The sequence below is a fragment of the Rhinopithecus roxellana genome, chromosome 2, assembly GCF_007565055.1.
Source record: "Rhinopithecus roxellana isolate Shanxi Qingling chromosome 2, ASM756505v1, whole genome shotgun sequence".
Classification (NCBI taxonomy): domain Eukaryota; kingdom Metazoa; phylum Chordata; class Mammalia; order Primates; family Cercopithecidae; genus Rhinopithecus; species Rhinopithecus roxellana.
This window is the reverse complement of record NC_044550.1, coordinates 70,468,748-71,622,180: the sequence shown is the minus strand read 5'-3', so window position 1 is coordinate 71,622,180 and position 1,153,433 is coordinate 70,468,748. Positions and strand designations below refer to the sequence as shown.

The window sequence follows — 1,153,433 nt, the reverse complement described above, 5'->3', positions numbered from 1 at the left end:
ACAGTCTAAAAGGTAGAGTAGAAAGATGCCTTTTGAACACTGCTCACAAATAATGTGATAAAACTATAACATAAAAAGCATGTAATTAAGAATAGCATACAAAGAAGCTTAAATTTAGAGAATTCTAAATATATTTACTGGAAATTAGCAGATTATCTTTACAATAAGGCTTCTTGATTATAAAATAATTTGAGAATGTAAGTAGAGATGTTTATTTTGTATTCATATAATGTTCTCAATATCAATTTCCCCTATGTTGAAAATTTGACACACTGTAATTCAGAAGGTCTTAATTTTTTAAAACAAATTTTATTAAAAAGTCATTTACAGCACTGCTAAGAAGAAAGTTTTAAAGTACTTGAGATTAAATTGTTTTGTTTGCTCACAGTCTACAAAGGTACAGTTTGTAGCACTAATAATAGGCTTTTATTAAACAAATATATGTCAACTTTCAGTTCGAAGGGCTCCATATAAAGCTATAATTACTACTCATATTTCTTAAGTATTGCAAAAGTTAAAGAATGGTTTAAATAAGTGAAGGTATAGTTACCAAACATGTCCTATTCAATATCTGAATATTTTAGCTGCTATTTCCCTCAGTGGAATTTAAATCAAAGTAAGAATAGCTTGACCAAATGCAAAGAAAATTACTTAATTCAGTATAACATTTTAGATCCTGCTATTAAGCAAAAAATATATATATATATATAGTTTCATATCATATAATTTTCTAGGAAAATAAAAATAAAGGACTACAAATATATTATTTATATTAACGTAACATTCTCAGAGTGATTTTTGAGACACAAGCATGTGTTTGTTTCTTGCAAACATGAAAGTATACCCTGTATGTTAATCACCATAAATGGAGAAGATCTCTAAAAAAATTAGATTACCCATGAATTCACCTAAAAGAGATCAACACTGTTCAACTAATCAAAGTATTTCTTGCCAAGGTCCTATGTTATTAAATATTTTTGTACTGTATGTTCATGACTGCTTGCTTTAAATCATGGGGATGACTCAGGATTTGTATCTATTATTGGTTTTTAATTGTTGCCAGTGGTTTACTGCAACAAATATTTCTGTTATGAACTTATGTATAGGTAAATCTTCAGGCACACTGTGATTAGCTTTTAGAAGAAGGATTAAGAGTCAAAGAGCATACAATTATTACTATGTTGTCTTCTAGAAAGAAGCTCCCAATTTACACTGAAGAGTGTCCTATTAAAAGTAAAGTAACGCAATATAGATATTGGCCTGAAGTTTTCTTTTTTTGTTGTGTCTCTGCCAGGTTTTGGTATTAGGATGATGCTGGCTTCACAGATTGAATTAGGGAGAAGTCCCTCCTTTGAAATATTTTTTGAATAGTTTGTAGGAATGGTACCAGCTCTTCTTGGTACATTTGGTAGAATTCAGCTGTGATTCCATCTGGTTCTGGGTTTTTATTTTAAGTTGGTAGGCTATTTATTACTTCTTCAATTTCAGAACTCATTATTGGTCTTGTGGGGATTCAGTTTCTTCCTGGTTCAGTCTTGAAAGGGGTTATATGTTCAGAAATTTATCCATTTCTTCTAGATTTTCTAGTTTATGTGCCTAGAGGTGTTTATAATATTATCTGGTGGTTGTTTGGTATTTCTGTGGAGTCAGTGATAATATTTCCCTTATCATTTCTGATTGTGTTTATTTGAATCTCATCTTTTCTTTTTTGTTAGTCTAGCTGGTGAGCTATTTTATTAATTTTTTTTAAAAACCAACCTCCTGGATTCATTGATCTTAGGATACTTTTATTGTGTCTCTGTCTCCTTCAGTTCAGCTCTGATATGGGTTATTTCTTGTCTTCTGCTAGCTTTGAGATCCATTTGACATTTGTTCTTTAGCTTTTCGGTTTTGATACTAGTGTTACAGCCCAATCACTCCTCAGTTCAACTAGGTCTAAGTTCTTGTCCCATGACCAAGAAGAATAAAGCACACAGACACCAGAGAAGGAGTAATGTAGAACAAAGTTTTATTAAGCAACAGAAAAGCTCTCAGCAAAGAGAGGGGACCCAAAGAGGGCTGCCAGAAATGGGGCTGTGTTCTGGGGTTTTTATGTGGCAAAGATGAGGAACTCGTCAGTGGTTCTGCCGAAATGGGAGGGGCAAAGTTCCCCTAGGGGTGCTGCATCTAATCACCAAGACAAAGGGAAAAATGCCTCTGGGTTATGTCCTAGGCCACTGGGCCTGTGAGGGGAAGGTATGCCACTAAGGGAAAAATAGTTTCCTGGGCTAGGTCCAGGTCCCCCCTGCTGTGTATAGCCTGAGACTTGGTGCCCTGCATCTCAGCTGCTTTAGCTGTAGCTAAAAAGGTCCAAGGTGCATCTCAGGCCATTGCTTCAGAGTGTGTAAACCCCAAGCCTTGACAGCTTCCATGTGTTGTTGGTCCTGCAACTGCACAGAAGTCAAGAACTGAGGTTAGGCAACCTCCGTCTAGATTTCAGAGCATGTGTGGAAATGTCTGGATGTCTAGGAAGTAGCTTGCTGCAGGGGAAGAGTCTTCATGGAGAACCTCTTCTAGGGAAATGTGGAAGGGAAATGTGGGTTCAGAGTCTCTACACTGAGTCTGCATTAGGGCACTACCTAGTGGAGCTGTGAGAAGAGGGTCACAATTCTCCAGGCCCCGGAATGGTAGATCTATCAACAGCTTGCACTGCGTTCCTGGAAAAGCTGCAGACACTCAATGCCAATCATGAAAGCAGCGGGAGGGAGGCTGTACCCTGCAGAACCACAGGGTCAGAGCTGACCAAGGCCATGGGAGTCCACCTCTTGAAGATATCAGCATGTCCTGGATGTGATACATGGATTCAAAGGAAATCATTTTGAAACTTCAAGGTTTAATGACTGCCCTATTAGATTAAGACTTACATGGGGCCTGTAGAGCCTTTGTTTTGGCCAGTTTTTCCCATTTGGAACAAATGTATTTACCCAGTGTCTGTTCCTCCATTGTATCTAGGAAGTAACTAACTTGCTTTGATTTTACAGGCTCATAGGCAGAAGGGACTTGCCTTGTTTCAGATAACACTTTGAACCTGGACTTTTGAGTTAATGCTGGAATGAGTTAAGACTTTGGGGTAAAGTTGGAAAGGCATAATATTGTTTTGAAATGTGAGGATGTGAGATTTTTGAGGGGCCAGGGTAGAATGATATGGTTTGTCTGTGTTCCCCCTCAAATCTCATTTTGAATTGTAGTTCCTATAATCCACATACGTTGTAGGAAGGACCCAGTGGGAGGTAATTGAATCATGGAGGTGGTTATGCTCATTCTGTTTTCATGACAGTGAGTTAGTTTTCATGAGATCTGATGGTTTTATAAGGGACTTTTCCACCACTTTGATGGTTCTTCTCCTTCCTGCCACCGTATGAAGAAGGATGTATTTGCTTCCCCTACCACCATGATTGTAAGTTTCTGGAGGCCTACCCAGCCATGCTGAACTGTGAGTTTCTTTCCTTTATAAATTACCCAGTCTCAGGTATGTCTTTATTAGCAGTGTGAGAACAGACTAATACAAGCTATTATTAAAAATCAAAAAATAACATGCAGATAAAGTTGCAGAGAAAACGGAACACTTGGCCGGGCGCGGTGGCTCAAGCCTGTAATCCCAGCACTTTGGGAGGCCGAGAAGGGCGGATCACGAGGTCAGGAAATCGAGACCATCCTGGCTAACACGGTGAAACCCCGTCTCTACTAAAAATACAAAAACTAGCCGGGCGAGGTGGCGGGCACCTGTAGTCCCAGCTACTCGGGAGGCTGAGGCAGGAGAATGGCGTAAACCCGGGAGGCGGAGCTTACAGTGAGCTGAGATCTGGCCACTGCACTCCAGTCCGGGCGACAGAGCGAGACTCTGCCTCAAAAAAAAAAAAAAAAAAAAAAGAAAAGAAAAGAAAACGGAACACTTATACATTGTTAGTGGAAGTGAAAATTAGTTCAACCATTGTGGAAGACAGTATGGAGATTCCTCAGAGGTCTAAAAATAGAAATATCATTTGATCCATCAAACCCATTATTGGATATTTACCCAAAGGAATAATACATCATTCTATTATAAAGACACAGGTATGCAAATGTTCATTACAGCACTATTCACAATAGCAAAAGCATAGAATCAACCTAATACCCACCAATGATAGACTGGATTAAGAAAATGTGGTATGTGTACACAATGGAATACTATGCAGCCATAAAAATTAACAAAATAATGTCTTTCAGAGGGGCATCAATGGAGATGGAGGCCATTATTCTTATCAAACCAACACAGAAACAGAAAACAAAATACCACAAATTCTCACTTATAAGTGGAATCTAAATGATAAGAACACATGGATACACAGAGGGGAATAACATACACTGGGGCGTATCAGAGGCTGGAGGATGGGAAGAGGAAGAGAATAAAGAAAAATAACTAATGGGTGCTAGGCTTAATACATGGGTGGTGAAATAATCTGTACAGCAAACCCCCATGACACACGTTTATCTGTGTAACAAACCTGCACATGTATCCCTGAACATAAAATAAAGTTAAAAAAAGTTACACCTTAGAAAAATATCTTAGGATTTAATAATCATTGACTTTTGAAATGTAGCTGTGGTTTGACTGATATGTCTAAGTTTATTTTTCCATAGATATAATTTTGTACATAGTTAAAATATAGTTTACAAAGAATTTGAATTCTACCTTTTTACTTTTCAGTAGCAAGTCAATTTGCTGCTGAAAAATTCTCACATTTATTATGAGTATATTATAGCTCGTAAATTAGACATGTCCTTTTTCTAAAGAAGGAACTCAGGTCATTTCTAATTTTCCATAATTTTTTTTACCTTTTAGACATGTAAATTTTAAAATAGTCATTTACTAAAAACAAATTCCACTGAAAGAAATACTACTTTATAAAATAGAGTCAATTTAAATAAAATTTTATGTTAGTAATGGTGGGGCTGTTGTCAAAGTATCATACCAATTTCAATAACAGTAGGAAAAAATCCTTATACCAAATTTTTTTTTTTTTTTTTTTTTTTTTTTTGAGGCGGAGTCTCGCTCTGTCGCCCAGGCTGGAGTGCAGTGGCCGGATCTCAGCTCACTGCAAGCTCCGCCTCCCGGGTTTACGCCATTCTCCTGCCTCAGCCTCCCGAGTAGCTGGGACTACAGGCGCCCGCCACCTCGCCCGGCTAGTTTTTTTTTTTTGTATTTTTAATAGAGACGGGGTTTCACCGTGTTAGCCAGGATGGTCTTGATCTCCTGACCTCGTGATCCGCCCGTCTCGGCCTCCCAAAAGTGCTGGGATTACAGGCTGGAGCCACCGCGCCCGGCCCCTTATACCAACTTTTAAACATTATCTCACTAGTGTTGAAATCTATGTAGCATAGTAGTCAATATCCAAGACACTGGAGTCATTCTCCGTGGCTAAAATACGAGCTTCTACCACTTTCCAATTGATTAATACTAGCAAAATTTTCTTAGGTTTTTTTGTGTCTCAGTCATCTGTAAAATGTGTAATGCTATCCATTTTACTTTGCTGTTTGGTGCAATAAAAGAATATATTCATCTAAAGTGTTTAGGATAGAATTTTGCATATAGTGATAAAAATTCACTGTAAAATGTTGTTATTAATATAGTTTAATAATGCATGATTAAACTTTAACGTATAAACTGTGACTAACTGATTTTAATAAATACATATTCAATATTTGAAATTTGTAACATATTATAGAATATCCATCATTTATTTAAAAATAAATCACTTATTTGCCAATCTTGTTACAGCACTAACAGCTCCCTACTCCTTCAAATTAGCTACTTTTCTTGGTAACTTCTTGCTTGTGAGCCTGCATTATCAAGATTCAAAACTGGTAACATTCACTGAAACAGTGTTAAATGCTTTTGTTTTATTGTAAAATTATGTTATCCTTTATCATAAAAAGGTAACTCTATCATAAAAATAATATAAACATGCTTAAAAAATTGTATAACACATAAGCACAGTATGTGATATTTAATAAAAAGATCAAAATAAAACATTAATTTAAGTATTTGTCTTTGCATCAGATCAAATCATTATCAGTTTTGTTTAAATTTTAAGAAGTAAAATAATAGCAGCTTGAATTCCAAATCTAATATATGCTAGAACTCAATGTTTTAGATTTCCAAAGCTAATCTATTGCATTGCTGTCCTAATGATTTCTCACCCTTGATCACTTGTGTATTATTCATTGGAATTTTCATTCATTTACACTGTCAGTAGTTTATCTAGTTTGTTTCTAGATTAAGGAAAACAGTCAAATCAGTCTTAACTCTGTATTGTTTTACAAATGAAATACATTTTAGTTTCACACAATTTTTAAAGCATATGAAAATGCCTCAATGTTGATTTTTTTTTTTTTTTTTTAACGGAGTCCGGCTTTGTCGATCAGACTGGAGTGCAGTGGCACTATCTCTGCTCACTTCAAGCTCCACCTCCTAGGTTCACACCATTCTCCTGTCTCAGCCTCCCGAGTAGCTGGTACTACAGCCGCCAGTCATCACGCCAGGCTAATTTTTATATTTTTAGTAGAGACGGGGTTTCACCATGTTAGCCTGGATGTTTTCGATCTCCTGACCTCGTGATCCACCCACCTTGGCCTTTGAAAGTGCTGGGATTACAGGCGTGAGCCACTGCGCCAGGCCACAATGTTGATTTTTGACTGAGATAGATAGATAGATAGATAGATAGATAGATAGATAGATAGATAGATAGTGTGATGAGCTGGCTCAATTGCAAATTTTAGGACTTCTACACTGAGGAAATTAGTTCTAGCATTACCTTTTTCAAATCTCCATCAGTTTTTTCTATTCGTGAGAGAACTTACACACATATGGATCTCTAACCTTAAAGTAGGTCCTCTTGAAGTATTTTTATCTTGTGTAATTTTCTGTACCATGGAATGTCTTAATGATTTACTGTCTATTTAAGTGTTATTTGGTTATTTTATATTAATATTTTGCAGTACAAGTTTAATTGTATGAATTAATTATTTATTATTGTTTTCACTGTTCATTGGGAATTGTTTAATTCAAACTCAATCTTTGTCTATTACAACCTACACCCTTTTCTATTTTAAAATCAACAATACATTTCAACTATTATTGAATACTTTTTGTATTGTTAGACATAATCCATTTTAGAAGTTAATATATTTTTATTCTTTCCCTAACTGCTTTCCTATGTTTTCTGTTCAAAGCATTATTATGATGTTCTTTGATTGTTCTGAGGATTTATCATTCTTCTTTCCATTTAAATTATTGTCTATCAATTCTTATAAACAATACTCTATTTGTTTAAAAGTTATTTGATAATATTTTTGATGAAATAAGAGGAGAGAATTCCCTATGGACTCATATTCAGCCTTCCATTTTTAATATTCCTATACCTACTAATCTTTTTAAAAAGCCTAATTTACCATAAATGCATACTCACAATAAAAATAAAAATAATGCAGAAAAATCAAATGTTAAAAGCAAAAGTTTTCTTTCTTCAATTGAGTCATATCTTCTTTCCAGAATATTTACATATATCTACAGTTCAAATATTAAATTCATCATGACTTAGCTTTAACGAATTTTGATTATTTTACTTACTAGCTTACAGAAACATTGTTCTCCAACCATGTGTTCATTTTAGAAATATAGTGGCATTTACTTGACCCCGATATAGTTTAGTATATCAGGTTGGCATTAAACATAAAATCTTGCTTTAAAATTCTTGCTGAAATGCAAATAATAATAATGGAATTATCTTTTAAAAGTGATTCCTCACTATACTCAATGTTATACTAATTTTATGTTGGACATTAGATGATAAAAACTTTTGAATGCTTGCCATTCGAAAGTGGATGACTAAAAAATATCAAAATAAATTTAGACCATAAGAATGGCTCAGAACCAAACAAGAACCACATGATTATCTCAATAGATGCAGAAAAGGCTTTTGACAAAATTCAACAGCCCTTCATGCTAAAAACGCTCAATAAATTCGGTATTGATGGAACGTACCTCAAAAATAATAAGAGCTATTTATGACAAACCCACAGCCAATATCATACTGAATGGGCAAAAACTGGAAGAATTCCCTTTGAAAACTGGCACAAGACAGGGATGCCCTCTCTCACCACTCCTATTCAACATAGTGTTGGAAGTTCTGGCTAGGGCAATCAGGCAAGAGAAAGAAATCAAGGGTATCCAGTTAGGAAAAGAAGAAGTCAAATTGTCCCTGTTTGCAGATGACATGATTGTATATTTAGAAAACCCCATTGTCTCAGCCCAAAATCTCCTTAAGCTGATAAGCAACTTCAGCAAAGTCTCAGGATACAAAATTAATGTGCAAAAATCACAAGCATTCTTATACACCAGTAACAGACAGAGAGCCAAATCATGAATGAACTTCCATTCACAATTGCTTCAAAGAGAATAAAATACCTAGAAATCCAACTTACAAGGGATGTAAAGGACCTCTTCAAGGAGAACTACAAACCACTGCTCAGTGAAATAAAAGAGGACACAAACAAATGGAAGAACATACCATGCTCATGGATAGGAAGAATCAATATCGTGAAAATGGCCATACTGCCCAAGGTAATTTATAGATTCAATGCCATCCCCATCAAGCTACCAATGAGTTTCTTCACAGAATTGGAAAAAACTGCTTTAAAGTTCATATGGAACCAAAAAAGAGCCCGCATTGCCAAGACAATCCTAAGTCATAAGAACAAAGCTGGAGGCATCACGCTACCTGACTTCAAACTATACTACAAGGCTACAGTAACCAAAACAGCATGGTACTGGTACCAAAACAGAGCTATAGACCAATGGAAAAGAACAGAGTCCTCAGAAATAATACCACACATCTACAGCCATCTGATCTTGGACAAACTTGAGAGAAACAAGAAATGGGGAAAGGATTCCCTATTTAATAAATGGTGCTGGGAAAATTGGCTAGCCATAAGTAGAAAGCTGAAACTGGATCCTTTCCTTACTCCTTATACGAAGATTAATTCAAGATGGATTAGAGGCTTAAATGTTAGACCTAATACCATAAAAACCCTAGAAGAAAACCTAGGTAGTACCATTCAGGACATAGGTATGGGCAAGGACTTCATGTCTAAAACACCAAAAGCAATGGCAGCAAAAGCCAAAATTGACAAATGGGATATGATTAAACTAAAGAGCTTCTGCACAGCAAAAGAAACTACCATCAGAGTGAACAGGCAACCTACAGAATGGGAGAACATTTTTGCAATCTACTCATCTGACAAAGGGCTAATATCCAGAATCTACAAAGAACTCAAACAAATGTACAAGAAAAAAAACAACCCCATCAAAAAGTGTGCAAAGGATATGAAGAGACATTTTTCAAAAGAAGACATTCGTACAGCCAACAGACACACGAAAAAATGCTCATCATCACTCGCCATCAGAGAAATGCAAATCAAAACCACAATGAGATACCATCTCACACCAGTTAGAATGGTAGAATGGCAATCATTAAAAAGTCAGGGAACAACAGGTGCTGGAGAGGATGTGGAGAAATAGGAACACTTTTACACTGTTGGTGGGATTGTAAACTAGTTCAACCATTATGGAAAACAGTATGGCAATTCCTCAAGGATCTAGAACTAGATGTACCATATGACCCAGCCATCCCACTACTGGATATATACCCAAAGGATAATAAATCATGCTGCTATAAAGACACATGCACACGTATGTTTATTGCAGCACTATTCACAATAGCAAAGACTTGGAATCAACCCAAATGTCCATCTGTGACAGACTGGATTAAGAAAATGTGGCACATATACACCATGGAATATTATGCAGCCATAAAAAAGGATGAGTTTGCGTCCTTTGTAGGGACATGGATGCAGCTGGAAACCATCATTCTTAGCAAACTATCACAAGAACAGAAAACCAAACACTGCATGTTCTCACTCATAGGTGGGAACTGAACAATGACATCACTTGGACCTGGGAAGGGGAACATCACACATCGGGGCCTATCATGGTGGGGGGGGAGGGATTGCATTGGGAGTTATACCTGATATAAATGACGAATTGATGGGTGCTGACGAGTTGAAGGGTGCAGCACACCAACATGGCACAAATATACATATGTAACAAACCTGCACGTTATATACATGTACACTAGAAGTTAAAGTATAATAATAATAAAAAAAGAATGGCATAGATAGATGGATTGATATTGATAGGTATATAGATAGATACATAGATACATACATGCACACATATGTACATACATACATACATACATACATGAATGTAAGGCAGAGAAATGAAGATAACAATGTTAATACTTTAGTGACAATCACCTTGTGTCCATCTTTAAATGATTTTATTTTGGAGAAAAAGACTTTGTTAAACAAATAGTATCTATCAGTTCATTCTATATTAATTATTTAATATTTTCAGTCATTATAATTGAGAGGCAAATTGCTTTTCCAAACCTCTTATTTTGGTCTTTTTATTTAGACTATTCAGAAATGTATGATAAGTAACTCTTAGCCGACTGCATTAAAAACAAGCATGCTAAATACAGTACATAATACACCAAGCACGCTAAATACAGTACATAATAAGGTGATAACAAGTATTAGTTACCACAGTACTCAGATGAACTCGCTCTAGAAATTCAAGGCAAAACTATGTATAATCAATTAGTGATAGAGTAATGACACTCCACAAGAAAGGCATCACTTCATGTGGTTTACTTTTTAGACATACATAAAGTGTAGCAGAGATAAAATATATTGAGACAAATTTGTATTAGCTTTACCCTGCCAATATGTTACATGCTGGCATTATCATATCATAAGCATTAGAAAGCATACAATTTACAAGAAAATCTCTTCCAATTTTTAAAAGCAGCCACAAAACTTGGTATAATTTATTTAAAGTTGTAAAGGTACTTGTAGTAAGAAATTGTCAGCTGATGGTTTCTATAATAGAATTAATATATATTAGTATATATCCTACAGTAGAATATATGTATGTGTGTATATATATAAACAGAAAGTAGGATTTATATATAGTATGTGAAACATGTATTTTATGTAATAATGTGTTGAGTAGTTTATTCTTGCAAATCAGAAATTTGAAGGATATGAATAGGAGTGATTCGTGTATCTTATTCAAGATGTATGAATTTAACAATTTTTTATTTGCTATTTACACAGGCAGATAATGCTTTATTTTTAAAATAATTAATTCCAGGAACAAGGTCTCACTTACACAAATATATGTAACACTTAGCAAATTTTTTTAATTTTTAATTTTTGTAGGTATACAGTCAGTGTACAGATTTATGGGGTACATGAGATGTTTTGGCAAAGGCATGCAATGCATAATTATCACATCATGGAGAGTGGGGTATCCATCCCCTCAAGCATTTTTGTGTGTGTGTTACAAACAATCCAATTATGCTCTTTTAGTTATTTTTAAATGTAAAATTATGTTGTTATTGACTTTAGTCCCCTGTTGTGCTATCAATTTCTAAGTTTCATTCATTTTTTCTACTAGCAATTCTTAGAGAATATCCTCGTGAGGGGAATGTAGAACTTGATTGATTATAACATTATAAAAAATAGAAATAAATAGAAAAGTATATATTATAAGACATGCAGTGATTTTATTTTATTTTATTTATTTATTTATTTATTTATTTATTTATTTATTTTGTGACAGAGTCTAACTCTGTCACCCAAGCTGGAGTGCAGTGGCTCAATCTCAGCTCACTGCAAGCTCTGCCTCCTGGGTTCATACCATTCTCCTGCCTCAGTCTCCCAAGCAGCTGGGAATGCAGGCTCCCACCACCATGCCCGGTTAATTTTTTTTTTTTTTTTTTTTTGTAGTTTTAGTACCGATGAGGTTTCACCATGTTAGCTGGGATGGTCTCTATCTCCTGACCTGGTGATCTGCCCACGTCAGCCTCCCAAAGTGCTGGGATTACAGGCATGAGCCACCGCACCTGGCCGTGACTTTATTTTACAATAAGATCTGAGATAATTATTACTTTATTGCATTCATCACTTTTAAAAGTGTCTTTAAAAGTATAAATGAGGCTGGGCATGGTGGCTCACACCTGTAATCCCAGCATTTGGTGAGACTGAAGCACGAGGGTCACTTGAATCCAGGAGTTTGAGACAAACTTGGGCAATATAGTGAGACCCTATCTCTACAAAAATTTAAAAAAAATTAGCCAGATGGGGTAGCACATGCCTTTAGTCACAGTTATTTGGGAGGGTGAGATGGGAGGATCCCTTGAGCCTAGCAGGTCTAGGCTGAGGCTGCAGGACGTAATTGTGCCACTGGACTCTAAATCTGGGCCACAGAGCAAGACACTGTCTGAAAACAAACAAACAAACAAACATATATATATATATACACACACACACACACACACTTCCCTGTGAGTGTGTGTGCCTGTGTGTAAAACTAGCTCTATTTCTGCTTATATGTTAGTAAAATGTCAGGTGAGTCCATGTGCTCTAATTCTTATTTGCTAAATTTCCAAAAGCATAAAATATTTTTATATGTAAAATTATTCAAAAGTTATTTATGAGATACAAAACAACAAAAAATTGTATTTTACCAGTAACATGTTGGGCATATAATATAAAGGCCCTGGGCTTGTCGTTGAGAGAATTAAAGATTAGTAAAATACAATCTCTTCACACATATACAAATGTTAATCAAATAATAAATACATATTTGAACACTCAGACTATAATAAACATAATTTCCTCAGAGGGGAAATATTTCTGGCTGAGAGATATCTGGAAAGTCTCCAAATAAGTTATATTTGAGCTACATCATGTATCGATATTGCTACTGCCTTGCTTTCATCCAGTGATACCCTGGTTCAAATGACCATTATTTATATTTTTAATTCTTATTTAATGAGATTAGATTTGATGATATCATAGGTAGAGATCACACATCAACACACATATATATAGCCCATTGGATGTATTATTATGTTGAGGGTTATAATCAATCTAAAGGACAAATGTAACCTTGAATCAGTGACTCTTATTTGAAACTGCAAAATGTCATTTTCTGTATTCCTCCTCCTACCATTTTCATGAACTTAGTAGTAGACTAATCTCACCTAATCTTTCCTTAGATCCTTTTATTGTTGATTAAACATCTTCATATTAGAGGCTCACTTTCTATCTTTTAGAAACAACTCATCATATGATCTCATTGATGACTTTAGCAGGATAGCTTCTCTGCTGTCAACAAATAAAATAAAACAAAATATCAGATTCTCCACATTTTGTGTTTTCCCAATCCCAGCATCTTTTTCATTTCTCTCAGAATATTTTTTCCTAATTGTTAATATCAGCAAGGTCTCTTGGCACCTTGTTAGTCCTCTACCCTGCTTCAGTTTGGAGTTCATTCTTACACCCTACCCACAGATTAATTTAGAAATTATATTTTTGTCGTGTTTTAAAGAATTAATTAAACATATGTAAATAAAATGCAGCTTACGTTGATAATTCAAATTGGTAAGTTATGTCATAATTCAACCATTCCTTATTACTATTTTTTTTTTTTTTTTTTTTTTTTTTTTGAGACAGAGTCTTGCTCTGTCTCTCAGGCTAAAGTGCAGTGGCAGCATCTTGGTTCACTGCAACCTCCGCCTCCCGGGTTCAGATGATTCTCCTGCCTCAGTCTCCTGAGTAGCTGAGAGTACAGGCACCTGCGACCGTGCCTGGCTACTTTTTGTATTTTTATTAAACACAGGGTTTCACCATGTTGGCCAACCTGGTCTTGAACTCCTGACCTCAGATGATCTGCCCACCCTGAGTAATTTTTTAACCTTTGAAAAATTTATCTTACCTCATACAATTGCAGCAGATTTAAAACTGTCAAGGAATTCCAATAACATACGAAGAATTTGTAAAGGCCCTTAAAAGTGAGATCATTTAAACGTGCATTACATTACTTTCAGATATCACTCAACCCAGACATAAAAATGAAGATTGAAAAGAGAAATAAGCATTCTGTATGCCAATATTTCAAATTTATATTTAAGAGATGATATTTCATGCATGTGTATGTGTCTGTGTCTGACATTTTATTAGATTAAGTGATTTACTGATATATAGTATAAAAAAAGATAAGGAAAACTAGAGAAGAATCATTGTTTTCCCATACTAATCATGCTATTACCTTTGTCATGCTTAAAATATGACTAATATTTTGAATTCTAATATGTTTCAATTTAAAATAAAGCATTTGGAAACATGTAAACTTTGTATTTGAGCATATTAATCAGAATGAAACATTTTAAAAGTACATTTCATTGCATACTTTCTTAACTCCAATATTTTCATTCATTTCCATAGACGTGTTTTCTCACTTCAGCTGAAATGCAAAAATAGTTAAAAATTATGTTGCAAAAGACAAAGAAATTATATATAGAAAAAGTTTAGTGTTGACACCTACGGTATTTCTGTGGCTATTTCAATGGCACGAATCAGAGAAGTTTTTACATTAGAAATGAAAAAAAAAATCCAGCTCTAAGAAGGAAGGACAAAGTTACTTTCAATACTGCTTATATTTTTATACATTTTAGTATTATATTAAATTGGACAATCAGAATGAAAGTAGTCCTTAGTAACTAGTAGCACAAAGATACAGTATTATTTAACAATTCTGAGAAAATGAAATATTACAGAAATATGTGGTTTTCTCCCTTCACTATTCCTTCCATTTCACATTAAGCCAAACAAGTTCAAATTATGTAGCTCTCACATAATGACTTAATTTTGTTAATTGGTTAAGTCATATATTGGATTGTATAAAATAGTGTTGTAAGTAATGTTAGGTGCATAGACATCCTTGATTCTTTCCAAAATGTGTCTTTCTTGCCTAAAAGTGAATATTTTATTTTTGCATATGGTTTAACAGCAGTATTTATAAACCGAGAATTGTTTTTGCCTGTGAAATTAGTTAGGGAGGCTGTACACAGTTAAATACTGTCTAGTGCATGATTAAAAGAACATTTGAGGTTAACTTGGATATCATTGTTTGGTTTTACATGTTTACCTTTTACTGTGCTTTGTACTTGAAATATCTCTGTTTTTCTGAGCAATAGTCAGTGGTAGACGCAAACTGCATGGTACAAACAAATGAAATTTAAAATACATGACCTTTTATGAAATACTCATCTACTTTGGTGCTGCTACTTCAGCCAAATTTTATGCTTTACGATCCACTGAACATTTCTTGTGACTGCCCTGCTTTGGGTCAGACCATTTTCAGCCTCAGAGCAACTTGTCTGTTTATCTAAGTGTTCCTTCTACAGAATAGGTCATGTCAAATGTCACTGTTCACAAGGACTTCCTTTATAAAAATTGTTTTCTTGCATCTGAGATTCTATAAGCTTTTGTCCTACATACTAACCACTCACTATCATGTAGAAATTTTCCAGTGTTAAAGCAGGCCTACTAAATATTAACTTTCATTTGCGTCCATTTTCTACCAACCTACTGTTATCTATTTAATAACAAGATAATTTCAAATTAGCCATTAATGCTTCAAAATCTCTCTATATTGCTTAAATACCCACTTTCCACCTTATCTCCTACTTCATGGAAAAAAAATGAAAATGATCAAAATGTAACTCCTTGTAGATCTACAAATCTACCTGCATCCACACTCATTCTCCATCCATCCTTCCTCTTAAAGTTCCTCAAATGCTTTTAATACTCTAAAACTGTTTATCAGTTTCATACATATCATGTTACCTTATTATGCTACTATATTTTCCAAAACTTTATTTGTTTGCAAGTGATGTTTGATTATTTATTTGTACCTTTGTTACATCGCAGACAAAATTACAATATATAAATGAAGCACAAATAAGAAAAGCAAAATGAACTACAGACAGCTAAGTATTCTGAACACGTTACCTATCTTTCTAGCCCATTTTCTACAGAGACAGACAGACCTTTTTATATTAAACTGTTAATATATCATGCAAACTTTCTACATGTGCATATATGTTTTTATGGCACTAATTGTTGTATTTCACAATCTGTTTTTCACCATCTAATTGCTCCTTCTCTTTTTTGAGAATCTTTCTTGGTTATTTCATTTTATTTTGGGTTCTTGAACTCCTTTACTTTATTGATTTCTCTCCCAATATCCCAAGTGTTTTTCAACCTAAAACTAAGAAAATGCATATTCCCCCCCATTTATTTTTCTCTTATATCTCTGTCCTTGCTCTCATTATTAAATTTATTCTGAGAACTCTCCATATGTCTTGAATTCTCTTCTTCAGATCTTGCTAGTTTCTCAGTAGACTTAAATATAGTTTCTATTACCAAAATTCCTGTGAAAGTGTTCTTTTAAATGTCAACAATGACTCTTCATGTGAAACTATAATCTATTTTCATCCATTTATATGTTTTATCCTCATCTAGAAGAGTCCATGCACTAGCCATTATTTTCTCATTGAAACTACATTGTTGACAACTGTTTTAGGATATTCAACAGAAACACAATTAATAGGTATATAGATACAGATAATGACATACAAACATAGTAGAAGGACAGGTCCTTAGGTAGCATTGGCTGACCCAGCTCTCTCATTATAGTTCTCAGAACAACTGTGGAATATACCAAGACTGTAATGTCCTGAGATATGGAGGAACTGTCCAAAAACAATCCACACTATGCCATTATCCCTTATAGAAAAGGATATTCGGCCAGGCGCGGTGGCTCAAGCCTGTAATCCCAGCACTTTGGGAGGCTGAGACGGGAGGATCACGAGGTCAGGAGTTCGAGACCATCCTGGCTAACACGGTGAAACCCCGTCTCTACTAAAAAAATACAAAAAGCTAGCCGGGCGAGATGGCTGGCGCCTGTAGTCTCAGCTACTCGGGAGGCTGAGGCAGGAGAATGGCATAAATCTGGGAGGCAGAGCTTGCAGTGAGCTGAGATCCGGCCACTGCACTCCAGCCCGGGCGACAGAGCGAGACTCCGTCTCAAAAAAAAAAAAAAAAAAAAAAAAAAAAATAAGGAAAGGCTATTCTGCTTGAGCTCAGCAATTCAAGTTGTGCTCTGGTTATAAAAACTCAGGGCAGAGTACACTTAGGGTTCATCCACTGTGGTATGATGAAGGATCTGCACAGACCGGATTCCAGGTACCCTGGGCAGCTTTCCTGATCCTCAAGGGACTGCCTCACCATGAACCCAAGTCTTCTCTTTATTCTTGCTGCCTATCTGTAAGTAATAAATCTATTTTGCCTGACTTTTGCAAATATTCTGTCTCACCAAACTCATACGAATGATAGAGGTCCTTGGGTTTGTTTTGCCCCCTCACAGCTCTCCTCACAGTGTTGGGACTGTTGCGGCAGCTGGGTTTACTCTAAGTCCCTGCCAGACCTACATTAAAATTATAGAAACTAGTGTCAATATGGAGAATTCTTTTAAAATCTTCTTGTGTTTTCTCACCCTTTTACATAATGAATAAAATGTTGGTATGTTCTACCAGACAGAAAAATTAATTTTTAAAAAAGTTCCCTTTAGACTTGGTACAGAAAAGCCAAAGATACTTTCCTTTAGTAATTCTGTAACAAAATATTGTCTTTTAACAGCGTGTTATATCCTGAGAAACATCTCTTATCCTTGTCTGATCTTCTAAGAACCTCTCAGGGCAAACACAAGGTGTGATTCTTCTTTATATTCCACTCTGGGCCTAGAAACACCTTTTATGCTTCTTCAGTATCTGTTCGCCTTTTATGCCTTTCTGCCTCCTTCAAATAAATCATTTCATCAGCCATCCTGCCTATCACCCATCACCTCTAATTCCTAACTTTTTATCTGTAGTGTCTAATTTTCTACCACTTTTACTTTTGCCCTAAAATATTTTGTCTTTATTCCTGACACTATTTTTTGTCCATGTGCACCTCAAGTTATATTTTTATTCAAATGTATTTTCTCTCATTGATAAAATTCTTTAATGATGGTCACCCACATTATTTTTACATTTTCTCGCATCCATTTTAATCATACCGAAATTCTTTGCCATTTGCTTTTGAACTCACTATATTGGTACAACTGTACTTTTTTAGGTCACATACATCTCATACATTTATCATTTTCTTTTATTTTTACATTGTGTTTAAAAGTGCAAAAAAATCAATTACATCTCTAATTTATTTCAATGTTGACATCCATAAAAAAATAGTCATTCTAGGTTACCCTCAGTCATTACCTGTTTTCATTCGTCCCTCTCTATTTTCCCTCATGTTTTCCTTTCATTCCTTCTCTTCTCCTTTTAACTCTGTAGTCTCTTCTAAAATTCCATTCTTTTTATAATTTATCACTTTATAAGGATAACTCTCACATCTACATCTTTAGAAATTACTTATTTTATCATCTCTATTCCCATTCTTCCTATTTATTTTCCTCTATTCTCAGTTCTTTCTGTTCATCTGCTTATGGCATCATGATTATTTCTTATTGTCCAAATTCAAATTATTGGGGTTATTGTTACTTTTGCAAATCAACAGTCATTGAATATTAACGTTAGCATTTAATTCCAATGAAGCAGATATTTGTCACTCCGTACTGTAGAACATAAAAATTAGAAACTCTGAGGGTATTTGCTCATAATTTTTTCAAAGTCATAATTTTTTTTCATGTAATTTCGTGGCTGAAAAAAATATTCATTTCTTTCTCTATGATTATAAAACGAAGTCCAGTCTTATTCCGCTATTAAATGCTTTTCATTATTAGGCCCATAATAATTATCTCTTTCATTTTCCTTGGGATTATCATCACTAAAACTTAGCATCTGCCTATAGCATCCAAAGGAACTTTCATTTTTATTCAAGTCATTGTCAACAAATGGAAAACAGCAACGTCATCATCAAGAACAACAAAACAACAAAGAAACTATCTTTCCTATCTTCCCACCTTTACTCAAATTGTTTCTTTTCTCTCTGTCTCTCTTTTTTTTGTTGTTCTTATTGAGATAGAATCTTACGTTGCCATCTAGTCTTGAGTATAGTGGCGTGAACACAACTCACTGCAGCCTACACCTCCTAGGTTCTAGTGATCCTTCTGCTTCAGCCTCCTGAATAGCTAGGACTACAGGTGCACAGCACCACATCTGGCTAATTTTTGTATTTTTTGTAGAGATGACGTTTCACCATGTTGCCCATGCTGGTCTCAAACTCCTAAGCTCAAGCAATCCACCCACCTTGGCCTCCCAAAGTGCTGGAATTACATGTGTGAGCCATTGTGCCAAGCGTGTTCTACCTTTCTATAATGAATTATCCTTTTCACTTAATGAAATCAGATGCTTTTGGTAAGACTCAGGCCATAACCTCTCTTTTTCCAGCAAGTCTGCCTCAACAACCAGTCAGTCACACAGAAATATTTAGAAAACTGCCAGAGAAAGTGTTATTTATATTTTGTATGTGTTAGAAGTTGGAAGGATGTAATATTCTTTTGTATATGAGTTGCAAGCTGTTAGTTATGCTGCTCTTGGATACTTAACAATATTTGGATCCATTAACTATCTTCTTTTTATCCCCCTATGTCCACTACCTTTCCTAGCCTCTAGTAAACACCATTCATTCTCTATCATGAGTTAAATACATATTTTATCTCCAACATATTAGGGGTAACATGCAATATTTGTCAGCAAGTTAGAATGAATAATATCTAGTGTTTGGTAGCATGATTAGTCTTGATTGCTCTTTTTTTTTTTAGCAATTATGGAATATTTTATGGAATATTCCATTGTTGGGATATGCTACAGTTTGTTTATCTATTTGTCTAAACATAAGTTTTCAACTCATTTGAGAAAATACCAAGGAATACAATCATTAGATTGTATGGTAAGGGTGTATTTAGTTTTGTAGGAAATTGCCATCTTATCTTCTAAAGTGGCTACACTATTTTGCATTCTCACCAGCAGTGAGTGGTATTTCCTTTTGCTCCATTTCCTTTTCAGCTTATGGTGTTGCAGTGTTTTGAATTTTAGCCATTCTAGTAGGGGGATAATGGTGTCTCACTGTTTAAATTTGCAATTCCCTAATGACATATGATAAGTATCTTTTCACATGCTTATTTGCCATCTTTATATTTTTGTGATGTGTCTATTCAGAACTTTTTCCCATTTATAATTGTGTTGTTCATTTTCTTATGAAACAACCGTTTCTTGTATATTTTGAATAGTAGTCCTTTATCGTATATGTATCTTGCAAATATTTTCTCCAAGTCTGGAGTTTGTCTTATAATTCTCCTGACAGTGTTTCCTAGGTCAGAAGAGTTTAATATCAATGAAATCCAGCTTATCAATAATTTCTTTCATAGATTGTGTGTTTAGTGTTGTCTCTAAAATGCCATTGCCAAACCCAAGGTTTTATGGATTTTCTCCTATGCTAACTTCTAGGAACTTTAGAGTTTGACACTTTACGTCTGGGATGTGATCTATTTTGGGGAGCAGTATAAGATTTCTTTCTAAATTTTTTCTTTTTTTTTTTTTTTTTTGCAAGTGGATGTCAAGTTGTTTTAGCACCATGTGTTGAAGACTTTTTCTGTTATTATCTTTTCTCCTATGTCAAAGATCACTTGAATGTACTTGCGTGGGTCTATTTCTGGGCTCTCTACTCTGTTTCACAGGCCTGTTTGTCTCTTCTTTCACCAATACAACACTATCTTGATTACTACTGCTTTATTTTTAAATTTTGACATGGGATAGTGTTAGTACTCTGACTTTGTTTCTCCTCAATATTGTATTGATTATGCTGTACCTTTTACCTCTCCATGTACACTTTAGTATTATTTTATCAATATCTACAAATTTTTTTTTTTGATATTTGGATTGAGACTGCTTTAAATCTACAGATCAAGTTGGAAAGAAGTGACATCTTGACAAAATTAATTGAGTCTTCCTATCCATTGACATGAAATAAGTCTCAGACAACTAGAATTTGTTTTTAAATTTCTTTCATTAGTTTTATAGTTTTCCCTATATAAATCTTATAAGTATGTTTGTTATAATTATACCTAAGTATTTTTGGGGTGTGGAATTCTGCATTTCTTACTTTTAGAATTTCCATATGACTTCTTTATTTTATAGTTAACAGTGGTATGAGAATTTTAAAGGTATCTGAAAACTTCTTTATATAAAGCTCTTTCAATAGTTTTTACAGCATATTGAGTCCTGAGGTTGTTTAGTCAAATGATCTTGATTTCTCTCATCCTTGGTTACTTTTTAGAATTGTACATTTGTATTTTAAGAATTTGAAATTTTAAGGCAAAGAATAATAGTAACATTTTACAGATAGTTCAATTGTCTCTCCCAGGTTCTTAGAGGTGGTAGCAATCTAAGAACATCTCATATCAGTTTTGATAATGATGATAATTTTAAGATGTGCTTCAGTTTCTGTTAGTTAGACTACCCTTGCTTTATCCTTATTTCAAAAGAGTCATTTGATCATGTCCAAATATAAACTCTAATTTTGATTTAGTTGTCAATTTTTCTAGAGTCGTCTGATCATGCCCAAATATAAACTATAATTTTGATTTAGTCGTTAATTTTTCTCCTTAGTTTGTCAGCCTCTCAGCAACTTCATGAAAAATCATGTGAAACTCCAAGAAGAAAATGTTCTTAAATGCTTTAGAATTCTTCCTGGATTTTTTTTTATGTCTTGAATTTGTTTATATAGATTCATGTTTTAAAAGATTTTGTTTATTTTTTATGGCTGCCTTTGATGAGAAAATGAGTATAAATTTCCTAAAATGCCATTACTGCCAGTAGGAATATTTAATTATTTCTTAATATTTTAGTCCTTTAGCTTGTGATGTGTCAAGACTGTATCCACTATATGATAATCTTTTTTTTTTTTTTTTTTTTTTTTTTGACATGGTCTTGCTATGTCACCTTGGCTAGAGTGCAGTGCTACAATCTTGGTTCACTGAAACATCTGCCTCCCGAGTTCAAGTGATTCCTCTGCCTCAGCTTCCCAAGTAGCTGGGACTAGAGGTGTGCACCACCAAGCCCAGTTAATTTTCATACTTTTTGTAGAGACAGGGTTTGGCCATGGTGGCCAGGTTGATTTTGAACTACTGACCTCAAGTGATCTGCCTACCTCGCTCTCACAAAGTGCAGGGATTAAAGGCATGAGTGACTGTGCCTGGGCGATAATCATCTTTATATATCTTTATCGTGTAATATTCATATCACTCTCTTAGTATAACAAATAATGAGTTTTTAGCAAATACTGATTGAAAGAATAAAAGGTTTCAAATACATGCACATATATAAATATATCATTTCAGCTGGGCACATTGACTCATGCCTGTAATCCCAGTATTTTGTGTGATATTCCCCTCCCTGTGTCCCTATGTTCTCTTTGTTCAACTCCCACTTATGAGTGAGAACATGCAGAGTTTGGTTTTCTGTCCTTGTGTTATTTTGTGAGAATGATGGTTTCCAGCTTTATCCATGTCTCTTCAAAGGATACGAAGCCATCCTTTTTTATGGCTGTGTAGTATTCCATGGTGTATATGTGCCACATTTTCTTTATCCAGTCTGTAATTGATGGACATTTGGGTTGGTTCCAAGTCTTTGCTATTGTGAATAGTGCTGCAATAAGCATACATGTGCATGTTTCTTTATAGCAGAATGATTTACAATCCTTTGGGTATATACCCAATAATGGGATTGCTGGGTAAAATGGTATTTCTGGTTCTAGATCCTTGAGGAATTGCCACACTGTCTTCCACAATGGTTGAACTAATTTACACTCCCACCAACAGTGTAAAAGCATTCCTATTTCTCCACATCCTCTCCAGCATCTGTTGTTTTCTGACTTTTTAATGATTGCCATTGTAACTGGCATGAGATGGTATCTCATTGTGGTTTTGATTTGTATTTCTCTGATGATCAGTGATGATAAGCATTTTTTCATATGTCTGTTGGCTGAATAAATGTCTCCTTTCGAGAAGTGTCTGTTCACATATTTTGCTTACTTTTTGATGGGGCTGTTTCTTTTTTTCTTCTAAATTTGTTTAAGTTCTTTGTAGATTCCGGACATTAGCCCTTTGTCAGATGGATATATAGCAAAAATGTTCTCCCATTCTGTAAGTTGCCTGTTCACTCTGATGATAGGTTCTTTTGCTGTGCAAAAGCTCTTTCGTTTATTACATCTCATTTGTCTATTTTGGCTTTTGTTGTCATTGCTTTTGGTGTTTTAGTCATGAAGTCTTTGCTCAAGTCTGTCCTAAATGGTATTGCCAGGTTTCCTTCTAGGGTTTTATGGTTTTAGGTCTTACATTTAGGTCTTTAATCCATCTTGAGTTAACTTTTATATATGGTGTAAGGAAGGGATCCAGTTTCAGCTTTTTACATATGGTTAGCAAGTTTTCACAGCACCCCTTATTAAATAGGGAATCCTTTCCCCGTTGCTTGTTTTTGTCAGGTTTGTCAAAGATCAGATGGTTGTAGATGTGTGGTGTTATTTCTGAGGGCTCTGTTCTGTTCCATTGGCCTATATATCTGTTTTGGTATTCATACTATGCTGTTTTGGTTACTGTAGCCTTGTAGCATAATTTGAAGTCAGGTAGCATGATGCCTCCAGCTTTGTTCTTTGTGCTTAGGATTGTCTTAGTTATATGGACTCTTTTTTGATTCCATATGAAATTTAAAGTAGTTTTTTCCAATTCTGTGAAGAAAGTCAGTGGTAGCTTGGTGGGGATAGCATTGAATCTATAAATTACCTTGGGCAGCATGGATATTTTCACCATATTGATTCTTCCTATCCATGAGCATAGAATGTTCTTCCATTTGTTTGTGTCCTCTCTTATTTCATTGAGCAGTGGTTAGTAGTTCTTCTTGAAAAGATCCTTCACATCCCTTGTAAGTTGGATTCCTAGGTATTTTATTATCTTTGTAGTAATTGTGAATGGGAGTTCACGCATGATTTGACTCTCTGTTTGTCTGTTCTTGATGTATAGGAATGCTTGTGCTTTTTGCACATTGATTTTATATCCTGAGACTTTGCTGAATTGGCTTAATAGCTTAGGGAGATTTTGGACTGAAAGCTTGAGGTTTTCTAAATATGCAATCATGTCATCCGCAAACAGAGACAATTTGATTTCCTATTTTCCTAAATGAATATCTTTATTTATTTCTCCTTTCTGATTGCCCTGGCCAGAACTTCCAATACTATGTTGAATAAGAGTGGTGAGAGAAGGCATCCTTGTCTTGTGCCAGTTTTCAAAGAGAATGCTTCCATTTTTTGCCCATTCAGTATGATATTGGTTTGTCATAAATAGCTTTTATTATTTTGAGATAAGTTCAATCAATATTATTTTGAGATAAGCTCAATCAATTTATTGAGGGTTTTTATCATAAAGATTGTTGAACTTTGTCCAAGGCCTTTTCTGTATCTATTGAGATAACCATGTGGTTTTTGTCATTGGTTCTGTTTATGTGATAGATTACATTTATTGATTTGCATATGTTGAGTCAACCTTACATCCCAGGGATGAAGCCGATTTGATCATGGTGGATAAGCTTTTTGATGTGCTGCTGGTTTTGATTTGCCAGTATTTCTTAGAAGATTTTCACATAGATGTCCATCAGGGATATTGATAAAGTTCTCTTTTTTCTTGTGTCTCTGCCAGGCTTTGGTATCAGGATAATGTTGGCCTCATAAAATGAGCTTGGGAGATGGAGTCTCTCCATGTTAGTCAGGTTGGTCTTGAACTCCCGACCTCAGGTGATCTGTCCACCTTGGCCTCCCAATGTGCTGGGATTACAGGCATGAGCCATCATGCCCAGCCAGTTGTGCAGTTTTGAGTGAGCTTCTTAATCGTGAGTTCTAATTTGATTGCACTGTAGTCTGAGAGACTTTTTGTTGTGATTTCTGTTCTTTTACATTTGCTGAGGAGTGTTTTACTTCCAATTATGTGGTCAATTTTAGAATAAGTGAGATGTGGTGATGTGGATAATATATATTCCATTCATTTGGGGTAGAGAGCTCTGTAGATGTGTATTAGGTCCACTTGGTCCAGAGCTGAGTTCAAGTCCTGGATATCTTTGTTAATTTTCTGTCTCACTGATCTGTCTAATATTGACAGTGCAGTATTAAAGTCTCCCATCATTATTGTGTGGGAGTCTAAGTCTCTTTGTAGGTATCTAAGAACTTGCTTTATGAATCTGGGTGCTCTTGTATTGGGTGCATATATATTTAGGATAGTTAGCTCTTCTTGTTGAATTGATCCCGTTACTGTTATTTAATGGCCTTCTTTTTCTCTTTTGATCTTTGTTGGTTTAAAGTCTGTTTTATCAGAGACCAGGATTACAATATTACAATGCGTATTTTTTTTTTGTATGTTTGTCTGTTTGTTTGTTTTTGCTTTCCATTTGCTGGGTAGATCTTCCTCCATCCCTTTATTTTGAGCCTATGTGTGTCTTTGCACATGAGATGGGTCTCCTGAATACAGCATACTGATGGTTCTTGACTCTTTATCCAATTTGCCAGTCTGTGTCTTTTAATTGGGGCATTTAGTCCATTTACATTTAAGATTAATATTGTTATGTTTGAATTTGATCCTGTCGTTATGATGCTAGCTGGCTATTTCACCCATTAATTGATTCAGGTTCTTCACAGTGTCGATGGTCTTTACAATTTGGCATGTTTGTGCAGTGACTGGTACAGGTTGTTCCTTTCCATGTTAATGCTTCCTTCAGGAGCTCTTGTAAAGCAGACCTGGTGGTGACAAAATCTCTCAACATTTGCTTGTCTGTAAAGGATTTTATTTCTCCTTCACTTATGAAGCTTAGTTTGGCTGGATATGAAAATCTGGATTGAAAATTTTTTTCTTTAAGAATGTTGATTATTGGTCCCCACTCTCTTCTGACTTATAGGGTTACTGCAGAGAGATCTACTATTAGTCTGATAGGCTTCCCTTTGTGGGTAACCTGTACTTTCTCTCTGGCTGCCCTTAACATTTTTTCCTTCATTTCAAATTTGGTGAATCTGACGATTATGTGTCTTGGGGTTTCCCTTCTTCCCTTTGTGGTGTTCTCTGTATTTCCTGAATTTGAATATTGGTCTGTCTTGATAGGGTGGGGAAGTTCTCCTGGATAATATCCTGAAGAATGTTTTCCAACTTGGTTCCATTCTCCCTGTCACTTTCTGGCTCATCAATAAAATGTACGATTGGTCTCTTCACATAGTCCCATTTCTCTTGGAGGCTTTTTTTCATTTCTTTTGACTGTTTTTCCCTAACCTTGTCTTCTCTCTTTATTGCATTAATTTGATCTTCAATCATTGATCTCTTTCTTCCTTGTATTGGGTGCATATATATTTAGGAGATCATATATAATTAGAAGATCAAATTAATGCAATAAAGAGAGAAGACAAGGTTAGAGAAAAACAGTCAAAAGAAATGAAAAAAAGCCTCCAAGCTGTCTGAGGCCTTTTGTTCAGATATGCCCTGCTTCTTCCATTTGAGTCAGCTATTGAAGTTTTGTATGCTTCCCCAGGTTCCCCTACTGTGTTTGTCAGCTCCATCAGATCATGTAAGCTCTTCTCTACACTGGTTTTTCTAGTTAGCCATTTGTCTAACCTTTTTTCAAGGTTTTTAGTTTTCTTGTGATGGGTTAGAACATGTTCCTTTAGCTCGGAGACATTTGTTGTTACTGACCTTCTGAAGCCTACTTCTTTCAACTCGTCAAACTCATTCTCCATCCAGTTTTGTTCCCCTGCTGTTGAGGAGCTGTGTTCCTTTGGTGGAGAATAAGTGTTCTGGTTTTTGGAGTTTTCAGCTTTTCTGCTCTGGTTTCTCCCCATCTTTGTGGTTTTATCTCCCTTTGGTCTTTGATATGGTGACCTACAGATGGGGTTTTGGTGTGGATGTCCTTTTTGTTGATGTTGATGCTATTCCTTTCTGTTTGTTAGTTTTCCTTCTGCCAGATAGGCCTCTCAGCTGCAGGTCTGTTGGAGTTTGCTGGAGGTCCACTTGAGACCCTGTTTGCCTGGGTGTCAGCAGTGGAGGCTGCAGAACAGCAAATATTGCTGCCCAATCCTTCCTCTGGAAGCTTCATTCCAGAGAGGCACCCACCTGTATGAGGTTTCTGTCAGCCCCTACTGGGAGGTGTCTCCCAGTCAGGCTACAAGGGGGTCAGGGACCTACTTGAAGAGGCAGTCTGTCCATTATCAGAGCTCGAACGCTGTGCTGGGAGAACCATTGCTCTCTTCAGAGCTGTCAGGCAGGGACGTTTAAGTCTGCAGAAGCTGTCTGAGGCCTTTTGTTCAGATATGCCCTGCCCACAGAAGTGGAATTTAGAGAGGCAGTAGGCCTTGCTGAGCTGTGGTGGGCTCTGCCCAGTTTGAGCTTCCCCGCCACTTTGTTTGCACTGTAAGCATAGACCCACCTACTTAAGCCTCAGCAATGGTAGATGCCCCTCCCCCCACCAAGCTCCAGCATCCCAGGTCAATCTCAGACTGCTGTACTAGCAGTGAGCAAGGCTCCATGGATGTGGGACCCACTGAGCAAGGCATGGGAGGGAAACCTCCTGGTCTGCTATTTGTGAAGACCATGGTAAAAACACACTATTTGGGCAGGAGTGTACTGTTCTTCCAGGTACAGTCACTCATGGCTTCCCTTGACAAGGAAAGGGAAATCCCCCAATCCCTTGTGCTTCTCGGGTGAGGCAACACGCCTCCTTGCTTTGGCTTGCTCTCCCTGGGCTGTACCAACTGTCCAACCAGTCCCAATGAGATGAACCAGTCACCTCAGTTGGAAATGCAGAAGTCTCCCATCTTCTGCATCAGTCTCACTGGGAGCTATAGGTTGGAGTTGTTCCTATTCGGCCATCTTGGAAGAGACCTATATAGAAGTTTTAAGTTAAATAAAATACAAAGTATATCAGGTTAAGGTGGTATATTAGATTTCACATTTTTAATAACTCGTCTTTTTGAAGGAGATGCTGAGTTTGATCCAAATTTTAAAAAGATTATCCACAGCACACCCCCTTCCCCCATGACACTGCCATGGTCCTCAGAGTGCTGGCAATAAGAAGCCTGAAGGCCTCACCCCCACCAAGACCCTGCCCCTGTACCAAGACTGCTGCCAGAGTGAAATTAGGCATGGAAAACAACTTATCTGCTCCATCCCTGAGCAGCCTCTGCTGCCTGTATGAATGTGCACAGAGGGTGCACAGAGTCCTGCACCTACCAGATCCTGCCACATGCTAACACCACCATTGGTGGGAACAGGAGCAGTCCCAATATGGTGGAGGGGCACCCCCAGCCCTACTGCCACCACTGCTGCTGTGAATGCTTTCATAGAGTCTGCTAGCACCCTGCCACAGCTAATGAGTGTGTTCTCCACTGTACCCCCACTGTAACTAATGATGGCATGTGTGAATGAGGACAGATCATGTTGTCATTATCCTGTGAAGTGCTTTGGCTGGCAACATCCTTTTGAATGCTGTGACCAGCAGTCTTGGAATACTTTGGCTCCTCCAGTGCAGCAGGGTCCTAACCTTGAGGCTCAAGAGAAAAAAGCCAAGCCAATAAAGTCCCCCAGAATTAGAGCATGCAGTTCAGAAGTCCTAAACCAAACCTTAGCCCCCTAAAATCTTTCATTAATAAAGCCAGTCAACTGAACCCACCTTATACCACAATCAAATCCTCAAGGTCATCAAATAGGATAAGGTAAAATTTTAAAAACCCATCCAAAGGGGAACAACTTCAAAGATTGAAGGGACATCAGCCCAGAAAGATGTAAAAGAACCAATGCAAGCACTCTGACAGGCGACCAAACTAGTTTTCCAGCAAGGGTTCTTAACCAGGTTGAGATGGGTGAAATGACATAAATAGAATTCAGAATTCAGTTAAGTACAAAGATCATTCAGATTCAGGAGAATTGAAAACCAGTCTAAGAAAGCTAAGAATAGGCTGGGTGCGGTGGCTCAAGCCTGTAATCCTAGCATTTTGGGAGGCTGAGACGGGCGGATCACGAGGTCAGGAGATCGAGACCATCCTGGCTAACACAAGGAAACCCCATCTCTACTAAAAAATACAAAAAACTAGCTGAGCGAGGTGGCGGGCGCCTGTAGTCCCAGCTACTCGAGAGGCTGAGGCAGGAGAATGGTGTAAACCCGGGAGGCAGAGCTTGCAGTGAGCTGAGATCCGGCCACTGCACTCCAGCCTGGGTGACAGAGCGAGACTCCATCTCAAAAAAAAAAAATAAATAAATAAATAAAAGGAAAGCTAAGAATAACCATAAAATAATATAGGAACTGACAGACAAAACAGCCAGTATAGAAAAGTGCCTAATCAACCTGATAAAACTGAAAGACACTCTATAAAAATTTCATAATGAAACCACAAGTATTAACAGTAGACTAGACCAACATGAGGAAAGAATCTCGACCTTGAAGACTGGCTTTCAGATATAAGGCAGTGAGACAACAATAAAGAAAAAAAAGAATGAGGATGGAGGCAATGGCTCACGTCTGTGATCCCAACACTTTGGGAGGCCAAATCAGGTGAATCACTTGATGTCAGTAGTTCAAGACCAGCCTGGCCAACATGGAGAAAACCGTGTCTACTAAAAATGCAAAAAGTAGCTGGGTGTGGTGCACACCTGTAGTCCCAGCTATTTGGGAGGCTGAGGTGGTAGAATCACTTGAACCCAAGAAGTTTAGGTTGCAGTGAGCCAAGATTGTGCCACTGCACCTCTAGCCTAGGTGACAATGTGAGAAACTCTTTCTCAAAAAAAAAAGAAAAAAAGAAAAGAAAAGGAAAAGAAAAAGAAAAAGAAAAAAAAGGAAAGAACAAAACAAAACTCCAAGAAATATGGCATTATGCAAAAGGACTGAATCTGTGACTCATTGGGTCTCTGAAATAGATGAAAAGAATGGAAACAACTCGGGAAACATATTTCAGGGTATCATCCATGAGAACTTCCTCAGCCTAGCTAGAGAGGCCAACATTTGAATTCAGAAAGTATAGAGAACCCTGCAAAATACTTCACAAGAAGATCATATCCAAGACACATAATTATCAGATGCTCCAAGGTCAAAATGAAAGAGAATATATTAAAGGCAGCTAGAAAGGACAAGTCACCTACAATGGGAAGTCCATCAGACTAACTGCAGACCTTTCTGCAGAAACCCTGCAAGCTCGAAGAGATTGAGGGCTTATATTCAACATTCTTAAAAGAAATTTCATACAAGAATTTTATATCTAACTAAACTAAGCCTCATAAGTGAAGGAGAATAAAATCTTTTTCAGGGAACCAAATGCTAAGGAAATTCATTACCACCAGACCTGTTTTACAAGAGACTCTTAAAGAAGTAATAAGTATGAGTAGTTGGCTGCCAAGATGGCCGAATAAGAACAGTGCCAGTGTGCAGCTCCCAGTGAGATAAACGCAGAAGGCAGGAGATATCTGCATTTCCAACTGAGGTACCCAGTATCTCATTGGGACTCGTTAGAGAGTGGATGCAGCCCAGAGAGAGCGAGCTGAAGTAGGGTGGGGCTTTGTCTCACCCAGGAAGTGCAAAGGGTTAGGGAACTCCCTCCCCTAGCCAAGAGAAGCCATGAGGGACTGTGCCATGAGGGACCATGCATTCCAGCTCAGATGCTATGCTTTTCCCATGGTCTTCACAAACCACAGACCAGGAGATTCCCTCAGGTGTCAACACCACCAGGGCCCTGGGTTTCAAGCACAAAACTGGGCAGCCATTTGGGCTGACACTGAGCTAGCCACAAGAGTCTTTTTTTTTTTTTTTTTTTCCATAACCCAGTGGCTCCTGGAATGCCAATGAGACAAAACTGTTCACTTCCCTGGATAGGGGGCAGAAGCCAGGGAGCCAAGTGATTTACCTCATTGATTCCTACCCTCATGGAGCCAAGCAAGCTAAGATCCACTGGCTTGAAATTCTTGCTGCCAGCACAGCAGTCTGAAGTAGACCTAGAATGCTCGAGCTTGGTGAGGGGAGAGGTGTCTGCCATTTCTGAGGCTTAAGTAGGAGGTTTTCCCCTCACAGTATAAACAAAGGCACCAGGAAGTTCAAACTGGGTGGAGCCCACCACACCACACCAAAGCCACTGCAGTCAGACTGCCTCTCTAGATTCCTCCTCTCTGGGCAGGGCATCGCTGAAAGAAAGGCAGCAGCCCCAGTCAGGGTCTTATAGATAAAACTCCCATCTCCCTGGGCAAAGGGGTGGCTGTAAGCGCAGCTTCGGCAAACTTAAATGACCCTGCCTGACAGCTCTGAAATCAGCAGCAGATCTCCCAGCACAGAGTTCGAGCTCTACCAAGGGACAGAGTGCCTCTTCAAGTGGGTTGCTGACCCCCATTCCTCTTGATTGGGAGACACCTCTCAGCAGGGGTCAAGAGACACCTCATACAGGAGAGCTCTGGCTGGCATCTGGTGGGTTCCCCTCTGGGATGAAGCTTCCAGAGGAAGGAACAAGCAGCAATCTATGCTGTACTGCAGACTCAGCTAGTGATACCCAGACAAACAGGGTCTGGAGTGGAACTCTAGCAAACTCCAGCAGACCTGCAGCAGAGAGTTCTGGCTGTTAGAAGGAAAACTAACAAACAGAAAGGAATAGCATCAACATCAACAAAGAGGACATCTGCCCAGACACCCCATCTGAAGGTCACCAACATCAAAGACCAAAGGTAGGTAAATCCATGAAGATGTGAAAAAAACAGCCCAAAAAGTCTGCAAATTCCAAAACTAGAACATCTTTTCTCCTCCAAAGGATCACAATTCCTCACCAGAAAAGGAACAAAACTGGATGGAGAATGAGTTTGATGAATTGACAGAAGTAGGCTTCAGAAGGTGAGTAATAACAAACTCTCCAGTGCTAAAGGAGCATGTCCTAACCCAATGCAAGGAAGTTAAGAATTTTGAAAAAAAGGTTAGAGGAATTGCTAACTAGAATAACCAGTTTAGAGAAGAACATAAATGACCTGATGGAGCTGAAACCATAGCACGAGAACTTCATGAAACATACACATTTATCAATAGCTGAATCAATCAAGCAGAAGAAAGGGTATCAGAGATTGAAGTTCAACTTAATGAAATAAAGCGTGAAGACAAGATTAGAGAAAAAAGAATAAAAGGAACAAACAAAGCCTCCAAGAAATATGGAACCATGTGAAAAGACCAAATCTACATTTGATTGGTGTACCTGAAAGTGATTGGGGGAATGGAACCAAGTTGGAAAGCACTCTTCAAGATATTATCCAGGAGAACTTCCCCAACTTATCAAGACAGGCCAACATTCAAATTCAGGAAATACAGAGAACACCGCAAAGATACTCCTCGAGAAGGGAAACTCCGGGACACATAATTGCTAGATTCACCATGGTTGAAATGAAGGAAAAAATGTTAAGGGCAGCCAGATAAAAAGGTTGGGTTACCCAAAAAGTGAAGCCCATCAGACTAATGGCAAATCTCTTGGCAGAAGCCCTATAGGCCAGTAGAGAGTGGTGGTCAATATTCAACATTCTTAAAGAAAAGAATTTTCAACCCAGATTTCATATCATCCAAACTAAGCTCCATAAGTGAAGGAGAAATAAATTCCTTTACAGATAAGCAAATGCTGAGAGATTTTGTCACCACCAGGCCTGCCATACAAGAGCTCCTGAAGGAAGCACTAAATATGGGAAGGAAAAACCAGTTTCAGCCACTGCAAAAATATACCAAATTCTAAAGTCCATCAATACTAAGAGGAAACTGCATTGGCTAACAGGCAATAAAACAGCTAGCATCATAATGACAGGTTCAAATTCACATATAACAATGAGGATTGTTTTGTGTCCGATTATGTGGTCTATTTTAGTGTATGTGCCATGTGGTGATGAGAAGAATATATATATTCTGTTGTTCTGAGGTGAAAAGTTCTGTAGCTGTCTATCAGGTCCATTTGGTCCAGTGTTGACTTCATGTCCTGAATGTCTTTGTTAATTTTCTGCCTCAATGATCTCTCTGATACTGTCAATGGGGGTTGAAGTCTCCCACTATTGTGGTGTGAGAGTTAAAGTCTCTTTGGGGGTCTCTAAAAACTTGCTTTATGAATATGGTGCTTCTGTGTTAGATGCATATATATTTAGAATGCATATATATTTAGAACTGAATCCTTTAACATTATGTAATGCCATTCTTTGTCTCTATGACCTTCGTTGGTTTAAAGTCTGTTTTGCCAGAAACTAGGATGGCATCCCCTGCTCATTTCTGTTTTCCATGTACTTGGTAGATGTGTCTCCATACCTTTATTTTGAGCCTATGGGTGTCCTTGCATGTGAGATGGGTCTCATGAAGAAAGCATACCATTGGGTCTTCTTTCTACAGGTGACTCTGTGACTTTTAATTGGGACATTTAGCTTGACTACATTCAAGAAGAGCTAGCTATCCTAAAAATATATGCACCCAGTATGCTAGGGAAGGGATAGCATTTGGAGAAATGCCTAATGTAGATGATGGGTTGATGGGTGCAGCAAACAACCATGGCACACCTATGTTACAAACCTGCAAGTTTTGCACATGTATCCCACAAACTAAAGTGTAAGAAGAAAAAAAAAAAAAAAAAGAAATACTAAATATGGAAAGAAAAGACAGTTACCAGTCACTAGACAAACAAACTTTACACAGAGTAGTGACACTATATATAAAGCAATCATACAAACAAGTTGGCATAATAAACAACTAAAATCATGGTGATAGGATTAAACTCACACATAGCAATACTGACTTTGAATGTAATACCTAAAAAATGTCAGGCCACATATGGGTATGTGTGCATGTGTGTTTATACACACACAGTACATAGATAGATAGATAAGATAGATATAGATATAGATATAGGCATACCTCAGATAATAAAGTATTCCTCTCTACAAAGTTAACTATTATAGGCATCATTTACATTTTTATGCATATATCTGATATTGTAATCGTTATTGCTAGATATCATGAGAAAGAAAATATAAATGAAAACTTAGAGAAAATTTGACAGTAGAAGCAGATCACAAGTGATCCATACATTAAACTTATAATACAAGTAATTGAGAGTAAATATAGTGAATATATTCAGTAAAATAGAAGAAAAGATGGACATAATAGCTAAAGAGATGGATAACATCAATTAGATTTAAAACATCAAATATATTCTAGAAATAAAAATATGATATCTAAACTTAATTTGATGAAAGAGCTTAACAGTAGATTCCATACAGCACAAGATAACAGGGAAGACAAACTAAAGCTAAGGAGAAAAAGTCATTTTTTTAAAATGCAGAACAGAACATAAGAGGCCTACGGAATGCTAAGCAGTAAAGCAATTCCTAAGAAGCAGTGAGTGTGAAGCTGCTATGTTAATTTGTCACTCTTCCAAAGATTCAGTTTCTAAACAAATAATGAGCACATATAGATTTAGATAATTTATTAGTGACACAGATAGCATAAGCAAGATCAATATATTGTCAGCTTCTCATGTCCCTTGTTCCACAGAATAACTTTGAAGTGAAAGGGGAAGATGAAAAATAACACAAACAATGGGTTGCTCTGCAAGACAGAGCAAATTTAAGTTGCAGGTGAGTGATTTTATAGTCTCCACCTATATCTAAATGGATGCGAAGTGTAAAATACCATGGTTCACTGGACCCATGATGGTAGATGGTTAACTATTGTGTGAAAATTAGTAAGGCACTTGAAAAATGACCTCCTGATAGCTCCTCACAGGACTGCTTATCTTTCCATGTTCTGGGAAGGCTCACATGATATTTTGCCAAGAGTTGGGTCAGACTGTGGTCCTCTCTCTGTCTCCTGTGGGTCATGTAAAGTTCCCAGGGAAAGAGGATGTAACTGTTCTCCTTCGAAGAACTCAAGGAAAATTTCTTACTTACTAGCAACTGGAGTTCCAGAGACAGAGGACAGGGATAATGAGGAAAAAGTGATACTGTGTGTGTAATTAGCTGCGAATTTCCCAAAGTGTTGTAAGTCATCAATCATCAGACTGAAGAAGGCCTGTAAATCCCAAACAGGAAAATATGCATAGGAAAGCACCAAAGCTTATTATAGTCAAAATGATGCAGACTGAATATGAAATATGGAAATTTCTCTTCAGATATAAAGAGAAAATATTAAAAGAAAACAGAAAAACTTGTTTTTTTCAGAAAGCACCCAAAAAACCTGACAGTCGACTTCACACAAACGGAAGTCAGAAGACCACTGAATGCCATAGTGCTGGAAGAAAATAACTGCTAATGTAAAATTACATTCCAGAGAAAATACAATATACAAAATTCATAAAATAAATATTCAGAGAAGCTATTATGGCATGCTTGCACTGAACATTCTTATAGAAAAATCTAGGTGACATTCTTCAGACAGAAATAAAATGATAACACAAAGAAATATAGAAATCCAGGAAGGAACAAAAATCAAAAAGGTAAACTAATAGCCCATTATATTGGCTGTAAAAAATTAAGAGTAATTTCTTAAGGACATTAAATATATGAGGAATTAAAATGCATAAGAACAACAATAATATGTCTTTTAAGATTCTAGTGTTTTCTGGGATAAGCAAAGTAAATATTTATATTAATATTGTATACCAAAAATGCATACAATCTTTAGTGTAGACACCAAAATAACAATATAAATGTAAAATTAAGATATAATTAATTAAAGAAGAAATGATCAAAATGAGTGTAATTATGTATCAGGAACTGCGGAAGAGAAAAGATCTGGAACAACTTAATTATAGGAAAATATATTCAATTATAAATGCTTTAAATAACTTTAACATCTATTGGAATAAAAATAAAATCCAGTTAAGAGCACAAATCCTGTGAAGAATATAGTAAAAGAAAGAATTTTTGAAATGGAACATACATCGAAAAACACTTCACTTTGAAATAATTATTCAATAAGTAAAAGAGATGCTAAAAATTACTTGATTAAGCATGTAGAAGCTGCAAAATACTAAAATAAAGGAATTGGAAAACAATAATACTTGATAATTAATATTTAACACTTAATAATATTTTCAATATTATTTGAATTATTCAAAAGTGAAAAAGTATATGACCTTAGATTTAGTAATATATACCATATGTGTGTTTATAGATGTGTGTGTATATATATGTGTGTATATAAATGTATATATGTTTGTGAGTGTGTGTGCAGATACACACACCTATCATATGTGTGTATATATATGTGTGTACATAAAATGAAACTTCAGCATATGAATTATAAAGCAAAATAAAATGTAACATCTTCCAGAAAAAAAAGACAAATTACCTAAAATGAATGTCATAAACTGAGAGGAAGTTTCTTATAAGGATCAATAAAACCAATAAAAATAAAATAATAAAGTCTATTCAACACGATGAATAAACGTCATACGATATTTGAATATACTTTACAAAATAACATATTCATATTACTTATTACAATAAAATAAAACATAATGTTGCCACTTGCTATTTTAAGATGCCTTTGAATCTAATTTTACAAATATTAAACATAGAACATAGAAGAGTATATTAGAGTGAATTCAATGCAATATTCAAAGTGTATATACTCTGCATATAGTTAACAATTGTACTTTTACAGAAGTAAAATAATTGTATAAGAGCATGCACAAGAATGAGGCTGGAGGCTTGGTGACTTTTAATAGATGTAAGAAAGAATCTTGAAATGTGTCAGAGAGACACATTAGACAGAAGTATTCAACTCTGTCTTTGGTTTTTGTTGCTGTTTATGTTAGATGCAATTAAAAGAAAATATTTTATTTGATGTTATGTTATTTTCTGGCCTTATCTGTATCCTATAAACAGTTCATAATACAAAAAGTTAATGCAAATATTTAATGAATATTTCCATAGAAGCTATATTTTTTATGTATTGTAAAGTATATCATTGTTGTAATACTAAATTGAACATCTAATGAAATATGCACAATATATGTTGTGCTGCTATAATTTCAAAAAGACTAAAATATGAATATTTAATATAAAAAGTAAATGCTTTATAATCTAAGAAATGTAGTTTATTTACTTGACTGCATTTACAACACTCTCAGTGGATAAAGGATTCTTTGCTTAATAATAATTAAGGAATAATAGGTCCCATTTCATATGAAGGTGTTTTCAGTTGTCTTCACCCTGTGAACTATTTGTATCACTGTTATGGCAGCTGTCTCTATTGAAAAATTTCTATCCTATCTCCCAATAATAGCTGTTATTTGTAAAGGGTTATCAACATCCTACTTTCTCATTTTGCTGTATGAATCAAAAAGCTTAGCATTCTTAATTTAACTCCAGAATCTGTTTATCTTAGCAAAGAAAAAATATCAATTACTATGCAATATCCTTGGAGTCACCTGTGGTTTTAGACATAAACATTATTAACTTAGAAGTGATTCCACAAATGAACCAACAGGCAGGGGGAGTCCTTGACCTATTAAACATAGCTATAGGGTTCCTCAGATAATATATTCCACCGGTAGCAGCCCCAGGTAAATTCAAGAGACTAATTTTGTTCCTCTTCAAATTGCATTCAATCAATGGCTCAGTCCATTTGGAAAATCAATATCCACAACTATCATCTTTGAAGAACCACATTATTCAGCAAAACCTAATTATCATAAATACTTGCTCTATTACAACAGCTCTCCACTATTGTGTTAAAATTATGAAATAAGATTGTCCTGACATTTTTAGTGAGTGAATCTGTAACAGCAACAGGAAATTAGCTTTCTGTACTATAATATGCTATTACATTTTTGTATTGTGATTCTTTTTCTAGTTTGGAGATTTGACTGTTCAAAATTAATATGGAGCTGTACTAATCATCACCTCTTCCAACTTTCTGAATTCGTAAAAATAATGATGCAAAGGACTGAAAATCTTATGCATCTCCAAAAATACTGAGAAACATCTACAAATTTAAAAGCTAATTTAAAGCAAAACTACATAAACAGCTATTTATAAAATAAATACTTGCAACTTCAAATGGAGTAAGTCTGCATCAAAGAACTGAATATACTAGAAAACAAAACGTGCATAAAATAAAAATAATAAATTACTATAGTTATTGTAAATAACCTCTAAATATACTTTCCAGCTGTGAATACTTCAACAGACTCCATTAACCATGATATTGCTGACTCCATTAATCATGCCCAGGGTGGATCAAAGAAGCTCTAGGTGCTATGAAGCACATAGGAGTTATTTTCTAACAATGACTTGGCTTCAAAACAATCAGTGTGAGAGAGAGATTGATTCAGAATTGAGGAAACATTCTATCAGTACCCTAGAGATTGCTAATGATATAGTTCTCCCTGACTGGACACTTAATACAGAAATTGCTTGACTAAATAGTGAGATAAATTGAGGTGCTGAATTGCAAGCTTAATTTAAAATTGCTGAGGACAAGTTAAATCCATGTCAAACAATGAATGTTAAAATATTATAATGACCCTTACCAATAAATTCAGTAGTTACAATAAGGTAAAAAAAAAAAAAAAAAAAAAAAAAAAAAAAAAAAAAAAAAAGCAGTGAAACTGTCATAGGTTTAATTTACATTAAATCAATTTATGCTTTATTGTTTAATGTACTGTCTCTTTAGCTACCATTGCCAGAAACCTTCAGTTAAATATTGAAATATAGAATCCACAATAGTGCGACAGTTTTTGTGATGGTGAGATTGGCGGAGAACTCTATAAAGAAAATCAACCCAGAAACAAATTCCGTCCATAACTAACAAAATACAGATGTGATATCAGAGATGTGTAAGTAATAACTTACTTATTGAGAAGCCTTTTGAATATTTAAAACAATAGATTTCTCTTCAACACTTAGAAACTTAACATTTCTCTTTAACATTTAGAAACTCATCTTAAAGAATAAGCAATCACTGCCAAACTTGAAGTTGTGAAAATCCAACAATAAAATTCTGAGCTGATATAAACAATAGTAAAGTAAATATATTCTCAAAGTGCACACACACACACACACACACACACACACATCCCTTTTCTTGAAGAACCCAGGCTAATATAGATTTAGGTACTGAGATGAACAGAAATTTAAGGATGAGTCTTAATTGTAAGATTTCTGGAATTCTCCCTCCAAACTGATTGGATTTGAAGACACTAGTGACTCTATTTTCAGTGTTAAAGAGAGCACTGATAGTCTATATGGTGATCTGGCAATAAAGATTTGCAAATATTTTATTTGAGTATTCCTAATTAGCCACTTATAAGAAGAAAGGAGCTGGATTACTGTGCATATGATACTTGGCTGATTACTTGTAATGTCACTGGAAAAAGTGATAAAAATGCAATAAACTCAGAAATTTAAATTCCTAGGTCAAGTGCCCCATAAAGGACTGATCACTCCTATTTCTGCCCCCATGGAGATTCTTATCTCCTATAGCCACAGGCTGGGACTACTAAAGAACAAATGCAAAATCTTACTGAAACTGGTTGATTTACAAGTTGACCTTTCAGCTTAGAAGGGTACCTGTTGTTACAGTGAGGGCAATTGAATGGGAAAGAGTCATATCTTGTAAGTTGAAATGGTGAAACTGGAGACATTGATTTTCTAAATTATGATGAGTCATCTTTGCCAGTAGAAGATGTCTCCCCACCCTAGTGGTGGTGGCCTCTCCACTTCCCTCTGAGATTAGCTCTGCATTGCCTCTGTAGACTGTAATGACCCCCACTAAGTAAGCTGCTATGCAAGACAGTGCTGATTTCCCTTGGGAGCAATCCTATCACCCCTCTTTGCTTCTAAACCTATAAGTAGACTCAAGTCCCAGCAAGCCCCTAAAGGTACAGCACAAACTATGACGCATGAGGATGTGCACTACACTCTAAAAGAACTACTTAAGCTTTCTAACTTGAACTGATGGAAAGCTGAATAACACGTGTGGAAAAGGTTGTTATTAGTGTGTAGGGTAATGGTGGAAGAAATATTAAATTGAATCAGGCTGAAGTTATAGGTAAGTGATCAATAAACTGAGATGCTGCTCATTAAATCTCAATAAACAGAGATTCTGCAATTAATGTTGTAGCACAGGGAGTTAGAAAGAGCCTCATTGTCATGGGATCTTTGGGGTGTCACTTTGCCAGCTGGAAACCTCTGTGGCCAGTGGTGTCTCCTGAATGCGTATTTCTCATGCCTGCTGAGCTCGTTCAGCCCACTCAGCCAGGGAGGCTGTACTCTGCTCGCATTACCGACCTGGATCCCACACCTGGATCCCACAAGGGTGAGCCAGGTGCAGAGTGGCAAGGGATGTGTGGACAAGTGAGAGCAGGGTCCAGTCACTGCCCACAGCTGGGCATGCCAGTTGCTGCAGTGGGGCAGGCAGCTACAGGCACTGGCACAGGTGCTGGCTCCATGTGAGGCTGCAGCTAGACCAGATTTACCACGTGTGGCTTCTGCTTCAGGCATTTGTGCCTGGATGACTACAATGCTATGGTGCCCAGAAGCTTGGAAACACCAGGAACCATAGATCCCAAAGAAGGTGTCACAGCCCTGGCTTGGGAAGCCCCTAGGTCTGAGCTCCCCAAAGGCCCACAGCTCTTCTCTCCTTCTCATCACCCTCAGTGTAGCAAGTGGGAGGGGTATGTTTTCAGCCCTGTCTTTGTTACAGCTCTTTCAGTCCTACCATTCCAATGGTCCTGAATTCTTGTCCCACGTCTAGGAAGAATGAGGTACTCTGTCAACTGGAAGTTGAGCAAGATGGAGAGGGACTTCACTGAGTGACAGAACAGCTCTCAGGAGAACTGAACCGGGTAGCTCCTTTCTGCAGGCAGGTTATCCTGACAAGTATCCAGCTGTAAGTGTAGAGGAGACCTACCGTGAGTAGCTCCTTTCCACAGGGAGGTCATCCCGAGAGTGTTGGAGTCTGGTTGAGTCTAGGGTTTTTATGGGCTCAGAAGGGAAGAAATGTGTGCTGATTGGTCAATGTATGGCCATGGTTGAGGCTGGAAAAATCACCATAAGTTCTTACTCCAGTCCACAGATTCCACCTGAAACTGACAGCCCAGTCCCTATGTGTCAGGCCATCCCTGGTGTGAAAGTGGGGCTTAACCAGGGACCTGTTCATTTCTGCCTGTATTAGTCCATTTTCAGGCTGCTGATAAAGACATACCTGAGACTGGGTAATCTATAAAGAAAAATAAGTTTAATGGACTCACAGTTCCAGATAGCTCGGGAAGCCTCACAATCATGGCAGAAGACAAAGGAAGAGCAAAGGGACTTCTTACATGGCAGTGGGCAAGAGAGAGGACTTGTGCAGGGGAATTCTTTCTTATAAAACCATCAGATCTCATGAGACTCATTCACTATCATGAGAACAACACAGGAAAGATGCACCCCCGTGATCCAATTACCTCCCATCAGGTCCCCTCCCATGACACTTGGGAATTGTGGGAGCTACAATTCAACATGAGATTTTGGTGGGGACATAACCAAACCATATCACTGTCCTGGAGCCTGTCTGCCTCCTACCACCATCAATCATGTCATCCACAGAGCCCAAGGTGCTCATGCAAAGTGGTGCCTACAGGCCTGCACCAAGCTACCCTGAGCTCCACCTTGGACTCTCTCCCTGAGCTTGTCAGTGCCAAAACCCTGGAGGGGCAGGGCGAGCCTGTAGGGGGCTGGCAGTGCTGCCCTGAGTGTGTGCACAACTGGCTGGATCATGACAGCCCCCGTTCATGGCCACCATTTTCCTCCACCCCAGAGTGGGCACCAGGAGCAGGGAGAGTTCAGGAAGTGGGAGCAGCAACCCCCTGTGGGGGATGGTGGGCTTCCCGGCCCCCGAATGCTCAGGGATGCCTAGGTCCATAACCACAGCTAGTTGACTGCAGCTGTACCTGGGAGTATAGGGCCCTGCAAACTTGGAAGGGGGCAGGGCTCCCACCTGTGTCTGCCTCCTGCCAGCTCCATGGAGTGCACAGCACTGGCCATGCCTTCCCCTCTTGCAGCCAGCGTCTTCACAGCAGCCAGTCCAGACAGGCCACAGCTGCCATTACCATCAGTTTATTTGGGTGGATGAAACATAGACCAAAAGGTGGCCCACCATTTGTAAATTAGACATGCTGAACCTATCATATTCAATGTAGAGGAAGGGATTAAAAGGTTTAGAAATATTGGAATGTTAGAGTAGTTTGTTGTTTAAGACATATTCATCCACATTGTAGTGATGATAGGGTAGGCTATCCAAAAGACAAATCTCTCACCACTACTGCAAGAAATAAATTTTTGCGGGAAGAAAACCTAGCATCATTCAGGAACTTTGTGGTTCGAATGTATATTTTTCGAACAGGATTTGTATCTTACTCAGGAGCTAGAGAATAAGTACATAAGCAAAGAAATAACTTAAGAATGATGATAAGTGCTATGATGAATGAGAATTGGTATGTAGTGACCAATTTTGGGGGTTGCTCTTTTATGTAGCATACACGTGATTTTCTTTTTCACTAAAAAATAACACTTGAACAGATAATTGAGGAAAATGTGAGACACAGTCATGTGGGAACCTGAAGAATGTTTTAAACAGAATACCGCAAGTGCAAGTTGCCAAGATGTGATCAAGAAAAGGAAGTAGACCAGTGTGCTTTGAGTGATATGTATAAGACATAAGAATCCTGGATGAAGTCAGATGTAGCAAATAATCTTATATAGATTATATGTGAATCTGGGCTATTGCTCAAGTGTGATGGGTGGTTATTGAAGGGACTTTTTGAGAAAAAGAGAAATGTAATTTTGGCCCAATACCTCTGCTTATGTTTTGAGAATATTCTAAAAGGAAAATAAAACTATCATAGAAAGGGTGTCAGTTAAGAAGAAATTGCTATTATCCAGGTCATAGCATTTGAACAAAGACTAAAGATATGAACATGGTATGAAGGGATCACATTTTTAATATAGAATAAACTTCTTATATGTTTTCTAATAGATTGAATGTGAGATTTAAAAGAAAGTAAAAATGAAGTGAGTCTTAAAATTTTGTGGACGGAGCAATGTAGAAGATAGAATTTCCATTCACTATAATGAAGAGAAGAAAATTTGGGGGAAAAAAATCAAAGCTCAATTTCAAATACATGAGTTAACCAATTTGGATTTTGAGTCCAAAGCTAAGGGCCAAGCTAGAAATATAAATCGGAAAGTAATCAATATATGAAGTGTATTTTAACTCCATAGCCTGGGTGTGTTACTCTTCTAATGACAATATGTAGAAAAGAGAAAATCTTTCAGACTGGGCCTTGGAATATTGCAATATTTAGAATGTAGAAAGTCAAGAAAGAGTCAGTCAATAGTTCTTAGAAGGTATTAACAAAAAGTAAAGAACGTATCCAAGAAAGAATGTCATTATAAAATTCTTATAACATTATTTTAAGGAAGAGAGACTGAATAAGTATGCAAACATTGAAGTAGGGAAAATAAATAAAGCGGAATTGTTGATGATTTTACTTATTAATGTGAAAGTCATTAGTGGCTGTGTCATAATATATAATATTAGAATGGTGAGAACTGGCATGATTGAAATTGACTCAGGAGAGAATACAAAGAGAAGAATTGGAAGCAAAAGGCAAAAAGAACACATTGAAAAAAAAAAAATTCTGTATCCAGGAGCAGTGGCATAGGTATTAGCAGTAGGGAGATATAAAGGTGAAGAGAAATTTGATTTTGTTTGGCTTTATTTTGTTTTAAAGATGGGAGTTAATCCAATATGCTTGTATGCAGATAGAAATAATCCAGTAGGGAGAAGGTATTCACAATGCAGGAGAGAATGAGAAAAACTACTTATAATTCTTCAATAGGTGGCCCTATATAATAGTTTGCAATATTCATCTGAAATATCTGAATACAATTTAGATAATATAGACACGGTGCAGGCACACTGACAAATGTGACAAGTAGTTGTGATTGTGGGGGAGGTTTGTGGAAGTTCTCTTCTGATTGTTTTTATTTTCTCAGTGAATAGGGAAGTGTGTTCATTAGCTTAGGTTGAGAAAGAAGAAAGAAGTCTTTGAGGTTAAATGAAATAATCAAAGGTACCAAAAGTATCTTTTAGAATAGTGGTAAAATAACATTGTAGAATTATGGAGCAATATTAAGAACTGATTTCAAATGAGAAGTCATAAATTTAAAGTGAGATTCATCAGAACAGTAATGTTATATAATTTTCTCTACCAGCTACATTCAACTGCTCAGATGAGGTCATGAAGTGGACAAAGAATGGACTTAATTAGATTTTTACCATTTAATTATGATAAAGGGAGACGTGAGCCAGAATGTTAAGGATAAAAAATTATTACAATGATGAGTAAGGAAACTGTAACACGAGATAAAGTATACAAGTGTTAGGGTCAATGAGATTTATGGTTTAGGGAATTAATAAGAGACATGGAGAGAAGAGAGTGGGGCTTGATGTCGAAAATGTAGAAATGCATCATGTTTTGTAATAACGAAATCTAGAATGTGCCTATGGGTGTAAATAGCAGAGGTTTTATGAAAACATGACCGTAAAGGGAAGGGGGAGGCATGATTATTACAAGGAGTCCTTATAGAAACATGGAAATTATTAAGACTTATTAGAGGTATGGTCTTGAAGAGAGAGTGAGTGCCTAATGTAAGAGGAAGTAATCCAGGAATCTCAAAATAATTATGAGGAGCAGTTGCAGTGGGTGGTGTTATCTGATGATAGCTTCAATGACAGGTGATAATGGGTAGTACTTAGGAAGACACAATGCTCTGGAAGTGACCAAGGTGGGTAAAATAAAATACATAACTGAAAATAAATAGAGAATATGGAAGGCATTATTAATCTCAAGGAGAAAATAGAGCAGAGGCTCTTTGAAATGATGAATTATAGTTGAAGAAAGTTTATTCATAACACAGTTTAAACAACATAATACTTATTCAAAAAATATAATTCATAAAAATATGAGAATTATGAAACTAAAATTTCAGTTGGATTTACAGTATGTGTTTTATTTTGTATTAATTCCAGTGTAAATCCTGTAAACAAGAATTCTGTTACAGTGAGGTATATACAGTTCAAAAGTTTTCTGAATAGTGTTGGATAATCCAAAGATTAGCTCAATGGTCAAAATACATGAGAATAACATTATTGAGATAATCTCCTTTACTTAGAGCCAACTGATTGCAAATATTAACTGCATATATATAATATAATCACAAAACCTGGATTAGTAGTTGATTAAATAACTGGGTACTGCAGCCTAGCCATGTTGACAGGTAAAATGAGCCATTGTCACAAAATACTAGTGAGATCGAGGGAAAATACAACTAGAAGTTATTTTCAAAAATAAAAATTACCAAATAGTGTTTACAACTTTAGTATAATAAGAACAGAATTTGCCATTGCTTTTTACAGTTTTGGTCAACAATATATTAGCTAGGAGATCAGATCAGTTATTTTAACAATCACCTTAAAATATTAGTAACTGAAAGCAAGATAGAAGCATATTGCCCATTGTCATGGTTAATTTAGTGTGTCAGCTTCACTGGGTTAGGGGAAACCCAAATAGGTGGTGAGACATTATTTCTGGGTGTGTCTGTGAGGGTGTTTCCAGAAGAGGTTAGCATTGATCCAGTAGACTGTAAAGAAGATCCACTCTCACCAATCTAGGTGGGTATTATCCAATCCATTGAAGGCCAAGAAAGAGCAAAAAGTGGGAGGAAGGGTGACTTCACTTTTGCTTCTTGAGCTGGGGCATCCATCTTTTCCATCCTGTTGACACTGGAGTTCTTGGATGCTGGACCTTCAGACTTACACCAGTAGCTTCCTGCCTTTCCCCACTGTTCTCAGACCTTCTGCCTTGCACTGTGAGTTATGCCATTGACTGATCTCAGAGTTTCCTGTGTCAGATCCACGATCCAGCTAGTAAAAATTAGAGCAAGAATTGGAAAAAGTGTAAACATGCTACTTTTATGGAAGTTGTGTGGGAATTATTCTCATCAAATTTTTAAATATCTAATTACCTAGAATAGTTACATGACTACATTTACTTGTGAGGATAAATAATATAATCTCCAACTGAACAGAGATAGGCGTAGGTAAAATTTGAGTGCTTTGTTTGCATGGTAGAAGAAGAGAATAGAATTTGAGAGACAGCTAGAATTACTGCTATCATTGGTTGATTAAAACTAGAATACAATTGAAATGGTTAGAGAAGACAAGGAGAGAAGGGGGAATTGAGATAGAGAGTTTGGATATTTTCCATAGGAGAGAAGGGGGAATTGAGATCGAGAGTTTGGATATTTTCCATAAAAGGCATTGCAAAGAAATCCAATGGTAGCTGAAGAAAGACACTGGGTCAAAAGATAATGTTCATTGTTATTGTTTTCACTGTTATTTTTTTTTTTTTTTTTTTTTGAGACGGAGTCTTGCTGTGTTGCCCAGGCTGGAGTGCAGTGGCCAGATCTCGGCTCACTGCAAGCTCCGCCTCCCGGGTTCACGCCATTCTCCAGCCTCAGCCTCCCAAGTAGCTGGGACTACAGGCGTCTGCCACCACACTCGGCTAATTTTTTGTATTTTTATTAGAGATGGGGTTTCACCGAGTTAGCCAGGATGGTCTCGATCTCCTGACCTTGTGATCCGCCCGTCTCGGCCTCCCAAAGTACTGGGATTACAGGCGTGAGCCACTGCACCTGGCCTTTGCTGCTTTTTAATTTGATATTTGTATATATTATTCGACATATTAGTATGCTGATGGGAATGATTCCAAGGCACAGAAGAAATTAATGCTCCAGGAGACAAAGGTAGTATGCAATAAAGAATTAACTTTGACCAAACAAATTTTGGTCCCTTCTTCCCAGTTTCTGGAAGGTAACCTCGTAGTCCTTGGGATGTCTTGCCTGAGACGATTGTCTTTGATTATCTGAGAACCTTGGGGTATGCCAGATAGTTTATGCTAACAATGTGATTTATGATAGGAGATTAGGTTGCATGATATTAATGTGGCCTCTGGAGAGGCTGGAGAGTAAGGTCAGCCTTCTGGGTAGTCATCTATGCCAATGTGACCAACTCCCAATAGGAACTCTGAGTGCCAGACTTAGGTATGATCTGCTGGTTGACAATACTCCATGTGTTACTATCATGCATAAAAAAGAAATAAGCATTGTCCATACAAACCCACTGAGATATAGCTGGAAATATCACACCAGTGTCTCTTTCTCCTGCCTCTTCCCTTAGCTGACTTTCATTTGTATCTTTTCACTGCAATAAACCATAACTATGCAGATAATAGTTTTGTGAGTTCTGTGAATTCTTCTGGCAAATTATTGAGCTTGGAAGTGGTCTTGAGGACCTCCCAAGTGTACAGTTCAGCTCCTGGCCAAATACTTTTCCATGAAGTTTTTAGTTTGGACCAGGGGCAAAACTAAGGCTTTATGTGGCAGACTTCATGGGGAAAAACTGCCCTGTCTCACTAGACCTGATGTATAGCCAGTGTATTGCAGTCTCTGAGGGGAGTTGTCAAGGATTTAGGGTTCTGTGGGGAGCCCTGGTCTTATTTATACCCGCACTCCTGGCTTAGCTGCCTGAACCCTGAAGACAATTCTCAGCACTCTGACTCATTACCTAGTGTTTTCACGCTCTTAGTCCTTCCAATTTTTCTTCTCCTAGACCCCAGGTTTATAAAACTGCAAGAGCCTTCTCCTAAGTTAACCAATTCCAATCTCTTTATTCTTCAAAGAAAGGAAAACATTGTGTAAGAAAAACGTATAGACCTGTGACACAGAAGCATGGAAGACATAGTTTTTATGTATTTGTTTGTTCCTTTTTAATGTTTTTGAGATAGAGTCTCAGTATTTCACCTAGTTTCGGGTTCAGGGCGCCATCTTGGCTCACTGCAGTCTCCGCCTCCTAGGCTCAAGCAATCTGCCCATCTCAGTCCTCACGCGGGGCTTATTCTTTGTATTTTTGGTAAAGCCGGGGTTTCGTTATGTTGCCCAAACTGGTCTCGAGCTGCTGAACTCAAGTCATCCAACCCGCCTCGACCTTCCAAAGTGCTGGGATTACAAGTGAGCCACCACGCCAGCCTTTTTTTTTTTTTTTTTTTTTTTTTTTTTTAAATCCTGTCTTCTTCTGTAAAACTGTGTCTTAGAATGAGTCATGCAATATTGCAATATTTCAGTGTGTAGCTTACCTACTTTGGAAATTTAGACCACTAACAAATCACAATGTAAGAAGGATCAAGAACCCAGTAAGGCAACACCAACCTATTATTCATTCCATAAATGCTTTGAGTGCCTACTGTATGTTCTTTATCTTCACAGTAAATGGTGCATATTCTCTGATACTACAGACCATACATTGTACTCGGAAGATGTATTAAATAAGTGTTATTTTAGAAGGTATCTAAAGCTACACTATGTGTCTTTAAAAGGCTCCATTAATGATTGAATTAAAAGTAATTTATTATTTTAATGGCCACCCAATATTCTTACAAGTTGATATTCCTGAATTCATTTTAACAATTTTCCTATAATTAAAAACTACTTTAATTTTTAGTATGATAAGTGGTTCTCTGATAAACTTTATCTACATAAAGGTTTCAAAGTATTCATTATTTATTTAGGAAAAAGGCACAAGTGTGGACTTGCCAACACAGAAATGTGAATGTTTGATTTTTCATAATGCGAGGTTGCTTTCCAATTTCTATTCGGACCAGCATTACATCGCAGTGTCAGTTTATTTACACATTCTTTATGATTATAAAAAAGATAATTTGCTTGTTGAAAACCTAATTTGTCAATCATGTTGGAGCATTTTGTATTTTATGATGGAGAATTTAAATATACTAGTGAATTACTAATGCATATTCTTTAATATTTACTTGTTAGGTGTTATTTTCTTATTTGTAGAAATTATTTAAATTAATAGAATTTAATGTACTTGTCATATTGATTTGCAATTTGTCTTTTATCTTTCCTTTGGTATTTTTAATTCGTACTATTTTTTAATAGCAATAACCTAGATATTAAAATATTGAAACAAAGTCCATGGAAGGTACTGCTATTGATGTAATGTCAATTTTCTGACAGAAGCTAGCTGTAGACATGAATAGTGAAGGATGCAAGAAACATTCCTTGAGTGAATTAAACAGAAGAAAACTAATAGAACATTTAAACAGAGCCTTTAGAAATATGTAGATTCTGAACAAGTGGAAGAAGTAAAGGAATAAAGGAATAAATGTCAGTCAGAATAACAACACATAAAAAGCCATAGATGAATATTACATGCAAAGAAGATAAAAGTATGAATAGAGCCAACTCCAGGGACTAAATTGAAGCAGGGAAAGGGCCGTATTATAGAGGCCTTATGAGAAAATTCAAAAGAGGTAATAATTATTAGGTTCTAATGAAATTTAAAAATTCATGTAAATTTTTGCAGATAAATTATTTGAAAAATAAGTTGCTATTGAGAAGAATTGAAGTCTTGAGAACTAGAGGCAGATAAAAAGATCAATAGTCAGGCATAGCTGATATTTGCATAGCTATAATTTGCTATTATATACTCCAATGTTGAGTAGCAGTTACATAGTTGTCCTTGCTGAACTATCTAAGATTTCCAATATGCCTTTAAGTGTGAAATAGTCATTTGTGAAATGTTCTTTTCATACATATTTTTATTCATATTTTAAGACATGTGGAGAAGAAGATATTTCAACCAATTAGTAAACCTACCTCTTAGTTTTTACTCTTACATACAGATGGGAGGACAGGAACACAATGTTGCTCTGAAGTTGTTGGATGAGTTTATCTAAATACATAATTCAGAAAGAAAGACATTCTGCTAGGCACAACTAACAGACCATTTTAATGTCAACCAAGAATACACAGAATGCAATTATGCTTTCACAATATGATTCAAGAGCTAGCAGGATGGGTTGCCCGCTTTTGGAAAAGTGCACAATTAATGCCTTGACATAATAGCATTCACAGAAAACCCACAGAAAGAATTTTAAGGTTAAAGATACTTTCAATGCATTATTAATATCAAAAGAAATACAGAAAATATTGATATGGTACTCTGCTCCCTTGTATCAGAAATAAAGGCATTTAAATTTACAGCAAGTAGTTAAAGGTATAAGAAAACACATTTACCTTTTGGGGAAAAAAAGGAAGGAGGTCTTTTCCTTTTTAATTATCCTTTAATTTATACCAGTAACATGTTTGCTTGAAGTTTCTCAATTATATTCAGTTAATACAGTGTTGCACATATAGTTTCTACATGTATCTAGAATTATAAATATCTGTTTATACAACATTTTTCCTTGAAATTCTCATTATTAATATTAAACTATTATGTAGGTGCAAACATAGTGTCTATATATGCATGCAATTAAAAATATGATGAATTAAGAACAACATGATGAAACCACAATGAATCTAGAGAAATAGACAGAGATATTTTATGATCATGAACACTAAAAAAAATCTTGTAGCTTTTGATGACTTCTCAATTTGTTTGCTAATCCAGCAGTAAGATGGTTGACCACTTAAGTCACTGAACAGACTGGTAATTACTTTTCCTATATCTATTAGAAAATTTCAGTTAAGGCTTTCAAAATGTTTGGAATCAGACTATTATATAATCTTTATTAAATAAGGTGGCTTCTCTCATTTCTAATCTCTTCCATCCTCTCCTGCACACAACCACCCTATTTTCTTCTAAATATTGTCTCTGGCGAAATACATACCATTTGTACTTTCTTAATAAAACATGTCTTTATTTTACTGTTATTTTTACATATAATTTTTATATGCAATTTTTAGAATTATTAAAAACTCCTTAACACATACCTGTAATTCCAAAAACATAAACATTTTGAACATAAATGAACATTTTGAACATAAACATAAAATGACAATTTTGTTGTTATTTTCTCCTAGAGTTAGCAGTCGGCAATTATGAAAAAGCAATTTCTTCCCTACTGACAGATTTAAACTTGTTGCTCAAGAGCAATGCTTCAAGAACAGTGGCCATTTTTTTCATATGCACATTATGGATTGTCTCTCTTTAAACTAGATGCCCAAAGTAGTAAGTTACTTTTCATGCGTAGTGCTGCCATGTTGTCAAATAGGATCTGACCTGGTAAAAACTAAATTGAAAAAATTTCTTTGCGACTTGTCATGCAGAGTCAAGATCAGAAAATGTTACTCAGGCTTCTGATGCTCTATGTTGAAGAGCATCCCCTTGAGTTTGCCACGTCACATTCAAGATACTGCTCCTTTAAGGCATTTTGACTTGAAGAAATTAAGCAGTGCGTTTTTTTCACCTAAAAGCATAATGTTTATTTATTTATTTATTTATTATTTATTTATTTATTTATTTATTTATTTATTTTGAGACGGAGTCTCGCTCTGTCGCCCAGGCTGGAGTGCAGTGGCCGGATCTCAGCTCACTGCAAGCTCCGCCTCCCGGGTTCACGCCATTCTCCTGCCTCAGCCTCCCGAGTAGCTGGGACTACAGGCGCCCGCCAGGTCGCCCGGCTAGTTTTTTGTATTTTTAGTAGAGACGGGGTTTCACCATGTTAGCCAGGATGGTCTCGATCCCCTGACCTCGTGATCCGCCCGTCTCGGCCTCCCAAAGTGCTGGGATTACAGGCTTGAGCCACCGCGCCCGGCCGCATAATATTTATATTAGCATGAAATGTTTTTTTTCTTCCAATGTCAGAAACAATGTGTATTTCAGATTACTGCATGTGTCTTTTCCTTATATTTATTTTTGAATTATTATTTGTGATTTTTGCTTTCAAGGTGTTTTGTTGGTGTTACCTTTTCTATTTTTTTTTACATATCAACTGGACAGGGACAAGTTACCTTTAGTTATCCCTTGATTTGTAAAACAGTGCTTCTGATGCTCACATACTATAACCACAGAGGTGGTAAACCATTTGATATCTATATTTAGATCTATATATGTATAAGAAATATCTGTATCTACCTATATTTGTATAAGGAATATATATGTGTATATTATATATACTTATATATATACACGCTATAAAAATAATAATTTCCTTGTCAATAATGTAAATAAATAGGAATTGGAAATATGTATGTGGGTGTGTGTATATATAAATATATAAGTATATGTATAAAATACACACACATAAGTAATATATGTGTGTATATATGTATAAGTAATATATGTGCGTGTGTATATATGTATACGGAATATATGTGTGTGTATATATACTTATATACTTTTATATATATACACACACATATATTCCGTGTGTGTCTTATATATATACTTATATACTTATATATATATATATATATACACACACACAGGCACACACATATTTCTGATCCCTATTTATATACATTATTGACAAGGAAATTATTATTTTTATAGCAGTCAATTCACATCACATTTGGAACCTTCCTTAAAAAAGTAGTTTGTTGACAGAGATTCAAATACAGGAACTAGAAATAACTGAACATAATATGACTATATTGCCATTAAGCAGATTGTTCCAGAGCACATAATAATGCTTCATTTGTACCATGCTGTAATTGGCACTTACGCATTCCTTTCTCTGAGAGCCCATTAGAAACACAATTATGCCAAAACATGATGATATATTTCAGCACCATGGAATTGAACCTCTGCCTTTTGCAACTGTCCCATGAGGTAAACACAAGCTCTGTGAGCATAATATTTAACAAAGAAAATGTAAAAGCTCACTCTACTATTGTAGTGTACAGCATCTGCTTCTAACCTTTGGATCGGTTTCTGTTTTTAACGGCACAAGTGCTGATACTTCTCCCTAGAAAGTGATCAATCTGTTACTGATAAGATCATATTAGCAGCAGGGGCAGGCTTGTGATATTAACTAGCTTGTGATCTTATCTGCTCCAGATAATTATTTTGCAATGGAAAGCTAGCAGTAAGCAATAACATCAGCTACTGTTTATGCTAGGAAGAGGCTGTGTATTCTGTTCTCATTATGATGAGCCATTCTCCTTGTGTTGTTTTAGTGTCAGAGATGATCCTGACGTCAGGCATTTTGAAACTCTCCATAATACTAGCTGATTCACTTGACTATTAAGGATTATCTAAGTACAACCAAAATGATTACAAATATGAAAAATAGGTATCTAAGGAAAGATTTGGCAACTCTAGCTTCTATAATCAGATGCTGATAAAAGTCAATCATATATTTGTGAGAATATTCTAGAATTGCTAATGCCTGTCTAATAGGATTTTCACTGTAATAATTCATTAAACTTAAAATACACAGAAAAAATATAAATTGGTTTACTTTACATATTTAGAAAAAAACATAGGTTATGTTTTTTTAAATGTGAGAAGATTCTTAGCAGTGATATAAATGAAGACTTGTTTTATGGTAAATAGATAGCAGTTTTTCATCATTTCCTATTGAGAATAGAACCTGAAAATTTGGCAGTAATGATTTAAGTGAGAGATGTAAAGAAGGCTTTTCTGACTACAGCTTATATCTCCATGTAGTAGATATTCAGAGGAGGTAAGTAAGGCTTCAAAGAATCTTTTAATGCACTTATCTCTGGTTAGTGTGGATTACATTATGTAAAGCACTAAATCAAAAACATAACAGTATAAATAGATTTCAAATCCTCCCGTTGGCCATGTGGTAAACAGGTTAAAAGCAAAACTTATGTTGATAGAAAAATAAAATAAAATTTATAAATTTGGAGTGGTCTTTTTATAGCTGATTTGTAATAAATCAATATAAAAGAAAATTGATATTTCAAAACAATGAATTCCTTTTTATTAAGAAAATACATAATTTTAAGTGTAGTTTATAAAAAATTCTGTTACACTAAGTGTAATTCTCCCTCAAGATTACTCCTCTTTTCTTTCTTAAATGGAAACAGACGATTTGCATTAATTTTAATGGTTCAACTGCTTGATTTATCCCTGCATGAAATTGCATGCTTCAGTACCTAATACCTGCTGAAATAATAATTCATATAATCTCAAGATCTGTCAAGAAGTGACTTAAAGTAGAGGTAAAAGAAATATGAACTGAAATTAATGATGATCTCCTACCACTTCCTGATGATTAGGAGAACAAGGTCATGCATTTCAACACAGAGAGTCTGACTTTTCTCTCAGTGGTCTCAGGTGCCACTAGCTATGGTGGTATTATTACAAGTTCCTTTGGCACTACTGGGTAACACTGAATAGAACAACACTAAATCTGTCCGTTAAGAAATAACAAGGACATACTATAGAATAAAATAACTTATTGCATTGCAGTAAACAATGGTGCCCAAATATACTAAAGTAATCCATGCTGCATTTAAAAATGTATAGTTTATAGGAAAAAAAATACATGGATTTGAGCATATTAGAAAAATGCCTATAAATATTCAAAAAGACATATCCATTCACATAGAGCTAAAATTTTAGCATATTTTAAATATTCAGGGATTTAATGAAGTTTACATTGTTTCGGTTTTCTCCTCAGTGCACTCTTCACATCAAAATTACCAACCTAACAATGTGTATAGATGTGTAGAGTGAGCTTTTCTTATTATTTTAAAACCAACAGTATCTTTAACTGTCACAAGAAGGGATCTGCCAGAGTGTTTTAGATGCTTCGTATCCTCTATGGAGATACGTTGAAAGAATGCCAAGTAACATATCCCAAATTGGTTGTTGCATTCAATTTCCCAGGAGAAAGTGCATAGGAACAAGATCCATCATCACATTGCCATTACTGCTCCATTTTAGGGTAATCTCAACCAAAAGGAGACTGTAGACTATCAACTATTAAATTGCATCCACTGGCAATTTAAGAACCACAATTCTTTTGTGATATTTAAAAGTAAAAAGCATGTACTATGTTTCTTGTACTTATTTTCAGAGTATTTGAATTTCTGACATGGTTTGTTGTCAAATTTGTGAGCATTAAAATCACTTTAAAAGTTAAAAGCAAGAAAAGTCATTATTCAAGCCCCAGAGAAATACCTCAACTGACTAAGGATTGGGCATTTTGCCGTCATGACAGATGGGTAAGAGTGTCAGCCACCAAGAGACATGTACATGTCAAGTGTGAATATTGATGTCAGGATCTAAGAAGACTACTTCACTAGTGCCCTGTTATGAGATGATACCCATACGGAACCTCCACGTGCCAAAAACTATTATCAACCTATCAAATTGACTTCAAAAAATTAAGCAGTCTTTGAGATGATGTAAATGAAAGGATAATCGTATCACTTTGATTAGTTGATATACAAATAACATGAAATTGTATATTAAAAGTCTGTACCTCTCCTTTCATTTTAAAGGAAACTCCCATTTTGACAGATTCTTCATCCTCAGTTATTTTTTAAGTTAAGCAGTCATTAGATATTGCAAATGTCACACTGGTCAAGTCTTTAGGACTTTACACACAAAAAAAGTCTACTTGTCAACTTTCTCATTAAATGGACTCAATGTGCTTTTAAGGTTATTATTTTTCACTTTTGATATGAGCACAATTCAATTGGTTATATCATTGCAATTCACATTATTCTTTTCCTTATCACATGTAAATGTATTCAGAATGCATTTGGTGGTGTGAAAAAGGAAAAAAGAAGGATAGATAGAATGACATATAATTGTCAGTATAATAAAATGGATCTCCTTAACCAATTAATATTTTCCTTTGTTTCACATTTCAAATATAATTTTAGTTGGCATCTTATGTCTAAGCATATATATCTCACTACTAAATCATGAATAGGTCCACAATTAAACTCACTCTAAAACCTATCATAGGTCCTTATCAAGTCGATTTCTATGTGTTCATTTTTCATGGTTGCAATTTCTTAGACTCTCATTGGCCTAGAAAATTTTCAAAGCCAGTAGACAGCAACTAAGTTTTGTATCATGTTCAAGTGTAGGGATAGTTTGACATTACTAAGACAGCATTTATTTTCACCCAGGAATCTATTCATATGAGCTCCAAAGTTCAACATGCCCATCAACCAAGTAAAGTTTGATTGTACCAGCTTTCCCCACATTTATGTCCTACCCAATGTTGGTGCAACTGTCTGATCACATCCATTTATGGAAAACAGAAGCACCAACATTAATGTATGCATTAAGAAAACCAGGCAATTGTTAATACCTCTAGAATCCAAGCATTTCTTTATTTCTATTTTTTTATTTTCTTTTGGTCATTAATATCATCTTTCAAAACACCAACATTTTTCTTAATATTTATTTTGATTTGATAATTATCTTTCATATTAAAATTAATTGATATAAATTATATTAATCTGATTGATTTCTCTCCTTATTTCCCCATATTTATGCATTCCTTAATTCAACATAAAGTTATTTAATTCATAGAAGGTTAGGCACACTCACGGATACTGGAAATGCATCTGCAAACAAAAGAAGGATCTTTGTCCTTATAAAGCTTATATTCCAACAGCAAGAGAAGGTAATAAAGTCACATGTTAAATTTTTAAATGTGGAATTAGATGGAGTATACCCATCAATGAGAAGAGTATTTTAGCAAATAATTATTTCTTCTTATTTTTCATCTCTTTATGCCCCTCTGATACATTTTTGGATCATTCAGCAACTAATTATTTGCCTACATAAATCATGCCATCTCTTTCTCTCTCTCTCTTTCTCTCTCCATCATTAACCATTAAATTTTCATTCTTTTTCACAATGTCTTACTCCCATTGCATGCAAACTATATATGCAAATGCTTATTTCCTTCTATTTAACAGTCTTGTGCACTTCATTTCTTATGAAATATGTTTTGCCCATCTTTTTATTTAGTTGTTGGTCTTTTATTTGTTACTACCACATTATTAATCATAATATTAGCCCCCTGTTGTATACCTTGCAAACTTTTTCCAGTTTGTTTTTAAAATTTATTTTCTTTCAAGTAGTCATTGCTATGCATATAATTTTACTTTATATGTTGTCAAGTATATCAATCTGTGTCATTTGAAAGTTTGTAAATGTATCTCTTACTAAACATAGCCCTCCAAAGAGTGATAGATTGTTCTAATAATTTAGCAATTTCATTTCTATGTTTGTCTGATGCAGCTGAAATTTTTTTTACCACACAGAGGAAGGTAAGGACCTCGTTATTGACCTGGTGAATATACTCACCAGGTTGTCAAGCATTTTTTCAACAAAAATATTTTTCAATTTTCTCCTAACTGTTTTGAAATTCGGAGGGGCGGAGCAAGATGGCTGAATAGGAACAGTTCCAGTCTCCAACTCCCAGCGCGAGCGACACAGAAGACCGGTGATTTCTGCATTTTCAACTGAGGTACTGGGGTCATCTCACTAGGGAGTGCCGGACAATCGGTGCTGGTCAGCTGCTGCAGCCTGACCAGCGAGAGCTGAAGCAGGGCGAGGCATCGCCTCACCTGGGAAGCGCAAGGGGGAAGGGAATCCCTTTTCCTAGCCAGGGGAACTGAGACACACAAAACCTGGAAAATCGGGTAACTCCCACCCCAATACCACGCTTTAAGCAAATGGGCACACCAGAAGAATATATCCCTCACCTGGCTGGGAGGGTCCCACACCCACGGAGCCTCCCTCATTGCTAACACAGCAGTCTGCGGCGATCTAACCGCAAGGCAGCAGCGAGGCTGGGGGAGGGGCACCCGCCATTGCTGAGGCTTAAGTAGGTAAACAAAGCCGCTGGGAAGCTCGAACTGGGTGGAGCTCACAGCAGCTCAAGGAAACCTGCCTGTCTCTATAGACTCCACCTCTGGGGGCAGGGCACAGCTAAAAAAAACAACAGGGGAAGCAGCAGAGGCCTGAGCAGACAGGAACGACTCTGTCTGACAGCTCTGAGGAGAGCAGTGGATCTCCCAACACGGAGGTTGAGATCTGAGAAGGGACAGACTGCCTGCTCAAGTGGGTCCCTGACCCCTGAACAGCCTAATTGGGAGACATCCCCCACTAGGGGCAGTCTGACACCCCACACCTCACAGGGTGGAGTACACCCCTGAGAGGAAGCTTCCAAAGTAAGAATCAGACAGGTACACTCGCTGTTCAGCAATATTCTATCTTCTGCAACCTCTGCTGCTGATACCCAGGCAAACAGGGTCTGGAGTGGACCTCAAGCAATCTCCAACAGACCTATAGCTGAGGGTCCTACTGTCAGAAGGAAAACTATCAAACAGGAAGGACACCTATACCAAAACCCCATCAGTACGTCACCATCATCAAAGACCAGAGACAGATAAAACCACAAAGATGGGGAAAAAGCAGGGCAGAAAAGCTGGAAATTCAAAAAATAAGAGTGCATCTCCCCCTGCAAAGGAGCGCAGCCCATCACCAGCAATGGATCGAAGCTGGTGAGAGAATGACTTTGACGAGATGAGAGAAGAAGGCTTCAGTCCATCAAACTTCTCAGAGCTAAAGGAGGAATTACGTACCCAGCGCAAAGAAACTAAAAATCTTGAAAAAAGAGTGGAAGAACTGACAGCTAGACTAATTAATGCAGAGAAGATCATAAACGAAATGACAGAGATGAAAACCATGACACGAGAAATACGTGACAAATGCACAAGCTTCAGTAACCGACTCGATCAACTGGAAGAAAGAGTATCAGCGATTGAGGATCAAATGAATGAAATGAAGCGAGAAGAGAAACCAAAAGAAAAAAGAAGAAAAAGAAATGAACAAAGCCTGCAAGAAGTATGGGATTATGTAAAAAGACCAAATCTACGTCTGATTGGGGTGCCTGAAAGTGAGGGGGAAAATGGAACCAAGTTGGAAAACACTCTTCAGGATATCATCCAGGAGAACTTCCCCAACCTAGTAGGGCAGGCCAACATTCAAATTCAGGAAATACAGAGAACGCCACAAAGATACTCCTCCAGAAGAGCAACTCCAAGACACATAATTGCCAGATTCACCAAAGTTGAAATGAAGGAAAAAATCTTAAGGGCAGCCAGAGAGAAAGGTCGGGTTACCCACAAAGGGAAGTCCATCAGACTAACAGCAGATCTCTTGGCAGAAACTCTACAAGCCAGAAGAGAGTGGGGGCCAATATTCAACGTTCTTAAAGAAAAGAATTTTCAACCCAGAATTTCATATCCAGCCAAACTAAGTTTCATAAGTGAAGGAGAAATAAAATCTTTTACAGATAAGCAAATGCTGAGAGATTTTGTCACCACCAGGCCTGCCTTACAAGAGACCCTGAAGGAAGCCCTAAACATGGAAAGGAACAACCGGTACCAGCCATTGCAAAAACATGCCAAAATGTAAAGACCATCGAGGCTAGGAAGAAACTGCATCAACTAACGAGCAAAATAATCAGTTAATATCATAATGGCAGGATCAAGTTCACACATAACAATATTAACCTTAAATGTTAATGGACCAAATGCTCCAATTAAAAGACACAGACTGGCAAACTGGATAAAGAGTCAAGACCCATCAGTCTGCTGTATTCAGGAGACCCATCTCAAATGTAGAGACATACATAGGCTCAAAATAAAGGGATGGAGGAAGATCTACCAAGCAAATGGAGAACAAAAAAAAGCAAGGGTTGCAATCCTTGTCTCTGATAAAACAGACTTTAAACCATCAAAGATCAAAAGAGACAAAGAAGGCCATTACATAATGGTAAAGGGATCAATTCAACAGGAAGAGCTAACTCTCCTAAATATATATGCACCCAATACAGGAGCACCCAGATTCATAAAGCAAGTCCTTAGAGACTTACAAAGAGACTTAGACTCCCATACAATAATAATTGGAGACTTCAACACTCCACTGTCAACATTAGACAGATCAACGAGACAGAAAGTTAACAAGGATATCCAGGAATTGTACTCATCTCTGCACCAAGCGGACCTAATAGACATCTATAGAACTCTCCACCCCAAATCAACAGAATATACATTCTTCTCAGCACCACATCACACTTATTCCAAAATTGACCACATAATTGGAAGTAAAGCACTCCTCAGCAAATGTAAAAGAACAGAAATTATAACAAACTGTCTCTCAGACCACAGTGCAATCAAACTAGAACTCAGGACTAAGAAACTCAATCAAAACCGCTCAACTACATGGAAACTGAACAACCTGCTCCTGAATGACGACAGGGTACACAACGAAATGAAAGCAGAAATAAAGATGTTCTTTGAAACCAATGAGAACAAAGATACAACATACCAGAATCTGTGCGACACATATAAAGCAGTGTGTAGAGGGAAATTTATAGCACTAAATGCCCACAAGAGAAAGCAGGAAAGATCTAAAATTGACACTCTAACATCACAATTAAAAGAACTAGAGAGGCAAGAGCAAACACATTCAAAAGCTAGCAGAAGGCAAGAAATAACTAAGATCAGAGCAGAACGGAAGGAGATAGAGACACAAAAAACCCTCCAAAAAATCAATGAATCCAGGAGTTGGTTTTTTGAAAAGATCAACAAAATTGACAGACCGCTAGCAAGACTAATAAAGAAGAAAAGAGAGAGGAATCAAATAGATGCAACAAAAAATGATAAAGGGGATATCACCACCGACCCCACAGAAATACAAACTACCATCAGAGAATATTATAAACACCTCTACGCAAATCAACTAGAAAATCTAGAAGAAATGGATCATTTCCTGGACACTTACACTCTCCCAAGACTAAACCAGGAAGAAGTTGAATCCCTGAATAGACCAATAGCAGGCTCTGAAATTGAGGCAACAATTAATAGCCTACCCACCAAAAAAAGTCCAGGACCAGATGGATTCACAGCTGAATTCTACCAGAGGCACAAGGAGGAGCTGGTACCATTCCTTCTGAAACTATTCCAACCAATAGAAAAAGAGGGAATCCTCCCTAACTCATTTTATGAGGCCAACATCATCCTTATACCAAAGCCTGGCAGAGACACTACAAAAAAACAGAATTTTAGACCAATATCCCTGATGAACATCAATGCAAAAATCCTCAATAAAATACTGGCAAACTGGATTCAGCAGCACATCAAAAAGCTTATCCACCATGATCAAGTGGGCTTCATCCCTGGGATGCAAGGCTGGTTCAACATATGCAAATCAATAAACGTAATCCAGCATATAAACAGAACCAAAGACAAGAACCACATGATTATCTCAATAGATACAGAAAAGGCTTTTGACAAAATTCAACAGCCCTTCATGCTAAAAACGCTCAATAAATTCGGTATTGATGGAATGTACCTCAAAATAATAAGAGCTATTTATGACAAACCCACAGCTAATATCATACTGAATGGGCAAAAACTGGAAAAATTCCCTTTGAAAACTGGCACAAGACAGGGATGCCCTCTCTCACCACTCCTATTCAACATAGTGTTGGAAGTTCTGGCTAGGGCAATCAGGCAAGAGAAAGAAATCAAGGGTATTCAGTTAGGAAAAGAAGAAGTCAAATTGTCCCTGTTTGCAGATGACATGATTGTATATTTAGAAAACCCCATTGTCTCAGCCCAAAATCTCCTTAAGCTGATAAGCAACTTCAGCAAAGTCTCAGGATACAAAATTAATGTGCAAAAATCACAAGCATTCTTATACACCAGTAACAGACAAGCAGAGAGCCAAATCAGGAATGAACTTCCATTCACAATTGCATCAATGAGAATAAAATTCCTAGGAATCCAACTTACAAGGGATGTAAAGGACCTCTTCAAGGAGAACTACAAACCACTGCTCAGTGAAATCAAAGAGGACACAAACAAATGGAAGAACATACCATGCTCATGGATAGGAAGAATCAATATCGTGAAAATGGCCATACTCCCCAAGGTTATTTATAGATTCAATGCCATCCCCATCAAGCTACCAATGAGTTTCTTCACAGAATTGGAAAAAACTGCTTTAAAGCTCATATGGAACCAAAAAAGAGCCCGCATTGCCAAGACAATCCTAAGTCAAAAGGACAAAGCTGGAGGCGTCACGCTACCTGACTTCAAACTATACTACAAGGCTACAGTAACCAAAACAGCATGGTACTGGTACCAAAACAGAGCTATAGACCAATGGAACAGAACAGAGTCCTCAGAAATAATACCACACATCTACAGCCATCTGATCTTTGACAAACCTGAGAGAAACAAGAAATGGGGAAAGGATTCCCTATTTAATAAATGGTGCTGGGAAAATTGGCTAGCCATAAGTAGAAAGCTGAAACTGGATCCTTTCCTTACTCCTTATACGAAGATTAATTCAAGATGGATTAGAGACTTAAATGTTAGACCTAATACTGTAAAAACCCTAGAAGAAAATCTAGGTAGTACCATTCAGGACATAGGCATGGGCAAGGACTTCATGTCTAAAACACCAAAAGCAATGGCAGCAAAAGCCAAAATTGACAAATGGGATATGATTAAACTAAAGAGCTTCTGCACAGCAAAAGAAACTACCATCAGAGTGAACAGGCAACCTACAGAATGGGAGAAAATTTTTGCAATCTACTCATCTGACAAAGGGCTAATATCCAGAATCTACAAAGAACTCAAACAAATATACAAGAAAAAAAACAAACAACCCCATCAAAAAGTGGGCAAAGGATATGAACAGACATTTCTCAAAAGAAGACATTCGTACAGCCAACAGACACATGAAAAAATGCTCGTCATCACTCACCATCAGAGAAATGCAAATCAAAACCGCAATGAGATACCATCTCACACCAGTTAGAACGGCAATCATTAAAAAATCAGGAAACAACAGGTGTTGGAGAGGATGTGGAGAAATAGGAACACTTTTACACTGTTGGTGGGATTGTAAACTAGTTCAAACATTATGGAAAACAGTATGGCAATTCCTCAAGGATCTAGAACTAGATGTACCATATGACCCAGCCATCCCACTACTGGGTATATACCCAAAGGATTATAAATTATTCTACTACAAAAACACATGCACACGTATGTTTATTGCAGCACTATTCACAATAGCAAAGACTTGGAATCAACCCAAATGTCCATCTGTGACAGACTGGATTAAGAAAATGTGGCACATATACACCATGGAATACTATGCAGCCATAAAAAAGGATGAGTTTGCGTCCTTTGTAGGGACATGGATGCAGCTGGAAACCATCATTCTTAGCAAACTATCACAAGAAGAGAAAACCAAACACCGCATGTTCTCACTCATAGGTGGGAACTGAACAATGAGATCACTTGGACTTGGGAAGGGGAACATCACACACTGGGGCCTATCATGGGGAGGGGGTAGGGGGAGGGATTGCATCGGGGAGTTATACATGATATAAATGATGAATTGATGGGTGCTGACGAGTTGATGGGTGCAGCACACCAACATGGCACAAATATACATATGTAACAAACCTGTACGTTATGCACATGTACCCTAGAACTTAACGTATAATAAAAATAAATAAAAAAAAAGTTTTGAAATTCTAACTTTATTTAACAATATATTTCCATTATGTATGTAGGTATCATTCTAAACTCCTCGCTCTTTTCCCCCTACTTTCTAGCCTGCAACATATGTGCATACTAACAAACAGTTTTAATTACTGTTGTTCTACAATGTTTCTTAATAATGCATGCAGGAGAAAGTCTCTGCTTGGGGATGTTTTTAATTAAAATTTGCTGGAATTTCTTGTACATTAACATGATAATATGAACTTTAGGTGTAATTTACACACAATAAAATGCACATCTTTGGCACAGAGTTTGATGAGTTTCAGCTGATTTGTACAGCCTTATAACGACCATCAAAATCAAGAAACTAGAACACTGAAGTTATCACCAGAGTTTCTTTACGTTTCTTCTCTGTCATCCTGCAAATGCCAAGAGTACCACTGATCAGCATCATCACTGTAAACTAAATTTGCTTCCTCTAGAATTTCAAATGATTGAAATTATACAGTTTACCCTGTTTTGTTTCTGGTTACTTATATTCCACATAATGTTATATATATAATCACCAGTCCACATGGTTGTGTGTATCTATAGTTTATTCCTTTTTTGATTAAGTAATATTACATTACCTGACTATACCAAAATTACATAAACTTTCACTGTTGATGAAAAATTATTGGGATGTACTGTAATTATATGTTTAATTTGGTAATAAACTATCAAAAAATTCTCCAGCAGTGCACAGTTTCACATTCACATCAACCATGGATGAGTGTTTGAGTTGCTCTATATCATTGCCAGAGATTTTCAGTTTGTTGATATCCGTCACTTCTGTGAATATGTAGTGGTAGTTTATTATTGTTTTAATTTGCATTTTCCTGGTCATTAAAAATGTTTCACAGATTTATGTCAATATTAGCCATTTTGGGGATTTTCTTTTGTGAGATGTCTTTTCAAATTGTTTTCCTATCTTGATTTGGTAATCATAAACATTCTTCTTTTATTTGTGATATTAATAAGAATATTAGTAACACCCTAAATTTAATGTTGGGGCATGAAGTCTGTATATCATCATCTTCTTCATCTGTTAATGTTGTGTTTATCTGTGCTTATTTTTCTGGTGTCTGTATTTTATGTATTTGAATTTCACTATCATTTTATCATTTTGTTTTATTAGTAAGCTTTTTATTGTATTTTTAGTGGTGGTGATGTTTATTATTTAATTCTGAAAGGTACTTTTTATTACTATACATAGTTCATTGTAAAATTCACAACTGTAAAAAATGGTTCTAAAGACAGTAAACTTTAACGAACACAGTATGTACTAGTCCTGTAATTTTGAGCAAATTACATTACCTGTTCTTAGTTTCTTAGCTTTTTCTTCAACTAAATAAGATGGAAAACACTGCTTACATCATGTGATTGTTGCCAAGATTGAATAAGTATTTTTGCAAAGGATTTGAAAGACCATAATAGTATCAAGTAGGCATTTATTGTTTTAGGATTTGTCATGGATTGTTTGGTAGGAAAAGCTCAAACTACAATTGTTGAGTTTTATTTTGTTTGCACTGCTCTTGTATTGCTTTGCCCATTACCTTTTTAATTTTTTTCTGATTCAGTATTTTATATATATATATATATATATACACACACATATATATATACACATATATATATACACACATATATATATATACACATATATATACACACACACACACACACATATATATATATATATATATATATATATATTTTTTTTTTTTTTTTTTTTTTTTTTTTTTTTTGAGACGGAGGCTCGCTCTGTCGCCCAGGCTGGAGTGCAGTGGCCAGATCTCAGCTCACTGCAAGCTCCACCTCCCGGGTTCACGCCATTCTCCTGCCTCAGCCTCCCGAGTAGCTGGGACTACAGGCGCCAGCCACCTCGCCCGGCTAGTTTTTTGCATTTTTAGTAGAGACGGGGTTTCACCGGGTTAGCCAGGATGGTCTCGATCTCCTGACCTCGTGATCCGCCCGTCTCGGCCTCCCAAAGTGCTGGGATTACAGGCTTGAGCCACCGCGCACGGCCCTCTTTATATTTTTAATATAAGATATTATTAGATTTTCCTTTGTGACAAAATCTTTAAGTCAATACATCTGTTTATTATTACATTTGCATTTATTGCTTCATCAGGTATACTTTTCTCGATTCTTTTGTAGTTTGGTTTACATTCTGCTTTTCTTTGAAATACTTAAAAAAAATCTTATATGATCTATGACCTTTATTTTTCTTGTTATAGATTATCATGTTATTTCTGATCTACCAGAAGTTTTATAGCCAGACTTTAATATATTTTCTTGTATATTTAACAGTTTTAACTTTATACAATATACTGAATATACTGTAGACCATTTCTGTTTCCTCCTTTCTTTCGGCTATAATGAGTTTGCATATATCTAACTTTTCATACCTCCAACATTTTTTTCTTCTTAACTAATCAAGTTTGTCTTTTTATATTATGTTCTTGGATATTTTCATGGGTATTTTTGCGTTTAAAAATTTTTATACATCTATCTCTTGATTTATCAAATTTAAGTAATATCATTTTTTCTCACTGTAAAAGAAATAGAAATCGATATATTTAAAATACTTTCAATATTTTTACACTTCTTAATTTTCTAAATTTGCAGTATTGTTCCATTTCTACATAGTCACAGTTTATAATACATTTTATTGAACTCAGTGTGCACTATCGATTTTCTAGTTATGGAATCATATTATTTGAGAAGAGAAATAACTTGACTTTCTCCCTTTTATTTGGAAGCCTTTTATTTCTCTCTTGCTTGATCATTCCAACTAAGACTTCCAGTACTATTTTGAAAAAGAGTGGTGGGGGTGGGCATTCTCGTCTTGTTCCAGTTCTCAAGGTAAATGCTTCCAGCTTTTGCCCATTCAGTATGATGTTGGCAGTGGGTTTTACATAGATGGCTCTTGTTGCTTTGGGGTATATTCCTTCAATGCCTAATTTGTTGAGGGTTTTTAACATAAAGTGGTGTTGAATTTTACTGATGGCTTTTTCTGCAGCTATTGAGATAATTGTGTAGTTTCTGTCATTAATTTTTCTTACATAGTAAATTGCATTTATTTATTCGTATATGTTGAACCAGGCTTGCATCCCAGGTATAATGCCTAATTGATTGTGGTGAATTCGCTTTTTGATGTGCTGCTGAATTCAGCTTGCTAATATTTACTCGAAGATTTTTGTGTCTGTGTTCATCAGAGATATTGGCCTGAAATTTTCTTTCTTTGTTTTGTCTCTGCCAGGCTTTGGTGTCAGAATGATTATGGCTTTCTAAAATGAATTACAGAGGAGTCCCCTTTCCTTAATGGTTTGAAATAATTTGAGTAGGATTGATATTAGTTCCTCTTCATATGTCTGATTGAATTCAGCTGTGAATCCATCTGGCTTAAGACATTTTTTGGTTGGTAGGTTTTTTATTACTAATTCATTTGGGGACTTGTTAGTGATCTGTTAAGTATTTTAATTTCTTCTTGTTCCAATGTTAGGAGGCTGTGCATTTCCAGGAATTTATCTTTTTTTTTTTTTTTTTTCCTAGGTTTTCCAGTTTGTGTAAGTAGGGGAGTTCATAACAGTCTCTGAGGATTTTTCGGAATTCTGTGGGGTTGGTTGTAATGTCAACTTTCCATTTCTGATTATGTTTATTTGCATCTTCTCTCATTTTTTTCTTTTTTAATCTAGCAAGTGGTCCATTAATTTTGTTTAATTTTTTGAAGAACCAACTTTCAGTTTCACAGATCTCTTCTATGGAATTTTATTTCTAAATATCATTCAGTTCAGCTCTAATTTTGGTTATTTATTTACTCTGCTACTTTTACGGTTAGTTTGCTATTGTTTTTCTAGTTCCTTAAAGTGCTGCGTTAGGTTGTTAACTGAGATCTATCTAACTTGTTGATATAGGCATTTATTGCTGTAAACCTTCCTGTTAGCACTGCTTTAGCTGTGCCCCAAAGATTCTGGTATTTGCTTTTCTATTTTCATTAGTTTCAAATAATTTTTTGATTTCTGCCTTAATTTCATTATTTACACTAAGTCATTTAGGAGAAGATTATTTAACTTTAATGTAATTGCATGATTTTATAGGTCTCATTGGTATTGATTCCTATTTTTATTGCATTGTGATCTGAGAGCATGGTTGATATGAGTTTGATTTTTTAAAATTCACTTAGTATTGCTTCATGGCTGAGCATGCATTGAACCTCAGAGTATATGCCATGTAACAATGAGAAGAATGTATACTCTGTTGTTGTTGGGTGATTTTTTCTGTAGGTATCTATTAGGTCCAATTGGTCAAGTGTGGAGTTTAAGTCCAGAATATATTTGTTAGTTTTCTGCCTCAGTGTGGAGTGTTGAAGTCCCCGGGTATTAGTGTGTGATTATCTAAGTCTCTTCTTAGATCTATAGAACTTGATCATTGTTAGCATAAAGTGTTTCATCTGATATAATAATCATTGTTCGTTTTTGTTTTCTGTTTTTCAATAGGTTTTTTCCCATCTCTTTATTTTGAGCCTATGGGTGTCATTACTTGTGAGATGGATCTCTTGGAGATAGCAGACAGTGGGACTTGGTCCTTTATCCAACTTGTCACTCTATGACTTTCTAGTGAGGCATTTAGACCATTTACTTTCGTGGTCAATATTGATATGCAGGGGTCCAGCCCACAGACCCTTACCCAATGAAGAATGAATAACATACACTGACACAGATATTCTGCTTGTCAGTTCTGCTAAATGTTCAGGCCCTTACAGACACCAAGGAAGGTGCTGTAAAGAGTAGCAGCCAAGGTCCGTTCAGCCAGCAAAGCTCGCATTTATTCAGTATAGACTAAATGACAAAGGTCTTGAGTAAACACCACTAGAGGGTAACTGGCCTGGCTGCCCACCCCCGTCCCCCACCCAGTAGAGAGCAATTATGCACCTATGGTTGCTCAAAGGTTGGCCTTAGCTTGAGTAAACAAGCTGTTTAGATATACTACTCTACATTCCTTTGTACCTACTTTAAGCTATTTACTGAAGGTAAGGGTTATGGCTGCTTTCAGCCATAACCCTATCCTGAGACTTTTGCAAAACCTTCCAGTCCTCCAAGAAGATTTGTGTATATATCCTATAAGTTCATCTTAAAATTATTCCCACCAACCTGACTGAACTCCCACATTGATATGTGAGAATTCGATCCTTTCATCATTCTGTTAGTAGGTTGTTATGTAGACTTGATTGTATAGTTACTTTATAGTACTAGGGTAGGTGCTTATGTGTTCTTTTGTGGCAGCAGATACCATTCTTTCATATTTGTTTTAAAAACTCCCTTTAGTAGCTCTGGTAAGGCAGGTCACTTGGTATTTGCTTGTCTGAAAAGGATTTTATTTCTCCTTTGCTTAAGAAGCTTAGCTCTGTAGGATATGAAATTCTTGATTGGAATTTATTTCCTTCAAAGATGCTGAATATAGGTCCCCAATTACTTCTGACTTGTAAGGTTTCTGCTGAAGGGGCCACTGTTAGTCTGATGGGGTTCCCTTTGTCAGTGAACTCTTCCTCTCTAGCTCCCTTAAAGATTTATTCTTGCATGTTGAACTTGGAGAATCTGATGACTAAGTGTCTTGGGGATGGTGATCTTGCATAATATCTCACAAGAGTTCCCTGAATTTCTTGAATTTGCATGTTGACCTCTCGAGTAAAATTGGGAATATTTTCATGGATTATAGCCTCAGATATATTTTCCAAGTTGGTTGTTTTGTCTCCTCTCTTTCTGAAGTGCCAATAAGTTATAGATTTTTGTCTCCATATAATCCCATGTTTCTCAAAGGCTTTGTTCATTTTCTTAAAAGAATATATGCTTTGTTTGTTTGTTTGTTTGTTTCAGTAGCTTTTGGGGGAACAGGTGGTGTTTGGTTACATGAATAAATCATTTAGTAGTTATTTCTGAGATTTTGCTGCACCCATCACTGTACCTAGTGTATAGTCTTTTATCCCTCACCCCCCCCGGCACCCTTAACCCTGAGTATCCAAAGTCTGTTGTATCATTCTTATGCATTTACATCCTCATAGCTTAGCTCCCACTTATAAAGTGATGACATATGATGTTTAGTTTTCCATTCCTGAGTTTCTTCACTTAGAATTATAGTTTCCAATTCTATCGAGGTTGCTGCGAATGCCATTATTTTGTTCCTTTTTATGGCTGAGTAGTATTCCATGATGTGTGTGTGTGTGTGTGTGTGTGTGTGTGTATCACATTTTCTTTATCCACATGTTGATTGATGGGCATTAGACTGGTTCCATATTTTTGCAATTGTGAAAGGTGTTGCTATAAATACGCATGTGCAAGTATGTTTTTTGTACAATGACTTATTTTCTTCTGGATAAATACTCAGGGGTGGGATTGTTGGATCAAATGGTAGATGCATTTTTATTTCTTTAAAGAATCTCCACACTGTTTTCCATAGTGGTCGTACTAGTTTACATTCCCACCAACAAGGTTATAGTGTTCTCTTTTGATCACATCCATGCCAACATCTATTATTTTATTATTATTATTTTTATTATGGCCATTCTTGCAGGAGTGAGGTGGTATCACATTGTGGTTTTGTTTTGCATGTCCCTGATCATTAGTGATGTTGAGTGTTTTTCATATGTTTGTTGGCCATTTGTATATTTTCTGTTTTTGAATAAAATTGTGGTTTATTTAAACAATGAAGAACATACAGCAGTGAAATGAATAATTTCTTGTTACACGGGCCAACATGGATGAATCTCAGAAACATGTTGACTGATAAAGCAAGTCATAAAAGAAAACATAAAATGATCTTTTATATAAAATTCAAAAACAGGCAAAACTAGGTATTATTCAAGAATACAAACATAGCTAAAAAGTTAAATAGAAACAAGAAACTACAAAATTTAGGGCAGTGGTTATCTTTGTATAGAGGAAGTGCTATGTGTATTGAGAATGGTTTCTAAGGTAATATGATGTTGAGTACCTGGGTAGCAATGTCATTATTTTTTCCTGACACTATCCACATGGAGATAAATATCATTATTTTAATTGTTTTTATATGTATAACAGCTTAAGTTTTTAAATTAAAACTTTTTATTGAGGTGAAATTCACATAACCATAAAACTAATCATTTTATTTTTTCCCATAAGTTATTGGGGTACAGGTTGTATTTGGTTACATGAATAAGTTCTTTAGTGGTGATCTGTAAGATTTTGGTGCACCCTACCTTACTGCACCACATTTATAGTCTTTTATCCCTCAGCACCCTCCCACTCTCCCACCCAAGTCCCCAAAGTTCATTGTATTGTTCTTATTCCTTTGCATCCTCATAACTTATTTCCCACATATCAGTGAAAACATGCAATGTTTGATTTTTCCGTTCCTTAGTTACTTCACTTAGAATAATAGTCTCCAGTCTCATCTAGGTCACTGCAAATGCTGTTAAGTCATTCTTCATTATGGCTGCATAGTATTCCATCATATATATATATATATATATATATATATCACAGTTTCTTTGTCCACTCATTGATTGATGGGCATATGAATTGGTTCAATGATTTTCCTATTATGAATTGTGCCACTGTAAACATGTGTGTGCAAGTATCTTTTTCAAATAATGACTTCTTTTCCTCTGGGTAGATACCCAGTCGTGGGATTACTGGATTAAATGGTAGTTTCACTTTTAGTGTTTTTGAGAAATCTCTGCACTGTTTTTTATAGTGGCTGTACTAATTTACATTTCCTCCAGCAGTGTAGAAGTGTTCCCTGATCACTGCATCCATACCAACATCTACTGTTTTTTGATTTTTTGATTATGGCCAGTCTTACAGGAGTAAGGTGGTATCACATTGTGGTTTTGTTTTTTGTTTTTTTTGAGGCAAAGTTTTGCTCTTGTTGCCCAGGGTGGAGTGTAATAGCCTCCCAGGTTCAAACAATTCTCCTGCCTCAGCTTCCCGAGTAGCTGGGATTACAAGCATGTCCCACCACACCTGGCTAATTTTGTATTTTTAGTAGAGATGGGGTTTCATCATACTGGCCAGACTGGTCTCAAACTCCCAACCTCAGGTGATCCTCCTGCCTCGGTCTCCCAAAGTGCTGGACTTACAGGTGTGAGCCACTGCTCCCGACCCCACACTGTGGTTTTGATTTGCATTTCCCTGATCATTAGTGATGTTGAGCAGTTTTTTATGTGTTTGTTGGCCATTTGTATATCTTCTTTTGCAGATTGTCTGTTCCTGTCCTTAGCCCACTTTTGGATGAGATTGTTTTTTTCTTACTGATTTGTTTGAGTTGTTGTTGATTCTGGATATTAGTTCTTTCTCAAGCGTATAGATTGTGATGATTTTTTCCCCTTCTTTGAGTTGTCTGTTTACTCAGCTGACTGCTCCTTTTGCCGTGAAAGAGCTCTTTAGTTTAATTAGGTCCTAGCTTTTTATCTTTGTTTTTATTGCATTTGCTTTTGAGTTCTTGGTCATGAAATCCTTACCTAAGCCAATGTCTAGAAGGGTGTTTCCAATGTTATTGTCTAGAATTTTTATAGTTTCAGGTCTTAGGTTTAAGTCCTTAATCCATCTTGGGTTGATTTTTGTATATGGTGAGAGATGAGGGACCAGTTTCATTCTTCTGCATGTGGCTAGCCAATTATCCCAGCAACATTTGTTGAAAAGAGTGTCCTTTTCTCACTATATGCTTTTGTTTGCTTTGTCAAAGATTACTTGACTGTAAGTATTTAGGTTTATTTCTGTATTCTCTATTCTGTTCCATTGGCCTATGTGCCTATATTTATATCAGTATCATGCTCTTTTGGTGACTATGGCCTTACAGTATAGTTTGAAATCAGATAGTGTGATGCCTCCAGAATTTTATTTGTTTGTTTGTTTAGTTTTGCTTTGGCTATGCGGGCTCCTTTTTGGTTTCATATACATTTTAGAATTGTTTTTTCTAATTCTGTGAAGAATGATGGTGGTATTTTGATGGGGATTACATTGAGTTTGTAGATCACTTTTGGCAGTTTAGTCATTTTCATTATCTGTGAGCATGGGATGTGTTTCCATTTGTTTGTGTCATCTATGATTTCTTTCAGCAGTGTTTTGTAGTTTCCCTTGTAGAGGCCCTTCACCTCCTTGGTTAGGCATATTCCTAAGTATTTTAATTTTTTTGCAGCTATTATAAAAGGGTTTGAGTTCTTGATTTGATTCTCAGCTTGGTCGCTGTTCTTGTATCGAAGAGCTGCTGATATGTGTACATTAATCTCGTATCCAGAAACTTTGCTGAATTAGTTTATCAGTTATGAAAGCTTTCTGGAGATGTCCTTAGGGTTTTCAAGGTAAACAGTCATATCATTAGCAAACAGTGATGGTTTGACTTCCTCTTTAATGATTTGGAAGCCCTTTATTTCTTTCTCTTGTCTGATTGCTCTGGCTAGGACTTTCAGTACTATGTTGAAGAGGAGTGGTGAGAGTGGGCATCCTTGTCCTGTTCCAGTTCTCAAAGGGAATGCTTTCAACTTTTCCCCATTTAGTATTATGTTGGCTGTGGGTTTGTCATAGGTGGCTTTTATCACGCTAAGTTATGTCCCTTGTATGCCTATTTTGCTGAGAGTTTTAATCATAAGGGGATGCTGGATTTTGTCAAATGCTTTTTCTGCGTCTATTGAGACAATCATGGAATTTTTGTTTTTAATTCTGTTTATGTGTTGTGTCACATTTATTGACTTGTGTATGTTAAACCATCCCTGCATCCCTGGCATGAAACCCACTTGATCATGGTGGATTATGTTTTTGATATATCGTTGGATTTGGTGACTCAGCAGAGACAGCCATAATCCTCCTAGGTACACAACTCCAATTACCTAATGTGGGAATCTCACTCCCATCCCACACAGCAGCAGGAGCAAGACCATCCCAAGGAGAGTCTGAGCTAAGACACACTTAGCCCATATGAAGGAAAGACACAGTTGTTTTCAGACAAGCAAGTGCTGAGAGAATTCACCTTTACCATACCACCACTACAAGAACTGCTAAAGTAAAATACATGTTAAAAAGCAAAACCAAACCAAAACAAACAAACAAAAAAAAGTACACAGGCAACAAAAAGCATGATGAATACAACAGTACCTCACATTTCAATACTAACATTGGATGTAAATGGCCTAAATGTGCCACTAAAACTACAGAACTGCCGAATGGATAAAAACTCACCAACCAACTATCTGGTGTCTTCAGGAGATTCACCTAACACATAAGGACTCACATAAACTTAAAGGGGTGGAAAAAGGCATTTCATGCAAATGGACACCAAATGCGAGCAGGGGTAGCTATTCTTACATCAGGCAAAACAATTTTTAAAGCAACAGCAGTAAAAGAGACAAAGAGGGACATTATATAATGGTAAAATGTCTTGTCCAACAGGAAAAAATCACAATCATAAACATATACACACCTAACACTGGAGCTCCCAAATTTATAAAACTATTACTAATAGATCTAAGAAATGAGATAGCAATACAATAATAGTGAGAGACTTCAATATTCCACTATATATTTTCTTTTGAGAATTGTTTATTCATGTCTTTAGCCTTTTTGATGGGATCGTTTGTCTTACTGATTTGTTTCAGTTCTTTGTAGATTCTGGATATTAGTCCTCTGTTGGATATATAGACTGCAAAGATCTTCCTTATCTATTTACCCTGCTGATTGTTTTTTGTTGTTGTTATTGTTGCTCACAGAAGCTATTTAGTTTAATTAAACCCCATCTATTTGTTTTTGTTTTTGTCTAATTTGCTTTTGGGGTCTTGGACATGAAGTCTTTCCCTAAACCAATGTCTTGAAGGGTTTTTCCAATATTATCTTCTATAATTTTTATGGTTTCAGATCTTAGATTTAAGCCTTTGATCCATCTTGAGTTGATTTTTGTACAAGGTGAAAGATGAGGAACCAGTTTCATTCTTCTACATGCGGCTTGCCAGTTATCCCAGCAACATTTGTTGAATGGAGTGTCCTTTCCTCAGTTTATGTTTTTGTTTGCTTTATTGAAGATCAGTTGGCTGTAAGCATTTGGCTTTCTTTCTGGGTTCCCTGTTCTGTTCTATTGATCTATGTGCCTATTTTTATACCAGTACCATGCTGTTTTGGTGAGTAGGGGCATATAGTATAGTTTGAAGTTGTGTAATTGGGTAATGTTATTTATTATACATTTTCTTTAATCATTTTAATAATAATATAGACTATATAGCACACAGAAAAAAATTTACCATCAGAATTTCTTGACATTGGTTCAACAATTACACAATGAAGGTGATTTAGAATAATAATCTGGATTTTATATATGACATTGAGATATATATGTCCAAACTTTACAAAATATAACAAGTTTGGTGTTTTATATATACATATGCTTTTTCAATTTTAAGCTACGAGCATTTAAAATGCACACTTCAAAGCATATTTCTCATATTATTTTTCTCAGATGAATGAATTATTGTATCTACTAGTGTAACAATTTTTACATTAAAAAAATCCAGAAAAATAACTGAACTCCTAACTTCTGGGCAAAATAATCATGTGATATGAATGATAAATGTACATGTGATATGAATGTTAAAGCATGAGAAGTAGATAAAAGAAATACCAGAAACGTGTATTTGATTAGCTTGAATTAATGTTAAATAATTGATAGTCTGTCTTAGATAAAGAATATTGAGAAATAAATGGTTAATATTAAAGGTTATTAAACTTCATTTATATTACAGTTTCATAAATTTGAAAGTAATAATATCTGAATCAAAGATCAAGGGTGCTGTAATATTGCACATAAAGTGATTAAATTCTGACAAAATTAGTGTAAATGTGTGCTGGTTAAATATGAAAGTTATGAACAGGATCTAGAGGATAACTCTTCAATCAGGAAATTAAAACTTCCAGGTTTGATGAAAAATGTTTGCAATTTAAAATTACATGAAATGCTAAGGTAGAAATTAGAAAAACTCATAGAAATCAAAGTATCAAATATTCTTCTTTGTATATATCTATGTTAATGGGACATCCTTAATAAAATATCTTACAATTCTCATATTGGCTAATAACTACAGTAGGTGGGAGAAAGATAGGCAGGATGACAAAGAAGAGAATAGAGCCTCTTTGTCAAGTTGAGACTTTTATTTCATTTGGATTGAGCTGAGTTAAACTAGCACACACTGGTCCCATGCTGAGTTATTTACTTTTTTAAGTATTCAAATAAAAATATTGACTCTCATGTTCAGGGCTGTTAGAGGTAAGATTCAGACAACGTAAACTGAATAGACAAAAAGAACAATTACAAGTGGTCAAATTTCTTGGACTATTACAAGAATTGCTTCCAAATGATTACATACACTTTAACTCCATTTATATTTGAGATGATTGAAAATAATGGCATGTAATTACAATCTATCCACCACAACCCCATTCTATTGTGACATTAAGAGCTTGTCTTTTCTTGATAATCTAATAGAAGTAATAAAAAGTAACATGCTAGAATAATTTTCCAGACAGAGAAGAGAGACAAAAACTTCAGCATATTATTCTTTTGTTTACTACCTTATCAGGGCATATAAATTGTATCTTGAAAGAGAGTGGCCACACCTTTGTACAGTCAGGATGTGGAAATAATAAAGACAAGATATTAATCAAGATTATTTCTTATTTGGATGCCTTTTAATTATTTTTCTCACTTTTTTGTACTGACTAGAATCTCCAGTACAATATAAATAGAAGTGATCTGAGTAAAACACCCTTTCTTCCATATTGCAAGAGTAAAGCATTAAGTTGTTCCTGTCAGGTATACTGTTTTTTGATTTTGTAGATGTCCTTTATCAGGTTGAGATAATCCCTATGTTTTTTTCATTTTTTTTCTTGCATTTTGAGTATTTCTATCAGAAATGGGTACGGGTTTTGTCAAATCTTTTGTATACATTTATTAAGATGGTCTTATAGTCTTGCTTTTAAAATTTAATACAGTGAATTAATTGATTTTATAAGGGTTACCCCAACTTGGAGAAACCACCTTTCAGTAACCATGTGTTATTATGCTTGGTATTGATGGAGTCAATTTGCTAAATTTTTATGTAGAATTTTTATAGCTTTTTCATTAGTGATACCATGTTGTAATTTTTATTTCCTTTAGTGTCATGCTTTTATACTATTGGTGTCAGGGTATTGCTGGCCCTATATAATAAGTGGAGACATAATCTTTGTGGCTAATTTTCTGGAATAGTTTGTGTGAAGTTGATACTACTTCTTTCTTAAATGTTTAGTTGAATTTACTAGTGAGGCCATCTGGGCCTAACATTTTCTTTGTGAAAAAGTTTTGTATCTACTGAAGATATGTTATTTCTTACTGGGCTCTTGGTTCCACCATATTTTTAAGTCTTCAGAGATTTTTTTTTTTTTTTTTTTTTCAGCCCAGTTGTCTTCACAGGACAGTTCTCCAGCTCAGAAAATGTTGAGACATGGGAAAACATTATTAGGAACCATTTCACAGAAAATAAGAACCTTAGCAGCAATATGTCAGCATAGTGTCACTGTGAAACAGCTAAAAATGTGGGGGCTAGTATATAAAAAGGAAAGTACAGAAAGAGCAGGAGCCTGACCCTGTGGAGAATACAGAGCAAAAACCTTTTCTTATAGTGCCACTTTATACCACTTCTGGAAACCTCTTCAATTTTCTGGAGTGAATGTGGAGTGAATGTGAATGTGAAGTCCATGCCATTGCTAGAATTATATACTGTTTTCATTTGAGATGATGAGTGTGATATACATTTCAGAGAGAAAGAGTCTATGGCTCAAGAACATTGAAGGGAAGACAGAAGCATTACATAAGATCCACTGAATACTCGCTATTACCACAGCAAATTCTAACAATTGTTAGAACCATAACATGCCTCTAATTCTGTTAAGCGTAAAAGCAATATTCAAAATAGATATTTCTATGATCCCAGAACTATATTCTATGAGTAACTTCATGATGGGAGAGAGCTCTAAATTGTTTATGTTTTTAGATTCTGGTTTCTGAAAAATTGGCACAGCCTATGTGAAATACTGATAAGGATGAAACCAAAATTTTTTGTTTTCCTGTCATTTTTTTCCCTATACTGTTTTCTGTTTTCCCCTAGGAAACAGAAATTATATACTATTTTCCTTGGTCAACAATGTCAATGTATGTGTATAAACTATATTATGCACTGGGTGTTTGTAATATAATAGAGAAGAAAAATTTGCTTTTACTTTTTAAATGCTTAGATATTGGGGTTAATGTCTCAGAAAGCTTACAGAATGAATAGGCCAGATGTGGTGGCTCACACCTGTGATCCCAGCACTTTGGGAAGCTGAAGTTGGTGGGTCACTTGAGCTCACAAGTTCCAGACTAGCCCGGCCAGCATGGCAAAAACCCATCTCCACAAAAAAAAAAAAAAAAAAAAAAAGTAGCTGGGCATGGTGGTACACAACTGTAGTCCCAGCTACTTGGGAGGCTGAGGTGAGGTGAGAGGATGGCTTGAGCCCAGGAGCCACTGCACTCCAGCCTGGGCATTAGAGCCAGAATTTGTCTCTAATAATAATAACAACATCTTACTGCATGAAAGCAGAGTGGTGAAAAGATGGTCATAGTGAGCATAGTTCTGTGACAAAAAATTTGGAGACAGATATTTTTAAAGTGGAGAGGACAAGAGAGGCGGAAAGAGGTATGAATATGAACACTAGTCTATTGTTTAACACATGTTGTTCAGTAGAGAAACTAAGTCAAATAATTGTCATCGCCTTACAAGTCTCCCTCCTTTAGAGAATTTCACTTCAGTGGACAGGATAAAAACAATAAAAGCTGACACTTACTGAGTGTTTATTACCTTCCAGACTGTTTTCTCAGCATGAAATATCTACTGCCTCAATAAATAGCTTTTATACATGTATAATATTACAACAGTCATGTTATGAAATGAATGTTTATGTTACCCCAAAATTCGTATGCTGAAATCCTAAGCTCCAATATGACAGTGTTAAGAGTTAGAACCTTTTGGGAGGATATTTAAGTCATGAGGGTAGGGACTTCATGAATGGGATTAATGCCCTTATAAAAAGAAACATCAGAGAAGTAATTTCTCTCTCAGCCATGGGAGGATAAAACTCATCTGCAAACCAGGAAGAGGGCCCTCACCAAATTCCAGACACCTTCAGCTTCTGACGCCTTGTTCTTGGAATTCACAGCCTCTATAAGTGTGAGAAATAAATGTTTGTTTTTTAGTTTTTTAAAAATTATGGTATTTTATTATAGCAGCACAGGCTGAGGTAAGCTTTTTCAGGGATGTGTTGTTACTATTCCGATTTTAACATGAGAAAATTGAGGTATTGTGAAGTTAAGGAACTTGTTAGGATCACAAGCTGTTCAGTTGTAGTTTCAATGGCTGAAGAACATTGAAGGGAAGACAAGCACTGGATTAGATGCCCTCTGGATCAACTCCTGTGCCTGCACTATACTATATTCCATAACTTCTATTCTATTCAATTCTTTATTCCATAATTTGGCAAAATATTTGTATAAATTCTATCTGCTCTAACATAATATGAAGAATGCAGGATACATATGATTCTCCTAACAAATAACTATAAAATAAAGTTGAAGCCTTTTTAAATAGTTGTAAAGTACCAGCATGATGCATCCTGATTTAGTGAACCATTTCTTACTCTCCCTTGTTACTTCTCACAAATGCTCAAACATTTCACTCAAGCCTTCCAAAGTCAGATTAGCTATAGTAACTACCCAATTATTCATTACATACTTTTTTATTTTTTAAATATCAGAAAACAAGCATAGTTTAAAATGAAAACAATTCAAGGTAGCCAGAGGGTAACTCTGTAATGATGAAATGTATAATTCACCATGTAGCTATAATTGTCATAATTCTTTTTCCAAAATATTTTACTGGAGACATTATACAAGACCAACAGAAATCCAAGAAGCAATCTGTTTAATAATCTAGAGAGATGAAGTGAATGTTTTCATTGGTACACCCTACTAAATTTCAAATAGCATTTAATAGGCATAAATAAATTTTTAAAATTCTAAGTCATATGCAAACACTGTACTAGTTTAATTGCTAATTTAATTTTACTTTTTGGTAAAATAAGAAAAAAATAGATATAGTAGATTTTTCTCATGCTGCTGTGAAAAAATACCTGAGACTGGGTATTTTATAAAGAAATGAAGTTTAATTGACTCACAGTTCCACATGGCTGAAGAGGCATCAGGACACACTCATGGCAGAAGGCACCTCTTCACAGGGCAGCAGGAGAGAGAATGAGAGCCAGCAGGGGAAATGTCAGACACTTACAAAACCATCAGATCTCATGAGAACTCACTTTATCATAAGAACAGCATGGAAAAACTTCACCTATGATTCTTCAATGATCTCCTACCAGGTTCCTCCCATGACATGTGGGGATTATGGTATTACACTTCGAGATGAGATTTGGGTGAGGAAACAAAGTCCATACCATATTATTCTGACCCTGGCCCCTCCCCAGTTGGATGTCCTCACATTTCAAAACACAATTATGCCCTTCCAACAGTCCCCCAAAGTCTTAACTCATTCCAACATTAACCTGAAAGTCCAAGTCCAAAGTCTCGTCTGAGACAAGGTAAGTTCCTTCTGCCTTTGAGCCTATAATAACAGAAGAAAGTTAGTTATTTCCTAGATACAATGGGAACAAAGGCATTGGGTAAATACACCCATTACAAATGGGAGAAATTGGCCTAAACAAAAGGGCTACAGGCCCCATGCAAGTCTAAAATCCAATAGGAGATTCATTAAACATTAAACCTTAAAATTCCAAAATGATCTTTGACTCCATGTCTCACACCCAGATCATGCTAATGCACGAGGTGGGCTTTCATGCTAATGCAAGAGGTGGGCTTTCATGGCCTTGGGCAGCTCCACCCTATGGCTTTGCAATGTAGAGCCCCCCTCCTGGCTGCTTTTACAGCTGGTGCTGAGTGTCTGCAGCTTTTCCAGGTGCATGGTGCAAGCTGTCAGTGGATCTACCATTTTGGGGTCCGAAGGTCTGTGGACCTCTTCTCACAACTTCACTAGGCAGTGCCCCAGTGGGAACATTGTGTGGGGGCTCCAACCCGACATTTCCTTTCTGCACTTCCCTAGCAGAGGCTCTCCATGAGGGCTTGACTTCTGCCTGGACATCCAGAAATTCCCATATATCCTCTGAAATTTAGGCAGAGGTTCTCAAACCCCAATTCTTCTCTTCTGCATACCCACAGGCCCCACACCAAGTGGAAGCTGCCAAGATTTGGGGCTTGCTTTCTCTGAAGCAATGGCCTGAGCTCCTTTTAGCCATAGCTGGAGAAGCTGGGACACAGGGCACCAAGTCCAAGGCAGTGACACAACAAGGGGGCCCTGAACCCAGCCCATGAAACCGTGTTCCCTCCTAATCCTCCGGGCCTGCAATGGGAGCAGCTACCGTGAAGACCATTGACATGTCCTGGAGACATTTTTCCCATTGTCTTGGTGATTATCATTTGGCTCCTTATTACTTATGCAGATTTCTGCAACTTGCTTGAATTTGTCTCCAGAAAATGGGTTTTTTCTTTTTTACTGCATCATCAGGCTGCAATTTTTTCAAACTTTTATGCTTTACTTCTTCTTGAATGCTTTGCTGCTTAGAAATTTCTTCTGCCAAGTACCCTAAATCATCTCTCTCAAGTTCGAAGTTCCACAGATCTCTAAGGCAGGGACAAAATGCCAACTGTCTCTTTGCATAGTAAGAGTAACCTTTACTCCAGTTCCCAACAAGTTCCTCATCTCCATCTGAGACTACCTCAGCCTGGACTTTATTGTTCATATCACTATTTGCATTTTGGTCAAAGCCATTCAACAAGTCTCTAGGAAGTTCCAAACTTGCCCACATCTTCCTGTCTTCTTCTGAGCTTTCCAAACTATTCCAGCCTCTTCCTGTTACCAAGTTCCAAAGTTACTTCCACAATTTCGGGTACCTTTATAGCAGAACCCCACTTGTGTTCCCAATTAACCGTATTAGTCTATTCTCACACTGTTATGAAAAAATACCCAAGACTGGTTGTTTTATGAAGAAAGGAGTTTTAATTGACTCCCATTTCTGCATCATTGGGGAGGCCTAAGGACACTTACAATCATGGGGAAGACACCTCTTTACAGGGAAGCAGGAGAGAGAAAGAGAGTCAGCAGGACAACTGCCAGATGCTTATAAAACCATCAGATCTTGTGAGAACTCGCTCACTATCATGAGAACAGCATGGGAAAAACCACTCGCATGATTTCATTACCACCTATCAGGTCTCTCCCACAACATGGGGGGATTATGGGATTATAATTCAAGATGAGATTTGACCTGGAACACAAAGCCAAACCATATCAATAAGCATCTAATATAAAATGTCATGTTCAATTCAATGAATTAAAGCAATATTCTACTTTTCAGTAGAATAGCTACCCCAAAGCTCTAAGATGTGAAATTGGAAAGCAAAGGTGAAAGTACAATTGATCCTTTCCACCATTATTCCCAATAATTCCCACACATAGTAATAAATTATTCATTCCATCCTGAAAAAAACTGATTGAAGATCCTAACTCATGAGGAGCAGGGAGGAGTTACTTCTGCCAGAAAACACAGTATCCTACTGAATGTGAAGCTGCCACTACCTACTAGTCACTCAGTGCTCCTTAGGCTGTGCACCAGTGAACAAAGGGAATCATTAGTTTACTGGCAGTTGCAACAGCTCCAGATTATCATGAAAAACTGTAATTCTTCTTTACAATTGTGACTCTAGGAAAAATGCCTAGAAATTAGGAGATTCATTAGGAACCACTGGGTGCACATTTGTCCAAAGATAACAGTAAATAATTGTGACCAAAGCAACTAAGGACTAGGATCCATCAAGTATAGATATGAGAGTTCCTTTACAGTATAAGCAATGCTGACTGACCAATGTTATGCCCAATGGTAAGAGAAACCCAGAATAAGTAGTGGAGAATGAAGATAATGAAAATGATTTTCAGCTACAAGAGCAGTTGCAGCAGCAAGAATTGTTTCTTAAAGCCACCACCCTGAAGAAAACATTGTGACTGATTGTACTTCCCCTCTCAGAGAAAAGTAAGAGCATTGAGCTTGCACACATGTATCCCTTCTTACAATATCACAGATTGTAATAAAGAAGGTACAAAGATATATGAGTAGTGCAGTGGACTATATCAGACATTCCTGATTAACAACTTTATCCCCTCTTGTCCTTGCTTCCTTTTATTTTATCTTCTCCCTGAGTTCTGTTTTTGTGTTATCAGACCCTGATAATACTAGACCCTTATATATAATTATAATATATAATATAGGATATATAATATATAATCCTATATATCCAGAATAATTATCTAATTTTCCTAAAACCAATGTATTCGTTTCTGAATTTACATTAACATGCATTCCTTTCTATGTTGAAATTATATAGGGGTAAATATTAATTTGAAACATTTATAACTATAAAAATCTAATATATTTCAGTATTTGAATACAATAATATTTAAGATTTGTTTGACTAATTTTTTAAGGTCACACGTTTAAGTAGCAAACCGATATCTGAACTTATAATACCTTGATTTCAATTTCTAAATTTTAACTCTCACTACATTCTACCTCCACATTTCAAAAACAAAAACACAAAATAGTACTGTAAAAGTTAAAGAAACATTGGTAATTAGAGGGAGAAATCATTCTCATAATAGAAAGTAAAATAGAGTAACATATCTTTTGTTTTGCATTAAAATAATAGAATCTCTTTGGAATCTGTGCAATTTTTAATTTATTTTGAAGAAAAAGAAGTCAAGCATATACATGACAATTTGTGAAATGTGTAATAATGTGGACCTTTGCCTACCAAATATTAAAATGCTAATAATACACATTATGTACAATAATTCTAAAAATAAACAAATAAAATAGTAGATTAGAACAGCCATCCCCAACCTTCTTGGCACCAGGGACTGGTTTCACAGAAGACAATTTTTCCACCAATGGGGAAATGGGGAGGTTGTTTTTGGGATGAAACTGTTCCACCTCAGATCACCAGTCATTTGATTCTCGTAAGGAGTGCACAACTTATATCCCTCACATGTGCAGTTCACAATAGGGCTCACACTCCTATGAGAATCTAATGCTGCTGTTGATCTGACAGGAGGTGGAGCTCAGGTAGTAGTGCTCATTCTCTTGCTGCTCACCTCCTGCAACGCGACCCAATTCCTCACAGACCATAGACCAGTACTAGTCCGTGGCCCAGGGGTTGTAAACCCTTAGAATAGAATAGAGTCCAGAAATGGACCATAATATATGGGTTTAGGAAAGGATTATTCAGTAAGAGGAGATGGGATCTTCTATTCTTTTAGTTTTGGGGAAAAATTAAATTTTATTGTGTCTTCACATTACTTGTCAAAATTAATCTGAGATGTATTAAAAACAGTGATTTTCATATTTTGTGACCCTGCAGCAGAATAGTTTTTACCAAAAGAAAACTTATTTGAAATTAGGTATATTGTTCTATACCTAACAAAAAGAGAGATCTTCTATGGTTTAAAACAGACAAAATGTCCGACAACATACTTTAAAAGACCCAGAATTAATAAGTGAAATAAAAAGGGAGGTAGGGGAAATGTGAGATGTTGGGCTCTAAAAGTTGACTTTCACTACAGTATTGATTATAACAAATTGTTTCACCAGTTTTAAGAACTATTGAAAAACTTTATGTATCTAGAATGTTCTTTTGAAATCTGGCACCCATTAACATACAAGCAGATTTATTGATTAATAAATAGGGGACTAAGGCATCCCCTTTAACTCTGTCTAGGTTAAGGCAATAATAAAGTTAAATTGAGCAAGGAAAGCAATGATATTTTATGATGTTATATTTTCTTTATCATGTATTATGCATGACTTTTTCATCAAAAGCATATTAATAGATGATATGTTTTATTGTGAAGTTAATTTTATAAAACGATGATTATTCTAAATAAACAAAGCTTTTGGAGGAAATTGAAAATGCAGTTTATGTCGATTTTTTTAAAAGCTGATGTTTTGAGAGTATGTAATGTTATCTACTTGGGTGTATTTGTCCGTTTACACACTGCTGTAAAGAACCACCTGAGACTGGCTAAATTATAAAGAAAAGAGGTATAATTGACTCACAGTTCTGCATGACTGGAGAGGTTTCAGGAAACTTAGAATCCTGGTAGAAGGTGAAGGGGAAGCAAGGTATATGTCACATTGCAGCGGGAGGGGAGAGAGAGAGAGACAGAGAGTGAGAGAGAGAGAGAGAGACAGAGAGAGAGAGAGAGACAGAGACAGAGACAGAGACAGAGACAGAAGTGCTACAATTTTAAACCACCAGTTCTCATGAGAACTCATTCACTATCACAAAAACAACGTGGGGAAAACTGTCCCCATGATCCAATCACCTCCCACCAGGTTCCTGTCTTGACACAGGACGGTTACAATTGAGAAGAGATTGGGTGGGGACACAGAATCAAATCATATCATTGGGTATTTATAAAATTGTGTTTAATGTTTATACCTGGTGTCTGTAACCGTGAATATGTCATATTCATCTACTGCTTGTGTATAAATGCATAAAAACTGAAATACAAACAATTGGAATATTTTATTACAATACACAGTAATTTGAATGTAATACTTTTATTCCCTCTATAAAACATTGCATAATATGAAATTTCTTTCTTTGTTTAGATGATATGAGAGCAATGTTGATTATTTTTAAATTAAGGGGTTAAAACATTTTGGCCCAATAGAATACATGCTAGTGTGTCTTTCTTTATCGTCTTTTCTTCCCTTTCCTCCTTCCCACTTTCTCAATTTTTACTCATTTTACTTCTTTTCTTCCTCTTTTCTCTCTCTCTCACTTGCTCTTGTTCTCACTATGCTTTCCCAGGACTGTTGTTTACTTTCCTCCTTATAAAACCAATTAATAAGATCCGTTTTCCAAGAAGGTAATCACATCCTTTGTAGGAAGCAGGCCTTTGTTTCATGCCCACGGCAAGATCTCGTGCTTCACTAAGCAGACAGTACATTTAGGTTTCACATCTGTCTCTCTCTTTCTCTGTCTGCTTTTTTTTTTTTTTCTTTTTCCTTCTTTTTTGTTACCTCAAGCCATTAGGAAGAAGGAGGGTATTCTTTTCTCAAAGCACCTGCATTTAATTGTAAGTTATTTCTTGTCCCACTGGAACACATGAACAGTTGGATTAAAATACACCGTACTGATACAAAACAAAAACAAAAAGAAACAATCAAAAGAGAACATTCTCATTTGGAGAATGATTTGCATCATTCAGAAGCAAAAATAAAGCAACCAAATTAAATAGAAGCTCTCGATCTATAGAACTTAGGTGTTTTGATTTGTGGGGATTCTATTTTTACCTTCCTCTTCCTTTGACTCCATCATGTTAACACTTTGAACTAAAAGCATTATAATCAGAAAGTCAATATCATGAAATGTATCTATTAAAACCTCACCTTACATTAAAAAAAAACTGTAGTTTACTGAGCTTACAGTCTCTTGTTTGTGTATTAGTGGAAAAATTTCCCACACAGCCTTGGCTGCTACTCAAAGTCTACATCTAAATGCATATAATTCAATAAGATCAAGGCACTGTCTTTTTAGGAGAGATTTACTTAGAATATAAATTTTAACTTAAGTTACAGCTGTAAATATATTTTTCATCCTGCTGTCTGCATGAAGTTTTAATTGGTTATTTATGAAAGGTTATAAAATCCAGACACAAAAGAATAGGAAAAGCGTGCACATTTGAAATTTCATAATAACTGCTTTCCATATTTACAGGAGTGTTTTATGGAATAAAAACTGTAGCCAGAAAGTTGCAAACACAACTGCAAAAATGCCTTTCTCCCACATTTTATATTTAATGTTCCACTGACTATGCTATTGTAGGGTGAGAAATGATAATAAAACTGGAAATGTTGTCTGGACTGAAACATGTGTACTAGGTATATCTTTTTTGGCAAACTTATTGCACTTCAAAAGTAACGTCACATGTCCCCAAAATGGCACAGGAGAATCTGAAGTTATATTTGGCTCTTTTTACTATCTTATTTTATTCTTGCATCTATGCATATTGAAAATCTAAAACATCTAATTTTATAACTTACACTTACAGTATAAACTAATATAAAATATCTAGAATGCAAAATGTAGATATTATGAAATATCAACAAAGTATAAAGAACAGTCAGTGTGAGCCTGTCTATGATCATACAAGCACTGACAAGTCAGATAGAACATTGTCTTTATATTATGTGGCACTTTGAGGGCAGGCTTCTGCGTCATCAGGCAAAAGGTTCTAGGAGCTCTCACTCTCTCGATTCAGTGTTACAATATGACAATCTCCACCTTTTCAGGATAAAAATAAATTAAAGCCCTTATAAATAATGAAGGTTTATGGATATTAAAAAAAAACTTGATGGAATGAATTGAGAATAGAAAGAATTTGAATGAAGTCTTAAAATCTATAGAACTAAAAGCAAATTATAAATATTAATTCAGAATTTTTCAGCTCTGGTTACTATTTGTTTACCATTTCCAAGATGCAAATATTCTGCATGCTGCAGATTTAAATATTATCTTGTAAATTAACTTTACAATTTATAGCCAGTAAATGATTTTAATTAATTCTTCTCTGTATACCATTTCCATAAAACCCATCTATAGTGACTATATGAAACCTATAATTTTAGTTTCTCTATTTATTATTACCATTAGAATTATTCTTGATTTTGCTTTGTTCCTGTCCAATTTTACTTTGTAGAATGCATGTTTTCCCCATTAATGTGTATCAGTATATACATAATGTGTAAAACTTTAAAAATCCATTTACTTTAGTTGTTCTTTTTTTTTAATTTTATTTATTTTTTTAAGATGGAGTTTTGCTCTCATTGCTCAGGCTGGAGTGCAATGGTGGGATCTTGGCTCACGGCAACCTCCGCCTCCCGGGTTCAAGCGAGTAGCTGGGACTACAGGTATGAGCCACCACACCCAGCTAATTTTGTATTTTTCTAGTGCAGACGGGGTTTCTCCATGTTGGTCAAATTGGTCTAGAACTTCTGACCTCAGGTGATCCGCCCACCTCGGCCTTCCAAAGTGCTGGGATTACAGGCGTGAGCCACTCGCCCACTTCTCCTAGGCTTAGTTATTCTTCTTAAGACATTGGTAATTTAACCCATTCATTTAGACTCGATTTCTTATCAATGCATTCATTAATTAAATTCTTTATTTCCTGCAATGAATTAAACACTTAAAGAAATCTTGTTATTAGTAGGCACTATGAAATCATGGAAAATAAATTCAGGAAAATATTTATTGAAAGTATAATTATTTGTACACATATATATTCATCAATTATGTTTCTTAAGAATTTGATATATGTCAAAAATCAGATATTCAACAAAAATAGCATATGTAAAATTTTTGACAAATACAAAAAAATTTTTTTTTATTGAATTCAGACATTGCTTTAAGTTTTGTGCAATAAATGAGATCAAAGTTGAGTTGTTTCACAATGAAAGTTTTTCTTTTTTTGCCATTGATATTATTAACTTGGTGCAAAATTGTGGTTTTTGTCACTGCTTTTAATATCTATGAATTGAAGATTTTAAAAAGGTTCTAATATATGATATGAGTGAAGTTTGGAGAAGACTACTTGGATTGGAAGCATCTTTGTTACGGACTAGCTGCAAAGCCTTAAAACAAGTAGTAGGACCTACTAATAACAGTGATGGGTAAGCCATTTAAATATATATATATACACACACACACACACACAAACGTGTATATGGATGTGTATTTATCCACGGTGCTTAGAAGAGTGATTGTCACATGTATCTCAGCAAAAATTATTGTCACCTTTATTATTGTTTTTATGTCTTGTCCAAGTGCCAAACTAATTGAAAAATTAGATGAAACTGTACGACATAGCAGAAACAAAAGAGTACATTTGTTGGAGAACAAGCTGATGCTGTAGAAGGTAGCTTATATCACAGGAAATTAGGTTTCCAAAAACTGCATCCCAGAAAGTGAGACATATTTCTCACCTTCTCAGAGCCAGTGTTACATTAGAACAGAACATTAGAACAGATATATCTGCTACAGCAGCAATGTATATGGCTGAAAATGTTAAGACATGAAGGGGTAGCAAGGAAAGGGAGAGTTGTGAGCTACCAAAAGAGAAGAAAGGAAGAGACTACACACTAAATTTTCTCTTTTTAAAAATCTCAAATCACAAAATCATTCCACCAAAGATACAGCATAGGCAAGTGAAGCAGATAAAAGCGGAAAGAAACTTTACACTAATGGCACTCACTTAAAAAGTTTGTAAATTTTAAGAAAAGAAAATAAGTCGCCAGCAAAACAATGGGTTATTAAATTTATCATGGCAAATCATAGAACAAAGATAAGTAGGTCTTTGGGTTCTCTTAGATTATTTTCTGGAGGACTGAAAAAGTTTGACTAGGAAGTATAATCTTTAATACAGATAAGGAATCAAGTGATGTCCTCTGGATTAATGCATTTATTTTTAATAGATATTTATTGCCATTGAGGATACAAAAGTTATCAAAACAAATTGTGTCCTATTGAAGAATCAGTAGGTATAGAAACAGGAACAGATACAGAAAATAAGTATGGATATTGATATAGTATAAATACAAATAGATATGTCTATTTACACATGTTTGTTCATTTTATTTTGGAATAGAACAATTTAATTAGCAGAAAAAAAATGTGTTTAGTACAGTTAGGGATGAGATTCATTCATTTATTATTGAACAGGGATTTACAGCCTATGAGAATACAGCAAAGATAAAAAGCAAATCCCTATCTTCAAAGAGCTTGCTTATCTATACATAGACCTATATCAAGATTTAATATTAATTTAATAAATTGAATTATTCTAAATACGAATTTTAAATGTAAATTGCTCATTGAAAATTTTGCTTAGAATTTCAAATGCATAAGACCAATTAAATAAATGTAAATGTTTTAAAGTGTAGAATTTTAAAAAAAGTTAGTTGTTGGGAAAATAGTCTTTTAACCTTTCTAAGAAAGGTAAACCATGGAATACTATGCAGCCATAAAAAAGAATGAGTTCATGTCCTTTGTAAGCACATGGATGAAGCTGGAAACCATCATTCTGAGCAAACTATCGCAAGGACAGAAAATCAAACACTGCATGCTCTCACTCATAGGTGGGAATTGAACAATGAGGACACAGGGTGGGGAACATCACACACCAGGGCCTGTCATGGGGTGAGGGAAGTGGGGAGGGATAGCATTAAGAGAAACACCTAATGTAATGACGAGTTAATAGGTACAGCACACCAGCATAGCACATGTATACATATGTAACAAACCTGCACGTTCTGCACATGTACCCTAGAACTTAAAGTATAATAAAAAAAAGAAAGGTGAGTATATTCTTAATATCATTTTGATAATACAGAGAATACAAGTAAATCTTTCATCAATTAAAGTCTTTATAGCTTTCAGTCTAAAGAATGTGAATATGTGATTTTGAAATCTTCTTTGATTGGATTTTTGTTAGTTTGCTTTGGTTTGCATATGATTTTTTTAATTGCTGTTTTTAAAGAGTTTTGTGGACTATTCTTATTATTCTTTATAGATATTAAAATAATTGTGTAAATTTGCGATAAAAGTCCTACCCTACTAAAAACATTCTAAAATATGGTGGGAAACTGGACATTTTGGCAAAGCTCAGAGGTTTTTTTTGATAATGAGACTATTAGCATATGTGGGTCAATAATAAATTTTTTACTAAATTACCGTTCACTTTTCTATAAAATTAAATATTACTCTAGGAGTCTGAAATTCATGGTGCTTTCTTATATGAGACAGGAAGTCATTGATAAAGTCTTACTTGTTTACTTAAAAATACTTAACATTTTTCATAGCTTAGTTCAAAGGTCAGGACTTTTTAAAAAAATCACATGAGTATTTGAAGGTAAGGACAATAACCATGGCTTTGTTTATGATCATTAGCCAATGTTTTTGAAGTTCTACCTGCTACTAGAAATAACAAGTAAAATATAGCACTCAAAAATACAAATCTTGTTTTGGATGTTATAAAATTATTCATTGCTGACAGGCTCAAAAATCTCATTAAATTTTAGTATATATATGACTTATAGGTGCACATGTATTTGAGAAAAATATATACACTTGTTATGAATGTGAATATATTCATGCTTTTTTAGGTGTTAGGTTTATAACGTTAGGTTTATAAAATTAGAAAGAATTATAAAATTATAAGAATTTATAAAATTATAAAATTAGAAAGAATCTTTCAAATTTTGGCTTTTATCAACTACTATTTTTTTGGTTCAGTAGTTAAGAAATATGTAACCTTGGGCCTCATTATTACTCAGTTTCCAGATCTGTGATAGAGACATAATATTACTCATTTCCTAGAGATAATGTAAGCCTTAAATTACCGCCTACATTCAAATTCTTAGTGTCTGACAGAATAGGTGCTCCAGAAATTGTAACTATTATTATTGTTGTTATTATCACTGTTATTTTACAATAACTTTAAAACATAAGAAAGACATAATATGGCCCCTACTCCAGGCCCTTTCATTTTACAAATGAACAGCATAAAGCTTAAAGAGGATAAGCAAGTTACCTACTCTCATAAAATAATTTAGAGGCAAAGGTTAACCAGAAAGTAAGACAAGGTTTCTGAACCAGAATTTATTCTGATCCATTGCTCTTTCTTACCACAAAATACATTAAGGATTTTAAACCTTTATTCAGATTGATTTCACTGAAAGGCTAAATTGTATGTTAGAGATTTACCTTTATTTTATGTTTTCATTTTTAACACACCAGCTGCAAATAAATACAAATAAATGTATCTACAATCTTGAAAAACAACTACATTTATTTTAGCATTTATTTTAGGTTCAGGGGTATATGTGCAGGTTTGTTATATAGGTAAGTTTTGTGTCATGGGGCTTTGTTGTTCAGTTTATTTTACCATTCAGGTAGTAAGTGTAGCACCTGATAGGGAGTTTTTTGATCCTCACCCTCCTCCCACTGTGCACCCTCAAGCAGGCCCCGGTGTCTGTTGTTTCCTCTTTTGTGTCCATAGGTACTAAAAGTTTAGCTTCCACTTACAAGTGAGAACATGTCGTAATTGGTTTTTTCTTCCTATGTTAGTTTGCCTAGGACACTGGTCTCCAGCTTCACCTATGTTGCTGCAAAGGACATGATTTTATTCTTTTTATGGCTGCATCGTATTCCATGGTGTATATTTGCCACATTTTCCTGATCCAGTCTACTGTTGATGGGCATTTAGGTTGATTCCATGTCTTTGCTATTGTGAACAGTGCTGTGATGAACATACATGTGCATATGTCTTTATGGTAGAATGATTTATATTCCTTTGGGTATATACTCAATAATGGGAGTGCTGGGTCAAATAGTAACTCTGTTTTCAGTTCATTGATAAATTGCCAAACTGCTTTCTGCAATGGCTGAAATAATTTCCATTCCCATCAGCAGTGTATAAGCCTTCCCTTTTCTCCACAACCTCACCAGCCTTGGTTATTTTCTGACTTTTTATTAATACTAATAACCATTCTGACTGACGTGAGATGGTATCTCATTGTGGGTTTGATTTGAATGTATCTAATGATAAGTGATGTTGAGCATTTTCTTCATGTGTTTGTTGGCCATGTATATGTTTCCTTTTAAAAAGTGTCTGTTCATGTTCTTTCTCCACTTTTTAATGAGGCTGTTTTTTGCTTGCAAATATGTTTAAGTTCCTTACATATTCTGGATATTAGACCTTTGTTGGATGCATAGTTTGTGAATATTTTCTCCCAATCTCTAGGTTGTCTTTTCATAGTTTCTTTTGCTGTGTAGAAACTCTTTAGATTGATTAGGTCCTATTTGTCCATTTTTGTTTTTGTTGCAATTGCTTTTGGCATCTTTATCATGAAATTTTTGTCAAGGTCACGTCCAGAATGGCATTTCCTAGGTTATCTTCCAGGGTTTTTATGGTTTTGGGTTTTACGTTACACATTTAGTCCATCTTGAGTTGATTTTCGTATGTGATGTAAGGAAAGGGTTGCTTCAATCTTCTGTATATGGCTAGCAAGTTATCCCAGCAGTATTTATTGAAAAATGGTTGTTTTCCCCTTTGTTCGTTTCTGTTGACTTTGTCAAAGATCGGGTGGTTTTAGGTGTGCAGTATGATTTCTGGGCTCTCTATTCTCTTCCATTGGTCTATGTGTCTTTTTTGGTTACTATAGCCTTGCAGTGTAGCTTCTACTTTTAGTAGTTATAAATATAACTATAGTGTAATATGTCAAATTAAATTTTAATAATCTGGGCATTAAAATGTATAAACTTATTTACTTGTTTAAAATTATACTTGGTATATGTATATGTATACATATGTAATTTCTATAACATATAACCGATTACAGAATGACATGTTATGACACAAAATTCCTGAAATGCTGAAAATAATGTCAATTAGTCCCACAAATATTTATTAGGTGTTAATTCCTGAGGAGGTTTTAGTTGTAGTTCTGCTTACTTCTCTTATAGATGTTGAGTTTTTCAACATTAATTTAGTGATAGAGTAGTTTATTATTATTTTCCTACAATAGTTCAGAGTAGTTTGCTATATAATTTTTAAAATACTGTTATGTATTGGTTAATGGAGGGGATACATTTTGAGAAATGCATCATTAGATGATTTTGTTATTGTGCAATCATAGAGTGTACTCACATAAACCTAGGTGGTATAGCCTACTACGGACCTAGGCTATTTGGTATAGCTTATTGCTTCTGTGCTACAAACACGCACAACATGCTACTGCACTGAATACTGTGGGGAATTGTAACACAATGATAAGTATTTGATTATCTAAATATAGAAAATGTACAGTAAAAATATGATGTAAAATGTACAAATGGTATACCTGTATATAGCACTTATTGGGAATGGAGCTTGCAGTACTGGAAGTTGCATTTGGTGGGTGAGTGAGTGGGTGATGAGTGAACACGAAGGCCTAGGACATTACTGTACACCACTGTAGACTTTACAAACACTCTACACTTAGGCTACACTAAATTTATAAGAATATGTTTTGCTCAATAATAAGTTAACTTGAACTTACTGTAACATTTTTGCTTTATAAACTTTTTCCTTTTTTAAACTTTCGGACTCGTTTTTACAAACACTTAGCTCAAAACACAAAAACATTATACCATTATACAAACATGTTTTCTTTTTATATGCTTATTCAATCGGCATTTTTTCTGTTTTTAAAACTTTCTAGCTTATATTTTACTCTTTAAACTTTTTGTTGAAAACTAAGACACAACCATGCACATTAGCCTAGGCCTACACAGGATCCGAATTTTCAATATCACTATCTTCCACCTCCATATCTTATCACACTGCCAGGTTTTCAGGGGTAATAATGCATGGAGCTGTCATTTCCTATGATAGAAATGCCCTTTTTCACCTTCTAAAGGACTTGTCTAAGGCTAATTTCCAATTAACTTATTTTTAACATGTAGAATTATACTCTAAAAGAATGATTAAAAAGTATAATAAATACATAACCTAGTAATATACTCATTTGCTGTCATTATCTAATATTATGTACTGTACATAATTATACATGCTATACTTTTGTTTGACTGGCAGCACAGTGGTTTTGTTTATACTGACATCACCACAAACACTTGAGTTATGTGTTGTGCTATAATGCTATCATGACTATCACATCAATAGTTGATAGGAATTTTTCAGCTCCATTATAACCTTATGGGACCACTGTTGTATATGGCATCAGACATTGACAAAAACATCCTTATGTGTTGCATGACTGCAGTGTGATAAAGTCAACTCAGGAAAAAAAAAATTATCCTATTCTTTTTTATTATATACTTAAAACTATGCACTTACATTCTCTTAATTTGCTGTTGTTTGTCATAGAATATATATTCTAATTTTAAATTTGACATTCTGACAAATACAAAAGGGATACATTAAATGTTTTAAAAATCTCTTTCATCATGTTGCTGAGCACTGTCAAGCTTAATTTTCCTTTAACTTTTCTACATCATTCTATTTAGAGGAGGAGTTAAGAGGTTTAGAGGATGAGTACATACCTTGCAAAATGTGCCTGGGAAAAACAAGGGCGTTACCAAAGTATTTCATAAGTGCACATTAGGTATCTCCATTCAAAAAAGGAAATTTTTTTATCTCACATTGTTTTTGGAAATAGTAAGAATTACTAGGTCACATAGCAGAGGTGTATTTGAGATGCATTACATTCCCTGCGATATGGATACCAGAACTGAGGGACTAAGATTATTCATTGTTACAACCATAGAGGCTTAGCTTTACTGGTATTACTATGAAAACTAATATAAGACAAAATCATGTGATTAATGATAAATATTACTTTCAGTCCTTTTCTAAAAAAAAAAAAAAAAACAATGTTTGCTGGCAAGTTTTATTTTAGCAGTTTTAATTCAAATTGATCTACATTACTGTAACATTCTAAGTTAGCCTAATTCCATTCAGTCTAAAATGATGAAAACTTGTCGTGAAACTAAAGTATTATTCTATTAGCTGGTTTATTTTCAACAGACGTTTTCATGAAAGTGCAAGTTCAATTTTCCATTGAAAGGGAATTTTAATTGGTTTCTTGCCGTTCTCCAAACATGTATGGAATTCCATTCCATTTTACCACAAAAGGAATTTCATTATCGATAAGTTCACAAATAATAAGATTCAATCTTAATTTAGAAATAATTGAGTATAGCTTCTTTTCAGTGAAATAAGCATGCTAAATGCCTCACAATAAAGAGAAAAATGTCTAAACACAGAGCCCGCTGCCTCTTCGTATAAAGAACGCTTGCTCCTTAATGTCTTCACATCAAAAATTGCTGCAATGAGGAACTCTGTAAAATATTATCCTGGATTTTAGTTTGGCACATATATAGATACTTAAAATGTTGAGGGTCTATTTCCTAAAGCACATAAATAGTAAAATGCTGTATTTAAAATGTATATTTATTTAATTTTTTTAATTGAGAAAATTAGACAAGCAAACAGTATAAATAAGAAAGAAGGCAAAGTCTCGACATGCACCAGGCTTTTTTTTTTTTTTTTTTCTCATGTTCTTTCCTCAGATGATCCTTTAAAGAGCTGAATTTTTTTCTTCTGAAAGCTGTTGCTTTTTTACTTGGCAAATAAATGATGTGGTTAGCGCAAAAGGAAAAAGTAAGAAGGTTAAAGCAGAAGAAAGTTAATCGCACAGTTACACCATCTGCTTCAACTTTTGTCATCCGTACTCCCACTGAGCCATGTAAGCATGTATTGACACATTCCCTTAAATTGAAGCCTGCAAGGTGCAGAGTAGTTTGTTTAATTTAAATCTCCTTTCCTAGAGAGTCAACGACATAAGAGTTTGGAAAGCATTATAATGAGGTGGTTAGGAGCATATATTTGACATCAGACTGAACTATGTTCAAATTCAGGCTCTGGCACATTAGAGATGTAAGAATTCGGCAACTTGCTTAACCTTTCAAACCTGAATCTTCAACTCACATTTTTTTTTATCTCAAAATATCTCTCTCAAAAGTTTTTATAATAACCAAATAAAATTATATATAAACAACACCTAACACAGTAATTCTCATGTACTCAGCAAGTAAAAGAAGTTTTTGTGTGCTAAAATAATGGCTAAATATTATTAGGAATTATAACAAATACAACTACTATGTTGTTATACAGATGAAATCATCTTGAGAGAGGATATATACAAGATTTTCATATTTCTTTCTGCAAGAGTGTTTGTTTTACAAAAAACCTTACGTATCTCCAATTGTTTGGCACTGCATATTCCTAAAGGAGATATTTGAATATCAAGTTGTGGGTAGTTGAGTGAACAGCAGGAGTAATGTATGAGCAGATATGCTTACTAATGATATAACAGAAACATTACTCTGAAACTTGGATTCTCTGTGTAACTGTAGCTTAGACCTTCTATGAACTCTGGGTTCACAGAGAGCCACATTAGACCAGGTGTGGTGGATCACGCATATAATCCTAGCACTTTGGGAGGCTGATTGCTTGAGCTCAGGAGTTTGAGACCAGTTGGGCTAATGAGACCTTGTCTCTACTAAAAATAGAAAAAATTAGTTGAATATGGTCCTAGTCTCAGCTACTCAGGAAGCTGAGGTGGGAGAATTACTTGAGCCTGGGAATTCTAAGTTACTATGAGTTATCATCATGCCACTGCACTTCTGCCCAGGCAACAGAGCAAGGCACTGTCTCAAAAACAAAACAAAACAAAGCCACAATATTGTAAATTTTCCAATAACTTGCATTTCAGAATTGCTCTTTGGAGTGCTTTTGACTAACTTTTTATTATTATACTTCAAGTTCTGGGATACATGTGTAGAATGTGTAGGTTTGTTACGTAGGTATACACGTGCCATGGTGGTTTGCTACGCCCATCAACCTGTCATCTACATTAGGTATTTCTCCTAATGCTATCCCACCCCGCAACAGGCCCAGTGTGCGATGTCACCCTCCCTGTGCCCATATGTTCTCATTGTTCAACTTCCAATTATGAGTGAGAACATGCAGTATTTGGTTTTCTGTTCCTATGTTAGTTTGCTGACAATGATGATTTCCAGCTTCATCCATGTTCCTGCAAAGGACATGAACTCATCCATTTTTATGACTGCATAGTATTACATGGCGTTTATGTTCCACATTTTCTGTATCCAGTCTATCACTGATGGGAATTTGTGTTGGTTCCAAGTCTTTGCTATTGTGAATAGTGCTGCAATAAACATACGTGTGCATGTGTTATTATAGTAGAATGATTTATAATCATTTGGGTATATACTCAGCAATGGGACTGCTGGGTCAAATGGCATTTCTGGTTCTACATCCTTGAGGAATCACTACACTGTCTTGCAAATGGGTTGTACTAATTTACACTCCCACCACCATTGTAAACGCTTTCCTATTTCTCCACATCCTCTTCAGCATCTGTTGTTTCCTGACTTTTTAAATAATCGCCATTCTAACTGACATGAGATGGTATTTCATTGTAGTTTTGATTCACATTTCTGTAATGATCAGTGATGATGAGCTTTTTTTCATGTTTGTTGGCTGCATAAATGTCTTCTTTTGAGAATCGTCTGTTCATATTCTTTGCCCACTTTTTGATGGAGTTGTTGTTTTTTTCTTGTAAATTTGGTTAAGTTCCTTGTAGATTCTGGATATTAGCCCTTTGTCAGATGGAAAGATTGCAACAATTTTCTCCCATTTAGTAGGCTGCCTGTTCACTCTGATGATAGTTTCTTTTGCTATGCAGGAGCTCTTTAGTTTAATTAGATACCATTTGTCAATTTTTTCTGTTGTTGCCATTGCTTTTCGTGTTTTAGTCATGAAGTCTTTGCCCATGCCTGTGTCCTGAATGGTATCACCTAGGTTTTCTTTAAGGTTTTCATGGTTTTGGGTCTTATGTTTAAGTCTTTAATTCATTTTGCATTAATTTTTGTATAAGGTGTAAGGAGGGGGACCAGTTTCAGTTTTCTGCATATGACTAGTCAGTTTTTCCAACACTATTTATTGAATAGGGAATCCTTTTCCCATTGCTTGTTTTTGCCAGGTTTGTCAAAGACCAGGTACTTGTAGATGTGTGGCATTATTTCTGAGGCCTCTGTTCTGTTCCATTGGGCTATACATCTGTTTTGGTACCAGTACCATGCTGTTTTGGTTACTATAGCTTTGTAGTATAGTTTGAAGTCAGGTAGCGTGATGCTTCTAGCTTTGTTCTTTTTGTTTAGGATTGTCTTGGCTACACAGGCTCATTTTTGGTTCCATATGAAATTTAAAGTAGGTTTTTCCAGTTCTGTGAAGAAAGTCAGTGGTAGCTTGATGGGAATAGCATTGAATCTATACATTACTTTAAACAGTGTGGCCATTTTCACAATATTGATTCTTCCTATCCATTGCCTGGAATGTTTTTCCATTTGTTCGTGTCCTCTCATTTCCTTGAGCAGTGGTTTGTAGTTCTCCTTGAAGAGGTCCTTCATATATCTTTTAAGTTGTATTCCTAAGTATTTTATTCTCTTTGAAGCAATTGTGAATGGGAGCTCACTCATGATTTGGCTCTCTGTTTGTCTATTATCGGTGTATAGGAATGCTTGTGATTTTTGCACATTGATTTTGTATCCTGAGACTTTACTGAAGTTCTTATCAGCTGAAGGAGATTTTGGACTGAGACGATGGGGTTTTCTAAATATACAATCACGTCATCTGCAAATAGAGACAACTTGACGTTCTCTCTTCCTATTTGAATACGCTTTTTCCTTCTCTTGCCTGATTGCCCTAGCCAGAACTTCCAATACTATGTTGAATGGGAGTGGTGAGAGAGGGCATTCCTGTCTTTTGTGGGTTTTCAAAGGGAATGCTTCCAGTTTTTTCCCATTCAGTATTATATTGGCTGTGGGTTTGTCATAAACAGCTCTTATTATTTTGAGATACATTCCACTGATACCCAGATTATTGAGAGTTTTCAGCATGAAGGGGTGTTAAATTTTATCAACAGCCTTTTAGGCATCTATTGAGATGATCATGTGATTTCTAGCATTGGTTCTGTTTATGTGATAGATTTTGTTTATTGATTTGCATATGTTGAACCATCCTTGCATCCCAATGATGGAGACAACTTGATCATTGCAGGTAAGTTTTTGATGTGCTGATTGATTCAGTTTCCCAGTATTTTATTAAGGATTTTTGCATCATTGTTCATCAGGAGTATTGGCCTCAAGTTTTCTTTTTTTGTTGTTTATCTCCCAGGTTTTGGTATCAGGATGATGCTGGCCTCATAAAATGAATTAGGGAGGAGTCCCTCCTTTTCTATTGTTTGGAATAGTCTCAGAAGGAATGGTACCAGCTCTTTTTTGTACCTCTGGTAAAATTCGGCTGTGAATTTGTCTGGTGCTGGACTTTTTTTGGTTGGTAGGCTATTAATTACTGTCTCAATTTCAGAACTTGTTATTGGTCCATTCAGGGATTTGACTTCTTTCTGGTTTAATCTTGGGAGAGTGTATGTGTCCAGGAATTTATCCATTTCTTCTAGATTTTCTGGTTTATTTGTGTAGAGGTGTTAATAGTATTCTCTGATGGTAGTTTGTATTTCTGTCAGAACAGTGGTGATACCCCCTTTATCATTTTTTATCGTGTCTGTTTGGTTCTTTTATCTTGTCTTCTGTATTAGTCTTGCTAGCAGTCTAACTATTTTGTTGATCTTTTCAAAAATCCAGCTCCTGGATTTAATGATTTTTTTTTTAAGGGTTTTCTGTGTCTCTGTCTCCTTCAGTTCTGCTCTGATCTTAGTTATTTCTTGTCTTCTGCTAGCTTTAGAATTTGTTTGCTCGTGCTTCTCTAGTTCTTTTAATTGTGATGTTAGGGTGTCCATTTTATATCTTTCCCCCTTTCTCCTGTGACCATTTAGTGCTATATATTTCCTTCTAAGATTGGACATGGTGGCTGTTGCCTGTAATCCCAGCAGTTTGGGAGGCTGAGGCAGGTGAATCACAAGGTCAGGAGATCGAGATCATCCTGGCTAACATGGTGAAACCCCATCTCTACTAAAAATCAAAAAATTATCTGGGCGTGGTAGCAGGGGACTGTAGTCCCAGTTACTTGGGAGGCTGAGGGGGGAGAATGGCATGAACCCTGGAGGCAGAGCTTGCAGTGAGCCAAGATCGTGACACTGCACTCCAGCCTGGGCAAAAAAAAAAAAAAAAAAATCCTCTAAACACTGCTTTAGCTGTGTCCCAGAGATTCTGGTACATTGTGTCTTTATTCTCATTGATTTGAAATAACTTATTTATTTCTGCCTTAATTTCCTTATTTATCCAGTAGTCATTCAGGAGCAGGTTTTTCCGTTTCCATGTAGTTGTGTGGTTTTGAGCGAGTTTCTTAATCCTAAATTCTAATTTGATTTCGCTGTGGTCTGAGAGTCTATTTGTTATGATTTTCATTCTTTTGCATTTGCTGAGGAGTGTTTTACCTCCAATTATGTGGTCAATTTTAGAATAAGTGCGATGTGATGCTGAGAAGAATGTATATTCTGTTGATTTGGAGTGGAGAGTCCTGTAGATGTCTATTAGTTCCGCTTGGTCCAGAGCTGAGTTCAAATCCTGAATATCCTTGTTAACCTTCTGTCTCGTTGATCTGTCTAATATTAACAGTGGAGTGTTAAAGTCTCCCACTATTATTGGGTGGCAGTTTAAGTCTCTTTGTAGGTCTCTAAGAACTTGCTTTATGAATCTGGGTGCTCCTGTATTGAGCGCATATGCATTTGACTAACTTTTAACTAACTAAGAATCCTGGGGCTTAAGAACAAATCTGAATAGAGGCTGGGCAATAGCGACTGGAGGTTGTAAAGAGACTTCACCCTTACATATGATTGTCCAGGTAGGGTAGGCACTTCTTTGAGCTCGATCTAAGGTTGGCGTTACTTCCTAGATTAATTTAGAGTAATTTTTGACATGGCTTTTCACTATTTAACCTGTCTATGTTCCAATTGTGCCTGGCACATCCTTGAATACCATGTCATGGTTCTGTGTGGGAGTCCTGTCACAGCCTTTCAGACAAAGATGAGATGTGTTTAGATGCTTAGACTATTGCAAGAATTATTATTACATTTTTCCAGCTTAGTATTATTGCAGCTTTTAGCATGTAAGCTCTTACTGTGTTTGTGTTTTTTCTTGCAGAATACCTGGCTGACTCAGAAATTTCCATCAATAATACTGGTTTAGTATACTACTTTATTTATTTTCTTTTTTTTAAAATAAGTAGTAATGTAATATTGTTTGTAGCATAAATAATGTATAATCTTGCTATTTTGACAACACAAGAAATATATAATTTATCTTTCTTATTCAATATTTGACATCTAATTTGATTTAGCCCCAGATTGTGTATCAAGTTTTTTCTATTGTTATTATTTGTTTAGCATTCTTTTTAAATTTATATTCAAAGCCTATATCATTTTTATAGATGTATTCCTGAAGCCTTCTGTAACCTTAAAAAAAAATTACAGAAGTCTATGTCATTTAATATACTAAGTTATTATATTTGAATCTCTGAATACATTTGGCCTCCATCCTCCATTATATTTTTCTTTCTAGTATCCCTGCTTCCCCTTTGTCGGATATTCAACTCATATTATTTCTCTTTTTACGCTTTTTAAATATGATGAATTATTTTAAACTAATCACATAGAGCTAAATAAAACAGTGGCATCATTAACATAAGTTGCAGGCATAAGAGTTGTATCTAGTTCTGAATGTCTGTTTCCACATCTACCTTTTCACGCTGTGTTTGAGCTGGCTCCGACTGGATGAGTAAGTAGGCAAGGGATATTTAAGCAAAGCTTCTGGTCAGAGTGTTTGCAAACAAAGTAGCTAGAAAGTCTGGACTCACATGGATAAAAAAGTGAGAAAGATTTAATCTGGGGGTGTGTACTATACAAATTTTTATTTTTAAACTTTCTCTCATCCATAGGTTTTCTTTATTTTCACTTTTTGGCTTAAACAATTTCTCATGATTATGGGATCTAGAAGGCCCAGAGCAAGGTGTTGGCATGCTTAGTTTTTCCGGAGGCCTCTCTCCTTGGCTTGTAGATGATCACCGTTTTGCTGTGTTCTTTCATTCCATAGAGTTTTCCCATTTTTATCGATAAGGTTCAGAGGAGCATTTGTCTATTTCTCTCTCGTGATAACATACAGAGTAAGAAGGTGCAAAGGCACAATCCCATATTATTTACAGAGGTCTATGTGGGGTTTACACCTGGGAATACAGCGATACAGGATGAAGGCTTAAAATGAACCCTAGGTCCAAACTTTGCAAATTTGTTCAATTAATTATGCTAAGTTTGACTCCTGCCTTCTCCTTTTCTTAGCTCTTTTCATCCACAATCATATTTTCTGGGGGTCATTTGAGAAGAGAAGCCCTCACTGCTACACTCATTCTCCCCTGTGGCATGAAGGTTTGCTGGCTTCATAGGATGAATTCTCCAAAAAACTAAAAAAACTCAGCCTTTTTTGAAAGGTTGACATCTTAAAGATAGGGTGTTGACAATGTGCATTCCTACTTCCGTTACTTTTATGTAAGGGGTTCCTCACTCCTTTTTGTTGTTATCGTTCTTTCAGTAAAATTGTATTTTAGGAGAGAGAAATAGATTTGGTATAAAGTTTTAAAGGAGAAAGTGAAGATACTCTGTTGAAAAGGGTTTGAGCTTTCATTGAAGTTCTATGTTGCTGTTAAATGGCAAGGCTATTTAGATTAATGTCCTGATGAAAAAGAAACTTTGTATAGCTTAAATAACATGACTTGGCTAGAGATACATAATAAAATATTCAAGCATTTAGTGATTTCATTATTTTCATTATTCCAGGAAGGACTTTAATTTTTAAAGAATATTAAATACTTAAAATTCATTGGAATTAGATGATGCATTAGACCTTTGTGATAGATTTTATTTATCTCCATTTACTCAAATCATTTGTACTTATAAAATGAATGGCTAGACTTACCTGGAAGTCAATTAACTTTTAAGAGAGTATCAACAAAGAGCTATTTACTTTAGAAAGCAGACATTTTCAAAAATGTATTTTCTTTGCCATCTATTTTACTTGTTATATTTTCTTCCTGAGAGCCCTTTAATTTGTTTACTTAAGTAGTAATACTTAAGCCAGTAACTATTAAAGGATCTTGTGTTTTTTTCAACTACTTGTCTTTCGGTGTTTGATTTCCCTTCTCTGTATATTGTAGGAAAGGAGATATAAAGCTGACTGGCTAGAAACCTCATTTCAGAGTTGCAGGCCCTTAGCTACTAATTCAGATGGAGTTATTTTCATTTACTTTCCCATATGAAATACATTCTAATATACTCATATCTTCAGGATTCTCAAGGGATAAAAAGCAAATCACAGGGAATTTTGTTTAGAGAGACAAATCTAATACTACCTTCTTAACTCTTAGAATCAAATTCTCACTACTGGGAGAAGTATTCAGTTAGATAATGCACAAAACTTAAAGCACATTGTTCTGAAGTGCTACCATTGCTGACCCTTCAACAAGATAACCCATGTGTTTTTGTTTGTTGCACCTGATATATAATGTCAGTTTTACCATATAAAAAATTGGGGTGTTAAAATATCTCTAAATACAAAGGTTTCATCTATAATTGTCCTTTTGCCTCTTATATTCTTGTTCCTATATTTGTTATAGAGAATTTATGCAAAACATTATGCCTTTCTACAGATATAAGCGAGAAGGAAGAAACAAAAGAGGGAAGAAAAAATACAAGAAAGAAAACCTCATATAGTTTCTTTATTAGTTAGTTTCATGATACATTTCCAAAATTGTTTTTACTTCTTTCACAGTGCAAATTTACCTAAAATTATTGAAGAAATCCAAGCACATGTACCATGTAAATCCATGCAAGACACAAAAACAATATACACATCATGGTATACAAATTGCAGCTCAAGAGAAATCAAATTAGTGGACCATTTTTGAACATCGAAACCATATTGCCTTCTTTGATGTCAAATACGTTCTACTATTTTATCAAAGAATGTAAGCATCCATGTACTCACTCATTTGGAAGTAAGTCAAATAGACTTTAAATCTATTAATTTTATTAATTGGTTACATAAATATAATGGTAGAGACCAAATTCTTTTTGTTCTCACCTAACTTTTTGTTAGTAATTAAATGTAAATTTTCCAAACACTACTAACTAGTACATTGATGAATGGTTACTTGCTTTATAGGCTGCATTTAAGATGATAGAGTACAATCTGTATCAAAACATAAATCAACCAGTATGAGGACAGACATGAATATTGATTTTGTGGTGTAAACTCTCAGGAGAGGGTTTTTAGAAAGCCACATATAAGATGGTCTATACTAAAGTATCATTGAGCGTTTGTTGATCCTTAGCTGAATAAGCATGCAAATAATTGTGCATACCTTTTGTGAATATTGCCAGTGGACCTAAATTATATGTTTTAGATGTAAAATCTTACACTTTAATACTAATACAAATAGATGGCTATATATTTTGTCTGCATAGGGGTCATTGTTGCTGCATATGAAATTACTAATGTTTTTGTAAATTCCCAGTGGTCTGAAGACATAAAAAAGTAATTGCCTTGTGAGGATACAGTTAATGGCAGAGAAAACAAGAGGGAAGTACGATTCACATTTTTGGTGATTCACAATGGGTGAAATTAGAACTATGACTTGTTGAGTCATATGACCTTTTATCTAGCTCATCTGCTGAAGGAAATAAATCAATGGAAACATTGACAGGAAAATATAAAATATTACACAAAAATATTGTTGTTACTTCTACCACTGTTTTGGCTCCTTTTGCTGTAGCTACCACCAAAACTAGAAGTTTTATGACAGGTAAAAGTATAAACAAATGGAATCTGCTAAATTAACAAATGAAATTAACTTCACTCTTCATGTGATGGCATTTTATATGATGCCACTCAACTTTATTCACATTACATAAAAGAAATGTGTGATAAATACAGTTTTTAAAAATAGTGATGGGGATACAATAATAAGAGCCAACACTTAAAGTATTCCTGCCCGCTTTTACTTTCAACCTATTATCAGTAGAGCTTTCAGAGGGATTATTTTTAAATGTGTATCAAATCATGTCCAGGCACGGTGGCTCACGCTTGTAATCCCAGCACTTTGGGAGGCTGAGGCGGGTGGATCACGAGGACAGGAGATCGAGACCATCCTGGCTAACATGGTGAAACCCCGTCTGTATTAAAAATACAAAAAAATTAGCTGGGCGTGGTGGCGGGCGCCTGTGATCCCAGGCACCTGTGGTCCCAGCTACTAGGGAGGCTGAGGGAGGAGAATGGCATGAACCCAGGAGGCTGAGCTTGCAGTAAGCCGAGATAGCACCACTGCACAACAGCCTGGGCGACAGAGTGAGACTCCGCCTCAAAAATAAAAATACACACATATATATGCGTATCAAATCATGTATTTTCTCTACTCAAAAGCGCTACCAGTGGCTGCCTATGGTACTCAGCATGAATCCATGTTCCTGAGAGTGGCCTACAAGGCTAGGCATACTCTGATCGCTTGATAGCTCTCTGACGCCATCTACTCTGTCCTTTTACTCTGCATATAGGCTGGACACACGGCCCCACTGTTGATTATTGAATATGTGATTCACTATCCTCATCTTGGGGTCTTGATGCCTTATCACAACATAAAAGTAGAATCAACTACCCACAAACACACGAAAACATTTTGAAGACAGTTGTGCCCATTTTCATTACCCTGCTTAATTTTTGTCTGCTGTGCTTTCTGTCTGTGGGTTTATTACACATTGAATTACTTTTATCTGTCCCCTCCCTCAATAAAAGGAAGGCTCCATGAGAACAGGCACTTTGACTGTTTTGTTTACTGCGGAATGTCCATTTCCTGGAACAAAGGGTCTCAATAAATGTTGTTAATTGTCTGAAGACTAAATACAAAGCAACATTTTGTACACTTACCTAATTTAAATTTAATAGCAACTCTAAAATCAGGTGTTATAAAATACATTTTACAGAAAGAAAGTTGAAGTTTAGTTAAATTATATAAATTCCCAAAGGTTGCCCATCTTGTGATTGGTAAAATAGGGCTTCTACACAGTTGATATATTGCTTGATGCAATAAATTCTCTATTCCCTTCATTACTTTTTAGAGGTTGCCAGTTATTTAGTAACTTAAAGGACATTCTAGTGACTAGACTAATAACTCAAAATAAAAAAAAAAAATCATCATCTATTTTCTAACTTAGTTGAACAGGAAATTGTTCAACTGCTTAATGATCTATCGGACAGGAAAAGTGAAACAACTACTGGGACCAAATTTGTTTATGGTTCAAGCCCCATATAGTGCCATTTAGATTTAATTTTCTCTATCCGTGAAAAGAGAATGTTGTCCTATACTTATGGATTCAGGGAATTGCATGCAGGATGGCTACAGGGCAAAATCAATAAATGTGTATTTCAATACCATCATTCCCAACATTCTGTGCCCTCTACTGTTACTAAACCATAGTTCAAAAAGGTGAGGATCGCTCCAACACTTACCTAACACACAATTAGTCAATTCATCATAAATTTCTTTCACTAGGTACTACCATCAAAGGATGACTTCCTTTTCCTATGCCTTCCCTCTTCTTTCCTAGCTATGCAAGTAAGATATTTTATTATCCCTTAAAAATACCCCATTTAAGTAATGGCCTAGTAATTCAGATTGCCCCATCTTACATCAGGACCTACATTGTCTTTACGATTATTAAATGTCATTGATAATGTTTAATAGAGCTTTTAGCACACTTTCAGCAAATGATACGTTTAGTTATTTGTTTTTAGTATTTAAATGGTTAAAATACCAAGGTCTTTAATAAACCCTCAGTCCAATATTAGCAGGAAGAGGGAAACATTTAGAGGGACTTAGATATTTACAGCTTTCCATAAGTATATTCAACTAAAATTTTCAACTTCACTTTAGTTGTCATCATCCCTGAGTAATATTATTACAAATCTGTAAGAATGAATTAATATTCAGACCCTACATATATACCCAAGTTGTTTTTCTTTCTTGCCAAAGTAATGTTTGAGAAATTATCCCACAAAGTTGTAGCATAAACATTTCTAGACTAAACAAGCATGGAACTACAAAGTTTACATAGGAAGAGAAGTTAGAATTTTAGTTTGTGTGATAAAGCAACTTAGGTAAATGGTTTCATTAAAACTTAAACAATAATTGCTCTTTATTACCTAAGTAAAGCTTAGCTAACCCTTTTTTCATCCTAATATGTTTTTAAAAGAACTTAACAAGCCATCTTGTGTAAAATGAGTGAAAAGCTGGGTCTATATTATGTTGCATCAACTGTTCTGAAAATTGGAATAAAAAGAATAAAACGTAATAGAAATTTCTTTCTATTTCCCATCTTTTTTTTGCAATTAGTGAATAAACTGGTTGCTTTACTCATTGTTCACTACTCACAAAGAAAATATGTAAATGTGCTTATAAGGAATTTTTTTAGGTCAACTTGGCTGGGCCATAGAGTCCAGATATTTGGTCAACTATTATTGGAGATGTTTCTGTGAGCGTGTTTTTGGATGAAGTTTACATTTAAATTGACGGACTTCGTGTAAAGCAAGTTGCCCTCCATAATATGCATGGGCCTCATCCAATCAGTTGTGGGCCTGAGTAGAACAAAAGACCAACTTCCTTGAGCAATAAGGAATTCTGCGGCAGCCTGCCTGTGGACTTCAACTGGAATATTGGCCCTTCCTGGGTCTCCAGCCTGAGGACCATCAGACTTGAACTGTAGCATCAGTTCCTTCCTGGGTCTGCAACCTGCTGGCCTACTCTGAAGATTTCAGACTTGCCAACCTCCATACTCATGTGAGCCAATTTTAAAAAACAAATCTCTTTTTACATATATACACATTCTATTGGTTCTTCCTCTCTGGGAAACACTGGCTGACATACTTATCCAGGAAGGAGGTGGAGACAGTTGATCAAGGGTATAGGAAAATACTTAGGCTATTTACTTTATACAGAATATTACAAAATATTATATTAATTTTCATAATCCTAATATATTACAAAGAGTATCATTTCAGGGCTTTAGTGAATTTTCAAGCTGTTTTCTGTAAAAAAACACAGAGGTAATAATTATTAATGGAATTTTGCCACATATAATAGTTTAGCTCTCTCACATAAATATTGATATGATGCATACGATACAATATCATACTGATTCAACCTTACAGTGCATTTGTTTTTCTTTGAGTTTATTATGTATTTTCCCAGATCATTAAGTATATTTTCTCTAGGAATCCAGCAACTTTTTAAAAGAAACATTTTCTAAGAATCTTTATGGTACTGGTAGATTAATAGCATGAAATAACTGTTACTTGAGGCAATGATTAGTGTTGTGTATGAAGCTATAAAGAATACACATGAAGACTCAAGCACAATACATATTAATTAGAAACAGGTTTCTAAACTTTCTGATATTTCTACCTTACTTAATACAATGATTCTCTGTCCCTTCTCATTCAAATGAAAAACATCACTTAACATCTGAAAGGAATAATATTAATCCACATGGTTGATCTTTAAAAGCCGGGAATTTGAAAACATCTACATTGTATGACAAAATAGCCCTCATTAAATACTTTTTGCATTTTTTTCTTTTTAGCTAATCTATAAACCAGGCATTAGATGTGCATTTTTTTCTGAATTATATAAATTAATATTAACAAATAAAAATTATTTGTATGAAATATGTATATCTAGTGAAATATATTATTAACCTTATACGCTATTATTCTTGCTAAGTATATTTTCTTATCTGGCCATGATGCATTAAATAGAAATCCTTGCAATCCTTTTATAAAAGCTTTCTGCTTTTCTGGAGTCAGACTGTCTGGTTCTTACTATCCAATTCATTTAGAGACATTCAACAACAAAAACGAATATTAAGGGTGACAATTCACCACAAAATCTATCATGAAAAATAATAAGTAAACTAAGTGATATTATGTTCAAAGATATGTAATGAAAGGCAGAGATCTCCAGCCATCCTGTACTATCTAACTAGTTCATCATATCTCCAGAAAATTTTTTTACAAATGTTACCTTAGAATGCTTGGCAAGAAACTGAATGCAGATGTCAACATTACAGGGAGCTTATGCTGTTTGGAAGTAAAGAACACAATTGTCTTTTCAAACTTGCTGTAAAGAAAGCTCATAAGGAAAAAAAAAAAAAAAACGAATGACAATAAAAATAAACTTGGAGCTACATTTTGTATTACAAAGAGGAGGACCTTTTATTTACAAAGAAGAGGTCTTGAGTGGAAAGACCAAACGTCTCAATTTAATACTTTTTCATTCAAAACATGATTTTTAAATAAGAAAATCAAGGTTTTTTTTTTTTTTTTTTTTTTTTTAATGAGCATTACTTTAAGTTCCAAGGAGCAACGAGAATGGTTTGCCAAATTGGAAATTCCAAATATAGAGAAGAGATAAACCCCAAATGCCTGAAAATACAAAAGGATAAAATGTATACTTGCTACAATTATTCTATTTAGAATAATTGGGAACAGACAGTTCCTGGAAATTCTTGTTACGAAGAGTTGTGGCAGACATTGAGGATCACCACTTCCATTTCTGCATAAATCTTTGTAACAGGTGCTCTTTAAAAATATACTTCTGAGATCTAATCATTAATCTTTCATGTAGCATGATTTTACTTCCAGAATGTTTTTAAGCACCTGTAATAAAATCTATTCCTCCACCACAATGGATAGATTGTTTAGCTGAAGAATAAAATTGATTTTTATAAATACATTTGAATTTATTTATTGACAATAAAAGTTGAAATATAAAAGGTAAAAGGCTAAAACATGCCTTGGTGTAAATTTTTCATAGAAGGAAAATAACATATAATATTTCACATTGAAGCAACTTTTTGGTTATTTAATAAAACAGTGTAATATTTTTGGTTCTTGCTGCCAGGAAATATGTATGTTTTCTCATGTCCCTTTTATCTAGTGTTGTGATTTCTTGCCAAATTGATCTTGAGGTCACTCTGGAGAGTGACTGTGAACTCTAGCCTTGCCTCTACAGTGGAGGTGGTCATGAATGTTTATAGTGTGTGCCTCCGAAGATACTTCTTTATGCTGGCAAATGGCCTAATGTCTAATTGGCTGACCTGTGGCCAGGTGTTCCTCTCACAAGAAGCTTGTTTATACTCTCACTCCAGTGGTTCTTGTCTGATAGTGTGCAGTTATTCTCACCAAGATAGCCACACTCTAAGAAAGCCCTTACTGGGAGGAAAGTTAGATTCCAGAGTGGTCCTATGTGGTCTAGTGAGACACAGAGGAAGCAGGACAACAAAACACATGAAATAATAGAAACAGCTTTATTACTCACAGATCCAAGAGAGAAGACGGTGGCATGCCTCACAGATCCAATGGAAGCAGGGAGACATCTGGAACACACAAATTCAACCACAGTGGGGAGCAAGAGAGAGCAAGGGCAAGTGACCTGAGTGCAAAAGCCCTTATTGGGGTCCACAGTGTTACCCAAGCAGGTTTTCTATATTAACTTCTTATTGGCAGGCTCAAAGTAAGCAGGTCGGTGCTCCATGCAGGCATGCTGTAAGAGGGTGTCACTGTGGCATATCTGCACAAGCCATACAATGAGGGTGGGGGTAGGGGGCAAGTCAACTAGGTTGTATCTAGCTGTGCCATAGAGAAGTGGTTGACAGGAAACAGTTGCATAAGGCAGATATTTGAATCAAATTACTGTGAAATTGGTAGGAGGTGGAGATCTGGAAATGTTCCAAGGGTGAAAAATCCCTGTTTCTGATATGATAAAGTCAAATTTACATTTAAAATGGATGCCAAAGAAACATAAACTTAGTAGAATGTACTACAACTCAACAATTGAATTTAGGCCTTTCCCAAGTTAAAGTTCAGATATACATTATTTTATGTTTGATGATACAAAAGCGTTTATAATAAAAATGAAAACATTTCCCCCTATTGCACAACAACATCTCACTTGCTCCCCTGAAGCTACAACACATTTGGAGCACATTTACAGAGTTATGGAACTGAGGCTTCTGTACAATCTGCCACCCCAAAATCTGGAGAGACAGGCAAATCAAAAGAGTGAGAACCAAGATTTTCTTAGAGCAAATGCTACTAGATTCATAAACTGGTTAAAAAAATAATAAAAATAAAACTTTACATGGTAGTTTTGACAAATTTTTGCAGTATGAGTGTAGAGTAACTTGAGAACAGTGAGAAACCAGACACTTTTCCACACAAACTGGGAGGATGTCATTTTTCTCACTACTTCTATTCAGTATTTTATTGGAAGGCCTAGCAAGGCTTTACCACAAACACACAAAGGAGATAAAAACTGCACACAATGAAAAGAAAGAAAACCTGTCTTGTTCACAAATAATATAGTTGTTTATATAAAAAACACCAAAGAATTGGCAAGAAATCTCCTGGAACTAATAAGCAAGTAATGCAAAGTTGCAGCTGGACCTTGGTTTCAAATTCTATTCTTTAATTAAAATAATTAGGACTCCTTGGAGAAATGGTTAGGTTTAATATTGGGACAGGAAATACAAAAGATGGTTTCAGAGTACCTAGTTCCAGGAAGTAAGGAAGTACCAATTGAACAAACAACTGCTAAAACAAAAACCCACCTACACAAAATGATGGAGATATGCCAAAAAGTATGTGGAGGTTAAAAGAAAGAACTCCCAATAACCAAAGCAGTAACAATTGGATCAACTACAACAATAAAGTAGAATTGGATTATAATGCAATGTGTCAAATAAATATCCATGAGTCCAAAATGATACAGATAAATGATTAAATAAATAAATGGGTGGAAGAGACAAATCACTCTTGAAACAGAGTCCTAAATAAATATGTACATACTCTGCTCTAACAAAGAGGAGGCATAACTCACAAAGGAGGCGTAACTTCCAACTCCTTTAGTGTGGGTTGCACATATAGTCATCCCTCAGTATCCTGGGAGATTGACTTGAAGACAACACCAAAATCAGTGGGTAGTCAAGTTTCTTGTATAAAATGTCATAGTATTTGCATATAGCCTACACACATCCACATTCTCTCATATACTTTAAATCACCTCTAGATGACTTACAATACAAATGCAATGTAAATACATACATGCTATGTGAATATTTATACTGTATTTTTAATTGCATTCTTTTTAATCTTGTATTGTTATTTTTATTGTGCATTGTTTTCTAAAAATATATGTTTGATCTACAGTTGGTTGAATCTGTAAATACAGAACCCATGAATACTGAAAACCAACTGTAGTAACTTTCTTTAAAAGAGTACATTATAGAAAGGGAGAAGAAAATAAAGAATAACTTTACAATAGTGAAATCTTACAAACAATATTCTAGCGAGGTGATCAAGGTCAACATAAACAGTGATAATTTATGTGGATAGTGTCTATGCTTGATATGAGTTAATTAAAATGGTTCTTTTCCTCTATAACTTACCCTCCTCAAAATTCATAACATCAGTGTAATCATAAAAAGAAAAAATAGACAAATCCCAATTGTGGGACATTCTATAAAATGCATAAACAGTATTCCTCACAACTTTCAGGTTATTAAAAAAACAGAATAAGGAAAGCCTAGAGAGGCCTGATGATTGAATTACATGTTGTATCTTGGATGGGATGCTGGAAGAGAAAACGACATTAGGAGAAACTAAGGAAATCTAAATGAAGGGTGGACTTCAGTGAATACAAATGTATCAATGTTGGTTTATTAGTTGTGAGAAATGTATCATACTCATATAAGATTTCAATAATGGGAAAATGTACCGATTTTACTCTTTGTAATTTTTATGTAAATCTCAAGGTTAAAAAACTGAAAACATTTATTACAAGTTTATTTAAAATATGTGGTGGTATACTTTTACTGATGTTCTTTAGTTATACGGAGTCATCGCACAAAAGGGTAGCATCATCTCTCAAATATGTCAGTCTTTAAGGGTTTGATGTCCAATCACTTTTAGAATTTCATGTGAAATATTTAATATTTGAGGACAATGCATTAAAAGAGCAATTAACCATATATCCTCTAGATGATTTATTTATCTAAAATATATTTATTGAGGGCCTAGTACATAGTTAGTTTGATAGTTAGCATTACTGATACTGCACCAAAAAGACTATTATGCTGGCCTTCACAGACTATCCAGCCCCCAAATCTAGTTAAATTACTAGTAACATAGCTGAAGTTCATCACCTGAAATCCATTTTAGATTTATACGAAAATATTAAAAATAATCATTTACTCTTACAATGATGACAGTGTTATTTACTGTTATTTATCGTTTCAACCATTTTATTTTTCATTCACCCCAAAATTTACTTTTTCAACACCCTTTAGAAAGATTTATTGCTTGTTAAATTTATGATAAAATTATTATATTAAATATTTGTATTATTTCATATGAGAAAGTGTACATCCTCCTTATAAATTGGGAGAAACGTCATATTTTGTTAAATTCTGATTAAAATCTTTTTTTTCTTCAGACCGGCCGGTCGTGATGACTCACGCCGGTAATTCCAACACTTTGGGAGTCCGATGCAGGTGGATCACCTGAGGTCAGGAATAGGAGACCAGCCTGAACAACATGGAGAAACCCGTCTCTACTATAAATACAAAATTAGTCAGACGTAGTGGCGGGTAATCCCAGCTACTCAGGAGGCTGAGGCAGGTGAAGCACTTGAACCCGGGAGGCGGAGTTTGAGGTGAGCTGAGATCACGCCAGTGCACTCCAGGCTGGGCAACAAGAGCAAAACTATGTCTCAAAAAAAAAAAAGGGGGGGGGGGGATTCCAACCAAATTCATAATATCAAAAGCCAGTAAATCGTACATGTAAATATTAGCCAATTCATGTTCTAGTTATTCGAAATCGGCCTTTTGATAGTGTTATTTGCCAATTTAGTCAAATGAAACTGTTTACCCACTTGGGCTGTATGCCTCGGAAACAATCTAAGCCCAGAGCAAAATACAGGGTCCAGTAAGAAGACAGGACCCACAGAGACCACAGGATCTGGTACAACTAGGGGTTGGTGTCAGAAGAGGAGACCAAGTCATAGAAGACACTTAAAGGGTGACAGTTTGGAAATAATTATTTCAGTTTGGACTTATTGATGATATAAAAATTTAATATCTAATCTGTATAAATTTAATTAAAGATCATTAAGTGAGGCATTAACTTCCCTGGAAAACAAATGTAAGTTAATAGGAGTTTAATATTCTAGATAGAACTACAAAAGATCAATCAACAGAAAGTGCTGGGAGAAAGTAACGCTAGAAAAAATATGTTTCCTTCCCAAATCAGGGGAGCAATTTCCCTCACATGGGGACTTTATGGAAATGGAGCCTGTGTAGTCTATGACACAAGCATGCTTGCAGAAGACATTGGATTCCTTATTCATCCAGCATACTCCATGAAGTGAAGTGTTCAAAAATACTTTTCTCAACTTTGGATGTGCAACCAGGCCTAAATCACAGAGGATTCTGGTACTTGGGACTAGAGTTTAACAGGGAAATGCAACGTTAGTTCCTCCTGGGCTGTTGTCTTCTTGCCAGCTCAGGCAGGAAGGGCTATGCTTTCTAACAGAAAATGAAACAGTCTGAGTCTTCAAAGAATGTGCATTTCAAAGAGCAATAAGAGTAAGACACTTGGAGCTAACTTTTGAAGCATGGAGTTAACTTTTTCAAGACAGATAAAAGAAAGAAATTTCTTTAGTGAAAGTATAACTAAGTTAGCTAAAACCTAATCAACAATTTTAATGAAAAAGAAATAGAGATTCTAGACATCTCGTTTCCTCTGTAAAACAGAGAATTTCAAAATGGACTTTTTTTCTGGGACAATTAAAGTTCACTGGCTTTGTGCCTGACTACTACTTCATATACCAGGAACCTAGTCCTCTGATCTCAATTACTGCCCTGCATGTGCAGTGCCAGCCTGTTGCACACCTCAATACCTGGAATCACTTCTGGACATGTGCAGTTTCAGCCCTCCCTATCATAAGCCATAGCTGGCAGCCCCATGACTATGCCAACCATTTGGTTTGTAACTTTGATCATCGTCTATGCAATCTGGTTAAACTAACTTAACATCCGGTATCACCTAGATCAATCCATAATGGTCTTGCCGTAATTTTACCATAACCACATGAATCTACTGGCTTACTTATTATGTCTTCTAACTTCTGACTTTTTCACTTATTTTAATTACTTTGATTATTAAAGACTAACAGGTTAAACAAGCATAACACACATATGTATACATAAACATGAATAATAATATTGTAAAATTTTTCAGCAGATATTTTGAGTAGCCCTATTATATCATCAAGTAGTTAATATCAGTCCTACATGAGCAATTTGATTTCCAATGCATGGAAATTCATTTACTACATATTAAACTCACTTTTTTGAAGGCTATTGATAATTTTTTTCCATGATAATATCATGTGAATGTATACCATAAAATTGAAATAATCTGGCTATTTCTAAAAATTGACTGAAGAGTATATAACATTTCTTCTCATTGAAGTTATTACACAAGGAAGAAAAAATGTATGATTAAGAAAAAGAATGTTGAAGTCAAGTAGAATTCTCTTATTTGCTCTGTGACCTTTGGCATATTAGTTAACTTGCACAGGAGAAAATAACACACACTTCAAAGAGCCATTGTAAAAATTAAAAATACGCATCATTTTACAAATACGTATTTATAAAAAGCACCAGTATACTGCTTGGGGTTTAATAAATGGTTGTTGTAACTAAAAGTATGCACACGTCTAAACATTCATTTTGGGTGAGATGAAAATATATCTCCTAAATGAAATCAGTTTTTAAAGGACGTCCAAAAGCCGCTGTGTTGCTGTGTTGTTAAAAGCAAATCACCACACTAACATAATTTAAAACACGGGATTATCATGTCCAATACACACGGCATAAAAAAAGGCATCAATTGTTCACAATGTAAAGATAAAATAGAAATGAAATGTAAAAATAGGACTACAAGGGGTCTTTCATTCTCCCTTATTTACTTATTTAGTTGTACCAAACATATTAGCTAAAAGAGGAAAAAGGCAAGTTACAAGCTACATTCAATTTATTGGTCACATACATGCCTGGAGTTTTCCCGATATTAAACCACATTAGCTAATCACATTTTTCTTAAAGAATAAAACTGGTTAAATCATGTAAAATCTGTTTCTCATATGAGATTGGGTAAAGTAGATACATTGTACCATTTAAAGATGTATATTTATGGCCTCAATGCTCTGCTGTAGCCACTTTCTGCACAGTGTTAAGCTGTTTGATTTCACTCACATTTGAAAGATGACAGCTGACTTAGCTGTCAGACTTTAAGCTGCCAATCATGTAGAGAGCTTCGTTTGTCTCAATTAAATAAGCACTAGTTATTAAAGCTGGGTCTTGACATCCAGAAAAGCCTGTGGTTGTGTTTACATGACAAGAGAGGTCTGTCTGCAACAGACTGATGTATCATTCCTGGAACCACTCTTAACAGTTAAGGGGTCAATGAAAGAATTCTGTTCAATATGAACATCCCTCTTCTCAGTCGAAGCATTCAAGAAGCTATTTTCAACAAGTAAATTAAAAATAAGATTTAATGTATACATTAAAGTAATATATTGAATTACTGAATTAGTTTTATCCAAAAGATAAAATACTGTCAAATTTAGCTGGAAACAAAATATTATGATCATTTTATTCCTGCTTACTAAATGAAGCTGCTGTTACTATTTTTTGGCTAAATAAATTTTTTTGACTGATCTACATTTGCACATTTTACTTGGAAAGAGTACTGCATGTGCCACAGGAGAAGATAAACATCACTACACATGTAAGCCATTTAAAAGGCCATTGGACAAGAATGCTGTGATTGTGCTGTAGCTAGAAATTGAATATATCCAATTCTCTGAGAAAGAATAATAATCTCAGCATGAAATATGATAACATATTCTTTGCAATCTTTTATCTAATTAAAACAATGCTTGCCACTACAATATAATAGATAAAATATGCCAATTGAAGAACTTCTGTCTTCTTAAATTAATGTATATATTTATTATCCAGGTTTATATCTAATAGGATAGATTTCTGAATTATGTACTGTTTCAGAAACTTAATGTATTCTTAATTTCTAGTTACTCCTCAGCAGTGCTGGTTTGAATAATAATATTCTACTGGAACTAAATCAGATATTGCGAGGGAACTATGATTATTCATATGAAATTTCTAAAGGTCATTTAAAGAAGTATAGAGTGCTATATATATGTCTTATCCAAGTACCATAGGGAAGATAATTTAGAAAGAGAAAATAAAGAATTTGTTTTTCTGTGATTCTCTTCTTATTTCTTAGTTAGAAACGAGGTAGGCTAACATACACACTTTTTTATTATTCAAAGTGGTCTCAACGGGAAATAAACAAGGAGGCAATGAAACACATCAACACAGCAGTTTTGGTGAACAATAGTCAGTGAATTTAGCTGCTATCATCTTTGTGCCATACTCCTTACTGTATTTGAGAATTAAACATCTAAATATTTTATAAGGTTAAATTACATCATTAAAATAAGCTACTTCTATGTAGTCTTCCATTTTCAGCCTAACTAGCTTCATCCCATTATGTAGGTATTAGCAGTACATAATGTAAGGGTGTTGTCAATGTTTAAGTAAGAATATTTTTAACAATTTTATTTTTTCAAGCCAGTAGTACAAAAGCAATTCTTTTATATGGATAACTGAATTAGAAGAAAGCTTTTGCCTGAACTATTCAAATTATTCAAGTTTCAATACGTTTGTTTCCCAAACTCAGTGATTGAGACTCAAAAAAAAAAAAAAAAAAAAAAAATTACAAGGGAATACGAATCTGAATCTAAATTGCTCTATATTGATATATTGATAATCCTATCTCAGTCTCCCAACTTGATTATGTCTTTTCATCTAAACTATGTCCAGTTTCTACATATAATTTTACACAAACTTGCAGCATCTAAATTTAATACATTAAAGTTTTAGAACCTTCATTTATGAAATTGCGTTATATTTGTTCATACTTTTAAAAAATTGTCTCAAAAGACAGCCATTCAGAACATAATAAGGCCATATTTTTATAATTATGGGCTCGGCATTAAAGATTAGAGTTGCATATTCAAATGTTTTCACATAGTATTTATTTTAATTAATTAAATACACATTATGTTTCAAATGCCTATATGTTGTAAACAAACTGCTTTTAATATATACTTAGTAATGCAACTGGATGATGTGGTGATTATAGTCTCATAGGATGGAATACTTCAAATTATAAAGGGAAAATTCATATGCAATGTGTGAATATTTTATTCTTTTTAATTATATAAGTGATATGTTTGCATTAGAAATTGATTATCATCTAAATATATGCATGTTTTCAATATTACTATAAAGGAAAATAAATCAGCTGAGCAGAACTGTACAGAATTTATGGACAGATGAGAAATCTGTCTATGTCTAGAAGTTGTGCAAAAGTGCATATTCTTGAGAGACGATGCAATCCATGTCATTAAATTTCAAGAAACACTTGTTAAAGTATGATAATTAATTGAAACATATTGTTTGTATATCACCTTCAGTACACAACTACCTTTATGAAAAGGACCAAAATAGTTCAACTAGGTTAATGCTGAAGTTTTCTTTTTATTATACAATTTTTAGTTCATGTATAAATAAATTTCAAAAGTAAAAAAATACAATACAATGAGCATAATATACCTTTATGTGTTTTTGGCATATTTGTTTAATTAAGCCTTATAAGTAGACATTTTGGTTATTTTCAATTTTTTTGCCATTACCTGTAATCCCATAGTGAAAATATACTTTTGGCACAAGTATGTCATTCTTGAATCAAAAACTAAGTACATTTAAAATGGGGATAAATATTGCCAAGTTGCATTCCAGGAAGACTGTATTAATTTATATTTCTATCCATAGCATAAGGTAGATAATCTCTAAAATACTACTACACTTGAAAACTGTAAGACAAATGATATTTCATTATCATTTTAATTTGTAATTCTTTAAGTATAATTTCTATGTTTAATGTTAATTTTAATTTACTTTTTCTGAAATTTACTTCATTTATTTTGTATAATTTTAATTATTTCTGAAGTTTTTATGATCTTTTAAGCATAAGATTAGCAATTTATGGACACAGTTTGTTGATCCTCTTCTTTTTGGTCTCTACCTTTGTGTCACCCTTGAAAGGCTTTTATAAGCTTGTAAAAAAATAGTGCCAATAATTTTGGTTCTGTGTTTTAAAAAAACTTGATTCACAAGAAATTTATTTTGAATGCAGAAGATTCTTAAGGTAACAATAATTTATAAGGAGGGAAAAACTTCCTGAATCTCTACTTAAACTTATTTTTTCATGTTGAAATGAAAAATTATTTTTAATCCAATAACAAGGCTTTTTTCTTCCCTTCCTCTTTTCCTCCCTTCTCTGAATTCCTTCCTTCCTTCTTTCCTTTCTTCCTTCTTTCTTTCCTTCCTTCCTTATTTCTTTCCTTCATTATTTCCTTTTTTCCTTCCTTCCTTATTTCCTTCCTTAATTATTTCCTTTTTCCTTCCTTCCTTATTTCCTTCCTTCCTTCTTTATTTCCTTCCTACCGTCCTTCCTTCCTTATTTCCTTCCTATTTTCCTTCCTTCCTTCTTTATTTCCTTCCTACCTTCCTTTCTTCCTTCCTTATTTCTTTCCTACCTTCCTTCCTTCCTTCCTTCCTTATTTCCTTCCTACCTTCCTTCCTTCCTTATTTCCTTCCTTCCTTCCTTATTTCCTTCCTTCCTTCATTATTTCCTTCCTTCCTTCCTTATTTCCTTCCTTCCTTCTTCCAATAGATACATATTAATCGATTATCATACACCAGAACATATGTTAGCATAGTTTTTGTGTCTACTGCTTCAACAATATTTCAACAATTACACTTTCCTCCTAAACCCCACCACAAGCCTTGCTTTCTAAATAACTAGAGAAAATGTCAGCAGTTGTTAAGGATGTTACTAAACAAGGGAGATTCCTGGAGGCATGTGGTATATAGTGAGATCTGTCCCTACAACCTTGTCTTTCAATATCCCTCATTTCAAAAACTGAGTTTGTAACTTTTTTCAATAGTAAATAGGAATATTATAAAGACATGAAAAAATCTGTTTCTAAATTACAACATACAATAAGCAAAAACTTTTGATTTCAGAATTAGTATTACAAAATTTGAAGGATATAAGCATCAAATCCAAATTCAATGTACTAATTAAGAAAATTTTTTCCTGACTTAGATTTGGTTCTGTTTTATAAGTACATGTTCAGCTGGGAGGCAAAAAAATAAAATTATTTTATTTTCATTTTAACTTTTAATAGCAGCTGAAATCTTATCAAAATCAATTATTTAGGGGTGGTTTTTAAAAGCCAAAGTTTTAGCAGTGTTTTTTCTCCAATAGCTCATACAGCAGATTGATTAATTTTATACCTATTATTTAAAATGCTACTCCTCAATGCAGAGGGAGTTGGAAATAAATAATGTCATGTCTCTTTGTATTCATTTTGTGTACTGAGTGCAACCTAATTTTTGATGAATGCATGCAAGTAAGTGTGATCTTTAAAAAATTTTTCTGTAAAGTTTTGGAAGTAATATTATAATAGACCTCCTCTATGTCAAGTAAGAACCAAGGCTTTTTCTTCTATTCCTAAGTATATGCAATCCTTATTTTCAACAGCTTTGAAAATTTTCTAATTACAAACTCAGATGCAGGTCCAAATGTCATTCAATTATTTCAATGAAATCTGAAATTGTTATATTCTGAAACTTTGTATTGGAAATTGTGGACAGTATACAATTTGACTGAGATTATTTAGTCTGCCTTTGTGCCTTATAACTGATCTGTGATTCCCAGTGACCTCGATATACTCAACAAGCTCATCACATGACTCTTAATGACTCAAATATTTATCTGTGTTTAAGTCACTTAGTCATTTTCACCTAGAGAAATACATAAGTAAGACATATCTAACTTGAGAACTATTTTTACTTCAGTGGAAGTAAAGAAAGAACAGAGAAAAGAAACGTGTTCAGTGAAATTCTTCATTCTTCAAGTGCATGCATTCTTTATGTATTATTAATTCTATTACACAAATAATGAGAATGTGGTGTTAAAAGGTCAAATAGTTTTCTCAAATTATAATGACTTCAAAATGACTCTTCATCAGAATTTGTGCACACTATTTGTAATTAGAAACATGATATAATTCTTTTGAAAATAATTTGGAATTTGCATATAGAGTTATAAACATGTATACATCAAATACACCAATTCCACTTTTTTTGTACTTTCCCAAAAGAATTGAAAACATAGGTACACATACAATTGAATAAGAATATTTTTTAACAACTTTACTCATAATGTTAACAACTTCAAAATTTTTCTAACCACAAACAGGAGAATGGCTTAAAAACAGAGAATGTTTATACAAATGTAATTCTATTCAGCAAGAGAAAGAAACAAACTAATGATATATGCCATAATGTGGATTAATCTCAAGAATATTATGCTGAGTATATGAAGTCATACTGTATGAGTCCATTTGTACAAATTTCTAAATCACAGTTTTTCTATATAGATAAAGTCTATAAAGTCAAATAAATTAAAACCGTGAGTGCCTCAGCAGCACAGGAAAAGGGAAAAGCAATGGCCTGGGAAGGAGCATAAACTTCAGAGGTGAGACAAATGATCTATATCTTAATCTAAGTAGCGGTTCTATGGTTGTGTACATATGCTAATATTCATCACGCTGTCACACTTAATAGATGTGCATTTCACTCCATGTATACTATACTGTGACTTTTAATATGCCTTGCTTAAAAAATGCTCTTTCAAAACACAGCATATCAAACATGATTTTGCATCTAACACAGGCTAATATACTTTTGTTTGTGTACTTATTTGCACTTTACAAAATTTTTTTATTTTACCTTTTCATTTTTTTTGGAAAAGGTAGAGTATTCAAATCGTATAAAAGGTATCAGAGTACCATCATGTTTCTAGACTTGTCTCTGTCATCCAGTCTACTTCCCAGAGACATCAATTGTTATTAACTTCTCCTGCACAGTTCAGGAGATAATTTTTGCATTTTGAGATATATGCATATATATGTTCCCTCTTTAAATGTAAGGGATATTCTTCTACATCTATTATTTGTACTTCACTCTTTTCACTTAACATAGATAGGAGAGACTTTCATTTCATTACCTACAGTACATAACCATTAAAAATATCCCTTAAGCCTGGGCTGGGTTTGGTAGCTCAGTTGTAATACTTTCTGAAGTTAGTTCAGAAAAGGTCATTTATCTTTCAGCTGGCTTACTTTTGGGAAAGCCAGGTGTCATAATCAAATGTCCCACTAAGCTGAGAATACCAAGCTGGAGAAGCACTATTAGGACCCCCATCAACAGCCCAAATGAACTCCACCTGATATCCAGCATCAGTTATGCCACTGTCTTTCTAGAGTGTCTAGCCCAGTGGAGCTTTCAGACGACTGAAGCCCTGCTGGCCACTGACTGCAGTTGCATGAGGGACCTCAAGTGAAACTAGCCCCAACAAATCCTTTCCCAAATTTCGAAGCCTGAAAAACTGTGAGCAAAATATATTTGTTGTTTAAAATATGCAGATTTGTGGTAGTCTAAATAAACACCACATTGATGCTTGTTTAATATGTTGGTACAATGTATAGAGTCACCCCTTTGTACCCATAAGGGATTCATTTCAGGAATCCTGTGGTTATCAAAATCAGCAGATGCTCAAGTCCCTTACAGTCACCCTTCATATCTATCTGCAGTAAACCTGTGGACATGGAGGGCCTACTGTGTATGTATAATGTATTGATAGTATTTACACTGGCTTTTTGTGTGAAATAAAAAAACACAAAAAACACTGAGAAAGTATTTATCCATTCCTACTTTATTGGGTGTGTGTGTGTGTGTATGTGTGCGCACACGCATGTGTGTGGGAGAGAGAGAGAGCATGCATGCATTCGTGTTTACTTAGGAATCTTCCCACCAGACCAAGAATTTTTCTAATTATATATTCCAAATGGTACCTTCATAGGCTCCCCATCTGTTCCAATCCCAAGGACCCTGTAATCAATTAGCTTCTTCCACAATTCTCTGCCGGTCTAATCACTCTGATTACTGATCTGTCCCTGTGGACTGGCTATGGTGATTTCATTCACCATTTATTCTACTGGGCTTCTCAGAAGGTTAAGTGCTAACAACTGGTTTCTACTGCTGAAAATGCTCATTATTTCCACTGAAACCAGGGATCCCAATTCCACTGAAACATCTTCCGTAATCATGTCTTATTAGAAAGAATGAAAACCCAGAGGTTCTCAGAAGTACTGGTGTTCTTTCCTTTTCCCCTTACTCAACGCATTTCTTAGTTTCTTCAGCATTTCTTAACATGAGGGGTATGGATTCCAGGCCCTTCTGTGGAGTATGGTTGAGTAAAGAATGCGTGACCACAAATTGGTCCCTCATTATTGAGTCAAATATCAATTATACAGCATAGAGACTATTAATGTCACTCACAACTTTTTAGCCAATGCATTAAATCCCATATCATTAAGGCAAGCCTTTACTTCCTCTTTGTTAGTCTAATATCCCTAACATCTACTATTCCACGTGGAACTCCATCTCCTGCCAGCAAAAATTGATAAGATTCTGCAACTCTTTCAGTATACAGACACCTTATTCTGGACCAGGTTGGTAGTTCTCTATCTGGGATTTGAGAAATGTTAATTTTAGTAGTGGCTGGGAGACAATGAGTAGGTACTTCAGAGAACTGTCATCCCTTTGTGAGACAACTACTCTAGTCAAAGTCATTAGAATGCATTTATGCAAGGAAAAACTTAGATGTGAGACAAGCACTGCTCTTCTCCACAAGGAGTATTCAGGGATAATTGGGGATTCTCAGACTTATCTGGGTCCACTCAAGTGTCTCATTCTTATTTTTTAAAGACCCAATAGTTTTAAAATATATAAGTATTCCAATTACTAAGTGGCATTTTTAGGATCTATGCCCAAAATTACTTCTGTATAAAATATAGAATCATTGAATATTGAATAGGAAAACAAAGATGGAATACTCAAATAGACATGCATGAAATATTTACAAGGGTATGGGCAGGGTTTAGGAGAATTGACAAGAATAACTGAGGCAACCCAGGATAGCAAGAGCACTTCTATGCCTGCAGAAAGACGAAGCCTTGGAGATGTGGACTTCGTGGCAGAAGCTGCAGCTTTAGCATACTGAAATTGCCACCCAATCTGTTAGGGAGCAGGGTGGGATAACAAATACTATAACCTCTTCCCATTCCTTCTATCAGATGCCTTACTGTTCCCTGCCATTGGGCAAAACTTATCATAGAAGGCTCAGGTGTCCTGTTGATGCAGACCCAAAGTATCAGCCTCCTAAGAAACAAAGTTGGTGAGAAAGAGGGGAAGGGCCAAATGGAGAATACGCAGCGTCGTGATAGGCTGTCTCCTTTGCCTCTTTGACAATGGGTCCAGACAGGCCTTTGCCATAGATTGACACAACCACATTATTATTATTATTATTATTATTATTATTATTATTATTATTATTGCTACAAATGAGGAATTTATGATTTTTAGATTATAGTGTGCCACTCATCCTTAATTAAAGTTATAATGGGTCTTCCACTATGAATTATTTTTGTAGAAAATTTTTCTGTCTTTGCTCTCCTCTTTTCTGTATGCCTCATGATCTATCTCTGCTGCTTTTGGCAGCCATAACCCTCTTTGGGGGCTGCAATTTAGCTGGTTCCTAAATTTGTTTCTCATCTTTCTTGTTGCTATGAAGTAAAGAGAAAAACGCTTACTTTTTACCACTATATTCAGGCTGGATGTGCTCCCATCAAATGCTTGTAAACTTGAAAAAAAATTGTAATCATGTAGGCTTTTGATATTCATTCTATATATGAAGAAACTAAGAACCAGAGAGATTGAATAGGACTTAAGTTCATAAAATGGTCAGTTTAAGTCCAGTGTTTTTACTCCAGTAAAAGTATTTTTATTACGTGATCTCTTAACATATACGTGATCTCTTAACATATATTATTGCCACCTTCTTGCTGTAAATGCCTTACAGTACGAAACAGTTAGTTAATTTAGCTAAGGTCACACCTAGTAAGTGACAGAGTAAAAATCAGAAAAAATAGCAGTATATTTCTATAAATTAACCTAGTGTGAGTACTATTCATAGTACTTCTTTTCTAGATTTTTCTTTGTTGGATACTCTTTGATCAAAATCATATAGAGCAGTAATTTTCATTGTGGTATAAATGAAATTTTGATGACTAAAAATTCTCATAATTTTCATTTTTGACTGCAAGTTAGAAAATTATGTTCCATCTATGCAAATTTGTTTATAATCAATAATTTGAAAATATATACAAAATAAATTAAAAGTTAAGGCCCACACAAAAGCAGTTCAAATATATATTTAAATTGTCAAAATATTTAATAAAGCTACACAAACATGTAATGACATTTATATGTTTCATATTGCTGTGTTTATACATATGTTACAGATATATCATAATTAGACCCCTGTTGTTACCACAGTGGCAATTGTTTATGGTATTTCATTTGGAACCACCAGACTTTGTCAAGATAAATTGTGCCAGGTACACCAAGAAATAATCACTATATTAAGAGGAATAAATCTTGTATCCTTCACATACAGACATACTCAGGGTTTTTAGTTCTGTCCTAAATATAAAGGAATTCTAATTAATTCCATTTATATTGATTCCTATATAAAAGCATCGCTGTATAGTGCACATATACATGCATATACATATACAATGTTGCACTATCAAATTTATTTCCAGAGAACTTTAGTGTTGACCAGATGTCTTTGAGAACTTAATCCTTATGTTTAGAAGAATGTTTTTAACACACTAGTTTCCAGGATTGTACACTTTAATTGACCATTCCCATCTACTTCCAGTACCAAGTGACCACAATTCTTTCTAATGACTTATTTGTCTGCCCTACTCTGTCATGACTTTACATGAGTCAGTGCAGTGGGTTTGCAGGAAGATCTCTGAAAGGCATTTCTAAATCAGGACAGTTAGCAATGACTATATATTTAAGTGACTATAAATTCTAGCTAAACATATCCACAACTCAACTTCTCCTTAGCTCAATCTAAAAATGTATTTGCAGGCATTCCAATGCCACCCAACATGACAGGAAGCATGATAAAAAGGAAACTGTAGTGGAAAGAGATTGCAGTTTTAATAGTATCTTACTAACCTAAAAATACATGTCCATTTGAAAGTCTTGCTAGGGCAGTTCCTGGACCTATGAAGGGGCCCATAAAATAAACATTTTAGAATCATAGACTTCATTAACTTCAAGGTAAACTATTTCTGGCACATTGATCAATTAGTACCCTTATAGAGTTATAGTCTAATGGAGGCTAGAGGTGTTAATTCAAAACAGTTTTATATGACTTCGCTGCCAACCTTACCAGCAAAAATGATATTACCATACTTAAGTATATAATAAGGTAAATAATATAAAGTGCATATCAACATGTATATACATATTTACCTGTTATTTTTCTTGAATTTTAGTTTACTTTAAAAACAATTTATTAGTTGCCTTTAGTTTAAATCAAATATAGTGCATGTAAATATCCAGTCATGATATCACATTTATCTTTCTAGAAATTCATTTATTTTAATAGAAATTCTGTATATAAAATTCATATTTGATTCTATCTTCTGAATGCTAGGGAAAAGTAGTGGTAAATTATCTTCTAAGTAAATGTAAAGGCTGGCCATAAATACTATTTGTTCTTCATACAGAAAGTATCTTCCCTATTATTTTCCTCTCTAAATTACTTTCAGACTCCTATTTTACAATTTGTGGACCAAATTACTCTGCTAACTACAACTAAAAACATTTTGAGACACAGTCAAAATAAGATAAGAAGACAGTAATATATTGCATAAGATTTTTCAATATTCCTTCTATCAACTGTGTACCAAATTAAAATCTCAATAAATAAAACAGCCCAAAGCAAGAATTCATGTAAACTGGCAACAAAATACTTTCAAATCTGATAAATTTGTATTTAATTATTTACTTCTAAGCTAGTTTCCTACATCAAACTATACACTCTTCAACAACCCAAATACCCCCAATGCATCAGTTAGTATTGTGTTCACCCTTGTCAAACTTTTCATTCTTTGCCATTCTTTTTTTCCTTTTTCTTATAGTGTGCCTTCATTCATTAAAACTATATTGAGTGGATTACAACTATATGCTGAGCACACTTCTGGATTTCAATTGATGCTATGTACTGCCTACCATAGAGTAGCCTTTCATTTGTCAAGTCAATAAAAATTAAGATGTATATTATCTGTTTGCTTAAGAACAGTGACCCAGTGTCCTCCTGATAGATAGTTTGCATGATACTATCAGAATTATCCTCCTCTTTATTGAATTATTTTTCTTTTGATGGGAAATCTGTGAATAATATGAGACAATCCACAATCTGGTTTATTCCATGATTAAAAGCAATGGTTAAAAAAAGCTTGGAAAAATAAAAAGCAAATATTTCTCCAGGTCAGAACATATAAAAATGTGGAAAATGCCTGGCTTAGCCATGAATGCAATGCTTAATCAAATCTCACCTTCATTCCACCTCACTTTTGAGATGGCCTCGTTTACCCTCATATACATAATCATCAGTGTACTACTTTTCATTTTACTATTAAGAAGATAGTAGGAAAAATAAAAATCACTAATATTTGAAAGAAAAAATGTTATCAGGACAAAAAAAGATTCATTAATGAATAAATAAGTAGAAGAAGAAAAATATTTATAGGATTAAGGAGCCATTAAGACAGTACACATCCCAGAATTGATAGAGGAAAATAGTCCTATATATGTTACTCATTTCAAGATATGGACATTTGTATTTCTATCTGCAGGTTTTTTAAATAGATAATTTTGCTAGAATTTTCTAATTCTTGCCAGGGTCTAAGCAGCTAGAGTTATTTGTCTTTTCAATGAGAGTGACAAAGAAAACCAATCTTTATTACTGAAATATTCATCATCATAAAATATGACATACTTTCTTTAGTGTGATAACAAGTCACAAAGCATACCAATAGACAACTGATTTAATAGGAATGATTAATGTAGCATCCAGTTAAAGAATCTAAGATCATATTTTGCAAACACTAGAAAACAACCTTTAAAAATATATGTATTCATTTAACTGGAATAAAGTTTACTCTAGGTATAGGTCAGATTTCCCATTGTGAAACATGATTTAAAGTTAATTCAGATTATACAATCTTGTGAAAGTAACCTAAAATGTCATTAGTAATCTGGGAATTAATGATCAGACATAATAAATGATCCATATGTCTCAGACTGAAGAAATGTTAACTAAATAAACAAACTTTACATGTATATAAGACATTTTTGTTGTATACAAATTCCTTTTCTACATAAGACCTCATGTCAAATCAAACTTAAATATAACTTAATATTCCAGGTGATGAAACAGTTTTATCAAGACATTTAGCCTGCCTAAATTCCCACTGAGCAACAGAACTAGAATTCAAGCGTTTTTGATTTCCTATTAGGGTGTCGTTTCTTTGTTATTATGAAGCATATCATAAACTAATAAAATGAATGCCAGTGTTCTAGGATTGAATCCAAGAAAAACAAAAATAAAATGAGTAAGTATATTAATTTAAACGACTTTGGAAATTGTGATCCTGTAGTCATAAAATCTTAAACAACAATGATAATTAGTTTTCATCTTAACATCTAATATGACAGAATATATTTATACATATTAAGTAAAAAAAGTAGCCATATATTCAAGTTTTTTTAATAACTTGATTAAGAAATTATAGATATCTTTGAGTATAATATAGAGACAAGGACTATGCAACCATTTATTTGTGTTATTTATTTATTTATTTATTTTAAAGAGTCATTGACATAAAAACTATAAGATAGGCTTTCTGTGCCCATCATGGTAACAGACAAGTAACCAATCACAGTTCTGAATAAAACGTAGGTTGGTCTTGAAAACTTGACTGATATAAATGGGAACCCTGATGATTTTGAAGCCCACTGCTCTCTTAGTGAATAATCCATGTCTAATACAGGTATATAAAAAGTAAATTTAGAAAAGTTTACATAGATCATACTTATAATATTGAAATTTTTCAGTAGTTGATATGCATGTATGTATTTGAGATGAAGTCTCACTATGTCACTCCGGCTGGAGTACAGTAGCATGATATCAGTTCACTGCAACTTCCACCTCCCAGGTTCAAGCAATTCTCATGCCTCAGCCTCCTGTGCAAAAATTGATACTTAAAGTATTTGTAAAGTTTAAGAAAATTTAGAGGTTCAAGGTGTCTGACTAGATGCCACCAGCAGGAACATCTGCCATCAAGAGACCAAGAAATTGGGAGGACTGGCACACTTTGAGCAGATCTTTGGAGGGAAGTCACTGAGGGTGGACAGAAGGAGGACACAGAGCCAGGGTAAAGGGGGAGGAAGCTGAGGATCCTGCAGTAGGCTATCACACACTGGTACTCTTTCCTGGCCTTCAGTTTCTCCTGGGGAATGAGTGAGTTGAACTGGTGAGGAGTGGCCTGCTCTTGCCACAGATCTCTGAGATTCTAGCAGCAGGAGACCACATGATCTCCATGGAAACTTGAGCTGGCAACAAGAGCTGCTTAGAGAGGTAGTAGGAGCAGTACTTCAGCCGGTGCAAAGCCCAGAGGATTTGATGCAAGAACATCTGCAGTGGAGAAAGGTCAGGGAGGCCGTTTCTCAAAGGGTCACCCTCAAGGCTAACCATGCTCCTCTAGGAGACTGTTGCTTTAGGGAGACTATTGGACGTAGACAGAGTAAGGCAGTCTTGAGAAGGGGCCAATCCAATCTGAGCACCTTCATATCTGCTACCTTCTCCTGGGGCCCCAGCCTGACCTTGCCCACTTGCAGTGCAACCTCAGATACCCAAGTAGGGTCTTCCTGGGCCCCTTACTACAGCTCCTTTGCCAACAGACTGCACCTGACCACCAAGGAGCTCCCAGAGAGCAGCCCGTGCTAATACACACCAGCCCACTTACATGTGACACCACAGCCTCCCCGACACGGCTTTGCTGGCACACACTTGCCCATGACCACTATTCCACTGCTTTACCAGCATGTGTAGGCTAGTGAACCTCACACACATGCTAGCAGGCATGTGTGTGCATGCACACAGTCACACCACTGCAGGCAGTGTGAGTGCACTTCACACCGCACCCTATGCTGCCCTTGCCAGTGCAAACATGCACTTGGTAGCCAGCAGTCCTATATTTACCAGTGCCCTGCCCCTGCTGCCACCACCACCATCACCAGTGCAAGCACATGCAGGAATGCCACACCACCACTCCCACTGTTACTCCACCTTAGCCAAGGAACATGCACCTTGCTATACCACCACTGCTTCTAGCACAAATAAGAACAGATCCTGCTGCCGCCACCCCAAAGAAGTGCTTTGGCTGGCACCACCCATCAGATTGCTGTGTCCAGCACTCTGGAAAGACCTTGGCCCCTCCAGTGCATCAGGTTCCTAACCTCAAGGGTCCAAAGAACAAAGCTGGTGGCCTGACACCAACTCCCCACAATGGAAGTATGAAGTCCAGTGGTGTTAAGCTGAGACTTGGTCTCCTAAAATGTTTCAGAAATGAAATCAGTTGACTGAAACCACCTTATAAAACAATCCATCTCCTAAAGGTATCAAAGAAGAGAAAAAAAAAAATCCAAAAGACAGCAACTTAAACAATTGAAAGAACATATACCCACACAGGTGAAAAAGAATTAGCACAAAAACTCTGGTAACTAAAAAAGCCAGAGTATCTCCTTACTTCCAAATGGTCACCCTAATTTCCCAGTGATGGTTCTTAACCAGCCTGAAATGACAGAAATGAAATCCAGAATACGAACAGGAACAAAGATCATTGAGATTCCAGAGAATGTCAAAACCCAATCCAAAGACTCTAAGGAATACAATGAAATGGTATAGGATAGGAAAGATGAAACGGCCATTTTAAGAAAGAATTGAACCTATCTTACAGAGCAAAAAAAAAAAATCACTTCAAGAATTTCAGAACACAATCATAAGCATTAACAGCAGAATAGATCAAGCTGAGGAAAGAATCTTAGAACTCCAAGACTGGTTCTCTGAAAAAACTTAAACAAAAATAATGAAAACAAGACTACAAAAGAATGATCAAAACCTCTGAGAAATATAAGATTATGTAAAAAGACCAACTCTATCACTCATTGACATCCCTGAAAGAGACAGAGAGAAAGCAAGCAACTTGGAAAACATATTTCAGGATATTGTCCACAAAAATTTCCCCAACCTCGCTAGAGAGGCCAACATTTAAATTCAGGAAATGAGCTCCTTCAAGATACTATACAAGATTATCATACTGAAGACTCATAGTCATCAGGTTCCACAAGGTCAAAAGGAAAGAGAAAATGTTAAAGACAGCTAGAGAAAAGGGGCAGGTCATCTACAAGGGAAACTCCACCAGGTTAACAGTGGACCTTTCACCAGAAACCCTGTAAGTCAGAAGAAATGTGGGGTCTACATTCAGCATTCATAAATAAATTAAATTTCAACCAAGAATTTCATGTCCTGCCAAGCTAAACTTCATAAATAAAGCAGAAATCAGATCTTTTTTAGACAAGAAAATGCTACAGGAATTCTTTAGCACAAGACCTGCCTTATGAGAGGTTTTCAGGAAATGTAAAATATGGAAGGGGAAAAACTGTTACCAGCCACCACAAAAAACACACTTATTTACATAGACCATTGACAGTATAAAGCAACCACGGTTTGCATAATAACCACCTAACAAGGTGAAGACAAATCCATACATATTACGTTGAATGTAAACAGGCTAAATGCCCCAATTAAAAGGCACAGAGTGGAAGGTTGGATAAAGAAATAAAACACAACTTTATGCTGTGCTCAAGAGAACTACTGACATGTAAGGACACACATAGGCTCAAAGTAAAGGGATGGAGAAAAATCTACCAAGCTAATGGTAACAGAAAAAAGCAGGGTTGCCATTCTAATTTCAGACAAAACAGACTTTAAGCCAACAATTATCTAAAAGACAAAGAAATGCATTACATGATGGTAAAGTATTCAATGCAAGAAGACATAATTATCCTAATATATATACACCCATCACAGGCTCACCCGGATTCCTAAAGCAATTTCACAGAGATGTACAAATAGACGTAGATGACTGCACAATAATAATGGGAGACTTTAACACTCTGCTGACAGTATTAGATAGATCACCTAGGGAGAAAACTAACAAAGATATTCAGGGAGAAAACTAACAAAGATATTTAGAATCGGACCTCAACACTTGACCATATAGACCTAATAGACATCTACAGAACTCTCTACCTGAAACAACAGAATATACATTCTTCTTATTGCCCCATGGCATGTACCCTCCAATCGACCACACAATCAGCTGTAAAACAATCTTCAGTAAATTCAAAGAAACCAAAATCATACCAACCACGCTCTCAGATCACAGTGGAATAAAAATAGAAATCAATACTAAGACAATTTCTCAAAACCATACAATTACATGGAAATTAAGCTCCCTGCTCCTGAATGACTTCTGGGTAAACAAAGAAATTAAGGCAGAAATCAAGAGAAAGTAATGACTAGAAAGATATGACAGACCAGAATCTCTAGAACATAGTTGAAGCAGTGTTGAGAGAGACATGTACAACACTATACGCCCAAAAAGAAAAGGAAGAAAGATCTCAAATTAACAACCTAACATCACAATTAGAGGAACTAGAGAAGCAATAACAAACCAACCCCAAAGCTAGTGGAAGAAAAGAAACAACCAAAATCAAAGCTGAACTGATGGACATTGGGACACACAAAAAACATGTAGAAGATCAAATCCATGAGTGTGTTTTTTCAAAGATTAAGTTAGATAGATAGGCTGTTAGCTAGACAAATATATAAAAGAAGAGAAGAGAAGACCCAAATAAACACAATCAGAAATGACAAGAAGGAGGTTATCACAGACAGCACAAAATTACAAAAACCCTCTGAGACAGCTACAAACACCTTTATGAACACAAGCTAGAAAATCTAGAATAAATTGATAAATTCCTGGAAACATACAGCCTGCCAAGTTTGAACCAGGAAGAAACTGAATCCCTGAACAGACCAATAATGACTTCCAAAATTGAATCAAGAATAAAAAATCTACCAAACAGAAAAAGCTCAGGACCAGATGGATTAAATGAAATATTTACCAGATAAACATATATATAGATAGATAGATAGATAGATAGATAGATAGATAGATAGATAGATAGATAGATAGATAGATATGTATAAAGAAAACGTGGTACCATTCCTTCTGATTTTTTTTTTCCAAAATATTGAGAAGAAACTCCTCCCTATCCTTCCTAACTCATTCTTTGAAGCCAGCATCATAGTGGTTCCAAAACCTGGTAGAGACCTACATAATAAAGAAAACTTCAGGCCGGGCGCGGTGGCTCAAGCCTGTAATCCCAGCACTTTGGGAGGCCGAGGCGGGTGGATCATGAGGTCAGGAGATGGAGACCATCCTGGCTAACATGGTGAAACCCTGTCTCTACTAAAAATACAAAAAACTAGCCGGGCGTGGTGGTGGGCGCCTGTAGTCCCAGCTACTCGGTGGCTGAGGCGGGAGAATGGCGTGAACCCGGGAGGCGGAGCTTGCAGTGAGCCGAGATGGCTCCACTGCACTCCAGCCTGGGCGACAGAGCGAGACTCCGTCTCAAAAAAATAATAATAATAAAAAAAAATAAAGAAAACTTCAGGCCAATATCCTTGATGAACACAGATGAAAAAATTCTCAACAAAATATTAGCAAACCAAATCCAGCAACACATCAAAAAGCTAATCTATCACAATCAAATAGGCTTTATTTCTTGGCATCAAGTTTAGTTTAACCTACACAAATCAATAACATAACTCATCACATAAACACAACTAAAAACAAAAAGCACATGATCATTTCAATAGATGTATAAACAATTTTAGATAAAATTCAACATTTCTTCAAGTTCAGAACCCTCAAAAACTGTCATTGAAGGAACTTACTTCAAAATATTAAGAGCCATTTATAACAAACTCACAGCCAAAGTAATACTGAATAGTCGAAAGCTGGAAGCATTCCCCTTGAGAACCAGAAGATGACAAGGATGCTCACTGTCACCACTCCTATTCAACATAGTCCTGGAAGTCCTAGACAGAGCAATTAGGCAAGAGAAAGAAACCAAATGTATTCAAATAGGAGGAGAGAAATTCAAACTATTTATATTTTCAGATGATATGATTTATACCTAGAAAACCCCATAGTATCAGCCCAAAAGGTACTTGATCTGATAAACCACTCCAACAAAGTTTTAAGATAAAATATTAATGTGTGAAAGTCAGTGGCATTTCTATACACCAACACCACCCAGGGTGAGAGCCAAATCAAGAACACAATGCTGTTCGCAGTAGCCGCAAAAAGAATAAAATACCTAGGAACACAGCAAACCATGAAGGGGAAAGATCTCTACAATGATAACTACAAAACGTAAAACATTCCATGCTCATGGATAGGAAAAATCAATATTGTTAACGTAGCCATATAGCCCAAAGCAGTTTACCGATTCTATGCTATTCTTACCAAACTACCAAAGACATGCTTCACAGAATTAGGAAAAGCTATTTTAAAATTTATATGGAACCAAAACAAACAAACGAAAAGCCTGAATATCCAAGGCAATTCTAAGCAAAAAGAACGAGGCTGAAGGCATTATATTACTCTACATCAAACTATACCACACAGTTACTGTAACCAAAACACTGTGGTACTGATATAAAAACAGGAACACAGAACAACAGAAGAGCCCAGAAATGATGTTGCACACCTACAACCATCTGGTTTTCAAAAAGTTAACCAAAAAAAAGCAAGGGGGAAAGGACTCCCCATTTAATAACTGGTTCTGAGATAACTGGCTAGCAATAATGCAGAAAATTGAAACCAGACTGCTTCCTTATGAAGTGTACAAAAATCAACTCAAGATGAACTAAAGATTTAAATGTAAAATCTGAAACTATAAAAACCCTGTAAGATAACCTAGGAAATATCCTTCTAGACATAGGTGCTGGCAAAAAATTAATGATGAAGATGCCAAAAGCAATTGCAACAAAAACAAATATTGATAAATAAGACCTAATTAAATTAAACTAAAAGCTTCTGTGCAGCAAAGGGAACTATCAACAGAGTAAACAGACGACCCACAGACTGGGAGAAAATATTTACAAAGTGTGTATCCTGCAAAGGTTTCATATCAAGAACCTCGGCCAGGCGCAGTGGCTCGCTCCTGTAATCCCAGCACTTTGGGAGGTCGAGGCGGGCAGATCAGGAGGTCAGGAGATGGAGATCATCTTGGCTAGCATGGTGAAACCCCATCTCTACTAAAAATACAAAAAATTGGCCGGGCGTGGTGGCGGGTACCTGTAGTCCCAAATGCTTAGGAGGCTGAGGTGGAAGAATGGCGTGAACCCGGGGGCGGAGCTTGCAGTGAGCCCAGATCGTGCCATTGCACTCCAGACTGGGCGACAGAGTGAGACTCTGCCTCAAAACAACAACAACAACAACAACAACAACAACAACAACAACTGTAAGGAACTTTAAATTAACAAGCAAAATCAAGCAACCCCATTCAAAAGTGGGTAAAGGACGTAACAGTCACTTTTCAAAAGGAGACCATATACACGTGGCCAACAAGCAAATAAAAAAATGCTCAATACCACTAATTATTGAAGAAATGCAAATCAAAACCAGAATAAGATACAATTGGAATAATCTATATTCCAAACCCCAGTGATGCACAATTATCTATTTTACAAACCTGCATATGTACTCCTGAAACTAAAATTTAAGTTTAAAAAAAAAAAGAGGAAGATAATTTAGCCTATTGGAGAAAAATAAAATAAAATTAGTAGTTTCAATTAAAAGTAAGTAGTTACATTTCAATTCAAAATGAATCACTTGATTTAAACTTTCAGTTATTTCTTACTAAATGTTTATATAATATTGAAATATTTCTAAAGATTACAGAGCATATATGTATAACTTTTTAAATGAGTATTTAAATATTTAGGAAGATGTTAAAGTAGGTAATTGTAATACTTAAGGTGATAACCTGAAGCTATAAATTTACACATATAGTCTGAAAGGGTTTAATTAGCTAAGTGCATAATAAATTTAAATTTTAACTAAAGTACCTAATGTTAAAATTGCTAAAAATGTACTAGGCATAAACAAAATAATGTCTATAAGAACATCCTGCTATTGGAATTAACCATTTTTAAAATAAGTTAAATAGTACATTATAAAACCATAGTGAACTTGGGTATGAAAGCCATTATCTGTAATCTTTAAATGAAGCTTTATGCAGAATAATGTTTGAGAAGTTAGAAGTCTCAAAGTACCATTTCTTCGGGGAAAAAAAAAATAAATTGAGCCTCTTATTTTTCTTTGTAAACTTCACTTTTGATTTCTAATTTCAGCCTACGACATTTTATTCCAGTGATTTTTATTTGTTTTCAAGTTGAGGCACACACAATTTTCATTTTTTATTTTAAAAATGTTAATTCTCTATAGAAGATATAATTTTTGATGTAGTTGTTTGTTTTTACACCTGAATTTAGATTCAGTAGAAGTAAAATGAGAAATTCTACACTTTCCTACCAAAATATTTGAAATTCCAAGCTATTGATGAATTATATTGCAAAAGTAAATAAATAAATAAATAAAAATAAAAGGAAATACTTAGTAATAGAAGAAAAAATAATCAGAAAATACCAGGTAAATATTCACAGGAGGCTCCTTATAATCACTAGGCACAATCAAAATCTGTAAATGTTACCTCATTTTTTTTTTTCTTTCAGATATATAAACAAAATGTGTTAATGTTAAATCTGTGAAAGGAAAAGAAAATCTTGGGACACCAAACTCACTACGCCAATGAGAAAAGTTAAACTTTGAAACTGAGTAATGTAAAAAAGCTAAAAGCTGCCTTTCATTTTGTTTCTAAGCAGATAGCTGCAAGATAGAAGGCACACATCTCCCCAGGTGGCCTCCCTCACCTTGACAATGTAAATTAACAGCTTATCTTAACAGCAATGGTAGAAAGACAGATTAGAAATCATCTTTTCACCCACCCTAAGATGACAAAGCCATGTTTAACTTTTTCCTCTACTCTATGTTCATCTTATGTCAAATGCAGATTTGGTGAGCTCATGAGATGAATGCATAATTGCCACCTCCTTTCTCATATAACATGTGGATTCAGTGAGTACGAATCAAAGGCTCACAAGAATGTCATGGTTTATATCATTACCCACCCTCTCTTTTTTAAAAATTTCCTACTTCTCTTTCCGGCTACTTTTTCCTCTTTTAATACTGAAGTTCTCGAAAACCTCTTTAGAAAAGGAATGGATCACAGACACTACTGTAATTTGTGTTTTTTTCTCCCATGTGCACATCCTCAAGCTTTGCAAAATAAACTTCTAACTGACTGAGACTTGCTTTAGTAATTTTCTTTAGCTTGCAATTCTTTTAATTGCATTGTTACATCATTTTAAAAATCTTTACATTAACTTATTATTAGCACTCTTAAATTCTCTTTTGTTAAAGTAAGCATTATTTTTAGGAGATTAACAAAGAATTTCTATATTAGTTATAATGATTTCTCAAAACGTATGTAAGTACAAATTTTAACTCTTCCTCAAGCTACAACAATGATATATGTGTAGGCCTAATGTAAATCACACTCATTTTTTAAAAAATAATATTTTTGCTTTTATATTAATTGTTATAAATTATTAAAAATACAATAATTTGTGAAAAAATACATTTCTCTAAACAATACATTTTATTAAGTAAAATTATCTGCAATTAGCTATGATTGACTAAAGTGACTACTATTAAAATAATTTAACAGCATTTACATAAGTTACAGATTATTATATTATTCACTCCATCATTATTATTTTAATATTTTACTTTGTATTAAAGTCTTTATAGTGCTCCTCTGAGTAGCTAGATAACAAGAATAGTAGTCAAATTAAATACATTCAGTAATTATTTACTAATAGCTAATCCCATTAAGTTATTTTCAAAGATGGAACATTTGTAGTTTATGTGATTATAATTTCGTAAATTCATCAGACTTGCTGAGGGTTGTAGAATATGTCACGTTGGCATAAGGATTATATTGAGCTGAAAGTAACTGAAAAGAAGCAGATACAAGATAAACTCCCTCTATTTGACTAAATGAACAACACAAATTTGTAAAGGTGTCCTTTATCCCTTCTCTACAAGAAAAACAGCTTTAATCACAGAGAAAAGCCTAGACTCTTACCAGTCCAAAAAGAAGATCAGAAGAAGTTACATAGCAAACTTCCCTAACTAGCCCTAATCTTCCGTAAGTTTCTCCCATGTATTTACCTTTCGGCAATTTGCAACCTTAGAAACTCCATTCCTTTTCTCAAAGAATTTTTTCTTTCTTTAAGATGCTGTATTGTCATCAGTCCTTTGAATTAGTCCTGAGTGTTTCCATATGAATGTGTAACGCACATGTTAATAAACTTATTTGCTCCTTTCCTGTTACTCTGTCTTTCCACACTGTAATTTACATGGCCCCAGCAGAAAAACCCAGGAGGGATAGAGGGAAATAATTTTTTTCTCTCTTATATATTGTAATAAATTTTTTTATCTATATACACATTTTCTTGTTTAAAAATATTGATTAGTTCAGTTTATCATTTTATTATTTATCTTTCCATTTACTTAATAAGTTAAATGAGTTTTTTTCAAAGTAAAAAATATCAACAGTAATTATTTTAAAGTATTATATATGGCCATTTTCCAGTTTAGTAAATAAAGTTACAGGAATCCTAAAAATTTGAATTTCAGATAAAAAAAGAACATTATTTTATTTAGTATAAGTGTGCCTCATGCAATATTTGGGTATACTTAATACTAAAACAAAATCTGAAATTCAGATTTAATTGGGATTTTCTTGCTTTTAAACCTGATATTTTATATCTAGTCATTTTATTTTTGAGTGCATAGAAATATTCCTATACCTGAACAACGTGCTTTACAAATTCTCATATAAGACATTTTTACTTCATGACTTCCACGTATTATTCATAGATTTAAAGTATTAATCAAGACAAAGCTTTTTTTAAGTACTCAAGGTTTACTAGTACTACTGACTGCAGTAATAATGCTATTCTTCAAATAGCCAAATTATTTCCTGACACAATCTTTTCACTTAGCTCTCTTCTTTGATATCCAGGGGCCTAACTAAGAACATCTACAACAAGTTAAACAGCATGTCTGTGAGGTGTGCATAACTTCAAGAGATTTAATTTATACTTCTTTTAGTCTTGAAGAAAGGGTTAACATTCCTTTATTAAGCAAGCTGATGTTTTTAAACACTAAGCATCTAATCTAAGTCGTAGAGCTATGCAGCTGGTAGATTCCACAAGGGTTGAGTGAAATAAAAATAAATACATGAATAAACTATAAAAAGTAAATATAAAAATTATTGGATTATAAATAAACATATATAAAATCTGTTTATTAATTATCTTTACATTGAAGATAGTATTTTATACCTTATAAATGTTATTTGACAATGATGAAACAAAGGTATCATGCTACAAAGGAGCATAGCCTTAAGTTTCATTATAGAAAATGAAGTTATCCAAAAATAGTTTAAATATCTTAATTTCAAGTAACTATTTCCACATTTTAAGACGTTATGTTTATAGTTAACATATATTTAACATGCAAATTATGTATTTTCCATTCAAATACATTTTTTTGTTATGTATATTATAAAAATAATCCTAGAATCTTCTGGAACTAGTATCTTGTAATTTATTATTAATTATTTATTATCGACCTATGCTATTCTAAGTTAAGATACTATTACTTCTGGGTCCTTATATTAACATCGATTTCATAGTCATTCTTCTTTTGAACTTCAGACATTCAAATACAAATTCTCAGCATAAACAGAGTGACGTAACTATTAATAAATTTTAAACAAGATGGATTTTTTTCAACTTTAGAAAACCCATAAACAAATGGCTTATTCTGTTGTCATCACAAAGCACAAATTTTAGAGACATTTCACATTCTTGGCACAACTGTATGAAAGCAACTGCAAAAGCTTTTACTTTTTATATAGGTAATAGAGAAAAAATATGGAATATTCTTTAAAAGCTTACCTGTTCTAACAAAAAATACATATATTTTATATTTTTGATAAAATCTTTACCTTAAGGAGTTAAAATTATAAAAGCTCCAGGCCCGGCACAGTGGCTCACACCTGTAATCTCAGCACTTTGGGAGGCCAAGGCAGGTGGATCATGAGGTCAGGAGATGGAGACCATCCTGGCTTACATGGCGAAACCCCATCTCTACTAAAATACAAAAAATTAACCGGGCGTGGCGTCATGAGCCTCTGGTCCCAGCAACTTGGGAGAATTGCTTGAACTGGGGAAGCAGAGGTTGCAGTGACCCGAGATCACACCACTGCACTCCAGCCTGGGTGACAGAACAAGACTCCATCTCAAAAAAAAAAAAAGAAAAAGAAAAAGAAAAAAATTATAAAAACTCCATAAAAAAATCTTCAGTTTCTTTATGGATTGAAATTATACTCTTTTAAAAATTATAGTATAATATTAATTTAAGAAGAAATATAGCTACAGAGCCAATTTTGTGCAAAAATTCTATGAAAGATGTTATTACTGTATCACAATGTTTGCTCCACTATCTTAAAAATGTCAATAAATGAGCCACTTTTTGAAACTTATAACTCACTAGGAATACATTCATAAGATGTAAGAAGTGAATAATCTATTCTCCCACTAAGACTCCATACAAACAAATTATGCCAGTCTAAACTGCGGAATATAGCATAATAGATACTGAAATAGATTAAGCTAAACATCATTAAGAGACATACATGTTTCTTTTAAACTCAGAGTAAACAAAAAAACAGAAAATGCCAGGAACATTTATATCAGGAAAATTGTCAATGTTAAAATGAGCAATTAGGATACCAAGATTCTATTGCATAAAATTACATGTACTTGAAATGAAATTATTTTATAAATATCAAATAAGGTAGCATTTCTAATAAGAAATATGCTTTCATCTACAGGCATATTTGAAACAGAAGACGTATGGTATCATCTGCTATATAAAGTGTTGATAACAGCCACAACTTATTACACAGTCACTTGACACCAGGCAGTATGAAATACTTTGAAGATATATAATTAGTCACGGTATGCTAATTGCCATAACAACTATCTTAAAATATCACTGGCTTAACATCACAAATGTTATGGTTCACCCATGTTATAGTGTAATGGGGTTGACAGGAGAGACAGCAAGGAATGAGCTTCTACCTCATATATTCATTCAGGGACACATGTTCCTTCCACCTTATGATATGTAACCATTTTTTAATGTTACCTCTAAGGTTTTCATTTGTGGGAAGAGAAGAAAATGGAGAAAGCCTATCCTCTCCTAAATACTGGAGCCAAAACTGATGTACCACACTTTTGCATTTTCTGTGGCAAGTACTAACCACATGATTCTACCTACATGTAAAGAATCAAATAATCATATTGTAAAAGTTTGTCCAAGAAGAGACAATCTCTGTCACATGCTTATTATCTCAAGTGATACCTTACAATATTCTTATGAGCAATATTATAAACAAGAAGGAGATATTTTCCCCAAAAGCTGAAAAACATAACCAAAGACTGTAAAGTTTGTAGACCTATGACAGAATTACATTTTGCTAGAAGAATTTGGCCGTAGAAAAAAACACCTAATAACAGAATAGCTGACTAGTCAGTTCAAAATGATTGAAAATATGAATGTGAAGAAATGTTTGACTTATTCTGAGGGCTTGTTTTAAATAAATGTTTGTGAGGTTTCATAAGGAGTTATTACCTTGGGGTGCTTAACCTAACAAATTGAAAAAGACTATCCGGATGAATATTAAAGTTTTTTCAGTCCTTTATAACAATATCTCAATGATTCCTCATTCTCACGGACTCAATGCCCTCTTTGTATAATAAATATTTTGTACTGTGCCAAAAGTTAATTAACAAATAATCCATTATATATATATATATATGTGTATATATATATATGTATATACATGTATGTGTACTTTTTAAAAACCAATACAGTGACTTAGTGAAAAAGAAAAATTAATGTATAGTAAAATAATGTGTAATTCGGCATGTAAAATCTTGAACACAACTATAATAAAACAACAAGTTGCTCGCACACACATATGGGAAAATGTTTGTATCTTAAAAATACATAAATCAACCTGCCAATACTTTCCCTTTCTCTTTGCCATGTTTTGATAAATAGGAACTTTTTATAGTAACAAGAGCAGTGTTGCCATTTGTGACGGTTAATTTTATGTGTCACATGAATCGGTCACAGAGTGTTCAGATATTTCATCAAACATTATCTCTGTGTTTCTGTGAGGATGTTTTTGGATAAGATTGATACCTAAATTGATGGACTTTTTTTTTTAGTAAAGCAAATTGCCCTCCTTAATGTGGGTGGGCCTCATCCAATCAGTTGAAGCTCTGAATACAACAGAAAGCCAGCCAACTCTGAGCAAGAGAGAACTCTTCAGCAGATTGGCTTCAGACTTCATATGTAACATTGGTTCTTCCTGTGTCTACAGCAGACGACCTTCAGATTCAAACGTGAAAATCAGCTCTTCTGGATTTCCAGTCTGCTGGACTACCCTTGCCAGCTTCCATAGTCACTAGAGTAAATTCCATGTAATAGATCTCTCTCTCTCTCTCTCGCTCTCTCTCTCTCTACACACACATACACACACACACACACACATACACATAATTAGTCTATTCTTTGGAGAATCCTAATACACTATTGGAGATCTAATTTTTCATAATGGTGAACTATTCTTTATTACAGCTAAATCAAAAAAATTAAATTATTTCTTCAATTTATGTAAGTGTATTTCTGGCGAATTTGGAGTACTTTGAAAGTATGCAACAATACTGTGTCTGTAAAATGGATATACATGATTATTTCAGATAATTATAACAAGTTTTTAACTACAGAAATATTAGATGACATAGAAATTAACATAGACCATGTGTTAATCATTTATTTTTGTTACACTGTCCTACACATTGAAATACCTCTAGCTTCCATGGCCCCATTCTTTTGAATGTCATTGGTGCTAACCAAGCAATCCAAACCAGCTCCCTAAATGTTAAAAATTCCTCTTACAAGATGGTAACTCATTGTTGGGAATCACTGAAAAAGAAAAAGGGTGATCAACTTCTTTCAAGCAAATTCGAGGAGGCTATTTTCTGGTGGTTATGTTTAATAGATAAGAAAATATATGAGAAGCAACTGAATTGTTGCTTTAAATTATAGCAAAACTGGCTTATAAATGGAAAATTGAGAGCCCTTCTCTATTCCCACTGACTTCAGTCTGAATTTTTTTCTATTTTACTGAGCAGGGAGGCCTCTTATACCTATAGGAATTCATGTAATTACTAGAACATTGCCTTTGCTTCGCTAGGTTTTGCCCATGTCATTCTAGGTGCCCAGCTCAGCTTCTTCACAGGTTAACACACACATTCATACACACACACACATCTTACACTGGGAAGGTGCAGTAAGATGGCTGAAATCTTTTCACAACTGTCTGTCTTCAGCCTCCCCAAACTTTCCTTAATTCCTGCCCTCTTTTCCTACTGTCATCACTCTTCAATGAAACAGGACAATTCTTTCCCTTTTCTTGTACAGACCGTTATCCACATTGAGGCCCCCTTGAGAGACAGACCTGCTTCTCAAGTACTCTCCCTAACTAAATTTTGCTTTTGCACGAGCTACTGTTAAAATCCTAGCTCTATGACTCAAAAACAATAATAATATTCAAATATGTATGCTACTAATAAAAACTGACCTTGCTACTGAGTTGATAACTTTAGGTAAGCAATCCAATCTCTCTGGACTTTAGATAAGAAACATCATCTCTGTGAATCTCTCTCTTACATTTCATATGGGATGTCATAATCAGTGAAAACTGGACCACAAAAGGGAACAGAAAACCTGATGATAAAGTCTTGGTGACGTTTACAGTCAGATTTTTCTGTTCACGTATCCTTTTCATAAACATTGTTACCCTTGTGAGGTTGTTTTGAGTAAAACTTCATCCTAGCAGCTGAGAGGCTTAGACCTCGGACCAAAGAGCACCAGCCAGGATGCCCTCGTGTGAGTCTCCTCAGGGGTATCTCACTGTCAGGAGTGAGATTCCAGGAGGCCACACTGTGAGAAGTGACCACTTTGAGTTCATAGGCAAATGTCTGATTGGTCATTTTAAATACAACTGCTGTGAGAAAGTGGGGAGTCCAGTTTGCTAGGTGGGAGAGATACCGTTAAGTTTTGTCTCTGGCCACCAGTTAAAGCCATTCTGGAGGGTATAGCATTGGAACCTGTGCCAAGGGTGGCTCAGTCCTGCGTCTGGTATGAGGAAGTGAAACATATTTAAAAATGGATGCCGAGGCAACATAAAATTATAAGCATTCACTACAGGTTGATATAGTATTACATCTCATATTTGAATAAATCCTATACCAACCAGTTTGGAAACTATAATTCTACCAAGATATGATTTCCTATTAGGTATATCAGAAGCTCAGAAATGCCCAATATATAAAGCAACTGAGCTAATGGAGGTAATATCCTCTAACACCTTTTTGATTACAGTTTATTATAAAAGCTTATACAGAAAACACTACTGAAGAAATGTAAAAAAGGAAACATTTATTAAAAGTATTGCCCAAAATCTGTGTGCAATTTTGAGTTAAATTTGACTTGTTACTTAAGAATAAAATGTTTGCCGGGCGCGGTGGCTCAAGCCTGTAATCCCAGCACTTTGGGAGGCCGAGACGGGCGGATCACGAGGTCAGGAGATCGAGACCATCCTGGCTAACCCAGTGAAACCCCGTCTCTACTAAAAAATACAAAAAACTAGCCGGGCGAGGTGGCGGGCGCCTGTGGTCCCAGCTACTCGGGAGGCTGAGGCAGGAGAATGGTGTAAACCCGGGAGGCGGAGCTTGCAGTGAGCTGAGATCCGGCCACTGCACTCCAGCCTGGGCGACAGAGCGAGACTCCGTCTCAAAAAAAAAAAAAAAAAAAAAAAAAAAAGAATAAAATGTTTATGGATTGTAATTTGCTAACCTCAATATTACACAATGACGGTTTTTAATGCATTTGGTTTTCGAAATTCTAACAGAATTTCTTAATTATCTTTTCAACTTTTGTTTTATAAAGTATTAACAACTTTTGGAATGTTTAGGACAAGTAAAAATCAATTTTTTCATCATACCTAAGAGTGAAAGGTATTCACACTATGATATTCAGTACTTCCAATCATTCTTAAATGCATACGGAGGAAAAGCACTTTCGACACATTGATCAACTGATGAAAAGAACTAACAATGGGAGAAATGTTGCTGATTTCACATAAAATAAAACTCAAGAATAGGTTTTACTGCATTTTCCTTTCAGTTACATTTAACACATAGCAAAGTAATAAATGTTTGGTTAATATATATTGAAAACATTTTAAGGATATTTGTAATGAAATATTTTAGAGAGTGGTATGAATAAAGCAAACATTTCAAATAGCTTCCAATAATAAATATTATGTATTTTAAAGATAAACTCCGGGTAAGAACCTGTTTCTCAGCAGCATGATAATTATACAGAATTTGTTTCTTGGCATCATTACTTTTCTTTACAATCCATACAGTACAGTGGTTTATGATGAAAATTTAAAAACACAACATACATAATGGTTATTTTCTTTTGCAATCTTGAAATGCTATTTACTACTCTTATATAGTAAAGTAACAGTAAAACTACTCTTTGACATGGTCAAATAATTTTGTCAGACAACTTTATCAATTCAGTGATTGATATAAAGACCAACTCGTAATGATATACTTTGATTCCTGTTTAAGCTAGTTAACAAATGGTGATTTTGGTGGCAAAAAAAAAAAAAAAAAAAAAAAAAAAAAAAATCCCCTAGTATTTTCCATTATTCCAAACATAATGGTACTATTTGTAAAACATATGCTGACATCACAATAAAAATTTGTTATATGTTCTTGCTGATATTTTGAACATAAAAAAGAGAAAGGAAGGAGAGGCATTTTTTTCTATATTTCCACGTATCTGTGTTGTTAATATTTATGGCAGTGGCAGCCCATTTGGAGAAGACGCTGCTATGATGCCAGCTGCAGTTTGGGAGGCATGGCTAGGGCTGCACGCTCCAAGCAGCCTACAGGAGCCAGAAACAGGCAGAAGTCACATTCGCTTCCAGGTTGGAAAGGCGGGAGCCCCGCTCTCCTGGGCGCAGCTGCGGCTGCCCAGTTGCAGTGGCAGATTGGGCATCTCTGCACTCTTGGGGCCCTAGAAAACCCCTTGTACCAGCAGGTTTGGAAGTGCCTGCTCCCACTGCCTGGCCTCTCCCGGCTCCCAGTGTCTGCTCCAATTTCAGAGCAAAGTTGTGGTAGAGCCCAAGAACTGTCACAACCCAGCTGGGTGTGCACACGTTCAGGGCAGCACTGACACACCAGCCTCCTGCTGCCTTAGCCCCCTCCAGACTTTGGGAGCCAATGAGCATGGGTGGGAGGCTGAAGAGGGGCCAAGGGCAGCTCGGTGCAGGACTGCAGGCTCTCCATAGCATTAACAGCCTAGGATGCCCTGGGCACCGTGAATGCAGGTGGATAGCAGACTGATGGTGGCAGAAGGCAGACAGGCTTGTGAGCAGAAAGGAATGTGCCCCCAGTGAAGCTCCACCTTCAGGCCAGAGAGGGCCCAAGTTCTGGGGGCTGGGCTGCCATTTCTTCTGACTGCAGTGCCAACTTAATGGTGCTTTTTCTGGGCACCCCCATGGCCAGCCATGGACCAATCAGCACACACTTCCTCCCCTCTGAAACCCATAAAAACCCCAGACTCAGACAGACGATGGGACAACCTGCCTGCAAAGAGGAGACACCTACTATGGATCTCCTCTCTGCTGAGAGCTAAACACTCATGGGGACAACCTGCCTTTGGAGAGGAGATACCCACTGTGGGTCTCTTCTGAGCTATTCTGTCACTTAATAAAGCACCTCTTCACCATGCTGACCCTCCACTTGTCTGCATACCTCATTCTTCCTGGATAGAGGACAAGAAATCAGGACCACTGAATGGCAGGGCTGAAAGAACCATAACACAAACTGAGCTGAGACATACCCCTTGCTTACCATGTGGCAGGCAACAAGAAGGAGAGAAGAGAGGAGAGAAAAACTGTGGCTCTCCTAAGCCCAGACCTAGAAGCACCCCAAGCCAGGACTCTTACACCCTTTTGGGGGCTCTGCAGTTCCTGACATCTCAAAGCTTCTGGCTGCTACCGTGTTCCCTTGTGCCTGTCATGGAAGCTGCTTGTGGTGGTCCGGCTACAGTGTCACAGGGAGCTGGCACCTGTGCTGGTACCTGGAGGTGCCCACCCTGCCATAAATGGCATGCCTGGCTGTGCACAGTGGCCAGATCCCACACTACCAAGCTGGTAGTGTGAGCCAAGTGCTATCTGCCAGATTGAGTGGGTGAAATGAGCTCAGCAGACCTGAGCAAAACACAGGCAAAGGTGCCACTGGCCACAGATGTTTCCATCTGGATTAGCAACACTGCAAGGAACTTGTGACAACATTACTTATGAAAATACACAATTTAATGACATTTTTATATTTCACATAATCTTGATGTCATATAAAAATGTCAAATGAGGGGAAGCCAGTGTCATTTATATAATATTGGATACAAAGCAACTTTATGGTGCCACCATTACCATAGTTCTGAGCTACTCTTTGCAAGGAAGCTTATTCTTATTAAATCATTAGATTGAAAAAAAGGTTAATAATGGTAAATCCATTTCTAGTTCATATTTAAGGCAGGAAGTATCCTTTTTAATTTTTTTTTAACCAAACAGGCTTATAATATTACTACTGAAGCCCATTAGAGTAAATATTTCAGAGAGTTTTTGAAATCAAGACAAAATCAAATGTTAAGGCTATGATATCATGGAGATGGAAGATTGTAGCATGAACCAAAATGCATGAAACTCAGCCATAATGTTATCAGCCAACATTGTGCAGACAGGAGGAAGCAAGTTAAATAGATACAAGTCCCTCAAGTAAAAAGGTGGCAATCTAATACAAGCAGTGCTGAACAAGATAGATTTGACATTCATAGAAGAGAATCCAGATCTGATTCAGTAAACAGAGGCCCCTGAAACATGTCCTAATAAAGTTTATCAACATTCCTTAATGCAGAGGTACTACTCACTCATGACAGAACAGTCTGAGCTTTCTTTTAATTTTAATATTTAACATTTTAATATTTATTTAGATATTTCAATATTTATGTATGCTTTATGGCGTGAGGTACAGTAATTTCCAAACTTTTCTTAAAAAATCCATTCCAAGAAAATGGCTTTTCAATTTTTGTTAGATATAGATTGTTGAAGTCTGAGGACCCTGACACGTATAATCAAGATGCCACACCCTTCTGGTAAAACTACAAATTCCTTAGAGAGTTTAATAACAGTTTTATTTCAATATTTATCAAAGATGTAGAGTTATTATATTACTCAATGTTTATTCTTTTCAGACGAAAATCATGTAGGCTAATCTGAATATACTCCAATACATCAATGACTTTTTTCTAAATGCAGGCAGTTGTGCACACTAAAGTTTCTCTACATTACTTTTTAAAGGATTCAAGTATATTTTTAAAATCATCTGTAGAACAACAGTTTTCTTGAGGAAATATGATAACTGTGTCTTCCAAGAGACAAAAGGTAAAGTAATTTTCATTTTGCCATACATCTTAATTTTTGCTGGCATGAACCTGTAGTCTCAGTTACAGATGAGACTGAGGTGGGAGGTTTGCTTGAGCCCAGAAGACTGAGGCTGCTGTGAGCCATGGTCATGCCATCATGCCACTGCACTCCAACCTGAGTGACAAAGTGAGACCTTGATCCCAATAACAACAGCAACAATAACCACAAAAACAAAATCTTAATCTTTTCCAAAAATTGTTTTTCATTCTTTGTGATATTTATTTTACTTACCAAAGTTAGTGAGCACCTGTTGTATGTTAAGCACTGTGTTAGATTCTAAAAAGAATAGTAAAGCCATCACTTTCTTTTTGTCATGCATTATTAGACACCAAAAGTATGCCATATTGGCAGGGAAAAGTAGCCTGGCAAGATGGTTGAAAGAAAGCACTCTGGTCTCTTTTGACAGAAAGCACACAGAGGTAATAGCTCCTAAATGAATTTCAACATCTAGAGAACAAGTCTAAATGAGAACAAACTAGTTTAATCCCATATCTAGTGTATGCAGAGGTTCCAGAGCTCCTCTTTGGTGCCATGTCCCAGGGATAGAAGTACTATGGGCAAAAACTTAAGCGGAAGGTGGAATGGGTATGTGATCTAGGTTTCTTATGAGGATATTCAAGGGGATTCCACTAAGGATATCCCAGAATTTTGTAAAGCTCTGTCTCAACATTCTACTGCTTAGAAAAAAAATGAAATCTGTTCTTTCTGAAGAACTGCTCAGAATTCCATTCTCTATAAGAACTAGCTACTTTTCTACCTCTGAAATTATATAACACCTTTGCTTGAATACAGGATCAAGAATATTGGAATAACCTCATCTAGAGCATAAATTAGGAGTGTGTGCACATAAGGAGGATGGTATGATTACTCCCAAATCTGATCACACTCCCTAACATCCAGACTCCTAGCCCAACCTTTCAATTTACAGTTTTTCTGAGATATGAAAAAAAAAAAAAAAAAGGAAAAGGCAAGCAGATGGAAGAAACATAAAGTATTGAAAGAATACAAGCTAAACCTCTTGCCTTATTGAAAATGAAGGGAAAAAATAGAGAAAAAATTCCTAAAACAATAAAAACTACTGTTATGTCTAGCTACATATCTTAATATTTAAACCTTTGACACAAAGTACAATATTTACATTTAAGACATGTACATGAATAGTGTAAAAATGTAGTTTATAACATATAGTATTACCCAGCATCAGCAACACGGCAGTGGTTGAGATTAGGGTCTTTGAACAAGGCTGTTTGAAGTTAAATTCTGGTTCTGAAGCAAGGTTTTAAACCTCTATCTGTTGGTTTTCTTAATTCTAACTTGAGAATAATAAAAGAACCTACATCATACAGTGGTTATGAAAATTTATACATGCAAATTTGTATAAATTGGTGAGTGGAAAGCATGATAAATAATAAGCATTAGGCCCGGCATGGTGGCTCACTCCTATAGTCCCAGCACTTTGAGAGGCCAAGGTAGGCAGATCACAAGGTCAAGAGATGGAGACCATCCTGGCCAACATGGTGAAGCCCCATCTCTACTAAAAATACAAAAATTAGCTGGGCGTGGTGGTGCGTGCCTGTAGTCCCAGCTACTCAGGAGGCTGAGGCAGGAGAATCACATGAACTGGTAGGGGAAGGTTGTAGTGAGCCGAGATCGCACCACTGCACTCCAGCCTGGCAACAGAGCGAGACTCTATCTCAATAATAGTAATAATAATAATAATAATAATAATAATAATAATAATAATAAAACATCGAAGAAACACTACCTCCATTATATAGAAAACCTCATTAGGCATTATACTAGATAATGGTTTAACAAGTGGTGTAAAAATCTTAAAGCTCATTCATGACATATGTTGGCTTACCATAAGAATAAAAAAAGAAAATAATTCATTGGAAGGTGATAGAATATTTCTCATATTTTGAAGAGTAAAATTCAAATTTATTTAAAATATTTTTAAATTGATATACAGTCGTTTAAAAATGACAGTTGTTTATACACAAATCTCTTACACAGAATTTATGATTAATGTTCATTAATTCACTTATTTCTGAAGAAACAAAAAATAAGAAAGAAATTTTGAACCTCCTACTCTTGAGTAAGAAACTGTGCTCCTGAATGTTTCAATAAAATAGAAAAGTGAAAACAAAGTTTCAAGGAGAGATTTTTAAAATTTCAACTCTAGCTAATGTAAGGTCAAAAAGTTTCCTATTATTGGGTTCTGAGAGTGAATATAAACAAGGTTATTATTGAATTTTAAGAATCAAAAAAGGCAAAGATATAAGAAGTCATTTGTTTTTTCCTTCTATGGGTTTCCTTCTACCGATTTTTAAAAATCCATTTCTAAACATTCTCCCCCAGCATTTCTAAAATTTCCCAGGGGAAATAATATGAACTTAAATTAAAGGCATACAACAGTTATCATATCTAGTAAGTTTCGGGAGAGAGGGTGATATGATACCACTGTAAAATGCCTTGGGATAAATAAAATAGAAAAAATAAACTAAGGTTTCCTTTTTAACCATTAACATTCTAAGTAAAATCACACAATCTGCTGAAAGTTGCAGTTGTGCATCATGAATTTATCTACATTTATCCTTTCTTAACACATTACCCTTTAGGCCCCAATAAAACACATCAGCACGTTTGCTGTTGCTTTAGAAGAAAGAAATATGCCTTCACATATTTCCATTTGAACGGGGTCTATGCTCTGTTTCAATAAAGAATTGCCCATCCATGTTAACACATATTTGGGACCTTATGCAATTACTATGTTCTAAACAGTATTCTGGAAAGATAAAAGAAGCACCATTTTAAAGTATCAATATACCTGCTCATCTTGTGTTTTTTTAGGAGATAGAGCTAACATGCACAGGAATATCTGAGATCTACATCTGCAGATTTAAAATTCATTAGCCAAGAATCCAGAAGATGAAGAATCAGTTTTATTATGTTTTTGATTCTCAAGTACATTCTAAACAATAATTCCCTGACCTTACAAATATTGTTTGAAGTTGTTCAGTCAAGCTGCACAACGACATTTATTTGCTCTCCCCTTCATTTATCAATGCAGACATTATTTATTCCCTGCATTTATACTTCTTGGATCTCTAATTTGTCTAGACCTTTCGCTACTCTTGTGCTAAACAAAATGAATAGAGAATTCTAAGTTAGTGCATATTTATGCAAGTTTTTTAAAAAGCATATTTTGGTTTGTAATTGAAGCCACAGAAAGCATCTTTTAAAATGAAAAGATAAAGGAGTCTTTTCAATATGTAGTCTATTTGAACAAATGGCTATATTGAACTTGTGACTAAAGTTGTTTCTTATAATGCCTGATAAAAATGGACCAGAAACTGCTGCTGTCCCTAATTCACAAGATTGTTATGAGGATCCAAAATTGTAATATATGTAAAAAGCACTTTGAAAATCATAAAACATTCTGCCTAGGGATGGCATAGCCATTACTATAAATAAACCTATGATCCACTTCTCTGAGTATCCAGTGAAAACAGGAGAAAAGCAAGTGCTAAAATTAAAAACAGCAAATATACATCTACCCTTCAGAATGGGCAATAATGAACTCTGCAGCCCGGCTCTATAATAGGAAGAAAACTTTCCTTTCTCTGCTGATGGCACTTTCCTCTGCATGTCATTGCCATCAGTTCAGTTAGCATCATTTATGCATGCAATCATTTCCTCCCCATTCAGCTTATTCTATAAGACATTATTTTAGATAAATTAATGAATATAAAGACATCTGAGATACAGCTGAGGCTATCAAGGTGCTAAAATATATTAAGAGCCAATAAGCCATAAACACAAATAACATATTATAGGAAAATATTTTATGTTAGTTTCTTTAGTTCATTTTCTTGGAGAAGATGGAGCTTGAGCTAAACTTGAAAAAAAGGGAAACATTTTTTAAGGAGGAGGTGAAAGTAAAGAGCACTTAGGTGAAAGAAATGGTATAGAGGTAGGGAGAAGCAGGCCCTATTTAAGAAGCAGTGAAATCTGTTATTTCTGGAGCAAAGGTGTTATAAAGGGAATAATACTGGGAAAGCTTGCATGCACAGAGTAGTTTTAAGATACGAAGTTTGAAAATCAAGCTGTGGAATATGTCATAGGTACATGGACAAATTCTAGATAACATGACCAATGTTAGCAATGTCAAATCTCTGAAAACGTTAAAAGGGCATAGCGGCATGCTTCTGTACTCTCAGCTACTAGGAAGGCTGAGCCTAGGAGTTCAAGGCTGCAGTGAGTCACGATTGCACTACTGCACTCCAGCCTGGGTGACAGAGCTAAACCTAGTCTCAAAACAAAATTAAACAAACAAAACAAAACAAAACAAAACAAAACATAACAAAACAAAAGACTGAACCTAACTGTTTTGGTATACTCCTGAAGATGTTTCTCAGAGAATATTTATTCTTCCCTTACTAAAAGTAACTAGCCTCATAAAATGAGTTAGGGAGAAGTCCCTCCTCCTGAATTTTTTGGAATAGTTTTAGCAGGAACGGTACCAGTTCTTCTTGGTGGTACATCTGGTAGAATTTAGCTGTGAATCCATCTGGTCTTGAGCTTTTTTTTTTTTTTTTTTTTCGGTTGGTAGGCTATTTATTACTAACTCAGGTTTAGAGTGTGTTATTGGTCTGTTCAGAGACTGAATTTCCTCCTGGTTCTGTCTTGGGAGGGTGTATTTATTGTATGTGTCCAGAAATTTATCCATTTATTTTAGATTTTCTAGTTTAGATGCATAGGCGTTCATAATATTCTCTGATGGTTGGTTGTATTTCTGTGGGGTCAGTGGTAATATCCCCGTTGTCATTTTGATTGTGTTTATTTGAATCTTCTCTCTTTTCTTCTTTATTATTCTAAATAGTGGTCTATATATTATATATATATATATGTGTGTGTGTATATATATATTTTACAACAAAAGACAGCTCTTGGATCTTTTGAATGGCTTTTTGCGCTCAGTCTCATTCAGTTCAGCTCTGCTTTTGGTTATTTCCTGTCTCCTATTAGCTCTGGGATTTGTTTGCTCTTGCAAACCATGCAAAAATCCTCAACAAAATACTGGCAAACCGAATCCAGCAGCACATCTAAAAGATTATCCACCACGATCAAGTAGGCTTTATCCCTGGGATGCCATTGTGGTTTAACATACCCAAATCAATCAATGTGATTCATCATGTTAAACAAAACCAAAGCCCCAAACTACATGATCATCTCAATAGATGCAAAAAAGGTTTTTGATAAAATTCAGCACTCCACATTAGAAACATTCAATAAACGGCCAGGTGCGGTGTTTCACTCCTATAATCCCAGCACTTCGGGAGACTAAGGCGGGAGGTGGGTGGATCACAAGGTCAGGAGATCGAGACCATCCTGGCTAACACGGTGAAATCCGGTCTCCACTAAAAATACAAAAAATTAGCCAGGCAAGGTGACGTGCACCTGTAGTCCCAGCTGCTGGGGAGACTGAGTCAGGAGAATGGTGTGAACCTGGGAGATGGAGCTTGCAGTGAGCCCAGATCGTGCCACTGTACTCCAGCCTGGGCAACAGAGCGAGACTTCGTCCAAAAAAAAAAAAGAGAAAGAAAAAAATGTTCAATAATCTAGGTATTTAAGGAACAAATATCAAAACGATACAAGCAAACTATGACAAACACCCAGCCAAAATTATACTGAATAGGTAAAAGCTGGAAGCATTCCCCTTGAAAACCAGCACAAGATAAGGATGCCCTCTCTCATTACTCCTATTCAACATAGTATTGGAAGTTCTGGCCAGGGCAATGGGGCAAAATAAAGAAATAAAGGGCATCCAAATAGGATAAGAGAAAGTCAAATTATTCCTTATGGCAGATGACATAATTCTATATATAAAAACCCCCATAGTCTCAGCCCAAAAGCTTCTTCAGCAGATAAACAACTTGAACAAAATTTTGGGATACAAAAGTCAGTGTTCAAAAATCACTGACATTCCTACACACAAACAACAGTCAAGCCAAGAGCATAAAATGCTCTAAAACTGACTTAGTAATAAATAGCCTACCAACCAAATCAGGAACACTATCTCATTCACAATTGCCACAAAAATGAATACAATAACCAGGAATACAGCTAATGAGGGAGGTGAAGGATCTCTACAGGAGAATGACAAAACACCACTCAAAGAAATCATAGATGTCACAAACAAATGGAAAAACAGTCCATGCTCACGGATAGGAAGAATCAATGTTGTTAAAATGGCCAGACTGCGAAAAGCAGTTTACAGATTTGATGCTATTCCTATTAAACTACCATTGATATTCTTCACAGAATGAGAAATAAATAAATAAATTCATTTGTAACCAAAAAAGGGCATGAATAGCCAGGGCAATCCTAAGCAAAAATAATGAAGCTGGAGGCAGCATGCTACCTGACTTCAAACTATGCTATGAGGCTATAGTAACCAAAACAGCAAGGTACTGGTACAAAAACAGATATATAGACCAATGGAATAGAGTAGAGAACCCAGAATAATTTCACAAAACAAGCAATGGAAAAGGGATTTTCTATTCAATTACTGGTGCTGAGATAACTGGTTCACCACATGCAGAAGATTGAAGCTGGACCCCTTCCTTACACCATATACAAAAATCAACTCAAGATAGATTAAAGACTTACATGTAAAACCCAAAACTATAAGAAGAGAGCCTAGACAATACCATTCTCAATATAGGAATGGGCAAAGATTTATGACAAAGATGCCGAAAGCAATTGCAACAAAAGCAGAATTGACAAATGGGATCTAATTATACTAAAGAGCTTCTACACTGCAAAGGAAGCTATCAGCAGAGTGAACAGACAATATATGATGGGAAAAATTTTTCCAAACTATGCATTTGACAAAGGTCTAATATCCAGCATTTATAAGCAACTCAAACAAATTTATGAGAAAAAAATGCAACCCCATTTAAAAGCAGTCAAAGGACATGAACGGAGCCTATTAGTTCACACAGCCAAGACATTCACACAGCCAAGAAACATATGAAAAAATCTCCACATCACTGATTATTAGAGAAATTCAAATCAAACCACAGTGAAATACCATCTCATGCCAGTCAGAATGGCGATTATTAAAAAGTCAAGAAACAACAGATGCTGGTGAAGTTGTGAAGAGAAAGGATTACTTATACACTGTAGGTAGGAGTGTAAATTAGCTTCAAACATTGTGGAAGACAGTGTGACAATTCCTCAAAGACATTAAAAATCGAAATACCATTTGACCCAGCAATCCTATTATTTGGTGTTGGTTATACCCAAAGGAATATCAATAGTTCTGTTATAAAGACATGTACACACATAGGTTCATCGCAGTGCTAATCACAATAGGGAAGACATGGAATCAACCTAAGTGCCCATCAGTGGTAGACTGAACAAGGAAAATGTGGTACCTATGCACCATTGAATACTATGCAACCATAAAAATTAATGGAATCGTGTCTTTTGCAGGGACATGGATGGAGCTGGAGGCCATTATCTTTAGCAAGCTAACAGAACAGAAAATCACATCTTCTCACTTCTAAACTAAAGGAACAGAAAATCACATCTTCTCACTTCTAAACTAAAGGAACAGAAAATCACATCTTCTCACTTCTAAGTGAGAGCTAAATGATGGGAACACATGGAAACATAGAGAGGAACAACACACACTGGGGCCTATTGGAGGGTTCAGGGTGGGAAGAAGGAGAGGATCAGTATAAATAACTAATAGGTACTCAGCTTAATACATGGGTGATGAAATAATACGTACAACAAGCCTCCACAACACAAGTTTACCTATGTAAAAAACTTGCACATGTACCCCTGAACTTAGAATAAAAGTCAAATTTTAAAAATTGCTGCTAAATTTAATTTGTTATAAATTTTCCTTTTAACACCATATTCTCTGTCTCTCTAGATAGGTGATAGTTGGATGGCTAGATAGATAGATTATATACATATATATACACATATATACACACATATATATACACACACACATACATATATATATATGAAGTCTTTAAAATGATACATCTTTTGAAAAGTAACTAGCAACTTTTTTTTTTTTTTCCAAGACAGAGTTCTCCCCTGTCATCCAGGCTGGAGTGCCGTGTCACGATCTTGGCTCACTGCAACCTCCGCCTCCTGGGTTCAAGCAATTCTGCTGCTTCAGCCTCCTATGTAGCTGGGATTACTGGCTAATTTTTGTATTTTTAGTAGAGATGGGGTTTCACCCTGTTGGCCAGGCTGGTCTCGAACTCCTGACCTCGTGATACACCTGTCTCGGCCTCCTAAAGTGCTGGGATTACAGACATGAGCCACTTCGCCCAACCTTAACTAGCAACTTCTAAAAGCAGTTTACAAAATGTAACATAACTGGTAATGTGCTTACTTTTCTAAATATGTTTTCCCCAAAAGGAGAGAGCTTCATAATAATATATGACCTATCACTTGGAAGGTTTTAAGATAATGTGATTCTGTTTATAACTAGGAATAGGTAGATATTAGAAGGCAAATAAGTGGTTGACAAGGGTGTAAAACTACCTTAGCAAAAAAAAAAAAAAATTAAGTCTAACTTCACAGAAAATCTACATATTGCAGATATTATGATCCCCACCATTTTCATCTTGATTAAGGCTTAATTTCATGTCTAGAAAAGCAAAACATCTTAATTAGAATTATATCAATTTTCATTAATAAATGAAAAAATTGACTGTAAAGAACACACTAATATTCATTCTAAGTAAAAATTCCCAGATAATGTCATTTGTCTTTCATGTTTTTCGATTTAATTTTGTGACTTCTTGTTATTAGGATCAGTTGTTATCACCATAAATTTATCAACTATGGTATTCATCTAAATACAAGTTTTGTTAGTGATAAAAACTAATATTATTAGTGATAAGTAAAAATGCCATTGAGTTTATTATTGATTCTTTTAAATTGATTCTATTAAATATATGCTTTCCTTGGCTAATTTTTGCATCTACCATTTTTAGAGAAACACTTTATCAATATTTTTGCCAGTAACTAGATATGCTTATGTATTTCACCAACTTCAGTTTTATGTTTACTATTTCCGCAATAGTCACCATTCCTGTAATACTTTAGAAATATAAAATAGAAGAGTCAAAATTTTAATGTTATAATGCTTTTGTTTGGGGAGCAGTAATAATCAGCTTTCTATTGTTAATGTTACATCACTTTTTTTTTTTTGAAAAAATAGCATTACATTTCTAGTACTGTTTTAACAAAATGAGGGAAAAGCAATAAAACTTCTGTGAATAGGCCGAGCGCGGTGGCTCAAGCCTGTAATCCCAGCACTTTGGGAGGCCGAGATGGGCGGATCACGAGGTCAGGAGATCGAAACCATCCTGGCTAACACGGTGAAACCCCGTCTCTACTAAAACAATACAAAAATCTAGCCGGGCGAGGTGGCGGGCGCCTGTAGTCCCAGCTACTCGGGAGGCTGAGGCAGGAGAATGGCGTATACCTGGGAGGCGGAGCTTGCAGTGAGCTGAGATCCGGCCACTGCACTCCAGCCTGGGTGACAGAACGAGACTCTGTCTCAAAAAAAAAAAAAAAAAAAAAAAAAAAACCTTCTGTGAATATATAAAAATAATTTAACATAGCAAATCTCCAAAGATTTAAAACAGTGATTTAAGCAATCTACAGCGTCACTTGTGGATCATCAAAATGGAAGGACATAAAGGCTATGATTATGAGACAAATTCAATTTTTTAGGAAAAACAGTATTAATTTATATTTATGTTTTGTAAAGTGTAATGCTATTAATTCATGCTTTTAAAATCAGGAAAGAAAGCAGGAAAGGCCTCTGTCACTATTATCTTTCAATTTTTTAATAAGAAGACAAATGAATATTCTTATAAACTTTGAAATAAAATAGCAAAACTTATTTATACTGTATATTACATGATTGAACACCTAGACAAGGCATGATACTAGATGTATGTGTATTAGTATTTGAAATATTTATGTATTTATTTTTAAATATCATGTTTATATTTATTTATATGTAACATATTTTACATAACCAGTGCTATAATATACAATAGAATTTGGTAAGACTACTTGAAACAAGAAAAAGTCCACAAAATCAATAGCTTGTGGCTACTAAAATTACAAATGATACGGTCAGCAGTAGAAATTAAAAAATATATATCTTATACTTTAGCAATAGGCTCTATGTAAAGTAGTTTGTAGAGTACTAGCACAGAAATATATACACACATAAATATAGACATCAGACTTTTATGTAAGTCTATAAGGAGTTTGAAAAATCACATATATATCAAATATGTACTGTAACTTAATGAAGGAAACATGGCATTTAAATTTATTGATAAAATAATAGCTGGTAAAAAAAAAATCACCACAAGTGTGGAACGATAAAACTATAACACATAATTTAAGTTTTTTTTAAATATAGAATGAATGTTCAAGGCAAAATCAGAAATAAAGAATCTATGCAATAAAAGATAGTTACATTTCATGACATAGTCCTAATTGGATAAAAGATACATTGCATAATGTGTGCTTTAATTTATTTTTTAACTAAGCATTGTTAAGACAATAAAAGCCAGGGAAAATATCTGTAGCATATATGACAGACAGTAGATCATATGTCTTATACCAATAATTCTTACAAATGTCCAATAAAATATTAAAGATTGGTAGGAAATTGTATACAATTTATGAATGGTACACAGATCAACCAAGAAATAAATCATTACTGGAAGGAAAGAAAATGCAAATTAATTGATAAATGATATACTCTTTTCATATTAGACTAAGTAAAATTAAAAAGAATGAAAATACTTCATCAGGATTCCCATGGACATGAAGGGGGAATGCACTCTTTGTTTCTGTAGGAATTACGAATTCCTACAGTCTTTTGAGAATATAATCTGTTAATACCTGTATAAATGAAAACAATTCCCGAATTGAACATTTCCTTTTTCAGGAATCAAACCAATGAAATTCAAAACACTGTTATCTAGGCTATATGCAAAACTATGTTTATTATCATAATTTGGTATTTGGGCTATGTTGGAAACCACTTTAATATTGAGCACTACTAGAATATTTGAATAGGTTTTAGAATGTTGTGCAAATATTGCTTAAAATGGGTTGCACTTGTAGTTACTATCTACTACAACATGGGTATTCACAGTGTAATATTACTTGGAGATGTTGAAGCAAAATCCTGAACATACATATATTTTTAAATGAATATATTATGATATTTTCTTTTCTGATTGGTTATGCACAAAGAAATCTATATAATTGGATGTGTTGTTTAACTGCATAAACATGGAAAAAGTTGTGCAGAAATACACAGTAATTGTTATTAACTGGGGAATTATAGCAAGAGGAAATAGGTAGTTGACTAATACTAAACAAATCTGAAGAAAAGGTATAAATTACTTTTTTGATTAATTGAATAAAGAGAACTTAAATTTCCTATACAAAAAGTACATAATATATATGAAATTTAAATATGAACATATATAAGAATTAACCTATAGTATGGCCCACTGAAAATACAGATTCAATTACATTGAATTACATGATAGGAAATTGAATATTAAGGGTTTTAGGTTTTTGTCATTACTAAAAAAACACACATAGGCAACTACCTGCCTCGGCATCCCAAAGTGCTGGGATTACAGGCATGGCCACTGCGTCCAGGCTTTAAAATCCTTTCTAAACCATGTATAGGAACTTGATACATTTTCCAAAAATAATTCTGCATTCAAATATACAAAATACTTCAATAAGAAATATATAAAATGCTGTTTAAATGACACAAATTGACTAATACATATTTTTTCAGAATACTTCTTTGAAGATTGTTTTCTCAGCATAGCTAAAATTCACATGTAACGTTGTCATGCAGAAAGTTTAATGGCTAAAATAATTTAGTCATCACTTACAATACATCTTAGCATATATATTTCTGGTAAGAATTAAATATATTTTTGTGGATTCTTTAGCTTTATGAGGGTATTCAAATTTATTGAGAAGTTTCCATTTTAAATTGGTCAAGGCTGAATGTATAAAGAACAAAGCAAGTATAATCCGTAACTATCTAGTTTATAGATGGAAACAAATTGATAATATACAAGTCAGAATACTCATTCACGTCTCTGATGATCAAACTGCCTATATCATCACTAATTCTCCTTTTCATTTTGTGCTATTTATTTATTAATAGGAACACTTCCATTATGAAACTTCCTTGAAGGAATTGATTCTCTTTAAAAGAAAAAAAAAAAAAGAAAGAAAGAAAACCTTAGAACTAGTATTTCCCTGGAGTATCGCATATCACTTTTCCTCTCACAGAGGAAACTCAACTCACAGAGTTTCTGATTAGAAAAAATTCTGTGAGATTTCCCTGTAGAGAAAGACCCTGCCTTGGGGAAAAGTCCCAAGTCAATGTGAGAAGCCACAAGGAAGAGAGCATTTTCTCTAGAAATTTAAATCAGCTTTCAGGGGGAAAAAATGGAAAGGCTTTTACTCTATTTGACACAGAAATTTATAACAAAAGCGAAAGCTAATTCTTAGGAGACTTTACATTTGTATGTTCATTTCTACCATTATTAAGGACATTTTTAAAAGAGAAGAAATAGAACAATTATGAAATTTTAATTGCTGTTTTAAGAGATTGGGCTAAAGACATAAAGAAAATATATTATGAGTTTATTGTTTCATCTTAAATAATTGAATTGAAAAACAATCAAATTATATAATAAAATTAGGGAATTCAGTTTTGTTAAATGAAAACATTGTGGAATGTATATTTTAAACAGAATATTCACTTTTATCTTAATATTTACTGCTATAATCTGTGAACATAATTAATAATTTTGTTACTCTTGGGTTCTAGTGCTGTGATCTGGATAATAAATCATTTATAAAGAAGTAAACCCCAGGGAAGTATGTGTAAATCATTTCTCTACTCCATGCCCTAAACGGTTTAGACATTTTAGATTAGAATATATTCCTGGTGGGTTACATAAATTCCTGTGTGTATATTAGCCTCCAACTAGACTTGACTGACCCTATGCCCTTTTTAATTGGAATGAGAAAATAAATTACAATAATTTTTAAATTTTAAAAATCAGGTCAGGTGTGGTGGCTCACACCTTTAATCCCAGCACTTCGGGAGGCCGAGGCAGATGGATCACCTGAGGTCAGTAGTTTGAAACCAGCCTGGCCAACACGGTAAAACTCCGTCTTTACTAAAAATACAAAAGTTAACTGAGCATAGTGGCAGGCGCCCTAATCCCAGCTATAGGGAAGCAGAGGCAGGAGAATCACTTGAACCCGGGAGGCAGAGGTTGCATTGAGCCTAGACCACACCATTGCACTCCAGCCTGTGCAACAAGAACAAAACTCCGTCTCAAAGTAAATGAATGAAATAAATTTTAAAAATCAAAAGACTAATTAGGTACTTCAAAAGCATCCAGAAGTCACATAATATTTATTTGTATAAACCTTGATTGTCTCTTAATGTGACAAGGAAACAGAAAAAGGAATCAGACTTTCCTCCAGCTTGTTTTTCTTTTCTCTCTCTCTCTCTTTTTTTTTCCCCGGAGGGTAAGAGGACAGTTCCATCATGGCTGGGATAGCCAAAATTTGCATAGGGATTCTACGTTTCTATTGCGCAGAGAGACAAAGTGTGTGGGCAATGGGCTGATACCGTAAGTGAACACGTGAACCATGTAAATAGCTCCCAAGTGCTCCGTACCAGAAATGTAACAAACTTTGCTTAATTTATACCTCAAAATGTTAGTAACCAATACAAGGCCACAAACACTAGGGAGCGCTGTTGGGATGCAAAGTTACGATGGAAATAAATGAAAATCTTATACATTTGGTATTAAAATCATCTTACTTTCGTAACTCTTCCTGAAAAAAAAAAAAAAAGGTAGCCATATAAGCATATTGCAAGGAAAGAACATTGAACCTTAATTTTTGTTAGCTTTAAAGTAATCTAGCTTATTACTATAGCTATATTTCTTAGAATATTATGGAAAAATTCCTAGGCACAGACTGCCCTATAAACTAAATAATAGTTACAGAAAGCAACTCTCCTGGAACATCTGGGATTGCCTTGGTAGACAAATGATTCTCCATATATCTCTCCATGTTTCTCTATATGCTTACCGTTTTTTATAACCTTAAATTTTTGTTTTGAAAAGTTTCGATTTGAAAATAAGTTCAGTCCATGATAATTTCTACAATAAGCTATCAAATATACAAAAAGAGATGCTTTGAAATTTGGGTATTCTTTCAATTATTTCCCACACATAAACAAGCTTATATAAAGATTAATACATTATCAATATCAATAAATGTAAAGATACAGGAATTATTATAGATCCAAACTAGATACAGCCATATTGGTAGTAATACAAATAGGGAATAAGTAAATTACAGTCATAATTTTTTAAAATCTTTCCGTTGTACTAAGTATCCTTATTTTAGACAGTAGTTTATTTTCTGACATTTTGGTTTTGTTGATGTAATGTTTTAGTTCACACTCTAAACATTCCAAGAATAATGCCAGGTAATAATAGCAATTACAGTGCCTAGAAATTTTACCCTACCAGTAGGTAGTGTTAAAAATCCTAATATATTTTTGAATAAGTGAATATATTTTATGGATTTGATAGATTTAAGATAATTTTTAAGAGTCATCAAATTGATTTTATTAAAATTTCAATTCTCAGCATGGCTGGAGGTAATGGATTACTCAGAAATTTACCCTGCAATGACCTCAAGTTCAGGATAATGATATCCTTGCCAGATGCAAGACTCTTCCATAATTTTTATTTGATATGTTAACTTCCAATAATTTCCAATGACCTTTACCATATTATTTTAAATTTTAATTATCAACAGTTTTCCCTAAATTGATTATACTACAAATACATCAAAATTATTTCAATAGTTCACAAATGCAATAAACTATAAAATGGAAAATACTCTTGTCATGCCCATTTTAACTACCTAGAAGTAAACATTGTTATTTGTGTCTTGTTTCTTCTTCTAGTTATATTTCCCACACTTTGAAATTTAAAATAAATGAAACTATGTAAACTTTTTGACACTTTGATTTGTTTCACTTATATTAGAGATATTTTTAGCTCAGTAATTTTGGTGACTTTTATAAGAACATGTCTCCTGGCTGGGCGCGGTGGCTCATGCCCATAATCCCAGCGTTTTGGGAGGCAGAGGCAAGCTGATCACCTGAGGTCAGGAGTTAGAGACCAGTCTGACTAATATGATGAAACCCCATCTCTACTAAAAATACAAAAATTAGCTGGGCATGGTGGCATGATCCTGTAATCCCAGCTACTCAAGAGGTTGAACCAGGAGAATCTCTTGTACCCAAGAGGTGGAGGTTGCAGTGAGCCAAGATCGCACCATTGCACTCCAACCTGGGCAACAAGAGCAAAACTTCCTCTCAAATAGTTTTTTTTTTTTTTTTTAATGTATCCCATTGTACAATGTAAAACAAGAAAAATGTATCCCATTGTACAGTAACATAGGAAAAATAGTATTTTCAATGTTACACAGTATATTGCATCTTTCAAACCTACTCATTCATAAATAATTTACTTTGCTGATTGCTATTTCCCATATTTGAGTATAATATCTGAAAGCACATTTGCTCTCTGCTTTTCAGTTTTTCTTCACTTTCTGCCATCAAATTTCCCCAGTCCGGCAACGTAGTAGTAGTCTTTGTAGAAAAACACAATAGCGTTTGTTTATTTACAGATTTTCTTTAATTTATAAACGTCCTTTTTAATTGAGGCACCTCTTTAGGTCCCTTATATTTTGACGTTGGCAGCTAGAGCCTCTCACAAAACCAGCAAAATGGCGATTTATGTTGTACTGTTTAAAGGAAATAATTCACCAGTTCAGGAAAGTCAGCATAAAAAGTTATTTTACGTGGTATAAAATATTGATACCCTAGATATGGTGTTGCTGTGTGACCCCCAGTGAAATCTCATCTCGAATTGTAATCCTCGTGTGTTGAGGTAGAGACTTGGTGGGAGGTGATTGGATAATGATGGCAGTTTTCTCCATGTGCTCTCATGATCATGAGTTCATTCTCAAGAGATATGATGGTTTAAAAGTCTGTGGCAGTTTCCCTGTCATTCTCTCTTTCCCATCACCATGTAAGAAGTTGCTTGCTTCCCCTTCACCTTGTGCCATGATTGTAAGTTTCCTGAGGCCTCCTGAGTCATACAGAACTATGAGTCAATGAAATCTCTTTTGTTGATAAATTATCCAGTCTCAGAGAGTTATTTACAGCAGTGTGAAAATGAGCTAATACAATTCCCATAATCAAAATATGTCCAAGAATTTTCAGGTGCCACTTATACACATGAATATTACTTGAAAATTAAAAGTTTCATTACCTTTTTGAATATTTATCCCATATAAAACATGCAGTGATATGAGATTCAATTTATCAAAGTCACAAATTTTGACTTAATTTGATCTAAGAATGAAGAAATAAATTGAAACTACTTCAAATTCCATTCTTAAACATAAATACTAATAATTCCACACCAGAATTCACTATTATTTAGCTGCATGTTCTAATGACATTTTCCATAAAGGAAGAAAACCTCCTATAGGATGGTATGATACAGTGGTTAACAGTATGAATTTCATATCACACAAATTTATGTTTAAGTTGCCAATTCAATATTCAAGTGTTTGCATCTATAAATAAGATAATAATTTAAACTTAGCATGGCAGCTAAAATTAAAAGAGATAACATATCATATAAAAAAAGCACTCGGCCGGGCGCGGTGGCTCAAGCTTGTAATCCCAGCACTTTGGGAGGCCGAGACGGGCGGATCACAAGGTTAGGAGATCGAGACCATTCTGGCTAACATGGTGAAACCCCGTCTCTACTAAAAATACAAAAAACTAGCCGGGTGAGGTGGCGGGCGCCTGTAGTCCCAGCTACTCAAGAACCTGAGGCAGGAGAATGGCGTGAACCCGGGAGGCGGAGCTTGCAGTGAGCCGAGGTCGCGCCACTGCACTCCAGCCTGGGCGACAGAGCGAGACTCCATCTCAAAAAAAAAAAAAAAAAAAAAAAAAGACAGCACTCAATCCATGACAAATATTTTTAAATGGCTCAGATTTATCTATAGATTTATTAAAGACTTTGTCATATTGTATAATCAGGTAAATATTTGCCAATACAAATATTTAATTCTCTCCCATTTGTATTATTTCCTTGTTCTGTACAGGTGCTAAAGGACTTAATATTCAGAACACATACAGATACATAAATTAATGATTTGCTATTCAGAGAAAATACCTCTAGAACATTACAGTTTTTTATTTATTTTAATGCATTACAAATGAAATAACATCTATTATTTGAGACTCAATTATATATCATAGTATACTCCTTGGAAGACTACTATCAGATGATTATTTAGGCCATAGAAAGTTATCAATCAATTCAATTGGTCCTCCAAAACCAAAATGTCTTTCTGTAAATTTTATCCTTTTTTTATTTTTTTTTCTGGAAAAACAAAATTCAACCTGTGCATGTCTCAATGTATCATTACATCTAGCCGGATGATTAGTACAAACTTTTCACAGATGCAGGAGGACATGCTGTGTTTTAGAATAAATCCTACGTTCTTTGTAACAATCTTCTATTATATTTTAATTCTGTAAAAAACAAAAAACAAAAAAAAATGATCTGTAGTCAGAGCTCACTGTTAGGCATAAAACTTTAAATTGTAATCCTTGGTACAGCATTGATTTAGGATGTTTGATTCTTCAAGTCACAAAACTTCAGTTGTATATACCCCAATGTGTAACTTATTAATACATGCACACATAATATGCTATTATTCATTCATAAATATATTATTGGTTCACTTTTCTCAAGACATCCACTTTGTTTTCCACTAGGAACAAGGCTGTCATACATTTTCCCCAAAACTGTATCCAATAGCACATATCTGAAATATTACTTCAGATAGCCCATATGCTTAGGAGTTCATCATAAGCCTTTTTCATTGGCAAATTATTTTGACATATAAGAATATTACATGTTTAAATGTGGATGCCTACAGGCCATGTTCTAATAAACTTAAATTGTCATTTCAACTAGCTGAAATATTTCATTATAGCAGGCTCATTTTTTCCATGGTTGTATTATTGATCTACTGTAGGTTCACTTTCATTGAATATTCCTGGAAAAAAATGGTTAGTCTTGTTGAAATGACAGTTGGGATCATATAATATTGTAGAAACATTCACATTTTGTGAAAGAAAAGCATTTAGGTTTTTAAGATTCAGCTACAACTTGTAATGCAGCAGTTCTAGTTGCATGTCCATTGCTCCTGCTCCTCATGATTAGCTGGTGTCATCAACAGCAGGGAGTATGCCAGTAGTTTGAACAGAATAAGCACTAGAGAAAGGCATTAACTGTGGGCCCTTTGGAGGATAGGGACAGATACCGTTGATGGTCATAAGAAACCATTATAGATATCCTATAAACATTTGATGGTATCTATACAGCACCAAAGAAGACACTTGTACATCAATAGCAGTAAAGTGTTATAAATTTAGGTTTGGACTTTGAATGTTTCCTAATCTGTTGGAGAGAGGAACAGTTCAGTGATCATGGACTATCTTTAGATAATCTCATGCCAATGAGATTGTTCATTATTAATCAATGACATATGCCAGAAGCCAATTACTTTCCTCAGGAGCATAGCTTGAATGCAAAAGGATTTTCACTTTTTCATCTTTCCATATCCACATTTATCAATCATTTTCCAAGAAAACAAAATTACATACAGCCAAATGTGCTTAGTTCAATTAAAAAACACCTATTTGATGCCTAAAACAAGACTTAAAGTGTTACAAATTTAGGTCTTTGACTTTGAATACTTCCTAATCTATTGAAGAGAGAAACAGTGCAGTGATCATTTCACTGTATTGTAGTAAGAGCAGGAGAACAGGCCTGGAGAGTGCTTAGATCAGCTTACAGAATCATGGAAGAGATCCCAAAGGAGATCTGTGAGCTCTTTGAAGTGAGGCTTGAATGATGCATGAGAGTTAATAAGGCAAAGATGGGAATATGTGGGGTATTTTACTTGTTTTAGTAAAAATTTCATGTTTGATATGAATTTGATTAGAACCATTCTTATAAGTCCATCTACAAAGCAAAATCTATTGTGTTCATCATCTATATTTTATATATGTGCATATATACATATATACACATTTATGTATATATGAACATATATAACTATGTGTATATGTGCATATATGTATAAATACATATATTTACATATGTGTATATATAGTATATACATATATTTATATATGTGTATATATAGTATATACATATATTTATATGTGTACATATAGTATATACATATATTTATATATTTGTGTATATACATATATTTCAAAATTATAGAATTTTAAAATATACATCTAAATTAATTATCTAGTACTTAGAAATTAATGAGCCAGATAAGTATTATTTGCTGTATAGTTATATATTTTAATCAGATTTTTTGCTAATATTCATGGGTTGTTATTTCTCAGAAAAGAAACATATTTGATACTGTCTTATTTCTAATTTTTAATCTTCATCAATGTTGCTTTTTATAGTTAATGAGATTATTGACATTTTAAAATTACTTATATATTATATATAAGTAATTATACATAATTACTTATAGTAATATATTATATATTACTTTAAAATATATAAAATATTTTTATATATACTGGTGTAATGCTGTCATTGAGAATAATGAATTTCCAGAAATATTTTGTAAGACAAAAGTGTGTAAATATTTGGCCAAATTTTCATTGTGCTGAATTTTCTCCTTTACAATTTTGTGTTCCACTTCAATATAGAATATATCTATGTATGCAGTTAAAACAGAAATTCCATTTGATGATTCATCCCAACATTTGACATTTCAAATTATAATTACATGATTTAAAATTAAAACTTCTAACCATATTCCAGTAGTTATCATCTAATTTTTCATTGTCTGTCATGTGGTAGATAGACCCAGCATGGAGGATGTCATAGATCAAAATGATGATTGCTGAGTTTAGGTTGTGGGAAACACGGAAGAGATCTTTCTTTGGACAATGTTATGTTAAAAACTTGAAATTGGGAGGCCGAGATGGGCGGATCACGAGGTCAGGAGATCAAGATCATCCTGACTAACATGGTGAAACCCCGTCTCTACTAAAAATACAAAAATTAGCCAGGCGTGGTGGCGGGTGCCTGTAGTCCTAGCTACATGGGAGGCTGAGGCAGGAGAATGGTGTGAACCCGCGAGGCGGAGCTTGCAGTGAGTGGAGATCGCGCCACCGCACTCCAGCCTGGGCGACAGAGCGAGACTCCGTCTCCAAAAAAAAAAAAAAAAAAAACCTTGAAATTAACTGAAGTCTTCAAAAACCTAAGTTTTTTAAAACTTGGCCATTCTATTTATAAAATATTTTAATGAAAGAGTTCCACTATTTTCTGAACAAATGCAAATAAAATTTAATACATTCTTTATTTCAAATACGATGAGACACACTGAGTGATTGAAAAAGTTTTTCAAGGACTCAAATGGAAACACATTTCATATTCATGGATGGGTAGAATTAATATTGTGAAAATGCCAAACTCAATGCAATTTCCATCGAAATACCACCATCATTTTTCATAGAACTAGAAAAAAAAATCCTAAAATTCATATGGAACCAAAAAAAGAGTCCATATAGCCAAAGCAAGACCAATCAAAACAAATCTGGAAGTGTCACATTACCTGACTTCAAACTATGCTATAAGGAAATATTCACCAAAACAGCATGGTACTGGTATAAAAACAGGCACATAGACTAATGAAACAGAATAGAGAACCCAGAAATAAACCCAATACTTGCAGCCAACTGATGCTCAACAAAGCAAACAAAAACATAAAGTGGGGAAATGACATCCTATTCAACAAATAGTGCTGGGATAATTGGAAAGCCACATGAAGAAGAATAAAACTGTATCCTCATCTCTCACCTTATACAAAAATCAATTCAATATGAATCAAGGGCTTAAATCTAAGACCTGAAACTATAAAAATTCCAGAAGATACATCAGAAAAACCTTTCTAGACATTGGCATAGGCAAAGACTTTGTGACCAAGAACTCAAAAGCAAATGCAACAATAACAAAGATAAATGGGTGGGATTTAAACTAAAGAGCTTCTGCACAGCAAGAGGAACAGTCAGCAGAATAAACAGACAACCAACAGAGTAAGAGAAAATCTTCACAATCTATACATTCGATAAAAGACTAATATCCAGAATCTACAAACAACTCAAATTAACAAGAAAAAAATAAATATTCCCATCAAAAAGTAGGCTAATAACATGAATAGACAATTATTAAAAGAAGATATAGAAATGGCCAACAAACATTTTACAAAAGGCTCAGCATCACTAATGATCAGGGAAATGAAAATCAAAACCACAATGTGATACCAACTTACTCATACAACAATCACCATAATCAAAAAATCCAAAAATAACAGATGTCGGCATGGATGTGGTGAAAAGGGAACATTTCTACACTACTGTTGGTAATGTAAACTAGCACAACCACTATAGAAAACAGTGTGGAGATTCCTTAAAACACTAAAAGTAGAACTACCATATTATACAGCAATCTCACTACTAGATATCTACCCAGAGGAAAAGAAGTCATTACACTAAAAAAAGATACTTGCATATGCATGTTAATAGCAGCACAATTTGCAATTGCAAAATATGGAACCAATCCTAATGCCCATCAAGGAGTGGACAAAGCATTTGTGATATATATATATATGTATATACACATATATACACACACACACACACACACACACACACTCACTATGGAATACTACTCAGCAATAAAAAGGAACAAATTAATGGCATTCACAGCAACCTGAATGGAACTGGAGACCATTATTTTAAGTGAAGTAACTCAGGAATGGAAAACCAAACATCATATGTTATCACTCACAAGGGGGAGGTAATCTATGAGGATACAAAGGCATAAGAATGATAGAATAGACTTTGGGGATTCAGGAAGAATAGACTTTGGGGACTCAGGGAAAAGAGTGGAAGGGGGGGAGGAATAAAAAAACTACAAATTGGGTTTGGGTGCTTGGGTGATAGGTACACCAAAATCTGACATATAACCACTAAAAACTTACTCATGTTACCAAATAATACCTGTTCCACAAAAATCTATGAAAATAATTTTTTTAAATAAAAGCAGAAATCATGCAATCAACATTTTCGAAAAATGATTTTTAAAACTCTTAAAAAATAATATTTACAAGCATAAGCAAAGAGAAAAACTTTGTACTCCAAACCGAAATATGAGGGTTTTTTTTAACTGTTTCACAAATTTTATCACTTCGTTACTATAATTACAGTATGTATGCACATACAAACATATATAGATATATTTACACAATTTATATATATGCTAATTAGTAGTATAACACCGGCTTTGGGAAGAACAATTATAAGTTATATATGCACCACAAACAATGCCAATTATATTTCCACTCTTTGATGACTACATTTACGTGTGAAATAATTTGGAGGGTGTACTGGGATGATATTAATATTTAAATAGGTGAACTCTGGTTAAAACAGATTGACCTCTATAATGTGATTCAGCCTCATCCAATTAGATGAAGGCTTGAATAGAAAACAAAAACAAAACAAAACAAAACAAAACAAAACAACTGGCCTCTCCCAGCAAGAGGAAATTCTTCAGCCGACTGCCTTTGGATTTCATCTGTACCATTGACACTTTTTGAGGCTCATCTTGCCAGTCTTCAGACTGCAACTGCACCATTGGCTTTCTGGGGTTTTGAGCCTGCTAGCCCACTCTACAGATTTGAACTTGCCAGGATCCATAATCATATAAGCCAATTCCTTGCAATAAATCTCTCTCTCTCTCTCTGTCTCTCTCTTTCTCTGTTGCTCTCTCTCTCTCTATATATATACACACACACATATATATATATATGTATGTATATATATGCATATATACAAATTTACATATATATACATTTTATATATGTGTATATGATATTCATTCTGTTTCTCTATAAAATCTGAAATTCTTAGCTTTCTAATTTAGTAGATCATTGTTTTATATCAAAAACAATTCTTCAAAAATGTTTTATTTGTATTATTAGCATAAATAAAAATTCTATCTCAATATTATTCTTTTAATTAAATTTAAAACAGCATTCAAAATATTTCCTTTTGGCAGACGGAACTCAAAATTTGGTTTGTGTGCTAAGACTGATAACACACATGCCAAGAGGATATGAAAGGATTTATTGCACACATAAGACTTTCTGGAGAGAATAGGAAAGGCTCCAAGCAGGTACAAAAATGGTCTCAGCAAAGAGAGGGCTGGAGTGACTCTGATTTTTACTGTGGTCAGGAGGTGGAGCTCAGACATGTGAGAGGGAGTGCACTGCCAGAGATCTGCATGCTTTGGACTTCCTCTTACTGTCAAGGGATGTAGTGAATGGGCTTTTTATCCCTTTGCCTACATGTGGAGCAAGAGAGGAAATGGGAGGGCTGAAACTTAAAAGCCAGCAGCAATCAGACATCAAAAATTGAGACAGACTCTTTATTACATAGGCAGAATGAAATAATATCAACTGATGATTGAATTTAACTTATTTTTTTTTTTTGCAAGATCTGATGGCATCAACATAAAGCTGGCATCATTTAACTGTTTATAAAAATGTTTCTTTTGTAAATGAAGCTAACACATTAGAGCTACCCCTTACTTCTTCTCCCCTGTACAAGAAAACTTGGAATTAAAACAGTCTAAAATAATTTGAATAACATCATTTTAATTTAAATGTCAAGTTATACTTCATAGACTGATGTGAAAATGCATATCCTTCTTCTAAGTGTGTTTTGCCATCATTTTCAAGCACAGTCTTCTTAAAAAGATAACCGCTAACTTTTGAAGTACTGTGAAGCATCTTTGGCAGATTTGTTCCTTCTCAATATCATTCATGTGGTAGATGATATCACAACTCTCACAATAGATGACAAATATCTGCAAACATGTTATGGAAATTATACGTTCACTATAAACTTCCTTAAGAAGAGAAGCCCCATAATTCACAATGATCTTTCTTTTTTCTTTGTTTTTAGAGCTAATTCCTCTGAAATGATCTATTGAACAACAATTAAAAAGAAAAAAAAAAGTATCACTTATCAGGTAATTAAAGGAAAAAAAATCATTAGATTTACACCACACAATGAATGACCCAATATTTGTATTAAGAGTGTTCAAGTTACTCCTCCATTGATGGCAGACTGCTTAGCCTCTATAATCCACATATATTCTATGAATTTTCATCTTACAATGCCTCACATTTTCCTCTGACATCGCAGTTTGGTGGTGTGGCACAGGGCACATCATATACACTGAGAAAGAATACATAGTAACAACTGGCTGGGACCCCAAGTGAAGAGCAGGGACAGCCGTATGGAATACTCAAGAAGAGATTCACTTCTAGTGGTTCCTGGATAAGCAGTTTGATATTGGTCAACACCCAGCAAACTGTTCTTGAAAGACAGGGGTTAGTTGTCTGTATCTGGAAAGAGATATAAATAGTTTATCACCACACATTCTTCAGATAAAAATACTAGCTAACATGGTTCTCGTATCCTACTAGGCAAGACTATATTAGAAACTGGAAGAAGTGAAGTTTCCACATCCAGCTTGGTTATTTTAATGCAACTATTAATGTAAAAATTCATAAAAATTGTGAAGTGTTAATACTGAGCTGAACGTCATGCTAAGACAACAGTGTAAACAGGGAAATGAAGAAATCCAAATGAAGGTCACTGGACTTATGAACCAGTTGATATCAGGTTGGCAAAAGCACAATTACTTCTGCACCAAACTAATACAATTATCATAGTATCCAGCAATGACATTTTCATACATAATTCAAACAGTAAATGCCAGAGCCTGTATTTTTACTCAAACATTTTGACATCAAAGCTTGAGCTCCTCACCACTACATTATGAGGCAGCTTGAAGACAGCTAGAGGAAAGCTAATCAAATGCACTGAGGTGATTTAGAGAGAACTGAATAATGGATGGGAAGAAGTACCAGAACAGGAGCCTGAAGATGTAGGTACCTAGTAATGGATAACTTCTTTAAAGGAATGGTAAATACTGCAACATTTTTTGCCATTACTCATCAGATTTAGTGACCCAATATTAAGCAGTCTATGTCCACGTTCATTTATTCAAACATTTAATTAAATAAGTAATTGAATTGAGTACTGGCTGCATGTCAAATTTTTCTACACTCTGTGGGTAAAGTTAATTAATGAAGCAGCCGTGGTCTCATGAAATTTATGATACAGTGAAGTAGACAAGCATTCAGTAAACACTACCATTGTCTCAAAAATTTTTGCATAAAATTTCCTTGTCAGTAAAAGTGTTTAAGCATGCTTGAGAGAGGTTTTCACACATTTTGGGAAATGAAGGGAAATGAGATTCACCAGAGAGAATGAGGGCAACATGCTAAGAGATGATGCTGGAGAGGTGGGTAACAGTTCATTTCAAAGTTGTCTTCTGAAGTCCTCATTTCTGGATTGTAACCTTAAAGTAGTGAGCATTTAGTGAAAGACTGTAATCAGGAACATGACTTAATAACAGTTGATTTTTAAAAGGTCAACTTGAATACCTTATTAATTTGTAAAAGTGCAAGACTAGATGTAAGAAACCAAATGGGGGATCAAAGTATTAGTGAAAAATATAAAAACTTATTTCAGGGTAGTGGGAGAGCTAAGACAGAATATTTTAAATGTCTAGACTGCAGAACAGCTCAAACTATTCAAAATTTATGCCAGAGCTAGGATGGCCATTACATCTATACTAGTTTGCTAGAACCGCAGTAACAAAGTCACAAAGTATATGGCATAAGAAAGAGAAATGTATTGGCACAGCTCTGGAGAGTATAATTTTAAAACTGAGGTGTAGCCGGGCACAGTGGCTCACGCCTGTAATCCCAGCACTTTGGGAGGCCGAGGCCGGTGGATCACCTGAGGTCAGGAGTTTGAGACCAGCCTGACCAACATGGAGAAACCCCGTCTCTACTAAAAATACAAAAAATTAGCTGGGCCTGGTGGCACATGCCTATAATCCCAGCTACTAGGGAGGCTGAGGCAGGAGAATTGCTTGAACCTGGGAGGCAGAGGTTGCGGTGAGCCGAGATCGTGCCATTGCACTCCAGCCTGGACAACAAGAATGAAACTCCGCCTCAAAAAAAAAAAAAAAAAAAAAAAAAAAAAAAAAAAAAAAAAAAAAAACACTGAGGTATCGACAGATTCAGTTCCTTTTTCTTCTTTTTTTCCTTAATTTTATAGTAAAATATTCCTTAGAAAAAACTCAGTTCCTTCCAAGGGCTGAGAAGAAGGAACCTGTTCCAGGCCATTATCGGAGAAGGCCATCTTCTTCTGATGTTTGTGTCTCTTCACATTGTCACCTCTCTCTGACTATCTCTTTATCTTTGTATTTCTTTTTATAAGGACACCAGTCATATTGGACTGGGGGCTCATCCTACTCCAGTATAACCTCGTTCAAACTTAACTAATTATATCTGCAATGACCTAATATTTTCAAGTAAGTTCAGATCCTAAGGTACTAGGGGTTAGGATTCCAACATAGGATTTTGGGGGAAAGCAATTCAACCCACAAGAATACCTATCCAGGGCTGGGTGGGGTGGCTCATGCCTGTAATCCCAGCACTTTGAGAGGCCGATGCGGGTGAATCATGAGGTCAGGAGTTCGAGGCCAACCTGGCCAAGATGGTGAAAACCCCGTCTCTACTAAAAACATAAAAATTAGCCGGGCGCAGTGGCACACACCTGTAATCCCAGCTACTCAGGAGGCTGAAGCAGGAGAATCACTTGAACCTGGGAGATGGAGTTGGCAGTGAGCTGAGATGGCACCACTGCACTCCCTCCTAGGTGACAGAGCAAGACTCCATCTCAAAAAAAAAAAAAAAAAAAAAAAAAAAAAAAAAAAAAAAAAAACACACAATACCTATCCAGAAAAATACAACTATTGTGTAATTAATCATAGACATTGAGTATTCTGAGCCACAGGTTATGAAAATCAGTTCAAAGGAAAGTGTGAGCTTGAAATTGGCCCAGGAGACTTTGTGTTTCCATAATAAACAGCAGAGGATGTGAGTGTGAATATGTGTGTAAGGACCAATATCATAACCATCAATTAGTTTTCTAATTAAAAAAAGGAAAAACTATTGAAACCCTATTATTGGATTTCCTGATTATCAGAAATATAAACTTCACCACAGAAAGTGTGTCACTCAGTTTCTCCCAACCAAAGTGAGAAAAAAAGTTAAAAAAAAAAAAAAAATGCCTGTTGGTGGCATCTATTTCCCTTTGTGGTAGAAAGCAAATCATGGACAGTAGGTAAATGGGAAGTTAGCAAAAAGGGAAGTTTGAAGAGAGTGGAGACAATTTTAAGTGGTTATTGGAAAGGGTAGTTGCTGCTATATGCTGCTGTAAGATTCCTTGACTATCAGCAGCTGCCTCCCCCATCAATGAAAAGATTTCTTTGTTCTTTCAGAACTTGATACCTGGCAGAAAAGAACTGCCCCTCCCTCTACCCCATAGAGTTTTGTCATTCAGAACAGTAGTTATAACAGCTGTATTCTTGTCTACAAGGTTCCCTGACTTGGACATTTTTTCAGAGTTCATACAAAATACAATTTATCTAGTTACAAAAGAAGGAAGCTTTGACATACCTTTATCATCACACCTTCAATTAAATATGCTCTTATTTATTTTTCTCTCCTGCACAAACAACAGACAGTAGATGCATCTGTTTTCTCTCCATTTCTATGTGGAGAGAAAAAAATTCCAGCAGCAGTAGCTCCCACTGTAACCAAACTTCTTATCCATAACATATCAGCTGATAGGCTCAGTGCCTATTCAAGGGCTGCTGGTTAACCAGTAATTCATTACAATTTGCTATTGCAAGATAGTATGAATGAACGTTATCATTTAAATTGGTGGATCCATAAAGAGTAGAAAATCAAGAGTTAAAATCAGCAGTAGAGAGTTATGTAATGAATCAATCATACTAGCATGAGCTTAAAATAACTACCTTTTATACATTTTGTTCCATCAAACAAAAGCAGCTGTTTAGCTATCTAAAATGAGTTATATCTATTTGCATTTATCTCCTTTATAATAAATTAAAATTTACTATGTTAAGAATAAGTCTTTTTAAAAATACGTAGATCACAGGTGTTCAAGATATTGAGCTAGTTCCCTAAACGGCTTTGGTTCAAGTTTCTCTAGATTTAAAATATTGAAGATGATGCCAGCAGCTTTACCTAACTCTTAGACATAAACTAAATGCCACTACATAATCTCGGGAGGTAAGAAATCCTTATTGATTTTAATATCTACCATCTTTTTATATTTGTCTCTTATCTAATAAAATGCTATAATTAATGAAAAATTTTTAGCTGGTTAGGCAGTCTAGAAAACTGTCTTTACTTCACCATTACCTAATCATAGCCTAAACAAATGAATTGGTGTGTATATTTACTGGTTGCTTCATTGTTTGAATCTAAATGCATTATATAGTTAACTCAGTACTTCGTGAATATAAAACTTGTTCCAAAGTTGATTGCAAATTCTTCTAGGACAAAGTAAAAGTACAAGTTTAGACATGTAGAAGATATGCAATAAACACTGCTTTTTCTAATGTTAGAGATTACACTTGTAAAATAGTTTTTGTAGTTAAGTCCCACAATTTAGTGAAGCAAGGAATGGAATAGGCAATACTATAATGTTTTCTACATAACACTTTTCATCCAATTTAGATTGAAAGAATATATCTACAGTTATCTGATTAAATTATTGTTAAAGTATCTGTGCATAAATATACAATCATTGTTCATACATCCTATAAAAGCAACATGTATTCACTAGCCAGACACAAAATGAAGTTTATAGGTACATACAAATTGATTTCAGCATAGTACATTTATTTTATTTTTATCTTATGTCATCAATGAAATGATCAAGATAATTGAACTAAATTTGTGACCTGGTAACAGACAGTAGATGCATCTGTTTTGTAATCAAATATAATCTCTGAAACCTTATATTTCTCTGCTATATCACCCTGACAATTAACATGCTATAAAATAAGATCTATGCCCTGAACACCATATGGTGTACCTTTCTGTTAGACCACAGTGTTAATTTTTTGATAATAAAATATGGAATTTTTTTGTTACAGAATTTTCCTGCTTTGAAAAGGTAAGAATCATACTAAATCAAAGAAGAAGCAAGTTGAAATACTCAGCTATATGCTTCCTGCTATAGATTGTTATTTCTAATATATGTGTATGCAATTATATATCACTAACAACAAATACATACTGAGTTGTTAGTACATGACAGACATTTTACAGAAAAAATTTACATGTATAATCTCATTTATAATTACACTGATTCAGTGACATTAATGCAATCATTATTCCTATTTTGTAAGTCAGGGAAGTAAAGCATAGAGAGATTAAGAAAGAAGAAGAAAAATACTGGCAATCAGAAATGCAGAATTTGAGAGAAAGAGAGAGAATAATGAAAAAACTTATCCTCAAAGAAGATTCAGGAGTAAATATTTCTACCTCTTCTACTTTTATGGGGGAAAAATAACAAAGCAATAGTGCAGTAGCATTTTCAAGAAGCTCAGGAAAGAATGCAGGAACCAAAGACATTATATCCAGCTAAGATTTCTTTCAAGTCCCAAAGACATAGATAAACAATGTTGAATGTTGAAGAATGTTGAGGCTGGGTACGGTGGGCAATGCCTGTAATCCCAGCACTTTGGGAGGCCAAAATGGATGGATCAATGGACCTCAGGAGTTTGAGGCCAGCCTGGCCAAAATGGTGAAACCCCTTCTCTACCAAAAATACAAAATTAGCTGGGTGTGGTGGCACACGCCTGTACTCCAGTTACTCAGGAGGCTGACCCAGGAGAATTGCTGGAACTCGGGAGGTGGAGGCTGTAGTGAGCCAAGATTCCCATCTGGGCAATAGAGCGAGACTTTGTCTCAAAAACAAAAACAAAAACAAAACAAAAAACAAAAACAAAAAAACTGTTTTTTGTTTGTTTGGTTGTTTTGGTCTGATAAATCTGTTAGAGGATGAATTTTATCCAATCAAAAAATGACTAGGAAAATTTTGGCCAAAAATTGATACTGGTCATTTTATGTATTTATTGAGCTAAGACTTATTGAGCTAAGACTACCACTAGGGTGGGGTTTTGAGGTTAAAGAATTATATGTAAACATACGTACTCTGCCAAAGTAGAAAGGATGCAACTAAAAACTGGGAGAGAAGGAGTAGAATGATTGTTGCCTGTTTGATATGTAGTAGGTGCCAGTCAAAAAATGCTGTATAGGCCGGGTGCGGTGGCTCAAGCCTGTAATCCCAGCACTTTGGGAGGCTGAGACGGGCGGATCACAAGGTCAGGAGATCGAGACCATCCTGGATAACACGGTGAAACCCCGTCTCTACTAAAAGATACAAAAAAAAAAAAAAAAACTAGCCGGGCGAGGTGGCGGGCGCCTGTAGTCCCAGCTACTCCGGAGGCTGAGGCAGGAGGCTGAGGCAGGAGAATGGCGGGAACCCGGGAGGCGGAGCTTGCAGTGAGCTGAGATCCGGCCACTGCACTCCAGCCTGGGAGACAGAGCCAGACTCCGTCTCAAAAAAAAAAAAAAAAAAAAAAAAAAAAAAAAAAATGCTGTATAAAATGAACACAAATGATAATAAAGTGTTAAATAAGAAAAATATTTTTTAAAATATTAAAACAAAGGTAGTTGCTAAAATGAAAATACAGACTTTCCTAAGTACTAAAATATCTTTTTAAAATGATGCAAAAAGGGTAATTACTAAAATGAAAATACAGACTTTCCTAAGTACTAAAATAACGTTTTAAAATGGTGCAAAGACACAGAAAATGATTTTTTTAAAAAAATAGTAAATATAACACTCAAAATAATTACAAGATAATATGACAGATTTGAGACCAAACAAAACAGTTATGTCAATAAATATGATTAGGTTTAACTCAGCTACAAACAAACAACATAAAGCAAATTCAATTTTATGCTCTAATCAAGACAACAATTTAAAACAGTCATTTAAAAAGGCTAAAAATAAAGGAATGGGCAAGTATTCACAATCCAGCAAGAAACAGTGAGACAATAAGGGGTTGCAATCTTGACTCCAAAGTACAATTGGAGGCCTAAACCTTTTAATTGAGATTTTTTAAAAAAGTGAATGATCAAAACTATAAAAATGAAAATATTGTTTAAGTATATATGTACCAAATAACACAGAAACTATTTGTAAAAAGCAAGAAATATGGAGGATGTCATAAGGAATTATAAAAACACAGTACTAGTAAGAGATTTTAAGATATCATTCTCATTTGAAAGTAGTAAGTCAGACAAAATTTAAATTAAATTACATGTCTATAAAATACATAATTGATAAGATCAACTTTTTAGCTATTCATTCAACAATATACTCCACTAATAGAACATAATTTATTTTCATTTGCATGTGAGAAGACCAAAAATATTTACATTAAAACATAAAAAAATCAATAATTTTTATAATGTAGAAATAAGACAAAACAATCTAAAAAATAGAATTAAAAATCTCTTGCACATGGATATTAAGACTTCTTACATAATTAGCTTTGAGGTAAAAAGGAAAATACATAGAAATGTTAGAATTTCTGAAAATATATGATAATGAAAAGCATTACCTATCAAAATCTATGGCATATATTTAAAGTAGTGATAAAAAGAAATTCTCCAGTCCAAGAGATGCTTATTAGCAAAAATATAAGTCTAACAATTTAAATGAATTTAATTATCCCCTTCAAAATTTAAAAAAAAAGTAACAACAAAATAATCCAAAGAAAATATAATGAAAAATAATAAATATAAAAGCAAATTATGTTAGAGAGAAAATATAATTTATAACAGATCAATTTAATAAATCAAATTCCTGTTATTTTGGCAAAAATTTACAAAATAGGTTAAGCACACGTTAATGGGAATAGAAGAAGAAAAATGCTACAAAGGACATTGTTAAATTAACTGACAAAATTATAATATGAATGGTAGATTACATACAAATATTGTATATATCCTAAATAATAACTGAAATACAGTTATAACCCAACACGTCTACATTCTTAGAAAATATGCATTAAAGTTTTGGGGATAAAAAATATGCTAGGTAAATGGCTCAAAATATTATTCTTCTCCCTCCCCTTCTCCCCCTCTCTCAAGAGAAAAAGACAGAAAGCAAATGATAGAAAAGTTTAACTATTAGTGAATCTGGGAAAAGGGTATATAGATGCTCTGCACTTCTTATTTTTGGAATTTCCATATTAGTTTTAATTTATTTCCAAGTGTGAAGTTAAAAATTGTGAAAGCTTTCTATGCTCACGGTAATTTGTATCAGACAGTTTTTGAGCCCATCATTCCTTCTACCGGCTCCCTCAGACTACATACAGCCTAAAGTCTCTACTTCAAGAGCTTAGCTCTCATATTTCTTCCTTGTGGCTTTTTCAGAAGTTAGAATTTAAGGAATTACACCTGGGCCTAGAAATGGGGAATGAGCCACATATCTTTATATGGACAATTCTGGAAAATACTCCATGCTTCTCAGAGGGCTCATAGGAGTCAAGTTTTGTTGTCTGCAGAAAGGACCTTACTAATGCATGCTTTATTTTATTTCCTTGCCCCGACACCCCGGTCTTACTTTCTTCACGCATTTATTTGTGCTGCTTGGAAACACTTCCAAATAAATTACCTCCATGTAAGTCCTTGTCACAGGCTTTGCCTTCAATGAAGTTCTTACTAAAATACATTGCACGAACCAGTCCAACAGTGTTTGGGCTGGTTAAAGAAGACAGTTAATCTGCCCTCCCGCCTTTTAGGAAAGGCACTGATAATAGCCTGATTTTTCTCTGTCCTCAGATATTCTTATACTACATATATAAACATATATGCAATTTTCTTGGCCAAGTACAGTGACTCACGGCTGTCATCCCAGCACTTGGGAGGCTAAGGTGGGAGAAAGGAGGTGGAAGGGGGAAAAGTGAAGGAGGAGAAGGAAAAAAAAATAAAAATAAACGTCCTCAATTACTCTTCAGTTCTTCACATTACATCCCTTAGGGCTTCTGCATTCACATATAACTGGCACTAGACTTGCATGAATACAACATCACCCATACCATAAGTACCACTGCCGAAAGTCTATTAAACAGCAGAGATCAGTTTTTCCAAATAAGTGACTGTGCACTACTCGTATTATCCAATATGGCTATTAAAAAACGAAAAAAAAGGGTCTTGGACTTCACTGTAAAAGAGTTGGGATGCAATATAAACTTTTAAAACTAAAGTATGATCTATTCATTATTATTTTTAAAGTGTAGTATTTTAAAAAGTAGACACAAATAAATACAGCAACATTTAGATATGGGGGCAGTGAAATAAAGGATAAAATCCCACTCGTATTTCTAGTTTGAATAACTGGATTGAGATTTGATTTAACGATAAGGGAAAAGAAAAGAGGAGGCAGAGGAAGAAAAATAAAAGGAGGAGAAGGAAAAAAAATAGCAACTGTTGATATCGTTAGGCACTATGATACCTATATTGATTTTCATTTTGCCATTATAGCTCAAGAGGTAGGTGTAATTATGACTTCCATTCTGGACATACAAAAACTGAATTCAAGCCAGGCACAGTGGTGCATGCCTGTAATCCCAGCACTTTCAGAGGCTAAGGCAGGAGGATCACTTGAGGTCAGGAGTTTGAGACCAGCCTGGCCAACATGGTGAAACCCAATCCCTACTAAAAATGCAAAAAAATAATTAGCCAGACATGGTGGTGCATGCCTGTAGTCTCAGCTACTCAGGAGGCTGAGGCAGGAGAATAACTTGAACCCAGGAGGCGGAGGTTGCACTGAGCCGAGATCGCGCCATTGTTCTCCAGTCTGGATGACAGAGCAAGACTCCATCTCAAAAAAAAAAAAAGAAAGAAAGAACTTAACTAGAGAGGTTGCAAAACTTGTACAAAGGCACATAGTTAGTAGATGATTTGTCAGTACTTCAGACAAGCTAGTAGGTAGTCTAAAACTAGAACCCATAACCACAACAAAACAAGTTATAGAGGTGATTGTGCCACAGTCACCAACAAGTCAGCTTTCCATTGGGTGATTAACACTGAGCTTTCCATTATCAATTTAAAACAAAATTTGTAAATAATGCAAAATTATTTCTCATTGAAAACATGAATGAGTCTGTAATCCTAGCATTTTGAGAGGCTGAGGCAGGCGGATCATGAGGTCAAGAAATTGAGACCCTTCTGGCCAACATGGTGAAACCCCAACTCTACTAAAAATACAAAAAATAGCTGAGTGTGGTGGGGTGTGCCTGTAGTCCCACCTACTCAGGAGGCTGAGGCAGGAGAATCACTTGAACCCAGGAGGCTGAGGTTACAGAGAGCTGAGATCACACCACTGCACTCCATCCTGGTGACAGAGCTAGACTGTCTCCAAAAAATAAAATAAATAAAAATAAAACAAAAATGAATGAAGAATACATGGTATATGTCAAAAACAGAAAATTCTGGATCTACTCATTATATCTATTTTTCATATTATTTTTGAACTGTGAAGCATTATTCCACAAACTATGTTTCAAAAATTAATTTAGCTGAATATATATATATATATATATATATATATATATATATATTTCTTGGGAGAATAAAATCTATGATTATGTTTAGCAAAAAAGAAAAAAATAAAATTATCAGGCAGCACTGGGCTTGCATTCCCATCCAGCAAAAAGAGGAAGGAGCTGGGTACTCTCTCTCCCTCTAAAAGGAGCAAGCACTCTGCTGTTTTTCCCCCTTCCCATTCCAGGTTTTTATAATAGAACCAAGAAAAAAAAAAAAGAAACATAAAACTTGAAGAAATTAATTTAATCCAAGAAGCAAAAGTGTTTCAGGAATAAGAGAGTAAGTAGTTAATTATGTGCCAAACAATACTTTAAAGACAGGGTTAAATAAACCATGAACCAGATTTCTTATAGAGACAATGGGCAAGTGAATAAGAGACATAGGAAAATAAACATTCATGTAATTTGTGGCAAATAAAAAAATAAAGCTTTATAACATGCAATGGAAATAACCCACAGTAACATGTACAATGCTTATAGGAGCCACCGTTCTTAGAATAGTGATGATTTTATTAATCTTTAAGATTTTTCTTTATTTTCTTAATTTCTGTATTATTATATTCTTATTTCTATTATTGTATAATTATCAAATATGTTACTTCTAAAAAGTAAAGGAACCTATTGAATTTAAAGTATCTCATAAATAGAATTTTCCAAGACTCTCAAACCTTTTGAAAAAAATTGTGTCCCTGGTATGCTGACTTTATCTGCAAAAAAAGAAAGCTTGAAAATCCCTAGATGTCCACCCAGCTGTTTCTAGCTTCTGTTATATTTACTCTGATTTATCTAGCATGGCACATAATTAGTTGTTTGGGTTATTGAATAAAGCCTGACTGTACTTGATTATGATTCACAACACATTATTTATATTGTCATTATAAAGGCAATTTTGGCCCAAGGTACATTTCAACTTCTTTTTATTGGGAAAAGCATGCCAAAAAGCTGGTACATAGTCTTCCTCCAAACACTATAAATTATTTTCTGTATGTGTTTAATGACAACATTATGTGTTTTTAATTAAAAATAAATGTGCCTAGAGAGTTCTCCAAAAATACCCATATCCTTGCCACAATGTCTGTCTATAGAAATTTTTCATAGCAGTTAAGACTAGCTCAAAGTCTATATGTATGACAATTTTCCTTCTCAATTTAGTTAGCAGAAATTAATTTAATGGATGTTTACACTCCCCATGGAACATTTTTCACAGTTACATCTCATGAAATAGTGGACACAACAAATATTTGTGTAAGGGCAAAAGAAAGAATAATTCAATGGAGAATTGTATTTCTCCATTGAATATAAGCTTCTGAAAGCAGAAAGTATAGCTGACATGGATTTGCTCCCCTTCCGGACTGGGATTTTTACATATGCCATCCCTTAAGACAGTGAGTAGTGTCATAAGAAATCTAAGATGATAGCTTGTTGATTGTTCTTTGCTTCAGTTTTCTAGACTCTTGCTAGAGGTCTGAAATGACTGCTCTTTTTTTGTTTTTTTGTATTAATCTCTATTAACTCCACTCCATTCCAAAGTAAATAAAGTTAGTAATTTTTCTTTTTAAAGCAGCAGTGGTACATATGAAAACCGACCTGGCACATAAATATGTAAGAAAGATTTTCATTTATAGTTACCTCAAAAACCCAGGTTCAGTTGAATAATTTATGAAAGTTATAAACATGAGATCAAACTTTGCTTATACTTTTCCTTCCAGGGTTTCACTAAAAAGTCATAATATTGTTTAGGAGTCATAAAAGTCTTTAATTTATATATCACAGCCTGCTTTTATTTGGTCTAGGGATCTACATAACACACATGTTATGCATTCCCCAATTGCTCATGCCAACCTGAAGACAAGAATGCTGATTAATTACTTTAATGCTAGCCTAACTCAGCTATTCTAAAGGTCAGATGAAGACTCACTAAAAAGAAACCAAAACTCTATGGATTAGCTTAACTACTGTGATAAATTAGAATTTGTGTATAATTTATTCTTTTTAAAAAAGTCTACACTGTTAAAGAGTTTCAATTTATTAGACTAATTTGTGTATTTTGGAAGGAGACCAGCTCCCATCATCTTACTGGACATTTGATTTAAGATTTTCACCGTCAGTACTATTCCTGCTATATGAAGAGGGTGTTAACAGTGGGTAGCTACTCAGGCAGGAGCAGGGAAGAGCACCCTCCCACCACACCGCCCACTGCTCTCCCACCAGGAATGTCAGGAAACCATCAGGTGATAGTTAGGCAGTTGTCACACTGACTGCCTCTCTGAAATAATAATTGTGTTGCAGGACTTCTCCCTTAGTTGACTAAAAACGGGGTTGTCTCACAGCCACAACAATTCAGGCAAGCAATTTAAATAGTGAGTAAGATAGGTTTTTATTGGATGAAAATGAAGAAAAGGGGAAAACAGGGACTCTCGCTAGGCCAGAGTGCCTTGCTAAAGTTCTTCTTACCCGCAGTTCAAATTCCAGGTTCCAATTCCAGGTTCCACACAGGAAGAGGCGGGGCCAGGCTCCTCCCTGCTGCAAAGGGCAAGAACTTCCTGAGACTCCACGTCAGTGGGCAGGCTGGTTGAAGTTTCTCCAGGGACCCCCCTTCCACCTGGCTGTCTCAATTAGTTACAGCTGGTGTCAGGGAAGGCCGTTTCCCAATAAATAGAAACACCTGAAAATGGTGTGGCTTCCCAATAAGTAGCTTCCCATAAGATCTCAGGAGTTGGGCAAGTAAGCTCAAGCATGTACCATAAGAGGCAAAATGGTGTAATTTAACTGGTATGTGACCTTCCAGAGACATTCCACCGCTAAGGGAAGAATGCCTCCAGTGAGCACGCATACAATATATAAAACCTGAAGTCAGCTGGACACGGTGGCTCATGTGATCCCAGAACTTTGGGAGGCCGAAGCAGGTGGATCTTGAAGTCAGGAGATTGAGACCACCCTGGCTAACACGGTGAATCCCAATCTCTACCAAAAATACAAAATTAGCCGGGTGTGGTGGCGGGCGCCTGTAGTCCCAGGTACTCAAGAGGCTGAGGCAGGAGAATGGCCTGAACCTGCGAGGCGGAGCTTGCGGTGAGCTGAGGTCTCGCCACTGCACTCTAGACTGGGAGAGAGAGCGAGACTCCGTCTCAAATAAACGTCAGAAGGTCAAACCAGGCACTTGACTCTCTGCTTGGCCCTCTTCCAAGTGCACTTTCCTTCCTTTTATTCCTGCTCTAAAGGTTTTAAAAAACTTTCACTCCAACTCTAAAACCTGCCTCAGTCTCTCCTTCTGCCTTATACCCTTCAGTGGAATTCTTTCTTCTGAGGAGGCACGAATTGAGGTTGCTGCAGAACCATACGGATTCACCTCTGTTAACAAGGTCAGATACGGGTTTTCACTTATAAGAGTCTGATGCTGAAATCTCTAATATAATACTCGAGAGATTTAGTTGAAATCACTTTGGTATGACAAAAAGCGTGGTCTATAAAGAAGGGCATTTTCTAAGTCCAAGGTTAGCTATAAACTATTAACTATAAACTGAAGTTTATAGGTAAAAAATGAGTTTATAGCTTAAGAACACAAAAATCACGAGTGACTAATTCTCCTCCCTACTCATAGAATGGGGTCATCAGCCATTTGTTACCTTTCTCTACTGAAATAACATGAGGGTCCTCTCCTGTCTTAGGATTTCTAAATTTACTATAACAATACTAGCATTTTTTTGTTGAAAGTAAATGAATGCATAAATTAATGTATAGTATAAGATAAACTTAATAGCTTGGGCATGATGCATATTAAGGTGGTATATGCTTCACTTCTATATTCCTACATTTCTGCCTGTTATTCCTAGCTAATATCTATTACCTCAAAAGGTATCCCTGTAGTGAACAACCTAAGAGGTAAGCTCGGCGTTCGGGTTTGCTTTTCCACACACCTGAATCTGTCCCTAAATTGAGTGTTTTCTGTAAGAGATGTGTCAAGGTTTTAGTTTGTAAACTGATACTTAAGGCAATTACTTCCATAAATTAGGGTGCCTCCAAAATTAATTATTATATCAAACTCTCCTCTGTGATACAAAATATCTGCTGCCACAGATTCAGTGTCCCTTTGCCTGACTGGGATTAGGCAAAGATAAAAAAAAAAAAAAAAAAAAAAAAACAAATCTGAAAATGGTGTTCAGACTCAGGAACACTGTTATGAATAGATTTCACATCCATGATTAATTACTTAAAAATAAAATGACTGGAGATGGTAGAGCTGGATAAGAAAGCAAGGAAAAAATGTGTGCATCTTTTATTCAGTAAGAATTATTAACAAACATCCAGAAAAGCTGAGATTCCAAGAAAAGTAAAATTATGCGCAGGAGATTCCTCAGATTCATTATTCTGTACTCAGGAAACAGACTCCTCTGATTGAACTTTATGTTACTTTCATACAAATTGATTTCTTTGGTAAACCAAAAATGAAATTCTCAGCCCTCCAACCAACTGAATGGATCCCTCCTTTTCACCAATGGCATTCTAAAGTAAACACTAGTTCAGGACATGTCTCATCCTATCTTCCTCCTTTGGAATTCAGGCTTGGCTGGCCAGGATTAACATTAAAACAGAGACCTTAAGACTGACAGAACAGACTCTTTAAGTCTGATTTATTTATTCTCTCTGAAGCCTGCTACCTGGAGGCTTCATCTGCATAGTAAGAGCCTTGGTCTCCACAACCCCTTATTTACTTATTTATTTATTTATTTATTTATTTATTTATTTATTTATTTATGACGGAGTCTCGCTCTGTCGCCCAGGCTGGAGTGCAGTGGCACGATCTTGGCTCACTTGGAGGCTTCATCTGCGTAATAAGAGCGTTGGTCTCCACAACCGTTTATTGACTGATTGATTGATGACAGAATCTCGCTCTGTCGCCCAGGCTGGAGTGCAGTGGTGAGATCTTGGCTCACCTGGAGGCTTCATCTGCATAATAAGAGTCTTGGTCTCCACAACCCTTTATGGACTGATTGATTTATTGATTGATTGATGACAGAATCTCGCTCTGTCGCCCAGGTTGGAGTGCAGTGGTGCGATCTCGGCTCACTGCAACCTCCGCCTCCAGCACAACCCCTTATTTTAACCCAGACACTTCCTTCTATTGATTACAGATGGTTAGATAAACATTTTCAACCATTTGCCAATCGGAAATTCTTTGAATCCACCTATGCCCTGAAATCCGTCCCCAACATTCCCTCACTTTTAGTCGACCTTTCTTTCCAGACTGAACCAATGTACATCTTACATGTGTTAATTCATGTCTTATGTCTCCCTAAAATGTAAAAAATCAGGTGTAGCCTGACCACCTTAGGCACATATCAGGACCTCCTGAGGCTGTGTCACAGGCATGTCCTTAACTTTTAGTCAAAATAAGCTTCCAACTTGATTGAGACTTAGATACTTTTTGGTTTACACTTTGAGCATGCGCGCGCGCACACACGCAAATTATATCTGTAGTGCAAATAAAGAAGTGATCCTCAAGACCTAAAGTTTCTTTTTCATTTTCCTTTCTTCCCCCCAAAGCAAAGTTTCTATAGCCTCTTGCCCACGGAAAACAGTAAGACAAAGCATCTGCTGTCAAGACTGAGTGACAATTTGTAATAATTAGCATCAGGAACAATAGACCACTTTTTAAACTCCTACTCAGAGTGCTTAGCAAAATATTCAAAGTCATTTAAATTGTTTGAGAGATAATAAGGACTAAAGAACATGCAGGTGTTATGCACAGAAGCAATGAGCACTGCAGTCATTATACCACTGTAATTCCAACCAAAACAATCTCCCAAACAGTTGCAGAGGAATTTAATGGTAACTCACTTTGAGGAGGAAGCTTCTTAAGTGTAGCTTTGAGCAGTAAACCTTTGGAAGGAAGATTAGTAGGCAATTTTTGGCCTCATAGTCATAAACTTTATGGGTGATTCTACCTGAAATTTGGCTTCTGCCTAGCTGTATCTCAGATTCCTTGAAACACCTGTGTGCCTGAGATTTGCTGCAAGGGTGCTATTGCCATTTTCAGGAGAAGACTTATGCCAGCTGCTTTGGAATTGGTAAGGGATCTATTTGAGACAGAGAGAAGTCTAGGAAATAACTGGGAGGGAGAAAGCATACAAACTAACTTAAGAGTCATGCTTTTCATGTCACATAGATGGGATTTTCTTTCCCTGGGTTGTCTTTTTGAATTCCTCCTTGAAATAGCAGCAATGCAGAATTCTGATGAAACAACACCTGTTCCAACCCCAGGGCAGACTTTTGGGCAGTAATCCTTTTGGATACCAATTTATTCAAGTGTGCTAAATAATTAGTGAGTCAACTTTCCTAGTTGATTTCCATTCTTATGGGCAATACTGACTCTTTTCTAATTTGAATCATTTTATAAGCTAATTCTAGAATATAATTTCCAACAGATGAGATTCCACTGTCACGCGTGTCCATGTGAAGAGACCACCAAACAGGTTTTGTGTGAGTAATAAAGCTGTTTATTTCACCTGGGTGCAGGCGGGCTGAGTCTGAAAAGAGTCAGCGAAAGGAGATAAGGGTGGGGCCGTTTTATAGGATTTGGGTAGGTAAAGGGAAATTACAGTCAAAGGCGGGTTGTTCTCTGGTGGGCAGGAGTGAGGGGGTCACAAGGTGCTCAGTGGGGGAGCTTTTTGAGCCAGGATGAGCCAGGAAAAGCAATTTCACAAGATAATATCATCACTTAAGGCAAGGACCATCCATTTTCACGTCTTTTGTGGTGGAATGTTATCGGTTAAGGCGAGGCAGGGCATTTGCACTTCTTTTGTGATTCTTCAGTTACTTCAGGCCTTCTGGGCGTATACGTGCAAGTCACAGGGAATGCGATGGCTTGGCTTGGGTTCAGAGGCCTGAAAAATATAATTTAAGTCCCTTCTGAAATCTAGCAGCATATTCTTTTTAGGACAATGCTTACAATATTATTATTTATTTCATACACGTTTTAGTATTTTAATGTAAACATCTAGAAAGTAAAAATGACTCATAAATGACACATATTTGTAGATTTCCTGTCAATTAGTTCAACTAAAACAACCTTGGCACAAATAGTACAGATAATAAAAATGTCTCATGAGTTGTATATAATTATTTAGTTTTAGAATTAAGCAATTAGGTAATTTGCATGTATAATGCATATTAATATATACATATGTGATTTACAACTATGTGTGACTATTAAGTTTTATGTAAACTGAGTCCTTTAGAGAGTAGGTGCCAACTGGGCTTCCTGGGTGGAGAAGGGGCTCAGAAAGATGTGAAACTCACTTATTTCCTGCATCAGGACTTCCTTCGGTCCTGGATGGATAATATTGAAGATATATGCTTAAAATATTCCTAACACCAGGATTTGTGCATGTGTTTTCTACCCCAAGAAAGCTATAAACAGGGAAAATGTTGCTTTAAGTTTCCTTGTGTCCTGTCTCCCTCTCTCCCTTCCCCCTCCCCTGAAACTAAAGTAAAAGGAATGTTAACTGCCCATTTTTCTGTGACCAGCAGACCTTATCTATACTCCCAATTCCAGTTCCTTGTAAACATACTTTGTAAAGTCCTGTAAGATCCTGTCTCCTTTGCCATGCCGTTGCAAGGTCATAAAGTAGATAAAACCTAAGTTGCAATTCTGGTTTTCCTCAAAATCTAAGATATGTCACAAAATACTCGACAGCCTTTGTTTCTTGCTCTGGTAACATCTTTCCGCCTCACGTATTTCCCTGCCTTAAAGAGTTTAAAAGGCAATCACCCCAAACCATCAGTGGCTACCCGTTCAGGACCCCTTCCTCGCTGTGGAAGTTTTGTACTTTCACTCTGCTCAGTAAAACCTACAGCTTTTTCTCTCTCTCTGTTCGTGTCTCTATCGCTCGCCACAGTCAGCTGCCACACCAATTCTTTGGTGTAGCTAGGCAAGAACCTTAGGCGTTACACTTTGAAAATATTTGACATATAAACATTATGTTGCTCCATATATTAGATACATACAAATAATTTAAAACTTTATTTCTTCAGTATTATATCTAAAAAATAATTACTAAATGAATCAGATCCCACAAAATAGGGCCTTGAAACAGGACCTTGCTCTGTCACCCAAACTGGAATGCAGTAGTGCAATCATAGGTCATTGCAGCCTTGACTTACCATGCCCGAGAGATTCTCCTATCTAAGCCTCCCAACTAGCTGGGACCACATGCACGTATGACCATGCTTGGTTAATTTTTAGAAAAGAAAATTATAGCGATAGTGTCTCCCTATGTTACTCAGACTGGTCTCAAATGCTTGAGCTGAAGTGATCCTTCCACCTCAGCCTCCCAAAATGCTGGGATTACAAATGTGAGCCACATTGCCCAGACTAAATTTTATATTTTTATAGTGCTGAAATGCTGATATTTAATAATAATAAATGATATTGCTATGTAGAAAAAAAATTAGATTTGGATGAATATTAAACATTTTAAACATTTCAAACATTTCACCTGAAATTATAATCTATTATTGGATGTCTTTTTAAACATATATAGTCTCAAATATACCTAATACTATTACATTGCAAAAATTAAAGTTCATGGAAATTATTTTAATGTACATTTTAGTATAACCCTCATTGTATTTTTATTAATATTATTTTTAAAGTGATCATTCCTTTTAAAATAAACAAGTACATACACAAAATGTTAGCAATTAAACTTTTATGACTGTTCAGATCATTACCAGTGAGTTTTTTCTCAGTCATGATCACATGTGAAAACAGCATTAACATAATAAACCAAAATACTATTCTGAAATGTATTTGCAAAAAAAAAAATAATATCTTTTACTATAGTTAATGTTAAAGCTAGTCTGTTGTTTAATTTATTTTTAAACTAGGTTTTTTCAAAACCTAGAGAGATATCTGGAGAATTTAGTAATTTCTTGTATTATACAAAATAGTCATATTATATGTAAGTTAATAATACATCATCTAGTTGTAGAGATAATATTTCTGGAGTTCACACCTTGTATATTTTGTCTGACAGTATGCAGTAACTTGGCATTTGCTCCACTTTGAATATGTCCCCTAAAAATTATGTGTTGAAAACACAATCCCGACGCAAGAGGGATGGGAGGTAAGGCTAGTGAGAGGCATTTAGATCATGAGAAATCCACCCTCATGAATGGATTACTGCTGATTATAAAAGGGCTTGAGGTTGCAATTTCAATCTCTTGTTCACTCTCTTCCTCTCTTGCCTTTTGTCTTATGACATGGGATAACATACCAGAAAGGCCTTCCCTGACAGTACTTCATGAAGATGTGGACACCATGCTTTTGGACATCCCGGCCTCCAGAACAATAAGCCAAATACATTTCTTTTCATTATAAATTACCCAGTCTGTAGTGTTATGTTACAGCTTCACAAAACAGACTAAAACAGCATTTCTTTTTTTCAGAGTACTCTTAGCTAATTCTTACTAGGATAAACTATGTTGTCCTAATTTCAATCATGAATATTATTGTTTGAGATAAAAAGTTTTTTAATGAATGTAATTCCATCATAATCTTGGTAGTAGCTAAACATTAGTAAAGTATGTGTATTTTTTTCTTCATAATGCAACCTAAATATATATTTAGTATAATGTAAATGTTTAATATAATGCATTGTAAAATAATATATTTTCTTCTGATTCACTACATAATGAGAAAAATGGATCAATTTACAAACTATAATTGCCATACAATTTGATTTACAAGAATTTCTTTTATATCAAGACCTTATAATGGTAATGCCACTTACCTTTTGATCAATTGTCCATCATTATTTTTCATTCACTTAAATGACTACATCCTTCAGTTATTTGGAGGCCTGCAGCCACTTGAAGTGTATTCTCAGAGGGTTCAAAATATAACATTAGATTTCTGTTTCACTTTGATATTTTATTTCATGGCAGCTATAACAAATAACCTAAGGTGTTTCTTCTGTGATAAGGTAATATTAATTCTCAGCAACAGATGTGGATTTCTCAGTTTTTCTGCCAGGTACAATTTGGTAAATACAGTTGCTATATTTTTTTCACAATTTTACTTTTGCTCTTTTGACTCAACCTGGCTATATAACTAGAGATAGTATACACCACTGACTAAAATTTTTGAATAAGACTGTTGAGAAGGCACTTTTAAATATTTATTTTGTTTGTTTATTTGCTATTGTGTTTAACTTCCTACCATCCCTTTCATCAACAATATGGTATGTTAGAAGTATTTACATAAACACCTTTGAGAGTTGTGGCCAATTACAAAGTATAGAATAAACAGTAAACAAAAGACTGCCATTATTTCAGATATCAATTGAAAGTTCACGGGACAAGGTGCACAACACTACCCTTGTATTTGATTTCACTAGAAAGACTCACAGAACTCATTTAAAGACGTTTTACTTGTGGTTACAGCTTATTACAGAAAGAGAATACAGATTAAAATCTGCCAGGAGATGAAGTATTATACCTAGGTCAGAATCCAGCAAAAGTACCAAATGTGAATCTCCCATTTCCCCCAACCTGGGGGACTGGCAAATTTATTAGTTTCTAGGCATTAACATTTTTTTTGAGACAGAGTTTCACTCTTGTTGGCCATGGTGGAGTGCAATGGTGCGCTCTCGGCTCACTGCAACCTCTGTCTCCCAGGTTCAAGCGATTCTCCTACCTCAGCATCCTGAGTAGCTGGGATTACAGGCATGTGCCACCACTCTCGGCTAATTTTTTGTATTTTTAGTAGAGACAGGGTTTCTCCATGTTGGTCAGGTTGGTCTTGAACTCCTGACCTCATGTGACCCACTCGTCTTGGCCTCCCAAACTGCTGGGATTACAGGTGTGAGCCACTGCACCCTGCCACCATTTTTTAAAAATATATATTTGGATTTCTAAAAATTTCTGTGGCTTAACACAGAACTATAGTAAAATCATGATATAATTCAGAGATGCTAACTTGCATATTGTTAAAAACTTTCAGTATGAATTTAGAACATCCTGGTTTTGCATTTCAATTCAGTTATTAAGCATGCAACATAAGAAAATACAGAACAGAAAGTGTTTTCTATCCCTGTTGCCAAATCATCCCCTTATATTAAAGTGAAATTCTCATGGGTGCCTTGCTTCAGTATCACTTCATGAGGATACATATCTATGTATGTTAGACATAGGTAAGTGGTGTGTGTGTGTGTGTGTGTTTCCCCCTCAACCAGATGCACAAGGAAGAGTAAAGCAAAAGCAAACTTTCTTCTCCAACTCTCTTCTCTCTATTTTCCCATTTTCCCTTTCTCTAAATATAAAAGAACTTCCTTATTTTATATTCACTGGAGTAAATTGACTGGCAAATGAGAGCCTTATTCCCATTATCCACACAAAACTCATAATCAATAAGTGAATAGCAAACAAATTTCACTATTATATTTCATATTGTGATTATTTCATTCATTATTAATACTGTAATTAAATATTATAGTATTTCATATTGTAATAATTATCATTATTCAGTATAATGATAACAGTATATCATCTCAAACAAAAGGAACTCCTAAAATATAAGAAATGTTCTATAAAAACTTGACAGATCATTAATATAAAATTTACAAAAGAAGAAATACAAAAATGATCAAACTTAACATTTTCAGCTACACTAATAGGTAGAGAAATACCAACTGCAGTGACAAAAATTTTATATTTTTGCAAAATAGATTTCCAGGAGCATTCTTTTTTTTGAGACAGAGTCTTGCTCTGTCACTGCAGTGGCACAATTGCCACCACTGCAACCTCCGTCTGCTGGGTTCAAGAGATTCTCTGTCTCAGCCTTTCAAGTAGCTGGGACTGCAAGTGCTCACCACCACGCCCAGCTAGCTTTTTTTGTATTTTACTAGAGATGGGGTTTCACCATGTTGGCCAGGCTGATGTCGAACTCCTGACCTCAGGTGATCCGCCCACCTCAGCCTTCCAAAGTGCTGAGATTACAGGTGTGAGCCACCACACACGGCCTGCAGCAACATTCTTAAACACATTTATTGGGATGAGATTAGGGACCATATTTAAATTCCTTTTTGGTATAGCCCAAGGCCTACTATGTTAGCTTGCAGGTAATAGACAATCAATGCATATTTATTCAATAGATTTTAGAGTGTAATTCTAGATTGAATGTATTTTGCTTATAATTAAAACAAGTTCATAAGCTTTGATCATTGACTGAATGGAATGTAGTATTGACAGTTTTCGTTAAATTTGAAAAGCTCACTCTGGACATATTTCTGAATGTAAGCCCAGCTTATTTCTATGTTGTAGATTGTAATTATCAAAGAGGAGGAATGTAATTTGGACACTACAGCAGCAAAGTTGCTTTCAAAATCTTTCTGCAGTAACTAATTCCTGACGTATATAAAATTATGTATGCACGTGTGTCTGTATATAAGTGTGTGTGTATGTATTTACTACCTATTTGTGATTCTCATAATTACATGGCAAAATTAATAGAGTTGATTATGAATATATTATGAAAAATTTAAGAAAACCGACTCTAAAACATTGATTAATATAGTAAAGACTAGAAACATTTATTAAATATGGAGATGAAGCTAGAATTCAGTCTTCTGACTCTCAGTCCATTATTCTCCTTCTACAGTACTAGACATCTTCTCTTTCTATTTGGACTCTTGGAAACCCTGCATTTATCTTCCTATGTACAAAAGTAACATGAAGAAATATTATAATACTACATATAATTAAAGCATATTTTTGCATATATAAATTTCTAACTGTTTTAAATGTAGTACTTGTAAACACTAATTTCAAACCTAATGTAGAAGATGAAAAAGGGAAAAAGCAACTCTTAAAAATGGTTTTCGTCTTTTTCTGGATAAGTTGTTGCTTCTGTAGTTTAGTTCCCTTTCAGCACTATCAGTCTCTTTTAAAGTAGCAGCACATCTGTATCTAATACATCCCTTTCAAGGACTGTTGTGCTCTTTTAGATAATTGTTTTCCTAACATCATTAGGACTTTCTAGGCTTTAAGTTTTAACAATGAATACTACAAGATAATTTGAACTAAAAAGAGAATAGCTTGTAGAAAATTGTTGTCTTCCCTCAGTTTTAAAACAGAATGAACCTTAAAACTGAAAGTTATTATTTATTTAAGCATTAATTAAATAGCTAAATCAACTTAGCTTATATAAGGCTCAAAAACTTCTGTTGTCTGGAGAATATTTATCTCTTCCAAAGTTCCACTCACTGTTCCACTAATGATTTAAATTTTAGATTCAGATGTATTAGAAACTATAGTTCTAATAAGTATGAAGGTCATCTCTGTTTCTCATAAAAATAAAGGCTAAGATCAAATAGCCTAGATTTATAAGTAGGCAGATGTGGGTACTTTTGTCTCTGTTTGTTACTTACCAATTAATAAGTTACCAAATAATTTATCATTATAAATATTACAATCTTATAATTATCATAATCATCACCATTAGTTTACTACTTACCCAGTTTATTAAATATATGAGATAGTGTATACGGTTTTATACTTTTAAAATTAGGATAATAAAACTCAATCTCCCCAAATCATATTTTAGAAGAACAAAAGTTTTGTCTATTTTTTATCAATAACAGGCACACCTTTTCAAATTTTTGACACAGAATGACACATTTTGGCAAATACTTTCTGCTGTTTATTACTAAGAAAAAAATAATATTTTTCTTGGTAAAATTGCACTGAGAATGCATGATCTCATAATATTCACTATTTAAAATAACTATGAAGAATTATTAAAAGCTGAGCCTATTTTTATGACCTATATGTTTAATTTCATTTGCAGGTATTATGAAATAAAATGTATTAATTCAATATTTGAGTTGTGCTGTTTGATAACTTTAAGTCAACAAAATATTTTATAGTGAAATATTTTATAATTATACAATCACCAAAGTAAAATAATTATTTAAAAAAGTTAAGAAATTATCAAACCGCCTTGTAAAACATGTATTCTAATCTCAGTTTACTTGAAATTATGTCCTCCTATCTAAATTCCCTGTTGAACTCAGACAATAGGGCTAGCAAAATGCAAAAATTTTACAACTTCATGGCAAAATATGTACTGATTCTCAGCTTTTTCCTCAAGGCTAAGCATTCACAGATAGTCATGGACTACATTTCTCCCTACAATGTAGTTATGTTTACAGTGATATAGATCACCAAATTATTTTTTATAATTCAAGATGTTCAGGGTAAACATCTTGATCAAACATACGTTGATTTCATAGAACTTAAACAACTTCCTCTCTCTCTCTCTCTCCTCTCCCTGAGACTACATCTGTGTACTCAGATATATGTGTGTATCAACACATGCTATTGATTTTCTCTTCTCTTCTTGATATAGTTACTGTATCCTGATGACCTGATAAAAATTTGTTTAAGAAAACTGTGTAAAATTAGTTCATTAAAACATTATATGAGGTCATAATATACAGTATCCAAAATAAAAAGACAGAGGAATACCCAGTAATCAGCTAGAGAGGGCGTGCGCGCACACACACACACACACACACACACACGTGCCCCTAACAAGAATCTAAAATGCTATTGAAATAATCTATAATGACATTTAAATTTGAAGCAGGATACCAAATGATTTTTGTATTAAAGTAAAATATTGTTTTATCTCTCAATTTGACTTTTATGTTCAAGCTTTTATGCCCTTAGACAAGTACAAGAGATCTAATAAATAAAATAATAAAGAAAATAGAAAAAAGTAGTCTATAGTCATAATATCTTAAAGAGACATCACTCATTTTTTAAATTAATGGTAGCTAAAAAATGAAATGATTTTAAATCTCTTGCATGACTTGTTACAGAAATAGCAGTAAATATACTGCTAAAATCTACATTATTCTCTGTTTAAAATAATCTGCTCCAACATTATATCATAATTTTTAAAAATATCATAAACAAACATTGTGTTATGAAAGTAATGAAACAATGAAATAATGGTTTCGTTTGATAGTGCACTTGAGGAGAGAGGCAGTTATCTATTGGAAACAAAATTAGTTTGTAAATTCATTCTGAGAATGAATCTGTGTTAACAGTTTATTGGTGACAATTATTTGAAAGTAATGATTCAAAAACAATGCAGATAAATTTTTTATCTTATAAAATTTTAATAAGCAATACTTTTGTTGGAAATTTAATAAAACTTTCATTAAAAATAAAAATATTCCCCTGAAAGAATTCAGTCATTTTATACAAGTTTTAATTTGGTTAATCAAAATGAACAGCGAAAGAAATACTGTGTGTTATAATTTTTGGGACATAATGAGTTTATTAGTATAAGCATGCCAAGTAATTCTATGACTATATTAAAACTTTGTTAAATTTTCTAAATGATCTTAATTAGGTTTATTATCATTCTAAAACATAAAAAAGATATAGTGATAGATACTTAAAAGTGTCAATAAACAAAGAAAAAGTTTGGAACAGTTACTGATTAATATTATGTTTACGTTTTATTTTCCAAAATTATAATTAGTATGTAAACTAGGTTTATGGATGTTTTGAAATAGGCCAAGATGAGATAAGCAAAATTCTAAAAGAATTTAAAAACATTAAGGCAGTGTTTACATGTGTGATATTATTTGACGATTGTGAGTAGAGAATTCTGTTAAGTTAAAAAAAATAGGGGTTGCATTTAGATATTCAACCATTAAGATAATAACCGTAAGTAGTATATTAATAAATTTATTAAAATACTGAAACATTGTCATTTAATAATTAGTCAAATGTAAGGTAACTTTTAGTAGTTATCAAAATATACATTTTATTTTATTTTATTTATTTATTTGTACTGTAGGCTTTTTTTTTTTTTTTTTTTTTTTTTTTTTTTTTTTTTTTTTTTTTTTTGAGGCGGAGTCTCACTCTCTCGCCCAGGCTGGAGTGCAGTGGCCGGATCTCAGCTCACTGCAAGCTCCGCCTCCCAGGTTCACGCCATTCTCCTGCCTCAGCCTACGGAGTAGGTGGGACTACAGGCACCCGCCACCTCGCCCGGCTAGTTTTTTTGTATTTTTTAGTAGAGACGGGGTTTCACGGTGTTAGCCAGGATGGTCTGCATATCCTGACCTCGTGATCCGCCCGTCTCGGCCTCCCAAAGTGCTGGGATTACAGGCTTGAGCCACTGCGCCTGGCCCTGTAGGATATTTTTAAATATTCATTTAAAAATGTTTATTCTTTAAAATAAAAATAGAAATTTAGCCATTCTGAATTTAAATGTTTAAGAAATAAAATATTCTAAACATATCAAATGATTTCAGGATTAGAAATAAACAAACATTATCTATACAGAAAAAGGAACATTTAAAGAGTTTGCAATTTACTAGATCTGTATTCAATAGATTATAAGATTCCAGTGTACGCAGTTACTTACACAATAAAAGATATAAAAAAAGCATTGAAATATTTTCCTTAAAAAATTAATAAATTATGCTGGTTTTAGTCTGCACAATTTATAAAACAACCTTTGTTAACCAATGGTCAAGTATGTTCCAAATATTATAACTATTGACATTCATATCTATTGTTATTATCATTGTTAATTAGAAAATAGCAATCAGTGTCCATTATATTAGAAAGTAGTTATTCTATTTACTTGATAAATGAGAATGTTAATATAGTTCACCAAATGAGTGCTTTTTCTTTACTTATCTTTATATGTAATTTTTAACTTACGTAAATCGCATTTGAAGCCATGATTTAATATACTGAAATGTTCTAAAATGAAGGGTAGCACAATTTCAAAATACAAGTAAATAGATAGTTTACAGTTACATAAAATTTCTAAGAATTACGTGATACATTTATTAATAAATTTATATATAAACAAGATTGCAAATAATCGATCTAAATGTGAATAAAAAATTCTCTACTGTAGAAATACAATTTTAAAAATCATACATATATCTATTTTCAACAACTAACAATAAGCTACTTACTAACCTCTTCTAGATTTTTTATAAAAATAGAGAGATAGAATCAGGCATTCTGTGATGTTTTTTCCATCTGATGTGGCTCATCAATGTATAACCTCAATGGTCTTGTTTTGTTTGGTCCTTTATAAGCATCTGGATGGATCTGAGGAAAATACAACAACTTTCACAGGCACATACTTAAGTTGAAGCTACAAGTAACTTCACAGCCAAAATAATAATCATAAAAGTATTAGATGCTTTCCATTAAGCATGGTCCTAATGAAGAATTGTGCTTTCAAAAATGAGTTTATAAATAATCTAACATAGTGCTTAGTTCCCAAAAGCAAACATAAAAGCCAAAACATAAAATGTAAGCCTTTTGATCAATGTGAGGCTAATGCTAAGTAACCTCCTATTCATTCTTTTGATGGGATGTAGTGTACTCGAAGAAAAAACTGCATTTTTATAAACTTACATTCTTTCAGTCATACACCTTGGATAATATATCAACAACTTTACTCTGCAAATAAAGTTTATTGCATAATTGTTTTCATTTATGTATATCTCATATTTTAGAAATTCATTTAGTTAATTCCTATGGGCTTTTTAAAAAGAGTAAGAACATACAATATTTCTTTTTTTTTTTTTACTCTAGCAACAGTTTGTCTCTATAGCTAAGACACAAAATATAAACACTTTATTGCTGGCTAAAATGTCAAACAGATCCATTTTAAAATCATATGCGATATATGCTTCTAAGGCTTTCTTAAGCAAGATAACTGTTCATCCACACATCAAAGAGAAAAAATCACTAATTAGCAGAGTATCTGTTTGACTTCTGTTTTTTTAAATATAACTTTTAACCATTTTAACAACTGTGTTTTTAGAGAGAGATATACTCGCATGCACTTAGAATGATTAAGTACATAAATCCAGGTAGAGTAAGATAGCTTTATTTCTTCTATCTTCTCTTATTATGTTAGAATGAATAGTTTATATCCATGTGAATTACCCTTGGTATTCATCTCTGTCACTTGCCCCTGTTCTCTATGTCAGTCTTTATCTATTTCTATCACTCACTATGCAATGTGAGTCTTAGATTGGGTATTTGCCACAACTGCCAGTGCCTGATCTGAAAATCAAATCTGAGAGAGAATTCAAGAGGAGAGAAATTCTAAATATCCATTCAGAGAATCTCTCCTATGCTTAAGACTTTATTCCAACTGTGTTGAACATTTAAATATTAAATCAGTCTGCAGGATTATAAATTTAGCATGACCCATAACTGGCAGCCTGTGTATAACCTTTCTCATATTCCAACAAAAGAAATATAATTCAAATAAAAATATGAAATTTTCATATGATGTCTTTGAAAGGAACTAGTAAACAATTTCCAGTATCTGGAACATATTTTCCATAATTACACCGAATAATAAACAATGAAAATCCTCTATTCTATGCCAATGAAAAATAAGAAGCGCTGCCTGTTTTAGTCTGTTTGGACTACTAAAAAACAATGATACCATAAACAGTGTGGGTTAAACAGCAAACAGTTATTTCTTACAGTTCTGGGTGCAAGGAAGTTCACGATGAGGGCTACAGAAGATTCAGTGTCTGGGGAGGGACTGCTTGTTTTAGATGATCATCTTCTTTCTGTGTCCTCAGTTGGCAGAAAGAGAATAAGGAGCTCTCTGGCGTCTCCTGAGTAAGAGTCTTATTTATGAAGGCTCTATCCTTATCACTTAATCACCTCTCAAAGGCTCCAACTTCTAATACCATCACATTGGGGAATAGAACTTCAACATGTACATTTTTTCTTTTGTTTTGAGACAGGGTCTTGCTCTGTCGCCCAGGATAGAGTGCAGTGGCACCATCCCAGCTCACTGAAACCTCACACACTTCTAGGCTCAAGCCATCCTTCCACCTCAGCCTCCAAGCAGATGTGACCCCAGGCATAAGCCACCACACCCAGCTACATTTTTAACTTTTTGTGGCTATGAGGTCTCACTGTGGTAACCAGACAGGTCTGTAACCCTTGAGCTGAAGCTCTCCTCCCACCTGGGCCTCCCAAAGTGCTAGGATCACAGGTATGATTCATTGCATCTGGCCACATCTAAATCTTGTAGGGATGCAAACATTCATTCCTTCGCACTGTGCCATAGAAATTAGGTGAAATGATCCTCTCTCTCTCTCTCTCTTTTTTTTTTTTTTTTTTTTTTTTTTTTTTACCTCAAATGCCATACCTTTACTCTATCTGTCATCTGAGTAGAAGACTGTGAACTCTTAACTATAAACTCTGAAAACAATTTGTCCTCAAAACTTTTAAGCTGTAATAACTAAATTCCTATGGTAAAACAAGTCAAATGAGGACACAGGAAAGGCTACATTACAAATTGGATTTATTGTAATTTTCAAAAATTTAAAGTACTTAAAGAAAACCAAAATGATTTATATATACTTTTTATGTATGTGATATGTTTTTCATTGAGACAGAGAGAGGAGCTAGGATTACACTTTGTCTCACCATGAAAAAGCTACATAAATGAGATGTTTGCTAGATGTTAAGAAAAAAAAGTTATACACATCAGCCTGCTTTTGTGTGAACACCTCAAAAGATTATTAATCTAGCACAGATATGGATAAGAGATAAGACCTTGGCAACACAGACATCCTATATTATGCTAAGCATTTTTTCAAGGTTGAAATGTCCTTGTTTTATGATGACTAAGGGTGAAAATAAACTACTCACAAATAATATTGAGAAAGCAAAACAATAAGAAAATGAAGAGATTTCCCTGAAGGGTCAGAGTAAAAAAATAGGTCTATGCACTACAGTAAATTCAATGTTTTATAATAGTATAACATGATTCTATAAAAAAAGTGGAAAAAGTTATAAATAGAAAAATTGAGATTAAAAGCACAAATATAAACCAACAAGTGAATGACATTTAACAAAAATAGATCTACTATGTTACCTGACACATCTGAGCTGACCAAATAGTATTTATGTAATGGAGCAAAGATTCCATTAAAAGTGATTGTAAACACCTTCCAGCCCCCCAAAAAGTAATACCAAAATTAAAAAGCACGTTGGAGGTAATTGGTTGTCATTACTATAATGGCACACTATTAATTGTTGTTATATATCTGTGTTCAACAATCATGTTAAACCAGTTTACAAATTATGTTGAAGTTTCTATATATTTGCATTACCTAGAAACAACCACAATTTTTGAATCTCTTTTCAAATCTATATGACACTTAAGTCTGTCTGTTGCCTAACTTTAGTGACTAAGACATTCAGTATAATATTGAATAGTATAAATAGCAATGTACATACTCATATTGTTTCTGATGTTAGTTGAGAGGCTTGTGAATTTTAGTATAAAGTATAATGTCTAGTAAAAGATTTTGTAGGTTCCTAAGAATAAATATAACCCAATTTGTGCAAGATCATTATATAAAAACTTACAAAGTATTATTAAAGAACAAAAGAACATTTATCATTAGGGGAAATAAAAAATGAAAAGCTGGCCATTTTCTTACAGTTAATATATTAATCCAGTGCCAATATTATTAACAAATGAACAAGAGTTTTTTTTAGAAATTGAAAAAGGATTCAATTTTTCAATTTCGAAAAAGACTTAGGCAATTTTAAAAGAGCAAAAATAGAACACATCTAACCAGGGAGAGAAACTTATTATAGAACTGAGAATATATTTTTGACAAAGGGATAAACTATAGATCAGTGAGAGAGAGAAGAGGCCAGATATAGATACATAAATACATACAGTAATTTGCCATATGTCACATATTATATACATATATATGATAGAAGAGGAATTACAAATCAGTAAATTGTGATGCATGGTGAATATCTGTTCATCTATCACATATAAATACATATATATACACACCCATAGATAGCATATATAAATACATGTATACACCAACTTGATTCCTATCATATAGTAAAAAATTTTAGATGTATTTACACATAAATAAGAACAATTTTAAATTTTTGGATGAAAATACAGGAAAAATATCTCAGTGATTCATCATTGGGAAAAATCAGAAAATAACACATACACAACAGAAAGCCTAAAGAAGACTATTCATTTATGAATTTATTCAACAATTATTGATGCAAGTGTTATATGCCAGGAAATTTTTCAGGTCCTAAGACTATAACAGTTAATAATACAAAGTTCACTGCATACATGAAATTTAAAATGTAGTTAATAACAATTTGGCTCCATTCAAAAGGAGATAACAATGCAGAATGAGAGAAGACATTTGAAATATATCACACAAGATGTTTCTATTTTATTTATTTATTTATTTATTTATTTATTTATTTATTTATTTATTTTGAGACAAGATATTACTCTATCATCCAGGCTGAATGGCAGTGGCATGACCTTGACTCACTGCAACCTCTGCCTACTGGGCTCAAGTGATCCTGTCACTTCAGCCCGTGGAGTAGCTGGGACTACAGGCGCATGCCACCAGGCCAAGCTAATTTTTGTATTTTTTGTAGAGATAGGGTTTCTTCATGTGGCCCAGGCTGATCTTGAGCTCCTGGGCCCAAGCAATTCGCCCACCTTAGCCTCTTAAAATGCTGGGATTACAGGCATGAGCCACCCATGCCTGGTCAATTATTTTTTTAATTAAAAAAAAGAAAGACCAAACAAACAAATAAAAAAACAAGAGATGGCAGAATATTTTCCATTTGCTTTTTTGTGTCCATTTTCCATACTTTTCTAGCATTCTCCATAACCTGGAAAACTGTATTTTGTAGATTGCATCAAGGTACCCCCTTGCCTTCTACATTCATGTTTGAACTTGGCCAGTGAGAGCAAATCAGTAGGTGATTGGAAGATGTGAAAAGAGGAAGGCAAGGCATTTATTTTCCTGGCTACCTACCTCTTTGCACACCTTGTATTAACTGCATTCCTATACAAAAGTTACAGTTTCTGTGAGGTAGACATCTATGATGGCTCTGTATTTCATGTCCTAGGTATTACTTTCTTCTTCAGGTCCGCTGGTATTAATAGCTCCCTGAGGATTTTAGTACCAGGGTGCTTCAACACTTGGTTTGCTTTAACATGGCCCACATCTTTATAAAGTGTCCCTTCTGTAAATTCTTCTCAGTTACTTCATTTAAGTTTACTGTCTGTTTCCTGTTGGAACCCTGACTAATATAATTGCCAATAAAAATAAAAAGGAAATTACAGAAAAGTAAACCTTAATAGTCAATATACTTCTACAATATCAAATTAACATAGATAGGAATTAGAAATATAACACAAAACTACCAAGATTTGACATTTTTGATCCACTGAAAAAGGCAACAATTTGAAAGGTCTAACAATATCAAGTGCTGGCAAAGATATGGGGATGCTTACTGATAAAAGTGTAAGTTATTTAATTGCTTTTAGAAGGCAATTTGAGTATATAAGACAAAGTGGTGCATATATGTAAATATTTATATATGAGAAAAGAAGCAATTTTATATGTGTATGTGTGTATACACACATGTATATGTAAAGAGTGAGAGAGAAAGGCTATATATATACATATACAAAACTAGAAAAATGTTGCTTATATATAGAACATTTATCTCAACTTCATATTTTACAGGAAACTTTGCTTAAAAAATAATTACTCAGGCTGGGCACAGTGGCTCATGCCTTTAATCCTAGCAATTTGGGAGGCTGAGGTGGGCAAATCGCTTGAGCCCAGGAGTTTGAAACCAAACTGGGCAACATAGTGAACCCCCTCTCTACAAGAAATATAAAAAATTAGCCTGGTATGGTGGCACATGCCTGTGGTCCCAGCTACTTGGGAGGCTGAGGTGAGAAGATCACCTGAGCCTGGGGAGGTCAAGGCTGAAGTGAGCGGAGATCATGCCACTGTTCTGCAGCCTGGGCAAGAGAGAGAGACCCTCTCTCTCAAAAAAAATTGTTCATCAGATGAGAAATGAAAATATAAATTTTATAATGCTTATGAAATAGAATATGCAGTTCAAGTATTTTAGACTTCTAAGAAAAAATTAACACCCCGTTAAAAGGGGACAAATAATAAAATTAGGAAAATTAAAAACGTCGTAAGTGATCTGTATTTTAAAATATTCTATATACATAACCAAGGATTTTGTAAACAATGAGCTTTTCATCTACTTCATGTGTACATATATATTTTTCTTGCTGTACTTGTCTAATATATTTAGAATCATGTTATAGATAGAATAGTACGCTTTCAAAATCACACATTAAGTGTGATGATGGCTGAGATGATTTAGAGACCCACTTCATTAATCAAAGAAGCTGGCTTCTATTCTTGGAGTTCCTTTTACTTATTCTTTGTTTTTCATTTTTTTGTTTAGTCATTGAATTGTATTACTTTTTTTACATTAGTTAACATAATCATATTATTGTTCTCATTATTCTGTTGGTCTCATTGGTATTAAATATTGCTTGCTTATTCTTCATTTTGAATTATTTGAATCTATGTTTTAAAAACGAGGTTGGGGCCAGGCACAGTGGCTCACGCCTGTAATCCCAGCACTTTGGGAGGCCAAGGCGGGCAAATCAAGTGAGGTCGGGAGTTTGAGACCAGCCTGGCCAACATAGTGAAATCCCATCTCTACTAAAAATACAAAAATTAGCTGGGTGTGGTGGCACATACCTGTAATCCCAGCTACTCGGGAGGCTGAGGTAGGAGAATTGCTTGAACCTAGGAGACAGAGGTTACAGTGAGCCAAGATTGTGCCACTGCACTTCAGCCTGGGCAACAGAATGAGACTCTGTCTGAGAAAAAAAAAAAAAAAAAAGCAGATTGGGTAAATTTAAAATTTCCCAATGTTCTCAATAGATTTTGTTTTCAAAGTGGTGCAGGTCTTATACATGAAACTGAAAAGTGTTCAATATTTTTCTGTTATTTGGAAACATTTTGTAGAATATTGCTGTTGTTTTTTCCATAAGTGTTGATGAAATTCATAAATGGGCCCTGTAGATTTCTATGAGTGTTTCCTGTTCAAAGTCTATTAATATGAGAGTTAATTTATTTACTGTAACAAAAATTATTCAGCTTATAGTTTTTGTGCTAATGTTAAATGTTTAGCTATTTTTGGAATAGGTCTATTTTATTTACATTTTTGTACTTGCTAGGAAAAACATGCAAAATATATTTAGTAGTTTTAAGAATATTTGGATTGCTTTAATATCATTTTGTATTTCTATTAAATCTCATAAGGTATTAAATTAATAGTTTTAATCTTTTCAAATAATCATTACTATGCTTTATTGAATATGTTTACTGTCTTTTTTACTTCTGTGTTATTATTTTTTTTCTGCCCAATGACTCTTCATTTTGTTGGAGTGGTTTGTGTTTTTTTCATAACTTTTTGGAACAGATGCTTAAATGATGGAATTTCTACTTTTCTCTAATACATATAATTAATGCTATAAATTATTTCTAAGTACAGTGTTGGCATCATTTAAAATGTTTACTATGTACTATTTTTATTAAGTTTAAATATGTTCTCACTTGCTTTATTTTTCTTTTGACTCAAAGGTTATTGAAAAATGCATTATGTCATTTCAAAGTATAGAGGAATATTTTTAGCTTCCTTATTTTTAAATATTAGCCCATAAAATATGCAATAAATGATTTAAATTAATTTTAATGTTTAATATTTCCTTTAAATATTAGTGTCCCAGAAATTGATTATTATAGAAAATTCTCTGTGTGCCCTTGAAAATAAACATACAAAAATTTAATTTATTTTTTCCTAATGTTTGTCATATAATAACTAAACTTTATTGTATGCTTTTTATATTATTCACTGAAAGAGGTGATTATTTCTGGCAAATTTCTGGATTTTTCTATTTCTCCTTTAAGTTCATAAATTTTGCTTTTTATAGTTAGAAGCTATGTTATTAGTTGCATACAAATTTCAAATTATTTTCTCTCTTATTTAGCTCACATTTTTATCAGACCATATCCCTATTAATCCAAAATAATTTGTAAGGCTTCATCAGTATATTAACAATATAAAATGCAAGTTTTCTTTTAATTAGTGTTTCTATTCCAGTCTCTTCATTTTAATTTTTGTGCATCCACCTATTTAATTTGTTCATTGAAATATATAGTTATTTTAAATTAATCCTTGGTTTTTATATTTCTATTACAGTGTTTAGTCTATATAACTATATCTCTATATACCCCATACCTATGCATATGTAATGTATTTTGTGCATATGTACACATCACATATTTAATGTACAATAAGAAAATATAGGGATATATTCTCTATTATTTTCTTTTCTCCAGCTTTCTTGTATTATTTTTAAATGTTATTTTATACTCCTCACCATTAACTTGTTAAATATTATTTTACTGTTATATGTGTTTACCCAAGAGATTTCAATAGGCTTTGCTGATTTATTAAAATATTATACAAAATGGTACTTCACTTTATGAACACGGCATAGATTAACATATTGCCAATATATGTTGCTATTTTATGTATTAATCTCCTGTATGATTTGGCCTCTCAATATGGCATCTTTCTATACAGTCAGTTATCAGTAAGATATTCTAACTTGTTTACCACTCTCCTCATTTTACCTTTTCTTATAATTTCTTCCCGGATCATAAGCATTCTAAGTGGAATCATTTCTTTAGTTTGAAGAATTGCTTATAACTACTGTTGAATACTTTCTCGCTGTTTTTTTTTTTTTTTTTTTTTTTTTTCTTGAAAAGTGTTCTTTTTTGAAATACATTGCAACTGGATATTGAGTCTATATTAGCAGTTACTTCCTTAGAAGATTTTCATATGATATGGAATTTTTTTGGCTTCCATTTCTCCCATTGACAAGTTAGCTGCTATTTTAATTTTTATTTCTTTGCACATAATGACTCCTTTTTGCTGTGGCTGCTTTAAAAATCCATATCTCTGTTTGAGTTTAAAAGATATGATACAATTTTGTGTGTGTGTGTGTGTGTGTGTATTTTAATGCTGCTAGATTTTATAGTGGTTCTTTAAATACTTATCTAATATGTTTCATTCATTTTGAAATGTTCTTATTTGTTATCTTTTCAAATTTACTCCTGCCTACATTCTGTCTTCTCCTTTGGGAACTCTAATTGCATTAATATTAGATATTTTGAACATTTTATATTTCTTAGTTCTTTACCCAAATGTTTCATCATTTCTTCTTTCCAAACTTCAGTGGAGATATTTTCCTTTGACTTCTCATACAGTTTACTAACTTCCTCTCTAGTTGGGTTTAATCTACTCTTAAAACCACTCATAAAACTCTTAATTTCAGATTTTTCAGTTTTGTAATTTATATTGGAATTTTTTAAAGTGACCATTTCACCCAATTTTCTTTAAGAGAAATACAATTTCTGAAATATTTAAATTGCATTGAAATTAGATTTTTTTTTTTTTTTTACAATTAATGTTATATTTATTTCCTGTGAGTATCTTTCTTTGCATTGTCTATTTTTGTTATTGATTTTTGGAAACAAATTGTTTTTCCTTGTGCCCTTTTTTTTTTATTATTATGTTTAAGATATTGTGTTCTCTTTGTGAATGTAGTTTTCTGAAGATTTACATGTATTATTTTTTACTTATTTGTCATTATTTTCTGGCTGTTCTTAACAGGATGTTTAAATATATAAAGCAGGATATCTCTCAGATATGTAGGTTTTTAAATGTTTAAATAACTATATAATTATCATTGCTTTGAGATACTTTAGTATTTGAAGCAGTATAATATAAATTCAGAATGCCTTTGTGCAAATAGTGTTCTGTATTACTAAGTATTAATTAGTGAGTTGCAGTGAAATAGAATGTTATAGAAGAGAACATTTGAAAATATTGGGGCAAGCAAACTGAAATGAACTTACTTTGTTATTTACTTTCTGTGAGCTATTAATATAGAAATGAGTTTACGAATCTCAAAGAAAGGGATAAATTATCAGACATTGTTAACTTATTTTCTAACAAAACTTTATACTAATAGAAAAATCTTACCGGATGAAATTCTATGCCATACACTTTGAGTATTAGACTTAGATGAACTTGAGATAACTTCCATTACTTCCATTATGTGAATTGAAATAATTAAATTTAAGATCAAATAAAGGGTCTTGTTAGCAACTGTCTTCCAGTGTATGAACAGTGTTTCAAAGGAAGATACTGACCATCTGTTCTCTTGGTCCGCTGAGAATAAAACAAAAGCATGTGAAACTTATGTTTGAGATAGGGAGATTCAGGCTAGATGTAAGAAACAACTTACTGACATTAAGGGTTGTTCAAACACAAAAAATTCACTACCAAGGGAATGTATATATATTTTTTCTCTGAACATCAGTAAGAATATGGCAGACAACCATCTGTCATAGTGGCTCAGTATGTAGTCCTACCTGAAAGCACAGCACTGGATTATAAAGACTCTGGAGATAACTTCCATTTTATAAAGATGTATACAACTTGGAAATGACAGAGATTAAAAACTATACTTTAAAAGGATATACTCTAATAAGAGCCCTGGCACCAAAAAGAAATAAAAATAAATTTTTAATGAAGTTTTAATTAAGATTTATATTAATAGATTTAAATTTAAAATGGTAAATTTCTCTCTTTTATTCTACAGACTGTTTTAATCCCTTCGTATTGTCTATTTTTAGCTTTTTTATATTCAGTCTCCTTTGTTTTACTTCTTTATTCATTTTATTCTAAATAAGCTTCATTAACATATAATTCACATGCAGAAAATGCATATATTTTAAGCCTATCATTCAAAGATTTTCAGAAACAAGAAACACATGTAACTAGTACCTAAAACATAGCAACCATTTTGTGAAGAAACCCTGGGAAGTTTTTTTTTCTCACACAGCCTTATTAACCACTAACCTCCAGGCAGCTAACAATCTGATTTAGATCACTATATCTTTGTTTGACTATCCATTAACCTATTGATGGGAATATAGGTTATTTTCTGTTCTTGTCTATCATAAGTAAATCAATTCTAAATATATTTATTGTAGAAAAACTTTGCACATATTTTATCTTGACTTAATCTGATGTCTAGGAGTGGAATTGCCAGTGAATTCATTTTGCTAGTGTTTTTTGAGAATTTTTGCACCTATGTTCATCAAGGATATTGATTTGTAGTTTTTTGTGTTTTTTTTTTTTTTAGTTATGTCCTTGTCTGGTTTTGGCATCTGGGTAATTCTGGCCTCATATAATAAGTTAGGAAGAATTATCTCGCTTCCAATATTTTGGAATAGTCTGAGGTAATTGGTGTTAGCTCTTCTTTGAAGTCTGGTAGAATTCAGCACTAACGCCATTCAGTCCTGGGCTTTTATGTTGTTGTTGTTCTTTTTATTACTGATTAAATCTTGTTACTGGTTATTGTTCTGTTTGGATTTTTTTATTTTTTCTTGGTTCAATGTTGGTAGGTTGTATGTGTCCAGGAATTTGTCCGTTTCTTTTGTTTTCCAATTTTGGAGCATATAGCTGTCTATAGCTATTCTCCTGTAGCAAGAATGGTAGGCTTCTGTGGTAGGATTGTGAACCACTGAAGATCTCCAGTTTACCTGTTTCCCACAAGCGGAGTCCCTCTTAATTCAGAGCCGATCTTAGCCGGGTCGTTTGTTTCCCTCTCTATGCTGTAATACAGAGTCCGTGTGCCTCAGACGGTCTCTATCAATTCCTTGCTGAATTTGAGTGCTCTCCCCTAGATATTTTATTTGATGTGTGGCTATCTATTTGTGGTTTTGGTCTTCCTTTGTGGTGGAGTCAATAGTCGGGTAAGTTCCCAGTCCTTAACATTCTTGCTCTAACTGTAGCAATTTCCATGAGAGACTGAGGGTGTGGGTGAATAGGGGTGAAGATGGATAATAGATTTATATCAATAATAGATTCAGTAGAAGAGGCCATACCAATGAAGGTTTGTAGAAGCCTGAAGGGACACACTCATTGCCAGGCCTGGGTAAGGGTATTGGTTTTGGCACCCTCCGACCTAAAACTAGAGCAATTGTTGTTTCCTCTTTATCCTGGCGTCAAGGATTGTGAGGATAATTCATTATGAAGATAAAATAACCAAGTCTCTAGGATACCTCCTGACTTTTGGGCAAAGCAATTTCAAAAGGTGCCATACTCATCTCATTAAACGCACAAGTCTCAGTGACTTTCTGTGCCACGGGCTGCCATTAGTATGAGGGACCAGCAAAAAGCCAACAGTAGTCATTGGGAGCAACTCAACTCACAAGATCTTTAACAATTTTGGGTTTTGTTGCTGGAACCATGACCAGTAGGTAGAGTTTGCTTCCCTAGCTTTCTTAGGACTTGTTTGATGTCGAATTTGACACAGTAGACAAACTCGGCTGAGGAGTCAGGGGCTGAAGAGAAGGATCAATGGTCCTCATCAAAACTGAGCAGCTATGTAAAAAGTCTCTTAACATTCTCCAAGAGTGTCCCATTATGTTCACTAGCACTTCTCAAGGCCCATTAGCAGGGTTAATGAAGTGCATTGTGGGGCCCTCAGACTCTTGAAAATGATTCTCTAACACCTCCCAGAGAATGCTCCTTGAATTCAGGTAGCACCTCTCGAGTGTCCTGTGTCCTCGTCAGATTTTTTGCTTCTCCAGAAAATTATTGTGCTGAATTTACCCACCCTGCTCACTGTGCAAATTTGTTAGAGTGCTGCCGTGTGTGAAGGTTATTTATTAGGACAAGCCAACTGAACGTAACTGTGAAGGCTTTATTTACTTCCTGTAATAGTGTAAACAAGGGTCCAAAAAAAAAGTGACAACACTTCCAATGTTCCATTTTCCCCATGGAATGGCACAGATCAAGGGTAAGATAGGTCCAAGAAGCTGGTGCAGAGAGTAGGAATTTTCTCACTGTTGAGGGAGGCAAACAGTTTCTACCATTTTATGGAGGGAGATCAATAGTTTCTACCGTTTTATGGAGGGAGTGATGGAAAGATGTGGGGGAAGGGTACAACTAGGAAGATGAAAGCATTGAATCAGGTAAAGCAAGTGTCTTCAAGGCTCATAAAGAGAAGGTCTTGGAATAAAAGGTGCCTAGCCTATAAATACAGGTGGGCATATAAGCATGGCTGGGTCAGAAAGGAGCGTCAGGACTGAGTTCTTGTCTGCAAATCCTTCCAGAAACTGCATTGCACTGCCTATTGGAATTATACAATGTAGATTTTTCACAAGATTTTTGGTTGATTCGTTGGGACTTTAAAAATAGACAGTCATGTAATCTATTAAACAAAATTTTATTTCTTCCTTTTCAATGTGTATACTTTTTAAAAATGTGTACACCTTGTATTACATTGTCTCATTGCATTAGCTAAGACTTCCAGTATGATGTTAAATGGGAGTGGTGAGAAGAGACATCTTTGCCTTGAACTTACAAAGAAAGCGTCAGATTTTTCACCATTAAATTTGGCATCTGTAATTACTTTTGGGAAATTCTCATCCACTATTGCTTCTCATCCATTATGTATTTGTGATAGGAACATGAAAACTGGATATGTGATTTGGTAAAGAAATTGAGGTAAGTAAGTCCTTTGAGTTCTTATTAGTGTTTGCTGGAAACTAGGCTGTATTTCAGAGGCTTTTTCTTCCACTATGTACACTTTTTAAAATTTTTGTTTGATTTTTTTCATTTTAATAGGTTTATGGGGAATAGGTGGTGTTTGGTTGCATGAATAAGTTCTTTAGTGGTGATTTCTGAGATTTTGGTGCAACCATCACCCAAGCAGCTTACACTGTACTCAAAGTGAACTCTTTTGTCCCTCACCATCCCAACCTTTTTCCCTAAGTCCCCAAAGTCCAATGTACCATTGTTATGCCTTTGTGTCCTCATAGCTTAGCTCCCACATATGAGTGAGAGCAAACCATGTTTGGCTTTCCATTCCTGAGTTACTTTATTTAGAATAATTTTCTTCCGGGTTGCTGCAAATGCCATTATTTTATTCCTTTTTATGACTGAGTAGGAGTCCATTGAATATATATATACCACATTTCCGTGATCCACTTGTTGATTGATGGGCATTTAGGCTGGTTCTATATTTTTGCAATTGCAAATTGTGCTACTATAAACATGTGTGTGCAAGTATCTTTTTTATATAATCACTTCTTTTCCTCTGGATAGATAACTCGTAGTGGGATTGCTGGATCAAATGGTAGATCTACTTTTAGTTCTTTAAGGAATTTCCACACTGTTTTTCATAGTGGTTGTACTAGACAACATTTCCACCAGCAGTGTAGAATTTTTCCCTTTTCACTGCATCCATGTCAACATCTATTATTTTTTGATTTTTTGATTATAGCCATTGTATTAGTCTGTTTTCACACTGCTGATAAAGTCATACCTAAGACTGGGCAATTTACAAAGGAAAGAGGATAGAACTCACTGTTAATGGAGAACTCACAGTTCCATCTGACTGGGGAAGCCTCATAATAATAGTGGAAGGCAAGGACGGGCAAGTCACATCTAAGGTGGATGGCAGCAGGCAAAAAGAGAGATGTGCAGAAAAATTCTCATTTTTAAAACCATCAGCTCTGGTGAGACTTATTCACTATCATGAGAACAACATGGGAAAGACTTGCCCCCATGATTCAATTACCCACCACCGGGTCCCTACCACAGCTCATGGGGATTCAAGATGAGATTTGGGTGGGGATACAGCCAAACCATATTAGCCATTGTTGCAGGAATTAGGTGGTACCAAATTGTGGTTTTAATTTGAATTTCCTGAAAATTCATGATGTTCAGCATTTTTCTACATGCTTGTTGGCCATTTGTGTATCTTCCATTGAGAACTGTCTATTCATGTCCTTAGTCCACTTTTTGATGGGATTGTTTGTTTGTTTCTTGTTGATTTGTTTGAGTTATTTGTAGATTCGGGATATTAGTTCTTTGTTGGATTATAGATTGCGAAGATTTTCTTCGTCTCTGTGGATGCTCTGTTAACTCTGCTGATCATTTATGTTGCCGGGAAGAAGCTTTTTAGTTTAACTAAGTTCCATCTATTTATCTTTGTTTTTGTTGCATTTGCTTTGGGTTCTTGATCATGAAATCTTTGCTTAGCCAATGTCTAGAAGAATTTTTTCCCGATGTTATCTTCTAGAATCATTATGGTTTCAGGTATTGGATTTAACTCTTTGATCTACCTTGAGTTGATTTTTGTTAGGGTAAAAGGTGAGGATCCAGTGTCATTCTTCTACATGTGTCTTGCCAATTATCCCAGCCCAATTTACTGAATAGGGTATGTTTCGCCCACTTTATGTTTTTGTTTGCTGTGTCAAAAATCAGTTGGCTGTAAGTATTTGGCTTTATTTCTAGTTTCTCTATTCTGTTCCATTGATCTATGTGCCTACTTTAATATCAGTACTGTGCTGTTTTGGTGACTGTGGACTTTTAGTATCGTTTGAAGTCAGGTAATTGTGTCATGTGATGCCTCCAGATGTGCTGGTTTTCACTTATTCTTGCTTTGGCTATATTGATTATTTCTTGGTTGCATATGAATTTTAGGATTTTTTTCTAGTTCTGTAAAGAATGATGTTGGCATTTTGATGGGGATTGCATTGAATTTGTAGATTGCTTTTCACTATATGGTCATTTTCACAATATTGATTTTACCCATCCATGAGCATGGCATGTGTTTCCATTTATTTGTGTTGTCTATGATTTCTTTTAGCAGTGTCTTGTAGATTTTCTTGCAGAGGGCTTTCACATTCTTGGTTAGGTATAATTCTAAGTATTTAATTTTTTGGCTGCTATTGTGAAAGAGGTTGAGTTCTTGCTTTGATTCTCAGCTTGGTCACTGTTGTTGTATAAGAGAGCTACTAGTTTGTATACATTAATTTTGTATCCTGGAACATTGCTGAATTCATTTAACAGTTTTAGGAGCTTTTTGGGTTGGTTTTGTAGGTTTTTCTAGATATACAATCATATCATCAACAAACAGCAATGGTATGGCCTCCTCTTTACTGATTTAGATACCCTTTATTTCTTTCTTTTGTCTGATTACTCTGGCTAGGACTTCCAATACTATGTTGAATAAAAGTGGTGAAAATGGGCATCCTTGTCTTGTTCCAGAACTCAGGGGGAATGTTTTCAACTTTTCCCTGTTCAGTATGATTTTGTCTGTGGATTTGTCATAGATGGATTTTATTACTCTAAGGTATGTCCCTTCTATGCCAGTTTTGCTGAGGGTTTTAATCATAAAGGGATGATAGATTTTGTCAAATGCTTTTTTTTCATCTATTGAGATGATCTATGATTTCTGTTTTTCATTTTGTTTATGCATTTTATCGCATTTATTGACTTATATATGTTAAACCATCTCTGTATCCCTGGTATACAACCCATTTGATCCTGGTTGATTATGTTTTTGATATGCTGTTGGATTTGGTTCACCATTATTTTATTGAGGATTTTTACATTTTGTTCATAAGGGATATCAGTCTGTGGTTTTCTTTTTCTGTTATGTCTTTTCTTGATTTTGGTATTAGGATGATACTAGCTTCATAGAATGATTTAAGGAGGATTCCCTCTTTTTCTATCATGTAGAATAGTGTCAATAGGATTAGAGGCAATTTCCCTTTGAATGTTTAATAGAACTCAGTGTTTTCTGCTGGATTACATTTCTATATAACTGGGCCTCACATAGAAAAGAAGCAGTAAACACTTCCATAAATAATGTGAACCCCATATCACTTCTTCACAATATTCAATTCTATATTTGAATTTACAACTAGCTATTTTCTTATACATGAATTCTTAAAATCATTTAGCCAAATGTCTAGATCTTTTACCAAGCTTACTGGATATTTTTATCAAGATAGATATAATTACTTGTTTAAGAAAAAAACATCTATACCCTGTGAGGGAGGTAAGGAGAAGTATAATCTTCCTCCATAAATATAGATTATTATTGTTCCTAGGGTTAATGAGAGAATCAATTCTACTCATAAACATCTGTTCTTATAATGCGTTCATGAAAAAAATTGTAATAGCTAAGATGTTTAAATTATGAAATCTCATATGTAATTCAACCAATACAACATTACATATCTTTGGTTTAGCTATTTTTTTTCTTGTTCTAGATGTTTAAAAGGGCTATGATTTAAAATATCCAGATTTATTTTGTACTTCGTAAGAATAATCATGTAAAAGAGTAAACTTTAAGAGTAAACTTTAAGAGTAAAAAGAGATTATAATATGTAAACTTTAAGAGTAAAAAGTGAATATAATAAAATACAGAACACATTTATATTTTACTTTATTCAAGTTAGGGAGATTTAGTAGCTCATATCATATTCTCTCACAAACGCATATTTGCAGTATATCAAGTTTTTAATTGTTTAGGGAGACCAAATAAGGGATAAGCTAACAGTTTTAAATGGGTATAAAATTCTATGTAGATATTAACTTTAAAAATGAATCTTTGATGTGTGTCTTCTTTTCGTTTTTGCAATTAATTTTAGCTTTTGAAGCCATTTGGAATTCAATTTAAGCCCATAGAGTATAAAATTATGCATTAACTTGAAGATAGACCCATATTTAGCAAAAACAAGGTTGGAAGATCAACAGGATTCGAGACAAGTGTTAATTTCAAATGTATAAACTCAACTTTACCAGGGCTTTTAAAACAACTAGCACATTTGTCCCTAATCAAAGGCTTTAATTTAATCATCAGAGACTGTAAGATGCTTTTTAATTCTGCCTCTCATATGGGGCCGACTAGCATTTATTGTCACACAGTTTTAGCAAATACCCACAGATGAATCTAAAATTGAAATCCGAAGACTCTGAGGTTTTATATAAAATGTACCTCTTTGAAGTGAATTGCATTAGGAGCTGGGAAAAAGAAGTTAAAACAAAAGTTTTATACCTGGCATTTTTCTGCAATAAGAGGGAAGGGAGTTTCCGATGTGAAAATCCTCTATGTGCACCCAGTGTTAATATGATGTTCTAGATGCATATTCAAAGTGAACAATATCTTGCACAGATTAGTGACAAAGTGAAGTAAACCTAGATCCCTTATCCTTACGTTTGTTTCCAATAGTGATCTTCCCTGCTACATTCTAACACACAAATTATCATAGGCTGTAAAGTAGCACAAAGACATCTTTCCATGTCAATCTATTTGGTTAGTTTCATTATTGAATTAGATTGTCATATATTTTATCTATCTATCCAATTATTAGACAATTAATTATTAGGCTATCCAATTATTAGACAATTAATTAAATTTGCAGTTGTAATCTGTGGAACCAATTTTACTCTCATCATATTGATTAGACTAAAGTCTTCAGTTATATCAAAATATTGGAGAGTAGAATGCTAGTCAAAACTGTTTTATAAACATTCTTATTAATCATCAAATAATTTATATGAATATGTATTATATTTCCTATTATAAGGAAGGATATTTTTTCAACATGAGGCAGCTTCAAATGGTTGGCAATCAATGCTCTTGATTGCTGATGCACCGAATTTCTATAAATGCAATCATTAGTGCTCCCATGAACTCTTACAGGTTTCTTCATCTTCTAACTCTACTGACATTTCACTTGCTTTCCTATAAATTTTGGAATTGTTGAAGATACTTCAGAAACACCTTGAATCCAGTAGTGTTTTCAAGTGGGACAATGCTTTTACCGTATGAATGTATTTTAGAATTCTCCTTAAGGAACAAAGATTATTACCACACACCCACAAAACAATGTTTTGCATGAAGTATAATATCTAATGCATTTCAACAGGACTTGTATCTTGATTGATATAGAGATACTTTAGAATAGCATTACAAAAGGAAACCTCCAGGAACATGCTTCACTTAGCAGCTACAGTTTCAATTTCCTTTTCAACTATTTACATTTATGAATCTTGTAGAAAACAATAACTCTCCTCACATTTACAATGAGCTCTTTTATTCATTAGTTACATTGGGTGAACAATATTTTATGATTCGCTCAGCCACTTGCATTGTACAAATGAACAAACAGATAAAGAAAATGTAAATAGCACTAGAAAAAGTCATATATTAAAGAATAAGCATGGATAAATAACATGAAAAATTCTTTAGGCTGCTCAATGCATTTACCTGAGGATGTTAGTACATAGTTAACATATAACTCAATCACTTTTATGTTCTTAATGAGAAAAACACATTTTGAAAAGTAAGATTATGCTTTGATTTTTTTGTCTTTAGTTTTATATAATTATGTCTTGGAGGACTTTTATTATTTGTGATATAAAAATATACATCTTTTTAATCTTAAAGTTTTATTTTACCATTTTATTTACTTGATGCTTATAAAATTTTTCCTCTTATTAATCAAAAATTGCTGTTTATTATATTGATTCTTTTTTAGACAATATTCTTTCACAGAAATATTTGATTATTCTTAGATTTATTCTAAATTATAATTTTTTACATTATTTTAGAAAACATATGTATCATTTAATATAGGCCAGTGGAACTAATTATATATATTTATAGCAAAATATTAACTCTAGAACTCAGTTTTTAACGTCAAAAGCATTAATTGAGAACATACGGTACCACTGAAATAAGCAGTAAGGCCTAGACCATGAATGACAAATATGACAAATTCAATAAAAATAATACTAAGGAGTATATTGCATGAACTGTAAGAATGCAATACTAAGTAAAATTCCATTGCCATTTTATCTATTATTTGATAAGTATGCTTTCCAATGTATCAGAATAAATATTACCTATAGTATTTCCATTCTCTGTTTAACTAAGGTGAAGTATAAATGTGACTTATTGGGTTCTGGTTAGGGAGCCCAGAAGCACTGTGCCCAGATTCTTAATAGATTTACTTTAGTTAAGACCCTTTTGGAAAAGAGAACCTTAAATACAATTTTCTATATAATACATTGTTTTTGAATTTCTGGTTTATAAGTTGAGTTGCCTAGTTTTGTTTATCTAGTCATTTTCTACCTTATCTTCAGTCACCTTTTGAAGACCTTTTATTTTATTAGAGATGTTTCTTATTTTCAAGCCACAGATTTTCTTTTAACACACACTGCAATAAAACTGACTAAATAATTCCAAAGAGTTAATGTTGTTCAAAAAATATTCTGAAGGCTTTCTTGGTATATTTATATCCTCTGAAAATTAACATAAAATAGTCTCAAACTTGCAATATAAACTGCTAAAAATAAAAATGGAATGTACAATGTATAATGATGTAAGTTCCAGCATGTAATATTAGTTTGATTTACTACTAAACCTCATCCTTTCTGCTCTTATTAATATTGTGTATAATATGTACTATATCCATTTAATACAAGAGGAAACTTTAAATTCATGAATTTCAAATTACAACTCATTTAAATCTCATAGAATTACAAAGGAATGAGCCATAAGCCCAAGTCTTTCTAACTGGCTCACAAATAGCATTATCTTCTTTAATGGTCAGTACACATAAGGTATGGAAATGTAATTATTCCCTTGAGTTCTCTACAGTTCAGGCATCCAGACGATAGGCTATAAAATAGACCATATTTGCTCTTTGCCGCAGATCTTTCTTCACTGTGATAGAGTTGGCCAAAAGTGTCTATAGTTATATTCTTTTTCACATCCAGATATTGTACAGTAAGTTTGCATACAAAAATATATATAATGTGTCCTATCATAATTTCAAAAGACTTAAAATCCAGCACACCCTGATAAAAATAAAAATAGATGAAATGCAAAAGGTGCTTTAGGAAGCTAATCATTTATTCTAGTTGAGAATTACCCAAAGAATTTGCATAGCAAGCACAGAATGTTGTGAAAACTAAGTCAGTTTTACAGGCTACATAATTATTATTAGTGTGCTATTATAGAGAACATTTCAGGACTTACTCGGTTGATTCTGTTATTGTCTGTTCCCACTGATACTGCAGCCATCTATGAAAGAGACTAAATCATTCAATATGGCTCTAGTCCTGCCACAGAAAATACTTGCTGCCCAGCAACACTCTTTCACAGAGGAGCTGGAAGAATTCTAAATGAGAAAGTTTTTTGTTTTTATTTGGCAGCATTTGCATTTGGCATGAAATAGGTGAATACCTGACAGTGGCTGATGCCTTGACAACCAGTCTTATAAATATCACACAGAACAACCTCTCTGGACAGAAAAAGGACATGTTAATTAGCACCTCTGTGGAAAACTGTATGGAGATTTCTTGATTTCTCAAATAACTAAAAGTAGAACTACCAGTTAATCTAGTAATTCAACTATTGGGTATCCACCCAAAGGAAAAGAAATCAATATACAAAAAAAGCTACCTGCACTTGTTTGTTTATCTCAGCACTATTCATAACAAAGTCATGAAATCAACCTAAATATCTATCAATGGATAATTGGGTAAAGAAAATGGAATATATATATATATATATATACACACACACACACACACACATACACACACACACATATACACACACATATGCATGTGTGTGTATGTATATTATTCTTAGATATATATGTGTGTATATGTGTGTGTGTATATATATATATTTAATACTATGCAGCCATAAAAAATAATAAATAGTAGCTTTTGCAGCACCATGCATGGAACTGGAGGCCACTATCCTAAGTGAAATAACTCAGAAAAACAAAAAGTCAAATGCTACATGTTCTCTCTCATAAGTAGAACCTAAACAGTGAGTCCAGATGGACATACAGAGTGGAATAACACACATGAGAGCCTCCAAAACCTGTGAGGGTGGGAGGAGAGAAGATTGAAAAATTACCTATTGGGTACAAGAGTTATTATTCCCATGATGGATACACTGGAAACCTAGACTTCACCACTAGGCAATATAGCCATGTAACAAAACTCCACTTACTCTATTAATTCTTTTTTTTTTTTTAAGTGTGGAGAAATGCTGTCAATACAAACTCACCCCAGGGGAGACCAGGCCCAAAACTTTAATTGTCATGTGGAAATATTGTTTAGATAGCTGGGTATAACAATACACAAATATTGCTTCCACTTAAATTTTGTTTAACTGACAGAATATTTTAGTTGAATTTAAATTAAATCGCATTAAAGAAAACATTATATATTAACTAATCATCTTTACCAATATTACAACCAGAAAACTACCAATAATATTTGATGCAATTCTGTTTTTAATACTGAAATTTTCATTACCACAGAAATGAATAAAATTTTGCCAAGTATAATTTCATGAACTGCTTCTTTTTGGGTCCTTTAGAGTCTCTCTCTCTCTCTCTCTCTCTCTCTCTTACATTCCCTTGATCCTTAATCATCTTCTTTTCCTTTTACTAAATTAAAATAAAAATACTCACTAAACCAAAAAAAAAATATTTTTTTACAAAATAATTTATACTTATTTTTGTGAAACCGGAATGTTTGCAAAAGCAAAACAATAAAGAAAAACTAAAGAAAAAAAGAGTAATATATATACACACACACGCATATATATATATATATACACACATGTATATATATACATATATAAATATATGTGTGTGTATATATATGTATATATACACACACGCACACATACACATATGCACACACACACACATATATATATATGTGACCCTTGAACAACATGAGTTTCAACTGTGTGAGTTCACTTATAAAGGTTTTGTTTTGTTTTGTTTTGTTTTTTCAACAAATACAGCCCACTCTATACCAGCTGTTCCTCCTCCGCACACAAACGCAGATAGAAAATACGGTACTCATCGGCTTTTCATTCTACAAATATAGAGGACTGACTTTTCCTTAAGTGGGTTCTGCAAGGCTGACTTCAGAGTGGGCTTGATTATGCACAGATTTTGGTAATCTGTTGGGGTCCTGGAACCAATACCTCTCAAATACAGGCATATCACTCTGTGTGTGTGTGTGTGTGTGTTTGTGTGTGTGGGTGTGTGACCATGTGTATATCAGTATGCAGAGATAAGAATTATCAAGTTGTGAATACCTTATAAACTTAAAACTATGCCGATTTGTAAATCTCTTATGTAACTCATTAGTGCACATATTTTGTTCCTTGCATTTGCAGAGATGCTTTGTTCTGCACTTTTGCAGAGATAGCATTTTGGAAATACTATGATGTTTAGTCGCTTTCATTATTTATTATAGATGGCAATATAGTTATTGCCATCTATAACAGAAAATAATCAAACTTGGACAATCTATCTATTGAGTGTAATATAAAATATTTGGGTGATGGGTATACTAAAAGCCCAGACTTCACCACTATATGATACATCCATGTAACAAAACTGCATTTTTTACTTTTTAATCTATAAAAATGGCTTTAAAAAAGAAAGCACAAGAAAATGTTCTGGGTGTTAACTTTATCCTATTACTGTTTTACATGGGTTACAGGGCTACAATATTTTCCAAAACATGTTCTCTTCTACATTTGATATTATTACATGTTTCTGTTGTTAAATAAAGCCTCATTTTTTAAAAACATCATAGAACATAAGACAGTGAACTGTCTTTTAGTTACACTTTAAAAAATACTCACTGCCGCTGCTCTTCTAACTCGATATTCTCCATCTGTGTAATCAGTCCTTTACACTGGTTCCCGTCTCTGTACTGAAATGGCACGGTTCAATGAGTTTATAGTCAACTTCACCTGTTGGCAGGAAAAGAATCAATTTCGGCTGAGTGTAGCCTGAAAAAAAGTTCCCAGCCATGCTGAAGCTATTGAATTGGTGATACTTCATATGTCACATTACACATTATCAAACATGACTCTGCCACTCAAGAATCCGTTATGCGATGTGTAAAAACATCATGAATTATTTGCAGTAATTTTGTCCTATCTATGCTTCTGCCATTGCTATTGCAAATGATTAATGTTGCTTCGATTGAGGGTATGGTCTGAAACTTCAGTCTAGGATTGCCATTTGAGTCTTAGGAAAAAAACGTGTTTTTTTTTTTTTTATGTTTTAAATATTATGTTATCCAAATGCTTAGGTAATGTTTAACCAAGTTAATTAGATTTTGGAGAATATTAGAATAAACTGGATATTGGTGATTCATAGACAATAGACACCATGAATAGAATATCACCAGTGTTAAAAATGTAAATTATGAGAGAGGTGTATATTTTTCTGATGTTTGAGTATCACCTAAGTTGCAAAGTTGACAATACTTGAATGGTACTGTATTTTTATGATATAAATTCTGCCAGCTACTTTTTATTATTAATTTTAGAGCACAACTGAAGTTTTCAAGTTGAAAATGTAACTCACTGAGCCATAGGGCTCTGGGAACTTCTTGGTCATAAGAAAGAGCATGGATAGTGTATGGATGAATTCAAAAGAGAGGAATCATACATACTCTGTCCAGCACTGTGGACCACTTTGATTGTTCACCAAAGAGGCTATTCAAGTCTGTGATTTCTGTCATGGGTAGCAACTACCCAGGGCCAGTGTCACAGGCAGTAATGGAATTTACCAAGACAGTTGTAGGTAAAGAAAGACATATTTATTAAAGAAAGTATGAAAATGCATTGCAAGATTGTAATGGGGAGCACAGCAGAGAAGGGGATGTCTACAAAGGGAGAAGGGCTGGAGGGGAGTTAACAGGGTTGTTTGGGTGACAGCTACGTGCAGAATGAGGTCTTGCTGCTAGGACCATGCATGGAAAGATGTCATTGTGCCCACGGGTTGTTTGTGATTAGTCATCTTTCAGAACTGTTGTTCATTGTTCTCCTCACCTGGGGTCCTCCCCATCCTGGGACCCTTCCTTGTTGCTTACTTATCCTATCAGGACTCCAAAACTTCCTTTTCATTTACACCACTACTGTGCTGTGTACATTCTCATGCTCTCAGTTCTGGTCTTCTGGAATATGTTATTGAAGTATGTACTTGCCCTCAAAGTCTCTATTACTTACTTATTTTAACTAAAGCCATTCTACATACAATTACAAAAATTATTCTGCTAAAGCAGACTTCAATCTATTTTCTAGTTCAGAATAGAGGCCCCAGAAGTTTACAAGAGTTTGGATTCCTCGTGAAAATGATGACTTTTTATCATCTGTTAATTTCCTATCTGTGAAGCATTACCTCAACTATTCCCTTCATCAAACATCTCTCACACTGGGAAATCTGTCTTTCCCTGCACAGTACATGCATTTTCTCAACACTTTTAGGAAACTCTGTTTTTTATTTTTTTATTTTATTTTTCCCATTCATCAACTGCTCAACAACAAATGTATCCTATTCTTTAGACTGTAACTTAATTTTCTCAACCTGAAATAATCTCATTCTCATTTTAATTTTCTCATAGAATCATGCATGTTCATCTTTGAATCTTCAGAATCTATTGTTATACCCTGAACCTCTTTGCTCAATTAATTTTTGTTGACTTGGAAATGAATGTGTAGTTTACCATAATAATAATTTGATTAATCCTATGCATTTTCACATATAAGTATGTTTCATAAGATTCTGTATTAAAACTTATATTTTTACTGCCATTTTGTAATGTAGTTTATTTGCAAGCTAAAAATAAGTATTTCCAAAGACAAAAGATGGCCAATTCTGAGTGTATGACATAATAAAATATATGAAGTGGCATAAAGCTTTTAAGTGTATAAAATTTAATACTTTAATAAAATGTTATTATAGTATTCATTTTAAGTAAAGTAATTTAAAATATATTTTCTAAGTTTTTTCTTCATTGTTTTAAAAATAGATGCCAAATATCTGTTAGCTTTTTTTATAGCTCACTGTTTTATTCTCTACTTTTTCTGGGTGTCAGGATGTCTATCAGCTTGCTTGTTAAGATTCACCACATGACTAACTTTCCTTATCTAATACACAGTCTGCATATGGTGATGATATTTGTGGGAAATGCCTGAAAGATATTCCACCTCGCCCTCCCACCCTTATGTTACTGCGTCCTTCAAATAACATGATAGCCAGAGCTGAAGAACAATGCAACAGATGCTCCGCCTCACAAACTAACTAAAAGGAAAAGATTCTAAAATACTGTCGGCGATATAATCTCAATTTATATTCAAACTAATCACGATTTATGTCCAAAATAATCATCATGCTAATTAATAATTACCTCATAGGAAAATGGTGCAAATAGAGAAACAATAAGCAATTTCTCATTTTAGATGGAGATCCATGCATTTTTCAGTCCCAGGACTTAGGTTGGAATTGTGATAGCTGGCAATATAATGCAAAATTCAAGGGAGAGAGAATAGGAGCAAAATTTAGAGCACTGCCTCAAAAGATGATGCTAAAAACTAATATACTTGGAAGAAAGTGAAATGGAAATACTATGATCAAAAGCACACATTTTAAGCAGAAACATGGAATAAGTTATTTAAGGTAAGTAATATATATTAGAATATTATTTTATTCATTCCATCTCTAGTTTATTCACTTAACAAACATTTACTGATTATTATATTCTAAGCACCATGCCAATTGCCAGCATAACTAATGCAAAAGAGATGTGTCACTACCTCTTTGAATCTCATAGTTTAATATAAAATATAAATGTAATAAAAATACAGGAAATTTTGGTGCAAAATGTACATATTGAAAATATTTGCCTACAGAAGAGGAAGAGAGGAATCAGTGGACAGATTCAAGAAATATGCAGCACTTACTTGTCTCTTGAATGATAGATATGAGCTTGCCAACCGGATAAGGGAAGATGAACATTTCAGACAAAACATACTGCACATTCTTAACATTATCACAGAGTTAGAATGTAGAAAACTGCATATATAATTTGTTCATATGTGCAAAAATGTGCTACATTTGTATCACTATCTTATGCTTATTAAAATATTTAATTTCTATTGAACCATTTATTTATCTAGCATCTCTCAGTTATCTGATCTTGGTTCTGTGTACTGATTTTACTATGCTAGGTAGGGATAGCAAGTTGCAAATTGCATTTCTCAGACTTCTTTGCCAAATGGCTTCTACTTAAAAGAAATACACTATTGAGAGCAAAAAAACTAATGATATAAGCAAAAAGATACATTATCTCAAAGCATTATCTTAAATGAAAGACATCAGACTCAAAATTTACATACTACATGATTCCAGTCATGACATTCTGGAAAAGACAAAAACTAGTGGTGGAGTGAGGATGGAATGAAGAGGAGATTAGTGATTGCCAGGGACTTGGTGTAGGGGTAGCCTTGAACTAAAACAAGGCGCAGTGTAAAGAGATTTTAAATCCAAGAGAATTGTCCTCTAAGATGAATTTGTTGGTGGTAACACTATTTCAGGTATTTGTCAGAATTTACAATACGGGGCAACAAAAGAGTAAATTTTTTTCATCTAATTTTTTTAAAAAGGTAAATAAAATTAAAATGATCAGTGTATACTTGTTCATTGTAAAGCTTATTCAACTTGGAATATGTTCAAATTTGTGTAATCATGTAATGAAATGTTTAGAATGAAATATAAACAGACAGAGTGAAGAAGGGGATAGACAGACGGAGAGAGGAAGAAGAATGAGGAGGAAGGGAGGGAAGGAAAGAGGAGGGCTGGAAAGTACAAGAGAGAAGAGGAGAGGAGAGAATAATTAGAATATTATCTTGAGGGTGACCAAAGGTATAAAATCTACAGAACTTTAAAGAATTGGTTGATGCTATAGTTACAGAACAGCTTGCCTATTCCGTTAACACTTTTTCTACATTTACTGCATTTGAGAAGTTATATCTGTGGCTCATGATGAGATGTTCTACCCAGATTTCCCATTAAGTCCTCAGTGAAATTTATGTTACTTAACAGGAATTGCTTCTCCCAGGGCCCCTTCTCTTTACCACGTTCTGCTCATCCAATGTCTTCTTAACATAACATAAATGTCTAGTCTCATCCAATTTCGGATAATTCTGAATGGCCATCCTAGTTTCAGAGGAAGAAACTGAGGTCTTTGTTGAGATTACAGCATCATCCAGTTTCTTACTCTGTCTACTGCTGATTCCTTCCTTTTCTATTCCTTCTAAAGATGGGAAGTACAATAGCACTCCTCGATAAACTTCACACATACTAATCTAATCTACATCTGAGAGTCTACTTTCCAGCTAATCCAGTCTATGATAATTCCCAAATCAAGAAAAATAAAGCTACTTCCCTTATAGTAAACTGAATAATTAAACATATAGAGCTACTCTAAAAAACAGTAAGAAGCAGAAGTTGGAGAATATCCAAAAACTATATTTTAAAAGCCACCCTTTTAAAACAGATATTTTAAAAAACAATTACCTTAATTTAATCCTTGAAAATTATTTTAGTTAATTCTCAGCATTTGTTTCAATTATAAAATTATTCTTTTATTTATTTGTTTATTTATTTACTTTTTGAGATAGAGTCTCACTCTGTCACCCAGGCTGGAATACAGTGGCTCGATCTCAGCTCACTTTAACCTCTGCCTCCCCAGTTTAAGCAATTATTCTGCCTCAGCCTCCCAAGTAGCTGGAGTTACAGGCATGTGCTACCACACTTGGCTAATTTTTTTTTTATTTTTTATTTTTAATAGAGACAGGGTTTCACCATGTTGGCCAGGCTGGCCTTGAACTCCTGACTTCAAGTCATGTGCCCCTCTCAGCCTCCTAAAGTGTGAGCCACTGTGCCTATCCTGAAAAAAAAAAAAACCAAAAAACAAACAAACAAACAAACAAAAAACATTATTCTTAATTGCAATTAGGACTTTACTATAATTTTTTCCATAAGACTTTTTTTCAACAACAAAATATTATAGAATCAATTTCAGTGGATTACAGCCTTAAATTTATTTCCTAAGAATACTCACAAAACATTGAATAAAATGTTTGCTCTAATATATTACTATTGAAAACTTGTTTGAATTGCAATTTAAAATTTATTATTACTGTATAAAATATAATAACTGAAAAAATCTGAATAAGTAATGCAAGTTACCTCAGCAAAATTTACAAGTATTAATTGTTTTCTGTTAAGAAGAAAAAGTTAATGCCCTTAATATTTGGAGATTGGTTTACTGTAGTTGCAACATGAATGCTTATAAGTAAAGATTCTCAGTCTTAAAGAATGTACTGTTTGAAGAATTAAGACAGAAGAAAATGTCTGATTGTTCTGAATACTCATGATAAATAACTAAAATGATAAAAAATGTTTACATAAAAATATCAATATATTGGATTATGAGTGGGGTAGGCAGGGATGAGGAAGGAGACTAAAATAAATTACTTGGGAAAAGAAGAAACAAATTCGTAAAGAGAGGTGGTAACACTTTGTCAGAAGATAGCTTGAGGCAAAATAGGTGAAAATCACAAAGAGGCAAGAAGCACAGAAAGGGAAACAAAATTGCAGAGGAATAGCAAAAGCAAAGGCTTAATAGTTATTCTGCGTGGGACATGTTGACAGCATGCCAAAAGAATTAGGATCTCATCAGTCTGGAGGCCTAAAGACTGTGTAGAGGAGGAAGAAACAGATAAATGGAGTCTATAAAGAAAGTCAAGAACAAACTGAATTTGAAGGGAATATTATGTTCCTGCCAAAATCCCTTGACTCAAAAAAGAAAAGACAGATGATCCCTCCTGTTACATGACAGTTGGGTCATAATCTCTGTTTTATTCAGAGATAAGAATGAAACTATTTTTAAGTCAATCCATAGAAGATCTAGGACACCATCTATCCATCAAGATAAAGGTTGACCCTTTACTGAAAAAGAAATCTTGAAACAGTAATCATGGACTATCTCTTTAGAACTAAAAAAAGTGAGAATATTGAAATAGTCCTGATAAATATTTATTTTATGTGTGATTTAAGCAGTGCATCTAAGCATTTGAATTATTGACTTGACCTCTCAAATTCTCAAATGCAATAAAAGCTCTCTTAGCCAACTTTTATTTAACTGACTTACCTGATGAACTGACACTTTCATTTAACACAGCTGACACCCATAACTCACCTATTCTAAAATAAATACACACATTTCTGCTCCCACCATTTTATGTTTACCAACCTTAGTTGTGTTTGTTTTCCAATTTATTTATCACACTAGTATCTAAAATTGTAATCACACAATATTGTATAATTGTAGTAAGACAAATATATACTAAGCTGAATAGGAAGAAAAGGATGTAAAGAATTGTTTTATGGGGGGGAGGGGCATTTCCAAGATGGCCAAATAGGAACAGCTCCAACTACAGCTCCCAGCGTGAGAGACGCAGAAGACGGGTAATTCGTGCATTTCCAACTGAGGTACAGGGTTCATCTCACTGGGTCTTGTCAGATAGTGGGTGTAGGACAGTGGGTGCAGCCCACTGCGCACCAGCTGAAGCAGGGCAAGGCATTTCCTCACCCAGGAAGTGCAAGTTATCAGGGAATTCCCTTTCCTAGCCAGGGGAAGCTGTGACAGATGGCAGCTGGAAAATCGGGTGACTCCCACCCAAAAACTGCACTTTTTCAATGGTCTTAACAAATGGCACACCAGGAGATTATATCCCACACTTGGCTTGGAGGGTCCCACATCCACACAGCCTCGTCTATTGCTAGCAGATCAGTCTGAGATGGAACTGCAAGGCGGCAGCGAGTCGGGGGGAGGGGTGCCTGCAATTGCCTAGGCTTGAGTAGGTGAACAAAGTGGCCCAGAAGCTTGAACTTTGTGGAGCCCACTGCAGCTCAAGGAGGCCTGGCTGCCTCTGTAGACTCCACCTCTGCGGGTAGGGCATAGCTGAACGAAAGGCAGCAGAAACCTCTGTAGACTTAAATGTCCCTGTCTGACAGCTTTGAAGAGAGCAGTGGTTCTCCCAACATGGAGTTTGAGATCTGAGAATGGACAGACTGCCTCCTCAAGTGGGTCCCTGACCCCTAAGTAGCCTAACTGGGAGGCACTCCCCAGTAGGGGCAGACTGACACCTCACACGGTTGGGTACTCCTCTGAGACAAAGCTTCCAAAGGAAAGATCAGGCAGCACCATTGGCTGTTCAGCAGTATTCACTGTTCTGCAGCCTCCACTGCTGATATCCAGGCAAACAGGGTCTGGAGTGGACCTCCAGCAAAATCCAGAAGACCTACAGCTGAGGGTCCTGACTGTTAGAAGGAAATCTAACAAACAGAAAGGATATCCACAACAAAACCCCATCAGTACATCACCAACATGAAAGACTAAAGGCAGATAAAACCACAAAGATAGGGAATAAACAGAACAGAAAAGCTGAACATTCTAAAAATCAGAGCGCCTCTCCCCCTCTAAAGGAACTCAGCTCCTCGCCAGCAACGGAACAAAGCTGGACAGAGAATGACTTTGACAAGTTGAGAGAAGAAGGCTTCAGATGATCAAACTTCTCCAAGCTAAAGGAGAAAGTTTGAACCCATCACAAAGAAGCTAAAAACCTTGAAAAAAGATTAGATGAATGGCTAACTAGAATAACCAGTGTAGAGAAGTCCTTAAATGACCTGATGGAGCTGAAAACCATGGCACAAGAACTACATGACACATGCACAAGCTTCGGTAGTCGATTAGATCAACTGGAAGAAAGGATATCAAATAATGAAGCAAGAAGAGAAGTTTAGAGAAAAAAAGAATAAAAGGAAATGAACAAAGCCTCCAAGAAATATGGGACTATGTGAAAAGGCCAAATCTACGTCTGATTGGTGTACCTGAAAGTGATGGGGAGAATGGAACCAAGTTGGAAAACAATCTACTGAATATTATCCAGGAGAACTTCCCCAACCTAGCAAGGTAGGCCAACATTCAAATTCAGGAAATACTGAGAATGCCACAAAGGTACTGTTTAGGAAGAGCAACTCCAAGACACACAATTGTCCGATTCACCAAAGTTGAAATGAAGGAAAAAATGTTAGGGGCAGCCAGAGATAAAGGTCAGGTTACCCACAAAGAGAAGCCCATCAGACTAACAGAGGATCTCTTGGCAGAAACTCTACAAGCCAGAAGAGAATGGGTGCCAATATTCGACATTCTTAAAGAAAAGAATTGTCAACCCAGAATTTCATATCCAGCCAAACCAAGCTTCATAAGTGAAGGAGAAATAAAATACTTTACAGACCAGCAAATGCTGAGAGATTTTGTCACCACCAGGCCTGCCCTACAAGAGCTCCTGAAGGAAGCACTAAACATGGAAAGGAACAACCGGTACCAGCCACTGCAAAAACATGTCAAATTGTAAAGACCATCGATGCTAGGAGGAAACTGCATCAACTAATGAGCAAAATAACCAGATAACATCAAAATGACAGGATCAAATTCACACATAACAATATTAACCTTAAATGTAAATGGGCTAAATGCCTCAATTAAAATACACAGACCAGCAAATTGGATAGAGTCAAGACCCATCTGTTTGCTGAATTCAGGAGACCCATCTCATGTGCAGAGACACACATAGGCTCAAAATAAAGGGATGGAAGAAGATCTACCAAGCAAAGGGAAAACAAAAAAGAAGCAGGGGTTGCATTCCTAGTATCTGATAAAACAGACTTTAACAAAGATCAAAAGAGACAAAGAAGGTCATTGTATAATGGTAAAGGGATCAATTCAACAAGAAGAGCTAACTATCCTAAATATATATACACCCAATACAGGAGCACCTAGATTCATAAAGCAAGTCCTTAGAGACCTACAAAGAGACTTAGACTCCCACACAAAAATAATGCAAGACTTTAACACCCCACTGTCAACATTAGACACATCAACAAGACAGAAAGTTGACAAGCATATCCAGGAATTGAACTCAGCTCTGCACCAAGCAAGCTTAATAGACATCTACAGAACTCTCCACCCCAAAACAACAGAATATACATTCTTCTCAGCACCACATTGTACTTATTCCAAAACTGACCACAAAGTTGGAAGTAAAGCACTCCTCAGCAAATGTAAAAGACCCAAAATTATAACAAACTGTCTCTCTGACCCAGTGCAATGAAACTAGAACTCAGGATTAAAAAACTCACTCAAAACCATTCAACTACATAGAAACTGAACAATCTGCTCCTGAATGACTACTGGGTACATAACAAAATGAAGGCAGAAAGAAAGATGTTCTTTGAAACCAGTGAGAACAAAGACACAACATATCAGAATCTCTGGGACACATTTAAAGCAGTGTGTAGAGGGAAGTTTATAGCACTAAATACCCACAAGAGAAAGCAGGAAAGGTCTAAAGTTGACACCCTAACATCACAATTCAAAGAACTAGAGAAGCAAGAGCAAAAACATTGAAAAGCTAGCAGAAGGCCAGAAATAACTAAGATCAGAGCAGAAGTGAAGGAGATAGAGACACAAAAAACCCTTCAAAAAATCAATGAATCCAGGAGCTGGTGTTTTGAAAAGATCAACAAAATTGAGAAACTGCTAGCAAGACTAATAAAGAAGAAAAGAGAGAAGAATCAAATAGACTTGATAAAAAATGATGAAGGGGATATCACCACCAATCCCCAGAGATACAAACTACCATGGGAGAATACTATAAACACCTCTACATAAATAAAGTAGAAAATCTGGAAGAAATAGATAAATTCCTGGACTCCCAAGACTAAATCAGGAAGAAGCTCAATCCCTGAATAGACCAATAACAGGCTCTGAAATTGAGGCAATAATTAATAGCCTACCAACCAAAAAATGTCCAGGACCAGACAGATTCACAGCCAAATTCTACCAGAGGTACAAGGAGGATCTGGTACTATTCCGTCTGAAACTATTCAAATCAATAGAAAAAGAGGGAATCCTCCTTAATTCATTTTATGAGGTCAGTCTCACCCTGATACCAAAGCCTGGCAGAGACAAAACAAAAAACAGAGAATTTTACACCAATATCCCTGATGAACATTTATGCAAATATCCTCAATAAAATACTGGCAAACCGAATCCAGCAGCACATCAAAAAGTTTATCCACCATGATCAAGTGGGCTTCATCCCTGGGATGCAAGGCTGGTTCAACATATGCAAATCAGTAAACATAATCCAGCATATAAACAGAACCAAAGACAAAAATCATATAATTATCTCAATAGATGCAGTAAAGGCCTTTGACAAAGTTCATCAGCCCTTCATGCTAAAAACTCTCAATAAATTAGGTATTAATGGGACGTATCTCAAAATAATAGCTATTTACGACAAACCCACAGCCAATATAATACTGAATGGGCAAAAACTGAAAGTATTCCCTTTGAAAACTGGCACAAGACAGGGATATACTCTCTAACCATTCATATTCAACATAGTGTTGGAAGTTCTGGCCAGGGCAATCAGGCAGGAGAAAGAAATAAAGGATATTCAATTAGGAAAAGAGGAAGTCAAATTGTCCCTGTTTGTAGGTGACATGATTGTCTATTTAGAAAACCCCATCATCTCAGCTCAAAATCTCCTTAAGCTGGTAAGAATCTTTAGCAAAATCTCAGGATACAAAATCAATGTGCAAAAATCACAAACATTCTTATATACCAATAACAGACAAACAGAGAGCCAAATCATGAGTGAACTCCCATTCACAATTGCTTCAAAGAGAATAAAATACCTAGGAATCCAATTTACAAGGGATGTGAAGGACCTCTTCAAGGAGAACTACAAACCACTGCTCAACAAAATAAAAGAGGACACAAACAAATGGAAGAACATTCCATGATCATGGATAGGAAGAATCAATATCATGAAAATGGTGATACTGCCCAAGGTAATTTATAGATTCAATGCCATCCCCATCAAGCCACTAATGACTTACTTCACAGAATTGGAAGAAACTATTTTGAAGTTCATACGGAACCAAAAAAGAGCCCTCATTGCCAAGTCAATCCTAATCCAAAAGAACAAAGCAGGAGGCATCACACTACCTGACTTCAAACTATACTACAAGGCTACAGTAACTAAAACAGCATGGTGCTGGTACCAAAACAGAGATATAAACAAATGGAACAGAACACAGCCATCAGAAATAATACCACACATCTACAACCATCTGATCTTTGACAAATCTAACAAAAACAAGAAATGGGGAAAGGATTCCCTATTTAATAATTGGTGCTGGGAAAACTGGCTAGCCATATGTAGAAAGCTGAAACTGGATCCCTTCCTTACACTTTATACCAAAATTAATTCAAGATGGATTAAAGACTTAAATGTTAGACCTAAAACCAAAGAAACCCTAGAAGAAAACCTGGGCAATACCATTCAGGACATAGGCATGGGCAAGGACTTTATGAATAAAACACCAAAAGCAATGGCAACAAAAGCCATAATTGACAAATGGGATCTAATTAAACTAAAGAACTTCTGCACAGCAAAAGAAACTACCATCAGGGTGAACAGACAGCCTATAGATTGGGAGAAAATTTTTGCAATCTATTCATCTGACAAAGGGTTAATATCCAAAATCTACAAATAACTCAAACAAATTTACAAGAAAAAAACAAACAGTTCCATCAAAAAGTGGGCAAAGGATATGAACAGACACTTCTCAAAAGAAGACATTTATGCAGCCAACAGACACATGAGAACAGTTTCATCATCACTAGCCATCAGAGAAATGCAACAAAACCACAATGAGATACCATCTCACACCAGTTAGAATGGCGATCATTAAAAAGTCAGGAAACAACAGGTGCTGGAGAGGATGTGGAGAAATAGGAACACTTTTACATGGTTGGTGGGACTGTAAGCTAGTTGAACCATTGTGGAAGACAGTGTGGTGACTACTCAAGGATCTAGAACTAGAAATACCATTTGACGCAGCCATCCCATTAATGGGTATATACCCAAAGGATTATAAATCATGCTACTATAAAGACATATGCACACATATGTTTATTGTGGCACTGTTCACAATAGCAAAGACTTGGAACCAACCCAAATATCCATCAATGATAGACTGGATTAAGAAAATGTGGCACATATACACCATGGAATACTATGCAGCCATTAAAAAGGATGAGTTCATGTCTTTTGTAGGGACATGGATGAAGCTGGAAACCATCATTCTCAGCAAACTATCGCAAGGACAAAAAACCAAACACCACATGTTCTCACTCATAGGTGGGAACTGAACAATGAGAACACTTGGACACAGGAAGGGGAGCATCACACACCGGGGCCTGTCATGGGGTGGTGGGGGAGGGGGGTGATAGCATTAAGAGATATACCTAATGTAAATGATGAGTTAATGGGTGCAGTACAGCAACATGGCACATGTATACATACATAACAACCTGCACATTGTGCACATGTACCATAGAAATTAAAATATAATAAAAAATATGTACTTTTTTAAAAAAGTTTTATGCTTAAATACACCAGTCCTAGACTATTGTACCTTAATGAGGATCATTTGCACTAAAGTCCATTAAAATGATGTGAAAACAGTATTATTATTATTACTGTCAAAATTTTGTGAAAAATAAACTAAACCTTACAAAAAAATCACTTGTATCTAGTATAAAACATATTCATTTCTCTTACTTGCTAAGCTTTGTGATCTTGGCAGATTACTTTACCTCTCTGAGTCTGTGTTCTCACAATATTTAAGGAGAAGTGTTTTCTTCCAGTGTGACTACTACTTTCATCTCCCTTCCTACATGCTCTTCTTACCTTATTACTTACTCTTCCCTCTATGAATTAGTGATTAAATATCCTGTTTCCTGGATCCTGAGTATGTCTTTGTGATTGCCACAGATACATAAAATGGTGCCGTGACCACTTGTGCATTCTGGGCTAGATCATAAAAGCCTCCAGCTGGTTCTTTTGGTAATCTTTCCTCTTGGAATTCAAAACATGCTGTGTGGAAGTTAACACAGCCCTGGCAAAAAAAAAAGAAAAAAAAAGAAAAAGAAAAAGAAAACAAACATCCCTTGGTTCACGTAAGGGGGAAATAAGCCCCTTGCTTTCAGCCATGGCTGAGCATTTAGCCAACAGCGAGCCTCAATTGAGACAGCCATGTCAATTGAGACAGCCATGTCTATGTGGTATCTGGGAATTAAATTCTCCATTCTCCAGTCAAACTGTCCCAGTTGATGTTATATGAAGCAGAAATTAGCCTTCCATACCTATCTCTATTCAAATTGCAATTTCATGGAGCTTATAAATTATTGTTTTTATAGGTCACTATATTTCCAGATTTGTAATGCCAGAAAACTAAACTGAAGCCAAGATAATCATCTTACATGCTCCGTAAGGTTGTTATTAATATCGATTATAATAATAAATGTTAAATTTACAGCACAGTGCCAATTACATTGTAAATACAGCACAGAGTGTTTCTTTACCCTTTTTATAGCTCTTGTTATGACAAACTCTAAACTTTATTCAATGGTGGGTATATTCATCTAGAACTTGGTTACTTTGCTAAATGGTTGTACAGATATTTGACTTACAGCTAACAGGATTATAAAAAAATTCCCAAGGATCAGCAGTATTCTGATAGCAAACTCTGAAAGAGATGATAAGAAAACTCATGGTCTCTCTATATGCAATGGTGGGTTATTTTGGCCAGAAAGGTTTACCTAGAAATAGACAATTTGCAATAATTTGTTCAATCAGTTATCAAATTTGCTAGCAAATAACAAATAAATTTAATTTTGGGCTAATATACAAAATTCCAAAAAAATTAATTGTAAAGTTTTCTATTTAAAAAACTCATTAATAGTATTACAAAAATCAAAAGAACACAATTAAGTATGTGAGAAATTATCGTATCAATTTAAATTACATATTTTGAACCTACCTGTAAACCTACGCTTGTTGTATTTGAAGTTAGCTTTTGGGGCACAAAACCTTTTCACCTTCTTTTGTTTTAAAGATTAATATTTAATTTACTGAAATAAATTTTAAACAAGGTTTTTTTATTTTTACATTAAATTTAAATAACCTTATTATTCCCTATAAAACTCATAAATCTTTATATAACTGAGAAATTTACACTTGGGCAAATATGTTTCCTTAAAAAATTTAAATTTAATTAATATTGTACATCATGTATTCAATTTTCTTCTTCATTCTAGCAAACGTATAATTTGAATATTAATACAGAATATTTCTAAGACCCAACCCAAGAACAATGATGCTTTGTGTTTGAATCAAATTATTCTCATCATTATCATCTTCAATTTTTTTTTTTTTTTTTTGAGACAGAGTTTCACTGTTGTTCCCCAGGCCGGCATGCAATGGCGTGATCTCGGCTCACTGCAACCTCTACCTCCTGGGGTTCAAGCAGTTCTCCTGCCTCAGCCTCCCAAGCAGCTGGGATTATAGGCATGCACCACCACTCCTGGCTAATTTTTTTTTTTTTTTTTTTTTTTGTATTTTAGTAGAGACAGGATTTCACCATGTTGGCCAGGCTGGTTTCGAACTCCTGACTTCAGGAGATCCACCCATCTTGGCATCCCAAAGTGCTGGGATTACAGGTGTGAGCCACTGCGCCCAGCCTCAACTTCAATTCTAAGCACCCAAATTTAAAGATGTCCAATAAGAAAATGGAAGTCACCATCCCAAAATTTTGTGAGATGATTTCTCTGTGAGCTGAAGTTATTATTAGTCAAGATGGTGGACTAGAGAGACACACATTCAGGACAATTTTTATGTTTTTGCTTAAGTAGTATGCTGAGAGACTAGAGTAGATAATTAATATCTGCTAGCCTCCACATAAGTTATTTTATCACTTCAATAGATTCAATTAATCTACTTAATATAGGACTATTTTGAATTCTATGTATATCTTTCCTTTAATGTTAGATCTTAACTTTTACAGACTTTAAAAATGCACATAATTTAGGAATCTTTCACATTTTTGTCTGGTTTTACACTAAATATTTCTAATGTAACTTCACAGTACTTGTTCCAACATTCTTGAAGCATTTATAAAGGGAATATTTCAACTTACTTAAGAAAACTATTACAGCTATTAGGATTTAATAACTCTAATAGCTGTAAAAGCCTGTACACACAGAAACACACACACACACACTCATGCACACACACACAGAGGAATGATCATGGTAGAAATATTCTTGACATTTTGTATCATTTATGTGTGTGAGGCTGCTAGAAATAAAACAATAAATTATCTAGATATTCTACTTAAATTGTTGAGTTGTTCAATATTTGAACTATTAATTGGGAAAAAAATCATAATTTATAAATTTTTAAGTTAAATGAAATGCTCTTATTATGCTATAATATTGCTTCATTAAATTTATTCCCACTTACAATTTGGATTTCTGCAATGTACCGTTATTATAATATTTCAATAAAGCATAAATGAATCTAATTTGGCAAATCATTTCTGTGCTATGGTAAGGCCAATCAGAGGAACTGCTAATTTATATTACCTACTGTGTTAGCCAGGGATTTCCAGAGAGTCAGAACCAGTAGGATGGATACATGTATCCCATAGACATATCGATAAATAGATGAGATGGAATTTATTAGTGGAACTGGCTCATATGATTATGGAGGCTGAGAAGTCTCACAATAGCCCATCTACACGCTGGAGAACCAGGGAAGCCAATACCTGTTTCAAAGTCCCCAAACCTCAACTCAGATGGCGTAACTCTCAATCTAAGGCTAAGGGCCCAGCAGCCCAGGGGGCCACTGGTGCAAGTCCTACAGTCCAAAAGCCAGAGAATGTGGAGTTCTGACATCCAAAGGCAGGAAACAATGAATGGTCTAGCTCCAGAAGATAGCAAAAATGTGCCCTTGCCCTGCATTTTTGTGCTATTCAGGCCCCCAGTCAATTGCCTAGTGTCTACCCATATGGAGGGCAGATCTTCCCTACTCAGTCTACTGACTCAAATGCCAACATCCTCCGGAAGCACACCTCACAGACACACTCAGATATAATGCTTTCCAGTTACTGAATTATCCTTTAATCCAGTCAAGTTGACATGTAAAAATTAACTAGCACAGCTACCCACCATCCAGGGACTACACAAAATCTCCTTCTTAATAAATAAGAAAGTTATTCTCTGTTTTGCTTAAATCATTCTTCTCTATTAGTATACTTTAAAATAGAGACGATCTAGCAGTTTTATCCAAAGATTAATTAAAAAGTGTTGATAAGCATATATTAGTAATTCCTCTATAAAATTTGCATGTGAAAATTTCTTGATAAACAAACGATGATTACTCTTTCCTTGGAAAATAAGATTATGACAACGAAAAACCATTTTACAATGCATTTAGCTTTTACATTTAACTGTAAAATATTTAATTAAGTTCCTCATTATTAACACTTGAATATTTGGAGAATTTAATATTTTCTTTTGAAAATTCAACAAAACGTGTTTTGAGATTAAGTAATCATAAAAATATCTAAAATTTAAAGTATATAGCAGTATGATTATAATCATCATAGAAAATATAATTCCTTTATAATTTATTTTATGAGAAATGTATTGCCTTGAACATGATAGTCATTCTCTGAGGCAAAAATCCTTTGGAACATGTGAAATACTTAAAGCAAATAACCTAAATTATCTTCAACAAATGTCTTAAAAAGTGTTGTGTGTCCTTGGAGGTTAAATAAAACAGACTAAAACTGAATAAATGAGGGTTCATGCTGCTTCTTTACAATGTTACACATACTTCAAAACAAAACATGATTTTGAAAAATAAAAACATTAATGAATGGTTTTTATTTTTACCTATATGTATGTATGTCATTTATATAAAATAACTGTTAGTATCATGTTATATGCAATATTCTATTTTTTCTGACTTAATGATACATACTTTCAAATTCTTAATTCACAAATCAAATATATTACCAAATAATTCACAATAGAAAAAACAACAATACATATGTGTAAATATACTCTTACTTTTTAGTTAACATCTTCTGCTTATTTGTTTATCCATTCAATTAACAAAATATATTTCCATGTTAGATATTAAGGACATAATGGTGAAAATATATGAATTTAATAATGACTTTTGGTAAGAATATAGTTTTGAGCAAGTTTCTTTGCATTTCTATCCCAGCTCTACAATACCATATGTCATTAAAAAGTCTATAGATCAATATTGGGGCAGAGCAAGATGGCCGAATAGGAACAGCTCCAGTCTCCAACTCCCAGCGCGAGCGACACAGAAGACCGGTGATTTCTGCATTTTCAACTGAGGTACTGGGGTCATCTCACTAGGGAGTGCCGGACAATCGGTGCTGGTCAGCTGCTGCAGCCTGACCAGCGAGAGCTGAAGCAGGGCGAGGCATCGCCTCACCTGGAAGTGCAAGGGGGAAGGGAATCCGTTTTCCTAGCCAGGGGAACTGAGACACACAACACCTGGAAAATCGGGTAACTCCCACCCCAATACCGCGCTTTAAGCAAAGAGGCACACCAGGAGAATATATCACACGCCTGGCCGGGAGGGTCCCACACCCACGGAGCCTCCCTCACTGCTAACACAGCAGTCTGCGGCGATCTATCCGCAAGGCAGCAGCGAGGCTGGGGGAGGGGCGCCCGCCATTGCTGAGGCTTAAGTAGGTAAACAAAGCCGCTGGGAAGCTCGAATTGGGTGGAGCTCACAGCAGCTCAAGGAAGCCTCCCTGTCTCTGTAGACTCCACCTCTGGGGACAGCGCACAGCTGAAGACCAACAGGGGAAACAGCGGGGGCCGGTGCAGACGCGAACGACTCTGTCTGACCTTTGGGGAGAGAGAGTGGATCTCCCAACTCGGAGGCTGAGATCTGAGAACGGACAGACTGCCTGCTCAGGTGTGTCCCTGACCCCTGAGTAGCTTGGCTGGGAGAAATCCCCCACTAGGGGCAGTCTGACACCCCACACCTCACAGGGTGGAGTACACCCCTGAGAGGAAACTTCCAAAGGAAGAATCAGACAGGTACACTCGCTGTTCAGCAATATTCTATCTTCGACAACCTCTGCTGCTGATACCCAGGCAAACAGGGTCTGGAGTGGACCTCAAGCAATCTCCAACAGACCAACAGACAGTCCTTCTGACTGTCAGAAGGAAAACTATCAAACAGGAAGGACACCTATACCAAAACCCCATCAGTACGTCACCACCATCAAAGACCAGAGACAGATAAAACCACAAAGATGGGGAAGAAGCAGGGCAGAAAAGCTGGAAATTCAAAAAATAAGAGCGTATCTCCCCCTGCAAAGGAGCGCAGACCATCGCCAGCAACGGATCAAAGCTGGTCAGAGAATTACTTGGACGAGAGGAGAGAAGAAGGCTTCAGTCCATCAAACTTATCAGAGCTAAAGGAGGAATTACGTACCCAGCGCAAAGAAACTAAAAATCTTGAAAAAAGAGTGGAAGAATTGACAGCTAGACTAATTAATGCAGAGAAGATCATAAACGAAATGACAGAGATGAAAACCATGACACAAGAAATACGTGACAAATGCACAAGCTTCAGTAACCGACTCGATCAACTGGAAGAAAGAGTATCAGCGATTGAAGATCAAATGAATGAAATGAAGTGAGAAGAGAAACCAAAAGAAAAAAGAAGAAAAAGAAATGAGCAAAGCCTGCAAGAAGTTTGGGATTACGTAAAAAGACCAAATCTACGTCTGATTGGGGTGCCTGAAAGTGAGGGGGAAAATGGAACCAAGTTGGAAAACACTCTTCAGGATATCATCCAGGAGAACTTCCCCAACCTAGTAGGGCAGGCCAACATTCAAATTCAGGAAATACAGAGAACGCCACAAAGATACTCCTCCAGAAGAGCAACTCCAAGACACATAATTGCCAGATTCACCAAAGTTGAAATGAAGGAAAAAATCTTAAAGGCAGCCAGAGAGAAAGGTCGGGTTACCCACAAAGGGAAGTCCATCAGACTAACAGCAGATCTCTCGGCAGAAACTCTACAAGCCAGAAGAGAGTGGGGGCCAATATTCAACGTTCTTAAAGAAAAGAATTTTCAACCCAGAATTTCATATCCAGCCAAACTAAGTTTCATCAGTGAAGGAGAAATAAAATCCTTTACAGATAAGCAAATGCTGAGAGATTTTGTCACCACCAGGTCTGGCTTAAAAGAGACCCTGAAGGAAGCCCTAAACATGGAAAGGAACAACCGGTACCAGCCATTGCAAAAACATGCCAAAATGTAAAGACCATCGAGGCTAGGAAGAAACTGCATCAACTAACGAGCAAAATAACCAGTTAATATCATAATGGCAGGATCAAGTTCACACATAACAATATTAACCTTAAATGTTAATGGACTAAATGCTCCAATTAAAAGACACAGACTGGCAAACTGGATCAAGAGTCAAGACCCATCAGTCTGCTGTATTCAGGAGACCCATCTCACATGCAGAGACATACATAGGCTCAAAATAAAGGGATGGAGGAAGATCTACCAAGCAAATGGAGAACAAAAAAAAGCAGGGGTTGCAATCCTTGTCTCTGATAAAACAGACTTTAAACCATCAAAGATCAAAAGAGACAAAGAAGGCCATTACATAATGGTAAAGGGATCAATTCAACAGGAAGAGCTAACTCTCCTAAATATATATGCACCCAATACAGGAGCACCCAGATTCATAAAGCAAGTCCTTAGAGACTTACAAAGAGACTTAGACTCCCATACAATAATAATAGGAGACTTCAACACTCCGCTGTCAACATTAGACAAATCAACGAGACAGAAAGTTAACAAGGATATCCAGGAATTGAACTCATCTCTGCACCAAGCGGACCTAATAGACATCTATAGAACTCTCCACCCCAAATCAACAGAATATACATTCTTCTCAGCACCACATCGCACTTATTCCAAAATTGACCACATAATTGGAAGTAAAGCACTCCTCAGCAAATGTAAAAGAACAGAAATTATAACAAACTGTCTCTCAGACCACAGTGCAATCAAACTAGAACTCAGGACTAAGAAACTCAATCAAAACCGCTCCACTACATGGAAACTGAACAACCTGCTCCTGAATGACTACTGGGTACATAACGAAATGAAAGCGGAAATAAAGATGTTCTTTGAAACCAATGAGAACAAAGATACAACATACCAGAATCTCTGGGACACATTTAAAGCAGTGTGTAGAGGGAAATTTATAGCAATAAATGCCCACAAGAGAAAGCTGGAAAGATCTAAAATTGACACTCTAACATCACAATTAAAAGAACTAGAGAAGCAAGAGCAAACACATTCAAAAGCTAGCAGAAGGCAAGAAATAACTAAGATCAGAGCCGAACTGAAGGCGATAGAGACACAAAAAACCCTCCAAAAAATCAATGAATCCAGGAGTTGGTTTTTTGAAAAGATCAACAAAATTGACAGACCGCTAGCAAGGCTAATAAAGAAGAAAAGAGAGAGGAATCAAATAGATGCAATAAAAAATGATAAAGGGGATATCACCACTGACCCCACAGAAATACAAACTACCATCAGAGAATACTATAAACGCCTCTACGCAAATCAACTAGAAAATCTAGAAGAAATGGATCATTTCCTGGACACTTACACTCTCCCAAGGCTAAACCAGGAAGAAGTTGAATCCCTGAATAGACCAATAGCAGGGTCTGAAATTGAGGCAACAATCAATAGCCTACCCACCAAAAAAAGTCCAGGACCAGATGGATTCACAGCTGAATTCTACCAGAGGTACAAGGAGGAACTGGTACCATTCCTTCTGAAACTATTCCAATCAATAGAAAAAGAGGGAATCCTCCCTAACTCATTTTATGAGGCCAACATCATCCTGATACCAAAGCCTGACAGAGACACAACAAAAAAAGAGAATTTTAGACCAATATCCCTGATGAACATTGATGCAAAAATTCTCAATAAAATACTGGCAAACCGGATTCAGCAGCACATCAAAAAGCTTATCTACCATGATCAAGTGGGCTTCATCCCTGGGATGCAAGGCTGGTTCAACATTCGCAAATCAATAAACGTAATCCAGCATATAAACAGAACCAAAGACAAGAACCACATGATTGTCTCAATAGATGCAGAAAAGGCTTTTGACAAAATTCAACAGCCCTTCATGCTAAAAACGCTCAATAAATTCGGTATTGATGGAACGTACCTCAAAATAATAAGAGCTATTTATGACAAACCCACAGCTAATATCATACTGAATGGGCAAAAACTGGAAAAATTCCCTTTGAAAACTGGCACAAGACAGGGATGCCCTCTCTCACCACTCCTATTCAACATAGTGTTGGAAGTTCTGGCTAGGGCAATCAGGCAAGAGAAAGAAATCAAGGGTATCCAGTTAGGAAAAGAAGAAGTCAAATTGTCCCTGTTTGCAGATGACATGATTGTATATTTAGAAAACCCCATCGTCTCAGCCCAAAATCTCCTTAAGCTGATAAGCAACTTCAGCAAAGTTTCAGGATACAAAATTAATGTGTAAAAATCACAAGCATTCTTATACACCAGTAACAGACAAGCAGAGAGCCAAATCAGGAATGAACTTCCATTCACAATTGCTTCAAAGAGAATAAAATACCTAGGAATCCAGCTTACAAGGGATGTAAAGGACCTCTTCAAGGAGAGCTACAAACCACTGCTCAGTGAAATCAAAGAGGACACAAACAAATGGAAGAACATACCATGCTCATGGATAGGAAGAATCAATATCGTGAAAATGGCCATACTGCCCAAGGTTATTTATAGATTCAATGCCATCCCCATCAAGCTACCAATGAGTTTCTTCACAGAATTGGAAAAAACTGCTTTAAAGTTCATATGGAACCAAAAAAGAGCCCGCATTGCCAAGACAATCCTAAGTCAAAAGGACAAAGCTGGAGGCGTCACGCTACCTGACTTCAAACTATACTAAAAGGCTACAGTCACCAAAACAGCATGGTACTGGTACCAAAACAGAGATATAGACCAATGGAACAGAACAGAGTCCTCAGAAATAATACCGCACATCTACAGCCATCTGATCTTTGACAAACCTGAGAGAAACAAGAAATGGGGAAAGGATTCCCTATTTAATAAATGGTGCTGGGAAAACTGGCTAGCCATAAGTAGGAAGCTGAAACTGGATCTTTTCCTTACCCCTTATACGAAGATTAATTCAAGATGGATTAGAGACTTAAATGTTAGACCTAATACCATAAAAACCCTAGAAGAAAATCTAGGTAGTACCATTCAGGACATAGGCATGGGCAAGGACTTCATGTCTAAAACACCAAAAGCAACGGCAGCAAAAGCAAAAATTGACAAATGGGATCTCATTAAACTAAAGAGCTTTTGCACAGCAAAAGAAACTACCATCAGAGTGAACAGGCAACCTACAGAATGGGAGAAAATTTTTGCAACCTACTCATCTGACAAAGGGCTAATATCCAGAATCTACAAAGAACTCAAACAAATATACGAGAAAAAAACAAACAACCCCATCAAAAAGTGGGGAAAGGATATGAACAGACATTTCTCAAAAGAAGATATTCATACAGCCAACAGACACATGAAAAAATGCTCATCATCACTCGCCATCAGAGAAATGCAAATCAAAACCACAATGAGATACCATCTCACACCAGTTAGAATGGCAATCATTAAAAAATCAGGAAACAACAGGTGTTGGAGAGGATGTGGAGAAATAGGAACACTTTTACACTGTTGGTGGGATTGTAAACTAGTTCAACCATTATGGAAAACAGTATGGCAATTCCTCAAGGATCTAGAACTAGATGTACCATATGACCCAGCCATCCCACTACTGGGTATATACCCAAAGGATTATAAATTATTCTACTACAAAGACAGATGTACACGTATGTTTATTGCGGCACTATTCACAATAGCAAAGACTTGGAATCAACCCAAATGTCCATCTGTGACAGACTGGATTAAGAAAATGTGGCACATATACACCATGGAATACTATGCAGCCATAAAAAAGGATGAGTTTGCGTCCTTTGTAGGGACATGGATGCAGCTGGAAACCATCATTCTTAGCAAACTATCACAAGAAGAGAAAACCAAACACCGCATGTTCTCACTCATAGGTGGGAACTGAACAATGAGATCACTTGGACTCGGGAAGGGGAACATCACGCACTGGGGCTATCATGGGGAGGGGGGAGGGGGGAGGAGGGAGGAGGGAGGGATTGCATTGGGGAGTTATACATGATATAAATGATGAATTGATGGGTGCTGACGAGTTGATGGGTGCAGCACACCAACATGGCATAAGTATACATATGTAACAAACCTGCACGTTATGCACATGTACCCTAGAACTTAAAGTATAATAAAAAAATAAAAAAATAAAAAAATAAATTCTATAGATCTTTGCTAAGCATATTATTTATCCTACATAATATGATATAAGTAATAGCATAGTCAGTTCTCCTATAATGCAACGTATGCATTTGGGAAAATTATTTAAAAAATGCAAAATCTTACAGTAATAACCATAAAAGTTTGGAGAAAATTGGTGCTAAGGCACAACAGTTAAACACTTTTTTAGTGACACACAGACATAAAAATAGAGACAGCTACTAAAATATTGGCACAGTTTTACTCTTCTTAAGTTATTAAGATACTATGTAAATGCAGGACATTGTCTTGGGACATTGGGACATTGTCACAAGTTTACTTGTGAAAGTAGAAGTTGGAATCATTACAACTTAGGGTAGTGCTTATCAGCAACTGAGAATTGGTAGAAGGAGGATTACCTGAAGGAGAGTTATTGATGTATTTCAAATGTAGAGAAGAACACTGGAAAATCTGTAGACATCAATCATACCTACATATTCAAGAAATGCAATACAATATTTCAAAATTGGAGCTGAACAATAGAAAATGGAAAGCCACTAAACAGTGAAATCACAAGATTTCATTTGAACTTTAGAAAGACTACTAGATGTACAGTGAGAAAATTATATTGGTATTGGAAATCATTAGGGTAGGAAGTCCAATAAGAGAGCTTTTACAGGACTAACAGATTATAAAAGATTTAAATGAAGACAGCAACTGGATGACAGATATCACTGGAGGTATTTAAATCATGTTTAGAAAATATAAGAGTAGTTTTGATGGATGCTTTGATATAGCCTTGGGAGAAAAAGATGGGATCAACAAAGAGAAAGTGTTTTGGCGACTGGAAGTATAGTTGCCTGAAAGCAGACACAATAACTGATTTATTGAGAGTGAGATGACATCATTTTTAAGTTCCCTGTGGGTCATCCATATGAGCTTTCAAGGACACAATTGAATTAAAAATATTATTCAGGAGAGTAGTGTGACAACAGTCAAGGTATGAAAGGCTGGGAAAGAATATCTAAGTTGTTTCTAATAGAGCAATTAGAAAAATGACTGAGGAGTTCACACTTAACTAGTAATACTGAAATCATTTTCAATTCTTGCAAAAATAAATTTGGGCAGCAGCACGGATCATAGAATACATAGACTTGTGTAGTAAGGTGAGGCAACAAGAAATGTAAAAACTTTTTAAAGTAATTATTATTGTAAGTATGAAGAGATATTATAGTTGGAATTTTTTTTGTCATCATTGCTGTTTTTGTTTGTGTAATTCATCTTGAGTTGATTTTGGTATAAGGTGTAAGGAAGGGATCTAGTTTCAGATTTCTGCATATGGCTAGCTAGTTTTCCCAACACCATTTATTAAATAGGGAATTCTTTCCCCGTTGCTTGTTCTTGTTAGGTTTGTCAAAGATCAGATGGTTGTAGATGTCTGGTGTTATTTCTGAATTAAAGACTTAAACGTAAGACCATAAAAACCCTAGAAGAATACCTAGGAAATACCATTCAGGCCATAGGCCTATTTATAGTATTCTCTGGTGGAAGCTTGTATTGCTGTGGGATCAGTGGTGCTATCCACTTTATCATTTTTTATTGTGTCTATTTGATTTTTCTCTCTTTTCTTCTTTATTAGTCTGGCTAGCTGTCTGTCTATTTGCTGATCTTTTCAATGAATCAATTCCTGGATTCATTGAGTTTTTGAAGGTTTTTTGTGTCTCTATCGCCTTCAATTCTGCTCTGATCTTAGTTATTTCTTGTCTTCTGCTAACTTTTGAATGTGTTTGCTCTTGCTTCTCTAGTTCTTTTTATTGTGATTTTAGGGTGTTGATTTTAGATCTTTCCTGCTTTCTCTTGTGGGTATTTAGTGCTATAAATTTCCCTCTATGTACTGCTTTAAATGTGTCCCGGAGATTCTGGTACATTGTGTGTTTGTTCTCACTGGTTTCAAAGAATATATTTATTTCTGTCTTCATTTCATTATTTACCTAGTAGCCTTTCAGAAGCAGGTTGTTCAGTGTCCATGTAGTCGTGTAGTATTGAGTGAGTTTCTTAATCCTGAACTTGAATTTGATTGCACTGTGGTCTGAGAGACTGTTTGTTATGATTTCCGTTCTTTCGCATTTGCCGAGAAGTATTTTACTTCAAAGAAACTTAAACAAATTTACAAGAAAAAAAAAAAACAACTCCATTAAAAATTGGCAAAGGATATGAACAGACACTTTTTAAAAGAAGACATTTAGGCAGTCAACAAACATATGAAAAAAGTGCTCATCATCACTGGTCATTAGAGAAATGCAAATCAAAGCCACAATGAGATACCATCTCATGCCGGTTAGAATGGCGATCACTGAAAAGCCAGGAAACAACAGATGCTGGAAAGGATGTGGAGAAATAGGAATGCTTTCACACAGTTGGTGAGAATACAAATTACTTCAACCATTGTGGACAACAATGTGGTAATTCCTCAAGGATTTAGAACTAGAAATATCATTTGACCCAGCGATCCCAGTGGTTATATACCCAAAGGATTATAAATTATTCTACTATACAGACATATGCACATATATGTTTATTGTGGCACCATTCACAACAGCAAAGACTTGGAACCAACCCAGATGCCCATCAATGATAGATTGGATAAAGAAAATGTGGCACATATACACCATGGAGTACTATCCAGCCTTAAAAAAGACAAGTTCATGTCCTTTGCAGGGACATGGATGAAGCTGGAAACCATAATTTTCAACAAACTAACACAAGAACAGAAAATCAAACACCACATGTTCTCACTCATGAGTGGGAGTTGAACAATGAGAATATGTGGACATGGGGAGGGGAACATCACACACTGGGGCCTGTCGGCAGCTGGGGGGCTAGGGGTGAGACAGCATTAGGAGAAATAACCTAATGTAGATGACAGACTGATGGGTGCTGCAAACCACCATGGCACATGTATACCTATGTAACAAACATGCAGAGTCTGCACATATACCCCAGAACTTAAAGTATAATAAAAAAAAAATGTACTTCCATTTTCTCATCAATCAAATTACCAACAATTTAAAGAGAAGAATCAGTCCAGGAAAACATGGGGAAACAAGTCCTCTCCTAGATTGGTCCTATGTAGCTAACGACCTTTTTTGAAAAAGTATATGTACACACACACACACACCCCTTTTGACTCGGCATTTTACTATGTGGAATATATTATAAGACAATAACTGAACGGCTATGTAAAGTATATGTAAAGGAATGTTTATCACTGTTTATTTGAAAACAAATAACCAAAATGTTCAGCAAAAACAGAGGACTAACGAAATTATTTTATTTATATGATAGAATAATATTTATTAAAATGACCTATGTCTATTTTGACACGGAAGTACGTTTATGAGATATCGTCAAAGAAGTTATGGTCCAAATTTTGTAAAAAAAATGGTACAGATATAAATTTTCATAAGATAAATTTAAAGCATATCCATAAGAATATCAAGAGTGTTCATTTCTACTTGTGAGTGTTGTCCAACTTTTCTGAAAAGAACACTTATTAATTGTGGGAGCAAAGTGGGAGAAACTTGCCCCTACTCCTCATAGCTGCCGTGCTTGCTTGTTTCTGTCCCTGCCCTCAGTAAACATTGAGCACTCTGAAGACCACTAAAAAAAAAAAAAAAAAAAAGGAGAATATATTGTTTGATAGTATATGGGGAACAGATTTTAAACAGTTTGGGAGACTCATATGTAATATTCACAATGCCTTATGCATTTTTTGGATTGCGCTCTGAATTACCTTATATGTTTTCTAAGGGTGTGCAGAATATTTTATTTCCATCTCTTTGTAATAGATGGAGTTTAGAACTGATGTAAAGTCTTAAATAGCTCATCTTTTTCTAGAGTGGTTAAGGAGCATTAAACATATTCCGAAAAAAAAGCAGTGCATTAACTTAAAACTCTATAATGATAAAGAGACAAAAATCATAAATCAATATTAAAATAATAAATATGTGTAAAAAAATCAGTTGCTTAAGAAAATTTTCCTTTATCTTCTAATTAATGTAAAGATTTTTTATTTCTGTAAATATTTTCATTCCATTTGAAGCCTTTCAAAAAGATGTCTAAAAATATTTAATAAGTGAATAGAACCTGGCTAGTAGTGCAACAAAAGAAAGTAAAAAATGGAATCTGAAGCTGCTGTTAGCAATTTGTAAATGTGTCAAAAATATGTGACAGAGAGGAGAAACAATTTCTTCTGCCTAAATTGTCATCCTTGGCCTATTATGCCAGGTACATGTATTTAGACACTTTCAGTGAGTTATCAAGGGATCATATTCCAAAGTCATGTGTTGTTTGGGAATTCAAGCACAGTGGCCTGATGTACTAAGTATTCTGGTATGGCTAACGAGCAAAATCTCAGGAAGAAAATCTAACCTGTCAGCTTCTTGATTTTGAGTAATGTGACCTAAACCCACATATGCCAAGGTCTCTGCAATGCCAGGAGGCAATTTTGGGGGATTTAATGCCACAGATACAGTTATAATTAATTGGATTTAATCTCATTAAATCTTTTCAGTGATCTGTGCACATTTACCTTTGTTAAAATAAACTAGTTTAGATACTTTTGTCTCCATGTGGGTGAATGTATACACACGCAGAAATACACATACATATTTTCAAAAGCTTTTAGCTTTAATCTTTGCTAATGTTATAAACATAAATAAAAAAAAGAAAATTCTACAGCAAAACAAATAATAGTAATAATTGTAACAGTAAACAAATAATTGTTCTATATAATTTGGCTTATTTTTGAAATTTGATATTTAATTTTGAATGTGCCATAAGTCCTTAGATACTTTACAGATAGTACATAACTGATGCCTTAGTCAATCTTGATGGGTATTATCTTCAGGTTTCACAGATGTTCATATTTGTGTAGTATCAGTAATACTGCTACAGATGTTCCTCAACTTACAATGCAGTTACACCCAGATAAACCCACCTTGAGTTGAAAATATTCTAAGTGGAGAATGTGTTTAATACACCTAACCTATGCAGCATCATAGCTATGCCTAGGCTATCTTAAACGTGCCCAGGACACTCATGTTAGCTTAAAATTGGGCAAATTTTCTAACACAAAGCCTATTTTATAATAAAGTGTTGGATATCATATGGTTGTTTACCTTTGTGATGACGTGCTGACTGGGAGCTGTGGCCTGCTGCTACTGCCCATCATCCTGAGAGAGAATCATGTTACATATTGCTAGCCTGGAAAAATATCAAAATTCAAAATTTGAAGTAGAATTTCTAGCAAATGCATGTTGCTTTTGCACCACCATAAGGCTGAAAAATTGTCAGGTAAACCATTGTAAGTTGGGACTGTCTGTATTCCTACTACTGTTTCTGGATACCCTGCTATAAAGCTGTAATATATTATCTGATTTCCATTGTATAGAGAATTTAAAATACAAAATGTAAGTTAACATTTCAAAGTTTAATCTTTACTACTAAGTAAATAATAAAAAATTAATCTTACAACAACATCAACTGATACAATTCTATTGTGTATACACACATATATTAAACAGGCCAGGCGCGTAGGCTCACGCCTGTAATCCCAGCATTTTGGGAGGCTGAGGTGGGTGGATTGCCTGAGCTCAGGAGTTCGCTACCAGCCTGGCCAACATGGTGAAACCCTGTCTCTACTAAAAATACAAAAAAGTAGCAGGGCGTGGCAGCATGCACCTGTAGTCCCAGCTACTTGGGAGACTGAAGCAGGAGAATTGCTTGAACCCCAGAGGCAGAGGTTTTAGTGAGCCAAAATCGGGACCCTGCACTCCAGTCTGGGTGACAGAGTGAGACTCCGTCTCAAAAAAAAAAAAAAAAAAAAAAAAAAAAAAAAAATATATATATATATATATATATATATACACACACACACACACACACACACATATACACACACATATAAAATGTACTTGTTTTATAAAATGCAGCATTCAATGTTATTATTCTATTTATTTTACTATCCTATTTTATTCATTTTGCCATAGAAACACCTCACCCTTTGCTTGTAAGTCTTAGTTATGTAACACGGCTTTTCAGGCAAATAGCATATTTCCCAGCCTGACTTGCAACTACATGTGGCCACATGGCTAAATTCTTACTGGTGGAATGTGAGTAGAAGAAAAGCAAGCAACTCTGAGATAATTTTCCCTTGGCCCTCACTGTCTTTCTTCTTTGTTGGAGCCTGAAATATTTTTGTGATATTGACAACAGCTTTGACTATGTAGATAAGGGCACCACTCTGAGGAAGGTGGAGTGACAGGATTCAAAATTGGAAACACTTAATGAGCTCATGAAGCTACAGCTTCAAATTTTCTGAACTATTATATATTAATAATTAAAAAGATTTTTTTTCTTATTTGAGCCATGTATATTTTGAGATTCTTTATCAAGACAAGTTAAGCTGTACTCTAAATAATAAGTTTGGTTTCAACAAAAATATGGAAATATAGGTTACCTCAAATAATTTCCAGGGTTCTCCAAAAAATCTGAAAAGAGAAATAATTCATAGTGTTGCATAGTGATAGTTTAACTACTTTTCATGTGTTAAAAATGTTTCTAATTTTCTTCATATATCTGAGAAGTATATCTGAAAAGCATGCAGATATCATATCTGAAAAGCATGCAGGTATCATATCTGAAAAGCATGCAGTTATCATATTGCTTGTACTTGGATGTTTTAATAAGTGATGAGTCAGGGTAATTAAAGTTTATTATTTGATGGTGGAAAGAACGTCACTTTTTATATGATAAGCTTTGTGTAATATTTAATCTTTTAATAAATTATAATTAATTTTTATTATACTACTAAAATATTTTCTATACCTAAAAATGACTTCTACTCAAAAATAAATACAGATAATAAGTCAATTGAAATGATAAAATGGAATCATACAAAACATGCTCAATTTATACAAAAGAAGGCAGAAAAAGAGAAAAACAAGAACCTAGAAATAAAGTCATACTTATTGATAAGAAACTTGATGCTATTCCAAGAAGATCAATAGCAAGGCAAAAATGTCCCCTCTCACCACTACTATTTAGCATCATTCTACAAATCCTAGCTAATGGAAAAGGATAAGAAAAGGAAATAAAAGGAATGCAGATAAGGGAGGAAGAATTAAAACAGTCTTTGTTAATACATGACAGATATATTTGCTGACAGATGACAGATTTTCTAGATTTGTATAACTAGAAAATCCCAAATAATACACAAAATTGAAAAGTGTCTAGAGCTAATAAAAAATTACAGCAAGATTGTGGGATAAAAGGTATTTGGTAGTTAAAAACACACCAACACTTACATATGTAGCAAACTAAAGAAAACAGTTATAAATGTAGCAAAATATGTACAAAGAAATACATACAAAATCAGTGATCTAAATAGATATTCCATGTTCATGGATAGGAAGAGTCAATATTTTTATATTGTCAGTTTTTCCTACTTGATTTACAGATTTAATGCAGACGCAATAAAAACACCAAAAAGTTACTTTGTAAGTTTTAAAGTTTATATGAAATAGCAAAATAAACAGATTGGCAACATAATACCAAATACATAAATGTCAGAGGACTGGCACTACTACCTGATTTCAGGACTTACTATAAAGACACTTACTAGCAAAAAAATAAAGTATTTGTGAAAGAATAGACAAGTAGATGAATGGAATAAAATAGAGAGGCCAGAAATAGTTCCACAAAAATATTGTCAACTAGTCTTTGACAATGAAGCAAAATTAATTCAATGGCTAAAGGACAGTTCTTTCAACAAATGTTGCTGGAACAACTAGAAATCCATGTGCAAAAAAAAAAAAAAAAAAAAAAAAAAAAAAAGAATCTAGGCACAGATTCTTTTATTAAAAAAAAAAGGTAAATCATAGATCTAAATGTAAAATACAAAACTCTAACACGTCTAGAAGATAATTTAGGAGTACATATAGATCGCTTTGAATATACCAATGACTTTTTGGATATAACACCAAAAACACAATATCTGAAAGAAAGAATGAAATGTTAGACTTTACTACAATGAAAAACTTCTACTTTGTGAAGATGCTGTTAAGATAATGAAGAGACAAGCAACAGATAGGGACATCTTTGTGAAACATATCCAATAAAGAACCACTATCCAAAATATACAAATAACTCTTAAAACTCAACAATAAGACAATAAACAATTGAATTTTATAATGAGTAAGCAATCAGAACAGACACTTCACCAAAGAAAACATGCAGATAACCAATAAATATGTAAAAAGGATATTCAATGTATATCCTTTGTAATTTTTCGTTCAGGAATTGCAAATTGAAACAATGAGTTACTACCACATATATGTTAGAATGGCTAAAACCCAAAACATTGACAGTACAAAATGCTAACAAGTATGTGAAGCAATGAAGGGAAACTCTCATTCATTGCTGGTGGGAGTAGAAAATAAAACAGCCATTTTGGAAGACAGTTTTATGGGTTTTTACAAAGCTAACCGTAGTCTCACCATATGATCCAGCAAGAGAAACCAGGTATTTATTAAACTTGATTAAAATTTGTGTTTATACAAAAAACCTACACACAAATGTAGTTTTACTCATAATTGCCAAAAATAAAAAGTAGCCAAAGTGTTCTTTAATAGGTAAATAGAAAAAACAAACAAACAAACAAACAAAAAACTATGGTATATTCATTCAATAGAAAAATAATCATTTGGTGTTTTAGACATGAAGTCCTTGCCCATGCCTATGTCCTGAATGGTACTACCTAGATTTTCTTCTAGGGTTTTTATGGTATTAGGTCTAACATTTAAGTCTCTAATCCATCTTGAATTCATCTTCGTATAAGGGGTAAGGAAAGGATCCAGTTTCAGCTTCCTACTTATGGCTAGCCAGTTTTCCCAGCACCATTTATTAAATAGGGAATCCTTTTCCCATTTCTTGTTTCTCTCAGGTTTGTCAAAGATCAGATGGCTGTAGATGTGCGGTATTATTTCTGAGGACTCTGTTCTGTTCCATTGGTCTATATCTCTGTTTTGGTACCAGTACCATGCTGTTTTGGTGACTGCAGCCTTGTAGTATAGTTTGAAGTCAGGTAGCGTGAAGCCTCCAGCTTTGTCTTTTTGACTTAGGATTGTCTTGGCAATGCGGGCTCTTTTTTGGTTCCATATGAACTTGTCTAAAACACCAAAAGCAACGGCAGCAAAAGCAAAAATTGACAAATGGGATCTCATTAAACTAAAGAGCTTTTGCATAGCAAAAGAAACTACCATCAGAGTGAACAGGCAACCTACAGAATGGGAGAAAATTTTTGCAACCTACTCATCTGACAAAGGGCTAATATCCAGAATCTACAAAGAACTCAAACAAATATACGAGAAAAAAACAAACAACCCCATCAAAAAGTGGGGAAAGGATATGAACAGACATTTCTCAAAAGAAGATATTCATACAGCCAACAGACACATGAAAAAATGCTCATCATCACTCGCCATCAGAGAAATGCAAATCAAAACCACAATGAGATACCATCTCACACCAGTTAGAATGGCAATCATTAAGAAGTCAGGAAACAACAGGTGTTGGAGAGGATGTAGAGAAATAGGAACACTTTTACACTGTTGGTGGGATTGTAAACTAGTTCAACCATTATGGAAAACAGTATGGCAATTCCTCAAGGATCTAGAACTAGATGTACCATATGACCCAGCCATCCCACTACTGGGTATATACCCAAAGGATTATAAATTATTCTACTACAAAGACAGATGTACACGTATGTTTATTGCGGCACTATTCACAATAGCAAAGACTTGGAATCAACCCAAATGTCCATCTGTGACAGACTGGATTAAGAAAATGTGGCACATATACACCATGGAATACTATGCAGCCATAAAAAAGGATGAGTTTGCGTCCTTTGTAGGGACATGGATGCAGCTGGAAACCATCATTCTTAGCAAACTATCACAAGAAGAGAAAACCAAACACCGCATGTTCTCACTCATAGGTGGGAACTGAACAATGAGATCATTTGGACTCGGGAAGGGGAACATCACATACTGGGGCCTATCATGGGGAGGGGGAAGGAGGGAGGGATTGCATTGGGGAGTTATACATGGTATAAATGATGAATTGATGGGTGCTGACGAGTTGATGGGTGCAGCACACCAACATGGCATAAGTATACATATGTAACAAACCTGCACGTTATGCACATGTACCCTAGAACTTAAAGTATAATAAAAAAAATAAATAAATAAATAAAAAAGAAAAATAATCATTGATATAAAGAAATGACCTAATAAACTATTAAAAGACTTGGAGGAACCTTAAATGTATATTGCTAACTGAAAGAAGCCAGTCTGAAAATACTAAATATTGCGTAATTCCAATTATATGACAACTTGGAAAGAAAAATCTGTAGAGAGAGTAGAAAGATAAGTAATGTTCAGGGCTTTGGAGTTGGGGGAAGGGATAAATAGGGGAAGCATAGAGGACTTTAGGGTGGTAAAAATATTATGTGTGATACTGTAATATTGGATTCATAACAATGTTTTTGCAAAGCCCATGGAGTTATACAAGACAAAGAGTGAACCCAAATATTAACTATCTTCAATAGTTAATATATTAATATTAATTAATCATTTAATACAAATGTTCTGTACAAATGCACGATGTCAATAATAAAGAAAACTTTGTGTGGTTGGTGGTAAAGGGGGTAGCTGGAAAGTCTTCATACTCTGAAACTGTTTTGTAAAACTAAAAACTTTCTAATAAATAAAGTCAATTAAAATATGCTATCTGATTGATTAAATACTAAAATGTTCAAAATATTTTAAAATTTCTTCCCTCATTTGATAATTTTAGTGTTTATATGTATCCATAAAATTGTTAATATTTTTATTTCACTCTGCTTAGAAAATGTAATGATTCTTAATTCTCACCCTCATATGCTGTGCTAAAACATTTGTCTTCAATTATTTTTTGCTTCTCCCAATATTAAGGAAAATAATACTAAGGGCATAAAACAGTCGTTTCGAAGGTCTTTAAAAATGTGTAAAAGCATACTTTAAAAAAGTTAAATAATAGAAGATTCAACTACAAAATGAAATAACTCCTGGGTGAGAGTTTGAGGCAAAATACTTAAATAAAATGAAAACTAAAATTCTAAGTGTAATACCTTATTCTAGATCAAAGAAAATCTCCAGGAATGAACATTTGATTTCTAAAACAGTTTTTAAAAGATTCAAGATTTTTCATTTTGAAAAGTGGCATGCAAATATAAAACCTCAAATATAAGTATCTTCTCTAGCACTGTTAATGCCTCTCTATATCTGTTCAATTGGTCTCATCTGCTTTTGCTACCACTTTGCCTATATCTTCCTGTTGCACTATTTGTTTTTATATATATATATATTTTTTTTACTACTTTCAGAGTCACATTTCCTACTTGCTTTTTTTTTGAATTATTTTTCTAAAAGATTCTAAGGCCTTTGCATATGTTAGGGCATTTTTTCTTTCTTTTCCTTCTTTTTATTGTATGTATTGTATTGTATTGTATTGTATTGTATTGTATTGTATTGTATTGTATTGTATTGTATTGTATTGTATTGCATTGTATTGCATTTATTTATTTATTTTATTTTTTTTGAGACAGACTCTTGCTCTGTAGCCCAGGCTGGGGTGCAGTGGCATGATCTCAGCTCACTGAATCTCCACCTCCTAAGTTCAAAGGATTCTCCTGCCTCAGTCTCCCATGTAGCTGGCATCACAGACATGTGCCATCATGCCTGGCTAATTTTTATATTTTTAGTAGAGACGTGATTTCACCATTTTGGCCAGGCTCCTCTCAAACTCCTGACCTCAGGTGATCTGTCTGCTGTGGCCTCCTGAAGTGCTGAGATTACAGGCATGAGCCACTGCCTTCCTTTTCTTACTTTCTTATTTTTATTTTTTATTTTTTTGATACCATAACATTTTATTTAATGCTTTTTAAAATACTTTTTATTTGAATGGTTTGGGAAAGTGAAACAGAAGAGACTGCAACAATTAGGTTGCACCACAAGTGCAAAGGGAATGCCAAGGACCTGTAGCTGAAAATATCTGTATACAAGAGACATCAAATATTATTTTCCATGGCTGGGCATGGTGGCTCACGCCTGTAATCCCAGCACTTTGGGAGATTGGGGCAGGCTGATCGCTTGAAATCAGGAGTTCTAGACCAGCTTGGCCAACATGGTGAAACCCCGCCTCTTCTAAAAATACCAGAATTAGCTGGGCGCGGTGGTGAGCGTTGTAACCCCAGCTACTCAGGAGACTAAAGCTCAAGAATCACATGAGCCCATGAGGCGGAGGTTGCAGTGAGCTGAGATGGTGCCACTGCACTCCAGTCTGAGTGACAGAGCAAGAATCCCTCACAAAGCAAACAAACAAACAAACAACATTCCCATTGGGTGCAGGTCTTAAGGAATGAACATTTAGGCCAGGAATGTTTGTTGCTGAAGAGGGACCTTGTGCCTTGAACTAAATTCCCTGTTTATAAGAACTATGTGCAGTTGCCTTTTAACCCTTCCTAACACTGCACTTTACATCTAGATGAATATTTAGCTTTCCATTTTCTAACTGGACATTTGTATATACAGAGAGTACTGCCATGTAAACATTAAATCTGTTCCCTCACATTCTCTTTTTCTAGTTTCTCAAATCATAATGTAAGTTCTTAGTCTTCCTTGTTAGAAAGCCAACATTTATTGATGATCTTTAAAAAACTGTCCTGCTTCTAAGTCTAAATTTCATAGCAGATCAACAAGCTTATTAAATTCTTTATTTAAAATGTACATTTAAAAATTACTCGCAAGGCGACTCAGGGGCAGTGACTCTTTCTCATTAGAAATTAGCACATTGTTTTCTTTAATACCTGCTTGTAAGCTACATTTAGGCAGGGGTCATATAGTTTTCGTTTACTATCGAATGCCCAACAAAATGCCTGATGTATTGCTCACATGTTAAATTTTCTTGAATGAATTTTCAAATGATTATTTTAACAACAATCTCCATCCCCAATCTGAACTCTTATGATTGATCTGGGTGGTAGATACAGAAATCCCTCCAAAACTCATCACATTAAAAAATTAGTAATGTCTGTAAATGGCAAGGAAATTTCCTACTGATTGTAAAGATCTACTACAGATAGACTTTTATAGTTAAGAACTTTAAAGGGCATTTAGATATTGAAAGACCTATCTGAGGTTCAGTTTGGGAAGAGGAATAGGGAGGAGTGCTAAACTGCCATGCATAAAGTGATCAAGAAATGAGGCACTGGAGGCTGACCAACAAGGAGAAAAAGATTAAGAATATCTCTTTTGAAAGAAGGCCAGAATTTAAGGGGGAATGTCTTATGAAAATGTCCCCATAATAAGTAATAATCAATTGGAAGACTGAGGGTTCTAAGGTATGTTCTATATAGTAATATCATTATATTCCCCAAATTATATATGTCAATCTTGTGTAAATTGTGTTCTAGGTAAATGAGGGAGATTTCTAGCATCCAAAACCCACATCCCGATAACCTTATAAATGTTCTATGTCCAATATAATTTAAATTAAACATTTGTCTGTCCTCTCAATTGATTTATAACACATGAATTTTACCTAAATCAGGAAAAAGAAAAACTCTCTAGAAAATAAAAGTTACTTATTTATTAAATTTATATTTATAAAATTTCAGGCAAAAAGCATAATTTTATTTAAATCTGTTCCGTACAATTTATTCATATTAAAAACAGATAATGCCCTATCAATTCATAGGCAAAGACTGACTGATATTATCAATTTAGTTTTCAGATGAATCTTTTGACTATTGTAAAACAGCTCGGATAAGTTACAAAATTCTTCAGCTGATACTATTTTATAAATTTGGTGTTATTATGTGAACTTTTGAATTTCGTAAATATACTTATTGAGAATTCAGGTGTAACTAATGTTATAATAATTTTACAGAAATCTCCAACAAATTCAGTTTTCATTTTAAATATTGCTATTTAAATTTAAGTGTTTTTTTAGAAAACAATCACACACGAGCCTTACCTAATAAGTAGTATGTAAATTATGATCAAGTAATGTAAGTGTTATTTTAGAAAATAATCACACATACGAACCTTACCTAATAAATACTATGCAAATTATGATCAAGAAAATGATTCTCTAAAATTTACTTGATAAATTAAATCTGTTAATTCCCCAAGGTGTTGTAAAACCAATTATGGCATTATCCATCTCTCTTATTACCTAAACATAATGCTAGCTGCCTGAAGAGGTACTCCTAGAAACACAAAGTAAGTGTAAAGGTAGATCAAATAATATTATAGAAAAAACTGCAGAGAAACAGAGAAATTCTAAAACTGGGGGAACTTATCAAAAGTTATGAGAGAGAGAACAAAACGAAGCAGAGGAAAATAAAGTGAGGGCTATATATAGCTTTACAATTGGCCATTTACCCGCCTCTGCAGCATGTGTGATGATTAATTCTGATTGAAGAACAAAGACTACTGGTTTGATGTGCTTAACTAGCTGAATTCCTAAGAGGAAAATGAACTGACAAGTAAAAAGAGACACGATTTTAATTTTGAATAATCTGAAGTATAACTAAATTTTGACAGGGGCAAAACTATTAAAAAGTGTATTTTCCCTTTTAGTTTTCTTATTAAGGTGGGAAAACAAAGTATATTATTGTCACCAGTACTTTTTAATGATAGAATTTACTAATTTTTCAAATTAGTCTTATCACAGTTATCCTAAATCCATTAATTGGACTTGAGTCTAAAAGTAATGTTTCCTGGCCTCTCTAAAAGACCAACACATGTTCACAAGTCTAAACATAAAATTTCTTTTTTAAATTCACATTTTGGAGATTCTAATATTATGATGTGTCTTGTAATTAATGTCAAAAGATACTCTGTAGCTGCTGGTGGGGGGGTACATTGTGATTACAGACTGTTGTTATTCTGTGTATGTGACCAAACTTAGCCATTCAAATGGGTCCACTCACCTAATTGTCAACATTGTTGAATCATTTTTATTTGAGGCACAACTAGCAGTCTGACTTCATCCTCGATCCCTCATTTAACTTAAAATGTCTCCAGTTCTGTTCCATTGTCCTCCTAATTTGGTCTTGAGATCCGTCACAGGAGGGTGGCTGTAAACTCGAGCCCTACACAGGCTGTACTCTGGGTTTTGTCAATGTGCCTTTTATGGAACACTTTTTTACCCTGGCAACCTCCTAATGCTTAAGTGTTGACCCATGACCAGGTGTCCCTCTCACAGGAAACTTGTTTATACTGGCAGAGACTTTTGTGGCTCCTGTATGACCTGTGTCCAGTTTATTCCCGCCAGGATAACCACTCTGTAGGAGAGGCTTGACCGGGGATAAAGTTAGATCCAAGTGTGTCAGTCCAGTGAGACACGGAGGCAACAGTACAACAAAAATGCCAAAATAACAGAAACAGCCCATTATTCACAGATCTACAAGAGAAGAGGGGTACCAACAAAGGCCAACAGGAAGATGGCAGAAGCAATGAACTTAGTCAGCAGGTGGGGAGCCAAAGAGTTATGGACCTCTGGGCCCGGGCCTTTACTGGGGTCTGGGGCATTACCAAAGCAGGTTTCCTGAAGATAATTCTGACTCGTGGGTTTGGAGCAGGCAGATGTTAAGTCATGTTGGATCATGCTGTGACTGATCATGATGTGGCTTACCTTCACAGATCATGTGGCATGCAGGGTCAGCAGAGTAAGTCAAACAGTTTGTATCTGTACGCCCTGGAGGAGATGGTTACAAGGAAATAGCTGTATATCAGACAGATATATGGATTAAGCACATTGAGAAACTGGGAGGAGGCAGAGAACTGGAAACTGTGTGAAGAGTGACTAAGTCCTGCTTTTAGTATTAGAAAGTTAAACCTGTATTCAAAATGGATGGTAAAGCAAACTAAAATTATAGAAATCTGCTGTAGAACAAAAATTTGTAAAATTCAGTATTGGACACAAAAATTGATACATGCTGGACAGTGTAAATTAAGGCATTTGGAATTGCCAAAGCATTTGCACTACACCACAGGATTTTGAAGGTCAGAAGACACTATTGGAACTGAATAATGTATATCATGAGGCCGTCCATCATAGTTCAACATTAACCTGTGAAATCATTTAATTTCTAACAAGCATAACTCAGTGAAGAGAACAAAAACAGACTAAATAAACAGGATGAAAAGCTCTAATTTAAAATAACTGGAACAGAATACTAAAACATTATGAAATTATTTAGATTTATTTGGTTTGCAAGTGACAAAAATCCTGTTTAAACCAGAATCATTAGGTAGCTTGCAAACTTGAGATTAGGTAAAGCAGGGATACAACTCAACCATATATTTGAGCAGTTGAGAGCTTCTCTTCTTTGTCTCACTTTCTGCTTCTCTGAGAAACTAATTAATTCTTTTCTCTGTTTTATGTTGTTGTTCTTTACCCCTCAATCTATGTTTAGAAAAAATATGAATATGTATATCTTCTTTACTGAGAGAGAGAAGGGAGAGTAGGGGGTTTCAACATTATTTTTGAAGTTTAAAATCCTCTTTGGCCCATCTTAGGATAAGTGCCCATCCCTAGACCAATCAACTGTGAAGAAGAAAAGAAGACTGTGATTATTCCGACTGGAGTCAGGTACCATCCTAAGACTAATCGACCATGGTAGCAGTAGGTACAAGAGCTAGAAGAATGAGTAGACATTTCCTAAAGTTTAAATGTATTCTGTATTTGTCATGTGCCTTAAAATCAGGCATGTAATCTTAAAAGCATGAAGCACGATAAAATGTGATTATTGTGATCAGTATTATAGGTTAGAAAAAGGAACACATCACTAGAATAAGCCCTGGAAGTTTAAAATGATTTAACCAAGTTTTCACATTCTGAGTATGATAAGAATTAAAAATAAAGTTATATTGAGATACTAAGGAAAAAATGGCATGGAATTTTATGGATAAATGAATGCTATTTATTGTCTTACAGAACAAGATGCATAGAAAGCACATAATGCAATCTAACTCCAGAAATGATGCACAGACTATAAAAACAAATTCGTGAATACAAAGTGGTCCTAAAAATATATAAGAATATAGACTCTTCAAGAAGTAGGAATTCAGATTCATGCATAAAGGGAACATGCCATCATGGAAGCACAGTCGTCATTTGGTTGGTTAACATGGTCCTATAAGACCAGGAAAGGAACATTCTTCCTGGATGCTAGAGTAGAAGCAACACTGACTTAGGTCAAGAGCTGACACTGGCATCAGTGTTCTACATAGAAAGTTTAACAGTGATCATGAACTGGGCCAGAAATGAGACAAAATAACTTCATTTTTAAAAATTATGTGAAATAAAATAAAAATTAATAAAATAAAATACTACCAAATATATGTATGAAAAATAAAAATATGTGTGGTTTGTGATCAGTCCTCTTCATTCAGAATTTTAAAAATATGTATAATTATTAATATAGTATATAACTTTTTATGTAACAAAGAAAATTCTAAATAACTTTATAAAATAAATTTGAAAACATAAAGATAAACTTTTCAGTGAAATTATAACTATCAAAAGTTAGTCCAAGACAAATTGGGAATTTTACTAGGTAACTATAACTAAACCACTGAAATATTTGTTAAACAGCCAATACCCTAAATGTCACAGATTTTTGGATGAATTATGACACACCTTGAAGAAATTAGTATTCTAAGAAAAAACAACAGCTAAGAATGAAGCTGAAAGCAATTATATAATTTTCAAACAAGAAAGATCTCATAAATAAAATAGTATACTCAATAGGATGTTAATAATATTTTATAATCAAGTCAGTTAAATCCCAGGTAGCAAGTGTTTCCACATGACAACCAGTATTACTGCAATTTACTATTAAGTTAAAAGATTAATAGGTTAAGGGGGGAAATGCATATGGTTATCTCTCTAGATGGAAAAATCAATAAAAAAATCCATTACCAATTCATTATCTTAAAGTCGTAATTGTGAATTCAAAATAAAAGTGAACTTCCTTAACTCAACAAAGTAAATATCACACATAAATAATGCCTTCTCTTTTCCCTGTTATTGAGTTGTGCTTGTGTTTCTAGCAGATGCAATGAGAAAAGAAAACAAAATAGAGACAGAAAGATTTAAAAGGAAAACTTATGACCAATAGCTTAGCAGTATAGTTTAGTAATTAAAATTAATCACTTTGGTATGGAGCCAGATTGTCTGGTTTCAAACCTTTCCATCATTTAGTTACCAGGTGACCTTGAGTCAATTACTTAACATCCTTCTGCATTTGATTTTTTATTTGTAAAACAGCAATAATTCTCATAATACCTGCCTTGCAAGGTTGTTATGAGGATTGCAATAGCTCATTTACCGAAAGAGCCTAGAACAGCCATTTATTGCTTAGTCTTATGTAAGTGCTTAATTTTATTTTTTAATATTTGCAGGCAATAAGAACAACGAACAAGGAAGAGCTAAGATTCTGTTGCCCAGTTTAACTAATCAGAGCTTTTGAAATATAATCAGATGTAAGTTCAAAACATAATAGTTTCAAAAACCAACTTTGAAAGAATAGAGATTCCTGTTCATATATCCCAATGTGCGTTCTCCCTCAACTGACCTATTCCCCCTGTCTTCTTCCAGTTTAGAATACAGGCAATATCAATGGCCCAGTTGTTTGGGACAACAAACTTGAAGCTATTCTTGATTTCCTCCTTTCACATTCCGCCATATTTCAAAGCATTTATTATTTTCATTGTTATCACTTGGATCCAGTATACTATACTGGATTAATATACTGAGTACAGCATAATTAATCATCGATGTTATTCCATAGCCTCTTTATTAGTTTCTATCCTTTACTCTTTCTCTCCTTTATTTTATTCTAACAAAACAGCAAGCTATTATTTAAACAAAGAAATTATCTTAAAGGGCCTTTACCATCTCACCTCATTCAAAACAAAACCAAAAATCTTTAAAGTTTCTAAGTTCTTATGTAATTTGGACAATGACTTCCAGTTTAACTATATCTTTTATGTCTCTCCCATTCCTTCTGGCAAACTAGAATATTGTAATTCTTCCAATGAGTCAAGCATTTTCCTTTTTCAAAGGCTTTACATTTGTCATTTCCTCTTTCTAAAAATGTTGTCCCTCAGATACCTGCATAGATTACTTTCTCACTTCAGGTGAGAAATCAAATATCATTAGACTTCCTTCAACACCCTATAGAAAACCATAACCCAAAACTTCAGCCAGCAAATTCCCTGTGTACCCTACCCAACTGTATTTTTCTTTATAACACTTAAAACCATATGGTGTGTTAGGCATTGACTTGATTGTTTCTTTGTTTCCTGTGTCTTCCCAATAGACTAAGTTCTGCGAGTTGAGAATTCTTTTGTTTCCTAGGGTTATAGCTTTAATATCTAAAATAATATCTGACATATATTAGGCAGTCAGCAAATATTTGTTTAATAACTGAATAAAAGAATAGATAGGTGAAATAAAAATATAAAAAGCCTAGCAGTCAAACAAAACAAAAATATAGAAGGTTGTTTTGAATAAAACTGTATGACTTTACTGCTAAGATTTGTAAAAGAGCTGCAAGTTTGGAGAGGTATATCATGTTTATTGTATTGTAAGTACTTTAAATCTCTCTAAATTAATGTATAAATTTAGTGCAAGCCCAATCAAAATTTCCAAGTGATTATTCATGGAAGCCAACATGTTGATTATAAAATTCATATATAAAATTTTAATGTGCAATTCTAGAAAGGAAAAAATAGAAATAAAGATGGGAAATTATCATACCAAATCTCAAGACATATTGATATAGATAGTAATTTAAACAGTGTGATTTGGCAGAGCAAAAGACATATAGATCAAAATCCAGAAGGAGGTTCATGGACATGTGAGTATTTGGCTTTATGCAGATGTGGCAATTTAAAAAGGGGCACACCAAGGATAGACTTGCCCATAAACAGTGCTGTGAAAACAAAATTCTAGTCTCAAAACATACAGGAAAAAATTTCCAGATGGCTCAAAAGCACATATTTAAAACAAGCTTAAAATAATGGCAGAAAATATTAAAGTGTATTATATATATATATATATATATATACACACACACATATATATATACACACACACACACACACACACACACACACACACACACACAAACTTGTAGTGGGAAAATCTGTTTAAGGCAAGATAATTCATCAAGAAGAGTGTTGAGTTTTATTGCATCAAAGTTAAAATTTTCTTCAAATGTTCTTTATTTCAAGATACACTATAACAAAGTTAAAATGCAAATGACAGACTAAAAGAAAATATTTGCAACATTTCTAACAAAGTTCTATATAAAACGAAAAATATATTTAGCTACAAGTATCATATAAAATATATTTAGCTACTTTGTATCAATATAAACAAAGTATAATGACAGTTTTTATACTTAGTAGAAAAAAATGGTCCAAGAGTATAGGGAGGCACTCCACAGAATGGAAAATCAACATGCTGATTAAACATATAAGTAAATGTGTGGCAATCTGATTATCTTTGCCTGTACTCTGGAAAATGTCCTATCAGCAAGAAGAAAATAAATGGTAATAGCATGAGTTGGCAAGATTTGTGGAGAATTCTTGTTTACAACAGGTGAATGGGTAAATTGGTGCATCCAGTTTGGTGGGCAATTAAAATTTCTTAAAACCAAAAGTGGAGATGCCAGTGACTCTGTTCACGAAAGCACTTATAGTCATGTTATGCAAGAAAAACACAGCTATGGAAATGTTGCTTACAAAAACAAAAATCAGAAAAAGACATAAATAGTCTTTCTGTGTGTAGTTAGGAAGTAGATATATAAGTTGTGGTGTAAATAAATAGCAATGAAACAGAGTAAACTAGATCTGTATACAACTTAGAGATTTTAAACATATATTAAGTTAAAAGCATATCTATGAATCTATATGCATGCTATATCTGCTATATCTGCATGACTTAAATTTTCCTTTAAAATGTCATCATGCAAAACAAAGGCATTTTTATGTAGACGTAACATTTTATATTTTTTAAAAGCTTGGGTTTGTAAATATTTATGAACCAAAATAATAGTAATAATTACCAGCTGGACAAAGAACAGTAACATAGGTTTGCCCAAATTTAGTATTCTTTGTTATGACCTACATTTTAAGCATTAAATTCATAAATTAAAAATTATACTTACACACTTAAAATTAATTTTCAAATCAGTGATATATGTGAATTCACTAAAAAGACATATATCTTAATTTTTAATGCAGTGTTCCTCATTTTACCCCAAAAGTGTTATTAAATTAATGATGTGTTTTACTTAGAGTTAATGATTTTAAAAATTTAATGAAATATGAGATTTTTTGCTTCTAAATAGTGCAAAATGGGAAGGATTATACCAGAGAACTCGAAAGAAAAACTGAAGCAGTCAAGTATTTGTGGATCAAGATTTCTAAATATTCGGTCACTAGTGTATATGCTCATGTTACCGCCTTTGGAAAGTTTGGCTTTAAAGTCAGTATGCAAACATAAGATATTGTTCACATTTACTCCTGAAAAAATCCTTCAAAGAGCAATATATTGGAAATACAGTTCTCACCATAAGCCCATGCTGCATTATTTTTTCCCAGGACTGAAAGAAAGAGCTTCTACTTTTTTCTTTTTTTCTCTTTCCTTCCTTCCCTTCTTTCTTTTCTTTCTTTCACTCCTTTTGTTTGCCTGTTAGGCATAAAAGACTTGCTAAAAAATATAAAAAGATACTCCTTACTCATTTAAATACTGGAATTTTGCTCATTCCATTTAGACGTTCGTACTGAGAGGGACAGGAAGAAGAAACTACAAATGCAAATCTTTAATCTCATGTTTACTCTGGAGAAGGAATTTACTGAGTAAAATAAATTTATTTAAGTTACTATTTCTTATTTTGTTTTATTTTTCTTTGTTATAGGGTTGATTTCTCAGATAAAGTAAAGATGTATTTGCTGAAGCCAAATGCACTTAGAACAGGAAATTGTTGATCCCAGACATTGCGAAAAATAAAGAATGAGGCCCTAATCACTGTCTTCAAGAAGCTTATTACTTAATTGAGAAGGAAATACACCCACACAGCTTGGGAAAGCAATAATTGGCACAAAAATATTAGTTGTTGATTATTTTACTACTTCTTTAGAGCTCAAACCTCTTGCATTCTGTTAGGAGATGAAAATAGCAGCAAAAAGAGCAGTGACGACATAGTTTTCACAATCTTAAAGAGTACCTCAAAGAAAGCAGTTATGATTTTTGTCAGTCCTGAGTTCCTTCCAGAAGCTATGTTACCTACACAAGGGTAGGCAATGTGGAATCATTAACATTTAGTTTCTTTACCGTAAAGTAGGCGGCATGAGTAGGAGAGGCATTATATCTTCAGTACCCAAGAAATGATCAACAAATAGACTCAGTGTGATTCCTTTTATTTATATCTCGAGTTTGTCCTCCCATGATCCTTATTTTGTTTCATGCAAAGCTCTCTACCAAATTTCTCCCTGACTTTTCCTAAAGTGAACTATGGTTCCATGTGTTAAGTTCCTGAGTACAGTTTATTTCAATTATGCAGGACTTTTATCATGAACATGAAGAACCCCTCTCCAGGACAACTTGGACCAGTCTATTCAATTAAATTTTAATCCACCTTCTATTTTAATGGTTCTTGGTTCAGCTCAGTCCTCTGGTGACAAGAAAGTAAACATTTTGCAGCATCTTTATTTCATCAGTATCTTCACATATATTACAACCCAGTCAGCATTCTTGAATCCAGTCCTTTTGCAAATTTTCTTTGTACTTCTCCTATAAAGGATAAGCCCAAGTACACATAATTATGCAATTATAATTTTGCAAATTCTTCTATCAAATATCTCTTAGGTATTTATTATAAAATCTAATACATCTCCCTCAACTTACATGCATCCTCTTCTGATCAAAGAAACACAGCACTCCCCACCTGATAGTTTCCTAATTCTCAGCTACCTACAAGAAGAAGCTCATTAGGTATTTCCTCATACCCTTGCTTCATATAACTCCTGCACTTAATAGTTATCAACAATCACAATTATACGAAAACACATACAAGCATTTTATTCAACTTTAATCAAGTCCTTCTTAAGTGTTCACCATAACATGGGTCATAATGAGCACTGCAGTGGATTTATCAATGTAGAGTACCTTTCATCAATAATAGAAGAAACACTGCACTAGTGTAGGTATAGGATATGTTTTGCTTCCACGCCCTTTTCAATGGCATTACTTAGATGTGTGTCATTCATGCTGGTGAAATTCAGGAGTGAGGTGATATTACTGTATCAACTTATTAGCTGCAAGTGAGATTTGAGCTAGCTAGAAGTGCAATGGATTTGGATATGTAGAGGGAGAGGAAATATATTCTAAACACAAAAGATAAGATGAGTAAAGAGAACAAAGACATACCTAAGAACCAGCATCAGTGACCACACTCCACCGTTCTCCTATTAGCCAGGAGGAAAATCCTTTGCTTCTAAATAAGGGAGTTTTCTATATTCTACTAGAGGACATGTTTCCAAAAACTGTCTTTTCTTTTCTGAATCACCAACTTCCTTATTGTTTTTAGTATAATTCACATTACATACAAGCATTCTCTTACGTCTTTAATGTTAAACAACAACAACAACAACAACAAAAAACAACTTACCCCAGCTGTCATTTCTACCACCAATTATCACTCCAGCATTCCCTCCTTCTATGCCCTTTAAGGCAAAGTTTCTTGAGCCAAGCACAGTAGTTCACATCTGTAATCTCAGTGATTTGGGAAGTTGAGGAGAGAGGATGGTGCAAAAGATGTAAAAGGCTTGCTAAAAAAGCAAAAAAAAGGAAAAGAAATCACTCCTTATTCATTTAAGCACTGGAATCTTGTTCATTTCATTTAGATGTTCAGATTCTGTGAGGGATAGGAAAAAGATACAACAAATCCAAATTTTTCTTATCTCGTGTTTACTCTGGAGGATGGGTTTACTGAGTGAAATAAATTTACTTAAAATACTGTTTTTCATTTTGTTTTATGTTCCTTTGTTGCATTGTTGATTTTTCTCAGGTCAGGTAAAGATGTACTTGAGAAATCAAAGACATAGCCAAGAACCAGCCTGAGTGCCCCCAGTCCACTGCTCTCCTATTAGCCAGGATGAACTCCTGTGCTCCTAAATAAAGGAGCTTTTTATATTGCGTTAGAGAACATGGCTCCAAAACCTGTCTTCTCTTTTCTGAATTACTAACTTTTTAATTATTTTTAATATTATTCACTCTTGACACATGGCCAGGAGTCTGAAGACAGATTGGGCATCATAGTGAGACCCTGCCTCTAAAAAGTAAAAATATTACCAACTAGCTGGACCATGGTGGTGTGGGAATGTAAACCCAGCTACTCAGTAGTCTGGGAAGGTTGAGGGTACAGGGTATCATAATTGTACCACTGTACTCTAGCCTGGATCACGGAGTGAGACTCTGACCCCCCCCCCAAAAAAAATAAATAAATACAAAAGACAAAGTTTCTTGAAAATTGCACGTATTCTCTAATACCAATCTCTCCCATTCTTTCCTGAACCCACATTTTCCCCATCATGACTCCAGTAAAGTAGTTATTGTTAGAGTTGCCAGGGACCATTGCATTGTTTATTCCAATGACAGCTCTCAGTCCACATCACACTTGACATATGTCAGCAATAGCTGACATAATCAATTAACCTCCTTCAAACACTTACTTTATCTGCTCCAGTGACACTTGTGCTAATCCTGTGCTTATTTTCCCCCATTATCATTCCTTGTTTTTGTTGTTGTTGTTGTTGTTGTTTCTGTTATCTTCTGTGTTACACAAAATACAAATCTCTGTAGGTTGTCTTTCCTGGGCATCAGACTTTCAGCTTAGTTCAGCCAGTTGGAGACCCTGGTTTGAGACCAGAAGCTAGGAGCAAAGGAGAAGTCCGAATATTATTCCCTATCTCCCTTTCCTTCTGTTGTTAAACTTGGCATTGACTCTAACACTTATGTGACTCTAAGTAGGTAGAAAATAACAGGCACTTAGATTTTTCAGTGTTCCTATGAAAAGTCTTAACCCCTGAGACATAGAAAAGTGTGGAATATAAAGACTTGTAATACTTGCTTTCATGTCGCCCTGAAACATTTTACTCTTGTTATACCATGAGAATTAGATTTATAACCATTAGTCTAGCTAATCGCTCTGATTTCAGAGGGCCAAAGGGGCCCAGATGAGGTCCTTCCTTAAGTTAAGCCCTAAGGTGCCAAGAATACTGAAGCATTTTCTCCCAAGGTATTTACATTTCAGATGGTATAAAGCCCAGACATTGGAGAAATCTCTAGGTCATAAAAGCCAGAGACACCCAGAGTTTATCTGACTCTTGGAAATATATGAATGCATTTATATTCCAAAAGGTTAAGGTAAGAATTTAGGATATTTTTCATAGTGTCTCAACGGAGAAAAGTTGTTTCTTGTCCTTTTCATTTCAGAAGGGGGTGAGGAAAGCTGTCTGTCTCCTACATAAAAATGGAAAAAGCACATTGTTTTGCATTTCTTGTCTATGATACACAGTTTATATGAAGAAGACATTTGGCTTGGATTCATTACACTGCTCTAGAGGTAAGACTTGGGGTGTGAAGAAACATGTGGTCATTATTTGCTTTGTTTGTGATTAATGATCATCTACCTCAGCTCAGGAACACTCCATGTTTGCATTTAAGTTAAAATTAATGAAGAGAAGCATAAAAACTCAACAACCACCTAACAAACGGGACCTCCATGATTCCAAATTCTACCAGTTGACCCTAAGCTCTACCTACCTAGAATGTTGCCCTCTCCCTTTCTCATTCCAGGCTAGGGCTAGTTAGCATCTTTCTGATTCTAAACTCATCTCCTGCATAGCCACCTAATAAATTTTATCACCTGCTTAGCCACTTGCTATGTTAAATTAATCTCTTTTAAATATTCTTTTCTATGCTTGACTCTTGAATGATACGGCATATCCCTTTCTGATATTCTTTTTACTCCTGTTATTCCTCTTCTCTCCTTTTCTAATTATTCCAAAAGTCACCAGATATGATTATGTTGGATATGGTCGGCACAATTCTAGTGGGTGCCATTTACATCGTAGTCTATTTGCCCAAGTTCTAAATGCCAGAGTACTCCAGCGATCAGGGCATGGGTATCATACATCTTTGATGACATGATCTACTCTAATGTTTTTCGATTTCATTTATATGCCAATGACACAAAAATCATATCTCCTAACTAAACAATTTCAGATTTATATGCTATTACTCTCCCCTTACTAATGTCATCCCAGCCATACCACTCTTTTTATGATTAATTGAAAATATCTGATACACTCCTGAACTGGCTGTTCCCTCTGCATGGTTTGTTCTACTCTATGATCTTGTATCATCAGTCAGTATCTATGAAACTGTATTGGGCTAATTTGTTAGCTAGCAAGTGGGACAAATCTCAAACCCTTCATGGCTCTTGATCATTTTGGTAATAAGAAGGGGATGCTGACAGAGACATGGCTTTCTGGAAGAGAAAGGATGAAGGTCCCTATGAGCCATGTTAGAGCGTATGAAAGGGCTCCCCAGAATCTGGTAGTAAAGGCTCTAAGTGAAATGTCAAAGAGAGTTAGTTAATCCTACTATACTACCAGTTGTTTGTAGGCTGAGCAACAAGAGGTAGGATTTTTAAAAATATGTTCAAATGATGTTTGAATGTTGCTTACTCTCCTCTATGTAAGAGGAGGAATGGATGTTGTTGTGGCAATGAGTCAGTAAGTCTTGTGGTTCAGTCAAAAGGCAATGTAGCAGCTGCTGCTGAGTCAATAATTCCCCAAAACTGGAAAAAAAAATATTGTCAGCAATAAGAAGACTGAGTTTTGGACGGGCTGAAAATATGAGAATTGTGTTTGGTTGAACCACACAGATAGCTACCCAAAACCCCAAAGTAAATGCCTAACCTTGTGTACTGGTATTAAGCTACTGCTACTTTCCATGTCTTGTGATCCCTAATTTCTCCTCTCCCCAACCCCAGCTATTTTAAGAATAAAACATTTTCGCATGACATCAAAGTATTCCAGTCCTCAAGGGGAACTCATGCCCACAGACACACATCTGAATACCCTGAGGAATACTGGGGAGAAAGAGAATCTAAATGTGGGAGTCTGCTGGATATAAATATCCAGGTTACTTTCCTATCTACTAATAGGAGTAAAAGGGTGCTTGAATTCAACAAATGGATTTAGGCAAGATGAACAGTGGGGAAGGGAAACTATCACGACCTGCTGTGTCTCCCTTGGGGTTGATTAAATGTAATATTGATGTGACTTCCACTGATTAATGTATGTTAATCATGTTGATGTTTTACATGCCCCTATTGTGAATGTTTATAAATACCAGACTGTACTACTACACCTAGAAAGAGCAACATATAGAAAAGTGCTAATTCCAGCTGGGCACGGTGGCTCACGCCTGTAATCCCAGCACTTTGGGAGGCCGAGGAGGGCGGATCACAAGGTCAGGAGTTCAAGACCAGCCTGACCAATATGGTGATACCCCGCGTCAACAAAAAATACAAAAATTAGCTGGGCGAGGTGGCGCGTGCCTGTAGTCCCAGCTACTCAGGAGGCTGAGGCAGGAGAATCGCTTGAACTTGGGAGGTGGAGGTTGCAGTGAGCCAAGATCTCACCACTGCACTCCAGTCTAGGTGACAGAGTGAGACTCAGTCTCAAAAAAATACTAATAATTAAAAAAAAGAAAAGTGTTAATACCTTTGAGACATCATACCCTAAAATACTTCTGAGCAAAAAAAATCTCAATGACTAATGTATTTGCCTATTAAAGCCTTTGTTAAAAGAGGCAACTTTTATCCAGTGCTTTTGTTATTACATTGAAAAAATCATTGCAATGATTTATTAAGCTATGTTTTCTTCTAGGAGTTTTACCATTTCAGATATTACATTATGAATCTTTAATCCATTTTTAGTTTATTTTAGTGCATGGTTTAAGTAAGGATCCAATATTATTCTCTTGCATGTGAATATACACTTTTCCCAGAACCATTTATTGAAAGGAGTGTTCTTTTTTTTTTTTCCCCCCAAGTTTGCTTTGAATGTTTGGAGTCTCATAGTTCCATATGAACTTCAGAATGTTTTTCTTCTATACCTATGAAAAATGCTGCAAGAGACTGAATATTTGTGTCTCCCCAAAATTTAAATGTTGAAATCAAATCCCCAATGTGTGTGGTATGTAAAGTTGGGTCCTTTGGGAGATAATTAGTAATGAGAGTGAAGCCCTCATAACTAGGATTAATGTGCCTGTGAGAAGAGTCCAGATAGCTAGCTCTTTCTCTGTTTCTACAATGTTAGGATAAAACAAGAAGTCAAGAGACTGGTACTCAGAAGAGGTCCCCCAGCAGAACTGGGACATATTGTTAACCCTGATCTTAGATTTCCAATCTACAGAATTGTAAGATATAAATATTGTTGTTTAAGCAACTTGACTATGGCAATTTGTTAAAGCAGACCATGATAAGACAAATGTCAATGGAATTTTCATAGAGATTGCATTGAATTTGTACATTGCTTTGGGGAGTAAGGGCATGTTAATAATGTCAAATCTTCCAGTTAATGGGAACTGATGTCTTATTTGTCTATTTTATTTCTTTTATCAATAATTAATAGCTTTCAGTGTACACATTTTTTTTTACTTCCTTGGTTAAGATTATTTCTAAGTATTTGATTCTTGATGTTATTGTGGAAGAGATTATTTTCTTTATTCTTTTTTTTTTTTTTTTTTTTTTTTTTTTTTTTTTTTTTTTTTTTTTTTTTTTGAGATGGAGTTTCACTCCTATTGCCCAGGCTGGAGTGCAATGGTGCAATCTTGACTGACTGCAGCATCCACCTCCTGGGTTCAAGCAGTTCTCCTGCCTCAGCCTTCCTGAGTAGCTAGGATTACGGGCATGTGGCACCACACTCATCTAATTTTGTATTTTTAGTAGAGATGAGGTTTCTCCATGTTGGTCAGTCTGGTCTCGAACTCACAACTTCAGGTGATCTGCCCGCCTTGGCCTTCCAAAGTGCTCGGATTACAGGCATGACCTGCCACACTCAGCCAAGATTTTTTTCTTAATATCCTTTTCAGATAGTTCATTGTTATTGTATAGAAATGCAATTTATTTTTCTGTGTTGATTTAGTTTCTTGCAACTTTATTGAATTTATTAATTCTAGCAAATTTTTTTAATATGGATTCTTTAGCGTTAGCTACATATAACCTTCTAATTTAGATGGCTTTTATTTTTGTCTTGACAGCTTAGCTCTAACTAAAACGTATAGTATTATGTTTAATAGAAATGGCCAGAGTAGGTATTCTTGCATTGTGCCTGATCTTAGAGGAAAGACCGGGAACAAAGTCTTTTTTTTTTTTTTTTTTTTTAACCATTGAGTATAATGTCACTGCATGCTTTTTTCATATATGCCATTCATTTTGTAAAGAAGGTACATTCTCTCTATATTTAGTTTGTTAAGAGTTTTGATCATAAGAGTGTCAGATTTTGCAAATGCTTTTCCTGCATCAATGGAGATCATTATATGAGTTTTATCCTTCATTATATATGTGTTATATCAAATTAATTCATTTGTGTATGTCAAACCATCCTTGAATGCCAAGAATAAATTTCATTTGATCATGGTAAATAATCCTTTTAGTGTACTATTGAATTTTGTATCTACTTCGTTTCTAAAGAATACTTTTGCTGGGTATACTATTTCAGTCTATGGTTTGTTTTTTTTTTTCTTTCAGCTCTTCGAATATATCATTTCTCTCTCCATTGATCTGCAACATTTCTGTTGTTAAATTCACTGAAGACTTATGGAGGTTCCCTTGCATGTGACAAGCTATTTTTTTTCTCTTGCTGCTGTCATATTTTTTCTCTTTGACTTTTAACTATTTGATTATATAATTTGTCTTTGTGTAGACTTCATATAAATCTGTGAGGTTTATTTTATATTACTTGAGGTCTTCTGAGTGTTATAAATCTAGATGTCCATGTCTCTCTTTAGATTTGGAAAGTATTCATCCACTATTTCTTTAAATAGATTTTTCTTTTCCTTTCTCTTACTCTTTTCCTCATGGGACTCCCATAATGTGTGTGTTTGTTCATTTGATAGTGTTCTATAATCCACTCAGGGTTCCTGTGCACTTTCCTTATTTTTCTTTTTTTGCTTCTTTGACAAGGTAATTTCAAATGAGGTGCCTTAGAGTTTGCCAATTCTTCCTTCTGATCAAGTCTGAAGTTGAGGCCCTCTAGTAAATTATTAATTTCAGTTCTTACATTCTTTAGCTCTAGAATTTCTATGTACTTTTTTATAGTTACTACTTTATTTCCTGTATAACTTTTATAATTTGTAATTGTTGTTGTCTGTGTTCCTTGTATCTCCCTGAGATTCTTTAAAATGATTATTTTAAATTCTGTCAGGCAATTTGTAGATCTCCATTGTTCTATTTCATTCTTTTGATTGTGTTATGTTTTTCTGATTCTTTTTTTTTTTTTTTTTTTATGCTTTGTAGCTTGGATTGGTATCTGTGCAATAGCCACTTCCCAATTTTTCAAAATGACTTTGACTGAGGTAAGTCTTAACAAATGAGCCTGGCTAGAGATTCTAGATTCTTGTTCCTAGCTGCACCATGTGTCCAGTCTTTATTTTGTTTTGGATTTTTGGTTTTTTTTTTTTTTTCCAAATGTCTAAAGTTTGGACCTCCCTTTGATGTTGATTATTATCATACCCTCAGTGTTCTATGTGAGGTGACACAGAAACCATCCCCTCAAATGGCACTTTGAAAAGCTGGGGATATTGAAGCCACATTCCACTGCTTTCTACTTTCTGGAGGAGAAAACTCAATTATGTCTTCTCCATATTTCTCAGAGTCAGGCCAAGCCACAGAAGATGTCCGTGCTTTTTAACTTTGTTTCTAGCTGTCCCAAGTATCCATACTACAATTAATTCTGTTCCAACTTTGAATTAAATTTAGTCTTAAGAAGCAAAGTCTAATTTACACTAGTGATAGGATATAACTGATGGTCAATAGCTAAAGGGAAAACTGTTAATTGGGATAAAAATTAATTAGAGCCACTAATTTCTAATTCTCTTAATTCACTAAAAACAAAATTTTCAAAGTCAAGTTAGTATTACTTCTTTAAATTATTCTGTAGCTATTTATAGAAGATATTCAGAGTGATAGTTTTTCCCTTTATTATTCTTCTTATTATTATTTTAAACATGGCCAAGCTACTTTGCAGACAATATGGTGGTGACTGGTACCCCAAATGATTGTTATTTTCTCTTAATTGGGTTGAAATATGTTGCTCAGAGAACCTTTGAGTAAAACCATTTTTTAAAAAATAATGTGCAATTTCAGTGTTCTCTGCCCTAGCATTTCTCAATAGAAATATAATGTGAAACATATAGGTAATTTAAAATTTTCTAGTAGCCGTGTTAGAAACACTAAGAAGAGACATTTTCATACTGTTTTCCATAACAGTTGTGCTAATTTATAAGCACACTAACAGTGTGCAAGATTTCCTTTTTCTCTCCATCCTTGCCAACACTTACTTTCTTTTGTCTTTTGGATAATAATCATCCTAACAGTGTGAGCTAGTATCTCATTGTGGTTTTAATTTACATTTCCCTGATTATTACTGATGTTAAGCTAATGTTAAGTGATGATGCTAAGTAGTTACTCATATCCCTGTTGACCATTTTTATAACTTCATTTGAGAAATGTCTGTTAAGCTCTTTTGTTCATTTAAAAAATGAGTTAGTAATCCCACTGCTGGTTATACACATGAACAAATGAAATAAATACTACAAACAGTTATCAACATCCCAATGTTTATTGCAGCACTATTTACAATGGCTAAGATATAGAACTAACCAAAGTGTTCAATATCGGATAAATGGATAAAGAAAATGTGGTATACAGAATGGAATACTATTCAATCAAAAACAAGAATAAAATCGTGTCAGTTGTGACAACTGGAACAACCTGTAAAACATCATGTTGAGGGAAATAAGTCAAACACAGAAAAGTAAATGCTGTACGATCTCACTCATATGTGGAATATTTTTTAAAAGTTGATATCATGGAAGCAGAGAGAAGAGTGGTTACCAGAAATGGGGGAGAGAAGATAGGGTGAGATGATGAGGAGTCATTGTGATAGCAACAGAAGGCAGCCAAATGCCTAGGCAGATATGGGTGGATCACTGGTGAAACCTCACCTACAAGCCAAGACAGTTAAAAGCCTGAAAGTCAAGCTACAAGTTAAATTCCCAGATCTGTCTTCCCATCTGGAGCACTTTCTTCTGCTTGATCCCCATCCTTCACCATTTTACATATACCTACCCTTTCCTAATTGGTTTTCTACAATGTTGTGCCTACCTTTGAGTGGTGTCTTTGCTTTAACCTTTTTTGCATACTCACAAACCAATCATCACACACTCCCCATTTTGAGTCCATAAAAAGACCTGTACCCAGCCACAGAGAGAAACCATACAGGGGTGGGAGACCAGTCCCCCATGTCCCATGACTCCTCTCCACTGAGAGCTGTTCTCTCGCTCAATAAAATTATCTGCCATCATCACCCTTTAATCATCAGTATGACCTCATTCTTCTTGGACATTAGGCAAGAGTTCAGGATCCACTGAGTGTGGCTACCCAGAAAGGCTGGCCCTTTGACCTCGCTGGTGGAAGGCAGCCTCCCCACGGCTTAAGGTTGGGGCCAACTGAGCTGGTAACATGCCTGAGCTGTGGGTAGTGGAACCAAAAGAGCTAATTAACACATAAACACCCCCTCTGGAACTTTAGGGTCATGGGAAGCCCTGCCTGGGTGCTACAGCATTCCTCTTGATGTGACACACCTGATCTGGTCATGGGCCACACAGAGCTAGCTCATGTGTTGGCACCCGGAGCGTCTGGCCAGATCCCACATTCACTCTTTCTTGTCCTCCCTCCTGCAAGGGGCTGACTGCAGTGGGCTGAGTAGATAGGGAATCCCTGCTTCAAGTTTGGCAAAGGGGCCAAGAAAAATCCTACTTCAGTTGGCTAACAGGTACAACATTACAATTAGATCGGAGGAATAAGTCTGGTGTTCTGATGAACGATAGTTTGACTGCAGTTAGCAATAATGTATTGTATATTAAAGATAGCTAGAAGATAGGCTTTTGAATGTTCTCACCACAAATAAAATGATAAATGTATGGCGAGATATATTGCTAACTACCTTGATTTGATCATTATATAATCCATATAAATTAAAACATCACATCGTATTCCATAAATATGTGCAATTACAATGTGTCTATTTTTTTAAGGAAAGAATTTTAATCAGTTATTTTTAGGGATTATTTTTACCAGTAGAAATTAAAACATAAAGTAGCAGGTGAAATTAATTTTAATAACGTATTTTATTTGCTGCAATATATCCAAAATATTTTTATTTCCACTTGTAATCAACATTAAAATTATTAGTGAGATATGTTACATCCCTTTTCCCTAAGTCTTCAAAATCAGCTGTGTATATTATAATACATCTCAAGTAAAATAGAACATTGTCAACAGTTGAAGTGAAATGTAATCCCACCAAAATAATAAATTTGTATTTAATTGAATTTTATTTAAGTTAGAAAAAGGTAATGTATAATCTGAGAAAAATCATTTTATAATCTGAATTACTCTGATTACCTTTGAATTTAAAAATCTGCTCCTAACTTGTTTTGTATATTTAAATGAATTTTATGGTATAAAGCTAACATTTTTATCTCTTATTAAACAACAATTATATCATAGTGTGATCATATCATAGTGTGATCATAGGCTTGATATATAATCATGAAGACTCAACAATAACTTTTTTGAATGAATAACTCAGTCATAAACATCAAAAAAAATGCAGTTGCAATTTCTCATTAGATTGACTGCAAACATAGCCATAAATTAATCATTTAATCTTGTTTTAGATGTAAGTAAATGACAGCATATACTAATATACTTAAGCCAAAGAAAGATTACACGATTTTAGGAGGCAATAATGTGATAAAAGTTTTATATATATATACACACACACACACACACACACACATACACACACACACACACACACACAAAACATAACAACAGTATTGGGTAACTAATTAGAATTGCTTTTACAGAGAAATTGTATTTTTAAATACCTTGCAGATGGTGCATTCTGAAATTTTTATTGCCATCAGTTGTTGCAAATGATGAAATAAAGTCCCACACTCTTGTCTAGTTCTCAACTGCCACATTGTAATTCCACCATAAATTACATTCTCTTGGCCTCTTGAAACTGCTCCATTTTCTCTCTGAGTTATTGTCTTTCAGAAAATGGAGTTCAGTTACTACATCTGGCTCCTTGCCCTGGATGTTGACCAGTTTGCCTCTGTGACATTAACCTGGAGCCTGAAAGTCTGAGTGTCAAGAAGGTTGACTCATTTACAGTTTTCCATTATGTAGTGCTAACATTTTATGTTGTTTCCTAAATAGTAGACGTAGTATAGCTAGCCTAGTCATGGTAAAAAATTACTGCAAGTACTGAGTGATGCTAGCAGTAAGTTCTTCACCTTGAGTAACCTGATATATGATCATATGCTTTCTTTCTTTCAGTATTTTCTGTTTAATCATATGCCTTAGAAGAAGACCAGGTTTCCTACATTTGGACAGGTCACTCCTTTTTGTCTCATTCTATCATTATTTGGGCATGTGAACAGGAAGTTATTCTACTGTTATATTATCATATATTGCAAATTATGTGAATTAATTCCAGTAAATAAGATTATTACCATATTAAATAGAAAGTTATAAAAAGATCATTCTATGAACACAATTGATATTATTTTCTTTCTATAGTGCATTAGTAAATAAAGGTTTTAGACAGGAATTTTAACTAAACATTGTCTCAGGGATTACTACCTAAAAGCTTATGTGTTTAGGTATGTTTTTGTCTGTATCAGATGACTTTTAATTAGTCCAAAGCAAAATAAAAATCAACAAAACAACAACATTAAAAATACGTTATGGAAGCAAATAGCCATTTTTTATTTTTTAAATTCATTTTAACGATGGAAATAATCACATTCAGACAACTGACTTGAAGATGCCTGCATATGTATTCTCTAAGTTGAACTCCATTTTCTTTAATTACTTTTGAAAACAAGGCATATGAGTGTAAAAAAAAAACAAAAAAAAACAAAAAACTTGATTTGGCAACAGAATATATTTACTTGTTGTTCCTTTGGTAGTCAGCAAGAAAAGGATTAAAAACTCAAAAAAATACCTCATTTTAAATCTTACTTAAATAAGTTAATACCGAATCTGGCCGGGCGCGGTGGCTCAAGCCTGTAATCCCAGCACTTTGGGAGGCCGAGACGGGCGGGTCAGGAGATCGAGACCATCCTGGCTAACGCAGTGAAACCCCGTCTCTAGTAAAAAAAAAAAAATACAAAAAACTAGCTGGACGAGGTGGCGGGTGCCTGTAGTCCCAGCTACTTGGGAGGCTGAGGCAGGAGAATGGCGTAAACCCGGGAGGCGGAGCTTGCAGTGAGCTGAGATCCGTTCACTGCACTCCTGCCTGGGCGACTGAGCGAGACTCCGTCTCAAAAAAAAAAAAAAAAAAAAAAAAAAAAAAAAAAAAACCTAATCTGTTGACCATTCACTATATATGTATGTACATATGTTTACATATGTATATTTTCATATAATATATGAATGCATACACATATTTAAACACATATATGCAAGTAAACATGAGTGTATATATACACACATACATATACTTATTCTATTGTAATTCAAGTTCTTTTTTCTTTTAAGGAAATTACTGTTGAATTATAGTTCCATGCCACCCTTAACAGCACAGTTACTAAAACTGATTTTTCATACATATTCATAGGCTAAAACCTTAAAGACCATTGAAGATTTCAAAATGATACATCAATCAATGTCATAGATTCCTGCTTAGCGACTCAAAAAAAAAAAAAAAAAAAAAAGTACAGCCTAATATTTTCTTTGCAAAACTCTTGCTGTCTGCTTTTATGCAAAACATTATCAAAACAACAATTTGTCATATATATCACAAACATACACAGGGTTGTGAGATAAGCAAAACACTAAAAGAAATAAGTATGCAGCTTCCTGCTCTTCAAAGTCAGTATACCTTGAGGCTAGTAATAGAGTTCTGAAAGCACAAAGTAATGTAGCCCTAACTTAGGATATTGTTGAACTTGATTTGGCCCAAAATAGTAGGTAGAAATGTAATTTGGCAGTGTTTCATATCTTCTCATGATCCCTTGGTAACACATTTTTTCTTACCTACCAACACTAGGACCTAAACATAGGAAATTGTTGATTAAAGAGTTTTGTGTTGAAACATTATGGAATAAATTGTTTTATACAAAATTGTTCACTATTCTTTTCCAGTTAGAGAAAAAAATGAACTGAAAATCCAACATAATAGCAACAATAAAGAGAGATACAGCAGTATGATAAGGAAAAGGATACAATTGTTTAACGACTGAACTTAAATCTTATTAACAGCAATGCAATAAAACATCTATTGAAGTAACCTGATTGTCTTACTAAATAAGGCATTGAAAGTTCTTAATTTTGATAGCAGCACTATGGAAGGCAGCTTTTTATTAGATTTTCCTTCTACCTGGAGAATGCTCAAGGCTCAAGAATTCCTCAAGTCTCATCCTAAATATAACCTTATCTCATACTTGCTTATATGTTTTTTCGTAAAGAATGTTCAAACTAATTATAATGCATTGCAAATACATGTCTACCTCATCTTTATATTCACAATGTCTCACGTATATTCACAATGTCTTCTAATTAAATCAACAAGCATCAGAGTTGGCAAGAGTGTTAGAAATTATCTCACATTCATTTTATATATATTTTAAAACATCTGAAAATGAAGTGTATTTCCCAAAGTCATACAGTGAATTAGGTTGAACTGGAATTGAAACTCATGTTTTCACGGTCTCTGACAAGTGCAGGATCTTTTTATCATAACATAATTTTACACTCTTCTGGATGTTGAATGACATATCCTAGATCATAGCACAAATTATGACATAATAAACATTTATCATAATATCCTATAAACTTGGTTGTTAGCCAAGTATCACATAGTAGAAGATGTTTATGGATGCAAAGATAGCCCTTTCAAGACCATTTACCTTAAGCCCAATTTGGAAAATCTGTCAACAAAACGCTCAATCTTTTTGTCTTTGCTATCATGACATATCATTCAATTTTAAGCACAAATTAGATTTCCTTCTACAAAATTATATCAAAAGATGTGTTAAACACTTTTAAAAGTGAAAAGGAACCTGATTAGCAAAGCTATATCATCATTTTGTTATTAGTATTTCCAATTGTTTATTCAAAATTGTTTTGAAGATGTTTTCCATGTTAAAATGGCACTTAATTCACTGCTAGAAGATAAATTTCTTATGGCATAACTTCAATAGAATTGGTTTCTGCAATATTCTAGTTATTATCTGCCAAAGACATTTGGGCAACTGGAGGGAAGACCTAGATTCTGTAGATATGAAGTTTCCTGATAATGTTAGATAGTAATATATATTGATTAAAAAGAGTAATGACAGTTTTTATCAGGTAAAGTAATATCTAACAGCAGACTTGTGTATAACTGTATAGAAAAGTACATATATACAATTCACATATACACATATACCAAATCCTGACAAGTATCACTATATGTTTTTCTGTTTTGTTTTCCTCTTGAGAAATTTCGACTAAACAGACTCTGAAACAAATATATTTTATACATCTTGCCCTTTCCTCATATACAACATTTAGTAGGTTAGGTGAAATGAGTGTTGAAAGTAAAAACATCCCAGATGAATTAAACTCACCCTTGAAGGAATCCCTGTAGAGCTGGTAAAGGCCAAAATTTGAAAGAAATGATTCATTTTGACTGAGAGATCATAACATCCAAATATAAAGCATATTTATAATAGTTCTCAGATTTATGCCAGGCTCTTTAATTGAATACTGCAGTTCCAACACACAATGGCTAACAATTGTGAGGATCTTTATATTAATTTGTAAGTGAATAAAATGTCATTTTGGTTTTTGAATTTATTTTATAAGCCATGATACCCACAGAACATTTTAATTTTATTGTGCTCCATTTACTTATTTCCATATTTGTAACTCATCCAAAGTGCTTATTAAATTTAATATTTTCCATTATGACGACCATTTTAAACATTCCAAATTTCTTTTGACAGAGAATTAAAAATCTCTCTCTCTCTTCCTCTAAGGATACATAATTGTATTTTTCTCCAATTGTCACTAGTAAATACAAGTTGAGTACTAAGAGTACTAAGGACTTATTTTGTAGTACTACAAGAAGCTAGTATGCACGAGGCTACTGTTCTTTCATGTCTCTATAACTCTTCTAAATTACTTGGACATAAGTAGAAAAAGAAAAAAGTTCCTCAAGAATTACAAAGATATGAGGTACTTATGTGTGATCAAATGCAGAAACAAATAGAAAGTAACCTAATTTCTATCTGCTAAGAGCTGAGTAGGGTCTGAGATTTTATTCTACTTATAAGGTAATAAGCTAGTTTGCTATAGTTTCATGGATATTATGAGATAACATGAGCCTCCTGGGTTAGAGATAAAGGACTTTATAAATCACAGCAAAAACAGTAGCTGGTGGTTCCTAGTGATGTGTGTCAGGTTCCCCATGTTTTCCGAGTACCAAAGAGGTGATCCAAAGGGTCCATCAAGGATGCACGCCAATGCACTAGGTTTTATTACAAGAGAAACATGAGCTTGCTTTTACAGTAAGCAGAAGCGAGTCTAGTCTTTGTCCAGTCTGAGGGTGACAGATACTGTAAGCTTACCTCCTCTCTCAAGTTTAGTTGTTGCAAAAACAACCATGGGTAAAGAGTGATCAGGGTCTCAAATTCTTGGTACGTCAGCAAAAACATGAAGAAATGCTCAAGATCCATGTCACTTGCCTCTCTCAGCCCTTCCTTAGTAATTTTTATTAGCTTTTAATAAGGTTTAAGATCTTCAAATTCTTATATTTCATAGTCCATGAAACTCAAGATACATATAGGTCTTTTAACTAGCATGGAAGTGGTTAAGGAAATTTAAGGAATAGAGAATGTAAACTATTTTAGAGATGATTGAACACTATGGGGGTTACTAAGGATTAGCCATAATTTTAAACATAAATTCTAATAGAAATATAATACGGAAGGCCTGGGAGGTCATTATCAGGAATAGCTTGGTTGGTACTATTCTGAACACAGGCAGAGAAATGTTCCCAATATGCCTAGAACCTGTCTGACACATGGTGCTGTGGAAGGTGGTCAGAAGATAATTAAAGTTGTAGTCTCTTAAATAATTTTAAAAATTGTTATAAAAATCCAAGATATAAATAAATATTTCTATATGCTTTCCCTTTATAAAGGTAAGGGAATAAAGACAGGTTTATTTTAAATAATCTATTATCACTCTCTAATTTATTAAAAATATAGGAGAGAGAATATATGTGTGTATACACACCTGTATTTTTTTCCTAAGGTAATACTATTTTTATTCCCTTACTAAAGAATGTAAACAGGTGAACATTACCTTAAGGCAGCACTGTTTTCTTATGCCATTTTCTATCAAGACACTAAAGCAGAGAAAATTAACTTTATTCGACACTTGTGTCTTTTAAAAGTATAATGATTTCATCTAGTTAAAGCTGTCCTGGCCTACTTAGTTTATTTCGGGGAAGAAATTGCCTGCTCACTCGTGATAAGATAATTTGTCACCTTCAAAATTAAATTACCTATCCTTGTTTACCTTGAGGATTTGTGCTATATAATACCTACTTGCTCTATTACTACCCTTATATCAGTATGTGCTCAATTTTACGAGAACATGTGTTGTATAATCAAACTCTGTTGGGAGGCTTAAATAGCGCACAAATCCTGTTCCCTAATCTAAATTGAACTTGATAGATATATATGGGGAGTTTAATGAATGCAAAAATAATTATCCATTTGATATTAGGGTCTCATATGGCAACACATGTGTTTCTAAGAAAAAAAAAAGTTTATTCCATAGCATTCTGACTGAACTCTAGCTTAATATAGGTTGCATTTTTAAAATATTTATTATTGGCTTTTTGTGACATTCAATTAAAAAGATACAGCTATAGCAATAGTTTTGTTGAATTAACATATTGGATATCTGTCTGTAAATACTTTCAATTAGAAGTAATGCTTCTTATTTCTCTCTGTCCTTCTGTAAAATGTTGAAAACCTTAATTATTCCTTATTGCCTTAGAATTTAGACATTAAAACCCTTATAATTGCTTGTACTCTGTCTTTAATTTTATTTTAGAAGGCAAGGTAATAGTCTTTCATAGATGGAATAGTTCTCAAAATTTATTGCATGAATAGATGTACAGAGAGCTTTTTAACGAAAATGATTTTTTTTTTTAATAAAAAAAACAGTTGAAGGTGTTTAATGGCCTAAAGAAGCCGTAATTAACAAGTAAGGAGTTAAGAAAGTCCTTTTCTTCTTTTTTCTGTGAATAGAAACATTCTAAAGAGTGTGGATATAAAATCTCTCTGTGATTGCCAGTGAATAAGAGCCAAGAATTATGTTACTGGCTAAAGGACTAAGTGTGAGCTGTAAGACTTTTTTTTTTTTTTTTTTTTTTTTTTTTTTTTTTTTTTTTTTTTTTTAAGGCAGAGTCTCTCCCTGTCTCCCTAAGATCAGTTTTTAATAAGGTAGCATTCTGGGCTGGGTTATGCCTCCCCAAAATTTATAGATTTAATTACTAATCCCCAGTACCTTAGAATGTTCAGATTAGGTCATGCTGGAGTAGGGTAGACTCCTAATCCAATATGATTGATGCCATATAAAAAGGGGAAATTTGGACACAGGCACCTACACAGGGAGAAGGCCATATGAACACCAAGGCAGACATTGGGGTGATGTACTTAACATGCCAAGGAATGCCTAAGATTGCCAACAAACCACCAGAAACTTGGAGAGAGGCTTAGAACAGATTATCCATTACAGTCCTCAGAAAGAATTAACTCTGTCATGCTTTACTGGAACTTCTATTGTCCAGGACTGTGACACAATCTATTTCTGTCATTAATCATTTCTGTGATAACATGCTTTTGTTATAGCAGCCCTAGAAAACGAATTGCTTTCTCTTTTGGAAAGAAAGTTATAATTCCATATTATTTTTAGGTTGTATAGTGCTTTCCATACATTGTTACAAACAATCCTCAGAATAATCTTTTCAGATGTTCAGGCTGGGTATTCTTCTTCTTCTTTTTTTTTTTTCTAGAAGGAGTTTCGCTCTTGTTGCCCAGGCTGGAATGCAATGGAGCGATCTTAGCTCACTGCAACCTCCACCACCTGGGTTCAAGCCATTCTCCTGCCTCAGCCTCCTGAGTAACTGGGATGACAGGTGCACACCACCACACCTGGCTAATGTTTGTATTTTTAGTAGAGACGGGGTTTCACTACGTTGGCCAGGCTGGTCTTCAACTCCTGGCCTCGGCCTCCCAAAGCGCTGGGATTACAGGCGTGAGCCACTGCGCCCTGCCCAGGCTGGGTATTCTTATCCTTGTTCTACACATAATTAAATTGCTCCTCTGGCAATTTAAGAGAACTGGCAAAATAATGGAGCTAATAAAAAGTTCAAGAAAGATTGACACTATGCTGTCACACAAATTCTATGCTATTTCTTAAATCAATCAGTAACATATATTTTTTGGTATAACTGCTATTTATGTTTTTTTTTTTTAATTTTTTTGCATAGATCAGAGAAAAACTTCCATTGTATATATAGTGTTCCCAGAAGAGGGTAACTGATAGAACAGGAAATAATAAGTTGATTGCTGCATGTAGATACTTAATCATCTTGGTGAATATCTTTATCTATTTAGATTAAAACTCAGCATTCTAGTTAAAAGTAATTTTCAATAAATCTCATATTCTGAGAAAGGAAAAAGTAAAGATTAAGGGGGTCTGAGTGAAGTTTTTCCTTAGCTGTTATATTTGTCTTCCTAATTGATGCAGGGTAAACATGTAAACGGTAGACATGAGGTTTTTTTTTTTTTTTTTTTTTTTGAGACGGAGTCTTGCTCTGTCGCCCAGGCTGGAGTGCAGTGGCCGGATCTCAGCTCACTGGAAGCTCCGCCCCCGGGTTTACGCCATTCTCCTGCCTCAGCCTCCGAGTAGCTGGGACTACAGGCGCCCGCCACCTCGCCCGGCTAGTTTTTTGTGTTTTTTAGTAGAGACGGGGTTTCACCGTGTTAGCCAGGATGGTCTCGATCTCCTGACCTCGTGATCCACCCGTCTCGGCCTCCCACAGTGCTGGGATTACAGGCTTGAGCCACCGCGCCCGGCCAGACATGAGTTTTGTGTGAAGAGAAAACTGCTCTCGCAGGCTGGAAAATCAGACTTCAAAGATACAGGGCTGAGACAACGTGTTGCTTGTGGCAAACTGAGAAGAAGAATTACCACAGTATCCTGTATAAAAAACATTATTTAAAAATATTTTACATGTAAGAATTCCAAGAATCCATCACGGTGGTCTTCATGGTTATGTAATGCAGGGAGAAAGAGGCAGCTTTAAGAAATGGAGTGTTGAGATGTTAGGTAAGATGGAAATTGAGAAATGTCCATCGGATTTGGTAATGTGGCGATCACTGATAAACAAAACTAGTGGTCATGACTTGATCAGAAACAGAGGGAAGAACAAGAGAAAACAAAGAAATAAGTTTTTATTTATTTATTTATTTTTTTGAGACGGAGTCTCACTCTGTTGTCCAACCTGGAGTGCAGTTGTGTGATAATAGCTCACTGCAGCTTCAAACTCTCTGACTCATGCAATTCTCCTGCCTCAGTCTTTTGAGCAGCTAGGACTACATGCTCAGCTAATTTTTCATATTTTTTTAGAGATGATGGAGTTCTCACTGTGTTGTTCAGGGTGGTGTCAAACTCCTGGCTTCAAGCGATTCTCTCATCTCAGCCTCCTAAGTAGCTGAGACTACAGTTCTGAGCAACCATGCTTAGTTCCAAGAACTCCTTTTTAAAGTTTGAATAACTGGAACGGGAGTTACAGTTACTGCTACTGATATCTTATTTCTGAGTGGTGGAGTCAAAGCAGTTTCCTTGTCAACTGAGCATAACTATTGATAGACTCTTCAAAAGTACAGTGCTATATAGTATGTGAAATTAATTCATATTTTGCATCTGTGTGGAAAAACTATGGGGGAATTATGATCTACAGGACAAGTTAGTTAACTATTTCTTTACCCTAATCCTAATTTCCACAATTCTTTTTAAAAAGGAAGGAACAAAAAGTCTCGGGAAAGGTAAATATTGGCTTCAAGGTCACACAGTTAACTCAGATCATAGTCTGTAATAGAGTGCAACATTTTTTCGTGATTAAAAAGGCCAAACTTGCCTCAATGTTTTCATATTTGCTGAGTTAGAATTTAATAGTACAGTAAACTTTCACTTACCATCATCTCTAGGATACTTTGTTAACAATAGTTGTCAAGGTCTTTTTTTTAAGGTTGGGTAACATATTCCTCACTGATAGTATGTTAAGAAAAAACTCTCTGCAAGTATTTGCAGGATATTGTTTTTTACATTTTTAAATTTACATTTTTAATTAATTTGAAAAATTAATTTCAATTAACTTGAAAAAAATTAATTAACTTGAAGATCATATTTTATTTTCTCCTAGTTTTCAGAGAATCTTAAGAATGTTTCTAGCACAAGGTTTCCTTTGTTTTGTGTTGTTTTTCTTTTTATTGCATTCAGATGCCTTAAAAGTATATGTTCCGCTTCCTCAGACAACTAATTTCATTGTTTCAGTTTACTTTTTAATTATTTAATTTTATATTTCCTAATTTTTTTTCAACTATGAGTCTTTTTAAAAAAGGTATAGACCAGGCTCACACCTGAAATCCATCATGGTGGTCTTCATGGTTATGTAATAGAAGGAGAAAGAAGTGTCTTTAAGAAACAGAGTGTTGAATGTTAAGTAAGATGGAAATTGAGAAATGCCTGTTGGGTTTAGTAATGAGGTGATCACTGATAAACAAAACTAGTGGCCATGATTTGATCAGATTTTGGGAGGCCAAGACCAGAGGATAGCTTGAGCTCATGAGTTCAAAACTAGCCTGGGCAATATGGAGAAACCCCATCTCTACAAAAAATACAAAAATTAGCCAGGCATGGTTGTGCTTGCCTGTAGTCCCAGCTACTCAGGAGGCTGAGGTGGGAGGATGGTTTGGGCCCAGTAGGCGGAGGTTTAAATGAGCTGCTCTGCCTGAACAACTGAAGGAGACCCTGTCTCAAAGAAAAAAAAAAGAAAAAAGAAAAAAGAAAAAGGTGTAGTAATCATCTTAAATAAATGTAACAGCTATGTATTTGTATTCTACGTTTCTCTCTTCCAGAAACTAATGGAAATTATTCTACAACATATGCCTTTAAGTTATTTTTTTCCCTGTCTTGGAATGAAACACCTGACTCTTGTTTATTTTAACTGATTTTTTTTCTAATTTAATCAATGAGAGCATTATATTCTGAACTTCTTCAATAACATCAATATCTTAAAGGCTTGAAAATAAGCACACTATTAAATTAAATTTTTAAAAAGGTGGAAGTGTGGGAAAGTGAAAAAGTGGAAATTATATGATGTTTGCATAATTTCATTACATGGATTTATTGCATAGTGGTAAAGAAAATTTATATAAATAAAATAAAAGCAAATACACAAACAAATATCTTGTATACTTTCAAAACTTCAGGATACTTCTAAATCATCTCAATTTATGAATATGAATATTAATAAAAACTTTCATAGATGGTTGCACTTCTGCATGCCTTTGTGTCTGGCGATAATTACTATCACTGGGATACTCAATGATCAAAACTTTTGTGACTTTGAAAAATTCTGGCATGTTTTTTGTCTAAGCATTAATCACTTCCAAGGAAATCTTGAGCAAATGTGAATATCCACCTCTGGAAAGCTTTTCAGTATCTAGTCACTATATTTTATTTAGTTTTTAAGAAAAATTGCCGGGCGCTGTGGCTCAAGCCTGTAATCCCAGCACTTTGGGAGGCCGAGACGGGCGGATCACGAGGTCAGGAGATAGAGACCATCCTGGCTAACACGGTGAAACCCCGGCTCTACGAAAAAATACAAAAAACTAGCCGGGCGAGGTGGCGGGCGCCTGTAGTCCCAGCTACTCGGGAGGCTGAGGCAGGAGAATGGCGTAAACCCGGGAGGCGGAGCTTTCAGTGAGCTGAGATCCGGCCACTGCACTCCAGCCTGGGCGACAGAGCAAGACTCCGTCTCAAAAAAAAAAAAAAAAAAGAAAAATAAGCAAAAGATTTCTAAAATACTGTAAGCTTTGTTCTACTTTTTGAAATTAAAAATAACCCCCATTTTAGCTTATCTGCTTCAAGATATGTTCTACAACCACAATTTATTTGAGATGATCAAATATAGAAATTCAGTCCATATATATGAAGCATGAAATCTAACATCATATCATCTATCGTTTTGTGAAATAAAATGATTTTTATATCTTGACATAATTGAATATTTAGAAGCTGCTGAGCTATCCAGCTGTATGTGCTCAATATAAGATTTCATTTGTTAATGAAGTTTTATTTTGTCTTGTTACAAGTTCCATTTTCAATATTATTTTAATATATATTTTTTAAAGTCCTTTCAAATCTCCTCAAAGAGCAATATCTCCTGGAAAAAATAAAAGTCAAAAGCCGTTGTTAAAATACAAATGACATAAGATTACAATTAAAGACTAGTATTATAATCCACTCCTTAATCTCTACAGGCTAAATGTGAGTATATTTTAGAAAAAAATAGCAAGAAATAATTTAGTTATTATTTCCTAGATTTGTAAATAGTAAAACAAACAAAACAATTAATTATCTTATAGAATTTAATGTAAGAATGAAAGCCCCAATTTTTTAAGCATTTTCCAAATACTTCCATAACTTCTCTGTGCATCTTAATATCATTCCTTCTTCTATATATTAAGAATTCGTCAGAAAGACATTATATAGGTTCTGTGTGGATTTGTAGTTTTTTCATTAGTAATGTTAAATCATACTATAATCTGGCCTGAGAAAGACTTTGTACTCTCATACTTGAGTTCTTACATATGAACTACAACCTTACTTAGCAGGTAAACAAACAAAAATTCTAACTTAGGGGTATGCTTTTGCAGAAATAGCTGAGCCTCAGTCAATCACAGCAGCCATACTTCAACCACTCAAAGGCCACCAGCTGTTTAAACCATGTTCAAATAAGGAAATGCTAAGCTGTAACATATCCAGCTGTTTCTGCACCTCACTTCCATTTTTTGAACATCACTTTCTTTTTTCGATTCATAAATGTCTGTCCATGCAGCACCCCTAGAGCCTCTCTAAACCTATTCTGAGTCTGAGGACTGCCTGATTTGTTCTTTTTTTTTTTTTTTTTTTTCTTAAACTCTGTTGAGTTTCATTTGTCTAAAGTTTCACTTTAAAAGATCTGGTGTCAGAAGCAAGGATCAGAAGTAAAACTCCAGTGATACCCAGAACACCAGGCGACCAGGGAAGGTACCCATGGGGACAGTGTGCTTATGCCTCTCTTGTTTGTAACTGGAGGCCATGGGTGAATTTTCTCTCAGATTCAGAGCTTTACTCTTGTGTTCTCAGCTCTCTGAGTTTATTTCAGCAATATTTATACTAGACTAGGTCCAGGATCAGACTGGATGCAGTAATGAACTTCATTGAATTAAGTCAGAGGGCTCAGACCTTGGGTAAATACTCTTTTTTGGAGATAGGATCTTGCTCTGTTGCCCAGACTGAAGTGCAATGACTATTCGTAAGTGTAATTATATTGTACTACCGTCTCAAACTCCTGGGCTCCAAAAACTCTCTTATCTCAAGCCTCCCAAGAAACTGGGACTCTAGTCATGTACCACCTTGTCTGGTATGGTACCATTTTGATAATGGGTTTGTCTCAATACATTGAGAAGGTAGGATGCCAACTTCTGGTACTCTAGCTAATATTATATAAAACAGACCAGGAGGGGTGGCTCACGCCTGTAATCCCAGCACTTTGGGAGGCTGAGGTGTGTGGATCACCTGAGGTCAGGAGTTCGAGACCAGCCTGACCAATATAGTGAAACCCTGTCCCTACTAAAAAGTTAGCTGGGCGTGGTGGCACGCTCCTGTAGTCCCAGCTACTTGGGAGGCTGAGACAGGAGAACTGCTTGAACCTAGGAGGCGGAGACTGCAGTGAGCTGAGATCACCCCACTGCACTCCAGCCTAGGTGACAGAGCGAGACTCTATCTCAAAACAAACAAACAAACAAAAAACATATACAGGCCCAGAACATGTGCATTTTTAGAAAACTGGGTTAACTTTAGTCAAGACAGCTTAGAAGATGGCCACAAATCGTGATGCTTTAATTTGGATGAAATTGTTTGTTTATGATAAATGTAAACAAACAAACAAAAAACCCGAGATCAAAACCTTAGCAAAAACAATAGAATGTATTCTTAAATTAGTATACAGAGGCATCTCAAAAACTAAATAAATCGAAATTGCTTCCTTAGAAGATACTTTGCAAAAAGCAAATGAAATGCTTAAGCAACAGACTAAAGACATGATGGAGGACAGTACTCTGACTGAACTTTGACTGTTCCTTCTCTTTTTCTGTCTCTACCTATATACTCTAAATCTACTAACCATTTTGCTAAATTATCCTTTCATTCTGAAGATTATGAACAAAGAAAAATTAGACAAATGCCTTAAAAAGTAAGACCTTCGGATCAGCCAGTTCTTCCTGACACTGCCTCGGTTTACTCCATGATCTAAAATGAGCTTAGAACCATTGTAAAGTATTTCCCTGATCCAAGGGAAATCCTCGAAACCTTATGGTAGGATTTAGAATCCTCATAAGAACTTATGATGCCGGACTCCGTGACCTTTACCAATTTACTCACATGATTTAGGGGTCTGCGAAAGCTTGAAACTGGATGGCAGTAGCGGTATGGTTCAAATCCAAGGAGGTTATTAAAGTTTCCTCCAAAACCTCATGAAAAGCGCCAAAATGAGCTAGAAATATAGCTGAAAACCTTTTAGATTCAATTCGTAAAATTTTTCCACGAAGAATTGATTAGTCCATTATACAGTTATGTAAACCAAAACCAAAACAAAACAAAAGATAAGTCAATTTTATAAAACTTGCTTAGAATCACTTTGGAACATTCTGGGCTCCAAGAATAGCAAGGAGTATTTCCTGCAGGGAGTGAAATGGCATTAACTGCTCTATTTATAAATGGACTCTGTCGTGAACTTAGCAGTTTAATTAAAAAACATAAACTTGGATGGTAAGTTCCAGATATGACTGAATTGGTGACCTTAGCTGAACATTTGAAAGGACTCTTCGAAAGGACTCTAGAGTGAAAACAAACAAACAAACAAAAAAGGCTAACCAGCTTATGCCTCTCCAATTATAACAGTTACAGGGGCCAAGACCAAAGGGACCTTCTCATCCTTATTTTAAGTCACAACCAAGAGGTCCTAGAATAAGAAAGTTTTTACCCTGAGATGTCTTCCTTAATTGCAAACAACCAGAACACAGAAAAAGAGATTGTCCGTTTTTATATCAGTCCACCGAAAAGCCTCCCTTTAGGCCAGTTGGTTTCACCACTAAAGGAAGCCCAAGATATTTAAGTTTCCATGATAATAGTGAACATTGATGAGGATTGGAGGGTTTTATCAGTAAATTGGTCCCCAGAGTATCCTTAACTAAATATAACAAAACGAAGATTAAAATAAATGAGGTATCGTGTACAATCATAATAGATACCAAACCAGCTTGTTTACCATGAACCCCCACTTTAATAAACCAACAAATCCTTTGGAGTAAAAAGGTCATCTCTGTGGTGGGAGTTTTGAATTAAATTCAAGAGTTTCCTGTATCTTAGCCAGTCTAATTGACTTTGGGGCCATTTCCAAGAAAACACCTGTTTTTTTTTTTTTTTTTTTTTTTTTTTTTTTTTTTTTTTTTGAGACGGAGTCTCGCTCTGTCGCCCAAGCTGGAGTGCAGTGGCCGGATCACAGCTCACTGCAAGCTCCGCCTCCCGGGTTTACGCCATTCTCCTGCCTCAGCCTCCCGAGTTGCTGGGACTACAGGCGCCCGCCACCTCGCCCGGCTAGTTTTTTGTACTTTTTAGTAGAGACGGGGTTTCACGGTGTTAGCCAGGATGGTCTCGATCTCCTGACCTTGTGATCCGCCCTCCTCGGCCTCCCAAAGTGCTGGGATTACAGGCTTGAGCCACCGCGCCCGGCCGAAAACACCTCTTTTTATTTTGTGATACTGCTCTAGTAAACTTGCTAGGGTAAGACTGATTTTCAAGTCTGAAAGAGCATATAAAATTCTCCTCAGAAAGAGAAATAATCTTAGAGTTTTCTGACTTTCCTAAACCAGAACTATTATGCTCTCCACAGGCAGAAATTGGCATCGTCAAAACTCAGCCTGTAATACCTCCAACCCTTCTAAAGTACGTGAATGTTTATGGGCTTCTTCCTCAACTGATACAGGAATAATTAATAGTGTGGAACCTATACAGTTCCTAATAGATTATTCTAAACCTTTGTCTAAGTTAACCCAATATTTACGAAAGTCTGAAGCAATTCAAAGGCTGTCACCAACTGTAGAAGATTTAATTAAATAAGGACTTAAAATTCCATGAAGCAGTCTTTGTAACACTCCAATCCTACCAATTAAAAAACCAAATGGTCGAGGTTGGAGATTCCTTTAAGATGGACAGGCAATTACAATTAATAAAATTGTAATACCAAAGTTTCTTGTAGTCCCAAATCCTAATATATTATTACTTAAGGGATCGACTGATTCAGGGGTTCACGGTAATAGACCTCTGCTAAGTCTTCTTAGCATTCCAGTTCATAAACAGAGTCAATACTTGTTTGCTTTTACTTGGAAAAATCAGCAGTACACCTGGACTATAGTGCCACAGGGGTGTACTGAAGCCACTTGGTATTTTTTTTTAGGAATTGCATCAGAACTTAATAGCCCCACCGTTTTCTTGAAATTCTACTCTTATTCAGTATGTAGATCCCCTGTTGTTATGCTCCCCCACTAAAGAGCACTCAGAAATTGACTCCATTTGCCTTTTACAGCAACTCACACATAAAGGTTACAAAGCTTCAATAGAAAATCTTCAGTTTTCAGGAAGAAGGTCCACTAATTGAGACATGACTTGATTGCTGAAGGTATTTCACTTTCGCCTAAGAGAATAAAAAATGTTTAAAGCATTTCTCAACCTGCAACCAAAAAACAAGAGATTTTCTTGGACTTACTGGATATTGCAGCTCATAGGTTCCAAAATTGTCCTCAGTGACCTCATCATTGTATGAACCCACTAGAAATGCTGTGCCAGAGTCGTTACCTTAAGAAGACAGTCTCGAGCAGGCTTTTAACCAAATGTAATTGGCCTTACAACAGCCCCCAGCTTTAGGACTATCAAATTATACTAAAACTTTTACTTTATTAATTTATGAATGTAACAATCAGGAATTAGGAGTTCTTATTCAAGAATATGGGGAAAAACAGGCCCATTACACAGGTTAGACCTCTGTTAGACCCTGTAGCTGAGGCATAATCCCAATAATTTAAAAGCAGTAGTAGCAGCAAAGTTGGTAGAATCTTCATCTGAGCAGGTTTTAGGAAATGAACTTGATTTGCAAGTCCCACATGCTATGGAAAGTCTATTAAATTCCGATGAAACTCGGCATTTTTCAGCCAGATCTTAAAACATTTTTCTCCTGTCTTCTTCTGATCTCCATCTAAAATACTGCAATCTACTTAACTATACTATTCTATTACCTCTGCCTAATGATAGTGAAAACCACAATTGTGTAAATATAATGTCAGAAGTAGTGACCCCTCATGTTGGCTTACAAGATATTCTATTGGGTAATCCTGAGTCACTACATTTTCTTGATGGGTCCTATGCTAAAATCTCAAAAGGAAAACATCAGGCAGGGTATGCTTTTACCACCTAAAATGAGTTAATAGAAAAGGGAACTCTACCTCAGTATAAGTCAGTTCAACCCATGGACCTTTTTGCTCTCACCTGAACTTGTTATGCAGCTAAGGACAACCTTTCTGAGAGAATCCTACAAAAGGCATATGTGTTTTTAGGCATTATACACTCAAGACCTGGGGATGACCTATGGGAGCACAAATTTCTTATACAATGTCACTGTGTTAAATTCATTATTTTTTTTCTTTTTTTAAATAAATGTGGTTATACCTTTTTACAGCTTGCTTTAAGGGGGGGACAAAAGGTAAATTTCCCAAGGACCTTCTTCAAGAGCTATAAAAAATTATGGATGAACAAATATAACTGACCCCTGCTCAAATGCAACTAGATGGCCCTGTTTTTTTAACCCCTAAGGGCCTATATTAGGTCTACAAAGAATGTGCTTATTTTGTTCTGTCGCCTTGCTGGTGCAGAGATTTCTATTTGGTCTTGCTTGTTGCTGCTTTTAAATAGCTCTCCTTGAAAATTCTCGTAATAGCGTCTATGATCGAGGCCAAAACAGTCAATAATCAAAATTAACACCAAATTTGAAGTAGACATAGATAAGCTATTTCCACTGAGGAAAGTTTCTAGTGGAGTTTCTGGAGACCCACTCTTGGTGGTAATGGGATACTGATTGAATGGAGTTTAAAGTTAATCTGTAAATTGTGGGAAAATCCTGGATTTTGTAACCAATCAGACCTACCAGGTCTTCAGACAAGTAGAAGCATCTCTTCAAAAGGTGTATGATAACATACACATTCAACGAAACTTTTGGTGGACCATCATGCAACTTGAGATCTCATTTTTGCTTAAATTGGGGGCTTGTGTTTTGTATTGAACAAAACTGGATGCTGTATGTATACTTCCCACGATTTTCTTACTGCAAAAAGCTTAAGTAAAAAGATAGCTGATACTGCTATTTTCTTAGACACTGCCCCCAAAGACATTAAGGAAATCTCTCAAGAGAAAAGAACACATGATGTGTTTACAGGAGAACCTTACAATTTATTTTTCAGGTATCCTAAACGGTGAATGGCAATCGTGGGTTTTCCAAGGTTTTCCTAATTTTTATATTTCTACAGGTTTTTGTAATTTGTGTTACCAGGCTAACGAAAAAAATGAACACCTCTTCAAGTCAGGTAATTTTATAGTAAACTATAGTCCTTAACTGCCATTACACCCTGAACAAGGACTATGACCAATTAGGCTCAAATGCTGTTTAATTGTCTATATTGCCTGAACATTGACTTGTTTGATTTCATTTGGTTTGTTTCACAAGAACTGTTGTTATGGAGTATATTTTGGTCTTTTGATATCTTTTTGATAACCATCATAGTCAATCATAGTTTCCCTGGTGTAAGTACCCTGTTGAGTCTTAAGTGTCAAGTGTTGAATTGTCTCATTTCAAATAGGTCAGTAAAAACATAAGGAATTCTTCAAGTGGTGTGAAGTCATGACTTTTGAATTCCGTACTGAGACCAAAGAAGACTTCTGAACTCCATGCTGAGACCAAATAAGTCATTTAAGATGGTGACAGAGAGTAGTGTAAATGTCTAAAGTTTTGATGAATCTCTCAAAATTAAGAGGCTGATCAAAAGAGAGGAATTGTTAAGTCAAACTAAAATTGGACCTGAGAAAGCCTCCATACTTGCGTCCTTAAGTTCTTGCTTATGAACTGCAACTTTACCTAGTAGGTAAGCAAATTGAAAACCTAACTTAGGAAAATGCTTCTATGAGAATAGATGAGTCACAGCCAATCACAGAAGCCATACTTCAACCACTCGTAGGCAACCAACTGTTCAAATTGTGTTTAAATAAGAAAAATGCTCAGCTCCAATCAACCTGCCTGTCTCTGTACCTCACTTCCATTTTCTGTACATCACTTTCCTTGCTCTGTTTATAAATCTTCTTTGACCGTGCAGCATCTCCAGACTCTCTCTGAATCTGTTCCAGTTCTGAGAGCTGCCCAATTTGTGAATCTTTTTCTTCTCTCAATTAAAATCTGTGAACTTTAATTTTCCTAAAGTTTTTGTTTTAACAGTACTAAGTCATTAATTTTTTCAGACCCAAAGGGGAAATTTCAACTATAATTTACCACTTTTTAAATTTTTTCAGTGTTGTTTCTATATCCAAACATTTTGATACTCTTGATGCTACCAAAAGTTAAAAAAAAAAAAAAGAAAAGAAACTTTAAGCTCAAACCGCATCTAATATAAAATTATTAGAAAATAATTAATCCATGTGTTAAGTATATTTCATTATTATGTTCAGCACCTACCTGCTCAACTCTACATAATAAGATATTTCTTGAACTAGTTAGGGGAAAAATATTTTGGATATATACATATCTTTTAAAGAGGTTATTTTATTATTATTATTATTTTGTTTATTTGAGACAGGATCTTAATTTGTCACCCAAGCTGGAGTTCAGCTCAGATCTTGGCTCACTGCAGCCTCAACTTCCCAGGTTCAAGTGATCCTCCCACCTCAGCCCCCCAAGTAGCTGGGACTACAGTAACGTGCCATCATACAGAGCTAATTTTTTTTTTTTTTTTTTTTGTATGTTTTGTAGAGACAGGGTTTTGCCACATTGCCCAGGCTAGTCTTGAATTTCTGAGCTCATGCAATCCGCCTTTCTTGGCCTCCCAAAGTGCTAAGACTATAGGCATGACTGTTGCCCTTGGCCTATTTCACTGTTTTAAAATATATATGGAAACTACAAAACATCCTAGGAAAAACAGAGAAGTAGAAATAATTTTTAATTAATTTCTTAATTTTCTACAAGAAAGCATATATTTTATTTTTTAATGATACTAGAAAAATATTTATTTTCTAATTGTTTTAGACAGACACCTATATAGTTATATATTTAGTAAAAAACTATTTTCTTCTAAGAATTTAGTTTTTACAGCAGTTTTAGGTTAGCAAAATAGCAAAATTGAGAGGAAGCTACAGAGACTTTCCTTACACTTCCTGTTCCCAGAGTTGCACAACTTCTCCCACTATAGACATCCTTCACCAGAGAGTACATTTGTTACAACCGATAAGACTATATTGACAGATCATGAATCAAAGTTCATTGGTTGCATTATGTTTTACTCTTAGTGTTATACAATCTTTGGATTTGTTTACAAATGTATAATGATATTTTGCCACCATTATATTATTTTATAAAATACTTTACTGCCCTAACAAATCTTCTGTGCTCCACTTATTTATCACTCCTCAGTCCATCATTCCCTGGAAAACTAATCTTTTTACTATTTCCATAGTTTTGCATTTTTTCAGAGTGTTGTATAATTGGAATCCATAGTATGTTGTCTTTCAGACTGATTTCTTTCACTTAGTAATATGTGTTTGAGTTTCTTTTATATCTTTTCAATGGCTTGATAGCTTATTTCTTTTTAGAGCTAAATAATGTCTCATTAAATGGATGCAGCTCAGTTTAGTTTTCTACTCACCTACTGAAGGACATCTTTGCTTTGGAGTTTTAGCAATTATAAATAAAGCTGCTATAAGAACCCATGTGCAATTTTTTTGTGTGGATGTAAGTTTTCATCTCTTTTGGATAAATATCAAGAAAGATGACTGCTAGAGCATGTATTAAGAGTATGTTTAGCTTTATATGAAAATGCTTGTCTTCGAAAGTAGTTGTACCATTTTCTGTTCCCACGAGCAATGAATGAGACTTCTTGCTATGCCACATTCTCATCAGCATTTAATTTGTCAGTGTTCTGAATTTTGGTCATTTTAGTATGTATGTACATATTATTATTTAAATTTTCATTTCTCTGATGACATATGGGATGACATTTGTCATTATTTTAGCATCTGCATATCTTTGGTGATATATCTGTTAGGATCTTTAGCCCATTTTTTAATGACGTTGCTTGTTTTCTTTTATTGAGTTTTAAAAGCTTTTTATATTTTCATTAGCAATCTTTTATCAAGTACTTTTTGGAAATACTTTCTCCTAATCTGTGGCTTGTCTTTTTGTTTTATTGACATTGTGTTTCACAAAACTCAGTTTTGAATTTTCAGAAACTCCAGTTTAAGTATTACTTTCATAAAACTTGCCTTTGGTTTTGTGCCTAAAAAGTCACCACCATATCCAAAGTCACCTAAGTTTTCTCCTATGCTATCTTTTAGGAGTTTTGTAGTTTTGCATTTTGTATTTAGGCCTATGATCCATTTGAATTAATTTTTGTGAAGGGTTTAAGGTCTGTGTCTACATTCATTTCTTTTTTTTCACGTGGGGGTCCAGTTTTTCCAGCACCATTTGCTCCATTGTATTCATTGTATTGTCTTTGTTTCTATTTATTTATTTATTTATTTATTTATTTATTTATTTATTTATTTATTTTCTGAGACAGAGTCTCTCTCTGTTGCCCAGGCTGGAGTGCAATGGTATGATCTTGGCTCACTGCAACCTCTGCCTCCCAGGTTTAAGTGATTCTCCTCTTCAGCCTACTGAGTAGCTGGGATTACAGGCGCCCACCACTACCCCCAGCTAATTTTTGTGTTTTTTTGTAGAGACAGTGTTTCACCATATCGGCCAGGTTGGTCTCGAACTCCTGACCTCAGGTGATCTGCCCACCTTAGCCTCCCAAAGTGCTGGGATTACAGGTGTGAGCCACCATGCCCACCCCTTTGTTTCTTTTTTTAAAGATTGTTTAACTATATTTGTATGGTTGAGAATATTTTTAAAGTATAAATTTGATTAGAAAATTTACACTTTATCCACAAGAAAAATGTACCTTTAGGATTTCCCTCAATCTACATTATCACACATTTCTTACAGTGCTCCTGTAAATCATGGGGTTAAGTAAATAAGCAGAATCTAAATGTAATTACATTTGAATATATTTCTTCACTTTCAATTATAGCATGTTCTTATTTTAAAACTTTGGGGTATTGATTTTTTAAAATTATTTCTATAGTAATTTTGACATAACTTTTAAAAAGTTACAGAATTATAAACTGTTCATTCTAAATGTATAAAAATTTGAACATATAATTCTATACATTCTTATGATTTTCGAAAGTGTGCACTAATTACAATACTTCTTCAAATCAGTAATTTGGCAAATTTCTTGTATCATAAAGTGTTTATTAGATTATGATGAATATAAAAATTCTGGTTACTTTATGTTACTTTGTATGCTAGAAGATTAATAAAAAGAAGCTAAAATGAGGTATTTAGTCCTTAAGAGCTAATAATTTAAATTATATAATTAAAATGTCTAATTTTTATTAAATGTTTACCATTGCCAAGCACTATTTAAAACATTTTATATCAATTATTTTATTTAATACTCATAACAACTCTGTGAATCATTTTACAGATGAGGAAATCATAGCAAGTACAGTTAAAATTACTTATCAAAATTGGCCAGTGCGATGGTTCATGCCTGTAATCCCAGCACTTTGGGAGGCTGAGGTGTGTGGATCACTTGAGGTCAGGAGTTCAAGACTAGCCTAGCCAACATGGCAAAACCCCGTCACTACTAAAAATACAAAAATTAGCCAGGTGTAGTAGTGGTGGGCACCTGTAATCCTAGCTACTTGGGAGGCTGAGGCAGGGAGAATTGCTTGAAGCCGGGAGACGATAGCTGCAGTGAGCTGAGATTGGGCCACTGCACTCAAGCCTGGGTGACAGAACTAGACTCTGTATCAAAAAAAAAAAAAAAAAAAAAAAAAAAAGAAAAACTTACTTACCCAAATTTACACTATTAAACTGGAACCAGGATTTTAATATTTGTACACTGATTATATAGCCCTTCTTATAACCACAAACATGAATGCAAATATAAGCCAAGCCTTAATTTGGACACAGCTGAAAAATATTTTAATCAAATAACCATTGAAAATAGTAGTAGTATTTTTCTTGCATATTGTCACATATAAGCTGTTCCTTGAGAAGGATTTGAGAGAAAGATTAATACTAACAGAAAGAATAATTTTAAATAACAGGTTAATACATGAATGGCCTGTTACCACTCATTGCTTTTTGAAACTAGAACATACAGTTTGAAAAGGGTAGAAGTATAAATCAAGACCATTAAATATTGGTTGTATTCTGCTAAAACAGATAGAAAAGAGAATGGAGTTTATTATAAATAAAATAAGAAGCCATTAAAGACTTATTTTTTATAAACGAATGATTTTATATTTATTATATTGCATAAGCAAAAAAATAAAAAGGCACAAATTTGAAATACAAAAACAATTGAGCATCTCAGTGATGGGATTCGTTTGGACCCATAGATATGGTGTTATTTTATTTTGGTTTATTTTATTTTACTGTAAGATCTGGCATATATGTGCAGAATGTGCAGGTTTGTTACATAGGCATACATTTGCCATAGTGGTTTGCTGCAAGATATGGTATTATTTTAAACTGAAAATATGTCAGCCAACACGAACTGAAGAGGTGGAGAGAAACCCTTATCTGAACTTCTTTTGTTCATTTAAATAAAGCTTCCCGAAAATACAGCCACCATAAACTCCCCCTCTGGGAGGTTCACAATCAGAAAGGAAATAGACCACTCGGACTTGGATGCGAAATCATGTAAACAAAACATTCCATAACGTCCACTTATTTTCTCCACTTGTTTCTTATTAATTTCCTGCTCTCTGTTGAATTCATGGCCTTTCTTTTTAATACCATATATAAACCCCTAATTCTAATTCTATCAGGAGTCACTTCTTTCTGCACCCTCCCATATATGAATAAACTTTACCTTTGCTTCTTTTTATCTTTTGTCAGTTATTTTGCGAGCTTCCAATGACTGAAGCTAAGTTGGTAGAGAAAAAGTTTTTTTCTTTTTCTCCAAACATCCGATATACAGAAATAGAGTGACGAATATTAAGTAAAACACATTGATTCTTATTTTTCCACAATAGCACATTTCTTAGACATAGCAAAAGGAAAAGTTTCTTCTTTCTGAAAAAAATGCTTTTTGTGGTAAATACACAAATACATATATATGCGTAAATACATACAGGCTCTTTATCTTTGGAAACTGTGTTTCTAAAATGAAATTATTTTTCTTCATGTTTGCAATCTATAAGAACGAATAGATCAAATTATAGAAGCCCAATATCTCATTGCTATTAGGAAATTTATATCGAGCTACCTGGATTCTCCCCTTCTTCACTTCTAACACATCTTCTTGAGGGATCCCTCCACTAGTCAGGTCTCATTCCTCAACTGCCCATCATTCCTCCACCCACTGCAGTCTGAGCTTTGCTTCCAAATAACCATTAAACCTGAGATTGTCAATATTAAGAAAAAAAAATACTCTACCTTCCAAGTTCAATTAATCTTTCTAGTCCGTTTGTTTTTCTACTTTTCTACTTTTTAATTTAAAAAGTGATAAATGCATTCTATAAGTATTAATACAGAATTAAACAAAATTAAAGGTGAACCATCCATATCTACTCTTCTTTTGATATTTTACAATTTTAAATATTTTATTGTTCAATAATCTTTTGAAATAATTATTAAAAATAGAATATCAACATTTATCAACCTAGAAACAATTAGCATGATTTATTTTAAATAAAATGTGTGGTGTTTAATATGTTAGAAACATACCAAAATATCAGTATTATGAATAATATTAAACTGTAGCAAAATTTAAAAATGCAATTATTGCAATGGCATATTGGAAATTATCTTAAAAGTCATAATTTAATGCAATAATACTTGTTCAATTGTTACTAATTTAGAGCATTTTTAGTAAAACTATGTGTCTGTTTATTTAAGCTTTTGATTTTTTTAACACAATTTTTTGTGTTATTTTGAAGAAGCTGCCTTCTTGAACCAAAAAATGGGTGCTGCCAATTTTTTTAAGTGTTGTTTTCATAACCCGGTAGGTTCTTCCTTCCTGCTGTTCCCCACAAAACCAATAAGAACAGAAGGTGTGGCGGTAAAGAATGAGTTTAATAAACACAGGGCTAGCCAAGAAAGGAGAACAGGAGAAATTTCTCAAATTTGTCTCTCCAAGATTCAGAGGCTAGGAATTTTTAAGGGCACTTTTGGTGGGCAGGGGGCTGGGGCACTGGAACAATTGATTGGCTGGAGATGAAATCACAGGGGTGTCAGAAACTGTCTTCCTGCAGCTTAGTCAGTTTCCAGGAGGAAAGTGGTTCTTAGGACTAAGTGACATCTCTTCATCTGTTGAAATGCCAAATCTGAAAAGTATCTCAAAGTTCAATTCTTTAGGCTTCACAATAGTGATGTTATCTACAGGAGTAGTTGGGGAAGTTATGTATCTTGCAACCTCAGGATATGTAACTGTGCCGCAGCAACTGACTTTAGGAAAACACACTAAGCGATGGCAGCGCATGTTTAATTGTGCTTGTTCTTTAGCAAACTTCAAGCCCCTACCGTAATTCTAACCTTGTCTCATGAATGCAGCTTCAATATCCAAACAAGGCGGGTAGGAAGGGCAACTTCCCTTGCCTCAAAGTCTACCTATAAACTAAATTTCCATCATAGTTATCTTGGCCTCCAGGCTAGAATGGGCAAAACAAAAACCAACCAACCAACCGACCAAACAAACAAAAAACAATTTAACCTGTGAGGTTAGAAGCAAGGTGGAATCAGTCATGTTAGATTTCTTTTTATTTATTTATTTATTTATTTATTTATTTATTTATTTTTGATACAGAGTTTTGCTCTTGTTGCCCAGACTGGAGTGCACTGGCGCAATCTTGGCTCACTGCAACCTCTGCTTCCAAGGTTCAAGCAATTCTCCTGTCTTAGCCTCCCCAAGTAGCTGGGATTACAGGCGCGTGCCACCACACCTGGCTGATTTTTGCATTTTTAGAAGAGATGGGGTTTCACCATGCTGGCCAGGCTAGTCTCGAACTCCTGACCTCAGGTGATCCACCTGCCTTGGCCTCCCAAAATGTTGGAATTACAGGTGTGAACCACAGCGCCTGACCTTTCTTATTATTTATAACTCTGCAAAGACAGTTGAATTATTCTGTTTTATACATTTGCAGAAGGATACACAACTTTGGAATGTTTGGAATTAAAGTTTTCTTTCCCTTTGTACGTTTATTTTTCTATTCAGACTCATTTTTGCCAACAGCTAGTCTATTCAGTTTCATTGTGGTGCTAGGCTCTGTCTACTTAAATGGTGGCTGTATTTCTACATCAAAGCTACTGTGTGAGAACATTTTCATGTACACACAAACCTTTAATTATCAGTATTCAACAAGGATTAATATGAGTTGTGAGAATATGGCCAAGTTACTCACCTCTAGGTGAGCTTCCCCATCTATAAGTTGATGATAACAGTATTATCAAACTCCTAAATTTGTTGTGAGGAGTGAATGTTAATTCAATGAGTTGGTGGTCTGCCACCTGATAGGCACTTCGTTGGTGACTGCAAACTATTTGAGTGTTTCTACTTTCCAGAGTGTATATCCTTGTTCTCTGATAATTTGAACTAATAATAAAAATGATCCCAAAGATATTTTGCTAACAGCCCTTATCATTTTACTTTGGGACAAAATATTCAAAGAACTTGAGAACCCATTATGTGTGATTCCTTCTTCTTGATCTTTACCATTCAGGATATTAAAATACTGGAACAATGGAGATAAGTAACTGTGTACTCCCTTAACAGAAGAAGTTTAATTTTTCAGTTAGCATTACTCCTTGTACATTAATCTGTGATTACAAATATCCAAAACAGAAATGCTCTTTTTTTAATCCTTCTTCTGCCAACAGATAAGTTTGTTTCTGTTTTATGTTTGGCCAACTCCTTCCTTATAGTAAATGAAAATTCTTCGAAAATTCTGACATATTGCCAATCCTAGTCTGGGTCATATTAGTGTCTCTTTTGGTATACTTAGGGAAAATCTTAATAAATATATGTCACAGAATGAGCTGTAAGCCAAATATCATTTAATTAAATTAATTTACTTATGTTTTGAGATGGTCTTGCTTGGTCGCCCAGGCTGGAGTGCAGCGGCGGGATCTCAGTTTACTGCTACCTTCGCTTCCCAGGTTCAAGCAATTCTTGTGTATCAGCTGCCCAAGTAGCTGGGACTACAGGCATGCACCCCAACACCTGACTTTTTTTTTTTTTTTTTTTTTTTTAATAGAGAAGGGGTTTCATCACATTGGCCAGGCTGGTCTCAAACTCCTGACCTTAGTGATCTGCCTGCCTCAGCCTCTCATGGTGCTGGGACTACAGGCATGAACCACTAAGCCCAGCTCAAATGCCATTTTAAACTGGTAATTTAATTGATTTTGTTTTTCCCATGGTAAAATAATATTACCTGTGTTTTTAAGCTCCTAATGCTGTAATGAGTTGTAATGATGTCATTTAAACCATATCATGTAACTTTTCACAGGGATATGTTTATAACATTTTATTTTCTGTACAGAACATTTTATTTTCAGTACAGAAACTGCATTTTGTTTCTCATTCTTTCACATCACTGGAAATTAAGCGTCTATAAAGAGCATCCTCATGCAACAACCTTCTATTTCTGGAAAATAGGTTATTTCATTTCTTAAGATCCCAAGATGAGATTTCCCTCTCTATTGCCATCTGGCAAGATAATAAGATAACATCTAAAATCAATACTTTAATATGATCCTGGCTAAAACCTAGCCTCAATGAGAATTAATGGCATATGGCTGAAGCTTAAGAGGAAAAAAAAAAAAAAAGAAATAATATTACTTTAAGAAATGTATGTTCAATAAAAATTTTGTTTTTACAAAAAGGGAAATAAAGTGTAAAAAGACTGTGACGTTTTTCAACTCAGAAAATTGCTGATTGTATGTCATGAAAATACTTTTATAGAAATCTCTTCAAAAATAGAATAGTTTGTGTTTAGTTGACAAAGCTTCAATTTTTAAAATTGAACAAGGCAATATTTTAATTAATTAAAATTAATTTAAAGGTAAAATGAGACAAGTTTGTGTAATAAATACATACTTTGAGTGAGCAAGGTAGTTGAAATGGAAAATATAAAGACAAAGAAAATAAGAGCAAGTATGACAGAAATAAAAAACGGATTCTATATTTTTATTTCTGTTTGACTTGTACATATATTTTAAATTGAAATGAGAAAAGGACATGTTTAAATGAACTTCTCAAGATGGATCCTGATCTCTAAACATTGTGTATGTTCACTGTGGGTAGGGGTGTGAGTGGGATTGTTACAATACTTAATCATATTGTAGTTGAAAATATCATCTTTATGATTTCAATCCTTTGACATTCATTGAGGTTGCTTGTTTTATAAAATTTACTTTAACTTGATTTATTAAAATGGACAAATACTAATTGTATACATTCAGTGGTTATGTAGTAATATTTTAAGACATATATAGTGATAGATCAGAGTAATTAGCATACCCATCTTCTCAAATATTTATCATTTTTAATATTAGGAATATTCAATATCCTCCTAAAACTATTTGACACTATAAAATATGTTTTTAACTATAGTCATCCTACAGTGGCATAGAACACTAGAACTTATCTTTCTTTCTAGCTGTAATTTTGTCTCCTTTGATCCAGTATATTATCAATATTTCTGAATGCTCTGTTTATGAAAACAGTGTCTTCTGCAGCTGTTCAATGTGCAAGTTACATGTGTAGGTTAGGTCAAGCTTGTTATTTCTGTTACTTAAATTATGTATATCCCCACTGATTTTTTTAAATCTGCTGAAACAATAACCTTAACAGTATGCTTTAATTTTTCGCAAGAATTGTGGTTTTGTCTAAATATGCCTGTATTTCTGTGAATTTCCCTTTATATATATATATATTTTTTTTAATATCTTCCAATTGTTTATTTATTTTTTTTTTTTTTATTTTTTTATTATACTTTAAGTTCTAGGGTACATGTGCATAACGTGCAGGTTTGTTACATATGTATACTTATGCCATGTTGGTGTGCTGCACCCATCAACTCGTCAGCACCCATCAATTCATCCTTTATATCATGTATAACTCCCCAATGCAATCCCTCCCTCCTCCCCCCTCCCCCCTCCCCATGATAGGCCCCAGTGCGTGATGTTCCCCTTCCCGAGTCCAAGTGATCTCATTGTTCAGTTCCCACCTATGAGTGAGAACATGCGGTGTTTGGTTTTCTGTTCTTGTGATAGTTTGCTAAGAATGATGGTTTCCAGCTGCATCCATGTCCCTACAAAGGACGCAAACTCATCCTTTTTTATGGCTGCATAGTATTCCATGGTGTATATGTGCCACATTTTCTTAATCCAGTCTGTCACAGATGGACATTTGGGTTGATTCCAAGTCTTTGCTATTGTGAATAGTGCCGCAATAAACATACGTGTGCATGTGTCTTTGTAGTAGAATAATTTATAATCCTTTGGGTATATACCCAGTAGTGGGATGGCTGGGTCATATGGTACATCTAGTTCTAGATCCTTGAGGAATTGCCATACTGTTTTCCATAATGGTTGAACTAGTTTACAATCCCACCAACAGTGTAAAAGTGTTCCTATTTCTCCACATCCTCTCCAACACCTGTTGTTTCCTGACTTCTTAATGATTGCCATTCTAACTGGTGTGAGATGGTATCTCATTGTGGTTTTGATTTGCATTTCTCTGATGGCGAGTGACGATGAGCATTTTTTCATGTGTCTGTTGGCTGTATGAATATCTTCTTTTGAGAAATGTCTGTTCATATCCTTTCCCCACTTTTTGATGGGGTTGTTTGTTTTTTTCTCGTATATTTGTTTGAGTTCTTTGTAGATTCTGGATATTAGCCCTTTGTCAGATGAGTAGGTTGCAAAAATTTTCTCCCATTCTGTAGGTTGCCTATTCACTCTGATGGTAGTTTCTTTTGCTGTGCAAAAGCTCTTTAGTTTAATTAGATCCCATTTGTCAATTTTTGCTTTTGCTGCCATTGCTTTTGGTGTTTTAGACATGAAGTCCTTGCCCATGCCTATGTCCTGAATGGTACTACCTAGATTTTCTTCTAGGGTTTTTATGGTATTAGGTCCCTTTATATATGTTAATCTGTGTTATTAATTCATACAAGATTGGAATTGTATTAACTTTATGTTAATAAAAGCTTTTGCCTTTTTCTTATGTACTAATTCTCACCTATGGGAATTATGTTGCTTTAACCTTTCCAGGGTTAATATTTGTATGGCATATTTTTTCTGTAATTTTCCTTTCACACTTTCAGAAACCTCAAATTATACATGTGTTTCTTAATAGTATAAAGCTATTCCTGTTTGCTTATTTTGGTTTTATCCATTGAAAAATTCAGTTTTTCACCGTAACATCCCATTTATGTCTATCATAGTGACACAAATTTGGATTTAACCATACAGTGCTATCCTGTATTTCCTATTTGCTCCACTTGTTATGTTTTCTATTACATTATTTTAAAATCTTATTTACCAATTTTTGGTCCTGAAAACGTTAGTATTCATACTTGTCTTTTTTCACCATAAAATCATGGTGAATTTATGTGTTGTCTTTTAAAACAAAGTTCTAAGAACATATTAACACAAAATAAGATATTTTAAAAATGGGCCGGGCGCGGTGGCTCAAGCCTGTAATCCCAGCACTTTGGGAGGTCGAGACGGGCGGATCACGAGCTCAGGAGATCGAGACCATCCTGGCTGACATGGTGAAACCCCGTCTCTACTAAAAAAAAATACAAAAAGCTAGCCGGGTGAGGTGGTGGGCGCCTGTAGTCCCAGCTACTTGGGAGGGTGAGGCAGGAGAATGGCGTAAACCCAGGAGGCGGAGCTTGCAGTGAGCTGAGATCCGGCCACTGCACTCCAGCCCGGGCGACAGAGCAAGACTCCGGCTCAAAAAAAAAAAAAAAAAAAAAAAAAAAAAGAGATGTTATTCTTCTCAAATACTTAAATTCTCTTTCTGCTATACTTCGGTATAATTGACAGAGTAAAGTAACATATGTACTGTGTACAATGTGATGGTTTGATATATGTATACATCGTGAAATAATTACCATAAACTAGCTAATTAATATAACATCTGACCTTTACAACATTTCATGAAACATTTTTATTATTTTATAAAACGAGTGTTTGAGATATTTAGCTTTGTATTTGTAACCTTCTTTGGTCTTCATTTCTTTCTGTATCTCAGATTTTTCAACCAATATTAGATTCTGCCAGGGGCAAATACTTTTTCCTTTTCTCAAACTATATTTTGTTTTTTATAGATTCTATGTTTTCCAACTCCTTGCCTCTCTCTGCTACATTCTATTTCTTTTTTTAGTTCTATCATCTAATTTCCTCTCTTCTATCTGATTGTGTCTAACTTGAAATTAAATAGTAAATGTTTTATTTTTATATTTTTAATTTTTAGTAATGACACTTATTTTTGTAAATTTGTTTGCTTTTAAATTATATATATTATTACATTCTTTTATTTTTTGATATACAATGGAGTAGTTGCTTTAGTTTGATACTTTAATCATTAATATCTTTTAGTTATTTTGAGTTATAATTCTGCTTCCTATGTTTCTGCTGATTCTTGCCTATTGTATTTTGGTTCCTTAGTGGTTTTTAAAAAATGTTTTTCTATTCATTTTTCTTAATAATATATCTGTTTAAATTTTTGAGACCTGGGTTAATATTTTTATAAGAAATTTGGAAGAACCGTTTTCTGTAACTACTTTATAGTAAACTCTTCACATGTGTAATGATAATATAAATTAAGACTGCAAACTTGTATAAGAGGTACAATAAGACTTCTCAGAAAGTGTTTTTTTCACTTTTCCAGAAAGTATCCTATGCTCTCTGCTTCAGGATCGGAGATTTCTCCATTACACTTAGGTATACCCTGGACTTGTTCTTATTTTTACCCTAGACTCATAAAGCTACAAAACTTGATATTCAAGTCTATTTGGGGTCCAAGAGTGGAATATTCTTGTTTTGAAAAAATTTAAAGTATGTATATGTTGTTGTCATAAAAATATATTTGTATTCTAATATCAAATTTATACCAAGTTATAATATGCAAACTCTTCTATTAAACATAAGGGTTTTCCAATTGACTAAAAAATATATATAATTTAACTTTTTATTTCCAAAACCTATTTCTGTTTCCATGCATTATTGCAATAATAGCAATGTAGTGTACCAGCTCTGATGATTATACAGGGTTCTTTATGCTAAGAGTCTTTGGGTTAGTGGTATGATTTGATAGTCATGTTGGAAAAATCGTGTCAGCTGCAGTGTGACATTAATTGAAAATGATGCAGTAATAGAAGTATTAGTTGAATGCCTCTGGCTAAATAGTTATATTCCACAAGAAGCTCTCATACTGTTGAGGGTAAAAGTGTCACTTGAAGACCTAGTACATCTCCCATTGCTGGATTCTAATTGGGTAGGTCTAAGGAGGGATCCTCAAATTTGCATTTTAAATAAGTTTCTAAGTGCTACTCGTCACTGTCTTAGAATACAGTAACTTTTGAGAAACTGATCTTAGCCTACCCTTCCATAAGAAATATTAAAGAACGCAACTACTCATATGTACTGTCAAGTAGATGCACTGTCAGGGGCAACCATAGTAGGTACTGATAAAGAATTATGTAAAAACGAACAGCAAAGTAAGGTTAACACACCTACTGATGCCAATCGAATAGCTGTTGATGGTTTACTAAAAGTATATAATAATACTAGACTTAATTCTAGATGAAAATACTGAAAATCAGCTATAGCTTCGGAGTCACATGTGAGCTACCTGCATACATGCTCTTGGATTTACGTTGTTAATAATAAGCTTAACTATTTATATATTTATGAATAGGCATGTTTTCTCGGTTTTTGATTCCTGTTTCCCCTGAAAACTCTGTAGAGTATCACATAAGCAAAGAGATTATCTCACCTCTCTCGATTTGTTCTCCCTGCCTATGTCTCCCCTGTCTGTTTCTGGTTCTTTTCTGTCTCCTGTGTCATTTTCGGTCTCAAAACAACAGATCAGCTCTTGCACTGGATCTAACTACTTCATGAAGAGGTAAAGACAGTGACCTCAATGTCTGACTTCATACAAGCGAGTCAAGAAAAACCACAACGTCTTGCACGGGCCTGTCTCAAGGGAGGATAGAAATCCATTCCTTAGTTCTCCAAAGCCCAGGTTACATATTTATTACAAGACTTTATTTAACACTCAGTGCTAAAAGGCTGGAAGAGCACCACAAAGAGAAAACTTAACATTTGAACCTAGAAGGTAATTATACTAACCTTCAGAGCTCAGGGGCAAAATCTTCTGCAGCAGTCTCTCGCTTCTAGTTCCCAGTCCATTCCAGCGTACTGCGCTGCCTCAAATTTTGCTTTTTCTAATATTCTCAGCAGAATGTTTCAGTTTTCTGCCCATAGGTACATTAATCTTTATTTTCATTTTTTTTTTTTTTTTTTTTTTATATCTACATGGCTCCTCTTTAACAGAAGGGCTTGATGGGTGTAGGAAAAAAAAAGCAAAATTTAAGATCACTGTTGGTCAGAGATACATTGACTCCAAAAGTAATAAAATTTGGTCTCTAGGCTCATCCTTTAATAGGCATTTTCCAAGGTTTGGGGAAGAATTCTAGCCTGTGTCTTTAAGTTTTTGTAAAATTTGAAAAAAATAAAATATTTTACCAGTAATTGGTTAAATTCACTGTTACTTTCCACTCGGTATTTTCCTTTTTCCCTCCACCAGATCTCTTCCTATTTTTGACAGTGTTGAAATTACCAGAGTTGTGTGTGTGTGTGTGTGTGTGTGTGTGTGTGTGTGTGTGTGTGTGTGTGTAGAAGGAATCCAGCCTGCAGCCTGGGCAAAATTGAGTAGGCGATGCATGGTTACCTTCCACTCTGTATTTTTTTTTCCCTCCATCAGATCTCCTCTTATTTTTGGCAGTGTTAAAATCAGAGTTTGTGTGTGTGTGTGTGTGTGTGTGTGTGCGCACGCGTGCGTGTGTAGAAGGAATCCAGCCTGCAGTCTAGGTAAAATTGAGTAGAAGATGTATTTAGTTTGGACATAGTCTAATGTTACTTACATGCATATTTACCACTGGCTGTCCTCAGGTAGAAAATACTTCTAGGAATATTCCATCTGCCATTGTGCCACGAAGGTACTTAGAGACTTGAACTTGTAAGGGAGAAGCAGATTTTGAGATGAATAGTGTCAGAAGGCAGTCAGTGGAAAATTCTTTCAATCATCAGTAAAATCAGAGGATATAGATCTTACTGAGGAATAGACAAATCTGAAATTTTCACCTGCCAGGAATAAACTTGGAATTGCAATGATGGGATTTAAGATTCAGTGTACATTGTTTTCCTTTTCTTTAACTAGAATCACATAAAATTGAATTATTTAGAAATCCTAGTTTTAGTTTTTGTTTTAGGGAAATTAACTGGTAGTGATACTATGGAAATAAACACAGCCCCCAGAACAAGCATGGGCTTTTATTGAGACCTTAGTACAGTAAGGGAGTAAGCCATTATTAATTGTGTTTGTCAGACTCAAAGACAAACAGAAAAGAGAGAAGACTTCAAGCAAACAAAAGAGTGGGTAAAAAAGGAAAGGCCTTAGTGATGTCCCGACTGCGGTCTGTTTGCACGGAGAAGCTGTAGGCAGGCTAAATAGAAGTAGGACATTCATTCTATGTGAATAGTTAGGGGTGCATACTTGGGTTTCCTTGGTTGGTTCTAAATTGGAAAAATGGGCAAAAAATTAGCTCTCAGTTATTAATCAGATCCTAGCCATTTGGGGCTGACTGATACAAGGGTTCTTGTTTTGTTCCTGAACTGTTGCTAGAGATAGTGGGTCTGACTCCCTGGACTGGTTACTGTAGACAGTAGTTTGGCTTCCCAGTCTAGTTGCTACAAATTATAGATTAGAGTTCTATTTTTATAGGTATAGTCTGGCTATTGTTCATTTGTATTTTTAATCTCTCAGTACTATAAAGACTGTTTATGATTGAGTACAAAGTCATCTTTTCTGTAGAACCAAAAATATTAGTATATGTCTTCTGTATCTTATATATCTTGCACTAATGATATCTGGCATTTTGGAATGCTTGTGGTGTTTGTCAATTTCTTTAAATTTATAATTTGTTGTGATTACTTTCTCATTGAAAATACCATTTTCAATAAAAATGTGTATTCATAATTTTATATTTCTTGAGGAACCCAATCCCTAGACTTAAAAGCTTTGAATCCAGATTTTTAGATCTGCTTCTGAAAGATTTTGGCTTGTGCAACTGGTCCATTTGGTGCTATTTATCTTTATGCAAATGACTGGTAGAAAAGAAGTTGAAGATCTTAATTTTCAATTTTTACTTTAACACTTTCATATTTAGTCTTGTATTAGACACTTAAATGAAGATGTCAGGTACTTTTTTAACTTAAGAGTCTGAATATTTATGAAAGCATGGTATTGAACTAGAACACATTAGGAGTTAGAACAGATAGAAGGGTGAAAATAGCCTAGGACTAAGAGTTGAAGCCTGTCAACATCTAGAAGTTTGCTAGAAGAAAAAAAAAAATCATTTGAAAAAGAGAGAAGTTGGTAGAAAAGCACTGAAATTGTTCTGCATTGCTTGGATTCACCTTTAGAGTTAAGAGATCCCTTGTTTGAATCAAATATTTCAATGGGTCTTCTCTGTTCAAAGTTAAAATCAAGATGCCATTTAGATATGTTCAATAGGGTGCTAATTGCTGTGCATGATAATATAAAAAAATTTCTTTATTGTGTGCCTGATAATAGGTAACATCTTTCAACTGTGATTGCCTTCAGGAGCTTTTTCTCCTTTATATAGATCTGTACTTTTCTGCTTGTGTAAATTGTCATTGGAAGCAATTATATTGTCTCCAGGAGATTAGGAATAGATCCATAAGAAACAGGGCTTATCTTAAACTTGTATTATTTCGGCACAGTGGAGTTGACCAGACTGATGATGTCAAACCATTCTGGACATTTTTACCATATTTCTTATATGATAGCAATCCAGATTGAATAACCCAAGCTTTGTAAATTGCACTACTATCAGCATTCCCTTTTAGTGGTTTTTCCCCCTTCTTGAAAGAAATGATTATTTTACCTAGAAATTAAAAGGGATGTTTACAATTCAGGATTATGATGCCTTGATGGAAGAGTCATTCGTTAATGAAACAGGACGAATGAGGGTAGAAGCATTTGGGAAGGAAGCAGCACATAGGAGGGGACTGCAAACAGGATGAGGGGTTTGAGGACGGTTTCCCAAATAAACTGACTTCCAAACTGAGAGTTTAGTTAAAAAAAAAAGGGGGGGGGGGGAATCACAAGCATGTGAGTGATGTTTCTAGCAGAGGAAACAAACATTGAAATTCTACAGAAAAGTGGGTTATAAGACTGTGTGAAAATGAGGAAAGGTAAGAAAAATAAAGCTGGATCATAGAATTACAAAACACACTAACCAAAGTAATGCAGTTGCCGAGGTGACCAGGATTAATATCACATAATCTGTGTAGGGATATGGCATACAGAGTGTAAGAATTTGAATTTTTCATTAAAATTTTATTCTATTTTTAGTAATAATGATCAGATTACCTTGAAATATGAAATAACACACTGCAGAATGTGGAAATGTTGTTTGTCAAAAGATATAATAAAATTGTTAAATTGTATTACATAATAATAATAGCAATAATAAAATAAAATTATTAATTGAAAAACAAATCTCAACATAGATAAGGAAAGATTTTATTCAAAGAGATTATTTCACAAAGCAGGGAAGTGTTGTTGTAATAGGAACAATGCAAGGGCCAAGAGATCTGAGAGGATGTCAAAGGTAAGGCAGAAAGGTTTTTGCGTCGTTGTTTTGTTTTGCTTTTTAAATAGGGAGGAGTGAAACAAGGTTAGAGGAAGTGGGTTAGTGGAAGTGAAAGGAAGGGTCGTATGATTAGACAGTTGATCAGGGAATGTTTTTTCTTGAGGTCAGTCCATTCTCTGGAGGGGCTGTTAAGGAGGGATTGAATATGAGCTCAGACTAAGGGCTGAGGGATGTCAAAGTTCAGGAAGCTAGAGGAAGGAGAGAAGCTTAATTAAATTTGGTTGAGTCAAGGGAGGCAGGTATTTTGTCCAGATTGGTCAGTGTGCCCAAATAGTACAATTAATCATTGATGAGGCAAAGAATGGTAATTTTGCGGCAGGGAGGTAGGGGGTCTGTGTTTGGCCATTTCATAGATGAACAATGGGAGCATCCTAGAGTCTTACTTAAGTAACATGGAGAAGGGTAGTTCCTTGCTTTAAGCCATTTCTGGAATACAAATAGGTGGGATGAGTTCTTTGAATTCACTGATTTCCAGAATCACAGGGCTCAAGTAAAGTTCAATTTGTCATTCAGGGAAAAAAAGACAGACATGTGAACAATATAAATACAGTTTTACGAAGGCCAAAATTCCCATGCTTAGGAAGTCATAAACTCGTATGTTTAGGTTACAGACCAAAGCTATGAATCTCAGAGAAAGGAATATGTTAAAAGATTAAATATCTCATCACATTCAAAGGACAAATGTCCTTTTAGCATGGGATTCTACAAAAATAAAAAATGGTTAGCGAAAGGATAGATGAATTTTAAGATTTCAGAAGTAAAACAAACATAGCTTATAAAACGGAGCAGTGTAGAGTCATGAGAATGGTTTTCTGAATGAAGACCAGTTTGTTGAATGAGTTATCTAATTAGATGTCAAGTATGCCTGTCAGGATAGCCCAGGATAAGCCGAGGTTGCCAACCGTCCCTGTATCTCAGTGACATAAAATAACGAAGCTTATTTCTTGCCGATGGTTTGTGTCTATTATGCTTCAGCAGAGTAGCTCCATTCATATGTCCACTCAGGTACACAGGCTAACGAAGCAGGAACCAACAACAAAATTGTTGGTTACTGGATAAGAGAGGATTGTTTCAGCCCAGAAGTGACACAAATGTCTTCAATTTATAAATCACAAGTTTTCAAATGGCCCCACCCCACATAAAAGATCCAACAGCACAATTATTCAAAGAAAAAAGAAAGCTGGAAATACTTGGTGAACAGCTTTAATGGTTACTACAGTGCCCCACATATTCAGCTTCCTTTCTTTCCTATAGTTAGAAAATAAAAAGATACTTTCCAAGTGAGAGAAGCTGGTTCTGTCTGGTCAGGGCATCAAGCTCAAAGCCCAGGATTGTTTTATGATGTGTGATTGTTTCTGTCTCAGGGGTTATGCTCAGCAGTCTCTAACTTCAGTCTGAATATAGCTTATTTTGCTCTGTACACTAAAATAACAAGTATTCTGACTGCATTCATCTGATATATGGGGAAGAGCAGGGAGAGAATATCAGTAATACACACTGAGAGAGGAGAGTAATGGAAGACACAACAACAAATGTTCTGTATTAATCTCCTTAGGCAGAAATTATGAGTGCCCACTCCTTGGGGATGAGGATTATCCCTTCTTGAGAGGAGCTCCATGGTCCATTGCTTTCATGGCTCTCAAGGTGCTCTCTGGAGAAGGTTCTTCCCCCTCTCCATTCTTTTACTTTGCCATATTTAAACAGGAACAGTAGATAATATGGCTTCCTGGAGGTTGGGCATCTGGTTGTCTCAGCTTGTTTCAAGTCTGCACAAGTATAGGAGTGCGAGGAGGATTTAAAGTCCCAAATTGTCACAACTGTTTTTCAGTACCATCAGTACAATCTGCTAAAACGTAATGAAGACCACTTAAGCCATTTAAAAATAGTCCACTAAAAAATTTTAAAAAATAAGTAGGTAAAATTCATTATTCTAATCTATGTTATTTAACTCAAATGTGTAAGATGTTATATTTTACAGTCAATACAAAATGATCATGAATGAGATATTTTACTTTTTCTTTTATTAAGTCTGCAAAGTACAGGGTATATTTTACATGTAATGCATATCTCAATTATGATGCTACATTTTCAGTGGAAAAAGGCTTTCCAAAAAATAAAATTGTGTTTAACAAAAAATATTTAACATGTTTCAGGATTTTAATTTAAATTAATCAAAATAAAATTTAAAAAATTCAATTATTTCATTGCATTAGCCACATGTCACACTCAATAGCCCCATGTGGTTCGTGTACCACCTTGGAGAGCACATATCCAGGACCATGATTTTTTTAGTAATACACATTTCTCAAAGCTATTCTTTTTGAGGTACTGATACTCGTACTCACAGTCCATTGATAAACATCCCTTTCTTCTATGTCTCTTTCTTGACAGAATATGCCTCTGTTACCTAAGAAATTATACTTCTAATTTCTTTTCACTGGGCCATGTTGTCTAAGGGAGAAGTGTGCCGGATGGTACCTCAATTCTTTCACATGTCTTACCAGCTGTTGTGGCAGCCATAACATTCATTTGAATCTCACAGCAAGGATGTATTCTAATCAGCCCTTACACTTAAAGGCCTTCTTAGTTTTGTATTTTATAAGTTGGTGATAAGAAACAGCTACATCTTTCAATCCTACAAGTCTCTGAATTTCTGGATTATTTTTATTCTTCCTTCTGCTTTCAACCATGCAAATATTTTCTGAGCTCATCCTTTTTTTATAGTAATTTGTCAACCACAGCCAAGACACACTGCTAGAATTTTGTTTTTCAATCTCTTTTCTAGATCTGTTAAATTCATAAAATATATTTTGTCTTATAGTGGTGAGAATTCAACTATTTTGCCACTGTGTAATAAGGATTGTCATGCTTCCACTTTACGATAACGGTTTCCAACCAAAACCAGCCCACCCATTAGCCTATAACACATACGTTAATTCAATTTTATAACAACGTATAAGTTACTCAGTGGCAGAGTAGGCTAATTCATGCTACATTATCAACATATCCATATCTCAGTGGGTTAAAACAAATGTGTATATTTCACTCATGCTGCTATCCTCTCACTAGTCTGCTTAAGTATTCTATTTTTCATCCCTATTTAGGGATCTTGACTGAAGCAGTAAACACTATCAACAAGTATTACTTCTTGTCATGCCAGAGGAAAAGAAAGCACTCTGGAGGATCTCAAACCAGCAATTAAACTATCTGGCTAGAAAGTAACATAGATCATTTCTGCTCACAATGCTTTTATCAAAACAGAGGAGTCTCACATGTGATCCTAACATGTCAAAAAGAAAGTGGTAAGTCAGATATACTTGTTGATTAATGTTAATGACAGTCATAACAATTATGGTAACAGAATTCAAGAAAAAAAAAAAAAAAGTAAGACAGATGTCCGGGACCTCAATTATTAAGGAAAATAATTTGAATAGATATTAGTGGAATAAACTAGACTAGATGGGATAAGCTTCAAAAACATGGTGGTCTTGTACATAAGAAGAGGGAGGTAAAAGGTTTGAAAGTGATGCAAAGTAACAAAAGTAATGCTGACTCTTTTCCTTCTTCTCAATAAGCACCTGACTTGGGAATTCCAAATGACATGGTGAACAAGTACACTCCACCAAAGAGGGCTTAGGGGATTTCTAGGACTCAAATAGGAAGAATAGAGAGATATTTTCTGTTACAAGCTTTTATAAGGAAATTATTTGCAATAGAAAGGGAATTTCAAAATGCATGCTGAGGTGATTTTGGGTGGAAAGCATTAAGTGTAATTATATAAGATATAGAAAGAAGCACAGGACGGCCACTGAATTTTGTTTATTGTCTACAGATAAGAAACATGTGTGATATTAGTTGATTCCAGGATTCCACATAATTTAGTAAGAAATAAAGTTAACAAGTTATAATGTTCACAAAAATTATAAAAAAGTTCTTGTCTATAATTTCTGATGCCTTTGAGGAGATTAAGCTACAAGCTCCTAGTATTAATCTCTTTTACTATTTTTAGGGTGGAGATAACTCAAATTCTTACTCTTTGTAAACCCACTAAAGGCAAATGACTCATTGACCTTATCCTAGGTAGGATATGCACCAAAATTCTATTAATAGTACATGAAAACTCAAGGGTAACCTCTGTCAGAAAGCTGTCCTGATTTACCCAGGCTGAAAATCATGCTCTCTGTGTTTTTGCAGCTGTATGGGCCTACATCACTTACCTCTCCTTCTCCTTGAACTGCTCCGTTGTCTACTTTCAATGCAGCATTTAAAAACAGACATTAGTTCACAACACATCTTTACTTAGAACTCTATGATGGGTTCCGGTTTAATCCCAGGAGATGCAATGCCAAAGGCCTTACAATTGCCCACAAGTTTTTATATGATCTCATCTCCTTTTTTTCCCCCTTGTTCATTCTGCTCCTGCTACCCTGACCCCTATATTTTTTATTATATTCATTAGGTGTATACATACCTTAGGGATTTTGCACTGGCCTTTTCTTTGCCTGGAATACTCTCTCCTGAGATATCTATGTAGCTAACTACCTCATGCTTTTCCAGTCTTTGCTAAAACCATCTCTTTTCAAATAAATCTTACCAAGAGAGTTTAAATTGCAGCGTTTATAAACTGGGACACGCTTATTCCATTCAATTTTTTTTCCTATTGTAATTTGCAATTTCTCACATGCAATTTAATTATCTTATATTATTGTGTTATTCTTGTATTGTCTGTTTTCTTTATTACAACACAAGGTTTATAAGAACCATTATTTTTGTATTTTTGCCTTTTTTTATTATTATTTTTTTCTGGGAATGGGTAAGAGGGCTAGTTACTTAATAATCATTTGCGGAATGAATGATTGTAGTTTAACATTTATTTACTCCTCTATCTTCCCAACCAGACTTGTTCCAGGAAGAAAATAAAACCTTATTTACCTTGTTTTTCAACTGGGATTGAACAAAGAGACAAAGCTCAGAAACAAATGATTCCAAAAAGACCTAAAGATGGTATATAAAGTATATGACATACTTATCTTTTGTGCTTTTAAAAATAGATTTTTATAAAGTGTAATATTTTTAAAGTAATGCACTCATTACTAGCTTTAAGTAAAATTGAAATTTAATACATTTTTGTAACACTAGAGGTGTGATTTATGTTTTATTTAATATAGAGATGTTAAGTAAGAGACAATACAATTTGATTGCCCAATTTACCTTCAGTTATCTACATGTGCAAGACATGAGTATAAAAATAATCTACTGAGTATAAAATAATCTACACTAAACTTGTTTTTGGAAAAATCCTAGTGGAGATACATAATTACATGTATTGTCTAAGAGTGAACACTGATCTTTTGATTGTTTTTTTCTTTTCTTTTTTCCTTCCTTCCTTCCTTCTTTCCTTCCTTCTTCATCCATAATCATTGATAACTGATTTTTGACAAAGAGACAAAAGTAATTCAATAAAAAAGTATAGTATTTTCAAGAAATTACCCTAGAATAGTTGGACTTTCATAGGCAAAAAAATTAAACTCAACTCATATTTTAAACCTTGTATAAAATTAATTCAAATAAGATTATACACCTAATATTAGAATAGAAAGTTATGAAGCTTTTAGTGGAAAATGTAGTAAAAATTATTTGTGACATTGGGTTGAACTGTTTTTAGATAAAACATCTAAATCATGCTGTATTTAAAATAAAAATTAAAGAATTAAGCATCATCAAAATTGGTTCTGAAACACTTTAAGAGGATTAAAATATAAAAATGAGATGAGAAGAAATATTTGCAAGTTACATAGCTGATAAATAACTTCTATCTGTAAATATAAAGAACTCTCAAAACTCAACAATAAGGGAACGAAATAACCAAATAAAATAATTGTCAGAAGATTTGTTCAGACAGTTCATCAGAGAAAATGGCTAATAAGCGTATCAAAAGATGCTTAATATCATTAATCATTTGAGAAATCAAAATTGCAACCATACTAAAATACCACTGCACAGTCATTAGAATGAGTAGGAAAAAGCTGACAGTACTTAGGGCTAAGTGTTGGAAAAGAATTCAGAACAGCTGGAACTGTCATATATCACTGATCAACATAGAAAAACAGTACAGCTACTATAAAAAAAGGCTATGGAAGATTTTATACAGTTAAACATTCACTCGCGGCATTACAGCAATCCACTCTTACGTGCTTTCCAAGGGAAATGAAATCTATGTTCACACAGATAACTGTAAGTACATAATATCTTTATTCATAATTATCTATAACTCAAAACTCCCAAGTGTCTCTCACTTGGGGAATGAATAAACAAATGATGGTACATCTATAATGAAATTCTATTCAGCAACAGAAAGGAATAAAATAATTGATATACAAAATAAATTGCTCATAGTTATAGATAGTGGGTGTTTTTCTGAAAACATAAGGATGTCTTTTGATTTTCTTTGTGGGGCTAAGTATACTTTGTAAGATCATGATCTCCTGAAAGTAAAATTATGTAATTTAAATTAATAAACACAAAAGGTCATAACATACTAAATTCTGTACTACTTTGGTGAGGTGGCAGTTTTTTAATCCTCAATTTAAAAAGTAGAAATTCTGAAATTTTCTGAATTCTCCAAAACCGAAGATATTATGTGCTATGTAATGAATGGCAGTTGCTTAGACAGCGCTCACAAATTCACTGTAGCTCAATCAGAAAATTCATGTTAATTTGGCAACCTACGTGAAACTGAGCTAAGGGTATTTCTCAGTTTTGAGGGAAAAATCAGCAGTTTACTTAAAACCAGTCTCTTATTTACTTGGGTAATGTCAGTGGATACCCCAAATTTAATCATATATATCTATAATGTTAAATAATTGTGTAGTAAACATGTAAACTAAGGACCTTAATCATGTCATACTTCAGAATTGGTTGATGCCCATTGTTAGGATTTTCAATTACCATCCAGATTATAATCAACAATCATGGTAGAAATAGAATTCACTATTAAAAGCACCTAAGCCTCTTTTTCTTAGATATAGAGTCACTCACTTGTATTCTCATCACTTGAAGGGGAGAAGGAAACCTCCAGTGTATACTACGCAGCAGGTTCTGTGTCAGAAGGATTGACGTTACCTAATGTTCATATATATATATAACATTTTATGCAGTAAATTGATTCTGTATTTCTAAAATGCAGAAGTTGAGGCTCAGAGGGATCGTCTTACCCAAAATCACATAGCTAGTGAGTGTTGCTGCTTAAAATGTGTACTTTTTTTTTCTTTATTTTTTGAATCTCAGAAATGCCCACCTCAGTTTGAAGACTCTGAAAAATACCTGCACAGGGTCTTAGCAAGTCAATTTAGTCAAATCTGTGTAGTCTAGAAGACAATGGCAGTAGAATGGGGTGTAGAACTTTCTGACAGCCTAGGTATTAATATATAATGAGAAATGCTCTTTAGCACCTTTTAGCTAAATTGTATTGGTGAAGTTTAGGCATAGCCTATCTAATCTACATATAACATATATATACATGCACATTCATATACACACATATATGTTTTCAAAATATAATTCTTTTAAACACAAATTTTAAGCTAGGTAATGTATTCATTGGATGAATGTTAAGGAAAAATTTGAGTAATTATTAGTAATTAACACTAAGATTATCTTATTTAATTTTAGAGAGTACTCTACTTTCTGTCTGATTTTATCACGTATTGCTGATGTTTGTCCCTTTCTCATAGTGAACTGACTGCCAAGACAAAGAAGAAAGAGATTACAAAAAGAAAAAAAAGAGTCTTTATAGTCTTATAAATAGCATTTATAAGCCCAAGTTTTAATATTAGTATGGAGTAATTACCTAATGGAAAGGAGTAATAAAATATGTCAAGTGATAACTCTAAGCTATTACATCTCCTTTTAAGAGTTTATATAATCTGGCTAAGCTAGTTTAATTTTTTATGTAACTATTCAAAATTGAAGGCTAAATTAGCCTCTTCGTACAAACTCCAGGCTATTTAAGAAGGTTGTTTAGAATTGAGGCATGGTAAGACACCTAATATCTTCAGGTCTATCACATAGTTGAGATATTTTTATTTACTATGCTTTCATTTGGCCTTTTTCTTGACTAACAACAGTGGCAGGGGAGATTCCTGCATGGATATGAATGATCTCATCTTCACAAGAGTCAAATACATACTAATAATATTTAGTGAGAACTATGTACCAAGAGCTGTAAAAATTGTGCTGAATATATTACCTTATTTCATATTTACAGCAACTTTCTAGGTATATGCTATTTTATTTTTGTTTTTGTTTTTTGTTTTTTTGTTTCTTGAGACAGGGTCTTGCTCTGTCACCCAGGCTAGAGTGCAGTGGTGCAATCATGGCTCATCACAGCCTCAATTTCCTGGGCTCCAGTAATCCTCCCACCTTAGCCTCCCCAGTAGCTGAGGCAACAGGCACATGCCACCATGCCTAGCTAGATTTTTGGCTTTTTTAGTAGAGACAGGGTTTCATATTGCCCAAACTGGTCTTGAACTCCTGAGCTCAATTAATCTGCCCTCCTCGGCCTCCCAAAGTTGTGGGGTTGCAGATGTAAGCCACTGCGCCTAACTGGTATGTGCTATTTCAATCTCGTTTGTTTGTAAGGAAATTGAGTATTAAACCATTCACATGTTCTAATTTAAATGTAAACTGGAGATCTGCTTGACTGTATTAATTGTATTCCTTGACTTTTCTATCCTCAAGTACAATCCATGTCATCTACAGACACTTTTTAACATAAGGTTTTGAAAATTGTCTTCAAATGCCTACTTTCTATTTAGTCAAGTTTTTCAAATGTGTAAGTTTCTGATTTCACAGATACAGGTTATTTTAAAGATTCACAAAACCTCAACAAATAATTGTTACTTGGATGAATCTCTCTTCTTATCCTGTCATTTTAATCATGAAGCAACTTGTGGCTATAAAGAAATTAAAAGTGTATTCCACATTCACACAGTAAATTATGGAGCCAAGTTTTGAAATCTAAATTTCTTGCCTCAACTGCCGTGCTTCAGTTAATTTTATTAATGATCAAGAAAGGCATCACAAATACACATGAATACAATAAACAAAGCATATTGCTCAATTTAGTGGAAAAAATATTGTTAAGATAATAGAAATGAAGAGGTGAGTGGCACATCTCTGACTTAGAAAAGTGCTTCATAGATTATGACATCAAAAGAGACATAGAAAATGACATTTCTGTAGCCTAGTGAGGTGACCTGACCTAGGCTGTTTGTGTCTAGAGGAGAATGGCCCAGAGTCCTAGCCAAATGAGGCAACTGGTTACTCAGTCTCCACTTGACCAGCCCAAGCACTGCAAGGCCAGTATCTCAGCACACTTGTAAATAGGCTGATATACATTCAGCCTGATTTTTTTTTTTTTTTTTTTTTTTACAGGCGCTTGGTTTATTAACATATTAAAATATTCCTGTTTCTTTTGGTCAGTAGCCAGTTCACCCAGTCCCCCAAATATCCCTACCCATAGGTCTTTCCATTGTCCTACAACAGAAGGGGAAACACCAGCAGCAGGATGCCTCTGGGACTCCTCTTCCTTTTCAGCCCGCTGCCTGTGACCCAGCAGTCTGTTCTGACACGCTAGTTAGAAATTACAGTCTTAGAAAATTTACTTTAATGGTTAAGTGTTGGATTTTTTTCCTGGGAATTTATGATTAATTAGTTATTTAAAATCCTGTTTAGGCACTCTAAAATAATTAAGTATTATTTGAAATCATCACCTCACCATTGAGCATCTCTTAATAATACCACCATAGAGTTATAAAATATAATCAATTTTTTAAAAAAATCTACTGCTGTAATAGAATTACTATATGTATAATCAATGGTGGGATTATTACCACTTTGCTGGTAGAAATGTAAAATGGTATAGCCACTCTGAAAAACCATTTGACAGTATCATGTAAAACTAAACATACAAATCAGCAATTGCACTGTTGGTCATCAGTGCCAGAGAAATGAAAATTTACTTCACTCAAAAACCTGTACATGAGTTCTCATAGTAGCTTTAGTTTTAATAGGCCCCAAACTGGAACCAACCTTTCAACAGGTAAATGCCTAAACAGTGATACATCCATAGTATGGAATATGGAATACTACTTAGCAATTAAAAAATACAGACTATTGATACCCTCAGAACCTGAGATGAATATTCAGAGAATTATACCATGTGGAAAACGTTACAAAATTTATGGTTACATTTATATAACACTTTTGAAATGACAAAATTATAGAAATGGAGATCACATTAAAGATTGCCGGGGTCAGGGATAGGGAGAGAGGGGTAGGGTGAGAGAGAGATAGGAGTGATTATAAAAGGACAATGTCAGGTATCCTTGTAATGGAGCTGCTCAATATCTTAACTGTATTAATGTCAATATCTTGGCTGTGATACTGTATTGTAGTTTTTCAAGATATCATTGGTGGAGATTAGGTATCAAGTACATAGAAACTATCTGTACTGTTTCTTTTTTAACACATACGTTACATTTTTATGGGGTACTTGTGTTTCATATGTAAAATATGTAATGACAAAGTTAGGGTGTGTGAGGTATATGTCACCGTGAATATTTATCATATCTTTAAGTTGGTATCATTTGAGGACCTCTCTTCTAGTTATTTTGAAATATAAAAAATATATATATTGTTGCTTAGTCACCACAGTCTGCTATTAAACATCACAACTTATTAATTCTATGTTATTTTATGTTTGTATTCATTAACCAATCTTTCTTCATCTCAGCTTCCCAATCTCTGGTATCTATCATCATTCTATTCTCCATGTTTGTGTGATCAAAGGTTTTTATCTGCCACATATGAGTGAAAGCATGCTGTATGTTTTTCTACACCTGGCTGATTACACTTAACATAATGGCCTTCAGTATAATCCATGTCGTTGCAAATAACATAATTTTATTCTTTTTTATGTCTGGGTAGTATTTCATGGGACATATACCCCATTGTTTTTTATTCATTTGTTCATTGACATACACTTAATTTGATTCCATATCATTGCTATTGTGTATTGTGAGTAGTGCTGCAATAAACATGCAAGTGCATGTTGCAGATATCACTTTGATACATGGATTTCTTTATATTTGGGTAAATACCTAGTAGTAGGATTTTTGGATCATATGGTAGTTCTATTTTTTTGAGTAATCTTCATTCTGTTTTCGAGTAGTTATACTAATTTACATTTCACCAATAGCGTAAGTGTATGAGTTCTCTTTTCTCTACGTCCTCTCCAATATCTGTTATGCTTTGTCTTTTTTTTTTTTTTTTTTTTTTTTTTTTTGAGACAGAGTCTCACTCTGTCACCCATGCTGGAGTGCAGTGGCATAATCTCGGCTCACTGCAACTTCCACCTCCCAGGTTCAAGCGATTCCCCTGTCTCAGCCTCCAGAGTAGCTGGGACTACAGTCGCATGCCATCACGCCCAGCTAATTTTTGTATTTTTAGTAGAGATGGGGTTTCACCATGTTGGTCAGGCTGGTCTCGAACTCCTGACCTCAGATGATCCATCCACCTCGGCCTCCCAAAGAGCTGAGATTACAGACATGAGCCACCGCGCTTGGTCGCTGCTTTGTTCTTTTAATAACAGCCATCCTAACTGGGATGAGATGATATCTCACTATGGTTTTGATTCCCATTTTTATGAAGATTGGTGATGACAAACATTCTTTCATATACCTGTTGGCAATTTGTATGTCTTCTTTTGAGAAATGTTTATTCATGTCCTTTGCCTATTTTTAATGGGATTATTTATTTTTTACTATTGAGTTGTTTCAGTTCCTCCTATATTCTGGACATTAGTACCCTGTTGGATGAGTAGTTTGCAAATATTTTCTCCCATTCTATGTGTTACCTCTTCACTCTGGTGATTATTTTGTTGTGCAGAATATAAATTTTCATTTGTTTATGTTTTATTTTGATGCCTATGCTTGAGAGGTCTTAGCCATAAAATGTTGCCTGGCCCAGAGGTCTGAAGAGTATTATCCATGTTTTTTTCTATTAGTTTTATGGTTTTAGAACTTACATTTAAGCCTTTAATCCATTTTGAGTTGACTTTTGAATATGGTGAGTAATACGGGTCCAGTTTCATTCTCCTGTATGTGGTTATCCAGTTTTCCCAGCACCATTTATTGAAGAGGGCCTTCTTTTCCCATTGGATGCTCTTGTCTGCTTTGTCAGATATCAATTGGCTGTTGACTGTGAATATGTGGCTATATTTCTGGGTTCTCTACTCTGTTCTATTTGTCTGTTTGTTTTTATACCAATATCATGGTATTTGGTTACTGTAGACTTGTAGTATGTTTTGAAGTCAGGTGATGCTCAGGATTGTTTTCACTATTCTGGTCCTTCTTGGTTCTATACAAATTTAAATATTGTTTTTCTATTTTTGTGAAAAATGGCATCAATATTTTAATAGAGATTGTATTAAATGTGTAGATTTATTTCTTTTAGAAATATTTTACTTATATTAATTCTTCCAATCCATGAGGATGAAATGGATTCCCATTTGCTTGTATCATCTTCAGTTTCTTTCATCAATGTTGCAGTTTTTCTTGTAAGGATCTTTTACTTCCTTGGTTAAATTTATTTCTAGCTTTTAAAACGTTTAATTTTTGTGACTATTGTAAATAGGATCGCTGCCTTGACTTTTTTCCAGCTATTACACTATTGGCATATAGAAATACCACTGATTTTTGTATGTTGATTTGTATCTTGCAACTTTGCTGAATTTATCAGTTCTAAGAGTTTTTGGTGAAGTATTTTGTTTTTTCCAAATATAAGATAACATTGTTTATAAAGAGGGATGTTTTGACTTTCTCTTTTTTAATGTGGGTGCTTTTTATTTCTTTCTCTTGGTTGATTACTCTGCCCAAGACTTCCAGTACTATGTTGAATAGGAGTCGTGAAAGTGGGCATTCTTCTCTTCTTTCAGGTAATAGAGGAAATGCTTTCAACTTTTCTTCATTCAGTATGATGCTGGCTGTGATTTGTCATACATGATCTTTATTATTTTGAGATATGCTCCTTCTATGCTTCATTTGTTGAAAATTTTTATTATGAAGGGGTGTAGAATTTTATGAAATGCTTTCTTGGTATCTATGGAGATGATGATGTGGTTTTTGTCCTGCATTCTGTTGATTTAATGTTCCATATTTATGATTTGCACTTATTAAACCATCCTTGCATCCTTGGTATTAATCACAATTTATCATTGTGTATTATCTCTTTGAAACACTGCTGGATTTGGTTTGCTAGTATTTTTGGACATTTTTGCATCTGTTTATCAGGGATATTGGTCTTCAAATTTCTTTTTTTGTTGTTGCGTCTTTCTCTGGTTTTTGTATCAGGGTAATGCTTTCTTCATAGAATGAATTAAGGAGAATTCCCTCCTCTGATTCTTTGAAATAGTTTGAGGAAGACTTGCATTATTGTTATTATTATTATTATTATTATTAATATTTGTGGTAGAATTTCCTAGTGATTCCATCCAGTCCTGGGCTTTTCTTTGCAGGGAAATTTTTTTATTACTAATTCATTCTCACTACTTGTTATTGGACTGCTCAGATTTTCTATTTCTTCTGATTCAATCTTGGTTGCACATTTCCAGGAATTTATCGATTTCCTCTAGGTTTTCTGTTTTGTTCGCATATAATTGTTCATCATAGTCTCTGATGATCACTAATGATGTCTCTTTGTTCATTTCTTATTTTGCTTATTTAAGTCTTCTCTCTTCTTGATTAACCTACCTGGTAGTTTATCAATTATATCCATCTTTTCAAAAAAACAACTTTTCATTTTATTAAATCCTTTTTATTTATTTTTTTAGTTTCTATTTTGTTTAGTTCTTATTGTATCTTTATTATATTTTTATGCTAATTTTGGATATGGTTTATTCTGGCTTTTCTAGTTCTTGAGGTGCATGATTAGATAGCCTATTTGATTTGTTTTTCCTGTCTCTTTGATGTAGGCGTTTATTGTTATAAAATTCCCTCTTAGCACTGCATTTGCTACGTCCCACAGGTTTTGGTAAATTGTGTTTCCATTTTTATTTGTTTCAAGACTTTTTTTTGTTTTCCATCTTAATTTCTTCATTGGTCCAGTGGTTTTTCAGGACTACGTTGTTTGGATAGTTTCCAAAGTTTCTTTTGTTTTTTGATTTCTAGATTTTTTCCATTGTTGTCTGAGATGATTCTTGATATAATTTTGCTTTTCACAATTTTGTTGAGACTTGTTTTGTAACCTAACATGCAGACTACCCTGGAGAATGTTCCATGTGCCAATGGAAAGAATGTATATTCTGTAATCATTGGATAGAATGTTCAGTAAATATCTGTTATGTTCATTTGGTCTTAAGGTCCAGTTTAAATCCTATGCTTTCTTGTTGGTTTTCTGTCTAGATGATATGTCTAATGCTGAAAGTGGGGGTGTTGTGGTCCCCCAGTATTATTGTATTAGAGTCTATCTCGCTCTTTAGATCTAGCAATATTTTCTTTATGAATATGGGTGCACTAGTGTTGGGTGCACATATATTTAGAATTGTTATATCCTCTTGTTGGATCGATCCCCTTGTTTTCATATAATGACCTTCTTTGTCTTGTTTTACTATTTTTGCCTTAAAGCCTGTTTAATTTAATATAAGTATGGTTACTCCAGCTTGCTTTTGGTTTCTGTTTCTATGGAGTATTTTTTCCCACCTCTTTACTTTCAGCCTATATTTGTCTGTATAGTGTATTTCATGGGCAAGCCTGAGTATAGAGGCTACACTGCCAGTGGGGGTGTGGTTACCACTCAGCCCCAGACAGGCAGCCCCCTAAATGCAGCAACAGCAGCTGCAGCTGTGGTGGTGTGTAGAGTGGGTTAAAGAGTCATACTCTCTATGTGTCAGCCTGAGCATAGAGGCCACTCTTGCAGTGGGGGAAGGGTCAATGCCCTCAGCCCCAGACAGTGAGCTCTGAGGCTTGCCTACCTGAGATCCGAATGGCAGCAACTGCTGTAGCAGTGTGCATGAGGGAGGAAGGGATTCTACATTTCAGCTGGAGCCACAGACTGTGCTAGTGATGGGGAGTAGGTCACTTCTCAGAGTCCCAGACAGGGAGCTCTCACGCTCTGTAAAGCACACACTTTGGATTTCTTTGTCCCAGGGGTCGCCTCCTTGGTATGCTGCACCATCTTTTCCATGGAAATAGTACTCCATGAAAATTAGGGTATTGGGGACATTGCAGTACCTTTGAGTCCAGCTCATGCTGTGCCACTGTAGCCCCCTGGGGGGCACTTTGGTATGTCAGTGGGGTAGCCTGGAATGTAGAGATATGGGGGCTGCCATTTCCAGGATAGAATGCAGTTCAGTGATGGCTGTGTTCTCATGATGGCACTGTGCTGCAGCTGCTTTGGTCTCCAGGGTGTATTTGTCTTAGCATGAGCTCCTGATTGGGTGCAATGCCCTTGCAGGGAATCCACATCACTGCACATGCTAGTGTCAGGATTCATGTGGGCAGCAGAATTTTTCCATGGTGAGGATGTGGACTGCTTAGGGTCTCTCACTTACTCTCTAGGCTCTCAGCCAATCTTGGCTGAACTGGCCACTCATTTCCTTCCCTTTCTGTGTCTCAGGTGTTTCGTGTGACTTCTCTGGTGAACTCCAGTGCTCTCTCCTAAATGTTCTATTCAGAGTGTAATGATCTATTCATAATTTCGGTTCTTCTTTTTGGTGAGGGCAAGTGTTGGATGTCTCTAGTCAGCCATGTTGAACCTATCCTTTTCTGTATTATTTCTTAAAACTGAATATGAACCTATAATTATTTCATAATAAAAGTTTAATGAAAAATGAAACATTGATGCTCCCATACCAGACCACAGATCTTTGAACCATAATCACATTCCACTTTCTATTCACAAAGAATAAAGACATTTTCTTCTCTTGAAGCCTTAAAAATTATCTTTCATTTATATTGATTCTGAATGGTTTTTCTTTGTCAATCCCTGGACCAACTATTGGTTCTGGGAGAATGGAATATTCTGATTAGGTTAAGCCAGTCAGGGCCTACTACTCAAGAGGAGGTGGAGCCCATTACTTATAAATCATAATGATAAGAAAGAAGGAGAGATGGTTTTCAAGAGAACTAATTTTTAAAGTAAACAGACAAATGGTAAGTACCCACTGCTATCCTAATCTATTTAAATAATGCCCTGTATTTGAACCTTTAGATGATTTCTAATATTGCTTTATTTTAAATAATGCCATTATAAACACGATTATGTACACTTTTCTGATAGTAAGGATTATATATTTTGGAAAGTATCCTACAATTGATAATACTATGCCAAATAGTCCACACTTCATGAATTTTCATTGATTGATTGATTCATCAAATGTAATTGTACTACAGACATCAAAGTGAGCAAAATTTCAAGAATAAGAGGTTGGTGCCATCTGCCCATATGTGATGAAGGTTGTAGTCATAGGATAATTATAGATTTCTAAGCCAATAGACTAGAAGATAACTGGTTGTGATGATGGAGGAAGTGATTGATATTAAAACTATGTTTTATATCTGAATGCTTAAAAATTAATCAGGCTACAGGAAGCATGTTCTATAGCAAGAACAAATAGGCTCACGTAAAGATGTAAGGAAGAACCTGGGAAAACAGAAGGTGGAACTGCCTGGAACTTAGATTTGAGGGCCGTGGAATAGGAGATGGAGTTAAGGGAAAATTAACTTAATGAGTAATTGAACGGTAATGGAAAAGTATAATGAAAAGTAACTAAAGGATTTTGAAAACATTTTAAGCAGTTTGACCTTAAGTGAGAGCAAGGGGATATTGGTACAATGGTTTTAAGCAAAAAAGTGACATGCTCAAAATTACTTTGTGGCTTAATGAATGTAGCAAGTGGAATAAGAATGGAGGCTAAAGGACAAACATAAGGTAATTGTGGGAATTCAGATAACTAAGATGTTACACTAAGTTAAAGTGATGTGTGTGGACAGTAGAGGAGAATGGAGATTGGAATAATACTTCATAAGGCAGAATGAATTACACTTAGCCACTGGAAGAGAAAGCCTAGGGAAAGAGAATAGAAAATAAAAAAGTAATTCTTAAAATTTTAGATGTTTTCCAAAAGAATGTTGTCTTATCATTACTAACATGTGGGATTTTTGTTTTAAAAGCTTTTTAAATGACATTTCATTATTGACTTAATTTGCATTTTCTTGTTCTGGCATTGAGATAGAACATTTCCAATATGTCTGTCAGTTGTTTTTTACTCCTTTATAATGTGAAATCTTTTGTAACTTTCTCAGGGAATGTCTGAGAGAGGAGGGATTATATAATCTTTCATTTTTAAGGTATCTAGTTTCTATTAAATGATTTATGAGTATTTACTCAATACTACAATTTCCCATCTAAATTTATATTTACTTTTGATCTAATTTCCCTTAGAAATTAAGGTCATCTTTTATTTCAGATATTTTCTAACATATCTAACTGGAGAAAGATTTCCAAGGTTTAATTTGTATTTACTTCATTCATACATTAAATCAGCAAGTATTTATTGAGTACCCATTGTGTGCCTGAAACTGTTCTAGGCCTTTAGACTATTTACTGTCAATTAAGGAATCTTTACACACAGTCACAGAACCTTACCATTTGTCTATCATGCAACTTTAGCAATCTCTTCATCTTGACATGTAGTGTGTTCAGTTAAAATAATCACTTTATTCTTCCAACTACTTCTTCAGGTAAATTGAGAGTTAGTAGTAAAATAGTTTTTACTAGTTTAATAACTGTAATTCTAAAGCTATGCATGCTTATTTCAATATTTTAAATTGTTTTTAATGCTGATCATCAAAAATTTTTCCAACACAATGACTATTATCAGTCATATCAAATTTTTTATTTTTCTCTCTATGAAATAGAAAATAACTTTCAGTGAGACTTGTGTACCTGAGAATTATTTTGCCCTTATAAATATTTGACAAACTACTTGGTAGAATTTTTTATTTAAAATTTCTAAATTCAAATTGCTGTGGATGTTGCTCTAATTTGGTATTACTTTAGGTTCTTTGATTGCAAAAATAAAAACAATTTAAAAAGATCAAGATTCTGCTAACTTACACATTATTCAAACAAACAAAAATGACTTACATAAAGGATAGGAAGTGGCTAAAGGTAAACATTCAAGTTTAGGAAAAGAGATAAAGGCAATGCCTGGCTGATATCAGCAGGAGTTCAGAAACATTTTACCAAGGTGCAGCCTCATAATAATGTAATTTAATGAGATCTTACTTCTCCATTATAAATTAATATTCACAGAGAAAATCACTTGAGTATCAGGGAGTTGAGATATTTTGATCAAGCCAGTCTGTATCACATACTGTCTCTCCTTGTTGCCATAGAGATTGGAATCTGCTCCCAGAAGAAGGGGTAATAGGTAAGCAAAGAGAATTGAAATCACTGTGCATGCCCTACCTGACCAAAGTCATAGGTAAGTACTAACCTCCCACTCAGTTTTCAATTCCTAAAATGCTCCTGTTTCACATAATGTGTTTACCTCACATACAATTGAAAATTATCTTATTACATTTAATTAGGAAAACCAAAAGTGATTTTTGGATACCGCTCCTAAAGATGACTGATACCAGTATGCTCTGCGCCATGGTTTGAAGGTGTTCCCCACAGTTTGTGTTTAGGAAATAATCTCTAAAGATATATGTTGATAGTATTTGGAGGTGGGTATATGATGTCTTTCCATGTGATGCCTTCCTCCTTGTTATGAAGCAAAGAAGGCCCTCACTATATGTGGCCGCTTGACGTTGAACTTTCCAGCCTCTAGAACTGTGAGAAATATATATTTTTTTAAAATAAATTAACCATGTTTGATATTCTCTTAAAGCATCACAAAGTTAACTAAGACAGAAAACTTGTACAAAGAATGGGGTTGTTGCTGCAAACTACAAAGTATCTGAGACAGGTCTCAAACAATTTAAAAGTTTATTTTTCTAAGGTTAAGGACATGCTGCAGAGGGAGGTCTGTGCCTTTCTCCAAATATGATTCTACAGGCTTCCATATTTAAAGGGGAAGAGTGGGCTGGATGGGAAAGAGGAAAGGTATGGTAACCCACATGTTGCAAAAGAAAAGGAACAGGTAAGTGTTCCTCTAGGCTCAGAAAATTGGCACTTTACATAAGATAGGGTGAACATAGAGTAGCTACCTGTGGAGATACTTAACCTTTTATCTGTAGCTATCTGCTTAGGAACAAAAGGAAAGGCAGTTTCTGGCATGACTCAGCTTTCAGCTTAATTGTTTCCTTTTGGCATGGTGAATTATGATCCCAAGTTTTTATTTTCTTTTCACATTGCTATACCAATTACCCAAAGATGTGAAAGTGGCTTTAGAACTGGGTAATGGGCAGAGACTTGGAAGAATTTCAAGGAACAGGCCAAAAAAAAAAAAAAAAAAAAAAAAAAAAAAAAAAAAAAAAAAAAAAAAACACTGTATCACTGTATTTCCCTGAGCAGAGCATTAAGGTCTATTCTAGTGAGGGCTCAGAAGAAGAGCTGTGTGGGCAAAGTCTGGATGCCTTAAAGAGTACTTAAGTGTTTGTGACCAGTATGTTGGTAAAAAATAGAGACAGTATAGGCAACTCTAATGAGGTTTCAAGAGCAAGGCATTGGATACTTGAGTGAAGACCAGCCTCGTTACACAGTTGCAAGGAACTTGGCTGCATTGTGTCCATTCCCTAGGGCTTTATATAAGGAAGAACTTAAAAATGATGAACCAGGATATCTGACAGAAGAAATATCTAAGCAACAAGCATTCAGGCTGCTGCCTGGCTACTTTTAGAGATGCAAGAGCAAGGAGATACTTTAAAGGCTGAATTTAAAGGGAAGCAGGTTTCGAAGACAATCCTAAGTGAGTGACCACCCAAAACTTTGTTACAGAGATTCATAGGGATAGAATGCAGCCAGGCAGTATTTATTAAGACAATGAGAGAATGACCCAAAGCCATATTTGAGGCTGTCCCTCCCATGTCAGGCTCACAGCTTTAGAATGACAGGATGACTTCCAGTGGCCCTGGGAAACTTCCACAGGCTCACAGTCCACCTCAACTTTCTGCTCCTTGCATTTTAGCACAGCACGGCTTGGCTACTTCAACTGTGGCTCACATGTGCCCAGGTGCAATGTTAACCTTCTCTCTGGAAGTACAAGCTGTAAGTGTTGTCCAGTTCAGGTACCAGATAAACTGGGGCTGAATTGTGCTCAGCTCCTTTTTAGCTATGACTCGAAGCAAGTTACTTATCATTCCTGTAACTCTTTCTCCTCAGTTGTAGAAATGAAAAATATAACAGTAACTCTTTCATAGAGTTTATGTTGAGAGTTAACTCAGCAAATTAACATATGTCACCACCGTAAATATTAGTTGGTGTTGTTATTATTATTATTTTTATAGCTTAAGACTCTATCAACAACACAGTGGAAGCATATGACATCCTATGAGATGTCACATAAATTTGAGAAATCATATAAATTTACATGAGAAATTTGAGAAATCATATAAATTTGCTGAAACCTTTATATAGCACAGAACTGGAAGGGAGATATATCCCAGAGGCAAAGATACATCACAAAGGCAGTTCCTGCCAGCAAGCTTCTCTTTTACCCTGTGTTCAATTGAAATGTAATTGCTACATCAGTAAAAGCATACCTATTGCCAAGGCACATATTCGCATGCACATCTGGATAGCAGACACAGTCATACTTATTAAGTGATAAGTTTACAGTAATTGATTATTACTTCTTTTCTAATAACCAAAGTAGTTAAATGAATAAGTATATACTATGGATCACAGGGCTAGGATTTTTCCAGTTTTTGAAGTTTACACCAATTTTCATCTTCCTCAGGGATGGAAAATAGCAACAATGTGTTGTTTTTGTTATTCAGTGGATGAATGTGTCTATCCTATCATAATTTGAGCAGGCTCCAAATGTCAAGTAATCAAAGTGAGAATGTTGCTATATAACAAACACCCATTCTTCTTACATATTCAGGAACTGATGGGAAGATATGTAACTTGGATTCAGGAACTCATTGCAATTAATACGAGGTAAATGTTGTTAGAGTTTTAGTGATCACCTGCTTCCCACAACACCCATTCTGTAAATTAGAATTTATGGTGGACTTCATGTAAACTAATTGCTCAGGAAGTAGTATTAGCTTGAAGTTTATATCCAATTGCCCTGTAAATATTTTCTTTTCCAATTACATGGAGTAAAAGCCCCCAGTTTTTTGGAGAAGTTCAGAAGAAATGCTAAAGGAGAATATGCATGTGTGTTGTTCTAAAATTTTTATTTTCAATTCCTATTTTTTAAAATTTGTCTTTCTCAAAGCTTTATGACTTCCATTTACTTGGCAAATTTTCATTGACTAATTGTTAGTGTCTAAAGATTTGGTTATAGTGACTATTATGAATAGTCAAATTAGGCCTTTGTAATATTTGAGCAAAAATCTGAAGGAAATAATTGAGTAAGCTTCACGGATAACTACAGACAGAACCATTGAATAGAGGAGACCCCTTATTTAAGTGTGTTCTAAGAACCAGTAATAAGACCAAGATGGCTTTAGCAGATTAAAAAAACAAAACAAAACAAAACAAAAAAAAAAACAGGATAACAAGAGATAAGGTCAGAGATATAAGAAAGGTACATATTGCATAGGACCTATAAACCTTTAAACAGTCTTTTACTTTTATGCTAAGGGATAGAAGAAACTAAACAGGATTCAGAAAATAGCTTTAATATGATCAAACATATTTTAATTGGATAAAACTAGCTATTGCATATAGAATAAATTATGGAGTGAAAGAAGAGGAATTAGTTAAAAGGATTTTGCCTGCAATTCATTCTTGAAGTAGGTAAGACCTACTTGGTTTTAAGCAACAGAATTAAACTTAATCAAATACAAATTTGGAGTAACTTAAATTAGTTTAAAATATAATACATTCAACAAATATGTAAATAATTGTATAAGGTTTATGAGCAATGTACTGGAGTAGCTCAAAAAAAGATTTAAAGACATTATCTAAACAAACATTGGAAAAGACAGATATCAGTATGGTTTTGGAGACCTCTGCAACAGGGTTTTTTAAATCTTAGCTTTCTGGTGTACTGTAAAATAAAGAACATTTCAATCCTGAGTCTCCATTCATAAATCAAATTGTAGACAGTGAAAAGCAATGGTTCAGCTTGGGTCAGGAATTCTCCACAAGTCTATTACTGTGTATGAAAATGTGAATAACATTCATTTGCCCAGCCTCAATTGCACGTCACCACTTTGGCAAGGCAAATGGGGTTTGATTCCTAAGGAAGAGACAGAAATCATGGCAAACAGACAAAACAAAATATAGCATTAATATAACATACAGTGGTGTACGGCATAACATTTCTGTGAACTTTGAACACATATAAGATGGTGGTCCCGTAAGATTATAATGACACTGAAAAATTCCTATTGCCTAGCTGTTGTAATGTATTAACCTTTTCTTTTGTAATGTATAACCTTAGATATAAAAATATTTACTACTGTGTTACAATTGCTTATAGCATTCAGTATAGTAACATGCTGTATAGGTTTGTAGCCTGGAAGCAATAGGCTATACCATCTAGGTTTGAATACGTATACTCTGTGGTGATCACACAATGATGAAATCACATAACAACACATGTCTTAGAACATATTCCCTTCATTAAGCAACACATGATTATAAGATAATATAAAATAATATATTGTAATATATCTTATAGAGGAGGAAGTTAAGAACAGAACTATGTTTATTTTTAAATTGATGCATATAAAATTATATATGTAATTATATTTATACAGGAATCGTTTAAATTAATTTTCTTATTTAAAAGAAGTAACGAAAAATATTAACAAAAAATTTTCACAATAATTTTTTGTTAATTTATAGTGTTTACTCTGTTTTAATTTTGGGAACATCATTAGGTTTTCACTTGATGTATATTAAACACCTTCCTTATATTTTAATATTGTTTTTAATCACTTCATTTTTTATAGTGTTGATGTTTCTTAAGTTTTATGTTTCTATACACTGATGTAATATTGCAAAGGGCTGCATCTCTTTACTATCTCTGAAAACTATAGATTCAACTATTGGCTGATATTTTTTCATCATCACTATATTCTGTGACAGGGAAATAGGTAAATATTGTTTTAGGTTATTTTTCTATCCTATAATAGATATGTTTATATACCTATAGGGAACAATGGCAATAATATCATACTTTAATACATGATCCTGAAATAATAATTTTTGCTTATTCATACTTGTATAAAAATACATTTATATGGTACTAGAGAACAAATGTGATATCCAGATTGCTCTATGTTCACTAATGATCAATACTGATGTCAAAAGAATCCGGCAGATATTTATAAGTCACTAGCTTGCTTTCTGAAAACCCACCTCTAGTGCCAATAGACCATATTTTTGCCACTAAAAGACTTTCTTCTTCTAGTACTATTAGTGTTAGCTTATTAGTATATTCTCCTACATTCTTTTGAAGTTCAGTTTTTAAACTCTGGTCTCAGGAATGATAGAAATTTATTTTTTTTCTATTTATGAGATTTTATGAGAATTATAAGGGTAAATTTATAGAATGGGTTTTCAACACTGACCCATAAATTGTCTTTCTTTTAAAAGAGTTTTCTCTTATACTATAGAAGAAAATGAGATTGTAAAATCTGTTCAATATGTTTGTTGAATGGTGTAGTAAATGTCCTACAGACCTATGAGGCAAAACCACTGGCTTATTCCCTAGAAACAGGTCCTTTTACCTTCAAGGCACAAGTAGAGAAACACAAACAAGAAAACTAATGAACATATGTTATAAAGCATAAAGAATTCTAGCAAGTCAGTCAGGACTTGAGGAGCCCGAAGAGTAAAGAAACATATTGAGGTAAAGTCAAACTTCTGTGGCAGTTTCCTTCTGGATGTTTGTCAACTGAAAGTGGTAAGGAATTGGGTGGTGGAAAAATTAAGCAGGAAATAGAAGTTAAGTGATTGAGAAACTTAAGTGAACCTTCAGCAATCTCACAGGAATGAGACAAAATTAAGTGTTCATGGCTACTATGACAGTTAAAACATGAAAGGCCATGATCAATAAATTTAATTCATCACATAAACAGAACTAAAGACAAAAAACATGATTATCTCAATAGATATAGAAAAGGCCTTTGATAAAATTCAACGTTCCTTCATGTTAAAAACTCTCAATGGACTAGATATTTAAGGAATACACCTAAAAGTAACAAGAGGCATTTATGACAAACCCACAGCCAATATCATACCGAATGGGCAAAAGCTAGAAGTTTTCTTTCCCCTTGAAAATTGGCACAAGAGAAGGATTCCCTCGCTCACCATCCTTATTCAACATAATATTGGGAGTTCTGGCTAGAGAAATCACGCAAGAGAAAGAAATAAAGGATATTCAAATAGGAGGAGAGGAGGTCAAATTGTCTTTGCTTGCAGATGGTATGGCCCCTTATCTAGGAAGTCCCATTATCTCAGTCCAAAAGTTTCTTAAGCTGATAAGCAACTTCAGCAAAGTCTCAGGATACAAAATCAATGTGCAAGAATTGCAAGCATTTCTATACACCAACAGACAAGCAGAGAGCCAAATCATGAATGAACTTCTATTCACAATTGATACAAAGAGAATAAAATATCTAGGAATACAGCTAACAAGGGAAGTGAAGGACCTCTTCAAGGAGATCTACAAACCCCTGCTCAAGGAAATCAGAGAGGACAGAAACAGAGAAAAAAGTATTCCATGCTCATGGATAGGTAGAATCAATGTTGTGAAAATGGCCATACTGCCCAACATAATTTATAGATTCAATGCTATTCCCAGTAAACTACCATTGACATTCTTCACAGAATTAAAAAAAAAAAAAAAAAAAAAAAAAAAAGCTATTTTAAATTTCATATGGAACCAAAAAGAGCCTGCATAGCCAAGACAATCCTAAGCAAAAAGAACAAAGCTGGAAGTATCACGCTACCCAACTTCAAACTATACTCCAAAGCTATAGTAACCAAAAGAGTATGTATCAAACTATACTCCAAACTATACTCCAAATAATAATTTTTGCTTACAGTAACCAAAAGAGCATGGTACTGGTACAAAACAGACACATAGACCAAGGGAACAGAATAAATAACTCAGAAATAAGACTGTATATCTACAACCATCTGATTTTCAAAGAACCTGTCAAAGACAAGCAATGGGGAAAGGATTCTATATTTAATAAATGGTGCCAGGATAACCAGCTAGCCATATGCAGAAAACTGAAACTGGACTCCTTCCTTATACTTCATACAAAAATTAACTCAGAATGAATTAAAGATGTAAATGTAAAACCCAAAACTAGAAAAACCCTGGAAGACAATCTAGGGAATACCATTCAGGACATAGGTACAGGCAAAGATTTCAGGATGAAAACATCAAAAGCAATTGTGACAAAAGCAAAAATTGATAAACAGTTTCTAATTAAACCAAAGAGCTTCTGCACAGCAAGAGAAACTATCACCCACATGAACAGACAACCTACAGAATGGAGAAAATTTTGCAATCTCTTCATCTGACAAAGCTCTAATATCCAGTATCTACAAGGAATTTAAACAAATTTACAAGGAAAAAAACAAACAACCTCATCAAAAAGTTGGACATGAACAGACAATTCTCAAAAGAAGACATTTATGTGACCAACAAACATATGACAAAAACCTCAACATCACTGATATTAGAGAAATGCACATCAAAACCACAATGAGATACCATTTCATGCCAGTCAGAATGGAAATTATTAAAAGGTCAAGGAACAACAGATGCTGGAGAGACTGTGGAGAAATAGGAACACTTTTACATTGTTGGTGGGAATGTAGATTAGTTCAACCAATGTGGAAAACAGTGTGGCAATTCCTCAAAGACCTAGAACCAGAAATACCATTTGACCCAGCAATCTCATTACTGAGTATATTTTCAAAGGAATTTAAATCATTCTATAATAAAGATACATGCACACGTACGTTCGACACAGCACTATTCACAATACCAAAGACACGGAATCAACCCAAATGCCCATCAATGATAGACTGGATAAAGAAAATGTGGTACATATACACCGTAAAATACTATGCAGCCAAAAAATGTAACAACATGGATGGAGCTGGAAGCCATTATGCTCAGCAAACAAACACAGTAACAGAAAACCAAACACTACATGTTCTCACTTAAAAGTAGGAGTTGAACAATGTGAAAAATGTAAACATATGGACACAGGGAGAGGAACAACACACACTGGGAAGGGGTTGGGGAAGGGAAAGCATGAGGAAAAATACCTAATACATGCTGGGCTTAATACCTAGGTGATGTTTTGATAGTTGCAGCAAATCTTTATGGCACACATTTACCTATGTAACAAAGCTGCACATCCTGCATATATACCCTGAAACTTAAAAAGAAAAAAAGAAATTTCAATTTTGTGTACCACCTTCTTCCTCAAGTCATTATCCAATTCATAAGCATTCATGAAGGTAAGAATCAATCAGGAAACAACTGCTAAGACCTCACATGAAATGATATTAGAGGTCACTTCAAGGAGGAAAAGTTTTGTTAAAATTTTCAGTTATTAATACAATCCTGGAGAAATATACTAAGAGTAATCACGAATAAGAAATAGGCCAAATTTTAAAACTTTATTTTAGACTGAAATACTAGTACATTCTTACCCTAATTACTTGCCACGAGAAAAAGCAAATATTTTCTGGAAGATAGCAATTCAGAGGAGTTTCAAATCAGTTATATAACTTTTTATATACAACATCTAGCCAAAAATATAACTTTGAAGAATTCTGGGAGCTGGGACTAAATTTATAAAACACAAAAGAAAAGAAAAGAAAAAATTGTAGACCTGTAGGTCCTTCAAATGTTGGAGTTATCAGGCACTTATTTTAAAATAACTGTGATTAATACAGAAAAATAAATGTCAAGATATAATATTTCATGACAGAAGTCTAAAAAAAGGAAACAATAGTTCAAAAACTAAAAAGGAAATAGTACCTGTAATTGAAAATTGAAGAAAAGACTTAACAGATGAGAAGTATTATAATAGAGGATTACAGTATTAGAAGATATACGGATGGAAAATCTGCAGATAGAGGCATGGATGGAAAATATGAAACAGGCCAGGTGCAGTGGCTCACACCTGTAATCCCAACACATTGGAAGGCTCAGGCAGGAGGATCTCTTGAGCTTAGTTGTTTGAGATCAGCCTGGGCAAAATAGTGAAACCTCATCTCTACTAAAAATAAAATTGTAAAAAAAATCAACCCAGTATCTTGGTGCACATCTGTAGTCCCAGCTACTCAGGAGGCCAAATTGGAGGGTCACTTGAGCCCAGGAGTTTATAGCTGCAGTGATCTGAGATCATGTCACTGCACTGCAGTCTGGGGGACAGAGTAAGACTGTCTCAGAAAAAAAAAAAAAAAAAAAAGCAAAAGAGAGAGAGAGAGACAGACAGAGAGGAAAGTACAAAACAAAATGAAAGACATTGACTGTGAGACACAGATAGTAATGACACATTATTTGGAAACCCATAAAGACAGGGGCAAATATATGAGTATATATGGGTTACTGTCAGTATGGGATGAGAAACTGCTCCGAATTTTCTGAGAGTGAAGAAAGACATTGAGCCACAGATTGAAAAACAGAATAAATCTCAAGTCCAGTAACACAAAGAAAGTATGCCGAGGTATATTAAAACATAACTGCAAAAATTCAAAGACACAGAAACTATCTTAAAGCAGCCACATTAAGAAAAGACACATTACCCTTAGTAGAGCAACAATGAGACTAAAAAATACTAACTCAACAGAATGTTTGAAGAATGTAAACAAAACAAAGTAGACTTATTTAAAGAAGCAGACAACAATCACTCTTAAGTGACAATCGACTTTCTGAAATGAAAATTTAAAAAAATTGAAACAATAACTGAGTATCAGCAGATCTCCCCTTAAAAATTGCCACAGTGTGTATTTCAGGCAAAAGGATAATAAACTGAAGAGAAAGCAGAGACATTCAGAAGATAATAAAATCAAAGAAAAGCACATATTTGTGAATACGTTTTAAATAATACAAACTGTATTATAGAAAATTAACCATGCCTGTGGTGTATAAATTCTATGTAGAATTAAACTATATTTAAAAAGCTGAAGGAGTAAATTGATTAAGAGTTCTCATGAACTTGCACTGTTTGGAAAGTAATAACTATACTAATTTATGTTGGATTTCTCTAATTTAAAATTTTTGCTAAAATTTCTACGGTAACCACTCAAAGAAGAGTAAAATAACACTAACAAGCTAAAAGAAGAAAAAAAATCAAATGATAAAATACTTTAATAACACAAAAGAAGGAATTAAAGGAAGGAAAATAAACATAGACTGGGTGGTACAAATACAGAATAATAATAATAATAATAATAATAATAATAAGGTGGTAAATTCAAACCCATACGTGAATATATCATTATTTCCATTACATGTAAAACCAGTAAATACTCCAGTTGCAATATAGTGGTAATAAACATTAAAATTAAATTATTGTCAAAACGTACTTTACTAATGAAGTCCAACCATGTGCTGCTTACAAAATAATATAAAAATAGAAATATAGAAAAATTGAAAGTAAAAGGATACAAAAAATCCAGCATGTACATATTAACTACAAGGAGCTTTAGCTGTATAGCAATATTGAATCAGAACAGTATAAGGCAAGTAGGATTATTAAAGATGAACGGAAATCATTTCTAATTGTAGAAGAATCAACCCAGGAGAAAGATTTAAGTCTAATTTAAAAAACAAAAATTTTTTTTTTTTTTTTTAGAGACAGGGTCTCTCTCTGTTGCCCAGGGTGCAGTGGAGTGGTGCAATCATTGCTCAAGGAAGCCTCAAACTCCCAGGCTCAAGGGATCCTCTTGCCTCAGCCTCCAAAAGTGCTGGGATTACAGGCATAAGCCACCGCATTGGGACTAAAGTTTATTTATTATTTTATTTATCTAAATAAGATAGTCTTAAAATTTATGAAGCAAAATTTCACAAAATGAAAAGAGAAATAGATATATCAAAAATAATAATAACATATTTAAATGAGTTTTTCCAGTGCCTTAGAATAATCAGGCAGACAAAAACAGAACAGGATATAGAACTGGGTTTGCCAAACTATGGCCTATGGGTCAAATTGGGCCACTCACCTGTTTTTAAAAGTATGACCCATAACGTAAGAATGGTATTTATATTTTAAGAGGTTAAAAAAAATAAAAAGAATAACAATATTTTGTGAAACATGAAAATTATATGAAATTCAAATAAAACTCTCTGTAAATAAAGTTGGGAGATTTCTACTACTGCATAGCAAATCTTTTTTAAAGCCACAGTGATTAGGACAGAGTGTCTTGGTACAAGCTTGAAAAAATAAAGATATGGAAAAAATTAGAATCCAGAGATAGCTCTTCTCAGATACAGACATTTGATTTAAGACAAACTTCAGAGAACTGGAAAAAGGATGATCTCAACAAATGATCGAATATATATATAGGGAAAGAAAAAAATCTAAGCACAACATAACATTTGGTTTTGGAAAGCTGAGGTGGGCAAATCACGAGGTCAGGAATTCGAGAGCAGCCTGACCAACATGGTGAAATCCCATCCCAACTAAAAATACAAAAATTAGCTGGGCATGGGGGAGCGTACCTACAATCCCAGCTACTCAGGAGCCTGAGGCAGGAGAATCGCTTGAACTCGGGAGGCGGAGATTGCAGTGAGCCGAGATCTCAACACTGCACTCCACCCTGGGTGACAGAGCGAGACTCCATCCCAGAAGAAACAAAAAATAAAAAATTATCTTCATGTAAAAGGTGGAAATGCAAAACATTAGAATAGGATTGCTCGAAAGCAATAATATTTACATTTTGCATATAATAATTCTTTAGTGTGGGAGTTGTCCTTTGCATTGCAGGCTATTCAGCATCATTGCTGAACTGTACTCATTAGATGTCTCTAACACAAATCCCCACTTGTGACAGTCAAACACATTTCCAGCACTGCTGAATATGTGTATGTTTAACTGTGTGTGTGAAATCATCCCTGGTTGAGAACCACTGTTTTAGAAGTTATGGGAATATAATGACTTTTGAGTAGGTAAAATTTCCTATACTATACAGGAAAAAACAAACAAACAAAGCATAAATGATAATCGAATGTATTGTTAGAGTACATTAAATTAAAATCTGTTCATCCAACAACCCCATAAAGTAAGTGACTATGCAAGCTGCAAAAATCAAAGACATTGACAACATGTATAAAACAAAGTACATATTCAAGATTACATAAATAATTTTCACAACTAAATTGAGTAAAGAAAGATAACACAACACTCTTATTTCTCACACATACACACATTCATATACACACAAAAGCAAGTACCCAATAAATTACAAATTATAAGAAAGTGTTTCAAAACCATTAGTAATCAAGGAATTGTAAATTAAAACCAAAGTAAGATATCACTAATATTACTATCACTACACATACACCAAGAATGGCTACAATTAAAGACTGACACTACCAATTGTTGCCAAGAGTTGAATCAAATGTTGTCATACAGTGCTGGTGGGGATGCAAATTAAAACAAAGACTTTTTAAATATTTTTGAAATTATCTACTCAAGCTGACCTTGTAACAACAATTTTACTCCTAGTTATATACTCAACAGAAGGCTTACAAGTGAGTGCGTAAATTCATGTACAAGAATCTTCATAGCAGCATTATTTATAACAGCTAGAAACTAGAAAGAGCAGAATTGCTCATCAACAATAGAATAGATGTGCATTATATAAAGAAGTATGCATCAGCAATTAAAAAATTAAATTCTGATTAATTCAATAATGTGATTAAACCTCAAATACAATGCTAGTCAAAAGACACAAATGTAGAACACATCTGCATGATAATATTTGTATTAATTTTAACAAAAATATGTGTTTTAAGAGTCAGGAGTGTGATTTTCTTGCATAGGTAATGGGATAGTTAGTATCAGGGGACATATATATGGATTCTGGGAAGCTGGTAGGGTTCTACCATGATCCTTGTGTGGCGATTACCTAAATGTATTTGCTTAGTATACATCATTGAGTTGCATACTTAAGATCTGTAAAATCTTTTATATGTATATCATTATTGTTTTGTATATTACCCTTAAATAAGCAAGTTAATTAAAATTGTCCATGGAACACTATGCAAACTTTAAAATGAAATGAGGTGTGTTTTACAGAAAGGTCACGCAAACACTTTTGCTTCAAATCTAAAAATCATAGAAAAAATACAGTAAAACCTATTTTTATATAACAAAAATAGTTTTGTACATGTACATGCACTTACAAATGTAAGTGTATGCAGCGGTAATGACTCAAAGATGGAATAATATAAATATTAACAATCATTATTACCAGGGAAGCGAGTGCAAATAAAGAATGGTAAAAGAAGGCTTACAAGTCTTCCAGAATTTATTTTTATACTTCTGATGTTTAAGTGTATTGAATCTTTCATGAAGTTGTTTTATTATTTGCATATTAAAAATGAGGGAGGGTAAATATTCAACAAAACCCAAATTATTGTGCTGTTATTTATCACAGGAGATTTGCCATTGTTTGTGAATTAAAGTGCTGATAGGACATGACACAGAGATTGTTACCCTTATTGATCTCTAAAATAATAGTTAAGTATGGTTTAATGCCCATTGTTATGTCTCAATAGCATTGAACACGTATTAATTATAAAATAATTATTATCAACCCACGTTGGGCTCATCCCATACTGAAGAGAAAAGATACTCTTGCTTGCCTGCTTTCAAAACCTACTAAAGATGTCACTTCTGTTATACCTGCTACCATTCTTGTAAACTTAAAAATTTATATTAAACTGGTGAAAATGGAAAACATAGAGTCTAAAACATTCTTTTTTTAAATTCTATTTTCTTTTTACTAATATTTCTCTATCTTCACTATTAAAATGGAGAGAGTGTTCTAATGTAATTATTAAATTGCATAAAAAAGTTTAATACATATTTAGACTTTATAAGCAAAATAATGCTCTATGTCTAAATAACCTGTTTAAATCCTTTTGATTTTACGTTTTAACAGCATCACTATGGTTCTGACATTAAAAGTTACAGATATACCAAAATGATAAATAATATAATAACATCAAATGATTATTACCTTACTTCCTCCAAATCCATCACTACAAAACTGTTTCAGGATTATATATTCTTAACCATTTATATTGATTATATTTATATATTCTTATATATATATTCATCTCAATATAAATGATTAAGAATATTAACCATTTGAATTTGAATTTGAAGCAATGTATTTGGTTTGAGTATTCCAAAATAATACTTTTAGAATAATCTTTTTGGAATATTCAGTGTTTTGTTAAAAAGGAATGTATGATACATATTTTAATTTACTGATTATAACATTACATTTTATTTTAAACAGTTACTTGAAATTCAGACTTCATTTGGTAGCATATTGAAGAAATATTTTCAGTTTTCCAAACACTTTTTTCCTTTGGATTAAAAAGATTTACAATATAAAATATTATTAGGATTTAAAAGGATATTTTTCTTAAAGTAGTTGCGATTGATATTGGTTGCAATAAGCCAAGATTGTGCCACTGTACTCCAGCCTGGGGAAGGGAATGAGACCTTGCTTCAAAAAAACAAAAACAAACAACAATAAATAAATAAAAATTAAAATGTCTCAAAACAAACCACATATATCAAGATGAAAACTCGTTATTAAAGTAGAAATAATTCAGTTATTATGTAATCGAAAGACGTAAAGAGAATCACTTAAGTGGCTCAAACTTCTATTATCAGATATGATCTATATACATTTGGTACAGGGCAAGATTAGAATATGTGTTTAAAAAACTCAGCTTTAATTATTTAATCACAATTGTAACTACAACTTAGGTTTAGTATTATTTAACTGTTTTTAATGTTTACTACAAAATGTCATATTTAAAAACACTTACAGTCGTGAGTCCTTTATGAGATCCTGTCTTAGTTAACTTTGCTGAAAAGCAAATGATTCCAAACTTTAGCAGCTTAAAACAACAAGCATTTATTATTATCTTACAGTACATGTGGACCAGGAATCTGGTTGCAGTCTAGCTGATTGATCTAGCTGAGTTTACCTTTTGACATTGCAGTCAAGATGCTGCCAAGGGCTGTAGTCAGTGGAAGATTGACAACAGCTGAAGGATCTGCTTCCAAAGTTACTCACATGGTCATCAGCATGTGTCCCTTCCTTGCAGGCTCCTGGACTGAGGAACTCAGTTCCTCACTCTGTCACCCTGGCTTCTCTAAAACCAGAGATCTATTCACAAAATGGCAGCTTGTTTCCCCCGGAATAAATAACCAAGGATAGACTAAGAGAGCTTCCTAAATAGAACCTCTTTCTTAACCTAATGTTGCGAGTGACATACTTTTACATCTGCCATATTCTTCTCATTTGAAGTGTGTCAGTAAGTTCTGTTTACACTCAACGGGAGGAGATAATACTAGGGCATGAATATCAGGAGGCGGGCATGAATGTCAGGAGGCAAGCATGGATGGGAGACCTTCTTAAACACTGGCTGCTAGAGACTCTCATTTGTTTCTCATTTTCTAGAAAGTTTTGTTTTGTTTTGTTTTTGCCTTTATGTTTCAGGATTTTAACATTGTCTAGTGGTTAGAAAAATCTCATATTTCTCTTTACCATGAATGTCTGAATGTGCAATTTTGTGGACCTCAAAAAATAAGAGAAGTAGTGATGTACTCTCTTACACTGTCAATGATTGTATGAATAATAAATTGGTTCAGCTATCGCAATTATCTCTCCTGATAGCGACGGGAGACAAATTCCTAGGCAGAGAGGGATGGGTCCCCTGTGAAACTCAACCTTCAAGTCAAGGACAGTTTAAAATCTGAAAACCAAACTGCCAGTTCCCGATAGAGTCCCTGACTGGAGTAAGAACTCTTATCCCCATCTTATCTACTCTTATTCGATTGGTTCCTTCAGAATGATTCCTTTTAACCAACCCAATGGTGCTTTTTCCAAGACAGCCCATGGACCAATCAGCACACCCTCCCCCATTCTAAGCTCATAGAAAGGCCCGGACTCAACCTCACAGACAGCTACCAGCTTCAGGGTTTCCTCTCACAGCTGACTGCTTTCTTTTTGTTGCTCAGTAAAATTCTACCCTGTCTTACTCACTCTCTGGTGTCCACGTACCTTATTTTTCTTGGTCGCAGGCCAAGAGCCCAGAACTCGCCAAACTGCAGGAGCGAAAGAGCTATAACGCTCCTACTCACCAATCTGCAGGCAGCAGGAATGAAAGAGCTGTCCCTCTTGCCTAACAATGGGAGGGAAGCCGCTGGGCACCGCTCCGCCAGCTTGCTGGACTACGGAGTGAAAAAGCTGCAACAATTCTAAACATTCAACATAATTTAATAACATTTAAAATACCCTCTTCAAATATTCCAATTGAAAATAATAATAAAAAAATTGACTTACAATCTTCTTTTCAAGTTTTAGGTTATGTTGCATGGATAATAAATGACATAATTTAATTTTAACATTTTTCAGAAATAACTTATATGTTAACATTTTTAGATCATAATCCATAGAAAAACTGTATGTGAGATCTTAAAAAGGTATTCCATGAAAAAGGAGTCTTGTGGGAAAAAGTTTTTCAGACGTGTTACATCAGACATATTTTTCAGACATGAATGTCTATATAGTCTTATTTTTTGCAAAATATTTATTAATATTTTACAAACATTTTATGCTGTGTCATTTTTCAATGCTTATTAATGTTTTCTGATATACTGGATAGAACAGTTCGAATAATGTTTCCCTAATATAGTAAGTGTAGAAAAGTGAGTAAAAATCCAAGTGAAATTGTTTTACAAAAGTGTAGTTATGATAATATGAAAAGAAAATAATAGGTCAGGCACAATGGCTCACACCTATAACCCCAGCACTTTGGGAGGTTGAGGCGGGTGGATCATTTGAGGTCAGGAGTTTGAGACCAACCTGGCCAACATGGTGAGACCCCATCACTACTAAAAATACAAACATTAGCTGGGTGTGGTGGTGCGTGCTTATAATTCCAGCTACTACAGAGGCTGAAGCAGGAGAATCACTTGAACCTGGGAGATGCAGGCGGCAGTGAACCGAGATTGTGCCACTGTACTCCATCCTGGGAAACAGAGTGAGATTCCGTTTAAAAATAAAGAAAATAATAAAAGAGATGTATTCTGATACTAAATAATGTGTTCTTTAAAGTGTTTATTGAGCTTTGTCATAATGTCTGGAAGCATTTAGGAAAGAAATCTTTTCTCATATTTTAAGAGAGAGAGTTTTTTTGGCAAAGGAATATATTTAACATATTTAACAATAAGCAATAAAATATAACCTTTTTGACAGAGATATTAAATGTTAAGTTTGAGTTACTTTGTGTCATTGAACACTTAATTAAGAAGAGAGCTCAGGCCTGCTATTCTCGGAAAGTTGTAGGTGTGACTCATGAGGCAGAGTTAAGTATGAAAGGAAGTCATTTCTTTTAAAATCGTTGATGTTTGTAACAGTTTAAAATTTTTTTCTTTCATTCTTCTCTTTCTTTCTTTCTTTCTTTCTTTCTTTCCCGGAGGAGGAGGGAGGAGGAGGTGAGGGAGGCTAGGGAGGTAAGATCCCAAAGACAATAAGAAAAGAAAGAACTCTAAAAAAGGTTTCCTTCCAGGAATCTCCCTCCCTCCGCCCTCCCTCCTCCCACAAAACTCCCTTCCTGCCTTCCTTCTTTTCCTCCCTACCTCCCTCCCTCACTCCTTCCTTCCTTCCTTCCCTCCCTCCCTCCCTTACTTCGCTCATTCCTTCCTTCCTTCCTTTTCTTTCTTCTTTCTTCTCTCAGTTTCCCTGTTTTTTTTTTTAAACATTTTAACCGTTCTTAATTTTCTGAATTTGAGACAAATACAATTGATAAAATATAGCAATTACTGTTTTCCAGGTAGCCATTGTGAAAAACTTGATTATACATATATGAAAATTAGTCTTAATATTTTCATACTCTTTTGACTTTAATTCATTTATGTCCAGTTTTTATCACTTATTTTTGAATTTCATTGCTGTTCACAGATTCACAGAAAATGATGTTATTACTTCTCAGTCAAATACATGATTATTGAATATATGTAGAGGCACAGAAATAAAGTAACAGGATGTAACTTGATATATCAGTAAAGAAAATACCTGCTAAGGAAGAAGAGTTACAATTCCACATTTACTTGCAAAACAGCAATGTGTTTCACAAGACTGACAAAGAAAGGTGCTGAGAAGTAGTTGAGGCTCTGGTATGTTTTGTTACTGAGGTAACTCTAAGTGGATTGGCTAGGACAGTGAGGCAATGAAACCGGAGACAGAAAGATAGAAAAACTCCCTGGAAACTTTAGAAAGAAATTTCAAAGCAACAATATGCTGGAGTGAGAGATCTTGTGAAAGCATCACTAAGACATTGTGTCATTGCTTAGTTGGCAATATTGGAAATATTTTGTGGTGGTACCTAAGAGAGTGAGTCATTGCTTAATTGGGGGCAGTTCAGATTTGATTAAGTATAGTAATTATTATACATTACATTTTTAAGAGTCTCTATTTCTTGCTTCCATATTTTGAATATTTTTGGTACAATAAATTTGCACATGTAACATTGATTCAATACTCTAATTAACTTTGTCTTTCCTTCAAATCACTAATTACCTAAACTGAAATACCATATCTTTCCCTTTATAGTTTATAAAGAGAACAATTTTAACCATATACATAAAGATAAAATTAATTAGGGTATATGTAATAGACATTAATATAATCTATCTTCCATTTTATTTGGTATGTGCAGAAATATGAACTGAGGAAGAGCTTTACACTTACTTTTTCCCTGTATCTAAATGGTAGCAGTCGGTTCAACCAACCAATGGACATGTCTGAGTTTTCTAAGTGGTATGGTAAACTATTATTTTAGTACATTTTATTTGAAAATCATTTTTGTCAAAATTATATTGAATAAGCTATCAGCAATGATTAAGGGAAAGGAATATTAGCAGTAAAAGGAGAGAGAGTTCAGATACATTTTAGAGAAACAATATATGTTAGATTTAATAGAGTATAGGGAATTGTGTGATTTTTGAGTTTGTGAAATACTTATTATATTTTATTTAAAACCTAAAATAAGGTTCCACCATCTATAGACTCCTGTTTTAGGTGTTTAACAAACACAGGAAATGAATAGCAATGAACACATTTTCTGTTGGTTAACTGAAACAATGGCTAGATTTAGAATCAGAGTGCTTGGGTGTTAGTTTTTCTTTGTCATGTTTGATTTTGCCTCTCTTACTACCCTGAGATCTCAACTCTGATGTGGATTCAATAAGGAAAACAGTACGGACATCATAAGGCTATTGTCAAGATCAGAACAAGGCAATGTGTGCAAAGGGGCTTTGTGAACTTTATCAAACAACTATAAGAGAGATGTTGACCTATGACAACCATGAAGTCGTTAATGTAGTTGTTGTTGCTGCCACCAAGTGGCTGGAGTGTAAGGAAGGGGAAAGTATAGGGGACAGACAAGATTCAGAAATGTTGAGCCTTATGTGCTTTCCTAAAGTAATTAGGATTTTATCCATAGGACAAGGAAAAGCTACCAAAAAGTTTTAAATGGAGGATTCATATAGTGTGATTTGTTTAAAAAAAAAAAAAGAAAAGAAAAGAAAAAAACTACGTGACTTACTGGTGTTACTGGGATATTTGAACTACCCGTCTGAACTGGGTTTCTCTAATACAAAATAAAGGTAGAAAAAGTTTAGTGTCAGCAAAGAACAATTGAGAACAGCTATGCCAGTGAAATAAAGATTAGGATTTATCAAAGGAAACTCAAACTAATTTTGCTTGTTTGTTTGTTCTTTTGTTTTGTTTTTTTGGAGATGGAATCTTGCTCTGTTGCCCAGGTTGGAGTGCAGTGGCGTGATCTCAGCTCACTGCAAGCTCCGCCTCCCGGGTTCACATCATTCTCCTGCCTCAACCTCCCAAGTAGCTGGAACTACAGGTGCCCGCCACCACGCCTGGCTAATTTTTTTTTTTTTTTTTTTTTGTATTTTTTAGTAGAGATGGGGTTTCACCGTGTTACAGGATGGTCTCGATCTCCTGACCTCGTGATCCACCCATCTTGGCCTCCCAAAGTGCTGGGATTACAGGCGTGAGCCACCAATTGTATACATGGAACACTCTCTATTTGCATTATCCTAATTTTAAACTAGGAGATTTTTAGAAATCTGTGAGTATATCTAATAAACAAGATTTGGAAAAGCAGTTACATTTTTATTTTCATATCTGTATACTTCTTTATTTTTATTTATCACAGAAATAAGTTTAAATTTTATTGCCTTTTATTGGTAAATGACTAAGTTAAGTGACCATGTTACAATATACTAAAGATGCTTCAAACTATGCGTTATGGGGCAACTTATAAAAGGCCCAGGGCTCTAGCATTTGGAAATATCTTGAAATGTTTATTAATGGCCGCATAAACCGTGTTCATCCCGTTTTTCTGCTGAATTCTTGGCAATTGGAAAAAAGACACTCAGTTCGTTGCCAGATGTGATCACAAAGGATTCTAAAAGCATATACCTTTCTAAATTCTGATACATACGTATGAACTATGAATTTTTAAATCATCAACAAAGATCAGTACACAGAACTGACTATAAATCACTCTACCTGGGATGGAGAATACATAATTTTTATGTCCACAGGTAAAGGGAATTTCAAAATGAAATCAGTGGCAATGTTTTAATATGTTGTCAGCATTTGTTTATTTAGAAATTGAAAATCAAATTTATATAATCATCATCTTCTAATAAGATGAAAAGCTGTTTTTACATTTTACTGAAACTAAAAAACATAGACATGTGTAGATAGAAAGTATATTGATACTTTATTTCTATTCTCATTGCATGGATAGCTACATCACATATAGACAATAAATTAAGCAATTACATAATTATTCACTCTCTTTTTAATAGCTACTTTTGGCTATGGAGCAAGATTCTATGGATGTAACATTGAGCAAAAGTAGACATGGCCCCTCCAGTATCACAACAAGGTCTACACTTAATGGTGCAGCAGATTTGGAGAACACTTTTGAAAATTTTTTCAATCGTTTATGAATTACTACACAAATGACAGATGTTGTTAGAATCTCAGAAGACTAGAAACATCATAAGCATAGTGATGCATTAAATAGAGTTCTTATATGTAAATAATAGCATTTCAGTTTCTAGGGAGAAAATATGTAATTTTTATGAAGACTGCATTCAATCTATAGATCAATTTGGGGAAAATTGACATCTGAACAATATAGTCTCATGCAATGTATTGACATGATATATTTATATATTTCTCCATTTATTTAGGTGTTTTTATCTCAACTATGTTTGATATTATTAATTTTACAGGTGTTATACTTATTTTATTAAAATTATCACAAATTATTCCATGTTTAATGACGATATTGCTTTTAAATTTTATTTACCCACTCTTTTTTTTGCTAATATATAGAAATTTAATTGCTTTTGCATATCAATCTGGTATCCAATCTTTCCAAACTCATTTGCTAATTCTAGGATATTTTTGTAATTTTAAGGATTTTAAAAAATAGGTGACCGAGATATTTGTGAATGTAAATTTTGCTCAATCATTTCTAGTTTGTATATTTTATTTTTCTTGAATCACTTCTCTACCCTAGCAACTTCATTTTAATCCTTTCTTTGTCCTAATATTTTCCCAATATTCTTGCCTTCCCCAATATAGAGGAATTCAATCTTTCAACTATGTATTTTGTTTACTCTTGGATTTTAGTAGATGTTTTATATAAGATTTCATGTAGCAGAATTCCAAAATTTCCAAGATGATCTCCACACCTTAATGTTATAACCAATACAGTCTTTTTTTTTTTTTTTGCATAGGCAGGACTTGTGGCTTGCCTCTAATTAATGGAATATGACATAGATGATGGGATATCACACCCATGATTGGGTTATAATGTAGTAGTCCCTCTTACTTATAAAGGGTAGAAGCTTTCCAATGGATCTTGCAAAGGCAAGGTGCTATGACATTAACTGCCTACAGACAGGACCACATGTCAGGCAAGCAAGAGTGACCTGTGGGATCTGACGGCCTCAGTCTTAGACTGTAAGAAACTGAAATCTGCCATAAACAACGTGAATTTGAAAGAGAACCCTGAGCTCCAGAATACACAACTGACACCTTGATTGAAGCTTTATGAAATACTGAGCAAAGGACTCAACTAAGTGTGTACAGACATCTGACCCATAGAAACTTTGATATCATAAATAACTGGTGTTGTTTTAAGCTCCTAAGCTTGTGATAATTTCCCACACAGCAATAGAAATTAAATACACAGATAAAATATTTTTTCCTGTATTCTCTTTTTAAAAATTAATTTTGGAGATTATTTTCTATTTTCTGAAATATGTTGTATAGGATTATATTATTTATTGCTTAAATATTTGAAATGAATAACCAATAAAGCCTCTGGGTCTAGATTTTTCTTTGTTGGAAGGTTTTCTGCTACAAATACAATTAAAATCTAGAACAAAGAGCATTTTAATTATTAGTGTTGGTAATTTGTGTTCTTATTCTTTTTTCTTTCATTGCAATAGCTAGATAATGAACAATTTGGCTGATGTGTTCAAAGAATCTGCTTTTGGTTTTATTAAATTTTTCCCCATTCTTGTCACTTTTCTGACATCAATGTCTGCTCTATTTTTATTATTATTATCTTACTTTTTAATCACTTTGGGCTTAATTACTAGTTGTTTTTCTAGTGTCTAAAATGGAAGATTAGACCAAATAATTAAGACCCTTCTTCTCTTTACCACAAACATTGAAAGCTGTAAACTTCCAACTCAGTATTGGGTTAGTCACAGAACAGTTTTTAATGTTTCATTATGTATTATTTCATTTTTTTACATTCCCCTTTGATTTTTTCTTAGACTTCAAGTTATTAGCCAGTGTGTTTTTAAATTTTAAATATTTTGTGATAACCTAGTTATCTGTCTATTTTTGATTACTAATTTAATACCATTATAGCCAGATAATTGCTATTTTATGCTATTTGTTTTATGACCCAGCATATGGCATATATTTTAAAATATTTTACATAAACATAAAAATTATGCATATTCTACTGTTGCAGTATAACATATAATACAAATTAAGTCAACATAATTGGTGTTATCACTCAAATTTTCTATGTATTTACTGATTTTGGATCTACATATTGTATCAATAATTGAGAAAAGATAGACAAAATTTCCAACTGTAATTCTAAAATGTGTCCTCTTTTCTTTCTGATTCTAACAATTTTTTTTACTTTTAAAAGTATTGTTGTTAGTGCATACTCATTTAGGATGTGTTTATGTCTCTTGATAAATTAACTTTCTTATAATTACATGTCTTTCTTTATCCATGTTATTATTTTTTAAGTTTCTCATTACCTGATATTGGTATTGCCACTTACATTCTTGATTAGTAGACTTTGCATATTATATTGACTATACCCATCCTTTCTTTTAAGATGACTATACCTCAATATTTAAAATAATTTTCATATAGACAGCATATAATTGGCTCTTACTTGCTTATATAGACCTACAATTGGAATGTTCATATCACTTATATTTCATATTATTAATATATTTGGGCTATGCATACAATTGTATTTGTATTCTATTTTTCTTCCTTATTCTTTGTCCTTTTTTACTTTTAAAGTAATTACTTTTCTACTCAATTATATATCTGGTACTGACTTAGCTATATTATTTTGTTTTATTTTTAGGGTCACTGTTATAGAATTTTAAAATGCTTTATCTTATCATATTTGTGCAATATTTATAGTTCACTACTTGATGTATAATACAATAATATGTATAACATATATGTTTAATATGTATAACATGAATTTTACAACTTCCATTTCTGCCCTCGTTCTTTGTATTATTTTTATCATACATTTAATACATGTCTTGAGAAGCCTACAATACAGTTATTATGTTTTGTTTTTAATAGTCATCTTTTAGTGAACTAAAAGATGAGGAAAAAGTCTTTAATATTTATTTACCTGCCCACTCAGAAATAGCATTCTTCATGGTCTACTGTAGATCTGTGTTTCCACCTGGTATGTTTTCTTCAGCTAGGGAAGAACTTTCTTTAATATTCCTTCTAGTGTATGTCTGCTGGCTCTGAATTCCCTTAGGTCTTGTTTGCTTGAGAAATATTTCACTTTTAGTTTTGAAAGATATTTTCCTGTATATAAATTAAGGTTTGGTAATTTTTGTCAGCATCTTAATGTTTGGTCCACTCCTTGTTTTCTTCATTTCTAATGAAATGTCTATAATCATTCTTGTTTTTGTTCTCAAATGTTCAGTGTGGCTGCTTTAACATTTTTATTTTTTAGGATTGTATATCAACAGTTTGATTCAGATTTTTCTTGGTATAACTCTATATTTATTCGGCTAGGGGCTTTCTGAGATTCTTAACACAGGAGATACAGCGTTCACTAAATTTGGTATAGTTTGGGTACCGTGTTTCAAATACTTTTTGACTTTTTGCTTTGCTCTCCTCTTCTGGAATACAAATTACATATAAATTAGAATACTTGCTACAGGCCACCGAGGCTTGGTTAATTTATTTGTCTATTTCAAAACATATATCTTTGTGCTTCAGTTTAGATATTGCTAGGGAATGAATTTTATCTCCTCAAAATTTATCTGTTCAAGCCCTAACTTCCAATGTGACTGTATTTGGAAATAGGGTTGAAATGGAGGTCATGAGGGTGGGGACTGTATACAATAATGTCAGTGTCCTTCTGGGAAAAGACACCAGAGAGCTCCATCTCTCCACCCATGCATGCAGGAAAGAAAGGCCACATGAGGACACAATGAGCAGGCAGCTGCTGCAAGCCTGGAAGAGGGTCCTCACCAGAAGCTGGTCAGACTGGCTCTCTAATCTTGAACTTCCAACCTCTAAAACTGTGAGGAAATACATTTCTTTCTCTTAATCAAGCCACTCAGCTGTGCTGTTTTGTTATGGCAGCCTGAGCTGGCTAATATAGGTATTCTTTACTGCTTTTTATTTGAATTTATTGGTGATTTGACCTACTGTGTCTAATCAGCTGCTAAAGTTACCCAGTGGATATTTAAATTTTGATATTATAAATTTTATCTCTAGAAGTTCCATTTGGTTCTTATTTAAATATTTTTATGTATCTTTTGCATTATGTTCTTCTTTAAAAGTTTGAATATTGCAGTGACTTCGTGATGTGTCTATGTTGCTGAGCTAAACTACATTTCTCAGAATTCCTTTCCTGTATTTTCCAGTTAGAATAGGCAACAAGAAAGTTTCTTGTGGGGAACTGAAAGGTAGTAATGAAGTGGCAGTGTTTTTGCAGCTCTTACACATCATTGCTTATCCACTGTCTCACCTCCTTGGTGGAGAGGAGTGGTCAGGTTTGCAACTGCCCCACCTTCTCTGTCTTTCTCCTAAAACTTCTTTGACTCCAGGGCCAGAATTGTGTATGTTTAGATCTGTGGTAAAGGGTCCAGCTTTTTCAGGACATTTACCACTTAAGGTCAGAGTCACCAAGAACTGATGACAGTTTTAGTCCATCTCATTCCCTTCTTGACTTCCTGCCCTGTGGACTACATACAGCATCAGACCTGAAGACTACAGTCAGACAGAGACTGCTTAGCCAGCTCCTACTATTGCACATATCAATCTCTAAAATAAATAAGTATATAAATAAATTTATATATACATGTGTGTGTGTATACACAGTTATTTGAAACAAATATTTAAATATTTCTAATAGTTCTATTTAAGTTCTTGTATGGTAAATCTCTCCCTTATTTAATTTCCTTATTTTACTTTATTTTTAATGATTTTTCTCATGTGGCTCACAGGTCTTTTTTTTTTTTTTTTTTTTTTTTTTTTTTTTTTTTTTTTTTTTTTTTTTGCATGGCTAGTGATTATTTTACTAGATCCCAGATATTGTATATATTTTTTGTTGAATGTTTAGATTTTGTTGACTTCCTTTAAAGACTATTGAAGTTTGATTTGGGAGGTAGGTAGGTTACAAAAGTAGGCTTTTGTGTGTGTGGTTTTTTTTTTTTTTTTTTTTTCATTTTTTTAAATTTTTTGGATCTGAAGCGGGATTTACTCAAGGGCCAATATAGCTCTGTTAGCCAGTTGTGAAACGTCTGAGGCTTCTTTTTAGTATCTCAAGTATTCAAGAAGACTTTTTTACTCTCTCTGGACACTGAATGTCTTCCATCCTCGTTTGTGGCCTGGGAATTAGTATTCTTGCAATTTATTTGCAGTTGATATTGCTTGACTTTGTGGAGTTTCACCCTGTGCACATGCAGATTAATATTCAGTCAAGAAAAATGGGAACCATTCTATGTATTTTTGAGTTCCCTCCTTTCCATTACTCTACCCAGCAAATTGCAGCACTCCCAGTCTTCCCAAACTACAGTCTGTGTCTCTTCAAGACAAGACTGTAATGCTTGCTTTGTTTCTCTTCTCGCTCTGTAATCCAGAACTTACCTTCAGACAAAAAGGCAGAGCAATTCAGAGTGGATCTGTCTCTCAGGAAGCATAATGCTGTAATTCATATCATTCCAATGAGTGAAAACATTGTTTCAGACCTTTAGTCCAGATTTCTAGTTGTTTGCATTGAGAGAAAAGCTGCATACCAGTTACTCATTTATAAAACTTGTAATAAGCATTGATTAGGGAAAAATAAAAATGCAAATAAGATTTATTTTTGTATTATTATTATTATTATTATTTTGCTCTGATTCAGAAAGAGTATTAATGTGGGATGAAATTGAGAAAACAGGCATGAACATGAGAGAAAAAATTTTTTGAGAGGCAAAGGAGTTTTGCCTATCTAAGAGGTGGGCGGTTAAATATTTTAAAATAACATAATAGGGATTAAAAAACAGGTGGCTTCTGCACAGACATTAATCACTTTTTCTCTCAACAAAAATTATGGTACAGAAATATAGAAAATACAAGAGTTTGTAGGAAAGTACATGAAAGCAGATTAAAAAAATGGCAATTTTTTTTTAATTATACAGTGCAGTAGAATCATTAACTAATTTAACAATATTTTTTTTTTTTTTACTGTAAATGTATTTTGAGAGAGATAAATAACCAAGCTTATTTATCCTATGGTACTTCTGAAAAACTTAGCGCTTGAAGAAACTTTTCAGTGGTGACTGTTTGGGGACAATGAGGTCAATTTTTGTTGGTTTATTAGCTTTTGCTATAAGTAAGACATTTAAATGCATTGGGGCAAATTCTTTAATATAAACAGATATTTTGTTTCTAAATCTACATGCAAAATTATAATTTGTACAAAAAAAATTGACTCAACGTTGCTAGAACTGGTCCATATATTTTCATTTTTCCTCAAACTGAGCCTGTATATACAAACTAAGAGAGAATTCATATAACTATTGCTATGTTTAAAGATGTGTGGGTGAGTACCAATATGTCTTCTGACTACTTTCTTTAACATTTCCAAATTAATATTTACTTGTTCTCTTTTTATAGCATGCACAATTTCTTTAAATAAGCAGTATTTATAAGCAATAGCAAGATTTTATGAATTAATTACTTTACACTGATTCAGACTTTGTAATAACCTGGCTATAGGTTTTTAAAAATATTTGACTTCCAAGTTAAGCCACCAAAAAGGAAACATGAAGCAATGGTTGTTAACCGGAAAACCTAGGTTTTAATTTTCTTTTCAGATATAGTTAAGAATGTTGATCAGAGGAGATATCCCATAGCTTGAGAAAATATATTTCTACATATTTCAGTTTATAGCTATAACCACCAGAGTCAACTCTCCCTCCTTCCCCACTGGAATGGAAATGCAAAATATATTTCTGTAGCTGCTATAAAATTATTCACTTATAAGAACAAGAGAGCTTTAATACAATGCTGTTCTCAGAATTCTGATGGGTGGTACCGTGCAATGAAGGGAACTTCTGGTGTTTGTGGTAATCAAATCCCTTGGAGAGAGTCCAAAGTCCATTTGTCTAATGCTGAGTTGTGTTCAAAATGCTGTTATACTGGAATTTTAGTCTATTCCACAAGAACAGATGCCTGCTGTTTTGGTTTTGAAGGTTTTCACAGGAGATTGGATGCATCTACTCATTAAAGGGCAGAACAAGTCAGAAAATATCTTTGGCCATAAATTCTTCATGTAAATTGATTAAAAGTAAACTCAATATAGTAACATAATCAGAAATATGTATAATTCCAGTCTTTACAATTTGTTTTGGCAGATTGATGAAGCATCTGAATCTGAATTTGACTATAAGTCAAAACCAGAACAAATTTTACAGTATTTTATGCAACCATACATGCCAACACAAATGAATTCTTTATTTTTGGATTATATTGAGAAATAGATATTAAAATTTACCATCTAGAATGTCACTTTTATATTTAAATCTATATTATGACTGTGTTTCAATATATCAGTGTTAAAATAATATTTTTGTAAAACTATGATAGTAATAATTTCTGATTCAAATATTTAAAAAGATAGTTAATTTTTATTTAGTCATCAGTGATAGATTGATAGATAAGTATGATAGGTAGATAGAAAGTTTCTGCTGGTAACTTGAGATTTTCCTTCTGTTCAAAAAGAAAGGCATTGATCTTTTGGAAATAACAATAGCCCATGTTGATATTACATTTTTGCTGCGAGAAGTTGAAAAACAGTACAAAAGTGATCATTACATATTCAATTCTGTTCAATTGTGCTCTTGCTGATGTTTATCAAGGCTATAATTAATTTGTTTTTGATTCCTTAGGTAATTCACCACATGGGATTTTCTCTCTTTCCTCTTCAATGGCCTAAACTCATAATCACTTTGCCTTATATGCAGTTTAAACTAGTAGAAAGACTATATAGTTTTGTTTCAGAAAATCAGGATTTTAATTAAGATTTTTTCATTTATTATCTGTGTTGTTTGTTTAAGTCACAGCCCTATGTCTCTCTGTTTTAATCTGTAAACAATAATAGTGTTAACAGTATTAGTCTGTTTTCACACCTCTATGAAGAAATACCCAAGAGTGGGTAATTTGTAAAGGAGAGATATTTAATTGACTCACAGTTGCACAGGAGTAGGGAGGCCTCAGGAAACTTACCATCATGGCAGAAGGGGAAGCAAACACTTCTTTCTTCATGGAAGGAGAAGAATGAAAGCTGAGTAAAATGGGAAGCTCCTTATATAACCATCAGATCTCTGGAGAAGATACTCAATATACCAAAAGTAGCATGGGGGAAACAGCCCACATGATTCATTTACCTCCCATTGGGTTCCTCCTATCACACAAGGGGATTATGGGAACTACAATTCAAGATGAGAATTGGGTGGGGACACTGCCAAACCATATCATTCTGCCCCTAGCCTTTCCAAAATCTTAAGTCCTCACATTTCAAAACACAATCATGCCTTTCTTATAGTCCCCCAAAGTCTAAGCCCATTCCAGCATTAACCCAAAGTCCAAGTCCAAAGTCTCATCTGAGGCAAGGCAATCCCTTCCACTTATGAACCTCTAAACTCAAAAGCAATTTAGTTACTTTCTAGATACAATGGAAGTACAGGCATTGGGTAAATACACCCATTCCAAATGGGAAAAATTGGCCAAAATGAAGGGGCTACAGGCCTAACCCAAGTCCGAAATCCAACATGCAGTAATTACATCTTAAAGCTCCAAAATAATCTTCTTTGTCTCCATGTGACACATCCAAGTTTTGCTGATGCAAGTAGTGGGCTCCCACAGTCTTGGGCAGCTCTGTCTCTGTGGCTTTGCAGGGTACAGCTCCACTCCTGACTGCTTTCATGGGGTGGTGTTGAGTGTCTGCAGCTTTTCCAGGTGCATGGTGCAAGCTGTGGGTGGATTTACCACTGTGGGGTCTGGAGTATGGTGACCTTCTTTTCAGAGTTCCACTAGGCAGTGCCCCAGTGGGAACCGTGTATTTGGGCTTCAACTCCATATTTCCTTTCCACACTGCCCTAGCAGACATTTTCCATGTGGGTTCTGCCCCTGCAGCAAACTTCTGCCATTTCTGACATCTAGGCATTTCCATACATCCTCAGAAAATTAGGTGGAGATTCTCAAACCTCAATTCTTGACTTCTGTGCACCCACAGACCCAATAGCACATGCGTAGGGATTAAGCATGCAAGGATGCAAGGCTTAGGGATTGCATCCTTTAAAGCAACAGCCTGAGCTGAATGTTGGCCCCTTTTAGGCACACCTGGAGTTGAAGCAGCTAGGATGCAGGGCACCATGTCTTGAGGCTGCATAGAGCAGGGGGGCCTTAGGTCTGGCTCACAAAACCATTTTTCCCTTGTAGGCCTCCTGACTTACCGTGGGAGGTGCTATTGTGAACGTCTTTGACATGCCCTGGAGACATTTTCCCCATTCTCCTGGTGATTAATATTCAGTTCTTCATTACTTATGCAAATTTCTACAGCAGGCTTGAATTTCTCCCTAGAAAATGTTTTATCTTTTCTATCGTGTCATCAGCCTGCCAATTTTCCAAACTTTCATGCTCTGCTTCCTCTCAAAAGCTTTGCCACTTAGGAGTTTCTTCTGCCAGATACCCTAAATTATCTCTCTCAAGATCAATGTTCCACAGAACTCTAGGGTAAGGACAAAATGCTGCCAGTCTCTTTGCATAGCAAGAGTGACCTTTACTTTGTTTACCCAAAATTCCTCATCTCCGTCTGAGATCACCTCAGCCTGGACTTCATTGTCCATATCACTATCAGCATTTTGGTCAAAGCCGTTCAACAAGTCTCCAGAAAGTTCCAAACTTTCCCACACTTTCCAATCGTTTTCTGAGCCCTCCAAACTGTTTTAACCTCTGCCTATTACCCAGTTCCAAAGTCACTTCCATATTTTGGGTTTTTAAAATAAAATTATTGTTATTGTTTGAGATGAAGTCTTGCTCTGTCTCCCAGGCTGGAGTGCAATGGCTCATTGCAACCTCCACCTCCCAAGTTCAAGTGGTTCTTCTGCCTCAGCCTCCTGAGTATCTGGGACTACAGGCACATGCCACCATACCTGGCTAATTTTTGCATTTTTAGTAGAGATGCAGTTTCACCATATTGGTCAGGCTGGTCTAGAACTTCTGACCTCAGGTTATCCACCTACCTCAGCTTCATAAAGTGCTGGATTTACAGGCATGAACCACGATGCCTGGCCCATTTTTTGGTATTTTTACAGCAGTGCTCTACTACCTCAGTACCGATTGATTGTATTAGGTCATTCTCATACTGCTATGAAGAAGTACCCAAAACTGGATAATTTATAAAGAAAAGAGGTTTAATTGACTCACAGTCCACAGGGCTGGGGAGGCCTCAGTAAACTTACAATCATGATGGAAGAGGAAGCAAAATGTCCTTCTTCACTTGGCTGCAGGAAGGAGAAGAATGAAGGCTGAGCAAAGGGGGAAGCCCCTTATATAACCAATAGTTCTCATAAGAACTTACTCTCATGATTACAACTTGGAGGAAACTGCCCCCATTATTCAATTATATTCCTCTGGGTCCCTCCCACAACAAGTGGGGGTTATGGGAACTACAATTCAAGGTGAGATTTGGGTGTGGACACAACCAAACTGTATCACTAACTCTCAGGAATAATGTGAAATGAGAATGTATTTATGTTGAAGCCTGTGGTCAATAAATCATTACGTGAAACAATGATTCTCATTAGATTCACTGGAAGCTTGTTAGAAAAGTGAAGCAATCATATGCCATCCCAAACCTACTAAATCAGAATTTCTAGATATGGGGCCTTGTAATCTGTGTTTGAACAAGCCCTACCGATGATTTGTGTGCTTAGTAAAGTCTGAGAACTACTGGTGTAAGGAATGTCACCTGTTTGTGTTTCAATACAAGGCACTAGAATCTTGCCTGCTATAGTTCTTTGACAATTCCTTGTCATTTATATTCAAGGATTTTTCAAGGGTCATGGGTAGAAATACAAATTTTTCACACATGGTTTTATGACATGAATTAACTATTTGATAAGTAATGAAATCATCTCTACATATAATTTTAAAAATAATTACAAATAACACTATAACTTAGGTAAAGGTCAAATTTGTTAGTTTTAAATTTCACCTATCTAAGGAATTGAAGGCATTATATTGTGTTTGGATCTAGGAAATACTGCTGCTTTGGTCTAATTCAGAATTCTCTTCTAATATTTTTCAAATTCCAGTTCTTTCCTTCCTTTCTTCCTTCCTTCTTTCCTTCCTTTGTTCCTTCCTTCCTGCCTGCCTGCCTGCCTGCCTGCCTGCTTGCCTGCCTGCCTGCTTGCCTGCCTGCCTGCTTGCCTGCCTGCCTTCCTTCCTCCTTCCTTCCTTCCTCCCTTCCTCTCTTCCTCCCTTCCTTCTTATCCTCTCTTCCCAACCCTTTCCCCCTTCTTCCTTTCTTCCTATTTTTCTTCCTTCCTTCCTTCAATGTCTTATATCATCACGTTTGTTAAATATTATGTCATGTTTGCTCACTTTAAATAACATCATTGGTACTATTTCTACTGTTTAAGATGTATTCATGCATTTGTTTTTTATTCACTTTAGATAAAAAATCTGTTAGAATAGCATAAATACAAAGGAAGGGAAGAGGAGGAGAGGAGAGGAGAGAAGAGGAGAGGAGAGGAGAGGAGAGGAGAGGAGAGGAGAGGAGAGGAGAGGAGAGGAGACCATCTAATAAAAGTATTGTTTTATAAAGTATTTTTTTATTTTTGTGCATACATATTTTTAGTTGCAATGTGAAATGTTTTCTTACTGTCAGTTGAATGAAAAAAATGCTTTGTATAATGCCTACCTTTAGTTCCATAATTCTCTCTCTGTCTCTGTCTCTGTCTGTCTGTCTGTCTCTCTCTCTCTCTTTCTCATGTCTTATTCTTCCATGCTCCTGTCTTCTGCCGACACTGCTTTCATGTTAATGGTTTCATGTTTTATGCTTCATTTCTTTGGACAAAAAGAGTAAACCCAAATTGTTTACAAGCTAAAAATGGAATACCTTGTTACAAATAAATATATATTTATTAAAGATCTCTAGCTGAAGTTGTCCAGGGCTTTCTTATCAACTATTCCTATTTCACTGGTGGTTTTCAAAAATAATCTCACTGTATAAAATGACATGTATTTTCTTGCAATTCTGATTTCTTAATCTCCTATTTTAATGGTACTTTTGATAAGAATATAATAACTTATTGTAAGTATGTGATGTATAAATTTATTATGGGTCTGGCAAAAGCTCCACATGCTTAAATTAATTTAATATTAATCATAACTTTATAAAGTAAGACCTATTATTATCCCCATTTAATAGAAGAGTAAACTGAAGAAAAGAGAGTTTAAGTGACATCTTCAGGATCACAGAATAATAAGTGAAAAAGCAGAGATTTAAGTGATGGTAGTCTTGTTACAGAACCCATTGTCTTGACCTGCTACAATACCGAACACATGACTTAAGAGTAGCAGTTACCACAATTCCACTTCAAAAATCTCAACCTCTTTTTATTTTCTATTTAGCAGTGCTAAGAGAAAGTGTAGATATTAACCTTCTCTAGGATTTTACCCAGTTCAGAATTTTAAATTTTAAATGTTTGAGGAAGATGGATATGGAAAAGTCTGAATTGTCAAGTTATTAGTATTTCTGAAGAAGAAAAAGCTACTTTTCATGAAGAGCTTTAGGAAAAAAATAAAGCAGGAGTTGGTTTACTTCTCTTTTACCCCCCAACCCCAACTTCCAGGCATTCAAGAATCTTCAGTATTCAGAATTTCACAGCAGAATATTACCTGAACTCAGAGGTATTTGCTAGGAATGCAAGAGAATTCCCTATTATATTAGTTCCAGTTGAGGATATATTTCCCCTACTCTTTCCTTTTAAAATATTCATATCCTTGGGTGATTTTATTTTACATTGTTTTACTAGATTAAAAAATAGTTCATGTTTAAATTCTTACCACATTTTATCTTCTTTCTCTTTTTATTCCCCACTTTCAGATTTTACTTATTTGGCTTTCTTTTGTTTCCCTATTCTTTTTTTTAAATTATTTTATTTTTCCAAATCTGATATTTTCCGGAGTAGGTAGGGAATAGGCTGAGGCCAGTAATGCATTTTCTTTTGAAGGCAACATTTAACAGAGCACTGAAACACAGTAGTCTATCTATCTATCTATCTGTCTATCTATCTATCTATCTATCTATCTATCTATCTATCTATCTATCTATAATATTTTCATTCACTATTTAAAAAAACCCTCGGCAAATCACGGCACATGGATTAATTTGTTGTAAATAAAGTTTTCTTGGAACAAACACCAGGATTAGAATGAGGTAAGTGAGGAAGATTTGTATAAGTATAGGATCAAATCCTGTCTTTATTTTAAGATGTTCTATTTTGTATTCTACATTTTACATTAAAATATTGCAGTAAATATGTTTATATTGATTATGTGGTTATTTGTACCTCCTTGATTTTTCCAACCTGAAGCAGCTATCTCACTCACCTTGCTCTAGTTCCAAACTTGGAATTCATAAGATGAAAAAAAAAAATCTGGAATCCACTCCAATACTACAATTATTGTTTATTTCATCAGATCCACAACTAAACATTTTCCAAAAAAGAAACACTTCTCTTCTTATAGATCATATATAAGGATTAATGGACTTTAATAAGTATTCAGCATATACCATACTACAGAAAATATGACTGGATACAAAAATTTAGAACACAAGTTCCACATATCTATTTTAGTTTTCAAGTAAAATAAAATAAATGTTTGACATTTCAAACTGGGATGAATCCCAGTATCTAACTCTTGGTATGCTCTTCAGATTTCTTAAAACTATAGAAGCTTATGCAATCCATAATGGTGGTCTGAGTGACTTTCACACTTAAACTAGTAAGAGTTCATCTAAGAATAAATACCACTAAACTTCTCTTTTTTGTCTTTACTCTTTGGTGTTACACAGTGGCTTTGTTGAACTCCAGTCCTCCACAGAACAAACAATGACAATCAACTTCATAATATTTTCTTGGAGTAGGATCTAGTACAAACTGCCATAATCCTATGCAGGAAAGGGATCTTAGTCCCTCTTAGGTCAAGCACAATTAACTTTCCTCAAGCTGGCTTCAGTTGTCAGTCTATACCTATTACAAAATGAATGTTGATATCCTCCCAAATTCATATATTGAAATAAATTCTAACCTTCAATATGATGATATTAGGAGATGGAGCCTTTGGGAGATCATTAGGTCATAAGGGTGGAGCCCACATCACTGTGATTAGCACCCTAATAGGAAGTGACAGGAAAACATCCTCTTTTTTTGCTCTCCAACATGTGAGTTGAAGTCAGGGAGGCCTTGGCACATCAGGAAGCTGACTCTCACCAGACATGGATCTGTTGACACCTTTATCACGGACTTTTAGGTTCCAGAACTGTGATAAATTTTTATTGTTTAAGCCACCCAGTCTGTGGTAATTTGTTATAGCACCATGAACTGACAAAGACATATACTTATGCTCAGACTTTATTTTGAGAACTCTAGCAATCCACTAGGCCTTCTGGGAAAGCTTCTGACATCAGCCTCTTGCAAGGCAGATAATAGTTGTCTTCCACAGAACCTGTACTCGTCTCCTTGATACTAGTTCAGTAGCCTAGACACCACATAGCATCAGTACTTTTGCTCTTGCAGTATAATGCTCTGAGCCAATTTGCCCATTCATACATGTCTTCTAACTTTAACTCCCAATTATCAGGTATAGACTTGTTTCTTTCCTTCCCAAAGGTACTAGATTCTTATGTATATTAGATCCCCTTCCTCTCTTATGATTTGTTTTATGTTTCAGCAATGCCAAGTGATGGGTATTTTTATAGTCATAATGACACGTTTATTCTAAAATAGTAGTTTTCAGTAAAGATTTACAAGACCAAGTAAGCAAACTTTTTCAAAAAGAATAAGTGAATGAATCAATAAATGAATGAAAAAAGGTTTTTCCCTGTGGTGGGGCAATATTTTTTTTTCTTCCTTCTATTATTTACTTACCTTAATCCATAGAGAAGAAAACTTCCTACATTCTGTCTTCTTGAAGATATTATTTTTCCTGAGGTAGTCACAGTATTCAAGTTGACAAAGGGTCTGATATTGAGTCATATTTTCCAGTGGAAGGCAGTCACAATGTAAAAATTTCTTCTACCACATACCTTGACTTCTACTGTTGTGTCCTTTCCTTGAAAAACAGTAGACTCCCACTACTGGCTCTTTCTTTTTATCATTCTCTCTCTCTCTCTCTCTCTCTCTCTCTCTCTCTCTCTCTCTCTCTCTCTCTCTCTATATATATATATATATATATATATATATATATATATATATTTTACTGTAAGTTCTGGGTGACATGTGCAGAATGTGCAGGTTTGTTACATAGGTATACACATGCCATGGTGATTTACTGTACCCATCAACCCATCATCTACATTAGGTATTTCTCCTAATGCAACACGACGACAGGCCACAGTGTGTGATGTTCCCCTCCCTGTGTCCATGTGCTCTCATTGTTCAACTCCCATTTATGATTGAGAACATGCAGTGTTTGCTTTTCTGTTCTTGTGTTAGTTTGCTGAGAATGATGATTTCCAGCTTCATCCATGTCCCTGCAAAGGACATGAACTCATCCTTTTTTACAACTGCATAGTATTCCATGGTGTATATTTGCCACATTTTCTTTATCTAGTCTATCATTGATGGGCATTTGGGTTTTTTTCAAATCTTTGCTATTGTGAACAGTGCTGCAATAAACATACATGTGCATGTGTCTGTATAGTAGCATGATTTATAGTCCTTTGAGTATATATCCAGTAATGGGATTGCTGGATCAAATGGTATTTCTAGTTCTAGATCCTTGAGGAATCACCACACTGTCTTCCACAATGGTTGAACTAATTTACAGTCCCACCAACCATGTAAATTTCCCCACATCCTCTCCAGCATCTGTTGTTTCCTGACTTTTTAATGAGATGGTATGTCATTGTGGTTTTGATTTGAATTTCTCTAATGATCAGTGATGATGAGCTTTTCTTTATATGTTTGGTGGTTGCATAAACGTCTTCTTTTGAGAAGTGTCTGTTCATATCCTTGGCCCACTATTTGATGTTTTTTTTTTTTCTTTTCTTTTTTTTTTTTTTTTTTTCTGGTAAATTTGTTTAAGCTCTTTGTGGATTCCTGATATTAGCCCTTTGTCAGATGGATATATTGCAAAATTTTTATCCCATTCTGTAGGTTACCTGTTCACTCTAATGATAGTTTATTTTGCTGTGCAGATTCTTAACTTGTTTGGCATTTTCTCCCAGTTTCCATCCTTTCACCTCATGCTAATCTCTCTTTTTCTTTGTAGATTATAGAAGACCTTCAGTCCTGCATCCACAAAGTCAAAATTCCATAAATCAATAGTTCCAGGATGTGCATACAATATCTTGCATCCAGCTATAGATCTCGTAATCTCCATGTAGCAATGGTGCACATCAGCTTCTCAGAGGTTCTGCAGGTTCTCTGACACTTTTGTATCATGTTACACTACTTTACATAGCATTTTACCCCCAACATAAAAATCTAAGTTTGGTCACATCAAAAGTGGATGAGGGTTTGAGAATTGAGGACTGAAGATCTTTGCCTTTTCTTTTCTTCTCATCTCACATACCAAAAAAGTCAAATGAATAGAATGGTATGTGTTAAAAAATATCATTTACAGTTATATATTTCTCCCATATGGTGGTAATATTCTACAAATCCAATGACAAAGTGATCAATTTTTTGCAACAGTTGATTTAAGAACGGTGTAAAAATATACCATTTTTACCCAATACAAAGGAAGAAACAGAATACCCCAAAATAATCAGGAGATAGTCATTCACGTTTAGCTCCTTTAAGCAATAAATTTGTTTAAACTTTATTTAATTATTTTGTATGTCAAATTCTTGGGTTAGGTAGAAGCAGCCAAAAATAATACTCACTTGTTGAAAAGCTATGCCAGTACTCTGTTACAATAGCTGTCCAAGACAGAATCTTTTCCTAAGGAATAATTAAAGATAGCACATTTTCTGGTACAATCAAGATGGAATTTAGCCAGTCTGTGCCATAAACTATAGGTTTCAGTATGACAATACCTGGGTGACAATAACTGAAAATTGTTTCTCAAAGTCATGAATTTAATTTGATTTCCCATCAAAGATGTGAGAACATATAACTGGTCTAAACAAACAACAAAAGAAAGATGCAACTAGAAGGGCTAAATTCTGACTGTGGTCACTATCCTGCTTTGCAGATGACATTAACACTGTTTCCCAGTAGAACAAAGAATATTCTCCCAGTTTGGGTTTTCCTTTTTACTTCTCCTACATATAAAAGTTTTTAGAAAGGCAACAGCCATAAAACCATGTTGGAAAGTAAAGAATGTGATCCATTAATTTATAAATACCTTCTGAAGGCTTTCCTTCTTCATAAATTAAGCATGTCAAGGTAAATATGCTACTGGCAAAAAAATACTGCCATGTGTCTTCATACCCCTACTCACTAATTTGTATTGAATTCTACTTCTGTATTTGAAAAATTATATCACTCTGTTTCTCTTTGTTTCTGAAAACAATTTGCTAACCACTGTCATCAGGAAGTTTGTCTTTCTCTTCATGCATCTTTCAAAAAAAGTAGTTTGTGCTGGTTTCCCAAGGTCTGCAAATATTTTGGTACTGCTGCAGTTTTGGCATATATTAACACTGTTTCAATGTGTAATGATGTATCACTGCATACTGAAACGGACACCACAATTATCATCAGAATTAAGCCAAATATATGTATCTAGAGAGAGAGAGAGAGGCAATAAAATATTGTTTCCACATTTTTTAACTTTGTCATTCTGAAAAGAGCTCTAACCCTTATGAAAATGAATTATTGATGTTTTAAAATTTTAGCAAAAATACAAATTTTTCAAAAGACTTTTAGTATTTTATCTACCAAGTAAGCAATGATAATACAACTTAAAAATAAACACACCTGAGATACGCATATATTTTTGAAAATACAGGCTGGGCATGGTGGCTCATGCCTGTAATCCTAACACTTTTGGAGGCCCAGGCAGGTGGATCCCTTGAGGCCAGGAGTTCATGACCAGCCTGGACAACACAGCAAAACCTCATCTCTACTAAAAATACAAAAAAAGTACCTGAGCATGATGGCACACGCCTGTAATCCCAGCTATTAGGCAGGCTGAGGAACAAGAATTTCTTGAACCTGGGAGGCGAAGGTTGCAGTGAGCAGAGATAGCACTACTGCACTCCAGCCTGGGTGAGAGAGTGAGGTTCTGATTTAAATTCTTTTAAAAAAAGTAAATTAATTTGAAAAAAAATTAAAAAATGCATTCAATGAAATTTGATTTTTTTTTTTTTTTTTAAATAGACAAAGAGCCACTCTTTTTTAAAACTTAGGGCTTAGTTCCAACTAAAAAACTGATCTATGGAGGGTCAGTAAACTAAAGTCTACAGGCAAAAAAACAGCCCATCAGCTGTTTTGTATGGCCAATGATCTAAGAATGTTTTTTGCATTTTTAAGGCCTTGAAGAAAAATCATAAGAATATTTCATGACACATTAAAGTTATGCAACATTCAATTTAGTGTCCATAAATAAAATTTTATTAGAACACAGCTATGCTCACTTGTTTGCATGCTGTCTATTGCTGCTTTTGTACTACAACATGATTGAAAATTGCTACAGAATCTATATGACTCATAAAGGCTAAAATGTTCACTCTCTTACCCTTTACATAAAATGTTTGCCTACCTCTGCTCTATATGAACGGAGATAAGTGATGAACTTTTCTAGGGAGTCTGCTTCATACATTAAATGGAAACAAATCCTCTTATTTAATTGAAATGGGTGGTCATTGTAAAATGGTTTCTTGTGGTTTGATGTGGATTGTAGCATTCACGAAACTAGAAGTGGCCATCCAACATTTACCTTATTTAATAATTCATTTTATACTAGAGAATTAAAGTTTATAGTGATTACCTAAATTTACTAAGGTTGATAGAGTAGTTGTGAAATATTGGAAACCACATTATAATACTAATAGTTGTCAGTTTCAACTGCTTTCTGCCTGTTCGTCCTTATCCCAAACTTTTATATGCATTTTATAATTATCTTCACAAATTTGCATGACAAGTATTACCATTATTATTTTACAACTTAATTAACTGAGTCAGGAGTTAAGTAATTGCCTCATTGCTAAAGTCAGTAAGAGTCAGAGACATAATTCTAACTTGGGTGTCTCTGACTGCTAGAATTTTATATGTAATTACAAATGAATGCCTTCTTTCCTTAAACAAAAGTCTTTATTCTCCTTTATAAGAAAATACATATTGTGTAAGTGAAATGAATGTGGCCCACAAATGACAAATATTAAGAAATACTGACTAGTTTTCCCTAATATTTGCTTCCCTTCGTACTGAAGAAAACAATTTATTAATGCATGAGAGGAAAATTTCTCAACTCTACATGCAATGGCATTGTTGGTGTAATTGTTGGGTTACAAACCCTGAAAGAGCACTGAACAGTAACAGATAAAGAAACTGGAAATAGGCATGTTAAACCCAGTGTCAAGGTATTTTTTGAGATCAACCTTTTCGTACCTTCATTAAAAAGTAAATTGTTAACATTATCTTACATGACTTTGATGTTTTTTATTTTTTGATAAAGATTTTCACATATATTTTGCTGTAGTTTTGAATCAGAGAGTTGGATATTTTTATTCTTTATTTACAAATAAGAAATGAGAGAAGAAAGTTTATTAATTTCCAAAGAATAATGGGCAGATGTAGAGCCAAATATTTGCTCAAGTACTACTTCTAGGCTTGTTACTATGTCGCTGGCAGGAGGTTACTAGTAACACTGCCGCCCCTTCCTTTAGTAGTCAGGAAAAAAAGATAACTGCTTGTGCTTGAGAGAAAATGAGGCAACAGGAATTTATTTTCCTTGTCAATATTAATAGATAAACTTCATTAATGTCCTTTAAGATGCAAAGAGTGGAATATAACTCAACATTATTTAAGACAAATTTACTATCTTGTTTATGTTTTTATGTTTTGTTTTATTGAAGTTTTTTTTCTTTTTTTTTCAATTCGGTATTTAGTGAATCATTCTACTGTTACTACTTTTTTTCACTTTCTGAAATACACACAAAGAAGAGATGAAATCACGGACAGAACTATTTTCTCTCCATTAAGTGAATAGTATGATTTATTCAAATATATAGGCAATGGACATTTTTATGAGTATTTACTTTCATGCTAGTCATGAGCTATTCTTATTAAGGTATGAGCATTTCAATTGCAAAACAAATATCTTTGATTGGCTAAGTGAATTTTAGAGAAAGAATTTGGTAGAACAGGCCATGCCATTTTGTGTTGTTAGGAAGATCTGATGAACTCCATTGTTCTTTTTATCCAAGAATTGGCTGACATTTCCCACTACAAAGAAGCTGTGCATGCAGCTATAATTTTGTTTTTAAGATTACAGATTGTAAACATCCTACTACACTATCCAACATTATATTCAAATAGTCCTCCCTGCATATTCTTTTCTACCAAGAATAAGAAAAAAAAAAATACTCCTCTGAAAGAATCCAAATTATACTGAAATCACACAAATGTGGAATTAGTTAACAATGTATTCTATAAAGCAACTAGGAGTTGTAGCCTACTCTAACTTTGTGATGAAACAAGAATCTTTGGACTACAAGTCAGCGTTTTAGAAGTTTTATACGTGACAGCTCTTGTTACATTTGTAATCTTGTTCCTTATATAGATGCTAAGACATATGCTAAGAAAACTAACATAAGGGAATTACAAAAGGATTCTTTTTTTTTAATGTTGTTTTCTACTTTTTTTTTGGTTAAAAATTAGAATAAAACTGGTTTTAGTTAAACCAGTTGAGCCATCCCATAGTCATAAAATTTCTATGTCAGAGGTTTAAAAAGTACTGGAGAAATGTTTAATTGAGAAAAAAGAAATATTGTCCACAAAGGAATAGGATTTGGAAAAGAAAAAAATATATTCTAGTGGAGTGATCTTGGAGATGCCATACTATTTTTCCTCGAAAGAATGCTCTGCTGAGTGAAATTCACATTCCATGTTTAAAATGAAAGCAATGACAATAACAATAAAACTATGGTTATCAGGGTATAAGCATATTGAGGTTTCTGAAAGTCAGAAATATTTATCAAAATACACCATAACTAGCAGTTAAGATTTGTGTGAATAGTCTGTCATAATAGATTTTGTTTATTTGTTTGTTTGTTTTCTCTTTGAAGTGGGAATCAAATCCATCTCTTGAGAGTAAAGTGAGGAGAGCAGGATTAGCAGGTTTAGGAGAGGAGGAAAAGTTTAAAACAATTATTGCATTATACACATGCTCTGCACACACTGAATGCTGTCGATTGACTTGAAATTATAGGTAGCATTTGCAGAGCCTAAGACTGTTTGTCATCCTGCCATTTCAACTGAATTGTTGAATCAGTTTGGTCAAGCATCATGTTAATAAGGTCAAAAAGTCAGTGAAATCAGTTGTCTGACTTGAATGACTGTGTGATGGAAGTGATTAGTAGAAACAGCCTTAAACTCACATTCATCCCCAAACCTGGTATCCAGATGAGCTATCCTGCTTTCCATGCTAGGCTCTTCCTGTTTTTTATTTTTATTTTTTTTTCCGCCATGAAATCATCGTGGCTGTACTAATGCTCCTCAACATTTTAGAGCCCACATTTCCTACTGATAGCATATTTCATATGCCACTTTTAAAGTTCCTTCAAATAAAAAAAAAAGTAAATGTTAGAAACACGAGGGACTTTCAATTAGTTTAGAAATAAATACCTTTACTTTATGTTGATGGCATCAAATGTGTAGTTTTTAGGGCATTTTCAGTTTAGCAGTGGCTTTGAAACTGCACCTTGTTCCATTTTCTCCATATGTTCTCTAGGGGAATCGTGTGCTAGTAAATTTATTTTAATAATAATTTTCATATATTCCAAAATCTAATTCTTGATAACTTTTCATTGGTACTTATCTTTAAATATTGAACCTCAATGAACATTAATTTTATGTTTTGCACAAAATATCTAAAACAACGATCTTGGTGTGGAAATTAGGTTACAGCATTTATCAACCTTTACTTGACTCAGTGAAGTCTCACTTGTGGCTTCCCATTGTCTACATATTAAAAATAAATATTTTATTAAGAAGATAGGATTAATTAAACCCACATCTAAACTCTGACTCATTTGTTGTTTTAGGAGTATCATAGCAGGGGACATAGGATCTGTTACTCATAAAAATCTTAAAATACTAAGATTAATTTTATTTCTAATTTTAGTTCTAGATACTCTTTCAGTGGGGCCCTAGAAAGATTAAGTCCTAGTTTTCCACTGTGGCAACCCAGTAACTAATACACATTTTCTTTGTTTTTCTCCCTTCTTCATTTCATATTGTCATTGTCTCACAGTTCTTCCTGTCCTTACCTCCCAAATACACTTGCAGTCACGATTTTATGTCAGGTACTGCTTCTGGGGAGCCCCACATAAGATAGCTTTATTTCTTAAATTACTGGTTGACCTTATGTAGACTTTGTTAAGAAATGGGAAAAAAAATGCAGACAATCCATGTCTACACTTTTACATTATTTCTTTTATTTTTTCTTAGAATAAAGAAAGCTAGAATCATATAGTTATTTTCTCCAAACTTTTATCTTGCTGCATCATTATACATGAAACCTCTATTAAAATAAATTGTAATATTTTTTATGATTTTATTTCATTTTTATTTTATTTTAATAATATTTTATTTCAAATATTTTATTCTTACGTTATTTTTAAGATTTGCTCTAAATTCAACTTCTATTTAACTGTTTTACCAAACATAGACTGTCAAAGATAATGTGAACATCCAAGATATTTCAAATAGAAGAGGGTTTAGTACTGGAGGCAGGCTAAAGGAACAGAAATTGGTGATAATGAAAGTAGCTTGGAATTGATGTCTCTGCCATGTTCTTGATAGTCTAAATGTTGCTATTTACATGCAACTCAAAAATCTGTGCAAAACCACTACCAACGCCACAATTCATCTACAGGCTTCATGTGATGGCAGGGAAATGTGAAGGTCACTGCAAAGCCCCTTTTTGCAATGTCATATTTTAGCTGCTGTTCTTAGACACATAAGATCATGGCTTCTGACTAATTTTCTACCTTCCAAGTTTTGAGTTACTGCATTTCACAGGAAGTAATCATATCCATAACCTTTAAACAAGAGTCTAATATATTCAATTCCCAGGCTTCTCATGCCTAAAATTGAGTGCAGACAGTAGAAAGAAAAAAAATGATGATTGAACAGCAACAAAAGCAATAACAAAATATTGCTGAACAGTGAATGTTAACATAAGTCAAAGAATTTTATTGGACTCAAACTTCACATTTACTCAGTAAATTTAAAATTTTCTCTCTCTATTTTCACGTACATACATATACATGTGTGCCTGCCTGTGTGTGCATATGTGTATGCACAAATACAAAAATATACTTTGTTTAGCACACTATTAAGTTACAGTTGGGCTCTGCATAGATACTAAGATACTATATTAATGATAAAAATCCTTTTAAATAAGCTTAAAACAAAGCATGTAGCAATTTCCTGTCATTATTACAAGTTAGTGACTTTCACTTAATTATTGTATCAATTTTATCTTCTATGTGTCTTGTTCATGTTCATAATTTATAAGTAACATACTACAGTAAAATTATGACAATTACATGCTCCATATCTCATTCCTTTTTCTAATGTATGTGCCATTTATCTACTGCTGCATTACTTTCCCAGGACTGCTGTAACAAATTGCCACAAACTTGACTTAAAACAACAGAAATGTATCCTCTGTTAGTTTTGGAGGCCAGAACTGCAAAATCAAGGCATCTGCATCTTTTGGAAGCTCTGAAGAAAATCTGTTTCATGCCTCTCTTCCAGTTTCTGGTTGCAGGCAATTCTTGGGTTTCCTTTGCTGGTAGACACATCACTCAAATCTCTGCCTCCATCTTTACATCCTCTTCATCTTTGTGTGTTTATGTGTCTTCCTTTCTTATTATAAAGAAATCTGTTATTGGATTTATGACCCAACATAATCTAAGATAATTTCATTTTAAGATTCTTACCCTAATTATACCTGCAAAGATCTTATTCCAAATGAAGTAACATTCTGAGATTCCTGGTGGATATATCCTTTAAGGGATCACTCTCTGCCCTACTACATTTTGTAAAAAATTACCCCAGAATTTGGCATGGCTTAACCAGCACACAGGCTCAGGGTATTTCACAAACTACAATCCATTTGTAGGCTAGGACTACTACCTTCATCTAAGACTCTTGGGGGAGGATACATTTCCAATCTCTTTATGTGACTATTGACAGACTTAGGTCCCTACTGGATGATGGTTGAAGACATCACACTTTGCCATTGGGGATCTCCAAAAGGCAGCTTTCCACATGGTAGCTGGCTTTCTACAACAAGTAAAAGAGAACAAGAGAAAGTGCCCAAGACAAAAAATTGCCTGTAACCAGGATGCTTTTTGAAACCTAATGTCAAAGGTAAAATCCCACCAATTTTATTATACTCTATTTGTCAAAAGCAAGTCATTAGATAAGCCCATGCTCAAGGGATTACAAATGAGAATAAATATCTTGAGGAGGTGGTCACTGACAGCCATCTTAGAAACTACCTAACACAAATTATTTATCTATCTTTTGTTTAGTTTCATCAAATTAATACTTTTCAGTGACTACATGCATTCTCTAAAGTGCATTTCATTAAGGAAGAGAAAAGGAAAGAGCAAAGGAGAGGTATCATTAAAACATGAATAAAAGTGTCTGAGTGTAGTCAAAAAATAAAATAAAACAAAATATTTTGGAAATAAATAATTCCAATATTCAGACAAGAAATTATTATGCTTAATCATATTTTGGAACACTTATTTTCTACTAAAGAGACAAACATGAAATGGTCTCTAGTTAATATATATTTTTACTTATTTTTTATTTCATTATCCAGTTTTGTTAACCTTTTAGTCTTTAAAATTTAATGCTTTTGGTATTGTGTCATGTATTACATATTTTTCCTATTATACGTTCCTTGAAAAAGATCCCTATTTCATTTTACTTAAGACAGTCTTTTCCTAATGGAAATAAAGTGAATGTTACTTTTATAATTATGCCCCTTGGTCTTTAGGTAGACAAGTAAAATGATTTCTAGATTACTTTAATAAGCAAAACTAGATGTAATTGAAAAAAATTAGATTTTTGTAAAAATCTGAGTTACTTGTGTATGCTTCATGAGTTTTAGCTGTCTAAATGAACAAATGGATTTTTAAACTATATTTTTTGGTTTGGGAGTTTTACAGGTTTCTTAACTTTTTTTAAGTGCTAAAAGCCTGTGCTTATAAGCATTTTGAATAAATTTAATTTTCAATCTAATAGTTTCAGGTATTTCAGGCTGAATATTTAAAATATAATTCAGTATATGAGATAGATTAATTAATGGCAAATAACTGGGTAGAATTATTTGAAGCATTTATTTGGAAAGTTTTGAATGTATACTAATTACAGCATAGCTAAACTTAGAACACGTATTGGTTATGATGACTGGATACGTTTTATCTATCCAAGAAAAAGCCAGATTTATTGCCTATTGTTTCTCCTATACATTTCTCCATTGCACTATGTATGAACAAAATTCATAAAGTAGAAAATAGTCATTGAAAGTAGAAATAACTTAGGGTGTATTAAAATACAAATAGTTCAAAATAGTCAAAATAATTTTGAAAAAGGCAAATAAAAGTGTAGTATTTATACTGATAAATTTTAAGAAAAAGAAAAAATAGTAATCAAGAAAGTGTGGTATAGACATGCATTTGTGTAGGGATAGACATGCATGTGATTAGAACAGAGTAGAAAACAAAGAAATATGCTACCTCATATATGCTCAACTGATTTTCAATAAAGGTATTAAAATGTAGAATACAGAATAGATATTCTTTTGAAAGATGTCTCTAAAATAAATGAATATCCATTTGGAAAAAAAGAAATGTATTCAAGAAAATATAGAAGAAAATCTTTTGTTTTCAAGCATAGAAAAAGATTTCCTAGGATGCAAAAAACGCAAACCATGGAAAAAGTCATAAGCTTCATCAAACTTGAAATATTTTAGTCTTGAAAGACACCAGTCATTATCACATACTTGAAAAAGATAAATTACAAAGTGGAAGAAAATATAAGCAAGGGAGCGCTTCCTAGCCTAGTAGGAATACCTTCAGTCTGAAGCTCCCAGCTAGACGGATGCAGAAGATGGGTGATTTCTGCATTTCCAAAAGAGATACCTGGTTCTTCTCACTGGGACTGTTTGGACAATGGGTGCAGCCCACAGACAGCAAGCCAAAGCAGGATGGGGCATCACCTCACCGAGAAGCGCAAGGGGTCAGGGGGTTTCCCTTTCCTAGCCAAGAAAAGTCATGACAGACTGTACTTGGAAAAACGATACACTCCTGATGAAATACTGTGCTTTTTGATGGTCTGAGCAACTGACAGACAAAGAGATACCTTCCTGTTCCTGGCTCAGCAGGTCCCACACCCATGGAACCTTGCTCACTGCTAGCACAGCAGTCTGAGATCCACCTGCAAGGTTTCACCCTGGCAGGGGGAGGGGTGTCTGCCATGGCTGAGGCTTTGTAGGTAAACAAAGTGGCTGGGAAGCTCTAAATGGGTGGAGCCCACTGCAACTCAGCAAGGCCTACTGCCTCTAAAGGCTCTACCTCTGTGGGCAGGGCATAGCTGAACAAAAGGCAGCGGACAAACATCTCTGTCTGACAGCTCTGAAGACAGCAGTGGTTTTCCCAGCATGGTGTTTGAGCTCTGAGAATGGACAGACTGCCTCCTCAGGTGGGTCCCTGATCCCCGTGTATCCTGACTGGGAGGCACCTCCCAATAGGGGCCAACAGACACCTCATACAGGCAGGTGCCCCTCTGGGATGAAGCTTCCAAAGGAAGGATCAGGCAGCAATATTTGCTATTTTGCAATATTTGCTGTCCTGCAGCCTCCACTAGTGATACCCAGGCAAACAGGGTCTGGAGCGGACCTCCAACAAACTCCAACAGACCTTCAGCTGAGAGGCCTGACTGTTACAAGGAAAACTAACAAACAGAAAGCAATAGCATAAAAATCAACAAAAAGGATATCCACACCAAAACCCCATCTGTAGGTCACTAACATCAAAGACCAAAGGTAGATAAAACCAAAAAGATGGGGAGAAACCAGAGCAGAAAAGCTGAAAATTCCAAAAAACAGAGCGCCTCTTCTCCTCCAAAGGATCGCAACTCCTCACCCGCAACAGAACAAAACTGAACAGAGAATGACTTTGATGAGTTCAAAGAAGTAGACTTCAGAAAGTCGGTAATAACAAACTTCTCCGAGCTAAAGGAACATGTTCTAACCCATCACAAGCAAGCTAAAATCCTTGAAGAAAGGTTAGACGAATGGCTACCTAGAATAAACAGTGTAGAGAAGACCTTAAATGACCTGATGGAGCTGAAAACCATGGCATGAGAACTTTGTGATGCAGGTACAAGCTTCAGTAGCCGATTCAATCAAGCGGAAGAAAGGAGATCAATGATTGAAGATCAAATTAATGAAATAAAGTGAGAAAACGAAATTAGAGAAAATACAGTAAAAAGAAACAAGCAAAGCCTTCAAGAAACATGGGACTATGTGAAAAGACCATATCTACATTTGATTGATATACCAGAAAGTGATGGGAGGAATGAAACCTACTTAGAAAACACTCTTCAAGATATTATCCAGGAGAACTTCCCCAATGTTGAAAGACAGGCCAACATTCAAATTCAAGAAATACAGAGAACAACACAAAGATACTCCTCAAGAAAGGAAACCCCAAAACACGTAATTTTCAGATTCACCAAGGTTGAAATGGAGGAAAAAATGTTAAGGGCAGCCAGGAAGCAAAATCGGGTTACCCAGAAAGGGAAGCCCATCAGACTAACAGAGGATCTCTCAGTAGAAACCCTAAAAGCCTGAAGAGAGTGGGGGCCAATATTCAACACTCTTAAGAAAAAGAATTTTTCAACACAGAATTTCATATCCAGCCAAACCAAGCTTCATAAATGAAGGAGAAATAAATCCTTTACAGACAAGCAAATGCTGAGAGATTTTTGTCACCATCAGGCCTGCCATACAAGAGTTCTTGAAGGAAACACTAAACATGGAAAGGAATAACAAGTACCAGCCACTGTAAAAACATGCCAAAGTGTAAAGACCATCAATGCTATGAAGAAACAGCATAAATTAATGGACAAAATAACTAGCTAACACATAATGACAGGATCAAATTCACACATAACAATATTAACTTCAAATGTAAATGGGCTAAATGTTCCAATTAAAGACACAGACTGGCAAATTGGATAAAGAGTCAAGACCCATCAGTGTGCTGTATTCAGAAGACCTATCTCATGGGTAGAGACACACATAGGCTCAACATAGAGGGATGGAGGAAGATCTACCAAGCAAATGGAAAGAAAAATAAAGCAAGGATTGCAATCCTAGTCTCTGATAAAACAGACTTTAAACCAACAAAGTTCAAAAGAGACAAAGAAGGCCATTACATAATGGTATAGGGATCAATTCAACAAGAAGAGCTAACTATCCTAAATATATATGCACTCAATAAAGGAGGACACAGATTCATAAAGCAAGTTCTTAGAGACCTACAAAGAGACTTGGACTCCCACACAATAATAATAGGAGATTTTAACACCCCACTGTCAATATTAGAAAGATCAACGAGACAAAAGGTTAACAAGGATTTCCAGGATTTGAACTCAACTCTGAACCAAGCAGACCTAATAGAATTTTACAAAACTCTCCACCCCAGATAAACATAATATACATTCTTCTCAACATCACGTTGCACTTGTTCTATAATTGACCACATAATTGGAAGTAAAACACTCCTCAGCAAATGTAAACAAACAGAAATCACAATAATCTGTCTCTCAGACCACAGTGCAATCAAGTTAGAACTTAGGATTAAGAAACTTACTCAAAATTGCACAACTACATGAAAACCAAGCAACCTGCTCCTGAATGGCTACTGGGTAAATAACAAAATGAAGGCAGATGCAAAGATGTTCTTTGAAACCAATGAGAACAAAGACACAATGTACCAGAATCTCTGGGACACATTTAAAGCAGTGTGTACAGGGAAATTTATAGCTCTAAAGGCCCATAAGAGAAAGCAAGAAAGATCTAAAATGGACACCCTAACATCACAATTAAAAGAGCAAACAAATTCTAAAGCTAGCAGAAGGCAAGAAATAGCTAAGATCAGAGCAGAACTGAAGGACATAGACACAGAAAACACTTAAAAAAAATCAATGAATCCAAGAGCTGGTTTTTTGAAAAGATAAACAAAATAGATAGACTGCTAGCAAGATTAATAAAGAAGAAAAGAGAGAAGACTCAAATAGATGCAATAAAAACTAATAAAGGGGATATCACCACTGATTCCACAGAAATACAAACTATAATCAGAGAATACTATAAACACCTCTATGCAAATAAACTGGAACATCTAGAAGAAATGGATAAATTCCTGGAAATATACATCCTCCCAAGACTAAACCAGAAAGAATTTGAATCTCTGAATAGACCAACAACAGGTTTTGAAATTGAGGCAATAATTAATAGCCTAACAACCCAAAAAAGTCTGGGACCAGATGAACTAACAGCCGACTTCTACCAGTGGTACAAAGAGGAGCTGGTACCATTCCTTCTGAAACTATTCCAATTAATAGAAAAGAAGGAAACCTCCCTAACTCATTTTATGAGGCCAATACCATCCTGATACCAAAGCCTGGCAGAGGCACAACTTAAAAGAGAATTTTAGACCAATATCCCTGATGAACATCAATGTGAAAATCCTCAATAAAATACTGGCAAGCTGAATGCAGCAGCACATCAAAAAGCGAATCCACCACGATCAAGTCGGCTTCATCCTTGGGATGCAAGACTGGTTCAACATATGGAAATCAATAAACATAATAAACATCTGACAAAGGGCTAATATCCAGAATCTACCAGGAATTCAACAACAACAAATAATTCCATTATAAAGTGAGCAAAGGAAGAGAACAGACATTTTTCAAAAGAAGGCATAAAAGTGGCCAAGAAACATATGAGAAAAAGTTCAATATCACTTTTATCAGAGAAATACAAGTTAAAACCACAATGAGATACCATCTTACATCAGTCTCAGGGACTATCATTAAAAATTCAAAAAAAACAACAGATATTGGCCAAGATGTGGAGAAAAGGGAACACTTGCACATTGTTGACTGGAATGTAAATGTTTTCCACAACCTCTATGGAAAGCAGTATGGAGATCACTCAAACAACTAAAGATAGACTTACCATTTGATTTAGCAATCCTGCTACTGGGTATCTACCCAAAGGAAAAGAAATTATTATATATATAAAAAAGAAACCTTCACTTGTATGTTTATCACAGCATTATTCACAATAGCAAAGTTGTGATATCAACCTAAGAGTCCACCAAGGAATGATCAGATTTTTAAAAAGTGGCATATACACACAATGGAATACTACTCAGTCATAAAAAAAGAAGAAAATCATGTCTTTTGCCACAACATGGATGGAACTGAAGGCCGTAATCTTAAGTGAAGTAACTCAGAAACAGAAAGTCAAATGTTGTATGTTCTCACTTATAAATGGAAGCTAAATTATAGATACACATGGACCTACAGAGTGTAATAATAAACAGTGGAGCCTCCAAAAAGTGAAAGGGTGGGAGAGGGGTAAGGGAAGAGAAATTAACTCATCCCTTTATTGGGAATATTTATTATTATATTGGTTATATTATTACTGGCTATATTATTATTGGGTATATTATTGGATATGTATCATATTGGGTATAATATACTATTGGGTATATTTTAAATATATTATCATTATATTTATTTATTACTGTGTTGGGTATAATAGGTTACAGTTACACTAAAAGCCCAGACTTCACTACACAATAGATCTGTGTAAAAAATGCACTTGTATCCCCTAAATGTGTAAAAATAAAAATAAAATTGCAATCTTAAAGGAAATAGATGACATAATATACTTAAAACATGTAATAAGTTGAATATAATATGTTGACCATGTATTACATAGAATATTCTGAGCATAATATATTTTATTTTACCTAATGTATCAAAAATATTTCAATGTGCAATCAATATAAAGTATTGAGATATTTAAAATCATTTTTCATGCTATGTTTTCAAAATGTAGTGTTTATTTTCATATCTACAGTACATCTCCATCCAGCATAGCCACATTTCAAGGGCTTGATAGCCACTTGTGACTAGTGGCTATTGGACAGCTAATCTCTGCTTTATGCAGATATTCATTTTATTTGCATGCTGAAAAATTAAACTGTTTTTCAATCATATTAATTTTTTGATAAATTAAAAACAAATAGCTTCAGAAATATTTTCAAAAATTGATACACACATACTGAAATTTAATTAACCTTATTGGGATATAATTTATATATACTAAAATGCACTATGCTAAGAGTATAGTTCAATGAGATGACCAAAGTATGCAGGCATGTCACTATCACTCTATTCAAATACAGAAAATTTCCATTACTCCAGAATGTTCTGTTGGGTATCTCTGCAGTCACCCACCTCTTCAAGTTCCAGGCAACCACTAATAGGTTTCCTGTCATTTAGAATTAATTCTGCCTAATATAGAATTATACATATAATTATTATGGACTATATATGGAATTACATATCCTATACTTATTTTGTTCTGTCTTCTTTTGCTCAATATACTGTTTTTTTAAGATTCCTTTATCCTGTGTGTAACAATAGTTTATTCTCCTCTAAGGTTGAACAATATTTCATTATATGAATATATCACAATTTATCTGTTCACCTGCTGTTGAACATCTGTGTTTTATCCAAATTTAGGCTCTTTTAACAAATCTGCTATGAGCATTTTTGCAAAAGTCTTTTTGTGGATTCACATTTTCATTTTCCCTAAGTAAATACCTAAGAGTGATATAGCTGGGATATAAAAGCAAGGGCATGTTTAAAGTTATAAGAAATTGACAATCTGTTTTCCAAATTGGTTGTGCCATAATTAAGAACAGCAAATAAAATCTCCCTTGGTATTTCTTGGTATGGTCAGTTATTAAAATTTTAAGCCATTCTAATGGGTTCAGTACTAATCCATAGTCACTAAAGATGCTGATCACTTTGTCAGGTGCCGATTGATCATGTGATACGTTGGTTTGTGAAGTGTCTGCTGAACTCATTTGTCCATTTTCTTAATGGAGTTAGTTTCTGTATATATTTTGGATATAAGTATATGTTGCTAATTTCTTTTTAATTTTTTATTGTATTTTAAGTTCTAGAGTACATGTGCACAACCTACAGATTTGTTACATAGGTATACATGTGCTATGTTGGCTTGCTGTACCCAATCAACTCGTCATTTACATTAGGGATTTCTCCTAATGCTATCCCTCCTCCAACCGCCCACCCCCTGACAGGCCCCAGTGCATGATGTTCCCTGCCCTGTGTCCATGTGTTCTCATTGTTCAGTTCCCACCTATGAGTGAGAATGTGCAGTGTTTGGTTTTCTGTCCTTTTGACAGTTTACTGAGAATGATGGTTTCCAGCTTCATCCATGTCCTGGCAAAGGACATGAACTCATCCTTTTTTTACAACTGCAGAGTATTCCATGGTGTATATGTGCTACATTTTCTTAATCCAGTCTATCACTGATGGACATTTGAGTTGGTTCCAAGTCTTTGCTATTGTGAATAGTGGCTGCAATAAACATACGTGTGCATGTGTCTTTATGTTAGCATGACTTATAATCCTTTGGGTATATACCCAGGAATGCGATTGCTGGGTCAAATGGTATTTCTAGTTCTAGATCCTTGAGGAATTGCCACACTGTCTTCCACAAAGATTGAGTTAATTTATACTCCCACCAAAAGTGTAAAAGCATTCCTATGTCTCCACATCTTCTCCAGCATCTGTTGTTTCCTGACTTTTCAGTGATCGCCATTCCAATTGGCACGAGATGGTATCTCATTATGGTTTTGATTTGCATTTCTCTGATGACCAATGATGATGAGCATTTATTCATGTGTCTGTTGGTTGCAGAAATGTCTTATTTTGAGAAGTGTCTGCTCAAATACTTTGTCCACTTTTTGATGGGGTTGTTTGTTTTTTTCTTGTAAATTTGTTTAAGTTCTTTGTAGATTCTGGTTTTTAGCCCTTTGTCAGATGGCTAATAACCAGATGGGTAGATTGCAAAATTTTTCTCCCATTCTGTAGGCTGCCTGTTCACTCTGGTGATAGTTAGTTTATTTTGCTATGTAGAAGCTCTTTAGCTTAATTAGATCCCATTTGTCTATTTTGGCTTTTGTTGCCATTGCTTTTGGTATTTTAGTCATGAAGTCTTTGCCCACGCCTATGTCCTGAATGGTATTGCCTAAGTTTTTTCTAGGGTTTTTATAGTATTAGGTCTTACATTTAAGTCTTTAATTGAGCTAATTTTTGTATAAGGTATAAGAAAGAAATTCAGTTTCAGCTTTCTACATATGGCTAGCCAGTTTTCCCAGTATCATTTATTAAATAGGAAATCCTTTCCCATTTTCTTGTTCTTGTCAGGTTTGTCAAAGATCAGATGGTTGTAGATGTGTGGTGTTATTTCTGAGGCCTCTGTTCTGTTCCATTGGTCTACGTATATGTTTTGGTATCAGTACCAGGCTCTTTCAGTTACTGTAGCCTTGTAGCATAGTTTGAAGTCAGGTAGTGTGACGCCTCCAGCTTTGTTCTTTTGGCTTAGGATTGTCTTGGCTGTGAGGGCTCTTTTTTGGTTCCGTATGAACTTTAAAGCAGTTTTTTTTCCAATTCTGTGAAGAAAGTCATTGGTAGGTTAATGGGGATGGCATTGAATCTACAAATTACCTTGGACAGTATGACCATTTTCATGATATTGATTCCTTTTATCCATGAGCGTGGAATATTCTTCCATTTGTTTGTATCCTCTTTTATTTCTTTGAACAGTAGTTTGTATTACTCCTTGAAGATGTCCTTCACCTCCCATGTACATTGGATTTCTAGGTGTTTTATTATCTTTGTAGCAATTGTGAATGGGAGTTCACTCATGATTTGGCTCTCTGTCTGTTATTGGTGTAAAGGAATGCTTGTGATTTTTGCACCCTGGTTTTGTATCCTGAGACTTTGCTGAAGTTGCTTATCAGCTGAAGGAGATTTTGGGCTGAGACGATGGGGTTTTCTAAGTATACAATCATGTCATCTGCAAATAGGGACAATTTGACCTCCTCTTTTCTAATTGAATACCCTTTGCTTCTTTCTCTTGCCTGATTGCCCTGGCCAAAACTTCCAACACTATGTTGAATAGGAGTGGTGACAGAGGGCGTCCTTGTCTTGTGCTGGTTTTCAAATGGAATGCTTCCAACTTTTGTCCATTCAGTATGATATCGGCTGTGGGTTTGTCATAAATAGCTCTTATTATTTTGAAATACGTTCCATCAATACCTAGTTTATTGAGAGTTTTTAGCATGAAGGGCTGTTGAATTCTGTCACAGGCCTTTTCTGGATCTATCGAGATAATCATGTGGTTTTTGTCATTGGTTCTGTTTATGTGCAAATATTTTTTTCCCATTTGGTAGATTGTCTGTTTACTGTATTTATTATTTCTTTTGTTGTGCAAAAGTTTTTAAGTTTAATTAAGTCTAATTTGTCTATTTTTTTTGTTTCTTTTTGATGCCCTTGTTTTGAGATCTTAAATTCTTTGCCTAGTCCAATAACCAGAAGAGTTTTCCTTAGGTTTTCCTCTAAGATGTTTATAGTTTCAAGTCTTACATTTAAGTCTTCTATCCATTTTGAGTTATTTTTTGTGTATGAGGAGAGACAGGTGTCCAGTTATATTATTTGCCTATGACTATCCAATTTTTCCCAGCACCATTTATTGAAAAGGGTATCCTTTTCCCAGGGTATATTTGTGCCGACTTTGTTAAAAAGATTGGTTGGTTGTGGGAGGTGGTTTTATTTCTGGATTCTCTATTCTGTTCCATTGATCCAGATGTCTATTTTTATATTGGTACCATGCTATTTTGGCTACCATAGCCTTGTCATAAAATTTGAAGTCAGGTAATGTGATGGCTCTAACTTTGTACTTTGTGCTTAGGGCTGCTTTGGGTGTTTCTTGGTTCCATATGAATTTTAGAATTATTTTCTCTAATTCTGGGGAAAATGACATTGCTAGCTTGATAGGGACTGCATCAAGTCTGCAGATTGCTTTGGGCAGGATGATATTGATTTAACATATAAGATTTTAATGATATTGATTATTTTGTTCCATAACATGAGATGTTTTTCCATTCATTGGTGTTATCTACAAATACACTCATGAGTATTTTGTAGTTCTCCTGTAGAGATTTTTCACCTTGATTAAATGTATTATTAGGTATTTAATTTTTTGAAGCTATTGTAAATAGGGTTGAGTTCTTGATTTGCTTCTCGTTATTGGTGTATAGAAATGCTACTGATTTTTGTATATTGATTTTGTGTCCTGAAACTTTACTGAAGTCATTTAGCAAATCTAGAAGTCTTTTGGAGGAATCTTTAGGGCTCTCTAGATATAAGATCATATCACTAGTGAACAGAGATAACTTGACTTTTTCTTTTTCAATATAGATGCCTTTTATTTCTTTCTCTTGCCTGATTGTTCTGGATAGGACTTGCAGTGTCATTCTGAATAGGAGTTGTAAAAGTGGGCATCTTCATCTTATTCCAGTTATTAGGCAGAAGGCTTTTAACTTTTCTCATTCATTATGATGTTGACCATTGATTTGTCTGTCATATGTGGTTTTTATTATTTTGAGGTATGTTTCTTCAATGCTTAATAAGTTAAGGGTTTTTTATATTGAATACTTTTTATGCAACTATTGAGATGATCATATAGTTTTTCTTTGGAATCCTCTTTATGTGATGAATCACATTTATTTATTTGCATATGTTGAACCATCCTTTTATCCCTGGAATAAAGCCCACTTCATCATGGCATATTATCTTTTTGATATTCTGTTGAATTTAGCTTGTTAGTATTTTTTGCTGAGGATTTTTGCATCTATGTGGCTCAGGGATATTGGCCCGTAGTTTTTTTTTTTTTTTTTTTTTTTTTATGTTGTGCCTCGACTTTGGTATTGGGGCAATACTGTCCTTGTAGAATGACTTAAGACTAATTCTCTCCTCTTCAACTTTTTGAAACCATTTCATTAAGATTGATATCGTTTCTTCTTTGTACACATGGTAGGATTTGGCTGTAAATTTGGTTCTGAGCTTTTTTCTGTTGAGAGTTTTTAAATTATTATTACTGATTCAATTTAAGTTACTGGTTTCTTTAGGAGTTCTACTTACTCCTTGTTCAGTCTTGAGAGGGTCTGTGTTTCCAGGAGTTGATCCATTTCCTCTAGATTTTCTAGTTTGTGGGTTTAGAGAAGCTCATAGTAGTCTCCAATAATCTTTTTTATTTCTGTGCTATCAGTTGTAATGTCACCTCTACTGTTTCTGATTGTGCTTATTTGAATCTTCTTTTTATCTTGGTTAATCTAGCTAGTGGCCTATCAATTTTATATATCTTTTTCTTGATCCTTTTTATTGCTTTTTAGTCTCAATTTTACTTACTTTTGATTTGATCTTTGTTATTTCCATTCTTCTGCTAGCTTTGAGTTTTGTTTGTTCTTATTATTTCAGTTCCTTGAGGTGCAATGCTTCATTGTTAACTTGAGATCTTTTTCTACTTTTTTGACATAGTCATTTAACCTTATAAACTTTCCTCATATTGCTTTTCCGGATACCAAAGGCTGTATCTCTATTTTTATCTGGGTTTATCCAAAGATTATTTAGGGACAAGTTTTGCACTTCCATGTATTTGTATAGTTTTGAAAGTTCCTGTTGGTATTCATTTATAGTTTTATTCCACTGTTGTGCAAGAAGATGTTTGATATGATTTTGACTTTTAAAAATTTATTGAAACTTGCCTTGTAGCCTTGCATAGGGTCTATTTTTAAGAATATTTTATCTGCTGATGAGAAAAATACATATTCTGTGGTTTTCGGTTAGAACGTTACGTAAATGTCTGTTAGGTCTACTTGGTCTAGAGTCCAATTTAAGTCCAGAGTTTGTTGCTTTTCTGCCTTGATGAGCTGTCTGGTGCTGTCAGTTGAGTGCTGAAGTCTCCTACTCCTGCTCTTTTTGCATTGCCAGGATTGTTATGCTGCTTTATTCTCATCTAGAGAAGCTGTCACTTATTTTTGAATTTACTTTCATTTGGATGAGATTTTTTCCTGAGGTTGTGACTATAAGATATGTTAAGTGGGGTCATTGGACTTTGCCTTTGCTTGCTCTCTGGGGCCATGGTTTTGTTAAATTCCTTGGTTATAGAGAGCCTTAGTTTGGTGCTTTCCTCAAATGTTAGTTACAGTAGCAGTGTACTGCGCCTGTGAGGAGGCTCTCAGCTTACTGCAGAGATGGGGAGGTGGAGGTCTCAAGAAGCTTATCTTGCTCCCAAGCATTGTACACTGACCTCAGCATTTTTTTTTTTTTTTTTTAACAGAGTCTTGCTATGTTGCTAGACTGGAGTGCAGTGGAGTAATCTCGGCTCACTGCAACCTCTGCCTCCCGGGTACAAATGATTCTCCTGCCTCAGTCTCCTGAGTAGCTGGGACTACAGGCATGTGCTACCATGGCCAGCTAAATTTTGTATTTTTAGTAGAGACGGGGTTTTCACCATGTTGGCCAGGATGGTCTCAATCTCTTGACCTCATGATCCGCCTGCCTCTGCCTCCCAAAGTGCTGTGATTACAGGTGTGAGTCACCACTCCTGGCTGCAAATTTTGTATTGGGTAATGCAGTTCCACTGCAGACCAGTAGGTAGTGGTTGCAGGTGACAGACAGCTGAGGAAGAGGCTGACTGATATAACCCTGATCTTTGTTTATTTGGGGAAGCTCTCTGTTGCCTCATGCTGTAGGCTTGTCTGTGTCCTGAGTTCCCGGCTCAGCCTCAGGATGGGAGAGGAAGCTTGGTTATACATCAGTGAGGAGCATAAGCACCATCCCTGTGAGAGGTAACAATGTGCTAGCAGCCCTGGCTCCCTCTAGTCGCCTCCTCGGCCTCAGCGTCTGCTCTCGCTGCGATTGAGGAGCCCTTCAGCCCGCTGCTGGGCTATGAGTGCCCCTCTCTGGGACTGGCCGAGGCCAGAGCCTAGCCCTCCCTCTGCTCGCAGGAGGTGTGAAGGAGAGATGCAGGCTGGAACCAGGGCTGCCCGACGTGTTCGCCGGCTGGGCGCGGGTTCCTGGTGGGCGCGGTCTCGGAGGCCCAGCAATCAGCGCAGCCAGCCGGCGCCTGCTGTGCTTGATCGGGGATGAGCTCCCTCTGGGCTGTTGGAGCGCCCCGGTTAGGTGCCACAAAGTCCTGTGGCCAGTGAGAGGTGAAGCCTGCTGGGCTTCTGGGACAGGTGGGGACTTGGAGAAATTTTCTGTCTAGCTAAAGAATTGTAAACGCACCAATCAGCACTCTGTGTCTAGCTAAAGGTTTGTAAATGCACCAATCAGCGCTCTATAAAATGGACCAATCAGCAGGATGTGGCTGGGGCCAGATAAGGAAATAAAAGCAGGCCACCTGCACCAACATGGCAATCTGCTGGGTTACCCTTCCACACTGTAGAAGCTTTATTCTTTGGGTTCACACTGCCTTTATGAGCTGTAACACTCACCAGGAAGGTCTGCAGCTTCACTCCGAGACCAGGAACCCAACAGAAGGAATGAACAACTCCAGATGGGAGGAATGGAAAACTCCAGATGCGCTGCCTTTAAGAACTGTAACACCGCTAAGGTCTGCAGCTTCACTCCTGAAATCAGTGAGACCACGAACCCACCAGAAGGAAGAAACTCCAGACACATCTGAATATCTGAAGGAACAAACTACAGACACACCATCTTTAAGAACCCTTAACACTCACCGCGAGCGGTCCGCGGCTTTATTCTTGAAGTCCGCAAGACTAAGAACCCACCAATTCTGGACACCCCTGTGGAGGTTGACAGGGGGAGTTCCTGGTGAAATGAGCTGAGGTCTCTGTTTGGGGGGAGATGGCTAAACTAACCCCACATCATGGGCAGGAAGGTACGGCATTGGCCTCCCTATCACACCCCTGTCCTGGGGCTCGCATCTTTCAGTTCAGACAGACACTGCAGTCTATCTCTACAACGCAACGTACCTGAGAGCCACAGAACATGCCTGTCCCCAGGTTGTGTTAAAATGGCCTCAAGATAGAGTTTCTTCCCTCACCCCCAAAGACAGCTCTGTTGCTCACTTGTTTTATGCTGCAGAGACGCTGCTGCTCCATGTAGAGAGGACAAAGGCTCCCACATTTCTGCAAAGGGTAGGCGTGGTAGGCAGATTGCCAAAAGTGATGCTGCCACTTGCCTAATAGCCCTGGAATGACCCTCTTTAGAGAGACAACTCTGCTCACCCTGTGTAAGCAGCCACACCTGTGTCAGCCTCAGTGCGCATGGAGGAGGGAAGAGTTTCCCTCTCCACTACTGTGCCTGAGCACTGGTGCCACCTGGCGCCTTGGGTGGAACCACACTTCTCCACTCATATCTCTGCTAGAGGGAGTACAGTCACATCCAGTCCACAGTGGGGAACTCTCAGGCACAAGAGAGCAGGTGCTCTTATTTCCTTTGAACCAAGGGGCACTTCCTTTGCACACTGCACTCTTTCTTCCAATAGGAGCATTACACCACAAGGGCCAGACCACCAGTAATTTCACAGCTCCCTGGGTCCAACTGACACCATGTCGCTGCTGGAATACAAATGGGCATTAGAGAGTATCTCAGGGATTTGGTAACGTGGACACACAAGGGCTGAGATTCCCTGGGCAAGAGAACGTTCCACAATGTGTATACACCCAGTATGATGCCTACTGCTGTAACTTGGGCAGCTCGGATGTAGGGGAAGAGTGGATGATCCCGAGAGAGCTGGCTGTGTAGTGGATTGCCCTGCAGAAATTCCCCAAATCGCTACCTACACCAGTGCACGGGGTCACAAGGGTAAAGGAGCCTTCTGACAGTTTGGAGACCAGCAGTCTGCCACAGGGGTTAAGGGAACCAAGAACACTGCTCTCTAGCCTTTCCACAGGACCCTAGGTGCCTCGGGAATCAATCTCTGTCACACCCTTGCTTCCTTCTTTTTTCTGTGTCCTGTTTTCTTCCTGTGAGCACTCTCTCCTTAATCTATTTGAGTTCCGATTATTCATCTGTAACTTTGGTTCTTTCTGAAGAGAACTGGCCTCTAACGTCTCCAGTCAGTCATCTTGAAAAAAAGGGGGTTGCATTTTTATATTTTATTTAGATGGCGTTTTTAACCCAGCAACTATTTATACATTTAGAAAAAGGCAGATAATCTCACCAAGAATACAGCTGCACCATTTCTAAATGCACTTTCTTTGAGTAGCTTCTGAAATATCTGTGGAAATTATTTTGTAAAGTACTGCTTCCTAAAGAGTTTGGAAATGATCAAGGCCTTGAGAGATTTTGCATAGAATGTAAAATTGTTAGAAAATATGTTTAGGAAATGTTGGATTAAACAGCACTTAACAGATTTCTAAAAAACATGTATTTCAGTAATTTTATCAAGCTAATGTGTGCTGTAAATCTTCAGAGAAGGGTTCTTAAAATATTCTTGTTTCCCCTTGACATAATCAAAAGAGTCATACTCAAGATTTTGTGCAATAAAATATGATGCCTGTACAAAAAAAAAAAAAAAAAGCCATCTTTGAGTTATTTTGGAATAGATGCCTCATACATATTTGCTGAAATGCAAACTCAGAAGGTCTAGCAGTACTTTTATAATGACTTGGGTGAATATTATCTATTGACTTGATTAAATTCCTATGCTTTTTTTCCTGCTTAGATTTTTCTCCAAATGTCAAAACAGCTTTGTAAGAAGTAAGAGGAATGGAGAATGACTTCAAGTTTATTGTGTGCATTTTGATTTGAGATGTTTGCTTCTAACCAGATGCAATTTTTAATTTCTGAAAGAGATTAGATATTATCTCTGAATAAGAATTTTAAATATCATTTTACATTTACTCAATTTATAAATTACACAAGAAAATTAACTTTTTCTAAATAATGATATTTCCATTTCTATCAGATATTTCTATGAACCTTTGATGAGAAATTAATTTCTAAATAACCTTACAATTAAGGTATCTCCTTAGAAGAGAGTTTGAAAAATATGTTTCTGTGGTACTAATGTATTACTATAAAATTGCATTACTATGTAAGTAGAATTATAAGTAATACAAACATAAGTAATATACATTAATTATGATTTGAAAAAATCATGCTCAATACGTATGCAACTGGAATTATTTACGTATAATAATTCAAACATAAGAATTGTCATAGATTTTGTCAGAATTATGCAATCTGTAGAGTTCAGAAAAATAATTCCATTGCTAAACTTACTATGAATTAATTTAATTTCAAACTACCATTCAACTGATTAGTTCATAAAGTAGCATAGGCCTCTTGCTATGTGGGTGTTTGCAAAAACACAGCAATCCCAAATATCTAGTAATGGGAATGGTGCTGAAAGTAAACTGTTGATAATTTTGTTATGACACTAATTAGTTGACAGCTATAGATGTCGTAGAAATATCTTTATATTGCAAAATTTTATACTATATTGAAAAATACATAAGATAACATTCATCTATTATTTGTCTCTAGAATGGCTATGTGTGATAAGCTAGTTTCATCATATAGAGTGTAAGTAATTTACAATTCCAGAAAGTATACCTGATAAACTCCAAGAGGAAGTATTTAACTTAATAATTCTAGGTTTCCAGTCAAATGGATCCTTTTGAACTAATGCTTTGTTCTTTTATTTCATATTTGCCCTACTTCCTTCTCAAAACATGCCTCTTAATAATAAATTTGCTTAAGAAATAACTTTAAACTTTTAATAATATATAAGGGACTACATAGCTTCTCTATGAGATTTTTTTTCCTGATTTCAACATTAAGAAATTATGCTTTTACCTATTTTTCTGAGTGCACTTATTAATGTGTGAAAGTCTTTTAAATTCTGTTTCTGATTATTTCACTTTAGAAGGAAAGGAATGAAATAGCAATCTAGGAATAAATTTTTTTTATTATCATTTCAGTTTGGAAATGAGACACATACTAAATATTGAGGTATCAATATGTCTTGGTAATGTGTTATATAGTCAGAATTAAGTTAATACTTGGTAGAACTTCCTGGTTACAATAATGTTTTCCTCTATAAGAATTCCTAAATTTAAATTGAAGTCTCCTAAGAAATTTAACTAATAATTTAGTTTGCACAGATATACAGATACAAACAGTTTTCTCCTCTGAGTGTGCTTTTAGAGTAAAGAAGCCAAAGGGAAGTCTGTCTCTACCCCTGCTGACTTAACAGCATTGGAGACATGAATCAATGGGGCAGTGCCTTACCATGAGAGGAGAGGCACAGCACTCCAAAAGAGCTAAGCTCTGGTTTGGGGGATGGAGCGGCTATCATATGAAAGATGTAAATATTTATGGTGAAAAGCAATCCAACTTAATCACTGCAAAGCCGGATTTGAAAATTAGGTTCCAGAAGTGGAGAAGTCATGCTCCAAGACATGCCATCAACATAACATTGTTAATATATTATTTTCCACAGGTCATAGTTCTAAGGAACATTACAATCAGTTTTGATTACCTGTTGTCTTGAGGTCAAGTGAGCAAGAATAAAACAGACAGAAGTGTGTTCATACTTTTATCATTTCCTTCTGCACCCAACTGTGCACTAATGTTTAAGAGTCTAGCATTGAGAGCTCAATTTGATTGGCCTACAACATGGGTTGAAGAAGAGGGCAATAAACTGCTTCACCTGGTCCCATTCCTGTAATCAATGCATGAGCCTTCTGGAGTAATTTATTTATTCAGTTAAAGAATCTGTCATCTCCTGCCAAATAAGTTCACATATTTGTTTACCTGTCAGTACTTCCTGAGTGTTTGATTGTTTGCTTGATATTTATGTTGGTATGTGCCTGTGTTTGAGTAAAAATTACATAAAATATTTCTGGTTAGCTCTCTGGGTCTGGTATTTCAATAGAGTGTATTATATTCTATTCTCCTGGGAGCTGATATTTTTAAGATCTGAGGCCTAGGTAGAAACTAGTTTTGTAGAAGAACCCTGAAATATAGGGTCCCCCTTTAACACCTGTTGAATAACTTAAATTTATGCATTCATTTTATTTTTAAAAAACTAGTAGTTGCCAATGTTTTTCGAGGCAATAAAGTACACCTTGTACATTCTTGTGTAGCAGGTTTAAGTATGCAGAATGAAATATTACCAATAACATACATAAAATATATAATTTGTATATCTACATTAGTGTAGCAAATTATGTATTCATACAATACTTCCAAAATTGTTAATTTTATTTCAATGTTATTTGATATTATAATATAACAATCACAGAAGCTATTAGGTTGATGCAAAATTTATTGCAGTTTTTGCTATTACAAGTAATTTTCCTTACTTGTTCTCTTTTATGCTTACATTACTGTCTTTCCTTAGATTTCAATACTTTAAATAGATATATAACTTTTATTCAAATACAATTTCTTTGTTATAACTTTAAGAAAAGTTTTAAGTAGGCAAATTAACATTTGGCTTGACCTCCAACTATTACTACTTCAAGTTTCCCTCTTGCTGGTTAGTATTGCTTAAGATAAATCATGACACTTAAAGGATTCTGAAAAGCTTTCCTTGTTGAGAGTTGAATTAGTCATAATTGCCCATACAGAGAAAATTCTATGGAAAATTTATTGTATAATGAGGGGCTGAGATTAATGCCTAAAACTGTAGTTAATGACATTTACCCTAGGAGTTTTAGCATAACATAAAAGCAATCTAAGAGAATGTGTTGCTATTTTAAAATGTGAACCAACATATGGAGAGATTCAATCTGGGTTAAAAGGAAAAGAAATAGATTGAAAGAGAAAAACTGAGGTAGAGGAGAGTTATTGCACATTCAGTATTTGATTTAATCCCATATTGAGTTCCATATGTTCACTTGAGAGGATCACAGAGAGCCAAGAATACAAAATACTTTTTTTTCCCACTAATTACTAAGGCATGGTTTTCAAAGCAGAAGCTCTTTTGCCCACCAATTTTAATCAGAATATTGGCATCTATTTTTTTGAAAATTTCCATCATCTTCTAATAACTGAATATTTAGAATATAACATTTTATTCCAACCAGGGAAACTATTAGAAAAATTTTATGAAACCCTTCAACCTCAAATAACTTACAATTTTAATAAATAATGTAGATTCATTTTAAATATTTAAAGGACGATGAGTATTGCTGTTTTTTAGAAAACTGTAAAAGTGATTTAAGTCAACATTTTAGTGCTCAATGGGTATAAAATTGTTATACAGATGCTAATAAAAGCGAGTAGGAGTAAATTCCCTTTTTTCTTTTTCTTTTTCTTTTTTCCTTTTTTTTATATATACAGAGTCTCACTTGGTCGCCCAGGCTGGAGTGCAGTGGCGCGATCTTTGCTTGCTGCAAGCTCCGCCTCCCAGATTCACGCCATTCTCCTGCCTCAGCCTCCTGAGTAGCTGGGACTACAAGCGCCCGCCACCATACCTGGCTAATTTTTTGTATTTTTAGTAGAGACGGGGTTTCACCGGTTAGCCAGGATGGTCTTGATCTCCTGACCTTGTGATCCACCAGCCTCGGCCTCCCAAAGTGCTAGGATTACAGGCGTGAGCCAACGTGCCTGGCCCCTTTTACTTAGTTATGCTGATTTCAATTAAATATTTTCCATTATAAGAAGGTTCTTTGAAAATCAACAGGGCAGCCCACGTGTTAGGACTTAAACTAAACAGCAGAAGCTTGTATATGAGCATCAAGCAGGGGAGCTAATAAAAACTTCGATATATTTGCCTTAGTTCATTTGTTTACTGTTTTATAAAATAGTAGTATAGGAATAATTCTGGATATATTATTTACAGAAACATTTATTTTTACTGGAGAAACATAAAAAATCTGTATTTCCCAAAAATGTGTATAATATCACAATGATAGGCGGAATTCCTATATTTTTTCTTTCTGACATGATTGTCTTCTTCCCACCCACTCCTGATACCCCTGTTTTTGAGGATAGCTCCATTGTCCTATTTCCTCAATAATCCAAGGGCACAATCTTAGCATTGTTTTACGTACCATTAGCTTAATACTTACCAGAAAATATTAAATGGGCACGTGTACTGGAAGCTATGCTGCACACTATAGAGGTTCCAGACATAGAATAAGTTCCTGGTGTCATGAGGATGATAAACCAAGAAAAAGAGACAAGGCTAAAAACTGATTAAAGCACACAGGCCGATAATTAGAAAAATGTCAGTTTTTCTAACTCTGGGTTTTCTAATTGTTTACTTAGATTTCATGGCTTTTCCTTTCTTTCATTTTTAAAGAGAGTCGGTCATACAGTTTTAAAGTGTCTTCTGACTTCAGAATAAAGTTATGGTATATATTTTAAAATAAGTAAAGCATTAAAAAACAGTATTTCCTGAGTGTTTGTGCAAGCAAGTGAATATCTCAGTTCATCACAAGAGACATAAACTAGTATTTGAGTGCCTCCTATGTGTCAAGCATTACCTAAATATTTTCTCTTACATTATCTCATGAGATACCCATAGGAATCCTAGGAGAAAGTGTTTTGATAACCTTGTAAAATGTAATGGATAATGCCCTTTTCTGAGTGAAGTCTAAATGGGTTATTTTTTAAAGAATGATATAAAAGTTTCTGTTCCTGAAGAGATCTTTCAAGAGGTTATTTTGGAATTCCATTTTCTTCTACCTGAGATAATATGTAAAAATATTCAAATATTATCTTTAGCCTTCTACTGAAGATATTTTTCTTTTTTATTCCAAATGGTCAGAACCCATGAGCCCTTTTTATAACCAAAATTCATGAGGACTACTTGGGGATTCTTCAAAGCAAGGAGGTGATATTATATTTTTCATTACCTCCTCTTGGGGAGAAAGGTTGGGCCAGGGTGATAAATAGTAGGTAATTCTTCATCTTATTGAGACATCAAAGATTCTTCTTGTTTCCCCTATTGTTTAATAAAACTAATAAAATTGTAAGCAAGTACAATTATTGCACAAAGCTGTCATAGGCATTTGAAATGATGACATGTTGAAAAGGAACAGAAAGAATCTTATTGTATACTGCTTGGGAAACAATAGTTAAAAGTTACTAGTTCTACAATTTTCAAGAACAGAATTTATTGTAAGATGGGAAATATTTTTTAAGCCCTAATTTGTAAAGGGGTATTTTATTTTTTTATACAGGTAGTTATTAATATTCCTACACACCACCCAACTTAATTAAGGCTTAGTCACATCATGAAGTATGACTGAGGTGACAAGTTGGAATCAAATTAAGACATATAACAATTTCATTTTTCTTTTTTGCTATAAGACTGACACCCATGGGTAAGAATTAATTACATGAAAAAGAAAGGAGAAGGAATTACAAAGGGAAAAACATATATGTAAGCTTCTATAAAGTCTGCAAACAATATAAAATACTTGTATGTAGAAATCTGGATTAATCCACTTGAGAATTCTCTTTTCCTTGTTTTAAAGAGAAGGAAGCCAAAAAAAAAAAAAAAAAAAATACAAGAGCAAATTTTATAAAATTTAAAAATTTAAAAAAGTCTTTCTTTTTTATTTCATTGATTTAAAAGGTGGTTAATAAGTATTCAAAGTCTAACTTAAGTTGGATATGTATAATCATTTCTGCTGATTTAATTCCAGTGTTCATTTTGCCCAACTATACAAGCCTCAGCAATGTTACAAGACAAGACAAAGCACTTCCCTTCATTATGGCAGCTCCCTGGCTGCCTCCTCTCCTCTTTAGAATGGTAGCATCATTCAAATGAGAGGACTTTGCCAATATTCAATGATAATTGGAATGAATATTTCATACACTTAAAATTGAACTTTCAAAGTCTAATTGCTAGAAAGCACATACACTTAAATTTGATACTGTAATTAGATTACTTCAGCTGCAATTTTAGGATGAAATGTGTGTCTGTGCTTGTGTGTGTGTGATTTTAATAGTCAAACTGTAAGTTATTTATGTAGAGGTAATATTAAAAACTAATAGGAGAGATTAAAAGGTATTTATCATTAGTTTTCTGTGTATTTACCATAAACTTACAAGTAAAGGCTGCATATATTATTAAAAATATAAACCAGAATTAGCTTTAAAAATTCTTTAAAATTATATCCTCAATAAATTAAAGTTTGGAAGGCAGAGAAATATTTAAAAAACATCATATTTTCAACCATAGCAAAAGTTACTTCACTGTAAATTGGGATGAGCGGTATCCTAAATGTTTATTCTTAATGTTTTTTCTAATTACATAATCTATACATATAAATGTTAGATAATGTCTTCATCTTGCCATTGAATTAAAATTTTGATATTAAAGAATAATATTTTTGTTAAATGTATACACTTTGGCAAAGGAAATACTTTAGGTAAAGGGATAAAATATATTTGGCGACATTGATTATAGAAATACCAGAGCAATTTATAGAAATTGTTTATCACAATAAAAGATGCTTTAATAATGATGTAAACTCCTGCACTTGAGACTAACAACTTTAAAACCATGTCAGTTTCAAAGACTAGTTGGAAGTCTTTAAATTCTACTACTGAAAACAATGGAAAATTTAAGAAATAAATATTCCACAGAAGACGAGAGACTTATAAAATGCTCGTTTATGTTAAGTCTTTTCTCCCTAAGGATAGGTTCTTTGCTTGGTTCAAAGTAAGACTTAGTGGTTACTCTAAGCCAGCTGGAAACAGATCAATATTTTGTTCTGCCCCTTCATCCTTGAAATTTTATTTTAATTTTCTAGTCTCTTTCCATTTATAATGATCAGAGAGGAGAAGGTACACATGGCTCTTTTGCAGACAGCCACTTGGATAACTGTTGTTGTAATTATTACCTGTGGCACAGCAATATGGTCTGGACATTCCACGAACATGTGGTCGCTATTTGGAAAGAGGCCTGCACTTCATCAATTGAAAGCCAGTGTCATATTAAGGACTTAATGAATAATGAATAAAGACCAGCATTCACAAGAGTTAAATTAAAAGTTGTTTTTATTTTCTTTTTACCATACAGAGCCTCTGTTTTGACTCAATATTTAATTAAATAAAGACTAGAATGATTGCTATAATAAAACACATTGTTAAAGCACATTGTAAAATATTATGAAAAAAACATTTCATACATTTCTATTTTCATAATTTATATACCCATGAAAGTTACTCAGATTTCTCCCTTTATAGATCTTTTTGTCAGTGACTAACACTGTGTAATTAGCTGCATACTAAATTGCTGTTGGCTGCATGTAATAAATTGTTAGTTGTATCAATTTTTTAACCATGAAGTTTGGTTACATTTTTAATTTTACACATTTTTATTATTATTTTATTTAGCTTTCAATGTATTTGTTTTGTTGTGCCAATTATTGAGAAGTCAAATCATTGCATGTCATAATATATTTTCTTTAAACATATCAGTAAATAATGGTGGGTGACTTTGGTAGAAAACAATTAAATATAATCATCAGAAACAGTTCTATTGAGCGTTATGCTTTTAGCAATTGTAAAACCCCATGATAGAAGAAATAGAAACATTGTGTAAGGGAAAGTCAAAAGAAACTTTCATAAAAATTACTTTGTGTATGTTTGTGTGTGTGCATGTGTGGGCTGTGTGTGTACACGTTTTTGTGCGTGTATGCACGTGTGTATTTATTTTTAATGCCTGCCTTTAAAAAGCCTGGAAAATTATCTAGAGTTGTGAAAGGTTACTTTAATTAATACTGGTTTCATTTATTGTATTATTTCTACATTCTAAGTAAAATACTAAAATAGCAATAGAATTAATTTTTGTAAAACCATTTACAGCTACAGTTTTTTAAATTTGTGGAAGCCTAAGAGAATTAATTAACTAATACTATAAGAGAAACAGTAAAGTGGCCATATTCTCAAAGGAAAATGCAGTAACAGTAGGAAAAAATAGGTACAATTTAAATTTTGCAAAAGTAGGGAGTAATGGATGACTTTCAATGTAAATAATAACAGCTAGAAATTAGTATCGGGGAAAATCCAAATGCAGATAACAATAAACTAATTCAGGTAGAAACAGATCTTCCTAAAAGAGTTTGAGAATAGTATCTTGGGAAGAAGATTTTTCATTGAATCAATTTGAATGATCAAATCCAAAGGATAGTAAAGAAGTATGTGTGTATACACACACATATATAAACATATGTATAAGCATATATGTTTATCAAAGATTGTGATGAACGCTATGAAGTAAGTCTACACAAAGAAGATGGGGTAGGACATGCTAATGAAGACTAGGGGAAAGTTACTTAGTCTGTTCAAGAATAACCTCATTTCTGTAACAACATTGGAGCAGATAACTAAAGAAGATGTTCCTTGTATTATATCTGGGAGAAAGTTCTAGTTCAAGGAAATTGCAAGTAAAACAAGCCTGAGGTAAGCACAAGCTTCCATGACTGAGAACTGGCAACCAGAACAGAGTGTTTGGAATGGAATAAAAAGATAGGAAATAGTAAGAGGTGAGGTCAGAAAATTAAGAGATAGATGTTGTTATGAGACACAGAAAAAAATATTCTAGGCCATTGTATTGCTGTGTAGGGAAGGAAAGCCATAAGGCAATTTCAAGCAGAAAATTCCCCTGATTTGACTGAATTTTCAAAGGGTCATTTTGGCTGCTCAGTTGAGGATTTCCTTTAAAAGGACAAGGGTGAAAGCAAAAAGAGCCATCCAGAAAAAAATGCTATAATAATCCGAATAAGATATCATGGTAACTTGGATCAGGATGCTATCAGTAAAGGTATTCAGATGTGACTAGACATTGGATATATTTTGAAGGTAGAATCAACAGGATTTAGTGACATAATAGTTTGACATGGCATTTGGGAGAAAGAGTCTAAAAGAAGAGCAAAGAGAAAAGCATAGGATAACTCCAAGTTTGCGATTCTGAGAAACTTAAAAAATAACGTTACTCTTTACAAACGGAGGAGCAGGAGGAAGTAAATTTAGTTTTTGAATGTGATATGTGTGAGATGTATAGTAGGTATGAGGGGGGAACACACAAAATAAGCTTTTGGATAATATTCTGGAGTTCAAAAGTGAAGTTTAAAAAAGATTTTCAAACTTTTAAAATGTTGCGATATAGGGAATATCAAAGGTATAATTTTACTTGAGATCACATGCATACATACATGCAAACAAAATAATAGAAGCTTTCCAAAGAGAGAGCTCCAGATCAGTTTACATTAAGAAGGCAGTCAGTGAAAAATGGACTTAAAAAGAGCAACCAGTAAGTTTGGAAGATAAACTAAGTGAAGACAATGTTTAAAGGAGGAGAATCTTATCAACCATGTCCAACGCACCTAATAAATCCAAGAAGATATGGACTAATAAGTGAATATTGAAGAAAACAGGTATCACCGGTGCCCCAGACACGAAGAGAAATGGTGGGAATGCAAGGTAAGAACAAAGCCTGAATGTACAGAATTCAAGCCACAATAGCAAGAAAGGAATAAGAGACACATTTAGGCAATTCTTTCTAGTTGTGTTCTAGAGGAGAGCAAAGAAATCGAGTATGGTGATGGGTGGACTTGTTAAAGATGGGAAATGCTACAGCAAGTTTAATGCTGAAGGAAATAATCTGGTAGAGAAAAAGTAAAATGATACGTGAAGTACAATAGTCAGATGAGACAATTGTTCAAGTGTCATGCTGAATAGGTAGAAGAGAATAAATGGGCTCATGAGCATAAGTGGAGGAGCTGGTGCCAGATTAGAACACAAATTATTCATTCAAAATGAATCCATTCATTTGTTCGACATGCTTACTAGATGCTATTATTTTTTGCCATTATTGTGCTAGAAAGTAAGAATACAAAATTGAATAAAACAGGGCCCATATATCATGAGCATTAAAATCCAGGGGAGATGGGCTTGACATTAATCTATTTTAATACATTTTTATTGAAAAGGAGTGCTCCACTAGAGGTTCAAAATACGTTGCTGTCATTAAAGACAAAATGTGTAAGTTCCAAGAGAATGGGTAAACATTGACGAATGAAGTTTTCAAAAAGGCCTCACAGAGAGTGATAATAAATATTCATCCCAAGTTTAAATGATGGAGAGACTATTGTAATCATGAAACATATTAAACTCAAAGGCAGAGAGGTGTCACAGGTTTAATAGATCTGTAAATAATGTGGATGGCTTAGGGTGCATTTACTGTAGTTTAGCAGGAGAGGCCAATGGTGGTCACATTCAGGGTTTTCTGTGTCTTGCTGAAAATGAAATTCCTCCTATGATTTTTGGGCTGAAATATAGGAGGGATTAAGAAAGCTTGTCACATTTCTTAGTTGGGTGACTAACTGGGTGAAAATTAAATTACCAGAATAAAATTCTGGAGTATAGATATAAATTCAAATTGTATACTCTGAGTTTGGGATGCCTGTGTGAATCCTCCCTGTTGGAAAGTATATCTAGGTGGTAATGTGTAAACGCACTCACAGGTGTACATTTAAGACTCAGATATGGTCAGGTGCATAGCATCATCAGCAGGGGCTGATGCAAGTTTTACAGCACCAGAAGGAAGCCTGTACAATTTGTAGGCCCCTTAATAATCTATACATTCTAAAATACAATATTAAGTATAATTCCTAAAAATAAGCCCTATACAAATGAGGTTGTCTGAAGCTTATACTGTATTAGTGACCTAGTAAATCTTTTCATGAGCAGGAGCTGTTGTAGGGAAACATAAAGTTATGGACCCAGAAGGGAATACCCAGGTTAAAGAGACGAGGGAGAAGAAAAGAACACAAACATCTTGAGAGTAAGATTTTAAGTGTCCTCACCACACAAACACATAACGGCAACTAATGGTGGGGATGATGTATTAATTAATTTGATTGTGGTAATAATTTCACAATGACTTTTCATGGAGAATCATCAAGTTGGGCACCTCAAATGTACACAATTTCTATTTGTCAGTCATACCTAAAGAAAACTGAATAAAAATAGCAATCAATGTAAAAGGAACTGAGGTAAAAGATTGAGAAAGAGCAGTTAAGGAAGAAATAATATAAAGAATTCAAGGAAGGAGAGGATTCCCATAGGAATATAGGTTCATACTGTATTAAATATCATGGAGTCTTAAGGGCACATAAGTAATTATTTTGTTATTAAGTGATTTATTAAATGAGTTATTTATATAATTTGTAAGAAGATAAGATGAAAAAATAATTATTATTTAAAAATGCTGTCTGATAGATAACTCTTATTTTGGGGCAAGACTTAACAAATTTTCTAGACAAAGAATCACAAAAGGTAACACATTTGAAACATACTGTCACTGCATCCTAAATTAATATCTAAATAATGAATTATTTTTATAGACCTGGACACCAAAACTTCAGCAAATATATTATTTTAAATAAACCTTGAGTCACATGTACATAAGTAAGCTTCAAATGATAATTGGTTGTTTTCACTTCAGTGCAGTAAAAATATTGGTGCAACGTAGATAAAACTTGTAAAATACGACATTCATAGCATCTCAATATACTTCAAATAAAACTATCGACTCTCTTTTGAATATTTCAAAATGGATGTCAAATATTAAAATTATATAATCATCATAAAATAACTTTTTATTCAAAAGTTTCACTTTCATTCTGTCAATGTATCTGTCATCAATTAATAGACCAAAGTGTGCTTGAACAGAATGTAAAACAGGATAAAAATTGTTCTCACTTTTCAAAGTTTGTGTGTGTGTGTGTGCGTGCACGTGCATGCACGTGAATCTGTGTGATTATGCAAAAGATAAAAGGTTTTCTTGAAAGTGTTGAGGCAGCTGCACTCTTTTCAGACTGATTCCTTTTTCATGAATACAAAAGTAGCATTTAACTTATCATTGTACTCAAGGGCTTATTTTATAAGCAATATAAAAGCAGCTGGGAAAATGATTTTGTTACTTTTAGCATGGTTAGGTAATTAAAATTTTCTGGATTAAAGATATTTGAGTGTTGTCTATGTTGCTGATGATAGCTCTTACTACTGATATTAGTACCGTAATTTTCCAATTTCAAATGCTAAGTATTTTTGTGTGGTTAAATGATTTTGTTGAGTCATATGGATAAATTAAGTATGAAATTGAAGCCATGTACATTTTCAGGAAATTTTGCTCTTGTACTTCAAGGTAAACAATATTTCCATAGCATCTCTCCCACACATTTTTTTCTGTTGCTTTTTTTTTTTTTTTTTTGGCAAAGGAAATGCAGGGGGAGGAGAAAGGATCACTAAGTGGTACCTTCCTCTTGTCACCATAGTAACAGGAAAATGTAATTATGCAAAAAAGAAGAAATATTGCAAGGCAATAGAAGGGAAACACAACTGGATGAAGAAACTGATGTTAAGGCTGAAAGGCACACTGAGAGGTCAAATATCTAATTCCTTCACTGTCAGGAAATATTTCATTCAAGTCTTTCATAGAAAACAGAAGTTAAAAAATACTACTTTAACTTCTGATGATTTCTGGAAATGAAAATTCAACTTTGCTCTCTGTAATCATTTATTCAAATGTGCACTTACATTATTATGCAGATTATTAGCATTTATTAGTAGTCAAATTTACCTTGAATCTTTGTAACATTTTCAAATACACCTTAAAAATAGCAGTTGTCCTGATAATCTCCATTTTTCTGAACAAAATAGAGTTGTTTCTTTGCATTCACACACGCAAGTTAATTTTTCCTTTTGTTTTGTTAATTTTTCTTTGAATTCATTGTATTTGTAGACTATAATTAGAATAGTGATCCCAAGTTTTGCTTATTTCAAATGAAAATTAATAACTTTAACAATGATGTTCAGCCAAGGTTTATTTGACACAATTATTGTGTGTATATTGTATCGATCTCACTTGGAGGAAGAAATAATAGAATTACATTAAGAAGTTTCAACTTTCTTTGGAACTATGAAAGCCGACAATTAACTTCCTTCACACTTTCTCAAAAAAAAAAAAAAATCAAACTAAAATAACCACATATGGATCAAAAGAGAAAACAAATAAAATCAATCTGCCTATAGTCTATGCCCTAACATTTAAACAAGGCAGATAATCAAGTTTCAAAGTACAAGTTTTAAATTGCAAGTTTTAATTTCCGTGTATGTTGGGATATACAAATCTCTGACCATCAGAGTTACCAGGGAAGTCCAAATCAGAGTAAAGAGTTAAGCAGGGAAGAGGCAGAATAGAGGAAAGAGCACAGAGTCCTGAAGAGAAACAGAAAATATTGATCAGGGTTATCCTAAGAAAGAGACGTTTTCACATGAGTGTGAAATTATTAAAGACAGGTCAGAGATCTGGTGGATCAAAGAACATACTACTGAAATTGTCAGACAGGTACTGTAGGAAGTTAAGTTGGAGAACACGGTGTTCCTTAGAGGCATGATATTCATAGTAAAATAAAAGTGCCACCAAACTACAACAATATCAAAGACTGAGAATAAATCTGATAAGCCAAGAAGCATGTGTTAATGGAACACACATATAGGTGAAAAGAGAATTGGACATATCAAAACTGAGAATCACATTGGTTACCCAAAGCCTTCTACACCTCTCCTGCCCACTCAGACTGCACTGATTATTGTTTTAAGAAAATCCAATGCAAACAACTATGAATTGAAAAAAACATAGTTCTCATTTTAAAAACAGTGCAAGAAGAAAAAATAATCAAAACTTTTCAGTAGATAAATATATTCCCTCTCTAACACATGCACATACACTGAAACATGATGGAAAGAAAAACTGGATCTTCATACTCATTTGAATGCAAGTAATTTAACCAACACTGAAGAAAGGAGAGAACATTAAAATCAGAAATTCACAATGTCAAAACATGCATGACAAGACAGAAAGATAGGAAATGATCACTGATAAAACTCAGAAAAGAGATGAAAGAAAAAGATAAAATTCTCTCCAAAATAAGACCTGAATTACATTGTGTCCAATGAAGAAGAGATATGAGTGAACTTACAGTAAGGAATACACAAAATAGAACAAAAGTACAATTCCCTTTATCTCATTCTTTAATAAATCCTCTCCAATAAGGCTGTGCCCCTGTGCTTTTCCACTAAACAAATTTTTTCAAGAGCATCAATCACTCACACACTGGTAATTCCACTGGATAGTCTCTTTCCTTGTGGGAAATCAGCAGCATATAACACAAGTGATCACTGTCTTCTCATTAATATTCTTATATTTGCACTTTGGCTTTAAGAGTGCCACACTTTGTTGGTTTTCCCCCTACCTCTCTATTTATTCTCAGTCTTATTTCTGGTTCCTTCTCTTGACCTGCAAACCTTGGGTAACCCCAGAGCTCAGTCCCGAGGTGTCATATTTTATTTGCACATAATTCATTTGTTGATCTCAATAGTCTTGTGATTTTCATTAATATTTATTCACTGATAAGTATTAAATGTGTATGTCCAATCTTGTAGTTTTCCCTGAACTGCAGTCATTAAAGATGTCTCTGAGAAAGGTGTAAAAATTTTATATTCCCCACGGAAGATAAAAATTTAATATCCTTCACTATTGTGGAAGTTTATGTGTACTATTATGGTTTTATCTTTCTCTATTAAACTTCATCATCATTTCACATTGTATGTGTTTAATTATTTATTTATTCGCTGTCTGTCTTCACAAATGTAAACTCCATATGCCTAGTGCCTAGAGCTGTGTTTCATACATACTATGAGTTTAAAAAACAGTTTTTGAATAGCAAATGAATGAGTGATTAATAAATCACTATCACTCAATAGTGAGTTAAAATCCTATATTTCTTCAATAGGTATATTATTAATGCACATAATTTACCGCCATATAAAGATTAATTGGATATGTAAAATATTATTTGTGAAGGAGATAGTTTAATTACTTTCTGTAAGATACTTTGGAAAAAGATTAATATTAAAATATTCTGAGTTTAGATTCATGTTTCTAGTAAGGTGTACATGATTATATGTTTGGCTAATCTACCCTGGATGTTTTAATTTTAGATTGATTAGGCTGCATTTAGTTTTATTAAGGAAAAAAAAATCACTTTTTTCTTCGGGTGACTAATTTTGAAAAGAACCATGTGTTTTACTTCTAGATTCACCTATTGCTTTCCTACAGTGCCTGTATGATCCATTAATTTCTAACAAGTCACATGTCACATTCCACTAATTGTATACTTAGAATTTTGCATTACATTTTAAAAGGTAATATTATTTTCTATGTAATGGTTATTATCATTGGCATAAACACAGGTAGAAAGACTTTATAATTTAAATTTTTTTTCCCATTTATTATAAGGCTGAAAGGCATAAAGTTAACATTTGCAATTATTTTTGTGTGTTTTGTTTCACTGATTGGTGAGGGCTTTAATTATCCTGTTCTTGGTCATGAGGGAATCTCTCATACATGCTGTTATATTTCAAAGACGTGTGTGTTTGTGTGTGTGTGTGTATGTGTTTGTGAAAGAAACACAGAAATGTATAAATGGTTCCTAAACCCATCCAGTTCATTGGTTCACAATAAATAAACAGATTGGAAGCCTTTGTCAATGCTGTCAGTACTCTGCCTCTGCCTATATCCTCTTAATTATGCCTCAATGCACAGCAGCTAGACTTCCAAAGGCCAACAAGTGCAGTTCTTTGCCCACAGGCTTTCTCTAGCCACTAGCCCTGCTTTGCTTCATCACGTGGCAATGCAGAAGTGCCAGGAAACTAACAATTTCAGAATCAACCTTGTATAGATGACTGATGAGAGTTGGGATTCTACGAACTTAAAGGGGAAGTGGAATAGAAAATCCAGAGGTGTATATTTTACACTGCTCTTAGATGTATCTGAAGGAAGCAAGCTCCAGATACACAGTGATACTTTAATTGATAGAGACATTGATTTTTTTTCCCTTTTCCTACCTTGCTTCCCCCACCTACTTAATGTGCTATCTGGGATTGGTTCCTTGATTCATTTCTTCTTCCTGCCGTAATACATTACCAAAAATATAGTGCTCAAAACAATGCAAATTTATTATCTTAGAGTTCAGGAGGTCAGAAACCCCAAATCAATGCTACTGGATCAAATTCAAGATGAGGGCATGATTGGTTGTTTCTGGAGGCACTAGCAGAGTATCTATTACCTTGATAGGCCCCTGCCAATCACTTCTAAGGACCATTGTGATTGCAGTTAGCCCACTTAGGTAGTTCAGGATAATCTCTCCATTCCATAATCTTTAATTAAATCAGAACTGAGAAGTCTCATTTCCCAAGACAGGACACCTTCGCAGGTTCAGGGATTAAGTTATGCATAGTTTTGAGGAAACATTGTTCAGCCTGACACACATCTCAAATAAATTAAAGGCACTTGAGACCTTGCTTCAGGTCCTTCTTGATACCGATACCTCATCTAGAATGGTGTAACATATTGAATAGAAATTTACTAAATTAAAAAAACTTAGGAACAGAAAGTTCCTCATTTTTCAGTACAGTTTATGCCAAGAATCTTTGATTTTGGGTGACAGTTTTCTAATAATTCTGATATTTTTTATATAAACAATGAAAATGCAAAAACAAGAAAATTTCCTTGTACAAGAGTTCCTTCCTAGCATTTTTGGAATAGTGTAAGGGGGAGGAATTGCTATGTTAACATTTGTTCTATCAAACTTCATAGATAGATTTCTATCATTAAATTTAATTAGCTTTCAGAATCCAAAGCTACAATTCAAACTCTGGTAAAATTTTAGAAAGGAAACAACATAATATTAATAGAAAAAATAATACAAATAATAAAGTAAATATATATGGAATAGTTACTATATGCAACACAAACTATTAGTGCTTTCTATGCATTATATTATTTGGTAAGTAACTAACTTAAGCTGGAAATTATATTATCTATATTTTCCAAATGAGGAAATAAGTGTTAAGGAACTTTCCTAATTCATATGACTTGGGGAAAAAAATGTGTTGTATCCATAAAATACATTTGTGAAGAGTACTAGTGAAGTTCATATGTTGAGGAAAATACATTCCATGAAAGATGGGATTCTGTGCTAAGGACCAGAAATGACAGCGAGAAAACCTGTTATGTTCAAATAACTGCATATAGTTCAGTGTGAGGAGGGATGTAGGTAATAAAGAACCATGAGGCTAGAAAGTGCAGCAGAGAGCAGATTCTAATCTAAATGGTCCTTTCTATTATACCTAGTGAGGAATATGAATTCATTAAAATAATTCAATGAGAGGATGAAATAATGCCATTTGGATGCTGAGGATAACATATTTTGCAGAATGGTAAATGACTTGTAATAACACAAACCTAAAAATTATGCAGTCAAGAGACAATAGTCACAGAGAAAGAAAGTAGTATTGGGGAATTAAAAAAGAATCGTGTCACGAGGTAATTAAAAATGTAAAATTGACTGTTCTCCTTGATTAAAAGTTAGCACAGATCAGTCATAATATGACACCTCATGAAAGGAAATGTGGAGAAAAGAGCAGAGGTTGTGAATGAAGATGAGGGTGACATATTTTTAGATGCCTTTGATAAATCCACATGGAAGGTGTGGTTCCAGATCTTATGAGAGAAGTCTAGACCAGAAGTGTAAAATCAGAAGATGTTGGCATCTAATAAGAATAGATGACGTAGGAATAGATGAGATGCCCAAAGAGAGAGTGACTATTATATTGCATGAATGTAAGACAGAGTCTAAGACAGATCTATGAAAGGCTTCAGTGCTAATACTTTAGTACAAGAAGTTTCCCCTACATAGGTTGAGAGTGAAGTAGAAGAAAAATCAAGAGAATTTATGTGTTGGTGAATAATGGGGACAGAGGTTAAGTGAATGAGGCAATGGAGTCAATGATTACTGCTATTTCTCTAAAGAATTTTTACTTCAAAGTACAGGAGAAAGCTAATGCTGAAGAAGAAGTTAGCTAAGGAATAAGGGAGAGGGTTTTTTTTTTTAAATATAAAAATATCATGGAATTTTGGGTTGTGAATAGTAAAAGAGATGAGTACAAAGAGAGAAGCAGAAAATACAATATGTGGCAGGTATAAAACTTAGTACAAGCTTTAAATGCAATATCGGTAGAAGATATGGATAGAATTGTGAATAAAGGTAGAGGTATTACTCTTACTACTCCATTTAGGATGTCTTCAAATGTTTGAATGCCATTATGTCTCAGGTTTGTGTTAGATATTTCAGATATAAAAGTTTAAAAAGAAGAAAGAGTTTGATTATATTGATGGAAATGTTAAATAAAAAAATCATTAGTAAGATAATAAATAATAAAGGAACAGTGCATTATCAAAGGTTAATCCTGTGAAACATAGAACTTGTTAGGGATATCAGGAGCCAGTAATGGGTCTGTAATTTAAATTTGGGTATTATTCAATAAACAGAAGACATAAGGCAAAAGACTGAGTCGCTTACATATCTGAGGAAAGCATATCTCAAGCACAGATATGGGTATGGCAGAGGCCCTTAATGAGGAGCCCATGTGCCTGGAGCAGAGAACAAAAAATGGAAAGTAGAACCTGAGGTGGGGAAAATAAAGAGGGGCCAAGATCGTGTAGGGCCCTTGGAACTTTAAAAGACTTTGGCTGCTACTCGGATTGAAATGGAAAATCACGCGATGATTTTAGAGGAACATATAATCCTATTTGTATTTTAATAGAATCACACTCACTGTTGTGTTGAGAATAAACATTTGGGAGAAAGGCTGGATAGAGGAAGACTAGACTTGTGGTTACAATGGTAATCCAGATGAGAGATGCTGGTGTCCCGGACTAGGGAAATAGAGGTGGTGATAATAAGAAGTGGTATTCTGGATAGATTTAGAAAGGTTTGAGAAAAGGGGAAAAGAAAAAAAAATGCTTATCTGGGAACAAATAGTGATCAAGCATGGGGGAGAGAACAAACTAAGTAAATTTAGTATGATTGGAATGTAGTAATAAAGGTTTGTTTGTGATTTGTACTAGAAATTTAAAGTGAGTGCAATCTGCATAACTTCATATTTTCCTCCAGAAACCTTCAGTGCAGGGAACAGGCTCAGAGTAAAGTGAGAGCTGCATTTACCAGGTTTGTAGTTTCACCAATTAAGTACTCTGTAACAAGCGTGTAGAGTCAATTTATATGTGAGGATGTAATTTTAATAACTGGCCATGTATTTAAGCTGCATATAGAGGGAAGAGAGCACACTAAGACTTCAGAGACAGCAAACATCAATTGAAGTGATGTATTAGAGGCCCTGGGGTGGTCAGATGGTCAAAGGATTGTTAGCATGAGACAGTAGAGGAAGTTATGCAAAGATATGATGTTATAAATAAGAGTGTGGATAAATGGCATGGTGATATTACCTAAGGAGGACTTCAGGCAGAGAATGGAGACAGATGTAAAGAGAAACACTGCACACATAAGAGGAGGTAAAGAGCAAAGAAGAGTAAAATATGTTGACATATTTTAGGATTTGGTCTTTACCAGGCTGAGAGTGAGGTAACTGATTTTGAGCAGAATGACCCATGTATGAAATACTTGCTAAAGAGGTGTAAAAACAGAACACATAAAGTTTTGCTATCTAGTGCCAGATGTTTAATCTAGATCAGTTACCTTGACTTTAATGTAATATCAGTTTGGCTGAATATGCAATTTATCTTCCCTATCATTTTCTGAGTACTGATGAAGGTAAGGCAAATATTTACCTTAATCCATCACTTTGAGATTGCTAAGTGTAGGATATGAAAGGAGAGCTCATGCAGATGTCCTGGATGGCCTGATTATGCAAGCAGACAGAGGTGTTTCCACAGGGTGAGGACATAATGATCTAGACACGAATCTGGTGGTGGCAGTAGGATGCTGATAAGATATCCTGCATATATGTGAAATGTGAAAGAATGAGCTCGATCCCAGAGAGGGCCTCTTAAGAGAGGCTACAATTAACTTAAGACAGAGAAATGAATGGAGAACAAGTTACCCTGTGAAAGAAGCTGACGATGTAATGCAGTTTAATGATTATGAGAGCAGGATTCCATAGAGGATGGATTTTCTGGAATGAGTGTTTGTGTCCCTTCAAAATTCATATCTTTAATTCTAAAATCCAGTGTGATGGTATTTAAAGCTGAGGCCTTTTGGATGTAATTAGCTCATAACAATGGAGTCCTCATAAACAGAAATAATGCCCTTATAAATGTAGAGACCAGAGAGCCACTAGATGCTTCTCTTCCACCATGTGAGGATACAAGTAGAAGTTGGCGTTCTTCACCTTGAAAGAGAGTCTACACCGGAACACAATCATATTGGCACCTTGAACTCAGATTTCCAGGCTCCAGAACCGTGAGAAATAAATGTTAGTTGTTTAAGTCACCCAGTCTATGGTATTTGTTACTGCAACCTGAACTAAGACAATGAATAATATAACTTGATGTTGACTCACAGAGAATCACACTTTATTTAGTCACATAGCCCTAACCAGGAAGAAGACCCTAATAATTAATAAGTAAAGATATGTGTGTATCCATTTCTCCTCTGTTCACAAGTGTGGTTGAACAAGATGCAAGGTTTGTAGGGATGGAGGTTATGCCAGAAATAACCTATACAAAATATCTCTATGAATTTCTGGTTTGTGTGTGTGTGTGGGGTGGGGGGTAGGAGGGAATTAGGAGAGGGGGTGGACTCTTATTTTATATATTACCTGAAAAATAAGAAAGAGTTTTGCTTTTTTATTTTTTTCTTCTTCTGTGAATAAAAACATGGAATAAAATGGTAAAACTATTCAGATAGTTTCAATAATTCTCACAACGTAAGTTACCATTCATCTTTTCATTAACTCAACAAACATTTATTAGGCATCTATTATGTTCCTTAAATAAAGCTAAGCATTAAGGAGAGGCGTATATTAAGCTGAATCATATGGCATTTTCGTTTTTACTAAGCAAAAAATGGCTGAAAACTGGCAAAATCATATAATTCAATACAGTAAAAGGTATAATCTTATATCATTCTGTTTTCATGCTGCTGATAAAGATATATCTGAGACTGGGAAGAAAAAGAGGTTTAATGGATTTACAGTTCCACATGGCTGGGGAGGCCTCACAATCATGGCAGAAGGCAAGGAAGGGCAAGTCACGTCTTATGTGGATGGTGTCAAGCAAAGACAGAAAGCTTGTGCAAGGAAATTCCCACTTTTAAAACCATCAGATTTCGTGAGACTCATGTACTATCATGAGAACAGTACGGAAAAGACCTGCCTCCATAATTCAATCACCTCCCACCTGGTTCCTCCTGTGACAGGTGGGGATTGTGGGAGTTGCAATTCAAGATGAGATCTGGGTGGGGGCACAGCCAAACGATATCAAATGTCTTCCACCAAGAATCTCAGAATTCAGTGTAAAATTTTTTAAAAAGGAACAATATTATGAAATATAGAGTGATAAATGTTATGCTGATCAAAGATTTTAGGAGGATTTCCTTCTCAGATTATTGTAATACATAATACATCATTGTAATATGTACAATGCATTGATTGAATGGGACTAAGACCACAGATATAAAACATGGACATTTTAAATTCACATCTCAAATAATGCCTGAGTTTTCATAGTTATGTGCTGACAAAAAACTGACAACAAAAAACTTGGGAATCTTTACAAAAACGGTAGTAAACTGCTACTTATTAGATGTTTGGCATCCTTTGATGATCATGCTTTAACAGAAACAAAATTAAGCAATATTTGTAAATCCATAAAATTTCATTTAAAGAGATATATCAGAGAGTATATTTTAGAGAGAAGGGCTCTGTGTTTGGCCAATGGGTATTTAGGAGTGAAACAGATATGAGTATATGCACATGCTTTGCCCATACTGTATAGAAATTCTGCTTCTCCTTCTGTTTATGTGTTTATCTATCTTGTCTCTGTTCCTATTTCTATCTCTTCTCCATAATTAACACTATTTCTTCTCTTTAACATATCAACTAGTATGGACTTGCATCTTCTCAGAAAGAAAAAAATATAATTGATTTCCAACAAAACAAACACAAGACAACTTTCTTCTACTCTATATGTAACAATGTTTATCTTAGAAGTATAAAGTAGGGTGAAAGGAAAAGCCTAATCAATGAAAGTTGGAAGCTAGGAAGTTAAAAACAAAACAAAACAAAAACACTGGACTTATGGAATATGTGTTACTTTGTATCATTTGGTACCCTGGAATATATTTCTATATGACTTTTTATTATTATGGGTATAAACAACTTTTATCCCTCTTTTATTTTTAATATGTATTCTATATATGGCCTTCACTCTACAAAAAAGATGTCTGTTTTTACCTCTTCTTTCTTTTGAAGCAGGTCTACAGATGAGTAAAGAAACTTTTTGTCTCATTACATTTTGATTTTGAACATATTCCCTCCTCAAATTAATTAATTTATTCCACCAGACGGAAAACTCCATAAATAGTAGAAGGGAGGGAGGAACAGCTGATGTAGTCAACTCAAGACAAAATTGTGTATAAATGAGAGCTTTGTTAAAGGTCCATTACTTTCTTGAAAATAAAATAATTTTCAGATACTGGAAGTAAAATGATAAGGGTAACTTTTTTTTGTCTTTCAAAACAGCCTAAAATGTATTTCTTACAAAAAATGCACTAATGTTTGCAGTGAGAAACTGAAAAATTGTCGTTTATAAATATTGATTTCTAACCTCTTCTCCCAATTAAGCACGTATGTTCTGACTTAATTTAAATATATAGATATCCAGATATTTTCATTGAATATGATTAATATTCAAAGAGGAATAAATTATAGTTACAAAAACCAAATTCTATTATTAGTGAGATTTAAATACTGAGCATCTTTCTACACTTGACTTTACAGTGTCCTGATATTTGAGAACATCATAACATACAATTCAATTAACATGTATAAAGATACACATGGTTCAAATTAACAAAATCAATTCAAAGGTTTTTTTCTGTGTTGTAAGTTTTTTACTTGCAACAGAATAGATTATCACAAGTAGGATGTGCCCTGAGATCAAAGTCCCTTGCAATTTTGTGTAACATAAAAATGTAATTAATTATATGTGCAACAAGTACTTGATATTCTTTTATGCATAAAGAAAATATTCATCAATAAAAACACTGATACTGTAGAAATTATGGTTTGGTAGGGGATAAAATAAATAGGAATCAATAATTCAAGCCTAGGGTAGAGAGAGAAGGAAGTGTTACAGAAGTTATTTACAACAAAGAAAATAATGAAAAATTTTGTAGGGGAGGTTTTTTTTTGTTTTGTTTTGATGTGTTTTTGCTTTTTTTTTTTTTTTTTTTTTTTACAGTCTTTGAAGAAGTAACATATAACATGCTATTCATGGAGAAAAGTCAATCTAGGAAGAGGAAAATATTCAGCAAAGATACAAAAAGGTGTCACAGAAAATTGGAAGATTTTTTTTTTTTTGTAGGGTATTTAAAGGAGAAAGTTCTAGAAAAATATTTGGGAACTAGATTTTCAGGAGTGTAAGAGTGTTTAAAGCTAAGGTAAGTTGGGAGACTATGTATTTACATTAAATACAGAGAAAGTTATATTTTATTGGAAAAAGGATTTTTTGGTATATTAGACCGAGTAATTTTGCATGTACTACTTTATTATACATAATGAGATTTCAATGCTCCTAAAGTATTTTTATCAAAACATTATTTCTAATAAAATTGGGAAATAACTTTTTTATTTCCTGTATGTAAGTGACAAAATGCCACACATCCACATAGAATAATAAGTTATTTTCAAAGATGATATTCTTCAGGAACATTAATCAGTGTGGGGAAAAGTTGATTATATAAGAAAGCCAAAATGCAGGATATAGTTTTATATACGTGTATTTATATAGGTTGCATTTGTATATGCTACTTTTATATCCATGGATTTTTCTATATATTATATCCACATATTTCTTTATATATTTTATCTCAGTATCAAGAAACTCCATGACATTGTTTTAAAGTTTTCATAGTTATCTTTAGACAATGAGTTAATTATTTCATAACATTTTATAAACTGCTCCAATGAATATGTATTACTTTCGGAATCACAAGACTACAAGATGACCACTTTTTAATTCAATATTTTCCCAACAATCACTTTTTAAAATTTAAGGTTGTATTCAGAAATAGCCAATAGTGAACACTAAAATAATAGATTTCATAGTTATTGTTCAGGGATGCATATGAAAATATAGCTGGGAATGAACAATCCTAAAATTAAATTAAGAAAATAACTCAACTTGCAATAGCATTGAAAATAATGAAATAGGAATAAATTTAACAAAAGTGTAAAGTTTATACTCTGAACATTATAAAACACTATTGACATAAATTAAAGTTGATCTAAATAAATAAAAAAAACTCACGTTCATGTATTGAAAAACTTAACATTGTTAAGATGGTAACAATTTCTAAAATGACCTACAAATTCAATGCAATTTCTATCAGAATCCCAGCTGAGTTATTTGTAGAAACTGAGAAGATGATTTAAAATTCATGTGAAATTGCAAAGGACCCAGGATAACCAAAACAATCCTGAAGAAGAATAAAGTAGAATCCACATTCTTTCATTTCAAAATGTACTACAAAGGAATGATAATCAAGACAGTATGTCACTGACACATAAAGATCAATGGACGCACATTTAGATCAATGGTACACTGATTTTCAGTAGGAATGCCGAGATAATCTAACGAAGAAAGAATAGCATTTTCAATAAACAGTGCTCAGACACTGGATAGTCACATGCAAAAGAATAAATTTGAACCCTTAATTCACACCATATACAAAAGTGAAATTAAGTTAATCAAAGGCCTAAATGTAAGACCCAAAACTTAAGACTTCTAGAAAGAAATATAGAGGTAAATCTTCATGACCTTGGATTTGGCAAAAGTTTCTTAGATATGACACAGAAAGCATAGGCGACAAATGAAAAATTAAATTTAGAAGTCATCAAGATGTACAATTTTCATGCCTCAAAGGACATTATCAAGAAAGTAAAAAGACAACCCACAAAATGACTGATGATGTTTGCAAATTACATATCTGACAAGGGACTTAATTATGGAAAACAGTCTGGCAGTTCCTCAAATGACTAGACGTAGAGTTATCCATACGATTAGACAATTACACTTCTGTGTATACCTAGAAAAAATAAAAACATATTTCTACAGATGAACTTGTGCATAAATATTTATGGCAATATTTGAGATAGGCAAGAAGTGGAAACAATCCAGTTGGCTGTTGATAGACAGAGGGAGGGACCAAGTGTGCATCCATAAAAAATGAAGTACTGCTACCTGTGACAACACAGATGAACCTTGAAAACACTACGGCTAGAGAAAGAAGACAGTCACAAAAGACCACATTTATAATTCAATCCATATGATGGTACCATACAGGGAAAAAGAGAGTAGAGACGAAGTACCCATGGTATAAAGCTTAAAATTTTTAAGTTAATCAAATCAAATTTTTTAGGTCTCAGTTAGTGAAGAGGTAGATGTGTCTCATCTTCATTTCTTGTGTAAATTGCTGGGTTTGGAAGGAAAAGGTTTTGCTGTTTGTTTGTATATTCGTTTGTTTTATTAATGCTTACTCGAAGGTGGATATTTATATGCCTTCTTCCTGATTATTTCTGAAAAGCTTTACTTAAATATTCCTTTCTTAACACTTTCTTTCTTAACACTTTCAATCATATAACCTTCCATTGCAAATACAGAAAACCGATAACCTTACTGGAATGATGTTAACTGATACTCTTGTAGGAATATATAATTCAAAATATTTTTCTTTGTTTAAAAGGTGAAATATTTTAAAACTTTACTTATGCGATCTAACTTCACACCTAAAGGAACTAAAAAAAAAAAAATAAAAATAAAAAAAAAAAATAAAAGAACAAACCAGCTCCAAAGCTAGAAGAAGAAAATAAATAATTAAAATTATAGAAGAACTTAAAGAAATTGAGATGCAAAAATCCATACAAAATATCAATGAAACCAACAGCTGATTCTTCAAAAAAAAAAAAAAAAAAAAGATTGATAGATTCCCAGCTAGGGTAACAAAGAAAAAGTAAGAAAATTCAAATAAGCACAATCAGAAATTACAAAGGTGATATTACAAGTGATCCCACAGAAATACAAAAGATCTTCAGAGACTGCTATGAACAACACTGTGCACCCAAATCAGAAAATGGGTAAATTCCTGGAAGCACACAATCTCCCAAGATTGAATTAGGAAAAGATTGAAACCCTAAATAGTCAAATACACATTTCTGGAATTGAATCAGCCATAAAGAACCTTCCAACCAGGAAAATCCCCAGACCAGACAGATTCACAATCAAATTCTACCAGATATAAAAAGAAGAAATAATATCAATTCTACTAAAACCATTGTAAAAAATTGAGGAGGAGGGGTTACCAAAATCTGGCAGGGTCACAATGAAAAAACAAAACTTCAGAACAATATCCCTCATGAATACAGAAACAAAAATTCTCAGGTAAATAATAGAAAACCAAATCCAACAGCATGCCAAAAAGTTAATATGCTACAATCAAGTAGGGTTTATTCCTGAGATGCAAGGCTGATTCAACATATGCAAATCAATAAATATGATTCACCACATAAAGATAATCCAAAGCAAAAACCCTACAATCATCTTCAAAGACATAGAGAAAGCTTTCAATAGGAACCAACATATTTTATGAAAAACCCTAAACAGACTAGACACTGAAGGAACATACCTCAAGATAATAAGAGCAGTCTATGAAAACTTACAGCAAACATCACATTGAATCGGCAAAAGTTAGAACCATTCCCCTTGACAACAGGAACAAGACAAAGAGGCCCATTCTCACCACTGCTATTCAGCATAGTAATGGGAGATGTGACATTTCCTAGCAATCAGGCAAGAGAAAGAAATAAAGGGAATCCAAATAGAAGTCAAACTATCTCTCTTTACTGATTATATAATTCTATACCTACCTGAAAAATCCTAAAGACTCAGCCAAAAGGCCTCTAGAATTGATAAACAATGTTAGTAGAGTTTTAGCATACAAAATCAATGTATAAAAATTAGTAGTATTTCTACATACAAAGAAATCCAGGCTGAGAGTGAAATCAGGAACACAATTCCACTTCTAACAGCCACAAAGAAAATGAAATACTTAGGAATAAACTTAATTGAAGAGGTGAAAGATCTATACAAGCAAAACTACAAAACACTGCTAAAGAAATCAGAAATGACAAATAAATGGGAAAATATTCTATGCTAAAGCATTGGGAGAATGAATATTGTAAAAAGGGCAGTATTGCCCAAAGCAATTTACAGTGCTATTCCTATCAAACTCCCAATGTCATTCTTCACAGATTTAGAAAAAAATATTTTGACATTCATACAGAACCAAAAAAGAGCCCAAACAGTCAAAGCAATCCTAAACAAAAACAACAAAGCTCAAAGCATCATACTACCCAACTTCAAACTATACCATAAAGCCATAGTAACCAAAGCACCTTGGTACTGGTACGAAAGCAGACACATAGATCAACGGAACAGATTAGAAAACTCAAAAACAAATCTACACTCCTACAACCATCTGTTCTTTAACAAGACTGACAAAAACAAGTAATGAGGAAAGGACTCCATATTCAATAAATGGTGCTAAGATAACTGGCTACATATATGTAGAAGATTGAAGCTGGGACCCTAACTTTCACCATATGTAAAAATTAACTCAAAATGGATTAACAATTTAAATGTAAGACCTAAAACTATAAAAACCTTGAAAGGCTAATAGGAAATAATTTTCTCAACATTGGCTATGGCAAAATTTTTGGCTAAGTCCCCCAAATAAATTGTAATAAAAACAAAAAGAGACATTTTTGTTACATCAATATAGTGGCTATCTAGAAGCTATGTTTTCAGCAAGTTCCATTACCCCTTCTCTTGCTCTTTTTCACTTCCTCACTACTCTACCAAAAATGCTGATGAAGTAACCTACTAAAGAAGGCAGTATGTCTAGCCTTGGCTAGATGTATTGTCGAGAAATTCATACATAGTCTTGTGAGGATTTGCTTATATGTGATGATTTGCATTTCTCTTGCTCCTTTCAAATGTATTTGTTTTTGAATTTCGGTAATTTGATCATAATATGTCTCAGTGAAGATTCTTGATATTCAGCTTATCTGGGATTTTTTCAGCATCACTAATGTGGATTTTCATTCCGATTTGCTTGAGATTTGAGAAGTAATACATCATTTCTTCACATATTCTTTCTGTCCCTTTCTCTTCTCATTATAGGACGCCATAGTTGGCATATTTGTTTGCTTAATGCTGTATTTCATGGCAGGCTTTCTTCATGCTTTTAATTAATTAATTAATTATTTATTTTGAGATGGAGTCTCACTCTGTTGCCCAGACTGGAGTGCAGTTGAACAATCTTGGCTCACTGAAACCTCTGGTTCCTGGGTTCAAGCGATTCTGCTGCCTCAGTCTCCTGAGTAGCTGGGATTACAGGCACACGTCACCATGCCCGGCTAATTTTTATATTTTTAGTAGAGACAGGGTTTCACTATGTTGTTCAGGCTGGTCTTGAACTCCTGACCTTGTGATCCACTGGCCTCGGCCTCCCAAAGTGCTGTGATTACAAGCGTGAGCACCAGGGCCTGGCCGTTTTTTATTTATTTTTAAATTTTTGTTCCTCTGAATGAATACTTTTAAATGATTTCTCTTTATTTTTGCTGATTCTTTCATCTGCTTGATTGAGTCTGTTATTAAGTCTATTAATTTTTTTATTTCCCTCATTATATGTTTTAATTCCAGAATTTAATTCTTTTTTTATAGTTTTTAACTCCTTGCTGAATTATTCATTTTGTTCATGTATCGTTTTCCTGATAATTAGATGTCTGTGTTCTGTAGCTGACTGAGCTTTTTAAAAATGATTGTTCTTAATTCTTTACTGGGCAATTTATAGATTTCTATTTCTTTGGGGTGGTTATTAGAAAATTACTGTGTTCTTTTAGTGATGTAGTTTTTCCCACATTTTCATGTTTCTTCCAGATTTTTATTGATGTTTTCACATGTGAAGGAACAATAATGTCATCCGGCCTTAAAGGATAGGTTTCAGTGGGGAAAGACCTTCACCCAAAGGTGAATGCAAACGTGTTAGATGGGTTGGGTGCAGAAGTTTCAGCTAGGGGGAGAGTACAGTGGCATAGTCTCCATGCAACAACATTTACTGAGGTCAGTATTGAGAAGATTGTGGGAGTTCTTGGCAGTCAAGGTTGCAATTGTCTACAATGACAGCAAGAACAATATGGTTCTTGGTGGTGGAGGCTGCTGAAATCCTTCTGTTTTATTTTTCTCCTTGGGAAGAAATTATTTTCAATAGTATTACTCGTGGCACTGGGTCCAACATTGGAATAAACTCACAGTGGTAGTAGTGTCCTTGTCTGATTTGAAGGCATACATGGAGTAGATGTAAAGCTGAATCCTGAAGCATAGGCATGTATTAACTGATTGCAACCCTGGGTTTCCGGGTATAGACTCACCTCTTGTGGTAATATGCCAGTGTGTGGAACACAGGTGTGTCTGCTATGGTGGTGGTGTCAGTGTCTAGGGAATGAGTGTATTCAGAGTAGCTGTGGAGCCAGAATCCAGATCGTGGTATGCATAGAGCAAACATGGGTCTGTGGTCTAGACATGAAAACAATTGAGGGCGGGGAAGAAATGGCACTTTAACTGGGTATACAATGGTATCTCTTTGTTTCTTGAGGGTCTCTGGCAGTTGCAACGGTATTGATGTCCTCAGTACTAAAGGCTGCTGTTGTCCTCTGCCTGCAGGCCACTGGAGACCTGGTGGCACTTGCCACATGGCTGATATTGATAGTCTCTGCCCTTTTTTGTTTCTAGTCATCTCCAGATGACTCAGCTATGCTTATCTCCCCAGCAATATGAGTGGAGTGAAACCAAAGTGGGTCCTTCAGGCAGTGCCCCAAAAACCCAAAGAGTCTGCTTACTTGTCCTGTTCTCCTTTTGCTTATTAAGGGAACTCACAGACTGAGGAGCCTCCTCTCACTACTCAACTGTGCTGACTTGTGCTGAGACAGAGTGATGCAGGCAAAATGAAGCTGTTCTTTCTACTCTTTCTGTGCAGTTATTCTCACTTTTTTTTTTTTTTTTTTTTTTTTCGGTTCTGTGTTGCTGCAGTTTTCTTAACTGCAGTACTTGAGTCCTGAACCCTTCCAGAGTGATTTTTGTTCATGGATAGCTGTGTTTTTTTTTTGGGGGGGGGGGGGAAGATGAAGGCTGGGACCTCCCACTCTGCCTTTTTGCTGATATCACTCCCCTTTTATCAGTTATTTATACAGTTTATTTGCCTGACATTTTACCAAACCTGAAAAACTAAAGGATTAAACAGCAAATATCCAAGATGTCTTATTGTACGAGGTAAAGAGATGTGGATACTTAACCAAATTAAAATCACATTTAATTAAAATCTCAAGTGTTTAACTCACACTAGCCTATGAAATATTTGAGGGAACATAGTATACTTTATTTGTTTGTGTATTTTCAGTATGTAGTTCAGTACCTGTCTCATGATAATGTCTATATATGTGTTTTATGAACATATAAAAGAGGGAAAGAAGCAAGAGTAGAAGCAAGATTTTAAAAAATAGAGATATGTATGAAAAATGTGAAACAATGTGTTCCTTTTTAAACGAAAGCAAATGCACTTTAATTTATGCCACTAAACTTGGCATTATTTAGCAGTAATGGGGATGACGTGTTCTGCGGCATCAAATCTATTCACTTTGTCTTTGAAAATCCCTAATTTGAAGTTGTTCACATGCTTCCATATCAAGTCAACTTTCATAAAATCAGTTACAGAATCACTTCCTTTGTGTGTAACTAATACTCCTTCTACCAATAACAGTTATCCATGGCATTAACTCGCATTCAACAAGAGGACATAATCTAAGAGGCATTTTTTCCAGACAAATAGAGATAAAAATTAAATATTTCCACTTATTTATTAAGGGGTCTGGGAAGGAGAAAGACAAACAGGAAGTCCTGGAATGCCGATATCATGATCTCTCTATTAGCTGAATTCTCAAAGAAATGTAGTAGAGTTGAACATATAAACCAAAAGCAAAAAAAAAGGGTTTGTACCTGCTCTCCATATCTTGAATTCTAACTGGATTATATTTGCAAGGTGATCTCATGCAAGTGTAGGAAGGCTGGAGTATAATAAAAGGTGGCAGTGGATTATGGTGAGTCACAGAGGGACTGGCCTGCATTTGCTATTTTGAACCTCTCTAGCTCCCTTTTGGCATGAAAGGTGCCAGAAATTTCTACATACTCCACTGCAGAAGCAAAATGAAGTTGAATTAAGAGCCTAAAGACTTGCCTAGCATAGCCATAGTGACAGATGTGGTAAATTCCATAGAGCTCATGATGAAGCAAACTAGTCAGAAGCTGGGTAGAAACTGTGACTAGCTTCAGAGAGGTCTATAACATCAGCAGGGGCAAAGATAATGACAAATCACAAGAAAGACTACTGTCTTGAATTCATCCTAAAGGAAAGACTGCAATTTCACCAGTTGCAATCTTCTCCAGCAATCTTCACCAGTGGATACACTCGCAGGCCAGACCAACCAGGCCACAGCAAGTACTGGAAATCACCCAGGTAGCACACTGATTTGAAACCTTTCTCTCTCCCACTGTCTGCCACATATATTAGAACCCTATCTTGTATCTCTCAGATCTTGAGATATCCATAATGATGGGAAGAAAACCTGAGAGTGTGAACGCTCCTGAAAAACCGAATTACCCAAATGAGCCTACCTTAAATCAAAGATTTTGCTAATTCACAGCTTTGTAAACCGTCAGTTAAGCTCTCCTCCGCCACCCAGCTGTACTCTGGATTGGAAACTCACAAGTCGAAACTAGCTCAGCTATAGAAAATAGAGGAGCTGCCTTGTAATAAATATGTGACTCTGTTATGTATGCTACACATGGACAATATTTTTGCACATTAAAACTCTACCTAAACCAAAATTATATTTATTGTATTCTTTCTTTTAAATATCTTTTCAAGTCTCCAAAAAGTATTTATTTTCTCTTCCCTCTCACATACCCTTTAACAATTCAATTCACACTTACTAAGTTGAGCAGTGTTACAGAATGAATTGTGATTCTCCAAAGGATGTTAAGGTTCTAACTCCCCAGTATTTGTCATGTGACCTAATTTGGAAATTGTGGATTCTAATCCAATATCTCAGTGTTTTATTAAAAGGTAATATTTGAATGCAGAGATAATGTGGTGTGAAGATTGGAGTTAATGCTGCCACAAGCCAAAGAACGATGAGATGCTAAGTGAGAGACGGGAAACAGATCCTTTCCTAGCACCTTCAGAGGGAGCATGACTCCTAGAATACCTGGATCTTAGACTTTTAGGTTCCAGAACTGTGAAATAATAAGTCTCTGTTGCTTAAGCCATTCAGTTTGTGGTATATTGTTATTTTAGCCCCAGGAAATTAATATAGGTGCTATGCTGAGCAGCATCAACCTATTTAGAGAAACAAGATGTAAAATAGACACAAGAGGAATTTTTTATCTTTTATTTCTCTCCATGGATAATGTTACTTTTACATTATTTAATTATCATTAATATTATTTTTATTATAATACTATTTTTATGATATGTATAGTTGACAATATGCATAGAAACATATATTGCCTACAATGTAGGCAACCAGTAGCAACCAATGTAGTGATTAGTGTTAAAGATATATTGGATGTCACTTATCTTAACACTGGTTTAGTTATATTTTAGTGATCTATTTAATGCCTACCTTATCATGCATATTATCAGGCTACTGCATAAGATCTCTACTAGAGTTATTCAATGTTGTATCAGTGTCTTACAACAAATTACCACTAACCTGTTGGCTTAAAAAAAAAAATTAGAAACTATTCCCTCAGTTCTGGAAGTTAGATGTCTGAAATCAGAGTGTCACCAGGGCCATCCTCCTTCCAAAGGCTTCGGGTGAGAATTGTTTCTTGCTTTTTCTGGCTTCTGGTGGCTCCAGACATTCTTTGGTTTATAATAGTATAACTTCAATTACTGCCTCCTTCTGTATTTGACCACCTCTTCTATGTCTTTTCCTTCTCTCACTGAGTCTTCACTTCTTCTTATAACTCAATAATTATTGGGTTTAGAGCTCACTTGGATAATCCAGAATAATTTCATGGTTAAAATTTTTAGGACATCCTAAAACTCATTTTTTGTCCTGAGACAAAGTGATACCTGTAATGTCAAATGATGACATATACAATTCTATATAGGACTGTGGGGGATAAGATAATCTGAGGTGAGAAGTAGTGATCCTAATTAGACCAGAGTTGAAAACAGTTGGATATCTTAACCAAATCATTTATTATACATTGTTTTGATATATGACATACTACTATTTTTGCTATGAGAAACATTTTCAAGCTACTGTATAAACCTAGCCTTTTGCTCCTCCACCCCATAGCCCCCAATCTGTCATTTGAATTTGTGTCTGGCTTGGTTTGCTGTCAGAAGAGAAAATCAGGCAGCAGTGTGTGGCCCTATTGGGAATGTCAAAAAGAGAGATAATGATGAAAGTGTCAGAAACTTTTTTTTCTTCTTTAGAATAATGTAATGGAGGACTTTTTGCTAACAAGATATATGATGCAATCATAAGGAAAAATACTGCATGGAATAGTCTCAAAATTTGTTTAGTAAGAAGTGATACAGCATTACACTTCAGAGTTGTTGAAAAATATCTTTCTTAAGACAACAAACATGAAGTAGGTAAATCGTTTTGGAGACCAATAATTTATGAGTATTACCATGTCATTTTTGTGTCTTATAGAAATAACCAAAAATGTAAATGCAGTTATCTTAGTATATCAGTAAATGCTGTTATTTTTAAAAATTTAATCCTCTTTATCTGTGACTTGATTTGTCTCCTCTAAAATTGTCTCTTTAATCCTCTATTTGGTCTTGCAAGCACATATTTTTGATCATGTGTGCTGGGTTCTTTTGTTACACAAGTTGAATTAAACTATAGTAATAAAGGAAGCTTTCAAAATTGTTTTATATGGTAGTCATGTCGATCTTGAAAATGAAGACATTTATATTACTCTACTATGAAAGGTTAGGGACTGAAACATTGTGTATCATTTTTCAATAGAAATGTTTAATGTGGCATTCTGAAAAATAAAGTGAAAAACTAGGCAGGCCATGAATAATTACTAAATAGAAAGATTCATAGAATAAGCTGTTGATTAATGTTGTTTCCACAGGTATGTCATTTAGATGATTATATGGAGTTGTCACAGCTAAAGTAAAAATATGCCCAAAGCAACCGTTTTCGGGAAGTGATGTTTCAGTGTCAACTAAAGCTGCTGTCTGATGTTGTGACATCACTAGAGGCAGTCTTTCAGGAAGGACTGTAATAACTTGGCAGCTTTGTGCAATCATGAATCCCCTTAGGAAAATCAGGTGTCAGGATGATATGCATACAACCAAGAAGTCAGATTATTATCATGTCCTTGCTTACCAGTACTACAAAATGTTAGGCTAAATATTCAGGACAAAACTGTAAAACGAATAAGGGACATCTTAGGAAAATGCAGTTTGATAGCAACTTTTCTTAGAGACTGATTCCAAATCATTTTATGTTTAGCTCTATTACATTGTGAGTGCCAAACAATGTGGAAAAGACCATCTAATTCTATCAAATAGTCATTAAATAACCTAAAGAAAAAGAAAAGGTTCATCATGTGTGCCAATATGCTCTATGGAAAAATGTCGTGTGTGCCCCACTGGGTATATGAATGTAAATCTCTGTCAAATGCACATAAAAAGATTCACTCAAATAAAAATAAAAGAAGCAAACAAAAACTACACTCAAAAGTAGAATATAAATACCATGTACCAACCAAAATCCCAAAGGAAGAAAACAAACAAACAGAAAAAACCTGAATATTTTTTTTTTTTCCTTTAAGAACTCAGCAAGACATTTAAATTTGCTTAGCTAAGCCACTTGAGACTTAATTCTTTCTGTCATTTTATTTTTCTCATTTATTCTGCCTGCCCTTGGGCTTTTTTCCCTTGTGTGTTCTACACAAAGTAAAAAAGAAATATAAGATTTCTTTTCCCATATATAAAGAAAAGTTTACATGTACACATTTATTCATTTCTAACTGTTTTTATCTAATCTTCTGCCATCCCTCAATTATGCCCATAATGCATACTTGATATTTGATCAGTTTGCATTTTTTAAGTGTTATTTTTCCTCTGGCATCTCTACCCCCAATCTCTAGTTATGACTACCTTTGGCTCATGATATGTACAAGGTGCGGCAGTGTTGTTCACCATTATGCAGGCTATTGCAGTAATATCCCCTTTCCACACTTCACTACATGTAGCCAAAGAGAGCTTTCCAGCTCTCAAGTTCTAGCTTGTGATGTCTGTAATTGTTATTCAAAAAATCAATCTGTAAAATCACTACCAATCCTGATGATGCCTGTAATTCTCTACATGTCTTTGAGGATGTCAAACTAAAACCACATCTTCCTTTGCCCTCCAGTCTGCTTCTCCTTTGTGTTATAGCATTATTTGTCTTAGAACTTGTTCCCTTTTACAGATCATCTTCATGAAAATAGGTAGTATTTACTTTGCCAATGTTGGTAATTAGAGTTTGTTGCTTTTGAAAGCATTCCAAAACAGCATTTTTTTGTATATATTTAAATATCTCATCCCGCTTAAAGTTATTTTAGAATGCTACTCAATGAAAGAGCCTCGTGAACACAATGGTGAAAAGCTAAGGCGCATAGTGGTATTTCTTATTACAGTATATAGTCATTTAGTCCCTGCAGGTAAAAATCTCCTCAAATTTCCCTTTAATGAAAGCACCTAAAAAAGTTAAAATTGCTCAAAGAGCACTTTCTTCATGCTGGCAAGGAATTTGGAAGTTTCCAAAAGCTAAGAGAGCCTAAAATCCTTTCTAAAAAATTTATATGTTCTCTCTCAGAGAAATGATTCTCTAAGCTCTCAGGGATTTTTATTGTATAGTTCTGTTTTTACTTTCTTCGAAGGTAAAAGTTGGAGTATTGTATGTGATAGGACAATAATACTGCCATCTTAATGAGACTCCATCACCTTAAAGTATCAAGTTTCCATTTCTCAAAACTACCTGTTGCCATTTGACCAAAACGCAAAAGTCAGCCCCACCTGTATCTTCAACAGAGCATAACAACCCTAACCAAGCTTATCAGAGTCCCCAGCAGTCCCAACCAGCCAGCACTCCCCTAACGCCTCCCCAACAGGAACTTCTCTCAGAACACGCTTCCCCCACCAGACCCTTTGTAAAAGCCTCAGGCTCTAAGAGAGGTTTGCTCCTGACCCTGCCAGTCAGAAGCCCTTCTCAGGTTTGCTCTCAATAAACCTGTCTCAATTATTGAACCACTCTCTCATTTGGTCTTCCTTCTCCTCTCTCTCTCCGCTCTAACAGTATGTATCTATATTAATGGACTCCAAGGAGAGAAATCTGTAAAACTGTTGCATTATATACAGAATAGCTAATTATTCATTCTTACTAGGTAATTGTTCACATGCATTCTTTAACAGCAGTTTTTCCCACTATAACATAACTTAATATTCACTTTATTAATTTTTAATCTATCAAATGGCCTTTAGGTGAATGGAAAGAAAACATAACTTAAATGATGAACTTTTGTACTGTAACCAGGATGCCTTGGTGTATATGTATTCTCTGTCTATTCTGGTCTATATATATTCTCTCTCTATTCTGTCAGTCTTTTTCTCTCTCTCTGTTCATCTGTTACACTGCATAGTATCCCTGAAATATCCATGTCCTCAACCCTATAACTTGTGAGTATGTTACTTTACATGGCCAAAATCTTTGTAGATGTAAATAATTTAAAGATCTTGATTATCCTGGCTTTTGTGGATTATCTGGACCCACGGCAATCACAAGAGTCCTTATACAAGGGATAGTTAATCAGAGAAGGTATGATAAGGAATGCAGAGTTGAACAGAGTTTTAAAGATGTTATGCTGCTGGCTTTGAAGATGGAAGAGAGGCCACACACCAAGAGATGCAGGTGGCCTCTAGAAGCTAATAAATGCAACAAAATGGATTTTCTTCTATAGCCTTCAGGGAAAGCATATCCTTGAAGACTCATTTTAGATTTCTGACCTGAAGAAATGTATGATAATAAATTTGTGTCATTCTAATCCACTGAGTTTGTCATAATTTGTTACAGAAGCAATAGAATACTACATATATCTATGTGTGTGTATATATGTGTGTGTGTGTGTATATATATGTATACAATAAATTGTATATATATACACAGAGATATTTGTGAAATGGGAGAATTCCCTGGCCCCACATCTCAGGATGTATGACAGGGGTGTGGCTCACTGCTTGGTTAATGTGAGCTGAAACCCCTTACAAGTGGGGAGCATGCAGACAGGCAGCTGCAGGTAACGGGGCAAGCGCTGGGCTCTGGCCCCATGGTAGTGTCTAGGAGTGGGTGTCTGTGACTCCCACAGCCCAAGTAGATGTTACAGTGTGCTCTTTTAGCTTTGCCACTTGCAGATGGCTTAAGTGTTAACCAGCTCAGTGCCCTCTTGGCACCAAAGTTTTTGTCCAGAATCTGGGAAGTATCAAGTTACACATGGACTTGAAGAGTGAATGCAGGGGTTTTACTAAGTGGTGGAGGTGGCTCTCAGTGGGATGGATGGGGAGCTGGAAAAGGGATGGAGTGGGAAGATGATCTTCCCCCGGAGTTTGGCCGTACAGTGGCCAATCTCCTCTTTGTTCGTCCCAAACTCTCCTCAGCATTCAGATGCTCCTTCTCTTCTCTCCTTCTCTGCCACATTTTTCTGCCACTTGTCTGCTCATCTCTTTCTGGAGCCTGGGATTTGGTGTTATAGGGTTCAGGACAGGGGGGCATGATGGGACAAAAGGCAACTTTTGGGGCATGAAAACAAGAATGCCTGTTCTCACTAAGGGTCATGGGTTTCTAAGCTTGAGGGTGGGATCTTTGCTGGAGAATCACCCTCTTCTATGCAGTATTTTCCTGTCTCCTGTCTGTGTCATATGTAGTGTTCTCTGAAGCAAGAACTGAAGTATTGCATATATGCACACATATATACAGATATCTATGTGTGTGTGTATGTGTGTCTGTGTATATATACACACATATAATATGTATATACATAATATGTATATCTTTATAGTGTGTATATTTTGTCTATGTACATGCATATATACATATATCTATGTCTGTATATATGTGTATATATAGTGCATATGTAAAGTGCATGTGTGTATATATATAAACATGAATATATCTATATATGTAAATATACACATATTATGTATATATACACTATATATGTATGCATATATGCATGTATCAATGTATGTATATATTATGTGCATATATATGTGTATATATACACATGCATATACATATATCTATGTATCATTATCCTCCTATATATATTGGCAACCAATCATGAATTATTGATCTCATATATATACATACACACACACACCATATACAGTTTATATATAATTGTATACACTATATGTAAATATACACACACTATATACATACATAAAGTACATGTATTTGTGTACATATATACACATACACACAGATATACATATATATGTATATATAGTGTGTGTTTATGTGTGTGTGTGTCTTCACGGAATATGAGTGCAAAGACAAATCAAGTAGCCCTTGCAAGGATTTGCATCCTGCCTTCTTGTCATTAAATTATGTGAGTGGCCCAGGAACTCACAAGTGTTATATTTGGTTTAAGGGAGCAAAGAATGGTAACAACATATTGTACCAAACGAAACTATCTGAAGGAAGATTTTATTAAAACAATCATTTAATTATTCCCAAAAGTATTTTGTTCTAAGCATAAAGTCTAACAGACAGTGATAATCAAAAACATAAGGAAACATTACTCTTGAATTAAGTGTCAACATAAAACCAAGAGAAAAAAGAAATGAATTCTTCTTGCCTTTGAAACTCATTTTGATCTTGTATCATTATATAACTACATTCACAATAACTATTTATTTATAAAAGCATAATTTCAATGTTTTATTTTCCATAATTTTTTCTTTTTTTCTTAATACATTTTCTATTCTTTAGTTCTCTCATAAGAACAAATCTATTTTCTTCAGTATATATTTGGTATTTTTAAAAAATATATTTAAATATGATAATTTATGAATTCAAGCATTAGCATAAAATGACTTTCAGGTATTGTCAAACAGGAGTGACCCACTTGACTCCGTTAGAATTTTGCGCTCAAATGTCCTCCTCTAGACTCTGTCAGTATTGTTCTGTCACTTTCTGTTGTTTGGATTTGAGAAGGGAACATCTGATATTTTGCATTACTCTTTGTTACGTACTCAGTTTTTCTGCCTGGATTTATCTAAGATTTTTGTATCTTTCCTTAACTTTAAAATCCCTCGCTAAAATATGATTACGTTTTTTTGTTTTGTTTTGTTTTGTTTTGTTTTGTTTTTGTTTTGTTTTGTTTTGTTTTGTTTTGTTTTGTTTTGTTTTTTGAGACGGAGTCTCGCTCTGTCACCCAGGCTGGAGTGCTGTGGCTGGATCTCAGTTCACTGCAAGCTCCGCCTCTCAGGTTCACGCCATTCTCCTGCCTCAGCCTCCCGGATAGCTGGGACTACAGGCGCCGCCACCTCGCCCGGCTAGTTTTTTGTAGTTTTTTTTTTTAGTAGAGATGGGGTTTCACCGTGTTAGCCAGGATGGTCTCGATCTCCTGACCTCGTGATCCGCCCATCTCGGCCTCCCAAAGTGCTGGGATTACAGGCTTGAGCCACCGCGCCCGGCCGATTACGTATTTTTAAATGGAACCCAAATTATATTTACCTATGGAATGCTTTTCCTTGTATATTATAGGGCCTCTCCATCACAACATTGTGCCTTAGCCTCAATACCGCATTCTTAAGGATATCATTCTTGACCATTTTAGTTAAAAGTGTAAACCAATCTTCTCCCCTTTCAGAGCATTTTAAACTTGTTTTACTTTTCTAGTTAGCCTTTATTATCCTCTAATACATAATTTACCAATCTATCATGCTTACTTTCACTAGAATGTAAGCTCCACAAGTGTAGGGAATTTAATCTATTTGTTAATTAACATATTTTCAGCATCTAAGATACTTGTTGAATGAATAAGTACATGAATGGATAATTTTATAAATGTCTTAATTATATTTTTCTTACATTGTGTTAACACTATTGGCCTGAAGACATAGTCTTTATGTTGGTCATGGCAGCTTTCTTCTATTATTTTACCTTTTAAAAATATATTCAGAGAATTCTCAATGGCCTTTTCATCTGAAGTATTATATACATATATATTTTAGATACAGTTGGTAAATAGTCTTCACCCATCTATATATAGTTCAGTATGCAGATCTGAAATACATGTAGAGATTTTTGGATCCTTTTTCCAATACTTCCTTTCAGTCAATGAAACTACATATATATATATATATATATATTTACTAGGTTATACATTGTTAATTCAGATATCCATTAACCTGTAGATGATCAGGGAATAAGTCAGAGCTGAAATCCGTCAGTACCTCATGTTTTACATCTTTTTATTTAATAATGAAGCAGGATATTTCCCTGACTGCTTTGTGGGACTCACGACAGGGATGCCTTGTTTTCTCAGCCCGCTGCTCTCAACTCCATATAGAAGAGAGAGCGCAAGTGAATGAGGCGGGAACTGGAGTGCATGAGGGCTTGAACGAGCCAGCCATTTTGGTGCTGGCAGGATCAAACTCCACTCATTTGGACCAGCTTCATTCCACCACTCCAGAGAGGGAGCGTGCAGGAGAGCGGGTGCAGGAACTGGAGCGAGTGCTTTTGGGCACAGGCAGGAGTGAACTCCTTGCAGTCTCTGCGGCAGTGTCTAGGTGGGGTGCCGGTGACTTCTGAAGCCCCAGAGGGCGTGTTACAGTGCTATTTTAACTCTGCCTTCTACAGAAGGCTTATGTGTTAATAGCTCAGTGGGTCCGTGTCTGCCATATACCAGTGAGAGCAAAAGGCCTGTGTGACAGCCTTTTTTTTTTTTTTTTTTTTTTTGAGGCGGAGTCTCGCTCTGTCGCCCATACTGGAGTGCAGTGGCGTAATCTCGGCTCACTGCAAGCTCCGCCTCCCAGGTTCACGCCATTCTCCTCATTCTCCTGCCTCAGCCTCCCGAGTAGCTGGGACTACAGGCACCCGCCACCTCGCCCGGCTAGCTTTTTGTATTTTTAGTAGAGACGGGGGTTTCACCATGTTAGCCAGGATGGTCTCGATCTCCTGACCTCATGATCCGCCCGTCTCGGCCTCCCAAAGTGCTGGGCTTGAGCCACCGCGCCTGGCCTTTTGCTCTGTCTCCCAGACTGGAATGCAATGGCACAATCTCCGTTCACTGCAACCTCTGCCACCTGGACTCAAGTGATTCTCCTACCTCAGCCTCCCGAGTACTGATCACAGTCATGTGCCACCAAGTCCAGCTAATTGTTTTGTATTTTTAGTAGAGACAGGGTTTCGCCATGTTGGCCAGGCCAGTCTTGAACTCCTGACCTCAGGTGATACGCCTGCCTCGGCCTCCCAAAGTGCTGGGATTACAGGTGTGAACTACTGCACCCAGCTGTGACAGCCTTTTGTATCTTCACTTGTGGCTCCTGATCTCCTGTCCAACGTCCAGGAAAAATGAATTTGCATGAACAAATTGAAGGATGGGTAAGTGTGAGGGATTTTATTGATGATTAAAGTGGCTCTCAGAGGGAAAGAGAGCTGAAAAGGGGATATGAGGGTAAGTAATCTTCCCCTGAAGTTCAACTGTTTTTGGCTGGATTCTTCTCCAAAGTTATGCCATTAAGCTGTCCTTCTGAAGTCAAGCTGCTTCTCTGCATTGTCCAGCTGTAGTCGTCCTGTTGCCCAGCTGCTTCTTCTCGCTGCTGGCTGAGTCTGGGGTCTTTATAGGCACAGAATGGGGTGGAGTGGGCATAGGTGGTTTAGAAAAAGACAATATTCAAGCAGGAACATAGGAATAGAAGTTCTCACTTTGGGCCACGGTTTCAGGCTTTTAGGTTTGGGGGTGGGGTTTCACTGCAGATCTACCCTTTTCTGCCTAGAATTTATCTGTGTCATGCCTCTATCATTGTGTCAATAGCATCTACCAATTAGGTGAAACAATGATACTCATTTGCCTTTCTCAGTTGTCCTGATTCAAAATGAGCTATAGCTGTGCTCCAATTCATTCTTGTGTAGCTACTCAAGTGAACACTAAGCTTAGGTTAAATTTCTCTTGGCTTCACCATTTTGAGTAGCCTTTGAGCACTGATGAGATTCTTAAATATCATATTGAAATACATGTATGTTCTAAAATCACTTTATGACCTGTGCAATTGGCTTTCTCAAGAGGGGTCTAGAGCTTACATTTTAGACTTTTGTTTCAAACATAGGTTTTTGCATGGAGCTTACATATGATTTTTTTTTTTTTATGGTAAACATCTCAAAGTTTGTGACATGTGGTTTCCCAGCATTTTCTAGTTAGTACGGTAATTTTTCTTGTTTGTTATTTAAGCTTTAATCATAATTACAATACACATCCTGTAACTGCATGTGCTCATGTTAGAGGTAATGAGAAGCAAACGGGAATTTATTTTATCAAGAACATGAGTGGATGAAATTGTCTAGTTCAGCTTAAGTGCTTTAAAGACACAATCCCAGTCTGGAAAATTATGCCAAACCTTGTCTACATAGGATGACACCCAGGTTTTATGGAATCAATTCTGTAATAGATCTTCAAAACTATTTTCAATTGACTTTCCAAAACAAGTTATTTTTCTTCTTTTTCCAATCTGGTAACATCCAACCACATCCTCCATTTTATAAAATATTTTTAGCCTTCTACTACAACCTAGCGGTAAAATATACTTGCTTTTCTTATTTGCAGACAAGCAATCTTTTTATTTATATATGTTTTCTTAAGTTTGTAAAATATGATTTTCTAAATTCTGACTATCTCTAATATTTCCTTCTAACCCTGATAGAGATACAAACATAACATTGTTTTGGTCAGAAATAACATTGACTGTTGAATCAAAATAGCTGAGCATAAAAATCCACAGGCTACTTATGTGATTTTATGAAAAGCACTTAACCTCTCTAAACTTTTGTCTTATATGTAAAATCTACAGATTCAACTAGATAATATCAAAGTTTCATTCAAACACTAACAAATCGTATAGCTTCCCTGTTTCTCATCAATTATTTTTGTATTGGAAGGAATTAAATTAAAAGTGAAAGTTTTTTTACTCAATCACTAAAGAGATATGAAAGATATTTTTAAAATTAAACTTGACAGCATAGGCAGATGAGAAACAAAAGAAAGAGCGGTTTTTAGATGAGTATGCATTTTGAAAAGAGACTTACAGAAGAAAATATTCACAAACATGGACAAATGAAAAGACATACAAATATTTATACGAACTTCAGAAAATAATGATAAGAAGGACAAAGCAAACAATGAATTGGAATTTGCAAAAAATACTAACAAAAATGGCTAAGTATGTGTTTGTTTTTATTTGATGATTGAAGAAGTTGGTGTTCCTAGATGTTGTTTTATTAACAGATGACTGAGAAAGTAGACCTATGAAAAATAATCTTCAAGCTGGAGGTTTAAATCTTAATAACAAAACAAAAAGGACCTTAAGGCCAGTCGCAGTGTCTCTCACCTATAATCCCAACACTTTGGGAGGCCAAGGTGGGTGGATCACCTGAGGTCAGGAATTTGAGACCAGCCTGGCCAACACGGTGAAATCCCATCTCTACTAAAAATACAAAAATTAGCTGGTCTTGGTGGTGGGCACCTGTAATCTCAGCTACTTGAGGGGCTGAGCAGGAGAATCGTTTGAACTCAGGTGGCGGCAGTTGCAGTGAGCCGAGATCGCGCCATTGCACTCCATCCTGGGAGACAGAGCGAAATTACGCCTCAGAAAAAAAAAAAAAAAAAAAAAAAAAAAAAAAAAAAAAAAAAAAGGACCTTAAATAACACAACTACATGCATGGAAATCCAGTGATAAAACAGTTGTAAAAACAAATGGGTAACAAAATAACCTGGCTGGCTCCATACCCCAACAAACTTTCAATCTTGAAGCTGAGATAAAAACAAAATAAAACATAATGAAACAAAAAACTCCCACTCGCTAACTTGACCTCTGGGCCCGGCCCTGTAATCAATCCATTTTCCAGGATTTCATTTACCCTAGGACAATATTTTGGTGGCTAAATAGAAAGGCCTCCTTATGACTGATTCCATTCTCATCTTTAATCCTTATTCATAAAATCACGTGTTGTAAATACACTGCTGTTATAATGATCTGTCAAGTCAGCAAACACCTATTTGATGTGAATAAAAGTCATAAAACTAAAAATATATATACTTGCCTTTAAAGAAAAAAATATATCATTTCTAGAAACTTCTGATCTTTCCTCATTGTGAATTTACATGAAATGAGTAATTAAAGAAGAATATCACAATATTTAGGGTGCCATAAGTTTCATTCTTGAAGCATCTTTTGTGATTAGGGAATTATTGTTGTATAGTGGCATTGCAACTTTAAACAGTGTGTTTTGCCCAGGTTAAAATCTGAATTCACAGTAATAGTCACATGTTCTGTCTTTAACGCTTATTTATTATCTTCTGTCCTTTGTGACATATTTAAATGAACATTGGAATTTCCCAGTTAGATTTCTATTTCATTCACACAAAATATTCTAAATCATTAATAGTAAAGCAGAAACTGATGTATTTTCCATCATACTTAGTTAATATTATTAGTACCCATCCACCTGTGGAGACTTAGAAAAAATACAGGTTTTTCTCTGATTTTTTGGATGAGACAAAGGGGAAATTTGTTACTCCAATTAGTAGCATTTATTGGGCGAAATCGAGGGTAGCTAAACATTTTACAAAATGCGCAGGAAGTCATTCATGAAGAACTGTTTCCCCAATTTCTTTAAAAGTTTTGAAATTTTGAAATTTAACAAATAGGTAGGGGAACATAGAACATAGGCATGACTCGTATTTTGAAATAGAAAATGTGAAGAGCAACCATGTTCTTTTAAACCCTCTTGTTCGGAGATCTAATACTGTGTTACATAGCTCTTGAATCTGACTGGGTTGGGCAAATCTTTTGTTCTGAAGCACTTATTCTTTAATGAGCTTGCAAGCAGGAAAAAGGTTCAGTTATGCCTTATAAATTGAGGAGGTTGGACCCGCAAGATCTAATATCTCTGTCAATTCTGTGATCCTATGGTGTTAATTTTACATAGCAGTGGTCAGGAGTGAAATTTTATTTTTAACAGAAGAGAGGATAATATTAATAAATGCCTCCTAAAGAGGAAAAGGAAAGACGAGAGAAATTTAAAGGTCATAAAGTAAATATTTAATCTTCTTTTTGGTATGAAGTCATTAATGGTTTTGTTTGTCTTCCTCTATAACCACTATATTATAATTAAATTATAAGTTCATTGAGAGTAATGTCTATAAATGTTAATTTTTCTCTTCTTCACTACAATCGGTTAGGGCGTTTAGTAAATGTTTGTTAAAATAACTGAACTCGAATTATAACGTAGTTAACTCAGTATGTTTTTACTTTGAGAGAAAGATCTTTCAAAATATTTCATACAATAAACTTAACAATTTGGAATTACTGCTTCACAAAGAGCATTTTAATAACTTTAACAAGTTTTGTTTTTCTAGTTGGAATGGCATAGCTTCTTTTCAGAAATAACTTTTTAAAAGCTGAAGCCACAGCAGAAACATTATATGTATTCCTTGCCAATAGTTATTTTTACTCTCAAAATATCTGTAGTATTGCAGATATTTTGGATATAAACTCCAATGCTTATTCAAAAAAATTATATTAGCAAACTATGAGTTAAAGAAAACAAAAACGATTACCCGGTGCAGAAGGTAGAATGGTCTCTCAAAAATGCCCATGCTGTAATCCATGAATTGAACCTATGAATCTATTATGTTACTTGGCAAAAGAGACTTTGCAGAGGTAATTTTGGTTATAGACCTTAAAATAGGGAGATTTTCCTGAACTACCTAGGTGGCTCCAGTCTAATTATGTAAACCCTTAAAATCAGAGCACTTTTTCTGACAGGAGACAGAAGAGGTGGAGCAGAGAAAGTGCAGATTCTAAGAATGAGAACAATTTAATCTTCCATTATTGACTCTCAGATGTGGGGTCCTATTTTTAAGAACTAGAGACAAGCCTGTAGGGGTTAAAGGTGGTACCAATTGGCAGCCAGCAAGAAGATGGTGACACCTAGATCTCTATCCTACATACACTAGATTCGGCCAACAACCTCAGTTAGCTGGTAAAGCCATTCATCCCCATACCTCCAGAAAGGAACAGGCCACCTGACACCTTGAGTTTTGCCTTGTGAGACTCTAAGCATGGGACTCAGCTGAGCCACACTGTACCTGGACATCTGACCAAAATAAATAATAAGATAATGCATTCGTATTGTTTTAAGCTGTTAAATTTATGATAGTTTGTTATGACAGAACAGGAAACCGAGGTTCTTGGTGAAGCAATCCCAGATACCTTTTTCTTTTTCTTTTTCTTGGATCAAGGTATAATCTATTGAAAATGTGGTTTAATATCACTTATATGTCCAATATTGTGTTACATTGAAATTAAAAGTAAAACAATAATTTACCTACATTTTTCATTAGAAGCTCACTGTGTGGCTAGAGAATATAACTATTACACTTTAGTAGGCTTTTTTCCTTAAGTATTAAATATTGTGGTGCTGATTATAAAGTTTGTTTCCTTTTAAGACAGTTGTAAATTTTAAATGAGTTAAGAAATGTAAAATGCTTAGTACAATATCTAATCCATGATAAGTACTTTGGAAGTTTTAGTTATTATTGTAATTATGAGGCAAATATTTGATGATAAAATAATTATCATTGTAAACTTTATTATTCGTGATGAAGTCTAGCTTAACTCAAGTAGGACCTGAAATGAACACTTAGAAAAATACTGAGAATTCTGCTAAGCAAGTGGGAAGAAAAAAGGGCACTACAGGTTTTAAAAATGCATGTGATAATGTGTGGAGAAATAAGTACCACCATGATGAGTAATCGAAAGCATGCCCAACTGAATAAGGTGACTCCCATAGAATTGGAAACTGACAGTCTCTTACATGGTGGAAACCATGACGGCCTTCACTTCGGTACACCTACTGTGCAAATCTCAACATAGGAAAAGTGTGTATCCACTGTTCTTATCCTATGTCTTATGAGGTTTAACATTTAGCTGCTCTGAGATCTAGTATGTAGTAGCTCAGACAAGCTGCAGACCTTTTTGGTTGCCTTTGTCTCCTTTGTATTAATCACAAGCAGTATTATTGTCAGCTAGGTCTAGATCATTCTGTGGGTCACAAATGACCTAACTTTCTGTACCTGTCCCACTTCCATTCAACTTTTGGCCAAGATACCTTCTTTTGCAAGGGACAGAAGTCCAATTAAATGTAACTAACATAACATCATTTACAAAATTATTGGCTTTTCTTGATTAGAAAGTTCAGAGTTCAGGCACAGGTACATCTAGGTTTTGAAACAATGAACTGATGAATTTGTCTTTCCTATTCATCAGTTCTGCTGTCTTCTACATTTGAACACTGCTGTGTGATTTTTATATTAAGGTTGACTATCTTTCATAGTCTCTAGCATCAGAAATTTTACATTATGTTCAAGCTTATGATCTCAGAAAGGAAGATAATTTTTGATTCATTCCATATTAATCCATGTAAAAAGATTTTGATTTGTTTTTCTAGGGTCACATGTCTGACACGTGGTCCCACTTTTTTTCCCTCTCCCTCACCATTAGTCCATTATGTCTCATGCTTGGGTCAGTCTAAGTTGTTTATTGAACAAAAATTTGGATTTATTTTCCTTCAAATTATTTTCTCTTCCTCCTATATTATTGTAATACTATTGTATGATTCTCATAATTAGAGGTTTTTAAAAGGGCCCTTCTATTAAGAAGACAGAATTTTAGAAAGATGCATATGATACAGTTTGGGAGGTAATGATCAGTTTGGAATGTGAATCATAATGCAAGTGAAGAGGAAATACAAAAGAGTAAATATTGCAAGAAAATATACAGTGGGAATTAACTTAACAAATGGATTAATGCTTTCTCTGTGTTCTTGGTGCAAAGTTTATAATAATGAATGCCTCTGCCTTCAAATTCTGTAGGAAGATAAAATCATTGTGCAAGCAAGCCAGTGAGTATATAAAAAAGATATATAAAGCTAGAAGGGTGGGGTAGTGAGTGTCATTAGTTACAAATATATATTTGTATCAAATTTTTCTTAATCATAAAGCAAATAATTGAAATTATGTTTTCTACATCTATTTACCTAGGCTGAAATTATGATTGGAAAAATTCAGTTACCTTAACCTGTATTAATTCCTATTCTCAATTATTTGCCTTTTTTGGCCTTTAATTTTAAAATGAAAAGGTGAATATTAAAAGAGAAAACTTTCTCTTGCTATAATAAAAGGAGTAGGAGGGGCTACATTCAGACCATACCCATTTTCATTTTCTTCAATTACACTCATAGGCATTTTTCTGATTTGCTCTAAAATTCCTGGATATAGTGGGTGTTAAACTACATTTGCAGAATAGAACCAAATGATTATATCTTCCATTGGCCTAATTCTAATAATAATTTCTGGCATTTGATATATCCCCAAAATGTTATATTTGTGTCCTGCTTCTATGTAAATATCCCAGTTGCAATTAATACCACTTATTGGTATACTGCTGCTGTATTATGTGAATGTAGTTCCAGAAACGCATTGCTTAGTTTGCCCTTTAATGTCAGGTAAATCACAGTATTACAGAGAAAATAGCTTAGATCAAAGAAATCCAAAACATTCAAGTCAATTAATTTATGAACTTCTATAGCCAGTGGATGGCAAGTGTCTAATTATTTTAAAATGTGACAGTTGAAGCAAAAGGACGCTGGTTTGGAAATTAGTATGTGTGAAGCATTAGCTGAAAGAAGCACAGGTTTTGATTGAAGCACCAATTTTGCAATACTTTTTAAAAATCCAATCAGCAGTATTAGAAAGATAAATGAACAAAGAAATATAAATGAAGGAGAAGTATAAATTAAGAAAAAATCTGATAAAATAGCAGAATTACACTTCACTGTTGTAATATTTTTAGATTCTGTTTTATGTGTATTAGACAAGAAGTTGTATTATTCATCAAAAAGTGAAAGGGACTGAGTTAAAATTAATAAGCCATAATGTTTCTTATTCAGTTCATGCTTTAGAAGTTTAAAGCAATAGCAATTGAATGAACACATTCTATAAATAAAGGAAAAGAGTTATTATTGAAACTCAATATGTTAAGTGCTATTTCAATGCTATAAATTCTCTACTCTGTATTATATAAGGACTTTTAAGACAAAGCTCACATTGCCTTACTGATTCCTCATGTAATCTTAAGTGTCTACTCTCATATGAAATATAATTGCAAATATTGCATGGTTACATTTAGAAGTTGCATCTTTAAAATAAAGATAAATGATATAATTTGATTGTTTTCAAGTGATTACTAATTGTATGTAATATCAAAATACCTTCAGTATTTATACTGATAGGTATTCTTTGTGTTATATTGCAGGTAAAATTTCAAAACTAGAAACATTGAATCCACTGGGTGAGATGGGAGAAGAAAAGGGTTGATGTGACTTAGGATACTGACCCATGTTAGTGGAGCTGGAGATTTTCAGGACATGATGTTCATATGTGACTGATAATGAGAGAAAGGGAAGCCAGGTAACATGGTCAGACATTACCATCGGGTCAGTATAAAGTGATCTCGGTGAAGTTTCAGATTGAGAAAATTGTGATCAACAATGGTCAAACTTGCTACATAAGAGTATTAAAATTGGTTAATATAGATAGGCAGAAGAATATAATTGTTAGGCTCATGGGCTCTTGAACAAGACTACATAATTTCATATTCTATTAATAAGTTCACCACTTACTAACATAGTGGGTATAAGCAAAATAATCAACTCCCCTGATTCTTAGTTTTCTTTTCTACAATGATAATGATAGCATTGCCTTCCACGAAGTTTCTGAAAAGATCTAGTGACATAATATACATAAAGTCCTGGCTCATATTAAGCACTCAAAAAACATTGGCTTTTTTATTTTTGCTGTTGTTATTATCATCACTATTATCATCCTCAAAGTTTCTTGGCAAGACATTTGGAGTTGACAAGATTTTTCTCCAGAATAAAAATGTTTATTCTGGTATCATCTCAAATAGAGTAGAAATCTGCAACATAAAAGCACACCACCACATCAACGTTTAACATAACAAACAGGATGTAGAGTTTCATACTTAACCTAATTATTCACATTTCCCATCCTTCTCCCCCATTTCTATAAAATTTTGCAAAGATATTTTGGCTATGAGTGCCTAGACATAGGAAGAAAGAAAAAATAACGTGAGGATATTTAACAGGATATTTATGAAGATGATACACAGTGGCATTAGTTTTATTTTTCCTTTTCTCTACCCCAATCATGCCTCCATATTTCCTAAAAGGTAGAATAGAATTCTTTTCATGTCATTGCAGTTTATAGCTGAATCGAGCTGAATATCTGCTGCTAGAGAAAACAAAGCCATTTGACTAGTTAATAATCTAAGTCTGGTATTCTTTCAGGTTCAAGTGTTAAAATCAAAAATTTCCAAAGTTTTTTTTTTCTCTTTGGTTTTGAAAACCTGACAAGTACCCACAATGGGTCCTGACTAAAGGCCATGGTGGTATTTCAGGAAAGCTTAACATTTCACATGATTTTCTAATTTTTGAGAACTTTAAAAAAATTGTTTAAACAGGCTGCATACAATTTACTGTGAAAGGCATTAAGTTGCAGTTTGAACATCCTTAATTTAAAACTTGAATACCTTATTGTGGTTTTGATTTGCATTTCTCTGAGGGCGAGTGATGATGAGCATTTTTTCATGTTTCAGTTGGCTGCATAAATAATCTTCTTTTGAAAAGTGTCTGTTCATATCCTTGGAAAACCACAATGACATACCATCTCACACGAGTTAGAACAGCAATCATTAAAAAGTCAGGAAACAACAGGTGCTGGAGAGGATGTGGAGAAATAGGAACACTTTTACACTGTTGGTGGGACTGTAAACTAGTTCAACCATTGTGGAAGACAGTGTGGCGATTCCTCAAGGATCTAGAACTAGAAATACTATTTGACCCAGCCATCCCATTATTGGGTATATACCCAAAGGATTATAAATCATGCTGGTATAAAGACACATGCACACATATGTTTATTGTGGCACTATTCACAGTAGCAAAGACTTGGAACCAACCCAAATATCCATCAATGATAAACTGTATTAAGAAAATGTGGCACATATACACCATGGAATACTATGCAGCCATAAAAAAGGGTGAGTTCATGTCCTTTGTAGGGACATGGATGAAGCTAGAAACCATCATTCTTAGCAAACTATCACAATAACAGAAAACCAAACACCACGTATTCTCATTCATAGGTGGAAATTGAACAATGAGAACACTTGGACACAGGAAGAGGAACATCACACACCGGGGCCTGTCATGGGGCGGGAGTAGGGGGGAGGGATAGCATTAGGAGATATACGTAATGTAAATGACGAGTTAATTGGTGTGGCACACCAACATGGCACATGTATACATATGTAACAAACCTGTATGCTATGCACATGTACCCTAGAACTTAAAGTGTAATAAATAAATAAATAAATAAATACTTGAGTACCAACACCCAGTTCCATATTCTTTCAATTTTGTTTGAAAAAAATGACTGTAAGAACAAACTGAAACAGAGATTAATCCTACATGTGTTTATGTTTTATGGATAAATCTCCTTTTTGATGGATCTTTTAATAGGAAAAACTCCTTTATAAACCTAATTGTTTGAACACAAAATGTAAGACCATTTACCTTGTTTCAGGGAGTTTATACTAATACAACTTATTTATTAATATCCTCAAGGTTCTTAGCATTTTCTTTCTTCTATTTTTATTGGCAATGTAAATGTAGTGACTTTAAAAAAAAAAAAAAAACATTATTTACTATTTTTTTCTGCCACACAAAGAAGCTTAAAATTAACTATACAAGGGATTCTTCACGTTTTAAAAAATCTCTTAATTAAGGTTATTTTAGTGCTCCACCCACCGATTTTGTCTAACCTTGTCTTCTATGTAATTTTAATACCTGTGAAGATATTGAAATGAATCTTTCTTCCTGAAAATGTAATAAAATGCACACGCACAAACACATATTATTTTTTAAATAGTAAACGTCAAAATCAAAATAAAATTAAGAATTGCTCTGAAGTCTATAGTGACAAAAAAATAAGTTTATATTATAAACTGAAGAGTTTAAATCTTTAATCCATTTTATGTTAACTGTATATGGTGAAAGGTAGGTGTTTAGCTTCAATGTTCTGCATAAAGGTAGCCAGTTATCTCAGCATCATGTATTAAATATAGAGTCCTTTCCCAATTGCTTGTTTTTGTCAGCCTTCAGGAAGATCAGATGGTTGTAGGTGTGCAGCTTTGTTTCTGAGTTTTCTATGCTATTCCATTGGTCTATGTGGCTGTTTTTGTACCAACTCCAAGCTGCTTTGGTTACTGTGACTTTATAGTATAGTTTGAAGTCAGACAGTGTGATGCCTCAGGCTTTGTTCTTTTTGCTTAGGGTCATTTTGGCTATTCAGGATCTTTTTAGGTTCCATATAAATTTTAGAAAAGTTTTTTTTTTGTTGTTTGTTTGTTTGTTTGTTTGTTTTTTCTAATTCTGTGAAGAGTGACACTGGGAGTTTGATAGAAATAGCTTTGAATCTGTAAATTGCTTTGGGCAGCACAGCCATTTTAATGATATTGATTCTTTCAATCCATGAGCATGGAATGCTTTTCTATTAATTTGTGTCATCTCTGAATTCCTTCAGCAGTGTTTTGTAATTCTCCTTACAGAGATCTTTCACCTCCTTAGTTAGCTGTATTCCTAGGTATATCATTTTATTTGTGACTATTGTAAGTGGAATTGTGTTCTTGATTTCACTCCCAGCCTGGACGTTGTTGGTATATAGAAATGCTACTGATTTTTGTACATTGATTTTGTATCCTGAAAATTTACTAAAGTTGTTTATCAATTCTAGGAGCATTTTGGCAGAGCCTTTAGTATAGAATTATGTTATCAGTGAAGAGAGACAGTTTGACTCATTTTCCTACTCAGATGCCTTTGTTTATTTCTCTTGCCTGATTTCTCTGGCCAGGACTTCCAGTACTATGTTCAATAGGAATGGTGAGAGGGCACAAATCCTATTCAACATAGTGTTGGAAGTTCTAGCCAGGGCAATCAGGCAGGAGAAAGAAATAAAGGGTATTTAATTAGGAAAACAGGAAGTCAAATTGTCCCTGTTTGCAGATGACATGATTGTATATTTAGAAAACCCCATCATCTCAGCCCAAAATCTCCTTAAGCTGATAAGCAACTTCAGCAAAGTTTCAGGATACAAAATCAATGTGCAAAAATCACAAGTATTCTTATACACCAATAACAGACAGAGTCAAATCAAGAGTGAACTCCCATTTACAATTGCTTCAAAGAGAATAAAACACCTAGGAATCCAACTTATAAGGGATGTGAAGGACCTCTTCAAGGAGAACTACAAACCACTGCTCAACGAAATGAAAGAGGACACAAATGAATGGAAGAAAATTCCATGCTCATGGATAGGAAGAATCGATATTATGAAAATGGCCATGCTGCCCAAGGTAATTTATAGATTCAACGCCATCCCCATCAAGCTACCAATGACTTTCTTTGCAGAATTGGAAAAAAAACTACTTTAAAGTTAATATCGAACCAAAAAAGAGTCTGCATTGCCAAGGCAATCTTAAGCCACAAGAATAAAGCTGGAAGCATCATGCTGCCTGACTAAAAACTATACTACAAGGCTACAGTAACCAAAACAGCATGATACTGGTACCAAAACAGAGATATAGACCAATGGAATAGAACACAGTCATGAGAAATAATACCACACATTTACAACCATCTGATCTTTGACAAACCTGACAGAAACAAGAAATAGGGAAAGGATTCCCTATTTAACAAATGGTGCTGGGAAAACTGGCTACCCATATGTAGAAAGCTGAAACTGGATCCCTTCCTTACACCTTATACAAAAATTAATTCAAGATGGATTAAAGACTTAAATGTTAGACCTAAAACATTTAGACCTAAACATAAAAACCCTAGAAGAAAACCCAGGCAATGCCATTCAGACCATAGCCATGGGCAAGGACTTCATGTCCAAAACACCAAAAGCAATAGTAACAAAAGCCAAAAATGAGAAATGGGTTCTAATGAAACCAAAGAGCTTCTGCAGAGCAAAAGAAACTACCATCAGAGTGAACAGGAAACCTACAGAATGGGAGAAAATTTTTGCAATCTACTCATCTGACAAAGGGCTAATATCCAGAATTGACAAAGAACTCAAACAAATTTACCAGAAAAAAAAAAATAATAACCCCATCAAAAAGTGGGTGAAGGATATGAACAGACACTTCTCAAAAGAAGACATTTTAGCCGGGCGAGGTGGCTGGTGCCTGTAGTCCCAGCTACTCGGGAGGCTGAGGCAGGAGAATGGCGTAAACCCGGGAGGCGGAGCTTGCAGTGAGCTGAGATCCGCCCACTGCAGTCCAGCCGGGTGACAGAGCGAGACTCCGTCTCAAAAAAAAAAAAAAAAGAAGACATTTATGCAGCCAACAGACACCAAGAAAAAATGTTCATCATCACTGGCCATCAGAGAAATGCAAATCAAAACCACAATGAGATACCATCTCACATCAGTTAGAAGGGTGATCATTAAAAAGTCAGGAAACAACAGGTGCTGGAGAGGATGTGGAGAAATAGGAACACTTTTACACTGTTGGTGGGACTGCAAACTGGTTCAACCATTATGGAAGACAGTGTGGTGATTCCTCAAGGATCTAGAACTAGAAATACCATTTGACCCAGCCATCCCATTACTGGGTATATACCCAAAGGATTATAAGTCATGCTGCTATAAAGCATGTAGGTTTATTGTGGCACTATTAACAATAGCAAAGACTTGGAACCAACCCAAATGCCCATCAATGACAGACTGGATTAAGACAGTGTGGCACATACACACCATGGAATACTATGCAGCTGTGAAAAGTGATGAGTTCATGTCCTTTGTAGGGACATGGACGCAGCTGGAAACCATCATTCTCAGCAAACTATTGCAAGGACAAAAAAACCAAACACTGCATGTTCTCACTCATAGGTGGGAATTGAACAATGAGAACACTTGGACACAGGAAGGGGAACATCACACACTGGGGCCTGTTGTGGGGTGGGGGAAGCAGGGAGGGATAGCATTAGGAGATATACCTAATGTAAATGATGAGTTAATGGGTACAGCACACCAACATGGCAAATGTGTATATATGTAACAAACCTGCACATTGTGCACATGTACACTAGAAATTAAAGTATAATAATAATAATAATAATAACGGAATTTTGAGAGTGAGCATCCTTGTCTTTTTCCTTTTCTCAAGGAGAATGGTTCAAATTTTGGCTCATACAGTATGACATCGGTTGTCAGTTTGTCATAGATGGTTCTTATTGTTTTGAAGTGTGTTCCTTCAATGCTCAGTCTGTTGAGGGTTTTATCATGAAGGGATGTTGAATTTTATTGAAAACTGTATCTACATCTATTGAGATGGTCATATGGTTTTTGCTTTTGCTTTGTTTATGTGGTGAATCACATCTATTGATTTCCATATGTTGAACCCACCTTGCCTCCCAGGACTAAAGTCTACTTGGTGGGGCTCTATTAACTTAATGTGCTGCTGGGCTCTATTTGCTAGTATTTTGTCTTGACATCAACCTTGGCAAATAATTTTTGACTAAGTCCCCAAAAGCAATTGCAACATAAAGAAAAATAAACAAGTGAGATGTAATTATACGAAAGAGCTTTTACAAAACAAAACAAAGTATCAACAGACCAAATAGAAAACCTATAGAATGAGAGAAAGTGATCGTAAATTATGCATCCAACAAAGGTCTAATATCCAGAATACATAGGGAACTTAAATCAACAAGCAAAATAGACAACCCCATTAAAAATGAGCAAAGAAGATGAACAGACACTTCTCAAAAACAGCCCTACAAGCAGCCAACAAATATATGAAAAAAATGCTTAGCATCACTAATCATCAGAGAAATGCAAATTAAAAGTACAATGAGGTATTGTCTCATACCAGTCAGAATAGCTATTATTAAAATGTCAAAAAACAAACAGATTTTGGTCAGGCTGTGGAGAAAAGGGAATGCTTTGGTGGGAATGTAGATTAATCCAGCCATTGTTGAAAACAATCTGGAGATTTCTCAAAGAACTTAAAACAGAACTACCGTTGGATCCAGCAGTCCCAATACTGGGTATATGCCCAAAAGAAAATAATGTTTTCTATTAAAAAGATACATGCATTCTTATATTTATCATGATGCTATTCACAATAGCAAAGACATGGAATCAACCCAGGTGCCCATCAACAGTGGATTGGATGAAAAAAAATCTGGAACATAGAAACTATGGGATACTACACAGCAATAAAAAAAAAAACAGAATCATGTCCTCTGCAATAACATGCATGGAGCTGGAGGCCATAATCCTAACCAAATTAACACAGAAACAGAAAAATTCTGCATGTTCTCACTTTTAAGTGGGAGCTAAACACTGGGCACATACGAGCATAAATGTAGGGAACAATAGATGCTGCGGACTACTAAAAGGTGGAGCAAGGGGGATGCATTAAAAAACTACCTATTGGGGCTGGGCATAGTGGCTCACGCCTGTAATCCCAGCACTTTGGGAGGCCAAGGAGGACGGATTACGAGGTCGGGAGATCGAGACCATCCTGGCTAACACGGTGAAACTCCGTCTCTACTAAAAATAAAAAAAAATTGCCGGGCGTGGTGGCAGGTGCCTGTAGTCCTACCTACTCAGGAGCTGAGGCAGGAGGATGGCATGAACCCGAGAGCCGAGATCACACCACTGCACTCCAGCCTGGGTGACAGAGCGAGTCTCCGTCTCAAAGGAAAACAAACAAACAAACAAAAACTAAACAAAAATAAACTACCTATTGGGTGCTATGCTCACTACCAGGATGTTGGGATCTATACTTCAAACCCCAGTATCATGCAATGTTCTCATGTTACAAATTTGCACATCTATCCCGTATCTAAAAATTAAAAATAAATTAATAAACTGAAAGGTTATAACAATGAAGGACACAGGGATACCTCCTACACATGCATATGCTCACACATCTACAGGCTTGCATGACACACATCTTCAGGCTTGCATGACACAGATGGATACAACAAATCTTGAGTGTCTTTCTATGTGATAGCAAGACAAATGCTGGTAACTGCAGCATGCATTTGCATAATTCCCGTTTCACTCACAACCCTAACCTAGTCTTAAGATCACTGTTGGATTCAAGTGATAAAGAAATTCCACTCATATTACATGGACCAGAAGTGTACATTGAGAGGTTTTCAGGGACACTTCATATATCATAGAACTTTGTGAACTGAACAGCCAGAGGACTTCCTATTCACCTTAACTCAGATGTGTATGACACACCCTAAAATTGAGCAGTGTCCTAGCTTCTGTGATTTCCCAAGAGTGCTCTGTTCAGATCAAAAATTCTTGTCCAGTCATGGACTTTTCACCACAGTGTCTTATAATAACAATATTAGCAATTTTATTTAGCAACATCTGATGGCATTGACAATTTCTTTCTCATGAATAGGAGATAGAAAAAATTTGTATACAATTCAACACAACACAATGGTGGGAAACATTTCTTGGAACATTACACCATCAGTTTAGCTGCTGAAGAGTATTTCATAGAAGTGAGTAGTGACTGGTATCTCAGAGCTCATCTGTTACATCCCCCACAATTTTTAGATGGAGAAACAGAATCCTGAAAGGATAAATCTTGGCCAAGCTTCCAGTTAATCTGATTTACATTACAAATGTTAGTTAAAAGAGAAGAATGGAAAAAAAAAAAAAAAAAGGATATTAAGGGTTCATGTCTTGGGGAAAGGGAAAGATCTTAGGCAAACAATTTCCTCAAGTATATTAATAATATTATAAGAAGCATAGTTAAAATGGGTATTGTACTAATTACATCTGTTCTTAAATTGTTAGAATCATCCACAGAGCACCAATAGCAGTACCTCCACTAGCTACTAAAGCTCCATCAAAATGGCAGTTCTTTTATGCAGATACTAAATAGAAAATTGAGCTAACAATAATTTTTTTGCACTGTGTTTAGGGAAGATAATTTAACAAAGGAAAAGTGTCCATTAGAATATATAATACAGTGTGACACTTGGTAATTGTTAATTCTACTCTGTGGTAGAGGATGTTTGTTTTTTATCCCAATTTTGATGTGATATCCTAGAGATAGAAAAGCTACATGAATGCCATATTTTGGAAAAGAAATATGCATTTTTTTATACCCAACTTAATACCCAATGAAATATTTAGTTAAAATAATTTCCTTTGATAGGTTCTTTCAGTGAAGGCTTTTTGCATGGTACATTAAATAGATTTTTTATATTTGTTATTCAAACATATCTATATGATTGTGTGCGGTTTACAAATTGAGCAGTTCTAGTGTGGTAGGTAATTGCAATGGAGTAAAACTAAGATTCAGATATGTCTAGTTTAGTGAGTTATTCCAATAAGCAGTCTTAGTTATCTATCCACATCTAGTGCTTCAAAGCAAGTGTTCAATTAGAGGATGTTCATATTCTGGCACCAGAGAAAATTCAGGAAACTAGAGGGACATTGTGATGTTGCTTCCCAAATAATATTTAATCACCTAACTGTATCCCTTTACATAGTCTTCAGACTGAAGCTGAAGGACCTAGTTCCACTATTTTCCCATGAAGGGGATAGAAATCTGTAGCTATCTAGAGGTTCTGCTTTCAGATGATCTCATGGATAACAGACACCAGTAAGGTGAACAGAAGTGAAAGAATGTATAGGGACTGTTTATGCATAGTAGCAACTTGAGACCCTCAGAAATGAAAAAAATTAAGAGAAAAAATCTAAAATATTTTTTATGTAGGTGTGCACAAAGTTCTAGGGATATTTGAGTTATTTCTTTCTAATGTGATTTTATTTTTATGCAGAGGTTGGTAAGACTTGGAAACTGTAAAATTATGAATCCTTTAAAACAACAATTAATATATGCTAATGACTCTTTAGACATTCATTTTGAGAAGTTTAACAATACTTTGTACTAAAAAAATCTCACATTGTTCTATGACGTTGCTTTAATATGAGTTCACTGGGTGACGCCTTCTGATTACTGAGTCTCTAATACCTGTGTTTTGTTTTGTTTCTGTCTCAATTTGCACTGTTTGTGATCTTTGATAGCCAAAGGTAAATAGAACTGTTCAGTTACCCACGGTTAATGAATTTGTAAAACAGGAAATTGGTGAAACGCTTACTATTTACCAGACACTATGCTAGAAAGTAGAAATTTAATAATAAAGAAAGAATGACATTTTTCCTCTCCTTTACAGTTTGGCTGGGAAGAAAAACACTGAAGTAGTAACTTCAAATATGATGAATTTGACAAACAGGATGTACTTGATGCTACAGAGGAACATAAAAGGGGGAGGTAATCTAGATTAGAGTTTCAAAAAGTCATTTCTCTCTAAGTGAAAACAAAGACAGACCTGTAAATTGGAAGAGTGAGCTGGATTAAAAGCGGTATTTAAGGCATAGGGAACAGCATATGTCAGGACCTGATGCAAGAATAAGGCATATTACTCAAGATGCAGTTAGAAATCAGTGCAGTTAGACCACACAATGCAAATGGAAGATATACGAAAATGAAGCTATGAGAAAAGGCATATAATAAATTATGAGGTTGTCTACAATAAAAAAATTGCTTAGATTCTATTACAGCCTTAATAGAGGCAATGTAAGCAAGAGAATTAATTTATAGATTTTCTTTTATAACGATCTAACAGATGCAAATTAAATAATCTCAATTTAATGATTTAATAATGTATAAAAAGCCACAATATTTAAACCAGATTAACTAATATTAACTTTAACATTTGAAACCTCATTGATTGTGTAGCTGGTAAAAGGGAACATAAATGTTGGCAGGTATTTGGTAAATTCTAATTATTTTAATATTTAAATTTAAAATATATTTAATATTTAATATTTAAATATTATATCTTCCCTCTGTCATGGTAAACACTCCAAGAGCCAGGTTCTTACTGGCTTTGGTAAGTCACCAGCAGGGCAGAAGCAGGAGCTTGATGACCTAGTTACCTTCTTGCTTCTCGTTCCCATTTGTTCTTTGTATGGATGTCCTGTCTGCTGCAGAAACAGGGAACGGGAGAGGAATAAGAGAAAAATGTCAAAGACAGATAAGAAAAACACATTGATTGCAAATTTTCAGATCTCTCCTTTGTTGATTTTTTTCATCTACCTCTGCCTTGCCTTTGGCTTTCAGAGTGCTGTTGGCATCCAAAATGCTATCTTTCTCTCTGGATATGTTTTATGATTTTCAGGCTGTCTCACAACATGGCTCCCTGTACTGTTCTCTGATTTGAGTGAGCTTAGCAAAGTGAAATGCTCTTTGTACCACATTTTTACAACTTTTCTACTATCCCATACCCTCTTCTTGCAGATACTTTGTGCAAGCTCACCTCTTCTGCTCATCTGAGAAACATGTCCACCCTTGCTACAACAGGAGGTGGAAATCACAGTTGCTGCACTCTCAGTGTCACTGTCTCTTCTTTATTTTACATGCCCATATTGCAACATCCATCAGTGGTATGAAGACTTATCAGAATTCAATGGGGCTTTCTGAGTTTAGGAGTAAAGTGGTGAGGAAGTGGGAACACTTGACTTCACCTACCCACTCCTGAAAGGGAGGAAAAAAGTATTCATGCTGCATAAAATGCTCTTCTCAATAGAAGAGTTCTTGTTATTTTGTTATCCTGCTCTCCCTTACTGAAAAAATCAACAAACTAATACATTTTAGCAGGAAAGCTGATATGGAGCATCTGGCTCTAGCACCAGAAATTAGACCATATGAAGCATGGTGTTTTACTTTGCAATGTTGAATTATTTTCAAAATATAGCTACACATTCTACATGTTCTTCTGATAGGAATAGTAGAAAAGATGTCTTAGTAACATTCTAGCAAATAGTCCTCTCATTAGAGTGAGAAGGTGAAAATAGAAAATGCAGTGAGACCTGTAGGGAGGCTATGGAAATAATTCAGGACGGGGTGGGGGGAAAATGCAACTTCAAATAGAATCATAGCATTAAAAACAGAAAGAAGTGGATAGATTCAGTAAAAAAGAGAAAACAGTGCTGGTGATTTATGTAAAGAGTGAGAGAGAGGAAGAATTAAACTCTCAGATGTTATTTGATAAACAGGGTGAGTGAATGAGTAGATGCTGATTTGATGGCAAAATATTTAAAAATGTGAAGTCATCAGGACTTGGAGTCTGATTTGAAATGTAAATTAAGGGAAAGAAATAGGGAAGTGGTGATTATGAATTACCCTTTAAGAAAAGTACATGAGGAAGGAAGATGAAAATGAGTTGAAAGTTTATGGTGAATAAAGGCTTGTTTTAGGTTTGGAGAGAACCAAGAAGAGAGTGGAGCCAGTAGCAAGGAACTAGTTGATGGTACAAAAGAGCTAGACAGTAATGGATGGTCAAAGATCAGTTCATGGTGATAGCTGACAGAATTGTCCTTGAACAGGTTTTGGTCTTAGAAAAAGAGTGTATGATTAGGTATGTTTTCAGATAAATAAGTGGACATGGAAATAGGAAAGAGGAAAGCAAAAATATGAAAGGCACTAAGCTTGACTTAATTATCTCCATGCAATAGGAAACAAGATCTGACTGAGTTGCAGTTACTTGTCTCTTAGTTTAGTAGTGAACACATATTTGTGCAATTATTCACTAATTTATTGGGCAGTATCTATGGCAATACAGTATGTTAGGAACTATTTTAGAAAGAATGGATACAACTTTCAACAGGATACAACAGACCTCTGATCTCAAGCAATCCAATTTTTTTTTTTTTTTTTTGGCAGTATTTGCAAAGTCATGCTCCATAAGCAGCTACAGTCTAGTGTTTAGGAACACAGAATTTGGAATGGAATACCTGGTTGTATTAGTCTGTTTTCACGAGACTGATAAAGACCTAACCAAAACTGGGCAATTTACAAACAAGGAGGTTTAATTGGACTTACAGTTCCACGGGGCTGGGAAAGCCTCACAATCGTGGTGGAAGGCAATGAAGAACAAGTCCCATCTTACATGGATGGCAGCAGGCAAAGAGAAAACGAGAAAGATGCAAAAGTGGAAACCCCTGATAAAACCATTAGATATTGTGAGACTTATTCACTACCACCAGAACAGTATGGGGGAAACTGCCCCAGTGATTCAATTATCTCCCACTGGGTCTCTCCCACAACACTGGGAATTATGGGAGTACAATTCAAGATGAGATTTGTGTGGGGACACAGAGCCAAACCATATCACTGGTTTTGAACTTTAGCTTTAGTGCTTATGAAATTGAGAATTTACAAACTTTCTCTTTTTCAGATTATTTTCTTAAATCTAAGAAATGGTGTCTTTTTAAATGTATAAAACTGAGTTTTGTTAACTGAGATTACTTATATTAACAGCCCTCTTTATTATGAATTAGTATTATTATAGCATAAACTTCATGAGGACAGCATTCATATTTCTTACAGCTCTCTCTGTTTCTTCTCCCTGGAATATAGTTTGACACACAGTAATTGTTAAAAATATTTGTTAAATAAATATTAACAATAAATTAATAAAGCAATTTATCTTTCAATAAGGTTGTACCACTTGAACTAAACAAGATTAGTGTCATGCCTACCACACTTCACAGAGTATCTAAAATCTCTATGTATATTACACAACCTGTGTCATATATTGTAGCTCTTGACACTAATGTTCTGATAAAGGATAACTTTGGAAATCACTGGTAAAGTGTGTGATAAATAACATGTTTACTGATAAAATAGTTACCATTTCTTTTGTTTGGGACTATAAAAGAAATCTAAAAAGAAAACATTCAAAAATATATTTTAAAATAATTATACTTAAAATCTATGTAAGTACTTATGGAAGCTTTCCTTATACAATTTAGTGAAGAATATGTTTGCTATTAAGTATATATAATAGTTAACTATAGGAGTATACTTTTATTGAAGACAACTTATTTAATAAAGTAAAATTAGAGATATTTGTCAAAAACAGCAAGGTAGAGGTTGATACGGTTTGGGTCTGTGTCCCTGCCCAAATCTCGTGTTGAATTGTAATTCCCAGTGTTGGAGAAGGGGGCTAGTGGGAGGTGACTGAATCATGGAGGTGGACTTACCCCTTGCTGTTCTCTTCCCCCTTGCTGTTCCCTTGTGACAGTGAGAGAGTGCTTATGAAATCTGGTTGTTTAAAAGTTTACTCCCCATTCTCTCTCTCTTCCTCCCGCTCCAGCCATGTCAGACATGCTGGGTTCCCCTTTGCATTCTGCCATGATTGTAAGTTTGCTGAGGTCTCCTCAGCCTGTGGAACTGTGAGTGAATTAAACCTCTTTTCTGTACACATTGACCAGTTTCAAGTAATTCCTTATAGCAATGTGAGAATAAACTAATACAGAAATCAAGATGGAAGTCAAAATACTGTAAAACATGTATGTTAATATAATGAAAAGAAGCACCTTTAATATTCTACTTTAATCAAAAAACTAAGTAAGTTATTCAGTGATTTATTTTAAAATGCAAAGCAAATGTGAGTTTAATGAGTTTAATACTTTGAAGAGCTAAATTCTTGAGCTCTATGATACTGAAAAGAATAAAATTCTGAGAAATGTCCTAAGAGCTAAATACATTTTAAACTAAGAATGGAGAAGAAGGTTAGGTTATGGTAAGAGACAGACAGAGAAAGAAAGAGATGATTTTAATGTTGACAGGCTTTATATATCCTGAATATAGGAACTATATTAGGCTTTCAGAGCTATTAGAAAAATTGGACGGGGAACAGGCTTTGGAAAATTATATCTTAGCATGTGTAAGTGCAGCAGTTTTTTCCTTATAATTCTACGAAGAAGAAAAATAGTTGGGAGGTAGCAGGGATTATAGTTTAATTTAGAAAGCATTTGTGGGAGGAATTTTTAGGAGACTTAAAACAGTTATCTTATTTTCTGAGACAGAAACTCAAATATTAGACATTAAGTATTCTGGATTGGTGAGGAAAGCTTTAGAGGTTCAGCAATTAGCTTTCTATTCTGAAACAGTATTGTATTCCTTAAGTTAGTAATTTTCTTAATAATTAATGACTACTGAAGGTTGTCAGACTCATTCTTTTGGGATGACAAAATTTTCCTATGTACAAATAAATAAGTTTCTGAATGTGAAACATTTCATGCATCACTGAATGGCATTTTATCATCCACCCAATTAGTACATTGCATGGAGAACAAGCTTATTTAAACCACATACTTATTAAATATCCAGTAAAGGACCAAAACAAGGATATTCTTATTCTTCTGTTTTCTGTACAAGCACTGGTGCCATCTGGGCAGATTTATTGCAGGAGCCATACTATCTTTCTTCTTCCCATCAATTTTCTCTCTTCTGTTGCAGGAAGAAAATTCCACAAAAGAAAGAAAGGAAATATCTTTTCTTTTAGTCTATTTAAAAGAGATGAGGAATAAAATATCATGGGAAAATCGGAAACGGTTGGATTTGCACAATTTTTGCCAAATTGAAACAAATTGAGTGTAGCTAGAAATCATATGTTAACCTGTTTTAATTAATAAATTGATAAACCCCATAATTGTGTTGATAAAATAACAGCTATTACTAATAATAGTAATAATAAAGCAATAGATAAAAATTTCCTAAGCACTAACTGGATTATTTGCTTCTCTTAAATTACTTCATTTAATTCTCACGACAATCATGAAAGGGATGTTTTATTAGTGTTCACTGGAAAAATGAGCAAACTAAGATTCAGAAAGGTGAAATAATGTATTAAAAGTCATACATGTGGTAAGAGGCAAACCTGGGAAGAAATCAGACTAATCCTCAAGTTTGTGTTCTCAAACTTTATACTGTAAAAGGCATTCTAATTCCAGTTTTGCAAAAAAAAAATAAATAAATAAATAAATAAATAAATAAAAGCAATATGACTCATATATTTAAGACGTTGTTTGAGTTTTTGTTGGTTTATTATTTGATCTTGAGAAATCAACACTATTATCTAGCTATATAAGTAGCTAGGAATGCATATATACATTTCTAAGTAAAACTGATGTTTTAACTCTAAGGCTATTTGCTTGCTCAAGATCTAGCATTTACTTTTTAGTTTTAAATCCTGAGGTCTGTTCTTTAGCATTTTCAACCTTTTTCCCTCTGGGATGTTTCCTACACTGTATTAGCTCAAGCGTCTGCGATATCTCTGAGAAGTTTTGTGTATGGTGACCAGCTGTCTTCTGTCCTTCAAAATGCCCCACCAATTCAGCCAAGAGAAGGTGAGTTCGTACAGAAGTATACAAGTTAAGGGGAAAAGACCCTTTTAAATATATATGTCCTCTTTTCCTCAGTCCTTGAACAAGCTCTCCTTTCCCAAATCCTACCCATGTTTCACAAAACAACAGAGGAAATTTCAATTTGCTTAGTTTTAAAAACTGTACAGCCAGTTCCTGACTTACAAGACTTCAACTTACAATTTTTCAATTTTGCAATGATGTGAAAGCTATAGGCACCAGTAAAAACCGTGCTTTGTTCTGTTTTTCACTTTCAGCACAGTATTCAATATATTATGTGAGTTACTCAACGTTTTATTATAAGATAGGCTCTGTGTTAGATGATTTTGCCTAACTGTAGGATAATGCAAGTGTTTCTGAACACGTTTAAGCTAGGCTAGGCTAAGCTATGATGTTTTGTAGGTATTTTAAGTACATTTTCGGCTATATATATATATATATATATACTTTTTTTTTTTTTTTTTAGACGAAGTCTGGCTCTGTTGCCCAGGCTGGAGTACAGTGGCACAATCTCGGCTCACTGCAAGCTCCGCCTTCCCGGTTGACGCCATTCTCCTGCTTCAGCCTCTCAAGTAGGTGGGACTGCAGGCGCCCGCCACCATGCAGGGCTAATTTTTTTGTATTTTTAGTAGAGACGGAGTTCCACCGTGTTATCCAGGATGGTCTCCATCTCCTGACCCTGTGATACGCCCACCTCGGCCTCCCAAAGTTCTGGAATTACAGGCATGAGCCACCCCGCCCGGCCAGTGTTTTCAACTCATGACGAATTTGTCGAATGTAACCCCACCATAAGTCAAGTTGCATCATACGTTCATAAAGATAGACTTTGCACTTGAACACCCCACTTCTCCACAGGAAAATCACACTTTCTATAATTGTTTTATTATTGTTTTGTTACATATTATTGAAAATGTCTCCAAAATAATCTTTCTTAAATAAAAGAATACACATTTCTTCTTCGAAATTAGCGCAACTGGAATATATATATATTTCAGTTTTAGAATAATGGTTTTGTCCCTGCTTTATCTGTATAAGGCTTTACAAATTCAGAATTACTTCCCTCTACTAAAACATCAACACATTTTTAATGATTAGAAATGTATACATCTCATTAGATTTGTTCTAAAATGTTTAATTTTTATTAGGTTGAAATGTAACGCAGATATCCAGTTCAACATTAGAATCTTGTCAACCCTAAACAGATACAGTTCCAAAGCAAAACCTCTACATGTTCCTACCAAAAAGCAAGGAAACAAACAAACTCAAACCTGCAGGTCCACACAAGGAGGAGAGATTTTTCTATTTCTCTGATCTTCATCATGAAATGTCACCCTCTGTCCCATAAAAACAATGTCAGCACAAGATGCCAGTTACATTCTCACACTGAAGACAGCACACTATTTTTCTTTCCAGTCTACTCATTTCTGTGATAGAAATGCTGTTAACATTTTAAACCCTCGATATTTTTCACACATGATGAGTCTGTGACCAGGTGGGTTGAAGACAGTATCTTATATGAAATTAATAATATGGAAGACAACTGAGACAACTGAGAAAACTGTGGCATAGTTTAGTTTAGTAAAAGAATCTATGCCATGATAAACAATGTTTCCTCTCATTTATCAGTAAATAATGTTATGATGCCTATGTTGAACTATTTGATAAATTGATTGGGGCAGAAAGTCAAAAATACATCCTTTTATTCAGAAATATCTTTGTTAAACCATTATTTGTCATTCCATATGCATGATCTATATTTACTCAGCATAGTGTATCTCTCAAATTCAATGCTCAGAGGGCTTAGGTAAATTTCTCACTTAACCAAAACCAAAACCAAACCAAAACAAACAAACAAACAAAAAACAGTAGAGTATAGGCTATAGTCAAGACAGGGTTAAACTACTCCATTATCCACATTTGTACCATCCCATCAGCTACCTTGATAATAGTCATTGCTTTTTGATTACTTAATATCAACTAGGAACAGAGTCTGAGTACTTTACACACACCTCTTTATGTTAATGATGCAAAGCCAGTATTATTTTTTATTAATGAGGAGATTAACGCACAGCATGCCTATTTTATTTGTCAGTAGTATGTTATATTCTATTTTTTTTTCTAATTTCTATTTTTATTTTAGGTTCATGGGTGCGTGCTTGTTAACTGGGTATATTGCGGGATGCTGAGATTTGGGATACAGTTGATCCTGTTACCCAGGTAGTGAGCATAGTCTCCAACAGTTAGTTTCTCAACCCTTCCCGTTTATCTCTCTCCCCTCTAGTATTTCTCATCTTTATGTCCATGTGTTTCCAATGTTTAGCTCCCACATATAAGTGAGAACATGCAGTATGGTGTTCGGTTCCTGTGTTAATTCACTTAGGATAATTTTTCTCTAGCTGCATCCAAGTTGCTGCAAAGGACAGGAGTTTATTGTTTATTATGGCTGCATAGTATTCCATAATATATATGTAACACGTTTTCTTTATCCAGTGAACCATTGATGATGACATAGGTTGATTACATGTCTTTGCTATTGTGAATAGTGCTGTGATGAACATATGAGTGCATTTGTCTTTTTAGTAGAACACTATTTTCTTTTTGATATATATCCAGTAATGGGATTCCTGGGTCGAATTGTAGCTCTGGTTTAAGTACTGTGAGAAATTTCCAAACTGCTTTGCACAGGGTCTGAACTAATTTCCATTCCAACCAATAGTATGTAAGTCAATAGTATGTAAGTGTTCCATTTTCTCGACAGTCTTGCCAACATCTGTTGTTTTTTGACTTTTTAATAATAGTATTGTGATTGGTGTGAGATGGTATCTTATTGTGGTTTTGCTTTGCATTTCTCTGATGATGACTGATGTGGAGGATTTTTTCATGTTTCTTGGACACTTGCATGTCTTCTTTTGAGAAGTGTCTGTTCATGTACTTTTTCCACTACTTAATGAGGTTTTTTTTTGCTTCTTCAGTTGTTTAAGTTCCTTATAGATTCTGGATATTTGAGCTTTGTTGTATGCATAGCTTGTAAATCTTTTCTCCCATGCTGTAGGTTGTCTGTTTACTATGTTGATAGTTTCCTTTGCTGTGTAGAAGCTCTTTGTGTCATCTACACATCCTTGTTTAGACCAATATATCAGTGAGGCTATCATTAAAAAGGAGGATAGATAAGTTTCACATCATATAGCACTAAGACTAACTGAAGAACACTAAATTCATTTAATATCAACAGACTCAGTGACATCATTGTATAGAAATCTCCTTGTTTAGCAATGATAACTTCTAAAAGTAGTTTTCTAGGCCCAGGAGCTTTATATTCAAAAAGATGTCCAAAAGTTCTAACAATATACCAAACTAACATTGCAAACTTAATAGCGATATGTATCTCATTTGTTTTTCACTGTTGAAATTCAATGTCTGTATTTGAAGTCTGGTATAAATCGTGATGTAAGATAAATTTACACCACAAAGCAGAAAATATGTTTCTTTTTATTGAGGTTTTATTTTTGAATGCATAATATGTAGCTACACCTGCTGGTATTTGTTCCCTTAGTTGGCATTTTGGAAGCCAGATATATAAAAGAAGATTCAGATAAAACGCACAGAAGATAACTGCTTAAGGTTTCTGATCTCAGTAGTTGTGTTTGGTTTATGTATTTTTCCTTTTTGATCATATGTTATGTGCTTTAATAGATAAGAAAGGTTATAGTTGAGATCTCTAGCAACTTTTGTAAACTGCTCAGCATTTTCAGAATTAGGATTCACTAATTTTATAAATTAGCAATCTTTATCACATGCTTAAGTGTGAGTACGATCTTTATCTTGTAAAAGTTCAGATAAGCGGAGAAAAAATGGTGACATAAACACTTTAAAAAGAGATCGGAAGGTAATATACTTTATAAATGTCCTCTCTTCTATGCTTTGTTAACATGAAAGCCTTTCCAGAACTTCCATGTGACTGTAGAATGGCAGATGGCATGTTCTGAAGATCAGCGGTTACATAAATATAGCCCAACCTTGGACAGAAACCTACTTTAACTGATATCTTTTTCTCAAAAATGACCTATAAATCTATACCAACCAGCACTATAGCCTATATTCCCATGGAACACATTCTGTAGATCAGTGACTTTTATTTTCTAGTTTAGTTTAGTAGTTTTGTTCACACATTTAAAATGAGATGCTAACAAGGCTCCTTAATTTCATTGAAGAATTTTAAAAGGGTCAGGGTGCCTTTAAGTACATAGTTAATTTTTTATAAGGAACTCGATCTTTTTTGTCTATTTAACTCAAATGTCCTTAAAATGCTAGGCTTAATGTAAATAATTGTTTTTCCTGTTTTTCACTTAGGAATTTTCTCTTATATCTCTTAAGAAAGTTGATTAATGCTAAGTGTTTCTTTTGTCCTTTGTAGTCTTCCATGATGTGTTTTATGGTTTACATATTATTGGAATTCCATGTTTAGTCTTAGGCTTCTAAACTGAAAAAGGAAAAAACATTTTAGACCTTATGACCAAGAATAACATAAAAGGCAAACGGAATGGAAAAGATGTGAACGTTTGCTTTGGAGAAGATATTATTGCTAAGGAACTCAATAACCATCTTCAACTGATTGAAGAGCAGATTAGTAGAGTGGAGTGAGTTGGACATAGTGTCCCACTCATGTCTCCCTTCAAGAAAAGTCTTAGCTCTCTAGGTTTAGGAATACTGTCAGTAGATGGCCATCAACTCTCAGCTCCTCCATAGATTACCTCAGCTGCAAAGAAACAGTCTCATCTAAAAGTCACACTGTATCTGGGACAGCCTGAACTCCATTCATTCAGGTAGAGGTCTGAAATCTTGCCCTTTTTTGAGCAACATAACTCAACCATTGCTGACCATTTAAGCCTTGGAGCTTCCTGTGGAGTCAGCTGAGTCAAGTGTTGGACCTATATCACCACTCAACTTCTCCTGCCCAAATATTTGTCCTCCTCTATCCTTCTCTTCTCTTCCCTTTCCTTCTGCTGGTATTGATCTATGGCAGTACTTTATAGTGTGCACCTCTTTTCATTAGTTCTATGAGTTGCCGCAGGAACAACAAATTTATGATCACATGTCTTTTTGAGATACAGCATTCCTCTTTTTTTCTCTTGGAGATTCTTTATTTGGGTGTGTTTCCTTACTTCTCCTTCTCTACATTCTTTCTTCCTAATATCATGATAAACTTCTTCATCAAGCAAAATACTTGTGTTTCCCCCTCCTTACTTTTGTCTATCTTTTACAGGTCACATCTTCATTACGTATAACAATGGTAGACTGAATAGACTTTTGCCATGTGCAAGTAACTAAGTGAAACAAAAGGATACCCAGTAAGTGAGAGGGGAGAAAAAGGGAGAAAGAGAGAGAGAGACAGAGAGAGAGCAAAAGAGAGAGTACACATTTCTTAGGGGATAGTTTGGTTTTGGGTGTTAAGTCCTGATATTAAAGAGTTGAGGTTCATCATATGCATTAGATTCCCAAATCACTTTTATCTCAATTACAGCTATTACGATTCCATATAATTTATTAATTTACTGTTTATACAACAAGTTTTATGAGTGAGGCGTGCAGGAGGTAGATACATGAGATAAACTCCAAACACTTAAGCATATAACACAATGACAATGATCATCTGATTTCTATTTTTTAAGGCTGATATATTTTACACTACCTTTGAGCCATCTGCACCCTACTTTACATGTCTGTGATTGTACACAGCTTCTTCTTTATTAGCACTTATCTTTGGCCCATTTGGTGCATTCCTATTCATCCTTTAACTTTCCGGATAGATGCCATTTCCTCAAGGAAGTCTACTTTTGTCCTGCAGGAAAACAGACAATGACTCCACTGTTTTCCAGTAGCAGGTTTTATAAATATTTTATGTTTGCCTCAATGTTTAATTACATTTAGTTACATGTTTTTATTTTGGTGGTATACCTTCCTTAAATCTAAGGTTCTTCAAATAGTTTTTATTTTATCATTATTACAGCCTAGAGGGGCCCACAATTTATAAAATAATAATAATAATAATAATAATAATAATATTAGTAATATTAACTGGCAGGTTGAAAGGTCATAAATTCACTCATTTAAGAAGGTTGGACTTAATGCAACTAACAATAAGTGGTTCTCATTTTGTTAATATTACATGAAACAGGTTTGCCAAATAAAGTCAATGTACTCAAGTAATGTATTTTTGTGAATGAAGAAGAAAAGTACAACACAACTTTATACAACACAAACAACCACAAAATAAAGCAAATAAAAAGAACACTACTGAATGGAATAGTATATTTTTATCAATCTAATGTTCATTATTGAACTTTCAAGCTGGATGAAGCTTATGCTGCTCAGACATGTCCTTATACATGTAAAACCCAAAACTGTAAGAGCAAAATGCCTAATGATTGCAGGATTATAAGAGAAAACACAAAAAAGAGATTGGACTTGATATTTGATAAGTATACATTTGATGATGTATGATTCCCCACTAAGTAAATAATTATTCTTTAGCCTTGAATATTTGCTATTATTAATTTTACAAATATTCCAATGATTAAAATAATTTATAATAACTAATTATGCTATTTGTGTTCATTATTGAATGAATGTTGATGTGGATTTCAGCAGATGATGAAATGTGGACCTCCCAAAATAGGATTTTATTAATGTAATCTTATTAAAATTCCCTGCACTCAAACATAAGGGATTCATTTCCACACATACGAAGGCCAAATCTGAGTTACAACCAAGGATTCAAAATAAGCCTTCATATTTGATTAAATATTTATATTTTCATATGCTCTTCCACATATATTACCTAATTTATAAATGTATTTTAGAAACATACTGATATTAAATAACAGTTTACATAAAAATAACATCTAGATTTCTACTAATTTTACCTTCAACATTATTCTTTGTTTTCCTTTGTGATTCATTAATTTGTAAATTTAAATTGTTTGAAAAGTTCTATAAAATGATGATTGACATTTGATTTCCTCTATCATTACTTCTGTCTTATTTAGAGACTTTTTTTACATCAACGTGGAAAATTTAATTGTGATTATATCAATATCATAGATAAATCTTTGTTTGGCTCATCACGGCCAAGCTTTGTTTTAGTTCTCGTTAGTTTAAATCTAAAAAACAGGCACTTTGAAGTCAGTTTTGCTACAATTGCTGCAGGCATAAATGATTCAGCACCGTAACAAAATACAGAGAAACAACAAGTCGTGTAAATTTTTTTCTAATGCTGTTTTTTGAGTAAAGTAAGTACAAAAAATATATATTTACTGAATATTCTGGATAGGTCCCCTGCTCAAAAGGGGTCTGTCTCTCTTGTGTCAGTCTGACATGGCATATATTGTTTGGATACTTTTGAACACAAAATTTTCTTTATAGAACAATTGATGAAACTCTGAATATTTCATTTTCTGAATGAAGAGAAACAGAGAGAGCGAGAAATTAAAGAAAGTAAGAAAGATGACATAATAATTAACATCTTCCTCTTAGGAAATGTGGACTTACCGGCCGGGCGCGGTGGCTCAGGCCTGTAATCCCAGCACTTTGGGAGGCCGAGACGGGCGGATCACGAGGTCAGAAGATCTAGACCATCCTGGCTAACACAGTGAAACCCCGTCTCTACTAAAAATACAAAAAAAAAAAACTAGCCGGGCGAGGTGGCGGGCGCCTGTAGTCCCAGCTACTCGGGAGGCTGAGGCAGGAGAATGGCGGGAACCCGGGAGGCGGAGCTTGCAGTGAGCCGAGATCGCGCCACTGCACTCCAGCCTGGGTGACAGAGCGAGACTCTGTCTCAAAAAAAAAAAAAAAAATATATATATATATATATATATATATATATATAATATAAATTTAAAAAAGAAAATAAAAGAAAATGTGGACTTAAAAGATCTATCATTACTTTGACATTCATCTGTGAAGTATCACAACATATTTCTTGTACCTTTTTAAACGTAAAGTATCCAGTTTCATTTGTAAGAATGTGTCTTCAATTTATAATGTCTTACTCAATTCACTGAAATTTGTCTTTTCATCCAGAGACAACCTGATAACGGAACTGTGTGTCCAAGCATCCACTATTATTTGCCCCTAGACAACTACTCCACTTCCTTCTGATGTTATACACAATAAACATTTTAGAGAAAAAAAAAAAAAAAAAAAAGCAAGTATGCAACAATCAAATGCTTATTCATTCGGGAATGTCCCAACAGATGTCAGTAATAGATCAGTGAGGAAGTTTCAGGGTGAAAATGTACTGAGGACATTGAAAAGATAGACAAAAATAGTGATAAAGCAAACATATTTAGTTCAACTGGAAGTGGAATCTAAAAAGCGCTAAGGGATCCTGAGTCAAGCTGGTATCAATTTGGTGATGTTGCCCTCAGGGCCCTCGTCTGCCTTCCTAAAGTGTTCTGTACTCTTTTTCTTTAAGAATTCAGTCAATCTTATGAACTCAGACAGTCTTAATTTTTTATGTTTCTTTTCTCTCTCAGCTTCTGCTATTAATCAGCCTTTAATTACAATTTAGAAACGTGTGAGAGATGATATAACATCTGCATTGTAACTTATCAGGATTGAAAACTAAATTAACTTTGGGATTCTCTTTCTTTTGGTCATATGCTACACAATATTTCAATTTTTCTATACTGTCTACAAATGTATTTGCCTCCATATAGTCATATTTACCTAACTTTCTCCTGCCTCCGTTAGATAAGTACACCTTATTTTTCTCAAGTTTTTTCTTTGTCAGGCATGATGGCTCACACCTGTAATCTCAGCTACTAGGAAAGCTGAGGTAGGAGGATTGCTTGAGGTCAGGAGGTTGAGGCCAGCCTGGACAACATAGTGAGACCCCATCTGTAGGAGGAAAACGACTTTCCCTTCTAACTTCTGTGTTATCAGAAATTCTTGCTTTATTATTTATTCTATATTTTTTTCAACTTTTCCTTTCTAATTGTTCCTTTTTTTTTCACTTATATTCACTTATTTCATTGTCCGTGACCCATCGTGAACTCTAATGACTATCTTATCTATTCTCTTTTCTTCAGAACCAAGCTCTTTCTTTCTTTTTTTTTTTTTTTTTTTTTTTTTTTTTTTTTTTTTTTGGAGGCGGAATCTCGCTCTGTTGCCCAGGCTAGAGTGCAGTGGCTGGATCTCGGCTCACTGCAAGCTCCGCCTCCCGGGTTTACGCCATTCTCCTGCCTCAGCCTCCCGAGTAGCTGGGACTACAGGCGCCCGCCACCTCGCCCGGCTAGTTTTTTTTGTATTTTTAGTAGAGACGGGGTTTCACTGTGTTAGCCAGGATGGTCTCGATCTCCTGACCTCGTGATCCGCCCGTCTCGGCCTCCCAAAGTGCTGGGATTACAGGCTTGAGCCACCGCGCCCAGCCAGAACCAAGCTTTTTCAACAAAGAATATGCATTACTGTTTCTGCCTTATACGATTACATACTCTGTACATCCCATGCAACCTGGTTTCTGTCCTCATCACTCTGCTGTAATTGCTCCTACTAAGTTTGCCAAAGACTTGGAATATTGCCAATGCCTTTGGGCATTTTTTTAAATTTTATTTTATATACCTCTCTGTGGCATTTGACACTTCATTATTCCACCTCTTAAATTTTCTCCTTCCTTGGCTTTCATAATATTTCAAAATCCTAGTCAGCTTCCTCTGTCTCTGATTGTTCAATCTTTCTTTCACAGTAGAATCTTTCTCTGTCTACTATTTAAATGAATTTCTGTGAATTAGTACTTCTTTACACATTTAATTCTTACTCATGAAAATTCCAAATACATATGGCTTTAAATATTTCTTCATTTTGATAATAAATCTATATTTAGAAAAATATTTTATAATTAATAGCAAAACTCCACATTTTTATATATTGATGTGTGTTTATGCATTAATAATTTCCTCTCATACCTAAAAGTTTACCATTATTCTTTATTTTGTTAGTAATACCAACATTTTCTAAGTCAGAAGCATTATCCTTGCTTCCTGGAATACTTTTTTTCTTCCAAAATTCAGTTGGTCACTAATTCTGTGGCATAAGTGTTTTTCATCTCCTCTATATTCTGTTTTCTTTGTTTGTTTGTTTTGTTTGTTTCTTAAGATGTAGGTAGTCTCTTCTGTTTTCTGAGTATTGAAGTGCCAGGTAAATATTCTCTTCTTCATCCTTTCTGCATTTATCTGTGTTCAGACCTGCATAACTAACACACCAAGTTATTATAACAGTCCTCTAAATTGTCCCACTGTCTCCAAATTGGATTATTTCCACTTGTTTCTCATCTTAAACTTGACAATAATTTTCTTTGCTCTCAAAGTCATAAGCCTATAACGAGTGTGAATTATACTACCCTTACAGTAAATTGCCATCAACAGCTTCCCTTAGGAATGTTTTTGTCAATTTTGGACCTGTTTACTATGACTTCCCCCTGCCAAATTATACATAGACCAAACTGAAATAATTATCCCTTGCCTTATATTTGATATTATTTCTGCCTTGATATTTCTGCACATTATTTTTTTCCTTTGCCTACTGGGTATTTTTCTCCTTTGTTTGATTAGTATCATGACACAGCTCATGTGTCTCCTTCATAAAGGATTCATAAGCCTCTTCAGTCAAGAGAGATGACTTCATCTAGGTGACTCCTCTGTGGCTTGTACTTCCCTATTTCGAGAATTTTCCTACAATATTTTAGAAGACTACTAAGAAAAACAACAGATGATTGACAGGCTTAAGATTGTGCAAATATGTGTTTTTTTCTCTTTATTTGTATATTTTACAAATTTTCTTTAGTGATTACATATATTTTTATAATACATAAAATGGTACATAAGACTTTAGTGTATTTATAAATATTTGTGTTTTTTAAATGGAAACACACAAATATTATTCACTACAGAGTAAATTCCTTGTAGACAGACTTTTTCATTTTTTAATTTCCTTTATAAAAATTATTTAAAAATTCACCTCTATTTCTACTGGGGGACTACTGACTAAACAAAAGAGTACAAATTACTAGCATAGCATGTCAAAATAAGGAAACAGTAACTAAAACTTGGCAAATGAGATTTTTAAAGTAAATGAAGCATAAGCACGGTAATTTATATGAAGACCTAAAACATAAATAAAATTTTAAGATTTTTCTCTTTTCATTTATAAATTTTCTTGACCTTTGTTGTAGCAACTAATATTTTTGTGTGATTGAACATGCCCTATATTTAGTCCAGTTGGGCTTTAATTGGGCTTTAATACAAAGTTTGTTTGCTTATGTGTCTTAAAATTCATCTGTCTGATAATGTTTTGGACTGTTATTTTATATTTATATTTCTTTTTGTAACATGCCCCAGTCCTCTATGTTTTGTCATAGCTGACTTTTCTAAGCTCCTTTTCTAGATACATCTCACATACTTGTCGTGATTCAGGTCCCTCATTGCCCTACACAAAGAATTAATTTTATTTTATTCTCCTCCTACATCTCTGTAGTCATTCTGATGTTAGAATTTTGTACTCCAGATTTTTCTTTTGGTGCTTGAATGCTCAATGGTACATCAAAGATTTCATAATCTAGCACTACCTCTGTTCAATCTTAGATTACAGCTATTAGAAAATGATCTGGAAATATTCCATATTATCTTGAGTATTTTAAGAATAGGTTTGTGGATAATTTCAACATATTATTTTACCATAAAATTATCCCATAAAACAGTATGTGAAGTAGCATCTCATTCCAAATAAGAAGAATTTGCTGTAACTTCAATTAGTGTTGACTATTGTCACAAGTGAATCTTTTGATTGTCCTTCAAATTATACTCAATAAACATCAAATCATTCTTCTCCTGTTCTCTGTTAAAACAAGGCAGAGGAGGAATATACTAATGCAAGACAGGATAAAGGATAGGTATGATCATGATACACTCTTGGCCAAAGATTTACAATTATCTTTTGTTTCAAGGAATGATGAGACTGTCAACTGCAAAAAAGAATTATTAGGAACTTAAGTATCACAGAAGAGCAACAACACATTCTAATAAATTAATGCAGCATCTAATGGCTCATTGACAAGTGAAAAATGACCAGAACTGTTTGTAATACATTTGAATTTCAGCTGAGTTATTTTATCATGATTGAGAAAATAAATGTAAAAATATTGTCCACTTTGATTTTCAAATATTTAATCTATAGTTTTGTTTTTTCTATTTTTATTACATTAAGAGAAACTAAAGAAAACTAATTTATTGTATACTGTTTTTTAAAAAGGTGAGCATATATTTTAAATTGTCTAATTATGAAATATTTGTCTTTTACACTGAGTTGATTATATATGACCAGTAAATTAAATATAATCCGTGAGCATTTAAGTTCCACAAAGTATTTTTATAAGTAACAAAGCTATTTTGCATTTATAATTATTGAGAAAATAAAGAAATTTTAAAAATAGTAAAAATATTAAATTGTTTTTTTCTGCTAGGTTCCCTGGATCAATAAATTAAATTTTACAAAAATAGGTACTTTTTAAAAAATTTCAGCATAGCAATACATACAGTAAAACTATGAAGGATAAAATTGGGAATACAAGATACAAATTTCTAAAAATATTCTGAAGATTAAGTAAAGAGAAGAAATCCTTTAGAAAAGTATGAAATAGATCTGATAATATTTAAAAAGTAAATGTAAATAATAACTAACCAAAAAGGCTTTTCATCTTTCTCATAATAATTATAATTTAATAATTATAATTTTCCACTTAAAAATTAACCAATATTAAAAATGTTGATAATGTTTATTATATAAGGCAGCACACTTTTGATCATTTGGAAATATTCAAAATTAGAAATGCTATGTCCTTTGATGAACTTCAATTGTTTGGGATATCAACAACTTAGAAATAAAAAATTCCTTAATGTTTATTAACAGTGCTTATATAGTTTGTTAATTACATCAGGCTCTATTCAATATGATTTGAAATATTAATTTGTTTAACCTTCACAATAACCTTGTGAGCTATTACTATTATTGTCCCCATTTTGCACCACAATCATAGAGCTAGTAAGGGCAATGGTGACATGAGTGCTGTGCTTAGATCCAAAACCCAGAAGTTGAAATCTAGAGTCTGTGTCTTAAAACACAACACTATGCTGCTACTCTGAATATTTTGCATGAATTATGATTCCTCCATGTAGTTGTTATGAAATGAGGTAGATCTGGATAGGTTGATATAAAATAATTCCACACTTTAATACCATTTGAATAAACAAGATGCAGGTATATTAATATGTACAAGTTGTTTAAAATTAAGTTGGACAGAAAGAAAGGACAAATAGCAAGAGAGAGAAAGAGAAAGAAAGGAAAGAGGGAGCATGCTCAAATTCTACTCTAGAACTTTATTGTTGTCTGGCCTTGGGCAAGCCACTTTTCTCACCTGGGCCTGAGTTTTCTCGTATATAAATTGGAGGTCAGAATAGAAACAATTGAACAGGGGTTGTAAGGATTAAATGACATAATGCACGTAAAATACTGAGGACAATACAGATAATGTAATTTCAATTCTGGAATTGTTAATGATTTTTGTTTTCAGTGTCACGGAGATTATGCAATTGTGAATTTTGTTTTCATGTTCTCTTGTATTAAAGGAAACCTATATTTTATTGTGTGTAATTAAATATCAAATATTCACTTTCTTGTTTATTCAGGAAAATTCAGAATATATCGGAACTTCATTTATTCTTGAATATTTATGTAGTATGATTCTATTTTAGCTGATATTCCTAGAGAGTTTTCAAAGTTAAAATCTGCTATTTATAGAATACATGCCTTTCCCGCTTGGACATTGGGGAGTTATTTGGCTTACCCTAATTTGGACTTTTTTAAACTGTGGGGTTAGTATCAATACTGTATTTAAAACTGTGTTGAGACATCTAACACAGCGTCTTACTAAAAAAAGAAGTATTGATCAACTTGTTCCACAATGGATGTCCTGAACCTTTATTCTGTCGGTTCAGTAATTGGCAACCACTGTGTATGATGACCACCTTCAAATGGGGCGGAGTTTTCTTTTTATCCATGGTTTCCATTGTTCCATTTTATTGCTGTCATTGATCATAATAATCAGCTGTCATTTGTCACCATCAACCAAGCCTCTTCATTCAGTGACTAATATCAGACATGTTGTAAAAAATTAAATAAGTGTCTAATAATTAGAGGATCCCTATACCCCTTTTTAGTATTTTTGTGGTTCTGAATAAATGATAAGAATGTCAGATACTGTACATTCCAAGAAGAAAGAAAAGAAATATTCCATATGATTTGAAGGGAATAAATATACTAAAAGAGTTAAGTGAGTTACATTACAAGAAAAGGTTAAAGGAGATCACCCAAGACATTAGTGAGATAATGGAGTATGCTACCACTTTGGATTTTGGAGAAAGATAGTAATCATCTTGATCTAGATGAGAAGATTGTTTTGTCTGATGCATAAACCTTTGATTGAGTTAGAATCTGTACCCTCAGATTTCATTTCTGAAATGTATCTCTGAAATATCTCCAAGTGTAATTCTTGCTGTTGCTTTTAACCTAGGCACTCGAACCATGTATAATTCGAAGTTTAGTAAAATCTAGAAGAAATGGTTATTCTGTCATCATAATAATATTTATAATTTATCATTTGCTAGTTGATTGTTAACAAATATGCAGATCAGTGTTGGTGGCATTTACTTGTTTCTCTTCCCTTCCTCACAAACAACACAGTATTAAAAATGCTTTGATAGGGGCCAGGCACGGTGGCTCATGCCTGTAATCTCAGCATTTTGGGAGGCCTAGGCGGGTGGATCACCTGAGGTCGGGATTTTGAGACCAGCCTGACCAACATGGAGAAACCCCGTCTCTCCTAAAAAGACAAAAAAAAAAAAAAAAAAAAAATTAGCCTGGCTTGGTGGCGCGTGCCTGTAATACCAGCTACTCTGGAGACTGAGGCAGGAGAACCACTTGAACCTGGGAGGCGCTGGTTGCGTTGAGACAAAATTGTGCTTTTGCACTCCAGCCTGGGAGATAAGAGTGAAACTCCATCTCAAAAAAAAAAAAAAAAAAAAAAATGCTTAGATAATTATTTTGAGAATTGTGTTATTATTAAATGATGATGAAAACAAAGTCATAATTGTATTACACGTTTGACCAAGGTAATTTTATGTATCAAGATAAATTTTCAACAAATGTGCTTGAAAATATTCTGTGGAAATTATCAGAAAATATACTCAAGAATACAGCTCTGAAAATCTGGGAAACTAATTCTGCTGATAAATTGGAATTTCTGAACTTAACTTCAAGAATAGTTGTGGCACAAACTGTTTAGTCTGTACCACAGAGTTCTGATAAATGTTGATGGAAATGATCGTCCTCTTTATTTCAAGTTAATCAGAGAGCAACACAATTCACTTAGTCAGCACTGAGAGCTGACATGCCATTGATGGAATATAGTGCTGTATGCAAATACTCATCTATTACTCAATCATAGTTTGTAGAAGGTGACAGTAAAGATCGATGTGCATCCAGTGTACACCTTTTTGGTTTAATAGCAGGGTTGGTTCTGAAGGACAGCTCCTGCTATTCATTTAAGTCCAATCTGGAGATTTCTTCTCTCTCTCTCTCCTAATTCTTTTTATTCTTCTCCACTTCCACCAATAAGGAAACTCATCAATAGGATACAAAATACCCAGCAGAATATTTGTGATAATTATTTTTGATTAAAAAGGCTATACATCCTTTCTTCATAGTACCTTTAGAAATGTAAGGAAAAATTGGATGCATTTAATAATTACTGATTTCTTGCTAGATAATCAGCACATTGCTAGCTTTTCATTTCCATTTAATTATTTTGCAAATATTATGAAGTTAGAGAGGAGGTTGCAAGTCTGTGTTTAGGAAACAGATATCCAAGTACGATCTTTTCTAAGCCACCCATTTGCTCTGTGAGTCTCAGGAAGGAATTTAAGATGCTCTGTGTCCCAGATTTTTCATCCGTTACAAATAGGTATAGACTACCTAGATCTTCATGTTGTTTGAAAGTTTAATGAGAAAAGTTTCTGAAATGATTAGCATAACTTAAGAAATAGAAAGAGTACATTACATAGTAACTATTACTATTACTGTTCACATTCTACAGTTAAGGAAACTGAAAGCTAGATATGTTAGGCAAATTAAAGTGACAACACAAGTAATTTAGGCTGGAATTCAAGCTAGTGTGTGTTTTCAAAGTCTATACCTTTTCTCTCCAGTATACTCTTGATCATTTCATTGGAAGACTATGATAAAGGAAAACCAGTGCATTTTTAGGTAAAGCTAAAATTATATACAACTCGCAGGAAAAAAAAAAGCCTATATTTCTTATTTCTCCTTACATTTTTCTCAGAATGTCTGAGCATTTTATACACTACTTGTTGTAAATAAAGTACAATGCAATGCTTTAAATGGAGTAGCGAATTGCCATAGGTATACTTTACCCCCAAGGGCTTCCATCGTTAAACATCTTTTGGAGAGATTTATATATCTATATTACATATTTGCTCCCAGCTAAAAATTGGCCTACAAGTTTTCAAGTCAATTATTATTTGATTTTTCTTTCTAACATTTTTCCTTCAATGAAAACATTTTTTAGAGTTAATATGTAGGAAATTCTATAGCATAGTCTTTCTGGCACATTTTAATTACTAACTCCTTCAGGCACTGCTGGTTTTGCAGGATATTTTTCTGGAATTTATTCCTTTTAGTGATGCCTTCAAGGCTACATTACCATAAAATAATAATGTACCTGTATGATCATTTACTTGGAACCCTACCTTTCTAACAGTGAGATTTTGTTTCCTCTTTTATTATCTATGTTGTGCTTCCCTTGGGTTTATCATTTATACTATAGCATGAGAAACAGGCACTAAGTGATAAGTCGGTAGAAAAACAGTCCATAATATAAGTGAGCTTGCTTGACAATAGTTAATATGGAAAAATCCTGGGAATATTTTCTCCACTGAAATCAGCAAACACTACAGATCAAGGCTTTTCTTTACCAGGTAGTAAAACATTTACTAACACATCAACTTTATACATAAATAAAATTCTTGCTTGCCTTTGGTAACAAGAGAAAGGAGTGAGCAATTTCTTTAATGATTCTTTGGCAGTGATAACTATTCACTCTTTCTATATAATTGGATCCAGACCCATCCCTGTTTCTCAACTTTTCCACCTTTGTAGACTAGCAGGTGAGAATGAGTACTAATAAACTGAAAGCAAACCAACATTAATTACTGTTTAAGAATGTTATAGTAATTAACCTAGCCACAACGCAAAATTTTTTCAAAAGAATGCAAACAATAACACCATTGGAAAGAATTCAAGAATTCCTGCGGCCAAGAAGATGAATAAATAATTTGGGGAGTGTGGGATTTCGGTATTCTTTATCATCTTCTGCATAGGTTTACAAGTTATATTAAATTCCTCCCACTTAACTGGAACATGTTAAAGTAGTTATATAAATTTTGCTGAGTTAATAAAATTTAATATTTGAGATAAATGTGTTAGCTTACATATTCAAATGATTGTTTGAATGTATTTTGAAATGTCAAATATGACATTAACATTTTTGAGTAGCACAATAAATCTGCAAAGTGGATATATGTATATTTATATCCTTTAAACATTTATCTTTTAACTTTGAATAAAAGGACAGTGATATTGTTTGGCTATGTCCCCACTCAGCTGTCATCTTGAAACTTAGTTCCCTTAATTCCCACGTGTCATGGGAGGGACCCGGTGAAAGGTGAAAGGTAATTGAATCATGGGGGCGGTTACCCCCGTGCTTCTCTTCTCATAATAGTGACTGAGTTCACATGAGAACTGAAGGTTTTATAAGGGGCTTTTCCCTCTTTGCTCAGCACTTCTCCTTCCTGCCATCATGTGAAGGACGTGTTTGCTTCCACTTACACCAAGATTGTAAGTTTCTTGAGGCCTCCCTAATCCTGTGGAACTGCAAGAAAATTGAACCTGTTTCCTCTATAAATTACCCAGTCTCTGGCAGTTCTTTATATTAATAGCAGTGTAAGAATGGACTAATACAGATGGCAAAATATAATTTGGGAAAGCAAACACATAATATTAAGTTTAACTATAAATGTGTATTGTGAATAACATAACTGATACAATTTACCACTCTTTCTTAAAAAAGACTACATACCGCTAGGCACGGTGGCTCACACCTGTAATCCCAGCACTTTGGGAGGCCAATGTGAGTGGATCACGAGGTCAACAGATCGAGATCAGCCTGGCAAACATGGTGAAATACTGTCTCTACTAAAAAAAAAACAAAAAAATAGCTGTGCATGATAGCGCATGCCTGTAATCCCAGCTACTTGGGAGGCTGTGGCAGGAGAATGGTTTGAACCAGGGAGTCGGAGGTTGCAGTGTGCCGAGATCATGCCACTGTACTCCAGCCTGGCAACAGAGCTGGAGTGAAAAAAAAAAACAAAATAAAACAAAACAAAACAAACAGATACAACTTTCCAAAACTTCGGACAAATACATTTTTTCTCATTAGCTCACACTGGATAAAGATGAAATCATGAATTTTTTGTACCTAAACAACATATAGTTTCATTCATTTAATAAATATTTATCAAGAACATACCATGTGTTAGAGGTTATACTGGGCTCTAGAGTTACAGGTGTAAAAAACACCAACTCCCTATCTGTAAGCATTTAAGTTCTACTGAATACTTATTTCAATTCTACCACTTTATAAGTTACAAATATTAAGTCTCAGAGAGTAAAGGGTGAGCCTCCCATCTCTACCATGCTTGGAGACTGTTTAAATTTCCCTTCAATTATTTTTCTTTAAAAAATGTAATACTGAATAATTTTCACCTTGCTTGATTGTCATATTTCAAAGATGTTAATCATCTTTGAGATTCTAATTTAATTTTCTAAACTTTGTCAGAACCTTAGAGCTAGTGATTATAATCACAAAGTCTGAGAATAATAGTTATTCGTGTTAACTATTTATTATATCCTTTAGACTTGGTCAGTGACACAAATTTTGTATCACTTTTCACAAGAACCTTCATTAGAAACCAGGCCAAAAAAAAAAAAAAAACTGACTAAACAAATAAAAACAAAGCACAAACAAAAACTTTCATGCCTGTTCATATTAAAGAGAACTCATTAATATCTAGAAAAGTATAAAATATTTTTGCTACATGCAACACCTAGATAATGCAGCTATGGTTTCTAAATGAACATCCCCCAATGTAGCTGACTATCAGAATTCCCTGCATCTCTAGAACCACCTGAACTCTAATGAATCAGAGTATCTGTTAATCAGAAAACAGTATTTTTTGAAATATCAGCCAGTGGAGGAACCACTAATCTGGAATTTAACTGTTGATTCACAGATTAAAAAGGATGAAATTACCCACAGACTTTCCAAATTCAAAATTAATTATTCCCATCGTTTCCCATTTCTCAACCAAGCTATTAAAATCAAACGTGGGTAGTTTGCTTTGAAGATTTCACTATCTGTGTGTCAATTCTGATTTTCATAATCTACTATGAATAATACTAAATGTTTAAAACTGCCTTTATTTTTCTTTTGGTCTTCTTAATTTAAATATCTGTTCCTTAATGTGTTCTTTCTAGGCAAGAAATAGAGTTATTGGAAAAAATCAAAATAGATGCTAAGACTTTGCTCTTCTGGGAAAATTCAAGAAAAAAAAAATTCTAGTTTTAGGTTTTGGTCAGTTAATAACAAGAACTGAAGGAATAATTCACTTTGGATAAAATGTAAAATGTTGATTTTTAGATTTCAGTTACATTGTTTGTTCATATTGTCCATTTTATTTTATCTGAGTAGAGATATAGTTTGAGAATGTATTCTGTCTTTCTATTTTTCATGTGCATTGCAGTGGATGCTTCAAATTGATGATCATTTATACAAACATTAGTACTTACATGTGATTTTTTCAATTTCATTTGAAAGTATGACTTACATATCTGTATCCTTTCTTTGATTGCTCCTGTTCATTTCTTTAAGAAATCATAACTTTAATACTTAGTTGTCCTCCAGGTCTCTATTTCTTTTCTTATACTAAATTCCCTGGTTCCTTTCTCATCATGAGCTATTTTGGACTAAAATTCTAGATTATGCTATGGAAGACTGTATCCAATAATTAGTTAGGAAGTTGCTGTATGTTTTTAAGTACATATTAATATAATTTGTTATAGATAGAATGCTTCTCATAGTAAATGGACTAAATGATTGTTATTTTTAAAAATATAGTCAAGTTACTAAAATATATTTAGTAGCAGAATCTGAGAAGAGTATTTAAAACCAAGGCAAACATACTTTCCCAAAGGTTTTACTTTTTATGTTTGAAAAATAAAATGATATATGGGCCACCATTTGTTTTTGAGCAAGCTAATACAGAGGCCACATTGCTTGAAGCTGCCCATCAAGGAAACTACAAACTTAGTTTTCAGTTTTAGATTTAACTGTTGTCCATTCTCATCCATGAACAGCCCAGCAAGCATGGATGGTCATTAGTTATATTTCATAAGCAAAAAAGTGATGACAATCCAGAAATTGGTGAGTCTTGTTTTGCCACTTATGATTCACTAGGATTGCTCTTAATCTGTACTAATAAATGATACCCTATAACAGACATTAGTTTAGATTTCACAGATTGATACGGCACTGGGCAGGGTGACATTGGATATTAGGGAGATCTTGGGCTTTAAAGCAACAATGACACAATCATCTTACTGTATGTTCACCACAAAATAGCTTAAGAATGTTGTGTGTTAGATTTATGCCTCATTACTTGAAGTGCGTATCACTAAAAAACACACAAAAATAACTAAGCTAAACCTTGAGGCCTGAAGTTCTGATAAATACTGAAATCCATGTGAAGATTTCCAAATGCAGTATGTCATACAATGTCAGTTTTTGCTTGTTTTCCTAGTATTTATTTTTCTTTTTTAAGTACAGAATTACATCTATGTGCATTAATCATAAGTCTCTTAGTAAATGGTTTCAATGGTATGGCAGCTACCCTGTACTGGATGAAAACATATATTTACTTTGATCTCTATATGTACATATACTGATTTTAAGTATGGTTAATGAAATAGGGACTTTCATGTATAAGTACTTCATGTTGTTATTTTCAAACTGTATCGACACAAATGAACAGAGATAGTCAATTTATTTCTCAGTGTTTCAAATGTATTAGGTGGTTTTAAGAAGCTACAGGTGAAGAAACTAAGTTATAGATACATTAAGTAACTTATTTAAAGTAGCACAGGGGTGAGGGACAGAGTTGGGATAAGAAGTCAAAAAGCATATTCTTTCCTGTGATGCAAAATATCATATTTAATACATGCTCAGCACTATCTCAAACTTATATACAGATAATCAATTAATTCTTCATATCTTTCTACCTTTGTCTTATTTTTTATTTAATTATTATTATATATATTTTTAGAGACAGAATTTTGTTCTCGTTGTCCAGGCTGGAGTGCAATGGCATGATCTCTGCTCAATGCAACTTCTGCCTCCTGGGTTCAAGTCATTTTCCTGCTCAGTCTCCCAAGTAGCTGGGATTACAAGTGCCCACCACCAGTGGGCCTAGCTAATTTTTTGTATTTTTAGTAGAGACGGGGTTTCACTACGTTAGACAGACTGGTCTCGAACTCCTGACCTCAAGCGATCCATCCTCCTCAGCCTCCTAAAGTGCTGGGATTACAGGTGTGAGCCACCATGCCTGGTCGACTTATTTTTTTAATGTAGCTGTCTCCTGAATAAAACATAATATATGAAAGTATACATTTCAAAAACTAAGCTAATAGAATATGTAATTTGACATATGAACCTTGAACAGATGTTCTGTTTGTACTTACATCTGATATGAAGATTTTGTATGCATTGGATTTTCTTTTTAATTTAAGATACAGTTGTTTTATAAACCTGACCTTTAGTTCTAATTTTTAAAAATCAATGTTTTAATGTTAAATGACTAACACTGAAAACCCTTAAGGAAAAAAAATACCTTTTGAAGTAACCTTCAAACAGTTGGTTTGATGAGGAGTTCTTTCTGAATGAGCAATTACTCAATTATAAAGATTTCGGCCACATTTTTATATGTGACTTTTGATGGTTCAGATTTATGGTAATTACATATAGCAAAAACAAACCATTCTTTATTAGGAACAGTCAAAGAAAATTGGACTTCTTTCAATAATATGAAAAGCAGCATGAAATTAGAAGGATGTTGCAAAGATTCATGTGTTCTAATAAGTATTTTTGCTATTGTTCTTCATATAAATGAGCAAAAATTGCTCACATCAAATCAACTACAGCAAAGATAACTTGCCATAACCACTTCCAAACAAATATTTAAAAAGAAACTTCCTGAAAACAGCTGGCAGCTGAGTCACACACAAAATCAGGTACACATTAAAGCACCAGCCAGAGAGCTGGAAACAGACTCTTCATTGAAATGATGTCCTAAACACTTGAATAAGAAGAGTGCAAAGGCTTCAAAGAGTTTGAGAGCAGATGTAAAACACTATGGAGCTTTAGAGATCACACTTGGGTATGCGTATGTCTGTCGGCATGTAAACTGTGTATGTTTCTGATAAATGTTGGATGATTAGTAGAATTACTGAGTAAGTAGATGACAGGATATAGATTGCTTGACATAATCATGCTTGGGTATGTGTATGTATGTCTGCATGTAAACCGATGTGTATGTTTCTGAAGAATATTGGATGATTAGAATTACTGAGTAAGTAGATGACAGGATATAGATTGCTTGACACAAAGATTATATTTAGCACTTGCCGTTTTGAGCCAAAGACAACATAGCTGAAAAGTTCTCTGAAAGATTTTCTCACTGTTATTCATATTCTGCTTCTTGTTGACTTTGGGCAAGTTATCAAAGCATAGCACAAATTGTTGCATGATTTGGTTTTCAACTGGAAATGTTAACTAAAGGTACTTCGAACTTTATTTCTCTTGGTAAGCCATCCAGAAATACCAACTTTAGCATACTGTCTATTTTGAATGAAAGCCAGAACCTGATATATATTTTTAAATATTTTAGGAAACTCTAACACCAGTGTTCTTATGTAAGATTTTTTCTTTCCATTATATTTAGATCACACATGAAGACAGATATCTACATCACCTTAGTTCAATGCACTTCTGCAAGAATTAAGAATTGAACTGTACTAGGCTTGGCTCAGTGGCTCACGCCTGTAATCCCAGCACTTTGGGAGGCCAAGGCGGGTGGATCACGAGATCAGGAGATCGAGACCATCCTGGCCAACACTGTGAAATCCCGGCTCTATTGAAAATACAAAAATTAGTTGGACATGGTGGCTTATACAAAAATTAGTTGGACATGGTGGCTTATGCTTGTAATCCTAGCTACTCAGGAGGCTGAGGTAGGAGAATCACTTGAACCGGGGAGTCAGAGTTACAGTGAGCCAATATCATGCCACTGCACTCCAGCCTAGCAACAGAGAAAGACTCCATCTCAAAAAAAAAAAAAAAAAAAAAAAAAAAGAATTGAACTGCACCAAAACATTGCGTATGAATAACACAAACCAAAATAACCTAACACGACTAGCAAAATCATCACCATGGATAAGTGAATATAATTTAATTTATATTACTTTTATATTACTTGAGCAAATCTCAGCTATAAGAATGAAGTGCAAATCAAAACCACAATGAGATACCATCTCACGCCAGTTAGAATGGCAATGACTAAAAAGTCAGGAAACAACAGATGCTGGAGAGGATGTGGAGAAATAGGAACGATTTTACCCTGTTGGAGGGAGTGTAAATTAGTTCAACCATTGTGGAAGACAGTGTAGTAATTCCTCAAGGATCTAGAACTAGAAATACCATTTGACCCAACTATCCCATCACTGAGTATATACCCAAAGGCTTATAAACTATGCTACTATTAAGACACATATACATATATGCTTATTGCGGCACTATTCACAATAGCAAAGACTTGGAAGCAACCCATATGGCCATCAATGATAGACTGGATTAAGAAAATGTGGCACATATACACCATGGAATACTATGCAGCCATAAAAAAGGATGAGTTCATGTCCTTAGAATGGACATGGATGTAGATGGAAACCATCATTTTAAGCAAAGTATCACAAGAACAGAAAACCAAACACCACATGTTCTCACTCATAGCTGGGAGTTGAACAATAAGAACACATGGACACACGGTGGGGAATATCACATACTGGGGCCTGTCAGGAGGTAGGGGGCTGAGGGAGTGATAGCATGAGGAGAAATACCTAATGTAAAAGATGAGTTGATGGATGCAGGAAACCAACATGGCACATGTATACCTATGTAACAAACCTGCATGTTGTGCACATATACCCTAGAACTTAAAGTATAATAAAAATATTTTAAAAAGATATGAATGCTTTTCTAAAAAGTAGGTTAAAAACTCATATTAAATTAAAATACTATAGCTGAAAATAGACCAATAATATGGTAGAAAAGAAAATGTTTAACATTTTACACCCCAATAATATAGTACAAATCTAGCTAATACACAGTTAGGGAAAGGCTAGCACAGGTAAATTAAAAAGTATCAAACAAGAGCAAATACCTCTCCATGCTTTCAGAAATTATTTATTTTGAATCTGGTAATGTATTAGGTCATTCTCACACTTCTATAAAGATACTACCTGAGAATGGGTAATTTCTAAACAAAAAAGGTTTAATTGACTCACAGTTCTGCACGGCTTGAGAGGCCTTAGGAAACTTCCAATCATGGTGGAATGCAAAGGGGAAGCAAGGCACATCTTACATGGCATCAGGGGAAATAAAGAGAAGGGGGAAGCACCAGACACGTATCAAACAAACAGATCTCGTGAGAATTCACTCACTAACAACATGGGGCAGTACCGCCTCCATGATCCAGTCACCTGCACCAGGCCCCTGCCTGGACATGTGGGGATTACAATTCAGATTCCAATTTCAGATGAGATGTGCGTGAGGAACAGTCAAACCACATCAAGTAAGTACCAATTATTACTGTTCATATGCTGGGAAATAAAATTAAATTAACTATTACAAAACGATACTCTGTGTCAAGAGCCAAGGTGAGATGGAGAGAGTTGAGCTGCCAAGTGTTAGAGTAGCTTATTAAGCACCAAGCCAGCACGGAAGGGACAGTGAAGGCTTTAATCACTGCCATACTATAAGCAAGAGTCTACACAGAAAAAGCTCCTCCATCACCATTCCATTTCTCTACATGGACTGGAGGTGAGGATCAGAAGGATCTGCACAGACCTAGAGAATGTCTCACTACTAAAGGAGCCCAGAAAAACATTCTCCTTCTGCCATTTGACAGGCCTTGAGGAGGCAGAGGAAGGGGAGGTGAGCTACAAGAGAAGCATACTGAGATTGAGTGGGGAAAAATGTCTCCACCTCCCACTCCTCCTGTAAGGGGGTTTCAGGGAAGGAACCTGAGCAAGACCTTGGTCTAAGCCTTCTGTAAAGAAGCCTCTGAATGGAGGCAGCTGGAGAGGCAGTTGGACTAGGAAGACAGATATACATAAAAGTACATCACAGGAGTACAGTAGTGCCCGTGTCCTTGACTACAACTTTCTTAAGAGACTGCACTACATGGCTGTGTACCAAGTCTGGTAGGCAGGTAGCAGCTTTCCCCAGGGAAGGCCTACCACGTAAAGCTTTTGCAACTGCCTATACAGGGGCTTGAAAACACATGAACACACACATACACACATGCACACACACATATACACATGCACACACGCATACACACACACAGGTTTTGATCTGGAGCTAGACTACTTCCTATCTACAAACAACTAAATAATAATTTTTAAAAGAAAAAATTATTTATACATATTGCACTTAACTTTTAAACAATACTTGATAAATAATACTTTATCAGTATAAATTGGCACAGTTAAATATATGGTTGAAATGAAAGTAAAGCAAAATAAATGTAGGCTTCTATAACCTATAAACATTTGGTAAATATTTATAATTTCAGCTTAATAGAATGAATGGACAAAATTACATACGGATATCAATGTAATGATGGAGTCAAAACACTGCCTTTTAAAATTATTCAACCAGAAAAAAATCTCTCTGAATGAAATTTCAGAGTCACAAATAAAATAGCATGGAAATATACACTAAATTCTACTCGACATTCAACAGTTTCAGATCATTGCTACTTGATTCGTTTAATAAATAAAAAAAATAAAAGTGCCTGCTGCTTTGATGATTAAGAGATTATCATAAAAAACTAGTATGGCTCAATTGGTAAGATATTGGGAGATAGCATGGGATACTTGTAGAAAAATGAAGAGATCATAATGCACAGTAGAAAAATTTATATTTGGGGATTGCATTGGTTTTAAGGGGAAGGACATTAAATGATAGAATGAAAAATCTGAATTTTATCTAAAAGGCAAGTAGACCTGATTTTTGTTTAAAGAAACAAAGTAATAAAGTGTATATGTGTATATATATATATATATGATTCAATATATAATATATATATTACTTAATAACATATTTTCATATATGTTATTGAAATAAAATTCACATACCATAAAATTCACTTTTAAAATGTACAATTTTGTGATTTTGAATGTAATCAGAGTTATGTGACTATCACAACTGCCTAATTTCAGAAAATTGTTATCACTGTGAAGGAGATATTTTAGAAAAGTTAATCTGGTAGAAGAATACCTGAGTGGAAGAAATTATAGCAGGTGTATTAAAAATAATAGAAATGCATTTGAATGACCCTTGACATAATTGCTCATAAACTGCAAGGAAAGGTTGCACATTCATTGAAAGGGCAGGAATATACTTGGTTTCAGCAACAACTGGTCTTTATGACTCATACTGTACCAAGACTTTCAGGTCCACACCTACTTCTCTGTTTGCTTAGTCAAGTCCCTCCCTTCTCACTGCTTTTCTGTGTCTTCCTTCATTTATCAAGAATAGGGCAGTCCAATAGAAAGAGGGACCTATCATTTTCTTTACTCAGTGGGAAGATGCAGTTTGGGTGACGTCCTAATGATGAATGAATCTGTCCACGATAGGCAAGTGTAGAGGATGGATAGAGAGGAGTATGAAAGCAGCAGAATTCACAAAACTCACAGACTGTAGTGAGAAAAGGCACACTCTCTGAAGGATGTTGCTAATTAAAGAAAGGTGCATGTTTCTGGGGGTGGGAGGGTGATGAAAAGCTTTGACATAAAACAATACGTAGACAATAGCTCAAATGAATTAATAAACCATATTCATGTCATGAAATCATGACATTGTAAAATGTGTATGCAAATACACAAAATATTAATACAAGGTTTATTATCAACTGCTACAAGTTTTTGTTTGATTGGTAGTTTTTGTATTTTCATATGAAGAAAACTGGTTGGCAAGTGAATTTCTAGAGTATTAAAAAAGATTTGGCCACTGAGTTTGGTACTTTGACTAATTCCTAGGATTTTGGAGCACGTGAAGTCGCAAAGTTCAAAAAGAATAGTGCTGAGTTAGGACCAAGTGAGTACTAAATTTAATAATAGTACAGAAAACAGAAACGAAATTACAATCATAAAGTTGCATGCTAATAAGTATATTCCATTCAGCAGTGTTATGTAGTTGTACCAAATAATATCAAAATGAACAAGCAAAATAATGAGTTGTTGAACTGGGGCACTTGGTTAGATATCTAGAAATGATTATGATCAAATAGTAACATATTAATTTGTTAATTATCTAAAAGGTAAGAAACTGAAATCATCCCATTGGTACTTTGGAAAAAATAATATCTTGGTATGTTCAATGCAATTTTTAAAACCTAGTTTTACTTTTAATAGATAAAATGTGATCATGGCAAAATTTTATATTTGTTTTGAAAAAATGTAGGTCATTTTATAATCTAAGGAAGCTGCAGTGAGAATGAGATTTGTGGCAATTTGCACACAAAAGTGTACTGCCAAGTATGCTTAACATTAATTGCAACTGCTACCTAATTTTGTAACAGAAACAAGAAAATGAGAAGACCTACTTTAGTAGTTAATTTTGTGAACATTATGACTTGCACAAAGTAAAAACTCAGAAAATATTTATAAATGGAGATTAATACAATGAATTGATGTGAAACTACGTATCAATGTCAATACATTGATGGAGTAAAAAAATGTGACTGCCTTTTCAAAATACAATAATATATCTTCTCTCTGAATGAAATTACTTAGCCAGGAATAATATGTGACAATTAACATACACTAAATTCCAATTAGCGTTCAATAGTTTCATATCATTGCTGTTTGATTAATTTAACAAATAAAAATGAAAATAGAAATAGGTTCTGCTTTGATCATTCTCTGAATAATATTTAACTTATTTTCTTAAGTCCTCTATTTACTTTGAGCATTAAAAAATAATTTGTGTGTTCCCTTGCTTTGGAAAATATGCTATTACAATTTAGTCTTGTTAAATATGTGTTTACAAGTGTTGCTATTCATGTCAAATTTACTTGTTTCCTTAGCACTTCTCCATTTAAGTGAAAAACAAACAGCTTCTTTTATCCATTTATTTAAATTTTTATCTATGCATTGCCAAAACATGAAAACTTAACACTTCTGAATTGATGCAGACTGTTTCTAAGTGAAAAATATGCACATAAAGGGCAATGCAATTTATTCTTACTTTAGAGAGTCTGAGTGGAGGAGAGGTAGAATATACTGCTGTTTTGCTCAGATCTGAATAAGTAATCTGACCATATAACAGCAAGCATCCATCACTGTTATACACAGTGATCTGGGAGAGCTCTTGTTTAGGATGTACACTTTGGCCATCTTTAAAACAGGCATTTCTTGTTAAAGAGGTGTTAAAAATGTTTCCATTTAAAAATCTATCCTTACTTTAGGGAGAATCATGGATTGGGAAAAACACAAATTTCAGAATATTTCTGGGAAAGGTTTATTTGTTAGTTCTTCACTGGTTTATAATTGCTATATGTGAGGATAATTAGAGAATAAAAGCTAGCTCCATGCTAAAAAAAAAAAAAAATCTATTCTTACTTTAGGAACACATCAGAATTATGCACATTGGACTTTTTTCTATTGCTGATTTGATTTCAGGCTAAAGCACTGCTAAAAGGAGTGGGACAGATACACCAGGAAGCAAACTTCTTGTCCTACAACATTAGGGTATATATATATATATATATATATACTTTTTTTTTTTTTTTAACATGTTAAGGGGCTTGACCTGTAAGTTTCTGTGAGGTGAAGAATTTGGGATATGGAGTAGAAAAATACCTTCCCTAATAGGTAAAATATGGTATAAAGCATACTTAAATTATGCATATAAAATGACATTATTTTATCTAATGTAAAACAAAAAGATAATTAAACGTCATGAGTTAGGAATGGGGATAACAGTCATGATAACATAATTTAATTAGACTAGATCATCTCCAGGTTTTCATTGACTTATTTTTAAAATTTGTTACCTCTTTGATGTGATTGTTTTCAACCATTACTAAGCAATCCTATAGTCAATACAGGATTATTCAGTTACTGTATATGTACTCTTAAAGTTAATTTAGAGTTAATAATAAACCAAAATTACATGCTTTATATGGACTAAAATCTCTCCAGAATTCCCAACTTAACATACTTGAATCAGCTTAGTTGGCTTCAATGTTTTTTTAAAAGACAAAAGTCCAAGAGGGTTTTATGAAACTATTATGTATCCATCTAGGAATATTTCAGAAGTGCACTGCTCTTACATATAAAAAAGTCATTTTGATTGCACTTTGGAAACCAGGTGTTAAAATGTACAGCTTGTATGACTTCAGTTTAATGGGCTGTCAACTGTCCAGGCAACTGCAGTACAAAGCTAGGCATGTCTTTAATCTTCAAAGAAAAAAAAGTAAAGAGAATAAATTCAGCTATTAGCTTGAAGGTAAAAACAAATGAAAGGATAAGGTGAAAGCAAGCAGTATTAGAGTTCATAGATTTCTTATTAGAAATTTGAAATTATATTATCAGTGCATGGTAATTATATACATATACATATGCATATATATATATACACACACATACACGTGCACTCACATACAAGTATATTCGTGGGTAACTTAATGACAGAGATAAGTTCTGAGGAATGAATCCTTGGATGACGTCCTTGCTTGTATGAACATCATGGAGTGTACTTACACAAACCTGGATGATACAGTGTACTACACAACTAGGCTATGTGGTATGGCCTGTTGCTCCCAGCTACAAACCTGTATGGCATGGTATTTGTGAATCTAAACATATCTAAGCATAGAAGAAGTACAGTAAAAATACAATATAAAAGATAAAAAATGGTACTTGTGTATAGGGCACTTATCATGGAAGGGAATTGTAGTACTAGAAGTTGTCTGGGTGAGTGAGTGAGTGAGTGGTGAGTGCATGTGAAGACCTATGACATTACTTTACAACACTACTGCAGAATTTATAAACACTGTCCAGAGGCTACACTAAATTTATTCAAAAAACATGTTCTTTGTTTAATAATAAACTTAGCTTCTGTAACTTCTTTATAAAGTATTTAATATTTTTTCTTTTGCTTTTTTTTACAGTAACGCTTAGCTTAAAACACAAATATATTGTACAGCTATACAAAATTTTTTTCTGTATTTTCTTATTTTATAAACATTTTTCTATTTTCTGATTTTTTGTTTTACTTCTTAAACTTTCCTGTTAAAAATTAACACACACACATATTAGTCTAGGCCCACATAGGGCCAGGGTTATCAATGTCACTGTCTTCCCTCTCCTCATCTTGTCTCAGTGGAAATTCTTCAGGGGCAGCAACACACATGGATCTCTCATTTTTCTATGATAACAATGCCTTCTTCTGAAAGACTTCCGGAAGAACTTATCTGAAGCTATTCTATAGTTAATTTTTAAAAAAATAAATAGGAGTATACTCTAAAGTAACAATAAAAATCATAGTATAGTAAGTCCATAAGCCAGTAACATAGTCATTTATTTTCATTATCAAGTGTTATGTACTGTGCTTTATTGTATGTGTTATACTTCTATAAACTGTCAGGGCAGTAGGTTTGTTCACACCAGCATCATCACAAGCACATGAGTTTCTGCTACAGCAATATGACAATTACATTGTCACTAGGCAAGAGGAATTTTCCAGCTCCATTATAATCTTATAGGACCACTGTCACATATGCAGTCAATCACTGACCAAAACATCATATGGACAGCATGACTCACCATTTTCCAATGATAAATTACATAATAAAGTAAATTATTAGCAACAGAACTAATTGTATAGTTCTGAACATCTAATTAAAATATTGGTTTTGAGAACATTTAAGTTAGTCCAGGTTTGATTATTTTATTTGTACCTATGAAAATATTTGTTTTACTTTTATAACTTGAATGGCTTTTGCATAGTTTTGATATAGCCATAACATTAATAATTATGCCAAACTTATGTCCTTGCAATATTCATAATGTCTTATTTTTTAGAATCATTTGGTCTTTACAATAAAGACAGTCTTACTTTTTAAAAATTTATTTATGCTTCTCTAATTTATTCTTTAGATTCTAAATGCATGTTTGGGATTACCTTAGTAGTTTATGCATTAAAAAAATGATTCTTTTGGTGGGTATATGTGTGAAGACAAGCTAGTTTTTTACTAAATATTTCCTCTTTTTTAATCTTTTTAATATACTTCATCATCATACCTAATATTTTTGTATTTTTATTACAAACTACAAATATGCATTGCTTGTATTTTAATTTATAATTTAAATTTATTAAACAAATGTATATACATAAATTTCAGTCCAATAATTTCACATGGCTACTTCATTCACCATGCAAATTTGTATGTCCAGACAATTTTTTCCAACGTATTTAAATAATATATTTAATAACTTTTTTGAATTCACTGCAGAGTTTGACAGATAGAAAATCAACTATTTGGGGGCTTAGTTATCTTACTACTGCACCCAATAGACTCACATACACACACGCACACACACACGCACATATGCGCGCACACACATAATATTTTTTCCTATTCATCTAATATAGAGGTAATATTTTTTAACCTTAATCTCCATCATGGTTACATAGGTGCTTAGATTTTTTTAAACTTTTATTGTACTCTATTCTTTAAAAATGTACAATATGCTACAGGTTTGTTATACTTCAATAACAGGGAAATGAATTAATTAAATTAATTGAGTGAATAAATTAAATGACTTACTTTTAGTGAATCTATTTCTTTTCTTCGCAATTGGCTGCAAAAGTCCAGTCGTTTAATCACAATTGCTACCCACACCCTCAACCCATCACAGCCTGAGAATCATGGGATACACTGTGTGGGAGGGAGCCGTGGAAAGCCAAGATGAATGGGGACAGCATGTGAGGGCCTGGTCAGGCCCCTGCACCTCATGTCACTGGCTTCTAGGAGCACAGAATCAGGCTGGGCACAGAGGCCTCTTTTCTGCCCAGGAACCAGCAGGGGAGCTCCATCCAGAGGAAGTCAGGTCTCCCCACCAGGCTAGTCAGAGAGCATGGGGGTCAGGACTGGCTGGAGGAAGGAAGAAGTGAAGAAAAGAGAAGCGACTCTGATCTGTCACCACACTTAGGTGCTCTGACCTGCCTCTCCCACATTCAGCTGCTGGAGAGTTGGCCTCGCCCCTCTGAGGGGCCACTGGCACTCAAACTGGCCTTGACTTCTCTGCTTTCTTCTCAGATCTCACTGCCTCATCATGGGCTTTCTGCTACTCTGGTAGCTTTTTGGCCTCTTGGCTTTTCTACCTTTTGTCAAACATGATCTTCTGGTACAGGTACTTCTCCAGCTTCTTCATCATAAGGATCAGGCGCTGGCCTCACTCTTCTCCTCCTGGGCCAGCTGCTGCTCGGAACTACCCTCCTCTTCATTTTCTCCCCCTTCATCACCATCACCTTGGTTGTCTTCCTCCTCCTCCTCTTCTGACTCATTCAAGTTTCCTGGGTCCTCTCCCAGCTGCAGAGCCAGAAGCTTCAGCTTCTCAGGTGGGATGTAATCTCCTTCCTCCTCAGTCACAAAGGGTGAAGGGTATGGGGGTAGCTGCATTGCAGGGAAGTACTCTGCTCCAGGGAAGTGCAGTCTAGCGTTCATGGAGTCAAACACCTACTGGGGCTCCACGTAGTGCCCGCTACTAATTGAGGTCTGCTGCCCAGGCCAGTCGACAATCTGGTGGGTGCTACATAAGTGGGACTGGTGCACAAAGGCTTTTGCCAGGATATGTCTCCCCAAAAACTCCTGATAACGAAGGCTAGGGCTTCAGGGGATACCTGTCAGTTAAGGAAAAACTTCAAGCCCTCAGAAAGCTTCTTGTGCTTCTCTTGTGCCTCCAGCTCCTTCCTGAGGTCCTCCTCCTGCACCGCCAACTCCCCCTGGGCGGGAAACTCATCCACCTCGGCCTTTCTCTGTGGCAAGCACCACAGCGTGGGCCAGGCTGACACTGAGGGCCTCCAGTTTCTCCACTGGCCTCTCCGAGTCCAGCGCGTAGGTACCATCGCTGGCCTTCGCCTCTGCTTGGGCCTGACCCTCAGCTTGAGGGAATAGTGAACGTTGAGTGACTGATTGATAGAGGCTGAAGTTCATCGATGAAGCCCAGCAAGGTGGTGTAGAACTAGGTGAAGGTGGCCATGACTCTGAAGTCCATGTCTGTCGGGTGATCATGGGAGAAAGCATAGGGGTTGATCCATACAATGGGCTGTACCAGCACCTCAGCCTGGTAGTAAATGCCTTTGATGGACACGAAAACCTTGCTCAGGGCACAGGGAGTGATGATGTAATGCATGAACTTCACTGCCAGCCTGCAGCACAGCTGAATGGTCTCTACATGGGACTTGTCAGTCCACGGGAAGGTGGAAAAGAGGAAGCACATGGAGAAGGCAGCGCCACCCAGGTCCCCCCAGGCGTCAATGAATATGGGGTACCATTCCTTGATGACACGGTCATGTTTGTGGTCAATCTTATTGCCCTTTACATGTTCCTCAGTGTTCCGCTCGCTTTTCCCATAGGCCTTCTGGGGCTTCCAGACAGATTCCTTGTATTCCCGGACCTTGTTGAAGATGAACTTTTGGAGGAGAAACCTGATGTCTTCCATAAGGTAGCAAGTTTGGGCCGCAGTAGCACCTTTATTAACCTTCTTGTGTTTGGGTTCATGAGGATAAATGTCCATCAAGATGCACTGTCGCCTCGAGTCAGCCATGGTCAGTGGGAGCTTCTTTCCTGGCTTTGCTTCCGGTGATGTGGTTGGTGGGTGAGCCTCCTTCTTGCTGCTGCTTCTCAAGCCTCCTGTAGCTCCACGTTAAGGAGCCCATGAGTGCCGCAGACTGACAGTGCCACTTCCTCCTGAAGTCTCTATTTGTCCTCTCGCAAAAATCTTTTACTCTCTAAATATAAACCACACTTTATATTAATTAATTTCGTAACATTTAGTCTTCAGTTTTAGCATTTAATTATATATTTCAACTTGGGGGATAAAAACGTATTACAAAAAGAGTTTACATTGCCTTTTAATGACCTATAGGTTACTCTATTATGGTTCAAGTAACTATTAGTTTATTGAAAAAAAATTATTTAATGGTCTTGTGTCCAGAATTGGTGGGTTCTTGGTCTCACTGACCTGAATGAAGCCACGGACCCTCATGGTGAGTGTTACAGTTTTTAAAGATGGTGTGTCTGGAGTTCGTTCCTTCTGATGTTCAGACGTGTTCAGAGTTTCCTCCTGGTGGGTTCGTGGTCTCGCTGACTTCAGGAGCGAAGCTGCAGACCTTCACGGTGAATGTCACAGTTCTTAAGGAGGCGCATCTGGAGTTTTCTGTTCCTCCCATCTGGAGTTGTTCATTCCTCCTGGTGGGTTCGGGGTCTGGAGTTGGTCATTCCTCCCTGGTGGGTTCGTGGTCTTGCTGCAGACCTTTGCCTTGAGTGTTACAGCTCATAAAAGCAGTGCAGACCCAGACTGAAGCAGAAAGATTTATTGCAAAGAGCAAAAGAACAAAGCCTCCACAGCACGTAAGTGGACCCAAGCAAGTTGCCACTCCTGGCTAGGGCAGCCTGCTTTTATTCCCTTATCTGGCCCCACCCACATCCTGCTGATTGGTCCATTTTACAGAGTGCCAATTAGTCCATTTTACAGAGAGCTGATTGGTCTGTTTTACAGAGAGCTGTTTGGTATGTTCTGACAGGTTGCTGATTGGTGCGTTTACAAACCCTGAGCTAGACATAGAGTGCTAATTGGTGCATTTACAATCCTTTAGCTAGACACATAAGTTCTCCAAGTCCCCACTAGATTAGCTAGACACAGAGCACTGATTGTTGCCTTTACAAACCTTGAGCTAGACACAGGGTGCTGATTGGTGCATTTACAATCCTTGAGCTAGACACAAAGTGCTGATTGGTACATTTACAATCCTCCAGCTAGACATAAAAGTTCTCCAAGTCCCCTCCAGATTAGCTAGATACAGAGTGCTGATTGGTGCATCCACAAACCCTGAGCAAGACACAGAGTGCTGATTGGTGCATATACAATCCTCCAGCTAGACATAAAAGTTATCCAAGTCCCTACCCTATTCAGGAGCCCAGCTGGCTTCACCTAATGGATGCTGTGCCCAGCCTGGCCATGGGCATAGCTGCCCGTCAGTCCCGTGAGTTGCGCCCATACTCGTCAGCCCTTGGGCGGTGGATAGGACCAGGTGCCGCAGATCAGGGGATGGTGCCAGTTGGGGAGGCTCAGGAAGCGTGGGAGCACACCACCAGGGGTTCAGGCATGGTGGGCTGCAGGTCCTAAGCCCTGTCCCTCAGGGAGGCAGCTCAGGCCTGGTGAGAATTCAAGCATGGCATGGGTGGGCTGGCAGTGCTGTGGGACCTGGCGTCCCCTCCACAGTTGCTGGCCCAGGTGCTAAGCCCCTCACTGCCCAGGGCCAGTGCTGCCAGCCGGCTGCTCCTAGTGTGGGGCCTGCCCAAGCCCGCACCCACCCGGAACTCACACTGGCCGGCGAGCTCTGCACACTGCCCCGGTTCCCACTCCCAGCCTCTCCCTCCACACCTCCCTACAAGCAGAGGGAGCCCGCTCCCTGCTCGGCCAGCCCAGAGAGGGGCTCCCACAGTGCAGTGGCTGGCTGAAGGGCTCAAGCCAGCCAGAGTGGATGCCAAGGCCGAGAAGGCACTGAGAGCCAGGGCTGCTAGCAAGTTGTCACCTCTCAGTCTCATTCTTATGAAGTTCAAACAACATAGTATTCAATGTCATGGTGTTTCTGAAACTGTAAGCAGTTTTTGTTTTTGTTTTCTATCCCACTGGGCACATAAAGAGACAACTAGACATCCGTAGGACAGTATAGAACAAATGTGGGCAAAAGTCAAATTTACAAATGATGAACTCGTCCCTTTATATCTAACCCAATAAGTGAGCACCTTTAACTTATTTTTAGAATAATTATTTAATAAATATAAAAGCAAAAACAATGCATATACTGAAACACAAATAAGAACATGATATATAGCATGCAATAATTAGAAAGTTCCCTTTAGATTATCTCATTTACCATGTAAATCTTCTCAGTGTTAACCATTGTTAGCATTTTGGTGCATGCAATGTTTACCTTTTAGACCATTTAGATTGCATTCACACGATTTCTGCACACATATGCTCATATATTTTATTTTATAACTTTCTCTTTTATGTTGAGCAAAATGCCATTGATATATTTCCAGGTCAGTACTACCCATCTACCTTGCTGTGTATAATGGTTCCAGAGTATTTCTTACTATGACCAGAGCACACTTTACTGAATCATTTCTCTACTTATAAATATTTATTGTTTTCTATACCAAACGTTCAGGATTTTTTTATACAGTATTAACTAGAAAAATTTATATGGTCAAATTCTTAAACATTTATCAAATCCTATATAGGATTCCCTTATTCTCATTTATGCTTTCGATGTCTCTTTTGAATTTCTCCATTAAAACGTCTCTCACTTCAATTCAATGATGTATTTATAAGTTATACACTACACTAGTGAATGAGTTCTTTTTTGGCAACTGGGTTTCCAAAACACTATCTGCTCTCAGGAAATGTATTTTGAGTTCAAGGGTAAATGAATAAATGAATTTCTCATCACCAAGTTACTTTTGTTCAGTTGTCAAATTATTTTATTCATTTTCTCTTAGTTAAGGCTGTCAAAATTAACTATTGCTATCTTATTTTTACTTTTTCCTTTATGCATAGCCTGGTAATTTTCCCCTCTGTGTTTTTGTAATTCATCTATTAATTCAGAACCAATTGGGCTAGAGGCTAGAAAAAGCAGGCTAGGGTCAGAACTGCAAGCTCTCTGTCCTCATAATCTTAAGTGAAAGAGATGAGAAGCAAGCACATAGGTATGTATGTGTACATGTCCATATATTTTATTAAGAAAAACTGGAGTAACCTATAACGAGGAGACATAATTTGTCAGTTACTATATTGTGCAAAATCTTGGATGTAACAATTTGGGGGGTTATGCTAATAACAATGAGATCAGCTTAATGTTTTTATACACTGAGGGGACATGTTCGGGTTGTCATTTTGAAAATATTGCTCCAGCTATAATATATGAAAGAAGGCGAAAAGGGTAAAAATAAATGTAGGAATGTAGGAGGATATTGCAGCAATACAGAAAAAAAATGGGATGATAGTTTGGATACAAGTAGTAAGAATGGAGATGGAGAGAAGTTCTTAAATACATTGGTGATATTGGCAGGACTTGATATGAGACTAAATATGTGGCTATCAAGGAAAGATAATTTGGCAAGGATTGGCTGCACCTTTTTAGATTTTGGCTTTAATATCTGAACAGATGAGAGAACAAAGATTGGTTTGATTGAAAAGATAATGAGCCCAGATATATAGTTGGATTTTGGGTTCCTTTAAGGAATCCAAGTTGTAGATGCTTAATAAGTAGCTGTATGCACCGATCTCAAATTCAGTAGGTTTTCATATGCATAAGAGGAGTTTGAAAACTCTAGCTTCAAGAAATAGCAAAAATTGAAATACACAACAATAATTAATGGAGAATTAGGAGTATGAACAAAATTTTTCATAGAATTGTGAAACTATGATTCCTTCTAAAACTTCCCATAGATAAGTAATTATCAAAAAGTCAATATAAAAACAATTAGAGAATGCTAAAATACTATTTTAGCATGTTTGAATTTTTGACAAAGAAAATTAAAATATAAAGTTTTGGTGTTTATTTTTATTTGCTGTGTTTTAAAAATAACCTTTAGCCCACCTTATGGAGTTCTTTCTTTGATATTTTGCATTTCATAAATATGACTTTATGACAACAAAAATAACCTTCAATTCATGGTACATTGGTGAAAAAGAAGAAGGATGAGAGGATAATATGACATAGCTTGATTTAGAAATGCATGGATGATTTCATTTTTATTTTAACTTTTATTTGAAAACTGAACCCAGATAAGGCCGTATTTACTCTACTCCATATAGAGTAGTTCAAAGATAGGATTTCTCAAAGCAGAGCTCTGATGCTTACTCTGAATCAGTGGAAAGACATGTTATTCAAAAGTCGAAAGTGTGCTTTCACTTCTGTTATTTATGACTGCTGTCTCACAGTGTTGTCACCCTGCATGAAGCATTATATCCCTCTGATTTGTTGCAGTAGGTAATAATGCAAGAATATATGTAATAAAAACTGCCACATAGTTCCCCAAAAAGTACAAAAAAATGATACTACCTTTTTACATTGTATAATTTTCCACACACACAGTTTCCATTCAAATTGCTGGTCAAGTTTCAATAATTTGTTCAAATTTAAGCTTAATGCTCCCTGGGACGTCTACTAATCTTTAATAAAAGAGGAAGGTAATTGGTTCATTTACCATTTTATTCATTTAGATTTATTCAAGTATATTTTTATAATAATTGTATTTTATTTGAAAGAAAAGTATTGTTCTTCTTAATAGGTGATTTCACTTTAGATTTTAAATAGGAAATACAATTAACTCTTCTTCAAAGGAATGGGATTTGTATTTAAAAATCTGAGTCTCCTTTTGAAAAGAAAGCATTATGTTTTTTCCTAAAGTGTTAAGCACACACACACACACACACACACACATTTTATATATTTTTATATGTACACATATGTTTTATATATTTATATATACACACATTTTATGTATTTATATATATTTATATATACACACATTTATTTTATGTATTTATATGTTTTTTTACATTTATATATATATTTATATGTGTGTGTGCATATGTGTGTTTGTATTATATGGGGTTAGAGAGAGAACAGACTTCAGATCACATCCTTAATGCTCTGAGATAAAAGTTGAAAATTTGATCAAAGTATCAATTATTTGAATTTTTGAAATATACACTGGAGATTCGCAACTGAAATTCTAATGCTGAATATGTTAAGGATAATGGACAATAAAATAAAAGGAACAATGCATTATTGGAATAAAGAAAGGATAAAGAGTCAATCATTTTTTGTTTTAAGCCTCTCTGGTTGTCTAAAATTGACGCAGAGAGTTCACTCTTCTTGAAGAGGACTGTGAATGTGAATGACTAGCACTACAGGAAAACCTAAAAGCAAGAGCAGGCCTTGACCACAGCATTGCTGTTTGCTTTCTACCTAAAATTATACTTTGATAGCTATTCAGACTCCTGTCCTGTGCTGCAAAGTTTCCCCAAGTATTTGTCCTGCTCCTCTTAATGCCTGTAAAATACATCTCAATAGATATTTTAAACTGACCTCTGTTATGTTTATGACAAAACATACAGAACAGCAAATAATTTGAAATATTCAAGGAGAAAAGAACCCCTAACACTGCAGCAGTATAGAAAATAACCAGAATCTATCTCATCATATATTCATCCAGTCACTAATTTAACACCTGTTACATGTCAGACTATATCCTAGATGCTTGGGATACATTGGTGAGCTAAACAACAATTTGTACATATGTAGAACTTAAATTCTAGCATGGCATAGAAAATATTTCATGTTCTGATATTTTCTGGTTGTACTAAAATATATAGGCAATAGCAAATATTATAATAACCACCATAGTGACCAAGATACTTTGTCTTCAACTGATCACATTTAAGAGCATCTTTCTGTATTTGAGCATCATTCAGAGTTCATCAATATCAGATGACTGCTGTCACAACTAAAGGAAAAGTATGCACATTTGAAAACATGTGTAGTGAATATCTCTATATTACTTTAAAATCCATGCACCAGAATCCCATATTATCAAATAATGGCAATTTGGGACTCTTTTTGCAATGACTTTATAAATCCTTACTTTCGATATATTTGGTTTTTAGGGGGTTGGGGGTTGTTTGTTTCATTTTAGGCTGTCATCTCTGTTCACAGTCTAACACAGTGTTTTGTAGGATATCATTGAAGACATATTGTATGGTCCAGGGTGAGAAAGGAAAAAATATTTGACTACATATATTCTTACATTATTCTTGAAACTTGTGGAAAGCAGCAGGAGAGAGGAAGTCATGAAGCCAGAAATCTTTAAAAATCACTATTTACAGTGTCAGTAAAACATAGCATGATGCCCTGTGCTTTTGTTATGCTGTAGGAAAAGATGTTTAAGAAAACATGAATTTATATGAACTGCTGAGATTTTCTGACAATTTTTATCTCTTTTACCTTCCAAGTGTAAACAAGATAAAATAAATATCATGCTTGCATTACTGTAGCATTGACAGGGATAGGTTTTATAAGTGTTATTGCAGCTAAAGGTTTTGGTCATGGGAAGCAAATGGATCAAGCTCAACATTTTGAATTTTGCAAACCAAAGAAGCAAGAGTTACTTTCTCATCCTTCCATCTTTCCACTTAATTACAGAGGCAATAAAGTAACTTCATTTATCTGATGATGATAAGCTAATTTATGTAGTAAACACCCAATGCCTATTATGTGGCAATAAAGATGATTACCTGCAAATGTTTTTATAAACAGTTTCATAGAGCTTAGAAGGATTCTATTCTTAAATTATTATTTTTTTCTCATATGAACCGTATTCCTTGCAACAACAACAACAACAACAACAACAACAACAACAACAACAAACTCAACTCTTTTGGAAGAGCTCTGACATTTGGTGTGATTCTTTACCATACTTTTGCGAGAACCAGCTGGAAATTATGAGATTGATGGAATTTCAGTCCCCAGATTTGATTGAGTGAAGGATAATAGACTTTAGGAATGTACAACAATGGAAACAGTGTTGAAATAGGTTATCTGAAAACAGATGCACACATTTTGGAGTCAATCCTCTTGCTTTATCTCTTTTATTATTATACTTTAAGTTCTGGGGTACATGTGCAGAATGTGCAGTTTTGTTACATAGGTATACATGTGCCATGGTGGTTTGCTGCACGCATGAACCTGTCCCTACATTAGGTATGTCTAATGTTATCCCTCCTCTAGTCCCCCATCCCCCAACAACCTCCAGTGTGTGATATTCCCCTCCCTATGTCCATGTGTTCTCATTGTTCAACTCCCACTTATGAGTGAGAAAATGCGGTGTTGGATTTTCTGTTCTCGTGATGGTTTGCTGAGAATTATGATTTCCAGCTTCATCCATGTCCCTGCAAAGGACATGAACTCATCCTTTTTTATGGCTGCATGGTATTCCACAGTGCATATGTGCCACATTTTCTTAATCCAGTCTATTATTGATTAACATTTGGGTTGTTTCCAAGTCTTTGCTGTTGTGAATAGTGCTGCAATAAAAATACATGTGTGTGCGTCTTTATAGCAGAATGATTTATAATCTTTTGGGTATAAACCTTCTCAGAGGAATAATGTAACTCACTGATTTAGTCTCTAAGAATATTTTTTCCTACGTTTTTCACTTTAACTTGTTTTTCTCTCCAGTTTAAGGGCTTCTCAATATTTTAGTTATAATTGATAGAGCCTGATAAAGGAGTGGAACATCTTCTATAGGACAACTCTCTCTATAGGAGTAACTGCCAAAAAATTTAGTGGCTAAAAATTTGACTTTATGATCCTGTAGGTAGGTAATTTGGGCTGGGTTTACTAGGCAGTTCTGATTTGAACCAGGCATGGATTATTTCATTCTCATGCATCTGCAGTTAAATGGTGGACCAGCTGTGACTGGTTGGTTATGATGGGTGGGACATCTGGGACCAACTTGCTCTTCTCTCTATGTATTCTTTTATCCTACATTAGCCTTGCCTAAACTCATTCCCATGGTAGCCCTAGAGTTCCAAAGCCTCATTGTGCCAGCACTTTAAATATCCATTTGCATCAGATTTTCTACTGTTTCATAGGCCTAAGCAAGTCATAAAGCTTGCCAAGTTTCAAGAGATTTTAATATAGATAAACTTGACTTCTAGACAAGTAGAGCTGCAGAGCATTCATCTTCCCCCCCCCCCCCAATCTACCATATTCCCTTTGAATAAAGCCACTAGGAATTTAATATTTAAGTCTCAGCAGTTCCTGTATTGAAGTGGTCACTTGAGAGTAGGAGGGGCACTGAATTCTTCAATGTATATGTCAACATATGACGTAAGACACAGGTTTCAGCATGGGCAAAGTGCTAAGGGATAAGGCAACTTAACATTTTTAGGGAAATTCAAATATTTTTATACTCTCCTAGTAAAGGAAGTAAGATTAGGGTTTATTCATAGAAAATGATGTTTGGGGCCATGAATAAGTAATGAGTATCTAGAGAGGCCAGCCCATGGGTGACTCAACAGATATCCTAAGAGGTCTCTCAAAGGTTTCTAATCAAGTAGTTGCTGAGGTTTGCACTTTGGAAAGATCATTCTGGATGCATCATTTGGTAGTGATCAAGACTGAAATCCAGTAGACATTTAGTTGACGGTTATTTGAGTAAGATTCTGTAGTAGGTGCTGTTTGTTCTCCACTGGATCTCCTGTTAGCAGGCTGATGTGCCTATCCCCCAGCTATTGTAAGTGCTGCCTCCTAATGGTTAACAGGTACCCCAGTTCCTAGATAATTGCTTCAGCTAACAACTTTGTTGGAATGTTATGTATCTACCTACTCATACTGGGGCAGTGTCCATTCATGAACGACTGATACAGGGACACCTTTCCCTCAAAGGGGCAAAACACTGCAGTAAGATTTCTGTTTCAGAAGCCTCATCCTCCAGTGTGGATTCAGCCTAGGGTATACTTTACTGGAATTAATAGTCTTGCTTGACCCTTCCCTTTTTCCTTTCACTCACTTCAGACTATATATTTTTTTTAATTAAAAGCTATCCTTCAATATAGTACCCAAATATAGTACCTTCAACTAGTACCCAAATCTGTGTCTCAGCCTCTGCTTTTAGATACATGTTATTACTTCCTGAAGTAAGCAATATGTATATTTTTTATCATCAAACAGAATATACAGCATATGAGCACAGAGCCCTTTCTCAGACCTTCTGTTTTGTTCTCTCTTGGTTTGGTGCTGTGAAGAGTCTTCACAAAGCATTACTTATCTGACTCACTGAGCACATGTTCTGTGATGGGATCATCAATTTTTTTCTGTAAAGGTCAAGTAATATATGCTTTTGGCTTTATAGACCATAAAATCTTAGTCACAGCTACACAACTCTGCTAATTTTGTGTGAAGAGAGCCTTAGATAATACATATAGAAAATGACAAATGAATGATATAAGTAAATAGGGTCTATAGCAGTATTCCTTACATTGTTGTTTCTTTTTCTTATTTGAATTCCTATGACACCACCCTCATAAACAGGTTGCATCTATCCCATTCATGTTGCTGATGCTACATTAAAATTTATGAATAGTTCAATTTATATATGATATTACAACTGCACAGAGAATGTTCATTTTTCTCTGCTCCACTTGATTGTAGGGAATGCAGGCATACCCCATTTTATTGCCCTACGAAGATACTGTATTTTTCACAAATTGAAGATTTGTGACAAACTGTGTCAAGCAAGTCTATTGGCATCATTTTTTTTTTCAACTGTATGTGTTCACTGCGTATCTCTGTATTGTAAAGGTAAACTGAGGCTGGAGCCGAACCGGGAACGAAGACACAAGGCAAATGGCAGTGAGAATAGCCTTTTATTAGGGCTTGCGGGCGAGGTTCCTCAGTCCAAAGGCGTGGGCCGAGGAGGGTAGGGGCTTTTTATAGCCCGAGAGGTAGGGAAGTTGGTTGTGCAAACAGGGCCTGGGGGGGTCTTGAAACTACTAGGGCAGGAGTTGAGTAAGGGTCATGAGGAAGGGGTCTTTGGAAACTGTCAACCGAAACTGCTGTTTACGAACTTGTGGAATGCAGGTGAGCTGCAGGTCATGGGGGAGTGTGGTTGCCCAGCCGGAACTCTGACGCATGTAAGTCTGCGGGTGTGTACAAGGGTGAAGGGAGTCTTTAACAAAAGGCCTGCTATGCCGGGTAATGCCACCATGTTGGGTCTAGATCCCTGCCTAACATGTATAACATTTTAGTAATTCTTGGAATGTTTCAAAAGTTTTTATTATATCTGCTATGATGATCTTTGATAAGTGATCTTTGATGTCACTATTGTAATTGTTTTGGAAAGCCACAAACTATGCCCATATAAGACAGGAAAAATAATCGATAATTGTTACGTGTGGTCTGACTGCTCCACTGATCAGATGTTCTCCCCATCTTTCTCACTCTTCTCAGACCCCCCTATTCCCTGAGTCACAACAGTATTGAAATTAAACCAGTTAATAACCCTGCAATGGCCTCTAAGCGTTAAAGTGAAAGGCAGAGTCTCATGTCTCTCACTTTAATTCAAAAGCTAGAAATTATTAAGCTTAGTGAGGAAGGCATGTTGAAAGCCAAGACAGACCAAAAGGTAGACCTCCTGCACCAGTTATCCATGTTGTAAATGAAAAGGGAAAGCTCATGAGGGAAAGTAAAAGTGCTACTCCAGTGAACACAGGAATAACAAAGTGAAACAACCTTATTGCTGATACGAAGAAAGATTTAGTATTAAATTCTTAAGCCAGGTTGTAAACCAGAGCAGCACCCTAACTCTCTTCAAATCTATGAAAATTAAGAGAGGTGTGGAAGCTGCAGAAGAAAAGTTGGAAGCTAGGAGAGGTTGTTGGTTCATGAGTTTAAGGAAATAATCTCTATAACAAAAAAGTGCAAGGTGAAGCAACAAATGTTGATGTAGAAGCTGTATCAAGTTATTCAGAAAACCTACCTAAGATAATTAATGAAGGTGGATACACTTATCCACAAATTTTCAATGTGAATGTAACAGCCTAATACTGGAAGAAGATGTCATTGAGGACTTTCATAGCTAGAGAGGAAAAGTCAGTGTACGGCTTCAAAGTTTCAAGGGACAGGTTGACTCTTTTCTTACTGGTTAATACAGCTGTTGACTTTAAGTTGAAATCAATACTTATTTACCATTCTGAAAATCTTAGGGCCCTTAAGAATCATGTTAAATCTATCCTGTGCTCTAGAAATGGAATAACAAAACCTGAAAGACAGGATGTCTATTAAATCCAATGTCAAGACCTACTGCTCAGAAAAAAAAGAAGATTCCTTCCAGAATATTACTGCTAACCAACACTGCATCTGGTCATCCAAGAACTCTGTTTGGGATGTATAAGAAGATAAATATATGATTTCAAGCTTTCTAACATTACACCAATCCTTCTGTTCATGAATTAAGCCATAATTTTGACTTTCAACTCCTATTATTCAAGAAATGCCCTTGGTTCAGGTTATCCCTGCCATAGAGAGTGATTCTTCTGCTGGATCTGGGCAGAGTAAATTGAAAACCTACAGAAAAGGATTCACCATTTTAGAAGTCATTAGGAACATTCATGATTCATGGGAGAAGGACAAAATATTAACATTAACAGGAATTTGGAAGAAGTTGATTCCAACCCTCAGAGTTGACTTTGGTGTTCAAAACTTCAGTAGAGGATATGATAATAACTATAGGTGTGGTGGGAATAGCAATAGAACTAGAAGATGTAACTTAATTCCTAAAATCTCATGATAAAATTTTAATGGATAAAGAGGTTTTTTATGGATGACCAAAGAAAATGATCTCATGAGTAGAATTTACTACTGGTGAAGACACTATGAACCTTGTTAAAATGACAGCAAATGATTTAGAATAGTGCATAAACTTTGTTAATAAAACAGTGGCAGAGTTTGAGAGAATTTACTCCAACTTTGAGGTAAGTTCTGTGGGTAAATGCTATCAAGCAGCATGATATGCTACAGAAAAATCTTTCATGAAAGAAAAAGTCAGTTGATGTGACAGCCTCACTGTTTTATTTTAAGAAATTGTCACAGTCACCCCAACCTTCAGCAACCAACATGGTGATTAGTCAGCAGCCATCAACACCGAGGCAAGATCCTCCACCAGCAGAAATATTAGGCTTGGCCGAAGGGTCAGAGGATTATTAGTGTTATCAGTAATAAAATACACTTTAATTAAGGTATGTACTTTTTTTTGACATACTGCTATTGCACTCTTATTATAAAGTATAATGTAAGCATAACTTTTTTTTTTCTTTTTTCTTTTGAGAAAGAGTCTCGCTCTGTCGCCCAGGCTGGAGTGCAGTGGCACGATCTCAGCTCACTGCAAGCTCTGCCTCCTGGGTTCACGCCATTCTCCTGCTTCAGCCTCCTGAGTAGCTGGGACTACAGATGCCCGCCGCCACGCCTAGCTATGTTTTTGTATTTTTTAGTAGGAGACGGGGTTTCACTGTGTTGGCCAGGATGGTCTTGATTTCCTGACCTCGTGATCTGCCCGCCTCGGCCTCCCAAAGTGCTGGCTTTACAGACATGAGCCACCATGCCCGGCCAATGTAACTTTTATATGCAATGGGAAATCAAAAAAAAATATGTGACTCAATTGTGATATTTGTTTTATTGTGGTGGTCTGAATCTGAAATCACAATATCTCAGTTCGTCTTTTTCATAATATCAGACTTAATAAAAAAGTTAGTCTTTCCTCTCTTCCTCCTTGTTTTCCTTCTCCTTCCTTTTGTGAGATTAAGGTTTTGAGTCATTTCCAAGATGATAAATAAAACCGAGGGAAATATTCAGTGACAAATTCAAAATATTCTAATATAACTTAAAATATATGTTTGCAGGCCTCACTTAAAAACATTGAGCACTGTTGTACCATTTAATATCTTTTTCTGGCAAATCTTATTAAGCTTCTTGATTGATTTTCTCTTGAACTATTAAATACAAATTTTACATTTTATGTTTTCCTAATAACTTAATAATCCCCTCCTACATTAAGGCCAAGCTAAATACATTATAGTAGTAATATTTTTCTCTCAGCTCACTTTTTCAATGAATATGGAATGTTGCTAAGCTGACATTAGGACAAAAGAAGTCTAAAATAATATGTTATGGAACCTTGTAAGATGCAGTTTGATTAACTGTGGTTTTATGATATGGTATTTCATATTATGAGCTATTTTCATTTTGTTCATTCATTAATTTATTTCTACAACCAAGTATGTATTGACAACTATTTAGATGTTACTTGTTATAGATGCTAAAATGTAAAAAAAAGAAAAGATAAATAAAAAAGATAGATAAAACATAACTTATTTCCCAGAGGAACTTAAAATCAAAGGCAGGGAAAACAATAAAAAAGAACAAACTAAGGCAAAGGTAAGTGACTGGACATATTTTAAATAAAAGGCTCATGGATTAAGATATTAAGGAGAGCACACCAAGTTGAGAAATCAAGAACCTTCCTTAAAGAAACCAATGCTTAAACTTCATCTAGAAAACAAATAATATTTTATCAAGTAATGATATTAAAGAAAGAGCACAAGGTAAAAGGGTGACCCTAAATTAGAGCATAGAATAAATTCAACTTGAAACATGTTAAGAGAGAACACTTACTACATTTTGGTATACAATATTGATAGAGAAAGACAGTATTTTTGGAATGGTGGTAGCAGGAGCTCTGCGGACTCTCCTTAGAGTAACAACCATAATTGGTAGAAATTACGAAAACAAAGCAAAAAGGAACTTTTAGTTTTTTTTTTTTTTGAATTATTCTATTTACATTATTAAATAGATACTTGATTATTTATATCTAAATGAGAATTATAAATGTCACAGCACAATGTCCCTATGGGCTTTGAAAACATGGCTATTTCCAGATATTTTCCCATAATATAAAACGTTATGTGTGGTCACACCTTATAAATTTATAAAAATCGTATTAAAAAATCCTGCATTCTTGCTGCCAAGAATGAAATTTAAATGTGCTATCTAGCCAGACGCAGGTGTTCCCTGGACCATGTTCCATATATGATGGTTTGTCTGATTTGAATCAATAACTTCTGCTGAAGATAAAATCAGATTAGATGGTCATACAAGGCTGAGGACCCTACAGGGAAACTGCTTGGCAAAACGAGTTGTTTCACCTGCTTAGCCTGGGAGGCCTTAAAGCCTCTTCAAGCAGCTGTGAAGTCTCATTTGAGCAATCGATCTACTTTTTACTCTGTGTCTCCATGACACCTATTAGCATAGTTTTTATGTGTTTCTGTGATACCTAATAACACAGTGTGGAGAGCAGACGCAAGAAGCTTTCAGAATGATAGACAAGTCAGTCTTCCATTTTCTATCTATTGGCAGTATTGTAGTTGAAAAAAAAATGTGTTGATCAAAGTTTGATATACGCTGTTGGATTTGATTGCTCTTGAGAAAAGTAAAAACATACTTTAGTAGGCCTAATAATTTGCTGGTAAAACTAAATTGGATTTTCTAAGAGTTTTATATGCTTGACTAAACACTTCCATAGTGACACATAGCATGTCTTATAATAACTTTAAGGTCAGAGGATTGCAATGTTCTATATTTAGAGCACATAGCCATCTTGAGTGAGAATACCGTTGATAAGTCTTTCAAATAACTTACAGCAATCACTTTCTGTTTATCCAGTGCATCTTGCTTATTTATTATATATTATGAGTATTTTAAAAGTTCTATACTCTTCAGATAGTTAGTATTGTTTCAAGTGTAATCTTAACATTCATCACTATTACTTAGAACATCAGACAAAGAAAAAAATATTATTCTACTCTGATGCTAAGCATTTTATTTACATTAAACAAGTCTGTATTTTCTGGATCATAGTTTATTCTGTATAATAGAAGAGAGTTTGGATTGAATAATTCCTACCATTTTTCCCATTCTAAAAATTTATTTTTCTATAAGCTTTTCTAAACATTAAGTAAAAGTTAAAATATCTTAGGTAAATTTTGGTTTAAGATGAAGGGACAAGTACTTTTCTTGGCTAGACAATTCTCTCCCCTAAGCTTGTGGGTTATTTTTAAAACCATGAGTGGACAGTAAGTAATGTCTTAAGAGGAAGGCATCAATTAGAATGACTCTGTAACAAAACACCATTATAATTGTGACCTGCTATACAAGATATAGTTCCTATTGTATTTTCTTTGCTCTGTTCATAAATTCACTCTTCTTTAATGGAATCAAAGATATTTGACACCTTTCCCAACTTCAATAAACAAAAAGAGGATCTGATCCCAGACAAGCTCTCTGGATCAATATTTCTTTCCTCAATTTTCTCTGTCCTAGGATATCATGTTCCTTCAAACATGAAATGCTCAACACTGATGCCACCTAATTTTAACTTTTTAATTGCTTTTGCTTTTCTAATTTGGGCCACTGAGTGTCAGGGTTTCTTTTTATTATTATTATTATTATTTCTTGAAAAAAGTATTACAAAGTAAACAAAAAAGTTAACATTCTATTAACATTTTTATGTCATTGTATAAATAAAATATCACATAATTGATCTCCTTCTTTGTTATAAATAACCTCTTGTAAATCAATACCCTAAACCATGGTAGTTTTACCAATCCAGATGTTCACCAATGAGGGAAACATTGTCATATGGCAAATGGACAAGGAAGCACTTTCAGCCTAACTGGGCAGGGTTGTACAAAGGCGTTCTGGCATAGGCATGTAGCAGGAAAAAAAAGAAAAAATAAAAAGCATAGCTATTGCTCTCAAGGAATTCACCACACAATCTGGGGAAATATACTAACATACACTAAAAAATATTCAACAGAATAATGTAAGATGAGGTGGTGAATTCTATGGTACAAACTTTAAGTATTTCTCATCTTAGAAAACAGCTCCAAAGTTGGGCATGATGACTTGTGCCTGTAGTCCTAGCACTTTCGGAGGCTGAAGCAGGAGGATTGCTTGAACCCAGGAGTTCAAGACCAGCAAAGGCAACATAGTGAGAGCTCAATTCTACAAAACAAGTTATAACAATAAAAAAAAGTCAGGTCCTGTAATGTGCACTTGTCGTCCCAGCTACTTGGGAGGCAGGGGAAGGAGGATGACTTTAGCCTGGGAGATCAAGACTACAGCGAACTATCATTATGCCACTGCACTCCAGCCTAGCCAACAGAGATACTGTTAAATTTAATTTTTATTTATATACTTAGTATTATATCTATACAGATTATGTTCATGTTGTCCAATATGTGTCAGTCACATGAAGCTATTTAGTTTCAAATTAAATAAAATTAGATTTAAAAACAAATTTTTGGTTGTACTAGTCATATTTTATGTCCCACATATAGCTAGTAGCTACCATGTCAGAAAAGACAAAAACAATTCTATTACTGAAGAAAGTTCTATTGAACTTGCTTAAATGTTCTTTAAAATTTGAGAAACTAATAAAGATAATAATAATTAAATTATTGAGTAATAAACTAGGTGATGCATTTAAAGTACTTAGTACAGTGTTGGTTAGAAAGCAAAAGCTGTATATGTGTACATATATATGTATATATAATACATATGGTTATTGCCAATTATGTGTCAAATTATATTTTGGATGAGCGATATATATTGCCCCATTGACCATCATTGCATTTTTAGATAACAGAAAATTTGAAATACATTTTGCAGATATGGAAATTAGACTTAAAAAGATCATTGTATTAGTCAAGGTTCTCTAGAGGGACAGAACTAAAGGAATATATACGTATACGTATATATTCATATATACGTATACGTATATATTCATATATACGTATATGTATACGTATATATTCATATATACATGTACATATATATTCATATATACGTATACATATATAGTCATATATATACACATGTATACATATATATTCATATATACATACATGTATTCATTCATTCATATATACATACATGTATACATTCATTCATATATTCATACATGTATTCATTCATATATTCATACATGTATACATATATTCATATATGTATACATATACATTCATATATACATATATGTATACATATACATTCATATATACATATATGTATGCATATATGTGTGTCCCACAATAGGCCGTCTGGATGCTGAGGAGTAAGGAGAGCCAGTCCAAGTTCCAAAACTGAAGAACATGGAGTCTGATATTCAAGGGCAGGAAGCATCCAGCACGATAGAAAGATGTAGGCTGGGAGGCTATACCAGTCTCCCTTTCACATTTTTCTGCCTGCTTGTAGTCTAGCTTAGCTGGCAGTTGATCTTCCTTTCCCAGCCCACTCACTCAAATGTTAATCTCCCTTGACAATGCCCTCACAGACACACCCAGGATCAATACTGTGTATCCTGCAATCCAATCAAATTGATACTCAGTTTAACCATATAAATCATTCACATTAAATCCTAAGCACAGACTGAGATTTCAATTTATATTTCCCAAACATAGAAACTCTTGTTCCTGTCCTCTGGATTATATTTTCTTACTAGATTAAAAATAATGAGCAAAACTTTGTATCAATTTTGAAAAATTGCTGAGGAAAGAAGCCACTACTTATTGAGCATCTCCTATCTGCCAGAATTTTCTTATGAATTTAATCACAGAAATATGTGAGATAATTTTATATTCTCGAATCTAAAGATTATTTAGACTCAAGAGTTTAAATCACTTTTTAAGCTACCACAATTGACAAATTTAACAACTGTCTTGAAAACCACAGTTGGTTCTTTCTCAATTTTATTATTTTTTCCAGGTTAATTTTAAAATTTTTGTATAAGATCAAATATTTTCTCATTTCATCCTAAATCTTCCAAATATTTCACATTACTATTACAGTATTGCTATATCAAATCATAATACACCAAATAGTATATGTTAAATGCAAATTGTGAAAACATAACACAAATACATTAAAATGTATATAAGTGTGTGTGTATATGTATATGTGTGTGTATATATATACACTATATATGTATATACAGTCATGTGCTACATAATAACTTTTCAGTAACAGTGGAACACATATGTGCTCATGGTCCCATAGCATTATAATACTGCATTCTTACTCTTTTTTTATGTTTAGATGCACAAATACTTAATAGTGTGTTACAATTGTGTACGGTATTCAGTACAGTAACATGCTGTACAAGTTTGTAGCCTAGGAGCAATAGGCTAGACCATGTGGCCTAGGTGTGTAGTAATATAATATTGGAGTTTGTATAAACACACTTTATCATGCTCAAACAAAAACATCACCTAACAATGTATTTCTTGGAACATATCTCTGTTGCAAAATGACACATGACTCGATATACATATACACACATATAAATTGTACATGTTCAAATAGGATATCAGCTGCAGACATATGCACAGCAATCCTTTATTTATTGGAATGGAGCACTCAATAGTTTATTCTAACATTGTTTAGAATTCCATAAATAAAAACAGGCTACTTTAACTGATGAATATGAAATATGCTAAGAGCAACAAACACAAAACCTAGTGATTAAATGGAAATGACTGGAAATTGATTTTTTAAAACCCTCCAGAATTTATTTGGACACAAGTTAAAAAGAAAACAGACATATTCAGTTAAACACAATGCAGATGAATATCTGTTACATTTTTAATTTTAGTAAGTTTATGTCAACATATTTTAACACTAGATGTCAATATTTTAAACTCACAGACCAATGTTTGCTAAAAGATATTTTCATGATATTTTTATAGCACTCACATTCACTGCTAGGCAATGTAATAAAACATGCAATGTTAGTAAAAGACAGTTATAATCATGTAACTTGTTTTGTTTTTTATTAAGTAATTACATGCTTAGATGCTTCCAAAGATGGGCATTTGACCACTGAGACTGATTGTAATGACCAACGCTAGAAAAGCTGTGTTTGAGAGGGAGTAATCTTACTCATATTGTTGTGTAGCCGTGTATTTTTCTCCTATATCAACCACAGGGGTGAGTCTCAGAAAGTAGTCTCCTTATAGGCAAGTCTCTCTCATTTCCCATTTTGCTTTTAGTGACTAGTTTTGAGAAAAAATGTCTGTGCTTTTAGCTGCTACATTCTTCTCAACCTTTGTACCAACTGTGTGGGAAGGGCCTACCTAGCCTTCCCTCCTGTTCTGCTTTTAGCCTGCTTAACAATTCCTGCCTTACTAATGAAATCTGTGGACACACACTTTTCTGCTCTCCATTTTTGTCCTACGTCTGCTATAGTTTCTAACCATGTGATTTAGACATAGGAATATTTGGAAGAAAACTGTAAGTTTATTTACTTGTTCGTGGTTCTGTGTCTAGCAGATAAATGTCACATTAATTTTCTAGTAAAAAAAAGATATCTCTGGAGACACATTTCAAATAGACCTTTCTCAAAGCCTTCAACACAATGAACAGAAATACAAAGCTAATGAAATTAATTGACAAACTAGCAACTTAAATCCTGGTGAATATAAATAAAACTACCATTGAAGGAGAGTAATGACTTACCTATTTTTCATTGTGATTCCTAGTTGAAAACAAAATTTCTATTAAATCTAAGCAATTTTGACACATAAAAGATTCTTTAAATGTACTCATATAATATCCATTATTATTATGGTTTTCCAGAGTAAAAACATTGTATGAGCTTACAGGTAGTGCGTTCATTGGCAAAAGTTTTATTCAGGGCTAGAGATCTCTATTTCTCTTTCTCACATAGTTTAACAGGGAATAAGAAAGTCACCCCTGGGTTCTAGCAAATCCTCTACTGCCTTTTAAAAAGGGGAAATAAAAGCATTGTATTAAGCATTTTCAAGAAATGGCTTTATGCAGAGTCAGCTCACTGCTTTGAAATAGTCAATTTGGATTTTTTTAAACAAGTTCACAGCTATAACCAATAGTGAGGAAAGGAAATAAGAGACAGATGGAAATGTTAGAGGGAGAGGAAGCCTCCACATATTTCAAATACACTAATTCAGGCTGTGGATTTTGATAAATAATTTTTCCTTAAACATTTCATCTTGGAATTTTGCCCTCGGGAAAATTTCACTCTATACAATATTTGCCTTTCTTCGATTTCCCAAAATTTTTAGATTTGTGAAAATTTATCATTATAAAAATAAATACTTATAAACAAATGTCAAATGCAGATACACATATTTAATGAACCAATATGAATATTTCAGTTAAAGAAGATACAAATAGGCCACACGTGGTGGCTTATGCCTGTAATCCCAGCACTTTGGGAGGCCTAGGCAGGCAGATTACAAGGTCAGGAGTTGGAGATCAGCCTGACCAACATGGTGAAATCCCATCTTTACTAAAAATACAAAAATTAGCTGGGCACGGTGGTGCTACGTCACTGAGTAGCTGTAATCCCAGCTACTCGGGAGGCTGAGGCAGGAGAATCGCTTGAATTCAGGAGGCAGAGGTTGCAGTGAGCCAGGATCACGCCACTGCACTCCAGCCTGGGTGATGGAGCAAGAGTCTGTCTCAAAAAAAAAAAAAAAAAAAAAAAAAAAAAGGTAAAAAATAAAGAAGATACAAATAAAATAAATAGAATCTAGTGTCTTATTTATCACCACATAGGGCAACAAATTATTATGAAACAAACTTCTGTGCACATTTTGTCTCATTGTTTCTTTTTATTATGAAATTTTTTCATAAAATGTTCTAGTTACATTGTTACATCTTTTTAAGTATCCCTATTCTCAAATTCAACTTACCTCAGCCATGTGAATATATTGGAAAATCATGCTTCTTCCCCTTTCAGTACTTTTAAAACTTTGAGTTATGTTTGGCCATCTTTTATTGGGCTTTTGCTTTGCCAGACATACTCTAAATACCAATGACACAGGATGATTAAGAACTGATCATGTTCTGGTTTCTTATCATTTTGCAAGGAAGCAGTCACAAATTATTATATAAATATATCATTATATTATGTAAGTTATATTATTTAAATCATATAAGAATGTGATAAGTACAATGATCAGGGATTAAAAGGTACAAAATGGGGAACTCTTAGCTTAGCTTCAGTTGACGATGGGTATGCTAGGGATGCTTCTGGAAAAGGACTTGGCTTAGTCTAACTGATGTCAACTGATCAGAAGGAGGCCATAATCAAATGCTCCCATTCCAAAAAGTATATGCCACTCATTCCAGCCAGACAGGGAATTGGTTTTCCATTCCCTTGAATCCAGTCTAGTTCTGAGTCTTGCTTTGACAAATAGAAAGTGGTAGAGGTCATACTGTATGACTTTTAGGCCTAGAAGTTAAGAGGTCTAACAGCTATTCCTTTCTCTTGGAAGGCAGCCATCATAAAGAAATCTGAATATCTTGATTGAGAGCTAGCTTTTGGAAACAGAGAGGCACTGTATAATAACAGACTAAGAAGTAAGGAAGACAAACCCAGCCAGTCCCACAACCATTTCATTAATACCAGGTAAAGCAACAGACATGCCAATGAAGCATCTTGCATCCTTTAGCTTTAGGTGAGTTGTCTCAGATTTCACCATGTGAAGCAGACCTGCAATAGCTATGCTTATCTGCCTAAGCTGAAAAATCATGAGCAAATATATTTTTGCCATTTGAAGGAATTGATTGTGATGATTTGTTATGTAACAATAGACCAGTGAAAATGTGAGTATTCCATGTAGGAATAGGGGGAGCAGACAGTTAAGATACAATGATAAAGAACATTCCAGAGGGAAGAGTGGAAATAAAGGCATAGAAACATGAAACTACTCTATATGCCTGAATACATTCTAGCAGCCTATTAGTCAAAGAGGCTAGTGATAAGATGATTAACTTGAAAAGGCTGTTTTTTTTTTTTTTTTAAAGTAAATTTTCTAGGAGTAAAGAGATGATATGTCATCTCTGAAAATTTAATTGCTAAGATTGTTGCTGATATCACAACAATTGACAAAAATACTGTATCTTGCCAGTAACATGTTTTTGCATGTGTGTGCAAATAATGTAAAACATCCAATTCAGCAGAGATTATGAAGTGTAAAGTGTGGCCTAAAGATGAAACTTTTGGTCCAGTTTGTTGTGTGACTATAAGCAAGTTACTTAAATTTACTGGGCTGCAGTATGTTTTAATCCATAAAATAAGGGAATTAAAATAAATTGTCCTTAAAACCTTAAAGGATCTTTGAGCTCTAAGATTTGAAATCCATATGGGTAACACATGACTCTATATCTAATATAGTCAGTTATTTTTTTTTCTAAACTACAATCTTTGACTTAACTGGTAACTTGAACTTGTTTGTCCAGCATTGGAAGAGAGGCAAAACTATTTGGCTGTTTTTCTCCATACATTCTTGTTTGCTTCACATTATAAATGAATTCACTCTAAGACACATCTGTCCTGAGAACTTCCAGGTGTTCAGGTGAGGTGGGCTGGAGAAAAATGAAGTAACATGGATTTGCATTCTAAAATGTTATCTTGAAAACTAATAAATCTAACCTTTCTAGGCGGATGTATGGAGTTAAAAGTACTCATTGATCATTTGGCACTAGGGTGTTGTTCATTCTGCAAAGGCCACATTAATTCAAATTGATGTGATTCAAATTAACCTTAATCAGCTTCTACACAGACAGCGATTCCATTACAGGATATATTGCAATTAGACTTCTCTTGTCTTTATCTGCCCCATGGCCTTATGTAAGGGTTTGAAATTTTTATTTTGCCTCTTTTGATGTAAAAAAAAAAATAATTATAGTATCCATTCATTTACACATATCCTGTTATCATTGTTGGCTTAAGGATTGACTTTTTGCCTGTTTACTTTTTGGTTCTGTTTACTCCAAAAATATCAAAATACTTGGGTTAGTGTGACCTACATTAATCTTAGACATATTTTCTTTACTTGAATGATAGGTTGCTATTAGAACACAAGTAAGCAATAAAGTGTACCAGCTCTCATTTTATATTAATAAACTAAATGCACTATGTTTAGGGAGTCCACGTAATTAAGCAATGTATAAACTTGAACATAAATAATAATATGGGATAAATACACCTTTGAAAACATGAGTGTGAGTGGGGTAAGATGTATATGGCCTTAAAGAAGCATAGTTATTTCAATTTAATTATATAAAATAGATAATATTTTATATCATTCTATTTTGTTCTTACAGTAATGTTCTTGTAGTAATTTTGGAAGTCAATACTTTTCTTAAGAATACTAAAATTTTCGTTATGAAAAAGAGAAAAATGGAGGAGAAGAAACAAACTGCTCTTAAATCTTCTTCCATGATCGTTGCATGAAGGTTAAATTATGGGCCCCAAAAGTGGGCTAGCCTCATTTGGATAATACTCCATCCTAGGCAGTATGGTTTTGAATAAGTTGCTGAGACTTTCTGTGCCTCCATTTGTAAATGGTATAGTAATACCTGGTTCGTGGAATTGTTGTTAGAATGACATAAGTGCAAGTATGTATATTTCCATTTTCTATATAAACTGGTTTTCTACAAATTACAAAGCAACAACTAACCAAGTTAGTTGAAATTGAGTACTTTATTCAAATAATAGATACCTGTTATTTATAAATCAAAATTGAAAATCATAGTACATAACAAAAATTCATATATGTAGGTCAACAAATATAGTAATTTAAGACACCTTTTCCTTTGGTCTATGTGTCTGTTTCTGTACCAGTGCCATGATGTTTTCATTACTGTAGCCCTGTAGAATAGTTTGAAGTTGGGTAATGTGATGCCTCCAACTTTGTTCTTTTTGCATAGAATTGCCTTGGATATTTGGGCTCTTTTTTGGTTCCATGTGGTTTGTAAAATAGTTTCTTTTCCTAGTTCTGTGAAGAATGTAATTGATAGTTTGATAGGAATAGCATTAAATGTATAAATTGCTTTGGGTAGTATAGCCATTTTAATGATATTGATTTTACTTATCCATAAGCACGGGATGTTTTTCCATTTGTGTTATCTCTGATTTCTTTCAGCAGTGTTTTGTAATTCATATTACAGAGATCTTTTGCATTATTTCTGGGTATTTTATTCTTTTTAGGGCTACTATGAATGGCAGTGCATTCCTGATTTGTCTCTTGACTGTTGTTGGTATACAGGAATACTAGTGCTTTTTGCACACTGATTTTGTATCCTGAAACTTGCCGGAGTTGTTTATCAGCTTAACAAGCTTTTAGGCCAAGACTGTGGGATTTCCCAGATATAGAAACTTATTGTCTACAAAGAGGGATAGATTGACTTCTTCTCTTTCTATTTGGATGCACTTTATTTCTTTCTCTTGCCTGGCAGCTTTGACAAGAACTTTCATAGCTATGTTGAATAGCAGTGGTGACAATAGAGTGCCCAGAAATAAAGCTGCATACCTACAACCTCCTGGTCTTCAATTAAGTTGACCAAAAAAAAAAAAAAAAAAAAAAAAAAAAATAGGGAAATGATTCCCTATTCAATAAATGGTGCTGAGATAACTGGCTAACCATATGCAGAAGACTGAAACTGAACCCCTTCTTTATACCATATGCAAAAATAAATTCAAGATGGATTAAAGAGTTAAATATAAAACCCAAAAGTGTAAAAACTCTTAAAGACAACCAAGGAAATACTATCTGGGACATAGAAACAGGCAAATATTTCATGACAAAGATGCCAAAAGCAATCATAACAAAAACAAAAATTGGCAAATGGGATCTAATTAAACTTAGGAGTTTCTGCATAGCAAAATAAACTGTTAACAAAATAAACAGACCTACAGAATGGGAGCAAATTTTTTTGCAAACTATGCATCTGTCAAAGGTGTAGTATCTAGAATCTGTGAGGAACTTAAACAGATGTACAAGAAAAAAATGAAAACCCTATTAAAAAATGGGCAAAAGACATGAATAGAGACTTTCCTAAAAAAGACATACATGTGGCTAACAAGCATATTTTAAAAAAAGCTCAATATCACTGATCATTAGGGAAATGCAAATCAAAACCACAGTGAGATACCATCTCACACCAGTCAGAATGGCTATTACTAATAAGTAAAAAAATTACAGATGCTGGCGGGCTGCGTCGGGCTGCAGGAGAAGATGGCGGTCTCCACAGGAGTTAAAGTTCCTCGTAATTTTTGCTTGTTGGAAGAACTTGAAGAAGGACAAAAAGGAGTAGGCGATGGTACGGTTAGCTGGGGCCTTGAAGATGATGAAGATATGACACTTACAAGGTGGACAGGCATGATTATTGGGCCACCAAGGACAAATTATGAAAACAGAATATATAGCCTGAAAGTAGAATGTGGACCTAAATACCCAGAAGCTCCTCCGTCAGTTAGATTTGTAACAAAAATTAATATGAATGGAATAAATAATTCCAGTGGGATGGTGGATGCCCAGCGCATACCAGTGTTAGCAAAATGGCAAAATTCATATAGCATTAAAGTTGTACTTCAAGAGCTAAGATGTCTAATGATGTCCAAAGAAAATATGAAGCTTCCACAGCCACCAGAAGGACAAACATGCAGCAATTAATTTTAGTGGATCTCAAACTTGTCTTAAATCAACAACCTTCTACTCATGTTAATGTCTTGATTAAATATCACAATGAAAAATACCCACACATTAAGTAAAAGAATTCCAGCTGGTGAACATGACCTGGACATTTGTAAGAATATATTTAATACATGTACACCCATTTTGTTTTCAGGCAACAGGAGGAAAAATGCAGCACAATTTTTTTTCTCTTGTTAAGGCACTGTCATTTAAACATAAACCTGGAGTACTCGAAGTAGAATTCAGGTTTACAAGATGAAAGGGTGTGGAGAAGTGTCAGATGGCAGTGGAAGCATGTGTGTTTCTAAAAAGTGAAAATCTCAAGAAAAGAAAACAGAAATGGCATGCTTTACCCATCTTGCTTAGTGAAAGAGAGCTGCAGTTGAAATTGTTTAAAAAGTAGCAGGTACAACGAATATTGTCACAGATGTGTTAATTTTTGAAGCGATGTGGGTGCTGACTACTAGTAGTATCAAAAATATGTTCAGGATTGTTTTGATACCTGTATTTATAATAAAAAATGTTGGGGGGAGTTGATAAAAAAATAAAAAAAAATAACAGATGCTGGCAAGGTTGTGGAGAAAAGGGAACACTTATACACTGTCAGTGGAAGTATAAATTAGTTCAATCATTGTGGAAAGCACTATGGTGATTCCCCAAAGAGCTAAAAACAGAACCACCATTCAGCTCAGCAATCCCATTACTAGGTATATACCCAGAGGAATAGAAATTATTCTATTATAAAGACATACAAAAGCGAAAGTTCACTGCAGCACTATCTATTCACAATAGCAAAGACATGGAACCAGTCTAAATCTCCATCAATGACAGATTCAATAAAGAAAATGTGGTACATATACAGCATGTAATACCATCCAGCCATATAAAAGAACAAGGTCATGTCTTTAGCAGGAACATGGATGGAGCTAGAGGCCATAATCCTTAGCAAAGTAACAAGAGAACAAGAACTCAAATACTGCATGTTTTCACTTGTAAGTGGGAGCTAAATGATGAGAACTCATGAATAAAAAGAAGGGAACAAGAGACACTGGGGCCTTTTGGCCGGCGGAGGTTGGGAGGAGGGAGAGGAGCAGAAAGAAACAACTACTGCATACTAGGCTTGATACCTGGTTAACAAAATAATCTGTACATCAATCCTGTGTGGCATGAGTTTACCTATGCAACAAAGTTTCACATGTATCCCCAAACCTAAAACAAAAGTTAAAAAAGAGACACATTTAGGTGTTGTGTAACACATCCCTTTCATTGTATAGAATACATTTTCATAAACAAAGGCCACTGAAAGTTATTGAACTTCTATAAGTGGTGTGGAGAAACAATCAAATATATGAGATTTAGCGAGACCAACTTCTTGCTATGTAGAGAAAAAATGGGAGTCAGCTGGGGAACAAGGGAGCAGGGAAGCATTTGTGGCTCTTACAGTCATCCATCTGCCAAGCGTGATAGCAAAAAACATGCACAGCAGAAAGGGATACATTTTGCAAATGGACTCCCATGTAAATAAGTAACCTAATTCCGTACTGCCTTGCAAGAACAAGGCTCAGCAACTATTGCAAGATTCTGTTTTAAAGAGTGGTGTAAAGGACATTGAAGACTCAGAAGCATGGAGGATTGGAGCGGGGTGAGGGATGAAAAACTACCTATTGGGTACAATGTACACTCTTCAGGTGATGGGTACACTAAAATCCCATATTTTATCCATGTAACCAAAAAATCACTTGCACCCTTCAAGCCATCGAGATAAAAAAGTCTGGCTTGGTGTGGTGGCTCATGCTTGTAATCCCAGCACTTTGGGAGGCTGAGGCAGGAGGATTGCTTGAGACCAGGAGTTTGAGACCAGTTTGGCCAATATGGCAAAACCCCATCTCTACTAAAAATACAAAAATTAGCTGGGGTGATGGCATGTGCCTGTAATGCCAGCTACCTGGGAGGCTGAAAGCAGGAGAATCACTTGAACATGGGACCGTGGCACTACACTTGAGCCTGGGAAACAGAGTGAGTGAAACTCCATCTCAAAATAAATAAATAAATAAATGAAAATACAAGTAAATAGATACATTAAAAAGTTTCAAAAATTAATAGCCTCATGTAAATTTTATAATATCTAGAGTTTTAGTTTTGCTCATTCTTAATATGCTTATCTCCCCATGATGTGAAACACTAGAAAGGTGAATAGTCAATGTTTCATACATTTCTTGTTTGTAAAGTACTACATTTTATTTAGCGTAGTATAGTTTAGTATTTTATAGGCAGTTTACTTTTGTAAGAGATAAATATGTCCTTTAATGTTTTTAAGACCCTAGAATAAAGCCTAACCTTGATATTTCACTCTTAATTTGTCAAGTGAATAACTATTGAGAAAGATGTAGGGGGACTATGAACAGAATTTGTAACTTTAAGGACACAGTAATTTCGGTGATGAAAGTCCATGGGAGTTTATAACTGAAGTAGATGAGGTCTTTGGAGTTGCAGAGTTCAATGAATAAGAAATAAATCATTGGCTATCTTGCCCACATGGACAGCACAGTTAGCAAGAATGAGATGAGACTTATATTGAAAGGGAACACTACCAGTTACATGCCACTTCACTAGTGAAATGAAGAGTGCCTAAGGTGGGAGTGAGGCTTTAGTCAGATGGCCCAAACATCCTCCACTTTGAGGGATACAGAAAAAGCACTGTGTTCCAGGGAGAATCAGATTTAAGTTACAGTCTGAAGGTAAAAGTACCACAAAGTAAGAGTAATGAGGATGCAGGGCCAACGTAACCATGGAACAGGGACTTGGTGGTAAGACTAGGAAGAATCTAATAAGATAATATAAATATATGTATGTATAAAATATATATATATTTATATATATAGTCTGTCAGTGTGCTATGGGCTAAATTGTGTGCCCTGAAATGTATATGTTAAAATCTTAACACTCATTACCTCAGAATGTGACTGTATTTGAAGATAATGTATTTAGAGAGGACATTAAGGTTAAATTAGGTCATTTGTGTGGGCTCTAATCCAATAGGACTAGTGTCCTTATAAGAAGAAGAGATTAGGATACACACACACGGAGGAAAGATCGTGTGAAGATACATGGAAAATATAACTATTTACAAGGAGACAGGTCTTCAGAAGAAACTAACCCTACTGACATCTTGATCTTGGACGTCTAGCCTCTAAAACTGTGAGAAAATAGCTCCTCAGTGGGGCAGTACTTTTTATGGCAGACCTAGAAAATGAATACACAACATAACAAATGCTTTTTGTTCATTAGATGTTTATACACATCCCGTTTTACAACAGTGACCTCTCTGCGCCTCTCAGTCAGCTGCATTCAGGTCTGTACATGCGAACAAGATTCACTGTGTAGCAGGAATCAACAATTGGAGAATAGTCACTAAGCATACATTTAAAAATTTGCCTCTTTTTAGTTTTCCTTTGATTAAGCAAAACATGTCTACTTGAAAATAGTCTGGAAAAAGTTCTCTTCTAATAACTTTGTGCTTCTCTGGATTTCTTTTGGCACCACGATTTTCTAGTTTTGCATTCAACCTAATTTAACCTAACATGGTACCTCATGCATAGTAGGTACTAAATAAGTGATTAGTGAATGGGTGCTTGAATGAATATATGCCATGGAAATTTTCATAAACTAGAGCACAAGATAAAAGATATTAACATTTTCTCACTTATTTCCAAACTGCATATGTTTCATTGAAGCTTGTTACTTTTCACTCTTTTCTAGATTATTGCCTCTCCCATTGTGCCAGTCTTCATCATAGCAATGAGTTGGAGTTTTAATTAAATGAAAAAGAGCATACCAAGTCAAATCTTCTACAATTAATTGCATGTGGCACACCATTCAAAAGTGTACATAATACATTCAGCAAATAAACATGAAAATTAATTATAAAAACAACTGCCATCAAATTCAATTACATCATAGCCTACTTAAGTGATGGAATCAAAACTATAATATATATTTACAAATTAACAAACAAATTTATATAATAATAGCATAGAAATATTTTAGACAACAAAAAGACAACGAAAATGAAAATGACTACATTTGACATAAATTAGGAGAGATAATCATCCACTAAATATTTTTCAGATTCTTTTTCTAAAAGTAAATAATTTGCAGTTTACAGTAAAAATTTTCAATGGTAGTTTGGGTTAAAAAGAAGTGTTCAAACACAAACAAGGAAACAAACATACAGAAGCAACATACTAGCAAATGAGATAAATTCTTTAATAATTTTTTAAATAAAATTTGACTTCAAGAGAGCTATAGTTTTTTTTTGGTAGAGCTTCTAGTAATTTCTTGTGACCTACTCAATTTGGTCAATAAATAAAAGAATCTGCTATAAAACTTATGTTTATGTAGTATGCATGTGTATGTATGGATTATATTTAAATTTAAATAGCATATATATAAGCGTGTGTGTGTGTATATATATATCTCGTGTGTGTGTGTATGTGTGTGTACATATATATTAAGTGCAGTTCAATAGGACTTTCTATGACGAGGACTATTGAGCACTTAAAATGTGCCTAGTGTAGCTGAGTAATTGAAATTTTAATTTAATTTAAATCAACCAAAATTTGAATTTAAATAACAAATGGAGTTAGTGAATATCATATTGGAGAGCAAAGCTTATCTATAAATTGGTAAATGTAATTATGCATAAAATGTACATAAATAATCTAAATTTATGTTGGTATTTTATATATAATGTACAGGTATATGCTTATATGTATATGTGCATATATATATATTTAATGATACTAAACAGTATAATCACAGGTTCATATTACAACAGAATAAGGTAAGTCCAAGTTCAGCTGCTCACCACTTAAAAGCCAAACACAAGAGGAGATAATTAGTGAGAAAATAAAGCAGTTCTATTCAGAAAGTCAGCAAACTAAGAAGATGGCAGACTAGTATACTAAAATACCATCTTAAGTCAGAACAAATTTTAGGCTTTTTTAATGTTAAGGTTAGCAGGGGGAAGAAGAAGGGGTTGGGATCAAGAGGTGATTGACAACCACAGACATCTGGGCACCAGGGAGGGTCTGAGGAGGCCAGGAACATTTTTGCCCTTGGTCAGGTCATAATGCTCCTGTAAGTCTTTCCCAGAACATAGTTGTTTATGTACTTCTCCTTTAATCTTAGAGTTAGTTTTAAAAATTACATAATGACTGTTTTTACATATTAGTGCTCTAAAATTATACTAGCCTACCTGCAGAAATGAGTAAAGGCCCCTTAAACAAAACTGGAGTGAGTTATTTTGCTGTTTCACTGTTTCATCTTACAAAACTTACAATTGAAAAATTGAAATATTTAAATATTCTATTATCAAATTTGTTAAGTTTAATCTCCCTAGGATTAAGTTAGTTTGTTAAACAAGTAAATAATTAGACAAAAAGCAGGTGAGGCCAAGCAAATTCTAGGTCTGCTGCTTTCTGTAGATTCTAATAAAATGAAACATCTAACAAGACTCAATTTTGAAATCATATATTTCTGTTTAAGACAAACACGGACACATATAAATAAGAATTTCCACAACAAAATTAATCTTCACTTTTTAATCTCATTACTAAATATTTGGATAAAAAAATATTTAACAAAATTGGTAGAATTACCAAATTTGTGTACTTCTACTTCTAGAAATAACAAGTAAAAGAAATTTTTGAAGTATTTGCCTAGATGGAACCCTAAATGTGAAAGAATCTCTACCATCTGGATAACATTAAATAATTAATTTACAACTCTTGCCTCAATTTACAAGATAAGAGGTAAATAGACAAATTTAACTTTACAGACAATAATCAAGGTAATCGAACAGATGAATATGTCTGCTCTGTAAAAGAAATGTGTAATACCTATGCAGTGCCTTTGCTAGTATGATGATATAGGTTGATGAAAATTAACCAACAACAATATTTCAAATGTAAAATAAACAGTGCCTCTCATAAACCATTAAAGTAGTGTTTGCCTTGCATTTTTGTACAGTTTCCAAGGCCATATGTCCAAACCCAAATTTAAAACTAAAACACATAAATATAAAGCATTTTTTTCTGCAAAAAGATGATATTTAAGAAACACAACACAACAGGATGTGAATGATGATGTAATAATTCACATCCTTTGCATGGTTAGACATAAGATCATACTGAGCTCCATTTAATGCACAAGGTGTGAATTATTACCCCATAATTCACACACAGAATAGTTTATTGTGCTTATAAACAAGTCCCTTTATAATTTTTTATTAAAAAGAGCTAAATGTTCAATTGTAGCATGTTTTTAAAAGGATATGTGAAGAAACAATGAGAATGGGAATTAGAATTACATTAGATGTCTTGAATTTTAAACACAGTACCTTAACCAAAAAAATCAAAATGCATTTTTTTTTTTTTTTTTTTTTTTTTTTTTTTTGCCTTTTTTGACTGATGTTCAGACACAGCAGGTAATTCAGCAGCCAAGTCAGTTTACGCGATAGTTACCAGAGATCCCCTTAGAATCATCCGTTTTTATCACCATTCACCTCCCCTGCTAGGTCTTTACTTCAGAGCTATTTAACCCTCTGAAGTTTCACTTAATACTTTTTAAAGCCTGCCAGTTTATTTCTTGTGCACAGGAAAATCATAAAAGCCTCTTAGCTCTCTTCTATCAAGTTCTAGATAGCATGAAGCTGAAGTAGGTGTTTACCTTTGAACTTGGGATTCTTGGAAATTCTCTGGATTGTGAGCAGTTAACTCCACTGAAAAACAAGCTTTCTGCAACTGATTCTCACAGCTAGCTGTTAAGAAATTTGGTTTATAGTGGGATTTAATGGGCTTCTTTAGATATGGGTCTGTATTAAAAAGTGGAGCTGCATTTGGATAGTAAGCAGAGGTTAAACAGAAATCTTATTGAGCAATGGCTTGGAGTAATTGCTCAATTCTAGAAAACTTCCCTGAAATTTTCTTTCTTTGACTTTTATTTAAGTTCAGGGCTACGTGTGCAGGATTGTTAAATAGGTAAAGTTGTGTCATGGGGGTTTGTTATACAGATTTCTTCATCATCCAAGTATTAAGCCTAGGACCCCATGTTTTTACGGATCCTCTCCCTCCCCACACCCTCCACCCTCTGACAGGCCCCAGTGTGTGTTCTTCCCCCTGTGTTGTATTATCACGTCATCATTTAGCTCCCACTAATAAGTGACAGCATGTGGTATTTGGTTTTCTGTTCCTTCATTAGTTTGTAAAGGATATTGGCCCCCAGCACCATCAATGTCCCTGCAAAAGACAGGATCTTGTTATATTTTTATGGCTGCATAGTATTCCGTGGCATATATGTACCACATTTCCTTCGTTCAGTCTACTATTGATGGGCATTTAGGTTGATTCTGTCTTTGCTATTGTGAATAGCGCTGCAACAAACATGCGGGTGCATGTGTCTTTGTAATTCAATGATTTATATTCTTTCGGGTATATACACAATAATGGGATTGCTGGGTCGATAGTATTTCTGTCTTTAAGTCTCTGAGGAATCACCTCACCGTCTTTCACTATGGTTGAACTAATTTACACTCTTACCAAAAGTGCATAAGCATTCCTGTTTCTTCACAACCTTGCCAGCATCTGTTATTTTTTGACTTTTTATTAATAGCCATTCTGACTGGTGTGAGATGATATTTAACTGTGGTTTTCATTTGCATTTCTCTAATTGTCAGTGATTTTGAGCTTTTTTCCCTGTTTGTTGGCTGTATGTATGTCTTCTTTAGAGAAGTTTCTGTTCATGTTCTTTGCCCACTGTTTAATGGGATTGTTTTCTTCTTGTATATTTGTTAAGTTCCTTATAGGTGTTGGATATTAGACCTTTGTTGGAAGCATAGTTTGCAAAAATTTGCTCCCATTGTGTAGGTTTGTCTATTCACTCTGTTGATAGTTTCTTTTGCTGTGCAGAAGTTCTTTAGTTTAATTAGACCACATTTGTCAATTTTTGCTTTTGATGCAGTTGCTTTCAGTGTCTTCATCATGAAATCTTTGCCTGTGCCTATGTCCTGAATGATATTACCTAGGTTGTCTTCCAGGGTTTTTATAGTTTTGGGTTTTACATTTAATCCTTTCATATGTCTTGAGTTTATTTTTGTATATGGTGTTAGGAAGGAGTTCAGTCTGAATCTTTTGCATAAGGCTACCCAGTTATCTCAGCACCATTTATTGAATAATGAATCCTTTCCCCATTGCTTGTTTTTGTCAGATCTGTTGAGGATCAGATAGGCAGTAGGTTGTAGGTGTGTGAACTTATTTCTGGGCTCTCTATTCTGTTCCATTGGTTGATGTGCCTGTTTTTGTATCAGTACTATACTGTTTTTGTTACTGTAGACCTGAAGTATAGTTTGAAGTCAGGTAGCATGATGCCTCTAGCTTTGTTCTTTTTATTAAAGATTGTCTGGCTATTCAGGCCCTTTTTTGGTTTCATATGAATTTTAATATAGTTTTGTATGGTTCCATGAAGAATGTCAATGATAGTTTAATAGGAATAGCATTGAATCTATAAATTGCTTGGGGAAGCATGGCCATTTTTTCGATATTTATTCTTCTTATACATGAACATGGCATGTTTTTCCATTTGTTTATGTTATCTCTGATTTCTTTCAATAATGTTTCGTAGTACTCCTTGTAGAGATCTTTCACCCTCCCTAGTTAGCTATATTCCCACATATTTTATTCTTTTTCTGGCAATTGTGAATGGGATTGTGCTCCTGACTCGTCTCTCAGCTTCACTGTGGTTGCTGTATAGTAATGCTAGACATTTTTACACAATGATTTTATATCTTGATACTTTGCTGAAGTTGTTTATTAACTTATGAAGCTTTTAGGCTGAGGCAATGGGATTTTCTAGATACAGGATCATGTCATCTGCAAACAGAGATAGTTTAACTTCCTCCTTTCCTATTTGTATACTCTTTATTATTATTATTTTTTTTCTCACCTGATTGCGCTGGAGCAGACTTCCAATACTATGGTTGAATAGGAGTGGTGAAAGAGGGCATCCTTGTCTTTTGCCAAGAATGTTTCCAGTTTTTGCCCATGCAGTAGGATTTTGGCTGGGGATTTGTCATAGATGGCTCTTATTATTTTGAGGTATGCTCATTCAATAGCTAGTGTATTGAGAGTTTTTAACATGAAGAGGTACTGAATTTTATCAAAAGCCTTTGTTGCATCTATGGAGAAAATCGTGTGGTTTTTGTCTTTAGTTCTGTTTATGTGATTAATCACATTTATTGATTTGTGTATGTTGAACCAACATGTCATCTTAGGGATAAAGCATATTTGATCGTGGTGAATAAGCTTTTTGATGTGCTACTGGATTTGGTTTGCCTGTATTTTATTGAGGATTTTTGCATTGATGTTCATCAAGAATATTGGCCTGAAGTTCTCTTTTTTTGTTGGATCTTTGTTACATTTTGATATCAGGATGATGCTCACCTTGTAGAATGAGTTAAGGAGGAATTCCTTCTACTAAAATTTTTGGAATATTTTCAGCAGGAGTGATATCAGCTCTACTTTGTACATCAGGTAGAATCCCTCTGGTCCTGGGATTTTTTTTTTTTTTTTTTTTGGTTGGTAGGCTATTTATTACTTATTCAACGTCAGAGCTTGTTTTGGTCTGTTCAGTAATTTAATTTCTTCCTGGCTCAGTCTTGGGAGAGTGTATGTGTCCAGGAATTTATGTGTTTGTTTTCAATTTTCTAGTTTATGTGCGGATAGGTCTTAATAGTATTCTCTGATGGCTGTTCATATTTTATGGGGTCAATAATAATATCCCTTGTCATTTTTGTTTGTATTTATTTGAATCTTCTCTCTTTTCTTCTTTATTAGTCTAGCCAGTTGTCTGTTTTATTAACTTTTTTCTAAAAACCACCTTCTCAATTTGTTGATCTTTTGAAGGGTTTTTGTGTCTCTATCTTCTTCAGTTCAGCTCTGATTTTGGTTATTTGTTGTCTTCTGCAAGCTTAGGGATTTGTTTGCTCTTGGTTCTCAAGTTCCTTTAGTTGTGATTTTAGGTTGTTAAGTTGAGATCTTTCTAACTTTTTAATGTGGCCATTTAGTGCTATAAACTTCCCTCCTAAAACTGTATTGGCTGTGTTCCAGAGATTCTGGTATGTTGTATCTTCTTTTTTTTTCTGATTAATTTCAAAGAACTTCTTGATTTCTGTCTTAATTTCATTATTTACCCAAAAGTCATTCAAGAGGAGGTTATTCAATGTTCATGCTTTACTAGCATGTGGAATATTTTGGAACAACTCCAAAAATGCTCCTTTTGTATGTGGTGTTTTACGTTTTGCATTTTCATTATCACAAAATATACATGACATAAAATATAGCATTTAAAAAATTACTAAATATATATTTAAATGGCATTAAGTACATTCACAATATTGTGCAACCATCACCATTATGCATTTCCAGAACTTTTATATCATTCCAAACAGAAACTCTGTATCCTTTAAACAATAACTGCCCATTCCTCCTTCCCCATGTCCTTGGTAACCACTATTTCACTTTCTGTCCCTATTGATCCTTTTTTTTTTTTTTTAATGTTTTGTGGGACTATACAATTCAGTGTGGGCATTGGAGAAAAAAAAATCATTAGTCTTCCTGACTATTGATAGCTAAGGCCTAAACTGCTCTTTAAAGAATATTGATTGAAATTGTTGATATTGATATGTACTTATAAAATATAAACTTAATGAGATATTAATAGCTCCAAGTAATTCCTACTTTGTTAGTTTCACTAGGAATATTTTTCTACTATTGGTGGGAAATATTATAACAAAAATTGGATGAATTATACTCTATAGGTTTCAATTTTTTTAGGGATTGCTATGCAAATTTTTCATACTAGGGAACTAGACTAATATTAAGGGGACTATGATTTGAACAGGAATACATAATACAAAGTTTAACTCTCCTTTGTTACCTGAAATCAATGTGATTCTTTTGAGAGTTATTTTGCTACTGTCTTACAGATTTTTTAAAAGGACAGACCCATTTGGATATATTCATTTTTTTTTTTTTTTTTTTTTTTTTTAAGAGAGAGAGGGACTTGTTCTATTACCCAGGCTAGAGTGGAGTGACATGATCATAGCTCACTGTAACCAGCTCCTGAATTTATTGATCTTTTGAAGGGTTTTCGTGTCTCTATCTTCTTCAGTTCAGCTCTGATTTTGGTTATTTGTTGTCTTCTGCTAGCTTAGGGGTTTGTTTGCTCTTGGTTCTCCAGTTCTTTTGGTTGTGATTTAGGCTCAAGCAACCCTCCCACATTTGCTTCCCAAAGCACTGAGATTACAAGTATGAGCCAACGTGCTCAGCTTCCATTTGGACATATTTTCTCATAGCCATATCATTTATATAAGTCATATCATTTATATATCAGATGGACTCTTCCTATTTTCATATTTTTGCCACTCAACTAACATTTTAAAATGATGTTTTTAGTCATTAAATATTATCCAGAATGATCTCAAAATATGAGAAAATGAGTTTCCAATTTTTATTAGGTTTTTATGTGTTACTATTGTTTCAGTCAATGAAAGTCTACTTTGTACTGTTTCCGAGTTTTCTAGTATTCTATGGTATTGAAAAAAATCATGGTATTAACAATGTTAATAATTTCTTTTGCATGAATACATCTGCCAGTAAAACTGTCTATAAAATTATTACTTCTGTTATTGCATTCTTTAGCTTCAAGATTTCTATTCGGTTCTTTTTACGGTTTCCATTTTTTTTTAATTAAACTTATTTTACCCATGCATTGTTTTCCTAATTTTATTTAGTTGTCTATCTGTTTTGAGCATCTTATTCAGCTTCTTTAAGATGATTATTTTGTTTTTTGACAATTCATAGATCTGTAGTTCTATAGATATCTAGTAGAAGTGGGCTGCTAGGATTTTATTGCTTTCCTTTGGTTGTGTGACAGTGGCCTGAATTTTTATGATCTGCATAAGCTTGCATTTGTGTCTGTGCATTTGAAGGAGCAAACACCTCTTCGAGTCTTTACAGACTGGTTTTGGTGGGTAAAGATCTTTTGGGTCCATAGGCTGATAGGATTACCTCCAGAATAGGGGTCTTATAGGATTGAAGCCAGTTCACATGGCTACTGCTGAGTCTGCAGTGAGGTCCACAGGCCTGTTACCAGGGGTTTGAGGTGGGGTGGATCCTGCCTGGTAGCTGGGTGTACTAGATTGGGCTTCTTGGTACATCACTTCAAATGTAGATTAGGTTTCATAAATACTAGCCAAAAACACAAAATTATTGTGTTATGTGATCAGATAAGAAAACTCATATTTTTCAAAGTCCTTTTAAGATAACATTTCTATATCTTGATAAAATATATTAATAGAGTTGAAATTCCAACTCCAGTGAAAACATTTTTCAACCTCAATGTCTGCTTAGCAAAGCAAGAATTCATGAGCATACTCTGAGGATGTATGAACTAATTTATGTGAAGTCCTTGGAACATTATATAGATGTTCCTAGCACATAGGAGGTACATATATTTTCTAACAGCCATATAACTTTTCTAACTTGATTTTTAAAGTGTATAACTTTGATTATTTTTATCTTTATATTAATATCATCCTACTAAAATATTTTAAAATTAAATATCAAGAAAGATCTCAAATATGAACAAATAGTTTCAAGTTTTCATTAGGATTTCATAGATACTTTTATTTTAGTCAATTAAAATATTTATATTTGTTTTCTTCTCTATATAAATATTATCTATCCCCATCATCATCACTGCAGACTCTTCTAATTTGGTTATCTATTATATATTATTATGATTAACTTCTTGAATGCTCCCTTTAGTTTTCTTTTCAAGTTTAAGACAATAGCCTTTTAAATCAAAATATATTTGAATATTTGTCTTGGGAAAACTGTACCTTATCCTGATATTTGACTGTTTTTAAGTTTGGATGAGGCTGGTGTTAGGTTACACACAATTAGATTTAATACAAAATAGTCATTTACTGAGTAATACTTACTGATATTAAAAAAGTCACTAACTTCCATGTTGCCTTTTTAAAAATGTGCTGGCATTAATCCATGTAGCTGTTCTCTTCTGTACCTAGATCTTTCTGAACATTAAATCTTAGATGTTCCACAAGCAACTTAACTTCAAAATCTACAAAAATTACATACTGTGCATCATCCCTTCTCCTCCAGACCTAAAAACCTGCCATTCTGTTTTATTCTTAACTAAACCAGAGATAGATCTAAGGCTGTTACATATCCCACATTCTATGGAAATCATCACTATCTCCTTTCCATTTAGTCATGATGTTCTTCTGTTTCCACCTCTGAAATACCCCTAGCCATTCTCCATAATGCCATTCTGGATATTCTTTGGTTATATTTTCAATAATTCCTTATTAGACAACATTTTCTTAATTATTTTCCCATTTCACAGAGTTTATATTCCTACTTTTTCAGAAAACTGAGTTTATTATGCCTTATTCACCTTTACCCATATTTTATAAAACAAAGCCTGCTAGGAACTGTGCTAAGTGCCAACTAAATGATTATTAACATTGCATATGATATTCTTATGATATTTACTTTTTGAAATAGGAATGAATAATTTCCAATGAATATATATTTTAATTAAAATGATAGTCAAATTTATATTGGAATCTTTTGAAAGCAAGGCAAGTCTAATTCAACATGCAGTCTATTTTCCCCCAGTAATATCCACCCTTAAAATAAGTAAGTCATGGCTATTGCTTCTATCTGTTAAGTATATATTTAGTAAAACATTATAGTATCTAGTACAGTTTTATAGCATTCTTTTATGTGTAAAACTTTTACTCACAAATCTCTAGGCCTTAAAAATTAAGACAAAGTCTCTGAAATGACAAATAATTAGTTCTCAAGCAACTGGACAGAAGTAAATAATTCATGAAGTTAGAAACCCAAAAAGATGTTCATTTGAGCCTAGTTATTTTAGAAGTGTTTGTGTAAATTCCATTACTTATTTTTAACTATATGTTTCAGTAGAAATCGATGTTTTTTCTTTTAATTATTTGAAAGCTGTGGTCAAACTGAAATTTTTGCAAGGTCTTTATCTTTGATCTATGTTTAAAAAATGTTGAGGATAGAGATATGTACTTCTTTGAAAGCTCCCAGAGAACCTATTTTATGATGAAAATTATTAAAAACAAAACATTATTGGACAAAATCACTATATTAAGCTTCATATTGAAATATTGAAATAGACCCTAGTGAGTTCCCAGCTATAAATTAAATACAAAACACATGGCAGGTTATTTTGCAAGAACATCTAACGTGTCATAGACTTCTATTATTTTACACTAATTATAAGTACTTTGAAAATTGATACCAAAGTCCATTTAAAAGCGGAATATCTTTGTCTCTCAAATTGTTTAATAAAGCATTGAAAATGAGTTATTCTATCTTTTTTGAAAAAAAGATTAATTAAAATATAATAAGGAAGTTAAATAAAACTTATTTTCCCAATTGAAACAATGCAATTAAAAACAATGGTTTTCTCACTTTTGGTCTTATGTAATATAGGCAAGAACAATATTTTGTAGTAGAAGTTATCAGAAAATTTGTCCTGGTTAAATGGAGATGTCTTTCTATAACATATTAAAACCATTTTACAACACTATATTGCCAGACTGATTCTAAATTACATATAGCAAAATCAATATATTGAATAATTCTTGAAAGACTTAACTAATATTTTACTTTACACAATTATGGTATATTAACATTGGAATATTAGCACTAACCAAGCTAAAATTGTACAAGTAATCAATACCTTGTTTTATATTTCATTTTTCTAAATTAATGTATATTTCTCATTCAGTGTTTTGTCTGTTGCATAAGAAGTTTTAAGAGTCATTCAGCTTAAAAAAATCATAGTGTGTATGTGCTAGCTTTAAGTTTCCTTTTCCTTGTTTTCTCTGAAAATGTATACTATATTTTAGATAGGGAAATTCTTAAGTTTTATTATTGGATATGTCTCTTTTAATACATTTAAAGTAATCTGTCAGTAAGTTACTATAAAAATTAATGTAAAGAAGAATAAACAGTCTCTAGCAAAGTGTTTATGCTCTTATCTATTTTTAATTCACATCCATTATTACTACATTTTGAAGTCTGAAATAAATCATTTTCCCTGTAGCACAAGCCTTTGGTTGAGAGCAGGAAAAGGAATTACTGAGAAAGTCTGATGAGGATTACTGAGGAAACACAAATACTAATTGCTTATGTTTTCATGACTTTGTTCATGTTCAGTTAATAATTTTTGCAACCTACTCATCTGACAAAGGGCTAATATCCAGAATCTACAAAGAACTCAAACAAATATACGAGAAAAAAACAAACAACCCCATCAAAAAGTGGGGAAAGGATATGAACAGACATTTCTCAAAAGAAGATATTCATACAGCCAACAGACACATGAAAAAATGCTCATCATCACTGGCCATCAGAGAAATGCAAATCAAAACCACAATGAGATACCATCTCACACCAGTTAGAATGGCAATCATTAAGAAGTCAGGAAACAACAGGTGTTGGAGAGGATGTGGAGAAATAGGAACACTTTTACACTGTTGGTGGGATTGTAAACTAGTTCAACCATTATGGAAAACAGTATGGCAATTCCTCAAGGATCTAGAACTAGATGTACCATATGACCCAGCCATCCCACTACTGGGTATATACCCAAAGGATTATAAATTAGTCTACTACAAAGACACATGTACACGTATGTTTATTGCGGCACTATTCACAATAGCAAAGACTTGGAATCAACCCAAATGTCCATCTGTGACAGACTGGATTAAGAAAATGTGGCACATATACACCATGGAATACTATGCAGCCATAAAAAAGGATGAGTTTGCGTCCTTTGTAGGGACATGGATGCAGCTGGAAACCATCATTCTTAGCAAACTATCACAAGAAGAGAAAACCAAACACCGCATGTTCTCACTCATAGGTGGGAACTGAACAATGAGATCACTTGGACTCGGGAAGGGGAACATCACACACTGGGGTCTATCATGGGGAGGGGGGAGGGGGGAGGAGGGAGGGATTGCATTGGGGAGTTATACATGATATAAATGATGAATTGATGGGTGCTGACGAGTTGATGGGTGCAGCACACCAGCATGGCATAAGTATACATATGTAACAAACCTGCACGTTATGCACATGTACCCTAGAACTTAGAGTATAATAAAAAAAAAAAAAAAAAATAATAGCTCAAAAGAAACTTCACTTTTGTTAAAGAAGGACTTTGAAATTCTACTGAAACTGCTATTTCTACGTGAAATATTTTGAATTTTTTAATGTAAGGTAGTCTGGAGCAATGTGTTTGTACAATGTTGTCTCATTCCCTTCTTTCAAATGTAATATGTATGTGCTCTAACACAGACTGAACCTGTAGTCTTAAGTGATCTAAGATTTAGAATAACATTTACTTGCTATGATTTTAGTTGTTTCCTGAAATCCTAATAATAATCACTCATAACATTTTATATTAGCAACATATAGAAATTTTTCTGAAAGTAGTGCAAAGAATAGTCAAAGGATTTGTCATTTAATTAATTTTGCCTCATTTTTCTCCAACTAGAGCAATTGGTTATTCTTTATATGAAGTGGGACCATTTCTACCTTCAGGTCTTTGCTCTTATAATCTCTCCAAAGATGAAGTGCCTTCCTTTCTTTTATCAGCTAATATTTCCTTTGACATCTAGCTGTGTGGAATCTTTGTCGATTTAGTCCTTATTACTCCAACTGACAATTGTCTCTGAAATCAACCATTAAAGTTACAATCTCTAGAGCATAGCAATTAGCAGCACACACTTTTAATTCACATACCCCTAATTTTATTTTGTTTTGTTTTTTATGTCAGAATTTGAGGGAGGGGGTAGATGTTAATTTTTAAATTTTTAAATTGACAAATAGTAATGGTACCTATTTATGGAATACAATTTGGGATTTTGATACATAAATGTATAATGATAAAATCAGGGTGGTTAACATATCCATCACCTCAAGCATTTATTATTTCTTTATCGTGAGAACATTCAAAGGCCTTTCTTCTAGCTATTTTGTAATATACAATACCTTACTGTTAACCATAGTAATAGAATGTGATAAATTATTAATCTTATCTAATTGTAATGTCATACCTGTTGACCAACCTCTCCCCATTCTTCCTTGCCCCCTTACCCTAGTCTCTGGCAACTAATCTACCTCTATGATATGAACTTTATTTTTAAAGATTTCAAATATAAAGAAGATTTGAAAACTACACATTAGACAAGGGGTTAATATCCAAAACTTATAAGAGACATAAACAACTCAAAAGCAACAAACAAAACAAAACAAAACACAAAACACAAAACAAAACAAAAAAAAATGTGGTATTTGTCTATGTATCCGACTTATTTCACTTAGAATGATATCCTCCAGGTAATTGTGTATGACAAGATTTCATTATTTTTTATGACTGAATAGTATTCCTTTGTGTATATATACCACATTTTCTTTATTCATCCACCTGTTGTTGGACACTTAGGTTGATTCATGACTTGGCTGTTGTAAATAGTACCACAACAAACATGAGAGTGTAGATATATTATTGGCATACTGATTTCATTTCCTTTTGATATATACCTAGTAGTGGGACTTTTGGATCATATGGAAGTTCTATTTTTAGTGTTTTAAGGAACCTCCATAGTGTTTTCCATATGGTTGTACTGATTTACAGTTCCTCCAAAACTGCGCACGTGTTTATTTTTCTCCACATCCTTGCCAATCGTTTTCTTTGGTCTTCTTTATAATGGCCATTCTAATAAAGTGAGATGGTATCTCTTATTGTGGCTTTAATTTGCATTTCCCTGATGGTTAGTAATGCTGAACGTTTTTTCATATACCTGTGGGTTATGTGTAGGTTCTCTTTTGAGAAATTTCTATTAGAGTATTTTTGTGCATTTTTTAATTACATAATTTGAAGGTTTTGTGTTTTGTTTTGTTTTGTTTGTTGCTTTTGAGTTGTTTATGTCTCTTATAAGTTTTGGATATTAACCCCTTGTCTAATGTGTAGTTTGCAAATATTTTCTCTGTAGATCACCTTCTCACTTGGTTAGTTTTTCTTTCTTTGTCCCTAACATTGAGATATAGCAATGTTGCTTTTAGGAGGATATTGTAATATTTTCGTCAAGATAAAGGATGGTTTTAAGCAAAGTAGTGGCAAAGAAGATGGAGAGAAGTAGGAGCTGATTTGCCAATGAATTATGGTGAGTGAAGGAGAGAGTGAGAGGTAATAATGATGACACTTAAGGCTCTTAAGCAGATGGTCAGATGGTATGAGGTATACAGAGAGAGGAAAGACTGAAAGCACCTAACTTAGGTGGTAAATAAAAACTTTAATAATATGTTAAGATTAAGATGACTGTAATATTTTAAGTGACATAAATAGGTTATTATGTATATGTTTTAGAACTCAAAGAAGAAGTCAAAGCTGGAGAGAGAAATTTGAAAGAAAGAAATTTGAGATTCATCAATGTATAGCTAAAGGTCTGTAAAATATTAATATTATTTCCCTCAGTTTAGAGATAAGGAAAGTGAGACACACAGTTAAATCACACAGGTAGTCATTCCAGGTTTTAATTTCTTAACCACTATAGAATATTATAATAAAAATCTTTTGATAATCATAAGAGTATCACATTTGATATAGTCAAAGAGTTAAGCCTACTAATATTTGCCTCACAAATGTTACAGGGGATATTACCTCCAGAACCTGTAATGTGTTTATTTTAACTTTTAGTAAATTATCTCACCTTAACCACTGATTTTTTTTTTCTTTCCCTCAATTTGGGATGAGTAATATAGCTCTGCACCATAGTTTACATAATACACTTGTATATAACAAAAGCAAAAATAACCTTGAGGCCGGGCGCTGTGGCTCACGCCTGTAATCCCAGCACTTTCGGAGGCCGAGATGGGTGGATCACGAGGTCAGGGGATCGAGACCATCCTGGCTAACATGGTGAAACCCTGTCTCTACTAAAAATACAAAAAAAAAAAAAAAAAAAAAAAAAAAAAATTAGCCGGGCATGGTGGCGGGCGCCTGTAGTCCCAGCTACTCGGGAGGCTGAGGCAGGAGAATGGCGTGAACCCAGGAGGGAGAGCTTGCAGTGAGCCGAGATTGCACCACTGTACTCCAGCCTGGGCAACAGAGCATCCGTCTCAAATTAATACATAAATAAATAACCTTGAATCAGACAGCCTCAAACTCCATTCTTTTTTTTTTTTTTTTTTTTTGGAGGAAGTCTCGCTCTGTCGCCCAGGCTGCAGTGCAGTGGCGCGACTTGGCTTGGTGCAAGAAGCTCTGCGGCCTCCCGGGTTCACACCATTCTCCTGCCTCAGCCTCCAGAGAAGCTGGGACTACAGATGTCCGCCACCACGCCTGGCTAATTTTTTTTTTTTTTTTTTTTTTTTTTTTTTTTTTTAATAGAGACAGGGTTTCACCGTGTTCGCCAGTATGGTCTCCATCTCCTGACCTCGTGATCTGCCCGCCTCAACCTCCCAAAATCCTGGGATTACAGGCATGAGCCACCGCGCCCGACCTCAAACTCCATTCTTAAACAACCTGTTTTACAATCTTTCAAAAAAGAAAGAGTAACAACGTCAATTAGAGAAGTACTTCACCCTCTGTGATCAGAAACTTCTAAACTTATTCTTGGACATGGTAGAAAACTTGTTATTTATCTGACTTTTTCCAACCAGAAAATCATAAGATCATTATTTTTTGCCTTGATTATATATCTCCTTTTTGCATTTTGTTGTCATTGTTGACTTACCACATCAGTAGTTCACTCAGGAACATCTCAGTCGAATGTATGTGCCATCAATATTTTTTCTCCCTGTGACCTGTAATCTGTCATCTTCTGTTTGTACTATATATATTGTTTTACTACATCTTTGGCACTTACACATTTTAGAATTTCATTAGTTATTTCAGGCTCATCATGTAAAACTTTGAAAATGCATGAAAAATGCAGTGTGATATAGTGAATGAGAGTAGAGTCTCAGAATCATGGTGATTGAATACAAATTCTGACCCCAAAACTTACTATCCTAATATTTTAGGTAAATTATTTAACCTCCCTTAGGAGTCACTTTCCTCATTCATAAAATGGGGATAATGAAGAGCGTATAGATTAGGATCACATAAGGTAATTTGTTAGGAACATTTAACAGAATACCTGGCACAGAATGAGCATTCAAAGTGTGCTCAAATGTTGTATACTTAATTTAAGTTACTACTAAGATCATTCTTTGTACTGTATATTGGTTATCGATTAATAGTTTTCTAAATTTAATGCATTACGGCTGTTGATTTCAGTTGAAGTTGAAAGTTAGATGTTTTTCTCCACACAACTGAATACTTAAGTAATCAACGACATTCTTTTAAGTTAAAGTATTATGATAAAAGTGTGATTCTTGTTTATTTCCTGACTTAATTAGGGTTTACAGCTTTAAACATGCATTTTTTAAAATATGGGACACTTACAAACACTATATACTGCACACTTAGTTTTACGACAGAGTTTTATCATTTGTCAATATTGTTTTTACCGGTTACCATGGTTTGGATATTTGACCCTTCCAAATCTCAAGGTGAAATTTGATCATTTAGGAGGTGGAACCTAATTGGAGATGTTTTGTTAATGGGGGGCAGATCCCTCATGAATAACTTGGTGCTATCCTTCAGTAATGAGTGAGTTCTCACTCTATTAGTTCTCAAAAAAGTTAGCTGTTAAAAAATGCCTGGCACCTCCCTCCCCTCTTTCTCTCACTTTCTTTCTTGTCACATGATCTCTGCACACTCTTGCTCCCGTTTGCTTTCTGCCATGAGTGGAAGTAGTCTGAGCCTCCCACCAGAAGCAATTGGTGCCATGCTTCTCATAAAACCTGCAGATCCATGAGACAAATAAAGTTTTTTCTTTACATATTACACACCCTCAGGTATTGTATTCTTTTTTTAGCAACAAGAAAATGGGTGAAGACACCAGTTCTTGAGTATTCATGCCAATTTTTGATAACTTTTTGAATTTGTAATGCAATCATTGTCAAAAAGATGATTCACCACTTCTTGCAAACCTAGCACCAATTCCTGCTTTCTATGGAGTTTGTGAATACATATTCAAGATGACATCAAACAGCCATGGTTACAATATATTAGTCTGCTTTGTTCCTCTGTTGAGAATTATTTCCGTAAGATGAAGTATCATAAAATCCAGAATAAATTTATAGTATATGACTAATAAATGTCCTATAATGTTAAATTAATTCTGATTTCCCTAAGAATATTTACTATAGCAGAATTTTCAAATGCATCAGACTCTGTCTTGCCTTCAAAGAATGTGAAATTGATTGAATATAATGTTCTCAGAACTTAGCTGTTATCCAAATTTTTTTTTAAAGCAATGTGCCATGGAGTTGAGTAATCTAAGTAAAATCTGATTTGTAGGGAAAAAGAAAGATAAAATATTTTTTTCCAATGCTTGCTATGTACCAAATTCTGTGTAGATACTTTTTATTTATAACCTATTAAGAGCAGAATATGGTGACCTCACATATTAACAAGTGCTATTGTTCCTAGTTCATAGAGGATACTAAAATATAGAAAAGATAATTAACTTGCCTAATGTAAATCAGCTAGAAAACAATGGAATTTAAATTCAAATATAGGTGTGTTGATTGCAATCTTCATTCTTTCCACTGGTGTATACTGCTAAAGTTTTAAATATTTGGAAAAATATGTGATGAATATATACTATATTCCTGAAATGATTAGTTCTCTAGATCCACTTTCTATCCTTCTCCACTGATTTAGGTCTGAAAAGATTGCCTTGTATAGACTGTATCACTTCAGTCTTGCAAAAGGATTTGGCCAACAAAGTCATTAGAAGAATATAAAAGAATAGATGAATAGTGAGGTCAAGATACGCATTTCCTCTGTTCAATTTCTGTCAGGTCATTATTAGTTGACTGGATCTAGGTTCACAGTGCATCTTGAACATCCCTCTTCATATAGCTCCCATTTTTGGTTTCTAGTAATCACTTTCCCACTTCCCCTTCAAACTTAGGGTTAGTTACAACTCTCCTCACTCTCCTTATTAGCCTGTGATGACTAAAACACCACCATTGGTAGTTTTTCTAAAAGCTACTCATATATTAGATTCATCATTTTATGAATTGCCCTTAATTCTGTTGTTTGTTTAATTATTACCTTGTGGGACATTTAATAACATAATTAATTATATTATGCTATCTTTGATATTTTAACACATTAGATCCATTTATAATTGTTGTTTACATTGTCATAAGATATCATTTGTACATGGATGGTATTGTGCTACATATTTCACATAGAACATTTTCTTTCCTTCCAGGTAAATTGTAAAAGAGGGTTGAACTTCTTCATGGCCAAATAAAGTTAATACAGTGTTTATAGTTAAATCATCATAGAAATCTCAACAGGTGTATACATACTATGGTTTTGGAATAACTTATACAACAAATAACATTTCTGTTTGATAAATAAAAAAAATAATAATTGAATCTCAAGAAGTTCGGCAACCCTAAGATCACAGAGTTAAAGTGGATGTAAATCTACATACCACTCTCTTCTCATTTATGTTTTTTATATTTTCTTTGAATTCTTTTATAGTTTTTTTGTATTTCAGAATCTCTTAAAATATTGTGCAATAATTCTCCTAATTTAGTTTAAAAATGTTCTTGCAAGTCTATTTCTATGATTTCTGAAGTCATCTTCTATCAGAAGCATGAATAGAGTGAATGCTTAATTTTGCATTGCTGTCTTGACATAACAAAGTGTTCAACACTTTATCTCTTTGTTTCTTTCTTAAAAATATACTTCAGACTTAATGTGCTCAAGTCTATATACACAATTCTTCCTTGAATTGACAGTTTCATTTTTTCTGAGTTCCCTTTCTTGTATATCTTGTGGTAAAATAATGCTTATCATGAATTTCAATATTCAATAATCTGATCTCATGAAGATGGTGACTTGCTACATCTGGTGATCTGTGACTTGTTACTAAGACATAACTGATACTGATTTTTAAGAAATCTTTATAGTATAAAATCAGTAAACTCAGGAAGTATTGCTTGAGCTTACAAACTATTTTTCAAGATTAAAATTTTAAAGTATGGTGTAAAAATTAAAATGTTATATAAATATTTACTTATCTTAAATAATTAAATTTAGTATATCAGAAATCATAATTATTCCATCTCACATAATAGAGAAAAAAATTCACATGTAAATTCCCTTCCAAATAAATCTATGGCCTGTGTATCTGATTTATGAAAGAAAGAGATAGATAGATAATGAGAAATATATATACATATATATATATAAATGAGATGGGTAAAATTTTTAAAATGGAAATTTCTTTTTAATATTATAGACATTCATAATAAAAAGTACTGACATGTTCTTATTAATAATAGTACAGAAATTTCAAATTTGGGATTAAAGTCACAATAATAATAGCTAAATGCCATTGACTTATTTTCAGTTTTTCAAATTTTGCTTTTTGGCTACAATTTTATTTAACAAGACTTAATAATCAGTCTAAAAATCTGTGATCTTCCTCAAAAAGCATTTTATCTATGTTCAATTCTTAACATTTTATGGCTTGTACTTTTGATACCTTCCTGATGATTTTAATTTGCTGAATTGATTCGGAATAGATGTTATGAATTAAGCTAAAGAAATAAATTTGAGATGCATTTTGTTTCTTCTTTCAACAAGGAACACTTTTGAGACAAAATTGTTCTATTCTTAATATAAACCATACTTTTATGTGAATATTTTATATATTTTGATATAGCATTAATTGATTATGATTTCTTTCTTCTGTTTCTAAAGTGAGATTAAAATAAAATTTAAAAGCCTAAAAAATATTTTGCCATATGACTGCTTTAGTGTTTACCCATATTCAATGATAATTCAACTTCCATTACAAAGTAAGGCTACTCATTATAGTGTGTTTAGATATTCTTATTTTTAAATACTAGTATCAACGTAAGTCTGTATTGAGAATGTGTGATGTCACCATAAGGTACAAATACATAATTTATTAACTTACCAGGTGATAAGAAGTCCATAATATACCCAAATTTTAATGGGTGAATTCTTAATATTTATAATAACCAAAAAAACTCCACTGTTCTTTGATTTCTCATTTGACTCTGTTTTATCTGCGCTTAAACCCTAACTATGAAGTTGAAGCAAAACAGTGTATAGTGAAAAACTCAAATTCTCATTTCTTTTTACATAGGAAAAATATTTCTTGTCATTAAATATTTTTTTGATGGCCGGGCACGGTGACTCAAGCCTGTAATCCCAGCACTTTGGGAGGCCGAGACGGGCGGATCACTAGGTCAGGAGATCGAGACCATCCTGGCTAACCCGGTGAAACCCCGTCTCTACTAAAAAAAAAAATACAAAAACTAGCCGGGCGAGGTGGCAGGCGTCTGTAGTCCCAGCTACTCGGGAGGCTGAGGCGGAGCTTGCAGTGAGCTGAGATCCGGCCACTGCACTCCAGCCTGGGCGAAAGAGAGAGACTCCGTCTCAAAAAAAAAAAAAAAAAAAAAAAAAAATTGGCTAAGGTTTTATTGCAGGCTGGGCTACAGTAGAAATTACAGTCAAGACTAAACATAAAATTCATTGGATATTTACAATGTTATTATTTCTTTCTTGTCTTTCCTGTTTCAAGTCTATTCTCCAAAGCCTTTTTTTTTTCCCCTTACAGAAGGGTTTCTTTGAGCATCATTTTTATTTCAGGTATTGTGCTAGATGCTATGGAAATAAAGAAAAAAAAAAAAAAAAACACACATACTCCCTGCTTTCATGTTGCTTTGGTCCAGTAGCAAAAAAAAAAAAAAAAAAAAAAAAAGTATATGCTACCAAATAGATTGTGACATGCTTAATAATAAAAATATGTCAAGAAGAAGTAGTTCATAGAGTTAATTTTTAATTACACTGAAGTCATAGAGATACAAGTCAAAGAGATTTTAGTGTTAATTTTTAATTACACTGAGGTCATAGAGACACAAGTCAAAGAGATTATGAGTGGTATGAAGGAGGTGCAGAATTTTACAGGACAAGGACAGATAAGAAAAAATAAAAGCTTTCTAAAGACAGATGAATGGTGATAAGAAATTGGGTGTTGCTTTTCAGGAAACTCAAAGTGGTTCACCGTTGTTGGAAAGCAAACTTTAAGAGGAGCAAGAGCAGTAAAGAAACATAGAGGCCAGGAAAGCCAAGAATTCCCATGGTTTTTGTGTAAAGCTAAAGGGTGTTGTTGTTGTTGTTGTTGTTGTTGTTTGTTCTTTTTTAATCACTCTTTGAAGGTTTTGAAACACAGAAATGATATTATCAGATTACTGCTTTGAAAAAAGTGTTCATATGACAGCATAATGAGTGAAATTGCTAGAAAGTCATAGTACATATAAACAACCTAGAAGGTATAGCAAACATAGAAGCTGGTGATGATGAGAGACAAGAAATGGACTTGAATTGAAAGCAGAAATAAATATTGGCTTTTGCGCTGTGAATAAAAAAAAAAAAAAAATACGTAAGATGATGGCCTGATTTGTTTTCTGAGCAACTGGATACTAATCAAAGAGAATGAATAAGAGAAGAATCTTATCTGGGATCCTGGAAAATGAATCTCATTTTGAGCACATGGAGGTTTCAGTAGACATTTGAATGTCAAGTGAATATCGTGAGCAAGCTTCCTCAAGAATAATCGACTTTTCAGAGTAAGGAAAAGAATTTGACCACTAATCTTAAATTGATAATGTCTGATATAAGGAGCTATATGAAATAGGCATTAAAAATTGGTAAATGTGTCCAGTCTATTTCCAGAGATCATGGGGGAGAATAAAGTTCAGTGAGAGCCTCTTGTCACTTGACTTTAACGTCAACATTGTTGTAAGATACACTTTTGTTATGCAAACTCAGATTATGTTGTACCTTGGCTGTTTTATTTTTTTAATGCCATATGAAATACAAACTCTTTGGCACTCCAGGCTACATCATGGCTTTCAAACCTTATCTGTCCCTAGTTTTTTCCACATACTATATGCTACAGTGCAAATGAAAAATCAGATACTCCCTGAATAGCCAGTTAATCATTTCTCCTTGATTTAGAACGCAGTATCTATAAATCCACCAGTGAAATTCCCCTCAAATATAAACCTTCTTTAACCTTAATTTTTCTCAATTGTAAGCATTAAAACTATATGAAGTTTGTTTAAATTGTGTTTATTGTTTCCTCCTCATTATTTATGTGTAATATAATACATATTATGGTTATGTTGTGCGTTTATTTCTTTGCTACTAGATCAAAGTTTCTTTTAGGACAGTATGTACATTTTACTCCTTTAGGCTTTCTTTCCAATACTTTACTCATAGTATATCCTTAATAAGTATTTAAAGTAGTGAATTAAATATAAACAGGTTACATGGAAAATATACTCCAGTTAAGTATGTATGTAATTAATATTGTATAATTTAAATAAACATTGTGATATCTTGAAATGCAAATGCTCATTTTGTAAGCAAAGATGTAAGAACTATTTTGCCAGCCACTACATCATATCTGTTTAACTCGGTTTTTTTGTTATAAAGATTATTATCATCTGGAAATTTAGAATAAAATTGCTCTTATGGTTCTAAATGCACAGGTATAAATAATGAGGTGTCTTCATAAAATTTAAGTATTAAAACAACACATCAATTTAAGGCACATAATGTATACATAGAATACCTTTTAGTAAGTAGTATAGTTAAAATAAACTGTAATCTATTTATTGTAGAGAATAGATTACAAATTTCATGCAGTTGAAAATGCACCGATATCATAATGAAACAGTAGAATCAGAGACCGTGAGATAAGAAAAAGAGTGTAAGTTGTTTGGCTTTTTTGAGCAAGAGCATCCTCATGGGTAAATACATTTGTATTTTGCAGGGCTACTATGAGGGCTAAAAAAAACCCTGTAATGTGACTAGAACATAGGTGCACTCAATACATGATTGTTATTGTTACTAATGTTTGTTATTATCAATATTATTGGTTCCAGTACCATTGCACTAGCTATATATATGCACACATCTCTTAATATGTTCATGTATAAAGAAATAGGTAAGATTATAAATATGAAGTGACTAGCATATCAATATTTTATATCAAATGTGTGTTGACAGTATAATCAGTAGCTTATTTTTTAATATTTCAATGAATTTTCATATTTATAATAATATGCAACATCAAAAATGAGTAAAATGATTACATATATACACTTGTTTTATTTTAAATCATGTTACTCTATGTTAGGAAAGTGGACAGTTGCTGAAATGAAATACACAATGCTTTATCACCACAAATCTAAAGGAAATTAAATGCCTATTGGAAAGCACAAGTCTATGTAATGAAATCATCCTTATAAAATTTAAACATTATTCATATAAGACAGTTTATATTAGCTAGTTTGGTCTTTCATTTAAAATTTACAGGTAGATAGCTTGAGTAAAATGACATCCTTATTAGGAAGTCCAAAAGTGCTATCTGTGTCTCTGTGTCTCTATATATTATAAATTGTCTATCCGACTCCATGGAACAACTGTCGTTGTACCTCAAAAGGCTAAACACAAAACAACTTCTAATTTATGAAGCCCTAAATCAAAGTTTTCAACTTAGAGATGCTATCAGTTTAAATCCAAATATTTAAATATGATTTTTAAAGAATGACTAATTTAGAGTGTTTTACTCTTATTCTGACTTTTAAGAATTATAGTAATGACCAAATCATTTTACGTAAAACACATTACAAAGTTTTACTTTATCTTGACTTTTTACTTTTTTTCCTTTCTAATTCAGACAGCAAAACTTGTTCATTGTTAACAATTAGACAATTTACAAAAGTATACACTAAAAAAAAAAACAAAAAACTCTACCCTTAGTTATTTTATCTACCCTTGACAAAGTCATGAGTGAGTATTATTATTCTATTTGAAGAAATAAGATCGGTAAACTTTCTAAAATACTTGACTATAATAGTTGACTCGAACTACACAGGTTTGAACTGTGTGGGTCCACTTTCACAAATTTTTTTTTTCAGTGAATATATCAACTTTTTGAAGATTTTCAACAACTTGAAAAAATTCATAGATGAATCCACATAGCCTAGAAATATTTTAAAAAATTAAGACAAGGTAAGATATGTCATTAATGCACAAAATATTCATGCATATATTTTATTATTTATTACCATAAAGTATACACAAATCAATTACAAAAAGTTAAAATCTAAACTTGTGCAGACACTTACAGATAGTAATGGTGCCACTGGCTATTGAGAGAAATGTAAAAAAATGTAAAAATACTGTATCAAATAATAACTGTATAAAATTAACTATAATAATATTATACTAGTGTAACAATTTTGTAGCCACCTCCTGTTATTGCAGTGAGCTCTTGTTGTATCCACTTAAAACACCATGTGATGCTAATCATCTCCCTGTGAGCAGCTTGTCTCTCCAATAAATTGCATACTGCAGTAAAATGTGATCTCTCGTAGTTCTCATGTATTTTCTGTGGTGTTTAGTGCAATACAGTAAACCTTAACACCATGAGATCCATATGCAGTGCCACCAGTGATGCTAGAAGTGCTTCCAGGAAGCAGAGAAAAGTAAAGACTTTATAAGACAAAAGTTGAATTCTTCATATGTACCATAGAATGTCTGCAGTTGCAGCAGTTGCCCACCGTTTCAAGATAAACAAATTCAGCATCAGGACCATTGTAAAAAAGAATAGAAAATTTGTAAAGCCATTGCTGCAATTACTCCAGCAGGCACAAAACTTTGTACTTCTTGTGAAACATGTGCCTTTTTATCTTGTATTAAGAATGCAGCTTTAATGTGGATGCACATTGCTATAAGAAAGGCATACCTGTAGACTCACAAAATTTAAGAAAAAGTAAAGTCATTATATGACAAATCAAAAGGAAAGTGAAGGATCTAAAGCTGGACAATTTAATGCCAGTGAAGGATGAGTTGATAATTTTAGTAAGAGATTTGACTCTAAAAAGTGTCAAGATAACAAGAGAAGCAGCTTCTCCTGACCAAGAGGCAGCAAGAAAGTTCTCAGACACTACTAAAGGAATCTTTGAGGGGAAAAGATATTTGCCTCAATAGATTTTTAATGCAGATTAAAGTAGCCTATCCTGGAAAAAAAAAATGGCACAAAGGATGTTTATTAGTAAGGAAGAGAAGCGATCACCAGGATTTAAGGCAGAAAGGGATAGGCTAACTCTACTGTTTAATGCAAATGTTGTTGAGGTTTTGATCAGCTCAGCCCTTATCTATAAAGCTACTAATTTCCACGAATTAAGGGGAAAAGATAAACACCAGCTGCCAATCTTTTGTCTGTCTGACAAGAGGTCTTGAACAATGAGAATGCTTTTACTGGACTGGTTCAATTAATTATTTGTCTCTGAAGTCAGAAAGTACCTTACCAGTAAGGGACTACATTTTAAAGTTCTTTTAATAGTGGATATTGCCCCTGGCCACCCAGAACCCCATGAGTTCAGCACTAAGGGCATCACAGTGGTCTACCTACCCCCAAACACAAAGTCTATGATTCAACCTCTGGTCCAAGAAGTCATAAGAACCTTTAAAGCTCATTATATATATTACTCTATGAAGAGGCTTATCAAGGATGTGGAAGAGAACCCCAATAGGGGGAACACCATGAAAGTCTGGAAGGATTACACCATTGAGATACCATCATTGTTATAGAAAAAGCCATAAAAGTCATCAAGTCTGAACCAATACATTTCTGCTGGAGAAAACTGTGTCCAAATGTTTTGCATGACTTCACAGGATTTACTACAGAACCAATTAAGGAAATTATGAAAGAGATTATGGCTATGGCAAAAAAGTAGAAGTTGAAATGTTTCAAGATAGACTTCCTAGAAAAATGCAAGAGCTAATAGACACCACACCAGAGGAATTAGAGGAAAACAACTTGATGAAAGTGAGTGCTTCCAAACCAGTGTCAGATGATGAGGAAGAAGATGCAGAAGAAGCAGTGTCATAAAACATACTGGCATTAGACAATCTGACAGAGGGTTTGATTTTTCAGGATTTCTTTTTACTTCTTTTATGACATGGATCCTTCTATTAGATGGATACTAAAATTAAAGCAAATGGTGGAAGAAGGATTGGTACTATATAGAAACGTTTATAAATAAATGAAAAAAAAATCAGCCTGAAATTACAATGCATTTCCATAAAGTGACAGTGACTGTGCCTGTGTCTCCTGACTCCTCTTTTTCACCTCTCCCACCCCGAGACAATAAAGCCCAAACAACATCTTTCCCCCTCTGCCTTCCCAGCCCATTCAATGTGAAGACAATGAGGATGAAGACCTTTATGATGTCCTACTTTTACTTAATGAATAGGAAATATTTTCTCTTATAATTTTCTTAATAACATTTTATTTTTTCTAACTTATTTTGTTATAAGAATACAGTATGTAATGCATATAACATTAAAAGTATACGTTAATTTGCTGTTTATGTTATTGGTAAAGCTTCTGGTTTACAGTAGGCAGTTAGCAGTTGCATTTTTGAGAAGTCTAACATTTTACGCTGAATTTTGACTGTAGGAGAGTTAGCTAGAAGGACTCCACCCCTAACTCCTGTGTTGCTCAAAGGTCAATTGAACTTAAACATTGTTGAGGTGTTAAATATAGGCAAAGGTTCAAGCAGTGTTTATGGATTAAACTACTTGGAAAACTACATGTGAAGCCCAAAATCCAGGTGAGCATATTCCTATTGTTTATCCTTCAAAGTTAAATCAAGGTTAAATGTATATTATAAGCAATTATCACCATATGTTATTATACAAATTCTAGCAAAAAATTAAATTTTTAAAGGGAAAATTACATTTAAAAAATTAATAGTGTCTTCTAAGTCTTTAGATTTTCTTTGGAATTCATTTTAGTAGAATAATGAGGTTTTGTTTATTTTTTAGTACCTAAATTTAATAAAGATTTGGATTTAGTTATAATAAAAATTACACAATTGGTATATATGCAACTACTATAATACCTATTTAGTACCTTAGAGCTTACAAATGCATATAATATTGTTTTACAGGTATTTATAATTACTTTCAGATTTGTAACTTTGTGATCTGTCGCTTTGTGTGACAGCACAAAAGTTTTGTCAAATAAGCAAGGGAAATTTTGTTACTGTGTTCTAAATGAAGAAACGGTGATATATCAAGGTAAATAAAGAGAAGGCAAATTTGAGAGAAGAACTAATGTATATACTAAATTAAGAAGTTGAAACCGAGCCATTAGAAAATTTTAGGATGCCCCCAATTTTTCAGAACTAATTTCTCCTAGTGACTCAATATACTATTTGGACTTTATCTTTCCTGTGTTTGTTTTTTTTCTGTCATAGTGTATTATATATAGTTCTGAAAACTGCCAAAAAGAATAGATATAGATTAGAAACCAGGTATCTCAATAAATTCAAAACTGGACTGTATTAATACACTTATAAAAATTTCTCGATTTCGATGTGTTTCTTTGTAAAGACATTTTAAAACATTGAAATTATATGTGAGAAATGACAGGCAGCCTTTGGATCTGAATGTTGTTGACATAAACAGTGTATTAATGTTAAATAAATAATTTAACAGACAATATTGTCAGACCTGTTATTGTACAATTTTAGTATAACCAAGTATCGCATTGATCTTCTCACTCTTCCATTCTTCGGCACTTCTGAAAAGACAGTCACCCAGATGCTCTCAAACTTCTTTCCACAGGTATGAATTTGGCATATTTTAACAGTGTTGTAATGCACAGATGTATACATTCCTTCTTAGGACTCATTTTAATTTCTTACCCATGCTAATTTCTTGTTAGTAAAAAACTGATAAAAGCCGTAAGTATGTCACTTAGCATGTGTAATCTTTCTATTCCCAGTGTTTGTTCAAGTCATATGGTGGAGCTGGGCCTCTCAACTTTATCACATCATGCATACATGGAAAATGATGCCAGCACCATGCGCAGGGGGAAATGGAAAAGACCTTTGGAGGCTGGAGCAAACAGTCCTGGAGCACAGGTGACAGCTCCAGGGATTGATTGAAGAGAAAAATATCTCAGCATACTTCTAACATATCAAAGGCACCAATTCTGAGTTGCATATTGTATTTAAGGGTGTGAGGTTTAATTTGTTTAAAATAGATGCTCACACCCAGGCACAGACACCTATTAACTCTATTACATTGGGTAAGTAACTTCATTTCTTTGACACTCAGTTTTTACATCTGTAAAAATGGAGCCAATGAGGATAACTGCTTCAGACAGTGTCTATGATTAAATCGGAGTGTTGATTCCTTAGCAAATTCCTTGGCAATACTCAACATTCAATAAGTTTCAGTTTTTACCCATCCCTCATTCCCATTCTACCAAGTTCAGATCTACTTGGAACAGAGTTGGAAAGGGCTATTATAGGCGTATGGAGCACTCTTAGTCAGAAATGAATTAAGTCATGGAAATAGCATAAAAACACATGTGAGAAGCAAGCATGTGTCATCAAGGTCCAAATGAAATCTGTTGAATGGAAAGAAGTTATTCATCTGCTTTTTGTCCAGGCTCCTCTGTCAGCTCTCACAGTACTTTGGCAACTGAAAATCAAATCTCTTTCCTCTGGCAATAAAACGTCCCCATTGATCTATCTTTGATAGTTTCACAATGTTGTCCTTGTGCTTCTCATACATCTCAATAAAGGAAAGTGTCATTTTCTACCATGTATTTAGTTCTGTCATCTCTGTACTCAGTTTCTAACCAACATTAGCCTTTTAATGTTTAAGAAGATTTGCTACGTGAACTCTATATTTGCAAAGAGAAAGGCAATGCATGGGAAACAGAGAAGATAATATTGGAGATAAATGGAATGATGTAAAGTAACCCATTCACTTCCAAGCAAGATACTGTGTTCCAGACAGAATAAATAGTTTGGCAGGGAATGCATGATTATTGAGTGGCAGAACAAGTTCTGAAGCCAGAAATTTCATTTCATCAGTTAGTGTCTTTTGTAAACCATACTTGCCTTCCTATTAGTGAGTATGTTTTCTCCTAAGAGCAGTCGAGGAAAAAGTGTTTTCTTTACAAAGTCTGTCATGAAAGGGCCATGCCCCTGGATACAAAGAGCAGTCACTGGATTACAGGGAGTATCTTCTGCAGCATATAGGCATACCTCGAAGATATCGCAAGTGCAGTTCCCGACCACCACAATAAAGTGAATGTCACAATAAAGCAAGTCACACAAATTTCTTGGTTTCCAAATGCATTTAAAAGTTATGTTTACACTATAATGTACTCTGTTAAGTGTACAATAGCATTATGTATAAAAAGTACATAACAATTTAAAAATAATTTATTACCAAAACATGCTAACAAACTGAGCCTTCAGCAAGTTATAATCTTCTTGCTACAGGAGGGTCTTGTCTCAGTGTTGATGACTGCTGACTGGTCTGGGTGATGATTGTAACAGGCTGGGGTCAACTGTGGCAATTTTTTTTTAAAAAAGACAACAGTAAGGTTTTCCATATCAATTAACTCTTTCTTGAAGAAAGAGTTATTGGAAGCATGCAAGGCTTTTTGATAGCATTCCACCCACAATGGAACTTATTTCAAAATTGGAGTTAATCCTTCAAACCCTGCCACTTCTATTACATATAAGTTTATGCAAGATTCTAAATCTTTTGTTATCATTTCAGCAATGTGGACAGCATCTTCACCAGAAGTAGATTCCATCTCATGAAAGCTCTGTCTTTGCTCTTCTCTAAGAAGCAACTCCTCATCCATTTAAATTTCATTATGAGATTGTAGCAATTCAGTTATATCTCAGGCTCCACTTCAAGTTCTAGTTCTCTTGATTTTCCACTACATCTGTAGTTACCTCTTGGACTAAAATATGGAATCCTTCAAAGTCATCCACGAAGGCTGGAATCAGCTTCTTCCAAACTCTATTGATATTTGATTTCCTTCCATGAATAACAAATGTTCTTAATGGTATCTAGAATAGCTAATACTTCCCAGAAGGTTTTCAATTTATTTTGTCCAAATCCATCAAAGGGATCACTCTCTGTGGTAACTATTGCCTTGCAAAAGATATTTCTCAAATAGCAAAACTTGAAAGATGAAATTACTCCTTGATCTATGTGCTGCAGAATGGATGTGGTAGCAGGTGTGAAAACAACATTCATCATTTGTACATCTTAGTACTCTTGGCTACCAGGGGTATTTTCAATGAGCAGTAATACTTTAAAAGGAATCTATTTTTTGAGCAGCAGGTCTCACTAGTGAACTTAAAATATTTAGCAAACCATGCTGTAACCAGATGTGCTGTCATTTGAGCTTTGTTTTTCCATTTCCAGAACAAACAAATATTGACTTTAACCTGAAGTCACCTGCTGCATTAGCTCCAAACAAGAGATTAAGCCTGTCCTTTGAATCTAAGCATTGACTTTTCCTCTCTAGCTATAAAACCCCTTGATCACACTATCCTCCAATAAAAGGCTGTTTTATATTCATTTAAAATCTGTTGTTTAGTATAGTCACCCTCAGTGTTTATCTTAGCTAGAACTTCTGCATTACTTGCTCAAGCTTTTTCATCAGCACCTGCTGCTTTACTTTGCACTTTACATTATGGAAACAGCTTATTTCCTTAAATCTCATGAACCAACTTCTCCTAGCTTTTAACTTTTCTTCAGCTTCATTACCTCTCCAAGCTTCCCTAGAATTGAAGAATTAAGGCCTTGTTCTAGATCAGGATTTGGCTTAAAGGAATTTTTGTGACTGGTTTGATCTTCTATCCAGGCTATTCAAATTTAGTTCATATCAGAAATAAGGCTGTTTTCCCTTTCTTATCATTTGTGTCTTCTCTTGAGCAGCACTTTTAATTTCCTATGAGAATTTTTCCTTTGCATTCACAACTAGGCTGTTTAAGTAATGAACTCTAGCTTTTAGCCCATTTCAATCTTGACCTGCCTTCCTCACTAAGCTTAATTATTTCTAGCTTTTCATTTAAAGTGGCTTTTCCTTTCCCTTGATCACCTAAATGCCATTAGAGGGTTATTAATTGGACTAATTTAAATATTTCAGTGTATTTCAATATTGTTGTGTCTCAGAGAATAGGAAAGCCCAAAGGGAGGGAGAAAGACTGAGGAATGGCTGGTTAGTGGAGTAGTGAGAACATATGTCAATTAAGAACATTTATCAATTAAGTTTGCCACTTTATATAGTCACAGTTCATGGAGCCCCAAAACAATTACAACAGAAATATCAAAGGTCACTGATTTCAGATGACCATAACAGATACAGTCATAATAAAAACACTTTAATATTGTCAGAATTACTAAAATGTGACACAGAGACAGGAAGTGAGCACCTGCTATTGAAAACATGGTGCCCGTCCAGGCGTGGTGGCTCATGCCTGTAATCGCAACACTTTGGGAGGCTGAAGCAGGCAGATCACAAGGTTGGGAGTTCAAGACCAGCCTGGCCAATATGGTGAAAACTCGTCTCTACTAAAAATACAAAAATTAGCCGGGCGTGGTGGCGCATGCCTGTAATCCCAGGTACTCAGGAGGCTGAGGCAGAAGAATAGCTTGAACCCAGGAGGTGGAGGTTGCAGTGGGCCAAGATCATGCCATTGCACTCCAGTCTGGGCAACAAGAGCAAAACTCTGTCTCAAAAAAAAAAAAAATAAAAAAAAAATAAAAGGTACCGATAGATTTGCTCGATACAGGGTTGCCACAAAGTTTCCATTAGTTAAAAATGCAACATTTGGCCAGGTGTGGCGGCTCATGCCTATAATCCTAGCACTTTGGGAGGCCAAGGCAGGCAGATCACCTGAGGTCAGGAGTTTGAGACCAGCTGGACCAATATGGTGAAACCCCGTCTCTTCTAAAAATACGAAAAAATTAGCCAAGCGTGGTGGCGGGCACCTGTAGTCTGAGCTACTTAGGAGTCTGAGGCAGGTGGATCACCTGAGGTCAGGAGTTCCAGACCAGCCTGACCAATATGGTGAAACCCTGTCTACTTAAACTGCAAAAATTAGCCGGCATGGTGGCAAGCGCCTGTAGTCCCAGCTACTCAGGAGGCTGAGGCAGGAGAATCGCTTGAACTCAGGAGGCAGAGCTGGCAGTGAGCTGAGATCGCACCACTGCACTCCAGCCTGGGTTACAAAGCAAGAACCCCTCTCAAAAAAAAAAAAAAAAGTAGCATTTGTGAAGTTCAATAAAACATGACAAGCCTATGTTCTTTAAAAAATCACAACATAGAGCAGATGAAAATGCACATTCTTTACACATTTGTAGCATCATGTATAATTTCAATAAGTTGTACACTTTACTGTAACATTAGCAATGTGAAAACAATATATGGTATCTGTTTATTTGGTTAATATAGCAATTCAAATAGGAGAAAAAAATCAACGACGAAAGAAATATCTCTATACCTACCATTTACTTGTACCATTAATTAATCATTTACTATATGTTACTCACTGTATTAAGCTGTTTATACAAATTTCATCCAATAATCACAAGAATCCAATGAAGAAATCTTATAATTAATATCATCTTAATGATGCATAAACTGAGCCAAGTTAGAGAAGTTAAATGACATGCTCCAATTCATACGAATATAAGAAGTAAATTCAAAATTTGGACACAAGCCTGTCTGACTACAAGTACATTCCTATCACAATGCATATCATATCACTAATATTAGAATATTTTTAAGAAACCTCTGCTAAGGGTCAACTTGTCTATGTTTGACTCTTTTCAAGAAATATATTTTGTATTTTTCTACAATCTTGCGTATGTGTTTAGATATCTTTCTTTCGTTCTTTAAATGGCTGCTAGCACTCAATTCTCAATGAATTAACTTTTACAGATTTGTCAGAGGACTGTTATTGTCCAGCCAACTCAATCGAGGCAGGATCATCATGGCCATCTCTTGCCCCTTTATTGCTATCTCAAATGGGTCATCTTTGTCCTCTCAATGTCTAAAATAATATGTATAAGCATGCCACTTTTAAAGGTAAATGCAGAGAGTCAAAAATTTTATGTCAATAATCAAGACTGACAAGTTTTACAATGCAAATTTACCAGAAATGTATGAAAATAACAACGCTTTTCAACACTAGGTGAAACAGTATTTGGAAGTGGTTTATATTATTTTTTAAATTATGATTGGCTTTCAATGAAAAAAGACAAGTAAAAAAATCAGCTGAATCTCATTATGCATCAAATACTGGAGAATATACAAGAATATGTTAACAATGTTTACTTCTTGTGAGAAGAATTACCATTGGTATTACCTTCTTCTATTTTTTTCTATTTTCTAACTTTTGGAAATAATATTATATTATTATGAATTATATGTTATATTTATAACCAGTGAAAACAGTTTCATATGACTGTCAAATTTAATTAAAGTTATCCTCTTCTTCCTCTTCCTCATCTTTCGTTTCTTATCCTTCTTCTTCTATATTTTTTCCTTAAATAGCTTTATTTTTCTCCTGGCTAGTGCATAGCTGGAGGGACACATAACACAACACATGATAGACTCATATAACCACAAAAATATGAAAAAAAAAATCATAGCCCTAAAATCAAAGTGATAATTTCTCCTTGCTACCATATTGTCAATCATGCTTTTTCTAATATTTCTAGTAATGATAACATGGCACATAAATTACCAAATGTAAACTATCTTATATTTTTTCCTACAAGAATCCTAGGAGAACTATGGCATATTTTAGTCTTATTTAATATCTTTCTGAGCTCCTATGCTGATTTTTTTTTTTTTTGGAAATGTATTCTAGAAGAAATATATGAAGTAGTATCACCAGATTATATAATTGTATTATAAAATATCAAAGACAAAGAGCTACTTGTGAGGTGGCATAAAACCAATATATTCAAAGCACACTAAGATTGTAAGTGACTAATTGGCAACAGTTTTACAGTACTAAGAATGGGTGACAAATTGATTTCCTTTGCCACGACACTTCTATTCATGAGGAAAAAGAAAAAAAAAAAAAAAGAAAAAGACTTCACAAAGTCCAACCAAACAGTAGTAATGACTAAAAAGTAATATACAGAGAAGACTCTACTAAGGCAGAGGATAGTAAAATTGAGAAGAAATCTATAAAACAAAGTCAACTGTGAGATTCCAGATACATACAGTGAATTAGTTTCATATAGTCAGGTTATTTTGTATTAATATATTGAAAAAGTAGTACATATTTTGCCTGAATTACAAGATTTGACAAATTTTATATAGGGTAAATTTACCAGATAATTGTGAGTAACAAATTTTAATGTATCTATGAAATAAAATCATTTTTGAAGGAAGGTTTTAGGTACATTTTGTTATCTCTCTTTCCTTTCAATAATTGAGTCATCTTTGACTTCCGAGTAAAATGAACAAAAAAAGAAAACAGAAAAAAAAAAAAAAAAGAAAGAAAAATGCTTACTCTGTAGGATCACTATATCTCTGTAGGTTAAGTCAAATCTGAAAAAAATAATAATTTCTAAAGTTTTTCCTCTTCAGGTAACTCTAAAGTCAAGGACAGACTTTTTAAATTATAGCATTTTCATATCTCTAATAGGCACTTCTAATTTGAAATTTCCCAAACCAGCATGTTCCTCCACAATCTCTTCTTCATTGGTAAGCGATGCAAACATCCATTGAGCTGTTACAAATAAAAAGCTGTAAGTTATTCCTGCCACCTCTATCTCTCTTACATCCTATACTTCCTATACTGGATTCATCACCAAGTTTCCTAAGTTCATATCACAAACCCCACCTTCCTCATACAAGACAATAATACAGTCATACCTGGAGAACTTTGGCAATAGCCTTTTAAGGTGTCTCACTTCATATGTTCTTGCCTTACTCCTATTTTTCACACGATAAAATTTAAGCCCTAGGATAGTCCTACTTAAAAAAATCATCATAGTGTTTTCTTTGTACATAGAATAAAATGAAAACACACTGCAGTGGCCTACATGGTCTTATCTTATCCGGCACCTAACCAGGTCTGCACCTCATGTTTAACCCAATTCCTTTCTTGTCTTCATGACCAACCACATGCTGCCCTCCTTTAAGACTTCAGCATCTTCAGAACTAGCCAGTGTGGCCTCAGGGCCTCTGCATCATGATGTCACCTCTGTTTCAAAGTTTCTCTTCCCTCCAATGTCCTTCACCCACTCATCACTATCTAACATACTCAATTCACCTTCTCATTGTACACTTTTGGTTTTGCTTAAAAAGAGAAGTGGTGGATTACAGCATGTCAATTTCTCAAAAAAAGAAAAAAATAAATAAACATAGAATATGATCCAGTAATCCACTTCTGAGTACCCAAAAATATTGGAAACAGATATGAACAGATATTTGTACACTGATGTTGATAGCAGCTTTATTATAAGCAGAAGGTAGAAGCAACCCAAATGCCCATCAGCATATGAATAGATAAACAAATAATAGCATATACATAAAATAGAATATTATTCAGCCTTAAAAAGGTATGATTTTCTGATATGTGCTACAACATGGATGAATCTTGAAAACATTGATAATTAAATATGCTAGACACAAAAGAACAAATACTACACATTTCTACTTATATAAGGTAAATAGAGAAAGTAGAATAGTGGTGACCAGGAGCTGTGTGGAGGAAGAAATAGGGAGTTATTGTTTAAGGAGTAGAGAATTTCAGTTTGCAACGTTAAAAAATTTTGGAGAATGATAAGGATGATGGTTCCACAACAATGTGAATATATTTATGCTACTTAATTGTACACTTAAAAATTGTTAAATTTATGTTGTATTTTACCACAATTCAAAAAAATCTCTTAAAAATTACAGTGGCACTTCTTTTTTAATTTTCTCTCTCAACAACAAGCATTTCCCATTTTAAAATTATCATTAAAATTTAACACTGAAATAATTAGAATTTATCATTGTATATCTGTATTTTTTCATATGATTAGCAAATCTGTGCTGTATGAGGCTGTAAGTTTCATGGGGGCTGTAACCTTGGTTTCTATATTTTCTTTTCCTTCTTAATTCTTTTTTTGTTTTTTACCCAGCCCAAACTCCTGGACTCAAGAAATCCTCCCACCTCAACCTCCCTAGTAGCTGGGGCTACAGGTGTGAACCACTGTGCCAAGTTAATTTTAAAAAATAGAGATGGGGTCTCACTGTGTTCCCCAGGCTGGTCTCAAACTCCTGGCCTCAGGCAATCCCCCTGCCTGAACCTCTCAAAGTGCTGGAAATGCAAGCATGAGCCACTCCACCCAGATTGGTTTCTGTATTTTCCGAGTTATGTAGTTTGGTTTTAGTTATCTCACTGCCCACTTTGTGCCAAATTGAGGGACCAGCACTAGTAGCCATTGAATCAATCTCTGCTAAATGAATGACTAAAGGCTACATCTCTAATACAACAGAATACGATATATGTTTAAATAAGCATTTGATTTTGGCATATTTTTAGATTTACAACAGTTTTCCATATAGTCTTCACTATTTTCCCTGATGTTGACATCTTGTATTACCATGATACATTTTCAAACTAAGAAAAGCAATATTGATATATCACAATTCAGTAAGAGATATCATTTCACTTCCACTGCCTTTTCTACTTATCCCCAAAGTCTATTCCAGAACAATGATACTTTTGATGTAGCAATGCAGAGTGATAGTTTTCTGAATTACCCTAATAGTTTTCAGAATAAGACTGTAACACCTATAGGGAAAATAAATATATATACTCCTTGTCTATACTATTTTATATACATATATCAACTTACAATATAAATATATCATTTTGCAGCACTCTGACTTTTTTTGGTTAATTACCCAGTATTATATTTTTTTCTTTATTTCCTAATTTGGTGTTTCTTCATTTGTTTATAGAAAGAAAATAAATTTACATAAGTAGTTTCCAAAAGAAAAAAAAAATTGTCTCCTCTGGAAATATAGTTTTGTATTCAATTATTGCTTTTTCTTCTCTTTTTTCTTCATTTTCTTTAAATATAATTTTTTTGTGCTCACACATTTTAAATATCCCTTAAACTCTAATCACAGAATGTAGAAAGCAACTATTATTGTATACTTTATTTCAAACTATTTTTAAATTATTTATCATTTAAGTATTTATTTCTATTAATATATAGCCATGCATTACATATACTGATGCTCTCAGTTTGGCAGACATTTAAAAGAACAAATAGTTGTGGACAGAATCATGCAGAAGCATCTGTGAGCAAATGTCACACAAAACAAAGAACATTTTCCAACAGCTGAACGTCAGTTTGGAGACATCAAAGGAATCACATGAACTTCATATATTTTAGAGACAAATGTTAATCCCAAGTTTCTTTTAAGAAGCACAAACAATTCTACCATAATCATCTTCCTTAAACAAACAAACCAAAAATCCAAAACCAATTGGGTATTTTATATGTAGTTAATAAAGTGTTTTACTATAAAAATAGACAAAGATTTCAGTGTTCTTGCCTAAGAACACTGGATAAAAATCAAGAAAAACACTACATAACTTATGTTAGAATTCATGTTTACTTATGTATTTATTGACACATAACAATTTTAATTACGTGAAGGAATACTTTATGTGTATAGTGTTCAAAGCTGACTAATGTTAACTCTACACATATTTATGTTTTTATTTCATTAAGACATACTAACTTGCATGTTTAAATATTTCTTACATGTTATACTTGCAATAAAATCAACATCCTTCTAGCTGTGTAAAGTATTATTTTCAAAATGATTTTTAAAGATGTTTCCTCTTAAATGTGTCATTACGATGCATTTATATTGTGGCTTTGATAGTACTAATCCTTTGGCAATGGTTCCAAAAATTTAACTTGTCATCATTTTGCAACTAAGTAAAAATAATCTGTATTTTACTGCTACCAGAAAACTAATTTATCATTGGAAATCTAATTTTTCATTAACTAGAGCTCACAATATGCATTGAGTTATTTAACAACACATAATTTATTCTGAGAACGTGGGAATAAAACAAGTTAATATGAAAAATATATTAAAGAGAGAAATGGGACTACTTTATCCTGGAATCATTACAGATACTATTCAATTTCCTTCAGTGTTTATAGGCAAGCAATTAAAAGAAATGATACTTACATCAACAATGCAAATCAGTGACTCCTGAAATTATCCAATATAAATAAAGTTTGAATCAGCATACTTTATTTCCTAAGAGTGAAAAATGTATTTTGCACATTTGCTCTTAAAGTTTAAATTTTAAAAAACGTATTTGCTATTTCCAATTTAAAGAAAATATCCCTGCATTCAAGCATACTCATTAACTTCATTACTTATTAGCTATTAGCCTATTGGTTTGCTCTCAGAAGTAATGGAATATTTGATCATTTTATTCGTTGATTACATCTTTTTATGTGAGTGGTTCTAATTTTAGTTCAATGCATGCCTTCAAAATTTCATATGTGTATTTATGAACAGAGTTTCATGTAATACCAGAAATAATAATAGATGTGAGACTTACTTTTTTGTGGGAAGTGTTATATTGGAGTAGAATATTCTCCAGTGTACTCTAATGAAGTAATAACTTCCAGTAATGATTGCATTTTATTCTATTTAGAGCAAGTGAGCAGAAAATGTATATTACTCGGTATTTAGAAAATAAAATATAAATATCACAGAATGGAGACTTCTATTTAATTTTGTGTTTTAAAGATTTTATTGTCAACTAATTTAGCTCTTAGATTCTGGAAATGTCTTTCCATTTTTCTTTGAGCTTTTCTAGCTTTCCCATGATATAACAAATGCAATGTTAAAATATTAGAAATTAAATTAGTGTCATTTTCCACATTTTGTAACTCTCTCTACAAACTAAAGGGTTATTAATCCCAATCCCATTACTCTGTTCTTTTGTTATTAAATGGTTAGTTATAGCTATACTTTGAAAATATCTAGGTACTGGGTCTTAAAATTCTGGAGACATTGCTTTGCTTAATATTTTGATCATGCCTAACTATACAAGGGCAATAGTAAAGTTACCTTAGTAATAGCCAGAAGAAATGCCTCTAATCCAATTGGTCACAGGGCAGCTATCACCAAAACCAATTTCTTTATAATTAAATGGTGCTCTCAGGCACTATAAAAACTTGGAAGTTGCCCATGAATTTGGAGGAAGTAGGAAGATTTTTTTTTCATAGACAGGAACCCACATTGAAGCAATTTCTGAAACACACTGATAAGCTTTGCTTTAGAATTTACATTAAAGAGCTCAATAGTTGCTACCTGTGAGAACAGCTCATGCTTCTAAACTGACTTATGTCCTGTAGAGATTAAGGACAGAGGCCTCTAGAAGATTAGCATGTCACTTGGTTTAAGTGACACCCAATCCATTTTATTGACATGGACTCCATCCTGCAAAACAAGCACTTTTTGACTAAAACATAATGAAAATTTGGTGTATGTCTATAGACCGGCATATAATACATTTTTACACATTAGTGCTAGCTGATGTAGCCAGTGTCTGTAAATGAAACCAACAGTCCTCATTATGGATGGTGTGTGGACACATGCCTCAGAATACTAATTTAGTAGAGCATACCAAAGAGCTTTACATTACTTTTTAATCTTACCCAAGTCTTGCTATGGTCCAAAGGTATTAAGCCGTATTCATTGAATTCGGCAGGCTATTACTTTGCATTGTTACGATTCCTATTGCATCTCAGCATTCAATTGTGAAGCCAAACGGGCTCTGATCTGATTTCTAATTGTTTGTTTTCAGCAACTTGAACCTGAGTTTGTTGCTTCTGTGTATAGCAGAAAGAACATCAGTGGGCAGGTGAAGAGTTCTCTCATTTTACTTTCAAGGCCATTGTAACACAGATTGTGGTCTGGATTCTACCCCTGTTAGGATAGCACTGCATAACACAGATGTGAAATATGACTGAATTTAATCTGTGCAGCTACATTTGAAAGTTGACATTTTATAATGTTTCTGCCAGCTACTTGGACTCCATTATTATAGTAAAATAAGCCTGTGCTAACACCTTGGAAAATAATGCTACCATGCTTTCTCCTTTGCTTTTTGTCTGCAACATAAATTTACTGCATGATCATAGCATTATGTGAAGATTTCACTAAAGAAAGCACATTACACAGCACATACACAATTATTTCCCAAATTTTCCATAATTTAAAGAGATCTGCAAATCTATTTATAAACATAGGAAGGAAAAATAAAACGTTGCAGTACCAGACTTTGTTAATCACTTCAAATCACTTTAACATAAGTTAAAACTTAATTACAATAAAATATTAAAAATAAGTTTTAATAATTGGAGTTTGATAGAAAAGCTCTTTCATAAAATACATACCATTTTTGCAATATAATAATGTTTACTTTGGTTATTTTTCATAATGAAACATATGTTTTGTTTCCTGTTTCACTTTATTTTTTGTATCAACTATAGAAATTTATTCTTAAAGCTCCTGATGGCCTGAATACTAGCAAGCGTCTACTTGTTGCTACTTTTGTTTTAGTTTTATCTCTGAGAGCTAAAGTTGATTAGCAGAAAAACTAAATCCGGACAAGTGAGAACAAAGTGGTTGAAACAAGTGCTTCATATTTAATTGTCCTTTAGTTTAATCCTTCAAATATAAACAGTGAAGACGAGATGGCTTTATCTCTCAGTCTTGCGATCTTTCCAGATTTAGATTTACCTTAGACTATTGTTTGATGCAGTTCACTGTTTCTATAGGATTGATCCCATGAGATACATGGTTATTTGTAGATATATTAGTTCACCAGCATGGTTTTGCTCAGAGAAAATATTATAAGACCACAGAGGAATCGCAGTTTCACCATATAATACATCTGTTATTAAATAGATGCCCCGCAACATCTGATACTCAGTTTCCTGTCTATAAAAATAGAAGATTTCATTATACGACATTTTCAGATAACAAAACTTCATTATCAATCTTTAAGTCTTGTCATAAACCAAATGAGAGTATTGTTGAGTACATCAATGAGGGTCAGTGTCTTGGCCACCTAATGATAAGCACAATTTAAAGTTATATATACAGTTTACTCCAACATTCTCATCAACCTTCATGTAGGTATTGAATTAGTATAAGGGATGATATGGTTTGGCTCTGTCCCTACCCAAATGTCATCTTGAATCATAGCTCTCATAATCTCCACATGTCATGAGAGGGAGCCAGTGGGAGGTAATTGAATCAGGGGACAGGTTTTTCCCATGCTGCTCTCATGATAGTGAATAAAACTCACAAGATCTCATGGTTTTATAAAGGGCAACACCCTTGCACAGGTTATCTTGCCTGCCCATGTAGGAAGTGTCTTTGTTGTTCTACCTTCCGCCATGATTGTGAGGCCTCCCCAGCCATGTGGAATAATGAGTCTATTAAACCTCTTTGTTTTTAATGAATTACCCAGTCTTGGGTAATTCTTCATAGCAGTATAGAAATGGACTAATACAGTAAATTGGTATTGGTAGAGTGAGGTACTGCTATGAAGATATCCAAAAATATGGAAGTGACTTTGAAACTGGGTAACAAGTAGGTGATGGAACAGTTTGGAGGGCTCAGAAGAAGACAGGATGTTGTGGGAAAGTTTGGAGCTTCCTGGAGACTGGTTGAATTGTTTTGACCAAAAAGTCCAGGCTGAAGTGATCTCAAATGGAGATAAGGAACTTACTAGGAACTGGAACAAAGGTGATTCTTGCTATGTTTTAGCATAAAGACTGGTGGCAATATGCCCATGCCCTAGAGATCTGTGGAACTTTGAACTTGAGAGAGATGATTTAGAGTACTGGTGGAAGAAAGTTCTAAGCAGGAAAGCATTCAACACATAATTTGAAAGCGCTGAGTTTTATTCATTCACAAAGATATGCTTTGGAATTGGAACTTACGTTTAAAAGGGAAACGGAGCTGAAAAGTTCAGAAAATTTGTAGCCTGACAATGCGGTAGCAAAGAAAAAACATCTTCTGAGGAGAAATTCAAGCTGGCTGCAAAAATTTGCATAAGTAACCAGGAATCAAATGTTAATCACCAAGACAATGAGAAAAATGTCTCCAGGGCATGTCAGAGGTCTTAAGGCAGCACCTCCCACCACAAGCTGGGAGGCCTAGGAGAAAAAAGTGCTTTAATGGGCCAGACCCCAAAGACTTGCTGCTTTGTACAGTCTCACGACTTGGTGCCCTGTGTCCCAGCCCTGGCTAAAAGGAGCTGATGTACAGATCAGGCCATTGCCTTAGAGGTGCAAGCCCCAAACCTAGGTAGCTTACATGTGGTTTTGGGCTGGCAGGTGCACAGCAGTCAAGAATTGAGGTTTAGGAACCTCTGCCTAGATTTCGTAGGTTGTATGGAAACACCTAGATGTCCAGACAGAGTTGTGCTTCAGATTCTCACTCATGGAGAACCTCTGCTAGGGCAGTGCAGAAGGAAAATGAGGGATTGGAGCCCCGACCAAGCCCCCCCACTGGGGCACTACCTAGTGAAGCTGTGAGAAGAGGGCCACCATTCTCCAGACTCCAGAATGGTAGACCCACCAACAGCTTTCACTGTACACCTAGGAAAGCTGTAGACACTCTACACCAGCCCATGAAAGCAATTGTGATGAGGGATATACCCTTCAAAGCCACAGAGGAGGAGGTGCCAAATGCCATGGGAGCCCACATCTTGCATCAGCCTAACCTGGATGTGAGACATGGAGTCAAAGGAGATCATTTTGGAGCTTTAAGATTTGACTGCCTTGCTGGATTCTGGACTTGCATGGGACCTATAGCCTCTTTGTTTTGACTAATTTCTCCCATTTGGAATGGGTGTATTTACCAATGGCTGTACCCTTTTTGTATCTAGGAAGTAACTAAATTGCTTTTGATTTTACAGGCTCATAGGTGGAAGGAACTTGTCTCAAATGAGGTTTTGTACCATGGACTTTTGTGTTAATGGAGAAATAAGTTAAGACTTTGGGCAACTTTTGAACAGCATGGTTGGTTTTGCAATGTGAGGATATGAGATTTGGAAGGGGTCAGGGGTAGGATGATATGGTTTGGCTGTGTCCCTCACTAAATCTCATCTTGAATTGTAGCTCCCATAATCTCCATATTATGGGATGGAGGGACCCAGCAGGAGGTAACTGAATCATAAGGGCAGGTCTTTCCTGTGCTATTTGCATGATAGTGATTAAGTCTTATGAGATCTGATGGTTTTGTAAAGAGCAGTTCCCCTACACAGATTCTCTTGTGTGCCACCATGTAAGACATGCCTATGCTCCTCCTTTGCCTTCAGTCATGATCATGAGACCTCCCCAGTCATGTGAACTGTGAGTTCATTAAACCTCCTTTTCTTTATAAATTACCCAGTCTTGGATTTTTCTTTGTAGTCATATGAAAATGGACTAATACAAGGGAAGACCACACAGTGCAACAACTTCAGGCATTTTTAGGTATAACTTTTAGGAGATGTTTTTCTTTCTTTGAAAAGAAAATGATATAATGTAACAGAAACAGTACATGCACAGACATCGAGAAAATTGCTTAAACTCTCTAAGGCTAGTTTCTCACCTGCACTAGATTTGGTTTAAAAATAGCTGTATCACAGAGTGTTGTAAGTGTTGAATGATATCGGGCATTCGAGATTTTGTGCAGAGTCGAACTTGCTCGTTTATTCCCTCAGCTATTTCCTTACTCTTTCCATCCAAATATTTTATTTTGAATTAGTGGGGATTTGGCAGAAATTGCCTAGGAGCCAAAAGCTGGAATTCCGTCCTTGAGAAGTTGAGAATTGGATGTACTAAGGGAACTTGAAACTTTCAGAGAAGTGATCCGGAATTGCAATATTTATCTTCCTGTGGTAAGCAATTAAATTAATGAATAATGCCTGTTTTGTTTGGAAAAAAGCATTTTGTTCTGGGGATATCCTCCTATGCCATAAGCTCTTTATAGACCTTTTTCTCCCTGAGACACACACACACATGCGCACACACCCATGCACAGACACATAAGGAAATTCTTCAAGTATTCACATGATTTTGCCAAATAATGAGACAGTAAAATAGAGAGAGCAGGATAGGGAGATAAGATAATGGTAAACATTTGTCATTGTTTCATTAAATGATTTAACACTCTGCCACTGTTAAACACTAAAATTTTAGATGCAGGTACAAATTTATATCCAAGATACATATTTGGAGAAAAACAAACAAAAAAAAATTTGCAAAATGTTTTTATATGCACTGAAAATGTATGCAACAATACAATAAATTGTTAAGTGCTGGATAGTCATAATATGGTAGAAAGAAAGTGGCTGAGGAGGAAAATATTCACTTTTGATTCTGCATCCCTTTAGATATATGTTAAAATTCAAATAATGCAAGTATCACTTTCACAATTACAACAAAGGAGAGGATATTCTATCTACAAGAACCAGAATTTATCTTACCTTTTTTATATTTGTTTAGCAAAAGGGTTGCTTTGTGATGGTAAAGATAGAATATGAACTTGAGCTCTAATAACTCCTCCACCAAGACCTGTTTGTCAGCAGTTGGGGAGTTGCTGTATGGGGCAAGAGGAGTAAATTTTGCTTTTAACATGGAGCATAAACAGAAGGAAAGAGAAAGAGTAGCAGAATCTGTGAGGACCCAGTTACATGGAAAACAGACCTTGGGAATTCAGAGCAATGATGAAACAAGACAAACTAAAATATGTACACACACACACACACACACATATATTTATACACGCACACACATATATATATATAGAGAGAGAGAGAAGTATATTCGAGTTTCGGTAATACAAACTGTTCATTGTATCTGTAAGCTTTTATTTAAATCTGAGCTACTCTGGTCTGAAAAGTGTCTATCATGTATCTATTTATCTAGCTAGCTACCTATGTATTGATTGATACTAGTGAATAAAATGAGTTTTTTTCTCTGCAATGATTATGTCACAAAATAAAAATGACATATGTGATTGTGGACACTTGAAGCCAGAGTGTATTCCAAGAACATGATTTTCTGTTAATCCAAAGAAATCCAGGGAAGTCATTAACTTCTTCAAAAGAGACAATTTTAGGCAAATCTATCCATGTTTCACAGGATACAGAGTATGTATCTCTATATTAGTTACATTTTTAAAAATCGTTAAAATTAAAATTCTGTTTAAAATAGAAGAAACTATGCATGTGATTACTATGAAAATTTGAAAAACAAATTGAACAACAATAAAATACATATATATTATAAGCAGGATATTATCTACTCTGGGATCAGAAAGTCGACAAAGAAGTTATTTCTTCAGCCATTTCTCTTGAGTAAAAAAGTAAGAGGAGTAAAAAAAAAAAGTTAAAAAAGGGGAAAAAAGTAAGAGGGAACATGGTAAAAAGAATGAAGTAAGAATGAATGTAGTATTTATGGATTTCTGGGAGCTTTTTAGTGCCAAGGTTTTGATGAATAACTTCATTTCGTTTTGAGGATCAAACTGTTTTGCTTGAGAGGCAGAATTTGTTTCGGGATGTGAGGAGAAGAAGAAGAAGTTGTGAGCTATATAAGTTTGAATATAAAATAATGAAAAAAATAGGAAAAGAATACTGTATGTGTTCATTAATATATCCCTTTAGATATATGTTAGATATGTGTCACCTTACAAGATACTTCCTTTACGAATTAAAAGAGTAAACTAGTTTGATGAAATCTAAGATTTCTTCAGTGCTCATGGACCTATGAGAGGTTGTTTCTACCCAATTTAAGTACACAAATCAATGATTATAACCTAATTATCAGGGAGTTTACTTTATCTTGGTAGAGAAGAAAAGGGATGCTTAAAAAAACCAAAGGGTTGTCCTCGAACATTGATCTTTAAAAATAAAAAATGAGCAATTTTGAGTACTCATTTTGAGTGAGTTTGGATAAATGAAATAATTTTCAGTGTTCTTTAAGCACAGGATTTTAATAAAATGTTTTTCTTCCTTATTCTAAACTTCCATACATATTCTATTTTAAAATTCCTTGAGAGCTCTGCTTTGAAGACATGCCTTCTTCATTCTACCCAATAAAAATATTATATGCTCACATCCAAAATTTTACTATACAATATTGTCCAGGGTCTAAAAGTGTGCCCAAAAAGGATTACTGTTATATACTTATAAGTATTGAAGACATGAGAGATATGAAGAGTTACACATGAATGAATTTCTTCAAGATGTATATCTGAAATGGAAATTATGATCCATAGAGTCTGTATGTCTTCTACTCCACAAAACCAATTCTAATATTTTTTCAAAGTGCCTTTAGCATGCTACCCTTTAAGTAATAGTGTATAAAAGTTCCTGATGCAGTTTCATTAGTGATGTAGCAAGATAGTGAAACAGAAAATCTCCTGGCATCACTTCCCCAACAAAAATACAATTAGAAACTATTTAAAGACAAAAATACCACTCTGAATAAACTGGAACTCAGCGGAGAAGCCAAGAAAGCTTTTAAGTGCATAGAACTGACAGAAGCCATGAATAGTAAGATAAACAGTCTTTTCAAAGTGTACTACCCTCTCCCCAAAACTGGCATAAAACCTCCAATAGAGAATTTCTCTAGACCAGTCAGGAGCGATGGCTCACGCCTGCAATCCTGTCACTTTGGGAAGCCAAGGTGGGTGGATCACTTGAGGTCAGGTGTTCGAAACCAGCCTGGCCAACATGGTGAAACCCCATCTCTACTAAAAATACAAAAAAAAGAAGATTAGCTGGGTATGGTGGCAGGTGCTTCTAATCCAAGCTACTCAAGAGACTGAGGATCGCTTGAAGCCAGGAAGCAGAGGTCTCAATGAGCCAAGATTGTGTGACTGCACGCCAGCCTGTGTGACAGAGTGAGACTCCATCTAAAAAATAAAAATTAAAAAAAATATAATAATAATTTCTCTAGACCCGTGGTCTCTGAGGTGAGAGGAGGGAATTAAAAGTGGAAGTACAATCTCCCGATTGTTCTGCGAATCTTCACAGGTAATCTACTTCAGTCCTGTCCTGTGGAAACTAATGGGAGTGTGAGGAGGCCTAACCATCTGAGGTGAAGTGAAAAGAAAAAGCAGCATGCTGACTGCAGTGACTGGTGCATGGATCTTGATGGCTACTCTGTACTAGGCAGTGATGATACCCTGTTGAGGTGATTGGAAGGAGCCATAGCAACACAGGAGGCACAATTTTAGGGAAGGTTCACATTGCTAGCTGGAGTTTCCACAAAGCCCAGGTGCTTGCATAGAGCCTTACCCTTGCCTAGAAATAATTAAATGGTTCAGTGTCCCCATAAAATTTCCCTAGACTGGGAAATAATGTCAGGGCAGTATGTAATAATGTTTGGGGCAGTATGTAAGATCTAGTGCTCAGCTTAACATAAGTCATCCTCAGACTGAGAAAAAAATGACAGGCAATAATTCAATAATTTAGTTTCAGTACAATATTTTAGTTCTGATGTTCACTATAAGTCCTTCCGAGGAATCAAAACAACTTTCAAGTGTTTAAATTTAATACTAAGACGTAACCCCAAACATCACCAAAGAACATCTGCAAAAACTGGAAGAGGTAGGTGTCTCCTCAAATGTGCAGGCATCAACATAAGCACATCAGAATGGTGAAAACTCAGGTAGATATGAAATAATCAAAAGGCATCAAGGAGGCTCCAGCAATGGATCCAGAATAATGAAAGATCTGTGAGATGTCTGACAGAGCATTCAGGAAAAACTCTTCCTCTCTTTATATAAGTAAATAATGGCTGGGAATTCAGCCATTCCAAATCTGGAGAACCCCTAAAAAAGTTTAGAAAATCACAAAGAAATACGGATAGAAACTAAATAAAAATTAAAAAACAATTAACAAAATGAGAAACTTGAAAAAAAAAGGAACAATATTAAAAGTCCGAGGAATAAAAATTAGAATAACAGAACCGAAAAACTCATTAGAAAGTTTTCACAACAGACTTGATCAAAAAGAGAAAATAATTTGTAAACTTATAAATGGAATATATATAATTACCCAATCAGAGAAGCAAAAAGAAACAAATATTAAAAACATAGTGAAGAATGTCTATAAGAATTATGGGAAACCATCAAGTAAACTAATCTCCACATAATTGGAATTTTTGGGGAAGATGAGAGACAAATAAGCCTATAAGTACATTTAAGAAAATAATTGCTGAAAAGTTTCTAAATAAAGAGAAATATGACAGTATCCAGGTTCAGGAAGCTAAGGAGTCACTAACCAAATTCAACTAAAAGTGGGATTTCACAAAGCACATTATAATCAAATTAGCAAAACTCAAATATATAGAAAAAATACTCAAACTAGCAAGAGAAAATAAACATTTTACTTTCAACAGATACTCAACATAGTGTTGAGCAAATTTCTCCACAGAAATGCTGTAGGCCAGGAGAGACTGAAATGCTGTATTCAAAGTGCTGAAGGGAGTAAAACAAAACTACAAAACAAATAAACAAACACTTCTGCCAACCAACAAAACTGTATCTAGCCAACCAACAAAACTGTATCTAGCAAAGCTATCCTTCAACCATGAAAGGGAGATAAACATTTTCCTAGCTAAGCAAAAACTGAGGTAATTCATCAATACCAGATCTGCCTCAGAAAATATGGAAACCATCATTCTCAGCAAACTATTGCAAGAACAGAAAACCAAACACTGCATGTTCTCACTCATAGGTGGGAATTGAACAATGAGAACACTTGGACACAGAAAGGGGAACATCATACACCAGGGCCTGTCGTGGGGTGGGGGAAGTGGGGAGGGATAGCATTAGGAGATATACCCAAAGTAAATGATGAGTTAATGGGTGCAGCACACCAACATGGCACATGTATACATATGTAACAAACCTGCACGTTGTGCACATGTACCCTAGAACTTAAAGTATAATAAAAAAAAAAAAAAAAAAAAGAAGGAAAATGTGGTACACATTCACATTTGGAATGTGACACAGCCATAAAAAAGAATAAAACTGTGTCCTTTGCCGCAACATGGATGCAGTTGGAGGCTATAATCTTACACAAATTAATGCAGAAACAGCAAACCAAATACTACATGTTCTCATTTATAAGTGGAAACTAAAGATTTGGTACACATGGACATAAATATGAGAACACTAGATGCTGTAGACTACTAGATGAGGGAAGGAGAGAGGAAGGCATAGGTTGAAAAACTACCTATTGGGTACTATGCTCACCACCTGGGTGATGAGATCTGTATCCCAAACTTTAGCATCATGCAATATTCTCATACAATCAACTTGTACAAGTACCCTTTGGTATATAAAATAAAAGGTGAAATTTTTAAAATGAATAAATAATAACAATAAAACATCTGAAGGTATAAAACTCATTGGTAAAAGTAGAGAAACAAAGTTAGAATACTCTGGATATTGTAATCATGATAAGTAAATCAGACTTTCCACTTATATATTAAGTAGGAAGACTAAAAGGCAAAACTTTTAAACACAACAATAACTAAAACAATTGGTTAAGATATAGGCAATATAACAACTTGTAAGTTGAAACATTGCTAAATCCCAATGGAGAGGGGAATTGTGTTATAGAGCTTGTTTTTAAGACTTTTGTTTTCTTTGAGATCAAAGTTATGTCATTATAAATTTAAAAAAACTTGTAACAACAATAGGACCCTTTTGTAAGCCTTATGGTAACCACAAAGCAAAAATCTATAAAAATCATGTTAAAAATAAACAGCACTGAATCCAAACATATTATTAGAGAAAATCACTTAACCATACAAGACAGAAAGAGAAGAGAAAAGGAAGAAAAGATCTTTAAAACAATTAAAAAATAAGTACCACAAGGGTAGCCGTAAACCCTTACCTATAGATAATAACCTTGAGTGGAAATTGATTAAATTATCCAATTAAAAAACAGAAGAACTGAATAGATCTGTAAGAACCAAACTCAACTATTTGCTACCTACAAGAAACACACTTCACCTGCAAGGAAACACACAGCCTGAAAATGAAAGGATACAAAAAAATAGCTCCATACAAGGAAACCAAAAAAGAACAAGAGTAGCTGTACCCATATCAGATAAAAGAGACTTTAAGAAAATAATGGCAAAAATAAAATAAAATAAAATAAAAAAGACAAGGAAAGCCATTACATAATGATAAAGGGGTCAGTATAGCAAGAACTTATAACAATTATGAATATATTGCACTCAACCCCAAATCACCCAAAAAATGTAAAACAAATAATACTGATAGACATAAAGAGAAAATTTGACTGCAATGCAATAATACTAAGGGAAGGACTTCATTAGCCCACTTTTATTAATGGGCAAATCATCTAGAAAGCAAATCAAGAAAGAAAAATCAAACTGTATCATGGACCAAATGACCTAACAGAAATTTGCAGAACATTTCACCCAACAGCTGCAGAATACACATTTTATTGTCAGCATATAGGACTTTTAGACCATCTATGAAGTAACAAAACAAGTCTTTAAAAATGTTTAAAAATCAAAATCTTATCAATTATTTTTTCTGACAATAATTGAATAAACTATAAATCAATAGCTGAAAGAATATTGGAAACCGTACACAGTTATGGAAATTAGACAACATGCTTCTGGGCAACAAATGGACCATTAAAGAAATTTAGAAAAGACATTTAAAAAATTATTTGAGACGAATGAAAATGGAAACACAGTATATCAAAACAAGCAAAAACAGTTCTTGGAAGGTTTTAGCAACAAACATCTACATCAAAAGAGTAGAAAGGCTTCAGATAACCTAACAATGCACCTTTTAGAAGTAGAAAAACAAGAATAAATCAAACATAAAATTAATAGGAGGGAAGAAATAATAAAGATCACAGAAGAAATAAATAAAATTGAGACTAAAAGAACAACATGGAAGATCAACCAAAAACTTGATTATTTGAAAAGATAAACAAAATTGGCATACCTATATATAGTTACCGGTAGTTAGAAAACAAAAGAGAATGCCCGAATAAAATCAGAGACAAAAAAGGGGAAACATTACAACTGGTATCACAAAAATACAAATAATTATTAGCTAATATTATGAACAACTATGTGCCAAAAAACTGGAGAACCTGAAGAAACTGATAAATTCCTGGACAAGTACATCCAGGATTGAACCACAAAGAAACAGAAAACCTGAAGGAACCAATACAAACTAATGAGATTGAAGTAGTAGTAAAAAAGTCCTCCATCAGAGAAAAGCCCAGGACCTTATGGCTTCACTGCTAAATTCTACCAAACTATTGAATAAAAATGAAGAATAATTCTACTCAACTATTCCAAATAATTAAGGAGGAAGGAATACTTTCAAACTTAGTTTTTAAGGCCAGAATTACCCTGACACTAAACCCAGAAAAGAAGATAACTAAGAGAAAACTACAGGCCAATGTCCCTATTGAACACAGATGCAAAACTTCTCACCAAAATGCTAGCAAACTGAATTCAACAACACAATAAAAATATCACTGACCATTAGTTTGCATATCAATATATTATGTTATATATTGTGATGCATTATGTTAATGGAATGAAAAAGAAAAAAATCATGTAATCATTTCAACTGATGTTGAAAAATCATTCAGTAAAATTTAACATCTCTTCATGATTAAAAACTCTCAACTGGGTATAGAAGGAACAGACCTCAAAACAATAAAGGCCATATGTAACAAACCCATAGTTAATATCATACTGAACAAGTAAAAACTGAAAGACTTTGCTTAAGATCTTGAAAAAGACAAGGATACTCACTTTCACTCTTACTCAACATCGTACTGGAAGTCAACCTAGAGCAGTTAGACAAGAGAAAGAAACAAAAGGCATCTGAATTGGAAAGAAAGAAGTCAAATTGTCCCTGTTTGCATATGACATGATCTTATACACAGAAAAAAACTAAAGAGTCAAACATATAACTGTCAACAACACATAAACCAATCCCAAAACGTTTCATAGTATAAAATCCACATACAAAATAGTTAACAGTGAACTTTCTATAAAGATATCAAAGTCACCAAGAAAATAAACATTGTGGAAAGAAGAGTCTAGTGAGGATGCAGAGAAAGGGAGATGCTAGTGCACTGTTGGTAGGAATGTAAGTTAGTGCACCTACCATGGAAAATAGTATGGAGGTTCCACAAAAAACTAAAAATAGATCTTTCCAGCAATCCCTACTGCTAGATATATGTTTAAAAAATTGCTATAGTGAAGAGATATCTGCATTCCTATGTTTACTGCAGCTATATTCACAATAGCCAAGATATGAAATTGACCAAAGTATCCATCAACAGAAGAATAAATAAAATGTGGTATACATACATAATGGCATAGTATTCAGCCATAAAAAGAATATAATCATGTCATTTGCAACAACGTAATTAGAAATTTGGGTCATTATGTTACATTTAGTGAGCCAGGCAGAGAAAGACAAATGGTACATATTGTCATTCATATGGGAAGCTATAAAAGTTTATCTCCTGGAAGTGGAAAGTAGAATGATCTACCTTCTATTATAGTAACCAGAGGCTGGAGAGTGTAGGGAAGAGAGGGATGAGGCCAGTTAAGGGGCACAACGATACAGTTAAATAGAAGGAGTAAGCTCTAGAGTTTGATAGCACAGTAGGGTAACTATCGTCAACAATAATTTATTACATATTTCAAAGATTTAGATGTTTCTCAACACAAAGAAATGATAAATGTTTGAGGCGATGGATATTCTAATTACTCTGATTTGATCATAACAGATTGTATGCGTGTATCAAAATATCATATGCATTTTATAAATATCTACAATTATTATGTATCAATTTTAAAATGGAAAAAAAGAGCTTCCATTGTTCGACATCCTTTTCAACCAATGTGATAAGCATGAAAAGCTATTTCATTGTATTTCATTTTTATGATAAAATTGGCCATTTTCCCATTGTTTATGGGCCAATTGTACTTCTATTTTTGATGAAATGCTTTCTCAGTTTTCCTTGTCCACTTTTCCACTGTAATATTTACCTTTTTGTTTTTTTTCTTAGGTGTCCTTCATATTTTCTAAATTTGAATTCATGACTGCTAAATGTGTTTCAAATATCTTTTCAGATTCATGGGATTTGTTGTTCATTTTGTTTTTATGAGTCTTTTAATGAATATAAGCACTTAAATTTAATGCATTTCAATGCATCATTTTTTATCTATTAAGCTATGTGAAATTAATTTTGCTTAAGGCATGAATGTTAAATTGAACAATCTATATAATGAAGTAGTCCACAATTATTTAAATAGTCTATCCAGTCCCACTAATTTGCACAAACACTTCTGTTATAGCCATCTTCCATAAATATATAGGTCTGTAACTTTCTATTCGGTTCTCCTTTTTTATTTGCCTTTTTTGTACGATTTCCACACTGTCCTAAATATTTATAGCTTTTGAGTAAGTCATTATATTTAAAACTAGAATTGCTTTTTCCTTGTCTGTTTTCAGGAATTCTTCTGTTTTTCTTGGACCTTTACTTTTCCAAGTAAGTCAGAATAAAATTGTCAAGTAGAAAAAATATGTGTTATGAATATAATCACATTAAATCTATATCTCAATTTAGAGACATTCATCATCTTTGTAGTATTTTTTCTATGAATATGATACAACTTTTTATATACTGTTTCATGTCTTTCAATATAAAATATGGTACAATTTCATTTAAGAGGCTTTTGTAGAACCTTAGATTTATTCACACTTTATTTGTGACGCTATTCTTAAAGTTCAAACTTCATTTGATTTTTGTATATTGACCTTGTGTATGTCAAACTTGCCTAACTTTATTAATTTTAATTACTTGCTTGTGTAAACTTTTTGTAAACTTGAGTTTTATTTCTGTCTAGAATCATAACATCTGGGAACATTGATTTTTTTTTTCATTTCTAATCAATTTTATTTCCCTATATTTTCCTATGTTTATGGCTAAACAACCAAGTTTATATTGATGTAAAGGCTGAGAAGAAATATCCTTTTATCATTTATGATATTAAAATGCATTATTTTAAAATAACATTATTTTGAAATAACTGTAGACTTGGCCAGTTTTAAGAACTAATACAGAGATATTCAATGTATCCTATTCAGTTTTTTCCTGTGGTAACACCTTTTAACACCAGTACAGTACCATAACCAGGATATTGATATTAGTAAAATGAATTGACCTTATTCAGCTTTCTCCAGTTTTACAAGTACTGATTTATTTGCACAAGTTTCTATTAAGTTCTATGAAATTTTAAAACATGTGCAGGATTGTGTAGCCACCACCTCAGTCAAGATGCAGAACAGTTCCAGCACCACAATGATTCTTCTGTCACTTTTTTTGTAACAAATTCTCATACCATTTCTTTCCTCATCTCTCAGCTCTGTAACTAATATGCTCTTCATTTCTATAATTTATCATTCAAATAATGTTTTATAAATTGGATTCTACTGTATGTAAAATTCTGATACTGATCTTTTCACCCACAACATAATTCTCTAGAGATTCTTCTAAGTTTCTGCATCATTTGTCAATTTTTTTTTTTTTTTATTGTTGAAGGGCATTTCATGGTAAAAATGTACTACAGCATATGTGGTGTATACACAGTGTTTGACTATTATGAATAAAGCTTCAATGAACGTTTCTGTGTGAACATAAATTTTTATTTTCATTGGTTTTTGTGTGAACATAAATTTTCATTTTTTTCTGGGTTAAACACTGAAGAATGAATGCGCTAGATTGCATGAAAATTGACTGTTAGTTTTGTAATAGAAACTGCAAAACTGCTTTTTAGAGTGTCTATACCATTTTTTATTCTCACCAACAATATATGAGTGATTCAATTTCTGTCCAGGTAACTTGTAATAGTTGTTATTGAAATGTTAGCTCTAAAGAAATTAAGCCAATATAAATAACTGACATGAAGTTGCCATGCTGTGAAAAGCCCAAGTCCATGAAGAAGTCTTGGAAGAGAAACATCATATGGGAAAATATAGAGGCCAAGGGGCGTGGGAGTGTGAGACTGTGAGTGAAGAAGCCAACTTTGAAGTAGGTCCTCCAGTCCCAGGTACCATGCTAATTTCATGTGTGGCAGAGTTGAATATATAGCTAAGTCTTCCTTGAATTCTTGAGTCATGCAATTATGAACAAATTTAAATGATGATTTTAAGTCACTAAGTTGTAGTGTTCCTTTGATATAGAAGTTAGAATAGCAAAACACGTAACAAATTTGGTAAATATTAGTTATGACCATTTTTAAGAGTTAATCTTTGATATAATATCCTTTATATTACTAAATTACAATGGATAATAAAATGTTTAAAAATCAAATACAAAAGTGGACACATGGTAGATACACATAATTAAGAAACAGAGGATTGATAAGCTCATCCTTATTGATCTTGTTCTAAAATATTGACAAAGTTTTCTTTGTGAGGATATGAAAAAATATGATATATCTATATAGGTATGTACAGTATATGTGTATATTCATAGATACAAAGAGTGAAATTAATATGCAATATACTTTAAGATTTTATAGTGAATGACAGATCTCTCTTGTTTATATTTTTTAATTTTTAAAAAATATCTTAAAATAAGCAAAGCTTATCTTCAGAAAAATATTTAACATTTTGGGGGTTCTTGATAGAGTTCACATTTATATTTATTTAATATTTATGTAGTAAGTTTTCACATTTAAACTCAATTTTACTTATTAAAATTTCTAAGTGCTAATTTTAAGCCAATAGCAATAATCATTTTCAGATGAGAGACTGGTAAATGTTGGGGATTTCTAGGTAATGTGAAGGAGCTGAATAATTTGTAAAGGGAAAAATATTTAGGCTGTGAGAATTTGTTAAGAGTTTTAAAAACTTGTAAAATTTTTTCTCATTATGAGGGGATAAAAAATGTGTCTTTTCTGGAGGAACAAATTATAAACCTTTTTCCAGGTCATTATGTTAGCAATTAATTACCTGGAAATTATAGTTTTCCATCTATTTACTCTGATAAGTCTGAAAAAATTCATGTATCTCCCACCCTTGCTGATAGAGAATTGTGTATATTATTTTCCTTAGATTATTTAATATAATACTTCATACTCACTTTTTGCAGACAGGAACAAATGAAATACAATATAGTGAACAGTTACAAAATATTGGTACATTTACATATTTTATCTAAAGTTAACGTGTTTTTCAATTTAAAAAGGTTTTTGGATATGTGTCATTTATCATTACCTCAATTTATGCCTCTGTGACCAATACAGCTAGTAGTAGCTTGAAAGAATTAAAACAGAAGAAAGAAAATTTGTCACCTCTTTAAATTTTAAGTCTTTCTTCCTTTATTATAAATATTAGTTACTATTTTCATTTCCACTTTCCTTCCTTCTTTTATTCTTGTGGTATTGTGTATACATCTTAAATGCAAAGCTGTTTACAATATGTAAAAAGGGTAAAAATGTACTTCTCTCCATTTGCCTTTATTGTATTTATTAATTATTGGATATTTTATTCTAATTTAAAACAAATCACAAACAAAACAATCCCTTCACCAGAAAAGAAAGAAAATAAATTTAATTCTATCTGGTGCCATTGTTTGAACAATACTGTTTTTTTTCCTTGACTCAGCCATTCATTTTTTCTTCATGTTGGAAATATTCATAGGGTTCTTATCATGGATGAGGCACTAAACATTGTTGTATGGTGCTGAAGAGTAGAAAAATAAATTCATGCTCCAATGAGAGCTTACATTTCCACAGAATACTAACTTAAAATAAATGTTTTCATAATTATGTCATTAGAATTTTGATAAGCAATAGATGTTTGCTATATGTGTTTTATGTTTATCATTTATTTATTCAACAAATGTTTATTGGTCACTGCTCTGTTCAACTGTGCCCACCATTGAAAAGAATGGAATTTTTAGAGGGATTATTTTGAATAGGCGAATGCCGCCTCTCCTTCCTATCACGTGAGGTTAATTTACTAAAATTAAATTGCTGATGCTGCCTGTGTGAAATTTATTCCTAATCTTCAAAGGTCGTATGATAACCAAAATGAGGACTACAACAAGGTTGTGGAATAATCCTATTTACCCACTGAAAACACCCTAAACATGTTCTCCATAGCACTCACTATTCTCAAACTCACTCCATTCTTCCAATCTTGAATATTTTTTTTCTTTCTTAACTTCAGCACGATTATACAAATTACACCTACTCTAAAAGTTTCAGAAGAACTATAGTTTCAGAAGAACCTCAAAAAATATTTCTTGGCTACAGAAGTCTATAGTATTTTTCTTATGAACGTGGGTAGAATTCTAGTCTATATGGTTGTTTGGCTGTTATTTATTTCCTTCATTATATTAGTAGCTTTAATTTTCAGTTAGCATGTCTTGCCTACCCTAGACAACATAGTCAGAGTACAAGGTTCATCATAAAATCAACTCGCCTTTGTTCTTCACCTTCAACTCCAAATGAGTCTCTTAAACATAATGTGTTAATGAATGCAGTGAACCAACTTTGAGTGAAGCACACTGTTTTATTATGGTAAAATATCTCTGAGGTAGACATTTAATTCAAGTAAAATAAACTGTGCTTTTACTATATATAAACGTGATGCAAAGCACCCTAGGCCGCAGACTTCACCTGGAACTGTCAGCCCAGGCCCGAGGCTTCAGCCCATCCATACCTGGCTTGAAGGTGGGGCTTCGCCCAGGGCGGCCCCTTACCACCCAGGAATCTGTCTGCCTCCTGCTGCCATCAATCATGTTGTCCATTGGGTCAAGGCCATTCATGCTGAGGGCCGCCTGCAGGCTAGCACCACGCTGCCGCCCCTAGTCCTCCTCAGCCTCCCTCCTGTGCTTGTTGGTGCCCAAAGTCCAGAGGGGGCTGAGGCATGCGGGCGGGGGCTGTAGTGTCAGCACCACCCCCAAGCACACACACACCTAGCCCGGTTGCAACAACACCCAAGCTTGGCTTCAACTTTGTTCCAAAATTGGACTGGACGCCAAAAGCAGGGAGAGGCCAAGCAGTGGAAACAGGCACTTCCGAGCCTGCAGGGGCAGGTGGGCTTCCCGGGCCCCTAAGAGCACGCGGATGCTGAGTGGCTGCACCTGCAGCTGAGTGGCTGCAGCTGAGTGGCTGCAGCTGAGTGGCTGCAGCTGAGTGGCTGCAGCTGAGTGGCTGAAGCTGCAGCTGAGTGGCTGCAGCTGCGCCTGGGAACTCTGGACTCCTGACTGCTAACTCAGAAGGGGGCGGGACTGTAGCCTGTTCCTGGCTCCCACTTGCTTCACAGACCATGCAGCCCCAGCTAGGCCTCCCGTGCTGAAGCCGGCATCCTCAGTGGATGCTCCAGATGGGCTGCCGCTGCCTTCACTACCTTCTGCATGCTTTGGCATGAAAAGGTCTTTGAGGTAAGTGTCAACAATTGGCAAACTATGCCCAAATCTGGTCTGCTGCCTACTTTTTGTAAATAAAGTTTTATTGGAACTTAGTCATGGACATTTATTTATGTATTGTCTATGTCTTCTTTTGTACTAAAATGGCAGAGTTGAGTAGCTGTGATTGAGACCACATGACTCAATAAGGCTAACATATTTAACATCTGAACCTATACAGAAAAATTTGCTAATGCCTAACTTTGGTTACTGACTTAAGGCTTTTCTTCTTTTCTAATAAATGTTTAATGCTATTATTTTACTCCAATTACTGCTAAACTGCATCCCTCAAATTTTGGTATGGGCATTTATATTGTTATTCAGCTCAATTTTTTTAAATATTTCAAGTCATATTTTATTTGAAGTATTTTTAAATTTTAAAATGTGTGCTTTTTTCAAGGTCTGTCTATTACCAGTTTCTAGTTTAACTTCATTGTTGTCAGAAAACATAATTTGACAAATCTTTTAAAATTTATTGAGGTTTGTCTTGTGTCTCAAAATATGGTTTATCTTGGCAAATATTCTATCTTTTGCACTTGAAAAGAATTAATGTCTGCTGTTGTTTTGTATAGTGTTCTACAAATATTTAAAAATATCAATAACCTCAAGTTTGTTGATAGTGTTATCCAAGTCTACTATATTTTTGTTGATTTTCTGACAACAGAGTCTGTCAATTTTTGAGAAAGATGTATTCGTTAACTGTGAATTTGTCTAAATCTTCTGCAATTCTATCAAATTTTTATATATTTTTAAGTAATGTTATTAAAGGTATAGGTGTTTAGAATTGTTATATCCTTTTGATTAGCTGAAACCTTTATTGTATTGTTAGGAAATGACCTTCATACCTGGTCGTATTAGTTTTACTCTGAAATATGCTTTGATATTAAAATGTAACTTATTTTATACTTGTACTTTAACATCTCTATATCATTACATTTAAGGTATATGCATTGCTTTTATTTTTAAATCTAATCTAATAATATATTTTATTTGAAGTTTTAGACCATTTGTATTTAACATAACATTGAAATATTGGATTTAGGTTTGTTTCCTGTTTGTATCCTCGGTATTTTGATCTCTTTTCTGCCTTCTTTTTGATTATTTTGATATATTTAGTAAACAATTTTAATGTATCTACTGACTTTTAACAATATCTCTTTGTATTATTTTTTGATGGATGTACTAGGGATTAAAATACACATAAGTAATCTTACAAAGAGTTAACATTTTACTACTTTACATAAAATATACAAGAGTTACAATAATATTATTCTGTATTTTACTACCTCCTCATTATGTTATAGTTGTCATAAGTATTGTATCTACATACATTTTAAACCTCCCCCATTTGATGATATAATTTATGCTTTAAACTGTTCTACATATGTTAATAAACACTTCAGGAAAGATTATCTACCACATCTGCTCACTATTTTTCATTTCCTTCATTCTCGGCGTTCCATGTTTTCTTTCTGGTAACATTTCCATTTTGGTTGAAGAAACTTCATTAGCACTTCATTAAAGTATGTCTCCTAAAAATTTTTCATCCTTAAAAAATATCTTTGTTCTACTTTTCTAAGTAAAGGATTTTTCCTCTGTATATGGAAATCTGGGTTGGCATTCTTATACGTCAGCCATCTGAACATATTATTTCACTGTCTTCTGGCCTTTGTGGTTTCTGATGAGAAATTGCAGATTTTCACGTCATTGTTGTCTTATATTTAATATCTTGTTTTTCTCAGGGTATTTTCAAAGTTTGTTAGGTTTTTCAGCAACTTAATTACACTATGTATGATCATAGTCTTTCTGAATTTTTCTTCTTTGGCATTCACCGAGAAGTAAATCTGTAAATTGTTTCTTTCACCAAATTTTGGAAATATTAGGCCAGGTTTTGCTCAGATTTTGTTGTTTGTTTTTCTGCCTTATTCTCTTTCTCCTCTTCATCTAGATTTTCAAAGTCACAAATACTATACATTTTATGCTGTCCCATTGACTTCTGAAGCTTCATTTATGCTTCTTTTCCATGCATCATGCATTTTCTTTCTAATCTTCAGATTTGATAATTTCTATTAATCTTTCTTTGAATTCACTGACATTTCACTGTGATCATCATTCTGATATGGTCCTCATTCAAATATTCTTTACAAGTATTAGATTTCTTTTTAGTTCTAAATTTACCATTTGTATTTTATAGTTTCTAACTCTCTGCTGAGAACTTCTATCCTTCCATTTATTTTAAGATTATTACTTTTATCTCAAGGAATATGGTTATTATAGCTGTTTTAAGCCTTCATTGATAATTTCAACATCTGATTTATCTTGGGGTTAGGGTTTTGAACTAATTATGGTCTTTCCTCTTGCAAATAACTTTGGAATAAATAACATTTTTATTGTTCTTTAGAGCTTGAGTAAATTTTAATACTATTGGGTGAGATTATTGGCCCTGCCAAATTCTCTGAAGAACTGCTGTGGGGTTTCCTGGTTTTCTTTAGCAGGAAATCAACATTGTTCAACTCAGACTGCATACGCTGTTTTGATGTTTTGCTATTTGTGTTTCCAATAACTTTTCAGTTTTTGAAGTTTTTCCTGTGCTGCGTTTTGTGTGTCCCATACTTATTCCACTCAGGGATTAATCTGAGATATTGCCAGTAGTCTATGTCATAGTTTAGTTCAGTTCTCCAAGTCTTTGCTATGCTGCTTTGGCCTCATGTGTCATTTTACTTAATTTTCAAATCTGTTCCATGGAGTAGGTATTAATATTCTCACTTTAGAGGTAATAAAAATGAGGCTTAGAAATGTTAAATTACTTGCCCAAAATTTCTTATCAAGTAAGTGGTTGAGACAAGATGGAACTCAAATCTGACTCTGTGAATACTCATCACTTCTACACTAATACCCCCAAATTTCTCTCTCTCTTTGTACTTCATTAAAAAAAAAAAAATGATTAAGATTTGCAAACTAGTACATACTTCCCTTATTTTCAGGATTTTCTGGTTTATAATTCTATTCTCTACTTCAGTATAGTAAGCCTTTTGAGAGACTATGTCAAGTCCTAGAAAGTATATATAATGTTTATGTGTAGTCAACTCTGAAATTAAATTGAATGGGTTCAAATCTGTTTTATATCACTTCTCGCTATGTGATCCTGGACAAATAACTTACCTAAATCTCAGTCTTCATGTGTGTGAAGAAACAAGCTTCTAACAGAATGTCTGATGTAGAAAAGAAAGGAATAGGTAAAAGCTACTCACCACTAGTACAGAGTTTGGTATGTGTAGGTATGTAATTTATGATTTGTGAATGACTAAATGAATAAACTATAAAATGCCAGAGTGATATGTTCAAAAATGTACTGGCTTATATGGTATATTCTATTTAGCACTTTAATTCTATGCAGTGATTTGTAATAAAATGTATTTATTCACCCACAAAATTACAATAAAATAAATTAGGACTTTTTTTTTTCTTTTAGTCTCAATTCATAAATTAAACAAGAAATTCCATCCTAATACTATATGTTTACATAATGTTTTATTATCTCAAATTATGATATATACTTTTATTCTTTATTTTATTCATTCAGATTATAGTCACTAAATTCAGCCTTTAGTGCATTCAAATTATTTACAAATATCAAATACTCAAATATTACAAAAGGTAAAAAGCTGTAGCTTTGAAAACACTCCTAAAATAGTTTCAAAAATACTTCAAAACATATCAAGGAAAAGCAAAAAGCTTATCAGGTCATGTATATTGAGATACGAAATATTCATATGTTGTATAAGTCTTAGGATGTTTCTGAAAAAGCCAATAAAACCTTATTTACTTATATTATGCCTATGTATGTGTGCTTCCAAGGAATACTAACTTTTTTGTTGTTGGTTGGTTGGTTGTTTTTGAGATGGAGTCTCACTCTGGCACCCAGGCTGGAGTGCAGTAGGGTGATCTTGGCTCACTGCAACCTCTGCCTCCCGGGTTCAAGCAATTCTCCTGTCTCAGCCTCTCTAGTAGCTGGGACTACATGTAATACTAACTTTAATCTAGAAATGGATCTTTATAAAAGCTTATGTGAGAATTTATTGGTTACATATTTTCTGGGCTTTTAAAGACATAATTTCCTGTCCTTTTATTGGTTTCCTTTTTGCGTTCAGCAAAACAAATGATAACTACTTTCCAACAAATACCAAGTTTCACTTGTGTCTTAATTCTATCATACCAGTATTACCTGACTCAACCCAGTCAGACTTATTTAAGCAGGTATGGGCTCTAAAAATGACAAACTTCCTGTTAATCTCCTCTACATATTTGCCTTTACTAAATATACACTTTCAATAACCCTTGATTAAAATTAAAAAGTGATCTTTTTACATTTTAAAATACTGTTTTCACAATATTGATTCTACCCAACCATGAGCATGGGGTGTGTTTCCATTTCTTTGTGTCATTTATGATTACTTTCAGAAGTGTTTTGTAGTTTTCTTGTAGGACTCTATCACCTTATTGGTTAAGTGTATTTCTAAGTATTTTATTTATTTTGCAGCTGTTGTAAAAGAAGTTGAGTTCTTGATTTGATTCTCAGCTTGGTGGCTGTTGGCGTATAGCAGGGTTGCTGATTTTTGTACATTAATTTTGTATCCTGAAACTTTGCTGAAGTTATTTACCACTTCAGGAAGCTTTTTGGATGAGGATTGAGGGTTTTCTAGGTATTACAATCATGTCATAATCAAAGGGGGCAGTTTTTCTTCCTCATTATCAATTTGGATGTCCTTTATTTCTTTCTCTTGTCTAATTGCTCTGGGTAAGAACAGCAGTTGTGAAAGTGGGTATCCTTGTCTTGTTCCAGTGCTCAGGTGGGGAATGCTTTCAAAATTTTCCCCTTCGGTATAATATTGACTGTGGGTTTGTTATAGATGGCTTTTATTACCTTGAGGTATGTCTCTTCTATACTGATTTTACTGAGGGCTTTAATCATAAATAGATGTTGGTTGACCATACTGCCAAAAGCAATCTACAAATTCAGTGCAATTACCATCAGAATACCACCATAATTCTTCACAGAACTAGACAAAACAATCCTAAAATTCATATGGAATTAAAAAAAAAGAGCCCATATAGCCAAAGCAAGACTAAGCAAAAAGAAAAGAATAAATCTGGAGCCATTACATTACTGGACTTCTAACTATACTATAAAGCCGTAGGCACCAAAACAGCATGGTACTGATATGTAAATAGACATGCAGACCAGTTGAACAGAATAGAGAATTCTAAAACAAAGTCAGATACTAACAGTCAACTGATCTTCAACAAAGCAAACAAAAACGTGAAGTGGGTAAGCACATCCTATTCAGCAAATGGTGCTGGGATGATTCACAAGCCACATATAGAAGAAGGAAACTGGATCCTCATCTCTCACATTATAAAAAAAATCAACTCAAGATAATCAAAAACTTAAATTTAAGACTGGAAACCATCAAAATTCTAGAGGATAACATTGGAAAAACCCTTCTAGACATTGACTTAGGGAAAGACTTCATGACCATGAACCCAAAAGTAAATGCAACAAAATCATAGATAAATAGATGGAACTTAATTAAACTGAAAAGCTTCTGCACAGCAAAAGAAATAATCAGCGGAGTAAACAGGCAACCCACAGAGTGGGAGAAAATGTTTGTAATCTATACATCTGACAAAAGACTGATATCCAGCATCTACAAACAACTCAAACAAATCAGCAAGAAAAAACAAACAATCTCATCAAAAAGTGGGCTAAGAACATGAATAGACAATTCTCAAAAGAAGATATACAAATGACCAACAAACATTTACAAAATGCTTAACATCACTAATGATCAGGGAAATGCAAATCAAAACCACAATGCGATACCACCTCACTCCTGCAAGAATGGCCATAAATCAAAAAATCAAAAAAATAATGGTTGCTGGCGTGAATGTGGTGAAAAGGGAATACTTTTACACTGTTGGTGGGAATGTAAACTAGTGTAACCACTATGGAAAACAGTGTGGAGATTCCTTAAATAATTTAAAATGGATCTACCATTTGATCCAGTAATCCCACTCCTGACCCAGTGGAAAAGAATTTATTATATGAAAAAGATAGCCACATACCCATGTTTATACCAGCAGAATTCACAATTGCAAAAATATGGTACCAGCCTAAATGCCCATCAGGCAAAGAGTAGATAAAGAAAATAATATATATATATATAATTACATATAATATATAATATATTTTTATAATTATATCATATATAATATAAAATATATTATAATATGCATATTATAATTTCTATATTATATATTATACATAATATAAAATATATAAATTGTGTATATATATAATTTTCTTTATCCACTCATTGCTTGATGGGCATTTATATATATATATAATTATATGTGTGTATGTGTATGTGTATAGATATATATATACACATACACATACACACACACACACCACGGAATACTATTCAGCCACAAAAATAAACAAAATAATGGCATTTACAGCAACCTGGATGGAATTGGGGACCATTATTCTAAGTGAAGTAATTCAGAAATGGAAAATCAAACATCACATGTTTTCACTCATAGTGGGAACTAAACTATGAGGATGCAAAGGCATATGAATGATACAATAGACTTTTGGGACTCACGGAAAAGGGTCGGCTACACATTGGGTACAGTGTAAACTGCTCGGGTGATGGGTGCACCAGAATCTCAGAAATCACCACAAAAGAACTTATTTATGTAGCCAAACTACCTGTTCCCAAAACAACTATTGAAATTAAAAAAACAACAACAACAACAAAAAAAACTATGTTTTACAAATTTTCTTTGTTAAGCACATATCTCAAAGAAGAAATGAGTGTGAAAGGTCATGGGCATATTATCTTCAGTTACTTCTTATAAATCACCTTAATTTGAAGGAAATTAATTTTTGGAATACCATCATTTTGTTCAGTGATTTGAACCTGTCCTGGCAGCCCTTTTGAGATTTCCCACAGTTAATTTTAATATGCCAGTAATGTTTTTAGGTTACTGCCATGTGATCTGTGAAATGATATCAGCCAAAAGGTTTATGTTAGTTCAGAGAGCCTGACAGTACAGTTTTGTACAAAGCAACCATTAATATACAACCTTAGAGTTCTTCATTTAGAAAATGTGAAGAACTAATATTTCTTTTTGTATTCCTTCAAGAAATAGCACACTACTCATACACAACTTGTTAAGTCCTCACTATGTGCTAAGTATTGTGCTAAATGCTTAAAGTTCCACATTATTAAATTGTTTTGCTTACTTAAAAGAATTATACTGCTGGGCGTGGTGGCTCATACCTGTCATCCCAGTACTTTGGGAGACCAAGGAGGGCAGATCACAGAGTCAGGAGATCAAGAGAATCCTGGCTAACACGGGGAAACCCCATCTCTACTAAAACTACAAAAAGTTAGCCGGGCATGGTGGCGTGTGCCTGTAGTCCCAGCTACTTGGGAGACTGAGGCAGGAGAATCGCTTGAACCTGGGTGACAGAGGTTGCAGTGAGCCGAGATCGAGCCACTGCCCTCCAGACTGGATGACAGAGCAAGACTCAGTCTCAAAAAAACAAAACAAAACAAAAAAGAAAAAGCAAAAGTAAAAAAAAAAAGAATTATACAATGCATGTAATAAGAAAAAAAATGAGATAATTTCCCTGTTACCATCTTCAACACAATGTCTCAAATCTGAGAGGACACCATTATTTTATTATCTTATTTTTGTAGTTTTTTATATTGTTTTCAAACTTACGAAGAAGATCCAAAAACAGTACAAGGAAATTCCAGGTATCCTTCACTTAGATTCATCAATTCTAACTCTTTGCAGCATCGATATTTTATTATTCTCTATGTATATATTAATACATATATAACATTGTTTTTTAACTGTTTGATATTAATTTCAGGATATTGTATCCTTTTACATCTTAATATACTACTTTACATGTATTTCTTATCAGCAACATATTATCATATATAGGTACAATACAATTATCAAAATCTAGAAATTTAACATTGATGCAGTATTATCAAATTCACAGTGCACATTCTCAAAGTATCTACTCACAAATTACTTATTTCTTACAATGGGGAGTGATTTCACAGTTGAAAACCTTAATTTGTACCACCCTAAATAAGTGATTAAAGCTACCATCAATAATACTGCAACAAATTGTGCACAAATTTGACATTACTTCCAAAAATGATGACATAGTATTTCTGGGGAAATTCTGCTCAAAATGGTACCCAAATCTAAATATGAGGACACATCAAATAAACCATAATTAGGAGTCATTTCTGCTTAATAGCTTGCTGTATTCCTCAAATGTAAAGGGGTTAAGAAGACAAAAGATAGTGACAAATTGTTCCACATAAAATACTTCTTTTTAATATTTTAAGTGGTAATTCTTTTAAGTACAAATATGATATTCAGTTTTCTCTTCATTTATCAGTATATTATCAATGTCTTCATCCCTTATTTTGTTTTGACAAACTTTACTTCTTTCATTTACTATCTTTGTTAGTGTACAAATAATACTTTACATGCTTGTCTTGATTTATGTAAATGTTAAAGATTACATTGATTTTCAAATATAAAAGAGGGGGATATTCAAAATATTCTTTCTGTTCGTACTATATTTTTATTATTATTTTACTTTTTAATTACAGGTTACAACATTTACATTCTGTGTTTTAGCTATAATTAAGTTCATTGGGATTTTTCTATATGTTACATTTGAAAATTAAAAATTGATAAGTAGCATTTACTTTATTAGAATTGTAAAAATATTATTAATTATAAAGGCTAATTAGATTAATTGGATCAACTACCATCTGCCTTTTTTTCTGGGAATAACTCCAAACATTTGTATTTTCTTATTTTTTTGTACTTCATGATTTTTTATATTTATTTGCTTAGCTTTTTTTACGTATTTTCTATGACTTCAACGTGACCTTTTACGAATGGAAGTTATAAGTCTGCAGCTGAAACCAGAATCCCTCTCTATATATTATGCTATTTAATTTTTAGATTTTTTTTTTTTTTTTAGAATCTCAGTAATTCATCTGCAATGGAACAAAAACTTAGGCTGTGATGTTATTTAAAACATGGTTTCTATTTTGCCTTTATAACTCTAATACCTTTATTATATATACCCTGCCTCATAATGTAATACAAAAAGGAAAATGAGAAGGTAATTTAAAATTTATTCATTTGATATATTTTTTACAAAAAATAATGATTCAAGTAAAATCCCTATAAAGTATCTAAAATGCTAAGGAGTATGTTGCTGACATTGGGTCTAATGTTCTTCATACAGTCTACAAATTTGGTCAACTTCTTATTTTTCAGCTGTTGCAGACACTAACTCTATCTCTGTTTCCCCCTCAACTTGTTCTCATCAATTCCTAAAGTGTTTAAGATTTTCTACTAGAAGAAGATCCAGCAAGTGAGAAAGTTAGAAGAAAAGAAAAATGAGAGAGTAATGTAGGGAGGGAGTGAGGGAAGGCAGGGTAAACAGATAGATAATTAGGTAAATAGTTAATAGGCACATATCTGTACATCCAGTGGTTCAACACCACTCCATTAAGCTGTTAAACTTTAATATGGACTTAATGCGATAGATAATGGCACCCATCCAAAACTCTAAAAGACTTACTGATGATTTAAAATTTTATTTTATTATAGACATTCTTTAAAAAATTAATGATAGTAATAATACTACTTTGGCAATATTGTTCTAAATTTTTTCAATCTCTAATAGAGATTCACTGGGATAATGATTAAACTAGAATAAGAATTAACATCATGCAGAGACAGATATTTTATACCTTTTGATGGTAACAATTCATTTGTCAGAGAATCATCACATCTTGTTAGATAGAAGCATAAAGTAAATATTGGATGGATGTTTTATTATGCTTGTAGGAATATCCATGGATACTGAATAGCAGGGAGATGTCCTAGACCATTTATTTACCATTGCCTCTATCTGCTTGGTAATGCTGGAGCACTGACTTTCTGCTGGGTTTTGCCAGTAAATGTCTCTCAAAAAATGAAAGCTGAGAAGGAGAGAAGGGACTTTCTCTTTTCCACTTGATGTTCCCCTTAGTGTTGCCCTGATATTAGCAATTAGAGTCAAACCTAGAAGCACCCTATTCTGTCTTTTCAGAGATACCAACAGTTGGATAGCATCCTATCCTCAGAAGTCTGAGCCTCAGGTCCATAGGGATTGTTCAAATAGTTTTTTTCTCTATTTCTATAAAATAATTCAAAGAACAGTAATTAATTATTTTTAATGTTTCATATTATATATATTTTTCAAACAGTAATAACTCAGTACGTACATTCCCTTAGCAATAGCATGTCTATATTCTTTGAGTAATTTGACTCCAAATTAGTTATTTAACTCAGTGTAAAGATTTAAAGCCAGTTCATGAGTTCCAGACCAGCCTGGTCAATATTGTAAAACCCCCCTCTACTAAAAGTACAAAAAAAAAAATTATCCAGGGATGGTGGCGCGTATCTGTAATCCCAGCTACAGGGGAGGCTGAGGCAGGAGAATTGTTTGAACCTGGGAGGTGAAGGCTGCAGTGAGCCAAGATCGTGCCATTGTACTCCAGCCTGGGCAACAAGAGTGAAACTCTGTCTCAAAAAAAAAAAAAAAAAAAAAAAGAGAAAAAGATTAAAAAGATTTAAAGCCAATTCTTAAAGGTAGAACATTGTATGGAGACAAACTCTTCAGTTATGAAAACCAAAGTCAAATCTCCAAATTGAATTGCATCTTAAATCTCTCTCATTCTGGGTCATCTTGAAAATTCACATATTTTGGAAGTACTTCTGTGGAAGATAATTAAGTTAAGAGAATTATGTTTCTGAAATTCTGATTTGGAAACTTCCTGGAACAAAGGAAAACTTATTATAAAACAACATTTCTGGGCTATTTTATCTAATATAATTCCCTACCAACTATACTATAACTAGAATATGTATTTATATATAATTTTGGGTAGATTACTCTGTAAGGTAGTCATTTTAGAAAGATGTAAGCATTGTTTGGCGATATTTAAGTTAATCTGTTTGTGATATATTGTATGCTGTTTTTCTTTCTGTGAAGACATTGTTAAATAAAATCTTAAGTGAAAAAAATCACTAGAATCCCTTAAAAAATTGAAAATATATACTATTACTTGAATCAATAAGCCGGCTCTATTTACCTAATAAAATAAACATTTTCTATGCTTCTTAAAAATTCTACTCATACTACTGAGTAAATCATATATAAGGACCTATAACATAATTGATTCTAGAAAAAATGTGTAAACAATAAGTACTTAAAGCAGTTTTACAAAGTAAAGTTGATTGAATTTTGAAGCACTAGTTTGGTTGTGTAAAGCATAAAAAGCTCCTCTAAAAGCAAGCTAAACTCCTTAAAATTGGAAACATATTTAATCAACTATACTTTATACTATTCCACAAAAAGATATAATGTGGTTTACGAAAATGCACACAATAGAAAAATATGAAGTTTCTGATGAAGCAAAATAAATAAATCCAGTAAACCAAGAGGTAAAGTTAGCACCTAAGGATTCATGGCTTAAGGTCCTGTATGGTTTGCTAGAGATAAGACGCTTATTTTATTGAATTTTCTGATTCTTGAACCTTATTTTCCTTTTAGTGTTATCTGAGCATATCACCTCCGTATTCCAATTAATCTGAAAATTATGTTTTATGTTGTCTGAAACAGTTACCCTACTTTTACAGAAATTGCTTACTAGTTGTAAAACACCACTGGCTCCTATATACTACACAGTTTATTGGAATATAAAAAACTAAACCAGTAATTGTTTTGGTGTTTTAGAAGAATTTCTACACTTTAAGCTAGCATGGAGTGATGTAAGACTATGTAAATATTTGATATTAAAATTGTAAGGATATTTTATTTTCTGGCTTACCTTTTTTCCCTTTGATCACAAATCAACCTAAGAAAAATGTGGGTAAAATTTTGAAAATAAATAGGTTTAAGTATTAATCAAAATATATTGAATAGTACCTTCTTCCCATCCCCTCCCTCAATCCAACAAATCAAAATGTCAGCTTCATAACACATTTTTAAAGTTTTAAGAATAAATAATAAAAAGATCACACTCCCAATGTTATATTGCTCCCTCACTTAATAAAATACTAAATTCTGAAATTTGATTTTTATTTTATATTCAGGATTGAGGAAAAGAAAAGGAGGGTGAATATTTAGATACATTATATAGAGGCAGAATTATGTGACTATTCAAGAATCAATTCCTCTCTCCTTTAAAGTTTCTACAAACTAAAAATGAATACTAGGGCAGAATATTGAATAATATACACTGTTAATGACATTAATACACAATGTAAGAGCTCAATAACACTAAAAGTACAAGGGCTTCCTGTTATAGCTAAAGTGGAGAATGCAGTTTGGATTCTACTCAAAAGAAGATTTTCCTTCAATGTATATGTTCTCCTACCAAATCATCAAACCCAAGTGAATGAAATTATGGAATTATCTCCTTGGAAAATGTTGGGCCTGAATAGCAGACACTTACCTAAACAACTTATGAAGGATTTCAGCAGCTAACAAAAGTAACACAGCAGAAAGCACAGAAAAGGAAAGGAGAAGCCTGGTGAGTGCCCGTCAGAGTCCTAGCAGGCTCCAAAGACTTGATGCATACAACTTCTGGTGGTACTGTAGGACGAGAAACAGAGTCAGGGCTGTTTCTGCTGTTCAGACAAATTATAAATTAGTGTACATAGGTATGCACACTACTCATGTAGTGATATGCACACTACATACCATGGGTATGACTCAGTGGATGTCAGTGTCTTGACAATACCACAATCAGATAAATAATTTATCTTTTCATAAGAGGAAATAAGGGAGAGTGTGGAAAAGGAATAGAGAATTCCAAACCTGTCATGGCACCCCCCTGAAGAATGGCGTCTACTCCCCCTACTCCAAACGATAAAGGTGATCATTGTTCCCCAACCCTACCCACACTTACAACAGCATGATGCTCTAATCAATTAAGTGTTGTTATGGAGAAAATGTTACTTTAAGCTCTTTTCAATATTAATATATTATCTTAACCAAAAAAAGAGAGAAAATCCAAATAAGCTCAACTAAAAACGAAAGAGGAGATATTACAACTGAAACCACAGAAATACAAAAGATTATTCAAGGCTACTATGAAAACCCTTACACACATAAACTAGAAAACCTAGAGGAGATGGATAAATTCCTGGAAAGATGCCACCCTCCTAGCTTAAATCAGGAAGAATTAGATACCCTGAACAGATGAATAACAAGCAGAAAGGCTGAAATGATACAAATTACCAAGAACAAAAAAAAAGTCAGGAACCAATAAATTCACAGCTGAATTCTGCCAGACATTCAAAGAAGAACTGGTACCAATCCTATTGACAGTAAAACACAAGATATAGAAACAGAGAATCTTCCCTTAATCGTTCTATGAAGCCAGTATCACCCTAATACCAAAATTAGGAAAGGACATAACCAAAAAAAAAAAAAAAAAAAAAAAGACTACAAACCAGTATCCCTGATGAAAATAGATGTAAAAATCCTCAACAAAATACTAGCTAACCAAATCCAACAACCTATCAAGAAGATAATCTACCATGATCAACTGGGTTTCAGACCAGGGATGCAGGGACGGTTTAACATAAGCAAGTCAGTAAATGTGATATATCACATAAACAGAATTAAAAACCAAAATCACATGATCATCTCAATAGATGCAAAAAAGGATTTGATAGAATTCCATTGTAATTAAAACTCAGCAAAATCAGTATACAAGGGACATACCTCAATGTAACAAAAGCCATCTATAACAAACCTACAGCCAACATTATACTGAATGAGGAAAAGTTGAAAGCATTCCCTCTGAGAACCAGAACAAGACAAGGGCGCCCACTTGCACCACTTCTATTCAACATAGTACTAGAAATCCTAGCCGGAGCAATCGGACAAGAGAAAATAACAAGGGCCATCCAAATTGGTAAAGAGGAAGTCCAACAGTTGCTGTTGACAGATGACATGATTGTATACCTAGAAAACCCTAAAGAGTCCTCCAAAAAGCTCCTAGAACTGATTAAAGAAATCAGCAAAATTTCTGGATTCAAAATTAATGTACACAATTAGCTTCTCTATACACCAATAGTGACCAAGCTGAGAATCAAATCAAGAACTTAACTCTTTTTACAACAGCTGAAAAAAAAAAAAAAAGAAAAACTTAGGAATATACCTAACCAATGAGGTGAAAGACCATTACAAGGAAAACTACAAAACACTGCTGAAAGAAACCATAGATGACACGAACAAGTGGAAACACATCCAATGCTCAAGGATGGGTAGAATAAATGTTGTGAAAATGACCATACTGCCAAAAGCAATCTACAAATTCAATGCAATTCCCATCAAAATGTCATCATCATTCTTCACAGAACTAGAAATAAACAGTTCTAAAACTTATATGGAACCAAAAAAGAGCCCACATAGCCAAAGCAAGATGAAGCAAAAAGAACAGGCCGGGCGCAGTGGCTCACGCCTGTAATCCCAGCACTTTGGGAGGCCAAGGTGGGTGGATCACGAAGTCAGGAGATCTAGACCATCCTGGCTAACATGGTGAAACCCTGTCTCCACTAAACAACAACAACAAAAAATTAGCCAGGCGTGGTGGTGGGCATCTGTAGTCCCAGCTACTCGGGAGGCTGAGGCAGTAGAATGGTGTGAACCAGGGAGGTGGAACAAATCTGGAGGCATCACATTACTCGATTTCAAACTATACTGTAAGACCACGGTCACCAAAACAGTATGATACTGGTATAAAAAAAGGCACATAGACCAATGGAACAGAATAGAGAACCCAGAAATAAACCCAAATTCTTACAGCCAACTGATCTTCAACAAAGCTAACAAAAACATAAAGTGGGGAAAGGACACCCTATTCAACAAATGTTGCTGGGGTAATTGGCTAGCCACATGTAGAAGAATGAAACTGGATCCTCATCTCTCACCTTATACAAAAATCAACTCAAGATGGCTCAAGGACTTAAATCTAAGACCTGTAACTGTAAAAATTATAGAAGATAACATCAGGAAAACATTTTAGACTTGACTTACGCATGAATTTCATGACCAAGAACCCAAAAGCAAATGCAATAAAAACAAAGATAAATAGCTAGGCAATTTGAAAGAAAACACTTAAAAAAAAAAAAAAAAAAAACTTAATCTTGACTTATTTAAAATAAAACCTGTCATTTTTTAAAATGTCATTCAATTTTAAAATTATATTAAAATACTAAATAGAAACTCTAAAGTATTTTAATAAACATGCTTATTTTAGCAAGCATATTAGAAATCAGAATGTAAACTTTTTAAACTGATGTTGACAAAAGCATCTTATCTTGAACTTCATTTTGTAATTAGCTATGCAGTTTGAAATGTTATGTGCAGACTGCTATCATGCCACAATAAAAGCATAAGCATCATAGGACCTGCTTCTTTTCTTTGTTCTGTAAAACTCTAGCTAAGCAATGTAAAGTAAGGCATAAAAACTTTGGGCTTAAGTTTTATTATTATTTTCACATAGTTTTGTTTTAATTAAGAAAAAAAAAAGATGCAGATATTCTTTGACATTGTTCCAGTTCTGACCCTTGGATTGGCATGTGATCATTATTATACAGTGTTTCATGGCTTAATTTTTTCAAGTATATAAAAATGTATAATATAAAAATAAAACTGTCCTCTTTCTAGACTTCCACTACCCAAATATATAGACTTATTTATACCAACATTTTTATCCCTAGTATTACAATAGAGGTATTAATCTTAAATGTGTGGTTTTTTTTTTCTTTTTACTTACTAATAAAATGTGTATTTTTCCTTATCTATCATATGAATGGATCATGTTGCATTCAAACATCCTTTTATTTGTGGATGTCTTAGTTATTTCTAATTGTTTGATAGTATAAATTAAGCAGAAATGAATATTCTTATCAAATCGTTTTCACAAGATTTTCAAAAATTGTTTTTCGTGAAAATGTATAATCCAGCTATTGATATACAGAATTGCTCGGTTGGCCATATTCTTCCCATAACTAGACAAGGTGAGATTTTTCAAAGCTGTTCAAGTCTTATTAGAAGTAACATCTCACTGTAGTTTGTTCTCTATTTTTTTTTACTGTTGAAGTGTTTAATCATACCTAAAAGTTATCAAATAATAAAATGAAATTTTATTTCCATATTATTTTTATTTTTAAAGCATTTGAAAATTAGTGCAAATTTATAGAACTTCATCTACAAATATTTCAACATAACATTATAATAATCAGGATTTGATCTCAGTTCAATTCCAAGAGAAAATGAACAATAACACCATTTTTAAATCATTTCAACTTATTTTAAATTTGTAAGGTACGTGTATTGGTTTGCTAAATGGGTATATTGTGTAATGCTGAGCTTTGCAGTACAATTGACACCATTACTCTGGTAGTGAGTGTAGTACCCAATAGCTAATTTTTCATCACTTGCTTCCCTGCTTTCCTCCTTTTCTAGCGCTCTCCAGTGTCTAGTGTTGCCATTTTCATGTCCACTTTTAACAATATTTAGCCCTAACTTATAAATGAGAACATGCAGTATTTGGTTTTCTTTTCCTGCATTAATTTCCTTACTATAATATCTTCCAGATGCATCCATTTTACTGCAAAGGACATGCTTTGGTTCTTTTCTATTGCTGCATAGTAATCCATTGTGTATATGGACCACATTTTCTTCATTCAATCCACTCTTGATGGGCACCTAGGTTGATTTCATATCTTTGCTATTGCAAACAGTGCAGCAATGAACATAAGCACACATGTGTCTTTGTGGTAAAATGATCTATATTCTTCTGGGTATATACCCAGTAGTGGGAGTGCTAGGTCAAGTGGTAGTTCTGCTTTCAGCTCTTTGAGGAATCAAAATACTGCTTTCCACAGTGGCTGAACTAATTTACATTCCAATCAACAATGTGTAAGTGTTCCCCTTTTTCTGCAGCCTCACCAGCATCTGTTGTTTTCTGACATTTTAGTAGTAGCCATTCTAACTGGTATAAGATAATACCTCATTGTCGTATTGATTTGCATTTCTGTGATGATTAGTGATGTGAAGCATTTTTTTCTATGTTTGCTGGTCACTTCTATATCTTCTTTTGAAAAGTGTTTGCTCATTTCTTTTGCCTGCTTTTTAATGGGGTTGTTTTTTGCTTGTTGAATTGTTTAAGTTACCTATACATTCTGGATACTAGACCTTTGTTGTATGCATAATTTGTGAATATTTCCTCTCATTTTGTAGGTTGTCTGTTTACCCTGTTGATAATTTATTTTGCTATGCAGAAGCTCTTATTTGAATTACGCCCCACTTGTCAAATTTGGTTTTGTCGCAATTGCTTTTGAGGGCTTGGTCATAAATTCTTTTCCATGGCTGATGTCCAGAATGGTATTTCCTAGGTTTTCTTCTAGGATTCTTGTAGTTTGTGGGTCTTACATTTAACTCTTTAGTTCATCTTAAGTTAATTTTTTTATATGATGAAAGAGGGGTTCAGTTTCATTCTTCTACGTATGGCTAGCCAGCTATCCCAGAACCATTTATTGAATAGGGAGTCTTCCCCCATTGCCTATTTTTTGTAGACTTTGTCAAAGGTTAGAGGTCTTTAAGTGTGTTGTTTTATTTTGAGGTCCCTGTTCTAATCCATTGTTCTATGTGTTTATTTTTTACTGGTACCATGCTCTTTTGGTTACTGTAACCTTATAGTATAGTTTGAAGTCAAGTAATGTGATGCCTTTGGTTTTGTTCTTATTGCTTCGGACTGCTTTTACTGTTTGGGCTCTTTTTTGGTTCCATATGAATTTTAGAATAGCTTTTACTAATTCTGTGAGAAATGACGGAGTTTGGTAGGAATACTGTTGAATTTCTATATTGTTTTGAGCACTATGGCAATTTTAATGATACAAATTTTTCCAATCCATGAGCATGAAACATTTTTCAATTTGTTTGTGTCAACTCTAATTTCTTTCAGAAGTGATTGCATTTCTTCTTGTAGAGATCTTTACCTCTTTGGTTATATGTATTCCTAGGTTTTTTTCTATGCCTGTTGTAAATGGCAATGTGTTCTTCAGTTGGCACTCATTTTGAACATTGCTGGTCTATAGAAATGCTGTTGATTTTTGTACCTTGATTTTTGTATCCTGAAACTTTACTGAAGTTATTTTTAATATCAAATCTGTATTGAAAATATCTATTTTTTTCCAAAATAGTATTTTATAACTGTATAATCTTAATGAGGGTCCAATGAAAGTTCATGAAACATATTCACATGTGTGTCTTCTTTGTCTTTTTTGATGGAGGAAAATCCTCTTAGCTTTTACATTTTAAAAATAACATTAACTCTTTGAAAAGTCCTAGCCAGTTTTTCTTTAAAGTGCCTCATACAGTGAATTTATCTAAGTGTTCCTATGTGGTGTCATTCCATGTTCCTTTAAAACTTTATTCTTGTAAACTAAAAGTTAAGCCTCAAGGCTTTATTGGATTCAGGTTAAACTTTTTTTTTTTTTTTTTGCATAAATATTTCACGTGCTATGATCCCTCTTCATTTTGCAACACAATAGGAGAGAAAGGTAATATTGAGTGTCCTTTTATTAGTGCTGTTAGGATTATTCATACTAACATCCAAGCCTCTCTAATTTACAGATACAGTGTTTCACTTTGAATTTATTAAGAGATGTGTGAGGCCTTACTTTGGAACGGAATATATATTGTTTCCCAACAACATGACCTATTCTGTTTAGTATTTATTCGTAATCCTTGCCTGAATCTGTCATTGAAATGCAAATATTCCTTCTGCATTTATTAACAGGCATTTTTCTGTAATGGAGTTTTTCTCCAACAATGAAGATAATTTACAGTTGGTCCTAAAAGGAAGATAAATTATTGATTTTTTTTTAAATTACCAAGTTTCAGGGGAAAAATATTGTAATAATTATCTCTACTGGACATTTTGTTTCTTTCGTTTGTTCATATATGTTAGCTGATTGTATTACTGCTCACCAAAACAGATATCTCTCCTTGCTGGAGGATTATATATGTTCTCCTTGTGGAACTCATAAAGAGCTATATTATTAGTTTTGGTCAATGAAATATGAGCTAGTGGCATATTTTTTCCCAGCTGAAGGAATTATTATAGAATGCTCTGGATCAAGGCCACTCTGTCAGATTCACCCAAGAATTAAGACAATGTAAGACAACTGATTTACAGTGGATATTTTGGGTAATCTGGCCTATCATGAGTAATACAACATGGACTCATAGATTTCAATTGCTTTAGCTTCACTTTTAATTTCATTCAGTATATATTTACTTATTGATCATATTTAATAAATTATGAACAAATGTGTTTAAAAATACATTTTACTAGAGGTAGGACAAAGGAAAAGAAACCAGAAACAGAAACTTGGGCAGGAGGAGTGGAAAATAGTGTATGAAATGCTACCGAGAGACTGAGGAAAAGTAAAACTGAAAACTGACCATAGAATTTGTGTGATGGAAGTATGAAAGCCTTTAAAAGGCCAACTACTACTACCAACTACTACTTTGTTGTAGTGAAGTATTCAGTGCATAGATTTAGGAGAGTGGAAGTGAAGATGGTTTTTACAAACCATCCTGGTGTGAGCGTTTTTTTTCGTGAAGTTGAAAATACGATGGCTAGAGTAAGCCCTGTGAAAGGAGAGTTGTTTTTGTTGTTGTTGTTGTTTGTTTGTTTGTGTTTTAATTTTGAAACTTAGACAATGTTGCTGGCATATTAGTGAGTACATCTGCCAAGTATATACAATTTTCTTTAAGTTTTGATTTGATTTTCTTACCTTGAGAGATGAAAAAAGAGCACAGTTCAAGTTTATTTATAAAGTACAATTACTGTGATTTTTCCATCCCCCTGGTCTCCTGACTATGTCCCAATTGTTGTACAGCTTCAGTGAAATTCCCATAAATCATCTGGTCCATCAAGGTCATTTCCGCTTCGCTCTATCATTGTTTTCCTCACTTCTCCTCCTCTTTCTTTTTAAATTTACTTTCTTACCATTTTTCTCCCTTATAAAGACAGATATGCACATTTCATTTTATGTTATTTGTTCTATAAGAAAAGAAAAATGGTGGAATTCTGAATAGATTCTTATTCTGTTTGTTAGAAATCCAAGTCTTAACTCACTAGTTTGAAGTATAGCCAGATAATTAGGCTGACATGGATAAAATTACCTCACTGTTTGCTTTCAGTAAAGACTCCTAGTTCCTCTACTCTACGTACGAAGCACTCAACATGTTGTTAGTCACTGTACTTAACTGTTGTGTGGCTAGATTTTCAGTGAGGGTATGGTGTATGAGGCACATTTCAAGTAAAAAGGATTAAATGTAACATATTGATATGTGTGTGTACGTGTGTGTGCTTGTGTAATGCTATATATATAGTGTATACACCTGTGAGCTATGTAACCATTGGCAAGTCACTTTACTTTTTTCAGCCTCACCTTCCTAATTTGTAAAATTATAATAGTTTCAGCCCTTCCTATCTCACGCACTATGTTTGGCATATACATATGGATGTGTGTGTGTATGTATGTGTGTGTGTGTTCCTATATAGCATTACACAAACACACACATCTATCTATATCTATATCTATATCTATATCTATATCTATATCTATATCTATATCTATATCTATGACAAACATAGTGCGTGAGATAAGAAGGGCTGACACTAACCTAATTTTACAAATTAGGAATGTGAGGCTTACAAAAGTAAAGTGACTTCCCAATGGTTACATGGCTCACAAGTGTTGAGCTGAGTTGCAGACTAAGAACTTTTAAGAACTTTTAGGGTTTCAAGGCCTTTATCTTCTGAAATGAACCCCCAAAACACCATGTCTTCTTTTTTTGTCCTGCCATAAAAAGCTACTTATTGTCAACAAAGCATATTCAAAATCTTGAATATACTTACTTGTTTCTGATAAGAGCTGAAGAGTTAAATTAGTTAATGTAGGAGAGTCAGCAATTGAGAAAAATTAAATTAATACACCAATCCCTGCTATTTTGTGGACATTTTGAAGACTGCATTTTTGAACTAACAGTTTATCATTCAGGGAAAACAAAACACATTTTTAATCAAATTGCTTGGAAAGTCACAGATTTTTGTTGCCACAATTTCATCACCCCTCATATAAGTTATTTTTAACCTTTTATGTTTCTGTCAGTCTTTGGAATCTTCAGTCTTTTTATAAAATAAGTATCAGAGGGCTATGAAGAGACAATTTCAACACAGTGGATTGGGGAAAGGTGCTGGAGGATAATAGATTTCCATGGCAGTAGAAAGAATAATATTTGGAATTTGTTGTTTGTTTCTCAGCCAGAGTTAGCTACTGTAAGTTAAATCCATTCATGTTTCTTTGCTACAGATAAACTCTCATTTTCCTATTCTATGTAAGATAAACTGCTCACAATTCTTTTCAACTAATACTGAACTACATTGTAGCTTATGAGACTAATTTAGTATTGCAGGACAAAAATTTTTAAATGGGAAATCTAAGTGTCCTCCTTAAGAAACCTGTTTTTACCAATAATTTGCAACACATTAACTGATCAAGCTATATTATTTATTTTTATTCACTAATACTCTTTATCAGCTTTGCTGAATATAAAAAAAGGTACAACTTGAATAACTTAGCTGTTAACTTAATAATTTTACTTAGACATCTACTTTGCCTAGGTTACTCAATTAAGCACTGATGATTACAATAGACGAATACAAATGGAAGCATATTAAACCATCTGAATGGGTGATAAGTACTACTAATTCAGAAATATTAATTAATATTTTATTATAACCTACTTATTTAGGTATTTATGTTTGTTTCCCTCCTTTCACTAGGCTATATGTACCTGTGGGTAAGAACTGTGTTTAGCATCATTATTTTCCAGTATTTAATACAATTCTTGACAAGTACCAAACATTGTTGGAAACTTGCCTGAGTTGATTAAAACTACTTTACATATGTATTAAAAATCACTGGCCGGGCGCGGTGGCTCAAGCCTGTAATCCCAGCACTTTGGGAGGCCGAGACGGGCGGATCACGAGGTCAGGAGATCGAGACCATCCTGGCTAACCCGGTGAAACCCGGTCTCTACTAAAAAATACAAAAAAAAAAACCTAGCCGGGCGAGGTAGCGGGCGCCTGTAGTCCCAGCTACTCGGGAGGCTGAGGCAGGAGAATGGCGTAAACCCGGGAGGCGGAGCTTGCAGTGAGCTGAGATCTGGCCACTGCACTCCAGCCTGAGCCACAGAGCGTGACTCCGTCTCAAAAAAAAAAAAAAATTCACTTTAAATAGCATATCCTCAAATAACAGGGGATTTGACATTCAAGTACAGTTGTACATTTCCTATTTTTTGCCCTGTTCAATGTAAAAATATACATACAAACATATAGCAATATATAGCATATAAATATCCATTAACTAAAAAATGCATATACATTTTTGAAGACTTTTGCTCTTCTAAACCCAAAATCTATACTTGAGAGCAGAAATATACTAATTGTCCTTGCAAAAATCAATAATATTTACTCAAGTAAACTGTAGATATTTAAATGCAGGTTCTGAGAATTATAGATGTTGATATTCCTTCCTGGTATATCGGAAAATGAAGAGAAAATAGAAATAAAATTTGCTACCATATTTTAATTTTAATGATAGTTATTAGTGCTATTGTTTTTATAGATATTTTAAGGAAAATTATGAATATGCATCTATTGCTCATCTTTACTAAAAAGACATAAACAGATAAATAGGTATAATTAACAACAAAAATAATATATACTGATTACATACTGAACATTCTTAAAAATATCTTTCTACTGTAACTATTCAAAACATCACATAGAAACGAATCACCCCTGTACACAGTTTAAACTTCCACAAATTTTGATAGATTCTAATTATTTCATATCATGCCTCTATAACATTGTAAAATATGTCATGAACAATAAAGGATGAATCAATCTCAAAGGTTATTTATTTTGTGTCCCACAAAGGAATTCCCTTTGTCATACTTCTGCTATATGTTTATATGTCTCAAATATTTAAACTTGTTACTACAAAAAAATCAGCGAATTTTCATGTTTAAACTCTTCTAATTTTTAATGGTTTCTCAAATTATGCTATAATGTTCCTCATATGACAGTTACTAGTTCTGTCCTTTAACACAAAGATATTAAGTCAAAACTTATTTCTCCAGACAATTTTAAGATTACCCATTAATCTCCTGGTTTTCAAGCTAAAATCTCTTCTTCCTCCAATTTTTTTTTCTTATGATAAGTCTCATTTTTATCTTGTTCTACTCTCACTTATTAATAAGTCATAATGATTAATTAATATTTCTAAGAAGAAAAAACTCATCACTGTTTAATGCTTAAAATGGGCAAATATTAACTGCAGTAATTAGACTATGATTTCCAAAATTGTGCTTTTTTGTAGAATTTTTGAGCTTTATAACAGCTAAATGAATTATTATTGCAAAAAGCCCTTAGATAAGACATAAACCATAGTTCAGAAACAGAGAAAGGAAAAGTAATTTTATGATTGTTAGCAAAATAAAAATGTGATAGGAATCATTCGAGAATTTCACTTTGAGCTGAGTTACTAGAAGGGATTTACATCTTCACAAATGAGACTGTGGCATACAGGATGAATGAGGTAAGTCAATGATCAGATAATGCATATTTTTGTTTGTTTCTTTGTTTAAGTGAATAGAAATAAACAACAGTTTAAATAAATACTCTAATGGTCATAAAAGGATTAAATTATTGATAAAACAATAAGTACCTACTAATAATCAATAAAAGAAGATAAAATAAAGTGCAGTTTACAAGAGGAAAAGTAAGAGGTTGAAATGCTTTTAAAGACAAAATACATCAGTGAAAGATGAGATGGAGGGTTGTTGATGACATTTTAAAATGCACATGACATAAAAAAATCAATAAATACTCTAATTTTTAAAAAAAGTTGTCACTACTTAGAATGTCTGCCAACTGAAACTGTCTGTAAATCTTCTAACTACCTTTTTTTCCTGTGCTGTAAGAGGACCTGAGTGTCTGGCCTGGCCTAGTTTGCATTGTTTATTGAGGTGGACAAGGGGAATTAGGATAATGTAGATAAAATTGAAACTCAGGAAATAGAGAGCAATGAATGTTGAGCTGAAGAGTGTTAGATGGGCAAAGAGCAGAGAGGATGGCCCTTAGAGAAGGAAAACTGGTGTCCTTAAGACCAGGGCAAAAATTCAGTGACTCCCCAGTGTAAGAAAGAAGACCCCAGTCAAATAATGGGTGTCAGAATATTAAAGAGGGTTTAAAAACCAGAGAGAGGGTAGAAGGCAAATAGGTAAGTAAACTAGGTAGATTCTGTGTCAGAGCCTGTTAGCCAATACTGGCTAAAGTGTAAAAGAACCAGGGGCACAGTGGACATTATCACCACCCTACCTCTCCAGAAATAGCCATTAAGAATGTCCAATCAGGCCAGGTGCAATCGTTTACACCTCTCATCCCAACACTTTGGGAGGCCAAGATGGGAGGGTTGGTTAAAGCCAGGAATTCCAGACCAATCTGCTCAACATAGACAGACATCATCTCTACAAAAATAAAAAGAAACAAATAGGTGTGGTGACATGTGCTTGTAATCCCAGCTACTCAGGAGCTGAGGTGGGAGAATCATTTGAGCCTATTTGGGACTGCAATGAGTCATGATTGTGCCACTGCACTGGCTCTAACCTGGATGATAGAGTGGGACCCTGGAGTCCACTCTTTATCCTTCCACAAAGGAATTCCCTTGAGAGAAATTCCTCTGTGAGAAACAATAAAATAAAAATGAATGGCTGATCAGCAGTGTCTGAAGTGAAAGGTTAACTGCTATGACATTTCTTACCAATGATGCTGAGAAGAGAACTGACCCTGGGGTAAGAATGTCGAGGTTATCCATATAAGCTGAGACAGGTTATTCAAACTCTCTGAACCTCACTACCTGTGTCTGGAAGTGGAGCTAGTAATCGTATTTACCATATACTACTTTATTAAAAATTAAATGCAATAATTTATGTAATGTGCTTATAAGATAGTATGGTTCCTAGTAAGTATTCAGCAATTGTTGGCTTTCATAATTATATCAGATAATTTTACATTAATATAGGTGTCATAATTTCCTTTTCACAAATGCAAAAAGAAAAAAAAAAATCCCAGAGAAGTTCATAAACATGGTTAGCCTTACCTTACTAGAGAAACAACCTTTTTCCTCAAATTCTTCTAGAATATTTCATGTCCATTTATTGTATTTCTGAAACATGCCCATTTGTTCTAAATTTTTCTTCCCACACACTCTTTCTCCTTCTGGATCATCTCCTCTGAAATTTTCCTGAGTAGAGGGCATTTTGTGGGTCATTTAAAGTTAGCCCATATCTCTTCTGGGAACAGAACAGCTGGAGAGGATTTCAGCTGTATCCATATGTGCATTCCAAAGGGTCAGGGAGATCTCTAAGGACTTTATTAGCTCAAAATGCCTGTCTATCAAAGTGGCAGGTCTTCCCAGAATTTTCCTACACCTCATCCATGGCCTCCAATGTCTCCTTGACACACTGTCTATTGGGAACTCATATTATTTAGTCTTGCAAATTTTTAATTAGCTATCTGAGGAGAGGGAGAGATGTGTTGTCAAGATATAAGACAAAGATAAATTAGAGAAATACTGAGAATAAAAGTATAAAGAATAAATACAGGACATTTTAAATGTCAACTGGATTGAGTCAACAAGTGGGAATACAAATCAGAATGGTGGCAGAAACTATGAAAATTACTTGAAACTGTTTTTATTGGCTTTGTTGTGAAAATGTCTGCTTAGGCAGCTTAGATATTGTTAAAAATAGAAAGACATATTCACTGAGTCATCACAGGTATTCTTAAAGTGAATGCAGTATAAACAAAAGCATGAGTATAAAAACATGATTTTGGAAATTAGAGAGACATAGACTAAAATACTTGCCTTTTTTAAACATTCTGATTACTTGGACAAGTTAAAGCTTCTGAGTCTGATGTCCAAATCAAAAACAGTTAGACTAAAATCTCCTCTTTAAGATTGTTGCCAGAAATGAGTAGATATCACTACGTAAAACTGATATAACAATATAATACTGTTTTAATAGTGCTGTATGAGTACTTACTCTGTGTTTAATACTTTATATTACAGTGTTTGGGACATAGATGATGTTCATTAGGTAGTTGCTCTTTTTAGTTAAATACTACAACTTAAGCAGGGTAATTTTAGGAAACAAACAGATTATATGCCAGTTTTAACTCTTGCATATGCAACCCAATTATTTTAATTTCCATTGATACTGCCTTAATTCGGGTCTTTATCAATCATTATCCAAATGACTGGTTGGCCCAGGTTCTATATCTCTTCAGGATTTTGTTCTTCCCATCCTCACCCCGGTATGGTGGAGTCTTTAACAATGAAGAAACATTGTGTTAGCCTAAAAGATATTATAATATTAAGAGTAAATCAACATTCGCATAAAAATAATTGTTTTGTTTTACATGTGTTCCTCCTGGAGGAATATCAGTATCTAGGCACAACAGGTTTTTCTGGCCCTGACAAACAGTTGTACAGGATAAACTGGGATTCTGAAGAAATAGAGATGGATACGGAATAAGAGAGAGAGAGATCAATGAGAAAGTCGACTTCTTGCTTTCCTTCTGAGACTGACTCTGTGTTTCCTGAAAGGCGATTATCATTGGTTATAGACATGACTGCATTTTTTTCTGGTAATATACTGGATATGCACATAGTTGCAGACTTGTATGACATAAAGGCAGGCTGGTATTTGTCAGGTCTCCCTTTTGGGATTGTTAAACTCTGATGCAGTAAGTAATTGTCCTGAATCTAATTACAATTGTTAGAAACTATTACAATAATGATGCATAGGATGAGATGTAGATTCAGCCTTAGAAAGTATGATCTCTGACTCTTTAGGAAAGAGGAATCTAAAAAAGCAGATATCTAGCCGGGCGAGGTGGCGGGCGCCTGTAGTCCCAGCTACTACGGGAGGCTGAGGCAGGAGAATGGCGTAAACCCAGGAGGCGGAGCTTGCAGTGAGCTGAGATCCGGCCACTGCACTCCAGCCTGGGCGACAGAGCGAAACTCCGTCTCAAAAAAAATAAAAAATAAAAAAAATAAATAAATAAATAAAAAAGCAGATATCTTAGCACTAGGACAGATGTAGTTATGTAGATTTTAAAAAAGGATTTTCTAACTAGATTTTAACTAGAAAGCCAGCCAAGACTGTACCTTTTAGTTTGTTTATTAGGATGAGCCATAAAGTAAATTTTCTGCATGACGTATTTGGAGAGGGAGTCCATGATGAGTAATGCTAAGACTACAGACATTAAAGACATTACAATGTCTCATTCCTGGGAAAAGAAACAAGTGACATGTAGGCAATGATAGAGCTAATGGAAGGATTCCAGTTAACCCTGGATTGTACCCCATTCACCAAGGGATCATTTGCTATCAGTGTTGGGAAGGAGATAGGATAAGCTAGCCAGACATTCTTTGATGTCATCAGATTGCAAAAATCCAGAAGTTTTTACAGGGCGTATTGGCAGATACTTGGCTTTAGAGACTGAAATGAAGTGCTCCAGATACTATATAACAAGAATGTTATGGAGACATTCAAGTCTTTCTCTTAGATTGTTGTAGACAGCTAAACATCATATTTGACTGCTCTAATGTAAGTTTTTGATGAAGTAGAAAACACCAAGAATGCTCTCTAAATCCAATTTGTTTTTAATTTTGTTGTAAGACTAAAGACAATTTTTACTAAGAGCAATAGCAACAAAGGAAGCTAAAAAAAAACTAGTTAAACTTGCAACATGGGGAACTTACAAAAAAAAGAGGGATAATAGGCTGCACACCAGGCAGCTTCCTGTGTTACTGATAAAATCTTAAGTCCATTACTACTTTCATAATTGGGGATACAGGAGTACTGCTAAGTGTAGTATGAGGATGTGGAGATATACTGGTAATACAGAAGAAAGAGAAAATAATACCAGTAAAATAAATGTGATCTTCTTTCAAAGTCATGAGATTTTGCTCTAAACATGAGAGATTATCCTTAATTCATTCATTTATTTGTTCAATGTCAAGAACTGTGAAGACTTTGATATTTTTGCCCTACTTACCAACTACCAAGTTAGCCTGGATACTGCCAGGAGACATGAGACTTCTGAGTCAGAGACAAAGAACTTCATCACTCACAGCAACAATGGAAGCCAGAATATAAGCATTTTCTTGTGCCAGTTCCTCAAGCACAATTTTCAAAAGGCCATGTGAAGAGAGCCAGATGACACCTATCTATTTAGTAGGCTGCGTTAAGAGAGGGAAACCTAAGTTTAGAGAACACAGATCTTTTATAAGAAATATTGTTCTTTCTCTAGATGGAGACATCATCAGTCTTTCCAGACTGTTTACCGTGAAACCATCTTAGAAAAGACAATCTGAAAAAAAAATAAAATGAAGTCAGTGATTCTACTCATAAGTCATACAGAAACACAAAAGAACCATGGAGAATTGTTCCCTATTAATACCCACCTCTTATTTCTACATTATCTTGTATTTTGGCAAATTTTCCTATGAGTACACCACTCTGTTGGCCATTCTAAGCAACAGAAGCAGGGAGAAAATTCAGGCTGCTCAGTTTGTCCCATATGTATTGTTGATAGAAAGGCTACTATCAACAGGACTTCAAGTAACAGGATGAAGTAAACCTGTGGTATCACTTTCAACCTTGTATACCAGCGTTCTAGACCCAACCAACTCAACAACTCCTTTAAAGCACCAGGGTCTACCTGAGATGAAGAATGAATTTCTTCTTACTTTTTTTTTTTTCTGTATGGACCTTTCCACCTGGCCTGAAGCACTAATACAAGTGCAGTAGAATATATGTGAGATTGCACAGAAACTGCCTTGCTTTGCAAGAACAAAGTGTAGGTAATTCTTTCTTCCATAACAACTTTGGACAGTGAAGTGAGGCCTGAATATCTTTCAGGGCCAAAATAGTGTTACTGGTCACTTCAGACAAAATCAGGAGCAAATTTCATATTACCATTTCAAATTATGTGACTTCCATTACAGGGATAATTGTATACAGATTTCACATAAATAAGTCACTTATCTCTGGAAAAATCACCAAAGAGTTGCCTCATTTCTGGGAACTCTCCATAGTTATTTGAAAGCTACATGATATACTGATGTAATTTTGTTAAATACTTGAAGATATTTTATGGTAATTCATAAAAAGCAAGTTATCATGTGTTCAGAGGGTAGTCAAGTTAATGCCTGGCTTGTAAGTAGAAGTACAATCTCACAGATCTACATAGTATCCATAGAGAAAAGCATAATTACAAATTTTGTGCCCCACATGGGACTTATATCATGAGGGTCACAGGTTGATAGTGCCTATGACGTGTCTTCCAGCTAGCTGGCACATTTTAGAATTCCCAATTCAGTTCAAATAGAATTTTTCTTGAGGAATTACCTGACACATCTTATAGTATTCTTATAGTATCTATACTATAAGAACACAGTATTGATTGTATATCCATAGTATAAGATACTATAGTACAATAGTATAAGATACTATAGTACAACTATATAGTATCTTATAGTACAACTTATAGTATTTTGTCTGTGCCAACAGCAAGGTGACATTCATCTACTATATGGAATAACTGAATAATATCTGTGGAAAGTGGAGTGCAAGAAACAACCCAAGGTGCTGACAGTTATTTTGCACGGGGAATGCAGGAACTAGGGCATCCTTTGCTGTTTTCCAGTTGACTTCACAGTGAATTTTAGGAAAGCAGCATCCAAATCATGGTCATATTTCCATGTGGTAGAGGATGAAAGACTCTGCCATCACTTAAATTTAAAGCACTTTCCACAGTTTGGGAGAGGCACGCCAAGGAGTTTTTTTCTTTTTCTTTTTCTTTTTCTCATCATGAACAGCTCTTCAGGGTGATTCTGAAAGACAATTATCATTGATCTTCCTTTCTTCACCATAATTTCTGAACTATGAGATATTTCCCAGGTACTGAGTTTGTTCTTCTCTTTCCTTTGCTACAGAATTGCTGTGTATCGATTCTGGAGCTAAAAATTCCCCTTTCCCCAATCACACTCTACTTGAACCCATAATTTTTATCCATAAGGACCAGGGACGTAAGAGACAAAAACTGCATCCATATGTCTGCTATTTTGGTTGGCATGGACAACAATACAGGGACTTAGTGAGTAATGTATTGAGCAAACGGTCGTTATTGCTATGACACAGGAATATGCCAATCTAAGAAGAGTATCCAGGTGGTTGAATTACAATAGAATTTAAATCTTTTGACTCTGTATTAGCCGTGTATTCCTTGGAGAGCACACCAGCCAGTCCAGCATGGTGATGACATTAGGAGAAAGAAAAGGTATCATGATCAGGAATGAACAGGGTAGAATGCCAGCTATTCATAATAGGTCTATGTAACCCACTCTTTTTGTCCTAATGATTACCCAGGAAGTAGCCAAATGAGATAGCCACTTTCTAGGGATAACCACTGAACTCTATTGCTAGAAGTTGGGGACTGAGAGATTTTGAGGGATATAGACTCAGAATCATTTTGAATTGATATTTTAGGAAGGACATTCTAATTCTCAGCAAAACCTGATTTCTACAGATAGTATGGCATAAGGAGAGTCTATTGAAGTCTATCTTGATTATCAAGGTGTTATAGAGTGGGTTTCATGGTAGAAGATATTCCATTGTCAGACTGTAAATATTTCTGGTTCTAAAGACTAAAAATGTAAGACTTTCGTTCCAAAGGCCACAATAATGTAGCCGCAGTGGGCTGATAGAATTTAAACCATAACACTGCAACATAAAAATGGATCAATTGTGGTGAGACAGCACTGATAGCCTCAAGAAGTGTTATCCCACTAGAGCTTTCCAGGAGTCATCAGAACTCAATGCAATGTAGCCTTCCTTGCCTCAAAAGCAGTCAGAAAATGTGTGATTTATTCACAGACCCAGTTAGCAATGGTAGCAATCTGAGTGGTGCAAGGTTAATCTCCAGCTCAATTACTATCTTATGAGTGAATGACCTTTAACATGGGCATCTACATGAAGGATCAAGATGTTTCTATAAGGGACAGCAATTTATTTCCACAGTTCAGTGCCCTAGAATCTGCCAATTTGTAGAAATGCATAAGCATCTAACATATAAATTTTGTTGTGAAATTGGTTATAAACTCAGTTGTAAAATAAGTAATAATGCTACATTAAATTGGTCCAATGGAGCAGCCCACAAGGTTCATTTAGCTTCTTTCCCTAGTGTGAAAAAGGTCTAAACCTCATCAGCTGTATTTGGGTACTCTCACCTGCCAGGGAACCAGGAAGTATTATGACTTGGGCATCAGTATCCAATAAAACCACTGAAATTTGACTCTATTTCCTGAAATATAATACTGCAGTATGCTGACATAGGTCTGAATAATGTTACTTCTCTTTCTCTTAAATAGGTCTGAATGATGTTATTTCTCTTAGGAGCCTTGGCCCTATCTCTGATTATCTTTCTCATTGAAATGACTGAGGTTGTGGTGGGGGACAGAGGAGGATCAGGGGATGTACATAAACAAAGCAACCTTTTATCATAAAATAAGTCTTCACATCAGTTTCTACAGATGTGATGACAGCTTGGGATTCAAGTAAATGAATTTCCAATGTTTTTATTGTGCTCAAAGCTGTGTATCAGGTGATATGTGATGACTGACACCATCTATTTCAGCCTTGGGGGACATTTACCTTTCATCAAGATCTACTAGCAATCAAGGATTACTTATTGAAAAATTTCCATATGTGCCATAAAGAGAAAGGTAACTCTGAAATGTAAATCATATTCTTCATTCTAAAGAAATTAACACTATATTTGGGTAAGAAAAACAGAACAAAAAAACACAAGTAACAACAACAACAACAAATAACAACTGGAAAGAGATTATTGTCAAAAAAATGAAGCAAATAATCTAAAAGATACAATATTATGCTTTGTAGTAAACTGAACATGGTAGTTTCAAAATACAACAAAAGCAAGTTTTCTTTAATTATTATATATTAAGACAATAAAGACCATTTTGAACACAAGTAAGAAAAATTTTAATAGTTGACTACAGCAGAACCAGGATTCAAGACTTCAGAAACTAATTTTACCTAATTAGTAGGAGAGATTTTTATTTTAAAATGCATTTCCATACCCAAAATAGCTACTTATTAATATTTTCATGATAAATACCAAAGTAAGCAATGACCTCCATTGCTGTCAATATCAGTGAGTAGAAATACTGATAGATTTCCTGTCATTTAAGCAAAACAGCAATCTCATCCTCTGTTAATTCTGTGAGTCACACACATAACAAACTTGTACATTGGAGGGCAATTGAACTAAATAACATAAGGTAGACAATTTTTTTTCAAAATTAGGCAAAATAGTGGCACTTAATTGAAATAATTTCAGAATATTTGAAGAATTAAGGAGACATACAAGTCAGCAAGACACAGAACTACAACAATTGGCTAAGGAAAGCATAAGACAGCTAACATCATAAAGGACAACAATTTTAAGTCAAGGTCCATCAAAACCAATGAACTCATGCCAAAATTAGGTACATGTATGCAATAAATATATTAAGTCAATTACTTCTGAAAAGTAAAAATAATCAGTATTAACTAGAATATTAAGAGAAAACAATGGAGAAAACATGGCTCAAGAATGGTAGAATGTAGATAAAATCATAGGATAAAGGATTATTTTGAAAACATGCTTTTTATTATTTTTAATTTATATACAATAGATGTACACATTTTTGGTGTTCATGTAAATATTTTGATATATTCATACAATGTGTAATGGTCTAATCAGGGTAATTGAAATATCTAGTAAATTAAACATTTTTCTTTTCTTCATGCTGGGAACACTTGGATTACTATCTTTCAGCTATTTTGAGATGTAAAAAATAATTACTATTTACTATAGTTATAATTATTTAAATTATTACAAATTTATCAAACACTAGGTCTTACTTCTCTCAGTCTGTATATTTGTATCCATTAATAAACGTCTTTTCATTTCTCCCTCCCCTATCCTTCCCTGCCTCTAGTAACCACCAATCTACTCTCTATTTTCACAAGACTCAATTTTTTAGCTCTCACATATGAGTTAGAACATGCAGTATTTATCTCTCTGTCCCTGACCTATTTCATTTAACACAATGACTTCCAGTTCCAAACATGTTGCTGCAAATGACAAGATTTCAATCTTTTTTATGGTTGAATAATATTCCATTGTGTATATATACATATATGCATAATTTATTTTATTTTATTTTATTTTATTTATTTTATTTATTCATTCATCCACTGGTGGACACTTCAGTTGATTCCATAAATCTTGGCTGTTGTGAATAGTACTGTAATAAACAAGAGAATGCAGATAATCTCTTCAAATATATTGCATTCCTTTGTATTTTTAAAAGAATGAACTGCATGTACATATAAAACAAGTGAGGGATTAGCTTGACAAGAGAAAATATATGTAGTTACAATGGTATTGATCTTACAAAGTCTTTGGTGTCATTTGCTATTTTTTACTAAAATATTATGAAAGAGACATCAGTAAAGTTATTCCAGTAACAAAATGCAAGATGGACTGATACATAGACAGCCTGAATCAAAGAAGGTGAATGAATAAGACTCATGCAGTAATACACAAAGAAATGAAGCAAAGGCAGTAGAAGGGAAAGAAAGGGCAAACGTCAAGGACACCCCGAGTGAAGAAATTATTCAGTGAACACAACTGACAAAAAGAGGAGATTTAGTGAATTAAAGGGAAGGAAGAATCATAGATACTTTTTAAAATGCTATTTTTGTTAAAATATAAAAATAAAAACACCATAACTAGAACAAAGAGGAAGGTGTATAATATTTGATCATTTAACCAACTGAGGTTTGTACCAGTTGCAGGTAAGTTGATTAGAGAATGTAGGACTAAATTCTAAATTTGGAAATTTTTCTCATTTTTTACAAAATGTCGAGTGAAGATCACACTAAGGTAAAATGAAAAAAACCCATAAGTTCTTGAAATATTTTGGTATCTTGTTATAGCTGAACTACCGTTGTATTCAAACAACACAAATAGCTGATGAGATGTAAACTATACTTTTTAGAAATTAAAATTCTTAAGACTAAATTCTTAGGGACTACATATTTAGGAGCTTTCTTAAAAAACAACAACAACAACAACAAAAAAACCCTGAACATAGTAATTACTGTTTTGCTTACTTTAAACAACACCAAAGAGTATCTAAATTCTTAAAGTATGTACTGGAGTATTGCCCAATCCATTAATGGTATCTACAAACTATGTTGATGGTCTCTTTTCCTTTTTAAAATTGCAGCCTACAAAATAGGCTGAAAGAAAAGATTACTCTATTTATTTATTTGAACAAATGATGCTATAGGAATAACACATATTGAAATAAATTTTACAAACAGCCAGGCACAGTGACTTATGCCTCTAATCCTAGCATTCTAAGAGGCTAAGGCAGGAGGATCACTTGAGCCCAGGTACTGGAGATAGTCCTGATCAACAGGCAAAACCCTGTCTCTACAATAAAACATAAACAAATAAATAAATAGCCTGGCATGGTGGCATGTGCCTGTTGTTCCAACTATTAGAGAGGCTGAGGTGGAGGGATTGCTTGAACCCATGAAGTCCAACATGCAGAGAGCCCTGTTTGCACCACTGCACTCCAGCTTGCCTAACAGAGAACCTGTCTAAAAAAATTACAAACAAAAACAAAACAAAAAAAACAAAAGAGAAAAATGAACAGAAGTTTATATGTAATTTAACATGTATATTTTATACTTTCATGTATATATAAAATATTTTATATATACATACTCATGTATTTGTACTCTCATGTATATATGAAATATTTTATAAATACCTGAGTATGTTAAAATACTCAGGCATTTATACTCTCATGTATATATACATGAAGTATGTATATATAAAATATTATACATACATGAAGTATGTATATATAAAATATTATATATACATGAGTTTGTAAGTTTGTATATTTTATACATACTCTCATGTATATGTAAAATATATAATGAGAGTTCTCAAAGAGGTGACTCACCTCTCTGGTGAATTTCAGATTATATAGCACCTTCTTCTTCTAAGTAAATTCTTAGAGAAGTGGTAAAACAAACAAAAAAAGACTTTAAGTTGTTACAGGCAGCAATTTGGGGTAAGGTGAATCAATGGTAGATAAAGGCTAGTTATCTTGTTAAAATTTGGGAATATAGATTCTTCTCGTACCTTCTCCAGGCTGATAAGGTCCAAAGTTGTCTTCGGTGGTTAACATTTGTGAGTGGTTTTGGGGAGGGCAAGGTAATATTTTTCTTTGTAAGTCTTTGTCGTGCTTTTAGGCAAGTAGATGGAGGGCAATGAGCTTCCCTGCATCTGCTTCTTCTTAATTATCTACAGCTCAGTAATCTCTCGTAGTTTGGAGTGGCATCTTCTCATCTCCCACATAGGAAATTTAAGATAGATTACAATCAATTTGGATTTTACAGTGAAAATCATGCTCCAGTTTTATTTAATTAATTTCTAAGAATGAATTTTGCTAGAGTATTATTGTCTTCTGCAAGTTAAGCACATATTTTTAGTTTTCCAGTTCTTACATTAGAAAAGATCCCGCTAGGCCGGGCGCGGTGGCTCAAGCCTGTAATCCCAGCACTTTGGGAGGCCGAGACGGGCGGATCACGAGGTCAGGAGATCGAGACCATCCTGGCTAACACGGTGAAACCCCGTCTCTACTAAAAAAATACAAAAAACTAGCCGGGCGAGGTGGCGGGCGCCTGTAGTCCCAGCTACTCGGGAGGCTGAGGCGGGAGAATGGCGTAAACCCGGGAGGCAGAGCTTGCAGTGAGCTGAGATCCGGCCACTGCACTCCAGCCTGGGCGACAAAGCGAGACTCTGTCTCAAAAAAAATAAAAAAAAAAAAAAAAAAAAAAGAAAAGATCCCGCTAAATGAGGATTCATTTAGTCTTGCTACTCAGTGTGGTTCAGAGACCAGCAGAATTTGCATCACTCAGGAACTTGTTCGAAAATTTGAATGTCAGGTCCACCTCAAGTTACTGAATCAGAATCTGCTTTTTCAACAAGATCAATGGTTTTTTCCTATGTCCAGTAAAGTTGAAAAAGTACTAAATTTGCCTTACATTAACTGATCCACCCAATTTAGATTTGCAGGTAATATTCCGCCCTGAAGAGGGGTTGTTTTACCCCAGTGGGTCCTTTACCTGCCTGTTGCCATTGAGTCAATAGAAAGAGAGGAGGTTCTGTTAAGCAGAGCAGAAACTTTATTTGTTGTTCAAAGAGTAGAGAAGGTGAGCTTCTCATTCACCTTCTTCCCAGGTGTGTGGAGAAGGGGGATTTTTAAGGTCTCTTAGAGCATGGAGGTGGAAACTAAGGATGGAAATTCCTGGAAAGAGGTGGGACTTTCCAGAGAAAACTAGAATGTGTGCAGTCTTGTGCTTTCTTTTGCACTGGGCACTTACTATATGCACCTAGCAAAGGGCATTTCTCCCCACTGGGCAGAGATTTTAATATGATAAGGAAATGAGGATTCAGGTCTGTCTGAGTAGCACTGCCAAGCTGAGTTTTTATCTCGTGGCTTGTTTGTGGCTACTGGCATCCTGCCTGGCTTTTGTTTCTGTAAGTAAGTACAACTGAGACCACAGGTTAATTTCATAGGTTCTGGGACTCTTTAAAAGAATCAAGGTCATGCTACGGTGACAGTAACTTATTGACTCCCAAAGATTCATTATGATTCAAATTTTAAGGATTCATTAGAATGGTACTAAGGAATTTTATTTAATGCTAAGGAAAATGAAATCAATGTTACTGGAAACCACTTATGTATCTGATATTATTATCCATTTCCAAATCTATTAACTCATTTCACACTTAAAATATCTCTAAGACAAGTGCCACTGCTTCCACGTAACTAGATGTGAAAGCTAACCTGAGGCTAAGATTTGTTCAATAAATACTGCACATCCCTTGTCTGCAAGTCCCTGAGAATAAAGTGCACATGGCTTCTATTGTTACAAAATATGCAATATTTTGTAATTAGACAAAGGCCAGGCAAGTACAGGGTAGTGTTAGAGTTTCTAAGAGGGAAACCTAAATTGTCAGAGGAGTTTAGAAAAAAAAAGTATCTATTTGGAAAAAGCATTTTAACTTATTTCTGAAGAACACATTTTTATAAAGTTGGCTCTGAAAAAGGCTAGTGTGTCTTGGAGTTTCGTAAGGGGAACTAAGCAGCAGTTGAGGCTGGAGCATTTCAGGAATCCTGCAGAACTTCATAGAACAAGGTGCGGATGTTGGACCTTATCCAAAAGTTAAAGGAAGCCACTGGAGGGTTTGAAGCCAGGAAGTGACAGGCCCTGATCCACATTTGGAAAGGCTCTCACTCTGACCCATGCAAAGCCCTGCGGGCGGGTGGGTTTATTGGGGCCACTCCCCTCGGCTGCCTTTCTCCACCCCAGTCACCGCCTCCTGCTTCTCAGCTAAGCCATCTGAGGGGGTGGGAAACGTGTAATAGGGGCGGGGGGAAGAAAAACGTTCTTAAAAAAATATTAAAAAGAAAACATCTCACTTGGCAGCCAGTGCGCGGGAAGTTCAGCGAGCGAGTTCCGGGCTTCCCGCCCGCCCGCAGAAGATCGCCGGTGAGCCCCCAGCCCCCGCCTGGCCCCCCGCTCTGCCGTGTCCGTCAGTCAGTCGGTCTGTCAGCCTCCCCTTCCCCCACGCCTCCTTTCTCCGGGCGCCGCGCGGGTCGGGAGGTCGGAGGGGCCCCCTAGGTGTTCAGGACGCCCTTGGTCCGCGTCGCTCCCGGCAGCGCCTCGGCGGCGGCGCTTGCAGAACCCGGTATCTGGCAGGTTCGGGTCTCTGCCGCGCAGAACCTCGCTGCCTATACTCCACGGCCGGGGCCTCTGACGCCTCCGCTTGTGGAGTTCTTCCCGAGCGGCTGTAACTTTAAACCACTCTGAGCGAGGCCTATTTTTATTCAGAAACCAGCGGCTAGGGCGTCTGTGGAGAATGCTCAGATGGAGGGCCAGCCCGCCACTTGAAGTTTTCTCACAAATCTGAGGGAAAAGAATGTCTTGTCCTAATAACCCCTCTTTGCGATTTCACAGCTCTGTTGCCACTTCGTAGCCAGATTGGTGGCTGTGGGGACCTTTGGATGAGGGTGTTGCCTGAGCTGGGGGAGCTGTGTCTGAACTCCATTGCTTGGTCTTTGTGTGGTGATCCCGAGGCCTCCACACTTTAGCCGGGCCAAAGCTGTGGCCTACTACCCCTCAAGGGGATTGCTCCAAGAGCTCCGGGGGACAGGCTCGCAGTGGCAAGGACAAGGAGATGAGTGTAGCAGCCAAGTACCGCATGGCCTCCCTGTATGTGGGTGACTTGCATGCAGATGTCACCGAGGACCTGCTGTTCAGGAAGTTCAGCGCTGTGGGACCCGTGCTGTCCATCCGCATCTGCAGGGACCAGGTCACCCGCCGCTCTCTGGGCTATGCCTACGTGAACTTCTTGCAGCTGGCTGATGCCCAGAAGGCGCTGGACACAATGAACTTTGACATCATAAAAGGCAAATCCATCCGTCTCATGTGGTCTCAGCGTGATGCCTACTTGAGGAGATCTGGAATTGGGAACGTGTTCATCAAGAATCTGGACAAATCTATCGATAACAAAACCCTTTATGAACATTTTTCAGCTTTTGGAAAGATTCTTTCCTCCAAGGTGATGAGTGATGATCAAGGCTCCAAGGGCTATGCATTTGTGCACTTTCAGAACCAGAGTGCTGCAGACAGGGCCATTGAAGAGATGAATGGAAAACTACTCAAGGGCTGCAAGGTGTTTGTTGGCAGATTCAAAAACCGAAAAGATCGTGAAGCTGAACTCAGAAGCAAAGCCAATGAATTCACCAATATTTACATCAAAAACTTTGGAGGTGACATGGATGATGAGAGATTGAAGGACATTTTCAGCAAATATGGCAAAACTCTGAGTGTTAAGGTGATGACAGATTCCAGTGGGAAATCCAAAGGCTTTGGCTTTGTGAGTTTCGATAGCCATGAGGCTGCCAAGAAAGCTGTTGAAGAAATGAATGGAAGGGACATAAATGGGCAGCTGATTTTTGTAGGCCGGGCGCAAAAGAAAGTAGAGCGACAGGCTGAGTTAAAGCAAATGTTTGAGCAGCTGAGAAGGGAACGAATTCATGGGTGCCAGGGAGTAAAGCTCTATGTTAAGAACCTTGATGACACCATTGATGATGAAAAACTACGAAACGCATTTTCTTCATTTGGATCAATTAGCAGAGTTAAGGTAATGCAGCAAGAGGGCCAGAGCAGAGGGTTTGGCTTGATCTGCTTCTCCTCTCCAGAGGATGCTATTAAAGCAATGACTGAGATGAATGACCGCATCTTGGGCTCCAAACCTATTAGCATTGCCCTGGCCCAGAGATATTAGGAAAGATAAACATTCCTTCCCAGTTAGCATCTGCAGCAGTTGGGGAAATGATAGTGATCTCTGCCTGAATTGACCTCAGTAAATTTCATATTCCACATGATGGGTGCTTAGTTTAGTGAATTTTATGATAAAAAGTTTTTTATACAAAGCCATTTTTTTTCTTTGTTGGAAAAATAAATGGAGCTTAGTTCATTTTACAGAGGCACATTTTCTAATTTTAATATTGCATATTTTTCTTATTTTGATGTGTTCATAGCAATAAGTATAAATAGATATATTTTTATTACATTTGAACCAAATGAAATAAGGTAATTATTTGAATTTATTGCATATTTTATTATTTTAGTAATATTGCTAGCTTTAATTTCTTCTATGAAAATATGCTCAAAATAGTTCTTACACCTAAAGATTCCAAAGTATTTTTACTGACAGAAATTTTCTAATTTTTCATCCAAGTTTTGAGAAATCAGACTTTTAGAAATTTATAGTATAAATTTAAAGATCTAATTTCATTTTGAATAAATGCTTAAAGTACTCAGATATAGTTGAATTTATTTTAAATTTATATCCTGACGTGCTTGTTTTTCGGATGATTTAAATTAAGATGATGGAGGTTTTTAATGTTGCCTGAAAACTGGCTTTATTTGTTTTGTTCTTTCCATTAGTTGACTATAATTCAGGTACTTTCTTGTTAATCTAAATTGTAACTTGCACTGTAAAACCTTAACTTCTACATTCCTTAAGTTATATATCTGTATCAACTCAGGTGACCCAAAGTTGGCCTGGTCTTAAATCTCTTCATACCTATATGGCTTAATATTTTCCCTTAAATTTTTACCAGATGCTATTATTATGAAAGTCATGTATACAGATTATAGAAATTCTGTTTAAAAACTTTTAAAATCTGTTTTATATCGTTTTGTGTAGTGATATTCTCTTAGGGTTCAGAAAAGTAAGTTCCTCTATTTTTATAAACTCACATCTCCTTTTATTAGACTATGGCAGCTATGTAACCCATTAAGGTTCACTTTTAGCCTTCATTGATCAGAAAGTCACTGACCAATTTTCTGATAAATTGAAGTTACATCACTTACTCTGTTTTCTAGCACAATTTTTAGTTTAGAACCATTCCCCTATTTCCCTTTCTCTCCTGCCTTTCATCTATATTCCTCAGCTTTTTAAAATACTTTCTAAAAGATTTTTGTTTGTTTGTTTGTTTTATGTGGGCTTTTAATATGTGCTGCTTCAAATCCATTTGGAAATCTTGGCAAGAGTTTTTTATTTACATTTAAGTAATTGCTTTACAAATTCTGATTCATACCAAAGTTACCTAGCAAGCAAGTGCTTTTGTTTTTGCTGTTTTCATATTTTTACTTGGCTTTGTTGTTTCTTATAACTATTATTCACATCCTTTATTTCATATATTACTAATATAAAATAAATACTAAAATATTTTTTGGCAATACCTCGGTTTATGAATGAGAAAAATTTGTTACCTTTTATTTGTATAGAAATTATGCGTATATTCTTTGCACATTTTCTAAAATAAAAATAGTTTAGTCCATAAAAAGATTGCATATAATTGTATTATGCAAACCAATTCCCTATTATAATTTGTTACATATTTTTCTGTTTTTTTCTCTCTCTACATATATACATACACCTAGGTAATTTATGAAAAATAGGGTAATATTGCAAATGTTGTTTGAAATTGTTTTCTTAATTAAATAATATGCTATGGTCAACTTCTATGCTCACAATAATCATTTGTGTTATAATCTGAGTGACTTTTATGTTTTGTTCAATGATTGTACCAAAATATAACTAATTTCTTATTGATAAACTTATACGTTGCTAGATAATTTCTTCCTTTTTTCTTTCTTCCTCTATCATAAATAACTTGGAGATTAACATCCTTGCAAATTTGTATATGCAAATATGTCTGTTTTCTTAAGAAAATGTTTAGAAGTGGAATTAATGACTAAAAAAGAATCAGTTTTAAAAAGTAATTTTGATAAATATTGCTTAAATGCTGTCCGGAATACTTGTGGCACTTACATTTCCATTGTCATTGTAGGAGAATGCCTATTTCCATATGCTCCAAGAAACAAGGGTTTTTTAAAAAAGCTATTGGTCAATTCAACATGATATGTAAAACAAACCATTTCATCATTGCTTTATTTCACTTTTGTAAATTACAAAAGTTAAACAGCATTTGTGTACTCAATGACCATTTGTATTTTCATACTTATGAGTTAATGTGTCATGATCATAATTTATTTTCTTGTTGGAGTTTTTTTTATTTACATGGATTTTTAGATTTCTTTGCATATTACGACATTTTAGACTTTTTCACCTGATATTTCATTTTCTTTACAGTTTTGAAGATTATTCCAAAATTAAATGTTAAGCTGGAAAGTTTCAGTATTTTACTTAAATGGCTTTGATGTCATGCTTCAAAATATTTTGAACATTTTAAATATATACATTCACACAAATATATATACACCCACACAATTTATCTGTATTGTGTTTATGACTTTCAGAATTTCATATTCTCCATGCTTCTAACTAAAATTTTGGTGCATAAAAAGTATCTTATATAAAACCTATAGTAAATCTTTTAAAAATGTGCTTTTCCATCTTTAATAACATATGTTTTGGTAAATACCTGATTCAGAGAGCCAATGAATTAGAGTTGGTGTATGAGTTTCACATAGATTCTTATACTAGGTAAGTATTTACCAAAACATATATCAGAAGCAGAAAGTTGTTGAAAAGGTTTACCAGACAAGAAGACTGGAAAGTGTATTAAGTGTGCCTGGCCTTGACATCTTATTCTGTATAATCTAGTCTCCATCTTAATTCAGAAAAACTAATCTGTAAAACTGTTCAAATATTTGAACAATATTTGATAATGCTTACATATATTTTCAAGATAATATCAGGAAACAGAGTTCTGTCATATATGTAAGGAATTAATAGGACATAACATCAGATGTCTAGATGAATTATAGCTGTGGCTTAATTACACAATAATCTGCCTTCTTAGTAGAAACTGCTTATTTCCAGCATTTACTGTAAAAAAGTGACTAAGTTAGTTTACAAAAATATACAATCCTATGGATTTCTTTAATTTATTTAAATTTTGTACATTCTAATTCTTTTTGGTGTGTGATAATAGCAAGTTATCTTAGTGGAAAATACAGATTCATTCATTAAAGGGTATTAAATCTTTTGAGCCCAAGTGCCTTAATAAATAAGTAGAATCTTCACTTTTCTGATAAGCATTCCAGTAAAAACTAATGTACATAGATATGCCTTGAGCCACTGTTTCTACTTTCACCCGTCTCTCCACACATATTGCCACTTCTGCTGTGTAATTGCCTGCTTATGTGTACAGCCATTTCAATAAATATATTATTTTAACATTTGATCTTTTCAATTTCAAATAGGAATTTATAGTTGGTAAAAATAAAAATTTTAAAGTGATTTAATATTGTCATTTTCATGTTCTCAATATTTTTATAGATCCCCTGAGAAAATGTCAAATAAAATATAATATTTCAGAGATGAAAGCATGTTTGAAAATGATTTTTATTTATTATAAAGTATTTCTGATTTTCCAAAGATCAGTTATCTTAAGAGTGAACTGAAAATTGCTTGTGTTTTTTAGTGAAGATACTTGTATTGCAGATTTTCAAGGACAATTTCTTTATGAACTAGTATTTCTTTTTTAAGTTACTCGTAATTATGAGCTCACAATTGAAAACAAAACACTAATATACATCAAGTTTTAATGAGGAATAATTAACTATTTTAAAGACATTTATGAATTTATTGTTAAATTCAACTAATCTGTCAAGTGCTTAGAATTGGCTTACTCATAGTACGTTTGGAAATATGCCCCATAATATAATTTAAAAAATAGATATAATAAAACAATAGAGGAAAAATATAATTTTAAAAACTCTACACTTTCAAAAATAGAACAAATTAAATACCTTCAGGATACTTTTGACATATATATATCTCCCAAGTGTATGTGTACTCAAGTCTGAGTTACACATACACTTGGATTTGAATTTGATAAAGTCAGAGTATTTTCCAGGTTTGCCCAGGGGAAATATGTATAATTCAGTGTTGGTTTTGTCTCATCGTCTTGTCATATTTTAGAGTTCACAGAATGCTCTGAACTAAATTGTAGTTGCCCTGAATGAAACAATTGAATCCAAACGAGAAGGAAATGCATCTTCTTAGTGGTGTTCTTAACTGTAGTAGAGAAAACACCTTAACTTCTGAGAGAGATTCATAATTTGAACAATGATATTTCATCAGATTTTATTAACCCATTTATATTTACATCATCTTATATATTTAAAAAATCCTTATTTTGAAGTTTTGCCAAACACTAATAACACATTTGAGTTGCGAAGGCAATATCACTGAAGTGGCAGATATAATTATTGTTTTTATTTTTGCATTCAGTGAATACCAGTCATATTTCATTTTTGTTTGTTTTTACAATCAGTATCTTCAGAAGAATTTTCTTATTTCAGGAAGCCATGTCTAATGGTCTTGTAGGGCATCACAATTTTGATTTACATTTAATTTCATCTTTGTACATGTGCTAGTAGCAGCCAATATTAATTCCTTGAAGTTAAAGTAAGCCTTTATAATAGTAGTTCCAGCAAATCTTTGTTAATCAAAGACATGCCTCACTTTGAATGCAAGCTAAATCTTAGAATTATAACTAGATTGTTTTGACACATTATTATTTTACTGAATTACCATAGGAAACATTAGAAACCCAGTATTATTCACCACTCTAATCACTAACATTTTATATATAGTTTGTATACTAATGATATTTATATTGTATACATTGCAATTGTCAAAAGGCCATCAGTTATATGGTACTCCAATTTTTAATATTTATTTTGATTTTAATTAAAAAGATATTGGTAAATGCCAATTTGATCATATCATTCTTCTCCTTAAAAACCTTTCATGGCCTTCCATTACTCTTAAAATTGGGTATAAATCTTTACTGTGTCCTAGGAGGCCTTGCATTCTCTGGTCCTTGTGTATTCTTTAAATCTTTGCTTGTGCTGCTATTTCCCTTTGTCAATATACTGGAAATTAATTGGTCTTGTTTCAACTCCTTTAAAACTGTCAGGCTGCTTCCTACCTCATTAAAAGCTTTAACCTTTTAACAGATAGAAGACTGTGTATTGTACAGGTGGAACAAATCTTCCAACTGATTTATGAAAAAATATATGGTGAAAGTATTTAATTACCTCCTAGAAAACAAGGTATTTATAGGTATAGGTAGCCAGGAATAGGTTTTTGTTTCAGAATTCTCAGTGTAAGTTTTATTGGTTCTGTTTATGTGACATTCTTTTTCTTAACCAATCACTGTAGCCAAGGTAATGAGACTTGCTGATTAACCGGGGTTAGGTAACATATTCAAACATTGAGCAAAAATATCCTTGACCAAGAAAGGTAGAGGTTGTTTTTCAAGGAAAAATCAAGATACGAGTGCCGAAAAAAGTGTGAATTGCTGTAGAATGAATCTTCCCCTGCACCAGGATCTACAATAGATGATCTATTACAGATAAACTATTCCCAGTGCCTGGAATACTCTCCCTTAATTTTAATCTGACTGACTCTTGCTTATCTATTTTCAAGCACAGTCTTTTGAACTCTCAGTAATCCTATTTCTCTCTCTACTTTGCTAGCATAGCACTTATTAGATGAGCAAAATAAAACTTCTCCATTCCCAAGGCAGGCAACGTAACTTTTTTTTTTTTTTTTTAGTAGCTGGCTCATTAATTAATCCTCATTTATCAGTTGAAAAACTTATTACACATAATTGCCTACTCTTTTCTATTTCTCAATACATGTAACTACACTGCTAACCTAATATATGGCCTGAAAAGTTCTGTCTTTTTCAGGTTTCTTTCACTATACAGGTGACTATAAAAGCATAAAATTCCGAGTTAAGTTCAGGAAGTGACAGAAGAACATTCTTAAGTTTCAAGATCTAAGCCACAGTTTTTATCCATGTTTTTTAATTCTCTAAAATTTATTTTACTGAATATTTATATGGATATAACTAACTACTTTTTTTTTCTATCAGTCTAATGTTCTAATGTTTCTTTTATACCTCTCTATAGGGACCCTTGTGGAGAGACTAGGTGTTTGGGAGAGATCTAGATATTCTTATGCTTCTGGACTTGCTAATATCAGAAGCCATCCAAACCAGACTAGATTAAATATTGATGCCCAACATGGACTTGGGCTCATATACACAGTCTAGAATTTGGGAGCCAAATCGAAATATGTAAATAATCTTCTTTTCAAAATGAAAATATTTTTCTTTTTTCTTTTCTTTCTCTCAAGGGACAGGAAAGTCTCCCTATAAGATGTTAACCTACAAAAACTATGATACCTTTTTTCAAAATTACATCACATATGAAAGTGTTACAGGGAGAAAAAGAGTAAGTTTCTTGGAGAAGCCAAGGAGGATCATCTTCAAATATTTATATTTTTAAAAAAATATTATTTTAAGTAATAGCTCATTCTTCACATTTCTGCTTTTTCATATTTTAGGATATAGGATGGGTATATTTATTTGTGGGATATCTGATCTTATTCTAGAAGGATCATTTGAAAGAAACTCTGTTGCATAATAAAAATAAAAGTAAAGTAAGTTTCAACTCTTTAAATAGATGAAGTAGGGGGTAGGGAGGAGTATTCAGTAGAAAATCTCTGCTTCTTACTGAATCTTTTATCGGGTATTGGCTTACGAAGTGCATACACTATGGCAGCACAAAACTAAATAACTGTAGGCAAAAAAAAAGTTGAGCAAATCAACATATTGATGAGGGATATTCATTTAGGTAATTTTTATTATGTAGAACTTATGTTAAAGAGGTAATATCCACAATAGAAAATTGCAGAAATTTTAAGCATGTAACTTAATGATTTAAAGTGTGTATTTTTTGTAACTACCACTCAAGTCAAGAAATAGAACATTACCTGTACCCCTCCAACTCTCTCCCAATCACTTGTCTGTCTCACTTATTCAAATATAAACTCTATCTTGACTTCAAACTCTAAAGTTTAATCTTGATTACCTTAAATTTTATTCAAATTGATTCATAAAGCATGAATCCTCTTGTGTCACATACTTTTACTCAGCATATTTTAGTGAGATTCATTTCATACCACTGAGTTTAGTAGTAGTGTGCTGATTGTCATCGTCATATTCTTCTGTTGTAAGACTGTATGACAAATTATTTATTCTTTCAGCATGAATAAACATTTGGGTTGCTGTGGTGTTAGAACAATAACAAGTAATGCCACTATAAAAATTATCATAGATGTCTTTCTTTTTGACTGAGATGTAATTCAGATAGTATAAATTTAACTATTTTCAGGTATAAATTTGCTGGTTTTTAGTGTATTCACAAGATTGTGCAAAATCACCACTATCTAATTTTGGTATATTTCCATCACATCACAACAAAACCTCAGGCCAAGGAGCAGTCACTTCCCAGTCTCCTCTCCTGACAGCCTCTGGCAACCGTAATATAGTCTGTGTCTCTAGGAATTTGTATATTCTAGACCTTTCATATGTACATACATGTAGTATAAATAGTATTATATAATATATGATCTTTTGTTTCTGCCTTCTTTCACTTAATTTTTTAAAGTTTCATCCATGTTGGAGTGTGTATCAGTACTTCATTTCTCTTTGTGACTGTATAATATTCATTTGTGTGAATAAACCACATTTTGTTTATTCATATAGCATTTGATGGACATTTGGAATGTTTCTACTCTGGCTATAATGAATAACACTACTATGAACATTCAAGTACAGGATTTTATATGAATAAATGTTTTCAGTTCTCTTGGTTATATTAATAAGCAAAGACAGTTTCTTATTGTCATTATCAATTTTATTCATCTTTTCAAAAAAACAACTTTTGGCTTCATTTTTTCTATTGTTTTTCTATTCTTAATTTTGTTTATTTCTGATGTAATCTTTGCCATTTCCTTTTTTTTTTTTTTGGTTGCTTGGGGTTTCTGTACTTTTTTATTTGTATTTTCTTAAGATGAGAAGTTAGGATACTGATTTGAAATTTTTACTTTTTTTAAATATAGATATTCACAGTTATACACGCCCTTCAGCACGGCTTTAGGGGCAACCAATATGTTGGTGTGTTGTGTTTTTGTTTTCATTGATCTTAAACTGCTTTGGTATGTGTTTTGTTTTCATTGAAACCAAAGTATTTTCTAATTTCCCTTTTGATTTCTTCTTTGACTCGTTGAGGATTTAGGAGTTTGTTTTTAACTTATATATATTTATATATTTCCCACATTATTTCCTGATATTAATTTATCATATAATTCCATTGTGGCTGGTGAACATACATTTTATTATTTCAATCCTTTTTTAACATTTATTTAGACTTACTTGATAGCTAACGTGGCGTATTCTGAGGAATGTTTCATGTGTACTTGAAAAGAAACTGTGCATTCTGCTGTTATTGGCTGGAGTACTGTATAAATAAGTGTTAGGTGCAGTTGGTGTATGCTATTGTTCCAGTCATGTATTTCCTTTTTAATTTTCTGTCTGGTTGAAGCATATGGAATGCTTAAGCAAGCAAAATATCAGTTAAGATATAGAGTAGGACAAATGGACCCAATTGACATATATAGAATCAAGAGAAAACAACTGCAGAACACGTTAGTTTTATGTATAAGTGGAATATTTTAAATCATGTACCCAATAATGAGCCATAAACATAGCCACAATACATTTCAAGAGACGAATACATACTGAATATTTCTACTGTCAATTATGCAATTCAACTAAGGATCAAGAAGAATATATAAGTAGAAAATCCTTACATATTCAGAAATTAAGAGATACACTATGAAAGCACAATGGACATTTAAAATACTTTAAATTGAGGCTGGGTGCAGAGCCTCATGCCTGTAATCCCAGAACCTTGGGAGGTCGAAGTGGGCAGATCACCTGAGATCAGGCGTAAGACACCAGCTTGGCCAATGTGGAGAAGCCCCGTCTCTACTAAAAATATGAAAAATTAGCTGGGCGTGGTGAGGTGTGCCTGTAATTGCAGCTGCTGGGGAGGCTGAGGCAAGATAATGGCTTGAACTCGGGAGGCAGAGGTTGCAGTGAGCCGAGATCGCACCACACCACTCCAGCTTGGGTAACAGAGCAAGACTCTGTCTATATATATATATATATATATATGTACATATACTCAATTCATATATACATATATATATATATATATACGAATTGAGTATTGTACAATGATTATATAAACTATCCAAACTTATGAGATGTATTATAGTCATGCTTTGTGGTTTATTTGTAGTCATAAAAATGTATATATTAGAAAAGAAAATGTTGAAGAAATGAGCTAAGTGTTCATCTCCAGAAATTGGGAAAAGGACAGGAATTAGAATAAAGTAAAAGAAAATTAAGAATAAAAATTAGAGAAATAGAAAAAAGGAAGCCCAAAACCACCCAAGAACTGAAGGGTGCCTATACAAGTCTGTTAAAAACATGAGAGATTCTACTTCGTCTGTAAATTGCTTCAAAGTTACCACATTATTCTAACAACAACTAAAAAACTTAACAGACTGAAAAATCAACAACTCTTAGATATGTCAGAGAAGTATGTGTCAGGGCAAACCACTGTCTCGAAAATTAGAGAGGCAGATAGACAGATAAAGAGAATCACAATTTAGCATAACAGAGGCTCACAAGCAGAAACCTGTATGGTAACCAGTACTCAAGTAGGAAAATATAAACTGGAATGGTATTGCTGATGGCTTAATGTAGATAAGCCTGAGAGATCAAAACTGCAGGCAGACACAGTCCTTGGGGGTTCCCACACTTTTGTGAGTTTTACTTCCAGGAGCTTTCCCAGGAGCTCTCCCAGTTTCTCACAGTGAAGAACAGAGTAAAATTATTTTATGGTTCTTACCGGGTAAGGGGAAGACGATATTTTGTTATACTTAATAAGGCCTACCCTCAAGAGAAACTATTTTCCCAGAGCCTAACCTAGGGGGTTTTGTTAGACCTTGACCAAATCAGGGGAAGGTAAATGCACAATTCAGTCAACTCTAGTTATTTCATACAAAGGAAGGCCTTGAACAAAGGAAAACAAAACCAACAAAAACAAAAATGAAAGTGTTTATGAAGTTCACAGTGCAAGGGCACAGACTCACTAAAAGACTGAAATCTAATCATAAGACTACAGAATGCTTCCCTTCCACCCACATCTTACCACTTACATTACTAAAGACCTAGGTACTACAGTTCTTTTCACCACCTGTGTGTAAAAGGAATACACACACATACACATACACACACACGGTATATATGTGAATGTATATACACATGGTAAAAGAAACTATATACATACACACACCATTTATACTATGTATATATGTGTGTACATGTATGTGTACCATGTATATCTGTATGTATACATGTATACCATATATATCATGTATATGTGTGTGTACATATATATACACACACAGTAAAAGGAACTGTGTGTGTGTATCTATATACACAAACACACACATCTGCCTGTCAACAAAAAAGGTATATATTTGCCTGTCAACAAAATTGTAAAATATACTAAATGGCAAAATACAATTTGAAGAGATAGAGCAAGCATCAGAACAACACTCAAATATGACAGTGATGTTGGTATTATCAAATCATGAATTTAAACAACTTCAGTTAATATGTTAAGAGCTCTAACAGAAAAAGTAGACAATATGCAAGAATAGATGGACAATGTATGCAGAGAGATGAGAATTCTAAGAAATCATCAAAAAGAAATTCAAGAGATCAAAAACACTGTAACAGAAATGAAGAATGCCTTTGATGGGCTCATTATTAGTAGATTGGATAAGGCTGAGGAGAAAATCCCTGAGCTTGAGAATACTTTGACAGAAACTTACAAAACAAAAAACACGTGAAGAAAAGACCAAAAAATTTATCCAAGAACTGTGGGACTACAGAAGGTATAACATATGAATAATGAAAACATTAAGTGAAGAAGAAAGAGAGAATGAAACAAAAGAAATACCTGAAACAATAATGACTAAGAATTTTTCAAAATTAACATCATACATCCGACAACAGATTCTGGAAGCTCAGAGAACACTGAGCAGGATAATTAGAAACAATACAAAACTATGCCAGGAAGTATCATATTCAAACTGCAGAAAAATAAAGATAAACAAAAAGTTTTGAAAAAAGTCAGAGGAAAATGACATCTTATCTAAAGATGAGTAACTGAGTTCTTACTAACCATGCAAGCAAGAAGTTAAGATTTAAAGTGTTGAGAGAAAAGAAAATAAAACCAACAAACAATAACTTCTACATCTTAGAATTTATATTCTGCAAGATCATTCTTCAAAAGTGAAGGAGAAATGTAAAACTTCCCCAAACCAACAAAAATTGAGAGGATTTGTTGCCAGTACACCTGCCTTGCAAGAAATGTTAGAAGTTCTGCAGAGAGAAGGGAAATATTTTAAGTAAATAATTAACATCTACATAAAGAAAGGGAGATCCTGGTGAATAAATAATTGAAGGTAAAATAAAAATATAATTTATCTTCCCTTTAATTGACCTACCAAATAAAAGTTCATCCAAAATAATTATAGCAACAATGCATCTGATTATGTGTGATCATGAACTGGGCACTGTGGATATTAACCACTTCATGGGCATACACTTGCCCTTGTATTACACCAGAAGTGATATAGTGTTGTTATTTTTTCTTTGTAATTAGTGGACATGGATTCGTTGGAAAGTATATGGTAATCTCTAGAGCAACCACACACACACACACACATACACACACACACACACGAAAAATTAAAGAAGTATAATGGATATGCTAAGAAAGAGAGAAAATAGAACTATGTAAAATGTTCGGTTAAAATTATAAAAGTTAGAAAAAGTGTGGAAGACATAAAAAAGAGGGAAAACATAAGCACCAAATAAAAAATGAAAACAAATATGACCTATATTAATCCAACTAAATAAAAATTACTTTAAACATCAGTGGTCTACAGATACCAATTAAATGACAGAAATTAGCAGATTGTATAACAAACAATATATCTTGTATATAAGAAACTTACTTTGAATATAAAGTCACAGGTAAATTAAAAGTAAAGGAATGAAGAAAGTAAGGAGATGAAATCTGCTAACTCTAATAAAAAGAAAGCGGGAGTATCTATATTAATATCAGACAAAACCGACTTCAAAGTAATTTATCAGGGAAAAAGGAAGGGCATTACATAATAATTAAGGAGTCAATTCTCCAAAAATACATATTGATTCTTAATGTGTATGTGCCTGAAAACAGAGTGTCAAAATATTTGAGATGAAAACTAATAGACCTTCAAGGAAAAATAAATGAAAATCTATATATAAATCTAATATTATAGTTGTAGACTTCGACACCTCTTTATCAAAAATGAACAGACAGAGGCAGGCAGAAAATTAGTAAAGACATAATTCAACTCAACAGCACCATCAGTCAGCTGGATATAATAGAAATCTATTTATTCCTTCATCTAGTATTGCCCATTCAAGGTAAAACCTATCAGCAGACTAGGAATAGAGAGGAACTTGCTCAGCTTGATTTTTTTTTTTTTTTTTTTTTATTATACTTTAAGTTCTAGGGTACATGTGCATAACGTGCAAGTTTGTTGCATATGTATACTTGTGCCATGTTGGTGTGCTGCACCCATCAACTCGTCAGCACCCATCAGGTCATCATTTATATCATGTATAACTCCCCAATGCAATTCCTCCCCCCTCCCCCCTCCCCATGATAGGCCCCAATGTGTGATGTTCCCCTTCCCGAGTCCAAGTTTCCTCATTGTTCAGTTCCCACCTATGAGTGAGAACATGCGGTGTTTGGTTTTCTGTTCTTGTGATAGTTTGCTAAGAATGATGGTTTCCAGCTGCATCCATGTCCCTACAAAGGACGCAAACTCATCCTTTTTTATGGCTGCATAGTATTCCATGGTTTATATGTGCCACATTTTCTTAATCCAGTCTGTCACAGATGGACATTTAGGTTGATTCCAAGTCTTTGCTATTGTGAATAGTGCCGCAATAAACATACGTGTGGATGTGTCTTTGTAGTAGAATAATTTATAATCCTTTGGGTATATACCCAGTAGTGGGATGGCTGGGTCACATGGTACATCTAGTTCTAGATCCTTGAGGCATTGCCATACTGTTTTCCATAATGGTTGAACTAGTTTACAATCCCACCAACAGTGTAAAAGTGTGCCTATTTCTCCACATCCTCTCCAACACCTGTTGTTTCCTGATTTTTTAATGATTGCCATTCTAACTGGTGTGAGATGGTATCTCATTGTGGTTTTGATTTGCATTTCTCTGATGGCGAGTGATGATGAGCATTTTTTCATGTGTCTGTTGGCTGTATGAATGTCTTCTTTTGAGAAATGTCTGTTCATATCCTTTGCCCACTTTTTGATGGGGTTGTTTGTTTTTTTCTTGTATATTTGTTTGAGTTCTTTGTAGATTCTGGATATTAGCCCTTTGTCAGATGAGTAGGTTGCAAAAATTTTCTCCCATTCTGTAGGTTGCCTGTTCACTCTGATGGTAGTTTCTTTTGCTGTGCAGAAGCTCTTCAGTTTAATTAGATCCCCATTTGTCAATTTTGGCTTTTGCTGCCGTTGCTTTTGGTGTTTTAGATTTTTTTAAAATCTATAAAAAACACCCTATAGCTATTATCATACTTAATGGTAAGAAACTTGAAGCTTCCCTGCCAAAATCAGAAACAAGGTAAGGATGTCCCCTGTCACCACTATTGCTTTTTAATGGTGTACTGGAAGTTCTAGCTGATAAAATATAACTCAAAAAGGAAATAAAAAGTATACCAGTTTGGAAGGAATAAAATGATGTTTATTCACAGATGACATGATCATCTATACAGAAAATCCAAAAGAATCAATAAAAATATATATTGAACTGATAAGCAATCATAGCAAGCTTGCAGGATACAAGTTTAATACACAAAAGTCAATTCCTTTTCTATATATCAGCAATGAACAAACTGAAATTGAACTTTAAAACTCATTATCATTTGTATTAATAGCTTAACAATTATGTATTTAGTTATAAATATAAAAATATGTGTAGAATATGTATATAAGGAAAACTATGAAACTGATAAAATAAATCAAAGAAGAACTTAACAAATAGTCTGTGTTCATGGTTAAGAAGATTCAGTATTATCACAATATCAGTTCTTCCCAAATTAGTCTACAGATCCAGTGAAATCTCAATAAAAATCCCACTATGTTCTTTTGGTGGATATTGACAGACTGATTCTACAGTTTATATGGAGAAGTAAAAGACCTATAATAGCCAATACAATATTGAAGTAGATCAACAAATGTGGGGGACACTAACCCAATTCAAGACTTATTATAAAGCGATAACAATCAAGACAATGTGATATTGAGAAAAGATCAGTTAAATCGATGAAACAGAATAGAGAGCCCATGAATAGAACCACATATAGTTGACTGATCTATAACAAATGTACAAAGAGAATACAAATACAAATTTGATAGAATAATTGGACATGCATATGTAAGTAAATTTATCCAGACACGGACCTTATACTTTCCACAAAAATTAACTCAAAATGTATCATAGACTTAGATGCAAAACTCTAAAACTTCTAGGAGACAACATAGGAGAAAATCTAGATGACTTTGAAAGTGACAATGACTTTTCTTTTTATTATTATTGTACTTTAAGTTCTAGGGTACACATGAACAACATGCAGGTTTGTTACATATGTATACATGTGCCATGTTGGTGTGCTGTACCTGTTAATTAGTCATTTACATTAGGTATATCTCCTAATGCTATCCCTCCTCCCTCCCCCCACCCCACGACAGGCCCCAGTGTGTGATGTTCCCCACCCTGTGTCCAAGTGTTCTCATTGTTCAATTCCCACCTATAAGTGAGAACAGGCAGTGTTTGGTTTTCTGTCCTTGTGATAGTTTGCTCAGAATGATGGTTTCCAGCTGCATCCATGTCCCTACAAAGGACATGAACTCATCCTTTTTTATGGTGTATATGTGCCACATTTTCTTAATCCAGTCTATCATTGATGAACATTTGGGTTGATTACAATCTTTGCTATTGTGAATAGTGCCACAATAAACATATGTGTGCATGTGTCTTTATAGCAGCATTATTTATAATCCTTTGGGTATATGTCCAGTAATGGGATGGCTGGGTCAAATGGTATTTCTAGTTCTAGATCCTTGAGGAGTTGCCACACTGTTTTGCACAATGGTTGAACTAGTCTACAGTCCCACCAACAGTATAAAAGCATTCCTATTTCTCCACATCCTCTCCAGCATCTGTTATTTCCTGACTTTTTAATGATCGTCATTCTAACTGGTGTGAGATGGTATCTCATTGTGGTTTTGATTTGCATTTCTCTGCTGGCCAGTGATGATGAACATTTTTTCCTGTGTCTGTTGGCCACATGAATGTCTTCTTTTGAGAAGTGTCTGTTCATATCCTTTGGCCACTTTTTGATGGGGTTGTTTGATTTTTTCTTCTAAATTTGTTTAAGTTCTTTATAGATTCTGGACATTGGCCCTTTGTCAGATGGGTAGATTGCAAAAATTTTCTCCCATTCTGTAGGTTGCCTGTTCACTCTGAGGGTAGTTTCTTTTGCCGTGCAGAAGTTCTTTAGTTTAATTAGATCCCATTTGTCAATTTTGGCTTTTCTTGCCATTGCTTTTGGTGTTTTTTTCATGAAGTCTTTGCCCATGCCTATGTGCTCAATGGTATTGCCTAGGTTTTCTTCTAGGGTTCTTATGGTTTTACGTCTAACATTTACGTTTTTAATCCATCTTGAATTAATTTTTATATAAGGTGTAAGGAAGGGATCCAGTTTCAGCTTTCTACGTATGGCTAGCCAGCTTTGTCAGCACCATTTATTAAATAGGGAATCCTTTCCCCATTTCTTGTTTTTCTCGGGTTTGTCAAAGATCAGATTGTTGTAGATGTGTGATATTATTTCTGGGGGCTCTATTCTGTTCCATTGGTCTATATCTCTGTTTTGGTACCAATATCAAACTGTTTTGGTTACTGTAGCCTTGTGATACAGTTTTAAGTCAGGTAGCATGATGCCTCCAGCTTTGTTCTTTTGGCTTAGGATTGTCTTGGCAATGCAGGCTCTTTTTGGTTCCATATGTACTTTAAAGTAGTTTTTTTTTTTTTTTTTTTTTTTTTTTCCAATTCTGTGAAGAAAGTCATTGGTAGCTTGATGGGGATGGCATTGGATATATAAATTACCTTGGACAGTATGGCCATTTTCACAATATTGATTCTTCCTATCCATAACATGGAATGTTTTTCCATTTGTTTGTGTCCTCTTTTATTTTGTTGATTAGTGGTTTGTCGATTAGAGGTCCTTCACATCCCTTGCAAGTTCAATTCCTAGGTATTTTATTCTCTTTGAAGCAATTGTGAATGGGAGTTCACTCATGATTTGGCTCTCTGTTTGTCTGTTATTTGTGTATTGGAATGCTTGTGATTTTTGCACATTGATTTTGTATCCTGAGACTTTGCTGAGGTTGCTTATCAGCTTAAGGAGATTTTGGGCTGAGATGATGGGGTTTTCTAAATATACAATCATGTCATCTGCAAACAGGGACAATTTGACTTCCTCTTTTCCTAATTGAATACATTTCATTTCTTTATCTTGAGTGATTTCCCTGGCAAGAACTTCCAACACTATGTTGAATAGGAGTAGTGAGAAAGGGCATCCCTGTCTTGTGCCAGTTTTCAAAGGGAATGCTTCCAGTTTTTGCCCATTGAGTATGATATTGGCTGTGGGTTTGTCATAAGTAGCTCTTATTAGTTTGAGATACATCCCATCAATACCTAGTTTATTGAGAGCTTTTAGCATGAAGAACTGTTGAATTTTGTCAAAGGCCTTTTCTGCATCTATTGAGATAATCATGTGGTTTTTGTCTTTGGTTCTGTTTATATGATGGATTACGTTTATTGATTTGCGTATGTTGAGCCAGCATTGTATCCTAGGGTTGGAGCCAACTTGATCATGGTGGATAAGCTTTTTGATGTGCTACTGGATTTGGTTTGCCAGTATTTTATTGAGGATTTTTGCATCGATGTTCATCAGGGATATTGGTCTAAAATTCTCTTCTTTTTTTGTTGTGGAGAGTGACAATGACTTTTTAGATACAACACCAAAGACACAATTCATGCAAAGTAATAGATAAGGTGTAATACATTGAAAAATTCTGCTTGACAAAATATATTGTCAAGAGAATGAGAAGACAAGTTACACAATGAGAAAGACACCTGATAAAGGATTATTATCCAGAATATAGAAAGAACTATTAAAACTCAAAAATAAGCAAATGAATTACCTGATTTAAAAAATAGGCAGAAGACATCTCATTAAAGGAGATACACAGATAATGACTAAGAGTATGAACAGATGTCAGTAGAGACTCACGAATAAAAATAACAATGCAGTATCTTTACAAACTTACTAGAATAGCCAAAATCCAAAACACTGAGAACATCAAATTCCAAAAAGGATGTACAACAACAGGAACTCTCATTCCTTACTTGTGAGAATGCAAAATGATACAGCCATTTTGTTAGAGAGTTTTGTAGTTTATCCCATAACTAAACATATTTCTACCATACTATTCAGAAATCACACTCCTTGGTATCTACACGAAAGAGTGAAAAGTTATGTCCACACTAAGGTGTCCTTCAGTAGGTGAATGGAAAAATACACTGTGATACATGCACACAATGAAATATTCATCACTAAAACAAAATGAGCTGTCAAGTCATGAAAAGATATGGAGGAATCTTAAATGAATATTATGAAGTGAAAGAAGCCAATCTTAAGTGGCTATGCCATTAAAGGGGAAAGGACAGGGAGTCCTTTCCCCTTTGCTTATTTTTGTTGATTTTGTTGAAGATCAGACAGTTGTAGGTGTGTGGTATTATTTCTGGGCTCTCTATTATGTTCCATTGGTCTATGTGTCTGTTTTTGTACCAATATCATACTGTTTTGGTTACTATAGCCTTGTAGTATAGTTTGAAGTTGAGCAATGTGATGCTTTCAGCTTTTTTCTTTTTACTTAGGCTTTTCATTAGGCTCTTTTATAGTTTAATATGAATTTTTAGATTTCTTTTTCTTTTTTTTTAGTTCTATGAAGAATGTGTTTGGTAGTTTGATATGTATAGCACTGAATATGTAAATTGCTTTGGGAGTTTTTTAATTTTTGGTTTTTTTTTTAGTTCTATGAAGAATGTCTCTGGTAGTTTGACATGTATAGCATTGAATATATAAATAGCTTTGGACATTTTAACAATATTGACTCTTCCTATCTATCAACATAGAATGTTTTTCCATTTGTTTGTGTTATCTCTGTTTTATTTGAGTAGTATCTTGTAATTCTAATTTTACAGATATTTTACTTTGCTGGTTAGCTGTATTCCAAGGTATTTTATTTTATTTTTTTGTGTGTGTACCAATTGTGAATGGGATTGTGTTCCTGATTTGGCTCTCAGCTTGGATGTTTCTGTTGTGTATGAATACTACTGATTTTTATATATTGATTTTGTATCCGGAAACTTTGCTGAAGTAGTTTATCATATCTAGGAGCTTTGGGGCAGAGACTATGGTGTTTTCTAGGCATAGAAACATATTGTATGAATTACAGGGATAGTTTGTCTTTTTCTCTTCCTATTTGGATGCCTTTTATTTCTTAGTCTTTCCTGATTGCTTTGGCTAAGATAGCCAGCACTATGTCAAGTAGGAGTGGTAAGAAAGGGCAACCTTGTTTGTTCCAGTTTTCAAAGGGAATGCATCCAGCTTTTGCCATTCAATATGATGTTAGTGGGTTTATCATAGATGGCTCTATTTTGAGGTATGTCTCTTTAATGACTAGTCTGTTGAGGGTATTTAACATAAAGGGATACTAAATTTTATTGAAAGCCTTTTCTACATCTGTTGAGATGGTTATGTGGTTTTTGCTTTTAGTTCTGTTTCTGTGATGAAGTACATTTATTGATTTGCATATGTTGAACCAACTTTGCATCACTGGGATAAAGCTTAACTGATCCTTGTGGATTAGCTTTTTGAATTGCTGCTAAATTTGGTTTGCTTGAGTTTTATTGAGGATGTTTGCACCTGTGTTCATCAAGAATATTGAATTTCTGTCATTTTGCTATGTCTCTGCCAAGTTTTGGTATCAGAATGATGCTGACCTCATAGAATGAGTTAGGGAGGATTCTCACCTCCTCAATTTTTTGGAATAGTTTCAGTAGGAATGTTACCACCTCTCCTTTATTTATCTGGTAGAATTGGGGTATGCATTATTCTGGCCCTGAACTTTTTCTGCTTGGTAGGCATTTGATTACTGATCCTTTTCTGGAACTTATTATCGATCTCTTCAGGGATTCAGTATCTTACGGGTTCAAACTTGGGAGGCTGTATGTTTCCAGGAATTTATCCATTTTTTCTAAATTTGCTAGCTTGTGTGCATAGAGGTTTTTATAATAATCGCTGAGGGTTTTTTTGTATTTCTGTGGAGTCAGCAGTAACATCCTCTTTTGCATTTCTGTTTGTATTTATTTGGATCATCTCTCCTTTTCTGGTTTATTAGTCTGGCTAGTGGTCTATCTATCATTTCTTTCTTTTTTTTTTTTTCTTGAAAGAATCAGCTCCTAGATTCACTGATCTCTTGTATGATTTTTTGCATCTCAGTTTCCTCTGGTCAGCTCTAACTTTGGTTATTTCTTGTCTTCTGCTAATGTTGGGGTTGGTTTGGTCTTGTTTCTCTAATTGTGATATTAGGTTGTAAATTTGAGATCTAACTTTTTAATGTTGGAGCTTAGTGCTATGAATTTCCCTTTTAAAACTGCTTTGGCTTTGTACTAGAGATTCTGGTGTGTTATACCTTTTTTTCTGATTAGTTTCAAATAATTCTTTGAATTCTGCCTTAATTTCATTATTTACCCAAAAGTCATTCAAAAGTCAGGTTTTTAAGTTTCCATATTACTGTATTGAGTGATTTTTCTCAGCACTGATTTCTATCTTATTGCACTATGGTATGAAATCCTGGTTGGTATGATTTTGTTTCTTATGAATTTGCTGAGGATTGTTTTATGCCCAATTCTGTGGACAATTTTAGAGTATGTGCCATGTGGCAATGAGAAGAGTGTATATCCTGTTTTTGGATGAAGAGTCCTGTTGATGTCTATTAGAATCATTTTGTCTAGTGTGGAGTTGAGGTCACAAATACCTTTGTTAGTTTTCTGGCTTGATGATCTGTCTAATACTGTCAATAATGTGTTAAAGTATCCCACAGTTATTGTGTGGTTATCTAAGTCTCTTAATATGTCTTCATAACTTGTGTTATGAATCTGGGCGCTCCTGTGTTAGGTGTGAATATGTGCAGCATAGTTAGGTCCTCTTGTTGAATCAAGGCTTTTACCATTAGGTAATGCATTTTTTTTTTTTTGTCTTTTTTGATTTTTGTTGATTTAAAGTGTCTTTAAATCTATTAGAATAGCAGCCCCTGCCTCTTTATGTTTTGAATTCACTTGCTAGATTTTTTTTTCTATCCCTTTACTTTGAGCCTATAGGTGTCATTGCATGTGAGATGGTGCTGCTGAAGGCAGCATGCTGTTCAGTTTTCCATTTTTATCCAACTTGCCACTCTTTGCCTTTCAGTTGTGGCATTTAGCTCATTTACATTCAAGGTTACCGTTGATATGTGTGAATTTGATTCTGTCATCATGTTGTTAGCTGGTTATTATGCAGACTTCTTTGTGTGACTGTTTTATAGTGTCACTGGTCTATGTACTTGGTGTGTTTTTGTTGTGGGCAGTAATGTTCTTTCTTTCCCATATTTAGCACTCCCTTCAGCACCTCTTGTAAGGCAGATCTGCTGGCAATGAATTCCCTTAGTATTTACTTATCTGAAAAGAATCTTATTTCTCCTTTACTTGGCTTCATATTAAATTCTTAGTTGAAAATGTTTTTCTTTAAGAATGATGAATATTGGCCCCCAGTTTTATCTGGCTCATAGAGTTTCTTTTGACAGGTCTGCTGTTTGTCTGATGGGATTTCCTTTATAGGTGACCTGCCCCTTCTTTCTAGTGGTCTTTAACATTTTTTTCTTTCATTTTGACCTCTGAAAATCTAATGATTATGTGACTTGAGGATTGTCTTCTTATTTAGTATTTTGCGGAGATTCTCTGTATTTTCCCACCATTTGAATGTTGGCCTCTCTAGTGAGGTTGGGAAAATTTTCATAGACAATATCCTGAAATACGTGTTTTAAGTTGCTTAGCTCTGTTCCTCTCTCTCAGGGATGCCAATGAGTCATAAATTTGATGTTTTTACGTAATCCCATTTTTTCTCAGATGTTTTATTCAGTCTTTATTGTTTTTTTCTTCATTTTTGTCTTCCTAAGTTATTTTAGAGGATCAGTTTTCAAACTCTGAAACTCTTTTCTCAACTCAATTGATACTGCTCTTAATACTTGCAATTGCTTTATAAAATTTTTCTAGTGTATTTTTCAGCTCTTTCAGAACTGTTTGGTGCTTTCTTGTAATGGCCATTTGATTTTTTAATTCCTCTATTATTTTACTGTAATTCTTAGATTTCTTGGTTTGGGTTTCAACTATCTCCTGTATGTTGATGATTTTCATTCCTATTCTTATTCTGAATTCTGTTTCTGACATTTTAGCGATTTCAGCTAGGTTAAGAACCATTGCTGGTGAACAAGTGCAATCATTTGGAGGTAAGAAAGTATTCCATTTTTTTGAGTTGCCAGAGTTTTTGTGCTTTTTTTTTTTTTTTTTTTTTTTTTTTCTCATTTGCATGGGCTGATGTTTGTTCAGTGTTGAAGTTACTGTCCTTGGGGGGATTTTTAAAATTTTTTATTTATTTTATTATTTTATTTTATTTTATTTTTTCTTTTTTCTTCTTGAATTCCCTTGGGGAGTTAATTATGGTATATGGTGGGTTTGGTTTACTCGCTTCAATTCTAGTTCACTCCTGGTCTTGGAGGAACCTCCTCCAATAACTCTTCATGCCCACATTTCTTACGTAGGGTGTTCTGCTTCATGAGTTCTTGCAGGCAGGGGCCTGAGTTAACACACAAGCCATATCCTTGGGACGTTAGCCCTAAAATGCTGTATGTACGCTTTCTGGGGAAATACAAGGTTGTGCCTGCCCTCAGACTTGAGGCAGAAGTAGGACCACTGGGCTAGAAGCTCTAGCAGACATGACTTTCCTGGCTACCAGAAATAGGGATGGGTGGGGATGCCTGCCCTGCTGTCTAGGCCTTTCCTGAGACAACAGGAAACTGTACCTTCTAGCTGAGTTTACACAGAATCAGGTTGCTAGGCTGGAAGCTCTAGCAAGTGTTGCCTGCTTGGCTATTAATAGTGGGGGAGGGTGGGGTCATGAGCCCTGCAGTCTGGGTGTTTCCTGGGACAACAGGAAGCTGCATTCATCAGCTGAGTTCCTGCAGAATCAGGATCACCATGCTAGAGGCTGTAGCAGGCCTTACCTACCTGGTTACCAGTGGTAGGGCCAGGTGGTGTCATGTGCTCTGACATCTGGATGTATCCTAGGGAACATTATGAAGCTGTGCTTACCAGATGAGTTCACATAGAAGTGGGACTGCTGGGCTAGAAGTTCTAGCAAGCATTACCTGCCTGGTTACCAGTACTGAGGGCCGGTGAGATCACCAACTCTGTTGTCTGGGTGTTTCCTGAGACAACAGAAAGATGTGCCCTCCAAATGAGTTCACACAGAAGTGCGACTGCTGGGTTGGGTGTGGTGGCTCATGCCTGTAATCCTAGCACTTTGGGAGGCCGAGGTGGGTGGATCACAAGTTCAAGAGATCAAGACCATCCTGGCCAACGTGGTGAAACCCCGTCTCTACTAAAAATACGAAAATTAGTTGGGCATGGTGGTGCGCGCCTGTAGTCTCAGCTACTCGGGAGTTTGAAGCAGGAGAATTGCTTGTACACGGGAGGTGGAGACTGCAGTGAGCTGAGATCCTGCCTCTGCACCCCAGCAGCCTGGTGACAAGGCGAGACTCCATCTAAAAAAAAAAAAAATGGGATGGCTGGGATAGAACTCTGGCAGGGGTTGTCCATGTGGTTACGAGTGGTGGGGGTGTGGCAGCAGTGAGCAGGCAAGTTTGGGCCTAAACAGGGCCACTGGGCTGGAAGCTGCCACCGAGCCCTATCTGGAAAGGGGGGGTGCAGCAATCTCACTGCTCCAAGTCATGACAACTAGTGCCTCTATTGAGATTGTGGCACCAGTATAGGTCTGCTGCAGGGCTCAAGGCTTGTAAAGTTCTCCTTGGACTTGTGCATTGCCCCTGCAAAACATCCAGGTGGCTCTCTGCCTCAGTTTGGAAGTGCAGTGGGGGTATGGAGGTGCCAGGGAGATTCTCTTATTTCCAGTCTTACGCAGGTCCCTGTGGAGAGCATGAATCAACCTGCGCGCCCTCACTCACTTACCCTTTCCCATGTCGGGGAGGTTATCCTGGCTTCGTGTTGAGCCCAGATGTGCTAGCACCCAGCTTTGCTCCTCTCTGTTCTGTGTGCCCCTATTGCCTTGATGGATCGTGACATGGTTTTTCAGATGATCGGCCTGTTGCGCTAGTGTTCACTAGCCTTTTTGTTTCCTCTCCATGAGAGAGGCACACATGAGCTGCTTCTAGTCTGCCACTTTGGCCTCACCCTAAATCTGATTATTTTTAAGTGTTCCTACATTGCTTATTATTATTGTTATTATTTGAAGAGGCAAGGTCTCACTGTGTTGCCGAGGCGGGTGTCGAACTCCTGTGCTCAAGCAATCCTCTCAAAGGGCTGGGATTATGGGGACGAGCCACCACACCTGGCACTACATCTACTTATAACACAGCAACCAATTATCCAACATCTTTATCTTTTGAGCAGATAGACATAATTTATTTCTATAAATGATATAAATCTTAATATAGCTTATAATCATTTATCTATTAATATAACTTGAGTTTTCTATTAATTATATCATTAATAAAAAGTTAATACATTCACAGTTTCTTATATGCTAACATTTAACAAGTAACATATTTAAGAGAATAATTAATTTTAGTGTTAAAAAATAGTTTATTCAAGATGTTATTTTCTTTCTGATTTACCTCTTCAAACTGTGACCATGAGATTAGCTGAAGATTCTAAGTCACCATTCATTATGTATGCTTTCTTTCCAAAATAGTGGTAGAAATTTATCCTTAGCTTAAACATCTTTGTAAAAGCTTTATATTCTTTTTAGGAATCTGAATTTACTTGAAAAGAGTCTGCAGTTAAGACAAGACTGTTTTACATATGCACTTTTCCATTTGATTCTTTTTTTTCTATTTGTTTTATGCTATTGCAGGTATTTTCAATTGCCTATTAGTCTGCAGCCTAGGATTAACCTCATCTTTTTCAAAATCGTTTAAGGAAATCCGTTTTATTAATTGCTGCTTTTAAAACCGTCAGATCAGACCAGGCACAGTGGCTCATGCCTATAATCCCAGCACTTTCGGAAGCCAAGGCAGTTGAATCACATGAAGCCAGGAATTCAAGAGAAGCCTAAGCAACATGGCAAAACCCTGTCTCTACTAAAAATACAAAAATTAGCCAGACATGGTGGTACCTGCCTGTAATCCCAGCTACTCGGGAGTCTGAGGCAGGAGAATCGCTTGAACCCAGGAGGCAGAGGTTTCAGTGAGCCAAGATTGTGCCACTACAATCCAGCCTGGGTGACAGAGCAAGAATCTATCTCAATAAATAAATTAATTAATTAATTAATTAATTTTAAAAAACAAATTAAATTAAATTAAAAAAAGGTCAGATCATTTGGGTGACATCATCAAAAAACAAACCAAAATAATAACAGCTTAAATCTACAGAGACTGACATAGCACACATGTAATTCACATTTTAATTATTTACTCTTGTTTCTGTAGACATTTCGCAACTCTTCAAATAAATTTGATTTCATGCTTTTTCGATTTCATACCTTTTAGATCTGTTAAGATACTCAAAGCTATTTTTTACGAGTACTTATATTTTGTCCTTAAAAGGACATGGGTATTCATGGAATTATAAAAACTGTCACTGTCATGTTTACTATGTTCTGAAGATCTGATCTTACCTCTTGTTTCCTCACCTCTGTTCTGAATGAAAGTATAGGCAGTTCCGTATGTATGTGATGTCGCCAAGCATCAAACACATGGCCATAAAATAATAAATAGGATAGCATTCTTACAATGAAACCATACTTAAAAGGACAGACATAGGAAACATGAAAAATGTACCCTACTATTTCAAAATCAGCTAAAGATGTAGAGAAAATCAGATAAATTATAAAAACAACATCAATCACATTTAGAAAAATCTGGAAATAAAATTAGACAAGGTGATATAAAAAATTTCTGATCATCTTAGAAATAAATGAACTCTAAAAGAAAAATATATATGGAAATGAAGTTTAAACAAAAAGGAAAACAATAATGAATCTTTATGTAGATAATGCCAAAAGGGAAAAACTGCAGACACATATAAACATATATACACACATGCATGTACACAAATACAAACATAAATACATATACAGTCATGTGCCACATAATTATGTTTTGATCAATGTTATATCACATATACAAAGATGGTCCCATAAGATTCTAATAAAGCTGAAAAATTACTGTCACCTAGTGTCATTGTAGCAGTCAAAACATGGTTATAGTGGTCATAGTACAAGGCTTACTATCTGTTTTTCGTGATGCTGATGTAAACACACCTACTCTCCTGCCAGTGGTGTAAAAGTATAGCACATACAGTTATGTACAGTATCTAATACTTGATAATAAATAATTATGTTACTGGTTTGTGTACTTACTATACTATTTATTATTCATTTAGCATATACTCCTTCTACTTATTTTTTTTTTTAAGGTAACTGTAAAAACAGCCTAGCACAAGTCCTTCTGGAGTTATTCCAGAAGTAGACATTGTGATAGGAGATGATAGCTCCATACATTTTATGAGATATGAGATATTAGATAAGATATGGAAGTAGAACATGGTGATGATAATGATACTGACCACATGTGGACCTAGGAAAACATGTGTTTATGTGATAGATTTTAACAAAACAAAATAGTAAAAGAAAAATAAAATGTTTTTAAAAAGAAAGAAGCTTATAGAATAAGGATATAAAGAAAGAAACTATTTTTGTACAGCCGTACTAATAATTCTGTACAATGTGTTTGTGTTTTAAGTTATTACAAAAGAGTGCAAAAGTTAACAAATTTAAAAGTTTAAAAGTAAAAAAGTTGTAGTACCATCAGGTTAAATTTTATGAAAGCATTTTATTTTTAATTACTATGGATATACAATCATTAAAAATATTTATGGGGTACACGTGATATTTTGATAAAAGCATAAAATGTATAATGTTCAAATCAGGGTAATTGGGTTATGCATCGGTCACCTCAAGTACTTATCATTTCTTTGTGTTATGAACATTCCAATTTCACTCTTTTAGTTATTTTGAAATGTATAGTAAATTTTTAGCTATAGTTGTCTTATTTTGCTACAAAACACTAGATCGTATTTCTTCTATCTAACTGTATATTTGTACCCATCTACCATCCACTCTTCACCCTCCCTGCCAACTACCATTCCCAGCCTCTAATAACCATCATCTACTCTCTATCTCCATGAGTTCAATATTTTTTATGTCTCACGTATGAGTGAGAACATGTGATATATGTCTCTTTGTGCCTGTCTTATTTAACTGAATGTCCTCCAGTTCTATTCATGTTATTGAAAATGACAGGGTTCCATTTCTGTTTTTATATTGTGTATATGTGCCACTTTTTAAACCCAATTATTCACTGATGGATACTTAGGTTGATTCTGTATTTTGGCTATTGTGAATAGTACTGTTACAAACATAGCAGTGCAGATATTTTTTTTGATACACAGATTTCCTTTCTTTTGGATATCTGCCCACTAGTGGGTTTGCTGGATCACATAGTAGTTCTGTTTTCAGTTTCTTTTGCTTTTTTTTTTTTTTTTTTTTTTTTTTTTTTTTTTTGAGGAATCTCCACAGTGTTCTCCACAGTAGCTCTTCTAATTTATTTATTTTATTTTATTATTATTATTATTATTATTTTTTTTTTTTTTGAGACGGAGTCTCGCTCTGTCGCCCAGGCTGGAGTGCAGTGAGCTGAGATCCGGCCACTGTACAAAGCTCCGCCTTCTGGGTTTACGCCATTCTCCTGCCTCAGCCTCCCGAGTAACTGGGGCTACCGGCGCCCGCCACCTCGCCCGGCTAGTTTTTTCTATTTTTTTAAGTAGAGACAGGGTTTCACCGTGTTAGCCAGGATGGGCTCTTCTAATTTAAATTTTCATCACCAGTGTACAAGGGTTTCTCTTTCTCCACATCCTCATCAGCATTTGTTATTGCCTGTCTTTTCGATAAAAGATATTTTAACTGGGATGAGATGACATCTCCCTGTAGTTTTTATATGTATCTGTCCAGTGATTAATGATGTTTAACATTTTTTCATCAATCTGTTGGCCATTTGTCTTAAGAAATGTCTAGCCATACATTTCATCTATTTTTGTACTATAATTTGAAGTCAGGTAATGTGATGCCTGAAGCTTTGTTCTTTTTACTCAGAATAGCTTTAGCTAAAGTTATTCTGAGTCTTCTGTAATTCCATATATATTTTAGTATTTTTTATATTTGTGTGAATATTATTGGTATTTTGATGGAGATTGCACTGGATCTGCAGATTTCATTGGATAGTACTGACTTTTAAACAATATAGTTTTTTTTTTTTTTTTTTTTTTTTTTTGACTGCGCAGAAGCTTTTTAGTTTAATTAGGTCCCATTTGCCAGTTTTTTGTTGTTCTTGCAATTGTTTTTGGCATCTTCATCATGAAATCTTTGCCAGGACCTATGTCCAGAATGGTATTTTCTAGATTATCTCCCAGAGTTTATATAGTTTTAGGTTTTACATTTAAAACTTTTATCTATTTTGAGTTGATTTTTGCATATGGTGTAAGGGAGCAGTCAAGGTTCAATCTTCTACATATGGCTAGGCAGTTATCCCAGCATCATTTATTGGATAGTCCTTTCCCCATTGCTTGTTGGTCAACAACCCATTGCTTGTTTGTCAAAGATCACATGTTTGTAGGGGTTTGGCTTTATTTCAGGGCTCTCTATGCTGTTTTAGTAGTCTATATGTCTGTTTTTGTACCAGTACCATGCTATTTTGGTTACCGTAGGTTTGTAGTATAGTTTGAAGTGGGGTGACATGCTGCCTCCAACTTTGTACTTTTTGCTAAGAATTGCTTTGGCTATGTGAGTTCTTTTTTGGTTCTATGTCAATTTTAGAATACTTTTTTTCTAATTCTGTGAATAATTGGTAGTTTTAAAGGAATAGCATTAATATGTAAATTACTTTTGGGTATGGATGTTATAACAATATTGATTTTTCCTGTCATTTCCATAAGCATGGAATGTTTTTTTTTTTTTTTTTTTCCATCTGTTCATGTCATCTTTGATTTTATTGAGCGCTGTTTTGTAATTCCCATTGTGGAGATATTTCATGCCCCTGTTAGGTGTATTCCTAGGTATTTTATTCTTTTTGTGGCTATTGTGAATGGGATTGTCTTTTTGATTTGTCTGTCAGGTTGGATGTTGTTGGTATATAGAAATGCTACTGATTTTTGTACATTGACTTTGTATCTTGAAACTTTGCTGAAGTTGTTTATTAGATCTAGGAGCATTTCAACAGAGACTATGGGTTTCTCTAGGTAGAGCATCACATAATCTGCAAACAGAGACAGTTTTACTTCCTCTCTTCCTATTTTGTCCTCTTCAATTTCTTTCATCAATGACTCATAGTTTTAAATGTAGAGAGCTTTCACTTGTTTGGTCAAGTATATTCCCAGGTATTTTATTTTATCTATTGCTATTATAAATGAATTTTTTTTTTCTTTTTCAGATTGTTTGCTGTTGACATATTGCAATGCTACTGGTTTTCGTTGGCTGATTTTGTATACTGCAATTTTACTGAATTTGTTGATTAGTTCTAAGTCTTTTTTGATGGAGTCTTGAAGTTTCTCTAAATATAAGATCATATCAGCAGCAAACTAGGATAATTTGACTTCTTTCTAATTTAGATGCCTTTTATTTCTTTCTCTTGTCTGATTGCTCTAGATAGGAATTATAGGACTCTTTTGAATAACAGTAATGAAAGTGGGTATCTTTGTTGGGTTCCAGAACTTAGAAGAAAGGCTTTCAGTTTTTCAGTGTGATAACATTAGTGAGTTTGTCTTATATGAATTTTTAGAATTTTGAGATTTGTTCCTTCTATACCCAGTTTGTTGAGAGTTTTTATCATAAAGACATGTGGAATTTATCAAAAGTTTTATCAGCATCAGTAGAAATGACTATATATATTTTACTCTTTATTCTTTTGATGTGATCTCTCATAGTTATTGATTTGCATATGTTGATCCATCCTTGCATTTATGGGAAGAATCCCACCTTATTATGGTTAATGGTCTTTTGAATAGTTGTTGAATTCAGTTTGCTAGTATTTTGTTGACGGTTTCTGCATCTATGTTGGTTGGTGATATTGGTCACCAAACCAACAACAGTTTGTTATTGCTGTTGTATCTTTGTTGGATTTTGACATCAGGGCAATACTGGTCTTGTATGATGAAATAAGTTTGAGTTTATGAAATGAGTTTGAGAGTATTCCCTCATTCTCAACTTTTTGGAATAGTTTGGAGTAGGATTGATTTTATTTCATCTTTTAGTGTTTGCTAAAATTCAGCTGAGAAACCATCAGATCCTGGGATTTTCTTCGATAGAATAATTTTTATTATTGGTTCTATCTTGCCTGTTATTAGTTTATTCAGGTTTCTGATTTTTTTATGGTTCAATCTTGGTAGGTTTTATGTGTCTAGGAATTTACACATTTCTTCTAAGTTTTTCAATTTATTGGCACATAGTTGTTCATAATAGTCTTTAATGATCCTTTTAAATTTCTGTGGTATCATTTGTAATGTCTTATTTTTCTCTTTGATTTGATTTATTTGGGTGTTGTCTGTTTTTTTCTTAGTTACTCTGACTAAAATATTTGTTAATTTTTTTTATCTTTTCAAGAAACCAACTTTTTCTTTCATTTGCAATTCTTTTGTATTTTTTGTCTCAATTTCATTTATTTCTGCTCTCATCTTTACTATTTCTCTTACACTAATTTGAAGTTTGGTTTGCTCTTGCTGTTCTAGTTCTTTAAGGTGCATCATTAGTTATTTAAAGTTTTTCTACTATTTTGATGTAGGCGTTTATTGCTATAAACATTCCTCTTATTACTGCTTTTTATGTATCCCATAGATTTGAGCATACTGTGTTTTTATTTTTATTGGTTTCAATATTTTAAAAAGTTTTCTTCTTGATTTCTTTATTGTCCCAATGTTCAGTCAAGAGACTGTTGTTTAATTTACATGTGTCTACATAATTTTCAAATTTCCTCTTGTTATTGATTTCTAGTTTTATTCCACTTTTGTCAGAATAAAGGTACTTTTTTGTCAGAAAAGGTACTTTTTTGAAATTTATGGGACTTGTTTTGTGGCCTCACACATATATTACCTTTGAAAATGTTACATGTGCTGAGGAGAAGAACGTAAAGTTGACTGCTGTTGGATGAAATGTTCTGTGTCTATTAAATCAATTTGTTCTATAGTACAGAATAAGTCTCATGTTTTATTGTTTATTTTCTGCCTAGATGATATATCCAATGCTGAAAGTAGAGTGTTGAAGTTCTCAACTATTACTGTATTGGGGCCTATTTCTCTCTTTAGGTCAAATAATATTTGTTTTATATATCTGGGTGCTCCAGCATTGAGTGCATATATATTTACAATTGTTATATACTCTTGATGAGTTGGCCCCTTTATGATTACATAGTTATTTTTCTTTGTCTCTTTTCACAGATTTTTGTCTTGAAGTCTATTACTTGTGATATAAGTGCAGCTATTCCTGTTCTTTTTTTATTTTCCTTTGCATGAGATATAGTTTTCCATTTGTTTATTGTAACTCTATATGTGTCCTTATAAGTGAATTTAGTTTCTTATACACAGTATATACTTGAGTCCTGTTTTCCTTTTAACCATTCAGCCACTCTATGTATTTTTATTGGATAATTTGGTCACTTACATTCCATATTATTATTTTTTATTACTATTATTGCTTTGTTTTTTTATTTTATTTTATTTTTATTTATTTATTTATTTTATTTTATTTTTTTTTTTGAGACGGAGTCTGGCTCTGTCGCCCAGTCTGGAGTGCAGTGGCCGGATCTCAGCTCACTGCAAGCTCCGCCTCCCGAATTCACGCCATTCTCCTGCCTCAGCCTCCCAAGTAGCTGGGACTACAGGAGCTACAGGTGCCTGCCACTTTATTTTTCAGAATAGTATTAGGATCACAGCAAAACTGAGATGAAGGTACAGAGATTTCCCAAATACTCTCTGCTACCACATGTGCACACAGACTCCCCCACTATCAATATCCCACCTAGAGTGGCACATTTGTTGCAATGAATTAACCTGTCATAGTACATCATTAACACACACAGTCCATAGTTAGCATTAGGGTTCACTCTTGGTGGTGTACATTCTGTGGCTTGGGAGAAATGTATAATGCCATGTATATAGCACTACAGTGTCACACAGAGTAGTTTCAGTATGCTAAACATCCTCTGTGTTCTCCCATTCAATTGGATTACTTTTTAGGATAGGAATGGTCAAAAGGGATGTCTCTGAAAAGGAAACACTTAAGCCAAGAACAGAAAGTCAAATAGAGTTTAGCCAGGTGAAAGAAGTTAGACAGGAGAGAGGATTGAAGGATGCTCCAAGCAAATAGAAGAGTGGTATAGATTAGGTAAGAATCCGACATCTTTAAGGAAAAGAAGAAATTCCAGCATGACACGTCAGTGAACGAGGGGCAGAGGGTGGGCATGAGGCATAAAGAACACTAAAAGGTTTTAAGTTGGGCACCTCTGGATCTAAGTGGCATTTTCTCAGAGTTCTCTGGAATGAATGGGAAGGGACAAAAATGAGAGCAGATATACTGGCTTAATTTGTGGTCTATTTCTTTGTTTTTCTTTTCACATTCTGTTGGTTAATCCTCCAGAAAATCAGCTCTGTTACATCTGCCACCTCCTATGAGCACAAGGCACAGAACGTAGACCCTGTAACCCTCAGAGGGCCTGAAGGAAAGTGATGCTGGTGTGACCTGCCCAAGAGGGTGGTGCCCAAGACAGGGCATTCTAGACCCTCATAGGCAACAGAGCCAGGTCAGTAAGACCAAGTTTCTTCTGGGACCTCTGAAGGCTTAGGAGCATTTTATCTTTTGAGAACTGGTCAAGATGGAGGAACCTAAGCTTTCAGGAAGCAGATTAACTGCTTTCTTTTATTTTTATTTCTATGTTATTGATTTATTTTCTATATTTACATCTATTTATCTATCATCTATCTACATATATATTCATTTATTTATGTCAACAGCTTTGGGGGTACAAGTGGGTTTTCATTACATAGATGAATTATATACTTGTGAAGTCTGAAGTTTTAGCACACCCATCACCTGAGTAGTGTACATTGTATCCAATATGAAGGTTTTTATCCCTCACCTCACTTCAACCCTCCTGGCTTCTGTCTCTATGGTGTCTGTTATAACACTCTATATGTCTTTGCATACCCATAGCTTAATTCCCACTTATAAGTTAGAACATATGGTATTTGGTTTTCCATTTCTGAATTATTTCACTTAGAATAATGACCTTCACCTCCATCCAAGTTGCTACAAAATACATTATTTTACTCTTTTTGGAGGCTGAATAGTAGTCCATGGTGTATACCACATTTTTTTAATCCATTTATCAGTTGATGGGCACTCTGGTTGGTCCCTAGTGCAATTGTGAATTGCGCTATGATAAGTATACATGTGCAGGTATTTTTTGATACAATGACTTCTTTTCTTTTAGGGAGATACCCAGTAGAGGGATTGCTGGATTGAATAACAGATCTACTTTGAGTTATTTGGGAAATCTCCAAACTGCTTTCCATAGGAATTGTACTAATTTACATTCTTACCAGCATTGTGTAAGAGTTTTCTTTTCACCACATCCATGCCAACATATATTGTTCTTTGACTTCTCAATAATTATCATTCTGGCTGGGATAAGGAGGTATCTCAATGTGGTTTGAATTTGCATTTCCATAATGATTAGTAATGTTGAGCATTTTTTCATGTTTGTTGATCATTTGTGTATCTTCTTTTGAAAAATGTCTACCCATGTCATCTGCCCACCTTTTGAGGGGTTTACTATTTTTATTATTGTTGCTTGCTGATTTAAGCTCCTTGTAAATCCTGTATACTAGACCATTGTTGGATGCATAGTTTGCAAATACTTTCTCCCATTCTGTGGCTTTTCTCTTTACTATGATGATTACTTTTCTGCTGTGCAGAAACTTTTTAATTTAATGAGATTCCATTGATTCATTTTTGGTTTTGTTGCATTTGCTTTTGGGGTATTAGTCATAATTTCTTTGTCTAGGTCCATGTCCAAAAGAGTCTATCCTAGGTTTTCTTTTAGAATTTTTATGGTTTTAGATTTTAGATTTATTTAAAGCTTTAATCCATCGTAAGTTGATTTTTGTATATAATGAGAGAAGGGGATCCAGTTTCCTTCTTCTACATGTGGCTGCTACCCAGTTTTCCTGGCACCATTTATTGAACAGGGAGTCCTTTCCCCAGTTTATGTTCTTGTGTAAATTGTCAAAGATCAGTTGGTTATAAGTATTTGGCTTTATTTCTGAGTTATTTATTCTGTTCCATTGGTCTATGTATCTGCTTTTTTTATTTTAACCAATACCATGCTATTTTAGTAACTATGCCCATGTAGTATAATTTGAAATCAGGTAATATGATGCCTCCAGATTTGTTAATTTTTCTTAAGATTGCTTTGATTACTGGGGCTCTTTCCTGATCCATATGAATTTTAGCATTTATTTCTAATTCTGTGAAAAATGCTGTTGATGTTTTGATAGAAATTACATTGAATCTGTAAATTCCTTTGGGCAGTATGGTCATTTTTACAATACTTATCCTTGCAATCCATGAGCATAGCATGTATTTGTATTTGTTTGTATATAATATGATTTATGTTACAACCCTTTTGTATTTCTCCTTGTAAAGATCTTTCACATTTTTTAAGAATATTTCTAGGTATCTCAATTTTTTTGCAGCTATTGTAAAAGGGATTGCATTCTTGTTTGATTCTCAGCTTGGTCATTGTTTGTGTATAGCAGTGCTACCAATTTGTATACATGAATTTTATAGGTTGAGTCTTTGCTGAATTCATTTATACAATCTAGGAGTCTTTTGGAGTTGTCTTTAGGGTTTACTATGTACCCAGTTACATCATTTGCAAGCAGATATCCCTTATTTATGTCTCTTGCCTGATTGCTCTAGCCAGGACTTCTGTTTTTAACAGAAGTGGTAAAAGTGGGCATCTGTGTCTTGTTCCAGTTCTTAGTGGGGATGCTCTTAACTTTTCCATGTCAACTATGATGTTGGCTTTTGGTGTGTCATACATGACATATCATGTTTATGCATGTTTGTTCTATACCTAAGTTGTTAAGGGTTTTTATAATAAAGAGATACTGTAATTTATTGAACGTGTTTTCTGTATCTATTGAGATGATCATATGGTTTTGGTTTTAAATTCTATTTATGTGATGAATCTAATTTATTGACTTGCATATCTTGAACCATCCCTTCATCTCTGGGCTGAAACCCACTTGATTATAGTGAATTATCTTTTTGATGTGCTGTTGGATTCAGTTTGCTAGTATATTGTTGAGGATTTTTGCATCTGTGTTCATCATGGATATTGGTCTGTAGTTTTCTTTTTCTATGTTCTTTCCTGGCTTTGATGTCAGGGTGATGCTAGCTTCATAGAATTAATAAGAGATGATTTCTTCCTTTTCAGTCTTTCGGAATATTTTCAGTAGGATTGGTACCAATTATTTGAATGTCTGGTAGAATTTGGCTGCAAATTCATCTAGCTTTGGGCTTTTTTGTTGACATTTTTTCATTACTGATTCAATCTCACTGCTTATTATTGTTGTATTCAGGATTTCTATTTCTTCCTGATTAAAGCAAGGCAGGTTATATTTCTCCAGGAATTTATTCATTTAATACAGATGGTCTAGTTTATATGTATAGAGGGGTATTCGTAGCAGTCTCAAATGATCTTTTGTATTTCTTTGGTGTCATTGGAATGCCTCCATTTGCATTTCTAATTGATCTTATTTGAATCTTCTCTCTTCCTGGTTCTTCTATCTAATGGTCTATCAATTTTATTTATTATTTATAAAAACCAACTTTTCATTTCGTTGATCTTTTGTAATTTTTTTGTTTCAATTTCATGTAGTTCTGCTCTGATCTTTGTTTCTTTCCTTCTGCCTGCTTTGAGTTTGGTTTGTTATTGTTTCTCTAGTTCATTTAAAGGAGATATTGGGTTGCCAATTTGTGACCTTTCAGACTTTTTGATGTAGGCATTTAGCACCATAAACTTTCCTCTTAGCATTGCTTTTGCTGTATTCCAGAGGTCTTTATACCTTGTCTCATGGTTAATATCCATTTTGAATCATTTTTAAATTTTTATCATGATTTTACTGTTAATCCCAAAATCACTCAAGAGCAGATTCGATTAATTTTCATATATTTATATAGTCTTGAGGTTTCCTTTTGGAGTTGACTTCTAGTTTTATTTCACTGTGGCCTTGAGAAGATACTTGATAGGATTTCAATATTTAAAAATTTATTCGGACTTCTTTTATGGTATATCATATTGTCTATCTTGAAGAATGTTCCATGTACTGATGAGAAGAGTGTATATTCTGCAGTTCTAGAGTAGAGTGTTCTGTGCAAATCTCTTAGTTCTGTTTGTTCCAGAGTGCAGATTAAGTCCATTGTTTGTTGATGTTCCACCTTGATGATCTGTCTACTGCTGTCAGTGGGGGGGTTGAAGTCCCCTATTATTATTGTGTTGCTGTCTATCTCTTTTCCTAGGTCTAGGATTAATTGTTTTATGGATCTGGGAGCTGCAGAGTTAGGTGCATATATATTTAGGATTGCAATATATCTTTGTTAGACTCATCCTCTTATCATTACATAATAACCTTCTTTGTGTGGTTTTATTATTGTGGCTTCAATGTTATTATTGCTAGGAAGGACTTACTACTGCCATTTTGTTATTCCTTTTCTGGTTCTTTTGTTGTTCTTCTCTTTCTTTTCTTCTTCTTTCTTATTGTTTTCCTTTGTTTGAAAGTTATTTTCTCTGGTAGTATTTCTTAATTCCTTGCATTTTATTTTTGTGTCTTTGTTACAAGGTTTTTGCTTTGGGATTACAATGAAGCTTATAACCAATTATTTTAAACTGATGAAAACTTTGATCACTGAAAACAAAAGAAAAAAGAAAGAAAAGAATAAAACACACAAATAAGAGAAAACTAAAAAGCTCTGTAACTCCATCCCCAGGTATTTTAATTATTTGTTGACTCTATGTATATGTTTGTACAGTCTCAACAAATTGCAGTATTATTTTTGATGGATTTGTCTTTTAGTTTTTCTGTGAAATATATGAGTTTTTAACTTACTGCAGCTACAATGTTAGAGTATTCTGTACTGTCTGTGTACTTACTTTTACCAGTAAGTTTTATATGTTTAGTTAATTTATTTTTGCTCGTTAATGTCGTATTCTTTGAGACTGAATAATTCTCTTTAGCATCTCTTGTAAGACAAGTCTGCTGTTGATGAAATCCCTTAGCTTTTGCTTGTCTGGTGGATCTTTATTTCTTCTTCATGTTTGAAGGATAATTTTGCTGGAAATAGCATTCTAAGTTGGGATTTCTTTTTTCTTTCACCATTTCAAATATCTGTCCTGATCTCTAAGGTTTTTACTGAGAAGTCTGCTTCCAGATGTATTTTAACTTCTTTATATTCTATTTGTTTTCTTCTCCTTCTGCTATTAGGATTCTTTGTATATCCTTGTGTTTGTAAAGTTCTGTGTTATTATTTCCTTGAATAAGATTTCTACCCCATTCTCTCTCTACATCCTCTTTATAAACAATAACTTAGATTTTTCTTCTTTAGGCTATTTTCTAGATCCTATAGGCATGCTTCATTTTTTTTTTCTTCTCTCACTGTGTATTTCCATATAGCCTGAGTTTAAGCTTACTAATTCTTTCTTCTGCTTGATTAATTCTGTTGTAGAGGGACTCTGAAGCATTTTTCAGGTTGTTAACTGAATTTTTCAGCTTTAGAATTTCTGCTTAATTATTTTAAATATTTCAATCTCTTTGCTAAGTTTCTCTAAAAGAATTTGGAATTCCTTCTCTGTGTTAACCTCAAGCTCATTGAGTTTCCTCAACACAGCTATTTTGAATTATTTGTCTGAGAGGCCACGTATCTGTCACTCTAGGATTGGTCACTGGTTCCTCACTTAGTGCATTTGGTGTTGTTATATTTTCCTCGAACTTCTTTCTTTTTTCTTTTACATTTTACTTTATTTTTATAGATGGAGTCTCACTCTGTCCAGCCTCAAACTCCTAGACTTGAGCAATCCTCACACCTCAGACTCCTGAGTAGCTGGGAATACAGGCACATACCACCTGGCTAATATTTTGTGAGAGATAGAGTCTTACTGTATTGCCCAGGCTGGACTCTAACTTCTGACCTCAACAATCCTTTCACATCAACCTCCCAAGTAGCTGGGATTATAGACATGAGACACCATATCTAGATTTGGATGTTTTTGATGCTTGTGGACATTTATCAATGTCTAGCCATTGAATAATCAAGTATTTATTACAATATTCACAGTCTGGGCTTGTTTGTACCTATCCTTCTTTCTATGAATTCAAAGGGGCTTTAGTGTTCTGACTTAATCCTGTGGTCACTGCAGCTCTTTCAGCACTAGGGAGTGTCCTAAGCATAGGAACACTGTGACTCTTGTAGACTCCTAATTACATAGCCTTGGGTTACTTGGAGAAGGGTGTATTATCTGGGATACCAGGCAGAGTCTCTTGCTCTCCTCCCTCTCTTTTCCCCAATCAGAAGGGATCTCTCTCTGCGCCAGGCTGCCTAAAGTTTGGTGAGGGGTAATATGAGCATTTTTATGACCACCACAGCTGACACGGCACTGGGTCACATCTGTAGCCCATTGTTTTCCAGATCAGCAAAGTACTAAACCTGGCCCAAGGCTTGTGGCCACTAATGCCTGGCTACCACTCATTTTTATTCAAGGCCCACTTTAACCAGTAGGTGGTGAGTCCTTTTGGGACTGGCTCCATTCCATTAGGGGAGCAGATTCCCAGGGTGGTTCTAGAAACACCATGCAGGAGTAAAAACCTAGAATTGGTGCTTTATAAATCTGGTTGGTGATTTATTTTACTGTGTCGGAATGTATACCCAAGCTTCAAGACAAAATTGTCTCTACTCTTTCTTTTTCTGCTAAAAAAGAAGATGCCTGTGAGCTGCTTATCTTGGAATTGGGGGAGGGGTGATGCAAGTACTCCCATGGCTGCGGGCTTCTGCAGCTGGTGCCACTTTGGGTTGTACTCTATATCCACCATCTCCAAAATCAGTGCAACACTAGGACTTGTCCAGGGACTGCAGTCTCTGTGGCCTTAATGACACTCAAATTTATTTGGGGCCCCTGGCCACGTTAGTCAGCCCATGGTGAAGCTGGCTGAGACTCAGTTTCCTCAAGTTAGGGTGGAGTATTCCTCTCTGGCCCAGTGTTGGTCTAAATGCTCCCTCTAAGTGCGCCAACAGAATTCTGCCCTGTGCCCTATGATAGGGTAGCACTGAGCTTTAATGCAAAGTTCCATGCTCACTCTCCCTGCCCAAAGCACACAGATTCTCTTTGTGCTGTGCTGTCTGGGCTTGAGGAAGGGGTCATGTAGGCAATGTAAGACTGTCCTGCCTGTCCCCTTCAATGCCTCCTTCCTTGTTATTCTGTTACAACCAGGTACTATGATTAATCATCTTATTTTCTGGTTCCTATGAAGGTGATTCCTTGTATGGATAGTTGTTTAATTGGGTGTTCCTACAGGAGGGTGGTCACTGAAGGGTTCTGTTTGGCCATTGTGCTCTGCACTTCCTGTAGAATTACCTAAGTTTAATTTATTATTGAAGAAAAAAATAATAGATTTAGTGTAGCCTAAGTGTACAGTGTTGTAAAGTCTACAGTAGTGCACATTAATATTGTAGGCCTTTACATTTACTCACCACTCACTCACTGAGTCAGCCACAGTAACTTCCCTTTCTATAAGCTTCATTCATGATAAGCGCCCTATACAGGTGTTCCATTTTTTATCTTTTATGCTCTATTTTTACTGTGCTTTTTCTGTGTTTCAATATGCTTAGATACACAAATAATGATCATTGTGTTACAATTACCTACAAGTATTCAGTACAGTAACATACTACACAGATTTGTAGGCTAAAAGCAATAGGCTATATCATATAGCCTGGGTATGTTATAGGATATACCATCTAAGTTTGTGTAAATATGCTCTATAATAGTCCCAGGATGACAAAGTCACCTAATGATGCCATTTTTCAGAACATATGCCCGTCATTAAGAGGCACACGACCATATATTTATTCTGGTACCTAGTAAAATCAACCTACAATGAATGACATCTAGCACCTAGAAATATTCTAGCAAAGCTGTTATACTTTAAAGCAAAGAGTAAAGGAAAAGACATTCTTTGAGTATCCAAGCAAGAAGTTCAAGTCACTTATAAAGCAAATAAAATAAGACTGATATCAGCCTTTTCAACTATAATGTTTTGTGCCCCCCCCAAAAAAAAACTATTAAGATGCTTAAGGTTCTAAGGAAGAAAAAGCATAACAAAAAGATTTTATATCTGTCTACATTGACCTTCTAGTGTAAAGGTAGACTTTAAGAATATGTCAGAACTCAAGGAATATTGTTTCCCTAACTCCTACCTAGAAAATTATCTGTAGAATATAAAAACAATTGGGCTTAAAATCTGATGCTAAACATTGAATATATGTTTATGTATAGAGAAATGACTAACAGAGACAATAAAGCAGGCAATAAAGTATCTGTAGGTTAACTATTCTGACATTTTAGATAAAGTAACATAATCAATACTGATTTACAAAATTAAGAAAGTGTATGGAAAGGATAATCAGTTCACTAATTACTGGTAATAACTGGGAGTGAAAGATATTACTTCAAATCAGAATTGCAGGGAGACAGAGAAGGGGAGGATAAAAGTTTCCCAGTAAAATGTAAGTTCACTCACAGAAGGAAACAATAGAATTTGAAAAAGTTAGAGGACTAAGGATATTCTTCAAAAGCATTAGTATAAATGTTATAAATGTAGTCATTAGTCTAAAATTGCAAAACTTTCTAAATACCAGAATATATGAGGAGAGAGAAAACAAATAAGTGACCACATAATGATATAACTATGTGTGCATAAAACATTAAAAATATGAGAATGGAGGCCAAATATATTAATTCTAGCATAATGAAATGAGCTTAAATCACCAGTAGAAAGAAAATGGTTTTATTGTCTAAAAATGTAAAATCCAAAATTCCACTTTATGTAAGTGACAGACCTGGAAAAACAACCTTCAAAAGTGCTAAAAATAGAAGGATGCTCTGATATGTACTACTCAAGTGCAATTGAGGTAAAATAGGAGTTAAAATCTTGATATCCAAAAGTACAAAATGTATGCCTAATAGATTATATAAGGATGAAATATTTTATAAAGTTAAAAATATTTCTCAGTGAAGCTGTAACAACCATTAATTTTATGCCAATAGTAATATAGCAGTGACTTTCTTTAAACAACTGCAGCTGCAAAATAACTGTACAAGGAAATTAATAAAAATAAAAACACATTCTTCTGTAATCAAAGTGAATCAAGTGGATAAAAATTTCATAAAGATATTGAAGTACTGAACATTTGTCATCAATAATTTAGATATTATATTAATATATTGAAACCTTAATCCAGATGATACTATACTTATCTTAAGTACAGCAAAGTTATTCATAAAAATTCATCATTTTATACCACAAATGAAATCTTAATACTAAAAAAAATACTAAGAACATTCTGTGAATTTTCAATAAAACAATAATTCATAACAAATTTGAAAAGCAAAAAAATTCTTGCACATGGTATTAAAATGGACAGTGTTGAACAACCCTGGTATCAAACTGTAAACAAATAAAACTACATTATTTCTCATAATTAAAATGGGGCTTATCAGGATTTATGGGATACAGCTAAAGTAATCATCAGATAAAATTTGACAGCATTAAATAAATGCACCAATAAAAATTAGAAAAAATGGAATTAATATCATTTTTAAAGTTATTTTAACACCAACAGCATATTAAACCTAAGGAAAACAGAGAGAAGAATTTGAAGGAATTGTCACCTAGATTAGAGTGTTCCTCAGCACTGTTTCACATTAGTAGACTATAGCTGTTTAAATAAACAGTATTGCTGCCTTCATGGAGCTTTCAGATGATTTGAATTTTAAAAGGGACTGGTTTGGAAAGGCAGGTTGATTTCTTTTCTCTCCAGAGTTGTGTTATGGGATAACAATTTGTAACACAATATGATCACAGTTAGACTAGACAAATGCTGACTTTATTACTGAAATATTTAAGATTTATATAGAGATCTAGTAATTATTAATGGGTACCCAATAAATACCCCATTCTAATATAATTTCCTTATATTTATAGTTTACAGTATATTTCAGTAATTTACAGTATGTTTCAGAAAAGTAATTGTTTCTCTTTCCAGAATCTATTGAAATATTATTTTTTTTCCGTGCATCCACATTTGTAAAAACACTGATTGATGTGATGGTTTCTGTTTCATCAATATTAATTTAAACCTGCTGAATATCCTTGGAGAGCTAATCAAGAAGGTAGAAATTTTTCCACATTAACATTGTCAAGTGACAGTAGATTTAAGAGGTAACGAGCACTATTTACTTAAAAAGAAAATGTTTTCCCTTATGCAATTACTGTTAGAAGAATCATTAGCCACAACAAAAGCTCTGTGAGTCAGTTAAACATATGTCTCATTCTATAATTTATACTTCTTCTTAACAGTCTGTAATCCCTTGGGTCAAAATTACTTTAGAAATACAAAGAGGACCTTAAAACTAAATAATTTCTATTATAAAATGAACATGTAAATTATCTGCTAAATTACTTGTACTTAATTAGTAATTTTGCATAATGACATACATTCTCTTTGGGTCTCTTCAGGCTCTGACAGATAACACTTTACAAATGTTACTTACGTTCCAATTATGACACAAACCTTGTAAAAATGTACCATTAATCTAAATATGCAAACGTGAGCAAAACTAGTATTCCTTAGGCAAACTGTAATTCAACATTTCTGCTAAAGCGTATCTTGACTCATTTTGAATGCAATGCTTTTTACATTATTGTTTCTTACTTGAGAAACTAACAGCTATCCATTTTTAAAAGTTTGTAGGTGAATAACATAGTGTACAATTATTAGAGTTAGCTCATTTGACTTTTAGTGTAGAAATTCAGATTACAAAAATATTTATCTTCTGATTTAAATGCTATGGTTTTTTGGTAGTTAACTATAAAATAACCACGGAAGACAGCTACCAGTACTAACACTGCAGTGTTCTGGCTGAATTGTTCTAATCTTGTCATAATAACTTTGGGTTTTAAGTGAGTATATGTAATTCACTTAGAGGAACAGTACATTTATTTCTAATAAAATGATGAAAATAAAAACATTTATTTGTTTAACAAATATTTATTGAATAATTACAATGCATAGAGGATAGAGCAATGAGGAAGACAGACATAGATTTCTCTCAGAAGTTTACATTCAGACTGTGTGTATATGAGAGCATGTTTTGTATGTGACTGTGTGTTTGTGTGTGTGAGTGAGAATTGAGCGAGAAACAATGATTAAAAGTAGATAATGATTAAAAGTAGATAATGATTAGAGATAGGTAATGTGTGTTGGGGGAGAGAAAGAATGAGTAGGAAAATAGACAACCTATTATCAGCGTTTGTAAGAAAAATAAAGTTATGTAATAGACAAATGACTTGAATAAGAAGTCTACTTTAAATATAGCCTTCCATTTTACACAGAAATATACAATAAATTTTACATAGCTTTCATGTCTGTCAAATTAAAGTACTGTATAAATTATATGGAGATTGTATTTTGCTTTCTTTGAAGCGTAACCTAGAGAGGTTCAACATTTTGGAAAATCATGTCACCTCTGGCAATACCATTTATGCTATATGAATTGTTATTTCAGCCTCTACACTGACATCACTAGTATCATTTTGTGATCACATTTGTATAATAACGGTGATTTCTACCCTCTTTAAGAATGTTAAATATAAAGAAAAAACATTTACAATATTCAGTTGAAGTTTTGCTACAGTGTTTTATGACTTTACCTGAAAATTAATATCATGAATGTAATCTACCAACTTCTTTTTCAAATTAAGCAACAGAAATGTTAAGATTAAATGCAAAGTTTAGAAATAAGTATAGTAGCTCACATAATCCTGAAACTTAAGAATTTTTTTAAAAATTAAAAAATTCTACTGTCATTAGAATGTTTAAAAACACTTAATTTCAGAATGAGCGAGGTTTATTTTCTATATAAAGTACAAATAATGCAAAATATTAATATAATGAACCACACAACATTGGAGAAAAAAGTAATCTTACCAGCCAAATGTGAAGTTTTAAAAGGGAGTAACTTGTTCTTCTGATTATGCAAAGGCAATGTTTATAGATGAATCAATGAGAAGATAAAATATTAGGTATATAATAAACTGCAAATCATATGTAAAATTCAAAAGGATAGGGGAGATGTTATTTATTTATTTATTTATTTATTTATTTATTTATTTATTGAACAGAGTCTGGCTCTGTTGTCCAGGCTTGAGGTCAGTGGCAGGATCTTAGCTCACTGCAACCTCTGCCTCCAGGGTTCAAACAATTCTCCTGCCTCAGCCTCCTGAGTAGCTAGGACTAGAGGTGTGCGCCAACACGCCCAGTTAATTTTTGTATTTTTAGTAGAGATGAGGCTTCGCCATGTTGCCCAGGCTGATCTCAAACTCCTGAGCTCAGGCAATCTGCCTAACTCAGTCTCCCAAAGTGCTATGATTACAGGCATGAGCCACTGTGCCCAGCCGAGGAGATATTATTTAGAATAACAGTCTGTAATACAGAGACTTTGTCAGTATTTGAAACCTTTAAAATTAATTCATGGAAAAAAAATCCCTGTTGCAACAACATTGTATAACAAATAGAACAGTAACTCAGGTTAGTGGTTGACACAAGTTTACAGTCAACTTAAAAAATAAACACCAACTCTTCCTATTTGGAAATCTTTTATTTATTTCTTTTGCCTGATTACTCTGGCTAGAACATCCAGTACATACTGAATAGGAGTAGTGAGAGTGGGCATTCCTATCTATTTTCTGGCTCTCAAGGGGAATGCTTCCAGCTTTTGCTTGTTCAGTGTGTTGGCTGTTGATTTGTCATAGATGGCTTTTGTTATTTTGAAATTTGTTCCTTTGATGCCTGATTTGTTGAGGGTTTTTAAAATGAAAGGATGTCAAATTTTACTAAAAGCCTTTTGTGGGTCTCTGGAGGTGAGCATGTGTTTTTTTGTTTTCAGTTGTATTTATGTAATGAATCAAATTTATTGATTTCTGTATGTTGAACCAACCCTGTATCCCAGGAATACAGCCTACTTGATCATGGTGTATTAGATTTTTGATGTGCTGCTGGTTTCAGTTTGATAGTATTTTGTTGAGGATTTTTCCATCTATGTTTTCAGGTTGCCTCACACTTTTATATAGCTTCTTGTTTTACCTTTTTTTTTCCTTTAGTAACGAAATGATTTTCAAGTGATTTTCAATGTATTAGAGCCAGAATATGTCAGAGGAGTTTAAGGTAGGGGACATGATTTTTGGCACCCCATCCTACTACATATGATACATTGAAGCCTCGGCTTCTTCCTTCTCCTTTGCCTCCCTCCCTCCTTCCCACCTTTCTCTTTCCTTCCCTTCCTTCCTTCCTTCCTTCCTTCCTTCCTTCCTTCCTTCCTTCCTTCCTTCCTTCCTTCCTTCCTTCCTTCCTTCCTTCCCTCCCTCCCTCCCTCCCTCCCTCCCTCCCTCCCTCTCTCCCTCTCTCCCTCTCGCCCTCTCGCCCTCTCGCCCTCTCTCCCTCTCTCCCTCTCTCCCTCCCTGGCTTTCAAGGTTGGCCTAAGTATAAAATTTAGAGTTTTGTGGATAAGTGGTTGGAAAGGATATTATTTAAGTAACGTTCAATAAAGGGTATATTTTTCATCCCAAGATAGGTACCGTATATCACACAGTTCAAGATTGTGGGGATGTTAAGAGTATATTTCACAACATCCTTTACTATAAACATACACTGGATAATTTTACCTTAAATTCACAGATATAATTACTTTTCATAGCCAAAGTAGATCTCATAAGAACAAAATACAATAAATAAATAGATAAACAGATAGATTCCACATTCTAATAATATTTATATATTTAATATGGCAGCACATTTATTTTTGTTAAGTGTTGTTATTCACATGGCATTAACTTGATCTAGAATTTTTTCCTAAAGATTTTTAGTCTGTTATTAGATGAATTTCAAAGAAAATGAGGCCCATAATTGCTCAAATACAGGTTATATAAAGCCAGTCTTATGCTGACAATTAAATTCTGGCATTCACTCATTCACCGCTTCATTTATTCTAATAAATGTACATCCCTCTTCTGTGTTTGGCACTAAAATGAAATTTTAGGGGTTAAGTGAGGGAGGTTTCTTTGAAGGAAAGACAGTCTGTATAAAGGTTTAGAAATCGGATTAATACGAAAGATTATAGATATTTAAGTGTTCTTTGTGTAGGTTGGTCTTCTTAATCCATAAGCTTGCCTATTCAGTTGTTGGTACTGATGATCTCATACATATTATAATAAGAAATATGGGAGAAAACTTCGTAAATTTTGATATGACTCAATGTATTCATTCCAAGACGCTGTTCGGCAAAATTGAGCTAATTACATATAATATTTGTTTTGTCATATATTGACTTAAAGGCTTAATTAATTTTTGTTTTATCCCGTAAGATTATTTTTAACAATATCTACAATATCTATTGTTATTCATAAATTAACCTGTTTTTTTTTTTTTCCCTTTGAGCTAACATCTTTACAGGTAATCTAGGAAGGATCATCTAAGTTCAGAAAAGCTTCAAATAAGGATATTGTAAGATTTTGGACAAATTCGGCATTCATAACAACAGATATCATTTATTCAGCTATCAAACATGAGGAAAACATATTTTTAAACAATTAATGTCAAATATCTAAACACGAAATATATTTCTGACAAAACAATACGAATGTCTACAACTTGCTGGGAGGTTAATCTGTTAAGATACGGCGTATTTATACAGAACAATATGTTGTTCTGTTTGGTTGGTGTTAAAGTTCACATGTCAGTTGAGGAAATACAGCTGACTATATAATCCAGAGCTTTGAATGAGTGGAGTTTCCTGAATAGAGTAAGCAATAATTAATCTAGTCTCTTTATATTACCATACTTTATCTAAGACCTCCTTCTTATATTATAATATAATATAAGGCAGATATGAATTATGGGAAACCTAAATGTTTGATATAAATAAAGCAAAAAACCTTAGTAGAGAATAAATATGGATATAGGTAAGATTGAAGTAGAGTTTCTTATAAAGAATATTTCATAATATTTTATTTAAAGATATTAATTTTCTATGGAGTCAATGTTTCCTATATGAATACATTTAAACTTTCCCATAGATAATAAAATAGATTATCCTTACTGTGTGATTTTCCTGGTTCCTTCATCCCAATTTAGCTCCTTTAGGGACCTGTTTCATTTATGAAGACAAGACAGGATTCATCACCTTCCTTTTTCCTCTTTGGAATTTGTTGAAATTTAAAAATCCTCTTCTAATTTGTTGAGTAATAATCTTCACTATATAGCCTTTAAAACATGCAGAAAGTAGCAAAAAGCTCATTAAGAATAAAGATATTTGTAAAGTGAGACCCTGTCTCTACAAAAACAAACAAACAAAAAATAGAAAACTAGGCATAGGGGCACATGCCAGTAGTCCCAGCTACTCTGGAGACTGAGGCAGGAGGATTGCTTGAGCTAGGAGTTCAAGGGTACTTTGAGCTAGCATCACACTACTGCACTCCAGCATGGACTACAGATCAAGACCCTATCTTAAGAAAATTAAAAAATAAAAAAATAAAGAATAAATATGTTTGTATTTAAACAAAACAGAATACTGAATGTGGGGAGGAAAAGTATCTAAAAATATATGGCCTTTAACTAGGTGACGTTTATTCACATTAAATAAATAATATCACATGAGCAATTAAATAAATTTTGAAGATAAAATCTTTCATTGTCAAACTCAAAATTGTGATTTGTTTTTGACTTATTAGAGTAAATATAATTTCTTGTAACCTTTATGGACATTTGCATGGATAATATTCTTGGTCTATTGGTATATTTAAAATATATATTATAATACACACACACACACACACACACACACACACTTGAAAAACCATCATCTGAACATTAACTGCAAACATTAAAAGTGATGACTTGGCAAACTAAAACACTGTGAAGACAGAAAGACAAAAGAGTGGTGAATGTTATATTGCGATTAATACCTTCTTTATACTTCGTATTAAAGACACAGTACTAAAAAATTAGAGACAAACTATAATGAAAATGAGTTGAAAGCAATTCCATTATGTTTGGATGTTTATCCCCTTAAACATCACTCTCAAATGTAATTCCCAATGTTAGAGGTGGAGCCTCATGGGAAGTGTTTGTGTCATGGGAGCAGATCTCACATGAATAGATTAACCTTTCTAGTGTGAGGGGTGAGTGAGTTCTTGGTCTATTAGTTCCTTCCAGAGCTTGTTGTTAAAAATAAGCTAGCACCACCTCTCTCCTACTCTCTTGCTTCCTCTTTTACTATGTGATCTCTGCATACACTGGCTCCCCTTTTCCTTCTACCATGAGTGGAGGCAATCTGAGACCCTCACCAGGAGCAATTCTGATGCCATGCTTCTTGCACATACTGGAGAAGTGTGAGCTAAATAAAACCTTTTTGCTTTATAAATTACCCAGACTCAGATATTTCTTTATAGCAACATAAAACAGACTAATGCAGTAAATCTGTACCAAAGGAGGGATGGTGTAGATACCTGAAAACGTGGAAGCAGCTTTGAAACTGGGCAATGGGGCGAGGTTGGAAGTGTTTGGAGGGCATAAGCTGTAAGCCCCTCTGTCTTCCACATGGTGTTGAGTCTGCACGTGCCCAGAATGCAGGAGTGCCGGAGGCTTGATAACATTCACCTAGATTTCAGAGGATGTATCCTCAAGCAGAAGCCTGCCACAGAGGCAGAACCACTGTAGACAGTACTCACCAGGGCTTTGCTTAGTGGAGCTGTGGAAATGGGGCCACTGCCTTAAATTTTATTAATTTTAAACAGTCAATTTTTCCATATATTTAAGATGGAAATCTCCAGGATCTTACATAAAATTATTCAAAAAACCTAAAGTTACAATATACTTTCCTAACATATGTAAGGGTAAACTGAGGCTGGAGCCAAACCGGGAACAAAGACACAAGGCAAATGGCAGTGAGAATAGCCTTTATTAGGACTCGCGGGCAAGGTTCCTTGGTCCAAAGGTGCAGGCTGAGGAAGTCGCGCTGAGGGAAGAGGGTAGGGGCTTTTCATAGCCCTAGAGGTAGGGAAGTTGGTTGTGCAAACAGGGCCTGGGGGGTCTTGAAACTACTAGGGCAGGAGTTGAGTAAGGGTCATGAGGAAGGGGTCTTTGGAAACTGTCAACCGAAACTGCTGTTTACGAACTTGTGGAATGCAGGTGAGCTGCAGGTCATGGGGGAGTGTGGTTGCCCAGCCAGAACTCTGACGCATGTAAGTCTGCGGGTGTGTATAAGGGTGAAGGGAGTCTTTAACAAAAGACCTGCTACGCCGGGTAGCACCGCCACGTTGGGTCTAGATTCCTGCCTAACAACATACTTTATAATGTAACATATTCTTAACACTAAAACCTGAAAATAATATTGAAATATATTAATAGTCAATATCGCTCATAGCCATAGAAACTAAAAACTTAAACAAAAATATTACAACAGGAAATTCATTTTTATCAAAAGAAACATTAAGAAAAAAAGTGTAAACCACAGGAGAAAAATAGTTACAACAAATATCTTTAACAAAAGACCTGATTTCAGATTATATAAGGTACTTCTGTAAATCAATAAATAAAAGAATGACAATCCATTAGAAAATTGGGCAAAATACTTGAAAAGCTGCTCAAAAATAACACTATCTAAATTGATATGGATATAAAATGGACAATTCAATAAAAATATAAAAATGTGTTACGTTATTTTTCGCAAAAATTGTAATTGATAATATAGTTTTTAATTTCATGATGGGAATTTACCAGGAATATTCTTATATTATAATGAGCTTTAATTAACTTACCATTTTACATATTTTTCTGTTGTCCAATTTTCCTTTTGTCATTTCAAAATATTTTAAATTTGCTATGAAAATGGTAACATGTATTTTATTCTAGAAATACATGATAAAATTTTACAACTTTGAAGTGTCCCCACTGATGGTTAATTCTATTATCTTTATTTTGAGTTAATAAAATAAATAATTGGCAAAACATTAGAAAAGATAAGATGAAATGTACTATTTAAATATAGGTATTCTGACCATGTGTTGATGGAGTAGATAGATATTGTTAGGATATAAACGACTGCATATTATAAGTTACCATTCTGAAATAAAATTATCAGAAAGAATATTTAGTGAACATTGTTTATATCAGGATAAGTTTTCCACACCTATCAATTCTATTCTCAAGACATTATGATATGATCGTTTTGATGAACAACACCAACAAAAATTTAGTAAAACAATATTTACAAAGTGCTGAGAAAATTGTAACCATGTTTTGGGATATAATGTTTAGCATGTGCAGCTATGAGATTTTAATTTTGTGTTCTTTTTTTTTTTTTATTTTTAACCATAATACATATACAGTAAAGTATGTAGGGCACAGGGTGCTCCATGTTTTTAACATAAATGTCTGTGTAATCACAAACAGGTCAAGAACAAGGGATTGCCTGCCTTTCAGAAATTTATTTTATTTCCCTTGCCATTCTAGCCTGTCTTTCCCCCAAATAAGCACTATCTTGAATTCTAACACAATACTGTACTTCTGACTACTTTATATTTTATATAAACTGAATTATATAGTATGTATTCATTTGGGTCTGACTTCAGTCACTTTACATGTTTGTGTAATCCATTCTATTTTTGCATGAAGTTTTAATTTGGTTCATGTATTTTCATGGCTGTATCATGTTTTGTTTATTAATATACCAAAATGTATATGTCTTTTTAACTGCTGATAGACATTTGAGGTATTTTGAGTTTATACTAGCATAAAAAATGTTATTAAAAACATTCTGGATAGTGAACTTGTTATGTATCTGTATATGTTTCAATTGTGTGAGGATTTCATTAATTAATCAAACTGCATTGCTAACTTTAACACAAATCCCATGAGTTCAAGAATGCCAAGGGTTCGAGAAGTTTCATATTTTGGGTTGGAGCGTGGAAAATTTTTGTGCCAGGAGTCCAGGTGAATCTAAATCGCACGGCCATTAAAGCACGATCTTTCTTGAAATTGGCTTAATCAAATTAATTGATCCTTTCATACACCCACAAAGTAGGAATCTAATTTTTTTAAAGTGAAATTTGGCATTCTCTATCAAAATTACTTACAAAGTTATCATCGCATGTATATTTGACTGAAGAACTGAAGTAGAAATTAATACTACAGATATATCGGCATAAGTCAACAAAGACATACCCCATATTTATTAATTATAGCATTGCTAAAAATGCCATATAATATGCAGGGCACGGTGGCTCATGCCTGTAATCTCAGCACTTTGGGAGGCCAAGGCGGGTGGATCAACTGAGGTCAGGAGTTCGAGACCAGCCTGGCCAACATGCTGAAACCTTGTATCTACTAAAAATACAAAAATTAGCCAAGTGTGATGGTGGGTGCCTGTAATCCAGCTGCTTGAGAGGCTGAGGCAGGAAGAATCCCTTGAACCTGGGAGGCAGAGGTTATAGTGAGCCGAGATCGTGTCATTGCACTCCAGCCTGGGTGACAGAGTGAGACTCTGTCTCAAAATAATAATAATAATAATAATAATAATAATAAAATCAAGAACCAAAAATGGTAAACGAACAGAAAACAGCAAAAATGGTCTGTCCTTAGTTACTGTAGAACGAAGCAAGACTTGTGTCTAATGAAAGGAATAGCCTTAACAGAACTGGTAAATATTCCTGGGCCCAATATGTACTCCCTCTTCCTGTAATAGATATTGCCATGCCTGAATGCTAACCAATTAGCAGTAGAGAATAAACTTTAGCCCTAGATATTGCTACGGTCCCTTGAAAAGCTCACCTAGCCACTGTGTGATATATTGATTACATTGGATCCTTTTCACCCTTAAGTGGTAAATAATTTAACTATACTGGATTCATATATTCACATACTCTTTAAAGTTCTCCTTAGCTTGACTAAATTTTAGATGGATTTCTTTCTGACTATGAACACCTGACTTGCCTAGTCTTATTTTGCTATGGAAAGCTTTCCATTGTGTATTCTTTTCCTGTCACTTTGAAATGCATATAAATCTCCTGACCCTTGCCAGTTGTATAACCCAGGAAATGTCTTTTTCAAGGACCCGGGAACAATTTCTTTGAAATGTAAACATCAAAGGGGCTGGAACCCCATCTGCTAATCTCCGTGGGAGGGTAGGAGCCTGTTTTCAATGGGCAACAATTAGTAAACCGATAGGATAATCACAGAGAAAAATGTTCAGAAACTCAGGAATAAATCAATGTGCTGGACACATGCCATTGATCAACCCCAGTCTCAAAGTCCTCCAATATTTTTTCACTAGTTCATTCCAGTGTTTAAAAGTTCTCCCATCTTTTGTTACAGTGTAGTTCAGCTTCCTTTCTTATTGCAATCTTCTTGAATTAAAAAGTCTTCTTTGCCTGTTTAACTTTATCTGGAACAATTTTTGCTTTGACTTGGGAACGGGTATGTGTTTTCCTTTTCTTTCTGCAGTGCCTTAACCAGCGGTTCTACTCAAAGGCTAGCACATTGACTGATTAATTATCTTGACCAGTGCTTTGTAACAAGCAGTCTTCACTATAGCAAAGGTAGTGCAGCAGTGAATAAAACGTCCCTGGAATCCTTTGGACTGAATATATTTCTGATACATAGAATGCCTATGCCTCAGTATTTTCTCACCATTGTTCCCAGTGACACAATTGAGAATAATTTTTCTTTTTTGAGCAACTTTTTGCCTTCTGGACCTCTTATAGGTCTTTGTTATGAGGGGAGGGACACTTTTACCCAAGAATATATTAAAGACACCACCAAAAAATTATTCATTAAACTTAGTTCTTTTGAGTTCCTTATGTCATTAAAAGAGCACACAGAAAAGGAGTCTGTATACTGGCAGGGATAGCAGACCATAATTTTTTATGAGAATATGGAGTTGTTGCTGTGCAATGAGGATAGAAGGAAATATGTCTAGAGGTAAAACAATTCCTTGGGTTACCTCAGTGCTTCCATTAAATGAAAATCTTAAATGGCAATTGCATAAGACACAATGTGACAAAGCAATTGGTAACCAAAGTTTGGAACCTTCAGGCATGAAAGTATAATTTGTCACACTGGGAAAGTACTGTGGACTAGCTGAACTGCTGACACAAGTTGAAGGAAATCTTATAGGAGCAGTAAAAGATGAATATAAAGAAAATCAGCTGTGGTCAGACTCAGGACCCACTAAAAAAGCAGAGCTAAAGCTTGACCTACTCTCCATCATCCTGTAATTTGTTGATTTTGTTTGTGTTTAAAAAAAAAAAACATTGGCCATCCCTTAAAAAGGGATATTCCGTAAATAACATTAAGGGATATACCATAAATAACATTATGTAAACTATGAATTTAATTTAGAGCCTGAGGGGGTTCTGAGCAATGTAAGGTAAAGATAGCAGTATTCAAAGAAAAGCCTTGCCCAAATACTTGGAATGGTTCAGTTAATTATGGCTAATTTCCACGTACCAATCTCTGTATCTCTGTGTCTGAGGACTTGTTCTGACAGCACAGAAGGCTGCTCTCTGTGCATTGTGAGTGCTGGGAGTGAGTGCATTATAGAATTCACACCCCTCTAGGAGCAGTCTTGAAATAATCATCTTGGGAAATAATATATAAATATACCAGCTCCTGTGCCTCTCAAGTGAGATTATGAAGTGTGACTTTGTGTGATTTTCCAGTTTCTCAATGGTATTAAGTTCCAGGTATCCACTGTGATAGCTGATTATAACACATCCTTTATGACTGCCTTTTTTTCCCTATCATTTTTCCACATCTCCAACAATGACATTTGAAATTCAAACCAATTATTTGCATTCAAACACTTATTTTAATATCTTCTTCTAGAAGAAGAAGAAAAAAAAAAAACACAACACACATACACACACACACACACACACACACACACACTGTAATCTCTGACCATTGACTACCAAAGGTGGGGATAATTTCTAAATCCTCATGTTATGGACAGTGGTAGTCATCTGTATAATTTGTTTTAAGATACTGATTGAATAGCATTTCAAGAAAAAATTGAATTTACCTGTCGTTCTTTTAGTTCATAAATATATGTAATGAATGCATGGTTTATAAGTAAATTTATGCAAATGTTGTCTCCTATATAATAAAACCTTTGATTACATATTTGACTTCAGTTACCCAGATAAATTTCACAAATGTCTCCTCAAAAATAAACATTAGCAAAAAAAATTTTGATAGCTTTTGTAGGATCATCTTTAAGTTAAATTAAAGGAAGTTTAAACATCATGCAGCATTTGTTGTAAACACTGCCTTTACTTTAAATCCAAACTGAAACTCAGACTCAAGGGAGAATATTTTCTACTTATTATTTCTATAACATTTAAAAATTTAAAATTGGCCGGGTGCGGTGGCTCACGCCTGTAATCCCAGCACTTTGGGAGGCTGAGGCGGGCGGATCACGAGGTCAGGAAATCGAGACCATCCTGGCTAACATGGTGAAACCCATCTCTACTAAAAATACAAAAAATTAGCCAGGCGTGGTGGCGGGTGCCTGTAGTCCCAGCTACTCGGGAGGCTGAGGCAGGAGAATGGTGTGAACTCGGGAGGCAGAGCTTGTAGTGAGCTGAGATTGCGCCACTGCACCACTCCAGCCTGGGTGACAGAGCAAGACTCTGTCTCCAAAAAACAAACAAACAAAAAAACACAAACAAACAAAAAATATTAAAATTGACAAATGATTGAGTTCAAATTTTTAAATTTGGTCAGCATATGATTAAAAATATGAAACTATGACTTCTTGCTTTCTAACACAAGCTGAAATCTGTAGTTCAAATATGAATGAAATAAACAGCCCAAAACAGTTATCTGAGAAATGCTGATGTATGGAATGAAAGTGTATTATTTTGTTATGATAATGCTTTCCTTGTATTTCTATCAATATAAAAATAAAGCACACTTCACTGATTGCATTAATATGTCTCTGGCTTTTGTTAGTGACAGGAGACAGACAAATTCCTAGGTAGACAAGAATGGGTCCCCAGTGAAACTGGACCTTGAAGCCAAGGGTAGTTTAAACCCTGAAAACTGAGGTGACAGTTCCAGATATAGTCCATAACTTGAGTGAGAAGTTCCATCCCCATCTTACTCACTCTAGATTGGTTCCTTCTGAATGAAACCTTGCAATCAATCAAATGGTGCTTTTTCCAAGACCCCCCATGGACCAATCAGCACACACTCCCTTATTCTAAGCCCATAAAAACCCTGAACTCAGCCTCACAAACAACTTTTGGGTACCCTCTTGATTCTGAGAGCTTTCTTTCTGTCACCCAATAAAATTCTACTCTGCCTTACTGTAAAGTTAAACTGAGGCTGGAGCCGAACTGGGAATGAAGACACAAGGCAAATGGCAGTGAGAATAGCTTTTATTAGGCTTGCAGGCAAGGTTCCTTGGTCCAAAGGCATGGGCCAAGGAAGTCGCGCTGAGGGAGGGGCTTTTTATAGCCCGAGAGGTAGGGAATCTGGTTGTGCCAACAGGACCTGGGGGATCTTGAAACTACTAGGGCAGCAGTTGAGTAAGGGTCATGAGGAAGGGGTCTTTGGAAACTGTCAACCGAAACTGCTGTTTACGAACTTGTGGAATGCAGGTGAGCTGCAGGTCATGGGGGAGTGTGGTTGCCCAACCAGAACTGTGACGCATGTAAGTCTGCGGGTGTGTACAAGGGTGAAGGGAGTCTTTAACAAAAGGCCTGCTACGCCAGGTGACGCCGCCATGTTGGGTCTAGATTCCTGCCTAACACTTGCTCACTCCTTTGTGTCATGTACCTTATTCCTCTTAGTCACAGGACAAGAACCCAAAACTTACCAAACTGCAGGAGCAGATCTGTAACACTCCTGCTTGCTGAGCTGCTGGCAGTGGTAGTAAAAGAGCTGAAATATTTCTTATTGCTTGTCAAACAACAAGAGAGAAGAAGCTGCTGCGAGCCATTTTTTCTCATTCTCCAAACTAAGGGAGTGAAAAAGCCATATAATTTCTATTTGATAAATTATTATTTCATAATAATTTTTTATATAGAAAAAAATCATTAAAAATCACTGTATTGATTTTTTATTCAAAGTGCATCTTTCATTCACTTTATATTTTTATTATTCTATCATAAGTAATATTATGGACATTAGACATGAGAATGTATAAATTTGAACTGAAATGTAGATATTCTCATTATTTCGCTAATAAATTCAGTGTGTTAATAAATGATACACAAAGCCAAAATAAACCCAAAACAAAAAGTACCAGAATTTTGTTCCAAAGGGTAAATGAAATATACATGTACATTTTACTAATTGTATTATCCAAATATAAAAGCATTTGTTTAATACAAAATTTGTTTAATACAAGATATATATTAATATCTTATAAAAGGATATTGACTTGTCCGTGACTGGATGTATGAATATCAAATTACCACTGCCATATTCAACACATAGTGAGGTGAACATTTAGAACCATTTTTAAAATGATTTTTCACTATTCAGTTTAAATTTTCAAGATTAAATGTTACCAGATGTCTAATAGCAGGGATATGCTTGTTTGATATAGTGGGTATAATGAATATTTATTATAGGCCTAAATATTTATATTGTCTGTGAAATTCTAGAAAAACATGTCATTTATTTTATATAAACATTTTAGAGAGTACTAGGAATCTTCTTTTCATCAATATTAGTGTAATTTTCTAGCAAGTCTCAGAGACTTGCTAGAAATGAAAAACTTTATTGTGGCCCATATGTACTGTTCTCCCATGACCTTTAGAGACCTCTCTGATTATTAGCATAACATTGTCTCACCTCTTAGGTCTCCATTTACGCTTCAATAGCCTCATTTACATTTGACTTACTCACTCAGCAATACTGAAGAGCTTCACAGAAAGAAAACAGACTGTATATGAACAGAAAAACTAAGTGATAGTTCTGGCTTTGTCTGTGTGTAGGAAGGAGTGTTTAATATCTCTATTTTCATTCATATCAACATCCTTCTGAGACTTAACCTCTTTTCTTTTATTCACTGTTTATGTTAGCCTAAATTTCTCATAATTTTTATTTCCCAATCTTTTTCTTTTTTAAATAGGAGTAAAGTCTGTCATTAGTTTTATTTGTTTTCCTTTCTTTCTAAATCTTTTATTACATTCAAACAGTATTTATTGTTATAACAGAATGTCATTGGAATCATTTTGCTAACATCTTAAACTGACTGTCAGGCTCATCAAGTCACCAGAGTATAGTATTATTTTCAATAAGAAAAACTGCAATTACTTTTGCACCAAGCTATAATTAAATATTAATTATACTCAGGAAAGACCAAGCAATTTACTTATTTGGGTCTGCAAACACTTGAAGGTACTATAGAAGGTTACATCATTAATGCTGAAATCATTTCAGATAACTTCACACTGCCTCCTGGCAGTTATTTCATGTTTTGTCCTTCACAAAAGTTTTAATTAGATGGATGAAAGTTGGTTTACAAATCATAAACAAAGAAAAAGAAGTCAGCATGAATTTTTACACAAATTAGGGCAGAATGATTCAGATTGGAAAAGGAAATAAACAACTAAAAGATGCAATTTATATTAAAAATAATTTTAATGTAACTGAATTGAGATGTGCAAATATACTTTGAAAACTGTCCAATGAAAATAGATCTAAAGGCAAATCCTGAATAACAGCAGGGTACCAAGTATAATAGAAAAGTCAATGAGAAAAATAATTAGAACTGTAAATCCACTAGTTTATAGTAGGTTTAAAGAAGTATTTTTCACATAAACAAGACTGAACTGCTTTTTTTTCTTTTCTTTTTTTTTTTTTTAAACCTGGTAGGCTATGACTTAGAGAAAGCTCATTAAGCTGTTTTATGCTGTTTTATTTTTTTCTGTGTTCCTGCCTCAGTTGGATGATAATTTAATTATGAATATGATGATTTATGACATCAATAGGTACATATTAAAAGTAAATTTGCTTCTTTTAAAGTGTAATTTGTAAAATTGATTTGTTTGATGGTGGGTGATAAATACACAGAGATTATTTAATGGATGTGTTTACCTATTGAAAAATCCAAGTAAATATTGTATTTCATGTGCTAGAAAACTGATAGGTATAGGGAATAATGATAAAGAAGTTAATATTTTGCCTACCACAATTGTTCAGTTGAACTTCTTTCTTTCTTTCTTTTGCAAAGGTATTGCTAGCTTATGTCAACGGATTCTGATGGTCAAATATTTTTATAAATATCTTCAGGAGAATTTCATAGTGATCTTAAAAATGACAAAGAAAAAGGTACTATAACAAGATTCCAAAATAAGTAAGTCTTGAATTCTGATATGACATGGCTTCAAAATCTTGTACTATTTCAACCTTTGACTGAGTGGTTACCTTAGGGATTAAGGCATATGATCTTTTCAAAATAAAATCAATTGTCATCAGAAGATCTATTTTGCATATTTCTTTTAGAACATTTCAGTTTTCATGTGTAAAATATGCAGGTGAAGTGTATAAATAATAAAACTAGAGAGAGTAAAATCCAAGCCTTTCTATTTTCCTAATGGTAAAAAACAGAAATCACTATAAAATAGAAATTTAGCCACATCTGTAAAATTACAGGAAAGCAACTAAAGTTACTTTTAAAAGTTTAATTTATTTAATTATCATAGTTATTAAAAACATTTGAAATTTTTCTTATAATTTAAGTGATTAATACGTATTTGTTCTTATAAACTCTAATTGGCTTAGAAATGAGTTATGGGGACTGCTTTTTTTCCTTACAGTTGATTTTATTTACTTGATTTGTTTTATCTCATTTAAAACACTAGAGGATGGAAAGACACAAGGAAATTATGCCTGAGAATGTGTTTGTTTAGAAATAAAAATATAATCAGTAACTTTAGACATGGTGATCTTAACACTTTGTGACACAATAAGAAATATATATTTGGTCCTTTCCCCCATTAATTGACACAGACCTCCTAAAACCTTTGTAATTTTCTCAGTAAGGGCATAATAGGTGCATCCTACACAAAAGTCCTGAATCCTTTGGAGCTTCCTGTGTGATAGGAATGTCTTTTATCCTAAGAGGTAACTCCTGGTGGGCTCTTGGATAACTCAAGATGGGAGTTAGACACTAGAAAGACCAAGCCTTTCATAGCAGCAGGAGGCAGACAAATCTTAGGTAGACAGAGGCAGGTCCCCAGTGAAACTATAGCTTCAAGCCAAAAACAGCCTGAAGCCTGAAAGCCCAGGCTGCTGGTTCTAGATGAAACCCATGACCAAAAGTGAAAATTTCTATTTCTGTTTGCCCGCTCTTTCCTGATTGGTTCTTTCTGAATAATGCTTTTCAACCAATTGAATGTTGCATTTTCCAATGCTACCTATGGCTGACACCACCCACATTCTTTGGCTATAAAAACCTCAGACTCAGCCACACTTTGGACTACCTGACTTTTGGTAGGGGATGCCCAACTCAGGTCCACCTCTCCACTGAGATCTGTTTCATCACTCAATAAAACTCTTCATCTTGCTCACCTGCCAGATGTCAGCTTAACCTAATTCCTTTTGAATGTGGGACAAGAACTCAGGGCCCTCCAAACAGCAAGTGTGAACAGAGCTATAACCCTGTACCACTCCCCTCTCACTCGCTGAGCAATGGGAGATTGAGCCACTGGGCACCACACACCCTCATTTATAAGGCTCCAGATAGCAGGACTGAAAGAGCTGTTAGCAATCTGTAACACCTGTTTTGGGGCTTCAGGGTGGCGGGCATCCTGGAGGTTTGCAGGCTTACAACTTTTATCCCCAGCACCATTCTCTAGGGAGGAGTGATAGCCTGAAGACTGAATTGATAATCCATCATACTTATGTGATAAAGCCGTCATAAAAATCCCAAAGCATGGGATTTGGAAAGCTTCTGTATTGGTGAATGCATTTGCATGCTGGGTGGTGGCATATCCCAATTACAAAAGAACAGAAGCTCCTGTGTTTGGGAATTTTGGACCTCATGCTATGTACCTTTTCATCTGAATGTCATTTATATCTTTTTATAATGTCCCTTGTGATAAGCTGGCAAACATAAGTAATGTATTTCCCTGAGTTTTATGAGCTATTATAGTAAATTATCAAAAATGAGGAAAGGATTGTTGGAAACCCCAACCTATAGCCAAGTCTGAAAAAAGTGTGAGTGTCCTAGTCAACCATTTCTAGTGACTAGAATCTGAAGTGGGAGAAGTAATGTGGCACTATGGAATCTACACTGACTCTGGGTGGTTAGTGGCAGAATTGAAATAAATTGTAGGACACCAGTCGGTATCCACAGAAAAAAATTGGAGAATTGCATGGTGCAGAAAACTCACACATTAGAAGTACTGAAAATAGATAAACAGTGGTAATTACACATTCTTTAAGTTTGAAAGTTAAGGTTTTCTGTTTTCAAGTGGTCTTACTCATGACTATGTTTTCAATAGTTCTTTAAAAATGAGTGAAGACCAGGCAGGAAGGTGCATTATTAAAAACAATAATTGATGATATTTTTGAGAACTGTTAAAAATGTAAGAACATCCCAGGAAAATGTACTTGCAAAATAATATGTATACTTTTTTTTTCTCCTTTATAAACAAGAAATCTGGTCGCATTATTTAAAATTCAGATGAACTAAAGTAATTTTATTTTAAAATGCAATAAATGGAAAGATTATAGCTTTGGTTACATCTTATGTAAACAATAAAATAAAGAGGAATAGAGGAATTAAACGATGAAAAGAGCACATTGAATATTCTCCAGGATAAACCAAAGTTAGAGTACAAAGAAACCTTTAATACATTTTTGCATTTTTAAATTTAAAATGTTTAAAATTTTTAAATATTAAAATTATACAAATTATCTTTTCTGATCACAACGAAATGAAATTAGTAGTTAATATTAGAAGAGGAATTAAAACATGCATGAATACGTGGAAATTAAACAACACTCTCTTAAATATCCAATGGGCCAAAAATAAAGCACAATAAAGATTAGAAAAATTTTATTGAGACAAATGAAAATTTAAAATAACATATGAAAAGTTATGAAATGCAATTAAGAAGGGAATTAATGCCTCTTAAATACTTACATTGAAAAAAAAGAAGGATCTCCAGTCAAAAATCAAACTTTATACCTGAAGAAACTATATAAAGAATAAACTAAATACAAAGCTAGTAGAAGAAAAAAATAATAAAGATTAGAACAGAGACAAATAATCTAGAGAAGAGAAAAACAATAAAGAAAAATCAATAGCATCAAGAATTGGTTTTTTGAAAAGACATGGAGAAACTTTTAGTTAGATTGTCTAAGAATAAAAGATGACAAAAATAACTAAAATCAGAAATGAAAGTGGTAACACTACCACTAATTATACAGATATAAAAAGGATTATATGATATCGCTATGAACAACCAACAAACCATACAGCCTACATGAAGTAACCAAGTTCCTAGAAACACACAAACTAACAATATAAAATCAGGAAGAAATAGAAAATCTGAATAGACCTATAACTAGTAAAGGAGAATCGATCAGTAATCAAAAATTTCTCAACAAAGAAAACTCAGGACAAGATTGCTTCACTGGTGCATTCTACCAAACATTTGAAGAAAAAATAATGTCAATTCTCAAATTCTGAACACATTGAAGAACAGGAATACTTTTTAATGCCTTCTGTGTAGTCACTATTACCCTGATATCAAAGTAAGACAAAACACTACAAGAGAAGAAAACTGTTGACCAATATCCTGGATAAATATCATTGCAAAAATTCTCAAAAAAAAAAAAAAAATACTAGCAAAGAGAATTCAATAGCACATTAAAAGAATTATACAACATGACCAAGTGGGATTTTTTCCTAGTATGCAAGGATGGTTCAAAATACGAAAATTGATCAATGTAATACGTAACGTTAACAGAATGAAGAGGAAAAAACACATAGTCATCTAAACGCATAGAAATCATTTGGCAAAATTCAACACCCTTTTATGACAAACACATTCAACAAACTAGGAACAGAAGGAAACTATCTCAATGTAATATAGAACGTGCAAAATTTCCACACTTAACATCATACTCAATGGCGAAAAACTGAAAGCTTTTCTTCTGAGATTAAGAAAAAGAGAATAATACATGCTTTTGCAGCTTTTATTCAACACAGTACTGGAAACCTTAGCCAGAGCAATTAGGAAAGGAAAAGAAATGAAAGGCATCCAAATTGGAAAGGAAAAAGTAAATATACCTTTGTTCATAAATGACAGCATCTTCTATGTAGAAAACCCTAAATATTCTACAAGAAAGCTAAAAAATAATAAAGCTCAGAAAAGTTGCAGGATACAATAAACAACATATAAAGTCAATTATGTTCCTCTATGCTGAAGAATTAGAAAAAATAGCTAAGAAAACAGCTTCATTCACAATAACATTAAAAAGAAAAAGATACTTATATACTTAGCCAAGGAGGGAAAAGAATTGCCCCCTGAAAACTACAAAATGTTGCTGAAAGTTATTAAAGCAGACACAAATAAATAGAAAGACATTTCATATTTATGGATGGCAAGAATTCTTTGTTAAGATCTCAACATTATTCAGTGATGTACAAATTAAATGCTATCCCTACCAAAATTCCACTGGTGTTATTTTTGTAGAAAATTAATGATTGTAAAATTCACATGGAATTTCAAAAACACCACAAATACACAATACAATCTTGAAAGCTGTCAACTTTCATTGAAGCTTTGAAAAATGTAAATAAGAACCACAATGACATTCCACTTCACGCCTATTACAACGAATATTATCAACAACAGAAAAACGGATGTGAAGAAATTTGAACCTATGTACATTTCTGGTGAGAATGTAAAATAGTGCAGCTGCCGTGGAACACAATGGCAGTTCCTCAAAAAATTAAAAACGAAATTGTCACGTGATTTTGCAATTCTACTTTTGGGCATACAGCCAAAAGAACTGACAGCAGAAACTTAAACAGATACTTGTACATTGATGTTTATACCAGCATTAGTCACAATAGCTCAAGGTGAAAGGAACTCAGATGTCCCTTGATGAATAAATAAAATGTAATATACATGTATAATGGAATATTATTCAGCTTTAAAAAGGGATGATATTCTTATTCATGCCACAACATGAAAGAATCTTTAAAATATTCTAAGTAAAATAAGCCAGATAAAAAAGGAAAATTACTGTATGATTCCACTTATATTAGGTACATAAAGTAGTCAAACTCAGAAAGACAGAAAGTAAAAATGATGGTTGTCAGGAGCTGTGGGAAGGGGAGAAGGGAGCGTTACATTGTTTAATGTGCACTGAGTTTCAGTTTTGCAAGACAAAAAGAGTTATGAAGATGGATGGTGGTAATGGTTGCAGAACAATGTGAATGAACTTAATGTCAGTGAAATGTACAGTTAAAAATGGTCAAAGAAGTACATGTTATGCATATTTTACCACCCTAAAATTATTTTTAAAAAGAAAAAAGGGATAAAATGAAGATAAAGTAAAATTACAATTTGTGAAGAAAAAGGGAGAGACCAGTGAATGGAACTACAAAATGAAAAAGCAAAATGAAATTGAAGAGGGGACAAATGATAGGAGAGAGCACGAGTTAGGATTCATATAGAAACAAATTACAGAGCACAAAAGAACAGGGATTTAAATAAATATTTTCCCCCAGTTGTTAAAGGCCAGAGGTAACAAATCTAGGACTAAGAAATTATGTCATAGCACACTCAGGCACCCATTCTTCTTCCAGTTTTCAGCTTTAGCATCTCTATGTGTGGCTCTACTACTCAGCATCCAAGATGAGTTCCAGAAATTGCACACTCCAAGCAGCAGTACCAATAAATGCAAGAAGAAAGGGACAATGTGCCCCAAATATCACTTCAGGATATTTCTCAGAAGGGCTACACAACTTCTACTTACAATGATTTGGTTGAAACTTAAACACACGAGCATATCTATCTACAAAGGATACTGGCAAAGGTACTTTTTTATTCTAGTTGATCATGTGCTTACCTAAAGTTTTTATTACTTCAGAAAACAGGAAAAGCTATAAATTACCCAGTCTGTGGTATTCTGTTACAGAGATACTAAAGCAAGTACATACTATGCAATACATGGGTAATTCTTATACAAAATTTATAAAACATACTAAAATTTTAAAAAACAAAACCTATTTATTATTAATCTGAAATTCAAAATTTACTGAGTGTTCTTTATTTTATCTGGCAATCCAATCTATACTTCTTCAATCCATAATTGTTTGTTTATATTATTATTTATAGATGGTCTGTCTTTCCTACTAAAATGTAAATTTCCTGAGGACTAGATCAATGTAATATTTCTTGGATAAGCTAAATTTAGTAAATATTTACTGAATAAATAAAATAAAGCTGCACCTCTTTTTTGCCACTTTTTAGCATTGCTCAGAAGATTTTAGACAATCTAAGATAATATAACAGAATAAAATAAAAAATATTAGAGTCGATGTTCATAATCTATAAGAGAAAAATACAATTGAAAATGACATTATTTATGTAGAAAACCAAGGCATTCAAAAATATTCAAAATTTAATATATCACTTGCATTGATCACTGACAAAATAACAGTTAAAATTTATTGAATGTTTAGTCATCTTTTAATTTACTTCAACTTTCTCACTTCTCCAGGTTCTTGATTTTCAAATAAAATGTGCTCAAATACTTCTATTAAGGATTTCAAATGTAAAATGGTCACACTTTTCCTCAAAGGCTTTCCTCTATTTTCTGTTTCTTTTAGGTGTTTTCTGTAGTAAGATATTGAAAAGCGTTTCTACAAAATTTTGGTGAGGAACATTTTAGTAAAGTTTGATTATTTTATTTTGCTAGGCAAAGGTTCTTTAAAAATAATAACTCAATATACTTAATGGAATAATAGCAATGTACATGGACTGAATTTTTCTTTTAAAGCTGTAAAGTGAACCACCTAATTAAATTCTATTTCATACTGTATAAATGTCAGTGAAAATTAAACAGGGCTATCAACTTTTTATCTTTGCCAGTTTTTATGTTTTCTATTAATTTTATTTCAATTTACTTTATGCCAATAACATAAAATGCAACTTCAGTAGAAATCTACAGTGTGCTCATGTATTAGAAGAAAATTATTACAAAGATATGCCTTTATCTTAATTTTATGTAGTAACATAAGTTCCCTAAAACTCCAAAAGAGTATTTATTAATATTGAACAAATATCTTAAAAATCTATGTGAAACAACAAACAAGAAACAACAGCAAAGCATTTTAAACAGGAAAGTAATTAACATACTGGCACAATATGACTTACCAAGTAATTATAAAGGTGTAATAATAATAAAGTTGTATAGGTACAGAATAGATAGATAAATGAAATCAAATAGAAATCTCAGAAAGCAAGGTTAGCACTTACATGAGACAAAGAAAGTATGTAATCATCTATGACATTTTTTAGAAAAATAGTTATGAGAGCAATAACTATTTATATTTTCTAGTAGGCCCTGCGTGCTTCCCTCGACTAACACAGAAGTAATATTGAGTATCTAGAAAATGTCATTAGACTGATGAGTGATGTTCTATAAGGAATCATAAAGTTCTGTGTTGGGGATCAAGAGCACAGGAGGATGGGGAATATGAGGGAGATATCTTTGTATCTTCTTTTAGTGGAAACACTTAAGAGTAAGGGGCTGAATAAATAGGATGCTTAATGAGGTTCCATGATTGAAAGGAGAAATCTTAAGGAGATTTAGGGTAAAGCTCATCATTGTTCATCAAGCTTTCTGGTTTTGATGACCGTATCTTTGAAAACAATATAAAGATTGGGTCATGAGGACACCAAAGTTCAAGTTATATTACATTATTTAAAATATGATTATTTAAATAGGCATTTTTCCCAATAGTTGCAGAAAATTAAGTGTTTCTCAGGTTGTTCAAGACACTGGGTAATTCTGAGGAAAAAATATGTATTCAAATTTCAGTGTAACACCATCAACAAACACAAATCCCAGAAAAGCTTGAAAGTTAAATAAGGAATATAAAGATACAAAGTCAGAAGTAAACACATAAGTGAATATTTAAGAGTTATAAGAATTTTTTTCCTGAGCATCAGCAAAACATATAAGGTAGATATAGAAGTGGTTGATATATTCAACTAGCTAAAAATTTAAAATGGTAGTTGTATTAGTTTTTGTGTGTTGCCATAAAAAACCTCTTCAGCCTGGGTAATTTACAAAGGAAAGAAATTTATTTGACTCACCTTTCTGCAGACTGTACAAGCTGCATGGTGTTAGCATCTGCTTCTGGTGAGGGCCTCAGGAAGCTTACAATCATGGTGGAAGGTCAAGCGGGAGGAGACATATCACATGGAGAGAGATGTATCAAGAAGGAGAGGGAGGAGGTGCAAGACTCTTAAATAATCAGATCTCATGTAAACTCATAGAATGAGAACCCACTCACTACTGTGAAATAAACACCAAGCCACTCATGAAGGATCCTCTCACGTGATCCAAACACCTTCCACTAGGCCTAACACCAACACTGGAAGTCACATTTCACTATGAAATTTGAAGGGGACAAAACGTCCAAATGATATCAGTGGTATTAAAAATATATGAATTCCAAAATTGAAGACAAATAATACACTGGAGACCATAGTTTAGAGCATATAAATCTAACATTAAATAAGTAACAAATAATCTCAATGTATTGAACAACAAACAAGACTATATACCCTAATATTCAATTTGGTCTGAGAAAGAATAATAATTTTATAAAAGAAAAAGTACAAATAGCCATTATACGTACAACCTTTTGGTAAACAAAAATAAGTCATTTTAAGAAAGAAATAAATGATCAAAAAATAAGTTAGAAAAGATGAAAAGTTTACAACTCTGAGCATTCTGTGTTAACATATGTGTTAACATAGAACGTTATCTGACCGTTCTCTTTATGGTTGAAAAAGATAAGTTTGAGAAACTGGTATTACATTTTGTACATTCTTATTGTCAAATTGCAGTTACAATTGCCAATTATGTTATATCCAGGAGCACAAAATGTTTCAGACAACATGTTATTTGTTGTAGTGAATAAGTGTACCCTAGTGCATATATATGTGCCCTGAGGAAAGATGAATACACACACACAAACACACACACACACACCTTTATCAGTGTTTTGTTTATTATAGTGAAACCTTGGAAGCATCCTGAATTTTCTGGAACAGGTAAATTGTAATTTGTTATATGCATGAGACCACAGGTTTCACTAGCCTAAAATATTTGTTAACATCTGGTCATGACTTCTTTAACCAAACTAGAAAAATTAAAACGAACAAGTTACATTTGGAGCGCACATTATGCCTTCTCTTCCACCAGTGTTTCTTACTTCAAACCATAGCATGTTTTTCTAATACAATTTAGTTTTCCCTATGCCTCAGTTTTCCTCAGAGCAATGATTTCCCAGCTCCTTGAAACTTCTGTGTCTAAATGTCACTATTTCAGTTACATCGTATGTGTTAACTTTTGGGTAACTAAAAGGCCGATTACAGTAATTTTATCTGAAAGAAATTGCCTATTCTTAACAACAAATTAATTATTGTGCTTTATAAGAAAATGCTGAAAACTTTAATATTTCTATGCCTTCATCTCATTTCTACAGTGTTTGTTGATATTTCAGAACCGTAAGAACTGTATTTTTTTTTTTTAACCCAAAACCCTATCTATACATACTAAGTGCTTTCTGCTACCAAATAATCTTGGAGATGATAGTGGTTTATTGTCCTCACGAGGTCTGGATATAAGCATACCTTTAAGGATATATACTGAGTTAATATTTTCCCAACTGAAAATCTCTTCATTTCTAATATTCAACATCATTCTTAGATCTGAGATAGTTGCCTTGCCCTTAGCCTTGTACTTAAAATTTTCTCTCTCTCTCTCTCTTTCTATTTCTCTCTCTGTCTCTCTCTTTCTCTCTCTCTCTCTCTCTCTCTCTCTCTCTCTCTCTCTCTCTCTCACACACACACACACACACACACACACACACACACACACACAATTAAAAAAGCACAGGACTTCAGGACTTCTACTTTTCTACCACATGTAAAGAGGATGGATGTTATCACTCCCAACCTTACAACAAGAGAAAAGCTAAACAAAATAAAAATCAATGATGTTTCTTGAAGCTACCAGACAATTCAAGTCACAGGGAAGACCAGTACCCTGGAAACTGGAGATACAAACAGTTCTAGAGAGACAGAGCTGAGGAGAGCTTACATGGAGCAGAAATCAATGGAACCATGAAGTGACAGAAAAGCTTGAATAGTAATTTTGATGAATTGTTGAAGATAAGTGTAGACTAGAATAAAAGGAAGAAATGCCTAGGAACCACAGTCTTGTATGTGTGTAGTGTTGGGGGCTGGATAGAGAAAGGAACTTCTGTGGAGTTTTTGCTTTAGGAACCATACCAGGTCCTCAGAGTGAAAAGCCAAGCAATATACCCTAATACTTTTGGCAGGGTCAGGGGAACATAATCACTTTGAAATATGGCAAATTTTCTCCATAACAAAGACCTACTCCGCAGGAAGAAAATCTCTATCAGAGCCTTATGGATCCGAGAGAACAGCACTGAGCCAGTATCATCCCTATAGCCTTCATGTTTCATCTGGCAGTTAAAAAAACACTTGTAAGGGTAACAGGTCTTCTAAAAGACTGAGAGTTAAACAAATGATTATAAAACACTTGCCCTCCCCATACCACCACATCAACAGGGCTCCAGTGTTACAGCAATGGATTTGCAAGGTACAGACTGCACTAAAGGAGTTCTAAAGAAAATTCAAAGACAACAGGGTAGAAGAAATATCTAAGACATAAGAAAACACCAAACTTCTGCCACCTACAGCCACAGTAAACACTAAACACAGCCGAAGCCCTAGTCAGGTTAGCATAAAATTTCACACTGAACACCTACTCTTACTTGGTTTCTATTCCCTGATAAACCACGTACAGCTTTCAACAAAAAAATTACAAGCAAGCTAAAAAGCAAGCAGAAACATAGTCTGAATAGAAGAATTGGAAATACCCCATAATAAGTTACTGGACTATATGTAAAATTGTATAGTTTTATTTAATAGTAGACTTAGATTGCTTGTGCATGTATGTTTCACTTTCTAGGGGCAACAAGTAAAAAACGATTTAAAAAGAGATATAACTGATATGCTAAGAAGAAGAGAAAATGGAATAAGAAAATGGCTAGTTAAAACTGAAAAAGCAGTTTGCAGTGAAAATAAAAGAGAAGCAGGAAATGAGAATAAGATAATAAAATAAAGCAGGAACAAGTACAGCAAATACAAATCAATTATAAACATGGTTGATATTAATCCAACTATACAAATGATCTATCTAAATGTGTATACTCTAAATACATGAGCTAAAATTGATGGAATGGGTAAAATAAAGCAATACATGACCCAACTATATCTTGAAGATTTATAAATTTTTATTTATTAAATATTAAAGAAATAAAACGTTGATATTTTCTAGTGTCATGTAGTTATGGAAGTTTAGCCAACATTATTATTTTAAAGTAATTCATATTCACTTGTAACTACTTTAGCTCCATAAGAAATGTATTTTCAGTTCATGTAAGAATATTGCAGGCCCAATGTCTCAATCTTTTATATATGTGAATATTATATATGAATCTCATATATGAATATATAGACAATTATATATGTGCATAAAATATTACATAATATTTATTTGTAATACAAACATAGTTAATATAGTAAATATTACATATGTACATACATATAATATTTATTATATTTAATATGTTTGTTATTAAGATATTATTAAGATATATATCTTCTCAATAATATCTACAATGTATCAATACAATAGAATTGTTACATAATAGTAAAATAGTACAGTAGAGCTTGTCATACAAACTCTGAAGTTTTATAACATATATTTTGAGGGAAATAGTCTTTATGCATTTCATTCATTCATGTATATAATTTCTGAAATATCAGGAGGTTTGTAGTATTTTATGGTGAAAGATTCCCTGACTGGCATGTAAAGAGTTCAGTGAACTGTGCCAAAAAAGTATGTCAAATTGATAAAGAGAGAGCCACTGACTAGACTAGACAAGGCCCCATATCCATGGCTTCAGAAGGACTGAGATAATAGAAGTAGAATCAACTGGGAAGAAATATGTTAAGCGCTATTGCAAAAGCTTTATGCTAGCTTGTCATTTATTTTATATAAGTGTCTTTTCAATATTAAATTTTTCCTATCTGCACCAAAACTTCCTGCTGAAGGAATTCTTACTGTTTCAGTAAGAGGTATGTTTAAGTGTTCATATTAGAGACAATAAATTCCTCCTTCTTCTAAGTACTCCTGCAGTTTATATATCCCTTGATTATGTCACAATCATTTGGCAGGCAGTATTTTTAGTTGTGGACATGTTCTATGTGTCTCATTAGATTGTACTTCTTGACAACAGGGAACATGTGATATTATATTACACATTTTAAAAAATTTATATGAGGCATAGAATATTTCCTTATAAATACTGTAAGACCAACAGATATTTCTTTAGTTGCGCTATTTTTACATACAAATCCTGAAGACATCAGGTAAATTTTTCACTTTTGATAACTGTCAACTAATTAATATTTTTATGAATATTCTTCACAGAGTTCACATGGATTTATAAGAAGTTTTGGCTATGTTTTCCCTGAATAAAACGTGTCTCTTTCCCTTTCATTGCCATCTGGGAATAAGATGATAAAAGAAAGCAGGAACAAGTACAGCAAATACAAATCAATTATACACATGGTTGTTATTAATACAGCTATACAAATGATCATTCTAAATGTGCGTACTCTAAATACATGAACTAAAATTGATGGAGTGGGTAAAATAAAGCAATACATGACCCAACTATATCTTGAACTGCATATAATTGAAATTGCAATTTCCCTTTCATTGTCATCAATCCTTTCTTCTGATACAGTCATCTTTACAAATGACTAACCAAAGGAGATCTGTTTTGAAAGATCAGCAAAAATAAGTATTGTGATTATAGTTTAAAAAACATTACAGTGTTTTCAGAATCAATGATCTGCTGTTGCTACCACACAAGAACTACTAATCTCTGAAAAACTTGGGAATACTTAGTTCACTTGATATTTCTGAGAGCTTCCTGTGCCATATAGGTATTTTTTCTCATTTACATCACACTATTCATTTGTTAGAAATTTACTCTTTTTCCTGTGCATAAACATGAAATACACTTTTCAATCCATATTGTGTATCTTTTGCTTTTACAAAGGCAATTGTCAGTGTGAGGAAAGACAGATAAGCTAGACAGTTATTTTTCAAAGAAAGAAGTGGCAATCTTTTGTTCTGGAATGCTATTTGCATTTGAGTTTTTTATGTGTCTATCAGACCTAGTTAGCAGTATAGTGCTCAACGTTTCAGAATGTGCCTGCATTTTCCATCATTGATGACCTTTTGACATGGCCTCTATGTGATTTAAAGGAAAGTCTCTCAACCTCTCTATCACCCTAGTGGCTGACATTTATAAATATATGAAAATATAGAAAAAATAAAAATGGAAATTAAGGATTTGTGCAGTGAATTATGGAAAAGGAAGACAGTATGAATAAATAAGGTTTAATTGCTTTAAGATCTAAACATTGGTTAGGAAGCCTGTAAAACTTTAACAATAACACATTAATTGCCTGAAACATACAGATTACTCACCTCTAAATTCACCAGACATTAAAATATTATAATTACATATAATTATAACATAATATATAGTTACATATATTTTACATATATATAGAAAGAGAGATCTATTTACTTTCTTTTTCTCATCTTTGAAAACTGTCGCTCATCAAGGTGATGAAAGGAAGCATACTTTTTTTTTTTAACTTTTTATCCTAGTTTGTACTTTCAATGTTTAGTAGCTTTATTACTGGGAATAAATTTTGCTTACCAGTTCTCTCTTTTTTACCAGACACATTTCAGAAAAGCCATAGGGAGTAGTTTGCATCCTCTGTCCACAGAGGTAGTGGTACTGGTTCTTTGGGAGCTGCGTGACTTGAACTATCTACAGTGGTAGTGGTTTCATAATTGCTCATTTTCAGGAAAAGCATATCATTCTAAGGGTTACTTTGCATTGATTGTACAATGTGGTTTTCCATTAGCTCGTTCTCTGCTTGTGTGAAAGATGAAGTAAATAATTATATTCTAGTTTTCCTCCTCATGAATAAAATTGGCACATCCTAATTTCAAATCTATACATATTTGTTTTACTACAAAATTTTAAATACTTATGATAGAATCAAGTATTATAAACTGAAGCAGAATGATCCCTAAGAAGATTTAGGAAACCTTATTCATGTTCTAGTTTAATCTATATATTTTTTTCCTAAGGACTTTATCCACTAATACCATCCAGTCACCTTGCAAGTTCATTCCATTGTCTAAAACTATGCTCAACATAATCAAACTAGTCAAAACTCCTACATATCATTGCAAATAAATAAAAGCATATACATATTGTATCTCCTAAAAATTATATATAAACGTAGATCACGGTTTGAAAATATTCAATTTGATTAAAAATCCCTACATTTATCTACTCTTATGTGAGACAACTAATTAAGCAATATTTTATTAACGTTAACTCCACCCTACCTCATTATACATTACAGTAATAAAAGCAGTAAAGCCAGTATGACTGACAGCCATCATCGTGTGCTGCACACCATCTTATTTTTAATGTATAAATGGTTATGAAGGCATATCATATAAAATTATATAAATATTTCATGAAAAATTCATTTAAAAAATAATTATTTATTATACAAATATTAGAATGTCACCTTGGACTTCAGTCTCCCAAGTTATTTTTTTAATTTATTTTTATTGCATATATTTAAGGTATACATCATGATGTTTTGATATATGTATATATACTGAAATAATTGCTAAAGTTTTACAAGCAAATTACCATATCCATCATCTTATGTAGTTACTTTGTGTGTGTGTGGAAAAAGTACTTAAAATTTATTCTCATAGTAGATTTCTAGAATACCATCCACTATTGTTAGCTATAATCCTCATGCTTTAGGTTAGATATTTCAGTTTATTTATTCTACATAACTAAAATTTATATTCTTTGACCACAGGGGTCTGAATAGCACTTCAGAAAAAGTACCAAAATAGCCTATAGTAGCTTTTGCTACTGAAATTATCTATCTCATTTTAAACTCTCTTATGAACCAAATAATAAAATTAATACAATGAAAAATGTATTATTTTGTATGATTCCTGTTTAAATGCATCACCATAAAAAATTGCCCTGCTACTACGATTGAAAATGCACTGTTTTATAGAAAACATCCTTCATTCTCAAGAGATCCAATATTCCATGTTGCAAAAATGCTAGATAAAATTATTTGAAACTTTTCACACCATGGCAACTTTGTTTGGGCCTAGGTGGAAGGATCACTTGAGGCCAGGAGTTTGAGACCAGCCTGGGCATAGCAAGATGTTGTCTCTCAAAAAATAAATAAATAAATAAGTAAAAAAATAAAAGAATGAATATTAAGCCAATAGAACATAGAACTTTTCTTGTAAAACATACTTTTGCGCCTTACTTAGGTATGACCGTACATGTATCTATTTTGTTTTACTTAAATGACACTTGATAAATAAAATAGATCTTATTTGGAAGCATTACTACAGAGTATAGTTACGAAATCTGCCCTTTGACAAATGAATAGATCCAGTGTTTTAGGTCTTGTAGCTATTTGTGACTACCTTTTCACTTATAAGCTGGTTGACACATTTGTTCAATTACAGCTACCTTGTTTCTAATTGCTAAATGTCACTTTGATTGATTGTTGTCAATTTCTAGCAGTCAGCAACAATACTTCATTGCTTCATGCTACTAATCAGTACATATTTACTTGATTTCTCCAGCCTACCAGAAAGTGGTTGCTTAGAAATTCTATTATCATGAGCCAATCATTATCTAACTCAGTTGATCTGAGATTGAATAAATATCACTTCAAGGTTAGAGATCTAAAGTAAGTAGGCTTAAAATTCATACTTTCAAAGCTAACTAAATATTAGACAGCAAATTTTAGTTGATGAAACATATTCTGAGAAGAGTGTATTTGTGAGCCTTTGTGTTGAGTCACTTGCTTTCTGTGTATGAATTATTTCTCTACAGGACTTTTTTAGGATTTAATGATATTATAAATGAAATAGGCTTGACATGTAGTTTGCCATACATTGTGTGCTTAGTAAAACCTATTTTCTTATTTTCCTTCACTAGCTGATATTAGTTTGAATATTTAGACAATAGAGATTTGATATTGAAAATCCAATGTCTGCAGCAAAGTTAGTTGTAGTATGAGCACAAAGCTGATTCAGAAATTTATCATAATATCTTCCTTGAAAGAGAGTTATAGCGCTTCAAAGGTCAAGAGGCCTTTATTATTTATTTTAAAGGACACATATTATTAAGTATACATAATAGGTTATAGAACACATTACTTACACACATATGGGTTGAAATGTAGCTTTATAATTTCAAAAAAAATTAAAATTAGAATGCATAATAAAATTGAATATCATTTGGCCACTGGAAAATACATACAACTCTAAAGCAGTGAATTCTAGATCCCCTTCCACTGAAAAACCATTTATATCAAAAGAAAATATTAGGTGAAAAAGTCCTGAAATGCTTCACTTATATTAAAATGAACCAGTAATTAAAAATAATCCTCCTTTTTGGCGCATAAAATTATTAAGTAATCACTAGAATTACTGATTGAGAGAAAAAAGACAGGTTTTTTTTTTTTTTTTTTTTTTTTTTTTGGCAATATGACACTTAGATATCCCAATAATTTGACTTCCAGTTAGAATAATTGAGTTGTAAGAAAAGGGATAATTTCCTTTCATTTTATTTTTCTTCCCAATTGATCAGGGTTCTTAACATTAATAAATGAGTAAGCATAGTTATTCTCGTTAACATTCTAGTACAAAATATTTTTACTAGGTTTTGGTAATAAGTCAGAGAGTAGATAAAGCAACTTTATTTTTTAATTAAGGTATCTAATTTTAAAAGCTGATTTTTTAAAAGAAATAGTCTTTAATGCTGTTTTACATGTAGATTTTCATAAAGCATTTTTAATCTTAACTGTTTGAAAATGGAAGCATCCACTATGCATGTATTGGCTTAGATATCATATAAATAAAAGGAAAAATACTTAGAGTAGTGGAATGGATACAGTAATGGAATTTCTCACATATGGGCTCAAATCTCAGTTCTGTTCCTGATTAAGTGAGTAATTTGGGAAGTGTTCTTAATAACACAAAAGCCATATATTTTATGATATTTTATAATAAGAGAAAATAAGATAAATTTTGTATAATGGGTATCAATAAAGGCTTATTTGTTCATTATTTTAGAAAGACAGGGTTGAAATTCTAGTTAAGAGGTTTGCACAGTAGTCCATTATAGAAAGAATGTAGAATGGAACTATGAACGTACAGTTCAGAGACAAAAAATATCAAGAGCTATCAAGGTTTTCTCAGACTAAGAATTGATGTACTTTGATAGCTGACTGGATTTTTAGATGAGCAAGAACAAGGAATAAAAAAGAACTCCAAGGTTTTGACTTTTTGTGACTAAAAGAACAGTGATATCATCAGATCAGCATAGATAGAAAGCTGGTTGGAAATTCAGGTTAAGAATGCTGTTTGAAACTAGTCTCGGTATTTGACCTTCCTGAAACCCAGTGAAATAAGCTGAAAATGGTAAGATCAAATGAAATAAAGCAATTGGAGTGATACTTTTAAAAAGGAGAATACTCTAATGTGTTATACTTGTAAACATTGGACTTCATTGTAGAAGATCCTTGAGTAAAGGAGAAGTATACTTCTTTACTCCTTGGTAATACAGAATTGAGTTTATAATATCCTAAAGATTCTTACTAATATTATCACTAAATCTGGAGGAAACATATCATTTTTTTTTCATTTTTTGTTAAGAATTAGTGGAAAGAACTTCTGCAAATATGCCTGCATACTGGGGAAAACAAATAAAGGAAATTTTTGTTTTTTCCTGAACAAAGTAAATCCTTCAGGGCTATTCTTAAACTGGGTAAATAATTGGGATCACATAAAAATTGGTCTTCCTTCCTTGCTCTTGACATTTATGAGAATGAATTTCAGTACAGGTATTTTTACAACTATCAGAAGAAAAAGCATAGCCCATTTCTTCTAAAATAGACCATAGATTTATCAACTCACCTAAGAATCTTCATCTCCTCTCATCATCCATTCTAAGGCATACTTAGCTTCAAACTATAGCTCAGAGGAAAAAATAAACTGTCCTTAGTGGGAAGGATGACAAGAATTCTTACATAGCCAGAGCAAATTTCAGTGTCAGACAATTTGAACTTTAAAATTAGAAAGAAAAATAAAGAGAAGATAAGCCACTAAAAATCTAATCACTGTCATAGTGGAAAGGCTTGAGATGATCATAGTCATTGCAAATACATTTAAAAACAAAACATTTAAACAAATAAAGAAATATCATAATATATTTCTAGAATGCAGATGTCCAAAATGAACAATAAAAACTATTTTCTTAAAATGAAGAAAAAAACTGCATCTAAATATCTAAAAATAATCCTGAAGAATGTAATAAAACTGAGAAATTTAACAAATGTAAAGGAAGCTAAATTGTTAAAAACTTTAACAAAACAGAGATTGGAGAAAGAAAAAGAAAAGAATTATTTGGCAATCCAGGAAGGAAAACAAATTGCTCCACGAGTAAAAATTATCATAGTTCTTTCAAATCTCTTTAAAAACAAAACAAAACAAAGCAGATTAACAGAAGGAATGTCGGAAGACAATGTGACAAATTCTACAAAGTCCAAAGGAGAAAATACCTTGAGAAGTGTATAACCAGCATATGGGCCATGGAGGAATAAAATTGACTGAATGACTGACTCAACATGAACAAGCTCAATAAATACAGCACCTTTGTGCTCTTCTGGGTGGGATGGGAGATTGTCTACCTAACCACTACATCTATTCAGATAAAAGATGAATTCAATACTGAATTTGGTAGAGGTGTGGTTGGGTTAAAGAACTGGTGGTAAAGTTTGAATCCATACTATTTCTCCACAATAATATTCAGTGTTCCTGATTTGGGTCATGGGATTCGAGCTGATATTTCCCTTTTACCCTCATACTTTTAATATTTATGATGGAAACATGCTATTTTTATAAAAAAAAATTGAGGAGTTATTATTAAAAATAAAAAAAAGTGGTAAAAACCGTACCACAATACTTGTTGAGATTCAATCGAGTGATAGGGAAATGGGTATTGTACTTTTCTGCTGTGTTGTATTTTATTTATTTATTTATTTTTGAGACAGAGTTTTGCTCTTGTTGCCCAGACTGGAGTGCAATGACGCGATCTCGGCTCAACGCAACCTCCACTTCCTTGGTTCAAGCAGTTCTCCTGTCTCAGCCTCCCAAGTAGCTGGGATTATAGGCATGTGCCACCACACCCAGCTAATATTTTTGTATTTTTAGTAGAGATGGGGTTTCTCCATGTTGCTCAGACTGGCCTCGAACTCCCGACCTCAGGTGATCCACCGTCCTCGGCCTCCCAAAGTACTGGGATTACTGTTGTGAGCCACCGCACCGGCTGTGTTTTATTTTTAAGAACACCCCGATTTTTTTGAAAAATTAGTGGAGGATATGTTAAGATTGAGTTTTCTTTACTATACTTTAATACAGATGCTTATCAGTCATTTGGGAACATGAACTGAAGTTCAAGATGTGAAATGCAGATTTGATAAACATTTGACTGGAAGTGAAAATGAAAGCAGGGGAGTACAGACTGTTTCAGAAAGTACCAGCAAAGGACAATTTGAGTATTTGAGAACAGAGACCTAGGTCATTGCTGCATTTAAGAAGCAGATGGTAGAGCAAAATCAGAAAATACCAGAAAACTTGCTCACTTACCCCTTAAAATCATGAACAACAACAACAACAAAAGATCATGAAAAGTAGCAGAGCAGCATTTTTTTTAATGTAACGTATTTTCTACATCAAGGGAATGTATTTTTTCTTTATTAATTAGTGGTGTCTTATCAATGATTAGCTTAATCTATTGAGCTTCAGTAGGGCAAATTCCCTTTCTGCAAACATTTTATTGTTTAGTAGCTGTACGAATTCGCTAGTTCTCATTGCTTTCTGGGTGGTGTTCTTTGCTTCAATAACTGTTTGGCCTATTAAATTTAACACACAGATCTTTCTTCTGTTGATTTCTCATTCCCACACTTGAAACTCCAAGTTCTGCCCTTGAATTTATTCCCACTCTGTTATACTGGGTTCTCAGTAAATTTATTCAGCTCACTCTCAATCCAGTTTCCAGAACGAAATTGACAGAGCACAAGAAAGACCCACTTTCTGTTTGTTTTCATATATACAGATAAAGTATATCATATTTATATTATATATTTTGACGTTTGAATACATATTAAATAAGTTTTACATCTAAATATATATTATATATTACAATTATTTATTTATATATATAAAATTGCTATTTTGGCTGACTAGATTATAATAATGAAGATGAAATACATTGCATTATATAAATGTACAGCTCACTTAAACTTTAACTAGCATCCTCTATTTTAGTTATCTAAACATGATATGCCACAATTTGACTTAAGATTTTATTTAAGAGTGTATTTCCTTTAAAAAAAATTAATTTGGATCTGGGTGCAGTGGCTCACGCCTGTAATCCCAGCACTTTGAGAGGCTGAGGCAGGTGGATCATGAGGTCAGGAGTTCAATACCAGACTGGCCAAGATGGTGAAACTCCATCTCTACTAAAAATACAAAAAATTAGCCAGGCGTGGTGGCACTTGCCTGTAATCCTAGCTACTCCAGAGGCTGAGGAGGAGAATTGCTTAAACCTGAATGGGTGGAGGTTGCAGTGAGGAGAGATCGCCCCTGGGCCACAGAGGGAGACTCCATCTCAAAAAAAAAAAAAAAAAAAAAAAAAAAAAAAAAAAAAAAAAATTAGTTTGTTTAGTAAAAAGTCTTTATTAGATTTGAACACATCTAAAATTATCTGATGTCTGTTATACTGGTTTTTAAATAAAGCCATTTTGTTATTGAAATCATCCTTTTTTTTTTTTAATCTAAGTTCTTACATAACAGATAAATATATGCAACTAGTCATTATATTAGGATACATTTGTTTTACTGTTTGGAAATCAGACTAAAATATGAATTAGCTTTTATTGGAAAGCTAGCACTAAACTATAGACTTAAACAACTAAGAATGAATTTTAAACTCATATCGTTACCTGGATAGTTAGAACTTAAAATCAGATGATTAAAAGGAAGGAATATTGAATAACTCTCTTTTATTTTAATACATGAAAAAACTCTTAAATTATCATGTAAATTGTATATTTAAGTTTCCAATACTTTTATATCATTGAAATTTATTTATCAATGAGTATGTGTAATGGCTTAAATAGGCAAAATAGTTTTTTTCTTTCAATGTAATATTTAAATTGAAAATTGAGAATACCATCTCTTTTACATGGTTAGGCAAACAGAATTTTTAAAAAATCAGTTTGACAACCTTAATAAAAAGCACAACTAAAATATACATTCAGATAGCCATGTTATCAATAACCTAGTCCCAGTCAAAGAACATCTAATTAAAAATATATATATATTTCAATGGGTTTTGCGGAAAAGGTGGTGTTTCATTACATGAATAAGTTCTTTAGTAGTCATTTCTGAGATTTTGGTGCACCCATTTCTGTACCTAGTGTATAGTCTTTTATCCCTTATACCCCTTCCATCCTTTCCCCAGAGTCCCCAAAGTCCATTGTATCATTCTTATGCCAATGCGTCCTCATAGCTTAGTTCTTACTTGTGAGTGAGAACATACAATGTTGATGTTTGGTTTTCCATTCTTGAGGTACTTTGCTTAAAATAACAGTCTCTAATTCCATTCAAGTTGCTGCAAATGCCGTTATTTCATTCCTTTTTATGGCTGAGTAGTATTCCATTATGTATATATAAAATATATATTATAATATATATTACAATATATTATGTATTTAATATACACTATAATATACTATATAATAATATATATTTTATAATTATGTATTATGTATAATTATATAACAATTATATGTAAGATATGGTTATATATTAATTATATAAAATTAAACATATAATTATGTATTTGCTAATAATTAATAATATATTAATTATATAATCAATAATTATTATATCATTTATATATAATATTAGTCATGTAACATTAAATATCTAATATATATTAGACTATAATTATATATAATTGTACAATATATAGTATATAATACATAATATATAATACATAATATATTATATACTACATATAAATTGTATATAATATATATTATATGTATTATATATAATCATATAGTATATGTAATATATAATGATATATATAAGCAATTATATGTAATATATGATATATAAGTAATTCAATGTAATATATAATTATATAATCTATAACAAATTATATATACTATATAATATAGTATAATGTATGAAATATATGGTATATACTATCATATAGTATATAATATGTGTTGATTATATACATATGATACACATAATATATAATATTTATATATTCTACATAATGATAATATATAATATTTATATATTCTACATAATGTTAATATATAATATATAATTTATATATAATATGAAATATATTATAATATTATAATATATAATACTATTATAATATATGATATTATAATACATTTATATAAAATATAATATATATCACATATATACCATTTTCTTTAACCACTTATTGATTGATGGGCATTTAGGCTGGTTGTATACTTTTGCAATTGCAAATAGTGCTGCTATAAATACGTGTGTGCAAGTATCTTTTTCGTATCGTGACTTATTTTCCTCTTGGTGAATAACCAGTAGTGGGATTGCTGGATCAAATGGTAGATCTACTTTTAATACTTTAAAGAATGTACACATTGCTTTCCATAGTGGTTATACTAGTTTACATTCCCACCAGTAGGGTTAAAGTGTTCTCTTTTTAACACATCTAGTCCAACATCTATTTTGTTGTTGCTGCTGTTGTTGTTTTGAGACAGAGTCTCGCTCTGTCGCCCAGACTGGAGTGCAGTGGCACGATCTTGGCTCACTGCACACTCCGCTTCCCGGTTTCCGGCCATTCCACTGCCTCAGCCTCCCCAGTAGCTGAGACTACAGGTGCCCGCTACTGTGCCCGGCTTATTATTATTATTATTATTATTTTATATTTTTAGTGGAGACAGGGTTTCACTGTGTTAGCCAGGATGGTTTCGATCTCCTGACCTCGTGATCCGCCTGCCTTGGTCTCCCCAAGTGCTGGGATTACAGCCGTGAGCCACCGCACCTGGCTTATTTTTTGTATTCTTTTATTATTGCCATTCTTGCCAGCGTGAGGTGTTATTGCATTATGCTTTTGGGTGGATTTCTCTGTTCATTGGTGATGTTCAGCATTTTTTCATATGTTTGTTTGCCATTTGTTCATCTTCTTTTGAATATTTTCTATTCATGCCCTTAGCTCACTTTTTGATGAGATTGTTTTGTTCTTGCTCATTTGTTTGAGTTCCTTGTAGATTCTGGATATTAATCTTTTGTTGGATGTCCAGATTGCAAAGATTTTCTTCCACTGTAGGTTGTGTTTACGCTGTTGATTGTTTCTTTTGTTGTGTAGAAGCTTTTGAGGTTAATTTATTTACATCTATTTATCTTTGTTTCTGTTTAATTTGCTTTTGGGTTCTTGGTCATAAAATTGTTGCCAATGCCAATGTCTAGAAGGATTTTTTCTGATGTTAGCTTCTAAAATGTTTATGGGTTCAGATCTTACATTTAAGTCCTTAATCCATCTTGCGCTGATTTTTATACAAGGTGAGAGATTAGGATACAATTTCTTTCTTCTGCCTGTGGCTTGCCAATTATCCCAACATCATTTGATGAATAGAGTGTCCTTTCCCCAATTTGTTTTTGTTTGCTTTGTTGAAGATGACTTAGCTGTAAGTATTTGGGTTTATTTCTGGGTCCCTTAATCTGTTCCATTGTTATATGTGCCTATTTGTGCAATAGTATTATGCTGTTTTGGTGACTATAACCTTACAGTAAAGTGTGAAGTTGAGTAATATAATGCCTCCAGAATTGGTTTGTTTTCTTAGTCTTGTTTTGTTTTGGCTATGCAGGCTTTTTTTTTTTTTTCTTTTTTCTTTCTTTTTTTTTTTTTTTTTTTTTGGTTTTACAGGAATTTTAGAATATTTTTTTCTAGCGCTGTGAAGAATGATGGTGGTATTTTGATGTAAATTGCATCGAATTTATAGATTGCTTTTGGCAGTATTGTCGTTTTCACAATATTGATTCAACCCATCCATGAGCATGGAATGTGTTTCATTTGTTTATGTTGTCTATTTCTCTCAGCAGTGTTTTATAGTTGGCCCTGTAGAGGTCGTTCACCTCCTTGATTAAGTATATTCCTAAGTATTTTATTTTAATTTTTTTGCAGCTATTGTAAAAGGGATTGAGTTCTTCATTTGATTCTCAGCTTGGTTGCTGTTGGTTTATACTAGGGCTACTAATTTGGGTACATTAATTTTGTTTCCTGAAACTCTACTGAACTCACTTACTATTTCTAGGAGATTGTTGGATGAGTCTTCAGGATTTCGTAGGTATATGATCATGTCATCGGCAAACAACAACAGGTTGACTTCCTCTTTATTGATTTGGATGCCCTCTACTTTTATTTCTCCTGTCTGATTGCCCTGGTTAAGACTTCCAGTACTGTGCTGAATGCAAGTGGTGGAAGTTTGCATCCTTGTCTTGTTCCAGTTCTCAGGGTAGATGCTTTCAACTTTTCCCTATTCTACACAATGTTGGCTGTGGGTTTGTCATAGACAGTTTTTATTACCTTAAGATAGGTCCCTTCTATGCTGATTTTGCTGTGAGTTTTAATCATAAAGAAATGATGTGTTTTATGAAATTATTTTTCTGTATCTATTGAGATGCTCATGTGATTTTTGTTTTTCATTCCATTTATGTGGTGTGTCACATTTATTTACCTTTGTATGTTAAACCATCCCTGCATTTCTGGTATGAAACCCACTGGATCATGGTGGATTATCTTTTTAATATGCTGTTGGATTATCTTTTTAATATGCTGTTGGATTCAGTTAGCTAGCATTTGGTTGAGGATTTTTGTATCTATGTTCATAAGAGATATTGGCCTATAGTGTTACTCTTATGTCCTTTTCTGGTTTTGGCATTAGAGTGATACTTCATAGAATGATTTAAGAAGGATTCCCTATTTCTCTATGTTTTGTAATAGTGTCAATAGGATTGGTACCAATTATTTGAACACCTGATAGAATTCATCTGTGACTCTGTCTGGTCCTAGCCTTTTTTCTTAGTTGGCAAATTTTTAATTCCCATTTCAATCTTGCTTCTTGTTATTTGTCTGCTCAGAGTTTCTATTTCTTACCGGTTTAATCTAGGAGGGTGGTATATTTACCGGAATTTGTCCCTCTTCTCTATGTTGCTAGTTTATCTGCATAAAGCCATTCATAGTAGCCTTAAATGATCTTTTTTATTTCTGTGGAATCAGTTGTAGTATCTCCCATTTTATTTCTAATTTAGCTTATTTGGATCTTTGCTATTCATTTTTTTTTTTTTTTTTTTGGTTAATCTCATGAATGGTCTATCAATTTTAATTATCTTTTCAAAGAACCTGCTTTTTGTTTCATTTATCTTTTGTTTGTTTTAATTTCATTTAGTTCTGCTCTGATCTTGCTTATTGATTTTCTTCTACTAGGTTTGTGTTTTGTTTGTTTTATTTCTGTAGTTTCTTGATGTGTGACCTTAGATCACCTATTTGTCCTCTTTCAGAGATTTTTTTTTTTTTTTTTTTTTTTTTTTTTTTTTTTTTTTTTTTTTTTTTTTTTTTGAGACGGAGTTCACTCTGTCACCCAAGCTGAGTGCAGTGGCAAGATCTCAGCTCACTGCAACCTCCACCTCCGGGTTCAAGCGATTCTCCTGCCTCAGCCTCCAGAGTAGCTGGGATTACAGGTGCACACCACGACGCCTGGCTAATTGTTGTATTTTTAGTAGAGATGGGGTTTCACCATGTTGGTCGAACTGGTCTTAAACTCCTGACCTCATGATTCCCCCTGCCTTGGCCTCCCAAAGTGCTGGGATTACAGGTGTGAGCCATCACACCCAGCCACAAACTTTTTGATGTAGGCATTTAATGCTAAGAACTTTCCTCTTAGCACCACTTTTGCTGTATCCCAGAGGTTTTGATAGATTGTGACATTATTATCATTCAGTTTAATTATAATTATCATTCAGTTTAAATTTTAAAAATTACATTTAATTATTTAAACTTAAGTTTAAATTTAATTTTTTAAAATTTCCATCTTGATTTCACTGTTGACCCAATGATCATTCAGAAGCAGGTTATTTAATTTCTATGTATTTGAATGGTTTGAGGGTGTCCTTTTGCAGTTGACGTCCAATTTTATTCCACTGTGATCTGAAAGAGTACTTGATATAATTTTGACTTTCATAAATTTGTTGAGACTTGTTTTGTGACCTATCATAGGGTCTATCTTGGAGAACATTCTGTGTGCCGATGAATAGAATGCATATTCTGCAGCTGTTGGGTAGAATGTTCTGTAAATATCTGTGAAATCCATTTGTTCTAGGGTATAGTCTAAGTCTATTGTTTCTTTGTTGACTTTCTGTCTTGATGACCTGTCCAGAGCTGTCAGTGGAGTATTAAAATCCCCCACTATTATTGTGTTGCTGTTTATCTCATGTCTTAGGTATAGTAGTGACTGTTTTATACATTTGGGAGCTCCAGTGTTAGGTGCATATATATTTAGGATTGTGATATTTTCTTATTGGACTACTCCTTTTATCATTATATAATGTCCGTTTTGTCTTTTTTAACTTCTGTTGCATTAAAGTTTGTTTTGTCTGATATAAGAATAGCTAATCGTACCTGTTTTCCTGTCCCTTTGCATGGAATATTTTTTCCCACCCCTTTACCTTAAGTTTTTATGAGCCATTATGTGTCAGCTGAGTCACTTGAAGACAGCAGATGTTTGATTTGTTGAGTTCTTATCCATTCTGTCATTCTACATCTTCTAAGTGAAACATTTAAGCCGTTTGCATTCAACAATAGTATTGAGATGTGAGATACTATTCTATTCCTCATGTTATTTGTTGCCTGAATACCTTGTATCTTTTTTCGTTGTATCATTTATTTTTATTTTCATTTTTTTGTAGATTCTATGAGACTGATGCTTTAAGAAGATTCTAGTTTGGTGTATTTTGAGGACTTGTTTCAAGATTTAGAGCCTCGTTTAGCAGTTCTGGTAGTGCTGGCTTGGTAATGCTGAATTCCTTCAGCATTTTTTTGTCTGGAAAAGATTTACCTTTCTTTCATCTATAAAGCTTAGTTTTGCTGGATACAAAATTTTTGGCTGATAATCGTTTTGTTTAAAGAGGCTAAAGATAGGACCCCAGTCTCTTCTAGTTTGTAGGGTTTCTGCTGAGAAATCTGCTGTTGATTTTCCTTTATAGGTTACCTGATGCTTTTTCCTGACAGCTCTTAATATTCTTTCCTTTGTCATGACTTTAGATAACCTGATGACTATGTGCTTAGGCAATGATCTTTTTGCCATGAATTTCCAATGTGTTCTTTGAGCTTCTTTTTAATCTGAATATCTAGATCTCTATCAAGGCCAGGGAAGGCTTCCACAATTATTCCCTCAAATATGTTTTCCAAACTTTCAGATATCTTTTCTTCCTTGGGAACACTGATTATTCTTAGGTTTGTTTGTTTAACATAATCCCAAATTTCTTGTAGGCTTTGTTCATTTTTTAAAATTATTTTTTCTTTGTCTTTGTCAAATTGGATTAATTCAAAAGCCTTACCTTTGAGCTCTGAAGTTCTTTCTTCTATTTGTTTGATTCTATTACTGAAACTTTCCAGTGTATTTCACATTTCTCTAAGTGTGTCCTTGATTTCCAGAGGTTGTGATTGTGTTTTATTTATGCTATTTATTTCATTGGCGATTTTTCCATTCATATCCTGTATCAATTCTTTTATTTTTTATTTCTTTAAGTTGGACTTTACTTTTCTCTGGTGTCTCCTTGATTAGCTTAATAATAGATCTTCTGAATTCTTTTTCTGGCAATTGAGAGATTTCATCTTGGTTTGGATCAATTGCGATGAGCTAGTGTGATCTTTTGGAGGTGTTAAAGAACGTTGTTTTATCATATTACCAAAACCGTTTTTCTGGTTCTTTCTCATTTGGGTAGACTATGTCAGAGGGAAGATCTGGGACTCAAGGACTGCTGTTCAGAATCTTTTGTCCCACAGGTGCTCTTTAAATGCAGTCCTCTACCCTTTTCCCTAGGGATGGGGCTTCCTGGGAGCCATACTACAGTGATTATTTCTCTTCTGGATCTGGCCACCCAGCAGAACCACTGGGTTCTGAACTGGTACTGGGGAGTGTCTGCAAAGAGTTCTGTGATGTGAGCCATCTTCAGGCCTCTCATTCATGATACCAGTACTTACCCTGGTGGAGGTAGCAGTGAAGCGAAGTGGACTCTGTGAGGCTCCTGTTGGTTTTTGTTTGTTTAGTGCACTGGTTTTGTGTTGATTGTCCTCTAGCCAGGAGTTGTAGCTTTGAAGAGCGCATCACCTGCAGTTGTATAGGGAAGATACAACCTTGCCCTAGGGTCAGGTGGTGGGCGGGGCCATTGAGCTTCCCAGAGATTATGTACTTTATCTTTGGCTACCAGGCAGGTAGAGAAAGACCCTCAGGTGAGGGCAGGTTTAGGACTCTCTGAGCTCAGACTCTCCTTGAGTGGGGCTTGCTGCTGCTGTGTGAGATATTGGTGTGGTTCCCAGGCCAATGGAGTTACGTTCCCAGGGGGATTATGGCTGTCGATCCTATGTCAGACACATCATCAGGGAAGTCAGGGAAAGCTGGCAGTCATAGACCTCAGCCTGCTCCCATGCAGCTCTCAGTCAGAAAGGCCAGTCTCATTCTCACCATGCCCCCAACGACAGCATCAATTTTATTTTCATGCAGCCAGTGAGCAGGGCTGAGAACTTATCCCAGGCTACAAGCCTCCCAGCTTAGAAAGCAATCCCACTCACAGTTCCTTAGCTGTCCCACAGAGTCTGCAGTGGAAACCTACCTCCGTCAAAGGGTCTGTGGTTTCTCTGGGCTTTCCTCGTATGTTTCTGTGGTAGTTCTCAGAACAAAAGTTCACAATGTGGGTCTCCTCACTCTGCTCTGACCATCCAAGTGGGAGCTGCCTCTAAATTTTTTAAGAAAAAAAAATATATATTGCAATTTGGAATAGAGGGGAAAAAAAAAAAAAAAAAAAAAAAAACAAAGGGAAATGTGACTGATATGACCAGAAATTCAGTAAAATACATCTAAATGCCTCTGATAACACAGTATCTCACAGGGTCTCTTTAATAAGCATAGGAAGTAACAGCAAACATTGAAGAAGTCAACAATTTAGTGTCAGATAAAGATCCAGATACATAATCTGGAGACTCAAGGCATGTTCAAAAGGACTCCAGTAAGTGAGGATGTTGATTCTACCAGCTGAGACTACGAAATAGTCTGTACAGTCTTTGCAGGTCTGGAAGTTGAGACTTAGTCGTTGAAGCCCAGTAGTTTGAGAGTGGGGATACATACGTAAATTCAAGTTGAATTCTCACATGTCTCCAGGGGCACATCTAATTCAGCTGTGATGTTTGTAAGTAGGCAAATGATATGAGGCAGGAAATATGGGACTGTCATGAATTCTCTCTCTCTCCCCCACACTCTCCTGTATTTAAGTGCATAGGGAATAAAACGATAATGTTATCAATTTATTTATTAAAGAATATAAAGCCTACAAATATCAAATATTTTCAGTATTCAGGAATCTACTCAAATGTCATCGAATCCTACTGATCTGTGAGTTACCTACTATTCCCCAAGGCACTATACCTTGCAGCTCTAGAGTATGTGTGTTTAGCCCACAGTGCACTTCTAAGAGTTAATAGTGCTGTGTGTGGTGTGCGTCTGTGTGTGTGTGAATAAGCATTGCAATTCAACAGTTTTTTAAAGCATCAAAAGAATGTCTATCAATTTAGCTTTCAATTTTAAACTCTGTGATTTTCTTACTTTTTGGAGATCATTATCCAAGACTTTGTTTTTCACTAATGTACATTTTAAAGACACATTTTTGGATATGACTCTTACAATGACAGATACATATTCACATTTTAAAATAGCATTAGTATTTGAATTTTAATAAACATATTTTGGCCACTGATATATTTCAAGATGGCTCTTTGTTTATTGTTTCATATAATAATGATCTTTATAATTATTTAATTTTCACCATAAACTGCAGCATCCATACATAGCTTCTTAAACCAGGCAACAGTTTATAGCAAAATGTACATCCAAGAATTCTGAATATAAACTTCCATACAGAAGAATTCACACTGCCCTTTTAAGAGGAGGATGTTGATTTTTGAAGGAAACATGTACAGAAGTAAAAGCAGGAAAGTGACTAAATAAAGGGAGAAGGAGTACCCAAGTTCAATTTAGAGCCATTGATTTCTTCCATCAGGATGTGTTTTTTATTTTCAAAAAGTATTCTCAATTTAATGTAGAAAACAGACTCTGTGAATAGTTTATGATTTTGCAATATTTTTCTCAAAACTCTATTTCTTGCTCAGAAATATATTTTAATACTTTAAGGTTAATATAGGTTGTATCCTTTAGTCTTTTTACTACTATCCCCTATATGCACAGATCAGATTACCTATGTGGTCTTCAATAACATATTATAGTATTATAGTAGAGATGACACAGTACCAGTTACTGGGAATGTCTTTAATGCTTTGTACCCTTGAAAAAAAAGAAAAAACAGCCCTTCACCATCAGTACCTGCCTGGCATTATTACCCATGAGGCATGGTGTCCCTAAGAGATGGTTTGGTGCTCACAGCTAGATCTTTGTACGCTCCTGTTGAATATATGAATTTTGTAAAAATTCCATAATTGCACCAGGCCACCCTGTGAATTTGATAGATGAAGACAAAAATAAGGCTACTTTATCATTATGACTGAACTTAGATAAGGGAAAGAAAATTATTCAAACCATAAACATAACCAAACAACTCCTTTTCCTGGAAGAATGTCTGCTGCTTGTGTACCACTGAAGTCAAAATATAGAAAGAAATGTAAATTTGAAACATTTTATTTGAAAAACAAGAATTGCAATTTGGAGTATGCACACAGACTGGGTGATCTTCCATGTACCTGAAGAACAAAGAGAAGGTTAGAGGTTTTATTAAAAAGAGAAATATTATATATTGTTTATAAGAAATTTAACTGGTACTAGTAAACTATTGGGGACCTGACAAGCACCAACTGGTAAGTGAGGGTGGCGGGTAAAACTAGTTTTAGAGTGGCAGCAGGATGTTTCAGTAGTTATTACATAAAACTGACTTCCAAGTACAGCAGGCAGTTTTAGCAGCCAGGCTTGCAGAGAATTACATTCAAGGAGGCCTTATGTACTCTGAGGGCTTTTTTCCTTGGCCTCTTGACACTATTTTAGTTGGGTATGACAAAAAGCCCAATTTGCATGATCAGCTTTCACAGTACTTATTAAAAGTATAACCTCACAATACTCTTCCCGTGATTTAGTTAATATTTACTAAGACGGTCAACCATAGAATTACCCCTGATTTTTGATTGCGTTCAATCCATAAGAAAACATCACTTTGAACTCTCTCCAAAAATCACCTAACATAAGATCAAACCTTGTAAGTACTTTTGAACACTTCTTTCTGAGACATCACAAAATTCCCATTAGTGTGTGTTCTCTCTCAACGCAATAACCAATATACCCAACTTTTTTTTTCAATTGCAGCTCTGCAATCTAGTAGTCTTTGGCTGGAGATCATTTACACCTGTTTTGACAGTTTCTTTTTTTAAAAAAAACTACCAAATACTAAATACGCTCACATCTGAGATTTCTTCTATACTTTTCTCTTAGGCATTTTTTAAAAATTGAAATTATCATAATGATTTAAAATAATGTTGGTCAGGCTTTCTTCACAAGTCACAAGATATTAAGATTTCTCTCTGTCACTCTGTATTTGCCTTGTGGCTTTTTGTATTTAAACACATAACAGGAATTCCTGTATAGTCTACAGTCTATTCTTATTATTCATGGATTCAATATTTGTAAATTTGCATACTAGGTAAAATTTATTTGTAACCACTAAATCGATGCTCATGGCACTTTCTCAGTTGTTTTCAGACATGTGCAGTGCACCAAACATTTGTGTCACCTGACAGGCATCTTTCTGGCTGAGGTTGAATAAGGTGATGCCCTGAGTTACTGTTTCACCTCTAGGGCTATAAACAGTTATCCTTTTGGTAATCTACTTAGTGCCACATTTTTTCTCATTTGTATGCTTTTTATTGGTATTTTTTCTGTTCAAAATGGTCTCTAAGCATAGTTCTGAGATGCTGTCTAGTGCTTCTAAACACAGGAAGGCTAATAGGCTCATTATGGAGAAAACATGTGTGTTGAATAACCTTCATTCAGGCATGAGTGTAGTGCTGTAGGTCATGAACTTTAATGTTAATAAATCAGCAATATATATGAAATAAGGTGCCTTTAAAAGTCACACACATAAAACAAGTCTATATTGATAAAAATGTCATGACCAGAGGCTCACAGTTACCTAACCCTTGTATAGTTTAATTTGGTGTACGTGACAGCTTTGTAATACTGTAAATGATGAAAATTGTCTGTATTCCTAATTGCAAAAGCCCTGAGAAGTTTTAGTAACTATCTGAGTAAATCTTTGGAAAATTATGATAAAGAGTTAATATATGTATATATAAATATGTGACATAAACAAAACACCTTAAACTGTAAGAAGACAATAAAATCAATAATAAAAAGGAGATGTAAAAATTGAAAACGAATATGTAGAAATACTTTTATTTGTATTAATAATCAAAGAGAAGCAAATTAGAGAGACTTTAGGTAATATTTTAAATTGAGTTCCCTTTTAATGATAGCAACTAATGCTATCAAGTTTGTTTTAAAATTATGAAATATTTGCTGGTGATGGAACTAGAAATTGTTTTCCAACATTTTTTAATGCATTTGGTATTATGTAGAAATTTTTTTAAATGCTTACTTCTTTTGTGTAAGAAGTATTTCTACATATTTTCATATTTCTAAGACTGTAGTGTACAAAACTATAAAAATGAAGTAGAGAAGTCTCTAAGATGCTCATTGTTATTGTTAATCACAATAAAATTTAATATTTTAAAATTCCTTTAAATAATGATTAATAAGCATATTGTACAATTTTTAAGTCTCTAAAATAATTTTAAGTTACTTAAAAACATACTTATAAGAAAATATTAAGTGATAAAATCATGGTACATGATGGCAGATATTCTATGAGGCAATATAGTCATATGTGCAAAAGAAAATCATTATTTTAGTATAATGGAATAAGAAAGCTGAAATTGAATGCTGATTTGATAGTGTAATTACATTCGCTCTTGCTCAATTGATCTTAACCACACCAAGAAATAATAAAAAATGACAGTTGACTTTGTTGACCAAACACACGTGAATATGATTTTTATTTCTGGATATGGTAGTGTAGTTGTGTTAATCCAAACGTATTACTTGAGAATTACTATGAAATTTGACTAAAATATAAAAAAATAAAAATTATAAGTTTGAAGTTACTGTAGGGTAACTAAGACACGGCATGGAAGCCAAGATTCAACACTTAAAGAAAACACATCATGGCAAACTTGTCTTTCATTTTTCTTCATGGAATGTTTGTTGATTTGCTGCACAGTGCTTTGATCCTAAACAGAAATAACTACACTTTTCAAACAAATATTGGAATGCAAGGATGCAATAATAGTAAAGGCTCATAATCCTAGAAAAATTAACCACAAAGAACACTGACATTCAGCATGGAGTTAGTCCTTAGGAAATTGTTGAATTCTAACTTGTGCAGGAGCTGGAAGTTGAGGAGGGGGAAAAAAGCAGTTTAAAGGGTTAAGCAAAGATTTCAACAGGATCAATAAATTGTGAGAAACAAACAAAAAGGAGAATAGGCCTTACCTTGGACAGTGGATAGTGTAAACATCTCAGGTATTTAATTGAGTCCTATGGGAAGCTATATTCTGGGGAAATTTATAACTTCTAATAAAGTAGTATTTATAAACTTTAAATTTAGCTTCAAACCATCTCAATCTGTTTGGATCAATATGATCTGCCCCTACTCTAACTTAAGACAAAATTTCTATTAAAAATTGTATCTTTTCTGGAGAAAGGTAATGTCATTCAGAATCACTATAACTTATAAAAATGTTCAACATTCAATAGAATGTTACAAAACTCGACAGAAGACATAAACTGAAAATTAAAAAGTAAATAATAGAAAAAGATAATATAAACAGACCCACAGGTAATCTTGATATTAGTTATCAGAGAGTTACAAAATAATTATAATTAATATGTTTTTTTAAAAGAGATTGCAGAGTCGAGACTTTTATGACATAATTAATATTTGTAAAGAATCATAAAGAATTGAGAATTCTAAAAATCATCGAATTATAGTTGAAATTAAGAACTTAACATGTGGGTTTAACAGCATATTATGTTAGTGTGATAGAGAATTAATAAATAGAAAGTAGAATTGTAGAAAATTTACAGATTAAAAACACATAGACAAAAATGAATGAAAATAAAGCACTAAAAAGAATATGAGACACATTTAGAAATGTGAAAAAGCTCAGAATAAATATAAGTAGCTCTATGGAGGAGAGAGGAGAAAAACAATTTTTAAAAATATATATTTAAAAAGATTTAAAAATGCATCAAGCCCCTACCAATGCCAAAAAGAATACAACACACACTTGCCCACACACAAACCTTAAACACATATAGTAAAACAACAAAAAGCAAACAGAAAGAGAAAATTCAGTGCCCTAAATGAAATTAAAAGACACATGACTTCCAAAGAAGTAAATATTAGACTGATAGCTGACTCTATAATAAGAACAACAAAAGATTATGTTTAAAATCTTGAAAGAACATAGAAGTATATACCTGTTAAAATTGTTCTTCAAAGATGATGTTATAATAAAGATGTTTCACCAAAAATTAAAAACATTTTCTCCAACGGCCCTTCTAGAAACGACTTTTTTAGGCATAAGTAAGGGGATCTTGGAAGGACATACAAGAAGAAGGAATGAAGAACGCTATAATATATAAATAAGTGATTAAATATAAATGAATATTAAAAGTTTATATTAGCAATAATATTTTTGGAAGTATTAAATACACAAAATATTAAATTAATTATCAATAATGGCCCATATGTGGAAGATAATTTTAAATTAAAACCATGGTAAGAAATCACTCTAGTTCATTAGAATGGCTAAAATGAAAAAAATAATAAAAACCAAAGAAGAAAAATGCAATTGCAAGTGTTGGTTCAGGTTTGGAGCTAGGGGCCCTTCACACCATGCTGATCAATGTACAAATTACTAGTTTCTAAAACTGTTTGTCAGTATTAACTGATAGTGAGTTTATGTATATCCTGTGACCAAGAAATTCCACTCCTAGATCAATGTCAACAGAAGTGCATAAATGTATGTATGTACCAGAAAATATGTGAAAAAATGTCCAGAACAGTATTTAAAACACTCCAAATTCAAATGATTACTATCAATGTTAGAATGAATTAAATGTCCATCAAGTTTAGAAAGGATTAAAAATGTGATCTGTTCACTCAGAGTGCAGCAATGAATGTTTACAAATTCTACTACAAGAACTAGATGGGCATATCTCCCAAACATAATGTTAAAAGAAAGAAACAAAACATAAAAGAGGACACTTCATATGACATCATTTAAGTAATAGTTCTTAAAAATATAAAGAGTATAACTAATCTCTGGAGACAGAAGTCAGAGTAGAGAATATATTTTGGGGAATGTAATGAGAGGGCACACAGGTTGTTTCTGGGTACTTGGTGGTATTTAAACATTGATCTGGGTGACACCTACTAGGTATGTTTGCAGGGTAAAATGTATTGACTTGTAAATGTAAGATTTGTGTACTTTTCTTCTTTATATTTTAATATAAATAGGTTACATAAAAAATACACTGGCATAATATTATGTTTAATAACGTACTTTATATGCTCCAGTTAAATATTTCATAAAAAATAAAACATTATTCTCTCTTCCTTCTCACATTATTTTCCCTCACACCCTCAACAACTATTATTTTGAAAAAAAATGAAATAATCAGAAATAATTATATGAGGCCAATGTATAAGGTATGTATAAGAGCAAGAAGAACATATCTACTTTTCTTTAAAAATCATTTAAAATTATATCAGTTTGTAGTCAGAAAACATGTTTTAAATGTAGATTTCCTTTAACTTGCTGTGTGATATTGGGAGAGACCAATCACTGTTGCTTGTTTTTAATTTGTAAAATGCAGATTGGTATTATAAAATTTCATAGTTGTCCTCTTGCTTTAAAACTTTTACATTAACGTCTTGCATGTGTTAATGTGATAATACTTGTTTAAGAAGCATATGATATATCAAATTTCATAAGCATATACTTGAGAACTCAAGCATAAAACATAGTGTCACAGTGATTAATAATATTGAGACTCACCATTGATAACAAATACTGCATTTATAGGTAGTACCTTAATTGTGAGAAATTTAAACTATTTTAGAATAAAAATCATGCTATAAAATAAGAAACTGTTATACTGTTTTGAGATGCCAATAATTTGCTTTACAAAATTTCCTTTAACCATTTTGCCTCAGTCTATATTTAAGTTGATGAATCATATTACAACACACAAGAGACAGCCATATTCCTTTAAAAGCAGATGGTAATTGTCAATTACTAATTGAGAACATGCTATTCTACTGAACCAAACTAGGGAATATACTTTTCAAATGGAAGGCAGAACTTAAGCAAGTAAAGAAATAAGAGAAATCTCTCTGAAATCTAATGACAACAAATAGAATCCAGCTGTATAACTTAAAATTTAAAATATCAGCAATAAGGGAAAATTGATTTTTTTTTTTTACCTATTTGTTTGAAATTATTGGTCAAACAAGATAAAAATTAATCTTTAAATATTTGTCAAACAGGATAAAAATTAATCTTTAAATATTTGTCAATCTAAATGTTGTCTTAGACTATCACTCCAATCGTAACCTTCCATTATCATAAAATATCACTTATAAAATTACATTTTAAATCAGTTAGCTTTAATTTCTCAATAATCAAAAGGCAGCCTATGTAACCATGAAAATAGAGTGTGCTATCCCACATAGACCTGAAGAGCTGTAACATTCAACTGTGAATTGAACCGTGATTTTAATTGAACCATGACTTGCTGAACTGTTCCATGACTTTTAAGGAAAGTTGAGACAGAACTTCCTTTACAGGAACTCTGCAAGGTCTAGCATTTTAACCTACTTACGAACTAACAGGCCAGACTGTCACTCTCTCATGGGTACTGGCAAAGGTAGGACACTACTGGGTCAGGGGCAAAGGAGTTTATTACTCCTGGCAGAGAAAGCAGCATGGCCCTCATGTTATCGACACTATTATCCTTAGGCCCCCTAAGTCCCAGTAGGGGAACACAGATTGGCTTAGAAGATTGCCTGCACCTGTAATCGGCTGTATTACAGGAGGAAAATGCTGAGCTTGGAATGTTTTATGGGAAGTAAAAGCAAAGCTGCTTTTATTTTGAGAGGAGTTATTACTTCATCCCTGATCATTGTTGACTATAAAACCAACCCAGAAAATGTATTCCTGGTATATGCAGCAAGAATGTGCAGGGATCCTCAGGGCCCATTGCCTCTCCCTACAATTATTTGGGAATCACACAGCACGATGGGCTAACTTTGTTGTTGTACTATATTGCCATTTTAAAATACATATTGATTTTTTTTTTCTTCTAACTAGACTGTAAAAACACTGAGAGAAACCATTCATGCTTGTGACCTTAGCATCTATGAACACTGACATCAACTCAGTGTTTTCTCTGCTTCTTTATTGCTGCGTAATGAATTATCCCAACTGTAATAGTTTAAACCAACAACAATTTTATTAACTGTCATGGTTTCTATGGTCAGGAAATAAAAAAGAGCTTGTCTGAGCAATTCTGGCTCAGGATCTCTCACATGGTTGCAGATATATGGTTGCTACAGCTGGAACTCTAGAAAATTGGAGAAGATGGTGGCTGCCTGGGTATTTTTATCATTCCATGTAGTTATCAGGGCTTTCTCATGTGGTCTCTTCTCATGAATAACTGTGCAGTTTTGACTTCCTTGAGGTACTTAGATTCAGAGCTCTAAAGGTGAATGTTCCAGAAAGCAAGACAGATAAATGCTTTTTCTCTGTTAGCTTGCTTCAGGAATTACTTCCCCCATGGTCAGCAGCCTGCTCAGATACAACAGGGAGAACATAGGACCCCTCTCACCATGGCAGGAGTGTCAAGATTACATTTTAAGATGAAAATACAGAATGCGAGATACTGTCATGGCTATAGTTTGAAAATGCAAATGGCTACATTGTTTTATACATTATTGCTGAACTAAAAGAATATAGAAGAAAGGATACAAACAAGAAAAAAAAGGACAGAAAAATAGAAGGAGAAAGAAAGAACAACCTAAAGTAATATAGAAATATAACCTAAATATCATAGAATATAATTATAGTAACAAGGCAAAACTGTAAAACATACAGAGATCTTATTATGGATGCATACATTTAATTATTTTATTCTTATGTTAGGATTTTGATTGCTAAATGTTTATATCAAATGAAGGAACTACTGGATGAATAGAGAATTGGAAAAATATTGAAATTTTATTGAGATCTGGTTGGATGCTTTCAACATAAAAGTAAGATATATATTTCTTAATTTCAACATAAATTTATACATCTTAATATTGTTATTATGTTTTATTTTCATTGTTAATAATGTAATATTATTTTGTTCTTGCCTAATATTGATTCACACCAAATAGTAGTTTGAGCAAAACAAAAATAGCCATATTAGGAGCTTAGATAGAAATAAGTAAGTAACTAAAATAGATAGGTCCACACAAACTTAAATTTCAGTTGGTCATTAGGTTAAGTATTTTCTCCTACACTAGAAAGGATTTTAGTGATTCCGATGGCTTTAGTTCTGAACAAAAGGGTTTGTGGATTTTCTAATACATTTGTGAGTACTTGAAAAACATCAAAGAGCTATAACTTATAATAGATACTATGTCTTATAGCATTGTTGGTCAGTGGGCTTTTAGTCACTTTTCCTTTGCCCTTTGCATCATTTCTTGAAAAGTTTCTGCCCTTGTAAGCTGATGGGCAATTTACTTACATGTAATGTGACTCTTCCACTTGTCTTTGTAATTGTAAACTTCTTTGAACACTACCAGTTAACTTTCTGAGTGGGCGTGAATGACAGGTCTGCAGATAATGGAGGTCATGCCATTTGGAAATGATGTGCTTCTACTTTGCAGTCCTTGATGCAGCTTCTGCCTATTAATTGCTCTTTCTGCCTTTATTTCTGAAGGTGGGACCCTCTGTATATGAGCAGATAATCCACTTATGTTGCAATTATACATTTATTTTTCAAGTACAGTATGTTCCCTTTACTATGTAAGTATTTAAAATTTTAGTTTTCAGTCAGTACATTATCTTTTTTATCTAATCAAATGTATTCTTTTATACAAATAATATTTACTTAATTTTATAAAAATACAATTTTTCTCCTTCCTCTTCTTAATTTTATAAAAATATCATTTTTCTCCTTCCTCTTCCAATCAGTTTCATACTCCCTAGATTCACAGATGTGATAATAATTGAAAATATTATTCTGATTCCGATGTTTTTTCTTAAGGTGGAGTTTTGCTTTAAAATATATCTTGGTATCACTATGTTACTCTTCAGGCAGTATTCTTCATGTAGTATCACAATACTAATTTTGACATCCAGCAGTGAAACCCTCACTATTTCTGTCTTCACTCTGTTTTCCAGCCAAATTGGACTTCTTTATTCCTGGAAGCTGTTATTTTCTCTTCTGCATCAAGATATTCAAGAAAGTGCTTTCCTTATCCTGGAGAAATTTTTATCCCCCTGACTCTCACTGGTACCTGAATAAATTTTTCTCTTATTCTAGATCTCCTTGTAAACACAATTTCCTTTGTGAAGGTTGACACAACTAGCTGTATATTAGCTTCCTATTCTATGATTCCAAAGAAATTCAAAGACCCTCTCAAATTCTTTCTTATTGCTTTTTCTTCCTCTCATTCTCCCCCTCTCTCTACTTATACACACATACACACAGGCAAATCATCGCTTATTTGACTACCTTTCATAGTAGACTATACACATAATGAGGACAGAGGCCAAGTTTGCCTCATCAGTATTTTATCACTAGGACCTTAAGACAGTGCCTCACCTATCGTAAGTGTGAAGTAAACAATGAATAAATACATTTTGATTTCTGAGGAATTGTATTAATCCCTATTCATAGTCTCTATTATCTCTTTGAACACATGTTCATTGGGGAAGAAAGGAAAGAGGAGCTGAGTAAATACAAAAGGAAAGTGGAGAAAGAAAGGGGATGTCAGCAAGATGGCAGAAATGAGAAATGTTGAAGCAGAGTACACAGTGGTGCATTCCCAATATAATGGAAGGGAACTCTAATTGAAATGATCAAAAGGAATGTTCAATTTCTGATATACAGGCAACTGTCTTCTATCTAAAATTTTTGAAATAAATTGACTACAATTATTTGATAGCAAAAGGATGGATATCATTTGTACTATAAAAGGCAGAGATGATAATTCATTTTAATGACTCTAACTTTAATTGATGTAACTTTAATAAGATCAATACCAAAGATATTTATAGTTTTCAATTTTTTAATGTGCTTTGACACATATTAACTAGTTTGCCTTCACATAAAAGTTTGAATGGGTTTTGTGAGAAACACACATTCACCCGTCCAAACCCACCGAATAGACTCGGAGACACGAAGAACAACAGAAGTGAGACTTTTAATGGTGGTCTTGCAAGATCGAGTGTCTGGTAGGCAGGCACACCCGGGGCAGTTACAGCAGGTAATTTATCTCCTAACATGGAAGTCCTTCCCCCCAGTTCCTCGTTGGTTGAGTATTATAGGGGTACAATCTTTCCAGATGTCACCTAAGTTTCATCATTTCCCTTATAAGGTTACACTCCATCCCCTTCCCCGCTTAAGTTTTGATTTCCCAAAAATGAAACTTTCTTCCCTTTTATGGACTGACCCCTCTTCTACATTCTGTTTGCTTATTGTGACCTTATAGGTGCATGAGCCATGTGGTTTGTTACATCCGCAAGCTGACTGCCAGTATTTATATTTATCATGCCTTGAAAATGGACCATTAAAATGTTTCATATATCACATTTTTTACCTGTGTGACAGATGTGAAGAGAGTCTCTAAAAGTGACTCCAACTTGTTCTTGTGGAGGTCCACTCCTGGTGAACTCCAAAATCCACCCTTTTGTTCCTATTACCATTTCCTCTGCTTAGCTCAACTATTCACCCTGTTTCAAGCAGAAGTTTCAAATAGCTACCACTTATCTTTCCACTTGCTTCTTGCCCACTCCCTGTCCTCCAAAGTACTTCCAAAATGTTCTTCTAAATTTAAAATTTATCATAACATCCAGATTTAAAACTTTCTGTGACTTCCTATTACACACAGCAAAAGGTTGAGTATAATTTGTTGCCTGTCTTATTTATATTCCTTTTTCCATTATGCCACCCTCTTCTCTCTATACTTTTGATTATTTATAGGTGCTTGAAAATGACCTTCTCTCTCATTCTTCTGGGCCTTTATACAGGTTTTTGCTGTCTAGCATGACTTTTCCCCACATTTTGCATTTAATTAAATGCTACTTATGTTCAACCACACAGTTCAAGCATCAGCTCAGTAGTCTTTTTTAACCCCTGTAATTGAAGTAGTTACCTCTATTTCTCTAATTTTCAAAAATGTTTACTATATCTGGTATTTCAATACAGTCATATGTTCCTTAACAGTGGGTCCAGGTTGTGAGAAATGTAACATTAGGCAGTTTCATCCTTATGAAAACATCATAGAGTGTACTTACAAAAACCAATGGTATAGCCTACTACACACCTAGGCTATAATATAGCTATTGTTTCTAGGTTAAAAATCTGTGCAAAATGTCATTGTACTAAATACTGTAGGCAGTTGTAACACAGTGGTGTTTGTATTACATGGAAAAGGTGGAGTAAAAATACAATATAAAAGAAAAAATAATGGTATACCTGTATAGGGCACTTACCACAAATGGAGCTTGAAGGATTTTCCAGAAATCAGAGTTTGAATGTATGCATACTTTGCATATCTACTTCATTTATTTGACTTATTTTAGCTTTTAGCTTTTAGTTTTTTTTTAGTTTTTTTTGTTTTTGTTTTTTGTTTTTTCCCCCGAGACGGAGTCTCACTCTGTCGCCCAGGCTGGAGGGCTGGAGTGCGGTGGCCGGATCTCAGCTCACTGCAAGCTCCGCCTCCCGGGTTCCCGCCATTCTCCTGCCTCAGCCTCCTGAGTAGCTGTGACTACAGGCGCCCGCCACCTCGCCCGGCTAGTTTTTTTGTATTTTTTTTAGTAGAGACGGGGTTTCACCGTGTTAGCCAGGATGGACTTTTATCTTTAAAATATTTCTATCCTAATTTCTTTTGGCTACTTTGTAGTTTTCTAAATATTTTAACCTGTGTTAAACTATTTTATTCTTTCTTCTTTACTAATGACTATATTGCAATGTGTATTTTTTCTTCTGAGTACAGATTTTACTATGTCATTAGTTTATATGGAATAGCAATTTTATTACTTCTTGTATAGTTTGATATTTCATATTTGATTTTTGATCTTTCTTGTTTCATAATTCCCAAACCATCAAAATTTTCTGGTTACCTTTTCCTAATTATCAAAATTCTATAAAAATTTGAGTAATAAAATCTTTGTGCATTAGTCAGTTTTCACACTGCTGATAAAGACATACCAGAGACTGGGCAATTTACAAAAGAAGGAGGTTTATTGGACTTACAGTTCCATATGGCTGGAGAGGCCTCACAATCATGGTGGAAAGTGAAAGGCATGATTCACATGGTGGCAGACAAGAGAAGAGACAGAACCAAAAATAGAAACACCTGATAAACCTATTGGATCTCATGAGACTTATTAATGATCACGAGAATAGCACAGGAAAGACTGGCCCCCATGATTCAGTTACCTCCCCCTGGGTCCCTCCCACACATTGATTTAAAATTTATATCATATCAAGATTTTCTTTGTGGTCAATGTAATAGTCCTGGTTCTCTAGAGACACAGAATAAATAGGATATCTATATGTATGTATGTGCTTGTGTATGTGTTTCTCTGGATAACCCTTAATACATCACCAATACATATGCATGTGTGTGTGTATCTATATTTATATCTATATCTCTAAATCTATATCGATATCTATCATCTATATCTATATTTGCATCTATGTCTATATATTGTTATCATTTGAATGTTTTTTTCTCTCTAAAATTCATTTGAAAACTGTTGAAATAAAATCAGCAATGCAATAATTTAGGAACTGTAGCTTTGAGAAGTGATCAAGTCATTAGAGCAGAGCTCTAATGAATTAAATTAGATGTCCTTATAAGAGGACTGAATGAAGGGAGTTTGCCCCTTTTGCCTTTCCCCCTTCTGCCTTGTGCAGACACAGCATTTCTCCCCTGTGGAGGATGCAGTATCCAAGGCACCTTTTTGGAAGCAGTGGATGGACTCTTACCAGATAACTGAACCTACTGGCACCTTGACCTTTGACTTTCAAAACTATGATAAATAAATTTTTGTTCTTTAAAAATAACCCAATCTCAGATATTTTGTTGTAACAGCGCAAATGGACTAAGACAAGTGTGTGTGTGCACGTGTGTGTATGCATATATACACATACATATTTGTATACATACATAGCCTTGAGTTCTTCATTTATGTGTTCAACCAACTGTAGATCAGAAATATTTAAAAAATAAAATTGTATTTGAACTGAATATGTACAGAGTGTTTTTCTTGTCATTATTCCCTAAATAATGCAGTGTAACAACTATTTACATAGCACTTACATTATATTCTGCATTATAAGTAATCTAGAGATGATTTAACGTATACAGGAGGTTGTGCATAGGTTACATTCAAATATTATGCAATTTTATATCAGGGCCTTGAGCATCCATGAATTTTGGTATCCAAAGAAGGTCCTAGAACCAATCCTTTAATCCCCCAATGAACACACACGAGATAGAGAGAGAAAGATAGAGCAACTTTTTATTCTGCTATTAGTTGGGGGATTTTATTGTACTTCTCTATTTTATTAATGGCTACTTTCTCTTACTTTTCCCTGCACATGTTTATCCTATTTTCTAAGAAAAAAATATTTTTCATATTCAGCTTCCAACTACTTTTTACATCTAAAATTCTGAAAATCTTTAGAATAATCTTTCTTCTTTTTAATAAACCCTACACTATCAAACTATTATGAATTTTTCTTAGTTACAATGGCAGTTTTAGTTAACAATAATTACTATCATTTCCTGTATAGCAAACATTTTCTTTTCCAAGATTTATTCAGTAATTATAGTATATTCTCTATTAATTTAACTTAATTATGTATATATTTACTTTATTGCCCACCATTGATTGTTTTCCTTTGCATGCTCCCTTTCTTGAGTCTCTTTTCTGGCTATTTTGTTGCATTTTTTACAATCCTTTGTCAAATATTTTCCTCAGGTAGAAAAGCAAGTGATGTGTTTATTTGCATATGCATTAACTTCTTTCACCTTGTCAAATGAATGACATAACTGCATTGTTAGACACAGGGCTCTGCAGAGCATATTTTTGTTCAGTAGCTATAAATATTGTTTGCAGAATTTGTTCCGTAATTTCCAAACCATCAAGAGTTTCTGGGTGGCACGCGCCTGCAGTCCCAGCTACTCCAGAGGCTGAGACAGGAGAATTGCTTGAACCCAGAAGGCAGAGGTTGCAGTGAGCCGAGACTATGCCATTGCCAGCCTGGGTGACAGAGCAAGACACCGTCTCAAAAATAAATAAATAAATAAAATAAAATAAAAATAAAAAATGAAAAAAACAAATTCTCTAGAAATTTGGATAATAAAATCTTTGATTTAATATTTATATCAAGATTCTCCTTGTGATAAATGTGTTATTTCTTCCAGTATTAGTGAAGAGAAACCTAATTTTTTTTTATCATTGGGAGTCTTTAGAATTTTCCTTTATTTTTTGAAATTTTCAAACTTTGCATTGTTCTCTTATAAATACTATCCAGAATAATATCCATAGGGACATTATTTTTCTTTCATCAGAATAATTAATATCTTCCTTCTATTTATTTATTTCACCTCTTGTTATTTCATAATGTATCACCTGGATTCATCTGTCATTTCTCTCATTTATGTCTTCTACAATTAGTCTATCTTTAATTTTTCTTTCCTTTGTACTTCAAATATTGCTTTTACTTGATATTCAAAGCTTCCAATTTAGGCTCAACTGTAATTATTCTCTAAAAGCCAACACATTTTTAATAGAAAAAAGCACATTTCAAAAATATGTATATATTTATGTACACATAAAGATGTACATTCTGTATATACGTAAGTATACATATATGAATATTATAATTTGTGTTTAAAGAAAATCTTATGATACATAGTTTTTTTGCATCTTGCTTTTATATCTTGATATTTCCATATGAAAAACATTACAAACCTTACAAATCAACTAATATAGTTCTTTTAGAAAATTTTGTTTAGGGTTACATAAAGTTTTTTGATTTTGATACACCTCAATATGTTGAACCGTTTGCCTGGAATGAATGTTTATTTATCAACCTTGATACTTTTTTTTTTTTTTTTTTTTTTTTTTTTTTTTTTTTGAGGCGGAGTCTCGCTCTGTCGCCCGGGCTGGAGCGCAGTGGCCGGATCTCAGCTCACTGCAAGCTCCGCCTCCCGGGTTTACGCCATTCTCCTGCCTCAGCCTCCCGAGTAGCTGGGACTACAGACGCCCGCCACCTCGCCCGGCTAGATTTTTGTATTTTTAGTAGAGACGGGGTTTCACCGTGTTAGCCAGGATGGAATACTTTTTAAATAAGAAAATGTCCCTGGGTTAAAGTTCAGAAATGGGTTAGAAGTCAGTCAAGGATTTCTTCCGAACACATTATTAGGCAATTAAAACATTGTATATAAATACCTGTATAAAAATGTCCTCCTTGGCCGGGCGCGGTGGCTCAAGCCTGTAATCCCAGCACTTTGGGAGGCCGAGACGGGCGGATCACGAGGTCAGGAGATCAAGACCATCCTGGCTAACACGGTGAAACCCCGTCTCTACTAAAAAAAATACAAAAAACTAGCCGGGTGAGGTGGCGGGCGCCTGTGGTCCCAGCTACTGGGAGGCTGAGGCAGGAGAATGGCGTGAACCCGGGAGGCGGAGCTTGCAGTGAGCTGAGAACCGGCCACTGCACTCCAGCCCGGGCCACAGAGCGAGACTCCGTCTCAAAAAAAAAAAAAAAAAAAAAAAAATGTCCTCCTTACTATCTTTATATTTGTACAAAACTGATCATGTCAAAATGGTCTGCTTTTATAGATATAGAGTGAAAATACCATCTCCAAATCAAGAAAAAAAATCAGGGTCTGGGTTATATATTTTACACTAGACAACTGAGGAGACCCAGAAACCTCCGAAACTGAGGAAGAGTCAACGAACATCAAAATTCATATATGGAAATCATAATTAAGATTATAAGCTGTAGAAATCAAGATTGAAGAAACAAAGCAAAAATTGGTCTAATGCCTGAGTTTCTATGCTCTTGAAGGGAATTATTAAATATACTCATAAATATCAGTTGTGGATTCCGCAGTTCTTCATTTTTATTCTTAAATTGGTCAGATGCCAGCTACACTGGAGATAAGTGCAAGTAATGTCAGACCTAAGGGTTCAATTTTCTGTTCAATTTTATTAGGTTATCATTTTCATTACATTTGAGTAGATGCTTTTGCCAGTGTCAAACATAAATAAAAGAGCAAAAGCTTTTCAATTTTCTTAAAACATGACTCAATACACAAAATTAGAAGTGACACTAGTCTTATTTTGACTTTGTCACATAATTTTAGTTAATTGAAATATGGAACATTTTTATCAGAGCCACAATATGATATCACAATTATGAGACTAGGGCTATGTATGTCAGTCTATATGTGTACATGTGTATATGTACCTTTTTCTGTATTTTATAAATAAGGGATAACAGAAAATATAAATAGCAATAACATTGCTGGACCATCTTTTTGAATATAATTAAATTATTATTTACTTTTCAATAGACTTCAAATTTCTGTAAATATATAGTAAATGGTCTTTTTTTATTTAAAACATCTAAATTTGTCTCTTAAGCATTAATATAATAAATGTCCATGTCATATCTTTTGTACTATAAAAGCATGAGTTCAAAAATGAATAGAATACAATTATACATGTCTTTGGGTCTACATAGAATTTGAAAAGCATTAGGGCTATATCTAGATGAAAATCATTTAATATTTAATTTTGAGAGTATTTTAAAAAGTTGAAGTAACAAATCTTACTAATTGAACATATGGGATTGAGAAGTCATAAAAATGTCTCAAATTATGAACCTATAATATACAGATACTTGAATTTAAATTATGCTGTTTATAAACCAATCTATCTTAGATAATTTATTGATTAATTAGATGCTCTGTTTTTACATACCAGCAGTTAGATAGGTTCTACCTACCAAAAACGGCTGTTGCAACAAAACAATGTATAAAAACACTTGGCAAACAGAAGATACTCACTGAATTTAATGATCTTAAGTTTGCATCATGTTCCAAATAGGAGCAATGCTCACACTGTAATGTATACAGTACATTGGTTTTTACCTGGAATTTCATAGACAAGTTTTCATTACTTCCTTTAATTAAACCAGTTTTAATTAAATTCAACTGTGGTATTTTATTAACTATGAATAAAAGTGTTTATTAAGCAAATTAATAATGAAAATGTAATATTAGAATTCTTATATAAGTGAAGAAAATATTAAAATATTAATCATAGTATTCTAGGCTTGGAAGTATCCTTAGAGAGGAATTATCTATCTACTATATTTTATAGATGAAAAATAATGGTAAAATGATTTTTCTAAATTATTTCCCTAAATCATTCTTACATATTTATGAATTTTGTGTGACTGTAGGTAAATCTTTTAGCTCTGTGAGATAAAAAGAAAAAAATAATAATTTAGAAGACTGCAATGAAGCTCAAAAATGGTACACACAGTATTTTAATATGCCCTAAAAAATTTAAGTCACAAAATCAACATATTATTATTATTAAAATGATAGTTTCCCCTACTAGGTAAATTATCCACTTAGTTTACTAGACTAATTGCTTACTTAAACTTGAAAGAATCATTGTTAAATCTTTGCCAGTGCTCTGTATGCTCATGATATAAATAGGTTAAAGATGGCCCCAGATTAGTGCCCCATCATAGGAAAAGTCCAATGATGATAGTTAGGAGAAAGGACGCAACCTCCTACCTAAATCAATAAATCAAGCCTGCATTTTGTGAGTATCAGAAAGAATCAGACTGGAAAATTCATGATATAAATTTAGTTTCAGTGCATGCAACTCATCACATTACCTCCCTTAGATATCTTCCTTAATGTACTTTCTCATCCTTTAGTCTTTGCTAAGTTCCTTTCCTATTTTTTTCTATTGACTACTGCTATTAATTACCAATGGCTATTAGTTTCCATTGATATAGTCACTAAATTTCAAAGTTACCTATTTTCATGCTTTTCTCTCTCACTAATTGTTAAATTCCATGAAGGAAATGATTACATCATTTACCTTTTTGTTCCTCTGATCTGTTACATTTCTTTTTACTGCTTCTTACACTTCTATTTTTCTTCCTTTCTCTTTCTTTCGTTTTTAGCATATGAATGAATGAGATGGTTTTCTTCACTTTTTCCTTTTCAAAATTAATTTGAGTTTCATTCATTAGATTAATTCTATACAAATATTTTTCTAAATTATTTCCCTAAATCATTCTTATGTATTTACAAATTTTGTGTAACTGTAGGTAAATCTTTTTACCTAAATATTCAATTATCAGGCAATTGGGAAAGCACCAGGTGCATGATAGTGAGGGTAAGTCAGTAGGAATTATATCATAGCACAATAATTTAAAGAAAATTAAACTAAATCTGAAATTATAAGTTTGACAAATCATGGCTTTCAGTAGAGCTTGGTACCAGGCTATGAATTAATATTAACCATGATAAAACAGGGGCAATGAGTTAGCTAAGGAATGCATCTGAAGAAGCAACGGGATAAGTGTAACATGACTTTAGAGAGTAATTGAATCACTATCTAGAAAAACATATAAGCAGGAACTATAAAGAAAAGTAAGTTGTTTTCTTCTGGATTATTACAGAGGTCTTTTGACAAGTCTCCTTCACTGAATTATTTAAAAACTTTTTCATCTCTTCCTCCAAAGTTAACTTTTGAAAACATGAGTCACACAATTTTTCTTCTCAGCAAGCTTTTATGACTCACGATTGATTAGAGAATAAAGCCCACTAAAAACTTTCTATAGCCTACCTTTCTAGTTTTGATTCATTATGTATTTTTATCCATAACATGTGTTCAACATTTTCCTTCCTCTGTACTTTGCCGGTGATGAAGTCCAAGCATATTCTAAAACCAAACCATGTACTTTTCCTATTTTGTTTTCAAGATTTGTGTGTCTGTATGTAAAGAAAACTTAGATATTTAAATATTTTAAAATGTAAATTCTATTTTTAATACCCAAAACTTTTCCATTTATAAAATTCAACATCCTAAAAAAGGGAGGCATCTTTAGAATCAGCAATATTTCAGTTTTATTGGCCTCTTAGAAGTAAATCAACCACATATATAGAAAATACATCCTTGGAAATTTTAATATTAATACACCTATTATTTTTAAATTTTAGTATAGTTTTCACTTGTTTTGTGATATAGCCATGCATGTTTCAAATGTTTAAACAAAATCAGTTTCAGAATTCCAAATATTAGGCTATTTTTTACTTAAAATCTTTATGTGCCACAGAGATATATTTTTAAATTGAAGTGTGTACCTCACTGTAAGTTGGAGGTATCTTTTTTAATATGTAAAGAGAAATATTCCAGAATCTGATGATATTTGCATTTGATTTTCACTAACGACCTCATTTTTCACTCCTGCAGGTAAACTCTGGAATAGTCCTGTCACTGTGATTCATTGATAGAGACCCACTTAATCACATAGTTGTATTAATAATTTTTGTTGCACTTTATACCTTAGTGGTTTTAAGAGGTCAGCATTTATCATTCTGCATCTTGCTCGGCAGCACTTCTTGGAAAAAAACTAAAAATCAAATTGATATCTCAACTTTATTAAGACATGAGAGCACACTGGTAATGTTTAATTGGTCATGCCTGTCTCCCATTTACATTTACCTCTCAGTATTTGCTTCTGTACAATAAATATTTTTGTGTAGATATGTGTGCAGTAGGTATTTTGCAGTTTGCCATAGATGTTGACTTATTTGAAATCATACTGAGGAAAATGGATGAAGTTTGAAGATAGCTGAAAACCATTATATGAGAGCCGGTTGAAGGCACTAATAAAGTAGATCTGAGAAAAGGATAACTAAAGAGACATGAAAATATTTACAGATATTTGAGAACTGGAAATTTGGAAGGGGCATCGTATTTTGGCTTGTGAACACAGATGTAACTAGGAACGTACTCAGGGTGTTTTAGCCAACCAAATTGGGAGAGGTGTCTCAAACAGGTATTGAGTTTCAGAGAAAGAAATTTTCTCAAAGATTAGAGCTTTCCAAGCTTATATGTACATATGAGTCACCTTAGTGTCCTTTTAAAATGAAGATTCTGGTGTATGTAGTAGGTGATGGGTGGGACCTGAGATTCCAAATATCTAACAAGCTATTAGATTACAGCAACTTTGCTGCTCGAGAAAGAACCTAGATGACTGCCAAGGAGTCATTGCCTTTGTTCAACTGATAATGGCCAGGTGGAAAGGAAAGGAACAAATGGAGGCACTTCTTGAAGATCAGCACTCTCTGATGATGCTTGCTCAGAAAGAAAGTTCTGTTGAGAAGGCCAGCTTGAGAATTTCCAGGGAAGTTTGAGGGTGCCTGGAGAAATTCACATTCAGGAGACCAGTGGTTTGTTTGATTCTGATTGGTGATATTGGAAGGGTAACTAGAATCAGAATTCATAAAGTGATTTTAAATATTAGTAGAAATTGTAGTGTATTTTTGAATGGCACTGGTTTAAAGAAGCTAAAATATCTAGACAAATATGGAAAACAGTAGTACCTAAAGCATTTAATCAAAGCAAATGAATACTATAGGTGATACTAGAAAAACTCAGCTGGCATCAGTATTATGTGGAAAAAAATTGATTAAAAACAGATCATAGACAAATTACAACTAATGACAAACAAATAGCAAGGTTTACATTTTGGAGAATCTAACAAAATTAATTGATTTCTCCCTCCATGCACATGCACACACTGCTTTTCGGTTATTGATGAACTTGTCTTGTCTTGATATTGGAATATATTTCGTAAAATTAGTCATGGAAACAGAAGAGTTCAGAACAATACATCTGATTATTTATTTTCCTTTGTCTACTTGTTACAGGTTGAGTTGGCCCCCAAAATTCACAAATTGAGATCCTAACACCCAGTACATCAGAATGTGACAGTATTTGAAGATACGATCTTTAAAGGGGTAATGCATTTTAAATGAGGTCATATGGATATGCCCTAATCAATATGACTGGCATCTTTTTAAGGAATGGAAGTGAGGATACAGAGAATGCCCAAAGGGGAACCGTGTGAGGACAGTGAGAAGATGGCCATCTACAAGACGAGACGAGAGGTCTCAGCAGCAAGAAACCAAATCTGTAGACACCTTGATCTTCGACTTCTGGCCTCCAAAACTGTAAGAAAATTTCTATTTTTTAAGCCACCCAGTCTGTGATATTTTGGCAACCTTAGAAAACAAGTACACTACCCATCACTGCAAAAAATGTTTTGGGAAAAGCCTAATTTTCATAAGTCTGTGGCTTTCTCTGCTACATTAGGGCAATGACACCTTAGCTAATAAACATACCGAGAGATTTTGAGGGATATAAATATGGTATAAAATATATTGTATTTAATTATAAATCATGATTTGTATTTTAATCTTGTTGTGGAACTTTAAGAAATTAAGTGTTGGCCCACACCTGGACGAATGTCCCACATTAGAGGAACGTCAAACATGGAGAGCAGTTTCCAAGGGTTATTCTGAACCTTCCACATGTAATTGTAGAAATAAACAATGTAGAAATACAAGAAATATTTTAATGTTTCCAAAAATATTGTATATGTTCTATATGCCTTATCATGTATCTATATAGAAATAGGTGGATTATACATTCATATAGGTAGAAAAGGAGTCCATTCTACATGTGCTTATAAACATATTTAGACATAAATATATATAGAAATTATATAAAATAACATTTATTAAGTTCAAATTCTGCCTTTTGCCTTTTTATGGATATCATTATTTGGTTTACATTTTGATATCATTAAATTATTTGGAAATTCTATAATATGAGAAATAGATCACTTAAAACTTCAGCAAACATTTAGCTGATTGACTTCTTCCATGATTGGCTATGGTTTAACTTATTGAGTTGTTCCATGATTGGCTGTTAAACCAGACCTCTTATATGTCCAGAGTGGAAAATCAAAATCATTACTCTTCCTCTGAGGTGGAGTTTTCCAAACTTGACTGGACATTAGAATTACCTGGGAAACTCTTTAAACATCATAATTCTCATGCTATACATTCAGAGATTCTGACTAAGTTGGGCTGGGGTATCAGGAACATCAGTTTTTTTTTTTTTTTTTTTTTTTTTTTTTTTTTTTTTTTTTTTTTTTTTTAATGTCCTAGGTGATTCTTATTGTCAGCCAAGGTAAAAATTTCTGCTTCATAAAACAATTTTTAGTTTCATAGCACTTTTATGAACTCAATTAAGATAGCAACTTATAACATTATTGTATCATTTTATTTATCTTGAAGGTCATTTTGCTCCCTACATAACAATCAGGTATTTTGCAGGAAATCATGCAGTGTTCTTGGAGACTATTGAGTGGCATAGAAATTATTTTGTTTAACTACTTAGTAACATAGTGTTTGTCAATTTATGTGTAGAGGTCTGGAGAGTTTAGGGTTATTTTAAAATGAGAAGAATGGGATTACTTAGTATTTGCAGGAACAATAAAACTTTTCAAGTGAAATTAGATCTGTATAGACTGAATCATATTGGACAAGAATTCAAAAAGTTCTGGAGAAGTGGAATATTTTTAATTCTATAAAATGAAACAAAGCTAGACTGGCTAGTGATACGATGACATATTCTAAGTTAAGGCATGAGTTGAATGAAACATACACTATATTTTGTATGTAACTTAAAATCAGATGAGAATTGAAGGGATACACTATTTTTAGCTATGGTAGATTCCTTACCATATATTTATTTAGGACGGGATGTATGGCCTTGTTTCATGCTTTATCCATACATACACTGAATAAATCACACTATTGTAGTTCCACCAATCAATCTAAATACTCAAATGACTGAAAGGTGTCACGAAAGAGGCTACTGTTGTTTTTCCTTTTCCTGACTTGATTGGTTGTTAATTCCCACAACTGTATAAAAAGAAAAATGTTGCCTGCAATCAGAAATTAACAATTTATGGCTTCATGAGAGGTTTCTTTGGAGAAAGAAGATTTTTTTTTTCTGTATATTTGTAATCTTTTCATATTCAAGTAAAATACCCATGATAACTTCAAATTAATCCAAGGGAAAAGCTTCTTACAAATAAAACATCTTTCATGCATCAGAATTTCTGTTGGAAAGCAGAATTTTGGGCAAGTTTATCACATGCAAAAGAAAACATTCTGGCTTTCACTGTGTTAATTGCTTAAATTAAAATTATTAGTAAGATCAAATCTGAGTATTCTTTGATATTATTAAAGTTTACTTTAAAGAAAAACTTCAAAATGCAAATACTGATAACCTGTCAACAGAGGCAGGTATTCCTCATTTAAGTTAAATGCTCCTCCATCTTTATATGTGGATAACTAATGCTTTTAATACAAAAATATATTAAAAAACAAACAGGAAAATTCAACTACAGCCAGCAAGTTTACCAATCATACTATAAAGCCTATTATGTAATTATTATTTAAGCCTTTAGAGTTGCAAAATAAAGATTCCCAAGCTGATCCAATATGTCAGAAGCTATTAATTTTCTAATGTTTTCTTCTAATACATTTGGTTTTGATGGGAAATACGTATTTTCCTTACATCACTAAAATTATCATTTTATATCTTCATTTTGGTTATAAATAAATTCTCCATTAAAGCTCTATTATAAGGTTATATCTTCCTTAAATAATACTTAATATGATTTAGATCTCTTATGCGTTATCTTTTTCTAAAATTGCAAACGGATATCTTTCAGAGAAAAATTTGAACTGTAATTTACATTATAAGTGGTGTCACATTTGACTTTGTTTTGCAGTAATGACTCAACATTAATTGATCAACCAAATGAGATGATATGTTTCAGCAAGTTTCCTAGTACTTTATAACCCAGAATGCAATTTGGTGTATGTTTGAGGGTACATAGAGAAGTAGTAAAAAATGTCTTTTTTTTCCTTAGATTTTTACCAAAACAGAATATGTGCATGTGCATCCAGGCTGCATTATTGTATTCATGCATTCAGAACACACACTGAATCATCTTCCAAATATGACAGCTCTAGGTGTGATTACCAAATGAGTGAAATGAACGTATCTTTTTAATACAAGAGATTCAAGTAAAATGCAAGAGTTTGAGTTCATCAAATCTTAAATTTGTATAAAGCAAGTAATGTGCTATTTAGTTTCTGAATTTCAATGGGTGTATACTAGACACTTAAAAGTCTTTATATTTATAAAAGTTCAATTTGCAAAAGAGGTGCAGCTTCAATCTTAATTCAGTCAGAATGAATTTGTATTTAAAAGGAAGAGATGGACTGCAATTATAAAGTTGTTTGATGCTCTTAAATCAATTCATGTGATGATGTTTGGAGTTCAAGCCACATTATTGAAATGTAGTGTCTGACTCTTGAATTTTCCAAAACAATCAGGGAGATCTCTGAAGGACAACAAAAAAATGGGAAAGGAGAGAGTTTGCCGCTGCTGAAATGAATGCAAATGGCATCTCCATTCATTTCATTCACAGCAATCTGTCACATTGTAGTTTCTCTTTCCAGATAGAAATGGGGGATAATACTGGAAATAGTAATGCATAAGTGGACAGGGTCTGACCACTAAAATGTTTACCATTTCCAGAATGATGCCTGCAGATGTTACAAAATTGAAACTGGATAGGTATTAGAATTGCTGCCGGTTTCTATTCATTTGAATGGCAGCAACCCAGAACACTGTTTTACGGTTTTGTGTGGACGGGCAATTCATTATCTTTTTTTCCCCTCCCTGAGATCAAATAGTATTTTTCTGAAGATTACATCCCTGTAGTAAGCAGCAATGGAACTAATAGTAATCCCACTCCTTTACAATTGCAGAGTTGACTTAGAAATTGAAATCCCAGTTTTGTAATTGATTTTTAAAAGTTTTTAATAGAAAACTCTTCTTTCAAAATAAGCATTATAGAATTCACAGGAAATAAAAAGTAGCATAAGAAAAAATACATTTTTGTATCATCTGGGATTCTATCAAGATTGTATAGGTCAAATAACCGATATTTACAAGCTAATTTTGTGCAAGTAATTTTGTCAGTAGTTTTTTTGTAAATGAAGAAAATAGAGCATATAAAGGTTAAGTATATTTTTCCAAGACTTACATGCTTAGCCTGCAGTTATAAAACTTTGTGATTTTGGAGATAATAGTCTATCTGGCTTTGAATGATGCACTTAACATAAAACTGATATAAAAGAGTGATATTTGTTTTAGAAAAAGATAATTTTATTCTATAATAAAAGATGAGTGAATTCCATAGCAAAAACACTGGAGAGTATTATCTCCAGGTATATTTTAAAATATTACGGAATATTATTTCCAGGAAATTACTCTTATTAATGCCCATCTGCAGAATAAAATCAGATTGTGAATAAATGGATTCCTGTTTCTCACAAACACTCTTTAATGAAACCTTCTAGAAAGAGTAGTCTATACTTGCTGGCTTCAACATTCCCTTTTTTCTTTCTAAACTCCACTTGAATCAGGCTTTTATTCCTAGACATAAGTCAATATTCTTGGCAGGGTTATCAAAAAGCTCCACATTCTGAACTCCAATGGTCAGTTCTCAGTTCTCATCTTACCTCTATTAGTATTTGACTTAGTATATTACTTTCCTTCTTGAAACAAATTCTTCACTTGACTTTAAGGATATCACAACCTCCTAGTAGGTGTTACTCCTATCACAGTAACTATTTTTTATTCTCATTATCTTTTTGCTAGTTTCTCTTTAGTTTCCCACCATCTAAATAGTTGGATAGTCTGACTAGCATTTCTATCTGCATTTTCTCCTTTGTGACCTTCTTTCATAAGCTTACATGCCATCTATATGTTCATAAGACCCCATTAACTTTAGGTTATCTAAAACCTGGTCATCTCTTATTAGATTTGGATATATAACTAAATGCTTGACAATTCCATTTGGAATTCTAAATCAGTAACTCAAACATAACAAGTTGAAAATTTAACCAAAATCTTAATTTATTCCTCTTTACCACCAATATTGATGCTCTTTCCCCATCACAGATCATAGGTAATGTGAAAAAAAAAACACACACACACACACACAAACGGATTACTCCCAGGTATATGTTATAGAGTATGATGTCTAGCAAACAACTGTTGCCCTCATTTACAGAGGAAAATCATATTTTCTATAAATCTGCAATCATACTAATTATGCCTGTCTATAAATTTCTGTAATAAATATTACATTATATTCATATAAAGGAGTGCTAGCGCTATGTCCATGCATAGTGACTTGACAGTAGACAAATACAGTTCAAGTTAAAGGCAAGTCCCTTAGCCTCCTGTTCTAACCAATTGCTTTTCTTCAATTGTCCTTATAAATAGTATGAAATATGTAAGACTGCTATAAGTATTAACAACCTCAGAGTTTAATGAATACATATACATTTTTCAGGTCTTAAAGAGGAATCAGAAATGAATAACATCATTCGATATAATTAAATGCATTTCTGAACCTTTTCCTACCAGGATGAACAAGAAGTAGGTCTAGCTACTGCCTGTCATCAAGATTTCTAATGACAAAACCACAGGAGTAAGTCCAAACAAGTTTCTCAATTAGGAACAATGGGACAGAAAGTAAAAACAGCATCAAGTGAAAATAAGAGAAATCATGAGGTTGCAGAAGTTGAGATACAAATAAAACAGAAGTATTCATTGATTGGTGGTTTGAGTAAAGTGGAGCACAAAAAACTTTTAGAATGTAAGTTCTGTTAGAGTAGAGTCACTACTTGTTTTGTCCTCTGCTGTATCCACAGGTCTGAGAAGCATGCCAGACACTTGACAGGCACTCAAGCATTTGATGAACGAACAAAATGTTGTTGTGACCTATTCCAATCCTGAACATGCATTTGCACAGTCATTCTAGATTCATTTGGAGGTACTGATTCCAGAACTAGAATCCAAAGTAAATTACGAGTATACTAGCAGGTTTTTGTTTCTCTCTCTCTCTCTCTTTCTCTCTTTCTTTTTCTTTCTCTATTCTGATGTAGTTGATTGACCTGCAAAGGGTGAAATATGGCAAAAATGATTTCCATTTGGTGTTTGTAAGTTATTTCAAAGACATAGCAGCTTGAGAATAAAAATTCTTTTTTTCTTTCTCAAGTCTGATGTTCAGCTGTTTAGTGGATGCAACATGAATTTCTTTTGAGTCTCCTTCTTTCATATAATCTTTGAATCTTAAAAAGTATGTCAAGAGTCTCTAAGATTTCTAATTTTAAATTGTCTTCAAACATCACACACAAACTGAGCTTAAGCACTTCTTTAACTAATAGGCAACATTTACCAAGGTGTATATTTTTTTCCTTAATAACTGCTTGTAAAGGCTAGGGCAGGTAATCAAATTCTGATGAGTGTTTTCTCCTTAACCAAAAGTAATAAAACAATTAAAACACACACTACTTGCCTCCAGATTGTTCCCATTGAACAGGATGAGGTGATTTTCCCACCATCTGATGTTTTAAGCATCCATGGATAATTGCTCCATAGACTTATATTTAAATGATCTTTAGAAGATAACACTTTTTAAGTCTTCTTCCCAGAATGTTATGCAAGTAGCATTTTTACATAATCTGCATAAGAATATAGAGCTTCACTAAGTTACTGGATACCAAATGTGACTTAAATGTTATTAAAAATGTAAGCACAAATTTGACAACATATTTTCATGATCTTTTCATTGACTGGACATTTATTTCTCTAGTTTCCAAAAAACCCTGTTTTCCTGAGGCTAGGCAGAATGTTTGAAATGTTTACCAGAAGGCACACTAATATTTCATGAGAAACATGCAAATGTATTTATAGAGTTGATAAAAATATTATTTTAGAAGACAGTAGACACTGTCTCTTTGTTCCCTTAATTTCCTGACTTAAGTCATTGTAAATATCCAATACCCAGAATGAAGTTTATTATCTGAAAATTACATGAGGTATACAATACGTACAAAAAATGTGTAGGCTTCCAATATTTTCATGAATATTTCACTGACAGTAGTTTGACCCTTGTGTTTCCTTATCCTTAATTGGAAGTTTAAAATGTAAGCCTATGTTGATCTTAAGGCACAAGTGGTAATTTATCAAAGCAAAAGTTCTACTAAGTAAAAGTATTTTCATACTTCCATATAAAACCTGTATTGTGCCCTCACAATCATCCCTGTGATTTATCTACTGTGTGTTTACCTTTCAGTCCCATCACTTTCATCTTCTTACTTTGAAAAAACTGAATATTTCTTCAAACTATTTCATTATCTTTGCAACCCAGAATGGCAATAAAATAAATAAAAAATGAATTCCACACATTTTTATTTAAAATGCATTGAACACTGATAGTGTGCCAAGTAAAGCATTAAGACCTGGTGATATAGTCATAAACAAAACTAACAAAGTCCCTGGCCTCATGAAGCAATGAAGCTTACATTCTCATGGGATTGACTAATAATAAACATTGAGAAATAATGTCAATTGGGGATCAATGATATTGAAGTAAAGTAAGCAGAATAAAAGAGTAGGGAGTGACTAGGAGTGCTGTTGGCCTGAGTGATCTGGAAGTTCTCTGTGAAGGGTGCAAGTTTTGAGCAAAGTCTTGAGTGAAGTTTGAGAGCTGGCTAAGGGTATATCTGGGGGAAAAACGTTCCCCTAAAGAGCAAATGGAAAACCTTGAGATAGGAATATGTATAGGTACTAAAGTGCAAGGAGGCCAAGGTAGCTGAAGGAGAAGTGATAAAGATTTACTGAACATGTCATATAGCAAGATAAAGCAACTAAGATAAAAATAACATTGCAGGGGTAGTTTATGAAAAGTGAAAATTTACCAAGATGATGTAAAACTATTGCCTTACTTAGAAGTTGCAAATTTGAATATTAAAGATATTAGGCCAAGGATGCAATATGTGATCACTATTAGTAAGTATAAAGAGTATATGGATTGGAGTTTGTCTATTTAGTATTCCATCTACTTTCTGAATATCACTAATTTATTTTCATGTTATTTATGCAAAAAAAAAGTTTAACATGACCATAGAAATAAATACATACATATAAATATAAACATGCATTTTTAAATGTTATTTGCATTTTAACATTCTTTTTCATATATAGCTATTGTATCACAGTGAATATTTCATTTTATAATACTGCTCTATTGCAAATATTTTTGAAAGATAACAGAGAATTGTTAAGTCTTTTTTTACTTCGGAACAATACCATCAGATGGAAGACATCTGGAGTATATTTTCAAGCTCTATATTACAGAGCTCTTAAAAATCAGAAAGTAATTAGGCAAAGGAGATAAAGAAGTAAAAGCATGTTTATTGAAAAAAATTTACCAAGAATATGGAAAAATTATAAAAACAATCTGTTCTGTAAAAGAAGTACTACCTTGAAATAATAAACTATAAGAGGTTGGGAATTTTAATGGACTTTTCTTAAATAATGTTGTTGATGATCCTAATGCAAATGCTAACTTTTTTTTATATATATAAAATTTTCTAAACTGTTTTACCTAGCATTTCTAAAAAAACAAGTTAGCAAGTTTTGTGTTCAGGAAATAAAAGAATATGCAGAAGAAAAGTTACAGTGTATTATTTTTCTCATAAGCAATTTATATTTCACATTTTTCTAATGAAATTAACAGAATCATTTATTATCTTGAATACTGTTTCAGAATCAGCCAGTTTAATTTACAGGTAACATTATTTTAAAAGAAAAATGCTACCTTTAATATGATTTTGTTAATTACAATTTATTTGTTAAATGTCTGGTATGTATTTTTTAGTGATTTAAACATATTTTTCAGTAACTTGGCAAATGATGGAAAAATCTGTTATTACAAGCATAAATTAGACTTATTTAATCCTTATGTTAAGAAGATTATATGAAATGTTCCTATAGCTGAAAAAAGTTAATGCTATTAAACTAATTTTAAACCATAACTTCATCAGAAGTGTTCTATACTTTCATTTGCTATGCTATATTACTTTGAATTTTAAGTGAAATTACTACACAAAAAATGATACAGAGTAGATAGCTACAGCTAAAGTGTCTTTATGAACCCAGGTAGACAGAGTTTTAGTATCATAACTTGTTTTATACTCTAGGAGTTAGGTTCTATATGTTTTATAAAAACAAATACCCTATTGCTGCATGGGGCAGGGCAGCTGTAACTGAATGGCTTACTTGGTTGAGGATACCTTTCAATAAAAATATGGAAAAAATTAAGGACTATGGATACGAAAAAAATAGAGAAACAATATTTGTAACATATCATCAAGCATCATGACACATTAAGGTTTGTTATTTCATAATTTACGTTTCCCAGAATAATTACCAGTAAAATCATGAAATTAAAACTACTAGTCCGCTTCTCTCTGGAGAGAAAAAGAAGCTTTTCTTTCGAGATGGACTTCTAATACATGGTATGCATCATGGCTGATTGAAAGATGAAAGGAAAGAGTTTAAATCCCTTTAAAATAAAGAAATTTTTAAAAATATAAATATATATTATAAATACATAAATGCATATTATATTGTAAAATGTAGATACGTAAATATACAAATATAAATATCGGCTGTGAACTGCTTCTGAGGCTTTCAAAATAGCAGGTATTAATACGTCTTTTAAACAGAAGAACAATAGAAACAGAAAAAAGAAATTAGACCCAAATGACTAGCTGATATTAAAAAGACTCCCTTCCAAAGTAAGCAATGAATTTAATCATCGTAATAAATCAAAATTACTTTATGAGAGAAAACTATTTGAATTTCCGCTGACACTGATGGTGGTCCCATACATGATTAGAAATGAAGTGCCACTGCACTGCAGCCTGGACAACACAGTGAGAGTCAGTCTCAAAAAAAAAAAAAAAAAAGAAAGAAAGAAAGAGTCCTGGTCCTTGATGACTTTAATGTTTCACTACAAAGATTATAAACTATAAAATACAGATAAACAATGAAGGAATAACAATTAGAACAAACCGTGTCAAGTACAGAAATGGATTATATTAAACAACTCTTGGATGAAAAGGAATAACATGTACCAGAATAAAAAAAATAGAATTTATGGGATTTAAAACTCATCAAAGGAGAGGATAATGTGTTGCTCTAAGTACTTTTGTCACTATAAATGAAATAATGAAAATGAATGTGTCAAAATTTCAGCTCAAAAACCAGAAATAAAGCAAAACTATAAATTGAAAGAAAGCACAAAGAAGGAAATAATAATAAATGAAAAATTAATGTTAGAGAACAGAAAAAGCAAAAAAAAAAAAAAAAGATACATCAAAAAACTGCTTTTTAATCAAACCACTAGTTAATTTTATCAAGAAAAGAGGGAGAATGAGAGAGAGGACATGGCAAAGGGAAAAAGGCCATTTTAACAGAAAACACAAAAAATATTATTGAGGCTACCTTCTCTCTATTCAAATAGATTCAAAAACCTATAAAAACGAGTAATTTGCTAGAAAAATAAAGTTTATCAAAATGAACCTCACAGAATTCTTACATAGTCAAATTTCTGTAGAAAAAGTAGAGAATTTTGAGGCAATTACTTCAGACAAAGACCAGGACAAAATATTTTCACTGGGGAATTTTTTTAAACTTCCAAATCAGACGGGAGTGTTCCCTGAACCCCTTGTGGGACTTGCGATGGTGGAGGGGATGGCTTGTTTTGTTCACCACTGAATTCAAATCCCTTGTGGGAGGGGTATCATACAGGTAAGTGGATGCAGGAGCTGGTGTGAGTGCCCTTAGACGCCTTTATGAACCATCTTTGTACAGGCCCACGGCAGTGTCTAGTGGTTGACTGTGACCTCTAAAGCCCCAGAGGGTGTGTGTTACAAACAATGCCCTTTTAGCAGTGGCAGTCCATAGATGCCTAAGTGTTAACCAGCTCACTGGAGAGTAAGGGTGACATACACCCTGCTCTCTTGGTACCTGGGTTCTTGTCTGGTATCCAGGAAGTATCAGGTCATGGGGACTTGAAGGATGGTGAATGCAGAGGTTTTATTGAGTGATGGTGGTGGCTCTTAGGGGGATGGGGAGCTAGAAAGGGGATGGAGCAGGAAGATAACCTTCCTGAACTCCTCTCCGAATGTCCAGCTGCCTCTTCAACATTCAGACAATTACTCTGTTCTCCTCTTCTTTGCCACACCACTCTGCTCCTCTGCCAGGGGAGTTTGGGTTTTTTATAGGTACAGGATGGGGGCGTGGCAGGCCTGGGTGGTTTTTGAAGAAGCAACATTTGAGTGGGAAAAATAAGGATGTGGAGTTCTCATTTAGGGCTGTGGGCTCAGGCTTGTGAGTGTGGCCTTTTCCAGGGAACCACACCCCTCTACCAAGTATTTCCCTGTCTCCTGTCTGTATCAAAAACACCAGTCTCAATGCTCCATAAATTGTTCCAGAGCATTGAAAATGAAGAAAAATCTATCAATACCCCTTATGAAGCAAATATATTATTAAAGCCTAAAGCACATAAAAACAGTACCCAAAATATCAAAAAATAAGGCCAGATCATTATTACTTTGATGTAAAAGTGTTAAATGGAATATTTGCAAACTGAATCCAATGCTACATTAAGAAAGTAATTTATGATAACCAACTAGCATTTATTCCATGAATTCAAGGCTGGTTCAATATTAGGAAAATCATCAATATAATTCACTAGATTATTAGATGTAATCATGTTATTATTTCTATATATGATGGAAAGGCCTTCAGCAAAATTTAATATCCAATTCTGATTTGTAAAAAAACTCAAAAATTGATTTTTTCTTGACTTGACAATGTATCTATATTTATATAAAATTATCTATCTATCTATCTATCTATCTATCTATCTATCTATCTATCTAAGGTAGTTTTCAAGGCAGCATCTTACTTAGAGGAAAATATCAGAGGAATTTACATTAAATTCAAGAAAAGGGCAAAATGCCCACTACCTTTTCTATTATTTCACATTGTACTATTATACTGGAAATAGATCTATTTCAGTTTGCAGATGAGATGATAATAGAGATGAAAGTTCCTAAAGAATAAATTAAAAATTTATTTTAAACAAAGAAAAATTTTAATAAGTTATAAAGTTGAAAGAAGAAAGGAAAGCACTTTAAATCTCTGGGCTATAGCAGGGATTTATAGAACAAACATACAGAAATTAAATTTTCTTCATATACAAAAACAATTGCCCAATAGAATATAAAGAAGTCAATTACAATGGCAATAAAGTTTAAGTACTGGAGAATATACTTAATACTAAATGTAGAAAGCATAAATGAGGAAACACTTTTTAAAAACCCTGAAAGACACAAAAGTAAATTTGAATAAATGAAAGGGATGCATATTCTTGGTTAAGACAACTCACATGCATAATGACCTCAGTCTTCCCTACGTCACCCTAGAAAGTTAAAGTAATACCCCAAAGTATCAACACACATTATTTTTCTCATATCACTGCACAGGTTAATACCAAAAGTAATATGGAAAAATGAGAAAATAAGCATATAAAAATCACCAGAAAAATTTAAGGGTCAGACTTTACAGATATTAGAAGCCTCTATAGTAGAGTAACTGTTTATGGAAACACAATAGAAAATCCAGAAGCAGATCCAAATATGCAAGTAAATATGCCATATGATAAAGGTGATGTATCTAATCAATATTCACTATTGCAGCATTTCATAAGCAGCACCACCTCCCACCTTTTTATTTTTTTGAGACAGGATATTGCTCTGTCGCCTAGGCTGGAGTGCAATGGTATAATCATAGCTCACTCTAATCCCAAATTCCTGGGCTCAGGCAATCCTTTTGTCTCAGCCTCCCAAGCAGCTAGGACTACAGGTATGCCACCAGACTTGGTTAATATTTAAAATTATTTTAGAGATGGGGTCTCGCTATGTTGCCTAGGCTGGTTTCCAACTCCTTGACTCAAGTGATCCTATCACAGCTTTCTCAGTTGCTGCGATTACCGGCCTAAGTCACTGCAACGGGTCCCAAATATGGCCTTTTTAAAGAATGGTGCTGAGACTTTGGTTAGCCATTTGAAAAAAATATAAAAACAAATCCTTATGTCAACCATGTAAAGGAATACATTTCAAATGGATCAGGAATCTAAATGTTTAAAAAGAAATGAAACTATTAAAGTATTAGAAGATAACATGTTTGAATTATTCTATAACCTGAGTATAAAATCACAAGACACCAAACAATTAAGGAGATTATTTATTCAGGCAATTGTAACAGAAAAAAAGCTCAATAATGAGGACCATCTCAAATAAATGGAAAAGTGTTCTGGATTTTGTAGGAACAAACAATCAAGAGAGTCATTCAGGAGACTTATGGGAGTCATGTAGAAGGGTGGAGATGAAGATGTCTTATCTGAGTCATAAAGAAAAGGTGGAGCTGGGCCTTATCACTGAATACCTCAGAACAGAGTAATCTTTTGTGGTTATCAAGTTCTGGGAAAACAAAACAGTGTGGAAACTTCTCACCCTTCTCTCTTTTCTTGCTACAGAGGGCTCAATTGATTTCAATTTGTCATGAGTCTAAGAATACAATAGTCTACCCCTTTATCTATGAAGGGTATGTTCCAAGATCCATAGTGGATACCTACAACCATTCAGCACAAACTCTCTGCAATTATCTCAGGGTATACACAGGGGTGTGGTTCCAGAATCCCCATGTATATCAAAATCCCAGCATATTGAAGTCTGCAGTCAGCCCTATGGAACCCACATATACAGAAAAGTCAGCCCTCCTGATATGAGGGATTTTGCATCTGAGGAATACTGTATTTTCAATCCAAGTTTGGTTGGAAAAAAAATATATAAGTGCATTTGTGTGTTGTTCAAAGGATAACTGTAAATATTATGTTTTTTGCTATACATACAAACCTGTGATAAAGTTTGGTTTATAAATAGGCACAGTAAGACATTAACAACAACTAATAATAAAATAGAGCAATTAAAATATATACTGTAAAAACTACTCTATATGATATTATAATGGTAGCTAAGTGTCCTTATTTGTCTAAACCCACAGAATGTAAAACACCATAGTAAATCCTAATGTACACTGTGGACTTTGGGTGATAATGTTGTGTATATATAGTTCATCAATTGCAACACATATAGCACTCCGGTGGAAGATCTTGATAATGAGGGAGCTGTGTGCATGAGTGTGGGAAGACTATGGGAAATTGTAACTTCTGTTCAATATTGCTTTAAAAATAAATACTGTTAAAAAAGAACTCAAAAACTGAAAGAATAGTCTAAAATTTAATAGAAAATAAATAATAAAAATTTATGAAACATTTGTGAAAATTGCTTAGTAAAACATAAACTTTAGTTACTATTAGCAATAAAATATTCCTTCAATCAGCAGTTGCTGAAACTTACTTTTTCTTTGTTACTACAACATTTAGTTTATATATACCTGCTGACTTTAGTTCCTTTCCTCAGCTTTTAAAGCAAAATGATAGACAAAAAATTGCTAAAATCACTTATATACATTATTACAACTCTCTTCAAATAACTGAAATTGTTTTAAAAATATTTTTCTTAACCAGTCTGTAAGCCATTCAAGGTCAGGTGCTAATTCTATTTTTTTTTTTTTTACTGTTTATCAAGCATATGTAATAAATATTTGTGGACATAATGAATATAATGATCATAATAATGGTCATCTCAATGTATACTCCTATAACAAAATACCAGAAGTGAGGTAATTTATAAGGACAGGAAATTTACATTTTTGAAGTTCTGGAGCCTGGGAATCTCCATATCAAGGTGCCAGCAGGTTTAGTATCTGGTGAGAACCTGGTCTTTACTTCTAAGTTGATAGTTTGACCTCACATGAAGGAAGAGCAGAAAACAAACCCACTCCCTCATGCCCTTTTATAAAGGCCCTAATCCCATCCACTAGAGCTCCACCCTCAATCATGTTCTAAAGGGACTACCTTTTGATACTTTCACATTGGCAATTAAGTTTCAACACATGAATTTTAGAAACCACATTCAGACCATAGCAATGATATTAAGAGAACAATTGAATAATGAGGGACTATATATCATGTAATAACTTTGTGATTTACTTAATTCTAGACTTAACTAGAAGGTATCAATGAAAGAAAAACTTTTCCTCTGCCAACTTAGGTCCTAGTAGTAGAGGTGCTTTTGAGCCATTCCAATAGAGATACCTGGAGTTTGTGGGAAAATTGAAACTGCAATATAAATTTCTATAAATTTAGTAGGAGGTCACATGATTTTAAAACTATCAATCTTGAGTATAACTGGAGAGGAGAGCTCTAAGAAGTAAACCCCAGAATATTCTAACTTTTAAGATACAGGAAGATGAGGAGGATATAACAATGGAGACAGAAGGGGAGATTGGTGAGGTAAGAAGAGCAACAGAAATCTGTCAGAGAAAAAGAGGCCTGAGCTTTTAGTGATCAGGTGATCAATTAAGACAACAAGCCAACTGAAAAGAACAGTTAGGCTTTATTCACTTTTTTTTTTTTTTTTTTTTTTTTGCTTTTTTTTTTTTTTTTTTTATTATACTTTAAGTTCTAGGGTACATGTGCATAACGTGCAGGTTTGTTACATATGTATACTTATGCCATGTTGGTGTGCTGCACCCATCAACTCGTCAGCACCCATCAATTCATCATTTATATCATGTATAACTCAGGTAGTATAATCAACAGTCAAAGCAGGAAAAGCTTCCAGTTTTCCCAGAGTTCTATTTTTCCCTGTGGAATGGTACTAGATGTATCAATGTAGAATGTAAGTCCCATTGCCATAGAAGCCTTGCTCTAAAGACTTATGTGGTTTTATATACCCAGAGGCCAGAGGGAAAAGGCCAGGGGGAAGGAAGAAGGGAGATAAATAGGAATGAAAAATTGCTGAGAGTAGAGAATAGTGCCTTCAAAGTCCCTTGATGAGGAAGTCTCTGTAGAGGTACCCAAGAAAGGATTTGGCTAATGACTCCACATATAGAGGGCCTCTGGATGGAAGCACCTAAGTTCGGAATGCAGCTATATACAGGAACATGGCCAGAGCAGGTAGGCCTGAGTTCATGTCTGTGACTCCCTCCAGAGACGACATTGCACTGGCCTACAGCACAACTGCTGTTAGGAGGGCAGCTTTACCCTGTGAGATCTGCCATGTAAAACCTTTGTAATTGCCCTGTGGCCAGGTGTGCAAGGTTATGTATAGGATTTCAACCTGCAATAGGACTCTTCAAAAGTGATGTCCCAGAAGCCAGGTAGTGAGTGACCAAAGGAGTCAAATACTTTTGAGAACTCAGTAAAAGAAGAACTGAGAAAGAATACAAGACTTTCAAGCTTTGCTCTGCAGAATCATAGGATTCCTGGAGGTGCCACATAGGTCCCTGTGACTGCAGAGCAGGAGGGTGGCATGGCCAAAATGTTCTGGAACTATCTCCCTGCTACAATAAGATCTGCTCTACTTTTATCTTTTGGGTTCCATATGAGATTTCTTTTGAAAAGAAGCTTTCACTTCTTTTGATAAAAAAAAAAAAAAAAAAAGTTGTAAAGTGTTGTGTATATTCTACTATTAAGAAAGGAAAGGAACAGAGAAACCATCCCTATGGTCCAGACTCTCAAGGACAGCTTAAATCTGAGAGTAAATAGAGTAGATGAAGCATCCATTTAACCAAAGTGCTACCTTTAGGGGAGTGACAATGCAAGCCACTGAGTAAGAAAGAATAGCTGCAAAGTAGAACATTGACAATGACTCAGAACTGGATTATATAAAAAGTATTTACAAATAAATACAATCCAAATAATAAGACAAATAGACAATCCAAATAATAAGGAGAGCAAATATCTACTTTTCAAAATCACCAATAAGTTCAAAAATTGGAAGAAAAAAATCCCCAACTTCTCACATTACCAGGAAAATGCCAAAGAAACAACCAGTGAAATGCTACTGTTTATTCAAGGATTCATAACACTTTAAAAATGGCCAATAATATTTTAGCCAGTTTGTAGAGATTCAGGAAATATCACTATTGTTAGAAGTGATTACAATTATTACTATTATTACAATCAGTTGGAAGAAATTTTTCACAGTAAGTTTTATAGCTGAACATATTTATACCCTATGATAGAGAAATTCCATACTTACATATCTACCAGAAAAGCAAATATCTGTGCACCAAAAGAAATGTACATGAATGCTCAAAGTACAATTATTCACAATAGTCCCAAACTGAAAAGAACCCATATGCATATCAAAAGTAGAACAGACAAATAGTTGTATATACATACAACAGAGTGGTATACTACAGTGAAAATGAATATATGAAACAACATTGTTGACTATCACAAACATAACTTTGAATGGAAAGATTCAAATGCAAAACAAAGCATGCCACATGGTTTCATCTACGTAGAGTTAAACAAATGCAAAAACAACATATGGCGTTAGAAGTATGAATAGTGGTTTCCTCTAGGAGAGGAGAAGATAGTGTTGAGATAGGACACAGATTTCTACAGTAGTTCTTGATTTTGTGATTTTTTTATATAGCGTGTTTCCTTCGTGATAATTAAGCAATATGTGTACTTAGGATTTGTGAGTATTATGCACATGTACATATGACATGTACATATATACTCCAACTTTTTAAAGTTTATAAAATTTATAGAAGTTTATAAAAACAATGATAGAGACAGGAGGCAGCCAAGGGCCCCTGGCAAACCCCGCTTTCAAGCCTAAGACAGCCTAAAGGTTAAAAGAATGGACTGCTGGTCCCAGGTGAAGCCCAGCCTTTTTCAACTGATTCTTCATGAATAATGTCCACCTGCCTACAGGGAGGATGGGGTGGAGCCTCAGGAAGTTTGCACCATTTGTGGGGGGAGGAGCCTGGCCTCTGTTCCTCTGTGGGTACTTGGTATTCAATCTATGAGGCAGGAAGTCGTTGGCAAGAGCCCCTTTCCCTTTGCTGAGAGTTCTTTCTTTTTCCTGTTCACCCAATGAATTCAGTTTTCCTCACCCTTCTATATGTTTGTGAGCCTAATCTTTCCGAGTCATGTGACAAGAACCTGGTTTTAGCTGAATTAAGGAGAAAGTTTGGCAACAACAGTACACTGTGGCTAGAAGAATGAAGAGGTCAGAGACATTGAACAAAAAAACTTGTTGAAAAGACAGGAAATTAAAGTGTATTACTTCAGTCTTCTTTCCTTTCGCTAATCTTTTCTTCTGAGACCACTTTTCTTTACTTTTATTCCATTTCATTTGCATTTCTTTTTCTTTCTTCCTTTTCTTTCTTTCTTTCTTTTTTTTTTTTTTCTGTGAGATATAACTGGCAACCTGAACATATTTTAGTAGACCCATCTCCTTTGAGGATGAATTGCATATAATTTCACTTCTAAGATAATTTGGTATTTTCTAAATGACCTTAAAAAAAATCTATCAATTTGCTATGTAATTTAAAACATCATAATTCTTATGCTTGAAATAATTAAAATAAAAATATCAGATCGAATAAAGTAGGAAACTCATAGAGAACACTCCTTGCCATAAGTATCAAGTGATTATATTAAGATAACAGAAGTAGCCAGGCGAGGTAGCTCACATCTGTAATCCCCGCACCCTGGGAGGCTGAGGAGGGAGGATTGCTTGAATCCAGGAGGTTGAGACCAGCCTGGGCAACATGGGGAGACCTCTTCTCTACAACCTTTTTAAATTAGCTAGTCATGGTGCTGTGTGCCTATAGTCCTAGCTACTTGGGAAACTGAGGCAGGATAATCCCTTGGGCCCAGGAGTTTGAGGCTACAGCAAACTCTGATAATGTTACTGCACTCTAGCCTGGACAGCAGAGCAAGACCCTTTCTAGAAAAAATAAAAATTATACAAGCAACATTAGATACAAAATTAATTCTAGTGCTCTTATGATTTCACAAAATAAATGCCATTTTAAATAAAAATAATTTAAGAAATGGCAAGAACATTTTTTCCCTAAGAATCACACTTTAATAAATGTACATTTAATAAATTTAGAATGGGAAATATTACACGTAATATCTTAATTTTATAATGTATCACATATATTCATTTTCTTGATATAAGCTTTTCAATTTGGAAACATGTATTTGCTTGTTGACATAAAGTGATCTAGAATGTCTGTATTATTCTGATGCTATGCTTTTAGATCTGTTGTCAAAAAGTGTTTTACATAGGTATATTGATAAATTTAGAACAGTGATCTAAATGCTTTTTAGCACAATTTGGAATGTTCTGAATGAATTAATACTAGCCAAAGTAGAACTTCATTTGGGCCACTTTAATCTTCCATAGCTTTCACTTGATACAATCAGAATGAATGCAGATTTTTGCATAGCAGGCATGTGACTAGAGACAGCTGCAGAAACCTGCCTTGAGGAATGTCCCTGCTTGGTGTCTGTCACACTTTGTTCAGTACATTTATAGGACAGCATATCACATTTAAAAATGTATCTGAGAGGTATATGAGAATCTATCAGGATATATCCCTCTGGATATATATATTTTTTCTTTTTGGCAAGTTGCTTTGACCATTGTTTTAGAAACAATGCCCTGATATGTTTAAAATATAATCCAATCCTCGATCAGTAAAGTTGGCAGTCAAGAAATGTTATTTATAAGGAGACATATAGGTTAAAGCTTATAACAAAATGTCAAAGGAAAGTGGAGGATAAGCAGAGGAACTGATTTCATCTTCCCTTTCAGAGACTCAATGTAAACGATCTAGAATGTATATTACAGAAAGTCAGGCATGTTAATTTAGGAGGTTTTTTTTTTTTTTTTTTTTTCCTTCAAATAGTAGGTTCTTAACAATTATCTGCTGAATGAATGAATGAAAATTGAAATTAGAAAGATTTGGAAATTGAGTCAAGTCAATTCTACTGCTGTGTCCCATTGTCACACTGTGAGGTGAAAGAGTAGTAATATAATCTATGGTGATTCTCATGCTAACGCCAGTGCACCTGCAGTACAGAGAAGGGCTTCCAAAGTTATTTCCGAAGTTAGATCACACTCACAGTCTCAGCCAGCTTCTAGCTAGGCTCTGAGAAATATTGGTCATGTTGCCCTAACAAAGACACATTTTTCGATAGACTATTTTACACTTTGAGGGATAATTATTTTTTTTTTCAGTAGAATCTTATCAAATAATGTATGGGACTTTTTGGAAACATTAACAGGAAAAATATGCTAATAATGTAAGGTTGAGGAGAGAATGAAATAGAGAGATGGGCCCAATATAAATCAGAAGACATTGAGAAGTACCTCAATTCTCAGCAAGGAAAATCTCCATATGAGATCATCAATTATGCTTATTTTGTTCTTCTTAGCTTTTATATTTGCACAATCTTCTACAATAAACATTTTTCAATTATAAAAATTTTAAAAACCTTAAAAAATTATTTTTAATAGACATAATAAGAACGTGATAGCTTTCATCCTGGTAACAGAATCTCAAGACAATACTTCAACTGTTAGAACAGAGAATACAAACAAATTATCCCTATGGAATAGCTGACCTTTACTAACCTTTTGATTTCTCTGGGCCTGAGACTAATACTGGCCTACATGTCTGACTCCTGTCTTTATACCCCAAACACTGGGAAAACCAAGTAACCTTTTTTTTTTCCAAAAAAGAAAACAACCACAGATATGTGCATACAGATATAGAAAGATAAACAAAGCTAGCAAGTTTTAAAAGAGACTAGAAGATGAATGCGATTTTAGGACTATTACAAGCTGTTTTTAATAACCTCCTTAAAATGAAAAATAATTGAATAAGACATTCCTTTTATTCTTTTTGAAACGTGTCAGAAAGTCTTTGTCTTAAGCTTATTTGCTGAAGTGTATGATACCCCTGAACCTCGTTAGATCGCTTTGTCTTTATTTCCTCTTCCAGAACATGTCATTTCACTTTTCTTGGAGCCGCTCAACATCCATCACACATTTTCTTTCAAGCTGACAATATACGCAGGGAGCTTTGAATTTTGTGAACTCTTCTATTATTATTAAGTTTTCTCAATTGTCAGCATCCATATTCTGTTCTGATGATGAATAGAGGCATTATATTTCAGCATCAAAATGCAGTCAGGCTTGTAATGAGCATCATTAGGGACCTTAATGGGAATCAGAACTGTATGTCATTGTATTCAGGTTTTTCTAAGTTTATTTGTGTTTTGTTTGTTTGTTTTACATTTTTCTACCAAGCAGGTGAGTGTAGAAGAGCATTGTGATTTTAAAAATACACCATTTGTAGAGTCTTCCAGTACCGTTGGCTATGCAGGATTTTCACAGCAGGCTTGAACCCAATCTGGTGCCTTGAACATCCCCAGGCACTGATAAAAGTATCTAGGCTGTTGCCAAAAAGCCTCAGTCCTGAGCCAAATCCCTTAAACTCTCAGATAAACTCCATACTCTGACTTTATTGCTGTGGACATACCTAGGAAGACCATCCCTTTTCTCTTACTGCCTCGGGTGAGAATTCCTGCAGCCCACTCTCTATGCAAGTTCCCCTAATACATGCTTTGGACTGACCACTCTGGTGTTTAGTGCTTCTTTCTTTGGAGCCTCAACTAGCTCCATGTTGGCTAATTTGGGGCACTCTTGTGGAAATTCCTCTGCAACTGCTTTCGGGGCAACTCCGGCCTCAGGTTTGGCTGGACTAAACCCCATTTCACCACATCTGTTCAGAAAACATCTGTTTCTAATTCTATCTAGTTGATTTTTAATGAAGATTTCAACAGCCATTAAATGTATAGTAACAGTCCTTCTTATACCTACTTTTACTTTCAAATCTTCCTTGTAAATTAAGTTTGAGGCTTTACTGAATATACATTTTAAAATATATATTGATATCTATATGCTTAAATTTGAATATATTAGATGTCTATAACAGAAGTAAAAAAAATTGCCTTGAAGTCTGACACATAAAATAAGTGATCCCTTGATTTTGCCTTAGAACTTAGCATACATGCCTGTTTGCAGAACTTGTGGGGTTACATTGTCAATGTGATACACTGTGTGTTAGTGACAACAGACATCCCTATGGAAACATCTTAGTGTGTGTTAATTATCCATAGTCCTATGTAGATTGAACATAGACTAATTTTCATAACCTAAAATCACCTTTTTGGGCTTCTACAAATCGAGACAAATCTTAAAGGGAAATATAATTTTTTTTTTTTTTTTTTTTTTTTTTTTTTTGAGACGGAGTCTCGCTCTGTCGCCCAGGCTGGAGTGCAGTGGCCGGATCTCAGCTCACTGCAAGTTCCGCCTCCCGGGTTTACGCCATTCTCCTGCCTCAGCCTCCAGAGTAGCTGGGACTACAGGCGCCCGCCACCTCGCCCGGCTAGTTTTTTGTATCTTTTAGTAGAGACGGGGTTTCACCGTGTTAGCCAGGATGGTTTCGATCTCCTGACCTTGTGATCCGCCCGTCTCGGCCTCCCAAAGTGCTGGGATTACAGGCTTGAGCCACCGCGCCCGGCCCACTTCCAATAATTTTTACGTAAATATTATTTTAAAGCTTTCTGTGGATACATAAAAATGATGTTTTATTAACCAAAGATATTAAGTGACTCCTTCTTATTTCATAAGCCAAATTAACTACCACTGTACCTTTCACTCTGAAATTAAAGAATTAAAGATCTCAGACTTACTTTGAAGAATCAACTCTAGTACTCTTGAAAATGGATTTTTTTTTTTCGTGGCAATAAAAGAATATAAGAATTCCCAAATGAAATATCAATCACAACTCAGACATTCCAACTCCTACTGCTGTATTGGGAACAGAAGTACAAATCAATGTCTGATAAAGTGCCAAATGCGAATTACCATTGAAAGAGAAACATTGCTCTGGCTCTAATAAAAAGCGATATAAAGTGATATCTGAGAGGTGACAGGCTTATGAAGGACACTTCTTAGACTCTCTTTTGAACTATGGCACTGGTCAAAGTAGTTAAGGTAGAAATAAGAGATCAAATCTTGATTTCTAATTCATTCATGTAGCGTATTTCAAAACAGATGCAAATTTAAGGACAAAGATATTTTTCCAAATGTTCTGAAATACTAGATTAAACCACATATATGTATGTTCTTAGTTGAAGCTATTATTATTTCCAGCAATATTCAGTAGGAAATAATCTCATTCCAATATTTAAAGCATAGCATGTCCATAGGTTAAAAGCAACTTAAAATGAAAAAAATAATAGCAATAAAATGGAAAAAAAAATATCAGGTTTTATACTCATTAGTTGTATCTTTCTGGTCATTTCCAAAAACCATTTTTTAAAAAACTATAGTTTTCTGAAGACCAATCACTGTCATAGCTAACATACACAAAAAAGCATTTTATAAAAACTGTATACTATTAAATTTTGGAATTACTATAATTTTCCAAGAACCTTGACTATCACATTCAGCAGTTCAGTAAAATGATATTTCATCTCCATTTCTATTAATTGGGGAAAAATCTCTCTCTCTCTCTCTCTCTCTCTCTCTCTCTCTCTCTCTCACACACACACACACACACACACACACACACACACAGATACACACACATCCTTGTATTCCTACTAGCAGTTTTAAAAGATGTACTTTTTCTTTTTTTTTTCAGAAGGGGTCTTACTCTGTCGCCCAGGCTGGAGTGCAGTGTCACAATCTCCGCTCACTGCAAGCTCTGCCTCTCGGGTTCACGCCATTCTCCTGCCTCAGCCTCCCGAGTAGCTGGGACTACAGGCATCCACTACCACGCCTAGCTAATTTTTTTTTTTTTTTTGTATTTTTAGTACAAATGGTGTTTCACTGTGTTAGCCAGGATTGTCTCGATCTCCTGACCTCGTGATCCACCTGTCTCTGCCTCCCAAAGTACTGGGATTACAGAAGTAAGCCACTGCACCCAGCTACACAAATTTTTTAAAAATGTTACAAAGCGGGCTAGGTGCGGTGGCTCAGGCATGTAATCCCAGCACTTTGGGAGGCAAAAGTGGGCAGATCACGAGGTCAGGAGTTTGAGACCAGCCTGGCTAATATGGTGAAACCGTGTCTCTACTAAAAATGCAAAAATTAGCCTGGTGTGGTAGCGCATGCCTGTAGTCCCAGCTCTCTGGAGGCTGAGGTAGGAGAATCATTTGAACCAAGGAGGTGGAGATTGTGGTGAGTCAAGATTGCACCATTGCACTCCTGCCTGAGCAACAAGAGAGAAACTCCATCTGAAAAAAAAAAAAAAAAAAAAAAAAAAAAAAAAAAAAAAAAAAAAAAAAATTGCTAGAAAACTCATCTCTATGCTGAGAATTCAGCCTAATTCTAGGAATATAATGAGTATTTTCCTGTCACTGGAGTCTTTATTTTATCAGTTTAGCAACTATACATAATTCAATTTTCCAGGACTCTGACCAACATTAGCCCATCATGCCACTCTTTCTAATATTTTGTTATTTCTTTTGTTTTCTGTTTAGTGCTAAGCAATATGGCAAGCTCATGTTTTAGTAACAGTAGTTTCATTTTCTTTTGGAATAACCACTTTCCTTTTAGATTCCTTTAAGTACACAGTGTGTGACACACACACAGGTGATATTAACCAGAAAAGAAAGCAGCCCTCGTCTGTTATTTTTATATGCATGCTTTTGGTGCTCATTATTCCATTTATGGAAAAGTGTTATGCCTTGATTAGGAAAGTGGAATGCAGGAACATGGATGAACTAATTCTAATAATTTCTGTGCTTGGTGTACTATAGAGATACTTATGGAAGCTTTTTCTTTAATATTACTTATGTAAAGTCTGAGGGGTCATTTTAGGTTAGTTATCACCTTAAATCACTGCATTTCAAATAGTTTGTTTTAGATAAGTGTTTTTATGCACAGAGTTTGATTTTTTAAATATCTTTTTTGTCCTGCAAGTATGAATCTCTGTTTTGTTTTTGTTTTTGTTTTTTTGTTTGTTTGTTTTTGTGGGGTGGTTGGTTTTCCCCATGGGCATTTGCCTAGTGTTGATGTTCTCTGTAATTTAGTTAAAGATAATTATTTAATTGATGACCAAAGCATGGTCAGATTCCATGTGTCACGTAATTGCAAACATGATGAAATCAACTTAAAAATTGTGTGAAAATAGATTTTATATTAAAAAAAAACCTTTCCAAGGGAATAATCAGATATGAGAATACTGGAAATAGAGAAAATTAATTGAATGATGAAGGGGAGGTTAGAACACAAAGGCCAGAGGTAGATAAGGCGGAGCTTGCAGTGAGCTGAGATCCGGCCACTGCACTCCAGCCTGGGCGACAGAGCCAGACTCCGTCTCAAAAAAAAAAAAAAAAAAAATCCTAAAGGATATGGGGCTTATGATTGGTCCTTAGGAGAGACTTTCTAGGTGGGAGGTGAAAATGTGCACACAACTAGAGACACTACTGGGATTTCTGTTTTACTGCTAACCTACTTACTCCAAAAGGATATCTTGTTTAGCTCACCCACCCAATGATGTTAACCCACATAACAAGGTCTGTCATTCTATCTAAGGTTCTTTAATTTGCATAATGTAATTACACTTTTTTCCCCCTCTTCTGCAACACCAATGCACTGAATGAATCAGTGGTTATTTTTGTAGCAGCAAAGATCACAGATGCTTTTTTTAGGCTTTCATAAAACAATCTTACTACTGGGGAGAAAAAAGTAAAAGTAAGAGTGTGTGCCCAGATTGCCTATATTTATGACTGCACTGAATATATTAATATAAAGAAAGCAATGTTCAACAAATGGAGCAGAAAAAGAATACATAGCTGTTCAGAAGTTTTCAAGATGGAACATTTCAAGAAACTAAATTCAATCCATGTGTATTATAGAAAACACAGACACATGTGTGCACATATATATCCATAAACATACAATTTAAGCACTATAGAAGATGTAGAAAAGAATATGTCAAACCTTCCCAAAGAAGTTTGCTACCACGTGAGATTGCAAACATGTATGCAGTAAGCTATAATATAAACTATTCATGCTATAAAAAATGTTCTATAGAGCAACAGTAGCACAGAAACATAATTATTTCATGAGATATATTGCTATGATAGGCAATATCTTTAATTATCATGCATATAAATGCCATCTGGATGATGACATCACGCTTGCAAAATGTATACACATATACAAACATTCACACATATACATTATGCATACAAAATTAGGCATGCATGAAAGTCTATCTATCTATCTATCTATCTACCTACCTACCTACCTACCTACCTACCTACCTACCTATCTATCTGGATATGTCTATATATCCATACAAGTTGTCCCCTCAAAACTCCAGACCCACATGCTCAGTTGCTTACCTGACAAATCTTGGATATCTCATGAGCATTTCAAATGTATCACGTCCAAAGCTGAGCCTTTGGTTTATTACCTGCCCCCAAGAATTCCCTCCATCAGTCTTATCTTCTTACAAAATGATACCACTAGTTACTCATTTGCTCATGTCAAAACCTGCATAACTTTGACTCCTTCCTTTTCCTGACTCCCTACATGTAAGCCAGTGGCAAGCATTGTTGATTCTCTCACATGTATGTCCCTTCCTTCTGCACTGAAGATGTTTCCATCTTCACTGTTACTGCTGGCCCTACTTCTGCTTCACCTATCAATCTATTCTGCACTCTCCAAGGAATGTGATCAGAAAGAATTAATCAAATGCTGTCACTTTGAAGGCACCTCCCACACTTCCTACTTTAGTTTTAATAAAAATCCAAACTTTCTTATTTTAACCCAGCCTCTCTTCTAAACTCATCTGTTGCAACTCCAGTCATCAGAGACTTTTAGACCCTTTTTCCTTTTTAAGGCTTTTTGGAGTGTCATAATTCTGATTTCCACCTGTTAAATGGCTTTAAATTCCTATTTCAACTAAGTTATCTTCGACAAGAAGTCATTCTGAAAATTTTCCTGAAATTAGGTATCTAGGTAACTTCATTAAAAAAAAAAAAAAAGAAAGAAAAAAAAAGAAAAGAAAGAAAGGTAGTGTGTGTTATAGCTATAGCTCCTCACTCCCCACTTCTCTCTTTTTTATTTCCCAGTTCCTATTATAAGAAACGATTGCCCTGTTCATTTGTTTATTTATTTTACTTGTTTCCTGGAAAATGTGTGCCTTGCTAACAAACTTATCTTTGTTGTTGACCAATTTAATGCTGTAGACAATCAATATATATTTTGGAATGAAAGGATACATGCTTGCAGAGGCATGGTCAGGGGTACCCATGAGGACACATGCTCCAGCAGATGCTATAGAACACATCAAATTTTACATGGTCAAGTAAGAATAAGAAGCAAGTAATTGATATTTAATAGAAAGATAAGAAAGAAAAATATAATAATAAAAAAGTATGGAAAAGGAAAATTAAACTGGAATCTGCCTACAGATTTTTAGAGTTTTATTTTTTGAAAGTTGGAAGTCATCTTACATGAAATCACATTAAAAAATAACCAATGTCAGCTTGGGGGAATATGCTGGATAAAGCTGAAAGTCTTAACACAGTCTACTTAGGATGTTATTAGAATAGTTCAGATAATTAATGATAATCATTACTCAATAAGTAAGAACAGTAGATTGATTCAGCAGATATCACTCCAGATGAAGCTTCTGAATGCATTATTCATTCATTCATTTATTCATTTACTCAATGAAGATATTGACTAAGACTATTTTTTATCTTAAGAACTGCTAGAAATCTGGGTAGGTTCAAGAGATGGATGAAACATTCAAACCTTGGCCTCTCAGCTCTTTGATCTCCTTAATGACAATACGTTTTTCTTTTCTAAACATTTACCATCAACCCTCACATTCACAACCTCTAAATTAAAATCACCTTAAAGTGCTCTTACATTGACATCAGACATTCTCAAATCCTTTGGACTATCTACTCAAAACCCTGAACTTCTCCTGTCTTTGAAATCTTGGAAGTATCCAGTCACTAGACACATTTTATCTTTAATTCAATTATAGGAAACCCTTAAGCAAATTTCCACATTAGGTTTAATGTAACTTAAACACAATAATTTTTCTCCCTCACCAAGGAGATGAACTGACCATGATTATTTTCAATTGTCTTAAAATACCGCTGATATAGTTTGGTTGTTCCCCATCCAAACCTCATCTTGAATTGTAGTTCCTATAAACCCCATGTAGTGTGGGAGGGACCCAGTGGAAGGTAATTGAATTATGGGGCCAGTTACCCTCACGATGTTCTCATGATGGTGGGTGAGTTCTCACAAGATTTGGTGGTTTTATAAGGGACTTTTCCAATTTTTGCTTGACACCTCTCTCTCCTGCCACCCTATGAAGAAGGATTTGTTTGCTTCCCTTTCTACCATGACTGTAAGTTTTCTGGGGCCTCACAAGCCATGCAGAATTGTGAATCTCTTTCCTTTGTAAATTACCCAGTATTGGGTATTTCTCCATAGCAGCATGAGAATAAACTAACACAGTAAATTGGTACTAGGAGTAGTGGAGTTGTAAAGATACCAGAAAATGTGGAACGACTTTGGAACTGGGTAACAGGCAGAGGTTAGAACAGTTTGGGGGGCTCAAAATAAGATAGAAAAATGTGGGAAAGTTTGAAACTTCCTAGAGACTTGGAGGGCTCAGATGACAGGAAGATGTGGGAATATTTGGAACCTCCTAGAGATTTGTTGAATGGCTTTGAAAAGAATGCCAATAGTGATATGGATAATGAAGTCCACACTGAGGTGGTCTCAGATGGAGATGAGGAACTTGTTAGGCACTAGAGTAAAGATCACTCTTGCTGTGCAAAGAGACTGTTGGCGTATTGCCCCTGCCCTAGAGATCTGTGGAACTTTGAAATTGAGAGAGATAATTTAGGGTATCTAGGAGAAGACATTTCTAAGTGGTAAAGCATTTAAGAGGAAGCAGAGCATAAAAGTTCAAAAAATGTGCAGCCTGACAATGCGTTAGAAAACAAAACTCTATTTTCTTGAAAGAAATTCAAGCTAACTGCAGAAATTTGCGTAAGTAATGATGAGTCAATTGTTAATCACCAAGACAACAGAGAAAGTGTCTCCAGGGCATGTCAGAGACCTTCTCAGCAGCCCCTCCATCACAGGCCTGGAGGCCTGGGAGGGATAAATGCTTTTGTGGACTACTCCCAGGGCTGTGCAGCCTTGGGACATGGTGCCCTGCATCCCAACTGTTAATACCTCAGCTTCAGCCATAGCTAAAAGGGTCCAATGTACAGCTCAGGTCATTGCTTCAGAGGATGCAAGCTCTAGGCCTTGGCAGCCTACATGTGGTATTAGGCCTGTGGGCTCACAGAGGTGAAGAATTTAGATTTGGGAACCTGTACCTAGATTTCAGAGGTATATGGAAATGCCTGGATGTTCAGGCAGAAGTCTGCTTGCAGGGGCAGAGCTCTCCTGGAGAACCTCTGCTAAGGCAGTGTGGAGGGCAAATGTGGGTTGGAGCCCCCACACAGAATCCCCACTGGGGCACTGCCTAGTGGAACTGTGAGAAAAGAGCCACTGTCCTCCAGCCCCTAGAATTTTAAATCCACTGACAGCTTGCACTGTGCACATGGAAAAGCCTCAGACACAACGCCAGCCCATGAAAGCAACCAGCAGGGGGCCAATACCTTGCAGAGACACAGAGGCAGAGCTGCCCAAGGCCATGGAGCCTACCTCCATCAGTGTGACCTGGATGTGAGACGTGGAGTCAAAGGAGATCATTTTAGAACTTTAAGATTTAATGGGTAACCTATTAGATTTTTGACTTGCATGGAGCCTATAACCCCTTTATTTTGGCCAAGTTTTCCCATTTGGAACAGGTGTATTTACCCAATGCCTGCACCCCCATGTATCTAGGAAGTAACTAACTTGCTTTTTATTTTACAAGCTCATAGGTAGAAGGAACTTACCTTGTCACAGATGGGACTTTGGACTTGGACTTTTGAGTTAATGCTAAAATGAGTTAAGACTTTGTGGGAATGTTGAAAGTACCAGATTGTGTCTTAAAATGCGAAGACATGAGATTTGGGAGGGGCCAAGGTGGAATGATATGGTTTGGCTGTGTCCCCACCGAAATCTCATCTTGAATTGTAGTTCTCAAAATACTCATACATCATGGGATGGACCCATTGGGGGGTAATTGAATCATAGGGGCAGTTACGCTTATGCTGTTCTTGTGATAGTGAGTGAATTCTCATGAAATCTGATGGTTTTATAAGAGGCATTTTCCCCTTGTGCTCATCAGCTACCTCTTCTGCTACCATGTGAAAAAGTATGTGTTTGCTTCCCCTTTCACCATGATTTTAAGTCTCCTGAGGCCTCCCCAGCCATGTGGAATTATGAGTTAATTAAGCCTCTTACCTTTATAAATTACCCAGTCTTGGATATGTTTTCATAGCAGTGCAAGAATGGACTAATACAAAGGATAACCAAGATATATGGGTGTCTTTGCTGAGAAAATTTATGAGAACCATACACATTCTTTAAACCTCTGCTCCTAAACTCTTGCTTTTAGAAATGTCACTTCGCTACTTTTCAGGTTGTTATAAAACATAGAGAAAACACAACTACAGTTCTAAAGAAGTAAAACAAAATTAAAATTGATAAGGTATCCCTATGGAGTCATATTTTATGCCTTAAAGGAAATTATAAAACGGTGAGAACACTTAGTCTGCTGCTAGTTCTAGGTTTAAAAGCTTGCACAGTACTAACTGAAAGTCTCAGAAAGAGGGCTGTCATGTGACTCATTGTTGACAGACTCACATCAACTCTGGGGCCAGGAAACATTCATTCATAAATTGAGAGAATCACATCTTTATGGAGAGAACTGGAACTCAAAGGGATAACACAGTGATATTATGGGACAATGCATTTGATACGGAGAAAAAGGAAGCTAAAGGCATTTTGTGATTTATGTCATTGGTTCTTTTATACTCATTTCAGGAAAAAATAAGTCACATTTTTTTTTTTTTTCCAGAGAGAAATGACATCCTAATTTTGCAGGCCCTAGAACAATGTTCTGTTGAATTATACTATATTCACTTGTCCATGATGTCATGTATTCTTTTGTCAGTATGCTAAATTCTCACACCCATTTGTCCATTCAACATTCTTATCTATATAACTAAAACCTAAAGTCTAAAGGAACCACTCTTTCCACTTTTTCTATGCTTGTGTCTGGATTGCCGAGGATTACTAAAGACAAACAGGCAACTATAAAATTATCCTCATTATTCTTAACAGGGATCATTAAAATGCTTATAATTTCTACAAGATTTTTCTAAATTCTTTCACTTCTTGGTTCTCTGAACTGAGTATTTTAAATTATTTACTGTATTAAAATATCTAACCCAATCACCTTGCCCATATTTTTTGTGCATTACTGTGTTTCTTAATTTACAGAGAAAATAGCAGCCTCCTTTTTCAAACTACTTCAGCCTCATGCCTTATACCTGTATTATAGTCACTCCCAACTATTTCATATAAATTATCTTCAATATTGTTATAACAGTTTGCCTCAAAAGGTATAGGGTGGTGTGAGAGGTATAATGATCACTCATAGGAATCTATTAGTAGAGGAATAAAAGCACAAAAGAATTTTAATAACTGCTGTGTTTGGATATTGATCAAAGTTCCCAATCTGTGCTAGGGCATATTAGCATAACTTGTCAAAACAAGTGTTTCATTGATTCAAGAGGGCTGATTGGATGCAGCTAGAAGGAACATCTACCACCAAGAGACTGGTACATAAGGAAGACTGGCACACTCAAAGTATATCTTCAGAGGGAAGGCACTGAGAGTGGACAGAGGGAGGACACAGATGATGGATGGAATGAGGAGGAAGCTGGGAACCCTGCGTGGCACTACTGTACACAGGGACTTTCCTGACCCCCACTGACTCCTTGGGAAGCCATGAGTTGAACAGGAGTTGAGCAACATACTCTCGCCATGGACCTCCAGAATCCTGGCAGCAGGAGACCTCATGACCTCCACGAGCACGTCAGCTATCAGGGAGAGCCGCTTAGAGAGGTGGCAGGAACAGTACTCCAGCCTGTTTGAAGCCCTCAGGGTTTGGTGTGGGAACATCTGCAGTGGAATATGTTCACTAATGCCCACTTCCCAAGGTTCCCCAAGCTCCTCTAGGAGACTTTAGCCATATGGAGAATGCTAGACCTGGACAGAACTTGGTAGTCTGGCCCATGAGACTAGGCCAGTCTGATCTGTGTTCTCTCTTGTCTGCTGGCCTACCCTGGGGCACAAGTCTGGCCACCTGGTTACAGTGAAGCTGCAGCTGCCCAACTGGGGTGCTACCCTGGAGCCCTCATGGTAGCTCCTTTGCCAGCAGACTGCACCTGACCATGGGAGAGCTCTAAGTGACCTCCATCAACATATACCAGTTCACCTGCACCTTTTGTTGGCCCACAATGGCCCATAGCCACACCCCCACTGCTTTGCCAGTGCCTGGGTGGCAGACCATACCTCCCCTCTCCAGCAGCATGTGAGTGCATGCACACCCACTGGGACACTGCAGCTGGCACGAGTGCCTTCCACCTTCCACCCCACTATGCCACCATTGCTGTTACACTGACAACCCCATGCCCCACTATGCCATCACCACAACGGCTGCAATCTGACACAAGGAGGTCAACAGCTTTGCATAGGCCAGTTCACCACCCCTGCTGCTGGCATGAAGGCCTGCAGAAATGTGTCAGCCCAACCCCCACTGCTACCTCATCATAGCCGATGCACATGCACCCCACCACACTGCCGCTGCTGCTGGCACATGTGAACAAGCTTGAATCCTGCTGCCACTATCTTAAAGAACCACTTTGGCTGGCACCACTCATTGGAGGGCTGTGGTCAGTGGTATGGGAGCACCTTGGCCCTACCAATGTGGCATGTTCCTAAGCTCACAGGGGTCCAGAAAACAAAGCTGGGGACATGGTTCCAGTACCCCAGAATGAAACCACACAGCACACATTCCTGGAGGGCTGAGCTGAGTCTTGGCCCCCTAAAAATGTCTGGAAATGTAGCATAAATTCATCTCATGCAAAAATCAAACCCCAAGGTCATCAAAGAAGATAAAAGCAAAAACAAAAACAAAAACAAAACAAAAACAAAAAACCCTCCTAAGGACAGCAACTTCAAAGATGGAAGGAACATCAGCCCACACAGATGAGAAAGAACCAATGCTAGAACTCTGACCACTCAAAAACCAGAATGTCTTATTCCCTCCATATAACTGAACTATTTACCCTGCAATGGCTCATATTCAGGCTGAAATTGCTGAAATGACAGAAATAGAATTCAGAATCTGGACAGAAATGAAGATTATTGATATTCAGGAGAAAGTCAAACCCCAACACAAGGATTCTAAGGAATATAATAAAATAATCATGATACAAAAGATGAGATAGTCATTTTAAGAAAGAATCAAACTGATTTGATAGAGCTGAAAAACTCACCTCAAAATTTTCAGAATACAATCACACATATTAACAGCAGAATTGACCAATCTGAGGAAATAAGCTCAGAGCTTAAAGACCAATTCTTCAAAATAACTCAGTCAGAAAAAATAAGAAAAATGATTAAATAATAATAAATACTCTCCAAAAATATGGGCTTATGTAAAGAGACAAAATATATGTGCCTTTGATGTCCCTGAAAGAGAGGGAGAGAAAACAAGTAACTTAGAAAATATTTCAGGATAACATCCATGAAAATTTCCCCAGCCTTGCTAAACAGATCAACATTCAAGTTCAAAAAAATGCAGTGAACCCCTCTGAGATACTATACAAGATGATCATACCTAAAACACATAGTCCTCATATTCTCCAACACCAAAATGAAAGAAAAAAATGTTAAAGTAAGCTAGAGAGAAGGGGCATGTGACCTATAAAGGGAAACTTAACAGACTAACAGCAGACTTTTCAGCAGAAACCCTACGAGCCAGAAGAGATTGGGGGCGTACATTCAACATTCTTAAAGAAAAGAAATTCCAACCAAGAATTTAATATACAGCCAAACTAAGCTGCGAAGGAGAAGTAGGATCCTAATCCAGACAAGCAGATGCTAAGGGAATGTGTTACCCTAAGACCTACCATGCCTGGATGCAGTGGTTCACACCTGTGATCCCAGCACTTTGGCAGGCCCAGGTGGTTGGATCATCTGAGGTCAGGAGTTCAAGTTCAGCCTGCCCAACATGATGAAACCTCATCTCTATTAAAAATCCAGAAAGATAGTCAGGAGTGGTGGTGCATCCCTGTAGTTCCAGCTACTCGGGAGGCTGAGGCAGGAGAATCACTTGAACCTAGGAGGTGGAGGTTGCAGTGAAACAAGATTGCACCACTGAACTCCAGCCTGGGCAACAGAACAAGACCCTGTCTCAAAAAAAAAAAAAAAAAAAAAAAAAAAGAGGAAGACGTATCTTAAAAGAGGTCTTGAAGGGAGTGCTACATATAGAAATATGCAAAGAATAAACAAATAATACCCACCACAAAAACACACTGAGGTACATAGATGACTGACACTATAAAGCAGCCTCACAAACAAGTCTGCATAATAACCAGCTAACAACACAATGACATGATCAATTCCATACATACTAATATTAACCCTGAATGTAAACAGACTAAATACACCAATGAAAATGCATAGAGTGGCAAGTTGAATAAAGAAGCAACACACCCAATAGCATACTGTCTTCAAGAGACCCATTTTCCATGCAGTGACACCAATAGGCTCAAAGTAAAAGGATGGAGAAAAGTCTCCCAACCAAATGGAAAAAAGAAAAAGCAGGGGTTTCTATTTTAATTTCAGACAAAGCATGCTTTAATCCAATGAAGATTAAAAGAGACAAAGAAGGGTATTACATAATGGTAAAGGTTCAATTCAACAAAAATACCTAACTATGTTAACATATATGCACCCAGAGTATAGGAGCACTGAAATTTGTAAAGCAAGTTCCTAGAGACATACAAAGAGACTTAGATTCCCACACAATAATAGGGAGAGACTTCAGCACTCCACTAACGGTATTAGAAAGATCATCAAAACAGAAAACTAACAAACAGATTCATGACCTGATCTCAACACTTGACCAAATGGACCTAACAAATATCTAAAGAGTACTCCACCCCAAACCAACAAAGTATACATTTTTATTATCTGCATATGACACTTTCTCTAAAATCAACCATACAGTCAGCCATAAAAAAATTCTCAGCAAATTCAAATAACCCAAACTCATAAAAACTACACTCTCAGACCACAAGGCAATAAAAAATTAAAATCAGTACTAAGAAAATCACTCAAAACAAAACAATTACGTGGAAATTAAACAAATTGCTCTTGAATGACTTTTGCATAAACAATAAAATTAAGGCAGAAATAAAAATATTCTTTGAAACTAATGAGAGCTAAGATATAACATATCAGAATCTCTGGGACATGAATAAGGTGGTTAAGAGGGAAATTTATAGCACTTAATGCACATATCAAAAAGTCAAAAAGACCTCAAATTAACCACCTAACATCACACCTAAAGAAACTGGAGAAACAAGAGTAAAACAACCCCAAAACTAGCAGAAGACAAGAAATAATCAAAATCAGAGCTGAACTGAAGGAAATTAAGTTGTGGAAAACCATATAAAAAATTAGTGAGTTCAAGAGTTGGTTTATTGAAAGAATATGTAAGATAGATAGACCTTTAGCTAATCTAATAAAGAAAATAGAAAGAAGATCCAAATGATCACAATAAAAAATGACTAAGAGGATGTTACCACTGACCCAACAGAAATACAGAAAACCCTCAGAGACAATTATGAACATTTCTATGTACATAAGCTAGAAAACCTAGAAGAAATGGAAAAGCTATTGGAAACTTAACACCTCCAACAATTGAACAAGGGATACAGTGAATTCCTGAACAGACTAATTACAGTTCCAAAATTGAATAAGTAGTAAAAAACTTACCAACTGGCAAAAGCCCAGGACCAAATTCATAGCTGCTTTTTACCAGATGCATAAAGAAGAGCTGGTAACATCCTTACTCAAACTATTCCAAAAAAATTAAGGAGGAGAGATTCCTTTATAATTCATAGTATGAGGCCAGCAATGTTCTGATACCAAAACCTGGCAGAGACAACAAAAAGAAGAATTCAGGGCAATGTTATTGGTAAAAATAGATGCAAATATCCCCAACAAAATACTAGCAAACCAAATCCAGCAGCACATCAAAACGCTAATCCACCATGTTTAACTGGGCTTTATTTCTGGGATGCTACTTTGGTTTAACATATGCAAATCAATAAATTTAATTCATTACATAAACAGAGCTAAAAGAAAAAGCTAATGATCATCTCAATAGATGCAAAAAAAGGCTTTTAGTAAAATTCAACATATCTTGTTAAAAGCTTTCAAAGAAACAGGCAATGAAGGAACATACCTCAAAATAATATGACTATGACAAACCAACAGCCAACAACATACTGTATGGGCAAAAGCTGGAAACATTCCCCTTTAAAACTGGAACAAGGCAGTGATGTTCCTCTCACCACTCCTATTCAACATAGAACTGAAAGTCCTAGCCAGAGCAATCAAGAAAGAAAAAGAAATAAAAGGCATCCAAATAGGAAGAGATGAAGTCAAACTATTCTGCTTCCAGACAGTATGATTCTATACCTGGGACACCCAATAGTCTCTGCCCAAAAGCTCCTAGGTCTTTATAAACAACTTCAGCAACATTTCAATGTTTTTCATTTCAGCATTTTTCATTTCAACATTTCAGCAAAATCAATGTAAAAAAAAAAAAAATCAGTAGCCTTTCTATATACAAACAACACCCAAACTGAGAGCGGAATTGAAAAAAAAAATCAGTAGCATTTCTATATACAAACAACACCCAAACTGAGAGCGGAAGTGAATGACATGCCATTCAAAATAGCCACAAAAAGAATAAAATATCTAGGAACACAGCTAACCAGGGAGGTGAAATATCTCTACAATGAGAATTACGAAACACTGCTAAAAGAAATCATAGATGACATAAACAAAAGTGTTCTAAGCTATTTAGAGATTCAGTACTATTCCTATCAATTTACCATGACATTCTTCACAGAATTAGAAACAACTATTTCAAAATTCATATAAAATGGAAAAAACAGCCCTAATAGCAAAGGCAAGCCTAGCAAAAAGAACAAAGCTGAAATCATCACACTGCCCAACTTCAAACTGTGCTACAAGTTGACCAAAATAGCATGGTGCTGGTACAAAAACAGACACATAGACTAATGGAACAGAGTAGACATCCCAGAAATAATGCAGCACAGCTATAACCATCTGATATTCAACAAGATAGACAAAAACATTTAATGGAGAAAGGCCTCCCTGTTCAATAACTGGTGTGGGGATAACTGGCTTGCCAGATGCAAAAGATTAAAACTGGATCCCTTCCTTACACCATATACAAAAATCAGCTAAAGATGGATTAAAGACTTAAATGTAAAATGTAAAAATATAAAAACCCTGGAAGATAACCTAGGAAATGCTATTCTGGTCATAGAACGTGGCAAAGATTTTATGATGAAAATAACAAAAACAAATGCAAAAAAGAAATTAAAGAGTGATAAATGGTACCTCATTAAATGAAAGAGCTTCTGCACAGCAAAAGGAACTCTAAACAGAGTAAACAGATGACCTCCAGAATGGAAGAAAGTATTTGCAAACTATGTAAATATAAATTTGTTTAAGTTACTTATCGATTCTGGATACTACACAAAGGTCTATAAGTAACTTAAACAAATTTATACGCAAAAACAAACAACCTCATGAAAAAGCAAGCAAAGGACATGAACAAAAACTTTTCAAAAGAAGACATACGTGCAGCCAACAAGCATATAAAAAATATTCAACATCACTAATCATTAGATAAGTGCAAATTAAAATCACAATGAGATATCATCTCACACCCATCAAAATGGTGGTTTTTAAAAAGTCACAAATGAATACATGTCGGGGAGGTTGTAGAGAAAAGGGAAAGCTTATACATTGCTGGTGGGAATGTAAATAAGTTCAGCCATTGTAGAAAGCATTGTGGCTATTTCTCAAAGAACTTAGAATTACCATTTGAGCCAGCAATCCACATTGGGTATATACCCAAAGGAATATAAATTATTCTACCTTAAAGACACATGAACACTTACGTTCATCACTGCACTATTCACAATAGCAAAAACATGGATTCAATCTAAATGTCCATCAACATTAGATTGAATAAATAAATTGTGGTGCATATAGACCATGGGATACTACACAGCCATTAAAAAACAAAACAAAACAAAACAAAAAAAGAAACATATCGTTTTCCAGAAACATGGATGCAACTGGAGGCCAGTATCCTAAGAGAACTAACAAGAACAGTTAACCAAATACCTTGTGTTCTCACTATAAATGGGAGCTAAACATTGAGTACACATGGACACAAAGAAGGAAGCAACAGACACTGGGCCTACTAGAGGGTGGAGGGTATGAGCAGTGTGAGAAATGAAAAGCTACCTATTGCATTTTATGCTTCTTACCTGGGTGACAAAATAATCTGTACACCAAACTCCTGTGTCATGCACTTTACCTATATAACAGACCTCCATGTGTATGCCGAACCTAAATAAAAGTTAGAATAATAAACAAAACCAAAAAAGAGCAAGTGTTTCTATATAGTCATGAATGATGTCTCACTCTGAGAGAGGTGAGAGAGGCAGAGTTTATAAAGAGATCACATTTAAATTATTTGTATTGTTCTCCCAAAAGCACATCTAACCCATTACATCAGTTATTACACTATTTATCAATTAATATCAACCAAGTGGTCCCCATGTAAGTTTCTTGCTTTGCTTCTATTATAATACACAAATATGTCTAATTACATTTTAGAAATCAAGATTTTAATAATAAGGTATCCTGAGACTCTTTGTAAACCCAAATCTCAAATTTCATAAATCCTACTTTGGAATTTGATTAACTGAATTTCTTTTTGGCATTCATCTGGTTTCCTCTTAAGTTTTTAACTGGAAATAAGGGAAACTTCTAATTTGGACAAGCTAATGCTCATTGAATTTAGATATTATCCTTCCCCAAATTTATATTACACATTATAAATATTTATAAAATATCTAATTATCATGGATAATAAGTTGTGTATGTTCATTATTTTCTTTATGTATGTGTTTTGTTTTAGAAAAAGATAAAAAGCTAGAAAATTGGTGATTCAAATCAATAATTGCCACCATAAATGTTTTTAGGAGTAATTTTCAGGAGTGTCTTTGGATATGCAATTATAATATCTAATTAATGTTCTCAGCATTGAGACCATATTACAAGTTTGTCCATAAGCAAAGTGAAGTATAAGGAAAAGATTGTCAGAGAAACTTTTATTTCATATCTAACAGAAGAACAATAAATAACATTTATTAGGAGGAAAGATAAGCACCCATTTACTTTTTTTGTATTGTTCTGGTTATAATATTTCTATTTACTGCCTAGAATGACAGGATTTCATATTCATTTTATATATTGAACAACATTATGATTTAATACAAGTATTTAAAATTAGCATGAAGTTTCCTTTTTAAAAATAGTATGCAGAACACTTTTACTATGATTTGTAGCTTTGATATTGCTGACATCTCCTCTGTGACACAGTATACAGTCAATATTGGCAAGTGTTTATATTATTGTTGGTCTATAATTCAAATCTTGTTACTTTAATTTTCTTTATTTTTTTATCAAATACATATTAATTTAAGTTACCCATGTATTTACCTTTCCCATTGTTCCTCAGCATATGATGCTCTGGCTTACCCTATCTTGCTGCTGCCTTTTATGTTGACAGCACTATATTATGAAATTATAAAGAGAACTGAGAGTTCAAGAGGAGATGAGATTCGAAAGAGAGCTATTAATAATGAATATTGTCCTTGCCAGGCTCTGGAATCTAAATTTTGTCCCCTCAAACCAACAAGTATATTAGAAGCTCGGCTTAGCTTCTCGGCATTTCTCACATAGTTTTTCTTTCAATATGGGAACAGATAAATGCCTCTAGTTGGAACAGTCACCCTAAAAGCTGAGCTCACCTTTTGAGAATTTTCTTCTTTCCTGGACCTTGGTCTGACAATTCTTCGCAGCCTCAGTTGCTCGCTAAAGCCGTCAATCTTCAAGAAGTTATATTAAAATATTTTGTTTCGCTTGTCTAGTTGCTCAATGAGAGAAGACTGGTTAGAACCACATACTCCGCTACAGCCGGAAGTAGAAACCTGCCAAATAATTTTTAAACATGAAGCATTAACATTCTGGTGAAATGCATTTCCCCTCCCTTTTTCTCCAAATAGGTTGCATATAGTTCATGAATAAATATTAGTTTTGGTAGAATGATCCAAGCTTTTCCATGAATGTTTATTCCTACATTTTGTTTTTATTAATGAAAGTTTTAAGAACTAGTTTTCACGTATAAAGATAGGTAGTACTGGTCAAATTTTTGTACAGTGATATCACTCAATTATTTTTATAATACAGAACTTTATAGTCAAAATAGCATAGTAAAATATCATGAAATAGATTTCATCATCTGCCATTTGTTAGCCTAAGTTTTAATTAAGTTTGTTAAAATCTATAAATTGGAGCCTCTTGAATTGTAATGGGATTTGTTTGTTTCTCTATTGTTAACTTTCTTACTAGTAACATCAATATGTTTAATCACTTTTATATTTGATGGCTTCAAGATTTTTTTTACATGCTAGCACAATGTTCCATATTAACACTTTGAGATGAATAAGGGACTTACCTTTCTTTTGTAAAGGCAAAAGAAGGATTGTGTAGGAGAGATGGGAAAGTAAAACTAATATTGCAACCTTTTGGCAGGTCAATTTAGAAAAGAGTAAATACAATAACAGGATCAGGAAATGAATACCTACAAAAATATACTGACCTGTGAGTCTCATGAAAAATCATCATATACTCCCCTGAATTTGAAGAAAGCTGATATATCTCCAAATCTCAGAAATTCACAGCTCCAATACAGGCTAGTAATTTTTTTTGCCTCAATATATAAAATAAATGATGCTAGGCAGGCTTAAAAACCTTTGACACAGGCAGAGTTCCCATTTCTTTTTTCTTTTGCATACATTTCCTATCTTAACCACACAGCTAATAAAGATAATCATGATATTCCATTAGATTTAAGATTACTGTCATATTTTTTCTGGCTTGCATTTACAAATTGTATCTTTATTGTATTTTCCTTGATGCATAACTGTCATCCTATGAGGGTTGGTATTCAATAAAATTAAAAATTGCTTAAAAATCTTTAATAATATTTTCTATCATTTTCTTTTTTTATTATTATTATTATATTTTAAGTTCTAGGGTACATGTGCATAACGTGCAGGTTTGTTACATATGTATACTTGTGCCATGTTGGTGTGCTGCACCCATCAACTCGTCAGCACCCATCAATTCATCATTTATATCAGGTATAACTCCCAATGCAATCCCTCCCCCCTCCCCGCTCCCCATGATAGGCCCCGGTGTGTGATGTTTCCCTTCCCGAGTCCAAGTGATCTCATTGTTCAGTTCCCATCTATGAGTGAGAACATGCGGTGTTTGGTTTTCTGTTCTTGTGATAGTTTGCTAAGAATGATGGTTTCCAGCTGCATCCATGTCCCTACAAAGGATGCAAACTCATCCTTTTTTTTTGGCTGCATAGTATTCCATGGTGTATATGTGCCACATTTTCTTAATCCAGTCTGTCACTGATGGACATTTGGGTTGATTCCAAGTCTTTGCTATTGTGAATAGTGCCACAATAAACATACGTGCGCATGTGTCTTTATAGCAGCATGAGTTATAATCCTTTGGGTATATACCCAGTAGTGGGATGGCTGGGTCATATGGTACATCTAGTTCTAGATCCTTGAGGAATTGCCATACTGTTTTCCATAATGTTTGAACTAGTTTACAATCCCACCAACAGTGTAAAAGTGTTCCTATTTCTCCACAAACTCTCCAGCACCTGTTGTTTCCTGACTTTTTAATGATTGCCATTCTAACTGGTGTGAGATGGTATCTCATTGTGGTTTTGATTTGCATTTCTCTGATGGCGAGTGATGATGAGCATTTTTTCATGTGTCTGTTGGCTGTATGAATGTCTTCTTTTGAGAAATCTCTGTTCATATCCTTTGCCCACTTTTTGATGGGGTTGTTTGCTTTTTTCTTGTAAATTTGTTTGAGTTCTTTGTAGGTTCTGGATATTAGCCCTTTGTCAGATGAGTAGATTGCAAAAATTTTCTCCGATTCTGTAGGTTGCCTGTTCACTCTGATGGTAGTTTCTTTTGCTGTGCAGAAGCTCTTTAGTTGAATTAGATCCCATTTGTCAATTTTGGTTTTGCTGCAATTGCTTTTGGTGTTTTAGACATGAAGTCCTTGCCCATGCCTATGTCCTGAATGGTATTACCTAGATTTTCTTCTAGGGTTTTTATGGTATTACGTCTAACATTTAAGTCTCCAATCCATCTTGAATTAATTTTCGTATAAGGAGTAAAGAAAGGATCCAGTTTCAGCTTTCTACTTATGGCTAGCCAATTTTCCCAGCACCATTTATTAAATAGGGAATCCTTTCCCCATTTCTTGTTTCTCTCAGGTTTGTCAAAGATCAGATGGCTGTAGATGTGTGGCATTATTTCTGAGGACTCTGTTCTGTTCCATTGGTCTACATCTCTGTTTTGGTACCAGTACCATGCTGTTTTGGTTACTGTAGCCTTGTAGTATAGTTTGAAGTCAGGTAGCATGATGCCTCCAGCTTTGTCCTTTTGACTTAGGATTGTCTTGGCAATGCGAGCTCTTTTTTGGTTCCATATGAGCTTTAAAGCAGTTTTTTCCAATTCTGTGAAGAAACTCATTGGTAGCTTGATGGGGATGGCATTGAATCTATAAATAACCTTGGGCAGTATGGCCATTTTCACGATATTGATTCTTCCTATCCATGAGCATGGTATGTTCTTCCATTTGTTTGTGTCCTCTTTGATTTCACTGAGCAGTGGTTTGTAGTTCTCCTTGAAGAGGTCCTTTACATCCCTTGTAAGTTGGATTCCTAGGTATTTTATTCTCTTTGAAGCAATTGTGAATGGAAGTTCATTCCTGATTTGGCTCTCTGCTTGTCTGTTACTGGTGTATAAGAATGCTTGTGATTTTTGCACATTAATTTTGTATCCTGAGACTTTGCTGAAGTTGCTTATCAGCTTAAGGAGATTTTGGGCTGAGATAATGGGGTTTTCTAAATATACAATCATGTCGTCTGCAAACAGGGACAATTTGACTTCTTCTTTTCCTAACTGAATACCCTTGATTTCTTTCTCTTGTCTGATTGCCCTAGCCAGAACTTCCAACACTATGTTGAATAGGAGCGGTGAGAGAGGGCATCCGTGTCTTGTGCCAGTTTTCAAAGGGAATTTTTCCAGTTTTTGCCCATTCAGTATGATATTGGCTGTGGGTTTGTCATAAATAGTTCTTATTATTTTGAGGTATGTTCCATCAATACCGAATTTACTGAGTATTTTTAGCATGAAGGGCTGTTGAATTTTGTCAAAAGCCTTTTCTGTATCTATTGACATAATCATGTGGTTCTTGTCTTTGGTTCTGCTTATATGCTGAATTACGTTTATTGATTTGTGAATGTTGAACCAGCCTTGCATCCCAGGGATGAAGCCCACTTGATCATGGTGGGTAAACTTTTTGATGTGTTGCTGAATCCAGTTTGCCAGTATTTTATTGAGGATTTTTGCATTGATGTTCATCAGGGATATTGGTCTAAAATTCTCTTTTTTTGTTGTGTCTCTGCCAGGCTTTGGTATCAGGATGATGTTGGCCTCATAAAATGAGTTAGGGAGGATTCCCTCTTTTTCTTTTGATTGGAATACTTTCAGAAGGAATGGTACCAGCTCCTCTTTGTACCTCTGGTAGAATTCAGCTGTGAATCCATCTGGTCCTGGACTTTTTTTGGTTGGTAGGCTATTAATTATTGCCTCAATTTCAGAGCCTACTATTGGTCTATTCAGGGATTCAACTTCTTCCTGGTTTAGTCTTGGGAGAGTGTAAGTGTCCAGGAAATGATCCATTTCTTCTAGATTTTCTAGTTGATTTGCATAGAGGTGTTTATAGTATTCTCTGATGGTAGTTTGTATTTCTGTGGGGTCCGTGGTGATATCCCTTTTATCATTTTTTATTGCATCTATTTGATTCTTCTCTCTTTTCTTTTTTATTAGTCTTGCTAGCAGTCTGTCAATTTTGTTGATTTTTTCAAAAAACCAACTCCTGGATTCATTGATTTTTTGGAGGGTTTTTTGTGTCTCTATCTCCTTCAGTTCTGCTCTGATCTTAGTTATTTCTTGCCTTCTGCTAGCTTTTGAATGTGTTTGCTCTTGCTTCTCCAGTTCTTTTAACTGTGATGTTAGAGTGTCAATTTTAGATCTTTCCAGCTTTCTCTTGTGGGCATTTAGTGCTATAAATTTCCCTCTACACACTGCTTTAAATGTGTCCCAGAGATTGTAGTATGTTGTATCTTTGTTCTCATTGATTTCAAAGAACATCTTTATTTCTGCCTTCATTTCGTTATGTACCCAGTAGTCATTCAGGAGCAGGTTGTTCAGTTTCCATGTAGTTGAGTGGTTTTGATTGAGTTTCTTAGTCCTGAGTTCTAGTTTGATTGCACTGTGGTCTGAGAGACAGTTTGTTATAATTTCTGTTCTTTTACATTTGCTGAGGAGTGCTTTACTTCCAATTATGTGGTCAATTTTGGAATAAGTGTGATGTGGTGCTGAGAAGAATGTATATTCTGTTGATTTGGGGTGGAGAGTTCTATAGATGTCTATAAGGTCCGCTTGGTGCAGAGATAAGTTCAATTCCTGGATATCCTTGTTAACTTTCTGTCTCGTTGATCTGTCTAATGGTGACAGTGGAGTGTTGAAGTCTCCCATTATTATTGTATGGGAGTCTAAGTCTCTTTGTAAATCTCTAAGGACTTGTTTTCTGAATCTGGGTGCTCCTGTATTGCGTGCATATATATTTAGGATAGTTAGCTCTTCCTGTTTAATTGATCCCTTTACCATTATGTAATAGCCTTCTTTGTCTCTTTTGTTCTTTGTTGGTTTAAAGTCTGTTTTATCAGAGACTAGTATTGCAACCCCTGCTTTTTTTTTTGTTCTCCATTTGCTTGGTAGATCTTCCTCCATCTCTTTATTTTGAGCCTATGTATGTCTCTGCATGTGAGATGGGTCTCCTGAATACAGCAGACTGATGCATGTTGTTCTTTATCCAATTTGCCAGTCTGTGTCTTTTAACTGGAGCATTTAGTCCATTTACATTTAAGGTTAACATTGTTATGTGTGAACTTGATCCTGCCATTATGATATTAACTGGTTATTTTGCTCATTAGTTGATGCAGTTTCTTCCTAGCCTCGCTGGTCTTTACATTTTGGCATGTTTTTGCAATGGCTGGTACCGGTTGTTCCTTTCCATGTTTAGTGCTTCCTTCAGGGTTTCTTGTAAGGCAGGCCTGGTGGTCACAAAATCTCTCGGCATTTGCTTCTCTGTAAGGGATTTTATTTCTCCTTCACTTATGAAACTTCGTTTGGCTGGATATGAAATTCTGGGTTTAAAGTTATTTTCTTTAAAGATGTTGAATATTGGCCCCCACTCTCTTCTGGCTTGGAGAGTTTCTGCCAAGAGATCTGCTGTTAGACTGATGGGCTTCCCTTTGTGGGTAACCCGACCTTTCTCTCTGGCTGCCCTTAAGATTTTTTCCTTCATTTCAACTTTGGTGAATCTGGCAATTATGTGTCTTGGAGTTGCTCTTCTCGAGGAGTATCTTTGTGGTGTTCTCTGCATTTCCTGAATTTGAATGTTGGCCTGCCCTACTAGGTTGGGGAAGTTCTCCTGGATGATATCCTGAAGAGTGTTTTCCAACTTGGTTCCATTTTCCCCCTCACTTTCAGGCACCCCAATCAGACGTAGATTAGGTCTTTTTACTTAATCCCATACTTCTTGCAGGCTTTGTTCATTTCTTTTTCTTCTTTTTTCTTTTGGTTTCTCTTCTCACTTCGTTTGATTCATTTGATTCTCAATCGCTGATACTCTTTCTTCCAGTTGATCGAGTCGGTTACTGAAGCTTGTGCATCTGTCACGTATTTTCGTGTCATGATTTTCATCTCTGTCATTTTGTTTATGACCTTCTCTTCATTAATTATTCTAGCTGTCAATTCTTCCACTCTTTTTTCACGACTTTTAGTTTCTTTGCGCTGGGTACGTAATTCCTCCTTTAGCTCCGAGAAGTTTGATGGACTGAAGCCTCCTTCTCTCATCTCGTCAAAGTCATTCTCTGACCAGCTTTGATCCGTTGCTGGCGATGAGCTGCGCTCCTTTGCAGGGGGAGATGCACTCTTATTTTTTGAATTTCCAGCTTTTCTGCCCTGCTTCTTCCCCATCTTTGTGGTTTTATCTGCCTCTGGTCTTTGATGATGGTGACATACTGATGGGGTTTTGGTATAGCTGTCCTTCCTGTTTGATAGTTTTCCTTCTAACAGTCAGGACCCTCAGCTGTAGGTCTGTTGGAGATTGCTTGAGGTCCACTCCAGACCCTGTTTGCCTGGGTATCAGCAGCAGAGGTTGCAGAAGATAGAATATTGCTGAACAGCGAGTGTACCTGTCTGATTCTTACTTTGGAAGCTTCCTCTCAGGGGTGTACTCCACCCTGTGAGGTGTGGGGTGTCAGACTGCCCCTGGTGGGCGATGTCTCCCAGTTAGGCTACTCAGGGGTCAGGGACCCACTTGAGCAGGCAGTCTGTCCCTTCTGAGATCTCAACCTCCGTGTTGGGAGATCCACTGCTCTCTTCAAAGCTGTCAGACAGAGTCGTTTGTGTCTGGGCAGGTTTCTGCTGCTTTTTTTGTTGTTGTTGTTTAGCTGTGCCCTGTCCCCAGAGGTGGAGTCTATAGAGACAGGCAGGTTTCCTTGAGCTGCTGTGAGCTCCACCCAGTTCGAGCTTCCCAGTGGCTTTGTTTACCTACTTAAGCCTCAGCAATGGTGGGTGCCCCTCCCCCAGCCTCGCTGCTGCCTTGCGGTTAGGTCACATACTGCTGTGCTAGCAATGAGGGAGGCTCCGTGGCCGTGGGACCCTCCCAGCCAGGTGTGGGATATAATCTCCTGGTGCACCCGTTTGCTTAAAGCGCAGTATTGGGGTGGAGTCACCCGATTTTCCAGGTGTTGTGTGTCTCAGTTCCCCTGGCTAGGAAAAGGGATTCCCTTCCCCCTTGTGCTTCCCAGGTGAGGTGATGCCTCACCCTGCTTCAGCTCTCGCTGGTCGGGCTGCAGCAGCTGACCAGGACCGATTGTCCGGCACTCTCTAGTGAGATAACCCCAGTACCTCAGTTGAAAATGCAGAAATCACTGGTCTTCTGTGTCGCTCACACTGGGAGTTGGAGACTGGAGCTATTCCCATTCGGCTATCTTGCTCTTCTATCATTTTCTTAATACCTTTTTCCTTTTCTTCTTTTTCTTTTCTTTTTTTCTCTTATGTGTCTTAAAGCTTCTGTAATTAACAATAACTAGTAAGACATGAGCATTTATACTTCACTTCTTATTTTAGATCCTATTAAATAAATTCAATTTTTCTCTTTTTCTTGGATCTCCTCCTCTTTTGAAGTATACAGAGGGGATTAATATTTAATATCTCCAATCTCTCTCTCTCTCTCTTTCTCTTTTTCTGTCTCTCTCCCCCACCTCCTCACCCCCACCATGTGTTTTTGTTTGTGTGTATGTGTATTATATTAAAGATTAGTGTCATTTTGCTTCTTGATTGTTCTTACAGGACGTTTCCCCTCCTTCTTCTTCTCAGACTTTCCTTCTTTACATCTCTGTCTTTTAAGATTTAAAACTTTCTTCTCTTCTGCAAGCTTTCAGGATCTTCTCTTTATTCCAGGATTTTGATTTCACAGTGGTATATGATATATTTTGGAGTGACCCTGTTGGCATTCATTGATCTGCTAATTTGGTGAGTCATTTCATGTAAGAGGGCATCTTTGAGCCCTGGAAAATTTTCTTGAATTATTTACCTGATTTTTTTTTTTTTTTTTGGTTTTGTTTTTATGTTTTTTTTTTTTTTTTTTTTTTTTTTTTTTTAAACACTCATTCTCTAATTGGAATTCTTTTATTTTTTAATTTTTATGGGCGCCTAGCAGGGGTATATATTGATATGTTACATGAACTATTTTGATATGTGCATTAAATGCATAATAATTATAGCAGGGTAAATGACATACTCATCACCTCAAGCATCTATCCTTTGTGTTACAGACAATCCAATTATACTGTTTTAGTTATTTTTAAAAGCAAAATTGAATTTTGTTTACTATAGTCACCCACTTTTGCTAGAAAATACTAGGTCGTGCTCATTCTTTCAAGGTATTTTTTGTACCCATTAACCATTTGACATCCTCCCTCACTCCTATACTATCCTTCTCAGCCTCTGGTAATCATCCTTCTCATTCTCTGTCTTCATGAGTTCAATTGTTTTAATATTTAGCTCTCACAAATAAGTGAAAACATGCAGTTTGTCTTTCTATGCTTGGCTTATTTCCATTAACATAGTGACCTCTAGTTCCATCCATGTTGTTGCAAATTACAGGATCTCATTCTTTTTATGTCTGAACAATACTCTATTGTGTATATGTACCAGATACCTAGGTATTGCTGCTGGTTATTTAGGATGCACAGCTCTTTAGTCACGAGGTGATGGGTCCTGCCAGGACTGAGTCCTTCCCTTCAAGGCAGCAAGTTCCCTTCTGGTGCAGGGTATGCCTAGAAATGTTATCTTGGATCTAGGGTCTGGAATGGGTGACTTCACAACTTTGACTGGTGTCTTATCTTACTGTGACTGAGCTAGTATCCAAGATTCAAGACAAAGGTCCTCTTTACTCTTCCTTTTCCTCTCCTCAAGCAGAAGGATGGTTTCTGATTTGGAGCTGTAAGGTGTGCTGCCTAGGTTTAAAGGAGTGTTGGCGCAAGCGCTCCTTTAGTTGTCCTGGCTGATGTCTCATTAGGTCATGTGTCACCGAGTCCACTGACTATAAGCCCAGCTTAGCACTAGGACTTGCCTACAAGTTTCAGTCCTTATTGCCTAGACAACCTTTCTACTTTATGTAGTGCCCTAGAGCACTTTAGCCAATGGTGGCAAGGCTCTCCAGAACTCACATTCTGACTGCTGGAAAGGGCCATTCACTTCTGGCAAGAGCTGATCTACTTTTTTTTTTTTTTTTTTCTTCTTCTTCTTCTTTTTCTTTTTTGAGACAGAGTCTCACTCTGTTGCCCAGACTGGAGTACAGCGGCACGATTTCAGCTTACTGCAAGCTCCTCCTCCTGGGTTCACGCCATTCTCCTGCTTCAACCTCCCGTGTAGCTGGGACTACAAGCGTCCGCCACCATGCCCGGCAAATTTCTTTTTCTTTTTTTCTTTTTTTTTTTTTGTAATTTTAGTAGAGATAGAGTTTCACCATGTTAGCCAGGATGGTCTCAATCTCCTGACCTCGTGATCCGCCCGCCTCGGCCTCCCAAAGTGCTGGGATTACAGGAGTGAGCCACCGCGGCCAGCCAGAGGTGGTCTAAATGCTCTCTCCATGGGTGGGATTCCGCTGAGTTCAGTCGTGTTTTTCTTTCCACTGGGATAAGGGAGCATGAGTTTAATGCAATGTCTCACAATCACTGTGCTCTCCCTCCTCCAAGCATATAGATTCTCTCTCTGCACCATGCCATGGAGTATGTGGGAGGGAGTGGCATCAGCAATGCAAGACTGTCTTCCCTATGCTTTTCATTGCATCTTTTAGAGATATGAAGTTAAAACCAGGTACTGTGAATGTTCACTTAATTTTTGATTCCTATGAAGGTGCTTTTTCTGTATAGTTGTTAAATTTGGTATTCCTGTGGGGGAGATGATTCATTGGAGGCTTCTATTTAGCTATCTTGCTTTGCCTCTCTTTATTCTTTTTTTGAAGTTTTTATTTTCCTATCTTTTCCCTCCTGTTTTTTATCAGAGTTTCAGGTGATTTCCTGAATATTGCCATCTAACTGTTCTATTGAACTTTGTTAAAATTTTTCGATAATATTTCTATAAGTTCTTTCTATTTATTTTATTAATTTTATGGTATCTTGTTCATATTTCATCAGTGCTGTATGTTCTATTATCTCTCTGACGATAATAATTTGTATATAGGTGAACATAAACTTATGTAATTATTTTCTTTCTGAGACTATAAAATACTTTTATGTATTTGCAAATAATAGAATGTGTGTGTATGTGTATGTATGTGTGTATATATATACATATAGTTTCTATTCCCTAAATTATTTCTGCTTTTCTCTAATTAACTAATTAATTTTTCTTTTTTGTTTTTCTTTCATCCTTGTCTTTTATGATAAAAGACTTTACTCAACTTTCTGGTGAATCTTTAAGTATAATTTGGAGATGTATGTACATGGATGAGAATAGATGAAAAGAAGTTTAATTGTAGTCAATCTGGTGGGAATCAGATAATTTTTGGAGTAGGTCGTGAAATAACTTTTCCTAGATTGGGGAGTACTAGTTACCTGGATTTGGGGTGATAAAATAGGAGATCTGGAATTTCTACTGTTCTGATATAGACTTTTAAATAAGTATCCTGCTTTTCAGCCTTGCCATTTACCCATGTCTCTTGAGATATTTGTTCACTCAATAAATAAAACTTTATAGAGTATCACATTGCAGTTCAATTTGATTTTTTGAGGTGTGGCTTTTCTTTTAACACTTAGGTTTCAGTGTTCACTGCTGGTCTAAATCATTTAACACTCTAAACTAATTTACTCTTCTATAATTTCATTGACATCTCCCATCTGTTGTCGTGCTCTCTGCTATTCTCTTTGTCTTCGTTGGTCTATAAAATTATATGGCTTTACTGGTGCTGAACTGGAATTTTGTGTAGTAGAAGTGGTAAAGATAGTTCTGAATGTATTTATCTGAAGATTTAAAGTTGATTTCAAGGCCAGTGGTATTTTCTGATATTGATATGAGAGGAGTAAATATTTCCATTTTTAAAATCAAAGAAGTAAACATCTAGAGGAATGAATCTATCTTTCCTTTACACTCAGGATATCATATTACCAAACTGCTTAAATGATGTGCTGTAATAGAAGGAGACTGAGAAATAGGATACACACTTATTTCCATCTCGTTGCAATAACTCTGTGTGTGTGTGTGTGTGTGTGTGTGTGTGTGTGTGCATGTATGTCTGATTCCTCTTTCTAACATCTTTAAAGCCTAAGGCACCTTTTTTAAATATACCGAAAAATGACAAATATTGTTCTTTGAAGCGCAGATCCTAGTTTATCATAAGAAGTGCTTATCAATTTTTAGTATGCATTTTCAAAACTATGTTTAAAGAATAATACAAGAGCAAAAGAATGGGATTTCCTATTTTTAGATAAACTTTGGAAAAGCAACAAATCTATTTTTCTTACTCTCCTTTTCAATTTATTTTATTATGTTTTATCTTCAAAATTCTGTATTTTTTTTCCTTTTTTCCAAATACTTTTTAAGTAGTCTCAATCATTTCACAATTGACTAATTAGTGATATGCACATAATTTTCAAATTGACATTTCCAGCCCTGTTCCATTCTTGAGCAGCATAAGTACATTTTTGTTTCTTATTAGAAACTTAGATCCTAATATTTTTCATCACCTCAACTCATATTTAAAAATGCTGTTTTTGTCACAAGTTGATTGTGATTATAAAGAATGAAATTCTTTTTTGTCTCACAAGAGTTATTTTAATTTACTTCCCCAGAAAGAAAATACAGTTACTTGGCTTCCAAGAAGACGGAGTAGATATCTATATATAACTAGAATCCCTGAACATTATATATAAAATAAGCAGTAGAAGACTGCAAGGTAGAAAGAAAACAGATGGCATAGACACCTAAGATACAAGGAACGACATGGTGGTGAATTCCCTAGGTTTTCTTTTTGCCTTATATATCACCAGCTTGGAGCTAAAGAAGCCAGCAATTCCAAAACATGAATAGATATGCACCACAAAAAACAGACTTCCACTGTTGACAAGTTACAACAGGTCACCTTAATGGTCTCTTCAGGGTGGTGTCAGAAAAGGCTGAGTCAGAAGGCAGAACTTTCATCTTCAATGAGCAGTAATAGGGTCATTGAAGTGACCAATGGAGATCATGTGGAAATCCTGGACTCCCATCCTTAATTGGCCATGACAAATCATTCCTCCCTCTCAACACTGGGATGATGTCAGAGTGCTAGATGAGATCGAGTGAACAGTCAAGACTTTCATAACAGCAAAATGGTAAAGAGGCTATCACAACCCTCCCTCATTATGTCAGTGGAAACCATGTGGGAAGCAGTAACTCCCCACATTGTTTCCACTCCCACCACTCTTACACCTCCCAGTCACGGAACTGTTAGTGGAGGCTTAGTGGGGAGCCACAATTCCCACCTCTACACAGCAGTGACAGAGAGCCCCCTTCTTAAGGTATCAAATGTGATAGATGGGAAAAGTGAACTTCTATAGCACATGGCTGTGAAGAAGTGGCACTACCCACAACACTGCTTGGCATATCAGCAAAAACATAATATTTAGGTAAGACAGTGCCTTATCATATAATATGCAAAATATGTATATTTTAAGGAAAAAAAATTGTTATACCAAGAAGCAGGGAAATTTCAAACCAAATGCAAATACATAATCAATAAATGTCAACACTAATATGACAGACGTTGTAATTATCTGACAAAGCTTTCTAAACAGTCATCATGAAAGTGTTTCAATGAGCAAAGACAAACCATTTGAGACAAACACATAAAAATATAGTCTCAGCAAAGGAATATAAATTATTAACAAATAAAGATGTGAAGAAGAAACAAATGGAAAATTTAGAACTAAAAAAAATAATAACTGAAATAAGAAACTAAATGGGCAAAATCAACAGAAAAGAAAGGAGAACAAAATAATGTGTTAGAAGGCAGAATAGTAAAAATTACCAATTTGAATATCAGAGACAAAGCAGCCTATAAACAAAAAGGCTCAGAGGCTTCTCTGACTATAAGAGAAGATATAACATTAGTGTCACTGGAGTCACAGAGGGAGACGAGAAAGATGTCAGCATGAGAAATCACATGGCCATATCATTCAATGTACACACACAAAATAGCACTTGATAACCACCACTTCATATTTATTCATAATAAAAACTCCCAGAAAAATAGGAATGGAGATAACTCATCTCGATAAAGAAAGTATACAAAAAACCTCTTGGTAATGTTATACTTAATGATGAAAGACTTGGTGTTCTTCTCCTACAATTGAGAACAAGACAAGAATGTCTATGGCACTCAGGTTTATTCAGTGTAAAACTGGAAGTTTTTGCCAGTACAATAGTGGAAGAAAGAGATAATAAGTATACACAGCCAGAAAAGGAAGAAACAAAACTGTCATTATAAATGATATAATTGTCTCAATAGGAAACATCAAGCATTCTACCAAAAAACATCTAGACTTACAAATATGTTTAGCAAGTTCGGAGGGTATTAAATACATAGTAAAAAATTTTGAAAAAGAGTATAAAATAGGGCGAAACACTCTAACCAATTTCAAGACCATGATATAGTTAGAGTACTCAACAGTGTACATTATTGATATTTCAATTAATGCGGAGAGGGTAAACACTCAGATCAGTATCAGATCAATAAAACGGTATAGCGCATCCAGAAAAGGCCAACATAAATATGCCCAACTGATTTTTTTTTTACAAAGGTGCAAAAGCACCTCAATGAAGGAAAGATAGCATTTCAACAAATGGTACTACAGCGATTTGGACATCCATAGTTAAAAAATAAAACTCAATCTATGTCTCATACATTATATAAAATATTAGCTCAAAATATATCACAGACTTACATATGAAATCCAGAACTTAGACACTTTAAAACATACAAAAGTCTTCAGAATCTAGGGCTAGGCAGAGTACTTAGTCTTGACACTGAAAGCATGGTCCATACAAGAAATTTGATGAATTAGACTTCATCAAAATTAAATTTTTTTTTCTGCAAAACACTCATTAAGATGAAAAAACAAGATACAAATCAAGAAAGAATATTTATAAGCAATGTTTATGACAAAGCACTAGGATCTAGTATATGTAAAAAACTCTTAAAACTTAACATTAAAAAAAAATTATCAATCTACTTAGAAAATTGCCAAAAAAAAAAAAAAAAAAAAAAAAAAAAACACACAAAAGACACGGGGGACATTTCAGTGAAGAGATACACAGATGGCATATGTGTTATTCTTCTAGTACTGTCATAATAAAATATCACAGACTAGGTGCCTTAAACAATAGGAAAAACATTTTCATTGCTCTGGAGGCTATCTGTCCAAGATTTAGGTGCCCTAAAGAGTTGTTTGCTACAGAGGTCTTTCTGGCTTGTGGATGACCATCTTCTCACATGCCCTTTTCTCTGTGCAGTTCAAGGAGAGAGAGCTCTCTCATGTCTTCCTCTTCTTATGAGGACACCAGTCCTACCAGACCAAGGCCTCATCCTTATGACCTCACTTAACCTTTATTTCCACTATATAGGGCCCCCTATATAGTGCACTTTATTCTTGTTTTGTTGTGTATTAATGTGAAAACCATGACAAATAAAGGCATATTTATCTCCAAATAAAGTCATATTGATGGTTAGAGTTTCAATATACAATTTTTGTGGGGAAGACCATTCAATCCTTATCAGCATATAAATCCATAAAAGATGTTTCAAGTCATTAACAACCAGGAAAATGCAAATTAAGCCACAGTGAGATATCATTACCAACACCAAACCCTAGCATGTATTCAGAAAAACTAGATCATTAAAACATCACTGCTGACAATGTAAAATGGTCCAGCCACTATACAAGATGACCTGGTGGTTTCTTAAAACATTAACAGTAAAACTATCATACAATCCAGCAATTGAATTCTTGGGCATTTTCCCCAAAGAAATGAAACTGTATGTTCACACAAAAACCTGTACATGAATGTTTATCATACCTTTATTTGTACAGTCTAGAGTCTCTACATGAGTTGGAAGATTAAACAAAGTATAATATACAGATACCAGGGAATATTACTGAGCCATAAAAAGGAAATAAACTACCAATGCGTAAATAGCTCAGATGGATATCAAAGACATTATACTTAGTGAAAAAAAAAAAAATGCAATCTCAAGTGGTCACATACTTTATGTGACATGTTAGTTACAGTTATATAATATTCTTGAAGTTGACCAAATTTAGAGAAATGAAGAAAAGATTAGTGCTTGTCAGTAACTTATGAGGTGACAGGGCCCAAAGGAAAAGTAGATGTGGCTATAAAACAGTAATGGGGATATCCTTGTGGTATTATACTACAGTTATTAAGACGTTACCATTAATGGAAATTATGTAAAGGATGCAAGGGATCTGTCTCTATTAGACTCAAATTTTCATCTGAATTTATGTTTAAAATAAAATAAATATTTAATTTAAAACTCCAGAACTGCAGTCAAAACTACTAGCATAGCTATATGTATATATGATTAAAGTAGTCTCTTTAAAAAAATCCAAAATATATTAGAAACACAGGCAATATAGTTAAAAAAATAAGTTCGTAGACTTCAAGATGACTAATTTAAGCTTGTTAATTTATATGGAGAAACAGCTCTCTTCTTCTCATTAAAGTTTATTGTTTGTCTAATATTAAGTCTCATTAATTTATACTCACTTCTTTGTCACTGTAGAAATATACTGCAGATGACCAGAAGGAATTAGTGTGTTTTTTTTTTTCATAAAATTTATGGTTTCATTTACAATTGGGATTTTGTGTTTAAGGTTCTTTGTGTGGATATCATAATTTCACTAAAAAGCTAAGGTAGGTGAGGAAGAAGCGTCGGGACCTGTTATATAGATGCCTAGACTCAGAGTTACTTTTTGTCATCGTTTTTATTTAATACACGACACAACAAGAATAAGCACAATATTCTGAATTTTGAATCCTTTATTCCAGTGGTGAATACTGAATATTCTTTTAAAAAATATCTATTCTCTTTTATTTAAAGTATTTACCAATGTCCTCATAAGACCTGGGCTCTGATATATACACAAATTACAGTTTTAAACAATGCCCATATCCTTAGGAAAAACATGGTGGCATGTGGGATGAAATTTAAGTAGATTTGGGGACAAATGTTGGAAACTGGTTGGATTTATTGTTTGTTTTCGGTGTTTCTAATCCAAGATTTTCCTAAATATTTTAGGTGGTAGACTGAATTTTCTAGATAATTAGCTCTATTCTCCACAGGGTTGTTACAATGGGCTTGGCCCTGAATTTGTTGATTTTACCTGCCTTGCTTTGCATGCATGTAAAGAAGTCATTGCATCCACTTATCATTTACGGTCACAGGTTATGTTGCCTAGTGAGAAGATACTGCTCCATATCAGTAAACAAGGGTGCCCATCCACATTCAGCAGCACTTAGCAACATGAGTAATCAAAGTGATAGCTTGCAGTTGTGCATATAAAACCAATTTTAAAATATACCAAGTTCATTTCTGGAAACTATTACAGATCAAGGCTTATTACATTCTATATTTTTCCTAGTGTCTTTAGGAAAGAAATTTGTTGATGTTGAACTAAGTGAGCAGCAGAATTGCTCTTATTTAGTGTGGTCAAGCTCTAATTTGCAACTAGGATTTCAAGGCAACAAAGTGCTAATTTGTGGGTCTATAATACATGTTATTTAGCTACTTCAAAGCATGGTTATAGACAGTTGAGACAACAGAATTTTTAAAAGAGAAGAAAATTATCACAGTCATGCTTCCAAGGAAACTAAATAATTTAAAAATACCTAATTACTATGTATCTGCTTAGGTTTTACGTAACACCAAAAATAATTTGTGAGCAAAACTTACAAAAATATAAAACTAAAACTTAAATACACACATTTTTATTTCTTCTTATAAAATACCAAAAACTGTTGCATCAGGATTATATAATGCAAATCTTACTAAATTTACTCACATGATTACTGTATCCTTTCCCACTCGAGCGTATTAAATATAGGTGTTTCTTGTCATTTTTTTTTAAAGTTGGAGATGACAATTGTATGTACTTTCCTATTATGACCAATTTCACATAGGATTGGTGGTCACATTTTACTATATTTTGACTTTGCTCTGTTTCATGTTCCAGGGAGAAATGAACTGACAAGAGATTACTTATATAGGAAAAGCTGACACACATCATGGAACACATAATGATCTTTTCTTATTCATAACAGTCCATCTTTTGACAATGAAAATTCAAAAGTGAAAAATTAACATTAAAATAATTGATAATGACTGGAAGTACTTGATGAAACCAGATCAATTTTGACAGTATAACACTCCTTTCTAAATATGAGAGAGGAAATAAAAATACAACTTCACTGTGTATACATTTAAATCTTGTACAAATTTGACTGGGCTAAAAAAATTAAATGGTTTAATAGTATATTAAACTTTAAATTTAGAATATATTGAGAATACTCATGTCATTACAACTTGTACATATTATTATTATTATTATTATTATTATTATTATTATTTTTGAGACGGAGTCTCACCCTGTCTCCCAGGCTGGATTGCAGTGGCCCGATCTTGGCTCACTGCAAGCTCCGCCTCCTGGTTTCATGCCATTCTCCTCCTGCCTCAGCCTCCCGAGTAGCTGGGACAACAGGCACCCGCCACCACGCCCGGCTAATTTTTTGTATTTTTAGTATGGGCAGGGTTTCACTGTGTTAGTCATGATGGTCATGATCTCCTGACCTCGTGATCCGCCCACCTTGGCCTCCCAAAGTGCTGGAATTACAGGCGTGAGCCACCATGCCCAGCCAACTTGTACATATTTTAACATAAATATTTGTGGCAATGAACAACCTACTTTGAAATTAACCTAGGGAGGTGATGGATCCCATTAGCTTCAAAAATCTCTGGATCCAATGTCTCTAGGGGACATTCCCAGGCTCTTTTTGTAATCAGCTGGTACCCTACATCCATGCTGCCATAGCCAAGTAGCCTGTGTATAGTCTATCAAAGGATAATAATGATTATATTATTGTTTATTCTTTTTCTAAAAGAAATGTTTTCTATATTTATCTAAAGTAATGTACATAAAATGAAAAGAGAAGAAAAGTATCATTTAATTTATATCTGATGCTATAACCAATTTTTATTGGCTCAGTTTATAACTATACATAACACCTGAAGACATACATAAACATTAAGCATCGTTCTACATTCATTAAAATCAGAAAAATACTTTACATCAGCTAACAAAATTAAATTGTAACTTCACATTAAAAGGTGATATTTCCTTTGTTCCAGAGAGGCTATAAAACTCTAAAGCATAATAGTAATCAATCTAAACTTCAGACATGGAGTTTTGCTGCTTCAGTTCTTTTCAGGCTGTGTCATTAGTTGAAATAACTCCCCTAGGCTTATTTACACTTTAAAGATTTTTTCAATGCCTAAAAAGAACATTTTCAAATGAAATTTCTTAACCTGAAAGCTAAAGTAATCAGTGTATCTAAATTTGTTTTGACTACATCCATTCTTTAAAACACTATTACCCAGAATGCCCAATTGGCAATGGAATTCTCCACATTGCAAACTCTGCCTTGGATTTGAAACCTATGGCATCTCTAACTTGGAGTTAAAACCTAAGCATTACTGCCATTTTAGTTAAACTATCAGCTGGAGATTTTGAAAACTTAACAATATAATTTGCTAGATTCTTTCCTTATCTGTGATCAAAACAGTTATGACCTAAGTTTAAATGGACGAGATTAATTTCGATGAGCAAGAAAACAATTAGAGCTTCAATTATTTCAGTTTCACTGACGTTTTGAAATCATTTTTGACCTACTTTTCACCTTGTCACTGAGTCTTGTTTTCCATGCACACATGAAGGATACTCTGTTATGAAAATTGAACAGAACATTTTCAGATTTTGGTTGGATAGCATGTTGTTATCAACTTTTCATTACATTTTCATTACATTTTATGACATCTGGTTGATAACCTTTAATAATTAGATACTCAATTTTTGTTACCTAGAAGAGCAAAATGGGTTTAAATATGCAATAGAACAATATTTTAAAATATGTCCTGAAATATAATGTGTAACATTAGATGAAGAGCAATGTTAACCCTCTTGAAAACTCTTTTCCAAATGTGGGTACACAGAGCACAAAAGAAAAAAAAAAAAAAAAAGGTCAATATAGATGTTCTGAAGGAATTGTCAGGCCATATCTATGATTTATGATTTTTCTACTCATAGCTTATAATTTTTGAAGACTCTCACATCTGAACTTTGTTATTATGTTATTAAGTATATCCTTACGTGTTATCTCTCACTTCTTTTTTAAAATATTTGTTTGTTTATTTATTTATTTATTTATATTTTAGATGAAGTTCTGTTGCTCAGGCTGGAGTGCAGTGGCGCAATCTCAGCTCACTGCAACCTCTGCTTCCCAGGTTCAAGTGATTCTCCTGCCTCAGCCTCCTAAGTAGCTGGGTTTACAGATGCCTGCTACCATACCTGACTAATCTTTATATTTTTAGCAGAGAAGGAGTTTCACCATGTTGGTCAGGCTGATCTCAAACTCCTCACCTCCGGTGATCCACCCACCTCAGTCTCCCAAAGTGCTGGGATTACAGGCGTGAGTCACTGTACCAGCGGTCTTTCACTTCTTTTGTAGATTTTGCAGTGTCCGTTCATGCTCTAAGTATGGCAGCGATTACTTGATGTGTCATGATATTATTTCATTGTCATTCATAAGAAACAGTAAGGCATAATTTCAGATAGGGCTTGTGGTATGTCAAGTTGTTCAATATGTATCTTAAAAATATCTTAGAGCATTCATGAGGTGTCTCAATCAAATGACCTTCTGACCTGTCCCTAGCTTTCCCTATTTAAAGAACAAATCCATGATGCTGAAATTTTTTTTAATGTAATGCTATTTAATTTCTAACCTTTTTCTTAATCTTCTCTGCTTATTAAATAATTCAGCAATATACTTCATCTAGTCTTAAGAGTGCACATCAGTTAATCACAACACATCAAACTGCTTAATTAAATTTATCTATAAGACACATGAGTCTGATCCCACCAGTGAATTAAGTTTAAAATACTGATATCTTATGACTGCACTAATTTTCAGAATACTAGGGAGCCTTCTCAGCAGTTATGCGATGAGATTCTTGTATTTTACAGACATGTTAAACTGTCATAAGCCAGAAAAACTGAGTTAGTCTCATTTACCATTTTTAGTTCAGATAACTGAATATCAGTTAATCCTGATATTGGAACAACATGTTGATTAAGCAATTTGCATATTCACTTAAATAACATCTTTTAAAAAACACTTTGAAATATCCTAAACAGAATATGCAATCCTGATCTGGCCCTAGGAGAAAAAGTAAGATGTTTCCATAACTGGTAACAAATAGCACTGCAGAGTATTCAGCTACATTATAGCTATTTTCAACAGTTATATGATGAATTGCTTGTTACTCTGGAGGCTGGTTTTTCCATGTTAAAATTGACAAAGTTGTTCATGTAATCTGCATTGTAATTCTTACTGTATTAGTAAGTTTTGTCACAACAAGGTGATAATTTACATACATAATACAATAGGAGATACCCAGTTATAATGATGGACTATAGCCAGACTTTTTCCTCAATTGTATGCTTTATAAGAATAAAAAATACCTTTATTTTCTTGTTGACATTATAGTGTTTATTTAACCGATCTAAATAAAACAGGAAAGGAATTTTGGAATTGTTAATAATTGGTTATCCACTAAGTTACCGCTATTGGTGTGAGTTTTTTGAATACTTTATAGTCTCTTTCAAATTATTCAAAATAATGGCTTTAGTTCAGTATAAATTTGATGTCAAATTATTTGTGTTATTTGAAAGCATTGGTATTCAACTCTTAAAGCATTACTAAGTATCTTGTCAAAATGGGTAATTGGAGAGTTTGGGATCAGATACCAGTGGCTACTTAATTATTATAATTTCTTCATGTAGACCTGGAATCTTACTTCAATCTTTTCTATTTCAATTGAAACATTTGATGATGGGACTATGACCCAGAAGCCCCAAATTTTGTATTTTATGCTTGAATCTAGAATTTGTCCTTATTTTTACATAATTACTCACATACAGGTAAAATGTAGAATTAGGACAAACTTTAAAATGTAGGTATTTGAGAAACAGGAAGTGTATCCAATTCCTCAAAATAAAGACTGTCTTGCTCTGTTCAATAGTTATTATTCCTTTCTCAGCATTAATTAATTCAGCTGGAACATCACATAATTGAAGAGTTGATGATAACATTGATACATATAATTGGTTTTTGTTTAATGTTGAAAATTATTCAAGATCAAAAGGAAATAAAAACAGGAAAATGTGATTTGAATGATCATTACTACTATATCTACAAGTAAGGGAGAAGACAAATTAGGAAATTAATAACCCCAAATATAATCATTGTATTTTCAACGGTGTTATATAATTGACACACAAAGCTATTAAGTAAATGTGATATACTGTAGAGTTTCTTCTACCCTCACCTATGAAGAATGACTGCAAAGGCATAACCTCAGTAATTGCTTTAATTACCAGAGATTCTCTGGTTTAGGTAGGAAAAAGGAAATATATAAGTTCATTCCTCATGAAATCACATTTTGGTTAAATACTTCCAAACAGTCTGGATGTATTATTGCATTGCATGGTGAATGAAAATTTCAATTGAGATATATTTTTTAAATGGTTACAGTTCTATTGAAAGAAAGAAATATCTGGGCTATTCTTAAACTTGGATCTCAGATTTTTGTGGTTACAGATAAGTCCCTCAAGTATATTTATTAGTTTATTTTTCATTAAAGACATATAAATATTAAATTTGCATTCTATATATGTACATATTCAAGTTTCTAAAATCTTATGAAATTACTATTTTTAAAATAGTAACTTGAAGGGCAACATTTTTTTCGTTTGTCATCAGGAAGATTTCTAAATAAGGTTATAATTCCTTATTTCTTCAATAGAATAAAACTTTAAGGAAAAAAGTGTGTTTTAAAATGATTTATAAAATATTATTACAGTGTTTAACCGTCTTTGCTGTCAGAAAATTTCAAAATTAATGTAACAATTTTGCAGCATAGCAAAATTTACAAATCTACTACTCTCCTCCAACTCCCTTTAAAATACAAAAGGAAATATTTTAAATGTTCTGACACATCATAAGCATGACCATATCAGAAAAAAAAAAAAAAAAAAAAAAAAAAAAAAAAAAAAAAAAAAAACCCTGGTGCAACTGTAAAGAAAAACACACACACGCACACAAGTTTAGACTCACTGAAGCCTGCCTACCTCAGGCACCATGACTGACTACGCTTCCCTCACAACCCTCGGGAGGGCAGACTCCACTGTGGAGTCCTTTGTAGACCTTCCCTGCCTACCCAGGGCTATGTTTGAGATCTTTTCAATTGCCTGAAGTAAAAGCAACATTTTTTTCCCATTTATCTGCAGAGCCCTGAGAGCATCAACTTCTTAATTTGATAAAGTAAACTGTGACGGTGTGTTAATGAGGGCTGAGTCATTTGTATATTTTAATAGTGATTTTCTAGGGATAATTATTTCACCTCATTTCAAAGACGTGCCTCTAGCTATGGGAATTTTATTTCAGATGTAAGCAGAGCAGGACCCCATGGTATTCTGGAACACTCACCGTTTCCATCATCTCTTTTTGTATTATTTGCACTCTCTGTTCTTTGTTCAGGGCTGGAGATGAGTAGGCTTGGGGATTGGGAAGGGATCCATTATATTTCAAAGCTCTTTCAACCCTGTAGGGATGATGGTTACACTGAACCAGGGACTCTAGTAGTGACCAATTCTTTCTGTTCTGAACCACCACTGTAATATGAAAGAAACTCAAATTTAAAGCATAAGCTAACTGTTCAATCACTTACCAGTCCTTTCCGTCTCCCTCAAGAGGGTGTATGGCCGTGCTTTCAGCTGGGTTTAATTCTAAACAGCAAGTCATAGTGGCAGAAAGGAAGGCATGCTTATAGAATTAGACTCTGCCTTTAATTCTGTCACAGATTGTCATGTAATTTTAAACCAGTCAGTGTTTGATTTTTGTAGGAAAAAGAAAGAGAGATCAGACCGTTACTATGTCTATGTAGCAAAGGAAGACACAAGAAATTCCATTTTGGTCTGTACTAAGAAAATTGTTTTGCCTTGAGATGCTGTTAATCTGTAACTTTAGCCCCAATCCTGTGCTCACAGAAACATGTGTTATACGGAATCAAAGTTTAAGGATCTAGGACTGTGCAGGATGTGCCTTGTTAACAATATGTTTACAGGCACTATGCTGGTAAAAGTCATCGCCATTCTCCACTCTCGATTAACCAGGGACACAATGCACTGCAGAAAGCTGCAGGGACCTCTGCCCAAGAAAGCCTGGGTATTGTCCAAGGTTTCTCCCACTGAGACAGCCTGAGATGTAACCTTGTGGGAGGGGAAAGACCTGACCATTCCCCAGCCTGACACCTGTAAATGGTCTGTGCTGAGGAGGATTTGTAAAAGAGGAAGGCCTCTTTGCAGTTGAGATAAGAGGAAGGTCTCTGTCTCCTGCATGTCCCTGGGAATGGAATGTCTCAGTGTAAAACCCGATCGTACAGTCATTCTGTTCTGAGATAGGAGAAAACTGCCCTGTGGCTGGAGGTGAGATATGCTGGCAGCAGTGCTGCTCTATTATTCTTTGCTACACTGAGATGTTTGGGTGGAGAGAAGCATAAATCTGGCCTATGTGCACATCCAGGCATAGTACCTTCCTTTGAACTTATTTGTGACACAGATTCCTTTGCTCACGTTTTTCTGCTAACCTTCTCCCAACTGTCACCCTGTCCTCCTGCCGCATTCCCCTTGCTGAGATAGTGAAAATAGTAATCAATAAATTCTGAGGGAACTCAGAGGCTGGTGCCGATGCAGGTCCTCTGTGTGCTGAGTGACGGTCCCCTGGGCCCAGTGTTCTTTCTCTATGCTTTGTCTCTGTGTCTTATTTATTTTCTCAGTCATTTGTCCCACCTGATGAGAAATACTCACAGGTGTGGAGGGACTGACCCTCTTCAGTTTTTTATTTGTAAGAGCTGAAAATAACAAAGATTTATGAAACTTAATGAAAATGGTAATGGGGTAACTTGGATACTATATGAATGTTTCTGATACACATTATTTTATAATAAACATATTAGAGAACATAGTAAGGAAACTATGTGTCAGTGTGCTGTCTTAGCAAAGATTAATAATAATCTACATAATAGTGCCAGACGTTCAGGCTAAGTTCAAAAGGACAGAGGATAATAGTGAGTAGGATGGCAGAGGCAAAATTGCAGGATTATGGGCTCTCACAAAAGGACATCGTTTCTGGAAACGTACCTTACAGGATTGACTTAGAATTTGGACCTACGCTGCTGGTTGGAAGACAAACTAACCTTACGTAATTCTTTTCCAAGGACAAAGTATTCTATTTCATACTGCGTCTGCCCTGAAGCTCTATACACTTCTCCCCATGATTTCAAATATAATAATTATGTGTACACCTCCAGTTCTCATACTTTTATTACACTAAATGCAAAAGAAAAGAGACCATTGGTATTCTAGTTTCCTCAGTAAAATATCCAAAGGTGGAATTACTTCCTATGCATTTGCAAACCGATATGCAGGAACAGGAGATATTGCTATCTGCACTTTGTAGAGGAGAAAAATAATAAGAGAAAGGTAATGAATAATGTGTTCATGATTTGTAAACTAAGACAGTTGTTCTTTCATGGGTATAGTAGATCTTCATTAATATTTTAAAATTTAACTTATGATTTTTAATTTACTTTTGTGCAACCTATCAATTTTAGAGCTATTTCAGAGGATGATTATATCAGAAGAATGCATAATGTTGGTAACAGTATAAATTTTATATGCAGTTACTTTATATTTTATTTTAAAATTTATTTAATTTCCTCTTGTGATCAAAGAATAAAATAAAACTTTATCCTTGGAAGAAAAATAAAGTTATAAATACCAACCTTAACCCAGCCATTAATAGACTGAATATTAGGCAAATATCTAATTTGAAAGACATAGATAATCATTTTACTGGGAATTGTTTTTTGTGAGGAATTATCTCATTGCTTTAGTTCTTTAGGTTAAAACAAAATGAGATTATATTATATTATATTATATTATACTAGACACATAATGCTGCCAAATAATAAGATATGGAGAGAATCTAGATGATATGTTATTAAATATAAATTTCATGATTCTAATGCTGAGGCATAAACTTACAATATTAACATATGTTGAAAATATCTGATAATGTTCAGTTTTCACATTAATAAGCATTAGACATTTCCATATTCAGGTACTCTGAATTTTCAGAATTCCATTGACTTTCATATCTAGCCTATGACATGTATAATCGGAGAAAGAACATGGAGCATGTCTAAAATTAGTGGTGGTGAAGCTCATTGTAATATAAGTAAAGTATATTAAATTTTCATTATAGGCCAAGTGCAGTGGCTGGCATGTGTAATTCCAGCACTTTGTCAGACCCAAGGCAGGTGGATCACTTGAGTCCAAGTGACCAGCTGACCAGTTTAAGGCCAACCTGGACAGCATGGGGAAACCCTCGTCTCTACAAAAAAATGAGCACACCTGCAGTCCCTGATACTCTGGAGGCTGAGGGGGAAGGATCACTGGAGTCACCATCGTGCCCCTGTACTCCAGCCTAAGTGACAGAATGAGACCCTGTCTCAAAGCACACACACATACACAGACATCTGTCAACACACACACACATATGTATACAGCATATATGGGTAGAACTATCAATAAACCTTAATCCTAACATTGTTGTTTGGAACTTATTTACACTCAGATTTGTATTTGATTTCATTTGTTCACAGTCAGAAATTAGGGTCAGCTGTGCTATTTTCAGTTTTCCACACACAGCCATAGTGCACTGTATTTCACATGGTTATTAACATTGTGTCATTTACTGATGTGTCTTTGTATTTCATTTTTTCTTTTAAAAAAGTACATTTTTGGCAAGCTTTAGAGCTCCAGTATATTCTGGCTGTAATAGTTTTGACTGCTGAAAGTAACTTTGGTACCTGCTTCTCACCTATGTTCTAATTAGCATCATTATTTTATAGTAGGTTAGTGCAAAAATATAATTGTGTTTTTTTCTATTACTTTCAATGGCAAAAACTGCAATTACTTTTGCACCAACCTAATTCTATTTTCCAAAACCACCTGACATGGCAAATTTTACAAAACTGTTTCATTTTAGGGGCAAATATCTTATTCTTTCTATAGATACTAATGATGCATCTATTATTCTAGTTATTATTCTACTCATTAGGAACGTGGCAGTGACAGATAAAACTACAGTCCTCATATAGTTTACTTTTCAGATAAACAAACAGTCAATAAACAAAGACCTAAAGAAATTAATAGTATCAATTCTTCTTGTGGTCAGTATCATGGAGAAAATACAACATAACTTAATGAAATAACAGAAGCTGTGCTGTTATATGGTGTGGGTGTAGAAAGCAATTTTCTTGATGGGACATCTGGAAGGAGGTCACTTTATTCCTTGGTGATGAAGAAAATAACAGCATTTTTATCAATTCCAAGAAATTTGAACATTTTACAGAAATTCTAGGATCCCAGAGATTTTGAAGTAATCTATTCAAAATGCAAGAAAAGATGTTCATTTACTGGTGAACATTTTGGGACTGATAATTGAAAGAGGTCAATGAATCCTGGAATTCTAAGCTTTTTATTTTAATGACATAGGAAAAATAGGAACAGAGCCACCCTATCTAGAGCCTTTAAAACAAGATGTGACTATATTCATTCTCAGGGCCTAGAATAAACTTTGCCTCTCCTTCTCACTTGACTTACTCCACAAGGAATAGCCATATGATTTTGTCTTCACTATTGTTTTTGTTTAATGTATGTTTTGTTGGAAGAAAGTCTGGTATGTCAGAATAAAACAAAATATATTAAAGTTTCTATTCTGCTGCAGAAAAACTCCAATTAGAGGCACCACAAGTCTAGGTCAGCTCGACCCAAGTTTGTTGTTATGACAAAATTATTAATAGTGTTCCCTTCCCCCTTAAATTGTACTGATTTGGAAAATAAATTATATGGTCATTCCAGCTATAGAGATCTTTATGTAAAAGTTATTTTCTCTTTCAATTAATTGTCTTGAGAAAGAAACAAAATTATAAGTTGTCAATACATGTTATTACTTTAAAAAAAAATAATAGCTTTAAAGTTACAGGTGGGTTTCTCAGTTACAGGGATGAATTGTATAGTGGTGAAATATAGAATTTTAGTGCACCCATCACCCAAATAGTGACAGTTGTACCCAATAGGTAGTTTTTCATCCTTCATTCCCTGCCCACCCCTGACCTTCTAGTCTCCAATATCCATTGTACCACTCTGCATGCCTTTGCATACCCATAGGTTAGCTCCCACCTATAAGGAAGAACATGCAGTATCTATGCAGTATCTGTTTTAGATTCCTGAGTTACTACACTTAGAATCAAAACCTATAGTATCATCCAAATTCCTGCAAAAGGCATTAGCTCATTACTTCTTATGACTCAGTAATATTTCATTATATATGTGTGTGTGTGTGTGTGTGTAGATCTTTATTTACACACCACTTTATTCACTCATTGGTGGATGGGCAGTTACATTGATTCCACATCTTTGCAATTGTCAGCTGTGCTGCAATAATTATACACATGCAGATGTCTTTTTGATTTATTTTCCTTTGGGTAGATACTTATTAGTGGGATTGCTGGATCAAATGGTAGATCTACTTTTAGTTGTTTGGGAAATCCCCATGCTGTTTTCCATAGAGATTGTATTAATTTACATTGTCACCAGCAGTGTATAAGCATTCTCTTTTCACCACATTGACACCGATATCTATTTTTTTTTTTTGACTTTTCAATAATGACCATTCTGACTGGGTAAAGTGGTATTTTTATTTTTATTATTATTATTATTATTATTGTACTATAAGTTCTGGATTACATGTGCAGAATGTGAAGGTTTGTTACACAAGTATACACGTGCCATGGTGGTTTGCTGCACTCATCACCTGGGTATTTCTCCTAATGCTATCCCTTCCTCAGCTTCCCATCCCCTGACAGATCCTGGTGTGTGATGCCCTCACTACCATGTCTGTGTGTTTTTCCTGTTTAATTCCCACTTATAAGTGAGAACATGTGGTGTTTGGTTTTCTGTTCTTGTGTTAGTTTGCTGAAAATTATGGTTTCCAGCTTCATCCATGTCCCTGCAAAGGACATGCACTCACCCTTTTTTATGACTGCATAGTATTCCATGGTGTATATGTGCCATATTTCCTTTATTCAGTCTATCACTGATAGGCATTTGAGTTGGCTCCAAGACTTTGCTATTGTGAACAGTGCCACAATAAACATATGTGTGTATGTGTCTTTATGGTAGAATAATTTATAATCCTTTGGGTATATACCCAGTAATGGGATTGCTGAGTCAAATGGTATTCCTAATTCTAGATCCTTGAGGAATCGCCACACTGTCTTCCACAATGATTGACCTAATTTACATTGCCACCAACAGTGTAAAAGTTTTCTATTTCTCCACTTCCTCTCCAGCATCTATTGTTTTCTGAATTTTTAATGATCACCATTCTAACTGACATGAGATGGTATCTCATTGTGGTTTTGATTTACGTTTGTTTAATGACCAGTGATGATGAGCTTTTTTTCATATATTTGTTGGCTGCATAAATGTCTTCTTTTGAGAAGCATCTGTTCATATACTTTACTCACATTTGATGGTTTTGTTGTTGTTGTTGTAAATGTGTTTAAGTCCTTTGTAAATTCTGGATAATTGCCCTTTCTCAGATTGTAAAAATTTTCTCCTATTCTGTAGGTTGCCTGTTCACTCTGTGGATAGTTTCTTTTGCTGTGCAGGAGCTCTTCAGTTTAGTTAGATCCCATTTGTCAATTTTGGCTTTCATTGCCATTGCTTTTGGTGTTTTAGTCATGAAGTCTTTGCCCATGCCTATGTCCTGAATGGTATTGCCTAGGTTTTCTTCTAGGGATTTTATGGTTTTAGATCTTACTTTTAAGTTTTAATCCATCTTAAGTTAATTTTTGTATAAGATGTAAGGAAGGGATCCAGTTTCAGCTTCCTTAATATGGCTAGCCAGTTTTCTCAACACCATTGATTAAATAGGGATACCTTTCCCCTTTGTTTGTTTTTGTCAGGTTTGTCAGAGATTGGGTGATTGTAGATGTGAGGTGTTATTTCTGAGACCTCTCTTCTGTTCCATTTGTGAACATATCTGTTTTGATACCAGTATCATGCTGTTTTGGTTACTGTAGATGTGTAGTATAGTTTGAAGTCAGGTAGTGTGATCCCTCTAGCTTTGTTCTTTTTGCTTAGGATTGTCTTGGCTGTGCAGGCTCTTTTTTGGTTCCATATGAAGTTTAAAATAGTTTTTTTTTTTTTTTTTCCAATTCTGTGAAGAAAATCAATGGCAGTTTGATGGGGATAGCATTGAATCTATAAATTACTTTGAGCAGTATGGCCATTTTCATGATATGGATGCTTCCTATCCATGAACGTGAAATGTTTTTCCATTTGTTTGTGTCCTCTCTTATTTCTTTGAGCAGTGGTTTGTAGTTCTCCTTGACGAGGTCCTTGACGTACCTTATAAGTTGTTTTCCTATGTATTTTATTCTCTTTGTAGCAATTGTGAATGGGAGTTCACTCATGATTTGTCTCTCTGTCAGTTACTGGTGTATAGGAATGCTTGTAATTTTTGCACATTGATATTGTATACTAAGACTTTGCTGAAGTTGCTTATCAGCTGAAGGAGATTATTAAACTTAAATTAAATGGGCTAAATACCCCATTTAAAAGACAAAGATTGGCAAATTGGATAAAGAGTCAAGACCCCTCGGTGTGCTGTATTCAGGGGACCCATCTCATGGGCAAAGACACACATGGGCTCAACAAAAACGGATGGAGAAATATTTCCCAAGCAAATGGAAAGCCAAAAGAAAAAAAAAAAAAAAAAAAGAAAAAAAGAAAAAAAAAATCAAGGATTGCCATCCCAGTCTCTGATAAAACAGACTTTAAACCAACAAAGATCAAAAGAGACAAAGAAGGGCATTCCATAATGGTAATGGAATCAATGCAATAAGAAGAGTTAACTATCCTAAATATATATGCACACAATACAGCAGCACCCAGCTTAATAAAGCAAGTTCTTAGAGACCCATAGAGAGACTTAGACTCCCACACAATAATACTGGGAGACTTAAATACCCTACTGTCAATATTAGACAGAACATTGAGACAGAAAATTAACAGTGATATCCAGGACTTTAACTCAGCTCTGGACCAAGCAGACTTAATAGACATCTACAGAACTTTCCACCCCAAATCAACATAATATACATTCTTCTCAGCATCACATAACACTTATTCTAAAATAGACCACATAATTGGAAGTAAAACACTCTTCAATAAATGCAAAATAATGGAAATCATAATATACAGTCTCTCAGACCACAGTGCAATGAAATTAGAACTCAGAATTAAGAAACTAAATCAAAACCACTCAACTACATGTAAACCGAGCAACCTGCTCCTGAATGACTACTGGGTAAATAACGAAATGAAGGCAGAAATAAAGATGTTCTTTGAAACCAATGAGAACAAAGACACAATATACTGGAATCTCTGGGACACATTTAAAGCAGTGTGTAGAGGTAAATTTATAGCACTAAATGCCCACAAGAGAAAGCTGGAAAGATCTAAAATCAACACTCTAACATCACAATTAAAACAACTAGAGAAGCAAGAGCAAACACATTCAAAAGCTAGCAGAAAACAAGAAATGACTAAGATCAGAGTAGAACTGAAGGAGTTAAAGACACAGAATACCCTTCATAAAAATCAATGAAACCAGGAGCTGGTTTTTTGAAAAGATCAACAAAATAGGTGGACCGCTAGCCAGACTAATAAAGAAGAAAAGAGAGAAGAATCAAATAGATGCAATGAAAAATGATAAAGGAGGTGTCACTATTGATCCCATAAAAATACAAACTACCATTAGAGAATACTATAAACAGCTCTACACAAATAAACTAGAAAATCTAAAAGAAATGGATAAATTCCTGGACACATACACCCTTCCAAGACTAAACCAGAAAGAAGTTGAATCCCTCAGTAGACCAATAACAAGTTCTGAAATTGAGGCAGTAATTAATAGCCTAATAGCCAAAAAAGCCCTGGACCAGATGGATTCGCAGACAACTTCTACCAGAGGCACAAAGAGGAGCTGGAACCATTCCTCCCAAAATGATTTGAAACAATGGAAAAAGAGGGAATCCTGCTTAAATCATTTTACAAGGCCAGCATCATCCTGATACCAAAACCTGACAGATACACAAGAAAAAGAGGAAATTTTAGGTCAATATCCCTGATGAACATCGATACAAAAATCCTCTATAAAATACTGGCACACTGAATCCAGCAGCACACCAAAAAGCTTATCTACCATGATCAAGTCTGCTTCACCCCTGGCATGCAAGGCTCATTCAACACACTCAATAAACGTAATCCATCACATAAACAGGACCAATGACAAAAATCACATAATTATCTCAATAGATGCAGAAAAGGCCTTCAACAACATTCAGCAGCACTTCATACTAAAAACTTTCAATAAACTTGGTATTGATGGAATGTATCTCAAAATGATAAGAGCTTTTTGTGATAAACCCACAGCCAATATCATCCTGATTGGGCAAAAACTGGAAGCATTCCCTTTGAAAACCGGCATAAGGCAAGGATGCCCTCTCTCACCATGCCTATTCAACATAGTATTGGAAGTCCTGATCAGGGCAATCAGGCAAGGGAAAGAAATAATGGGTATTTAATTAGGAAAATAAGTCAAATTGTCTCCTTTTGCAGATGACATGATTGTATATTGAGAAAACCCCCTCATCTCACCCCAAAGTGTTATCTTGATGTGATTTCAATTTGCATTTCCATGATGATTAATGATGTTGCACATTTTTTCATATGTTTATTAATCATTTGTGTATCTTCTTTTGATAAATTCCTATTTTTTCATTCACTTATCAATGGAATTATTTGCTTTGGTCTTTCTTATTTGTTGGAGTTCCTTACAGATCAAGAGAGTATCATCTATTTCAGAGATTTATCTGAAGTATTAACATGATAGTATAAAGTCCTTGGCACACCATCAAGCACATATTAAAACTTCCAAAGAAAGTAATTACAAGAATAAATCTCTTTTACAATAGAAATACAAAATAAAATAAAATACATAAGAACATACTTAACCAAAGACCTGGAAGATCTCTACAAGGAGAACTATAAAACACTGCTGAAAGGAATCTAGATGACCACAACCAAATGAAAATACATCCCATGCTCATGGATTTAAAGGGTCAATATCATGAAGATGACCTTACTTCCCAAAACAATCTACAGATTCATCTCAATTACTAACAATATACCAATATTATTTTTTACAGAATTAGAAAAGACAATCCTAAAATTTACGGACCCAAATAGGGGCCCAAATAGCTAAAGTAATCCTATATGAAAATAAACCTGAAGGTATGATATTACCTTTTTTTTGATATTTCAATGTCTTTCAATTGTTATTTTATATTTTGTACAAATTTTATAGTTCTTTTTTTAATTATTATCATACTGTAAGTTCTAGGGTACATGTGCATAACGTGCAGGTTTGTTACATATGTATACCTGTGCCATGTTGGTGTGCTGCACCCATCAACTCGTCAGCACCCATCAACTCGTCATTTATATCAGGTATAACTCCCAATGCAATCCCTCCCCCCTCCCCCCTCCCCATGATAGGCGCCGGTGTGTGATGTTCCCCTTCCCGAGTCCAAGTGATCTCATTGTTCAGTTCCCATCTATGAGTGAGAACATGCAGTGTTTGGTTTTCTGTTCTTCTGATAGTTTGCTAAGAATGATGGTTTCCAGCTGCATCCATGTCCCTACAAAGGACGCAAACTCATCCTTTTTTATGGCTGCATAATATTCCATGGTGTATATGTGCAACATTTTCTTAATCCAGTCTGTCACTGATGGACATTTGGGTTGATTCCAAGTCTTTGCTATTATGAATAGTGCTGCAATAAACACATGTGTACATGTGTCTTTATAGCAGCATGATTTATAATCCTTTGGGTATATACCCAGTAGTGGGATGGCTGGGTCATATGGTACATCTAGTTGTAGATCCTTGAGGAATTGCCATACTCTTTTCCATAATGGTAGAACTAGTTTACAATCCCACCAACAGTGTAAAAGTGTTCCTATTTCTCCACATCCTCTCCAGCACCTGTTGTTTCCTGACTTTTTAATGATTGCCATTCTAACTGGTGTGAGATGGTATCTCATTGTGGTTTTGATTTGCATTTCTCTGATGGCGAGTGATGATGAGCATTTTTTTCATGTGTCTGTTGGCTGTATGAATGTCTTCTTTTGAGAAATGTCTGTTCATATCCTTTGCCTACTTTTTGATGGGGTTGTTTGCTTTTTTCTTGTAAATTTGTTTGAGTTCTTTGTAGGTTCTGGATATTAGCCCTTTGTCAGATGAGTAGATTGCAAAAATTTTCTCCCATTCTGTAGGTTGCCTGTTCACTCTGATGGTAGTTTCTTTTGCTGTGCAGAAGGTCTTTAGTTTAATTAGATCCCATTTGTCAATTTTGGCTTTTGCTGCCGTTGCTTTTGGTGTTTTAGACATGAAGTCCTTGCCCATGCCTATGTCCTGAATGGTACTACCTAGGTTTTCTTCTAGGGTTTTTATGGTATTAGGTCTAACATTTAAGTCTCTAATCCATCTTGAATTAATTTTTGTATAAGGAGTACGGAAAGGATCCAGTTTCAGCTTTCTACTTATGGCTAGCCAATTTTCCCAGCACCATTTATTAAATAGGGAATCCTTTCCCCATTTCTTATTTCTCTCAGGTTTGTCAAAGATCAGATGGCTGTAGATGTGTGGTATTATTTCTGAGAGCTCTGTTCTGTTCCATTGGTCTATAACTCTGTTTTGGTACCAGTACCATGCTGTTTTGGTTACTGTAGCCTTGTAGTAGAGTTTGAAGTCAGGTAGCGTGATGTCTCCAGGTTTGTCCTTTTGACTTAGGATTGTCTTGGCAATGCGGACTCTTTTTTTTGTTTCCATATGAACTTTAAGGCAGTTTTTTCCAATTCTGTGAAGAAACTCATTGGTAGCTTGATGGGGATGGCATTGAATCTATAAATAACATTGGGCAGTATGGCCATTTTCATGATATTGATTCTTCCTATCCATGAGCATGGTATGTTCTTCCATTTGTTTGTGTCCTCTTTTATTTCACTGAGCAGTATTTTGTAGTTCTCCTTGAAGAGGTCCTTTACATCCCTTGTAAGTTGGATTCCTAGGTATTTTATTTTCTTTGAAGCAATTGTGAATGGAAGTTCATTCATGATTTGGCTCTCTGTTTGTCTGTTACTGGTGTATAAGAATGCTTGTGATTTTTGCACATTAATTTTGTATCCTGAGACTTTGCTGAAGTTTCTTATCAGCTTAAGGAGATTTTGGGCTGAGACAATGGGGTTTTCTAAATATACAATCATGTCATCTGCAAACAGGGACAATTTGACTTCTTCTTTTCCTAACTGAATACCCTTGATTTCTTTCTCTTGCCTGATTGCCCTAGCCAGAACTTCCAAGACTATGTTGAACAGGAGTGGTGAGAAAGGGCATCCCCTTCTTGTGCCAGTTTTCAAAGGGAATTTTTCCAGTTTTTGCCCATTCAGTATGATATTGGCTGTGGGTTTGTCATAAATAGCTCTTATTATTTTGAGGTACGTTCCATCAATACCGAATTTATTGAGCGTTTTTAGCATGAAGGGCTGTTGAATTTTGTCAAAAGGCTTTTCTGCATCTATTGAGATAATCATGTGGTTCTTGTCTTTGGTTCTGTTTATATGCTGGATTACGTTTATTGATTTGTGAATGTTGAACCAGCCTTGCATCCCAGGGATGCAGCCCACTTGATCGTGGTGGATAAGCTTTTTGATGTGCTGCTGAATCCGTTTTGCCAGTATTTTATTGAGGATTTTTGCATCGATGTTCATCCAGGATATTGGTCTAAAATTCTCTTTTTTTATTGTGTCTCTGCCAGGCTTTGGTATCAGGATGATGTTGGCCTCATAAAATGAGTTAGGGAGGATTCCCTCTTTTTCTATTGATTGGAATACTTTCAGAAGGAATGGTACCAGCTCCTCCTTGTACCTCTGGTAGAATTCAGCTGTGAATCCATCTGGTCCTGGACTTTTATTGGTTGGTAGGCTATTAATTATTGCCTCAATTTCAGAGCCTGCTAGTGGTCTATTCAGGGATTCAACTTCTTCCTGGTTTAGTGTTGGAAGAGTGTAAGTTTTCAGGAAATTATCCATTTCTTCTAGATTTTCTAGTTTATTTGTGTAGAGGTGTTTATAATATTCTCTGATGGTCGTTTGCATTTTTGTGGGGTCGCTGGTCATATCCCCTTTATCATTTTTTATTGTGTCTATTTGATTCTTCTCTCTTTTCTTCTTTATTAGTCTTGCTAGCAGTCTGTCAATTTTGTTGATTTTTTCAAAAAACCAACACCTGGATTCATTGATTTTTTGGAGGTTTTTTGTGTCTCTATCTCCTTCAGTTCTTCTCTGATCTTAGTTATTTCTTGCCTTCTGCTAGCTTTTGAATGTGTTTGCTCTTGCCTCTCTAGTTCTTTTAATTGTGATGTTAGAGTGTCAATTTTAGATCTTTCCAGCTTTCTTTTGTGGGCATTTAGTGCTATAAATTTCCCTCTACACACTGCTTTAAATGTACCCCAGAGATTCTGGTATGTTGTATCTTTGTTCTCATTGGTTTCAAAGAACGTCTTTATTTCTGCCTTCATTTCGTTATGTACCCAATAGTCATTCAGGAGCAGGTTGTTTAGTTTCCATGTAGTTGAGAGGTTTTGATTGAATTTCTTAGTCCTGAGTTCTAGTTTGATTGCACTGTGGTCTGAGAGACAGTTTGTAATAATTTCTGTTCTTGTACATTTGCTGAGGAGTGCTTTACTTCCAATTATGTGGTCAATTTTGGAATAAGTGTGATGTGGTGCTGAGAAGAATGTATATTCTGTTGATTTGTGGTGGAGAGTTCTATAGATGTCTATTAGGTCCACTTGGTGCAGAGATGAGTTCAATTCCTGGATATCCTTGTTAACTTTCTGTCTCATTGATCTGTCTAATGTTGACAGTGGAGTGTTGAAGTCTTCCATTATTACTGTATGGGAGTCTAAGTCTCTTAGTAAGTCTCTAATTACTTGCTTTATGAATCTGCGTGCTCCTGTATTGGATGCATATATATTTAGGATAGTTAGCTCTTCCTGTTGAATTGATCCCTTTACCATTATGTAATGGCCTTCTTTGTCTCTTTTGATCTTTGTTGGTTTAAAGTCTGTTTTATCAGAGACTAGTATTGCAACCCCTGCTTTTTTTTTTTGTTCTCCATTTGCTTGGTAGATCTTCCTCCATCTCTTTATTTTGAGCCTATGTATGTCTCTGCATGTGAGATGGGTCTCCTGAATACAGCCAACTGATGGCTCTTGACTCTTTATCCAGTTTGCCAGTCTGTGTCTTTTAATTGGAGCATTTAGTCCATTTACATTTAAGGTTAATATTGTTATGTGAGAACTTGAACCTGCCATCATGATATTAACTGGTTATTTTGCTCATTAGTTGATGCAGTTTCTTCCTAGCCTCGATGATCTTTGCATTTTGGCATGTTTTTGCAATGGCTGGTACCGGTTGTTCCTTTCCATGTTTAGGGCTTCCTTCAGGGTCTCTTGTAAGGCAGGCCTGGTGGTGACAAAATCTCTCAGCATTTGCTTATCTGTAAAGGATTTTATTTCTCCTTCACTTATGAAACTTAGTTTGGCTGGATATGAAATTCTGGGTTTAAAATTCTTTTCTTTAAGGATGTTGAATATTGGCCCCCACTCTCTTCTGGCTTGGGGAGTTTCTGCCAAGAGATCTTCTGTTAGTCTGAGGGGCTTCCCTTTGTGGGTAACCTGACCTTTCTCTCTGGCTGCCCTTAAGATTTTTTCCTTCATTTCAACTTCGGTGAATCTGGCAATTATGTGTCTTGGAGTTGCTCTTCTCGAGGAGTATCTTTGTGGAGTTCTCTGCATTTCCTGATTTTGAATGTTGGCCTGCCCTACTAGGTTGGGGAAGTTCTCCTGGATGATATCCTGAAGAGTATTTTCCAACTTGGTTCCATTTTCCCCCTCACTTTCAGGCACCCCAATCAGATGTATATTTGGTCTTTCTACATAATCCCATACTTCTTGCAGGCTTTGTTCATTTCTTTTTCTTCTTTTTTTCTTTTGGTTTCTCTTCTTGCTTCATTTCGTTCATTTGATCCTCAATTGCTGATACTCTTTCTTCCAGTTGATTGAGTGGGTTACTGAAGCTTGTGCATCTGTCACGTATTTCTTGTGTCATGGTTTTCATCTCTGTCATTTCGTTTATGACCTTCTCTGCATTAATTATTCTAGCTGTCAATTCTTCCACTCTTTTTTCACGATTTTTAGTTTCTTTGCGCTGGGTATGTAATTCCTCCTTTAGCTCTGAGAAGTTTGATGGACTGAAGCCTTCTTCTCTCATCTCGTCAAAGTCATTCTCTGACCAGCTTCGATCCGTTGCTGTTGATGAGCTGCGCTCCTTTGCAGGGGGAGATGGGCTCTTACTTTTTGAATTTCCAGCTTTTCTGCCCTGCTTCTTCCCCATCTTCGTGGTTTTATCTGCCTCTGGTCTTTGATGATGGTGACGTACTGATGGGGTTTTGTTATAGGTGTCCTTCCTGTTTGATAGTTTTCCTTCTAACAGTTAGGACCCTCAGTTGCAGGTCTGTTGGAGATTGCTTGAGGTCCACTCCAGACCCTGTTTGCCTGGGTATCAGCTGCAGAGGTTGCAGAAGATAGAATATTGCTGAACAGCGAGTGTACCTGACTGATTCTTACTTTGGAAGCTTCCTCTCAGGGGTGTACTCCACCCTGTGGGGTGTGGGGTGTCAGACTGCCCCTAGTGGGGGATGTCTCCCAGTTAGGCTACTCAGGGGTCAGGTACCCACTTGAGCAGGCAGTCTGTCCCTTCTCAGATCTCAAACTCCATGTGGGGAGATCCACTGCTCTCTTCAAATCTGTCAGACAGAGTCCTTTGCATCTGCAGAGGTTTCTGCTGCTATTTTTGTTGTTGTTGTTTAGCTGTGCCTTGCCCCCAGAGGTGGAGTCTACAGAGACAGGCGGGTTTCCTTGAGCTGCTCTGGGCTCCACCCAGTTCGAGCTTCCCAGCGGCTTTGTTTACCTACTTAGGCCTCAGCAATGGTGGGCGCCCCTCCCCCAGCCTCGCTGCTGCCTTGCGGTTAGATCGCAGGCTGCTGTGCTAGCAATGAGGGAGGCTCCATGGCCGTGGGACCTTCCTGGCTAGGTGTGGGATATAATCTCCTGGTGTGCCCGTTTGCTTAAAGCGCAGTATTGGGGTGGGAGTTACCCGATTTTCCAGGTGTTGTGTGTCTCAGTTCCCCTGGCTAGGAAAAGGGATTCCCTTCCCCCTTGCGCTTCCCAGGTGAGGTGATGCCTCGCCCTGCTTCAGGTCTCTCTGATTGGGCTGCAGCACCTGACTAGCACCGATTGTCCGGCACTCCCTAGTGAGATGACCCCAGTACCTCAGTTGAAAATGCAAAAATCACCGGTCTTCTGTGTCACTTGTGCTGGGAGTTGGAGACTGGAGCTGTTCCTATTCGGCCATCTTCTTCTTCTTTTTTTTTTTTTGAGATACAGTTTTGCTCTTGTCCCCCAGGCTGGAGTGCAATGGCATGATCTCGGCTCACTACAGCCTCCACCTCCTGGTTTGAAATGATTCACCTATTTCAGCCTCTTGAGTAGCTGGGACTACAGGCATGCACCACACCACCTGACAAATTTCTGTATTTTTAGTAGAAAGAAGGTTTCACTATGTTGGTCAGGCTGGTCTTGAACTCCTGACATCAAATGAACTGCCCTCCTTGGCATCCCAAAATGGGATCATCTATTTACCTCCCCAAATAAATCATCTATTTACAGCTTATTCACAGTATTCAAAGCAATTAACATCATGTGTGCTGATATGGTAGGTTTTGTGTCCTCACACAAATCTCATCTTGAATTAAAATCCTCGTAATCCCTAAGTGTCAAAGAAAGGCCAGGTAAAGGTAACTTGATCATAGTGGCAGTTTTCCTCATGTTGTTCTTGTGATAGTGAGTGAATTCTAATGAGATCTAATGGTTTTATAAGGGACTCTTCCCACCTCACTCCTTAATCTTGTCTCTCTTGCCACCATGTGAAGAAAGTCTTTGCCTCTCCTTCACCTTCCACCATGATTGTAAGTTCCCTGAGGTCTCCCCAGCCATGCAGAACTAGAAGTCAATTAAAGTTCTTTCCTTTATAAATTACCCCTTCTCAGAAGTTCTTTATAGCAGTGTGAAAATGGGGTAACACAGCAAATTCATACTGCAAAGAGTGGGGTGCTGCTATTCTGATAGAAAATGTGGAAGCCACTTTGGAACTGGGTAACAGGCAGAGATTGTAACAGTGTGGAGAGCTCAGAAGAAGACAGAAAGAGATGAGAAAGTTTGGAATTTCCTAGGGACTTATTTAATGGCTTTGACCAAAATGCTGATAGGGATATGGACAATGAAATCCAGGCTGAAGTGGTCTCAGATTAAGATAAGGAACTTTTTGGGAACTGGAATAAAGGTGACTCTTGCTCTGTGCTTTAGCCAAGAGACTGGTGGCATTTTCCCCTTCCCTAGAGATCTGTGGAACTTTGAACTTGAGAGAGATAATTTAGGGTATCTGGCAGAAGAAATTTCTAATCAACAAAACATTCAAGATGCGACCTAGATGCTGTTAAAAGCATTTGGTTTTATGCATTCACAAAGAGATGGTTTAGAATTGGAACTTATGTTTAAAAGAGAAGAGAATGAAAGTTTGGAAAACTTGCAACCTGATGATGCAATACAAAAGGAAAATCCTTTTTCTGGGGAGAAATTCAAGCCAGCTGCAGAAATCTGCATAAGTAATGAGGAGCTGAATGTTAATCCCCAAGACAATGGGGAAAGTTTCTCCAGGGCACATCAGAGGTCTTCAAAGCAGCACCTACCATCACAGGCTCAGAGGCCTAGGAGAAAAAATGGTTTTGTGGGTCAGGCCCAGGGCCTTGTTGGTTTGTGCAGTCTTGGGACTTGGTGACTTGCATCCTAGTAGTAGCTAAAAAGAGTGAATGTATAACTCAGGCTGTTGCTTCACAGGGTGCAAGCCCCAAGCCTTGACAGCTTTCATGTGGTGTTGGGCCTGCAGGTGCACAGAAGTTAAAAAACTGAGGTTTGGGAACCTCTGCCTAGATTTCAGAAGATGTACAGAAATGCCTGTATGTGCAGGCGGAAGTTTGCTGCAAGGTTGGAGCTCTCATGAAGAGCTTTTGCTAGGGCAATGCAGAAGGAATATATGCAGTCAGAACCTCCACACAGAGTGTCCACTGGACACTGGTGGAAACCAGTTAGAGGTAGTATTATCATGGGGACACTTTCCCCATGATGTTTTCATGATAGTGAGTGAGTTCTCACAAGACCTGATAGTTTTGTAACAATATAGTTATACTTTTTAATGAATAGTTATACTTTTTATGACTAATAGAAACACATTAAGATGTTAGAAATCATCTTAGTTTATTGATAAAAATGACTAAGAACAAATTCAATTAAAAATAAACATTATGCCTTTATTTTTCTCTCTGCTATATCATATAAATAGATCATCATAGAACTTCAAACATGAAGCACACAAATTTGTAATGGAAACTTAAACAAATAGTAGATTTAATAATTTTTATAATTTGATAAAATGAGTTATTTGACTTATTTTATCTTAATAACCAAAGCTTCAGTCCAAAATAAATGTTCTAAATGTTGAGGATTACTATATGTCTATTTAAAATATAATATGGAGGCCTATCTCAGAGATATTGCAGGTTTCATACCACCACAATAAATTTAATAGAGCAGTAAATCAAGTCACACAAATGTTTTGGTTTTCCAGTGTATATAAAAGTTGTATTTATAAGGAACTCTTCCTCCTTTGATCAACACTCTTTTCTGCCACCATGAGAAGAAGACTCATGTTCTCTTTCGTCTTGTGTCATGGTTAATTTTCTGAAGCCTCCTAGCCATGTGAAACTATGAGTCATTTAAACTCATTTCCTTTTGTGTTCACATCATGTTCACCAGTAGAGTCCATCGCAAGAAACCACATTATTTGCTCAATCATAAGAAGCCCCCCCTCTCAAGTTTTATGCTGATATTGTAGGAATTCAGTCACATCTTTAGGCTCCACCTCTAATTCTAGTTCTTTTGCTGTTTCTACATCTGCAGTTACTTTCTCCACTGGTCTTGAATTCCTCAAAATCATCCATGAGAGTGGGAATCAACTTCTTCTAACTGCTGTGAATGTTAATAGTTTTACCTCCTCCCAAGAATCATTTATGTTCTTAATAACATCTAGAATTATAAATATTTTCCAGAATGTTTTCAATTTACTTTGCTCAGAGCCATCAGAGGAATCACTCTCTACAACAGCTGTAGGCTTACAAAATATATTTCTTAAATAAGACTTGAAATTTCTCCTTGATTAATGGCTGTATAATGGATGCTGTGTTAACAGACATGAAAACAACATTTATTTCCTATACATCTCGGTCAGAGCTCACGGGTGACTAAATACATTGTCAATTGTCAATGAGCAGTGATATTTGAAAGGGTAATATTTCTCCTGAGCAGTAGTTTCAAAAGTGGGCTTAAACTATTCATCAAACCCTGCTATAAACAGGTATGTTGCCATCCAGGCTTTGTTCTTCCATTTACAGACTACAGGCAGGGTAGACTTTGCATAATTTTTAAGAATGTTAGGATTTTCAAATGGTAAATAAACACCAACTTCAACTTAAAGTCACTGGATGCATTACCTCTCATAACAAGAGAGTTAATCTGTCCCTTGAAACTTCGAAGCAAGTAATTGACTTCTCCTCTCCAGCTATGAAAGTTCTAGATGGCATCTTCTTTCAATATAGGAGTGTTATATACGTGTTGAAAATCTATTGTTTAGAGTAGCCACCTTCATCAATTGTCTTAGCTAGATCTTCTGGATAACTTGCTGCAGCTTCTCCATTAGCATGTGGTGCTTCACTTTACACTTTTATTTTCTTTAATGTTATGGGGATGGTTTCATTCTTTAAATTTCATGAACCAACCCAGCTAGCTTTAAACCTTTCTTCTGCAGCTTCGTCACCTCTTTCACCCTTTATAGAATTGAAGAGGGTTAAGGCCTTGCTCTAGATTGCAGTTGGCTTAAGTGAGTGTTGTGTCTGGTTTGATCTTCTATTCAGACCATTGAAAGTTTCTTCATATTAGAAATAAAACTGTTTCACTTCCTTATCATTTGTATGTTCCCTAAATTAGCACTTTTAATTTCCTTCAAAAACTTTTTCTTTGCATTTACAAATTACTAATTGCTGTAAGAGGCCTAGTTCTTGGTCTGTATTGGTTTTTTACATACCTTTCTCACCAAACTTAATCATTTATAGCTTTCGGTTTAAAGCGAAATATTTACAACTCTTCCCTTCACTGGAACATTTAAATGCCATTATAGGGTTATTAATTGGCATAATTTCAATATTGTTGTTTCTCTGGAAATGGGGAGACCAGAGGAAAGGGAAAGAGACAGAAGAATGACTAGTAAGTGGAGCAGTCAGAACAAACAACATTTATCGGTTAAGTTTATAGTCTTATATGGGTGTGGTTTCTGGTCCACCAGAACAGTTACACTTGTAATACCAAGGACCACCCTACCAGATATAATAGCAATGAAATAATTTAAAATACTGTGATAATTACCAAAAGGTGACACAGAGACATGAAATGATACCTTCTTTTGTAAAAATGGTGCCTATAGACTTGCTAGATGCAGGATTACCATAAACCTTCAATTTGTTAAAAAAAAAAAAAAAAAAGGAAAAGAAAAGATACTTGTGTCATGCAATAAAGCAAACTGCAATAATAAGAGGTATACTTCTATATAATTAGAAATCAATGAAGTAGCTTTAATCCTAACCAGTTAGTATTTGTTCATTTGTTTATTCAGAAAAATTTTACACAGACAGTAATGATCACAGCATAAAAACTAACAGTTTAGCATCTTATAATAAAATAAATATAATCTTTGATCTAGATGTTAGAACTAATCACTTTTTTCTAGAGTAATAAAAAATTAAATCTTATAACTTATTTTTTCTTGTCATTTCGATGTGAGGTAGTTCTTTATTCATTCTGTAACCCATGTTTATTAAGTAGAAATCACCTCTTACTATAAAACCTATATATCAAGCATTCTAGGCCTTATCTTCTTTTTCTAAACTATTTTTTTGGCTTACTTCTTTTAATTTCACTTTACTTTGTTATAGTATATGCATATTTTCACATTACCATATTTTAGAACAAGGCACAAAGCAAATTTTTGCAAACAAGTCTAACAGGCAATGAATATATGATTGTAGACAACAAGAAAAGTAATTGGTGGAATGTGTTTCTAAATCAGATTCTTCTTCCTGTGTTTTTTCACACCATTAGAATCTGAAGAAATAAGGCTTGTTTGTTCCATCACAGTTCTCTCCCTGCTTCTTCTCACTGTGTTTTTGTTAGTAGAATTTATAAAATTCAGTTGGCTTGATAAATACAGAAAATAAATGTATACTATAACTAAATTAAACCTAATTATGTTTTTTAAAGTGGAAGAATGGAACATACATTATATTTTTATTTTTTAACAATCAAAACAAATGACCAGAGTGACCCTCCTATAAGAATTGTGCCTTTGCTATAGTATCAATAAGGGTTGTTCTGTGTCAAAGCATTATCAACATGTGGCCTTTCCTTTCCTTTTTCCTTTACTTCTGTATGTATGATTATAAAGAAGATATTGTCATCTTATATTTCTCCACACTCTCAGTAGAGATCAAATGGAATAAGTAAATTAAAATATAAGATATTATGAAGAACCATTTGGTTAGAGAGAAATGGAGATATATTTTTGTACTTCTTTTCTAAAATTTATCTATTAATATAAACTAAAATTTAGTTCTGATTAGGTATAGATTTATTACAGGCACAATTTCTCCTCATTCTGTCTGCAATTCTAGTATATTTCTTAGAAACATTCATTCACTCATTCAACAAATATTTATTAAAGATCTTCTCTATTGTAAAATGATTTTAGAGGGAGGGAGCAGAGATTATTGTTATATCTCCCCATATCAGCTGTCTTATTTTTTCTAGCAGATGCTACCAGCTTTAGAGTCTAGACTCTCCAGCCTCCAATGGAGCTATGTGTTGCAAAATGACTAAGTTTTCACCTTATTGCATACAGTTAGAAGTGAAGTGCTACATGCAATTTCTGCATCATCTTCTCTGTTTTGCTGCTTAGAAATAACTGCAAAATTCAATGGTGGGAGTGATAGAGAAGAACACCATAGAAAAATCAAAGACTGAGGACATCAGAGCCACAAGAGTCTCAAAGAAAAATGTGTCTATTTTACAAAATATTCAATTTACTGTGAATAATACATGATGTGTTAAAGTAGTCAAGGTACCAGATGAAAATTTTGCTCTCATTAAGTGTATATTTCCATGGAAAAAACAGATCTTAAAAGAGATCAATACACAAATAAATACTATTTTAGTTGGCAATTATGGTACTAAAAAACCAAAAACAAATAGAAAAAAAATTGTAGAAAAACAAATTAGAGGACAGATAAAATTTTTGAAAGGAGTTTATGGCAGACTAGTTCCTGTAGGAGGTACTATAAACTATAACAGATATAAACAGGAATTTAAGCTATAAGCACATGGATATCTATGAGAATATGGAAAAAAATCTTCTTGTTATGAAATTAGTTAGAATATCCAGTTTTCAAAAAACATTGCATATAAATGTTAAACAACCATTTTAGAGCTGGATACCAGTCTCTTAAGTGGTATATTTACATATGTCTACATGTGCATGAAATATTAATAATTCTTTAACCTTTCAGAGATACTCAAAGCTATTATTATAAATGGGTATAATGTTTAGGTCACTAAACAGACTCGGTTGGCTGCTTCAAACGAAGAAAATTTGTGATGAATCTTTAGGTTTTACCAACATTTGGATTCATAACTATTCAGATTACAGAGTGAGTAGAGTCGTATAATTATATAATTAGTCTCTTTTATTTTAATTTGCTATCTTCAGCTTTTTATTCTTAGGGCTTATGCAAAATATTATTTTCTATACATTTGTTTTTCTCCACTGAGAATATGTAGGAAGAAAGATATTTCAATGTTCATTAATTACCACAGATCTGTCAGCAAAATGTCAAGAATTATTAGAAAACTATAGAATTAAAACAATGATGTATTGTTTAAAGAATAAATACACAAGTAGAGCAACAGGAGATACTGAGCTGTGCATCTGTCAAAACATAAATATTAGACCTGGTTTTTGTAGATCATTGCAGAAGAGGTGGATTGATACATAATTTCCTCTGTAAGACAGTGTATCTATGTAGAGAAAAAATGGATCACAAACTGACAAAATAAACGCAAATCAATTCAAGACAAATTAAATAATTAAGTGCCAAAATTAAAATTCTGAAGTTTTTAGAAAAAAAAAAAAAAAAAAGTATTTTGGTCAAAGTCATTCCACAAGTCTCTAGGAAGTTCCAAACTCTCCCATACTTTTCTTCTTCTGAGCCCTCCTAACTGTTCCAACCTCTGCCTCTTCCACATTTTCAGGTATCTTTATAGCAGCACCCCCACCCAGTACAAATTTACTGTATTAATCCTTTCTCATGCTGCCTTAAGGACATACCCAAGACTAGGGAATTTATAAAGAAAGGAAGTTTAATCGATTCAGATTTTCACAGACCTGGGGAGGCCTCAGAAAACTTACAGTCATGGCAGAAGGGGAAGCTAACACATCCTTCTTCACATAGTGGCAGCAAGGGAAAGAGCTGAGCCAAAGGGGGAAAACGTCCCTATAAATCCATCGATATCATGAGAACTCAGTCACTAACATGAGAACAGCAGCATGGGGTCAACTGTCCCCATGATTCAATTACCTTTCACCAGGTCTCTTCCACAATACATGGGGATTATTGGAACTACAATTCAAGATGAGATTTGGGTGGGGACACAGCCACATCATATCACTTCCTGTTTATTTGCATTTCAAAATTTAAAAAAATACATTATATATATATGTCATATATATAAAACAAATATCCAGAATTAAAATTTAAATTATAAGTAACAATTAAAATTCTAAATTAAGCTGAAGAAAATAATTTAATAATCAATCTATTTTAACTAAAATGAAATAATTGAAAATAATGAATTTTATATTATTAAATATTTTTAAGTTTACCCTATTCTGTATATCCAGCTAAGCAAATAGCAATGTTTACTCATCAAAACTATTATGACTTTTTGTCACTTTTAAAAATTATATTTTTCTGTTTGTATAATTTTCATATATCCTGCTAGAATATAACAATTTTTCATGGCAAGAAATATGTCCTACTTAGCTTACCCTAAATTTCACAAAACCAGGCTTAGGGGTTACCAGTAGTTGGTGTGAACAGATAATGACATTGTTTGATGCTCACCCCTCCCAAGCACAAAGGTCACCTTGGCCCCTCCTTTGCATCTTCCCAGACCTTCTTGGAACCATAATATGGGAAGAAAGAATTCCGACCTAGTACAGCAAAGGTCGTCCTCCTGGATCCTGCTGGAACATGGTAGCAGATGGCCACTTTGATTGCTCATTATCTATAACATGCTGGTTGTTAAATATGTTGAAAACAATCCCTTAAAAGAAGTGTTGCTCATACATTTGCTATTTAATTATGGTATCTGAATATACTTATAAAATATGTTATACAAAGAACATAAGCCAACGAAGCTATTACCACATAAAAAGCCTTCTCAGATGTTTCCAAAGTACCCTTCTTTTAAAAATACTTTTATTTGGTAATAGAAAAAATTTCAACTTTAAAGTTCAAAATACACACCATGTTTCAACAGGCTTCACTGGTTTTGGAAAAAGTGTGACATGCATGAAATAGTGACAAAAATATTTTTTTCTTTAAACTAGAACTTGAAGATCTGACCTTATCACTGTAATTTACAAGCTGTTTTAAATGAGATAATTCACTAAATGTACATGGTCTGCACAGGAGTGCTAATGAGAGTTTGCATAAATATTATTATCATTACTTCCTTAGTGAGAAATCAGTTTGCTAATTTTTATCTTGCTCAATCTCATGCTAACATTGTTCCTGCTTTGATGAGTTTACAGTTTATCGTGGGAGGAGGCACACTTCTAAATGACTGCACAAATGTGTGCACATTAAACTGTGACAAGTAATCTGATGAAAAGGTACGTAGTACACTGAAGGCCTATTAACAGTAGAGTTGACCTAGTCAGGAAGTCAGCTAGGATTCCTGTGGAAAAGCGAAGCTTAGCAAGATATAAAGGTTATTGGGAAAAGCTGACAAAAACATTAAAAAAAAAAAAAAAGGAATAGAAATTCAGGAAGAAGGCCCGGCGCGGTGGCTCAAGCCTGTAATCCCAGCACTTTGGGAGGCCGAGACGGGCGGATCACGAGGTCAGGAGATCAAGACCATCTTGGCTAACACGGTGAAACCCCGTCTTTACTAAAAATACAAAAAAATAAACTAGCCGGGCGAGGTGGCGGGCGCCTGTAGTCCCAGCTACTCCGGAGGCTGAGGCAGGAGAATGGCGTAAACCCGGGAGGTGGAGCTTGCAGTGAGCTGAGATCTGGCCACTGCACTCCAGACCAGGCGACCGAGCAAGACTCCGTCTCAAAAAAAAAAAAAAGAAATTCAGGAAGAAGCAGTGGCTTTCAGGAAGTCCATGGTCTTTTGGAGAGAGCAGAGCACATAGAAAATGAACAGCTGAGGAGGCTTAGCATGAGGGGAGGATGAAATGCTGGCACTGCACAGATGTTACAGCACTTCTTAAGCTATGATAAGATCGATCTTTTTGCCTGTATTTGGTCTCCATCAACCAAAAGTGTAAAGATTTTATTAAGAAAGAATTTAAAGCTGTTCTAAAACTAGATTGTGAGTCAAAATCACCTGGAAGGCTTGTTTAACCACAAAAAGTGGAGCCCTGTCTCCAGAGTTTCTGATTCAGAGTTTCTGGGCTGTAGTCCAAGAATTTGCATTTCTAACTGGTTCCCAATGATGCTGATGCTGCTAGTCTGGTGACAGCACTTTGAGAAACACCCATCTACACCAACCTAACTACAGAAATTAGTATCCCAGCTATCTAATGCTGCCTAACAAATCACTCAAAAACTTAGTAACTTAGAACAATTTCTTATGACACCTCACGTCTCTGTGGGTTGGCTTAGCTTGTCTAAATTGTTCTCACTTTAGGTGTCTCAGACATTAGCCATCATTTGGCAAATGGACCTAGAGTTACCTGAAGATTCAACTGAAGAGGACATTCAATGTGGCTTTTTAAAAAATGTAAATTGACAATTTGTAATTGTATAAATTTATGGAGTAAAATGTGATGTTGTAATTTATGATCTAATGTGAAATAATTAAATTAAACTATTAATATATCTATCATCTCAAATATTTGAGTACAGTTACCATAGAAAACAATATGAAGATTCCTCAAAAAATAAAAAGTACAATTACTGTATGATCCAGCAATATTATTTCAGGGTATTTACCCAAAATTTTGGAAGTCAGCTTGTTGAAGAGATTTCTGCCCTCTCATGTTTATTATAGCACTATTAACAATAGCCAAGATATGAAACTAGCCTAATGTCCAACAACAAATGAATAGATAAAGAAAATGTACTGTATATACACAATGGAATACTGATCATCCTTAAAAACAACGTGACTTCTTTACTTATATGTCTGACACCTGGTTTGGAATAGCTAGGTTGGCTAGAATTTCAAGACTTTCTCTTTCTCTCTCCCTGTGACCACTCTCAGTGGCTGATTTGGCCCATCCTGCCATCCTGCCATCACAGGATTGCAATCTCAGGTTGATTAGACTTCTTGCATGTCAGCTGGCTTTTCAAAAACAAAACAAAAAATCCAAAGATCCAGGCAGAAGCTGCAAGGGTGCTTATAATCTACTCAGAGAAGTAATGCAGTATTGTTTCGGCAACATTCTATTTGTCAAAGGCTAATCATCAAATTGATAAGTACATAAATAATTTAAAACAAACAAAAGCACAAGTAAAAGGGTTTATTAGTTTTCTAGTGCTATTGTAACAAGGTACCACAAACTTAATGGCTTAGAAAACATAAATTTATTATTTTTTTCCTCTGCAGGCTGGGAATTCTAGATCAAGATATGAAGAGGGCCAGTTTCCTAGATTCAGAGCTGTGAGAAAGAATCCATTCTATGACTTTTCCCTAGCTTCTGATGTTTGTCTGGTAATCTTTGGCATTCTTTGTCTTGTAGACCTCTGTTTTCATCTTATCAAGAAAATTTTCCTGTATGTTTGTCTGGGTTTAAATTTTCCTTTCTTATAGAACACCAATAAGATTGGACTGGAGCCCACCTTAATGACTTCACTTTAACTTCATTATCTTTATAAAGACCCTATCTTCAAATAAAGATACATTCTGAGATGTTTGGGGTTGGAACATCAATACATGAATGTTAGGGTGTGACAAAATTCAACCCATAACATAGGGCTACCCTTGATTCAGAGAGAGACTACTCAAGGATATGGCAGATTTAGTTCATTTGCTGAGTCAGCTTTGCATATTAACTACTACATTTTCATATTTTGAAATAATACTAGGTGACAGGGAAATATTATCAGAAATTGCAAAAATTCCTGGCGAATATGTTGAAACCCCGTCTGTACTGAAAGAAAATACAAAAATTAGCTGGGCGTGGTGGCGCACACCTGTAGTCTCAGCTACTCGGGAGGCTGAGGCAGGAGAATCACTTGAACCCCGGGAAGTGGGGGTTGCAGTGAGCCACTATCGTGCCACTGCACTCCAGCCTGGTGACAGAGCTGGTGACAGACTTCATTTCAAAAAAAAAAAAGAAGAAAGAAATTGCAAAAAGTATTTGAATATATACAATAAATATTTCAGCTATTCCTGTATTAACTTCACTCACTCACCCTTTTTCTTTTATTATTATTATACTTTAAGTTCTAGGGTACATGTGCACAACATGCAGGTTTGTTACATATATATACATGTGCCATGTTGGTGTGCTGCACCCATTAACTTGTCATTTACATTAGGTATATCTCCTAATGCTATCCCTCCTGCCCCTCCTTGCAATAGGACCTGGTGTGTGATGTTCCCCTTCCTGTGTCCAAGTGATCTCATTGTTCAATTCCCACTGATGAGTGAGAACATGTAGTATTTGGTTTTCTGTTCTTGTGAAAGTTTGCTGAGAATGATGGTTTCCAGCTGCATCCATGTCCCTACAAAGGACACAAACTCATCCTTTTTTTATGGCTGCATAGTATTCCATGGTGTATACATGCCATATTTTCTTAATCCAATCTGTCACTTATGGACATTTGGGTTGATTCCAAGACTTTGCTATTGTGAATAGTGCTGCAAATGGTATTTCTAGTTCTAGATCCTTGAGGAATTGCCACACTGTTTTCCACAATGGTTGAACTAATTTACATTCCAACCAACAGTGTAAAAGTGTTCCTATTCCTCCATATCCTCTCCAGCACCTGATGTTTCCTGATTTTTTAATGATTGTCATTCTAACTGGTGTGAAATGGTATCTCATTGTGATTTTGATTTGCATTTCTCTGATAGCAAGTGATGATGAGCATTTTTTCATGTGTCTGTTAGCTGCATGAATGTCTTCTTTTGAAAAGTGTCTGTTCATATCCTTTGCCCACTTTTTGATGGGGTTGTTTGTTTTTTTGTCTTGAAAATTTGATTGAGTTCTTTATAGGTTATGGATATTAGCCCTTTGTCAGATGTGTAGATTGCAAAAATTTTCTCTCATTCTGTAGGTTGCCTGTTCACTCTGATGGTAGTTTCTTTTGCTGTGTAGAAGCTCTTTAGTTTAATTAGATCCCATTTGTCAATTTTGGCTTTTGTTGCCATTCCTTTTGGTGTTTTAGACATGAAGTCCTTGCCCATGCCTATGTCCTGAATGGTATTACCTAGGATTTCTTCTATGGTTTTTATGGTTTTAGGTCTAACATTTAAGTCTCTAATCCATCTTGAATTAATTTTCATATAAGGAGTAAGGAAAGGATCCAGTTTCAGCTTTCTACGTATGGCTAGCCATTTTTCCCAGCACCATTTATTTAACAGGAAATCTTTTCCCCATTTCTTGTTTTTGTCAGGTTTATCAAAGATCAGATGGTTGTAGATGTGTGGTATTATTTCTGAGAGCTCTGTTCTGTTCCATTGGTGTATATCTCTGTTTTGGTACCAGTATCACACTGTTTTGGTTACTGTAGCCTTGTAGTATAGTTTGAAGTCAGGTAGCATGATGCCTCCAGCTTTGTTCTTTTGACTTAGGATTGTCTTGGCAATGCAGGCTCTTTTGTGGTTCCATATGAACTTTAAAGTAGTTTTTTCCAAATTCTGTGAAGAAAGTCAGTGGTAGCTTAATAGGGATGTCATTGAATCTATAAATTACTTGGGCAGTATGGCCATTTTCGTGATATTGATTCTTCCTATCCATGAGCATGGAATATTCTTCCATTTGTTTGTGTCCTCTTTTATTTCACTGAGCAGTGGTTTGTAGTTCTCCTTGGAGAGGTCCTTTACATCCCTTGTAAGTTGGATTCCTAGGTATTTTATTCTCTTTGAAGCAATTGTGAATGGGAGTTCATTCATAATTTGTCTCTGTGTTTGTCTGTTATTGGTGTATGAGAATGTCTGTGATTTTTGCACATTGATTTTGTATCCTGAAACTTTGCTGAAGTTGCTTATCAGCTTAAGGAGATTTTGGACTGAGACAATGGGGTTTTGCAAATATACAATCATGTCATCTGCAAACAGGGACAATTTGACTTCTTCTTTTCCTAACTGAATACCCTTGATTTCTTTCTCTTGCCTGATTGCCCTAGCCAGAACTTCCAACACTATATTTAATAGGAGTGGTGAGAGAGGGCATCCCTGTCTTGTGCCAGTTTTCAAAGGGAATGCTTCTACTTTTTGACCATTCAGTATGATATTGGCTGTGGGTTTGTCATAAATAGCTCTTATTTTTTTGAGATACATTCCATCAATACCAAATTTATTGAGAGTTTTTAGCATGAAGGACTGTTGAATTTTCTCAAAGGCCTTTTCTGCATCTATTGAGATAATCATGAGGTTTTTGTCTTTGGTTCTGTTTATATGCTGTATTATGTTTATTGATTTGTGTATGTTGAACCAGCCTTGCATCCCAGGGATGAAGCCCACTTGATCATGGTGGATAAGCTTTTTGATGTGCTACTGGATTCAATTTGCCAGTATTTAATTGGGAATTTTTACATTGATGTTCACCAAGGATATTCATCTAAAATTCTCTTTTTTTGTTCTTGTGTCTCTGCCAGTCTTTGGTATCAGGATGATGTTGGCCTCATGAAATGAGTTAGGGAGGATTCCCTCTTTTTCTATTGATTGGAATACTTTCAGAAGGAATGGTACCAACTCTTCCTTGTACCTCTGGTAGAATTCGACTGTGAATCCGTCTGGTCCTGGACTTTTTTTGGTTGGTAGGCTATTAATTATTGCCTCAATTTCAGAGCCTGCTATTGGTCTACTCAGGGATTCAACTTCTTCCTGGTTTAATCTTGGGAGAGTGTAAGTGTCCAGGAAATTATCCATTTCTTCTAGGTTTTCTAATTTATTTGCGTAGAGGTGTTTATAGTATTCTCTGATGGTAGTTTGTATTTTTGTGGGGTCAGTGGTGATATCCTCTTTATCATTTTTTATTGCATCTATTTGATTCTTCTGTCTTTTCTTCTTTATGAGTCTTGCTAGCAGTCAATCAATTTTGTTGTTTTCTTTTCAAAAAATCTGCTCCTTTATTCATTGATTTTTTGGAGGGATTTTTGTGTCCCTATCTCCTTCAGTTCTGCTCTGATCTTAGTTATTTCTTGCCTTCTGCTAGTTTTTGAATGTGTTTGCTCTTGCTTCTCTAGTTCTTTTAATTGTGATGTTAGGGTGTCAATTTAGATCTTTCCAGCTTTCTCTTGTGGACATTTAGTGCTATAAATTTCTCCCTACACACTGATTTAAATGTGTCCCAGAGATTCTGTTGTGTTGTATCTTTGTTCTCATTGGTTTCAAAGAACATCTTTATTTCTGTCTTCATTTCATTATGTACCCAGTAGTCATTCAGGAGCAGTTTGTTCAGTTTCCATGTAGTTGAGCAGTTTTGATTAAGTTTCTTAGTCCTGAATTCTAGTTTGATTGCACTGTGGTCTGAGAGACAGTTTGCTATGATTTCTGTTCTTTTACATTTGCTGAGGAGTGCTTTACTTCCACCTATGTGGGCTATTTTGGACTAAGTGCAATATGGTGCTGAGAAGAATGTATATTCTGTTGATTTGGGGTGGAGAGTTCTGTAGATGTCTATTAGGTCCGCTTGGTGCAGAGTTGAGTTCAATTCCTGGATATCCTTGTTAATTTTCTGTCTCGTTGATCTGTCTAATGTTGACAGTGGATTGTTAAAGTCTCCCATTATTATTGTATGGGAGTCTAAGTCTCTTTGTAAGTCTCTAAGGACTTGCTTTATGAATCTGGGTGCTCCTGTATTGGGTGCATATATATTTATGATAGTTAGCTCTTCTTGATGAAATGATCCCTTTACCATTATATAATGGCCTTCTTTGTCTCTTTTGATCTTTGATGGTTTAAAATCAGTTTTACCAGAGACTAGGATTGCAATCACTGCTTTTTTTTGTTTGTTTTCCATTTGCTTGGTAGATCTTCCTCCATCCCTTTATTTTGAGCCTATGTGTATCTCTGCATGTGTGATGGGTCTCCTGAATACAGCAAACTGATGCGTCTTAACTCTTTATCCAATTTGCCAGTTTGTGTCTTTTAATTGGACAATTTAGTCCATTTACATTTAAGGTTAATATTGTTATGTGAGAACTTGATCCTGTCATTATGATATTAGCTGGTTATTTTGCTCAACAGTTGATGCAGTTTCTTCCTAGCATCGATAGACTTTACATTTTGACATGTTTTTGCAATGGCTGATACCTTTTGTTCCGTTCCATGTTTAGTGCTTCCTTCAGGATCTCTTGTAGGGCAGACCTGGTGGTGACAAAATCTCAGCATTTGCTTGTCTGTAAAGGATTTTATTTCTCCTTCACTTATGAAACTTAGTTTGGCTGGATATGAAATTCTGGGTTTAAAATTCTTTTCTTTAAGGATGTTGAATATTGGCCCCCACTCTCTTCTGGCTTGGAGAGTTTCTGCCCAGAGATCCTCTGTTAGTCTGATGGGCTTCCCTTTGTGTGTAACCCGACCTTTCTCTCTGGCTGCCCTTAACATTTTTTCCTTCATTTCAAGTTTGATGAATCTGACAATTATGTGTCTTGGAGCTGCTCTTCTCGAGGAGTATCTTTGTGGCATTCTCTGTATTTCCTGAATTTGAATGTTGGCCTGCCTTATTAGGTTGGGAAAATTCTCCTGGATGATATCCTGCAGAGTGTTTTCCAACTTGGTTCCATTTTCCCCCTCACTTTCAGGCACACCAATCAGACATAGATTTGGTCTTTTCACATAATCCCATTTTTCTTGGAGACTCTGTTCATTTCTTTTTACTCTTTTTTCTCCACGCTTCTCTTCTAGCTTCATTCCATTCATTTGATCTTCAATCGCTGATACTCTTTCTTCTAGTCGAGTCGGTTACTGAAGCCTGTGCATTTGTCACGTAGTTCTCATGTTATGGTTTTCATCTCTATCAGTTCTTTTAAGGTCTTCTCTGCATTGATTATTCTAGATATCCATTCATCCATTCTTTTTTCAAAGTTTTTAGTTTCTTTGCGCTGGTTACATAGCTCCTCCTTTAGCTCTGAGAAGTTTGATCGACTGAAGCCTTCTTTTCTCAGCTCATCAAAGTCATTCTCCGTCCAGCTTTGTTCCATTGCTGGTGATGAGCTGTTCCTTTGGAGGGGGAGATGCGCTCTGATTTTTTGAATTTCCAGCTTTTCTGCCCTGCTTTTTCCCCATCTTTGTGGTTTTATCTGCCTTTGGTCTCTGATAATGGTGATGTGCTGATGGGGTTTTGGTGTGGGTGTCCTTTCTGTTTGCTAGTTTTCCTTCTAACAGGACCCTCAGCTGTAAGTCTGTTGGAGTTTGCTTGAGGTCCACTCCAGACACTGTTTGCCTGGGTATCAGCAGTGGAGGCTGCAGAAGATAGAATATTGCTGAACAGCGAATGTTGCTGTCTGATTCTTGCTCTGGAAGCTTCGTCTCAGGGGTGTACCCAGCCGTGTGAGGTGTGAGGTGTTGGTCTGCACTTAGTGGGGTATGTCTCCCAGTTAGGCTACTCAGGGGTCAGGGACCCACTTAAGCAGGCAGTCTGTCCATTCTCAGATCTCAACCTCCATGCTGGGAGATCTACTGCTCTCTTCAATGCTGTCAGACGGGGCATTTACCTCTGCCAAAGTTTCTGCTGCTTTTTTTTTTAGCTATGCCCTGTCCCCAGAGGAGGAGTCTACAAAGGCAGGCTGGCCTCCTTGGGCTGTGGTGGGCTCCACTCAATTCGAGCTTCCTGGTGCCTTTGTTTACCTGCTTAAGCCTCAGCAATGGTGGGCGCCCCTCCCACAGCCTTGCTGCCACCTTGCAGTTAGATCTCAGACTGCTGTGCTAGCAATGAGGGAGGCTCCGTGGGTGTGGGACCCTCTGGGCTAGGTGTGGGATATAATCTCCTGGTGTGCCATTTGCTAAGACCCTTGATAAAATGCAGTATTAGGGTAGGAGTTATCCGATTTTCCAGGTGTTGTGTGTCTCAATTTCCCTTGGCTAGGAAAAGGAATTCCCTTCCCCCTTGCACTTCCCAGGTGAGGCGATGCCTTGCCCTGCTTCAACTCTCACTGGTCGGGCTGCACCCATGGACCAGTGCCAACTGTCTGACACGCCTCAGTGAGATGAACCTAGTACCTCAGTTGAAAATGCAGAAATCACGTGTCTTCTGTGTTGCTCAGGCTGGGAGCTGGAGGCTGGAGCTGTTCCTATTCAGCCATCTTGGGCCCGCCGCCAGCTTTTCTTTTCACTCACCCTTTTATAAATAAGAGATTAGTATTTACTAATAATTTACAAGTGCCAATTATAAACTCAAACACCAGGGTAACAGATGATCAAAACAAAAGATCTGTTCTTTCTACATTAAAAGGGGAAAAAAATAAAAGATGTAATCTTTGAAAAGATTGCCATTGGCATTATAAGCTATTAAACATAGAAATAAAATAATGGAAAAATGTTTTACTTTTAATTGTATACAACTGTGGTTTAAAATATCTCACTTCCTTGGTTCTAAGACACCATGCCCTACCTTAATTTTACTTCAAATGCTGGTAAAAAAATTATTGTTAGAATGAAAAATAAATTACTGAAAATATTTTCTCTTATCATTAACAAAACTTCAGTCTTTTTTTTTTTGAAATCTTTTTTTTAAATTTTTTTATTTTTCTTATACTTTAAGTTCTAGGGTACATGTGCATAATGTGCAGGTTTGTTACATATGTATATTTGTTCCATGTTGGTGTGCTGCACCCATCAACTCGTCAGCACCCATCAATTCATCATTTATATCATGTATAACTCCCCGATGCCATCCCTTCCCCCTCCCCCCTCCCCATGATATGCCCCAGTGTGTGATGTTCCCCTTCCTGAGTCCAAGTGATCTCATTGTTCAGTTCCCACTTATGAGTGAGAACATGCGGTATTTGGTTTTCTGTTCTTGTGATAGTTTGCTAAGAATGATGGTTTCCAGCTGCATCCATGTCCCTACAAAGGACGCAAACTCATCCTTTTTTATGGCTGCATAGTATTCCATGGTGTATATGTGCCACAGTTTCTTAATCCAGTCTGTCACAGATGGACATTTGGGTTGATTCCAAGTCTTTGCTATTGTGAATAGTGCTGCAATAAACATACGTGTGCATGTGTCTTTGTAGTAGAATAATTTATAATCCTTTGGGTATATACCCAGTAGTGGGATGGCTGGGTCATAAGGTACATCTAGTTCTAGATCCTTGAGGAATTGTCATACTGTTTTCCATAATGGTTGTACTAGTTTACAATCCCACCAGCAGTGTAAAAGTGTTCCTATTTCTCCACATCCTCTCCAACACCTGTTGTTTCCTGATTTTTTTAATGATTGCCGTTCTAACTGGTGTGAGATGGTATGTCATTGTGGTTTTGATTTGCATTTCTCTGATGGCGAGTGATGATGAGCATTTTTTCATGTGTCTGTTGGCTGTATGAATGCCTTCTTTTGAGAAATGTCTGTTCACATCCTTTGCCCACTTTTTGATGGGGTTGTTTGTTTTTTTCTTGTATATTTGTTTGAGTTCTTTGTAGATTCTGGATATTAGCCCTTTGTCAGATGAGTAGATTGCAAAAATTTTCTCCCATTCTGTAGGTTGCCTGTTCACTCTGATGGTAGTTTCTTTTGCTGTGCAGAAGCTCTTTAGTTTAATTAGATCCCATTTGTCAATTTTGGCTTTTGCTGCCATTGCTTTTGGTGTTTTAGAAATGAAGTCCTTGCCCATGCCTATGTCCTGAATGGTGCTACTTAGATTTTCTTCTAGGGTTTTTATGGTATTAGGTCTAACATTTAAGTCTCTAATCCATCTTGAATTAATCTTTGTATAAGGAGTAAGGAAAGGATCCAGTTTCAGCTTTCTACTTATGGCTAGTCAATTTTCCCAACACCATTTATTTAATAGGGAATCCTTTCCCCATTTCTTGTTTCTATCAGGTTTGTCAAAGATCAGATGGCTATAGATGTGTCGTATTATTTCTGAGGACTCTGTTCTGTTCCATTGGTCTACATCTCTGTTTTGGTACCAGTACCATGCTGTTTTGGTGACTGTAGCCTTGTAGTATAGTTTGAAGTCAGGTAGCGTGACGCCTCCAGCTTTGTCCTTTTGCCTTAGGATTGTCTTGGCAATGAGGACTCTTTTTTGGTTCCATATGAACTTTAAAGTAGTTTTTTCCAATTCTGTGAAGAAACTCATTGGTAGCTTGACGGGGATGGCATTGAATCTATAAATAACCTTGGGCAGTATGGCCGTTTTCAAGATATTGATTCTTCCTATCCATGAGCATGGTATGTTCTTCCATTTGTTTGTGTCCTCTTTGATTTCACTGAGCAGTGGTTTGTAGTTCTCCTTGAAGAGGTCCTTTACATCCCTTGTAAGTTGGATTCCTAGGTATTTTATTCTCTTTGAAGCAATTGTGAATGGAAGTTCATTCCTGATTTGGCTCTCTGCTTGTCTGTTACTGGTGTATAAGAATGCTTGTGATTTTTGCATATTAATTTTGTATCCTGAGACTTTGCTAAAGTTGCTTATCAGCTTAAGGAGATTTTGGGCTGAGACAATGGGGTTTTCTAAATATACAATCATGTCATCTGCAAACAGGGACAATTTGACTTCTTCTTTTCCAAACTGAATACCCTTGATTTCTTTCTCTTGCCTGATTGCCCTAGCCAGAACTTCCAACACTATGTTGAATAGGAGTGATGAGAGAGGGCATCCCTGTCTTGTACCAGTTTTCAAAGGGAATTTTTCCAGTTTTTGCCCATTCAGTATGATATTAGCTGTGGGTTTGTCATAAATGGCTCTTATTATTTTGAGGCACGTTCCATCAATACCGAATTTATTGAGCGTTTTTAGCATGAAGGGCTGTTGAATTTTGTCAAATGCCTTTTCTGCATCTATTGAGATAATCATGTGGTTCTTGTCTTTGGTTCTGTTTATATGCTGGATGACGTTTATTGATTTGCGAATGTTGAACCAGCCTTGCATCCCAGGAATGAAGCCCACTTGATCATGGTGGATAAGCTTTTTGATGTGCTGCTGAATCTGGTTTGCCAGTATTTTATTGAGGATTTTTGCATCGATGTTGATCAGGGATATTGGTCTAAAATTCTCTTTTTTTGTTGTGTCTCTGCCAAGCTTAGGTATCAGGATGATGTTGGCCTCATAAAATGAGTTAGGGAGGATTCCCTCTTTTTCTATTGATTGGAATAGTTTCAGAAGGGATGGTACCAGCTCCTCCTTGTACCTCTGGTAGAATTCAGCTGTGAATCCATCTGGTCCTGGACTTTTTTTGGTGGGTAGGCTATTAATTGTTGCCTCAATTTCAGAGCCTGCTATTGGTTTATTCAGGGATTCAACTTCTTTCTGGTTTAGTCTTGGGAGAGTGTAAGTGTCCAGGAAATTATCCATTTCTTCTAGATTTTCTAGTTGATTTGTGTAGAGGTGTTTATAGTATTCTCTGATGGTAGTTTGTATTTCTGTGGGGTCGGTGGTGATATTCCCTTTATCATTTTTTATTGCGTCTATTTGATTCCTCTCTCTTTTCTTCTTTATTAGTCTTGCTAGCGGTCTGTCAATTTTGTTGATCTTTTCAAAAACCCAACTCCTGGAATCATTGATTTTTTGGAGGGTTTTTTGTGTCTCTATCTCCTTCAGTTCTTCTCTGATCTTAGTTATTTCTTGCCTTCTGCTAGCTTTTGAATGTGTTTGCTCTTGCCTCTCTAGTTCTTTTAATTGTGATGTTAGAGTGTCAATTTTAGATCTTTCCAGCTTTCTTTTGTGGGCATTTAGTGCTATAAATTTCCCTCTACACACTGCTTTAAATGTGTCCCAGAGATTCTGGTAAGTTGTATCTTTGTTCTCATTGGTTTCAAAGAACATCTTTATTTCTGCTTTCATTTTGTTATGTACCCAGTAGTCATTCAGGAGTAGGTTGTTCAGTTTCCATGTAGTTGAGCGGTTTTGATTGAGTTTCTTGGTCCTGGGTTCTAGTTTGATTGCACTGTGGTCTGAGAGACAGTTTGTTATAATTTCTGTTCTTTTACATTTGCTGAGGAGTGCTTTACTTCCAATTATGTGGTCAATTTTGGAATAAGTGCGATGTGGTGCTGAGAAGAATGTATATTCTGTTGATTTGGGGTGGAGAGTTCTATAGATGTCTATTAGGTCCGCTTGGTGCAGACATGAGTTCAATTCCTGGATATCCTTGTTAACTTTCTGTCTCGTTGATCTGTCTAATGTTGACAGCGGAGTGTTGAAGTCTCCCATTATTATTGTATGGGAGTCTAAGTCTCTTTGTAAGTCTCTAAGGACTTGCTTTGTGAATCTGGGTGCTCCTGTATTGGGTGCATATATATTTAGGAGAGTTAGCTCTTCCTGTTGAATTGATCCCTTTACCATTATGTAATGGCCTTCTTTGTCTCTTTTGATCTTTGATGGTTTAAAGTCTGTTTTATCAGAGACAAGGATTGCAACCCCTGCTTTTTTTTGTTCTCCAGTTGCTTGGTAGATCTTCCTCCATCTCTTTATTTTGAGCCTATGTATGTCTCTGCATGTGAGATGGGTCTCCTGAATACAGCAGACTGATGGGTCTTGACTCTTTCTCCAGTTTGCCAGTCTGTGTCTTTTAATTGGAGCATTTGGTCCATTAACATTTAAGGTTAATATTGTTATGTGTGAACTTGCTCCTGCCATTATGATATTAACTGATTATTTTGCTCGTTAGTTGATGCAGTTTCTTCCTAGCCTCGATGGTCTTTACATTTTGCCAAGTTTTTGCGATGGCTGGTACCGGTTGTTCCTTTCCATGTTTAGGGCTTCCTTCAGGGTCTCTTGTAAGGTAGGCCTGGTGGTGACAAAATCTCTCAGCATTTGCTTATCTGTAAAGGATTTTATTTCTCCTTCACTTATGAAACTTAGTTTGGCTGGATATGAAATTCTGGGTTTAAAATTCTTTTCTTTAAGGATGTTGAATATTGGCCCCCACTCTCTTCTGGCTTGGAGAGTTTCTGCCCAGAGGTCCTCTGTTAGTCTGATGGGCTTCCCTTTGTGGGTAACCCGACCTTTCTCTCTGGCTGCCCTTAAGATTTTTTCCTTCATTTCAAGTTTGTTGAATCTGACAATTATGTGTCTTGGAGTTGCTCTTCTCAAGGAGTATCTTTGTGGCATTCTCTGTATTTCCTGGATTTGAATGTTGGTCTGCTCTACTAGGTTGAGGAAGTTCTCCTGGATGATATCCTGAAGAGTGTTTTCCAACTTGGTTCCATTTTCCCCCTCACTTCTGGCACCCCAATCAGACGTAGATTAGGTCTTTTTACTTAATCCCATACTTCTTGCAGGCTTTGTTCATTTCTTTTTCTTCTTTTTTCTTTTGGTTGCTCTTCTTGCTTCATTTCATTCTTTCGATCCTCAATCGCTGATACTCTTTATTCCAGTTGATTGAGTTGGTTCGGTTACTGAAGCTTGTGCATCTGTCACGTATTTCTTGTGTCATGGTTTTCATTCTGTCACTTCGTTTATGACCTTCTCTGCATTAATTATTCTGGCTGTCAATTCTTCCACTCTTTTTTCAAGATTTTTAGTTTCTTTGTGCTGGGTATGTAATTCCTCCTTTAGCTCTGAGAAATTTGATGGACTGAAGCCTTCTTCTCTCATCTCGTCAAAGTCATTCTCTGACCAGCTTTGATCCGTTGCTGGTGATGAGCTGCGCTCCTTTGCAGGGGGAGATGCACTCTTATTTTTTGAATTTCCAGCTTTTCTGCCCTGCTTTTTCCCCATCTTTGTGGTTTTATCTGCTTCTGGTCTTTGATGATGGTGACGTACTGATGGGGTTTTGGTATAGGTGTCCTTCCTGTTTGATAGTTTTCCTTCTAACTGTCAGGACCCTCAGCTGTAGGTCTGTTGGAGATTGCTTGAGGTCCACTCCAGACCCTGTTTGCCTGCGTATCAGCAGCAGAGGTTGCTGAAGATAGAATATTGTTGAACAGCGCGTGTACCTGACTGATTCTTACTTTGGAAGCTTCCTCTCAGGGGTGTACTCCACCCTGTGAGGTGTGGGGTGTCAGACTGCCCCTAGTGGGGGATGTCTCCCAGTTAGGTTACTCAGGGGTCAGGGACCCACTTGAGCAGGCAGTCTGTCCCTTCTCAGATCTCAACCTACGTGTTGGGAGATCCACTGCTCTCTTCAAAGCTGTCAGACAGAGTCGTTAGCGTCTGCTCAGGCCTCTGCTGCTTCCCCTGTTGTTTTTTTAGCTGTGTCCTGCCCCCAGAGGTGGAGTCTATAGAGACAGGCAGGTTTCCTTGAGTTGCTGTGAGCTCCACCCAGTTCGAGCTTCCCAGCGGCTTTGTTTATCTACTTAAGCCTGAGCAATGGCGGGCGCCCCTCCTCCAGCCTCGCTGCTGCCTTGCGGTTAGATCGCCGCAGACTGCTGTGTTAGCAATGAGGGAGGCTCCGTGGGTGTGGGACCCTCCCGGCCAGGTGAGGGATATATTCTTCTGGTGTGCCTGTTTGCTTAAAGCGCGGTATTGGGGTGGGAGTTACCTTATTTTCCAGGTGTTGTGCGTCTCAATTCCCCTGGCTAGGAAAAGGGATTCCCTTCCCCCTTGCGCTTCCCAGGTGAGGCGATGCCTCGCCCTGCTTCAGCTCTCGCTGGTCAGGCTGCAGCAGCTGACCAGCACCGATTGTCCGGCACTCCCTAGTGAGATGACCCCAGTACCTCAGTTGAAAATGCAGAAATCACCGGTCTTCTGTGTCGCTCACGCTGGGCGTTGGAGACTGGAGCTGTTCCTATTCCGCCATCTTGCTCCAAAACTTCAGTCTTAAAGTTATCATAAAGTTGTAACATTTAGAAATATATTATTACTTTAAATTTTTATTCCTAATCAGTTAAAATTATTTAAAAAGAGATTTCCCACTGAAAATTCAGAAAATTTACTTATATATAAAATGTTTCAAAACATTTATTTAGTTGTGGAGTGCATGATAAAATGGCAATTTAATATTTTTCTTAATAAAATAAATATGTGAAATATAATCCTTGTATGCATATTACTGAAAATAATTTTGCTCTCGCTCTTATTTACAGTCACAGATTCAGTTCAGTTGAATGTATTAGATAAACTATTCACTGGCCACTTAGCATACACAGCTCCTGGTTTAAGAGCTGGTGCTCTAGCAATGAACAAAATAGGTATATTCTACCCTTCTTGGGGTACATTTTCCAGTAGAAAAATAAATATTAGAAAGCTAGCCTAGGACTGTCATAGTGACTCACACTTGTAACCCCAGCACTCTTTTTTTTTTTTTTTTTTTTTTTGAGATGAAGTCTCACTCTGTTGCCCTGGCTGGAATGCAGTGGCCTCCAGGGTTCAAGCAATTCTCCTGTCTCAGCCTCCCAAGTAGCTGGGATTACAGGCATGCACCACCATGCACAGCTAATTTTTGTGTTTTTTAGTAGAGACAGGGTTTCCCTATGTAGGCCAGGCTGATCTTGAACTAATGACCTCAAGTGACCTACCAGCCTTAGCCTCCCAAAGTGCTGGGATTACAAGTGTGAACCACCATGCCTGGCCTTGTGATCCAGCACTTTGGCAGGCCAAGGTTGAAAGATTACTTGAGATCCGAAGTCTGAGACTAACTTGTAAACCTGTAAGAATAGACCCATTTTCTAAAAAAAAAAAAAAAAAAAAAAAAAAAAAATTACGGAAAAGAAGTTAAATAATTAGCTGGGCATGGCCATGTAGTTCTAGCTACACAGCAGGTTAAGGTGACAAAATTGTTTGAGCCTAAGAATTCAAGTCTGCAGTGGCACGATTCTGTCTCTAAAAAAAAAAAAAAAAAAAAAAAAAAAATGAAAAAGAAAAAAATGCTAGTCTAGTACAAAGACAATACATGTTTAAAAAGTTCACATTCAATAAGAACTTATTAAAAATAATTTGTGTTAAAAAATTATATTTAATCTGAGAACTAGAGGATGTAAATTGTGTTATGGAGTGAATTGTTCCCCCCAGAATTCATTACTTGGAAGCCCATAACCCCCAATATCACTAGAGAGTTGGAGAAAGGGCCCTAAAAAGGAAATTAAAGTTAAATGAGGTTATGATAGGGTCCTAATCCAATAGGACTGTTGTTCTTGTAAGAAGAGAAACAGACATGAGACAGCTCTCCCTCTTCACACATGAACATTCACAGAAGAAAGGCCATATGAGAACAAAGCAAGAAGGTAGCCATCTGCAGGTCAGGAAGAGTGGCTGCACCAAAAATCAACCTTAATGGAAACTTGATTCTGATTTTCTAGCCTCTGGATCTGTGAGAAATTAATTGTCTGTTGTTTAAGCCACTGAGTTTGTTGTATTTTTGTTACAGCAGCCCAAGTAGACCAAGACAAGTGGGGAAAATGTGGTTCTATATACAGTATCATTTTGGAGAGGGCTTTCCAGAGAGTTGATGAACTATGTAAACATTCAGAGCTGACAGAATCTTTCAGTAGAACTGAAAGAATTCAAACCAAAGAGAGAGTTTGAGAAATGCACCTGGAGAAACAGAGACCAGATCAAGAAAGGATATTCAGTTTATTCACTATTGGTTAGTAAACTTACTTTATCATGCCTGTATGTAGTATGCATTAACTTGCTTTTATATGAATCATATTCCTTTTCATTACACAAACTATTTAATGTATTTTTGTTATTCATCATAATAGTGTTGAAATCAATTTATTTTTAAAGTATATGTGACTTTTAGATTTATAAGTTCTTTTTTTCTCCAAAATCTACAGCAAAAGTTTCTTCCATTACTTATTCCAAATAAAATATAAATTTGGAAAAATCATATTCATGTATTCATGTAGTTACAAGCCTTATAGGAAGATCTGTGACTTCTTATTCTTGTTCCTAAGAATAATAATGTTCTTTATTCAGTGTAAAGATGATAAAAATCAATACATTATTCAGTATTTTGAAAAGCAAAACAAAATAAAATAGATTTTCTAACCAAAACACCTTTTTTGTTTCTTAATTTACGTGTTTTTTTAAAAAATATAATTCCTAATACTGATTTTTTTTAAAGTCCAAATAAATAAGGAGAAATGCAATTGAAATTGGGAATACATTTAAAAAGTAAAAAATAATAAAGACTTTTAATTTATAAAGATATGTAGAATAGGGCACATATATTTTCACAACCACTTAATCTAGAGAAGGATCAAAGAAGACCGCTTTTATAATAATTCTCCAGATCATGAACTACTGTAAAAGTAAGTTATTCTGAGAGAACTCTGAGAAGATGTTGGAGTAGGAAGCACCAGGAAACTGTCTCCCCACATACACAACAATCGCACTGAAAGTCTGCCTGATGTAACTATTCTGGAATCTTGAATTCTATTACAGGCTTGTAACTTCTAATGAAAGTTTAGACTTAGTAAATTACATTTAATTTCAGTCAGCTTTGGATCTTAGCATAGAGCAGCCATTTCCCATGCCTCAACACTGTGTCAGATGAATGTGCACATGTTCCTAGAACAGCTTGCCTAAATCTTGCAGAATCAGAGGGGGCAATAGGGCTCTGTCTTCCAAATACCTAGGTCTGTGTTCTACTTGCTTATTGCTGCTTCTGATTACAGGTGCAGACACAGTGGTGGGCATTGTTGCAAGTCCCTTTCTTTCTGGCTAATTCAATTTTCAGGAGATCTAAGGAGCTAAAACTCTTTTCTCCCTTAATTTTTCTTTCCCCCAGTCCTTTTGGAATCCTGGTATTAATTAATCCTGATATTAATTAAAGACTAGAATATTAAAAATTCTAGTCTTCTAAAGACTGGAATATTAAAAAATAAAGAACACAATAAGCAAACAAAACATTCCCCCAAAACTCCTACATATATGGGGAAAAATAAAGTCACTGTGCATGCCCAGGTAAAAGCATAGAAGACATGAGCATATCTTAAGTCTACACCTCAAACTGATGTAGAGCTTAAAGACATTCTATAATCATCAAAAACAAAGCTAAACCAAATAAATCCCAAAAGTAATAAACCCTAAGTGGAAGGTGATAGTCGAGTTACTATATTATTATATTCAAAAACCCAGTTTGCAATAAAGAAATCACAAAGAATATAAGGAAATAAGGAATTATAGTGCACTCAAAGTAAAAAATAAATCAACAGAAAAATAAATCACTAAGAAAGGCCAGATGCCAGACCTTGTAGATAAAGATTTTTAAATCAACCGCCTTAAAGAAACTGGAAGAACTAAAACAAGATATGAAGTAGGTTGGGAAAATAATGTATGAGTAAAATAGAAATATCAAAAAAGTGATCAAAAACTTAAAAGAAAGCAAAAATAAATCCCAGAAATGAAAAGTACAGTAATTGAAAATAAAAATGTACAAGAAAATTTCAAAGGAAGATTCAACCAGTCAGAAAAAAAGAATCAGCAAAGTAGAAGGTAGGGCAATTGAAAGTCTAATAAACAGAAAAAAAAAAAAAAAAAAAAAAAATTGAAGATAAGTGAACAGAGCCTAAGGGAACTGTGGGCACCATCAAGTAGACCAACATACATATAATGGGAATCCCATAAGAACAGAGAAAGAGATAGGGAGACAAAGATTATTTGAAGAAATAATAGCCCAAAGCACCCCAAATATGATGGAAACTATGAATACAAACAGCCAGAAAATGTAGTAAACTTTATGCAGAATAAACTCAGAGACCACTACCAGACACACTAAATAAAATCTTGAAAGACAAAGATAAAATCTTCAAAAGCAGCAATAAAGAAGTGACTCATCACATATAAAGGATCTTTAATAATGTTATCAGCAGATTTCTCATCAGAAACTTTGGAAGTCAGTAGGCAGGGGGTTGATAATGATAAAAGAAAACAATACCTGTCAACAAAATATCTTATGTTTGGCAAAATTTTCCTTCAAAAGAAAGTGAGAAATTAAGACATTGCCAGATAAACAAAAACTGAGGGAATTCATTACCACCAGCCCTATCCTACAATACATTCTAAATGGAGTCTTTCAGGTTGACATGAAGGGGCAATAGATAGTAACCTGAAGCCATATCAAGGAACAGAGAACTCAGGAAATGTAAATACATGAAAAATTACAAAAGCTAGTATTATTTTAACAATGGTTTGTAACTTCCCTTCTTGTTTTCAATGTGATCTAAGAAAATAATTATTTTAAAGTATTAGTCTAAAGTATTAGTCTAAAGTCTAGTATTGGTAGAACTTTAGTTGGTAACTCAATATTTTATTTTCTACATGATTTTATAGAATGATGTGTTGAAAAACGATAAATTTATTTTTTGGACACATAATGTACAAAGATCAAATTTTGTGGCATCAATAACTGAACAGGTTGGTGTTGCAGTTGTTAATAAGCACATTTTTATCTGCTATTTAAGTTAAGCTTGTATAAATTCAAATTAGAGTGCTATATGATGTGAAATGTAATGCCTGCGGTAATCACAAAGAAAATAGTTTTAGGATATACAGAAAAGGAGATAAGAAGAAAAATAAAATGTGTCACTACTAAAATTTAACTAAATACAAAAGAGTCAGTGATGCAGAAAATGAGGATTAACAAAAGCTATAAAGTATATAGAAAACAAATAGCAAAATGACAAATCTATCCTTATCAGTAATTACTTTAAATGTAAGTAGAGTTAAACTGTTAAATCAAAAGACAGAGATGACAAAATAAATGTATAAAACCACAATCCAACTATATGCTGTTTCCCAGGGACTTGTTTTAAGTCCAAGACAATAATACATTGGAAATAAAAACGTAAAAAAAAAATTCCATGCAAATACTAACCAAAAGAGAGTAGAAGTAGCTGTAATATTGTAAGAAAAAAGGCAGAGGCTCTGGAGACGCACTGCTCAGACTTGAATTCTAGCTTGACAGTTTGAAAGGAGTAGTGAAATTACTTAGCTGAATTGTGTTAATAACTTAAATCACTTACCCAAACTGTGTCTTCAGTTTTATTATTTTTTAAATGAACAAACTGGTATTTTCTACCTCAAAAAGTTATTATGAGGATGAAAAGAGGTAACATAAGTAATAGAATCATAAGAACTTCTTTCATATAGTGGTTACTCAATGCATATGAGATAGCATTGTTAACAATCAAATTCATTTAGAATGTAAGCAGTAGCTCAATTTCATTCTGCTCTTCTAGTTCAACTTCTTCATCATCTCGTTCTATTGTTTCATCATCTCTTTTTTGAGGTTATGTATAATGGAATTATCATTGGTAGTAAATTCTTCAAAACAATCATAGGAATGAATTTCAGTCCATTGGAAAATGTTCTCTTCCAATCTGAGTTTTCTTCAGACTTTCAAATGATAGTTGTCCTCTTCTGTTTGTTTTTCTGAGTTTAATATTTTTTCCGTCAGCTTTGTCTAGATATTACATATAACGTGAATGTGTAGAAAAATTCATTCTGGTACTTTCCTACCTGCCTGGCATCAGTTTGTATTGGCTCAGGCAGCTTGACTGGGACTGCAGAAATCAACATGGCTTCATTGGCATACATGGTGACTAAGCTGGGGTGGGAAGAATGGCTTGGGGATAGTTGGATTTCTTACCGCTCCTTCCTGCCTCTTATTTTCCTCTTAATAAAGGGCCTCTCTACATCCACCTGATTTCTCTCTCCAACATGGCGGCAAGCCTTCTTAAATGATAGCTGGTTCATAAAGTCATAAACCACCTCAACCTGCAAACAGACAGTGTCATTTTGACTTTATTCTATTGTCACAGCAAGTGACAAGGCCAGCCTTGTCATCATTTGTGTAGACAGAAACCACCTTGGTAATGGGAGAAAAAGCATATTTATACAGAGATGAAAAGAATGATTTTTCAGTATTATATATTCTCCAGGGTGTACAACAGTGCTAGCACATTGTACCTGGCATATATTTGTTGAACGCATGAAAGAATATCACTTTCATCATTCCATGTAATTTCTGTATATATTTTAGAAGAGAAATGGTCACTTATTGGAATATATTACAATGATTATTATTTTACCACAGATAATTTATTATTATAATAAATAATCTTAAAATTCCTTGTATTCAGTGTAAGAAAAAACTACTTTCCATTATTGTCATTTGAAAATATTGGCTTTTAAATAATTATATGTAACATAGCATTAAAACTGTGGTTAGTGTAATAGTAGAAACTAAGCAAATGTTCTGATTTGTATGTTCTTGTTTGTTTAAACACTGATAAATATTTTATAGTTATGAGACTCGTGGATTCAGAAGATGGTTAATTGGGAAAATCAAAGAGATCAATTTTCTTTTTCTTTGGGCATCTCTTAAAACTAGAGGGTTATTTCCTAATTTTTTTAAAACAATTCCTTCTTGTCATTTTTTTCTTTTGAAATATGTTTTTGAGATTTGTTGTTTTCTTCAAATGAGACTGGATGCTTAATGGAGCCTATTTGTGACTTATTTTGAGGAGATGTTGGCCCACTCACCTTTTCTTTCTTTCTTACCCTTTCATTTTCAGTCTCTGGACTGACTGTCTTTTTACCATGACATGGAGATGTAAGAAAGAGAGCTTAAATGCTATCTCTCTCTTCCTTTTAGTATTTCTCACATTTTTTCCTTTATAGCTTTCTTATTGACAGGTAAAACAGGCCTGTGTTGCTGTCATTAGGTGGCATCTCATCTCATCTAGATCTGTCCTTGCGGTCTCTGTTCAGACTATCTTCTATCTCATCATTGTTAAAACTACATACAGGTAGGCATGGTGCTGCTTCCTTCAGGTAATGCTCTCACCACCCTCTGAGAAATCTGTACTTGAAATATCTTACCTTGGCATAATTTAAGTATTATAGAAAATATCTTGTTCTTTGCAAAATTTATTCTTGCTTACTACCAAAATAATAAAATATAATGACTTAAATTTTAGGTGTTTTTATTCAAGTTTCTGAGAGGGATCCATATTTCACAATAAGGTTGAGGAGATGTGGGAAATGTATTGGTCCCGAAATTCAGTGTGAAATCCTAATAATTTAGGATTAACTATATGAAAAATTCTAGGTAAGAGATATTATAATATAATTTATAATTTTCCACTGAGACATCTCTGAAATTGAGCTGTATGTATAAAAATGTTTAATAGGTGAACTTTTTTAGTTATTTCCTATATTTCTAGTATATATACACACCCAAGTAAATAACATTTATCATATATAATATATAATATTATTTATTATATATTGTCTATATTAAATAAAATATAATGAGAGAGAGAGAGTATATGCTCAAGGTAAACCTTGAGGAATTGGCTCATGCAATTGTGGGACCTGACAAGTTCAAAATTTATAAGACAAACTGACAGGCTAGAGATTCAGGAAAGAATTGTAGTTTTGAGACTGAAACCACTAATTCAGTTTCAATTTTTTTCAGTTCAACTTTGAGATTGAAACTACTAATTCCGGCAGCATTTCTATGTTGCAATGTGAAAGCTGAATTTCTTTTCTTCAGAAAACTTTATTCTTTCTGCTTATGGTCTTCAACTGATTGGATAAGGCCAGTCTACTTTATGGAAGATAATTGGTTTTATTTAAAGTCAACTCACTATAAATGTTAATTATATCTAAATAAATACCTTCACAGAAACATCAAGTATTTGACTAAACAACTGATTGTCATAATCTAGACAACTTGACACATAAAATTAGCCATCACAACTCCCTTTCATTTGACTTCATGATGTATTCTCACTTCACCAATGAGAGTCATATTCTCTGATTTTCAACTTTCTGACAAATGAAATTACCAAAATAAAAGCAATACTTTGTAGAAAACTAGCTCCAAGTTAAAATAAGCTACTTAGTAAAAACAGGAAATGAATCCAGTAGAAAAATATTAGTCATACTAAATGAGATTTTATAAAAATAAAAATAATTATTAAAAAATAGAAACTAAAAATAATTATCTATCATTTGAAAACCCACTGGTTTGGAAGTATACTATTTTTTCATGTAGGTCCTACATTTTCCAAAAAAATAGATAAAACTTACAATTGGAAGATTTGCATTAGTTATTACCATTATATAGCTCATTAAAAAGAGTATCATTTATGAGTACAGAACAGTGTGTTGAAGATGGTGTCTAAGTCATTTACCTAACTTGTTAAATATTTTGTTCTTTACATATTATTGTGTAACATTAGCTGTTATATCAAAATCACCTCAAGGATTTTTTCACATATGTAAAAGGGATTAGGACTTTTGAAATTGTAGAGTATCATTCTCAGTAAATCCTCTTCCCCTAAAAATCAGTGATGAGATTGAACAACAATGTAGAAGCAACCTTAGTAGAATTCTGGAAATCAACCAAAGGCATGCAACAAATTCAGAAGCGACTGTTGCAGCAAAACTACTAAGCTTCTGTTAAGAATAGTGACACCTGAGGTGTTTTATTCCAGGCAAACTCTCATTCCTCCCAGCTCTATCAGTATGGTAGTTTCACCAGGGCAGGAAAAGCCATAAAAAAAAACAGAAGTTTAGCTCTGGCGCTGACTTAATCTGGAGCAGTGCACACAAAATTTCCATCTGAAGGTGATGCTGAAAGAACTGTCAATTTAGGGAGAAATAACTGCCAAAGACCAATATCACAGATAATCTGTGGTTGTGATACCTGTTGGAATAAGTAACAAACAAGCAGACTAGTCAGATGTTTAACAGAGAGATCTGGAGGATGAGATCACTAAAGTGTGCCTTGATAAGCCTTCATTTACCTCGAGGTCTGGGAAGCTGCATATATGCTCAAGACTAATCACAATAGCGGAGGCTGAACATGAAGACTTTTTCATGTACAGAGGCCTTAGTCTGTTTGAACTGCCATAACAAAATATCATAAACTAGGCTGCTTATAAACAACAGAAATTTATTTTTCACAGTTCTGGAGGCTGGGAAATCAAAGTCTAACGCAGTGGATTTGATAGCTGTTGAAGGCCCACATCCTGGTTCATAAAGGTGTCTCACATGGCAGAGGGGGCAAGGAAGCTCTTTGGATCCCCCTTTATATGGATACTAATCCATTCATGAGGTCTCCACCCTCAAGATCTAATCACCTTCTAAAGGTCCTACCTCTTAATACCATCACATTTGTGATTAGGTTTTCAGCATATGAATTTTGGGCGACACAAATATTCAGACAACAGCAACAGAGGAGAAGTGAAGAAGGCCTAGTAGAAAGAAATATCTAGGACAGAATTATAAACTGCCTGAGAACTGCATGTATTACCTAATCTTCACCCAGATCATTAGTAATAGGTAGAAAGAAGCCTTTTTAAAGAACAATCGCATACCAATTATTGACTGACACCTGTCCTCTGCTGACACAGAGGTGATATCTAGAAATCCAGGATTAAAATTAAAAACAAGCATTCATGTGGAAAGGCAATATTATAGAGGCAGAAAGCAAACTGGTATCCTGGGGCTGGTGACTGTAAAGTTCTAAAACTGAATTGTGGTCATGATTGCACAGCTCTGTATATTTACTTACAAGCATTGAATTTTATACTTAAAATTGGTGAATTTTATGGTATGTAGAGTTTAAAGAAACTCAATATAGTTTCTTTAAAAAAGATTATAAATGATCCTCCTCTTTAGTAATTATTTGAATTTCATTGCCTCTCTTACACACACACACACATGCACACACACAAGACTGTCATGAGTGTTGACTAAGAGTCACTACTTTTCTGGAATTAATATACAATTTAATAATTTTAATACTTTCAGTTAATAAAGGCCAACAATAATAGTGACTCACATTATGCCACCTTAAAAGTCACAGAAAGAAATCATTTCACGTTAGCAAACATTGTTTTCAATTGTATAAATTCTAATGTCTAGTAATGACCATATAACTTCACACAGACCTTAACCAAATAAGTGATGTTGATTATCCAGGCGAATAGGGAAAATTAAACTTTTCAGAATCAATTGTTGTGAGAAATAGAAAAGGGAAATCCAGGAAATAACAGCAAAGACATCAACGATTGCAGTTTTATACAAATTTTGAGAATCACAAATTACATTGTTTTCCTTCTTTCATCCAAGGGTAATGATCTAATAGCCAATTAGATAATTCATAGGACAGAGTAGCTTTTTTAATTTGGCAACACTACAATTACATATGTCACATGCTAGATAGTGAAAACTAATAGATATGCTCAAATAATTTAGAAAATAAAAGAACACTTGGAAATTATGTAAGTAAAGTCTTGTGCCCTTTATTTATTGCAAGATAAGTCTTTTTTTTTTTTTTTTTTTTTTGAGATGGAGTCTTGCTCTGTCACCCAGGCTGGAGTGCAGTGGCGTGATCTCGGCTCACTGCAAGCTCAGCCTCCCGGGTTCACGCCATTCTCCTGCCTCAGCCTCCTGAGTAGCTGGGACTACAGGCGCGCACCACCACACCCGGCTAATTTTTTACATTTTTCGTTAAAGACGGGCTTTCACCTTGTTAGCCAGGATGGTCTCAATATCCTGACCTTGTGATCCACCCGCCTCGGCCTCTCAAAGTGCTGGGACTACAGACTTGAACCACCATGCCTGGCCAAGATAAGTCTTATAAAGTTCCTAATCCAGGGATTTCTTTAAAAAAGGGAAAAGATAATCTTAAAAATTCCACAATTTAAGAAGAATCAGAAGGTTTCACAAATAAAACAGTCCTTCAAGAGCCCTTCCTTGACCACTGATATGAATTAAAAATTTAATATCACTGGAATAAAAGATATAGTACAAAACACTTACTATTTAACTTGTTGTGAGAGAATGATTTGGTCAGTGATTTCTGTAAAATCCTGTTCTACCAAATCCTAATTTTTTAAATGTACTCTGTTTAAAATTACTATGTGCCCAAATTCATCTCACATAAAGTATAGTAATATTTTAATTAAGTAGAATTTGTATTTGAATACTAAACTTCCATACCTATTTTAATATGAAATACCAATATTTATGGTAGCAACAATGTTTATTATTTAACAATATTTATGCAGTCTCTCATCAGTGTTGAACAAGGGAGAAGAAGGAGACAACCTCTGTGTTAATGGAACTTACAATGTAGGAGCAGGAAACCAACAATATGCAAGTAGAGTCACTTAATAATAATAGAAACAGTACATTAGATAATAGTAAGTGATAAAGTATATTAGATATTAGATAATAAGTATATTAGATGCTTATAAATGATGAAGAAAATAAGACAGTAGTAATATCGGGAAAAGACTGTCAATACTTAGCCATGTTTCTTGTTTGTTTGTTGTTTGCTTTTTTGTCTAGGGAAGGCTTCTTAGACAGGAAGCCTAATGCTTCTCTTATGAAAAATCAATCACACAGATATCTAGTGCAAAAACTTTGCAGATAGTAAGGGAAGCCCTTTCAAACACCCAGAGGTGACCCAAGCCAGAGTTTAAGGCTCAGAAAAAGGTCATTAGACTGGGAGAGTGCTGAGTTAGAGGATCCTGGTACAAGATGATGTTGGGAATGTGAACATGAGCCACAATAGACAGAGCATTTTAGCACATAAAATGGAGTTTGTATGAATTCTAGGTAAAATGATATATAGAACAATTATTAAAATATTTAACAGAAAAATATGATGTAACTAGAATAATTATTTACCCACATAAACAGATCAGGATAAGAATCCTCAGCAAAGAATATGTTGAAATGCTTCCTGGAAGTAATATTTAGTCTTTGGCTAGATTTTTGTGTAAATGAATAGAGGTTATTATTTTTTTACCTACAACAGTAGACCTTTTTATCTTTTGGAACAGGCCAACAGTAACATAATTGGAAAACAGGGAATAAAGGAAATTAAAAAAAAAACCTAAACTAATAATTAAGGAAAGGACTTTATTGATAAAACAGGGGCTTTATAAACTATGAGCCAGTTAAGAAAATATTTATCTTCTATGAATTTACATTACACAGTCTTGGTAGCAGTCCAATGCTTCTGTGTGCGTGTGTGCACGTGTGTGTGTGTGTGTGTGTGTGCAAGTGTGTGTGTGTTTTATTCATAGCATCTTTGCCTCCTAAATATATTTGGTGTGTCAGATTCCATCACTGAAGATTTTGGATGTATCAAAACTGAATGCAGCTAATTTAAGGAAATATGCTAATTAAGTGTATTTGAGTACTGAATATATGAAGATTCTATTTATTAAGAACTTGGATACTGGGACAAACAGTATTAAAACTGGTAGTGAAAAATCAAAGTGACTGAACAGAATAAACAGAATTTGGGAAAGAGCAGAAATTCAGGATAAGGAAGCCTGATTAGCAGCATTCATAATCTGGCAATTGTAACCTATCAAAAGTAACTGATTTTTTTTTTTTTCTAGACTTGGAAAATGTTGTATTTAGCACACAGCTATAAAATTTCTGCTCCTATGTAGCTTTAAAAAATTGCCTCTAATACCTCAGTTAAGTTTGATATAGCTGTCTGTTAGTATTGTGGAGAATAAAGACAGGGAAGGCAAGGAAAGTCTAGCTTATTTTACATGAAACTCATTAACTTGCAGTAAAGGAACAGTAACTAATGAGGAAATGGTGTCTAGAAGTTTCAAGAAGAGCATTAATGAAGGCAAAGGAAGAAAAAATGTCTAGAAAAGGGAAATATAAAATTGAGAAGCAACATCTAAAGGGACCATTCAAAATAAATACGATATGTTGGTTCACTTTAAAATTTGTACTAGAAGAAAGAAAATTTAAAGTAGGTGTGAAGGAGTAGACTATTTGACTTACGATAGCTAATACCATAATAGCTATTTATGGTCCTTAACCAGACACCTCTGTGTCCTGCCTGAGATCATTGAGAACACCTTTTACATCAATCACTTTTTAGGATACCAGCTTGGGACAGAGGTAAACTGACTGTAGCGCCTCTCAGAACGCCTTTATGTTTACTTTCCATCCCAGGACCTTTCTGTTGGAGACAGGATGGGAACTAGCGCAAAGAACCATGCACGACCAAACCTGAAAGTACAAGCTATTAATATATCACACGGCAACTTTTGACCTAGAAAGGATGGGATTTTGTAGATTTCCTTCCATCCATCCCCCAGGAAACAATCTTTGCCACCTTCTACACAGGTCCTTGTGGGTTCTAGTGGAACTGAGCCCCTAATTGCATTTTTGGTGGTCAGCTTAACAATTGTTTATTTCATTTACCCAGTTTCCTGTTCTTCTTTCTTAAGATTACTTCCGTAAATAAACTACCTTTATAAGTGATTGTAATATGTGATGTTGATCATGTGTCAAACTGTTTTATTTTGCTTTTGTGTGGGAAAGAATATTGAAACTTAAATAAGAGGTACAATTTATGAAGCAATTACTATATCCTAGGACATACAAGCCTTGGGCTGCCGTAATTGCTATATTCCTAGTTCAACTTAGAAGAACAAACTTTTCACTTTATTTTGTAAATTCTTGTGTGCCCAAATGAACTAGTTAGTTAGGACTTGTGAGGAAATATAAAATTACAACAGTACAATATATTGAACATTCTGACAGGAAAAGCAACAGAATAGCAGTATCCTAAGTAGTTGTCTATTATATATATTATGAGATTATATACCTATATCTATAATTACAATCTCTTTTTTAAATCTATCTTTAAATTCCACAAGGAAGTTTTCACCAGTATCTCCCTGGGATGATCTATTTGGCCTAATGTATAGCTCCAGAATTCCATATCCACCAACTTGTATGAACATACCATTGTAATACAGGAACAGGTTGGTGTCGTAGGCTAGTACTTATTCAAGGAATAGTGGTGTCAGAGACATTCAAAACAGAGAGACTCCATCTTGAGTGAAGGTCAGGAAAATGAGGCGGGGACTTGCTGGGCTCCCTCCCCAGAAAGGTAGGCATTCCCAGCTTCTAGATGTTTAAGGTTAAGGGAACAAATGAATAATGTTTACTAAACAGACTCAGGTCTCCATATATCCCAATATCTGGAGAACAAAGGCATTCCTAATTTTGCTTTAAAGATAATAATATTGATTCTTTCAAAATACAGTAATTAAGAAAATTAATCCTTCATCACAAACCCTTGTAGCAGAGCACATCTTTCCATGATCTTTTTATCCTATATAAACAAGCATTGTACCTGGGGTAGAGGCATTCCTCCTCTTGCTTTTGGGAACTATGGGATCTATGGAGTAACTGTACTTTCACTACTTTACTTTCTTAATAAACTTGCCTTTACTTTGCACTGCGGACTCACCCTGAATTTTTTCTCGCATGAGATCCAAGAACGCTCTCTTGGGATCTGGGTAGGGACTCCTTTCCTGTAACAGTAGTTATTGTAATACCTAGTTGTGGTAGTAGCTAGTATTATTCAAGGAATATTTCAGCTCTTAACCTGAGAAATAATACATAGTTGATTTACACATTCTGGCCACTTGATAGGTGAGTGGTTGTGAGAAATACTGATGTTAGTTCTGGTTGTCTGTCATCTCTAAGTCAAACATTTATTTTCTAGAATGACATCTTTTAGTTCTCTATTTTACCCTGGTACATAACTGCCAACCCCAGTGTATCCTTCATCAGTCTTGGGTTGTAAATGACTATGATAAGCAGGAACCCCCTAACGATCTGAAAATCTGTGATAGATATGCAGATTCAATATGTATTGTTTAAAACTACTGATGTTCTAGGGTTATCTATTAGCATAACACAAACCAGACTGATACACCTATGCAGTTGTTCCTCAGTGATAAACTATTTGCATTTTTCACATTGTCTTTAATTATTAATGTGTTTTTATAATGAAAATTATGAGAATAATCAGATATTTATTTTCTGTTATAACTTATAGCTACCAATTGTCATTTAAGGTGTTTTTCTTCTCTGGTAGTGCTCTACTATGTTGTCGCTAATTCAATTCTCTAAATTAAGTATTTCATTGCAGCCAACTTATTTGATGGAAATCAGTTCCCTGCTTTATTTAAATGAACAAACAGAAAGTTATAAAGAGGCATTTTTATATTTTCTAATAGATGGACCCCAAAGGAAGCATCAAAATATTTTCTGGAATTCAGCAATTTCAGTTATTCATGGGTTTATGTATGTTGTCAATTAGTTGATACTGTTTACCAAAATGTAAATGTTTTCAATTCATCCCTTGTCATTTAATAACACAAATCCAATGAATGCTAATGCCCAGTATTGAAATTATGAGTTAGACTGACAAACGGATTCCTTCTCTCATTCTTTATTCAACTTCAATCATATGGCAATAATTATCCCCAAAGCCATATTTCTCTAATTTTTATTTAAATGTTGTTTCAATGAAAGGATACTTGCATTTGAATCATTTATGCCTACTATTCAAATTAAGTCATTTTCAACCCAAGTGATTACATTCCTTTACAGCATCAGTGACAAATCACACTTGGAAGGGAAATAACACAAAAAATGTCAGAAGTGAGTCAAGCATTTTATAAAATATTGAAAGGAGAATACCACTAATCTATTTATTTACTCTGAATTCAATAAAGAAATCAAATTGGGGTTACTTTGAGAAATAAATTTGAAACCATCCATAGTTTCATTCAGTTTCCTACTTTTTACTCATAATAGTCAATTAAGTAATTATATTTTAATTTATATAGAGAAAATTTTTTCTTAGAAAATTGTTACATATGATCAACAATAAAAAGGCATTTAAAATGAAATTTCAATGAACGTAAACAATGTGCTTTGAATAAATCAATAGAACAACCTGGCAAAAGAGAAAGAAAATCTTTGTATCCATAGATATCCAAATATAGTATGTACAAATATTTGAAAGAAGGGTGAAAGTACATATGAAAACAAATAAAGGAACAAAAGACATGGGAGACTTCTTGAAGGTGGATGGAGGTAAGAGGGTGAACATCAAAAAAGTACCTGTTGGGTACTATGCTAATTACTTGGGTGGCAAAATAATTTGGACACCAAATCCCTGTGATATGTAATTTACCTATATAACAAACCTGCATGTATACCACTGAATGCAAAATAAAACCTTAAAAAAATCATATAACTAGGTACTATTATTATACCAATTTTGCAGATGAAGCGATTGAACTTGTTTGGGGCAACAGAACTAACATTGAAACCAGCATTTCAACCCATATAGACAGACTCTAAAGCCCAAAAGAGAAAGAAAATCTTCAAGAATAAATATATTAATAGATATTTCAATACAGTATATACAAAGATTAACAAGAAGAGTGAGAGTACATATGGGCACAAATAAGGGAAAAACAGACAAGCGAGATGACTTAAAATTAGAGGGTGACTGCTCTCAATATTTTATTATTACAATCAATGCTGTAATGACCATCTCAGCGTAGGTAGCTCTCCGTCCTGCTGAAGTATCTGCTTAAGTCATTCCTACACACAGAATAATTGAGTCAAGAAACATGCAAGATTTTATGGCTTTTTCTACATGTTAAATTACTCTTCTGGGTTATTGCATCAGAAAGCCATCAGCAAAGACTGAAAGCATATCTGATTTATTTTGTCTTCAAAAAGTTTAGTGTTATTTAAATAAAAATGTGTTTGGTTTGTAGGGCAAAAGAAGAGAGAATAAAATAATTGTATTCATAATTATAGAAAATATGTCAAATAAAATACCTATATTAAGAAACTACCTACTACACATTCTGATAAAATTTCTTGCATAGTAAATAAATATGGAGCTTAGAAAAGGAAAATGTTAAAATTATTTTTCTCTAAAAATAATTTGTTACCTTTTCTGCATTAAGTTTCAAAACAATTGATATTTACAAAATGTTTCAAGAATATACTCCTGGAATTTTTTTCAGCATTATATAACAATATGACACCAGCATGCTCATTCTTTTACTTTCTATGATTTTCAAAATGAAACTTGTAATGTTAACTAATTTCCTGATGGTAGCCATCAATAAAAATTAGCATTAGGTCTCTGGGAAGCTGATGCTACTTATTTTGGAAATCAGTGTAAAGGTATTTGGGGAATTTCTAATATAAGTTGAAGGTATATTTTCTATACATCTTATTTGAGCCACAAAATGAGCCAAAATTTAAATGAAGGTAAACAATACAGTAGAACACAGTATACAACACTCAGTAAAATTTAGAGTTTAAAAATTATTCAGAGGAATACATTATTTGGTATTTGAAAGAATAGCTTTATTTTCATAATTTTAAGTGCCAAAAAGGAAGAAAATAGAAGTCTACATTTTATTTTATTATATCGTAAAATAACATTCTATTCTTGAAACTTGCTATATATGTTTTGTAATTCCCTTATGTCAACTATTAAAGGGCTGTCTAAACAGATAACATGTGTGACAGAGATTGGGTGATTTCTCACAAACCCCACTATTTCGTCATGGGTATCTGGAAACAGTACTTCAAAAAATTTCAGTCCTCTTTTGGTTTGTTACTTGCTATGTGATTTGGCCAAAGGACTGTGGGTAGAAGAGATTTACATACATTGACTTGGCTGTAATACATTCTTTACTCTCTGTAATAGGCTATCATTGCCAACTATATTCAGGGGATCCAATGAAGAATTCTGCATCAGCCCTAGTGATGTTGAAGCCACAAGCTGCAGGTAGCTTGAATTCCTGGATCCTTCTTATAGGAGAGCATCACTTTAAACCTACTTTATCCATACTATGATGAAAGGGAGAAATAAGTTTTTATTATTTTAATCCACTAAGATATTTTGACTGTTCTTCACAGCAGACAGAAATTAATTATTTTGACTAATAAAATATAAAGACATATTAGAAAGCTTTTATGGTTACATCACAATGTTCAAAATAAAAATGCCAGATATTTAATAATGTTATTGGGCTTAATCTATTCTATTTTGATTGATCACTGATAGGAAAATCTGTATTATTTTACATGAGTTTTGTTTCTTAGATTTCACATGCTTAAAGCAGCACCTAAAAGCATTAAGATATACATTTTGGACAGTTGTAAAGCACATTGCTAATTATACATAATATAAATAGAAGTAGAAAATATAATGACTATACCTCTAATATTTTGACTTATGTATACTATATTCTTGGCATGCACTTGCCTGTATAAAATGAAGCCTAATAACACAAGAATGTAACCATCATTAATACAATTCAGAAACCCATACAGAGTGATTAAAGTAACTCAAATTGCTCTTGATCATATTTCTGACCACTTATCATGACTGTCTTTATACTGTCATTAGCTGAGCTTCTCTTTTATAGTTTTCTATGTCCTTGTCAAGTAATTACTTCAGAACCAGATCAATGAGAATCTATTAGAAAGAATTAAGATCAAACTCAGCCCAGATACCCTTTTCAATGTAGAACTGTCCTCTTTGACATTAGTATGGAACAATTAATATACATTTATGTTTACCACTGTCCCCAAATTCCCTTATTGGGCACAATAATTGCAAAGATTCAGGATGTTTTGCACAATTCAACATAACCTCCAGAGGAAGATATATGCTATTATGACATCTGAAACTTTACTAGTTCAATGAATTTCTCAGAAAGATGGTAAGTTTTTTGTGGTTGATATGCCTGAAGAAAATGTTCTCCACCATGAGAAAGAAATAATTAAACCTGGCAGTGTTTCCTTTTGCAAGCTATCAAAGTGAAAGGCCAGAAATTTCAGAACAGTGAATATATGCTGCTCAAATATCTATTGAAATGGTATTCAGAATTAGTACTGTAGCCAATATATTTAATTCTAAATTTCAATGTAACAATTATTGGCTGAGAACATAATGAGAGCAGATAGATCATAGAGGTTGTGCTATCACTGTGCTAAACATGTTTATAGTCTATTAAGTCCATTATAGTTCACAAATAAGAGAAATATAAGTAAAATGTGTAAATATTATGAAAGATGTTCAAATCTGTATTGTGCCAATAAAAGAATGTCAATAACTCATAGAAAATATTCTTTTCGGTGTTTTAAAATTTAGTTGCTCCTGAATTTCTCTAGTTAAAAATAATTTTGTATATATGTATGTATTTTTAATTTTGAATTTGTCTTGTATTATTATATGAGTGACTTGTTCTTACTTTGAAAAGTCTTGAATATACAGAAAATGTAAGGCTAAAGTTACAAGTACATATAATCTCATTACCCAGAAGCAATTACTACTAACATTTTGGTATGTTTATAGCCAATAATTTCTGATAACATTTTTAAAAAGTTGGTGCATATAAAATTTTGTATCTCTATGTTTACCATTTCACATTATAGCATCACAACTTGTAAGTATTTACAAGTGTTACTCAAATGCTCACCTTTTATCTTATGTTCTCTTTTGTTGCTGAACCTCAATAGGTTATTTACAATATTTCACTTTATATGTAACATTGGTAAGAGCACCTTTGTCAAGATATTGAGATATTTCCTCAACCATCCTACTTATTATGTCTTCAGGAGTTGAAATTACTTGTTCAAAACGAAAAGAAAGAAAAAAACACACCACATTTTAGAAATTCTTGCTACATACTTCCAAGTAATTTTCCTAAGTACCAATGCCCACTGCCAAAATATATTCATCTCACTATATCTCTGTATTTATATATGCTAAATGTGTTCTATTTCTATATTATTGTTATTTTGAACTGTATTTCTGTGTTCAGAGTTTGGATAAATATTTTCACCTTTTTTTATAATTTTGTTTTTATGAGTTGATGAAAACAAACTGTTATTTTCATGTTTTCCATTCAGAGTTATTTAGGTTTTTTTGAAAATACTTTCTTATAAGCTCACTTTGGAAACATTGTGTGCATTAGGTAAGTCTACTAGTAAAACAACAATCAAATTTTCCACATTAGAGGACAAAGTTATGGCAAGACATCTACAATCCATTCACACTGGCTAAGTCAAAGCATGGAATAGTTCAGGAAGCTGCCAAATATTTTGTGCTTTGAAAAAGACAAATACTTGATTGGCTAATACATTTTCAAAATTTTTCTCAAAAACATGGTTTATGCCACCATATATGCAGTTTAAAACATGTTAAAAGTTGTTCTAAAGTACCAAGATTTTATTTGAAACAAAATAACCGTTTAACACTCCTTCCTCAAGTTCATGAAAGCTGCTTTTAACTTAAGAGTGGAGAGCAACATAGCAAACTAGATGATTTCCTAGAAATCTTTAACTTTCTACCATCACTGGAGGATGTTTAACAGGATTATAATTGAATAACAGATTTCATTATAGTTTACACATCTTAGATTATGATGACTGCTGTCAAAGTTTCTGAGATTTACTATTTCTCTTTTAAAATATGACGTAGTAAAAGTTTCATTCAGTAAAACAGTTTATCTCCTTTTTCTAATAATTGTAGAAGGTGAAAATAGTTTCGACAATAAAATGTTTGTATTATTCTACTTTTAAGAGTATTTTAGTCAATTTATTAACTTGGAAACTCAAGACATTATTTACGTCTATTTTCTTTTTGGTCATACAGATATTTTTTAAAATGGCATAAAGTTGATATTAGTATTATTTACCCAAAAAGATCTATAGTTTTGGGTATAGTAGATAGGATGATAATTAGGCTCACAGGCTGAGATTATTTTACTTATGTTGAAATTGAGGTATAATCTCGTATGGGATCTATGATATTGAGAAGACTATTTAACCTTATTACATATAAGCTTTCTCATTTATAAAATGAAGACTAAGATAATAACAATTGGAATTGTGTGGGATAGATGAGATAATATATTTAAAGCATTTAGCCCAATACCTGGCAATAAGGTGATTGGCAATTACTAAACATTACTAAAGAAGTAGTACTAGGTATCGGGGGAAACCCCACCCTTGATATTTAACCGTGGGTTCTTTTCTATTTCCCTGAGCATCTCGACTGGTTTGAGAAATAAAGGGAAATAGTATAAAAGAGAGACATTTTAAAACTGAGTGTCCGGGGGAGACATCACATGTCAGCAGGTTCTGTGATGCTCTCCGAGCAGTAAAACCAGCAAGTTTTTATTAGCGATTTTCAAAAGGGGAGAGAGTGCACGAATAGGGTGTGCGTCACAGAGATCACATACTTGACAAGATAATAAAATATCACAAAGCAAATGGAGGCAGGGTGAGATCACAGGACCTCAGGATGGGGCAAAATTAAAATTGCTAATGAAGTTTTGTGCACACATTGTCATTGATAACAACTTAACAGGAGACAGGGTTTGAGAGCAGACAACCTGTCTGACCAAAATGTATTAGGGAGGAATTTCCTCATCCTAATAGGCCTTGGAGCATTACAGGAGACCAGGGCTTATTTCATCCCTTCAGCTTTGACCGTAAAAGACGACTGCCCCCAGGGGGGCATTTATAGACCTACCCTCAGGGCATATTCTCTTTCTTAGGGATGTGCCTTGCTGATAAAAAGAATTCAGCAATATTTCTCCTATTTGCCTTTGAAACAAGAGAAATATGGTTCTGTTCCATCCGGCTCACTGGCAGTTAGAGTCCAAAGTCTTATCTCCCTTGTCCCCTGAAGATTGCTGTTATCCTGTTCTTTTTTCAAGGTGCTCAGATTTCATATTGTTTAAACACACAAGCTCTACAAACAATTTGTGCAGTTAACGCAATCATCACAGGGTCCTGGGGTGACATACATCCTCCTCAACTTACAAAGATGACAAAATTAAGAGATTAAAGTAAAGACAGGCATAGGAAATCACAAGGGTATTGATTGGGGAAGTGATAAGTGTCCATGAAATCTTCACAATTTATGTTCAGAGATTGCACTAAAGACAGGTGTAAGACATTATAAAAGTATTAATTTGGGGAACTAATAAATGTCCATGAAATCTTCACAATTTATGTTTTTCTGCCATGGCTTCAGCCAGTCCCTCCATTAGGGGTCCCTGACTTCCCACAACAACTGGGAATAATATGGTTGGTATTTTATGGAAGATAATTTATTTTAAGGTACATAAGTGTCATTTTTTTTTAAAGTAATATTTTATAACAAACTAAAATGCCATCTTTAATCCACCTATTAAAAGAATTAGATAAAAACTTTCAATTAACATCATTATAAGAATGAATGTCTAAGTATAGTAAATAAATATAAAACCCTATTATATAAAATTAGGAATAGATGGCTCATATCTTATGCTTAGTCTTTCCTCGATTCCATACCATGTTCTCAGAAGAGCTTCTTTTTCTGTCATAATTTTATTTTGTTTTCGTATTCAGTGGTGGTTGTGGGCATAAAAAGTCTTAATCTATTCCAAAACATTATCCTTTATGCAGCTTGTATATTTTGGAGCATTTAGTTAATCCAAACATGACTTTATCCATTTATAACTGATGTAGTAATAGTTACCAGTAATTACATACCATAAATTTGACAGTATTCATAACTTGCAGTATCAACACTTTTTTTTTTTTTTTTTTTTTTTTTTTTTTCATCATTGGTTTGCCTTTAGCAGAAGATCACACTTTGAGATTGGGAAGCATAAGTAAAACTACGTAAAATTTTTCCACACCAGTTTTGAACCAAATAAGAGATTTAGAGAGATGATAAATAAAATATCAGCAATACTACTAAGAAAGAAATTTAGAGAATGTGATGTAGAAGTGTCAAAATAGACTTGTAAATAAGCAACCTCCCAAATACCTTGAACACACTTTTTCCAGAGAAGCCTGCCTACCCTTTAGAAGTTAAATACCACCCCACTAAGCCTCCCCATAATAAGAAGTGTGTTCTTGGATGCATCCTTGCTGTAGGCACAAGACCAAAGCAAGAAATTCCTGTAGGCAGAAAGAGACAAAAGTAGCTGCGCCACCCACTCACTTTCTAGAAACTGAGAAAGGCTGAAAAAGCCCAGGTAGCATATTCTTGGGATATGCTTCTTAAGGAAAGAGGAGGAGAAGGACTTCGTATTTTCCCTACTTTCTTATACCTATCATATGAGGTCATTAACCTTGTTACCAAGATTATAGTATTCGAAGCATTATTTTTCTTCCCTTTTTAGTGGGTTTGTACAAGATGTGATCTAAATACGTACATACATACAATATTAGCTTAAAAAATAGAAAAAACAACAATCATAAAGAAATGTTATAAATTGAACTAGATGAAAATTAATAAATTCTTATAATTAGCCCAATCCATGAGCAGCATGGAAAAAACAAAGCTCTGTTCACTCTTTCTCAACTGTAAAACATTTTCATGTGAGTAATCCCCATGAGCTAAAACAAATAGGATTATTTTAGTTATATTTGTATATATTTTGCTTATATATTAAGTACACATTTCACATATGTATTACAAAACTTAAATTGTGAATGGCTTCTAATCATGTCTGCATTGAAATTTATGCTTCTTAACCTGACACTAGAGCCATAAGATTGGACTGTTTCAACTCACCATGTTTTTAGCCAAAGATATTCTCTGCACCTTTTCACTTTATCTAGTAATCTCTCTTCCCTGTTGTTTGCTTGATTTTCAGACAGTGAGTAAAACGTTACTTTCTCTGAGAAGCCAATTTTCACAGCCCAATATAAAGCAGATCCCTAGTGCCATAATCTCTTAATTAACCAGTGTTTTAAAATATTTGATTTTCCTAGTAAACTTAAGCCCATGAGGGTTTTGTTTAGCTCTGATTGCCTATTGTCTATAGTATATGAAAAGCAGTAGCCACTCCAAAACCAACTTTTTGAAAAAATGAATGAGTGAATGAGTGAATTACTTTGCTCAATCTTCTTCCAGCTGCTAGCAACATAGCTACACTGTTATCATTTATTTACTTGTATTACTAAAATAACCTTATAAAAAATCTCTGCATCTAATTTTGCTTTATACTAATCCATTATTCATATCCTCTTCACTACAAAGAATGATCTTGTAAAGTATAAATCTACAAAGAATGATCTTGTAAAATATAAATCTGACCACAATCCCATCCCTTCCTTAAAGCCCTCCCATTATTTTCTGTTGTAGTAATAAAAGATAAAAATACTCATTATGATATGCAAAGGTCTACATGACAGGTTCCAGGTCAAACCATATTTCCTTGTATTTTTTTCCTCTGTCACTAGGTTAGAGTCACACAAAAATTATTTTATTTTTTTCCTTAATTGAAAAATACAAAATCAAACATATTTATGGTATATGTGAAGTTTTGATATATGTATACATTGTGAAATGATCAAATCAAGCTAATTAACATATCCATCACCTCACATGCTTATTTTTTGTGATGAGATTATTTAAAATCTACTCAGCAATTCTTACATTTACATTATTATTATTATTATAGTCACCATGCTGTATAATAGATTTCCAGAACTTATTTCTCTTATTTCTCTTGTCTAATTGAAACTTTGTGCCCTTAAGCCAACATCTCTCCATTTACCAACCCCGTCTCACTGCCCCCTTGAGTACAACCACCAGTGTTCTCTCTGGTTCTATGATTTCCATTATCTTTAGATTCCACATATAAGAGATCATGCAGTATTTATATTCCTATGCCTACCTTATCTCATTAAGCATAATATCCTCCAGACTCATCCATGATGTTGGAAATAAGATTTCTTTCTTTTTAAAATCTCAGTAGTATTCTGTTGTGTATATATACCACATTATTTTGATTCATTTGTTGATGAACATTTAGGTTGTTTCCATATCTTGGTTATTGTGAATAATGCTGAAATGAACATGAGAGTGCAGATATCTCCTTAACATACTGATTTCATTTACTTTGAATATATACACAGTAGTAGAATTGCTTCATTATGTGGTAGTTAATTTTCTGAGGAACCTCGATGCTGATTTCTATAGTGGCTGTACTACTTTACACTCACACTGATAGTGTACATAGGATCTCTCCACATCTGTGCCAATGCTTATCTTCTATCAGCTATTATTATGAGCATGAAATTATATCACCTTGTGATTTCAATATGCATTTCCTTGATAACTGATGATATTGAGCATCTCTTCATATACCTGTTGGTCTTTTGTATGTTTTTGTTGGGGAAATACCTATTCAGGTCCTTTGCCCTTGTTTTCCTGAGATTGTATGTTTTTTTTTTTTTTTTTTTTCTGTTGAGTTTTTTGATTTTCTTGTATATTTTGGATAGTAACTCCTTTGCTGTATAGCAGCTTGTTAGTTTGCTAGAATCATATTTGTCTATTTTTGCTTTTGTTGCCTGAGTCTTTGAGGTATTATCCAAAAAATCATTGCCCAAACCATTGTCAAGTAGGTTTCTTCTTGTTTTTGACTAGTAGTTTTGCAGTTTAATGTCTTATGTTTAAGTCTTTAATCCATTTTGAGTTGACTTTTGGGTATGAGATGAGGTACACTTTCAGTCTTTTGCCTGTGGATATTCAGTTAAAATTTCTTTATTCCTAATCACAACTAGCTTATTTCTGCTTCAACACCTTCACACATGTTATATCCTATTCCTGAACCCAAATCTCCTATTTTTCAACCATTTAACATTAATAGTGTTCTCCATGGGTTGGAAAAAGTGTAGGTGTTTCTAATGGACATATGAATATACATAACTGGAAGGTGTTAGGCACATTCTCCTTTCCCTGAACTAAATATTTCTCCCTCTTAATTTGTTGAGGACACTGTGAGACTTTGCTAAGCCTCATTAGAGACTATATCAGATAATCTTCTTATATTAATGAATATTTATAATTTTCTTTTTATTTTAGCCTGAAAGACTTTACAATGAGAAGTGAGACACCTCTGAAATGTAACTTAAGCCTTCATGCAATACATACCTCTGAAGCAGGTGAAATAGTGATTTAGGGTAACTTTACTAAACTTCTATGGTCTTTTTTCCTAATTTTGCAGTTTTTAGAGGTGACTGAAAAACAATAGACTCCTCATGTTACACAGATGATTCGATTTGCCAAGCTATACCTGGAAGAAGATACAATGTGAGGAGAAAAATAATTAGTTTAAGAATCAGAAAACCCATGTACACATTTTAGTTACTCCACATTTTGCAAGGTATCATTTTCTCTGAGCCATGATTTCTCTTGTTGTGTAATTGCAATAATAATTCTTTGCCTGCCTCATATCCTGGCTATTGTAAGACTCCAAAGAAATCATTTGTTTTAAACTCATTAACCAATTTTAAAGAAGTAAACAAATATAAGGTAATACTTATCATTAAGTTTAAGGGCACATAACTAAATTCTATTCAAGGAAAATAGGTAATATAAACTTTCTAGTTATTAATTCATGGCTATATATGTAAAAAACAAAACAACAATGAAAAAGTTTCTCTGAAGATTTATTTAGCCTATTTTCAGTTGTTAGGATTATTGACTTAAATTATACATATGTATATCTCTTTTACTCTTGTATTAGCATTCATTTTAAATTGCAAATATATGTCTATCACTTTCATTAAATTCAGACAAGCTTGAAGATAAAAATGATTTCATGTTTTTAATCCTCCATATACATTTTTATGTAACTTTTAAATAAGGATATAATGAACTTTAACATAATATTTTGTATTAAATTTGGTGAATGCCAAATATCTTCAAATTTCCCCTAGGAAACAATAAAAGAAGCATGAGTTTTTCATTTTTAGGGATATTTCAGTGTTTACCAGATTTAAGTTTTTCTTTGAAGCTGTCCAATTATTATGTAATATCTATCTTATTATTAAAGTTATTATTATGATATGAAGAAGCTACATATTGGAGAATAGACAACATCTTTGAAGATTTATTGAAACACCAATATTTTGTTATCTCAAATTTTGACATTCAGTTTTCAGGCAGATTCATGTTGTTTAATCAATATCTCATTGCCATTGTATGTTTCAAGAACCTGTGACATTTCAGGCTTATTCACTTGATTCTGAAATCATTACCTCTACTCAGAAACCATGAAAACTACTGAGTTTCTATAATCCTGTCTTCTTGATCTGTTTTTATAAAACTCTGTTAAGCATAGAGTGTGAACACACATTGGTTGCTATAGATGTGATTTATAATTTTTTGATGTCTTTTTAATATATAAGGAAAAAGTATCACAATATTAGTTTGAAAGAGAATTATTTTATATACTACGTATGTGTATTTTAATTATAAATTTTCTTCACTTATAAAAATTATGTCATGGATTCCATCTTTTCTCTGGACATTCTATTTGTCTCTGGAGATTCTATTTCCCTATATTAATAGAAAGTTCATATTAACTATTCTAAACTTATCACTATAGTATCAATCCCAACTTCTTTCATTCTCACAAATGGGAAAAGCTAAGTAAATACTTTTCCAGACTGGGTTATTTCTGTTCATATAGAAAGTAATATTTAGTAAAGCCTTGCTCATGGCTATGATATAAAAGATTGCTCAAGGCAACTGGTTGGGGTTTGGATGAATACTATCTGATTAATTACAGCGAAATAAATGGGTCTCATCAACATAATTATTTATTCTTTCTGTGAGAATTGTAGGAAAATTTATAATACGACTTCCTATCTACCATGGGTCCAGTTCACTAACCTCACTAGAATATCTGTGCTCTAATTGTCTGGTGCTCTTGCTCATTCTGTCATGCTGTTTCTTCTGGGTGGAATGCTTACTCCCATTTTTCAACTTATAAAAATGTTTGTCATGCTTAAACCTGTTAGCATAACGTAGAGGTCAATTTACTCAGATGGTAGACAGAGATTGCTTGAGTTTGAATACAAACTCTGCTAATAATTTCCTATGTGCTGTTGAAAAAATTATATAACCTCTCTATGGCTTAGTTTCCTCAGGTGTTTTATCAGTTAGGGTTCACCAAAGTAATAGAACCAATTGGAGATTTTACACGTATATAAAACTGATTTATGATAAAGTGTTGGCTCCTGAGATTATGGAAGACAAGAAGTCTCAAAATCTGCCATCAGAAAGCTGGAGACCCAGGAAAGCCAGTGGTGTAAGGTGAAGGCCTGGAAGCCAGAGAGCTGATGGTGTATGTTCTAGTCCAGATCTGAAGGCCTGAGAACCAAGAACATTGAAGAAATTCAATTTCCCAGCTTACCAGTTAGTCAGAGAGGGGTGGAGTCCTCCCTTTCTCCACTTTCTGGTTCTTGTCATGTCCTCAATGGGTTGACTGCTGTCCACTCACATTGAGGAAGGCAATCCCCTGTACTTAGTCTCCAATTCAAATGTTAATCTTTTCTGAAAACACCCTTACAGACAAACCAAGAAAAAAAGTTAATGAGTTAACTGGGCATTCTGAGATCCAGTTAATTTGACACATAAAAGTAACTGTCACAGATGTTTAAAGGGTTAAGATTAAGACCAATTTTTTAGGTAAGATTAAGTCTCTTTACATTGCCAGAATAAATCCACTCAGGGAATATGAGGCCCTTAAAACGATATTTGATAAAGAATAAGTACCTGCAACTGTTTCCTATTAGTTAAAATTGTTGACTATTTTAGCCTTCCTTTCCTTTAACTTTTCATTTAAGTCTTAGTTCAAATGTTATATTTTCTGTTAAGCATTTTACATTTTCTAGATGAATCATTGCTTTTGTCATCTAATTTTCATAGCATTAATGCTGTGCCCTTATGACACGTACTATGATGGGTCAAAGTAAGTTGTATATACTTTTTTGATTTCCACTACCTTGTGAGTTCATTAAGAAAATGAAGTAATTCATTTCCATTTTCTTGTGATTGCTATTTAAAACTTTTCAGATTGCTTGAAAATATTTCCATGTAAACACATGTGAATCTTCATGAAGATGAGCAAAATTTCAGATGCATCATTGATCTGTGTACTTTTAAACTACAACTTACAAGCCAATTTCGAAAAAAAAAAAATTACTTTGCACTTAAAAGTGCATACATATTACTTTGTATAAAAGATAATGTGAAGTTCAATATTTTAATAAAATCCATCTAAAACTTTGCTTTTTAAAATTTAAGTATTTTCCCTTCATCCCTGAGAAGATTTGCAATTGGAAAATATAACTAATTTTCCTCAACAAAGGAACTGAAAATTGAACTCTTTGTCCTCAAACAACCAAAAATATTTATTATTTTGATGAAACATAGTAAGAACCAAGCCTTTATTTTCCTGTACTCCTGTGGAAACTTTTTTCTCTCGTATTCCTGCACTAAAAATAAGTTAATAGGACATAGGGATAAAACTAAATTGGATATATCTTATAAAAAGCATATTCAGGCTAATTAAAGAATGCCTTCTCTTGTCTAGTACACTAACATAAAAAATTTGTGAAATTGGCCGGGCGCGGTGGCTCACGCCTGTAATCCCAGCACTTTGGGAGGCCGAGGCGGGCGGATCACAAGGTCAGGAGATCGAGACCACAGTGAAACCCCGTCTCTAGTAAAAATACAAAAAAATTAGCCGGGCACGGTGGTGGGCGCCTGTAGTCCCAGCTACTAGGGAGGCTGAGGCAGGAGAATGGCATGAACCCAGGAGGCGGAGCTTGCAGTGAGCCGAGATCGCGCCACTGCACTCCAGCCTGGTGGACAGAGTGAGACTCGGTCTCAAAAAAAAAAAAAAAAAAAAAAAAATGTGAAATCTACTGATGAAATTTACCTAGATATGGGAAACATTATAAAATATATATTTTGTGTCATTGATATGTTTGCAAAAATTATAAAACCAACAAGGCCAAAATAAGCAAACAAACAACACAAAATAACAACAACAACAAAAGGAAGCATGAAATCAAAGCCAGGACTGCATTGGAATCATGTCAATTCTAGTGTTAGGTTTGATGATAATAGACTTTTGCTTCTTCAGGGGTTGAAAATAAGTATCTTTCTTTCGCATCTCTGAGTTCATGGCTGAGTTCCCTAAAACAAAAGACAGATTTACAAAAGAAAAGTGTAAACATTTGAGTTTTATATGGCTTAGGAGCTTTCAGAAGTCAAGACCCAAAGAAAGAGGGAAACCTGTTGATATTTATGCTATGTTTGATGATGTAATATGTGTGGAACAATATGATTGGACAAAGGGGCATAATCTAATAAACTGAGTTTAGCAAGAGCTTAGCAAGGTCTTTATGTTCAGATTATTGTTTGTGCCTTAAGAGATAAGAAAATTCCTTTCCTATGAGTATAGGGTAGACACCTCTAAAATTAGGGTCTAATGATCAGCAGAAAAGTAGAAACTATAAAAATAAAAAAAAAAAATTGCTGGCATCAGAGGGAAATGTTTACTCAACCAACTTAGTGGAAAGCAGAACTGGAAACACCTAACTAAAATTAAAACATTCAAATGAACTGCACTCTCAATTAAACTAAGGGGAAAGATCCTACTTATGGAAATAGTGATTGCAAAAGAAAAATATCCAACTCCATGCCGACATTAGAAAAAAAAAAAATTATCATCTTCTTTGAACAATTGAACTGTAGACCTAAGAATGTTTGAGTATAGTATTTGAATTTACAGATTTGAATGTGTAGTTAAAAACTGTAATGATTTAAAAAATGTTCACCGATTTGTATCCCCTTATTCTCTTAAAAACAAACACAGTTCTTTTCTAGGGTAATGGGTTCATAATACTCAAGATGATTTTGAAAGGAACATCTCATCAAATAGCAAAGCTTGTTATAAAAATATATTGTGTGAGAGATTTTTATTTTTGCAATACTATATAAAACTATGAATAGAATCAAGTAGAGATCAAAGAAAATGATATATACATTTACTTGGATTCATGATGTATTATAGAAATATAATTGCAAATCAATGGGTAATTGATGAATTAATAAATATTATGTGATGGTGGAATATTAATGGGAAAATGTGAACTTCAGCTCATGCCAATTAAATAAATCAGGTCCTAATACAAAATTAAATATAACATATTCTGAAGAAAATATAGAAGAACATTATTATCACCTTAGAAATAGTATAATTAATATGTTAATGAAAATAGAGAATATAATTAAAACGATAGGATAGAAAAAAGGTTTTAAACAAGATACATTATAAAAATTATAGATTAAATAATTTGTCTTTTAACCACATCAAAAGTATGTAAATAACAAATTCTGTGATCATACAAATGGTAGAAATGTATACTTGTACATTTGATTATGTACAAGTGGTACTCGAAGTTTAAAAATTATACAAAAGGTACTGAAAATTAAAAAGGAAATGAGAAGATATTGCTGATACATATAAACAATAAAATATCATATGTAAATTAAAACATGTATATTAAAAATTAAAACATAAGACAAGATAACTTTAGTTTAATTATGTAGCTCAAGTGATATAAACATGCATTACACAGAAGTGAAGATATGACATTTGTCAGAAAACTTTATATGACACTATTATTATCTTCAGTTCTCTTGCTGTTATTACCACATCTGTAGTTACTTCCTCCATTGAAGTCTTAACTCCTCAAAGTCATTCCATGAAAGTTGAAACCAACTTCTTCCAAATGCCTGTGAATGTTTTTATGTTGATCTCCTCCCATGAGTCACACATCTTCTTAATGGCTTCTAGAGTGGGAATTCTTTCCAGAGATTTTCAATTTACTTTGCCAAGATTCATCAGAAGAATCACTCTTTGTGAAAACTATACAAAAGGTTTTTTTTTGCTTTTTTTTTTTTTTTAAGACATGGAAGTCAAAATTACTCTTTGATCCATGATTTGGAGAATGGATGTCATGCTAGCAGGCATGAAAATATTAATCTTATTGTACATCACCATGAGAGTCATTAGGTGACAAAGTGCATTGTCAAGGAGAGGTAATATTTTGGAAAAAAAAAAAAACAAAAAAAATTTCCCTTTGTATTTACAACTTGGCTGTTTATCACAATGGGCCTAGCTTCTGCTGTGTTGGCTTTTGACATGTGTTCTTCACAAAACATAATCATTTCTGGCTTTTGATTTAAAGCGAGAGATGTATGACTCCTGACTCTTCCTTTTGCTTGAGCACTTATGGGTCATTTTAGGGTTACTAATTAGCCTAATTTCAGTATGGTGTCTCAGGGAATAGAGAGGCCTTAGTTGTAGGAGATCAGCCAGGGTGGTGGGAAAAAATTATAGGAAAGATGTTTGGAAGGCTGAGAGGTTTTGCAAAAGCTTAGGGAGAGGATTAAGCTGAAGGCAGCTGATTCTCTTATCCAGAGTCTGAGAGCAAAGGGTAGATAACAAGAGAATGTAAATAAACTTATCTAGATAAATCTGTTTACTTATGTCTCTAGAAACCAACCTTTGATCATTTGATGCAGGACTGCTCTCTACTCGGGGGTTGACAATGTTAATTACCTACAAATTGTGTTTGCTCCAAGCCTTTGTCATTAAATCTGTACTAAATAAATGTGAGTGTCTGCAGCAGCAGCAGACACTTTCATTGACAGTGCTAAGCAGTGAGGTCCCCTAGCCAGACTGTCAGGCAAAATACCTGTGTCAGCATACTTCTTTCATCCATCCCTCAGGTGGAGTCTGTGGGACAGACTCGGCAGCAGGTGGTGCCCTGTGTGAGGAACACTGCAACAGATTGCAATGGAACCCTTGAAAATGAAGGTGAAGAGACTGCACAGTCAGTAAGTCATTGGTGCCTGCAGGGGATTTCCAAGTTTGAGGGACTTTTTCAGGCTAGGGTTACATCATGGGACAACAGTTTTCAGCTCAACAGCAACAGTATATAAAAGTATTGAAACAGCTGCTTAAAGCTAGTGGAACCTTAGTCTCACAAGCTCAATTAAGGGACTTAATGCAAACTGTTGTTTCCCATAACCCATGGTTCTCAGAAGAAGGCATGCTAGATGTAGAGCTCTGGGAAGAAGTGGGGAAAAATCTTAAACAATATCATGGACAAGGGCAACGGGTCCCAGTAACATCTCTAACGTTATGGGCCTTAGTTAGGGCTGCTTTGGTCCCACTCTACACAGAAGAGCCTAAAAAGGGAAGGGAGGAAGAACCATCACCTACTTTAACTCCTTCTCCTTCAGCCCCACCATTCTCAGGCAAAAATACCAAAGAGGAAACAGAGGTTTGGTCTCTGTTTGAGCCCCCTCCTGCAATAAGTTGGAAAAAAGAGAAGAGATATGTCACAGCTATGGGGCCCTGTCTTAGGCAAGTGGTATTGGAAGGGGAGCTCTTGGTCTGCTCAGTAATGCAAGATCGACAAGTCAATCAGGTGTATGAACCCATTTCTTTTGATGCTTATAAAGAGATACAAAAAAGCAGTAGAGAAAACAGAGCCACTAGCTCATTTACGAAAGGGTTAATTAAAGCCATAGCAGACAACTTCCATATGCCCACATGGGACTGGTCAGTGTTAGCTAAAACAACCTTAGAGTCCAACCAGTACCTCCTCTGGAAGGCAGAATATGATGAGTTATGTGAACAACAAGCCAACCAGAATCAAGTGGCCAGGCAAGACATAACAGCTGCTATGCTCCAGGGGAGGGGTCCCTATGTCAGTGTTCAACAGTAATTAAGTTTTGTTCCCCAAGCCTATGCACAAGTGTCTTTGTGCACTCTCAGGGCTTGGGACCAAATTCCCCAAAGAGAAGTTCAACAGAGATCTTTTATAAATGTTTGACAAGAGCCTCAGGGAGCCATTTGTTGAATTGATCAATTGGTTAGCCCAGGCAATTAAGAGGCAGATTAGTCATGCCCAGTCTGCTGATATCTTATTGTTGCAATTGGCTTATGAAAATGCTAACAATGACTGCCAGTAAGCAATGCAGGCAATCAGAGGAAAGGCAGTCACACTCTGGGAACTTATATGAGCATGTCAACTGGTGGGCACTGAAACACACAAAGCCAAAATATTGGCTATGGGATTAAAGCCTCTTAGGGTGAAAAGAGAGGGAAACCCAAATTGTTTTCTATGCAGAGAATCAGGTCATATGAACAGGGAGTGCCCCAATAGTAGAGACCAAGGTAACTCAGGAAAAGAACCACCTTCTATATGCCCCTGCTGTAAAAAGGGGAAACATTGGGCAAATCAATGCAGGTCCAAATTTGATAAAAAAGGCAACCCCCTAAGTAATCAGGTGGAAAACTTCATGAGGGGCTGGCCTCAGGCCCCACTTCAAACTGGGGCAATGCCAGTGGCTTTCCTCAGTCAGATGGAAAGCCCAGAGTCCTCTCTCTTAGAGCAGCCACCTCTGGGAGTGCAGGACTGGACTTACTCTGGTATAACAAATTAGTGCTAAAAGAAGAAGACCCTAAAAAGGTTGCAACTGGGATCTGGGGCCTACTGTCTCTGGGAACAGTGGGATTAGTCCTAGGGCAATCAATCCTATCCAGTAAAGGAATCAGTGTGATCACCAGGGTAATCAACAGGGAGATAGTTTTTATGATGAAATTCTGCATACTCTTCTACCTGGATCAAAGATAGCTTAGTTGCTACTTTTACCATACTGGGTCCCCAATGCCCAGGGAAAGGAAAAGGGAAAGGGAAGTTTTGGAAGCATGGGAGCCACAGGAGCATATTGGAACCAATTAATCACTTATCAAAGACCCATGATTACCTTAAAAATTTGAAATAAAATTTTTACTTGCTTATTGGACACAGTGATGGATATTACAATCATCAGTGATCAAGACTGGCCAGAAACTTGGCCTTGGATCACTCAGAAAAAAAATATATATATATATGTATATTGGCATCGGGGAAGTGCACACAGCCAAGCAGAGCACACATCTCCTAACATGTTGGGATTTGGAAGGAAGAAAAGCAGTTATACAACCTCTAATTATGCCTATGCCTGTTAATCTTTGGGGACAGGACCTATTAGCTCAATGGGAGATCACTCTGCAGATCCCTTTCTAATAGCCACTGTTATTATTCCTCCCCTATCCTTCATGTGGCTCTCTCAAGATCCAATTTGAATAGAGCAGTGGTCCTTAAAGGGAGATAAATTACAAAGAGCCCATGAATTAGTTGAGGAGCAACTAAAAACCAGCCATATAGAACCATCAAACAGCCCTTGGAATTTGCCCATTTTTGTCATTCCCAAAAGGTCTGGCAAAGGGAGACTTTTGCATGACTTACAGACAATTAATGCTAATTTGCAACCTATGGGTCACCTTCAACAGGGTCTCCCTTCCCCCACAGTGATTCCTCAAGATTGGCCTATAGTTGTTATTGAATTTGAAAACTGCTTTTATACTATTCCCCTTATAGAACAAGACAGAGAAAAAATTGCATTTACCATACCAGTTATCAATAATGAAAGGCCAGCTCACCACTTTCACTGGAAAGTACTTCCTCAAGGGATGCTGAACAGTCCTACCATGTATCAGTATCATGTAAATCAGTCTTTGCTCCCCAGTAGAAAATAATTTCCTAATTGCAAGATTATTCATTTTATGGATGATATTTTACTAGCAGCCCCAACAGAGCCAGTACTTTTAAGTATATATGCCTCTGTCATAAAGAATATGCAGTTGAGAGGTTTAATCATTGCACCTGAAAAAGTACAAATGTCCTCTCCTTGGAAATTTCTTGGATACATACTAACTTCCCGGTCACTAAGACTTCCAAAGGTTAAATTAATTAAATAGCAACTCACATAACTTAAACAATTATCAGAAATTACTGGGTGATATTAACTGGCTTTGCCCCACCTTGGGCATAACTGTTGATAAGTTACAAAACCTGTTTTCGATCCTAAAGGACAATACAGCTCTAGACTCCCTCAGGTATTTAACTCCCGCAGCAAAAAGGGAAATTGAGGAAACAGAGCAAGCTATTTCCTAGATGAAACTAGATCACATAGACCCACAATATTCAATTCAATTGTTTGTTTATCCTACTAAACATTCCCCACAGGATTAATATAACAGATAGCCCCAGGGCTGCACTTCCTAGAATGGGTTTTTTGGTCGCATACCAGGACTAAAACACTATGTGCCTATATCCAGCTAGTTAGCAAATTCATCTATACAGGCTGCAGACAATGCAATCAGTTGCTAGGTTATTACCCTGATATCATTAAAATTCCTTTGAGTTAAAAGCAATTTGAAGCACTATTTCCCCTACCTCTAGATCTTCAGATAGCACTCTCTGACTGTGCAGGTCATATAGAGTATGTTCTTTCTGCTGACAAACTACTTTAGTTCTTATCTCATACTCCTGTAGTTTTGCCTACAAAAGTAGTTCACTCCCCATACCTAATGCTTTAATGCTTTTTACAGATGGTTCTGGTAAAAATGGAAAAGTGGTTATTTGGGGCAAACCATATAATTCTCATACTCATTCTGGATTTACTAGTACTCAAAGAGCTGAGGTTGGAGCCTTAATATTAGTCCTGGAGACCTTTTCCACTCAGCCTATCAATATTGTTAGTGACTCTGCTTACTCTGTTTATTTATTGCAGAACCTTGAGACAGCCCTCATTAAGCCAATTTTTGAGACTACCCTGTGTTCACTTTTCTTTGACTTCAGTAATTGCTAGATCAATGTACACATCCTATTTTATAACAATATTCAAGCCCACAGCTCACTGCCTGGTACACTGTCTTATGGTAATAATCATGCAGACCTGCAAATTAAGACATTATTGCTTGACCCACCCACCAAATCACATCAATTTTTCCACCAAAATTAGAGCAACTTAGGTAAATCTTTTCATTTAACCCAAAGACTAGCTAAACATATTATCCTGAAATGCCCAGTTTACCAGCTCACAGGCATGTCCCCTCCTTCAACAGGTGTTAACCCTAGAGGACTACAACTTAATCAGTTATGGCACACAGATGTTACTCATGTCCTTGAATTTGGAAAACTTAGATATTTACATGTATCCGTTGATACCAATTCTCATTTAATTAGTGCTCATCCTCTTCCTGGAGAGTGTGCCTAATATGTTATTAAACATCTCTTAACTTTTGCATTTATGGGGCAGCCCACAAAAACTAAAACTGATAATGGTCTGGCTTACATCAGTTCACAATTTCAACAATTTTGTCACATGTGGAACATCCAACATTCCACAAGCATTCCATATATCCCCCAAGGACAGGCCATAGAATGTGTTCATTCCACTCTTTAAAATATGCTCAGGACCAAAAAAAAAAAAAAAAAAAAAAGGGGGGGGAGAATATGAGTAAGGACCCTGCAACACTACTAGCACAAGCCTTATTTACCCTTAATTTTTAAAATTTAGATGATACATTTCAATCAGCTATAGAAAAAACACTTTTCTAAAACCTCTAAAGACAAAAAACAAGCAGTTTTATGGAAGGATTTAAATGTGAACGTATGGCGTAGTCCAAATGATTTGCTAACATGGGGAAGAGGATACGCTTGTGTTCATACCCCTTCAGGCCCTCCTTGGATTCCAGCACGATGCATCAAACCATACCATGGTGTGGCTAGGACCCAACCTGGTACTAGAAATGAAGAAAATGACCCTGCAAGACACATAGTCCCGGACAATGTGGTTTCCTTGCATGACACAAGCCCCAAATATTACCTGGGGGATGCAGAAGAAGACAATTCAGGAGGCTGAGTGAATCCTGCACTGGATACAGACACCATTCACTCCAGATAATTTGTTCCTTGCTATGCTCTCTGTTGTACATTGAGCATAGCAATGTACATATTTGCATATGGTATTGCATATGGTATTGATCCCTTTTATGCTTTCACTTTGTCTCCAACCTGCTACATTCTATTGGGCTCATATCTTAGATCCACCTTTCTTCCACTCTGTTACCTGGGCAGACACCCCCTTCCCAGACTCTAATAATATAACTGCTTGGCTAGGAGGGATTGACTTATTCTCAGTGGGGTCCCTCATTAATGACATACATTGGACTAAGGTGCCAGGTAAAACTACCTATCACTCCACTGTCCTCCCACTGTGTGTAAGTTATAAAAGTTCTAACCCTTGCTGTGTACTTACCCAAACACAATTATGGCTACATAAGGGAAAAGGAAATGTCTTAACATTCTTGTTTGAAGGTAGTCTCAAACCAGGCAATGCAACTAATGGCACTTTCCCAACATTCCTTCCTGTACGAAATAATGTAGCCAAAAAAGTAATGAATTCCACTTTGGCTGAGAGGTCTCTCACAGGGGACAAGCCCATAGCCTCCAGTTAGGTAATTATAACATCTTAGACTGGAGCTCCCACTGCCATTTGCAGGGAGACCATACTGATGTCTGCGTCCATTGTGGCTTCAATCACAATTTCATAGCCACATCCCATTCCCTTATGATTTCAGCCAATGAGGGGATGGGATATCCCAGACCCCAAGTACAGTCCATGTCACCCTAAGACACTTTATGACACCTGGGACATCTTAGCACCTCCCTTAATACCTGGCATGGGACATATCATAATTCCAGTAACAGCTATACTATGACCATTATTCATAATCACACAGATCAATGCCTGATTTGCACTACTCATCCATATGTTTTCCTTATGGAAACCAATATTTCCATTACACCCCAAAACTTCACACTTGTGACCTAAGTGCAAGGACAGGCTTGGTTTGCCTCATGTATCACTAACTACAATATATCTAATTTAAATATTACTAGTGTCATGGCATTAAGGAGACAACCTGAGGCATTCCTACCAGTCAATGTAACATGCAATTGGCAAGGTTCCTCTGCTCTTGCCACCTTAGAACGTGCTGTGTCCCAGGTCAAACACAAAAGATTCATAGGCACACTTATAGCCTTTATAGTCTCAGTCATAGTCATCTTGGCAACTGCTAGTGTTGCTGTGGCCTCTATTACTGAATCAGCACAAAGAGCTACCTTTGTAGATAACTTGTCCAGAAATGTGTCTAACAAGGTTCTCTTACAGCAGGGTGTGAATCAAAAGATTCTTGCATGCCTGCAAGCCCTTGAGGCTTCCTTGGAATATGTAGGGGAGTGGCAAGATGCACTGGCATTCAGACAGCAATTAAACTGTGACTGGGAGCATAAGCATATCTGTGACACCTCTCAACCTTGGAATCAATCCATACATAGTTGGGATAAGGTGAAACAACACCTCTGGGGAACCTTACATGATAATTTAACAGCAGATGTAAGGCAACTTAAAACTAAAATTCTAGAATCCCTAAGCACCATGGTGCACACACCCAAAAACAGCCATATGGAAGGATGTGAGAGAACATCTCTCCTGGATAGACCAACACTTTTGGGGTCACTCCTTGATTGGAAAAGAATATTCCTGATTATACTCATGTTTGTCTTATGTTATTTACTAATTCTAGGATGCAAAGCCGGAATACGAGTTATAATCACTGTGCCTGAAAAACCTGTTGCTGCACACATCTGTACTCTTCAATCAACAAAACCTGATAAAAAAAAAAAAGAAAGAAAGAAAGAAAGAAAGAAAGAAAGAAAGAAAGAAAGAAAGAAAGAAAGAAAGAAAGAAAGAAAGAAAGAAAAGAAAAAAAAAAAAAAACAGGAAAGAGGGAGATGAAGAAGATTTGTCAGGGTGGTGGGAAAAATTATAGGAAAGATGCAAACCTTCTTTGAAAGCTGGGAGGTTTTGCAAAAGCTTCAGGAGAGGATTAAGCTGAAGGCAGTTGATTCTCTTGTCTAAAAACTGAGAGCAAAGGGTAGATAACAAGAGAATGTAAAGGAACTTATCTAGATAAATCTGTTTACTTATGTCTCCAGAAACCAACCTTCGATCATTGGCATGTAGGTCTGCTCTCTACTCGGGGTTGGGGGATTGACGTTAATTACCCACAAATTGTATTTGCACCAAGCCTTTGTCATTAAATCTGTACTAAATAAATGCAATCATCTTCCACTTATAGGGTCTGCTGCTGATGCTGCTACTGAACTGTCATTGGCTGTCAGGAAAAATACCTGTGTCAGTGTACTTCTTTCATCCATTTCTTAGCCAGAGTCTTCAGGACAGAGTCGGTGGCACTTACGAAAGGGGAAGGAGAGAAAATGGGTGAGTGGAGTAGTCAGAACACACACAATATTTGTCAATTAAGTTGGCAGTCTTAATTAGCATCATTTATGGTACCTCAAAACAATTACAATAGAAACATCAAAGATCACTGATCACAGATAATCAAAACGGGTATAATAATAATGAAAAATTTTGAAATATTATGAAAATTACTAAAATGTGATATAGAGACATGAAGTCAGCACATGCTATTGGAAAAATGGAGTCAATAGACTCGCTTTATGCAGGTTGCCACAAAACTTTATTTTATAAAAAATCAATATTTGTGATGTACAATAAAGTGCAGAAAAATGAAGTATGATATCGCTTGGCTGTGTCCCCACCCAAATATCATCTTGAATGTAGTTCCCATTATCTCCGTGTGTTGTGAGAGGGACCTGGTGGGAGGTAATTGAATCATGGGGGGTGGTTATCTCTATGATATTCTCATAATAGTGAGTGAGTTATGAGATCTGATGGTTTTATAAGGAGCTTCCACCCACCCCCTTCACTTTGTGCTCCTCCTTGCTGCTGTCATATGAAGAAGGAAGTGTTAGCTTCTCCTTCTGCCATGATTGTAAGCTTCCTGAGGCCTTCCCAGCCCTCAGAATTGTGAGTCAGTTAAGGCTCTTTTCTTTATAAATTACTCAGTCTCAGTTATTTCTTCATAGTAGCACGAGAACATACTAATACAGAAAATTGGTACCATGAGTGGGGTGCTGCTATAAAGGTAGCTCCAAATGTGGAAGCTACATTGGAACTGAGTAACAAGCAGAGGTTGGAACAGTTTGGAGGGCTCAGAAGAAGACAGAACAATGTGGGAAATTTTGCAACTTCCTAGAGACTTGGAGGACTCAGAAGACAGAGAGATGTGAGAAACTTTGGAACTTTCTTGAGACTTGTTGGATGGCTTTGACCAAAATGCTGAAAGTCATATGGACAATGAAGTACAGGCTGATATGTCCTCAGATGGAGATGAGAAACTTATGGTGAAATCAAGTGAAAGTCACTCTTGTTATGCAAAGAGACTGGCAGCATTTTGCCCTTGCCCTAGAGATCTGTGGAACTTTGAACTTGAGAGAGATTATTTAGAGTATCTGGTGGAAGAAATTTCTAAGTGGCAAAGCCTTCGAGAGGAAACAGAGCATAAAAGTTTGGAAAATTTACAGTCTGATGATATGATAGAAAATAAAAACCCATTTTCTGAGGAGAAATTTAGGAAATTTCATAAGTAACAAGGAGTTGAATGTATAAATGCTGAATGTATATATACCAAGACAATGGAAAAAAATGTCTTCAGTACATGTCAGAGACCTTCATGGCAGCCCCTCCCATCACAGCCCTAGAGGCCTATGAGGAAAAAAATGCTTTCATGGACTGGGCCTAGAGACTCTTGCTCTGTGCAGCTTCAGAACATTGTGCCATGTGTCTCAGTTGCTTCAGTCCATCTGTGGCTAAAAGGGTCCAAGGTCAATTCATACCATTGCTTCAAAGGTTGCAAGCTCCATGCCTTCACAGCTTCCACGTGGTGTTAGTCCTGCAGATGCACAGAAGACAAGAATTTAGGTTTGAGAACCTCCACCTAGATTTCAGAAAATGTATGGAAATGCCTGGATGTTCAGGCAGAAGTTTGTTACAGTGGCAGAGCCCTCATGGAGAACCTCTGCCAGGGCAGTACAGAAGGGAAATGTGGGGTTAGTACACCCACAGAGAGTCCTGACTGGGGTACTGCATAGTGAAGCCTTGAGAAGAGGGCCACCATCCTCCAGACCCCAGGATGGGAGATCCACTGACAACTTGCACTGTGTTCCTGGAAAAGCCACAGACACTCATTGTGAGACCATGAAAGTAGCCAGCAGCCTTGACTGTACCCTGCAGAGCCACAAGGCAGAGCTTCTGAAAGCTGTGTAAGCCCACATCTTGCATCAGTGTGCCCTAGATGTGAGATATGGGGTTAAAGGAGGTAATTTTGGAACTTTAAGATTTAATGACTGCCCTATTAGATTTTAAACTTGTATGGAGCCTGTAGCCCCTTTGTTTTGGCAAATTTCCCGCATTTGGAGTGGATGTATTTACCCAGTAACTGTATCCCCATTGTATCTAGGAAGTAACTAATTTGCTTCTAGTTTTACTGGCTCATGGGCAGAAGACACTTGGCTAGTCTCAGATGAGACCTTGGACTTGATGTTTTCAATTAACGCTGGAATGAGTTCAGACTTTGAGAGACTGTTGGAGAGGTATGATTGTGTTTTGAAATGTGAGAACATGAGATTTGGGAAGGGTTAAAGGGAGAATCATATGGTTTGGCTGTGTCTCCACCCAAATATCATCATGAATTGTAGTTATCATAACCCTCACATGTCATGGGAGGGACCCTGTGGGAGGTAATTGAATCATGGAGGAAGTTACCTCCATGCTGTTTTCATGATAGTGAGTGAGTTCTGACAAGATCTGATGGGTTTATAAGGGGCTTTCCCCCACTTCACTCTGCACTTCTCCCTGCTGCTACCATGTGAAGAAGGATGTGTTTGTTTCCCCTTCCTCCATGATTATGTTTCTTAAGACTTCCCTAGTCCTGCAGTACTGTGAGTCAATTAAATCTCTTTCTTCTATAAATTACCCAGACTCAGGTATTTCTTCATAGCAGTGTGAAAACAAATTAATACAAAGTATGCTTGTATATCAGAAGAAAAATAAAAATATGCCATTTTTATTAGTAATATTATGAAACACCTTAACATTTGAAATTCATTTTGATTATTTTGGTAACTTTCAAGAAACATTCACTTTGCACCTAATTCTTTATTCCTATGTTTGTATTCTTTTTAAGATAAAAGGTCTTTCAACTTTTATAAATTTAGATCCCACAAAATCTGTATAGACCTCTGCTTCTTGGTGATTATGGGGGGTATGTGGTTTGTAGATACATTTATATATTTTTTAATTTATATTTTATTCATTTCAGAGAAGTGAAAATATATTTTTAGAAAGAGTTAATTGGAAATAGACCTGTAGTATTAACCTGTTTTCTTGGGATGTGGAATTTCTTGTAGGAGAAGACATGGAGTTTCTTTAAATAGGAGAATAGTTGTTCCCAGATGTTACAGATGAGAAAATAGCTATTCATATTCTGGATCTGAATTTACAGCATTAATTTAATACATCTTTGAATAAAGATAGCTTTTCTTGATAAGCCCTGCAGCTTATCACCTGTTTCAGCATTTATACAACATATCTTAGAAATGTATTCACCCTGAATCATCCATTGTAAGTAACAGGACAATGTGATATGAGCTGTATTGACATTTTTCTTTGTTAAAAACAAAACCAAATCCCTAACAAAACAACAATAACAACAAAACTAATCTTGGAAATTGTTAGTTGAGTTACATTTGTAGCTCAAAGCAGTTTTGATTGTGGAACATTATCAAGAATTGAAAGTCTCAGCCAGGTGCGGTGGTTGACGTCTGTAATCCCAGAACTTTGGGAGGTCGAGTCAGGTAGATCACCTGAGGTCAGGAGTTAGAGACTAGCCTGGCCAACATAGCAAAACCCCATCTGTTCTAAAAATACAAAAATTAGCAGGGCGTGGTGGCAAGTGCCTGTAGTCCCAGCTACTTGGGAGCCTGAGGCAGGAGAATTGCTTGAACCCAGGAGGCAGAGGTTGCAGTGAGCTGAGATCTTGCCACTGCACTCCAGCCTGGGTGACAGAACAAGACTCCATCTCAAAACAAAAAACAAACAAAAAATCTCCTCACCAAAGTACCACATGATCACAAACAGAATTATGAAGGCACATCTAATAGGCAGTCCTGAGACGTTTATTATTTTTTAATTTTCTCCTTTTTTCAGGTTTTTAATTTATGACCATATTGGTATATTAGTATGTTGAAGTTTTGCAAATCAATTTCAGTATATTTCAGTGGTATGTGTAGGTGTTTAGATCAATTATATTATAGACAAAGCATTTTTATTTATCTTATTTTCTTCTCAGTGTCATTAAGTATTCATTGTGTCATTATGTATTCTCAGTGTATTAAGTATTCTCAGTGTCATTATGTATTCAGTGTCCTGAATAGGAAAAAAAAAATCCAAATAAATAATTTTTATGTTCTAAATGCCAAAATAGTGTTTTTTTTCTAACTTGGAGTGTAAAGTCATCAATGGGCTTCATTTTGCTTAATTTATATATCTTGTATTTTATTTGCTTCTGGTTTGTTTTGCTATCTTAGTAAGAAAACAATAGTTTTAAAGTATTCAAAGGGATAATTTTGAATGGAAATATATAAAAAGTTGTTTATGTTATAATTAGAAAAATTAAATGGCAGTAAGTTTTCACCACCAGACAAGCATTTAATACCTGCTACCTTGAGCTAGAAGGACATTGACATCCAAAGTTTTAATTATAAAACTTAAAATATCGTGTTTGGGAAATAGTTCTCTACGGTAATACAATTAATGAAATTTTAAGCTGTGACTAATAAACATTTAATAATGATTATATTAGAGTTTATTCTCCCTTGAGTATTCTCTTGATGTGTATAATATAAAACAAGTGCCATAATATTCTGCAGTCACCAGAGCTTAATTTTTACTGAGCTTGACATTATTCATCTAGAATCAAGTCACTTGAATTGCTATAGCTTTGGAAACCTTAATCAGAAGTTAGAGAATTTATAGTACAAGTAATATTACATGGTAAATTCATGACAAGAAATTATTTGGTTTCATTATGTTGAAATATGAATATCATACTTTCAATGTTTTGGGATTCAAGAATAATTTATTAGAACAGAGGCAAGTAGAGATGACAAAACAAAAACAAACCCCAAATACTTCTGCCTCAAGTAATTTTACTACTTTACAGTTCAATTTCTTGTTTTATCTGTTAATACCATTATAATTGCAACTATACCTGTTAGATTATCAATAAAGGCTCTCTAAAAGCAGAACTTGACATCTTGTTGAATATTGTTTTTTTCTTTCAGTTTTGAATAAATTATTTTTTCTCTAAAAAATTATAAATATGAGAAATATCTATGTTTTAATCTTCACATTTTTCTAAGCACAGATATATTTAGATTTGTAACTGGAGAAACTTCTTTTTTTTTTTTTTTTTTTTTTTTTTTGAGGCGGAGTCTCGCTCTGTCGCCCGGACTGGAGTGCAGTGGCCAGATCACAGCTCACTGCAAGCTCCGCCTCCCGGGTTCACGCCATTCTCCTGCCTCAGCCTCCCGAGTAGCTGGGACTACAGGCGCCCGCCACCTCGCCCGGCTAGTTTTTGTATTTTTAGTAGAGACGGAGTTTCACCGTGTTAGCCAGGATGGTCTCGATCTCCTGACCTCGTGATCCGCCCGTCTCGGCCTCCCAAAGTGCTGGGATTACAGGCTTGAGCCACCGCGCCCGGCCGAGAAACTTCTTATACTAGTATCATGCTTTTTCCTGCTTACAGTCCAATCTCCATACCACCTCCAAAGTGTATATCTGATTGAATATGAAGCAAGGAGTTGTTTGCTAATTAAATAGGTACTTCTGAATGAAGCTTATCTTTTCCTTTACCCTGTGACTTCGGTGTTTTATATTTCAAACCTGATGTTTTACTACCCTTGTGGCACCTATAGTTGAGATAACAATCTATGCTCTCTGAAAAATATTTTTCTTAGGCATTTCCAGGTTTATCTCAGATATACATGCAAAATTGCATCTTCCAAGACTTAATGGTTCAAATTGACACCAGAGTCAGTTTATGTAACGTTTTGTTGGTTTATTCATTTCTTTTTGGTTTTTAAATTCTAAGCTCGATAACAACAAACATTTCTTCCTATGAAAGTAGTGATAGATATTTTATTCAGCTAAAGATGGCCATAATTCTGTTTTCTTCCTTTAGTTCTTATACTAGTCAGAGAAGCGTATTCTGTCCCATTAAATTCCCTGTTCCTGGGTTCCTGGGTTAGTCCTTTTACCAATTCTTTTCTACCATTTGATTCCCTCAAATCCATTTTTTTCTTCTCTATGAGTGCTCACAACTCCTTTTGCAAGAAAGAGAAACTTACAACAAGTGTCTCTAATCTTGCTGTCATTTTAACACTCTTTTAAATATCTATGGGGTTTAAAAAGAAATCAGGACTAAATATGTAATATTCCAAAGCTATATGAAAAAATGAGTCATTTACATGATCTATTCTACCCAGAGAAAGAAAAGAAATTTCATGTCACACCTACTGGCCCAAGTAATCTGTGAAGCTGTCCTGAAAACAATACTTTAATGATTCATCATTATCTTGCCTTTCATAGATTGCAGTTAGTGCAAATATATTTGTGTTCTAGTTACTATCTAATCTACCTACATGAGTAATGATATACAATTATATTAGATCATAAATAAGGCCTGTCTAGTCATGAGCATTAATTTGTTCTCAAAGTGAAAAATGCCATTTTTGAGTTTACATTTCTGATCTAACTCAACACCTTTAACCATATTTTATTTAGTAAAGAGTAGACAATTAAAATTGAGGCCACAATTTAAAAAATTATGCATCTCATCCCAATTTCAACATTGTCTCTCTTCCAATACTGTAAAAGGGAATATTTTCACTGTCTCTTACTTACTTCCCCCTTCACAGGATTTGGTGTTTTAATTTAACACAACTTTAGAAATTGTTTTTAAAATCAATTACCTTTCATAGGTTGCTTACACATACAAATATTCTTTGACATGTCTGCAGAGATGACAAGTGTTTATTGGTGCAGTTGAAAATATGCCATGTTTAAACATATTTTTAATACAATATGATTTGACTTCTTTACCTAAAATTTTACTTTCAGTGGATCAGAGCTTTCAGCATTAGATTAAATACGTAATTTATCTATATAGATTTCTTTGTACTCTTTCTATGTGAAAGATTATGAAAAATATTATAATGGGGATTATTCATGATTAGTTAATATTTCAAAGATATTTGTATTCCAAAAACACCCTTTAGTTATTCAGGTAATTGTAAATATGTTGTTTTCAGGGGAATTCAGAAAATGCATTACTATTAATACAATGAATTATCAGTATTTCAGGAATTATACTTTCTGAGTAAGACAATGTTCCCATATACCTATAAGACTCAATAAAGCTGAATTGGTTTTGTCCTAAAATATAATACAAAATATTCCAAGTTTATAGAAGTATATCCACTTAGTAATCTGAAAGAATAGAATTTTATAAAAATCTGGTTCTAATTACTTTCTTTTTTCTGGTAAGGCTGTGGCATGCTTGCTGTTTATTAAATGCTACTACTTTTTTTTTTTTTTTTTTTTTTGAGATGGAGTCTCGCTCTGTCGCCCAGGCTGGAGTGCAGTGGCCGGATCTCAGCTCACTGCAAGCTCCGCCTCCCGGGTTTACGCCATTCTCCTGCCTCAGCCTCCCAATAGCTGGGACTACAGGCGCCCGCCTCGTCACCCGGCTAGTTTTTTGTAGCTTTTTGTATTTTTTAGTAGAGACGGGGTTTCACCGTGTTAGCCAGGATGGTCTCGAACACTCCTGACCTCGTGATCCGCCCGTCTCGGCCTCCCAAAGTGCTGGGATTACAGGCTTGAGCCACCGGGCCCGGCCGAATGCTACTACTTATTGCCAGAATATTATTTCCCCCTCTTAGATTCTCATTTAATTATCAAATATTAATTGTCTGATTCTTTCTTTTTTTTTTTTTTTTTTTTTTTAAATCTTTGCTGGACTTATGTCAGTTCAGGACTCCAGTTTATTCTGTCAATCTATGTTTTTTACCTTTCTGAGAGCTGGATGACTATCTAGAGTAATTTTCTTATTGTACTTGTGTTACCAGAAAGGGGCCAACTGAGCATGTAGTAGATATGAGACATTTTGCATATGACAATATACATAGATTTTATTACCTTCTTGTTGAGAAAGTTGATGAGGTTGACTCTCAAGGAGGCTAAGTCACTTACCGAAGGTAACTTTTCCAATTAGTATACCAAGTAGGTTTCTTTAGAAAATTAAGTTTGAGATTTGACACTCTAAGAACTAAACCTCCTCATTTACTTCAGCAACACAACTAATTTCTTTGAGTAGAGTGGAGCTTATTTTCTTTGTAAGTTCTGGACAATTATACTTGTGACTTGAAACAGGAACGCATTTCTGGAATATGTAAAATGAGACAAGTTGGTGAGTCTATTTGTTTATGAAGCATCACAAAGCTGTGTTAGATATCAGGTTGTGTGGGTTACAGTTTAAAATGTTCATATTTTTAACTGTAGGAATAGAGCATGTTTAAATGTGCATACATATTTTATAGTATGACAAAATAGTTTCATGTGAATTACATGTTTGACAAGTATTGTGCCCCTGAGCAGTTCAGAAAGCTAAAAATTACTTCTGAGTAATTGTTTTTATATGTACTTAGAATTCTGTAAGAACTAATTTTACTGCATAAAGCAACAATTACAAATTAGCATTGAATGCAACCGTGACTATTTTGCTTGCTTGTGGATTGATGAGGAGAAATAAAGAAGAGAGGATGGGGAATATGAGTTACTTATTCTGCTCCAAAACGTTCATAACTAGCAAAGTAAATATTTGAAACATCTTACTGTTTATTAACAAATACTGTATTTAAAACGCACACAGATTTCTTATACAAGGTATTTGATAATTATGCATATTCAACCGCTGTAAAACAACAAGTTCACCATAAATGCACTAGAGGCTTAATTAGATTTCAAGTAAGCAACTATTTCTTAAGTTTTCCTTGGTGCATAAAATCTGTCCTGGACTACTGAATAATTGTTGAAAGATTTAAACATGAATTAAGATGGTATTAGTCACCTGCTTAACTATGGCATTCACTACATAAATAGGATGCTCAAAATAATATGAATAAACTTGTGTAACACTATGAAGAAAATAGGCTATTTCACCTCTGCTTACCTGCTCCATTTGCTTCAAAAATACTTATCATTTTAAAGAAAGATTTATTTTTGACTTTCTGTTACATTTTTATAGGAAATAGTTCAGGAATAAAGACATTTATATTTTACAAGGCTTTTGATGGCAAGGTAAAATTAATTTCCTCAGTATTATTAGTACCTCTGATGTTAAAAAGGGCACTAAATAATATTCATGAAATTTTCCTTTTTTATGTCCCTACACAGCAACTTTATTCAATATACAAAATGTCCGCCCAATACAACATATGTTGATTTGAATTGTAATTGTTTTTATATTTTTCCAAGTCAAAGTTAATAATTACATAATAAAATATCATATTCTGAGTTACTTTCTTTGTAATATCCAAAAAGCTGATGGTGTTAGTATTTCAGCAAAATGAAACTAAGAACTAGTTACAGACATTGATGAAAAGTATCAGTTTAAAAGATATACATTAGAATTTCATCTTCTCAATGACATCGAATTAGTGTTCATTTTTGAGTTTTAAATATCAAGCAACACACATTATTTCTCTTTGCCTCTATAATTATTTTTCAGCTTCAAATTACGCTAGAAATAATTGATTGAGTGCCATTATAATCTAAAAGAAACAATAAGTCAAATGTTCAACAGACTGAACTATTATAATTAAAAGACCATTTTTCCCCCTGTTAAGATAAAGTGCTGATTCTGCTAAATAACTACTTAGAATTAATATCTGATGGTGAATAACATTAGTAATGCAATTTTAATTGAGCACATCTATTTTTTTCAAAAGAATTGTTTTCAATGTATTATTACATAGGTTAGAGAAAACTGAAATCAGACATATTGTCAATCAATACAAAGTATAAATAGTACAAATGTATATTTTATTCTTTGAACATGTTTCCTTCTTTCCTGATCCAAAGGTATAATTAGTGCAGTTCAGTACTAAGTCACATAAAACCTAATTGAGGGTTGCCTAAAAGTATTTCACTAATAAACCAATGACATACAAGTTAGCTTTACACAACATGGTGGATCTTGATAATATTTGTTCCTACTTTTGGTGTTTTTTCACTCTGTCGCAGAGGCTGGAGTGCAATAGCACAATCTCGGCTTACTGCAACCTCTGCCTCCCATGCTCAAACAATTCTCCTGCCTCAACTTCCCTAGTAGCTGAAATTACAGGCATGTGCCACCATGCCCGGCTAATTTTTATTAGAGAGGGGGTTTCACCATGTTGGCCATGTTGGTCTCGAACTCCTGACCTCAAGTGATCTGCTCACATCGGCCTCCCAAAGTTTTGGGATTACAGGCGTGAGCCACTGCGCCTGGCCTTTTGGTGGTTTTTAATGAGGTGATAACAGCAGAAAGGCTGTGTACATATTAAACAAGTATATCAAAGGATATTTCGAGGATAGCAACATTTTTTATTTTTTTTATTTTTTTTATTTTTTAATTATACTTTAAGTTCTAGGGTACATGTGCATAATGTGCAGGTTTGTTACATATGTATACTTGTGCCATGTTGGTGTGCTGCACCCATCAACTCGTCAGCACCCATCAATTCATCATTTATATCAAGTATAACTCCCAATGCAATTCCTCCCCTCTCCCCGCTCCCCATGATAGGCCCCAGTGCGTGATGTTCCCCTTCCCGAGTCCAAGTGATCTCATTGTTCAGTTCCCACCTATGAGTGAGAACATGCGGTGTTTGGTTTTCTGTTCTTGTGATAGTTTGCTAAGAATGATGGTTTCCAGCTGCATCCATGTCTCTACAAAGGACACAAACTCATCCTTTTTTATGGCTGCATAATATTCCATGGCGTATATGTGCCACATTTTCTTAATCCAGTCTGTCACTGATGGACATTTGGGTTGATTCCAAGTCTTTGCTATTATGAATAGTGCCGCAATAAACATACATGTGCATGTGTCCTTATAGCAGCATGATTTATAATCCTTTGGGTATATACCCAGTAGTGGGATGGCTGGGTCATATGGTACATCTAGTTCTAGATCCTTGAGGAATTGCCATACTGTTTTCCATAATGGTTGAACTAGTTTACAATCCCACCAACAGTGTAAAAGTGTTCCTATTTCTCCACATCCTCTCCAGCACCTGTTGTTTCCTGACTTTTTAATGATTGCCATTCTAACTGGTGTGAGATGGTATCTCATTGTGGTTTTGATTTGCATTTCTCTGATGGCGAGTGAGGATGAGCATTTTTTTCATGTGTCTGTTGGCTGTATGAATGACTTATTTTGAGAAATGTCTGTTCATATCCTTTGCCCACTTTTTGATGGAGTTGTTTGTTTTTTTCTTGTAAATTTGCTTGAGTTCTTTATAGGTTCTAGATATTAGCCCTTTGTCAGATGAGTAGATTGCAAAAATTTTCTCCCATTCTGTAGGTTGCCTGTTCACTCTGATGGTAGTTTCTTTTGCTGTGCAGAAGCTCTTTAGTTTAATTAGATCCCATTTGTCAATTTTGGCTTTTGCTGCCATTGCTTTTGGTGTTTTAGACATGAAGTCCTTGCCCATGCCTATGTCCTGAATGGTACTACCTAGGTTTTCTTCTAGGGTTTTTATGGTATTAGATCTAACATTTACTAAGATGATTTTTTTTAACTTAATAGGCACTTCATAAGAGTCGACAATTTCATAACGAATTCCCCAAATTTCCTATTAACTCATTGGAGTTCGATTAACCTCAAGGAAGAAATATCTTATTTACATGATTCTCTCGGGGCATTTCGATGTCTCATAAAACGGGGGGACCAACATGTTCAGTAAATATAGCTACTGGGAAAGTCAGTAACTAGAAGTTTCTCTCTCTCTCTCATGTGTGTGTGTGCATATATAGCCTATGCCTCTTCAAATCTGCCGTATTGACATCTTACTGTGTTTTCTAGACTCAAGTTTATACTAAAACAAACAAACAAAACAAAGTAATAAACACACTTTGATATTTCTCCAGCATATACATTTCAACTTGTGGGTTAATTCTAAGACCACATCTTTCTAAGGGTAGTTTTGTTTTTCAGGTTGAAGCCAATTTACCCTATATGCAAAGGCTGCTATTAAAAAAAAAAAAAAAAAAAAAAAAAGCAACAAAAACGAAATGAATATTTGTCAATTTGTCTTAAGGTTTGGGATTAAGCTTGACAGATAAGAAGCCTAGATTTTGGTTCCTGTAGAATAATGATTAATTATTACACAAAAATACTGTTTGTCTACTGAGTATAAGACACTTTGATAGGTTTCACAAGTCTCAAGGAGATGGGTGGAGAAGGCAACAAGCAGTAAAACATGTATCTAGTATGACATCATAAGCACTATAAACAGGAAATAATCAAAAGAAAACAAAATATATTCTATTTTTGAAGCAAATTAAAGCTAGAAAATAGAAATACATATAACACTTGAATAATGGGAATTATGATAGTCTATAATGGAAAAACAAGATCAATTATTCGAAACATCTGATTTTTTGGAAGAGAGGAAGCCTGTGGTGTTGCAAGCTTAAGTAAACTATACAAATTCATGACAACTTTAATATTTAATAAGATAAAATATTTTTAAAACTTCATTTTTATAAAGACAGTCTATAGATAGTCACATGAGGCCTGATAGTCTCTAAATAATTGATTGATTTCTTTGCAAAAGTAGTATTCTCAGTAGTATTCTTTTTATCTGGTAAATGTGAGAGGATCTGTTGTATGCTTAACGTGATAATTTCAGGCCGTATCAAGAGGCTAGGACAACGTCTTTATAGAACTAATATGGAAAGTCCAGGCAAGCAATGCATAGTCCTATAGCAAAGAAGCTTTGGTGCCTGTATTGCATCTGTTGGAAACATCTCTGTGCCAGGACTAGAATGTTTCAGTATGAAAGCACTATAATGATACTCTCTGTACAACATGTTCTTATTCTTCCTTCCACTCATGGTTCTCAGGGTCCCTCCTACTCCTTTAATTAAAAATTATATTGACTATATTTGTTCTTTGACTCTTCCATTTGAACTTTAGGATTAGCTTATACGATTTTTCAGAAAAACAGTTCTGCTATAAATTGCATAAAAATTGTATTAGATGTATCAAATAGCATGGAGAGAATTAGATTTATAAATTTTTGTTCTGTTTTGCTCACTGAGATTCCCTAATTCCTTAGGAAAGGACCTGACACTTAGCTGACATTTAATAATTGTCAGATCAATGTTAGATCTTTTCGATATCAGTTTTTCCCACCCATGAGTATGGCAAATCTTTTCATTTATTTAGGAAGATTTTATGTGTTTTAAATTATAATTATACAAAAGATCTTAAAAGCATCCATCTCTAGGTAACTTACATTTTTTGTTGCTACTATAATTGCATCTTTTCAGATTACATTATATGAATGTTTGCTGCTGGTTTATAAGGTCATAACTGACAAACTGTCTTGTTAATTGTATTTGTAGAGATGTCCAGTAATTTCCTGGATAGAAATTTTATTATCTGCAAAAAATGATATCACATCACAAGGCAATTATATTATAAAATCTCTGCAATGTGCTAAAGTTAGTGAAACTTAAGTTAGGGAATATAACAAAAGAGAATATTGGAATTTGAGAAGAAGCAAAAAATAGAAACAAGATCACAAGAGAGTAATAACATAAGTTTATATTCAAATCTTCCTAACAGAGATCAGTTTTCCCAACTGTAAAACATGTGACCATGTAAGCAAGGCTGAAAAATAAAGTGTGCCTTTTTAACCTAGAATATTTTATATTGGAGATACACACACACACACACACACACACACACACTCACAGCCTCTACCTCCCAGACTCAAGCTATCCTTCCACCTTTGACTCCTGGGTAGTAGGGACCACAGCTGCAAGCCACTACATCCAGCTATTTTGTTGTTGTTGTTGTTGTTGTTGTTGTTGTTATTATTATTATTATTATTATTATTATTATTATTATCATTTGTAGAGATGAAGTCTTGCCATGCTGCCTAGGCTAGTCTTGAACTCCTGTGCTCAAGTGATCCTCTTGCCTTGGCCTCCCAAATTGGTGGGATGACAGGCATGAGCCACCGCTCCCAGCCTGCAACTGATGTTTACTATCTCTCTTTTCTACTACCCATTCTGAACTCTTTTTGCTCTTATCTAGCAACTCTGCTGGTCCAGATGGGGTGGAGCAACGGAGGCCTCAGCTTTGAGATATTTGAGTTACCTGGAACATATACATCTTACTATGGCCTCTAACATACTTATTGCTTCCAGCACATCTGGTGCAATTAAAATAATGTCATTCATAGAGTAGAACAGTGATGTCATTCATACATACTGTGATTAAAAGAATGTGATTTATATATATGTCCTGAAGGATGTCCAGGTAAGCCAGTTCCCTGTGAACTATATTACTACACATGCCAAGAGAGTTAACACTACCCTGGAGCAAGAAGATAAGTGTTTACTGCCTTTCTGCCCAAAAATAATGCAAACTGTTTCTGACCTTTTATTCTAACAGAAATGGAAAAAAAAAAAAAAAAAAAAAAAAAAGGCGGATTAGTGATTGTCAGATAGTAGCATACCATGTACCTGGGAATATGTTAATGTGTTCTAGAAAATACATAGCATCGGCGGGGCGCGGTGGCTCACGGCTATAATCCCAGCACGTTGGGTGGCCGAGACAGGCGGATCACGAGGTCAGGAGATCGAGACCATCCTGGCTAACACGGTGCAACCCCGTCTCTACTAAAATACAAAAAAAAAAAAAAAAAAAAAAAAAAAAAAAAATTAGCCGGGCGTGGTGGCAGGCGCCTGTAGTCCCAGCTACTCAGGAGGCTGAGGCAGGAGAATGGCGTGAACCCGGGAGGCGGAGCTAGCAGTGAGCCGAGATAGCGCCACTGCACTCCAGCCTGGGCGACAGAGCCAAACTCGGTCTCAAAAAACAAAAACAAAAATAAACAAACAAACAAAATACATAGCTTCTGGCACAGCAATATTTATTGGGATTACAATTTATTGGGTTGATTTTGTAGTAGTCTATTGGCATTCATGAGTCTTTCGAATTTTTAAGAGTGACACCAGTTTCTACATCATCTCTCAAGATTATGTAAATATATGTGTATCATAGAGAATAAAACACCTAGAAATACAGCTAACAAGGGAAGTAAAGGACCTCTTCTAGGAGAGCTACAAACCATTGTTCAAATAAATCAGAGAGGACACAAACAGATGCAAAAACATTCCATGCTCATGGATAGGAAGAATCAATATCATGAAAATGGTCATACTGCCCAAACCAATTTGTAGATTCAGTGTTATTCCTGTTAAACTACCTTTGACATTCTTCACAAAATTAGAAAAAAACATTTTTTTTCATACAGAACCACAAAAAAGCTCATATAGCTAAGACAATCCTAAGCAAAAAGAACAAATCTGGAGGCATTATATTACCTGACTTCAAACTACATTACAAGGCTACAGTAAGCAAATCAGCATGCTATTAGTACGAAAACAGGCACATAGACCAATGGAGAGAATAGAGAAGTCAGAAATAAAATCACACATCTACAACGATCTGATCTTCAACAAACATGATAAAAACAAGCAATGGGGACAGGATTCCCTATTCAATAAACGGTGCTGGGAGAATTGGCCAGCCGTATGTAGAAAATTAAACTCAGACCCCTTGCTTATACTTTATACAAAAATTAACTCAAGATAGATTAAAGACTTAAATGTAAAACCCAAAACTATAAAAATTGTAGAAGAAAGCCTAGGCAACACCATTCAGGACAAAGACATGGGCAGATATTTTATGATAAAATCACCAAAAGCAATTCTAACAAAAGCAAAAATTGACAAATGGTATCTAATTAAACTAAAGAGCTTCTGAGAGAAAATTTTTGCAAGCTATCCATCTGACAAAGGTCTAATATCCAGAATCTACAAGGAACTTAAGCAAATTCACAAGGAATAAACAACCCCATTAAAAAGTAGGCAAAGGATATGAACAGATATTTCTCAAAAGAAGACATTTATGCAGCCAATAAGCATATGAAAAGGAAAGATAACATCACTGATTATTAGAGAAATGAAAATGAAAACCACAGTGAGATACCATCTCACACCAGTCAGAATGGCAATTATTAAAAAGTCAAGAAACAACAGATGCTGGTGAAGTTGCAGAGAAACAGGAAAGCTTTTACACTGTTAGTGGGAATGTAAGTTAATTAAACCATTGTGGAAGACAGTGTGGCTATTTCTCAAAGATTTAGAATCAGAAATACCATGACCAAGCAATCCCCTTACTGGGTATAAACCCCAAAGAAATATGAATATAATAATTCTATTATAAAGATATGTGCATGCATATGTTCATTGCGGCACTATTCACAATAGCAAGGACATGGAATCAACCCAAATGCCCATCAATGATAGACTGAATAAGTAAAATGTGGTACATATACACTATGCAATACTTTGCAGCCATAAAAAAGAAAAACAGGTCCTTTGCAGGGACGTGAATGGAGCTGGAAGCCATTGCCTCAGCAAATTAACACAGAAACAGAAAAATGAACACCACATGTTCTCACTTATAAGTGGAAGCTCAGCAATGAGAGCACATGGAGCATGGGAAAGGAACAACACAAACTGGGGTCTTTTGGGGGAGGGAGGTGGGGGAAAGCATCAGGAAACATAGCTAATGCATGCTGGGCTTAACATCTAGGTTGATAGATGCAGCAAACCACTATGACACACATTTACCTGTATAACAAACCTGCACATCCTGCACATGTACCCCGGAACTTAAAATAAAATAAAAAGAAATATATGTGCATGTGAGAGAGACAGAGAGATAGAAGAGAGAGAGAGAGAAAGAGAGAGTGTGTGTGTATGAGAAATTTTCACTTGGGCTTTCTCCTTAAAAATGCTCTTATGTTTTTATATCAGGATTCAAGAATGTGAAAATTCTACCACTAAGTATGTTCACTCCAATTATGGAGTTAGGTACCATGAAAAGTGACCACTTGCTTATTTCCTGGATACAGTGGAGCCACTGTGTCCTGAACTGAGCCAGGATTTCTTTTATTGCCTTATCATCATGCCTCTGTTATAATGGGGGTTAGGAAAGATAATGACTCTTTGGGTTCTGAGAATCAATATTAAGGTAGACTATATATTCAATAGTACTGAAAGTATTTGGATGTTTCAATTTCCCCAATGTAACTTTGCCAAAGAATGTGTTTTTCTGACTAAAAATTGAACAGTCATTAAGAAATCTTTTTATTATAGCAAATGTATTGAGATACAATTCACATAATATAAAAATCACCCTTTTTAAATGCACAATTTGGCGGGTTTCAGCATATATAGAAGGTGGTGCTACCATTATATCTAATTCTAGAAAATTTTCATCATCCAAAAAGAAACCCAATACCCATTAGCAGTCCCTCCACATTTCCCCTCCCCTCAGTCAGCAGCAAACACTAACCTACTTTTCTTCTCCATGAATTTGTCTATTATGGAGATTTATGTAAATGAATTCACACAATATGCATCCTTTCATGTCTGGCTTCTTTATTTAATATATTTTCAAGGTTTACTCATGTTGTGATATATATTTGTACCTTATTCCTTTCAATTGCTGAATAATATTCCTTTATATAGTCAATCGCATTTTGTTGATTCAATTTTCAGTTAATACAAATTTGTGTTATTTGCAGTACCTGGCAACTGTTAATAATGATGCTATGAATATTTATGTACAAGATATTGAGTGAACATGAGTTTAAATTCTCCTGGGTATACACCCGGGGTGAAATTGCTAGATCATATGATAAGTCTATGTTAACTTTATCATAGTCTACCAAACTTTTTTTCCAAAGAGGCTGTATAATTTTAAATTCTAAACAATAGAATTTGAGAGTTCCAGTTGCTCCACATTTTTGCTAATACTTATAATTTTCCATATTTTTATTTACAGTAATATTAGTAGGTGTCAAGTGGTATCTCATAGTTCTTTTCATTTTCTTAAGCATATTTGCATATGTTATTGGCCTTTGTACATATCCTTTGGAGAAACATATATTAAATTACTTGACCATTTTTAATTTGCTTATGTGTCTTTTTATTGTTCAGATGAAGAATTGATTTATATTCTGTATTCAAGTTCTTTATCAGATATACAATTTGCAAATATTTTTCTATTATGTTGGTTGTCTTTTTGCTTAATTGATGGTATCACTTGAAGCACAAAGTATTTTAGTTTTGATGAGGCCCAATATATCTACTGTTTTCTTTTTTCTTTTTTTTTCACCTGTGTTTTTGATGTTTCATTTAAAAATCATTTGGTTAAACCAAGTCAAGAATATTTAACTCTATGTTTTCTTTTAAGGATTTCATAATTTAAAATTCTTAGTTTGTAGTCTTATATTTACATCTCTGATCTATTTTAAGTTAATTTTTGTGTACAGTGTGAGGTAGGGGTTTAACATTCTTCTGTGGCATGTGGATATCTAGATGTTCCAGCACGAAGTGTTGAAAAGATTATTCTCCATTAAATTGCCTTGGTACCCTTGTTGAAAATCAGTGGATCGTAAATGTGAGGGATGTTTTTGGGCACTCAATTATGTCCCACTTACCTATATTTTTATCCTTATGCAAGTAGCATAATCTCTTGAATACTGCAGTTGGTAGCAACTTTTGAAATCAGAAAGTGTGAATTATCCAACATTGTTTTTACTTTTCAAGGATAATTTGGCTTTTCTGGTTTCCTTACATTTTTAGATTTAGATTTAGATTTAGATTTAGATTTAGATTATATCAAACCTCCTGAGCGTTTCCACAATCCTAGGCATATGAACATCTCTGTGTATTTGCATACATAACATTCTAGATTTCCAGGAGCTTGTCAGAGTTTTCAAAGGACCTACAACATATCATTCCCTAATTTTTCCTTTTAAGTGTTTTGGCTAGTCTCTCACTAGTCCCAACAGGTGGTGCTGACTAAAGAATCTTTAATATTAAACAATGGCAGCTGACTGTTTTTGACAGATGTGTTGTATATGCACTGTTAACACTGAGTGAAGTCTAAGTTAGGTCAAATAAAGCTAAACTGAGTGGTGTTTTCCAGAAAGTTTTCAGGTGGTCAAATAGTGATAATTCCCTGTGATGTGGAGTTTTGGGATCTCCAAACCTATTCAATTCCTTTCAGTGACTGATAAGGTACTGGTTTTTATCAGTCATGACAATCATGAGGCCATTGGTTTTCAAGGATACTGCAAAGCCATGGAGAGGGGAATGGGATTAGATCACATTAAAGTAGTGACAAAGCTCAATTTTTTACCTAGATTCAGCTATTTTTATTGGATAAATCTTTCTTCAATTGTTGCAAGTATTTAGCTGTTTTCCAGAGTTCTGAAAAGGTTTATATCGGCTTTTTTTTTTTTTTTTTTCCTATGCTCTTTATGCTGTTATGGGGCATCAAATGTTTGTACGTCCTTTCTTGGCCATTCAGGAAGTGTTCCCATTATGATATACACTTGACATGGTGCTTTCCTGTTTTCTTTGTTTGCTTGTTTTTAGAAGATCCTCTTTAGCCAGTGTATTCTGGGTCTGAATCCCTGCTCCATTTCATAAACAAGGCAATACATCAAGATATTTAATGGGGATATTTGGCATTAACCTCTATCATCTATTCTTCCTTTATTTTGGTTGTATGTATTTAGCAGTAAACTTGTTGGCTACCTAGATATCTTACATGTAGGGAAATTATATTCTATGTATTAACAATTTCTGTGGCTCTCTGCATGTCAGGCCATCCTGACCTTATGAGTAATTATGCTAATGACAATCAGCATGTTTCTGACAGCTAATTTCTGCCATCTCACTTCTGTGTTTGAGGTCCTGTTATTACCATTATTACCAAATAAAGCAGTGCTGTATAGTATCTCTTACAGTCAGCACTGTACTATATGAGACTGACAACAATGAGCTTCTTAATGATTCTAGGGCCCTTTACCCTAGTGCATATTTATTATGTTGGTAAGCACAGTCTCCTCTAGGCTCTCTCATGGGACATAGGCAGCAGATGGATTTTTCGGCCTTACATAGTATGCTCACTCTAGCTGGCTCAACTATATGAGTTTTTGATCTTTTTCACCATGATTTGCCATGGCAGTCCTATCAATTGTTCTCTACACCAAATTACTGACTGAGGTTCACCATTTTTTCAAGTTTTATGAAACATCCTATTATGTCTGCATTATCACCAGGATACATGAAAACAATCTTGAGTAAAATCGCTTTCTTCACCCAAAGCAACTCCCAGAGATGAATTCATCTGAGAATCTTGAGTGACCATACTATCTGCCGCTAGATAAATGGATGATTTAGTCTTGGAGTGTGAAAACACGGAGATATGTGTGACACATTACAGTATTTGCTACATCTGTCCAGGGAAATGATTCCATTGTCAGAAAAGTAGGAATTCATTCAAAATAAGTATACTAATTTGATAAGTAGTATATAGTTTGGGCTCTGGGCTAGCAACTAGAGTAAGTTTGCTTTAATCATCCCTAACCAAAATGAAGTTATCATGCCACCAATGATATTGAGTTCATTAAAATACATACTACAACATTCAGGAATATGTTACTGGGTTACAAGGAGCTCCACCTGGATCTAAGCAATGAGAACAATCATAACTCCTATATCTTAGCACTCAATTAGGTGCAGTAATTGGTAGAGTCCTGGACAAGTCTACTTTTCAGAAAGTTAAGCATGGTTTATTTTGTATATTGGGTTATGGTAGTGAAGAAAATATTTGAATGTTAGTAATTTATTTATCCAAGAAACATTAAAGTCAAAATTACAAATGTAATGAGTATTGTGAATGAGAGGGACACAAATCTTTGAGAGGGCATGTTAATCTTTTACCCAGTTAAAAAGTCAGACAATACATTCCTGAGGAATTGACAATTGAATTGAAATCTGTGGGATCTAAGGTTGCAACATGAAAATGGGGAGAAAAAGCATGCTGTTCATAATGAAAAGTATGAAGTATGTGCAAAGATTCTATTTTGTGAGGGAAGGGTACATGCTAAAAACAGAAAGAAGTCCTGGGACTCTGGAATAGAAAGACCAAGTGACAGAGGTGGCAAAACATTAAATCATGGATATAGACAGGACCAGATGATGTGGGACATTTTAAGCACAGTCTGAGATTTTGGTTGTTGAGTGATATTATTTGATCTTCAGAAAAATTACTTTGGCTGCACTGAAAAAGAGAAACTGGAGGACACAGTAGAAGATGCTAGACAGGAAACTGGCTCCTGGGCCAACGTGGAGGTCCAGGTGTGAGTCTGAGGCTGGTCTGTATAGTAACAATAAAAGTAAAATAATATTAAAGATTTAAGGCCAGACGTGGTGGCTCACACCTATAATCCCAGCACTTTGGGAGGCTGAGGTGGGTGGATCACGAGGTCAGAAGATGGAGACCATCCTGGTTAACACGGTGAAACCCCTACTCTACGAAAAAAATTACAAAAAATTAGCCGGGTGTGGTGGCGGGCACCTGTAGTTCCAGCTACTTGGGAGGCTGAGTCAGGAGAATGGTGTGGACCTGGGAGGCGGAGCTTGCAGTGAGCCAAGATCATGCCACTGCACTCCAGCCTGGGCAACAGAGTGAGATGCCATCTCAAAAAAAAAAAAAAAAAAGAATTTAAGAATTACCTAAGTAGTGAACTCTACATGACCTAGATATACACTGAACATGATGAGTAAAAGAGAGGAGATAGTGGTCACTGGGTCATGATGGATGGTGATTATTTTAGTCTGTTTGGGCTACTATAACAAAATATCATAGATTAGGAGACATATAAACAACAGAAATTTATGTCTTATGATTATGGAAACTGGGAAGTTCCAGGACAGGGTATTGGGCACACTTTGTGTCTGGTCAGGGCTTGCTTTGTGATTCATAAACAGCAGTCTTTCTACTGCCGCCTCACATGGCAGAAAGGGTGAGAGAGTTCTCTTGGTCCTTTTTTATAAGGACACTAATCTAATCAGGAGAGCTGTGCTCTCATGAAATAATCACCTACCCAAATCCCTACCTCCTAATACTACCACCTTGGGGGTTAGAATTTCAACACATGAATTTTGAGGGGACATATATATCCAGAACATGGCCAGTGATGTTACACCCTGAGACTGGTTCAACTGAAAGAGAACTGTGTAAATGCATGCGGATATGCTTGATGAAAGAAAGAGAGAAAACTAACATTTTTAACTTGTAACATATGTAATTAAAAGTGTTTCTAAGATATCCAAAAGCAATTATCAACACGGCAGTTTGATGTAATCATAGCTCAGAGGGGATGCTTTAGCTGTGGGTCCAGATTTTCAGATTTTCAGTCATCTCTGTATATTTTAAGATATAACCGTGGATGAAATTGCTTGGGGATAGAATGTAAAATGAGGAAAGAGGAGAAGTAGACCAAGCACCAAAATTCCTGATGCTCCAATATATCTAATAGTTGGAATAAAAAAGATGAAAATGCAAAAAGCACTAAAAAGAAATTGTCCAGAGATGGCAGAAAAATAGAGACAACGTGGAGTCACTTTTGTCAGAGGAGGATTTCTTCAAGAAGGGAGAGGCGTGATCTGTGAAGTCAAATTCCGCTAAGATGTCAAGTTAGATACAAACTAAATATATATATATATAATATATATAAACTAAATATGTATATATTATAAAAAAACTAATTACATATATAAACTACATATATATATTCTAAATATATATATTCTAAATATATATATATTTAGTTCTTCGATTTAATGAGAAAGTTGTGTGTAACCTTAGCAAGCACTGTTTTGGTAGAATGATTTGAGAAAGATCAGACTGAGCTGAAGAAGAAGTGAAAGAAAAAGTGGAGACAGCAATTTTAGGAACTGTTTCATTCAGAAATCTGCATTCAAAAGAGATAAGAGGAAAAGGGTAGCTGGATAGCTGAAGTATGATAGTCGATAGGCGTTTTTGTTTGTGTGTTCGATAGTGTGTGTATGTGTGTGAGAGGAGTCAGAATAGGAAGGCAGGGAACATTTGTTGCTTTGTTTTACTCAGCAGCCCTTTTTCCTTCATATGGGAATAATACCCTTCCCTTTTGGCAGAATGCCCACCCCACTTGCCATGTGTTTCTACAAGTGCTGGCTAATCAAAGCATCCTAATCTATGACCACATTGATGCAGCCAGTGCGTCTTTCTCGGGGTTATATATATGTGCATTTTGAGAGGGAGTTTTCTGTTTCTTTCCGTTGTTTTCATGGAGTAATGTAAGCCTGGCACCAAGGACTCCTGCTGGTTGCACAAAGGCAGATAAAAGTTAGTGATTGGGAGATGAAATTCAGCCTAAATGTCACTTGTCAAACCATGTTCCCTGACACAGGCCTGCTTCCACCAGAAGAAGAGGCATGCTTTTCTCTGATGAGTCCAGCTCATATGGCTGAGTCTATTTTAAATGGGGTATGATTTTATAATTTCTTTATCTAGACAGTTTCATTTCCAATTTCACACAAAAGTTTCATAAAAGCCACTCAGTGGTGGACTTGCCTACAGCAGTCTCTGGCCATTTCCCTGGAATTAGTTCATAGAACATGCAGAAAGCTTTGCATCAAGTGTATATAGAGTGAGAAGGAAATACGTTTGAGAACAGAGAAATGAGAAAACATCAGACTCTCTCTCCCTCTCTCTCTCACAAACACACAGAGAGAGAGAGAGAGAGAGAGAGAGAGAGAGAGAGAGAGAGAGAGAGAGATCTGAATTTATAATCTGTGTCCCTCTCAGCCCCAGACCCAAACCACACCTGTACTTTCCAGTTAATAACAATTTCCTTTTAAAAGTTTCTCCAATTAGACCCCAGGTGGGTGTCTAGTTTGAGTTAGGATTTTGACATTTTAAACTAAAACATTCTGATTACTACATTGCATACTTTATAAATGAAAAATTTAATATTGCCATTTCTCTTTGACCTGTCTATGAAAATCACTCTTGTATGACTTGGGATAAATTTATGTGGAATCAAAGTGAAAATCACCTATGTCTTTAACTGCATGCAACCTAGAAACAGAGTTCATCATTTCTGTATCATTATAAATTTTTCTTTATGTCATAAAGAGTATTTTTTTCTTTTCTTCTTATGTAAGAGGGATAACTTCTAGCTAGTTAGCCGTTTACTGTAGTGCCTTCTTATCCATGGCAATGGTCTATTTACGTGGCCAATTTTTTGGGTTTTTTTTTTGTATTCACAACTGGAGCCACTTCAAGCCCCTTCAAAGATCAAATCTTTCTCAAGTTCCAGGTTAAATCCTGTCACTACTGAAGGTGAAGTTTAAGAACTTTTGCTCAGTAATGTTTGTGTTATTTAGCCTCAAGTCGTCCTAGACAATGGATTCTCTGTTCTATGTTCCAATTTTATTAGCTGCACTCTTTATTTCCTGACCAAGAACTTGATATTTATCACATTATCAACAAGCATGTCTGTTGGGATGTGAGGAGGATGTTTTTTTCCCAGTCTGCCTCCTCTAGTTTCCACAAAATGAGATTATTCTAAGCCCTCCTAATCTCTAGCCTATTACCACATGTACTATTTTCCAAGGGAAGTTAGAGTAATTTCTGAGGGGGTGAATTTGGAATCCTAAAGCCCAAAGAAAGCACATTTCTCTGTTCTAGTTCCCTATGCCATTAGTCTCATATATGGGTTGATCTCCTATATGGAAAGTCTGTAATATTTCTGCTACTAAATGGCAAAGACTCTTTAATTTTGTGTTTCATTAGTAAGATGTCATTTATTCCCCTACCATCCAATCTAGGTCTTACCAGTGATAAAGGAATCTGTTACACTCCATTGTATCTATTGTCTCACTTTATATTAAACACAGTCAGAGAAAAGGGGTATTGTATTGGGACACCCACAGTTCTAAACAAATTTTCGTATTTCATAAAACTAAACCCTTAACTTTCAAACTTGTATTATTGCCTTGCCTTTACAGTTGCTTAGTATCACATTCCTACACTTTGCCTGAGTCCTGGTGCCATATTCAAGGGTTCTGTGATATTTTGATATAGCCTACACTCTTATAGTTCTGCCCACATCCTGATTCTAGTCTTTGTTCAATAGTAAGAATATTTGGTGGTTAACTATTTTCTTTTTCTTAGAAATGGTACTGCCTCATTGCATTCTTTCCCCTTGGCATATTGACTAAACATTTTCCTGATCCTCTAGCAATATTGTTCAGTGTCCTTGTCTAGGTCCTCTTCTTCTATCTAAAGTCCAAATATTAGAAATCCTCATTGTTCTGAGATCTCTCTTCTCTCGCTGCATTCTCTTCTTAGGTTATTTAAAGGACAGCTTTAAGACACTGTGCACTAAATGTGTATCTCCAGAGTAGACCACTTCGATGTACATCTCTAGGGTAGGCCACTTTTTTGAGTTCCATATTCATATATTTATCTATCTATTTTTCACTTAGAGTGGAATATCTTTCGAGACTTTTATTTATTTATTTGTTTGTTTGTTTGTTTATTTATTTATTTATTTATTTTGAGACAAGGTCTTGCCGTATTTCTGAGACTGGTCTTGAGCGCCTGGCCTTGAGCAATCCTTTTGCCTGGGCCTCCAAAGGGCTGGGATTATAGGCATGGGCCACTATGCCTGGCCCTTTCAACACTTTTAAATTTAATACATTCAAAACTGAACTCCTGATTTTCTTTCATACTAATCGTTTTTCTATCTGTTTTTCTCATCTCCTCAAATATCATTACCATTTACCTTTAGAGCAAATTTGGGGTCATTCTTGGTACTTCTTTCTCCTTAATATCTTCATTACATCCATCTCCAAATTCTATTATTTGTTTTATCTAGTTTCTCAGTTACTTGTTTCCACTGCTACTGTCACTACCTTAAAGAGCAAGTTACGTTTCTTTCACCAGAACACTGAAATAACCTTCAAACTGGTCTGCATTGCTAATATGGTTTTGTAAACCATTTCAGTAGCTTCTCACTGCACTTTATTTTTTTATTCCTTGCCCCACTCCCACCCTACCCCCAAGTCCCCAAAGTCCATTGTATCATTCTTATCCCTTTGAGTCCTTATAGCTTAGCTCCCACATATCAGTGAGAACATACAATGTTTGGTTTTTCATTCCTGAGTTACTTCACTCAGAATAATAGTCTCCAATCTCATCTAGGAGACTGTGAATGCCATTAATTCATGCTTCTTTATGGCTGAGTAGTATTCCATTGTATATAAATATACCACAGTTTCTTATCCACTAGTTTACTGATAGACATTTGGGTTGGTTCCACAATTTTGCAATTGCAAATTGTGCTGCTATAAACGTATGTGTGCAAGTATATTTCACATATAATGCCTTCTTTTGCTCTGGGCAGATACCCAGTAGTGGGATTGCTGGTTCACATGGTAGTTTCACTTTTAGTTCTTTAAGGAACCTCCACACTGTTTTGCATAATGGTTTTACAAGTTTACATCCCCACCAACAGTATAGAAGTATTCTCTGATCACTGCATCCAGGTCAACATCTACTGTTTTTTGATTTTTTGATTAGGACCATTGTTGCAGAAGTAATGTGGTATCACATTGTGGTTTTGATTTGCATTTCCCTGATTATTAGTGATGTTGATCATTTTTTCATAATGTTTGTTGACCATTTGTATATCTTCTTTTGAGAATATCTATTCATACCCCTAGCCTATTTTTTGATGGAATTGTTTTTTTCTTGTTGATTTGTTTGAATTCTTGTAGATTCTGAATATTAGACCTTTGTTAGATATATAGATTGTGAAATTGTCTCCCACACTGTAGTTTTTCTGTTTACTCTGCTGACTATTCCTTTTGTTGTGCAAAAGCTATTTATTTTAATTAAGTTCCAGTTATTTATCTCTGTTTTTATTGCATTTGCTTTTGGGTTCTTGTTCATGAAATCCTTGTCTAAGCCAATGTCTAGAAGGGTTTTTTTGATGTTATCTTCTAGAATTTTAATGGTTTCAAGTCTTAGTTAAGTCATTCATCCATCTTGAATTGATTTTTGTGTAAGGTAAGACATGAAGGTCCAGTTTCATTCTCCTACATACGGCTAGCCAATTATCCCAGCATCATTTATTGAAAAGGGTACCCTTTCCTCACTTTATATTTTTGTTTGCTTTGTCAAAGATCTGTTGGCTGCAAGTACTTGGATTGATTTCTGGATTCTTTATTCTGTTCCATTGGTCTATGGGCCTATTTTTATACCAGTGCCATGCTGTTTTGGTGACTATGGCCTTAGAGTGTAGTTTGAAATCAGGTAGTATTATGCCTCCAGATTTGTTAGTTTTGCTTAGTCTTGCTTTGGCTATGTGGGCTCTTTTTTGTTTCCATGTGAATTTTAGAATTTTTTTTTTTCTTTCTGTGAAGAATGATGGTGGAATTTTGATGGGGATTGCATTGAATTTGTGGATTGCTTTTGGCAGTATGGTCATTATCACAATATTGATTCTACCCATCCATGTTTTTATTTGTTTGTGTCATCTATGATTTCTTTCAGCAGTGTTTAGTAGTTGTCTTTGTAGAGGTCTTGCACCTCCTTGGTTAGGTATATTCCTAAGTATTTCAGATTTTTTGCAGCTATTGTAAAAGGGCTTGAGTTCTTAATTTAATTTGCTGCTTGGTCACTGTTGGTGTGACCAAGGAGAGTTACTACATTTGTGTACATTAATCTTGTATCTGAAAACTTTGCCGAATTCTTTTATCAGTTCTAGGAGCTTTCTAGAGAAATCTTTAAGGTTTTCAAGGTAAACAGTTATATTGTCAATAAACAATGACAGTTTGACTTCCTCTTTGCCAATTTAGATGTGCTTTATTTCTTTCTCTTCTCTGATTGCTCTGGCTAGGACTTCCAGTACTATGTTGAATAAAAGTGGTGAAAATGAGTATCCTTGTCCTGTTCCAGTTCTCAGAGGGGATGCTTTCAACTTTTCCCCATTCAATATAATGTTGGCTGTGGGTTTGTCATAGATGGCTTTTATTACATTGGGGTATATCTCTTGTATACTGATTTTGCTGAGAGTTTTAATCATAAAGCAACACTGGATTTTGTTAAATGCTTTTTCTGTGTCTATTGAGATGATCATGTGATTTTTGTTTTTAATTCTGTTCATGTGGTATATCGCATTTGTTGATTTGCATATGTGAACCATCCCTGTATCTGTGGTATGAAACCTGCTTGATCATGGTGGATTATCTTTTTGATATGTGGTTGGATTCAGTTAGCTAGTATTATATCATGGATTTTATCATTACTGTTTATCAGGGATATGGGTTCATAATTTTCTATTTTGGTTATGTCCTTTCCTGATTTGGGTATTAGGTTGATGCTGACTTCATACAATGAATTACAGAGGGTTTCCTTTTATACTATCTTGTGGAATAGTATCAATAGGATTGGTACCGATTCTTCTTGAATGTCCTGTAGAATTCTGCTATTAGTCCATCTGGTCCTGTACTTTTTTCTTGTTGGTAATTTTTAAATTACCATTTTCAATCTCGCTGCTTGTTATTGGTCTGTTTAGAGTATCTAATTCTTTCTGATTTAAGCTAGGAAGTTTCCATTTTTCTAGAAATTTATCTATATCTTCTAGATTTCAAGTTTATATGCAGAAACATGTCATAGTACCCTCGAATGATCTTTTATATTTCTGTGGTGTCAGTTGTAATATCTCCTGTTTGTTTCTTATTGAGGTTATTTGTATTTTTCTCTCTTCTTTTCTTGGTTAATCTTGCTAATGGTCTACCAATTTTATTTATCTTTTCAAAGACCCAGGTTTTTGTTTTATTTATGTTTTGTATATTTTTTTGTTTCAATTTCATTTAGTTCCGCTCTGATCTTGGTTATTTCCTTTCTTCTACTGGCTTTGGGTTTGTTTTGGTTTGTTTTGTTTCTCTAGTTCCTTGAGGTGTGACCTTAGAATATCAGTTTGCGCTTTTTCAGTCTTTTGATGTAGGTATTTAAGGCTATGAAGTTTCCTCTTAGCACTGCCTTTGCTCTAACCCAGAGGTTTTGATAGTTTGTGTCACTGTTGTCATTCAGTTTGAAGAATTTTTAAATTTTCATCTTGATTCCATTTTTAAGGAACAGGTTATTTAATTTCCATGTATTTGCATGGTTTTGCAGGTGCCTTTGAAGTTGGTTTTCAGTTTTATTCCACTGTGGTCAGAAAGAGTTCTTGAATTTGTCTCAAGATTTAGTGCTTCTTTTAGCAGTTCTTGTAGTGTTGGCTTGGTAGTGGCAAATACTCTCAGCATTTGTTTGTCTGAGAAAGACTGTATCTTTTCTTCACATGTGATTCTTAGTTTCACTGGCTACAAAATTCTTGATTGATAATTGTTTCGTTTGAGGAAGCTAAAGAAAGGACCCCAATCTCTTCTAGCCCCAATCCCTTCAAGCTAGAAACTCTAGCTTTAGAATTTCTACTGATAAATCTACTGTTAATCTCATAGGTTTTCCTTTATAGGTTACCTGATGCTTCTGTCTCACAGCTCTTAAGATTATTTTCTTTGTCTTAACTTTAGATAACCTGATGACAATGTGCCTAGGCAATTATCTTTTTGTGAAGATTTTCCTAGAGGCTCTTTGTGCTTCTTATACTTGGATGTCTAGGTCTCTAGAAAGGCTGGGGAAGTTTTCCTCAATTATTTCTCAGATACGTTTTTTAAACTTTCAGATTTCTTTTCTTACTCAGAAACACCAATTATTCTTAGGTTTGGTCATTTAACGTGATCCCAGACTTACTGGAGGCTTTATTCATATGTTCTTATTCTTTTCTTTTTGACTTTGTTGGATTGGTTTAATTCGAAGAACTTGTCTTCAAGCTCTGAATTTCTTTTTCCTACTTGTTGAATTCTATTGCTAAGACTTTGCAGAGCATTTTGCATTTTTATAAATGTGTCTGATGTTTCCTGAAGTTTTTATTGTTTTTTTTTTTTTTTTTTCTTTATGCTATCTATTCCCATGGATATTTCTCTCTTCACTTCTTGTATTGTTTTTTGGATTTCCTTGCATTGGGCCTCGCCTTTCTCTGGTATCGCCCTGATTAGCTTAATAACTAAGCTCCTAAATTCTTTTTCAGGCAAACCAAGGATTTCTTCTTGGTTTGGATACATTTCTGGTGAGCTAGTGTGATTTTATGGTTGTGTTAAAGATCCTTGTTTTGCTATATTACCAGAGTTGGTTTTCTGGTTCCTTCTCATTTGGGTTGACTCTGTCAGAGGAAAGGTCTAGGGCTGAAGGCTGTTGTTCAGATTCTTTTGTCCCACAGGGAGATCCCTTGATGTAGAACTCTCCCCCTTTTCCTATGGATGTGGATTCTGGATGTTACCGAGGGGTCCTTGTTTTTAGAGCTCCCAAGATGGTGATGGCCACTTCCAAGATGGCGGCAAGCCTCTTTTTCTCTGAGCTGGGGTTCTTGGCCTCACGGATTCCAAAGAATGGAATCTTGGGCTATGTGGTGAGTGTTATAGCTCTATTCAGCTCAATTAGGACAAATCCCAGGCACTTAGCCCACAAAAGAACAATGGCAAGCCTCTAGCCTAATTGGGAGTGGCAATGGGCACCACCTCACTGGCTCAGAAGTGCAACAGACACCCTGCTGGATCTGGAAGGGTGGAAGTCAATGGCAGGACTGGGATGGAGGTGAACAGCAGCGGTGGACAGCAAGCGAAAGCTCAACTCATGTCATAAAAAACACTGACCAGAAGGGTGTGCAGTTGCAAGATTTAATAGAGGGAAAACAGAGCTCCTGTGCAATGCAAGAGGACTCAGAGAGGGTAGCCACTACCAGCTGGAATGCCTGGATTTATATCCTGATTATTGTCCCTCCTGCTGTGCTCTCAGGTGGTAGATGATTGGCTATTTCTTTACTTCCTATTTTTTGCCTAATTAGCATTTTAGTGAGCTCTCTTTACTACCTGATTGGTTGGGTGTGAGATTAGTTGCAAGCCCCATGTTTAAAGGTGGATGCGGTCATCTTCCCAGCTAGGCTTAGGGATTCTTAGTTCGCCTAGGAAATCCAGCTAGTCCTGTCTGTCACTGACAGCCGAACTATAGAGATTGTTATCTCTCTTCTGGGTCTAGCCACCCAGCATGTCTACTAGGCTCTGGACTGGTACTGGGAGTTGTCTGCACAGAGTTTTGTGGTATGAACCATCTATGGGTCTCTCAGCTGTGGATACCAGCATCTGTTCTGGAGGCAGTGGCAGGAAGGTGAAATGGACTCTATGAGGGTTCTTAGCTTTGGTGGCTTAATGTTCTATTTTTGGTCTGGTTGGAATCCTGCTGGGAGGTGGTGCTTTCCAGAGAGCATCAGATGTGGTAGTAAGGTGAGGAACCAATGGTGGGCGGGGCCCTAGAACTCCTAAGAGTACATGCCCTTTTTTCAGTCACCAGGATGAGTAGGGAAGGACTGGCAGGTCAGGGCAGTTCTAAGTGTGTCAGAGCTCAGATTCTCCTTCGGTGGGTCTTACTGCAGCTGCTGTGGGGCATGGGGTGAGGTTCCCAGGTCAATGGAGTTGTGTACCTAGGAGGATTATGGCTGCCTCTACTGAGTCATGCAGGTTGTCAGGGAAGTGGGAGGAAGCCACAGTCGCAGGCCTCACCCAGATTCCACGCAATCTGAAGAGCCAGGTTCACTCCCACCGTGCTCCCTCTAACAACACCAAGTCTGTTTCCAGGCAGTGGGCAATCAGGGTTGAGGACTTACCCCAGCCTACCTGCCTCCCAGCGGCAAAAGAAAAGAGCTTCAGTTCTTCCCCTGCCTGTGGAGTCTGCACACCAGATTCGTGCCCTCCCCCGAGTTCTGACCAGGAGGCTTCTCGACTGGTCCAAATTGTTACAAAGTTCAGCTGAAGACTTCTTTCTTCCTGTGGCATTTTCCTGGGGCCACTGGCCACACACCCTAATGATCCTTGTGATGCTAGCAGGAATGGCCTGCTTGGGGACCCCGCAAGCTCCCAGGGTCTTTCCCATTGCTCCTCTACTTCTGTATTTTGCTTGGCTCTCTAAATTGTCTCAGCTCCAGGTAAGGTCAAAATCTTGTGCTGTAAGCCAGACATTCAGTTTCCTCAGTGGGGGTATGTGTTTGGGAACAGAGGAACTTCCTTTCCCACTTCTGCAGTTTGGGCACTCACAGTATTTAGGGTGTCTTCTGGGTCCTTCAGGAGCAGTCTGCTTCCTTCAGAGGGTCTGTGGGTCCTTTTGGGGGTCCCCATTTATTCCTGCAGTCATTCTGGAGCTAAAATTCACAATGCAAATCTCTGCATGCTGCTCTATCCGTCCAAGTCAGAGCTGCAATGTGGTTCTGTCTCCCATCCGCGATGATGATCCTTCTGTCCAAAAAAGAATATCCTTGACATCCGGGTATAGTAACACATAGGTAGATTGATAAACACATATAAACAGAATTATGTTATTCTTTGTAAATATTTATATATATAAGAAATATTCATTAAGAGACGTTTTGAATACGTCAGCCAATTTTGAGGACAAAGATGAAAATGAACTTCTCAACTATGTGTCTCCATACCATAAAAGACTTGAACATAGCCAAACAATTTCATGTATAAACATCAACAAACCTTCACATTTACAGGCATGGCCTGAGAAATGAGCTTTTAGTACTGTTATTTAAGACTTTATGTTCAGCTTAGAAGTTCAAGGTCCTGCATTTCTTCTCCCAGTGTGTGTGTGTGTGTGTGTGTGTGTGTGTGTGTGTGTGTGTGTGTGTTTCACATCCACCATTCTGGGTCTCTTCATTGCACTTATAATAGTAGTCTTTTAAACATGGCCTAGGAGATACTGCATAATCTACCTATCAAATCCATCTTCTATTTTATTTTGAACTAGTCTCAGCCCACAACACACTCTAAAAACATTGTTCTTGTTTTTAGTTTCCAAAAATGGTAAGCTCTCTCTTGGGTCAACTCATTTTGTTTATAGTTCACTCTTTCTGGAGATACTTCCCTTGCATACTTACATTTGTGGCTTCTTCTTATCCTTAGGTCTCATCTAAAATGCAAGCTCTGCAGTGGGGCTTTCTCATAGTATTTATCTAAAAAAGACACCTCATAGTGTTCTGTCATTGAGGCCTTTGATTTTCTTTCATTGCTATTATCACAATTTCTAATGATGCATTTTTTCACCTGTTAGGTTGTCAACTCTGCAAACTTCAGATTGTGTCTGCTTGCTGATTACTATCTACTGTGACACAGCACATTTTCTGGCATAAAGTAGATTCTTAAAGAAATTTTGCTGAATGAATGAACAAATGTATTTTGGAATGAAGCCTCTTTAACTATCCTGGCATATGCTATTTAATGTAAATTGTGTGTAACATGGGAGCCTTCAGAAAGGAATACCCGTAGAAACAGGAAAATCTGTATATTTTTACACTAAGTTTGATGAAGAAGTGAATAGTTATGAAGAAGTATCATTGAACAAAGGGAGCATGACCTAATGATAACAAACTGGGATAACTTAGCAAAATCTGTTTGTTTAGTTTCTTCTCTGCATTGCTATTTGATATGGTTTGGCTGTGTCTCCACCCAAATCTCATCTTGAATTGTACTTCCCATAATCCTCAGTGGGGGATAATTGAATCACGGGGGCAGTTACCCCCGTACTGTTCTTTTGATAGTAAGTGAATTCTCAAAAGATCTGATAGTTTTCTAAGGGGCTTTTCCTCCTTTGCTTGGACCTTCTCCTTCCTGCTGCTATGTGAAGAAGGTATTTTCACCTTCTACCATGATTGTAAGTGTCCTGAGGCCTTCCCAGCCAAGTGGAACTGTAAATCAATTAAGCCTTTTTTCTTTATAAATTACCCAGTCTTGGTCATAGCAGCATGAAAATGGATTAATATGGTAAATTGATATCAGGAGCAGTGGGGCACTGCTATAAAGATACCCCAAAATGTGGAAGTAACTTTGAAACTGGGTAACAAGCAAAGGATGGAATAGTTTGGGGGGGTCAGAAAAAAAACAGAAAAATGTGGGAATGTTTGGAACTTCCTGGAGACTTGTTGGGTGTCTTTGACCAAAATGCTGATAGTGATATGGACAATGATGTCCAGGCTGAGGTGGTCTCAGACGTAGATGAGGAACTTCTTGGAAACTGGAGCAGAGTTCAATCTTGTTATGCTTTAGCATTGGGACTGGTGGCATTTTGCCCCTCCCCTAGAGATCTGTAGAACTTTGAACTTGGAAGAGATGGTTTGGAATTTGAACTCATGTTTAAAAGGGAAGCAGAACATAAAATTTTGGAAAATCTGCAGCCTGATGATTCAATAGAAAAGAAACACCTATTTTCTGAGCAGAAATTCAAGCAGGCTGCAAAAATTTGCACAAGTAATGAAGAGCCAAATATTAATTGCCAAAACAATGGGGAAAATGTGCAGGGCATCAGAGGTCTTCATGGCAGCCCTGCTCATCACTGGCCTAGAGGCCTAGAAGGAAAAAATGGTTTCCTAGGCTGGGCCTAGGGCCCCCTGCTCTGTGCAGCCTCAGGACATGGCGCCCAGCATCCCAGCTGCTTCAGCTCCAACCATGACTAAAAGGAACCAAGGTACAGCTCGGGACAGTAATTCAGAAGATGCAAACCCCAAGCCTTGGCAGTTTCCATGTGATGTTGAGCCTGTGAGTTCACAAAAAGTAAAGAATTGAGGTTTAGGAACCTCCACCTATACTTCAGAGAATGTATGAACATGCCTGGAGGTTCAAACAAAAGTTTACTGCAGGAGTGCAGCCCTCATGGAGAACCTCTGCTAGGGCAGTGCAGAAGGAAAATGTGGGGTTGGAGCCCCCACACAAAGTCTCTACTGGGGCACTGCCTAGTGGAGCTGTAAGAAGAGGGCCACTGTCCTCTAGACCCCATAATGGGAGATCCACTGAAAACTTGCACCATGTTCCTGGAAAAGCTGCAGACACTCAATGCCAACCTGTGAAAGCAGCCAGGAGGCAGGGGTTGTACCCTGAAAAGCCACAAGGGTGGACTGCCCAAGGCCACAGAAGCCCACCTCTTGCGTCAGCATGACGTGGATGTGAAACATGGTGTCAAAGGAGATTATGTAGAAACTTTAAGGTTTAGTGACTGCCCCAGTAGATTTTGGACTAGGGTGGTACCTGTAGAACCTTTGTTTTGCCCATTTCTCCCGTTTGGAAGGGGTGTATTTACCCAATGCCTCTACTGCCATTGTATCTAGGAAGTAATTACCTCACTTTTGATTTTACAGATTCATAGGTGGAAGGGATTTGCCTTGTCTCAGATGAGACTTTGGACTTAGACTTTTGGGTTAATTCTGGAATGAGATAAGTATTGGGGGGACTGTTGTAAAGGCATGACTGTGCTTTGAAATGTGAGAACATGATATTTGGGAGCTGCTGGATGTAGAATGACATCGTTTGACTGTGTTCCCACCCAAATCACATCTTAAATTGTATTTCCTATAATCCCCATGTGTCATGGGAGGGACCCAGTGGGAAGTAATTGAATCATAGGGGTGGTTACCCCACATGATCTTCTTGTGATAATGAGTTCTCACAAGATCTCATGGTTTTAAATTGGGCTTCCCCGCCTTTGCTCACCACTTCTTCCTGCTTCCCTGTGAAGAAGTGCCTTTCTTCCCTTTAACCTTCTACCATGCTTGTGAGTTTCCTGAGGCCTTCCAAGCCATGTGGAACTGTGAGTCAATTAAGCCCTTTTCTTTTATAAATTATTCAGTCTTGGTTATTCCTTCATAGCAGCATGCGAATGGACTAATACACTGTCTTCAGATATATGGATGTCCCTTTCCTCCCAGTGCATAGTAGGTACCCGTCACATGAGGGTTTTATGACCCACTTCAAGAAAGGTATAAGAAGGCCAGAGAGTGACCATCCTGTTTCTGTTGTTTTCTCAAATGCCAAGGTACCATATTTTGGGGTAACTTGTCCTGAATCCTATCAGGAGATAAATTAAAGAGAAAAAAAAAAAGCACCAAGTTAAGAGTAGAATCAAAGGTGAGCTTGAATCTCCATTGCTACCCTCTCCCTTTGTTATATTTTCATGGTGTTCAATGAATCTCCTTCCCTATTATTAAACACTTGTTTCTCCAAAATATAACTCTCTTAAGAGAAAATAAAGTGACTCACAAGAACCATACTAATTATAATTACATTCCTAAATAGTGTCCCTCACTTATAAAAATTCGATTCCAGAAAGTATCCTTAAAAGTGTTTTTATTTCTAATAATAAAATCAAAGAAAGAGTTCTTTGCAAAATTAATTTAAATTTGTTTTTCAAGCATTCTGTTAAGTTAATGAGAAAAACCCTTGTGATTTGAATGTTGAAATCCCTCATTTTTTCTTAATAAGGCCATTTGATTCAACAGGACTTCAAAGATATGTAGATAAAGATGCAAATTAATGTAATAGATAAGCCACCAAAGGGCTGATTAAGAGCATTTATTGACTCATCTTTAGCTGATTGCAAGACACATCCAATAACCAGGGGTTAAATGAAAACAGAGACAACAGGTTTATTTTGTAAGATGCTTTAGAATAAAAAGAGAGCATATATGGTCACATATATTTAAATATAGTCATTGTGAATGGTGCATTAATAATTAAGTTTTTGTGTCCTAAAAATACAAGCATAACCCCCTGTGCTACGGCACTGTTAATCAAATATACATTCCAGAACCTGTCAGAAATTATTTCAATGAGCCATTGCTGGTACTTTATAAGTTAAAAGGCATCCTCTTAATATTGTTAAATTTAATTGCCTTTTACAAAACATAGTTTTTCTCTGTCATGTTATGTGAAATTGGGACTTAATTTCAAAATTTAAATTTTTAGACCTATGGATTATATGTATAAAATAAAAATACATGTAAAATGTATTAATATATTCAAATAATAATCAAATTTATAAACGTATCTGTTAATAATTGCAATAAAATTTCAGAGCCTAAGTGTTTAATTTGAAATACCTATAATCCAAACCAATCAATTAACTATTTAGTATTTGAAAATTTTAAGAGCAGTATACTTTTGAATTATAAATTATGAGCATAATGTTAGCATATTGATTTTAGTGCACATATTTTTTTCTATTGATTATGAAGCAGGTTTAAAACAAAAACTTTGTTTTTTCAAAGCCAGTCTCCTAAATATTTCTTTCCAAAGTATCCCTCAGTTTTATGTAGTATGCCATGAGTAAACTGAAACAAATTGGTGAGTTCTAGATTTAATTTTTCACAATGTTCCATAAGCCTGTTTATCTTTCTCTTTTTCCTTTATTGACTTGAGTGATCAATTTTTCTCATGTTTCTATGTTAATATCCCATCCCTTAATTACAGAGGGACACTTATCTTTTTAATGTTTATGTTTGTACCAGGAACAAAAATTACCCCAGGGTGCATTGTTGGGCATAGGAAAAATCTGGTGAGTATGGGAAACTTGAATTTGATGCAGTTTGGGTATACTGTTGGCCTTATCCACCATTGTGTCCTCCCCTGTTCAAATTCTCCATCTTTCTCTCCTATGGGGAACATTATCATTAACCAGCTTGTTCACTATGTACTTCTTTGATTACTCTCTCCAGAGTTAAAACCTATCCTAAAGTTGGTAAAGAATTCCTAATATTCTTTTCATACGGCATCTCTTTATATATTTTTTAAAGCAGGCCTTGTTCAACTTTGTGGATTTTTAATTTTATATAAATGTAAATGTACACGGGGAAAAGCTCAAACACAGAGACTAACCAAAAATGGGAAATAAGAATTCTAGGCCTAGGGAACAAAGGAAAGAGAGAACTAAAGAGACCCCCTTTGATATTCACCTATATAGCCCACTGGGGAGAATTCTGAAGTTTTGGAGGGACATTCCTTGAACCAGGGACAAAGAAAAGGAAATGATGATAAAGTTTTGCTATTTTACCTGGCCCAAAGACCCCATTCATAAGCTTTTGGTCTACGTTTGGCTCAGGAGGGTTGAATGTGACAAGTTTTAATTCTCTATGTAAATGATAAAACTCCATCCTCACAAGAAGAGATGGGTTATGCTCTTTGTTGAATCAGGTATTTAGTCCCCATGTTTCCCCGTAAAGAATAAGGAGAAAAAGAGCATAGTAAAGAACGCTCACCCAGTGAAAATCCCTGGGATGCCCTAACTTGCATTTGCCGCCATACATCTCCCAAAATAAGGAACAGGAAGATCAAGGGGCAACAGGAAGATCAGGGGGCAACAGGAAGGCCAGAGGAAGAGAAATCTGGGCATTAAGGGAATTAAACCCAGTGTTCCCTTAAATCATTATCTGAACTTGAGGAAAGAATTAGAACAATGTAAGAAGGATATTAAGAATTTCTGTTACGAGGGGGCGGAGCAAGATGGCGGAATAGGAACAGCTCCAGTCTCCAACTCCCAGCGCGAGCGACACAGAAGACCGGTGATTTCTGCATTTTCAACTGAGGTACTGGGGTCATCTCACTAGGGAGTGCCGGACAATCAGTGCTGGTCAGCTGCTGCAGCCTGACCAGCGAGAGCTGAAGCAGGGCGAGGCATCGCCTCACCTGGAAGCGCAAGGGGGAAGGGGATCCGTTTTCCTAGCCAGGGGAACTGAGACACACAACACCTGGAAAATCGGGTAACTCCCACCCCAATACTGCGCTGTAAGCATACAGGCACACCAGGAGAATATATCCCACACCTGTCCGGGAGGGTCCCACGCCCACGAAGCCTCCCTCACTGCCAACACAGCAGTCTGCCGTGATCTATCCGCAAGGCAGCAGCGAGGCTGGGGGAGGGGCGCCCGCCATTGCTGAGGCTTAAGTAGGTAAACAAAGCCACTGGGAAGCTCGAACTGGGTGGAGCTCACAGCAGCTCAAGGAAGCCTGCCTGTCTCTGTAGTCTCCACCTCTGGGGACAGCGCACAGCTGAAGACCAACAAGGGAAGTAGCGGGAGCTGGTGCAGACGCAAACGACTCTGTCTGACAGCTTTGGGGAGAGTCGTGGATCTCCCAACGTGGAGGTTGAGATCTGAGAACGGACAGACTGCCTGCTCAGGTGTGTCCCTGACCCCTGAGTAGCCTAGCTGGGAGAAATCCCCCACTAGGGGCAGTCTGACACCCCACACCTCACAGGGTGGAGTACACCCCTGAGAGGAAACTTCCAAAGGAAGAATCAGACAGGTACACTCGCTGTTCAGCAATATTCTATCTTCGGCAACCTCTGCTGCTGATACCCAGGCAAACAGGGTCTGGAGTGGACCTCAAGCAATCTCCAACAGACCAATAGACAGTCCTTCTGACTGTCAGAAGGAAATCTATCAAACAGGAAGGACACCTATACCAAAACCCCATCAGTACGTCACCACCATCAAAGACCAGAGACAGATAAAACCACAAAGATGGGGAAGAAGCAGGGCAGAAAAGCTGGAAATTCAAAAAATAAGAGCGCATCTCCCCCTGCAAAGGAGCGCAGCCCATCGCCAGCAATGGATCAAAGCTGGTCAGAGAATGTCTTGGACGAGAGGAGAGAAGAAGGCTTCAGTCCATCAAACTTATCAGAGCTAAAGGAGGAATTACGTACCCAGCGCAAAGAAACTAAAAATCTTGAAAAAAGAGTGGAAGAATTGACAGCTAGACTAATTAATGCAGAGAAGATCATAAACGAAATGACAGAGATGAAAACCATGACACGAGAAATACGTGACAAATGCACAAGCTTCAGTAACCGACTCGATCAACTGGAAGAAAGAGTATCAGCGATTGAAGATCAAATGAATGAAATGAAGCGAGAAGAGAAACCAAAAGAAAAAAGAAGAAAAAGAAATGAGCAAAGCCTGCAAGAAGTATGGGATTACGTAAAAAGACCAAATCTACGTCTGATTGGGGTGCCTGAAAGTGAGGGAGAAAATGGAACCAAGTTGGAAAACACTCTTCAGGATATCATCCAGGAGAACTTCCCCAACCTAGTAGGGCAGGCCAACATTCAAATTCAGGAAATACAGAGAACGCCACAAAGATACTCCTCCAGAAGAGCAACTCCAAGACACATAATTGCCAGATTCACCAAAGTTGAAATGAAGGAAAAAATCTTAAGGGCAGCCAGAGAGAAAGGTCGGGTTACCCACAAAGGGAAGCCCATCAGACTAACAGCAGATCTCTCGGCAGAAACTCTACAAGCCAGAAGAGAGTGGAGGCCAATATTCAACGTTCTTAAAGAAAAGAATTTTCAACCCAGAATTTCATATCCAGCCAAACTAAGTTTCATAAGTGAAGGAGAAATAAAATCCCTTACAGATAAGCAAATGCTTAGAGATTTTGTCACCACCAGGCCTGCCTTACAAGAGACCCTGAAGGAAGCCCTAAACATGGAAAGGAACAACCGGTACCAGCCATCGCAAAAACATGCCAAAATGTAAAGACCATCGAGGCTAGGAAGAAACTGCATCAACTAACGAGCAAAATAACCAGTTAATATCATAATGGCAGGATCAAGTTCACACATAACAATATTAACCTTAAATGTTAATGGACTAAATGCTCCAATTAAAAGACACAGACTGGCAAACTGGAGAAAGAGTCAAGACCCATCAGTCTGCTGTATTCAGGAGACCCATCTCACATGCAGAGACATACATAGGCTCAAAATAAAGGGATGGAGGAAGATCTACCAAGCCAATGGAGAACAAAAAAAAGCAGGGGTTGCAATCCTTGTCTCTGATAAAACAGACTTTAAACCATCAAAGATCAAAAGAGACAAAGAAGGCCATTACATAATGGTAAAGGGATCAATTCAACAGGAAGAGCTAACTCTCCTAAATATATATGCACCCAATACAGGAGCACCCAGATTCATAAAGCAAGTCCTTAGAGACTTACAAAGAGACTTAGACTCCCATACAATAATAATGGGAGACTTCAACACTCCGCTGTCAACATTAGACAGAACAACGAGACAGAAAGTTAACAAGGATATCCAGGAATTGAACTCATCTCTGCACCAAGCGGACCTAATAGATATCTATAGAACTCTCCACCCCAAATCAACAGAATATACATTCTTCTCAGCACCACATCGCACTTATTCCAAAATTGACCACATAATTGGAAGTAAAGCACTCCTCAGCAAATGTAAAAGAACAGAAATTATAACAAACTGTCTCTCAGACCACAGTGCAATCAAACTAGAACTCAGGACTAAGAAACTCAATCAAAACCGCTCAACTACATGGAAACTGAACAACCTGCTCCTGAATGACTACTGGGTACATAACGAAATGAAAGCGGAAATAAAGATGTTCTTTGAAACCAATGAGAACAAAGATACAACATACCAGAATCTCTGGGACACATTTAAAGCACTGTGTAGAGGGAAATTTATAGCACTAAATGCCCACAAGAGAAAGCAGGAAAGATCTAAAATTGACACTCTAACATCACAATTAAAAGAACTAGAGAGGCAAGACCAAACACATTCAAAAGCTAGCAGAAGGCAAGAAATAACTAAGATCAGAGCCGAACTGAAGGAGATAGAGACACAAAAAACACTCCAAAAAATCAATGAATCCAGGAGTTGGTTTTTCGAAAAGATCAACAAAATTGACAGACCGCTAGCAAGGCTAATAAAGAAGAAAAGAGAGAGGAATCAAATAGATGCAATAAAAAATGATAAAGGGGATATCACCACTGACCCCACAGAAATACAAACTACCATCAGAGAATACTATAAATGCCTCTACGCAAATCAACTAGAAAATCTAGAAGAAATGGATAATTTCCTGGACACTTACACTCTCCCAAGGCTAAACCAGGAAGAAGTTGAATCCCTGAATAAACCAATAGCAGGCTCTGAAATTGAGGCAACAATTAATAGCCTACCCACCAAAAAAAGTCCAGGACCAGATGGATTCACAGCTGAATTCTACCAGAGGTACAAGGAGGAGCTGGTACCATTCCTTCTGAAACTATTCCAATCAATAGAAAAAGAGGGAATCCTCCCTAACTCATTTTATGAGGCCAACATCATCCTGATACCAAAGCCTGGCAGAGACACAACAAAAAAAGAGAATTTTAGACCAATATCCCTGATGAACATTGATGCAAAAATTCTCAATAAAATACTGGCAAACCGGATTCAGCAGCACATCCAAAAGCTTATCCACCATGATCAAGTGGGCTTCATCCCTGGGATGCAAGGCTGGTTCAACATTCGCAAATCAATAAACGTAATCCAGCATATAAACAGAACCAAAGACAAGAACCACATGATTGTCTCAATAGATGCAGAAAAGGCTTTTGACAAAATTCAACAGCCCTTCATGCTAAAAACGCTCAATAAATTTGGTATTGATGGAACGTACCTCAAAATAATAAGAGCTATTTATGACAAACCCACAGCTAATATCATACTGAATGGGCAAAAACTGGAAAAATTCCCTTTGAAAACTGGCACAAGACAGGGATGCCCTCTCTCACCACTCCTATTCAACATAGTGTTGGAAGTTCTGGCTAGGGCAATCAGGCAAGAGAAAGAAATCAAGGGTATCCAGTTAGGAAAAGAAGAAGTCAAATTGTCCCTGTTTGCAGATGACATGATTGTATATTTAGAAAACCCCATCGTCTCAGCCCAAAATCTCCTTAAGCTGATAAGCAACTTCAGCAAAGTCTCAGGATACAAAATTAATGTGCAAAAATCACAAGCATTCTTATACACCAGTAACAGACAAGCAGAGAGCCAAATCAGGAATGAACTTCCATTCACAATTGCTTCAAAGAGAATAAAATACCTAGGAATCCAGCTTACAAGGGATGTAAAGGACCTCTTCATGGAGAACTACAAACCACTGCTCAGTGAAATCAAAGAGGACACAAACAAATGGAAGAACATACCATGCTCATGGATAGGAAGAATCAATATCGTGAAAATGGCCATACTCCCCAAGGTTATTTATAGATTCAATGCCATCCCCATCAAGCTACCAATGAGTTTCTTCACAGAATTGGAAAAAACTGCTTTAAAGTTCATATGGAACCAAAAAAGAGCCCGCATTGCCAAGACAATCCTAAGTCTAAAGGACAAAGCTGGAGGCGTCACGCTACCTGACTTCAAACTATACTACAAGGCTACAGTCACCAAAACAGCATGGTACTGGTACCAAAACAGAGCTATAGACCAATGGAACAGAACAGAGTCCTCAGAAATAATACCACACATCTACAGCCATCTGATCTTTGACAAACCTGAGAGAAACAAGAAATGGGGAAAGGATTCCCTATTTAATAAATGGTGCTGGGAAAATTGGCTAGCCATAAGTAGAAAGCTGAAACTGGATCCTTTCCTTACCCCTTATATGAAGATTAATTCAAGATGGATTAGAGACTTAAATGTTAGACCTAATACCATAAAAACCCTAGAAGAAAATCTAGGTAGTACCATTCAGGACATAGGCATGGGCAAGGACTTCATGTCTAAAACACCAAAAGCAACGGCAGCAAAAGCAAAAATTGACAAATGGGATCTAATTAAACTAAAGAGCTTTTGCACAGCAAAAGAAACTACCATCAGAGTGAACAGGCAACCTACAGAATGGGAGAAAATTTTTGCAACCTACTCATCTGACAAAGGGCTAATATCCAGAATCTACAAAGAACTCAAACAAATATACGAGAAAAAACCAAACAACCCCATCAAAAAGTGGGGAAAGGATATGAACAGACATTTCTCAAAAGAAGATATTCATACAGCCAACAGACACATGAAAAAATGCTCATCGTCACTCGCCATCAGAGAAATGCAAATCAAAACCACAATGAGATACCATCTCACACCAGTTAGAATGGCAATCATTAAGACGTCAGGAAACAACAGGTGTTGGAGAGGATGTTGAGAAATAGGAACACTTTTACACTGTTGGTGGGATTGTAAACTAGTTCAACCATTATGGAAAACAGTATGGCAATTCCTCAAGGATCTAGAACTAGATGTACCATATGACCCAGCCATCCCACTACTGGGTATATACCCAAAGGATTATAAATTATTCTACTACAAAGACACATGTACACGTATGTTTATTGCGGCACTATTCACAATAGCAAAGACTTGGAATCAACCCAAATGTCCATCTGTGACAGACTGGATTAAGAAAATGTGGCACATATACACCATGGAATACTATGCAGCCATAAAAAGGATGAGTTTGCGTCCTTTGTAGGGACATGGATGCAGCTGGAAACCATCATTCTTAGCAAACTATCACAAGAACAGAAAACCAAACACCGCATGTTCTCACTCATAGGTGGGAACTGAACAATGAGATCACTTGGACTCGGGAAGGGGAACATCACGCACTGGGGCCTATCATGGGGAGGGGGGAGGGGGGAGGAGGGAGGGATTGCATTGGGGAGTTATACATGATATAAATGATGAATTGATGGGTGCTGACAAGTTGATGGGTGCAGCACACCAACATGGCATAAGTATACATATGTAACAAACCTGCACGTTATGCACATGTACCCTAGAACTTAAAGTATAATAAAAAAAAAAAAAAAAAAAAAGATGACACACACACACACACACACACACACACACACAAAAAAAAAAAAGATGACACACACACACACACACACACACACAAAAAAAAAAGAATTTCTCTGTTACCTCCAAACAGCAGACGTCTAACATGTTCCCTCTTAGAGAAGTCCCTATGGGACAGGTAGGAGTTGCGTTTGTGAGTGTGCCTTTAACAAGTACTGAGGTTAGAAATTCTAAAAAGGAAATGAGGCCATTTTTAAACGATCCCCTTGGTTTAGTAGAACAGCTAAATCAATTTTTAGGACCAAATCTTTATACTTGGGCTGAAATAATGTCAATCATGAATATTCTGTTTACTGGGGAAGAGAGGGGGATGATTAGAAGGGCAGCCACGATCATCTGGGAGAGAGAGCATCCTCCCAGACAACGAGTCCTGGCATCTGGGCAGAAATTCCCAAATGTAGATCCCAAATGGAATAATAATGACCCCAGGAATTGGGTCCAAATGTAAGATTTTAGGAAAGTAATAATTAGGGGGATTAAAGGGCCCACTTCTGGGACACAAAATGTCTTGAAAACATTTGAGATTCAGCAAGAAAAAGAGAAGACTCCCTCTGCGTTTCTGCGGAGGCTCAGGGATCAAATGAGAAAATGTTCAAGATTAGATACAAAGGACCCAGTAGGGCAAGATCTTTTAAAGGTTAATTTTGTAACTAAAAGCTGGCCTGATATTAATAAGAAACTACAAAAGATTGGTAGATGGAATGAGAAATCGACTGAGGAATTACTGAAGGAATCTCAGGATTTTGTAAGAAGGGAGGAAGAGACAGAAACAAAGGCAAAAATAATGGTTTCCATTGTAGAGGAATAGAAAGAGTTTAAATGAAGACCCCCCTTTTGGAAAAGATGAGAGAATACTAGGTCTCAGCAAAGAGACAGGAGGGAAATACAGGGAACAACTCCAAATACTGCAAGTGGATGCTACAAACTCGGAAAACCAGGACATTTTAAGAGAGAATGTCTGGAATGGAAAAAGGAAGAGAATGTGATCCCTTTTATGAATTTTGATGGAGAATAGGGGGGTCAGGGGTTCTTTCTGAGCAGATCCCACCAGGAACCCTTGATAAACTTGAGGGTGGGACCCGAAGGGGAAAAGTAAAATTTTTGATCGACAGTGGAGTGGCTTGCTCCTCCCTAATGTACCAACCAAGGGGCACAGAACATTCTAGGGAAAAGTTAACAGTATCAGGGGTGAAGGGGGAGGGATCTGAGGTTCCAATATTTAAGAAAGTGTTAATTAGGTTGAGATCAGAACAAATTAAGTGGTCATTCTTACATGTTCTCGAAGCAGAAAAAGCCTTCTTGGTAGAGACCTGATTCTTAGATTAGGTTTAGGATTAGGATTAGAGGAGGGACAAATAAAAGAAATGATAGGCCTCCTAACAGAGGAAAGAACAAGTAGAATTAATCCCCTTGTGTGGGTTAAGGAAGGCAACAGGGGAGGACTAAAAATCACACCCTAAGAAATTGAACTAAAACAACCAGGAAAAATAGTTTTCAGAAAACAGTCTCTCATACACATTAATGGGAGGAAAGGTCTCCAACCAGTAATAGAGGGATTAATTAAAGATGAACTATTGGAACTCTGCCTGTCACCATACAACACTCCAATTCTCCCAGTCAAGAAATCAGATGGGTCATAAAATCTAAGGGCTGTAAATCAAATTGTCCAAACTCACCATCCTGTGGTGCCTGACCCCAACACCCTCCTTAGTAAAATATACTAAGAACATAAGTGGTTCAGTGTAGTGGATCCAAAAGATGTATTCTGGGTGTGTCCCCTAGACTCTAAGAGTAGGAACCTCTTTGCCTTTGAATAGGAAAATCTCATAACTGGAAAAAAGCCACAGTACCAATGGACTGTGCTGCCACAAGGTTTCATGGAAGCCCCAAACTTATTTTGTCAAGTCTTAGAAAAAGTCCTGAAGGAATTCCAACCTTTAGGAGAAACCCGGTTGTTATGATATGTGCATAATCTTCTAATTTCTGGGGAAAGGAGGGCCATGGTATCAGAAGCTACCATATGCTTGCTTATTTTCCTAAGGAAAAGGGGATTGTGAGTCTCCTAAAACAAATTGCAATTTGTAGAAAAATAAGTTAAATAGTTAGGACACCTAATTAGTGAAGGAAAGTGGAGAATAAACTCAGAGAGAATATTGGAAGAGTGGGTCTGCCCTTGCCTAAGACAAAGAGAGAATTCTAAAAAATTTTCACATTTAACTCATTACTGTAGGTCATGGAATAACTCACAGGTTCTAAAGGCAAAGATTCTGTATATTAAGTTATTAGAAGGGGAACCTGACCCCTTGTAATTGTAATTGAACCTGACCCCTTGTAATTCCTATAGTCATCCCCATTAAGGCAGTGGAGGATTTAAAGTAAGCCCTCATCACAACCCCAGCCCTGGCTCTCCCATCTTTAGAAAAAATGTTTCATCTGTTTTTAACAGTAGACCAGGTCATGGCCCTTGGGGTGTCCACTCAAACTTCGGGGCAGAAGAAGCAACCTGTTGCTTTTATCTCCAAATTTCTTGATCCTATCTCTCAAGGGTGACCCAAATGTGTGCAAGCAGTACCTGCCAAGGCCCTGCTAGTGCAGGAGAGTTGAAATCTGACTTTTACTGGGGCCATGTTAGTGAGCACCCCACATCAGGTGAGGAGTATATTAAATCAGAAAGCTGGGAGATGGTATACTGATTCCAGGATTCTGAAATATGAAGCCATATTACTAGAAAAAGATGATTTGGTTTTAACAAGAGATACTTGCTTGAATCCAGCCAGTTTCTTGAAAGGAGAGGAGAATAAAGAGGCATCAAACCATAACTGTTTAGATATCATAGAATACCAAACCAGGTTAGACCAGACCTTAAAGAAGCTCCATTACGTGATGAGATAAGGCTGTTTGTGGATGAATTGTCCCGAGTGATAAATGTTAAGAGACATAATGGCTATGCTGTCATTAATGGAAAAAAAAAAAAAAAAAAAAAACAACAAAAAACAATTCTTATGTAAGAAAGGTAGCTTATCTAATGGCCGGTGAGACTAAACCTGTAAATTATATGCTCTTAACCAGGCCCTAAAGCTCTTAGAAGGCCAAGACAGCATTATGCATACTAATGGAGTGATACAAACCTTTAGAAATATCTGGACAGAGCGGGAACTAACAAATAGCAGGGGAAAATAATTGTTACAGGGTAACTGGTCAAACAAGTTTTCAATAGCCTCTTGCTTCCAGCAGAGGTAGCAAAGTTCATATAAATGGCCATCAAAAAGGGAACACTATGGAGGCTGTTGGGAATAGGCTTGTGGATGAAGCTGCTAAGCAAGTTTCCCTGGAGGAAAGAGACTATTTAGCCTAATTCCAGATATCCCTAAGGTAGTATTAAGCCCCAATTTTCAAAAAAAGAGAAAGAAAAACTGGGCAAGATAAGGGCCACTCAAACTGAAGATGGAAGATGTACGCTCCCTGATGGGAGAAAAATGATAAGTAAACCAATAATGAGAGAACTAATGTTCATGCTACACAAAGGAAGTCACTGGGGTCCCCAGCATGTCTGTCATGCAATATTCAAGAATTCTGGGTGTATAGGGATTTATATCCTTGGTAAACAAGTGTGTAGAGTTTGTGTGACCTGGCAAAGAATCAACAAAACAGTAGTTAGAGCGCAGACTACTGAAGGAAAACTCCCCGGGTTAAAACCATTTCAAAACATGCAAGTAGATTTTACAGAAATGCCAAAAAAAAAAAAAAAAAAAAAAAAAAAGAGACTAAAATATCCACTAGTAATAGTAGACCACCTCTCTGGCTGGTGAACACCTTCCCTCTTCCAACTACCACCTCCAGGAATGTCATCAAAATAATTTTAAGACAAATTATACCCAGATTTAGCTTGATGAAAAATACTGATTCAAACAATGGAAGCCACTTTACCTCGAGGGTGCTAAGGGGAATTATGGAAGGTTTACACATTAGATAAGATTATCACACCCCTTGGCATCCCCCCTCCTCTGGAAAGGTAGAAAGAATGAATCAAACTCTTAAAAGGCATATTAGCAAACTCATCTTAAACACTAAAATGCCTTGAACCAAATGTCTCCAAATAGCACTCCTTAGGATTAGGACAACCTCAAGGAAATACTTGGGATTGTCCCTCTACTAGTTATTATATGGACTCCTGTATTTAGGCAGGGCTATTGACCTTCCTACTATGGAAATCAAAGACCTATTATTAAGAAACTATATACTGGCCGTATCCTCTTCCCAGTCATCCCTTAAGTTAAAAGTACTTCTGACTCAAACTCTGCCTCTTGAGTTCACAGTTCACCACTTCTAGCCTGGTGAGTTGGTGCTAATTAAGACTTGGAAGGAAAACAAGCTCCACCTAAACTGGGAAGGTCCCTAATAAGCACTCCTGACCACGAAGACAGCAGTGCAAAGAGCTGAATGAGGGTGTACTCATTATACTCGGGTCAAGGAACTGGTAAAAGAAACCCCAGAAGAAAGTAAAAGGGGCTAATAGGAAGTGTATGAATCACCTAAGGAACCCTTAAAGTTAACTCTGAGAAAAACCTAGAAGGGAATTATGATACAGTCCCTTTATTGGGGGTGGATATGATTAGGATTAATCCTAACACAAGGGGTGAAAGAAGGCCTGAGTATTGGATGGAGCCTAGGGGTGGAAAGTAGGGAATACCCAATGAAGCTGATAATCATCATAACTAGGGCCTCCACCCCTGAGACCCTAAAGTTTGATGCCTGCCAAGTCTTACCTTGTGGAAACTAAAAAAAAAAAAAAAAAAAAAAAAAAAAAAAAGGCAGTTGTCATAAGCAGACAAATGTCTATGTCCTGAAATGGGCTGCTATTGGGGAAGCCCTGGGTTAGCCAGAATGAGGTCTAGTGGACCACTCAATTTCAAGACTGGGTGAGTCATTCTTCAAAACAGAACTTTAAAGGATAAAATACGTTTATATAAGGGCCCCATGCCACCAACTGTGAAAATTTAGAACAGAATCCTCTATTAATCACAATAAACAACCCAGCTACTTTAGACCAGGAACCTTGGAGGTATGGATTAGGAATAGATATCTCAGGAAGGGACTTCATAGAATGGTTAGTTCTCAGGCTAATCTATAACTCCTAGTCCCACCACTTTCTTCAACTCACCAGGCAATAACCCTAAGAGAGAAAAATAATTAAGATAACTGACCTGAGGTAAGCTGTGAAAATTGAGACCAGATATGGGGATGTAAATGTTGGGTTCAATGGGTCAAATTTTTGGTACTAGCCCTCAACAAAAGTGACTATTGTGCATGCTCTGCTGGGCGGCCTCAGGCAGAGGTGGTTCCATTTCTCCTAGGATGGAATACCAATTTGAAAAGAATGCGTTGTATGTTGGTTGTATACCAGAACAGTAATGCATGGGGAAATAAGACTTGCAAAGTCTATCATTGCTCTTTCCCACCTTGCAAAGATCAGACCTGAAAGCAATCTTCTCATTCTCCATAGGAGATGTGAATCACCCTCTTGCCTCTCTAAGCAGGGGGCATAGTTCAATAAGCCCGAGGGAGAACTTTCAACTTGTACCCATATCCTAAATGTGACTAGTGAGTAAGACAAAGGCAACTATTCGGCTCTTCATATACCCCCTGCTGATGTCTGGTGGTATTGTGGAAAGAGGAACCTCCGTGACCTATTACTATCCAATTGGACCAGGATTTGTGCCTTAGTTTAGTTGGTCATTCCATCCACCCTGGTATTCCATAAGATCTCCAAGAATCCACATGGCCACTGAAGTCGGAGAGATTTAATACATTCTTTTAATCCCAACATGTATATTAACTCAATAGGAGACCCTAGAGGAGTACCTAATAAATTTAAGGGCCAAAACCAAATAGCTGCAGTTTTTAAGTCAGCACTCTTCTGGTGCTCCACTATTAATAAAAATGTGGATTGGATTAATTACATCTATTATAATCAAGAAAGAGTCATCAACTTTACTCAAGAATATTAATACATTCCATCTCTTCCATTTTGTAACCTTTAGTCCTAAAGATGTTAGCTGCTTCCTGAAGTTTCTTCCTTTGTGAAAATTTTATGTTCTCTTTCTGCCTTGAAATTAGGTATCAATCTAGTTAACAAAATTACATATAGTTAATATTTTTTATATTTAATTTTCTCTGTTAAAGTAACTGGAGTGATTTGCATATCCTGATTGAAACCTCATGATGTTTTAAAAACATTGCTAAAAAAATCTTTGAGCATTACTAAAAATGCATTTTTTTTTTTTTTTTTTTTTTTTTTTTTTTTTTTTTGACAGCGTCTATCTCTGTCCTCCAGGCTGGAGTGCAGTCGCGCGATCTCGGCTTACTGCAAGCTCCGCCTCCCAGATTCACGCCATTGTCCTGCCTCAGTCTCCCGAGTAGCTGGGACTACAGGCACCCGCCACCACACCTGGCTAATTTTCTGTATTTTTTAGTGGAAATGGGGTTTCACCGTGTTAGCCAGGATGGTCTGGATCTCCTGAACTTGTGATCCGCCCGCCTCGGCCTCCCAGAGTGCTGGGATTACAGGCGTGAGTCACTGAGTTTGGCCTAAATGCACATTTTTAATAATTCCTCTAGTGCATATTCTAAGAGTGCAGTGGGATCCTAGGTTGTTCAGGTTTAACTACAGGTTAACTACAGGTTTAACTACAAGATAATTACCACTCGTTCTACAATATGGTTAAGCCAATTACATTTCCAAAAGTGATAAAGCAGAGTTCACAGTACTCAACATTCTCGTCTACATTGATAATACAGTTTTTTCTTTTTTTTTTTTTTTTTTTTTTTTTTTTTTTTTTTTTTTTTGAGCTAAGTCTTGTTCTGTCATACAGGCTGAATGTAGGGTGCAATCACAGCTCGTGGCTGCCTTGACCTCCCAGGTTCAAGCAATCCTCTCACCTCAGCCTCCTGAGTAGCTGAAACATCAGGTGCATACCACTATGCCTGGCTAATTTTTTGACTTTTTTTTTTTTTTTTTTTTTTTTATGTAAAGACAAAAATCTCCCTTTGTGGCCCATCCTGACCTCAAACCCCTGGGCTCAAAGGGTCCTCCCATCTTAGCCTCCCATAGTGCTGGGTTTACAGGGGTGAGCCACTGTGCCCCACTTTTTCTTCTAGTGGTTGTTATATAACATTATATAACATTGTCCCTTTAATATATGTTCTTTACATTATAATGAGCTTGCATATATTTATATACATACAAAAACATTTTATGTTTTAGTGGTAGTGCTTGAAATTAAATGATGGTACATACACAGGAATCACATCTGTGCTCAAATAATCTCACCCCTGAGTTCAGCCTTGCAGTGGAAGCATCATTATTATAGAGGGTAAGTGATGTCTATAGACTTTCACACAGTGCAGCCAATGTAGGTTCAAAACTACAGTAAAAAGAGTTGGTAAATGAAAGAGAAACAATTTTAGAAGAGAAACTCTGCCATGGGTCAAGTAAGAATTTCAAAGAGAAATGACTCCATCCATTTTCCTCAAATGTAATAGTACAGGAGGGCTTTTGAAAGGTAGGGAATAAGCCTGGCTAATGACATTTGTAATGCACTTCTTATTTTAAATCCATTGACAGCATTTCCAGAACCAATGTCTTATGGAAAATTGAGGCCATTATGTTGCTCTTGTCTGCATTCACTAAACATTGGCTTCTCTATCCAGTATTTTTTTGAGAAAACAAGTATGTCACAGATGCACATATGACCACTACTGAAAGAAATTTTTAAATGGGCTAGCAGTGAAATTCAGTTCTGTAAATATGAAGATAATAGAGCTAAGATGATGATATTGACACCTTGCCATTTACTTTACCCAATTAGATTTTGCCCTAATCCTAGAAGTGTTAAAACATTTCATCATTATTTAAATCAGTGAAGGATGTGCATTAATTATACATAGACATCATCAGCACTGGGAATATAGACATTGCATCAAAAATAAGATCTCCAAATCTCCTTTACTCATAAAATTCTCTTTGATATAAAAGTTGAAAGCATGAGGATATGATCCATGTGTGTGTGCCAAGACCAAGGTTTTCCTATGCAGAAAGTCAGTTATTACTTCTAACATAATTTTCACAAGTGTACTAGAAACAAAATGCAGAGCCTTGGAGATGTACCACATCTTATTCCAACATTTTGGTAAACTATTCACAAGTCATTTTTGAGATGAAAGCCATATTTTAGGAACTAAGAAACATTTATTTTTGAACAGGTGATTAAACTACCTAGCAGATATATTAACTTTCTTCATGGTGACAATGAAAAAGAAAAATATTTCTAGCTATGAAGCTTGAATGTCAAAAAGTAACATTAAATCAGATACTTGTTATTTTGATACAAGAGTTTAATTATGACATAGCTTCTCACTTTCCTAGGCTTATACTCTGTAACTGATGTGAATGCTGAGGAAGTAGGCCTAAATTTGAAGGTTCATTTGATCTTCACAAGAGAGTAATATCACTCCATGCATTGCTTTGGTTTCATGTCTTGGCGTCCAGGTATTTTCCATACAGTGTGTGCTCATGTGTTCTCCTTCTCCATCTCTTGCACACCTTCAGGAAGCTTATTTTGTATCATGGCCACCCTATGGATTACCATGCCTTTCTCTCTTTCCTAACTGACAAATAGGTGTGACAATAACTCCTTTATTTTTCTGGGAGAAATCTGTGACAGAAGTGTGCATTGGACAGTATTAATCAAAAATAAAGTTCTGAGGTTCCCCAAAGGACTGAATAGACCCCTCCTTTTGGCCAAGGGCATTTTAAAGTTAAACTGAAAAACTGGTTTAGGCCATAATTACAAAAGGGGTTCTAACATGTCACATTTTACTCTACTTCTTTTGGAATTCAACCACAACTGACCAGTATTAACATTAAAACAGAGATCTTAAGACTGACAAAACAGATTCTGTGTAGCAATAAGATGACAAATTCCAACGTGACTCTAGTATAGCATCACATGACAGATAACAGACCCAGAAAGAAATCACACTAGCTTTAGTTAATGTTACATAATTGCAAAAGCACAAATGTCATAAATTTCAAAGAAAGACTAATAGAACAAAGATTAGGGATTCTGAATTAATTTGAATGATCAAAACTATTTCAACTATTTTTCCATTAGACACAAGAAAGCAAAAGAAGAAAGAAAGAAGGAAAGAAGGAAAGAAGGAAAGGAAAGAAAGAAAGAAAGAAAGAAAGAAAGAAAGAAAGAAAGAAAGAAAGAAAGAAAGAAAGAAAGAGAAAAAAAGAAAGAAAGGAAGGAAGGAAGGAAGGAAGGAAGGAAGGAAGGGTGAGGAAGGAAGGAAGGAAGGGGAAAGAGAGAGAGAAATGGAGAAAGAAGAGGAATTGAATACAATTTGTATATTTAATTTTCCATATTTGAATTTTTCTGGAAAATAATTGCTTTTTGAATTGAGAAACTCACTAAATATTTTACTTCAGCAAGGTGGCATCCATTGTATACACTCCTTTTGTAAACTTTGCCAGATTTGCATTTTCACTAACAGTTGCTAAAAACAGCCCATGCACAGGGAGCACTGCTACTCACTGAGCAAGTTCTCTCTTTCACTGGCCTTAGTTTTCTAATTTCTACTGCTATATATTCAGAATAATTTACTTACTCTATAATTACTTTATTTGTTATAAAAATAATAATCATAAGATTTTTCTCATATTGTTGATGACAGGGAAAATAAGCAATAATTATTTTATTGCTGCTATCACTTAATAGAGTCACTATGTACTAATGTTAAGTAATTTTTAACAATTAAAGTATTTTTCTAAATATCTACAGTAACTTAAGTTTTTATGAATATCATTTAGGAGTTTTTTGTAGCAAATATAATAATCAAGTCTGACATAGAAGAAAGAAAAATACAGAACTCTTGAGAGTTACCTGGAACAACAACTATGAATTATTCGGTTACTAGTACTAGTATTTAAAAATCTAATGTTTTCTTCTACCCTTGATTCATTATGTTTAAAATTCAAAACTTCTGGAAAATGATCTTAATTGGCTAAATCTAGGCTACATGTCTTCACCTTGACTTTTCTGGGAAGCCAAATCTGCAAGATCTCCAAAAGTTTCCAGATACTAGGCTGGATACCTTTCACACTGTTTCACCAAGATTAGCTATTTGGTTATAGAAATCTATTATTTTGAAATTATTATGTTGGTTGTGAATCTAGATCTCATAAAATAGATACACTGTATATCTTCAGCCATGCTTAAACATTTTACTAATATATAACTTCAAAGATATATTCATATAAGAGTGAGAAGCAGAAAATTGTGGGGAAGAAGGGAAGACATATAGGAACATATTTAGTTTTTCAATTAGCTTCCTTCATTTTATTCAGCATTAAAATTTTCGCTTTTGTTTTCGTTTGTTTTTGTTTTTGTTTTCCTTTTGAGACAGAGTCTCGCTCTGTTTCCCAGACTGGAGTGCAGTGGCGCGATCTTGACTCACTGCAACCTCCACCTCATGGGTTCAAGCGATTCTCCTGCCCCAGCCTCCTGAGTAGCAGGGACTACAGGCATGTGTCACCACACCTGGCTAATTTTTTGTATTTTTAGTAGAGACAGCATTTCGCTGTGTTAGCTAGAATGGTCTCAATCTACTGACCTTGCGATCCTCCCGCCTTGGCCTCCCAAAAATTTAAGCATTTTTAATGAAATAGTCTTTGGGATCATGGTTTTAACTATTACATACTAGTACATAGCAAATATGTATGTTGCTCTATATTGCTGGGTTTTGTTTGCTTGTTGATTTTAGGAATACCCTACATGAGTGTCAGAAATTGAAACTTGAAAAGAAATATCACATATTTCTTTACCTTTATACTGAATTAGACAATTCTCTCAATTATGTTATTACTGCAATTGCAATATATCATTAAGTTGATATATATCTCACTCCCACTTAATCCTATTTACAATTATCTTACAATCAATGACATATTAGAACTGATAAAATATAGTATAGTCTAGAACCATTGGTATTTAGGTCATCTCTGAATTGAAAATAAAGAGCTGGAGGGGCTAACTCAACATGAGTTAATTTAATACTGTGAGGGCTAGAAATTAGGCTAATTCAAAAAACCAAAGAAGCAAGGGTCTACTTTCTTATTGTAATGAATGTCTAAGGAGATGTAATACCATAAAAAAAAAAAAAAAAAAAAAACCTCCTGCCCTAATATATATTTATATAAAAAACATTAGGAGAGTATTTCTCCTTCTAGGATCATGGGATGTGCATGCTTTCCCTATGTCACCCTCCAAATACAACAAATGACTCTAGACATTATACATAAACCAGATATAAGAAGATTCTGAATGGAAAAAAGAAAACAGATCAGCTAGAGACCCAAGGAACAACATGGCGAATAGGTTGTCTCACCTATCTGTTTGCCAATTTCTTCAGCACCAAGTCTGGAATCTGTCAACACCAACTGGAGCTGACAAAAACCTCTTTCAAATCTTGCTCTTTACAGTCAAAGGACAATGACAAGGGAACTCTAGCAATACAAAAAATGTTTCAGAGAATAACCTATCCAATCCAGACAGATACCATAGAAAAGTTCGTGGGTTAAAACCCCTCATGTCAGCAATGGCTGAATGGGGACTTAGACTACAATGCTTGCTAAGCTGTAACAAAGTACTGCAACTCTGCCCTTGGAGTGGCATTAGAGATGGCAGAGTAGGGAGCCTGGACTTTCATTCCACTAGATATTAGTGAGGCCACCTCTTGGCATTTCAGTGGAGATCAGATAAAGAGCCTGGAATTCCACTCTTAACCTTCAGTAGTGAGACACTCTGCCACCTTCACTAGGGTGATATAATGTCTATCCTAGTGAATAGTAAGGAATTATACATAGACCAGGGTTTGAGAGGTGACTAAACCCCTATCTTGTTCTGTCACTTGAGGACACATGGGGAACAATAACAAGGCATTCCTTTCTTTCCAGTTAGTTATCATAGGAGGCGTGGGAAGGAGCCAGAACTGCCATTACCCAGGAGTAATGATGGTTCTCCCTCATTGGGTGTCAAAAGAAGCAAATAAAAAATCAAATTCTACTACAAGAGTTCAAAGGAAGTCAGTTAAAAAAGAAGGTTTAAATAAGATCCAGGGTCTTATAATATGTAATGTAAATATCTAAATCACAATAAACAATCATCATACAAGAATCAGAAAAATCTCATATGAAATAAAGGAAGATAATAAATAGATGCAACACTAAGAGTAGAGGGATAACATAATTAGCTTTAAAGGTTTTGAAGTAGCCACTACAAAAGTGCTAACATGAGCAATTATAAATGTTTGAAATAAATAGAAAACAAAGTTTCAGCAGCAGAAAAGATATTCTTAGTAATGATATGGAAGAACCAAACACAAACTTTAGAACTGAAAATTATAATACCTAAATTTAAAAAGAAAATAATGGGCTCAGAGCAAAATTGGAAGGATAAAAGAGAAAGTCAATGAACTGGTAGATAAAATAACATATATTCATTCAATCTGAATAACAAAGAGGAAACAGATTAAAAACAACACCAAAAATAAAACATGTTTTCAGAGATCTGTAAGACTACAACAAAAGAATGACATTTGTGTCATCATGGTTCCAAAAAGATAAGAAAATAAGGATGGGACAAAAAAAAAAAAAAAAAAAAAAAAACCTAAAAGAAATAATGACTGGAAATTTGGCAAAATATATCAATCTGAAGATTAAATAAGCTAAGTGAAACACAAACAAGATAAACACAAAGAAATCCAATTCAAGTCACAACATAATGACACTTCTGACAACTAAAGGCACAGAAAAACATGAAAGGAGAAAGACAGACATGACACCCTACTTTTATGGGGAAAAAACAATTAAAATGATAGTGGATTTCTCATCTAAAGGCTAGAGACCAAAATAAAATGAAGTAGCATTTTAAAGAAAACAATTGTTGGCTAAAATCCTAGAGCCAATGAATATAAACTTCAAGAATAAAAGTAAAATCAAGACCCTCTAAGATGAGGGAAAATTAAAATAATTTGCTGCCAACAGACATAACCTAAAAGAATAGCTAAGTGAAATTCTCTAAGCAGAAAAGAAATGAGAAAAGAAGGAATCCTGGAACATCAGTATATAATAAAAAAGAGTAAAGACAGTAGATTCTCTCCTCTTGAGTTTTCTGAATTATATTTGGTGATGGAAACAAATTTTAACAGTGACATGTTTATAAATGTATTTTGATAGTTATATTATAAATAAGGGAAGGCAAAGGAATGTAAAGCAAATAAGGTTTCTAAACTTTGCACAAACTAATAAAATAAGAAAAAATTAAAAAGTAAAGAGCCAAACTGAAATCCAAAATTCAAATGGAATGATTAAACCCTCATACATCAGAATTTTATTAAACATAAATATGTAAATGCAGCAAATAAAAGATGAAGATTCACAAAGTGGATTAAAAATATGCCTCAACTATCTTCTGTTAACAAGAAACTGAAACTCACTTCAAATATAACAGTATAGACTAGTTGAAAGTAAAACAAAAAAAAAAAAATGAAAAAAGTTTACTATGCAATACTAATCAAATGAAACTAGTATTGGCTATTAAGTAGACTTTAGAACAAAGGAAACTGCCAGAAACAAATAAGGCATTATACAATTATAAAAGAATGACTCTCCCAGGAAGACCAAGCAGTCTTAAACCTATATATACCGAATACATGGCTACAAATATATGAAACAAAAACTAAAAGAAATGAAATAAGAAATAGAAAATTCATAATTATATTTGGAGACTTTAACACACCTCTCTCAACAATGTATAGAGAGAAAACGTGCAAGAATATACATCTTAAGACCATCAGCTATCAGGATCTACTCAACATTCATAAAACATTCCACTCAACAATAGCATAATAAACATTCCTGTTAAGTACTTCTAGAGTAAATACCAAGACAGAGCCAATTTGGGGTCATAAAACAAACCTCAGCAAATTACAATAGCTGAAATCATACATAGTATGTTCTCTGACCACAATGGAATAAAACTGAAAATCAGTAACAGAAACATAACAGGAAAATCTCCAAACCCTTGGTAACTAAGCAAGACTCTAACAATTCATAAAGAGGAAATTTCAAGGAAAATGAAAAATATCTTTAATTATATAGAAGCAAAAATACAATATATCAAAAATATTAGGATGCAGGTAAATCAGTGATGATAAGAAAATTAACAGTCTGCATTATAAAACAAACTGTCTAAAATAAAATATCTTAGTTTTTACATCAATAACCTAGAAAAAGTGGAGTAAATAAACTCAAAGCAAGGAAAATAAAGAAAAATAATGAAAATAAGAAATTAATGAAATTAAAGACAGATATAAGAGAGAAAATCAATGAACCAAAGAGCTGCTTCTTTGGAAACATTAATAAATCTCATAAAGCTCTAACAAATTAAAAGAGAGAGAGAAGATGCAAAATTACCAAATCAGAAATGAGATGAGATAATATTACAGACCTGTGAGATAGAAAATGCACAATGAAAAAATACTATGAACAACTCTCTACATGTAGATTGATCCGTAAATAAACACAAACTACTATGTGTCACCCAATATGTTAATTTTAAATATACTATAACTATTAAGAAAATTCAACTCATGACTTAAATAATCTAACTTCCATTCCCCTATCCTTCCAGCATCTCCAGAACTACTTGGTTTCACTGGACGAACACCTAAAGAACTAAGACTCCATGATCTCTTCCAGAAAATAAAAAAAATAAATAAAGAAACTTTTCTCATTTGATTTTATGAAGTTAGTATTACTGTCATACCAAACCAAATATAGCACAAAATTAAAATCTATAGATCAGTAGTTCTTTTACGTATACAGATGAAAAAACTCTTAGCAAAACATCAGTAAATAAAATTTTAAAATATGTAAAAAGAAGAATACATCTTGACCAACTGGGTTTATTCCAGAGTTGCAAGACTTTCAATATTCAAAAATGAATCAATATAATTTATCATATTAATGGTATAAAGAAAAAATTCATTATTAGATCAACTTGTGCAGAAAAAGGTAAACATCTACTATCAAAAAACTCTTAGAAAAATACAAACAGAGGAGAAATTCCTCAATTTGATAGGGGAAATCTTTAAAAACCTACAGCTAACATATTTACAATGATGAAAGTTTGAGAGGTTACTCCTATTATATGTAAGAGAGAACAAATTCTTTCTTACCGTTCTTATTCAATATAGTGCTGGAAGTTCTATCCTGGGAGTCAGGCAAACAAAGAAATGAAAGACATAAAGATAGGAAAGGTATAAATAAAATCGCCCCTATTTGCTGATAACAAGACAGTAAAAAGGATTCTACAAAAATCTCCTTAGAGTAGTAACAGAGTTCAGAAAGTTCACAAGAGACAAGATGAATATACAAAAATCTATTAGTTTTATATATACTAGCAATGAACCCGTCGGCATCAAGTTTAACATATGTCATTTACAGTAATTCAAAAATAAAATACTTGTGTGACAAAGCACATACAGTAATTAAATGTTGTCAACTACCCAACACTGAAGAATGAAATTAAAAACTAAACAAATTATGAATATATATATATATATAATGTTATTGAATTAGAAGGCTCAAAATAGCAAAGATGTCAATTTTCCAAAAATGATATAGAGATTTAACACCATTTTTATCACAATCTCAGTAATTTTTTAAATAAATATTCAAGTTTATTTTAAAACTTATATGGAAAGTCTCTATAAGTAAAATGACTAAACAATTTTGAAAAAAAGAATGTCTAAAATAAAAAATAAAAACAATCTCAAACAGTGATGCAGATAAATTTGGTCACTCACACTTTGCTACTTGTAATGTAAAATGGTACAGCCACTTTGTAAAAGTGATTTGCATTTTCTTTAAGAAACTAATCATACAACTACCATATAATCCAAGAATTTCATTCATGGGTATTTATCCTACCAAAACAAAAATTTATGTTCACTGAAAATACCTGTACACAGATGTTTATACAGCTTTCTTTGTAATAGCCAGAAACTGGAAAGATGTTCTTCAAGGAGTGAAAAGTTAATAAACAAACAGTGACACATGTGTATTATTGGTTACAACTCAGCAGTACAAAGGAATGTATTATTAGCACACAAAAACGTCTAACTCAATCTCCAGAGAATTATACAGAGCAAAAAAAGCCAATCCCAAAAGATAACATTTTTTGCTAGATTTATTATTTTTTTGCTAAAGATAGAATTTTGCTAAAGAAAGCATTCTTGGAATATGGATTAGTGGTTGACCAGTGCTAAGGAAGTGGTAGGGGCAGGAAGGGAAGTGAGCATGGCTATAATAGGGTACCATTAGGGATGCGTATAGTGTGGAATTATTCTCATTTGGACTGTATCAATGTCATTATCCTGGCTGTAATATTGTACTACAGTTTTCCAAGATGTTACTATTGAAGAAAATTGGATAAAGGATATACACAACCTGATTTCTTACAACTGCAAGTGAGTCTACAGTTATGAAAAGAGAACTATTGGGTACTGGGTTTAATTCCTCAACAATGAAATAATCTGTACAACAAACCCCTGTGACACGGGTTTACCTATGTAATAAACCTTCACATGTAGGCCCGAGCCTACAGTAAAAGTTAAAAAAGAAAACATGGTAAGAATGTGTGTGTGTATGTGTGTGTGTATTCTATATATACTCTATATATAGAATATGTTCTATATATACTCTATAATATATATTCTATATATAATATATAGAATATATATTCTATATTCTATATATACTCTCTCTATATGTTTTATATATTATATATATATATTTTTACCAAAAGAAAGTATCATGCTTAATTATGACCCAAAGGATATTCATCAGACAAAAGAAGTGCCTCTGAGGAGGTATAGGCATGGACATGTAAGGGGCCCGAGGAGGGCATTGCAAAAAATACTTAGTCAAGGTGTGTTAATTTTCCAGGGACTTGGGTGGACAACCTGGCCTGTCACAACTAAAGAACTGTAACAGTAGCTATACAAATTTAGGACAGCTTTGGAACATAAAATGATACAGAATTTCAGCCAGACATGGTGGTGTACACCTATTGTCCTAGCTAATTGCAAGACCGAGAGATAGGTTCGACGTTGCAGTGCGCTATGATCACACCACTGCACTTCAGCCTGAGTGACAGAGTGAGATTCCATCTCTAAAATTAAAAAAGAAAGAAAGAAAGAAAGAAAGAAAGAAAGAAAGAAAGAAAGAAAGAAAGAAAGAAAGAAAGAAAGAAAGAAAGAAAGAAAGAAAGAAAGAAGAAAATTGATGCTAGAATTTTATCAAGTCTGTCCTTAAGTAGAATTTTTTTTTTTAATATTTTTTACTTTTTTTCTATTAACAACTTTGGTTGTGTGGGGTTTTTTTTTTGTTTGTTTTGTTTGTTTGTTTTTGCTTAAACACATACACATTTATTTTGTGGTTACCTAATGTTTGTAAGTGTTTCTGGGTAGATAGGATGGTGAAGAGGGATAAATGATTCAGGCTGATAGAGACTGCAATTTTCAATACATTACTTCCAAGTTCGCATAGGTCATTTCCATTCAGTTGGTGGAAGGAAAAAGAGTATGGAGGAGAATTGTTTGTGAAGTTTTTATGGGCTAGACCCGATAGTCAGACACTCACTTCCACCCTCATTCCATTGGCCAGAACCCAATCACGTAGCCTCACCTAACTGCAAGGAAAGCTGGGAATGTTATGTGATCCAGCTGTGAGTCCAGAGGAAAGACAAAAATGTGGAGTTCAGGAGGCTGTTTTCTTTGCTACACTTCTCTCTTCATCCTTTGCTCGTTCTTTGAGTCTTTTCTCCTGTTTATTCTTCTAATGGGGGTTGTGCACTTTGTTATGTTTTTAACATTTAAACCAGACAGGGTTAAAACAAAGATATAGAAATAGAGATTTGGTGTTCCATAAATTGAGTAGGTAAGCAAAATTTGATTAAATGTGATTGAAATAAGACTGGAATTATTCTATTTATTTTCTTTACACCCCTACTCCACTCTGTGAGGTTGTATTGTTTTATTTTGTGTTGTTTTGTTTATTTTCTCTTCATTTCTCATACAATTTTTAGTGTAGATCATGTGTAGAAAAAGAAAATCCTATGGAGAATGTTGTCTGAGTTAGCCATCTACTCAGTGAAGTTTCAAACTGAAATTTCTTTACCTATATTAAGTATTATGCCCTGTGCTTGGCACAGAAGACTGCCAACAAATTAGAATTACTCATTTTGTTTTTCCTTTCTTTCTCTCTTTTTCTGTTTAATAAACTCTATTCCATTCCTTCCTTTTCCCTCTTCTCTGACTCAGAGTTTTCAAGCTTCTCTCCTGGATTTCTTTTTCCAGATGAGTTCATTGTTTCTGAATCATATTCTCCAGACATTTCTTAGGGCTGGTTCTATGTTTCAATGAAACAAATGATATTAACTTTTAGGTTTGTACCTCTAATGGTCGTGCATAATGAAAGCATTGTGCTGTTGCTTATCAGATTTATCTCCCTGGAAGGTGGGGATAGGGATTGTTAGAGCAGAAATTCAAACAGAAAATAAATAATTTTTAAAATAATTTTGGAAGCATAAGTCCTAAATTCTAAATCCTTTACGCTCCTGCTCCTCCTGTGTTATACCAAGGGTCAGTCCTCAGTCCTGGTGAACAGATCAAATCTTGCTCCCCTCCACTAGCATTATATTTTTCTCTCTACATCTCCACTGAGCTCTTTTATTTTCCTCCCAAGGTGATTCCCTATTGAGTTGAAATGACAAAATTTATTATTTCAGTGACTCTCTTGTCAATACACTCAAACATTTCTCTTCCCCCACCATATTAATATATGTGCATTTTTAAAATTAATATACTATAAAATAAATATTTATGTAATAGAGAACAAAATTGTTACTAAAATATTTTTATTTTTGATTATTTCAAGCTTTCCAAAAGGGTGAGTCAAAATATACGCTTCGGTTCTGGCCCAGCAATGAATATCACAGAATTGAATTCTTGTTTAAAATAATCTCAATAATTCACTTTTTGGCTGAAATCATGTCAGAGTTGATTATCCTTTCCAATCAATTCTAGGTGATACTTTTAATTATATGTTAGTAGTAATTTAATGTTTTGTGGCAAAAATATTTTATGTTATTTATCCATTTGTGACTCTTAGCTAAATCTAGATAAGATAATAATATATGTTACTGTAGCCACAGATATTTCTAAATGACGTTATTCACCAAGAGAGAAGAAAAAAGCAAATATGACAATTTCCAACTTACTATTCTATAGAATATCCTCTCTTGAGATGTTTTACTTAATATATACTATCCTTAAGCACAATAGATTACAAACAATTTATAATACATGAGAGTTACCCTTTTCTTTCATCCCTTACATGTAGACAACACATTTTGAATTACATTAATTTGATGGATATGAACTGTCGTCTGTATGTTATTTTGTATTTACTTGATAACTAACTTAATCAAGTTACTTTTCATGTACATTGACAAGGTCTTCTGCTCATTCTACTTCTTCAGAGAGTATAAGATCAAGGTGACATAGCTTTTAAACAAGAATGTATTAGAAACAATCTCAATTCCTAAAGCTGTATCTTGGGCCAGCATACTGTCGGCTCCAAGTTGCTACGTCTTAAGAGTTCCTTCTTTGTTTCTGGTAGCTCCTTAAAGAAGCCTTTTCTCATTTCTCCTTCTAATTTAGCCAGCTTATGTTTTGTCCTTCACTTTTTTTCTCCCCTCAAAAGCACACTGAATGCATATTGTTCGCCAGGAAATATGTCTTTTCTGCTTCCTCACAGCACACTGAGAAAACCAGATTCAAAAATATGATCACATAGCACTGTTTATCATCTTGTTGATTTTCCTGTTGATATCTCTGTGTCTTTCATTAGACTCTAAGCTAGTTCAAGTTATAGTCAGTCATTGTCTTTTAGGTGTTTATAATTTTAGTGATCTAGAGAGTATTAGAAATGTTTATAATTTTAGTGATCTAGTGAGATTTTTTTTAGCGATAAAAAAGAGATTGCAATGTATATTCATTTGGTGCAGCAAATAGTGCTTCTGTTTCTGAGTATGCAAATGTTTTTTTATTGTGGCACTCAGCAAAACATCAAATTGTCATAACTCCTTTGTTTCATCCTACTGTTGTGGGAGGAATTCCTGCCCTAGGGTTATGGGAATGGCGTGGCACAGGACACACAACATTGGATAGGTAAGAGTAACAGCAGATTATTAGTCACATATATGCACAGCCTGAGGGAATAGGATACCACATGCCATGCAGTAGCCACATGGGGCTGTACTTGGGAAGAGGGTAAACCAGGGACTGTGGGAGGGGACAGGCTTTCTAGTGTGAGGAGCATGGTGTGCTCTTGTATTTAATGGAGAGATGTGATTAGCTTATTTGAAACATTCTGTAGACCATCAGAGAATTGAGATCCACTACTCAAGGAAAAGCAGAAATTGCATTTGGTCCCCTGGAGAAGGAGGGTTGTTTGATGAGGAAACCTTACTCATGTGGGCAGAAGGAGAGGGGTACGGGGGCTAGGCCATTTGAAGCCCTTTCAATTTTACCAGATATCAATGCAGCACATAATATTGAGCCTTAACTTTAGTCCTTATACCACACAAATCCAGATATACAAACTAATTTATTCTAGCTGGTATTATCTTCACATGGAGATGAGCAGATTGAGGTCTTACCTTTGGTTACACTTTTCAGTAACCACAAGCAAGGCATATTAAAGATAATTTTATTGAAATTTTTCTCCTATAGAATTAATTTATTCTTACATATTAAAATATTTTATAAGTAATGTTTTCTTACTTTTCATTAATTTTTACAAATGTGATTGAAATATTCCTGAGTATACAGAAAACTGCTGACTGACAGCTGTTGAAAGCTGTCTATCAAGGTGAAGGTGAAAAAGAAAATATGTAAGCCAAAAAAAAAAAATTATCAGATGCACATTAGTTATCAAAATGAATTCTATGCAAGCACTAAAGGAAAAGTTCCCAATATGCACAACTATTATCTGAAAACCATTCAATGAATAAAAGTACCTGTGAAATTGCTGAATCTCTAGAGGAACTGAATACAAATAAAAGATTTATGCCATTTTCAGCGCACTACAGAAACATAGTAGAAAGTAAAGTTTGCATAATTGAAATTTGGATAATACAGTGAATAGTCAGGGGAAAATAGTAGGAAATCTACATACTTTGTAAATTGATAAAACAGTGTGGTCACAATAAAATGAATATTGAAAATACGTAAGTAAAATCCATTGGGAATAGTAATGAAATATTTAGTTCATTTTTATTTTTGTCATACTCAAAAGTCAAATGTCATTCAGATTAAATTGATTGCTATTTTGATGGATTAAATCTTAAAAAGTTAACCAATATGCAAAATGAACAACAAAAATATAACATTTACAATGGGGAAATTAATTTAAGGATATAGAGTAATATAACAAATCTCAAATGGTAGAAACATAAAACATATATGGAATTATCTCTGTATTAAAAAAAATTGTAACAGGGTCATATACAGAATCAGACATTTACTAGTTATCATACATAGAATTGCTATATATGTAATTAGCTTCAAATGATTTATCTTGATATTTCATTCACTCAGACATTGCTTCTGTCACTATTTCATGACTGATCTACCACACATAATCATTCTGCTAAGAAAATAACACAAAACAGTTGCAAACATAACAGACATGGTTTCTGCTTTCATAAAATGTGCAATATAATGTTGAATTTCTGGCTGTAGTTCTGGCAGTTAGACACTCCGTAGTTGAAATTTGAGATTATATATTGTTTCTGTCTCAAAGAGTGCTATGCAGTACACCTTTCTGTGATGATGAGGATATTCTATATCTGTTCTGTCTGCCAATATTAAGTAATAGAAATGTGACTAGTGAGACTAATTTTTATTTAATTTGAATTAATTTCATTTAAACTTAAATAGCCACATATGGCTAGTGGCTACCACATTGGCCTGAGTGGCAGAACTATTGTAAATATCAAATGTACATAAAGCAGTTAATATAGTGCTTAGCACATAGTAAGTGCTTAATATCAAGTAGTTATTAACATCAATGATAATGATGGCAATATAGGTTTCCTGGGAAAGAGATCTGTCATGTTTGGGGCTACATTTTCCCTTTGATCTGATTCACATCAAACATAATTCTTAGATATATTCTGTTGTTCAAGCAGTTTATTATGGCAGCAGTTTTACAAGATGTATAGTAGGAGTGGGCTGATGTCACAAGCCAGATGTAGTCAGGGGCCAGATGATGGGAGGGTCTCCATTTGGAGACAATCTCAGAGTTTGTCCTGAGAATACACATTATTATACGGGTATTCAGTCTGTGTCAGGTAGCAGGTGTTTAAGCATCTCTTCCATATTATTAATATGTTCAATAACTATTAGGACTATTAGATATGGGTCATGTTTTGGCACAATTTTGTATGTGCTACATTTGGAATTCTTGTAAGAGTGAGCTTTGATTCTATGGTTTATGAGAGTTGCATCTGTGCTAAAGTGACCTTTTTCCCTGTAAATTCCTTGGTCAGGATTGGAAAGTCCCAAGTTAGGCTGCATCACACTGCTAAGTGACACATAGAGTAGGCTTTGCGAGATGTTTAAGTGGGCCTTATGTGTATCATTAATCTTATAGCCACAATATGCTTCTTATAGTACACTACAAGATCAAATAGTTTAAAAATGAGAAACACTTTTTTCATATTTTGATACTAAAGTTCACTAATGAACTTATTTCTGAGTAATCATAAGATAAATATTACTTTGATGCTTATATTCATGGTATTAAAATTTAATATACATTAAATGAGAATAAAGAAAAAAACACAACTAAAACACAATAGTTAAGTAGCATCAATTTCTCAGAAAGGTGAGTTCAGATACAAATAGCATTCAACGTAAGAGGCAGATCATGTATTGCCCAGATGGGACACTTGAAGATTTGTTTCCAGTTCAAAAGAAGGAATATCTACAAAACATCCCAGAATAGCAACAGAGTCCTTTATTTTTTTTTTTTCAGGCCACAGCACTGCAGATCACATGGTATAGTGATGCCATGCTACTACACCTCTGCCATGTTATAAATACGTTCAATAACTATTAGAAATGGGTCATATTTGGCCATGATTTTGTATGTGCTAGATTTAGAATGTTTGGAAATTGTTGATATCTTGGTAATAATACTATGTTTTCGGGTAAAAACATTGCAGAGGGTGAACACAAATTCAAAATAGCATGCTATCTAGACTGACTCATATTCTAACTAGAAATTATTCTTCACAAGAAGGTACACATTGGGAAAGGAATTACAGTAGTCCTAAAGCCTAGAGTTGTTGTGGATATAAGAAGTTACTTCATAGAAAACTGTGATAAATATTAGTTATTTTTATTTTGTTGGTACCATCATAAAGTGCTGACTATCCAGACTCACATGATATACTAATCTTATTCAGCTCTGAGCTATACTACTAATTAACCAAATACATTAAAAGAGAACCACAACAATGCTACATCAATAATGGTGGGGCCTTGAGCTTGTCATAGACAGCTTCCTAAGGCTACTTTTCTCCACAGGACATATTTTGGGTTTACAATACCAACTGTGTATGGTACAAGTTATCATGGAGAGTCGATTAGTCTGGAATTTCTCCTTGTTCATATATTGCTACTAGTTCATGCTAGCAGTATGTAGCATTGTTGTGGTTCCCTTTTAGGGTACTTGGTTAATTATTAGTATAGCTCAGAGCTGAATAAGATTAGTATATCATGTGAGTCTGCATATTCAGCACTTTATGATGGTACCAAAACATAAAAATGACTAATATTTGTCATAGTTTTATGTGAAGTAACTCATTTGCCCAATCATAGCTGGACAAACTGCATGATTAACTTTGCATCAAAGCTATGAATTATAAGATCACAAACTGTGGTTTTATTTACAATAAACAGCCCTGACAGACCAGTATGCCCTGATGAAAATATGATTTAGGTAGTAATTAGTTCACAGCAATACTTGGAAGGACTCCTACCCCATTTCATTACTGGACCTATATCTAACAAAAATTTTTGCACATTTTCACTGTGGGATGTTCAAATTTATGAAAAACAGTATTATTCATAAGAGTCCCAAACTGACAACAAATTAAACATTGACCAGTAGTTGAATAGGCAAATAAGATATGGTATATTCCTTTAACAGAATGCTATGCAGCATGAAAAATGAATGAACTATGGCAACGTATGTTTTCAGTGGGTGAATCTCTGAATATATGAGTTTAAGAAATCAGACAAGAGCACACTTACTGTACAATTCTATTTATTAAAAAATTGAAAGCAGGCAAAGTGAAACACTAACATACAGAGACGGATATTCAAGTGTAATCCTACAAAGCTACAAAGACCGGTGTGAATACTGTAAGCCTTCATAGTGGTTTTCCTTAAGGAGAGTAATGGAATTATGTTTGATGGAATGATGGAAAGAAGTTGAATGTTTCTGGAGCTATCAAAATGTTTTGTTTCTTATCTTAGATAATGATGATATAGAAGTACTTTTTTTTTCTTGGGAGGTTTGGAGGAGTTATTTTTTAAAATGATGTGTGTCGCTGAACTCATATTTTATTCAATTTTTTTTTTTTTTTTTTTTTTTTTTTTTTTTTTTTTTTTTTTTTTTTTTGAGACAGAGTCTCCCTCTGTTGCCCAGGCTGGAGTGCAGTGTCAAAATCTGGGCTCACTGAAACCTCCTCCTCCCAGATTCAAGTGATTCTCCTGCCTCAGTCTCACAAGTAGCTGGGATTACAGGCATGTGCCACCATGCCCGGCTAATTTTTGTATTTTTGGTAGAGACGGGGTTTCATCATATCGGTCAGGCTGATCTCAAAATCCTGACCTCAGGTGATCCACCTGCCTCAGCCTCCCAAAGTGCTGGGATTACAGGCATGACCCACCATGCTCGGCCTATTCAATTTTTCTCTATGTGGGTTTTACTACTCAATAAACTTACTTTACTACTCAATAAAATTACTTCCACTCATATGACTTAAGGGGAGACTGTCTCATTTGAGCTCACAACCATATTCTGGCAAAAATCTGATTGTTCAGCAAGTATCAGAGATTGCCTTAAGATACAGAGTTTAACAAGAATATATTCCAATTGCTGTCACTAAAATCAAATTCTTAACATTGGACATTGAAGGAAGACATAGAAGTAACTCTGGTAGTCAGGAAATAACAAAGTAACTATAGGCATAACCTTCTTCCAAAATGTGGGGAAGTATTGAAAACTGTGCTATCAAAAGACTCTAATATATTTCAGCAAAAATATGTGGCTCAATCTGAATTGAAAAATTAATTCTAGGATTTGTTAGATATGTTAATTGGTTCAAATCAAAATTAACATATGAAAAGGAAAGAAAGACACTGAAAATAGACTGTGAATTAAAACAGCAAAAGAGGTAATAGAAATAAACCTTACATGTGACAGCCTGTCACCTCAATAAAATGAGGTTGTGTGGCAAAAAGGCAGTCATTGCAAAAAACTATGACACCGATATCCAAGAGCAGCCTCAATGTTGGTCACATAGACACTTTCTTTACAAACATTCATGTCATTAATCTTCTCTCAAAAATCGCTGAGGTATAAACATCAGCTAGACTTGCATTAGCAAAAAATGCAAAAATGAATGTGCCAAACTCTTTCTTGCTGTTTCTATTTATACACATTATAATAAGTAATGCCATATGAGAGAGGCCAGATGTACTGAATGCTTGCTTTTACCTGCCATATATGTAGAGCTTACAATGTGTCTTAAGACATTTAGAAACTCATTTTTCTATATGTATTTTGTCTTGTGTTTGCTTTGTAAAATCTTTCCTAGAATGGGACCAAAATGAGATTTACATTAGAGTAATCTTGTTTATTTCTATATTATCATATAAGTCATTTATTACTCATGTAAACATATATTCATACCTATAGACCAAGATAGAGAGAGAGCTAATTTTTCTATATACAATTTAAAAAATCATAGCATGTCATAGAAAATACAATAAATACATGTTAATATAGTAAAGTTAGAGAAACATCTGTATATTCAAAGCAGTATGCAAAAGGCTAAAGAAGAATATAAATACCTGCAATGATGCACATCATCTAGGAGTCCAAACAGAAGTAATAAAATGAAATCTTGGTGCTCTTGTTGGGGTGTAAAGGAAAACATTATGGAGACAGGTAGGAGGAACTCTGACTTAATAAAGGGCAAAACACTTTGTAGAATTTGTTAGGAGAGAAGAGGTAAGTACAATCCATGTAAAGGAAAGAATACATGGAATGGATCACTACATGTGCAAGGCCCTCAAGTAGTTTCTTCTGGCAATGATAGAGTTTGCTTAGGTAAGAATAGTAAGGTGATACTGGACAGGTTTGCTGGACTCGATCACAAAGAGTTTTAAGTTTCCTGGAAAGTCTGAAAGATCAAAATAAGGTAAGACAAAGGTGAAAAGTGCACATCAAACTCTGACCTTGATAGCAGTGGTAAAGATTAAATGATGTAGTGCGGGAAGGTGTCAGAGAAACCATAGGGTATTAGTGTTACTGTAAACAACACTAACATCAAACAACATCTGAAGGGGATTGTTAATAAGTTAGTGGTAAGGGGATGAGATAAACAGAAATGTGTGAAGAAGGTATTTAGAATTTAATACTCACAGGATTGCAGTAAGTTATATTTTGGAATCAAGAGACAGAAAGGCACTCTTAGACTGATAAAGGTCCTGACTTGAGTGCCTAAAGGATGATGGGATGATGGTAAGAAACACTGAATATGAAATACTTTTAAAGGAATTAAAAAGAACTTAGACTTTGGACACATTAATATTGAAATTGTTATGGGACATAAGTGGTTGTATCAGGTATTCAGTCAGTAATTTCTGAAATTTGAGGAATAGATTTGGCTATCATGTACAGATACTGAAGTTGTTGCTATGTAAAAACAGGAAAGACCTTGTCAAAGAAAACTGAAAATTCAGAACTATAACTTACGGAAAGCTTTAGTGATTATAAAGCTAAATTTAGAGACTATGTAATGATTATAAAACTAAATTTAGAGACTATATAAAGATAGAGCATATAATGTCTATTATATAGATATCTCACGTCGTGAAATGACATTTAAACAGGGAGAGAGAAAAGAAAGATATAGAAGAAGGTTATGAGTTAAATAAGTACTGAAATATTTTAGATTTGGCCCAACCTTAGATAACACAGTTGATGACTAAATTAACATTTTATTTCTATTGTGTGACCTTTTCTTAAAATACCCCTATCTAAATCTAGTATTTTGTTTCTACTTCTCACTTTTTAAAGAACTTTTACGTGGCAACAGACTCACAAAATCGTTGATCAACTGTGGTAAGGATCGTAAGGTGAAAGCCCTAGAAGTCATGAGTAGAAATGCTTAGTAGGACACTTGGCCTAAATCATTGAGAATGATTAGAATGTAAGTCTCTTAAGTCAAAAAGTTTGTTATCCTCTTTTATAAATTTTGCTGTTATTTTCTTTGGCCTTTATTTGTTATCCAAAATTCCATACCTGGGACATAGTATGCACTCAATAACTCAACAACCTGTGTTGGATTCTGCAAACTCCCAATATTACATTCACTTTACTTTGTACATCATATTGTAATATACACAGAGATTATATATACTGTACTATATAATTGTTAGTTATATCCATTGAAATTGAATACATGTCATTACCTCTAATTTATTAAGCCAAACCATGTACAGTTAAAGAGATTGGCCATGGTTACTTGACCATTGTTATCCTGATATTGATATTTATACATCCTGACAATATTCCTTAATATAATGGCCGTCATGGACAGTACACTGTACTATTTTTCTTCCTTTACAATAACAAATACTTATTAGAATATACAAAAGAAGCAAAGATACTACTTGTAATATAATAAAGTGGTATAAAATATCAAATGATGTTTTACAGGACATAATAAAAATGAGATCTTAAAAAGTTTTGTGAGATTTTAAAAAGCTCACACATAACTTATGAGATCTTTAAAAGTTGTATTAAATATATGAAAAAAGACTGTATGTATAAATTGATAAATTTGATATATTTGTGAATGAGAGAAGTCCATATAATGATTAATGCTTTATAGTTTGGTTTATTAATTCAAAGGGACCCTAATGAAAATTTCAGTAGGGAGGTGTGTATTGTCTACTTGAGTCTGTGGTGTATGAAAATCTAATTTTAAAATTCATATGAAAGAGTAAAGAAAAAACTGTCAACATAAATTAAAAGAATTCTATTGAAAAAAACTTCTGTAAGACATAGATAGGAAGCAGTTTTATACATTATAATATTGCCAGTGATTAAAAAATAGCAAAGAAACAGATAAGAAAGTCAAGAACTGATCCGACATATATGGAAATAGACATGTTGATAAAAGGGGCATTACACTGAAGAAATTCATTACCTATAAAAGAAGTAAAATATAGATACATTCCTTACACTGTATATAAATGTACATTCTGTATGGATTATTGATATAAATGTAAAAGCTAAAACTCTAAAATGTAAACAAAGTACCACATTTCGTATGTGCGATTCTATTCCTCATGAACAAGTATTCATGCTGGCATGGGTGATGGTTACGGGTAGACTCAGAAACATGGACTTCTACTGACCAAGACCAATCTGGCTACATTCTTTTCTGAGTGGCCCATCTGCCAACATTAGATAGCAACTTTGTAATGCAAAAGAAAGTACAAATTTGTCAAACAAGAGGAATTCCTTTATATACCCAAACTTACATGTCTATGTAGTTGGTAAGCATGGCTGTCACAGTTGCAAATTCACACACACAGAAAAAAATCAAAGAAACAAAAAAAACTTGAAGTCAAGGGAAGATAATGAGAAATTATTGTAATCCCAGGCATTGAGACGCTCTGATATAAATGTGTACATTGGTACAACCTCTACAGAGAGATTTTTCCTAATATCTACATGAATTCTGAACATACTTACCCTTAGACCCAGAAAAATATTGTTGATTTATATTTTACTGATAAACTTGTACACATGTAAAATAATTTTTATCTGAGATTATTATTTGCAAGATGATCTGAAATATCATAGATAGGAATTAATCTAATTTACCCATCTAGAGAGACATTATTAAATAAATATGGTAAAATCAAACCATGGTATACTATGTACCTTTATAGAAGTCAGTCTTTTGTGCTATGAAGTGGAAATTTAAGATAAATTCTAAAGTGAAAAATAAGTACTGCATGAACAAAATGCTTAATGAGTATTTGGGTAAAAATGTAAATAACCCATATTCACTTACATGTACAACAAATCATTTTAATAGAATTTTCAAGGGGCTAATTGTATTGACTTTCTTCTCAAGAAAGAAAATGGGAGGTTAAAAGTAAATAGCCATAATGGAGACTTAAACTTTTAGAATATTTTAAATATTGCCTTCTATCAAAATATTATCTAATAAAATAGTAAGTTAACTAAAAATTGTTCATGGAGGTAGAGAAGAGATGGGAGGCAATAAAGACAGTATTTAAAAATAAAATGGAAAGTATATGCTCTATGACCCAGCAATCCCTTAATATCCTTGAGAATACTGGTCAGAGAGGAATACAAGTTATGAGGAATGAATATTATGGAATGGTCTTCTGCATTTAGAGAGAAAAAAAAATGCTGGATCTACATTCAGCAAATTGGTCTTTAAAACATGCTATGAAGAAAAGAAAGAAAATTGCATCTAAAGCATAACGGCATTTTCATAAATTCAAAATTTATGCATAAAAAGCAACATTATATATCCTACAAGGATATATATTAATACTTATCAAAGAATATATACCAAATACTTTAGCTATCTAAGAAGAAAGGGTAGTATTAGTGACGTTTTGGTGCAAAAAAAAAAATTACCCCAACATGGGCCAGGAGCGGTGGCTCACGCCTGTAATCCCAGCACTTTGGGAGGCGGAGGCGGGCGGATCACGAGGTCAGGAGACGGAGATTACCCTGGCTAACATCGTGAAAACCCGTCTCTACTAAAAATACAAAAAGATTAGCTGGGCTAATTAACTACTCGGGAGGCTGAGGCAGGAGAATGGCATGAACCCGGGAGGCGGAGCTTGCAGTGAGCTGAGATCCCGCCACTACACTTCAGCCTGAGCTGTCTTAAATAAATAAAGAAATAAATAACCCCAACACCATATCTATTACTTCAAATAGTTTCTGAGGGTAAGACATCTAGAAATGGCTTTGCTGAGTGGTTCTGATTTAGGCTTTTTCTTGAGGCTGTAGTCAAAATGTAGCCTGGTGCTATAGGCATCTAAAAACTTAACTGGGATTGGAAGACCAACTTTCCGGAACAGTTTGGATAACATAAGGCTGTTGGCTGGTGACCTCAGTTCCTTGCCCTATGGGCTTGCCCACTGAGCTAGTTGAATGTCTTCACAAATTGGCATCTGGATGCCTCCAGTGTAAGTAAACTCAGAAAGGGAAAATTTAACACACACTTAAATAGAACAATAATTTATTTACTCCACTTATAATTTCTTTTGCTGTTCAGAAGCTCTTTAGTTGAATTAGATCACATTTGTCAATTTTGGCTTTTGTTGCAATTGCTTTTGGTGTTTCAGTCATGTAGTCTTTGCCCATGTCTATGTACTGAATGGTATTGCCTAGGTTTTCTTCTAGGGTTTTTATGGTTGTAGGTTTTACATTTAAGTATTTAATACATCTTGAGTTAAGTTTTGTACAAGGTATAAGGAAGACGTCCAGTTTCTGTTTGCTGCATATGGCTATCCAGTTTTCCCAGGACCATATAATAAATAGCGAATCCTTTCCCCATTGCTTAAACAGGCAACCGACAGAAGAGGGACAATTTTTGCAATCTATCCATCTAAGAAAGGTCTAATACCAAGAATCTACAAGGAACTTAAACAAATGTACAAGAAAAAAACAACAATGTCATTAAAAAGTAGGTGAAGGATATGAACAGACACTTCTCAAAAGAAGGCATTTATACAGCCAACAAACATACGAAAAAAAGCTTATCATCTTTTGTCATTAGAGAAAGGCAAATGAAAATCACAATGAAATACCACCTCACACCAGTTAGAATGGCAATCATTAAAACAGATGCTGGAGAGGATGTGGAGAAACAGGAATGCTTTTACACTGTTGGTGGCAGTGTAAATTAGTTCAACCATTGTGGAAGACAGTGTAGTGATTTCTCAAGGATTTAGAATCAGAAATACCATTTGACCCAGCAATCTCACTACTGGGTATATACCCAAAGATTACAGATCATTCTACTATAAAGACACATGAATACATACGTTTACTGCAACACTATTTACAATAGCAAAGACTTGGAACCAAACCAAATGCGCATCAATGATAGACTGGATAAAGAAAATGTGGCACATATACACCATGGAATACTATGTAGCCATATAAAATAATGAGTTTATGCCCTATGCAGGGACATGGATGAAGCTGGCAACCATCATTCTCAGCAAACTAACACAGGAACAGAAAACCCAACACTGCATGTTCTCACTCATAAGTGGGAGCTGAAGAATGAAAACACGTGGACAGAGGAAGGACAACATCACACACTGGGGCCTGTCAGCGGGTTGGGGGTAAGATGAAGGAGGGCATTAGGACAAATACATAATGCATGCGGGGCTTAAAACCTAGAGGACACTGTGGTTGATGGGTGCAGCAAACCACCATGGCACATGTATACCTGTTTAACAAATCTGTACATTCTGCACATGTATCCTAGAACTTAAAGTATAATAAAAAATAAAAATAATAATTATCTTATAATTTCCTGATATGATAGTGACACAAAAATGATATGATTAGCTTGATTTTATGTTCCTAAATACAAAGAAAAGCACAAATAAACATGTGTCATTCATAGTCACACAGCTATTTATGCATTCTCTTGATAAGCATATTTCCAACATCTTTGCATTACACATGATGATGTAGTGAAAATCTTTGTATAGATTTCAGTGTGAACTTGTGATTGATATACACTTATAAATGGAAATGTCACCTTTTGTAGGCACAACTCCCTTTACACTTGGTGATAAATTTCTTCCCAAAGTGGACATAGTAATGCACAGTCCCACCAGCAGTAAGGAGAGTTCCCATATATATTATCCTTACTGAACTTGATTTTTTTGGCAAATCTGATAGGAAATGATATAATGTTTTAAATTAGGTGTTTCCCAATTACTAATGTTTTTGAGCCCCTTCTTATAATCAGTTTTATGTTAGTATTTCCACTTCTGTGAATCATCTTTTCAAGGTCTTCTTCATTTGTTTACTTGGGCTATTTATTCTTTGGGAATTATTTTAATAATCTGATTAGGAATCTTTGACCTTGTACTGCCTTGCAAATATTGTCTCCAAATCTGTGGTGTGCCTTTTTTTAGGTACCTGTTGATGGACCAAAATGATACTTTCATTTATACTGCTTTTTCTTAATAGATTATGCTTTTTGAAATTTGCTTAAGGAATCCTTCCCAACCTGAGATTATAAATATTCTTCTCTATACTTTTAATGAAATTTTCAAGAATGTATTTTCAATTCAAATCTTTAATATGTCTGAAACTTAAGTATATTGTTATAATAGGATAGAGTTGCATTTTACTTTTTACAGTGGTAACAAATTATCCTACAATTATTTTTGTATCGTTGAATGTATTTACTTTTTCTACTGATTTTTAAATGTATTTTCTTACATGTTTAAACGTACACATGCCCCATTCTGGGTCCTCTAATTCTTTTGGTATATTTCTACATAAAATGGCACCAGTAGCAAACTGTCCAAATTACTGACCTTACAATAATTCTTTATATCTTGTTTAACTTGCCATTTTAATATCTTTATATATTTCTGACAAGTTTAGTTATTTATTTTTATACCAACTTGGTAAGTTTCACTTAATATTTTTGCTTTTAATTGGAATTTTTCTGAGTTATAGATAAACTATCAGAGGATTAAAAACTACACACTAGAAAGGATTCTCTTCTAGGTAACAGGTATACTTCTGTTTGTTTAGGTATTTTATAGCTTTAGTAATTTTCTCTATAAATGTCCTAAATATCTTTTATTAAGTTTATTACCAGGTAACTTACAATTCTTGCTGTTATTGCAGAACATAATTTTTTATTATTACATTTTAAAAGTTGTTCTGGTATATAGAAATGATATTGATTTCTGGATCTTGATCTTATATCTGGCAATCTTGCTGAAATTTCTAATTAATTTTTATTGTTTCTAGACTTCATTAGATTATATATGTTGGCAACTGTATCATGCTTAAATGACTAACTTTACAATTGTTATATTTAATTTATTTTATTGGTTTCTTATATTATCTAAGGCCAATAATGTTTTCAATAATATAGGTGACACTGGACCTACATTTCTTGTTCCTAACTTTAATATATTTCTCAAGTTTTCCTTCAGAATGATGTGTGTTCTAAACTCCAGGTAAAGCAGTTCTCTTCTAGTTTACTAAGTGTGTCTTTCTTGGTTACATGGCTTTTAAACATGAATGAGTGTTGATACATATAATTTTTCTGAACCCATTTAAGTGATTATATTGATTTTTAATAATCTAATGTTATATAGACAATTTTTCTGATGACAAACTACCTTTATATTTCCTAGAAAAATTCTGTATTTTGTTTTATATAATTTACTTAGGTGGTATTTATGTATACCTTTGTAAATAAGATTGATATATGTTTGTCTTAGCTCTATAAAGCACATTGCATTGGTAGTCATTTCAGTGTCAGTACTGTACTAGTCTCATAAAAATGAATTAGGTGTGGGCTCTCCTCTGGTTCTGAAAATTCTGAAATAGGATAATTTTTTATGTTTCATTAAGTTTTGGTAAAACATGTTTTTAAAGGTACCTTGATTTGGTATCAAGTGGAGATTTTTAGATGGAGATTTTTTTACTATCATTTCCATGGTTTTGGTTTAGAAATGTTTTTAATTTTATTGACTAAATTTGGACAACAATTTATTTGAAATTACCATTCCATATATGTTTCAAAATTTATTGAAATATAGGTTTTTTTCACAAGGTGTTTTAAACCTTTTATAACAATGGTTTTCTTTATTTATTCTTGATATCCATGTTGGATTAATTTTAGTTTTTACTTTATAAATTTCATCTCATCTTAACTCTTTTATTGCTTACTTTCATTTTTACTCTATTTTATTATTTTCTTGCATGTAATACTTATCTCACTGATTTTCTTATATCTTTATTAAAAACATTTATAACATAAAAGTTACCTCCGAATACAATGTAATCTCTTTTCTGTAAGATTTGGTATTTGATATTTTCAATATTGTTCAGATTTAAACTTTTAAAATGTACAGGAACTTTCTCAGTAACCTATGATATTTTTATTCTCAATAATCTAATAGATAAGCATTGGAAAATATTTATCTATTTTTAAATTCTTTGAACATTTGTCTTTTTCTATAGTTGGCTAGATTTTTCTTTTTTTTTTCTTTTTTTTTCTTTTTTTTTTTTTTGCTAAGTATTTAAGCGTCGTATTTGATGTATAGAATCTCAGTTCCACTTTCCCAATTTGAGTCAGTTCAAGGCCTTTTCTCCTTGAAGATTTCCAGAATCCTCTCTTCTATTTTCACTTCCTGTTTTAGACTTTTTTTATTTTATTTTATGGGATCTGAGTTATTCTGATTGGTATTTGATTTAAATGCTCATACAGAAATTTTAAGTATTTTTAAAAGAAATATTTTCAGACTATCACTTAAGTTATCTTCATAGACACAAGCAAGCAAACAAAATTTACATAAACTCTTATATGATAGTTTAGTTATGAAGTTTATTCTGAATCTTATGCATTCCTTAAACATATAGAATGAAGTACTTCATTCTGTTCTCTCCTTGTTTTTACCATAAAATGAAGGCTTCTGTGATCTATTATCTTAATTTTGTAGAAAATCTTCTTTTATTCCTCTGGTAACTTTTAATAATTTTCTTTTTTGTTTTTGCTTCTTGTGTTTTACAGTGTCAAGGACAAATATCTAGTTATTAATTCATTTTATTTATCTTCTTCAGAACTTAGACTAAACTTTTAAATTGAGAATTTACTTATTTCTTCTATTCTGAAATATTTTAGCCATTATGCCCTTGTACATAGCAACTCTGGTTTTAACCATTGAGCCTGGTATTAGTTTATTGCTTTCCATGAAATATATTTATTTTCCTTATATTACTTTGAACCATCTGTCAATCTCACATCATGTCCTGAGTCCAGTAGGCCTGTATTTTGTGGACCACTTGGAATTAGTATTTTTTTTCAAAACAATTTTTATTTTATGTTTTGCAGATTGAACATGCTTTTTAAATTTGTCAATTTGTCTTTTTTAGCTTTAATTTGTATTGCTATTAATATTTATTTGAGACAGAGAGGGAACTCAATGAATGAATTTATCAAATTATTTCAACTTTTATTTTAAATTCAGGGATACATGTGCAGGAAGTGCAGGTTTGTTACAAAGGTAAATGTAAACCATGTTGGATTGCTGCACAGATCATCCATTACCTAGGTATTGAGCCTAGCATCCATTAGTTATTCTGTCTGATGCTCTCCCATTCCTTAACCCCCACAACAGGCGCTCATGTGTGTTCCTCCCTTTTATGTGTCCATGTGTTCTCATTCAGCTCCCAATGGTAAGTGACAACATGAGGTATTTGGTTTTCTGTTGCTGCATTACTTTGCTGAGAATAATGGCTTCCAATTCCATCCATGTCCCTGCAAAGGACATGATCTCATTCCTTTTTAATGCTGCATAGCATTCCATGGTTTATATGTACATTTTCTTTATCCAGTCTATCATTTGATGGACCTTTAAGTTGATTCCATGTCTTTGCTATTGCGAATGGTGCTGCAATAGCTGCAATGAATATACACAGGCATGCATCTTTATAACAGAATTATTTATATTTATTTGGTAAATACCCAGAAATGAGATTGCTGGGTCAAATGGTATTTCTGCCTCTAGGTCTTTGAGGAGCCACAACACCGTCTCCTGCAATGATTGAATTAATTTACACTCCCACCAACAGTGTAAAAGTGTTTCTTTTTATCTGTAACCTCACCAGCATCTGTTGTTTCTTGATTTTTTTTTTTTTTTTTTTTTTTTAGACAGAGTCTCGCTCTGTCACCCAGGCTGGAGTGCAGTGGCATGATATCCCCTCACTGCAAGCTCTGCCTCCCGGGTTCACCCCATTCTCCTACCTCAGCCTCCTGAGTAGCTGGAACTACAGGCACCCGCCACCATGCCCAGCTAATTTTTTTTGTATTTTTAGTAGAGACAGGGTTTCACGGTGTTAGCTAGGATGGTCTCAATCTCCTGACCTCATGATCCGCCCGCCTTGGCCTCCCAAAGTGCTGGGATTACAGGCGCGAGCTACTGTGCCCTGCCTGTTTCTTGATTTTTTAATAATAACCATTCTGACTAGTATGAGATGGTATTTCATTGTGGTTTTGATTGGAATTTCTCTAATAATTAGTGATGTTGAGCTTCTTTTTTTATGTTTGTTGAATTCATGCATGTCTTCTTTTGAGAAGTGTCTATTCATATCCTTTGCCTACTTTTTTAATGGGTTTGTTTGTTTTTTCTTGTAAATTCGTTTAAGTTCCTTGTAGACTCTGGATGTTAGATCTTTGTCAGATGAATATATTGCAAATATTTTCTGTAGGTTGTCTGTTCAATTTGACGATTTTGTGTGTGTATGTGTGTGTGTGTATGTGTGTGTGATACAGAAGCTTTTTAGTTTAATTATATCCCATTTGTCAATTTTTCCTTTTCTTGCAATTGCTTTTGGTGTTTTCACCATAAAATCTTTGTGGCTGTGTCCTGAATGGTATTGCCTAGGTTTCTTCTAGGGCTATTATATTTTGGATTTTACATTTAAGTCTTTAAACCATCTTGAGTTAATTTTTGTATATGGTGTAAGAAATGGGTCCAGTTTCAATTTTTGGCATATGGCTAGCCAGTTCTCCCAGCACCGCTATTACATGGAATCCTGGACAATAGGCGAAAATGGCAGATAGGCCAGACTGCCTTGCAGCTCCCACTCTGTTGAATAGAGCAACTTATAGAGGCTCACATCATGCACTTTGGCTCCAAGAAATACTGCACGAACATACCAGGAAAGCCAAGATAATCCACAGACCCTTGGAAGGCAGCAACTTGCCTCTGCAGGCTTTGAGACAGCTGAAAACTGTGATTGCCCAAAGGGTGAGGGGGGACATCTGTCCTGAAAACACATCCTTACTGGGGAACCTGAAGGCCCAAATCACAGGAGAAGCATTAGATCTTACCTTGAGCTGAGATGAATTCAGAGAGTCAAGTGAAATATAGGACTAGAGGAAGCAGTGGGAAAAGCCCTGTAACCGGCACTCTTGGTCCCAAGGGATGCCATTTCTGACTTTGTCCCACAGGGGTCCTTGGGGGTGGGCTGCCAGAAGAATTGGGAAAAGATGACAGAAAGAAGGAAACTTCCAGTTGAACTATATAACAATTTCAAAACAACCCAAAGTTTCCTGTACAGAACCTGGGACACAGAAAACCTGGAGTGTGGATAGCAGCACAGAAACTGCAGTAGATAGGGAGAGGTAAAACCTGAAAGCCCTGCCTGCTTTCTCAGCAGGGAGGCATGTATCCTAGAGCAAGTTCTCAGTCCTGCTCACTGGCTGCCTGGAAATAAACTCAATGCTGTTGAGGTGTGTGTGTTGGGAAGGCATATTGGAAGAGAAACTGGCCTTGTGGGCTGCATGGGAACTGGGTGAGGCCTGTCACTGCTGGCTTTCCCTCACTCCCCTGGTGACCTGTGTCATATAGCAGAGGCAGTCATAATTCCCGTGGGAACATAACTCCCTTGACCTGAGAACCACACCCTCATCCTCCACAGTGTCCACAGCAAGCTCAAAAAGAGTTTGAGTTCAGAGAGTTTTAATCCTGCCCCACCTGATGTTATTTTTCTATGTGCCCTGGTAGCAGAAGACAAAGGACATAATGCCTTGGGATCTCAATGATCCTGCCCACAGCCTGAGAAACCTGAATGTTTATTCAGGTGACCTTAGGGCAAGCTCGTATCCTCCCTATACTACTGTAGCTGATGCTGTAGAGGCCAACAAACACAAAGCCAGTGCATTAAACAAAACCAGAAACAAGAATACTCACAGAGTCAACTTTACTCCCCTGCTACCTCTACCAGAGCAGGTGCTGGTATCCATGGCAGAGAGACCTGAAGATGGATCACACCACAGGACTCTTTGCAGACACTCCTTAGTACCAGCCCAAAGCCTGGTAGTCCTGCTGGATGGTTAGACCCAGAAGAGAAATATCAATCACTGCAGTCTGGCTCTCAGGAAACCTCATCCTTAGGGGAAAAGGAAGAGCACCACATCATAGGAGCAACTTGCAAGACAAAAGAATCTGATTAGCAGCTCTTGAGCCCCAGATCTTCCACTGTCATAGTCTACCCAAATGAGAGGGAACCAGAAAAACAATTCTGGTTATATGACAAAACAAAAGTATTTAACACATCAAAGGATCACACTAGCTCACCAGTAATGTATCCAAACCAAGGCAAAATATCTGAATTGCCAGAAAAAGAATTCAGAAAGTCAATTATTAAGCTACTCAAGGAGGCACCAGAGAAAAGTGAAGTCTAACTTAAATAAATACATAAAGATACAGGACATGAATGAAAAAATCTCCAGTGAAATAGATAGCATAAATAAAAAAACAATCACAACTCTGAAAATCAAGGACACACTTAGATAAAGGTTAAAATGCACTGGAGATTCTAACCAATAGAATCAAACAACTAGAAGAAATAATTTCAGAGCTTAAAAACTAGGCTTTCAAGTTAACACAATCAACAACAACAACAACAAAAATCCAAACGAATGAACAAAGCCTCCTAGAAGTTTGGGATTATGTTAAATTACCAAATCCAATAATTGGTATTCTTGAGGAAGAAGATAAATCTAAAAGTTTGGAAAACAGATTTGAGGGAATAATTGAGGAAAACTTCTCAGGCCTTGCTAGACATCTAGATGTTCAAGAAGCTTAAAGAACACCCAGGAAATTCATTGCAAAAGATCATCACCTATGAACGTAGTCATCAGGTTATCTAAAGTCAAGACAAAGAAAATAGTATTAACTATGAGGAAAAGCATCAGGTAACCTATAAAGGAAAACCGAGATTAACAGCAGATTTCTCAGCAGAAACCCTACAAGTTACAAGGGATTGAGTCCTATCTTTGAACTCCTTAAAAAACAATTACCAGCCAAAAATTTTGTATCCAGCAAAACTAAACACCATAAATGAGGGAAAGACAGTCTTTTTCAGACAAACAATTGCTGAGAGAACTCACCACTACCAAGCCAACACTACAAGAATTGCTCAAAGGAGTTCTAAATCTTGAAACAAATTTTTGAAATACACCAAAATAGAACCTTCTTAAAGCATAAATCTCACAGGACTTATAAAACAATAACACAATGAAAAAAATATGGTATAGCACAATGAACAGAATAGTACCTCACATCTCAATATTAATATTGAATATAAATGGCCTAAATGCTTCACTTAAAAGATACAGAATGGCAGATTGGATAAGAATTCACCAACCAAGTACGTGCTGTCTTCAAGAGACTCATCTAACAAATAAGGACCTCAGTAAACTTAAGGTACAGGGGTAGAAAAAGATATTCCATGCAAATGGGCGCCAAAAGCAAGCAAGAATAGCTATTCTTATATCAGGCAAAACAGACTTTAAAGCAACAACAGTTAAAAAGACAAAGAGGGACATTGTATAATGATAAAGGATGAGTACCAAAAGAAAATATCACAATCCTAAATATATATACATATATACACCTAACACTGGAGCTCCCAACTTTATAAAACAATTACTACTAGACCTAAGAAATGAGGAGGGCAGCAACACAATACTAGTAGGGGACTTCAGTACTCTACTGACAGCACCAGACAGGTCATCAAGACAGAAAGTCAACAAAGAAACAATAGACTTATATTATACCCTAGAACAAATGGACTCAACATATTTACAGAAAATTCTGCCCAGCAAGAATATACATGATATTCATCAGCAGACAGAACATTCTCCAAGACAGATCATAGGATAGACCACAAAACAAGTCTCAAAAACTTTAAGAAATCAAAATTATGGATTCTCTCATACCACATTGGAATAAAATTGGAAATAAACTCCAAAAGGAACTCTCAAAACCATGCAAATACATGGAAATTAAACAAACTGCTCCTGGATAATCATTGGGCCAACAATAAAATCAAGATGGAAATTAAAAAGTCTTTGAACTGAATGACAATCATTCCACAACCCATCAATCATCTGGAATACAGCAAAAACAATGCTAAGAGGCAATTTCATAGCATTAAATGCCTACATCAAAAAGTCCAAAAGAGCAAAAATAGACAATCTAAGCTCACACTTGAAGAAACTAGAGAAATAAGAACAAATCAAACCCAAACCCAGCAGAAGAAAATAAACGACAAAGAGAAGAGCAGAACTAAAATAAGTGGAAACTAACAAACAAAATACAAATGACAAATGAAACAAGAATGTGGTTTATAAAAGATAAACAAAATTATCAGACCATTAGTGAGATTAACCAAGAAGAGAAGAGAAAAAATTCAAATAAGCGCAATTAGAAATGAAACTGGAAATATTACAACTGATACCAGAGAAATACAAACAATCACTCAAGGCTACTGTAAATATCTTTATGCACATAAACTAGAAAACCTAAAGGAGACAGATAAATTCATGAACATATACAACCCTCCCAGGTTTATCCAGGAAGAAATAGAAACTCTGAGCAGACCAATAACAAGCAGCAAGATTGAAATGGTAATTTAAAAATTGCCAATAAAAAAAGTTCAGGACCAGGCAAATTCATAGCTGAATTCTATCAGACATTCAAACAAGAACTGGTACTAATCCTATTGAAAATATTCCAAAAGATAGAGAAACAAGGAACCCTCCCTAAATCATTCTATGAAGCCAGTATCACCTTAATACCAAACCCAAAAATATATATAAATAAAATAGAAAACTACAGACCAATATGCCTGATGAATATAAATGCAAAAGTCTTCAACCAAATACTAGCTAAATAAATCCAACAGCATATCAAGAAGATAATCCACTATAATCAAGTGAGTTTCACACCTGTGATGCCTGGAAAGATTAACATGCACAAGTGAATAAATGTGATACACCATATAAACATAATTAAAAACAAAAATCACATGATCATCTCAATAGATGAAGAAAACACAAAATACAGCATCGCTTTATGATTAAGATCCTCAGCAAAATTGACAAAGAAGGGATAAAGCTTAAGGTAATAAAAGCTGTCTATGATAAACACACAACCAACATTATGCTGAATGGGGAAAGGTTGAGAGCATTCTCCATGAGAACTGGAACACGACAAGGATGTCCACTTTCACTACGTTTATTTAACATAGAACTGAAAGTCCTAGAGAGGAATTAGACAAGAGAAAGAAATAAAGGGCATCCAAATCAGTAAAGAGGATGTCAAATTGTCATTGTTTGCTGACGATATGATGATATACCTAGAAAACCCTAAAGACTCATTCAAAAAGCTCCTAAAACTGATAAATAAATTCAGTAATGTTTCAGGGTACAAAATATACAGAAATCAATAGTGCTGCTATACACCAACAGTGAACAAGCCAAGAATCACATCAAGGACTCAACCCCTTTTACAATAGCCACAAATAAAATAAAATACTTATGAATATACCTAAACAAGGAGGTAAAATACCTCAAGGAAAACTAAAAAAAACACTGTTCAAAGAAATCACAGATGACACAAACACAGAAAGAAATGAAAACACATCCCATGCTCATGGATGGGTAGAGTCTGTACTGTGAAACTGAACATACTGCCAAAAGATCTACAAATTCAGAGCAATTCCTATCAAAATACCACCAACATTCTTAAGAAAACTAGAAAACAAATCCTAAAATCATATAGAACCAAAAAAGAGCCTGCATAGCCAAAGAAAGACTAAGCAAAAAGAGCAAATCTGGAGACATTAAATTACCTGACCTCAACCTATACTATATGGCCATAGTCACCCAAGCAGCATGGTACTGGTATAAACATAGTCATATAGACAAATGGAACAGCATACAGAACCCATAAATAAAGCCAAATACTTACAGTCAGATCTTTGACAAAGCAAACAAAAACATAAAGTCAAAGAAATGACCCCTATTCAACAAATGGTACTGGAACAACTGGCAAGCCACATGTGGAAGAATGAAACTGAATTCTCATATCTCACCCTATACAAATGTCAACTCATGATCGATTAAATATTTAAATCTAAGACATGAAACAATAAAAATTCTAGACGATAACATTGAGAAAACCCTTCTAGACATTGGCTTAGGCAAAGACTTCATGACCAAAAGCAAATGCAACATAAAAAAGGATAAATAGAAGGGACTTAATTAGACTAAAACATTTCTGTACAGCAAAATAAAATGAAATAATCAGCAGAGTAAACAGACAACTCTGTGACAAAAGACTAATATTCAGAAACTGTGGGAACTCAAGTCAGCAAGAACAGAAAAACAATCCCATCAAAAAGTGGGTAAGGACATGAAAAAACAATTCTTAAAAGAGGATGTATGTATGGCCAACAAGCAAGAAAAATGCTCAGCATTACTAATGATCAGAAAAATGCAAATCAAAACTACAATGCAATACCAATTTATTTCTTCCAAAATGTCCTTAATCAAAATCTTAAAACATAATAGATGTTGGCATGGATGTAGTGAAAGCGGAGCAATTTTACACTGCTGCTGGGAATGTAAACCAGTACAATCATTATGGAAAACTGTGTGGAGATTCCTTACAGAACTGAAAGTAGATCTACCATTTGATCCAGCAATCCTACTGCTGGGTATCTGCCCAGAGAAAAAGAAGTCATTACATGAAAAAGACACATGCACATGCCCAGAAAGCTGAGGCTGCAGTGAGCCACCATTGTGCTACTGCACTCCAACCTGGGTGACAGAACAAGACCCTGTCTCCAAAATAAAAAAGAAAAAGAAAATAATTACCTGAATTTCAAGTTTTATATTTTTTCTTATATATTTAATGACTCACATGTTATCTTCTTCCACAATGAATATGAATATTTAAAAAATACAAAAATACAACAGTGAAAACAATTATTTGATATAAAAGTAAAAGAATATGATAAAATAAGATGAAACACATCAGTGTTTTATAACCAAGCCTAAAACTTTATTTACATGATGGATTTAGCCATACATCTGTGCTCAGTTGACTAACAGAACAAAATATAAATATAAACAAACTTCTCAATTTTAGTAAAAAATGTCAGTTACTAATAAGTAATGACTCGATTCCCACACATTGAGATTGAGGAATTATGGGAATATATACTCAATTATGAATAATGAATTCTTTTGTTACCTAAGAAATGCAAAATAAAGTTCAGAGTTATGTAATGTTAATACTTTCTATGAAAATCTCTCTCACTTTTTACATTAATATGGTACTGAGTATCCATAAACTTAACTATTGCTTTGGATACTGCTATTATTATCAGCTAATCTGAAAATGGTGTGTTTGTGTATATGTGTGTGTATGTGTGTGTGTTTGTGTGTATACATTTTGAGTGTACTTATGATGAGTTTACTTTTCTAATATTACTTGACAAAATTTTGCAGTGTTTTAAATACATTCATAAAAATCTAATTAACAGTAACAATAAACTTAAGGCAGAGGTATTTTCTACCTAATAATTTATTTCAAACAAATATGAAATAAATGACTTCTTCTAAAGGTTAAATACAAGAAAGACAAGACACCATTTTCTGTGAATGGCATATCTATGTAGTTAAATATAAATCTACTCAATAAACACTTCTTAAGGAAGCAGGTTAAAAGCTTTAAGATGATAAAAATATGGTTTCCACCTTTAAGGATACTACAAATATGAACTGGCAGACAGGTCAGGAAAAGTAACATTGGACATGAAACTTGGAAAATGCATGATAATTTAGCAAAGACAGACAAAAGGGAATAATATAAGCTCCTCCATGTAAACAGATATATTCACCTGTCTTATTTACTCCTGTGTCTGTGTAACAGTGCTGAGAAAACAGTTGATTCTCCATTAATAACTATTTTCTAAATTTGAAACATTCTAGAAAGCAGGCTTTCTAAGCAAGGGACACATAAAAGATTTATGTATAATTTTTGTATATTGTCAAAAAATATCCAATTGTTTCCACACTATAATTTTTTACAACCATACTGAAGAGGTCACGTAACTTATCTTTTATTCAATAACCTTTGTTTCCTTAACATGCTAATTGACTTGAAGAGTGTGTGAAAAATAACTTACAATTGTACACAGGTTAAAAATAAACAAAACTAATGGAGATCACAGTGGAAATTTAGCAAACTACATATCCTATTTATTTAGCTTTAACTCTCTAGCTTTTGCTATGAGGTCTATGTGTAACTCATCTGTTTTATAGTAGACCAAATTATTTCTTATACAGAATTCACAGATATATTGGAAACCATAAAAACCTATACTTTCATTTCCAGTTTTAAATGTCATCTGTCTAAGCAGCCCTTGAAAAAACCTCCTCCACCTTTTTCACTAAAGCAGTTAGGTAGAGACGTGAAAAGATGAAATTGCACAACACTATGAATTGGGACTCACTGTCAACTTATTGTCAGAATATGAGGGGAATTTCCATTAAATACAAGGCCAATGGGAGTGGATTAAATATATAATCAGTATGATGCTGCTGGTGTGCTTGCCTGACAGAAAGTAGATAGACCTTTATTTCTTCCCCTTTTCTCTAATCTTTGGAACAGAAACAAAATCTGAACCAAGAAGAAAATTGGATAGCTATGCTTCTACTGACTGCATGCTAAATTTTAGGCAGTGTTATGGTTTCCCATAACCCCTTTCCTGACCCTGACCCCTAATAATATATCTCATTCTTTATCCATTTAGATATTATGATTTAAACAACAACAACAAAATTGGATTAAGGGAAAGAAGGGTTTATTTGAAATTATTTGAATTCTGATAATATGATTCCCATAACTAGAGTACTAACTGAGGAGGGGGAAATCAAGGAAAACTCTAATAGAGTTATTTTCTGCATTAAGTAATTTGTTTAATATTCTCCGTCTCCTAAGACCATTAGACATGTTTAATGTGGTGGAAGAGGACCCACGTCAACAGGTGAAAACACTCAGAAGATAAATGGCAGGCAAATACTGGAAATCAGTCTGGGAATTATGTATACTAAGATCTATAACTTTATATATTTACACATACAAGTTGTTTGGATGTGATATCTCCCCTTACAACAATGGATTACATATGAATAACCGTATTAATGATAACTTTCATCTAAAATGCCTCTCCCTTTCCCCTACCCCATCTCACATGAAGTCACTCAATTACCTATTATCCTGCATTACCTTCTTCATTGTGCCTATTACCTATGAACTGGGATTTATTTATTTTTCTCTTTGTTATTAGTGGTCTTGATGAATAGATTCTATGCTCAGTGAGTACTGGGTCCTTAATCTGTTTTGTTCCCTGTTCTGTGTCCACATTTAGAAGAGTGTCTGAGACCTACTAGGGGCTTGACAAGCATCTACCAAATGAAATAGTGAAAGACAGAATGAATAAATTCTGAGAATTCAGCAGAAGGAGCCTCATTGAAATGTTCTATTCTAAGACTACGAGATAAAATTTTTGACAGCTTAGCTTCCTTAATAGGATACAAACCATGACACCTACGAAAGTGGAATAGGATGCCTAGAACAACTGGTTAAAAAACAGCAACAACAAAGAACATAAGTTGAAGCATTATTGAGAGGAAAAGATTGAAGGAAAGCCACCAAAAAATGAACATGGTTGCATTATGAGGTTAATTTATACCTACCAGCATTTACTGGGATTTCTAGTGTTTTTCTAACTATGCCCAACTAATTTAGTTAAGCACTAATGCTGTCCAGGTTTGAATATATAAGGGTATTCATAAGGACTATTAGAATTTGAAAAACATGGTACAAGGAATGTCTCTGTCCTAAAACTGTGATCCTTGTAATGGGCTACTTCATGAAATCACACATCTGAAAGTGTATGATTCATCCTGTTTTCTTTTTTCTTTTTTTTTGTAAGATGAAGACACCGTGGTACTTCTGATGTATCTTTGGAATGAAAATAGGTCAGAGCCTCTTGCTGAACTCTCACAAGGTTTTTTTTTTTTTTTTTTTTTTTTTTTCTTTTTTTTTGTACAGAGGAGTCAGGTCTTTAGGACGTTCAGATAACTCCTAGCAAAATTGTTTAGTGTATTTATCTTGACACTAAACTTTGTATTCTGGATGACTTTCTCTTCACTGTGTGTATGTAAATGAGACTTATAAACAATTATTTAAATTAACACTCAGACATATTGTAGCATTTGTATACTCTTTTCTATGAAATTTATGATTACAACAAAGACAGTAGAATGTAAAACTTATATCTGTAGTGTGGCATATCTGGAAATATAGAGACTGGTACAATTACTACACCTTAAGTCAATTACTAGGATAAAATTCACATCGGGTATATTTATAATAAGGTATTACAATGTAAAAAACATATCAGTGGTATTGATAACTAACTTGGGATTCTTAACTGGAATGAAGAAAAGAGATATAAGAGGATAAAAATGGAAAAAGCCGTATAGTTGACCCTTGAACAACATGAGTTTCAACTATGTGGTCCACTCACACTTGGATTTTCTTTTGCCTCTGCCACTCCTGAGATAACAAGACCAACCATTCCTCTTCTTCCTCATCTTTTTGCCCATTACATGTGAAGATAATGAGGATGAAAATCCTTATTATGATTCACTTATACTTAATAAATAATAAATATATTTCTCATCATTTTGATTTTCTTAATAACATTTTATATTCTCTAGCTTACTTTATTATAAGAATACAGTATATAATACAAGTAGCAAAAAACATGTGTTAGTTGACTATGTTATTGGTAAGACTTCTGGTCAATAGTAGGTTATTAGCAGTTAAGTTTTTGGAAGTCAAAAGTTATATGTAGATTTTCCACTGCATGGAGGGACAGTGACCAACTCTTATATTTTTCAAGGTTTCATTATATATCACTGAGGACAGAGAATAAAGATCCAGTATAAGAATTAAAAGTGTTCTTGATAGAAAAACATGATATTTTTAAGAAACATTATTATATGAAATATAGTTGTGACATTACTGCTTTGAAAATAATGTACAAGTACTTATTTTGAAAGTTGTACTTCATTCAACAGCAAAATTAATAAGAATTTCTGTGACAAAAGACAGACACCTCCTGGTAACATTTGTGTTGATTTAATGTCTTCATCAGTTAGGGATAGAAAACTGCTCAAAAGAGTTCTTATTTCACAATCTACATGTGTATCTAATCAGTTGTACACCTTAAAATAATTATCAATTAAATATCAATAAAGGTAGGCAGAAAATTGCCCAGAAGGAAATAACAATTAGGATGATACCATAGTTCACATTGTATAAGTATGTTCTGGCTGCCATAACAAAATAACAAAGACTGGGAGGCTTATAAAGGACAGAGTTTCCCTTTCTATGGTTCTGGAGGTTAAGAAGTCCAAGATCAAGGCACTGGCAGGTTTAATGTCTGGTGAGGGCCTACTTCTTCATAGATATCTGTCTTTTCATTTTAACTGCATGTGGTGAAAGGGCAAGAGACCTCTCTCACAAATCTTTTATAAGGACACTAATCACATTAATGAAGGTTTTGTCCTCATGACTCAATCATCTCTGACAGATACCACCTTCTAATATTCATCACCTAGAGGGTTAAAATTTCAATGTATGAATTTGAGGGGATGCAAATATTCAGATTGTGGTGCATATAAATGCTGGAAGAAAAGTGATCAATGCTTCAAAATTTTTGAATGGAAGCAGTCATGTTTCCTAAATTTTACATTCAGAAAATTTTATTTTTATTTATATCTATAGTCCCATACATACAATACAGAAAATATTCTACTAGAATTCTCTTATTCTTCAAAACAAGAATATTTACAAATATTGCCAGGGGTTCTTAGAATAAACAAAATCCACCAATCAAGTCTGGAAAGTTTCATCAATTAATTGATATATTAAATGATATTAAATTGGTTATAGAAGTGCTTATATGTTTAGGGAAAACAATGCTTTACACAATCTGCTACTGCTGCTAGCACAGAGACTTCTCCACCCCTCGTGGTGAACCAGGTTTGCTACCACTGAAAACCTGGGGCCATTACAACTACCGCTACCACCACTGAATACTGATAATCTGCTCCCTATTATGGCAGGAAAAAATGAACATTTCAGAAGAACCTATTGCATCTTATTGCTCACTTCTGAATTAAATACTTATGTGGGTGTTCTTATTGAGAAACTAAGTAACACATACACAACTTAATTGTAAAAGAGAATGGATAATAGGCTCTGACTTCTTTTTCAGCAGCACCTGTGATTCAATACATAGGTCTGGCCTCAAATATTAAAAAGGCTATTCAAAAGATGAAGGGCAGTCATGAATATGGAAAACATCCATGATGGCATCAAAAACAACAAAATACATGGCGAAACCCCATCTCTACTGCAAAAATACAAAAATCAGCCAGGCATGCTAGTGAGCGTCTGTAATCTCAGCTACTCGAGAGGCTGAAGCAGCAGAATCGCTTGAACCCAGGAGTTGGATGTTGCAGTCAGCCAAGATCGTGCCACTGCACTCCAGCCTGAGTGCAGTGGCACGAGCAAGACTCTGTCTCAAAAAAATAAAATAAAATAAAATAAAATAAAATAAAATAAAATAAAATAAAATAAAATAAAATAATAATAAAATAACAAAGGAAAGCAAACTGACCAACCTACCAACCACTGAGAACTGAACACAAGACTTGTTCCCGTTGATAGGGACATGAAGAATGGGCAAGTCAGGGTACACTATAATCTCATCTTTTGGATTGAACTATAAATTTAGGAATCCTGAAGGATTATGTATTCTCATTATGGATTGCACAACCAGGGAATAAACGTTAGACCTGCACTACTTTTTCAAGCTTTTTTTTTTTTTTTTTTTTTTTTTTTCTCTCGGACTGCAATATCCTGGAAATTAGAAAATACAAGTCTTGCATCACTTCTTTTGATCAATAATTTAGAATGGATTTATTCTTATGATTAGTAACATTTGAAAACTATAATGAATCCCTCCATAACTTGCTAAAAGTGATTAAACAATTGACTTGTTTGGGAAAACAGTGCTGGGAGAATTACTGAACAAAAGGTTCAGGTGCTAGAATAATTATTGTACAGAAGTTTTTTTCATCTCCAGAAATACAGTAGTGCATAGAGCAACATAATTACCTTTTGCTTTTCCAAGGAACTTGAGTAATTATTTTCCCCCCTTTAAAGCTCTTAGTTGAGTATTCAATTATTTGGTTTAAAAATATGTCAAATGGCAACTACACAGTGGCAGTTATTATCCGCTATCAAATGTTTTGTTATAGCAAAACTTTCCACTCCTCTACCTTTTCAAAGGAATACTGTTAATTTACAGTGGTCGTTTTGTAAATAAACAGTATTTTAAAAAGTTTATAAAATTCTATTCTCAACTCTTTAAAAAGCAACATAAAATAATTACAGAAATTATATTCAAATATCCAGTTTCCCAACACAGTATACATTATATTTTAAAAATCCAAATAACACCTAGGAATTGGAAATGGTTATTTCTATTTTAATTATTATTAAAAACATAGCATTAATGTAATTTAAACTGCATAAATACAAAGCACATAGAAGACAAGATTTAAAAATGTTTATAGTAGTTATTTAATGTGGAGAGGCTCTGTTTATTTTCATATAATGTATGACTATGTGGATAGATATACATATATACACATATAAAATCATTATTTTAATTTCAATATACCATTAGAACAGAAAAAAACTATCAAAACAACAATCTTAAATAACCAATATTATTTTATTATTTTTAGGAAATCAATGAATTTTGACCCTTTTAGAATACAAAATCTATTGACCAAAACAGTTATTTTCTACTTGGTGCTCTGTGGTGAGCCATTACATTTTGATAGTAGTAAGTAATTAGGAAGACAAGAACAAAATATGAAAGAGAATGATAGGTAAGATTTTCATCTTCCAACTATTATTTTTGTGCTTTTATATAATACATTGTTAGGCTTTTTATAAACTGTGTGTAATACATTGAGAATTTGAATGCAAATATTATTTTTCAGATTACTTACATTCTTTTTGGAAACCTGAGATTAAAATTTTAGAAATAATGTTGTTTATTTTCAAAATGACCACTGCAAATTAACATTTTTTTTCTCAAAGTGGTAGAAAATAGGAGATAATGATACAGCCATCATATTTTATTTGTAGGACTAAAGAAGTCAATGTACATAGAGCACTTAGCAGAAATCCTGGCACTGTAAATAACCATTGCATTGATTTATTAATGTTATTAGTAATAGTATCAATATTAGTGTACATATACAGCTTTTAAATTCATTTGTAAATATGAATATATAAGTAAATGATAAGAGGAACTGAGAACAATTTAGAATACTTATTGTCTTAAACTGAAATATAGAACAGAGAAAAAAATGAGAGTGGTTAACCCCTGAATTTTTGAATTGTAAATATTTACTTTATATTCCAGGAGACAGGTTAAAAAGACAGTTTGTTACTATTAGCAACTTTTAAATCATAATATATATATATTAAGAATTATGAATATTAATTTTTATGCACTCAGTAGTTTTACTATTAGATTTGGTTTCAACTTCCTGAAGAATATGACACTTGATTTATATGAATATATTTGTTTTTCAATTTAAACTTCATCTGCTTTTTAAATCTTATTGTAATATACAGCAATACTTTATTATTTTACATTTCTTGTAATCCTAGTAAAGCATTTCATATATGCTATTAAATGTGACCATTTTATTTGTTCTCTTCAATTTATGCTTATTAAATGCAAATATTTTGTCAGCTCAATCCTTTTTCTACTTAGTACCTACTGGGCATCTGAAATAAAAATCTATTTTTACAAATGAATTTTAGGAGTTAGTATTTTGAAAAGCTTGTACTCATATATCAAATATTTCACAATCTTGACAAACAAAAGAAGAAATAGACAAATTGGATTTTTTAAAAATTAAAATTTTTGTGTGTCAAAGGAGACTATCAGCAGAGTACATAGGCAATCCACAGAATGGGAGGGAAAATTACAAATCATGTATCTAATAAGAGATTAATATCCAGAATATATGAAGAACTCCTAAAACTCAAAAACAATAAAAACTCATTCAAAAATGGGCAGAAGATTTGGATAGGCATTTCTCCAAAAGAGATACGCAAATGTCAATAAGCACATGAAAAGACACTCAATCACTAATCATTAGGGAAATGCCAGTATGAAATAAGGTGAGATGCTATTTTATGTCCATTAGGATGATTATTATCACACAAACATGAAATAACAAGTGTTAGTGTGAATGTGCAGAAACTGAACCCTAGTGCACTGATGGTGGGAATCTAAAACTCTACAGCCATTATGGAAGCTAGTATGGCAGTCCCTCAAAACATTAAAAATAGGATTACCGTGTGATCCAACAATTCCACTTCAGGATATTTACCTGAAATAACTGAAATCAGGACCATGGAAACATATTTATACACCCATGTTCATAGCAATGTTTTTTCACAGTAGCTAAAAGGTGAAAAGTAACCCAAAGTGTCCATATATGGATGACAGACAAAATATAGTGTATGTACACACACACACGTGTGCACGCACATACACACAATGAAATATTATTTAGTCTTAAAAGGGAAATAAATTCTAACACATGCTACAACACCTTTGAACCTTGAGGACCTTATGCTACATGAAATAAGCCAGTCATAAAGTGACAAATACTGTAGATTCTACTCATTTGAGGTACTTAGATTAGTCAGATTCATAGAGAAAGACCATATAATTGTGGCTGCTAGAGGCAGGGAGGGAGGATGAGGAGTTATTATTTGATGAATATAGAGTTTCAGTTTTGCAAGAAGACAAAAGTTCTGAAGATAGAGAGTGGTAATGGTTGTACAATAATGACAGTGTACTTAATATCACTGAACTGTACACATAAAACATTATAACTAAAAGGATACATTTTGTTACATATATTTTACCACAATTTAAACAAATATATATTTCTTCAAAAGCATAGCTTAAAAATTTGTGTTTAAATTTTTGTTCCAAAATTAATCAAACAAGAAATTTTGGATGTCTATTTGGTTGATATTACAAATGATTAAAATTTAACAAACCATTGTTCTTAAAGGTGGGTTTTATTTATTCATACAACAGAATTTCAGCAAATTTGCTGCCAGCTCTGTAAAGTGTTCAAATTTAATAATTGTTTAAATTAAAACTTAATTCAAGTAAAATATTTAAATTCAAATAGTTTAAAGTGTTTACATTCAAAAATTAAGGAAGAGAACCGTTTATGGTTAGTAACAAAACTATAAAATGTAAGGGTCAAATATGACATTGCCTGGAAATGTAATTATGGTACATTTTTATTTTACATATTCCCAATTACTTTCTTAGGCAATCTAAAGAGAATTTGGGGAAAAAAAAAAAAAAATCTCATGAGCCAAAGTAAATAATACTGAACAATTAAACAGAAAACACTAATATCTTTTTCTTTTCTCTTTTTCTTTTTCCTTTCCCCTTTCTTTTCATTTCTTCTTTCCCTTCCTTTGCCCTCCTTTCCCTTTTTTTTTCTCTTCTCTTCTTTTCTTTTCTTCCCTTTTTTCCTTTCTATTTCTTATTTCGTTTTCCTTGAGACAGTCTCGCTCTGTGGCCCAGGCTGGAGTGCAGTGGCTCTGTCATAGCTCATCTCAGTATGGAACTCCCAGGCTCAAGAGATCCTCCTGCATCAGCCTCCAGAGTAGCTGTCACTACAGATGTGTGTCACCATGCCCAGCTAATTACTTTGATTTTTCTTTTAAATGTGACTGTTAGAATGCAAGTTCCCAAAGTACAGGGATTTTTGTTTCCTTTATTGTTGTAAATCAAGCACCTAAAATGCTGCCTGACACCAAATAATCATTCAATATTACTTTTTAAATAGATGATTTTTTTTTTTTTTACCTTTAAAGATGAAATTTTATTACCTTTTTTTCCCTCTATTTTGGTTGAAGGTTATAGTTTCTTTGGAACTTTCACTAATGTTGAATCACCAACCCTTTAGCATACGAATATATGGCATTTATTTTTGACTTAGACCTATCTTCATCTTCCTTTAAAATGTATTTAGAACCACATGTTACAAATGGGCTATTCAGAAATTGAGAAACCTTTTTGTAGAGATTACAGACTATTTCCTTGCATTTTCACTTTCCTGTCTTCAAAACATAAGACTGTGGTTCACTTATTTCTTCATCCTGGCTCAAAAAAAGTTTTATAATCAGGTATAAAATATTGCTTTTGTTTAAATAATGTGTGTGAAATATTATAGAACATGAAGCAATATGGGTCAAAGGCACCCACGCTTGAGTAAGTAGAATATAAGATTAAACTGACGATGTGGAATAAATTGTACACAACTTTTAGGCAAACACAACATATGTCCTTTACAGATGGAGAATACCAAATAGTATGAGAAAAAAAATTAACATTCTAGTTATATAGATAAGTATGCGTAAAATTAATTATAGGTATTGATGACTACTGGCATATAGATGCTGGTTTTTGGCAAAATGTTTAATCTCTGTAATTCTTAATTTTATCATCTTCAAAAATTCAATAACAGTATTTGGCTCACAGGATTTTGTAAAATTCATTTTAATTCTTAATATATAGTAACTACTAAATAGTATATCATTATTAATAAGTCCAACATCACTATATATCAAAATAATGACAGTGAATGCTTTGTATATAAGAATTAAAGTCTGTTATATCCTCAGTATTCAATAAGTGATTATTGAATAAATCAAATATTTCTGACCAATCAACATGAGCATGTAAAATGAGTAATTGTGTTGACACTTACTTCTTTTTAAAACTTAAAATGTGGAATTTTAAGATTTTTACGTGTCAGACCACTGTTTAAATAAAAGAGATGTGTGTGTGTGTGTGTGTGTGTGTGTGTGTGTGTGTGTGTGTGTGTTATTCTATCTAGTTAATATTTGAAGCAATGTTGTTGTCAGGTAGGAGTGATTCTTGTTGATTCACTAGAGCTTGATATATCTAAACATTACGGCTAAAGAGTCTGGACTTTACTTATGTGATGCTCAGAATTTAAAGAAAACTTCAGCCTTCAAGCAGGAAGAGTATTCCATTAAGTGAAAAGTGTAACAATGAATGGAAGTTTCATAGTTCAATAAAAAGTGAATTGGAATGCTAAAAACATGCTGGGGTTTTCAGCCCCATGAGTTGTATTTTAGGGAAAATGTTTATATAGTTGCAACAGATAATAAATTACTTTACCATTGAACTGCAGTTTTTACTATAAATAAAAACAGCTACCATGTTTGTGGAAAGGCTAATCACTAGGCACTTTGCCTACAGCTCAGTCCTCATAATAAAACTATAAGGAGGTATTAACCCCCGAATTTCATACAAATGAGGTAACTGATGCTTACTGGAGATGACTTAACCAATATTACACAGAGAGTAAGTATAGAGAGATGAGATATTAAAATCCATCTGGCTCCACACGCTGTCTTAGCTTCTATGTCATCCTGTATGAATTTAACAGTATCATCAATATCTACTCATCAGTTATTTTGAAATGCTAATTAGTCAACTAAAATACTATGCCTTAATTGACGAAGCAACATTTTACTATACAGTTTCTAAACTCCAAGTTCTTTCAACAAATTCACAGATAAATCCATGTACATGATCCAGGTTTCAAGTTGTTGTCTTATGAACACTGACTCTGTCCCTCCTATCTCTGAACACTTGGCCAAGTTTATTTGTATTCCCACACTTCTCTCATATTTAAAATAGAAATTAATAGTCACCTAGAGTCCGGTATGGAGGCTCTTGCCTATAATCCCAACACTTTAGGACACCGAGGCAGGAAGATTCCTTGAACCCAGGAGTTCAAGACCAGCTTGGGCAACATGGTGAAACACTGTCTCAACATGAAATAAAAAATTAAGAAAAACAAACAAACAAACAAAAAATTAGCCAGATGTGTTGTGCACCTTTGGTCCCAGCTACTTGGGAGACCAAGGTGAGAGGATCACGAGCCCAGAAGTTCGAGGCAGTAGGAAGCCATGTTTCCATCACTGCACTCCAGCCTGGGTGACAGAACTAGACACTGTCTCAAAAAAAAGAAAAAAAAATCACCTAGCACATACATTGTTGAAAAGGTTAAATGTTTTAATATAAACAAAGAGCTTATAAATTGCCTGATATATGAGAAATGCTCAATATAGGTTTATGAATGTTTTCCTTTATATTCTTCACTGTGACTGTGCTAAAATAATATAAAAATCCAATAATGAGATGGTTGAGGCTCCCTGCATCTGGTTACCTACTTTTCATGACCACAATGAAGACCCTAAAAATAAACAATAGTTTGAACAGTTTCCCTGTGGAAGTGCCAAAAAGTGTACATTAGGGGAAAGTAAGACAAACAGAATATTTCTAAATATGTTTGTAGATATTGGCTGTTAGCAACACTTTATCACTAGCTTTTGTGACTTGTATGCTTTCCTGTCACTCTAAGTTGTTCTCATTACATTATTAAAAAGAACCAGCATTTTTGGGGGGAGTTCAGGAGTGGTATTTGAATCAAGTATTTCCACAGACTATATTCATTGCTTACCCAATTGAAAAGTTTAGTTTCTCCATGATTTTCTTTCAAACAAATAAGTAAGTTCTAAGTCAAAAAGTTTTTCCTGTATTGCGTAGATGAGAAAATCTATATATTGGAAAACTGAAGAATATAGGAAACTATTTTTTATAGTTTTATTTTATATGTTCTTTATTCTATGTAAAAAAGAGTAATCCAAATTTCAAAGAAAGTTGATGTTCATAAAAACATAGAACTAAAATGAAGTTTGTCATGAATTACCTACCATTTTGGAAATACATAATTTTTTGATAGAAATATATCATTATATTAGGAAGATAATTTTTGAGAAAAAAAGAAAAATTATTTTCTAATTATCCATACCATTTAACTGAACACTTCAATAACCATTTGATAGTTAATTTAAAAGCTACATTTTGTCTTTGGTTTTCAAGCAAAAATATTTAATAAATAATGACAATAGGCATTTAGTTAATAAAAAATTGAAGGATCTATTAACTCTGGGCTTGTGTAATAAAAAATAAACTTCTTACTATATATTATAAACCTTTATCAAAATATGGAGGTATACTAATTTCAATGACATTACACTATCAGTGTTTATAGGATTTGCTATTATTAGGAATTTAGAGAATAGTTTCATTAACACAATTTTAAAACTATAGGTTTTTTTGGTATTTATTCAAAAACAATGTGGAAAATGTGTATATGTTGTTTTTAGCTGAAGTAGAGCGACATACTTCTTTTCCTATATCCTCTTTTTTTCTCTGATAAATGACTCAGAGTCAGCCTCAGCAAAAAGATACCAGATTTTAAAATTTATTATTGTCAATAGTATGTGTGACCTTTACTTTAACTGCATCTTGGCTGTCAGTAATAATCCAAGGCTGTACTTTCAATGATAAAATGAAAAACTTTGCATATTGAATCTCCCACTCTCCTTGAAAATGTTTAGCTATCACGGTCATTTATTCCCTTTGTCAGAGCAAGGTCCATTATGAAAGCCCATTCGTCTTTACTTGAAGATGAAGAGTGGAGGAACTCCACTTCTGCCTTGAATCAAGTACTAACTACTTCAGGGCCCTCAGATATATTAATTCATTGAATTGCTGTAGGTCTAAGATTCTGTCACTCTTTTTGCTTGGGGCATTGGTTCTTTAAGAGTTTGCTTCACCTTTATAATGCACGATTTCTGTGTCAGGTAAAATAACACTTTGTCATACAATTGGGAGTCTCTTTTTAACCTGGCTTTTTGTTTAACTCTTTTTTCAGCTTAAACTGACATGCTAGACTACCAGTAGAATTTTGTAAAATGCTTGCTTTGCTTATATAGAGTAGTAATACCTAAAGAAATACTAATACAAATTCATTTAAAATATCCTAATACATTTTATTTTTGGCTTAAACAATTTTTGATTTATTAATAATTCTTATTCTTATATTTTTATATTATTATTTATTAATTGGCCAAAATATAACAATGTCTGAAAACTGCATTGGACTTATCATCACAAAAATAAGATAATGTATTAATACAGAATAAAAATAATGAATACTATGATGTACATATGATTAGTTGATATTTTTGCTCCAACCTCCAATTCAAAAAAATATCATAACTGAATAATTGGACATGCAAAATTCTGCTTCCTAAATACCTTCAGGCAAAGAACTTTATTTTGCTTTTTTACCTCTTACTCCACAGAAAAATCTGAAGTTTAGATTTTTGTCTCAGGCTTCTTTGAGATAGGAAAAAAAAAAAAGAAAATACTTTAACATGTCAACATTCATGAACTTTACCAAGCCAGACACTTGATACTCAGAAAAGTATGAAAGAGAAGAAAAGAGATGCTCAAGTCTTTACTAAGGAAAAAGGCCTTAGGCTGTGTATATTTCCTTATGCTGCAGTAACGAATTACCAAAACCTTGTTATCTTAAAACACAGAATTTATTCTCTCATAGTTCTTGAGGCCAGAATTCCAAAATCAAGGTGTCAGAAGGACTGTGCTCTCTTAGGAGGCTCTGAGGGAGAATCTGTTTGTCACATCTCTAGCTCCTGGTGGCTGCCAGCATTCCTTGGTATCCCTTGGCTCATGGCCTCTTTACTCCAATCGGTGCCTCTGTTTTCACATCATCTTGTCCTGTACGTGAATCTAATCTCCATCTAGTTCTCTTACAAGGACACTCGTGATAGCATTTATCCCCTGGATGATCTAGGATGATCTCTTCCTGTCAAGATCTTTAATTTAATTGCATTTGCGTGTTTTTTTAATCCCCAAATAAGGTCACATTTATAGGTTCCAGGAATTAGAACATGGACATATCTTGAAGTGTGTGTGGCATTTTTCAAATTACAATAGGCCATTTTCTGCTATTGGCATGAAAGTTAAAAGAAAAAGTCACCTCTAAATGATGTCCCTTTTAGATGGTAGCTATTATGATAAAATATTAATCCTCAAATGTGACCAATCCTTTGGGGGAAAGAAGAAGTCTCGGAGAGCACTGTCAAACAATTACATTTATGCTACAGAAAAATTAATAATGAGCTATATCCAGAATACCAAATAATTTAAAATAATATAGAATTTTTTCAACAATTTCCAAATACTCTCTTTGAAATATATACATTTTGGTTGATTCCAGTTGATGCAAAATATGAACTGAGGAAACTGCTATTTTTCCTTTACCTAATATTTTGTACAGGAACATTAAACAATAAACAAAAGTGAGACAGGGTATATAAACATCTGATACAATTTACTGACTAGTGTATGTCAATGTCAAAATAGATCAGAGATTCTTTTGAGTTACTTTAATGATGACTGAATTGATTTCTGACAAAGAAAGCACTTACATTCATTTTCCATAAGTAATGACAAAGCTTCAAAAATGTGGGTTAATTTAATTAGCTGGAAGTCTTTGGTTGTACCTTTGAAAAAAGTGTTTTCTGTAATGCTTTTGTGTTCTTTAAAGAACTGAACTAACTTACTTTGATGCAAAAATCAACAAGGAGAGCTCATCTGCTAAAATGCAAACTAGAGATGCTTTTCTATAGCTATTCTTGGGCAGATTCAAATCAGGCTTTTTGAGTCCTAGATTGGCTGCCTCAAACACCCCCTTATTTACATAAACTCTGGGCTTTTGCAGTCATCTCCATTGTGCAAAAGAGTTTTTCTGCATGCATTCTGATTAGGCTTGTGTAAAAATGCATAAATTTCTCATCCAATCAAAGGCTGACCTGGGGGAAACTGGCAGGGAGTGAGTAGAGTAGCAGATTAGTAAATTGGCTATTCCTTTTTAACTTTAGTAGTAATTTGGGTGAAATGAACCAGATCTTAAAGAGGGCAGAGGTATCGGTCTAAATAGAAGTCGAATAAAATGCCTTTGACTTGCAAAAAGATATTGCAAAAAGAAACATGCAAAAAGAATAATTGTGAATTGATAGGAGATCAACTTGGGTGTTTTTACAGAATAAAAAATTAATTAAAAAGCCCAAAGAATATGTTAATTCTTGATTGTCGATGCCAACATAATTGTTATAAATTAACTCACATGAAAAAATAACAATCATTGTAATTTATTTGCTTATTTAATTTCTATTAAACTTATAACAGAGACTGGCAAATTTGACAATGAGGGTAAGTATTGTAGATCACTTACAATTTTAGCTATTATGTGAAGTATTAGGCTAACACTTGGTAATAAAGCACACTCAACAAGAAGGCAAACACACTAATGCATTTCTCTGAATTATATTTAAATAAATATGAATATTTCATGCATTTCAAACTGTGAAATGTAAAGAAGAAAGATTATATTATTTAAAATGTACAGAGGAGAATGTCACTATAATTATCATGGCAATTTAAGAAGCATTCTAAAAGTACTTTATATATAAATTCCTTTATTAGTAGAAAATGTAAATAGTATAAAACAGAGTTTTCCTTTAGTCTGATAATAAATGATGGCTCCAAAGGGGTATAATTTTATTAAATGTAAGCAAAACCTTTTAACAAAATCTTTTGAAAGGAAGAAATACTGAAGGTCAAATTGAGCATACATATAACAATTAAAGGAATAGCAATCACTGCAAATAAAAAGAGCAGGGAGAGAGACGATTAATTTTGAAGTAAATCTATAGAATATCTGAATGGAAAACTATTGAATAATATAATTATTATTAAGTGAAGCTGGTAAAAGTTCAATTATATTCAAAATTATTTTGTTGGCAATATAATAAACATATATGAGCATTTATATAGATGCATGAATACGCCTCACTTTAAAATGTTGTTAGAACTGAGAGAAGTGTTAAAAAAAAAAAAAAAAAAAAAAACAGAGCAGGGCAGTGCTAAAGTACTAAAAGCAGATTTAATTTAAGAACTATTGTATGGAGCAGAACACGGTGTTCTAGCTACCAACATCAGAGGAGGTTAACAAAGGTCATCACTGTGCCAACCAAAAGAAATAGAGTCCAAATGCTTTCGTCCTTTATATCTTGGCAGCGGAGTCACCAAGAAAAACACAACATAGTCAAGAACTGGATGGAATGATACTCTTACTTAAAGTCAAAGGGACAGAGCAAGATCAGTTCCAATAGTATGCATTTACATCCTCTGCACCCCGAGGGCTAGTGGGTCACTAAGTCTATCCCCACCCCACTCTCAGCCTACACAGGGAAATTGGGCTATAAACAGCAGCCCTCTCTTGCTGCAATAGGACCCAATCCCATGAGTCTGAAATACTGAAAGCTGGGGCATGCCTGAGGACCAATGATGTGCACACTTAAGCAGAACAAAGACACTGCGTGTCAAACAGGGAAAGATATTCTTACACAGGTGATAAGCCCACTCAGGTTGTGTGAGTACAGTACCTCTTGGTAAGGAAGCGTGCCAGGACCAAGGCCCATTCTCATGTGGCCTAGTAGGAGTCAAAAGATAGTGAATGTGATACTGCCTTTCTCAACATATTAAAATGGGAGAAAGGAGAGCTCAATATAGAACTGGGACCAGCTCCAAACCCAAGGTAAAGTAGGGGTGTATAGCAAAGGAGCAGTGTTGGGAATGTCAGTGGAAGGGAAATTACTAAGAGGAAACATCAAGGGTAGAGAGGATTCCTATAGACTGATCAAACAGGATTCTTTCTGAAGGCAGGCCAGGGTGACCAGACACCATCTGGGTGGATGGTGGGGGATGGTGGTTGGTTATCAACTGTTGGGGACCCTGGCTAAAGTAACTAAACAGCATTCTTGCTAGGCTATGCATGTCTAGCAAGGACAGTATCTCCTTGAGAAGAGGGTCTAGAGGAACCTGACTAAAGTTTAGTCAATGAGCTTTTGTCAGATGTCGTCTGTACTGACATTATTTTAGCTATCCTGTGTGTATGAAGATATATACAAATTAGATTCTAAAGTTCCTCAATTTTCGAGTGGAGTCATTAAAGTACAAAGTGAGTTCTCTAAATAGTGAGGCCACATTAAAACTGGAAATACTGCAGAGGAAACAATGAAACAATAAAACCAGCTTCTCTGAAGGACTAATTGGGTCATCAGATTCTCATACATAACTTGAGGCACTAATTACCTATGCTTTATATAGAAAATTCTGCCTGTGAAGTCATCAGTGGATTCTTTAGCTAAAGGTATTATTACAAAATATTTGGCTTGTATGAAGAAAAGTACTTGTCCTTTCCAGAAAAAAAAAAAAAAAAAAAAAAAAAGGTGGCAGTGCAGAATACATGATGGCTTTTGTCTGTGCTACTCTGTAAAGACTTTTTTAAAGTATCTTCTTTTATCTTATATCGTTCCCTTTCTTTTTTTTTTTTTCTTTCGGAAATATTTTAAGTTGAAGGATACCAAAAAGGGATAACAAGATAACTTGATAATTAAAATATTTCATTATAAAGTGTTAGTTCCAGAATTTTTCTTCCCAAATTTCCTCTCACACATGACTTCAACCCTAAGATCTACAATTCCCATCTGATTAACCTATTATCACATTAATGTTGCTCAAAATAAATATTCAAATAAGTAAAAATACAACAAATCCTTTTTCTTCCTATTCACCATTCTGCTTTCCTTTCTTTCCCAGTAAAAGGACAGTATTGCAGTAAAACGAGACATTATTTTCCATGCATATTGTCCTTGATTAATCATTTTCTACTATCCTTTTAACCCAATAATTATTTGCTTCTATTCAAGCTTTCACTAAATTAACAGTCATTAGGGACCTTCCTTGCATTAGCTTCTGTTACCAACTGCTGTGTTATTCCACTGCAGAAGTATTTAACACAGTTGTCTAATCTCTCTTCCTGAAAATCTAAGTTTTGTATTTTGTTGAAAACAACTCTTCTCCTGCTTTACTGACTATATCTATTAATTCTGCTTTGTGGGCTACCATGTTTTCTCTGTGTTTAAGTATTACTAATTGTCCTAACAGTCTGGAATCTTTCCTCTGCCGAATCTAGATTTACTACCTGGATAATCAAAGCTGTTTCTATAGCTTTAGCAAATACCCATGCCAACTCCAGCTCCATCTGATGAGTGGAAAACTTGAATCATTATTTGATGTGCCAAACTCACACAGGTACCTGTGTAGGTAGAATATCCTATGGAGGTTTCTCACCTCATTTACTAATGTAGATGACATTTATCATTTGGTTTATTATTTTATTTTTAGCCAACTAACACCTAAAAACACTCGTGGTTTGAATGGAACACCCTTGACGTTTTCCTGCATGGCAAGCAGGATTTTGTCTTCTAGGAAAAAAACAAGAAACCTCTCCCTGATGCCAGGCAGCCAAGAGAAAACACATGATTTCAGTCTGGTAGTTACTTAGCTCCCCTCTGAGATTTGAATCCATAGGAAATAACAAGGAAATTCTGGTAATTTTTTTTTTTTTAATGTAATGGTGGTGGAGGCTGTGAGAGTGCCAAGAGGCCAGCAGCAGTCATGCCACAGTGGTACCCAACTGATGCTCTTCCTGTATGGCATGATCTTGTTTGATTTCTCTACCTAACCTTCCACTGCTTCTGCCAGTTTTCTTTATCTAGTTCTGTAGACCTCATTTGTTTTCTAAGCTACTCCATGACTTTCCAATAATCTCATTTGTTCTCTGCTTAAAAAGTAGATATTGTTTGGGAAAGAAAAAAACAAACACACCAGATTGATGGTATCTAAGAACGGGCCTCCTAGTCTGGCCAAACACAGGGCATTCTACTTCTTCAGTGTTTATTATTGTAGCAACTTGCACTTTTACCTGGTCACTCACACTAGAAACATGAGTAGTACCTCTGCTCTTTCCTCTCTACATTTAATTTATTCCTGTGTCTTATTAATTCCATAAATCTTATTTATATTTTATGTCCAACTCTTCCTTTGCAGCCTAATTGCCCATATCTTATTTAAGGCCTCAATCACATTTCAAATAGAATGTTGCAGAACTTGTAACTATGTAACTTGTTTCCCTCACCCCAAATACTTACTGTATTAATGTGAGAGAAATATTAATATGAATAACAAAAGTATTTTAACAATACAAATCTCATGATGCCAGTCACCATCTCTCCATAGACTGTGAATGTCAACCCATTGCTTTTTGAATAAAAAATTAATATTTCAGAATATTATAAAAGCCCTTTTATAATGTAGATGCATTTCCTTACTTCTATTATCTTGTTTCTCACTACAGTTGTAAATTCTAGTAATTTAAATTATTTACCATTTTCATATCATGTGTGTGTGTTTTCTCTCATCACATGATGTAATTCTATTTATTTTTAATGCTTACTTTCAATCTCACCTGTAAAACCTATTTTCATCAGTTCTAGTTGGCACATTTCCTCTTACATGACCTACTTCCTATAAATATTGTGTTCCATTATACCTTACCCCAACTCAATTAAGATTATCATAATATTCCTGGTTTTTTTTGAGAAATGCTGATCTTGTTTATCCTGTGTGAACCATTAAGTAAAATAATTCTACTTATATTCAAATTAACAAATTACAGAATAGCAAATGACATAAAGCAGTTGCTCAACAAACATCCTTTCAATGAGTGAATAAATATATAATATCTTGAAATAAACATGATACTGAAAATGAGCCAGAGGAACAGCCTAATCAATAACTTAAGCAGAGAAACAAAAACCAACAAAAGATATTGAGAAAAAATGGCCCATAGTGTAGTAAGAAATTCATGAATTTGATATCACAAAAGCCAAAAAAAACAAAAACAAAACAAAAAAACAACAAGTTACAAAAACATAAATTCAGTATTAGTTGTTGGAAGGTGGTATCTGACCAACCTTGATAAAAAGTCATGCTTTTTTGAAATATACAATAAATTATTGTTAACTATAGTCATCCTATTTGCTCCTGAACACTGGATCTTATTCCTCTTTTCTAACTGTATTTTGTACCCATGAACCAGCACTTCTTTATCCCCGCAATCCCTATGACTCTTTCCAGCCTCTAGTAACTGCCATTCTAATCACTACCTCCATTATATTTTATGTAACTTTTAGTGCCCATATACAAGTAAGCAAGAACATTAGATGTTTGTTTTTCTGTGCTTGGCTTATTTCACTTAAAATAATAACTTCCAGTTCCATCATGTTGCTGCAAATGACAAGATCTTATATTTTTTATGGCAGAATAATAAAATAGATTTGGAATGTTACCAATACAAAGAAATAGCAAATGTGTGAGGTGATGGAAATCCCAATTACTCAGATTTGATCATTATATATTTTATGTTTGTATTAAAGCACTACATGTATTTTGATATATACTACCCTTATGTATCGATAATATTAAAAATTAAAAGTGACCAAGTTTGTGAAGTGTTGAGGATGAAAGCACTTTCAGAGTGAATAGAATAGGAAGCAGGGAGGTAAAGAATTAGAGAAAATAAATAGAAACTCAATTGGAAAATTCTATTGGAAAGATCAGGGAAGTAGGGTACCAGCCAGTGACAAACAGGCACAAAAGTGAGGATTTAGTGAACTGTCTATGCTTGGTATTGGAATGGTATATAATTAAATTTCATATTGTTTTATTTCTGTTAAGCCATTGTCAATATTAAGTGAATATCCACTTAGCTTTCTTGAAATGACTATTATTAATGGAAAAATTGAGGCTTTGAATTCAAATGTTTGTTAAACTTTCATCTTGTTATTTTCTTTATATTCATTCCATTATATTAAATTCAGTTTGAAACTGGGTTCTGTCTTCCTTCTTAAAAATATCCATCTAAACAAAGACTTAATGATTATTAATGATGTTTTCCTTGTACAACATTGTCAAGCTGATGTCAAGGATAAATTTCTGTAAAAGACTTTTCTGAATTGACTTGATACTAGTAATCAATTAGTTAAAAATTTTTCTACTAGATATTTTTCACTTTCATACACTGACATCTTACCCATATTTTCTACCTTATCACATTGTTTTCTAGAAATTCTCTTCACAAATAAAGCAACTGTTAAAAAGGAGAAAGTTATAACATTATTTTAAAGAAGCAAATCTCTCTGAATGATATTGTGAGGTACTTTGTTTTTATTTCCTAAATGTTTACAGTGTGTTTTTTATACTGAGATTTCCAGCTATCATTTTGTGTCTTCTGGATATATTGTATTCAGATTTATCTTAAATAATTTAATGTATTTACTCCTTTCAAATCATAAAAAATACGCTCCTCAACCAAAATGGAATTAAATTAGAAATCAGTAATAGAAACAAATTTGTTTGTGTATTCAAAAATTTGGAAATTTTGGAAATTTATAAACATATAAAAAACTTTGTTTCTATTGCTGATTTCTAAATAAATAAATTTGGAAATTTATAAACATATGGAAATGAACACACTCATGAAGAATCCGTGCTTCAAAGAAGAAACATTAAGATAAACAACAGGATAGTTTGAAATGAATGAAAATGAAACCAAAACATGAAATTCAGGTAAAATAGTGTGCAGCAGGAAACGTATTGCTGCAAATGCCTGTGTAAAATAAATAATATCTCACATCAATAACTTAACTTTCCACATTAAGAAATAAGTACCAGAAGAGCAAATTAAACCCAAAGCAAACAGAAGGAAGACGATAATAAAGATTAGAGGAGCAGAATAAAGAAAAATATAATGGAATACTATGCAGCCATAAAAAAGGATGAGTTTGCGTCCTTTGTAGGGACATGGATGCAGCTGGAAACCATCATTCTTAGCAAACTATCACAAGAACAGAAAACCAAACACCGCATGTTCTCACTCATAGGTGGGAACTGAACAATGAGATCACTTGGACTCGGGAAGGGGAACATCACGCACTGGGGCCTATCATGGGGAGGGGGGAGGGGGCAGGAGGGAGGGATTGCATTGGGGAGTTATACATGATATAAATGATGAATTGATGGGTGCTGACGAGTTGATGGGTGCAGCACACCAACATGGCATAAGTATACATATGTAACAAACCTGCACGTTATGCACATGTACCCTAGAACTTAAAGTATAATAAAAAAAAAAAAAGAAAAATATAACATAGTAAACTTATAGAGCTAATCAATACAACAAAAGTGTTTTTTTGAAAGACCAACAATACTGACAATTAGGTATATTGACAAAGAAAAAAAGAACAGAAGCCTCAAATTACTGACGACAGAAATAAAAGAGGTAATATCTATACCAAATTTTCAGAAATAAGAATTGAAAGAAAATTGTATAAATAACTTCTTGCTAACAATTTAGGCAACCTATATGAAATTTAAAATTTTCTAGAAAGGCACAAATTATTAAAAGTGAGGAAAACATAAATTGACAATTTGAATAAACCTATAATATACAAAGAGCTTAAGGTAGTAATTAAAAAAACAAAAACAAAAACAAACAAACAAAAAAATCTTTACACAAAGGAAAGCTCAAGTTCAGACTCCATCACTAGTCATATCAAACGTTCAAAGCATTACTACAAATTCTTCACAAACCCTTCTATAATCCTCAACTCATTCTATGAAGTCACTATTATCCTCGTACTACAACCAGACAAAAATACCACACGAAAGAAAAGTATAGATCAGGATCTGCAATGAACATGGATATAAAAATGTTCAAAACAAAGACAAAACTAGCAAGTGAATCTCAGCAACACATAAAGAGAATTATAAATCGTGACCAAGTAAAATTTATCCCAGAAATGTAAGTTGATTTAACATATAAAAATCAATTGATATAATATGCCACTTTAACAGAATAAATGGTAAAAACTTTATGATTATTTCATTAGATGCAGGAAAAAAATTTGACAAAATTCATCACCTTTCATTATAGAAATGTTTAACCATCAAGCAATGGGAGTGAACTTTTTCAACCTGAAAAAGAGTATCTGCAAAAACCTACAGATAACATTGTAAATAATGGTGAAAGACTTTAAGCTAAGATGGGAGGAAATAAGCTGAACTCTGGCCTCTTCTATTTACCATTGTACTGAATGCCCTAACTTGGGAAGTTAATCAAGAAAAAGACATAAACATCTTTCCTATTGGGAAGGAAGAAGTAAACCTGTATCTTTTTACATGTGACACAGTATTATTTCAATAAAATTGTAAGACACCCACTACAAACTACTAAAACTCGTGAATAAGTTCTCTAAGTCTGCAGGATACAAAATCACCAAAAAAAAAAAAAAAAAAAAGAAAAAAAATTAAGAAAACAGTCTTTTTAGAGTAGCATAGAAAAAGAATAAATACACAGAGATGCAAGAGTTGCACAGAGAAAGGCATAAAACACTATTTATAGGAGTTAAAGTTTTAAATGAATAGAAACATCTAAAATTCATTGATTGGGAGTCTTGCTGCTTTTAAAATTGCAATATTGCCCCAATTAACGTACATATTCAACACAATCTTTTTCAAAATCTCAGCTGCCTTTTTAAAAAAAATTAATTATGTGATTCTAAAATTCATACGGAACTACAAGGCAACAGATTAGCCAAAACAATTTGGAGGACTCATACTTTCTGATTATAAAACTTACTACAATCCTGAAGAACTCAAAACAGTGTGGCACTTGCACAAGAATAGACACATAGATCAAAATAAAAAAATCCAGAGTCCAGAAAAAATTACAATCCCTTGATATTGAGCATGGCACTAAAACAATTTAATGGGGGCAAGAATAGCACTTTTAATAAATATTGTTCTGGACAACTGTAGATCCACATGCCAAAGAATAATGGTGGACCTCTACCACACAGATACAAAAAATTAACTCTAAATGGATCATAGACCTAAAGGTACTAGCTAACATTATAAAACTTTCAGAAGAAAACATAGAGTAGATTATTGTGATCTTCTGTAAAGCAATGGTTTCTTAGATATAATAACAAAAGCAAAAGTGGCAAAAATAAAATAGATCCACTGGCTTACATCCTAACAAAAAAAAATTTGTGTCACAAATGATATTGTCAAAAAGCAAGAAAGATAACCAGCAGAATAAGATAAATATTTGTAAATTGTGTATCTGGTAGGGACCCAGTACACAGAACACATAAAGAACTTAAACTACTCAATAATAAGTAGATAGGTAGCTCAATTATTTTAAAATGGGCAAAGAATGTGAAGAGATATTTTTCAAAAAAAATGATCTACAAATGGACAAAAAGTACGTGAAAAGATGTTCAACAGTATTAGTCATTGGGGAAATGCAAATCAAAACCACAATAAGGTATTACTTCACATCCACTATGATTGCCATAATCATAAACCAAATAATAAAGTTGGTTAGAGTGTGGAGAAATGGAAGCCCGCATGCATTGTTTCTGGGAATGTGAAATCATACGCCACTTTGGAAAACAATTTGGCATTTCCTCACCATTTTAACATAGGTACATATGACTCAGCAATTTCATGTCTACCTATATATCTAAGAGAAAAGAAAACATAGGTCCACATAAAATTTTGTACATAAATGTTCATAGTATCATTACATATAATTGCAAAAAAGTAGAAATAACTCAAATGTTCATCAGCTGATGAATACATAAACATAACATGGCATACCCATACAATGAAATATCATTAGGCTGTGGACCATCCCATTACTGGGTATATACCGAAAGGATTATAAATCATGCCACTATAAAGACACATGTACACATATGTTTATTGCGGCACTATTCACAATACAAAGACTTGGAATCAACCCAAATGTCCATCAGTGACAGACTGGATTAAGAAAATGTGGCACATATACACCATGGAATACTATGCAGCCATAAAAAAGGATGAGTTTGTGTCCTTTGTAGGGACATGGATGCAGCTGGAAACCATCATTCTTAGCAAACTATCACAAGAACAGAAAACCAAACACCACATGTTCTCACTCATAGGTGGGAACTGAACAATGAGATCACTTGGACTCGGGAAGGGGAACATCACACACCGGGGCCTATCATGGGGAGCGGGGAGTGGGGAGGGATTGCACTGGGAGTTATACCTGATGTAAATGACGAGTTGATGGGTGCAGCACACCAACATGGCACAAGTATACATATGTAACAAACCTGCACGTTATGCACATGTACCCTAGAACTTAAAGTAAAATAATAATAATAATAATTATATATATATTAAAAAAGAGAGAAAAAAAAGAAATATCATTTGGCTGTGGAAAGACATGAAGTCCTGACATATGCCAACACATGGATGAACCTTGAAAGCTTTCTTCACGGTGAAAGAAGTCAAACATGAATAACCACATATTGTAGGGCTCCATTTGCATGAAATACCCATGATAGGCAAATGTATTGAGACAGAAAATAGCTTAGTGATAGCCTAGGGCATGGTGGACGTGTGGTGATTACACTATTGGGTTTGAGGCTTCTTTTGGTGGCTAGTATAAAAATATTCTAAAATTTGATTGTGTTGATGGTTGATCAACTCTGTGAATGTACAATAAAAATATTAAACTTTACCTCATAAATGTAGAAATTTTGAAATTTAACTAAATATAAATAATGCTATTAAAAACAAAAAGCTGCAGTTTAAGAAAATATCAACTTGTTTTTTTTTTCTTTTCCATGTTTTTCATCAGCGATTTTTACTATGTTACCATTTTCAAATTTATAATTGGCAGAAAATCAGAAGACAGATTATTCCCCATGATAGGCTCCTATCCTTTGAATAATTTTGCATGCTAAGGATGAATTTCATTTTTCCACTTGTTCATGAATTCAAAACCTTATAAATAACTTCTTTTGTGAAAATTGTAACTCATTTCTTTCCAGTGCATTTTTTATCCCTATGGTTACCTTGTGCGCATATCTTCTGCCTTTTAATATTATTACTATTTTTTAAAAAATACTGGTGGCCAAACCTATGATAACATTTTGCTCACTCACTCTTCTCTAACACATTTAGCTTTGTAGATTTATTTATATATTTTCCCATGTGTATGCAGATTATAGTTGAAAATTTAGATCAAATAATTTTCTCCATAATATATTTCTTGGTCTTCATTTTCCTTTATAATCTTCTTATTAAAGGATTTATTTTCTCATCATTGTTATAGTGGGTAAAACCACAAACATATATAAAATTCAGATGAAATCTATGAACAAAGGAAAGTAAACCCCCAAAACAAATATAAGATCTCAAGGAGATCTATTTTATGTTTTTTCTCTCCCTTAGCTTAAAAGAGCCTAAGACTGACAAGAGTTGTAAATAATAATTAAATACATAAATAACATAAAAAGAAAGCAAGACAAATAACAAATAAAAAATTGAACTGGAGATAATCAGGTGATATTTAATAATAAAAATCCTATGCGCTTTCTAGAGTTGAAAACCATATATCCAATTTTATGGTCTAAAATTAGTATATTTCTAGGCAAACGTACTAATCTTACAAAGTTATTTTGTATGCTTACATGGTTCCTAAGTTAAAAGCAAATCATTTATGAGAAGTACCATGATTCCTAATATGTAAAAAATAAATAAAATTGAAACACATACTTGATGTATTAATTCAATAAATCTTTATAGATTACCTTTATGTATCAAGAATATGTCTAGATACCTGGTATACATCAGTGAACAAAGGAGGAAAAGGATTCCTACTTTTGTGAAACTTACACATTACCATGTAATATAGACAATAAAAGTAAACTTAATAAGTTATATGGTATGCTAAAGGAGGTAAAGGCTATGAGAAGTAGTAAAAGTAAAGCAAGGTAAATGGGACGGGAATAGCATGATGTATTAAAATAGGGTGTTTAGGAAAGCTTCATTGAGAAGGTATCATTTGAACCAAGACTGAAAGCAAGGCAGGGATAGTCAACTGCAGGAATAGTCTATAGTAGTTCTACCGGATCCATGATTTTGCTTTCCACAGTATCAGTTATCCGTGGTCAACCAGGGTCTGAAAATATTAAATTGAAAATCTCAGAAATAAATAATCCATAAATTTTAAATTTCATTCTGTTCTGAGTAGCATGATGAAATGTTATGCTGTTTCACTGTGTCCCACCTGGGATTTGAATCAACCCTGTGTTCAGCGAGCCTTGTTGTAGATGCTACCCACCTGTTAGTAGCTATCTTAGATTGACTGTCTTTACTGTCACAGTACTACAGTGCTTGTGCTCGAGTAATCCTTATTTTACCTAATAATACTTTACTAACAGTAACTTAGTTATTAGATATTATCATTAATTTCTTATTGTGTCCAGTTTATAAATTAAACATTACCATAGGTATATTCAGGAAAAACAGCATATATAGAGTCTGGTACTATCTGTGGTTTCTGGTATCCACTGGGGGCTGTGGAACACGTCTCCTGTGGAAAAGGAGGTCTTCTGTACAAAGAAAAGGAAACAGCCAGTGAAAAGGGGGATAAGGCTGGTAAGTAACTATAGTATTTGAGGAACCACCAGGAAGTCACTATTTCTGGAACCACCTAAGAAAGAGGAAAAGTAGTAGGAGATGTGATTAGAAAAAGAAATAATAAAACTAGGGAAAAGGGACTTTTTAGCTTTTAAAAGAAATTAGACTTACTCTAAGTGAAATGGGCAAGATTTGAACAGAGGAGTGACACAATATAACCAAACTTTTAAGTATGTTTCTGGCTATTCTATTGAGAGTAAAACAAAGTCATTAAGGAGGCTGCTAGAATGATCCAGGTGAGTAATTGTTACGACTTGGGTTGTGGGTAGTGGAGAAGGTCCTACCCCAAGGAGGTGGATTTATTACATATTGGGTGTGTGTTCACATTTCAATACATAAATGTAGCATATAGATGTATATTTTAAATGTATAAAAGAATATAATATAAGGATATTGGATATAATTTAACAAGCAAATGACAAGATAGCCTAAGAACATCACTGGTATACATAGACATTTTTTTAATAAATTGAATTTCGATCATTAAAAAATGTAAAATCATAATTATAATAGTCTTATATGACTTACAAGAGATCAAACCCTTGGACATCCAGTAGTAATAAGAACTCTTAGCCATCTTTGGGACAAGATGGCTAACTAGAAGCAACTAGTGTGTGCTGCTGTCACAGAGAGAAATTCAAGGGGCAAGTAACCAGAGCACCTTTAACTGAAACACCCAGGTACATGCATTGGGATTCATCAAGAAAGCAACTTAACCCATGGAGAATGGAGAAAAGGAAGGCAGGACAACTTCCTAGCTGAGAGTGACATGGAGCCTGGGAAGCCTCCCCTGCCCAGGGAAGCAATTGGTGAGTGAGTGAGAGGCCTCAGATACCCACACTTTTCCCATGGATCTTTGCAACCCATGAGTCAGGAGATACCCTCATGAACCCACTGCACATGGGCCTTCAATCTGAGATGCAGAGCTGCAGGGAGTTCCAACAGAGCAGTTGCTCAGGCACACATGGAGCCCTGAGAACTTTAGATACCAGCTTCCTGGCAAAAGCGGCTAAAGCCTGGCAAAGTAGGAGGTCAGACCCTTTCCATACCCTTAGGAAAGGGGCTAAACAGCAATGGTCTGCAGGTACCACTTCCAAGGCACCTCGCAGGATAAGACCCACTGGCTTGGAACTCCAGCCAGTCACAAGTAGCACTGTTAGACCTCCCTGAGACAGAGCTCTCACAGGGAAAGGTGAACTGCCATCCTTGCTGTTTCACAGTCTTAGCCATTAACGTCTTTGGGCTCTGGGGAATCCAAGGTGACTAGAGACTGGGGCAGTGACTTGGCACAGGGTAGCAGCTCTGTGAAGAGGTGGCCAGACTGCTTGGTCACGTGGGTCCCAAATCCTGTTTCTCTTCATTTGGCGGAATCTCACAGACCAGAGTCTACAACCATCCCTACCAGTGTTTTCCAGCTAGCAGCATTTCCAAACCTTTCTGAGACAGAGCTTCCAAAGAAAGACACAGGCCACCATCTTTGTTGTTTCACAGCCTCAGCCATAGTTGCCGTTGGACTTTGAAGAGTCCAAGGTGACTAGGGGCTGGAGTGGAGCCCCCAACATAGCACAGCTGCTCTATATAAAAGCACCAGACTACTTTTTTACCCAGGTCCCCAATCCCATTTTTACTCATTTTTACTCACTGGGCAGGACCTCTTGACCAGGGTCCCCGGCCATGGCCCCCAGTCACCCTCCATTGTGCTTGGGCTGGCAACAGGTTCATACCTCCCTGAAATGAATCTCCCAGAGGGAGGTACATGCCTCCATTTTTGCTGTTTTGCAGCCTTCACCATTGATACTTTCTGGTACTGAAAAATCTGAGGTGACTAGGCACTGGAGTGGACCCCCAGTATAATGCAGAAGTCCTGTGAAAAAGTGGCCAGACTGTTTGTTACATGGATCACCAATCCCATATCTTCTCACTGAGCAGGCTTTCCCAGCCTGGGTCACCAGCCACCCACCACTAGGACTATTGGGTCAGTAGCAGCTCTGCAACTCCCTGTGAGAGCTCCCAGTGGAAGAGGTGGGTTGGTATCATTGCTGTCTTGCAACCCTCTCTCTTGCTGTCTCCAGGCCCCGATAAGTCCACAGGACAAGAGGATTGTCTGGACCCCCAGCACAGAGCACACACCTCATGGAAAACTCTCAATAAACTAAGCATTGAAAGAACATACTTCAAAATAATAGGAGCCATCTATGACAAACCCACGGCCAACATCACACTGAATGGGCAAAAGATGGAAGCCTTTCCCTGGAAAACTGGCAAATGGCAAAAAATAGCAAATCTCACCACTCCTATTTAACTTAATATTGGAAATCCTGGCCAGAGCAATCAGGCCAGAATTTGACTGTACTGCCCAAAGCAATTTATAATTCAATGCCATTCCTATCAAACTACCAATGACATTCTTTGCAGAACTAGAAAAAACAATTTTAAAATTCATATGGAACCACAAAAGAGCCTGAATAGCCAAAGCAATCCTAAGCAAAAAGAACAAAGAGGCATCACGTTACCTGACTTCAAACTATACCACAAGACTACAGTAACCAAAATAGTATCGTACTGGTACAAAAACAGGCACATAGGCCAATGGAATGGAATAGAACTCTCAGAAATAAGGTCATGCATACAACCATCTGATCTTAGGCAAAGCTGACAAAAACAAGCAATGGGGAAAAGAGTCCTTATTCAATAAATGGTGGTGGGATAACTACTAGTCATATGCAGAAGAGTTAAACTGGACCTCTTCCTCACACCATACACAAAAATCAGTTCAAGATGGATTAAATACTTACATGTAAAACCCAAAACTATAAAGACTCTGGAAGACAGCCTATACAATACTATTCTGGACATAGGAACTGGCAATGATTTCATGACAAGGACCCCAAAAGCAGTTACAACAAAAGCAAAAATTGACAAATGGGATCTAATTATTCTTAAGAGCTTCTGCACAGCAAAAGAAACTATTGTCAGAGTGAACAGACAACCTACAGAATGGGAGAAGATATTTGCAAACTGTGCCTCTGACAAAGGTCTAATATCCAGCATCTATAAGGAACTTAAACAAATTTGCAAAACAAAAAAACAAACAAACAAAAAATGTTACAAAGTTGTCAAAGAACATAAACAGACATTTCAAAAGAACATATATATATATATATGCATATATATATATGCATATATATATATGCAGCAAACAGAAAAAAACTTCAACATCATGGATTATTAGATAAATGCAAATGAAAACCACAATGAGACGATCTCACACCAGTCAGAATGACTATTATTAAAAAGTCAAAAGGCAACAAGTGCTTGCTAGATTGTGGAGAAAAGTGAATACTTATACACTGACAGTGGGATGTAAATTAGTTCAGTCATTGTGGAAAGCAGTGTGGAGATTCCTCAAAGAACTAAAAAGAGAACTGCCATTCAACCCAACAATCCCATTACCGGGTGTATATCCAAAGGAATATAAGTCATCCTACCATTATGACAATGATACATGCATGTGTATGTTCATTGCAGCACCGTTCACAATAGCAAAGATATGGAATCAACCTAAATGCCCATCAATGGCAAAGTGGTTAAAGAAAATGTGACACATATACACTACAGAATACTATGCAGCTATAAAAAAAGAATAATATCATATCCTTTGCATAATATGGGTAGAACTGGAGGTCATCGTACTTAGCAAACTAATGCAAGGACAGAGAAACAAATACTGCATGTTCTCACTTATTAGTGGGAGCTAAATGATGAGAACACACATACACAAAGAGAAGAACAATAGACATTGGGGGTTACTTGAGGTGGAGTCTGGGATGAGGTAGAGAAACAGAAAAAAAATTACTCTCGGGTACTTGGCTTAGTACTTGGGTGATGAAATAATCTGTAAAAACAAACCTCTGTGACACAGTTTACATAGATATAACACACTGGCATATGTATCCTTGAAATTAAAGATTAAAAATCAACTGTTAGCCATCTTGTAGTACTAAGATTCAGTAGTAACTGTAGCAATTATTTTGCTATGTATAGGACATAGACATAGACATATACATACACTTAGACATAGGCATAGACATATACTTTACACTTAGACACGGATATAAACATATACTTGCTCTCTCACTAACATACAATGTATATTACTTGTAGCCTTATCATTCAATACCATCATCTTGTGTTGAACAAAATCTCCAAAGCCTCAAGCAAAACCTTCATAATTGGTGAGTTAAAAGATATAGATTGCCTATACCATCCTTTCATTGGAAGTGTACTACTGCATTCTCTCACTAAAGTATTATTCTAGGAAATCATTTGACCCAGATTTTTTCAGTATTTCTTACTGACTCAGGGGTGGGCACATTAACCAACCTAACCTTACTGATCCTCTTTGTAATTGAATGAAATGCATAGGGTTAGATAGACAGTGACAGTTACTGGATCTAAGTTCGTTTTGAGTCAAGGTCAGACCTGGACTAGAGATAACAAAACCCAATTTGCTATTATGAGAGAGTAAGAACTAGAAGTTTTAAAGGATGAAAGGTGTGTGTGTGTACGTGTGTGAGAGTGAGACAGACAGACAGAGAGAGAGAGAGAGAGAGAGAGAGAATGAGAGAGAGAGAGAAGTTTAATAGACAAAATAGACTCAAACTGTATTAAGTGATCCTATGATGGATCATCCTCCTTTATTGAAATCATTTAAGTGCACTTTTGTACATTGCAATTTAGTTATCCCTAGTTTAGATGCTATATTAAAGCAATGTTTTCTAAATTTCAGGAATGTTCTTTTTCTTCTTCTCTTTACCCTGTCAAAAGAATTCAAATACTACAACATTTTATGTTCTTTTTCTTCAATGCTTATGACCATTCAAGGTTCATTTCAATATCAACTTTGAGTTTAAATTTAAATATGTATGTTCTTAAGGTATGTTTATGTTATTTAAGCAGTTTAATGAGTGTATTTATAGTGATCATTTTATATTAAAAGAATTCTCTTTTACTAGTAGTTTTTCAGCATGCAGCTTTAGTAAGACTTTTCTCAACTTGCTGCTCTCATAATATATATTTTTTTGCTTCTGTCTTGACCCTTTTGAAATAACATAGTCATGTTTACTGCTTTCAAATCCTCTAGAATCTCTCCCAAGTCTAGTGAACTTTAAAAAATGTCAGTTAAAGGTTCACTGGTTCTCTCGTTCACTTCCTTTAAAATTCATGGATAGCCGCCATTGAGATCACTGCTCTGTCTGCTTGAAGCATAGAGCCTTTAGCAGTTTTACTTTTTATCTGTATTTGTCTTTTTCTTACAATCTTATGAAATCTGGTTTTGGATGAAAAATATTTTATCATTTTATTCTGAGTGCAAATTTAAATAAATATTTTTATTATGTATAACTAAAATGATAATGACATAATTTTGTTGTGGAAAATGATTTCTGATATATTGAAATTAAAATCAGAGAAAATAGGTGTAGTTAAAACTAATGGTTATGTAAGTGTTTTCTTAAAGCTGTTTTAAATACCTTATTAAAACTTATGCTTATATAGATTCAAGAACATTAAAAACCTATTATCTTATTTCTTAGAAATTACATGCAAAGCATTACTGTACACCTGACAATTTTTTTCTGTGATTAACAGAGTTCAGTGAAACAATATGTATACATATATATGTAATATATGTATGCTCATTGCTCTGAAAAAGAGACCTATCTTAAAATGGCATTTCTATTATTCAAACTTTATACATCAAGTCATGGTAAGTTTAACTAACCAAAAATCATAGGTATATACAGCGAACTATGTTGAGCTGATATTTTAATAAAGAAGCTATAGGTATATATAGCAAAATAAGCTGAGCAATTTTCTAAATAAAATTTTAACACTATTTTGAATTCAAGTTTATACCTTTAATAAATAGTTTTATACAGTTTAATTTTAGGTACACATTCAGAAAGTTACCCTTTATGTAAGTAGACTATTTGTTTGAAATTAACACATCATTTGTTTGGAATTTGGAAAATTAAATTTTAGGCAACTCTAACAGTTTATTTCCAGATTATTGGAAATGATGCTACATTTTACAGCATATTTTATAATAGGATATTTATGGAGTAATATGGTCAAGCAATTTGTTTCATAATGTATATATTGCAAGAAATTAATGTCCATTAAACCATGTTTACATGACATGTTAAGCAGTTACCTTTTCAGGCTCTAAAGCTATACTCCATCTAAAATAAGACATACCTGAAATTTGTCAAGAAGGGGCAAAAACGTGACTATTGATGATTGATATGCACCAGTGAAGAAGTTCTAACTTTTAGCATGCTGCACAGAAACTGGTATAACATGCCTTCGGTATATTAACATTCATATGCTCAGTTTTGTTTTGTTTTGTTTTGGCAGTTGACAAGAAGTTAATTTGCTCTGCTGAAAATCTCTCATTCCAACCTTTCTATATAAACAGCTCTTCCTTGCTGTTTTAATGTGGTGAACACTATAGCCTCACAAACCTGTTATTCCAATATAATCTGTGGTTTTGTAACTAAAGTTACTGGCTTGGTCTTATTTGCACAAGGTAGTGGAAGAAAAGGACAGGGAGAGATCTGTTAAATAACATACAATTAAAGCTAGATAGGAGGAATAAGTTCTAGTGTTCTATACCACCATTAGGATGCCTGTAGTTAACACTAGTAGACTTTCGAGTAGCTAGAAGGAGGGTATTGAATGTTCCCAACACAAAAAAATGATAAATGTTTGAGATGATAGGTATGCTAATTACCCTGAAATGATCACTATACATTACATGCATGGGAAATTCAATGTACTCAATAAATATGTACAAATATTATGTGTCAATTTAATAAAAGAGAATATGTTGGAATAGGTGTAGCACTAGGAGCCTGATGAAGCCAAACAAGGGTGAACGCCTGGCCAGAATGTGATCAAAGGTTCTCCTCCTGGCTTCAGTAACAGATGAAAATGGACACTGAGTTCTTCCTTCACTGCAGTCCTACCTCAAGTGAGCTGTGCCTATACCCTGGAACTGAGAACATTAGCTCTTCCTTTCCTCACATCTACTTCCTCAGCATTCTGCAAAGCCTTCAGCTAGAGTGAAGTTTTCCACTCCATAAGACTTTTCTAAATCACTTCTTTATTGAAAACACTGCTTACATTGCCCCAGCATACCCATTCTTGACCATGACATATTATATTTGAATATACACTGATGGATTTAGTTTGCCAATATTTTTATTACATATTTTACATTATTGTTTGTAGGAGAGACTGGCCTATAGTTTTTCTTTCTTTATTTTAATATCTTTATCTTGTTTTGCAATTAAGTTTATACTAGCTTGTAAGTATTATGGAAACACACTTTTATTTTTAATTCTCTTGAGAAATTTTTAGCAAAAACTAAATAATCTACTTCTTGAGAAGTTATAAAAAATGTTTTCAATCTTTCCTTTTAAACCTGGGAAAATTTTAACTACTGTTTGTTTTTAATGATCATAGAATAATGAAAGCTTCTTTTTTTTTTTTTTTTCAAATTTCTCTTTAGTAGGTTTTTACAAATTACTCACTCTAGAATTTTTTCGTTTCCCAACTAATATTGTTTATTTGTGTCTTTTCTTATTTTTTGATTGATTTTGCAAGCTGTTTATGAATTGTATCAGCCTATCTAAAAAAGATATTGCTTTTGGTGGTTTCTCTAGAATATTTCTACATTCGGATTAATTTCTATGTTCATATTTATTAGTTTCCTTTTGAAAAATTTTAGAGACTTTTTAAAACATCTTAAGTGGTACATTTAAGTATTAGCTGCACACCTCTTTTTAAGGCTAAAATTTTCTAATTACTACTTTGGTTTCAGCCATCTCAATTAAATATGTAATGTTTTATAATTGTTCAATTTTTTAAAAAAGCTCCAAATTTTAATATTTTTGATGTGTCACTGAGAAGCTTTTTTAATTTCCAAATTAATATGACTTTTAAAAACCATGATTTTATTAATTTAACATACATGCTAATGTTTCCAAGTTTCCTGTTAATCTTTCACAGATCTTTGCCTTTCTTTTGGTTTGTTTATTTTTAAGATTTTCACTAAATTCACTTGCATTATCTGCTCACTTAGAAATTATTCACCTTATTACTGGGTGAATAATAATTCTGTTTACTCCCTTATTGACTTATGTAATATTCTATTATATCTGTTTTCTTTCTTTTTAGCACAATGATTTATTCATTATTTTTACCATTTTATATGGTAAGTGCTTGCTAATATTTACCTATGAAATTACTATTATTTTTTGATGACCACATTTGCTTATACTGCAGGCTTTTTCTGTTATTATTATTACTATTATTATTATATTTTTGAGACAGAGTCTCACTCTGTCGCCTAGGCTAGAGTGCAGTGGCATGGTCTCGGCTCACTGCAAACTCTGCCTCCCAGATTCAAGAGATTCTCCTGTCTCAGACTCCTGAGTAGCTGGGATTATAGGTGCCTGCCATCACACCTGGCTAATATTTGTATTTTTAGTAGAGATAGGGTTTCACCATGTTTGACAGACTGGTCTTGAACTCCTGACCTCAGGTCATTTGCCTGCCTCAGCCTCCCAAAGTGCTGAGATTACAGGCATGAGCCACCACACCTGGTTAACATTAATTTAAAAAGTAAGGAGAAATTGGAGATTGTTCAGTAATGGAAGAGGGATTGTCAATGACTGTGGCCTCGTTACAAAGCTGCTTTTCCCCATAGAGATAGTTACTGCCTGATTTACTGCCTGATTTGTGTTTCTGAGCAATACCAGTGGTTAAAAATATTTTCCAACACATTCTCTGTTATCTTGCATTTCGTTTCGGAGGTCAAAGATGGTATAGTTTCAAATGTTTATGTTGTTGCTGTTCAGCCTCCCAAAGAGCTGGGTTTACATGGGCAACTTTTATCTTGCACTTGGCTTTAATTGCCATCTATACCACGTAAGACTTACATATTTGCATCTGCAGGCTGCATGGAGATCTCTTCTCTGAGAATGAGACTTGAATTCCCACTTAACCTCCCTCGCCACCACATCCACACATTAATTCTGCCTCTTTTCCAATATGTTTTCTATAGTACAACCAATGCAGAACTTTCAACACACAAAACCAAACCCCACAATTCTGGTGTAAAGTATGTTAATGACTTCACACTATTCTAAGAAGGAAAAACCAAAATCCACAACATGAACTAAACAGACCTTTGCAATGGAGCTCTACCTCATTCCAACAGCCTTTTATTCGTCTCATACTCACTTTAATGTCCCTGGCTTGTCTAATTCTTCAAATGACTAATGTTACCTTCTGTTGCCAGTCATTTCTTGAGACTTACCCTTCTTTGTAGACTTTTATTTTTACTGAGGACACATTTGTACTTCATTTAGATATCTGGATTCCCATCATTTCCTCACTGACATACCCTTCTGCTCCTTATTTTTGTAGATATTTTCTATTTTATTCTCACAACATCATGTGAAGCCCTTAGCAGCTGTAGCATATGTTTTTCTGATTACATAATTAGTTTCAATGACCAGGAATGCAATAGATCTGTTCACTATTTTATCCATAATATCTATCAAAGAGAATAGTGTCTACTCATCCTCACTTAATATTATGAATATATTAAATAGTAACCAACCAGATTAGGCTTTCATCTTGTTGTCTCTAATGTTCCCTTACAACACCTGTATTAGTCTGTTCTCACACTGCTATGAAGAAATACCCGAGACTGGGTAATTTATAAAGAAAAGAGGTTTAATTCACTCACAGTTCTGCATAGTTGGAGAGGCCTCAGGAAACTTACAATCATAGCAGAAGTCACCACTTTACAGGGTGGCAGGAGACAGAATGAAAGCCAAGCAAAGGAGGAAACCCCTTATAAAACCATCAGATCTTATAAGAACACTCACTATCATGAGATGAACCTGGGGGAAACAGCCCCATAATTCAATTACCTCCACCTGGACCTGCCCTTTACACATGGGGATTCAGAGTGAGATTTGGGTTGGGACACAGAGCAAAACCATGTCAACATCTTTCAAATTTTACTTAATTATTGATTTGGAACTACTTATCATAATGTTTACTTTAGAAATTAATATGCATGCCAAGAGAAACTGAATTGACAGTACAATTTGAAACATTATGGGCACTTAAAAAAATTGTGGTTTCAATGAAGAATTGAACATTGTGTGCATATATCATGGATAGTTATTTGAAGTACTATCAACCCTAAAGAATTCTGCCTTCAAATTTGAAATTTGTCATTATTTGTCTTAGAGTTTATAGCACTAATAACCTTAAATAATTTGTCTATTTGTTTACAGTTACCAAGTGAAAAATATAAGAGTAACTATTAGTAGGGGTGTATATATAAATTACATCAATACCAATGACATACTCAGCAATGGGGGGCTATAACAGTAGAGTCTTGTAGGGTCCAAAGGGACTCATCCATAGCTATGCTTGGGCAAAAGTCCCAAGGTTGGTAGCTTCAATCCCCAAACCAGAGAGCATTAACTTTCATTTATTTTAATTCGTCAGAGTCACCTGTGCACAATTATCTAAAAGGCCCAAGAGATGTAATATTCTTTTATTTCCACAGTGAACTCTTATCTTGGCATAGGGTCTCTAGTCCTTCCTGGGAACAGGGAGATATGGTTTAAACCCTGGCTGAGTTCATTTCAGAAAGTTGAGAGGTCTGGACAAAGAATGACAGAGCTCTTTGACTCACCTCCAGGACCACAGGGAGAATTAGGGGAGTGAAATCTTTGTCAGGATTTGTCCACAAGCTTTCTGGGGTAGTGAGGAAAAGGTGGGAGCTGGGGTGAGTAACTGCTGCTCTCACTGTTACCGTTTGTGTTTTGGGATGTTGACAGAGACTTCTCGGGGCACTTTGAGGAGGGGGTTTATAGTGATGTGCCCTACATCATGCCACTCTCTCTTATTAGCTTTAGTAAGATTATTTCTGGAGAAGTACTAACCAAATCTTTCAAGTTTCTTGGGGCCACTAGGCAAAGTAATCTTGAAGGCTCTAGACTCTTCTGTTTTTCTTCTGAGGTTTCAACAACTTACTGTGTGGCAGAGTTTTTATCAGTACCGGGGACCTGCTTAGAGCCCCTCAACTCCCAGGAGTCCCAACTCTATCTCTGATCCTATTGCTGGAAGCCCACAAACAGTTGTTATAGCCACTGGGAGCAGCTAGAGAGCAGTGAGGGAACTGCTTCTCTAGTTTTTTCTTTCAAATATCTCCATTTGATCGCTAACCTGACTCACTAAGGGAGTTTAGCCAGGATTCAAGAACAAAAGACAGCCAAAGACCCGCCCCCACCCTTGGAACCAAAAAACATATATAAACAACCTGTTAGCATCCTCCAAGCATGCTACACTCCTGCTAGCACTTCCCAAGACTAATTGGAATGGCTGGCCAAGTGCCCCATCGGCTCCACTAGCACTTCCAGAGACTTATTGGTGAAGTACTCTGCAGGGCCCTCAGACTCTTATAAATAATCCACTTGCACACTCCTTTAGAATGTAAGAGAGGCTCCAATAGCACCTCTCAAAGGTGCCCTGCAGCATCTTTCAGCTTTTGGCTCTTCACAATGGCATTCTGCTTAATTGATTACTCTACTGCTGAGCCAGGTTTTCAGAAGCTCAGGTGAGCTAGAGAGAGGGCTAAACTTCCAGGTGTTGAAGTAACCAATTAAAGTCACAAGCCAAAATGGAAATAACAGTCAAGCCTATAACCACTTGCTGTGATCAGATAACCAAGATACCTACATGACAGAAAGCATGAACTTCCCCTTGTTTCATTTTTCCATGGATGATAAATAGTTTGTTTTACTATATCCTCTTTTAAGTTTTTCCTCAGGAAGAGAGACCCCTTGGATTCCTAAAAAGGATATTCTCTGAGTATTAACGGAGAAGTGGATCCATGATGCAAAGTATCGATTATAGTAGCAATGGAAGTGAGCCACTCAAATCTCTCCTCAATACAGAAATTGCTGTTCAAATGAAAGAAGTGCAATTAGTTAACAGTCTCCAACTGTTAGTATCCTCAGGCTCTGACTCAGCTTTCTAAGGTCACACACTTCTCAATCAGGCCACAGCCAAAGACTCATTTGATAAAGGTATTAGAGTGTGGTCACTACTACGCAACCTAGGAATTCTCCATAGGTAGCCTATGATACAAATGTTAACACCAGACCACAGGGTCTGTGGAAATGATTTTGGATATGTGTTTGTAAAATTTGTATTCAAATTTTAATGAAAGAAACATGAAGACTAGTTTGTTTTTATGTTTCTTGGAAAACCATTGAACTCTATTTCTTATTGATACACACTATATGTGTGGGTATGTTCACAGATTATTTTATAAATTGAGAAGGAAAAAAAACCCTAAAAGGTTTACACTTTTAATTCTCCTAAAATATTCCTAGGACTTACATGAGCATAAAATAATGCCTCTACAATGGCCTGTAATTCAGTTTTGAATTGAAGCATATTGTAGTTGCCAGTGAAAAAGTACAAAACCACATCAAATGTATTATGCTTATTTTTGAAGCAAAAATGAGACTTGGCAATTCTATTCTTATATTTAGTAAAGGACCAATTTATTTTTTTTTAAATTATAATCATTTAATTGTTGAGTAAATTAGAGTGAACTATTTTAATTAATAAATTCAGCAATCATCAATATTTTCTCATCATACTGTCAAAAGTTATTATTTAGGGAAGAACTGAAAACTTTGAATTTTCACACAACTATTAATTCAACAACATATAAATATAACGTATTCTCACGTGCCTAAGAATTTCCATCATTTATAACAATTTTAGAAACAGTAGTTTATATAGGGCTTACTCAAAGCACTAACATAAAGTAATCTGCATTCTCTATTCATGGAGAAATTATCATATTTGTGAATCTACATATTTTACTATTTAACATGCTACTAGTTCTATTTGAAGTTTTTTTCCAATAACATATAGTCTAATCTTTTAAAAAGGTTAAACAAGGCAATCACCAACATTACATACCTTTGTTATACAATGGTAACACATATTTTTACTCAAATCACTAATAAACCAGACAAATTCTACATGCAAACTCAGTCTATATAATGTCAAATAAAACACTTGTAAATTAATACACATAAATTAATACATATATTTATTAGGGAGAAAAGAAAAAACAGTGAAAAGGTTTGAAAATTACATATGATAAAAAATAGTTTTAAATAATGATATATACATTTGAATTTATTTAATATCATATACATATGGATTTGAGTCATAGTATTTCAAATATCCAGATAAACTTTTCTAATTATTTATAAAATTTAGAACTGAGAAACAGTCCATAAATGAGCAGGGCAAGCTGGTATTTTTATCCACAATATAAGCCATTACAATGAAGGCAGTTTTTCTGGTAAGTCACCACCAGTTTCTCCTTGGACTTCTAGAGTTTCAAGTGACCCCTCTCTCATATACCTGCTTAGAGAAGTATGACCTTCATGGATGAAAAAAGTCATGAAAATTGTTAAAGATTAGAAGTCATTACACTTATTGTTACAAATTCTAAGCAGTAAAGAAAGATTTAGAAGATAGAAACACTGGTGATACTGTTCTCTACTACTTAGAGGATATGTCTACCTCCTAAGTTTAGAAATCCAAAAGAGTTTCCAAAATATAATTATCAAGTAGCATTTTAATAAATATATAATTCACACTTAAACAGATTTATCCTATATATTTGTGATCCAAAATAATTTTATTATTCTAACAATAATCAGTATATTACAAATAATATTATTTTGGGTTACTAAACTCTGAGAGATAAATATCTAGTAAAATATAAATAAAACATTTATTATCATGCACATTCTCACCATATTTTTCTTACAAAGTATGCCTCTTTAGAACTTAAATGGATTCAAACAAAATAGTTTGCCAATGGATTTTATGGTCAATGTTTGTCCCATGTCAATGTAGGTAAGTATATATCAATAGTAGGCAACATAGTTTATAACAGAGTAACAAAATATTTTTTTAATTATACAAAGCATAGGTAATCCAAATGGAATTTATATTTATTTGCACTAAAGTACACAATACATATTCAGCTTCACATATTCACTTTCACTGTGAAGGGAATTTTTTTCCCTTGTCTTCAGAAGTCCTGTTCTATGAAAAGAATAATCTGTAAGCTTAATACAAAAAAAAAAAAAAAATGAGTGACAGCGCACTGACTTTTCAAAGAATTTTCAGATGCTATGCCTATATTAGCCAAATAAAATGTTTAAAAAATAGATAAAAATGGTAAAATTGCCTCATTCATTGGTTGAATTGCCATGAAATGATCTAATTCTACTGATTTTCCTATTCTCCTGAACAGACTACCTATTGGGATTTCCTATTTGCTGTAGGCTGGATCTGATGAACATAAGCTTTCAGAGAGACTGACTGACAAGACATTGGAGAGGGCTCTTTAGGGGTTCAGACGGAACTTGTGTCTCTCTTTTATCCTGGCTTAATAGCCTAAGGAAGTCTTTTGATGCCATTGCAGCAGCAATTGCAGCAACAGCATTATCGGCATTGCCCCAGTGGGTAGTAATGCATCAGCCAACCATTACTAGAGAAACAGGAATGTAGAAGGAGTCTCGGAATGTAAGTGCAATGGTAGTAGTTACTCTATTTCACTTTCAGGAGCAAAACACTGCAGCCATCCTTTGCTTTAGAACTTTCTGTTTTGTCAAGCATGTAAATGTTAATTCATTGACACTATTATCTAAACATTTTTTTTCTAAAATAAGTAATATAAAACTTTATTTGTGACAGAAATTTAAGACATGTACACCTATTTGCATATACACTTTCAGAAAGTGCTTATATTATGGAATCAGGAAGCTCCATTTTTTTTTTCAAATACAAAGTTATGTTTTGTTTTCTTTTGTTTTGTTTTTTGCTTTGCAGTGTCAGAAATGCATATTCACGTTTTTCCTTTAAAATTAAATTGTGTGTGGATAAGTTTGCTAGTCTTAACTTCCTGAAACAATACTTTTATAGTGCTATATCCTGACAAAAATTACCCATATTCCTAAATCATTTCTGATCTTTGCTTTTTTTTTTTTTTTTTTTTTTTTTTTGAGATGGAGTCTCCTCAGTCACCCAGGCTGGAGTGCAGTGGCAGGATCTCGGCTCACTGCAAACTCTGCCTCCCGGGTTTATGCCATTCTCCTGCCTCAGCCTCCCAAGTAGCTGGGACTACAGGCGCCCGCCACCTCACCCGGCTAGTTTTTTGTATTTTTTTTAGTAGAGACGGGGTTTCACCGTGTTCGCCAGGATGGTCTCGATCTCCTGGCCTCGTGATCCGTCAGTCTCAGCCTCCCAAAGTGCTGGGATTACAGGCTTGAGCCACCGCGCCCGGCCTGATCTTTGCTTTTCATATGACTCAGTAACAAATCACAACTTCTGTAGCTGAAACTTCTTCATGCTGTTTGGAAAGCCTTGCCTTAACACTTAACATTTGAGACAAAGACAATATACAGTTTAGAAGAAAAGTAACATTTAAATATTATGCATTAAGAGCATTTGTGTCTTTAAATACAAGCTACATATTCTAATTACTCTAAATAAAGTGAGGAAACAGCCACAACTCTTCCTAATCATGCTGTAATATTTTATGAAGAATTTTATATCCCATGTGTTGTGTTCTCATATCCTTCTGATATCAATCTGGATGTCAAACAGTTCATGAATTTAGAGTGTACCACAATATACTACCTAGATGACATCTCGTAAAACTACCTCTTATGTCAGAAGGGTAAGTCAGTTCCATTATATTACACGTTTACTGGTGATATCAAAATACATTGAATAATGCATATTTTTGCCTAGTGGTTTTTAGAACTTCATTGCAATGTATCATATAATATTGCAATATATTATTGTAATTTAGCAATATATCATATAATATTCATGAATTGCTTTCTGATTGCTTTAGTAAATAGACAATTAGTAACTAGGAACTTAGAACATCTTTTTTCTGTATAAGTAATTATATCAAACATTGCAGAACTGCTGGTATATTTAAATATTTGTGCTTCGTTGAAATGAAAGAGAGAATGACTCCTGGCTTAAAATGGCAGCCCAGATAATTCACTCAATAAAAGTGAAGAACATATGGTCACAATTTTTATTTTTTGTGTGTTTGAATGCATTTTATTTAATCTAATTATATTACAATGGAAAAATCCACCAAACAGAACTACTTTGGCAATAGTATGTAAGAAGTCAGAAACTGCAGTAAGTCCTCAAATTATTAAATTAAACATATAAAGTATAGAGAACGTGTTGGAAATAAGTGTTTCAGAATTTCACACTTTATATATTAGAAAATATCACCACTTGAATCTGGGCAGCTTCATATTATTATTTGTCAGTAAAACATACGAATGTCCATTCCAACAAAGAGTAATGTAGTCTATGTAAATTGTGTTACATTTTCCTGCCAAGTGGGTTACAAATAAACTTCTTATTTTAAACAATTTTGTGTTTTCAGATTTGCAAATAATAGATGTAACACTGTCAGACTAAATTGAGTTGTACAGAAAAAGTATTAAAGTAGCTTACAAAGCAGAATTCAGTGTAAGAGATAGAGAATTATGGAAGTGAAAACTATGCTTCAAAGTGCATCAAAAAGCGCATCTTACTTATGAGTACCTTTGTATTGCAATACTGAAGAACAACATTCCCCTGTATCTTTTAATTAAAAATCTAGGGAGGGGATTCAAATTTGTCATATGAAAACAGAGTGCCCCTAAAAAAGATATGTTGCGCTCTTGGTAACCTACCATACATTTCATTTACAGCTCTTATACTTTGAAATTAATATATCTACATTCCTAAAAGGAAGTATCAGGCATTTTTCATTTCACTTAGCACTCCAGTGTAATACTATTTGTAAATTGAACAATGTTCAACTTGACAAAGAAATCCTGTTGTTGTGGATGTCAAGAGGTTCAACAACTACTCTTATGGCTAGATGTGTAAAAGTACATTGTTCTTTAAGGACAGACTTACGCTTTTAATCATTTCAAGTTTATGCAGTGCTGGAATCTACTACTGAATAAGTATGCTTATATAAATACAATATTTAATACAAATTTGGGTTTAGTCAACCCCAGATAACGTTGTAGCATTTTTATTGTTGCTGTGTATATTATATGATATCTCTGACCTAGGACGTCTAACTTACTATAATTTAGCAATAGATATTAAACATATCCAAATAACTTCATTTTTATATATCTATGGAATTATGTATGGAGGTACTTTTTGAAGAATTATTATCACTAATGCATCAGCTCTGAAAATTACTGTATTTTAACACAGTAACTTACTGTATTACTACTTGTCCTATTGAATCAGGATATTTCTCTCTAAATGGCATTTTGTAGATAATGTATTAGTAAACAGAAACATATTTAGAACAAAAATTGTGGTTTGAACAAAACAAGTTGTGATAATACCTACTGTCATGGGGTAATTCACAGTAATTTTTCTCTTAATTTTGAAGAAACTAAATTTTATATTAATTGTGGACTGAAATAATTTCTGTGCAAAAATAAATTACTACTTGTCAAAGACACTAAATAATATCAATTACCGTAAACTATTCACTATATACACTATGCTAGTGTATATACTAATATGATATAAAGGCAAAGACTCTTCAAATGTGATTAGGGTAATAGACTATTTATACTTGAAAAGCATCTGTATATTAGTTCAGAATGACTAATGGCAAAATATGTTTTAGAGAGAAACAATGCTAATTTATATATAAGCATGAAAAGGTATATCGGGGTGTCCAATATTTTGGCTCCCCTGGGCCACACTGGAAAAAGAAGGATTCTCTTGCCCACACATAAAAATATACTAACACTGACGATAGCTGATGAGTTTTTTAAAAAATCACAAAGGCTGGGCATGGTGGCTCATGCCTGTAATCCCAGCACTTTGGGAGGCCGAGGTGGGTGGATCACGAGGTCAGGAGATCGAGACCATCCTGGCCAACATAGTGAAACCCCGTCTCTACTAAAGGTACAAAAAACTGAGCTGGGCGTGGTGTCACACACCTATAGTCCCAGCTACTCAGGAGGCTGACGCAAGAGAATGGCTTGAACCCGGGATGTGGAAATTTCAATGAGCTGAGATCACGCCACTGCACTCCAGAGTAGCAACAGAGCAAGACTCCATCAAAACAAACAAAAAAAGAAAACAATCACACAAAAAAACTAATGTTTTAAGAAAGTTTGCAAAATTTGTGTTGGCCTCATTCAAAGCCATCCTGGGTCCCACGCAGGGGATTGAACAAGGTTGAGGTATATGTCTCATAAGAACAATTAATTTCAATAGGAGACATTTTAGAGAATTCATTAGAATGAAGACTGAAACAAGCCAAAACAATTCACATTACCTGGTATCAGTTGATCTTGATGATTTGTAAGATGAAAATGTCAGAGTTAGTGCAAGAATAATTTTTATTCAAAATGCTAACTCTGAGTGTATTCATTTACATACATTTTATATTATTCCCCAGAATTTCCTATGAAGAGTCTAAAAGAGTAATAAATGATGTGCCCATTGTCACATAACTAACAATAGTAGAGAGTACTTCTAAATCCATGCCTTTCAGCTACAATTCATTACTCTTTCTATGAAGCAACATGAGCCAGTATAAAACACAAATGCCTATGCTTTCTTTGGAAAGAAAGCAAATTATTATTTCTTACAATAGAATGGAGGTTGAATATTTTAAAAAATCATAATAGTAAAGTAGGAACTGATATTGAGAGACTCCATCTTCACCAAAGCCCAAAACTACAAATAATTGTTCTTTCTTTTGAGTCATAAAAGAAAGAAGCTGTACTTATTAAAGGGTTTTTTGGCAAATATATTTTTGTGTCAACATTTGTTACTATTAATATCTACTAAACACTTTATGTAAAATAACAGTTAAGGTTAATTATGATCTTATAATTATTTTTTCTATTTTCTAGATTTAAAATGTGTTACATGGAGCCAATTGCCCATAAGAAATAGAAAAATTGTGATTCAAAACCAAGCTTGTTTCACTTCATTATCAAAGTTTTTGCTACTATTCTACATTATTAATAACTACTAATTTTAATATATAACTCAGTAAACATAACATCAACTTTGATGATGTGAAATAGTTATTTTTAAAAAGAGTGTTTAGATCTTGTCTTCCCCTTTAGAATGTGGGTACTCCTAAATTTTTCAAGTGCTTTTACATAGACATTAATATATAAATGTAAATTGTGCTATAATACATTAGCAGTGTTTTAATCATGCAATTAACAGAAAAGGCATATAAGTATCCTTCCACCCATATTCAGGTACAAATGAAAAGAGAATGTTCAATCTCAGTTCCATTGGCCTTGTTCTTTGCCCTAGTCTGTACTAGATAAGTCACATAAAACTTATTATTTCTTCCTCTAAATTCACAGATAGGATTTAAAGTGTCCTTTAGAATACTAAATGGCTGTCATATTTCTCCTTACTCACAATAACCATTTCTAAGTCATTTCTCAAATGATTTGAAGAAAGTATTACATTGCACTGAGATTTTCAGTTTTAAGGACTATTTTGTCAGAGTCAAGTGGCTATTCATTTAAGTTCAACAAAGAGTTGTCTACTGATTACTGAGTGTAAACCAGCACTTCTTAAGGAATATATTCTTGTTTCTCATAACGTTTTTAAGGTAACCCTTAAGCTTATGATGCTGGATCTGTGTTTTAACAATGCCAAGAAGCACAAATATATCAATCACTTAGCACTCCAATGTAATATTATTTGTAAATTGAACAATGCTCAACTTGACAAAGAAATCCTTCTGTTGTTGTGGATGTTAAGAGATTCAACAACTACTCTTATGACTAGATATGTAGAAGTACGTTGTTCTTTAAGGACAGACTTATGCTTTTAATCATTTCAAGTTTATGCAGTGCTGGAATCTACTGCTGAATAAGTATGCTTATATGAATACAACATTTAATACAAATTCGGGTTGAGTCAACCCCAGATAATGTTGTAGCATTTTTATTGTTGCTGTGTGTATTATGTGACATCTCGGACCTAGGGCATCTAACTCACTATAATTTAGAAAGAGGTATTAAGCATCTCCAAATAACTACATTTTTATACATCTATGGAACTATGCATAAAGGTACTTTTTGAAGAGTTTTTATCATTAATGCATCTGCTCCTAAAATACACCTACAATTAGCTTAGTGGAATGGATAAATAAAAAAAAAAATAAATAAATGGTTTAATAAATGAATGAAATAATGAGCTATAAGGCACCACTGGTTTACACTGAATATTCTTCATGAAGCCTATTTCTATACAGCTCTCATAATCTACTAATAAATGTTGAGTGGTGATCTTACCTTAACATAATTAATAAATTGCATCTGTATATATACCAAGTTTAGTATACTAAAAGAAACTAGTAAGTGTTCAGTAATTGTTATATAATCCTTCATTAATAGTCGGAAATGGTTTCAAGGATCATTTTAATATATTATGTTCTTTTCCTTTTTAAAATAAATACAAATATTCAGGTTTTAATTGTAAAAGTCTTAAATTACATTATCAGTTATATATCAAGTATTTTCAATACGTTCATCAAATTCATTTTTTCTTCAAGGAAACAGATTTGCATTTAACTCAGATGAGTTTAAAAAATAAGTAGGAAAGCTGACTACCACTATAAGAATCTCATTATCTTCAAGGAAATTATTGAATGTGGCAATATTCTGATTTAAAAAAAAAATTAAGAGTAAAATTTAGCTAAAGCAGAGAGATCTAAAAGAATGATATCAATGCATAATGGATTCTAATGGGATTATTAACTCTACGTGGGCTTAAAGTTTCCAATCAGGAAAACAAAATTGAAATATTGTTTATTCCAACTGCATAGACATAGTCATCCCTAGTTTTTACCACATGCATGACCTTAGACAGCTTGCTTCCCTTTTCTAACCTTCAATTCCTTTTTCATGTGTAATTGGGCATAATACTCATCTTGGACTATAAGGATTAAATTTAATAATGTGTTAAGCACCTAGCATAAAGCTTGGAACATTGTAGGCTCTCATTAAATATTAATAACTATGAAAATAGACTAAAATGGCTTATTGACTAATTGGGGTCATAGGCCATTTATCGTCAAAACTAAATTTGAGCTGATTTTCCACAGCATACCAACAGATTCATTGTGACCAATATAAATAAAATGTTCACAGGGTGATTCATGTACAAGAAAATCATTAAAATTATCTTTTTTGGAAAACACATTGTGTTGAGTTTTGTGTATAAAAGTTACAGATGAGTCTAAATAAAATAAAAATTGTAATTTAGCCACAAATGCTGAACTGAGTCAGAAACCTCTAGTCCTATAATGGAATAACCTCTATATGTGTTAGTACTGCATATGGTATGATTGTAAGGCTTATTGGAAAGCAGTTTAATATGCCATTCTTCCATGTGGGTAGGTGAGTTTTCTCCTTGAGCTGGACATCTCTTAGAAAACTATCAGTCACCTAGAAAATATATTTGTCCTTATATGGGAAACTAGGTCTAGGAAAGCAGGGCATAGGTATAGGTCTTAGATTCTTGGGCCAACAATTTAACAAACGAGATTTGGCTATCATAGTCATCTAGTGAAAGTAGAATAGGACAGAAAAGAGCTTGTAACTCAGGAAATAAATGTTATTTTCTTAGTTTATTTAGACTTTGATATTCCTCTTTCATTGTGGTAATGATTTTCCAGAACTCCAAATTTCCGCCAGCTATAGTTAAAAGCAATTAGGGAAGAGACATCCAGGTTTGGGGAATATATTTTACAAGAGAGTGTACTTCAGACCAGCGTGAGAGTGGCAGCAAGAAGTTACTCAAAAAACTTTTATGCTTCAAGAGACAAGTTTAATTTATGTGCGATATAACTAAATCACTCAACATGGAATTCTTAATTTAATTGTAAACTTTAGGAACTTAATGTTTATTTTTATACAATTGAATAAGACATTTATAAACTAAAACAAATAAAAAAGGACACTACATATGCTATGCTGATTAAATACAAAAGTGCTGCATATTCCAGAAAGGGTATAAAACTGTAACAATGTTGGACATTCTGTTAAATCTCTTGGTTTCTCCTGGATAAGATGGAATTTTTATCATATAGAAATAATAATGTCTTCTTGTTATGTTCAAAGCAAGTTTAACAAAACAAAGTGGTTCACAAGTCACAAGTAGAACTGTAGATCTCTTGCTTTCAAGTTTCTAAATTTATGATCAGGGTTACATATCAGAATACAACATCATTATACCTAAAAAATTTACTTTTCTTTAAAAAAAATATTTATATAGACATATTTTTAAGTAGTTCAATGTCTGATAAAATTGTAATGGTTATTTAAAAGTGATTCCATTATGAAAACAAATGAATTAGTAAAGCATAGATGAGAAGATTAAAAATCATGAGAAATCTTCAACAAAACCAGGTAATAAATTATCTCCACTGCACCCTGAATATGGTTGGTAGGAGAAATTACAAACAATAAGTTCCTTGCAAGACTAACACATTAATAAGAAGCAAATTGTTTTACTTGGTAAAAAACATGACAATGAAAAATATTTTTCTTAATACCTACATTTGAAAATTTTGTTTAACACGTAGCTACATAAATTGTGCTTTGTCAATTATTCAAATGAACACATCTAATGTAAAAATAATAATTTATGTTCCATAAAATAATGAGAATATGCATAGATAAAACCACACACAGCTATGCTGTGTCACTCAATCACAGGTCTGAGACTTCTAGCATTGTACTCTGTTCTAAGTGGATGAAGTATTAACTTGAGGAAAACTGCCCAGAGTGTTTTTCAAACTAAGCAGGCTGGAAACACTGAGAATAGAGAAAATGAGTTTTAGCATCTGGAAATAAGAGGTCTAAAGGAGTCTGATCTCAGCTCTATGGAAACAGCTATATTTAGAGTCCTAATAGTCTTAACATTTTGTAGTAAATGATAGACAGCCCTCAAGAAGTAAAGATACAAAAACAATGCTGACACAAGAACCTTTCTCTAAAACGTAATATAGTCATGTATCATAAAGACAGGGATATGCTCTGAAAAATGCATTTTTAAGCAATTTAATTGTAGCGAAAACATCACATAAAACACACCTAGGCTTAAGATATAGCCTATTGCTCTTAGGATAAAAACCTGTACAGGATATTACTGCACTAAATACTGTAGGCAATTATAACACGATGGGAAGTTTTTATGTATCTAATATACTAAAACATAGAAAAGGCACAGTAAAAATACAGTGTAAAAGATAAAAAATAGTACATCTCAATAAAGTACTTTATATGAATGGTGCTCCTAGGACTAGACATTGTGCTGGGTAAGTGATCAGTGAGTGAATGTGAAGGCCGAGTACATTACTGTGCACTACTGTGGACTTTATAAATACTGTACATATAGGCTACACCAAATTAGTTTTTAAAAATGATTTCTTCAGGAATACAACAGACTTGGATTACTGTGTCTTTTTTTACTTTTTAAACTTTTAAGTTTTAATAGATTTTTACTCTTTTGTAATGACACTAATCTTAAAGCACAAACGCATTGTACAACTGTAAAAAATAATATTCTTTCTTTATATTCTTATCCTATGAGATTTTTTCTATTTTTTTTTCTTTTTGTGCTTTCTTTTAAAGAAAAAACCCTAAGAAACAAACACAAACACATTAGCCTACGCCTGCACAGGTTCAGGATGATCAATATCATTATCTTCTACCTCCACACTTTTTCTCTCTGGAAGGTCTTCCAGGGCAAAAAATATATATACCTGGAGTTGTCATCTCCTAGAAATACAATGCCTACTTCTGAAATACCTCCAGAAGGACCTGCCTGAGGTTGTTTTATACTTAACATTTTTTTCGATAAGTAGAAGGAGTCCACTTTGAAATAACAATACAAAGTACGATCTAGTGAATATATATAGCATATATCATTTTCAAGTATTATGTACTATACATAATTGTATGTCCTATGCTTTTACATGACTGTCAGTGCAGTAGACTTCTTTACACCAACATGACCACAAACATGAGTAGCGAATAATGTGTCATCTAGGATGTTAGGAAGACTACATCACTAAGCGATAGGAATTTTTGAACTCTATTATCATCTTGAGGGATCACTATCATATATGCTGTCCAGCATTGACTGAAACATCATCATGTGGTACATGACTGTATATGAAAGTATTATTACACAGGAGATGTATAAAGTTTAGATTGAATTCCATATAGAATATTTAATAAAAGATACAAAACTAAATAGCACATGTACTGAAAAATAAAAAAATAAAAATGAGAACAAAACAGATGAGATTACATGCTAACATTATAAAATGAGCTAAAGGCATTTTTTAAAAAGCTATTAAAAGTCATGACAAAACAGCAACTGAAAATACCAAAGTTAAAAATGTTGTGACCGTACAATGAGAGAGTATGAATAGATCATTGAGAGAGCCCAAGAAGAAAAGAAATCTCCGAAACAAAGTCTGAACTACATACTGCTGCAGTAAACATCACAAAAATTATGATAACCAAACTAGAGAACAGAAAGTTGAATAATATATTAATTAAACAGAAATTAAAATAGGAAACAAATTTGATGGAAAAAGGAAATATAGAAAACAAATATAGAAGATTCAGCATACATATTATTGGAGATGCCAAAAAGTAAACCAAAGCAATAAAAAAAAGATAGATTGATGTTAGATTGATAAATGAACAGATAAACAGAAAAATAAATACATGTAAAGGATTTTTTTTTGAAATAAAAAAACTACATGTAAATTGAACTATTTAACTAGAATCATATTGGAGAGTAAAGAGTTATTCACAAAATTAAAACGGGTATTTTCTAATAAGTAACAAAAATAATATTGAGTATTAAATTTTAAAAATAATGAAAAATTTAAACAGTCACAAAAATAATAATAGGGGCATTTTCCAATAAATAAGAAAAATAATATTGAATAACAAATTTAAAAAAAAAGTAAATCTACTCAGACATCCAATAAAAACCATAACTAATCATTAATTAGGAGAAAATCAGGTTTGGTATTAAACTTATTAAAGACAATACTTCATAACAGAAGACAAGATAGGAACATGTTTAAGTCACGCAAGAAAAGAAAACAGAGAACCAAGGTATTACACCCAGCTCGGTTTACTTTCAAGTGTAAAGCACACAAATAATAAATATTAGAGCAAACAAGCAGAAAAACAAAATCCTGGAATACAATTCTTGAATGTTTTTTGAGGAACCTATTAAAGTATAAATCTTGTATAACCAAAAAATAAGTGGAGAAACTATGATGAGATATCTGTTACTTAGTATTGCATGCATTTAATTATATATATACACACACACACACACACACACACACACACACACACACACTAAGACATCTTATGAAAATGAAGGCTAGTTATCCTGACTAGTATGGTAATTCCTTTCTTTACCTATTCGTCAACAGCACAAGAAGCTCAAAGTGATCAGATAATCATCATAGTTTCAGGTTTAGTGGACACAATTCTGAGCTCACTAGCAGAAGTGTCATTACTCCTGAAAATCAAGATCCCTAATCCAGCAGAATTAGAACTTGTGGTGACAGGAAGCCTACGTTTTGAAACTGGGTTATGAGGAATGATGGTGAGAGGGGTCACTCCTATCACCACTATATCAATCCATTCTCACGCAGCTATAAAGCTACTACCGGAGACTGAGTAGTTTATAAAGGAAAGATGTTTAATTAACTCACGGATAAGCATGGCTTGGGAGGCCTCCGGAAACTTACAATCATGTCAGAAGGTGAAGGGGAAGCAAGGTGCCTTCTTCACAGGGCGACAGGAAGGAGAATGAATGCAGAAGAAATTATCACACACTTATGAAACCATCAGATCTTGTGAGAATTCACTCACTATCATGAGAACAGTATGATGAGGAAACCACCTCATGATTCAGTTACCTCCACCTAGTCTCTGCCTTGACATGTGGTGATTATGGGTATATGGAGAATTGTAATTCAAGATGAGATTTTGATTTTTGTGGGGACACAACCAAACCATATCAATCACCCACTATTTCCTAAACCCTTGTATTCTAGCTATTGAGAACAGAGCAGTAAAGTATAGAACCAAGTTGATTGCAAATCTCTGTTCAGAAAGAGAATTTTCTCTGACATCTATCAGACTATCCCTGATTAGAGCTATACTGCAGTGTTTTTGATTTTTGGCTACCATAATTAAACAAACCAAGAATTAAATCTAGTTGTTTAATTTTGTTTGTTTTTTATTTTTTTTCCTTTCATTTATTTTTCCTTCATTGGGGAATCACACATGAGAAAATGTGTGCAAATGAAGCATCAGTACAACAGAGGTAAGCATGTGAGTTAGACTACTTGTTTAATTATGTAGCTTACTTGTTCCTATTGGACATGCTTTGGCCTGATCGTAAGCATATAATAGTGTCATGGAGAAAATATATTTTTACCTTATCTATCTTAGATTCTTCAGCTGGTACTTTGTAAATCAGATTAACAAATGACACATTAAGAAGAGAAAAACAGTTTATTAATGTGTGCAGTACACGTTACACACGAGGAACCTCCATGGTGAGTTACTCAAAGGGTTGATTAGAACTTATGTTTATATAGTATCTTAACAAAAGAACAATACATTTGTAAAGCAGCTACAAGACAAAGGAAAAGTGTTTTATGCTTTCAAAGATGGTAAATGGTGGGAAGGCAAATGTTAAATATGTAGGGAAAGTAATGGAAGATAAGTGTTGTTTATTCAGGTTGCTTTCGTGCTCACTTTCTATTTCCTTCATGGCCGTAAAACTTTCTTTGGAGTAGAAACTTTGATAGTTCTAATTTTTCAGAGGTTTCTGCTTTTAGTCAAATAAAAGAAGCTCCAGCAAGGCTCCTTCTGCATCTGTTATTTTTTATTTATCTTTAGTTCAAAATTATTTTTATGCCAAGGTGGCATATTTTGAGGTGGAATATTTTGACCCCCTGCACATGCATATTATAAGATGAATTTCTACTTTGCCTGTCTAATATTTTAACAATACACAGCTCTTCTATTTGTTCAGAGTCCCATGGCCTGGGGCTCAATCTCTATTAGAGCCAAGTAGCTGATAAAGAACTTTTTCTCAAAAAGCAAGTAGCTCCCTCCTTGCTCTGGAATGTCAGTAATCTACAACTCTCCAATTGGTGATCCCAGAGACCCACACAGCATCTCTTACCAACCATGAATAGTCTGTTACCAGTGCATCTGCTGAATCATATAGCCAAAGCTTCATGGTAGGTTACAACACACTTTACAGCCTTAATTTGCTAAAGGCCTTTCTCTCTCTGGGTCCAAATAGAAATTAGTATCCTCATGAATACTGGTATGAATTAGTATTACTGAAAGCTGTATATGAATACTTCAAGTCAAATAACTCAGCAAGCAGTATACCTCTCATTTTATTAAAGGTGCAAGTTTCAGCAACTTGTTTTTTTAAATCATACACGGGATTCCCAGCATGTGCCAGATTATGAAATTACTAAAGTTGTTCTGAGGTGACATATTTCTGAATGGTCTAAGTTTACGTCCTGCCCTTCTTCCAAAATAGCTAGAGTAGCTTTGAGATTTCTGACCACCAAGTCAATTAGCATACTAGTGCCACCATAGCAGACTAGCATGATGTTCTGCAGAATACATATGCATTAAAAAAAAAAAAAAAAAAATCTAAGTCCAAGTTCAGTGGCTCATGCTGTTAATTCCAGCACTTTGGGAGGCCAAGATAGGCAGATCGCTTGAGCCAAGGAGTTTGAGACCAGCGTGTGAAACATGGTGAAACACTGTCTCTACAAAAAAATTAGCCAGGTGTGGTGGTGAACGCCTGTAGTTTCAGGTACTTGGGAGGCTGAGATGGGAAGATCACCTGAGCCCAGGGAGGTTGAGGCTGCATGACAAAGAGCCATGATTGCACCACTGCACTTCAACCTGGATAACAGAGTGAGACCCTGTCTCAAAAAAAAAAAAAAAGAAAAAGAAAAAAAGAAAGGAAAAGAAAAAAATTGAGACCCCTGTAGGCTATCATGTAACAGAACAGGAAAGTTAAAATAACTTTAAGCAAGAAAGTATATATGTACTTCTGTTTTATAATTATATTTCTTGCTTTGTCCAAATATTTTTTACTCCTAAATCATTTTAAATAATAAATACATATCATATTTTAATATCCACTTACACTAGTCACCTCTTTTTTCACAGTTTTCTCCTCTGACTCTGGAATTTTATTGTCCATATTTTTAAACTCTTCTTTTGCCTACTCTTTTTCAGAATTTATCAACAGACTCCTCTAACACACACATACTGAAAAATGAAAATGTCAAAATTCCTATTATAATTTTTACTTTCTCTGCCCTTCCTTTTAGATTCTCTACCTTGATCATGTTTTACTTAACACAATTTTGCAATAACAATAGACTAGAAGGCCTCTTCAAGTCACTATGAAAGTCAAATGTTATACAATATTATATATTATACATATATAATGGCTAAAAAGCTACAGTTTAGTAAAAGAAATGTCATTTATTCAGACTATAAGTTATAGAAGATCTCCTGCATGAACTGTTTCCAGAGCTGTCTTCATAAAAATATCATCTAAAGTATATTTTAAATTTTAACTTGTAACTTTAAAAAGCAAAGCGATTACACGTACAATTCTGCAAACCAAACAGGCAAAGTAATTAAAACACTGTGTTAAATTTTGAGTTACAATGATTTTAACATATAATCCCAGGTCCTATTTAAATTTTGGTTAAAAATGAAATGATCTTCTGGTATAATAAAATATGAAGGGTATGAAATTAAAGGCAGATAATAGGACTTCTGTAAGAACAACCAATTAACTTTTACATACTGACTGTGAGAGAAAAAATATCTAGAAAAAACATAGAATTCCCAAATACATAGGCTTATAAATATTGATAAACATGTTTAATATTTAAAGTATAATACTAATATAAAGATATAGAATAACTGTAAAGCAACATAACATGAAACATTGACTCTGGAATTAATTCTAAAAAACATACTCAAAAATAGACTGCTAATATGAAATTTGTAAGAAATATTTTAAATTTTGGTATATACTTTTCAAACTTCTTAAATGATAATGATATAACTCATTTTTTGCTTGATTAAACTTATTATATCACTTATGAAAAAATAGACATATTTTTCCAGATTTTCTCTACCTCCTGATGATAAAATTAATCTGTTAAGTTTCCTTAAATTATTAACTAGACAAAGGAAAATTATTGAAACAAAAGTATCTATCCATATCATGAAAATCTAATTCACATCTTTAGCATACTTAATTCTTAGTAAAAAAAATAACTTAACGGTACTTAAAATTGGTGGGAATTATTTAAAATGTACTTATTGAACTATATTCTTAAAATAACTGTTCAATGCTCATCCCCCTACTCAGTAAATATTTTTAAAAAGTAACGTATATTGAGTTAATATTCCCTGATATCGTGCTTTCCTTGAAACTACTGACAATAAAATTAGCACAATTTTGCTAATTGATTCTAGTTTCATCTCCCTAATTATTCAAAGCAGAGTTAAAAGTTAGACAGCAGATTTGGAAATACTGAGAATTCAATGTCTGGGTAATTTATAAACAAAGCAGGTGGGAGCAAGTTGCAATGATATAATATGTCTTCATTGCCTATTCTCATAAATCAGAATTTTACAACTAGGGCACCCTAGATATTATTTAGTCCACTGCGTTGTTATAAAGATTATAATATGACATGCTAAAAGGTTAAATACATGTCCAAGGGTCCTCCATTATTAGATGCAATACTTCATTTTAATTTTTTAGACTTTTCTTGCAATGTCCTTTTCTAAGATAGTATATTACCTCTATATCTCATCAATCATTTTAAAATTTTATTTGATCAGATTGTTGCAACTGCTATTTCTGTAGATTTAGGATAAAATATAGAGAGGTGAAAGATACAACTAAAATTATACATTCAAATATTAATTTGACTAAATAAATATTTTCCATTATCATACAATAAGTAGGAAAAGCTAAAAAAAATACAAAAAATGAATGTTAGTAGTAAGCAATGTTTGCAAATGTGTGAAAATATGTATTCCAATGTTCACTTTTAACAGCAAAGCAGAGAGGCAATTTGTGGTTAGACCCAATTTAAGAGATACACACTGTTTGAGTTCAGAATATGATAACCCCAAAATATTGCATCTCGGTATACCAACTATTTTAAGCGGAAGGAAATTGAGAGTACCACAGAAGCAGAAATGTCACTCTCTGAGCTTCACCCTCCCTTCTCCCCTGAAGACCAAAAAGCAAAAATACCTCACAGTTTGAAGAGACAGAGCAAGTATCAGAATCAAAGCCGGGTGGCAGAAGTGTTGGAGTTATCAGACCAGCAATTTTAAATAACTATGTTTACATGCTGAGGTCTCTAGTGGAAAAAGTAAACAACAAGTAAGAACAGATAAGTAAAGTAAAAAAAGAGTTGCAATTTCAAGAAAGAACAGAAAATGAATGTTAATGATCAAAACACTGTAACAAATGAAGAATGTCTTTCATGGGCTAATCAGAGACTGGACATGGAAAGAATCTCTGAGCTTGAAGACATGACAATGGAAACTTCCAAAACCGAAAAGGAACAACAACAAAAAAGCACATAATATTCAATAATTTTGGAACGACTTCAAAAATTGTATTACATGTATAATGAGAATAGCAAAAGGAAAAAAAAAAAGAGAGAAAGGAACAGAAGAGATATTTGAAGCAATAACAGCTGAGAATTTTTCCAAATTAATATCAGACATCAAAGCACAGATCCAGAAAGCTCGGTGATAAGCAATCAGTAAAAGCACCAAAAAACAGAAGAAGAAAAACAATAATAAAATCCATAAAACAAACAACAACAAAATAACAAATTACACCTAGGCATATCATTTCTAAATTACAGAAAATCAAAGATACTGAAAAGACAGACATTTAACAAATAAGATACCTCTCCACAAAGGCATCTTACTTCATAAACTAAATATATACACTTGCTATTATACACTAAATATGTTAAGATGTGTTTACGGAGAGCTATGTATTTGAATTTTAAAGAATTACATAAATATTATACTTCAAAAGTTAGTATGGAAGATGAGCCAAACATCCAAGATAGTGAACAAAGGCAGATCTGTGTTCTGATGACAGAATGCAGAACATAGTGAGCATGTTCACTTATTTGTCTGTTCATTGAGTAGTGAGAGTGAAGATGGAAGGAAAAGGTGAGGGAGAGGGGGAAAAATGCTGGCGTTTCAAATGCTTTAACAAACTAATGTTACAAAATCCAAGCTTGGAATAATCAAAGGTGAGGACAGGGTGAAGTGCCACTGAGAGTGTTACAAAAAGGAAGCACATATTTAAATTTACATTTTGAAGAAGAACACTCTGTACTTTGGGAGGCTGAGATGGGAGGATCACCAGGTCAGGATATCGAGACCATCCTGGCTAACACGGTAAAACCCTGTCTCTACTAAAAATACAAAAAAAAAAAAAAAAAAAAAAAAAAAAATTAGCCAGGCGTGGTGGTGGGCGCCTGTAGTCCCAGCTACTCAGGAGGCTGAGGCAGGAGAATGGCATGAACCCAGGAGGTGGAGCCAAGATCATGCCACTGCACTCCAGCCTCCACGGCAGAGCGAGACTCTGTCTCAAAAGAACAAAAATAAACAAACAAACAAAAAAACACTATGATGGTACTGAAGAGGATAATGTGAATTGGGATGACATTGAAAGCAGGCACATCTCCTATGGGATATCTCTTGGTGGATTTTGTCAAATTGAGATGGATAGGCAAGGATATGGCATAGAAAGTCACAGGAATATTAGACCAATAAAGAGTGGAAGGAGAGGAAATACCTTGCAATAGTTAAAAAACAAAAACAAACAACAACAACAACAAACAAAAAAATAACATGGGTTTTGAAAGCAAATAGCTCTTCTGTGTATCTGTCTATAAAAGTATATATAGAGAGAGACACAGAGAGACACAGATTCAGACACAGATAACACACATACACACACACACACACACACACAGAGTTTTCAATTGTAAATTAAGTAGAGATAAATTCATTGAACTGTGAAGCCTCAAAGAGTTATTCATTCAAGAATGGTTTTTGGCCTTTAAAACATGCTAGCAATTTAATAAATTTTAGCTGTATATATTTAAATGTACTTAAACATTTTCTATATGTTATCAGCAATATTTAGTATTTCCAGATGTATTATCTTAGAAGAGTAAATTTATTCTTCATATCACAGTTTTGTTTACTTATTTTGGTTATTTTTTTGTTTCAAATACCTGAATTTTTAAAAAGTTGAATGAAATTAATGTGAGATTCCAAATCTTTAATCCATTGTTAGTTAAAAACTCATTTATGACTTTTTTATAGAAGACTCTGAACGAAAGGAAATAATGAACAAAATTTTCCATTATTGTACAATGCTTAAGTTGTATTTCAGTGTTGCAAATATTAAAATCTATAGCAGACTTTCTAAAATTACAAAAGAATTACATAAAATGATTTTAAAATAGAGGATCTTGAATGTTATATTGTTTCATAAAATAATTGGCAATAAAATGAGAACATTTTGCAGACTGCACTGCTTATAAATTATGTATACAGCATAAAAAAAACTTTTCACTTCAAATAATTTTCCATAAATCTTTTAAATTGTTGTCTGTGAAAAATTACAAACCAAGGTTCATTTTTGCTTCATAATCTACATCTCTTCCTATCTAGATACTTTCTCTTATTTTAGCAAATATTTGGCAAATTTGTATTTGTATTTGTAAAATATTTGCTAAAATATAGTATTGGTATTAGTATAAATTTGGTATTATTTAATAATCACTCATATGAATAAACAATTTATAACTGTTATTTAGTCAAGGAAAGAATATTAAAACATTAAATATTCTCTAACAACATTTTAAATATTCAAAATATTTTGATATTTATTATTGTTCCTTAAAATATAAAAAAAGATAAACATTTCAAAACTATGTGTATGTCTGTGTATATTTCTTTTATTGTTATTATTTTTAGCATAAGTAATTAGAATTTAAATTTCAGGATTCTAAATTTGTATAAAACAATTAATATTTTCATATTTTTTCAGCATCTAGGAGATTTTGTTTACACGTTTCTATTTTATGTTTTTAACAGTTATTGAGATTTTGACAGTTGATAAAATACATGACACGTGAAATATCTCTATGGCAATTAAGAAAGAATACATTTAGTGTATTTTTAAGGTACTTTCCTAACATATTTAAAGGAGAGCGGCCTTTATTTAAAATAAAAAAGTCTAAAGTGCAGCAGTGAATGCAATAATTACATAACTAATATGTTTGATTGAAGATAGGAAACCTATATCTTTAGATGTTAAGAGAGATTAAGAGTACCACATAAGATAAATATTTCATTTTTTCTTTTGTATGAATGTGGTTTGATTCTTCATTGTTATACATTATGTGTGAGAGTAAATATAAAGAGGGATTTATTATAATCATTGTCAGAGTGCTTTGTACAGCACATTTAAAGTGTAAAATTCTCATCTAATATTCAGGACATTATTTTATGAAGAAGGTATATTATATCTAGAAGTCAAACCATATTTCTGTGATGTGTTAGTTCCTTGGCTCTGACAAAATAAGCAAATGCTATTACACCTCAATATGTAAATCATCATTAGACATACTGCAAACCCATATATTAATTATGAAATTGTTTTTTTCTTTTGTTTTTCAATAAAATCTTCATTTAGTTCCTCAGTGTAGTTGCTATCTCCTCACTAAAAATGAGTTTTGAAAGGATCTGTGAAATATTTTAACCACATCCATATATCACAAGAAAATGTTCAGAACTTCTTGTCTTCTGTTATTTACAGACTTTAAGTGATTTTATGAAACTTGAAAAAGGGATCATAAAAGCATGTGTGTTGATTTCCAGACAAAGATATTTATCCTTATAAATGCTCTTGCATTGGTTTACAGCATAGAAGTTTTTCTAGCATTTAAAGTATTTTTAAAGAAAGAAAGCAATGAAACAGAATCCTCAATATTATGACAAGTGTTAAGTGCTGGTAGTGTTTAGAAAAATACTAAGTAATCAAAGAATGTGGTAACAACTTAGGAGGTTTAGTAAACAAAACTGTCTTATATACCAAACTTTTGCATTTCATTGAAATATAAAGTTTAAGAATAAAACATAAATATGTCTGACAATGGAGTAAATTTGATACAGAAATGATCAAAACTTTCAGTAATGAAGACATGTTTTTGCTTTGTTTTAAAATGCACATCTTAAAATAAAATACAGAATATGAGTGTACCATATTCTAATATAATAAAATTACACAGATCTTTTCTATACCTAAACAACTTAAACCAGGGGGAAATGGAAGACACGTTTCAATATTACTTTTTTTCTGTTTCTTTTCAACTCTTTCTGAATATATTAAGTATATTCAGAAAAGTGGCCCAAATGAAATCTTAAAATGTTAGCAGACCCTTCTTATTTTCGATAATTTCTAGAATAGCATGGTGGGGTCAAGGGAAATCTTTAAAAAGTACTTGATACATTTTCTTCTTTTGCTCCTCTTCTGAGTTTATGTATAGTAAAATGGGAGGACAATGATATATGTGCTAAGCCAGTTGGTATTGAGATATCACAACTTAAGAGTGTGATTTGATGCACACAGCAACTTTGCCAACCTTGGTCCCATAGGAAATCTTGAAATAGCCCTGAAGCTCAGCTCCAGCCCCTCTCAGCTGCAGTTTGAGAATATTCTTGACCACACAGAGTCCCAGCAGGAGACATGCCTGCCAGTGACTCCAGAGGCAGGCCCACTGACCTAGATCCCACTATGGATCTTCAAACAGTATTGTAAATTGGCTCCTGCCCGTCTTGGCTGCACTCTGAGAGCAGTCCTACCAGCCCAGAGACATGATATGTGTGACCCCAGAGGGAGCCAGACCTCAGTTTTGGTGGTGGATACTGAAGCAGCCTTGTGATGTGGTTTCAGCTCTTCTCATGCATGATCCAGAGCCAGTGCTGGTTACCCAGAGACCTACTCCATTACTCACTGGGAGCTGTTCCAGGAACTCTGAGGAAGCCCCTCCTATCTGCACACCTGGTAATGGCCAAGATTCTGGAGAACCTTCATTGGAACCTTATCCTAGCATCAACTGCACTGACCAAGGTTCCAGAGGTTGTCCAACCCCCTTAGGGATCAGAGAAGATCCACACCCAGTAGTGCCCCTGGTAACAGTCCCACTAATCACAAACCCACTGAGAACTTGGCAGCAACCACATGAATTGGCACCAACCTCACTCAAGCACAATCCCAGAGGAATTCGTATCAGTCCAGAGACCTGACAGGAGAAAGATAATTCATACAAATGGTAAGTAAAAGAGGGCAGGAGTGGCTATATTATGTTTACATCAGATGAAACAGACTTTCAGTCAAAATCTGTCACAAGAGATAAGCAATAATAATAAAGGGGTCAATTCATCAAAAGGATATAATATAGTAAATACATATGCACCCAGAATTTGAGCACCTAAATATAGAAAGTAAGTACTAACAGAACTAAATGAGGAAATGACAACGATACAGTAATAGTAGGGGACTTTCTTACCCTACTTTCAACAATGGATAGATCAACCAGACAGAAAAACAAAAAGTAAACAGCAGACTTGAATAACACTGTAGACCAAATGGACCCAACAGACATGTACAGAACATTCTATTCAACAGTAGTGAGCAACACAGGGAACATTCTCCAGGATTGATCATGTGTTAGGTCATAAAGAAAGTCTTAACACATTTAAGAAGATCAAAATCATTTTAAATGTCTTTTCTGACCACATAAAACTAAAAATGAAAAAGAGAAGAAATTTTGGACAATTCACAAAAATGTGTAAATTAAACAATACAATTCAGAACAACCAGTGGGTGAAAAAAGAAAAAAGAAAAAAAAGGGAAATTTTTAAAGTATCTTGAGATGAACAAAAATAGAAATACAACATATTAAAACATGGGATGCAATAAAAGCAGTGTTAAGAGGGAAGTTTGCAGTGATAAATGCCTATATTAAGAAAATAGAAACGTTCTCAAATAAACAACTTGAACTTCAGACCTCAAGGAATTAGAAAAAGAACAAATTAAGGCCAGAACGAGCAGAAAAAAAAAAAAAAAAAAAAAAAAAAAAAAAGAAGTAATAAAGATTATGGTAGGAAAAAATGAAACAGACTAGAAAGACAAGAGGAAAACCAAAAAAAACCTAACAATTTCTCTTTTATTTGAAAAGATAAATGAAAATGACAAACCTTTAGTTAGTCTGATGACAGAGAGAGGGGGAGAGAGAGAGTAAGTGAGAAAAAGAGGACTCAAGTATAATTACACCTGAAAAAGGATACGTTACAACTGATACTACTGAAATACAAAAGATCAAAAGTGACTACTATAAATAATTACATGCCAACAAATTGAATAACTTATAATAGATGAATAAATTTGTAGAAACCTACAATCCAGCAAAATTGAATTATATGAAGAAATAGGAAGTCTGAGCTGAACAATAACAAATAAAAAGTTGAATCAGTCATCATAAATTCCTCAACATGAAAAGTTCCTGACAAAATGGCCCCATGATTCTGTTTTACCAAACTTTTAAAAAAGAATTGATACTAATGCTTCTCAAATCACCCCTCCCCCCAAAATAATTGAAATTTAAGAGGAGAAAAACGTTCAAATTCATTTCACAATGCCAGTGTTATCTTCTTACCAAAGCCACATAAAGATGTTATAAAAAAAATATAGATCTATACCCTTAATGAGCACAACAGCAAAAATCCTCAAGAAAACATGAGCAAACAAAAATCAACGCTATAATCAAATAGAATGTACCTATGGAATCCAAGGATGGTTCAATCTACATAAGTCATTAAAAGTGATATTACCACAATAACAGAATAAAAAATAAAAATCATACGATCATCTCAATAGATGAAAAATAGTATTTGACAAATCTCAATATTCCTTTATAAAAAAAGCTTTTAACAAATTAAGTATAGAAAAAATACACCTCACTATAATAAAGTTGGTATGTTTCAAGTTCACAGCTAACATATTCAGTGGTGAAAAGCTAAAAGTTTCTCCTTCAGAAACAAGACAATGGTGATCACTCACCACTTGATGGAGCAATTAGGCAAGAAAAAAAATCACCCAAATTGGTGGAAAGGAGGAAGTAAAATTGTATCTGATTACAGATGACATCACTTTACATATAAAAAATCATACAGACTCCACAAAAATACCTGTAGAACTAATAAACAAACATATTAAAACTGCAGGATACAAAATCAACATACCTAAATTAGTTGTCTTTGTATACACCAGCAATGAATTATCTGAAAATAATATTAAGGAAATGATCCCATTTGTAATAGTATCAAAATGAATAAAATACTTAGGAATAAATTTAACCAAGGAAGTAAAAGATCTGCACACTTAAACTATAAGGTACTGATTAAGTAAGTTGAAGAAGACAAAAAAAAATCGAAAGATATCCAGCCAGGTGTGGTGGGATATCTCTTGAGCTCAGGAGTTTAAGACTACTTTGGACAACATAGGAAGATCCCATCTTTATGAAAACCACAAAAAATTAGCTGGCATGGTGGTTCATGCTGTAATCCTAGCTACTAGGGAGGCTGATGCAGCAGGATTGCTTGAGCCTGGGAGGTAGGCTATAGTGACCTGTGATCATGCCACTTCACTCTCCACTGCACAAGAGAACAAGACTTCATAGAGAAAATGTAAAGAAAGATACGCCATTTTCATGGGTTGGAAGAATTACTATTTTAAAGATGTTCTATTACCCAAAGTAATCTACAGATTCAATGAAATTCTTATGAAAATTCAAGTGTCATTTTTTTTTCCAGAATAGAAAAAATAACAACTAAAATTCATAGGGTAGCATAAAGACACTGAAAAGCTAAAGCAATCTTGAGAAAGAAAAACAAAAGTGGAAGTATCACATTCTCTGTTTCTAAACTATATTACAAAGCTATAGTAATTAAAACAGATGATACTGGAATAAAAGCAGGTACATATATCAATGGAATAAAAAAGATAGCTCAGAAATAAACCCGCATATATATGACATTCATTCACTGACAAGCGTTCCAAGAACACATAATAAGAAAAGGAGAATCCCCTCAAATGTTGTTGGGGAAACTGTATACCCATATGCAAAAGAACAAAATTGGGCTAATATTTATATCATATGCAAAAATTAACTAAAAATGGATGAAAAGTTTAAATGTAAGGTTTGAAATCATAAAATCGCTAGAAGAAAACTTATGGAAAAAGCTCCATAACATAAATCTTTGCAACTTTTTTTTTTTTTTTGATATGACACCAACAGCACAGACAACAAAGGCAAAAATAAACCAGTGAGACTATGTCAAATTTTAAAGTTTCTGTACAAAAAAAGAAATAACAAAATCAAAAGGCAACCAACAAAATAGGAGAAAATATTTGCCAACCATATATTTAATAAGAGATTAATAGTCAAACTACATAAATAACTCACACAATTCTACAGCCAAAAAAGAAAGAAATAACCAAATTTAAAAATGGACAGAAAGTACCTAAATAAACTTTTTTTTTTCAAGGAAGACATACAATGGCCGACAAATACATATAAAGGTGCTCAATACCACTAATCATCAGGGAAATGCAAATCAAAATTACAATGAAATATCATCTAACACCTGTTAGGATGGCTATTATCAAAAAGGCAAAAAAGTGTTGGTGAGAATGTGGAGAAAAGGATACCCTTGTTGGTAGGATTATAAATTAATACACCTATTGTGGGAAGCAATACAGCAATTTCTCAAAAAAAAAAAAAAATGAAAATAGAACTACCATGCTATTCAGCTATCTCACTTCCGGGTATATACCCAAAGGAAATGACGTCAGTGTTTCAAAGAGATATCTGCACTCCCATGTTCATTCCAGGACTATTCACACTGGACAAGATATGGAAAACTCTAAATGTCCTTATATTGATGAGTGGATAAAGAAAATGCATGCAAGCAATGAAATATTATTTAGCCATAAAAAGCAAGGAAATCCTGATGTTTACGAAAACGTGGATAATCTTGAATGACATTATGTTAAATAAAATAAGCCAGACACAGAAAACATACTGTATGATCTCACTTACAAGTGGGATTTTAAAAAATCAAACTCATAAAAACAGAGAAAGGTAACTTCCAGGGACTGTGAGGCTGGAGAAATGAGAAAATGTTGATCAAGGACTACAGACTTTTAGTCATAAAATTAAAAAGTTCTGGATATCTAACAGACTGCATGGGTGGTGATGGATGTGCTAATTAATTTGAATGTGATAATCATTGCACAATGTATATAAATATCAATAAAAGAGCATTGTAAGAGTCGATGAAAATAAACTTTATTTTATACTTGGGGATAATTTAGAGATAAAGATGAATGTTTAGAAAAATACATATATTCAAAATAAACCAGTGGGAAATAAAACTGGAGCTTAGGAAACTTTTTAATCAAATTTGTTTAAACATCACATTTTTCAAAGTTAATGCACAGCAAAGTAGCCTTTAGAACAAAGGAAATTACAAGAATAGAGAAGAATGTTACATGATGATAATAGTTTGAATCCACCAGGAAGGTTTAACAAATTATAGACTCCAAAATGCATAAATTGAGAACTGACAATGTTAAAAAGAAACATAAACGAGTCAATGACCATAGCTGCGGGCTTTGGTACTCCCTTCTTAGTAACATATAACTACTAAACAAAAATTCAGTAAATTATTATATCCATTGAGTCAGAAAATGCACTTGAGATTTCAACACCTCTTTCATTAGAAAAACTCTTAGCAAGTTAGGAATAGAGGGAAATTATCTCAGCTTAATAACACTTAACTAAAACCTACAGCCAGCACACTTAATTGTAAAGAACAAGGACTTTCTGCTTAGAAATGGGAACAATGCAAGGACACTGTCACCATTCATTCAATATGGTACTAGAATTTTCTGTTCCTGAGATAAGAAAAGCAAATAAAATATATAGGTTGAAAAAAAAAAAAGAAAGAAAGAAAACTATACTTATTTGTGGATGACAGAATTGTCCAGGCAGAAGATTCCAAAGAATCTTTAATAAAACTCCCAATAATAAGTGAGTTCAGCAAGGCCACAAAATGCAAGATCTACACATGGACACATACACACACACACACACATCAATTGCATTACTTTATGCTAACAATGACCACATGGACATTGAATTTTAAAGTACAATACCTTTTGCAATCACTTGAAAAACAAGGAAATACTTAGGTATATGTTTACTAAAATACTATAGATTATATGTATTGAAAAACTATAAAAATTTAACGAAAGAAATTAAAGAAGGTTTAAATAAGTGGGGGCACATCATATTTATGGATTGGAAGACTCAAAATGGTGTAGATACTATTTTTCTGCAATTTGATCTACATTTTTAATGCAATTCCCATCCAATTTCAAGCAAGATGTTCTGCAGACATAAACAAATATTTCTAAACTTTAGAATAGCTAAAACAATTTTGATAAAGAAGAATCAGTTGGATGAATTACTGTACTCTAAAATATTCTATTTAACTATAGTATTCAAAGCAATGTGGTACTAGAGTTTGGTAGACACACAGATCAGCAGAATAGAAAAGAGGATCCAGAAATAGGCCCACATAAATATGCCCAATTGGTATTTTATAAATGTGCAGAACCATTTCAATGAAAGGAACATAGTTTTTTCAACAGATTGTACTGGAGCAATTAGACCTCCCTAGGCAAAAAGTGAACCTTAAGCTAAACCTTCCAAGTTATAAAAAATTAAATTGAAATAAAACATGAACTAAAAAGATATATATAAAGCTCTAACACTTCTAGAAAAAGACAGCAGAAAATCTTGAGATTTAGGGCTAGGTAAAATATTCTAATACTTGACATAAAAAACAGATCCATACACAGAAAAATTGATAAACTGGATCTAATTAAATCTGCACAACACAGGAAACAGACAACAAAGTGGAAAGACTACCCATAGAATGGAAGAAAATATTTGGAAACGATTCCTCTGACAAGATAGTAGTTATTAGTATATATAAGTAGCTCAAGGAACTTGACAGGAAAAGATCAAATAATCCAATTAAAAATGGGCAAAAGACCTGAGTAGGTATTTCTCAAAAGAAGACATGCAAATGGTTCACAAGTATTTGAAAAAATGCTCCACATTGCTACTTTTCAGATAAATTCAAATAAAAACTGCAGTGATGTATCGTCTCACCCCAGTTAAAATGGCTTTTATCGAGATGACAGGCAATAATGGATTCTGACAAGGATGTGGAGAAAGGGGAATTTTCCTACACTGTTGGTGGGAATATAAATTAGTAAAGCCAGGATGGACAATAATGTAGAGGTTCCTCAAAACACTAGACATAGAACTCCAATATAATCCAGAAATTCTACTATTGGGTATGTATCCAAAAAAAGATATCAATATATCACAAAGATATCTGCTCTTCTGTTTATTGAAGCACTATTCACAGTAGCCAAAATATGTAATCAACTTAGTGCCCATCAACATATGAATGAATAAGGAAAATGTGGTATATACACGTCATGGAATATTGTTCAGCCATAAAAACAAATGAAATCCTGTCAACTGCAACAACATGCATGGAACTGGAGGTCATTGTGTTAAGTGAAACAAGACAGATACAGAAAGGCAGATATTGCATGTTCACACTTACATGTGGGAACTAAAGAAGTGGCTCTCATGAGTAGATTAGTGGTTACTCATCTACCCCTGGAGGGCAGTGGGGGGAAGAAGGAATTAAGAAAAGTTGATTAATGGGTACAAATATACAGTATGATAGAATAAACAAGACATAGTGTTAAATAGGTCAGTAGGGTGACTATAGTTCACAAGAATCTATTGTACATTCCAGAAGTCTAAAAGATAATACTTTGAATGTTTCTAGCATAAAGAAAAGACAAGACTATAGGTGATGGATATACCAGTACACTGTCTTGATCTTTACAAACAAATGACTGTATTAAATCATCCCATGTATGCCAAAACTATGTACATTTATTATGCATCAGTAAAAAATTTTAATAAACTAAAACATTTGTTCTCTGAAAGCTCATGTGAAGGGAAAAGACAAGCAATCGACTGAGTGAAAATACCGTATTTGCAAACTGGATATTTAACAATTGATTAGTATCTAGAATATATAAAGAACTCCTGAAATTCAACAGTGAAAACATAATATAATCAGAAAATTGGCAAAATAAGTTTGTAGACATTTCTACAAAAAGAATATACAAATAGCAAAGAAACACATGAAAATATGTTTTGCATCATTAGCCATTAGGAAAATGTAAATTAAGGCCACTATATCACAAAACACCTATTAAAATAACTAAAATTTAAAGATGATAATAATAAGAGAAACAACACCAAGTGGTAGAAAGTTTGGAAATGAACTATATTACTTATGAATCACAGGTGGGAATATAAATGATAAAATCACTCTGGAAAACAATTTGGCGATTATTGTAAAAACTAAACATATAACCACCATATGACCCAGTTGTACTTCTGGTCATTGGCTAAAAGATAAATAAAAAAAAAAAAAACTTATGTCCAAATAAAACTTGTACACGAATGTTTATAGTGACTTTATTTTGAATAAAGACTGGAGTCATCCCCAAAGTCCTTCAATAGGTGAATAAATACACTAGGATATAATCATACCATGGAATACTAATCAGCAATAAAAAGATAGAAACTTGATATATGTAACCATTTGAATGAATCTAACAGGAAATTATGTGGAACACAAAAAACGTCATGAACACCAATGGGTTCATGTGTGATTCCATTAATGTAGCATTTTTTGAAAGGAGAAGAGTTTGGAAGTAGAGGACAGAATAGTGGTTAGCTGGTGACAGGACCAAGGGGCCAAGGAACAGTAAGGGCAACAAAAATGTTTCTAGTGGTGTTGGAACTCTTCAGTATGTTGACTATGGTGGTGGATAGAGGAAACTACATAGATGATACAATTGTATAGAACATCATGCACACATACTGGATAAATATGAATAATATTGGTGAATTAGATCAATACCAATATCCTGGTTGTGATATTTAGCTATAATTTTGCGAAATGCTACCTGGGGGAAAACCGAGCAAAGTGTACAAGGAAGATGTCTCTGTGCTATTTCTTCCAACTGCATATCTTTAAAATGTTGATTGAATTCTATGGTTTAATCTAGAGTGATAGGAAAACAGCACCGTTTTGTAACAGAATTTTTTTTACATGATTACTAATAGGAGCATCTAACATAATAGGAGCATCAACCTTTAACTTCAGTAAAATGTGAAAGTCAAATTGGTTGATTCATAATCTTTCCTTAGCAAGAAAAGCTGAGGTAACGGTAGTAGAGTTAAAACTTCCAACATGAAAAAGGCAAGTGCACTTTACCTCACCTAGACCTCTTTGAGCTGTATTTCAACAAAAGTGAAAATGAGCACTTGCCCCCAGGGAGGCACACCTTCAATCTTGAGCTGCTCTTGACTGCTCACAGGTTTCATGGCCTACTCTGCTGCTTAATGGCAGCTTCAGGGGTGCAGGGCTTCCTTTTATGTTCATTCTCATGTCAGTTGAGTAGCCTTAGTTCTAAGCAAACTGTTGTCAGGACATCTATATTGTTGCTACATGCCTGTTTGATATTGTAGTAGTTGCCTGTAGCCATCCAAACTGCCTGATTGTTCCACATTATCTCCCCCAAGTTCCAATTACTATTTAATTTAATTCTTTGATACAAACTTGAAGGTGTCCTGAGGAGTCTTATCTCCACCTCATTTTCTCATAATTAGGGTGATCATAAGTCCTGGAAAGTGAAGGAGTTCAGAAAAGGCCAGCCCAAAATACGCTGTTTTGGCACATTTACTATTTTGAGTTAAAAGCACTTGAAAACGAGCAGGTGCAAGAAAATCACTGTGACCTTTGCTCTGTTACTTAAAAAGCAGGAGATAAAATTCTCTTATAAAAGATGTCCTACTTATATCAGAAGGAAATGAAAGAATTATTATTATTTTCAAAGATGGACAGTTAAAACTTGAGGAAAATTGATACAAGCAAGTCTTGATAGCCTAACCCTTACTATACTAGTGACTTCTCCATCCAATTAACTGGCCTAACCCAAGCCTCCGTGCCTTGCCACATTTTTACAATGCATTGCTCGTTTTCTAATTCAGTGTATGAGTGTTCAACTCCAGCATTGTCTTTGGTCTTTATTTCTTTAGGTTCCTGGGCCACATAAAGTCTGTATTAATTAAATTTAAATGCTTTCTCCTGTTGATCTGTTTTATGTCAACTCAATCCTCAGGTCCAATCAAAAAACCCTAGAAAGATAGAGGCAATGTTTTCATTCTCCCCCAAATGTCCCTGATTGACCTTGTTTAAGGATTTTTAATTTTATTCTTGGCATAACTATAATTCTCTTTCAGTCTTTTTTAAGTGAAATTCATTAATTTATTCATGCCATAAACATGGATTGAGTTCCTATTATGTGTCAGATACTGTGCTGGGTATTGAGGATCCAAAATAGTCATAAGGCATTTACAGTCCAGAGAGCATAATGCCCTTGTGAAGCAAATGCAAGCATTATTTTGCATTTATATTATTTAGTTTCCTCAGAGAAAGATCAGAGAGCCCAACCTGTTACTCAGGAACTCGGAGAGCTAAAATGATTGTAAGAAGACTCTGAAATCTTACATTTGCTCATTATTTTCTAAAGACATAATAGGTAATAGATGCAAATTTACATATCTTTCATTATTTCAAGTAAACAATTAGTAATACATCCAAATATCTACTCAAATTTTCAAATATTTATAAAAGTTATTCTATCTGTAAAATATAAAAAAATTAATAAAATATAAACTAAATGAATTGTAACACTACTAATTTCTCTTGGTTGATATTAATAGTAATATTATAATCCAGTAAAAAGATTTTATATGAATGGAATCTATTTTAATATTTAAAAGAAGAATCTCGTGTTCTAACAGTAGAAACCACCTAAGAATGACTGGTCATTTAAACTGCAAAGGTAAATGAGCCTAAGACACAGATTTTAATACAAACGAGTAATTCATTAATATATTGTTTTATTCAAGTTTAAATAACTTTAGGCTTCATTTTTAGTGATATCTTTTTTTTTCCTTTCAATTTTTAATTTAGGTTAAGAGAGTACACCCACAATTTTGCTACATTGTTTTTGTGTTGCAAAACGCAAAATTGTGTGTTGCAGGAGATTGGTGTAAAATTATTTTGTCACCCAGGTAGTAAGCATAGTACTCAGTAGGCAGTTTTTTTGATCCCTACCCCACTCCCACCCTCCACTCTGGAGTAGGCCCCAAGTGTCAATTATTCCCATTTACATGTTCATGAGTACCCAGAATTTAGCTCCCACTTATAGGTGAGAACATGTGGTATTTGGTTTTCTGTTTCTGCATTTATTTACTTAGGATACTGGCCTCCAGTTACATCCATGTTGCTGCAAAAGACATAATTTCATTATTTTTATAGCTGCACAATATTCCATGGTGTACATGTACCACATTTCCTTTATCCAGTCCACCATTGATGGACTTCTACGTTGATTCCATGTATTTGCTACTGTGGAGCGCTATGATGAACATGTGCATGTATGTGACTTTATAGTGCAATTATTAATGTTCCTTTGGGTATATACCCAGTAATGGGATTGCTAAGTTGAAAAGTAGTTCTGTCTGAAGTTCTTTGAGAAACTTCCAAACTGCTTTCCACAATGGCATTCCCACCAGGAGTGTATAAGCATTACCTTTTCTCTACAACCTTGTCAGCATCTATTATTTTTTGACTTTTTAATAATAGACATTCTGACTGGTGTGAGATGGTATCTCATTGTGGTCTTATGGTTGTAGGAGTGATCAGATGTAGATCCCTTGGCTGTAGGTGTGCAACTTCATTTATGGGTTCTCTAACCTGTTCCACTGGATTATGCTCCTTCATTTTTTAAAGTACCATGGTTTGATTGACAAACCATATGTTCACCATATTCATAATCATGTGTTTTAGTGTAATTTTACAGAATATGCAATTCTCAAGAAGATATATATTAATATGTAACAGAAAAGCTCATAATTGCACTGAGGAAGTGTACTCAACTCTATGTATGTGTGTAGGATGGTAAATCCTAGATGTTTTATTTATTTATTATTGGATTTGTTAATTAGCAATATTAAGTATAAGAAATAAAAACAGATTTTTGTCTCACCCTAAGTCCAAGTGATATTAAAAACTGATTCAGAAAGAAACAAACACTTTCAATATTCATTATTCAAGTGATTGTATAGAAACTACCAAAACTTTGATGAAGCAAACTAAAAAACTCTAATAATTATTTCTATGTTTTATAAATACTTAATTTGCAACCCTTTATGTACAAGGCACACATGAAACTTATAATCTTATTTAAGAGTAAGTATACTATGACCTACTAGCTGGCTGCCTTGTTTTTGTTTTTGCTTTTTTTGAGACAGAGTCTCATTCTGTCACCTAGGTGCTGGAGTGAAGTAGCAGGCAGGATCTTGGCTCACCACGACCTCTGCCTCATGGATTCAAGCGATTCTCATGGCTCAGCTTCCCTATTAGCTGGGATTACAGGAATGCACCACCATATCCGGCTATTTTTTGTATTTTTAATAGAGTTGGGATTTCACCATGTTGGCCAGAATGATCTCGAACTCCTGACCTTAGATGATCCGCCTGTCTCCGCCTCCCAAATTGTTGGGATTGCAGATGTGAGCCAGCACACCTGACCTGGCTGCCTGTTTTATAAATAATTTTTTTTGGAACATGACCACTTCTGTTTTTAAATTACTATCAATGGCTTCATTCTCACTTTGGCAAAGTAGTTGCAACTGAGGTCATGTACAGCCTCCCCAATCTGAAATATGTATGTGACCATTTAGAGAGCTGACTCCTAGTTTACATTGTGCTAAAATTCTATAAAGAAGTGAAATTTTCATGATCCATCACTTTATGTTCTCCAGGCTGCAAAGAAGAGATGTTAGAAGCATCTGTTTCTTGTTGTACATTCACAAGAAGTTGCATGATGTGATCGTTATACATGACCTGGCTTTTGTTTCAGAGGAAGGTATGTATTTGAAAAGAATGCCCAAATCAGTGTTATGAAAGTTATTCATTAAGGAACCCCCAAACCTCATGATATAAATGAGGTGATGCTTTCTTTTTCTGGAGAGGGAAGTTGCTTAATAATTTCTTAACTTTAGGAAAAATCAATCTGTCAGTATGTTCAAATACATAATCTTGCCAGTGTGTTCTCTGCAAAATAAAAATAGATTGAGTTTATTTGAAAATTTTATGTTTGGAAATTAAGAAAAATAATTTATTGCTGTAAATTAGTTTGTGCTAAGTTGTATATTTACATGTTATTAAGTCATTGTATATCATTGAATATCAAATTGTATATTTATATATTATAATTTAGACATATATAGTGTGTGTTCAAATATAATCTATAGATACTTCAAAACAACTTTTGAAATGTTCCTTTTTCTTTAATCATTTTTAATAATTTATGTGATTAAAGAACTAAGTGCAAGTTATTCATCACACTAATATTAAGTGAAAAGTTAATTTTTTTAATTTTCTAGTTATATGAGTAATATGTAGATTGTTTAAAGTTGTTAAAAAAGAAAGAAAATACATAGTGCCTTCATTTACTTCCAATATTTTTATGCTTTTTAAAGATTGTGAAATGTTTAAGTTAATCTTTTGCCACCTTCTCCTTTTGTGCTTTACAACAAAACCAGCTATGTTTAATTTTTAAAATTAACTTCTCATAAAATAATTTAGTGAAAATATAATTCAAAATCATGTACTGATAAACAACACAATGTGTTTTCTATTATTAGATATTTATTTATTACCAGCTTTTCATTATTCCTATTAATACTGCTCACTGCATTCTTGAAGAAGGCATTCAAAAGTTTAGGAACCAATAATTCCTAATTATAATAAGAAAAGATGAACAAGTATTTTTCCCTCCACAAATATGCCATTAAAATAACAATAAAGATAAAAACATTACTCAAAAACACAATGCAATTAGGATTTTTATTCCATAATTGTATAGGTTTTGGAAAGAACTAAAATAAGCCCATTAAACACCGGGACATGACTAAAAAATATTGGAGGCAATGATTGTGTTGACCTTTGAAGCAGATGACACTCGAACAAAGAAAAGAGAGTGTTTGAATCCATATTATCTACAAGACTGAAAATCTCTACCTGATATCAGCCATAGCAAATATATTGGATACTTCAATAGTCTTTTCCAACCCCACTCCCATCCTATCCCTAGATTCACCTTCCCTTACCAGTATATTATATGACTAGTTTTAAAGGGGAAAGGGCAGTCAAGATTATATATATATATATATATATTTATATATAAAAGATATATATAAAATATGTATTCTATAAAATATATATAAATATATATTCTCTATATATTTCCTTTCATGTAATATCTTAGAAAAAAAGAGACTAATATCCTACTTCTATGTACAAAACAGGGGAAATAGGTGGAAATCCCACATAAGTAGAATGATACTATTTTAAAGACAAAAGAATTTGAGTCAAGCCACATATATCCTTCCAGATTAACACCAAGCAGACAAAGCATCAGCACTAAAGAGGGATAGAGGTATGACAAAAAAAGTGACTTAGATAAATGTCTTCTTACTCTTCTTACTCTAGAAAAATTCTGGCTTTAAAGATATTAATCAACAAAATTAGATAAGAGAAAGAAACAAGAGGAATTATAATTGAAATAGAAGTGGGAAAATCACTAACAAAATGATATATTTCTCAAAAGAGAAACTCAGGAGAACCTATTGGAAAACCATTATCAGTGATGATAAATTTTAGTAAGACAACTGGTTGCAAAATTAATATATAAAATTAATATATTCATACATACAAGAATAAATTTCTAGGTAATATAATAAATGAAACTGATAGCAATAAACAATATTAACTAATTAGGAAAATTATAAGGAGGTCACAGTTACAAGATTTACATGAAAAAACCCATGTATGTACAGTTAGAAAGACTTAATATCATAAAAATGTGAGTTATCTTTACACTAATTCGTATGTAATAATTAAATTAAACAAGTACATGTTAATAGGTTCATAGCAGATGATATCTTTACTCTTTCACGTTTTTCTTATTCAAATAAATCTAAAGACTCATTTCTGGCACTTAGAAAAATATCTCCAGCCAGTACCATGATTTTTTTCTTTAATCTTCAGATAAATAAACAGTTCTCTGTTTAGTTTTACTTCCATAGATAGCCATATGTTCCCAAATAAATTACTCATCTCACTAACATAATTACATTACTTGTGTTGTCTCTGATTTAGACTGGGAACTTCTACCTAGTCAATTAACCATTACATAAGAAAACATATAGGCCGGGCGTGGTAGCTTACGCCTGTAATCCCAGCACTTTAGGAGACTAAGACTGTTGGATCACAAGGTCAGGAGATCGAGACCATCCTGGCCAACATGGTGATACCCTGTCTGTACTAAAATACGAAAAATTAGCCAGGCGTGGTGGTGGGCGCCTGTAGTACCAGCTACTCAGGAGGCTGAGGGAGGAGAGAGTTGCTTGAACCCAGGAGGCAGAGGTTTCAGTGAGCCGACAATGTGCCACTGCACTCCAGCCTGGTGACAGAGCAAGACTGTGTCTAAAATAATAAATAAATGAATAATTATATAATATGTAATAATTAATTTAATACATTATATTTATATAAAATATATAAACATGTAATATATATAAATATATGATATATATAATATATAAAAATATGATATATAAAATAAATATATAAAAATGTAATATATAAAAATACACATTTTATCATAGACTAAATTGTAGTGGTAGGATTATTTTTCTTAGTTTACATTCCATTTTCAAAAATACTCAGTCTATCTTTATTTTGCAGAGAACACATTGAAGAGATCACGTATTTGAACCAACAGAGCTTTTTTTTTTTTTTTTTTTTTTCTAAAGCTATTGTATTAGTCAGGGTTCTCTAGAGGGACAGAACTAATAGGATAGATGTATATATAAAAGGGAATTTATTAATGAGTATTGACTCACATAATCACAAGGTGAAGTCCCACAATAGGCTGTCTGCAAGCTGAGGATCATGGAAACCAGTCTGGGTACCAAAACCTCAAAAGTAGGGAAGCCAACAGTACAGCCTTCAGTCTGTGGTCAAAGGTCTAAGAGTTTCAAAGCTGAAGAACTTGGATTTCGATGTTCAAGGTCAGGAAGCATCCAGCATGGGAGAAAGATGGAGACCAGAAGATTGGGGTAGTTTAGTGCTTCCACATTCTCCTGCCTGCTTTATGTTCTGGCCGTACTGGCAGTTGATTAGATTGTGCTCACCCAGATTGAGATTGGATCTGCCTTTTCCAGTCCACGGACTCAAATGTTCATCTCCTTTGGCAACACCCTCACAGACATACCCAGGAACAATATTTTGCATCCTTCAATCCAATCAAGTTGACACTCAATATTGACCATCACAAATCCACCCCTTGTCAACTTGAACCCATACATATCTCCTGAAATCATACATAATCTTCAAATAAAGACAATAAGAAGGTAATAGTTATGCCTAATGTAATATAGCTATCCTTCCTAAAACTGGAAATGCACCAATCCCTAATCCAAATGCTATTACATAAAGTTAACAATACTTAAATGCTGATATGAACTCAATCAATCTTATGTCACATGATAATGAAAAAAGGAAAGAAAAGAAAGATTTTTTTTAGTACAAGTGTATACATTCACCAACATGTTCTTACAAAATACAGTGGAAATACTTATGACAATTACAGTCCTCATTTCTGCAACTGGCCACGTGGTTGTAGCTGGTATTGATAACTATCTTCCGCTACTTCCCAGTTTGTATTCCCTTTGCATTCAGCAAAGAACTCAGCAGCTCATGGTTTTTTATCGGGTAGAGTAACCCAAATATTCATTCCCGAAGAATCTGGGCCACTTGTAGTCCTGCCTGGATTGGGCTATTACAGTTTCCCATTGACCTTAATCACAGGGCATAGTAAAACTAACAGACACCCCAAGGGATCTCCTGTATTCCATGCTTACTCTTTCTTACCTCCACCATGGAATAGTAGACTAATTTCATCTTAAGAGTCCGGATCAATCACCCTAGCCAACACTAACTCCCTTCTTAGCCCGCTGACTTATGGATAGGAGGAGCCCAAAGTGTCCAGGTGCCAATCTAACATCCAGTTTAATGGAATTGTTGTGTCTCCCGGTGGCAGCATCCCTCCCTCTGGAACTAAGACCTCTAGGCCAGCGGAATATAATGTCACAGGAACAGGAAGCAAAAATTTTGCTAGAGGGTTATGAGGGGTGAGGGTGAGGGTGCCACTTCCACTTCCACCCCTTGATTCCTGGCCCCTTGAATCCTAGCTAAGAGAAACAGTACCATATATAGGATGCTGATTCAGAGCATACACAGCCTTCTAGGGAACTCTGCCCCCGACCTACAAAGTTTTGACGCCTAGTTGGCATTGTAACTGTGACTTTAAAAGGCCATTCCATCAGTCTATCAATCCAGGTGCTTCAGGATGATGGGGAACATGGTAAGACCAGTGAATCCCATGAGCATGAGCCCATTGCCACACTTGTTTAGCTATAAAGTGAATGCCTTGGTCAGAGACAATGCTGTGTGGAATATTATGGTGGTGGATAAGGCATTCTGTGAATCCACGGATGGCAGTCTTGGCAGAAGCATTGTGTGCAGGATAGGCAAACCCATATCTGGAGTAAGTATCTATTCCAGTGAGAACAAACTGCTGCCCTTTTCAATGATGGAAGAGGTCCAACATCATTAACTTGCCAGCAAGTAGCTGAGGAATGGGGCCTGCCTTTTCGAGGGCTCAGTGTTGGTCTCTCCTGCTGGCAAATTGGGTACTTAGCAGTGGCCATAGCCAGGTCAGCCTGATGGGTGAAAGTCCATGCTGCTGAGCCCATGTGTAACCTCCATCCCCACCACCATGGCCACTTTGTTCATGGGCCTATTGGGTGATGACAGGGGTGGCTGTGGAAAGAGATTGGGTGGCGTTCACAGGATGAGTCATTCTATCCATTTGATTATTAAAATTCTCCTCTGCTAGGGTCACCTGTTGCTGAGTACTCATACGGGATACAAATATATTCAGTTTTTGAACACTCGGAGAGTCCCTCCACATACCTCTTACCCAAATTTCTTTGTCACCAATTTTCCAATCATGCTTCTTCCAAGTCCTTGACCATTTGGCCAAACCATTCACTACAGTCCACTAATCATTATATAATCGCACATCTGGCCATTTCTTCTTCCAAGCAAAGTACACAATGAGGTGTGCTGCTGGAAGTTCTGCCCACCGAGATTTCCCTCTTCCACTGTCCTTCAGGAATATCCTAGGCAGTGTCTGTAGTTCTGCAGCTCTCCATTTTTGGGTGGTGCCTCTATATCATGCAGAGTCATCTGTAAGCCAGGCCCTTGTCTCCTCCTCCTCCGTCAACTGATCATAAAGAACTTCCCATGAGCCCATCAGTGCAGGCTGGGCAAAGAAGGCAGGGTGGCAGGAGTAGGGACCATGGGCACTTGATCCACTTCCTCATGTAAGTTACTTGTGTCTCGGGACCTGCTCAAGCCCAATCATGTATATACCACTTCCATTTGAAGATGGAATGCTGCTATGCATGCCCCAATTTAAGGTAGATGGGTCAGAAAGCACCCAGTTCATGATCAGCAGTTTGGGTAGCATGGTGACTTGATGAACCATAGTCAAACGTTCAGTTTCTACCAAAGCCAGGTCCAAGAGCTGTCTCTCAAAAGGAGAGCAGTTATTTGCAGAAGATGGTAAGGCCTTGCTCCAAAATCCTAGAGGCTTGCACTGTAATTCACGTATGGAGGCCTGCCAAAGACTCCAAATAGCATCCCTATCTGCCACTCTTCTCATAGCTCCACTAGGCAGTGCCGCAGGGGGAAATCTGTGTGGGAGTTTCAACCCCACATTTCCCTTTCATACTGCCCTAGGAGAGGTTTACCATGAGGGCCCCGCCCCTGCAGGGAAATTTTACCTGGGAATCCAGGCATTTCCATACATCCTCCTAAAACTAGGTGGAGATTTCCAAACCTCAATTCTTGACTTCTGTGTACCCACAGGCTCAACATCACACAGAAGCTGTCAAGGCTTGGGGCTTGCATCCTTTGAAGTCACAGCCTAAGCTGTACCTTGGCCCCTTTCAGCCATAACTAGATTGAATGGGACACAGGGCACTAAGTCCTTAGGCTGAACACAGCAGAGGGGCAAGGGCCTGGCCCAGGAAACCATTTTTCTCTTGTAGGCCTCCAGGCCTGTTATGGGAGGGGCTACCGCAAAGGTCTCTGACATGCCCTGCAGACATTTTCCCCGCTGTCTTGGTGATTAACATTTGGCTTCTTGTTAACTATGCACATTTCTGAGCTAGTTTCAATTTCTCCTCAGAAAATGGGTTTTTCCTTTTCATTGCATCATCAGTGTGCAAAATTTTTAAACTCTTATGCTGTGTTTCTCTTTTAAAACTGAATGCTTTTAATAAAACCCAAGTCGCCTCTTAAATGTTTTGCTGCTTAGACATTTCTTCTACCAGATACCTTAAATCATCTTCAAGTTCAAAGTTCTACAAATCTCTAGGGTAAGAGCAAAACGCTCCCTGTCTCTTTGCTAAAGCACAGCAAGAGTCGCCTTTACTCCAGTTCCCAACACGTTCTTCATCTCCATCTATGACCACCTCATTTTGGGTTTCATTGTTCCATATCATTATCAGCATTTTGTTCAAAGCCATTCAACAAGTCTCTAGGAAGTTCCAGACTTTCCCACATTTTTTCTTTATTCTTTGAAGCCCTCCAAACTGCTTCAACCTCTGCCTGTTACCCAGTTCCAAAGTCACTTCCATATTTCTGGATATTTTTACAGCAGATCCCTACTCTACCATTACCACTTTATTGTATTAATCCATTTTCATGCTGCGGATAAAGACATATCTGAGACTGGGTATTTATTTAAAAAAAAAGAAAGAAAGAAAGAGGTTTAATAGACAGTTTCTATTCTAAACTGTTATTCTAGTTTAATAGTTTCATGTGATTGGGGAGACCTCACAATCATGGTGGAAGGTGAAAGGCATGTCTTACATGGCAGCAGACAGGAGAGAATGAGAGCCAAATGAAAGGGGTTTCCCCTTATTAAACCATCAGATCTTGTGAGACTTACTCACTACCATGAGAACAGTACGGGGGGAAACTGCCCCCATGATTCAGCTCTTTCCCTCTGAGTCCCTCCCACAACACATGGGAATTATGGGGGCTACAATTCAAGATGAGATTTGAATGGGGAGACAGTCAAACCTTATCAGCTATGAAAGTATCAAACAAATTCTTCCAAAAGAATGAAGAACTACCTGATTTGTTTCAAGAGGTCTGGAGTTTCCTTAATCATATCTTCCATAACACTGTCTTGAGCATTCTTTGTGAAGACAGACTTCCCTTTAAGCCGTAGCCAGGCTCTATACAGATATTCAACTTCTTGTATAGTGAGATTGATGTTTATTTTTCTACTTGTACATTTTCTTCTTCACCTCCTTTCATAAATTGCTTCTGGCTCCCTCAGATTTGGGTAATTGGAGGAAGCAGAAATTCGTGTTTTCTCAGAGTATCCTTTATTTTTTTTTATTCATAGTGATATGGTTTTTAGTTGGAACCATATCTATAGCTGTTCGATATTTTCTTATCTTGCCCATTACCTTGTCAATCAGAAGTGGAATGGAGTCAATCTCCTGGTTATGTTCATAAAAGGAAGAGCATATGCCTCATAGCCTTCTTCCTTTACTCTGCTTTGGGTGTTGTAGATATGGTAGAATCATCTTGTATTATTATACCAAAGGAAACATGAAATAATGAAGTAAGGATACCTAAAGAGACTGGGTTCCTGAAGAAATGAGGTCATAATATAAGCTCTCTGGATGGCTTATATATATTGTTCATTGAGAGAAATATGCTTCTATCTTATTTAATATTCTGTATTTCATCAGACAAAAGTAAATTTTACCTAATAAGGTGGAGAAGGGTGTGATGAGGCAGGGGCACAAATCTGACCAGACAGTACAGATATAATCTCCTTTCATAGCCCCAGTCATGCGCTTATAGATAAAACTCCTATTTATCTGGGACAGAACACCTGGGGAAAGGGGTGGCTGTGGGTGAAGTTTCAGTGGACTTAAACAGGCCTGCCCATCAGCTCTGAAGAGAGCAATGGATCTCCCAGCGCAGTGTTTGAGCTCTACTAAGGGACATACTGCCTCCTCAAGTGGGTCCCTGACCCTCTTGCATCCTGACTGAGAGATACCTCCCAGCAGGGGTTGACAGATACCTCATACAGGAGAGCTCTGGCTGGCATCTGGCAGGTGCCCTTCTGGGACAAAGCTTCCAGAGGAAGGAACAGGCAGGAATCTTTGCTGTTCTTTAGCCTGTGCTGGTGATACCCAGGAAAACAGGGTCTGGAGTGGACCTCCAGCAAACTCCAGCAGACCTGCAGCAGTGGGGCCTGACTGGTAAAAGGAAAATTAACAAACAGAAAGGAATAGCATTAACATCAAGCAAAAGGATATCCACTCAAAAACCCCATCCAAAGCTCACCAACATCAAAGAAGGTAAATAAATACAGGAAGATGAGGAAAAATGCATGCAAAAAGGCTGAAAATTCCAAAAACCAGAATGCCTCTTCTCCTCCAAAGGATTACAGCTCCTCACCAGCAAGGTAACAAAACTGGATGGAGAATGAGTTTGACACATTGACAGAAGTAAGTTTCAGAAGGTGGGTGGTAACAAACTCTTCCGAGCTGAAGGAGCATGTTCTAACCCAATGCAAGGGAGCTAAGAGCTTTGAAAAAAGGTTAGAGGAATTGATAACTAGAATAACCTGTTTAGAGAAGAACATAAATGTCCTGATGGAGCTGAAAAACACCACACAAGAACTTCATGAAAAATACACAAGTATCAATAGTTGAATTAATCAAGTGGAAGAAGGAATATCAAAGATTGAAGATTTACTTAATGAAATAAAGTGTGAAGACAAGATTAGAGAAAAAAAATAAAAAGGAATGAACAAAGCCTCCAAGAAATAAGGGACTATGTGAAAAAAACAAACCTATGTTTGATTGGTGTACCTGAAAATGACAGGGAGAATGGAACCAAGTTTGAAAACACTCTTGAGGATATTATCCAAGAGAACTTCCCCAACCTACCAAGACAGGCCAACATTCAATTCAGGAAATATAGAGAACACCACAAAGATATTCCTCAGGAAGAGCAACCCCAAGACACATAATCATCAGATTCACCAAGGTAGAAATGAAGGAAAAATATTAACAGCAGCCAGAGAGAAAGAAAGGTTGGGTTACCCACAAAGAGAAGCTCATCAGACTAACAGTGGATCTCTCTGCAGAAACCATAAAAGCCAGAAGAGACTGGGGGTCAATATTTAACATTCTTAAAGAATTTTCACTCCAGAATTTCATATCCAGCCAAACTCAGCTTCATAAGCAAAAGAGAAATAAAACCTTTTACAGACAAGAAAATGCTGAGAGATTTTTGTCACCACCAGGCATGCCATATAAAAGCTTTTGAAGGATGCATTAAATACGGAAAAGAAAAACCGGTACTAGCCACTGCAAAAACATACTAAATTGTAAAGACCATTGACACTATGAAGAAACAGCATCAACTAACAGCAAAATAACCAACTAGCATCATAATGACAGGATCAAATTCACACATAACAATATTAACCTTGAAAGTAAACAGAATAAATGCCCCAATTGAAAGGCACAGCCTGGCAAACTGGATAAAGAGTCAAGGCCCATAGGTGTGCTGTATTCAGGAAACCCACCTCACATGCAAAGACACACATAGGCACAAAATAAAGGGATAGAGGAATACTTACCAAGCAAATGGAAAGCAAAAGAAAAAGCAGGGGTTGCAATCCTAGTCTCTTATAAAACAGACTTTAAACCAACAAAGATCAAAAGAGACAAAGAAGAACATTGCCTAATGGTAAACGATCAATGCAGCAAGAAGAGTTAACTATGCTAAATATATATGCATCCAATACAGGAGAACCCAGATTCATAAAACAAGTCCTTGGAGACCTACAAAAAGACTTAGACTCCCACACAATAATAGTGGTAGAATTTAACACCCCACTGTCAATATTAGACAGATCAACGAGACCGAAAATTAACAAGGATATTCAGGACTTGAACTCAACTCTGGACAAAGTGGACCTAATAGACATCTACAGTACTCTCCACCCTAAATCAACAAAATACACATACTTCTTAGCACCACATTTTATTTATTCTAAAATTGACCACCTAATTGGAAGTATAATCTGCTGTCAATACCCTTTAGATACTGAAGATCCCAAATATTGATTCTTTCTCTTGTAGGATGTTTTCATAGGCCTGAGGAAATATTCACACTAAAGAGTTCCAACTTCTACTCTCTTGAATCAGTCAAATACCAATCTTTTCGGCTGAGTACTTTTGAAGTCCCCATTAGCAACAGTGTATAACTGAACACCTGTAGAATCTTCCTTCTGATGTCATTTTGTCCTGGCAAAATCCTCTTGAGTGGATTTTTGTCCACCACAAAAAGGAACCTATTTCCTGTTGTTGATGAGAGTCATGCTTTCTTCTGATAGAGTCAGCTGTCTTTGTTATTTAAGCATGTAAATGGCTCCCACCATAGCCCTTCATCCTAGTATACTCAGAAATGAGCCAAGTATCTGTCATTTTAACTCCCCCAATTAAAGGAATACTTGAGAGTATTAATGAATAGTTCTCTTACCATCACTCACATTGACTTGAAGTTACAAGTAAATGCCCTCTATCTACATTTATTAGAAGAACAGAATGTAAATATGTATTTCTTTTGAAAGAAATTTTTTTCCTAATACATTTTCTTCCTATATGCTTTAACATAACCTTTTTTTTTTTTTTTTCATGGAGTCTCACACTGTCACCCAGGCTGGAGTTCAGTGGTGCCATCTTGGCTCACTGCAACTTCCACCTCTCACATTCTAGTGATTCTTCTGTCCCAACATTCTGAGTAGCTGGGATTACAGGCACCCACAACCACTCCTGGCTACATTTTTTTTCTTTTTTTTTTTTTTTTTCTTTTTTTGTATTTGTAATAGATACGGGGTTTCACTATGTTGGCCAGGCTGATGTCAAACTCCCAACTTTGTGATCCACTCGCTTCAGCCTCTCAAAGGGCTGGGGTTACAGGTGTGAGCCACCACACCTGGCCTAACATAACTTTTTATAAAATATTATGGTAGGAGATAGGCTAAGAGTCACTCTAGGTTCCAAGTCCATGCATTGATCTATGACTACAAACTGCAAGAAAAGGTGGTAATTGATCAAGGAAACCATTTTCAATACCTTTATTTTCCATTTTCCATTTGCTTTATTGATAAAATGAGCACCATATTTGTTGGCTCTCCACTTACCTTCATCTTAGGGATACTGTGTCACTTTAACTATCTCTAGAGCAATCTCCAATTTAGGTCCTCGAACCTTAGTCTCATTAAAAGAACTTCACTTATCTTGCTTGTGATAGTTCGGTACTCTTCTTGGCTGTTATTATTTCTAGATTTCAAGTCCCTATGCAGTCTGGGAGCTTGGAGGTTTAACTGCCTATCTTATTTTTAATTTTGACCTACAGAAGATTACCACCACTGAACTACCCAACGATTATTGTTCTCCTTTTATCTTGATTTTCTTGTGGAGATTTATGTTCTGATGTATTGATCAACACTCTCAACCCAGACTCATGGGAAAATCCAGATACAAAAATTCAACTAAATGAAAATGAATATGCAACATATTTAAATCTGTGGGATATAGAAACAGTAAGACTAACATGATAAAATACAGCATTAAAGGCATATATTGGAAAAGAAAAAAGATATAAAACAATAATCAATATTCCCATCTTTGGAAATTAGAGAAAAAACAGCATGTAAGCTAAACCAAGTAAAAGAGAAGAAATTTTAAGAATTTGACTAAAAACCCATAAAATCATAAACAGTAAAACAACAGAGAATATCTGCAAAACCAATATCTGATTATTTACAAATATAATACAATTGATAAAATTCTAGCTAGGATAGCCAGGAAATAGATAAGCTACAAATTATAAACATCAATGTTAGAAGAGGGGACATGAAGACTGTTCCCATGGACATTGAAAGAATAGTAAACATAATGTGAATAAATCCATGTCCACAAATTTGATAAATAAAAGGAATGATTGTTTTAAAGACACAAATTACTAAAACTGAAAAACAGAGAAATAGATCATCTGAATATAAGCCTATTCCTATGATTTCTTCAAAAACTGGAAAAAAAAACCCCTAAAAATTGTAAAATAGAAAACTTTCAAAATGGAAAGTATCAGGCCAAGATTATTTCAGTGGCAAATTCTACAAAACATTTATCAAAGAAATGATACCTGTTCTCCATAGTAATCTTCAGAAAACAGATGGAGAGGAATTAGTTCCTAACATTCTATGAGTTCAATGTTATCCTAATACTAAAACAAGACAGAGGCATTATAAGAAAGGAAACATACAGACCAATATTTCTCATGAACATAGATTCAAAAATCTTTATTAAAACATTAGCAAATCAAGAAATTTATAAAACAAAGAATTATACAACATAACCAATGAAGTGAGATTTATTCCAAGCATGAAATGCTGGTTCAACACCACCATATCATAGGCAAAAATTTTTTAAAAATTATACTCATACTAATTGATACTGAAAAAAAATTTGACAAAAACAAACACCCATTTATAATAAATTTTGGCAAGCTCAGTATCAAAGTGAAGTTCCTCACCTTGATAAAGAACATCTACTAAAAACCTATAACTATAATCATACACAATGTTATAAAAAACTGGTTGCTTTCTTCTTTTTTATTTTTTTACAATTTTTAATACTGGGGCACATGTACCAGATATGCAGATTTGTATATAGGTAAGCATGTGCCATAGTGGTTTACTGCACCTATCAACCCATCTCCTAAATATTAAGCCCAGTATGCATTAGCCATTCTTTCTAATACTCTCTCTCCCTGCACCCTATTCCCTGATAGGTCCCAGTGTGTGTTGTCTCTCTTTTCATGTCTATATGATCCCATCATTCAGCTCCCACTTGTAAGTGAGAGCATGCAGTGTTTGGTTTTCTCTTCTTGCATTAGTTTGCTGAAGATAATGGTTTCCACTTTGATCCATGTTCCTGAAAAGAATATGATGTTATTCCTTTTTATGGCTGCATAATATTCCATGGTGTATGTGTACCATATTTTCTTTAGTTTATCATTGATTAGCATTTGGGTTGGTTCCAAGACTTTGCTATTGTGAACAGCGCTGCAATAAACATATGTGTGCATGTGTCTTTATAGTTGCATGATTCCTTTGAATATATACCCAGTAATGGGATTCCTAGTCAAATGGTATTTCTGGTTTTAGCTCTTCAAGGAATCACCACACTGTCTTCTACAAGGTTGAATGACTTTACATTCCCACCAACTGTGTGAAAACATTCCTATTTCTCTGTACCCTTGTCAGATACTGTTGTTTCTTCATCTTTTAATAATGGCCATTCTTACTGGCATGATATGGTATCTCATTGTGGTTATGATTTGCATTTCTCTAATGATCAGTTATGTCGAGATTTTTTAAATATGTTTGTTGACCTCATCCATATTTTCTTTTGGAAATTGTCTGTTCATATCCTTTGCTCACTTTTTATTGGGGTTGTTTGTTATTTTCTTGTAAATTTGTTTGAGTTCCTTGTAGATTCTGGATATTAGACTTTTGTTGGATAGATAAATTGAAAAGATTTTCTCCCACTCTGTAGATTGTCTGTTCACTCTTATGATTGTTTCCCTGTGCAGAAGCTCTTTAGTTTGATTAGATCACATTTGTCAATTTTTGCTTTGATTGCAATTGCTTTGGGCAATTGTGCCTAGAAATCTTTGCCTCTGCCCATGGCCTAAGTGGTATTGCCTATAATTTATTCTAGTGTTTTTATAGTTTTGGGTTTTACATTTAAATCTTTAACATATCTTAGATTAAAGCCTTGTGTTAATCTAAGATAGATTAAAGACCTGTGTTAGATTAAAGACTCATGTTAATTTTTGTATAAGGTGTAAGAAAAGTGTCCAGTTTCAATTTTCTGAAAATGAATGGTCAGTTATCCTAGCAGAATTTGTTGAATAGGGAATCCTTTCCCCAGTGCTTGTTTTTGTAAGGTTTGTTTATGGATATGTGATTTTATTTCTGAGTTCTGTATTCTCTTTCATTGGTCTATGTGCCTGTTTTTGTACCACTACCAAGCTGTTTTGGTTATTGTAACTTTACAGTATACTTAGAAATCTGGTAGGATGATGCCTCCAGCTTTTTCATTTCTGTTTAGTATTGTCTTGGTTATATGGGCTCTTTTTTGGTTTGATATGAATTTTAAAATAGCTTTTTTCTAATTCTGTGAATAATGTCAATGGTAGTTTGATGGGAATAACATTGAATCTATAGTTTACTTTGGATAGTATGACCATTTTCACAACATTGATTCCTCCTATCCGTGAGCATGGAATATTTTTCAATTTGTTTGTGTACTCTCTGGTTTCCTTGAGCAAAAGTTTGTAGTTCTTGAAGAAGCACTTCACTTTTCTTGTTAACTGTATTCCTAGATATTTTATTCTTTCTGTAGCAATTATGAATGGGAGATCATTCATGATTTGGTTCTTTCCTTGCCTATTGTTGGTATAAAGGAATGCTTTTGATTTTTGCACATTGATTTTGTATCCTGAGACTTTGCTGAATTTGCTTGTCAATTCAACAGATTTTTGGGCTGAGATGAGGGAGTTTTCTAAATATAAAATTATGTCATCTGCAAACAGAGACAACTTGACTTCCTCTCTTCCTATTTGAATACTCTTTATTCCTTTCTCTTGCCTGATTGCCCTGGCCAGAACTTCCAATACAAAGTTGAATAGGAGTGGTGAAAAAGGGCATCCTTATCCTGTGCTGATTTTCAATGGGAATGCTTCCAGCTTTTGCCCATTCAGTATAATATTGGCTGTGAGTTTGCCATAAATGACTCTTACTATTTTGAGTTATGTTCCTTCAATATCTGGTTTATTGAGGGCTTTTAACATGAAGAGATGTTGAATTTTATCAAAGGCCTTTTCTGCATCTGTTGAGATAATCATGTGGCTTTTGTCTTTCAATCTGTTTATGTGATGAGTTACATTTATTAATTTGCATATATTGATCATCCTTGCTTACCAGGGATAAAACCAACTTGTTGATGTGCTGCTAGATTCCATTTGCCAGCATTTTATTGAGACTTTTTACATTGATGTTCATCAGGAATATTGGCCTGAAGTTTTCATTTTTTGTTGTATCTCTGCCAGGTTTTGGTATCAGGATGATGCTGGCCTCAGAGAATGAGTTAGGGAGAAGTCCCTCCTTTTCACTTGTTTGGAATAGTTTCAGAAAAAAATTGAATTTGCGTTTCTGGTAGAATTCAGCTGTAAATCTATCTGGTCCTGGGCTTTTCTTGTTTGGTAGTCTATGTATTACTGCCTCAATTTCAGAACTTGCTATTGATCTATTTGGGGATTCAACTTCTTCCTCTTTCAGTCTTGGGAGGGTGTATGTGTCCAGGAATTTATTAACTTTTTCTAGATTATTGAGTTTATTTGCATATGGCTGTTTAAAGTATTCTCCAATTGTAGTTCGTATTTCTGTGGGGTCAGTGATAATATTCCCTCTATCATTTTTTATTGTGTCTATTTGATTCTTTTCTCTTTCTTCTATATTAGTCCAGCTAGTGGTCTATCTATTTTATTAATCATTTCAAAAAAAACAGCTCCTGGATTCAATGCTTTTTTTTTTTTTTTTTTTTTTTGAAGGGTTGTTCATGTCTCTGTCTCCTTCAGTTCTGCTCTAATCTTGGTTATTTCTTGTCGTCTGCTAGCTTTGGTGTTTGTTTGCTTTTGGTTCTCTAGTTCTTTTAGTTGTGATGCTAGGCTGCTGATTTGAGATCTTTCTAGCTTTTGATGTGGGTATTTAGTGCTATAAATTTCTCTCCTAACACTGCTTTGGCTGCATCCCAGAGATTCTGGTGTGTTGTCTCTTTGTCCTCAATGGTTTCAAAAAATCTTCTTAATTTCATTGAACAACCAATAAAAATTTCATTGAACAACCAATAATAAATTCATTATTTACTCAGGAGTCATTCAGGAGCAGGTTGTTCAATTTCCATGTAGTCATGTGATTCTGAGTGAGTTTCTCACTCTTGAATTTTCCTTTGATTGTGCTGTGGTTTGAGAGACTGTTTGTTGTTATTTCATTTCTTTTGCATTTGCTGAGGAGTGATTTACTTCCAATTATGTGATCAGTTTTAGAGTAAGTGCCATGTGGCAGCAAGAAGAATGTGTATTTTGTTGTTTTCAGGTGCAAAGATCTGTAGAATAATTCTAGAATATATTAGAATAATTCTATAATAGATCTAGAATTTATTCTAGTGTTTTTATAGTTTTGGGTTTTATGTTTAAAGATCTGTTGATATCTATCAGGTCAACTTGGTCCAGATCTGAGTACAAGTCATGAATATCTTTGTTAATTTTCTGTCTCTATGGTGTATCTAATATTGCCACTGGGGTTTAAAGTCTCCTAGTATTATTGGATGGGAGTCTAAGTCTCTTTTTAGATCTCAAAGAACTTGTTTTATGAATCTGGCTGCTTCTGCCTTGGGTGTATATTTAGGATAGTTAGCTCTTCTTGTTCAATTGACTCCTTTACCATTATGTAATGTCCTTCTTTGTCTTTTTTGGACTTTGTTGGTTTAAAGTCTATTTTGTAAGAAACTAGGAGTGCAACCCCTCCTGTTTTCTGTTTTCCATCTACTCGATAAATGTTTCTCCATCCTTTATTTTGAGTCTACGTGTGTCCTTTGGTGTGAAATGGGTCTCTTGAATACAGCAAACCAATGGACTTTTACTCTTTATCCAGCTTGCTACTCTGTGTCTTTTCGTTGGAGCAAAGTCCATTAACATATAAGGTTATTATTGTTATGTGTGAATTTGATCCTGATGTCATGATACCTGGTTATTTTGCTGACTTGTTTATGCATTTGCTTCATAATATCACGGATCTGGCTATTTCAGTGTGTTTTTTTGTAGTGATTGGTATTGGTTTTTCCTTTCCATATTTAGTGCCTTTTTCAGGAGCCCTTTCAAGGCAGGCAAGGTGACACATTCCCTCAGCATTTGCTTGTCTGAAAAAGATTTTATTTCTCCTTCACTTTGGAAACTTAGTTTGGCTGGATATGGAATTCTAGTTTGGAAATTCTTTTCTTTAAGGATTTTATATATTGCCCCCCAATTGCTTCTGGCTTGTAGAAGTTCTGCAGAGAAGCCAGCTGTTAGTTTGATGGGCTTCTCTTTATAGGTGACCTGGCCCTTTTTTCTGGCTGCACTTAACAATTTTTCCCACATTTCAACCTTGGGAAATCTGATAATTATGGGTTGATCTTCTCATGGAATATTTTACTGGGGTTCTCTGGATTTCCTGAATTGGAATATTGGTCTGTCTTGCTAGGTTGGGGAAGTTACCTGGATGATATCTTTAAGTGGATTTTCCAACTTGGTTCCGTTCTCCTCATCTCTTTCAGGTATCCCTATCACTCATAGATTTGTTCTTTTAACATATCCCCATAGTTCTTGGGGGTTTTGTTCATTTATTTCCATTCTTTTTGCTCTAATCTTTTCTGCCTGCCTTATTTCAGCAAGATCGTCTTCATGCTCTGATATCCTTTTTTCTATCGTCTATTCAGCTATTGATACTCGTGTTTGCATTGTGAGAAGTTCTCATATTGTGTTTTTCAGCTCCATCAGATCATTTATATTCCTCTCTAAACTGGTTACTCTGGTTAACAGCTCCTGTAACATTTTTATCATGGTTCTTAGCTTCTTTTCAGTGAGTTAGAACACAATTCTTTAGCTCAGTGAAGTTCATTATTACCCATCTTCTGAAGCTTACCTCTGTCAATTTCATCCATCTCAGCCTCAGCCCATTTCTGTGCCCTTGCTGGAGGCCTGGGGCAACCCTCTGAAGGAGAAGAGGCACTGTGGCTTTTTGAGTTTTCAGCATTTTTGCATTGATTCTTTCTCTTCTTCGTGGGTTCATCCATCTTTGATTTTTGAGGCTACTGACTTTTGGATGGGGTTTTATTTGGTGTCTTTTTTGTTGATGTGGTTATGTTCTGTTTGTTTTTCTTTTAGCAGTCAGACCACTCTTCTGTGTGGTTGCTGCAGTTTGCTTGCAGTCAACTCCAGCCCCTGTTTGCCTTGATCTTTCCCCTCCCTGGAGTTATCACCAGGGGAGGCTGCAGAGAACAAAGATGTTAGGCTGCCTTTTTCTCTGGGAGCTCTGTACCATAGGGGCACTGGCCTGATGCTGGCTGAAACACTACTGTATGAGGTTTCTGGAGACTCCCTTTGAGAGGTCTCAGTCATGAAAAGTGGGGTTAGAGACCTATTTAAATAAGTAGTGTGCCTGTCCCTTGACAGGGTAGATTTGCTGCACTGGAGGGGATCACCCTCATCTGGACTACCGTGATTCTCTAGAGCCAGAAGGCAGAAAAGACAGGCAGGATACCACAGCTGCCCCTCCTCCTGAGGGCTCCTCTCAGTGTTATCAGTGTTCTGTCCACAAATTCCTGCCTGGGGATGCTGAGATTCCCAAAGGGAGGCTCCACCTACTGAGGAGGAGTTGATCCAGTCCCACTCTCTCTCACGGGTGTCAGTGGCAAGGGAAAGGGGCCAAGAATGATGGCAGTGATCCCTCTCCCTGGGGAACTCTTTCTTGTTAGGCAGCCTCTCCCTGGCTGCACGGGCTGGGGGAAGTGGGGTAGAGCCCTAGACCAGTGGGTTTTGGCTTGTGGAGGTCTGTGGGAACAGGCCACTTGGTTCCCTGACTTCAGTCCCCGCCTTATAAGAGTAGATGGATTTTCTGCCTCATGGGATTTCACAGAGTCCAGTATGCTAACACTCCTGTGTCACAGTGCCTGCTCAAAGCAGCTGCCCACTCGAGCAGCCTCTGTGATTCTCTAGATTCTCCACAGCTTTCTGTTTGCGCCCCAAGGCTCTGGTAGCCTGGGCTCAAGAGGAGACCACCTGATGAGCAGGTTGCAAGGATCCTTGGGAAAAGCCTGGTTTGCAAGGAGGGGAAGTACAGTTCCTCATTGTCTTCCTTGGCTGGGGGAAGGAGCTCACTTTGCCATGTGTAGCTCCTGGGTGGGGTGTTGCTCCATCCTGCATTTGCTTGGTATCCAAGGGTCATGCCCACCACCTAGTCAGTCCCAATAAGAGAACTTTTGTACCTCAGTTGAAGATGCACAGTGCACTCACCATTTTTGTCTTCGGTGGGAGTTGCTGAGCAGAGCTCCCTCTATTCGGGCATCTTAGTTCCACCCCTGCTTTTTTCTTAATATCAGGAAAAAGGCAATGGCTATTCAACATCCTACTGTAAATTTCTATCTGTTGCAATAAAATAAATACATAAAATTTTTACATATTTAAAAGTAAGAAATAAAAATATCTCTGTCTCTAGAAGACATGGCTTTATATGGACACACCCCTGCCTCCACCACAATGTGTCCAAAAAAATCCTGGAACTTATAAGCAAGTATGACAAGGTTACAGAATACAAGTTTAATATACAGCATTAATTGCTTTTCTGTATGCCAGCAGTAAACAGTTGAAATTTAAGATTTAAGTAAAAATACCATTTACCATACTATAAGAAAAATAAAATCTTAGGTATAAATTTAATAAAATATATACAAGATACGTGTGAGGAAAACTACCAAATTCTGATTAAAGAAATAAAAGAAGATCTAAATTAATAGGGAGATACTCTGTGTTGATAGACTGGAAAGCTCAATATTGTTCAGATATCAATTTTTTTCAATTTGATTTATAGATTCAACACAGTTCCTATGAAGATTACATAATGGTATTTTGTGGTTATGAACAAGCTGATTTAAAATTAATACAAAATGGCAAAGATCTAGAAGAATGAACACAATACTGAATAAGAGCAAAGTTGGAGGACGTATACCACCTTATTTTTATAACTTACTATAAAGCTAACTTTGACAGCATAGGCTAACTTTCTACCCTTTAAACAAAGTCTGTGCTCAACGACTTTCTTCTAAAGATCTTGTGCAGTATGAAAAGGATGAGAAAAGACGTACCTTGAAAAAATCTGAAAAATACTATCTCAGTCATGTGATCAAGGTCAGCAATAACAGTGATAAGTCATATTCATAAGACATACATTTGATAGGATGTGACGAAAATGGCACATTTTATGGTCTTCCTTTGAAAAATCTATAACCCCAGTTTAATCATGAAGAGGAGAACATCATGGAAATACCATTGAAGGCCATTTTGCAAACAGTAACCTGTACTCTTCAAAACTGTCAAAATCATCAAAAACAAGGAATGTCTTAGATACTGTTAAGCCAAGAGGAGCCTTAGGAGACATGAATGCTAAATGTATTGTGATATCCTGAATGGGATTCTGAAGCAGAAAAACAAAATTAGGTAAAAATCAAAATATAAATAAAGAATGAATGTAAGTGAATAATAATCAATATTAGTTCATTAATTGTAAAAAAATGACCATAGTTATGTAAGATTTTAATAGGAGAAATTGGGTATGCAGTATTTGAAAACCTGTTCTATTTTTATACTTTTCCTGGAAATTTAAACTGTTCTTTAAAAAGTTTATTTTTAAAGCAACAGAAAACAGAGCTCTATATGTAACGTTATAAAAGAAAAAATCTTCAAACTGGTCTAAGTGAAAAGAAGCAAACATTAATGCTGTATAAAATATGCTGTATTTGTGTGGTAAATATATATATTTTACTTTCATTGACTATATCTGGAGACACCCACAGAAACTTAGGAAATTGGTCATCACTGGAACAGGAGAGAGAGAGACTTACTTATTACCATGCATGCTTTTATGCTGCTAGGATTCTGAATCTTGCATCTGTAGTACTTAAACCAAAAATAAATTAAATAATAAAGAGTAAACATTACCTATGTAAAAAATATACAGTATAATATGAATGTGCATATCTCTGAAAATTCAGAAGAAAATCCTAATCTTGAGACTAGCTTCCCAGAAGGAGAGTCTGAGATTTGCCAGGAAGTTTGCCAGGAGACTAAATAGGTATTTAGGAATATATTAAAAGTAAAGGCAAAAACCACAGTTACTTTTGCACCAACCTAATAGAAGAAAAGGGAAGAAGCTAAGCAAAGTGTTCATTGCAGGCAATACCCCCTCCTTCACCTTTTCTTGCAGTGGCACTCTGGTTTGAAAATTATGGCTCAGAGTGAATTTAAACTCCAGGAAAAAGAAGCAGGTTTTCATTCATCTCAACCAGTTAGTGGCTAAGTCTTTGCTCTCTGCCTTCACCCAAGTGATGTAAATTCCTAGAGACTTCCCTCTGAAAACTATGTTGAATAATCTGAGACGGTCTCCTGAAAATAATCCTATATGAGGCTCATGTGAAGAAAACACTCAGAAGCTGGAGGAATGCACAAAACTATAAAAGGGATTAGTGGGAATGTGGGAATAGGACTAGTATTATCTGTTACAACGCAGTATAAAAAATAGTTTCACATAGATAGAGGCATAACCTCTGTACTTGCTTTCTTAAAGGATGGGCTATATAAGAAGAGAGTAGACTGGGACGGCAGCTGAGATAAAAGATTGTACAAAATTTTCACAAGATTTAGAAAGAGTCAAAAGAGCTGCTATTGTGTAATTTAATCAAGAAAGTATAGGGAAATCTCAAAGATATATTCTTTAATTTAAAAATAAAGCAAAGAGAATTATTATGGAAAAGATGATAGTCATGTTGTAATATAATCTTTGACTAGAGTGAGTGTTTCTTAGCTCAAAAGACACAAACAGCATTCTATTAAGAAAAATAAAACCTGTATTTGTCTACACAAATGCTTGTAATTAAAAAACAGATAAAATTAAAGGCATGTAATAAATCAGAAGATTACAGTGCTTTTATTTTCCTTACTTTTTTTTGGCTCATGTTTACAGAACTTTGCAGCTTCTTATGGAAGGAAATTTTAAATAAAACCTGAACATATATAGGCTTTTACTAATAAGTAAAAAAATGCTTCTATAGAAGAATGAGCAACTGTTATAAACAGTTCCCTCTCTCTCATCACATGCATATCAAATAAAAAATTCAGGTAGAAATAAAACATAACCTACTCGATATTATCATTATTCAAATAAATACAAATTAATTCAAGATAGCTGCTAGTTTTGTCTGTCAAATTGGTAATTAAATCTTAATAATACCTGAATCCATGTGGCTCTAATATTGTACATCCAACTGACAACATCAACAGTATAACTGTTAACAATGCTTATGATAGAAATTTGTTAATATTTACCAATAGTTTTGCTAGTAATCAAAATGTGGAGATACAATAAAAGCCTTAAAATAATAATTGTTAAATCATCTCTCTATATGAAGAAATCATAAATTTAGAGTTCCCTTCCCTCATACCTCAAATTACTTTTGAAATAGAACTAGTGATTATACACTATTAAAAGAAGCAAAATCTGGCAGTTACTATCAAAGCTCTAGATAGGGAATATATTACAATCTTAAAAACAAATTCAAGAAATATAAATTATGGAAAGGTCCATTTGGTCACAGTTTTAGATATCTGTAAATAAATATAATATCATACATTTAATACCAGTGTTACAAGTCTAAGGTTTCATAATGTTAAATTAACAAATGAACATTTTGTAGAAGAGTGGAAGAAATAATAGGCCAAATATCTGAGTTTATGTCAGCTCCTGTCACTATCCATGTGACTTTGGGCAAGTTGTTTAACCACAAAAGCCACTGCTCACATTATTTCTTGACACAATTGCATACACGCTGACCACGTTTAACATATAAGATTTCTAAGTAATAAATACCACAGGACTTCATTCACAAAGTGATCTATTTTGGTCATAAAATATTTTCCTTTTATTCTCTGATAGTTTCATTCTGTTTATTTTTTTATTTGACTCATTGAATCACAAAATGCACCAGGATGCCTTTTGCATGCAAGCCTTTGGCAATATTGATGAAATATATTTATTCCTGTCTATTATCCATATTCACATACTTTTCCTCAAGATTTCCAACCTCCTTTTTATTTCCAAAGGCTTGTTATCAACAAAGACTTGATGTCAGTTACTCAGTATAACCTTCTCTGCCTGTGCCTGCTTACATGACAAATTAAGTCACTAAACATCAATCATTATTTGCGCTATTAATTGTATTTTCATTTATTAGTGGGTTTTCTCGTTTACTTCAGGTTAAACCGCATGAACTCAGCTATTTGGGGCATCTTTCCATCCTTCTTCATCTTTTCAAAGTGTTTTGCATAGTAAACGTTCAATAAAATTACGATTTGTTAATTTTGAATGAGGCAATATGCAATCTGAAAGGGATGAGGACTGGCAGTTGTGACAAGAACCAGAGAGAAGATAGTCCTGACTTTTTTTAATGTATTATATCTTCCAAAATGTTTTGAAATTTATCTTTCTAAATCACAGATCTGTTCAAGTTATTATTTAAATTCAACAGGCCCTGACCACCAAAATTACAAACTTTACAACAAAGGATGTCTTCAAAACGGTTCTTTCAAACATGAGTGATGAAGATTGATATTCTTAATTTTAAAAAATCTTGGGTATTAAACATAATAGTCCATGTATACTTTTTTATACAGAGTCCATCACGTAGTAATTGTTCAGTAAGTATTGTTACGTATGTGTTATTATGAAATATTTGTATATATTTGAAATATCTCAGAAGTAGGACAAAGTGAAAACTTTTAAATTTAACATAAAATTATTTTTATTTTTTCTCAGCATTAGCTAATTATGAGTGTTTTACTACCTGAATGCCTCCAAAGTTTTAAATAAAATCATATAAATATTTGAACATATAGGATCTATCTGCTTGTTAAATAGCATATATTTCAGTATTTTGGCATCACAGTTAATAATATAATGTATTAATATGTTTTAAAATACTTTTTGATTTAAGTGATCATCATGTGAAATACCACTGCATAATATGGAAAGTCAAATATAGATTTAAAATCCTGATGTAACTTCATCACTTTAAATATAAGATAGTGAGGCATCTTTGTATTTTTCCATTGCCAAACTTTGATATCTGCAGAATGTATTGCCAGCATCCTGTTCTAACAGGCAAGAAATCTTAGAATTATCTTTTGATCTCTCACCCTATTTTTCTGTCTATTCCAACCATAAAAATTGCTGCTTTTTCATTTAGATTGCCTCAAAAATTCATTTGTGTTTTTAATTTTTTTCCAGCCAAAAATGATCTGGAATTTTGAATAAATATAAATTTTCAGAATCAATATACTTTTAACATCTAAACTTCAGATGACATAGATCAGGGTGGAGAATTTATCTGTGGATTTCTTCATAAAATTTCACAAGCAATCATTTCTGTTACATTTTCATATTTCTCAATTAGATTAGTCTACGTCATTCTATCTTTTTTAATACTTCCTTTCATTATATAAACTAGTCATACATTGCATATATTATTTCAAACTGCCCATGTTCCTCAAATAGATTCTCATCACCACGTGTGACATATTTTCAAATCACACAGGATGAAAGCTTAGTTAGATAAACAGAATGAAGTGCACAGTTATGAAAATATTCTTTGCAAAATCTTTGCACTAGAATTAAAAGTTGGCTGTCTATGGTAGACAACTTAATGTGTAAAACATTAGAGGAAAGAGATTAGGCTATATATATATATATATATATATATATATATATATATATATATAATACACACACACACACACACAAGAATATACTGAACAAAATAAATATTAAGTCAGAGATGTAAAATGAAGTATTGTCTACCTGGTAGAAAGGTGGAATACTTTATCATTGCTCTAAAAAGAATACTTTATCATTGTTTTAAATCCAAAAATATTTAAATGGCTAACTCCAAAATAGATCTAAGCCCTGAGATTTAATGTTCTATGAGGGTTTAAAAGATTTATGCACACATTTGTGGATACATTAGTATTTTAGTATTTAAACATTTTGAGTTAAATATGATTTAGAAAACATGCATCCTTTTCTCTAATTGGTAAAAAGTTTCTCTGAGGAAAATCTTTTAATAATACTAAGTGTTATGCTACAATAAGATGAAGATCTCGTTAATACTGATTTGGCATTTGCTATACTACAATACTCCCTAAAGACTTCTACTTTGAATTTTTTCTTATTTGATTAAATAATAAAAAAGTTATAGTCATAGTCACATGAATTAATGTGTTGTGTCTTCAGGAAATATAAAAATATATTGCTATGATACAGGATTTTTCAAATATTCAAGCCCTTTCCTTAAAAATGAGTGTATAGTGGGTAATTTTTGACAAGAGTGTACACTTACATAACTACCACCCCAATCAAGACCTAGAAAACTTCCACCTACCAGAAAATTTCCTTATGTTTCTTTTTACAATTCAACTACCATAATTGCATAATGTATAATCCAGGAAATAACTGATCTGCTTTGATTCAGTATAGATTATTTTTCCTCTTCTAGAATTTCTTTTAAAAATGATTCATACAGTATGCTTTGTATGGGTCTTGCATTCAGCATAATTTGTATTTAATTCTTCTGTTGCCCAGGCTGGTCACGAACTCTTGGCCTCAAGCAATCCTCCTACTTCTGCCTTCCAAAGTGCTGGGATTATAGGTGTGAGCCAGTGTGCCTGGTCTTAAACTGTTTTTATGACTTTATGTCATTAATGTAAGTGCAATTTTTGTTTTGAGTTTAAAAAATTAAAATAACTTTCATTGTATGGTTATCGCAATATGATAACTTCAAATGTCCACTGACAATAGCTGTGACTGATGCTCATTCAGTCATGTGTGTATCTGAGAGATTCTCTACCTGCATATATTTTTCTACTTGATATTAGAAAACAAGATTCTTACTGTTTTATTTTTTGAAAAAGCTTACATATTTATTTTTTGAAAAGTTAATATGATTACATTTTATTATATTAATAGTTTAATTCATTGCATACCATTATCTGTGTTTCTAGTTAACATATACTTAAAATGAACACATTTTGTTGTTTAAATTGGTTGTTACATTATATATTAATGTATATTAATTTTTTTTTATAAATTTTATAAAAAATTTTTATAATTTTATTGTTACAGAGAATATTCTAAAGTATTTCAATATTTGGCATTTTTATTTATGTTATAAAGAAGAAAATCAAACTGCAATTGAATTTGAAAATTTTATCACAGTTATTTAGAGCTGACACTTTAGCTAAGGATAACATTATTAAGTCACCAGACATAAATTATTGCTAGTGCTATAACTTTTTCCTTTGTTTTAATTGAATGTGCAGCTTCCTCAATTATACTTTAGTATGTATAATAAAAATACATTTATACTTTAGGCAAACCAAAAATTGAACATAGATACAATGAATTTATTACTCAAAGAAAACAATCATTATGTCAAGAAAGAGTTAAATAAGCATGCTTTTCAAAATTTGAAACATATTTAAATGTCAAGTTGTATGACTATTGTATTTGCTATAAATTTGCAGCTATTTCGATTTAACACAGGTATAATGTATCATATATAGTATTATGGGATGTAAAACTTTGAAAACAAAAAGAGGCCTTGAGATCAATATACCTACTAATTTTACTTGGGAAGGGAAAAGACAGAAACACTATTTTTGTTGATTTGCCAAATATCACCCAACAACTTACCTCCAGAGTTGAGCCTGATGCCCGTGTTAGGTACAGAAATATGAAAACGCTAAAACACTTAGTAAATCTATTATTTTACCCCAAATTATTTTATTATGCAAATATTTTATATTCTCTTTCTCAATTTTTTTAATGGGTAATAGTTTCACATATGCTTGAGTTTAAAAAAACGTGTACCACAAAACCATCCTTGTGACTTCATAGATAGAAAAAAAGTCACATCCATTTTCTAAGGTAAAAGTGGACATAAAGTTTTTTGTTTCATTTTTGTTTTAGAAAATTAATTCAGAAAGAAAATAAGTGGAATATTTATTTCACTGGGCTATGTATTTTCCTTCATCTTTATTTAATGATTTTATTTTTTAAATATTAACTTAAAAATACCTTAATTCCATATGGATCTTCATAATGACTATAACAGTGGTCACACCAAGGAATTGCAATATGGAGTTATACCTGTGGTTTAGAAACTTTTTAAAAGTCAAAACATTTCTGTACATTTAGCCACATGATATTTACATTTGATTTATTTGGTTTTAAGATGGTTGAATACGGCAGATGGATAATTTGTTGAACCGATATTTTTCATCATATAGACATGGCTTGTGAAGTTGAAAATAAATTTGATTTTCACCATCTGCACATAGATTTTTTTTCTTGCATATTTAGCACAATGTGACATCTAATTTGGTTACTAAAGTCGCTCTTCATATTTCTAAAGGCAAAGAATTATGATTTATTTAAATATTCTATACCATACAGCACTATTCACTTTTGCAAAGTGGCCTTGAGTATGAAAAATTGAAAATATCTATCACGTTAAAAGGTAATTATCTGTGTTTTATACTTGTTTAAAAACATTAAGACTGGGCCGGGCGCGGTGGCTCAAGCTTGTAATCCCAGCACTTTGGGAGGCCGAGACGGGCGGATCACGAGGTCAGGAGATCAAGACCATCCTGGCTAACACGGTGAAACCCCGTCTCTACTAAAAAATACAAAAAAAACTAGCGGGTGAGGTGGCGGGCGCCTGTAGTCCCAGCTACTCGGGAGGCTGAGGCAGGAGAATGGCGGGAACCTGGGAGGCGGAGCTTGCAGTGAACTGAGATCCGGCCACTGTACTCCAGCCCTGGGCGACAGAGCAAGACTCCGTCTCAAAAAAAAAAAAAAAAAAAAAAAAACATTAGGACAAGATAAAAATGAGACTAGCCCTCACCAAACAGAAAGTCAATATTAAAGTATTTACCTGGATCTTAAAATATAATAATGTCAGACAAAAGGGAAATATCCTTTCTGTTACACTTTCTCTACTTTATATTGCAAAATAATATATTTAAAAATTAATTTTCAAGTTTATCTTTTTATTTCATATAGAACTAAAAGAAAAAAAAACATAAGTCTATGGTTCAAAGAGTCAAATTACATTTTTTGTGGTATGATTCACACTATAACTTTAAAGAAGTTATATGACAAAAATGGAGCCAGCATTTAAATGATTCATATCAAAAGAATTTCCCAATTTTGTAAATACTTGCTTTTTTGTACATATGGAAGATAATTATATAAAATGTGTATGTGTTTGAAAAGTTTTATCTTTACTTAGGCTATGTATTTGTATTAGTCAAGCAAATTCCAGGAGAGCAAAATATCGCAGTGGTTTATGCAGGATATAACTTAATGAATTAATCGTTGCTATCATGCTGTACAATTAATGGTGAAAGCAAATATTCCCGTGATCGAGCAAACTAATTTTTTTCTTTATTTTATGAGAGTATTTGAAAATATTTTAGCAAGCCAGATGTATAAAATATGTTATATGTTAAACTTTATTTCCCAATACTCCAATTCAAAACAACCAAGATATGGTATAATGAGTTACCAAAAGGCCTTATGCTGCAGTAAATAAACACTGGGACTTGGAGTCAGACAGAACAGCTGATATACAGCTTGGCTGCTTTCCTTATTATTTACATTACTTTGTGAAAGTTACAAAAATCTGTAGCATTTCCATATCAAAAAATTCTGAATAATAACAAAACTGATCCCAGAATTATTTTAAACATGTGTAAAATGGTAAAATGCCTAGGATATAAAGGTGGAACACAAAAGTTATGGTTGTCTTTATGTAGAGTCTATTTTGACCATGGTTATATGTATATCACGATTTAAAAACATATAATAATCTTTAGTTAGATTTAAAGTTTTAGTTATGTTACACAAGTTTTAATTTTTAAAAAGACCTTATATTCTGTTATCAGCTGAATTGTGGTCCCCCAAAATTCAGATGTTGAAATCTAAACCCCAGTACCTCAGAATGTGACTTAATTTAGAGACAGGACTTTTAAAGAGGCAATTAAAGTTAAATGAGATCATTGAAGTGTGCCCTAATTGAAATGACTGGTGTCCTTATAAGAAAAGAACATAAAGACACAGACGCACACAGAGGAGAGACCTTATAAAGACTGAGGGAAAAGAAGGCCATTTGCAAGACAAGGAGATTCAGAAGAAACTATCCCTGCTTACATCTTAATCATGGACTTCAAATCTTCAGGATTGTGAGAAAATACATTTTTGTTTTTTAAGTCATCCAGTTGTTGATACTATGTTATGCCAGCCATGGTAAATGAATAACATTTCATTTTATTATTTTATGGCGTTATGCTTTTATTTTCTTCTTGTTAGTTATTTTTCTGTTCTAATGGTAGTAGTATTCTGCTACTAAATGGACATTTTATTCTTCTACTTCCTTTTTAAAAATATTTTATTTACTACTCAGAGGGAGTATAAGATGAAATAACAAGTAAATGCTTTCAGAAGAGAAACATATGGCTTAACTAAGTTTAATTAGTCAAATTTTAACTAATTCATTAGATAACTAATTTAATGAATCACTTAAATTTTAACTAATTTTAAATTAGTTACTGACACTTAATAGCTTTGTAAATGTGAGAAACTCTTTTAATCTCCATAGTTCTCAGTTAAATGTACCTCCTCACTTTCAGGGTAGAGATTCTGTTTTATTTCTATCACTATGGACTAACAATGTGTCTGGCACATAATAAAGACTGAATAAATCTTTGTGGTCACAGAAAATGAAAGAAATAATAACATAATAATTCTTCTAGAATAGGTTTTGATGTGAAGCATTTTTATTTTTGTACTTTGATTTTTTTAAATTTAAAACTATTACAATTTATATTTAGAATCTTGAAGGTGATGTTTAAAATTTAAATTGCCTATATTAAAATATTAAATACTTATTATAGTAACATTAATTTTTTTAAAACAGTTTCACTCTTGTTGTCCAGGTTGGAGTGCAATGGAGCAATCTTGGCTCATTTCAACATCCACATCCCAGGTTCCAGTGATTCTCCTGCCTCAGCCCCCCGAGTAGCTGGGATTACCAGCACTCGCCATCATGGTATCACATAGAATTTCAGTTTTTCTAATACTTAATTTAAAAATCTAGATTAAACTTTTTGTTTTGCATAACTTTGTATTTGTTTGCTTTCTTTGTAATGATAACATGGAATATATTAGGCTCTCATGTGTAACCTTGTTACTTCTTACTACCCAGAGTAGTAAGAAGACATCACGTGTGTCAACGTACCCCCAAAATATTTCATTAAAATATTTTAAAATTATACTTGTGTGATTTTCAATTTGGTGGAGGCTTGGATAATAGTTTTGTTCATTTAATGATTCATCTATGTGATTAACATTAGTCTTTCTCACTTGACTAAAGCTTCATGAGAGATGTAATCATGTGAACTTTGTTCATCATTTTTTGTCTTCGGTGTTTTAAACAGCATCTAGCATATAATAGATATTATTTATGAAATAACAAATCTATACATGAAAAAACGTATACATAGCCAAATTTTTACCTTATGTTAATGGAATTTTATGTTTTTTAGATTGCATTTGGCACTAATCATTTTTTAATTTAAAATGGTTAACGACATATATTTTAAAATAATATACATTTGCATTAAGTTAAATTTCTGCATTTAATTTTTGATTTTTCTGATTGTCTACTATGAGTCTATAAACAAATAATAAGAAAAACCAGAATATGAGATGAATCCAAATAATTCAAATCACTAAAATTTTGATAAAATTTATCATTAGTTTGTTAGTATACTATACTAATAAGTATAATAAGGATGATTTGCTTTGTTTCTTATGTTAAATTTATACACATTTTTAAGAAACTTTTTGGTATTTGAGAACATAATCAAGTCATAACTAGGCAATAATACACGGATAAGAAAACCAATATTTATGTTTTTCAGTTAAACCAGAAGGTTGGAGGAAACCATGCTACCTCCAACTTTTAGTGATGCATTCATGATAAAAGTCCAAATAACCCAGAATGCATCTCTGAGCATTATTATCATTGGTAGCCAAGTTTTGTCTATTTGAGTCTTTCCTCTTTTGTCCCTGGAGAGTCTAGCTTAAGAGTTCATGGGATGAGGAAGTAGTATTAATTTTTGTTTTAAACTAATCTTGCATGGGTCTGCCACTCCTTCCTTTGCTATGAATGGAGTAGCACTGGAGAAAACCAGCTGCAGCACTTGTGAGGTAGAATTGCTTCTTTAGTTTGGACCTGAGCTGAATTCTAAATATTGAACATAAAAGGAGAAAGTGGCAGTGTGGATAGGCCATCCTTTCAAGGCAGATACACATTCAGGAGTCTCTAAAAGAATGTTCTTGGGAAACAAAATTGGCCTGTTAGGGCAAGTGAAGAAGATCCTCATTAGAAGTTCTGGTAAAACTGTCATCCAAGATAATGATTTTTATACCAAAGCATTCTTGGAATACCAGGCTATAAAGTCACTTTCTATGTTAAAATTATGCACTGGATAGTATTTTATGTGTACTATATAAGCATATAAATGTATATGCATAATCATGTATTCTTTATAATATATACACGAAGATTTTCCATCTCTGTGTTTTATATAAAATTTAAATAACCCTGGTATAAAAATATCAATTTTTTTCATGCCAGATAAATTAATGTTAATTAAGCACATTAATTTCTGTGTTGATGCTAGCATTTTATGGAGGTGGTACCATCTGTTAGACTGAAAAGTATTGTAAAGGTAAAACATATAAAATCTATTCACATTTGTAAATCTGTAGTAATGTTATATTTTACTGTCCAGATCTCCTGGCTTTATTTACCTTTAGAGAAAAGGTTAAGATATAAAGGAATATAATTCTGTAAACGTACTAAGCTGGGTTTATATCCTGGTCCCGTTTACTTTTCTTTGGAAAAGTTATTTAGCTAAAAGTGGAGGAGAATTCTAATCTTAGTTACATGACTTAATACCAAATATATTCGGAAGAATTTAATCAGCCTCTCTTTTTCTTCATTTCTTATGAAACAATATGATTTCAATTATTGATTGATCTATGATTAATCTTTATAACTAATATTAGTCTTTTTCATTTGACTAAAGCTTCATGAGAGATTGAATCATGTTAGCTTTGTTCATCATTTTTGTGTTCAGTGTTTTAAACAGTATCTAGCATATAATGAACACTATTTATGAAATAAAAAAGTTATTCGTTGAGGAAAAGGTACACATACATTTATCAGTATTTTGAATCACTTCTCCTTTGTGTGAAAATTGGGAGAAAGAGTTCTAAGTAATACAATAGTCCATACTGCCTCATTCTATACCCTTCCTATATTTGTATGTATTATTCAGCCTCTCTAACTTTTTTTACTATCCTTAGAAAGTCGATATGTAGATCTACTTATCAGAGTGCTCTAAATAATCAATACGTGTAATGGATTGGATTTGAAAACAAGATTTATTCCAAATCTCATTCATTTATACACTTTGTTAAACAGAATTTTTTTTTTTTTTTTTTTTTTTTTTTTTTTTTTTTGAGACCGAGTCTTGCTCTGTCGCCCAGGCTGGAGTGCAGTGGCCGGATCTCAGCTCACTGCAAGCTCCGCTTCCCGGGTTCACGCTGTTCTCCTGCCTCAGCCTCTGGAGTAGCTGGGACTACAGGCACCCGCCACCTCGCCCGGCTAGTTTTTTTTTTTTTTTTTTTTTTTTTTTTTGTCTTTTTTAGTAGAGACGGGGTTTCACCGTGTTAGCCAGGATGGTCTCGATCTCCTGACCTCGTGATCCGCCCGTCTCGGCCTCCCACAGTGCTGGGATTACAGGCTTGAGCCACCGCGCCCGGCCAAAAAATATGGAACGCTTCACAAATTTGCGTGTCGTGTTATATGGATGGTTCTCAATGAACGTATTTTAATAATTAAATTAAGAATACATAGCATAATTCTGGAATGTGGTTAGAAACCCATTTGTCCAAACTATAAAACTAGGCATTAGGTTTAAAATATATGAGACAGAGTGGGCCAAATATAACTGTAACTGTATTATTTATATTTACATTAAGAATGTGTGTAATGCACACAATACACATATTCTAACTAAAGTAATGATCTTAGTCAAAATGCACAGCAGTAAGTCTGTACTAGACCAAAAGACTTGGGTATTGAGGAATGAATCAGTGGAAGGAACAAAACATTGCTATAGTTTAAATATAACACCTAAAAACTTCATTTGTTCTAATTTATCTGAATTAAGTACTAAATATTGAGTTATCATCTCAATAATGGAATCAGTGAAAATATGTTTAGTAGCAAATATTAGAAAACTTACCCTCAGAGGATACTTACGCTTTATATATTAAGGAATTCTCAGGATTGATTTAGCAATTTAGTGTCTTCAAGATTTCAGTTCCTTCACTTTTAATCTTTCAACTTCAGCCAGGTGGCAATATTACCTTTCAAGGTTAGGAAATGGCTGCTACAGTTTCAAACATTACAATATCATTCTTCAGCATTCTCAAAACAAAGAAACAAAGGTTGAAAGGAAAAATGGGGAAGGGAGCTAGAGAAAAAAAAAAAAAAAAGGCTTTCTCTTGGCCTCAACTTTGCATTTCATCAGAAAAGAAATAGTTTCCCTTTAAGTTGACGTAATGTGTATGCAACCTCCAGCCTAAAAGAAGTTATATTTGCTTCAGCATTAAACAATTAAAATCATTGTAACTCTTTAAAAACACTGATACAGACTGCCTTTCCAAACCAGTTAGTTCAAAATCTTCGGGGTATCAGGAGGTCATAAAATTTCCTCAGGTGACTATAATGTGCACTTCAGTTTAACATTCACCAGTTAAACCTGATTATAATTCATCCTCTTCATCAAGGCAGTTTTTATCTGAATGAAATGGAGATTCTATAAACAAGGAAGAAAAAAGAATAATAAAGCCAAATAAGAGCACCACACAGAAACCTCATATAAGGTGGATCTACAATATCTCACCTGATTCAATTGCTCCTGCAGGAAATAGAACACTAAAAAGTCTTTTACTCCAATGACAACATATTCAAGCCATTCCCAAAACATCCTAAGAAATAAAGCTTGAAATAGACTAAACTTCATGAAGACTTGAGCTAGCATCATGAGTAGGGGTTATGATTACTAGGAATTGCAAAGATTGTGTACTTGTTCTAAGTGTGGCCATGTGTTTAAAGATTACAAGGGGGAAAAGGACATATCTAAATGGGGATAATATATTTTTTTCATTTGAATTTCCCACAACTGACAGCAAAAGCAAAATGCTGGTCTATTTTTACCAGTGTTAAATAAAATATTGTGCTGAAAATCTTAATTTCTAATTTAAGATCTAGTTTTCTGTCACAGCCAGATTTACTTTATTATCATAAATGAATGGTGATTTAAATGTAAACAGAAATGATGATATAATTACAGTAATTTCAAATCTATACAATGTATGACATAAAATTATATTTGATATTTCCACATTCATCACTTTGCAAGAATATTTGTTTCTATACATAAATTTGTATGTGATTTGGTGATGACTGCAGCAAATACTTGCTTTAACTTTGAAAATGTATTTTGGCTTATTCCCAATGCAGATGATCGATACCATATGCATAATGATGGATATGATCCGTTACTGGAGTTAAACGTAAGTTAATGGAGAAATGATGAGAAAATGAAGCAGAGGGCTCAATAAAGCTAAAAAAAAGGAAGAAGAGAGAGAGAGGAAAGAAGGGAATTAAAATGTTGATGGTCAAGCCGGCATTTGTACAAATGAACGCGGTGAACTATATGGTGTGTAAACATATTCTAAGTGGGTTGTAACAATTCTTGATGCTAGTCATAGAAAGGATAAAATTGGAATAAATAACAAATCAAATAAGTTAAAATGAAAGTCTTTCATTAACAATATGCTAGTTTTAAAATATTACATACATATAAATTAAAAGTTCAAAAAGTTTTAAATAAAATCCCATTATGGAAAAAGAAAACTCAGAAATGTCAGAAATAATTACAGATGAATTTTTAATGTATGCAAATACATATTTTTCTGTATTAGTGACAGGTGCACTGTTATTTTTAATGGAGTAAAACATTTCTTATTAGAACCTGTCAGGTGCTCCCAGCTGACAAACATGCTTAAGGAACATGTTTCAATGCAGCATACTCAGTAAGGTTCTCTGCTCACATTTTCATTTTAATTCATTCTTAAGTCAAGCAAATCAGAAAATATTCACCTGAAAAATTAATAAAATATCATGTGGAAGGCAATAGCTTTCAAGTAGTCCTTCATCTGCTTTTTAAAAAACAAGTGAGAAAGCATTACACTATTAAAAATACAACATGTCTATGGTGTTATATACATATTATGGCTCCTATTAATATGGTTCATCTGTTTCAAATTCTGTATGTCAAATTGCTTAGTATCACTTGACTTGTGAATAAATGCTTACATGACATAATTAGTTTAGTTACTTGAAATATTTAACCCTATTATTTCAAACAAATACTAAATAGAAAAGGTAGAACCATTTCTTAGTAATTAAAAAAAAAACTTTCTGTTTAAACATGTGATATCAAATATATAAACTATGTGAATAAGAGATTGAAAATTATCTCATAAAAAGAACAAAAAGTAAAGGTACAATAATGATCAATTAAAAATGGAAAGATCTGTAATAGCATACTTTAAATTGCATTCCAAGATATCAAAAATAAAAGTGACAATACAAATGATAAAGAGTTTGCTAATGCCTTTTCTTATAAAAATACAGGTAAACACAATCCAGAAATAGTAACTCAATGTATTCACCATGAAACTATCCATCTGTTCTGTAAGTGTGTATTTATTATTACACATTAATTTATCTCAGTTGAAATAAATGTTGATAAATAGCAAAGGAATAAAGTAAAATAGAAGTTTATCTGTACCTCAAAAGACTTTAAAAAATTCATTGTCACAAAAATGATACAAGCCACAATGACACTGTAGCTGAAATGGAGTATTCTATTTTTTCAAAGTTGATTTAAAGAATTTGGGTAGAAATTACTTCATTTTATATTAATCCAGAATTGTTTTCTGTTCAGACAACAGTTGAACTTTCTTAGTGATATTTTTGTATTTTTTTGTGTTTCTGTATTGTCTTATGTAATTAATAGAAAAATTAGAAAAGACAGCCTTATATGCACTTAGGCTGGTACCATTTTAAACTGTAAGTCCTATTAAAGGAGGAATAGCAAGGGAGAAATAAAATTTGAATGACATCTCAAGGGGATCACTCTGCCATGCAGCAAAATTAATAATATTTTGTATGGATTAAGTTAAAAATAAAACAATTAAAAAGAAGAAAAAGATCTAAAACTAGAAAAAGTCAAAACAAATAAAAGGCTGTTGAGACATCTCCTGGTTTATTTCATGGAGTATGAATATAATAAAATCAAAACAACTTTATATAACAAAATATCAGAGAGAAAATTAAGATGCACTTTGAGAAATATTTGCTATAAATATAATTAAAATGGTTAATGTCAAATAATTCTTCATAAAGAAGAGGAAACACTTATAACCAAAAACTGACAAAATATTTTAATACAAAACTTCCAAATGTTTGAGAATAGGCTTAGTTATGAATATTAAAATGTAATTTAAAACTGTATCATTTTGTTGTTGTTTTGCTTATCACTTTGACTTTCTACCTTGTTCCATGGATGTATATGTGTTCCCTCATTTCAATGTCACACTGGCTTGACTGGTGCAAATCTACATTCACCTTGAGATATAAGTCCTCAATTTTGTTTTTGTTTTTATCTCACCAAGACTGAGTTATCTAGATCCTTTACGTTTCGATGGAAATTTTAGAGATAGCTTATTGATTACTACCAAAAAAAGAATGAAAGCTCCTGAAATTGTGACTGGGATTTTATTGAATCTGTGGTTCATTAGTGAGAATTGATTTTTCAACAATATTAGATCTTCTTAACCATTTATATGGAATGACTCATCATTGTTTGAGATTTTCTTTGATTTCTCATACCTCTGGGATTTTTTTTTTTTTTCATTATACAGATTTTGTTCACCTTGTGTTTAATTTATGGCTAACTGAATTACGAGTTTTGGCACAATTATAAATAAAATGTTTTCTAATTTTATTTTTTTCCGTTTGATGTTAATATTTGAAAATAAAATTATTATATATTAAACTTCTATTCCGCAACTATGCTGAGTTGTTATTTCTAGTTGCTGTTGGTAGATTTCCTAGATTTAATATATAAACAGTTATGCTTTTAGCAAACAGAGACATCGTTACTTTTTTCTTCCTGATCTAGGACCAGAAGAAAATGATAGAATGAATTGAGAGTATGTATCCTCAAGAGCAAATGTTCAATATTTTACCATCAATTATGATGTTAGTTGTAGATTTTTTTATGTTATTTATTAGATTAAGTTCCTTAATATTTTCAGTTTACTGAAAGTTTTTAACAGAGATTGGTGTTGATTTTTTTTAAATTATTTTTCTGTGTCTATTGAAAAGTTCGTTGAAAACAACCTTGTGTTACTGAGATAAGACTTCCTTAGTCATGGTGTAATATTTTTAAAATACGTTTTTGGGTTCAGTTACCAATATTTTAAAGCATTTTTATACTTACATACATAGCAGTAGTAGACATAATTTTCTTCATTTTATTGTCTGTGTGAAGTCAGAGGATTATGATTTTGCTCTCCTCATAAAGCAAGCCAGAAATTATACTTCTTCCTTTGTTTTCTGAATAAGTGTGTGTAAGATAGGCATTCATTTTTTCTTAAATATTTGTTAAAATTCACCAGTGAAATCATCTGAATCTGAAATTGTCCCTGTGGCAAAGTTTTTGATCATGAATTCAACTACTTTAGTAAATGCAGGTCTGTTAAAATTTTCAGTTTTATCTTATATAAATTTTACTCCATTGCAATTTTTAAGGAATTTGTTTATTTTATCAGAGTTTTCTAAGATTCCCTGACATTCTGGCTCCCAGAAGCTCTAACATTGTAATGCTCCATCATGTTTCCTTCTTCTAAGACAATGTATCTTGCCTCCCTTTCTCTGGAGATCTGTTTCCCAAAATTCTTGCTAAGTTTCGCATGCTCCACCTTGGGCACACACACATGAGACAGCTTTGACCCCTGATCTTAGTCACGGTCGGTTTAGTCTCTGCTCTAAACTGCTTCTGATTCAACTCTCCCTTATTATTTAGTTGTCATTCTGGGGTTCTGTGAGAATTATTCTGTCTCCTATAGTATGTATTATCTGGAGTCTATTAGCTGCAGAGCAAGCACAATAAAAAGCTCCTAGTTACTTACGGTGTTGGAGTGTATTCTAACAGCATGCACTCCTAGTCAAGACTAAATGCCGGTTTAATGAGTAAATGATTAGAATAACCTTTATATTAAGTGTATGATCTATAAATCTCAAACTTTTGAAAACAGTCACATAAAAAACTGTTGTATATAAAATAACATAGAACTAGAAGGGTAGAGCAAAGATGGGGAAGCTAGGGTCCTTTTTCTTTCACAAACATATAGGCAAAAGTGAATGTCAAATTAATTAGAGCTAACTCTAAAATTGTTATTTCTTGGGTAGCAAATCTTGAGCTCATCATTATTCTTTGACATTGTATATCCTTATTAAAATGTCAGTTTAAAAATGATACCCATTTTATAGATTCATGAAAATTAAAAAAATATATAGAAGTCTTATTAATTTCAAGTTAAATAAAAATGACAGTAATTATTTGTTAAGCGTTGTGGATTGTGTGATGCTTCATAAAAATACAGAATTTGAATTTAATCTTGAAGAAGTGACACAATTTTTAGCAGATGACATTATAATTGTGCATTCAAAGATAATATAATAAAAAGGGGGGCTCTAGTTTAGGATTTGAGGACCTAGTGATCTGATTATACCTAAAAAAGCAAAGTGGGAACTTATATCTGGATAGCTATATTTAGAATTGGACATTTATCTAGCTTATTAATACCCTTTCTCACTGATCTATTGTAAATTCTATGAAAAATTTATATTTTTGTGTTTTTAATACCTATGATAGAGGTACTACATTTTGAAAACAATAATTCAGTAAACAAATAGAATTAATAAGTAACTGCAAATCCTAAAAGTCAAGCTAAGGTATTGAATTTGATAGTTAATAGTGTGAGAATTGGAAGGATTTTTTTTTTTTTTTTTTTTTTTTCTTGAGATGGAGTTTCACTTTTGTCGCCCAGGCTGGAGTGCAATGGCACGATCTCGGTTCACTGCAACCTCCGCCTCCTGGGTTCAAGCATTCTCCTGCCTCAGCCTCCTGAGTAGCTATGATTACAGGCATGAGCCACCACACCTGGCTAATTTTTTCTTTTTTTTTTCAGTAGAGATGGGGTTTCACCATGTTGGTCAGACTGGTCTCAAAGTCCCAACCTCAGGTGATCCACCGGCCTCAGCCTCCCAAAATACTGGGATTACAGGCGTGAACCATCGCACTGGCCCAGATTTTCTTTTTCTTTCTTTCTTTTTCTTTTTTTTTTTTTTTAATAAGAATGGGTATTTAACTATGACAAAGCTCTGTAACTTCAATTTATCTGTTTTTTTTTCTTTTTTTTTTTTCACAATTAATTGTGTCTTCCCAGTTTTAAGAGCAAGATGAAATTTAAGAATGCAGTTACTATTAGGAAATTGCTTTATTCATATGGTCAAATGCATTATTACCACTAAAACATTTTATAGAGATTACTATTTCGACAGAAATTGTAACAGTATGACAAAAAAGATATTCTTCTTATTAAATTACCAAATTACAAAACTAATATCTTTGTAGAATCTTTGGAAATTGACACATCTAATTAAATAATAATTTAACCCCTAATTGTTATGGTCACTATAAAGCAATCTTACATCCAATGTAGTCTAGATTAAAATGTAAAATATTTTTATAACATATAAATAACATTGGTAATCAACAATTTGTAAAGTGCTTGTCCTTGATTATGTGAACAGGAAGTTTCCCTGTATCTATACCACAATAATATATTCATATTTACAACTGAATTATCACATAATTATTAAAATATATCTTCACTTTCTTAAAGAGGTCCTAATTTATGGCAACAGAAGACCGGCAAACTTAAAAACCACTAAACATTTAAATAGTTGCTACTTAATCTGCTGGCACTTTGGTACAATGGAATCAACAAATGTGAATACACATACCCATAACCTATCAATTATCTCATTCATGAGGTGTTGTTTTGATGTAAATGTAAAAATTTTAAAAATAATGTTTTGACTTTAAACCAATATTTCAAGTATACCTTTTTACATTTATATAATGTCAAAACATTCCAAGCTGAAAAAAAAAAAAAGAAAAAGAGAAGGGAAAAAGCACCACAAAGCCCTATTTAGTCTATTTACTGTGTTTTCAAGTAAGACATTTATTATTTTAATAAATCAAAAGTTTATATTTTTCTGGAGTCATAGAACACACATTTTCCTTACCTAATGCAGATCTCCCACAAATTGCTTCCCTGTAATGCTTTTCTTTGCTGCTGACAAAAGATGAGCCTATTTATATTCCATTTAATTCTTTTTTCAAAAGAATACTCTATCATCTTAATTCACAGAAAATAAAACCATACACGTTCCCAGCATATGGTTTAAACCACACATGCACACACAAACACACACACACACACACACACAAACACAAGGAGAGTACTTTGAACAAAACGAAAGAACACTTGAATAAGCCATGAATAGGGAATTTCAGAAGAAAACATAATGCTCAATCTATCAACAAAAGTACATTCTACCTCTGGCAAAGCTGAGGGCAGATGTATTTCGTATAGACTCAACAGTTTTGAATACTGGTTAGATGAAAATTTTATTACATTAAATGTCAGCAGAATAAACAAAAAATTCATATTTCAGATTGTGTTCATTACTAATATAGTATATCTACTAAGAACAGAAAGCTCTGAATTTAGTCATTAAAATGTGGTTAGGTCATTCAGTTTAATAAGCAGTACTGGTGTTCTAAAATATTAACACTTTAAATAATTTTTATATATGATTCTCAAATAAAGCATGGCTTAAAATCACTTCTCTTATTTTTCTTAATATACATAGCAGATTGCTTATTTGGCTTATAGTGCATAGAAAATATTGAAGCTTCTGGCTCATAGCACACATGGAAAACTGCAATTTCCTCCTGTTTGGCATCACTGCCTCTCCCAGATGCCTTCCCATCAATTAGTCACACTGAAATAAAAATGATCTTTCAACATGCAAACATAATCATGTACCTTCTATACCCCTCACGACTTTCTAAGCTGTTAACGTGCCATTTACTTTGGAATATCACCCATATCTTAGGAAAGGATCTCTACATGAACTAGCATTTTCCTTCTCCAGCTTCAAATCTGATCACTCAACTACCACCCACCTTCATAGGTAGACTAAGTTATTTGCTCCAGGTAGACTAAGTTATTTTGCATTCTGTAATTTCGTAATCTTTCTCCCTTATTTGGGATCCATTCATGTGTACTGTATTTTCTTTCACCTGAAAATTTTTTACTTACATTTTATTTATTATTTTATATGTCATTTCATCTAACAAGCCTTTTTTATTTAAAAATTACTTTCTTTTCTCATTATAGCATTTAGTATACCATATCGCCGTCTGTGCACTTGTTTGTACTCCTTTCTGAATTTAGGTGTTTTTTCAAGAAATATATGTCACACTCAACGATTATATATCTACTACCTAGAGTAGTAACTTGCCGAAAGTTACTAAATGTGTACAAGTTGCATTCAGTAGAGCTCATATAGTAAAGTGTCACATTGCATTCTAAATGTAATTTCTACATGGTTTTAATACATGCTGTGCATACAAACACAGAGTCTCTTCTATTCATTTATTCAAAATATCTGACTTTAAATAAGATTGCTGTTTTCTATATTAAATGTACATACCACTGAAATAAGATATTCTGATATGCCTCTCTGTATTAATTTTTAAATATTCACTTTTATTTTACCTAAGTTCTCCTGTAGAAATATCTACCTAGACATGAGAATACAGACATACATGTTTTAAATAAATTTTCTAAATAACATTTTTATCGTTTTATTAATCAATTTATCCTAAAGACAATTTTTTAAGCTTTGAATTTTATTCACATGTAGTACCAGCAATAGGTACAATCTATAGATATGAACATGGTGTTCCATTTCTAATGAGTAGGATTCCTATGGCAACAACAAATACATCATCAGTAGGACAAAACTGTCCTGTATCACCATTGCCTAATCACAGCTCACGTTCTTATTAATGGGTGAACAATCCCACCCTTAGTGAAGGCTGCTTCACAGTGAAGAACCAATATTTTAACGAAGTGCTAATATCTAAGGACCAAACAAACAGTGGCATTGCCATGAATACTTGGCCACCACATTGCAATAATCTCTGTGATAAACTTTCTGACACCTCTTGCTTAAGATCCCAGTGGTCAGAGGGATCATGAAGATCACTGAGCCTCACTTTCACTGTCTCTATGCATAAAGAAAAGTCAAACTGCATCAGAAGTTCTGCCTTTCTGCTCATGAGATGTTTCTGTCTTCCTGTGCTTATCTTAAAATTCCTGCATTACCACTTGGAAGATACCATCCCAGTTTCCTAGGCTAAGGTGACTAATCCAGCTGTATTTAGCCCAACAATTCATCTGGCCAGAACATGACATCTATGGCCTGTCATGGGGGCGGGGGTGAAAGGGCCACCTGGAATTGTGCCCTTGGGAATTTTATCTAAGAAATTCTAATGAGCTGATTTATAGGATTGGCAAATTGATGCATCTAAACGAGTCTTACGTACAAAAATTCCAGAGAAACCATGATAGCCAACCCTATGAGTAAGAAAATTTAAATTCGGTAGAGAGAAAAATAGATGAGATTGCAGACTGGGTTATGAAGGTCACATAAAAATGAAAATAATTCATATCCACAGAAAGGGAAGAGAATTCTTTACCTATGGGCATGTTATTGGATAAATTCAGTATTTTCAAGCTACAGAAACAAAGTATGCCTAACAAAATTAGGAAATAATTTATTGAAGTAAAGCACCGAATTGAGGAAAAGGCTGAAAAAGACAATTAAAATATGGAAATTAACATTTTATTTGTTAAGATTTAACATCCATTTCTTGGAAGAAACCACAAACTAAATTGATATATAATAAATATAATGGTAAAAATAATAAGAATAAAACAACCTGTAAAAAAGTAGAATTGAGCATGGGAAGAACAATTTATATATATTTTTACTTTTCCTACAATGCTTCTGTGCACTGGACTGAAAAATATGCAGGTTCATTTGATTATCAAGCAAAAGAAACATACAGATAATCTTTGAAGATGATATAAAGAAATACATCAGCACCTAACCTATCACAGGAAATTAGCTACCTAGCACCAGTGGTCATGATTTTCAGAAAACTGAAACCTAAATTTCCTAGAAAACTAGCAAATTACTTTCACATTGTTCATAACAACAGTCCTATGTGTTCCATTGCCCCTTGAACAACACAGATTTGCATAGCACTGGTTCACTTGTATTTGGATTTTCTTCCTCCTTTGTCACCCCTGAGACAGCAAGACCAACCCCTGCACTGCGCTCCTCCTCCGCCTATTCAATGAGAAGAAAATGAAGATGAAGACCTTTATGATGACCCACTTTCACTTAATGAATGGTAAATATACCTTCTCTGCTTTGTGGTTTTCTTAAAAACATTTTCTTTTCTCTGGCTTACTTTATTATAAGAATACAGTAAATAACACATTCCACATGCAAAATGTGTGTTAGTTGACTGCTTGTGTTATTGCTAAGATTTCTGATCAACAGCAGGCTATTAGCAGTAAGTTCTGGAGGAGTCACAGGTTATAAGTGGATGTTATCTGTGTAGGGTCAGCACCCATAACCTCTGTGCCCTGTGTTGTTGAGTGGTCAACTATATTCTCTCTCTCTGTTTTTTTCTTTTGTCTTTCTCTCTTTCTTTCTTTCTTTCTTTCTTGCTTCTTCGTTCTTTACTTCTTGTTTCTTTCTTTCGGTTTTATTTTGGGTCTTGGTCTGTCTTTTTTCTTTTTCTTCTATTCTCTCTCTTGTCTTTCCCTTCCGTCTCCTTCCTTCCTTCCTTCCTTCCTACTCCTTCCTTCCTTCCTTCCTCCTCCTTACCTTTTCTTTTCTTTTCTTTTCTTTTCTTTTCTTTCTTTGTTTTTCTTTTCTTTTCGTTTCGTTTCGTTTCGTTTCTTTCTTTCAACACAAAGTCCCCAAAAGTAGTTTTTATATAGTCAGTTTGATTTCTCTGACTATGGAATACCTTTACTAGCAAAATATATGCCAGTATATTCAGCTCTGGGTTACTAAATAACATCTGTAAAAATGAATGTATACCTGGATACAATGAAGTAAAACCATAGCTCAAGAATCACATTATTTTTAAAATGAGAGAGAAAAGGCTGATTATTGCCTATAAAGGTAAGATTTCTAAGTACAATTCCTCATTAGCAAATATATACCTAACAGAAAAGCATGTAGTAATAGTTTCCAATTGTTGGGGTTTGAGGGGGATAACACTTAGTTTAGATATTTACATCTAAATTAGCCATCATTTAAGAATGAAGTCAAAATATGCTTAATTTTTTTTTTTTTTTTTTTTTTTTTTTGAGACAGAGTCTCACACCCAGGCTGGAGTGAAGTGGCACAATCTCAACTCACTGCAGCCTCCACCTCCTAGGTGCAAGCAGTTCTGCTACCTACCTCAGCCTCCCATATAGCTGGAATTACAGGCACATGCCACCACACCTGGCTAATTTTTTTAATTATTATTTTTAATATATACGAGGTTTTGCCATGTTGGTCAGGCTGGTCTTGAACTCCTGGCCTCAGGTGATCCACCTGCCTGAACCTCCCAAAGTGTTGGGATTACAGGCATGAGCCACCACACCAGGCCAGAATATACTTAATTATTAATGTGGAAAAAAATTAGATAATTTACCACTTACAGAACCTCACTAAGAAAACTATCATAGAAAATCCTTTACAGAGAAGAAAAATAACCCAAAGGAAAAATGGGTGCCTTCTAGCTAACATACTGAATTCCTCATTAAATCTGCTACAAATGAGAGACAGAGGTGATGTTACAAAAAAAAAAAAAATTCACTTGTTTTAACAGATGGTAAAAATTTGAGAATTCATGGATTCCTCCTTTGCCTAACAAGTACAGCAGACATGATTTAATGACAAGCCTACACAGCTTCCCAGAATTTCAGAATTTTGAAAAAAAAGTAAAAGTTTATATATCCAGAAACAAAACAAGAATTTCTCATTATAGATCTTAATACTTTCTCTTGTGCTATGCTGCTATTTATTAAGAAAATATTGTATCTAACACCCACTAGAAGTTGTCCTATGATGAATAAATTATCTGAAAATATTTAAGATAAGTTTATGTCTGCTGTATTATTTCAAAAGCATGTGTGATAACTAAATGATGAATTATGTTAACAAAAAACTTCACCAAAATTGAAGCAAATAAGTTATTTCTCATGAGCAAGCAAAATCACAGTAGCTTTACTGATATCAACCTGTTATTTTTAAACCGAAATGATTCAAAATTGTTTGTCTAAATGGGCACAGCCTTATGGTGATGCAGCACACAGAACTGGGGAAAAAAACTGAATTAAAAAATAGTATTTCTTCACCACCAGAAAATATATATATATATTAATTTGAAATCAAAATGGTGTCAGTAAGAACTACATGTCTGTTAAACGATTCTATCTGTGGAAATTGAAATATAATATTAATATAATATTTGAAAGTGTTTTCTCAATGGGTAAGACCTACAGTTTAATTTCTTTCTTTCTTTCTTTTTTTTTTTTTTTTGAGACGGAGTCTCGCTCTGTCGCCCAGGCTGGACTTCAGTGGCTGGATCTCAGCTCACTGCAAGCTCCGCCTCCCGGGTTTACGCCATTCTCCTGCCTCAGCCTCCCGAGTAGCTGAGACTACAGCCACCCGCCACCTCGCCCGGCTAGTTTTTTGTGTTTTTTAGTAGAGAGGGGGTTTCACCGGGTTAGGCAGGATGGTCTCGATCTCCTGATCTCGTGATCCGCCCACCTCGGCCTCCCAAAGTGCTGGGATTACAGGCTACAGTTTAAGTTCTTTAAGGTCTTAGCAATAAAGTGGAGTAGAATACACTCCTGTGAAGGTCACAATGGGAAACCAGAGGTGACCATACAAAGTCACCCATTTCACTGTGTTTTATTAACATGCAATAAAATTCAGCAGGCGGGGGGCGGTGGCTCAGGCCTGTAATCCCAGCACTTTGGGAGGCCGAGGCTGGCGGATCACGAGCTCAGCAGATTGAGACCATACTGGCTAACACGGTGAAACCCCGCCTCTACTAAAAACACAAAAAATTAGCCGGGCGTGGTGGTGCACTCCTATAGTCCCAGCTACTCGGAGGCTGAGGCAGGAGAATGTAGTGAACACGGGAGGCGGAACTTGCAGTGAGTTGAGATGGCGCACTGCACTCCAGCCTGGGCGACAAACCGAGACTCTGTCTCAAATAAATAAATAAATAAATAAAATTCAGCAAAGGGCATATGGCTACTGCAGACACATGTGCACCCATAGCTATTTTAACACAAGCTGAAGAACTGAACTTATATTAAAAATAAATTCGTTATAAAAGTCTATCTTCATTTATATTTAAAGGAATTAACTTAGAGTAGATTAATTATGTGTCAGAATCAATATCATTAATTAAAGAAAAAAGTTGCTAAATGTGTTATAGAACATTAGAGACTATTGCAAATGGAAATAGGAAAAAGTAGGGAAGCTATGGGTATTTATTGAAATATATATTACCTAGTTAAGAAAATCAATATTGTTGAACTACATAGACTTATAGTTAAAAATAGTAAAATACAGTAATATAATAATCTTTCAATTCTGTTGCTAACCCAAGTCACAATGTGTGATTTTGTAATATATTTTAAAGATTGTTTTAGTTTTGCACAATTGAAAAGGAAGCATAACAATGTAATTTACTGACGTGCCTTCAAAAACTGTCTCTCAATTTTAAGTCGTGAAATTTGAAATTGGTCCATTTCACCTTGGAGCATTCAGAGCGTTAACTCATTTTTGTTTTCTGAAGATTTCTGTTTTAAACTAGAAAGTCTTACCTGCATATCTGGTTGAAATGTACTTTAATATTTGAATTAAATATTCAAGAATTTTCCCCAAACGTTCCTGTCACCACATTTATTAAAAAATAAATAGGCCAGGCATGATGGCTGATGCCTGTAATCCCAACGCTTTGGGAGGCCAAGGCGGGCGGATCACGAGGTCAGGAGTTCAAGACCAGCCTGACCAACATGGCGAAACCCCGTCTTTAGTAAAAATACAAAAATTAACTGGCCGTGGTGGCATGTGCCTGTAATCACAGCTACTCAGGAGGCTGAGGCAGGAGAATCACTTGAACCCGGGAGACGGAGGTTGCAGTGAGCTGAGATCATGCGACTGCGCTCCAACCTGGACAACAGAGTGAGACTCCATCTCAAAAACATAAATAATAAATAAATAAATAAATAAATAAATAAGTAAATAAATAAATAAACAATTAAATTATAGATCGATCGATAGATGGATAGATAGATAGATCTACACTGTTGTTTCATTTAAAAAGGAATCATCCATATGATAATTTTGAACTGTTTGTCATCTGAGAAATCTTTAAATCTTTAGATTGTTTTATGTTTTTGTGTTATTTTTCCATCATTGCTTTTTTCTCTTCCCTTTACTTTTTACTCCATTTTCAAAGTATTTCTCTTATGAGCCGATTTGGTTTCTGTGCAATCTGTCTGGTATAACCTATACTATGCAGTGACCTCAGCAAATTTCCTTCCTGAGTCCTTTGAAAAAGCAGCAAGATTGGTAACAAGAACTTCATTGTTTACTCTTTTTTTCCCTGCTACTTAAAATTTGGAGAAAACATCATGCATAAAACATTTTGTGTGACCACCCTCACTATGCCCCTTGGTATATTTTAGGGACTTATTCTCAAAGCCTCCATATGGCCTGAAGTTTTGCTAACATATCGAATAAACACTTGAAAGTTCTTTGCTGTGTGCCCCCAATCTCTAAGACAAAATTTGTGGATTGCTTTTAAAAGTCAATTTTAAAACTTTAGCCCTTGGTAAAGACTAAATTAAACACAGCTTAAAAAGGGTTGAACATGACAAAATAATAGTTCAAGGAGATTTAGAGATACTGTCAGAAGTTATGCTGAAGTTAGAAGAAACAATTTAAAGGTTATTTCAAGGAACTTGCAGTTCTCATTTTAATGCTAATGAACCAAGAAATATTAGGCTAAGGGAGTTAATCTTTATTCAGAGCATTCTAATAAATTAAATGAAAAAGGTGCAGATTTGATGCAACTTGCAAATGCTGGTTTCAATAATTGTCACAACGGTTGAGTACTGCATTTATCTCATCAGCACTACTAAATTTACCTTTCTCACTCATATTGATTTTCTTTTTATCGCATCATTTTAACGGTATTTTAGTCAAAATGAGGATTTCCCCCTGAAGCACTTGGGGGAAATAGTATATCTTTATTTATAGAGCAATATGTACTAAGTGGTAGAAACTATTGAGGAGTCATTTTAAAATTCACTGAATGTGCGCTTCTATAATCAAGGATTGTCCCTTTGAAATACTTATGAATGTTAGTCTTCTTAATTTTCTTCATTCTAGAATGTAGGCTTTTCAAACAGTGTTTGCAAAATTATTACTAGTCAACAACAATATGTATTCTATTGCACTGTACCTAAGTAGGGGATATCTATAGTACCTTCTTTTCTGTATTTCACTCTGAACTCCCTACCAATTTCCCATGAATCCTCTTCTTCCCATCCAACGTCATTAATTTTTTTCTTGAATTTGCATAGTAATAAAATGATACATCCAAATATTAGAATATGGAACAATTCCTCTCAACATTTTTCAAATGTTTTACTCAAACAAATCTGTATAATACTTAAGTATAAATATGAGATTTCTTCTGACGTGAGGTAACCAGCCTATGCCTCTAGTAAACCCAGGCCCTCAGAACAAAGTTATCCATATGTTGGCACAGATGTAATTCACTTTAGGCATACCAGAAATAAAATGTAATAAACAAGTATTTATAGTCCTTTCTGGTGTAGCTTAATTTTTACTTCAACTTGAGGCTTCTTAAGCCTTCTCTGCATATTGTCTCACTGTCTTTCATAAGAGGGTAAAGAAATAATTCAGTTTGTCATTGGTTGGATTTTTATAGTACTCACAATGTATTTGTAAAAGACATCACATTAATTTTATGATCCCCTATGTGACATGTTTCAATGAAACCTTCTTGGAAAGGTTCTTAATGCAAAAGAAATTTCACAGAGAATACTGGGGATAATAAATATGGAAAAGGAAGCCATTTTAGGTTTGGGGATAAGTGTGAAAGCGGGACAAATAATTTTCAATTTGGAGGTTATAATGAACTATCAGTTTTTATAAAAGTGACCTTTATAAAAAGTGAAGAGGCATGCCTTCTCCTTTAGCAAGAATATTGCATTAATAATTGTCATCCTGCAATTAGAAGAAGAGTAGGCTTTCAATTCTTATAACTTTTCTCTAAAACATTGGCACATGAAAAGAAGTGCCCTGGACAGATGGGAAATTAGCATGTCATAAAAATCTATAATAGATGGGCTGTTGCTGTCAATCTTATGAAACTAATTACATCACAATGAATTTTCCCGCAAATTACCATGGACTTACAAGGGAAAATATTATGCATACAAGGCAAACAACAGAAATATTTTCTTTGAATATAATTTTTAATACTTTTAATTCTTTGCTAGAATAGAGATGTGTTTATTATTACTGTATGATAATGATATATATATATATATATATATATATATATATATATATATTCAAGACAAAGATATGTGTATGAAGGCAAGAGTATTTAACCACTACCCTGCTTAAAGGTCAGTCTTTAGTTGATACTTAGCTACCACTTGAGCCAAATGGAAAGGCTTTCCTTCCACACTACCACTTCCCTGAAATGTATCCAGTGTCCTGGGTCACTGAAACATGGATAGCCTATAGAGGGTGCATTTGGTAAGACAACAAATTATGGGTCAAAAGGAGGCATCAGAACTACTTGGACAATTAATGGTCAACATGCTTGTTGCCATCAAAGAGAAATCCTTATTGGTTTGCAAAAAGCAGGCAAATAATGTATATTATTAGCATAGGTAATGTTTGGTACTCACAGGAATGGCAAACAGACACAGTTCCTGAAGGCATCCCTGATCCTGGGAGTGCATTCTTGGATGAGACTCATTGATCTCATGCGACTGCCTCTTCTGTCATATTAATGATGTTCCTCTCTCCCCTCTTTCTTTAGTCCAGCATTTGCCAATCTCAACACGATTGTCATTTTGGATCAGATCATTCTATGTTGTGGAGCTGTACTTTGCATTGTAGATGTTTAACAGCAGATGTGACCTCTACTAACCAGATGCCAATATAACCCCCAACTTTCAGTTGTGACAACCAAAAATGACTCCAGACATTGTCAAATGTTCCCTAGCAGGGAGTGGAGTGGGGTGGGGTAGAGGGGAGGTTCGCAGTGGATATTCACTGTCTAGCTCATGGAATTTTTTTCTGTCTGCATGCAACATAAAGATTTTCATCCTATATCTATATTGTATTTGGTTCCAGAGTGACAGTAGTCCCCTTGAGGAAGTGGTAATTTGGCCTAGCTACCTGAATTTGGGTGAAGAATAGAGCTGTGAGAATTCAAGTGGAAAAATGCAATTAAAACAATTAGTTAATACTTAAAGCTTCCTGCTCACAATCCATGCATGCTTCCATATGATAGTACTGTGTTTACTACAATTTAAATGTAGAATCCATTGATTGAACTACAAAAATAGATTTGATATACAAAATCTATTTTGATACATACTGTTTTTTGAGCACTGTGATCATTTTAGTAACTAAAATCTTTTTTTACAGTTCAAAAGTAAGTGATAAATTACTCAGTCAACTGCAGCCTGAAAGTATTAGATAAAAAATTTCAAAAATAAACAATGTATAAATTTCAAATTGCATTGCCTTCTGAATAGCGTAATGAAACTCATGCCATCTCTGTTTGTCCCATCCGGGATCTGAATCATCCTTTTGTCCAGCTCATCCACACTGTCTACACTACCTGCCCATTAGTCTCTCAGATTTTTTGGTGATCAGATTGATTGTCACAGTATGGCAGTGCCTGTCTTCACGTAAGCTTTAATGTACTTAATAATGCCCCGAAAGTGAAAGAGTAATGATGCTGGGAATTCAGATATTCCAAAGAGAAGCCATAAAGTGCTTCCTTTAAGTGAAAAGTTGAAAGTTCTCTGCTTAATAAGGAAAGAAAAAAAATCTTATGCTGAGATTGCTAAGCTCTACAGTAAGAACGAATCTTCTATACAGGAAATCATGGAAAAGGAAGAAGTTTGGATATAGTATACATATAATTTAGTAGTATCCATGGTTTCAGCTGTCCAGTAGGGGCCTTGGCCACAGATAATGGATGACTACCATATGCTCAGTGTAATACATACTAGTTAATTAGCAATCTCTTCAATATATTTTTGAAATAGTATACATACAACTATGTGTGTTCTATATGTATTTATGCACATATGTATACATGTATTTATGTATGCATATATACCTATGTCTATATTACATATATAATTTTCAAACATTGAACTTTTTACATTTTAATGATAATAGTATTAATAAAATAACTGATATTGAGAAGTTCTATGATTTATTCTGTGTAGAACCACTTCAAATATTATCTGAAATCACATCCACAGTACACCTAACAAAACAGATGTCACAAGATGATGTTATCTGTGCTTATACATCATATACTTATCCAGTATTAACTTTATAGCATCTACCTATACCAAATAACATTTTACTTCTCACTCCTAGATCCTCTGTTAATATATGTGTCGAATGTGTGCTTTGAAGTTCATTAAAAGTAGTTGGAATCCTATTCACTAATCACTGAGATTACATATGCAACAGTGCCTGCCATGGAAGATGTTCCTCATGCTGATAGTATCTTCAAACACATATATGTATAATAAATGGACTCAGCAGATTTTTAACAAAGAATTTACTATTTATTAAATAAATATCTTGCAAAATTAAACAAGATAGCTGATAAGTGTTTATTCTGCAATAATTATGATGGAAAGTATGCATTCACATTCATGTATATTCTATAGGCATAATGTTCTATTTAAAAGAAAACATTTTAAACAGCTTATAATAAATATGACATTTTTTGATATCTTTAACACACGTTGTCTCCACAGAAGTAAAAGGAATTTTATAAAATCATTATGATCACTGCAAGGAAATTCCCACTTCTTATTTAAGTTTGAGCTTCCATATGTCCCTTTTACAGCATCTCAGAGAGTGTTGATGGAGTGAAGCACCATGTTCCTCACTCATTTTCACGTTTCACATTTTCATATTATCTCTCTGCCATTTGAATCACTCTATCTTGGGCTCCCAGGACCTCCTCTTCTCCTCATGTTTTCAAAGGCATATTTAAGGACTTTTTTTTTTTTTTTTTTTTTTTTTACTACTGAACATATGGGAAAGTTTTTAGTTTGAATTTTCTTGTTCAGTCAGTATTAACTTCTGAAACTGTAGCTTATTGATTTTTTCATGAATAACTTAATTTTATTTTTAATTAATGATAAGTTAAAAATAAATAAAGCTTTTTCAGGAAACAATTCCTATCTCCTACAGTTGAGAGTAAATATATATATACATGCACATATATCTCTGTGCGTGTGTGTGTGTGTGTGTATATATATATGGAGAGAGAGAGATACACATATGCACATATACATAAAATGAATATTGGATAAATGTGTATACATACATATACATACATATGTGTATATATATTTCATATGTGTATATATTTATATATATTTGTATATTTTTTGTCAAACATTTATTAAAAATATGCAATGTGCAAGATACAAATCAGGCTTATAAGCAAAATATTCCCTGAAATTATAGTCATGCACCACATAATGACTTCAGTCAACAACAAACCACATATATGATGATTTTTCAAAAGATTACAGTGTAATTAAAAAATTCCTATTGCTTAGTGACATCACAGCCATCATTAAGTGACAGCACAATTCATTACTCATGTGTCTGTGGTGAAGCTGGTGTGAACACACCTACTGCACTGTCAGTACTATAAAAGTATAACACATATAGTTATGTACAGCACATAATACTTGACAATAAATGACTATAGTTGCTGGTTTATGTATTTACTATGCTGTTGTTTTAATCATTATTTTATGGTATACTCCTACTTATCAAAGAAAAAGGTTAAATATAAAACAGCCTTAAGTAAGTCCTTCAGAAGGCATTTTATAAGAAGGCATTGTTATCATAAGAGATAACAGCCTCATGTACATTATTGTCCCAGAAGACCTTCTGTATTGGTCAGTTTTCACACTGCTGATACAAACATACTCAAGACTGGGCAATTTACAAAAGAAAGAGGTTTAATTGGACTTACAGTTTCATATGGCTAGGGAAGCCTCACAATCATGGCAGAAAGCAAAGGGGAACAAGTCATGTCTTACATGGATGGCAGAAGGCAAATTGAGAGAGTTTGTGCAAGGAAACTCCTCTTTTTAAATCCATCAGATCTTGTGGTGCTTATTCATTATCACAACAACAGCAAGGGAAAGACCTGCCCCCCATGATTCAATTACCTCCCACCAGGTCCCTCCCACAACAAGTAGGAATTCAAGATGAGATTTGGGTGGGGACACAGCCAAACCATATCACCTTCCCAATGGACAAGACATGGAGGTGGAAGATAGTGATATTGATGATCCTGACACTGTCTAGGTCTAGGTTAATGTGTTTGTTTGTGTCTTAGTTTTTAACAAAAAGTTTTAAACATTTTTTAAAAATTTAAAATTTACAAAATAGAAAATAGCTTATTGAATAATTATAGAAAGAAAATATTTTTGTATAGTTGTGCTATGTATTTGTGTTTTAAGCTGTGTTATCACAAAAGACTCAAAAAGTTTAAATAGTTAAAAAGTTTGTAAAGTAAAAACTTACATGCTGTGAAGATTAATTTATTGTTGAAAAAATATATAAATTTAGTGTAGCCTGAATATAGTGTTTATAATGCCCTATTGTAGTGTACAGTAATGTTCTAGGCCTTTCACATTCACTCACCACTCACTCACTGACTCATCCAGAGCAACTTCCAGTCCTGCAAGCTCTATTCATAGTAAGTGATCTGTGTAGATGTACCATTTTTATCTTTTATAACTCTATTTTTACTGTACTATTTCTATGTTTAGATACTCAAATACTTATTGTGTTACAATTACCTACAATATTCGGGACAGTAATCTGCTATATGGAATTGTGGCCTAGGAGCAATAGCCCTTACCATACAGCCTAGCTGTGTTATAGGCTATAAAATATAGGTTTGTCTAAATACACCCTATGGTGTTACTGCAATGAAATTGCTTAATGACATACTTCTTGGAATGTATTTCTACATTTAATAAACAATGTATAACTATATTTGAGAAAGATTTTAAAGTATCTTAATGGATCAAACTTTTTTAAATGACTTAAATGCTGACCTAGTACTTTTTTAGGTCTCCTGAAAATATGTTCTTTATGTTGCATCAAAGTAAGTCTGCCACTGGCTTGTGGTTAGTTGTTCAAAATATCATTTCTAACATTCTGATAGGGAGGATGGAGTTAACCTTGAAAAGACATTTATTTAAAAATTAGAATAATCACAGTTAACTCTTTCTGAAGAGTATTAAGCTGACTATAAAGACAAAAATCTATAAATTATGTAAATTAAACTAATTAATTATATACATATTATATATGTGTTTAAACACTCTGCATATTATATAGATATGCACAGGCATGCAGATATTTCAGATTCATTAAAGCAAAACATAAAATTTACTTTATGTTTCATTGCTTCATTGCATTACTATTTAGATATGTTATTAGTTAAATCCCAATTTTATACAAAAGCATAATATTTATATTCTGTTTGATTTCCAGACACTTAAATTGATAGAATGGGCCAAGTTAAGGGTATATTTGCAATTTTCTTTTGAAGAAAGTGATGTCAAACTACGAACATATTAAAGAAATTTAGTAAAGCAGTGTAACTGCCTTCATTTAGTAAGGCTCAGCTAATTAAGGATATTGTGAAGGTCACCAAAACAGATTTTGAGTTGATATGAAAATTCATATATTCAGTGCTGATAATATTCACAGTTTCTTTAGAAAGATGAAATGTAAACCTGTAAAACCTCCACAGTCAGTAATGAATAATAGGCACTTTGGAAAACCCAGCTTTTCCAAAAACACTTTCCCATTGTTTTCTTGACTAGATAAGGTTAATTTGCCATACCCCCTCCATAAACAGAACATAATCACATGGCTAAAGTCTATTTTAGCACATGATATACCCATATTTCAAAATATTTAAACTGCTAAAGATAATAACAGCCACTAGTTTAACTGTTAATGTAATAGTGTAGTCATGAGAGATATATTAGTTTTGTATAATTTTCTTTCTAAATTAGAAATTTAGTCTTTATGATTTTTAGATTCAACAAAGAGAATTTTGTTGTTGTTGTTGTTACTACATACTAACCCCTAAGTAGTTGTCAGGTCCCCTTGTCGATTTTACTTAGACGATCAGAAATTTCATCTTGTGTTGGTTTGACACATACCTTCCAGGTAACTCCAGGAAAGCTGAAGTCAACCCGTGCTGCAATGCTGGGCTCTGAGTCAGTCCTGGTAATCTTAACCCTTTCAGGAGTTTTGCATTTGGGTCAGGATATACCTAATCTAATATTCAATGAAAAAATATTTTATTGTTAAGAGTTGTTTTCTCTTTCCATGTAGATGTGAACATATACCTATCTAACTTCAGCAGCATCTGCTGCCCCATGGAACCTTAAGGGAAATCATCCTGGGCCTGAAACTCACAAAGAAGGAAGCAGACCTGAAATTATCCCACAGAAATGGTTCAGAATTGATTTTTTTTTTCCTGAAATTCCACTTTTTACAGATAAAAAAAAAAAAAAAAAACAAAAAAAAACAAACAAACAAACAAAAAAAAAACTGTGACAGTGATAGATTCTCATATTGTTTTTACTTCCCCCAGGAGAGTGGTTAGGGAGAATGTAACTAATAAGGTGGTTTATTTTCTTTTATCAGAATGGGTAAGAAAGCAGTATTCACATTCTTCAGAGGGCATTCCCAGTGTTGGAAGCTCTGAAATAACTTAGACTGTATAGGATGTGTGTTTGTCATAAATGCATAGTTGTTATAAGAAAATAATATAATTTTTTTAGAATTCTGCAACTTGGGACGAAAATTACAGAACATAAAGTCTTGCATTTCTCCAGCTATGAAAGTGAGCATGTCTTCTTTTGATTAAAAATAAAGAAATGAGACAAGTTTATTAGGTAAATTTAGAATGTTTATTTTCTCCTGGTGAATTGAAACCTGTGTCATTATATAATGGCCCTTTCTAGACCTGGTAATACTATTTTTACTTTCAAGTCTATTTTGAAGAATAAAATTTTAACCACAAAGGATTTCTTTTCAATTATCTTTTCTCAATATAACTTTGTACAGTTCTTATATTGTACCATTCAAATTATCAAATATGATATCATATTTAAAAATGTCAAAGTTGAATTCTGGGCCGGGCGCGGTGGCTCAAGCCTGTAATCCCAGCACTCTGGAAGGCCGAGATGGGCGGATCACAAGGTCAGGAGATCGAGACCATCCTGGCTAACACGGTGAAACCCCGTCTCTACTAAAAAAATATAAAAAACTAGCCGGGCGAGGTGGCGGGCGCTTGTAGTCCCAGCTACTCAGGAGGCTGAGGCAGGAGAATGGCGTAAACCCGGGAGGCGGAGCTTGCAGTGAGCTGAGATCCGGCCACTGCACTCCAGCCTGGGCGACAGAGCGAGACTCCGTCTCAAAAAAAAAAAAAAAGAAAAAAAAGAAAAAAAAAGTTGAATTCTGCTGTTAATAGCTTCTAATGTCTTTAATCATGTAATCCACTTTTTTTTTTTTTTTTTTTTACTTTTTTGTTAGTTGATATTTAACTGATTTAAATGTTTAACAATCGTGAGGGCTATATTTTCAGACTGAGTTTCTCCAGATATAAATTGTATTTACATCTTCTGAAGGACTTTGGACACCGTCAATTTGATTTCATTTTAGCTTAATCTCTAACTTTTAGCTGTTCTGTATTTTACATGTATGTATATTTGGATCCCAAGACTTTGTGGTAGCAAGACCACAGATCGACAGGTGGATGAAAATCTCTTATTTCCTTTCTTCCTTCCCTCCCCTCCCTCCCTCCCTCCCTCCCTCCCTCCCTTCCTTCCTTCCTTCCTTTCTTCCTTCCTTCCTTCCTTCCTTCCTTCCTTTCTTCCTTCGTTCCCTTTTCTCCCTTCCTCTTTCTTTTTTTTTCTCTTTTTAAAAATATTTTATTCTTGAGTGGATGCCTAGATAGGTACTATAGACTTATAATCACCCTGTGCTTCTATTTAATTTTATTTTCTCTTGCCCATTATTATACTGGGCAAACTAAGTTTTTGATAAACCTGGGTTTATATAGTGATATGGTTTGGCTCTCTGTCCCAACCCAAATCTCATCTTGTGGCTCTCATTATTCTCTGTCCCAACCCAAATCTCATCTTGTGGCTCTCATTATTCCCATGTGTTGCAGGAGGGACCCAGAGGGAGATACTTGAATCATGAAGGTGGGTCTTTCCCATGATGTTCTCATGATAGTGAATAAGTCTCATGAGATCTGATGGTTTTAAAAATGGGATTTCCCCAGCACAAGCACTCTCTCTGTGCCTGACACCATCCATATAAGATGTGACTTGCTCCTCATTGCCTTCCACCATAATTGTAAGGCCTCCCCAGCCTTGTGTAACTGTAGATCCATTAAACTTCTTTTTCTTCCCAGTCTCTGGTATGCCTTTAGGAGCAGCATGAAAACGGACTAATACAACAAATTGGTACCAGGAGTAGGTGCTGCTGAAAAGATACCCGAAAATGTAGATGCAACTTTGGAACTAGGTAACAGGCAGAGGTTGGAACTGTTTGGAGGACTCAGAAGAAGACAGGAAAATGTGGGAAAGTTTGGAAATTCATAGAGTCTTGTTGAATGGCTTTGCCAAAAATGTTGATAGTGATATGGACAATAAAGTTTTGGCTAAGATGGTCTCAGATGGAAATGAAAAACTTATTGGGAACTGGAGAAAAGGTGACTCTTGTTATGTTTTAGCAAAGAGACTGGAGAGATTTGCCCCTGTCTTAGAGATTTGTGGAACTTTGAAGTTGAGAGAGATGATTTAGGGTATCTGGCAGAAGAAAGTTCTTAGTAACAAGCATTCAAGAGGTGACTTGTGTGCTATTAAAGGCATTCAGTTTTAAAAGGGAAACAGAGTATAAAATTTCAAAAAATTTGTGGCCTGACAATGCAATAGATAATAAAATCCCATTTTCTGAGGAGAAATTCAAGTCAGTTGCAGAAATTTACACAAGAAGCCGAATGTTAATCGCTGAGACAATGGGGAAAATGTCTCCAAGGTATATAAGAGATCTGTGCAGCAGCCTCTCCCATAACAGACCCAGGGGCCTGGGAGGAAAAAATGGTTTCATGGGCTGGGCCCAGGGTACCCATACAGTGTGCAGCCTAGGAACTTGGTACCCTGAATTCTAGCCTCTCCAGCCATGGCTGAAATGGCTGAAAGGGGCCAACAGAGAGCTTAGGCCATTACTTCAGAAAGTGAAAGCCCCAATCCTTGGCAGCTTCTATGTGGTGTTGAGCTTGAGAGTGCATAGAAGTTAAGAACTGGTATCTGAGAACCTCCTCCTAGATTTCAGAAGATGAATGGAAACACCTGGATGCCCAGGTAGACGTTTGCAGCAGGGGTGGTGCCCTCATGGAGAACCTCTGCTAGGGCAGTGAGGAAGGGAAATGTGGGGTTGTTCTCACAGAATCCCTACTGGGACATCATGCAGTGAAGCTATGAGAAGAGGGCCACCATCTTCCAGACACCAAAATGATAGATCCACCAAGAGCTTGCACCATTCATCTGGAAAAGCTACAGACACTCAACCCCAGCCCATGAAAACAGTCAGGAGGGAGACTGTACCCTGTAAAGATACAGGGGTGGAGCTACCCAAGACCATGGGAGCTCACCTCTTGCATCAGCGTGACCTGGGTGTCAGACTTGGAGTCAAAGATCATTTTGGAGCTTTAAGATTTGACTGCCTTGCTGGATTTTGGACTTGCATGAGGCCTGTAGGCCCTTTATTTTGGACAATTTCTCCCATTAGGGATGACTGTATTTTCCCAATGCCTGTACCCCCATTGTATCTCAGAAGTAACTAAGTTGCTTTTGATTTTCCAGGCTCATAGGTGGAAGGGACTTGCCTTGTCTCAGATGAGACATTACACTGTAGACTTTTGAGTTAATGCTGAAATGAATTAAGACTTGGGTGACTGTTGGGAAAGCATGATTGGTTTTGAAATGTGAAAACATGCTATTTGGGTGGGGACAAAGGATGGAATGATATGGTTTGTCTGTGTGTTCCCACTCAAATCTCATCTTGAATTGTAGATCCCATAATTCTCACATGTTGTGGGAGGGACCCAGTGGGAAATAATTGACTCATAGAGGCAGGATTTTCCTGTGCTGTTCTTGTGATAGTGAATAAGTCTCAAGAGATCTGATGGTTTTAAAAATGAGAATTTCCCTGTGCAATCTCTCACTCTTTGCCTACTGCCATCCATGTAAGATGTGACTTGCTCCTTCTTGCCTTCCACTATGACTGTGAGGCCTCACCAGCCTTGTGTAACTAGAAGTCCATTAAACTTCTTTTGCTTATCAGTCTTAGGTATGCCTTTATCAGCAGCATGAAAATGAACTAATACATATAGTTATTTCAGCTCCAGCATCTCATTTGAGCAAGTACAAGACCTCAACTTCTTAACTCTATATGACCATTAAAATTAAGTGTGCTTTTTAACCCATTCTGATGAAGAGATATCTCACCTTGCAAATCACATTATCTCTATTAGTTCCCCTTGAGGGTAATAACAAAAATATTGGAATCCATCCTTGTCGACGAATTTACTGCAGTCCCAGAATTATTTCTTACTTTTTATCTCTGGATGTCTTCTTTTCTGTGTCTATCAATCTAAAACTTTAACATCAAATTTAATTAAATTATTTCCCATCTTCTCAATTTACACTTAGTCTCATAATTTATGTAGCCATAGTGTTGAAGCAGAGCACAGTGTTTTTATTGTCTCTTTCTTCATCTTTCCCACTCATTCTTTTCTTTCTGCATCTATTTTCCTTCTCTGGTATAAGCTTAGGAAGAGGGATTAGGGTAGAGCTAATGTGCTGCTTGCAATGTATAACTCAACAAATTTATTTAATTTTGCAGTCTAGTATAAAGAATTGGGAAAATACATTAATCAAGCTTTAATAAAATGTATGTTTCAGGGCTATACCATACATTATAGTACTCAAAGGAAAGATGATGTCCAAATAACATCCATAGAATACTGTACATAAAATCAATTTGTTGGTTACAGCAAGTTAAAAAATATAAAAATGAAAATAAAATTTTGAATTTTTGAATGTATCTAGATGGTTAAAAATCTTAGGGAAGTAAATAAACTTTATTCCTAATTTTATTTCCTATTCAAAAGAAAATTTAGATTAGTTGATCTCTAATTCTCTATAAACATATAATCAAAATTTTGTTGTCATAAATTACATTTATTCTCACAGTGCAAATATTTCCATTATATTCTATAATAGTGTAAAAATGAGATCTGCACCTTTTAATAACCAACCAGTAATGTAAATAGCTAGCAGACAAACCATATAAGTATGCACTAGATAATGATTTGAGATTATTTTTTCCTTTCCTCTCTAGTTCATATAATTGAAACTGCTACTGATGGCCCCAGACTTGTAATGGTTCGACTTATGATTTTTTACTTTATGATACCGCAAAAGTGATATGCATTTAGTAGAAACCATACAACCATTCTGTTTTTCACTTTCATGCAAGATTCAATTAATTACATGAGATATCCAACACTTCATTATAAAATAACCTCTATGTTAGATGATTTTTCCCAACTATATGCTTATGTAAGTGTTCCGAGTATGTTTAAGGTAGGACAGGCTAAGCTATGATATTCAGTAGATTAGATATATTAAATATATTTTTGAATTAAAATATTTTCAGTTTACAGTGGCTTTATCAGGATGTAATATCATTGTAAGTTGAAGCACATCAGTATATGCCCATCCATCAAGAGAAAAGCAAATTGGATCTTCCCTTCCAAAAAAAAAATACTCGGAGAGTCTTGCTATTCTTTTAAAATTAGCAGGATTGCTTCTTCTTTCAATATTAAAATACTCAGTAAATGCTGAATCAATTTAAGCACTTAATTAAAATTAAATGAAAGACTAAGGCTAAAATTAGGCAACTAAGGAAATTATTTCAAATGTTTTAACTCTCTGAATCCAGGTGAAAAATGGTGTTAAGTTCATAGGAAATATTCTTAATGGTTCTAATATAATTGTTAAATATCAGGGTGAAGCAAATTGGATGCCAACAACCTTGTTCTATCTTTTGTTAAAAAGAAAAATTTCAGAGCCCAAAGTTGGAAAAAATTAAGAAAAAAATGAATTCAACTAGGCATATATATATATATATACATACACACACACACACACACTTGCTTTATTTTCTACTTAGATATTTACCTTAGATTGGTCATCAAATAATATTTTCAAATATTGTTTAAAATATTCTTAATACATAAATACTCTCATGTACTTTGTTTTTTTATGAGTTTCTAAATAGCTCAAAGTCCACGTTACTGTGACTTAGGTTGGGAACATGTTAAAAGTGTGTAGTTATTCTATGAGGCCAGCACCACTCTTATATCAAAACCTTGGAGAGACACAACAAAAAAGAAAACTTCAAGCAAACGTCCTTGAAAAACATCAATGCAAAAATCCTCAATAAAATACTTGCAAACTAAACTTAGTAGCATGTCAAAAAACTAATTCGCTACAATCAAATAGGCTTCATCTCTGGGACTCAAGGCTGGTTCATCATATGCAAATCAATAAATGTGATTCATCACATAAACCAAACTAAAGGCAAATACCACATGATTACCTCAATTGATGCAGAAAAGGGTTTTGATAACATTTAACACCCATTCATGTTAAAAATTCTTAATAAAGTAGATATTGAATAAACTTACCTCAAAATAGCAAGAGCCATCTAGGACAAACCAACAGTTAATATCATGCTGAATGGGCAAAAGCTAGAAGCATTCCCCTTGAAAACCAGCACAAGACAAGGATGCCAAATCTCACCACTCCTATTCAACATATTATAGGAAATCCTAGCCAAAGCAATTAGGCAAGAGATAGAAATAAAGGACATTCAAATAAAAAAAAAAAGGAAGTCAAACTATCCCTATTTAAAGACAACATGATTCTATATTTTGGAAACCCCATAGTCTCAGCAAAAAACTCCGTCAACCAACAAACAACATCAGTGAGGTTTCTGGATACAAAATCAGTGTACAAAAATGAGTTTCATTTCTATACAGAAAACAGCCAAACCAAGAGCCAAATGAGAAAGGCAAGCCAATTCACAATTGCTACAAAAACAATAAAATACCTAGCAATAGAACAAACCAGTGAGGTGAAAGGTCTCTACAATGAAAATCACAAAACACTTCTCAATGAAATCAGAGATGACACAAATAAATGAAAAAAAAAATGCATGCTCATGGATAGGAAGAATTAATATCATTAAAATAACCATACTGACCAAAGAAATTTACACCTATCAAACTAAAAATGACATTCTTTATAGAACTAGAAAAAATCTATTTTAAAATTTAAATAGGAACAAAAAAGACTGAATAGTCAAGGCAATCCTAAGCAAAAAGAACAAAGCTGGAGGCATCACATTACTGAATTTTGAACTATACTATAGGGTTAGTGACCAAAAAAGCATGGTACTGGTATAAAAACAGGCACATAGACCAATGGAACAGAACAGAGAGCCGAGAAATGAGGTCACACACCTATCACCATCTGATCTTCAATGAAGTTGACAAAACAAGCAATGGGGAAAAGACTCCCTGTTCAATAAATAGTGCTGGGATAACTGGCTAGTCATAACCAGAATATTGAAGTTGGACCCCTTCCTTACACTTTATACAAAAATGAACTCAAGATGGATTAAAGATTTAAATGTAAACCCAAAAACTATGAAAACCCTGGAGACAGCCTAGGCAATAACATCTGGGACAGAAGAATGGGCAAAATTTGCATGGCAAAGACACTGAAAGCAATCACAACAGAAGCAAAAATTGATAAATGGCATCTAATTAAATTTAAGAGCTTCTGCACAGCAAAAGAAACTATCAACAGAGTAAACATACAATCTAAAAAATAGAAGAAAATATGTCCAAACTGTGTCTGAGAAAGGTCTAGTATCTGGCATCTATAAGGAACTTAAACAAAATTACAAGAAAAAAAAAAAACAGCCCCTTTTGAAAAATTAGCAAAAAACATGAACAGACACTTTTCAAAAATAGACATAATCCAAGATAATTACCTCATCTCAAGATCCTTAATTTAGTCACATCCATATCGTACCTTTGCATATATAAGGTAGGCACATTCACAGAATCTGGGGATTAGGACAAGGGTATCTTGGGGCAGAACATTATCTGCCTACCACATCTCTGCACTGGAAACCACCAGCATTTTGCTTTTACAAACTCTCTTTAATTTATAAAGGAATCCTCAATGTTAACCCTAATGATTCTCAATTAGTGAGTCTGTGTATGATGTACTACCTGAAATTTCTGGGGTGGATAGGCGGGAGGAGAAGAGAAGGAAGGAGGGAACGGAAGGCAAAAAGGAAAGAAGAGAAGGAAGGAAGGGAAGAGAGGAAGGATAGAAGAAGGCAAGGAAGAGGAGGAAGCGAAGGGAAGGAGGAAGGAAGGAAGGAAGAGAAAGAAAGAGGGAGGGAGGGAGGGAGGGAAAGGAAGGAAGGAAGGAAGGAAGGAAGGAAAGAAAGAAAAAAAAGAAAGAAGAAGAAGGAGGGAGGGAGGGAGGGAGGGAGGGAGGGAGGGAGGGGGGAGGAGGGAGGGAGGCGAGGGAGGAGGGAGGGATCTTTCTTTCTTCTTTCTTTCTTTTTCTTTTCTTTCTCTCTTTTCTCTCCTTCCTTCCTTCCTCCCTTCCTTCCTCAGATCTTATAAATATCCCCCCATGAAATTTAGGATATGGGAAGTAAACACAAAGACTCATAAGCTACATGTGATTTTTGTTCTATCTCATATTTTTGTCTTTCCTGTGAAAATGAACAACAAAATAACCATTAGGGAAAATAACAGAGAAAAAATATAGATTGGTACTCAAAATATCATAGAGAAACATATGTTAATATTCAGAAAAGCTAAGAATAATTGTTATAAGAAACTAAAATTATATAACACTGAAACATTTAAAAAACTAAAATCTATAACACAGATAATTATAACATCTTAATTATGTTAAAATGATGTTTCCATCAGTTAAAGCAGAATTGAAAGTAGAGCACTTCACAAATACAGATAATGAATATGGGTAATCAAATTCCTTAAATAAATTTACCTTATTGCACAAATTATTCACTTAATTATCATTTTGGCCTGTTGTCTTTAGATGATCACTCATTTCTCATGTGTGCAATTTTCCTCAGTTAGAACATGTAACTAATATGATAGAGATGGAGTTTTCTAAATGTTGTTGTATTGGAATTTGTGCCCAATGCTAATTTTTTGTGGTACATTATGTTGTTTCATAACTATTTTTAAGGATAAACTGTTTCCTCTGCCTGAAATCACCTACTGTTGTTATGGGAACTCATTCCTAGAACCTAGTCCAGTGCTAGCACAAACTAAATCTCCAAAGTTATTGAACTAAATAATTTGATGAAACCCAATAAATAATGTATATAGATGGTCAAAACTATGAAATGACTACACAATTATATTAGAGTAACTGATACTTTAAGAGAACCAACCAAATACTCTTTCTTCATTTTATTCAAAACAGTGAAATATTTTGCATTTAGCTTCAGGGTCATATCACTTAAGACGTGCTATGGGAGTTTTCAAATTTTTATGAATGAAATTTACTACTTTTCAGATAATCCTAGAATATCTCCCTCAAAATACATCTCTTTCCTGTAAAACTGCATTGTACACAAGAAGCCACCAAAAAGTGAGTTTACGCCATTGCAAAATGCAGAGCAATTGAAAGATTTCCTAAATCTGCATAATAGAAGATGTGGGAATGTTCTACTTCTTAATAAAAACATTGTGTATGTCTGCATATAGCACTCTCAGTTAAAAATAAAGTCTTTAAATCATTTCAAAATATCTCTACATTAAAGTTATTTTGTCAAATGCATATTAAAATATATGTTTATGTACTACACTGGACAATGAAGAACAGGAATAAAAATGTAAACCCAAGAACAATCCATACTAAAATGGTATTTTGACATTTAAATTCATTTATATCTTAAACTATTCATGTAAGATATTTGAAACAAAGCTACAGCTATGAAAAGAGTAGCTGAAGGCAAAGACTGACGAAGCATCTTGCTTTTCTGAGGCCATTTTCCATTTTTTTTTTTTTTTTTACATACACCCTTATGTAATACGTAGACTCTTTTCTCACTTCAGACCATTTGCCCCTTTGTCAAACAAACTTGAAATTGTTGAAATAATTTAAGTGATTTAGTATGATAATCCTTTTGAAGTGAAGTTTAAATATTAGTTTCACAGAAACGTGTTTTTTAAAAATATAAAGTGAATTATTTTTACTGTCATTTAATGTGAAATCTAAAGTGGAAAAATGTAACAGAGATTTATTTTATCCATCACCCTACCTATGACTTAAAAAAATATATTTATAGATAGTGGTAGGTTGGAGTGGTGTCCTCTGAAGAGCAATTTTCCCCCTATCTTCTTAACTCTGTATTCTATGAAATCACACTGGGCGTGGTGGCACATGCCTGACTCCCAGCCCTTTGGGAGGCCAAGGTAGGCAGATGACTTAAGGTCAGGAGTTTGAGACCAGCCTGGTCAAGATGGTGTAACCCTGTCTCTACTAAAAATACAAAAATTAGCTGGGTGTGGTGGCATACACCTGTAGTCCCAGATACTCGGTAAGCTGAGGCAGAAGAATTGCTTGAACCTGGGAGACAGAGGTTGCAGTGAAGTGAGATTATACCCCTGCACTCCAACCTGGGCAAGAGAGCAAGACTCTGTCAAAACAAAAAAAAAAAGCAATCACATGAATAGTTTTCAATCAGCAACTTTGGGGGTAGTTTATAAAGCCACAGATGCTATGAATCTCCCACTGGAGAACTGATTGTTAACCATTTATCACCACACTACTTAAGTATACTAATGATCTCTGTATTGCCTTAGTCCCTAGACTATATGCTAAGATGAAATGTTTCAAATGGGCAGAGCAGCCTCTCATATTTTTTGAATTAATATAATTTAATGATTGTGAGCAGGTAACTTCTTTTGTGATAAAAGATGATTGAATTAATAGGAAAATGCTTATTACACACTTTTTCTATTACATTATTGTACTTGTCAATTTGAACATAGTTTCCTAAAAGAGTCTAATCAATGGAACAAAGGGGAGAGATATTAAACTTAAATTTCTTATCTGTAAAACTGAATAGTGAGAGAATCAACAAGACCCTGGGTGAAAATGAAATCAAATAGAATATTTTTTATTGGATGTTTATTTTACAAATTTTTATTGAATACAATTGAAAAACATACACTATGCTAATCATAGTGGTTAATGAAACGTTATTAAACTGAAGAGACCAACTCTTAAACCAATATTTATAGAATGTTGTACTAATTACTTTTGTAAATGCCTAGAGTGTTCTGGAAAATCTAAGAAAGTGGCACTTAGGTTAAGAAAGTGGCACTTAGGTTTTAGTAGGTTTTAGGATATGGGATAAGGGAAACAATATGGCTTTTAAAATAATTCTCCAAATAACTTAAATTCTCCCATTTAACTTTACATTTTTAAAAGTATCCAAGACAAAGCATCATCTTGAACTATCATGATAAATAAATAATTTTGTTCTTTTCTTTCCTTTTCTTTTTTTTTTTTTTGAGACAGAGTCTCAAAAGTCTGTTGTTCAGTGGCACCATCTCTGCTCACTGCAACCTCCGCCTTCTGGGTTCAAGCGATTCTCCTGCCTCAGCCTCCCGAGTAGTTGTGACCACAGGCATGTGCCACCACACCCGGCTAAGTTTTGTATTTTTAGTAGAGACAGGGTTTCACCATGTTGGCCAGGCTGGTCTCAAACTCCTGACCTCTAGTAATCTTCCCACCTTGTTCTTCCAAATGGTGAGTGACTGCGCCCAACCAATAATTAAATTCTTAAATTAAATAGTTTGTCACTTTTATTCTGTTTATGAAGCAAATTACTTACAATGTTCATTCAAGTTCATTGCAAAACAAACAAGCAGACAAAAATGCAGTCTCTCCTTAAAACGAGTTAATGACTGCATTTAGCTTACATTTAAAACCTGAATTTCTCTAAAAATGATCAGTGTGCACATAGAGAGTCAAATCAGTTATGCTAAATTGTATTCCGCTGTCTCTGTGCTTTTTGCCTCCCCATTCATTTAGAAGTTCTGTGTCCATTAATTTCCCCTCAGCTATATGTGAGTTTGCCATAATGTATCCTATAGACCCATAAATCACTGGACTTATGAAAAGGATTAAAATGCATTATCATCTATTACGAAATTTTTCCTTTAGCATTTTTAAAAGTGATTATTAAATGAGTGTCTCATCTTATTGTTCGAAGGTTAAAACATACACAGAAAAGCACACAATACTGAAATAGATAGTTTTATGTATTGTCACAATATTGACACATAGTTTATCCACCAATTAAATCAGGGAATACAACCCTGACAGGATCTCAGCAGATACCCTGTGCCTACCTTCTATCATTATGCTCCTCGTCACCTGCGTTAACTATCATTTGCATTTCTATCCTTCAGGTTGTTTTTTATGTTTTAAAAAACTTTACATACATGGAATATTACAGAATGTATTATTTCATGACTTTTACTTTGTTAAATATTACATTTGTAAGATTAACCTGTATCTATGTTTTTTTTTTCCATTTTCATTATTATACAGCATCACATTCAATAGCTATGTCAGGATTTATCTATTAATTTTACAGTCTATTGGCATTTAGCCTCCTTTTATATTCTAGATATTAGAAGCTATATTGTTTTGAACCTTCTTTGAAGTCTTCTGATGTACATGTACACTAATTTTTATTGTATGAATACATAGGAGTAGAGTTGTCATATAATTTATTGATAACACTTGGGTATTTATTTTGACAGATGATGACAAATTGACCAAATAAGCTTTATGAATTTAAATTTTCATCAACAGTGTCTCAAAATTTATTTTTCTTTTCTTTTCTTTTTTTTTAATCCTTGGCAATGATTGGTACTGCCAGGTTTTGTTTGTTTGTTTGTTTTGGAGACGGATTCTCGCTCTGTCACCCCGATTGAAGTGCAGTGGTGCAGTCTCGGCTCACTGCAACCTCCACCTCACGGGTTCAAGTGATTCTTCTGCCTCAGTCTCCTGAGTAGCTAGGACTACAGGCACATGCCACCACACCCAGCTCATCCAGCTAAATTTTGTATTTTTAGTAGAGACAGGGTTTCACCATATTGGCTAGACTGATCTTGAACTCCTGACCTCGTGGTCCACCCGTCTCGGCCTCCCAAAGTGCTGGAATTACCAGTGTGAGCCACCATGCCCGGCTCGGTTTTATACATTATAAATTTACTAGTGAATATATATTATATTTAGTGACATTAAAATAATGTATACTCAAAAGCTCCCAACTACTAAATATACAGTTCCATAAATTATCACAAAGCCAACATAAAAGAAAGTATAATTTTTGTTGTTGTTGTTAATGTTACAACATTTAAAGAGCTGTGAGGCCTCAATCTTATCTTGGCAACAACAACAACAACAACAACAAAAAGCTGAAAAACTGAAAATTAGTGACTTTTCTTAGACTCATCTGATATTTGATGTAACAGAACAAATCTGAAAGATACACAAAGAAAGAAAATCACAGCTGAGATCACCTTACATGGGGCAGGAGCCACTGAAACTTTAAACTGGTAGAAACACTTACAATTTCGAGGAATTACTAGAAAACCAGTGTGGTTTACCTTAAAAGTGAGAAACTCCTTTTAGCCCAGTTTTAGGAGACATCACCACATTTGTGGGTTTTACTTCCAGGACCTGACCAGTTATTAGGGTGAAGACTTGAAGAAAACCGCTCTGTGTTTATGGCACAGGAGCAGAGAAGTAACTACTTTGAAATATATTCAGAGAATTGTCCATAAAAACAGTCTGCATAGGAAAAGACATTAGCAGAGCCTTATCTGGCCTGAGGAAAAGAAGGCTGCCCTCTAGTCTTCCTGATTCACTGAACGAATTTGGAGGAACTAAGAAAGACTTATCAAAGTCACAGCCCAGGGATGCAGGCCCATTAAAAGATTAAAGTTTAATATAAGATTATAGAATGTGCCCCCTTTTCCATACCTTGAGACTTAAGCAACAGATCTCTAGTAAAATAAATGTGGATTGCAACTGAGAGAGCTGCAAAACATAAACGGTTTCAAATAGAATTCTCAGGGAAATCCAAAGACAACAGAGGAAAAATAATCAAGGACCCTAGAGGAATTTGAAGCCTCTGACACATACAACTACAGAAAATACTAAACAAAAGCCAAATTATAGCCAGAAACACATAAAACCTTTCACTAAACCCTCACTTACCTAGGTTCCTATTATCATATACATCATGTCTAGCTTTCTACAAAAAATTCACAACGTATGATGAAAAACAGGAAAAGATAGTATGATGAGACAAAGTAATCACCAGTATCTGATTCAGGCATGACACAGATTTTGAAATTAACAGGCATTAATTTTTTTAAATAACAATGATTAACATATTAAGGACTCTAATGGAAAAGGTAGACATGTAAAATCATATGGGCAATGTAAGCACAGCAATTACAACTCTAAAAAATAATCGATGAAAAATGCTAGTAATCAAAAATATAAAATAAGTAAAGAATACCTTTAATGACCTCTTCAGTAGACTGGATGTTATGGTTTGAATGTTCATATTGAGACTCATGTTCAAATTCTATTGTCATTGTAACAGTATTAAAAGGTGGGGTGCCAAGATGGCCAACTAGAAAGAGCTATAGTCAGAAACTCCCACCAAGAAGAACAAAAATGGCAAGTGAATGCTGCATCAGCAAGTGAGGTATCCAGGTTCTCTCACTGGGGTTGACTAGGCAGTTGGTGTGACCCGTGGAGAGCAAAGAAAAGTAAGGTGATACGACGGCCCACCTGAGAGCCCCATAGGGCAAGGGGAGCTCCCACCCATAGCAAAGAGGGGTGGTGAGTGATGATGCTACCATGCCCAGGAAACCACATTTTTTCCACAGATCTGCGCAACCTGTGGATCAGGAGATTGCCCTCATGAGCTCATGCCACCAGAGCCTTGGGTCCCAAGCACAGAGCAGTGCAGATTCTCAGTGATCACTCCTCTGGAGATTGCCTGAGACTACCAAGTTCCTAGGAGGAGGGGCAGCAGCCATCACTCCAGCTCCAGTCTGCTGTCTTTCCCCTTCTCATGCTAGAAAGACTAGTTGGTTTGCACCCAGGAAGAATTCCCAACAGTGCATCACAGTGACTGTGGCAGATCATGGCCAGACTGCTTTTTTCTTTTTTTTCTTTTTTTTTTGGAGACGGAGTCTTGCTCTGTCGCCCAAGTTGGAGTGCAGTGGCACGATCTCGGTTCACTGCGAGCTCTGCCTCCTGGGTTCATGCCACTCTCCTGCCTCAACCTCCCGAGTAGCTGGGACTATAGGTGTCCACCTCCATGCCCGGCTAATATATATATATATAATTTTTAGTAGAGATGGGATTTCATCGTGTTAGCCAGGATGGTCTCAATCTACTGACCTTGTGATCCACCGGCTCTGCCTCCCAAAGTGCTGGGATTACAGGCCTGAGCCACTGTGCCCGGGTTGCCAGACTGCCTCTTTAGACAGGACGCCGACCCATTCCTCCTCACTGGGTGAGGCCTCCCTGCAGGAATTTTAGCAACTCTAACCATGGATTAGGGAGGAATTCTGATCTCCCTGGGACTGAGCCCTTGCGGGGAGGAGTGGCAGTGGTCTCTGCAAATCAGCAGACTTAGTCTTTTGTCCTGCTGACTCTGAGGAATCTGGGCAGTCCAGACCAGTGGGATTAACCCCAGTGCAGGGCACTCCCTCCACTAAGGGGTAGGCAGAGTTCTTTATTAAGTGGATCCCAGATCCGGTACCTCCTGACTGGGTGAGACACCTCAACAGGGGTCACCAGACACCTTGTATGGAAGCATTTGTACTGGCACCAGGTCACAGTCCCTCTGGGACAGAGATCCCAGAAGAAGAGGCAATCATTTTTTTCTCTTCCGCAGCCTCCATTGGTGACGTCTCCAGGTGCGGGAGAGACCCAGTAAATTCAGGTCTGGAGTGGACCCCAGCAAACTGCAGCAACCCTACTGAAGTAGGGCCTGACTGTTAAAAGAAAAACAAACAAACAGAAAGCAACAACAACACAGCATCAACAAAAAAGTTTCCACAAAAACTCCATCCAAAGGTCAGCAGCCCCAAAGACTGAAGCCAAATAAACTCACAAAGATAAGAAAGAATCAACGAAAAAAAGGCTAAAATTCAAAAAGCCAGAGTGCCTTTTCTCCTCCAAAGGATCAAACACCATTCCAGCAAGGGCACAGAACTGGGCAGAGGCTAAGATGGATGACTAGACAGAAGTAGGCTTCAGAAGGTAAGTAATAACAGACTTTGCTGAACTGAAGGAGTATGTTCTCAGTCCAAAGAAGCTAAGAACCATGATAAAACATCACAGGAGCTATTAATCATAATAACCAGTTTAGAGTGGAACATAAATGACTGGATGGAGCTGAAAAACACAAAATGAAAACTTCATAATGCAACCACAAATATCAATAACCAAATAGACCAAACAGAGGAAAGAATTTCAGAGCTTAAACACTATCTTGCTAAAGTAAGACAGGCAGACAAGATTAAAGAGAAAAGAATGAAAAGGAATAAACAAAACCTCCAAGAACTATGGGATTATGTAAAAAAGACTAAACCTATGACTGATTGGGATACTTGAAAAAGACAGGAAGAACAGAACCAAGTTTAAAAACATACTTTAGGATATTATCCAGGAGAACTTCCCCAACCTAACAAGACAGGCCAACATTCAAATTCAGGAAATTCAGAGAACCTCAGTAAGCTATTCCATGAGAAGATTAACACCAACACACATAATCATCAGATTCTCCAAAGGCAAAAAGAGGAAAAACTGTAAGTGCAGTCAGAAAGAAAGATGGGGTTACCTACAAAATGAAGCCCTTCAGACTAACAGCAGACCTCTCAGAGGAAACCCTACAAGTCAGGAGAGATTGGGAGCCAATGTCAACATTCTTAAAAAAAAGAATATCCAACGCAGAATTTCATGTCCAGCCAAACTGAACTTCATAAGCAAAGGAGAAATAAAATCCTTTGCAGACAAGCAAATGCTGAGGGAATTTGTGCCCCTATGTTTGCCTTGTAAGAGCTCCTGAAGAAAACACTAAATGTGGAAAGGAAAAACCATTATCAGTCACTGCAAAAACAAACTGAAGTACACAGAACAAGAACACTATGAAGCAGCAACATCAACAAGTCTGCAAAATAATCAGCTAACATCATGATGACATGATCAAATTCACACATAACAATATTAACCTTAAATGTAAATGAGATAAATGTCCCAATTAAAAGACACAGAATGGCAAACTGGATAAAGAGTCAAGACCCATTTCTGTGTTGTATTCAAGAGAGCCATTTCTCATGCAAAGACATACATAGGCTCAAAAAAAAGGGATGGAGAAAAATTTACTAAGCAAATGGAAAGCAGAAATTGACAGGGGTTGCAATACTAGTTTCTGACAAAACATATTTCAAACAAACAAAGGTCAAAAAAGACAAAAAGGGCATTACATAAGAAGAACTAACCACCCTAAATAGATATTCACCCAGTACAGAAGCACCTGGATTCATAAAACAAGTTCTTAGAGACTTACAAAGATACCAAAACAGCATGGTTCTGGTACAAAAACAGACACATACACCAATGGAACAGAATGGAGCTATCAGAAACAAGACCGCACATCTCCAATCGTCTGATCTTCAACAAACCTGACAAAAACAAGCAATGGAGAAAGGATTCCCTGTTTATTAAATGGTGGTGGGAAAACTGGCTAATCATATGCAGAAAATTGAAACTGCACCCCTTCCTTACACCTTGTACAAAAATTAGCTCAAGTTGAATTAAAGACTTAAATGTAAAACCAAAACTATAAAAACCTTGAAGAAAATCTAGGCACTACCATTCAGGACACAGGCATGGGCAAGATTCCATGATAAAAACACCAAAAGCAATTACAACAAAAGCAAAAATTGACAAATGGGGTCTAATTAAGCTAAAGAACTTCTGCGTAGCAAAAGAAACTATCCTTAGAGTGAATAGACAACCTACAGAACAGGAGAAAATTTTTTTTCAATCTATCCATCTGTCAGTGGTCTAATATCTAGAATCTACAAAGAACTTAAACAAATTTACGAGACAAAAAAAAAAAAAATCTCATTAAAAAGTGGGCAAGGCTGGGCATGGTGGCTCAGGCCTGTAATCCCAGCACTTTGGGAGGGTGAGGTCAGGAGTTCAAGACTAACTTGACCTATATGGCAAAACTTTGTCTCTACTAAATATACAAAAATTAGCCGGACATGGTGGCATGCACCTGCTACCATATCCCAGCTACTCAGGAGGTTGAGGCAGGAGAATCACTTGAACCCGGGAGGCAGAGGTTGATGTGAGCCAAGATTGCACCACTGCACTCCAGCTTGGGCAACAGAGTGAGACTCTGTCTCAAAAAAATAAAAAGAAAAAGAAAAAGCGGGCCAAGTGCACGAACAGACACTTCTCAAAAAGACATTTATAGAGCCAAGAAATATATTTTAAAAGCTCAACATCACTTATCATTAAAGAAATGCAAATCAAAACCACAATGAGATATCATCTCATGCTAGTCAGAACAGCAATTATTACAAAGTCAAGAAACAACAGATGCTGGCAAGGCTGTGAAGAAATAGGAACTGTTTTACTTTGTTGGTTGGAGTGTAAATTAGTTCAACCATCGTGGAAGACAATGTGGTGACTCCTCAAAGACCTTGAGGCCAAAATACTACTTGACTGAGCTATCCCATTACTGGATATATACCCAAAGGAACATAAATCATTCTATTATGAAGATACATGCACATGTATGTTCATTGCAGCACTCTTCACAATAGCAAAGACATGGAATCAACTCAAATGCACATTAATGATAGACTAGATAGATAAAATGTGGTGCATACATACCACGGAATACTATGAAGCCACTAAAAGGAATGGGATAATGTCCCTTGCAGGGATATGAATAGAGTTGGAACTCATTATCCTCAGCAAATTAACACAGAAACAGAAAAGCTAACACTACATATTCTCACTTATAAGGGGGAGCTAAACAATGAGAAGACATGGACAGAAGAAGGGGAAAAATGTACCCCGGAAGCTGTTGGGAGGTGTGGGAAAAGTGAAAGGATCAGAATAAATAGCAATGCATGTGGCACCTAATACCTGGGTGATTGGCTGATAGGTGCAGCAAACCACCATGATACATGTTTACCAATGTAACAAACCTACACGTCCTGCACATGTATCCCAGAACTTAAAATAAAATACGATAAAATTTAGGGTATGATCCTTTACCAAAAAAAAAAAGGCATGGCTTTTACAAAGTGTTTAGGTCATGAGGGCTCTGCTCTTGTGGACAGATTAATGTCATTATTGTGGGAATTGTTTAGTTATACTGACAGCAAATGATTCTAAAATGAAGTTCACCCATTTTCTCTCTCTGTATACATTTGCCCTCCACCATGTTATGATGTAGCAAAAAGACTCTCCCCAGATGTCCACATCATGCTTTTAGAATTCCCAGCCTCCAGGACTATGTGACATATTTTTTTTTTTCTTTATAAATTACCCATTTCATGGTATTGTGTTGTAGTTGCATAAAATGAACTAAAACACTGCACAAAGCTGAGAGAATAACTAGGGAGCATGATGACATGTAAATAGAAACTTTCTAAACTGAAATGCAAAAAACAAATTAAAAAAAAAATTGTATCCAAGAACTGTAGGACAATTCCAAAAGGCAGAACATGCATGTAATTGGAACATCAGAGAGAAAAAAATAGAGAAACTTGATGAAAAATATTTGAAGTATTAATAATAATGCCAAGAATTTTTAAAAACTACAGACACAAAATCACAGATCCAAGAAGTTCAGATAATACCGAATATAATAATTGCTAAAGCATTTCTACCTAGGTGTAACATATTCAGAATGCAGCACACTAAAGACAAAGACAAACCTGGTTAAAAAGAACCAGGGTAAGCGGGATACCTTTCCAAAACAAACAAACAAAAAATCACAAGAATAATAATTACATTGGGCTCAATTTCATAAACTATAAAGCAAGAAGAGTACAATTTGAGATATCTAAAGTGTTCCCCCAAAATACCTGGAATCCTAGAGTGAAATAAGTTGTTCTTCAAAAACGAAATAGGCCTAAAGACTCTCAGATAAACAAAAACTGAAAGACATTTTTGCCAGAAGCTTTGCCCCACAATAAATGTTAAAGAAGTTCTTTACAAGAAAGGGGAATTGTATCGATCTGTAACTTGGGTCTACATAAAGAAAGAGAAAGTGTCAAAGAAGGAATAAGTTAAAGTAAAATACGACATTTTATTTTTGTATTCTTGATTTAAAAAAAAGTTTTTTTGTTTGTTTGTTTTTTTTTTTTTTTTTTTTTTTTTTTTGAGACAGTCTTGCGCTGTTGCCCAGGCTGGAGTGCAGTGGTTCGACCTCGGCTCGCTGCAAGCTCCGCCTCCTGGGTTCACGCTATTCTCCTGCCTCAGCCTCCCGAGTAGCTGGGACTACAGGCGCCCGCCACCACGCCTGGCTAGTTTTTTGTATTTTTAGTAGAGATGGGGTTTCACCATGTTAGCCAGGATGGTCTCGATCTCCTCACTGTGATCCGCCTGCCTTGGCCTCCCAAAGTGCTGGGATTACAGGCATGAACCACCACATCCGGACAAAAAAATAACTCTTGTTCTAAATAATTACTGTAACATCGAAGCAGTTGATTATGAAAATCAATGACAGTAATATTATATGGAATAGGAGTGAGAAACTGAAACTTTGAGACTGGGGTTGCCCAGAGCCTTAGGGGCCCATCCCCAACCCTCAGTGTGTCCAGAAGGCAGGATGTCGAGTCACAGATTATTTTTACACCTCAAGATTTAATGTTTGCTTGGGGTTTTCGACTTACCTGGAAGATGTTACCCCTTTATTCTCTCTTAGTTATCCCTTTTGGAATGGGAATGCCCATGCTATGCCTGTCCCACCACTGTACTTTGGAAACACATAACTTGTTTGGTTTCACAGTTCACAGCTGGAGCGCAATTTGCCCCAGAAATAATCATAGTTTGAATCTTACCCAAATACACTTTAGATAATGCTCAGATGACATTTTTGAACTTAGACTTTAAAATTAATGCAGGAATGAATTAAAATTTCTGGGGCTATTGAGATTGAATTAATGTACTCTGCATGTGATGTAAGAAGAACATGAATTTGGGGAGGCAGGTGTAGAATGCTATGTTCTGAATATGTTACCTAAAACTCTTAAGTGGAAAGTTAATCACTAATGTGATAGTATTAAGAGGCGAGGCCTTGAAGACATCATTAAGTCATGAGGGCAGAATCCTCATGAATGGGATTAATGACCTTATAATTCCTTTTAACTCCTTCCAACATGTGAGGGCACAGTAAGAAGTGCCAACGTAAAGCAGATAGCAGCCTTCACCAGGCAGTGAATCTGTTAGTGCCTTGATCTTAGACTTTCCAGTCTCCAAAACCATAAGAAACACATGTATGTCCTTTATAAATTACTCAGCTTCAGGTATTCTATTACAGCAACACAGATGAACCTAAAACAACATTTTTGAATGTCGCCATTGAGTGGAGGTGTGTATTAGAAACTCTAGTAAAACCACTAAAATAAGATTTTTTTAAATTAAATAATTTAAATAATTAGCCAATAAATTAGATAAAGTGGAATTATAAAAATTCTCCCATTCACACACAAGAAAGCAGAATGAGAAAAAAAAAGTATGACAGAAAAATTAAAAATAACTAACAAAAGGCTGTATTGTAATTCAGTCACAATAATAATCATTTTAAATGTAAGTGGTCTAAACAGAACAGTTAAAAATATAGGTTTAGAAATTACATAAGAAAAGAAGATATAAGTGTATATGTCTACAAGAAACCCACTTTAATATAATAACATAGAATGGCTAGAAGTAAAAAGATGAGAAAATATTTCTTTCAAACACTAACCAAAAGAAAGTTGGCATATTTATACTATCAAAAATTAGACTTAAAAACAAGAAATATTATTATGTATAAAGAGAACATTGCATAATGATAAAAGGAGTCAATTTTTCAAGGAGGCATTAATGTCCTAAATATGTATGTACCTAATAATGGAGCCTGAAAGTATATGAGGCAAAAACTAATGAAATTGGAAATAGAAATAGATAAATGCAGAATTTTAGTTGGAGCCCAAGCACTCCTCTAAGTAATTTTTAGCACAAATAAATATAAAACCAGTAAGGATATGAAAGACCTGGAAAACATTGGAATCCCATAATAGATAACTGGAAAATTCCCAAATATTTAAAAATTAAGAAACAAACTTCTAAAAACCTCACAAATCAAAGATATAGTTCCAAGGGAAATTTTTAAAAATATGTTGAATAGAAATGAAAACACATCATAGATATTTTTTAAAATACAAAATGTTCAAGTTTAGGAGATGCAGCTAAAGCACTTCTAAGAAGGAAATTTATGATGTTAAATGCTATAATAGAAACAATAAAAGTTCTGAAATGACAATCTAAGATTCCATTTTAAAACACTAGGAGAAGAAAAGTAAATCCAAAGCAAGTAGAATAATGAATATAATAAAGGTTGAAATCAATAAAATTTCAAATACAAAAACAATAAAGAGCATTAATGCAACCAAAAACCCATCCTTTAAAAGTATTATTCAAACTGAGAAAAGTCTAGCCAGAGTAGCAAAAAAATAAAAAAATGAAGAGACAAATTACCAATATCACATACAAGAGAAGGGTATCACCACAGACTCCACAGAATTAAAATAATAATAAGGGAATATCATGAATAACTATATTACTATACGTTCAAAATGCAGATGAAAAGACCAGCAGTCCACAACCTTTTTGGCACTAGGGACAGGTTTCATGGAAGACAATTTTTCCACAGATGGGAGTGGAGAGGTGTGGGGAGATGGTTTAAGGATGAAACTGTTACTCCTCAGATCATCAGGCATTAGCTTTTCATAAGAAGCATGCAAAAGATCCTTCACATGTACAGTTCACAACAGGATCCATGCTCCTATGAGAATCTAATGCCACCACTGATCTGACAGGAGTTGGAGTTCAGGCTGTAGTGCTTGCTCACCTCCTGCTCTGCAGCTTGGTTCCTAACAGACCACAGACCACTATCAGTCCATGGCCCAGGGGCTGGGGATCCCTGAAATAGAACAATTACTTAAAAGACACAAACTAATAAAACTGACTCAAAATAATATATATAATTTTAATAACTATATCTATGAAATAAATTGACTTTCTAGTTTCTAACTTTTCTGTAAAAGAAAAACTCAAGGGTTATATAATTTCACTGTTTATTTCCACCAAACATTTAATGAAGCTGACTTAGGTCAGCTCTTTTCTTTCCTATCCTCTTCAGTGTGTTTATGGAATGCATTTATAGTATAGTTGAATTCACCTGTCATAGCCTGAAATCAGTCTGTACCCCTATGTCCTGGTTGATTTGTTGAAAAAATATTATAGACAATACAATTTAGATATTTTGGTGGATAATTGTATGGGTTTTGACTACGTTATAAAGATTTATGGCTACAACTACAGTTTCATACAGAACATTCTCAATGTTTAGTATGTGTGTGTGTGTGTGATGCTTTTATATTTATACACCACTGGCAAAAATGGCACAGAATTTTCATGGACCATTTACGCAGCTTTTTTTCCTGTTAAAATGTTACATAACCATAGGAGATCTATCAAAAGTAAGAAATTAACTTTGCCGTGATACTGTTAACTATAATACAGACGTTGTTTGGATTCAGCCAGTTCTTTCCACTATGATTTTTCTGTTTGAGGTTCGAGTCTGGTATGCTACATCACATTTATTGTCTTCTTGGTTTCCTTCATTCTGTGATCATAACTCAGTCTTCTCTTGTCTTTTATGACCTTTGCACTTCTGAGGAATACTTGTCATTAATTTTATATAAAATTTCCGTAAATTTGGGGTTGTATATTTTTTCTTTCATGATTAGAATGGAGGTGTTCACTGTTGGGAAAAGTAAAACAGAAGTACTGTGCCCTCCTTGTTCAGGAGGTATTTGATATTTACAGGTATTGCTAGAGGTCGTGACCTTGATCATCTGACTAAAGTTGATTCACTATAGTGAAATTATTATTTTTTCCTTTGAAATCAGTAAATATTTGGGAGAAGGTACTTTGAGACAATTCAAGTGTTCTAGTTCTGCTCAAACTTTTCTCAATAATATTACCATCCATCAGTAGTACTCAGTCTGCAGTAACTTTCTTCTATCTCATCAAGAAACCTAGCTCAAATGACCTACAACGTATTTACTTATTTCTTCAGTCATAGTATACAAAAACAATTGTTTCCAAATTTCTAAACCACATATCTGTGAGAAACAATTTACTTACTATAATAATAGATTACAGTATTATTGTTCAGTTCTTTTGATCTTTAGCCATTCGATATCCATTCAGTATCCGTACTGATACAAGATACTGAATTGATATTATTTTCTGATGATAACCTATAGTAAAGCTATGTATTTATATCAAGTTCTAGTGTTACCTGAAATGTATTATATGGCTTAAAGAAATTCTTTTCATTTTTTTTTAACACATGGGGTCTCACTTTGTCAGCCAGGCTAGAGTGCAGGGGTGCAATCATGGCTCATTGAAGCCATGGCCTCTTCGGTTCAAGAAATCCTCTCACCTCAGTCTCTTGAGTAGGTGTGACTATAGGCATGTGCCACCATGCCTGGTTATTTTATTATTATTATTTGTACAAACAGACTCTCACTACATTGCCCAGTCTGGCCTTAAACTCCTGGACTTGATCAATGCTCCTGCCCAAAGTGCTGGGATTACAGGCGTAAACCACTGCATGTGTCCAGCATTTTTAATTATTATATTGTCACATCATGTTTTTACTCATGATAAGTCACCTATGTTCAGAGTATTAGAAATAATACATTTCTGGATGAAAATAAGTCACCAAACTTTACATGAAAGAAAGAAAAGTAGAAAAATTAAGCAGTAATTTTACATGGCTGATTTTTTAGTGAAAAAAAAAAAAAAGTCATTTAAAAAGACATATAACTCTTCCCATATATCAACACAGGATCTGTGTTGAACACAATTACCAAATCTTCTAAATTTTAAGTAAAAGAAAATGAAATTAGGTTCAGGTTCATCTCAGATTGTCTTTATAAAATGATATATATATGTATATATATGCTTTTGTGTGTGTATATATTGCATATATATAATACACATTTATATAGGCTCTTTAAAATCTTTATTGATCCCTCAAATTTATTAAATAAATCTAAGCATTGTAGATAAACAGCTCTTCAGAAATTGGACCAAGTATTAAAAAAAAATCAGGTAAACAATATCAAGGCAATAAAGAGAGATAACAAAATCATTGTCACAGCAAGTAAAGCGAGATCAATGTTTTCCATGTAATGTAAGATAAAAGCATACCATCAGGCTTAGTTTATTTATTTTTTTTTCTTTGAAATATTTCATTAACTTTAACTTTACTAAAATACGTGCATGGACAAATATATAATGATATAAATAAGTTTGAACATTAGACACTCTTAAATAGTATTTGTTTTGGCTCATTTGCTGTCTCTTTTCTTCGTAAAATATATTGAACATGAATGAGAAACACTATTGCATTTATGAAAACTAAAGATGCTTTACAAAGCCTTGAAAAAGCTAAGACGCTAAAAATACTTGCTGGTGAATAGATGTGGGTGACACAACTACAAAGGATCAGAGAAGTTAAAAAAAATACTGCATTTAGTATATTTTTACAAGAGTCTCTAAATTCTCACTTCACTTTAAAAAAACTGAAAATAAAGATTGTGAAAAGCATGAGATAGATATGTTTTATAAAAAAAAAAAAGTGATCAATATTTGCCCTCGAAATAGGGAGGAGAAGCTTGGCCCTATAACAAAATATAGCAGAATAAATACATTTTTATATATGTGATGTTTTTAGAAAGTTAAGATGATTTACTTTTTCATTTAACCCAAATCCTAGTTCCAATGAATAAGAGAGTTTCTACCCTTCCTTCATTCCCAGACGTGAAGGACAAGGATTTTCATTTCATGCCATTTGTTTTCATGCTTGTCTTTTTTATTACTTTCAAGTATTTTGCTTTTGATTTTCAATATATATTTAATATTTTAGTGTTCTTTCTTGTACCTTATTTCACTAACCAAATTGTTTATATATATATATGTATATACACACATATGTATGATATTATCTTAGTTATTATATTTACTTTTTATCATTTTTAGTAGAAGACTTTTTTCTCCTCCTGTTTTGATTTATTTAATTTTATTCTCTTATCATCTTCGACTGTTTCTTCTCCATGGGTGCATGGGTGATTTTTCTGTATATTTTTCTTAGTCTTTGTATCTCATTTTTCTGTAGAAATTTTGGAATTTGTGCTTTGTCATTCATATTTAAGAACAGAATATAATTCTAAAAATATAATGGGGAGCTCTGTGTACATGTGCAGAATTTATGAAATAGCCAATTTCCCTTTAGGACAAATGAAAAAGGAATCCGCCATTGTGCTGATGATGTTTCAACATCACGAAGAGAAAGGTCCAATGCTAATATTAGAATTCTCTGTTGGCTGTCTTTTTTTTTTTTTTTTAATATTAGAAAATAATTTTTATGTTGTTTTGTTTTTAATTTTGCTAAATGATTATTTATTTGCCTGTTTGGGGCCCAGGGTTACATAGCTAACTGCTAGTGTTCTGTGCCATAGGTAAAATAAGAGTTGGTGGAGATATCTCCTGATCAGCCCACATCTCAACATCGTTATAGTCAATTCTCCAGAGCTCTCTGGAAGAGATTAGCTCCCTATTTTGATGCTATGCTCTTAGGTAATAAGTTAGGCTCTTATCTCAGCTGCCCTGCCCTCTTTTCTTTAACATAATTTAAAGAAATTGCATAAACTACATGAACACTTTTGTTCTTTTTGCCTTCTTGAATAAAAACCTTTCAAGTTTACTTTTAAGTCCCTACTGTTAAACATCTAATTTTATTTAGACATTTCTGTTTTAAAACAAAAGTTTAATAGTATTTTAAATTTCAGATTAATTATTTCTTCTAAAAAATGGGATACCTGTGCAGAAATGCAGGTTTGTTACATAGGTACATGTGTGCCTAGGTGGTTTGCTGCACCCATTGACCTGTCCTCTAAGTTCCCTCCCCTCACCCCCTGCCACCCAACAAGCCCTGGCATGTGTTGTTCCCCTCTCTGTGTCCATGTGTTCTCATTGTTCAGCTCCCACTTATGAGTGAGAACATATGGTGTTTGGTTTTCTGTTCCTGTGTTAGGTTGTTGAAGATGATGTCTTCCAGTTTCATCCATGTCCCTGCAGAAGACATAATCTTAACCCTTTTTATGGCTGCAGAGTGTTCCATGGTGCATATGTACCACATTTTCTTTATCCAGTCTATCACTGATGGTCATTTGGGTTCGTTCCATGTCTTTGCTATTGTAAATAGTGCTGCAATAAACATACGTGTGTATGTGTCTTTATAGTAGAATGGTTTATATTCTTTTGGGTATATACCCAGCAATGGAATTGCTGAGTCAAATGGTATTTCTGGTTGTAGATCCTTGAGGAATCACTATACCGTCTTCCACAATGGTTGAAATAATTTACATTTCCACCAATAGTCTCAAAGTGTTCCTGTTTTTCCACAGCCTTGCTAGCGTCTATTGTTTCCTGACTTTTTAATAATTGCAATTCTGACTAGTGTGAGATGGCATCTAATTGTGGTTTTGATTTGCATTTCTCTGATGATCATTGATGTTGAGCTTTTTTTCACATGTTAGTTGGCCACATAAATGTCTTCTTTTGAGAAGTTTGTCCATGTACTTTGCCCACTTTTTGATGAGGTTGTTTGTTATTTTCTTGTAAATTTGTTTAAATTCCTTGTAAATCCTGGATACTAGACCTTTGTAGATTGCAAACATTTTCTCCCATTCCGTAGGCTTCTGGTTCACTCTGATGATAGCTCCTTTTCCTGTGCAGAAGCTCTTTGGTTTAATTAGATCACATTTGTCAATTTTGGCTTTTGTTGCAATTGCTTTTTGTGTTTTGTCATGAAATGTTTGCCCATGCTTATGTCCTGAATGATGTTTCCTAGGTTTTCTTTTAGGGTTTTCATGGTTTGGAGTTTTACATTGAAGTCTTTAATCCATTCTGAGTCAATTATGGTATAAGGTGTAAAGAAGGGATCCAGTTTCAGTTTTCTGCATATGGCTAGCCAGTTTTCCCAGCACCATTTACTGAATAGGAGATCCTTTTCCTATTGCTTGTTTTGGTCAGGTTTTTTGAAAATTAGATGGTTGTAGCCTGTTCCATTGGTCTATATGCCTGTTTTGATATCAGTACCATGCTGTTTTGGTTACTGAAGCCTTGTAGTGCAGTTTGAAGTCAGGTAGCATGACTCCTCCAGGTTTGTTCTTTTTGCTTAGGGATGTCTTGGCTATACGGGGTCTTCTTTGATTCCATATGAAATTTAGGGGATAGTTTTTTTTTTTTTTTTTTTTTTTTTTTTCCTCATTCTGTGAAGAATGTCAATGGTAGTTTGATGGGAATAGCGTTGACTCTATAAATTGCTTTGGGCAGTATGACCATTTTCATGATATTGATTCTTCTTATCCATGAGGATGAAATGTTTTTCCATTTGTTGGTGTCCTCTTATTTCCTTGAGAAGTGGATTTAGTTCTCCTTGAAGAGGTCCTTCACGTCCCTTGTTAGCTGTGTTCCTAGGCATTCTATTCTCTTGTAGTGATTATGAATGGGGGTTCATTCATGATTTGGCTTTCTGCTTATGTATTGTTGGTGTGAAGGAATGCTTGTGATTTTTGCACATTGATTTTGTATCCTGAGACTTTGCTGAAGTTGCTCACCCATTTAAGGAATTTTGGCCTGAGAAAATGAGGTTTTCTAAATATAAAATCATGTTGTCGGCAGAGACAATTTGAATTCCTCTCTTTCTATTTGAATACCATTTATTTCTTTCTCTTGCCTGATTGCCCTGGCCAGAACTTCCAATATATGTTGAATAGGAGTGGTGAGAGGGGGCATCCTTGTCTTGTCCCTGTTTTCAAAGGGAATGCTTCCAGCTTTTGTCCATTCAATATGATATTGGCTGTGGGTTTGTCAGAAATAGCTATTATTATGTTGAGATCTGTTCCATCAATACTTAGTTTATTGAAAGTTTTTAATATCAAGGGATTTTTAATTTTATCAAAGACCTTTCCTGCATCTATTGAGATAATCATGTAGTTTTTGTCTTTGTTTCTGCTTATGTGATGGATTACACCCTCCCAAGACTAAACCAAGAAGTCAAATCCCTGAATAGACAAATAAAAGGTTCCAAGCAATATAGAAATGACTACCTATTCAATAAATGGTGCTGGGATAACTGGCTAACTATGAAGAAGACTGAAATGGGACCCCTTCCTTAAGTCATAGACAAAAATGAACTTGAGATGGATTAAAGACTTAAATTTACAACCTCAAACTATAAAATTCCTGAAAGACAACCTAGAAAATATCATTTGGAACACAGAACTGATAATTATTTCATGATGAAGAACCCAAAAGTAATTGTAACAAAACAAAAATTGAGAAATAGAACCTTATTTAGCTAAAGAACTTCTGCACAGCAAAAGAAACTATCCACTAAGTAAACAGACAGTCTACAGAATGTGAGAAAATATTTACAAACTATGCACCTGATGAAGTTCTAATATCCAGAATCTATAAGAAACTTAAATCAACACACATAAACAACCCCATTAAAAAGAGGGCAAAGGACACGAACAGACACTTTTCAAAAGAAGACATACATATGACCAACAAACAAATAAAAAGATGTTCATCATCACTAGTCATCAGAGAAATGCAAATGAAAACCACAGTGGGATACAGTCTCACACCTGTCAGAATGGTTATTTTTTAAAAATCAAAAAATAACAGATGCTGGTGAGTTTGTAGAGAAAAGTGAACACTTAATATTGCTGGGGGAAATGTAAATTATTTCAGCTGTTGTGGAAAGCATTTTGGTGATTTCTCAAAGAACTCAAAGCAGAATTACATTCAACTGGCCAGTCCTACTCTCTGATATATACCCAAAGGAATATGCATTGTTCTACAATAAAGACACTTGCATAAAGACACATGCACACATACGTTCTCTGCAGCACTATTCACAATAGCAGAGACATGAAAACAGCCTAAATGCCCATCAAAAGACTGGCCAGATTTTTAAAAATGTGGTACATATACATCATGGAATAACATACAGACATAAAAAAGAATAAGATTATGTTCTTTTCAGCAACATAGATGGAGCTAGAGGACATTATTCTAAGCAAACTAACACAGGAACAGAAAACCAAATACCACACGTTCTCATGTATAAGTGGGAGGTAAACACGCAAGATAGAGAACAATAGGGGCCTACTTCAGGATGAAGTTTGGGAGGAGGGTGAAGATCAAAACACCTCCCTATTGGGTACTATGTCTATTACCTGGGTGGCAAAATAATCTGTACATCAAACCCCTGTGTCACATAATCTACCTATATAACGATCCTGTATATGTACCCCTAAACCTAAACTAAAAGTTGAAAAAATACATGTTTACAAAAATCATTGTTATTATTAGTAGCTGTAATGTGCTTAACACAAAGAGTGGTGCCAAAATAAGCAATCAATAAATGTTAATTGCCTAGGTTGTTGCTCTTATTATCAAACTGACTCATTCCCAGGTCCCTTCAGTGACAATTCTTCATAGTTTTAATTTCTTCTTATCTTTTCTTTGTACCTATAATCTGTCAATAAGTTCACCCCCATGGCATCAACAACCCATGCTGATTTTTCAGTCAGACATCTGCTGTTTTCCATTCCTGTAAATCCAAACACCTAAAAGCAACTCACATTTAACATAACTATTATGTATAATTTAACTGAAAATTCCTCCTTACAAGTCCCATTATCCTTCTGAAAGACTGACTAATAGCCCTTTCCTCTCCCTTCCATTTGTATTGAAATGAGTTTTCCAGAAATATCAAACAATTTGCAGTTTATTTTTGATTACAAACTTTTACATTAGCTATACCACATGGCTAGGAAAAAAATAATGTCTTCACTTGTTTCACCAGGAGCATTTCTACATTTTTCCTTATATTCTTCTCTGTGCCCACAGATGTGTGGACACATTCCCATCCTAATACATTAAAAAAATTTGTATTTTAAAGGGTTACCCAATAACTATCTACTAACCAGATATTAACCTGCTTGTATGTGAAACTTGAGCTCCAAGATCCAAATTATGCGTTCAAAAATATTTCTTAAGGAGTGGATGAAAAATACAGAGCTGATCATAAGCACTGATAAAATGTTATACTTCTTAGACAACATCAAAGAAGAAAGGATTTGCACATCTGCCTTATGACATTATAATTAGTAGTTATGCATAAAATTATGCATAATTGTGGTATGACATTAGACATTAAAGATGGGGACATGAATATGTCTTTTTTGGAGGTTATTAAGCTTCATTATGCATGGCTCATGCAATCCCAAATCCATCTTTCAGTTTTTCCGTACCAACTAAAGCTCCTTCTTTTCCCCCAAGCTGGCTGTATGCCCAGGTTATCAGATATATTTCCCAAACTTTCTTGGATAACTAGGGTTATCCAAGTGAAACAGTTCTGGCCCACTAAACAAAAGTTTAAGATTCCTGAGAATATTTTGCTTTTCACAACTTCTGGCGTGTTGCTTTTTTTTCTTTTTCCTAAGTGGCATATAGAAAAAATAAAAAAATAAAAAAAAGGATGAAATGTCTTTGTGTACATTTCACAGTTATGATACACCTGTTAAAACTATAGTAGCTGAAAGACAGAAGATGAATGGGACATTAAGACATGTCCCAGCCTTGGGTCACCTACCTTCAAACATGGTAAGTGAAAAAAAAATCCACTTTTGATTCAGCCACTCTCGTCAGTGGTTTGTTATATATGCAGCTGAATAAACCCTTTAACATTTTGAAATATTATAAACTGAATTAACTCACTTTAGCAATTTTTCAAAATAATTTGGAAATATTAAATGTAGGGACTGCATTTTCTACATCTATTAGAAATTAAGCAAATTCTAATATAATTAATGAAAACTAAAGTTTGTTTTATTATATTATATTATATTATATTATATTATATTATATTATATATAGCATGCCTGAAAACAAACTAAATTCACAATCCCTTCTTAAGTAAATGATCAAATCTAAATCTTGCAAAATTAAATTAGAAACATAATTTTTGAAGTAGTTGTAAAATTCCCTAAAAAACAGGAAGCTATATCTGATTAGGTACAACTATTGTCTTTTCCAAATACTTGCTTAAGTCTCCACAGTTGTACATATTTCTTGTATACAAAATATATTTCTCTGTTTGGGTAATTTCAAAAAAATATAAACCAGCTATCAAAAATCTAAATAATTCCATCACGAAACTATATAGATTTTTGTACATTTTTAACTAAATATATAAGTACAGAAATGTATAACATATATACATATTTCTGTTGATACTTATAATTATATGCATCTTGTTTAAGAGTTATGTTTCAAAACTATTTCTCCCTTTAAAGACTTGATAACTTTCTAGCCACCAAATTTAGTATTTTATATCTACTTGCTTGTTCTCATCATGTTCAAATGCCTTACATCTTTCTGAGAATTCTTTCATCCCCTCATCAACTTATTACAGCAATTCACAGACTTTTTTCTTTCTTGAGCCCAACAGGTTTAGTATAACAAAATTTACATCTGCATTCATACCTTATATAATCTATACTTGAATATTCTTTTGCATGTTCTTTTACTATACTTTCTTGTTGCCTAGATACTCCTTTAAGGCAGGTCTCATATGCCTTTCTTTATTTTCCATCCTCTAGGTAAAAATACACTGTAAACTTAAAACATATATAAAAGTGAATTGTAGATTCTAGAGAAAACAAACATCCATATGAAGGAAACATAGATGTTGAGATTAAGAATCACCTTTTTTCTGATAATAGCATTATTCCCAAAAGGGTGCAGAACAAAGTATTTTTCTCAGGCTTTAAACAGAATCTGTAGCTTTCTCTTGCTGGATAAAAAAATTACTACAAATTTAGCAGCTGGATGCAGCACCCATTTATTATCTCATAATTATATATGTGAAACATCCATGTAGAGCACGGCACAACTGTGTACTCTGCTTAGAGTATCATACAGCTGGAATCAAAATGTCAACAAAGCAGTGTCCCTTTTAGGAGGTTCTGGTTCCACAGCCAAGTTCATTTAGGTTGCTGGATGAATTCAGCTTATCTTTGTGCTTGTAGGACACCATTTTAATGCCAGTGGTTAGGTAGAGTCCAACTTTTTCCCTTACAAGCTGCCACATTCCTTCTCAAGCTTTGTCTATGGCCCACGTCCAGCAGGTTACATCTCTTTCATACTTGTAATCACTGTGACTTCTTTTGCTACACCTCTTTTGACTCCAGCCAGAGAAAGTGCTCAGTTTTAAAAGGCTCATGTGATTAGACTGGGGTCACTTAGATAATCCAGGATATTCTCCTTATTTGAAAGTCCATAACCTTAGTTATACCTTTTAAATCCCTTTTAAAGGGTAAGGTAACATAATCATAATTTCCAAGGGTTAAAATTTGACATGGGCTGGTGGCAGGGGGCGGTGGGGATGTTATTGAGCCTATCATTCTCACTCATGAGAAATATCTGACCACCAGAAACATAGCAGTAGTTAAATAAATTGGGTTTGTCACACTTTGTAGTGACAGAGAACACACACTGTGATGAACCATGAGGTGTCTAAGTAAGAAAGTGTTAGAAAGAAGTTATTATAGGATTTAGGGGCTGTTGTGTAAGTTTCGGAAGAGTCTAGAAAAGAAAGGGTTTACTTTAGATTGGATGCTATCAGAAAGGGGACAATCACAGTATTGTGATAGGCCATCACAATAAATCTTATCCTCAGAAATGGGAGACTAGAACAAGAATTAAGCTGTAATTAGTTAAGAAATAGCAGTTGGGGCCGGGCGCAGTGGTTCACACCTGTAATCCCAGCACTTTGGGAGGCCTGGGGGGGCAGATCACCTGAGGTCGGGAGTTCGAGACCAACCTGATCAACATGGAGAAATCCCGTCTTTAATAAATCATAAAAATTAACTGGGCACATGCCTGCAATCCCAGCTACTTGGGAGGTTGAGGCAGGAGAATCGCTTGAACCCAAGAGGCAGAGGTTGCGGCGAGCCTAGATCATGCCATCGCACTCCAACCTGGGCAACAAGAGTGAAACTCCGTCTGAAAACAAGAAAAAATAAAAAGAAAAAAAGAAAGAGCAGTCATTCATTTTGCCAAGGATGGGGGTATTTTTAATTTTGGAGGGGTTATCATAATCTTGTTTTCGTGGTTACATGATAATATGCAATGACCCCTATTTGTCTCATTTTATCCTTGTGTCAGAGCAAAGTTGCCTGAGGCTGAGGCTGTGTGAGATAGTTTATATGAAATAGGAAAATAGCATGGCTAAAATACAAGTGCCAGCCTATCTACTGAACATCAGGGACTATTGCTTTTTTTTTTTTTTTTTTTTTTTTTTTTTTGGTACCTTTCTTCTGCTGTGGTGAATATCCACTCGTTATGTACACAGCAATTTCCTGAGACATGGTATTGAATAGTAATCCAATTAGTTTTGTATAATGTCCAAGCCAAATGATTGCCTAGACCTGTTCCCTGTTAAGCCAGTATCTGAATGGACAGTCTAATTTCATTTAGAAACTCTTTAAACATAATGCTAGTGTTGGCCAATCAACCAAATGTCTACTGAGGAAAATACTTTGCATGAATAATTCCTAAAAATAATTCAAGAATATTTTATGCAGAGTCTCAATTGCAAAAGTACTGGATCATTTAATCTATATTTTTGCACTGAGTTTCACAAAAAATTGTTACACTATTGTTAAAGGATGTATTGATACCTGTCATCTTCTAATCAGTTACCTTACAATATCCATAGATAAGTGTAGGCTAAATGCTAATGCTGGAAACATTCACTCATAATAGGATAAAGAACTTAAAGACTTTTCTTCCTATTGTAAGGAATATTATATTACACATATATTGAAAATTGTGTGTATGCCAGGTCTCATTTAAATGGCAATTGGCAGAGTATATGATCTCTTGCCATCACAGAATAATCCTTGTTATTATCATTTCAATTATTGAAAGAAAAGTGTAATGAGATTTAAAGTATGCTTATTTAATGTTAGAGAGGATGCTAAAGCAAATACCACAATTTTAAAATTATATGAAGCCTGACTTCAAAGAGTTCACAAAACTTCACTGAGATTCCAAATGATCACATAAGGAATTAAATGCAAAATAATACTCTAAACATTTTTCAGGGGATGATATTTTGTTTTAATGTGGCCCACTGGGTAAGGAATTACTTTTAATGTAACAACAGGGGTAAAAGAGTCTCAGTGGAAGTCACTTAAAATTCTATGTATTTCTTCCTGGGTGGAGGAATCAAGAATTTAAGGTAACTGCTGAGGAGTATGGGAGGGCAAGTGTTGTTCTGGTTCTTGTTAACAATGAATTTTACTATAACTTGGGCCTGTAAATAAGAAAGTAAATCTTAAGAGCTTGAGGTTAAAACAGGTAATATTTAAATATTAGTTCTACAATTAAGATTAATTACAGGTTTTTCCGCCTCTATTAACATGTCTCTGGCTTGTCAAAAGTCATAGCCAAAAAGGAAATGAGCTATAAAATCTATCTAAAGTGATATAAATGCTGCATCATTGACTGAGAGCCAAAATTAAGAACAAAGGTAATAACAACCTGCTATTGTGAGCACGTCAAGGAGTAAAACAGACATCTAATCAAGAGAATGGACCCTCTGAATGTGATCATAGTCTTCCTGATATTTTTCATATATTTCCCTACCTATCCAGAATATGGATGCTATCATTTCCACATGCAATGTCAATAATAAAAAGCAAATTTTAATAATTGTTAGTCTTATTCTCTGTTGTTTCCATTTGTATTTAATTATGATTCCTGGATTTTATATATATATATATATATATATGCTGTTTATATATAAAGTTTCATATATACATAACTTTTAACTTTTTAAAACAAATGTGAAAGTAAATTTTATCTAAATTTTGTTGAAAATAGGTTTTTGTCTTTGTCAACTAGAATCTGAAGAATCTGGGATTGATGTAACATACATTTCCAACAGAACTCAAATAATCTTGCTCTAGCTCTTAAAATAGCTATTAGTAAGCATTGAAGGGAATCCCTTCTACAGATATCTCTTCCTCCAATGTCACCAATTAGAAGTCATTATATTTAATATCCATTAAAATATGAATGACCAGTCAGAGACATCTTTTAGAGAATTTTTAAGTTTAACTTTCAACTGAGTTCAGTGATCATCAAAAACTCGAAGTTTTGATATGAATAGCAGTGAATAGAGATCTTAGGGGAAAAAAAAAAAAAAAGTGCAACTTTCGTGACATTGGTATTTCCTAGAACGGTTTAAGAGTACTGTGTCCAGTGGATTTAAGAATAATGTTAACGGCCGGGCGCGGTGGCTCACGCCTGTAATCTCAGCACTTTGAGAGGACGAGGAGGGCTGATCACGAGGTCAGGAAATCGAGACTATCCCGGCTAACACGGTGAAACCCCGTCTCTACTAAAAACACAAAAACTAGCCGGGCGAGGTGGCGGACGCCTGTAGTCCCAGCTACTCAGGAGGCTGAGGCAGGAGAATGGCGTGAACCCAAGAGGCGGAGCTTGTAGTGAGCTGCGATCACACCACTGCACTCTAGCCTGGGTGACAGAGCGAGACTCCATCTCAAAAAAAAAAAAAAAAAAAAAAAAAAAAAAGAATAATGTTAGAAAGGAACAAGGCTTGTTTTGAGATGTAAGAGGCTAAAAACTCTAAGCTACTTACATTGGCAGTAGCCGATATATTATTAATAATTGACTGTTTATTTATTGATGCTGATGTTTAGACATCAGGACTCTGAAAGACTTAAATCTCGTATTGCAAACAAATTAGTCTCCTTGAGCAAGGTTAACTCCATATACTTCAGCAGTTAAATTAGGTATTTATTTGTCAAAGCCACTTCCTGCTTTGACAAAAATTACTCTCAACTTTGAAATGAAAAGCAAAGTAAAAGATAAAAGTGAGCAGTAAAATGTATTTATATTCCAAGGAGCTATTTTAAGCTTTAGCTCAGAGTCACGCTGATTGGTGTTAAATTTCCAGGGGTGAATACTGATTACCCCAAACAAACAATTTCCCTGAGATGATGGGTACTAGAGGAAAAGCTCTTGAGGGTGAAAAGAAAGACTTAAAAAGATTTAAGTAAGAACATCGAAAACTCTTGCAGTTTGTTTAGAAGTCATGAGTAGAGCCAGTCTAATGAACCAACACAGGCAAAGAGCATAACAAACACATGTTGACCCTTGACCAAATCTTTGCGTTAAAGAACTCTGGAGCTACCCTCCATTAGGACTCTCTTTCTTGTATGAACTAGTAAAATTTACCTATTTAAAAAATATTTTCAAAAGAGTATTGCTATTTGTATCTGAAAGCATCCTAATGTAACATGTTCCTCTTCATTGTTATTATTTCTGAGGAACTTTATTAAATGCTGTTTATCTCGTGCACATGAGTATGTACCCCAAAATTTTGAAAAATAAAATCATGAATAGAGAAGAGAAAAAATAATGAATTGAAAGTTATCAGGAAAGTCTTTAGGTAGAATATAAGGCTTAAGAATTGTGTTTGATAGATTAGACTGTACAAAGAAAATGAAAGAATAAGGAAGATATATATCTTTCTGAAAACTCTGATTTGATAGTCCATCATAGTACATTTCAAGTATATTGCTTATATGTCAATATTGTCTATTTTTATGTAATAAAAGAATTGTCAATGATCTCTATTACTCTTATTTGGTATTTCAAAGTTTCTAAAAGGTTGAAGTTTTGTTTATTTCATAGGATATAAAACATTTACTGTGTTATAAATTCTCATCTAGATTTTCACACTAATAATGATACTTATTTGGTATTCAAAGCTTATTTGGTGTTTCAAAGCTTCTAGAAGGTTGAAGTTTTGTTTATTCCATAGGGCATAATACATTTATTGTGTTATAAATTATCATCTAGATTTTCACCCTAATAATGATACTTACTCTGTTTAAAGTCAATGTTAATTAAGGCAAAACTATAATGCTAAGTACATTTTCTGAACACAAATTCTAAACTCCATTGATTATCTCATAGAAGAAAATCTCAGTACTCATGAGAACACTAGAGAAGAAATAGAAAGACACTCTATTTATGGATATTTTAGTAAGTTTTCGAAAGACATAAAAATTTGAAAGATTTCAAAAAATCTGAGAAATCAGGCAGCATATGATTTTGAGTTGCATTTAAATTTCAGTTATTCAATTTTAGGTTTAACTTTTTCTGGTTGTTTTTTCACTGTATATCAGCCCATATCTTAGTATTTTCATATCAGAGCTTTATATTTGTGTATTTTTAACAATATCAAATTAACATATTCACAATGAACAGTTTTTAAATTAAGTTTATATTTGCTTGTATACACATGCATTTGTGTTGTAGGACAGGTTTATAGACTTGAAGAAATCAGATTACATATAAAGTTAAAACAAGTAGTAATTTATGTAGACATGTCAATGAAAAACATTTCTTTTGTTGAGCTTTTATAATTAAGAGTGAATTCCCTTCTATTAACAATAAAATCAAATTTAGTTTTCAAAATTATAGCTATATTTTTTTCACGAATTATAGTAATGTAAGATATGGGTTGTTTAGTATGAGTTCATCCTAAATGTCATTGAATCAGATCTAATTGCCAAATATTTCTTCTTCATTCAAAATTATCTTCTAAGAAGTACTTAAAATATATACATTTCAATATTTTCTTGTATTTATTTATGAACATTAATGGACTAATATTAATTCTAATCAGCTAACAGCAATACATATTTAGCACAAATCAAATGAAGTTGAAAAAGCAAATACAGATGTAATCTCTAACTTAAAAGTAATTACATCATTCTTATGATTTACCATATGATTAATGAAACTCAGGAAACACATGAATATTTTTATTTGAACATTACTATATCAATATTAATTATTAACTGCAATTAAAAACCTGCCTGATTAATATTTGCAGTTATTACTTGTATAGATTCTTTTGATATTTTCTTCTGTATATCACAGTACACTTAATTCCTACACTTTCATTCTAATGTGTTATTGTAATTGTTATAGATATATTTAGATTTACTTGGAAGCAACACAACACCATAAAATAATTAAAAATCTGTAAAGTATTGATTATTTTTCTAGCACTACTAGATCATTTAAAAAGTTGCAATTATATGTTTGGTCAATTTAGTGTCTTACGTATAATAAATATAGACATACATATTGACATATAAACAGGAGGGCTTATGGTAATATGTATATTTCCATAATATAATAAAAATTTTAATAATACTTAAAAGTACTACACTATGCACTAATTATGTACAATACAATTTACTCTGTCCTAGACAGTTCAATTTTCTCACTTGTTAAATTGTTAAATAATATTTTTATTTCCAATTAATGTTAATATACTGCCACATTTTTTTCCATTTATATTTTGGAAATGTATCTATGTTGATAGTGGTAGTTTAAATTTGATTATTTAAAATATACATAGCATTTTATTTTAAAAATTTATCAATTTTATTTGCTTTGTCTTATTGACCCCTGTGCATTTTAATATTCTTCTCCTTTAGAAATTATGCAATAAATATTTTTAAACATGGATAATAATTCCCTCACACAAGTTTCTCTATGATTTATATTCAGAAGTGAGATTCTGTGGTTTAGGTTATTGGTGTATTTTTGAATATTGGGGAAAAAACTATCATACCTTCGTTATAAAAGTATTGTGTATATTTCAAGTATAGCACATGATGTTTATATATACATATGTATTGTAAGATAATTACTACAGGAAAGCAAATTAACATATCCATCGTCTTTTGTAGCTACTGCTTTTTTCTTTGTAAGTGGTAAGAGCACCTAAAATCTATTTCCTAGGCAATATTTTCATAAGCAACTAAGGACTATTAACTATAGTCCTTCTGCAGTACATTGACTCTCTAGACTTACTCATCCTACTAACTCTAAGTTTGTTTTTTGACCTACGTTTCTCCTTTTCATGCTTCTCCCTGCGCTTAGAAACTACCATTCTGCTGTTTCTACATATTCGAATTTTTTTTAGATGTCACATACAAGTGAGATCATCCAGTATTTTTCTTTCTGTGTCTTACTTATTTCACTTAGAATAATGTCTAAAGGTTCTTTCATGTTTTGTAAACAATAGCATTTCTTTTCTTATAAGGCTAATACTGCATTGTATATCAAAATCACAATTTCTTTATCCATGCATCCATTGATGACCAATTAGGTTTCCATAAAGTATTGATTATTTTGCTGTTATCACTGGCTATTGTGAATAATATTGCAGTGAACATGCTAGTGCAAATATCTCTATGAAGTGCTGATTTTATTTCCTTTGGCTGTATACCCAGCAGAAGCATTGTTGGGTTATATGGCAGCTCCATTTATAACTTCTTGAGGAACATCCATACTGTTTTTTGTAATGACTGAACTTACTTACAACTTCAACAGTGTCCAAGTGTTCCCTTTCCTCCACACCCTCACCAACACTTATTATCTTTTGTTTCTTTCATAGTAGCCATTTTAATAGTTGTGAGGTGGTATCTCATTGTGGTTTTAATTTGCGTTTCTCTGATGATTAGTGCTGTTGAGCAGGTTTTCATATATCTGTTGGTCATTTGTATGTCTTCTTTGCAAAAATGTCTTTTCAGTTTCTTTGGCCATTTTTTAGTTTGGGTTATTATATTTGTGCTATTGAGTTATATGAGTTACGAGCATATTTTGGATGTTAACTCCTTATCAGAGATATAGTTTGCAAATATTTTCTTCCAATCGCTAGGCTGCGTTTCCATTTTCATGATTGTTTTCTCTGCTGTGTATAAACTGCTTTTACTTACATTCCCACACAGTATAAGTTTTAATTATCAAAAATATTTCTCATATTCAAAGAAAATTTGAGGAAAATTTCAATTATACCTACATGTAAAAACCCTAGATTAATATGTCTAAACTGAATCCCTTTAATCTTGCATAATCTCTTTATATTGAAGCAAAAATTAGATTGAGCTAAAATTCATAAAACAGTATTATTTATTTCCTTCATAACATTATAGATATTGCTTCTCTGAATTCTGGTATTTAGTGTTGCTATGGAGAAATATGGGATTAAGCTAATAACACTTTTGTTCCCTCCCTCCATCAGTGGTAGAAACTTGGGCTGAAGATAGGCTTTTTGTATTGTAATGTTTGTATCTTTTTTACAAAACTTCCTTTCGCTGATTGTTTTCCATTTTATTTTATTTTTTTCTCTCTCTCTCTTAGAATTATTAATTTTGTGCATGCTGGAACTCCTTTGTTTGCATTCTAGTTCTACAATTTTGTTTTTATTTTTATTCATATCTTCTGGTCTTTCTCCAATATTTACCATGGTTTTCAATAGACATTTTACATATTAAGTTGGTTTCTTTTGGCTTTCAATGTTATGCTAACATTCATACTAATAATCTTTTTATTATTCTCTTTTATTTCTTTATTAAGCTCTGTCAACTTGTACATTTTTTCTTTAAAAGCAAGCGTCATCATTAAGCCATTGCTATTTTCTGTACTGTTTTGCTTAGTAATACTATGCTATTCATAATTTTTTTGAGTTATTGGAATTACTAGTTTCTTTAAAAACTCTTTCATTATATAAGTTCTTTAACTTTTGTCCACTCTATATAATTATATCTTGGAGAATATTACTTTTATGTAAATACAGTCAGCAATTTCCAGAAAATTTTTTAAAGACTGTTAAAGAGGAAAAGAAGTGCCCAGAAAATATTTCTGTTTGCTGTTTTAAATGCACTCCCATTCCATGTGTTACCACCTTAGCTTAGCAAGAGGACATTTCGAAAGTTGGTGCTGCTCACAGGAAAGTACTAGATCGCTTTGCTTTTCCTGGATGTCTCTGCGTGGCCTTTTTTTGTTTTGTTTTTTAATTTAAATTTTTGGCTGGCATGCTAGGATGACAGAAACCACGTTTAAGCATGGTGTATGTTTTTGCTTTGTCTTTTCTCTATCATGCCATATTTTATAATCTGTCCAGAATCATAAGACACACCATTCTAATCAGTGGAATTGAAGATGGACTTTCTATGACTAATGATGATTTCTAAAAATATGTGCATCTTGTTGTTTTTACATTATTTTCATGTTTGTGCACTTTGTTTTGTTTTTACCCATCATTTTATATTTTATTGTAACTATCTCAGGATTTGGCAAATATCTTTAGAGCTTAGAGTCTCTTTAGCTGTTTATATGTTTTAGGGATGTTTTTCTTTTAGACTTTTTGTGTCTTTTTTATGAGTTTCAAGAGATATAGATAAAGTAAACATTATTTTAGACAACTATGTTTCATAGAAGTTTCAAATACCAACTTTGAAAATATGTCTTTCCTAAATCCTCACAGTAAGATAGTAGCCTGTAATAAAGCAATGAAGGGAAAATTATATATGCAGATGTGCGCATGCATGCACACACATGAAACAAGTGCTATCATACAGTGGCTGCATGCAGTAACATTATTACTTTCAAGATGGAAAGTTCTAATCAAGTTTAATGCCATTGTATATCTTATTAACAAAATAAGTTACGATGTGTGGTTGATGCGTTAAAGCTGTCACTAAAGTCATTAAATGAAGTAAGAATTAAACATAAAACATTCAATCAGAAAATACATGCAGCCATCAATTCTGAAGCTATGTGCTTATGCATTTACTTTCCATTTTCAATAGCAAGAGCTATATGTGACTGTTACTTGCTCTTACTTCCACACATCCACAAAGGTAGACAAGTATAAATTACTCTTACTTCAAGAGGAGTAGGCAAATTTATTTCAGGTATTTCAAACTTGGCATATTAGTTTTACATAGTTGAACCATATAAATCAGGAGATATAGTTACTGTAGCATTCTGGATTCAAGTGTATACACATATCCTCATACCAAAAAAATAATTAACCTCTCTTTAACTACTTTGGCATATCTACTTTATTTCCTAAATCTCTCTGTTCTCTCTATATTTTTAATAATCAATATCTAGCTTATAGACTATCATTTTAAATGTGATGAACTCAATTACCTTATCACATTGTCCATACAACATACCTATCTAGGTCAAGGGCAGTGGCTCATACCTGTAATCTCATTGCTTTAGGAGGCCAAGGTGGGAGGATGACATGAGGCCAGTAATTCAAGACCAGCCTGAGTAACACAGCAAGACTCCAAGACTCCATCTCTACAAAAGAAAAATAAAATAAAATAAAATAATATTAGCTGGACTTGGTGGTGTGCACCTGTAGTCTCAGTTACTAGGGAGGCTGAGGCTGGAGGTCTTGAGTACAGGAATTCAAGGTTACAGGGACCCACTGCACTTCAGTCTGGAAGACAAGAGTGAGATCTTATCTCACACACTCACAAAACAAAAAATAATCAAACAAACAAACAAAAAAAATCTTAAAAATGCTTATAGAATGCAAGTCTACCTTGTTAGAGGATATTTGATTATGCAGATTGGTTCTTTTTTAAATTCATGACCACTAAATTCAACAGACTCTGAATGATGTTCCAGATCCATCTATGCTGCCCTTATTTTCCCTTCCTTCCTTTTCTTTATTTGCTTTTCCTTCCCTCCTTCTCCCCCCACTTCCGTCCTTCCTCCCTCTCTCCTTCTTTGCTTCCTTCCTTTCCTTTTCTTTACTATGATTATTTCAAAACATCTCCCATATTCACCTAAAACTCCCCTTTGAGAAAATAACTCATTCTTTACTCCAAAATAAATGATGAGCAATAACATAGTAATCCCCTCAAATTCTACCTCTGAGCAAGACATTTACTTGTGCATGCACATGTGTTATTTTTATTTATTGCAATATATAATATCATTCTCTTTCCTGTCAGACAAATTTTTTATCCCTAGGTTGTAATTTTCATCTTTGGTTTCCTCTCAGGAACCTCACTTTGACAATGGTTACTTTCTTCTCTGTGTCTTAGTCTCATGCTTTCTAATGACTCATTGTGATAGGCTTTTACACAGGCTCCAATCTATTTCAAAAAAAGAAAAAATACACACACACACTCACAAAAAAACAAAAAACAAAAACAAAAAAAACAACCCCATGAAAACTCCTGAGCTATGGAGATACTTACACATGTATAAATTTTCTCAGAACTATCCATTTATTTGTGTCACAGGCAGGTCAGTATCTACATTTGTAAAACAGAAATAGTTGATATACTTTTTAAATCTAGTCCTGCGCTACTCCTTCTTTTATATTTCCTGTCTTAGTGAAAGTCATGATCATCTAGACAAATGGGTAAGAGATAGAATGTCATTTGGTATGATATATACATATATTATAAAATTACATATAAGTATGAGGTGATAATTTTTGGAGTTGAAGGGATGAATTTTAGGTTAAAAAGAAATATATCAAATAAGAAAAAAAAATTACCGGGCTATTTATAAAATAGGATATTTTCCCATGCACAAGTTCTTTTACAATTAAATATATTATAAATATCAAGGCTGAAGACATTTTTCTCTGTGAAGAATTATTTGCATATGTAATTTAAAATATTATAAATTATATTTAAATTTGAATAATATATATGTTATTTTATATATAATTTTAAAATTCTAGAGTTTACTTATTATTATTTTTCTATATTGTATAATGTGGGAAAATGGCAAGGAAAAAGGTAGCAAAAAGTAAAACAAGCTAAAATGTTAGTTTACAGCAAATACAAACTCTTAGATTTGTAAAAGATTCCAAGTTCAACTATGGACAGCATATGAAAAATATAAGCTTATTCATCTACCTTGTAACATAGGAATTTATACATGTCAATCTTAAAAATATGCTTATAGAGGAGAAGCATAACTTTCTTTTGGGGCTGATTATTCTTTAAACAGTATACTCCAGATGAATATTCCTCATTCTTATGGTTCTCCTATTGTTAAAAGAGTGGTGTTGTAATTACCCATAGAAAATGTACTGAGTTAACAAATGGATCAGTATGCAAAAGAAAAAGTATTAAAAGGATTTGACAGAGTATGGGGAGCAATATGCCTTTTTCTTAAGCACTAAGTAACTTTAATAAATCTGAGTAAAAATTTAAGACATGAGGCTAGCTTGCAACTGGGTAAGTGATCAATTTAAAAATCAACTCAAATTTGATATAGTCAATACTGACAGCACCAACCTAAAACAGCCGCCTCACTGCTGATGAAATAAACAAATTAATGTTGTTTCCAATGCAAAGCAATTCATTATTTCCAGAAGACTTTGAAATAAATGTTTGAAGCTACATATATTTTCAAAGTAAGGGAGTTTAAAAAGGAACTCACAAATAACACCAAGCCAACAAAAGTAATTTTGCCTTTAGTGTATAGACATTCAGAGGCCTGTGTTTTTTGTTCATTGCTTTGCTTGAGTGTTTAGGATAATACATTGATTACCATCATACATATGCCTTGCATTTCTAAACACAATCAAAATGCTAAAAGCTTCTAGAAAATCAGGCAATGAAAATTTAGTTAGTCCATAAGTTAGAGTCAACCAGACCTTATTGACTGTTTTACTATGTATAGGAAAATAAAAATAAATTAAACTCATTTCTTGCCTTGAATAATGTAATGACGGAAGACATATGTTCCCAAAAATGACAATAATAAGTAACAGTTGTACATAGCAATTGGACAGAAAACAGTTTCTTAGGGGAAAAATTAAAAAAATACATTTGAGAAAAATGAGAATATTGGAAAAAACATGCAAAGTTATATAGACATGATTGAATATGGCATATTTAGGAAATATTAAATAGTTATGGGTGACCAAGGGGCGGGGTGTGACCATTCTGACAGAAAAGACTCTAAAATAGTTGAGAAAACTCACAAAGACACTTGTACAACTTCACTCCATAGGGAATCATGAGATAGAGTGTAAAAACACGATCCAGTTTTTATTTCAGAGAAATAACAACATTGAAGATTATTTGGAGAGTCAGGCTATATAGACAGGCAGATTATTATGAATAGACAAGACAAAAAATCCTAAGGATTTTTACTAATTCTCAGGGTTTTGAGTTAGAAAGAAAAAGAGATTTTTAACAAATATTAAAGGTACTTCTCCTGTTGTTGATATACTTGTTTTGTGCTTTCTGCATGCTTCATTTAAACCACTAAAAAATGTAACAAACTTAATGAAACAAACTTAAATGAAATATATACTTTAAGTCATATATCATAAAGGTTCTTTCAGACAAACTGCCCTTTACGTGTATCAGTCATTGAGGCAGATGTGTCATTGGTGTAAATTAATTTTGTAAACTGTTTTTATTTGACTTAATTCCTTGTAAATATTTATATAAAAGTAAATATTTCACAGACAGCAGTGCTTTTTATCGTTTGCTTTATCTGGGCATCAGAATCTTATATGAAGTTGTAGCAAAATAAAAGAGGTTACAGCTGGTCTGGAGATCCATCTATCTGCCATGGTTGATGAAGGCTAGTCCCTACAGTGGTTAGGTGTCAACAGGATTTGCAGCACAAAATTGAACACTCACCAAAAGGTGAGAATGATTTCCAATTTGCTGTCAGTCAAGTGAGGCCGATTTATGTGAAACAAATTATTTGAGATTCTTGTTATATAAATTTTCAATTTTTCCTCATTACAACGCCACTACAGCCAAGAGAATAGTTTCTATTTTAGCTAGTTTATATTTCTCTTTTTCATTTTTGCATAGTATTTTCATGCTCTTATATGTTTCTCCATTTGTCTGCTCTGGGCTCTCATTTCCAATATTAAAGCCTTCTTTGTTCTTCATAGGAAATATTCATGTTCCATTTTTGTCCTTGCATAAAGTGTAGGAATCCAATCTTTATCAAAGGGTGTGCTTTCTTGTATTTTCTGCCATATATTTTCTTTGTTAGTTGAGAACTACTTTTACTTCCTCTCCATTCCCACTCTCCCTCCCTATGGAGATCCAGACTTTTTATGCCCAGTTTCCATCTGCCATTCTATTAGATGTGCTCATGACACTGGCTTCTAAGACTAGTGAGGACTACAGTTAATGTATTATTTGGCTTCTAATTTAGTATTAGGTGAAAATGGCTTTTGCGTTACTTTAAAGCACCTAATCCATTGTAATTCCCATGAAACGCTAAAAACATACCCCTGGTCTTATAGCAACTTTTGTGGATTTGCTATTTAAGCATTCATATACTGTACAACATTTTGTGAGCTCTTTGCACATTGATGATAAAATAACACACGCCTCTGAAGAAGAATGACAAAACAACCTTAATTAGTACTATAACATACAATGTCAAGAAACCATATAATAGTAATGTGAAATTTAACTGTCATTTCTATAGAGTGTCCAGACAAAGGCTTTAGGTCACTAAGAGTAAAGTTAAAGATACCTAAAAATAAGAGGATATTGAGATGTTGTTTGGCTCTCTGTTTGGCTCAGTTATTCAAAGTGACAGTAATTATGTCATGGTTTTACTTCCAATGTTTCTCTCTAATATGTTCAAATATGAAGATTTATGATGGCTCTTTAGTCAACATGATATTTTTGGTCATAATTATGTGGACACATAACTTTGCTTGTTAACACGTGTGAAGGAAAATAAATCTTGAGGCCCCCAAATCACTAAGCTAAATGGAAAAGTCAAGCTGGGAACTGCTTAGGGCTAACCTGCCTCCAGTTCTATTCGAAGTCACCCCTCTGCTCACTGAGACAGATGCATAAATGATTGCTTCCTTTGGAAAGGCCAATCAGAAACTCAGAAGAATGCAGCCGTTCCTCTCTCGCCTATCTGTGACCAGGAAGCCTCCCTGATTGCCTCCAGTCTTCCTGCCTTTGCTTCAGGTTTTCCTGCCTTTCCAGACTGAATCAATGTACTTCTTACATATATTGATTGATGTCTCATGTCTCCCTAAAATGTGTAAAACTAAGCTGAGCCCTGGCTACCTTGGATACGTGTTGTCAGGGATTCCTGAGACTTTGTCAAGGGTGCACATCCTCAACCTTGGCAAAATA

The 1,153,433-nt window shown here is 34.6% G+C and overlaps 2 protein-coding genes and 1 pseudogene across 4 annotated transcripts; 2 read left to right on the top strand and 1 right to left on the bottom strand.

Moving 5' to 3' along the window:
• Positions 1-499,996: 499,996 nt before the first annotated feature.
• LOC104657751 lies at positions 499,997-501,653 on the bottom strand (annotated as a pseudogene).
• Positions 501,654-526,665: 25,012 nt separating this feature from the next.
• LOC104657747 (ubiquitin-conjugating enzyme E2 variant 2-like) lies at positions 526,666-527,128 on the top strand. 2 transcript variants are annotated; one of them, XM_030926103.1, is made up of 2 exons: positions 526,666-526,854; positions 526,981-527,128. In XM_030926103.1, the coding sequence occupies exons 1-2, from the start codon at positions 526,691-526,693 to the stop codon at positions 527,126-527,128; spliced, it is 312 nt and encodes a 103-aa protein (XP_030781963.1). In that variant the 5' UTR covers positions 526,666-526,690. The 2 variants fall into 2 exon arrangements, with proteins under 2 accessions (XP_030781963.1, XP_030781959.1); XM_030926099.1 differs by having other exon boundaries at positions 526,666-527,128.
• A 100,785-nt stretch (positions 527,129-627,913) lies between these two features.
• PABPC4L (poly(A) binding protein cytoplasmic 4 like) lies at positions 627,914-633,376 on the top strand. 2 transcript variants are annotated; one of them, XM_010357616.2, is made up of 2 exons: positions 627,914-627,997; positions 628,466-633,376. In XM_010357616.2, exon 2 carries the CDS (start codon positions 628,686-628,688, stop codon positions 629,796-629,798), a length of 1,113 nt encoding a protein of 370 aa, XP_010355918.2. In that variant the 5' UTR covers positions 627,914-627,997; positions 628,466-628,685; the 3' UTR covers positions 629,799-633,376. The 2 variants fall into 2 exon arrangements, with proteins under 2 accessions (XP_010355918.2, XP_030774336.1); XM_030918476.1 differs by having other exon boundaries at positions 627,926-628,052.
• The last annotated feature ends 520,057 nt before the right edge of the window (positions 633,377-1,153,433 follow it).

Bases quoted from the DNA above. Each gene is read 5' to 3' on its own strand.
- LOC104657747 (XM_030926099.1), top strand. From the start codon at position 526,691: ATGGCGGTCTCCACAGGAGTTAAAGTTCCTCGTAATTTTTGCTTGTTG.
- PABPC4L (XM_010357616.2), top strand. From the start codon at position 628,686: ATGAGTGTAGCAGCCAAGTACCGCATGGCCTCCCTGTATGTGGGTGAC.